Source organism: Felis catus, chromosome E2, assembly GCF_018350175.1.
Source record: "Felis catus isolate Fca126 chromosome E2, F.catus_Fca126_mat1.0, whole genome shotgun sequence".
NCBI classification, from domain to species: domain Eukaryota; kingdom Metazoa; phylum Chordata; class Mammalia; order Carnivora; family Felidae; genus Felis; species Felis catus.
The window spans coordinates 50,432,654-51,586,086 of NC_058382.1; the positions used below are offsets into that span (position 1 = coordinate 50,432,654).

The 1,153,433-nt window shown below is 41.8% G+C and overlaps 4 protein-coding genes, 5 long non-coding RNA genes and 1 pseudogene across 47 annotated transcripts; 7 read left to right on the top strand and 3 right to left on the bottom strand.

Moving 5' to 3' along the window:
- Nucleotides 1–3,316: 3,316 nt before the first annotated feature.
- CNTNAP4 (contactin associated protein family member 4) lies at nt 3,317–256,135 on the top strand. Of its 4 annotated transcripts, XM_023245046.2 has the most exons (25): nt 3,388–3,661; nt 40,838–40,948; nt 79,544–79,737; nt 134,161–134,308; nt 149,912–150,115; nt 150,880–151,064; nt 151,873–152,016; nt 155,042–155,303; nt 163,140–163,289; nt 168,942–169,113; nt 175,607–175,713; nt 179,069–179,188; nt 189,737–189,934; nt 194,429–194,585; nt 198,962–199,089; nt 217,126–217,296; nt 217,998–218,216; nt 234,490–234,729; nt 237,106–237,330; nt 238,719–238,852; nt 239,592–239,679; nt 249,520–249,738; nt 250,057–250,128; nt 254,877–254,976; nt 255,181–256,135. In XM_023245046.2, the coding sequence occupies exons 1-25, from the start codon at nt 3,577–3,579 to the stop codon at nt 255,275–255,277; spliced, it is 3,930 nt and encodes a 1,309-aa protein (XP_023100814.2). In that variant the 5' UTR covers nt 3,388–3,576; the 3' UTR covers nt 255,278–256,135. The 4 variants fall into 4 exon arrangements, 3 of the variants coding, with proteins under 3 accessions (XP_023100815.2, XP_023100814.2, XP_044902754.1); XM_023245047.2 differs by lacking the exon at nt 234,490–234,729 and having other exon boundaries at nt 3,317–3,661; XM_045046819.1 differs by lacking the exons at nt 3,388–3,661; nt 40,838–40,948 and adding an exon at nt 49,185–49,319.
- On the top strand, nt 163,297–168,586 carry LOC123382382 (annotated as a pseudogene).
- Nucleotides 256,136–276,782: 20,647 nt separating the features above from the next.
- On the top strand, nt 276,783–376,510 carry LOC123382342. 3 transcript variants are annotated; one of them, XR_006590597.1, is made up of 4 exons: nt 276,783–277,044; nt 356,850–356,899; nt 358,065–358,147; nt 376,141–376,510. It is a non-coding gene; the product is annotated as an uncharacterized LOC123382342 (long non-coding RNA). The 3 variants fall into 3 exon arrangements; XR_006590595.1 differs by lacking the exon at nt 276,783–277,044 and adding an exon at nt 318,347–318,582; XR_006590596.1 differs by lacking the exon at nt 276,783–277,044 and adding an exon at nt 351,845–352,065.
- Nucleotides 336,022–751,324, bottom strand: LOC109494948. 10 transcript variants are annotated; one of them, XR_006590573.1, is made up of 24 exons: nt 751,228–751,322; nt 746,134–746,962; nt 455,144–455,348; nt 433,837–433,961; nt 433,167–433,339; nt 419,101–419,184; nt 407,871–407,961; nt 407,091–407,181; nt 405,426–405,540; nt 401,683–401,731; nt 397,960–398,100; nt 396,115–396,254; nt 393,708–393,831; nt 379,667–379,830; nt 377,892–377,997; nt 374,035–374,059; nt 363,001–363,155; nt 361,033–361,119; nt 360,599–360,860; nt 359,265–359,377; nt 358,042–358,081; nt 357,040–357,278; nt 347,357–347,537; nt 336,022–338,183 (listed from the first exon to the last, which is right to left on the bottom strand). It is a non-coding gene; the product is annotated as an uncharacterized LOC109494948 (long non-coding RNA). The 10 variants fall into 10 exon arrangements; XR_006590572.1 differs by lacking the exons at nt 336,022–338,183; nt 347,357–347,537 and adding an exon at nt 519,110–519,412 and having other exon boundaries at nt 356,996–357,278; nt 751,228–751,324; XR_002738562.2 differs by lacking the exons at nt 336,022–338,183; nt 347,357–347,537 and adding an exon at nt 358,323–358,378 and having other exon boundaries at nt 356,996–357,278; nt 751,228–751,323.
- On the top strand, nt 598,399–605,166 carry LOC123382341. The gene is made up of 3 exons (XR_006590594.1): nt 598,399–598,543; nt 602,747–602,823; nt 604,270–605,166. It is a non-coding gene; the product is annotated as an uncharacterized LOC123382341 (long non-coding RNA).
- LOC109494688 lies at nt 746,784–802,286 on the top strand. 12 transcript variants are annotated; one of them, XR_006590579.1, is made up of 11 exons: nt 746,784–746,920; nt 753,469–753,589; nt 754,164–754,287; nt 763,629–763,705; nt 764,515–764,590; nt 765,922–766,065; nt 784,054–784,177; nt 784,361–784,434; nt 784,582–784,696; nt 784,956–785,077; nt 785,352–786,325. It is a non-coding gene; the product is annotated as an uncharacterized LOC109494688 (long non-coding RNA). The 12 variants fall into 12 exon arrangements; XR_006590587.1 differs by lacking the exon at nt 746,784–746,920 and adding an exon at nt 747,033–747,084; XR_006590588.1 differs by lacking the exon at nt 746,784–746,920 and adding an exon at nt 751,445–751,552.
- LOC109494953 lies at nt 786,375–818,154 on the bottom strand. 5 transcript variants are annotated; one of them, XR_006590590.1, is made up of 7 exons: nt 817,697–818,154; nt 817,198–817,285; nt 810,022–810,089; nt 805,028–805,128; nt 804,798–804,903; nt 790,950–791,033; nt 786,375–787,298 (listed from the first exon to the last, which is right to left on the bottom strand). It is a non-coding gene; the product is annotated as an uncharacterized LOC109494953 (long non-coding RNA). The 5 variants fall into 5 exon arrangements; XR_006590592.1 differs by having other exon boundaries at nt 805,012–805,128; XR_006590591.1 differs by having other exon boundaries at nt 810,012–810,089.
- A 182-nt stretch (nt 818,155–818,336) lies between these two features.
- MON1B (MON1 homolog B, secretory trafficking associated) lies at nt 818,337–825,941 on the top strand. The gene is made up of 6 exons (XM_003998261.6): nt 818,337–818,662; nt 818,878–819,035; nt 821,010–821,339; nt 821,862–822,681; nt 823,028–823,175; nt 825,313–825,941. Exons 2-6 carry the CDS (start codon nt 818,888–818,890, stop codon nt 825,520–825,522), a joined length of 1,656 nt encoding a protein of 551 aa, XP_003998310.2. The 5' UTR covers nt 818,337–818,662; nt 818,878–818,887; the 3' UTR covers nt 825,523–825,941.
- A 143-nt stretch (nt 825,942–826,084) lies between these two features.
- SYCE1L (synaptonemal complex central element protein 1 like) lies at nt 826,085–839,665 on the top strand. Of its 10 annotated transcripts, none has more exons than XM_019820091.2 (12): nt 826,085–826,697; nt 832,978–833,040; nt 834,735–834,794; nt 834,983–835,057; nt 835,625–835,672; nt 835,946–836,000; nt 837,169–837,252; nt 837,509–837,572; nt 838,447–838,516; nt 838,606–838,693; nt 838,961–839,041; nt 839,241–839,665. In XM_019820091.2, exons 1-12 carry the CDS (start codon nt 826,628–826,630, stop codon nt 839,428–839,430), a joined length of 948 nt encoding a protein of 315 aa, XP_019675650.2. In that variant the 5' UTR covers nt 826,085–826,627; the 3' UTR covers nt 839,431–839,665. The 10 variants fall into 10 exon arrangements, with proteins under 10 accessions (XP_019675650.2, XP_019675654.2, XP_019675653.2 ...); XM_019820095.2 differs by having other exon boundaries at nt 838,957–839,041; nt 839,241–839,375; XM_045046599.1 differs by having other exon boundaries at nt 826,621–826,697; nt 834,988–835,057.
- Nucleotides 839,666–894,239: 54,574 nt separating this feature from the next.
- On the bottom strand, nt 894,240–1,036,408 carry ADAMTS18 (ADAM metallopeptidase with thrombospondin type 1 motif 18). Its single transcript, XM_023245122.2, has 23 exons — nt 1,036,319–1,036,408; nt 1,036,119–1,036,206; nt 1,032,855–1,033,171; nt 972,546–972,828; nt 969,978–970,171; nt 969,635–969,718; nt 967,565–967,724; nt 966,089–966,194; nt 963,295–963,432; nt 960,817–960,970; nt 952,464–952,559; nt 947,927–948,075; nt 940,898–941,070; nt 936,248–936,378; nt 935,307–935,430; nt 934,354–934,598; nt 915,418–915,559; nt 913,075–913,201; nt 909,536–909,740; nt 906,727–906,912; nt 904,560–904,772; nt 901,657–901,804; nt 894,240–896,250 (listed from the first exon to the last, which is right to left on the bottom strand). The coding sequence occupies exons 1-23, from the start codon at nt 1,036,406–1,036,408 to the stop codon at nt 896,135–896,137; spliced, it is 3,669 nt and encodes a 1,222-aa protein (XP_023100890.2). The 3' UTR covers nt 894,240–896,134.
- Nucleotides 1,036,409–1,153,433: the final 117,025 nt, after the last annotated feature.

A 1,153,433-nucleotide genomic window follows, 5' to 3' on the forward strand; every position in this document is an offset into this window, starting at 1 on the left:
ATTAAAGAATAAGAAGCCCACCTTGAAATTCCAGAAACCAGTTAGGAGATTCAGGCCCCAGGTAAAACAGTTGTTACTTGAATAAAGTAAACAAAGGAGAGCATCTTGATCTCTTTCTAGTCTTTTGATGTGACTTTGTTCCACTATGGCCTGAAGGTCTTTTTCCAATCTAATTGACAGTCTAGGAGCCTCCTGGTACACTGTGGTGGGACGTACAGTTCTCTGGCAAGTTGTACCAACAGGAAACTGAAAGCTTTATTTTACAAATTCTAACACTTTGATTTGATTTATAATGCTTTCTCAGGCAGGGCCTGGCCCATAATATGCATATGGCAAACCCTAAGCACCAGCAGTTGTGTTTATCTTAATCGGTGAAAAATAGAACCACAAATGCATCCACGGGGAGAAGTGATTCGTGGCATCTGAATCAGCAGTACAGTAATGTGCAAAATTAGGGCTCTCTGCTTTCCTGATTTTCCCCATTCAGACTCTTTTTTTCTTTTTTTCCCCTGACACTAAGCACCATCTGGTGGGGATGTAGAAAAGAAACACAGGTGAGTGGGTCTTGGTGACCAACCCTTGCCTGCTACTAATGGGTCATGTCCCTTTGGTAAGTGGAATTCCTGTGCTCATTGAATTTCTCATCTGTGCCAAGTGAGGACAAGAACAATGATGGTTGTGTAACTCCTAGGGGCTTTCACTTTATGGCATTGTCTTGGCCATGAGGTTGATACTTTACTTATCCTTGGTGCGCAGATGAGGAAACAGAAGCAGAGGTGATACATAGCTTGCCCAAGAGCATGTGCTGGTCGGTGGTATAGCTGGGGCCGACATTGAACCTGGGCTGCCAGACTCCAGCATTGCCTGCTCAAACCACTCCTCTGTATGGTCAGAATGCAGATATGTAAGGCCAGTATGTAAATGATGACTCAGTCAGTGCTAGGTACTTAGTAGGAGGTTGTCACAAATTCTATCACAATGGCTGTTTAGTCATTATTCCCTTGTATTGTTAAAAAAAAAAATCAAAGACCAAAGTAATGGAGTTACTTAATTAGAACCATAATGAAAGCTGAATTCATGTCTAGGCCCCTCTCTTTGCAAAGTCAACCTTCTCTCCCTTGCTTCACATTATCCAGGCCATGTCTCCCCTGTGTGGTCATCATACGGGGACAGATGTTGCGGAGGCTTGAAATGCTCTGAGCTTCTCTCCAGTGCCAGCCTCCACCTCATTCTATAGCCATAGCCCCTGATATGGAAAAATCCATCATAATGGCTGCTATGATAATTTATACTTTGAAAGAAATTATTGGCATAAAGGGCTCAAGTATTTTTCATTTATGTGTACTGATCCTTTTAAAATGTATTCTCTAATTTGTTTTTTGGGAACAACTAAATATAAAGTTTTAATAGGAAGACACCGTCTCTCTTCTGGAGAGCCCAAGAACCTGTTCCTCAGTGTGGGGTCACTGAAAGTAATGATTTTAGAGCTTTGCAGAGCAGAATGCCACCCCCAGCCTTCTCTCCTATGCACTGTGACAACTGTGGACACACTGCTTGCAATTTCCCTGAGGTTTAGTCTCTTTGTTATCTAGACATAATGATATTTCCCTCAATGATTGCTATAATTATTTAATTAGGTAACAAATGGCATATAGTATGTGTTCAATAAAATTTAATCCCCTTCAGTAATTACCTAACAGAAATTGTCAATTTATATCTGCTTTTGCTTAATATATTATATTGGAAAATAACAAAATCAGGGATGTAGGCCTAGGAATACAAGTAAACACTCAAGCAATGACCTTTCTTTTCCCTGCTGTTTTTTTCCTAAGGCTTCGGGTTTTAGCTACCACTGACTGGTCAAGGAGGAGGTGTGCTGTGATGTGAGAAGCAATAAGTCCCAGGCTGAGAGCATTAAAATTGGAGTCAGAAAAACAAAGTGCAGTGTTCAGTGCTTCACTTAACTAACTCTACGACCTGTTCAAATTATTTAAATTCTCTGTTCTTGTTTTTTCATCTGTAAAATAGGAAAAGTAAAAATATCTGTTCTGCTTTGTTTGTAGGCAAGAGCTAAACTTGTTTGTTTAGCTCTTGCAGCTAGACAGGAGGATGCTTCGGTCATTTTTCTCCTTCTTTCACTCATTCCATAGCAAGGGTGCTGCTGCCATAGGCTTATTTTTTCTAATGTGTAATCACCCAGAGATGCTTGGCAACTCTTGGATTCCTATTCTTATAAAATCGAGCACATTATCAGAAATATCTTCACATTTCTTTTAAAGAGATTATTTATCCTCTCTGACACCGTGTGATGTACTTATCATTGTGTGATATTAGCTCCAGTATTTAAATATTTTAATATTCTACTCAAGAAATGGCAGTATTCATGGATCAGCCATTAGAAGAGTAATTTTTCTGTGGCTGATGGTCTTCTGAATTCAAGTTTATTCCTCCCTCCTTTAGAGCATTTGAATTACATCTTTACATTGTTTAGGCTTGGTGTGTGTGTGTGTGTGTGTGTGTGTGTGTGTGTGTGTGTGTGTGCATGTGCGTGTGTGTGTGCATGTGTGTAGGGGGGGTTCCCTTCTTTAGTATCCCAGCATTTTTCACTTCAGGCCTTTGGGGAATTGTTATTAAAGAATTTGTAGGATGCAGCTGTCTATTCACAGCACGATGCGTTCATCAAAATAAATCCATCCAAAGCGCTCAGTTTGTGGATTTGTCCTCCTGATGCACTAAAATAAGAAATGTTAATTTCTCGCAGACTATTACCAGATGATTCTAAATATCTGCCAAACAGGAATGTCTGTTTCCTTGTGAGGAATTTCCATAATAAAATCCTGGCACCATAGCTGAGGAGGATAGTTTTATATAAACAGAGAAAAACAGCAGCAAGTATTTTCCCCGAGCACAGTTTTAGCTACAATTTACCAATACTGCTTAGTTATTTCTGTCTTCTTTTATGCTTTTGTTTTGAAACATAATGCAGTTTTACCTGGATGCCTTCCCGGATATTTACGAATGTTCTCGGTGTGTTGACTGGCTCCGCTAAAGGCAAGACCTCCAGAAAATCGGGAGGCTTCGCCATCTCGCCCCTTCCCCCACCCACACTTCCAGAGGGGAGAAAGGGTTAAGGACTGTTGGAGAAGAGCGGGGCGGGGAGGGAGCCCCGAGGAGGCCTCGGAGCAGCAGGCCTCGTCTGCAGGTGCAGCTTCCATCAGCGGCTCGGCGCGCGGTGGGTTCTGAGCGCCGCTGTGAATTTGGAGGAGGGACCGCGGCCACGGTCGGGGACCGCCGCTGCGAGGAGTGGGCGTGGCCTGGTCGGTGTGGATGCTTGTTCGGAAAGATGCTGGGTGCTTTTCAGTGAGGAACCAGGGCTGTGTGGGGGGGAGCGTGTATGTGCCTGTGTGGGGAGCGTGTGTGTCTGTGTGTGTGTGTGTGTGTATGAGACAGAGAGAGAGAGAAAGAGAGTGAGAGAGAGAAAGGAGGGAGAGCCACTGAGAGACCCAGAGGTGCTGAAGACCCAGACGGCACGGAGAGCCACTCACGATCTTTTGGGGGAGCCCAGTAAATGTGAACATGGGGTCTGTCGCTGGAGCTGTCCTCAAGACGCTACTTCTGTTATCTACTCAAAATTGGAACAGGGTTATAGCTGGGAATTCCTGTAAGTATACAGCAAATGATTTAAAACTTGCAGTGGTGGTGGTGGTGGGGGCTGTCTGCGAAACTTTAATTCTGTTGTTTTTATGATTATTTTTTGCAACTGGAATTGCTGCAAAGCATATTGCTATAAATGAAGCCTCACTTAAAAATCCTGCGAATGTGACTTGCTTTACACATGTCTTTCTTCCTGGTCTGGTCAAAATATGCAAAGTGTCATTTCTTTTTTTTTTGTCCAGGAGCAGACTCTTATCCTCTCATCTTTGAATATTCATTGAATAAAGCTCAAGTTCTAGTAAAACATTAAATTAGCATCTTAACCAGGGAATCGCCTGTGAATGTCTTCATTTCTTCCTTTTTAAGGATTACTGAATTTTATTGGAATTATGTCTAACAGGAAAACAACTGGCATACTTCACATTATGCTGCATTAGCTTAGGTTTCTGAAGTTTGCATTGGCAGACTGCATCTTTAAAATGATGCCAGGCTGATAACTGAAATGCACTGCAGAATTCAGGAGCAAAATTGGTGGAGGTGAACCTCAGTATTAAGAATTGTGCCCTCATTCCATATAGAATGAGATTTGAGTACTCTTGAAAGAGGGGGCTTGATTCCTACAGTTTGCTTAAAGGAAAAACATTCAGGTGCTTTGTCAGAAGTATTAATTCTTAAAAGTATTATTTTTAACTTTATACATTTGTGGTTGAATATTCTAAGTTATTTGATTCAGGGAAGATTTATTAAGACTTTATTTCTTGTTTAAGTATCATCTGAAATAATTTGGCCGAAGTCCCTTCATCCACTTTTTATTGGAGATGGAAAAAGTTTTAAAAGTTATATTTGGCCTAAATCTCTAAATGGGAGAATTTCTATATCCTCCATGAATGATAAGTAAGCTCTGCAAATTCAACTTTTTACCTCTTTCTCTGATTTAAAAAGAAAAGCTCAATTGCTTTTCCAGAAAGGGCTATGAGGCCTGTTCAGGAATTTATGCTGCTGCTGTATAACCAGGGTTACGTTTAGGGGATACGAACAAGCCAGTAATCAGGCATTTGCTGTGGCACATCCCTTGAGGACACTGAAGCACTTTGATGTGGGGAAAACATAATAAATGGCCCACCTGGCACAGGCCAAATGTCCCTTTTACACTGTGTGGCTACTGTGATGTCAGGTTTCCATGCAGTATTAGCTCATTTAATGGTATGGTGTATCTATCACTCTGCAAGAGGAGAACATCCCTCAGATGGCTGTCCTGTGTTTCAGATTCAGTTTTAATTTGGTTGTATAAGAATTCCAGGAGACCAGAAAATTTGCATGTTTTCACCTAGTCACAGTCTTCGAATGCTGTCATGGTAGCATTTGACAAGCGTTGTAGTAGACAAACGGTAACACGACAGACACGCAGACCCCTGCACACAAAGTTTTGCAGAGAAGGCAGAAGTAATTCATCGTCCAACTACAGAAGTTCAACAAAAAAGGAAGGCACTAGAGGTCACTCTTACAATGTGAAGCACATCACTTGAAGCATCCTTCCCTTCAGAAAAGCAGAGCTGGAAGTCTGGCCTAGACACAGTCCTGTCTTTCCAAGACACTGCCTGCGTTTGGGTTTATAATGTGTGAGTGCGATTGATACTTGTTTTATTGATGGTTGTTTATGTTTGTTTTCTTGAAATCCAGTAAAAGGCACATCGACATGAAATAGCTTTCTTTTTGTAACGCATCTTTTAGTGTGTTTACTGAATACATCTCAGAGGAGCTGCTGAGACTTGAGGAGAGCAGGAAATTCAGGGGTGCTTAGCTTTGGCTGAGCCTCCGGCTGACACTTAAAATTCCAACTCCGGTTCTGTATTTTCTCAGCTTTCGTTTGTTCACGAAGTGGTTTAATGCTCTTCTAAGTATTTGAAAAACTTAAAGAACCTATAGAATTTTAAATTATTAGGAATTCTTTAAATATTAAAGTTGGAGTTCTTGCTTACCATATATATTGAGTTGACAGTCCTTAAAGTGTCAAAAATGCAGTAAGTGCCCTCATATAATTAACATTGCATGTAGTAATTTCTTGTTAATGTTACCTAGGTGGTATGATTTGCAGCAATATATATAAGAGAAAAATTCATTGCCTAATTTTTATTTTATTCTTTAATAGTTAGGTTTTTTTGTGTGTTTGTTTTTGGGTTTTTTGGGGTTTTGTTTTTGTTTTTGGGTTGTTTTTTTTTTTTTTTTTTTTTGTAAGGAAGCAAGGTCTACTTACTACATAGGAGCTTCGTATCTTTTGTCTTGTTTAGAAGAACAAGTGTATATGTTTCCCAGCAAGGTTGGGTTCAGTGTATGGACAAGTGACCATCAACCAGCTTAAACATTTTGAAAGTGTTAAAATAACTCCAGTAATTCTTCTGGACAAGACTTTGTGTTAAAACATGAATCAATCTCGGATACCAATATTAAAGTCAGGGAGAACTGAATATAAATAAAGAAAATTAAAGGTCGGTCTGCCAGGTGAATACAAAGACCTTCTCCCTTTATTTACAGCTGATTCACCAGGAGCAAATCAGTTATTCACTGAGTCAGCCCAAAACTATCCCGGGCTGCCAATGTGTAAGTTTTCATGGGACAGCACTCTGTAAACCAGGCACAGCTCAGGGATTAGATGCCCTTTAATTTGAATGTTAGATGGTCTAGTTAATCAACAGGGTGACTTTACATCAGAAGGGTTCTGTGCAGACACACACAAATATACATGTATGTATGTCTATGTGTATGCGCATGTGTATATATGTGTATAAATCTGTAAAAAACCACCGGCCCCATGTGTTCACACATATTTGGTGGCTCCGCTTACTCCTCTTACCTGTCTAAAGATGAAGTAGGTTGAATGGACCACATTCTTTGCCTACTAGCGCCCTACTTGGCACTTCAAAACCAGTGAATCAGCCCCAGGTCTTTCCTCTATGTTCTGGTCAAGACAGATTTGTGACTGTATTGAGGTGTTCCTTTCTTGAAAGTTTAGAGACGGATCCTGGTGGAAGGGCTTGCTGTTTCATACGTTGCACAGGCTGTTGGTTTCTTCACTTGCTACTAAGAGACATGCACTGAGAAGGAAGACCTCTATTTTTATAATTGTTCTTATGGACTCATAGTTTCTTCCTGAACCCTAAGATGTTTTGGGGGGAGAGGCTGACTCACCACAAAAGAAGGAATGGGTGTATATACTAAGGCAAGTAAGAGTCCTGTTGTTATTTTTACTCTTGCAGATCATGTGATGAAGGCTTTCTGACCTCCTCCCCAGCCTTACTTTGAAAATATTTAATGCTCACCAAGTAGCTTATGAATGACTTAATTAGAAGTTAAGTTCTTTCTTTTATCTAATTGAAAAAAAAGGCTTATCTGATACCTACCCTAAGGGAAGCCTGCGAAGAATATGTTGAAATCAGCAATAGGTGAAGGTAATTCCTTGAGCAGATGATCACTTTTGTGGGCTTTGGGATGCTGTGTGAATGCAACTGGACAGATTCCCAAATTGTTCAAACTCCACCTTGTGATTCTTTCTCAAAGCTTCCTTCTTTTTCCTTCTTCTCCCAAGAATTTCTTTCCGTGGCAAAACAATAACTAGACCGTAACAGTGAAGTACTAATAAAATATAATTACATGACACAATGCATAAATTGCTGAGCTTTGGACATAGAAGTGAGCATGCGCTTTGGCTTCCTTTTCTAGCAATGATACTAGTTTGTTTTCACCAGTTTGGTACATTCTCCCTACTTCTGATTGTAGGCATCCCCAGTAATTTCTAATAAGGGCAGCCTCCACCTCCGGGGATAACGCAGCTCACAGCTAACATGGGATCAAAAGTAGGACTTCCACATGAAACATAGTGCTTACTCTAAGTGATAAACATCATTGTCTCCTGAACTTAATTGCAGAATTTGTATCAGATACAAACAGTTCCTTTAGGGGACCCAATCTCGGTATCAAGATGGAATTAATTTACCTCTTCAGTGAAAACAAGTTAATAGAATTGCATAATATCAATTGTCAGATAACGTAATAATATTTAGCTCAGAGGTTGGCGAGATATGGCCCAGTGGCCAAATACAGCCCGGCCCGCTGCCTTGTTTCGTAGAGCCTGTGAGCTAAGGGTGGTTTTTATATTTTTAAATGTTTGGAAAAAATTAAAAGCAGAGTTCTTTGTGGTCCAAAAAAGTTACATGAAATTTCAATTTCAGTCATCCATTCCTCTCATTACTAGACCCGTATGGCAAAAATTTGTACTCAATTATTGTTACATTTTGCATTTTATCAATAAAATGTTCTTAAAATTGATGTCCCTCTCTTTCTATAAAGACCTACATGATATTCTTTACTATCTGGCCTTTTATAGATAAAGTTCATTGACACTTAATTTAAGTAACATACAAAATAATGGTGAGACATGGGTCGTATATACATTATAGTTCTATGATAAAATTCAGTCTTAATTATTTAGCACAGAAATATGTACTTGTGGAATCATGGTACTGAAAGTAATGCTAGTATTACCAGGAACTATTAAAGAGGAGACCTGCAGATTAGTATCTTCCTCGTGTGTTTCTTCTTCAAGACTTTCTCATTCAGAAATCTGTTATTTCTGAATAACATACAGGTACCAATTACTTGCAACTCTTTGTAAAGCTTCAGCATCTTAGATATTTTAAATGAACATTCTGTTGTTATTTTATACTTTCATGAGTGTAAATTATCCCATTCCATACTAATCAGAAACTTGCACTTGGAATCACTGATTGTATGAGGGAGATGATGTTACTGGAAGAGTGTTCTGGTCCCTATGACTTTTACAGTAGCAGCTTCCTACAAATTTTGAAATTGGCAAACTTGCTAGAATAAATTAAAAAATAGATTTTCATTTAAGCACTCCCCACTGAGAATTCATAATAATTAAGCAGGTGCCTTTCACCTACTCATGCCAACATAATTAATTTTTATGTAAATGTCTTGTCCATTTGGAGTTGTATTTACTTTTAGTTTCCAAGAACTGCTCATTGGCCTCATTTTATTTACATTACCCTGTTTAATGTTTTTTTTTCAGTTAAAAATTTGATGGAGCCTAACATTTTACAAATTCTTTTCACTCTAATTCCATTGTGACATTTTTTTCCAAAGTAAGTAGCCATATGTTAAAATACTTTATTTTTCGTAATTTTGTTTTTAATGGCTCAGCTTTAATGAAGAGTCCTGTCTTACCACCCAAAGACCAGTTTCCAAATCAAAGACAACCAAGGATAGTCTCACAGAGCTCCCTCCAATGTGACTTACTCTGGGTGTCAGCAAGAACTTCGGTGGAGCGCATGACTGCTGTGAACTGATGATGAGGGACAGTGACACTATCATTACATGGCTGTGAATTTTTTCATAGTAGAGTATCAGTCTTGCTCCATAATTATCCATTTTTCTCCATTTGATCCCGTATGTAGAATTTGAGTTACTTTTACCTCAGATAAATCAATATTAGGGCCTTAATATTATCAACTAATGAATTCCACGACCTTTGGGTTGCCAGCTAGTCAGTTTACCTAAGTCCTCCATTCTCCTTTTAAAATCTCCACCTTTCCTCCTTGGTCATTAAAAGTTCACAGACCGACCCAGCCCCTGAAAACAGTAGGAGGAGTTATGAAAGCTTATCCAACATTGTTATATACATCCCAGATATGTATAATTAGGTTGGTAGTGAATATCTCTGGTGAAATATTAAATAATGCAGGCTTTGATCTAATTTTTTTCAGTGGGCTGGTATTTCAATTCTTGCCTAGCTTATTTTTTAAAAATTTTTATTGATTCAGAAATTTTGGCCTCCATTACTTATTTAGTGTTTATCTAGAATTAGTGCTGTTTTTCAAGACAACGAGTATGGTAGAGAAGAGGAGACCTCTGGCAGAATATTTGCATAGAATAGGAGATGTTTCAAGAATTCGCTGCATTCACGAGGTGAAGTGAGCTGTGTTGGTGGTGGTGGTGATGGTGGAGTGAATTCTCAGAGAATATGTGGATAATTGTTTGAAGGGCGCTTTCAATTACGGACTTTTAGAAATACTCTTTAACAAACCAAGCTTTAAAAACAGGTCTTGAATTGTAGGATAAAATGCTAAGGTCACTTAAAAGAAAAGATCTAAGAAAGAGAAATAAATGCCCTGAACTAAGTGAGGACAAAAATTAGGGAGCTTTAGGAGACCCTATGATTATCACTGAAAGTGCTTCTAAAAGAATGAACTCATTGAAAAGCCTCACTTAACTAGATATACTTAAATGAAATAATTTAGTCTGGAGATGTATGTTGTAATTTGAAGGCTTTGAGGGTTTTTTCTTAAAAACAGACTTAAAAATTTCTTGAGAAATAATAGTTTAACCATAACTCTAAATGACAGTAAATTGCATTTCTAAATAACAGAAGTATCATTGACCATTGGATTATCTTCTTGACTGCTTTTTTAGGGAGAAACTGATGTCTGAGGTTGCAACATTTACATTTTTTCCATGGGCTCTAAGGCTAGCTATCCACCTGTGTGCCTCAATTAGGTACACATGTATGTGTGTATGCATATATGTATTTTTTTATTTGACTTCTCCAACCAGCTTTCCTTGTTTTTTAAACTGTGAATTTCAACCTTCCCCAATGCTGACTGCTCCAGAGTCCATTTGGTACAGACCAAATCTGATATGTTCCTGCACAAGTAAAGATACTTTTGTTTCCTAATTGATTTCTGGAGGGTAAAGTTTTTGTCCAAATGTCTTTTGCTGAAGTATTCACGTACATGGTACCTGAAACTACAGTGTTATGGAAACGTAAAGAATGTACATGTAAAGTGCATTTCAACTTCTCATTATTCCTTCAGTTCTCTTGAGGAAAATTGGTATATGAAGAGGAAGTGTATGTGTTTGCTTTGGTTTTGTTTTTTTCCCCCCTCCCCATGGATTTTTGTCATGGTTCATGGAAAAGTGGTACGCTGGTAATAAAATCAGAGACATAGCATAACAGGAGGTAAAATTGGGTCTGTTTATATTACAGTTAATGAGTCATTCCATTGTAATAATTGGGAAAGTGAGTGAAGCTTGAAAACATTTGACATTTTAAGTAGTTTAAAATTAGTAACTATAAAAGTTTTTAATGCCATAAGTATTTAATAGAGCAGTGATGAAATTTACCTCTAAGGTTTTTAAATCACAAAGGAAAAAAATGGTATGATACGTATCAGTTGGCTATAGCTCTAATTACTTTTTTTATTAAGTACTTCTCATTACTTGGCAGTGCTCTAGAATAAGATATTATGTGCTTCTAAATCATAAAAGGCATATTTGTTTCTGTGACCATTTTTTCCCCACTGGCAATTATGGTACTTACAACTGAGGTCATAGGTGGGTATTGGTTTAGAAACAGCATGCAAATATATAAATTCACCTGCCTTCCTAAATTGCATTTATTGTATAGTTTCAAAGCAAACTGTAACTTTTAATTTTATTACTTGATTTCCTCTGCAGTTATAACCTATATATGGAGATTTTTTAAAATGCCCTTTAAATAAGGGCACTGATAAACTCTTTTTGGAATTGGTTGCAAACCTTAGAGTTGGTAGATACCTGGATGATATTGAATAGATGTCTCAACTGAAGGACCCACACCTGAGAGCACCATGGTTTCCTGTCAACATGACCTTTGCTCTGTCAGACTCAAGAGAGAGATTTTTGGGAAAATTTGAGAAAGTGAAATTTCTCTCTGGGCTAATAATTGTGCCCTAAGGTGTGTGTGTGTGTGTGTGTGTGTGTGTGTGTGTGTGTGTGTGTGTGTACTTAGATCTTCAGGACATCTTTAGTTTTCAAAGATATTGTTATGTGTTTGTCTTTTAAATTATATTGATCAGCCGATAGCCAAACAGAAAGAAGGAGCTAAATTGAAAATGGCCTGTAAGGGAAATAAGTTGCTGAGATGAAATTGTCAGTGCATGTGTGCGTGTGTGTGTGTGTGTGTGTGTGCGCGCACGCGCATGCATGTGAGTGTGCACGCATGTGTGCTCACGTGCTTATCTTGGAAGATACTCTTGGTGGGAATTGGGGAATGGTTCATATTGGTGGAGAAATGGAAAACATTGCCCCTGAGTGGCACATTTTTAACTAAGTAATGTTGGAGTATAGAATAGGATTCTTTATTTGTTGGTACGATACCAGAATAACTGTATGTGGGATTAAAAATTAGCAAGAGGTCTTTCTGGATTTAACTTCACCTCATCCCAAACAGAGGGGCAATGTTGCTCTTTGGTGATCCCACAGTGCTTTATTTTCTAGGATATGACATGGAGAACTCACAGACTCGAACACTTAACTTCTAGCTGGTCCCACGTTGCTAGTCTTTCTGAACATGACAACGAAGGCAGAAAATGGCTGGAGAGATTTTGGCTTAAATGCCAGTAGATAAATTGAAGCAGAATGTAACTCTCGAAGACAGTGCAGTAAAGTGACACTGGTGCCAAGAGAAGGGCCTTATAAACAAAGTTTAACATTGTTCACATCATTCACTTTTATCTCTCGATTTTGGCTGATTTTAAACAAAAAGAATCCATCTCTAAGGCGGGAAGCTCCGTGAAAGCTTAGCGATCCTCTTAATTAAGGATTTATAATACATATTTACATTTGCCATATTTTGGATGTTTAGGACTTAATTAAAAGAACACTGCTGAAATAAAAACAATTCTATCTTAAGTGGTGGCGAGGGAATATCGTGCGAGGTTATAAAGCTGCTCAGATAGGCTCTTTTGTTCCACTGTGTATATGATTTCTGTGCTTATTTGAAGTGTTGTGCTTTAACATGGAGTCTGTATTATAATCCTGTTAAGAAAACGTCAGGCACCTGTGAAATGTCATAACACAATCTTTTAAGGATCATAAGATGTGTAGCCTTTCCTTAAACAAACAAAAGAGAGGATGATTTGGGAAAGGAAGTAGGCTACATTTAAGAAAGCAAAGAGCAAACAATGAAGGTAACATTTGGTTTCTTAAACTCATAGCATCCTATAGGACCTAATCACAAAACAGAACGTGGTGAAATAAAGTATCTCATAGTCAAATATCTATTAGAGAAATGGAAAAAGTGGGCTAATAAAATATGAGGTAGAATTTTAGGTACTAAGAATAAAATGATGATCATCATAATTTGCTATGCTTGACATATAAAACTGAGCCATTTAGTGGTGTGGCCTTGTAAATGACCACATTCATTTCTTGAAAGCCTTGCTGTGTGCTTGCCTATGGAATGGTTTCTCTACGCGCACGTGCGTGCGTGCCTGCGTGTGTGTGTGTGTGTGTGTGTGTGTAGTTGCAACATGAAACAGATTAGCATGAAAAGAATGTATGTAGTATTAGTAATCAGTGAAACATTCTCCAGAGAAGATGCTGGCAGTTCTCTGATTTTCTGAATTAGCAAAATTGAGCCTTGATCATTTTCCTTTTTCCTTCTCCTGGATTTGAGGATGATCTGGCTGTGGCATCTGTCATCTTACAGATTGCCAGGGTTGATTTGGCTGGTAGGACCAGTGCAGCAGCTGTCTCCTTCTTCCCTCATGACTTCCTGGGACTTCAGTTCCTTCCGTTCCACATCATGCGTGATTTTTAAATACTACACATATTATTGTATTTTTAAGGAAGCCTGCTGTAATACATTGATATCTTTAATCAACTTTAAGGTTTTATCGAAAAAGAAAGTAACTCCTGCCTTGTAGCACTATCTCATTGCTAGGTGTTTCCAACAGTAAGTTCAGCCTTATTAGCACAGCAAATATCTTTGTCCTCTGTATTCATCGATTGTTCCGTGTTCCTCTGTCTCAGCTGCTGTGTCTCTACCACAGGGCTGCCCCTCCCCATGTCCTCTGGCCTTTTTGACCTGGCCTTTACATCTGCTGTTCCCTTTGCCTGATGGCCATCAATCACTTCTCTCTAAATCCTCCTGAAAAACGTCTACCTAAAGCAAACCCGACTTCCTTCCTCAGTGGAGTCTTCCCTGATCAAACCATCTCAACTGTCACCATCTTGGCAGATGCCCCGTAGCACCTTGCGTGCTCACCTATTCCTGCCCTGATCACAGACTCTCGAAGTGTGTTTTTAGAGAATATGTCTCCTTTACAAAATGGTGGAATCTTTGAAAGGCGAAGGTATTATTTTAATCATTTCTGTGTCTGCAACACCTGGCACGGTGCCTGGAGAAAAGAGGATATTCGGTAAATGTGAAAAGAATACACCAAAAGGTGACTTATCTGGATTTGTTTCACTTGAAACGCCAAAAAGAGAGGAGATGAACAGAATCAGGGTAAGCTGGAGCAATGTGTGTTTTTTAAAGATAAGATGTATTTTGGGGCCTCTGGTGTCTCAGTCGGTTAGGCATCTGACTTCGGCTCAGGTCATGATCTCACGATTAGTAGGTTTGAGCCCCATTTCAGGCTCAAAGCAGAGCCTGGAGCCTGCTTTGGATTCTGTGTCTCCCTCTCTCTCTACCCCTCCCCTGCTCGTGCTCTGACCCTCTCGCTCAAAAATAAATAAACATTAAAAAAATTTCTTTAAAAAGATTACTTAACATTTTTATTTAGGAGACCATGTATTTTTCCTTTTAAAAAAAACCTTTTTTTGCCTTTGTATTTATCTCTGGTGTATTTCATTTAGATAGGCTGAGTACTTGATTCTCGTGTGTCGTAATCCACTAGAATGAATATCATCACAGCCAACCACTTCTTACTGGCTCTCGCTATCTCTATCTTCCCCTCCCCACCCCCTTTCATATTATAATTTGATAGGCCACTGTCTCACATCATGTTTGGACTAAGGACTCAGTGGACAGGCAAACACAAAACATCATGAGTGTAAAGTTCGAAGCGCGCCTGTCGCTGTCCGGGTCATCCTTGTGCCGCCCCATCTCTGCAGCACCTGCCAGTGATCTCCTCCAGTTTGGAAGTTGTACTACAAAGTTGTTTTTGCATTCCAGAAAGAAATCTTCAACTTCTTCATCTATCTTGGACTTCAGTTTCTTTATGTTGGCTTGTATTTTACATTTTCTCATTTGAAGACTTTTTTCCTTTACGGAGGGTAGAAGAAAAGTAAAATTAGTTCTCTTTTTTTAATATGAAATTTATTGTCAATGTTTATAGCAGCACTTTTAACAATAGCCAAATTGTGGAAAGAGCCTAAATGTCCATCACCTGATGAATGGATAAATAAATTGTGGTTTATATACACAATGGAATACTATGTGGCAATGAGAAAGAATGAAATATGGCCTTTTGTAGCAACATGGATGGAACTGGAGAGTGTTATGCTAAGTGAAATAAATCATGCAGAGAAAGACAGATACTGTATGTTTTCACTCTTATGTGGATCCTGAGAAACTTAACAGAAGACTATGGGGGAGGGGAAGGAAAAAAAAGGGTTAGAGATGGAGGAAGCCAAAACATAAGAGACTCTTAAAAACTGAGAACAAACTGAGGGTTGATGGGGGGGTGGGAGGAAAGGGAGGGTGGGTGATGGGCATTGAGGAAGGCACCTGTTGGGATGAGCACTGGGTGTTGTATGGAAACCAATTTGACAATAAATTTCATATTTAAAAAAAAAAGAAATTGTGGTTTATATACACAGTGGAGTACTACGTGGCAATGAGAAAGAATGAAATATGGCCTTTTGTAGTTCTCTATTTTTTTAACATTATATCATTAACTTTATAAAGAGTGTAACTGCTGCTTCCTTTGTCTTCTCTTCCCTACATAAACAAAACTTCATAGCCTTTACCTATTCTTACCAGTGCTCATGAATTCTGAGCTTTTATTTTCCTCTTTGAATTGTATGCATATTCTTTTTGTTAATTTCCTGTAAATTTTCATCACTCTTTTTAGAATCCCTTCATGTTTCTTACTCCTCACTGTGTACCTTTAGGATTGTCATTGCCGGAACTCTAGAGTTCATAGCTTCTTGCATATGTTGACCTATGTTATTATTAATATTGACAAATATTCCTTTTGTGTGGCACTCTGTGGACTCTAAGGTGGTGGAGGCAGACATTATTATCATTATTTACAAACTAGGAAATGGAAATTTAGGACGTACTTCCAAAGCCATGAGTAAGGGCGAGGAGAGCTAAGGCTTGGACTTGATTTCCATGATGTCAAATCTATTGCTCTTCGAAATGGAATACACTCGTATTCTCTCTGAGCCTTTGGAATCACCTCCCCTGAATAAGAGGACCCCACATGTGCTTGGTCTCAAGCTTCCCTCTCTGACATGATAAATTATAAGGCATCATGCTTACTTTCTTCGCAAGGATTCTGTTACTTGTATTTTATCAACAAGTTCTTCTTTACTCTTCAGAGTGACGTGTCAAGCATCACTTGGTGTATACACCTGTAAAATCCTCTGAATGTCCATTGACTCCCCTTGCTCCTTGGTACCAAAGACCTACCCACTCCGTTAAGTTCCTTCTTTGAGTCAGCAATCCCAAGAACAGGTTATAAGGGACTAAAAATGCTCCAATCGCCAAGAAAAAACAACTCCTTTCTGCAAGATGGTGACACTGTGTGACCCAGGCATTCTGCCAGTATTGTTTCCTTCTCACTTAACCCCTCTCCTTCCCCATTCCTTTCTCTATTCCCTTTGGGTATTGTATCAGTCTGCGAAGCCCACCATAACAAATAGCACAGACTGGGAGGCTTAGACAACAGAAAGTTATTTTCTCGTAGTTCTAGAGGTTGGGACTCAAAGTGCCAGCAGGGTTTCTGGTGAGGACTTTCTTCCTGGCTTGCAGATGGCCACCTTCATACTATGTCCTCACATGGCCTTTCCGCTGGGTGTGTGATCAGTCAGAGAGACGTCTGGTGTCTCTTCCTCTTCTTGTAAGGACACCAGTCACATCCCACTAGGGGGGCCTGGCCCTTGAAAGGCCCTACTTTTATGATTTCAGTTAACCTTAATTATCTCCTTAAAGGCTTTGTCTCCAAATAGAGACATATTGAGGGTTAAGGCTCCAATATATGAATTTTGAGGCAGGGGGGCGCAATTCAGTCCATAATGAATGTTCTCCCTGCCTCAACTGCCTGAATAAAATGAATCTTCTCTTGATATTTAGGAGAATTTTTGCAAGTTCAGCAGCAGATATGTTGCTTTTACTGATTGAAACTTAGGTGAGTGAAGTCGTCTTCCAGTTGAATCCCTCCTCAGTGGCATTGCTAGGATGACACCCAAGGTACTCATCCATTACTCCTCCTGCCTGGTTGCCATGGGTGCTAGCTCCCACTGCCCTGTCTCTTCAACGTTTCTTTCCTTTTATCGACACCTGGTGCTCTTCACCTGTCTACCTGAGAGTTTCTCATATCCTCTAGAGGAACTCACCTTCATGACACCAACAATGCCTTCCTATAATATCACAGTGGTTTTTTAGCTTTGAAGCAAGTCATTTTCTTTGTGTGCACTATTCTGTTATAAATTTTCCTTCCACCAAGTCTTAGAGATAATACAGGATGATAATTTACTTCCCTTCATCAAAATCACGTCTTTATCTGTCACCCACCCTGCTGTGTCTTACATCACAAATATTTTTTTAAGTTTTGTTTTTTAAAAATGTTTGTTTATTTTGAGAGAGAGAGAGAGAGAGTGAGCACTAGTGGGAGAGGGACAGAGAGAGAGAGGGAGAGAGAGAACCCCAAGCAGGCTCTGCACTGTCAGCACAGAGCCCGACATAGGACTTGAACCCACGAACCTGTGAGATCATGGCCTTGACCGAAACCAAGAGTTAGTTGCTTAGCCAACTGAACCACCTAGGTGCCCTGTCACAAATAGTATTTTATCCGTCTCCAAATTACTTTCTCCTCTGTGTTACCAAGCTCCAGTTGTGTTGTGATTCGCTCTATGCATTTCTCATGTCCCCTTATCAAAAGTTGATTTTGCAGGTTGTTATCTTTGGCACTTTTCTGCTTTTTATTTGCAAATCTCAGAGCACACAGATTCTTCCTTTTCTTCCTGTGATCCTTGTATGTCGAGCCACAAACAAATAAGACATAAATAAAATGAAAAAACAACCATGATTCTAATAACTTCCTTAAATTCAATTTAAAATTTGTCTAATTTTAAATTTGTAGAATGCCCTCTAGTATTGGGAACTGGAACAGATGTTTGCCATACATTATTTCGCTCAATCTTAACACAGCATCTGTTCGCACCCAGTCTTTCCTCTTATGGGTGTTTTTCCATCCTCTCCAGTGCATTTCTCTTGTGGCTAAATAGTCTTTGTATTTATCTTTTCTAATGGTTCATAATAATCTATCAAGTGGATGTGCTCTTATTTAAACATTCCTCTATTTTGAACCAATTGATTGTTCATTTATTTGTAAATTCTCCTAGTCTCCCAGTATCTGCTTGTCCTGGTATATGGTGATCTTCAGATTCCTCATAGTATCTTAAGCCATTTGCAAGCGTCAAGGTCATGAAGGGTTCCACGTCTTTGTCCCCTTCGTCTGGCAAGAAAATCTGAATTTCTTTTGGAAGGAGAAATTTAAAGCAGTAGCTGTCTTACACCCTTCCCTTTCCTGCTCAAGGATTTATAACACTTGAAGATGGTTCAGTGTCTCTTCTAGCAGTATCATTTGTTCAAGCGTGGATCAGAGGAGGTGGGTAGAGATTGCCATGTCTGACACATCTCAGAAGCACATCTGTCACCCTGCAGGAAACCCGCTCACTCATCAATTGGTCCCGTCAGCTCTACACAGCGCTGTCTCTTCTCTGCAGCCCTCAGCAGCATTGCCGATCCCCCCTACATGTGTCCCTCTCAGGAGCTCCATGCCCTGGCCTCTGATGGGCTGCTGCAAACACTGCTTTTTGGTTGTCCCCACGAGCCTCATGTTTTCTCCAAAAGGCATGAGTCATTATTTACGGCAAGAGCCCCTTAAATGCCGTATCACTCTTCCCTTGGTACTGATTTTGGTAATCCTGCTGTCGTAAGAGTTTTGTCTTCCTTTTTAAAAAGCTTATGATTTCTTTCATCTTTTTGAGAAAAATTTCAACATCTCATGAAAACAGACTAGTATTCCTCAATATTTTTATTCCCTCCAAAGTCAAGGAAAGCAACCCAAATTTAATGAAGATCAAAATGAAAAAGAAAACATTTCAGATTTACAATTTTGAATGAGAGCTGTTTCCATTGCTAAATCAACACCTGTGCTACTTGAGATTGTCTCCCAGAGAGTGGAAAGGATTCTGTGAAATATCAGATATGTCTTTGAGTGGGGTTCCTCATTAATCCCAACCCATTTATAGAAAAGAACAGTATCAGAAGCATTAAGGGCACTTTGTGCTTCCCTCTTTCTCTGACTATTGACTCCTATTCATCTAGCCCAGTTATTTGTATAGTTATGCCCGAGGCTCTTAAAATTTCCTTCTTCCCTTGTATAAGGAATACACTACGCCTTTAAAGATCTGCCCTATCAAGCAAAGCAATGAGACTTCCATTTTAATACTGTTTTCTTTGATGACAATATTGACAAGATGCTTGCTAGTTCCTTCATCTTCTTGATGACACAAGTGAAAAATATTAAGGGAAAATGATTTCATCGGGCTTTAGTTAATTGGTCTAAAATGAATTTCTTATTAATTTGTATAATAAATTTGTTGGGTGGACTTCTGTGACTCTGCAGTTAAGGCAGTCTCTCACAAAGTACACCTTCGTAGTTTTATAGCTTGGAACTAATAGGATATTGTTGAAAATAAATGTATTTAACCACATATTTCATATGCTTGGCAAAATACCAGATGAAATACTACAAGCAAATGTTTCAACTTAGAGTTGAAATTTATTTCTTCTCCTGGAATGAACTGTTTTTGTTTTTAGTTAAAAGACAAAATTGATGCCCAGAACCAATGGAGTGTTTGAAACTGAGAGTTGTGATAAGTTTTGTACTTTACATTCAATGGATGTTTCCTTTTTTCTTTTATTTTGTATTTTGTATTTTATTATTTTTTAATATGAAATTTATTGTCAGATTGGTTTCCATACAACACCCAGTGCTCATCCCAACAGGTGCCTCAATGGATGTTTCTTAAGCTATACATTCTTCTAAATGCAAAAGGTACAAGCAGACCAAGTCCCTGCCTGTCTGCCCAGTTGCCATTTCAAAGGTTCTGTTTCTTTCTTCCTTTCTTCCTTTCTTCCTTTCTTTTCTTTTCTTTTCTTTTCTTTTCTTTTCTTTTCTTTTCTTTTCTTTTCTTTTCTTTTCTTTCTTTCTTTCTTTCTTTCTTTCTTTCTTTCTTTCTTTCTTTCCTTGCTGGGCATTCAGCAGTTTCATTTTATTTTATTTTATTTTATTTTATTTTATTTATTTTATTATCTTTTTAAATATAATTTCATTAAAAATTGGCTAATATACAGTGTGTAAAGTGTGCTCTTGGTTTTTGAGGTAGATACCCATGGTTCCTTGCTTACATACAGCACCCAGTGCTCATCCCAACAGGTGCCCTCCTCAATGCCCATCACCCATTTTCCCCTCTCCCCCATGCTCCCATCAAGCCTCAGATTGTTCTCTGTATTTAAGAGTCTCTTATGGTTTGTCTCCCTCCCTCTCTGTTTGTAACTATTTTGCCCCCTTCCCTTCCTCCATGGTTCTGCTTATTTCTAAACAAGCTTCCGATGAGATGTACAGAAAAACAAATATCAGGGGCGCCTGGGTGGCGCAGTCGGTTAAGCGTCCGACTTCAGCCAGGTCACGATCTCGCAGTCCGTGGGTTCAAGCCCCGCGTCAGGCTCTGGGCTGATGGCTCAGAGCCTGGAGCCTGTTTCCGATTCTGTGTCTCCCTCTCTCTCTGCCCCTCCCCCATTCATGCTCTGTCTCTCTCTGTCCCACAAATAAATAAACGTTGAAAAAAAAATTAAAAAAAAAAAGAAAAACAATATCAGAGTTACCCTAGAGTTTCTGGATTTTGGAGGTTGGGTAAGCAAATTATCCATCCATCCACTGAAACTCTCAAAGAGCTACCTGTGAGTTTCTTGTTGTAGTCAGGGTAGGGGTATAAAATCAGAAATCCCTGCATTCAGAGAACCAAAACCAAATGGGGAAGACAGAAAGACATGCCTTACAGTCACTAATAAAAGGCAGGCTGTGACACACACTCCATTTCAATCTAGATTCCTGGAGTAATGACATTCTGATTTATTTGGTAAACTCTTGTTGACCATGTGCTTCCTCTCATGTCCTTTAAAAATCAATAAATGACCAGTAATACTACTAGAATTGATATAAGATGAGTTTTTGCATTTTTCACCAACTTTGAGTGGATAGTTCAGAAATTTATCCCCACGAATTACACTGGATGAATATGGTCCATGTTAAATGAACTCTGAAATTCTATGCTTTGGGACCCTGGTTATTTTTCAGTTGGCACTGATGATTCAGAGGATTATGCTTAAGGAAGAAATACTAGTTAAATATATTATAAAAATTCTTGGTGAAATAATGTTTACAATCCCTAGATATATTTGGTTTCATACAATTACTCTTCACTGGATTACATGATTCTTCCTTCCATCTGTTAAAGCCTTCCTCACCCTTGTAATTTCTGAGGCCTCTTGGGGTTTCAACACACTCTACTCATTTTATTCATTTATTCACTCAACAAATATTAGCGTGTTACCTATCATTACATGTCTTCAGCATCAGTGGTTTTGAAATGTTAAAATGGTCACAATCAGTAACTTCTTGCTAACAATTTGAGAATGGAAATTTTGGCTTCCAGGTATGTCAGCCTTTGAAATCATATTTTATGCCTAAGGTTTTGCTTTCCTGTACAACAAAACGTACAGTATTGTTCAGGGTGCTGATAGGGTGACCGGTGTCATTACAGACCACATGCTCATTGCTGTTTTGGCTTCAAGCTCAGCTTTGCCACTTTCTGGTCCTATCGAAAAGCACAGCACAGTGTGAGAGGCAAGGCATTTGGGTTGTTCTAGGCAGAGCTCCAGAGAAAGCTGTTTCTTGAAGGATGAATAGGAGAACCAGGAGGCAGAGAAGGGAGAGGCGCATTCCAGTCAGAACGAGCCCCACGAAAGCATGGAGCCTCTGAATGCGCCACACATAGTCCAGAAGGACTGAGGGCGAGGAGTGGTAGCTGATAAAGCTAAAGGCACAGTCGTGAAGCAGGCAGGTCACGGGAGGCCCTACGTATTTGATCTCTATGGGTCACCTTAATATTATAAGTGGTTACGTGCACACACACATATGTGACATTGATTAGATTTGTGTTTTGTAAAGGTAAAACTTCCGGGCTCTGAAGGATAGGAATGCTGAGGGAAAGGCAAGGCAATGGGATCTAACCTGGAAATATAGAAAGCAGATATTTAGCTGATAAATTAACTCATGTAAGAAGCAATAAGAGCTACAGAATAACCCAGATAGTGACAACGGCGATAAGGAGCAGGCAACAGACTTTTTCCATGAGAGCATGTAAGACTGACAAAATGTCATGACTCACTGAAAACAGAGATACATCAGAGCGCAGAGAGGTCAATTCCAGCTCGCTGCTTTCACTTTTGTTTTATTATTAATGTGTTTACATTCCAAGAAGGATAATACGCTATTCCTGTGTAGCTGCTTTCTTCCTGATTAAGGAATGTTAAGTGCCTTCATATTGGTTTCTTTTTTTTTTCTTCCATTCTCTTCTCCAACCTGCCTACAAAGGATCATATTTAAATTTGCTTGAGATTGTGTGTGATTATGTATAATGCAATATTTTACAAAGATTCATGCCATGGTGACATATTGAGTAAAATCTTTCTGAGATAAGGCTCATCCAAAATACTTTCTGGTGTCACACATGGTTGCATTTTAATGAAGTCTTTTACTTCTGGAAGGAACAAGAATATATCCTGAATTGAAGGTTTCATGGAGTATTCTTCTTCCCTGTGACTGATGACTATGATGTTTTCTTGTCTCCCTCTCAAATATCTATCCCTACCCCAGCCACTTGGCTTAAACAGTAGAGACTCAAGACTTGCCTCTAATGACAAAAGGCTGAGTTCCTATAGTTGGTTTGCTTAAATACTTTGGGACAAATACATTCTGGGCTGAAGTATCTACCACTTAATGTGTGTGTAAAAAGAGGATGCAGATAAAATAGAATAGCAAAAGTTGATTAAAATTTTACCATGTTCTCTTCAAGTTACGTTCAGTTTAATTAAACATTTACCCAGTGCTTGCCCTGTTGAAGTGCATGCTAGAGAACAGGCATACAAAGATGGATAGACTCTGTTCTCAGAATAGAAGAGAGGGGAGAGAGAGAAGAAGAAGAAGAAGAAAAGAAATGATGCAGTTCATTAAATGTTAATGGTACCAATTTTGGATATGCCACATCATTTTGAACCCACTTCTTTTGCTATATCTAAGGATTCAGAGGCCAAAGGTGAATTCTGTTGAATTATTGACTGTATTCGATATCCCAAACATTGAGAGTAGCCGAAATAACCGTCCGTCTAGTTCTCCAGTATGTTCTGTGGTGTTATGCAGTCTTGTGAGATTTAAAAATATGACAGGAAGCATTAGAAGCTTTGAGTTTCCCTCCAATGTCAGCTATTACATTTTTAAACTATGTCCCTCTACCTGTCCAGCTATGAAGAAAAACCCAGAAGGTTTTTACTCAGAAAAGTTGTAAAGAAATAACCTTTACTAATGTATAAGTGAACACACAGGATTTACTAAGAATAAGAAGGAAACTTCTCTTTTGAAAAGTGTTTTAATATTTGAACATCCAAATTTCAAGTCCAACAAAACCAGCAACTGGTCTTTGGAAACCTGTTTCAACTGATGATCCTGTTTATCTAACAATTCTTGGTCATTCAGATTTCACCATTTGTAATACACTGTTATTTAAATTTTGCTTGAAAGCAGAAAATATATCTACAAAATTCTAATAGGTAGGAGTGTGCCCTACCAATATAAATGATCTACATTGCAAACAACTTGAGTTATTGAATGGACTATAATAAAAGATGATTATTTATATTTATTCAACCACAATACTATATATGATTTATTATGTTGTAGCTCTAAAAAATAAAAAAGGACCTGTTCTTCCAGATGTGCATATTATGAGTTAGTTAACAATGGAAATTAAATCCTTAGTACCAAAGAATGAGCTAGGAAGCTTATAGGAAGATCCTGATTCCGGTCCATCACTTAAACTTCCCTCAACTTAATTGAAATGTGTATTTTTAGGCTATAAAATAGTTGGTTGTCATCTCTTAAATTTGTCAGCCTTTGCTAAACAAAAGGAAGCCCCCAAATTTAGGATCAATCCATTGATTGATCCATCATTAGATAAGCTTTCACTCAGTTAACGGTTATATGTAAATCCTCCAGCATGCTGTTTTCAGGCCACTTTACCCAAGCACTCCAAACAACTTGCCCTTTATGATTTTGTTTGGCATTTGCAAGACACAAAAATGTCTGCTTTAAATATTTCTTTAAAAGTATTATTTACACTACAAGGCCTGATAAATCAGATACTAACCTAGAAGCCAGAAATCATGTCTGCTGTTCTGTCCCCTCATCTTTGTATCAGATGCCTCATCTTTTTCTGATAATCCACAATCAGAAAACCTACGAGACGCTTTTCTCTGCTACCTTCCCCCCTCTATTTGAGTGGTTACAAATTAGTGGTTCTTCATCTTTCAGTGTCCTTGCATCTACCTTTTTCATTTTACTCCCACAGCCAGAAGCATGGGGCCTTTCCAACTGCACCTTGGGGTTGAACAGTTAGATCGGGACAAGAAACATGTGAACATAGAATTTCAATGTATTAATTACTGTGCAAGAGGCTTACATGAGGTGCCATGAGGACAAGGAGGACATTTGAGCGTGAGGCTCAATGGCTCCTGGAGGAGATTACAAGCTGATGGTCTTGGAGCAGCACAGAGCAGTGACCCTGAAAGGAACTGCTCATTTAATCAAAATATAATGGTCTCGGAGCATTCATATGAAGGGTTGATGGGATGGGGGGAAGTAGAATTGAAGATAAGTTTAGAATGAACGTTCTGGGTTTTGTAGAGGGCAATTAGGTTATTTAGGTTACCCCATTCATGTGTGGGAGGAGGGGCAGTGCTAGAAACAGCAAGAGCCTCGATGCTAGCCTCAACTTTCAATCTCTCACTGACCCATTCAAAGGAGGAACACGGAGATTTGGAGCACAGCGAAGCAAGGCTTTAATCAATGTTCTTGCAAAAGCGGGTGTCTGATGGACAGGCACACTCGGGGGCAGTTACAGCAGACAGTTTATCTCCTAGCATGCACGTCCCTCCCGATTCCTCATTGGCTGAGTTACAGCCTTACCCACACATCGCCTATACCCATGTAAGGCAAAAAGTAGTCTGATTGGAACAAATGTACATTTCCTGAGGTGACACAGAGACCTGCAGTCCCTCGTTTGTATTTTGGCGCTTGCTCATTGCATAGCCCGCAAAAATAAGTCCATGAAATGGAGAGGGGAAGAAGAATCAGGAAGTGAAGTGTCCAAGAGTTTGGGACTCCATTGTGGGGGGTGGGGGGACTCCGTTTTAGGTTGTAAACCTACTGTTAACTAGACAGCACAGCTTTTATTTGGTATTTCTGAAAATGAATCATCTCCCTTACTTCTCAGAATCTCCAAGTGGAGAAATTCATTAGATTGTGAAATTCAGGCAGAAAGCCAGTGAGTGGAGTGACCACATCCTGGAAGCGATGGTGGCTGCAGCCATATAAAGCTCTCCAAGGGCTCAACTGCCCACAGGGATACTGGCCAACTGGGATGCAAGCCATCTCCAGGAGAACCACACTTTTGTAGGTTTTTTGATACGCAGACCCTTGGGATCTCTTTAACCAAGCAAAGTAGTGGAACAAAAACCTGGTAGAGATTTTTAATTTCATTTATTACAGTGTTTTATCTTCAAAAAGTCAAATAAGCCAACTTTTTGCAGGTGATATCTGGAGTATCGCTGATGTACATTTAAAGAAATGTCACGGCACAGGCTGTGTTCCATTGTCTGTTATATAAAGAACCTCACCTATCCCAGGTCGTGTCCACTTAGGACAACGTATTCAGTGTAGTTGCTCAAGGAACTCTTTCACAGTTCAGGCAATGTAGTGGGAGAGCTCTGTTGGTAGCGTGATGTGGTCATTCAAAGTAAAGGCATTGAGGGGTGCCTCAATGGCTCAGTCGGTTAAGCGTCCGACTCTTGATTTTGGCTCAGGTCATGATCTCATGGTTTGCACTGACAAGCAGAGCCTGCTTGGGATTCTCTCTCTCCCTCTCTCTCTGCCCATTCCCTGCTGGCATGCTCTCTCTCTCTCTTTCTCTCAATCTCTGTCTCAAAGTAAAGGTGTTGAATGGAAAGAAATAATAAGCCCAAAGCCTTTAGCAGGAAATTTAGATTCTTTGGCCTTCAAATCACATCTAGAAAATGGAGATAATATTTTCCTCACAGGGTTCTTGTAAGGATTTAATGTGGCCGAGACATAGCATGCAATACATGTAACTATTACTGTTCTTAGCATATTTCTCTAGAAGGCTCCAGTTAAAGTGTCATTGATACACTGGTGTGGATCAGTTCATCCTACTAATGCCTTAGCTGCTTAGTAGATTAGAAGCAGTAGATGAGATGCTATGGCATATGCCAGGGAAGTACCTGAGTGATGGGTCAAGGAGAAGAGGTCTTTTATATTGGAGAGGTGAGGATGTGAACAAGTAAACAAATACTGGGTCAACTCGGCAGCATTTTGTAGGAACTAACATGAAAGCGATAACTTGTATACCTGAAAACAAGGTAAAAACTATACATTATTCTAATTCCAGAGACGTGTGAGTAGAAGTATGTAAGCAATTAGCATTTAAAAAGAAAAATTTTGAATGACACTGTTGAGTTTTGTCTTGTGCTACAAGAATTATCAGTTTTAAGGCATGGTAGTCTTCAAAAAACAAATGACATATCATGGCAATCCCATGATCCCATCAGCATATTCAAAGTTCTGAGGATTATTTTAAGCGAATTATTCTAAGTTCTAAAGTCAAATGGCAACTATTCAAAGATTTTTTTAAAGAATTATGTTTTGAAGCCAAAAGCAGATGATGGCGGGATATGTAAAGGAATGGAAACATGTGTTTTCTATTTTTAAATAATTTCTGGTCTAATTTGAGATGTATGTACATCTAAGATAATGATTACAGCTAACATAATGGTATTTGTAAATAATATGTGAACTCAGATATATTGAAAGACCTGGAAGTAAATGAGTTCCCAGTATTTGGTATAAGGAATGTTATCGGGATGTTGGAAGGGTTACGGTAAGATGAACGACCTAGAAATGCTAAGGGTGCATCCTACAATCTCATCTAAAGCTTGGGCATCCTCTCAAGTTCACATATTTCTTAGCAGAGTTTAGTTCCATGCAGTTGAGGCCCTTGATTTTCTTGCTTACTGTCAGTCTGGGTCCGTTCTTAGTTCTTACGGGCCACCCACCATTGCTTACCATATGGCTCTCTCCGCAATATGGCAGTTTGTTCCTTCAAGGGCGGTGGGAGCAATTTCACTCATGCCTCATGTCTCTCTGACTTCTTTGTGTCTTTGACCTTCAGTACTTTTTCAAGGGCTCCCCTGATCAGGTTGTGTCCACTCAGGATAATCTCCCTTTCGAGTCACTAAAAGTCAGCTAAATTAGGGATCTTAATTAATTAACGACATCTGCAAAATACCCTTTGCCATTTAATGTAACGTGATCACGGGAATGATACTGCATTGGATTCACAGGTTTTGCCTGCACTCAAGGGGAGAAGGTTATACCAGATGTCCATAATAAGGGGCTGCCTTAGAATTTTGCCTTCTGAGGGGTTCACACACTTGGCTATCTTTCCAGCGGGGAGGGGCCTGTGCCAGGGCACTACTAGTATTTAAGGAGATAAGGGACTGGAAATATCTTGGTGTCCTTGAGAGAGTGGTGGTTCTGTGGTGGGGGGTGTGGCCTTGCTGGAAACAGAGAGGTTCCAGAGCTCGGACCAGGTATCATCAGCCTGTTCTCTTGTTGAGCTAGCTCACATCTGCTCAGCCAGCTTTTAATTAAGCTGCCAAAACCAGGGAAGTGTACCCCAAGGCCAGCGGAGCTTATCCGTTGCTTGATTATGAAATCAAACACAATAATCTCAACCAATGAAACAGAAATTTCCTCCATCTAATTTTATGTTATTACTCAGGGAAGCTTATTGTTTCTAGTTGGCTTGGTACCCTCTTTCCCACCCTCAGTCAGAAATAGCTGTTTATCAGAATTGCTTTATGGGCTTGCCTATTAAAAAGCATTTATCTGCAGAAAAACTCCTCATCACTGTGAAGGATTTCAGCCTTCATCTTTAAGTGTGATATTTTGAGGTACAAATAACAACTCTCAAAATAATTTAGTAATAAAATCGCGTATTTGCTCAGAAATGTCGAAATATCATCTAATATGACTAGAATAGGAACTGAATTGAGGCTTACTCAATTTTCCCGCTAGGAATCCAAGTCTAAAACATGGCAATTTCAGGTTGAAAATATCAGTTAATGGAAATAGCACATACTTAGGAGGTCATCATTGCTGTGACTTCATGCACATGCGATACAGCTGGGCACAGCATGAATGCTCTGAACATTCTAACCACATCATCAAAGGTGTCCTAATGAAGAGATGCCTGTGTTCCCTGAATTCTTTTCCATTTTCCTTGGGAATGGTGGCCACTCCATTTCTGCATCATAGGCTGCCTTAAATTCTGTTTTTCTGGAGCAAATGAAACAAATCTAAAGCTCGAGGGACATAAAGAAAAATACGGCCTTTTAGAACATTAAAAATTGTTTCTTAATAGGAAAACAGTGCATCACAAGGACATTCTACTTCCTTTTTGGGGTTAATAATTCTGTACCAATTTTTTTTTAGAGCGAAGATGGCATTGTGGTTAGGCATGTTAAATGCTACCCTCTTTCTTTCTCCTTCTCAAGGGAAAATTCTGATAATAAGATTTTGTAAGAGATATCCAGCTAAATTTTATTCATTACCAACTCCTGAAGTTTTTGAATTCAGAATAATAAACACTTAAGGCAGCAATCACAGACACTTACGTAGTACTTACTATACACAGGTGCCAGTACTCCTCTATCTGCTGACTCATTTAATCCTCAGAAAGCCCTGTTTACCTTAGTATCATCATGATCCCCATTTAGAGATGGGGAAGGCACTTTTAATAAAGTGTGGAAGATCAGTTAGTAATTGGCAGAGGCAGGACTTGAGCCCAGGGAGGATGGCTCCGAAGCTGTATTTGAAATCAGTGCGCTCCACCATAGACTGGCTTCTGCGTGAGGCACCAGGTACCACGTGATGCTGACCCTCCGGACACTTTCGTCCCGGGAAGTGGGGACACAGACCACCTAACAGGTGCCATAATAGGTACCTGTTCAGCTTAAGGAGGTACCTTCCAGAAGGGTGTGAGAGGTGGTGGCTCTCAGGGGGAATATCAGTGGAGAAGGGGGAGTATGGCTGTGACTTGGAGAGGAAGCAGGTGCTCAAAATGTCCCAGTTTTGTGTATTGAGGAGAGGCTTGGGGTAATCTCCTAAATGGTTCTGGGAATGAACCAGTCTTGTCTGTCTCAAATTATAATCCTATGTGTGGATTCCATTAACTTTAACGGCTTACCAAAAACAGGAGGTCTCCTCTTTAAAGCAATATATGTGTGTCCCCACATCAGACTCAGAAGTGCTCTTTAACAATCAGTGGGCAATAATTTGAGCCACAGAATATGCAAAAAAAAATTCCTTTCTTGGTTCTACACCTACAAGTTGGTAACTGTGGTAGGCAGAGTAATGGCCATCCAAGGATGTCCACATCTTAATCCCTGGGATCTTTGACTTGACCTTATAAGGCAAAAAGGACCTTGTAGGTATTATTAGATTAAGGCTCTTGAGATGGGGAGATTATCCTGGATTATCTAGGCGGGCTCAACGTCAGAATTCTCATTAGTGAAAATGGGCAGGAGGGGAGTCAGGGGAGAGGTGTGATCAGAGACCCTGAGTAAGGCAGTGGTCCTTGCAGAGGTTGGAAAAGGGATGCGAACAGATTCTCCCCCAGAGCCTCCAAAAGGAACGTTGCCCTGCTGAAACCTTATTTTAGCCCATGAAGCTAATTTTGGACTTCTGACGTCAGAACTGTAAGATAATTAAGACACCAAGTTTGCAGTCATTTGTTACATCAGCAATAAATAACAAACTACTACAGCAGCCATTTACTTCCTCTGCCTCTATTCCTGGGCTGTGAAAAACAAACAATTATCTGTAATAGTTCACTCAAGAGTTTTTACACGAGCCTATTAAAAAAGAAGAAAAAAGAGATGAAAAATTGTTTATAATATACATTTAAACCTATTCTGTTTTAAAGCCGTGTCTTGATTACCATTTGACTTTAGCTGTTCTATCATAGATATGAAGTCAATTTAATCGATGTCGTTTGCAGCTAATGGAGGGGTCATATAAACTCCTATGTAGGAGCTTAAACTGTAAATGTTCCAGGATCTGTGTCTGGGCAACTGTGGACAGAACCTCATTGGATTCATGTATACGTGATATTTTCTCTGTCTTTCCTCCTTTTTCTTGCTTGACTGTTTTGTGTTTAGATTGTGAAAGGCATAGACCCCATGTTTGCTGAACATCATTTTTATTTGCATTTATTATCATTTTTTTCAACTACCAGTTTTTAACCTTACATGTGAGTTTGCTTTAGACTGGGCATCAGCTTTATTATTTTGAAGCGTGCTTTATATCTTATCCAAGTTACACCCCTGTTAATGTTCTGAACCCCTCCCCGTGCCAACTCCACACAAATCCTAATTTTGTGAAAGGACTCTATCACTGTTTTAAACATGTTACATTCTTCAATCTATTGGAATTATTTTGGGTTTTATACTCATGTAAAGTTTCTCTCTTTAAGTTCTTTTGAAATCAAAAGTCAGTTCTGAAATTTAGATTCGGTCATAAAAGGAACTGGTTAGAGATACGTGAACAAGCCTTCAGTCTATTCATGTGGGTGTCACATGTGCCCATTTTGTCGGAAAGAGTCTGTGATGTGTGCAGATTCTTGGAACCCTCATACTCTCTTTGCTTTTTGTTATTTGTTCTACCCTTTCACCTTTGGTTGGTTTTGTTTTTTGGATTTGTAGGTTTCCTTGTCCTAAAATCTGGACTTTAAATAGTTGCTATTAAGCCTCTAAAATCAATCAGCCTCTGGCTGTGCTGTCATTAAAAGTTAACTGCCTTCCCATTAATCCATTAATTGTGGAGATTAATTGGGAAAGCGATTCAAACCAAGGATCTAACTTGGGGCACTAAGCCAGTGTTTGCCTCCAAGTGAAAGCTTATCCCATTAACATCACGGAGTATTAACAATTATGTATATAATTCACCCATGGCTTATATAGGAGAAAATGCCTAGAAACTGAGAGACTGCTGTAATAATGAATTCTTGACAACTAGAAAATCCCCCATGAGTCTGACTCCATTCTAGAAAAAAATGCCAATACGTGCTTGCTTGTTTTAAATTGCAGCAATATGTTATTTTTAGATTTAAGCCACTGACAAAGTTAGAAGCTCATGTTTGTCTTATTTAATATATCTAAAGCTAGTATCCTCAAGTGAATGGTAATTTTTATGCTGAGGTCAAATTTAATACTCAAAGAGACTAAAAGAATTTAATAGTAGCATATACTCAGTGGTATTTAATTGAGTTGAAATGTTATTTGGATGATGATGAGAGAGAAAAATCAGGATTGGCCTGTATTTTGGTACCTGCTCTTTTGAAAAATTATGTTTTATTTTAGCCCGGTTGTATCACTATCCTTAAAACTTATTCTTTTTCTTTTTTTTTTTTTTCTCTCCAGAATGTGACTGTGGAGTATTTGCCTCCACACACTGTCAGTTGACTTAGCTATGTAGGGAAAATGGGGTGGGGTGTAACACCATAACCATTTTTCAGTCCTTAAACAGCCTCATAAAGCAGTAGGAAAAGCATAAAGTGCCTTTGAAAGGAACAAAATTCTCCATTAGATAGGAATTAATTTGCAAGTCTCTTTTACCGGTCTCCAAACTATCACGGTGTCCCGGCTAAACTACACCCCAGACAAAGTAAGTCCGAATGACCTGGAATGGGGCACAGCCACAGGCAAGTTTTAAATCTCCCCCTTGTGATTCTACTATGCAGCTAGGTTGAATTACTGAAGGTGCATGTTCCACAGAAGAGACAGCCTGGTGCTGATCCATATATTTTTTATCAGGAAGTTGATGATGCTTTTCATACATTCCCGGGTCTTCTGTAAATCCTTAGGATGGACTTCTGTGACTTTTCTTTGATGTGTGAGTGAATGCCTGGGATGGTTACAATAAGGGGGTGAGCTTGCAGAGTTGGGAAGAACTCATTATCATGGAAATAAAGGAGACTTTGAGAACAAGCAAAGGCTAGTTAGCCAGAGTTCCCTATAGCCAGGGAGCCAGCCACCATCATCTTGAGGCAGAGACTCAAGGGGGGGCTGGGTGGGGGGGGGAAGCTTTATAGTGGAAAAGAAAGGGGAGGCTTCAGGTATACCTGCATTGGAGGCTGCTGCTAAGAGGAAGCTGAAAGCAGGCTAAGTAGAAGGAGGGCATCCTATGTGATTGATTAGATGTGTGTATTTGGTTTCTTCTGTATGTGGTAGAGATTTAGAAATCTCTACTAAATACATTTATCCAGTGCTAAGTTGGAAGCAGAGGCAAAAATTAGGGAGGTTGTAAGTTATTAGACAAGTCCTGACTGTTTAGGGCCAGTTGCTACAGGGGTTAGTGTTTGGCTTTTTTGGGCTTATTACTGTAGATAGTAGGTTGGCTTCTTGGGCTGGTTACTGTAGGTTATGGGTCACGGTTCTATTTTTGTATGTAATCTGGCCATTGCCCATTTGTATATCCAATTTCTCACTGGACAAGAGTCAGAGGTGCCTGAAGAACTGGATCCTGTGTCTCTCCAGGGTAGGGAGATGGGACTACTCCTGGAACCTTGAAACTAGGCCTGGACCATTTGTAGAACTCAGACTGGGCTTTTGGTTGACTCAGACAATATTGTCTAATTTTTCAGATAAGATCTTGGCTTGTATACAATATTTTTGATATATGTTAGCATAATTCCACACTTTCTTAAATTAGTTGATTTCTACTTTCAACTGAATGACAATTTCAATAATACAGATTGGAGTAAAACATTCTGTTCCAGGAAATATATTTCTTGAAGGGAAGGTCATTCCTTAATCCTGATTCTGTCAGTGGCATATTTGGAATAGGTCTTTCTGAAAAGACTCAGATTCTAATGTTTCCAAAGCTCCCTGTCACGGGTCCCACCTCTGCCTCTAGTTGTATGGGAATTTTTAAATATTTTAAGTATGTTTTCTATCTATCCTATCCTGTCCTCTCCAATGAATATTCGTCTGGGAAACATGATCCATTAGCAGGCATGCAAGTAATTTTGGCAGGTTTTCCAAATAATAGAGAAGGCAGCTAAGCTGGATGCTACTGAAAATTAGCTCTATTTTTTTTGTCAAGTATATTTTAGATTACCAGTGTTTGTTTCAACAGTGTACTTGCTCGGAATAGGAGTTCTATGTTGTTGGGTAAATTATTTAACCATGGTGTACCTTTCTCTTCAAGTGTCCAATGGAGTTAATACTATCAAATAATATAGGGTATTTGTCAGGATCAAATGAGTTAATACATGTGAAGCACTGAGAACATAAGCAGCTAATAATATATACCTATTATCTTAGTACAGGTAGTATTACACAGAGATTAAGAAAATTGAATTACTTTTATTAAAAACTGAACAGCTTTTACTTACTTATGAGAATTATGCATTAAAGCCCTTTATAAAATAAAATTAAATTACTTTCGATCGAGCTGTATTAAAATACTTTCACTATAGCTTGCATCTTTATTTGTAACAGGCTCTTGAGTTTTTTATATACACAGTTTGCCAGAGATCTAATTTATCATTGTCTTTTTAATGACAATTGTAAGTTTTTCTCTCGTGTGAAGAAGAAATGGTGATTTTTCTGAGATGTTGACCTGAAAGCTGTAGATTTGTGTGTGTGTGTGTGTGTGTGTGTGTGTGTGTGTGTGTGCATGCGCGCGCATGCATATGAGTGTGTGAGAAAATGTCTCAATATAAATTAGGTTACTATGGACATTCTAACGATTCACTAAAACTGTCTTCTACATGTAATCAGTGTATAGAATTTTTTTTTTACAAAAACATTAAAAACTGATTTCACATTTCTAACTGTATCAAGGCTAACGTGGAAATTCTAATATGACTATGAAAAAGGTTGAACAAAAAATAATATAATTTTGGAAAAACAGAGAGAAGTAAGAGAGATGTCCATTTCTTCCTCTAATAGAAAAAGACACTAATTAACCAAACATGCCCTATTCACCGTGCTGAATAGTACAAGCCTTCCCCCATAATGATTGAATTTTTAAATGTCATTAGTGACTGGAGTCTTAATGAGCACCTGTGCCACTTTGACCTAGATGTGCTCCCCTCCCCTAACCGTCATAAAGAGATCAGGCTGTGCCGTGGGTCCTCACCTGGTTCCGGGGGTCAGGGCAGCTCCCCTTGGCTGCCTCTCCATTGCCAAGCTCGATGAGGGGTGAGGTGGGGGGTGGGAGCTGAGTCCCTGCATGCTCTGCGGCAGCCCAAAGCCTGGGTGGAAGCTGAGTTGACCCCTGTCCCTCCCCCTAGCTCTCGGGGGATGGCAGGACACAGGTCAGAGCTGTCTTGCTGGGATGGGAGTTAGACAGCTGAGTCCAACCCATGTGCGCGAGGTGGGGGGTACAAAAAGCAGCACTTGGGCCTGGAAGGCCTCAGTCTCCCAGGGCCTCCTGTCCAAAAAGTTGGGGAGGGCATGGAAGAAGTTCCATCCTGCTCCTGCAATTTAGAAACCTTCCTTCTCAGTGTCAAAAGACAGCCCGAGGGGAGCTGGGAGTTAGGGCTTCCACGCCAATGCAGAGCAAGTGCTGGACAGAAGGGGGGCGAGGGGCACACATGTGCCAGCAATGTGCAGGAAGCAGAGGAGAGTGGGCCGCAGCTCTGGAAGAGAAGTGGGGTGAGGTCAGGGCCCCAGGCCCAGTAGCTCATCTGCTCACAGCAGGAGGAAGGGGGCCTCGTCGTCCTCTCCCTGCTTGGCAGCTTCTGTGGAGGGCAGTCCCCTGGAGACTTGCAGGGGTGGGTGTTCAAAGGCACCACACTTGAACACTATATATTTACATATGTAAATATGTACATGGTATATTTAATACAGGTGTTGTATGTAAATGTATGTATATGTTTATACTATTATATAATGCATAATATGTACATATTATGTAGCATATTTAGACATGTAACTACATGTGTGCTAATGCATATATAGCATGTAAATATATTATTTACACATATAAATGCACATATGTATACACTTATACATACATATATATAAACTATGTAATGTAGATGTATATTTCAAGTATGTATGAAGTATGTATGAATACATATTTGTTAATATGTATATATAATACATATATGCATAATACATATGATTATATATTTTTATTAATAACATTTGTGTATATAATATGTATACATACAAAAATATATGGATACATAGTTATATATGGATACCATACAGTGAGTATATGCCATCACTTAGAACTTGATGGCTATCTTAGCATTTATACAGCTTTTATACACATGTACATGTATACATTTTAATAAATGTATATGTACATACTTATGTATGTACATATATATGTATTATAATCATGTATTAACATATTTATGCATATTACACATACATAAATACACATTTGTACATATCCAACTATACAAATTTATACATACATATATGTGTATACTATAATACATGTATACTATTATGTGTATAATAATATATGTACATATATGTGGGAAATAAGTTCAAGAATTCCTTATACTTACATAAATGGGTTAAAGCTTAGGGCAGAAAGCCGCCACCATAGGGAGAAAGGGCCCAGGGTTAGTGAGAGAGATATTATAATAGGATCACAAGTAACTTGTTATATCACTTGTTACATCCATCTGGTGCCAGTATACTTTGATCACAAACTCCACGTGCCCCCCCAGACCCTTTGCTTCTTACACACACAAGTTAATCATTACTGTCTGATTGTTTTCTCCACTTTCACCATGGGTGTAAGATCTTGAGAGCTCAGTAAATACCGAGAGGAAACCCCTGCTTGGGGCTCTTGTCTCCTCCCAGACATTAACCCCTCTTGCTTTCAATTCTGCATCTGCTCTCTTGATGGACAAGAGAGAACTCCAGATTCATGGTCTCTGACACATATGTATGTCCCTAGTGAAGGAACCAGGATGGTAATGATGTGATATCGTATTTTATTTAAAAATAATACTATTATGTTTTGAACTGAAATAGTATATTATTTCAGATTTGAAATAGTATACTATTTCAGATTATTTCAGTATATAATAAATATATATTATTTCAATATATTATTTCATTTATGACATATATTTATGCACTCTGAACAATGTTCATATGCACTCTGAGAAGCTGTGAATTAGAGCTAATAATCATGAGAATTTGAGGAAACCGGGAGTGCTAGATGAGAGATTCGTCCAGAGAAGACGAGTTCACCCAGTTTCTTTTACTGGAGTCTAGGATAGGGTTTCTCAACCACTGCACTATTGACATTTGGGACTGGATAATTCTTTGTCGTGAGGGCTGCCTGTACACCATAGGATGTTTAAGCAGCATCCCTGGTCTCAACCCACTAGATTCTAGAATATGCCCAAGTTGTGATGCTCAAAGTGTCTCCAGATGTTGCTGAGTTCCCCTGGGGCGTCTAACTCACCTCCTGTTGTGGTTCTCAGCTATGTCCAGGGCCTGCATTTTGCTGCAATTACTGGTACAGTCAGAGAAAACTTGTTTTCTGGAATTAAATTCACAGGAGACTGATACTTAATCTAGAATTCCATTTTATTAGTGTCTTGAGGGAAATATTCCTTTTACTCCAGACTCCTTACTGCTGTCTGAGTCCTTGCTCCTGTGGTTCAGGACTATTAAAGATCAATAGTTTTGTTGTTTGTTTATTACTTTATGGTTTTTTGGTAATAAGTTGCTTGGCACATCTGGAATTGAAGTGTACAACTTCTTGAGAGAGATGTTATTTATGTCGTTATGGTATCTGGTGAAATTCCTATACTCCCAACCTAAAGAAATAATAGTTGTAGTTATAGTGTTCTTACACACTGGATTCTAGACCCCATCTCACTTTTTTAAATACCATGGTTCCGCTACAGTGAGGCAAGCAAATTAACCAAAGTCTGTATTTCAATTACCTCATTTGTAAAATAACAGTAATATTGGTATCTTAAAGAAGAGTAGTAAAGATTAATAACTATGTGTAAGATGGGTAAGTTCTTAGTACAGCGTGCTCACTGAACATGTGTTGGTTATTATTAGTTTTTTTAAATTTTTTAACATTTTTTTACTATTGAGAGACAGAGAGACACAGAGCATGAGCAGGGGAGGGGTAGAGAGAGGGGGAGACATAGAATCTGAAGTAGGCTTCAGGCTCTGTCGGCACAGAGCCCGACGCGGGGCTCCAACTCACAGACTGTGAGATCATGACCTGTGCCAAAGTCGGACAGTCAACCGACTGAGCCACCCAGGCGCCCCTGTTATTATTAGTTTTTTAAAAAAATGTTTATTAATTTATTTTGAGAGAAGGAGAGAAAGCAAGCACATGATCAGGAGAGGACAGAGAGAGAGAGAGAGAGAGAGAGAGAGAGAGAGAGAGAGAGAGAATCCCAAGCAGGCTTTGTGCTGTCAGTGCAGAGCCTGATGTAGGGCTCCATCTGACAAACTGAGAGATCCATGACCTGAGCTGAAATCAAGAGTCGGATGCCTCACCGACCAAGCCACCCAGGTACCCCTTATTATTAGTTGTATATAAGAATAACTTTAGAAGATTTTATTGCCAGATAAACATACCATAGATCATGGGGATATGTGTATGCTCATTGCAAAACATAATAACACCATGTAATCACCACTCAGGCCAACAACTGGAAGTTTACCAAACACCAGAAGCCTCCCTGATCCATTTTCCATACCCCATATTCTTTCCCCCATAAATGAAATAAACGCACCTTCTCTTATTTTAATCCCATTTTAGGCTAAAAATAGAACAGTATTGATTCTCAGTTTATAATGGCAAAAACAAATGAGCAGTAAATATATGCCCTCAAGAGTGATTGCACTGGAGAGGCATTTCACATCTGAAACATCGATTTGAATCTGCATAATTGATTGAAAATTGCAGTTAAACACGCTTTTTTGGGTCACACGTACACCTGAATACTGATAATGCTTCAAAAGTGACTGTCCTTCTGGTAAACACACACCCACACGTGCACCCCCTGTAGAGATAACACACTCATTTGTATGCGCAGATGCACACGTTGTCTTTTGCACAGTGTACGAAAGCCGTTTGGTAGTTACTCCTGGTTGGGCACAATCAGAACTTCCTTCATCACTCTGTGGATTGTGTGTCTCTTTATGTCTACACTCCTTAATACTTGAATTACCACCAGATCGACAGTGTCAGTACTTAAGCCAATCAATAGACATGCAGGAACTGTGGGCCAGTTATCAAGTCTGTCTTAAGAGTCAGCTAAAGAATTTCAGGTGTGCAGGAAGAAAAAGTGTGCTTTAAATGAAAATGAGACAGTCTTAAAAAGTAAAATGCCATCTCAGGCAAATTCTTCTGAAAGGCATGCCAATGTTAAGTTGGCAAATTTTTACTTATCTCTTATATTTGAGACATTTGGCTTTAAAGAAAAAACACATTTCAAATAGGACCGCAGAAAAATATTGTAGTTTGAATGCTTTAGCAATGAAACTACCAACGACTGTTTTTTTTTTAAACTGTTCAGGCAGAATAAGCTTTATAAAATTTCAGATGAATTTAGATAATCCCTAGCTTAATTTAATTTAAATTAAATTATTGGTAAATAATTGGGACAATAACCCTGCCTGATTTTTAATTACCAGTTGTGTTAAATCCTAAATATGAGACAAATATTTTTTCTGATTAAAGTAAAAACTGACAACAACTTGATAATTGTATAAAATAAAAGACAAATATGTAAAGGTTGCATGGAATGAAGAATTACCTGAATAAAATAAAACATATATTACAACATGGTCTCCATGAGATTATTCTTTTTTTTCATATATAATTTATTGTCAGATTGGTTTCCATACAACACCCAGTGCTCATCCCAACAGGTGCCCTCCTCAATGCCCATCACCCACTTTCCCCTCTCCCCCACCCCCCATGAGCCCTCAGTTTCCATGAGATTATTCTTATACTTTCCCTCTCTCTTCATGCCTTAGTTTTAATTTTATATGTGATACACATTAACAAGATAGATGATAGGTATATACTTTGTATATATCCGTATGTGCATGTGTATTGATATATACATGCATGTATGTATACACACATACACATCGCCTTCCTCTGGAAGTAACCATTGTCCTGAGTTTTATGTTTTTCATTTCTTTGTTTTTTTAAAATTATATATATTCTTAAACAACGTATTACTTAGCTTTGCTTAGTTTTAAGATTCTCAAAACTATCAGACCTGTTTTGTTTCTTTTTTTTAATTTTTTTTTCAACGTTTATTTATTTTTGGGACAGAGAGAGACAGAGCATGAACGGGGGAGGGGCAGAGAGAGAGGGAGACACAGAATCGGAAACAGGCTCCAGGCTCTGAGCCATCAGCCCAGAGCCTGACGCGGGGCTCGAACTCACGGACCGCGAGATCGTGACCTGGCTGAAGTCGGACGCTTAACCGACTGCGCCACCCAGGCGCCCCAAGACCTGTTTTGTTTCTAAGATCCAACCATTATCTTCGGTGTGCATTGATGTAGTTCCTTTGTACTGCTATATGTGTTTCCATTGTGAAGAGTACTGTGATTTATTGATCTGTTCTGTGGTCATTGGATGTTTGGGTTGTCAACGATTTTTTCCTATTATGAGCAATGTTGCCGGAAATTGCACATCTCCTGGAGTACGAATGCACGAGTTTCTCTAGGTCAGTGATTCGCAACTTTTCTCTTTTCAATGGACAGAGAAGATGCTGGTATTTGTATTACATCGTTGGGTAGGAAGGCAAACTCCTTGAGACCAGTGTTTCGTCATGGGGACGTTCTCCCCAGGAGGACATCCATGTCAATGGAATTGGAGGAACATCGGGGTACAGAAAAGTTCAAATGCAAGAGCTAGTGACAAATTATGTTTTTAAAATAGGTGCTCAGATTTACACTCCCACCTGTTGGAACTTCTCTTGGCCCACAGTCTCTGGATGATTTGGTAGTGTCAGAATTCTAAAATCTTGCGAATATACTATCTGTAAAATAGCATCTCATCGTAGTCTTGATTTACACTTCTTTTTACTGATGAGTTTGAACATCGGTTTATATACATTCTGTTATGTGAGCTCTCTGGTCTTGCCTTGTGCCATTTTTCCAAGGGTTTTTTCGAACCAATTTAAAGGTAGTTTTTGTCTTTATTTTATTTTGTTTCCCTTAATTTTGAATACTAATCACATGCTGTTTTGCATGTACTTTCCACGTGTGATTTTTTTTTACGCATCTTTTAGCAACCATGATTTCTTGATTTTAATATAGTTTTATTTATAAATCTTTCCTTACATACATTTACTTGTAAATTTGTATACTGATTAGGTATTTTTGTTTCTTGCTTAGGTAAATCTTTTCTATCTCAAGATATTATATTATTTTACAATTTCTACAAAATTTTTCTTCATATTCTCTTGTCTTTAAGTTTTGTTTTTTCTTTTCTTATTGAACTTATTAGGCCTCCAGGAGAAAATTGCATATAAGCAGTGGGCATATTGTTAGAGATCCTAGTATTTTTTGTTTTGTTTGTTTGTTTGTTTGACCTATGGAATCCAAGAAAGTTGTCAGCACTGTACTAACCTGAATGTGGATTTCCCCTTTTGGCAGATGATTGTGATGAGCCTCTGGTGTCTGCCTTGTCTCCGGCATCGTTCAGCAGTTCATCTGAACTTTCTAGCAGTCACGGTCCTGGATTTGCAAGGCTAAATCGAAGAGATGGTAAGTCTGCTTTTTACCTTTTGATTGGTTCGTGTTGAATCTCCCTAATTTTCCATTCTCTTTTAATGAACTCATTATAAGTGACCTATTGTAAAAGGAAGTACATGTCTCCGTAAGCAAATGGCTGAAACTCACAAGTATATGACGTATGGGACTGGTTCTGGGATGGCAAAGGGTCACATCCTATTTTAAAGCCCGTGTCATCATTTCAGCACCCAAAGAACTGAAATCCTTCAGTATGGTGAGCTTTTATATTTATCTTATGACGTAAACGTTTCTAAAACAAGATCTAATCATTATGTATATAGTAGCCATGAAAAATCTAATTGACCCCCTATTTCAAGTTAAACAGGAAGCTTGTGAGAAGAAGTAATTTTCAAAGACGCTAGTTATTTAAAAATAAGGAGCCCTCAGTTTGCGCAATTCTCAGTGTAGATGGCATGATTCTCTCTCCTGTGGAAGAATGGGAACTTAATAAGTTTCATGCTCCTCTAGGAATATGCAGTTCATATTGTTGACAGTCTCATAGGTAGGTTGTGTTTGATCGCTTGAATATGTTTAAGGGAAAGCGCAGATAATTAAAAGGCAACTTGCCGTTGAACTAAGAGAGAATTTCAAAACTCTCTGCACTTAGAGACAGCATCATCATGGCCCCTTTCCATAATACGTGAAGGCAAAAGCCATCTGCACTCACATTCTATAGAAAGAGGCTTGGCAGTTCTAACACAGAAAACGTTTTTAGCAACCATGGAAAAAATAGACACCGACATCATATATTATTGAAACCGTGATTTGCTCATTTATTATCCCCTTCTTGCATGCCATATGTCAGCCACTTCTTTTCATTTTTCTCCTTGATGTTATCCTCGGTGCTGTTGTAGTGTTTCAGCACGATGCACATTGGATGTAACACATAGATCAAATTGTGTGTGTGTGTGTGTGTGTGTGTGTGTGTGTGTGTGTCTGTGTCTGTGTTTTGCCATCTGGTACACATGATAAATATCTAACACCTTAGCATGACTTAATAAATTTAAGTTTATTTTAAAATGTCATCTCATATTATTTGCGACAGTCACCTTTGGGTGTATCTGAGTGTGAAAGCATCAATGGAGAGTAAGAACGGAGATCCTTGATCAAATAGAGAATTTGTGGGGCCTTGGATATATTTGTGTAGATACTGCTTGTCCGTTCCTTTTATTTGCCTTAGAGTGAGGGTTATTGGATTCTCTCTCCTTATTCGCAATTCTGAATCCTTTCCTGACCACAGGCAAGTGAGCTCTCCTAGCCCCTCTGCAGACCAGTCCAACTCTTGAACCTGTGCTTCTCCAAGCAGGAATGCTGACATCACAGCACTGATCTTGCAGTGAGGTCTCTCTCTTATACTCCTTTCCAAAGTAAGGCAGGGTATAACATTTACCACTGCTCTATTTGAGAAATAGGAGCTTTCTTAGGATTTGGCCCATGGAAGGATACAAAATTTAATTTAACTATCTTTATTTCATTTGCTGAGATTCAATAAATCACACAAAATGTATATAAGTTATGAATTGGATCAAATCGTATTTCTCATTAATTTATAGACTCGTCAGAAGTCTCCACCAGTGAGACTCATTTTCATTCTTAATTCGTTTCTCTGGCTCTTGGTGAACCACAGTATCAAACTTCATGAATCTCATTTGCATGTTAATGAAATGGAGAAACAAAACAGGATCATTTTAATTATCTTTTGCTGGTTGTCAACCTACTTGATTACATTTTTTTCTTTTTTATTTAGTTTTTCTTTTTTCTTCCCTCTTAATTACATCAAGTGTTCACAAAGGAATGTCAGCTCTTGAGTGATTTATTAAAGGCTATATATTATTTCTACTATCAACATTCCTTGTAGTATATTTAGATCAGGCTGTGGAAGGGTGTTTAACCAAGTCAGCAGATCACATGTAAATAAACTGAATCAACAAATAAAGGCCTAGGTCTCCCAGAAACACGGATAGAGTGACCTCTTTCCTGTGGAATCTAGAAAATTGAGAGCCAAAGAACAAACAAGCAAGAAACAAAGAATCAAGCTTATCCAGCGGCTGTTCTCCATCCATGAGATAAATGCCATGGGTAACTGTGAAAATAACTAGACCCCGGGGCGGGAGAAGAAGACCAGAAAAAGATACTGTTGAACATAATGAGTCTCTCAGGAGGGACAAAGAAAAATGAACATTTTCGGAGGTATATTAAGTTAATTTTGCCACTTGAGTGCTGTTGTGGGTTGAGTTGTGTCCTCCAAAAGGATACATTCAAATTCTAACCCTGATACCTATGAATATGACTTTATTTGGATCTAGAGTCTCTGCAGTGTGATCAAGTTGAGGTCATATCGGTTTAGGTTATTGTGGATTAGGGTGAGCTCCAGATCAGGCCTTGTAAAGAGAATGAGATTTGGAGACACACAGAGACAGAAGAGACGGAGAGAGAGAGAAGAAGGCCATGTAGAAATGGAACATGTAGAAATGGAAGCAAAAGTTGGAATGATGGGGTTTCAAACTAAGAAATGTCTGTATCGCCAGCAACTTCTAGAAGCTAGGAGGAGGCAGGGAAGGAGTCTTTTCTAAAGCTTACAAGGGGAGGAGCATGGCCCCGCCAACACCTTGATTTTGGATGTCCAGCCTCCCAAACTGTGAGAGAATAAGTTCTGTTGTTTTAAGCTGCCCAGTTAGTGATATTTAGTTAAAGCAGTGCTGGGAAGCTGGTAAGAGTGCCCCTGAGGAAAGGACTTCTCCGTACTTGTTCGTACTGGGAGGATGCCTCCAAGTTTGAATCTGAAAGATCTCATAGCTCAGAGGAATAATCCAGATGTAAGGGTAAACAACACAGATGAACAAAAACCCATCCCTGCTAATACTGGCTACGTACTAGAATGAAATCTCTCTCTGCCATTATATGCCGCCATATTGCTGCAGCTTCCATGTAGTTTGAATGATGATTGGCAGCTAAAGTTAACTAGTGTCCATGTCAAGTTCAGACAGGCTCTAGCGTGCCATTTGATAGTCCAAGTGTGTTCTTACGACGGAATATAATGAGGCCACAGATGCAGAACTGTCCCTCAGGCTGCAGTGTAATCCAAATGAAAGTTTTAGTTTTGATGTACTCGAGAAACCTAGGAAATGGGTTACTGCCAACTGATATACTTATGTACACATGTAAAATCATAAAGCAGTAAATAAAACTATCATACTTACGTGTATTTATAGGTATGAGTGTAGATATACATATGTACCTGTGTTTATTTATATAGCAGATTGCTCCCATAACTGAAAAATTCTGCAAGTTTTCTGTCATCTATTCTGTAAGGTCGGAATATATCCTATTTTCCTAAAAGTTGAATGTTTGTCTCTGTTTTCCCATTGTCTATTTATCTTTCTTTCTTTCTTTCTTTCTTTCTTTCTTTCTTTCTTTCTTTCTTTCTTTCTTTAAAAATTTTAAATGTTTATTTTGTGTGTGTGAGAGAGACAGCACGAGTCGGGGAGAGGCAGAGAGAGAGGGAGACCTAGAATCTGAAGCAGGCTCCAGGCTCGGAGCTGCCGGCACAGAGCACGACATGGGGCTCAAACCCAGGAACTGAGATCATGACCTGAGCTGAAGTCAGATGCTTAACTGACTGAGCCACCCAGGGACCCCTCCATTGTCTGTTTTTCTTCACTGCAGCTAAACCCTTCCACTCTAAATGCCTGCCGAGCAATGTTTTCCCCATGCCCATAGAATTTGCTGTTAACATCAAGCATCTATCTGTAGAGAAATTAGCATATTTGGCTAATTGACAGAGAGAACTCCCATTTTCAGATGTACTCCTAATGAGAATAATTATGACATTCTATGCAGAATTATTTGGTGATTCTTACTGCCCTAAATCATTGTGCTTCTTCACATACAACTATGATGCCTAAATTAAAACCCAAAAGATAAATCCCCAAGGTATGCATGCTACATGTCAGTGCTTAAGAGGACAGATGAGGTGAATGTTTCCTGCTGTTAAACATAGTGCAGAAAATCTTTTATAATTATCACATTTTCAAACGATAGCATTAATATACTTAATAACCAATACTTTCTTCATGAGGAAAAGAATAAGAGATGGGTTTTGCACAGCACCAAAAAAAAAAACCTCAAGCCTAAAGAAAGGGTACCCTCATTGGTACAGTGGGTGTGGGTCAGGAATGTGCATAGAGGTCCCTAGGACCAGAGATGGTGTGGGCAAGCTTCCTGACTGAGAAGAATATGGATTTGGTGCATATGGGATGGCCTTTTATTGTAGTTTGTTCGAGAAGAAAAGATATTACCAGCTTGTTTGCTTCTATATCACCTGCTTTCCCATTATCCCAGAATCTGAGGTGCCCGAGTAAGCCCATGGTCCCTGAACAATTATCTGAATTGCAAGGGGCATGCATGTCCGTGTTGATTCAGGCAGTGAATACATGCCTTCTTACCAGCTCTGCCCAATTCTTCTGTCTCATGCCGTAATTTATCTCCAGGACTAGGAGATGTACAGTTCTTAACACTGAGATGAGAGCACTGAAACCCGACTAGATCCCTGAAGAGTCAGATCCCTGAGAATTACCCCTGTAGTCACAGAACATGAGCTTCCCCAGCACGCTTGAACCTCAGCTAACCTACTCTCCTACTCACTCCAGTGGATCATAAAATTTTAGGTGGAAAGCAGACACTTCTGTATTAGACATCTCTGAGACCAATTCACCATTCTTGGGTTTAAATGACTACTACTTCTTACTTAAGGACGGGAAAAGTATTTAACCACTGTGCTTTAATTTCCTAATTTTCTACTAGAAGAATAGGGATAGTACTGAAATGGTTTTGGCTTTATTGATAGCATTGAAATGGTATTGGCTCTATCGAAAATGATCTTGGCTCTGGTATGGCGATAAGAAAAGCACAGTCCCAAGAGAACGCTAAACTGTTCAGAGTGTGCCCTGCCAGTTAACCACATTTTAGCAGACCTCATGGGACCAAATATATAAATTACAAGGATAATCTCGGGGAATTCAGGCTTCCATATAATCTGGTAGTAAGTGTTGGGTTTTTTTCCTGATTAATTATAAAGCAAAACAAAAGCTATGTTTTATATGTTCAGTATTAGCTTGAAGTATGTTCTATATCGTAGTCCAGGTTTGTGAACTAGGGCGATCTGATGCCTTTATGTAAAATATTTTACTTTTTTAGCAATTGGAAATTGGTTTATGCAGTTACACAGGAACTTCCAAGGAGATTAACATTTTGGAAAAGGTTTGGAAAATGAAGGTCTAGATCAATTTTATGGTCCGTAGTGTGTGATTCATGCTTATAGATTATATTTTTGTGTGCTGGCCTTGAGAAGGTAGAAAAAAAATGAGTAAAGATTTACATCTTATTTCTCCATATACCTATATCCTGTGTTCATTAAAAGAGGAGAGAATTTGCTATCATTTCTGTGATTAATATAGAATCACTTCTACTCTTCTATTGATTCACTTGACTTAACACCAGAGGTGCTTGTCTGCTTGGTCGCTTGGCCCTCTCTTCACTTTGGATATCGCCCTCCTTTCTGGGCTCCTTTCCTTCTCAAGTCTCTTGCCAAAGTCTTGGTCATCCCTCTAACTTACCTTTATTGTCTTTGTCTGCCCTGTAGCGCACTTTTTTCAGCTCTAAATCAACCTGATAATGTAACCTGAGTGAATGTGCCAAGTAGCCAACCCTAAGCAATTTACAGTGATAGAAAATCTGGTTTTAGAAACATGAAAACTAGATCGTCATCCTAAATTGCAAGTTGCCTTAAGGAAATGAAATTACCTCTTCTTTTCTCCTTTCCTATAAAAGTATGGGGTTGAATTTGAGGATCTCTAAATTCTATGACAATTCTATGGCACTCTTTTCATTTCTAATACTATATAGGCAATACCTTTTCTTTCTAACTCACTCTGGTAATGGAGAGAGTGAGTAGTGATATTGATGGCCCTTCAAGAAGAAGGTAAGTAGAGTCCCTGAAGGCAGATTGTTCTTCTAATTCCACTCAAACTAGGAGACACAGAATGTTCCTGGCTTAGGAAATGTCTTAAGTTGCCATAGGATCTAGGAATTCAAGTCATAAATGTGATCCTACTGAAATTGATACCATGGCTCAAATTTGGCCAATTAAAATGCATTCATGAGATTTACAATTATCATTAATATTTAACATATTTCTTTGTGTATATCTAACATTTTTCACAGGGCTGAGTAGGGAAATTTCACATACAGGTACGGAGAAAAACGTGAGCTAAGTAATCAGGTGGTGTGTTAGGTTGGATTCTCTCAGAAGCACACTCTGGGTGATGACTGAGGTGCCAGTGGTTTGTTAGGGGGTAGCTCCCGGGAGAAAACAGTGAGGGAGTGGAGGAAGCAGGGTGAGGAAGGGGAAGAAGCCAGTCAGTTTCAAGTGAAGTTCCACACGCTGCCTGATCCCCCAGGAAACTCTGGATGGTAAAATCGTACCTAAGATTTTGTCCTACTTCATGGTAAAGAAACCGAGCCGAACAAGACGGCTGGGTGTGTGATCAGTTTAGAAAAGTTCGTGTCTGAGCTTGGGCCACGGTAACAAAATACCATAGACTGGAGGTCTTAAACGATAGACATTTCTTTCTTGCAGTTCTAGAGGCTGGGAAGTCTGAGATCAAGACGTTGGCAGATTCAGTTCCTGGAGAGAGCCTACCTTAGCTGTGGACAGCCACCTTCTTGCTGTGTGCTCACAGGGCCTTTCCTTGATGCGTCTGTGTGGAGAGAGCCATCTCTGTCTTCCTCTTCTTGAAAGGGTACTAATCCCATCATGAGGGTCCCACTCTCAAGGCCTAATGTAAACCCGAATACCTCAAAAAGGCACCAAATACCATCACTTGGGGGTTAGGGCTTCAACTATGAATTTTGGGGAGACACATTCAGTCTGTAACAGCTGCATTTTTGAAACTAGTAAACCAACCAGAAAGTATTAACTGCTTGAAGACAGCTGATAAAAACCCAAGATAGCCAGGCCTTCAGGGGCAAAGATCCTGGAGAGAAAGAAAATACCATATAGTGAGCCTGATATTTTCTGCAACACATAACAGGGGTTCAAAATATATAAAGAAAAATGGACAGAAATGATAGAAGAAATAGACAATATAAATTGAAACATAAAACATAGGAAGGGGTTTTTAATCTCTCTCTCTCTGTATTTTATCGAGGAAGTGGGCAAAAAAAAGTAGTGAAAATACAGAAGATTTTAACAGCGAAGTGAACAAATTTGACAAAATACATAAATAAGTAGTAATTATATTTATTTAATGGGCAGGATGCATTAAACTCTGCCCCCAACAACTATAGAATATACATTCTTAGGCAGTGTACCTTTGAATATTTACTTAAACTTATTCTGGGCCATAAAAAATTGTTTGAATAAATCTCAGAGGATTTAAATCAGACAGAATAAATACTGTGGATACAGTTGAATTAAACTAGAAATCAATAATTAGGAAATACTAAAAAACCTAGAAAGGTGTGGACTTTAATTAGTATGCTTTCCAAAAAGAAATCTCAGCAGAAGTTAGGAAACATTTTAATTCAATGATAACAAAAGGCTATCGGGTCAAAATTGAGACGCAGCTAGGTCCAAACTGATAGCTTGACTTGCACAAATTACACAAGACAGAAGTCTAAATATTAATGATCCATTTATTGCCTAGTTCTTCAACTTCTCAAGAAATGCTTAAGAAACAGCAGATTAAACCAAAATAAGGAAAAGGAAAGGAAAAAAAGAAAAGTGCATTAGTTAATGAAATAAAGACGTAGAATACCACCAATAAGACAAAAATACAGCAAGAGGACACTTTAACAAACGTTCTGCTAATGATGGTGAAAATTTAAATGGATTTAAAAAAATGATTTGAAAACACAACCTGAAAAGTCGTACCCAAGAAATAAAACAGAAAATTTAAATATCCCTCTGTCTGTTAAAGATAGTGAATCCATAATTCACACGCTCCAGTGGAGAAAACTCCAGGCTAAAATGCCTTCATACGTGAATTCTCCAAGATACTTTTAAGGAAGATAAAACTCTAATCTTACACGTTCTCTTCCAGAGGACGGAAAAAAAAAAAGTCAAAATACTTCCCAACTCCTTCTGTGAGGCCAGCATAACCTTGATACCAAACCCCGTCAAGGACAAACAAGAAAGGAAAATTAAAAGCCACTCTCTCTCATGAATATAAATGCAAAATACTGCAAACAGAATGTTAGCATATATTTGTGGAGGGGTCTGGGACTCAGCCTCAGAATGAGAATGCACCGTCTTGGCTGGAAGGCACGCGGGCTCTGCTAGCAGGTGGGTTGTATAACCAAACTGGAGCTTTCTAGTCTGCTACCGTGCAGAAGAATCCGGAGCATCTTCTCGACGAGAGGAAGCGTGAAGGTAGCTAGCCGTAGAAAACCATCTTTTTTTTGTATACACTCATTTTAGAGACTATTGTAATTAAAGATGTGCTGTAATCTATTGGCTGCCTCTTGGGTGACACGTCCCCTCAGCCACACCTCTTTCTCTGGCCAGCATGGTAAGGAGCAAGTCCAACTCCCGACAGGTGCAAGAGGGCCTGGTCCGAGATTGTACCGCTTACCTGTAGCTTCCTGCCCATGGCTCCCTGGATGCTCCCAGCGAATCCACCGGGCATTAAAATCCTGGCAGCGGAGTATGGGGAGTACTGTCTGCCTGTGAGGCTAATCTTGACCAACAGAGGACAAAAACTGATGGAGAAAATCTTCCCCGCTTGGTCCTCAGGGTGGAAAGTTCTGAGATGCATCACAATGAGACTAACTTCTCATTTTATTCATGCATTGTGTTCCTGATTTTGTTCAGTTGCCCAGGTTGTCTTGTATCTCACTGAGCTTCTTTCTGATGGTCCTTTGACTTGTTTATTAGGCAATTTGTAGATCTTCGTTTCTTTGGGGTCAGTCGCTGGAAGTTTATTCCTGTCCGCGTCCTTCGGTGGTGTCCTATCTGCCTGATTTTTCGTGATCTGTACAGCCTTGCATTGTTGTCCGTGCCTGAAGGAGTGTCACCAGACAGGGCCCTGGGCTGCAGGATTGGCCCCAGACTGTGTCTGAGAGGGGCTGGAACTGATCGAAATGGCCACGTCAGGGTGCACAGCCCGGTGTGCAGGCCTGCTTTCAAGGACATGGAAGAGCATGTCTCCTGCCAGACCCCTGGGTGGGCAGGGCTGCTCCAGGACTGTGGCTAAGAGCAGCCGGAGCCGAGTCACAGGGCCGCTTCTGGAGGCGTGTGCGGGTGAGGCATGAGTCTCCCTCGGGGTGCCTGAGTGGGCACGACTGCTTCGGGCTGCAGCTGAGAGGGTTTGGAATGGGGCCCAGGACCCCTTCAAGATCCACAGTCAGACTGAGGTTTGAGGGCTGACCTGCTGGAGGACGGGTGCGACTGCTTCCTGATGGAGCAGTGAGGAGGGCCTGGCCCGGTCTCTGCAGGGCAGAACTGCTGTCCGGAGCGGCCGGGAGGGGTGGGAGCCCAGGTACAGAGCTGTTGTCGAATGTCCTTTCCCACAGACGTGGGGACACGGGAGGGCTTGCCTCCAGGGCTGGGGTCAGGTGTGCCTCCCGGTGGGTCCCTGGGAGGGCAGACCTGTTCCTGGACTGCAGCTGGGTCCCAGAGCGCCCACAAAGGCACCTTTGTCAATGGAGGGTTGCCAAGTTATTGTTGTTACAGGGGGGATACAAGCAGGAGATTTCCTATTCTGCCATCTTTTTTTTTTTTTTTTTTAATGTTCCTTTTTCACAGAGAGAGACAGAGCATGAGTGGGGGAGGGGCAGAGAGAGAGACAGACAGACAGACAGACACAGAACCTGAAGCAGGCTCCAGGCTCTGAGCTGTCAGCACAGAGCCAGATGAGGGGCTCAGAGTCATGAAGCACAAGTTCATGACATGAACTGAAGTCAGACGCTTAACCCACTGAGCCACCCAGGCACCCCTCCCGTTCTGTCATCTTGCTGACGTCACTTCATATATCCTCTGTCTGTCTGTCATTATCATCTGCTGTCTAATGATCTGTAATTTCTGTTCCCATAAATTATCTCATTGGAATTGTAACTGTAACCCTTTTGAAGACTGCCCTGCAGATCTAATTCCACGAGAAAAGATGTGGAAAAATTACACAATTTTGTAAGGATTTCTCTATGTTTCTTCTCAAACAGGACTTTATATATCAAAGATTTCCTCCCTCAGTGGGAATTGTCAGGTCCTTAAAGGTCTAATAATTTAAGTAGAAAGCTAGCCCCAAATCCTATTTAAGTGATTTGAGGGTTGTTATTTTTCTCTTATCTTTTGTACCTTTAAAAAAAAGTTGACATGTAATGAATATTAACAGTAGGAAATAAAAGGGACACGTGTAAGATGGACTATATAATTGGCCATATAAAATGTAACTGATTTAATAGGCTATATAAAAATATCTGACTGTATAAAAATGAAAAACAGGATCAGAGACGCTGCCAGAATGAGAATGTTTATGTGGGTTTTTCCAAAACCTCATCCTTGACCTTGGCATTGTGCATGCCCTCCTAGAATGAGCTGATCCACGGCCAGGGCCTCCAGGAGGAGGCCTGTGCAGACAATTCCCCCATTTGTGCTGGAGGAGAAACATGTCTAACAATCTCCTTTCTTGTATTTTCACCTGCCTGCTGGAATTTTCCAGCTGCCCCTTAGATGCCTTGTCTTTACGAAAAAGCTCAACATATCTTAAAGTTAAATATATCACCTCCAAGCCAGCTTCTGCTCGTAATTATTTTTCTTTTTCTGGTTCCTGCTGGTTATCTTAATCGCCATGGCTTAACATTCTTAGAATCACCTTTTATTTCTCTCTTGATCCCTCCTCCTGAAGATGATAAATTCTGTGGATGCATGGTTTGCAATCTCTCTCTTTTATTCCTTTTTTTTTGTTTTGTTTTTTCGTTTTTTTAGATTCCATTGCTACTACACTAATGCAATTTTGGGATTTCTAACCAAGGTTATTTTAACAGAGCCATAACTGGTCATGTAATTCTGAGGCTCTCCTCAATAAAAATAAATTTGCACGTACAGTTGTGACCTTGTTTTTGCCTGTTTAAGATTTTTCAGTGCCACTTTCCTTGCACATGTGGATGTTTCTGAATGTGCTTTCTAAAGTCCAGCTAATGGGGTGCCTGGGTGGCTCAGTCAGTTAAGCGTCTGACTTTGGCTCAGGTCATGATCTCACAGTTCGTGAGTTCAGGCTCCACCTTGGGCTCTGTGCTGACAGTTCGGAGCCTGGAGCCTACTTCGGATTCTGTATCCCCCTCTCTCTCTCTGCTCCTCCCCAGCTCATTCTCTCTTTCTGTCTCTGTCTCTGTCTCTGTCTCTGTCTCTCTCAAAAAGAAATAAACATTAAAAAAGTCCAGCTAATACTCTGCAGTGGTTGAGCAGATTATTTGGTAGTTTTAAGGAAAAAAATAATAAAAAATATTCATAAATATTTCCAAATTGAACTGTAACGTAACCTATGAATTGTCTACCATTTACTAACAGAATATAGTTTCTCTTAACTAACCCATCTTTGCTTAATTTGTGTGCTAATGCTTGGTTCATTCTACAAATCTAATTATTTAATCTAAGTAAACCTAATAAATACTATATGACATTAATTCTATAGTTAGCACAAATACACAAAGAGCTCATTGATGCCTAAAAGTATAAATGGAATAAAAAAGTGAGAAATAGAAATTTGAACAATGTCCTAAATATAAGAAGAGACCATAATTTTAGTACGAAGAATAAATCCACACAAGCTGGGATATGTGAGTATTTGAATGTGGTGACTTCATATGAGCATCTAAATAAGGAAAGCACTGGATAGACAAAGCAAAGACATTGGACCTAGTAGACAAAGACTTTAAATCAACTCTTTTGAATGTGCTCACAGAGCCAAAAGAAATGCGAATAATGTCTCCACAAATAGAGGATATCAATAGAGTTACAAACGGAAAGAAACTAGTGTTTTCTAACGTGAGTGTTAAGAATTTTTCTGTAATGGAAAGGAGCAGAACTACGTATGCATCGAAGTTGCACTTCTTGTGGCAAAATTACGTCTCATTACTGACATTCTGGGAAGCAAAGTAGAATAAGCTGTTTGCAGAATTCTTGTAGCAAAAGACGCTATCAAAACCCGTATTTTTTTAGTGGCTCTGAATGTGGAAGAGTAACTATTATGAGAATATGCTAGTAGCCTCCTGCTTTCTTCAATGTAAGGACTACCTTGATTCCGGAGTTTTAATCCTGCTTCAGCCTACATAAGAGCAAAAGCACTCATCAGTCTGGTTAGCCTTGGTGACCCACTGCGGGAGAAACGCCTTTTCTGGATCATTTGGTGTGCTATTGCAGACCGGACAGTGCGGTGGAGCAGGACCTAGGTGGCCCTGGGTAGACAGGAGAGGCTCCATTCACAGAGGATGGTCGGCAGACGGTAACAGGTGCCAGTGTTACAGCCTTACCAAACTGTGGTCACTGGGAAGTCGGGTGGGGAGTTCTTTTCGCTGTATTGTGCAAACACGTGGGCAGTGTTTCTGCTTTTCTGCATTAAAGCACGCTGGTTGATGGTGGGAAAGGTGAGCACATAAATCCTCTAATGAAGGAAGACAAAAACGTTTTTCATGACAATAATAATTCCTTCAGAGACATGTCTGTCTGGGAGATGATTTGGGGAGCAGAAAGGGGTATGACGTCCCCAGCTGTCTCCTTCTCCTCTTCCAGATCCAAGGCACACATGTCACCCAAGGCTTAAGGAAAGGGGGGTGGTCATGGCACAGCTTGGGAACAAAGCTAAGTGGGTACTTTTTAGGCCTAGAATATAAAGGATTTGAAGGGGAATTGAGGAGCCCGAAGGAATCCCTTTTCCCCGTGTCCTGCTGAGGGGAGGAGAAAGGAGGGTTGGACATGAGCAAGCAAGTATGAAGACAGGTTTCCCTGACATCCTGCCCCAGGTTAAGTCCACGGTGGGAAATGTGTCAGAGCCCTGCACTCAACGTTCAGGCAACTGCATATGAAGGCTGTGAGGAGGGTGGGCAACGGAGAGGGGCCTGCCTGCCCCAAGATAAGTTACCAGCGCCCTGCACCCTCTTGCGCTGTGGAGGGCTGGTAGTGTGGCAGAGAGAGAGTGTGGCAGCCCGAGGTGGCATGTGAAGAGAACCAAGGGCTGCTGTGGGTCCTGGAACGAATGTAGAAGGCAGGGACTGGAGCAGTGGGTGTCGGCAAAGGGTCACCCCCGGGATGGGAGGAAGGAAGACCACCTGAATGCCCTGATAAAGTACGGCCCACCCCTGGCCAGTCACCACGGAGCAGAGGGGAGGGGAGGCTGCTTGACTGTGTGTGGAGAAGACCAGAAGGTGGTCTTCCTGTCCCCAGCTTACAGGGCTGGCAGAAGGGGGAGACAGACCCCTGCAAGCATTTTGAAACCTAAGGTGACAGAAATAAAATCCTGACTTGACCGAGTAATCCATGAACTGGACTGAGTTCCTCTGAAATGATTAGATTGATTTTCTACATTAGAGAGAACAGAAACTCAAGAGAGAAAATTAGATTGAGTTAGGGGAAAAGATGCATTTTTCATACCCGAGGCTGTAACTGAGAAATTCATGACTGCAATATGATTCTAGCTGCATTGCCCAAGTAGCTTATCTGAGCTGTGGTCGATACCCTGCTGGCTTGTGGGAGCCCGCTGTCAGCAGCTTTCCCAACTCAGCATTACCAAGTCGGGAGCTTGAAATCTGCCATCAAGGGAGCATTTACACCACAGGAATTGACAAATGCTATAAAGCAGGACTCCCTCCCCTGGACCCTCCCCAGGGACCAACATATTAAACACTTACCAGCATACCACTTACCTGAATTATAGCCACTTACCTGGCTTACCTCTTATAGCCAACATACAATGATCTTGGGAAAAAACATTAGAATATATTTTACAGATTGGACTGGGATGCAAAATACCTGAACCAAGAGTTTGACGTGCTCTCAGTACTTGTTTGTTGCTTAAAAAATCTATAAATATGGTGTTTTTTTGTTTGTGTTTGTTTTTGTTTTTGTTTTGTATATTCACAATACAGCTAAGTTCTTTACCATAGTTTAAAAAACTTGTTTCTAGAACCACATACAACAAGTAAGTGTGTTAAGAATGTACATCCCGGGGGCACCTGGGTGGCTCAGTCGGTTAAGCATCCAACTTTATCCCAGGTCATGATCTCGCGGTTGAGTGAGTTTGAGCCCCGAGTCGGGCTCTGTGCTGACAGCTCAGAGCCTGGAGCCTGCTTCAGATTCTGTGTCTCCCTGTCTCTCTGCCCTTCCCCTACTCATACTCTGTCTCTCTCTCTCTCTCAAAAATAAACATTAACAAAATTTAAAAAAGAAAAGAATGTACATCCCAGAGCGCCTGGGTGGCTCAGTTGGTTAAACATCTGACTCTTGATTTCCGCTCAGGTCATGATCTCACAGTTTGGGAGCCCGAGCCCCTTGTCAGGCTTTGCACTGAGAACATGTGGCCTGCTTGGGATTCTCTATTTCCCTTTTTCTGCCCCTTCCCCGCTTGCTCTCTATCTCTCTCTCTCTCAAAATAAATAAACATTAAAAAAAAAAAAGAATGTATATCCTAAGCTGTAACATTCAAACTTCCAGCTTTGGGGTTGGGCATGTTGGTTGCCCTACTGTTTGATTTTATGCTAAAAAGAGAACAGTTCTCCATTCAATGTCTATCTTTGATCAAAATATACAGAAATCTCCAACAGATCCACAGAATCTTCTCTTTTTCTCAGTGACCTACTAATATGAGTTGAAATATTTTATAGAGTAAATATCAAGAGTGAGAAGTGAAAGCAACTGGCTACAGAAGTGGCCCAAACAGGTCAAACTATCCAATTACGCTGGTATAGCTTGGTCAAAGATTGCAAATAATATCTTCATGTAGACCAGTGGGAATAAGCATGCATATTATTAGTGACCTTAAATACTGTTTATTCCATACATTTAAAATTTCAGATGGTCTTTTTGATATTAATTTATCTGAAGTTGGTGGTCCACACGTGTGCCCAACACAAAACCCACTAAGTAGTCCTCAGATGCTGAAAGTTGGACTGCTGTTTTCTTAGCGTTGAATGAAAGACTTTCAACGCTCTGACTCCACTTTCTTTTCCTGCCTTAATGACCACCGCCCTCTCCATGCCCTCTCTCTCCCTTCAGTCCAATTACTGCCATTCTGAAAAATGTGTCTTGCATCTGTCTGCCCTCAGATCATTCCTCTGCTTGGAAGGCTTCAACTCTCCGTTTTGACCTTTCAGAACCCGACCCTAGAACCTCAGTGGAATGTTTCTGTTTTCCCTAGTCACTCAGCCAGCAATGCTCTCTAGATCCTAAACATCTTTAGTGTATATCCTGTTTCAAGTCCTCGTATAATATGCATCACCTGCTCACGTGTCTGCATACTGTTTCACAAAAAGCAAACTTCCCGAAGGTGGAAGCCTTATCATCTGTGATGAGGAACAGGCTCTGGAGTCGATTGTGTTTGAGGCTTTGCCTGATTTTAGTGTAGTTCTGTGACCTTTCACAGGAGACTATCTCCCTTTGTCTCAGTGTCTTCTTGTCTAAAGTAGGAAATATAATAGTTTTCATCTCATAGGCTTGTTGTGAGAATCAAATGAGTCAGGATAAGGAAGCACATCGTAGAACATGTGGGCAACTTCTATTTATAGCTGGTGACCCTGAGTCATTCCTGGCATTTATTTTGACTCTGTATGCACCGATAGGTACAGTGATCACACTTGGTCCCCTGATTGTGGGTATTCATGGTGGTGATCAGAGTGATATTGACACTCCTTTGTATATGGTAGTTTCTCTGAAAAACTTGTGTGTGATCCAATACGGAAAACCATAACCAGTCTCTGTGATTAGGGAGATAAATTCTATATTCTTTGTTATGAGGGATGGCAGTTAGAGATTTTTAAAAGAAGGTAATATTTCGTACCCTTCTATTTCCTTATGCTTTCATAGTTCTAATTAAGAATTAGAAATGTCCTAAATTTCATAGCCCCTCCCAGATTCAGTTTTTTGACATTTCATTTCTGCCTTCTTCCTATTTGTAAAAGGTATGAGGAAAATTTAATAGTGTTGATATTGTTCAAAAACATAAAATCTGCCACTTGGTAACTACACGTAAACTACAAGAATTTAATTTTAGGTGAGCAGGAACCCAAGAGCAACATAAAAGATTCCTGGTAAGGGGGTATCTGGGTGGCTCAGTTGGTTAAGTGTCCAACTTCGGCTCAGGTTCTCACAGTTCGTGGTGTTGAGACCCGTGTTGAGCTCTGTGCTGCCAGCTCAGAGCCTGGAACCTGCTTCATATTCTCTCTCTCTCTCTCTCTCTCTCTCTCTCTCTCTCTCTCTGCCCCTCCCCCACTTGCACTCTGTCTCTCTCAAAAATAGACATTAAAAAAATAAAAAAGATACTTTATTAAATCAGTATTCACCAAATATTCATTTGTTCATTGGAATTCAAGACACATTTCAGATATTCAAAAAAAAAAAAGATTGGTGAGAATTAATCAGAACTATTTCTTATACAAGAAATGGCAAAAAAGAGTTTAAGATCCTTTGAAATGTCAACTTTGCTCATTAAAAAAGTCCATCATTTTTCCTTTGTTACTAGAAAGCAAAACTGTTACAGACCTTTGACCTTCTGAAGTCACCTCACCATCTAATTTAGTTCATGTCACTCTGAGTTTGGCCATATTCAAACAGTAACAGCTCAGCTAATGGCAGGCCTCCCTTTTATGTCTGACCAGCTCACAAAAGTTTTTATAAGGTCAGACTTAAGTGTGACAATGGTATTTTAGTATGGAGTCTGACTGTTAGTTATTAATTTAACAAATATATAAGCTCTATTCTTTCATATTACAAAGTTCTTGTAAACAGCCAGCCAGACTGCGGGAGAGGTGCTGTTTGAGCCGCCACAGACAGGTGGAGGAAAGAGACTCCTGGCTGTGTGAGAGGAGTACATAGCATTCAAGCAAAATTGTGACGAATGAGAATAGACTTCATAGAAAACCGCACTGTTTTATGAGGCCCCAATACCTCCAATGCCGAATTGAAGTTGCATTAAATGACGTGCCTAGAAAGATTCCTTTTGTTACCAGAAAAAATTATTCAGCTTGCTTTTACTAAACCAATTCTGGGAACAATGACAAAAATAGATTGGTTCTTTAAGAGGCACATACTAAAGATTTCCAGAAGGGTAGGACATCAGGCAGGAACACAATTTCCTGTCTTCCTCTCCAAAGCCTGTAAATGTAGCCAAATCCCACTGGTCTTGCTTCCTTCGTTGTCATGACCCTGGAAGAGCTGCCCCTCTGTTCTAACATGAATCACTCCACAGTATCCTATATCTTTCGTGCTTCCTCGGGATTCCTGTTCCTTCCATTTTACATCTAACAAATTTCCCTTCCACTGATGACTTCACTGTCAGCATCACCATCTAGAAAGTTTTCCAAGCCATCATCCTGGACTTTATAAGCTTCTCCTCGCCCTCCCAACATCCGATATCTAAAGGGGTACCCGCAGGTGACCAAGCCCTGCCAATGTCACCCCACTAAAATCTCTAAAATGCTTTCATTTCTTTTTATTATCTTATTTACTCAATTCAAGATTATATCCCTAAGCAACTAACAAATAAATATAGAAAGTACGTTTTTAATGGAGTGGTTGAAATAACAAGGGCTCAAACCAAGGCAGGGATCATGAAAAGGCAAAGGCTGTAATGAAAATCGCCTCAGAGGTAACATTGACCAGATTTGGCGATTTCTACACATATAGAAATTTCTATTTCTGTTATTGAAAGGGAATAATTAGAAGTGATTTTAAGATTTCAGTCTGAGTGAAGATTGGAATGATGTGGCCATCTGGTTCTGACAGGAGGTAAGGCATCCATTTTTGGAAGGTTGAGCTGGAGTTATCTATAGGGCATCCATGAATAGATCTATAGGAAACATTCAGGATTTGGGATACAGATTTCAAAGGGAAGTCAGAGCTTAAAAATAAAGATTTAGGCATCATCATCCAAAAAACAAAAAACTAATCATTGCAGCCATAGGCAATGAGAAATGCAGTTTATTGAGAATGAAAGCTAAAGAGGAGAGTTGTATTCGCTTTTAAACAAAAGTAGAGAAAGGGAGCTCTATGAAGGATACTGAAAAAGGCTGGCCAAAAGGCCTGAGGAAGGGAAATGAGCTAAAGAAGGAAGGGTTTGTTCTAAGTGATTTGGTCATGACTTCTGATCTAGATAATTTTGTAAAAATGGTGGACTTAAAAATTGTACAAAGGGTGCATAACATGACCCAATATTCTTCTACTCAGTTATGCATCTGTTACAGGAAAGATCTGTAACAGATGCATAACTGATTTATTTTATTTTATTTTATTTTATTTTATTTTATTTTATTTTATTTTATTTTATTTTTATTTTATATTATATTTATTTTACTAACTCCAGTATAGTTAACATACAGTGTTATGTTAGTTTCAGTAATTCCTTACATCATTGAGTGCTCATCACAACAAATGTACTTCTTAATCCCTGTCACCTCTTTCACCCATTCCCTCTCCCTCCCCCTTTGGTAATTCTGTTCTCAATAGTTAAGAATCTGTTTCTTGATTTGTCTCTCTCTCACTCTCTCTCTCTCTCTCTCTTCATTTACTGATTTGTTTTATTTCCTAAATTCCACACATGAGTGAAAGAATATGGTATTTGTCTTTCTCTGATTTATTCTGCTTGCCATTATACTTTAGCTCCATCCGTGTTGCTGCAAATGGCAAGATTTCATTCTTTTTTAAGACTTAGTAATATTCCACTTTATATATCCTACCCCTTTATCCCTTCATCATTTGATGGATGTGTGGGCTGCTTCCATAAATTGGGTATTGTAAATAATGCCACTATACACATAGGGGTGCATGTATCCCTTTGAATTAGTGTTTTTTTTTAAATTTATGTTTATTTTCGAGAGAGAGAGACAGAGCACGAGTGGGGAAGGGACAGAGAGAGCCAGAGATGCAGAATCCAAAGCAGGCTCCAGGCTTTGAGCTGTGAGCACAGAGCTTGATGCAGGGCTCAAACTCACGAGCTGTAAGATCATGACCTGAGCCGAAGTCATATGTTTAACCGACTGAGCCACCCGGGTGCCCCAATAAATTACCATTTAATCAGAGCTTAAGGATATTAAGAATTAAGAATAGTCTTAGATTAGGAAAGATTAGCAATTTCTGGGTCATAGGGTAGTTCTGTTTTTAACTTTTTGAGGAATCTCCATACTGTTTTTCACAGCAGCTGCACCAGTTTGCATTCCCACCAGCAGTGCAAGAGGGTCCGTTTTTTCCCTCATCCTCACCAACACTTGTTTTTTCTTGTGTGTTTGATTTTAGCTATTCCGACAGGTGTGGGGTGATATCTCATTGTAGATTTTATTTTCTTTTCCCTGATGATGAGTAGTATTGAGCATCTTTTTAAGTGTCTTTTGGCCATCTGGTATCTTTTTTGGAGAAACGTCTATTCATTTCTTCTGCCTATTTTTAATTGGATTATTTATCTTTTGGGTGTTGAGTGTTGTTTTTTTGGAATATAAAAATTTATTTATTTATTTATTTATTTATTTTAATATGAAATTTGTTGTCAAATTTGTTTCCATGCAACACCCAGTGCTCATCCCAACAGATGCCCACCCATGCCCATCACCCACTTTCCCCTCCCTCCTACCTCCCATCAACCCTCAGTTTATTTTCAGTTTTTAAGAGTCTCTTATGGTTTGCCTCCTTCCCTCTCCGTAACTTTTTTTTTCCCCTTCCCCTCTCCCATGGTCTTATGTTAAATTTCTCAGGATCCACATAAGAGTGAAAACATATGGTATCTGTCTTTCTCTGTATGACTTATTTCCCTTAGCATCACACTCTCCATTTCCATCCACGTTACTACAAAAGGCTATATTTCATTCTTTCTCATTGCCAAGTAGTATTCCATCGTGTATATAAGCCACAATTTCTTTATCCATTCATCAGTTGATGGACATTTAGGCTCTTTCCATAATTTGGCTATTGTTGAGAGTGCTGCTACAAACATTGGGGTACAAGTGCCCCTATGCATCAGCACTCCTGTATCCCTTGGGTAAATTCCTAGCCGGTCTATTGCTGGGTCATAGGGTAGATCTATTTTTAATTTTCTGAGGAACCTCCACACTGTTTTCCAGAGTGGCTGCACCAGTTTGCATTCCCACCAACAGTGCAAGAGAGTTCCTGTTTCTCCACGTCCACTCCAGCATCTATAGTCTTCTGATTTGTTCATTTTAGTCACTCTGACCAGTGTGGGGTGATATCTCAGTTTGGTTTTGATTTGTATTTCCCTGATGAGGAGTGACGTTGAGCATCTTTTCATGTGCCTGTTGGCCATCTGGAAGTCTTCTTTAGAGAAGTGCCTATTCATGTCTTTGGCCTGTTTCTTCACTGGATTATTTGTTTTTCAGGTGTGGAGTTTGGTGAGTTCTTTATAGATTTTGGATACTAGCCCTTTATCCGATAGATTTTGGATACTAGCCCTTTATCCGATACGTCATCTGGAAATATCTTTTCCCATTCCGTGGGTTGCCTTTTAGTTTTGTTGATTGTTTCCTTTGCAGTGCAGAAGCTTTTTATCTTGATGAGGTCCCATTCATTTTTGCTTTTAATTTGGGTGTTGAGTTTTATAAGTTCTTTATATATTTTGGATACTAACTCTTTATTGGATATGTTATTTGTAATTATCTTCTCCCATTCCTTAGGTTACCTTTTAGTTATTTTGATTATTTTCTTTGCTGTGTAGAGGCTTTATATTTTGATGTAGCCCCAAAAGATCATTTTTGCTTTTATTTCCCTTGCCTCAGGAGACATATCTAGAAAAATGTTGCTATGGCTGATGTCAGAGTAATTACTGCCTTTGCTCTCTTTAGGACTTTTATGGCTTCAGCTCTCATATTTCGGTCTTTAATGCATTTTGAGTTTATTTTTGTATATGATATAAGAAAGTGGTCCAGTTTCATTCTTTTGCATGTTGCTTTCCAGTTTTCCCAACACCACTTGTTGAAGAGGCTTTTTCCTATTGTGAGAGATTAATAGGCCATATAGTTGTAGGTTCATTTCTTAGTTTTCTATTCTGTGTTCCATCGACCTATGCCAATGTCCTACTCTTTTGACTACTACAGCTTTGTAATATAACTTGAAGTCAGGAATTACCAGACCTCCAACTTTGCTTTCTCAAGATTGCTTTGGCTATTTGAGGTCTTTTGTGCTTCCGTATATATTTTAGAATTTTTGGTTCTAGTTCTGTGAAAAATGCTGTTGGTATTTTGATAGGGATTGCATTAAATGTGTAGATTGCTTTGGGTAGTATAGACATTTTAAAAATACTTGTTCTTTCAGTCCATGAGCATAGAATGCCTTTCCATTTCTTTGTGTCAGCTTCCATTTCTTTTATCAGTGGTTTATAGTTTTTCAGAGTACAGGTTTTTCACCTCTTTGGTTAGGTTTATTCCTAGGTATCTTACTGTTTTTGGTGCAGTTGTAAATGGGGTTGTTTTCTTAATTTCTTTCTGCTTCATTATTAGTGTATAGAAATGCAACAGATTTATGCACAATTGATTTGTGTCCTGCAACTTTACTGAATTCATTTATCAGTTCTAGTAGTGTTTTGGTGGAGTCTTTTGAGTTTTGTCTGTATGGTGTCATGTCATCTGCAAATAGTGAAAGTTTTACTTCTTCCTTGCTAATCTGGATGCTTTTTATTTCTTTTTCTGGTCTAATTGCTAGGGCTAGGGCTTCCAGTACTATGTTGAATAAAAATGGAGAGAGTGGGCATCCTTGTCTTGTTCCTGACCTTAGGATGATGTTTGCTATGGTTTTTTCATATATGGACTTTATTATGTTGAAGTGTTTTCCCCCTAACCCTACTTTGTTGAGGGTTTTTATCATGAATGGATGTTGTACTTTGTCATATGGTTTCTCTGCATCTGTTGCAATGATCATAGGGTTTTTTGGTTTTTATCCTTTCTCTTGTTGATGTGATGTATCACTTTGACTGATTTACAAACATTGACCCACCCTTGCATCCTGGGAATAAATCCCACTTGATCATGGTGAATGATTTTTTTTAACAGTACTGTTGTATGTGGTTTGCTGGTATCTTGTTGAGGATTTTCTATGTTCATCAGAGATTTTGGCCTATACTTCCTTTTTTTGGGGGGGAAGGAGATGTCTTTATATGGTTTTGATATCGGAATGATACTGGCTTCATGTAATGAATTTGGAAGTTTTCCTTTTTCTCTTCTTTGGAATAGTTTGAGTAGAACAGGTATTAATTTTTAGTTAAATGTTTGGTAGAATTTGCCTGTGAAATTGTCTGGCTCTGCACTTTTGTTTGTTGGGAGGTTTTTGATTACTGAAAATCAGTGCCTTTAAATAAAATACAGAGTTGTTGACATTTATGGTTGACTCTTGAGCCAGGCTGACTCTGGAAATATTGCATTCATATTTCCTGAAATTACAAATTGCCAATTTTTATAAGCCATTTTGAGGTATGATATACAAAAACCTGTACATATTCAATGTTTACAACTTGATAAGTTTGGAGATAAGAATACACTTATGATCCATACTACCCAAAACAATCAATTCAATGCAATTAAATTACCTATTCCTATTGAAATACCAACAGCATTTTTCACAGAAGTAGAACAAATAGTACTAAAATGTGTATGGAACCACAAAAGACTCTGAACACCTAAAGCAATCCTGAGAAACAAGAACAAAGCTAGAGGTAGCATAATTTCAGACTTTAAGGTATGCTACAAAGCTGTAGTAATCAAAACAGTATGGCACTGGCACAGAAACAGACACTTAGATGAGTAAAACAGAATAGAGAGCCCAGAAATGAACTCACAATTATATGATCAATTAAATATGACAAAGGAGACAAGAATATACAATGGGGAAAAAGACATTCTTCAATCAGTAGTGCTGGGAAAACTGGACTGCCACATGTAAAAGAATGAAGCTTGAGCACTTTCTAACAGCATGCACAAAAGCAAACTCAACATTAAAGACCTAAATGTGATACCTCAAGCCATAAACATCCTATAAGACAGCATAAGCAGTAATTTCTTTGACATTGGCTATAACAACATTTTTCTAGATATGTCTCCTGAGGCAGGGGAAACAAAAGCTAAAATAAAGTGTTGGGACTGCATTAAAATAAAAAGCTTTTGCACAGCAAAGGAAACCATTAATAAAAGACAAAAAGGTAACATACTGAATGGGAGAAGATATTTGCAAATGATAGATCTGATAAATGGTTAATATCCAAAATCTATAAAGAATGTATACAGCTTAACACTGAAAAAAAAAACAAAAACAAAAAACAAACAAACAAACAAAAAAACCCACCACCAAACAATCCATTTAAAAAATGGGCAGAGGACCTGAATAGACATTTTTCCAAAGAAGACATGCAGATGGCCAACAGACACATTAAAAGAAGCTCAGGGCACCTGGATGGCTCAGTTGGTTAAGCATCTGACTCTTGATTCTGGCTCAGGTCATGATCTCACAGTTTATTTCAGGCCCCCACCTTGGGCTGTACAGTGACAGCGTGAAGCCTGTTTGGGCTTCTCTGTCTACCTCTCTCTGTGCTCCTCCCCTGCATGCTCGTGCTCTCTCTTTCTCAAAATAAATAAATAAACATTAAAAAAAAAGTTGTTCAGTATCACTAGTCATCAGGGAAATGGAAATTGAAACTACAATGAGTTGTCATCTTATACCTGCCAGAATGGCTAAAATAAAAAAAGACAAGAAATAACAAGTGTTGTTGAGGATGTGAAGAAAAAGGAACCTTCTTACACTGTTGGTGGGAATGTAAATTGGTATAGCCACTGTGGAAAACAGTGTGGAGATTCCTCAAAAAATTAAAAATAGAAATGCTGCATGATCTAGAAATTCCACTACTGGGTATTTACTCAAAGGAAATGAAAATACTAATTTAAAAAGATATATAGATATATATACTAATTTAAAAAGACATATGCACCCTATGTTCATTGCAGCGTTATTTACAATAGTTAAGATATAGAAGGAACTTAAGCGTCCATTAGGAGAAGAATGGATAAAGAAGATGTCATATATATATCATATATATATGTATATATATGTGTATATATATATATGTATATGTGTGATATATATATGCAGCCATAAAAAAGGAGGAGATCTTGCCATTTGTGACAACATGAATGGACCGACCTAGCAGGTATAATGCTAAGTGAAATAAGATGGAGAAAGACAAATACCATGTGATTTACTCATATGTAGAATCTAAAAAAAACCCCAAACAAATGAATAAACAAACAAAAAAGAATCAGACCTATAAATACAGAGAACACAATGATGGTTGCCAGAGGGAGGGGGGTGGACAGATGGGCAAAATGGGTGAAGAGAAGTGGGAGGTACGGGCTTATAGTTGTAGACTGAAAAAGTCACAGGAATAAAAGGTATAGCATAAGGAATATAATTCATGGTACTGTCATAGTGTTGTATGAGGACAGAAGGTAGCTACACTTGGGCTGAGCACAGCATAACATATACACATGCTGAATCACTATGTTGTACACCTGAAACTAATGTAACATTGTGTCTACTGTGCTCAAATAAAAAAATTGTAAAAAATGCATCCATGAAACCATCACCATAATCAAGGCCATAAATTTTTTCATCACCTACAAAAATTTCCCTCTACCCCTTTCATTCATTCATTCATTCACTTTTAAAAAAAATATGTTTATTTATTTTTGAGAGAGCAAGAGAGGAAGTGGGAGCAGGGAAGGGGCAGAGAGAGAGAGGCCGACCCAGAATGGGAAGCAGGCTCCAGGCTCTAAGCTGTCAGCACAGAGCCTGATGTAGGGCTTGAACCCACAAACCATGAGATCATGCCCTGAGCTGCAGTTGGATGCTTAACCGACTAGGCCACCCAGGTGCCCCATTCATTCATTCATTCTTTTTTATTAAAAGTTAAAAAAAATTCTTTTGTGGTAAATTATTTTTTAAATGTTTATTGGGGGGGGGAGGGGCAGAGATAGAGGGAGACAGAGAATCCCAAGCAGACTCCGTGCTGTGAGTACAGAGCCTGATGCAGGGCTTGAACTCACAAACTGTGAGATCATGACCTGAGCCAAAACCAAGAGTCAGATGCTTAACCAACTGAGCCATCCAGGTGCCCCTTTTGTGGTAATTTTTAAAATAAAGATGGAAAATTCTGAATTCTGAAGGTACATTCCAAACAACAGCAAATTGATCTTTATTATTATTTTTTTTACTGTCAGAAAAGAATATAGCAAAATAGTAATAATTGCAATATAAGAATGCATGGTGGTAATTGACTTTCCATTGTGCTTATCAAAAGGATTTGCATTTTATAATTATTGTAGCCGTCATCACAAGCATGTGCTGAACTGATTCTGCTAGGATGCTGTTTTCTGGTTGCTACCATTCTCCTTGGTAGTAACAGAGTGTGTGGAAAATGCAGGGGTGTGGATGAGATTCACAGTATCGCCAGAAGCAATTTGAAATTGGCTAGGCAGAAGCATGACCTATTTTTTTTTTTTTTGGTCTGTCTTTTCTGATCTAGAAAATGTTTGCATTAACTCTCATTCCCAGCTGGAAGCATTGCTTTATTATGACTCAGTGGATCAATATACATTGGGAGCCATGAACTGTGATAGGTGGCCTGACAATCGTATGAAAGGCCTCACTGGTTTGAGTGGAAATGAGGTTGCTTTGTGAGAGGCAACTTTCTTTTTATCAAAAAGGACAATTTAGAACTTTCCATTATGCATTACAAATAGAAATAAGATGGCGATAAACAGAGCAAAATGATGTGCTTTTTTCCTCTTCTGCCTGCACTTCCCCACCTTTCGCATCCTGACAGACTGGATCCTGCTCCCTCAGCCTGGGGTGATTTTTATCTTGGTCAAGCCAGGGGAATTGCCTGCTCTTTCTCCTGTGGAACAATTAGTGGCATGTCATTTTAGAAGTTATTTCTTTCTCAGTGACAAAAATCACAAGTTTATAACCATAGGTTAAAATCAGATTAATGAATAGAAGTGCTTGATGGGAAAAATCGCCAGCAATGGCTTGTTACACTTACGTCTGTTTGTTTTCTTCACTGTTTGAGCACAATCCCCAAATTAAATATGTTGAACCTTGATTTGTTCTATATAAAGAGGTAAAGAACTCATTTAAAACACCTGTAATAATTGAGCATAACTCAAAACATCCCAACGTATGTCAATCGCTGGCCAAATTAGTGGTAATGTATCACATTTTTGACATAAAACCCGTAAGAGCATATTTTTTTCTCTGTGTTTTTCATAAAAACAGAACTCTTGTGTGCTCTTCTGTTTGTACATAGGCCAGGAGCCAGATGGAGCTGGCTAGGGTGCTTGGATGTTAGAGGAAGCAATTCATTTGTGTAGCAAAAGGGTCTGCAACTCAAAGCATTTCTAGAATTGAATGTGTGCATGGGGGAATATTGTACTTGCTGGCTTCAGACACTAAATTCTATTTGCATCCCACTGCCCCATGCTATTGTGGAACATTATATCCATTAAAAGCAGTGTGTATGTGTGTGTGTGTGTGTGTGTGTGTGTGTGTGTGTGTGTGTACTATATATATATATATGTATGTGTATATATATATATGTATATATACATATATATTTATATACTATAATGTAATTATTATAATTATATATTATATATGATGTTTTACATATATATAATTTTTTTTGTTTCTGTCTAATTTGTACCAGTTACTACTGTGATGCCTACTGAATTTTGAGAGATTTTGCTCTACAGTGCAGATCTGGAGTCCAGAATCTACTGCACATATGGCAGGATGTTTTTTGAATCAGATAGAAGCATTCATCCTGGTTGACCACCCATCTACACATGCAAATAGCCTTGTTTTTCACAATCCACATACAGTTTTATAAAATCATACTTTGCATAAAATGTATAATCGGCAGCTTTGGGGATATTAGGCACTTAAACATTTACTCATAAAGATACTACAGTACATTAACCATTCAGATCTGAGATATTAGTTGATCTGATTTTCTCAGCCAATTTCAGATCTCTGAGTTTGCAGGTTATGTGAGTTGAGGAATAACATGGAAACACGACATATTTTTTCAGTAATGTCAACACATTAGCACTGGTGAGTATTGTTTTAATTGGGGGGTGATCCTATTTGCTTTTCAGTTTAGAGACTCTTTCCCATATATGCCCACAAATCAGTTCACCTCAAGCCCTCTGGTGACTGCTGGGTAGAGTAGCCTCCTTTGATTGTGTCAATCCCTTCCAGATAAATGTTCAGACTTTTTTTTTTTTAGCTCATTTTATTTATTTTGAGAGAGAGCGAGAGGGAGAGAGAGAGGGACAGAGAGGAAGAGAGAAAGAGAGAGACAGACAGAAGGGTAGATGCAGAGGTGGGGGGGGGAGAGAGAGAGAGAGAGAGAGAGAAAGAGAGAGAGAAAGAGAGAGAGAAAGAGAGAGAGAAAGAGAGAGAGAAAGAGAGAAAGAGAGAAAGAGAGGAAGAGAGGAAGAGAGAAAGAGAGAAAGAAAGAAAGAAAGAAAGAAAGAAAGAAAGAAAGAAAGAAAGAAAGAAAGAAAAGAAAAGAAAAGAAAAGAAAAGAAAAGAAAAGAAAGAAAATCCCAAGCAGGATCTGTACTCACAGTACAGAGTCCAATGTGGGGCCTGATCTCATGAACTGTGAGATCATGACCTGCCCTGAAATCAGACTTTATGATTTCCTCATCTTTCCTTTAGTTCTTTCCAAAATGATGGTTGACATATGAGGAACTCAGATGATACAGGGCACGACTGGGTAGCAGCTCCCCCAGCATATGTTGGTTGTCATGTTGGTATTTACCACAAGATCGTTGGTTGGATCATTTTATACCTGTCAGTGATATCTGCTGAGTGTGGTTGGGTTGGTCCTAACCCTACATGTTTGTTGTAATGCATTGCCAGTTTTAGTGGCCGATCCCTCCCTTGATTGTTTTCTTGGCCAAGGCCATCACCTTTTGCTGAAGGAGTCCCATGACACCTCTTGTTGCTATTCAGAGTCTATGAAGCTGGCTGTGACATTCTTTGGTTAATAGATGGAACAACTGTGCAGTCATCTCTGGGTGATGTCACTACCATGAAGAATCCCTCAAGTGAGCTTCTAGTCAGACCCTCATTCACTTCTGAGCATTGCTCTTTATCTTCTCCTCCTGGGCTTTGATTGTGGAATGGTTTCTAGGGAATATAATTCATTAGACAGAAAGATGAAAAACACATTGTTCCAATTAAAAAACTCCCAGTTATCTCCTGCCAAAGAAAAATCACACTAGTACAGACTTCCAGTTACAAAATAAAAAAAGTCATGGAGATTAAAAGTACAACACAGGGAATCTAGTCAATAACATTGAAATAACATTGTATGGTGACAGATGATGACTACGTTTACTGTGGTAAGCACTGTGTAATGTATAGAATTGTTGAATCACTCTTGTACACCTGAAACTAGTATGATATTGTATGTCAACTATACTTCAATAATAGATAAAAATAAAAAAAAACAAAAGAATAATTGCACGGATTGGGTAAAAAGACCAGACAGACTTTCAGTACCATAGCAATGAAGGTCAAGACTATTGCAATAGAGAAGAGACATTGAACCCAACTCTGCTGAAACAAAAGAAAGTTTGTAAGCTCTGGGTTGAGCCAGTAGAAAAGTACTGGAGAACATTAGGCGGGGAAGTTGGTCATTGTGATCAGGTGTTTGTGTTTGCTAATTGGCGATTACAGAAATTAGACTCATGCCCTCCCATAGAGACTGGGAAATGAGGCACTTTCTTGATGACTGCATTTCAAGGGATGACTCAGGTCCTTGAGAAAGACATTCTTGGGTTATAAACTTGGAAAGAGGCTTGAGGAAGATTTATATCTCAGGGGGCAGAGAAATGGTTTATAGTTGCAAGTTTCCTAAATTAAATGCTCTAAGAAAAGGGAAGTCAGGCACTTCTAGTTGGGAAGGACCCTGTGTAAAGTTTAGTCAAGCTTCTGAGGTAAAAGCTAAGACTGTCATGGTCACAAGCATCGCCAGTAGTTTTTCCTGCTGCTTGTAAAATAAAAGTTTCCACAATGAAGTATCACTTAAAAAGGAATAAGTCATGGAATTAAATAAAGCACGTATATTCAAGACTGAACTCAAAAGTACCTAAGCCTAGAGGTGAACATATCTCCATAATTGGGAATATGATGTTATCTTAATATGTCTTAGCAGTTTTTACAAACTGAGAAAGCATTAAATGATTTAATCAATCAAATGCTTGGGATTGGTTTTGCACTTTTTACCTTTTTGATTTACTGTGTTCCAGTAATGCTGCCTTTTGCAGTCATTATGTGGAAATGATGTCTGTTGGTACAAGAGAGTGACTTCAGTTTTTTGACCCAGAAGGAGTGATATGAGGACATTTGGCTCATGACAGCTTATCATCTCTGTCTGGCTAAGGAAGATAAAAAAAAAAGGAAGGTACGGAAGCAAAAAATGGTTTTTAAACCTCTGGGATATTGTCAGTATGTTCTTTTTGATGCATGATGTCATTTACTGAAATGACCTGTCTCACTGCAATAGATCTAAATCGAAACTTTTAGAAAAGCATCATAATGGGCTTAGAAAGCAAAACATGAGCAAGTCCTGATTATCGTTTGAATTTCTAGACATCATGTGCTAAAAGTCATTTTCCTAAAATGACTAATTTGAGTGAAATAAAACTTGCTGGCACAGAATTTAGTGTTTTTATAACTTTTTCCCAGCTTTCCAGAGTAAATTTGGCTGTCACAAAATTTGCAAATCAAATATACAAATCAAAATGCCCGAACAGAGGAAGGGTGTAAATATTTACTTTTCAATCCACTGAATTATTAAAGATTTCAGAAATGTTTGCTCTGGCAATACATGAAGTAGGACGGAAAGTCAGTCTGCCAATTTGCCGCGAGGGAAAAACGGATCAACAGCAAAGAACTGAAACCTCAGAGAACTGAGTGAGGTATTATTAATTTAGAGCCTTTCTGGGGAAATGAAGTGAAAAGCATCTTTTTCACTGTATCAAAAATCCAAAAACAAAGCCATAAGTACATCTAGGAAATGTAGTTTACAAGTGATTAAACTGTATAACTTTGGGGCAATTGGTAGTCTGTGTGTGTGTGTGTGTGTGTGTGTGTGTGTGTGTGTGTGTGTATGTACTTGAGCTTTCTCTTTGAGAACCTCACTGAAAATACCTCGCTGCAAAGAAACCTCATTTGGCTCCAGTTTCCACTTTGCCACTAATTTGGTATATGAATTTACACAGTCTTATTATACCTGGATGGCCACAGATTTATTTCATTCCTTTATGCAGTACATAGTTACTAAGCATCCACCGTGTGTCGGGCCATATGCTAGACACTTAGGATCTATCTGTGGGTAAAAGAGGCAAAGACTCTTGGTCTCATCAAGCTTATGTTCTAGTAGGTCAAGATAAAAGATAAAGAATACATGTAATAAATAAGAAAATCATATACTATGTGTAAAAGGAAATCATATACTATGTCAATTCCTGTCAAAAAGAATGAGAAAGTTGTTTTGGGTAAGACAAATGGGAACAGTATTGTTGGGTAAGAAAAATTGTGGCAAGGGAGGTCAGGGGATACAGGCCTTTATGGGAAGGATCAGATCCGAGCAAAGACTCGAAGGTGGCAGGGATGTTAGCCCAGTGTATCTCAGAGGGGAGCACTCCAGGCAGAAAGGATCACTTCGCACAGTAGGGACTGGGAGGTAGGAGAATGACTGGTGTTTGTGCAGAGAACCTCAGGGAGGGAGGCCCTTGCTGCTGATGGGGAGTGAACTGGGAAGAAGAGGCTGGGCAGACATGGGTGGGAGTGGTATAAGGGGGCAGATCAGATAGGACCCTGTGGGCCATATAGCGATGACTTGGTCTTTCACTGTGTGTACGATGGAGACTTACTGCAGTGTTTTGAACACAGGGATAGTATTTTAAGCCTGTTACATGGAGAATGGAGCCTCCATGAGCTAGGTAAGAAGTAGAGAGACTTCTTTGGTGGCTTCTGCAAGAATGTAGGGTAAAGTCATGTGCCTTGAGCCAAAGGAGTACCATTGAAGATGGGCAAATAGTCTGATGCTGGAGAGGTGAGCAGCACCAGTAACATTTTCTCTTGGAATGGTTATGTGGTGAGAAAGAGGGGAGTCAAGAATGACTTCTTTGTTGTTACTCTTCTGAGAAACCAGAAGGATGGAATTATCATAAACTGGGCTGGGGAAGGGTATGAACAGAGTAGGCCTGGGGGAGAGAATGATGTTTGGTTTGGAACATGTTACAGATATCAAGTTGAATGAAGCTCAGGAAGGAGATGTGGGGTAGAGATTAACTCAGGGAATTATTGGCATGTGGGTAATGCTTAAATCCACGAGGTCAAGAGAAATCATGAAGGAGTGCACATTGACAGAAAAGAACCAGGGCAAAGGACTGAGTCCTGGAGCATCTCAACCCTCAGAGCTGATAAGAGATAAAAAGAACTAGCAATGGAGACTGAGGAGAAGGACCAGTAAGCTGAAGAGAAAATTAAGAGAAGGAGCTCTTGTGAAAATAAGTGAACAAAGTATACCGAAGCATTGGGAAGGGCCGGAATATTCAAATGTCTCTGCTGGGCCAGGTGGTAGGAAGGCTGAAACCTGAGCCTTCGATTTGGTGACGTGGAGTTCTCTGGTAGTCTTGAGAAGAGCAGCTTCAGTTGAGTGGTACAGAATGAAAGGCTGGTTGGAGTTGGCTGGAGCGAGAATGAAATGAGAAGAATTGCAGAGCTTGAGTGTGGACATCTTACTCAAAGAATGGTAACATAAAAAGGAGAACAAAAAGTACAGAAGAGTCAAGAGAAGCTTTTTTTCTTAAAAAAAAAAAAGAAGGAAAAACAACAGCATGCTTGTACATCCGTGGGAATGACCCATTAAAGAGAAAAAAAGATAACGAGGCAGGAGAGAGGGGAGAATCGCTGAAGCAGTGGACCCGAGCAGGTCCATCACAAGTGAAGGGGCCAGCTCATGCCCTGTGGAAGGAACTGGAAGGCACAGGAATGGGCTCGGGCGCTGACTGTGCCAGCAGAGCTCCGTCTCACTTCACCTCCCACCTCCGCCTCCCTCTGTGTTGGCTTCACTCAGGCAGACTTTCCAAAAAGATCGCTGCTGCAGTTTGATTCCCGAGTCCCATCCTTTCAGCTTTCTGAGCGGAGAAAAGGATCTCTCCTTCAGTAGTCCCGACAGAATCCTGGAATTGCACCACTAGCCTGGCTCAAGTGATGCTTCCATCCCTGTCACCATCCCTGGGGCCAGGGGAGGCAATGCCAAGATTCCAGAGTGTTCTGTGAAAAAAGACCAGTAAATTACAGCGTCAGTAGCATCGTGTTTTCTTCTTGGCAAAACAAGCAAACACACAAAAAAACCGACAAAAAACTAAGCTGGTAACAACACAAAGTTGTTAAGAGTTCTACATGGTGACCCAGGGACACTGCAGTCCATTTAAGGGAGCCAAACAAATATTGGCACAATGTTCTTTTTGTTTCCTTACATTATTGTAATGTAATGTCAAGATCAAAATGATCCGGGCAAATTTAGACTCTTGGGGGAAATCTAGTTGACATGTGAAAAAAAAAGTAATTATCTTAGAAGGAAGCTTTCCTATGACAATTTTAATTAAGCCAATCATTTTTGTAGAAATGTATGTGGCCTAGTGGTGGCTAGGACTGTCATTCAATTGTGTTCACTGTGCTTTGTGTCCTTGAACATTTGTGTCTTTCTACACTTTAAATATTGGGAAAGAAATATGGCTCCTTCTTTCTGAGCAGTTTGTACTTTTACGAAGTTGACAAAACTCTATGCCACATCATCTCCCTGATGTCCACCAGGAATGGCAGTCATGTCATTTTTAATATCAGTAGGGGATAGAGGTGATTCTTTTCTCTATTTTAAGGCTTCAACCAAAAGTATTTTTTTCTTCAATTTTTCTTTTCACTTTCCCGAAATTGTAAGATGTGTCTCTATGAGCAGAACTAATTATTATTGATATCTGGCAAATGGGATATATGGATATTAAATTTATAATTCAGCCAGGCAGTTACTTATAGTTAAATCATATTGAATAAGGGTATCTGCCTGGCTCAGTTGATAGAGCATGTGACTCTTTGATCTCAAGGTCCTGAGTTCAAGCCCCCCACTGGACGTGGAACCTACTTAAGATGAATGTTTAAAAAAATTAAAGAAAAATAAATAATATTGAATTTATAATTTAGATATATTCCTGGGATAAAATTAACCACTATGGGCAATGACAGTTGTATAATTTTTTCAGGGGTAAAGAACTGAGAAGGAAGTGACTTTTAAAATGAGATCCTCACTGAGATTTAAATTATTTTAAAAATAAGTAATTTCTTATCCACATTAAAGTCATTTGTATAACATTTGGAAAAATTTAATTTGCATAATATTAGGAAAATTTACTTAGCCTCTGTAAATATTTTTTTAAGTTTTATTTGAAAAGAAGAAGTGTTAAAACATTTCATTTCACTAGATAATTTTAGTAATTAAGCTTAATATGGTACATAAAATTTCTAGAGTAGAGTATTTGACATACAATAGGCACAATTTATAGTTTGCTTTTCTTTCCCTGTAATTCACAGCCACATATTTTATAGAAGCAAGTTCCCCAGGAAACTGATGTTTAAATTGGTAGGCACCCACTGGGTGCCTCAGTGGGTTAAGCGCCCAACTTCGGTTCAAATCATGATCTCTCGGTTTGTGGGTTGAAGTCCCACATCAGGCTCTCTGCTGGCAGCTTGGAGCCTGGAGCCTGCTTCAGATTCTGCGTCTCTGTCTCTCTCTGCCCCTCCCCCACTCACACTCTGTCTCTCTCTCAAAAATAAATAAACATTTTTTTAAAATTAAAAAAAATAAATAGAACTGGTAGGCAAGAGATGCTGTGTTTGTGGTCATTCAGGAACTAAATATTTTCAGAGCTGAATTTAGTGCTGTGATCATAAATCTGTATTTGGAGTCAATAGTAATAATAATTGTTCTATAATTCAAAAAGTAACAACTGCCATGTACCCACATGCTTGCTGTATGTGAGAGAAATCAATAGGCACTTTAATATGCTTTTTGAAATTAATTCTCAGAGCAGTGCTACAACATTTAATTTAAAAGTCTCACCAGTCGGGAGGATTTTCGTTTTTAAATGTGAGTTTTCAGGCTGTGATACGAAGAGTCAACAAATGTTTTTGTTTGGATAGATTTATGACACTTTACTATGCCAAGTCTCAGTGATGAGGCCAAAGAAGGAGAAAAAGGAGGGTGGAATAGGAAGAAAATGAGCTGAGGGGACAAGACTCTTGTTTTTATCTGGTGGGTTACGTGTCAGTAACCATGGACGAGGTGGGGGTTCTAAAGAGATGGTCTTTGGTCTGTAGGTATTGGCCTACTGTAATGGTGAACACATGGGCATATTAAAAGCATCATTAAGAACGAATAATACTTGACCAGCAGCTAAAAGGTTTGATTAATAAATAAAGTGAGGAATTCTTTTATTTTGGAGTAATTCAGACTTTACCATTAGGTGGAGTTAGCCCTCATTTCTTCCATGAAAAAAGTAAATACGACAATAGCATGGCTCCGGAATGCTGGGTGGTTTGGTAGTGGCCATACGGCTGTTCTAATATAACGTCAGCTTTTATTTCATGTCTGTTGTTCCTACTTGTCACCACAGGCTGCCAGTACCAAAGTATGTCACGTTCTACCTATATCTGTACCTATGTCTATACCTAGAAGTTTGCATTTTCCATATTCCTCTTCGACATTTGTTTTAGAATCAGAACAAGGATATCACTCCATCACACACTTAGACCATGTGCATCTGCAGAGCTAAAACAGCTTCAAACCCTGTGGGGAATCTGTGGATTCCCTGGGGCCGATTTCACTTGGTAAAGCCCAGGAGCATCTGAATTTCCATGACTTTATTGGTGTACCTCTTTAATGATATAGCTTAATTTGCATATCAGTAGTACCTTTTCACCACAGGTGAGAAATTGAAATGTTCAAGGTCAATTAACTGCGAATGTTTCAAGTCGGGTAGTGCAGCTGTAACAGTGAGCGGTGCTGGGAAGAGGGAGCGGTCAGTGAGAGGTGCCTCTTTCTCCTGATGAGAATTGATGATCCAATTTTAACTCACCAGAATCATGCTGATTCTTTTTTCCTTACTGTGCTCCTCTCATGTGCTCACTTTTTAAATACTGGTCTATCAAGGAGTGTCAAAATGCTAGAGAAAGATTATGAAATTCTATATTGAAAAAGTGTATAGACCATTGAAATTAACCAGAAAGATCAAGACACAAAATAATCAGTATTTTCCCAGAGGTATAAGCTACATATAGATAAAATTCCTAATGTCGAAATGTCAGGTTAAAGTGATAGCCAGCTGGGGGCCCTTCATTCACTCTTTTCCAACTTTTCTATGTATAAGACAATGATATGGGGCACCTGGGTGGCTCAGTCGGATAAGCATCCGTCTCTTGATTTTGGCTTAGGTCATGACTTCACTGTTGGTGAGACCAAGCCCTGTGTCAGGCTCTGTGCTGACATTGAGGAGCCTGCTTGGGATTTTCTCTCCCCTCTCTTTCTGCCCTTCCCCCCCCACTCTCTCTCTCAACCAAAGTAAATAAATAAACTTAAAAAAATTTTTTAAAAATGATAAAAAAACAGAGAGATATGCAGTAGTAATAGTATAAGAGGACTGAGGATGCTTGGTTAGCATTAGACCTCAGGAAACTTTCAACTTCCAAACTTGGAGAGGTCCTTAGGAAGAATAGTAAGATTTAGAAAGGACAGTAGAGGGAAAGATTTAGAAAGGACAGTAGAGTTACCCATTCACCCCTCCCGTCATGTCCCCGTACTTCAGAGATACGATCTTTGTTAATTCGAGCGAGGAAAATTGGCTCAACCGCCCCGTAGCTAAATTCTAGGGTTCTCCTACCTCTCTCAGCACCATCTTTTCTACATCCATTGGGAGCTTCCAGTTCCCATTGATCGTAACAACATGAGAGGCACTGCAGGTCCTGGCTAAGAGCACCATGCCTCTTCCTGCTCTGCAGGTGACAGCCAGGTATTCAGACTCTCTGTATGTGACTTATCCTCTATTCAATAGGTTGCTCTGAGAATTAAATAACTATGTCTTCACAGAATGCCTGACACAAAGTACTCACTTGCTCAATAAATACTAAGTGAATTCTACCACAGTAGAATAAGTAGAAAAGGTAGGCTGGAGTTTCATTACATCCTGAGCAGTGAAATATGGAGGAAGAGTTGGCTTGGCTTTAAAAATAATGCCGTGGGAACAACTCCCACTGAGGGTTCAGGAATTTCCTGAGTTATTTGTGGCAGGCTATAATTCAAGATGTCTTCAGATCAGTCTGCCTTCTAGATAACAGGCTGCAAGAGTAAGAGGTGCCCCTTGTGGACAGCAGAGCTGTGCTGGAGAAGTGACACCAAGACACCAGAAATGCAGCCAGAGCATGTGTCTGCCAACAAACCCTCTTGCTCAGAATATGAGAGTATTCTTCTCTAACCTAAACGTAGTAGATGGTATTGGTGGCCGACAGAACTCCACCCATCCAGGTTACTGGCCCAAACCACAGGTTCTTCAAGGGCAAATACAGAGAAAATTAAAAGTAAAAACAAGCCAACCAAAATTACCGTATGTATAATATTTTGGATGAAAAAGAGAGAGGTGTGGAATGGAAGACGTTTTTGAACAAAAAAAAGGAAATTTGAAAAAAAAAGTCTCATTCTAAAGACAATGTAGCAAATAACTTGGTAATCATACCCTAATACCAGTAGGAGTTAGCATTATAGCATCAGGATAGGATGTTGTTGTCACATAATTCCTTTTTAATATACTGTATTGACTCAGTTTTGAGCCTTACGTAGAGGATGGTCTGCTCTCTTTCATGAGCAGCTGATTATATCCATAATCTGCCCACTTCCCTTGCTGGGCTTACAGCCTCAAGGTGGTGACAAAAGAATGTGGGAAAGAAAACATGTGCTAATATTCTTACTTGGGGTGTTATATATTAGATGTTACATTTTAAAAGATACTGAGTATTAGATGATTATGGATTTAAGAATGCGTTAAACCCTGTTTCATGCCTTTTACAATGATTACATATTACTTACATAATTATCAATGTGAATATTACTTAAAATAAGTAAAGTCCCCAAATAAGGCTTTTTTGTATTAACTGGAAGAATGAAACATCTTAACAAGACATCCAGTAGTCACATCTCTAATATTCTGGTGTGCAGTGAGTAAAAGGAAACACAATAAGTTCGGCTCTACCCACACTTCCTTGAATATACAATAGGTTCCTATTTTTCACTCTTGAATGCTCAAGCACACCTTACTCTAGGACCTTTTCCCTGACTGCCCCTCCCTCACCTCTTACCTCCCCCCCCTTACCCCACCTCCCCACCTGGCCAGGATAGAACCAGTGGTGTGTTGGTGAATTGGTTGGGGTGGAAACGGGTGCTGATCTGTAGAGCTTGCCAGTTTCTGTGGTTTAAATACTCCAACCATGGTCCGTTGCAAAAGTGGCTATATTCGGCAGTCAGCTTGCAAAATTCCTGAAAATTTAATGGTCTCTCCTACACTGTTGCCAGCCAGTTCCAACTTTCTAGTGGATAGAACTCTCCTCCATCCGTTGTATTATTGTTTCCTGCACGTGCCTCACCATTAACATTTGTGTTTCAAGCATGCTTTTCAATGTCTGTCCCTCCTATAAACCCGTAAACACAGTGAGGATAGGGACTATCCTTTTTGACCACCTGTATTTTCAGGCTTTATGCTATACTTCTTTCTCCAGGAAGTCTAAACATGATCAGATACCACAGGTAATATTCTAGTTATGCCACAGTGTGAACTATGATTGAAGGTCAAACCATCACCTAATCATGTGTGTGGGCAGTAACCTTCCTAGTTCCAAGTGTAGACACGAATGTCCAGTTGTCAAATTAAGCACTTCGAACATTCAGTAGAATCTCAGTTCTACCCCGTGTTGGGAATTACAACACCTAGAAATGAACATAATTAACACAGGCTTCATCCATTTATACTAAATTCTTGTTTTTCTATATTATTCTACAATTATGAGAAGTTTCATATTTTGGAAATTTGACTTTATTAAATTCCATACAGGAATACAGTCTTACTGGCATTTCTATCCAATAACAGATTTTTAACTAATCTTCTTCCTGTTGTCTTCTGTTTCTATTTTCATAAAAGGAGCTGGTGGCTGGTCTCCACTTGTGTCAAACAAATACCAGTGGTTGCAGATTGACCTTGGAGAGAGAATGGAGATCACCGCTGTGGCCACCCAAGGGGGATATGGGAGCTCCAACTGGGTGACCAGCTACCTCCTGATGTTCAGTGATAGTGGCAGGAACTGGAAACAATATCGACAAGAAGACAGCATCTGGGTATGTTTCTTTAACAGAATGCATAGTCTCTCAGGGAAAAGAAGCAGAGTCATCCCTGTGTGTTGTTTACGAATCTCTTAAACTAAGTTGAGAAACAGAATCTTGGGAATTACTTAGAATGCATTTTTCAAGGAAAAATGAATTAATATTCATTTTCTATTCTGTTTCATGGTATAACTTTTGAAAATACTAAAGGTGAGTGAACTTATCTCAGAGACCCCAGAAACTGAAAAAAAAATCTTACTTGTCCACTACCTAGTGTGGAAGTCTAAGAAATAAATAAAACCTATCATTTGTTTTTAAGTTTTATCCAATAACCTAGTGGTTTTTGCATGGTCTTCATTTGAGGTTGGTTGACAGAATTTTTTCCTTTTATTTCCTCTGATGCCTCTGAGATTTCTGAACATCTCCTTCTCTCTCCAGTATTTGGAGGTTGGTATATATAATATTTGGAATATTATATATGATATAAACATATATATATATGTTTTTGTATATAAAACATATATGTTTTGTATATGTTTTGCATATATAAACATATATATATGATTTGTATATAAACCATTCTCTAGTCTTTTAAAAGTGTGTAAGTGTGTAAAACGCTGCATGTTATTGGCAGGGGCATGGCTCCTTAAGAGAGACTGACAAGGAGGCAGTTTGCAATATGGCGGGTGGTATTTGTAGTTGGCTGATCACATATAAACACCTGGTGGAAGAAGGAAGCTACAGGCAGTTTGCTTGGTGGTGAAGAAAGGACTTCTTTGCTAGGAGAAGGGTATTGGTTTGGATCTTATGTGGACCAGGGACAACGTGCTGCAGTCAAAGAACTTTCTTTTTTTTTCTTTTCCTCTGGCTGAGCTGCTGGAACCAGAGAAAATGAGTAACTTAATGAAGCATCATTCTTAGCACACAGATAATTTAGAAGCCTATTTGGGCACATAATGATAATTTTCTTTGATCAGTCAATTGCCTCTCTTTTGAAAGTTCCTAGAACTCAGTCATACATTATCAACTCATTGAAGAAATGGACTGCGGTTTACTCACCTTTGTGTCTCTGAAGCATTTGGTGGCCATTCAATGCGTGTTTATTGATGTAAATTGAATTGAGAAGAAGTAACCCTGCTCTTTCTCTAGAGAGAACAACAGTTGGGCTGGAAGAAGTTGCCTATAAGCATTTTTAAGAAAAGCTGCCTTAAAATCCTAAGCAAGCTGAAGTGTAGAAGAGCGAGAAAAACTGGATATTACGGTTGAATTAATTTCATGAGAACCATTCAAACTAGGGATAAAATAAACAGTAATTATGAACCAATAACAATGAAAGCTTAATGAGGTATTTATTTTAACTAGGTGTTTGGATTATCCTTTACTCTTTTTCTAAATTAAGCATTGGGTTTTAAACTAGATAAGTAGAGGTTAATTCATGCTAACATATAGATGTGTTAAGTAAGATGTACGTTGTTGACATTTCTTAAGATGATACATCAACCATGAAAATTATTTCTCCGTTATTCAATTTTGGGGCAAGTCAAACTTAGACCACACCACTTGCCTTCCTTTGCTTACTCTTGTTCAGGTGAGGTTCTCAGGGGGTGCCTGGGTGGCTCCGTCGGTTGGGCGTCCAACTTCAGCTCAGGTCATGATCTCACATTCCATGAGTTTGAGCCCCGCATCTGGCTCTGTGCTGACAGCTGAGCTCAGAGCCTGGAGCCTGCTTCCAATTCTGTGTCTCCTTCTCTCTGCTCCTCTCCTGCTCACACTCTGTCTCTGTCTGTCTGTCTGTCTCTCTCTCTCTCTCAAAAATAAGCATTAAAAAATTAAAAAAAAAAAGGTGAGGTTCTCAGGATGAAATAGAGGCATAATGATATCCTTAACCAATCCAAACTAATCAATGTAAATACATTGGCATCTATCATAATTACTTGCCAAGGTAATATTATTTTTTATGCTGTGCTTTGATTTGTTTATTCATTCTCTTCCTCTTTTGAGTGTGAACATCCTGAAAATAGAGGCTGTACCTTCCAACCTGTCATCTCATCATCCAAATCTTTTTTCATTTATTTATTTGTTTGTTTATTCATTTTTAAAATTTTTTAATCTTTATTTATTTTGGGGAGACAGAGAGAGCACGAGCAGGGGAGGGGCAGAGAGAGAGGGAGACACAGAATCCAAAGCCGGCTCCAGGCTCCAAGCTGTCAGCACAGAGCCCGATGTGGGGCTTGAACCCACGGACTGTGAGATCATGACCCGAGCCAAAGTTGAACGCTTAACCGACTGAGCCACCCAGGTGCCCCAAATCTTTTTTTTTAAATGTTGATTTATTTTGAGAGGGGGAGAAGGGGCAGAGAGAGAGAGGGAGAGAGAGAATCCCAAGCAGGCTCCATGCTCAGTGTGGAGCCTGACATGAGGCTCAATCTCTCCATGGTGAGATTATCACCTGAACCAGTATCAAAGGTCTGACATTTAACCAGTTGAGCCACCCAGGCGCCCCTCGGCATCCTAGATCTTAAGAGTTCCTGGCTTGTTGCAGGCAAATGCTAAATGTTTGTTGAATGAATGAATGAATGAATGAATGAATGAATGAATGAATGAGGGAATGAATAAATGAATAAAAAATGCATTTTATTGTAGTGACTGCTTCCTCCTAGAATCAGTTATGTCTTTTAGTGCATTTGTTTTACCAGTTTAATATACCTAGAGTTAGGATGCACATTTCTTTACCCCCTATAAGTTTTGAACTTTTTATGGGAGAGGGTTTATCTTTTTCATCTGCATTTCCAGCATTTAGTACCCATTGTGGTATATCGCTTTTGTTGAGGTTATTACAGAAAAAAAAAAATCAATGAATGACTGGATTTGAAGACATTGATCTCCTATTCTGGGTCTAACTTTGTAAAGAAAAAAAAAATCTGAGAGGTATTAAAAGAGCTCATGTTAATGTCATCAGGAGATAAAATACATCAGAACAAAGCAAAAAATGATTCAGAGAAGCATGCAAACATGGGGTACAGAATTCTAGAGGTTTGGAAATTAGTGGAATATGCAAATCATTGTAGATTGACTTTGTCAAAACAGCTGGGCTCACCTGGGTGTTGAAGAAAAAGCTTCAAAACTTAGATTATGGAAGGATTAAGGAAGCCATCCCATGTAGCTGGAAAAGAGTGGACAACAGCATGGACTTCGCCGATATCCAGAGGTGCAGTTTCCCACAAAATAACCAGGAAATCTACGGGTCAGAATGGGCTGTCAAGGTCAGGAAGGTCTGAATGATACTTTTGGATATGGTAAAGAAAATTGATGGATGACTTTGAGTGTCAAGATCAAAATTAAGACTTGGTGCAACAGGTACCATGACCACACCGAAGTTATGATGTAGGTGAAACAACCCACATCCCATACCACGCACATCCTCCTGATGCCTGCTCATCCCAGGTAGGCTGCTGAGTTCTATCCTGCTCCTAGTTACGCAGGTACCTCTCCGAGGGAGGCTCCGTCTCCGTGAATCTACAACTGCCAAAGCAGGAAGAATGCCACATGGTGAATTATGCCTAGTTCTTGCCATTTCACCTGGAATAACACAGATCACGTCAACCTGGATTGTTTTTTAGCCAAAGTACAATTTTTAATTGATATACATAGTAAGGACTTTAACCCACTGCTGTGTTTTACAAATATAGATTTTCCAGGGTCGTTTTCTTTATTTGGTATTTTTTGGCCCATTTTTAAAAAAGGTATTCTGAGTTATACACAGACTGTACAAAAAATGCCCATTTTATTTAAGAGCTTCACATTCTGCCCCAGATGATAGAAATAAATCTATGAAAGAGGGTTAGGGAACATATAAGCCATTATACAAGTATGTGATGGAAAAAGGAAGAAGAGACAATTGTTGTTAGTTTAGAAACAAATAAAATAAAACCCATCAACATGGATTGAAATGCTGCATTGAGGATCTTCATTCTCCCTTCATTTGATCCCACCTCGAGCGCTGGAGAGAACAATGGCTCTATATACCTGAAAGGTTTAATAAAAGGCCCTGATGCTTCTTACAAATAATCTTTAAAAAGAAAGATGAAGTATTTATTGTCTCTACAGGTCATGCACATATTTGATAGAACTGTAAACTTGACAGATAGATGATATTTTGTAAAATCACATATTAAAACATTTCTTTAGAAAAAAATTTATAGTCCAGGCCCATAAATGTAATTTATAGAAACTACTCTAGTACTTGGCATGTAAATATTTCACAAAATTAGAAAATGCAAGCCACTAAAATGGTTCCTCTCAAAATGAAGGTAAAATAAAATCCCTCAACATCTGTGATCAAAGGACTTTTCAGTCAGTTTTATTGTAAGTGATTGAAAAAGTGAATGTAAGGTGTAATTTCTGCTCATTTAAGGACAATTGCTAAGATATCATGAAAGTAACATCTTAGAAACTATTTTAAATAGATAAACATGTGCAGGAACTTTATAGCTAAATTATCCAAATGGTCCCTGATACATGCCCAAGATTCTTTGACACTCCAGACTATACAGGCAAGGAATGGGAATGGTACCAATTTTATGAATTGTTTAGGTAAATATGATTGTTATACACAGAATAGTTTGCTTTTTGTTTTTTTATGGATGTCATTTGTACCTGGTTTTCCAAACAAACAAAAACCTTTAGCGTATTTCTGAAGTTAGTTTTATTTTGTTTCTTATTTTTCTTATTTTTTTCTTATTAAAAATTTTTTTGATGTTTTATTTATTTTTGAGACAGAGAGAAAGCATGAGCTGGGGAGGGGCAGAGAGAGGGAGACAGGGACCAAAGCAGACTCCGTGTTGACAGCAGAGAGCCTGATGTGGAGCTTAGACTCACGAACAGTGAGATCATGCTCTGAGCGGAGGTCAGATGCTTACCCGACTGAGCCACTCAGGCGCCCCTTGTTTTTTACTTAGAAGTGTTTAATGCCATGATTCTGGGTTTGTTTTGTGAAAAACACAGAGCCCCTGTGACACAGTAATATAGTCAATTAGGTAGAAGTATCACCTGTCCCAGAATATTCACACCATTATCACTGTGAATGATTGAGTCGTCAACTCTCAAAGCCACACAGTGCAGAAACACTACCTGCAAAGATTTTAACATGCATTTGTTTCAAATCAAATAAACATGTGGCCAGGGGAGTTTAATAGAAAACCTCAGGAGGCAGGAATACAAGCGGGAGGGGTGCTATAAGCTTGCTGGACTCCATGCCATGCAAGGCACATCTTTCCTCGTCCTTCCCCTCTGTTGAGCCCTTATTCTAGCAACTTAAACCTGCAAAAATCATTTGTGGGGTTTCAAAGCACAACAGTACTAATGCCGTGTATGTCAACATGTCAAACCATCAAGTTTAATGCGTCGCAAGACTTGCCTCAGTACTTGGACAGAGGCCTAGAGAATGCCTTAAGCTGCATCTGTCTTTCTGGATGGCCTCTACTCCGATGCCAAAAAGACATTTTTAATGGAAGTTGCTATTATTTGTATCGTCAGGAAATCTCTTGATGTATTTCTATTTAATCATGACTTCTTCACCCTTCTGAAAATGATTAACCTAGTAGTGAATGCTTAAAGGTAGCTGCATCTGGGTTTTTAATGTGGCTTCAGTCATGGGTCTGAACAGTTAGTTTGCTAGGCACCTTCTCTATCATGTAGTGTGGTTTCTTTCACCTCTGTGCATCCGTGCTCGTTCTCTAGTGTGCTCTGTGAGTCCCTTCTCATAAACTTCTTTGGACACACATATATATGGGAACTTTGTATCAATATGTGATGCACAAAATACATATATGGGAACTCCCATGTATTTCAAGTACACATAAACAGTCATATAAGACAAATGGTAATGTTGTTTCACATTCTTCAAAATGATCTGCCTCTAAGCAAGAAAAGTAAAAATTATTTGAACAGAGTGATTAGAGTTAACAGGAGATTGGATTTGGTGCCCTCCTCAGAGGGCACACTCACATTCAGGATCGTTCTCAAATCATCAACCAGGGAATAACATGTGTTAAAGACACTTTCCAACTTGCGTCTCACATTCTACCATGTCACAGTTCAGTGATAACAACATGACCCCCTTTTCTCCATTCTTTCTTGCCATCGCTGTGATCTGATGTCATAGATGTCTACTTCCGGCTTTTCTAGTTCCAGCCTCGGGAGACTACATTTGTAGTTCTCTCTTGGAACAAGTCTGTCCTTTTGAAATTCTCTTTTGTTGTTAAGACCTAGGCATCTAGGTCTCTCTGTAAACCAATGCATTAGGCTCTCTTTCCTAATTTTTGTTTTTTTAAGTTCTGAACTTACAAGCATGTTTTGATCAGAGAAAGAGATAGAAAAATATATAAAGCTAGAAAGGAGGTGACAAGATTTGGCATTGATACAATATAATGCTTAAAAATCTAAGAGAATTATTTTACTATTTTTTAAGATGGTAACTCAGTAATGTGCCTAACAACAAAATTAATTTTTAAAATCAGTAATTTATCTTCCCACTTATAAATAACTACATAGACAATACAAAAGGAATACATACTCCACTTAAACTAGAACCAAAAATGAATAAATATCAAGGTAAAACTTAGAAAAATGTACAGGTTATATAAAAATAATATTTAGAATATTACTGAAGGATATAAAAGAAGACTTGATTAAATGGCAAGTCATATCTGTTTTGAAGTGGAAAATAGTATCAAAAGCTACTCATTCTACCTAAAATAACTCATACAAATTAAATCATTCTGAATTTCATGTATAAAAAGTATGAACAAATACATAAATTAGCAAAATAACAGTAGTAAGGAGAACCTACATGTTAGAAAAATTTTATAAATCTATGTTAATTAAAACATGTTGATACTGGCACGTGAAAACATAGTGAAAGAATAAAAGAGAGCATCCGTTACTAAGTCCAAATACCATTTAGGGATTTGCCTAAGATACATGTAGCATTGAAAATATGTGAGGACTGCTAGGAGTTTACCCAAGCATAGGGGCACTTGGACCCCAATGTTTATAGCAGCACTCTCAACAATAGCCAAATTATGGAAAGAGCCTAAATGTCCATCAACTGAAGAATGGATAAAGAAATTGTGGTTTATATATGCAGTGGAGTACTACGTGGCAATGAGAAAGAATGAAATATGGCCCTTTGTAGCAACGTGGATGGAACTGGACAGTGTTACGCTAAGTGAAATAAGTCATGCAGAGAAAGACAGATATCATATGTTTTCACTCTTATGTAGATCCTGAGAAACTTAACAGAAACCCATGGGGGAGGGGAAGGAAAAAAAAAAAGAGGTTAGAGTGGGAGAGAGCCAAAGAATAAGAGACTCTTAAAAACTGAGAACAAACTGAGGGCTAATGGGGGGTGGGAGGGAGGGAAGGGTGGGTGATGGGTACTGAGGAGGGCACTTGTTGGGATGAGCACTGGGTGTTGTATGGAAACCAATTTGACAATAAATTTCATATATTGAAAAAAAAAGAAAATATGTGAGGAAATGTATATAGTCAATAATGGAACTTAGTAAGCTATAGTTTCTAGAAAAATAAGTAACATTTTTATATCAAAATGGATTCCAGATGAATTGAATATTTAAAAATAATACAGGGGCTCTTGGGTGGCTCAGTTGTTTGAGCATCTAACTCTATATTTTGGCTCAGGTCATGATCCTGAGATCGAGCCCCACGTTAGGCCTCCCAATGAGCATGGAGCCTGCTTGGGAATCTCTCTCTTTCCCTGTGTTCCCCTGCTCACACACTCTCTCTAAATAATAATAATACAGACATAGAAAAAAGTAATAGAAGAAAACACAAGATGATGAATAGATAACACACATAATATTGGAAGGCACATGTCTTTCTAAGCAAGAGAACCAAACCCAGGTGCCATCGAGGAAATGATGAAAAATGAGATAATATTTAGAGAGCTGCATGAAAAAATAACATAAACAATATTAAAAGGAAGAGTATAAATTGAAAAATATTTGTAGCCTCTATGATGGCAGTGCCCACTTTGATTCACCAGCCGCGGTGGTCCTGGGTTGAGATTGATATTCAGATTGACAATGACTGAATGGACTTCATTCACCTGCAAGTTTACTTAGATTTAAAAAGCCAAAACATAAGAGACTCTTAAAAACTGAGAACAAACTGAGGGTTGATGGGGGGGTGGGAGGGAGGGGAGGGTGGGTGAGGGGTATTGCAGAGGGCACCTGTTGGGATGAGCACTGGGTGTTGTATGGAAACCAATTTGACAATTTCATATTTAAAAAAAGGGATACAGGGCAGGCAATATCACAGTGTGCACAGCAACAGCATAATGGATGCTTAGTTACACTGAACAGCTTCTAAATATCCCCACAACTTGAATTGGGATAAACGTGGTCACGATGGGCAAGGCTGAGTGGGTGTGACCACCACAGATCAGGAAAGCCATCAGCTTCAGGGCACCTTCAGCTTTCATACCTTGCCAATGACATAACTCCTCAGAGATACCTGCCAACCCCCTTTTTGTTTCGGCGTGCCTGCATCTCATCACTCCCATGTTACTCACTGATTACAGGTGATATCTGTCATTCCCAAATGTTGCAGCTTATTTGAATTCTGATACCCAGGTAGCATCCATGCCAATCAAATAGTATTTGGGATGGAAACCAGGTATTGGGATTTTAAAGAAATAGTACCAGGCGATTCCAATTTACTGCAAAGTGTGGGAACCATTGGATTACTCCATAAACACACTTGACAACCAAGTATAGATTCTTAGTTCAGTACAAAGCATAATCAGCAGGATGCCGATGTATCTTAGATCCAGTAAACTCTTGTGCATTCCTCGAGTATATGTTGCAAGAAGGATTTGGCTAAAGATCAATGCTAGGTAAAAAGAGCTATAAACCAGATGTTAACTCAGTCCTTCTAATGAGAAAGATGGTCTAATATGGTAGCCACTAGCTATCTAGTGCTATTTAAATTTAAAACTCAATTAACTAAAATGAAAGAAAATAAAAATAAAGTTTCTCAGTCACGCTAGCCACATTTTAAGTGCTGAATAGCTAGCTAGATGAAGCCATTGGTTACTGTATTAGTGCAGTTATAGAACATGCCCATTATCTCCGAAGATTCTATTAGCACAGGTACAAAATACTCTTGAAAATTAATAATAAAAAATAAAGCTTTATTTTTTTTTAAAAAGGAAGCAAAATATAAACAGACACTGCCTAGAAAGGAAAGGATGATATGTAAGTAGGTGCAAGCGTCTACCACCTCATTCATTATTGAAGACATGCGCATTAAAACAGGTGTCAGTGTGGTTTATATACATAATGGAGTACTACGTGGCAAGGAGAAAGAATGCAATATGGCCCTTTGTAGCAATGTGGATGGAATTGGAGAGTGTTATGCTAAGTGAAATAAGCCATACAGAGAAAGACAGATATCATATGTGTTCACTCTTACGTGGATCCTAAGAAACTTAACAGGAACCCATGGGGGAGGGGAAGGAAATAAAAAGAGGTTAGAGTGGGAGAGAGCCGAAGCATAAGAGACTCTTAAAAACTGAGAACAAACTGAGGGCTGATGGGGGGTGGGAGGGAGGGGAGGGTGGGTGATGGGTATTGAGGAGGGCACCTTTTGGGATGAGCACTGGGTGTTGTATGGAAACCAATTTGACAATAAATTTCATATATTAAAAAAAATAGGTGTCAGGTAGCATTCCCTAAAAGACTTGAATAAATGAGAATGTTGGAACTACAGTGTTCTTTGGACATAATTTGCCAAGTTGTTTTGTGTAACAAAGTAATGTCTTCTTTAGTTTCAATAGTTACACATTTAATATGATGACTCTTCTTACAAAATTTTAACGATGGTATGAAAACCGTGGTATTATGGGTACTACTGTTTAACACAAGAGGAAGCTAAAAATTGATTTTAAAGAAAAGCATCTAAAAAGCGAGAAGGATGAACACTTATTATGGCCCAGAATCTTCTGTCGATAGGTTTGTAAATAATATAAGTTAAGGTCTATAAATAAAAGAGTGGAGGGATTATTTGCTCAAATAAAAAGAAATACTCCAGGCATTATTCTGTATGCATTATATATTTATTCAGTTATTCTTCACAATCCAGTGAGTTAGGAACTCTGATAATGCCCAGTTTGTGTATACGCAAACAGAGATGCGAAGGTTACTTTCCCAAGGCCACACAGCTAAATGGGGCAAGATTTTGCTCCTCAGGAACCTGGCTTCTATATCCCCTATGTTACAGGTCAAAATATTATGTGTATGAAATCAGCATTTTGAAGGAGAACCCAAATGATTTAAGACACAGAAAACATTGCCATAGGGAGTCCAAAACAGTGTTGCCTAATGCTTTAAATCTATCCAGGTATATAATCTGCACCAAAAAGTAACCCAAACTCTAGGGGTTAATCCTGCAAGCTCACTTGCATTGTACATTTGAAATGTATGCAAGAATATTCACTGCAACGTTGTCTGCAGCAGCAAAATGATATTGATTGAACCCAGCAGCCGTATATCACTCGCTTAAATAAATTATAGCACCTCCACCCAATGGAATAACTTATGGCCATCAAAAACAGATGATGCAAGAATATGCTACCATTTCTGGAGTGGGTTCCAAAACTGATGTGAAATTTTGAAAGTGAGCGGACATTTGATGCTAAAGAGTGAATCTTAGGGACTGAAGAGGAAGAGATGGGGGGGGTGGGTGATGGATGGAATATTTGTTTATTTATGGAAGCACAGGTAAAGATTAGATTTATATGAGGTTTCAAATAGGGCAAAGTAATCTGGATGTGGAAGAAACAAAGGAGAACAAATAGAGGAGAACAGGTAGGAAATAATTCAATTATCAAATTTTTAAGAAAAACAGTGACTATTTCCTACTTGTTGTATAATGCTATAATATTTAATGATACTATAAAGCCTACGTGAGTTATCAGTCTGTAGCATCATATGATATTTGTTAATGCTTATTTTAGTAGTGGTCTAAAAAATATATTTGTCGAATGGGTGGGTGGCAGTCTGACGTGCACGTCATTAGTCTTTGATCATGTTATTACAGATTAAAAAATACTTGAGTTCTGATGCTAAATTGATCTCTGAGTCAGTGCCCCGTCAGAAAAAACAGAATCACTCCAGGCCTCTGAAACTGCACAGTCATCAGAGGAAATTGGTTACAGGTGACAGAAAAGCCGATCGGCCAAACGTGAGGCAGTGAGACGACTCAGAGCTTAGTGACAGCAGGAAGATGCTATAACGCCAAGGGCCGGAGGGAAAAAATGAGAAGGTCATGCCTCCAGAGCTTAGAGGCTGACGTTGTCTATTAGTGCTAGAATCCTGGCAGCGGCTTCCCAGTAGAGGATTGGAGAAGCAAGGGTGTCCTTTGGGAGCAGGAGCCTTGTGAAAAAAAAGACTCAGCCGCTACCAAGAGGCTGCCCAGGCAGAGCAAGAGTGGGGAGAAGTATCCTGGCCCCTCCCTGCCCTTCACCTGCCCACCTCTCCCCAGCTCTGGGCTGGAAGCTTGCTAAACCAGGAGCCTACAATTCTCAGTCAGCATCACTCAGCCCTCGCATGCCTCAGAACAGAGCAGGGAAAGGGTGATACGTGGTTCTAAGTGAAACAAGCAGATGACCAGCACAGCCCTAAGGACAGCTCACCTCAGTGTGCTGCTTTTTGTGTCCTTACAGAACGAGGGTGCAGGTAGAATCCAGGTACTTACTGAGTGCTGTCTCCTTCCCTTCCAGCTGCAAAATTGCATGCTTCCCCATCGACCCATAAAGACAGCAGATCAATAATATTTTGATACCGAAGAAACTGAGATTTGAGATCCTAAGTTCCGACCTAAGTTCATGTGAATAGTTAGAACTTTTATAAAGTTTTACATTGAGCTCTCCTCCTTCCTAATATTGGTAAGTACGCAAAGCTAGCAAAGAGCAGTATTGCGACATACCGAGAGAAGGGAATCCGTGGTGAATATTCAGATCCTTGGTTTAGGGTCATATTTTACACATAATCTACTCTCGGGTGGTAGAATGATGCTAACTTTAATAGACTGTGGATTTAATCCTTTCTTGTTTCTCAACATATGTATTGTAGTTCAAGGTGTAGGTTTGCTTTCAGTGCTGTCACTGTGGGAGAGTTAGCGTTGCTCTGTTCATCAGCAAACGTTGTGTGCAGGTAAAGGCCAAGGCTCGCTGCAGAGGACTAGGTAGAAGGGCATTTATGTGGATTAATACACATTTGTTGTTGCCTCCGGGATGGGGTAACTCCATGCATTTGGTGTACAAAAATCAGCATGCCACTCTATTTTACTGAAATGTTTTGCTTGGCTGACAGGCCTGAGGGCCTGTCCAACCCCAAACCTGGTTCGTTTCATTGACTGCTCCCTTGGGTAGGATGAACCACACCTCCGGACTCCCCTACTCAGTGATTGCTCTTAGGACATTCACCATGGTGCCTTGTGCTCTCACACTTCTCTTGTGGGTATACTCTTCATTTATCTCAGGCACGCTTGCCAAATATGCTTCAGTTAATCCCCTCCAACTTGGGGCCTTCTAACCACTTACTTTCTGGTCCCTCCTGCCCTATCACTTTTCCTGTGTTCACTAACTCATCACCAGGGTCTTGTTTCCAATGACATCTGTGATAGTGTCATTTCCACGGAGTCCTTATGGATTACTTTGCATGGTTTGTATAACCTTAATCGACTGGATTTCAAACGCATTCATGTATTTTTCATTCTCTTTCACTGTACTTACACATTTTCCTTTATTCCAAATTATACACTCACTACAAATAAATACCCAAATGCTACTGGCTAAAATGCATACCATTTCTTAATTAAGGCTGTGAATTTCTAGGAGATAGAAACCATGCTTTTTTTTTTTTTGCTAATGTGGTTTGGAATACATATGAATAATACCATGATAGTAAAAGGAAACACTTTTGTGATTACTTAAGGTCCAAAGTACAAAAGTCTGGCGATGTGTCTGCCGGTTGACAAGGCAGAGGTATGTGTATGTACTGAGATGAGGCATCCATATAATATTCTGTATGAATATGTAGAAGAAAAACTCTTAGTCATAAGAATCAGAACTTGAACCAAATGTCTTTATCCATCCATATTCCCAATTGCCTTTAGGAGTTATACCTCATTGCCTAAGATTGTCTTTGTATATAATTATCCGCATCTAACTACTTTCAGAAGCATTCACAAAGAATAATCCTTTGGCCAATTTAGAAGAGTCATGCTTTAGAAAAGATTCAAATGTTAGCGCATTTGTGCAGAAGTAGCTGTGAGTATGAAAAGGAGAACAGAGGAAGCAAAAATACTAGGAAATATTCTACAGAGCTGTGTCTATAAATCAGAGAGATGCAGCTCAAAAGAAATCATATTTGATTTGTATTCTGCAAATGAAATTTTTATTTGGCTGTGAACGCCTATCTCCCATTCTGTATTTCTTATTGTTATTATTAATCTCTCATACCGAAAGGTTGTCTTCTCTTTGGAATCTTGAACATTTTAAGTACTTAATAATAGGGTTCTTTTTCAATAAGAGAGAGAGAAGACAAAAATTGCTGGAGCAGTGCAAAGAGATCCTCAGGGAGCAATGGCTTTATTACAATATGTCAGAGTCATCATGAGTTGGGGGTGGGCTGGGGAATAGCAGTTTCAGGAAAAACTTGTATTTATTTTAGCAAGTTGGTGGAAAGTTGCAGAAGAGTGTCCCAAGAGCTGCAAAGCTATTATGGTAATAGAGGTTCCATCTTTACACTCTGAAATAAAAAGAGGTAAAAAAAAATTTTTTTTTTCACGATGTCACTTTGGAAATAGATTTTCTACCCTTAGATTAGAATAAATGCATGGGTTAATGAAGTTCACAGTGATGTTTATACTCTTCTTGAAAATCTGCATGTTGGGGTGCCTGGGTGGCTCAGTCGGTTAAGCATCCGGATGCTTTGGTTAAGCTTCGGATTCTGTGACTTCCTCTCTCTCTCCCCCTCCTCTGCTTGCACCCTGTGCCTCTCTCTCTCTCAAAAATAAATTAAACATCTCAATTAAAAAAAATCTGCATGTCAAAGATGACAGATAAATACTGAAGCTTCTCTAAATTAGAAATTGTTCTGTCCGGTCCCCTTTTCCCCATAAAATCAACCCCCCTTGGATACATGTGTAGACAAACACTGAATTTTCAGGGTGCCGACCCAGAAAAGAACCTCCCCATGGCTCTGAGAGCGCAGCCTAGGCTGGAGACCGCAAACGGGCACCTGTGGTACCACGCATGTGCAGGAGCAGAGAGCATAGATTCTTAGTTTGATGCAGGGTTGCAATGTGCAGGCATAACTGTGGCGGAGGACAGCAGGACAAGGACACTGTGGGCTGGCAAAAGCATAGAGGAAGGGCAGTAGAGAGTTAGCACCATAAGAAGGAGGAGGTGAAGTCGAGAGGGCCCTGGCAGAAGACTGTATTAGTCGGGGTTCTCCAGAGAAATGGAACCAACAGGATGTACACAGATTTATTTTAAGGAATTGGCTTATATGATTGTGGAGGTTTGATGAGTCCAAAATCTGCAAGGTAGACTGGAAAGCTAGAGGACCCACAAAAGAGTTGCAGTTTGCGTTCTAAAGGGTCTGCTGCCACAATCCCCTCTTCCGGGGAAATCAGGCATTTTTCTGCTCAGGCCTTCCACTGATTGGATGAGGCCCACCCACATCTGGAGAGTAATCTGCTTTATTCAGAAGTCTACCGATTTAAATGTTAGTCTAATAAAAAAATACTTTCACGGAGACATCTAGAATATCGTTTGACCCAATGTCTAAGCACTGTGACCTAGTCAAGTTGACACAGAAAATCATCACAGAGATGGAAGATGTCAAAGGAACAGTGGAGTTATTGGGGCTAAACAGCAAATAAGAATGGGAGAAAAAGAAATATCTGGCGGCCTACGATCAAAGAGTAGAATATAAGCACTTACCATTTTAAAAGTGGTGCAATCATAAGAAATGATTAAGGACCAAGATATGGGCAGGAAAATGTTTAAAGAGGAGCAGGCGAAGGCGGTCCACGTCCAGGATGTTTTATAGAGCGTCCAAAGGATACAGAAACAGAGAGATTGCCATGGACATGAGGTGACCTCTTGTTTGGGGAGCACCTGAGCCGAGGAGGGCAGGATTTGCTATTCCCTGCTGATATTCATAAAAAAGAGAAGATAGTGTTTCCTCTCTTTTTTTCTTTTTCTTTTGTTGGCTTATTTTCATGAGGAAGAAGGAAAAATTATATGAAATTGCTAGGAGACCTATAAAAATACTTACTGACCCCATGGATGTAGAGATTTTGGGAAAATTATGTAAACTTCACATTAGATCCCAAAGTGCTAATTTGGATGTCATGGGACATGTGAATCTCTTTCGGAAACACCCTCACAGACACACCCAGAAATCATGTTTTACCAGCTATCTGGGCATCCAACCCTTAGCCAAGAAAAGTTGACATATAAAATTAGCCATCACAGATGCCTTTCACTCTGCAATGTACCACAGCTATTATAGGATCTAATTAAATCCAAGCCCTACTTTCTGGTCCTTAAATCACTCCAATTTACAGAAAGACATGGGAAATAGGAGAAAAGAATGTAAGAGGATCATGATTTTTGCAAGTGACTGTGGAAGGTATTCCAGGGAACTTGACATATCCTGAAAGAAGATGAAATCAACAGGAGCACTGACACCTTACTTCACTTCACTACAGTGTAGAGGTGAGACGGTTTTCTTCCACTAGTTGTCATTCTAATTTTCTTTTCCTTTAAAAATTTAATTTGTAAAATCCATTTTATCTTTTCAACTGTCTTTGGAGTTTGGAGTTGCATTGGTTTTACTTTCTGTCTTTTTCCATTTCTGCTTTGAGCTGAGTTAACTCCAAAATATGCTACTCTTCCTCTCACTGATTTTGTCTTATTATTGCCATTATACCTTGTACATTGCAGCCAGAGGTCACACTCTAATTACTCAGATGCTGTTTTATCATTCAGGTGAGATACATCTATTAATCATGCTTTTCCTCCCAATAGAACTGGAGATTAACCAAGCGGTGGCGTCATCTTTTGAGTGACTTCTGATATTCTGCTGCTGATTTAGTAGTTATGTGCACACATATCAGTTTCAATCACTACTGACTGATCTTAGCTGGTTCTGACCAGGACGGTGGTCCTCATCTTTTCTCTAAATTGATTCATGGATGTGTAATATTCTGACCTCCTGTACTGTACTTGGGTTAATGACATGTGAAGGATTTCTCTGTGCATAAGTTCAGATTTAAAAAGATATGCTTAACATCTATATAATGGTGTACATCTTGATGACCTCAGGGTATAAAGTCCTTGACTATGAGTATATTTGTCTGTGTAGTTTAATGATATTCAGTCAAATACTTGATGTAGGGAGTCAGAGTTACGTGGTGAATGTTCTACATATTTTTTTGAGAAAAATACTGTATCAGCTGAAACTCAGGTTTACTGCAGTATCTCAAGACATTCTAGGTCCATTATATTCTGCTGGAAAATGTGTTCAAAATGACCCAATGCATTTAGGACTAGATATACACTATAATTTATTTTAATTTGAATAAGAAATAATATCTAGAGGGCTTGTGGCATGTAGTGTGGAAAACTGGTGGGATTGTGGGTGGTGATATTTATGCTTGCTGAGGGAATCATTCTGTTTCTGGCATAAGCCTACAGGACCAGGATTTGTTTTTGCTGTCAAACTCCGCACCTCTCTGTATCACATAATTGGTCTTGGTCTCATTGATGAAAAAGAACGTTTTAAACTAAGTTCATGTTTACTTCAGGTTGCAAGATTACTTTGAAATCAGTGCTATTATATTTTAAGGGGACATGATGGGCTTATATTTTATTCTCTATTTTTTTCTGCTGTCTGCCTGTTTTTTAAAAGCTCATGATTTTGTGAATAGACTCAAGCAAAGTATAACAATAAGATGACTCAAGAAGCAAGAAATGACTCAAGCCCAAGAAATGAGCTTGAAACTAAATGTGATTAGGAGATGTCTTTTTTTTTTTTAAATATTCATCAATTGCTTATTTGTAACTGGAGATACTACTATATAGTTGAAAAGCTGTTTTCTTACCAGTAGGCATTACTTGGAAAATAACAACATGTACTTGAGCCATGCATAAATATTTAAAGGTTCTGATGATGTAGCAGTTACCAAGGATAGAGCCAATGAGTGCTCAGGAAGTCATATATATAGGATGCTTCTTCCACACCACAAGCATCAATATGTGCCCCTTAGAATGCTAAGGAAAAATTATGATCTGTCATGAACTCAGTTACTTTAAGTTAGATGTCTGCTATTATAACTGTTACTATACTGTTATTAACTACTGACTGCCCTGGACCTTGTCTTCTGTTACTCTCCTCTGCAAATGTGCTCTGCAACTACTCAAGTTTTTCTCCATACCTTAGAACCTCTTTTCTCTATCACCCGTTATCATTTACCCACAGTTCCTTTGTCCTAAAACCGAAGTTATCAGTACTTTCAACACTTTCTTTCCCAAAATGCATTTCATCAGATGGGCTGACTTTTAAAATCTAACAATTTTAATGAAGGAAACTTTTTTTTTAAGTTGACATTCTCCAGATGCCAGCAGTCCCTAGGGACATCAACACAGAGGCCACTGGAATCCCTTTGGAGAGATTCCCCAGAGCTGACACATGACACAAGACTCAATAATCTCCCTGTCTCCCCACCCAAGTCCTTTCCTAGCAGAGACTCTGAGAGCTGTATAGCTGCCTCCATGAGAAGTCATGATAATAATTCTGACATAATTCTAGTGGAAGGAGAAGGCAGGTGGCCAATGATATATGAGGGGCTAGGCTGGGAAAGGCCCCAAACTTTGCTGTAGGGTATCCTGGACTGTTCCCCTTCCTTCATAGGATTATCGCTTTCATCTGGAAAATTCTTCAAGGGTGATGACCATTTAAAAAGATGAACATGTGGCTTACTCCTGCCCCTCACATTTGTTTGATAACCTTGACAAAGACAAGGTGAAGAAAGTGGGCATGGTCTACTGCCATCTATTTAAATAAAGGGAACAGAAATGTATACATATATTTACATATTAGTTTATATTTTTTAAGTAAATGGATAAGCAAGACATTAAAAAAAAGCTACTTCTATGATAAATTCTAAGGGGAGAGATGTAGTAGGAATAGAAGCCACACTTTTCTGAATATACTTGGTTTTTTGGATTTGACTATTAAGTGGTATGCACAATTTAATAATTATACACCAAATTAAGTAAAAATTTTGGAGCTATTTCTAAAAATTAAAATGAAAATGAAAAAAATAAACCTTGATGTTGAGTTAAAGTCATAAATACACAGGAATTATTTGAGTGGCTTCAAAACACAGCAATATGTGTGTCCTACTGTTTTAGATCCCGTTGACAAAAATGTCTTAGAAGTCCTTTTAATAATCACATTTTGTTAGTGATACTTGTTATACTTTATTTACAATGTATTGTGATTCTAAAACTAATCCTGATAAAATAGTTAAGAGATTTTATTAGTATCATTAGAAATCATAATTTCAATATAAAAAGAAATCTAAAATTTGAAGAGGTTAAGTAAATCTCCTATAGTCCTGAACTCCAAATACCCCTTTATCCAAATACCCCCAGACCTCAGGTACCTAGACCCCAAATACCACTTACTCTGAGGGGATCAAGGACTCCCCATGGAGAATGGCTGAATCCAGATCTGGGGTGTGAAATACACAAAATATATGTGGGATAGATATCTTATGCCAGAACACTAGGTTTTAATCAGACAATTGGAGTCATGTGAAAAAGACCCAGAAACCAACTCAGAAAGGATTTCACTGGCCAAAATGAAACAATTAGAACATTTATAAGAATAATAGTAGAAATGGGTTAAAACACCAAGTAAGTTAAACATTTATGAATTAATAATATGAAAATTTCCTTATTCACCATCAGTGGAAGATGCTAGGGAATTAACTCATTATTCTGAACATCAGTTCATAAAAAGAAAAATCAAGTATTTTCTACTTTTTCTGAGTAAACTGCATCAGAGGGTAACCAAATATTCGCTGAGAGGAAGTTTCTTTTCACTGAAGTATTTTATTTAGATTTTTTAGAAAAGGTTTTGAGAAAGGGATGATAGAATCAGAATATCACCATTTTTTAACCGCTAATGAAATAACGTACTGATCGCTAACATTATAAAAACAGAGGCAACCGGGTGTAACACCACTCCTGATAGATGTATACAGTGTGTTCTTTGAGTAATTCTTGCTAAAAAGTCCAACCCAAGTCAAATCAAATCTCAAAATCTACCTCCGGGTCTATAAGCTAGAGTGCAACAAAGGGACGTATTTGACACACCACAGAGAGGCAGTCAGCAAACTGTGGGAAACAATAAGACAAATGGTGAGGGACTTTTCACTACACAAACTGGAAGAAAATGAAAGGGAGGTGACTTATAGGTAAAAAGACACTTAAGAGAAACATCACCAAATTTAACTTGTGGAAATTTTTGGTATTCTGGTTGGAACAGTAGTGCATGAACACAGCCACTTTCCAAAGATAAGCAGTCATCTCAGGACGCTGGTGATATTACAGAACTATTGTCAGTATTTTAGATGTTAACATTAAATTGCAGTTTTGTTTCAAAAGGAATCCTTATCCTTTAAAGATCTATTTTGAGATATTTATGTATGAAATCACAGGATGTCTGAGACTGAATTTAAAGTAATCTCGTAGGAACGGAGGGGACGTGGGTATAGGTGAAATAAAATTGGCCATGAGTTAGCAATTTCTAATTGTTTTAAAATTTTTATGTTTGATTTTGAGAGAGAGAGAGACAGAGCGCAAGCAAGGGAGGGGCAGAGAGAGAGAGAGAGGGAGACACAGAATCTGAAGCAGCCTCTAGGCTCTGAGCTGTCAGCACAGAGCCCAACGCGGGGCTCTAACTCATGGACCGTGAGATGATGACCTGAGCCCAAGTTGGACATTTAACCAACTGAGCCACCCAGGTGCCCCGAGTTAGCAGTTTTTAAAATCAGATATATGTGTTTTTATTGTTCTTTTCTCCCTACTTGGGTATATATTTGAAAATGGCCATAAAATTTTTAATGCCAGCTATAGGTTTTCCCCTCTTTAGATTTTTCATAGTCAAGTTTCTATTCTTGCACAATATAATTTTCCTTGCAGTAAAGCCAGCAATGATGAACACCGTTAGGACCAAGTTAAATCAAGTATCAAGATTAATGCGAATTCGTTTGCCTCAGTTGAAAGGAGGTGGTCGAGGCCCAAGTGAGTCCAGTTCTTGATAAAGGAGCGTTCGTGTCGGTAGTGGGGAAGGAGACCAAAGTTTGCTGCTACCACAAAATAAAGAAAAGGAAGGAAAGGCAGATCTGACAGAGAAGAAAAAGGAGAGAAATGGAGAAAAGAAGGGAAATAAGGGGGTGGATCTTCTCTTCCTTCTCCAGCCCCACATCTCAGGCTAAGTGACACTCGACCCCATGGGCCACGTAGCTCTGGTTTTGACTGACTTGCTTTTCGCTTTCCCAGCCCCCCGTGAGATTGAACTCCCTGGTGTCTTCACAATGAGGTAGATTCCTTCACCTCTTACAGGGACACTCATGGATAGTGATGGAAGTGGTCATGCCAGCCAGGCTTCATCATAACCTCAAAATCATCTACATTTGTCTAGGCCCTGAAAAATAATTTCAAAAATATAAAAGCATACATGGTAGCACAGTTTCAAATAGTTTTCTTTGATTATGAGTAATCAGCATATAAGTCATAGTTAGGCTGTTTTTTCCTCCTAAAATAACTAATAAGGTAAAATTAGAAAATAGGAGCCACAGGGAAAACATATAGTTTAATACATGAGTTACATTCGAAGTGTGCATTTAAAATGCTTAAAAATCAGTGATTTCATTTATAGTCACTATTCAACTAGCTACAGTATTTTTAAAGAAAAATAGTCTAAGGCATAAATACAGTGAACACGCACATGTGGATTATTCTGACACCTGACAGGCACAATTTGTAGCATTTGAAACTTAGGTGTTAGAAGCATAGTTATGAATCTTTTATTAAAGATCATTTTTTATGACATTATAATGCTTTTTGTTGATTTGCCTTGATTCCTACTCTAGATTTTTCTAGTCTACTTAAAACAGTAAGAGCCGTACAATAAATATAGATAATTATCATTATTCGTGACTGTTGTGTTTTGTGAAGTCTTCATGAATGTGGAATTCGCAAATACTGAGCTGCGCTCCTGGGAGTAATACAGGGTTAGGTTTCTGCCAGCCTCTGGCCACATTTTCATCAGTCAGTCAACACATAACTTATTTTTTGTGTGTTTCTGTTTAAAGACACTTTATTTAATATGTACTGTTAACTCATTAGCCCTGAACACACGGCCAACAGTACTGTAAGTCAGGCCTAGGCAAAGCTTTATCTGTCACAGTATTTTCTCCATGAGGCGCATCCCAGCCTCCCTGCACTTTAGAAGATGGTACTTTGACACTAATGCTTAGTTGATATTTTAAACAGCAAAATCGCCGACAAAAGTATAAAAATGCAAAATTGTGAACTAAGTAGACCATGAAAAAGACACTTGGTTTACGGTATGAGAGTTGGAGCAGGAAAGCGGAATGTTGTCTTGTTTGAACTTCATTGGCAACTTGCACCCTGGCCAACCCAAATTTTTGCCTCTGTGCATGTTCACAGATGGCCACAAAAGCACCATGGATATTGATTATGGGATTACAAGTAAATTTTGGTGAGTCGATGAATTTACACATACAGAATCTTTGAATAATGAGGATAGGCTTTAATTTATTGTCTGTCTAAAAACTGTAAAATAGGTCACTAGCTCTGGTTCACTCTTTCTATAACTTTTATTATGTTTACACAACCAGCTTCAGGCAAAATTATGAAGTGAGCATATTTTTGTCTCTTGCAAATTGCCTTTTGCCTTCTCTGTGGTACACTTAAAAAATATTTCAATCTGTGTTTGCTGTCAGTTAGGAATTAATAAGACTAAAAATCAAAATGCAAGGTCCAAAGATAAAGATCGTGTCTGTCTTGTTTACATTAATTTTGCAGAGCCTGACTTGGTGTTGGAAACATAATGGGTGCTCAGGAAATATTTAGAAAACATAAATTAATGTGTACCAGCTAATAAATATATCCTACCATGGTAAGCAGAATGGCCCTCCAAAGATGTCCACATCCTGAATCTTAGGACCTGTGAATGAATATTCCATGAGGAGGAGATTTAGTGTTGCAGATGGAATGAAAGCTGGTAATCAGCTGGTTGTAGAAGGGAAGATTACCTGGCTTTGTATAGGTTAGCCCAGTGTTACCACAAGGGGCCTTAAAAATCAAAGAATGAGGCAGAAAAAGAGATATAACATGAGGTATGGCTAAGGAAGGAGGCCAGGATTATACAGTGTGAAAATGACTCAATCCGCTATTGCTGGCTTTGAAGATAGAGGAAGGGGTCCATGAGTCAAGGAATGTAGAAGGGCTCTAGAAACTGGAAAAGGCAGGGAAATGGAGTGTCTCCTGGTGCCCCCAAAAAGGAACGTGGCCCTGCTTTCACCTTGCTTCTTGCCCAGTGACACCTGTGTCCTATTTCTGCCCTCCAGAACTGTCAGGTAATATATTTGTGTTTTAAGCCATGAAATATTTGACAGTTTGGTACCCAGCCACGCCACAGAAAAGTAATACACTCACCAAATGGCATTTCTAGTCTAACAAGTGACATCACACATTTGAAAAGCCTCTAAGACCCCACAGTGAATATTTAGGTAACAATGTCAAACCTCATGGTGAGGGCTGGAACTGATATTTGCAGAGAAGTTCATTCGCAGCCCTCAAATCTCACTGAATCGTTTGGGAGCTCTTCATGAAATTGATTGATTGATTTTGTAACTCCTTTGGAACCAATACTCTATCTTGCTTCCTGGCCAAAATAATTGATTTTGTTATCTCACTGTTGTGTCATTTTCAAGTGTGAGAGAAATTCTAGTTTTATGTATTTATAAATCATGTGCTAAATAATACCTCTTTATTTCTAAAATTTTGTAATCAGGCTTTGGGTAAAATATGAGAAGATCAACCTCACAATACTCGAAAAAAAAAAAAGAAGGAAAGAAAGAAAGAAATTGCCCTCTGAAACTTGAGAATTAATGTTCAGAATTAATCTAGCAAAGAAGTAATGAAAATTAATGTTGTTTTAAAAACCACTGAACACGGACAAAATTTTGATTACCTATTGTCAGCCAATATGATTTAATAGAGGTTTAGGTAAGGATGATTATGTTGTCAAGAGAATGAAATAGGATGACACAGAGTACGTCTTTTTTTTTTTAAGTTTATTTATTTTGAGAGAGAGAGAGAGAGCATGCAAACACAGGCAGGGGAGGGACAGCAAGAGAGGGAGAGAGAGAGAGAGAATCCCAAGGAGGCTCTGAACTCCACTTTGAGCCTGCTGTGGGGCTCAAACTCATGACCATGAGATCATGACCTGTGCCAAAATCAAGGTGGGTACCTAACTGACCAAGCCAACCAGGCACCCCCAGAGTACTTATTTCTATGACCTAATACATAGGCTGTACTCAGTAAATGTAAAACTATTGTTACTGTTGAGGATGCCATTTATTATTATGTAAACATAGTAGGATATATCCCCCTCTTGCCTTGTGTTCTAGGCTAGTGAAAATATTTCATTTAAAAATGTATTAATTTTACTGAAACTCAAAACTATGCATTAGTCATATAAGTCATTAAGATGTGCTTGGGAGTCTATTTTGTCCCAGAGTGAAAGGGTTTATATTTTATTATCAGTTAGTGACTTGAGAGGTTGCATAAAAATTACCCTCAAATGTAGGTGGGTAGCAATTACTTTACACATTCCCACCGTGTAGATTTAGCTAAGTCAGCACCTTATGGTGTCAGGAACATTCCTGAGACATTTACCCGGAGAGTTCGTTAGAGTATTGCTGTTGATTTCATCCATCCTCAGAAAGGCAGCAGCATTGTGTACTGCCAGGAATTTGCTCTCCTAGGAAGTCAGCAGTTTTTAAACGTTGGTATAATAATTGAAGCGGAAAGACATACTTTCCCCTACACAGCAAACCACCACTCGTTCTTATTTGAGGGCAGTGATGAAGTGGCTCTGAAACATTGAGAAATGTACATGTCGTAGACTATTGATTGAACGGATTTGAAACAAATGAAGGAGACAATCTGGTTCTGGAATCTTCATGTATTTGTTAGTCCACACAAGGTAAAACAAACACCAAGGATAAGGACAAACGAGATACTCAAAGTTCTTTCATGTGTGATACTATGAGTTGTGATAGTATCTCTGGTGTAATAATATCACTTCCTGTGATGTGCAAATATTTATCTATTGATTTATTGCCTGTCCTGTGCCAGATGTTTTAAACATTTAATATGTATCTCTGTGTTTCTCTTTGAAACCTACATTCACAGAAATACCATTTATTGACACTTTACATACACGGCAACTGAAATCAGAGGGATTAAATAACCTTGCCAAGTCATACAAAGTGGGTAGTCAGTATCTGACACCAAACTACACGTCTGTCCCAGCATCCTCTGCTGCTAGAGTAGGATCATTCGTTTTGTGCTTCAGACTGTACTATTTGATAAGTACGCCTGTGTGTATTCTAGAAAAAAGAAGGAAAATGACTTTTTAAATAGTAAATTACATGTATGTAATGACTATTATACACGTGTATCTAAACCAAAATATTACATACTGATATAATGTAAAGAGCGCTGTTTAGTATATAACAGAATATGAGCGTGCACAAAAATGTTTTTACTGGTGGGTAGAAAATGAATCTGGCTAGATACTAGAGAGGCTCAACCGTTAGGAAATGCCTGAACAGAATAAAGCTTTCTGTGTGCGTGCGCGCGCTCAGGTAGTGCAAATGGTGTCATTTAGGCCACCTGGACGTGAGCGTGTGTTCTAACACATGTGTGTGCACACGTACACATGTGTGCCGTCCAGCCATTCAGCCTGTTTTGGGTTTGCGTTTACCTCTGAAACTAAGATCAGCGTCGCGGGAGTTCTTTCCATGGCGGTGCTGACAGCTCCTCTTCCTTCCAGACCCGTGTGTGGGAGCCTCGTTGCCTCAGCATGGTCACCTGTCCTGTGCTCAGTATTCTAATTCTTCTTTCTAGTACGCCTGCCCGAACTAAGGTCTTTTAGCCTGGGTTCCCCCTCCAGGATTGGAGTTCAGCTTATTTATTTGGAAGGTGATCCCAAGAAGCAATATAGGAGAATGGGAAGTAGAGACTGAGAAGGGAAGGCAACTACTAAAAGAGCAGTTTGAACTGGGGCTTCATCCCAGCAGGAATTCTAGGAGCCAGTGCCTGTCATGGCTCGGTGTCCTCCATCCAACGGACAAACTGTCCACTGTCTCTGTTCACTCATTAGTTGAGGACTCACCCTTCCTCCCTGGGAGACATACAAAGCACACAGACGAACGTGCGGTGCTAGAAGCTGGGTTTAGCAAGACGTACGTGGAAGCAAAGGCCCCAGGCATACGGTGGGTTATTCACATTTCTTGCTACACTGGTCCTACCTTATCCGTTAGAGCTAATCGTTTAAAGCCGTCAAGTTCTTTTCCATCATTGCGCTTGAGACCTATTGGGCTGGACCGTGCTCTGAAGGCCAGGGTCTGGACTGTATCCTTCTGTCAGGACTCTTGCTTCCTCCTTAAAAACTCGGTGTGTGGTTACTTCTCTAAGAGAAGCCCAGCGTTCCTTCCTTCATTAGGCCTTCACAGCAGAGGCTGTGTTCATGGACTGGAGCTCAACTCTCTATTGTAAATAATCATGACTAAAAGACTCTACGTGTTCTAAGCAGTCATCGGGGCTTCTCATCAATGCATTACCAAGGGCAGCCCATATCAAAAGCCTAGGGTGTGACTTGAAACCAAGATTATCCCTGTAGGCCTACTCCTGGTACCAAAACCTGTATTAGTGGTTCTCCAGAGAAAAAGAGCCAGTTTTATATAAGCATCTCTCTCTCTGTATAGATGTACTATCATGTATTGGCTTAAGTGATTATGGAGACTGAGAAGTCCCATCATTTGCAAGCTAAAGACCCAAGAAAGGTGGCGGTTTAAGTCAAAGGCCTGGGAGCCAGAGGGCCGATGAAGTGTATTCTAGTCCAAGTGTGAAGGCCTGAGAATCAGGATCACTGAGTCAGGAGAAGATCATGTCCTGGTTCATAGTGAGGCAGAGAGAGCATGAATCTAAACTTCTTCCATTTTTGTTCTATTTAAGCTTTCAACAGATTGGGTGATGGTCACCCAAGTTGGGAAGGGCCATTTGCTCTACTCATTCCACCAATTCAAGGGCTCATTTCTTCCGGAAACATCCTCCCAGATGCACCCAGAAACAGTGCTTACTCAGCTATCGAGACATCCGGTGGCCTAGGCAAGTTGACGCAGTTTACCGCCACCCACTGCTTACCAACTTGTCCACCCTTCCGCCTCGATTTTCTTAGCTAAGTTAAATTCTTTTGATCACTTCCAAGTTGAACCCTAGGAAGTTTGAAAAGTTTAGAGTATGCTATTTCTTTTAGTTCCCATTGAGTGCTTTTGACTGTTGATGTGGACAGGAAGTCGCCCTGACTTTTGGCCAAAATGTAAAGATTACTACTGCCCTCCTGTGTGTAAGAATTAGACGTGGTAAACATTTCCAACATAAGTGACCTGAAACGTTACTTTATTTCTCATCTCTTATTATTTTCAGCTGAAAAAGTCAACCCACCTCCAATTTCCTTTCCCACCAGTGGCAGTGTTTCCAATTTGTATCTGACTTGTAGAAATTGCTTTTTTATGGGTGAATGTTCTGAAGCACACTAATGTTTATTTATCTAAAATTTCTTGTTATGACAAAACTGTATTTGGCCTAGTAAGGGTCAGGCCGGCATTTTATGGCTCAACTGCATTCCCTTATATGACATTCAAAGTCTGCTTTCCTAATTAGCAGTGTCAGCATCACTTAGGAGCTTGTTAGAAATGCACAGTGTGAGACTGCACCCCAGACCTACCCAATCAGAATACCTGGGGAGGGTCCAGGAAGGTTTTAACAACCCCTCCCTGTGATGTTGTGCACACTAAGCTTGAGTGGCACAGCTGTGTAGTCCTCAAAATGTGGTTCTGGGACCAGCAGCCTCAGAAGCGTCCTCAAGGAGCGCTCGCTGGAAATGCTGACTCTCAGGCGCCCCTTCTAGGTCTGCTGTGTCATCATCCGCCTGTTAACGAGAGCCGCAGGAAATGCGTGTGCAATTAAAGTTTGAACAGCACTATTCCACGGGACTCAGCTTTGCATTTTCAGTGTCAGTAAGTGGTAAGATGTGTCAAGCTATTCAATAAAATTGGCATTCAAAAATGCTGTTTTAAAAGAAAGTATTTTAAAAGGAGAGTTACGTTAAGGAAATGTTCCTAAACTCGCCCAAAAGGAGAACCAATATTAACTCGGCAAAGTTCTTATTGGAAAGCTATGAACTAGGATATTAAATATGTGTAATATGGGTCCTATAAAAAGAAAGCTACTAGAGAAAGAAGGGTAGAGGAAGTCATACTGCAGACCTACTTTCTACTTCATTACTTTTTTTTTTTTTTAAACAAGACACTGTAAGTCTTCTCGAAATGATTGGAACACATCCTTGAGGAGATAGGGGGGAAAATGTCTTCTCTCAATGCAGAGTGCAGAGATTTATTTTGCAGCAAGCCCTGGCAGCTCTTGGCACATATTGTCATTCGGGAAATGTATCTCCGTCAAACACAAAGAAAAAATAATTTTTTTTTTTGAGTATTGAGTCCTTAGGGAAGAACGCTTATTGGAAATAACAAGTGGACATGGAATTTGAGTTTGTGAAGTTTGCACATGCACGTGGATACCTGGGCACAGGGTTACTCCTTTGGCATAGACGATCCTGAGTCCCCGTGTGTGGCGATACTGTCGGTGCCACAGCAGGGCAGGTGACTGTCGAGACGGTCGGTACCAGGCGGAAGGACGCCAGAGCCTTAAACCAGTGTCTCTGCTTCATACCTTGCCATGTCATGATCACATCAGCTGCTTGTCACGCCTGAGAAATGGGGTCTTAGCATAATAGGCTTATCAGTTTTATCACAAGACTTTAATATCTGTAAGCCTGTGAAGTGGCTATCACAGCAGTGATGGTCTCTCCTTCCCATATGGCGCTCTTCTTCGGTCTTTGGTTCAGATGTATCACACTCCAAGACTCTCTGCCAAATGCACTCTCTTCACAAACCAGCTTACAACCTTTAATCCATTTAGGGTAAAAAAAAAAAAAATGGCTTACGGATGGATACATTTCTATCGCTGTGGTCCTCTTAACAAATGAGAACAATTTGAATATCCACCGAGAAGCTCCAGAATGTGTTCTAGATACGATATGTGAATTGGTCACATAGATCGTATCCTAAAATGAGAGGGGGTAATCACCAAATCAACCTACTTGATACCATATCCCTTATTTCACACCCTTATTTGTCCCAGTGACAATGCTTGTAAGCTTTGGGCTGTCACTCAGGGATTCAAATGTCCGTTCATGCTCAGCATGCACTGAGCACTAGGCTCCAAAGTGATCCCAGCCTGGGGGCAGTGCTCAGAAGCCCGAAAATACCTGGGAGTAGTGTGATGCCGCAGAGAGAGTATCCTGACTGTGGGACTTCAGGCAAGGCTTAGGCAGCTGGGTAGGGAATGAGAGGAGATCCTGTGAATTTAGGCAGCAGAGAAAAAGCTCACAGGGGAGTGGAGGGCACATGGCGGGGGGTGGGGGAGCCAGGAGGGATGGAGCAAATGGGTCGTTTTCATGTTGAGCTGAGTCCCCAGCCCACCTCCCTGAGAAGAGACTTCAGCCCTCTCTGCTGAGATCCAGCTAAAATCTCGCATTCGTTGATGCCTCTGCAGAGAACTGCTGGGTCCATCAAGTAGCTATAAAATAACTTAAACATTAGCGCTTAAATGAAGTCAGAGAAAAATATAGTCAATACAAATGACTTATTTCATTTTTTTCCTAACAGAAACAAACTCTATTAGACTGTGAGCACGTTAGTGTGTCTAATATTTCCCCTGATTGTTTCTCCTCTGGATATACTTCTTCATGGGGATGAACAGGCATGCCAAAGGAAAAAACTCAAATGGAGCAGGGAGAGAAGTTCTGCCTATTTATTATGGCATGCTCTGGCTTCTACGACATCTGAAAATTCATGAGAAAATATGTACCTTTTAAAATTCATCTTATCGTTTGACATTCATCATGAGAAGCTCTGATCTTAGTGGTAGAATAGAGCTGGTCAGGAATGTTTACTTGTTTTGCAAGTTGACCTTGAGCAAGTTATTTAAATAGTCTCTATTTAAATGGAGTTTATTCTGTAAATGACAGATGCTATGTCCTTTGCTGTCATTGAGATCAGGAAGGTTGGATTTGCAAGTGCCCACACATGTGCACACCTCATCATGTTTGGAATGTGTGGAAAGAGCGACTGTGTTTTCCAATTGCTAATTAACTGTAATAAAAATGAGCAATATTGTATTTACTCGTGCTAAATTACAATTATAAAATGATTTAATAGTAAGACGGTAACTATAAACAAATAACAAGAGGAGAGGACCTAATTTTCTGCTAATTTTGAGAGTGATGAGATGGAGTGGGACTTTTCTTCCTTTCTCCTTCCTTCCCCTCCCCCCCCAAATTCTATCTATAACAAACATATTTAAATTACTTTTATAATGAAAGTTTTCATGTTTTCAACATAAATTATACTTGGAAATAAAACAGTTTTATTAAAATTAAATTTAAACACTCTCAGTGTCTACTTAAATATTTATTTAGTTCAATCGATATGTTACTATCAAAGGAGCCCTAGGCAATGCCAATAAAGAAATGTGTGAAACGTGGGCACGAGTGTATATCATTCACATCCTCCTGCCGTGGAAAGTGCCGAAGGTCGAAATCCCCAGTTCATGTCTTCTCCCCCGACCATTACGAACAGATTGTTGGCCCCATTTACTCACCTTTTCCCAAAGCGATGACTGGATAACACGATGGATAAATTTCTGCCAATTAAGAGAACAAGGAGGCAAATCACTGTGACTAGAGCCCCCAAGAGTTCTTCTGTTTTTAAAGACAGTTGTATGTTGAAGTGGTTTACTTCTGATGACAACACAAGACTCTCCCAGAGGAATGGCCATAATAACAATAAATGAAAGCTGATTGGGAATCGCTGAGGTCCAGCTTTAGGGAGATTGTGACCTATTGAAATTGCTTTAAATCGGATCCTTAGAGGGCATCGGGGGACTTGACATTATTAATTTTTTTTCACCTCACTATTCGTTTTACAGGCCGAAGTTTACTAAAATAGAGTGTGATAAATTATTTCATTTCAGGAGAAATTATGTTTTGAAAGTATCTTCAGTAAAATTAAATGGATAAGGAGAATCTTCTGGCAGCTCTCTCTCGGTCATCCAAACTGGTAACAGGCAGCAGCAACACTGTGGCCTCCAGAAAAGATCTTTGGTTTTTTATTAACCTGAACAGTGGGGAAAATAAAATAATCTTGACCACAAATCAGGAAAGATCTCAACATCAACTAAAAATAAGATATATTTATAAATGTGTTGTGGAATTCACTTACAATTCTGCTTCATTAAACTTTGATTACTAAGTTCTTAAGCATTGACACATCTACAAGAACAAGAGGTGTGATTTCACATCCCTCGCAACCCACACGACAGCTATACGTTTAATTCAACGAATAGTAGCAAACATACTGAGCTCAACAATAGCTGCCGTTGCTGGCCCCCAGCCAGACCCCACCGGAAACAGACTTGTGGTCAGACCAGGTTGGGCTTGCTTCCTGTTACAGCACGAGAGAAGGTGCACCATATTTGTGTATCTGAATGTATATGGAGGAGGCGGAGGGAGGAATGGGACAGAGCTAAGGCTGTATGTAATCGGTAAAGAAGGAGGAATGGATCGCTCACGCTAGCCAAAGCGGTGGACGTTGGCTCACTTATGTGCTTCAGACATTGCTTGAGTTTGGGGATGCGTTCCGACAGGATTACAGAGTGCTCTTATTTTCACCTCACTCCATCACAGTCACAGAGTGACCTTGCGGGATGTTGGTGTCTTGTGAAATTATGTTGAATAGTGAAGCACCGGCCTGGCTCCCAGCTGAGCACGGTCAGGGCTGCTTTTATCTTTCTCACTGTCCTTCACCTCATGCATCCTGTGTATCAGTCAGCACCACCGGACCCGCACACAAATCACTCGTGACTCCTCAGAACTACCCTGTGAGCCTAGGAGGCATCGTTTTCCCCAAGTTACTCATAAAACATCTGAATCCCCTGGAAGTCCAGTGGCTTGCCCACGGACCCACAGTGAAGAACGAAAGCTATTTATTATAAAAACATAATTAGGTCAATAAGTCAACACACTAGAAACAGTGAGAGGTTTCAAAGGAAGCAGAGACACAAATGGTCAAGGGGAAGCTGAAAGTCTTTTGGGGTGTCATTGAAGGAGTGAAGGAAATTCACAAAGAGTTTTCCTGGGTGGGTGGTGTCTGGGAGTCATCCAGGTCCACTGTGAGCAAAGGCAAGAGGAAGAGTGAGAGCACAGGAGCGGCACAGCAGGGGTGACAGCTGGTGTAGACAGAATAGGCAACAGTCCAGAGCGGAGGATAGGGGTGCCAGGCTGGGGTGGGGTTGGAGGAGCGGGCTGGAGAAGGGTGCGCTGAATTCATCACTGCATGTTTTTGACCCAGGACTGAGGGTTATTCCCAGCTTGGCATGATGTCTGCAATAAGAATGAATATCTACTGAGCTTTAAAATTTTTTTTAATGTTTGTTTATTTTTGAGAGAAGACAGAGAACATGAGCGGGGGAGGGGCAGAGAGAGAGGGAGACACAGAATCCGAAGCAGGCTCCAGGCTCCAAGCGGTCAGCGCAGAGCCCGACATGGGGCTCAAACTCACAAACCACGAGATCATGACCTGAGCTGAAGTCAGACGCTCAACCGACTGAGCCACCCAGGCGCCCTTCTATTGAGCTTTTAGTGTCAAGTATTCATTTATCTATTCAGCAGGCACTTATTGAGTATTGTTTCTTAGGCAATGAGGTGCATTCAGGGGAATCAGTCACGGGTATGACGCTTTCCTTTTTTTAGAGGGTATCACCACTGAACATTCGAATAGTACTTTATAATCCAGCTTCTATTCTGGTGAACACATGAACAGAGATCCAAGGGCCTCCAGGAGAAGGAACACCAAACCCTTTATGGGCATGAGAGAAGGATTTATGCAGTAGGTGATGTCGGGGCCCAGAGCCCAAAGCATGAGGAGCAGTTTTCAGGCAGGGAATCCATAGATGATGCTGGAGGGAGGACAGCAGAAGGATCAATAAATAAACCACGAGGACTGAGGAAAGTGGTTACAGACAATGGTCAGAAGGATGCTGGTGATCCCTGAGCTATTAATGTCAGGAGAACTGTGAGGAAGGAGATTAAGGCACAAGGGATTGCATATTTTTTGGAAATGGAACAAGCAGGAGCAGTGACTGCTGGCCCCCTTCCTCAGGAGAGTAGGCATGGGTATGTGATAGAAGGGGAGGAAGCTTTGGAATATGCACACGGCACACGGCGGATATGGAGTGCGCAGGTCTGTTTTCATTGAAACGCCTTTCTAAGAATAGTATATATAGCAGTGCTACATTCCTAAGAGTGTCAGCAAATAGCCAAAAATAATAAGGCCTGAGCCCTAAAATACTAGTGTTAGAGTCAATTCATAAATTCTGACATTTCATGAATAAAATTTCATGGTTGCAATCAGAGCACTATAAATAAGTAAAGGCATAAAGGGATATCTATATGTATATATACACACGTACATTTATATGTGTGTCTATGCATATATATGAGAGAGAGAGAGAGAGGGAAAGAAGAATCTTATGCTACAGGACACCTTAGATTCATGTGTACACAGGTCCTCAGACATTGCTTAGCTTACATCAGAATCATCCGGAGAGCTGGCTAACTGCCACCTAATACTGCAGGCTGGACACCTACCCTGCCTTAATACTCATTCCCCCGGTCACGGACACTCAGATTACTTTCAGCCATCAGCCACCATGAGGCAAAGAGCATGGCCCTTAAGTACCTATGCAATAATTACTTCAGGATCTATAACCAGAGACAGAATCGCTGGGTAATAGGGTATTTGCACACTAGTGCTTCATCAGTGATCCTACTACATAATGCAAGGGTGCTCTCACGAACAGCTGTACTGGTCTGCACTCCCGCCAGCAATACGTGAGGGTCCCTACATCCCCATATTCCTGCAACACGTGGTCTTACCAGCTTCCTGAATTTCGTTAGCCTTTAAAGCACGGAGTAGTATCTCATTTCTCATTGTCTTTTTCGGGAATAGTCTTGAGCATCTGTTCATCTATTTGGTTTTTCTACCTTAACTTGCTGACTGCATGATCTTGGGTGTCACTTCACCTTTCTAAGTTGTCTCTTCTATAAAATGGGGAAAAAGTAAATCTCTCTCTCTCTCACAGGAAGGTCATGAAGTGAGAATAATGCATGCAGAGTGATTTGTACTAGGTCTGGAAAGTAGTAAGCTCTCCAGAAAAGTTAGCTACGTTTGTTGTTATTCTTGGATTTTTTAAAAATACATACGTTTTATCAAAAGGCAAATTTAGAAAGCCTTTAGGCAATTGGGTTATTAGAAAATTGCCAATAATCAGAATTCAGTTAGAGGATATTCTCCTGAGGTCCCTGGAACCCACGGTGAAGGGAGATCAAGAGAAAGTGCATAGATGATAACGTCCAGATAATTGGTAATCTCAAGGTAATTGATAACGCCAGGACAAGGGAGTTTTGGTAGTGGAAGGAGGCTAACGGTAGATGAAGAAAAGAATGATATATCTTGCTCTTCCTTTTTTTGTTTACATTTCTATGGTATTATAATCACATCATTAAAACTTGCCACGTAGAGGAAGTTAAAAAAAAAGAAACCCGTGAGTCTATCACTTAATGAAACCACCATTAAAACTTTGATGGATCTTCTGTATTCTTATTATGCCTAACTCTCAATTAACTTATAAGTATGCTGATCATACAATCATGTATCATATTCAAGTAATGAAGAGAGCATACTAATTTTTCAATAGTCTGCAAAAATCACCATTTTAATTGCTTCATAATATTCCGTCAAGTGCATGTGCCAGGGTAATTATACTTCAAAGCTTGGGACTTGAAAGTAATTCAGTGTCCTCAAAAATGTATAGTATAAATTACAAATTATTTTAATCAAATGTATTTAGACATGCTCACATATCTTAGTGTAAGCCAATGTGCTGAGAAATACCTTATATTTGTACAGCCCCATAGAGAGTAAACACTTTCGGTAATATTATCTTCAAGTGGAGCTGTGATCTGGACAATCTGGGTATTATTACTGTGTTAGAGATGAAAGAACCAGCCGAGGCTCCGTGTTTAAGAACGTGCCTTAGATCTGACCTTTGGAAGACCCCCTACAGGGATTCCATTCCCCGGTGCATTTCCTTAATACAACATCATTCTACTTCTTAATCGAAACAGCTCGAAGTAAAGTTAACCAAGAGACTGAATCAGAATCTCTAGTGCATGTGGGTGTTTGGAAAGCTTGAGTAATCATTCTTAAGTCGCTTGATACATGGTGTCTTTTTGTAAGACTCTGTCAGGATTTTTGTGACCGTCAAATGAATATGTGAAATTGCGAGGCACAGTGAATAGACACATTCGAAATTTAAGATTTAATACAAGACTTGCAGTGTGCGTTACGTAAACACATTCTGACTACTTCAGAACTTATGACGAGGACATTATGGTAAAGAATTTGTGATAAATGTGTGACAAAAGCATGTATTTCAAATAAGGAAATAATTTAACTTCTCCAATTCTGAATAGAAAATGGCACAGAATTAGTAGAATGATCATGTGCAGTTGTGTTTTTTTAAATTTTTTAATGTTTATTTTTGAGACCGAGAGAGAAAGAGGGAGAGGGTCCATGAGTCCGGGAGGGGCAGAGAGAGAGGGAGGCACAGAATCCAAAGGAGGCTCCAGGCTCTGACGCTCAACTGACTGAGCCTCCCAGGGGCTCCCGATCAAATGCAGTTGTTAATGAGCCTCTCATCAACAGAATTGTGTTTTCTCAGTATGTCACTCTCTGTGAGCACTTAGCTTCACTAGCAGAGGTGACATTAGGTTACAGTATTCTAGAAACCATCATAAAACCACACCAGAGTTGCATTACTCCTTCCCTGTGGTCATCGAGGTCTGACCAGTATAATCGTTGAGCAAAATAAAGCAGAGAATCGCAACTTTCAATATCATCAGTTTCTAAATAAATTACTTTGGAAGCATAATGTATAGCATGTAAATGGCCCCCAGATTATACTTTTTTACATAGCTAAAGAATATAATATATGGAAACTGAGAATTTTATCAAGCACAATCAATCTTGATTACTAAATAAAACAGTTTTTGTGGTGCATTGAGAGCTTTTAAGTTGACTAGACAGATTAAAATAAATTTCTTGTCTGTCCATTAGGAAACTTACAATATATACCTATGATAAGTAGAAAGTTAGAAAGGGAAATATTAGCTTGTGAATAGACTAGGCTTCTTATGTACACCACTTCATTTAATTTTTACAGCAATCTCTGCCCACATTTATTCTGTGTACACAAGTAAACAGAATGGCAAAATGAACACTCTTGGACACATTCCCCAGATGTCAACTAATGGCCAGTCCTGCCCCACCCATCTCCCCCATATACTGTCTCCATTAAATTATCTTGAAACAAATAATAAGCATGCTAATCTTTCATCCTTAACTATTTCAGTTTGAATCTCTGAAAGGTAAGAGCCTTTCTTAAAACAGAACCTTGAAAAATTCAACAGTAACTCATTTACATCCTTGAATATCCCATTGGTTTTCGAATTTCCAAGTTAACTGAAAAATGCATTTCCTTTTGCCAGTGTGCACACAGAGACTATAACTTTTCAAAGACAGCAATCTAATAAGAAATAAAGATTTGTTTTAAGGACTGTTGAGATCACAGCCTGTTCTCTGTGCGTATACTTTGTGTAGTGTTGCCTCATTTACACCTGTTACTCAATTGAGAGGTGAGTCCCAGAGAAATTGCTAAAGGTGCATATGTTCAGAGCAGACACTTCTTCCTATTCTTATGGAGCGTGATTTTCATCCCTTAGAGAACAAAGCCAGAGTAGGTCATGGTGTCTGTCATTCCTGTATTCATAAATGTTACATTTGTGACCTAAGAATTTTTGAGTGTTCTGGAAGAAGTCAAAAGAAAATTTGAATGTATTTTAGAACAATAAACTCTACGGTACATATCGCATTAAGATAAATGTTATTTACGTGTTAAATAATAAGCCTCAATATGTGTCATTGGAATTCTAGTAGAGGTTGCCCTCAGAGTCATTCATTTTAGTTTTTTTTAATCTATGGACAGGAAGACATTTTATCAGTTTCTTAAGGGAGTAATTAATGGTTATTCTATTATATATATTATATACTATAAATAATGTAGTTTCAAATAAGGAGAATTTGAAAACCTGTACAATATCATTGAAACCACATGCATTGTATTTAATAAACTGACTTTGAGGATGCATACAAACATCTCTAATAAAAGTTATGTATGTTTAAATTTATTACATACTTTTGAAATGTTTTTACAATGTTCATCAAGTAATCTCAGTTGCATTGAAACAAATAATACGGGCATTTAGGAACCTCTTATTGCTGCATTGGTACTACAATTACACACACCGAAGTATAATTCCCCAAGTTTTTATTCAAACGCTAGTTAGAAAAGGATAACTTTGCATTCATGAAGTTAAAACTATTTTTATTTAAGCGACTTTTCTGGGAAGTATTTTCTTGATATTTTTTTGTCTTGGGGTTAAAAATACTGTCCACGACCCCCAAGTAAGTGTTAGGCTTTATTTCCTAAATGGGAGTGTCACTTTGATGAAGGACATTCAGAGGAGCTGCTGTTTCTCTTTTGACTGTGTAGCTGGGAGACTCAGGTATTAAACCCAAATAATGCCATTCGGTCACTCTCATTAGCTGTGAATGACAGTGTGCCGTGTGCCGGCACGTGATCGCCACACCACAGCAACCACAGACTGCAATTTATTGTTATTATGAGCCAGGCAGATGTTAACCTCTTTATTTTACTTAATTTGTAGTTCAAACTTTGGAAGTAATTACTTCTATCCCCAATTTATAGATGAAGAAACAGAGGCTTAGGAATATATCTCCTTCAAGTTTCTCCAGCTAATAAGATCCCTGACTATTATGAGCCACAGTTGTCGGCAACTGTCTGTCGTTTTCCGGGGCCAACCAAGGTGTCTTGGTAAAAAGTTTGGATGGATATCCTTAATTTCTCTTTACGGAGAGGGGGTGAAGGCATTATTAATGTTTCAGTTGTTGTTGGAAGAATGATCATTGGGGCTTGAAAAAAGTTGTCTATAGAGGGAAAAGCAGTATTTGAACACAAAATAAATGAGTTTATGTCGTCTGGGTTGAGTAGGGAAAAGAACTTCCCAAATTGCAGACATCCTAGCATTAAAAATGGAGCACATGCATTAAGCCATTTAAGTTCTCTGTGTTCTTTGTTCCATTTATCTATATCAAGGTACCCATGGGTATGGGAGCCATTTACTGGTTTGTTTTCTTGTTTTGTTACATCTGGCAGTGTTTCAAAAGGCAATGCAGGTAGGCAGGTGTTATTATTGATTGAAATAAAAACAGTTTTGTGCCAGTCTCTCTAACCCATTGTCTGCTGCATGCATTTATTCAGCTTCTGCTCCCATAGGGCATACGAGTGGGTCTCTTTGGTGAAGAATAGGTTAAGAAAGTGCACATTTCACTCTCTGATTGCATTATTACTAAATAAAGCAGGCTCCTCTTTGTGTAATGAAACTTTAATTGTGTGACCAAATTATACAGACTCTGAAGGTCAAACGACCCAAAATAATACCACATTGTATTTTAGTCCATGTGTTCTAAAAATATTTGGTGAAATTTAAAGTTGGCACCAATGTGAAAAGGAATACTTTAGAGGCCATTTATCTTTGCATCTGCTAAGACTGAGGGTTATAGTTAGACGTGGCCAGTAATATAGCTTCTCTGAGTGACAAGCTTGTATGAAAGTTTAGATGTTGATCTAAGTGAAGATACATTGTTCACCAGTTATATATTGTATATGGTATTTAATGTACATCACAATGTGAATTGCAATATACATTAGTGTGCATACAATATACATTAGTACTATAATGTATTTAATGTATGTTAAATAATGAATGGCTTCAGAGACCAAAATGAGAGCCTAAAGCTGTAAGGAACCCTAAGGGCTGATTGAACTCTATCCAAGCTTTTAAACGGTTCAGTTTTGAAAATTAAGTATAATGAAGTGAGTATTTTGTTTTATTCTGCTGGAAAGATTGGTTGCTTTTTAAGTCTCTTTCTAAAACACGTATTGAAGTTTGTACTTGGAAAAACTGATTAGCAGTCATTTAATAAATAAACGGCATTTTGAAGCACCCTGAAGACTAGTCAATATATTGGAAAGACTGTATAGAAACATTAATAGAAGGTAGAGGTGAGAAATAATTTATTTTAAATTTTATAATATCTCTAATAGAGAACAGTAGTTTTCTTTCATTACTGAACAATAGTTATTTTAATATGGTCATAAGAATGCCATTATTCCTTGTAATATTAATGGTAAAAAGAAAGATGTTAATGGAGCTCTTTATGGTATAATGCATGAAAAATTATATGATATCTAAAATCTGAAGCTGAAAGGTACTTCTCATGGTGTTCTTAATGATCTATAGAAAAGCACAAAAGTGAAAAATACAGTTTTAATGAAGTATTCTTCAGAATCTTATCTTTTTGCTTTTGGATAAATACATGCAAATTTAAATCTTGACTGCCTTCACTGAACTATCTTTTAAAGCATTAAGGACTTACTTCTTTGACAAAGTTGGCATAATTATTTTCATTTAACTTTTCATAGTGAAGTGCAACACACCTCCAAAGAGACAAAAGGTGCGCACACGCACACACACACACACACACACACACACACACATCAGTGAATTATCAAAAAGTGAACATACTTATGTCAATATTACCTCAGCCAAAAATATTACAATATCTCAAGCACCTCCTTTCATCCTTTTCTGATCACTACCACCTCTCTCTTCTCCCCAAGTCATCACCATCGTGACTGTTAATGCTTGTTTTGAATTATATACCCAACAAGTCATGTAACATACACTTCTTTACATCTGGCTACCTGGGGTAACATTATGTTGTATATAATTGATTTGTTTTCATTGCTTCACAAAATCCCGTTATATAAACATATCTGAATGTGTTTATCCGTTCTACAAATGGATGTGTGAGTTGGATTTGGAGACTGTCCTGAATAATTCTTGAAGAACATTCATGTGCATTTGGTGCACAATGCTTGCTTTTCTGGTGGGCACGCTCTTGAGAAGGGAATGGCTGGCGCATAACGTAAGTGTGTGTTTACTTTTAGTGGAACACGTGAAAGACTTTTTATGGAGATTGTGTTAATTTACACTCCCAACAGCAGTGTTAGAAAAATTCCATTTCTTCCACATTCTTGACAGCATTTGGTATTGTCAGTTTTCTTTTAATTCTAGCTTTATGTTGTTTCCCCCAGTTTTAGCTATTCTGGTTGGTGTGCAGAACTTTCTCTATGGTTTTAATTTGCACAGCCCTGTGCCTAATGAGGTTGGACACCATGGCATGGGTTTGTTAGTAATTTTGGTATTTCCTTGTCGCTTTTTCATTATTGTTTTAGAGTTCTCTCCTAAATTCTGTACACTAATATACTGAAAACTGGGTTCTTCCATTCTTTGGCTTCTCTTTTCACTATTTTAACATCTTTCAATGAACACAAGTTCTTAGTTTCATATATTCTGATTTGTCAGCCTTTCATCTTATGTGTCAACCTTTCCTTTTGTGTCATGTTCAAGACACCTTTGCCCTCCTCCGGGTTACGAAGATATCCAGCTATGCTGCCTTCTAACACATCTTTGCTAACTTTATAGTTTTGCCTTTCACATTTAGATTTGTAGTCTTACTGGAATTCCTTTCTGTGCATGATTTAAGGGAGTCATCAACCTTCCTTTTTCCCCCCTCCTTTCTTTTCTTTTTTCTTCTTTTTCCTCAGTGTGGATGTTTGATTGACCCAGCACTATACATTTAAAAGAGGTGGTTTATTGTTTATTTGTTGTTTTTTAACTGCTCTGCATTGCAAACATTGTCAGAATCCTCTCTTCATAGATGTTCAGTCAGTTTCTGGATTCTCTATTCTGTTCCATTGGTCTGTTTGAGGAACCTTCTGCCAATATGACATTCTATTATTTTTGTGCCATTATGAGACTTGATATCCAGTAAAGAAAATCCTCCAGCTTTGTTTTTCTTCAAGAGTATCTTGGTGATTTCTGTCCCTTTATGTTTTCACTAACAATGTATGAGAGTTCTTATTAATTCACATCCTCACCAGTATTTGGTGTTGTCAGTGTTGTGGATTTTGGCCATTCTAAAAGGTGTGTAAATTCAATTCATATTTATATATAGACTTTCATTCAGCAGGTTTGCTAAACACGCTCTATAGAGTAAAAAAATTTCTCTACACATAATCATCCAACGTATGAATGACAGCTGACTTCTTTCTTTCTTTCGAATCCATATTATCTGTTAAATATTTTTCTTACCCTAGTTAGAATATTCACTTCATCGTGAATGAAGGGGTCTGTAGAGAACATACTTTGATTCCCACACTCAAAGCAGATCTCCACATTTCTTTTAGCATGTGACAGCTTGCTGTAAGGTTTTTATAGATATCCTTTGCAGATTTAGAAATTCCCTTTATGGCTAAAAGTTTTAATCATGTTTCGATGTTGAATTTAATCAAATGCTCTTTCTATATCTGTTTAGAAGATCATATTTTCTTCAGTTTGATTAATTACATTGAAGGAGTATTAAATATTAAGCAATCCTTATGTTCCTGGAAGACACTTGATTAAGTGATGAGCTATTAAACTTTTTCTTTATTTCTATATACTCTAGCAACTTCGCAATTAATTTTACAGGATAGTAAGATCTGTGTTTATGAATAAGATTGGCTTTTATTTTCCTTCTTGTAACTTCTTTGTCAGATTTTGATATCAAGGTTAGGCTAGCCTCATGAAACAAGTTGGGAAGCATTCTGTTTTTCTACTTTTTGAAGGTGTTTGTATAAGATCAGTGTTATTTTGTCCTTAAATGTTTAGAAGAATTTACAAGGGAAGACATCAGGGCCTGGAATTTTCCATGTGTGAATGTTTTTTAATTATGGATTTAATTTTGCCAATAGAGATAGGCTACTCAGATTTTCCTGTGTTTCATCTGTTTTGGCAGGTTACTGTTTGTTTGGAATTTGTTCACTTAATGTTCAAAAACCTTTCACAATAACCTCTTATTGTCATTCTAACTTGTAAGGGATCATAGTGGGTTTGCTCTTTCGAATTCCTGGTATTGATCAGTTGTGTCTCTTTTTTCTTTTCCTTGATCAGTCTAGCTAGGGTTTCATTAATTTCAATGTTCTTTCAAAGCCTTATATCACTTACTTTGTGTTTCATTCTTGGTTTTAGTTTACTGTATTTTTTTCCCTAAGGTCTTACCATCCATCCTTTTTTTTTTTTTTTTTGAAATTTATTGTCAAATTGGTTTCCATACAACACCCAGTGCTCAACCATCCGTCCTTATTAGCTCATTAATCTTCTGCCTTTTTTCTTTGGATGCCCATGTACTCAGTACCAGTGACTTCTCATGCACTTGTGATATTGGTAATTTGGGTCTTTCTCTCTTATTTGTTTGGACAACATGAGTAGGGACTTATCAATTTCAGCAGATTTTTCCAAGAAACAGCTTTTGATTTTGTTGATTTTCTCTGTTTTTCTGTTTTTAATTTCATTTATTTGTGCTCTGATTTTTTGTTATTTTCTTTTGCTTATTTTTGATTTATATTACTCTACATTCTCTAGTATCGTAGGTTGGAAACTGACTTATTTAGATCTTTGCCTTTTTAAAAATGTATGCATTTAGTGCTACAAATGCTGGTATATGTCACAAATTTTGATAAATTATATTTTTATTTTCATTTAGATCAATTTTTAAAAAATTTTACTTGGGACATATGCCTAAACCCTTGGGTTATTTCCAAATATTTTGGGGTTTTCTAACTATCATTCTGTTACTGGTTTCTAGTTCAATCCTCTTGTGATTTGAGAGCATACTTTGTACAGTTCCCAATTCTTTTATATTTGTGAGGGTGCGATTTAGGGCCTATAACGTGGTCCATCTTGATGAATATTTCATGTGATCTTAAGAAGACTGTTTCTGCTGCTGTTAGATGGAAAATTCTAAAATGTCAATTCGATCCAGTTGACTAATACCGATATACACGTCTTCTGTATTCTTACTGTTTTTCTGTCTTTTTGATGTATCAACTACTCCACCTATAATAATGGATTTGTCTATTTCTCTCTGTGGTTCTATCAGCATTTGCCTCATGTATTTTGACCCTTTTGTTGTTACGTGCTATACATAGAGGATTGTTATACCATGTTGGAAACTTGGCTGCTGTGTCTGTTTATCTCTGATAATCTTTCTTGTTCTGCAGGCTGCTTTGTTTGAAATTAACATGGCTACTCCAGCTTTCTTTAGATTGGTGTTAGTGTTCGGCTAAAATACAAAATGAAAACCAAACTTGAAAATTCCCTGAGCAGACAAAACCATTTAACCCACATAAGCAAAACTGAATCTAGATTATTCCATGAACGTAAGTGAAACTTAGTCATTTTCCTAAAGATGGTACAAGATAACTACTTTTAACCATCTGGAAACCCCTATTGTAATAACCAAGCACGTAAAGGTTAAACAACTTCCTCATTTTCATTTTATGAGCCATCCTGTAATGCCGTGCTTCTAAGCCTCATAGAGTTTTGGTTTGAAAGCTCCCAGTTCTTTTATTTATTCATTTATTCATTCATTCATTCATTCATTCATTCATTCATTTATTTATTTATTTATTTATTTAATGTTTATTTTCGAGAGGTGGGAAGGGGTAGAAAGAGACAGAGACACAGTATCCGAAACAGGCTCCAGGCTCCAAGCCATCAGCACTGAGTCCAACGCGGGGCTCAAACTCATGAGCCATGAGATCATGACCTGAGCTGGAGTCAGACGCTCCACTGATGGAGCCACCCAGGCGTCCCTGAAACTCCCAGTCCTTGAACTGTTCTGATATGCACAATAAACTCTTACTAATTACTATTTTATTGATCTGGTGGTTTAAATTTTGCTATTTTTAGATTTTTGACATTAGCATGGTAAATCTCTGTCCTTTTACTTTTAACGTATTTTAGTCTTATATTGAAAGTGAATTCCTTGCAGATGAACTATAGTTGGGTTTCATCATTCTTTATATATAGCCTGACAATCTCTGTCTTTTAATGTAGTATTTAGACTGCAGCTATAGTATTTAGACTGTAGCTTTTAAAGTGATTTTTGATATATTTGGATTAATATCTACTATGTTTGTAACTGTTTTCTTTTTGTTGCATTTGCCTTTTGTTTCTTGCTCCCCCTTTTTAATGTGTTATCTGAGTTTGAGAATTTTGTATGATTCAATTTTATCTCTTTCCGTACTGATATACTTAAAAAAATTTTTAGTGACTGCCCTTGCCTGTCAAAGTCCGTCTTCAAATAACATTATACTACTTAATAAATAGTGCAGGTAACTTTGAATACTCCCAATCCCTCCCTCTCTTTACCTGCAATGTTGCTGCCATGCATTTAATTCATCCAAGTGCTATCATCACCCAACAGATCTTGACTAATCTTTCTTTAAACAGTTATCTTGTAACTAACAATAAAAAATTATCTTATCTTAAGTTCTTTTATTCCTTCTCAAGTGCTCTTCCTTTCTCTGCATGTTTCTGACCTATGTCATTTAACTTTTGTATAAAGAACTTCTTTGAAATATTTTTTGCAGAGCAAGTCTGGTAGCAATGAATTCTGTTGAGTTTTGTCTGAGAAAGTTTTTATTTTTTCACTTTTGAGAGAGAATTTCTCCAGGTAGAGAATTCCCAGTTTATTTTTACTTCTTTCAACACTTTAAATATTTCACTTCACTCTCTTCCTGCTTGCGTGTTTTCTGATGAGAAGTCCAATATAATTCTTACCCTTGTTCCTCTGTAGGTATGGTGTTTGCTTTTCTCTGGTTCTTTAAAAACGTTCTCTATATCTTTGGCTTTCTGCAGTTTGATTATATTTTGACTCAGTATAGAGTTTATTTTGATTTCTAATCTGCTTGTTACTCTTTGAAATTCCTGGGCCTACTTTCGGGTCTGTCATTAATTTTGGAAAGTCGTTGGCCATTATTCAAATATTTCTTCCACTCCATTCTCTCTTTCTTTACCTTCTGGTATTCCACTTATGCACATGTTACAATTTTTGCAGTTATCCACAGGTGTTGGATAGTCCCTTCTGCTTTTTTCCTTTTTGCATTAGAGTGCAGGAAGTTTATGTTTTCTTATCTTTGAGCTCACTGATTCTTTCCTTGGTTGTGTTGAATTTATTGATGTGCCCGTCAAAGACATTATCCATTTCTGTCACGGTGTTTTCGATTTATGATTTATGATTATGATTTATTTCCCTTTGATTCTTTCTTAGGGTTCTCATCTCTCTGTTTATCTTACCCATCTTTCTTGCATGCTGTCCACTTGTCTCATTAGAACCCTTAGCATATTAGAGTTGTTTTAAATTCGTAGTCTGATAATTCCAACATCTGAGATGTATGTAATTGATGATTGTTTTGTCTCTGCAGTGTGGTTTTTTTCTGGCCTTTTGGCGTGCCTTGCAATTTCTCTCTGAAATGTGGACATGTTGTATTAAATTTTTGTTTGTTTAATGTTTATTTATTTTTGAGAGAGAGAGAGAGAGACAGAGCGTGAGCAGGGGAGGGGCAGAGAGAGAGAGGGAGACACAGAATCAGGAGTGGCTCCAGGCTCTGAACTGTCAGCACAGAGCACAACGTGGGGCTCGAACTCATGAACAGCAAGATCATGACCTGAGCTGAAGTCAGACCCTTAACCGACTGAACTACCCAGACACCCCTGGACATGTTGTATTCAGTAATGGGAACTGAAGTGAATGGAATTTTTGTGTGAGGATTTATATTAACCTGGTGAGGAATTGGGCTGTATTTAATGTTTGATGTAGGTGTTGTAGGTGCCGGAAGTTTCAAATTCATCTAATACTCTTAGATGAATTTTTGTCTCTCCTCTTGACTTTGGGGTCCTCTTCAGAGGTGGTCCGTGTTTACAGTGCTTTCAGCTGTTATCCAGTATTATTATACTGGAGTTCTGCTGGTTGGATGTTATGATATGAGGGTATGAGAGCATTCTGTGTTATTCCAGCTAAATGTCAGTGTTTATAGTGGGCTTCTGTCTTGAGACTGTGATCTTCACTAGTGTGTCTCTAGGGGCATAGCTCATTCCCTTCCTGCCCTTACTTCTTTTCCTGGCTACTGACTCCTGTTGACCGTTCCCTTGGGTGGGACAGGGAGAGTAGGGAACCCAGAGTGGGAAGAATGTTCTTCCCTAATGGGGATGAGGCTCTGGCAAAGTCTTTCCTCCTAGACAGTAGGCCTTTGTTGTGCAGAACACTTGGGGCGTATTTCACAATAATTACCTTTCCCTTACCCTGCCAGAGCCAGGAGGGAATCTTTTTCTGATCTTCATGGAGAACGTGAAAGTTTCCTAAAAGTCAAGTTCACAGAAATGTAGGGCCCTCTACGACTGTGGTCCCCAGGAGTTTCTCTCTCTCTCTGTCATGCCAGCTCACCCTCAGCCTCCATCAGTTTATCACTATTACCACATAAGCAACCTATCAGTTTCTGGCACCAGTGGCAGATCCTGGTGAACACATCTTGGCTCTGACTCTTTGGATCGTCTTGTTTCTCCAGATTCCAGGGCGATAGTTTGCCATGGTTTTAGTCAGCTCAGGCTGCAGTCACAAAACACTGCAGACTGGTGGGTGGCTTAAACAAAACAGACCTTTAGTTTTCACAGTTGTGGAATTGGGAAAGTCCAAGATCAAGTTGCTGGCTAATTCAAACCATTCCTGGTCAGAACCCACTTCCTGGCTTGCAGACATCAGCCTTCTCAGTGTCTTCCACTGGCTCTGGTCTCTTTTCTCATGATTATGACGCTAATCCCATCATGGGGGCCTGCCCTCATGACTTCATCTAAACCTAATGACACCCCAAAGGCCCCACTTTCAAATACATCACATTGGGGTTAGGGCCTTAATATGAATTTTGGAGGGACACAATCCAATCCATAGCACCAAATAACCTAAGTTTTCTGACAGGTCTAAGAAAGGTCATTGATTTTCAGTCTGTCTGACTTTGTTGTTGCTTAGAGTACAGTCATGATTTCCAAGCTCTTTAAAGACAGAGCTGATGCCTTTCCTGTTTACTAGTTAGTATGTGTGTGTGTGTATCCACGACTCCAAATTTCCCTTTAAGAACAGTTTTCACTGCTGCTTTCTTACTTTCTGTGGTGTGTAGGACATTATGTATGAAAAATGAAAACACAGTTTGCGACCTAGAAAGATATCTTTCTACAGAATGTAACTACATTTGCTTCTGCAGGTAGAAATGAGCACCAGACTTTTCTGACTATCTTAATGTTATTTCACAGATTGAGAAGGTAGAAAGCTGAATTTTAGTCCCTCTAAGGAGTTGTCTGTCTGTGACTTACCCTTTGTCCTAAGCGGTAGACCCTCTGAGTTCCGATACAAAATCTGTGGAAGCTTGCAGGATATCTTCATCCTTGGGGGACCTAGTTCTAAAATTTTGTCTTTAACCCTGTGCAGTTGTAAAAAGAGCTGATGTTCAGGTTCTTTCTGTCTCAGGTTCTATTCAGGAATCCTAGAAAGAGAAAAGGGTCTCAAAGGTAGGGCTCTATTTTATTGTCTTTGAGCGCTTCATTCCCTATTTTTTATTTTGTGCAACTTTTCTAGCGGGAGGATTGTTCAGAATTTCCTAGTCTACCACTACCATAATATGATGATTTTTTAAAGCTAAAAGTTATCTTTCAATAAAATTTTAGTCTTCCAAAGAACTAGACATATCTTACCCTAATATAAATTTAACAGTAATGACCTATCCATGTGTCTTCCATAAAACAATTTATTGCCGTCTCTGAACAATAGTTACAAACTATAGCCAAGGCCATATCGTTCATGTGCTTTTTTGCTCTTGCCGTTCGATTCTTCCATCCTGAGAAGTGAAACATTCTATGCTAAAAGGGATAAAACAGTGTATTTTACAACTTGGTTTCTTCACAGATTCTAATATAATGGGCAAGACACGGGACCTTACTGAAATACTGCCAAGAATTCGGTATCCCTGCAAGTAAATATTTTAAAGACAGTATTTTCAGAGCAGAGGGGGTGGTAGAAACTGATTTTATATCAATAAAATTCTGTATTCTTATTTTGAAATTTGAGACTTATCATAAACACAGAACAACCCTTAACTTTCTAATTTGATTCCTCTACTCTCATTGCTATTTCTTCATTACAATTAATGAATGACATTCACACTCACTTAAGAGAGAATCGGCATTTATACGTAGAGTTACAATGGGCTTATTCAACATATGTTTACAAGTTACTTACTTGGGTTTATGCTAGCAAATTTCCCACTTTCCAGTTGTTATTTTTTCTTTGCTTTCTCATTTTTTTAAATTTTTTGTTTTTAGACGAGACAGTCTCTTGGGAGGCTCACTGGTGCACTTGGTAAATATTTATAACCAACACCATAAAACAAAGGTCTGACTTCCATTAGACAGCATGTTGTTACGATGCATTCAGTGTCCGCCTGTCAGCTGACTGTGTCAAAATGAGTTGTTCTTGGAAACAGGTCATATGTGAGTCACATGAATTCTCATAACAAGAGAGGTCAGAGGATTTTCATGTTTGCCTGCTGGTCATGTTGAATTTATATTCGTATTGCTGTTTATTTTGGTGGGAGCTAAACCAATTTTTATGTAATTACACAGCCTGCTATGTAACTACATGTAAGTGGCCCCATGTTTCTGATTTATTACAGAAGTGTTTTGGATCCCCTTATGAACTGCCATATGGACATTTCCCTTTATGCATCTTGACTTTCGTAGATGAGTTGCTCAATTAATATTTATAAAACAGATGAATGCTGTTATACCTCTTCATAAACTTTAGAATCATTATGGACATACTTAAAATCTTGTGAAGAACTTTAATTCATTAACTCCATAAATTATCTCGGTTAGAATGCATTTTTAAACCATCTATGAATACCTCATTGAGCTTGAAAATCAAGTCTCCAAGAAAAGAAAAATACAATTAAGGCTTTTTGATTTTTGTCACATAAGACACATGACCTTAATTCTACTTGTAGGTGTTTCATACATTTGATGAAATACTGGCATATTCTTTTGCATTTCATATCTGTGAGGAAGTTATCATTTATGTACGAGTCCTATTGATGATTGAACGTTTGTCTTTTCTTTTTATTCTACTCCAGTAATTTTGAGAAAATGTAAAGTTTATGGACCCATGCTTTTGTCTATAATAGTTAACTGGGAGAGCTGTGTTCAGCGATCATCTGAGTCGTATTACTCTCAATATGTCAAAGATTTTAAATGTAAATTATGAGAAAGAGTGGGGGGAGCCTCAGATAAAATATCAAGCTTCCTCTAGGGCGACTGTTTTAGCTTTCATGTTCTTTTGGAAGGAAGCCTATTGATAGTTTAGCTAAATTATGTTCTCTGGAGTCAGCAAAGCCTGGGATTAAATCCTTCCTCTGCCACTTCTTAGCTGTGTGGCTTTAGACACACAACTTCTATAATTTTCATTATCCTCAATTTTAAAGTGGGTGCAAAAATGACTATCTTACAGCATTGATGGAAGTATTACAGCTGCGTAATGCATTTCTCCTGCACCTGACCCTGAGTACAGATTTGCACACTGAAGACCTTTAGACTGATAACACAGAACACGTTTGCTACATATTTCTCCCCTTAGAAGTTAGCCCTGGTGAACCCTTCTCCTGAAATCTCTTCCCTCTCTAAAGTTTTGCAATGATATAGGGAGGGGAAAAGAGCATGGCTTATTCACAAGCCAGAAAATTTTTCATAATCAGCTAAAGACCAAAGCACAAATTGGCTTGGGATGCATTAGAAATGCAGATTCCAGGGCCCCACTTGCAGATTTAGCACATGGGGTTCAGGATCTAGAAATTGCATTTTTAAAATATAATTTATTGTCAAATTGGCTTTCATACAACACCCAGTGCTCCCAACAAGTGCCCTCCTCAATGCCCATCACCCACTTTCCCCTCTCCCCTGCCCCATCCAACCTCAGTTTGTTCTCTGTATTTAAAAGTCTCTTGTGTGGGGCGCCTGGGTGGCGCAGTTGGTTGAGCGTCCGACTTCAGCCAGGTCACGATCTCGCGGTCCGTGAATTCGAGCCCCGCGTCAGGCTCTGGGCTGATGGCTCAGAGCCTGGAGCCTGTTTCCGATTCTGTGTCTCCCTCTCTCTCTGACCCTCCCCCGTTCATGCTCGGTCTCTCTCTGTCCCAAAAAAAAATAAATAAACGTTGAAAAATAAAAAAAAAATAAATAAATAAATAAAAAATAAAAGTCTCTTGTGGTTTGGCTCCCTCCCACTCTGTTTGTAACTTTTTCCCCCTTCCCTTCCCCCATGGTCTTCTGTTAAGTTTCTTAAGATCCACATATGAGTGAAAACATATGATATCATGTGTTTTCACTCATATGTAGAAATTGCATTTTTAAACAGCTCCTCAAGTAATTCTAACAGACACCAAAGTTCAGAATCTATAATAAAAGGAAAGACAGGAGCGCCTGAGTGGCTCAGTTGGTTAAGGTCTGACTTCCAGCTCAGGTCATGATCTCCCAGTTTTGTGGGTTTGAGTGCCTCGTGGGGGCATCAGAGGCTGCACTAACATTACGGAGCCTGATTCTGTGTCTCCCTCGCTCTCTGCCCCTCCCCCACTAGCACTCTTTCTCTCTCAAAAATGAATAAACATGAAAAAAAATTAGGAAAAATGAAGACATAAACATCCACATAATAAAATTATTTTTTTAATGAGCAACTTAAATCCAAGCGTTCTTTATGAACTTGCGATGGTGTAAAAAAAGTATTCATAGCAAGTTGAAGAATATCTCTTAGGCGAGGAAAGTACATTTGAAACGTGATAGTATGCATAGAACTTTTCATTCATAAGGTAATGTAACATCAGCCACATCCCTAATTGACTCCCATTCTGAAAAAGAGGCCCATTAAATACAGAATTCCAAAGCAAAGTCTTTATCTTATATATTGAAAAAATTTCACCATGAGGAGCAAGACAAGACAAACATTATTGCTCAGTTAACGAATTCTTAATTAATAGCAATGATTCCTGTTCTCTGGCTGACATTGATCCTAGGAAGTTATTTAAGGTACTCAGAGCATTCCAAGATAGTGTTCTGCCTGTTCTGTCACTGAACACACTTCCTCTGTCTGCATCTTCTTTCATTATACTGATTATTATAAAATTAAAAATGTTCATTTAGAAAAAAACCCCAGATGTGACTGGAATGTGCTAAAACCCCCATATCCCCCACCTCACAAGTTCCCTCACCCTTTGTAAGAAAAAACTGCTTAAAAGTTTGAATGTGCCAAGACATTTTTATTACGTATATAAGCTAAGCACCTTATATTTCTTCTTTATGTTCTGAAAATTTACATAGCTCATAAATCGATCAGGTAAAATGTGAACGATTGCCACGCGTGGACCTCCCCCTTCCATTTACCTGTCTGTTGCCACGGCCACTATGTATCTTTCCTCTTAATCCTTTAAGATGTTGAGAACATCATACTGGCATCTGTCTAAATCTGTGAATGTGCATTAATGTTGAAAAAACATGAGATCTTTTGGAAGGTTATCTAATTCATCATCCAGCTGTTCACCGAAAGAAATCAAAATTGTATTAGCTTGCCAGAGGCACCCAGGAAAATAGAATCGAAGTGTAAGGGGGTCTGATTAGGATTGAATGTCAGTGGACCAGGGCCTCGACCCGCATTGCCTTTCCCACATTGCCCTGATTTGGGGAGCCTGGAAACACACACGGGGGCGCGCACACACACACACACACACACACACACACACACCACCAATGCCCAGAGTATGAAATTTTGACCAGTGAGAAGGTTGGAGCTTTCTGGAAGGGTCTGATTACAAAGTTAAAATACCTGTGGAATTAAGCAGTGTTCTCCTGTCTGTGTTCTGGGAAATAATAGCTAAGAATGAGGGCCTAATATGTTTAAAACATACCAGAGAACTATCCCTGTCATGGGAGATACAGTGCACTTTAGCACATTCACAGTTGACATGCTCTTAGAGGTTCTGTAAATAAGACACCTGTTGAATTTTGTTTTGTTTTGAAGCCCAGTCTTTCCCAAACATACGCATCCAACAGGTATCTTATTGTGAACCACTTTGAGCCAAGCCATGTTCTAGGTACTATGGATGGAGGGCACGGAAGGTCTTTGCTTTCATGGAGCTCATTTTCTAATGGGGTAAGATAAACAAACAATAATCGAACAGAAGAAGACCCCAAATAATGAGTAATATGAAGAAAATAAAATGGGCAATAAGGTGTGGGGGTGTGCCAGGTACACTGCCTTTGCAACTGTGATTAGCAAGGGCCTGACTTAAGGGGTAATATTTTGACCAAAGCCTCAAAGGGCAAGAAGAGCTGGTTGTGCCAGAGACCTTGCGGAGAGAACTTACAGAGCAGCAGAGACAGCTGGTGCAAAGGCCCTAAGCAGCCCCGAGCTTGGTTGTTCTACGGGCTCCAGGGTGGCATAAACCTAATGGAGGGTGTTGTCAAAGAGCGTATGTTTGATAAGGAGATTGGATTCTGTTCTAAGTGGTAAAGAAAGCAGTTGGGGTTACATGGTTTGATTTACCTTTAAAATTAAAACAATTTTTTACATGTTTATTTATTTTTGAGAGAGAGAGAGAGAGCGTGTGCGCATGCAAGTGGGTGAGGGGCAGAGAGAGAGGGAGACACGGATCTGAAACAGGCTCCAGGCCCCGAGCTGTCAGCACAGTGTCCAACACGGGACTTGAACTCACTAGCCGTGATATGATGACCTGAGCTGAAGTCGGATGGTTAACCGACTGAGCCACCCAGGCACCCACCTTTAAAAATGTTTTTGACTTCTCAGAGAGGAAGAGACTAGGGCTGCATATGGGGTTGGTGCCAGGGAACAGGAGAACAAAAAAGGTGAGGACGAGGTCATTCAGATAATTCTGGTGAGATGATTCTTGGTTGAACTGGGTGGTCATAGCTGAGATGAAGAGAGGTGCCCAGATTTGGGATATAATTTGGAGGTGCCATCACAGAACTGCCTGTGGTGTGTGAGCCTGAGAACTGGTGTATGGAATATTGGTGGAATGGGAGCAAGAAGTAGGGAATCTATTGATAAGGGGAGTCAAATCAAATTAATTAGACTATGAAACACTGAGCCTTTAAAAAAATGTATCAGAAAATATTTTGGCCAAATCATAAGAGGCTCTTAAAAGCTGAGAATAAACTGAGGATTGATGGGGGATGGGAGGGAGGGGAAAGTGGGTGATGGGCATTGAGGAGGGCACCTGTTGGGATGAGCACTGGGTGTTGTATGGAAACCAATTTGACAATAAATTTCATATTAAAAAAATATTTTGGTAAATGCTGCTAAAGGGATATTAGTGAAAAGGAAAGAAAAGTAGGTAAATGAGCAGCTCCCTGTATATAGGTATTCCTAATGTATTTGCCTTTTTCTTATGCAGTCTACATGAGGCCGGCCGTATTTGTTGATCCAGTCAGTCATGGTCAACAGACCTACCAAGAGCGTGAATAGATCCCTTATTTTGTTCCTACATTTGCTGATTGTTACAGTTGAAAAAAAAAATCAAAAGAGGGGAAAAGGAGAAAAAAAAAGGAGGGGGAGGAAGGGAGGATGGGTAGTGGAGGAGGAGAAGAAGAAATAAAAAAATAAATGTAAATTATTGAGAACAACTTCTACTTCCCCTAACTTTTTCATATATGAAAGTGTACCATTCGTCATGGAGGAGAAAAGTAAAGTGCTTAGATGTTAGGTGCTCTGGTGTGTGGCTTTTGCAGGTGAACTACGTGGTAGGCAGATGCATCCTGGTTTTGCGGAAGGAGGGTAGCTCTTGGTCTTACCATACAACAGTTTTCCAAATACCAGAGGGTTATTTTCTACCTTTCTGACCTTTCATTTCCTCACCTGCACTTTGTGCCAGCTTAGCATCATTCTCAAGGTCTTTCTAGCTTTCAGGTTCTAGAGTCTGTAAGTCTAATTATAGGTCTTCCCAATTGTTATTGCTTCTAATTTCCCTTAACAGTTTTTCTTTTTTAATACAGGCACTTTTGTGTGTTATTTTTTTATTAAATCACTTTGACGTACCGGCAGTGCAGTGCGTGAGGTTGAACAGCCTGTTTTCGGAGTGTAGTTCCTTAGTTCTGAATGGGTGACACTTTTGTTTATGTTACTAAGAGGATAAAATAAAACATGGAAACAGGTTCCTAACTTTTATCATTCATCAGTGACTAAGCAACTTCTTTGCTGAATCAGATCCTGCTTTTTTAATGCGGGGAGAAGATTTTCTCAACATTTTTTTGTGCCATTCACAACGTTAATACCTTTTAAGTATAATTTGCACTTTATAGAAACAACGTTTATTGAGGGTATCATGTTGAAAGCTGGCTTAATGGGGAAGGTGGAATTTCATCTACTCTCAATATAAAGAAAAGCTTGAGCAATCGTGACTTCTGTGTGAAAGAGGGACATTACAATGTAACTGGTAATAATGACTTTCTTGGAGAAGGCAGCCATTTTTATAGTAAAAAAACAAATCAGACATTGCTTGTGGACACTCTAGGTCACAGGGTAAAATAGATATTCTCCAAATGCATTGATTTCTTTCTTTCCCTTTTCTTTTAGGGCTTTTCAGGAAATGCAAATGCAGACAGTGTTGTGTACTATAGACTCCAGCCTTCCATCAAAGCCCGATTTCTGCGCTTCATCCCTTTAGAGTGGAACCCCAGGGGCAGAATTGGAATGCGGATTGAGGTGTTCGGATGTGCATACAGTAAGTGTTTGTTTACCCAACACACTGACGTAGAGATCAAAAGATGTTTTAAGAGCCAACCTGCACACCGAAATTGACTTTATAGCTATGTAAAGAGATCGAAAAACAGGAATGATCTTTGTGGAAAGCGTGTGTGTGTGTGTGTGTGTGTGTGTGTGTGTGTGTGTGTGTGTGTGTGTTGTACGTACCAGCCCGTGCATGGCAATATTGACTTCAGTATTTAGTGTTATATTTTAAATCAGAAATGGAAGCATTTTATAGATAGATCAATCCCTACGGAGATAGGTACACACAGCTCCCTGTTAATGGACATATGTGAATCCATTTATCCAAATCTAACATTATTAACTAGATACTAACTTGCAAATATTAGAGTTTCCCCCTCCATGGACTGTATCTGATGATGTTTCACTTAGGCACCCTGAATTTCATAAAAGATACAGTGTTCCATTTAGTATAACCAGTCAAACGTTAGGCACCAAAGACTGTTGGTCTCTTTAGCCTAAAAATAAAATGCCATGTAACTCACTTATAAATATGCTGTGCCCTCAACATAAATTCATAGAAAAAGTAAAGACCTCTGCTAAAATATAAAATGTGTTTGAAATACTTTCACATAAAAAATGGTAGAAACCACAGATTTCACTTAGTCTCCTCTTAATGAAGCATTTTATTATATCTTTTTGTGGGGCAGGGGCCTAAGAGTTATTGATAGCCTACCTCAAGCCACACCATCCTGTTAGATGCTCTTTTATTATGGAACAGTGAGTTAGTTAACGTGATCTACAATTATCAGATGAGCAGTCTGAGGTTTGGAGAGATTCAGTAATTTGCCCAGTGTCCCACGCCTAGTACACGGAAGAATCCGGAAAAGAGCCTGAGATTGTTCAGTTCCTCTATATCACTATTTAGCTAAAAGCTAAAGCTTTTTAGCCACTAAAGCTTTTGGCACACGTAGTTTATCACTTTTTGATGTAAGTCCAGTTAGGTTCCGGTTCACTTCATTTGCATGCAGGCAAGATAGGTCGCGCACAGGACAGGCGACGTGTTGACGTTGTTGAAACTGTGTCAGACGGACAAACTGTGTTGTCCAGACTGCACATCTCCTTAAGTGGTTAGTGATGTTCCCGGCATCCTTCTCTCCCATCAAAGGTAACTGACTGGCCTTTTGTTCCCATCGGAGCCTACGGAATAGCGATCACAGTGTGAATATCAACAGTAATCATAATCATAGCAATAACACTAATTTTAATAGTACTAAGTCTTTGAAAAATTCTAGAAGTAGCAACGTTTTCTGGAGTGCTTATTACAGCATTACATGAACAGTTTATAATTTTTTTAAAAGTCCAGGTAAATATTATTAGGTTACTATTCCCTTCCCACCGCCCCCCCGCCCCCCGCCCATCCCGCCACTTCCCCCACCCCGCCTTCGCAAAAGGGGAGGCTAAAAGCTCAGGCACTAGGACTTGCTGAAGCCATGCTGATGGGAAGTCACAACGCTGGGTTTGCAGCCGGATCTGCCAGACTCCAGAACCCACGTGCAGGCTTAGGCTCCATCCAGCTGTTGATTCGCAGAGACGAGCCAGGGAAGCGTACTTCTTACCATCTACCCACTTACTCTCTTGTCTCCAACAGCTCAGCTTGGCTGTTCCTGTTACGTGGTACCTCCTCCTTCGCAATGATCCGTTGGAATAAAATCACCCTTTAAAAAAAGTATCCCACCCCAAATTGCAATTCTGAAACACAGAACTCAGTCCGTCTTATTTGTGTTTGGGTCGTAGAGTATAGCAAAGCCCACGCTGCACCCTGGATACTTAGCAAAACAGACTTCAGATGCTTTATATTTGTAGTTGCATCTCTACTTACTCAGAGCATCCACCTTGCAAAGTATTTATTTATCACAGTATAAAAATAGCTAGCAGTTCTTGAGCCCTTACTCTATGTCAGATACAGTTTTTATAGACGTTCTCATTTCATCCTAAAAATCACCCATTTAACAGAGTCTTAGAAATATTAAACAGGTTCCCCAGTTGTACACCCTTGGTACACATTCAATCTGGGATGTAAATTCAACATTCGTTGAAAAAGGACTACTGACAGTTTTTCCAAAACTAAAGCACTGCTCATCATGTCCCCATGGAAGGAAGGGGCTGCTGAGGAACAGGGTCCTTTGAGTTCTTTGCTGCCATATATGCTTCATGATGACCCAAATCTCCCTCCACTCTCATTGATGTGCTACCCTGTGGAACATTCTTTTTCCTGTGACTTCATTTGCTGTCTCTTGCAGTGAGCACATTGTCCATGCATTTAATCAGCTTCCTGTTTTCATTGACCCGCAGTTGAAGCAACGGTACTGAGAGCCAACAAGATTTGAAATTCAAACATAAACATGTATGGTAAAATGGTATGACAGGACTGAGTGTAAAATGGCTGTTGCATAATTTTGGATAAGAGAAAAAATAATAAACAATGGAAAAGTATTATCATAGATAACCTAAAAGAACCCCAAAATGGGTTGGGTGTGCGTCCCTTCTTGAGTGAATTTGATCAAATATATTTTAATTCTCCAGTTACAGTTATATTATCCACCTGTTAATAGTATCAGCCTCACAGACTATGAATTTACTGAAGCATGATTCTATGTAATTATCATTTATTAAATAGTTAATAGGTATCAGATATTTTCTTTCTAGGCGTTTTGTGAGTTACTCCTAATAACACAGTGAAATAGGGGCATGAATATTACCACTTTATGCAGGAGTAAGAGGAGAGGAACAGAATTGTCTGCTGCATGAGCCCCGGGCTTACTCTGAGTTCTGGTACAGAAATAAGTGGGGACCACCAGCCCCCCTTGCCCTCAGAAGGAAGAGCGGCAGGTGCTGTCTGCACAAGAACACAGCTCGTAAGATTCTGTGTGCCACTCCCCAGAGTAGCCCAGATCCGAGATCAGTCTGGATTTTCTTCAGATACACAAGGCCATTCTCCGACAATCCCTTTAAAAAAGGACAAGCAGTGTTGGGGAGGGTTCAGGGTCTCTCTCCTAGATCCCAGTCACAGGATTCTTGAACATGCTGGCAATTAAGTGAGCCTCTTGGGAAAGCCCGGAGGCCTGCATGCAACCCACAGCCTTTGTATTCACATCGCTTGCACCAAGTTAATGTGACTTTTTTCTGGGCTTTGCCTGAGCTGCTCACTTAAGAGTGCTATATACCAGGGTGCTTCAAGTCTCCTGACACGGGGGAAAGTGAACTTTAGAGAAATTAAGAACTTTGTCCGCATTACGCAGACTGCCTGTGTGAGATCTAAGATTTAAATTCACATCCATTACTTTCCAAAGCCAGTGCTCTTGACAACTCTATGAATCATACATGTGTTCGCCTTTTAAGTATTTATTGACACTTGCTGAAAGAGAACTCTACTAGGTATTGGGTGTAGGGAGAAATTCTAAAACAATGTAGATTTCTTAATAAATGGGAATTATTATATATAATTGTTTTTTTTTTGTATTCTAATCCTAGGTTTATTCAGTACAGTCCTTTTACTTTATACAACAAAGCGCAAACACAACCTTATCTAAAATACTACATAGTTACAAAATGCAAAGCAAAGTTTATAGTACTGACTGTACAATAAAAGCCAAAAAAGCATGTACACATTGCCAAAGTAATCTACAAGATCACCACCATGAATAACAGCTCCGGCACGGGGATCTGTGATGACCCTTGCGAAGCTGGCTCTCAACTTGCTTGTTAATTTCAGAGAGAGAAAGGGAGAAGTGGGGTGTGGGGGTACGTGCGTGAGTACTTGTAAAAACAGAGCCATTTGTGGCAACTAACATATGGTGCTTGACCCCTAGAGGTCGGAAGAGGCAATGTCATAAAAATTACACAAACTCAGTGTAACATATGGTAGCATGAGTGTAGGTTGGGAGGAATAAAATGACTGAGAAATTGAGTGTAAGTGTAAGAACGCTGATAGCAATAGGTTTGAAACTGAAGTGCAGATATTTTCACTTGAGAGGCTGGGAGGACAGTCCAGATAGGGGAAGGGGCGGACCCTCGTCAAACACGGAGACAAGAATTGCTTGGAGGATCGGTTTTTATTGGAGAACAGTCATTCAGGCTGAAAATAAGGGCACACACATGTCAGGAGGCTTCTGGTCTCATGTGTGCAAGTAACAGTAAGGACCAGAGCACCAACAATCAGGAGAGAGGCTTCTCTTGATTCACATCAGACTCAAATATACCGAGGATGTGGATTCAGAGATCTTAGTGATTGCACATGAGGGTCCCTGAGTTATCAGATTTGAACAAACATCTGGAAAGTGGTGCCATGTGCTGAGAGGGGCAAGGGAGAGTGAATGAGCTCTGAAAGGGCACAGGAGAGAGAATTAATTGCACTGTTGACTTAACTGAATTCAAGCCTGGGGAATTCGGAAGGTTGGAACATGAAACCCTCTGAGCTGAAGATACATAATTGAAAGCTACATAAATATCATTGTTATTAAATCATAACTTTCCACTTGCAGAATTTCTGGTAATAATAACAGTATGAAGTGCTGTGTTCGGACAACTGCTCATGTCTTTGAAAAGGACAAATGCATTTCTATCATCATTAAAGCAGGTCTTTAACGCTGTTTTTCAGGTAGTGTGCATTGTTATGCCACCCCCCTCCTTGTGCCTAATGCATGTGTCCGCTGAAGTTCTAGGTAGCTGCTCTGATGAATATTGTAGAGACAGTGGCTATTGTGAGAGCCACACATGATTTTACTAGCCTCTGTCCGGGTGAGTTAGGGCAGTAACTTGTTATGAAGGTACATCAAGTGAATGGAAAATCCATATCAAAGAGCATGTTCTACTTTTATGTTGGAAAACTTGGAAGTTGTTTCCTGAGTAATGAGAGAAGTAGAAGCTAAATTTTATGGGTTCAAAGAGAAAGTATAAATTTCAGATGCCTTGGCCATAGCAGCCGTGAACATGTTTATAGATCTAGACGAGAGAGGTAGGTAAGGAAATAACTCATGGAAGAAAGAACAAGAAGAGAAAACGTTTCGTGGTAAAGAAACACGGTCTACGGAATGTCCCAAAGGAAAGTAAACAATGGTAAACAAAGGCAGAGAAAGGAGACAAAACTGAGTGAAAGCAGCTCTGAGATGTCCTTGGGGAAGTGGCCGTTAAGCCACAGGAGATAGTGTTCTTTCATGGTGGACGAATTGCTGTGACAGTTGCCCTCAGTATAAATGCAGAGTTCCTTCCCTCTAGTCTTGTGTAAACATCCTCATTTTGCAGTCCGGGATCTTCCTTTCCTCATCCTCAACAGAAGAAGAGCATCCAGCTTCCCGGCCGCACCGAGCACTTTCCATTTCTTCCACACGCCATGATATCATGATTTTTGTAGACTTGGGATCTTTGCACAGTGCCCAGGGCAATCACCACATGTGGAGCCTTCACTTGTCTACCGAGATGAGTCTTTCATTCAGCACCTTTTCTCAGCATAGAAATCACTGTCTCCGGCAGCTTCTCTGACACCTCACTTTTGGGTCAGAGGACATTTCCGCCTGCTCCTGGAACAGCCATTCTGCTCCCCGCCGTACCATGCACACATGGTACTGTATTGTAGTCAGCTATTCCTTCTTTGTCCTGAGTCTTCTGGATAGGTGCACGAACAAAGGGAGGTAGGCTTGGTGAGCCTCAGGAAGGCTTTTCCCGTCAACCTGGAGGCACGTGCAGGCCGTGAAAGATATGACGTAGAACACGGGAGAACTAAGAAGGTTGGAAGACAACAAACACATAGAAGGATAGAAACTACACAGAATATAGAAAGTGTTGCGTTTATTTGCTTAAATCCAGACCAATTAAGAGAAAATTATGGATTCTGTTTAACAAATGGAAGTAGGTCAACAATTACAAAACTCAGGCCAACTTAATAAAAATATTCTTTTTATCGTGTAAAAAATATTGGAAGTTGGAACTGCTTCTATCAGTAGATTTTAATTTGGAAAACACATTAATAGGAAATGCAAGAAAGTAGCCTGAGAAATGCAGCTACTAACACTGAACCGACTCTGAGTTTTCTGTCTATTCGGGACCAATCTCTTACACCACCTGTCTGGTTAGGGGGAGAAATGAAAGGCAGTAAATGTGTTAGATTTACTCTAAAGAATAGTTATAATTGAACTCAATACATATTTATGAAGCAGCTCCCCCATGTTAACAGCTAAAAACTTGATCCAGGTGAATTACATACAATCCCTGCACTCAGATTGTTTATCAGCTGATACCGGAGCTGAGGAATCCGAGCTTATGCCGGAGTTTGAAAAAGAAGATAGATTCTGGTGGGCCTAAAATCAAAGAGGTTAAATTCTAATTCTTTGAAAAATTGATAGTCTTAAGATTTGAATCTGATGATAAATGGGGTTATATTAAAATGAAAATAAGGTGAGCTATTAGGATACCAGAAAAAAAAGAAGCAGCTATGAAACCCTCTGGGATTATGTCACAAGATCTCAGAGCCTGCTGAGGAGGCCCTCACTGACCAAAAATGGAAATATTGTAGCATCAGTAAGGATAGTAACTACAGTTCCACAACATGTTAAGTATGTTTAAGTGAATGGGTTCATGACAATACCAAAAAACAAAAATCCAATCGGTTACCTATGAGAGAGATGAAGGAACCAACTCCTTATTTTGAAAACTAGTATGGGGCGCCTGGGTGGCACAGTCGGTTAAGCGTCCGACTTCAGCCAGATCACGATCTCGCGGTCCGTGAATTTGAGCCCCGAGTCAGGCTCTGGGCTGATGGCTCAGAGCCTGGAGCCTGTTTCCGATTCTGTGTCTCCCTCTCTCTCTGCCCCTCCCCCGTTCACGCTCTGTCTCTCTCTGTCCCAAAAATAAATAAACGTTGAAAAAAACAAAAAAGAAAACTAGTAAATGAAGGGAAACATCAAGAATTTATCTCACTTTTCCTATGTGATCTGTACTTCAAGGTACAGATCAAATAGAAGATAACAGGGCATTTCTCTTTAAAGGTATATTCCAGGTAATAGGTAAAGAGGGAAATAAGCAAATAGAATTAGCATAGTCCCACTTTGCAGCCCTAAATAAATTAATAGACCAAGTCAATGACTATAAAAGTTCACAAACAGATGATTTGCTTTTCAGTACCGGTCACAGAAGAGTCGCTTTTATTGGACTGTCTTGCTACAACTGGAATCACTGGGTAGAAAATATACATTAAAAAACCTCCTTCAGGTTTCTGAAGTTCAACTTAAAACAGGATGATATTTGACAAGATTTGATCTTGAGAGAAGGAAAGCAAATTTTGAGAGATCCACGTTTCACTGAATTTTTCCTAAAAATGCATCCCAGTTGCAGGGCATCATAATGCTCAAGCAGAAAAGTAGCCAGATTTTACTGGGCTGTGGAGGCGGGGTCCAGAGTTCAGGGTTGCCAGAGTGGCTAGAAATTTAGGGTAGAATCCGGAAAAGGAGGGGGTCAGAGAGGGAGGGCCTCAACTCCCACATAAAAACTCCCCTTCGGTCCTCGGCTGATCCATGACCTGCGCATGCCCAAGATGGGGTACCAAGAAGCTCAGGAGAGAGCGGGATGGGAGATCCAGGCGCTGAAGATTTCCACATCTGCCTAATGCTGGAAGGAACACCTTTGGAAAAAAATCAATCCTGCCAATTTACAGGGGCTTGTGGGACATGTGGGGCTCTTAACTGAAAAGCCAGAGGGCGTTGCTTTAGGAGTAAAGACCAATCTGTGGACCAATTGATATGTCCTGGGGCTAAGGACAAAACCAAAGTAGATCCATCCCAAGAAAATCTGGAACCAAGCTTTCACAGGGTCAAGGTGAACCATGGACCTCTTCCATCTCCTTCCTGCCACCACCATCCCTCCCTCCCCAGGTTTCACCCTCCCACCCTTCCTCACCCCTCCCCAAACTTGTACCCTCCCCTTCCCTGCCTCCTCCTTCTTTCCTGATCCTAGACATTCACAGAGGTGGACATCTACTCAGACTAAGTTTCATTTCCTCAAAGATGTTGTCCCCAGTCAAAAACCTCATTCAAATCTCCCTGTTCAAAACTCCCGTGCAACCTGCCCTTTTCCTTCATGCTCCACGTAACAGTTTGTAAATATATCTGTACACATGGGGTGAGTTGCTTGATGTCTTTCTTTTCCTTCAGACTGAGGGATCCATGAGGACAGAATGTGTTCACTGTTGTAACATCAGCTCCTACTGTAGGAGTAGACACAGTAAATGCTCAGTAACTATTTGCTACATAGAGAATTCAGAAAAACATCCAGTTAGCCATGACGAAAATGGAAAAATGAATAAATGTATAGAAACCACAGATTTATTACATTCCTACAGTAGCAGTTGATTACATAAGTGTGGGATAAACATGTCGGCTGTCGAATGTTTGTTATTACTAAAGTCATGATAAGAGCATACAAAATATGTAATAAATTAGGCATTTTGATACTTCCATTTGAAACCCACAGCTTTTTGTGTGGTATGAGAAACTGGAATTTTTCTCCACATATTCCAAATAAGGAAATTGAGAATCCATGTTTATGTGTCTTCTGTGGCATTACAAAATTACAAACAAATATTAGAAACAGAAATACAGCTTATGTCCTCCAATGACACACTGAAGTGTCCTCGATGTAGTAGATGTTACCCATTTCAAATCTATTTAAAATGTTCATTTAGATTGATATTTGGGTGGCAGTGGGCTTGTTTGTTCCTATAACTTCCTGGAGTGTTATCACTGATCTTAATTCAGTCTACTTAAAACCATGATAGTAAAGTCACCTTTTGCCTGTGGTTATATGCAGCACTTGATCCTGTACCTTCTTCCTTTTTATTGTATTAATTTTGGTTGTTTTAAACTTAAGAGTGCCTTAAATCATTCTGTGTTCTTTTATGCTACCATGCAAAAATAGTCCAGCCCATTTCCTGTTGATTTCTCGAGTGCTTGGGCTCTCCTCGCCATCTCTTCAAAACCCAATTCAGTAATGCAGATCTCAAGTGCCCATACATCATGCTGTTGCTTTAATATTTCACTATATAATAGTTTAACGGTGACTCAGCCTGATTTATGTTTCTTAGAAGTCAAAATCGGACCTGTGTTTAGAAATTCATGGGTAGTAACTTTCAAATAAAGAAGCAGTATGATCAGTATTGGAGACTGACTGTCTTGTTTAGCCCAGAAGAGTTTGGTCGATTATTCTTTCTCCACTGAGAGCCCTTTTCTCTGTTTGTATTTTTGGGGTGCTTCCCACAGAATTCATAGAAAGCTGTCATGTCTTTTTCAGGAACTCTCTCATGACCTTTAATAAAGGCAGTTTTCTCTTATTCAAGGATTCGTGTTCCAGTTCATGCATTTTCTATTCCAGTTTTTCTCTTCTACATTTCTTAGCCAACTGACCTCATCAGTGATGCAATGATTCATAGTTAATTCACAGAGCCAGTTTCTCTCCAAAACATCTTTCAAGGACAAGCCGCTCCCATGTCCAGTTTTGTTCAAGTACCACCTACGTGTAGATAAACATACTCATTTTCCATGGTCCAATTCAATATGCAACGAAGTTACTCATTTTCAGACAGAAGCTTTCTTTAACCTTCTTGTTCTTCTTGTCAGATAATCCTGATGCTGTCATCTGCTCAGGGGTCCCTCAGGAACCTGTTTTCCTGGGTGTGGCTCTAGGAGCTCCTACGCTGTGGATATAAAGCAGAACCCAGGATGTTGGATGCTTCTGGAAACCTCACAAGATACTCCTCAGTTGATTCTAACATGGCTAGACCATGGAGCTCAATTTAAGAAAACATGCTCCTGTATGTTTTTTTTCTTAGCAATCCACTTGGAGTGGTAGGGACGGTGTTGCTTTTTCAAATCGCAACCTCTCACATTTTGTGAAGCCTCAAACTTTGGAGCAGGGGTAGGATGTAGGTGTGAGGGAAGGATACCGGGTCAAGTGGAAGATATTATACTGAGGGGTGTATCTGCATGTGTCATATGCCCAGGTAAAAGAACAATTTGCTGCTCGCATAGGTAAATCTGCAATTTAGTTGACATCCTTCTCACAGGCTGAGTGGATCAACTCCTCCTGCACATGTTAGGAATCATTCAGACCCAGCCCTGATGCAGCAGCAAAGCTCTAAGCACTGGCCTGAAAAATCACATCTCAGGGATGTGTGTCTTTCCCATTACAATGGAAGCTCCTTGAACAAAAATGTGCTTTGTATTTATGCATTGCTGTGTCTTCCCTGTTCACAGGGAGCTCTCCATAGATACGTGCTTGCAGAAAGGGGCGCAAGTAGGCATTTCAGCAATACCACTTCTGACACAACTCCCTGAAAGAAATTTGAATATTTTTATTGGAAATCTCTTCGTTCCATGGGAGATTGTATTTCTGAATCATGCAAATAAAGCAGACTGTACTCTTTCCTGGGGTCACGGGGAGAATTGATATGAGAGTAGGGCCTACAGTCTTTGTGAGTCTCTTCTTTCCTTGGCGCCTGCTATAAATGAGAAGATTTGAGATGGAGGTATTCACTAAGGAGGATTCAGGTCACCGACAATTGCCATAGTGAGTCAGCTCAAGCATTAGCTGACAGACAGAGAAAAAGCCACAGAACCCACAGATGGCTCAAAATCATTCTTGCTGCATAACCCGGCAGTGACATTGATAATGGAGCATTCCTCGTGCTCTTCAGAAATTCATTATTTTTTAAAGAGTTCAGTTTTAAATACACCGAATGTATGTGTTGAACTATTTTTGCTGTACCTCTTTCCCTGCCCAGTGTTCTAACAATAAGTAATAGCAGTAGTTAATGTTTATTGACTTTTATTTATGCACCAGCAATTCTTCCAAAAATTATGCAGATAGACATTCGTGCAACAATCCTGTGAAGAATATACTATTGTTATCCCCATGTGACAGATAGGAAAGGGACAAAGGGGTGGAACAACTTGTGCCACAGAGGGAGTAATGCCCTGTTACCTGTTACTATGTTACATTATGGGACATAGGCACTTACAGTTGTGATTAAACTAAGGACGTTGAGGCAGGGAAAGTAGCCTGGATTATCTAGTTGCACCCGATGGAATTACAAGGGTCTTTACAAGAGGGAGGTGAGAGGATCAGTCAGAGAAGGAGATGTAACTGAGAAACAAAGTGGGGGATTTGAAGATGCTATGATGCCAGCCTTGCACATGAAGAGAAGTCGTGAACCGAGGAATGCAGACGGTCTCTCCAAGCTGGAAAAGGGGAAAAAAGGGATCATCTTCCAGAGACTTCCGAAGGAAAGCAGCTCCTGCCAACCCCTTGATTTTAGGACTTTTTGAATTCCCAGACTAGAAGATGATAAGTTTGTGTCGTTTCATGTGACTGAGTTTGTGGTCATTTGTTACATCAATAACAGGAAACTCATACAGTTGCCCAAGGGAGGGTGAAGGTGCAAATCCACTCCGACTAGTTATCTTAACTCCTGGGCTACCCTGTAATAAAAAAAAACTATTAAAAATGTCTCAGAAGGGGGTTAGCCTGAGGAGGATAAATGTGTCAGAACAATTTGCAACTTATTACTAGAAAATTAGAGTTTATGCCCTCCCTCTGGTGAACAGGATATGACAGGGTCACAATATTAATATTGATGGCAATCTAATCATTAAAATATAACCTGAGTGACAAGCCTACTAATGAACAGATTTACAATTAGAAAACTAATTCTTTCAGTCAAGTAACACGTCTCCTCCTACATCGTTGGACTGTGGGTCTTTGGCTGTTATAAATTTTGTTAACTTCTGATTTCTAATTTTTATTACAGCCAATTGTCTAATACCTCTGTTTTTCCTATGTATACATTTCAACCGTGTACAAAAGATTCGTTTTCTGAAAGTGTTTGACAAAAGATGGGCATAAGTGTGATTCTGTTAATTGAAACATGATTATTACTTGGATGCTTAATTTAGTGTTTTTAAACAAATACAGAGTTAGATTACTTTCATGAATGGCATGCATTCATTATATCTTTCATAGGTTAGTTTCAATGTAAATAAATATTGTTATGAATCATCTGAACTTTTCTTTTGTGAGAATGTATTTGCATTGGTAGTGTCCTTTGTGGAATAGCAAAAATAAATTCACCTTGAATGTTACTGGTGACGGCTCAGATGTGAAATGTTGCTTCCCCAGCCAATGATGTGAAGCCCAAGTTGAACTTTAAAGGTTAGTAATGTTGAAAGTAAAAATTTCAAAAACAAACAAATAGACATGACTTTCATTCAAATACAGAATAAATACATATGAAAGATTAATTAAAGAAGGAATCAGAAATATGGTAAAGCTAGTTGAAAGAAGATTCAAGAGACTGACTGTAGATGGGAATCCTGGAAAGTATGTTGGATTACTATCACTAGGTTGGGTACATAAATGGTTAATGTTGAACAGGGCACTAAAACCAAAAGCATTTATTTTCTATCACACAGAAGTCATTTGTATTTCCACTGGGAAAAAAATTTACAAATTAACATGTAACTGAGCACAGTCTGGCTCTAACCCATAATAAATAGTAAAATGAGACCTTTATTAATTCACCTAGAATTAAATAATCTTTAGATGGACCTGTGAGAAAATGGTCCAATATGACATTGAAAGGAAGTGAAATTATTGCTTTGGGTTATATCCAGTTTTTCTTAACAGTGGGTAAGACCATTTTCAGGAGAGACTACAAACCTATCTCTCCCACCAGCATCCTTGGAGAGATAGATTCTCATAATGAATTCAAATTAATTCTCTCTGTGTCTCTCTCTCCCTCTCTCTCTCTCTCTCTCTCTGTCTCTCTTTCTCAAGATTCTTTTTCATATAGTTCCAGATTTTTATATCATTAACTGTTATGTGCCACAACACAGAGTTTTGTGATTATTGCTTAAAAGTCTATGCTGCTTGTATTTCAGATATGTTGTGTAAATTGCTTTTTATAACAGTGACTTATATTAGACCCATATAAGTAAGTTTTCTATCTAAAGTAATACTGTTAGGAGTCATCCTGAGTTTTTTCTTTTATGATAATTCTTGTACACATATTGCACACATGTAAGTTGAAGTTATCGTATACTAACATTGTACTCACATTCTGAATTATATTTAGCTTTTCTTCCCTGAAGATATTGTTCACACACACACTGAAGTCCGTGATGGTGTGGCAGCAAGTTTGTTGATTTCCCTACTTAAACTACTTTCTCACTTACAGACCCATTTTCAGAGAAAGCCCCACTCCTCTTCCTCCTCTGAGAGCTGAGTTACTGACTGTCTCTGTATTTCTTTTCATGACGGTAGAGGAGAGAAAGTATTGGGAGAACGTCTAGGTCTTTGGGAATTAAATGTCCTAAGAGTAATTCTAAGAGCTTATGGGGACACGTGTAGGACTTGAAGACTGTGAGGAGTAGAAAGGTTAGTAGTGAGGTTTCTAGATCAGAGGGGTGAGTTTCTCCAACTACCTTAACTAAAGAGCCAGTCTTCTGTTGACCTTGATCAGTCTGTCATGGTTGTTCACTTGCTGAGCAGTGTCCACCTTCATGGAATGTCAGCTCCATGAGGGCAGGGGGCTGTGCTGGTGTTGATTACTCTCTCGATCTCAGCATCCATCACAGGGTCTCACAAACGATTTGCTGACTAGATACTTATTGTTTCTGAATGTCTCAGATTTCTTAGTTAATATCCATGGAGTAAGAAGATAATAGGTAAGAATGAGAGAAAATGGCAAGTGGCTTCGTTTTAAGAGATGAAGCAGTATACCATTGCTTTAGACATCAATTGTCTGACACATTTTTCACTTTCCTTTGTTGCTGATGGAAATATACAAGGCACAAAAGCTTTAGGTGCCATGAAGGATGATTATGACCATTATAATGTGATAATAATAATAGCGAAGAAGAGAAAGAAAGAAATAGTGGGGTAAAGTAACACAGGCTAAACCTTTATTAGAAAAAAAATTCTCTTGGTAGCTTATTCCAAAAATAGACTTTATCTAAAGTAAAATCATTATTATGATGGTTGCCTTTAAGCAATACATTAACTCAGAGATAACTGCATTGCTCCAAATGCATCAGCATTTAAAGTCTGTCTTATTGGAATTTTTCTTAATTTATTGTAATCTAATAATCATAGAACACATTATTTGTATTTGACACAGAGTTATGTTTTTACCATGCACATTCATTCAGCTATATAACAAGGAATAATTGTTCAGTTAACATTATTCTTTCTACAGAATGCAATGTTTATTCATGTGCATTTGGTGAATGAATTCTTTATAAGCACATTAACAAGATGTGGAAAAATCAAACCTCTGACTTTTCAAAAGATAGCTGCATAAAATAGTTGAAAAAATTTGGGGGGGGTGGTGAATATAAATGGTTCACATTAAATATGATGGATAATCTGAATGAAATGTATATTTGGGCATACAAGTAGCTGTAATAATTTTGTCAAATGAAACAAGATGAGTAAACTTTAATGTCATTTCATTGACTGGGAAAAGTCAGCTAACCGATTGAAAAATAGCTTCATTGGGTTTCCCTAACTTCTTCATTTATTACATAAATGTACTCGCAAGGGTAATTGCCTTAAAAAAAAATCTTTGACTTGCGAAATGTAGAAAACCCTGCTCGGCTTTCTGAGTATTATCAGTTCTATTTTGTGTCTGTTGTTTGGGTGCAACTGATTTTGACAGATATGCTGTTATGTTACTGGTATAACATGACATCTTTTTTCAGATGAACTGAATAAAAGTGATCTTGACAATGAGTAGATAAGACACTGTCAGAAAGCTGAAAAAACATGTCAATGTCACAGTTTTGACACAAATGCAGCAGAAAAGCCCTTATAATATCATTAAGTGAGTATCTTTCCAGTGATGCTCTTTAGAAGACAGAAGATAGCATTGCTCTTAAATACTATTACTTAGCCACAAAAATAATAAAATAAAACAAAGCACAAAGGTCAGGTTAATATATACTTGAGATGGCATTTGATGAGTCTGATGGATGTGTTTATATTTTTATGCAGATCTTTTATCTATAGCATGTGGGAGAGAATTTTTGAGATATCAAAACCATTTTTTCAGGAGCTAAACACCATTTGCCTTCAGCACTTCAGGAACATGATTAAAAATACTGATGGTGAAATATGCAAAGTGGTTGTGTGGATATTGATCATAATCTTTTTCTTGATTTTATTTTTTCATTGAATGAAAAGAAATAGCTTTCAATAATAGAAAATTAGGAATACATTTTGAGACGTATTTCTAGATAATGATTTTGTAAATAGGTTAGCAAAGACTAAAATGGAATCAATCCCAGGCATCAAGAGGGAATTAGACATGAGCTTTTATTTTCCCTCATGATTGGCTTGGAACTGAACTATACGTGCATGTGTGTATGCACAATGCTTTATATATGTATATATGTGTATGTATATATATGTGTGTGTATATATATGTACATTCATATGTACATATATGCACATTTAAAATGCTTTAATAAAAAGTATGTTTATCCTTTAGAATGACTTTTAATGTCTTTGTCTTTAGGATCAGAAGTGGTTGATCTTGATGGAAAAAGTTCCCTTGTCTATAGATTTGATCAAAACTCCCTGAGCCCAATAAAGGATGTTATTTCTTTGAAATTTAAAACTATGCAGAGTGATGGAATTCTGCTCCACCGGGAAGGGCAAAATGGAGATCATATCACGTTGGACTTACGAAGAGGAAAACTCTTTTTACTTATTAATTCAGGTAAATCTATTTGGCGAAGTGTTTGACAGTCTGGCCACTTAGATATCACTTCAGTAACTTTATGCTTTTATAGCTTATCATATAACAATTAAGGTGCCTTATTTCCAGATTCAGGGGCTTATATGTACACCAGTATCATACATATAAAAATGGTTCCTATTTTGCAAATTGTACAAGACCCTCATTTAAATTTTTTTTTAATGTTTTATTTATTTTTGAGACAGAGAGTGAGCAGGGGAGGGACAGAGAGAAGGAGACACAGAATCTGAAGCAGGCTCCAGGCTCTGAGCTGTCAGCACAGAGCCCTATGCAGGGCTTGAGACCAGAAACCATGAGATCATAACCTGAGCCCAAGTCGGACGCTTAACCAACTGAGCTACTCAGGCACCCCTGCAAGACCCTCATTTGATGTTTCTTTTGCTTAGTGCCGAGAGAACTACATAGCTGTTTTCAAACATCATGAAGAAAGGGATGAGTCCCTGAAAAATACTGAGCTAGTAAAAAGAATGAAATTGTAGCAAAGATACATTTTACTTTGCAAATGGCATGTGATGGGAAATACTAATAAAAAGAATTAATGGTGGAAGAAATTCCAGCAAGGTTGAGAGGATATTATATTCAAACTCCAGGTAAATCCATGCCAGTGTTTCGGGTGGAATGCAAGGAAGAAGATTGCAATTATGAGAGATCCTGGTCCCCAAGGGGAAACTTTTTTTTTTTTTTAGACTGGAAATAATGGTACTGTTGTTTTTTTCTCTTCTAAGGTGAAACCAAACTGCCCTCCGCTCACACGCTGATCAATCTCACCCTGGGCAGCCTGCTGGACGATCAGCACTGGCATTCAGTGCTGATCCAACGGTTGGGCAGACAAGTGAACTTTACAGTGGATGAGCACAGGCACCGTTTCCACGCCCAGGGAGAATTCAGTTACCTGGACCTTGATTATGAGGTGTGATAGTTATGTTCCAATTAATGCAGATTTTTACAATGTATATGTGGCGCAGCCATGCAAAAGAAAACATACTGTAGAGACAGCACCCCTTCCCTCTTTCAGAGTAAATCAAAGTCCTGGTGACATGTTTCCCAAGGTGACCTAACTCACAGTAGCAGATTTGAGCATATGCTACTGAGGCTTTGTCTTTCTGATGATATGTTAATCTGTTATCAGAGAGAGAGAGAGTTTTCTTTTTTACCTGAAATGTATAGTCACAGATTATCACATGTAGGAAATCTCCAAGAGATCATATTACCACCGGTAAATATAGAATGTGTTGCATGATTTTTTTTGTGCGCTTTAGGGTACCCTCAAGCAGTGTAGATTTATGGAGAGGTTGTAGTAACTAATAGATTAATTAATTCATTATCAATCGATTCAAATGCACAAACACCAGTGTGTGCCGGAAATATATATAGAACAAAACGCCATTATAACCAGTTAATGTTATTAAACAGAGATTTACCATGGATATAAAGAGGCATTTTTATTCATCAGCCAATAAACATCCAGATGTGATTAGTAACTTGTAAGAATAATCAAGCTCTAGTGTAAATGAAAACTGAATGCATGTAAATTTGTTTTCAAATCTGCATTTTAATTTTTTAAAAATATCCATATGAAATTAGCAACATGGCAGTGTAGGGTGATGAAAAATTGATTTATCTGTGATGATTAAAGCTATAGTTACTAATCATAATTATTTAAGCAAACTATCAGAAAATCACTAAACAATATTATTGATGCCATTTTTCTTTCTAAGATCAGCTTCGGAGGGATTCCAGCACCTGGAAAATCAGTGTCATTCCCCCATAAAAATTTTCATGGGTGTCTAGAAAATCTCTTTTATAATGGAGTAGATATCATTGATTTGGCCAAGCAACAAAAACCAGAGATCATCACTATGGTAAGAGAATCTTCATGTAAATGAATGAATGAAATTGTGTTGCTTTTTCACACAATAAAATTGCTTCCCTTTGGATTCCCACTTGATATGATGTGAGATTACTCTCTCTCTTTTTTTAAGAGATTACTCTTTTAAAAATTTTCTCTGCTTAGCAATATTCATGTAAGGGATTAATTCTACTTAAAGCAATTATAATTCACAGAGCGTGATTATTTTATTTTTATATGAAGTAAAACATTTTTTTTTGCAGTTGATAATTTCATTTTGTTGTGATGCTATTACTCCAGGGGACCAATTTCCTTTGCTCTGTAACTACCTTAATAAGATATGCCCTGACAACCTCCCTTAATCAAGGGAATCAAGTTCCTGGAATCAGATAATATCCATGTGTATTAGAGAGGCATTTGAAAAACTATATTTTGCCATGGTCATTCATAACAAGTAAAAGAAACGAACAGGCCGTTATGACACTGCCTCTGCCAATCTGTCCCAATAGCGATGTTGGTTAGGCTGCGTTATATTCTAATTCTATGGAAATGCAGCAGATTTTAAATATAACCTTATTGGTCTGGGGTCAGTCAGGGAAGTAGCACCACTACGAGTTTTAGGAACAAGGGATCTCTTTTAGGACTTGGATCTTCACATTTGTCAGAGGAGCTGAAAAGTGGAGGCCAGCTGTCAGGAAGAAGAGTTAGAACAGGGTGAAGGAAAGCCAGCTCCTCTGTGATCATCCCTCACTGTGCTTGTATCACAGGAAATAAATACATACATACATACATACATACATACATACATACATACACAAACAAACAAACAAACTCCCATGGAAAAAAATGGCTGGCATTTCACTTTCGCCTCAAATACCACACAAGCTCCGTTTTTGACTAACTTTTAACCAGAACCAGCCAGGAAAGAGGATTCTGGGAGACATGGTTTCCAGCTTAACTAGCTTCATGAAAGAAGCTTCGAGAAAGAAGCTTCATGAAAGAAAAGAAAAACGTAGATCCTTTTCAATACATTTCTTTAATTGTTCAAAAGTCAGGATATATAAATTCAAGCTCGTGTTATATCAGCCAGTCGCAAAGCACGTCACGGGAATATTTATTTTCTTATAAAATGTTTTATTCCTAATTCTCTGTGTGAATTGATGTTATCTATAGGAATATACCATTCAGAAAGATTTTTAGTTATACTTTGATAAGAGGGAAGACGATTTAAAAGGAAAATCAAAAAGCCGTAGGTAGATGTGTGTGTTTCATTGGCAACACGAGCTTCCAGAAACTGCCCATGCAGCTAACACCTACTTTTCACTGGCAAGAGGAGTTGCTGCTTGCGGGGTAGCAGGCCACTGTCCAAATGAAGCATCAGACCAAACTGCTGCTGGTAAAATGTTTCCAGTTTTACGAGGTTTGTTAGTTTATAATTGCCTTTACATTATGGGTCAGCGTCACTTACTCTTCAGCTTTTATTTTCCAATCACTGGGACAAGATATTTGTCCACAGTGAAAGCTAATTCACTTTTAACAGGATCACAACATAGCCAAATATCTTTGTTTAACCAAGACTAACTGGTTTAATTCCAATGTGTATCCTTCTAAGTACAGTTGATTTCATTGCCTTTTCAAATCTGTATTTGGAAAAGATGCTAAAGAATATTTTCAGGAAAAGTAAAAACCTTTATCTTCATTTCTGAAGCCTGTTAAGGAACATGTTTAACTATTTCTAAATAATTCAGAGGGTAAAGATTTTTTAAATCCTTAAATATATACTTTACTAGTTAGATAATTTTTATACATAGTATTTTAATGAAAATTTATGCAAGTCTAAGGTGTCTTGAAACTCTATTTTAAAACTGTTAGATGAGAAATAATACATGTAAATCTGATGACACAGGCATAATAAGAAAGAGCCAAAAATGTTTAAAAAATAAAGGAATGTTGGGACGCCTGGCTGGCTCATTCAGTAGAGCATGAGACTCTTGATCTCCGAGTTGTGGGTTCAAGCCCCACGTTGGGTATACAGGTTACTTAAAAAAATAAAAAATAAAATCTTTAAAAAATTTAAAAGAATGTAAGTAGTACATTGTACATTGTAGTATCCAAGAAAAAAGGAAAGATGGGCTGATGCTATAAAGAGACCATTCTGAGGAAAGCTAGTCCCAAAGAGCCACAAACTCGTGAAAAATGCTTAGATTCGCTATTGGCAAGATAAATGAGAATGATATATCACTTTGGCATTTTGTCATTGAACCTGTGCAAATTTAAAAGATCTATAATACCTATTCCTGCCAAGGATGTGGGGACAAGGATATGCTTGTATATTACCGGTAGAACTGTGGAGTATTTTAACTTCTTTTTGGAAAAGAAACTGGAAATATTTATTAAAACATATAAGTATATATAGTTCTGCATTTAGAACCCTTTTCCGTAGAACTGAAAATATACAGAGGAGCATACCGAGTTATTTATTACAGTCTTTCTGGGAAAGACAAAACCTGGAAACGAGGATATATATATGGATATATATATATATATATATATATATATATATATATATATATATATGAAATATGAAAAAATACAGAAGGAAAAAGAGTAGCTCGTTAATATTGGTTATGTTATGGGATGGATTAGAACCAAAGGCAGCAAAGGACGAAGGAGAAAAGCATTTTCAGCCAGAGCCCAAGGAGTAGAAATCCAAGAGAAGATACAAACAAAGAATTGGCTTAAATAAATTTGTATTGAATTCAGTCACATTGAGTTAGATGCCTTTACAGAAGTTGCGAGCTGGGGAAAAATGGATTTCACCCAGAGCCTAGGGAAAAGTTTGCCTGACCGTGCTGTCACTGGATTTTGAAGAACCTTTAAGATAAATGGCAAGGATTTGAATTTTCATGTTGATAGCCTTTTGTTGTTTTAAATCAAGGGTAATTTGAGATCCATAAACAGCCTTTGTGACACTTCAGTTTCTATTACTAACATGATGGGAGTCATTCTGAACGCTTTTTCTTTTGCTTCATTCTCAGGGAAATGTGTCCTTTTCTTGTTCGCAGTCACAGTCTGTGCCTGTGACTTTTCTCAGCCCCAGGAGTTACTTAGCCCTGCCAGGCTTTTCCGGGGAGGACGAGCTGTCTGCTACTTTTCAATTTCGAACCTGGAATAAGGCAGGACTTCTGCTATTCAGTGAACTTCAGCTGGTTTCAGGGGGTCTCCTCCTCTTTCTTAATGATGGAAAACTTAAGCTGAATCTCTACCAGCCAGGAAAATTACCCAGTGACATCACAGCAGGTAATAAGTGTATTCCTGCAGGCACAGCGTATGGGTTTGAAAGATTTCATTATCTCTCTGTCCCTTTTCCATAAACTTTTATGCATAACCAAAACCAAAAACTAGTGTTTGTTTAATGAATGAATACTTGAGTTAATAAGATTATCAGGACTCTTCCTTCGAGGACCTCGATTCTAATTTCCTTTTAAGTGTGGCTTCAGCCCTAGCAGGTCTTAGTAACCAGAATGATAGTTATGGGGGAATAGAAATTTCCTTTCATGACCCTCTTCCCACTCCAGATAAATCCACATATTCTGAGGAAATGTGTTTTGGGAGAAATGCAAAAGACTTTGAAATGGGCCCAAATGTTTACTGGGTGTCTTCATGGGAAGACTAGGCTTTGTCTAACACAGCTATTAGCCTAATCTGGTCTGTGAGAGAAAAGGAGTGTTTCTTGGATCTGTATTTCTCTGTCTGTGTGTGATGTAAAACCCAAGCACTTGGTCAAAGTAACTTCACTTGCTGATATATTCTGTACAGAGTTGGATATATTGGGGAGGATGAAAAGGTTTGTGCAAACTTCTCCATTTGGGTACCAGAGGGGATTCTCTCTACTTCTAGGCAATACGGTTATCATCTTAATGATTAGAAGTGCTATAATTAAGGAGACTGTGTGAGTATTTGGAAAATTAATACCTAATTTAGGTCAGCGCTTTGGGTGAGGGATATTTTTGCCTCTTCATTAAAATTATGTAGTTCTTGACAAGGGATCTCCAGCACGTTTTCATACACATGGAATAACACCCAAGCCAAGCAACTAGAGGTCACATTGGGGTGAATTGCTACATCAGTTTAATAAATGATCTTTCAAAAAAATTTAAAGATGCCATTGTACTACTCCTCTATGTTAACTATGGCCAAAATTAATCGCATATGAGAGGAAAATTGGCAGAAATACAGTTGGAAGCTAAATATAGGAAGAACAAGTGTATCAACGGACACACAAATACCTAGTCTTTATGTATTGGTGTTCAGTCTGTTGCTGCAGTTTAAATGTGGGAGCTGGAACTTCGATATTAAATATAATTTTTAATAGCTACTATGTTGTGACTTTTGCATGTAATGCTCAAAATGTGGTGGATTTGCAGACCCGACAAAAGGAAACAAAGGAAACAAATTAATCAGTGCCATCTAAATAATTAATAGGCTCCCTAAAATGAGGGCCCCAAAATGTAAGCCTGTCATTTATGTGTCGTTTATTGTGATTTATTTGACATTCTAAGAAGTGGTGGTATGCATAGCCTTGTTTCAACACCTTAAAGAAACTGCTTCAGTACAGTGTACTATAGTGAGCCCCATGAAGCTCATTCATTCTAAACACTTTACAGGCATGAATATGTAATAAATTACTAGGTGTTGAGTCTATATAGAATACTCTGATTTGAAAATCTTTAAATTAATATTTAAATTCCTATACAGTCTAATCCACTGTGGTGTCATAGGACTCAGTGTAATTGTTCTGTAGCGAATAACAAGGAGTGCAGACTATGGATGAACGATGAACGCCAGGCTAGGAGAAATTGTTGAACTTCACAGTACACAGGTGGGCCTTGACTTACCGACCCCCAACTCCCATTTTTCCCCGTTTCTCTTAAGATACTAATTTTTGCCGGTTTCAGTGAGGCAAGCACCTTTTGCACTTGAAAGGGGACTCTGTAAACGGTAGTTGGGTGGGTGGTTCATTTGTACAAGGTTCGAGAACTAAGTCATTTGTCAGAATGTATTATTATGACTCCTTAAAGGGAACCAAATACTTATTGGTGGATTGTTACCATATCATGTTGAAGCTTGCCATTTTATAAGGATGGCTCAATTTTTCTTAGCTACTAAGGTATAACTTCCCAATCTTACATGTTTTAAAGAATCAACATTTTTATCTTTTGCAGTGGCATAAAAATTAAATTATGCTGTGGAAGAACTGAATTGTTCAAATCTTTGAATTAGCAGGATACATTTTTAATGCGCTGTATAGTTTGGCACAATGTCACTTGGAATTCTTTGAAAATATTATGTCAACCTATATCATTTTGAAATATTAAAGATATTATATTAGTCTAAATTATAAAAGATATTAGCTGGATTACAGAATCCCTCATGACACAAAATATTTCCAGTCTTTGTCGCTTTTACAGATGTCAAAGCAAAAATCATCAGATGACATCAAGAACCCAACGAACAGTGTGGTTATATTTTCCTGTTTAAAGCAGACTCTGTATTGTAGGATTTGAGATTCTGCCATGATTTAGCATTTCTGCTGCTGCTTTTGCCTGAGGGTGAAAATCAGGCCTATAAACCAGCTTCTTGCTCTCAGGGGCAGGGCCTGGTGATGCGGGCTTGCAGAGTAAGAAATGTTTCTGGCATTTTTTCACTTACTAGACCTTCGCGATTCTTGTGACCTCTGCAGAGGCCCGGCCCTCTTGATTTGCCTAACCCAGGAGAAGGCCTGTGTCATTTCACCTTCCTCCCTTTCACTGTTGGACTCTTCCTACCTTTCAGAGGGTAAACCTGTCACTCTCTGAAGCTCCCTCTTTCTCCAAAAGTGACCGGCACCAGGGATCTCCATATTTTCATCTTGACAAGAGCTTTCTGGAGGCCTGGAACTTTAGTTCTGGTTGGCGAATATAGCTAATGGATGAATATAGCTAATGGGTGCTCTGTTGCCAGAGCACTCAAAGATATTTAAAAACGGAAAAAACCCTTCACTTGTTCCTTGAACCATAGCCTATGTATAACTCCCTTTTGCACCTTCGCAAAGTACCTACCCTGTCCAGCAGGGTTTTCCTTCTTTATACATCTTATTTCATAGATGCCTATTCTCATCTTAGGAGCCAGTGATGGTGGCTAAGCTGTCACAGAATTTCTGTGGCAATTTAGGGTTGATTCCAGAAGATTGTACATGAGGAGCAGATATAAATCTTTTTCTTCTTTCTGTATTTTGTGAGACAGAGAGAGGGGGAGGGGAGAAGGGAGAGAGGAGGGAGGGAGAAGAGAGGGAGGGAGAGGAAGAGATTTCTGGTGAACAGCCGTGTTCTTCGCTATGACCTGCCATTCCCTCTTACTTCTTATTCTGGTCTTCCATCATTCCATTTAGCGTTGCCCACGCCTTCCACGCAGCCCACACCACACTACCTGTAATCAAACAAGTCGGGCTGAATGCTTATTGCAGCAAGGGGAGCACACACCTGGGGAGCCATGGGCGTGTCTCAATTTTAAGGTGTTAAGGGTGATTTATTGTAAGATTTGGGGCTGTTAGCTCATTTGGGGGGGGGCTTTACGGAAGTGGAAAATTGCTCTGGATTAAATGCTGCTAGGAAGTGAGGGTAATTGTGTGATTAAGTATCTTTGTAAATCTTATCTAGAAGGATGGAGGAATGAAATAAGGTAATTGATGTAAAACAAAAACAAAAAACATCCGTTGTCGTTCATATTATCCCGAGGAGGAAGTTTGGTAATTCTTTGGTTTTCGCAGAAGCCTTGTTATCGTCTATGGTTAGACAAGATAAGAAAGTAGTCTTGGCTTTTTTTGGTCCAAGTTCAGTGTGGTCACAGAGTTACCCTGTCTAATATTGGTATTCTATGAGATTGTGTTCAATGGGAGAGCTCGCTCTGAGTGCTCGCCAACGTCCCATAGCATCACCCGGCTGAGAGTGCGAGGCCATGTCCTGGCTGTTGGGGGCGGCTTTTCTGTTTCTCAAATTTAATTATTTACAAGAGCAAAAAAGTAAAGGAACTCCCTGTCCTGCAGGCAGAGAAGAGTGTGGGTTTTGGAATCAACTTACCAGCGGGACACTACCTTGGGTGATTTGATCTTCCTACTTGAGCCTCATTTTCTCCATCTTTAAAATGAGAATAGCAATAGCAGTGTTGAAGATCAAATGACACAATGCATGTAAGGCACCCAATACCTGTTACAGATACCAGTTCAGTAAAAACTGTTTTTATTATCTTACTGTTATACCAACAACATGTCCCTCCCCAACTCAAAACTTACAAGTGGTGGGAGCAGTGCTAAAATTAGCATTTACTTACCTAATATCATGAACAAGAATGAGTGCAAATTCTATGATTTGTCACCTTCCATCCTTTTAAAGCGACGTGGTCTTTTAAGGGGCTCCCTCTCATCAGATCCAAAAGCAGGAAGGAGTTGTACACTTAAAAAAATAGAATCTTGGGGTGCCTGGGTGGCTCGGTCAACTAAGCTTATGATTCTTGATTTCCACTCAGGTCATGATCTCACAGTTTGTGAGTTCAAGCCCCCGCGTCAGGCTCTGTGCTGACAGGGCAGAGCCTGCTTGAGATACTCTCTCCCCCCCCCCCCTTTCCTGTGTGTGCACACATGCTCGCTCTCTCTCTCTCTCTCTCTCTCTCTCTCTCACTCAAAATAAATAAACTTTAAAAATAGAATCTATTTTTAAACTTTATTTCTAATGTTTTTTAAATTTATTTTTGAGAGAGGGCATGAGTGGGATTGGGGGAGGGACAGAGAGACAGGGGAACAGAAGATCCAAAGCAGGCTCTGAGCGGACAGTAGTAAGCCCCATGCGGGGCTCGTACCCACAAACTGTGAGCTCATGACCTGAGCCCAAGTCAGATGCTCAATCGGCTGAGCCACCCAGGCACCCTGTAAAAAAGAGAATCAAATTTTAAAATTATCCTTTGAGTGTCTCAAGTTAAGAGAAAGAAATCAAACGGATTGTTCATTATTTCATTTACATAATAAATCCTATTGATGGGTAACAAGCCTCCTCATCATAAGTGAGCGGTGTCTGTTATAAGTGAGGCCTGAGAATAGCTTCCCGAAGTTTCCCCCACAACCATAGCACAACTTCACAACGTGCTAGCTGCCTAGGTGGGTGACTGAACTGTGTCAGATGACAGACTGGCTGTCCTGGCCTTCTTTTGTTCCTAATCTAAACTGGCTTCTGTACTAAGGGAAGAAATTCCCGAGCCTTTGACTTTACTCCTAAGCATGCCTCACCCAGCAGATCCCTGGAGCGCTGCTACTCAAAGTGTGGTCCCTGAGTGACACTCATTCGGTGAAATACTTGTTTCCAGATGAAGTATAAAAATTGGGATTAAGCTCTAAAACACTGCTGGAGCAATAAATTCTTGCTGCATCATCCGAGGCCAAGGTCGCTGGACTCGTATTTTATGTCTTCTTTATTTAATTTTTAGTAATTGATTTTCGCTGAGGTTTTGAAAGGATCAGTCCGCAGTAGATCAGAAAAGAAAATGTTCATCACCACAGGTGGCTTGGGAAGCACTGTCCTCGACCGCTAGAAAGTCTAAAATTAAATAAGAGCTGCAAAGTCGTGTCTATAGGCACACCCAGCCTTTGAGAGAGCTGATAGGAGGCACGTGGTAGGGAGGGAGGGTGGGAGGTGTCTGTAGGTGTGACGCAAAGCTCAATACAAAGGCTTTCACTCTAAATGTATCCTCTTAAAGGAAGCTCTAGATGACAAATCTGGGGCATTTGATTTATTTTAGTCCAATCTCACACCGTCAGGGATTACATAACTCCTCAGTTGTCTATTTCGGAACCCACTCTTAGAAAAGGTATCTAAAAGTATCTAACCTACATTTTTCATTTCTCAGTTTTTAGGCCTTTCTCATTATCTTTCACAAACTAAACCAGTTGGGTCTTTGAAAATCTTTTCTCCTTCCTCGATGTAGTATAAAAATGAGCTTTGGTGCCCAGGATGGAATTTGCGTTATACTAAATAAATCCAGAGCAAAGAGCTTAATCGCCTAACAGAGCTTCTACACATTTTCTGTCTGCAAAATAGCTGGTCAAAAATAGCTGAGGAAGTAAAGAAGTTGTACATTGTACATAGTAACAGAAAAGAGACCATGACCTTTGGGTTTAATAGAGTACTCACAGTTTAGTTTACTAATTTGATCCATAAAGTCATACAGCATTGAGTATTCAATGGATATAAAAAACCTTGATGGTTAATCCGCAATAGAGGTGCTTAGATTCCACCCGTCTGCTCATGTTCAACCAGCGACAGACTTAATTCCCTTTAAGAAGGAAAGGGCTAACTCATCTCATGGATTCATGACACAGGAGCTTCAGTGGGAGGGATGGGAGGTTATTTTTTAGAAGTGATGAGAAAACTTTGATTTTTGACTCGTGTGAATTTTGGTCATATATATCATCTTGGGAACTCCAGGGAAAATATAAAAATGAACAAAACCCACAATTTTCCATGATGAAAAAATTACTGTTGATATATTGGGGTAGTTTCAGCCCTTCCCCCTATGTATACAAAAAAATAGGAGTATCCTTAGAATTGTATATATGGAGTTGATTCTCATTCTTTGCAGTAGTTCTATTGTAGAAAGTCACTGTGGACACTGCATTAACAAACACTGAACCATCACTCCTAGAATGAATGGGGTTAGGTTCCTGTGACTTTCTGGTCACAACATTTTTGTCAACCAATCAATCCATAACCTTGTTTTATGTGTGATTCTGTTTAAAGATACCTTATTTCATATATATTGTTGATCCATTAACATTGAACTCATGGTCAACTGCACTGTAAGCAATGGCTGAGTGAAGTTCATCGAGCATGTGTGTTTTCTCTGTGAGACACATCACAGCCTTCTTGCATATAGTAACACCAAACCTGTACTTTGTCACTAGGACTGATATCTTTTTTTTTTTTTTTAGTGTTTTTTTAATTTATTTTGAGAGAGGAGTGTGCATGTACATGAGCGGGGGTGGGGTAGAGAGAGAAGGGGAGAGAGAGAGAATCCCCAGCAGGCTCTGCACTGTCAGGGGCTTGATCTCACCAACCCCTGGGATCATGACCTGAGCTGAAATCATGACCCATGTCACTCAAGTGACTGAGCCATCCAGGTGCCCCCTGAGGTCTTTTAAATTGTAAAATCACCAACCAAAAGCACAAAAAGTTGGAAAACGTGTTTACATACGACAGCTGAAACAAGTGTCATCTCCTTGTTTAACCTCAGCTGGAAACGTGTGTCCATCCACTCCGTTTTTTCACTCTCCTATATACGTTTCTGTGAATGATTCCAAAGATGCCCTGAGTATTGGTTTTGGGGTTACAGATACATTATGGTGACTTAGGTGGATTTGCAAATCCTATGCACTATGAGGATCGACTATGTAAATGTGGTTTTACACACTGCTTTATTTATTTATATATTTTTATGTTTATTTACTTATTTATGAGAGGGACACAGACAGCATGTGAGCAGGGGAAGGGTGGGGAGAGAGGGAAAGAGAGAGAATCCCAAGCAGGCTCCGTGCTGCCAGCCCAGAGCCTGACGTGGGGCTTGAACTCGTAAAACCGTGAGAGCATGACCTGAGCCGAAACCAAGAGTCAGACACTTAACTGACTGAGCTGCCCAGGTGCCCCCATACTGCTTTATTTTTTAACTTTGTATTATATGGGCAAACTTTCAATATTCATTATAGTCTCTCCCAATATTTTTGTAATGATTGACTTGATATACTTTGCTAAATATATAAAATGACTACACACAAATGTAAAAAAAAAAAAAGCAGATAAATCGTTTTATTGGGTTAGACTTTGCCCAGTGTTGGGGATTTTGTTCCCTTTATTGAGACCCTCAGAAAGGAATCATATACCATTTTCCCCAAGAGGGTACCCACTTGTCTCCTCTTCCTGTCTTTTGGTTTCCTTTCGTTAACATATGGGAGTGCTGTGCTTGATTGGGTGATGTGTATATTGCTGTTCCTAACCAATGGCTTATGCTGTTCCCTGTTGAGAGATAACTCTTTTAACTGATTTTTATCTCCCCTAGGTGTTGGATTAAATGATGGGCAGTGGCATTCCATCTCCTTATCTGCCAAAAGGAATCACTTGAGTGTGGTAGTGGATGGCCAGGTGGCCTCTGTTGCTTCTTCCCTGGGGTCTGAGCAGACTTATTCAGGTGGCACCTATTATTTTGGAGGTAAGAGAAGAGGTCAGGCCATATGGGACACTGACCCATATTTGCAGTTACTTGCCCTTTTGTCCTGGAGATGTCATCATTTTAACGAATGTCAATAGTATGGAATAATGTCTCCCTCTCGTTGAGCATGGAAATGTTGAGTGAATCAAGATGGACGACTATGGCCTAAAAGGCCTTTCTTAGGGATGGATTTACTTATATTTACAATTTCTGCATGAGAATGACTGCAAATAAGCCACCCTCTTCAGTTCTTACTTTCGAACTTTGTTATATTTTCCTAGTGTTAAATGGTTCTTATATGACTTTTTCAGATTTTTATGGCCTGGTTTTATTGCAGTATTTTCGTGAACATGGCTCTTAGCTCCTCTGGAGCATCCTTATTGCTTTCCTACTGTCCAATGCAGAAGGGCAATATTATGCCAATGGCAAATAATCTAACTCAATTAGCCATAGAAACCTCTGCTCATCGCTAAGTAATAATGCACTGATACCGTGGATGAAATTAGGGCATCAACCTTCAACACCAGGTCATCTCTCTAAGAGAACAAAGACACATGAAGCGTTTACCTGCCCAGGGGATGTTTGATTGAACTAAAAGTTTGGAAAAGAAAACCTTGGAAATGGAAATGAATCTTTAGCGTGGAAAATTAAAATCAAAGGTGATTTGCCATTAGAAAGGCAAAGGTGTAAAACTGTTAGTAGTAAGACTTATTTCTAATCTTGACTTGGTATGTTTTTTACTGCTGCAATTTTGAATTTTAACAGTCCTTCTGTCTAGAATCACTTTTGAATTTGGTGGCAAGTAGCCCAATCTTTATTATTCATCAGTAAAATACAAATTCCTTTCTAAGAGTTGACAGTAAGCACACAGACCATGCATCATTCGTCTGATTTTAACACTTTCAAACACTTTCCATGCTACCCAAGGAGGGGTGCATATGGCGTTGTTCTGTGTTCCCACCATAACTGAAAGGGAAACTTTCACAAAGTCCAGAGCCCTCGATGTCCTACAATTGAAGGAGGAGGATGCCGTCAAATTTTTGCAGCAGGAACCCACGTGGGTGGCACCAACCTTGACTTGCAAGTGGAACGACAGTACATCTACAAAAGGAAAGATGATGGCGTCTACATCATGAATCTGAAGAGAATTTGGGAGAAGCTTCTGCTGGCAGCTCGTGCACCATTGTTGCTGATGAAAACCTGGCTGATGTTAGTGTCGTATCATACAGGAATCCTGGCCATCAAGCTGGGCTGAAGTGTTCTGCCACTGGAGCCACTCCTGTTGCTGGCCACTTCACCCCCGGAACCTCCACTAACCAGATCCAGGCAGCCTTCCAGGAGCTGAGACTTCTGCTGGTTATTAATCGCAGGGCTGACCACCAGTCTCTCACAGAGGTGTCTTATATTAACCTGCCTACCATCGCTCTCTGTAGCACAAACTCCCCTCTCTGCCCTGTGGACATCGCCATCCGTTGTCACGACAAGGGAGCTCGCTCAGTGGGTCTGATGTATTGGATGCTGGCCCGGGAAGTTCTGTGCACGTGTGGTGCCATTACCCACAACACCCGTAGGAAGTCGTGTCTGGTCTCTACTTCTACAGAGATCCTGAAGAGATTGAAAAGGAGGGGCAGATTGCTGCTGAAGAGACTGTGACCAAGGAGGAATTTCAGGGTGAATGGGCTGCTCCAGCTCCTGAGTTCACTGCCACTCACCCTGAAGTCACAGACTGGTCCTGAAGGTGGGCGGGTGCCCCCTGTGCCTGTTTGGCATTTCCCTACTGACTCGGGCGCTCAGCCTGCTGCTGAAGACTGGTCCACAGCTCCCCCTGCTCAGGCGACTGAATGGGCAGGAACCAGCCCTGAGTGGTCTTAAGCTGCTCTTCCACAAAGGCCAACGAAATGGAAATAAGGTGGATGGAAAGTAAAAAATTTCTTAAAAAAAAAAAAAAAGAGAACAAACAAACAAAACCCCCTACATAATCCATTACTGTGAATGGCAGCATAGTGGCAACAATCCCAAAAGATGCAATTGCCTTCTTTAGTGAGATTTGGGCATTTCTGAACCAACTTGTTTATTAAACCTCATGGAATATATGATTGATTTTCTGGCAATCCATAGGAGCACATTCCTTTAATAAATGGTAAGATCTAGAGAACAAATTAACTGAGAGCTTTCACTTCAACGGAAAAGATTTAGAAGCACTAAAAGAGATTTTAAAAACACGCATGTTGTTAAGTGTGGAAAAAAAAAGACTAGATAAAAATGACTGGATTGGATAAAAGTGTAAATCATGCAAATAGAATCATCATTCTTACAGTATTTTTCATCCTTTATGTTCATATTTAACAATGCCTACCTATTTTTGTGGAAAATTTTTATTGCTATTATTCATTCTGTAATATTTTTTTATGGTGAAACCTACATCACATGTGCACTCTGTAATTTTGCTTGTTTTTATTATGATACACACCATTTTATTTAAATAAACTTTTAATCTTTGAATAGTTTTAGATTTATCAAAAAGCTGCAAAGATACCCAGAGTTCCCATACCCCCTGAACCCAGTGTCCTCGGTTGCTCACATCTTACATCATGTGTGCATTTTAAAGCATATTAATTAGAATGCTGTGCATATCTACATGTGCATTTCCCAGCTTAGAAAGATAATAGTATCAATATCCATTTGTCCCTCCAGGGTCATGTCTCTTCTCCCCAGATAAACACTGTCTCGAATTTGGGGTATTTCTCCCTCTCATGTTCTTTTTAACTGGCATCTATTGAGGTGTTTCTGAGTTCCTAACCAATATACTGTGGAATGTTCCATAATAAAACACAATCAAGTTCTCGGTTGGTGTCCTTTGGTACCAGAACATTTTGAGCATGAGATTCTACTGATCTCATGCTCTGCAAACTGTAGAGCACCCTGACACTTCCAGGATTGGGCACAAGGGTCCAAAAGAAAGCAGGAGGCCTTCTGCTGCCCAGCTCCCCCCCTCCTCTTCCCGGGTTTGTGCTCCAGAGACTAATAGAGAAGGTCCATCCTTCTGGAAGCTCACTTGGGGCTTTGGGCTGGGAATCCTGGATTCCGAAAGTGGACTGGAAGGGGAGTGGGGTGATCATCTCTTCCCAGTTTTCGCACTGGATGCCCTGAGTCCGAAGGCAAACTGTGACAGTTGTTGACCCTACTGGACCTTCGGCTCTTTGTGCATGAGAGCCCCCTGTATGACTAGGATCTGCTTTATCTAGGTGGAAGGCGCTTCCTAGGGTGTTAATTCTTTAGCCAGTTTATCCTCAAGTGAATAAATGTCCCATGTTCTGAGATGGGATCTTATAAGTTTTCTTCCATTTGTGTGTCAGTTCAGCTGCAAATTTCCGGTGATCTTATCAGCCTACAATCAGCCTAACATGGCTGCCGTGCCCTACTGTTCCACCAGCCCACATTGTACATCCATTCTAGGCCCATCTTGAGAGTGACAGTTATACTGGGAGGGGGGCTGCTCAGAAACCACAGCATTCTGCATATGCCATGCCAGATCCCATTATCTGTCCGTCGTTCTCTACTCTTTCTCCCCCCAGCCCCAGCTGAGTGCTTTTCACAAATTTGGACTGCTTTGTGGCGCATTGTGCCCAGCTTTTATCATTTATAAATTATAAATTTTAAGTCTGGGTCGAGGACAGATAAATGTCTAATTTCTGTATGTTGCCCCATGTGATCTTTGTGCTAAAGAATAACACACTGTGCGGTGCAAACTGGAGGCACTAGACCGTGTGCAGAATTCTCACACCCCCGCTTGTGTAAATCAAACATTATCCATCCAGTGAACAGGCTAGACCACCGTGAAGTCAAAGCCGACATCTTACTTCTGGTGCAGTGACATCGAGTGATAATTTATCTGTCATCTTCAGAAGTGCTTAACATGCCGACTGCCTCCAGGAATGGATCCATCCATTAATTCAACATTAAGTATTCCCTAGAAATCTTCATATTTTAAAACTTCCGTCTCAGACGGGTTCAGTGCTGAACCTCTCCTTGCTATTGCAATATATTCACTTGTGGGTGCCTGTTATCATAGACTAATGAGACTAACCTGGCTTGAACCTTTCTTTATTCTTAGAATCTCTTGCTTATTAAACATCGTAACTAGGAATACAAAGTTCCTCATGGTACGACAATGTGCTTTCTGAAAGTTCCATCATCTTTCTTGGTGACTGAGTTTGCTTAGTTTTATTCCCTGCAGGCATATTGCAAAATTTATTTTATTCTGAGATAGTTTGAAATGTGTCAGGAAACACTACCTGGAGAAAAGGAGATTAGCAGAGCTGTTTATATTCCTGGCATATTGTAGTCACCCCCAAATATTGTTGAACTATTATCGTCTCGGTTGTTACTTTAACATTCTTAATTGGTTAATAAGTCATCTAGAAAACATAGCGAGGTTATAATAACCATATCCTATACCACAGAAGAATTTTAAGCACCGAAAATGTGTGTAGTGGCCTGTGCAATAAATTGATACTCAAAGAGCATTCATCACCTTTTCTTGATACATCAAACTTGAAACTTCAGAGTCTCCCTTGGTCAAAATATAATATTTCAATGTACCTGATAATAGTTTTAAATATGAATCCTGGTCTTCACTTGCCATATAAATGGGTTTTGTTAGGAAAACAAGCATTAAAGGGGAAATATCTTCAGTCACAGTATGTAATTATAATGGAAATTCTCAGGTAGAAAAATAGCGTGGATTGTATTGGAATTAGGAAGTTGCTGATTCATTTCTTATTCTTCGAAACTGTAATAGTGCTTGACAACCATAACGGCAAAGAAAGATTAATGAAAAATACATAAGTATAATATATGTGCTCATACTCCATAAAATTATTTATTTCACTTGGATAGAGAAACACTTAGAACATCATTAAAACTCAGAGAGTAATGGTTAATATTATAGTTCTTTATTATTTAAATAATTAGAAACAGGGCTTAGGTAAGTGTTAGAAAAAATCAATATAAATGGAACATTCTTTTGTGAGTCAAAGGATAAATAAAATCACAGTGAAATGTTTTTGACATTAAGTCATTATGATTTATTAAAATGCATGTGTATATGGCTTTTATATGCATATAAAAATAAAGTATTTAATTAAATAGATGGTTGGTAATTTTATCCCAAGTCAATATAACTCCTTTCCCAAATAGTTTCAAATACCAAGGTATTTCATAGTTATTGATTTATCTTTTCTTATGCACAGTGCACGTTTTCAATCTTTATGCCTTTTTTGCATTCCAAAAGACTAAGTTCCTATGTTTAACTGTAATACATAATTTAATATTATGTAATAATAATATAGTATAATAATTGTATGATAATTACTGTAACATTATTTCATAAGAATCCTATGGTAGTAATGAGAAATACTTTGTATAAATTGCAGTTTGTCATTTAGATCAAACTAATGATGACTGCAAGGGGCTCTTCCTCCCTCTTTTAATTTTAAGAAAATAATCAAATGGCTACTTCTTTTCTTTTCTTTCTTTCTTTCTTTTTTTTTTTTCATAATGAAGCAGTCTATGGTACTAAATCCTGATTGATTATGATGTATCCTGACTTGTTTTGTTTTGTTTTGTTTTGTTTTGTTTTGTTTTGATCAGGTTGTCCTGACAACAGCTTTGGATCCAAATGTAAAAATCCACTTGGTGGATTTCAGGGATGTATGAGACTCATTTCTGTCAGTAACAAGGTGGTGGATCTGATTTCAGTTCAGCAGGGATCCCTTGGAAACTTCAGTGACCTTCAGATAGACTCATGTGGAATCACAGACAGGTACGGATCTCATTTTTTCTTTAACTTTGACCTGTCCATTTTCAAATGTTTGGCAGCATATTAAAATTTATATATAAAATGAACATGTTTTAAAACTCCTTTCCCCCCCCCAAAAAAACCCTCCTTTTCCCACCATCACCTATTCCACAGGAAATGGATGATATTCACATTAGAAATAAGAAAAATATGCTTTTAGTTTTATGCTTCGTGTTTCCAGGGATAAAATTTAGGCGGGAGACATGTGACCATGTTATTTATATGTTAACATGCTACCGATTTACAAAAGGTAATGTTGATGCTGCTATAACTTTTATTTATTTTATTTTTATTTTTTAATTTGCATCCAAGTCATTTAGCATAGTGCTGTAATGATTTAAGGAGTAGATTCCAGTGATTCATCCCCTATGTATATAACACCCAGTGCTCATCCCAACAAGTGTCCTCCCTAATGCCCCTTACCCATTTACCCCATCCCCCATCCACAACCCCTCCAGTAAGCCTCGGTTTGTTCTCTGTAACTAAAATTCTCTTATGTTCTGTCCTCCTCCTTGTTTTTACATTATTTTTGCTTCCCTTCCCTTATGTTCATCTGTTTTGTATCTTAAATTCCTCATATAAGTGGAGTCATGATATTTGTCTTTCTCTGTCTAATTTCACTTAGCATAATATCCTCTAGTTCCATCCACGTAGTTGGAAATGGCAGGATTTCATTCTTTTTTATTGCCGACTAATACTCTATTGTATATATGTACACCACATTTCTTTATCCATTCGTCAGTCAGTGGACATTTGGGCTCTTTCCATACTTTGGTTATTATCAATAGTGCTGTTATAAACATTGGGGTGCATATGCCCCTGTGAAACAGCACGACTGTATCCCTTGGATAAATACCTACTAGTGCAATTTCTGGGTCATAAGATAGTTCTATTTTTAATTTTTTGAGGAACCTCCTTACTGTTTTCCAGAGTGGCTGTGCCAGTTTGCATTCCCACCAGCAGTGCAAAAGATCTCCTCTTTCTCTGCATCCTCGCCAACATCTGTAGTTGCCTGAGTTGTTAATGTTAGCCATTCTGACAGGTGTCAGGTCATATCTCATTGGGGTTTTGATTTGTATTTCCCTGATGATGAATGATGTTGAGCATTTTTTCATGTGTTAGCCATCTGGATGTCTTCTTTGGAGAAGTGTCTGTTCATGTCTTTTGCCCATTGCTTCATTGGATTATTTGTTTTTTGGGTTGTTGAGTTTGATAAATTCTTTATAGATTTTGGATACTAACCCTTTATCTGATATGTCACTTGCAAATATCTTCTTCCATTCTTTCAGTTCCCTTTTCGTTTTGCTGATTGTTTCCTTTGCTGTGCAGATGGTTTTTATTTTGATGAGGTCCCAATAGTTCATGTTTGCTTTTGTTTCCCTTGCCTCCAGAGACGTGTTGAGTAAGAAGTTGCCGCGGCAATGCCGCTATAATTTTAGACGAGTATAAATGTATCAAAAAAAATCATTAAACTCAATAAATTAGTACATTCTAACAGTAGTATTGATCAGCACATACCAGTAAGTCAGAGACCTATGTGGCTGGTTATCAAAATGTCTTTTGCTTCTCTGACAGCTGACTAATATTTTCAGTGGCATAGCAGTTTAACGGTTGCTCTGCTCCTAATGTGTACCTTTAACAGCACATTACTGTCTTCTCTGCAGGGCAAATAAAAAGGAACCCCTCCTTTGGAAAAGTTTGGAACTATAGCATTGATCAAGGTATAAACATGATCCAGTAGTTTCATTAGGAGCTCTAGTACAGGACATGGTAGCATAAGATTTGGGAGTTAATTGTAGAGGACAGGTAAATTTTAAAATAACAATTGATAGTTAATAATTAAAAAGTATTTTTAGGCCTGGGCAACTATAGCCAAATAATCTTGCCAGTCATGTTTTAATATGAAGGTTGTTAATTTTAATTATTGAGTTTAATGGAATGTCATGGTCATTGCGGATAAAAAAATTAAACATTGTGACAGACTTAGCTCCTACCCCGTAGAGGTGTTCAATATATATTTTGAATAAATATAAATACTGAGCTTTAAAAATAACTTTTTATTTGCATGAGACATTTTATCAACATAAACGTATATATTATATCTGTTATTATATATGATGTGTGTTATATCTAATAGACTGTTAGTCTGTCAGTGTCTGTGGATCCTGTTTTGAACACTAATAGGTGTTGTGTTGTGTGTAGAAAAAAATAATTGTAATCTCATTTAGCAATGGATTAAAAGGCCATACTTTCCTCTTTATGAATATGCATTTATCTATTTAACCCAATTTGTAGCTAAAATAATTCTTTCTATAATGAAAGATGATACGTAAAGGAAGAATTTAGACAGTAAACCTCAGTTGGCTTGATTTTGGTACTAAATGACAGTGACCTTCTCCATAGTTACGTCCACATCAGCTCTAGAACCTTAATCCCCATTTGGGGAAGGGCATGCCAGCTCTGAAGAGGTAGGGCTCACTTCCAAGTGGCTAACAATCATTAGGATCTGCGGGGAGATTCAGTCATCCACAGTCAGTGATAGTCGTGTTAACCATCTTAGATTGTAGACAATTCCTTTGGTGCCGGTGGATCCACACTTCTCCAAACTGGGTTTCTCCGAAGCTGCCGTTTTACCCGAGGAGGCTGGATTGCCTACTTTCTGGAGATACACACTTGTAAAACAGTTGGAGAATGTATGGTTTTAGTACCACACTTTGAGAAGACTTTTCAGAAAGAGTGAGCAAATTGTGGATAGATTGTGGCTATACATGCTTTCTTTTTTAAAGAAAAACTTATGACTAATAGTAGCCCTAGCAGTATTAAAAATAATAGCAAAAATCAAAGTAACTTTTATGTATGTTTACCTTTTAAATTTCCAAAAGTATTTCTCGACTCATTTTCTTATATTCAGAAGAAAACGTATATTCATTTATTTTGGTCGTCTATGCTATACCTATTGACATAGCTTCCAAGCATTATTAAATAAAGTCTCTTTTTTAAAAAAATCTGTTTACCAGGCTGTATTCTCAGCACTTAACATGAATTAGTATTTAAGTCTGTGAGTTTGAGTGACTATGTGTAAGGATGATGCAAGTGTGTAAGGAGTCTGGGAATGCATGTGTGAATGACCTACAAGTGTGTGCACGTGTGTGGGAATAGCATTGATGTGTGTGAGTGTGTGTATATGTACAAGTTAGCATGTGAGGAGCTGTGTGGCGGTGTATGTAAGGATTTGCATGAGTGTGGGAGGTGCTTTTGGATATGTGAGTAAGCTTGTGAATGTGTACGTATGTGAGAGACTGTGTGTAATGACCGTTCTAAAATGAACTTTGCCTCTTTATTTTTTAATGTTAAAGATCTCATTGGGTATATTAAATGATTTATGAATTGGACAGTGTCCCATTTAGCAGATAGAGGGGCGCTCCCTAAAATGAATGTTAAATTAATTAATGTGTATCTAAAGTAATCCTCACAAAACACCCTTAGAGTCTCTTCCTGGTAGTGTTTGTTTCTTGTAAATCTGAGAGCAGGTGCACAGAGAGGTGAGGTTGGCTAAAAGGACGCAGCTCAGGAGAGAGCCCGCATTCGATCTCAGCTCTCTGGGGCTGGCCAGGTCCCACTGAAATGTCTGCCTGCCAAACTGCACAGCCCCCTGGGCGCACATTCACATCTATTGTGGTTCCTATTCAAGCTACATATAATAAACACATAATTTGATGATTTAATATGTTGCAGTGAAAAATAAACAGGAACATGAAAAATATACTTAAAAATCTGACAGGAACTTAAGCAAATGTAGCTCCTTTTTTACTGTAACTTTAAGTTGGATCAGATCTACATGTAAAGGTGTACATATATTTACACATGCTCACACTCACCTTTGTACGGTCATTCGCACATACTCTTTACACACAGACGAACAGCCTCTCATACGTGTGTACACATTTGTGTGCTCAGTCACACACTTCCAAAGCTTTACCACATCCAGTCTTTACAATACACTCTTTATTTGCACATTCTGGCGCCTCCTTACTTACTAATCCACGCACATGCACATACACATGCGCACACTTACAAGAACATTCCCATACCCCTTACATACTCACATCTTCCTTATCCACATTCACACACGCACACTCACCTAGAAGCCCTGCCCCCGTCCTCTATGGACATACAGGGAAAGTGACCCTAAGTCAGAAATCTGGGTGCCTGAGGACTGAGGGAGGCCAGTCCCTCGGCGAGGTGAGGACAGAACCACAAAGGGGGCTGCTGTCCGTATCCCCTGCCCATTATGAACAGTGAAAATAATGACAAATATCAACAGAAAAGTGTTGGAGGCTACAGAGAATGACTAAGGAAAGAGAAGAGCGTAAATTGTTTAGAACACTGAATGAAAATCATTCCTTCACTCTACAATGTAATTTGCTGTAGGTTACTTACTAGTTGTCAGGAGAGGCTACCACGTGGTGAATTTCAACACCACCCACAATCCAGTCTTCACATTGTACTTAAAAAATGCGAAAAGTCAGGTCTAACAAGAATCAAGGAAAATGAATTCAATATCTTTCAGCAGCAGCAAATCAAATAGAAATGGCACATGTATCACACCGATTATTCATTCTTTAGAATCTTAGGTATAGCCACTTACGTCTGCTCCCTTTTAAAGCATGGCTGAGGTCCGTGAGCCTGCTGTCCTTGTCTTTTCTGATCACCAACTAGGATTTTTCGTGTTTTAAGTTTTTTAATCTCCCTCTTTCTTCTAGATTGTTACTGATCTGAAATGCTTAAAAAATACGTACAGCATGAAACATTCTTGAATGGATTCCTGTGAATCTATAAAAATACTAAAATATATATAAACTTAATTGGCATAGAAAGATGCCCACTATTTATTTGTGCATCCTTAAGAAGGAGGTTGGAAAATAACATAACGATTTTATTTATGAATATAATCACACACACAAATGCATATATGCGTTTATATATGCATGCGCATGCATGTATATATTTGTAATGGTGATTTTTATATATGAGATTATAAACCATATTTCTCCTCTGCTGTGTCCTGGGTTGTTTGATTTTTTGTACACTGGATATCTGTTTTTTATAATCAGGAAAAATCACTGGCATTGTTTTCAGTTAAAATTGGAGAAATCCTATGAGCAGAACACGAAGTTCCCATCCTTAGTTTTAATAAAGGAGGTGGCAGAAACCCCAAGCATGAATATATTCTTGATAGGCTTTGCAGTTTAATTTTTTGTTTGGGAGTAATGGAGAGCATTTCAAACTTTGGTCTCAATAGATCTTTCCATATCAATACTGAAAAGCATCCATAATCTGATCAGGGCTCTTCAGGTCGATACCAGAATCTCCCCAAGTTTTTTGGCCACAGTGCCTTATATAGTTCAGTAATTTTTTCATAGTGTTCCAAGCCAAAAGATATAACTAGCGCCTTCATTTAAGATGTAACTTAGGTCCAAACAACTTTATAGATATGTCCTAAAATTTAGTAAGCCTTTGAAAATGGAATATACATACATAATATATATTGTAATTATATATGTAGATTATATATATATATATATAATTAATATTTTAATTTTGTTTTGAATTCAACACAGCTCTTTCATAATTACATGTGTTTACCTGTTGAGTATTGCACAACTTTTCAAAACTTGGGATCAGGTCGGACACTGCCACCCTCATTTTTGTTCAACACTGATTTCACATGGTTTCACATGGTTTCAGTTTTTTAGCAACTACTGAAAACCCAGGTTCTTAAATATGGGACATCATTGAAAGGAATGTATTATGATCTAATGTTGACATTGAACTACCTCAAGCAGGAAATTGTGCAAGTTTGGGCAGATATTGAGTATGCCTCTATTTCTCTGGAAAAGTTCAAATATCCTGGGAGCCCCTGTGAGCTCCATTCAGTACCCTAGAGCACCCCAACACACTGCTATGAATTTGTGTGCCTGTCCAATGAAACTTCAATATTCCTAGAGGTATTCACTCTACTCAAAAAGTGAATAAAGATGTCCCTCCGTCTTACTTCCTTCTTTTCTTCTCTCTTTTTTATTCTTGTTTCTTTAAATATTCAGTGTAGTAAATCAATAAGATTGAGTGTTGTTATTTTATGTAAGCTATTGGTATTTCTGGCAGCATATTGAATTAGTGTTATGTTTACTTAGGGAAAAGAAAGTGCTCTGATGTAGCAGGACATGTTGAAAATTAAGCAGTCACAACCAACGAGAATTGGTTGAAATCTGATGCAGCTATTGATCTAAGGTTTGGTTCTGTGATTAAAGCACCTTAATGACAAACTGAATAACCATCAGTCATGTTAAATTTACCCTTTCTGGTACTGTGGACATTCTTCTCTCACATGACCATGACCAACAGTTTATGACAGCTCAAAATGAAAAGTAGTGATTGTATCTGCACCTTTTTGTAGGTGTTTGCCCAACTACTGTGAACATGGCGGTGAATGTTCCCAGTCCTGGAATACCTTTCACTGCAACTGTGCAAACACTGGCTACACGGGAGCTACTTGCCACAACTGTAAGCCGAACACACTTGCTTCTTCTTGCCTCTGTTCCGATTTCCTTGTTCCATTTCCCTTTTTGTGGCTGTGCGCATATATGTCCGTGGATTGGAACGTGCAAGCCTGAATTTTAGCGTCCAGTTGATTCCTAGTTTATTTTAAATCCACGCCTCTTTGCGCAAAGTTGTCGAAGTAGCTTATAGAAATAGGTAACATAAAACAGGATAGAAAAGAGTAGGAGAGCTGGCAAAGGAGAAATGTATATCGAAAAAAAAAAGGCAGCTAAGGATAACTATAAATAGTGAATAAACATAGATAATGAATAAATAATAAATAATACAGAATGAGTAATCCTTAAATTCTCATAACCCCATTAGTGAGAATAATGAAATAAGGATGGCAGGTAACGATGTTAATCATAATAGTTCATTTTATTGAATGTTTTCTAAATGCAGGTACTGATATAATATTTTGTATGTCCCAGTTCATTGAATTCTGATGTTCCAAATTCACTGAATTAGTAGGTTACTGTTATCATCCCTAGTTTACTCATGAAATAACAGAGGCTAATCACCTTGCCCAAGCCTCCTTCAATAACTGAGGGACACTGAGTATGTGAACACTTGGAATTGTGCTTCAGAGCCTGGGAGCACAACCAACAAACACTCTGTGTATATTATAAACCATGCAGTTTTTCTGATGAAGTGTTTGCATGCATTGTAAGTAAGACTCATATGCCGTTTTGATGTCCGCTTTTTCCGCACATAGGATGGGGAGATCTAAACGCCCATTTTTCTCTCCCACTTTTTCACATTATTACAGACACTGCTGAGCGGCTTCTCTCCTACTACGATGTCCCATAGCCTTGACTTCAGGCGAGGGTGTTCTATGCCGTCATCAGTCTCTCCATTCGCAGTCTCTTCACCGGGTGCTACTTTGTACTCCTGTCGGAGTGGAGAGTTAGCATCCCGGGCTCCCAGCCCTGCAGGTTCTGGAAGGGACCCTCAGAGGTCCTGATTCGGGGCTGACGAGGGCGTGAGTGGGAGGGGCTCGTGGTGTCACCCTCAAGCCTGCACCACTGCAGCCAGGGTCATTCTTAGGCATCAGCTTATCTTCGCATCATGAAGGATGCCTACTGTTGCTAAGGCCACGCCTCACTGTAACTAGAGACCAAGTTACTTGAGCCAGGTCCAGTAGCAGAAGGCCAGTCTGGTTGACTTTTTCTTATCTGTCATCTTCCTAATTGTAGTAACTCCCAACAAAACACTAATTCAATGTGTTTTAATTCACCCTTTGTTTGTAATTGTTATGAATGACTGAATCTAAATATTTACATTCTGAGGGAAAAAACTGGTTGATAAAGTATTTTTGTTTATGGCCACATTTTGCTCTAAGCATGGAGTTAACTTACTAGGTTCTTGAACAGGTAGTCCAAATGGAGCTGAAGGGTTTTGGCCAATAAACATTCTGAGAAATGGGGCCAGGAGGACAAACTTGGTTGTAGTGAAGTCTTCACTACCGTTAGCATAAATAGAGAATGGGGCAGGGATGGAGTCTTTAAAAGGTTTTATTAGAAAATAATATGTTATAAACATTCATATTATAAAGAGTCAAGCAATACACACGAAGCAAATGTACTCCCAATTACCATCATGGAATCATGTCTCCTTTCTTTTTCAAAGTTTATTTATTTATTTTGAGAGAGAGAGAGAGAGAGAGAGAGAGTACGAATAGGGTAAGGGCAGAGAGAGAGGGGAAGAGAGAGAATCCCAAGCAGGCTCTGCACTATCACTGCAGAGCCTGACATGGGGCTCGAACCCGTAAACTGTGAGATCACTACTTCAGCCAAAATCAACAGTCAGATACTTAACCAACTGAGCCATCCAGGCACCTCAGTCATGTGTCCTTTCTAATACCAACCCTGACTCTCAAGTTATGTATATCTCCTGCCAACCGCCTTCAAAGAATTTATGAACATATGTATATGTGTGCAGAAGTGAATAAAATAACCATTTTTACATGCCTGTTTCACTGCACAAAATATAAATGTGACTAGAAAAAAACCCATGCTTAAATTCTTGTCTATGTAATGTATAATAGGAACAAAATAAAACCATCAGAAGGTGGAGGTATAGGGAAGTAAGTTTGTATGATTATCTGAAATTTCAGTAACATTGAGCAAATTAGTTACATTATTTCATATTGCCTAAAAAGTCATTAACATAATTTTCAAAAATTTAGACTAGATCAAGGAAGGACATTCAGGGTATGACTTATTTCTCATTTCATAAAATCAAAAGCTTTATGAAAATTATCAGTACATATGACCAAGTGTTCAGTGTGATGTGTGTATCATATACAGCTATTAATATCAAACCTTATACATGGCAAATGTATAATTGTATAATCAAAAACGTCCAATTATGGGGACACCTGGGGGCTCAGTCAGTTAAACATCCAACTCTTGATTTCTTCTCAGGTCATGATCTCATGGTTTCTGGGATCAGGCCCCTTGTTGGGTTCTGCACTGACAGTGTGGAGCCTGCTTGGGATCCTCTCTCCCTCTCTCTCTCTGCCTGTCTCCTGCTCATGCTTTCTCTCTCCCAAAGTAAATAAATGAACTTTAAAAAAAAAACCCATCCAATTATGGATCAAAACATATTGAGACCACTTGAAGGAATATTTAATATAGATATTTCTTCTGCTTCCAATTTTAATTATCTTAAATTCTCATTACAGAGAATTAGAGGAAGTTTCTTTAGTAAATTACTTTTAAAATTATTGACGAAGGGCTTTGCCAGTCATTATGTTTTTTAAAGATTTTATCTGTGAGTAATTTTTGTGAGAAAGGAGAATTATTACAACATTATTTAAAACCTTTCTATTTCATAATTATTGGATAATAGAAGATTATTTAAGGAGATTACACTACTGTGTTTCAGATGTTAGGTGACGCTAGAATTAGAAATTCCAAAGTGGGTGTCACAAGATCCATTCGAATGGATGTCCAAAATGGGATGTCCATACTTCTAAGTATGTTAACATTTAAAACACATACCGTCTCTTTTGTTGCTTTACCTAATGTAAAAAAATATTTTTTTATTTTGACTCAGTAATCTCATATTCCTTTAATGACAGAAAGAAATGCCATGAAATTCAACCTCATTCTGCCTTTCTCTATATAGCCTACTTTCATCCATATTCGTTATTTTTTTTAAAAAAAAGAATGAGTTTTAAAGTGTGTTCTCTCTTTTCTCCCGGTCAGTAATGTACATATTACATTTCAGCACTTGGAGTGTTTTGTGTCCAAATTAGAACTTCAGAGATTCATTTTATACTATTCCATTTATGATGGTCCATTTTTTTTTACAGCTATCTATGAGCAGTCATGTGAATCCTATAAGCACAGAGGAAATACTTCAGGGTTTTACTATATAGATTCAGATGGAAGTGGTCCCCTGGAACCCTTTCTTCTATATTGCAATATGACTGGTGAGTTAATCAATTTTCATTTAATAGTTAAATTTGCATGAAGCTTTAAACACACAAAATTAAAATGAAACCAGTAGAAAGTTGGCCTAATTTGCAACTTGATTAAAAAGTATATTGTTCAGCGAAAGAGCTCAACATAAATCTTTAAAAAATAGTTTAATGGTAATGATTTAAAATGTTTTATTATTTTCAATGAATGCAGTATCTGGGTAGAACATCTAATAATAAACGTGTCTTATTAAGTCCCCAAATAAAAAGGACAGACTTTGTTTCTCTGAGAAGATTGATACATGTGAAAGCTTTGGAAAATATTTACTTTTTAAATGTAGGTAAACATAACTTGTATTCTTGAATTTGTTACTTACATACATTTAAATAGGTATTAATAGTCATGGAAAATGTGTTTGATTAAATGCAACATCCACTTATGAAAAGGGAGAAAATTAAAACAATAAATTACCAACGGAAGGAAATTTCCTTACTTTGTTAAAGAGCACTCACAAAAAACTCTCCAGCACATTCACACTTCATGGTGAAATATTGAAATCTTTACCTGTGTTACCAGCATTAACACAAGATGCCTGCTATTATCACTCTGTTCACCATTGTATGGGATAGAGGTCCTTGCCAATGCAATAAAGCAAGAGAAAGAAAGGAAGGATCGAAGTACTGGAAAGGTAGAACTAAGGTTCTCCTTATCTGTCCTCGGCCAGGTGATATATTGAGAATATTCTCCATAATTTACAGATAAACTTTAGGGTGATCACTGGGTATCAAGTTAATATAAAAACTAATTTCAGGGGCGCCTGGGTGGCGCAGTCGGTTAAGCGTCCGACTTCAGCCAGGTCACGATCTCGCGGTCCGTGAGTTCGAGCCCCGCATCAGGCTCTGGGCTGATGGCTCAGAGCCTGGAGCCTGTTTCCGATTCTGTGTCTCCCTCTCTCTCTGCCCCTCCCCCGTTCATGCTCTGTCTCTCTCTGTCCCAAAAATAAATAAACGTTGAAAAAAAAAAACTAATTTCATGTCTGTATACCAGCAATAAGCAAAATGAAGTTTTAGATTTTATTTTCAATAGCGTAAAAACTCAAATACAAGGTAATAAATCTAATGAAAGATATGCATGGTTTCTATATAGGTAAGGATAAAATGCTCATGAGATAAATTGAAATTCTAACTAGATGGGGAAATGTAAAAATTTCATTGATTGGGAAACTCTATAGTATAAATCTCAATTCTTCCCATGTAGGTATTGATTCAGTGAAAACCTTAATTAAAATTCCAGTGGAGTATTTATTTGTTGATATAATTGCTTTGGTGAAAACTGGAACTCAGATTCTAAGATTTATCAGCAGATTTGAAGGGACACAAAGAACCATATGGATAGTTGACTTACTCCAAAGGCATTGATATACAGTGAAGGGAATACGGTCTTTCAACCAGTGGTGCTTGGGAGCCAGCAGGGGGAGGGGAGGGGGTGTATATAAATGTCATAAAAAGGAATCTTGATCTCTGCATCATCAAACCCAAAAAAATGGAGTCTGGATGAACTGTGCTGTCTACTGTAGTAGCCACTTGTAACAAATGCCTATTTTGATTCCATTTTTTTTAACGTTTATTTATTTTTGACAGAGAGGAAGTTAGAGTGTGAGTGGGGAAGGGACAGAGAGAGAGGGAGACACAGAATCCGAAGCAGGCTCCAGGCTCTGAGCTGTCAGCACAGACCCCGATACAGGACTTAAACTCACGACCAGTGAGATCATGCCCTGAGCCGAGGTCGGACACTCAACCGACTGAGCCACCCAAGCAACCCTCGATTCAAATTGAATAAAAACGAATTAATAAAGCTAAATGAATTGAAATACATTTTAAATTTAGATTAATAAAAACAAGATTAAGTTAACCGTCCCGTTTTCCAACCTCACTGGCCATATTTTAACTGCTCAGCAGCTGCCTATTGCATCGTGGCCAAAAGTTTACATTGAATAGCTCTGTGTCAGGAAGTCACAGTTTTCTGGAGCAAAACAAACAGAAAAAGGAAATATTAAATTGAAGTAGGAGGTGTTTCAGAGGAAGATTCACTACTTAAAAATCAGGCAGTGAATATCTGGGGCAAGAACCTTCCAGGCAAAGGAAATAGCAAGTGCTAAGTGCTGAGAGCAGTGATCTTCCCAGGTGCTTTCAGAAAACAGCAACAAATCTAGTGTGGTAGGAGTGTGGCAAGTTATCTGGGAGTAGTGGGAGAGCAAGAGAGTCGAGTAAGGCAGGGGCAGGCGGGGAAGTCACGAGGTCCTTACAACAATGTTGTAAAGTCCCTGATATTTACTTGAGTGAGATGAGAAGACACTGGGGACTTTTAAGCACCGATGGATGCACTCTGACTGCCTTCCGTGGGATCATGATGGCTCCAGTGTTGGGAAATGCCCATCTAGGAGCAGGGGTCCACACACACACACACATGCATATACACACATACACTCCATAGGCATGGCTGTACATAAGATGCAGATCCATGTGTACGTGTGTAATGTATGTGTCTCTGTATGTCTGTAGTAGGAGTGGAAACCCGCTTGGACAACCAGTTCAAGTAGTGCAAGGATCCAGGCAAGAGGATGATGGTAGACAATAGCAGTGTGGATGGTGGAGGCAGTTTTGACTTTCTCACCAAGTATGTGTGAGATGTGAGAAAACAAAAGGAAACCAAAATAACACCACGTTCTGGCTTGGGCAGCTGGAGTAGTCGAGTTGCCGACATTTGAGAGGTGGTCAGAAAAGGCTTGAGGGCAAAGACCAGCAGCTCGGTCAAAATTTTACACATTTTGAGTTTGAGATGTCCGTGACACATTCAAAGGAGATACTGAGAAAGGCTGTTGAATATGGGAGCAAAAGTTCCTTTGGATTAATGTGTAATTCTAAAACCTGGAGGATGGTGCTGAAACCATGGCAACAGATATTTGGGAAAATTACAAAATTAGACTGTATCTTCAAAGGTTTTTCATGTAACACAGCTAGGCGTCTTCCATTTGTTCTCACAGTCATTGAAGGCATTGCCTGTCTTAGTCCGTTTGAGCTGCTGTAGCAAAATAACCACGGACTGGGTAGCCTACAAACAACAGAAATTCATTTCTTACAGTTTTAGAGACTGGGAAGTCCAAGCTCGTGGCACCAGCATAGTCAACTGAGGGTCTCTCCTGGGCCACAGACTTCTGGTATTCTCATGTGATGGAAGAGGGTCTCTGGGGTCTCTTTTACAAGATGACTGATCCCCACCCTCATGACCTAATTACCCGATGATTCAACATATGAATGGAGGGGGGCACAAACATTCGGGCACTGCCCACACGCCAAAGCACCCTAAGACACATGATTCCCGCATGTGTGTCCCTTCAGTGACGGACCCAGCACGGACCCCCAGGCAGCACTTGAGTCAGGTTCTGACAACGTGGTTGCGGTGACAACAGAATCAATATTTTACAAATCTTCCCAGTTGACTCCTCTGTGTACCTAGCTTTGAGAATCACTGCTTTGGACCTGTGCTTCTCCAACTTCACAAAACAGACTGTTCTATTATGTGAGGTTGAAACATAATACACTTGAAAATACTTCACAGAGAGGAAGGGAAGACTTTGCAGTGAAATACAGGAATTTAAGTGTCAAATAACTTTTTGATTTTTCTTGTTCGTACAGCTTGGGTGGTGAGTGACATTCAACAATCTATCCCTGCGTCCTTGTGAATCCTGTGTTCCCACAATGCATCCTGAAGTATCCACAGGCACATGCTTAGAAGGTTTTGATTCTATAAATCAGATACCTCTAGGTTGATAAGTATCTGTAATCTTTAAAACTTTACGAAACATAGACACACACCACACACATACACACACAAGTCTCATTATCCGTGATTGTAACATCGTTATGTTCCACAAGGCAACAACAGACACCGAATTAGCCAACATTCTCATCAACCGATCAACACATGGCCTTGTTTGACTTGTGTTTCAGATTAGAGACACCTTATTTAATACATACTGTTAATTCATTGACACTGAACTCACAACCAACAGCACTGTGACTCATACTTCAACGAGGTTTATTCTAGCACCTGTTTTCTCATGAGGCACGTCACACAGCCTTCTTGAACTTGAAATACTGGACAGCTCTTAAGCACCACACTTCGAGGCCATTGTTAAAAAAAATTTTTTTTGGATACGTGTGGATTGGGCAACTCAAGCTTTTTGCTGCGTGTACATGTCTGTAGATGTACAAGAGTGCCTCGAGTCATGATTTGGGGGTTCAAATAAATTTTAGGCAGTAGGCGATTTCCAGATAATGAGGAACTGCAAATAGTGAGGATTGAATTATATTTACATACATACATATATTATCTTTGTATGGACAATCATTCCAAAATTGATAGGCCATGTGCACTCAAATTATCTAAATGACAAGGAAATTCCGAGTTTCATTTTATGGAATGAATTGTTCCCTTTCTATTAAATCAACGTTTACCTCCTCCTATTACTTTACCAGTCACGAGCCTTATCGCAGTCAATGAAGCGTCGTGCTAATTCGATAACAACTCTGACGGACATGAAGGAAATATGTATATGCACACATACAGAGGTTAATTTTGCCTCAGCAAAATGATCAGAAAGCATTGATGCTGGAGAGGACATTCGCAATATGTGAAGCCGTTTGAAAAGCAAGCCACTGAGAGCAGATACAGATAATCCAGTTAGGAGTCAGCTAAGTGTCATCAGAAACCCCAGAATATTGAAATACATTCACGCTAAAGTGGCAATCCCAGAATGTAACAACCCAGTGAAAAATAATGTTACAGCTTGAAACCTTCCCTATTGATCTGGTTTTTGCAAATGAGGAAAGCAGGGAGGTTGGGGAAAGAGTCATTAGGGAGCAATCAGAGACTAAAACCTTGTCTCCTTTCTCCCAGTCTGAACATTTTTCCACTAGAAAAGGCTGTGTTCTATCAGTGTCACATTGCTTATAGCCAGTAACATATCCTCTAGTTGTATAAATCAAGTATAACAATTATAAAAACAAGGCAAAATGCTGAATCAGTAACTTGCAAATGGGTAACTTAAAAAAAAATCCAGTTATTAGTCTAGAATCATTGTCAAACAAATGATTCCACGTGGATTTAAATACCTTGAAGCACTACAAGCTAAAAACTACAAAGGAAACTTCTTTTGAATGGATAATTTCCCAAACTATGTTAAAGACTGAAAATTCTTTCTAAACAGAGTACTGTAAATATAATTTGAAAATAAGTAGACAGGATAATAGGAATCCCAATAGCTGTCTCTTTAGAAATGTACATGGCTTTTTTCTTCTACACTAAATCCACTTTTTCTTTTCTTTTTTTTTTTTAAGTTTATTTTTTGGGCGCGGGGGTGGCGCAGAGAGAGAGAGCCACAGAATCTGAGCAGGCTTCAGGCTCCCAGCTGTCAGCACAGAGCCCGACGTGGGGCTAGAACCCGTGAACCGTCAGATCATGACCTCACCCAAAGTCAGATGCAGTGAGCCACCCAGGAGCCCTTAAATCCACTGCTCTTTCTAAAATGAAATAGCTCTAGGTTCAAGGCGTTGTTTCTCGTGATCAAACATTGCATTTTAAGGACAATTGTTTCAGTGGGGAGCGATTGATGAGTGCTTGAGCTGGGGCTTTCAAACTTTGATGATAATGCTAATTATGTCGCTTAACCTTATTCTTTCTCTCTGCACCACCACCAAGACTCCTACGTTTAGTTTCACTGACTCAATTTTCAAGCCCAAGGCCTGGGCCTCTGCTCTCTAAACAAGCTCTGAGATAGGGGCTCCTGAGACCATCCCCTGGGAAAGCTGGAGCGTCGTAAGATTTATAACAACAAAATTATTTTTACTCTAGGCATTTCAACAATCAGGCCTTCCTGATAGCTCTGAGAGTTAATAACCAACTATCGTTATTCAGATGCAGCCTTGTTTACGTCCAGTTTTGCCCCAGAACACTAGCTGCTCTTCCCTTTCATCTCCGAGGCTTTCCTGAACACAGCACTTCCTACCTGACCTCACAGCTTTTCATCACATCTGTCACCCTCCGCTGTTAATCCTGAAGGAACACTAGCTCTGCAAGAGTGTTGCTTAAACAGCATGTTTTTTCTTTACACTGTTATCACACTAAAAAATAGCAGTCAGCCTAAGATAAATCAGGTTCTTAATTACTCAGGTGCTTTACATACAATCTATATATTAGAAATCTCTTCGGGGAAAGACACCGGTGGACCCAAACTGCCTTTCCACTTTTTTTTTAGTATATTTATTAAATTTCATAGATTTGCTGCCCGTTTCAGCTGTCTTTCCTTACTCATGTCCCTGTGTCTCCTTACTGCAACAACTTAACTCTCTTTGCCTTTGGTAGAGGGTAATTAAAAAAAAATAATAATACAATCATGACTCTTAGGCAGATAGAAAAATAAAAGCTCAAAAACACATTGTAAAGATTTTAACGCATTGTTCATGAGGAAACTGGTAAGCTGTTACAGCCAGTTCAAAGGAGAATCCAAAGAACAGACCTCGGGGCACATCGGTAATGTTGAAATTAATGTGCAGACAGAGGAAGACCTGGCTTCGTCCATAGTAGAAAAGGGGAGTCCCTTGAACTTCTGCCGGATGGAATTTGCTCGTCTGCGGGCAATCATTACTTGTTGTAAGGAAAACAATGCTTTGCTTGCTGAGCCAATAAGTAAGACTAAACACATTAATTAATTAAATCTAGAAGCCTGTGTTAAAGGATAATTTCATATGCATATGTCTTGGAAGTTAGAGATAGTGAATTTCTCTGGAGAGATTGAGAAGGCTTATCCCCCCCAGATGCATTTGCCTGCACTCCAAAAGTGATTTAAACAACCTGTGGACTGGCACCTCTCCCCAGAGATCTGTGGCGTTCTAGAGCCAGAAGGCCCGTCTCCCTCTGTGGAGGGGAGGAGAAGATGTGCCAGCCATCGCCCGTAATCTCCAAGTCTCATACTTGTGGGGGTTTCCTCTCTTGGGTGCAGACCCCGCATGGGCGGGCGCGTCTGGCGCTCTCTGTATTGGCCCACGGGACATTGGGCCGTAGAGCCTAGAGGCTGCTAAGATTTTCCGTGGGCAGACGGCCCCTGATCCAAAGACTCCTGTGTCTGTGAGCGGCCGTCTTCCTCCACCCGTGTAAATCTAGATCTCGGTAGCTAGATGCAGACAAACGGATAGAATGCAGATAGGAGGCAAGATAACCAGTTAACTTACAAGTAGGATAATGTGTCACGCCCTCCACAGTGTCAGACTTACTCTTTTGCAAAACTATGAGTTGACAGTTTACAAAGTTCTAAAGCAGCTGAGAGGCAAGGCAAGGCTTACGGCCGGCCACCATGGAACCTGAAGGTTGTACTCTCGTCTGGAGAGTACCTTGTCTTTAATTCGTTAATGTGTTTATTCCCTCAGTTCTGTAACTAAAGTCTTTTGGGCGTGTTGTGCCAGCCCCCGTGCTGTGTGCTGCAGATACGGTGGTTAGCAAATCAGAAACCATCACTCTTCTCAGGGAGCCTCCAGGCCAGTGGAAAAGCCCCATGGAATAAATCACAAAATGCTGAGTTACAAATTATGATAAAGTCTGTGTCCTTTACGGTTGTAATTTCTAAACATCAGCTAATGCAATCACGTCGGAAAGAGCAGGAGAGAGGCTCGGGGTTAATAGTTGTGAGAGGTTCCCCTGTTTGCAAAGCACATGGGGCTTTGCATGGCTGCTGGGCACTCATTTTCTCATTGCTCCTCGTGATGATTCCACTGTCTCTGCTTCGCCCTGGAAATCGAGATTGCCTGATAAATGCAGCATCTGTTTAACTTCATGCTTTGTAGCACTTTTTATTGAAAAATGAAATCAGCAACACCTGAGTGGCTCAGTCAGTTAAGCGTCTGATTCTCGATTTCGGCTCTGGTCGTGATCTCACGGTTCGTGAGTTGAAGCCCTGCGCTGGGCTCTGTGTTGACGGTACAGAGCCTGCTTGGGATTCTCTTTCTCCTTCTCTCTGCCCCGGCCCCCCTCAAAATGAATAAATATTTTTAAAAAATGAAATCATTTAAAGAAACTACCGTAACACTGAAATTTTAGAATTTCAAAAGGAAACATTTCTGGGCACGGTCCTTCAAGGGATGTCGTGCACCACAGCCTTGGATTTCTTACCCCTTAAAAGACCTTTAGAATCATGTGTTTACTGTGACCCAGTGGATGCTCAACTCTAGGGAAGCCCCTCTCGGTGTGAACCAAAAGGCAAAGAGGCAAAAGCAGGCATATTGTCCTGTTCCTTTGGCAGCTACCCAGCCAGAGTCGAGCTTCCTCATGCTGTCCATTGATTCATTACAAGGAAATTTTATTGTTTGCTGAACAATTAAAGCAGACTCCAGTGGAGGCTAGGTTAGTGGATTTGCCTGATTAATGATCATGAACTTCTTTTTTTTCTTAAAGATTATGTATTTATGGGGCGCCTGGGTGGCGCAGTCGGTTAAGCGTCCAACTTCAGCCAGGTCACGATCTCGCGGTCCGTGAGTTTGAGCCCCGCGTCGGGCTCTGGGCTGATGGCTCGGAGCCTGGAGCCTGTTTCCGATTCTGTGTCTCCCTCTCTCTCTGCCCCTCCCCCATTCATGCTCTGTCTCTCTCTGTCCCAAAAATAAATAAAAAACGTTGAAAAAAAATTAAAAAAAAAAAGATTATGTATTTATGTATTTCTTTTGAGAGTGCGAGTGAGCACATGCGAGCGAGGGAGGGGCAGGGAGAGAGGGAGAGAGAAAATCCCAAGCAGGCCGAGGCGGGGCTCGATCCCACAAACCTTGAGGTCCTGACTTGTGCTGGACCAAGAGTCAGACGCTTAACCGACTGAGCCACCCAAGCGCCCCAATAATCACAGACCTCTAATAGCGAAGGTTGGGTTGGCTAAAATCATAGAATTTCAGACCTATGATATTGTCCTATATTCTGCCAGTTTATTTTCTAAATTTGGAAATGGAGGCTCATATTTTACCTGACTTTCTTAAGGGCACATCTATTCCAGATCTGCAACTCAAATATCCTGACGGTCTCTATACTATGTCACAGTCTGGCCATCCATAATTAATTTCATTAGCTTTTATATCATGTCCTCTTTAAGGAAATTAATTTACTGATAAAGCTGAATGGTGAGGAGAAATGCAAAGCAGAAAGAAAAGTAACAGCTATTGTTTCCAAGAAAAATAGTGATGCACTCACACATAGAAGGCAATAAGACTGTCAAAGCTGCCTCCCGTCTTATTTAGCAGACAGACCTTTCTATTCAAAATTCTGGTGACCTGGTGAGGCATGGGAGTGAAATCTCTTATCTTGTTTTGATTGTCGATCCATGTGAATGCATTAGCTAAAGAGAGGGGAGGAAATTCTACCTACTGCTTCCTCCAATTTGGAATAGTCCTCTGTAATACAGAAGAGTTATGTGACTTAACGTCACATAGATAGCAGAGTTTTGACAACTTCCAATCTGTTTCTTACCTATTAAATCAGAGGACTTTTGATTAATCTGTTCTTGTGCCTGCATCTATCACCATAAATATAATGCGAAGTCAATTTCTGGGAAGGTTGAAGGCTAGATACAATATGCCTATCTTCCGTTACAAACATTGTAGGATTTTTATTTCATTTCATAATTTTGGTAATCATTATGATGGTAATGTTTACAGACATTCAAGTGTCGATAGGGATTGCTCTAGCAAGGACTCAAAGATATTTTATTTTTTATTTTAGTTGAGTTGCTGATGCTGTATCAGGTGTGTTCAGCTCAAGGAAGTAACGTCCTACTGTATTCCATAACTATGCACATCACACAATACCAAAATGAATATTTAAAATTCGATTTAAAAAGAAAAGGATGGGCACTCATAATTAAATGTTGTCTGAAGAGAGAGATATATATAGCCCATAAAAATCTGACCTTTCTTTGCTGGTAAAGGGAATGGCAAAGGGAATTTTTAAGAGTAGAAAAATCATCGCTTATATCATATAATTTAAAATATTTCAGAAATTCACAGATACACCTTTTTTCACATCGTAGCATCCCTGAATTCAGGGTGTGTCAATAATCAACAATGTTTTATAGTTATAATAGGCAGCTTTTTCTTTTGTTTTTTTAAGTAAAATCATGATGCATCTTTAAAAAATAGAATATTGGATTCAGTGAAATGAAACGTGTCGCAAATTTTAATAATTAGTTTTCTTAATATTTTTCACCATAAACATTTTCTGGTTAAATTATATGGCCACGTAAAATAAAAATCATGGCAAATGCATGACAGTCATATAAACTTCAGGGAAAAGAGTCACTTTACTATAATTTAAATATTTTAAGAACCCATTTGTGTTGAAACCTCTCAGAGAGGTTTGATGACTAGAAAAACTTGACTCAGATAAAAGGTGATTTTGATTTTCTTTATTTATTTTAACTTTTGCAGACTAGTGATGGTCTCCTCTCTTTCTTCCCCATTTCCGCATACAAGAAACTGCGTGGACCGTCATACAGCACAATGGCTCTGACCTAACAAGAGTCAGAAACACTAACCCAGAGAACCCATATGCTGGGTTTTTCGAGTATGTGGCCAGCATGGAGCAGCTCCAGGCCACAATTAACCTTGCGGACCACTGTGAGCAGGAGCTTACCTACTACTGCAAGAAGTCACGGCTTGCCAATAAACAAGGTAAGGAAACTGAGGCACCTGTCCCTCTGTGCACATGGCACCGTTGCTTTACTTAACCAACTCCCGAGGATTTGAATCACGCCGTAGTGGTGGTGGCATTCGGCCACGGAGCGTGTCTGCCCCCTGTATACTTAGCAAACATGTCACAGTCTGGAAGTCACAGCAATGCTTTTGCCCGAAGAAAGAACAAGGTCAATTTACTCTGAGCTTTGTTCAAAACCTCGATTGCCTTCGGAGTCTCTTCCTGGCCTCAGTCAGATAACTCTACAGAAAGGAGCTTCATTCTGATCCTCAATGAATGCTCAGTGTCTATCCTTTAGAAAGGGCAGGTGACACATACGGTTTGTTTTATCAGGAAGAGAGTTCATGAAAATATGACTCACTTTTCTCAAAGTGACTATTCTGTGCGACTCTTTTTTCATGGATTGTTGGCAGCTAGCCTCTGGGTAAAATTGAAAATTAGAATAGGCTGCTGAAAACAGTTTATTCAGCAGTTTAAATCGGAAATCAGAAAACCATCTTTTAACTCTTTCCTTTATTCTACTTTTAATAACCAGTCTGCTCTTCAGTTCTGTGTTTGGTTTTGTTTTCCCGTTAGAACATCTCATTATGTGACGGTATCTTGGGCCCCACCGCCCAGTGCTGGTGCAGTGCTGGAATTTACTGCAGGCGCTTTCCATCTGGCCTCCCGTAGGCATCCCTCATATCTTCTCATCACCCAATGTGTAATCTAGAATTTAATCTTTTTGAAGGGAATTAAGCTTTAAGAAACACGACTTCCGTCATGACGCTTTTCTACTTAACGAAGCTCCAGGCCTGCCTCTTTGCTGTCCGTCCAAAACAGACTCTTGTCTGATTCATACCATTCCCTAAGACACTGTTTTCTAGGAGTAATATTGAGGTATATTCTTCTTTAGAAATTAGAAAGATTCTGAGACGTCTGCACAATAAAGCTACTTGGCGCATGTTTACCCCTGTTTGTTATCTTTTTTTTTTTTAATTTTTTTTTTCAACATTTATTTATTTTTGGGACAGAGAGAGACAGAGCATGAACGGGGGAGGGGCAGAGAGAGAGGGAGACACAGAATCGGAAACAAGCTCCAGGCTCTGAGCCATCAGCCCAGAGCCTGACGCAGGGCTCGAACTCACAGACCGCGAGATCGTGACCTGGCTGAAGTCGGACGCTTAACCGACTGCGCCACCCAGGCGCCCCGGCCCCTGTTTGTTATCTTAAGAGAGGTCTGAATACCATGACAACAATTTTAAAAGACATGCATTTCATATGTGAATGTCATATGTCATATGGGTCAAGCAGAAAGATTTTGAACCCTTTTTTGTTAAGTTCATTTATTTATTTCGAGAGAGACGGAGAGAATGCAAGCTGGGAGCTGCGGAGGGACAGAGAGAGAGAGAGAGAGAGAGAGAGAGAGAGAGAGAGGGAATATCCCAAACAGGCTCTGCAGAGTCAGCACAGAGCCCCAGGTGGGGCTCAAACTCGCAAAACCGTGAGATCGTGACCTGAGTGGAAATCAAGAATCGGATGCTTCACTGACTGAGCCACCCAGGTGCCCCAAGATTTTGAACTCTCGAGATGACATTTGAACTTGTTGCTTCTAGTTAAGCAGCTTTTCTCCTTACTGTCCACCCACGTAATACAACCAGATTATTCTTTCCCTTATGACTGGCTTCACACCCTCTCCTCCTTTTTCTCCTTCCTCTATTTCGGAATGTCCTCGTTTGGCCATTTACCCCCACCAACCCTTCCCATCTTGCTGGTCTCCTCTCACATCTTACCCCCCCTGAAACCTCAATCCCATTTGTGAATGACCATCAGATAGTTACAGTGTAAAGAGCATAAGACTTAAAGGCAGGGAGAGATGTGGGTTCAAATTCCAGGGCTCTTGTTGATTAGGTATAGAGCTTGGATAGATGAATCTTTCTCTTCTATGACATGGGGCCAGTGGTACCAACCTCACAGGGTGTGGCAATAATTGGATGACATAGCACAGCACGTACAAAGTGCCTGAAGTGAGCTTCTCTCTTTTCAGCTCTCTGGTGCATCACGGTTATAGTTCACGTAGCAGTTTAGTATGCAACTGATTGTTCATTGATGCTTAGAATCTAAAAACATAGAGAAGCAAATATGGAAGTGTAATCTAAGAAGAATGAGAACCTTATTTATGGAAGGACAAATGAATGAGATGCAACAAAATGAACTGAGTTACCTAACTAGAAAAGAAAGACAAAAGGGAAGATAAGCCTCAAAGTCACAAATCAGCCAAACTCTGGAAGAAACAGAAAACAAAATCCCCAAGGGGCTGGCGAGCAAGCACCACCCAAAGTAAAGAGCACAGTATAGAGTGTGAAGGAACCCCTCCCTTCATGGCCAATGGTGCCCATGCGTCTGGGTGTTTGAGCCAGTCTTGAGAGCCACTAGTAAAGAAAAGGCTGTAGAACAAAGGGTGGTGATGCTTGTTACATACACAGATTTTCGTCAGGTCCATCACCCAAGAACTCATATGGAATGAACTTAAGTTTGAAAATAGAGAGAACAGGGGCACCTGGGTGGCTCAGTTGGTTGGGCAACTGACAGTCAGCTCAGGTCATGATCTCACCCTTCGTGGGTTGGAGCCCCGCCTCGGGCTCTGCGCTAATCAAAACAGAGCCTGCTTCGGAGTATTTGTCTCATTCCCTCTCTCTCTCTGCCCCTCCCCCACAAATTCTCTCTTTCTCTCAAATAAATAAATATATAAACACACAAAAAAGGAAAATAGAACAATTTGGAGTTTAAGTTCACAATAAGAAATACATGGGGAAGAACAGGAAGGTGCTGTCAGACAAGTTAAGTTTACAGTTTCAGATCTTAAAGGTAGAGCAGTTTCAAATAATAATGGTGCCATAACTGTGGACGAATAAAGTGGGATGTGTATGAAAATAAATTTTTTGCAAGCTGTGGAGCTATGACTCAGCACATTGAAAAGATGATCAATGTGGATACTCAGGTCATTTGGGATTTTAACTATGGGAAGGGGAATGTCCTGCCAGGATCACTGATATTTTATAATTTTAATTTTTAACCTAGAAAATTTCTCATGACTTTCTCCATTCTTTCCTATACTTATTTAAATTCTTCAGGACACTTGAAAAAGTCTTAAAGGGAACCGCATGTCCTTGGTACTTTAAAACATTCAGTGGTTTCAAGGAAGATTGGCGAAAATATTATTCAATATTTAGGAATAATTTATTTTCTTTTTAATCTATGAACACATAATGTTTAAGCAGTATATTGGGATATACCTATTAAATGTTTCAAGATGGTTAAGTTCATCATGCAATTAAAAAAAATGAAAAACCTTGATTTTAATGTCTTTATTCATAACACAAACTTCCAGTTCACTTGGGTTTTTTGGCATGGTATGTGCTGGTATGGAAAGGAACACTGGGAGAGAGGTTGTCAGCATTAGTAGAGGTTTAATCAAATAGTAAGTTGTTATGAGCATTGACATTTGTAAATGAGGGAGAAATTAGTATAAGTCCGTATTTTCAATAGGACCCATGGCAGTAACTTAAAAGTTTTGAAAGTCAACAGAAAAATGATCTAACAACTTTGAGGAGCTGACTGATTTGATGTCACATTCTTCTCATGCCCTGATTCTCAAATGACTATGATTTTTCCTCACTACCTGTTGTTTTTTGCTAAGACAGATTGCCTGCATTCCTCACCTGAATGTTCTGTCTATTCTTTGTGCTAGTTCTTTGGCATCATGTTTAGTCGTAACTCTGAGAAGGAGCTGGAAGCTGAACATTCATCATAGAAAGCAATGCACTTGGCTAAGGGAAACTTTGTTTTTGAGTGTAGCGTTTGCTTCAGGCATAAAGATCTTTCAGTGTTATTTCTGTAGTCTCCAAATAAATAGCCAAGCCATTAAATGGAAGAAAAAAAACCCACATACTTCCAAATAGATCCTAAATCATAAGGAGGGGGTGCCATACAATGCCTAGTGTAAATAAACAGCTCATGTGTTTTTAGTTGAATAAATGTATTGAGATCAATCGCTGACTTTCCATAACATTCTGTAGTGTTTTAATGGGCATTTCATGATCTCAAATCAGTTTTGCTTCTGATATCATAATTACTGTGGTTTATATTTTGATGCCTTCTTGTTTCAGAAATTATTTTTAAAGAACTTACATATGTGAACTCCTCTCAAAACATTTTTAAATGTCATGCCTGAATTAAAAAGGAACTACTGGTTTCTTTTCTACTTAAAGAAAAATATATTGACCATTTAAGCTTAAATAATAAAATATATTTTTTAAAAGCTTTCTTAAGGAAATGCCATCAGTAGCAGTCTTTGGAATATCATTACATCAGACCAGCCTTTCTTTTCCTGCCTTCAGTCTTTTGACTGATTTGGGAAGGAAGGGAATGGACTGGCCTGGAAGGCTATGGGGTCTAGAGCCGATGTCACATTTCTCACATTTATCTTTCAGATGGACGCCCTCTGAGTTGGTGGGTTGGAAGAACCAATGAAACACAGACGTACTGGGGAGGTTCTTTGCCTGATCCTCAGAAGTGTACTTGTGGATTAGAAGGGAACTGCATTGATTCTCAGTATTACTGCAACTGTGACGCTGACCGGAATGAATGGTGATTTCCTTATGCAAAATAAAGTTGTTTTTATTTAATGTTTATTTATTTTTGAGGGAGAGAAAGAGAAAGAGGGAGGAGGAGGGCCAGAGAAAGAGAGACAGGGAGGGAGAGACAAAATCCAAAGCAGGCTCCAGGTTCTGAGCTGTCAGCGCAGAGCCCGAGGCAGGGGTCAAACTCACGAACTGTGAGATCATGACCTGAGCCGAAGTTGGACGCTTAATCGACTGAGCCACCCAGACACCCCGATATAAAGTTTATTGTTAAAAATGAATCACTCAGAACATACAGCAGAGCGAGGCAGATACTGAACAAATTAGTACAGTGAAGAAATTAGATAAAGGTATGTTTTGATGAAATGTGTTACAATCAGTTTGAATCCTAAATGTGAAGACCAGTATCTTTTTATTTGAGTTTTTTGGAAATGGACCACAAATCATTACATTTTATTTTTATAATAGGATGAAATAGAGACATCTGTTTCATGTTTCCTCTTCATTGTAAGTCAGTTATCATTCTTTTTAAAATTGAATGTGGTTAAGAATTCTATTATTTTCAAAATATATTTATAGCCATTAATTACTGAAGCACAGTTCTTCAATAATCTACCTCTGTAAACTTAGAAAGTCTCACAGTTATTTGAACATGTAGCTCTTTAGTTTTTTTTAAGGACAAACCATGCCACAAAGAACTAATAGTCTATTTATCATACCTCAAAAAAGGAAATCTAAAACACTTAGGGATTTGAAAACCGAGGCTGAAATATTGTTTTAAGTAGAAGAGAAGCCTTATGTGTATGTTTGCCTTTGAAACTTTTGAAAAGATATTTAGTATATTTGAGACTAGAGTTGAAATATACATTGGTTTTATTTATTTGTAAAGTGAAAGGTTTTTAAATTTTCCTATTTGCATTTCAGCATTCCATATGTATATCTTACATCACTAAGCACCTGGATCTGTACATAAGAATTATCTAAAAAAATTTTTTTTAACGCTTATTTATTTTTGTCAGAGAGAGTGCGAGTGGGAGAGGGGCGGAGAGGGAGGGAGACACAGAATCCAAAGCAGGCTCCAGGCTCTGAGCTGTCAGCACAGAGCCTGATGTGGGGCTCGAGCCCATGAACCCGTGATACCATGACCTGAACTGAACTCGGAGGCTCAACTAACTGAGCCAACCAGGTACCCCAAGAATTATTCTTAAAAGTACTAATAGTCAATTTGGCTGTAAATGGGATTGATTTGGTTACAGAATCTATGTTAATTTCAGTAATCAGTCCGTTGTTAATTGAGCTTATGTTTTGAATTATGGAATACTCTGTGTATTTATTTGGCAAACATCAAGGCTACATTATATTTAAAAAAGGATTGTTTTAGAATACTCTAAAAGGAGGTTTCTGCATGGAGTCATGATAATATTTTTAGTGTTACATGTTTCATAGAGTATTGTCTTTCTTGCTCAAACTCCAGTTTTTCAGAATATCTACCTCCTGTGGAGGGCACTCTTTTCCTCACTGCCTTCACACACACGCACACACCCACACACACCCACACACACACACACAAAATGTCTACACAATAATAGTGTGTCTTAAAGTGCAAATAAAATGTTAATAGCAGTGCTTACCAGGAAAAATACCTAACCTAATCACCAAATTTCTCCAATGCCTCTGTAACATATTATCCATCAAAAATAATTTTTAGGGGCACCTGGTGTGACTCAGTCTGTCACATGTCCAACTCGATTTCGGTTCAGGTCATGACCTCAGGGTTGTGGGATCAAGCCCCACGTTGGGCTCCGTGCTGGGTGTGGGGGCTACTGAAGATTCTCTCTCTCTCCCTCTCCATCTGCCCCTCCCCACCCTGTGTGCTCTCTTTCTCTCTCGCTCAAAAAAAGCCATTTTTAAAAATAAGATTTTAAAATTTCTCGTATTAAATTCTGCTCCTGGTAAAGTAGCTTGCATGGAGCTAACCTTCCTTAGACACATTTATAATCTCTGGAAATATATTTAGAAAAGCACCTAGTTGAAGAAGGTGGAGAGCAGCCAAATGTAGGCAGAAACTACCAAGGTTGGGGGACGTTGACCCTTGAAAGAAGGAATTCAAGTGGGTGAGATAGATGTTTATATGCTTTTTCGCACGAGGGCACTCACCAAACCATGTGCCATGAGATGGTTAGGACTCCAAGGGAATACTAGATTTTTTTGGCTCCAGGTATCAGAGGACAGAGTTTAGGGCTGCCAAAATGACTAAAAATTGAGGAGGGAGTGGAAATCCCAGAAAGAAGAAAACTACCTGGGCAGAGTTCACTCTGTCGACTCCCCTCAGTGCCCCGACTGCCCTTGAACCGCATATGCACAGGGGAGGTTTCTGGGAATCAAGCAGAGAGCTACCCCTGGAAAACTGAACGAGCTCTAGGGACATTTCAGTGGCATTTCACTTGGACCTTGTGACTTGATTTAAATAAATAGAATATGATCAAAGGGAGGAGAGTCACTTCTGAGATGGAGTCACAAAAGACTATGATTTCTGATTTCCTTGCAACTCTCTCTGCGACTCCTGTTTTGATGAGGCGATCTGCCGTGTCGTGAGCTGTCCTGGGGAGAGGCTCATATGGCAAGGAATTGAAGGTGACCATCAACCGACACCAGCGAAGAGCCAGGGCCCTCAGTCCATCCGCTGGCAAGGAGCAGACTACTGCCAACGACGAACCACATGAGTGAGCTTGGAAGCGGATCCTTCCCCTGTCAAGCACTGAGATGGCGGTAGTCCTTGCCAACTCTCTCGTTGCAGCTGGGCGGGGGACTCGGAGCCAGACTCTCCTGTTGAGCTCTGCCCAGATTCTTGACACACGGAAACATAGATCATAAATGTTGTTTTAAGTCGTGAAGTTTTAGGATAGTTTGTACTGCCATGGTAGATCACTAATACAACATCAATGTACAGATTCCAGAAACTCAGAGGATCTGAAGCAGAATAAAAACAGAGAAGAACACACCTTGGCTTATTGTTCAAATTGCTGCTAAAAAAAATGACAAAGATAAATATTGTAAAAGCAACAGCCAGGTTGGACAGATCTGGTGGAATGCATTCCATGCAGGAAAACAGAGAGATACCAGTGAAGGCTGACTCCTCATCAGAAGCACAGGTCAGAAGACAATGGAATGATCTCTTTAATGTGCTGAGAAAGAAAGCAATGTCAACCTAGAATTCTATACTAAATAAATAGATATTTCAAAACTGAAGGTGAAATGAAGTCCTTTTCAGATTAAGGAAATGCTGAATTTGTTCCCAACACAACTGCACTGTAACAGTATACTAACAGAAATGCTACAGGCTGAAGAGAAATAATACCAGACGAAAACTCATCTTCAGAAAGGAACGAATAAGACTGGAAATCATGATTATGTCAGGAAATATAAAAGCCAGCATTTAAGTTCTTTTTTTTTAATTAAAAAAGTAGATTAAAATTTACTGTTTAATTTTATTATAACATTTATAACACCTAGATTTAAACTATATTACAGCAATAACACAAGGAGCAGGTGTGTGTGTGGTGGGGGGTAGGGGGGGGTTAAGAATATTATCCTGTAGTAAGCTTCTGACATTTTATATTAAGTAATATAACAAAATCTAAGTAAAGTGGATGAATTAAAGACGCATCATGTAAAGATCCGTAAAGCAAACATTAAAAACTATAAACAGACATATAGCTCAAAAGTGAGTAAAAAATAAAATTGAATACAAAGAAATACATAGTTAGCCAAGAGATTTAGGAAAGAGGGTGCAGAAATACAGGAAATCCTATGGGAAAAAATAAGCAACAAATAACAAAATGCTAGAACTAAGAACACAATATCAGTCATTATACTAAATGTAATTATTTATTAATTTATTTGTTTTCTATTCTTTTTTGCTATTGGATTATAATTGGTATACAATATTACATTAATATGTATATCAATTATACAATAGTATATTGTATAATTGGTATACAATATTATATTAATATATACAATATATATTATATTATATTATATTATATTATATTATATTATATTATATTATATTATATTATGCAACGTAGTGATTTGATACTTTTGTACATTATGAAATGATTATCTCGCCATAACCATTCCACTGAAAAGGTAGAAAATGCTCAACTGAATTTCAGAATCACCAGCTATAGTCAGTCTGCAGGAGACGTGAAAACGTGGCCATATTTTCATATGCTTAAGTGAGCAATTGTTTCCTTGCTTTTTTGTGTGTGCAGATCTGGCTCAGAATACCTTGGCTTTGAAATGTAGTGAGGATTATTGCTTATTTTATCATTACAGATTGTAATTTTAAGGATTTTTGTTGTTGTTACTGTTTTTTAGGACCAATGACACTGGATTCCTTTCTTATAAAGAACACCTGCCAGTAAGGAAGATCGTGGTTACAGACACGGGCCGACCGCACTCAGAAGCAGCTTATAAACTGGGGCCTCTACTCTGCCGGGGAGACAGTAAGTGGTGGCATTGTGCTGTAAACGTATCTGGGGAAACCGATGTCACTGAGGACTCATGTTTCTGTCATAGAATAATTAATCAGACTTCTCTTGTGACACCGCATGAGCAGTGTTTGAAGTCTTTCTTTCACTCGGTCAGCAAAGAACGTACCCTCATAAAGTTTAAAGCCCTGCAACAAAGGCTGTGACAGCAAGGCTTGTTCAGATCCCAAGAGAAAGAAACCACTAAGCATCTCAATTTGATTGGTTGGTAAACACATCCCAGCATTCCTAAATTTCTACCTGCCGTTATCTATATAGGAAAGCCTCAGTGCTGCATAAAAGTGTGGAGAATGTATGTGAGTTTTCTCCTGTTGGGCCCGTGGTGAAATTAGAGCATCAGTAGGATCAAATGCCAGTTTGGTCAACATATTTCAACTTTTGATCTCATTTTTGTTTCCAGTTTGTGTGTCCAACTCTAAATCAATGGGACACGCTGTTTTGTGTATTCAATGTATTCGCACTCTAAAGCAGAATTTTAAAATTCAAATATAGTTTCACAGAAAATATTTCTTTTCAGCAGGGATTGAAATGAGTATATGTATCCATACGTGTGGAGACTGATGCATTAATTATTTGTGCCTTTAGTTATTTCCAGGACTTAAAACGGAAATGGGAAAAATATTTATTCACATTAAAAGTATACCCTAAAATACAGTTTTATTCTAGGGGCTCGACAGAGGAAGAGACGATCTAACAACGCAGTGGATTTATGGAGATACACAGCAGAAGTTGCTTAGTTAAAAAGCAAAAATGATACTGGCCTAAAAAATTTATATATAGTTATAAAAAATGTCTGCCATTATACCTACCATCCCCAATCTTAAGCATCTCTACTTCCTGTCCTGCCAGTAGGCTCACACAATCACATGAAGAAGACGTAGGATATTTCATGGAGAGAAAAATTATGTGCAAACAGACGAGGTTGTAAACTCAGGATGCATCCAGGGAAGTACGATGATTTTGTGACTGCAGAGAAATTGTTCTATACCTCACACACAGTTTTCCCTGCTGGCTCTCATCTTAACCCTTCAGGGGCCTGGGCTGGCTTCCTCCCTCTCCCTTATATCATTTGCCACAGTCCCCGGGAAGGTGTCTGCTTTGACTCATGTCACTACCCCTGGCGCTGAGGGCTTCTTTCGCACAGACTTTCTGCCATGAACTTAAAACACACCGCACTTTTCACTTAAAGTAGAGGTTTTCCATGCAAGGCAGTGTTTGCCCCTCGGTGGACATTTGGCAATACCTGAAGACACTTTTGAGTGGTACAGTTGTTGGGGGGTTGAGTGCTACTGGCATCTAGAGGGAGAGGTCAGGAATACTGCTAAATATCCTCTAATGTGCAAGACAGCCATCTGCAACAAGGAATGATCTGGTCCAAAATGTCAATAGTACTGAGGTTGAGAAACCACAGCGTTAAACTTTTGTGACCGTGGGGCTGCAGAGGGAGGAAAAACATTAGGAATAAGAATTTGCAAGCAATTTAAGTATTTAGAGACCTGCTAAATAATTTCTCACTTTTAAATGAAATAGTAATTGAGAGTTTCCTTGGCCTTCTTGCACATCTATTTTAGGCTTGAGGCTCATCCTCACATAACGTCACAGGACTGTTTTCTGCCTGGGGGACCCGTTCTTATTTTCTCAGTCAGAAGAGCAATGGCTACAGAACAATGGATGCCCCCCCCCTTCTCTACATGGGAAATCTGCACCCCCGAAGGTGCAGTGCCTTAGGCACATTTATTTTTCTTTCCAGGTGAGATAGACTGGGTAGATATGGGACTTCTAGATATGGAATCATGCACACTGGGCCTGATAAGCAGAAGAAAGGTGTGCAGACACTATCCTGAAGGCAGTAGGGCCTGAATATTGAATAATTTAAGGCTGAGAAATAGCTTAATCTTCACAATCCAATTGAAAACATGAAGACCAGTTATAAATCTAAAGGCCAGCGAAGTGACCTTTGATGTAAGACAAGGAAAAATGATGAGGACTTGAACCAGGCAGTTGTTGGCATGGGACTTACGGAAGGGGCTCAGAGAAAGAGGTAAATTCGGCATGATCTGGATGGGAGTGGAGGCTGAAAGCGTGAAAGTGGAGGTTGAAAGATCTCTGACTTTCTGATCTAAGTAAAGCTGCTGTGACAGTAAGAATTCTAGTACCCTTCACTGAGACAAAGGGACTTTTAGATTTTCTTTGACAGAAAAACGGAAAAATGAGTATAAAAAAATAGACATTTTGGTTTTATCACACACATGAGAGATGTTGAAAGTTTTCTATCTAGCTATGTTTTTCTAGGAAAGAGGACAGAAGCCTTGAGAAGGCAGGACAAAGAAACAAAAATGACTCTGAGACCTATTGATACCAAATATGAGCTTGCCCCTAATTAATTGAGGTTGTCTTTTTCCAAGTCCTTCTTTGATTATTTTTTTAAATGTACGTGGTTCTGAAATTCCACGTGACTGCTGCCATTGTCGTTTGATACCAGAAGCACAGGTGACATTGTTAGGTGTTTGTCTTAAAGCACAACAGGTATGAACGATAAAGCTGCCTTTAAAGTTGTGCTACAGACACAAAACTTAGTAAATACTATTGTCCTTACGAATTTATATATGAATATGGAAATAAATTTCTTGAAGATTTATGTGAAAAGTAAATGGCAGCATTTGACATCCTATTCATGATAAAAGCAGAGTAGGAACTGAAGAGAACATCCTCAGTGTTTTAAAAGGCATATATGGGGGCACCTGGGTGGTTCAGGCCATTAAGCATCTGACTCTTGATTTAGGCTCACGTCCTGATCTCTTGTGAGATTGAGCCCAGGCTCCACACTGGGCATGGAGCCTGCTTAAGATTCTCTCTCTCTCCCTCTGCCCCTCCCCTGCCTGCGCTGTGTCTCAAAAAAAGAAAAAAAAAATTAAAGGCATCTATGAAGATCTGACAGCTAATATCATATTGAATAGCCAAAGATTTAAAATGCTTTCCCTCTGAGATCAGGATTAAGGCAAAGATGTCTGCTATTACCTGTCCGATTCAATATCATACTGTTGGTCCTAGCATATGCAATATGAAAAGGAATTCAAGGCATATAGATCAGAAAGGAAGATATAAAATGTTCCATTTATAAATGATACGGATTTCTAGGTAGGAAATCTGTAAGAACTTTTTTTTTTTATTTTTTTATTTTTAAAAAAAAATTTTTTTTTTCAACGTTTATTTATTTTGGGGACAGAGAGAGACAGAGCATGAACGGGGGAGGGGCAGAGAGAGAGGGAGACACAGAATCGGAAACAGGCTCCAGGCTCCGAGCCATCAGCCCAGAGCCTGACGCGGGGCTCGAACTCACGGACCGCGAGATCGTGACCTGGCTGAAGTCGGACGCTTAACTGACTGCGCCACCCAGGCGCCCCAGGCATAGATTTCTTAAATACAACGCCAAATGCATGATCCATAAAATTGTTAAAAATGATAAATTAATTTTCATCGAATTTAAAAACTACTTTTAAAATGACATTGTTAAGAAAGTGAAAAGACAAGCCACAAACTGGGAGAAAATATTTACAAAATACATACCCGATAAAGCCTAGTGTCCAGGATATAGAAAGAACATTACTCTCACGGGTCAATAAAAAATATTCAGATTAAGACATGGGCAAAAGATTTGCACATTTATCAGAGAAAATATACAGATTTCAAAAAGCACATAAAAAGATTTTCAAGGGGCACCTGGGTGGCTCAGTGTCCACCTACGTGTCCACCTTCAACTCAGGTCCTGATGATCTTGCGGTTTGTGAGTTCGAGCCTTGCGTCAGGCTCTGTGCTGACAGTTCAGAGCCTGGAGCCTGCTTTGGATTCTGTCTCCTTCTATCTCTGCCCCTGCCCCACTTGTGCTCTTTCTCTATCAAAAATAAGTAAATGTAAAATAATAATAAAAAAAAGATTCTCAATATCCTTCGTCATTAGGAAAATGTAAAATAATACCATAAGGAGATATCAATATATAACTGTTAAAATTGATAAAAATTTTTAAAAAAGAGACAATATCAAATTCTGGTGAAGATTCAGAGTAACAGGAACTCTCACTGCTGGTACAAATGTAAAATGCTACAGACACTTTGGAAGATAGTTTGGCAGATTTTTTTGTTTTTGTTTTTTCATAGGTTAAGCACACATTTACCATATGATACAGCAATTCCATTCTTAGATATACAAGAGACATAAAAAAACCTGTATGTAAAGGTTTATACTGGCTCTATTCATAGTCTCCTAAAACTGGAACCCACCCAAATGTCCATCAACAAGTGAATGAATAAGTTTCCCATTTTACTGTGGTGTAGCCACTCTATACAACGGAATTCTACTGAACATTAAAAAGAAATGGAGTATTGATACATACAGTAACGTGAATGAATCTCAAGCACTTTATGCTAAGTAAAAGAGTCTTACTTAAAATATGTGCTGGATGATTCAGTGTCTAAGGTATTTTGGAAAAGGCAAAACCATGGGAACAAAAACAGGATTTCAGTTGCCAACAGCTTCAAGGTGAGAGGAATTCTGCAAAGGGGAACAGATTAAGGACATGTTCTACATCTTGAGTGTGGTGGTGGTTTCATGGCTTTATGCATCTGTCAAGATTGTTACACAAATAAAGGGTCATTTTTATTCATGTAAATTATCCTTCAATACATCTGACTCCAAAAAAAAAAAAAACCCTCAAAAAAAAAGACTAAATGTTAGTATGAACTAAATGCTCTTTTTTAAAGAGAAGTTTTAGGTTTATAACAAAATTGAAAGGCAAGTATGGAGATTGCTTTATATCCCCTGCCCACACACATAGATAACCTCTCTTATCAACATCACTCACCAGAATAGTACATTTTTTTTAACCAAGGATCATAACTGCTTAATTTAAAAATTGGTTTATCTAAAGAATACCGTAAAACTAGAAGACATTGATGAAAAAAATTGATAACACAAACAAATGAAAATATATACCATGCTCATGGATTGGAAGGATCAATATAATTAAAATCTCCATACTACCAAAGCAATATACAGATTCAGTGCAATCCCTATTATAATACCAATAGTATTTTTCACAGAACTAGAATAATTCTAAAAGTTGTATGAAACCACAAAAGACCCTGAATAGCCAAACCAATCTTGAGAAAGAAGAACAAAGTGGGAGGTGTCACACTCCCAGATTTCAAGTATACTACAAAGGTATATCCACACTTAATCTACAAGAAAGGAGGCAAGAATATACAATGGAGAAAAGACAACCCCTTCCACAAATGGTGCTGGGGAAACTGGACAGCTACATGCAAAAGAATGAAACCTGACCACTTTCTTACACCATATACAAAATAAACTCAAAGTGGATTAAAGGCCTGAATGTGAGAACTGAAACTATAAAACTCCTTAAACAAAACATAGGCAGTAATCTCTTGGACATCAGCTTTAGAAACATTTTTCTAGCTATGTCTCCCCAGGTAAGGGAAACGAAAGCAAAAATAAACTAAAATAAAAAGCTTTTGTACAGCAAAGAAAACCATTAACAAAACGAAAAGGCAAGATACTGAATGGGAGAAGATATTTGCAGATGATATATTTGATAAGGGGTAATATCCAAAGTATATAATAATCTTCCACAACTCAACACATAATCCAATTAAAATGAGCAGAGGACTGGAATAGGCATTTTCCTAAAGAAGACGTAAGGATGGTCAACAGACATATGAAAAGATGCTCAATATCACTAATCATCAGGGAAATGAAAATCAAAACACAATGAGATATCACCTTATACTTGTCAGAATTGCTAGTATCAAAAAGATAAGAAATAACAAGTGTTGGCCAGAAACTCTTGTTCACTGAACGAGTGTTCATTGAACTCTTGTACACCATTGGTGGGAATGTACATTGGTGCAACCTGTGTACAACAGTATTGAGGCTCCTCAAAACATTAAAAATAGAGTTACCATTTGATCCAGGAATTTTGCTGCTGGGCATTTGCCTAAAGAAAATGAAAACAGTAATTTGAAAAGATATATGCATCCCTATGTTTATTGTAGCATTATTTACAATAGGCAAGATATAGAAGCAGCTTACATGTCCATCAGTAGATGAAGGGATAAGGAAGAAGCAGTATATATTAAGTATTATATATCTTATTAATATATCTACTAAGTCTATATCTTATTAATCTATATCTTATTAATTAATTAATCTATATCTTATTAATCTATATCTTATTAATATATCTATTAAGTGTATATATATCAGCCATGAAAAAGATGAGATCTTGCCACTTGCGACAACATGGATGGACCTAGACGGTATTGTGCTAAGTGAAATAAGTCAGCCCGAGATAGACAAATACCATATGATTTCACTCGTATGTGGAATCTAAAAACCAAAACAAAACAAAACAGAAGCAGACCCATAAATACAGGGAACAAAACCGTGGTTGCCAGAGGGGCAGAGGTGGGCGATGGGTGAAATGGGTAAAGGGGATTTGGAGGACCAGAGTTCTAATTATGGAATGAATAAATCCGGGGAATAAAAGGGACGGAATAGGGAATATAGTCAATGGTATTGTAGGAGTGTTGCATGGCGACAGATGGTAGCTACACTTGTGGTGAACACAGCATAACATATACGGTTGTCGAACCTCTATGTCATACTCCTGAAACTAATGTAACACTGTATGTCAACTGTACTTCAATTTAAAAAAAATACCAGAAATAAATTCATAAAACAGCCAAGGTTTTAGTAACACGGTTGTCCTCTAGGACACTCATAGAATCCTGCTGAACATGTTTCTAACTTTTATTAACTGTAGAAGCAAAAGAGTCAAAGGAAAGAATTGTGGGAAAACATCTGGGTTTACTGGTTAATAAGTTGTAATTAGTCAGAGGGCTTACTCGTATACTTTCCTTTCTCCCAGAAGCAGTGGGAACATCCTCATTTTGAGGTTCCATCCAAAGTCTTCTTGACTGGTAATCCCTCAACTTTGGCATGCATAAAGATTAACTGGAGAGCATGCCCACTGTGCTTACACTGTCTTCAGAACTCTCCCCAAATGCTAAAGAGAAAGAGTGGATATCCAGTATTGACACACAGGTCAGGAGGACATCTACAGAGACCATTCCCTACTTCTGCGGGTCCTGTGGCAGAGGGAAAACTCATGGACCTCTGATGGCATCTGGCTTCACTGCCTTTTCATTTCCTTTCCTTCATCTGCAAAATCTCCCCAAGCGAAACATTTACTGAAACTTTCCACACTCAGTGAAGACTTCAGTAGGTCTCTAGAGGACTTGGCCTTATACTTTCAAAGAATATTGAACAAATTACAGAGATATATTTTCATACTGGCTTTTAATTATTTTTGAGCCTCTCAAGAGCAGATCCATTGCTCATTTATTATTGTGTTCCTGGCACCTAGTCCATTACCTGTTACATGAAAGATAATCAATAAATAGCAGTTTGTGAAAGAATGAGAAAGATCCATCATATATGGCTCAAGAAACCTATAACTTTGAATTATTTGAAAGAGACAGGAATCAGGTTTTGATGTATCCGCAATTAAATGATGTGCAAATATACACTTTGAATGGAAAGAGTTTAGCTTTTATTGAAAGATGTATTCCAATTGAAAAATCACATAGTACATGGAGTATCTAGTTCCATCTGAACCATTTTTCATCAATACACTTGGACTTGGGCACTGAAAGTGCTTTCAAATGAATATATGATTTTACTTAATATTAATAATTTTGATTTTTACTCTTCTAATAATCCAGCACCTTTGTAAAACTGAAATACTTTCTACTTGTTGGAGGAAACGATATTTTGTCCATTTTGTTTGTTTTCTGTTCTTTTGAGATGACTTATATTACTCACTGGTAATTAATGCTCAAGCAGCTTCACAAATGTGAGGGAACATTCTCTCTCATGCTTTCAAAAGATTTCCCCTTTTCTGAGACCAGGAATCCTGATAATTCTCAAGACTGTAATAATACCTCTTGTGATAATTTTATATACATGCATACCTTTATTTATAGTTTTAATATTAAATATTACTGACTTAATTGATATAGGCATTATAAAATTTTAAGGTATACAGAAATGTATAAATGTCAAAGAAAAGAGTATACTAATAACCAAGAGTCACACAGCTCAGAAATAATGATTCACATCAGTGAATATTATTCCAGACATTGCTGGATATTCCCAGAGCAGGGTTTCCCAACTTTGGCAATCCCAACATTGGGGCTGTTATGATTGGGGGCTGTCCTGTGTATTGCTGAACACGTAGCAATATCCCTGGTCTCAATCCACTAGTAGCACTTTTCCCCTAGTTGTGACAACCAAATATGTCTCCAGAAATTTTCAGATGTCCCCTGGGGGCAAAACCTTCTCATGTTGAGAGAAGCACTACTCTAGACAGAAAAATAGAAACAGAGATTGAGAAATACGTTTGCAAAACTTTATTAATGGAAATCGACAGAGAAAGAAAACCAAATTGAAGCCAAGGGAATTGCTTTACATTATTTATATATCTCATAAATATATGTTCAACTTGAGTGATCCCACTAAACCTTAAAAAAAGATTATGAAAATTTAAAACATTACAGAGTCACTAGGCTTTATGTTAAACTCATTTTTAAATTTTATACAGTATTGATCTATTGTGAAAAATGGGAAAAGTAACTCATTTGTCCTCTCCTCTTCTTTTTCTCCCCCACCTCTCCTTTTTGCTAATTTTGCTGTTATTTGTATAGTTGTTTATTTCTTAATGCTAACTGCTAGTCTATCATCAGAGCCTCTCTATTCTTGAATGGTTTTTTATTTTGATTTGTTTCTTCTTGGACTGCATTGTCAGGTAGCTGATGTTTTCTGTTTTCCTCCAGAAAGACTCTTGAGTGTTGCATTTCTTGAGTATGCACGTGCTTGGGAATATTTGTTGCCTCAGAACTCTAAAATAAAATTTGCAAGTTTAACTTTATATTATTTTTTGATAACAGCTTTAGTGAGAAATAATTCACATGCCCTACAATTCACCCATTTAAAGTGTATAGTCTGATCATATTTTAGTATATTTGATCATTTCGGTACATTATAGAGTTATGCAGCCATCACCACAACCCAACCAATTTTGGAACATTTTCATCACCCCAAAAAGAAACCTGTACCCACTGATCAGACAGTCCCTGTTTCCCTCCTGCGCTGACTCCAACCCTAGTCAACAACATTTAGATGCAAACACAAGAGTATGTGGTCTTCGTGACTGGCTGTTTTCACTTAGCATGATATTGTCAAGGCTTATCCATGTTGTACTGTGTATCAACACTTCAATAATATTTATGACCAGATAATGTTCCATTGTATGGATAGATGACATTTTGTTTACCCATTAATCGGTTGACAGACGTGTGGCTTGGTTCCACTTTTTGGCTATTATAAATAATGCTATACATGAACATCCATGTATGAGGTTTTTTCTGGATACATGTTTTAATTTATATTGAGTATATTTCTAGGAATAGAACTTCTGGGGTGTAAGGTAACTCTACATTTGAACTTTTTATTTATTTATCTTTCTTAATTTTTCTAATGTTTATTTATTTATTTTGAGAGACACACACACACACACACAATGTGAGTGAGGCAGGGGCAGAGAGAGAGAGGAGAGAGAGAGAGAATCCCAGTCAGGCTCCACACTGTCAGTGCAGAGCCCAATGTGGGACTTGAACTCATGAAACCATGAGATCATGACCTGAGCTGAGATAACGAGTCGGACACTTATCCACCTGAGCCACTCAGTCACCCCTTCAACTTTTTAGAAACTGACGTAACATTTTAGTGGGTTGCACTTTGTGACTCGCCATTTGTACATATTATCCTACTTTTGTCTGCGCTGAGACATGCAGTCATCCTGTCCTTCCACACCTTTTCCAGATAGCTTTTGGCTGATATTTCATTACAAAGTAGGCTTTTATTTTTATTGTTCCTCAAAAGGGTTTGTGCATGCTTTATTCTCAGATTTCTTTCAAATATGAGAATGTCTGCCTATTGCTTTAACACACAAAAAATTAGGCTGGATATGTTTTCTTTCTCTCAGAAATTTGTGGAGAGTGCTTCTTTGTCTTCTGGTATTGAATCTTGCTGTATTCTGAAGCCAAACTTATTTTTTCACCTTCTAGAGGATTGGCTTTTTCTGACCAAATACTTTAATATTCTGTCCTCAAGGTCAGTAACTTAACAAGGATGCATTTCAGTGTTACGCTTTGTCATTAATTCTCCCTCAAGTTGAATGTCATATGGTAAACTATAGAAAGTGTATATTTTTTAAACTGTTTGGTGTTGCAAACATGATCTAAATTTCTGCTCTCAGTTTATTAATCTGAACAAGGTAGTTTTTTAACTCTGGCATTTGAGTGTTTCTAACTATTTGACTCAATGTACTTCTTCTCAGTTAATCCATTGTGTTGAAATTTTATGTCAATCAAGGAACCACCAAAACTTAAGCATAGTTAAAAAAGATTGTTCTAAGTTTCTTGTTCTAAGAAACTCTTGTCATTGAAATTGTTTTTTTTCATTTTCTCTGCATTGACTTGTTCAGCTGTCTGAGAAATCACAGCTGCCCAAAATGCATTAAATAATCAAAGGTGCATGTAGGCAATAAATAACTTTGCAGAAGTTACATTCATAGACTTGAGAAAGATATTGACTAGTGATTTGGTTAATTTCTCTTCCATTCGACAGAGTTTTGTTCCATTTGGCAGACTACGTATAAACCATTAAGGAGAGTGAGGATCAATTCTATTTTAACAGATAATCATATAATTTTGCAAGCTCTACTATGTCTGATAATCCTCTACCAATAAGAAATTCTTTTTAATTTTTATATTTTTATTTTCTTTCCTTAGGTTCTCTTTATTTAATTTTCCTCGTGTTTCTTCTCCCTTTTTTTTTACCCCTTCCTCCTTTTCCTCTTCTTCTTTCACTCTCTCTTCTGTTCCCCTCTTTCCCTCCCTCTTTCTACTTGTCTACCAAAGAATTTGAGTGTATTTACTGAGATAAGTACAGTAAGCTTTCTTATTGCTACTTTGACAGAGGAAATCTTATCGTTTCATTCAACAAATATTTACTGAGCCCATACATTATACTATGCCTTCTCCACATCCTGAAAGAGAGAGAGAGAGAGAGAGAGAGAGAGAGAGAGAGCATGCACACAGTGAACAGAATAGATAAAAGTATCTGCATTTTGGGGGCTTGAGTTCTCTTGGAGGGTGATAGACAATAAAAAAGTAAAATATATGGTATGATAGATGCTAATAAGATGTGTTGTGAAGACAACGTAGTCGAGGCAGGGTGGTGTGGGATTGGAAATTTTAAATAGCATGGTCATAAAATGCCCACTAAGAAGGTGGCATTGGAATAAAAGTCTGAAGGAAATAAGGGAGCACGTCATGTGTATATCTGTGAAAGAGTACTCTGAGACAGAGGACAAAGCCAGAGTAGCCACGTAGAGATGGGAATGTAGCCGATATGCTCATGGAACAGCAAGATGATTAAAACATCTGGAGCAGAGTGAGCGAAGAGAATGGCAGAAGACATTCGAAGATCAGGTGGTCAGATCATGGAGGGTTTTGAAAGGTTTAATTTTTTCAACTTGAATGCAATTGGAAAACATTAGACAATTTTGAGCAGAGGCTTGATGTGATCTAACTTACATTTTAAAGAGATTTAACAGGGGAGGTGAAAGCAAGGAGGCCATTTATAAGACCATATCACCAACCCAGCTGAGGAGTCGTAGTGGTTTGGGCCATGGGCACAATGACAATAGTTGTAGTATGGGACTAATTCAAAAGGGGAAGCAATACAGTTTGCTGATGGATTGATGTAGGTTGCAAAAGCGTCAAGAATGACACCAAGGTGCTCGGTCTAATAGTCAATTAGAGGCACAGAACTGGCATTTCCCAAGATAGAAAATATTGCTGCTGGGGTCAAGGAGTTGCAGAAGAATGTAAAGAACTCAGTTTTTGAACATATTAAAGTTGAGTTGACATGTTCAGATAGAATGTGGGGTTGTTAGTTTGAGAGTTCCAGGCTTCAGATATGTATTTGTAAGCCATCGGCATATTTAAAGCCATGAGATGGGCCAGCAGGAGTTATTGTGGATGGATAAGTGGGCATTCCAATATTAATAGGGATTGGAGGCATTCAAACATTAGTAGGTTGAAGAGGGGAGGAGGAAGAAAGAAAGAAACAGAATTACAACACTAATGAGAAAGGCAAGAGTGTTGGTGTTCTGGAGCCAAGTGAAGAAAATGTTTCAAGGAGGGGAGAATAATCAACTACGTTAATTGTTGTTGATAGATTAAGGTTAAGTAAGATGAGGGCTGAGAATTGACAAAGGACTAGTATCTAGAATATATAAAGAACCCTGGGAAATCAACAGTGGAAATAAAAAGAAACAATGCAATTAAAATAGGGATGTTATGGACTGAATTGTTTCCCCACCCCAAAGCTTATATGTTGAAGCCCTAACCCCATTGTAACTGTGTTAACTGGTAGGGTCTTTAAAGAGGTAATTTAAGGGGCGCCTGGGTGGCTCCATCGATTAAGCGTCCGACTTCAGCTCAGGTCATGATCTCAGGGTCTGTGAGTTTGAGCCCCGCGTCGGGCTCTGTGCTGACAGCTCAGAGCCTGGAGCCTGCTTCGGATTCTGTGTCTCCCTCTCTCTCTGACCCTCCCCTATTCATGCTCTGTCTCTCTCTGTCTCAAAAATAAATAAACATTTTTATGGGGCGCCTGGGTGGCGCAGTCGGTTAAGCGTCCGACTTCAGCCAGGTCACTATCTCGCGGTCCATGAGTTCAAGCCCCGCGTCAGGCTCTGGGCTGATGGCTCGGAGCCTGGAGCCTGTTTCCGATTCTGTGTCTCCCTCTCTCTCTGCCCCTCCCCCGTTCATGCTCTGTCTCTCTCTGTCCCAAAAATAAATAAACGTTGAAAAAAAAATTAAAAAAAAAATAAACATTTTTAAAAAAGAGGTAATTTAAGTTAAATGAGGTCATAAGGCTGGGGCCCTAATTTGATTGGTCTTGTGGTTTTTTGTTGTTTTTTTCTTAACGTTTATTTACTTTTGAGACAGAGAGAGACAGAGCATGAACAGGGAAGGGTCAGAGAGAGTGGGAGACACAGAATCTGAAACAGGCTCCAGGCAATGAACTGTCAGCACAGAGCCTGACGTGGGGCTTGAACTCACGGACCGCCAGATCGTGACCTGAGCCGAAGTCGGACGCTTAACCGACTGAGCCACCCAGGCGCCCCTGGTCTTGTGTTTTTATACAAAGAGGAAGAGACATCAGAGGGTTCTCTCTTCCCACCTGTGCACAGAGGAAAGGCCAAGAGAGAAGGTGGCCCTCAGCAAGCCAGGGATATAATGGGTAAAAGAGATTTCACCAAAGGGCTACAGATGGCAATTAGCACATGAAAGGATACTCAAAATCATTAGCCCCTGGGCAAATGCATATCAAAACCACGATGAGATGTCACTACACACCCTTCAAAATGGCTATAAAAATAATGATACAGAATTCTGACTAGGATGTGGAAAACCAGCTCGCTCACACATTGCTGGCGGGGATGTAAATAATACAGCCACTCTGGAAAGGACTGTGGCAGTTTCATAAAAAGTAAAACACGCAACTCTCCTATGACTCAGGGATAGCATTTATCCCAGAGAACTGAGAATTTATGTTCATACAAAAACTTTTACATGGATATTCACTGCGGCTTTGATTGTAATAGCTGAAAACTAGAAACAATCCAGATGTCTTTCAACAGGAGAATAGTTAAACAAATTTTGGTACATCCGTACATGGAATACTGTTCAGCAATAAAAAGGAATGAACTATTGATTCGCACACCAACTTGGTGTATCTTCAGAGAGAACTCTGAGTGAAAAATGTCAGTCTCAAAGGCTACCTACCTTTCATTTATGGGACATTCTTCAGATGACAATAGAGAATAGGGGTTGTAAGAGGGCTACAGAAGAGTGAGGGCAGGAGGGAAATGAGTGTGTCTATAAAAGAGAAGCATTGGAGGCTACTTGCCATGATGCAGATGTCCTGCATCTTGACTGCTATCAGTGTGAATATCCCGGTTTTGATACACTACAGTTTTGCAAGATGTTAGCGTTGGGGAAAATCTAGCTAATGGATGCACAGAATCTTTCTGTGTTATCTCTTACAACCGCACAAGAAGCTACAATAATCTCCAAATAAAAACTCAAATGCAAGAAATTATACTTCCAGCTTTTGAAATGACTCTTACCTCCAGAAAGATCCGTTTGACTAGTAAATTATCCCTTGCCTTGGCATTTCTGTATTTCACTTCAGTTTATTTACTTTTAAGAAAGGTAGTGTTACCAAACTTATCGAGTTGTGTACATTAAATACGTACAGCTCTTTACATGACAATTATACCTTAATAAAGTGGGGCAAGAAAGAAAGGTAGGGTTAGTGTGTCATATGCCTTTTTCCTTTTATAAGTAAAAGCACAGTGCCTTAAAAAATAATGGCTTTTTCAAATGTTCTTTTTTAAAAACAGCATTATTAAGGTGTAATTTAATGCCGTATAATTCATGCATATAAAGTGAACTATTCAGTGACTTTTAGTATAGTCACAGCATTGTGTAACCATTACTGCAATCAATTTTAGAACATTTTTATTATGCAGAAAGAACTCCCCACCCCTTACCCCTGTTATTCTCTAATTGCCTCCTCTCCCCAGTTCCAGAGAACCACTAATCTAACTTTCTGTCTCTATAAATCTGTTATTTTTTTTTAATTTATTTATTTATTTTGAGAGAGAGAGTGTGAATGGAGGAGGAGCAGAGAAAGGGAAAGAGAGCATCCCAAGCAGGCTGCATGCCGTCAGCGTGATGCAGGGCTCATTCCCACGAACTGTGAAATCATGATCTCAGCCGAAATCAAGAGTTGGACGCTTAACCCACTGAGCCACCCAGGCGCCCCTAAATCTGTTCTTTTTAATGGATAATCTATTAATGATATAAATAAAAGTTTATCAAAAAGAATATTTTTAAATTCTTTTTTTTAAGTTTATTTATTTTGAGAGAGAGAGACATAGAGTGTGAGTTGGTGAGGGGCACACAGAGAGGGAGAGAGACAGAATCCCAAACAGGCAACCCTCTGCCAGTGGAGAGCCCGACAAGGGCTCGAACCCACGAAACTGTGATATTATGACCTGAGCCGAAACCAAAAGTTGGATGCTCAACCAACTGAGTCACCCAGGCGCCCTTTAAATTACTTGTAATCTTAACATTCTACTAAGCTAAGTTTCCTAAATGAGCTCTTTTTTACTTTGTGTATGGAATTCAATCCTTAGTACATCTTCCTCTTCTATGTAAATAACTGTCTGGACCCCAGTATCCATTGCATTTTTTTTTTAATTTGGGAAGAATAAAAGGTGGAATTCCTGAAAGAATATTTCCAAGTTTTGAGTACCCTCTCCTGAATTTAATTGAAAAGATACGAATTATTAATTACTGAAATTTTTTAAATTATTAGTTAATTACATAGAATCACACATCATGACTTGTTTTTGTTGGGATGATAAAAGTGGTCCTATCCTCCCGATTGCAGGTGATTGCATTCCAGTCTGCCCCTGGATGCAGCTTAAGGATTTTTGAACCACCTTAGCCAGGAACTCTGTCTTCAAAAGACTTGCAGCTTCCTGCTGGCGCCCGCCTGCTGGGCTCTGCTTTGCTGGGCTTCCTGCTCTTTCCCCTCCTTTTTCGGAGGCAGTCCACGTTCTCCTGGGTGCTTCTTAGCAAGTCTGGAAAGAGCTGAGATATCATACGCCATAAACATGATTTGATCATGGAAATATTGGCCTTTGCTTTCTTTACCATTGTTTTGAATTAGCAGCAGTTTCCTAATCCAATAAAATGGTGTCTTTTTTTTCTTTTCTTTTTTATTTTTTTAACCTATTGTGAATCTGTACAATAAGGTTTGCTAACTGGGCTAAATAGGCATGATGATGTATGTGAGAATGTTTAAGCTACCTAAGGTAATACATTGTTTTCATTACTATAAAAACATTCATTGTAAAGATAGCAGCAATTCAGAAATTGGTTTTTTTTGTTTGTTTCAGCCAGGTTCCTGAAACCTTCTGCAGGATGCTTTATTGGGTTAGGTGTGATATAGAAATGAAAGAACTGAAATATTATGTCTTATAGTAATATTATCTCATGTAGACCTTTAAGGAATTCTGAGTGTTCTTTTTAATCTGACCGAATGAAGAAGATTCGGTAATGTTCCACAACTTAAAGTTACAGCTTTAATTTTCATATACATCACATTTCAACAGAAAGGCATTTAATTCCTTTTAAAAATAGGTCAGGTAAGAGCTTTTAAGAACACAAATGTATTGTTATCCCTGATTTGATATTTCGCATTTCCTTGCAGTTTTTCCTAGAGATCAAAATGTCTAAGCATAGAAATAGCTGTAAAATGGAAATAAGACTAGGCTTGGCCAACTCAGATAATATACAGTTTCATTTGGCTGTAGAAAAAAAAAAAGCCCTCAAAGTATATTCTCAGCGGAATAAATGCAGCTCTAAAATTGTTCACAGATGAGCTGAGAATTGACTTTTGAATCAGGTCCATAAGAAAAACAGAAAACGTAAACTGGATACAGCCACCGCTTGTTTGGTCCAGGATTTATAGAAAATAAATTAAAATCTAAGGAACGGAGAGAAGCTGAGGCAAGTCTGCGATTTTTAACTCTAGCTATCTGTTCCCTGCTAACATAATGAACCATTGTTTTGAAATTACTGTTTTCTGACTTCAGTGGATCAATACGTCTTCCAGGAAGGTAATTTAGATAGAATTTTAACCAATGTTGTGAGTGCGTATGGAGGCAGGTGTATATTTATATTCCGTGTGTCGAGAACTTGCTGGTGGCAGCAGCAAATACATAGTTCATTTCTCGGGTGGTGCTTCTCATCAGCCACACAGAGACACTTGGATTTCGCTCTTGCCACTTCGATCACTGCATTTATACTTTATTTCCCATGCTGTCTGCTGTATAAGGCCCACAATATTTTCTCAAAAGGAAAGTTGTAGGTATAACTGCTCCCTCCCCCCCCAAAAAAGAATGGGAAAGTAAAGATGAGAAGTGGCATGTGGACAGAAATTATAATTCAATTAATAGTCCACATAATTGTTTTCACATCCCTTAATTTATACCCCCAACCTTTTGCACATTTTCTCCTTATATTGAGCATTTTTAAACTTTTCGAGAGCCCTTTCCTACTGTTGATCACTTCACTGTTACAGGCAAAGTAAAAGATAATTTTGAATGGAAAGAGCATTTTTGTGAGAAGATCAGGAAAGTAAGTAGTGTCTTGATCTTTAATTAGGTGAGAATATTTTGAATGCCAGTCTCAGTTTAGAAAATCACAAGGCCCATTAATGAAAACAGTTAGTTGAAGGCGTAACTCTGTGAAGTGTGTGTGTTAGAAGTGTCAGAACAAAAACCGCTTTGAGCTTCTTTAGAGTTTTGTTATTCAAAGGAATGTAGGTGTTTCAGTTTTCAAGTTATAAAAAAATTAAGTCTATTAGTGAATATTTGGCAGATTTTTATCACATCACTTTGGCAGAGGGTGGTATTTGGGGTGAGGCTATTTTTCTTACATAAAATATAGCATTCAGACCATTTCTGTAGTGATCATTCCTCTCCTATGTTGGAAGGAATCCAGGATCACAATCCTTGTAAAATCTCCATTCTTCTGCCCATGTCCTGTAGAGTAAGTATATAGTTAATAGAAAAAAGAAAAGCAGGTTTGTATAAATTAGCAATATTTTTAGTAGCAGAAATACTAAAAATTGAAAATGTAATTATGCCATTCATTTCATGAATTTTTCTTTTTGATTTTTTCCTTTTTTTTTTTTTTCAAACAGGATCATTTTGGAATTCAGCTTCCTTCAATACTGAGGCTTCATACCTTCATTTTCCTACTTTCCATGGAGAACTTAGTGCAGATGTGTCTTTCTTTTTTAAGACAACAGCTTCATCTGGGGTATTTTTAGAGAACCTGGGGATTACCGATTTTATAAGGATAGAGCTACGCTGTGAGTCTCCTTTTCCTTAGAGGCCTGTGGAATTCTATTTAGTAGTAAATCCTTTAACTAATTGTTAAAGTACTGTGTTTCTACTTTATCAGCTGAATGTCTTCATTGTGTCCTTTTGAAAAAAATCTGATATTGTTAGCCTTTTTGCAAGAAAATAATTTAATATTTAACACGATAATTTGGGAATATAATTGGTATTCTCTAGAACCAATTTAAGAAGGGTTTTAAATTCAGATAATTAAAATTTTTTAAAAACTAAATTCTCAGTCAGTTACAAAGTTAATTAGATCCCCAGCCTTATAATTTTGGTATACGCTTAGATCACCATTAGTCTCTTAATATCACATGTATATTACATGCTTTTAAAATTATAGAAACTTTGAATTATTGTAAAAATTATCTTTACATAAAAGGCCAGAGCCTATTTAGTTTTCTTATTCTGGCCAAATAGCTTTACTCTTTTCTCAATATGAGAAATTAACTCTGAGGATGAATTTTTTAAGATCGGAGTTTTTTTCCCAAATGTGTTTGACTGTCTTATTCCCCCTCTGTCTTTTACTGACGTCGTTGGTTCCTTCCATAAGATTTGAGCCCTTATCTTTATATTTCCTGACTGCTATGCTATGGCGCTGTTCCTGAAGAGGACTCCGCTTTCCCCCGTGTGGACTAACTTGAACAATCTTCGTATCTCATATTTCCAGCACCGGCAGTAGTGACCTTTTCATTTGATGTGGGGAATGGACCTTTTGAAATCTCAGTGCAGTCACCCACTCATTTCAATGACAACCAGTGGCACCACGTCAAGGTTGAAAGGAACATGAAAGAGGCAACTATCCAAGTGGATCAGCTCTTACCGAAGACGCAGCCTGCTCCCACTGACGGCCATGTCCTTTTACAGCTCAACAGTCAACTCTTCGTGGGTAAGTTCTGTTGTCATTTAACTCTATGATGTCAGCGCAGTTGTGGGCCAAAATGAAATAATACCAACTATGAAAATGGTGGTAACAGCCACAACAAACCACTGTTTCCTGAGAACCTACGTCCCAGGCTGTGCCAGGTGTTTTATGCCTTCCTGGTACCCAAACCTGTGAAATGAGTTAACCCCATTTTACAGATGAGGTGACTGAGCTACCAGGGATCTAAATGCCTTGCCTTCAGGAATCTACCTAGTAAGTGAGATTTAAATTTGTATTTGATTAATGCCTAAATCTGGATTCTTACTATTACAGATTATGTAATCTGTTTGCTTTGTTTATTTGTTTTTACATTAGTGCTTTTAGTGTTATGTTGGAGGTGTTTATCTCTGTTCCCAGAGGATTTAAGGAACTCTCCCTGTAATTCCAGCTGATGCCAACCAGGGACCCTCGTCAAAAAACAGGCCAGTAGAAGAAAAAAGGAAAAGCAGGAACAAAGTGTATAAACCACCAGTTCTGCTGGTGTCTCTCATTTTGCCTATTTTTTGGATGCCTTCTGATCACCTACCTCATACTTATATCCAACTGTTCCTTTATTGCCCTAAATACATTCACTTGGTATCTATACACTTGATGGTGGAATCCTTCTGGAAGTGTTTATTTTTAATCTTGCTAATTACTTTACAGAACTCATCGACCATGAGTGCAAGGAGTTATTTCTTACTTGATCACTTTCCAGATATTTTAATGCAAAAAAGGGCACGGCAATGCTATAAAAGCAGGATAGGTTATAAATGATGAGAAACTTTTTTTCAAGCATTTTTAACAGTTGTGTTTTAGAATAAAATTCAACATACCTATTACATCGTTCATTGCTTAATAATCTTGTTTATTACTCTCACTGCAAAAGATAAGCCTATTTGTGACTTACTTGATTAAGACATATTTGGGATTTCTAATGAATTTATATACTCCTTACTTCTATCATTTATTCTTTCACTCAATAAATATTTAATGAACAGATTCTATGAATAGGGCACTGTAATAGACAATCTAATCATGATCTTGTGGCCACTCGACTGATTTAAGGGTATGGAAATAATGAGGAATACTTGAAATACCTAACTTTTAGTAACATGCTGGAAACTCAGGAAATTGACACAGATATTTCCTGAATTACAAAACCTGAGAGATCGCTGCAACCAAAGGTATGGCAATTTAAAATCTGTCAGTATCTTGGAAATAGCCTTACTATTCTTGGAAATTGAGAAGGCTGAAACAGTCCTCGAATTTTACAGTGAGGTCTGCTGCAGTTCGCCTGAACGTGACCTTTTATCCTTTGTGCGAATTTTAACTTCATAGAAATGAAGTCACTATGTATTGTGTCTGATAGGAATCCGGGCCTTAATTTGATTTCAGGTAGCTGTAGTGGCTGGAAGCACTATTATTATATCAGAAGACTGTGTTGGAACAGACTTGAGTCTTCTGCCATCAATCATGTGTTATAATTTTAATAAATATACCTAAGAGATTTCATCTTTATGGAGGCAATTGGTTAGGCTTTTGACATCCCCATATGTGTTCAAATCCAAAGGCTGCCCTATGTGAAAGTTTTATAAACTAAAATCCTCGCTGTGTTGAAGTCAAGTCATAGAAAATTAAAAAGGCAGAAAGATCTCTGAAAAATGTATCTACTCTTAATAAAAATCTGTTTATACAATTCCCTTCTTTTTACTCATAGGTTAACTGAGAAAATTGACATGGTTAATGTGATGATATTGAAAGAAGAACTCGTTTTATTTTATTTTATTTTATTTTATTTTATTTTATTTTATTTTATTTTATTTTACTTTCTTCCAAGATTTTACTTAAATTCATGTTAACTGTTAACATATAGTGTAATATTGGTTTCAGGAGTAGAATTCAGTCATCCATCACTTACATACAACACCCAGTGTTCAACACAACAAGTGCCCTTCTTAATGCCCATCACCCATACAGCCCGTCTCCCACCCATTTCCTTCCATCAGCCCTCAGTTTGCTCTCTATAGTTAAGTCTCTTAACTCCCTCACTGTTTGGTCTGATTTTTTCTTCCCTTCCCCTATGTTCATCTGTTTTGTTTCTTAATTCCACATATGAGTGAAATCATACGGTATTTGTCTTTTCTCTGCCTGACTTATTTCGCTTAGCCTAATACACTTTAGCTCCATCCACGTTTTTGCAAATGGTAAGATTTCATTCTTTTTGGTGGCTGAGTATTATTCCATTGTATATATATATACACCACATCTTCTTTATCCTTTCACCAGTCAATGGACATTTGGGCTCTTTCCATAATTTGGCTATTGCTGATAGTGCTGCTGTGAACATTGGGGTGCGTGTGCCCCCTTTGAATTGGTATTTTTGTATCCTTTGGGTAAAATACCTAGTAGTGCAATTGCTGGGTCTGAGGGTAGTTCTATTTTCAACTTTTTGAGAAGCCACACTGTTTTCCGGAGTGGCTACACCAGTCCCACCAATAGTGTAAGAGGATGTCCCTTTTTCCACATCCTCATCAACATCAGTTGTTTCCTGAGTTGTTCATTTTAGCCATTCTGACAGGTGTGAGGTCATATCTCATTGTGGTTTTGATTGTATTTCCCCAATGATGAGTGATATTGAGCATTTTTTCTTTCATGTGTCTGTTAGCCATCTGGATGTCTTCTTTGGAGAAATGTCTGTTCATACCTTCTTCCCATTTTTCCACTGGATTATTTATTTTTTGGGTGTTGAGTTTCATAAGTTCTTTATAGATTTTGGATACTAGCCATGTTACCCATTATGTCATTTGCAAATACTTTCTCCCATTGCCTAGGTTGTATTTTAGTTGTTTTTTTTTTTTTAATTTTTTTCAACGTTTTTTATTTATTTTTGGGACAGAGAGAGACAGAGCATGAATGGGGGAGGGGCAGAGACAGAGGGAGACACAGAATCGGAAACAGGCTCCAGGCTCTGAGCCATCAGCCCAGAGCCTGACGCGGGGCTTGAACCCACGGACCGCGAGATCATGACCTGGCTGAAGTCAGACGCTTAACCGACTGCGCCACCCAGGCACCCCGGTTGTATTTTAGTTTTGTTGATTGTTTTCTTCACTGTGCAGAAGTTTGTGTTTTTTTTTTTTAATTTTTATTTTCAACGTTTATTTATTTTTGGGACAGAGAGAGACAGAGCATGAACAGGGGAGGGGCAGAGAGAGAGGGAGACACAGAATCGGAAACAGGCTCCAGGCTCCGAGCCATCAGCCCAGAGCCTGACGCGGGGCTCGAACTCACAGACCGCGAGATCGTGACCTGGCTGAAGTCGGACGCTTAACCGACTGCGCCACCCAGGCACCCCAAGTGCAGAAGTTTTTTATCTTGATGAGGTCCCGGTAGTTTATTTTGTTTCCTTTGCCTCTGGAGATGTGTCTAGTAAGCAGTTGCTCCAGCCAGAGTCAAAGAGGTTACTGCCTGTGTTCTCCTCCAGGATTTTGTTGGTTTCCTATCTTACATGTAGGTCTTTCATCCATTTTGAATTTGTTTTTGTGTATGGTGTAAGAAAGCGGTCCAGGTTCATTCTTATGTATGCTGCCGTCCATTTTCCCAGCACCATTTGTTGAAGCAGTTGTCTTTTTTTCCATTGGATATACTTTCCTGCTTTGTCAAAGATGAGTTGAGCATAAAGTTATGGGTCCAATTCTGGATTCTCCATTCTGTTCCACTGATCTATGTGTCTCTTTTTGTGCCAGTACTTTCTGTTTTGATGATCACAGCTTTGTAATACAGCTTGAAGTCTGGCATTGTGATACCTCCTACTTTGCTTTTCTTTTTGAACATTACTTTGGCTATTTGGGGTCTTTTATGGTTCAAATACAAATTTTAGGATATTTGTTCTAGGTCTGTGAAAAATGCTGGTGTTATTTTGATAGGGATTGCGTTGAATGTGTAGATTGCTTTGTGTGGTGTAGACATTTTAACAATATCTACTCTTCGAATCAAAGGCATGGAATTTTTTTCCATTTCTTTGTTTCTTCTTCAGTTTTTTCATAAATGTTCTTTGGTTTTCAGAGCACAAATCTTTTGCCTGTTTGGTTGGGTTTATTCACAGGTATCTTATGGTTTTTGGTGCAATTGTAAATGGGATAGATTCCTTGATTTCTCTTTTCTGCCGCTTCACTGTTGGTGTATCAAAATGCAACCAATTTCTATACATTGATTTCATACCCTGCAACTTTGCTGAATTCGTGTGTCAGCTCTAGCACTTTTTTGGTGGAGTCTTTCAGGTTTTCCATGTAGAGTGAAATCTGTGAAGAGTGAAAGTTTGACTTTATCCTTACCAATTTGGATGCCTTTTATTTCTTTTTGTTGTCTGATGGCTGAGGCTAGGACTTCCAGTGCTATGTGGAATAAAAGTGGTGAGAGTGGACATCCGTGTTGTATTCCTGACTTTAGGGGAAATGCTCTCAGTTTTTCCCGATTAAGTATGATATTAGCTGTGGGTCTTTTATATATGGCCTTTATGATGTTGAGATTTCCTTCTGTCTCTACTTCATTGAGGGTTTTTATCAAGAAAGGATGTTGTATTTTGTCAAATGCCTTTTCTGCATCTATTGAGAAGATCATATGGTTCTTTTCTGTTCTTTTATTAATGTGGTGTATCACATTGATTGATTTGAATATGGAACCACTCCTGCAGGCCAAGAATGACTCCCACTTGAATGTGGTGAATAATTCTCTTAATGTACTGTCGGATTTGATTTGCTAGTATCTTGTTGAGAATTTTTGCATCCATGTTCATCAGGGATGTTGGTTTGTAGTTCTCCTTTTTAGTGGGATCTTTGCCTGGTTTTGGAATCAAGGCAATGCTGACCTCATAGAATGAATTTGGAAGTTTTCCTTCCATTTCTCTTTTTGGAACAGTTCAGAAGAATAGGTTTTAACTCTTTTTAAATGTTTGCTAGAATTCCTCTGGGAAGCCATCTGGCCCTGGACTTTTGAGAGTTGGAAGATTTTTGATTACTGATCCTATTTATTTGCTGGTTATGGGCCTGTTCAAATTTTCTATTTCTTCCTGTTTCAGATTTGGTAGTTTATGTGTTTCTAGGAATTTATCCATTTCTTCCAGATTGCCCAGTTTGTTGGCATATAATTGCTTATGATATTCTCTTATAATTGTATTTCTGTGGTGTTGGTTGTGATCTCTCCTCTTTCATTCATGATTTTATTTATTTGGGTCCTTTCTCTTTTCTTTTTGATAAGTCTGGCTAGGGGGTTTATCAATTTTGTTAATTCTTTCAAAAAACCATCTCCGAGTTTTATTGTTTTTTTTTTTTTAATTTGTATATGCTTTATTTCTGGTGTAATCTTTATTATTTCTCTTCTTCTGCTGGCTTTGGGTTTTATTTGCTGTTCTTTTTCCAGCTCCTTTAGGTGTAAGGTTAGTTTGTATATTTGAGACTTTTCTTGCTTCCTGATTGAGGAAGCTATCTACTTCCCTCTTCTTCCCTACTTCTCGCTATCTACTTCCCTCGTAAGACCACCTTTCCTGTATCCCAAAGGTTTTGGACTATTGTGTTTTCATTTTCATTTGCTTCCATGTATTTTTTCAATTTCTTCTCTAATTTCCTGGTTAACCCATTCATTCATTGACAGGATGTTCTTTATTTTCCATATATTTGTAATCTTTCCCGATTTTTTCTTGTGGTTGACTTCAAGTTTCAGTGTGGTCTGAAAATATGCAAAGAATGATCTCAGTCTTTTTGTACTGGTTGAAGCCTGATTTGTGACCCAGTGTGTGATCTCTTCTGGAAAATGTTCCACGTGCATTCTAAATGTGTCTTCTGCTGCTCTGGGATGAAATCCTCTGAATATATCTGTTAAGTCCATCTGGTCTGGTGTGTCATTCAAAGCCATTGTTTCCCAGTTGATTTTGTGTCCATTGCTGTAAGTAGACTGTTGAAGTCTTCTACTATTACAGTATTGTTACCAATGAATTTCAGTAAGTGTGTTGTTTATTGATTTATATATTTGGCTTCTCCCAAGTTGAATGCAAAAATAGTTACTATTGTTAGACCTTGTTGGATAGACCTTTTTATTTTATTAGGCGATAGTGCCCTTCTTCATCTCTTTTTACAGTCTTTGGTTAAAAATCCAGTTTGTCTGATTTTGGCTCCAGTATGGCTATGCCAGCTTACTTTTGATGTCCCTTAGCATGACAAATGGTTCTCCACCTCCTCACTTTAAAACTGGAGGTGTCTTTGGGTCTAAAATGGGTCTCTTTCAACCAGCATATTTATGGGTCTTGGTTTTTTATCCATTCTGATGCCCTGTGTCTCTTGATTGGGGAGCATTTAAGGACCCATGTTTTAAAAAAGGCTTAGGGAGAGGCAGGTCACTGGCTGTCAGAGAGCACATCAGGGTTTTCTTTTATCTCTATTTCTACCACATGAGTAGACCACGCTCTTAGGAACAGGGCCCAACCTAGTCATTAAAAAATGACACTTACAAGACGGAATATTAACTTATCAATTTATAACATTACTAATAAACACATCAAGATATTTTTTTAATTTCTAGATTAACATACTTCAATGGGAGTTAAATCATAATTTAAAAAGTTACAATGTGGGGCACCTGGTGGCTCAGTCGGTTGAGCGTCCGACTTCAGCTCAGGTCATGGTCTCATGGTTCACGGGTTCGAGCCGCGCATCAGGCTCTGTGCTGACAGCTCAGAGCCTGGAGCCTGCTTTGGATTCTGTGTCTCCCTCTCTCTCTCTGCCCCTCCCCTGCTTGTGCTCAGTCTCTCTCTGTCTCTCAAAAATAAATAATTGTTAAAAAAATTTTTTTTAAGTTACAATGAATTAGTGCAAAGTGGGTGAAAAGCTAGTAAAAAATCAATAAAAATTAGAGCTAACTTAGTGTAGCGTTTACTGAGACCAAAAACTAGCTCTCTGCATTCTTATAGTATATTTCAGTGGAAGAGACAAGAGGCAGCCAATAAAAGAGTAAATAGTAAGATAATATAGTTATTATTTATAACATATGTTGTTAATACACATATACACACATGCATGTATGCACACATATATCTATGTGTGTGTGTATATATGTATATACAGACACAATTTCAGATAATGATCAATTCTATAAAAAGTCAAGCAATAAATTATGTTAAGGGGCTTCTACTTTCACCAGGGTGGTCAGGAGAGTGCTCTCTGAGGACCTTACATTTGAACAGAGGCCAGAGGAAGCAGAAGAGGGAACGTGAACGTCTGGAGGGAGAGAATTCCCAGCAGAGGAACCATGGCTCAAAGCGAAGTGAAGGAGTCAGGGAGCAAGGAGGAAGCCATGGTAGCAGGACGGTAGAGTTGGTCTGAGGGAAAGCCTGTTGCAAATCATGGTCACTTTGACTGGGCCTTGAGACTGGACTGTGGTGAGGAATCTGGGTCTTATTCTGAGGCTCAGAGGAGCGCATGATCTAATGTACCTTTCCACATCTTCCTGACCACTGTGAAGAATGTGGATGGAGGGAACAGGGTAGAAGCAGGCTAGGGCAGTGGTCCCTGTGAGAGAGGATGTTGGTGTGGGCTGAAGCGGACATGGTGAAAAGCAGCGTTGGGCCGTACTTTAAGTGTATATACACACAACTTGTGGTGGATTTGTTGTTGCTGCTAGTGTGTGACTCCTTACTCCTGCTAATCTTCTCGGGGACAAGACACTTCTCTTAGGTCTCTGGGATTCTCACATCATTTCGCACTTTTCAATTTCAACTGAAGTTAGCTTTTCTTGTTTTCTTCCTTTATCCTAACCTGTAGGATGATTCACGCCATTCCCTGACCCTTCAGTCTAGATTATATACTACAAACTCTATAAACCATACTCTTTCAGGCAGCAAAAGACTGGTGGTCCTTCTTCACACCCTGGAGAAAATACCTCCCCTCCTTCCTTTTCTTCAGTGAGATCCCACCCGCCCCATAATCACACTCTCCCCGGAAATCGGCCTTCTTTGTTCATATGTTCTGTGACAGTACATGTCAGATGTAGAAGGCACCTTCTCTTGGACACTGTTTCCCCACATACGAATACCTTCCAATATTCTAGAGCTAAGTGTGTTCCCAGAGTCATGACTCTGTGGGTGAGTAGGAGTCTCTCTTCTAATGCAACAGAATTGATCTTCTGGTTCACAATTTAAAAGGTAATTTCATTCCCCTTACTTATAAGTTCAAGAGTTTAATTTGTAGTTCACCCATCATTCTTAAAATTAATTATGGCTAATCAGTATTCTTAAGTGTGCATAATGACTATCATTTGTTTTGGGGTATCAGTATATATTAATGAGATAAATGTAACTATAAAGAGTAAGTCTATAGTTCAGTATAATTTTTTTTCCTGAAAAATGTTTAAATCCAGACAGTGATGATGATGATGATGATGATGATGATGATGATGATGGTGATTTCAGTTACATAGAAACACGTCTTTTTTAAAAAAACTTTTTTTAATGTTTTATTTATTTTTGAGAGAGTGCAAGTGGGGGAGGGGCAGAGAGAGAGGGAGACAGAGGATCCAAACCAGGCTCTGCACTGACAGCAGTGAGCCTGATGTGGGGTTGAACTCACGGACGGCAAGATCATGACCTGAGCCAAAGTCAGACGCTCAGCCGACTGAGCCCTCCTCAACTGTAAGACTAAGCTAATGGGGGCGCCTGGGTGGCGCAGTCGGTTAAGCGTCCGACTTCAGCCAGGTCACGATCTCGCGGTCTGTGAATTCGAGCCCCGCGTCAGGCTCTGGGCTGATGGCTCAGAGCCTGGAGCCTGTTTCCGATTCTGTGTCTCCCTCTCTCTCTGCCCCTCCCCCGTTCATGCTCTGTCTCTCTCTGTCCCAAAAATAAATAAAAAAACGTTGAAAAAAAAATTTTTTTTTAATTAAAAAAAAAGACTAAGCTAATGTTAGTCATTCTAAGATAGATTATGTTAGCATCCCAGCATTTAGTCGCTTTTGCCAGAAATGTACCTTCTTGCTTGTAAACAAATTTGGCAGAAAACATTAACACTATTGTGGAATATTTCAAATACCAAATAAAGTCCTTTTATAATACAACAAATATGAAACATTAGAAAATTTGATAATGTAGAAATATATTTGTTTGAGATATATCTTTAACACTTTTACCTACAAGTAAAATGTGGATATCTGGATATATGTTAATTTTGATTCCAGTTATATTCTCCATCTCACTGTGCTACCACAGCCTGGTCAATGTTGATATGTCCACAATGTGGACATTACTTTTTTTTTTTTTTTTTGGGTGGTGTCTCAGAAATGACTAGTAGGATGGGATGTCATGGAAAACATCTAAGGTGTTTTCTCCATTACTGGCTTCAAACCTCCCTGATGGTCTAGTGGGTAGGATTCGGCACTCTCTCCATTGCTGGCTTCACTCTCTCCTCTAAAGACCAATCATGAAGTGTGTCCACATCTCAGAGTGTAACTCTGAGGCCAGACTAATGCTTCACCTTCTGAACAAAATCAGTGAAAATAAGTAGAAAGCAAGATAAAAACGTGATTCAGCTGGGCAACAATGATCTATGACATTGAAATGGAAATAAAGGAAATGGTCATTTCAGAGATGGAACTGTTAGTCTACACCAAAGAATGATAGAACGGAAGGTTTTTAACAATACCTGCAGTTCCAAACATTAGAACAAGTATCTTCATCTAAACCAAACTATAGGATTCCATGCAAAGTGAAGGAGTAATAAAATAATGAACACAAAGCCTTGTATGAGACAGTGGAAACATTTAACGTGAATGTAATGTGATTAGAAACAGTGAACACCAATGCAGTGACAATCTCCTCTCCTTCCCCAAATATCCCAACTGTCAGATGGCTTCTCATAATAAAAATGGCACTTCACCCTTTAGTTCGAGCCTTCTAGTTCTTTCTCCATTCTTGTTCTTATTTATGGCACTGAGTCTTTACTGACCTTTTCACATTCTTTCACTTTGTCCTTTGTGTGTGTATGTGATTTATGATGTGTCTGAGTTAAAAAGTCCTATTCAGACATTCTATTTATTACCTTAAAAAATAAGTTTAGTGGCATGATGTTAATTGGTGTATTAAACATATGTCCTTGACCTTGTTACAATGAAGTCTCAATGTCGAGAGTCATTGCTGTTATCATTCACCCGCAAACATTCCCCAACCACGGAAATGATGGAGAGAAAAGAATCAATCATTTTTTTAAGCTGAAATGTGACAGTGGTCATTTTCTATTTTGGTTTGTAAACTCAGCATTTTTCTTAGAAGCTTCTTAAATTAGCCTTGAATTGATTTTCATTCAACTAGCTCTGCAATTTTTGTTTGCAGTCTAAATTCTTTTACTGACAGGTTTTTTTAAATGGGGCAAACTCCATCTCAATACTTTGTGACTAGGACCTGAAGGAGAAGTCAGAACTCCTGACATGGATGCATAAGTCATTTGCATTGTATTTGAATTGCATCAAATCCACAAATATTTATTGGGCTTCTAGAGCAAACAGTTTCTAAATGCCACACGTGAGGGTTAATGTTGAACTCTGAGCCTGTCGAAGGTCTGAAGTTTGGTTATCACCGTTAGTTACACATTAGTATCGCTCAGGGATAGTTTGGGAAACTGACATGACCGGTACAAAGGTAGATTTATTTACTGTGGATGGGCATTTGTGCCCTTGCAAAGTTGGATATCACAAATATATCCTTGTACTGGTCTCTTGGTGAACATATGCTTGTATTTCTGTTGGGTCTCTACCTAACAGTGGAATTACTGGGTCATAAGATGTGCATATGTTAAGCCTTAAAAGACACTGCCAGATAGCTATTGACCATTTGGATATCCTCCTTTGTGACGTGGCTGTTCAAATCTGTTGCCCATTTTCTACAGGGTTGTCTTCTTCTTTTTTTTTTAAAGGTTTATAAGAATTTTGGATTTATTTCAAGTAACGTTATTACAGATTTCTTCTCTCTTTCTGTGGATTGTATTTTCATATACTTTTTTTTTAGTTTTTTTAAAAAAATCTTTTAATGTTTATTTATTTTTTGAGAAAGAGAGCATGAGCAGGGGAGGGGCAGAGAGGGAGACACAGAATCCAAAATCAGGCTCCAGGCTCTGAGCTGGCAGCACAGAGCCCACGAACTGTGAGATCATGACCTGAGCTGAAGTTGAACACTTAACTGACTGAGCCACCCAGGCGCCCTTGTGTTTTCATATACTTAATGGTGTCTTTTGATGAACAGAGTCATTAATCATAATATATTCTAGATTTTTTCTTTTTACTTTTAGTTTACTTTTGATAGGCTAAAATAGTTATGGGAAGAGAATGGCAATAGTTTTATGTTTGAGTAATTTTTCTTTCAGTCTGGTTTTCTTTTGTAGTAAGTATGTTCCCACATTACCAAAGTGCAATGCAATGAAAGTCACATTTCTCTTTAATGTAATCCTATCACTTACTTCAATTGTGTTCTCTCTTCCTTGAGATGTCTTTTTCATGATCAGCTTAAGAGGCACTCAGTTTACTTTTGCCTGTTTAGCAAACAGATCTTGGTGACTGTTGACTGAAATCTGAATTCAGATGGGATCTCTTCAGAGCAGAGAATATGACTAATACCGCTAACAGTTCATTTCTTTAAAATGGGTCAGACCAGAGAGGTGCTGTGGCATTGGCATATAAGAAATCTAAATAGACCCACATTTTTCTGCTGCCACTACCACGAGAGCATGTCCTCACCATTGACTTTGGTTCAGAGAATAGCGCCTGCATTTTCTGCACTATGATACTATTGCTTCACAGCTTCCTATTTCAACCATACTAGTTCTTTGAACCTAGGGAAGAACTAGTTCTTCCTCCTCCTCCCAGTTCTCCTAGGGTTTTCCTCAATGAGGAACATTCCATGGCAAAGTTATTGCTGGGGTCCAGTCTCACGGGTCTGTACATTAATGCCTCATTTCTACGATGCTAAGCCTTCCCCCAGGATGGCTGAATAGACCAGGACTAAAGATCCAATACATAATCTGTAGAAGACCGTGTTTTTCCTTTAATCCCCTCACTTGGTCCTGGGCCCTGCATGCATGTGCAACAACCTTCCTGTTCCAAGCTGATCAGTGGTTAGAGCCTTAGCGGCCTTTCTCTGTCACGGTGCCATGGTCAGGGAGAGCCCCTGTACTCCGCCAGACAAGTTTCTATAACTTTAAATTTTGAAGAGGTTCTTCATTTCTTTTTTTCTAAGGCCCCTGGGCAAATATGCCGTTGTTCCCAATTAATCCTCAATAGTATTCAAGCACAGCACATAAATAATTTGCCATTAAAAAATTAAAGGTCTTCCTGCTCAAAAAAAAAAAAAAAATTGGCATAGGAAAGAGCCGGCTCGTATTTTGTGACAATAGCATCTGTCACTTAGACTCACTTCCTGAGAGTAATGAACATGATAAAAGGGTTGGACTCCATCTCTGTTCATCACCTAGCACACCTATTGGTGCAGATCCCAGTATTGTTATGTAAGTGAACAGATTCGGGTTTTTATTCTTTCACATAGGAAGGTTAGGCATTAGTTTCACAAGATGCCTAGTGTTTGTGAAGTTCCAGAATTCATTATATCTGATATAGCATGGCAGGTAAATTGATAGGAAATTAATTGGAAGACAGTTCCAAACATAATAGCTCAGTGGAAACATCCAGAATCAATTAATCAAACTGCAGCTCATTTTAATTGGACCTACTCTAACCCTGGACAGTTGTTGGAATCTTTAATTAAGCTTTCAAGCCCAATACTATTTACATTGGCCATGTTCTCCAGAATAGTTAATCTTAAAATAAGAAGTTATTAACTTGAAACCTAATGGTAATGTAAAAATCCTCCACACTTGTAAGACACATATGTTTATGTTTAAGTAGACATTTTTTTTTTGATAATTTAAAAATGTAGTTTCAAACTATTTGGTTAGGTAAACATGAACTCTTTGCAAGTTCACAATTCAGATGTCCTGTTTACAGGGCTGGGTGTTGATTTTCTTCTCACTATTATAAATATATGTATCTCATACATGTATTTGAAGGGGGCTGTTTCCTGTTAATATCCCGGGACCATCCTCTGACCTTCTTGTCCACCAGGTACCTATTTCTATCATTAACCTCATGTGGTAATCATGTGCTTCCCTGTCTGAATCTATTACTAGATCATGTGCTCTTTGAGGGCAAGGTCAGTTGCATATAATTCTGAACCTCCAAGGCCAGACTCGATGCCCAGCACAGAGCTACTAAGTAGAGCTTGTAGAACTGAAATGCCGTCCAAACCAAAAATGATCTAAGAAGTAGAAGACAATGAAAATGATCTTTTTTGACCATAGTTTGGTGTTAAAAGAAAGGGACTCCCTTACAATAAAAGGTCAATGGTAGATTCTTGCCATTTTCTGCCTCTAAGTGAATGTGTGTGTTTTAATATTTCCTCAGCTATGCCCCTGGGTTTCCCTGGAATTCTCTATGCCCCTTGGTCCTCATCATCTGGAACAAAACAAAATAGATAAGAATAAATAAGCTGGGGCAGATGGAAAGGAATTGTATTCAGTTGTTGGCCTCCCAAGTTATTTAGTTTTTATGATGTCACTGGCAGAAGGAGATCAACTCCTAAATCAGGGAAATGATGTTACAGAGTGACAAATGCTTAACAGACCATGATTTAATGTGACTGTATACTATATATATATATATATATATATATATATATATATATATATATATATATATATATATCTCATGATTTAAAGTACTCTAATGTAAAGTAAATTAAATATACCAGGAATCCACCTGTAATCCAGACTTCCCAGCACCTGACCCTCCTCCAAAGAGTTCCTGGGCCAAAGATAAAAGTAAGGCTGAAGCCTTCCTTACCCAGGAAAGAAAACTCCAGCAAAGATGCTAAGAGCATTTGGTCCAAGACTTAACTCTGAGCTCTCGACGTTCTGTTGAGATGAGTTAGTGTGAGAATAGGGAGGTCTGAAGCGCAGGCGAACGGCAGCTTTAATGTGGAAGGAAAAGAAGAGGAGTCCTAAGATTAAGGGGAGGAGAGAGGCTTCAAGAATGGAAGGAGACAGTAGATGTAGGAGGAAGGGAACAAGAAGACTGGCCGTTGTTCTGAGACTCTGGGACGAGGTGAACTCCCTTCCCCTGCCATGCCCACGGAAACTGGAATCGGAATATGTCTGGCTGCGTAGCACACTGCATTTTGATTTATAAATAGCAAGTATGACCCACACCCTGAAGACTTGTATTTGCTTCATAGAAGAGGCACAAACAATGTTAAGTGAAACGACTTCGATACACCAATTTAAGTACAGTTGTTTGCATGGAGACCCTTATGTCTATGAATCTGAATTCTAAATACCATCAGTGTCATGAGCCCCAAATTCTTAGGATTCCTTTCAGTTTCCCCTTCATGGTATTTCATTATCCAAAAATATAGAATTAATGTATTCAGAAATATTCCTTGGGTTTTATCCTCATTCTCAGTTTTGGGGACCGAAGCCACCTCATGGGGCCAGTGATGTTCCTCTCTCCAGCCTTTGAAGCACCCAACCCCCACTCCTATGGCCTAATCCAGTTTAACAAGCCATTTCATTGACTGATTATTAATATCTAATTATTAAGGATCAGTTATTATTATTTTCAATTGCTGATCAATTAGGTATGATTATAAATAATTATTGCACAGCTATTTTGCGTCAGGCACCGTCCTGTGTGCTGGGGTGCGGTGTGATTGAAGCGGCCTTCCCCAAAGTGTATCCAATGGTGGGACTCTGATAATATACAAAAGTAAAGTGGTGAAATGTAACACCTGGTACACGGTGACAAAAGGCCGATTCATTTAGGGTCTTTCCAACTTTCGGTTCTGAAAGTTAAAACAACAACAACAACTTTAATTTCTGAAGATAAGGAGATGTTAAGTAATGAAGGCTAGATCAGGAGCTAGCTAAGTGTGGTGGTAGAGGAGGGAGGAAACATGTTCTAGAAAGAGACAGTATGTACGGAGTGGGTCTAACATTCTGGTGGTGAGACAGCCTCATCCATTCACTGACAAAGCTCCTTTGTAGAGGACCCGTGACCATCTAATAATGCCTCTGGGTAGAATCATCCAGACTACTTAGATTAGAGTACTGTTTTCCCACTAAGAGTTCGGAGCATTAATTTTGGGGGTTCCTGGGCACACAGGTGGGTGAAGATCCTCCTAGAGCTTGCATTCTTACTAGGATAGTGCCCAGAAAATGTGGTGGTCAGGTGACCACCTGACTATGATGCACCTGGGAGGCTTGCTGATTGTTTCGATCCACAGCCCTATTTCCAGCCCACAGAATCAGCATTTCTTAGAGCGAGCCTGTATTTTTAAGAAGACTTCCATGTGACATTTACATTCCTTCAAGTTGGAGAGCCTCTGGCGTAGAATGTCAGGGTCTGATTCCACTCAGACATCGTAAACCTCTTCAGGGTGACTTGATAAGTGCATATATGGTCATGTGTTACCCAATAAATGCTACACCACCGTCTCTCCATTGACCCCTTTCCCCAGTTTGTTGAGAATCTTTCCAAGCTTAAAATGACCCACCCTGGACCAGTATTTAGAAAAAAATTCACTGGGACATATGCCAGACAAAAGCAGATAATCTCAGTTACCATGTTTTCGATGGAAGAATAACCAAAAGACCCCATCGGTGCACAGTCAAGTTAGAAGAACTCAAGGTGTCTTTCATAGTTCTCAGTAAATTAAAACCAGACCAGCATCAGGATCAAGTTTCAATATGAAGAACGAGCCGCACTCACCCACAAATATATGCTGATTTAAAATTGCCAAAAACAAAGTTAGCTTCCACATACGAGTATCAATCCATCTCATTGTTACTTTGCATGAAAGATACAGCCTCATTTTGTTCTCTGAAAGAAAGCAACTAAAAAAGAGAACCTCTCCGACTTGTATTTTAATAAATCAGTTTTAGAAAACCAACGTGTAACAAATTCAACTTTGTGAAAAAATGGAATTAATGTTTTATCTTCTTAAATCCTTTCAATATCCTGTCACAAATTTGCTTCCCAAATTATATTGGCTCATCCAACGCTTGCCCTTCCCTGTAAGGCCACAGCTTTTGTCCTTCCCTGCGAAGCCTCAGTTTTGCTGGGTCTTTCAATCCTGAAGCAAACGCCTAGGAACATGTTTCCATTTGCAGTATTTCCCTTCTAGGTGGAACAGCCACCAGACAGAGGGGCTTTCTGGGCTGCATTCGGTCTCTGCAGTTGAACGGGATGTCCCTGGACCTGGAAGAGAGGGCTAAGGTGACCCCTGGCGTGGAGCCGGGCTGTAGAGGCCACTGCAGCAGCTACGGGAAGTTGTGTCTCAATGGAGGGAAATGCAGAGAAAAGCTCAGCGGGTTCTCTTGTGACTGCACCTTCTCTGCATACACGGGGCCTTTCTGCTCGAAGGGTAAGCATGGCGTGGGGCGTCTTCGCAGGAAAACTCATCCGATAGGAAGAAAACATCCTGTAGTCATTTTCTGGGTAGCTATTTGAAACCCAATTATTTCCATTTCTGATTTTTTTTTTTTTTGCCAGTTAACTGTTTCATGCTAATCCTATTTCATTTCTTAGATATTGGCCTCAATTCTTAAAAAAAGAGAAACTATTCATGATAAATCCTCTAAAGTTGCCTCTTGATGTCTTTAAAAAAATTTTTTTAATGTTTATTTTTGAGAGAGAGAGAGAGAAAGAGCAGGGGATGGTCAGAGAGAGAGGGAGACCCAGAATCCAAAGCAGGCTCCAGGCTCTGAGCTGTCAGCACAGAGCCGGATGCAGGGCTCGAACTCACAGACTGTGAGATCATGACCTGAGCCGAAGTCGGGCGCTTAACCAACCGCCTGAGCACCCAGGCGCCCCTCCTCTCATTGTCTTAAAGTGTTAGCTGCTCAATCTGCTTTTATTTATCCCGTGTTGATGTGCTTAAGTAAATATGCTAACAACCTGTTCCACGGGGCAGTTCTCTATTTTAAAATCTTTAAAGGCATTATTGTTATTTTTGATGAAGATAGTCAATAATGCAAGGAAATTTAGGAAGTATTGTTTTTCGGTTTTTTGCTAAACGTATTTTTTTCCAAGAATAAAAATAACTTTGGGGTGCTTAGGTGGCTCAGTCGGTTAGGCGACCGACTCTTGATTTCCACCCAGGTCATGATCTCATGGTTTGTGAGTTTGAGCCCCACATTGGGCTCTGTGCTGGCACGGAGACTGGTTGGGATCCTCTCTCTCCCTCTCTCTCCCCCACTCCTCTCTCTCTCTGTATCTCAAAGATAAATAAACAAACATTGAAAAAGAATAAAAATTACTTTTCCATTAAATATGGATGTGTAACAAAATAAAGATTACTCTGGCATTTTGCTCTATGATGTGGCCAATGTCTGTGAAGTGGAATATTTTTCAGTCTGTCTTGTTCACAGACCTATGTCATGGAAGAAAGAAAGGACTGAGTATAGTATTAAGTGTTCTAGATGGACTTCTCTGAATACACAAACATTTGTTATGCTTTCATAGTTGCTCACAGAAAACTGCCATCCAGCTTAATTCAGTTGCTTTATTTGCGTGTGTCTGGGCTACTGAAGGCTAACAAAAATCGCCTCCAAATTGAAGCAGCCCCTGCTTTGCACAGAAAGCATTTGGGATTATTTCATGAAAAGTGGGTGAAAAGCCCTCCACTTTTGGCCAGAACTAAGTTACTATTTAAAATGCGCCTGTGATAAACAACTCACACCCTGCTGCTCTCATTCTAGAAGGTATTTCACATTTAGAGGTAGAGTGGAGACCACTTCTTCCCAAGAACTTGTCTTCCTTTTCTGAATCAAAATGATTTCTAGTTAAGCTCGCTAAGTGCAGTCAGGAATCCTACTCTGCATATCATATTGACTATAAAAAGGTCCATTATAATAACATAATAAAACAAGCAAACAAAATAGTCCTCCAGTGCCAAGGAACGGAGACGTTGCTATGTTACCCCGTGAGCATCATCTGCTACTCACATCCCACAACTGGTCTTTTATAGTAATGGAGAGAAGCAGGATTCAAGGCTCCAGTGCTGATTATTCCTCCAGATCCTCATTTTCATGCAAACATATATACATATGTACATAAATGTGTGTGTATGTAAGTGTATATATATAGACATGTATATGTGTGTGTGTGTGTGTGTGTGCACATGCATGTGTGTGTGAATTTGGGATATTAATCTCATATAAGTAAAGTACTATGATTTTGTAAAACTGAAAGAGGCTGGATAGGTCCTTATGTTGATCACTGCTACAAAGATGCCCACTGCCCTCTCCTATTAACGCAGGACTTGGCTTCTTCTCGTAGGGCACAATAAATAGGGGAAAGTGTTTAGGCAAAAAGGAACATTTCTGCCTGTTGATCCTGGAAGGTAAGAGGACCCGTCAAACTTCCTTCCTTCCTATTATAGGAAGACTAGTGCATTCTAGTTACAAAATAATAGATGGGACCAAAAATTTAAATAAGAAAATGGACAGTAAGGGAGACGAAAGTCAAGAAGCCTGGTTTATGTCTGATGTCAGAGAGGAGAACGTTATGCTTGTAATTAGAAGGTGAACTAGTAAATTAATTACATATAATTCTAGTGTAAAGCCATTTCAAGGACCATCATAAGAGCTCTGTTAATATTCTGTGTTACTTAATTCTGGTTTGGGGCGATTTGTTGTATCTATATAATTTGATATTTTTAATTAAAAATATATCAATATAGCTGAAATAAGATCCTTGTATTTAATTTTTTTAACATAAAATGTGTGTGTCATTTCAGAGATCTCTGCGTATTTTGGATCTGGCTCATCTGTGATTTACAATTTTCAAGAAAATTATTCCTTAAGTAAAAATTCCAGCTCCCACGCTGCTTCGTTTCATGGCGACATGAAGCTGAGCAGAGAAATGATCAAATTTAGCTTCCGAACAGCGCGAGCACCAAGCTTACTGCTTTATGTGAGCTCCTTTTATAAAGAATACCTTTCAGTTATCATTGCCAAAAATGGTGAGTGCTTTTTAGAGGAGAGAGAGAGAGAGAGAGGGAGAAAATTAAATTAGAACATTAGATTAGTAATACTATGGATCGTTCTGATGTTCTTGCCTCTCAAACTGCAAACAGGAAGAAAAGCGTGCCTCTACTGTCCTATAAATTTAATCTAAAAGGATTATTTATAAAATTATTAAGATAGTTTTGTTATAATTTTGATGATTTCGCATTTTCAATGTTAACTTGTTATTTATATAAAATACTTCCTGTATTTTATTATTGTTAGAAACTCTTTACTATCCCATATAATATCAGTATGAATTTTGTGGTTCATTTTGAAATGAGATGCCTATTTGCATATAATAAATATTTCCATCAATTAAAAGTAGAGACATTTGGGGGGAATGTTAACAACCTAGCATTATGTATAAGAAAATGTCCACAAAGTAATCTGTCGGTTCTAATCATCAGCAACAAAATTGTCATGGGAAATGCTGGTACATTACTGCAGGGCAGTGGCTTCTGGGTTAGGATGTGTGTATGCTACAGAAACTTGGTCGCAGAAAACCACTTATGGATATTTTCCTCCTCCCTGTATCCACATTAAAGATAGGAATCCTGTAGATAAATTGTCTGAGTGAGGAAAATAAATTTATAAACCTGAATATATCATTGTAACTAAAATAAATATGGCCCAAGGGCACTGAACACTAAATATACTTTAATAAGTATATTTACCACCACTGTGTACCTTTTGAACTTGAAGCATATCTCTACATTAAGATATTTTCTTTGTTAAATTGGAGATACCCTGTGAAATAAAGTAATTGGCATCTCTGCAGGCAGCTAAGTGAGTAGCATTAAGTCTTACGGTAAGTTTGGCTCAAAACTGTTCATTTCATCCTAATTTCATTCCAAAATCCATGGCTGTGACCACTTGGAAATATTTCTCATCTTTAGTAAAACTCCATTTGCTTATAAAAATTCCATTAACCAATTGCGTCATTGGAGTGGTAGATGTATTTTTAAAAAGATTATAGAAACAACATTATTGTAATATTCCACAGTAGTTTGGCATTTCATAATGTAATAAGGTGTATTTTTTTTTTAAGGTAGAAGCTAGTTCAGAGATTTGCTTATGTTTGACTGCATATTTGACTTCTAGGGGAAAAATTCAAGATGTGCAGGAAAGGCTGCCTATTAGTAACATGCGTGGTCCTGATCTCAAAAATAGTGCAGTTTGACATAGGAGCTGACTTCTGGGAATTATGAGGACAGGAGGCATCCAAATAAGCCGTGAATTTTCCACCAGAAATTACTAACTAAAAAGAGTACTCCTGAGTTTTTATAAGTAGCTCTTTAACTACAATTTTAACTAAAACTGTAACTTCTCTCCCCTACTTTAGGAAGTTTGCAGATCAGGTACAAGCTAAACAGATACGAAGAACCTGATGTCGTTAACTTTGATTTCAAAAACATGGCGGATGGACAGCTTCACCACGTAGAGATCAACAGAGAAGAAGGAGTGCTCTTTGTAGAGGTAATACAGGAAACTCAACAGAAGCAGTGGTTATAGTTAGGATTCCCCAGCATGAAGGACCGCCGGCAGAATCGTGATCATGAACAGACCGAAGGCATTCTTTCAGTGCTGCTCTCACACAGACCATGGACAGACCCTCAAATGTGGTCTCGTTTTTGAAAGGATCAAGGTTCTGTCCGAGATATTATTGATATTGGATACTGAAAAATGCTACACTTTCCTCATTTGTTTTACATTGCTCAGGAGGGAAACCCGACTAGCCTATCATATGTACCACTAGTGGGGCCATCGTAGCTCTAATGAAACCAGTGGAATTATTCACTGTACCAGCTGTGGAAGCAAAGCATGAAAATTTTGGCCCTCTACACAGAGGAAGACTTCTAAGCTGAATGACTCAGGTTAAAGGGCCAAGCTAAGTAAAAGTATTAAGGTGAAAATAACTCGTCTATATATTTTTTAGCTTTACCAATTTTGGATTTCTCATACAATGGAGAAAATTAAAGGGATATAAGGGGCCAGAAGGTGGGGTGCACTGTTAGGATAGAATGGAAAATTTAGAAAATATCATTCACCTTTGTGAATGGCTCTTTAAAATTTGTTGTTCTCAGTCTTTGGGGCCACACTAAACTGCCTATTTTTTATCTTTTTTTTTTTTTTTTGTCTTCCTTTGCCCTCTGTCCTCTCCTCAACAAAATGGCGTCCGTGCGGATGCTTGCATTCTCACGTAACAATTCTGTAGATTGATGACAACGCAAGGAGACAAGTCCATCTGTCATCGGGTACAGAACTCAGCGCCATCAAGTCTCTTGTACTGGGCCGGATTTCAGGTAAGGAAAGGAACAGCCTTTCCCTAATTGTGACGCATAAAGATCAGAAGAGTCATACTGGAAACACGCGTGCACACGCATAGGCCACACACCAATTTATCATGCCGAAAGAAATCTTGTTTCGTTTTAATTATAAAGTCGGTGATAATGGAGGCAGAAACTCTACCTTCTCAGGTCTACTTTGTGTGACCCTGTGCAGGGACGTCTTGCTGAGCAAGCCCTGCCCTCTGATAGTAATGCCACTGTGCTCTCACGTAATGAAACGTGATACAGTTCTCACACTTCAAAAATAGAAGGAAAGGTAGAAATAACAGCCTTTGTAACAATCAGCTGCCAAATATACAAGCTGTCATCTAATGATCAAACCAGGACTAGGCCTAAAAGAGAAGGTAGGGGAGAGCAATGGCTTTTGTTCTAATTAGTAAATGTGCTTTAGGTTCTGGCTTGGGGCCTGTTTGCTTTGTTGAGATGTGGTGGTGGCCAGCCACTCTTGCCGAAACCCAGTGTCTGTGCCTTGTGATTATTAGTTATATCCAACAGTTACTTCTGACTATTCGCACTGAAGTAGAAACGTACTCTTGCCATCTTAATGTCAAAATATATATACATTTTCTTAAACTTGCCAACGGGGACTACGCGGAAAGAGGGGTGGTAAATTTTGAAAGGGTTTTCTTTCTACTTGCAAGTAAATTATAAAGAGGAGTGATATTTCACCTTATTTGGGAGGGTGAGGGGACTTCTTGTAGCCTGGTTCTTATTTCTTGTTGGATATTTGACAGTAACCTGCAATATTTTGTCCCAGATAGTAAATGGAATCTTTCATTTTTTTGAACTTTGCAGCAGTTTGTACCTTGACTAATCATTCCTTATGCTGCCTGTACATAATTCAGAATCTTGAGAATGTTTGATTAAACCCATGGGTGAATGATCAAAATATTGGCTCTTGAGTGAGTTAAGAGTTAAATTTATAAATATTTATAGGCCCTCTAGGACCGTGATTAGCCCCCAAAATCGTGTGCTCTCATCCTGCAAACAGGGGAAATGTGAATTGCATTGTTCTCCCTCAGTATGCTAGAGTGGACGTAAAAAATACGTGCAAAGTGCTACTTAGATATTTGGTAGCTTAACTGAAAAATTCCAAGTGAGTTTCATCATGTAAATTATGTTAATTCAACTGTAGTAATAAAAAGAATCAAAGAAATATAACAAATCTTGATCTCAGGAGCTCCTTATCTAGCAGGGTCTGAGACGAGGCATTACATAAAAATGTAAAACACAAGATAGAAAATTGTAATAGTTATGCCTAATGTTAATACAATCATAGTTTTAAGGAAATAAAATCTTCAAATTTAATGCCAGCATTGCTGATGAAAATACTTTTTGTGAGTAGAAATATGTTAAATATATTATAAAACAATTGGGAAACTTATCTGCATTCTATTAGGAAGATTGTATTAATGACACAGTAGAATAATAACATTCGTTATATAAATATTTGTTTCCCTTTTTGTAAATGAGTAGGGAGATTAGTAGGGAATTAAAGATGTTAATGTTTTTACTCCAGAATAGCATATCATTAAAACGCATCTCACTCATACTGAAAAATAAGATTAAAGTCCAAATTGAGCAGTGAACTTTATAGTCTGAATCAACTCATTCTCCTAAAAGTATAGGTAAGAATTTATTTGCCATGTGCCTAAGGTGTGGATCTTGACCAAGGACTAATGGTCTGTTTGATCATTAATTCAAAGGAATTAATGTAATTCAAAGGAAAGTAATAATTTGTGGTCAAATTTGGTGTGGTATATGAATTTACAATAAAATATATGTAGTATATTATTATATTTTAATGTAGTATATTAATTTATAGTAAAATAGACACTAAAATGGAACTATTAATTTTCCAGAGAGTTGCTCAATCTTGAAATTCCTTATTATGTTAGTCCGGGTCCTCCAACAAGCAGTTGCCAAGACAAAATTAACCATGTGACGATTTTATTCAGGGAACACTTGTAAAGTAGGAGGTGGGGAGGGAGCTGGCCAAGAGCGGCAGAGCCATCAGATGGCCACGCACGCACCTCTGCCTCCAATGAAGGAGAAAGGGAAGGAAACTCGGAAGTATCCTGGAAGTCTGTGCAATCTAAGAAGGGTTGAGGAGTCTTTGAGGAGCCCTTGGGTCAGCCAGCTATCAGAGGAGTCTCCTGTTTCCCAAGAATGAGCCTGCCTTAGGAATCCCTGCTCTGATCAGCCACCTCTGGGAGCCAGCCACAGGAAGCATGGCCTTGGCCCAAGTATAGAGATGGGTTTCAGAGCCCAGCAGCAGGGGCCTTGGTCAGTTACCCTCCTCTAATTAGAGGTCTGCAAGACACATTCTCACGGCCCCACGCTTATCAGGTATATTTTTCCTTTTTTGGAAGCCCCTTTGGCTCACTGATTCGTTTAGCACATACTCTGTGATCACGTGTTATATTCACGAAGAGTGCCATTCGGCAAGGTGGACATTACACCTGTCCTCACAGAGCTTATGGTTAGCGGACATACACGTAACCGTCACACAAAAGGTTCCTGTGTATCTGATTGAGTATAATGTATCCTATGTTGCTTTAGATAAAATAGTTCCAAATTACCCTCCAAATTAAAATGAGTTAAAATATTTCTATCATCTTATGATTTCTGAATATTTCTTCTAAGGGGGCAGAATATAAACATTGATCAATTATATATATTTTTTGGAGTTGTGATTTGTCTACCTTTTCAAGCCAAGAGTTAAGGAGATGACCATTCACTGCCATATTAGATGGAAACCCAGAAAGAAGGACATCTCTTCCCTCTTTCAACTTTCTCCGTTATGCATTTCTTAAATTTTGGAAGAACTATGGAGATAATTTTGGATTGTCCTGTGAACCAAGGTTACTAGTAGATACTCAAAAAGAAGGTAAATTTTAGAAACAGTACCAAACTGTAGTATGACAGCACAGAAGCCATCTCCAACTCCCTGTTACACTTAAAAGACTAAGGACTCAATAACTTTGACAATAATGCTCAGTAATAGTTGGGGGCTGTGGTGGGGAAGTCAAGGCTTTAGCCAAGCAGTTTAGTTCAGATCCTCCTACTATCAACAGAGTACATTAAATCTGCTTTTCATGTTCATAATTCACTATAAAATTAAGCTCTGACTTCTGTATCTCAGCACTTTTGTATGCTATAATAGTTTTATGATTTATTTTAGTAAAAGCTGGATGATTATTTTCACTTACTCTGAGTAGTAGCTTTTGCATATTAGAGGTCTAGATCAGTAGTGATTGTTCCTCTCTTCTGAGGATACAGAGCCAGGAGGTACCTCAGATTACTGCAGTGGAGATGAGGCCAGATGTAAATAATGTCTGTCATCAGCAAGGAAAGGACAGCCACTCAGTCTCTACCGAAGAGCTGTAAGAACAATTTCCTGTGTGTCAGGAATCCTTTATGTAAAACGTGCTTCGGTGCCTAGAGGTGAGGAAAAATCAGATGACCTGAGTCCTGTTTGTGTAACTATATTGTGAGATGACACTTGAGATAGTGGTTATTTCACAAGCAAGTTTTAAAAGAGAAGTACAGCTCAGAACAGGAGAAATCTTGTTCTAAGTAAGTCAGTAAGAAATCTTAAATTTTTTTTCTTCATCAGGTTGATTTTTGAGTATTTTAACAGTTGGAATGTCATAGACTATCTTCAGTGCATACCGTGGCTTTAACCTTCTGGAGGCTTTGTTTCCAGAGAGTTAGCAGTACCATTTTGAATTGGCCATACCTAGAAACTGGAAAACACCTTTCTCCTCGTCATAGTACGTGAGCATTGATCAAAGTGTCATGTCCCAAACCCAGAGAACACTCCTGTTGCTGAAACATGTTCTCTGATTTTAATTATGGAGCAAATGGGAGGGTAGACATTGGGATTTTGTCAGAGGCTCATGTAGTCACGAGGATGTGCTCCAGGTGGGAAGGATGAATGTGATCCTTTGACAACAAGATCACCCTCGTTGCTCTCATCTGGTAGTCAAACATAACGAAGCAGAGCTCTGCTTACACTTCAAAAAAAAAAAGCAAAACAAAACCAAATGATAAAAGCGAAAGCCACAAATCCCAAATTATATATTTATCAGCTGCCAGATCTAGAAACCTTTGTACAGAGACAAAACCAGAATAATTTCTAAAATAAAAAAGAGAAGGCAGTTGTTTATTCCTTTCATGACTAGCCTGCTTTAAAATGTGACTGCACCAGGAATAAGTAAACAATAAAGCCATTATCAGGGACTTACACTACAGTGTGAATGACCTTATTAAAGAACAAGAATTGAAGGAAGAGAAAGAGAGGAGGAGGTTGGCAGGAGAGTGGCTGCACGAGTTTGGGGCACAAAGCAAACAGAGCAAACAGTTTCCGGCCCAGTGATGAGCTGTGGGAGCACTCAGAGTAAGAGCACTGGTTGTGAATTCCGTTAGTGTCGTCTATTAAGTATAATAGAGGGTTCGAGATGGTTTCCATGTCATCATAGTACAATTTAATGTCATTACCTAAAAAATTACACTCCTTGCTTGATATCTGCTAGTGATGCTTGTTAATGATGATTGGAGTTAAAAATTTGTTCCTGCGGTCCATTTCCTTTGTAAAAATGAGCGCTGGAGGACAGAGAGGAAGCCGTTTTATTTCTTTCTGGTCTTCCTTCTAAAAAGGCAGACAGTCTGATGTCATCTCTCTGTCAAGTATGTTGTTCACAGGTTGTAAGTACGGACGCCGAAGTGAATGGTTCCTCAATCAGCTCCTTTAAGAGAACGATTAACTTGAACATTATCCAAAAAGAGATCTCTCCAAGATGTCATTAATCAAAGGAGATATGCAGGTGTAAAGTTGTTTTGCTAACTCATTGAGATTTCGTTGGGTCACGATTCCACACATGAAAAAAAAAATCCCAATTAAGACCATTACATGATCGTGAAATCGCATAAAACCTCTCACGGAAAAATGTGCTCACATCTTGAATGATATAATTTAACCTAGTGTAAAATGACTGCAGAGTCACTGTTCACAGGCTGAGTGAAGTTTACAGCTACTATCCATTACTTTGTTATGTCAGACATGTTATGGCGCGGGAACCGTGACAGCAGAAATTCGTCGTCCATCGTGGTATGGGAAGAACCAGTCTGCCTCGAGACAGACTTGGTCCACAGCCCTCCGTAATTAATAGGCTGCGTTACGTTTGTTTTTATATCCAAAGCTCATTGCCAAATCAAGTTCGGAGTTCTGTTTATGGATTGTTTTTATGTTAGAAGAGTTTTCTAAAAGCCCGAAGATGTTTTTCACTCATTCTGTGCTGAGCGGTAGCTTTGGTATATTTAGAGGCAATGACCCATCGGGATCATTGATCTCTTCTGACGCTGCAGAGCCAGGAAGTGGCTCAGATTTCTGCAGTGGAGATTTAGGCCAGATGTAAATAAAGTGTGTGGTCAGAGGGAAGAGGGTGTCTAGTCTAGCTCTTAGAAGAGCTAGAGGAACACACGTCAGTCTCGATGCTATTCTATGGAAAACCTGCTTCAAAGCCAAAGGGGTATGTAAGATAGTTTAATCAGATTATTTAAGGATCCTGTGATTTTGTAAATGTCTTATGGCACTTAAGACAAGTTATGTCGAAAGCGAAAGAGAAGTACAGGTCACCCAGAGATCTCTAACTATAAATAGCTTCTGTATTAATCAGATTTTCAAGGTGATATCTCAGAGCGGTAGGTTTGGTTGGCAAATAAATACCTTTTATGAAAAACTGCTTCCGCATCCATGTGGTATATTTGCCGTCTGCTCCGCCATTTTACTTTCCCATGAACTCTTGTCTAGGATCCTGGCCGTAATGGTATATAACGGTAAAAATGCCAGGCTCCTCCTCTGATTTATTGCACCATGTTCGGCAGGCTTTTACTCTGATCTTCATAGATTAAAGATACTGAGATCCTTTTTAAATAAGGCCCCTCTTCATAGGTATGGCCAAACCATTTGGTTTTGTTTTCTGAGGTTTTCTGTTTGTTTGTTAAGGAGAGCCACAAGAAATTCCATGAAGCACTCTTTGCAATTATTCTTCCATTTACGTCACACCTTCTCCAGAAACAGTCCTCTTACTACGTATGGAAAGGCACTTCGTACACATTTTAATTCCTCGGTACCCTCTTTTTCTTGTAGACCTTTCGTTAAAAGGTTTCTTCTCTAACAAAGCAGGAGTCATTCTGTTTGTTGGAAAGTACAGTTGAGGCTGATTTTTTAATAGGCAAGATCACCCAAACATCTGAGTCAATAAGGATTTTTACGACCAGAAACATCCAAAACATGATTGTCTTCTCAGGGTTTGTGTAAAGCAGGAGACAGTGGTGTCGGCATCTCAGGAGTCAGGTAACAGGAAAGATAGAGATTTTTGCTTGTTGGCTTTGTTAGTGCAGTTGTCGATGTCTAGCAAAGATATCTAATGCTGTGTATTTCTAAGGCCAGCTTTGCTTATGAACAACATATTATAACTGTTAATTTTGCCTGGTCTCAGTTCTGGGGGGTAGGGGGTGGCTGCAAAGCCCCTGTGCTCTGCCTTCACTCCTAATTCCCACCCATTGACTCTCCTGCAAATAGGAGTTGCTGGTCCAGCCCAGCAGGCAGGGGGGAGCATTAGAGGTTGTCAGTGAAGAGAGCCTTGGGTGACCCCGTGCGCCCTGGTTGGAAGAGTCTGGACCAGCCTGCGAGAGTCTCTGGGGAACACCCTGAATTGTGTAGATCCCTCCTCTCCACTTGGAAATGCTTGGCTTACAGAGATCTCTGGGACCCCCGTGGGAAAAGGTTAGCATTGAAAACGTCACTGTGCCCAATCCCCCCCCTTTGCCAAAGAGGGAGTGACCTGAAACTTGAGGAGTTCCTGAGTCCTGCTGACGATGACCTGAGGTTTGAGTCCTCTCTGGCTGGAGGTTAGGGGTGCCTGGCCCGTACCCTCCCTGACGTGGGGCAGCTACATTGTCTACCTTCTCTAGATGTCAGCCGCCTAAGGAAACCAGTGACTGACAATCACCCGGCGGAGGAGAAAAACAGCTCTATTCTTAAGACTCACAACAATGAAACGGGAGAAGAAACAAAGCCACCGAATCACTCCCTATCACAATGGGCATATTCAGGGAGACGGACACCATCTGATGAGACTTAGTAAGAGCCCTTGCTTCCAACAAAGCAAAAAAAGACCTTGAGGAACTAAAAAGGTGTGACTGTTCCAGACTCAAAGTCAGTAGGAAAGAGTGATGTTTGTTGAAACGTGAACTCATCACCTAGAAGATCAAGTGATGAAGGCGTCGACTCACACAATATTAGGTCCTAAAGGATAGAAATCAGGCTGGAAAAGTAAAACAGCTTAGAGAAAATGCAGAGAAGATGTGGTGTGAATAATCAGCAGACCAATAGGATAAAGAAGAGGAAGGAGAAGCAGGTTACGACACTTGGCAGGCTAACGAAAAACCTTGTGTCTCCAGATGAGAAGGGCCCACCATATTCTATGCAAAATTCCTAACACACAGGGAATCTTGCAAAATTTAAGAAAGAAGTGATGGAGGCAGAAGACGCTGGAATAATATCTCCAGACCACTAAGGGAACAGGGCTCTGAAGAATCAACCTTAAAATAGACGCGCAAAAATCACCTAATCCATCAAGATAAATTTCTGTTCCAGACGCACTCCATCACATTTTCTAATTGATTTATTCAGAGCATTACCACTCTTCAAAATTTTCATTAGTTCCTGTTTCTATGTTTATTTTCTCTCTCTGCTGCTAGAATGTAACATGCTTGATATGCGCGGAATTTATTTCCTGTATCTCTAGCTCTTAAAACAAAAATTAATTGATTAACTGCCCACTTTACGTTTTAAGAGTTTAAAGTCTTTTATACCGTAACTTGTAATTTGAAAAATGTTTTTACTTAAAGGTGTAGTTTTTAAGATTCATCTCATGTCAGATTTGTACCAGAGAAGTGAATCGCATCTATTTACATTTTTCGGGGAGGGGGGAGTGTTCAAAAGATAAGATTTTTCAAAAGCCTATCGAAATTGTAATCAAGATTTTAACACTGTAGAATAAATGTGAAAAGCACTGTCCTGATTATGTTGTTTTTAATGTATATTTCTTGTTCCTTTCTTATTAAAGTAAAAAACCTCCAAAGCAAGAATGCTGCCTTTCTAAACATAAATATGCTTGAATGTATATCCATTCAAATGAGTGAATTCTGTGTGTTGGAACTAAGTTAGTTCTTGGTTTCCACACATGCACGACATGGCTTCTGTGGAACAACATAGTGCCGGGGGGTTGGGGGTCTCCCGTAGGTTCAAGGAGCCAGTCTGGGTGCAGTGAGGCAGGATGGCCTGGTAGTAAGAACATGACTTTCGGAGGTAGAGCCCCTGAGCCGGAATGCCATACATCCAGAGTAATCAGGTCAGGCTCATTCGGAGCTGACGCGCCAAGAGTCACTTCAAGAATAGTTGCTCTCCAGCCAAACAAACTAATAACAAAATACATCAGCAGCCCTGCAGAAGATATGAACAGAGTGAAGAAAACAATGTGCCAATCAGAAAGTGGTTCATAAATAGAAGAGTCTTGTGATTTGGAGCCCAACAGGCCTGACTCCCGAGCAGAATGCCGATGGCTGTGTGGCCTCAGGCCATCACTGCAGTTCTGAACCCACGCGTCTCGCCTGTGTGACTGACTGGGATGAGATACTGGCGGCTACTGGAAGCTGTCAACACAGACGTGCGAATCCCTTAGAACGGTGCCATTGTAAGCACCCAATAAATACTAAATATCTTTTTTTTTTAAGAGACAAGAGTGTCAAATTGTGTCTGTGTCCTTGTATATGCAGTGCAGGAGACATTAGTCCTCCTTTTTTATGGTCATATTGGGTGGGGAGGTGCTATATGGTCTGGTCACATTTGAACTTTAAAACTATAGTTAGTTCCCCTGGTTTAGATTTCAGGCTCGCCACACACAAAATGTAAATATATTCTTCACTCTAAAATCATAAATTAGTATTCCGGCATTCAAGCCAACCTCTGTTCCATCATAGTCCCAGAGAAACTCAACTCTGGTTAATGTGGGGGAGGGGTTTTCTGTCTAGAGGGGCCACACATGTTTCTGCCTGAGTGACAGCAGCCCTGAAACAGGGAGTGAGGTGTGGACGCTTTCACTGCCGTGCATGAGGAATTAGGGCGACTCTAGACACTTTGGGGTGTAGCCTTCCCACCTGATAACATCTTCCCCCTGCGTGTTTGGATGGGGCCAGAGAATACCAGACGGCTTTCAGCCAGACGGAGCTGTCTGCTTGGGCAGTTAACAGGGGAACTCTAGAAGCTCCATTTTCCCTCTAGCTCCTGTGATGGTCGTGACTTACGTCTCAAAGGCTGAGCTGAATTCATTTCCAAATCGAGAAGCACTTTAATCTCTTGAACATTGACTGCAAGCCCTATCACAAATCACGTTAATCATCTATTTTTAAATGTAACATCTCACGAACCCTCATCAGTTCAAAACCTGGCTCATCCGTCCGGAGGCTTCAATCATTTCCAGATCACCATACCATATTAAATTAGCCATACTTAAAAACTTGCTTTCGTTAACCTCAGGAGGCTCAGCGGTAGTCACGGAGAGACTTAACGGATCTGACTCTTTTAATAAAGACCCAAGAAAGGGGAGTTTAGTCCACTGCATGTCTGTTGTTACTGTATTATCAGACTCAGAACATTCCATCTCTAGCCTTGCCTGTTTGCTCTTGCACGATTATTAATATTTTGGTGTTTCTTTGGATTTCCAGAGTACAATGACGTAGACCAGGAGACAGCCCTGGCCGGTGCACAGGGCTTCCTGGGCTGTCTGTCCGCGGTGCAGCTCAGCCACGTGGCCCCTCTGAAGGCCGCGCTGCAGCCTAGCCACCCGGCCCCTGTCACCGTCTCAGGACATGTGACAGAGTCCAGCTGTGTGTCCCAGGCTGGCACTGATGCCACATCAAGGGAGAGGACACACTCGTTTGCAGGTAGGGGAATGGCTCCTTCTTTGCGGTAACAAACGCACTTGTCCCCTGGGTGTTGAATCTTCTGATGCCGCTGTTGCAATGCGTTCTCAAGGTGGCCTCCCCAGATTGGTTTTAACTTCCAACCCATTTCTCTTCTAGATCCTCAGTGCCTTATCCATGTGAGCCACTGCGGTTGATGCTGCTGAGGTTAAAAAAAAAAATCGCAGAGATCCCACACTGATTAAATGTTTTAAGATTTTTTTTTCCCCAAAATTTCTTCTTTTTACTTGGCTCTATTCCTCCCTCCCACTTTTTTTTTTTTTTATCCTTTTACTGCAGATCATTCTGGAACAAGAGATGACAGAGAACCCCTAGCTAATGCAATCAGAAGTGACTCTGCAGTAATTGGAGGTAACAGAAGGCGTGAATGAACTCTTCTTTGGTACTTCTCATCTCTAGGAGTGGGGAATAGTTAGCACTAGAGAAACGGTGGGGAATCCACACATATCCCCACTGAGGGACACTGGATCCTGAGGTCAATGGCGGGGGTGGTTTATTATTTATCCTGGGTTGTCTTTTAGAGTCTTCTTGAATTCATGAATTCCTTGAAGATTTTCAGTATACATAACTGATCATTTCCCTGAAGTGCCACACTCATACAGTTGCTACTCTGTGTAAAACTGAGCATCATTTAACTTGAAAATGGCCTTCTACAATCCCTAAGGAATTCTGAATATATTTGGGGAGGTACTATTTCTGTTGGCTTCTTGGATTTTGTCGTATTGTTTCCACAAGAGTTTATGTAAAAAGTAGGAAAAACCTGAGATTAACACTGGGAACATACATTTTATGTTGTGTTAATACTCAATGAAATGGGTATTTCCGTGGTTTAGATGCTCACATCAGTGAATATAACACTTTTAGTTGCATTTTTTTTTTATCAAATATTAGGCCAATGGAATGAAAGTGGTTTGTAGTTATTTTAAATTGCAGAATTAACACAAAAAAATGTTAAAGTATACCTTCCTGGCAATGAAACAGCATGTTCTCTGAGACACAATTTATTCAAAGCCAACCCCCAAAATATACCTTTTTCTTCCTGATGAATGATCTTCAGAAAGTAATTAATCAGATAATGGAAATGCTAAGTGACTCACCTTTTCTCCACACTTTGCATATGAGATGAACATAAAAAATAAACAGTTATTACATTGCCAGATAATGTGATTTCACTTTAACTTGGGCAGTTTATGTGGGCTTTATGTCTGGTCCGTTTTTGTTCTATTTTTTTACATCTTTACTCATTCAGACATCAACTTCCTTGAAGTCGTTAGGATTTTACTTAAACAGAGAATAGTACTAGTCATATCTTTGTGAGGATGTTAACATCCGCATTGCCATTTCAGTTGCTTTTCTTTTTATCAGATTAATGGTGTATAAATTAAAGATACATAAGATGGAGTTCCCATTTAGTCATATGATAAGCAAAAAACAAACAGCAGTAAGTCCCTCCGAAAGGAGTAGTTAATAACTGAGTGTCTAAAAGAAAATACATTAATATATTATTAAAAATACATTATGTGGTAAAAACTCATTTGAAGCTATAGCAATTAATGTGCTTAACATTTTAACATTTTTATTTTTTTAATGTTTTTATTTATTTTTGAGAGAGAGACAGAGTACTAGTGAGGGAGGGGCAGAGAGAGAAGGAGACACAGAATCCAAAGCAGGCTCCAGGCTCCGAGCTGTCAGCACAGAGCCCGACGCGGGGCTCAAACTCACAAACCGCGAGATCATGACTTGAGCCGAAGTCGGCTGCTCAACCGAATGAGCCGCCCAGGCGCCCCAACGTGCTTAACATTTTAAATGACGATTCCTTGTCAAAGAAATTGTCTCAGTCTCCCAATGGTGCTTTTTCCATACATTTAACTGGTATAGATATAGGGAGACACAGATTCACAGATATACATAATGACTGGACAGTCAAGCCAGTATTAGAGCACAATGCTGAATCTTTAGAATATTGTTGCTCTGGGCAAAGATCATTGTTAATATTTACAGAATATAGGAGGGGTATATTGATAAGTCATCCTCTGTTACTGTGGAATGGAAACATGTTATAGGTCATCTCTGAAATCTGTCTTGGCTCAAATACGTAGCGCAGAGAAAGACAGTGTGGAAGGTGTGTGCAGCTTGGGAACTGAGGGCCTTGAACACGTGGTGTCTGCTTTTGCTCATTGCTCAGACAAAGCTTCAGAAGCAGAGCAGTTGATCATGGCCGTTGAAGCTCAGAAGGCCTTGTCTTGGGACCACATGCAATTTATCTGCTAAATCACAGAATATCATCCTCCAGGGTGTTTCTCCATCTGGTAGCATCGCGGTATAATTCTTCGCCCGTTGTCTCGTTACTCGTAAATTGCGCCCACTGTGTAACAATAATTAATCCTTTTAAAATTTCTCCAAATTGGCTAATCGCCCTACATTCCACATTTTAGATCATCTTTTTCTTCACTTACAAACACTGAATAATGTAAGATGGGAAAATTGTTCAATAAGACTTTTTTAACCGTGACCCAGATATTACAGAGGGTTTGTGGCCAGGCTACACAGATATGGATGGTGAGAATTAGACAAAGAGAAAGCTACCTAATTTCCTCATGAAAACATTCACACAGAGCTTCAGATGGCAATGTCACAGAGCACAGTGGTTTGCCGTAGTTTATTTAGTGTATCTTTTTTTTTTTTTTTGGTATAGCAGGTTAAATCAAGGTTTTTGTTGGATGTGACAAATCCTGACATGACACCTTCCCCAAATTAAAGGAGATAAATCACATATATGAAACAAACTAGTTCCAGAGTCCCCCCATGATTATGACCATCTGGATGTCCTGTCTGGGCCACTGTAATATTGATATTTATTTTATAATTGCTGTAGCCTGGTCTCTACTATACCTCATCAGTTTTTCATATTGAAATAATTCAGAATATCTCTCTTGAAACAAGAGGCCTAAATTAAGAGGCCAGACAATAGAAATATTTATAGCGACTCAACTGATGAGAGGCAAAATATATAACAACAAATGATATTCTGATTAAAATTATTATTTATTAATATGACTAATAATAAAACAACTGTATCCGTTAGTAAATTCTTCAGATTTCGAGTGCAGAATTTGGTTGCCACATTTATGTTAGACTTATAATATGAGCAAGGAATTACTGTCCTTCTCAGGTAAGCCCGACCCAACCTAACACTGGCTTAGCCATTGGCGATATGATATAATTTGCTGTAGTGAATTTATTTATTTTTTTTTCAACGTTTATTTATTTTTGGGACAGAGAGAGACAGAGCATGAACGGGGGAGGGGCAGAGAGAGAGGGAGACACAGAATCGGAAACAGGCTCCAGGCTCTGAGCCATCAGCCCAGAGCCTGACGCGGGGCTCGAACTCCCGGACCGCGAGATCGTGACCTGGCTGAGTCGGACGCTTAACCGACTGCGCCACCCAGGCGCCCCAGTGAATTTAATTGCCCATTAAATCATGTGCTCAGGAGTCCACTGTGATTGGTGAGAACCTTCAATGTGTTGGCTTGGCCGGTTTCCATTAGAGTTCTATGCCCCTGACTTAAACTGGAATGAAGAATTCCTAGCTTTGCAATATGACAGCTGATCCACATTGCTGTTTTCATTGTGCCTATTTTTGTCTGAAAACAACTTCATCGGTTAACACCTCCACCGTTTTCATCAGAAAAGTCTAAGTGTTAGGAAACTCTCAAACTCATGGTGACAGGCAATAGTTTTCCAAATTCTCTTTTTCATCTGAAAGCTTGACTTTTATCACTGGCGACATATATTGTCAGTTGTTTTTCTTCAAGTGACAGACTCACTTCACACATTTTAGAGAAAATATCTGCCAAATATCCAAGTCAAAACAACCATAGTTTGTCAGTCATTCTTTCAAAGAAAAATGGTGTTCCATGAAGCGAAAAGTGAGTAGTTGAGCTCACAAGTCGGCTGTTCACACAGGCGCTCTTCCTGGAGACAGCCGTCGTACTTGGAGAGCCATCCGAAGTACTTTCTACCCCATTGCCCAAAATGTTAAAAAGGCTTATAGCCAAAAGGTCAGTATTTCATAAAATAAGTAATTTTTAGGGCTTCATTAAGGACACTCTTAAAATGAATCTGGCTCGCTGTTTTTTTTCTTTTTTGTGGGATTGCCTGGCAATCTAACGCCTTCTGCCTTATGGATTCCACGACCGCTTTGACAGTTCGGTAGCCTTGCCTCAGTTCGTGCTAAGGTACCAGGAATTTTACCTAATCCTGTTTTACATTAATAGTGGATATGTCAACACAATGAGAGAGGCATCGTAGAATTATTATGAAAATAGCTTTGACCCTGTGGATCTCCTCCAAGTGTCCTGAGGACCAATAGGGATTCACAGAACACGCTTTGAAGAACTACTAGCCCGATGTAACGCCAAGGTCGATAACCCTGTGTTGGCATAGCTAAGAATTGTGGTATTTAAATATTTTATTTACAACCAGATGTTTCAAAATATCAATATTTCTCCTACAGAAATAATCGAAATAATCTATGTTATCTGTGTCAATATATTTCACTAGTCAGGATTATTCATATACATATATCCTGTTCCTCCTATTCAACAGTATGACAGACTATTGAGAATCAACTGAATTACAGTGTTTAAATGTTGAAGTACAAAAACGCATTTAATTATTTTACAACATTACTACTATCTGTAAATTTAAAATAATAACAATTTGTGTGTTAATATGCAGTGACCAACCACATGGTCTTAGAGACATGTCAGTAACATCTTGCGTTATATGTACATGCACTAAAAATTTGAAAAATAAGTGGAAACGCACTAAATAAATCCAATATCGTATGCATGCAGAATAAATGGAGGTGAACCCACAGGGCTGATAGAGGAACTCAGAGACAGACAGACTCGGGTATATTATGACACCGCCCGATCCAGAAATACCTGAGGTTTTGATATTTTTGATTCATACCTACTAGATGCTTGATGTATGTAGAAAACGATTTTATCATGACTTATTAAGCAACGAAGTCAGCAGGGCTTCCGTTTGGACAAAAGTTCTGACTTTGCGTTGTTTTTCTCTTCCCTCCCCAGGTCTGATAGCGGTTGTGATCTTTATCTTGCTGTGCATTGCTGCCATTGCTGTTCGCATTTATCAGCAGAAAAGGTTATACAAAAGAAATGAGGCAAAAAGGTCAGAGAATGTAGACAGTGCCGAGGCTGTTTTGAAAAGTGAGCTTAATATACAAAGTGCAGTCAATGAAAATCAGAAAGAGTACTTCTTCTGATTGGCAGCTGTGTTTTAACTTACAATCCCGACAGTCTGCTTTAATAGCCGGGGGCTCTCAACGGACAAGAACATGTTCTTCCACTGAATGTACACGCAATTGATTTGCAGCACTGCCGTCTTGCCATATCCAGACTCGAGATGGCTCCAGGAGGCCTCATCCAGTGATGTATTTCCCATAGCAGTCGTTCTACAGAACAAGGGATGAGACACCGCTCTTAATTTCCGACCGTTCTGATAGGATCTAAAACGGAAGTTTAACTCGCTTGATGACTACGGTTTTTAAATGTGAAGACCATATCCCTGGTCTCTCCACCGTGTGGTACGTAAGTTTTGTTAGAGGTAAAAATCAAAATTGGACAATACGGACCTTGCTTTACTGGAGAACATGCTCGTGTTTGCTTTAGTGTCCCCATGGTGTTATTAATAGACCTGGAAATGCTTCTAAGATCCTGTTTGGCTGGTGTTTGCATCTTCAGTGGCCAAAAGTATATAAAACCCCTTTGCCTTTCTCTGTGTTACATTCAATACAGTTTATCAATAGTCTTGAAAGATGTTGTGTTGTCATTGGTTTGTTTTGATTGTTCTTTTTCTATTTGACTTCTCTTAATGATTTGGGATACCTTAGGTTTGGAGTGTCAGACTTCAGCTCTGAATGTAAAATTCATATGCAACCAGACTCAGAAAGTGCTTTGGTTGTCAGCGTGCGATGTCTTGCCTTTTAAAATTTTCATTATCTGCTATCATTGTTCAGTAGTGGCGGGAGGTAAGACCCTGGATAATGCCAATTTCCCAAAGAATGTGAAATGTTTGCAACTCTTCAACTTGTCAACATAAAAACCACAACTCTTAACAATGGACAAATTTTATTTACAACTGTAATATCTCATATGAAACACACCTTTGAGAATATTTTCCCCAAACCTTATGCCAGTTTTCTTTATAGGTTTGTTCTTCTGTTTTTCTAAAGTTTATCACCAAATTTTCTTTGATCTCCCTTGACTGTATTCCGTGGGGAATGTTTCTTATGTACTAGAAAAAAAAAAAAAAAAAAGACAGCTGGAAGTAGAGAGCTCCATTCCCCATCCTAAAACATATACTCCTTCAGGCATACATTTTTCTGTGCCCTGACCTCCGGGACAGACTTTGTAAAATATAAGCTGCAGCCACGCCCCCCTCCCCTACTTTCTCCAAAAGCAGTTGAGTGGCTACAGAGTGCTCACTCTATGGGGTGATGGCGTATTGCATGATTTATGCTTCGTCTGCCATTCTGTCATCTCTCATTTATGGTGATGGGGTAATTTCTCGAAAAGTACCAAAAATCAATATAACCTGCTAACTAGTGCATTCTGATTAGGGTGTATATACATACCAAGAGATCATAGAATTATCAGTGACCTTATGAAACTTGTTGCAATAATTGATTTTGAGGCAAAGCAAACAAGGTGCATGCATGTAGTTCTCTTTTAAATTTCATAAGCCAGTTATATAATAAAGGCACTTTGCTGTTTATGATCACGCTGCCCGGGTGCCTGGCAAGGAGTGTTGGATCCCTTAGTTCGTCCACACCAGAACAATTTGGGAATACATAAATTAATCATCTTATTTTCCTTCTCAACCTCCTCACAAAAGCTGCCTGTCTTTTCCATAGCTCTGTATCCATTTTGCTGTTTCTGTAAATGCCTGACTAAATCTTAGGATACGAATTAACATAGTAGTTTATGAAGGACCGATGTTGATGAGTGGCATACTTTCTTCTTTTTAATTGAAGGACTTGAAGAATCGAACACAGAAGTGCTAGTTTTTATTTGATGCAAAGCTGAATACAAGCATCCTAACGGCCCTGAATCTGTTAGAAGTGTTCATGTGATTTAGTAGCCGCATTAACCTGGTTGGGAGTGTAGACAGGTTTATAGATGGTGAAGCCTCATGGTACTGTGTGGTCCGCACCACTAGAAGCTGCAACGTGATGGCCTCACAACGCATTGATTTGTCATTTGTCATGATTTTCAGTTCCGGGTTTGTAATCTATTCTTTCTTTTTTTCTTAATAAAATGCATTTTTGAAGTTAAAATGCAGGATATATTTTAAGAGACGTTGTATAAAGGTTTAAACTGAGGGAATGATACTGGATTTTCATTTTCTTAAAACAGTAAAAAGATGTGTAGATGTCCACCTCCTTTACTGGCGGTCTGTGTTTTTTAAGCCTTTTGGTACATCCCGTGATTATTATGAATTATTAACGAAAACTGCATTTATCATGTATTTTCCTTTGAAATGGACACAAAAATGGCAGGAGAAAACAGAAAAAGGTTTACTGATTATAACAGGTGAGGGCAGTTGAACGACATTTAAAGTTTTGCCGGAGGCGAGCCTTTGTCAGCAACTGTTTGTTGAAACATTCTGTGTGTTTAAACGGGGCTCTATCCTTTTACTTCTCCGGAGAGCTTGGCCAGTGAGGCTACACTGACAGACCCGATTATGTCGAAGGATACTGTGCACCCTTCTATAATATAAAAGTTTTTAAAAAGTCCCTCATCTGTGATTTCACAGGAACACAATATATAATTAACATTCTCTTTTTAAGAAGACGAACTTTCTAAATCTCATTAAATTCCAATGTGCTAATATGCAAATAGAGTGGAGTTAATGTGGCATTGAATACTCGCCTCTATGAAATAGGGGTCATCTGTGGGAAATGACATCTTAATTTTGTGGAAGCCGTGCCACTTAAATGGCCCTTGACCACTCTAGCAAATAGCTTCCTTTTTAAAAAATTCCGTTCCCAAGGGGGCTCCTGGGTGGCTCAGTTGGTTTAGCGTCCGGCTCCTCATTTTGGCCCAGGTCGTGATCTCATGGTTCCTCTGCTGACAGCACAGAACCTGCTTGGGATTCTCTCTCTCCCTCTCTGTCTCTCTGTCTCTCTCTCTGTGCCCCCCACCCCTTGTGCTTGATTTCTCTCTCTCTCTCAAAATAAATATTAAAAAAAAATTCTTTCTCAAGTGTCACTCTTTGAAACACATTTAATAAATTCTTTAGATGGCAAGGTAAACACCTGACGACCAAACAGAAGCCAGTTATTTAAAATTGTTTATGTTGGGGCGCCTAGGTGGCTCAGTCAGTTAAGCGTCCAACTTTGGCTCAAGTCATGATCTCACGATTCATGGGTTCGATCCCTGTGTTGGGCTCTGTGCTGACAGCTCAGAGCCCGGAGCCTGCTTTGGATTCTCTCTCTGTCTCTCTGCCCCTCCCCAGCTCATGCTGTCTTCTCTCTCTCTCTCTCTCTCTCTCTCTCTCAAAAATAAATAAACATTGAAAAAACTTTTTTAATTAAAAAAAATTGTCAATGTTAAAAAATAAAACTGCCAGTTATTCTACCAGCAAAAGTGGGTTTATTCGGGAACAGCAGAGACGCAATTCGGGATAAGCAAGCTATGGCAAAATGATAGGCAAGTTGCCTGGACAAAGGAGAGGAACGCTGTTTGTAGAGGAAAGGGGCAGGGAGGTTGGAAAGCCTGTTACCAACAAGTCCATTGGAATAAACTGGGAGTTCCAAGTGTAGGGGCTCCTCATTGGCTGAGCTGTGACTGTCTGTCATTGGCTGTGTTGCAGGAGGTGTGTAGGGGGAGGTGGGGTCAAGGAAGAGGAAATCGTTTTTTCCTCCTTCCTCCTATTCCTCCTGCTGGGAATAGTGAAGTAGTTTCCCACGCAAGGTGGTCTTTTCCTCTTGGGTCTGTAATTGAGGAGGGGTAGGGCATGAGCGTGCCCTGCTGGCCTCCTGCCTCCATTCTAAATGAGGTTCCCTTTTATAAATTTTCACAAAATCCACTTTCATGAATTGGTACTATCTTTCATGTATAATGGAATCTGGGAATGGAGTCCATCAGGCAACTGGAGAGCACAGATGTGTTACTGAATGATACGTATTAGTGTGAACAGCTGAGTTTTACAGATGAAATGTCCAGGACTCAGGTATATGAGGTGGTGTCCCCAAAAGGACATGTCAGCAATGTGGAAGTGATGAAACCGTGATGGGAATTTCCTTTTGTTCCCATGTGTTTCTGATCTTAGTACTTCCAAGACCTGGAGTTTTGGCAATTATTTAGTGGCATGGAAAAATTGAAGGATCTTGGTGTCCTCTTTGTCCAGAATGACCTATACTTGCAGATCTCTCCCATATCCTTTAAAAAGAACATAGATCTTTATCTGGTAGGTCATTGCCATTGATAGATTTGGTTTTCTTTGAAAAATATTTAGTAAGCTTATGGCCCTCGACACCAGGAGAGACGATTATAACTGGAGCACTTTGTATAGTCATGAAATACACCATACGATCTCAACCCGATGGATCAAGGTGTCAAACATCTTCGTTATAACAGAAGAAAAGATGAAATAGACCCAACTCACGTCAACAACGTTCAGTCGATTGATTGGCTTTCTGGTCCTTGTGTTGACTATGAGATGGATCTACTAGATATGTTCAGGATGTCCTGGTGGTCCTTTATTTTTCCCAAGTTTGAGTGATGGAGAGTGGTAACGGAAGAAAAAGAACAGAAGGAACGGAAGCCGACTGTCTATGTGTTGGGGACATGTGTGAGTGAGCGTATGCATGTGTACAAGAAGGAATACCAAATGAGGAGAAAGCGAATATGAACTGTGAAACAGTCTGCATATAATTTCGCTAAGAGAGCTGGACTTTTGGTGTGGCAAGAGCTTCCCTGGGGACTGGTTTTGAAGATTTGCAAATGAAAATAAATGGGATGGAAAACAGTCTGACCCAGATTATCATGGCTTCTCCAGTGCAATAGCCTTTTAGTCTTTTCCCTATTTGTAACATTAAATTTTTTGTTAAAAAATACCTGAATATATTGAAAAAAATGAAATAGCATAAGAAATCTTACAAGGAAACGTAGCTCTCTGTTACCATATCGCCTCCCCATCCGTCTCAGCTCTTTTAGATGCCTCTTGTGAGCTGCCCCCATCTCTTCATCACATGATGTAGCAGGCCAGCTTCCTTGGGAAGCAAACTCCAAGACAGTGGTTATCACAAAGGACATTTATTGGGGAGAATTGTTGGGATCGACATCTGCGGGGGAGGGGAGGAGGAAGGATGGGGCCCATCACCTAACCTGTGCTGCTGTCACAAGGGCTCAGCCAATCCTGATGTCCTGAGTGGGAGTGAGGGCATTTACACTCTCCTTTCAGCCAGGCACTGGCTGTTAACTGCCTGGGGAAGTGGGTAATGAACTTGGACAAACAGCTCTCTTCAGCCTCAGCAGTTCCTAAGGAAGGAGAACAAATGCTGCTCAGCATCTGGGGAAAAGAAATCGTTCAGTGCTGCCCCAGGGATCTGGGTGGCACAGCTCATCATCCCTGAGGGTTTGCCCCTGTGCTGCTCAGATCCATCATCATCTGTGTTCTGGGATCAGCTCCTTCAGGACTCTGGTGAGCCTCATTTCCTGGGAAACTTACATGAGGAAGGAGGGCAAAACGAACCACATATCCTGCCCCTGCAAGTGATCTCTTGACTGCCACTGGTACTCATTCTCTCCCTCCACTGCTGCCCGTGCAGGACTCCTGTACTAGCTAACAGCTCTGCAGAGAGTTTGAACCATTGCCTCCTATGACCTCCCCAGCTGTAGCTGCTGTTCTTTTGCACTTACCATTAAAATTGGTCAAAGGAGTATCTAGAGGCCAAACATATTCCTCCTTGTCCCCAAAGTGTAAAAGTAGCTCTCTCTCATCACTTATCAGGGACAATTACTCCTGACATAGCCTCCCACATAACACTGCCTCAGTCAAAGATCCACGTTACAGCAGAGATGCATGGGAATGAGCACATTTCCGTGAGACTGCTGGTCCTTTCATATCATACCTTCAGAAGGTCTCTGTAGATCCTCAACAGGTGGTGTTGGCTGATACCTTACAGGCTATAAAGACAACTCATCTCTGAAATAAGTAATGATTCCAATCAAAAGTAATCTCTGATCCTTTCAGGGTAGAAAAAATCTGATGTAGTCAACTTGCCACAAAATTGGTGTTTTTGTAGAGGGGAACCATTCTGGGGAATGGATACTGGTGTCTGTCGCTGAACACTCAACCATTCGGGAGTGGCAGTAGTTATATCAATCCTGACGAGTGGGAGCTCATGTTGCTTGATGATGCATAGCTTCCATTCGTGCCTCCATGGCTACTCTGTTCATACATCCATTGTACTAGCAGTTCCTTCAGTGGCCAGTGATTGAGGTTGGTTGATACTTAGTCATTCTGTCTGATTTGGTTGTTTAGTGATTATTTCAAGGCAGCATATGCTTTCTGGTGGGCAAACATCTTTACATTTCATGCCCATCCCATAGTTCCATCCATCTGCTTCTCTTTCAGACCTTCTTGTCTCTGATCTTCCCAATCTCCTTCTAGGTCCTTGACAAATTGGCCAAATTAGTGCCCATAAGTCCATATATATTATATCCTTGAGCCATTTCTTTCACACAAAGTGGATAACTATGGTACCATCCAAAAGTTCTGCTCATGTGGAGGTTTCTCCTCACCACCATCTTTCTGTGGTCCTCTGACCGGAATGGTAGTGGTGTTACTTTCCATTTTCAGCCTGCACTCATATTCTAAGCTTACCCATCCATTCACCCAGTTCACACTTTTCACTTCTCTAGCAGTTGGTAATAGGGAACCATTCATGCAACTCTAAGCATATGCTGAGCGAACAATGCTGGGGAAGAGTAGTGGATAACTTAAGGATCTGGGCAGGTGGCTTGTGCAGCTTTTTAGTGCCTACTCATGCTTGATCCCACGTACACTGTTTCCAATTTATGTTGGCTTTCTGCTGAGCCCACATAACTTGTGACTTGGTGAGTCTGAGAGAAGCCAGTGATTTTGCCCACATTTACCATCCCAATGTGAGGAACTTCCTCTCTAGCAGAGCTCAGTAGAACATCAGGAGATTTTTTAGAGAGTTGTGTATTTCTCTGCTGCAGATGACGTGGCATGGCTCTCAAACCTTGCATTTCTTCAATGTGATGTTCCCATTGATGATGGCCAAGGAAACCTGCATAGCGTCTTTTTCCACCAATGATGCCACGTAGGGTCTGCAGGATTGTGTGGTCCAAGGGGCCGGACCTCATGTCTGTTGTTTAGACCCCACTGTAGAACCTGTTCTTATTCTGGGCCCCACTGAAAGCTGGCCAAAGCCTTACATGCTACCCAATATTTGGTCACAGCCCTATTCCCAAGTGTGGAAAATACCTCTTCCAGAACCCAAAGAAGCCTACTAGGCACTGTGCTATCTTTTTCATAGTGGGAAATGAGAGATGAAATACTTTGTTACTGACTGTGGAGAGAGGTCCCAGCATGCCCTTTTTCTGTAAAATGCCAGATAGTAAATGGGTTAAGCTTATGCCACAGATCCCTAACTCTGTCATTGTCATGTGAGAGCATCCATAGACAATGTGAAAAAAAAAGAGTATAGCTGCATCCCAACAAAGCTATGTAAAACGTAAGAAGTAGGCTAGATTTGATGCATAGGCCATAGTTTTCTGACTTCTGCCTTAAAACACTAGATTCTTAATCATTGTGTGATTGGGTGGCCAATATAATAGACTAGTATGTTCCACAGGATGTCCAAATGACACAGGTCTCTTTGGACTATACCATGGCAGGGAGAGGAAGTGTTCATATGGCTTTTGGGGCAAGACTGTTGTCCATTCCAGATGACTACAGAGTGCTTCTAAATCTCCATTCTGATAGGTTGGAAAAGAACACATTTTTCACATCAGCATCCACATACTCTATACCTGAGACGATGTTACTCTAGCAGAAATGCCAACATCTGGTACAACAGCTGCAACTGGGACTCCTGCAATCTACTTCCCCTCTGCCAGGGAAGGTAACATATTCACAGGTTGCAGAGGCTAGAATGTGGACAGCTTTGAGGGGGCCATTAGTGTGCCTGCAACACCCCCATTTTCTGTGGTTTTCTCCATCCAAGTGGCCTGATGTCGTTTATTCCAGATCCTTTTTGTTTGAACTTTTCTAGAAAGATATCTATAGTCAGGTGTCTCTTTATGGCTTTATGTGTGAAAGTCCTATGAAGTAACTACCTGTCCCCATAGTTCATGAGTCGGGTACGTAATGTCTCAGCCATTCCTTTACATAATTTGTTCTTACTTTCCTTGTGTGGAAGAAATGCCAACAGCCAGTGAATCTAGCCAGAGTGGAACTCCTCCCGTGGCCCCAGCTTCCTTGCTTACCCTTCCCTCCTCCTGAGTAAAGTTTAACAGTGCTCATCACATGATTTGCTCCTGGCTTCATATTGCCTTTGACAGTTAGGGGCTCTAACAATTGTTGTTTGAAAAGTCAAGAAACCAATAATATCTGTTTTATCATGCCATAAACTAGAAAGACCAGTCCTTATTATAATTCATTATGTCATGCCACACTAAATTGGGTTTGCTCTTGATAAAATAATGTCTTTATTCCATGTGCTAGGTATGGTTTTAGACCCATTGAACTAACACATCTGCTTCCAAGCTGTTCATGGAAGAAACTTTCTGATAAATTATGTTGTTGTGAAGGAATTCATATTTTCATTGAAAACAAGTTGTTATAAATGATTCATGTTTCTCTGCATTTCAACAGGAACAAATTAATTTTTTAATTGAGCAGTGAAATGACCTGTTCTTCCACAACACATATTAAAAGAAGATGGTTACAAATGGTCATGGTGATTTAGACTCTTTGCAATAAGTTTTTTCATTTGCTTGCAATATTTGACAAACTTTTCTTAGTAGAAATCTATAGCACCAAATAAATTATCATAGAATGGCATCTTCTAGAGTAGGATTGTAGTTATATGAAAGAACATAAGCTAGGGGCGTCTGGGTGGCTCAGTCAGTGGGCGTCTGACTTCGGCTCAGGTCATGATCTCACAGTTCATGAGTTTGAGCCCCACATCGGGCTCTGCGCTGACAGCTCAGAGACTGGAGCCTGTTTCAGATTCATTGTCTGCCTCTCTCTCTGCTCCTCCCCCACTCACACTCTGTCTCTCTCTCAAAAATAAATAAACATTAAGAAAAAAATTTAAAAAGAACATAAGCTAAACATAAGCACCACATTTTATCATACAAACAATATTCAGAAATTAAAACAAATACTGACCAAACTCATTTCAACTTAGGTTGAATCTTTATATTATGAATTATAGTAGTGATAATGTTAATAATAGTTGCTGAGTGGTATCACATTTTCTGAATACACATTTATTTCCTACCTGTAATTTGTATAAGAGATAGAAAATCTCTTCTCTTTCCTGATGACTTTCCTAGTGGAAATTTAGTACACTTCGGCCTTACCATAGTTGAAATTTCACGATGTATGAAATTGATATGATGCTAAAGTGCCTCTAAAAACTTCTTTAAGCAATTTCTACTTTTCTATTGGCTTCTATCATGAAATTGAAGCTTAGCTACAGAATTTAAACTGTAAAACATAATATAAACATAGAGTCAGTCTTATCCTTGAAATCTTTAATTTGAAGGGAAATATTTTCTGAGATATTAATATTGAACAAGCAAAATTGCTACTAAATTGCCAAAACAAATCATACTTACCCATATACAGATGCAACTGCTTTTGTTTTTTTTTTTTTTTTTCCACGCGAATATTTTTCTACTGAAGAAGTAGGTCTGGGGAAAGGTATAGAATCTCCAGCTGACTCCCAGACAGCTCAGGGAAACCAAGGCAGACTTCAACCTAATTCCTTCAGCCTTCAGATACCATCCTTTCCCTTCATATCCAAATAAAAATAGTTTGAGCCCCTATCTTGAGACTGTAGGAAGTTGGATCTTTTAAGTGGATACCTCATCCCCCCCTCCCCAAGATTTTCTGGAGGCCCTGAAAGAATGATGTCATGTTTTACAAACCCATCTTGGTCATTAAAAGTTACTTCAGCCAGATGCCCACATTGGATCATCAGTCTAGTGACCAAAAAATAATTTAAACTCAGTAGATGATTTCTGTTGTTCCTGACCAGCTTCTGTCTGGCTATAGTTTGGGTTTCCTTTAATTCACCAAATACAGGGAAGACCAGACTATAGCATTTCAGAAAAAAAAAATATGGACATAATGGAAATAATATAAAGTGATTGTAATGCAGAACAAGTGAATTCAATTGGATATCAATTATCATGGTTCCTAGAGTCCCCCTATCATGCCATTCCAGTGACTTGTTCTACTTAGTCTTCTGCTCAGCTGTTCTCTCACCCAGGATGGTATGATCTCCTTCCCACTCACCAAACATAACGACTACAGTCAAGTGAAGGGCAGTTCCTTGCCAACACCTGATTTCTTCCTGCCCCAGGGTGAACACAATGTATATTACTTAGTGGAAACTTTTACCCAGACAGCATAGAGCCAGGCTTCCAAGTCGTTTCTGGGACAAAGTGCTTGACAGTTGATTTCCCAAAGTTGGGAACATCCATCCTTGTAGAAGACCAGGTGGAAGATTTTGACATACTCTCTCTGGTATATTCTATGGACTCACCATTGAGTTACCATGAAAATTCACCTCATTGTCCATGCTCTAAGCCTAAACCTCGTCCCGACACAGTGTCCACCTGTAGCTCCCTGCTGCTGGCCTCCTCCGCTGCTTCCTGCCTTGTGGAATTGCATCATCATCCACCTTGTTGTCAGAAGCTGAAATCAAACCAGAAGGCCCCTTTCATCATAATCCCCATCCGATTGATCACCAAGCTATGTCTGCTCATCCCTTAAATGTATCAGAAACCCATCTTCTTCTCTCTTTTTCCACTCCTCCTGTCATTTGGATAGTCCACTGAAGTGACTTCCTAACTCATCTATCACACCAGGACTGTGCCCTCCCAGCCTCCTGGCAATTCTCTGCTCTGTAGACCTCTCTGCTTCTGTCATCTCGTATACTCACTCTTTGCTCTGAGGATAGAGGATATGATGACTGTCCAACCCATACGGGTTATGCTGATTGTCCCAGATTAATTACAAATGTAGCAGAGTTCACTATCGAGTGCATATTCCATTTTTGATGATAAATCACATGGCTAACCTGAACCAAATCGCTCGTGTTTTTTTCCTAATATTCTTTCAGTTCAGTTTTATTTATTTTCCATTCATCCCCTGTCCCCATCACATAAAATTTGAATTTGCTATTCCTTTGTAGTAAATCCCTTTCTCTTTGAACTAATTAGTTGATTCATTTCCATCATTTTGAGCATCATTTTATTTTCCAGCAAAACTTTCCCTGGTCTCCATTTCAAGGTCAAATTCTCGTACTGAAAGCACAGCACTTGTGTGCCTTCTCCATGAGACAGAGCCCCATGAGATCAAGAGATGGGCTCTCTGTGTTTCCAGTTCAGTCCCATTACCAAGTGCAAGGCCAGCTGTTTAACAGCCACCCAATAGAGTTAACTGAATATGCATCCATTAAATACATAATGACTTAGAACTGGTTGTTTTCTGTATACATGTGATTGAAGGGTCAGTTTCTGGTGACCCACCCCCCTGACAAAGGAAGACAGATGCCAGACATGAATAACTATGCTTACCTCCCAAGCTGGATCCCTCATCACATTGAAACGCAAGTTCTGTTATTACAAAATAGATTTACCCATCCCCACGCCACTGTACTTATCAAGAAAGCTTTTTTAATCAGCGTCTCATGTAATACTCCGCCATTACTAAAATCAATCTTCTTTTACTATCTTGCAAGCTAACACAGAGCAAAACAAAAGGCAAATGTGTGGGCATGGAAAACTTTGTTCTCTAGTCACAGTTCTTACATCGTCTAGCTCTGTATCTCTCATTTGCTCTTAATAAAATACATTAGCCTTCACCCCACTTTCCTGTATTTCATAAGCACAGGGCTGCCAAAGACATTTCCTTCGGTCCGTTCTATATTCTCCAGGCCATTATGTAGAATCGAAAGCTCCTCACTCAACAGTTATCTGATGCAACGCTCTCTCTCCTTGCGTCGATGTAAGAGGGATACAATATGTGGTCACAATTGCAAACACTGTCATGAGCATTTGGATTCATTTAAAAGAAAAAGGGTACAGTTTGAGCATAATAGATTAGACCATGTGTTTGAAGTGGAAAAAAAAGTTGGAGGTCTTGTATTGCCATGACCTTCCACAATTTGCAATTATGCAACTTACGTTTTCTAGTATAAAATTTGGGTGTGTTTTGAAATTGGAATATTTTTGTTTGGTTTGGAAATTATTTCACTTGAAATCCACATGGATTTCAACCGGGCCTCCGTGGAGGCAGAGAGAGAGAGAGAAGGAGGGAGGGAGAGAGAAAGCTCTTATTGGGCAGGATGCTTCCTGTTGCTTGGATGTTTGGCTCTGGGGAGAAGCTGGAATCCAACAGCCCTGCTGTGGCTCACCCAGGAGTCAGCAGGGCCCCATTTGTGAGTGACTCTGGCGGGCAGGATGATGGAGGGTGATTGCTTTCATTTACTTGATTAAAATTGGGAGAAAGGCAGACAGTCCTCCTGTCATTTCTTACGCAGCTTGCTGACTATTGTTCTTCTTTTTAAATGGACATTTACTCCCCATTTAGAACAATAAAATACCTCAACGCAAACATTAAGCAACACGTAGCTTATCTATCACACGCCCAACTTCTCTTGATAGTAATAACCCTGAATACAGCGTCCATTACAAGGCAAATTCTACATTTTTACAAGTTGCTTTATAGATTCATTTTGTGATCACTAATAAACCTATTTAGAAAGTATCCAATTAAGAAAAGCTTAATGAAAGCCAATTACTCAATGCCCTAAATTTTGTACATTTTATTTTTGAGGTACTGAAATGTGGTTTAAATGGGTCACATTATATACGTTAGTGCTAAAAATGTAGCCCTCGTTCAATGCCAATTTACCCACAATAACACTTATGGGCAATTAACATGTCATTTTGCGTGCTATATTCATCAGTAATTTTCTTTTACTTATTATAATGTTTGAAGAGTGTAACTACATTTATAATAAACGCATTTTATTAGTAATCAAGCTGGACTTTTCACTCATCCACAGACCTGGCAGTTTACATGGGAGGATGTGTCCATTCATATACCAGCAGAACTTTCAGAAGCATAAACTCAAATGCATTTTCTAGGAGGGAAATTAATGTCCCCATTGTGTGCTAGGTTTAATCTGCAAATGGCACAAGAAAGGACAGCGCCACATGAAAATACTATGTCTCTTTTAAAAAATGTTTTTATTTAAAGGGGCGCATGGGTGGCTCATTGGTTCAGCGTCTGACTTCAGCTCAGGTCATGATCTCATGGTTCTGATATGCCCCAATTCGAGAGATACCCCGAAAACAAACCACCAGAGTCCAGAGTCAAAGCCAAGGGGCAAGGGTCGTTTATTGCAGGTTCGAACCCCGTCCTCCGCGCACTCGTTGCTGGTGACGCTAAGAGGCCCTGAGCGAGGATCTTACAGCTTCTTTTATAGACAGGTACAAACAAGTTAGGGATTTTTTGTGGTTACAGAGCTGTTATTGGTTGACATTTAAATTTGAACACTCAGCAGAACTTGATTGGTTCCTGCCTTTTTTTCAAACCACTCAGCAGAACTTGATTGGTTCCCACCTTTAGGTCAGACCACAACCAGGCACGCCCTGGCTGGTTCCAGGAACAGCGCGGGGGGGGGGGGGGGGGGGGGGGGGCGGGTCTTTTCTTTGCAGTTGTAAGTACACCTGGTAATTTTTCTCTTAGTCTCTTATTCCCCCCTCTCTTTGGTGCCTTAAGAGCCAATCTTGGATCTTATGTGTCTGACTCAAATGTTTCGGTAATGACGGGTTGATATTGGGTCCTAAGGCCCATCAGTTGGATTGTGTTAACTCGGTCTTTGATAAAGGCAACTAGTTTATTAATAATATAAGGCCCAAAGGTGAGGAGGAGAAGGAGGAGTATAAGGGGCCCAGCTAGAACAGAAAGCAGGGTAGCTAGCCACGGGGACTGATTGAACCAAGACTCAAACCAGCCTTGTTGTTGTTCTCGTTCACGCCTCCGTTTGGCCAGGCCTTCTCTAACTTTAGCCATGGACTCTCGGACTACTCCGGTCTGGTCAGCATAAAAACAACATTCTTCTCTTAAGGCTGCACATAAACCTCCCTGTTGGAGGAAGACAGGATCTAGGCCCCTTCGGTTCCTCATCAATGGCTGCCCTTAGGCTATTGAACCCCCGCTGCTGGATGACTAGTGATGAGACCTGTTCCTGCCCCTATGGTACCGAGGCCAAATAAGGTGGCCAAGGTTATGGCCATAAAGGGTTCCCGTTTTGTTCTTATTGACTCTCTTGCTTCCGTCCCTTCTGTCCACAGATCATACACAACATTTTCTTGGTGGTAAATAACCTTTGGAAATACTAATACCATGATACAATATTCGGGTGACGAATTAAAAACATCTCTGCTAACACATGGGGTGAGCCCTGTCTTAGAACAAATCCACCAACTGTCAGGAGCTGGAATTATCCATTTAGATTCATCTATAGAGTAATTAGTCGGGGCACAGAGCTGGATATGGCTAGAGGGGACCTTTCCTATACAAGTCCCATTGCCAGTGACCGCTTGCAGTGTGAGGCCGGGGCCCTTTCGATTCCACTTGCAAGCTGCTGGCGACTCTTCTCCTGATTGTGAAAAAGGGGCAGCTAGACCTATGGCTTCGTGGAAGGGGGGTTTTATATCATAACATAGCCAGCAGGCCCTTGTTGCCTCAGGGTCCGACCGGTTTAAGGCCTCATACGCTGCTGTTAGCAATTTCCATAGGGAGTCTATGCCTTCTGGGTTCTGATTTTCTTGGACAGCTTGTGCTTTTACTCCTGGGGTAAGGAGGTGGGTCCTGCTGGAGGGAGTAGTGGGGATCTGCCTGGGGATAGGCTCGTCTCTTTTTTTATTTTTATTTTTTCCTAATATCTGATTTGGCCCCACCGGTTGTACAAGAGGGGAGACTTTTAATTTTATTTGAATGGCAGTCCCAAAGAGGGGACGTTGATATAAGTAGAGTCCCCAAGTGAGTCCTAAGACCCATCGCCTGTCTTTTTTCCCTTCCTCTGTAAATCTTACACGAATAAGGTTACAGTTTTCATCATACCTGGTGCGGGTACATGGTCGGTCATAGGACATTTCAATAAATTGGGGTTTTACTTCCCACTTCCATTCCCCATCATTGGAGGTGATGCAACTCCAGGCTGCACAATAGAGGGTTTCAAACCCTCCACATGTGCGCCTCATCGCCCCCGTCCTAAATCCCGGACATGCATAAAATCCATTTCTACTTATTGATACCCTCCTTTGCAGTTGCCTCCATTTACCTCCTTCCATTTCTTCTAATGGACTAACTTTTTCTAAATTAAAGTATAAATCTGGCCACCAGGTATTTAATGGGGCAGTTCCTAGGGTTTTGTTGTAGATTTCATGAGTCTCTAAGTTAGTAATTTCCCATGTCAAATTATAGGGGGTGTGGGGGTTTGGATTTACAGACAGCTTTCTTGCTTGAACAGGATGCGGAGGAGCTGCTGGCAGTCGTCCCAGGTGGGCTGGTGGGTGAACATGACACTGTCTAAAAGAGCTATTAGGTCTTTAGGGTTATCAGAGAATCGAGCATTCTGTGTTTTCCAGTTGTAAAGGTCACTGGTGGAAAAGGGCCAATACTGGAGTCGGAGGTTGCCTGTTTCATCGGGGGGTCCTATTTCCCACAGGGGTAGGGCCACAGTGGAGTCGGGGAGGCGAGGGTTTGGCTCACGCTGGGTGCGCCCGTGGGTTCGGCCGGCTGGCCCCTTGCGGTTGGTTTTGTTTTCAATGGGGCCCGGCGCGGCTGCTGCCTCCCGTCCTCCTGGTTCCGGCGCAGCTGCCGCTTCCCCTCCTCCCGGTTCCCCTAGGGGGGCAACTAGCAGGGCGACTGGTGGGGCGGCTGCTGCGGGCAGTGCCTGGGGTACGAGGGGAGGGGGATGATAGGGTGGAGGGTCTAGGGATAATAGGTCCTGACTATCGGGCAATATGGGATACAAGGGTGTGGCTGGCGTCCTTGATGTTGGGGGATCTGCAGGCCGCATGGCAAGGACCTTACATGTTCCCAAGGATAGGAAGGGGGCCAACCAAGGGGGTGGATTTTCCACTAAATTCCACCATACAAGAATGTAGGGAATCGGTAGAAAAATCTTTGATTTCACCTTAGCAATTATAGGGAGGCAGAAAGTTCCTTCGGTTGGCCATCCAGCGCCGAAGGTTGGCCATTCGGAGCAGCAGAGGGTTATTAATTTTCCCCGCCGGATGTCTAAACTCAAATTCTGTCCTCTGGTTCTAACATCCCTGAAGTTAGCAACAAGGAGAGAAAAGAGGAGTGCTTTGAGATTGGCCCATCTGTGTCCTGGTAGTGGAGGAAAGGATTAAAAGGAGAAACAGTAAAGTTATGAGGATTTCTGGCTGGGCCAGGCCAGGTCACCTGTGAAAGGGAAGGAGTTTAACACTTAAAGGTTATAGAATAGAGAACACAACACTTAGATCGCTAGCGCGTTTCAGGTGTCTGCCACCCAAACAGAAAAATTCTGAAGGGCCCAAAAAGGTGCCCCAGACGGGTGCCAGTGGACATTTCCTACAGGACCGGACCGACTGCCCTATAGCGCGTCTGCCAGGGCTGTGTCAGTCACCGATACAGACCCCACGCGGGAGAGCCAGAAACGAACAGACAAACAGAAACAGAGCCGGCTCACTTACCGATCGGTCTCAGGGACGACCCATTGATTTGGGGTCTGGTGGGTTTGGGTGGATCCCGGACGAGCCCCCAAATGATATGCCCCGATTCGAGAGACCCCCCGAAAACAAACCACCAGAGTCCAGAGTCAAAGCCAAGCGGCAAGGGTTGTTTATTGCAGGTTCGAACCCCGTCCTCCATGCACTCGTTGCTGGTGACGCTAAGAAGCCCTGAGCGAGGATCTTACAGCTTCTTTTATAGACAGGCACAAACAAGTTAGGGATTTTTTGTGGTTACAGAGCTGTTATTGGTTGACATTTAAATTTGAACACTCAGCAGAACTTGATTGGTTCCCACCTTTAGGTCAGACCACAACCGGGCACACCCTGACTGGTTGTGGTAATGGCGGGGGGGGGGGGGTCTTTTCTTTGCAGTTGTGAGTACACCTGGTAATTTTTCTCTTAGTCTCTCAGTTCATGAGTTTGTGAGTTGGAGCTCCGTGTCGGGCTGTGCGGACAGCTCAGAGCCTGGAGCCTGTTTCAGATTCTGTGTCTCCCCCTCTCTCTGCCCTTCCCCCACTGGCACTCACTCGCTTTCTCTCTTTCTCTCTCTCAAGAATAAACATTAAAAAATTGTAAAAAAAATTTTTATTTGAAATAATTTTAGGCTTACAGAAAAGTTGCAAAATTGGTACAGGATCCACATTTACCCTTCACTCAGATTCCCTAATGTTAACAACCATTGGGAGAACCAGGAAATTATGGTTGGATACTAACCCACAGATTTTATAGAAATTTCTCCAGTATGCCCCCTAATATACTATTTTTGTTCCAGGACGCGGCCCAGGATCCCTGATTGCATATAGCAACTGAGGTCTTTAATGACCTTCCATCTATGATAGTTCCTTAGTCTACCCTTGTCTTTCAGGACCTTGACTCGTTTGATTTTTTTTTAAATAACTGATCATTCTGTAGACTGTCACTCAATCTTGGCTTGCCACATATTTTCTCATTATTAAATCGAGCTTATGCATTTTTTGGCCAGAATACCACAGAAGAGATGTTATGTCTTCAGTTCATAACAGCCTGGGGTACATGATGTCAATATGTCTTGTTACTTGCAATATGGGCCTCAAATTCTTGGTTAACATGGTGTCTGTCATGACTGGGTTTCTCCTTGATGAGGTTACTTTTAGCCTAGGTTGATGTCCTGTTTCTCCTTAAATTTTCACCCACTGATTTTAGCATCCCTTAGGGGATCCTGCCCACTACCGTTATTACTGAGGTATATTCCTTATGATGATCATACATTTCCCTCATTGCTTCCACATTTATTAATTTGAATTTTTCTTTAAAGAAGAACTATCTTTCAGGGCCACCTGGGTGGCTCAGTCAGTTGAGGGTCGGAACATCGACTCAGGTCATGATCTCCCAGTTCGTGAGTTCAAACCCCACATCGGGATCACTGCTGTCAGCCCAGAGCCTGCATGGAATCCTCTGTCCTCCTCTCTCTGCCCGTCCCCAACTTGTGCGCTCTCTCTCTCTCTCTCTCTCTCTCAAAAATTAACATTTAAAGAAGAACCACCTTTCTCTACCTTTTAACTATTTAATGAATGTGAGTATGGACACATGCGTATTTGTTTCACTGGATGAGTTCTAATCCAGTACCCTATTTACGTTGTTACTCAGATTGTCCCAGAATCAGCCTCCTTGGCGATGGCCCCCAGGCAAAGCTTGTGGTTGGGCACTGAGTTTCATATGCTCAAATCCGCTGGGGTTTTGTTAAAGAAATTATTGATACTGATATTTAATTACAAATACTTAACCTCTGTGCATTTCTGGGAGAAAAACACCTAATGGAGAGAGAATAAATATGGTATTTTTCCATGTGCAACATCTTTCTCTGTATACCTCTGCGGTCCTAATCACACCTCAGTTTAAGTCTGTTTCTCCTTCCCTTCTCTTCTATTTTTTTTTTTTTTTAATTTGAGAGAGAGAGAGAGTGCGTTCATAGGAGGGGCAGCAGGAGAGAGAGAGAGAGAGAGAGAGAGAGAGTCCCAGGAAGACTCCACATTCTGCTTGGAGCCCAACTCAGGGCTCGATCCCATGACCCTGAGATCATGACTTGAGCTGAAATCAAGAGTTGGATACTCAGCAACTGAGCCCCCCAGGTACCCTTCCCCCCACCTCTTCTATTTTAAGGGGAAACCTGGGACTTCTCCTTCAACTTGGCTGTCCATACTGCTATTGTCAAAGACAAAGCCACACCCTAGTTAAAGTGGGAAGGATGGATTTTAATCAGAAATAACTACTGCCGTGGGGGAACGGGTCCAGTGTGAACCGAACCTGATTTGGGTTTGCACCGAGGTGCCAGGGTGTTGAAAGGGAGACGAGGGAGTATGGGGGCGGGGGCTCCATAGCCAGAGACGGGACACATCACAAAGGGCTAGTCCGTGCAAGTGCAGTTGGGGCAGGTGTGTCCGTTTCCTGGCAATGATCGAAGTTAACCTGCTCCCCTGCCATCCTCAGGTGTTGGCTGTAACAAGCAGTACGTCATATGGGCAGCCCTAAGTTTTTCCAGGCATGCACTTTATGGGGTGGGGGCTAGGCCATCTTAGGAATGTTAGAAACCCTGTGAGTTCAGTTCAGCTGTTTATGGGACAAGGTGAGGCCTCATCAAGAAAAGGGAGCGTGGCGAGAATTTGGTCTAGAGGACAATGTTTGTTACCTTATCCTTCTTTGTGTCCTTTTATGGGTGCTAATTGTTTTGCTCTGACACAAGACCATTATGATTTTATTCTGCAGACGCTAGATCTCTGAAGTTTCTGAGTCTGTTTTAAGAACATCTTCTTTTTTTTTTTTTTTTTGTTTGGCACAAGGGTTTTTATCTCATCTGCCCACAGTCGGGCTCTGACCTGTAAGCGTGTGTCCACCGCAAAGCGAGGACTCCAGTCATGCCCTCCGCCTACTTTCCCCGACAGCAGCTGCGGTTAACCAGAGATGATTTACATTTTCACAGCGTTTCAGAGGATATGATATATTTTGTGAACCTGATTTTTAAAAAAATTTTTTAACATTTATTCATTTTTGAGAGTGAGAGAGACAGAGCATGAGCGGGGGAGGGGCAGAGAGAGGGAGACACAGAATCTGAAGCAGGCTCCAGGCTCCGAGCCGTCAGCACAGAGAGGGGCTCGAACTCACGGACTGTGAGACCATGACCCGAGCTGAAGTTAGACACTTAACCGACTGTCACCCAGGCGCCCCTGTGAACCTGAATTTTGAAGGAACCCAAATGGTCCTCTGGATATTTTAAAACATATTTGTATGAGACACCAAATATATGCATCATATAGCATAATATATATATTCAGTGTTATATATACATATATAGATCCCTCTATATATATACATATATATTTATGTCTATGTATATAGTTATTTAAATGTGTATATATATGCTTGTGTAGTTATGTACTAAGCATCTTGTATGATTTCTTTTATAGTCAGCTGTCTGAATTACAAAAGACGTTTCTCAAAGCTACTTTGCTAGAGGTTCATAATGGCAGTTAGATTATTTTCCAAGAGAGATGAGTTAGAGGCTACCCTGGAAAAATCTGGGTACATGTGTAGACTCATTTGGCCTGCGAAGTTTTGAAAGGGGCTTTCTCTCCTGAGGTAGCTTTCTTTAACAGCACATATGCCAAAGCCTTCTCGTTACAGCCTCCTGGAAGAAACATCTTATAAACCCTAACACTGCAACTAACTTTCGCTCTTACCTGTGCGAAGGCACTCATTCAGGCGTGGCCCAGCCACATCAGGGGAGTCCCTGTGTGAGCTTGTAGTAAGTGCTGTGTAACTTTCATACTGATTGACTAGGTAGTCAGCGAGACAGGAGCTGGAGGCAAAGGCGGTGATAAATAGATGACACATTAGAAGCCCGAGGGTATAACATCCTGGCTTTGTGGCTCTTAACGTCCTGGCCTTGCCGCTTCCAACACCCCGAGGCTGGCAGACCAGGAGCCACAGGTGTAGAGAGTAGGTGCTCTCCGCTTCAACCTCTGCCCCGGGGTAACCTGTAGGTTCATCAGATATATTTGCATTGAGGTTTTGACCCCCCAGCCCCATGGGGGAAGACGGCCGTGACAGCTCCCGTAGAAACCCTGTAGGGTCAAAAACTCTTGCTCCCAGACCTGTGGGAGGGGTCCCCCACATAATTGGAAGCAGCCTTATTTAGAGACCACCCTGTCCATGGCCCACAACCCCTTCTTGACTGTCCTTTCTTGAGAGTGTACGATCCTGAATAAACTGCTTTGTGCCGGCTACTTTCCTCCTGGCTGTCTTGACTTGAGCGCGGATCCTCACGTAAATCTTTCACGAGGAATCCGGGAACGGAGACCTTCATTCACACAACGCAGACTCTCCTACTGGGAACAATACCTATTGTGCATTTCATCTCACTCCAAACAACTGACTCATGGGTAATGTATAGGTAATAATAATTTCCCCACATTATTTAATATAAATAGGAGAACATTGGTTGTTTCACTATAATCAAAGCATGAACTCCAAGAATCTTTTCCAAAGCAATTTCTTGGCAAGACAGGACAGGGACGTGGGCAAGTGCTAGAGATGTCTGTGACTTTGATCCATATTATTTATGTGTTCGATGCAGTGGTTCTCAAAACTTAGTGAAAATAAGTCATCTCAGCTGTGCATGCCCAGACCCCAAATCAAGTGATTCTGGTTCACTGTGAGCAACGGGAATTTCCATGTTTTCTGACGGTGGGCAGGGGCAGAGAGAGGGAGAGAGAGAATCCCAAGCAGGATCCATGCCGTCAGCACAGAGCCCCACGGGGGGCGGGGGGGTCCGTCTCATGAACCGCGAGATCAAACCCTGAGCTGAAATCAAGAGTCAGATGCTTAGCAGATGAGCCACCAGGCACCCCAGGAATTTCCATTTTTAATCAACCTCTCCAAGCCGGGAGAAGGCTGAGGCAGAGCTGTGGTTTGGGCGCTATCCCTGGGGTTTGCTCCTGGCCTGGAGGGGCGTGGTGGGGAGGGCTGCCGGAAGGGGATTTGGGCTTATTAGCAGCAACCAGCCCTGGCGAGGGACGGCTTCCAGGACGTGAAACCGCAAAATCAAGCAGGACGCTCCTGCGTTCTCAGTAAGACAGAAACACTCAACCTCTGCATTTGACCTTCTCTGATTCAGGGTTGCATTTATTGGCAGGTAAGTCATCTCAGCATTGATTTCAGGAAAAGGAATAAACTGTAAATGTGCTTTTTCAAAATGAGTCCCCACCCTGCAACAGTCACCCCTCACCTAAGAAAAAGCGAAGACATGAACGTCTAATTTTTTTTTTTAATCAGTGGCAATTTTCAACTTAATTTTCTAGTTCTAAGAGACTTGTTTATTCCTGGCTTGTGATGTGGCCAGAGATCATGGGTTCACATGATTTGTGTATGATCTAAATAACTTTTTTGCAAACCGTTTTTGTTTTTGTTTCACTCTCTGGTTCCTATTTATTTTCAAACTTGCATAAAAGAGTTAATATTGCATTCAGCTTTCCCTATAAGCATAGTGTAACTCCTTTGGTATGTGAGCTAATGCCTGGTGTGCGGACTAGGCTGATGTTCAATCCAGGTGAGTATCATCTGAGCTGTAAAATGTATCAGGATTCCCTCGTCCCTGGGAATTAAATACAAGTAGCAATAATGTGAATATAAACAAAGATTTTCACCAGGGGATATGAACATGCTCTGGAAGTGGTATAGTAGCAAAATATTTTCTTGTCGTAATTAAGAGGTTAAGGTGCAATTCCAGCTATGCTTTCCAAAGTTTTGGGGAAAATTGGTATCTTCCGTAACCTAAATTAAAATTTATAAGGCTTCTGACTTTGAATTCAGTGGTAAGCCTATATATTTGTTAGGCTGCTAATGTAAGATTCCCAACCTCATCACCACCACCCCCCCACCCCCCCACCGCCAGAAAAACCTCCCCCAAATTCAGTATTTAAAACATCATTGCAAAGAACTATATTAAGATGTGTAAATACACATTGAGGCTAGTGATAACTAATTTGACAAAGTTGGGTGCCTATTTGAAAAGGAGGGAAGCAATCGTGAATATACTCTGAGACTATCGAAGTGGTCTGGTCATTAGAATCACGTGCGAATCTCTTGTTAAAATTTTATCACTTGTAATGGTAAAAGCGAAGCCTCTTAAAGGCAGAAGATAGATTTTAGACCAATCGGGTTTTAATTGCTATAGGTCTATCACGAAGAAACTATGCAATAAGCATGTCTTAAATGTTAAACTGGATATTGAGAGTGGTGAGCAGAGACTAAGAAGGCAGATAATTTGCACCAGCATTATGGTGAAGGACACAGGAGAGTGTGAGATAACCAGAATAAAACAGAAATAGAACAGCTGGGAAATCGTTTGTTTGCCTTGCCTATTGTGAATTTTTTCCTCAAATCATGGGTTTTGAAGTAGGATAGAGAAATGAACACAAAAACTTTAAATACATGAGATGCAAACACTAAGTATCCAGAGAGATCTGAAGGGCAAGCTATCTAGAGCTGTGATGGTCTATTTTAACCTGCACAGAAATCACCAGGGATCTCGTTAAAGCTGTTTCTGATTCAGATGGTCTGGAGTTGACCCGGGGAGTCTGCATCTCTAACAAGTTTCCAGGGATGCCCACGTTGCTGATCCACGGACCACATTTTGAATAGTGAGGTGTTAAACTGAGTGCGTACACGCCCATGAGTGGCTGCATTTTGCATGACCAGTCAGGGAGGGAACGCAAATATCAGAATTCTATTAACCCTCCTTGGATACAGAGAGTTGTATTGAAACAAGTCCTTTGTAAGACTCCACATCCTTTGTCCTGTGAGGAGAGCAGAGCCCCAATTAACATCCAGCTCTTGAAATCACGCAGTCCTGAAATCCAGCTGGTGCTGCCCAGTGGAGAAGCAGGTGTGTGACTTAGAGTCGATTGGGTAGAATCTGGGGGGGAAGGAAGATGAGATGTGTTGAAATCTATGAAGGACTAAAAATCCTTGGGATTTTTAGATTTTGGAGATTTCCGGGCGGAATGAGTTTGGGGGTGGGCACATATCATTTCACCTGATGGGATATTTCTGCTGGAGCCTTATTTATTTGCTCATGACATCTATTTTCTCAGCTTTGGAGGCAGAATGCAGTGAGTTTCCTCAGCAAATAGCATGCTATAGTATAAGCAGTGTCAAAGTCTTGACATTTTCAGACACTTGAACACTCATTAAAAAAAAATGTTTAAAAGGATTTTTTTTTTTTCAAAACTAAACCCGGGTCTCGATTATAGAGCTGCACCCCCCCCCCCCCCCGATTGTGGTCACAAGGTCATGTGGATCCTTACTGGACATCTTTACAAATGTTCCTTTTCTTAGGTGAAAGGTTTGAAACCTAAAAATTCCTAGGTAAAAATACAGATTTTAAAGAAGCCTTTTTCTAGAGTGAAACAACCAGCACTGTGTCTTAACTTGAAGTGACTTTTGTCCCTGTGGTCTGCACTGTGGCAGAAATCCCTGCCATTTGTATAATTTTTCTCGTCTGGGTGTGACTGGTGTAAGAGTCCTCAAATGGATTTCGTTTTGTGACCTTCCAGAGGTTGGCTGCATGGAAGACTCTAGTATATTTGGCTTAACATATTTAAAAGAATTATTTAAGACTTTATAAGTGAACAGGTCATTAGCTAAGACTATTGACGTTAGTAATTGATGATGGGTGATAGGTGCATATATTTGCTGATGAGCCTCGGTAATTGGGTTTATACTCGTCAAGTCTGATGAACAGGTGACCCTGTGTTCCTGCCAGTGAGGAAGGAGTTCTGTTCTACCAGCACCTTTCACTGTGGTCCTTTCTTACATCTTTGCTCATTCCTGGGCAAGTCCTGTCCTGGTCCTTAACTCTTGGCCACAGGTCCTCTGTACTTTCTCCAAGCTTGACCATCGCTCTGTGTGGCATTATTCCCTTGTTTTGAAAGTCCTCTGACTCCTGTACAGCTGATTCTTTACCAACTGTATATTCTTGTGCCTCAGTTTTCCACGTAAATTTGATGTCCTGGGGTGCCTGAAGTGTGCTGTGTTTTGTGTTTGTTTTCAGGATCTTTTTTGGCCAACTGCCCCTACTACTGGGTCTTGAATTCTTTTATCGTCTATGGCAGTGATTCTCAAATTTTGAGGGGTTTTAAAAAATTCCAAAGATGAGACTGGATTCCAGACATCAGAATCCTTAGGGTTGGACCTACGCATTTTTTTAACTCCCTATGAGATTCCTGTATACAGCCAAGTGTGAGATCCCGTGTTCTAAGGGGCTCTTCCCCATTATATGCACATGGCACCGGTGTTGTCATCAGCCACATACGCTGTCCCCTGTGGAGGCCTATGGATGACAGACTAGGCTGACCACACTGGCTTTATTGCATGGAGTCAGTCTGAGCACTGAGACTACAAGCCAGTTGGACTCCACAGCGGCCATCACAATTCCTGACAGCTCTTGACCTCTCCTGACTGATCTGCCTCCTGTCATATTCTTCTTCAAAGTCATTAACCTAACCCCAGAGAGAAGCTCCAGGTTTTCAGTTGAAATAATTGTGCTTCAGGGACATTCGGAAAGCTGTTCTCCTAAGACAATAAAAGAAAAGAAAATATATCTGGTCTCTCTAGTCTTCCCCGTTTCCTTCCCAATTTTTTTCTTTTGCCAAAAACAATCTGCCAAGTTTCTAGCTATATTTCGCAACCAAAGGTGGCAGGAACATCCCAGAGAGAAATAAACTAACTCATTCTCTTCCCATCAGAGTAAATTAAAACAGGACCATTTTGTGAGGCTTTTATTTAAATTTACTTTTTTTTATTTGTGTTTGTAAGAGAGGGAAAAATGGCCAATTCATTTTTTCCATATGTAGATCTTAGTTCAAATCACTTCTTTGGAAGTTTTGCTACCCTTTCTTTTATTGCTTGATGGAAATACACCTGCTGCACTGAAAGAGGACTGACTCTGTTGTAATCTCCTGTGTCTGACTTGTCTTCCATCTTCAGTGGTTAGCCTCATCGGAAAATCTCAATAAATGGTCCTCACAAGGATTTCTGCTAATCCTAAATTTGGTTAGAGATTTGCCTCTCCATCCCAATTTATTGCAGTAATTACTTAGTGAATATCATGAGCTGGACACTTGGTGGCTTAGCAAGTCAGACTTCTGCATTCCTGGCTATGTTGCTGGGCACCATCAATTAGGCATCCAGCAATAACGACACAAAAGGTAGGAGCGATACCGCGATGCCACCTGTGGCTGCAATTTCCACTAGATCCTGAAGGGCGGATGGGATTTTGACAGAAAGAATGTGATGGAAAGGAAGAGAGAGCATCACCGGCGAATGTGGAGGGGCCGTGGGCCGGGGTGGGGTGTTGAGTCAATTCCCCTTTCGTTCCGTGCAGATGTAGAGAAATTGGATAAATGAAAAGGGAGATTAAAATTGTACAATCTCAGTCAGTTTCTCAGCAGGCATCTCTGAAGGTTGGTTCTGTAGCTGCTGGCAGGTGGCCAACTTGCTAAGTCCTCTTAAATTGACAGAGAAGCCAGATAAATATCCACTCCTGGCAGCCCTTCCCTGACAGATGGTCTGGCATTGATGGTGTAATCCCAGACAACAATGGCGGGGCTAAAAGCTCTGTAGCCTGGCGTCTCCTAGTTACCACATGTGGTATGTAACTAGGATTTCAATGTGTTCGCGGGCACCATGCTGGAAGCAGGGAAGATGAAGCCATATATAAAAGCCAAGAAATTGCATCCACATCTGAGAGGGTGGGGGTTTTGAAGGAAGGGGCCGCATAAAAAGCTGCCTTTTGGGCTTAAAGTGCAAAAATAGAAGAAAGTGAGCATCATCGTTGCTTTTCTCAAAATGCACACCAGCAACACACTTAGGACCCCCAAAGGAAATGGAAAATAAATGAGCTTCTAAGACCTTTGATTCAGTGGCTTTTCAAGTCTTTTGGTCCGCAAGTTGCATTTTAGTACCAAGAAAAATGTCCAACAACTTGTAAGTGTCCTTGATGGCTGTAATTATTTGTACCGCTATTTCCTGACACTGGTCATGCTGTTCACAAGGATAAAGGATGGTGTGGTCATGGCCGCATGATCCAAGGAAGTAGAAGGCTGCGGAAGACGGAAGATCATCACTTAAACTGGGTCCTTGGGCGGGTCACTACCTCTCTGGTTTAGTTGCTGTTTCTCTTGACAAAATGTCTCCTTTGCCAGTCTAACTTTTATTTTGGAGAAATTACTGTGTTTTACCAAAAGCCACATATTTCTTTTTCCTATAGAATGACTTAGCTACTTGGGACAGAGACCATCTTAGGAGAACGTCAGCTCGAATTACATGGATATGGATAGGATGTAGATAAATGCCTATAACAATGAAGATATTAAGGAAGGTCTCTGAAGCAGTGAGATTGATGCCTAAATTAAGTGGAAAGTATGGGCCTCGATGAGAGATACTGAGGAAAAAGAATGATGGGTGCTTCCAACCTGTTTCGAGTCTTGAAGCCATCTATTAGCACAGTGGCTAATCTTGAAAGTAGAAAAAAATTTGCAGCTGTAGAATAGTGACAGTCTTGAAGCTCTTGTTTGCAAGAAGGCCATGCTCAGTGGTGGGATCCCATGACTTTATTTGACTTGGGGCTGGAAGTTGATTATACCTGATTTCCCCCCCAGATCTAATTAGCTTCTAAAAAAATGGTGCTTTAAATTGATATCTTTGTCTCTATTTCATCTATTAACGAGAGGTTAGGCTAAAGAAAGAAATGTCGGTTCATCCTTTGGTAGATTCATACTTAAGAAGAAAGTCCATCCTTGGTTTTAAGTTAAATAATGTGAAGTCACTTAGGAAGGGGCCTTATCCAAAAGAGACAAAGTGTCCTCCAGGGAGGCCCTCCAGACTCTCTTTGCTCCTGATTGTGTTAGCGGGGGAGGAATACTTCATTCATTGGCTGAACAAAAAGGTATTGATCTCTGAACCCATGCCAGTCCTGTTTGAGGAAGCAGAGATGTGGTAGTGAACACATACAGCAGAAGGTCCTTTCCCTCCAGCTTCTCTGCTTCAAGGTTGCTCATAAGGCTGCTGTCAAGATGCCAACCAGAGGTGAGGTCTCACTTGATGGCTCAACTGGGGAAGGATCTCCTTCCTAGCTCATTTTCCCAACTCTTGACAGAATTCCTCTCTTTAAAGACTGTTGGGCAGAGGGCTTCACTTCCTCAGTGTTGGCTGCAGATCACTGGCCATTACTTGCCCTGTGGCTTTTCTTTCATTGAGCATCAAGGCTTGCAAGAGGCAGAGTTTGCTAGAAAAACCTAAGTCTTTGTACCCAGTCACAGAAGTGGCACACTGTCAAAGTTGAGGTATTCTATTCATTAGAAGCAAGGGGGTCGTGTCAGGGGATTCCAAGAGGTTTTGAGTAGAAGAAGATGGGATTTTTGGGGATCATTTTAGAAGCTCCTATCAGAGTTTGTGTGTGTGTGTGTGTGTGTGTGTGTGTGTGTGTATGTGTGTGTGTGTGTCTGTCTGTCTTAGTGTGTGCATCTAGTATTTCCAGAAGGCCAAAATATAGTTGCTTGAGTGACAGAAGAGAAGTGTATGTCTGTTCATTCAAGTTTCTTTTTTGTTCCCTTTGGATATGCAAAGCCAGGGTTGGAGATGCCAGCTGGACCTCCAGTTTGGAAATATCAATGAGTGAGTTTAAGGATCTCTGAATCTGGAGTTGAGAGAGAATCTGGAGCTACATAGAAGATTTGTTGTCCTGAATTAGGGGATGGTACTTGAAGTCATGATCCTGGATGACCCAGGAATTAGGGTCAATAGGAAAGAGAAGAGGTCTGAGGTTTGAGTCTGGGGTGTTTTCTTCTGTTCATTTTAAGGACACAGCTGCCTGATAAGAGTTTCTTATAAATGTTTAAAAACATAAAATTAAAAATGGAAAAATCATTTTTGACTCTAAAATTGCATTGCATCGAGGGCAATTGTGCTGTGATTGCTTGGAGTTTGGCTTGCCACCTACAGGATCAAATATTATCCAGACTAACAATTTAGGGTGAGAAGTCAAGATTCAAGAGTTCAAAAAAAAAAATAGGGAAGGCAGAGAAATGCAAGGAATTAGAGTCAAAAGAGCTGATATGCTTGATTTAATTCTCAACCTTGAAAACCCCACGGAGCCCTATTTATCCACAGCCCATGGCTATGTCTCCCATGCAGCATGACCCTATCAGAGCTTAGGTTTATTCAGCTCCTGTTTCTTCCACTTGTTCCCAGGGCAGGTTATGTTCCAGTTTTTTCTCTGGGATACAGTTATTTTTATTCCCACGAAGGCACAGTTGTCAGTGGTTCCTGACCAAGACCATGCAGTTAGAACATAAGTATCGACTGTGTCTGGGGAACAAAGTAAAACCTCCCTGAACTTCATCTATTCGACTGCCCATCTGAAGAGCAGAAGTCAATTACCTTCACAGTCACCCTCACCTTGAGGATTCCATGGTTTTAATTTTTTTTTAATGTTTATTTTGAGAGAGAGAGGGAGGGAGAGAGGGAGGGGCAGAGAGAAGGAGACACAGAACTCGAGCAGGCTCCAGGCTCTGAGTATCTGCCCACAACAGACAGCAGAACACACAAACTGGGAGATCATGTCCTGAGCCTACGTGGACGCTTAACCAAGTTGAGCCAACCAGGCGCCTCTAGGATTTCATCGTTTTAAACAGAAGAAGGGCTATTAGTGCTGGTGCTAAAACAAGGGACGTGAATTAAGGGTGAGGGGCCACGTGAGCCCCAGATGAGCCTCTGAAGCTGTTGAAGCTCTTAAGAACTCCCCCTGCGTCCCAGTCTCTCCCCTGACAGCCGCCTCTGCATTTATGCCTGGAATCTGTCTCCACGGGAATTGACTAATCGCTGCTGAGGCTAGGCGAGCCCTGAATCCCAGCACCCACCTGTACCCGCATCCAAACAAAGCATGTCCCTGTTCAGGACTCCCACCTTCCCCCTGTGTCCGTCCATGTTCCCAAATCCTTGTACTCCTCACAGTCTCCCCACACCTTATGTTCCCAGTCTGCATACACATGTCCCTCCTGAGTCCCCAAATCTTCACCCACATTCCTCACAGGTCCCTTTTGGAACACCCTTCCCACATGCCTCCGTGTCCCCTACAAGTGCCTCCCCGTGCTCACAGAAACACATCTACTCACACGTGTATTCATTAGTTGACCAACATCTGCACTCAGTTAAACCCCAGCCTGCACATCTAGACTCCACATGGGCGCTCCCGTGCACACACACACGAGCACACGTCTGAATATGAGCACCGCACACACGTGCACATGATCTTTAAGATTTAACAGGCTGCTTATGAAAGCTTGTTTTACTCAACTGTGTATTTCATGGAATTAAAAGAATTATGAATAATCATGAGCTTCCAGAACATCTAGAACTCTCTCTTTGCTTTTACTTGGTTCTGATGTTAGGCTGAAGGGGATGTGCTGTGTGTCCCACGCGTTCAATAAAACTAAGCTTCTCCGGTATGCATTTAAATCAGATTTTCAGTTTCCCATTAAAAAATCTGTGAAACTACCTTGTCAGCCATGGTTTTATAGGATCCCCTGTCCACGCGGAAGTTAAAGTTAATGCTCCCTGAGTTGACATACGGAGCCAATTTGATGAATGTGTGTTCAAACGAAATACAGCTCAATGATTCAAAGCTGGGTAACACTGATGAACTCGCTTGCACTGCCTGGTTATTTTTTTTGATTAAATTATTTTTATGATATAAGTACTTAGGGAAAACTAGAAAATTGGGACTGTAAAGATAATGTTGATTTTAAAAGACAACTAGCACTGTCCATTCGACTTGCACTAAAACTTACAAGATAATAGGTACACCTATAATTGAGTGGTTACACCTACATTAATATGGAAGGATATATTGATTTTTGTGGTCAAAGCATTGCATTTCTGAAAATGCTCCACGAATGGTATTTATCCCGTCCTCTCGTGCCATGTGGACTACAGTCTGCATAAACAGAAGGCATTTTATCATACGCATTCTTCCTCAGGACTTCGCCACTTGAGATCGGGACTTTTTGAACATGCACACGCGGACATAGGGGAGATGGAAGGTCTTTTATTCTTCAGAAAATGTGGTGGAAAGGCCCTTCGTTTCAGGGGACTGTTGATGGAGCTCTCGCAGTGTATGGATGGATATGATGAAGAAAACTGGATCGGAACTGACTTCATGGACATCACATAGCCTTTCCATTAGTTCGGGTTGTTGACAACTAACTATAGCAGTGTTAATAGTACCTGTGATTCGCGCCAATCGAGATCAGATATTTTCATGTCACATTATGGTGTCATACAGCTCTCAAAATAGTTTTTATTCATGACTAGAAATTACAGTAGTTATTAGACTGCCATAAAACTTGTTATTTAATGCAGTAAACATACATGTAGATCAAATACTGGGATACCTCTCTATCAGTATTCTGAAACGAAGCCCGCAGACTTCCCCAGACTGCCAAAATTTAAACTAAATGTGGTTAAAAACCCACTTTGGATGAATTTGCTGGGAGGCTTTGTCATTCAGTTGTTTTCAATGACAACAAGCTTGATTAAAATATAGAAATACAAGTTTTTAAACCATTGTGGGAGGGTCATCAGGATTGGAAAATCTCATCGCAGAGAACAGAAAATGGAAGGGGCTGAAAATATCCTGCATGTATAAGCCACCAATGAAGATTTATACTAATTAAATATAAGTAAGGCTTAAAAGCATACCTCTGAGAGAAGACCCAGATATTTCCATTAACTAAATTGTCCCAAATTAGTCCTTAAGTCATTATCATACAAGGGTGGCAAAAGTCAGACCAAGAGCTATTTGAAAATCAGTTGAGGCAAAAAAGAGCTTAGATAACAGAGTGGCACCTTAATACCACATGTCGTGGGCATTACTTGTTTTAGCCTCATTGGCATGTAGTTGCCATGTAGAAAACACAAATGTAATCTTTGGGGACATATTTAACTCCCATAGTGTTAGATTGGTATGTGATGTTTCTCTATTGACATTAGTTGGTTTTGTAAAAAGGGAAATTACCTCTTAACTAACCCCGAGAAAGCATGTCCCTTGATGAGTTACCCTTATTAAGCACAGTCAAGATTCCTGATTTACATTTATAGGGGAAAGGGTGTGTGTGTGTGTGTGTGTGTGTGTGTGTGTGTGTAGAGTCATTCTGTAAAACTGAAGCCTACAACATTTAGTATTCAAAATGATTTTAGGGGCACCTGGGTGGCTCAGTCAGTTAAGCATCCAACTCTGGATCTCAGCTCGGGTCATGATCCGGGGGGTCATGAGTTCAAGCCCCACCTCCACATCACAGAGCCTATTCTAAAAAAAAAAAAAAAAGAGAGAGATTTTAAAGTGTTACAGTTGTTTTCATAATATATACATGTCTTTCATTAGCATTTGCTTTTCATCTTGGTCTGGCTGGTTGTCGTTTTCAAATATTGTACATTCAAAACGTTAATCAAGCCCATTTTGTTGAGAAGATTTTAAAGAAGTAGCATGAGAAAGAAACTTTGCCTCATTCGTTATGCAGCTGCTTTTCGAAAGCAATTGTCTTTGTGTGCTTGATCCATTTGGAAAGCAATTTGTCTATTAATAGTATTATGACACTTTAATATAAATTCAAATCGATAAATGGCGTTCCATGCTAATTGCTCCTGGATTAAAAGTGGGAATTAAATATTCCAGTTCCATAACTGGTGAAGATAATGCCTTTCCTGGCATGAGCATTTCCGTCAATTGCCTATCTATTTTTCAAGTTTTTATTCTTAAAAATTCTCTACAAATAACTGCACTCGTTGATACCCATGACCGTCCTTAAGACTGTTAAAACAGTTGGGGCACCTGGGTGGCTCAGTCGGTTAAGCGGCCAATTTTGGCTCAGGTCATGATCTCACCGTTCGTGGGTTCAAGCCCCATGTCGGGCTCTGTGCTGACAGCTCAGAGCCTGGAGCCTGCCTCAGATGCTGTGTCTCCCTCTCTCTCTGCCCCTTCCCCACTCACGCTCTGTGTCTCTTGAAAATAAATAAATGTTTAAACAAAAAAAGACTGTGGAAAGTTCATGGTAGCTAAATTATTGAGATGATCAAAAACAAGTGAGTTAGATCTATCCAGCTATGTCAACCTTCAAGTAACTTGAAGATGCATCAATCACGTGTCTTCTGGATTCTGCTGAGTTAACTAGCTGGCTGTAATTGGTCACATCGATGCAATGTGACAGAGCATTGGGCCATATACATAGTATGAGGGATCGAGGGATCAGACCTACAAGAGACAGAAGCTGTGATTCTAAGTTTGGCTTTAAAAGAAATGTAGACCAAACATATCCAATCTTTCAGAGAATTTTCTTTAACAAAGCAACTCCGACTTCTCTCTACCCCTTTATTCTACACCTACATTCTTATATTCCACCTAAAGCCACAAGCCTTCTTAATTCTGGTATCCCCTTCCTCTTCAACTGAATTGTAAGGTCCTATGGGCATGAATGGTGTCTCTGTGTTGAACCTATTTTTTTTCATGGATGAAGTGGATGCCCCACATTGCTTGCTGGGACTTTTAACGAGGGGGGCTGGTGCCTGATGGACTGAAATGAGTGGAATCTGTGGACCCTTGGCAAACAAAACCTTCATTGACTTTCTCAGACTCCCACAAATGCTTTCTGTTCTCCCTCTTTCTTGGTTGTTATTTCACCTGCCTGACTTCTGAAATTGGGGGCAGGGGGAAGTATCCCTCCTTAGGGTATGAGGTTTGGGTTTCTGTTTGGGTCTGACGGGCATTATCTCTTAAAAAGGGAAAACTTAACAGGAAGTGGGAGACAGAAAGGAACCAAGTAGATAAATTTCCCCTCTATTCTCTTCCCCAATATGAGATTCATCCTTGTAACTCTTCTGGAGAATTCCCAAGGGCTGAATGAGCATCCTATGGCCTGTGTCGTCCGTGGATCCATGTGAAGCAGTCCCCATCCTATTGGAGAATATGTTCTTTGGCCTCACTTTCTTTTTCCTTCCCTTCCTCTTCTCTGGGCTTTTGCCACCCAAGTAACGTTTTAGCAACCCGAGTCCTTTCCTCAGGCTCTGTTTTCCCGGGTTGTGACAATTTATATTAGAAGTATTTTTAAGATACAAATCTTCAAAATGGACTTGAGGATTTGGATTGCCCTCCTGAATGAAAGTAACAGTGATCACATCACTGGTCCTTAAGTGAGGTGGTACCAGTCCCTAGCACGCAGGGTTGGGTTTACTTAGAAGGAGATACTAGCTCATGTATCTACCCTAAGAAATTCTTGCTATACATCAGGATAATGAAGTAGAATGGCTTTTGACAGAATTAAAGAAAGATGTGACAATCTCAGGGCAGTTGACGGCCAATTTAAGACAGAAATTGTTGTGAAATCCAGAGGACCTCCACTGGGGCTTTGAGGCCTTTGAGGCTCTTTAAGGCTTCCCGCAGCCTCAAAGAACCACATACTGGAAATAAGGCTTAGGCTCTGGTTATAAGAGCGCAGACCCGCAAACAAAACTAAAGGTACGGGAAAAAATTAGTTCCTCTGACTCACCGGGGAATACATGGGTGGATAAATACAAGGCCTTTTTATCTTCAAAGTTCCCTGCTTTCCACAGGACATTAGCTTTCCCTGGTCTGGAGGCCAAGTGAAGGCCTTACTGAAAGCAGGTACCTTGTGGGATAAAACTTTCTCCCTCACTGCCTCCAAGTCAATAACCAGAGTCCGTTCTCAATGATGAAGTACAAGCCCTCTGCCCCGGGCGGGGAAAGAAACAGCACAGCAAAGCAGATTCAGGACATTGCGATTATGTCAAGCACAACTGGGAGTATGTGTGGACGGCCGTGAACTCGTAAGTGCTTGAGACTGTGTGTGTGGTACATGCACGTGCAATATGAAACTGAATAGGACCGAATTCATTGACGGGCACGCTTTCTCCCATAATTCATTCTCGTAAAAATGTTGGGAGCTGATCTTAATATTTTTCTTCGATGGAACCGTGGAGCCTTGATCAAATGATAGGCTTCCAAATAAGCGGAGTGCAAACACCTCTCCACAGTGCAGAACAAAGTGGTGGGCATGTTAGAATGACTTAGGATGCAGTGTTGAGTTTTCACAATCTGATATAATTGACCTGCTCACCCTGAGTTCTCTTTCTTTGAATGATGTGAGAAAAGGAAACAAGATATAGAAGGTCAGTTATTTTCTTCCAAAACGGAGACAGTAGTGGGATAGTGGACACATTAAATACTTTGATTGGTTTCTCTTTTTTAAAGATCCATCTTGCTTGCTCAAAGTTGCTGCTCAATTCTGAATTCCACAGTGACATCATCTGAAGGTGTGCTGTGGAAAACAGAAGATTAAGATTAACAAGATTGATTTATAAATCAATTAGCAGTTATTGGCAGGTATATTGAAAGTTGAAAAGATTATAAACTTAAAGTATGTAATTAGTTTTCTTGAGGTGAGTTCATCACTACGAGTCATTATGTCTCAATTCCAGGACTCTTGTCATTAAGAGACCAGGTGAGTTTAGGAGCACCTGGCTGGCTCAGTTGTAAGGGCATGTGGCTCTTGATCTCGGGTTGTGAGTTTGAGCCCCACACGGGGTGTTGAGATGACTGAAAACAATGGAATCTTAAAAATTGGTGATTTGGAGCAAATTGCTTCATTCAACTTCTTTGTAAAATGAGCCAGGTTTAAATTCTTTCAAAACTTTTTGGATAGTTTGATGTAGCATCACATTAATGAACTGATTCATGGGGAGGTTATTTGTGTTGGTTGGAAACATTGCTGACAGTCGCCAGTAAATCAGGTTTTGAGGAGCACGTCACAGAACCCAATGGCTTCTGAGATCCCTGAGGAGAGTGCTAAGATTGTGAAGTTCTCAAAGTAAATTTACAAAATCAACTTTTAAAATGTGTTTTGAAATATCAGATCGATGGGTTGAGCGATTGAGTGCTTTTTCTGAACAAATCTGAGTTATTCCACTGAAACAGAAAAGACCACATGTGTTATTAAGTAACCTTTCAATAAAATAATTGGCATTGAATTTAAACGATTGTCACATAGATTATGCAATACACTGGAGTACTGGTACTTTCTGATAGTTTGAGATAGCCCAGCAGTATTGGCCAAGTACGTAGGCCTACTTTATGCGGCAACAGGTCGGAATAGTTAAGAATATTGCTGTCCTCGGCTAAAATGAAGAATATAGTTAAGATTGTTTCTAAGAATAGGAATACAGATATTATGTATCTCTGCATGAAGTGATCACTTCATTCCTGAAACTTGCATCTATATTTATAAATAAAATCATAATAATTATACCAGTGTTGACAGAATTTGTCAAGAAAAATCTTTTCCAGAGCTTCTTTCATTAATGCAATTTATTTCATTGATTGATATTCCGTACAGTGATGTAAAATTATTGCACTTTTTCCTTTTTGATTATAACTTATTTTTCACTAAGACCTTTTCTGTGTGGTTATACAACAAATTTGTTTCATGATGGAGAATTTGTACATATATCAATTTTACTGGTTACCGTTATCAGCCTTGTGAATTTCTTTATGATGGCTATGTAATCCAACTCAAATTGTGCAGGGCCAAATTTTGCAACATGCTTTGTGTGGACCACTCTACTCCTTACTCGCATGCACCGTTGAGTCAACGATCCATAGCAGGATTTTAACATACTAATTAGAGTAAAACCTTAGATCGCGAGTAACTTGTTCCACAAGACGAGCAAACATTTTTAATAAATTTGAACTTGATAAGCGAGTGATGTCTTGCAACACGAGTAGTATATGATGCTGAATGTCACATGATCACAAGTGAGACAATGAAATTGTCTTGAAATTCACAAGTGCTTTTAGATTACAAGCATTTTGCTGGAACAAATTATGCTCGCCATTCAAGGTTTTACTGATTCTTTGTTTATGTGTTTGATCTGTATAATCAAAAAGATATCACTGCCAGTGATTACCTATATACCTTAATAATTGTGCAGCCTTCCTCCAGAAGTAACCCTGCAGCATTTATGTGAGCCAACAATACTGCCGAAGCGTCTCTTACTGGAGGCCAGACAGCTAAGATGGGGTCAAATAGGGGGGTCAAAAAGAATTGAATGGAATTAGGGAAAGTTCATTTTCTACAGCCACTAATTCATTTATAACATTTGATCTGTTTTTAATCTGATTGAAATTAAAATCTGGTCCTGAGGATCTATCAATAATTTATACCATGATTTGTCAAAAAGTACATTATGGTTATAAATGGCCAGGATAAAATGAACTTAGTTTTGGAACAATGTATGTGTTGTTTAAACTTTCCTTAAAAATTTTGTGATTAGTAAGTGGTATTGAAATTAGAAGTATAGGGGCGCCTGGGTGGCACAGTCGGTTAAGCATCCGACTTCAGCCAGGTCACGATCTCGCGGTCTGTGAGTTCGAGCCCCGCGTCGGGCTCTGGGCTGATGGCTCAGAGCCTGGAGCCTGTTTCCGATTCTGTGTCTCCCTCTCTCTCTGCCCCTCGCCCGTTCATGCTCTGTCTCTCTCTGTCCCAAAAATAAATAGACGTTGAAAAAAAATTAAAAAAAAAAAAAGAAATTAGAAGTATAAAGAGGTCTAGGTGATCACCCACAGTGGGTTTTGCCACAGAATGACAGACAGGACTTTTGTGGCCACCACAATCCTCATTCATTCATCCATTCATTCAAAACTGGTTCACTGGGGCACTGTACTAAGTACCACAGATAAAATGATCTGCAAGACTGATAACACTCTTGGCTTTGTGGGTGTTAAAATTTAAGGGAGACGGGCAACAGTGTGCTGAGTACTAGGACTCCAGAATTTCATGGAATATTTAACTCCGGTTCAACGAGGTGCCCCATGGAGAATGTGATCCCAATGCGAGACAGAGAATGTAGACTGGCTCAGAGCTTTCCCATCCCAGGCAATTCTAACAGCTCTTTGGGTACCTCTCTTCTCTGGGGATCACCAGTAATCACTGAACCACAGATGTCTGTGGTTTATTTCACACAGTTAAATAAAATTCCAAATAAATGATCTAATATGGGGATCCAGATTTCTAAGTAGACCATTGGCTGTTCATTTTTTGGGGCAGCTTTTTCTTGCCACTGAGCTCAAGGCTCAACCTGTTTTTTGTGTGTTTGTTTGTTTGTTTTTGTTTTTGTCTTTTTATTCTCAAGTTAGATAATAGTGTAGTCTTGGCTTCAGAAACAGAATCCAATGATTCATCACTTACATATAACACCCAGGGCTCATCCCAACAAGTGTCCTCCTTAATGCCCACCACCCATCTTACCCACCTTCATCAACCCTTAGTTTCTTCTCTGTCTTTAAGTGTCTCTTATGGTTTGCCTCCCTCTGTTTCTGTCTTATTTTTCCTTCCCTTCCCCTATGATCATTTAAGTTTCTCAAATTCCACCTATGAGTGAAATCATAGGATATCTTTCTCCGACTGACTTATTTCACTTAGCATAATACCCTCCATTTCCATCCATGTTGTTGCAGATGGCAAGATTTCATTCTTTTTCATCGCCAAGTAGTATTCCATTGTATATATATATATATATATACACGACCTCTTCTTAATCCATTCATCAGTTGATGGACATTTGGGCTCTTTTCATAATTTGGCTATTGTTGATAATGGTGTTATAACCACTGGGGTGCATGTGCCCCTTCGAATCAGCACTCTTGTATCCTTTGGATAAATTCCTAGTAGTACAAATGCTTGGTTATATGGTAATTCTATTTTTAATTTTATGGGGAAGCTCCATACTGTGGAAACCCATGTTTTTAAGTTTATTTTGAGGGAGAGCATGACCAGGGGAGGAACAAAGAGCAAGCGAGCAAGCGAGAGAGAGAGAGAGAGAGAGAGAGAGAGAGAGAGAGAGAATGAGAGTCCTGACAAGGTGCTCAATCCCACGAACCATGAGATCATGACCTGAACAGAAACCAAGAGTCAGACACTTAAACACCTGAGCCACTCAGGCATTCCTAAACCCAATTTTTAATCAGACATTTTAATCGTTTTTGGAGCCACGATGAATTCTGAAATCTGAACTCTGATCCAGGACTCTGATTAGAAAGTCCATCTTTTTACATAAATGCCTGCACCTCCGTAATGTTTTTTCTCTTGTCTGATTAATTGAGGATCTATTTTGTCATTCTTCAATATGAACTGCACCTCCTTTTTTCTTTTTACACACCCTTCCTTCTTGCATATTAGAGTGCTCGAAGGTGCCCTTCAACCATACCCAATCCAGGCATTAACACATCTCCCCAATCAGATCACGAGAGATCATGAATGCTGGGGGAAGAAGAAATAAAAACTGAGTTCAAATCTTTGTTCTGCTGCATAGTCATTGTGTGACCTCATCAAAAATATAACCCCTCTTAAATGGGAGACAATTACAACCATACCCGGTGCTTAACAGGATTGATTTTAAAAAGTAAATGAAAAGTTTTAAGATCAGCCCTTGGCACAGTGTAGAGAAAGCAGTGTGTGCTACTTTTTTTTTTTTTTAATGTTTTTAATGTTTGTTTGTTTTAGAGAGAGAGATTGAGACGGAGCACAAGTAAGGGCGGGGCAGAGAAAGAGGGAGACACAGAATCCGAAGCAGGCTCCAGGCTCTGAGCTATCAGCACAGAGCCTGACGAGGAGCTCGAACTCACCATGAGATCATAACCTGATGCTTAGCCAACTGAGCCACCCAGGTGCCCCACGCGGTACTTACTTCTAAGGTTGCTGTTATCCCCAGTCCTCTGCTCTCTCTGCTACCAGCACCGCTAATTTTCTCATTCACGATGTGCTGGAATTTTAAGACTGAGGCTCTCAACGAAAAGCTCGCTTTCTGAAATCTAGGGGAACCGGCATCTGAGGTACATAGTGATCATGGGTGGTTATTGACAAAGCTAAGAAGTGAATATCAGTAAAAGTAAATGGCAGGTTTTGGAGAAGAATGATAAAAGTATAAAACAGGGAGGCAACAGGAAATTTATTAGGGGGGAGTTGGAGAAAATATTACTTGTAGGAGCCATAGTTGGTAGGTAGTAAGATAATGAATAAAGTCAGAAAGAGGAAGCGTTGAGAAGCAGTGGTTTATTCAGGTAATTGTTGCGTTTATCTGGTCAATTTTTATCCCCAAATATCTTTCTGGCAGTAGCTCTGTTTTAACTACATTTCAAATTTGCTTTTTTCAGTAGGAGTGTGTCGGTAGATTTTCAGAGAGAAGAAAACAAAAGAAAAGGGAACCCCCATCCCGATTGATAGCTTTTGCCAATTTCCGGGGTGTAAATACTCCCGGATGGTTCTAGGATTGAAAAGAAATTCACAGACGTGGCTTTCTTGTGAGCTGGTACAAGCTGGTTCCAGCACGCCTCTGCTTTTAAACCTTGTTGAAAAGTGAATGCTTACAGCATTGTATTTTTAACAGTGACCACAAAATGAGCTTTAATCCTCATACTAGAAGTCTAAGTGGACTCTGTACATATTATGTTCCTGTCTCTTTATGGGCTTTAAGGCTGCCTTTTAGGGACTGCTCTTTTCTCCCTGAGCTGCCTGGCTTCAATTACAGTTAATTGTGACCATAAAAACTATTAATCATTTTGCGAAGGCTACTTCTGTGTGTGGGGAAATCAAGAGAATAGATGAACACATTAGGCAGGTAATAATGGCCTTTGCACTATAAAAATTTTATTAGAAAAAGCAAAACATAGCATCTAACTATCATCACTTATTATTTATATTAACATTAAGCACATTTGAAAAGAATGCAAGCACAGAGACTCAACTCAGCTCCTACACAGCATCCATCTGATTAACCTACAAACGTTATGTCTCCTCCATCAAATAGTTATTCCCTTAATATCTTTTAAAGAGATTTCTTTGGTGCTTCAGATGTCAGAAGAAGCAAGGTCTTGACACTTATATGTATTTGCCCGAGTTAGCCACTTACGGCTGTCCCTTGTCATAAAAGTCCTCAGTGCCTGGTCTAAACGCGACTTTGGGAAGGGCCCAAGCGTCTGTAGGAAGGGGGTACCCAGCCCAAGGGAAGAGACGTAAGTTCCTGCAGGAAGATGCTGAGTGTCTACACACACAGCTCTGTCCAGGCAAATAAAAATATCCTTTCGATCTGTCATCAAGGCAGCAGGGAAATGGACAGCCTGATCGGTGCGTCTGGGTGGTACCACGAGGCCCAGAAGAACAGGAACCGGGGACACCGGGTGTTTTAACTTGAGCTGTGTGTCAACCTAAAGAGGCTTTGTGCAGCATCGACCAGATTCGCTAAGCAGCATTTTTTGAAGGGCACCTGGGTGGCTCAGTTGGTCGAGCTCCTGACTTCTGTCCGGGTCATGAGCTCACAATTGGTGAATTTGAGCCCCACCTCCGGCTTGCTGCTGTCGGTGCAGAACCCACTTGGGATCCTCTGTCCCTCCCCCACTTGCGTTTTCTCTCTCGAAAATAAATGTAAAAAAAATTTTTTTTTTTAAAAAAGAAGTCGTTTTTGAAGAAATACTAGCGTAGAGGTGTGCTCTTCCTCCTGGAGATCCTACTTCACTGCTCTTCACTGCTCTCAGAGAGGGGGGATGGACAGGTCCATAGACAGCTACCCATTCTGAAAGCCAAGTACTTCTTGGGTAAACAGGGGACACGGGGTCCTCCAGGAAATTTGTGCCACTAGAGGCAGTGCCGGAGGGGCCAGTTTGAGGTGACTGCAGGAAGCCGGGACCGAGGATGGGGACGACCGCAAGCTGCGTTGGACGGCACGGGCAATCCTCGGGAGGGGCTTTGCTGTGGCTCGGACATCCTGGAAGGTGATCTTGGCTTTGCTGTCTTCCCTGTAGAGGGCAACAGCTCCCATCGTCTTCAGGATCCAAAGGGAATGGGGGACATAGTGACTTTTTCCTTTTCATCATGCTCTTCCTTAAGCTTCGATAAAAACTACTTAAGCTTAGGAATCCTGGGAATGTGTGTGTGTGTGTGTGTGTGTGTACATATATATGTGTATATATATATGTATATATATGTATATGTATGTATATATATATATATTAATGTTTATTTTTGAGAGAGAATGAGCGTGAGCAGGGGAAGAACATAGAGAAAGAGAGGGGGACACAGAGTCTGAAGCAGACTCCAGGCTCTGAGTGGTTAGCACAGAGCTCACTGTGGGGTTTGAACTCACGAACTGTGAGATCATGACCTGAGCCAAAGTCAGATGCTTAACTGACTGAGCCACTCAGGCGCCCCAGAATCCTGGGAGTTTCGTTGCTAAAAACTTCCTGCAGAGGCTCCAATTGAATCTGTCAATCAGACGGGATGACTAAGGTGCTTGGACCCTGGGATGTGGGAATTAGCACTTAAACATTCTAATAAGCTTTCAGCCTTCTCTAGGGGGTAGAGTTGAGACTTAAGGAGCCCTTTGTGGAAGAATGCTTGTATGTAACGTAATTGGAATGAATCCTTCTCACCCAGCACGCTTATTTCCTGGGGTTCTGCTGAGAAATCCATACGCATCATTCTATTCAGTCCCCACAATCACAACGAAACTGGCACCTTTATTATTATCATGTATTATGATGGTGTCCAAGTGGGATGTGGGGAAAACTCAATTTTAGTGGGAATACGTGCTGTGCCCAAGGATTTAGTCAGGAAGTGATTTGAACTCACTTATTTGAGACACCTAAGAGGCTAGGGCTTGTCAACTTCTGGCACCAAATCTCTGTGTCTGTGTTGGACATTGATGGAAACTACCACGCGAATTACTGACAGCATTTAAAATTTGTCTTCTTGGGGCACCTGGGTGGCTGAGTTGGTTAAGTGTGCGTGACCCTTGAGATCATGACCTGAGCCAAAATCGCTTGTTCACGAGATCAAGCGCCACATTGGGCTCTGTGCTGACAGCACGGAGGCTGGGAGGGATTCTATCTCCCTCTCTCTGCCCCTCCCCTGCTCGCACATGCCCACGCTCTCCAAACAAATAAACTTTGAAAAAAATGAAAAATTGTATCATCTCTATTTTACTTTTGTTTTCGTCTCTCTGTGGCTACCAGACAACTCTAGGCTAGGATCCATACGTTGATGATGAAGAGAGAAAGGAAGGCATGATTGCCTGGGTAAATCAGACCCCTGGTGCAGTTTTCCTTTAAATGGTTGAAACCATTTTTTTTAAAAAATTTTTCCTTTTCATTCATTTTCACCTTGGCTGACGCCTTTCTGTTTGGTCGACTGTGTTTGCTCTGTGGTGTGCGGGGTGGGCAGGTGCTTACGAAGTCTACCAGTCCTCGAGGAGAGAAATGGAGAAAAGGCAGAGAAGCATTAGTGAATAGTCTCGAAATGGAAGCTCATCTACAAGCAAGTGGATATTTATGGTTTAATATCGCGGCCAACCAGTTTTGAGGCCCTGATTTAGCATTCCATCATACAGAGAATCGATCCACTTGTCCTTGCCTGGAGTCAGATGTAGTTAGATGAAATGAAGCTGATCTTTGCTGTCTGCAGACGCACACGAGCCAAATGTTAACCAGCTATTAAAAACTAAAATAATGTTATCTCTTTCCTGTTTCTGAAATGACAGCCAGAGCAGAGCCACTCAGCATCACCCCAACATTGTCTGCCTCTGGAGTGTTTAGCTAATTGTCTTGATTCTTGAAAATGTGTTTTCTACCGTAAGCACCTATAAAAAGGATTGCCGTAATGGTTTTTGCCTGTGGCAAAGTATGAAGAGGGCCCAAGCCTATGTGGTCCAGTTGTGTTTTTTTTTTTTAGACAGGCAAACACAGAAGTTCCTTTTACATTTGACTACCCAGCAATTTCCATAATATTTTCACAATTATATATTACATAAACGCTCTCACTACATAATGAATATTTTTATTCCTTGATTCAATTTTATGGTAGGGAGACCATAATGGCATTAAAAATGTGGAAAATTCCTCTTCTTTTTAATGCCATCTGGGTTTCTACAATAGATGCCAAGTGGATATATGAATTCTAAAAATTATATAAAGTTGCTTACATAACTTCAATCTTATGATCTTTAGAAGGATTTGATATGTAGAGCAGACCCATCCAATCTGACCTTTTGTTGGTTTTGGATATTTTCACAAAGATTGGGGGAGGGGACTAAAAAGAATCCAGAAATTTCCATTTAGAGACTATTGCCTGCCATTATTTTTAATGACAAATACCTCCAATTCAAGCAATGACAACAAAAGTATACAAATAAAAACTAAAACATTTCCCTAAGTCTAACCATCCAAAAAAAAATTGTTTACTTTTGGTGAAACTCACTCTGGGTGCTTTTAAGAGCACATACACAAATAGCTGATAGGTTTATGGAAAAAAGTATATTTTAACATTTTTAAAGATTATTCATTTTGAGAGAGAGTGAGAGCAGGGGCAAAGAGAGAGGGAGAGAGAGAGAGAGAATCCCAAGCAGACTTCATGCGGGGCTTGAGCTCACAAACGGTGAGACCATGACTTGAGCCGAAATCAAGAGTCAGATGCCTACCACCCAGGCTCCCTGGAAACCATGTATTTTAAAAATAAATCACATTCTGTATTTTTAATGAAAACCAAGACAAATGATAGAAAATAGGAACTGCCAACAATGGTCTATCATCTGGTTGTCAAAAAAGTTTTTTTTGTCTCCAATGCAGAACTTTTTTTTTTCATACCCAGGAGCAAGGAAGCAAATCCTGCTTTTTATGCTCAGTGTATTTTTTTTTTAATTTTTTTTCAACGTTTTTTTATTTATTTTTGGGACAGAGAGAGACAGAGCATGAATGGGGGAGGGGCAGAGAGAGAGGGAGACACAGAATCGGAAACAGGCTCCAGGCTCCGAGCCATCAGCCCAGAGCCTGACGCGGGGCTCAAACTCACGGGCCGCGAGATCGTGACCTGGCTGAAGTCGGACGCTCAACCGACTGCACCACCCAGGTGCCCCGCTCAGTGTATTTTTAAATTAAATGTTTATACATATGTTTAATACAAATCTCGATATTTATTTTTACTTTAAGTGAAAAATAAGCAGGTGAGACTAAGGAAATTTCACTTAAACACCAATGTTTAAATAAAAGTTTAAAAATAAACTGCCTAGTGTTAAGAAAAAAATAACCTTAGTCCCTTAGAAACCATATGACGTTATAGCTAAAGACCTCAATGTAAAGAACCTTGAGGGTGATGATAGAAAGAATATAATTCAGGTATCCCAACTTGGATGTGTGTTGCTTTTCCTCTCTGGAAATTTACTGAATATTTTTATTCTTGAATACCAGGAACACTCTATCATTTGATACATAAAATGGTTATTCAATTATTTAAAAATACTTAGTGATTAGTACAAATTGAATGCTTACTAAATGGTTCACGTAATGAATCATTTATCATTTACAATATCATTGAGAATAGGAAGAAGGTTGGAAAAAGAGGACTTCACCCTATTTTGATTTTTTTAACATAAAAATTTAAATGTCAAGAGCTTAGCTGGCTTAATTTTTAGTTTTAATTTATATTCTGCTCCTATCTGTGTATACTGCCCTGTGATTTAAAAATACTTAATAACTGGCACGAGTTGAATATTTACCAAATGCCAACTACTATTCTAAGCATTTTAATTTGCTCCTCAAAACAGATACTGAGTCAGATACTGATGAATTGGATTTAGAAAGTGGTTCCAAGTTACCCTTGCTTGGGGGCGGGCGGATGGATGGCAACTCAGTTTGGCGACTGATTCCACATTCGCAAATGCTACGGTGTATTTGCTCTAAGTTTTGGTCTATGTCACAGCAGATACACAAGAGCAGAAAATAGACCCCACGGTTCACGATCTCACAGAGACAGAGAGGTAGAGCAGAAAACTGGATCCAGTGTGATCCATGAAAGTACAGCGCAGAAGCGGTAGGAAGGGAAACAGGAAATAGTTCAAAAAGAGTTTTCAAGATAAACGATGTGTGTGTGCATGTGCCCGCGCGCCCGCACACGTGTGTGTAAGTGGAGGTGCAGGTGGCAGTGTTTCCATGACGCCAGAACATCAGGTAGGATAGGAAGGCACAAGGTACCATGAAATAATTGGGTAAATTCCAGGTTAGTGGTAGACATGTGGTGTAAGATACAAGCAACTTAACAAAAAGAAAGAAACTTGGTGAGAAATACGATAAGAGAGGGCGTTGGGTGCCTTGGGAAGACGTCTCATTCTGTAGGTGACGCTGGGCAATGAAGATTTTAATCAATGAAGGAAACATTTCTGTTGTAGAGGGATGATTGGCCGTTTGCAGATTGGAAGATGAATGGTGGAGACACAAATGAAGCTACAAGGCGGTCATAATTCTCTTAGTGACAGATGATGTGTTACTTTGTCTTATCAGCATCCTTAGTCCTGCTTAGAAAACACACAGTAAAAATAATTCAGGGAAAAATAGTTCACTGTACCATGAAAAAATCTTGACTAATGTGGGGAGAAATGTGGTTCTGTTGGAGGAAGTTTGTACAGGAAGGATGGGTTTTTGTTGTTGTTGCTGCTGTGTGTTTTGTTTTTTAGTTTTCTTTTTCTTTTTTTTTTTTAGCATAAAGAGTAGATAATTGGATATCATGTTTCTGTATCAGGGAAAATTTCAGATGAGATGTGCAACCTTTGCAAGATGGGTTTTCACCAATGAAGTAGATGAAGCATATTGCCAAGGTGACTTCATTGTCCGAACTGTGGAAACAGAATTTATCCACAACAGAAATCATTTGAGGGCTATGGGAACAAGGGAAACTTCAGTGGGGTAAAAACTCTGGTATTCAGTGATATACCAAGATCTCCCAGTTTGTTTAGTGTAACCTAATATTTAACCTAGTATGAGAATCTGTATCTTTCTACCATCATCATTGTTATTGACATCATCTTCATTAAGTAAATCCTAGGCACTTACATTCATTTGACCCTACAACACCTTTAAGAATTGGGTGACATCACGTTGTCCCTCTCTGTTGGTCTGTTTTTTTTTTCTAATTTGTGTTATTTATTTTATTTTTTTTAATGTTTATTTATTTCTGAGAGAGAGAAAGCATGAGCAGGGAAGGGATGGCAGAAAGCGGGGGAGGCACAGAATCCGAAGCAGGCTCCAGGGTCTGAGCTGACAGTCCAGAGCCCGATGCAGGGCTTGAACTCAGGAACCATGAGATCATGACCTGAGCTGAAGTCAGAAGTTCTGAAGTCAGAAGCCACCCAGGTGTCCCTATGTTATTTATTTTAGAAAGAGAGTAGTGGAGGGGCAGAGAGAGAAAGAGAATCTTAAGCAGGCTCCACACGCGGCACAGAGCCTGATGCGGGGCTTGATCCCACAACTCTGGGATCATGACTCAGGCTGTAATCAAGAGTCTGATGCTCAACCAACGGAGCAACCCAGGAGCCCCTCTCTGTGTTCTGTTTTGTTTTGTTTTGTTTCTTAAGCCATGAGGCAATATTGGAGGATTTAGGTTACTAGACCACGTAGATTCCCGATTCCCTACCCATTCTGTCTGAATTTGGAGCCCATGCTGAATTCCCTTATTTGAAGACAATTCAGGGAAAGTCAGGATTCAGCTTTTGCCGTGTGAATCTAAGGGACGGGATCAGGAGAACAAGAAGAAGCGAAGAAGCTCTAAGGAGATGCATTGGGACCCAACAGAAGCACATCTCCTTGACATCTCTGCTGATCACCAAATAACCGGCTCCCTGGAGGTCCCCCCACTAACACTAGATACTCCCTGTGGCGGATGAGGAAAGGTGGGTGGGTAGCGACACTGCCCTAAGTGTCCTAACTCATCTAGTCCTTGTGATGATGCCACGGAGCAGTTCTGTGACTATCACTGCCATCTCACACGCCAGGAAAATGAGGCACGAACGGGTTAGGTATCTGGCCTGATGCCAAAAGCTAGTGAAGGGAGAAGCCAGCATCAAAACCCAAGCAGCCCAGCTCTGGAGTCGGCCACCCTGTGGAGATGCTTCAGGCATCGGAACATATGGCTGAACTAAGTGAGTTTTGCCTTCCCTTCTAACCTTGAAACTTGCTGATCATATGCACTCTGCTGACTGACACATTCCTATAGAAACACACTGCATCTCCTTGATGTTACACTGCCTGTCACATTCGGAAATTCTGGGGGAAAAAGAAACCTCTCTGAAGGTCATGCATGGGCAGGTGCTATAATGTGAAAGGAATTGAAATCCTAATTTGAAGGAATGCTTCATTTGCATCTACATGCTGCTGTATGATTTATGACAGGGAGACTTTGCACTGAGATAGAAAGTTTTACTGTGTGAGTGATTTTTCATTTTCCAATCTCAACAGGGGCTTGGAAATCAAAATAAAAAATTAATCACCTTATTTCGATTTATATTAGAAAGTAATTTAAGAAGACGTCTCCAAAGTTTTCTTCTTTGACACACTAGTTGTCTTTGCTTGTAATCACATTATCACAAGTAGGTGAAGTCTCTAAAAATGACCAGGCAGAAAAAAAATATATTAAAAGCCCGCACAGTTGGGGGCCCGTGGGTGTGTGAAGTGAAGGCCATCGTGAGAATAGCCTTACGTGCTAGTAGACGACTTAGTGACTTAAGCTCCTTGGTACGGAAGGTGGTTATTGAGACATCTCATAAACCTTCATGGCACTGGATCCTTGCTAAATAATTTTCGAAATTCTTTTTCTTGTTCCCCAATTACTGCGTATGGAAATATCCGTAACAAAAAAGAACAGAGCCCATCAAGTGTTATTTCCACCTCCGTAGATTGCGACAAAATACAAATAATTCAAGACTACACTCATTATATGCATTTTGAAATTACTCTTCCTGCAGATTCTTATCTGACTATAATAAATAGGAGATACTTTGTCATTCTCATGGAATAGCACGTTTATCTCCTTTCTCCCACAGTAGGCAGAGAACACAGCGGTAGTTACGGGAAGGAAGGCCGTGAGATATCAGTGTGAAAGATAACGCGCACCTGGTTCAGCTAAATAGGTTAGGAAATTTCATTTCCACCATATAATAACGGCTAGAGAGTCAACTTTCTATGTGAGATGAAAACTCTCCCCGTCCTCAATCATGACGCCACATGTAGATGTAGGTAGAACATGCCTTCAAACGAGCGTTTCCATTCCTTTCCTCTGAAAAAGAAGTTCTGGGCTTTAATTTCCATAGGTCAGCCTGACTTGTCAGAGTTCATTATCATCAGTGCTAATAACGTATCCACTTACATTACGTTCTTCCAAATGATGCAGTTTTACATGAATAAGATAGAAGTTTAACGAACAACGGACTGATACCTGACTTCCACGGTGTCCCTGCAATACAAAGATGATTAAGTAATGAGGTGTGAAGAAGTCGAAACGTGAAATTATGTCATTATACACACAAGAGCTTGTATTTTTTTCATTGGAAATTTCAAAATTGTGATCACTTTCTTTTTTTTTCTGTAAAGACTTCGCCATACTGCGCTTCTTTTATTTTTCGTACCGTTGACCAACAAGGTTAGCGTGCAATGGGACTTTCGGAGCTGGATACCTTTACAGCTCAAGTAGCTTCAGAGCTAAGTGGTCGTTCTAAAGAGGTCCATCAGGTGTGTTAAGACACAAGTTGCTGTGTGAGGGCTGTTGGTCTTCCATATGCTAGTGTCGTTTCTAGGGCGTTTGAAAATCAGTCAGGCTATCTCACAAGATTTACCCCTCTCCAAATCTCGGCTGGCGTGGAATTTGCCATGTTTGCAAATCTTTAGAAAGGGAGCTATGTCCCCTTCTTGGAAACTTCAGGTTAAATGGAGGGACAAGAAATTGCACATTGGCTCAACTCTTAGAGAAAAATCTATGTTAAATACTCGAAATGTGTGAGTAACTAGGGGTAGCCGGGAAATTGCTAAACAGTTCACATTTTTTGGCACACAGACAGGAGTATGACTTAGGGATTCGCCTACCTCAGTCTAACCCCCAATCCCATTTTCAAAAGCATGTCTCCTATTTTTCTAAATAGTGTTAATACTCATAAATAATGTCATGAAAATGACCAGCAATTATTCATTATAATTGCAAACCAGAGAGTACGCATTGTGGGCTTTCAATTTATTTTACAATGTATTTTAGACGCCTAGAACATTCGTATATGCATGTGTGTATGCACGTAGATACGTGTTGGTATGTTATACGCATACATATAACACAACTACACAAAGAAGACTTTACCACTTAAAGAATAGTGTGAGCAAACAAAAACACTTGACTTGCACTGAGAATGGGATCCTAACTTGACTGTAGCCAATTCAGCAAGAAAAGGTGATTAACAGCCATGTATCAATAGCTGTATTAATCCAAAGTCCCTACTGCCAGCAGTTTTATATTTGTCTCTCTGAGCTTCCAGATGGACGGTGGCTGAGAGGACATTGTGTTTCACTGGAGCAATTAGTTTTTTCTTAGGATAATTTTTCAACAGTCAGAAGTATTAGCAAGCTTAGCAAGAGATTCATTTTATTTTTCTGTATGACAGGAATGGCGGTTCTTTGGTGGTTGGCCATTTAGTCCAAAGCACCAGCTGGCAATCAAATCAAGATAATTTTTGTTTCGTTTCTTGGCTTGTTTCCTATATATTGCATGCGGAAGAGATACTTTTTAAATTAAGTTACTGAACAGAAATGTTGGGTCCTAGCCTGGAAATGGATTAACGGTTATTGAGATATCAGATCACAGCACGGTGTGTGGTTCAAGTTCCAAACAACAGGTGTCTGTTTTCTCTTTCTTACGGTGGTGATCATTGTTTTCAAATCTACCTAAAAGTGATGTCTTAGTGCTGCAAAAAGCAGATCTGAAAGTCAGAGGAGTTGTTGTTGTTTTAATGTTTATTTATTTTTGAGAGGGACAGAATGCAAGCAGGGGAGGGGCAGAGAGAGAGGGAGACACAGAATCCGAAGCAGGCTTCAGACTCTGAGCTGCCAGCCCAGAGCCCAACGCAGGGCTTGAACCCCTGAACCGTGAGATCATGACCGGAGCTCAAGTCAGACGCTTAATCGACTAAGCCACCCAGGTGCCCGGTGTTTTAGTTTTTTGTTTTTAATTTCACGATACTATTTACCCAAAGTTGTATAGTATCAGAGTAGAAATTTTAATGCCTTGTTAAAATGTCTTCCAGTGTTTCAGGAACATGGGCGTTTTAAGAATGAGGTTAATTTTAGAGCCCGGGCCACTGAAACAAACACATGCGCAGTGCTTGAAAGAAGACTTTTTGCGTGACTTAAATTGAAACTACTTTTCTGGATGCACGGTGGTGCTGTACAAATGAGCAGTCCCCATCAGCCGCTGTGGAACCAGCCTCTTTGCCCCTCTAAGGCTTGTGCCCTCACCTGTAACCAGCAGATCCTTTGTACCGACCTCTCATGGTAGATAGGAGTTGGATGCTTAGGCACAAGAAGCAGTGGTCCACTTCCTGGCACCTGGTGGTGTGGGCCATTGCACTCGCACGCATGCACAGACCATTTCTTTGAAACTTGAGAATAACCTCTTCAGGGGCATGCACCAGGCATTGTGGTAAACACTTACAAACATCCGTTCATTTAGTCCACATACCCATCCCGTAAATAGGTATTTTTTAAAGTCTGCAAGATGTGAAACAACATGTCCAAGGTCCTACCGCCGTTGGGCAGCGGATCTGAGATTCAAATGTTCCTCGCATTCCAACTCCAACGCTCTCAATCAGTGTTCTTTAGCTAATTGTTATGAATATCATCGATAGGGGCCTATGTACATATATAAATATACATGTATAGAAGAAATATAAAGTAATTGCTTATGTGTGTAAATTCATTTATTTCCGCTTATAATTTTCTTAGTATATCTAGATACGTTACCAAGATAACATATTTTAGATAGGATGTATTTCAAATATATCTCAGATATATATTTAGATAGGAAAGAAATGAAGCCTGGTTCTTTTCACTGCCACAGTAAAGAATATAGGATAGCAAAAGGAAAGGAAAGCAGAGCAAAGTTTTATTAAAGCACTCATTGGAGGAAAGAGAGTCAAGGGAGACAATAGCCAGGGGATAGACCCGGGTGTGGGCTTGCGTCATTTTTTTCTTGTGGGTGGGTCTAGGGTCACAACATTTGAGTGACCGGCCTGGGTTACATAACAATTAGCCTAAGAGGGGTGTCCTTTCCCGTGATACATTTGACATGCCTGCAGGGGGGTAGGGAAACCTCACCATTGTTTCTATTCTGGAGACAAAGGTCACATCAGGACAAGTGGCTGCTTTCTGGGCATAGTGTAATATGCACAACAAATTTAACTCTTCCTCTGCCAGGATGTGGTAACCACAAACCAATTGCTGGGCCGGTGGAGTGGGGTGGCCCCTGGGCTGTCCTCAGGTCCTCATCTGGGGCTCTCATCAGGACGTCTAAGGTCCATCCTCCTGTCACCCAAGCCTAGCCTCCTGCCTAGCAGACAAAAATGTGGATATCCTATATAAAGGCATAATATAGCCATAGCATGTGTGTGTGCCTGTGTGTGTGCGTCCTGTCCCTGTATGTGAATGTAAATTGCTTTATTTCCCCTTGATTGTCTTTATAACAGAGTTTGTGATAATTCAGTGTTGTCCAGACTTTGGCGCTCACTTTCCTGGAGGCCCTACTGGCCTCTTGGAAAGGTCACTGGGCTGGGAGTTAGAGAGGGCTGTTTCAGGTTGGGGCTTTACTTTCTGCATATACGAAATGAGGGTCTTGGGTGGAAGGGCCATTGAATTTCCAAGATGGCCCGATGATAGGGAGGTGCTAAACATTTTCTAGCACTGCGCTTTGGTGGGAGAGGAAAGGAAACGGGTATCAACAGACATTTCAAGAAACATTACCATCTGCCATGACTTTTACAACAATTCAAAAAGAACAATAACAACTGCAAAATTCCTGATCAAAGCCGTGGCTGAATTTATGAATTTGATTTTCATGCAAATTCAGCTCTGAACACGAAGTGAGTCGTGAAATGGAATTTGAAGGGGTCGTGCTCTGTGCTCGTGACTGACTGCAACATCCATCTGCCCCACTCCCCGCCCCCACCCCCATCCTCACAGGGAAGAGATCATTCAGGCTGACGTGTGTCAGATGCTGTAAAATGGAGTTAATCATTTGAGAATGGAAAAATGAAGTTGTTTTCACACCGATAATGAAACTCCTATTTGTTGTAGAGATTCCCGCCCCCGCTGGGAACCTTAAAATACTGCAAAATCTTACCTATTAAAAACTATATAAAAATAGATCTTAGGAATATGTTTGAATGCCTGTAGAAAAGTCTGTAGCGAGAATCGGTAAAAATTTTGACTTTCTGCTAAAAATATCATAAAAGTTTATGAAAAATAATCAAAGGACAGGAGGGAAGCTACGTTAATAGAGAAATTTAACAGCTTTTATTCCAGTAATAAAGATGAGAAAAGTAAGGAAACATCTATAGTAAATATAGCTGTAATGTTATCGCTAACCTTAATATATGGAACTCTCAATGATTTAGGATAATGGTGCTTTCAAGGGTAGCGAATGATTTATAAATTTTAAATGAACTGCTTACTCAGGTTAATAATTCTTATAATTAATTGCCTACTTAATAATTTTTATCCTCTATCCAAATGATTAGTCTTCAATGTTTTCGTATTGTCTAGGTAAATATGACTCTCACACTGAAAGAACTTAATTAATGCTATAATTTACATGACTTGCTAAATTGTTACTTTATATTTTCCCCTATACTTGGTGATTGAGAAGTTTCAAGCCTTATTTGTCCTGAAAGTTTATTACCATTTTGTCTCGTAAATTCAAAATCAATTTATTATTGTGTGTTATTACAGGCTATGTCCTATTTACTGGGGTAGAGTTTTCACCCGGGAATGCCTGCTATTATACTCTCGAACAAACAAACAAACAAACAAACAAACAAACAAACATAAAAAAGAAATATATGCAAGTAACTCCAAAGTTCTAAAACTGAAATCGGTGTTCAAGCTCTTTTTATATCTAGATACCTGAGATAATAAATACCAGCCCTCAGCTCTTGCAAAGTCATCTGACAAGTACAAGGGGGAGCATTCATGTTTTAAATATGGTTTGCAAAGCGTGGCTTCTGTTATTTTTTTCTCCATTCAAACAGTAGAGTGTTTCTGTTTCTGTCAACCTAGCGACCAGAAGAGAGCTTGTAATATATTTCTAGACTTTGTTGATGTTTTTTAATTTCTTTCCTTTACCATAGTTGTATTAACATTATTTAATCATAGGCCTGGATGTTTACTTTTCTAACAACAGGATATTATTCATTCAGAACACACACTTTTCGTATTAGCCAAGGCTTTCTGAAATCACTCTGGTGTGTCAGTTGAAGGTACAATTAGGTGTTTTTCTAAATACCCAATAATTATCCAGCAGGAAATTCTACCATTTTTATTTCTTAGTTTTAACATACCCAGAGTGGTAACTCAAAAAAATAAGAAAGACCCAAACACGTTTTATGTGGATTTTAAAGTAAGCTTTATATTGAAGCATAACGTAGATAAAGGAAAATGCACCGATCCTGACCATGCAGTTCGGTGAATTTTCACAAAGTAAAGATGTGAAGGTGGCTGTCATAGAAGATTTCCCGTGCAATTCCTTACAGTGGTTACTAACCCACGTGCGAACTCGACACTGACTTCTACCACCATCGCGCCCCTTTCATTAGCCTCCCATGAATGAAATCATAAAGGAAAGCCTTTTGTTGTGGGCTGGTTTTCCCCAACATTATGTTTGACGTCTATCCACGTCATTATGTAAGACGTGAACCGATTTTTCTCACTGCTCTATAGTACTGCATCGTGGAAATACATACATGAGAGATAGAGCCATTCCAGCATCGCTGGGGCTTAAGCAGCTGACTGATCCACCTGTTCCACATAGTAAATTTGGATCTATGGATATGTGGGCAACGGACTGAAATGAGGCACAGCACAGCTGGCCAGAGGAGTTGTAAGAGATGGGGACAGCTTGAATTAAGAATGCGGCATTAGGGAGAAGAGAATTGAGTGATTTTTTTTTTTTTTTACATCAATTACAAGGTGTTTCTGATTAGCTGGGTGTAGGAGTTGAGAGTAAGAGAACTGTGAAGGCTTTTTTTCTTTGGTTTTTAAATGACTTATTGAGGAATGACTGACATACAAAAAGCTGTATGTGTTTAATGTATACAGCTCGATGAGTTTGGAGATAGCTATATGTTTGTGAAAACATCACCACAGTTGCTTGAAGCAAAAAAGCAAATCAAAGTCTGCTTATTTTTTATTTTTAAAATTGTTTTAGAGAGAGAACATGAGCAGAAGAGAGGAGCAGAGGGAGAGAGAGAGAGAGAGAGGGAGGGAGAGAATCTGAAGCAGGCTCCACACTCAGAACAGAGCCCAACACGGGGCTTGATCCCATGACCCTGGGATCATGACCTGAGCCGAAATCAAGAGTCGGCCATTCAATGGACTGAGCTACTCAGTACCCCTGGGTTTTTTTTTGTGGTTGTTGTTTATTGTTTTTTGTTTTTGGGGTTTTTTTTGTTTTTTTTTTGTTGTTGTTGTTGTTGTTTTTTAAACAAAATATCTAGGTGAAATTGTTTTTTCTGAGACCAGTTTCCGAACATCAGGAATGTCAAGGTGTCCGTCAGGGGTATGTCACATCTGAGCTGTCTGTGCGATATCCGTATCCAAGTGTTGATCAGGCATTTGGGTAAATGAGCTTGAAGCACATCGGGCTGAAAATGTAAACTGGGAACTGCTGATATACGGATAGTATTTAAAACCATGGGAATGGTCACGATCATCTAGGAATTGAATAGAGAAGGAGGAGAGATGTTACCTGAGTCTTGAAAGAAATTCAGTATCTAAGGGATCATATGAAAAGGGAAGCTCGAAAGAGACCGACATATTTCAGAGTTAGAGGAGGAACCATGGCCAGGGTGATACACAGAAAGCCAAGAGAGGCGGAGACTGGGAGCAACCAGATTCAATATCGGTGAGCTGTCTGGTAGGATCAGGGCTAAATAATGCTTGCGCGTTTTGCAGAGCGGGTGTCTGAATCTGGCAGTTTGATTGGCGGGGGATAGGAACACTAAGGAAATGGAGATTATTGGGTGTAGACTACTCTTTTGAGAAACTGCCGACGAAGGCAAGGAGAGGACAGAGTGGTAACTGGTGGGTGTGGGGTTCAAGGGTTTCTTTTTAAGTTAGAAATGATTAAGTGAACTGGATGCTGACAGGGCTGATTAAGTTGAAAGAGATCCAAGATCCTGAACAGACAGAGAGGTGACCCGGCACCCCGGAGAAATTCCCCTCCAGCCTCTATCGTGGCATGGATGGAGCTCCAGAAGCAACTTCAAGTGGCTGGGCAGAACCACGAGGCCGAATTTCCCCAAGGTATGACTGAAAGGCTCCCCAAGGAACCTCTTGATCACCTGTGCTAAGACAGCAGTCGGCCCACACCCAAAGCATCTGCAATCACAGCACCGGACAGGGACTGATGACCCCCCCACCTTCTACCCCTCTTGCTTCACCTCTCCTGTTAACTCTGGGGAGTAAATGTCCAAAGTGTCCCATCACCCGCATAAACCAGGCCAGTAATGAACTTTTTTTCAGTACTGATTTTTCTGGTTTCCTATTAGAGACCGTTTACTTCAGCAGTTTTTCTTTGACTGCCTAAACTGGGCACTGGGCTCCTCCTCCATGTGGTTAACAGACTGGTTCTTATCTGTATTCTCCTCTGTACTAGAAGAGGGACCAGAGACAAAGTACTATGTTTTGTTCTTCCATTTATCCAATATGGATTTAACAGGTTTTTAATTTTTTGTAATTGTTGATTTATTTTGAGAGAGCACATGAGCATGAGCAGGGGAGGTAAAGAGAGAAAGGGAGAGAGAGAATCCCAAGCAGGCTCCACCCTGACAGTATGGAGCCCAAAGCAGGGCTTGATCTCACAAACCATGAGATCATGACCTGAGCCGAAATCAAGAGTCCAACATAACTGACTGAACTACCCAGGCGCCCCAGTTTAACAAGTGTTTATTAGACATATTTTTAAGTTCTTAGGGCACTTGGTAATGGCTGACCCACCAAGGGCACTACCAGTAAATTTGTTGAATGAATGAATGAATGCATGTACACACGAATGAATGAAGTCTAGTAGAAGAGTAATCAGAGTTGTTTGGTAGTAATTCTTTGTCTAGAGTACATTGTTCTTTTTAATGTTTCTATTTGAGAGAGAGAGAGAGAGAGAGAATGGGGGAGGGGTAGAGAGAGAGAGAATCTCAAGCAGACTCAGTGCTGTCAGCTCAGAGCCTAACGTGGGGCTCGATCCCAATGAATTGTGAAATCATGACCTGAGCAGAAATCAAGAGTCAGAGGCTTACCTGTCTGAGCCACCCAGGTGATCACCTTGAACTTTGATATTGACTTACTGTGAACGTTTTATCGTATATTTGCTTAAAACAGTTCCACCCTTTACAAAACTTTGAATCTATAAAGGGATGACACAGATATTTAAAACACCATATTTATTTCAGAATCTTGCAAACACTTAATTACATTGTTTTATGAAACAAGCTAATGTTCCCCAAGCTCACATAATACGCCAATATAAACAGCATGTAAGAATAATTCTAAGAGATTTTTAATTTTCTAAAATCCATTAAAAAGAAAATTTCAGTGACCAACTACGGTTTCCATCAGTGTGCCAGAATGGAGGAACTGTCATCTGCCCTAACCGAAGGTCCAACTAGAATTGCTCGAGAACTTATTTGCTGTTGGGAATCTAGACACCACTCAAGATGGTCACAAAATACTTCAGCACCTTAGAAAGCACATTTTCATTCTCTGGCATTAAGGTGTCCATTTTCTCTGGCGTGTGGCTAAGAACTCCAAAGGTAGAGGCCTGGGGTCTCACGTTTACTTTGTAAACAACATGCAAATATATTGGAGCGGTACTGTATTTACTGCCATCGTCTTCTGAAAACTAAAACATGAGCCCTTCACCCCTCCCCCCATGTCCAATCTCAGAAGAAGGTCCAAGCAGGTGTGGGGTCGGTTACACTGGGAAACCTTTTCCCTTAACTTCACCTCAAGTCGTGGGCGGTTTGAGAACAGAAGCCGTGTGCAATTCATGCTTTCTACCCAGAGTTTAGAGTAGCATCCGGCTTTTAGGAAAAGCACAATATTTTCATTAACTCAATGAAGACCTATGTGAAGTTCTTCCAGCATCGATCCACGAGCAATAGATTGAATGGCGAAGTAATGACTCAGGGCCCAAAACTGTCACCAAAGCCTGTTGCCCCGTGTGCTTTATCACTGGCATTCAGGGGGAAGAGCTAGCAGCGAACGTAAACATGTTTCCCTGGCTAAGGGGACTTCCGCTTTCCGGGTGAGCGCGTAAGGCGCTTGGAAGTCTCCATTGGGTCCTAACAGCAAGTGTGAAAATCAGCAGCTCTTCGTGGATTCGTAAGAGAGGGGACGACGCAGGCAAACACAGGGAGGCACAGCTTCCCAGAGCAGAAGCTGGGTGGAAACCAGGCAGGAACCAGGGCTGCGGTAGGGGGCCTGGGTTGTAACTGACCAATTGCCAGACAAATCAGAATTACAAACTCTGGGGGTTGGGGGGGGTGCCTTTCATAACGGCTTTCCCACAACACTGTGAGATTTTACCTTCAGGAGCCGAACCAGGTGCCCACAGTAAATACCAGGAAAAAGAAAGTCTCTGCCCTACAGCACAGAGACTGACATGGGGCTGATCTCCCTAGCGGTGAGATGATGGCCTGAGCTGAAACCAAGAGTCAGAGGCTTAAATGGTTGAGCCACCGAGGTACCCTGATGCTTCTTTGAAACATGTATCTCCTATCCATTTTGTGCATTTATTTCATTTCCCAAAATTGATGTCTATTTATTAAAACTTAAACCTTTCTTGCGACATCTAAGAGACACGTGTGTTTATACCTGCTCTGACTCAGGTATGAGTGTGCCTTGTATCTCCTTATGTACATGTGCCAGTGAGGAGAAGAGGGAGTGGAAGCAGAGTACGGATGCAGCCATAGACGGAGGGACTGACGGGATCTGCCCCGGTAGTGCTCCGTACTATAGAGTTTAGACTAAAACTGAGCTCTTCAGTTTTCACAGACAATTCAAAATTTACGTGTTTTATGGGCATATTGGTGGTTCAGTCGGTTGAGAATCAGACTCTTGATTTCAACTCAGGTCATGATCCCAGGGTCATGGGATTGACACCCACATCGAGCCCAGTGTTGGGCTCCCCACTGAGTGTGGAGCCTGCTTAAGATGCTTTCTCTCTCTCTGTCTGTCTCTCTCTCTCTGCCCCTCTCCCTCCCTCTCTCTCTAAAAGGAATTAAAAAAATGTTTAAATGCCCATATTTTACACACATACAACCAAGTAAATGCAAAGCTCCAAGAGCCATTTACACAGCTATCCTCTTTAACAGAAAGCCTTTTGCCAATGCAAGAGAATAGACTGGTTAGCGAAATGCCATTAGGTTTCTCTCCAGTCATCAATCTGTTAATCCCCCTGGTCTGCATGGTCTCTGGAGCTTTGGCCACAGATAATACGTTTACAGACACTGCCCGCAGGCCTGAGCCCAGATGTCCCTTTAGCCATTTCCACAGAGTGAATGATTAAATTCAACCATAGAATTTTTTACCCAAACATTTCCATTCAGACTCTGCCCCATTTCTTCACCACTCTGAACGATACCCAAAGAATAAAAGGAAATGAACAAAAGTGATTGGTTCATACAAGGAACATAAGGATTTCTGGGCAATGTAAAAAAGGGGCTGGAACAGAGGCCAAGTGTTGATGGAGTCATGAACTCATCTCCCCCAGAGCTGCAGGTGTTCATTTAAAGCAACAGGCTCTATACAACGTTTTCTGCGCTGGTGGTTTCGGGAGTCTTGAAAATCCACTGAGGGATTTTTTTCCTTTAGCCAAATATCTGTTTCTTAAGGCATGAAAATTACGAGTATCTGAAAGAAAGTAGGGTTGTCCTTTCCCTTTAGTGGCTCTCTGTCTGCTGTCTCACATGGTGGCCTGTGGCTGCATGTTGCTCTGAAGGATAGGAAATGTGGCTGATCCAAATTAAGATGTGCTATAAATGGAAAATACACACTGAATTTTAAACATTTAAAAACATTGTAGGTTGAAATACCATTTTGGATATCTTGGATTATTTAAAAAAAATTTTTTTAATGTTTATTCATTTTTGAGAGACACAGAGCACAAGTGGGGGAGGAACAGAGAGAGAGGGAGACAGAATCGGAAGCAGGCTCCAGACTCTGAGCTGTCAACACGGAGCCCGACGTGGGGCTTGAATTCATGAGCCACGAAATCATGACCTGAGCCGAAGTCGGACCCCCAACTGACTGAGCCACCCAGGCACCTCTTGGATATCTTGGATTAAATAGGATATGTTATTGAAGTCAATCTTACTTGTTTCTTTCTACTTTAAATGTGATCACTGGAAATGTTTAAATGACCAAAGTAGCTCACTTTACGTTACTACTGGTCAGGGCCACTCTGTAGAGTTCTCTTCTTCAACAGTAAAAAGGGAGAAATGAGCTAAGTCATTCTTGACCTTTATGATTTTCTTGAGCAGAGAACCCGTCTCGTCTGCACTCTCTAAACCCTCGTACACCATGCCTGAGGCCGTGGAGTGGATGGAGAGCCTTCAAATGCTTCCTAGTTCCTTTAAAATTAAGTAGTGGTGTCCTTTTAAACCCAAACGTTAGCCCTTTTCCTCTCAGACCCCCATTACTTACCCTGCAAAATACAAGTTAGAGCAATGTTGTTAAGGCCCATTTCCTGATCATCGCCCTGCACATGCGTTAAGTCCAGTGTGCTTTAGAGTCTCGTCACTGTGTCATTTGACCGCTGAGGCCTGTTGGTTGCATGCAACGGAAAACAACTCTGATAACCGAAGCAGGAAAATAAATGCACTGGAAGGACATCTAATGCCTACAAAAGCGCCCAGAAAGTGGGAGAACAGGCTTACTGAGTTGGTGGGAACTGAAAGAGGGGACACACCATCCCCTCCATTAAATAATAATGTCCATGTTTTCATTGACCCGGTAACTGTCTCTCCTCCTCAAATCCTACATGGGAGCCTGTGATTGGCATGGTGACCCATACCCATGGCCCTAACCACCACAAGAGGCTTAAGCTGACCCACAGGGAGGCAGATCCCCACCCACCATCAGGACTCACACGATGGAGCCTATCCCAAATGTGAGAAAGGCATTCAGACTCTGGGTATTAATTTTTATTAACAAGCATCCCTCCAGATCCCTCCAGAAATAGTGCCTCTGTGGTACAGAAGAGCAGACAGGAAGGTTGGCAGTAGGGCTGACACAGAAATTTGAAATTCATATTTTTAGTGGAAAAGATGCTGGTGTCTTAAACACAGCATGGTTTTAAAAGCATCAGCTTATGAAAATAAACTGTGATTTAGACTGAACAAAAATTTCCCGTGCTTCCCAAAATGAAACCGGCCTTCTCAATGTGTTTCTAATGAGGACTGAATCTGAGTTTCAGAACCTTTCGATTTTTTCAATCTACAGACATTTATTGACCTATTAGTCTTAGTTCAGCCTCTAAGAATGGGAGATCAAGGAACAGCAGATAATTGCATATAGACATTTCCATTAAAGGGGACCATGTAGGGCTTTCTGCGGTTGTTAATGGTCTGTTGACACTCAGTAGGAGAGAAACTCGTTATATTCCTGACTTTATAGAGAGCTATGCCTATAATTAGCTAGACATTGCTTAGGGTACTCATTTAATTGCAATTATCAAATTTTAAAAATCCCCCTTTTCTTTACTTAAAAATATATACCATCAAAGCCATCCATGCACATCCAAAGGAAGAATAGCGCTCAAGGGCTGGCCTATCATGAAAAACCAAACCGGTCCTTGCCCTCATCTACTTTAACCATTTTTTAAATTTTTATTATTGCAGAGGTTACACACACAACTTTAAATTAAGCATTCATACTGCAATTTAAAAAAGTCTATTATCTAGACCCAAGGCACCAAGTGACAACGTTCCCACTTTGTATTTCACAGTCTGTTGATTCCAGATCATCACAAACAACTGTAATTGGTGGGTACAAAGTAAAGATCACAACGGAAGAATTAAAGGGACTGAAACAGAGGTTTTTCCAGTGACCGTTTTCTAGTCTGACTTGGCCTCCCTCTGTCTCTTCCTGCAAGGGGCCAACTTGGGATAAATTGTCAAGGTGACTGCGCATGTCTTGAGTCTTTCTATGAGAACGGAGGGAACCACACCTTTCGTCCTGAGCTGCTGTGTGGCCCAGAGGCTGTTACAACTGTCCTTCTGGAACGGCCAGGGCAAGAGCTACTCTCTCCCCAAACTTGGTCTGGTTTGTCTTCGGTCTGTTGACGGCTCAGCGGCCAGAACGCAGCTGCTGTTTGCAGCTCCGTTCTTTTCCCTTAGCAAACTCAAGCCAAGAGAAAATGTGAAGGAAGCAGAATATTTATTTTTGGCACTTGTTCATCTACTCAGGCTGTAATGTCATAAATAGAATAATCTGAACAGCAGGATGTACCAAGCCCCGTGGTGTGGATGTCAAAAATCAAATCAGGGGACTAGTCCTCTATTATTTGAAGCGAAAGCTAGTATTTCTCTTTTTGTTGCTGTGTGAGTGTGCACGTGTGTTTTATTGTACACACACGCACAAATATTGATAGAGATAATGCTCTAATTAAATAGGCTTTGCAACGATACTTTGGAAAACACGTACGTGAATAGGACTTCAGTTTAAACTATAATTATCCCGGTGATAAAAGCTCAGGTATTGGTAAAAATTCTGCCCTCTTGACACAAAATCTGATTTCTTGCATTAGTTCCCATTTTAATAAATGGCAATTGCCGTCCTTTTGATGGCTCTGGTCAAAACACGTGGAATTATCCTAGTTCTTCTGTGTATTGTCACTAGTTACAACTAATCCATCAATAAAACTGCTCAGCTGTACAATCCAAATATGTTCACAACCCAACCACTTTTCAGCACCTTCCATGATTAGCTTCTCGGCCCAACACCATCTGTTAATGGAGTTTTGCACGAACTATTCTCCCTCTTCATCTGCAGTTGTGTTAGATTCCCAGTCTGATCATAGTAATGTCCCTGCCATGTCTCTGTCTCATGCTGGCTTTCCGTCTTCAAATTGTGGGTTGGTTTTTTTTTTTTTTTTTTTTTTTTTTTTTTGTCTTTTGGTGTGTCTTGTAATTTTTAAATAGCCAGACCTGATGTACCAGGTAAAAGGAACTGTAAAGAGGTAACGTAGCCGGGAGGTGTGGGTGGAGGAGAATGTTCTGTAGCCCGTGCCTCCTGCCTGTGAACTTCACACGCCTTCCGCTGCTTTGTGTCCCCGCAGAGGCGGGACAGGATGGCCAGAGCAGGCTGAACTTGAGGACTTCCCTTCTCCCATGTGGAAGCCAAAGTTGGCTATCTCCCTGCCCAGGATCTGTTAGGCTTGGTCCAGCAGTTTCTCCTGAAGGCAGGTCTCCTTAAGAACAGAGCACTCTGGTGTGTATTTATTTTTATTTAGTTTTTTTATAAGTTCTTATTTCAGTTATAGGTAGTTAGCACACAGCGTAATGTTAGTTTCAGGTGTACGACACAGTGATTCAACAATCCTGCCCCACATCCCGTGTCCATCACAACAAGTGCCCTTCTTCATCCCCACCTCCTACTTCACATGTTCCCTGTCAGTAACTATCGGTTTGTTCACTATAGTTGCAAGTCCGTTTCTTGGTTTGCCTCTTTTTCCCTTTGCTCATTGGTTTTTCTTAAATTCTACACATTACTGAAGTCGTATGGCATTTTTCTTTCTCTGACAGACTTGTTTCACTTGGCATTATACCCTCTAGCTCCACCCATGTCGTTGCAAATGGCAAGACTTCATTCTTCATGGCTGAGTAATATTCCATTGTACATATATACCACATCGTCCTTATCCATTCATCATTCAGTGGACACCTAGACTGTTTTCGTAATTTGACCATCGTAGATAGTGCTGGTTGGTGTGTTTTTAAGCATTCCTCACCCCTCTTCCCGACTTCTGCTTCCAGAAGCAGAAGTTTGGGATTCTCTCTCTCCCTCTCTCTATGCCCCTCCCTTGCTCCCTCTTTCTCTCTCTCTCAAAATAAATAAACTTAAAAAAATAAACACATTTTATTTTTAAAAGAAGTTTTAATCCTTGAAAAAATGTTGTCTTATTGAGGTGTACTTAATATACAAAAACCTGGACATATTTGATATGTACATTTTGACAAGTCTGGACAGATGCATGTACCCATGATACCATCAGCACAATCAAGGTAGTAAACATATCCATCACCTCCAAAAGATTTCTTGTGTCACTTTCCTTTTTTATTTTTTGTGGTAAGAACACTTCACATAAGATCTAACCTCTTTCTAATATATTATCTTTTGCTGCATGCATTCCTTCCACAATTACTAACTGCCAAATTTTTTTTCAGGCTTGAATTAAACATGCAGTATGCTAAAAATAAGATATACACAATCCCTACCTTTCAGAAAGCAAAATATGCTTTATTAGCTAGGCATCTGAAATACATCAAATCTGAGGCATAATATGACTCATATTGAGGAGTTTAGCCTTTGTTTAAAGGCTTTGGGAAGGATTTAAAGAACCTAGTTGGCATAATTACGTGCGTGTATAGGAAATATTAGTCAGGCTACAGGTGAAAATGAGAAAGAAGAACAGAGTGAGTCATGTGACAAGACCAGAAGGAAGTGGATATGTTCACAAAGTGGGACGTGGTGGTGCCTGAACCAGGGCTTGGGAATATGAATGAAAAGAACCAGCAAGGTTTCAGAAATACTTGGCACGTGAACTGGCCTGACTTGGTGATTGGATCTATAGCTGAGGTGAGAAAGAAGAAAGAGACGAAATCTCTCCCCAGCGAATTTAACAACATATGTACTGAAATTGAATATGTAACTACTCAGATACAGTCTCAAAACCTCCTAGAGAGGCAAGCTTCCGCCTGTCAGTCAGGATTCCACATATGTAGCATCAGAATGAGTCAACAGATGTCATTGTGTTATGATTCAGTATTTAATGAAGTGACAGGAGACAAGGAGTTCTAGAAAGAAACTTTTCTCAGCTTGCACAGGTAAAAAGTTGGTTTTGAAACCTGGTATGTTGGCTAGCTATTTCTTAAAACAACCTATATTTATCATCTCACGTTTTGTGCATCACAAGTCCAGGAATGACCTAGTTGGATCCCCCTGTCAGTGGCTAACGAAGGTACCATCAATCTGCCAGCCAAGGTATCAGTTTTTTTTTTAAATTTTTTTTTCAACGTTTATTTATTTTTGAGACAGGGAGAGACAGAGCATGAACGGGGGAGGGTCAGAGAGAGAGGGAGACACAGACTCCGAAACAGGCTCCAGGCTCCGAGCCATCAGCCCAGAGCCCGACGTGGGGCTCGAACTCATGGACCTCGAGATCATGACCTGGCTGAAGTCGGACGCTTAACCGACTGCGCCACCCAGGCACCCCTCAAGGTATCAGTTTTATCTGAGGCTCAGCTGGGGAAGGATCCCATTTTAAGCTCCTGGGGTTGTTGGCAGAATTCAGTCCCTTTGGAAACTATTGGGCTTTACAGAAATTTTTCTTTTCTTTGTTTTCTTTTTTCTTTCTTTCTTTTCTTCCTTCCTTCCTTTTCCTTTTCCTTTTCCTTTTCCTTTTCCTTTTCCTTTCTCTCTCTCTCTCTCTCTATCTCTCTCTCCCCTGCCCTCCCTCCCTTTCTTTCTGCTGTGTTGTGGACAGAGGGTGCCCTCAGGTGTTTATCACATGGTTCCCTTCATAGGCCAGTCCACAACATGGCAGCTGGCTTCTTCAAAGGCAGCAAAGGAGAAAATGTCTCCTAGCAAGACAACTGTTGCAATCTTACATGATGTGATCACATGTAACCTGTCATCATTGCTGTGTTCTACAGGTTAGAAGGAAGTCACAGGTCTGGCCCACACTCAAGGGCAGGAGGTTATAAAGGAGTATGGGGAGATGGGGGGTCACGGGGGTAACACACATGAATACAATTCCCGTAAGCCCCTAGGTTGTTATTCCTATCTAATTCTCAGGCATTTAGGGATAAAGTAATACCTAATGTGAAACAGTGGTATCGTATAAACGTATCTTTCTTGTTCTTTGCCTGTCTTATCTGTTTCTGTTCAGTATATAAAAAGTTTTGTTTATAAACTTCAACTAAGTAATTATCCAAAACTAGTCGACTCAAAGAAAATACAACATTATCTTCTAAAGCGGTGAAAATTATGTCGCTGAAGCTCTGGGGATATCATTGTGAGCAAAGAAAATAGAAGCTTACGGAAAAAAAATGTCTTAGTAACAGGGTTTCCAGTAATTCAATTCAACTTCTTGAAGCCTCTTTCTATTCTCATATCCTTTGGTGTAATCCCTGATGAGTATTCTGTATGTGCAGTAACACAAACAGGCATCCATTTGGCACAATTTGAGTACTGACTGGCAGGAAATGTATAGAGGAGATCACAGAGCTGCTCTTGCCGTTGGCTGTTCATCTTTTCTACCAAGCCTTACTGAGCAGGATGAGAGGGAAATAATAATGCCTAATATCTCTAATACCACACTTGTATCAGCAGTGAAGGTAGATATGTTTGTTCCACACATTTGGTCATTTATGAAGTTCACCTGTAACAACCATGTCAAAACCCAGCGAGCAAATGGCAGGGCACATGTAGTCTTGTGTATGGCATCTGTTCACCATTTCTCAGCCACTATGGGCCACGTCCTTGCCTAAGACTTGGTCACAACAGATAAGTTGACTTCTGTTTTAATGCCGCCTTTTTCCTCAGCTTGGCTTTAGTGAGGTAGGTGTTCTGATAATTATTCAGCTCAGATTCCAAAGAGTTTAAAATCCATGCTGAGGTGAGCAAAGACACGAAGGTGGAACTCTAATGGGAGAAGATGCCTGTATTCATCAAATTTTAGTGATCACCATTTCTTTATACCTCTAGACTGCAGAATACTTTCAACCGAGGGCACAGATCCATGCATGGGTATATAAATACTACTCACTGTATTTTTACTTATGTTTCCCAAAGTCTATTCTATTGCCCTTGCATCCTATGTGCATGCAGTGACCTTCCCATAGATCTGGGAATATCAGGTTTACACACAGCAGACATTGCCTTAACTTCCACCCACCGGTGTCCTGGAACAAACTGGATCCTCCGTTGTTTCTGTGCCACTCGTTGACTTGTGTCCACGGCACTCTTGCTTTTGCCTGCTTGGCTGAACTACATGCTCGCCAAGAATCAGTCACGTTCCTTTCAGAACTGCTTTTGCCACTTCAGTTGTTATTCTCATTACATGTTGTAATTAAAGACCAAAAAAATTTGCTGAAATCAAAGTTGAAGGTAGAAGTCAGTGGTTCAACTGAAACTAAATTAAAGGCTTTAGAAAGCTTCGGTAAAGAAAAGGAGCTTGAAAATAGCTGTCAAATTAGGTGTTGATGAGGTAACTGCAAAAGACGGGGAAAATATTTAGACAGATTCTGCCCTCAGAATGGTCCAAAAAAAGTCTTTCTGACTCAATTTGAAATAACCTAAAACTAGAATTTTAAAAAAATGTTTATTTGCTTTTGAGAGACAGAGTGAGCAAGAGGAGGGGAGGGGCAGAGAGAGAGAGGGAGACAGAGGATCTGAAGTGGGCTTTGTGCTGACAGCAGAGAGCCCTACATGGGGCTCGAACACACAGACTGTGAGATCATGACCTCAGTCAAAGTCAGATGCTTAACTGACTGAGTCACCCAGGCGCCCCTTACACTAGGATTTTTAAAAGCTACATTATGGATGTAGATTATGAGAAAATTACACAGGACAGTCATCGGACAACATTCATGGAAAGGACTCCTTTTCTGGCCAAACATTAGGAAAAATACACACCTATTTAGGAGTTTAATTTAAAAATGTTGTTATCATTGTCATGATTCAGCTTTTAGTTACCTTTATTTTTTATTAACCTCTATAATTCACACATCATAAAAGTCACCTTTATTTTTTTTTTTAGTTTATTTACTTATTTGGGGGAGGAGGGGCAGAGAGAGAGAGAGAGAGAGAGAGAGAGAGAGAGAGAGAGAGAGAGAATCCCAAGCAGGCCTCGCACTGTCACCAGAGAGCTTGATGCAGGGCTCGAACTCACGAACCGTGAGATCATGAAGGGAGCTAAAATCAAGAGACACTTAACTGACTGAGCCACCCAGGTGCCTGTAAAAGTCACCTTTAAAGTATTGAATGCAGTGGTTTCCAGTATATTTATAAATCCATCAACCATTACTACTAATCCTAGAACATTTCCATCATTTGTATATTTTGGGCTTTTCATATAGATGGAATCATACATATGTAGCCTTTTGTGGTTGGCTTCTTTCACTTGGCATAGTATTTTCAAGGTTCATCCATGTTGTCATATGAATCCTTTTTATGAGTGAATGGTGATTCATTTTATGGATATGCCAAATTTTGTTGGTCTAGTTATCAGGAAGTGGGCATTTGAGATTTTCCACTTTTTTGGCTGTTACAAACAATGCTGCTGTGAACTTTTGTGTACCATTTTTTGCATGGCATATATTTTCAATTCTCTTGGGTGTATACCTACAAATAGAATTGCTGAGTCCTATGGTAACTATATTTCACTTTCTAAAGAAATACCAAACTCTTTTCCAAAGAAGAACTACACCACCTTATATTCTCACCAGCAATGTATCAAAATTCTAATTTTTCCACATTTTTGCCAACCTTTGTTTTTTCTTTTTATTATAACAGCCATTTTAAACTAGTACGTTATTGTGGTTTTAATTTGCATTTCACTAATGACTAATGGATTTTAAGGATCTTTCCATGTGTTAATTGGCCATATATATGTCTTCTTTGGTGAAATTTCTATTGAAATCCTTCACCTGTTTTTTTTTTATTCCATTTTTTAGGTTGCCTTTCCTTTTTTGATAGTGTCCTTTAAGTGACAAAAAATATTAATGTTGAATTCCAATTCATTGGTTGTTTGTGCTTTTGCTGTCATATCTAAGGAAATCACTGCTGAATCTGAGGTTACCAGTGTTTACAACTGTGTGTTCTTCTAATTGTTTACAGTTTTTGTACTTAGATTCAGGTTTTTGTGTGTGTGATTTTTGAGTTCTGTGTACGGTGTGAGGTAGAGACCAAAACTCATTTTTTGAACATGATATCCACTTGTGCCAGTAGCCATCTGTTGAAAGACTCTTCTTTCCCAATTTAAGCATCTTGACATTCTTGTTGAAATGTATGAGTTTACCCAGGACTCTCAATTCTACTCCATTGACCATATCTTTCCATATGCCAGGATTGCCAGAGTCTTGATTACTGGAGCTTCACAGTAAGTATTGAAATTGGCAAGTGTGAGCGCTCCAACTTTGTTCTTAGTTTTGAGATTATTTTGGCAATGGTGGGTCCTTTGCATTTCCATTTAAATTTTAGGATTACCTTAGTTCACACAAACGGCAATTGGGTTTTTCGGTAGCGATGGTGCCACATAGATTATATGGGAAATGTTGCCATCATCACACTATTAAGTCTTCAATCCATGGGATGTCTTGACATTTATTTACATATTCTTCAATTTCTTTCAACAGTGTTTTGTACTTTCCAGTGTATACGTCTTGCACTTTTTAGTTATATGCATTTGTAAGTATGTTATTCTTTGCTCTTGAAAATGGAATTGATTTCTTAAATTCATGTTCAGATTATTTATTGCCAGCCTATAGAAATACAAGTGATTTTTTATATATGGACCTTGTAACCTTCAAACATACTGAACTCATTCGTTATCTCTGTTGTTAAAATGGATTTCTTAGAAATTTCTATACATAACATCCTATCATCTGCAAATAGTTTCATTCTTCCTTTCCAGTGTGATGCCCTTTTTTTCTTTTTCTTGTCTAATCATCCTAGCTAATCCTGTAATACAATGTTGAATACAAGTAGTTGAGAGCAGACATTCTTGTCTTTCTCCTAATTGTAGGGGAAAAACTTTCAGCATTCATTATTAAGAATGATTTTAGCTTTGGGGCGCCTGGGTGGCGCAGTCGGTTAAGCGTCCGACTTCAGCCAGGTCACGATCTCGCGGTCCGTGAGTTCGAGCCCCGCGTCGGGCTCTGGGCTGATGGCTCAGAGCCTGGAGCCTGTTTCCGATTCTGTGTCTCCCTCTCTCTCTGCCCCTCCCCCGTTCATGCTTTGTCTCTCTCTGTCCCAAAAAAAATAAATAAACGTTGAAAAAAAAATTAAAAAAAAATGATTTTAGCTTTGAGCTTTTTAATAGATGTCCTTTATCAGGTCCCTTTCTGTTGCAAGCTTGTGATTTTTTTTTTCTTAATCATGAAAAGGTTGGAGTTTGTACCTTAAACCATTTCCTTACTCTTTATTTCTTCATTTGGATTCAAATTACTCTCTAGCCTTGTTTTCACTTCAGCCTGAAGGAACCCTTTTTGTATTTCTGGTTAAGAAGATCGGCTCATGACTTATATAGTTATCCCTGCCTATTTAAAATAAATTCATCTGTTGAAGAACTCAGGACAACTGTAAGAATTTCTATAGAATGGACCTTATTTTTTAATCTACTCCTGGTTCCACATGTTCTGTCATTTGTAGTTCTTTGAATACTTAGTGCAGGATCAGGCTTCATCAGACCCAAGTTCCATTCCTCTAGAAAGACTCTCGAGGTGGTGTTGTGTTCTTTATCCAGGAGATACATGACATTTATGCATTTCAATCTTGGTTATTTTAGCCGTCGTTGATGCTCAATGATTAAATTCTTTAATTAGGCAGTGCATCTGGGTGGCTCAGTTGGTTAAGCATCTGGCTCTTGATTTCAACTAAGGTCATGATCTCATGACTCACTGGTTCAAGCCCTGTGTCTGGCTCTGTGCTGGTGGCCCAGAGCCTGCTTCAGATTCTCTCCCTCCCTCTCTGTGTCTCTCCCTCCCCTGCTCCCTCACTAGCATGCACTCTCTCTCTCTCTCGAAAATAAACAAAAGCATTTAAAAAATAATAAGCTAATTTTGCAAATGGTGGCGTTTTAATTGTTGCTTCTTTTAAAAATTAATTTGTTGGGATATTGTTATAAAGAGACACTTCCCGTGATTTACTCTTTGATTACCAGCAGTACAGTTCATACAGATAAAGTAGAATAAATGCTTGCTTCTTTCCCTTTACTTAGCACTTTTCAAGAAAATAACTTGTTTTCTTACCATCCTCCAAAGATAACCAGTTAGTTTTTGTTTGGTGTTTTATTTTTGTTTATTTGATGATTTGTCGCTGTTATTTTTTTATTCCACACTCTTTCAGGGACTAGAGATGTAAAGTTGAACACAAAGTATCTGCTTTAAAAACCCTCCCAGTTTACTTCCAGATTAATCCACATTAAAAAGCTACTTAGATAAAGCATATACAAACAATGCAGTATTTTCTTTGTATGAAAATTTCTATCTTACTCCTCTCTGGGACCTAAAAGCACTGAACAATTCCAATAATCAACAGCATTTCTATGTACTAGAAATGAATGGGGTTTAGAACTAGAGGAAGAACAGAGAGTAAGCACACAAAAAAAATCTTATCTGTAAAGACATAAGATGCAAATGTTTTAAAGGTTTTGAAAGAGTAGGGGCGCCTGGGTGGCTCAGTCGGTTGAGCGTCCAACTTTGCCTCAGGTCATGATTTCGCAGTTCGTGAGTTCGAGCCCCGCATTGGGCTCTGTGCTGACAGTTCAGAGCCTGGAGCCTGTTTCAGATTCTGTGTCTCCCTCTCTCTCTGACCCTCCCCTGTTCATGCTCTGTCTATCTCTGTCTCAAAAATAAATAAACTTTAAAAAAATAAAAAAAAAAGAAAGAGTAGAATGTGGCATAATGCTTAAACTTCATAAAGAATACCTCATCGAAACAGAATTGTGATTTGGAAGAAGCAATTTTTAAATTGGGGCTGGAAGAATGAGTAGAAGCCAGGCGAGCCGAGATGAGGGAACAAAATCCAGGCCCAGAAAGCAACATAAGTGGGAAGAACCGAGGCATGAAATAACTTGGCATAACTGGGGAAAAGACAGGAGGCTTTACCTCAGAATGCCAATTAATTTAACCTGGGAAACACCAGGTACAAGTTGAAATGCAATAGTAACATTCTTTCCTTCCAGTTTACAAAGCACGTTTTTCTGTATACAAACATACGATGGATAATAAGAGAAAAGAAAATATGACATTAACAAATTCTTTTTTTTTAAGTTTATGTATTTAGAGAGAACAAAAGCTTGCACCAGTGAGTGGGCATGAGTCAGGGAGGGGCAGAGAGAGAGAATCCCAAGCACTGGTAGCCCAGAGCTCATGTGGGGAACCTTGAGATCATGAACTGAGCTGAAGTCAGATGCTTCACTGACTGAGCCACCCAGGTGCCCCAACAAATTCTCAATATAATACTTTTTGGTGAAACTGCTTCATCTGACGTTAGATTAATAGCAAATTTCCAATCCTCTAAGCACAAAGATACACTTGCTAGCCAATTAGAAAGTTGAAGCTTTCTCTCAGATTTTTCTCAAATATTACCAACAACTGATAGTTATGAACTAGTTCATGCATTAAAGACAGGGCATCTTCTTGGTCTTCCCAGGATGGAAAGAAGTGTTATTTTTTGTATCCAATCTCTCTGATATATCATCTATTCTTTCCAACCATGTATTTTTTTTTTATAGTCAATGAGTTTTGACAAATATATACACCCATATAATAATCAGGGTAAAAATACAGGGCATTTTTATAAAAATACAGAACATTTTTATCACCCCAAAATGTTCTTTTATATTCTTTAAAAGTCATCCCCCTCAACTCCTAGCCCCATAAAGCACTGACCTTCCTGTTGTTACTGTAAGTTAACTTACATTATTCTGCATTTTTATCAACAGAATCGTAAAATGTGAACTGTGTGTGCACCTTTTACCCAACATAATACTTTTGAGATTGATCTATGTTATTCTGTGGATCAGTAGCCCATTCCTTTTTATTACTAAATAGTATTCTGCTGCATAGATATACCATAATTTGTTCATCCACATACCAGAGGAAGGGCTTTGGGAGTATTTCCAGTTTTGGTCTAACATGAACAATTATGTAGGAGACTTTGTATGGACATATGTCTTCATTTTTATTGGGTAACTCCCTAGATGTAAAACTGCTTAGGTACATAGTTAAGTGTATGTAGAAGGAACTGTCAAACTGTTTTCCAGATAAGTTATCTGATTTTATACCCCAAGAAAAAATATACAAGATTTCTAGTTTCCCCACACACTTGCAAGCACTATTGACATCTTTCTAAATGTCAGGTTTCTTAGAGACCTTATATTAATGTGAATTTTCTTGACGACTAATGATATACTTTTTCATGTGTTCATCACTCATTTCTAACTCTTTTGTGAATGATTTGTTCAAATATTTTGTACATTTTAAATTGTTTGCTTTGTTATAGAGTTATTAGGGTTATTTATATATTTTTGATGCAAGCCTAATTATACAATATTTTTTTTTGTCTTATTGAAGACTTAAAATTTTGGTGAAATCTAAGTATTAGGATTCATTTGTCTGTTCGTCTTTCAAATATATTTTTAATGATGTGTACTTGCTGTTGTTCTCTATAAAAATTCATTGAGCTCATGAATGCTGTGAAGGTATATTCTATTTTCTTCTAGAAGTTTCATAATTTTACCTTGTAAATATTGAACTATATCATATCCATTTTAACTTCGTGTCAAGGAACAAAGTTCTTTTTTTATGTGGATATCCAATTGTTCTAATGCTTGTTGAAAAAATTTTCTCCCCCCTTGACTTCTCTTGGCAACTTTGTGGGAAATCAATTCTTATTATACACATAAGTCTGTTTCTAGACACTCTATTTTCTTCCATTCATCTACTTTTCTATCTTTGTATCAGCACCATACCATCTTAATTAGTGTAGTCTTATGGTAAGTCTTGAAATTAGAGTTCTCCCTCTTTGTTCTTATTTTTTTAGAAGTGATTTTGCCTTTTGAGTTTTTTTGAATATCCATATAAATTTTAGCATTTGCTCAATTTCTACTAAAAAGCCTATTGGGTGTTTGCATGGGTCTGCATTAAATGTGACTATCAGTTTACAGAGAACTGAGTTCTTAACAGTAGTGAGCCTCTGACTCACAAGAACATTGTATTTCTCCATTTACTGTAATTTCTCTATGCAGAATTCCTTTTCTAGTTTTCAAAGTACAGATCTTTTATCAATTTTAATTTTTTTATAATAATTTTGTGTTTTCGGATGCTATAATAAACTGTATTCTTCTAATTTAAATCTCAAATTCTTAGTTGCTTGTATATAGAAACACATGAGTCTACCTTGCCTGCTATCTCATTAAATTCACCTAATAGTTCTAGTGCATTTTAAATGGCTTCCTTAGGATTTTCTCTACACACAATCATGTCTTTATTTCTATCTTGATTTCCAGTTATAAAAACCATAGCCTCTTTTGCCATGAAATTTGTATTAGAATTTAAAAGTTTCTTGAGAAGCAGCAATTTGAATGTAGACAATAATCTGAGTTCCTTCTTTTTTTTTGCTCTGTGTTCTCTTTTTTCTTGCCTTATTGCATTGGCTAAGATCACTGGTACAATAGTAAAGAGAAGTTGTAAAAGACAAATGTTTGCTTTATTCCTGACCCTAAGGAAAATGCATTTAGTCTTTCACTGCTGAGTATGATGTTATATGCAGATTTTATTGCAGCCCTTTAGCAGCTAGAGGAAATTGTCTTTTATTACTAGTTGGCTGAGATTTTTATCATTGGTATTAACAGAATATATGTTCCTAAGGAGGGGGGGAACTCTGTTGTTAAGACGTATTACAATTTTATATACTTCTAGATTCTTTTTTCTAAAAATCTGTTGAGGAATTTCATTTCTATGTACACGAGGGATGTTGGTCTTCAGCCTGATAGTGTTGTAAGTTTTTCTTGGCTGTTTTGCTATGATATGGCATCATATAATGTGTTTATAGGTAGAGGAAAATACTAAACAAGAATGGTTGTGAGTAGACCAATTAGTGTTTAGTGTGTAGGATACATTGAATATGGAAAGTCACTGGGTGTGAGGAAGATAAAGCACAAAACTTATTTTAATAGTACACAAAAACAGGTTTCTTTGCTTGGAGAAACACTAAATAATGGTAGAAATAAAACGCACAGATAAATATTGATTATAGATATTTAGGGAGATGTCTGTTTACTTGAACCAAGAATTGCAAATAATGCTGCAAATATCAATTGTAATTGTGGAATGAGTTCATCTGAAAGGCTTCTAAACAAGAGAATTTTGAGGATGAGCTCTGGAATACATAAGCTTTGCTATAGTCCTCTAATTATAATCCCAACTCCATCCTCTCCATGTGAAAGATGAACATGACTTACCTGTGTTCAGGTTTTTTCCGGTCAGATTTATCATGCCTTACTTTCTAGTGACGAGACCCCAGACTCTTGCCGTGCAGATTTCATAAACTAAAAGTTAAGACCCGACTCCCTGAAAAATCCAGTTTCCCATCTGTTCAATAATACTTTGAGTTTTGTTGTTATTAAGTTATCTGGAAAAATGTTTCTGGATATTTCAGAAGTATCTTATGCTCAAATGAAGGACATTATCATAATTATATTAATTCAAAATATGACCAAGTTTTACCTCTACACCCATTATTCTCAAATTTTACTTCACATAGAGACTTTTCCAGTAGTCAGTCCTTCAAGAGTAACTCTGTATGTGTGTGTATGCACATGTGTGTATGTATGTGTGTGTGTGTGTGCGCACGTGTGTATCAGACAGGAACTGTGGTCTCATCTGTAGACTGTCCTAATGCTATTTTAAAAGTTGGGGGCACCTGGGTGGCTCACTTAAGCGTCCAATTTCAGCTCAGACTATGATCTTGTGTCTTGTGGTTTGTGAGTTCCAGCCCCACATCAAGTTCTCTGCTATAAGCAGATCCCTGCTTTGGATCCCCTCTCTCTCTCTCTCTCTCTCTCTCTCTCTCTCTGTCTCCACCCTTCATTCACTCTCAAAAATAAATTAAAAAACATTAAAAAAATAAAAGTTGATATTTAACAGATTTTTCCTTAAAATAACATCTTACTTGATAACATTGTGTCTTGGGTTTTTCCTTTTATTTATTGAATTTCTTCCTTTAACTGGGAATCTCTATTAATATTCTCACTACAAATGGGTTCCTTGATTTGATTCAGAAGCCCTAAATTCCCACCTGTAATTACAGCAGGTGCCCTTTTAAGACAGGTGGATGTGTACCTTTCTGCTTCTTTAAGTCTCTTAAAGTAACTCTGTATTTATTACATTCTTCTATAACTGATGTGATTATTATGAAAAAAAAATGTAAACATTGAAAATCTTCTTTTACATTCGCCATAATTCCACTGGTCAGAGGTAACAAACACGTGAGTTAAAATCAGTCATACATCAATTCATAATTTAGTTTAGCTCTCCATTATAATTTAACCTTGACATTACATTCATTTATAACTTTACCATGTCTTCCCCTCTGATGTTTCTGTCAATATTATTCCATAGTCTTCTGTTTTAATGAAGAAAATGAAGCTCTTCTGATTTACATTCAGTGAACTTAACCTGGTTTTCATGATTGGACACTTGTAAAATTTCCTTTTGTTTTTTTCCCCCTTGTGCCTTGAATAATTTTCAAATCTTGGCATTTCATCACCTTATTTTTTTTTATTAAAAATTTTTTTAGTGTTTATTTTTGAGAGAGCTAGAATATGAGTTGTGGAGGGGCAGACAGAGAGGGAAACACAGAATCCACAGGGGGCTCCAGGCTCTGAGTTGTCAGCACAGAGCCTGTTGCCAGGCTCGAACTCATGAACCATGAGATCATGACCTGAGCCAAAGTCAGACGCTTAACCGACTAAGCCACCCAGGTGCCCTGAATCCCTCTATTTTTTAAAACTCATTTTGCAAACTTTCTGAATTGTCAATCTCAGTGTAAGTGTGTGTGTGTGTGTGTGTGTGTGTGTGTAATTCAATAAATATTATTAAATTCTAGCTTCATTATGTCTATTTTTCTACCTTAAAGAATGCCTATTCTCAGCTGATTGCACAGGCACAGCCTTGATTACTGTTCATGGTCAAAGCATGCCGCCTGTTGTCTTGGTCATTGCTTACTCTGGATATAAAATCGAAGCTAGTTTCCTTCTAACTAGTTGCTAAATAGTTGGAATATCACCCTGGCTGGAATGTTTTTTCTCTCTCTCTCTCCCTCTTTTTCCCCTCTCTCTCTCTGTCTCTCTTTCCTCTCCTCCCTTCTCCTTTTTGAGAATATTTTGTAGAATGCTTAGGTGTAGTCTAAACAGTTCAACCTGTGGTCCAGTTTTGCGGTTTATAGTAAATATCACATGAAGATCTGGTAATGTTAGCTCGAACAGAGACCCCTTCTTTCCTTTGTTTTCTTTGCTTTCTGGACCAGTTTCCCCTGACATTTTCCTTTAGATGTAGACTTGATCGAGGTGTGAAATCAAGAAATTCCAGTGCTACAAAACAACTTTTACAGTCCCTGTGAAGTCCGATAATCTTGAGCACATTTATCCTACTGAGAAAAATAATCCCAATTGGAGATGTCCCATTAAACTAGTGTCACCAAAATCTTGTCTGGATCTACTATTGCCCTGGCTGATACCTTTTACGGGTCTCATTTGCTGTGTTTCCTCTCAAAATCTCAATTTGCCAATTCTTGTGTATATCAAGGAAAAAGTGTTACCCCTAACTCCAATTACAAATAATACATTGCTCTACAGTTCCCTGATAATATTAGAGCATGGATCTCTCTCACACATCTGTCTGAAGTTTCTATAAACACTTGTTAAAGCCTTCCCATATTTTGAAATTCTCTCATTAGAGTTAAGAGACCTCTTTCAGGGGGTGCCTGGGTGGCTCACTCAGTTAAGCATCTGACTCTTGATTGCAGCTCAGGTCATGGTCTCACAGTTTGTTAGATCAAGCCCCTCATTGGGTTCCATGCTGACAGTGCAGAGCCTGTTTGGGATTCTCTCTCCCTCTCTCTCTGCCCCTCCCTCACTTGCTCATACTCTCTCTCTCTTCCTCAAAATAAAGTAAATAAATAAACATCAAAATAAAAAAGACCTCCTTCCAGTAGCTTCCTGGGGTTCTGGCCCTTAATGCAGAAGGTGTTGATCTGCTATTTATAACAGCCTCTCCTTCTGTTAGATTTCAGTTGTATACATGAGAACTTTTTTTTTGTTTTAGAAACTGTGGGACACCTCTCATGAAAGTGAGATTGAAGCCTGTGGTTTTCTAAGCAGGTCAATCCTTCCCTCCTTGCCTTCCTGAGAAAACCTACCTAGAAATCCTTTAGTTTTTAAATAATTTCATCAACTTTCTATTCCACCTAAGAAAATTTCCTATTATTTTAATACATTTTAATGAATGATCTCATGTCTTTTATTTGTTTAATAAAAAATTATCCATCTTTTATATCGGAAACAGTTCCCTTCTGGGGAGAATTAGGTTTCTAAATCCAAGAGCTGCAGTCAGAGCATATGGGAGGCAACCTTGGGTCATGTCCCAGGAGGTGACTGCAGATAAACCACATGAATTCAAGGTTGGTTTTTTCACAGACCTATTTCATGGTTCTGATCACAGTTCAAATACTGCACATCAGGAATGGATTTCAGGTGGCCTAATGAAGCTGTCTTCTAAGACCAAGTATTAGCAATGTCTAACTGACCTAGCTGGAGAAAACAACAACAACAACAACAACAACAACAAAAAAACATGGGAAGACCCACAAAAGTTTCAACCCTTGTGCAAAAACCAAACTCATGTTGTCAACTGGATTCACTGGCAAACTGTCCTATATAGTGTAAAGGTTTACCATAATTAACAAAAGACATGAGGCAGACATGATGCATATTCCACATCACCACGTAGGAAACCCTAGACTTGAGAGATATCCTCACTCCCTTTTTCCAAGTTAGGAAATATTGTGGTTTTATAGTGGTGAGAGCTGGCCATGTGTGGAACAAGTTAGCACAGGGAGTAGCCAAGTCTGGGGGTCTGCCCAGACTTGATCTTCTTGTAGCCTTATTCTCGCTATGTATGTACCTTCAATCTCCAGCCCAGCTGAGGCCCCTAGCTTATAGGGTTACTTAGAATCAGTCTAGACAAGTATTGTTCAGAAAAATAAAATACATGCCATACATGTAACTTTAAATTTTTTGGAGGCACACTTTAGAAAGTTACAAGAAAAATGAAACGAACTAGTGTATTTATCCAAATATATCCAAAATAATTCAGCATGTAATTCAAATGAATTAGCTATTTTACATTCTTTATCTGTGTTGTCTTTGAAATCCCATATGTATTTTACACGTATGACACATCTTACTTGGATTAGCCACATTTCGAGTGCTTGATAGCCATACGTAACTTGCAGCTTATCTTATCGAACTGCACAGTCTTTGTGACATTTTTCCACTAGCACCACTGTCTGTTAAATACATATGATTTCATTACTATTAAGATGCCCCCTGAGTAAGGGTAGATGCTCTTCTCCAGAGTTGCTGGCAAGACTGATGTTTGATGAGTCTAATAATACAGACTGTATTCTCAGATTGCTTTACCAAGTCTCTAGATGGATGGCCAGCCCTGTCCAGTCTCCTGAAGGATAGCTCCCTCTAGTGTCTCTACTTGGATTAGCGAATTGTTTTCAGCGTAACATAAAGCTTCTCATGATGCCACGTCAGCATTTTTCCTTCTTCCACCAAGGATATCCCATACGTAGAACACGTAAGAATGGATTTCCAAACAGCCTCATGACTTTCGGTTTGGGAAATCCAATCAGTAGACTTAGGGGAGGATTTGGGGGTTCAAGCAATCCAGCAGCCACCGCAGAGAGGACTTTGAAGGGTTTTCACCAAAGGCTTCAAATGCAGTGAAGAAATTTGTTCATAAATGCAGTGAACCGCTCTCGAACCCTGGCTAACGTGTATTTCTGAAGATACCATTTCCCTCTGTCAGTGAGCGCCATCGAGATGCTTCCTCAATTTGAATGTTTATCTGCCATCAGTCACCCAAGTCATGATGGGTGTTTCTGGTTTTGAGATTGTCTGAAGCTTTCCTGTAGTAGAAGCAATTCCTACCAATGCCCAACAGCAAGCTTACAATTATGTTTCTAAATGGCTGCATTGAGCAGCTGCATCAGACCATTTTCAAGTCTAAAATCCTCGCCTTCTCCACTGAGTAGCTATATCGATTTCTGCCAAAGGCTCTGGTCTGTGTGTGTTCTAGTTGCTTACACTTCTGCAGTCATTTGTGCAATGGGGTCGTAAGGCTCAAGAGGCAATGCCTGATTGGCAGTCCTTTATAAATCTTTTATTTGTTTGTTTCTGTCAGGGCACAATTCAATCTCCGATTTCTTTCTGGTGACTTTGTGAATAGGACTAACAATGTCCCCAAATGGGAGCTATGATTTTGCCATAACTCAAATAGTTTCTCCGGTCTTGGGACTGTTTAGTGGCAGGGTCAAGATCAGATCATAAATTATTTCTCACACGATGAAGAAAGTTCTTTGTGGTTCTAGCTCTAGTTATTTTTCAAATGTTCAGAGACTAGGGTGAGTCTTGAATTTTAATGGAGTCTGTCTGCTATGCTCTCAATCTCTAAATTCCCCTGTGCTCCTTCCTCTGAGGAGGCAATTATATTTCACTAATGTTACCAACTTACTCTTTTTAAAAATTTTTTAATGTTTATTATTTATTTTTGAGAGAGAGAGAGATGGAGCATGAGTGGGGAAAGGGCCATGAGTGGGAGACACAGAACCCGAATCAGGCTCCAGGTTCTGAGCTGTCAGCACAGACCCTGATGCAGGGCTCGAACTCAAAAATTGTGAGACTGTGACCTGAGCTGAAATCAGACGCTTAACCAACTGAGACACCCAGATGCCCGCCACCTTAGTCTTAATGGTTATTAAGACCATGTGAAGCTACACTAGATGGTGACTGGTGAACACATGAACACAAATTGTACTTGACTAGCTTCTGAAATAAAAATAGAAGAGCAAACATGAACTAAATCGATATTACATACTAGTCTCCTTTGGCCCATTGCCTTTTGGTGCAAAGTTTTTTGTTTTTGTTTTTTTGAAATCATATCTACAATGCATCTGAAGCAACTGGTAGACCTACCTAGATGAATTCCCAATCGTCTACTATCAGTATCTGCAAATCATCTGCTTTGCCTTTTGGCTTGAAAGGGCTGTTAAAAAGAGAATTAATGGAGATCAATACGCCTGCTCCAACCATTAATGCTAACTAAAGCATTAATCTCCTCTTGCACTCCTGGAATTTTATATTGTTTAATATTTTCTACAGAGGAGGGCTTGGGAATTGCAAAGATTCTCATTTAGTATTTCAGTTGAGACCAGGCTGAAGGCAGACATGGAAGACAATTTAATAATGGGAGAGACATCGTCCTCCATGTACACATGGCACCCATCCCAATTATGCATTTTAATAAAGGTGATGCAACCAGCGAAAACCTTCTCTCATCAAGTTTTCCAAATTAGAGTTTAACCTTTATCTGGTATTATCTATCATGGCATGTTGATAGTTTCACCTTAAAGTCCTCTTGGGTGTCCCATCCACCCCCCATGGGGATTATGATACACTGGGTCCCAAGGGCAATCATTCTAAATATTTTAGTTATTTCCCAGAGGCCACTCCACCCACATAATTTCTAGTTCCTTCAATTGCTCTCCTGAGAGTTGGGTGAGCAAATCCCAAACCCTCAGTTTCCTTTAAAAATGTTACCGTTTTAACTAGGGAATAAATTCTGTCCTTCTTTATGTATTTTCCATTCCAAATCATGGATTTATATAATTGGATTTATGCTTATCCATATTAGGTGATATGCAGTGAATGTGAAGGTGCTGTGAAGGTTTGTGGGTGTCACAGGCAGAGCTAAAGTTGGTTTTGCATCTTTCAGGCCACAAGATTTTGCCACCAACACCCTACTGAGGATCTTTGCCATTGCTTCCTTTATCATCCTGCCTTTTTTAAAAAATTTTTTAAAAATCTTTATTTATTTTTGAGAGAGAGAGAGAGTGTGAGCAGGGGAGGAATGGAGAAGGAGACACAGAATCCGAAATAGGCTCCAGGCTCCAAGCTGTCAGCAGAGAGCCCGACATGGGGCTCGAACTCACGAACCATGAGATCATGACCTGAGGTGAAGTCGGACGCCCAACCGACTGAGCCACCCAGGCGCCCCATATCATCCTGCCTTTTCAACAGAAATAAGCAACTCCATCCAGCATACTACACCCATTATTACTTTTTTCTTCTTTCTTTATAATTTTCCCCTTAGTCTAAACTTTCTTTTGAGGCACGTGGGCATCTTGACCACCATTGGGTCCCTTGTACAGTACCTGAGCTTTGCTGTCTTTGAGTCTTTTCTTGACCTGTAGATTGCAATATTACATGAGGGGCCCAAATGTGGGGAGCGCCTCACACCACAGTATCTATCATGGTTTGGGTCAGCAGTATGAAACAAGATGTATCCATTTTCTTGCTTGTGGTGATGGTTTCCCAAGTGTATATGTGGGCCAAAAGTCTGAATGTGCGTGGTTTGCTGTGTGCCAATTATATCTCAAAGCTGTTACGGAGATGAGTTGCTCCAATGGTCATTTAACTCCTCTAAAGTTGCATTTACCTTTATCATTCCTACTGCTTCTGAAAGATGGTTTCATTTTGCCCAGCGCCAGCCTGATGCATAGTTATCGATGGGTATGAGACCAGAGCTATAACATGTATAGTCTCTGGGAGGCTCCAAACCTGCAGATACAGTTTCCCGAGTGTCTCTTCCCACGCCAGGCATATCTTGGCTTTGGAACTTGTCAAGAATATATGACAAGCTAGCCAGGGAAGCTGATGAGTTCCAGAGTCTCACTAGGCACCTGGCCTTGTTCTGGCTCTGTGTGTAGCCTCCATGCTTCAGCAGGGCTTCAGCCTGTGATTTGCAAGATAATTCAACACAAACAATTTAGATGGACCAGGATGTAATGTTAAAATCATTTCTAAATTAGTAATCAGCACATAGCAAACCCTTTCAGGACCCTCATTTATCTTTTAGCTAGCATATTCGATCCGTCGATATTTGCAAAGAATTCTGGTCAGGGTCAAACTTCTTCAGGGATCCCCGAGGAGGGAGGAATAAATTACAGGCCCATGGTTACCCTTTCACATAATAGCTAAAAGGCCATTATGTGGAAAGATTCTCCCTGAAATCTAATTCTTGCCTCAGCCAGGTCAATTTAGGAAGACTGGCCTGCCAGCAGCTAGCTCTCAAATGCTGCCCAAACAGAAAAAAGCTTGTGGTTTTGAGTAAGGTCCAGACTGTGCTTGCTGCCTCTATAGAAACAGATGTTATTCTGTGTGAGAACCACAATTTGCCCATGGACATAACCTAATGGTAGACAGGGAAATCTTCAACATTTATCTTTCTATGTTGATGCTGGAATAGGTAGCTTCGAAGGTGACCCCTGATGGTCCCTGCTTCTGAGTACAAGTCTTTGTAGTCCCCTCCCTCTGTGTGTGGGCTGGCCTAGAAATTTGTTTCTAGCCAAAAGAATATAGCAAAGGTGAGGGGGTTATCCCTTCTGTGATTAAGTTACATAATAATGTTAACTTTCATCTTATTAGTAATGCTTGCTTACTCTGGAAGTAAGTTGCCATGTTGGGGAGGCCCACAGGCCAAGGGCAACTTCTAGCTCGCAGCCATCTAGGAACTGAGACCTTCAACCCAACAGCCCAAGGGAAACAATCCCGCCAATGACCAAAAAAAATGAGCTCAGAGGCCAATTCTTTCGCAGTCAAGACTTCAGATGAGACCACAACCCTGGCTGACAATGGGGTTGCCAAGTTTGGGAGAAAGCCTTAAAGCAGAGGACCCAGTTGAGCTGTGCTCAAATTCCTGAGTTATAAGAGAATAAATGTGTGTTTGTTTGGCCATTAAAACCACAGCAGGTGGTTATGGAGCAATAAATAATGAACAGAGGCACAGTCTTAAAAGTATAAAGGTATAGTGCATGCTTTCTGACTTTTTCCTTCTGCTCATTGTATGGTTACTTTCCATTCAGCTTTGAAGATGAGCTCATTCACTGAGCAGATCATGACTTGAGGTAAATAGTATGAAAAATAAAACTGCTTCATAGGTCAAGAAGAAAAGGGAACTGCCTCACAGGTCAAGAAGGAAATAGTTAAGAGAGATTGTGCAAGAACACAAAGAGTGAAAGGGCACCTAGGTGGCTCAGTCAGTTAAGCGTCCGACTCTTGGTTTCAGCTCAGGTCATGATCTCTCAGTTCTTGAGACTGAGCCCTGCATTGGGCTCCATGCTGGCAGTGTGAAGCCTGCTTGGGATTCTTTCTCTTTCCCCATCACTCCCATCCCCAAAATAAACAAACTTAAAAAAAAAAAAGAACACAAAGGGTAGAGACTATTACTGAAGTTGGTCCCAAATAATTAAGCCATCAAATATGATCTGGCTTTGCCATTAATCCTTCCAAATCTTTGGTAGGGTCCAAAGTGTAGCAGGATCTTCCCAGGAATGGCTTTAGGCTGGGAGTCTGGAGAGAGGACCTACTATAACAAAAACAAGGAATGGCATTTCACAGTGGTGTAACGTATGTGAAAAAACCAAGAGGGAAGGAAGGAACAGTCTTGGGTATAAGTACAGTTTAAACCGAATCCTAATGGGAACTTGTGCCCATTGAAATAACGTAAGGTTTGTAATTAAAAGCACAGATTCCATTGGCTTGGCAACTGAAAAATACCAGATGTTGCATTGTGAGCAGTAGGTGATCAATTTAGGCCAGAAAAATGTCCGTTTGTTTCCGGAAGTGAGCAAAACAATATCCGTAAAGTGAATTTAAAAAATGTATGTCCAAGAGACAAAGATATCTGGGAAAAACATAACTATATTTTGGCATACTGTATACTTCTACATTTAATTTTTTATCAGTTTTATAAGGGCTAACACAATGGTAGTCTCTTAGAAAATGCATAAATCAACAGAAGCAAAAACATCAATTTTTCAACTTACCATCCTCATTATTAAGTATATAGAGAAAGAGACCATTAAATTCACCTCTCAACAATGGATGTGTCTATATCCAAACTTTCATGAAGTTCCTTGAACTTTTAAAATTTAAAGATATTAAAATTGGCCCTGACTATAACTTTAAATATGAATATTTTTCTTGGTATTCCTTTGTAAAATTTTGGGGAGAATGTCAAGTTAGCATGGGAATCCTATCTCCCCTCTTATCTTCCTGCATCCTGATGAGTATTAGCAAAATAAGTTCAGAATATGGTAAGAATATAGGTAAACTGACATCAAAGCTAAATAGGAAGTACAATAACAATTTTGAGGGTTTTCTGCTAGATGTAATAGAGCTAGGGTCATTTTAAAGAATATAAGGGTAACCTAGCAACTCTCTCTTTTCTGACGAAGCCATGTCATGTCATTTCTGTTGGATGTAAGTAGAGTGTTCTCTAAGATGTTTTAACGAGCAAAAAAAATTCATAGCCTAGGGGTTAGGGAAGACTGAGCCAAATAATAAATATGCCATTTGCTAATCGATCATTGAATATAAAAGTCTTTGGAACCCCTGAAAAAGTCCCAGGAAAATAGTAGATCCTCAAGAAATATGTCGGATCACTGATGGCACATCTGTCTAATTGGGATCAAATAGCCATGGCAGAAACAGCAGGACGCCTCCCTGCCATTGTGCTGTTCACTGGTGAGGCTGCGGGAGGTGGCCAAGTAGACAAATCATTGTTAAGAACTGTCATTGCACTAGGAACTTCTCATTCACAGAACTTGATGGAAGTCAAATTTCACCATCGTTTGTGGGATTACCTGTGCATTGTTTATCAGACTGTGCTTTGTGTTTAACATGGGATCTGTTTCATGGCTAGAGCTTGAAACTGACTAACTGAACCCCATCCAGCAAAGGCACTCATTCAGTTTCCTAGACAGAACTTGCTTAATGCTTGCGTTAGTCTATGACTAAGTGAACTTAATCTTAGAAAAGAAAAAAAAAAAAAAGAAAATTTAACAAATCAAAATTCTTTCTTAAGGCTGACATCCTCTGATAGTAAGTTGACCTTTTGGACTCATTAAAATAACCTTCATATTTTTAAATGACAGTGGGAGGCAGAGTAAGAGGGGTGTGTGTGTGCACGCACCCATGTTGGCATGCTTAGCTTCTCTGGCTTTGATTTGCAATAAAAGGTAGTGGGAGTATGTGGATATTATGCTTATATGCACATGAGCATGCATGTAATGTGTGTGTGTGTGTGTGTGTGTGTGTGTGTGCGCACTTTGTAAGGAATTTTTAAAATCCAGAAGTCCAAGAGCTACAGGCCTAGGATAGGATATACTTTTCATACGTTAATCTTGGTTATACTAGGATATTTATTTTCAGACTTTGTTATTGTTTGGGTCCTTATTCAGAGATTCATGGTCTTTGTATATCTGCTCTAATCTTTTCCCAGGCTATATTTATGACAGAGTTCTGAGGTTTGAGTCTACGGCAGGGGGTGCGGGTGGGGCGCACGCACACATGTGTGTTGAACACCACGAGGCTCTGCCCACCAGTCCTCCATGGGTAGAGAGGAGGCTAATTTATACATGGCCCGTGGCTTTATCAACATCTTCTCCTGACAAAGAATGAAATTCCACTGTGGCTAGCTGGTATACTTAGAAAGGGTAAAATAGAACACCTGCACCCCAGTCATTATCCATGAATACAACTTGGGTCCTTGAAATTTACAAAGATTGTAGTTGAGACCTGAACTGTTTAAATCTGTCCATTTCTCTGGGTGCTCTAAACTCTATCCTTATAATGATCCAGAGAAGGATTGAACCAAGAACCCAGCCTACTGACACCATCATGGGGCACTTTTCCTCAACGATAGTTTTCCATCACTGTCATTATAATTTTGAGGGATGTTTTAACATATAAGGTGAAACCTATGTGATTTAGTATAACATGTTGAAAACAATCTGCACTTTACACAGGGTCTCTGATGCTAATGGGGAAAGGCTTTCTTAGCAGAAGTGAGGATAATTGTGTTTTCTTCGAGCACTGACTTTAATAGCATTTTTAGGACGTAGCCAAGCAGTTGGGTAAATGTGCTCCCCTCACTAGACTGATTGATGGAGAAAAGGAAGTCAATTCAACTGTCCCTTCTAGCAACTTTATGCGAACCAGATTTCATCTTGTATTCTGTATCTTTGTTTTACCTTTACGTGAGTTTCCCCATTTAAGTGTTTTATTATTTTGATTTCATTATAGTCTCTATATTTTGAAAGTTGCCATAAACCTATTTTTTGAAATTTTTATAGTTTTATTTATTTTTGAGAGTGAGAAAGGCAGAGAGAGAGACAGAGAGAGAGCGAGAATGAGAGCGAGCAGGGGAGGGGAAGAGAGAGAGGGAGACAGAGAATCCGAAGCAGGCTCTAGGCTCTGAGCTGTCAGCACAGACTCCGACAGAGGGCTTGAACCCACGAACCATGAGATCATGACCTGAGCCCAAGTCCAACACTTAACTGACTGAACCACCCAGGCACCCTGCCATAAACCTATTTTTTGAAGAAACTAGGATAACTAAGTTTTAAAACATCAGAAAAAAGTATATGAGAAAATAAATTGTGTCCAATGCTTTTTAAAAGATGTACATTTAGAACAGAACTATGGATTTAGTTTTAGAAACATATATTATATGTTAAATATAAATAAATACGCACATTTAAAATATATCCCTATATTTAAGATCTGTATTTTCCAGCATTGGGCACAACTGTTAAAATAGTTATGAGGTGGTCATAGAGACAAAATTATAAAGAGTTAGGAATATGAAGAGGTTGCTATTTTAAATAAAGTCAAACAAAGCATCATTTCATTAGAAGAACAGGTAAACTTTGAGACAGAGAAAAACAAATACGGTATTTACACGTCTCCCTTCTCCTGTGCTTTTCTGTTAACTCTGAATACACCAAGGATAAATATTATTGAAGATAATTACTTGCCTTGGGAAATATCATGGGTGTTTTTCCCCCTCAAACACAAACAATAGCCTGTTCTATTCCATCACACAATTTCTAAAATCAATCCTGTGAGGAGACAGCACAGTCTTCAGCAATGTTTAGGATGTAGGACACTGACTTAAATTAAGCCTCATGACGCCTGAAACAATGACTCCTGGGAGTGAAAAACTTAGAAGGTCAATAATCCTCTACATACTCACAAAATAGAGAACTTGCTCCTAAAAAGAGGACTCATCTCCTCAACAACCAGGAAAAACTAGAGCAGATTTTTAAAATAAATATTTTCTTGTACTTAGGGTTGTTTCTGTGACAACTCCCATTACGCTTCAGAGGGAGACAGTCCTGAAATGCAAAATGTTTTAAGTAGAACCGCTACATTGTCTTTTGGAAAAAAAACCCGACACAAACCAAACCCTTGGAAGTACGATAATGCAAAGGTAAATTATTTTTTTCCCCATGATGCTGCGTAATTACCTTTTCACTTTTGAAGAGAGGTCATATATATACATGGATTGACCTATGGTTTGCCTTTTCTCAAGTGGGGGACATCGGCAGTCAAGTGGCTGGAGTTATTGGCATGATCTGTAGTTTGAGACTTTGTATAGCGTTAGGGATAACGAATATAGTAATATGCTCTACGTATACATACATACGTATATATGCATTTCTTCAGAGTGTACGAAATTGTACTTTTTATTTATTTTATTTTTTTGTACTTTTAATTTTTTATGTTTATTTTTTAGAGAGATTGACAGAGTGCGAGCATGGGAGGGGGAAAGATAGATGGAGACAGAGAATCTGAAGCAGGCTCCAGGCTCTGAGCTGTCAGCATGCATTCACTAACCTGTGAGATCATGACCTGAGCCCGAGTCCGATGCTTAACCGACTGAGCCACCCAGGCGCCCCCAGAGTGTATGAAATTGTAAAAACACTTGGAAAATCAACACTGCAAAATTCTTGATACTTTAGATATTTGTTTCTTCCTACCCTAAAATACAGATTTCTTCCAGTAATTAAAGAGTGCAAATCATTAGTAAGTTCAATTACATTTGAGTCAAGAATTTCTCTTTATCACAGGTAATACTAGAATTGTATTTTCAAAAACTGGGCAAAATCTAGTGTTTGTATGGGTGGGAGACAACAGAAGCTCTTGTCCACTGCTTAGGGGAGTGTTTTATTCACACAACCATTTTGGAAAAGAGTTTGAGACTGAGATGAGAGACAGTCGTTCAGATTATATTTGGCGAAATATAGCTGAAAGATCAAGAAATACGATTTTTCAGTTCATTAATTAGTTTTTGCAAAATAGCTTTAATTGTACAAACACATAGACTGATGAGATCATCTGGGTTGTCCTTCCTTCATGCCAGGATTCACGGCAAAGTGTCCTATAGCTTCGACATTTGGGATAGTATGCTCGTCTTTGGGATACAAAGCTTTAGATAAAAGAGGGAAGGATTAGAGAAATAGAGCTAAATATCAACCATTCTCAGTAAAGAACAGTCTTTTATAATGTAGAAAAGAGATCCTTGACTGACAGCAAAAAGAAGTTAAGCAAAAAAGAAACGTATTTTGAGCTCAGAATTTCCCAATATCAGAAGTCCAAGCTGCAAGACTGAGATGTTTAAAAGCTAAATTGTGTGGCTAACCTTTTAATGTAATCCCTGAATTTCATGAGAAAAAGAAAGCTTGTGAGAGCAAAAAGACGTGAAATTGAAATTATGATTTAAAATAAAACAAGAATGACTTCTTTCCCGACGTTTCTTTGACAAATGGTGCTAGGAAAACTGGATATCCATATGGAAAATAATGAAATATTTGAGCCTTCTTTTATACCATATAGGAAAATCAGCTTAAAACAGATTAAAGATTCAAACAAAGACCTGAAACTATGAGACTCCTACAAGAAAACAGGGGAAAAGCTACATGCCCTTGGTGTTGGCAATGGTTTCTTGGACAGGACACCAAAAACACAAGCAACTAAAGGACCAATAAACTAGTGGGACTACATCAAACCAGAAAGCTTCTGCACAGCAATCATCCATGAAAAAACAATCCACGGAACAGGAGAAAATACTGGCCAATACTATATCCGACAGGGGGTAAGCTCTAAAACATACAAAGCACTTGTACTAGTCAATAGCAAAATAAATAAATAATCCTAAATAACCCAATTAAAAAATGGACCAAAGATTTGAATAGATGTCTCTCCAAAGCACAGATACAGATGGCCAACAGACACCTGGAAAAGATGCTCAACCTTGCTCGTCGTCAGGAAAATCCAAATCAAAACCACAATGTGATAACGCCTCACTCCAGTTGGATGGCTATTAACAAAAAAGAAAATAAATGTTGGTGAGGATGTGGAGAAAAGGGAACCCTTGTGCATTACTGATAGGAATGAAAAATGGTCCTGCCATTGTGGAATGCAGACAGTATGGAAGTTCCTCAAAAATTAAAAATAGATCTCAAAACAATTAAAATTAGATCTTGGGGCACCTTGGTAACTCAGTCAGTTGAGTGTCCGACTCTTGGTTTCGGCTCAGGCCATGATCTCATGGTTCTTGAGTTCTAGCCCCTCACTGGACTCCATGCTGATGGTGTGGATCCTGACTGGGATTTTCTCTCTCTCTCTCTCTCTCTGCCCCTTCCCACATTCTCTCTCTCTCTCTCTCTCTCTCTCAAAATAAATAAACATTAAAAAAATTAGGTCTTGAAGAAATACTTCCACACCCATGTTAAGTATAGCATTATTCACAGTATCCAAGATATACACCCTAAGTACCCATCAGCCGATGAATGGATAAAGAAAATGTGGTGAATACATACAATGGAATAATATTCAGCCTTAAAAAGGAGGAAGTCCTGCCATAAGCAACAATATGAATGAACCCGGAAAACATGATGCTAAGTGAAATAGGCCAGACACAGAAGGACAAATACTGTAATATTATAGGAGGCATCTGAAATAGTCAAGTGCATAAAAACCCTAGAATGGTGGTTGCCAGGAGCCGGGGGTGGGGGTGGGGGGAAGAAATGGGGAAGTTGCTCTTCAAAAGGCATAAAATTTCAGTCCTAGGAGTAAGTCCTAGAGATCTGCTGTACAACATCATGCCTATAGTTAACAATACTGAACTGTGCACTTAATAAAGAAAACATTTCTAGTGACGAATTATAAAATAGTTTCTATACAAACGAAAATTCTGACATAGATTTTGAGGAAGAACTTGTTGTGTTTGGAATAAATGAGAAATTATGCCATATCTCCAAAAGTGAGTTAAAAATGAATTATTGATAATGAGAGTTCATACCACATGCTATTAGCTGGACATATGATAGCTACTCACTTGGAAAACAATGTGAAAAAGAAAAGGAATATCAGAAGGAAATATCACTCTGACCTATTAATTGCTTTTCAGTGAAATAAACTGATGTTTTATCTCATTTTCAAGAAAGTAAAGGACAGGGCAGCGGCGGGGTGGGGGCTGGGGGTGCCTGGGTGGCTCAGTTGGTTAAGCGTCTGACTTTGGCCCAGGTCATAATCTCATGGTCTGTGAGTTTGAGCCCTGTGTTGGCCTCTGTGCTGACAGCTCAGAGCCTGGATCCTGCTTCGGATCCTCTGTCTCCCACTCTCAGCCCCTCCCCCACTCACACTCTGTCTCACTCTCAAAAATGAATAAATGTTTAAAAAATTAAAGCTAAGGATACATGGGTGAAATCACATCAAGGAAGAAATTTCTTCAGACATGAACTATTTTTAGAAGATCATTTAATCAATGTGATTTCTTAGACTTAATTAAAAAAAATTTTTAATAGTTATTTTGAGAGAGAGAGTGTGTGAGTGGGGGAGGGGACAGAGAGAGAGGGAGAAAGAGGATCCTAAGGAGGCTCCATGCTGTCAGCACAGAGCCCAATGTGGAGCTCAAACTCACAAACCATGAGATCATGACCCGAGCCCAGATCAAGTGTTGGAAGCTTAACCAACTGAGCCACCCAGGCGCCCCCTGAGACTTGATTTAATTGGCATTCAGTGATACAGACAATCCCCTGAATAAGCCAGGTGACTAACCTGCCGGAGGAAGAGTTATTTTAGGAAGGGAGGGTATAACATCCCTTTCTCATGGTGGCACTCATGACTCCGACTTCTGTTGGTGCTGGCTTGTGCCCGTGCATCCCTGGGGATAAGAGCTTGAAGAACTCCTCCATTCACATACAAGTGCTAGCACATGGAATGATTTGAGTAATCAGCTCTGAGGAGTGAAGAGATAGGGAAGTTATCTCGGGTGGTGGTTAGTCTCCAAAGATAGCTTACCTGCCATTACTTTCCTCCTGTTTCCACATACCGCTTGCTTTGTATAATAGATGGCATACAGTTCGCCCCGTGTCCAGCCCTCTCGCATCTGGGCTGTCCTAAATGACTGGCTTGACCACTCGAATGCAACGGAATTGATGTTCTGGGATTTGGGAAGCTGGTGACAAGAAGCTGGAAGATTCCTTCTTATTCTGGCTCTGGGGAAAACCAGGCCGTGTAAGGATTCTTGGCCACTCCCCAGATGTTCCCCTCGTCCTCAGCTGAGATACCGGACACGTGAGCTTCCGGTCCCAACGACCATTTGATGGCAACTGTCTGTGAGGCCCCAAGGGTGAACTGTCTCCTTGAGCCCGATCAATGCACATGACTATGACAAGTGATAAAGTACTGGGTTAAACCCCCCTATGTGGGGGTGGTAGGTTACGTAGCAGTGTATAACCAAACATCTTGACTTCAAATGAGAATATTTAGCATTTTATTCCATCCGCTCAGCATTTAAAAAAATCTCCCAAAGTATCTTCTTGGCATGTTTCTTGTTGTTGTTCATCTAATTAGCACCCTGTTAAATGATATGCCAAGAGCGTCTTTACTTCAGGCTACATTTCTTGTGTAGGTGTATGTTTTCGGCACGGCTGTCAACTCAATGATGCTGCAAAAGCCTCTAAATTCCTTCAAGACTGCACCACACATTATTTCCTGGCATGCTTTGATTATATCCCCTCTGCTGTCTGTCCCTGAACTATTTATAGTAAAAATTGATGTACTGAAGGAAGCCAAAAAAAAAAAAAAAAAAAAAAAGAGCCTACAAATAATATCAAAGCAAAATATGAATTTCTCTCTCCTCGTCATATTAGCCATTAATAACACAATCTGTTGATTCTCTCCTAAGATCAATTTCCTCAAAATATACTACAGTTTCTCCTGTAAAAGACTGAAATATTGGCTTCAATTTGCATTTTTCCCGATTACCAGTGAGGTTGAACATTTTCTGGCTACGTGTTTATTGCTTTTCAGGTGAATTGCTCATACATATTTTGTGCATTACTGATTTTTAGGATTTCTTTATACTGGCTGCTTGCATAAGCTATAAAGACACTCCTTGTCTGTGTCTTACATTTTGAATCTGTTTATACTTATTTTATTGTCGCGGGATTTCCTTTATGATTGTGCTGCTTTAAGAAAATCTTCTTTACTTTAATATCCTAAGGATAATTATCTATATATTTTCTAGACATTTTAGATGAGCTTTACTCATTGAGGTGGTTAGAATATTTGGGCTGGACTCTGGCATGTAGTATGAACAAGGAATATGTATTTTTCCCTATGGATGTTAACTTTTCCCATTAGCATTTAATAAGAGAACCATCATTTCTAGTGACTGGTAATAATGTCTCTTTTACAAACCAGGTCTCCACACACACCTGGGTATGACTCTGAGGTCAGCGTTCTCTTACTTTTGTCTCTTATCTATTAATACCATGGTCCTTTAAAAGGTTATATTTTAAGACTGTTTATAGTCACCTCACAGCATGTTTTGCTATTACGAATGGAAGTCTTTGGTGTTTTATATTTTGATTTTGATTAATGAATAATTATTAATTTTCACATTCATCCATCAAAGGAAATAGTGCATCTCGCCAAAGGTGGTGATGCCAATGCTGGGCTGATTTTGAACCCCGGCATTACCACTTGGTAGTTGAGTCACTTACAATTCTGCTAATTTTTGCTTTATGCAGTCTGGGGCTAAGTTAATAAAAGCACTAATATTTACGGCTATACTACTAAATGACTTGGAAATCCCTAATGGGGGGGGGGGGGCGCCGGGGTGGTTCAGTCGGTTAAGCACCCAGCTCTTGGATTCAGCTCAGGTCATGATCTCACAGAGCCTGCTTGGGATTCTCTCTCTTCCTCTCTGCCTGCCTCTTACCTACTCTCTCTTTCCAAATAAATATACATAAACTTAAAAAAAAGTAAAATCCCTTTTAAGTATGTTATTTGCTAATTTTCTGTGTGGCAGGCATTGCAAACTTGAGCGAGCAAGTATTTCCATTAAAAGAAAGTGCTATGATTAATCCTGATAGGTGAGAGGGAATTTTGCTAAATGGCATAGGTATTATTATATTGTGATTGCTACAGCAGAGGGATCAGGAAAAATAGTATATTTAGACTGAAAGTGAAATATATTTTTCCACTGTACTGTGTCACTTAAGTTTCCCTCCACTTCCAGCATGTTAATATAACATTTTCTTGTGCCGTGTACCTCTGCACACACTTTTGCCTGATGCTCTGTTTTTGTACAAAAAGAATGGTTTCCCAATTTAACCATTACTTCTGAAATCCTGAGGACTTTTTACAGGGATAAATAAACCCCCCACAAAGGTATAAATCCCCCATTCACACTGGTTCTCACGTGTAAGGATCGCATTTCCAAAAACCCATGAGATTGACTGGCATCACGTGACTTGTGAGACCAGGGAAGCAGAAGTGACCTGTGCTTCTGGTACAGAGAATTTCATGTTAGTTTGAAACCCTCCACAGGCTTTTTTCCCTTTGCTAATAGTTAAAAATATGGCGGCCCCAAGTGGCCTTGTGTCCCTGATGATCAATGTGCAGAGTCACCTGCTGCTTGGATTGGGGAAAAATATAACTAAGCCGCTGTGATTTGGGGTTCTTTCTTTGCACACCTGGCCTATTCTGAGTAGGAGGAGCTACCTTCATGGAAACTAACATGTGACATCAACAGCAATGATAGTTAAGAGGCAAACTGATATCTAAGAAGACTATACTAATGGCCATTTGTCAATTCTTTGATGAAATTTTTGATGAAATTGAGTGTGGTCTGAAATAATTTGGGAAGTAAAAGAGCATAGAGCCCAGTACGGACATGTAGAGCTGAAAGAGGAAAGTGCTTTTTATCATCAAGAGGTAAAAGATAAAATTCACAAGGTTTTTGTTCAAGAAAGGATGATAGAGCTTATATGGCAAGGATCAAATCAAGGGTATAGTTTCTCTCCATTGTTAGAACTTCTAAGTGCATTAAAAAGACACCTGGTAGATTTTTTTTTAGATTGAGAGACAGAATGTGTGTACGATCCAATGTATCTTTTGACAAGTTCCTTTGATAAGGTCATGCTTTTTAGTTATTTCCTGTAGGTCGCAAAGTAGTGTGGTCATATCTACAGCATATTCTTTTAACAAAGTTTCTCTGATTGAGTAGATTCTAAAGAAACCTCCAATGATTTTTTGCATGCTTAATTTATTGGGTCTTCTTACTCCTAAACAACTTGTCGTTCTTTGTGTAAATATTTGTCAATTTTTCCCTTCCAAACTGGTGTGATTCCTTCTGGCAACAAATTGATTTCATCTAGTAATTACCCAGACTTTCTTATAATAGGAGATGCTGCCTTTTCAGAGATATTTGCATCATCTTAATAACAAAATCCATACTTAAGCAAATATTTTGCTATATCTTAGGCCTAGGGGTTTCTCATGTTGGATATTGCAATCTTCTAAAGTACCCTGGGTGCATGTAGTTTTGTTTTTTAATAATTTCATTTTGGCTTGTTCATTGCTGGTATATAGAAGTTAAAATTGATTTTTAAAATATTCTAGTGTCCCATTACCTTGTTGAATTAGTTTGTTTAAAAGTGTTTTTAGTGATTCCTTAGAACTTTATACATAAAAGATCATGCCATCTTTGAATAGAGCTATCTTTCTTTCTTACAATCTGTATGAATTTTGTAACTTTCTGTTGTCTAATTTTCCTGAATAGGTCCTCTAGCTCAAAATTGAGATGTCTTCTAGAGCAGTTTTAGGTTCACAACAAAATGAGAGTAAGGTACAGCCATTTCCCATATACCTGCTCCTATACACACACAGCCTCCCCATTATCAGTGTCTCCCACCAGAGCCGTAAGTTTATGACAACTGATGAACCTACAGTGACACACTACAACCACCTGAAGTCCATAGTTGAAGTTAGAGTCCCCTCTTGGTGTTGTACACTCTCTGGATTTGGAAAAATGTACAGTGACATGTATCCATTGTTATAATGTCATTTAGAATATTTTCACTGACCCAAAACTCCTCTATGCTCGGTATGTTCATCCCTGCTTCCCCCAAATCCTGGAAACCACTGATCTGTTTAATGCCTCCAGAGGTGTGTCTTGTCTAGAATGTCATATAGTTGAAATTGTCCAGTACACAGCCTTTGTGGATTGACCTCTTTCACTTAGTAGTATGCTCTTAGGTTCTTCCCTATCTTTCAATGACTTGATAGCGCATTTCTTTTTAGCATTGAACAATATTCCATTGTCTGGCTGGACTCCAGTTTACCCACACCCACTGAAGGACATCTTGGTGGTTATGGAGAGTGTTGCTTTCAACATCCGTGTGCAGCTTCTTGTGTGGACAGAGTCTTCAACTCCTTTGAGGAAACAGCGAGGAGTAGGATTGCTGGAACATACTGTAAGAATATGTTTAGTCTTGTAAGAAGTTGCCCAACTCTCTCCCAAACTGTCTACACCATTTTTCATGCTCGTCAGCAGTGAACGAGAGTTCCTGTTGCTCCACATCCTCATCAGCATTTGGTGTTGTCGGTGTTGTGTCTTTGGTGCACTCTGATAGGTTTTTGGCCTTTCCCTAAAGGTATGTGGGAACATGTGATGAGGAACATCTTTTCATATGTTGACTTGACATCTGCATATCTTTGGTGAAATGTCTGCTGCTGTCTTTGTCCTAATTTTTAATCAGGTTGTTTTCTTATTGTTGAGTTGTAAAAGTTCTTTGTATATTTCAGATAACAGTCCTTTATCAGATGTGTCTTTTGCAAACATTTTCTCCCTGCATCGGGCTTCTCATTTTCTTGAAATTATCTTTCCTCTAGTGAGTTGTGTTTTTTTTTTAATTTTTAAAAAAATGTTTGTTTTTGATAGAGAATGGGCAGAGGAGGGGCAGAGAGAGAGAGGGGGGGAGACCCAGAATCCAAAGCAGGCTTCAGGCTCTGAACTGTCAGCACAGAGCCCAATGCAGGGCTCAAACTCACAAACTGTGAGTTCATGATCTGAGCCGAAGTTGGACACTTAACTAAGTGCCCCTCCTCTAGTGAGACTTTGTAAGTTTGTTTATTCTGAAAGAGAGCGAGTGGGGTAGGGGCAGAGAGGGAGAGAGATTATCCCAAGCAGGCTCTGTGCTGTCGGCTGTCCGAGCTTAATGCAGGGCTCAATCCCATGAACCACAAGATCATGACCTGAGATGAAATCAAGAGTCAGACATTTAACCCACTGAGCCACCCCAGAGCCCCTCCTTTAGTGAATTGTTGTGTTATACTTTTCAACCCCAGACTTTCCATTTATTTCTCTTTAATAAGTTCTGTCTTCTTGAGACATTGTCATATCTTCCTTTAATTCTTTAAACATGACTTTTGTCCTTTTAACATCTTTGATGTCTAATGTATCTATAATGTCTAATAGCTGTGCTCAGACTTTTAAATTATATTTTAGCTTGAAAAGTACTGGATTTTGTCAAATTCTGCCTGCACATTACCCCTGGGTCAGCAGAAGCCACATTTTGTTCAACATCTGTGCTTAAGCCCTCTTGGCCAACCAGATTTTAGCCTTTACCATTTTCTGTGCATCTGGCTTAGAGGCTCCTACTACAGTTCAAGTTTAGATCTTTGCCCCATGTTCAGTCAGGGATTAGGAGTTTGGAAATCCCTTCCCAATCACTTCTGGAAGGGCACAGTCCTGGGCATGCATGCACTATTCCAGAGCACCAGGGATGGTTGTGATTGTATTTTTGAGCCCAGTTTTCTAAGGAGCCCAGTTTCTGAGTTGCTTATGGATCACCCAATGTTTGGTTAGAGCTTGTGCTTGATCCTCTAGTGACAGTGAGGCTTCTGCCCTTTGTTGACGGATGTGTGACTTGGGGACCATTTTTACATCTGTGTCACACACAGTTCTAGTTTCTCCTGAATGGGTTCAGCCTAGCACTTGTGCAGAGACTTCTCAACCCTCAAAGTTGGATGTGAAACCAGAATGGCTCTTAATGGCTATGTCTTTCCTTGATTGTGCTCAACTTCTAATTGGCCTACCATTGTGCTGTTGGCTACCATTATCATGGAGCTATGGGCTCCCTCTTAAACACTCCACTAAGATCTCTGTTGTTTTGTCAATGTCTTTGAGTATGGACACCTCCATATTCTTTCCCAAAGTCCCCTCGTAGAACAGAAGAGTCCCTCTTCTACAGAGCCTGCCCTTCTGGGGCATCCTACAGGAGCTTCTGTAAGAACTTCTAGGACATTGTACAGGAGCTGGGGATAAGGACAGTGGCCCCCTTCTTCTGTGGTGGTGACATCTTGCTCTAAAAGCACGTGCTGGGTGACTCGTGGTACCTAGTTGGCTTGGCTTTTCCCTCCAGCATGAAACTTACACCTTAAGAACAAAGCTGAGGCAAAGATAATTTGGGCCATTCTTGGCTTGCTACAACCCGGAGTGGAGCTCCCATCCTATGTGGGGAAAAGGGAGCCTGGTGCTTTCGGCTATGCCTTCTGGGGAAATTGCTTCTGCCATCAGGATCTAAAGGAAATTAGAAATGCTAGTGATTTACTCCTTTGGCAAAGAACTAGAGTCCTAGCCTGTGAGCTACAGGAAGAGGGAAGCCTATATTTCTAGTTGCCCCACACAGAGGAGTGTTTTTGCCACAATGAGCTAGGGGCATGTGGGAGGGAGTGGGTCAGATGCCACAAATTTTCACTATTCTGTCCAAGCATGCAGACCTTGAATTTTTTTTGTTGTTGTTGAGAGAGTATGTGAGCAGGATTTAGGGGTGGGATAGAGAGAGAGAGAGAATCCCAGGTAAGCTCCACACTGTCAGTGCAGAGCCCAATGTAGGGCTTGAACTCATCAACCGTGAAATCATGACCTGAGCCGCAATCAAGAGTCAGACACTTAATTGACTGAGCCACCCAGGCGCCCCAGACCTTCATTTCTATATGTCAGTACCCACTACAGGAATCGAGGATTCTTGGAGAAGTAGAGAAACTTCAAGATAAGCCTAGAACATCTTGTGCCAAAAAGTAAATCAGTGTTTAATATGGGGACATGTCCCGAGACAGTCTGGAGGGGTTCCCTGCAGGCACAATCTGGAACAATCTGAGCATAAAAACTGAATTAAAGAAGCAAATATGAGTCTAGACTGATGTAAATAAATGAATGTTGGGAAAGAGAAAACGGTCATGTAGAGCAGAAAACTAATAAATATAGAAACAATTTTTATGATTTTATTATAAAATCACTTTTTGCCACCATCAGTCATGACTGATACAGGCAAGTATTAAGAGATGGGTAAAATGGATAAAATTTTAATGAACAGAATATTTACATAATCTCAAAGTATCTCTCTCCAGTTACTTATTAATCACAAAAGAAACAATAGTAATTTTATAGGGAAGAAAACTGGTTGACACCATCTAGTGATATGATCAACTTAGTAACACCAGAAAATGGATAAGCTGACAGCCTCTGTCTTCTCAAATAATGCTCTGGGAGGACACAACACCGAGTCTGTGGTGTTCCTACTAAGAATGTGTGATCTGGATCGAGCCACAAGGAAACATCAGGCAAATGCAAGTTGAAGGCCATTCTGCAAAATAACTGGCCCGTGTCCTTCAAGAATCTTAAGGTCACGAAAGGCCAAAGAAAGGCTGAAAACGGTTTCATACGAAAGGCGAATCAAGGTACTCAACAACTGAATGTGATTCTGGACTTGACTTGGTCCAGGAAAATATTATTATTAGGACGGTTGGTAACATCTTAACATGACCTGTGGTATATATGAGAGTAGTGTATCGGTGTTAGGCATCCTGATTTTCATACATATATTGTGACTGCATAAGAAAACAGGCATATTGGGGCGCCTGGGTGGCACAGTCGGTTAAGGGTCCGACTTCAGCCGGGTCACGATCTCGCGGTCCGGGAGTTCGAGCCCCGCGTCAGGCTCTGGGCTGATGGCTCAGAGCCTGGAGCCTGTTTCCGATTCTGTGTCTCCCTCTCTCTCTCTGCCCCTACCCCGTTCATGCTCTGTCTCTCTCTGTCCCAAAAAAATAATAATAAACGTTGAGAAAACAGGCATATTTAGGAAATAACCACTGACTTTATTTATGGAAAAAGAGATGTGATGTTTATAAATGATCCTCACATCATTGAGAAAAATATCTGTATTTGAAAATTCATAAGGAGTCATCAGAAAAGTACATAGCGTTTGACCACTATATGAAATTTGTTCTAAAATAAATGGCAATGGAGAAAAATCCATTTGCATTGCTATTAAACAACAGGTTAATTTTAGTCATTTGTTTCAGTAAAAACAGCTTCACTTTGCACGACCAGGAATAACAGAATGTTTAAGGAAACTGCTTAATCGACCTGATGTAACATTATGTACCCACTAAATATCATTACCAAATACATGGTTAACATAACCATATAAAAGCATTGATGATGGCTGTATAAAATTAGCATGTGAGCTCGGAGTGGAAAGAAATTTGAAAATAATTTAATTTGTGATGCAATTCTGAGCGTCTTCCTCTACTTTCTGTATCCTTGGGTTAATGTCCTTTAATAGCAAGTGCATTAAAAAGCTGAAGTGATCAGTCTTAGAGCCCAGCACAAACACACTGCAAATGTTCTGAGCCTACGGCCACTGAATTCAAGTGAATTCATTCTTACGGGCATTAAATGAGATGGAAACACTGATGGGTGTAGTGTTCACCCAATTCAGGTTGGGGACAGATTACCCATTTGTTAGGACAATGTAACTTCAGTCCTTGCCTTCCCATGTTGTATCACGGCCCCCACGACAGCCACGTGGTGTCCATGAAAAGACCACTCCAATTTATTGCCTTTCTTGGGGAAGCAGGCGCAGAGAGCAGCACTTCCTAAGTTCTGTTTGTTTTGTTTGATATAATTGAGCTCAGTTGGATACATTCATGATATGTACTCTCTGCAGCAGAGGATAAAACAAAGGTTTTGGCAAGGAATTTTTTTAAAAGCTCCAACTATAACAACAAACAAACACAAACCTCATCTGCAAGCCACTGGTGTGCTAGCCATGAGCACGGAAAATCAAAGGAGGGAAAAGAAGGGTAAAAAATTCAGTTTCTGACTTTGTTCTGCTAAAATGATCTGAGCTAGGACAATTGTTCTAAGAAATGATGAAAAAAAGCCATTGATGACATTTTTTTTAATTGACAGAGTTAATGCTAGATCAAACCTTGACTACAGAGAACTTCAGCTTCGTTCTTGTAAGTATATTTTCAGACCTATTTAGCCTAAATTCAATTAATAGCCTGATTCTAGGTTTCAAAAGTACTGCAAAATCAACCCGAGGCAGGACGAAATTTTTAAAGCTGGTTGTATTTATTTGCCACTTTTAAGAACATACCTGTGAAGAATCCCACTGAGGTGTTAGATGGGGGGAAGTCAGGCAGGGGATTTCATGGCAGATGAGCCCATTAAGGCTCGAGAACTATCCCTCTGGACAGGCAGGAGGTCTCCATTGGTCTGTTCAGGATTAGTTAACGCAAATCCTCATGCTCCTTGGTCAGGAAAGAGTCTTCAGTCAGGTCCAATGCCAGCCTCGCATATGTGGGGTCACTCAAAGTTTACGACTCTTTAACAAGGCTGGAGGGTTAGAATAATTTTCAACCAACAGTTTTCATCTTGATATTTCCTAGGCAAGTGCTCCTATCCAGGGAGATTTTTCCTTTTACACAATTATAAAGAAGGGTTTCTAGTAAATGTGATCTTGGAGAAGTAATATTATGAAATTAAGTCGGAGAAAGTCTATTTCAAAAGCAATCCAATCCATGAGTTACATAAACAATGATGAAAAATGACTAAAGAAAAGTAATCTCAAGGGAGAGGACTGGCCTATGCTCCATCCAAACCAGAAATCAGCCAATACAAATGGATGTCTTTACCAAGTATACATATGAAATACATTTGTAGGTATGTATGCATATATACGTAAATTTACAATCCAATGAATACTTTATGTATATATAAATATAGTTAACATATTTGCAAAGTTTAAGAGTAAGAATACAAGAGAAACCTACACACATCCTACTCAGTTCAAGAAATCACACACTACTGGTTCCTTTGAAGTCCATTTTCTCTGCAGATCATTAACTTGCTTTACTTCAGTTTTATCATCCTTCCTTTCAGTGTTACGACCCTCAAATCAGGCTTGATCCCACACTGTTATTAAATTTATGAAGTATCATGCCACTGATAAGGTTTGTAGAATCTAGGAAATAAGGTCAACTGGGCATTTTTATGAACTCCAAGAAGGAAATAATTTGCATTCTAAGTGAGTAGGGGAAGAAGAAGATTGTAATACCCAAGGAAGGTATTTCTCCTCCCCTGAAATACTGAAACTTACCAATTTTTCCTCTGTGGTCCTAGGTTGTCTGGCTGGGGCTCTGCAAAAGACAAGGGACCAACAGAAGGTTGTCAACACGTGTCTCCCCTCCACCTGCCCATACTCGGTAATCAGGGACTCAAAGGGGTAGCTAGAGCTTGGGTTGATATAGCATCAGAATGAAAGAACCGTAGCTTTTTAGTCAAGCGACAAGACAAAGGAAAAGGACTTTGGGTTTCTAGGGCAGGGAAAGGGAGGAAGCTAAGGGCTAGCTAGTAATGTTTATGAGGTCCCCCTGGTACCGTCTCTGAGCTGACTGGGGTCTAGAGTTGTCTCCAGTGATTCACATCTGTCCTTCCTGGTAGAGAAGGGAGAGGAGACACCTTTACATATGTTTCTTGTCTCTGCTTCTCAGTTGCCTTCAGCTCAAAATAATCCTTAACCAAAGTGGCACAGTCTGCTACTCTTCAGTGTCAAAAAAAAAAGAAAGAAAGAAGGTGGAATAGGAGAAAGGAACCTAGAATATGGGCTCTGGAAACGAGCACAATTCAATGTCATTATGCAGACTGCTGATCTTTTGAGATGTGATTAAATAGCTAACAAATACGTCTCCATAAATCTGTGTCTTAGAGTGGTTTAATTTCCTTCGTGCTAGAAGTTTTCATTAGCAGATTCTTGAGAGCTGAACAGGATAGGATGATAAAAACTCCAAGAGAAGGAGAAACCCCATGGGAACAGATTAGGGTACCTTCATCTTTCTACAGATTTTTGGAAGTTGAAACACAAGGCCATGGGTAGAAAATGATCTTCAGGCCCGTGTATGAGAGAAAAAATCGCCAATATCTAGAAAAGAGCAATTTGCATTTTAAGGTGTATCCAGTGATCTGAGAGATAGCACCACATCGGGTGAATAATAACTTCACCTGCTGCAAGCTTTTCTTAACATCTCTATTTAGTGCTTGAATGCACCCTTCTATTTTGTTCTATCTGCTACTCTCCCAAAGTACCGAGCCCTACACAATATCCAAAGCCCTCATTTTTAAGGCTACCTACATCTAATTCTTAGCACGGGTTGTAGGTGTGCAGACTAACTACGAAAAGCTGTATTCCCACATCTTTTTTTTTTTCCATATCACAGTGAAAATGTAAATTGCAAATCTCTTTACTTCTCAGATTGTGTGCTGGGTCCCCTGCAGTTACAGAAATACTATTCTCTTATCATCAGAAGGTCAGAATCTCCTTACCTGTGTGGCCATGGAAGCACTGTTCCTCCTTCCCAAATTGGATCCTTTTCTTAAAAAGCTGCATCTTCTTTGCCTGAGGGCACTTTTCTGATCTTCATGTATTTCAAAGCAAGCTTCGTTATCCAGAAAAGAAAAATTATGATGGTCTCTGCTTCTCTGAAACTATAAAAACTCACAAGAAGGGAGTCCCTGTCAAGTCACCTGAATTTCCCCCCATTAAATAGCTGATTTATTCAATAATAGTGGCATAGGAATATTCCTCAGACACCTACTCTACAGATAAACACATTCTCAAAATTCCATCTAGCCCTTTGGAGGCTTTTTCTATATACTGGGCTTACAGCCTGTGAGGATTGTTATGTGTCAACTTGGTGATGTCATGGTACCCAGATAGATGGTTAGACATCAGTTTAGATGCAGCTGGGAAGGTATGTTTTACATGAGATTAAGATTTAATTCAGAATAATTTGAGTAAAGCAGATTATTCTCCATGATGTCGGTGGGCCTCATCCAATCAGTTGAAGGCCTCAAGAGAAAAAGACTGAGGTCTCCCAAGGAAGAGGGGATTCTGTAAAAAGTAGACAGCTTTTCATACTCAAACTGCAGCATCAACTCATCCCTGGGTCACCAGCCTGCCTGCAAATTTCAGACTTGCCAGCCCCCAAGATAACATGAGCCCATCCCTTTAAATCCAACTCTTTATATCTAGTGGAAGGTACATCCATCTCATTGGTTCTATTTTCCTATACAACTCTGGCAGGTAGACTGCTTCAGCAATTTTGTTGGTGTTGTGAAGCAGGCTTCACACTGAGCTAAGAGCCCAATGCAAGGCTCGAACTCACAACCCTGAGATCAAGACCTGAGCTGAGATCAGGAGTCAGATGCTTAACTGACTGAGCCACCCGGGGCCCCAACTGCTTCAGTACTTTTAAACACATTTAAATACATCGACCAAGATGGCCTTCACATTACCCTCAGCTCCATCAAACTTTTTACAAAGGCACATGATGTTCCTTTCTAGAACATTCATGTGAGGAAGCTTATCAATATTTTTTCCTGCCTCTTTGAGATGATAAATCTTTTAAAAAGCATCTTGCCGGTTTTGCATCCCATCTTTTTGAATGTAAACATCGAGGGAGATAGACCCCCCCCCCAAGCCCCCCAGCACGCCAAGTCTCTGTGAAAAGATAGGAGCCTAATGTTGATGTGTCCCTTGCTCCTGGTTGTAAAACTACTTCCTGTCCCAACGGTACTACAGAATTTATTTTTCCTTTGGGTAAATCCAGTTAGCAAACACAGAGGAGTTGGGTTCTGCCTCTCATGCCAGCACTTACGAACTCTTTTCTGCCCTCATTCAACTTCAGTGAAGTTGAGCTCAGTGACATTGAGTTGAGTGTTGTCCTGTCCCCTGTTGTAAATAGCCTAGAACAGAGTCTGTCTTCCATTAATGTTGCTGCAGCTTTTGCTTTGGCCAGAGCAAGAGACCATTCTTTTCTGAATTAGATACCGAAGTTACTCGCGATTGGCCAGAAGTCAACAATGAGGTTTCCATGGTACAGTCAGATCTCTTTAGTCATTCACAAATTGTGTACCTGCCTGAAAATGAAATTTCTGATTAAAAAAATTTTTTAAAGCATACTCTGCATGGGAGACATAAATAGTAAATGTAAGCCTAGGAGTTAAAAAAAAAGTTTCCAGTAAAACTTTGAACCTAGAGAAAGTCTGGTAGCTACATGCAGTGAAGGTCAAGGTTCTCTCTTTGCTCTACCTTTCTCAATTCACCGGGAGAGCGTTAGATCCTTTCTCCTGTGGCATCCATTTCTTCTCGCTCCATTGATCAAAACTTAACTCTGCACTGTGAACAAAGATTAAATCAAAATGTCGAAGCTGGATATCCAAAGTCCAACATAACACTTTTTATCCAAAATTAAACAATCCTAGGAAATGAAGGCTAAGGTGTCATTCTGATATTGGAGGACATGGTGTGTTTGTGAATGTTTACTGGTGAACGCCTAATGTCAGCTTTAGACTTTTTTTTTTTTTGCCTCTTGTGCTAATCTAATTCCCTAGAGATGAATATTTAAATATTTTGTCTGTGGAATTTAGCCTCACAAATTAAGCATTTATGAATTATAGACTAGAATCCTATTCATATTGTGAGATAATGAGACACAATGGCCTCCTCTTAATCATATTAGAGAGGCCAGGGCCCACTGTCTGGACATAAGTTGGATGGTCAATTTGTCTTGACCTGCTTTGAATTGAAAATTATTGTGCTAACGGGTGTCATTTGCTGGGATGATTTATAGCCTTCCTACACAGTGTTCCCACTGCTTAGTCATAACCTAGAATCTGTCTGCACAGACAGAACATCAAGCCATCCCTAGACTGGCCGGTGCTCAGAGAATTTACACTTCCGGAACGATTTACGCAAGAGCTGGATGTAAGACGCAGGTAGAATCAGTGTATTTACTCATTCAACAAAGAAGCGGCATACACTTAGTACACGCGGCAACTCTAGATTCCAGCCAGGTATTCACAAAGCAGAAAGCTTCACTGAGTTCTGTGTGTGGAATTTTTAGTGGGGCTTCATTAGGTAGTCATGATTTATTAAATCACTGGACATGAGATTGAACTCAATCTCCAAGGCCCCCCCCCCACCCCTCCTCCCAGAAGTCAAGGTAGCCCAAAGTTACAATGCTCTAAGCAGGGGTTGGTCTCTTTGGGGACCAGCCTCCATCCTGAAGCTAACTAGGGCTTGGCCATGAGTGCCCTCATTAGCATAATAGATACACACCTGTCACTCTAATTCCAAGGGTTTTACAAAGTCTTTGCCTGGAACCAGAGGCAAAAAACAGAACAATTCTGTATTAGACCACAGATGACGGCTCTAAAAATTTAGGATACGTGAGAGCTACAAAGGTGACTAGTTCAAGGTTCACCCTTTGTGGATACGAACGGAGGTTCAGAACTTCCTCTTTTTCAAGGGCATGTAAAGAATTCTACCTCGTTGATGAGTGTGGAAGTTGACATAATCACTTGAGAACAAGTATGTGGCACTAGCCACTAACCCTAAGCATACGAATACCCCTGATTTAGCAAATCCACTTCTGGGTAAACACCTGATAAAAGTGTCCACTGTCAGGAAAAAATGACACATTTGAAATGCACACACACCCACACCAAAGATTACTGGGTTTCGGTCCAGGTCACCCTCTCCATCTTCTAATTCATTGTTTTTGAGCTATTTTCTAATCTACCGGTGCTAAGAAACTAAAGTTCTGTAAGTTATCGTTTTTCCAGAATAATTTAATGGATTTAATTTTGTGTAATGCAATAGATTATTGTCCTGTAAATGATGACAAGTTTAGCATTTACACATAAATTCATTTCCACATTCCCGATTGCCTGTATATGGGTAAATTGTTTGAATTCTCCTTTGAACCAATGGAACATCTTGCTGGCCTCCTAACTGAGTTATATAAAATCTATGGCATGTGGGTTTTTTTTACATTTGCATGAAACTTATGATTTTGCCCTTTAAAAAAATTGTATCAATTGCCACCACCAAAACCAAATGGTGGAAAACTTATAGAAATATTACATATATGTGGGTGAGAAAGGGTTAACATTGAGTCTGCAACTCTCTTTCATCCTCCTTTAAACACACTGATGGAATTTACTACCTTGAAGATAAATGGCAGTCTTCTGGGGCTGCTGTATACTGATTTCTTACCTTATTTTTTAGCATGCTACACCTGGTCTGTCTGGGTTGTATATTGTACATAAGGCTCCAGCAGGGATGTGCAGGGGCTGGGAGTCTTCACTTCATCCCTCTGAACCCAAAAAGCAATCTTGGTGTAGAAGACAAGTTGACCTATGGAGCCGCATCTAGAAAGAGGCAAAGTAGTGCTTACTTCTGACATTAGAGCATTTTATTAAAATCCTGCTGGATTCTGATCTGATACTCCTGGAGGTGTAACTTTGTGGTCACAGTGTATTTGACTCACAATCCACAACTGATAAATGTGCAGGTAGTTTAGAGCTCAATAAAGTTAGAGGTTAACCAGAAAATATTGATAATATAATTTATTGGCCTTTAGACAGCCAATCTTATACATAATTTAGCAATCTTAGACATATTTAGACATTTTCTTCTTGACTAACCAATCTCCTTCTTTCTCAGTTGTTAAGCGAGCTCTTAAAGTCTTGATGGTTCCCTCATTGATGAGTTGAATAAAATTTTGAGAATTGTGCTTTATATCCTATTATCATTAAAGGCTAAGTTAAAAAAAAAAGGCATCCTAATAAACTCGTAAAAATGGAGGTCATATATTTCATTACATACCATTAAATATTATTTAAATTTTAAATACTGTTTAAATTTCACTATTTTTATGACTACATGTAACAGTTCTTCAACTGAAAAGTTTAGTCAAGAAATGTTCTTATAGGAAGACGAGTTCAATATTTATCTCAACAACTTGGATTCATAGTTACGTTTTTAGGATATTTATGGTTGGGGCCACTGTGGACTTCTGTCTTTCTTATTTATGGTCCTAGTGGCAAATAACAGTTTTTTTAAGAAGCTACCTGTATCCATTTCTTCACACCAATAGCAATATTCACCTTAACAGAACTGTGTGCCTTTGTGGGGGGGTTAACATCTTAACTAAAGTTTTGTTTACAACAAGCAAAACAAAATAAAACAAAACCAAAAACCCTACATGTTGGTTTGGATGGGATATTTGAAGAAAATGTAGAAAGTGTTATCCAGAGTTAAAGAAGTTTGTTTTTGTTTTCCTTTCATGTCTTGCAATAAGTTCCATATTCTAGTCTTACATGTAAGGAGTGTGAATGTCATTACTTTCTATTAACAATAAGGAAAATAACTGAAAAAATCAAATCATCTCAGATCTGCCAGAGATAAGGTCGCTGGGCAAACCGATGCACCAAATTTGGAGACATAGATGGAAACAGAGAATCACAACTTATCAGAGTGAAACCCACGAGCAGAAACTTTTGCTGGAACCAGAGCTAGGTTCCTTTTACCTCGTACATCATGTGCCAATGCCAAGAAAAAATCTGAGAGTACTAAAAGGTCAAAATCTCAGTTTGAAGAAATAGAACAAGCATTAGAACCAGACTCATATGTCAGGGATGTTAAAATTAGCAGAGCAGGAATTCAAAACAACTCTGTTAATGAAAAGAGATTATACAAGAACAGATGTGTAATGTAAGTAGTGATGGAAATAGTGATGGAAATTCTCAGAATCAATTAAAAATATGAGAGATCAATAACACTGTCACAGAAAGGACACAACTGAGGAAAGACTCTCTGAACTTGAGGACATTTCGATAGAATCTTCCAAAACTAAAAAGCAAAGAAAACAAACAAACAAAACCCCAAAAAACCCATGCCACAGAATATGCAAGAACCCTAGGGCAACTACAAAAGATGTGATACTTGCATATGGGGAATACCAGAAAAAAGTAACAGAAGAAATATATGAACCAATAATGCATGAGAATTTCCAAATATTAATGTTGGACCTCAAACTACCAATCTAGGCAGCTTGGTGAAATAAATGTAAAACAGCATAAATATAAAACAAATAAATATAAAACAAAAAGTTAGATTTAGGCATACCCTATCCAAACTTCAGAAAATCAAAGATAAAGAAAAACCTTTAAAAAAGCCCAGAGGATAAAAATACCTTATCTAGAGAGGATCAGAGGATTAGATCTGATTCTCAGAAACGATGCAAGCAAGAGGAGAACGAAGTGAAATATTTAAAGTGTGGAGAGAGGGAAAATGTCACCAATCTAAAATTCTTTACCCTGTGAAATTATCCTTCAGCATTTAAAGAGAAATACTTCCTCACACAAGCAAAAGTTGAGCAAATGTTTTGCCAGTAGATTTGCTTTGCAAGAAGTATTAAATTTTCACAAAGTGAGTATTGAGGGAAGGTATCTCAATATAGTAAAGAACATATCCAAAGTTAACATCATACTCAATGATATAAAGTTGAAAGATTTTCATCTAAGATCAGGAACAAGACAAGGATGCCCACTCTCACCACTTTTATTCAATATAATATTGGAAATCCTAGCCACGGCAATTAAGAAAGAAAAAGAAAGGCATTAAAATTGGAAAAGAAGTAAAACTGTCACTATTTGCAGATGACATGGTACTATATATATTAAATAATTCTTAAGACTCCACCAAAAAACTATTAGAATAAATTAATTCAGTAGAGTCACAGGATATAATAACATACAGAAATTGGTTGCACTTCTCTACACTAAAAATAAGTTATCAGAATGAGAAATTAACAAAACAATCCCATTTACATTTACACCAAACAGAATAAAATACCTAGGAAGAAATTTAATCAAGGAGGTGAAAGACCTGTACTCTCAAAACTCTGAGACACTGATAAAAGAAACTGAACCTGGCCCAACTAGAAAGATACACCGTGTTCGTGAATTGGAAGAATACTATTGAAATGTCCATACTACCCAAAGCAATATACATATTCAGTGCAATCCTTGTCAAAATATCAGTGACATTTTTTACAGAACTATAACAGAGAATGCTGAAGTTTGCATGGAGCCACAAAACACCCTGAAGAGCCAAAGCAAACTTGAGAAAGCAGAACAAAGCTGGAGGTATCATGCGCTCTGATTTCAAACTATGCTACAAAGTTGTACTAATCAAAAAGGTATGGTAATGGCACAGAAACAGACACACAGATCAGAGGATAGAGAGCCCAGAGATAAATCTATGATTATATGGTCAATTAATCTATGACAAAGGAGGCAAGAATATACAGTGGGGAAAAGACCATCTCTTCAATAAATGGTGCTGGGAAAATTGAACCACTATATTATACTGTATACAAAAATGAATTCAAAATGGATTAAAGACTTGTATGTAAGATCTAAAACTATAAAATTCCTAGAAGAAACCATAGACAGTGGACTCTTTGACATTAATCTTAGCAATTTTTTTTTGTTTATTTTTGGATCACCCTTCTCAGGCAAGGGCAACAAAGGCTAAAATAAATGAGATTAGATGAAACCAAAAACTTTTTGCACAGGGAAGGAAACCATGAAGAAAACGAAAAGGCAACCTATGAATGGAAGAAGATATTTTCAAATCATATATCCTAAATACATAAAGAACTTGTAGAGCTTAATATATATTACACACACACACACACACACACACACACACACACACACACATATGTATATATCAACCCAATTAATAAATGGACAAAAGACTTGAAGACATTTTTTCCAAAGAGGACATTAGATGGCCAACAGACACATGACATGATGCTCAACATCACTCATCATCAGGGAAATGCAAATCAAAACTACAGTGAGCTATCATCTCCTATCTTTCAGATTACCTATTATAAAAAAAACAACAACAAAATAACAAGTGCAGCCAGGATGTGGAGAAAAGGGAATCCTTGTACACTGTTGGTGGGAATGTGCATTAGTGTAGTCACTATGGAAAATGGTATGGAGGTTCCTTTAAAAAGTTAAAAAGAGAATTACTATGTGAACCAGAAATTCCACTTCTTGGGTATTTATCTGCAGAAAATGAAAACACCAGTTCAAAGAGATACATGCACCCCTATGTTCACTGCAGCATTTATTTACAACAGTGAAGATACGGAAGCAATGTAAGTGTCCATCCATAGATGAATGGTTAAAGATATGGTATACAAACACACACACACACACACACACACACACACACACACACAAACACACACACACACACGATGGAATGAAATCTTACCATGTGTGACAACATGGATGGAACTAGAGGGTATTATACTGGGTGAAATAAGTCAGACACAGGAAGACAAATAATGTCTGATTTCAATTACATGTGGAAACTGAAAAACAGAACAGATGAATGAACAAAACCGAAACAGACTCACAGATATAGGAAACAAACTATAGTTACCAGAGGGGAGACGCTGGTGGCAGATGAAGGTGAAGGGGATTAAGAGGTACAAACTTCTAGTTATAAAAGAAAAAGTCATGGGGATGTAATGTACAGCATGTTAAAAGTTCTTAAGAGATTAATAAAATGATACAGGTCACAAACTGAGATGCAGGGGTGTCTGGGTGGCTCAGTCAGTTAAGTGTTCGACTTCAGGTCAGGTCATGATCTCATGGTTCATGAGGTCGAGCCCTGTGTCGGGCTCTGTGCTGACAGCTCAGAGCCCAGAGCCCTCTTCAGATTCTGTGTCTCCCTCTCTCTCTGCCCCTCCCCTGCTTTCACTCTGTCTCTCTCTCTCTCTCTCTCTCTCTCTCTCTCTCAAAAATAAACATTAAAAAAAAAAAAACCTCAGATGCACATAAAGAAAGAGCATCAGAGAAGGAATACGTGAAGGCAAAATAAAAACGTTTCCTTCTCTTATTCTGAATTAATCTAACAGATAACTGCTTAAAATCACAGCAACAACCTATGTGATTATGTATGTTTATGTGTTTGTAGTTACTTAGGTACAAATGAAATGAATGGCAGCAATAATGCAAAGGATAGGGAGAAAAAATAGGATTAATTGTCATTAGGAGGGCATCCCTAACACAGCATCAAACTACAGGAAGCTAAAACTGATAGAAACGCAAGGAGAAAGAGATAGATCCGTTGTCAAAGTTGGACGAATTCCTCTATGAGTTTAACATTCCTCTATGAGAAGTGGCAAGATTCTGCAGGCAAAAAGGTAGTAAGGACATACTGAATTCAACACATCAGACACTGGATGTAATATTGTCTGCAGACCGCTTCATCCAACAGCAGCAGTTACGGAAGCTCCCAGGGAACATTCACCCAGGGAGACCACATTCTGGGCCGTAACACATCCTAACAAATTTGAAAGAAGAGAAACCATACAATGTCGGCTCTCTGACCACGATGGAATTTAACTAGAAATCAGTACCAGAAGGAGAGCTGAAAAATCCCCTTAATTGGGAGACTGAAAAAGACACTTGTACCACGCAGGTCAAAGAAGAGATCCCAAGAGAAAGTTAAACATATTCTGAACTAAATGAACATGAAAACACAACTTGCCCAAATCTGTGGGATGTAGTCAAAGCAGTGCTTTCGCCCATCCGAATCATCCTCTTCGTGGAACAGCACAGAGACCCGCTGTCGCTCCTCCTCCCCCTGGGTCCTCGTGGTGTCTTGGGCTTTCAGGCCAGCTGCCCGCTGAGCTCCATCACGCAACAACACCGGCTTCCCCTGCACGACACTTACGTGGTCGGAGCTGAGGACGCTGCAAGCATACACAGGTTCCTGTCCACCCTCAGGTTTCAGCACATGTTCGTGGGTCCCACCTTGTCCACGATGAGCCCACTCTTCACTTTTCTTCCTTAACTGCCTGACATGTTGGGGCGCCTGGGTGGCTCAGTTGGTTAAGCGTCCGACTTCGGCTCAGGTCACGATCTCGCGGTATGTGAGTTCGAGCCCCGCCTCGGGCTCTGTGCTGACGGCTCAGAGCCTGGAGCCTGTTTCAGGTTCTGTGTCTCCCTCTCTCTCTGACCCTCCCCGTTCATGCTCTGTCTCTCTCTGTCTCAAAAATAAATAAACGTTAAAAAAAAATTAAAAAAAAAAAGACTGGATATTTCCCTCAACCTTCAGGAAAAATACAAAACGTTTACTCTCTTTTTTTTTTTTAAGAGAGTGTGAGCAAGCAAGCAAGTGGGGGGGGGGGAGGGGCCGAGGAGGAAAGAGAGAGACTCTTAAGCAGGCTCCTTGCCCAGTGCCTACCCCAATGAAGGGCTCGATCCCACACCCCTGGGATCAGACCCGAGCTGAAATCTAGAGGCAGACACTCAACCGACTGAGCTACCCAGGTGCCCCAAAATGTTCACTCTTACAATTCCTTTCACTGTTGTGCTGGAGCTGCTAGCCAAAGAAATATGGTTAAAGAAATAAAAGGCACACTGCTGGAAATGAAGATCCGGAACCGTCTTTACAAACAGCCTGGTCACTGGGGCGCCCGGGTGGCTCCGTCGGTGGGGCGTCCGACTTCAGTTCAGGTCATGATCTCGCAGTCCCCGAGTTCAAGCCCCGCGTCGGGCTCTGTGCTGACAGCTCAGGGCCTAGAGCCTGCTTCGGAGTCTGTGTCTCCCTCTCTCTGACCCTCCCCTGTTCATGCTCGCTCTCTGTCTCAAAAATAAATAAATGTTAAAAACAACAACAACAACAAAAAACCAGCCTGGTCATCTATGTAGAAACTCCTAAAGAATCTACATGAAAAAAGTACTAAAAAAAAGTGAGTTTAGCAAGCATACAGAATTTAAAACAAACAGGAAAAAGTACACTAAATATATGTGTAGGACTTGAACTCCAGAAAAGAGAAGTGTAATCTATCCTGACAGAGAGTAGGTTACTGGTTGCCTGAGGCTGGCCCTTGGTATAGGTTTGACTGGGCAGGGTCCCAAAAGAACCTCTTGAGGTGAAATTCTCTATCTGGAGGTGTTGGTGCTTATATTAATTAGTATGCACATTTTTTAAATTCATGTAAATCTGCACTTAACATGGAGGTATTATGGAAATTATATTCCAATGCATTTTAGAAAGTTTTGTTTTTATTTAAAAAAGATTTTTTTAGTAATATCTACACCCGATGTGGGACTTAAACTCATAACTCCAAGATCAAGAGTCACATGCTCTACTGACTGAGCCAGCCAGGAGCCCCTCAGAAACATTTTAAAAATCACGTATCTAAATCCAATTTTAAGACTACTGATAATCACTTTATAACAACATTCAAGAATATGTATGCTCACACTGTTACAAACACAGCCAGACTCCATTTAAATTTAGTAAGTTAAGTAATATGAACTTGAACAAGTCCCTGATGTCTTTGGACATAGAATTTTACCTTCATATACTTTGGGATCTCATCTAGGAACAAAGGATCTATGGGGCTGTTGAAAGAACTTTCTGTGATGATATAAATGTTCTGTATCTACTCTGTCCAGTATAATAGTCCAAAGCTACATGTGGTTATTGCATATTGAAAGATAACTACCTGGGGTTCTGCGTGGCTCAGCTGACTGAGTGTCCAACTCTTGATTTTGGCTCGGGTAATGATCTCACGGGACGTGGGATCAAGCCCCGCGTCGAGCTCTGCACTGACTGCGTGGAGCCCGCTTGGGATTCTCTCTCTCCCTCTCTCTTCACCTCTTCCCCACTTGCACTTCTCTCTTTCCTGATTAATTTAAAAAAAAATTACAAAGAATAAAGAAAGATTACTACCAAGCTAGGAAGCTATTTAGCAGCATTTGATTTTATTTAATTTAAACTTAAATAGCCATATGTGACTGGGGGCTACTATAACTGACACCCCGAAATAGTCTTTTTTATCTGAATCTAGTGAGTCTACAGCTATAACAGTATTTTAAAAAATCATCTCTTAAGTAACCTCAACGTTTTATTATAATTAGCTCGCACGAATAGTCTGTGATACAGTGTGAATTACAGAAGATACAATGCCACTACAGGGATGGATGGCAAATATATTGACCATAAATAAGCTGTTTAATTGGGAGGTGTGCAATTTCTGACTCCTGTTTGTGTCATCACACACACAACCTGCTGGTTGGATCAATTTCACCAAGTGTAGCCTGGGAAAGAAGAAAAACTACTCAGCTACATTTTAAATGGTGATCACTGTAGGTAAACAAGAACAATGGTGTTAAATTATTTTCAGAGGAGCGAAATATAGAAAGACTTGCATTTGGAGAACACCACCCAGTGAGCTTAGCGGCACGTTTTTGACAGTTTGCCTGACTTTGCTCATCCCTGGAAGTTGGCTCATTAAAATACTTTCTCCGCAGATCTGCTCCTCTTCTACCGTGTTTTACGACGTGCACAGCAGCCTTAAAGGTGAACGCTCATTTTCAAACAGACCTTCCTATAAGAAACAATGCTGAAAAATAATATTCTGGTTTTTTTGAGATGTGTGAATCAAGACCTCAAAGTACACGTCATCAACTGACTTGCCTTTAATACACCTACAAATCTTCACCTTGTAGGAAACAGAGTGATAAAAAAGGAGTCCCTGACATAACCTGCAATGTTTTACTGTCATTTACGGTCTGATTCATCCTTACGAAATGTCTACCCTATACACAGGGCAAGTTGAAATTAAACTTTTATTGTTCAGGTGAGTCTGGACTCAAAGGATTTGTTCCCATAGAGGAAAATTAAGGTTCCGTCTAGAAACTGTACTTAACTATATACACATATACATTCCATTATATATATTTATACTTCTACATGTGTATGAAATATGTCCACTAAAGCCTTATGGAATTAAATGCACAGATCGCACATAACATGTAATAAATGACATGTGTGGACAACATAATGTAAAACAGTTTACACACATCTTCCAAGCAACACAGCTCTTGTGAGAGCCTCATTTACATAACAGTCCCATGGTCAAATGGAACAGAGAATTGCTGTCTACCTTCCCTCTGGGACATGCACTGGGCACTTGTGTACCCTGAAGCACCTGAACTCTTACACAACAGTGGAAAGTGGATAATGTTGTCCAACCAAAGAGTTTATAAACGTATTTGGCCAAAGTACCCCTTTCTACTAAAACACTTACTGTGAACCAGCTCTAACACTCATGGTCCAAAGAACACACTTTGGGGAAAATCATCACGGAAAGCTCCATTCATTTTTCACTATAGGTTACAATACTCATTTCAGTACTGATTCAAATGCAATGGCCATAACTTACGATGTTTATTCTATTTTCCTAAGTTTGTGGCAGCCTTACCTAACATGTGTCTTCCTATATTTAGCCAAAACGGATTCCAATATAATAATATTTGCATGCATTTTTCATTGAAAATTACATCTTTGCACGCACGTGAGCTTATGCATATATTGTAATACATTCTGTATGAAAGCATACTTTTATATGTTATTTGTGACCTTATAGATGAAAAGATTCTATGTATAGTGAATGAACTGCAGTTTCCTGTTGACTGAAATGTACAAATAAACAGGAGACAAACTGCAAAAAAGATGCCCTGGCCTTTGGGGCTTCTCCTAATTTCTTATTGTCTAACTATGTGCCTGGCTGAGTGAGTTCATCTTTCTAATTTTTATATGCAAAAGAAGGATAGAAGACATTAAAGTAATTTATCTATGTATTATCCTGTTATAAAATGAATCTCAAGGGATTTCCAGACATACCTTTTCTTACGTATAAAAAGATTTAGGGGTGCTTAGGTGCATCAGTTAAGTGTCCGACTTCAGCTTAGGCCATGATCTTGTGGTGTGTGAGTTCAAGTCCCACGTCGGGATCTGGGCTGACAGCTCAGAGCCTGGAGCCTGCCTGGGTTTCTGTGCCTCCCTCTCTCTGCCCCTCCCCCACTCATGTTCTGTCTTTCTGTCAAAAATAAATAAACATTAAAAAAAATTTTTTAAAAGATATTATGAGAATATACATCTCACGTAGAAGATAAACATACAAATGGTTAAAGGGAAAATATTAGCACGAAGATAAAAAACTGAAGCAAGGCTGAGGAAGACAATCAGTTCGTCCCTAAAAATGCTTTTCATTCTAATATTCTAGGATGCTATATTTGAAAATGAGTATATGATTTATTTTACTTGAGTTTTACTGGCTGTTTTCACGCTTTCCTAGTATAGCATCTAGCGACTAGATAAATGTGCTGTAAAAATGCATCTTTAAAGGAAATTATACTCTGAATTTATTTAAATCAGAGTATATTTTACAAGAATTGTTTTCAGGACTTGAGGAAAATTAAATAAAACTGCAATATTTAGGAATTTACTTTGTATCTCTGAATATTAAATAAGTTCATTCCACACTGCTTATAAATTTATATGCACATTCAAATTCTGTATTTGATTAATATGTATTTTACTGAGTCTTCATTGCTTCATAATTATTCTCTGTTTTGGCGAAAATTATTCTTTGAAGTCACAGATTGAAAAAACAAGCTCAATATCTCATTTATTTTTTGGTTTTCTTCCTTCATCATACTATTTATTTTAGGAATATTCTCCTACAGATGTTTCCATTGTATGAACATCTTTTAGTTTACTACTTGTTACTTTTATGCTTTATTACTTTTATTTAGAGGAAATAAACTCATTGATCCTCCTTATGTATATTTGAGCCCCTCTTCATAACATTACATGACAACGGGGTTATAAATAGGACTCATCCCTTATGCATTTCTGGGTGATATTATTCTCAGCACACACTCTGGACAGACACCATCATAAGATAATTCAGTGTATCTAAAAAGATGGATTCTATCAATGTAGCAAGGTCTGCTCTGGGTGCCAGACAAGTGTTTTGGCTCCTATTCCTCTGTATTTCTTCTCTCTGCTTCAGTATTCCAAACCTACTGTATTATCTGCTTTCATGGTCTTCTTCAGATGGATGTTATTTTGTTTGGATTACATATTCTATGATTTAACAATGAGATTGTACACGTTCACAAATTTTTTTTAAAAATTCAATGAAAATATAGGAAGTAGAAATACCTAAACAGTTCTAACTTATTCTCTTTCAATAGCGATAATAAACCTTGTACATATATTTTTACTTTGGCACTGGATGGCATTTGCTTGGACAGACGGAGAAGGTATATAATTCAGAGATATCACCCAATTTCAATTTACTATGTGCTAGGCACTGTGATGAGGGATTAACACGTAAGCTGTAACACTTACCTCTCATAGAAGCATTTTAGAGATTCTGGAAAAAAAAAGGAGATGCATGGGGATTAATTAACTTCCCAAACCACAGCCTCAGCAAGGCAACGAACGCACACACACACGCGCACACACATACACACACACACACACGCACACACACACACACATGCATAGCCAAAAGATACAGCTACTTGTATGCTTGGTAATTAACCTATGATTTTTCCTCTACCATCTCTAGTCTAGTACAACTAAAGGTAATTGCAAAATAAATATATAAATTTAGCTGTGGGAGTTTTGAGCCAGTAGATTTCCATGACCGGGAGAAATTAATCATGTTTGGGAAAGTAGAGTGGGTTGGCAAAGAGTTGATAGAAAAAAAGAACCCTGAGTTCCTTCAAGAGATAAAAATTTTACGGTGATGAAAATGTGCTCAGTTATAAAATGCTTTCAAATGTATTGGCTTTTTGATAATGCAAATAGCAGATGAAAAGCAGTTGGGCCTACTGAAATGCAGAGCCTCACATACATTCTTCCATGTTTTTGTAATGGAAGTAAATAATAAATTAGGATTTGGCTTAATTTAATTTTAGGCAAATTGCACAGATATTTCATATTTAGTCCACAAAACAGGATTCTACAGTATCTTCCCAGAGATGTTGATGTAGAGATTAATCTAGTGTGTTTTAGTACTCAGTATTTTTGTTTATGTATTTATTGAGAGAAAGAGAGAGAGAGAGAGAGAGAGAGACAGACAGAGACAGAGAGAGACAGAGACAGAGTGAGTGGGGGAGGGTAAGAGAGAGCAAGACAGAGACACAGAATCCAAACCAGGCTCCAGGCTCTGAGCTGTCAGCACAGAGCCCGACACAGGGCTCAAATTCACGAGCCATGAGATCAGGACCTGAGCGAAAGTCAGATGCTCAACCAACTGAACCACCCAGGTGCCCCATATTCAGTATTTTCTTTGAGGATCAAATCCTTTATTATGCTCAAGACAACATATTAATTTTGTCTATTAAATCTGAACAAACTAAAGTAGGCAAGCTTCCTCTTATCCCTTCCCCACCCCAACCTTCATTCTAGGGCTGCCCCTACTTTTATTTCATGCAGGGCTCAAAACAGAGTTTGAAAACCTCCTCTCCCTTCTATGGGCCCCTTTTATGGATATGGAAATAGTGGCCCAAAGAGGTTAATTATCTACAGGAGGTTGGAAAACTAGGCTGTGGCCGCTGTGTCAGGCCCAGAATTCATACGGGGTCCTCCCCACTGGGGATAGCTCTGTGGTACATGGGTACAGATGCAGAAATTCCACAGATTACTAAAGATAAAACATCAACAGACTTTCCTGAAAACCTGTTCTGTCATAGGAATAACAGCCTAAGAATGTCACCGGCAGGACTGCAAAAAACATGGAGAATATAAGAGACCGGTTAAGACCATTGGAGTGGAGAGCCCATCAAGGAAACAATGTATGCAAGGATGTTGTGTTTCCAAAAGGAAGGAATGTGGTTAGTTCATGCCTACTCCATGCCTGTAGTTCAATAATTCACTTTAAGAAGAGACCGTCGATAAAAACAAAAGGAGGGAGAAGAAGAAAAATACAATGCCCTAAGAATAGGTCTCAGGGCAAGGTCTGGTTCTCGAATAGAAAGCTTTAAAGCTCTACTCAATAACAGGGGTACCCAAAAGAGATTCTCAAATAGCCCAAAGACATCTCTTCCTGGAAAGATACGTTAAATATCATAAGATGTAAATGTCTTCCAATCAAACACTTGTCACCTCAGACCCAATAGGGTAGATACATACACCCGGCTGTAGAAAATCATATATTTTCATCGTGTGAAATGTGACCATGAGCATGCATGAGAAGTGTCTGGAAAAGATGCACACCAAATATTAATGACAATTTAAGAACCGGGACTAGAATCAGGAATTGTGGCAGATCTATGAAGTAGGATCTCACCTGCTTCATGTCCTGCCTGATTTGTTTTAAAACCAGGATTATACACTGTTTTTACCTTACCATTTTATGTTCGAGCAAAACCAGAAGTACGGTCAGCTCAACTATAACCAAAAATGCCTTTTCCCCCCTTATTATTTTCTCTTTTTTATCCTGCTTAGATTGGCTTCATTGATGACCGGGAAGCTGAGGGCTTTTTTTCTGATAAAAATGATGGACAGCACAAGGACAAAGGCGTGCGGGTTAATGCTAATAAAATGTGAATAAAATCTCTGCCAAGATGAAATCATCCCTCGATTTCCATTCATTCTGCAAACAATCTGGTGATCAGCTGCTTTTATTGTACCCTGTGTGCATTTCTCTCACAAAAAGAAACAAGGCAGCGTTTTGAGAATACTAACTTTTGAGAGAAAATTTAAGCCACTGATCTTGGAAGACCTTGCTTTGTAGAGTTCCTCTGTGTGTGTTTGAGAGTGTGTGCTACGTTTCCTTTCTGTACCCTTGAATATTAAAGAACATTTTCAATCTCCACTGATGTATTTCTTTCTTCCTCTTCCATTTCATTCCTCAGTGTGATAGTCAGCCTTCAGTGGCAAGCAGAATGAAGAATCCCCAACAATGGCCGTGTCCTACGGTCCTGTGGATCTATTACCTTTCATGTCAAAGGGGAGTTTAAGTTGCAGACAGCATTAGGGTTGCTGACAAGCCGACTTTATAATGAGGTTATTCTGGATTACACAGGTGGACACAATGTAGTAACAGGGTCCTTAAAGTGGAAGGTGGAGGCTGAGAGTAGGTAAGGGTGATGTGGTGTGATATGAGAAGGGGCCCTACCTACTCTTGCTGGCTTTGAAGATGAAGCAAACAGTCATGAGCCCAAGAATCGGGGTGGTCCGTAACCGGGAAAAGGAAACAGATTCCTCCCTAGAGCCTCCAAAGGGAACACAGTTCCGGTCACATGATGATTTTGTGTTCAATGAGACCCATTTCAGATTTCTGACCTCCACGGTCCTAAGACAATACATTTGTATCACTTTAAGTCTGTGGTAATTTGAGAGCGCAACTGAATACGCCAACCCAGAAAGCAGAGGCTACCGGGTGCTTCCCCGCAACCCCTGGGTCAACAGGCTGGACCGGGTGCCTCCTCTGAGCTCTCGGACCCCCCACCCCACCCTGTGTTGGCACCTCTTGGTGTAGTGGTTAGAAAGGAGCTTGAGGACAAACCCTTACTTGTCTGAGGCCCCAACCTTTAACCTCTGGGATCTCCGATGACTGCACGTCTAGTTCAGAGGGGCTATAAAAATACAGTAGTAGGACTGTTGGTTGCTTTGCCCAAATAAAGTTATTTTTACATGGAGTATTGTAGCAGCTAATGTTCTGTTTGCCAGGTTCCTGAATACCTTACATAATGTCAGGGAATGTTTGAAACAACCCGAGAAGTAGGTTATACTGTTATTACCATTATCACTGTCCTCATCGTTCCTGATCTATTTACTAGGAAACTAAACCAAAGCACCATGGTGGTACGCTTTACCACCTTATTTTTTTTTTCAACGTTTATTTATTTTTGGGACAGAGAGAGACAGAGCATGAACGGGGGAGGGGCAGAGAGAGAGGGAGACACAGAATCGGAAACAGGCTCCAGGCTCCGAGCCATCAGCCCAGAGCCCGACGCGGGGCTCGAACTCACGGACCGCGAGATCGTGACCTGGCTGAAGTCGGACGCTTAACCGACTGCGCCACCCAGGCGCCCCAAACCACCTTATTTTTAACCTTGGCAATTTGCCTCTGGGGTCTAAGTACTTAATCAACACAATCGGAGAGTTCTTCAATATGTCTGTATAAAAAAAGTCTACCCCCCTAAATCCCCTGTGAAGAAGAGGCTTTAGCTAAAATGTTAAGGTTATCATACCCGGAATGACGGGCCCGGCCAGAGGAGCGGATGACTCAAGGCCTGTCACAGCAAGGTAGACCCCCTTCTGGACGGCGTCCAGCCCAGAGTTCACGGGAGCTTCCTCCTGCGAGAGATGCACAGAACTGAAGACAATCCTACTGTGTACTTCTGTTTTCATTTAGCAGGAATCCGGAGTTCACAGGGTATGGTCTTAGGAGGACATGTGAATGTCCCTGAAGCCTGTTGATTTGTTCCTGCTACGAGGGCTGCAGTCACAGAAATGGAGGCTCTGAGGGAGGTGCAGTGGGTACGGGGGTACTCCAGCAGGCACACTTCCGGGCCCACGTGATGGGAATATCAGTTGCCCACAGCTCACAACACACACTTGATAGAGTCTATCTCCCCAGGCTTCAGCCCAGATCCCATTTCACTTTTTACATCTTTACCTAAACCAGAAATATTTTGCTCCAGTAAAACCCTGTTAATTGGCTACTAACTCCTCTTTTGCTGATTTTATACTTAGCAGACGTATGTCATTATTATCAAGCACAAAAAAGAGGTAGGAAAAGATTTCTCCACGCACAACAAAAGTTATTACTGTCACTGGCCCTGGACTTAAGAATACTTTCTACCATGGGGCGCCTGGGTGGCGCAGTCGGTTAAGCGTCCGACTTCAGCCAGGTCACGATCTCGCGGTCTGTGAGTTCGAGCCCCGCGTCGGGCTCTGGGCTGATGGCTCAGAGCCTGGAGCCTGTTTCCGATTCTGTGTCTCCCTCTCTCTCTGCCCCTCCCCCGTTCATGCTCTGTCTCTCTCTGTCCCAAAAGTAAATAAAAAAAAAAAACGTTGAAAAAAAAAATTAAAAAAAAAAAAAAAAGAATACTTTCTACCATTTGAATATTCCCGGATTTACAGTTCCTAAATTCAGATGTTTAACAAAATAACACTATTTATTCAGTGACTGTGAAAGACTTCTAGTATGTTCTAGAAAAAATCTTTAAAGCATTCAGAACGCAAATTGCTATATAACCCAAGTGGTGATGATATTCTGAATGGGCTGTTAATTGAGGAAGATAATTATTATGTGCGTTATCTACCAAAACAAAACCGTCCTGGTGAGAAAAATGACAGCACCATCTACTCTGCTTGTGACATCTCCTTAACCTCTCTTTGAAAAGTAAACCCACGGAAATTTTTTCCTGGTATATACTGAAAAATAAAAACAAAGCCCAGAGTACCCACAAAGGTTATGAGATTTCCATAGTTTTTCTTCAGAGATAGTCAACCACTGAATATGCATTCTCATAAGACAAATGCATGGAAAGAGACTCCAAATACTAGAAGGAAGGTTGTCTCAGTTCACTGAATGTGAACAGAACTGTTACAATATTCATAAGCCAAACTCACGTTGAAAAGGAGATTTTTTTTTCCCAAACAAGCAGGGCATAGCATTTTATAACGCATCAAGTTACAGAATGTATTCATATTCAATAAACCTAGTTGTATTTTATGATTAAAGATAATATACGGCTTTGTATGAATGACATTCTTGATGTATTGGAAAAAAAAATAAATGTCCAATGGCATGAAAGCATACAATTTAAGGACATGTTTAAGTAGGCCCCATGCTCAAGTGGGGCTCAAACTCATGACCCTGAGATCAAGAGTCACGTGTTCTGCCGACTGAGCCAGCCAGGCACCGCAAGGACACATTTTGAAAATGCAGCTCTTTCTTAAAGAATTCAAACGTAATGTTACAAAAAACACTATTTATGTAAGAAGTGCCAACTTTTACCTTTAATTTAGCAATTTGGTATCAGTTGTCTGTTTGCTTTAATCTCCCCACGTCTTTCAAGAAGTAAAAGAAAACAGTGTATCTGTAATCACATGGTAATCATTAAAACATCCTGAAGGGAACAGAGGAGACGAGTCCTTCTCAAGTCTTGACATTTTCAGCCCCTGCAGAGGAATCAGAGGAACAACTATCACAAAGAGGGTGGCTTTCAAAGCTACCCTAACAGCAATAAAAACCTCAACAGTTTCGACTTTTAAAAAAATGACTCAAATTAAGTATACTTAATTCTGAAGGTATACACGAATGCCTATCCATATCTACAGCTATGACTATGTCTGTGTCTATCCATATCTATCTAAGAAATTAGTTTTTGTGATACAAAAGGAAACTAATTCCTGCCTCTTAATGGAAATAGAATACAGAAAAGTGGGTATTGAAATAGTTAAAATATTAAGAGGTGTAGAAAACTCCTTTAAATTTACTTACATTGATATTGTCTCCGAATATGCAGAACTTATTAATAATTTATGTAAAAAGAAAACACTGAAAAGTCTCAACAGCAGGGACCTGAGTAAATACGTAGGATGCAGACAGACTCTATGTTAACTCAGATTTCAAAGGTTTTCTGCTATTTCAGAATAGCATAAAATACGATTTCTTACTCTCCTTGGTAATAAAAATTTAGCTAGGCTAATGGACAATTCCCGAAACTCACAAAGCCGCTGACTGACCTACCGTCTCATAAACTTGTACATACATGAACCTATGACACCCAATGATCTTAGCTAACTTCTACCTTATTCTCCCCTTATTGTTCTTTGACTTGAAAGACAGAGTTCAGTCTGATGGTTTAAGGAAAATTGTGGGTAAGCAAATACTGTGCATAGAAAAAAATATAGAAAAGTCAGTCCCTGGATAACAAAAATCCAGCTTGATACTTTTCACATTTATTGTAGAACATGTCATCAGGAAGAGACCACCAACTGAAAGCTCTTCTTGGGGTGCCTGGGTAGCTCAGTCAGTTAAGTGTCTGACTGCGGCTCAGGTCATGATCTCACAGTCCGTGAGTTCGAGCCCCGTGTCAGGCTCTGTGCTGACAGCCCAGGGCCTGGAGCCTGCTTTGGATTCTGTGTCTCCTTCTCTCTCTCTGCTCCTCCCCTGCTCATGCTCTGTCTCTGTCTCAAAAATAAATAAAAAAACATTAAAAAAAAAAAAAGGAAAAAAAAGAAAGCCCTTGTTAGTTACAAGTTGATTAATAACATTTAGAATTTGAAGCAACATGTAAGCAGTGATTTGTTAACTGTTGCCCATAGATGAAGACACTAGGAATCACCATTTGGGAAGCCGTTCACGTGATCCATGAAGATGCTCACTGGAGAAATTCACAAAGCCAACACATTTCATTTCAGCCACCAGTGACAGTGGGTCCTAAATGTATGTTGCAGTTTCTACTATCTTTGGGTCTAGGTGAAGGTACTCCCAGGCCACTTCACTTCCCAGAGCGAATGCTTAAACACCATCCATGTCTCAAATGGAAGAGTTTAAACAAGGCACATAATACATGTTCAAGCACACGGGTATTTATGCAATGTTACTGAGGCACATTATGGATCTTAGTAAGTAATATATAGGAAGGTAACTATGTTCAAAGAAGTTTACAAATAGTTCCTCTGTCAGAGATAGTCCAATGTTGTGCTTGTCAAATGGAAGGCAATAATACTGATTCAATTCATTTTGCTTATTGTGCAACACTAGCTAGCAAAGGTTTATTATTTTTTCCTTGGGTGATATTTCTAGATGAAATGAAGTGCCTGATAATTTCTTTTAACATATTTGCAAAGCTGAATTCAGCCCCATGATTCATTGTAACTGCTTCAGAACACGATGTGAGAATTAAAAAATGAATAAAAACGCAGTAGAAAGGAAAATTCAAAGCACGCCATTTGTTAGAATCAATTTTTTTTTCTTTTTGCAAGCATAGCACTTCAATCTCAATAGTGTTCCAAAGCTTCCAAAGCTTATAATGGTGGGGATACACATATTTTTCTCTCTGAAAAACAGGCCAGGAGATAATGAAACTATAATTTCAGAATACTGCAACCGATATAAAATGGCCACATGTGTGGTGCTCAAGCACTCTATATGAGTACTTTCTGTAAAATAATCATATATTAAACTCAAGGAATAAGGAAAATGAATTTCAACAAAGCGAAGGAAAAGCAAGGGGATATTAAATATTGCAGGAGAACACTCTAGTCAAATCAGTATTTCATTAATCCACCTTGAATCAATTTAATTCCCTCCCACATCTTAATCAAGACAGCTTTGAAGTGATAGAACCTTAGAGACAGAGTTTAGAAGTCAGTGAATTCAGCAAAACCAATCGGTTTGTTTCTTTATATAATTACAATAGTATCAAAGGCCTTTCCCGACTATCACACGTGTGCCATTGAAGACATTTTTAATAGTCATTAGGTGTTTATGGAAAACCTGTATCAATTTACACATGCATACACATAAATACATTTCACAGCGTATTTATCTGTAGTTGGCTTATACCAGGTAGAAAGAGGAGATCTGATACTTTGAAGTTTATTTTTATTTTTCAGCTGTCAAAGAGTTAACCTGAGGTTCTGGCGAAAGACATGGCTGAAAACTATATAGATATATGCACACATATATATTTATTAGGGTTTTTTTTCAGAGATAGAGGGAGGGAGGGGCAGAGAGAGACTCCTAAGCAGGCTCTGTGCTGTCAGCACAGAGCCCGACGTGAGGATCGAACTCACGACCCTGAGATCATGACCTGTGCTTAAATCAAGAGTCGGACCCTTAAACGACTGAGCCACCCAGGCACCCCAAAGTATATTTTTTGCTTCAGTGTTTTTTCCATGCTCCAGAGAGTCTTTCACACATTGCCTGGAAACCAGCAAAACAGTCCTACTGTCTTATCAGGGGGTAAACGAAACACCAGGGCACGTACGTGGTTCTCTTACTACCCGACGGTTAGATGTGCTTCTGATGTCATGTCCCCTTTGCCACTGAAGAAAACATGTCTTAACTTCTATTCCTGTTAGCCTTTCACTACTTGTACTTCCCTTTATTTTTAGGATGTTAATCTTTGTGGTTTAGATTTGTATTAAATTTTTATGCAAGAGACTCTGGGATGGAAAACAAAACATGAACAAATTATAATTTTAAGAATGAATCTCTTCATGGAGCTTGGCGTTTTGTTTCTCCTCCTCTGGAATATCGATCTGGAATCATTTTCAGAGCAGGACATTTCAAACCATAAAAAAATTACTGTTCATAATCAGCGTACACATTTAGGCTTCTTCAAAGTTCTCAAATCCTAGGGAAAGTATTAGAAGTCATACTCAGAAGAAAATCAATAAACTAATGTAAAATGTTTAAAATATCCAAACTCACGTATAGTTTTGTTTTCTATACACATACATATTAAACGTCAAAGGACAAACCACACAAATTTAAGCGATAAATAATTTGCAACCCGTATGAGGAAAGACTTCCTTGGCTTGCAAAGAGCTTAAACAAAGCAATCAGGAAAATAAAATTTATATGTAAATTTAAATTTATTAACATTTCTATATATCATATATTTTTATGAAATCTATTACTTATATGTTACATATTACATATTTATGTGTTAATGTTACATATTTACACACACATTACACATATAGATGTAAAAAATATTAAACATATTACTTATATATAACATAGTTACAAATGTTTATATATAACTTATTTTTATATATTATGCATAGAAAAATAAATTCTAATGGCAATATGATCATGAACAGATGTGATAACACAGAATCTCTAATTTGAGGGGGTCTACGTTATCAATGAAGCAATTTGAATACCATGTGCTATCTAAGTGTTGATAATCTCTCCTATACAGAAGAATGTAAGAATATATGTCAACCGACTAGTAAATCAGGGTTGGGAATGAGCCAGCAGAAAGACAACTATAGGTTTGGAAATACTGGATTTATGATCTACAAAAAGACTTCACATAAAAATGGCTTTACCTAGAGATGTAAAGATGTGCACTGGCCTTTCCTCGAAACTGCTTTAAAATGTGTAGGGTATTTAAAAAAGAAAATGAATTGAGCTGTGTAAAGATCACACGTAGTTGGAGGAATCATTTTAGTTATTCTCCAAGTAGGGTGATTTTACCAGGTAGTGTGTAGGAGGCCCTGTCCCAGAAGGTTACAAGCCCCGCTGTGTCCAAAAGATTTAGGTTCATACAGCTCCAAGTGGGCCAACCCGTATTCCCTAAACTGCTGATTCTGATGTCCTGTTCTCATTATACACATAATATTTATTAAAGTCTAATATCTTAAAATAGCAAATAAACATAGATTATCAGTCTTGCCTTTTAAAAATATATGCTATCATGATGTAAAGTTATCATCAATTCATCCTAAGCACTTACACAAAGATATATGTTATGTACTCAACAGATAAATAAATGAACGTAAATGCTTTTATCTTCTCCTTTTTAGTGGGGTCTTTGTTGGATTCTGGAATCAAGGTAATGCTGGCCTTATAGAATGAGTTTGGATGTTTTCCTTCCGTTTCTATTTTTTGGAACAGTTTCAGAAGAATAGGCATTCTTTTTTTTTTTACCAATTATTTTTATTTTTTTTTAACATTTTTAAATGTTTATTTTTGAGGTGGGGGTGAGGGGCAGAGAGAGAGGGAGACACAGAATCTGAAGCAGGCTCCAGGCTTTGAGCTGTCAGCACAGAGCCCAACACAGGGCTTTGAACTCATGGACTGCATGATCATGACCTGGGCTAAAGTCAGATGCTTAACCTACTGAGCCAACCAGGCGCCCCTATTAATTCTTCTTCAAATGTTTGGTAGAATTCCCCCTGGGAAGCCATCTGGCCCTGGATTCTTGTTTGTTGGGAGATTTTTTTTTTTTTAATTTAAATCCTAGTTAACATATAGTGTAATAATGATTTCAGGAATAGAATTTAGCGATTCAGCACTTACGTATAACACCCCATGCTCATCCCAATAAGTGCCCTCCTTAAAGCCCTCCACCCCTTTAGCCCATCCTGCCACCCAACACCCCACCAGCAACCCTTAGTTTGTTCTCTGTATTTAAGAGTCTCTTATGATTTGTCTCCCTCTCTGTTTTTATATTACTTTTGCTTCCCTTCCTTTATTCATCTGTTTTGTATCTTAAATTCCACAAAGGAGGGGCGCCTGGGTGGCGCAGTCGGTTAAGCGTCCGACTTCAGCCAGGTCACGATCTCGCGGTCCGTGAGTTCGAGCCCCGCGTTGGGCTCTGGGCTGATGGCTCAGAGCCTGGAGCCTCTTTCCGATTCTGTGTCTCCCTCTCTCTCTGCCCCTCCCCCGTTCATGCTCTGTCTCTCTCTGTCCCAAAATAAATAAAAAAAAAAAAAGTTGGAAAAACAATTAAAAAAAAAATTCCACAAAGGAGTGAAATCATATACTTATCTTTCTCTGACTTATTTCACTTAGCATAATACACTCTAGTTCCATCCGTGTTGTTGCAAATGACAAGATTTCATTCTTTTTAATCACAGAGTAATATTCCATTGTATGTATGTATATATGTACATATGTATGCATACACACACACACACACACACACACACACACACACACACCACATCATCTTTATCCATTCATCAGTTGATGGGTATTTGGGCTCTTTCCACACTTTGGCTATTGTCAATAGTGCTTCTATAAACATTGGGGTGCACGTGTCAGTATTTTTCAATCAGTATTTGTGTATACTATGGATAAGATACCTAGTAGTGCAATTGCTGGGTAGTAGGGTAGTTCTATTTTTAATTTTTTGAGGAACCTCCATACTGTTTTCCAGAGTAGCTGCGCCAGTTTGCATTCCCACCAGCAGTGCTAAAGAGATCCTCTTTCTCTGCACCCTTGCCAATATCTGTTGTTGCCTGAGTTGTTCATTTTAGCCATTCTAACAGCTATGAGGTGGTATCTCATTGCGTTTTTGATTTGTATTTTGTTGGGAGATTTTATTACTGATTCTATTTCTTTGCTGGTTATAGATGTGCTCAAATTTTCTATTTCTTCCTGTTTCAGTTTTGGTAGTTTATGTGTTTATAGGAATTTGTCCATTTCTTCCGGATTGCCCAATTTGTTGGCATATATTTGTTCATAATATTCTCTTATAATTGTATTACTGTAGTGTTGGTTGTGATCTCTCCTCTTTCATTTGTGATATTATTTATTTGGGTCCTTTCTCTTTCTTTGTGGTAAGTCTGGCTAGGGGGTTATCAATTCTGTCAATTCTTTTAAAGAATTCTCTTAGTTTCATTGATCTGTTCTACTGGTTTTTTGTTTGTTTCTCTATCATTTACTTCTGCTCTAATCTTTATTATTTCCCTTTTCCTCCTGGTTTTGGACTTTATTTGCTGTTCTTTTTCCAGATCCTTTAGGTGTAAGGTTAGGTTGTGTATTTGAGACTTTTCTTGCTTCCTGATAAAGGCCTGTATTGCTATATACTTCCCTCTTAGGGTCACCTTTGCTGTATCCCAAAGGTTTTGGACTGTTCCATTTTCACTTTCATTTGCTTCCATATATTTTTTTTATTTCTTCTTTAATTTCCTAGTTAACTCATTCATTTTTTAGTAGGATGTTCTTTAACCTCCATGTATTTGTGGTCTTTCCAAATTTTTTCTTGTGGTTGATTTCAAGTTTCATAGCATTATAGTCTGAAAATATGCATGGTATGATCTCAATCTTTTTGTACTGCTTAAGGCCCAATCTGTGACCCATATGATCCATTCTGGCAAATGTTCTGTGTGCACTCGAAAAGAATATGTATTCTGCTGCTTTAGGATGAAATTCTGTAAATAGATCTGTTATATCCATTTGGTCCAGTATGTCATTCAAAGCCATTGTTGCCCAGTTGACCTTCTGCTTAGATGATCTGTCCATTGCTTAAGTGGGGTGTTAAAGTCCCCTACTATTATTACAGACCAATATCCCTGATGAACATGGATGCAAAAATTCTCAACAAGATACTAGCAAATCAAATCCAAAAGTACGTTAAAAGAATTATTCAACATAATCAAGTGAGATTTATTTCTGGGCTGCAGGGGTTGTTTAATAGCCACAAATCAATCAATGTGATACACCACATGAATAAAAGAAAGGGTAAGAACCACGTCATCTTCTCAATAGATGCAGAAAAGGCATTTGACAAAATACAGCATCCTTTCTTAATAAAAACCCTCAACGAAGTAGGGACAGAAGGAAACCTCAACATCATAAAGGCCATAAATGAAAGACCCATAGCTAATATCATACTTAATTGGGAAAAACTGAGAGCATTTTCCCTAAGGTCGGGAATACAACAGGGATGTCCACTCTCACTACTTTTATTCCACACAGCGCTGGAAGTCCTAGCCTCAGCAATCAGACAACAAAAAGAAATAAAAGGCATCCAAACCAGCAAGTAAGAAGTCAAACTTTCACTCTTCACAGACAACATGATATTTTATGCAGAAAACCTAAAAGACTCCACCAAAAAACTGTAGAACTGATACATAAATTCAGCAAATCCACAGGATAAGAAATCAACATACAGAAATCTGTTGCATTTCTATACATCAATAATGGAGCAGCAGAGAAAGAAATCAAGGAATCAATCCCATTTACAATTGCACCAAAACCCATAAGATACCTATGAATAAACCTAACCAAAGCGGTGAAAGATCTGTACTCTGAAAACTATAGAGCATTTATGAAATAAACTGAACCAGACACAAAGAAATGGAAAAACATTCCATGCTCATGGGCTCAAAGAGCAAATATCGCTAAAATGTCTGTAGTACCCAAAGCAGTCTACACATTCAACACAATCCCTATCAAAATAACACAAGCATTTTTCACAGAGCTAGAACAAACAATCCTAAAATATGTATGGAACCAGAAAAGACCCCAAATAGGCAAAGTAATGTTGAAAAAGAAAAGCAGGAGGCATCACAATTCTGGATTTCATGCTGTATTAAAGCTATAATCATCAAGACAGTATAGTACTTACACAAAAAGAGCCATACAGATCAGTGGAACAGACTAGAGAAGCCAGAAATAGACCCACAAATATATGGTCAACTAATCTTCAATGAAGCAGGAAAGATATCCAATGGAAAAAAGACAGTTTCTTGAGCATATGGTGTTGGAAAACCTAGATAGCAATTTGCAGAAGAATGAAAGTGGACCACTTTCTTACACCATACACAAAAATAAATTCAAAATGGATGAAAGATCTAAATGTGAGACAGGAAACCATCAAAATCCCAGAGAAGAATGCAGACAGCAACCTCTTTGACCTCAATTTGCAAATGGCATAGCAGATAAAGGGTTAGTATCCAAAATCTATAGAGATTTTACCAAATTCAACACCCAAAAAGCAAGTAATCCAGTGAAGAAATGCGCAAAAGACATGAACAGACACTTTTTGAAAGAAGATAACCAGATGGCTAACAGACACATGAAAAGATGCTCAACATCACTTATCATCAGGGAAATACAAATCAAAACTACAATGAAATAGCACCACACACCTGTCAGAATGGATAAAATTAACAAGTCAGGAAACAACAGATGTTGTTGAGGGGTGAGGGCGTGGAGAAAGGGGAACCCTCTTACACTGTTGGTGGGAGTGTGGACTGGTACAGCCACTCTGGAAAACAGAGTGGAGGTTCCTCAAAAAGTTAAAAAAAGGAACTACCTTCCAACCTGGCAATTGTACTGCTAGGTATTTATCCAAAGGATACAAAAATACTGATTCAAAGGGGCACATGCATCCCAATGTTTATAACTTACGATCAAAAATGTCCAAATTATGGAAGGAGTCCAAATGTCCACTGAATGATGAATGGATAAAGAAGATGTGCCATCTATCTATCTATCTATCTATCTATCTATCTATCTATCTATCTATCTATATCTATATATCTATATATATATAATGAAATATTACTCAGCCATCAAAAAGAATGAAGTCTTGCCATCTGCAATGGTGTGGGTGGAACTAGAGTGTATTATGCTAAGTGAAATAAGTCAGTCAAAGAAAGATAAATATTATTTCACTCATATGTGGAAATTAGGAGGCAAAATAGATGGGATATAGGAGAAGGGAAGAAAAAATAGGATAAGATAAAAACAGAGAAGGAGACAAACCATAGGAGACTCTTAAATACAGAGAACAAACTGATGATTGCTGGAGGGGTGGTGGGCAGGGGATGAGCTAAACGGGTGATTAATAAGGACACTGTCCATTTAGAAGGACACTTGTTCGGATGAGCTTTGGGATGAATCACTGAATTTGACTCCTGAAACCAATACATTATATGTTAACTAACTTGATTAAATAAAATCTTAAAAGAAAAAAATAACAAATGCCTTTATCGTAACATTTATAGGAAATGACCAACCCTTTTTTATATACTACAGGGGCTTATCCTCTAACAGAAGAGACGGAAAGGCTCACCAAAGTGAAATATGAATAATATTATGAGGTTCTCACAAAGACATGGACATAGTCCCAAGAGAATTCTTATAGCTTTGGATCGACTTTTGGATGAGTGGTGAAATTTGTTCATGTAACATTTCCAGGATGGACATCATTTGTAAAATAATATTATGATTCTTTCAGGCAAGTGTTAAACATTACGGAAAGGTACAAAAATGATAAGCCTCTTCATATATTGGTGAGTGAAAAATGCAAGTGTTCAGAGAAGAAATGGGTCAGTTTATTAAACACTTTGTCAGTGATGACCAGAACACTTTCCCCGAGGTGTTCAAAAACCATGAACGTTTTTGTAATGTTAAGACATAGTTCTTAAGTGAGGTAAATGAAAAAAACACCAATCTGTAAGTATAATTATAATTTTCTTGGCAAGTGTTTCTGAACCAAATTGATATTAATGAGTTAAAATATCATAATTGTACAGGTAATTTCTTAGAGTGGATATTTTGATACTCTAGTTAGAATTCCTCCAGAATCATTCTATTTGCACATTTATTAAATCAGTAAAGTTAAAATCATGAAGGTAGATTAATAAATGCATAGAACTTGTATTTGAGATTTACTTAAATCAGTTACAAATCACCTTATGTTTGTGACCAATCTAATCCATAAAGAGAATAATTTTAGCCGAAAGTAAAATCATTGTGCTACTTTCAATTGTAAATATTTGTTTAACTTAGAAGGAAAAACAGACATCATTTTGAATTGGTTTTGGATATGCTGGCATTTACCTGGGGTGGATGAAAACATCTAGGGATGAGACATTCATTGTGCATGAGAGAAAATTTAATCAATGCATTTCCTATTCATATAGCATTCAGTAACTTTTGTGATAAAATCTTTTTCTTTACAATACTGTAAAAGTAAAGTACTACATCTCTTTCTACACACAAAGTAGGAATAGTCCCATTCATTGGAAGTAATCAGTTCTACTGAGAGAAAAATTCCCGAAGATGAAACTCTTTAACTTTCAACATTAAGAACTGCCCTATTTTTACAAAGGATATCAAACATCAACATGGTGTAACACAAACTGCCTGATGGAAATCTGACTGTTATTTTATGGTTCATTTTGATTCATTTTCCCTTTTGCTTTTGAGGGAATTTAAAAGGCATTTAAAATTAGCCATAAATGGAAGCTAGAAGAACATCTCCAAGTTTAATTCAGTGGTATGATGGTAAATGTTTAACACCTGGCTCCGGTGGCTGGGAGGGGGTGTCTCTGACCTGTAATATTTGCCAATTTCTGTGCTATAAATGTTTCCACTGTGGTCAGTTTAAAAGGAACTGTGTTTAACAACGATCTCACAAAATTGCTCACGACTTAACAATGGAGCCTTGCAAGACGCTAGAGCCAGCTCCGTCCTGCACACCAGGGGCCAGGAGGGGAAAGAGGGAGGGAGCCCTTCTAGTGACTGCTGACATGTACTGTGCAGCTAAGGAGGGAGGTTCCCATCCTGGTTTTGCTACATATTTGTCTTGTGACTGTGGACAAGTCATGTACAGTCAATGAGCTCCAGTTGTGTCGTGGTGCTACTGACATGACCAACACCGTAAAGTTGGTATCATGGTTAAACGAGGCGATGCATGTACAATGGTTAGAACGTCCGACAGAGTAATTTCTTGAATAGTATTTCTTGCCCATACATGTGAGGCTTCATTATCCTCATGAGAATTATAGCTATTACATTTTTTAATGTTTTTACTGGAGGTAGGTCTGTAATTTTATTTCTGCTAAGTATGGACCGCTCTCAAGAATAAATTCTCACTGACTTGAAGGTCAAAGACGTATCGATTCCAGGTTGCCAAAGCTTATACAGCATAATATTCTAATTCTGAATTTTCATTCTGCAATGAAAGCAAACTGTGGCACAACACATTATTTTAAAAAATAGGATTGGTTACGACAGCCTTATGACAGACCTCATTGTTTTTCACTTTTACCTTGTCAATTTCTTTTCCTCTCAATATAATGTTTCTCCCATTACCGCCATTTCACGTTTCCACCCTTTCACATTTGGGTTTATTTTATAGCCTCCCTAATTATATGTAATTATATTACAATGTGTCAAGAAATAAACTTCACTCACAATATCTGTTGTAATCCTCACAATCATTCTTAATTATACACTACTTTGATCTGAGCAATGAAGTTCATGGAAATTAAGTGATTTACTCCAAATCCTACAAGTGACAGCGACAGATCTAGAATCTAAACCTTGGTCACTTGAATACCTGGCTAGTGGTGTAGTCAGGAAGCAGAACCGAGAAGCCTTTGCAGTAACCAATTCACTCAGGAAGCATGGGCAAGGACACGGGAGATATCGAACATCTAGATGTCTCCTGAAAGATCGCCTGAACTCCACCATATCAAGGAAAACTACCACTGTGAGAGTAACCATTGGGTCATAGAGAGTTAAGGGATGGCTGTATTTTTGGATGAGACGAGATGAGCAGATGAGACCACACAGAAAGTCATGGCGCTATTGAAATGACTCTGGAGAAAAGTCTCCTTTTTAGACAGCTTTTCCCCTCTTAGGATAAATGCAGACTAGTTAGTAGTACTGGGGAATCCTGGGGGGGGCTGTGGGGAGCTGCTATCAGAAATACATACGTGCTGGGTTAGGTTAGGAAAGGGTCCGGGGTAATTCAGAAAATTTGACAGGAAAAGTCATTCAATGTTTTCCAATACTGGGCCAGTTCTGACTTTCAAGGTCCAATCAGCTATTCTCCAGTTTAGACAAACTTTATTGCCTTTCTCCCCCCACCACTGGAGAATTTTGCTAAAAACTCCATTAGCCTGTGTGAAATGGTATTTAATTTGAACTTGCAAAACTTCTTTAAAGCCTACGTTGCTATGTAGTTGCCATGTGCTGCTCGGGAGAGTAATTTAGGTAAGCATGCAGAATTTTAATAAAAATAAACGAAAACACATCCTTCTTTAAGTTTCTCCTTACAAATGCATTTTAAAAATTCCAACTGCTAGGTTCAATGGTGCATGGAAAATGATGTTTGCATTTCATTATATTGGTGTACCTTAAAATTCAAGGAACCTTCAAAGACAAGATGTTTCAAATAGGAAAAGTCAGAACCAAACATGACACCATACCATTTTACGGTCAATGTTAGAACGTATTAATGGTTAGGATTTTTAATATTTCACATTAACAAATTTTGGTACAGACTCTTGTTCTGTATTAAGAGACACATCAGGTTAACTTTGTCATTCCACTAATGGCGTTGACACATGGTCATTAGATTTTACTGCCTGCATCAATTCAGCTTTTAAAACAGTCTACCCCTAGATATAAAAGAAGATCAGTGTAATGACACAGTGTTGGAAAGCAAAAATAATGAATTCCACTAGATACATGGGGCAAAAAATCTGATCGTTCTTGGAAACCATCAAAGTTAAGAACTCTACCTTATCGTAAGTATAACAAATAATGGCAGAGAGAGTCTTGCAGAGGGCAGGGATGGTCAGGTGGTGGTGGGTATATAATCTCTAGGATGGGAGTTTACCTCCCAGGTTATTTTCCTTTACAATTGTGACAGTAGTAATATTTATCTGATGGGACTGAGCCAAAGATTAAGTGAGATAATACAGAGAGAGCACCTGCAATAGTACGAGGCACAGATTACATGCTCAATATCTGTACCATCATCAGTGTGAACCTGTCTTAATAAGTACTTGATTTTAGGGGTATTTTCTAAGACGCATTCTACCCATTTATGGGAAATTCAGTACAGATACTGAATTGAGTATGTTAAAGTGTGCACGGTATTTCCTTTTCTCCCTGCTTGTTTATGATACATTTATTATTTATTCACAGGACATGGCTAATGTTTAAAGCCTACGGGGCCTATTATTAATTATTACACGGAATAAACGCAAAGGAGCCCTGAAGTAGATATGGAAGAACTGATCTATAATATTAATCATTATATATGCTATATTAGTCCCTCTCCTACTCTGAGGCCATAAACTATCCCATAGTCTATGTGGACACTGTCTTATAGATATAGATGCTCATGATGAACCCACTACATTCCTTTGATTATGTGATTAAAAAGAACCAGACAGCCTCAGACACGCTGTGGCAGCAATGATTAAAAAATAATGTTCTTGATGGCACAGAAGAAAAATCACGTCTGATCTCTAATGCAATCGGAACGTATAAAATGACAGTGTATGTGAATTTTTGTTATCACACTAATGAGAAAAATATATACGTGTATATATATATATATTTATATATATTTACAATTTTTTTTAAAAAAGACACTAACCTTCTATCTTATTTCCTCCAATGAGAGAGGGAATTTTCAACTTTCAGCCTTCACACATAATTTAGCTCACGGGTGACACGAAATCTGATTATCAGGGATGATACTCCAGCAAGGAGAGTTTAGCTGCCTAGGAAGAGCCTCGGGGTGCCCTTTCTTTCTGGAAGCCCCCTTTACCTGCACAGACCACAGGGCACGCTCCCCAGCTCCATGGAGCAGCTTTATGTGCTGTGGCCAAGGACCGCTCATTTCTCCGTGACAGATGCTCTTCGCTATTGCTTCTATGACTATTCACAACACTCTGTGCAATTAAAGAAAAATAAATACAAGAAAGTGAGCCTGGAAAATATTCCCTGGTTAGGTCACGTTTACAATAAAAACGCTGCCGATGAAAGCACGATGAGCCAGACCCATCCGCAAGGAAGAGACACAAGATGACACAATGGCTTGAGTGCCTCAGGCCGCCCTCGAGGACCCTGTCCGCTTCCTGATCTGGGGGCTACACCTCCACTCCTTTACAAGCCCTAATTCCCAGCACAGGCTCCTCAGCCCCCACGTCCCTGAGGTTGCAAAGGAGTTAGAATTTGGGTCCCCCTTTCCCACCCAAACTTCTAATCTCTCCATTCCGCACCGGTCCTGTTATTCACCTCTTCTGCTCCATCCCAGCCCCCCGCAGACTGTTAGATGAAATCACACATTTGAGCAGATTGGTGTCGTCACGCGTTCCAGGAACACAGTGGCATCTGGGCTCTAACGCTGCTGAGCAATACTGTCATGCCCACTGGTCAACTACCGGTGCAGGGAAAAAAAACACCACACCAACAATTTTAATTCTTTGTTAACCTCTTCTCAAAACCTGCCACCAGCCACTTTTCTCTGCTGATAACTTCTCTTCCTTCCCAGAGAAAATTGAGGCTTTTAACCTATATTCAAAACGTTTGCTTTTCTACGGACTCCCACGCAGCCCTAAATATCCTCTGGTATCTCCCATTAAACGTATAGATAGAGCCCGTTCCTAACCTAATGTCCCTTTTGAGCTACTCCTTTATCTTTTTCCATCCCTTTCATAGCCAAGTGGTTTGGAAATAGGGTTTAAATTCGCTAACACATTTAGCTTCCCATTTAAAATTTTAATCTCCGGCCAAGTGACTTCTCCCCCCATCACCTTCACTGAAAATGTTCTGGCTAAGTTCTTCAATTACCTTCTAAATGCCAAAGCCAAGGAAGCCTCCCCAGCCCTCCTATTACTTAAAGTCTCTACTGTGCTTGTATTTATTCTTAGAAATACAAGTGAGAAGTGTATTTCCACTGCAAAGATGGTACTTTTTCCCCTGTAGAAACCTTCAGCTATACTAAAGAAGAGGGGCGAGGTATGCACGTATCCTGACCACTCGTGTGAAAGCAGTGTTTCGCATTCTCATGTATTTCTTTTTAAGATTTCTTCTATGCACTTAGTGGCATTTTGTACAAGTGGACATCATGCTTTTTGGTGAACATAAGGCCGTAAACATTTCCCCATGTTATTAGTAATCTTCAGAAACAATATTTAAGGCTGTATAATTTTCCATCACATGGAAAAATATACTTCATTCTTGCACAGCATGTCTTGCACAGCGAGACACATTCCTGTATTATTAAGTATTCTTGAAAAACGTGATGGGGATGCATGATGGCGGAGGATTTTGGTGCTGTGGTTGTACAATAACTAACCTTCTGCTAGACTTTTAGGCTATCAATTTCTTTGCCATCATAACTAGCGCTACAGTGAATACTAAGGTACCCATGATCATCCTGAATCTTCTATGTTGGTATTTGTTATCGCTTCCCAAATGAGGATATAAACTTTCCCATTTAAGGTATTTGTTCTTTTCACAATTACCACACAGAATTTCTCCTTACATCTCAAAAAGAACATATTATTAGATCTTGTACCTAGATGGCAATAAGGCAGGGAAAACCATTACTGACAATCGACACGGCTACATATTGGGTTCTCTTATTAAGGGAGAAGTGAGCCAGTGTGATTCCTGGAAGTCTTATCTGGGAGATCTCTTCTCATTTGTCTAGACTTTTTTTGAGTTACGAACATATTTTACTGTATCCAACACAGCTTACCCATTTGAACAACTGTACTTACCTTACATGAGTGAGGACCACTGGTGACAGTGCCTTAAGATAAATTAGCTTAGATTGAGGGGAAAATAGGAAAATGACAAATAGATAAGAAAGTCTTTCCTGGCTTAAGTTATCGCAGACAAAATGAGCTTCTTAGTTGAATCTTGTAGTGTCACTGAAGTCTGGAAAGTACTATTTCGTTGTGTTATTCGTGACTTACACTAATGAAGTCTGCCTTTTCCACCAAGCACGAAGGTGCTGTGGAGAAAATGATTCTCAAGGGTACACAGAGACTGCAGATCATTTGGTTTCAGTCTTGCTCTGAATCTCACCCCAGTAATTAGCAACCTCCAAGCTGGGGCAGAGTACCAGAAGAGGGTCTGTTGGTGAGTGTGGAAAATAAGATAGGAATGAAAAAGATGCCAAGAAGACAACGTTCCTTATTTGAACATAGGTAAAAAATTGATACCTGATTTAGCTCCTGAAACTAGTCTCCATGGATCTGCACATCATCCTTGCTGAGGGGCCACGCTAATCTTTCTGTACTGTTCCAACTTTAGTACACGTGCAGCCAAAGCGAGCCTGCTCTTGAAATTATTCTGATTTCAACTGTGAAAAAGATACAGAAAAGAACCAGTTTTAATTTGCTACTTGTGTTTAGAAGGAGTTGGTGTAGGAAGATAGTCTCTGGTGAGTTGATTGATCGGTTGAATGGCCCCAACTCATAAATACATTTTCAAATTCAATGATGGACCCAAGACCAGTTTTGCTCTGCTAGGGCATGCATGTTTGGAAATCTTTCCCAGCCCAAATAAATACAATTAAGTAGATATTCTGACTTTAAGCTGCATTGAAAGTTTTGGCTGAGACACACAGATATAAAAGATACAGCGTAATGAAGTGTTAGGAGTCAGATCACGATGTAGATATCAAAAGGAAATGTTAGCAACTGATATTCACTTGGCTGGAGGGTAGAAAATGGTTAGGAGTTTTATCTTTTTATTCAATTTTTTTTAATGTTTATTTTTGAGAGAGAGAGGGAAGGTGTGTGGAGGAGATGCAGAGAGGAGGACAGAGGATCTGAAGTGGGCTCCACGCTGACAGCAGAGAGCCTGACGCAGGGCTCAAACTCATGAACAGCGAGATCATGACTTGAGCTAGACACTGAACTGACTGAGCCACCCAGGTGCCTCAGGAATTTTAGTTGTAGAGAGAATTTTATGAAGATGATTTCTTCAGAGAAACCGGTGCCATTTGTCCCACACACACCCACCCCCCGCAATACACAGGAGGACAGGGTGTGTGAGTTGGTGTAAGCTTCTGTGTGCATGTAGGGGGAGGAATCTTGAGGGTAGAAGGTGAGCTTCCAATGGAGCCCAAAGGAAAGCTTGCTTCATGCTTCCTGGAAGGGGTGAAAATGGTAAAATGGAATCAGACTCTTGCCATTGAAACGTAGAGGTCTACAGAACATTTTTTTTAAATGTATGTTTATTTTTGAGAGAGACAGAGACAGAGACAGAGTGTGAGTAGGAGAGGGACAGAGAGGGAGGGAGACACAGAATCCGAAGCAGGCTTCAGGCTCTGAGATGTCAGCACAGAGCTCGACCCCGGGTTCAAATTCAAAAACTGCGAGATCATGACCTGAGCCAAAGTTGGACGCTTAACCAGGAGCCCCGAACATTTTTTTAGTAATAAAAAATAAAGTTTTAAATAAAGCAGAACAACAATAAAAGTAGCCACACAGGAATTGCCCTGGACTTTTACTGAGCAGGGACATAGAGCAGGTGATGTTGTACGATCCTTGAGATACTAAAACTCAGCCTGGGCCTCCTGGACCTATTTTGACACCTGAACAAGTAAACCTGGAAAGAAGACAGAACTCTAGCAGAGAGTCTGTGTGGCTTGAAGGTCCTGAATATTAGAGGCGGAGAGAGGAGTGGCAATCATATCACAGAAAACATCACCCAAACTGCCATTGAGTGCAATCAGCAGACTGACAGGTGGGGGAGCTCTGAAGAAGTTATGGAAACACCCATGCAAGTGAGAGAATCTGCTTTAAGTATCTTCCAGGTCTAGAGAGAGGGAAGCTCATGTCCTGCTGTCCAGGTAAGCAGGAGCTCTCCCATCCCCCCATGTCTTTCCTCCCTCAGTTCCATCATGTATTATCTAACAGTGAGAAGACAACACTGGGGTCCACATCCAACTACACCCGAGCTTCTGGATGCTTCAGCTGTATAAGCAGCTCTTAAAACCCTGGAAACGATCTAAGATAATCATGTGCTTCCATAAAATCTATAAAAGACATTCTAATCACCATTACTGAACACTGGTGTCTCCATCCAGTTCAATCACTCCTCTCTTCCTCTCCTCTCAGGGGACTTTGAAGGGGCTATCAGCCTTCTGACGTGTTCTTAACTTTCACACGAATGTTGATATTTTTCAACATTATTAATCACTGAAAATTCAAAAAGGACCACAAGGGTAAACTGTAGAGAAAGATCAGTTTCACTCAACGCTGTTACATAAAAAACAGTTTTTTCCCCCCAAATCACGTTCCTAGTAATATTTATAGACCATGAAAGTGAATACACAGCGGAAAAAAGAGATATTTCTCAGATATTTTGTGAAAAAGGTTCTTGAAAAGTCACAATGTTACGCAATTCTGTATCGCCTATTTTCAAGCAGTTTCAAATGATATTTTCTTTATAAATAAACTCACTTCCATCAGTTGGGTTCCAAGACCACGTGATAAGAACACCCAAAAGTCATGAAAATTCCAGATCACAAAAAGGCTAGGTTTACTTGGCTTGCACATAAATAAATATACATGCACAGACTGGGCCAATATTTTGAAGTAAAGATGAACGGGAACATTCAGAGTTATTTTGAGATGCTAAAAGATTAATTCCAGTCATATGATTCACAGAGAGATCTCCCCTTTAGGGGTCATGGTGACAAGAGGCATTCTTGAGATAACAGAAATGTCACGAAAATCATGGAATTAAGTGAGAATTTGATTCATTTCTACACTAACCCTTGAGGAAAAAATTAAAGTGAGGAAAAGATCAGTTAGAGTTATTTATTAAAAAAAACAACAAAAACAAAAACAAAAAACATTATAGGGGCACCTGGGTGGACCAGTTGGTTAAGTGACTTATTCAGCTCAGGTCATGATCTCACAGTTCATGGGTTTGAGCCCCCCATCAGGCTATGTGCTGACAGCTCAGAGTCTGGAGCCTGCTTCATATTTTGTCTCTCTCTCTCTCTCTCTCTCTCTCTCTCTCTCTGCCCCTCCCCCACTCACACTCTGTGTGTGTCTCTTTCTCTCTTAAAAATAAACATTGAAAAAATTTAAAAAGCATTATGTAAATATTACCAAAAGGAAAATAGAAAACCTCTACAAATTGAGGTATGTCCACCTAAAAATACAGAAGATAAATCCTACTTGATAGTTATAGGTTCTTTGCAAAATGTGACAAACGTTGAACAGCTGGGGATTATTGTATGCTGCTGTTAAAAAGGAAACATTATGAATTTTTTTTTTTGCCTTTTTCACAAGCAAAACCATCTGCCACTTTTCAGCAAAGTGAATACTATGGACAGCTGTAACCTCTGGTTGGACAACACCTAACTGTTAGAAAAACAAAGAAAAGGGCTACAGTCATGCTTTTAATAGCTTCATGACATGACCCTAGGTGACATCGGCAAGAAGAGTGGGGTAAGAACATTCAAAATTCCTCTTCTCCATAAAAGAATGAGATCACTGGCATGAGAAACAAAATCAGGATTTTCAAAATTCTGGAAATCCACCAAAGGGAGTAATACCGGGACTTTTATTCTAGAAGAGTAGTTGAATCTCAGGAAGAACAGTCTGCTTTGTCCTACTTTAACTTTCCCTGTCTCCATCCCAGAGACGGGGGTGGAAAGGCTGATACCACTGAGAGTGGAGAGGCCCCTTCCACCAGCAGGAAAGACTCATTAGAATTGAGAGGCTCCGCGTCCCCAGCTTCATCAGGATCTTCCCACATGTCCCCATTCCAAATAACAGGCTCTCATTCTTTCCCAGTCATTGCTCTCACTTTAATAACAGACGCCCTGAGAGGCTAGGAGTTCAATCTGTGTTGTAACTCAGCCAGTTGCAGGATGGGGGTCCTGTGCTTGATTTGCAGCAATTTCAGCCCTGTGTGTATGGCATCGCCTTCAAGGCACATATAGAAGCTCTTGGGTCATTTATGTGGCGTTTCAGCTGAGAAATCAGATCAAATCTCTGAGCTCATCCATTTCTTTCACCACTTCGTCCAGCCACATTAGGAAAAAGGAACCAATGTCATTTATATTCCCCCGTTTGCCAAAAAGGTTTCCAAGTATTACATACAGAGTCTCTTAACTCCTTGATGAGGAGGATCCAATGCACCTCTTTTGCATATTGCTATCAAGGGCTCACACCATGGACGACCAGAGCTCTCTTTACTGCTGCAAACAGAATCATTAGCATCTTTAAATCTAATTAGATTAGAGAGCCAACTCCAGAAACCCCAGAACCAATTCAGAAAACCCAGCCCTAAATTTTACTTCTTCGGAGTGCCTGGGGGGCTCAGTCGGTTTAGTCACCGACTCTTGATTTCAGCTCAGGTCATGATCTTGAGTGTCCAACTCTTGATTTCAGCTCAGGTCATGATCTCATGGTTCGTGAGTTCAAGCCCCTCATCTGTCAATGCAGAGCCTCCTTGGGATTCTCTCTCTCCCTCTCTCTGCCTCTTCCCCCAACTGCACTCTCTCTCTCTTTCAAAATAAATAAATAAACCTAAAAAAATTTTCCCTTTCTCTAAAACCACTTTTAGGTATTATTCAGGTTCTCCAGACAAACCTAACCAAGAACATACAGATATACAGAATATTTATTATGAGCTATTTACTCATGTGATTACAAAGTTTGAGAAGTCCCATGATCTTCCATGTGCAAGCTAGAAACTCAGGAAAGCCAATGGTGTTTGGTCCAACCCAAAGGCATGAGGACCTGTAGATCCAATGGTCTCAGCCCAAGTCTGCAGGTATGGGAACCAGGGGCACTAATGTCCAAGGGCAGGAGAAGGGGGATATCCCAGCTCAAGTACTGAGAGAGAATCTGCCCTTCTTCTACCTTTTTGGTCTATTGGGTCCTCAATGGACTGGGTGATGCCCATCCATATTGGTGATGGCAATCTTTTTTATTCTGTCTACAGGTCCAAATGCTGATCTCTTCCAGAAACACACTCACAGACACACCCAGAAATAATGTTTTACCAGCTACCTGGGTATCACTTAGCCCAAACTGACACGTAAAATTAACCTTGTTGTCATACTGTTCCTGTGAAGATCATGAATGAAAGATTTCCTTCCTGAGAGGAGGACGGAATGGTCCCGAGGAGGCAGACAGGAGGAAGCCCATTAAGCAGGACCCCGGCTGCCTCCACGTAAGTCCCCAGGTACCACTGGGATGGTGTTTCATGACATCACCATGCAGACAGACTTCTGGGAATCTACAGTGGTCAGGGAACCGCAGAAGGGGGAGGGCCAGGAGGACACCTCATCTCTTGTGTGACGAGGGCCTGCACAAGCAGTGGAGGGTGAGAGCAGGACCTTCCCAAAGCACGTGAGTAGAAAAGTTGTCCCTGACTCTCAGATTCTGCTTTCCGTGGGTTCAAATGAACCTTTGTTGGAATTAAGGATGTGAAGCCCCTACCTTTACCCCAAGAGAAGCAGGACATCAGGCCCATGTGCTTCTCCCCACCTCCTGCTGTGACCTTGCTGTGTGGCCCTAGGCAGGCCATGTAATTTCCAGGACGTGTAAGTAATGAACCTTTTAAACATTTTTTTCAAAGTTCCCTAGTGGTTATTGCTGAGGGCATCTTGAACTCATATGAACCGCAAGGGCCAGTCGGGCGACATCTCTGGTTATCAACAGTCTGAGACTGACATAAAACACTACCTTGCAGCCTAAAGCATCACTCATGAACCAGGCACAGTGCGCAAACGCGCAGCATTTCATCCCTCTTACCTTGACGGTGACGGGTATGGAGCACAGAAAAGCAAATAGTGCTCTGCACCTGGAATAACAATATTTTAAGAGCAATTAGAACCATTTGAAAAAGGCGTGCTTCTAGACTACAGACATCCCTGTCCTATATTGTTTCTCCATTTATTAATTTTTACCTTACATAAATATGAGTTTATACTTGCTTAGGAATAAAAATACATTTCCCAAAGAAGCCTTCTACTCCTGCTTCTCAGTTCCTGTTTGCAAATACAACCCTTTGTATGTGAGAGGATCATCATTTTTCATAGCAATGGAGGTGGGAAATAGTATCTTCCCACACATGAGGACATAGAGGGGAATGACAGAATACGGCAGTGGCAGCTTCCTGGATCAGGCTTCAAACGCCGCTGTTGGGGATCATGAGGAGAGTTATTATGCCACACACGGCTTTCTACATCTTCGTGCTGGCAAAGGCACTACCAACCCTTGACTTCCCGCGTCTCTCACGTAGACCTTTCTTGGGCTTACAAAGTAACGTGCCATCATCACCCACATTGAGCATGAAAAGGCTGGCTTAGGCGGGACTGGCTCAAGGTTGCACAATATACAAATGACATGTTTGGGGATAAAATCCACCCCCACCCCCGGACTCATTCTTGCAGGTGCTGTAGGCGCAGGTCACTGCTAACCACAGAAATTTAGGGAGGGGAATGTAATCACCGCTCATCAACAAAAAGAAATGAATCGCTGATGAACATGAGAATATGGATGAATCTTGAAAACATGCTGGGCAAAAAAAAAAAAAAAAATCCTGACACACAGAAAGTATAATTCAGTTTCTCTGATATTCTAGAAGAGGCAACACTAACCTATAGTGGCAGAAAGCAAATCAGGTTTTGCCTACTCCTGGGGGTTAGAGGGGACGGACTGCAAATGGGCCAAGTGAACTTTGGGGGATGATAAAAAGACTCTGCCTTGGAAGTGGTGATTGTTGCATGTGTGTCTGCATTTGTCAAAACTCATTGAACTATACATTTAAAATGAGTACATTTTATTGGGATGTAAGTTATTCCTCCATAAAATTGATTTTAAAAAATCACACCTTTGAGGTAGGCGCAAGGCGCAGCATTGCTTCTCATCCATATAATTTGCCTGCACGTTAATAATAAAATCTTGAAAAAAAAAAGACAGGAAGCGCATGAGCGGGACCCTGGGACAGCTGCCCTCATCCACATTCTAAGAGAAAATTAATCAGAATCAACTTAACTTGTCAGACAAGGGCACACACAGCCTCTATGTGCAAACAACAAAAAATCATCCCAGAATGTTCAACTTGATAGTAATATTGAAATTATGTTCATTTTCGGTTTTTAGGCTATGAATTAGTATTTTTGTCCCCTGATAGTTTGCACATGCGCATGAGCACCATCAGATTATCACATGGAGAAAACATTACAGGGAAAAAAATGATGCACTTATCTTGGAGAACCGTTACATTGCAGACCATGCAAAAGTATGTGAAAGTTTCTTTTTCTTCTTTTTTATTTTAGAGAGAGAGAACACATGCACAAGTGAGGGCGAAGAGCAGAGAGAGAGGGAGAGAGAGAATCCCAAGCGGGCCCCATGCTGAGCATGGAGCCCCAAAGATGGCTTGATCCCACGACACCGAGACCTGAGCTGAAATCAAGCGTTGGACACTCAACTGACCGAGCTACCCAGGCAGCTTCAAGTTTCTTTTAAGGAGCAAAATTAAGAGTCAATCCACCCATAAGCTGTCATCCTAACACATTTCCAAAAAGGAAAACGTTCTTGACATATCTTTTAAAAGTCAGTGAAGAATCGGTCACCGTCCTTTTCAATCCGCTCTGTGGTTTTAACTCCCCGTTTGTACTATGTGAACAGCAGAGAGGGTCTCATTTTTTCCAGTCACTCCTAAGATAACAAAAACCCCTCATAAGTCAAATTATAAGCAGTCTAATGTTAGCAATTAAAATGTCTGGTCCTAGTGAGAGCAAACCTTGAAACTCTGTCCAAGGTTAGAGCTCCTCCCCCACTCAGGTCCAGCCTCCCACAGACTGAACATCTATGATGGAGAACGGAGACCATTGTTTGTTTCCCCACCATATTCTTGTCCTCCTCTCTCCCCTCTCCATTATCTTGCCGGGCTACCAATGGCTCTTCTGGTTTTAAAGTAGAGTAGGGACAGGATACAGAGACAGAAGAGGTCTCAGTTGACTGACACAGTCAAAGATTTCATCTGTGGCTGATCGGTGCCAGCCCCCTCTTTGGGGGCAGAGGGTCTCTCGGATAGGACCCTCTAGTATTAATCCTTCCTCCTTGGCAGTGGCTATAAAAGATGCCTCTTGGGCACCTGGGTGGTTCAGTCCATTAAGTGTTTGACTCCTGATTTCGATTCAGATTACAATCTCGTGGTTAGTGAGACTGAGTCCCACAGTGGGCTCTGCACTGACAGCAGGGACCCTGCTTGGGATTCTCTCTTTCCCTCTCTCTCTGCCCATTGCCTGCTCGCTTGTTCTCTCTCTTAAAATAAAATAAAATAAAATAAAATAAAATAAAATAAAATAAAATAAAATAAAGTAAAGTAAAGTAAAGTAAAGTAAAGTAAAGTAAAGTAAAGTAAAACAAAACAAAACAAAACAAAACAAAATAAAATAAATGATGCCTCTTAACATTTGTGTCCTTGGACATACTAGTAACAGATGGCAGAATGGAACAAGTCATCCCTAGATAACAGATTTTAAATATTTTCCCAGAAAACTGAAAACGGACAGAAATTTTGGTGCAAGAGTAGAGGATGTCATCCCTAGATAACAGATTTTAAATATTTTCCCAGAAAACTGAAAACGGACAGAAATTTTGGTGCAAGAGTAGAGGATGTCAGAACCACAGGGAGGACCAGAGGAGAAGAGAGAATCAGCCTGCCCTGCAAGCAGAGTCCCAGAAATATCCAGAAGGGGAGCTGGCAGATATGTGGGAGACAGGAACAAGAGACAGACCTCAAACAACAGAGAATAATCAAAGCACTGTTAAAAATGCAATCCTCCGGGTCCCATATACCTCCTCCAACTTCATGCACCGCAAAGGCAGCCAGCCAGGCCAAGCTCTACAAAGTTTTCCTCTAAGTGCTAACACACGCTGTCTGAAGAGAGAACTGGGACACTAGGGTGGCTATTCCCCTCCGCAGTGAGCCCTCCAGCTCTGGAAGAGGGTGCCTCAGCACCGAGACTGCCCTCTACTGGTTCAGCCTAAAATGAAGCTCTGGAAAATACAAGCACACAGAACTTCCCATTGGATTTTCTATGATGAGACACAAAAGGCCAACAAGGAACCACCATATTCTTGAAGAAAACCAACAGCATGGGCCAATAAGAAAAAATGAAGTACACAGCATTAATATTTTAGCAATCAGTGAGTTCCGACTGACAACCAGTCTCAAATTGGCTTATTCAACAAACAAACAAACATACAAACAAATAGGAAGTCTAAGACCAAGGTGCCAGCAGAGTTTCTTCTGAGGCTTGAAGAGCTAGATGACTGTCTTTTCCCTATGTCCCTGTGTCCTAATCTCCTCTTCTTACATGGACACCAGCCACATTGGGTTAGGGTCCACCCTAATGACCTCATTTTAACGTAATTACCTCTTGAAGGACCCTATCCCCAAATACTGTCCCGTTCTAAAGTACTGCGGGTCAGGACTTTAATGTATAAATTTTACAAAGACACAGATCAAGACTATAACGTACATTAGCTCCATTAACTGCAAAAGCCAGGTCAGCCTTAGCATTAGGCATGGTCAGTGTCCTGCATCCAGCGGCATTCATGGGCATCTTCACCTGCCTTCTGTTGCTTGTGTTACACCTTACATTTAGAACAGGCACACAGGTGATTTGAAAAGTAATTCAGCATTCTGTAAACAATCAACTGATATGCATATCAAACAATTCTAAAATTAAAAGTCTATTTTCTTAAGTTTATTTATTTTGAGAGAGAGAGAGAGAGAGAGAGAGAGAGAGAGGGAGCAGGGGAGGGGCAGAGAGAGAGAGGGAGAAAGAAAGAATCCCAAGCAGGCTCTGTGCTGACTCAATCTCACCCACCGTGAGATCCTGACCTGGGCCGAAATCAAGAGCCAGACGCTTAACCAACTGAGCCACCCTGCCACCCCAAATCCTATTTTTAAGAATCCATGTCATTTGGCCGTCACTTCTTGGCCAAATCATTCCATCATTGCTTTCATCTGGACTCATTAGCCCTTGTACTGCGGACACAAGCAGACACAATAGTTCTCATTCATAAATCTGGCTGCCATTACAGCAGGGTGGCCACAGACACAGTCAAATGGCCACTCTGCGCATCCAACCTTTCTGTTGCCTTGAGGATGCGGGGCGTGTGGAGAATGGAGTGCGGAGGGAAAGACAAGGATGGCAGTGCCTATCAGGACCTTCTCAGAGCTCCCAACCTCAGGAGAGTCCTGCATTTATTTACACACCACCACTGACTGGAAATCACACTTGGTGTTTCCTCGGATTGTCGTATACTACCCGATAAAAGAAACCCAGGCTTCCAAATTTGGATTACATTTTTTTAAATCAAACCAGGGGCGCCTGGGTGGCGCAGTCGGTTAAGCGTCCGACTTCAGCCAGGTCACGATCTCACGGTCTGTGAGTTCGAGCCCCGCGTCAGGCTCTGGGCTGATGGCTCAGAGCCTGGAGCCTGTTTCCGATTCTGTGTCTCCCTCTCTCTCTGCCCCTCCCCCGTTCATGCTCTGTCTCTCTCTGTCCCAAAAAATAAATAAACGTTGAAAAAAAAATTTTTTTAAATAAATCAAACCAAAAATGCATGTATCAATTATAACGATTGATACTGACTCAGGAGATGGGTATATTCAAGAAATCATGGCAGTGCTTACAAGCAACATCTGAGGACACATGTTAATGTTTCGACGCTACCTTGTGGTCTAAATTGGGTGTCTCTCTTTAATGGCTTTCATGATGACTGGCTTAAGCCATCTATACTCAAGTGGATTCCAAAGTGTTTCAGGGAACTAGGCAATCAAGTGACCAATTTAAAAGATGTGAAGGAGCACTATTGATTTTTTTAAATGCTATTTTTAAGGGTTTTCTGACAGTTTTAGTGGTAGTTGGAAGAATGTCAAATTTACCCTTTAGTAGAAAAATTGATTATATGCAAGAGGGCGCAGCAATGTTGTTTTCTTAATCCTCAACTTATCCTGAACAGTGTTTTCTTTTCCACTGTTCTTTTATCTGAAAGGAGTTCATTTAAGAAGGAAAAAAAAATGAATGTACATCACGACATCCTTCTGTATATTTAAGTGGCCACAGAGAAAGTAAAACTCATAGTGTTCAAAATCAAGTAGTTTCTGTAATAATTAGTGGATTGGGTTCACTAACCAAGTACAAGGTTTCGATCTCTGGTCTTTGCTACAGAGCGTTCTTGATTCAACACTCCACGTGTTCTACTAGATCAAAGGTATGCCAAATCCTGGAATAAGGACATGAGAAAGAAAAAATAAAAATATATTCTCATTTTCTAAATAAAATACTGTTTTTATAAAATGTAAGAAATTCATGGGCTTACATAATTTCATCACAAAGTCCACTACATAGGACCAGTAAGATCAAAATTACATACTCTGCCTGTCACTTATCAGAACTATTACTTAGATCCTAAAAACACAAAGAAATTAACTGCCATGCTCCTTTTGATACAAATCACACCTTCCTATAGTTCACTATACGCTCTTGTGGCTTCTGTGCATCTACAAGACATAATACATATTTCTAAATATAATTTAATTGGTGTTAATATGTGGTATTATGTCTGCAAGCATCAAGTGGGAGGCTAGGAATTATGTGACCACTACAATCTCTGCATACACTTTATGAGTTATCCCGAAAAGTCACCATATTCTGCAGCTTTTGGGACCATATTTCCAGTTGCGATGTCTTCAGAGTAAGCCACCTACCATGGTAAAAATATCTCTTTTCATATTCCAAGCAATGTGACCGGGGGAGCCACCAATATTCAGTGGGTATCGTACATTCGAAGCCTTTTTTTTTTTTTAATTTTAATTAAATGCAAGAACAGCCTTGCTTGCAAAGTTAAGAATTTCAGGGAAGAAATATGGAATATCCATCTGCTCTAAATAAAAAGAAATTCTGCTTGATTACCTGGTTCATGTAAAGATGATAGAATCTTGAATCTTTTTATGGGTTCCTTAGATTTGAAGGTCAGAAATATTTCAGCTACCTGTGACTTACCCTGTTCGTTACAAGAGATACAAGGAGTCATTCCAGTTAGTCCATACATTTGTTTATCATATGCTGAATACGTCTCCTCAAGAGATGATTTATTTTAAATTTAGAAATGCTACTATTTTTTCAAAATATAAACTCCTTATATTGCAATACTATATAGATACTTTGCTTCCCCCATTAGTATCTTACATAACCATAGTGCGTCTGTCAAAACCAAGAAACGGATGTAGGAACATTACTATTAACTGAAATTATGACTTTATTCAGATTCCATCAGTTTTTCCATTAATGCCCATTTTCCACTGCAAGATTCAACACAGGATACATCACATTAGACTTGATTGTCATGTCTTCCCAGTTTCCTGTGATGTACAACAGCTTCTTGGTCCCCTCCCTCCCTCCCTTCCTTCCTCCCTCCCTTCTCTCTTTCTTTCTTCTTTTGTTTTCTTTTTTCTTTTCTTTTTTCTTCTCTTCTCTTCTCTTCTCTTCTCTTCTCTTCTCTTCTCTTCTCTTCTCCTTTTCTCTCTCTCTTTCTCTCTTTCTCTCTTTCTCTCTTTCTTTCTTTCTTTCTTTCTTTCTTTCTTTCTTTCTTTCTTTCTTTCTGCCTTCATGGTCTTGAGGAGGGTTTCTGGGCATCCTGTAGAGTGTCCTCCAGTCTGGGGCAGTCTGATGTCTTCTCAAGATTAGACTGGGGTCACAGGCTTTAGGGAAGATTACCACAGAGGTGAAGTGTCCTACCTTCCCTTATCACTTCATATCAGGAGGTACATGATGTCGATATGACATCATGAATGATACTGGCCTTCACCACGTGGCTAAGGCAGGGTTTGCCAGGTTTCTCTAGTCTAAAGTTATTATTCTTACCCTCTTCCCTATTCTTTGAAAGCAAATTACTGAGACCAACCCACATTTAGTGGACTTGAAGTGATGAGGACATGTTCCATCCTCAGGAAGGGGGATTATCTACATATATTCCTTGTTATTTCAGTAAAGAAGTTCTTCTTGCATATGTATTTATTCAATTATTTATGTATATTAATACGACATGTGGGTATTTCTTTTATACTTTGGGCTATTATCCAATATAATATCTTTTTTTTGCTAAAATTATTTCAGTTTTGGCCTTTGGGAAATCTTTCAGGTTGACTCCTACATCCAGTTGACATAATTCCATCCTGTTGTTTTTTGAACATGTCCTCAGTTTCTGGTACTAAATGATCCTCCTGGCTCATCTGGTATTTTCTTTGCACCACCACTAGAATGCCTAGTGCATGGTAACTTCCTCCCGAAGAACAGAGTATGGGAAGGGAGTGGGGAGTAGAGGAACTGTAAGCGATGAAATCTGCCAAACACTTTCTTTGCCGGTGATCAACATCAATATCAATAAGTCATATTTATAGTATGTACCCTTGAAATATTGTGATGAAAATGGTATCCTACCTCTGTGGACTTCCTCCCCACATAACCTGCACAACCCTGTCTAATCATAAGAAAAGCATCAGATCATCCCAATTTAGAGACATTCTACAAAATACTTAACTGGTATCCCTAAAAACTGTCAATATTACCAAAAGCAAGGGAAGTCTGAGAAGCTGTCACAGCCACGAGTAGGCTAAGGACAGAGGACTACCAAACGTAACATGGTCACCTGGATGGGACGCTGGAATAGGAAAGGACGTTAGGTAAAAACTAAGGGAGTGTGAATAGGTTAATAAAAAATGCATCGATCTTTGTCCGTTAATGTAACAAATGTACCATACTAACATACGATGTTCCTAAGAGAGGAAACGGAGTATGGGCTATATGGAGATTCTCTGTACTATTTTCACAATTTTTCTCTATTGCTAAAATTGTCCTAAAAATAAATTTAATTAAAAAATAGGCATGCAGCAAATATGATTGACTTGAGAGCAAGAACTGAAGACCCCGCTGACATTTTATCCCCCGAATTGATCGGAGTGATCGAGTCTGCATTCATTAATCAGAACATAAATGAAGCTGAGTATCAGAGGATAATTTGCACATGAATACACCACTAAAGTTTCTCTCCAAGTCTGAGTCTATCTAAAAGTTTGTCCTCGCAAAACTTAGAATTCTCTTATTAAGAGTAGAAATCAATTCCATTCATTTGTTTATTTTTCCAATTTTAGAAAGAATGGTGTTTGAATACATAATATAAGCATAGGCACTACTTGGTCTCGTCTCCAAGAAATGCTTCATAAAGGGGAGGGGACCAAAGTCTCCGGGTATCAGGTGAGTAGCAGATACAAGAGAAAGTCCTGTAGCCCACGGGGAGCCTGGGAGCAAAAATGAGATCTCGCAATTAAGAAAATGCCATAAAGTAAAACTGCATTTCTAGGTGAAAACCCCAATTCCCAGGGAGAATAATTACAATGCCATGATTCTTATTAAATGTTCCAGTTACGGGGGCTTGGAGACTTCATGCCGGACATTAAGTAGGAACAAGATGCTTATTACCATGAAACCAGGTTGGCTAAAGCCCAGGTATTCTGAAGAGGCAGGATTACATTTACGTCAATATGTTTAAGTACTCTGAAAATGGCAAGCAACACAGCGTCTTTCGAAGTGTTCCACATTTTACCTGTCCAAAGATTTGAACAGGGGCTCGCTGCCATTCTGTCGCTGTAATCTGGAACTGAGAGAGCAGGACCGCTGCCCAGGATGAGGGCATTGGTGGAGACAGGGATGGATACAGAAACTCGCCTTCCCCAGCCAGCTCCTTCTGTGCACCTTATCGATGCTGCTGGGGATTTGAAGACCCTCTGAGACATGCTCCAAAGCACTGATGACCCAATTCCTTAGGCCAGGTGACAGGTGATAAACTAGACTTTCAACGCCTGGAGCAAAGGAGAACGTGCTGGAACTGGCACATCTCAGTGTGAGCAGGTCCAACAGAGCGCAATCCCAGGAGGATGGCAGGACAGGCAAGCTTCACCAGTCCCCAGGCCCAGGAGCCTAGGGGCTCGCTAATTCCTGTCTCCCTGACATCTCCCATGGAAGGGAGGCAAAGCAGCAGCCCACTGTACCCCCCAGAGGAGCATGAGCTGCCGCACAACCCAGTCCCATCAAGGATGGTAGAGGCAGGGCTGGGAAGGATGCTAGAAGGGCCTGGCGGGGAGCATGAGGACAGGAGGTGTGTGCAGGTGAATGGGGTGACCCGCAAAGCACTGTGAATGACGGGAGCGGGGGGTGGGGGGGTGGCAACATTAAAGCAGCCCTCCCTCCCGACCCCGTCCTCTCCTGCACCCCTCGTCTCTGCCCCTTTTCCACAGTAGACTCAGCTGAGTCACCAGTGGTTTCACCAGATGACTGAGTGAGTCACTGCTTTTTGGCTGCCATTCCCTAGAACAGGCTTCTATTCAACTCCCTTCTGTGCTGTGATCTGGGCTGCCAGAGCCACAGAGAGGCTCATCTCGATTCTGCTGGCCCCGTTTTATCATGCAAACCACTCTTCTGTTAACCACTTCCTCTGTAAGGGAGATGCCAGCTGGTGCGCTCCCGCCAGAGAAACTGGCTTACAACCTAAAACCCAATTTTTCTGTGTATCCAAAATGCTTCCCCAAATGTGTCCTACTTCCGCAGTGGGAACGACCGCGTTGGTCACCCCTGGCTCACCAATCGTGCCTGATATATTTAGACTATCTCACCGTCCTGGGTACATTAATTTCCATTCCACTCGGCATCAACTTGGAAAAATTTCTCTCTTTCTATGCAGTCACTAAATTACAATGAAGCCTCACACACGACAATTGTGTATTTAGTGGTCTTACTTGAAGAATTAGGGTTTGGGGGAGGGGAACAGAATTGGGGCATATTTAAGAACCACAAACACGACTTCAAATTCAATACCGGGCACCCACATTCTTAAAAGATCCTTTAGTGACTATTACTAGGGATTGTCCTTGAGTGTCCCACCTCCATCCAGTCCTTAGACTTCAGCCATTTGGGTGGCGTCTCTCAACTCATTTCTCTCCCTTTACTTCTTCTCACCTCCCTACTAATTAAAAACAATTTTTTTTTTACTGTTTATTTTTGAGACACAGACAGAGCATGAGCGGGGAAGAGGCAGAGAGAGAGAGGGAGACGCAGAATCAGAAGCAGGCTCCAGGCTCTGAGCTGTCAGCACAGAGCCCGACGCAGGGCTCGATCTAATCAACTGCGGGATCATGACTGGAGCGGAAGTCAGACGCTCAACAGACTGAGCCACCCAGGCGCCCACCCCCCCCCCCCCTACAAATTTTAAATATTTGCAGTTGCTTCAAGGCTGCCATGTTGCCTGCCCCAAACACTGTCGCCAAACGGTGCTACAAATCGGTAGACATGGTGGAGACACGCCTCCAGAGCTCTGAAGGAGAAGGGGCCCTGTGCCTTTGAAAAGAAGGGTGGTCGTAAACAGGAAGTCTCTGCACCCTTTATGTTTGCAATACAGCCTTCAGGAGAAACATCTCTTAGAGACTAAGATACAAAGAAACATGTCAAAGGTCTGGCCTGTCTACCTGGGGAAGGTAATAACCGCCTTCCCCAGTTGTCTAGGGAGAGGCTGTTTTCCTTCCTGCCTCTCCCGTGAGAACTATGTCCTTTTTAGCCTCACTACCCACTTGAACAGGTCTTTGATTAAGAGATACAAAGAGAATGCCAAACACCCTCCATCTTTCTAAAACGTAACCAGGATAGGGGTATACGGCGTTGAGAGTTTCTAAAAAAAGGACGATCCTGTTGTTTGTTACAACTGTTGCACAGCTAAATCATACTATCATTTTTCACCCTTCTTTTAAAAGAATTAGGAAAAATGGGTAGATAGATTAAAGAACAAACCACATAGTCACTCCAAAGTGGTTGCTGGAGCAAGATAAAAATCAAATCAGCAACCGTTGCATGTAAATTAAAATACAAAGAGGAAATTCACTGCCTCTGACAATTATCTTATTTGTGGTTATTTTGTGACTTTTAAGGTAGGTTAAAAACATGAAATAACTGTAATATGTTTCTACTTAGATTTTTAAATGAAGGAGACCAGGTAGCTATATCAGAAGATATTTCAACAAGGCATATGAATTCACTGGGGAAAAAAAAATCACCAATTCTTCTCTTTAAAAATATATTTGGGGGCACCTGGGTGGCTCAGTTGGTGAAACGTCTGACTCCTGATTTCGGCTCAGGTCATGATCTCACAGTTCCTGAGATCCAGCCCTGAGAGGAATTCCTCTCTCTCTGTCCCTCCCCCACTCATGTCCTCTCTCTCTCTCTCTCTCTCAAAATAAATAAATAAACTTAAAAAAAAATAAACACGTATTTGGTATAGTTTTCTAAAGCACAGAAATAAATATCCGCTAAAATAGCAATTTACTCAGGATGGATGATTTTTTAAAACGAATCCTGGCATTCTGTGCTCAGGGTTTTCGAACGCACGCTGCATTTTCACAAAACCAAAGAGCTGCTCCCGATGTTTGTGGTCAGAAACACCTAGAATGGTAACATCAGGTACGTTGACAGTTGTTGGCCAAAATGCATCAGAATGACTCTAATTTCAAACTAAATGATTTCTTTTATGGCACAAAAAAGTTCGCTTACTTCCCTTTTTCTGATTCTAGTTCACATTTTACCTAAGAGACCTACCCTCTATATTGGAAGAAACAGAAAAATCCCTAAGGAAAGTGCTTACCCCATAACTGCTGAGTACAAGCAGCTGACTTAGAAGGGGCACTCTCTAAAGTGCTGGGAAGATACTTGTTTCTTTTCTTACTGTAACATCGGCATTGTACGACAAGGCTACTTTTATGACTGTGAACAAGCCTTTCAGTAACTCAATCAGGTAATTTTAAGGGTTGTTTGTAGGGAGCTCCATTTTTTCTCATTTTAATAAGTATATTTCTGTGCCTCTGTATTTTGACTAATGCCTCGTTTCTTTATTGTTACTCATCCCTTCGTCTTCTATCAATTACCCATTTAGAATCAAGTTGAAAATGAAGCCGAAGGGAAGGAGGACGCTATTTTAAATATATTCGTAAAAACGGCAAGGTCAATAGGTAAACGTTATTTTAAAATATGTAATGCAGAATACTGAACTTTTTTATCTTTGTGTCTAAAAATATATGGTCCATGTAGTTGCTGCTGATTGAGAGTTTTGAAAAACAGGGGGAAAGGCCAAGAGGTGGGACTGGTTGATAAATCACCTGATTTACCAAGGGACTAGAATTTTCTACCGAAGGACAACACAGCCAAACACTCACATCTGCAGCTCAAAGTCCCTAGCACAGCTTCATTCAACAGTGATGGCTAGTAAAAAGTGGTGAATGAATGACATAATTCATTCACAAGGATATTTTCTTTTTATTTCTTTAGCAAAATCTTTTTCTTTAAAGTTTTTTTATTTTGAGAGAGCAACAGCAGGGAAGGGGCAGAGACACAGGGAAAGAGAGAATCTCAAGCAGCCTCTGCACTGTCAGCACAGTGCCCGATGTGGGGCTTGAACTCATGAACGGTGTGATCATGACCTGGGTGGAAATAAAGAGGCGGACGCTTAACCGACTGAGCCACCCAAGCGCCCTGTTTCTTTAGCAAAATCTTAACATTCTCCCTCTCTCTCACCATCTGTTCCAACTATGTGGCCTTACAAGTATGAAAGCAGTGCCATTAACTGGAGTCTTAAAGAGAAAAGGGGCATATATGAGAAGAAGGTGGTTACCATTATAGACATGGGGTAAGTCAAACACCTATCAGTAAAGCTTGCGATACGTTCAAGCAGGAGCTGGTAGTTGGAAATGTAAAATGGGTAAAATATGAAAATGAAGGGCACACACTTCTAACATAACAGACTGTACAGGTAATGATCTAGATGTGAATACCCCAACACCACAGCTTTTAACACTATTCTGCCGATCATTTCCCCAGGCTGAGCCTTACACCTCCACATACAGGACCACGGAGGACATAAGAACCCTCTGACAAAACGCACCCTCCGCCATGACTCATTTCTCTGGGATGGCTCAGCGATCTATTCCCACGGCTGCAGGGATGTGCGTGGGACGTTCACTGGACACAGGCTGCACCCCCAGGCTTGCAAGATTTCACACAGATGCTCTTCTCCAGTGTGAAAATCCCCACAGACTATCCAGAGAACCTCCCTATTTAAAGTCAATAGTATCAGAGTGACTTAGATCTCCAAATGTCATTTGAAGTGACATTTAAATTATGAATGAATGGATGATAAAAAAAAAAAAGGCAGTACTGTATAGATTAGAGGCAATAAGTCTAGGTGGAGGGAGCAGCCTGCGATCAAGCCCTGAGGCATGGAACACTTGGCATGTTCAAAGAACTCAAAGGTCCTGGCGTGGATCAGGAGTGCTGACCACACAGGTGAAAATCCATGTTGGACACAGAATCGTTCTTCCAATCATGCCAGTCTGGAACTTTGTGACTTAAAACCAAGATAAAAATAAATGTTTCAGGGCGCCTGGGTGGCGCAGTCGGTTAAGCGTCCGACTTCAGCCAGGTCACGATCTCGCGGTCCGTGAGTTCGAGCCCCGCGTCGGGCTCTGGGCTGATGGCTCAGAGCCTGGAGCCTGTTTCCGATTCTGTGTCTCCCTCTCTCTCTGCCCTTCCCCTGTTCATGCTCTGTCTCTCTCTGTCCCAAAAATAAAAATAAACACTGAAAAAAAATTAAAAAAAAAATAAATGTTTCATTGGTGTTTTTTTATAATGCAATTTTAAAGGTGGATTTTTAAAAAATAAGGTGAATGAGGTAACCCTAATAAAAATGTAAAAACCCTGGGGCACCTGGGGGGCTCAGTCGGTTAAGCCTCCGACTTTGGCTCAGGTCATGATCTCACAGTTCGTGAGTTCGGGCCCCGAATTGGGCTCTGTGCTGACAGCTCGGAGCCTGGAGCCTGCTTCCGATTCTGTGTCTCCCTCTCTCTCTACCCCTGCCCTGCTCACGCTCTGTCTCTGTCTCTCAAAAAGTGAATAAACGTTAAAAAAAAAAAAGAAAGAAAAGAAAAAAAGTGTAAAAACCCTGAAGTCATGAAAGGGAGTCACTGATTCCCGGTTTTTAAAATGACCAACCCAAGTCACGTGGGGTCTACATTTCTCATCTGGGCTGTTGATGCTAGACTTAACTAGCAAGCATACTTGGACCCTCTCTTCTAGTCATTCCCAACAGGTGTTCAGTAGAATGCTGATTTTTAAAAGTTAACTGGAAATTTTAAAAATAATTCCAAAGCCAAATTTTGCTCAGCATGTGCTGAGTATAAAGAAACAAATTCTCAAAGTGCCTGGGTGGCTCGGTCGGTTGAGCATCTGACTTTGGCTCAGGTCATGACCTCATGGTTTGTGAGTTCAAGCCCCGCGTCTGGCTCTGTGCTGACAGCTCAGAGCCCCGAGCCTGCTTTGGATTCTATGTTTCCCTCTCTCTCTGTCCCTCCCCTGCTCATATTCTGTGTCTCTCTCTCAAAAATAAAGTTAAAAAAAAATTCTCATCTATATACATAGAGACATTATCTTATACATAAATAATTATATAACTTATTCAGCTACTACCTTCTTTTTTTTCCTGAGCTCCCTAACAACATTACAGCTTCAGGGGACATAATTTGGTCATTGCTGCTACAGGAGACTCAATAACGGTAAATCCCTCCTGGTACTTGTTTGCTCATTTTAAAATACTGTTTCTTTTTATATATTTTCCATTAAAATAATTATGAAGACTTAATCTTTAAGAACATAAAATGGGCTATTTAGTCCTTTAGGCATAGGAGATTAATTTGATGACTTTATTTTGGATTTTATTTCCAGTTGAGGTTTATAACTGGATGACAAAAGCCCATAATCTGGCCAAAAGCAAATGAGGGATGTGTAAAGTCAGGGAAATCTTCTCCAACAACTTTTAGAAGGGCTACTGTGTGACCTGAGGTCCTAATTTTGGATTGACCAAACTTGTATTTACTTGAATCATATCAAACGCCATACTAATTTGGCCTTATTTCACGGAACCAATTATTGTCTCAAAATAAATCACTAAAACCTCTGAAGAGAAATGCTCTTGTAATTTCTCTTGTAAATGCTCTTGAAATTTCTTCAGCATTCAAATGCTCTTGTAATTCTGAAAGATAGCGATGAATCTTTAACTATTTTGAAATCGGGTAACACGCACATGTTGCCAATGTAGTTACAGAGAGTTCCTGAGTACCTGTTACCCAGCTTCTGGCCATGATAACGTATACACACAACATACTGTCAAAACCAGAAATATGATGGTGCTACATTATTACTACTCAGGTCCAGACTTTATTTGGATTTGAATAGCTTTTACACACAGTGTGTGTGTGTGTGTGTGTGTGTGTGTGTGTGTGCGTGCGCGCGCATGTTGTGGAGTGGGGGGAGTAGATATCTTGTAAGGAAGGATTCTATCCAGGGAGTTTTGAAAAAAGATAGCTGCTGGAAGCAAGCTAATTAGACATCCACTGCTAACAATCTTGACCTCAATTAGGTGAAGGATTCCTAATTAAATCGTTACAGGCTTTTGTGTTAAATGGTAATTGAATGCCTAAAAGTTCTTCACAATTATATCATATTAACAAGAATGTATTTGCATTTTTAATGCTTTATTGATTTCCAATTCATGACAGGGCTGTTAGTTTTATCTTACCACACCATTGAAAGCTTTACAAATTGTTCTTTAGGGTTGACAAGCTTAGGGAACAGGTTAAAAAAACAACAAAGTTTGTGACCCACTCGGGGTTTTGCAGACTCCTGCATTTCAGCAACTCTTTGCCACAAATACCTCCACCTATTTAAATATAAATCTGTGGGTAAGAAGGCAGAGGACATGGTGAAACTGGAGATATGTGGCTAGGCCACTCCCTATTTCTTACCATTTTTATATCATGAAGCAAGACTTCTTTTATTTAGGCCTGGTTTTCAGGGGCCGCTATGAGTTGGTTTGACTAATTTAACTGTACACATGAAAACCTTAGGTTTCAATATGTCTCCTATTTACTTATTTAACATAAATTTGGGGTCAATAATGATATCTATGTTCATAAATACATATAGCATTAATTCCTCTAAAATATTTACCCAAATCTGTTAACAATACTCTAGTACTTGATTTTATTTATTGACTCATCTTTTGCATTGGCGTTGACCAGCCCACTGACAAAAACTTGTACCAGGTGGTCAAAGCTAGACTTTTTAAAAAATCAGTCTACCTACTTTACAATCAAGCACAGGCCTGAATGGATCTTTTGAACGTGAATTTAATTGGTCATTCAAAATGATGGGATTAATTTGAGAAGGCCTAAATGGATTCATGGATTTAAACAAATTGGAAAGAAGATACAACATATGAGTCTGTCTCAAATTCAGACTATTTTCTCCAGAAGTACAGTGATATATTTTCATTTTTTAATGTCAAAAGCAATTTCAGAACCAAATATTGTTGTGAAAATGTATCTCTTCCCCCAAATAATCCACCATGCCCCACCTTCCACCATCTTCCTTCATGCTGTGTTACACGCTATTTGTAGATTTCAGGGTCTTTTCAACTTGATTTTAGGAAGGGTATTTTCATAGATTATGCATTCCAGAGGCACCGCGTGCATTACTCACCTATATATGAGGGTACATTCCTTACCCGTATATTAGATTCGTCATCTGTTATAAGCCTCTGAAGCAGAGTCTTAGAAATCGGAGAGCTACGCACTTGAATACATTAACAAATGTAAACACAACATTTTTCTTAATCTTTTTTCATTAATGTCTCCTGGGACTCTGTGAGATAATGGAGGTTACACTAAATCAATCAGAAATTTTAAAATTAAAAAGAATTTTTTTAAGCGTTTATTCAATTTTGAGAGAGAGAGAGAGAGAGAGAGAGAGGGAGAGAGACAGAGCATGAGGGAGGGAGGGGTAGACAGAGAGGGAGACACAGGATCTGTTCCAGGCTCTGGGTTGCTGGATGTGGGGCTCGAACCCACGAAATGCAAGATCATGATCTGAACCGAAGTCAGACACCCAACCGACTTAGCCACCCAGGCGCCCCAGAAATTTAAAATTTTTTAAAAAGGAAAAATCTTTGCAAATACGTCCTGGAGAAAAACATTGGCTTGAAATGAGCAATTCTTACCTAATGTGTCAGTTAGGTGAATGCACACCTTCAATCATCAAGCAGACAGGTAATGCTAACTCTTCTGCTGTCAGCCATAAAATACTAACGACAGAAAGGATGAAAGAGTTAAATTAAAAGTTTGCTCTAGGGTATGTATTTCAAGTTCCTAATATCATTTGGGGGAATACAAATATTTTCTTGAAATTATTCTGATATGGTTAACAGTGAACAATTTTATTCAGATATAACTGGAAGTGAACAATAACAAATCAGCAAACATAATTCATGACAAGAGGGTCTCGAAAATACAGTGAACAAAGGGTGATCTTACCTCTTGTCTCCCACAGCAAACAGCCTGGAATGTTAAACTTTCACCTACTTAATTTCCCTCTTTCCTAGTATTTGATGCACTAACAGCCCTATACAAATTCAAGTCCTTGAAAAGTACTTTAAAATATTTAATATTGGTCACAGAGTATTAATCTACCAAAAAAAAATCAATATTCCTATTGATGTGTCCCTGTTAATCTGGTCTGCTCTTTGTGAACACTTACACAGTAAAATTCTGTCATAAGATCCTATGTTATGCACTCATCTATATTAGGAACAGTCCATTTCAATATTTCTACATTCCTGCTCATGGAATCATAGAACAGGAGGATTGAGATACTTCAGACGTAACATAGCTGAGTCCACCATAATGGATTCAGGATACAGATGGTAATTATTTCCCCAAATTTCACCATAACAAGGGCATATATGTATTTTCCAACTATTTTGCACTTCACCACTTTTACCAAATAAATGATTGAGCAGTTACTGCCAGACATTTCACACCATAGTTTTCAAATCAGTGACTATATCCTCGGTCTATCCAAATTGGGGCATCAACAAAGTGTGCCAGGCTCTGTTTATGAGCCTCCCCTGATCTGCTTAGCCAAGCTGGCCTTGTCTTTTTGTCCTGTTTTGCACACAGAAAGACCCCCAAGAACCACCTGTACCATTCTCGTGGCCTTAAGTATCATCGCATCCTAAACAACTGTTGTGTGGTATTCCTCAAAGGGTTAAAGGCTAGAGTCTGCTATAGCCTGTATCCTGTGTGACATCTCTTCCATGTTTTCCAACCCTCTGAATCTCTACACTACACCTGCATAGTTTCTCCAGACTTTTTAGCCCTAACACTACTTCTGTTTTCATGGGTCTAATCTTTTTTTTCAACTCATCCATTTAATTTTTAAAGCCAGTGATATAGTTTTCAATATGTGTTTTCAAAATCCACTACCGGCTATTTATTCAAAGAAAACAAAAACAATAATTCAAAAAGATATATGCTTCCTATGTTCAACGTAGCACTGTTTATGGCAGCCAAGGTACGGAGGTAATCCAAGTGTCCATCCATAGACAAATGGATAAAGAACATGTGAGTCGGTTAAGCCGCCAACTTTGACTCAGGTCATATTCTCACGGTTCATGAGTTTGAGCAAGACGTCGGGCTCTCTGCTGTCAGCACAGAGCCTGCTTCAGATCCTCTGTGCCCCTCCCCTCCCCTGCTTGCTTGCTCTCTCTCACTCTCAAAAATAAATACACACTAAAAAAAAAGATATGATAAACACACACACAATGGAATATTATTCAGCCATAAACAAGAATGAGACCTTGCCATTTGTGACAAGGTGGATGGACCTAAAGTCTATTACACTAAGTGAAATAAGTCAGACAGAAAAAAGACAAATACCATATGGTTTCACTTACACATGGAATCTAAAACACAAGACAAATGAATAAACAAAAAACAAATGAATAAACAAACAAAAAACATATACAGAAAACAAACTAGGGGGGGAGAAGGAAAGGGCACAGTGGGTGAAAAGGAGTGAAAGATACAGGGCTTCCCATTATGGAATGAATGAGTCACGGGAATAAAAAGGTACAGCATAGGGAATATAGTCAATGACACTGTAACAGCGATGTATGGTGACAGAAGGTAGTTACAATTGTGGTGAACAGAGCATAATATAGAGAGTGGTTGAATCACTATTGTACACCTGAAACTAATGTACCACTGTCAACTATACTCAAATTTAAGAATTTTCTTTTGAGTGACTGGTGGCTCAGTCGGTTAAGCATCTGACTTTGGCTCAGGTCATAATCACATGGTTCGTTAATTCAAGTCCTGCATTTGTAAACTTGAGCCCCGCTTTAGGTGAGCCCCGCTTCTCTCTCTCTCTCTCTCTCTCTCTCTCTCTCTCTCTCTCCCTCACTCACTTGAGCCCTCTCTCTCTCTCAAAAAACAATTGTTTTTTAGAAATTTAAAAATTTGGAAATTTCATTTCTAAGAAGTTCATTTTTTTCCAAATGTGCTTTATCTTTTAAAAATCTTTTTAATGGTTGCCCTAGACATCATAATATGCTTTTATAACTAACTTAACTATATTTTCAAATAATACTATACTGTTTCAGACACCTTAAAAAAGATTATGAGCCAGTCCCCCTCCCATCCCCTGTAACATTGCTGGCATTCATGTCATCGTCCATACTGATCTATTAGATCAATTAAGAATATGATGAGATTTTGTTTTACTTCATTATTTTTCCAGTGCTTTCTCTTTCCTTTTGTAGATCTGAGTTTCTTCTTTCTGAAAAATTTCTTTTAGCATTCCTCACAGGACATGATTGCTGGCAATGCACTCCCTGTTTTAGTTTGTCTAAAGGAAGTCTATTTCTCTTTCACTCTTGAAGGGTGATTTTGCTGGATATAGAATTCTAAGTTGGTGTGTTTTGTTTTTCTTTCAACACTTAAAAATTTCACTCTGTTCTCTTCCTGCTTGTATGGTTACTGACACAAAGTCCACTGTAAATTATTATCCTTGTTCCTCTAGAGATAAGGAAATACCTTTGTGCCCTCAGCTTCTGTTAAGATTTTATCTTCGTCTTAGGTTTTGTGCACTTCATTTCTTGTGTTTTGATCCACTCTTAGACATTTGTCAATACTTGGTTTGCATTAATTTCACAATCTTTAGTTCTTGGGTTCTGATTACACATATTTTTTTCCCGACAACTCTTGCTAATATGATTTTTTCCTTTTAATATCTTGTTATTCTGAAGTGTGAGCTCATCCTTGGTGTATCTGTTTGGGAAAAATCAACCTCTTGAGCTGATAAAGGGTCTTTTTTTTTCTTTTTGTAAGTATGTTTTTAACTTCTGCAAGGTAGTGGTTGCAATATCAACTGTGGATAAATTTAAATTTATTTCTCAGCCTGAGTTTTTCCCAATTACAACAGTATTATGAATTTGAACCCCAAATACATATGAGGGCATGCCTATGCTTATAAATACTTAAGCAATTTTTAAAAATTTACATCCTAGACTGAAACAGGCCAAGTCCTTTGCTTGCTCCTACATTAAGAGGGTAACACTTGGAAGTATCAGTTAAGAGGTCTTCAAGTATTTCAAATTCAACCTATTTGGATGTAAACTCTTTATCTCTTCCCTCATAGATTATCAGGACTACGATGGAATTATTGTGATGATTTAGTAAGGTATAGTGTGGTGGTGAATCCCTCAACAAAACATCATCGAGTTACAATACATCAACATAGTCAAGAGTTAGTAAATTAAACATTGTGTTTGGCATAGTCACTTAAAACTAGAGGCTTTAAACCACCTAGAAGAATTCCTATCAGGCCCTGTATTGGCCTTATAAGCTAATTCCAAAAGAAAAAAAAAGACTTAAAAATTAATTACCACTATATAAATATTTTATAATTTCTTCAGAGCATAATGTCAATATTTCAATGCAAAATCCCTTGAGCCTGACTTCTGGTTCATGAGTTGCTAATGCTGTTAGTTATTTGCTATATTGAGATCCTTTCGCCCATAAAGAAAACTGGGTTCTCTTAAAACAAAGACTAATTTTTGATTCCCCCTCCAAACCCACCTACCCCAAACCTATACCCCTCCCCCCGGCCAGCTCTCCTCTCTCAGGAAATGGCAGCTCTCCTCGAGGTGTTCAGACTAAAATCCTGGGGTCATCTTGATTCCCCCCTCTTTTACCAATCCTATCTACTCCTCCAGCAAATCCTGAAAACCTTACCTTTAAAACGTATCCAGAATCCAAACCTCTCTCTCCAGCATGTTTGTTGTAAGCTGGTAATTAATCTATGTGCTTCTATCTTTTCTGTACTCCACAGAACGACCAGAGAGAGCCTCTATTATTTATTCAGGATACGGCACTTTATTTACTGAGTCAGACCACATCACACCCTGCTCATAACTCTCCAATGACTTCTCATCTCACTCAGAATAAAATTCAAAGTTCTAAAGCAACATGCCTCAAAGACTCTATGTGATGCAGCCAGAAAACAGAATGTCTTGCAACTCAGTTAATGTAACTCCCTTCTCCAATGTCTATTCCTCAAGGAGACTGTCCTGGACCAGGGGACATAAAACTATAGCACATCTCTTGGGGCACTTGGGTAGCTCAGTCAGTTAAGCTACCGACTTCAGCTCAGGTCATGATCTCGCGGTTTGTGAGTTCGAGCCCCGCATCAGGCTCTGCACTGACAGCTCAGAGGCTGGAGCCCGTTTCGGATTCTGTGTCTCCCTCTCTCTCTGCCCCTCCCCTGCTCACGCTCTGTCTCTCTTTCCTTCAAAAATAAATAAACCTTAAAAAAAAAAAACTATATCACATTCCCCTGTCACTCTATCCCTTCCTCTGTTGAATTATGCTTTCTTTCTATCCACAGAATCACCTAGTATTCCTACACACTTCTCGACGTTTACTCATTATCTATTGATAATAATCTGTCTCTGTGGAGTTTGCTGTTATTTCTACAGGAGCCAGATCACTGGCTGGGAACAAAGTAGGTGCTTTATCAACATCTGTTCATTCATCGAAAAACATTTGTTTCACTATATTTAGTGTTCAGAATAAAGTGTTGAGCCAAATGTCCATGTGTTCAATACATTATTAAACATAGAACAGTAAAAAAATGTATATTGGTTCTATAAAGGGTGTATAAACAGAGCATCTCATCTGCTTTAGGGAATGACTCACTTCTCTGAAGAACTGACATCTGTACAGATATGGGTGGGTGAAAGGTATTTTGAGTGACAAGGGCATTTCAGGTTGAGGATCAGCGTGTGCAAAGGCCCTGTGGCAGGAAGGAGCAAGGCCTAGTCATGTAACTGAGAGAAGCCCAATGTGCCTGTTGAACACAGGAAAGGGGGAGACTGAGAGTAAGACAAATAGTGGGCAAAGCTCAAAAGTCTGCACAGATCTTGATAAAAGTATTCTCGATCCTTGGGCAACTGAGCAGTTAGTGCAGTTTGAAATATTTAGATCAGGCAATCAGGTTCCCAAGTAAGAAGACAATTGTGCCTCCAGGGAACTAAATGCAGAGACTTTTGCCATAATCTGCAACATGAACTAGGAAATGGATTGCAGCCTATCTGTGGATAGTTTCCTAGAGACATCCGGAGGTTGAATTGGCATTGCCTGATGACTAATTAGACTCTGAGGAAATTGTTAAGTATCACAAACACCTCCTAGATGAATGGTTTGCTCAGATGTAAGGACAATGGCGCTGTTTGCTGCTCTGGGAGGGAAAGGAAGGTGCGAATATGAATTTGGATGCACACGCTTTTCTCTCCCTCAGCAGTGATATTTAGAGACTGCATTATTGTTCCTGAACAAACTCGGCCCTCCAATTTCTGCAAATTATGTTGGTAAGAGAGCTGCTCATTTTAAAACTATCCTCACATGTATGACTGCATCTTAAATGTGGCAGATTTTAGAAGTGTCCCAGCAAATAACTGTAATACATTATAAGGTCCCTTATGACCTTTATTTTCTCTTTGCTATGCTGCTGTGGAGTGATTTACTCATGCTTGTTTGCAGGACAAGGTGGGGGAATTTGAACCTAAAGAATATTTTAAAAAGTAATTCTTGTCTCCAAACAATTTAAAGTTTGAAATATGCAATAAATAATGTCCAAATAATAAAGTAATACATCTTCTAGGAACAGTTCTCTGTATAAGAAGCAGGTCTCATGGATTATCTTCATTGCCAATAATCAAAATCTTAAATCAGAGGCAAAATATTAGCTCCTGAAATATTAGTGTCAGTAGAAAAATACAGAGATGCTTCATCATTTAATTTCAGTAGAGGCTACCTCAGGGTTTTCTTTCTTTTTGTTTTTAATTAAAAAATTTTTTTTGAGACACACACATACACACACACACACACACACACACACACACACACACACACACACACACAGTGTGAGTGGGGGAAGGGAAGAAAGAGAGGAGGAAAGAGAATCCCAAGCAGGCTCTGTGAGATCATGACCTGAGCTGAAATCGAGAGTGGGACACTTAACTAACTGAGCCTCCCAGGCCCCTCAACCTGAGTGTTTTCAAATAAATGACAGAAGTAAACTCAACAGAACATTTTATTAATTTAAAAACTGGTCATAAGTGGGTTTGAAATAATTCTATTTTACTGAAACATTATGAAAATATAGATCTTGAAGTCAACTATTTAGGTTTGAATTATGAAATACTTAATCATTACTTAGATGGTTTAACAATATCAAAATATCTGAATAATTATCTATTTTCACTCTTTATATAAGTGGCTGCTACTCTATGGAAACAACCACAATTGTATATATATATATTATTAAATTTAAATGCAATATATTAACTTTGCATCTTGGTTCAGAGTATAATATTGAAGAAAACCAAAAACAACATTGCATCTAACCCATGAGGGAATAACACACACACACACACACACACACACACACACACAAACACACACACACACACACACACAAACCCACCCACCCACCCACCCACCCATATATCTAGCCATTTTCCATTACTGCAAAGTATATTCTGACTTAGAAAGTGAGCCAAATGTCCCACAGAAAGGAAAAATCACAAGCAGCTCTCTTTGAAGTAGATCTGACTTGAACAACCTAGAGCTCAAAAGCACATTGAAAAAGAATCTTTTCATGATTTGAAGGAAGTCATCTCACTGTTGCTGAGCATGACTGGGTAATCAGAATTGGAGTGGGAATCTATAGGGAAAAATTACTTTAACACAGATTGGTTATCCTTGAGGTGTGATTCAGTCGGTTGGGCATCCAACTCTTGATTCCTGCCCAGGTCATGATCCCAGGGTCGTGGGATCGAACCCTGCATTGGGCTCTGCGTTGAACATGGAGCCTCCTTAAGATTCTCTCTCTCTCCCTCTGCTACTCTCCCCCCCCCACCTCTCAAAAATAAATAAATTAAATTAAATAGACTGGTTATCCTTACATGAATAACTAAGCCTTACATAAAAGATAGGATTACCATATTTGGGTTTATATAACATGTATCTTGATATTCCAGAGACAATATATTTGGCAAAATTACTAGAAAATCATGTAATAATCATTTCATTATTGAACAGAATTTGTATAGAAGAAACTTCTTACTAACTGACAAGGTTGGGCTCTTACGAAGAAAGCTGCTGTAAACACTTGTCTGCATGTCTGTGTGGGATATAGGTTTTCATTCCCCAGAATAAATATCTAGGAGTTGAATTGTTGGGTCAGAAGGAAAATCTATGTTTCACTTTTTAAGAAGCCCTCAAACTGTTCTCTTAAATGATTTTATAATTTTGTATCCGTCCCAGTAATGTAGGACGGTTCCAGATGCAAGAAATACTCACCATCCTTTGGTACTTTCAGGTGCAGTTGTATTTCACTGTGGTATTAATTTGCATATCCCTGATGACTAATGAGGTTGAGCATCTTTTCACCGGCTTCACAGCAAATTGTATATTTTGCAACTCACGTGTTCAACTATTTTGCCACTTATTTTAAATAATTTTTTTATTTCAGAAAGTTTTAGATTTATAGAAAAATTTGTGGACACAGTACAGTGTTCCCTTACACCCTTGTCCCAGTTTCCCCCATTATTAATATTTCATATTAGCATGGTGCGTTTGTTAATTTAAATGAGCTGAGATTAAAACACTACGAAAACCCATACTTTATTCAGCTTTCTTACTTTTTACCTTATGCATTTTTTCTGTTCCTGGATCCCATTTGTGATAATGTGTTATATATATAGTAATCATGTTTCCTTAGGCTACTCGTGAAAATTTCTCAGACTTCTCCTATTTTTGATGACCTTGACAATGCAGAGTAGTGGTCAAGGATTTTGAAAAATGTACCTCTACTGGGATTTTTCTGATATGTTTCTTATGATTAGCTTAGGGTTATGGGTTTCGGGAAGGAAGAACACAGGGGTACAGTGTAATGTTTTATCACATAATATCAAGGGTACATAAATCAATGTGACTTATTTCTCTTGATGTTAACCTTGATCTCCAGGCTGAGGTAGTGTTGGTTGGGTTTCTCAAGTTACTCTATATTTTTCCCCTTTTCCATACGGCGTTCTTGAGAAGGAGGTCACTGGTGCAGCCCACACTGAGGAGAGGGATTTATACTTCAATTCGCCGGGGGCAGACTATCTACGTAAAATATTTGCAATTCTTCTGCAGGGCAGATTTGTCTCTCCTCCTCCACTCATTTATTAATATCTGTATGGACTCACAGATTTTATACTTATTTTATACTTTGTGTTATAATCTAATACCACTTTATCTCTTTTATTGCTCCAATCAACCCTCTTTAGCCATTGGGAACTCGTTCAGTTGGATCTTGTGTTGCTTTGACATTCACTGTAGTTTTTTGTTTGCTTGTTTGTACCATTTCCCTACTTTTCAGCACTGCAAGACACACCAGGCTCACCTTGTGTCTTCTGTCCCAGTTTCGTAACTAGCATTTTCCCAAAGATCCCCCAGTCCTTTGAGTGGAAATGTGGATGTCTAGCAGAGATAGTTTTCCTTATAAAGTTTCATGTGAATAGGGTTTTTTTAAATATATTTTTTTAATGTTTATTTTTGTTTTTTAGAAAGAGAGACAGAGCATGAGCAGGGCAGGGGCAGAGAGAGAGGGAGACACAGAATCTGAAGCAGGCTCCGGGCTCTGAGCTGTCAGCAGAGAACCCGACATGGGGCTAGAACTCGGCAACGGTGAGATCATGACCTGAGCCGAAGTTGAACGCCCGACCAACCGAGCCACTCAGGCGCCCCCAGAGAAAAAGTTCTTAAATAATAATTTGGTAAAGCAGGATAATTCAAATAATGTTTATTTATCAATTAGTACTTTGTATTTGAATCTAGGCTTTGGAATCTATGTAATGGCTCCTACTAAACCTTACAAAAGCCGATCATGCTTTCTAGATGTTTTAATTATTTTAAAAACCAGTCTGCCAAAATAGAATTTTGTGACAGGTGTAAAATTTACTGAAGTGGCCTTTTCCAGCTATTCTTGCCAACCTAACACAATCTTGGGGATAAGAGAAGCAGGCTAAAGTATTTATTATATGCCTGCTCTACCTGTAGTTTTCTTCCAGTGAACCTTCCTGTGCAAGGTGCAAAGGCACCCGACACACTGCGTTGGGGAGACAAGGGTACTACATTCTAATGATGGCAAACTCCTGGAGACACCATTACATTTACAGTCTAGTTTCAATTGTGCTCTACATTAGGTACATAATACAGATATTGTAAAAATCACTTAGGAGCCTTGGGTCACTTTCTGTTAGGTGAGGAGGTTAGATTAGAGGATTTAGCAAGATTCTCTCAAGCGCTAACATGTTCTGCTAACACAATGCAACACAGAATTAAGAGTTGAAGTACTGAGTATAATTACTACAAGAGTTCAGAGAATAGAAACGATGATGTTCACTGAAACCACGGGGGAGGAAATGATGAAATATGTGTGACAGGGGATTTCAGGCGACCGCAAAATATTTAGTGCTTGGATTTATAACCAAAGTCAAACGTTTACGACCTGGTAATCACCCTTATGTTTTATTTCATGTGACAACAGCATCGCTAACCTGAGCCACTTTCAATCAAACTGATCGGTTGTTTTATTAAACAGCTTAATGCTTATTACTGGGCTGAGGTCTAACAGAAATGTAGGACAGGTGGTTCACTGAAGAATAAAACACAAAGGTTATTTTAAGCCGAACTTATTTGTAAGAGTACAATTCCTGTTCTTTTAGTTGTCCCTCACTAATGAACTGCTCCTAGTGCTAACAACAATCACTGCTGGCTGGAAAATAAGATGGCTTTTTAAATGATTCCCAGACGTTAGAGAATTCTGGTTAGAGATTCTACTTGAGTTATTGTTTCTGGCCCCAAGAATTGTGTGAATCCCCACTTGCAATCAGAGAGCAGCATAGAGAAGGATCTACCAAGTGTGGCAAATAATGTTTGCTACCAACTGCTGCTCATCATTTTCTCTGACAGATTCAGCTCACGATTAGAGGCTAAAGTAACATTCCCCACGGTGCTGAGATGTGAATTCATGAAAATAGCTGCCATCGGTAAACATTTTAAGTGTTGAAACAGCCATCCGCTTCCAGTGCCAGGGAAAAAGATATGGTATAATGAAATTAATAAAAGGAATAGATGTGCTTCCTGGATTCAGATCCTGTAGCACAGGGAAATTCGCGTGTTTACGGGAAGAAGGTGAAACAAAATTTTATTTTGTGCTTCTGATTCCCAAAAGCAAAATGCCCCAAATTAAAGATTTGGGAAGATGTTTTGGCTACATTGAGAAGCTTTCACAAAATCACTTGGATGGTAGTTAAAGCTCAGATGCTAAAACTTTATCAACGGGACTCTGCTCTTGCATTATTCCTTATAAAGAAGTTTTCATTACCGTATTACAGTGTGTTTTCTACTCTTCTTGCTAGGTTGGTAATTGCTAACTGAAGAGAACTTATATCTGTTCACGTAGAAAAAAACAAAAGTAAACAATAGGAAGAAAGCAGATGGGAATTAAATCCTGAATAACAACCCAAGTTCTCTTGAGCCGATATAATTGACGAGTAGAAAGAACTCTCTTTTTGCAGCAAATCAGAAAACCAAGAATCTTGCCTTTACCACCAATTCGATGTGGAAACAAACAATTCATGTTATGTGTCAGGGTTTCAGTTCTTACGGAAACAAAATGAGTAAATAGGAAAGGATCATCTGTAAGATTTCTTCCAGGCATAAATAACTGATATTTACGTTAGCGAGAACACTACTGCCAGAGCAGAACCTTCAGATAAAAGAAAGACTCCACGCTGGTAAAGAAAATAAATAGAAAAAGGAAATCAAACACTAAGAAGCTGGCTAGACTTACACAAAAAAACCTGACAAGAATCCCATTTGTAAGGAGGGGTATTAGACCATAAAAAAATAGACTGTTTGCATGTTAAAGTCTGGCCTTCATAACATAGATGAGGAAATTGGCCTCGGATGAGTGCAGGGCCTGGTTTGAAGTCAGGGAGTGTACAGAATGTGAGGCTGGAATCGAGGATCCCCCGACTGCCAGGAAGCTGTCTCCAGGGCACCAGCTGCCCTAGCGTCATTCTGTCATCACCGCCACATTCGTCATGATATTACATGTTCTTCCTCTTCCTTTCAGCCGCTCATAGAGATTAGATTTTCCTCCATAATCATTCATTCAGCAAGTATTTATAGAGCACATATATGTGTCAGGTACCACTCTCTAAGCAAGGGATACACTGCCGTAGATGATGGGGCATTTTTCTGTCATTAGAAGCACGCACAACAAATGTTGTGTGAAAATATTTCTCTCGGGGCGCCTGGGTGGCTCAATTGGTTAAGCATCCAACTTCAACTCAGGTCATGATCTCACAGTTCGTGGGTTCGAGCCCCGCGTAGGGCTCTGTGCTGACAGCATGGAGCCTGGAGACTGCTTCAGATTCTGTGTGTTCCTCTCTGTCTGCCCCTCCCTATGCACACTCTGTCTGTCTCTGTCTCCAAAATTAACATGAAAAAACATTTCTCTCTGGATGACATTTCAGGCTTCTCTAAGCACTTCTATAGTCAAAATGAAGTATCAGCTCAGATTATCTGCTGTATATGAGCAGACAAAAACTGAACATGGACAACGTGCTACCATGATTTAAACATATTCCTTTGAAAAGATACAAGTTTGAAACAAAAATTACCAAGGCAAGTCTTTTCTGTTTCCCAAAAATACTCAAAAAAGCTATGGATCTTAAATAGATACAGTAAGTGTGCACAGGATGAAATTCATCCACTTAAACATGAATCCATCATTCTCAGAAGTGCTGACGGGGAAGAAACAATTGTAGTTTTTTGTACAATTTCAAATTTACTTACCTTATCTATTTAAGTATTTGGATATTTATTATAATTACATGTACTTAATTTTTAAAATTTTGAAAGGCTATTAATTATAGAGATGTAATTACAGAGATTAATTATAGAGATAATGATGCCCCAAAGAAATCAATTCTCTAATACAGAACACCTATGGGTAACAGAGATAAATAAAAATGATAAAAATACTAAAAAGAATGTTTTTAAGGTTTACATTAGTTTTCCCCATCCGTAGCCTACAATGTTATGTTTACTCATCTTTAGAAGATGTTAACATGACCTCTATAAAAAAAAAATTCTGTAAAAATTTTTACTTATAGGGGTGCCTGGGTGACTTAGTTGGTTAAGCATCCAACTTTGGCTCAGGTCATGATCTTGCAGTCTATGAGTTCAAGTCCCAGGTTGGGCTCTGTGCTGACAGCTCAGAGACTGGAGCCTGCTTCAGATTCTGTCTCCCTCTCTGTCTGCACCTTCCCCTGCTCACGCTCTGTCTCCTTCTCTCTCTCTCTTTCTCTCTCTCTCTCTCTCTCTCTCAAAAATAAATAAACATTTAAAAATATTTTTTAAATTTTTACTTACATAAAAATGCTGACCGGACATGAAATACAAATTAGGTCTACATTATCCTTAAAATTCCCCTAGCACTAGACAGGTACTATGGGTAATTCTGGTGGTACTCAGGATAATCTTACATACAAGCAGATGAAGAATCCTTGAGAAGATGTATTTAGATGCCCAAACAATTTAGATCGCTTAATAAATAGGCAAAATCCAAATAAGCAAGCCAACAACAACCCAAACATTGCATGATAAACTTTATAAAACCAACCGGCAAGCCAAACCTCCCTATTACATAAATTGCGAAAAATTGTTAAAGTAAGTTTCAAGACCGAAGCACAGGGAATGACAAATGTGTATGAAATTTTTAAACATCACGTCAGATAAAACTTGGCGGCTTTTATGGATAATCATCAAAAGATCAGAGTCCGAAATGAAATGATTTCTTAAATCTCAGAGTTGGCAGCCGCCCTTGATGAGACGCTGAAATTAAACCACTGCAGTCAATTTGATGGCTCAGATCTCCCTCGCAAAGCAGGCCGGCTGTGCTGACCAATGCGAGAATCTGTGGCTGTGAACTTGCCTCCCTAAAGATGTGTTCCATGTATCTACCAGCTCCTCTCACTACTGCCCTACCTCATCACATTCGGCAAAAGAGAAATCAAGTGACATTTTCATTTCCACTTAAAAACCACCTCACCAAGGCCCCAACTTTGTTAGGTACTGCTCCTGTTTTCTACTCACCACGAGGGGCAGTTCTGTCCGTGGACTACGGTCGCCATTTTTCTAGCAACCAATAACCTTTCTCTTGCCAGTTACTGAGCGTTTGTAACAAAGCTCTTTGCCCTTTTCTTTTTTAAGCTCCGGCTCATGTTTTCCTTCTTGCCAATGCCACCTATCTTAGAATTTTGCTAGGGTAGCATCCCATGCCCAGGTGCTACTTTCTAGGTCATGTTTCTGCTCCTGCACAGCAAGCCACCCCCGAACTTCCTGATTTAAAATAAGAATACTTTTGGGTGCCTGGGCGGCACAGTCAGTTAAGCGTCCCATCTCAGTTCAGGTCATGATCCCTGATTTGTGAGTTCGAGCCCACCTCGGGCTCTGCTCTGCAGCTCAGCGCCTGGAGCCTACTTTAGATTCTGTGTCTCCCTCTCTCTCTGCCCCTCTCCTGCTCATACTCTGTCTGCCTCTCTCTCTCAAAAATAAATAAATATTAAAAAACATAAAACAAGAATACTTTGTTACTGCTTACCTAGTCTACAGGCCAGCTGGGCAGCTCTCTGGTCTCAGCTGGCCTCTCTCTTCTGTGTAGAGCACCTGTGGGTCAGCGAGGCACCTCTCCTCCCACGGGTGGTCTGGCTACGCTTCTCCCTCTCATACCCCAGTGGGCCAGCTCAGGCTCTTTCCCAAGGAGGCCAGAAGGTTCTGAAAGAGAGTACAAGCAAGGTAAGCCTTCTCGAGTCCTAGGCTTGGAACCGGCACAACAACACCTCCTTTGTTGGCCAACACACATCTCGACACCAGCCCAGATTCAAGAAAAGGGAAAACAACTCCTATCTCTTAAGGGAAGAGGCTGGACCACAAAGGTGGTCAACAAAGGGGACAATGAGGTCAGGTTAAAACAACATTTTCCCCCAGATTTCCTACGTTCTGAGTCGATGCCTTAATTAACTAATTAAACGCAGGAACATGTATGCCATAAAGAGCCAGTACTGACCTTCTGTCATTAAAGAGGAAGAAGGTCCCTCTCTCTGAATGATCAAAAGCAATACACATTTCTAGTTGATATCATCCGTTTACTAAGGGTAAATCACACTGAATACGTGTACTTTATATAGTGTGGCTGTAAAAAAACGTATGTAACGATTCCTTTTTTCCCTTTCATTCTCCGTTCCACCAAACAGCATGAGTGAGAGAAATACCATGACTAGAATTCCACTGCCATCTGCACACACGTAAGGCGATCGATCCGCTTTGGTTCTGAGTCACGTTTGTGGCATTTCATAAAACGCACCAGGTACGTGTCTCATTTAGGTTCTCTCTTGTCCTGAAATCATAAAATAAAATGAATTTTCCATGGCAATCTCTGTGTCTGTAGTTTAGTATAATACAGTGAGTGACACAAACCAGCAAAGTTCCTGATGGTTTAAAAGCACAGTAAGCACACCAGCACCCACTTTTCTTCCCCCTGTGTAGGTGCCACGTGGTTCCCCCTCATATGTCTGGGTTCCCTGTTAGATAATTTTCATTCCTGTTTCCCCAGGTTCCTTCTCCAAGCTCTCACCTTCTGCCTTCTCAACAGAAATCACACTGATGATAGGTGTGAGTTTTGCTTTTTTTTCACGACAACAACGGAAGATTTCCCATGAAGAGCCATACTGTCAGATAATTATGAGCCAAAGGCTTATTGTATTTTAAACACTTTAAGAAATTTTTAATGTTTCTTTTTTGAGAGAGAGAGAGAGAGAGACAGAGACAGATCATGAGCAGGGGAAGGGCAGAGAGAGAGGGAGACCCAGAATCTGAAGCAGGCTCTAGGCTCTGGGCTGTCAGCACAGAGCCCAACGCGGGGCTTGAACTCACAAACCGCAAGATCATGACCTGGGCTAAAGTCGGACGCTTAACCGACTGAGCCACCCAGGTGCCCTGAGGCCATTTTTATATTTTAAAATGATCCCTGGGTGATTCCACTGCATAGCCCAACTCAAGGACTGTTCCTAGCTGTTCAACAAATATTCCTTTGACTATGTTGTATTTAATTTTCTAAAAACATGAATACTGTTTCTGAATTTACTGACACCTTTTAAATCAGCATTTTATTCATTGTTCTCACGTGTGCACAGACTACCTTTCCAGATAATGGGTTCTTGTTAGGTTACATGAGTCGAGTAACCACATGACAACGACAGAAAGACAGAATATGCTTTGCATACAAATTGCTTCAGCTAATCATATTTTGAGGACATAATTAGCAGCCTGGGGAAAAATAAACAAAGATAGCTGTAGGTTCTGATGCAACATCTTCAGGCCTTAATCTCTCCGGTATGGGAAATCTGAATAAATGTATGCTCCTTTGAGAGTGGCCAAATCGGATAGTGGCATATATTATTATTCAGCACCTTTGATGAGTTACAATATTAATTAAATGTTACAACTAAAGGACATTCAATGCAAATGAGGATAACTTTATAAAGTGATTTGGAATCTGACCATCTAGGTCATAAACAAGAAGTGACTTTTGTTGGTTTCCATACAAGTCAAGAAAACTACATTTTTCCATAAAGTGGAACACGTGTCCACACAGCCCTGAAACTTGCATGTACACCAATGATAGTTAATTCAGCAAGTTTATATTGTCCCCCTACATTGGTGGGCCCTGTGAGTTCATCATACTACAGTTTCTCTAGCCTATGACTTCGTTGATTGCAAGGTGAACATTTGGATGTGCCACCGAGAGAAAAAGTCGGTGATTAAAACACACTTTCCACTGCTGTCTTAGAATAAGGAAAATACAGTAAAATTTATCGAACATTTAGTATGCACCAGGCATCGCGCCAAACTCTAAACATCACAATAACCATATGAGGCATCATTATAATTCCTGACCCGTGGAGGGTGTGGGGTGGGGAATTAGGTTCAGGGAAGTTACATCACTTCCCCAAGGTCACATGATCAGGTACTCAGCTTCAGAATCCCATCTTTAACAACGTAGTACTCTACTACTCACAGTCTATTTGAGAACAAACAAGATTTTCAAAATAAGATAACATGCAGTTTTGCACAGGGTTTGCAGAGGATTTCATGGTACCTCAAAAGAAGGACACTGAAGTTCAACTCTGGGTTCTTAGAAAGTATCCTGGAGCAGAGAGAGCTACTTTTTAAAATACCTTGAAAAACAGGTTTTGCTAAACACATAAAGCCTGTTTGCTAATTTGTACAGCTAACTCAATTATAAAAAGAATCTGAGAATTTGAGAGAGAGAAGAACATTATAAATCATTTAGAGCTTTTAGAATGAGGAACTTGGAACCCAGGGAGGTCAGTGCACTTGCTGAAGGGCAGAGTAGCAATTCATTGCGCAGGTAGTACAGGGCTAATAGCTCAGGACCTGCTTTCGACGATGTCATTATTTACAGTGCAAATTATAAATTCTGTAGACATGGTAACCCAGTGAAAAGTACTCAGGCAAGGTAGAGACACAACTGGAATTTTTATTCTAAAAGTGTTTCATTATTGGCAACGGGACAGATTTTGGGCGAAGGAAGACAAGCATCGAATTATTATGTAAGTTGGACGGTTCTCCAGGGAGTAAATTGGACACCCAAGACCACATCTGGTAACATCTATAGACATTTTTGATTGTCAGGACTAAAGGGAGGTGCTACTGGAACCTCGTGGATAGAAGCCAGGGATGCCACTAAGTATCCTATGATACACGGAATAGTCCCCTCCCGCTAACACACACACATAACAAATCTGGCCTGGATGGTAACGATGCCGAGGTTGGGTAATCTTTTGGTGGTCCAAGAGGACATCAAAATCTGAACTAGCACAGCTCGGGGGAGTCAAGTTTCATTCATTCATTAAATACTCATTGTGGATCTACTTTTGTGCCAGGGACTGTGATGTACTCCAGACAAAACAATAAAGATATGCACAGGGAACCCCTGTCCTCACATGGCTTATAGCATAGTGGGGGATATCAGTGAGTACTGAGCTACTTAAATATAACATTAAGAGGATCACGGTGGTGGAGGGGCGCCGGGGTGGCTCAGTTGGGTGAGCATCTAACTTTGGCACACTTCATGAGTTCGAGCCCCACCATCGGGCTCGATGCTTTCAGTGCGGAGTCTGCTTCAGATCCTGTGGCCCCCCCCACCCCCGCAACTAAATAAACAATATCACAAAAACACTAATAAAGAGGGTCAGGTTAGTGGAAATGCCGTGCTGGGAGTGCATCAACCTTTTCACAATTAAATTATAATTGATCTGTGCAGCCTACCATATATAGGGTGGTACAAAAATAATGGGACTACACAACACTTCTTGGTTTACATCATACTCCACTGAGGAAGTAACATTTAAGGCCATCTTAAGACGAAGAAAAGGAGGAAAATCCTCCACGCTGCTGGAACACCATCTGCAAAAAACTGAGAATTAGAAGGAAGGGAACGGATGGCAACCAGATCACAGAAAAAGAGGTGTGGGGAAAAAGGAGGATGATGAGGGTCACCGGGGCGAGAGCACACAGGCCAATCGTTGTTTTCAATCCAGCAACGGAAGGAAAGTGCCCTGAAGTGCTGACTCACAATAGAACAATATCCCCTGATTTCCGGGGAAACCCTTGATGATATAAAAATGAAAACAGCAACACCACACGTAGCTGTGCTTTCTGAATGGTACAGGGGTATGATTAGAGTTTAAGAGTTTGTGATTCATTTACCTCCTTTCAGGTACTCGGGAAGGGCATTATTTAGAATGGTTCTACAAACTTTGGGATTGGATTTCAGCTCAGTCACACACACACACACACACACACACACACGCACGCGCGCATATTCTTTACTTAAGCCTCAATACATTTCTAAAGAAACCACTGTAGTATCTATGAATTTACTTATTTAAAGTCTCCAGAATGGAAGAAATAAAGCACCTCTTAATGTGGTATTTCAGTGAAATGTGGCCTTTACTAAAGACATTTTAAAGTGCATAGGAAGCTTTTTTTTTTTAAGAGATTACAACCTAAAACAGGAGAAGAGGTTTTGTTTTGTTTTTTTAATTTGGGGGGGGGGTCAATCTCGTATTTCCTTCTTAACGAAAATTAGTTTTGGAGAGAACGGCATCCCTCTGATTTCATGGTATTTATACGAAAAACCGTGCCTTTCCCAAGGGTAGTAATTAAATAACTGAAAAAATTAAGATGATAGGGAATTAGTGGTGCATAAAGAGCCATCTCTTTTCCTTTAAAAGGTATTTGCGAGGTTTAGTACGGCCTCTGTGTGGCAGAATGGTGAATCTCTGTAGTGTTTAAAATATTTAATACACAGTTTACCTGTGACAGAATTAAACTCAACAGTGAATTAACATGAATTAACAATTTGCATATAAAAGCAAAATGGTAAAGAGGAATGGGCACAAGGTATCAGAATCTAACCAACCCGATTGTGAATCTTGGCTGTAGCCTCTGACCTGTCCGCCCAGTGGCCAGGTAGGTTCACAGGAAAGTTGGATTACTATAGCGTCAAGGATCCGTTACTCAAAAACTGAATACTGTTGGAAAAAATGATGCCTAAGAAATAGAAAGCAAGGCACTATGTGACAACTTGTCAGACAGACTCAACTATTGGAGAGAGAGTGTTTCAGCGATGTTCCTATTGGGGGGGGGGGACCTCTGATACTAAATCAAGGGTAAGGTTCAGATATGCCACCTGTTTTAATATCTTCAATTTTATTTGAGAAGATTTGCCCAAATCCAATGCAAATGAAAAGGCGGGATTAGGATATAGAGAAAGTGGACATGACTTCAAACTGAGAGATTATTTCGTGCCTCTAACATTTTGATCATTTGAAATCATTCAGCTGAGCTGACATACATATTCTTTAAAGTATCACTGATGAGGCTTACATGATTCTTGTCGTTTGAAGATGGCATTTCACTCACAAACTCCTATCATTAATGATAACCGAGCATGATAAAAATAATTAATGACATATCAGCATTTTTCGTTTTAAGAGAGCTGTACCCTGAGATAGGAGTTTAGTGAGTATTTCCAAATTTCCTGGAGGGTCGAGAAAGCTTGTTATATTATTACTTGCAATTATAATGATAGAAAAACAATGACAGGTTATGGCTTTGTTTCCAGGGAATTATACTGAAATATGGAAAATAAATATGAAAAATCACAGTATTTTCTAAGTTATAAATCTGCTTCAAACTGGTTTGTATACTTGGGATACAAAATTTGATAAATTTCCTCTCCCCAGCTGAATGATTATAGCTCCTTGGTGAGCTGACCTCCTATTTAAAATGTAAAACGAAGTGTCAAAGCTGCCAAAAGTTGTCTTTAACAGACTGGACAGGGGAAAGAGTAATTGAAATTCAGAGCAAGCAATTAACTCCATGGTTCATCAAATCACGAAATCTCCCCACTTTTTTTTTTAAAGATTTTTAAAAACAAAACCCATGATAATCAAAAGACTTCCTTCTTATAAATTAAGCATGTAAAACCACATCTGCTTCTTCAGGATAATTAATTCATTGACATTTGAGTCAACTGATAGGAGCACAAGCTAGTGCCATTAGTTAATTAATAACTTAAGAAAACACGTGTGGAGTGCCACTGCATCCCAAGTCGTGTACCAAGTGCTGGGGACACAGTGAAGAAAAGATGGCATCATGGCCCTCACAGAGCATGTGGTCTGTCACGGGATTCTAATTTCAGGCTTATGAGGAAGCGACTGTGGGTCAAGGGTGGGCACAGAGATGCTGTCTGGGGCCAGACTGTTCAGGCAAATAGGCAAGCAAGGTGGGAAGAAGGAGTCTGACGATGGCCAAACACAAATGCCCTTTAAACCAAGTGGGAGCACCAGCTTCTAGTTGGCACCCTCTGCTTTGGAGGGGTGAGGGTAGGGCACTCTAAACGTGGAGGGAAGTGGGAAGTCAAGTGTCATGAGACTACTGCCCACTGCTCACGTCCCACCGAGTCAAAAACTAAACTGGATGGTCGGTGATGGGTCCAGTCCTGGCAATCCAATTCTGAGTCACGCATTAGGGGATAGTCCTGTGATGAGAGAGTCACCTACAGGGAGCAGGGTCTCAAACTGGATTCTAAGAAGATTCTAAGAAGAGGGTTCATCATTGCCTTGGAGGAAGCAAAGGGCACTGGCCATCACTGCCAGACCCCCAGGCATCCCCAGTCTGTCCCTGCTTCAACTGGAGCAGCGCCCCTTCTGGCTTATTATCCAAGGGATTAGTAGAAGTGGCTTTTCTGCTTTAAAAATATGTAAAGAGGGGCGCCTGGGTGGCACAGTCGGTTAAGCGTCCGACTTCAGCCAGGTCACGATCTCGCGGTCCGGGAGTTCGAGCCCCGCGTCGGGCTCTGGGCTGATGGCTCAGAGCCTGGAGCCTGCTTCTGATTCTGTGTCTCCCTCTCTCTCTGCCCCTCGCCCGTTCATGCTCTGTCTCTCTCTGTCCCAGAAATAAATAAACGTTGAAAAAAAAAATTTTTTTTTTAAAATATGTAAAGAAATTGAGAATTAGCTAATTAAGTATTAAATCCTTTAGTATTTAGTAAATTGTAAACATATAAATAAAATAGGAAATATTTAAATAATATATAAGTTATAAATAATTATATAAACCAAATAGGATTATATATATACACAGATATATGAATATGAACATATTATATATAAACATATACATATGAACATATGTGTGTGTGTGTATGTATGTGTGTGTGTGTGTGTGTATATATATATATATGTATATATATACACATAAAGATATGAGGTTTTTGGCTCTTGAGTGGCTCTTTCCTGGGATACTAGCCCTACCACTTACTAGATTACTAGAAGTGTGTCTCCGGTCGAGTTACCTAATTCATCTAAGCCTCAGTTTCCTCTACCAAGTGGGGGTAATAATGGTACCCGTCCCCTAGTGTGGCTGAGACAACGGAGAGTCAATACAGACAGTGCACAGAAGACAGCCTGGCACAGAGCACGCTCCCAAGAGGGGTCACAGATTTTCTTTCTGGGGCCAAAGGCACCTGCTGCATCAAGGAAGACTGGGACTGTTAAAAGGTGGAGGAAAAAAGCAGTGTCGGTGTTCTGCTTTTGACTTTTCGCTAAGATTTTTGAGTCCCTAGTGATAGACTAGCTCTTGACAAGTGAAGAGGCTTTGTTTGGGAGAAAAGGTCATGGTCAAGTCAAAACCTTTCTTCTGCCTTTTGAAAGCTAAGATGGGGTGGCTGAGAGTGTGGGGTTCACTGTGCATGACGAGGTAGGGACAATGTGGAAAGGAAGGTGGTCAGTAAGGGAAAGTGGGGGAGCAGTGTGGCGTCCTGCCCTGGCACTGGGAGTTAGTCAAAGGGGGACGTGAGTGGGCAGAAAATGTACCAGGGTGCCTTCTCCCTACTACCCCTCACAGGGCATCAGAGGTACACAAAGTGCAAAGTGGAAGGTGGTCCCTGAGATCAAAGCCTTCAGACAGTGTCCCACGTCCAAGTTCCCACAGATGGCACTGCCACGCACAATCACCAAGGATTCCCATGTGATTAGATTCTGAGAAGGCCAAGTTCACATTAGCTGGTGACCTGTGGACACCTTGGAGTGAGACAAGGAGACTGCAGATAGTGGGGCCCTTCAAACTGGAGGCATAAGGCTACAAACAGCAGTGGGTACCAGACATCATCAATAGCCCATCAGTCAAGAGCAGGACAGATAAGCCACTGGAAGGCAGGATCCCCAGGAGTTTATAGGACCACTCGCTTCTGAGGGCAGAGGGAATGGAGGGCGACTGCCCAGACATTTAGGATTTGCACACATCCTCCTTCACCCAGCAGCCCTCTCTAAGGGATAAGGAGGGAAAAAGGAAAAATGGGCTATAGACAAACAGCCATACAAAGGGATTTAAATTTTGCTGGTACTTTCTCCTAATGAATCAAAATTAAACAGGAAGAAATTGTTGCCTTGAATTTGTTCGTTTAAAATCATTTTGTGCGTTCCCCATCTTCCTGCTGTGGTTAGCTACTGTTAGCAACTGGGCTCCAGAGCAAGTTCCAGAACATTAAGAAAAACGACTTTTTTTTGAACATTTCAGTTTGAACAGGACCCCTTTACAAAACGTAAATTACCCTTGGGTGTGCATTATTTAGCTGTTACTGATGGGATCACCCTGTATCCCTGCTCTAGAAGGTCCTTTCAGAGCCTAGGGCAGAGGGCTCAGAGCGGTCCTGAAGTATGTGACATTTCTGAAGGTGGTTTTGAATATATGGGCCTAACACCCAATGTCCTTCCCAAAGCCCAATTATCCTCGAATGGGAATGCCGAGTTTTGCTTCATTTTGATTCCTTCCGGGTCACTACTACTCAGTTAGACCTGACGATGAATAGGAACAATTTCTTATATTCCTGTTTGGAGTTACTAGTCATTTATTATGACCATCCAGCTTGCTTTCCATAACTTGTCCTTGGGTGGGTTGGGGAGAGTGTCACAGAACCTTTAGAGAGAGAAAGAACCTGAGAATCTAGTCTAATTTAAACTTTTTACCTTTATTTATTTATTTTGAGAGAGAGAGAGAGAGAGAGAGAGAGAGTGGGAGAGGGACAGAAAGAGGTAAAGAGAGAGAGAATCCCAAGCAGGCTCCACATTGTCAGCACAGAGCCCAATGCGGAGCTAGAACTCACGAACGGTGAGAACATGACCCGAGCTGAAATCAAGAGTCAGTCGCTTAACCAACTGAGCCTCCCAGGTGCCCCAAGTCTTATTTTATACATAAGCTGAGTCACAGGTGATCTAGGTGACTGGCAGGGGGCCACCTAATATGGCACCCCTGAACTTCCAACTCCTTCTGGTGCCCACCCAGAGCCCTAAGATGCACACGTTGGGGCACACCACCAGATGTGGCCTGAAAATACATGAGGGCAAGTCTTTGGATCCACTGAGACCAGCATTCCCTTTACAGACATGCATTATAGAGCAATTTCCCGAAAATATCGAGCACACATTGTCAGCTCCTGCAAAAAGAAAGAAAGAAAGAAAGAAAGAAAGAAAGAAAGAAAGAAAGAAAGAAAGAAAGAAAGAAAGAAAGAAAGAAAGAAAGAAAGAAAAAGAAGAAGAGAAGAGAAGAGAAGAGAAGAGAAGAGAAGAGAAGAAAAGAAAAGAAAAGAAAAGAAAAGAAAAGAAAAGAAAAGAAAAGAAAAGAAAAGAAAAGAAAAAGAAAACAAGGAATTTTGAGTGGGGTTAGCCACATGTGCTGAGTACTTGGTTTCTGGAGGAAACAACCCCTGGTTATCAAGAACTGAGTGAAGAGTTTACCCATTCGGGGGCCTGACAGAAATGAGCGAAAGGAATCAGATTTTGGTTTTGTTCAGCCAAGGGAGAGTCATTTGACTTACAGGTTCACACACACACACACACACACACACACACACACACACACACACACAAAAGCAAACGTGGCTGCAGAAGGTGTGCTTTCCAATTGAGAATTCCTAGGTTTTACTGGAGTTCAGTCAAAGTGGAAGCTGTTGATGGAGGAGGTTAATGTCTATCACAGTCTGGGTATTTTTGCAATGACTTCTTTCACAGCATGTTCATTTTAAGAATAAAGAGGTCTTTATGGTGAGTGAAAGTTTAATGAGGATTACAAGGGCCCCCCAGATGCTTACGACCCATTTGAATAACCCATAACCTCTATGTTTATCATGAGAGGGAACATGCCAATTTAAGGTATTACAGACATTCTTCAGAAGACCTTTACAGTTTCCATAGGCATTTTCAAGAATTTTCTTCTACATTCTGCAATTTATAAATTGCAGAATGTGTGTTACTATGGAAACGACCTCTGGTCTCTGTTACTCAACTACACGAAAGATAAGCTTTGGGGATGTACCCCCACTAGTAAATATCTTTTCTTTGCTGTTTACCCCTTCATACTTCCTTCTGCTGTTATACATGCTCGCTGTGAAACATCAGAGCAGGTATTATAAAGAAGACAAGTATGGAGTTTAATAAAAGCACAAATGTTTTCTGGAACCTGAATCAAGGGAGCTTTAGCAAAATCAGCAAAAGAAGGGATGTCATCGCAGCTAATATTTGTTAACTACTTAGCAACAGTTTCCTCCTGTGAAATTCAAACTTTGGTGTGTGTGTGCAGCAGAATCACACAGTGGGCTTGCTTGAAGCCCGCTGCTGGGCTCCACCATCACAGTCCCCGATGCGAAAGACCCGGGGCAGGGCCCACAATGTGCTTTCAGAACAAGTCCCAGGTGAAGCTGGATACTGGTGACCCAGGCACCGCAGAGAGAACCACCCTGCTGACCATCGTCCGGAGCTTTTTAAAAAAACTGTAAAAGCCCGGGTGGCTCCGTCAGTTAAGCGTCCAACTTCCGCTCAGGTCATGATCTCACGGTTTGTGAGTTCGAGCCCCGCGTCGGGCTCTGGGCTGACAGCTCAGAGCCTGGAGCCTGCTTCGGATTCTGTGTGTGTCTCTCTCTCTGCCCCACCCCCTGCTTGTGCTGTCTGGCTCTGTCTCTCAAAAATAAGTAAACATTAAAAAACTGTGGTCAAATATCCATTACATAAGATGTGCCATTTTAACCATTTTGAGGCGTAGGGCACATATTATATTCACGTTGTGGTGCGACCATCATCACCATCTGCCTCCGAAATGCCTTTGTCATCCCAAAGTGAAACTCTTCCCGCTAATACATATCTTCCATTCCTCCCTCCACCCAGGCTCTGGCGACTGCCATTCTACCGTCTCTATGAATTTGACTATTTCAGGTACCCCATAAAGTGAAATCATACAGCATTTGTCTTCTGACAAACTTCTTTCACGTAGCCTGATGTGACCAAAGTTTATCCACGTTGAGAGCGGATCAGAACTTCCTTCCTCTCTAAGGCTGAATAATATTCCACTGTATACGCATACCACAAGTTGTTGATCCACCCATCCATCTGATGATGGACACTGGTTTGTTTCCACCTCTTGGCTGTGAAGAATGCTGGGAACATGGGTGTACAAATATCTGTTCAAATGCCTGCTTTCAGTTCTTCTGGGCATATGCCAAGAAGTAGAAGTGCTGATTCTAAGCATTTTACATGTACAATTACACTTCAAGTTTAGAAAAAGGCAGGTTATTATTACGGTTGAGGAAAAAGACACCCAAAATTCACCTCATCTGACTCAGGCCACACAGCTCGTAGGCACAGGTAGGCTGACTCCTCCATTCAGGTACCCAGGACACTTAACTGTCTTCTCTGCCCGAAGAAAGCATTTCACTGTCCCTGGAAAACTCCCCACATTGATACAGACATTAATTTTTCACAATAAAGAGTGGAAGTAATTACCTTTCCAAAATGACAGCTAGCATGCGATTCAATAATCTAATGTATGTAAGGATTCAGGTAGAGGATAAAGCAAATTATTCTTCCCAGTTTGTTAATTCACGCATCTCTTCTTTAGATTATTTCTGGAATAAAGTAGGCTAAACTATCTCTAAAATCTGCCACTTAGGGGCCAAACTATTTTCAATCGCGTAAACATTTCCGCTCTGAGCCGTCAAACATGACAATGTGACAGTGGAGGGGGACTGTCCTTCCAATAATCAGAACAGCAGGATTGGGCCCTTGTCGTATTCAGTTCTCTGGATAATTAAGCCAAGCCACCCACGGAGAAATTCCTGCAGTGGGCTTTACATGCAGTTAGGTTAGATTAATATGCCGCATGAATTAGAAGCCACAATCTAAATATTACAGGGGACATCCAGCACAGGATATAGGACACAGGAGAGCAGAACACAACGTGGCTGAGAAACTCGCAGGGGGTGCGCAGTTTCAAACACTTGATTCTGTTTCTGGAATGCACCTTCCTCCTCCGTGGGCTGCTTACTCCCACATCTAAGACTCAAGAAGGCTAGTAAGTGTGACAGTGCACATCAGGTATGAGAGATGATCAAAGTGGTGGATGAAAATGGTCCGAAGACTAGAGGGTGTCATTCATTACGGATATTTTAAATATTTTAAAGGCGCATATTTCTTCTCCTGGATGTGCAATCAGGATGTGGGGGGTTTTAAGGCTGCAAATAAGCATTTCCATTCTTCAAGCCCGGTCTCAGGTCATACACATGTGTTGTCTTCCTTGCCGGCCTCACTGCTTTGAGAATATTGAAAGATTATTAGAGCACTATTGCTTTTATAGATACAAGTCAACCTTCAGCCAAAAGAGACAGGAGAGAGGACCAAAGGCACTTCTCCACCCCTTGGTCTAGTTCTCCAGGCAGTAGGATACCGTAATTCTGGGAATCTAGGGGAGAAGGACTTGTTACATAAACAGCTGAGAAAGGTGGGCACTTTGCCCTGCAGGTGACAAAATCCTGCAAACATGTCCCCATCTCTAGTCTTGGATGCTGTGACCAAAATATTGCCAGCGCTCCCAGCTGCTCCTTAAATTATATACTTTTCCATCTTATTTGTGGAGTTCTAAATGAGCTGCCATTTGTGGGGGATTCTACCCAGCCTCTCCCCTCCATCTTCCAGAAAATAGTCCTTGCCCCCCCCCAAATTACCATAAACATGGCTCTCCTAGCTTTTTTGCTACAACACCTAGGATTGCTATTTAATGAATCTGGAAATTTAAATTTTCACGAAATAGCAAAGGACTTATCACATCTCCTGTGGTTGCATGTGCACTGAAATATTTTTCTTTTTCCATTTCATTGGTGATAATTCATACAAAGGGAGAATAGCAAATTAAAGATACAGAATGTCCTGCATTCTCTTTTTTGAATGTATCATCTGCACCCCAAGTCCAGCCTTTATTTTGCATGTTAATTTTCTTGTACAAAGAAACTTTTAAAATACTTTTCTCGTATTTAGATATAATGTTTAAGCATGAAAAAATTCTGGATGGGTGCCTCCTTGAAATTGTTCCTACAGCTTGAGGTTCCTTCCTTTTATCAACATTTGACTGTATTTTCCTTTCCAGACCTAGAACATTCTTTTCATGTCTGAGCCCAAATTGCTCTCTGATCAGAAACATTGGTTCCACTAAATAACTCTTGCAGTTCTTAAAGTACTTATGCTTCTCCAGACATTTAATGTGAGATCCAAATATTACTTATAAAGCTGCATCCTGTTGCAATGTCTCTGCTGAGGAATCTTAATTATTTCTTGTTGGTATTTCTTTAAATAATTAGTTTAAAGATGGTGCGTGAACATTCAATGTTCTCCTTTCCATCAGTCAGGATTCTTACTTGCATACAAGGCGTGTACACACACACACACACACACTGGATAATTTAAGGGAAAAAGAGCCTCACAGAAAGAAAACTGAGTACCTCACAGGCTCTCTAGGATCCTAAGAGATTTGCAGGGGGGTGCTTTTCAGGAATACCACCCCAAACCTTACAACAGAGCCTCCTGCATACCTGTTAAAATCTGATTGACCCTACTTCTTTCTCTAATCTTCAGGAGTCAGTTCTATGAAGACTTTGCCACTTTCTGCATGTGATATCAGTGCCTTATCTTGAGCCTGCCTCCACAGGTTGCCTGAGAAGGAAATACTCTAAGCCGTAAGGGGGAGTCACCCTAAGAACCCAATAGGGAGAGGAGCCAATGCATATGGAATCACACTGGGGCAGAGGATGGGTTAATGTTGGTCCTTTTCTTCACCCAGGTACACAGTTATGACCTTTATTTCATTAAGTTTCCTCAGACAGTCCTAGTAGGATGTAGCCTTGTGGCTCACCATGGTAGCTCATCTTATTAGCTTTCCTTCCTTCCCCGTTTCAACTCCTGCCCACGAACTCCTGCTCCCTGACATCGCACTCCCCGCCAAAACTACCAGCTCACAAGTCTGTTCCTTCAAGGTTTTCTTTGCAGGAAACCCATGATAAAAAAAAAAAAAAGCTTGATTTACGATGAATCTTATTCCATTCCTCTCTTTATTAGCTCGTAAGTTAGGATATTCCTTTTATTCCTGTGTTATGTTTTTAAAAAGTTACTCTAGAGATTACAACAGGCATTCTTGATAAAGTCGGATTTAAATGAGTACTTGTGCCACCTTCTGGTCAATACATGGGCCTTTCTCTGATTCACGGACTCTTGGGGTTGACTATTTTATTAGGAATTTAATATTCCACAAGACATCATGATGTATCGTTCTGTACAATAGTTTTTAACTTTTTTTCTTTGCAGGGAAGAGTCCTTATTTAGGAAAGAGACCTTTATTAGGGGGGAAGGACTGCTCCCTCAAGAGTTACTGCCATGGCAGAAAACAAGCCTGTAAACCACGAGTTCAGGGAACTCATCACTGATGTGTCCCTTGCCAAAACACTATTTTTTAAGCTGCTGGTGGAGAATGTTTGCTATGTCATTCCTTATACCTTGGTGGCCTATGTGTGTATTTCTTTGCCCATTTTTTTTATTGTGGCAAAATAGACATAAAATTGACCACTTTTAGATGTACATTTCAGTGGTATTAAATACACTGTTTATATCCAGCAAGGCATTGTGTCCTCAATCTCCACAGCTCTTTTCATTTCGTAAAACTGAAACGGTCTATCCAAGAATGACATAGTTTTATTCACACATTTATCTGCTTAGTTTCACCCTTGATCTGCCTTTAATGATCAATTGCTTTCTGTTGAGAACACTTTTAATGAAGATGTGCGGTGACAGACGCTCTCACATTTTGTTTGCTGAAAAATGTTTTGCCCTCCATTTTCCAAAGGATATTTTTACTGGGTATAGAACTCCACACTGACTCTTATTTTCTTAGAGCACTTTTTAGAAATAATGAGAAAGAATTGTATTTTGGCTGCCATTGCTTCAGGTTGAGAAGCCAAGTATTAACCTACCTTATTTTTCTTGCTAGGAGTGTAATACACAGTTTTTCTCTTGGCTGACTTTTAGGATTTTTCCATTTGCCTTCGGTTTTCAGCAGTGTTTAGCCGTGGCTTTCTAATAAGCATCCTGCTTGAAATTTGTAACACTTCTTACGTTTGTGGCTTATTGTCTTCGATTATTTTTGGAAAATCATCTGTCATTATATTTTTAAGTGTGTTTATTTTTGAGAGAGAGAGAGAAAGAGAGGGGGCATGCGTGGGGGAGGGGCAAAGGGAGACCAGAGAGACAGAATCCCAAGCAGGCTCCATGCCCAGGGTGGAGCAGGACACAGGGCTCAAACCCACAGACTGTGAGATCATGACCTGGGCGGAAATCAAGAGTCAGCTGCTCAACCGACTGAGCCACCCAGGTGTCCCACGTCGCATCTGCAATTATATTTTCAAATACTGCTTCTGCCCCATTACCTGTCCTCTCTCCTGCAACTACAGTTCCATGTATGTTGGAATTTTTATCCATGTCACGGATCTCTTCCAAATTCTTTTTAGTATTTGTCGTACTCTTTTCACGCTCTGCTTCATACTTGGCATTTTATTCTCACCTACCAACAAACCATCTCTCAGAACATGTCTAAGGTAGCCGCAGTGTTCATCCACTTCCCAACTGTTTCCATTTTGTGGCGTTCTGTTGCTAGAACTTTTACTTTGTCCTTCATTAGAGTTTCTAATTCTCTGGCAATTCTATCCTGTCGTTTAATACTTGGAAGAGTTTAATTACCATGATTTCAAGGCACATATCTGATATTTTCATTGCTTTTCTTTGGCATCTGCTTTTATGACTTTCCATTGGTTCTTAGTCATGTCTTCTTTTATGTCAAATTGTATTTTATTGACTTGTATATTTACATAAAAATATGGAATAAAGATTTTTTTTTTCTGCTTCAGGGAGACTGCTGGATTGGAGAATATCAGCTAAATGTAACTGAGAATTGGAGCAGACTTTAAATTAGGTATTTTGGGGCGCCTGATGGCTCAGTCAGTTAAGCACTTCGGCTCAGGTTTGTGAGTTCAAGCCCTGCGTGGGACTCTGGGCTGACAGCTTCAGCGCCTGGAGCCTGCTTCAGATTCTCTGCCACCTCCCTCTCTGCTCCTCCCCTGCTCCTGCTCTGTCTGTCTGTCTTTCTCTCTTTCTCTCTTTCTCAAAAATAAATAAGCATTTAAAAATTTTTTTTAATTAGTTATTTCAGTATGAGTGAGTGCTGGCTTCTGGTTCAGCTATAGCCTTGCGTGGAGATCTATGTATCTATTTATTTTTAAGTATTTATTTTTGAGAGAGAAACAGAGACAGAGGGAGCAGGAGAGGGGCAGAGAGAGAGGGAGACGGAGGATCTGAAGTAGGCTCCAGTCCTGAGAGCAGAGAGCCCGACTGGGGCTCGAACTCATCATGAACCATGAGACCGTGACCTGAGCCAAAGCCTGAAGTTTAAAGTGCCACCCCTATTGATTAAAAAGGGTCCCTCCTCTTGGGTTGAATATAAACTCTCTTTTGTTCCTTCTCCCCATCCCCTGGGACTGTTGGAATATTTACTCTTCCCAGTCTCTTAGCAACTGCTTTTCAGGCCCTCGTTGCCTGGGGGCTCCTGGGCAGCTCAGTCCTTTAAGCAGCAGTCCTTTGGTATCGGGTCAGGTCTGGATCCGGCAGTTCCAGGGATGGAACCCTGCACTTTTGCACTGACAGCCCAGAGCTGCTTGGGATTCTCTCTCTGCCCCTCCCCCATCCACGCATGCGCTCTCTCTCTCTCTTTCACTTGGTCAAAACAAATAAAAATTTTTTAAAAAAAGAATTCTCATTGCCTTGAGTGCAGAATGGGGCCAACTGCCAGACCCCTAGTTCTTTGGCTTTTTTCTTTTCCTCAGACCTTAGTCCCCCAAATACCTACGGCCTTCACTATGGCTCTCTGGTGTCTTCAAAGCGTTTTCTTTGTTTTTGTCCAGTTTATTCCGGCAAAAGTCGGTCTGTCACCAACAATGCCGCTATTATCATAAGCTATGACTATAAACGCTAAAATGAGATGTGATAGAGCATTTATACACAGACTATTTTACTAAGAGAAAAGCCCACTGGCTCATCTTGCTGAGGGAGCATAAGACAAGGTGAGGGCAAAGCAAAAGCTAATAACACCGCCTCCCATCCCACCAGATGGGATACCTGTGACATTCCTCAAGCTTTCCAGGCTGCCCAAAAGCTAAGAGAAGGAGAAAACAAAAAGTTACCTGATAGAGATCACAGTCCTGAAGGACCTGAGTCTTCAGCAGTTTACATATGTCTTAGTAAATTATAAGCAAAAGGCAATCTTGTCAGCAGCCTAACCTCCAGAAACCTATAGACTCAGTTTCCTGGAACCCTAACATCACCCTCCCCTCCATAGTGACATGGGAACAAAGGAAAGAAGGAAATGGTAAATGAAATCGAATTTCCTTACAACCTGCAGCCCATTGACAAATACTGGAGGCAAAGAGAGTGTAACATTTCTCCAGGAATCCCCTACTGTCTTAATGTTAATGCCTTACTGGGGGGAAAACACCTTAGCGTGACAACAGCAAGGCCTCAAGTGTCCTAGGAGTCCTCTTTAGCATATGAACGTGCCTCCGGAGGCTTCTCTTTGGCCTTTACCTGCTCCAGCTCTGTAGTATATTATCAGTCACTCCTCACAACCCCAGGGCAGCTCTTCCTACCCCTCCCCCACTCCTGTCCCCATGCTTTAAACAAAAGCACCTTTTGCACCAAAAATGTCTCAAGAATTCTTTCTTGGCTATAGGCTCTGGATCCGCCCTCTCCCCCCACCCCCCAACCCCCCCATCACCACTCCAAAACCCCACAGTTGCCAGGGTCCCTAAAGCTCACTCCCTTTCCCCAGAGGGAACACCAGCCCCCAGAGCTCATTTGATCTCAGTGCCTGTTGGATATCGATTTGCGACCAATGAGGTGATAATAGCTTCCATTTTCACAAGTATTGTTTGCTGACAATTAAGGCATTATTTTCTCACAGTAAAATAATTTTTCTTCCAAATGCTACAGAAAATGTGGACCCTGAGGACGGGAGGAACTTACAATAAGAATCAGCAAAGCTGCAAAGCAAGAGGAGAGACGAAGCATTATGAGATTGTTGGAAGGTATTAACAAGGAGCCAATACGGGAACAGTAATATTTTCATAAAGTATGTTAATATCCTTTTGGGTAGAAATAGTGTTGTATACCGCCAAGGGCATGGTGACCCTAACAAATAAACAGATAACCATAAAGGCAAAGCAAAAGCAAAACCACGCTGGTGTAATACAAATGTTAAGTTCTGGTTTAGGTTGACTTGGGCAGTACATGTTAATATCAGTGTGTTGTTAAAATTATGCTAGTGGGGAGGGTATGGTGTGCCTGCACTCACACGCTCCTCCATCTGGACGTATCTCTTCCAGACTTTTGCAGGCAGACGAGGAAAGGCTGGGAAAGCAGGAGGGCATCATTCAAACAACTGGAAGAACTAATGGCCTAATCCGTCTCACATTGCATCCAGAAGCCCAAGCCATGTGCCAATTATTTCATATAATATTAATAATTACAAAGATTATTCTCATATATGAGAAACAGCAATGCCCAATGTGCTCTGTTCAGAAAGTTAGGATTATAAGCAGTTTTCACTTTGGAGAAGGGGGGAAAGTGATAAATCCTGGATAGAGATATCGGATAAATGGCAAATGTTATTTATATATGGAGACAAGCTCCAAAAGCTGGTGGTTTCGTTTGATTGAGAAGGCAATAATAACTTTATTAAGGGAAGTCGGAGGGAATCTCAGGTACTGACTTCCCTTTGTTAGATATTAAGAAAATGCACATATCACGAGGTGATGCATTTAAAATGAACATACGCGTGCAGCTATTATCTTTGTTAAGAAAGAGAACGTTAGTTGTGCCGCAGACATTCCTGGGTTGTTATTCCAGGTCACACACCTCCAGCCAAAGATAACCATGAGCCATACTTCTAATTCCAGTGATTAGTTTTGCCCGTTTATGAGATCTACATCAACCTAGTAACAAAGCATATTCACTTGTGTGTCTAAATTCTGTTGCTCAACATCACCCTTGTGGGATTTATCCACAACTGTTCCTTGTAGCATAAGTTAATTTATTTCTATTTTTATACATTATTCCATGGTACAGATATGCCATAAATTATTTATCTACTCTACAGTTGGTGAGTATTTGGGTTTGAGCTATTGTAAATAACACTGGCACGGATATAAGCGTACATCTTTAACGTACATATTCTAAGCTTTTCTGTTGACCGGACCTGGTAGCTGAATTGCCGGGTCATGGAAAATCCACACATTCGGATTTAGGATACCGGACCGAAGACCTGTCCAAGGTGCTAGTAACCATTCTACCTACCAGCAGGATGGGAGTTCATATTCTTTCACATCCTCTCCAACATATCACCACCCTTTCAACTGTATCCACTCTGGCAGTCACGTAATTTGCATTTTTGAACGATCAGTGGTGTTGAGTATCTTATATGCTAATGCCTTACTGGTTGTTTTCATTTGTGAAGTGTAATTTGTTAAAGATGTTGGTCTATTCTCTATATGAGTTCTTTGTTATATAATGCAAAATAACCTCCCCCACTCTCCGGCCTGCCGTTCTCATCTCTTCCCTGTGCCTTGTAATGACCCAAGTTTTTAATGCGTACAAAATTCTATTTGTCAAACTCTTCCTGTATGGTTACTGTTTTTATTCTCAAAATGATACTGTATTCATCACTGTATATATTTAAGATATATAACATGATGTTTTGACATATACAGTGAAATGATTATTACATTCAAGCTAATTATCATCTCACTCAGTGACCATTTTTGTGTGTGTGTGATAAGAGCACCTGAAAACAATCTTTTAGAAAATTTCTAGTGTTCAGTATTCTTTTTTGTTGTTGTTTTAGGTTTACTTATTTCTGAGAGAGCGTGCGCGCGCGCGAGAGAGAGAGAGAGCGCACAAGTGGGGAAGGGGCAGAGACAGAAAGGGTGACAGAGAGAATCCCAAGCAGACTCCGCAACCCAGTGCAGAACCCACTGCGGGGCTGAAACTCAGAACCGCGAGATCATGACCTGAGCCGAAGTCTGACACTTAACTGAGCCCTTAGGCACCTCCAGTATTCAGTTTTCTTTTTTTTTTAATTAAAAATTTTTTTTTAACATTTAATCATTTTAAAGAAACAGAGCACAAGCAGGGGAGAGGAAGAGAGAGAGGGAGACACAGAATCCAAGCAGGCTCCAGGCTCTGAGCTGTCAGCACAGAGCCCGACACAGAACGCGAACTCACAAGCTGTGAGATCATGACCTGAGCTGAAGTCGGACATTTAACAGACGGAGCCACCCAGGCGCCTCCAATATTCAGTTATCTTAACTATAGTCTTCATGCTGTACATTAGAGCTCTATACTTTCTCATCCTACATAACAACTGGTTTGTACCCTTTGACCAACATCTTCCCTTCTGTCCATTTACCCCACCCCTCCACCCCTGGTAATAACCCTTCTACTCTCTGCTTTTATCTGTTTGGTATTTACAATAGCCAAGATTTGAAAACCATCAAAGTGTCTGTCAACAGATGAATGGATAAAGAAAGCTTCACACACACACACACACACACACACACACACACGAATATTATTCAGCCTTTAAAAAAAGGAGATCCTGCCATTTGCAACAACATGGATGGACTTAGGAGACATTGCAATTATTGCTTTTAACATCTAGTTTAAGAAAACTTTGTCTACTCTGAAATCATGAAGGGATTTTGTATGGACTCCAGTTCTCTGTGGAAACCTCTAACTTATCTCTCCTCTTGATAAAAATCACTTCTCGTCTACATACTTCAAAATATGGATGATCACTGGCTTGGTTTCTAACACTGTTATTTTCTTGGACCTAGTTCTTGTTTACCTCTTATTTTTTTCATTAAATGCCGTCCATTTTGCATGAAAAAATTTACAGCCTCTAGCTGATGCTCTATTCCTCCAGGGGCCTAGGTTTTAAATTCTTGCACGTAGCTAATCCAGGTATCCCCTTACACAAGCAGGTTCAAGGTTCAAGGAACACAAAGGTTCAAGGGTGGGGTTAGGGTTTGCAAGGTCTGGTCTATGTTCTGGTTACTTTTCTTACAGGTTGGTTATCAGGATCCCTTCCTTAGGGGATCTAAGATTCTAGTTTCTAGATTCTAGATCTAGAATCTAGATTCTAGTTTTTCAATTTCTCATGCTGTGAATCTGCAGAAAGTTCCGAGTATCTTCTCACACATTGGAAGCGGCCAATCTCTACTTCACCTCTTGCACCGTGACCCCTTTTCAGTGACAAACAACTCTGAGATGAAAATGGGAGCAGAGCTAGATCTCCTCTGCTTCTCTTCCCTTCACTGCAGGGATTGGCCCCTCCAGTCTGGGCTGCTGTAAATGATCTGATCCCCAGTCTTTGGCTTTCACACCTGTAAGACTATCACTCACACTGCTTACCTGCTACTTTCTGCTCAGCTTTTCTACATCCTGCTCCATGCTGTTTAACAATCTACAAATGCCTTGACCAAAAAAAAAAAAATGTCATGTAGAGTGTTGGGCTTACCTCCAATGTGTTTTCCTTCTCTCCAGGTTCTTGGCTGTACACGTTCTAACTGCCTTGATAACTCTCTGGTACCTTCAAAAATGTGTTCTCATTGTATTTACCGTTTCTTGTGTTCTTGGCTTTCAGTTTGGTCAGCTGCAAACTAATCCATCATAGCCAGAAGCAGAAATCTTCAATTACCGCACTCGAGTCCAAAAATAAAGCCCTAAAAGTGAAAGAAAATGATTGATAGAACAAAATTACCAACAATCTGGGACATTTAAGTAAATGTATTGACCATATTTCAAATGAGATTATTTACTGATTTGACCATTCAAATGACTCCTGGAGCTACATTCTTTCGGCCCCCACAAGATTCCAGCATGTAAGATGCAATTTGGAAAATATTAGTATATATTTAATCATATTAAATATATAATAAATGTATTTCCCTTAAAATAAAACCTACGAAAGCACATATTCTTGCCGCAGAAAGCACGTCCATGATGAGCTCTGGCAGTAGCTGCTATTTATTGTACACAGACAGCCCTCTAATCCATATTTTCATTAAATACACAAAAGGATTACTGCTATTTATATCTCTGAAATGAAGAAACAGGCAGAAGGAGAAAAGAAATGTGTCCAAAACTCCTCTGTAGTAACCAGAGAAGCCAAGATTCCAACTTAAGTGTATTTGATTCCAAAGCCCAGAGGTATATCCGTTGTGTATACTGTTCAATAAATGTACCCGGGGTCGTATTTGGAGGGCAAAATATGGAGTATGAATACAAATGTAAATCTGGAACGCTCCCATGAAGCTACCTGCTCAAAGAAATTCTAGCATCCCTCATGCTTGTGTGTGCCCACAAAAAGGACAAAGGAAACAAAGGCTTTCACCTCCACTCATCAGAGTCACCTAATTTGCTACAATCCTTTAATACTTTGAGGTCCCCACTGGGAGAGACATTTCTGATTACATGAACTTCACCAGGAGCTGCAGCTGTCCCTGTATCCAGGCTTGTTAGTTCAATAACGCGGAAGTGAATCCGAAGGCTGTGGGAGCCCCCAGTGATGATAGTATTGTTGGACTTTAGGATGTTATTAACAATTTGCAATACAAATGAGTTGTCTGCAGGAGGGGAAATCACACTGTGATCATACCTAATCAATGTAAGAATTAAAAACAAGATAACATGTGGGGAGGCACAGATGTGGATATTAGGAGCTAAGCTTTAGCCTGCCATTAGCCTGACAATCATTGGGCTCAAGGTCAGTACGGATGTGCTCAGGTTTATTTCGTTATTCTTCTCCGTCATTCCCACTGAACATGGACAAAGTTAGAAAATCTTCTTATGTGAAGGTGATCGAGAGTTCTCTTTTGCTTCCATGCTAAAGAGAGACTCATGGGACCACTCCCTAGAGAGTACATAGACTGAGTAGAGATTTAAATCAAATCAGCATCCGTGTAGTACATTAATGACCAGAAAATATTTGGGGGGTATCTTCATCAGGTTGCATTCTACTTAATTTCTTCACTTCAGCTCTCCCAGTGTGTTAACTCCTAAAGCATTTAATGTTCCTTCCCCCATCCCAGCATCTGGTAGCCAACAGAAATTCTATACAAAACGGGAGTTGAGCACCTTTGAACAGATAAGAAGACCGGGGAATATAAGGACTTAAAAACAGGTAAAATTCCATATCCAAGAAATAAAGTCTCTGGCGTAAAAAGAGAAAACTGCATTCAAATTTTTCTTTTTGCCTTGAAGGGATGGTTTCTTGTTTCAATGTTCCAGTGCAACATTTTTGATGGGTCTTAAAATTATATTTTCACTTCATACATACACTAAGATTTCATTTTCTTGACTCTGGCAACAAGTTTTAAAGGTGATTGAGAAATGATTCACGGAAAGAAATTAGAAATAATCTAAAGAATAACCAACAGGTCCACAGGCTAGTTGTGCTATAGTCTCTCCTTCAGGATTTAACCAAATCTTTCCTCATGTTTCAATTTAAATGCTTTTTTTTTCTTTTTGGGCAGAATACCACCTCAGCAATATTTGTCCTCCTTAGTGGATCCTATCAGTAGGCACCTATCACATTAGCCTATTAACAGTGATACTAGTTTTGACCCCTTGGTTAAGGTGTTGTCTGCCAGATTTCTCCTCTAAAAAGGTATTTTGTTCTTTTCTTACTAATATCTACAGTGAGGAAGTTTTGAAACTGCATAAATGTCCTGTTGAAACTTGCACCTAATGGTTTCGATGACCAATGTTGCATCATTCAGTTCCTCATGAGTTTCAGAATTAAGGTTTTTCTAGAATCTTCCTCTATTTACAGCAATGTCCTTCTACAGATAGAAGATTTTTCGGTCTCTCAAAGGGTGTCTGTTTGTGGATGTTGTTTAATATATGAAAAAAAACCATTTCTGTATATTAAACAACACCCACAAACACAAAAAACCGTTTTGTAGAAAGGGGCGAATATTATTCTGACAAACGATGAGTCACAAATGTGCGTCAGATTTGATGCCAGTTCCTTGGGAAATTTGGGGCAAGAATCTGTGCTAAGCACAGTGTGACTGAGTATTATTGACACAAAGCCCTTCCATTTCTTGGTACGAGTTTGGGTGGCACATGGAAGGCGTTTTCAGTAAAACATTTGTGTGGCCTGGACAGAACATGCCAGAAACAAGGAGTGGCGGAGGATTCCTAGTCCCACAGCCACTGAACCAACAGGTCTCTCTTTCCAGTTGTGATGCATTCTTCAAGATGTTAAATATGCCTTTGCAAATATAAATATATATGTTAATTAAATGCATTCAAAAGCTCCTTACATATTTTATAGAGGATGTGACTTACAGTGCTTTGTAAAACTCTCTAGCTTTACATTTTTTTAAAGTTTCTTTATTGATTTTGACAGGGAGAGAGAGAGAGCACAAGTGGGGGAGGAACACGGGGAGAGGGAGGGAGGGAGGGAGGGAGGGAGGGAGAGGGAGAGGGAGTGGGAGAGGGAGAGGGAGAAGGAGAGAGAGAGAGAGAGAGAGAGAGAATCCCAAGCAGGCTTCATGCTATCAGCACAGAGTCCCATGCATGGCTGAACCCATGGACCATCAGATCACGACAGGAGCTGAAATCAAGTCGGATGCTCAACCAGCTGAGCCACCCCCAAAACTTTCTAGCTTTATAAAAGTCTTTCGATGGTGACAATTAAATTGCTACATAAGATATAACAAAAAGCTTACCCACTGTATATATTACATGCATTTATCTGCCCTCAAACCGTAGATTGTATCTAGAGCTCCTGCCATGAAATCTCAACTTTTTGAATGATGTCTTCAATTTTGCTTATAGAAAATATTTTTCATAGATCATGAAGTAGGAGCAGTACTGGGTATGGTGTATCTAGCTAAAGAGTAACATAACCTATAAATACAAAAGTTTATTATTTTAATTTTTTAGTAAACACATGCCGACTGAGTTCTGTTTGGTTTTATCAGCAAAGGTAGATGAGACATTTTATGAGATCAGCAGGAAATATTTGGAGATGGTTATTTGTTTGGTTTGTTTTGGGGTTCTGTTGGGATTTTCTTTTTTTCTAAAGATGATAGCTAAGTGGTCTAGAAATAAACTACATGACTCATCGTTATTTAGCCTTGAAACTTCAATAGGGACATATTAAATGCATCTAGTTAAAAGCGATTCAGCATGGGAGCAAACTGAATGGAAGAACAAGAAATGAACCAAATCCTGTTTAGAGAGCGCTATGGAGATGTTGATGGCTTGTGTTATGAACACAGACACCCTGCTAGGCCTTGATTGGCCACTCTGCGTTGATGAAATGTTTGAAGTGAATCATTATCCACGTCAAAGACGGCCAGGAGAAAATCAAAAGAACAAAATTATGTTGCAGCTTGTTTTGACAATATTTTTCTTTTCAAAGCTACTCACACGTATTAAATTCCTTAGTAACACAGGACATTGGAAAGGAGAGGAAAAGGTCACATTGTAGAGACGTGCAATCAGTGTGTTTTGTCATTTATGAGAATGGAAAGAAATACGGGATGATTATCTGGCATGGTTAAATTTCTTAAGTGATATGAACCACCATTTCATCAAGGCCAGATCATTACAGCAATGACTGAGAAAGTGGACAGACCATTTGTCACGACTCCACAGTCACTAGGAAGAGACTCAGTTATATACTCGACTGTGTGTACATGCAGTCCTGGTCGAGATCCAGGTGGTGATCACCCACCGGCAGCGACATCCTCTACGGAACCTCAAGAAACCAAAAAAAAATTCTGTAATTTACAAATGCTCATTGCCAAATAAAAATAAAGCCAATTAGTTGTGTGAGTCTCCACAGAATGTTCCAAAATATTGATTGCTAGAGGGCATTTGATTGCATGGTAATTCCCTGATGCTACAGGATTCTAGCAAAACAAAAGAAACTATTATTGACCATTCTTCTACAGAGAAGGCTCCGTGCTAAGCTTTCTGCAGACAGAAATAGAGGAGTTTCTCCTACTAACTCTTTGAATTGGTATCTGTTTTGGAGGAAAGGAATTTGAGGTTCAAGAAGGCTAGTTAATATACCCAATGTCATTCAAGAAAAGTCCGTTTTCATTTATGTAACCTTGACGTAACTGATAAAATATGTCAACTTAATTAACATTAGTTTCTTCTTTTTTCTTAAATTTAACCCATATATTTAAAATGTCAACATCTAGGGGAAGCCTGGGTGGCTCAGGTGATTAAGACTCTGACTCTTGATTTCAGCTCAGATCATGATCTCACGGTCGGTGGTTCGTGGGTTCCAACCTCGTGGAGTCTGCCTGGGATTCTCTCTCCCTTACTCTCTGCCTCTCCCCTGCTTGTGCTCTCTCTCTTTCTCTCTCAAAATAAATAGATAAGCTTTAAAAAATGTCAACATCTAGTTACTTTTTAGTTACATACTGTCTGGGAAACAGAAACAAACATTTGTTTACAACTTCAGAGTTCAGTAGCTGACAAAACATCACCCCCATCGGCAAAGACACATCCTCACGTTTGTACAAAGTTCTACTAACCTGTAAAAGTAGCTGTGGCTCGCACATTTAGCCTCTGTGGTTTGTTTGTTTTAATGTTTATTTATTTTTGAGAGAGAGAGAGAAAGAGAGAGAGCAGGGGAGGGGCAGAGAGAGAGACACACACACACAGAAACAAAGGCAGGCTTCAGGCTCTGAGCAGTCAGCACAGAGCCCGAGGCGCGGCTTGAACTCACAAACCACGAGATCATGACCTGAGCTGAAGTCAGATGCTGAGCCTACTGAGCCTGCTCAAGTGCCCCAACCTCCATGGTTTTTTCAACAAATCCTGCTCCACACTATACCATGTTCACTACAAGAGTTTTTTTGTCTTACTGTTTTTTTAGTACATTATTCTTTAAAGTTGATTTGTGTTAAGGACTATGCAGTGCGTATTATTTTAGTAGCTTTCCTTTCATTTTTTAACAAGTGTCCCTGGTGATTTTCCCAAGGTGTATATAGGAATAAATACATGCAAAAAAGAAAAAAAAGAAAAAATATGTATAGCAAACCATACAAATGTAAATGTAAAGTAAATAGATACTTCTCAAGCAAAGGCACAAAACATTTATTTTTTTGCTCCTCTGTTGCACAAATCAAAATGAAGTTTTATAGATACGATGTCTGATTTATTTTCTTCACAAAAGAATAACATTTGGGGTGTAAATATATTTGAGAATTTACCTGTATATGAATAATGTGTTTGTATGTGTAAGCGTTCTTTGCAAGTTCTTGTTTCCAATGTACGGAGCTGATACACTTGTCTTTTCTTAATCAAGAACTTCCTCTGGACTATTTTGCTTCTTTTCATAAGATTTTTCATCAGTTAAGAAAGTAGGACTCTTTCATTTAAATTATGCAGGAAAAATTTTAAAAAAAAACAACAACATGGGCAAACAAAGACAGAAACAGTGGGAGAATGGTAGGGAAGATTACTGGTAAAATTTGATTTCAAGGCCCATCTTATTTTTTTTTTAATTTGGAATTCATTTTATTTCCCTAATAAGGAAATGGAGATGGTAGGATATCTAGGGGAAATTTGCAAGATATCAAAGCTCAGTAAGGTGACAGGATTAATGGCAATCAAAAGTTCTCTGTATTTGAATTTCCTCCTCTTTAAAATGAAGGAAAATAGTTATGTCATCTACTGAGGTCTATTCCAGATCCATCACACAGCTGACAATCACAGACTTGTATTTATATTACAGCAGTGGCTTTATAGAATGACAAATCACTTTTGGATACTTCCATTGTCAGACCTGCCCTTAGCCTTTGGTAGAGATTATCACTTGCCCACAGTCCCTAGAGGAGGCATTTCTGTTCTTCCTGTTACTCCAACTTCTTCTCCCCTATCCTGGTTATATATCATCACGCAAGATGAACACCTGATCAAAGACAGCCAACTCTGTTCCCTTTCTTTATTCTGTGAACTTCCTTGGGGGTAACCATAGCAAACCCATGGACAGAGAAACAGAGAGTGTCACACATGCAGAGAAAATGGAGGAAAGAGACAAGGCTCTGGACGGATGGAGCAGGAAGTAAGAGCTGCCCATGGCTCGACAGAGACCCTGTTCCCAGGAACAGACGACTCAAGGCCAGGAAATGCTCTTTACTCTGTCCTTAGATCCAAACAGTGCTCTTTCCCATAAAGATTTTATTCATTGTATTGAATTTGGGTGGAATTGGGCTCCTCCTTTTACTAGAACAAAAATGAAACTTTCAAAAACATTTCATGGGTGCATTCTGAATTCAGCAAACAAATATCAATGTTTTGATTTCTTGATAAAATAAATGAAATCCCTTAACCACTTACTAATCCATTCATCTGATGCATTTTGATAAAAATCGGAGTGCCAAATATTCTAGGCATTTTCCAAGGGTCTGTGGAAATAGCGATCAACAAAATGGACAGACGTCTTTGTCCTCATGAAGCTTGCACTTCAGTGGGGAAGACAGGTAAAAAGAGAAGTGAGATATCTTAATGATGTCTTCTAAAGGGGAAAATATAGAAGAGAGGACAGGAAAACGTGGAGGGGCGGGAGTTCTAATACTCCATGAAGCGACCAGAGAAGACTTTGACAAATTGACATCTGAAGAAGGGGGGTGAGCACAGAGGACAGTTGATGGCAGACAATCCCAAGCAGAAGGAAAAAGTAAAAAGGATTTCAGGAGGGCACATGACTGCAAAATAGTAAGGGGGAGCTTGGAGTTTCTGGTTCTGTGGATAAGGACCTTGAAAGTCACCACTCCTTCCCAGAAAGTAAAAGCCAAGCAGACTGAAAACTCACAACCGTTCTGGCATCCCTTGGATCCATAAGAAAGGTGAGGACACAGGGCACACATCTGTCTCCAAAGCTGACGAAACAGACAGCCAAGTAAGAGGCAGTTGCAGCTGCCTTCCCGAGCACAGACATAATCATACACCGACGTGTGGACCAGTGATAGAGCAGGGAACCTGAAATATGATTCCTTAATTGCTGGGGGCTCAGTGGGGACAAGTGAGAGTTAAAAACTCCAGGGCGGGGGCAGTCATAAGGGCACCCCCACAATATTGTGAGATTTATGTCCAGGAGTTCAATCAGGATATCAGGAAAAAGATCGCCTCCTATTTGAGGCAGGAGGAGGGGAAAAGGTACTATTATAAAATACACCAGAGCACTCTGTTCTTATCAAGGCTTGCCTTCAGAAGAAACTACTTAACTAGAGCCTAACCTGCTGAGGTATATCATCAAAGCGTCACTGACCAGGGATAGGGAGATAGCCAACTCCAGTTGGCTCCAGTCCACTCTAGCCATCCTGTCCCACCTAAGGGGGAAGAAATAACAGAGGAACACTGGTGAAGTTCACGGGCTGGAGGCAGAGGTGCACTCAGAGACCGAGACCCATCACAGCATGTAGAACACACCCCTCCACCCACACCTCACGAGCACGTTACTGAAGGCCTATTTACAGCAGTTCCTTTTACCCTGTACAGCATGACAGGCGATCAAGAAAAAATATAAGACACACTAAAAGGCAAAAAAAACACAATGTGAAGAAACAGACAAGGCATCAGAAGTGGATGCAGTCAGGATGTGAGAATCATCAGACAAGGAATTTAAAACAACTACGATGGATATGTTAAGAGCTCTAACACATGACAACATGTAAGAACAGATGGGCAACGTAAGTAGAGAGATGGAAATTCTAAGAATGAACCACGAAGAAATCCTGGATATAAAAAATACTGCAACAGAGATGAAGAATGTCCTTTCATTTGGGCTTAATAGTAGACTGCACACGGTTGAGGAAAGAATCTTTCAAAGACTTGAAGACAAAAACGGGAACAAAGAAGAGGGGCAACAAGTAGAAAACAGAAATGAATATGGTAGATATTCGTCCATCTATATCTTTATCAGTAACCAGTCGAATGTCGATGGTCTAAAGACACCAGTATTTTCTGAGTGGATCAAAAAGCAGGCCCCAACTACATGCGTCTACCAGAGGCCCACGTCAAGTATAAAGGCACATACAGGCCTCAAGTAAATAGGTGGAGAAAAACAAGCTGTGCTCAAACGGGGAGGTGATAGGGTGGCTGGAATTATGGGAGTTTGAGGAGGCTGGTAAAATAGAAATCCCAGAGGTAACAAGGAGCCAGATTACATAGCACTTTGTTTTCCAATTCTCTTAATTAAAAAAGAAACCGCTTTATTGCCAACAAGGATATGAGATTGGGCACAGACTGGTGTCATCGCCTGCTGCTGAATCACAAGAGGTTCAGAAAGACACACGTGTTGCTTCTTACTTGCACGCACTGGAGGAAGCACAGCAAAATGGAACCCGTAAATTTAATTCCTGGTTATGCTATTTCCATTATGTGATAATGGGTTCATTACTTAACTCTACAGGTTTCAGTTTCTTCATTAAAATTAGGGAATTTCATGAATTACCTTAACTTTCAACACAAAAGTTCATGACTCTATGGCTTATATCAGCATTCATTAACACGGATCTATGGGCTATTAGTCAGGGCTCATTTGGTTACAGAACAAAACAAAAACTCATTTCGAAACTAGTTCATGATGAAATACAACGGCACTGAAGAGAAGACGTGGGACTCACACCCACTGGGAGTTTCATCTCTGTCAAGGGCGGGAGAGCAAGCAAGGGCAGGACTCAATACCCAGGACTCTGGGACCCCCATGTCCTCTCCCTGCAGGCTGCCTCCTGCTCTCTTCCTGGCTTGTCCCAGGAGATGGGAGGCTCGCTCTCCAGCAGCTCTCAGAACACACCTCCCACTCTTTAGAGAGAGACTCCTCACCTCAGTTCTAATTAGAAAAACCCTGGGGCTGCATCACCTGCTCCCTTCTCTGACCAGTCTCTAAGAAAGTCATTAGGTGAAGACAAAAAGCCCTTCCCTAAAGTGCAGGAGGGAGGCTGTTCCCATCACAGGGGAGGCTTCCTGAGAACAAGGTACAACAGGTACCCAAGCAAATGCTCTACCGGTAGGCGGGTGTGAATCACCGTTGACGTTAAAACGTTATGTGTATATGTTCAATCGTATGGAGATAGTTTCCTTTGGCAAAAGAATTATGAAGAAAGGTCTCTAGGTTATTTTTGAGTTTATTATTATTATTTTTTACTGCATAAGATGGAGATAAAGGGAAAGATACGGGAAGAAGTCTCTCTCAACTCACAGAAATGGAACTTGGAATTCAGTCCTGAGCCTGCACTTTACCAGCAAGTGCCAAGGGCAACCGACTGACTTCCTCTGAGAAAGGAGTAACAATCTGTGACCTCATGTCTCCCCAAGTAACAGAAACTGCAGATGATTTACTGATTAGGAAGCAGTGTGCCATTAGACGGCTTGGTCCTCGTGACAATCCTGTGGGGTTACCACTAGGCAGTGTGCAGGAGAAACTGAAGCCTAAAGTCCTTATATTTTTCAATATGAAAAGAAAAAAAATGGGTAGTAAATACATAAGCATTACATTTTTTGGTCTCATTTATTGTGGTATGTGGTCTATTTACATAAACTAAAATTCACACACTGAAAGCATAAAGTTCTATGAATTCTGACAAATTCATAGAATCATGTAACACCACCACAATCAAGAAATACTATATATGCCATCAGCCTTAAAGGGTTATTCATGATCAGTTCCCCACTCCCCAACCCCTGGCTGACACCCATCTGCTTTCTGTCCCTGTAAGTCTCCCTTTTCCCGAAGGCCATATAAGTGTAAGCACACAGTATGTAACCTGTTAAGTCTGGCTTCTTTCATTCGGCGTAATGCCTCTGAGATTCATCTACGGCAGTTATCGTGTGTATCAAGAGTTCATTCCTGTATGTTGCTGAGTAGTATTCTATGGTGTAGATGTACTATGATTTTTCCATTCATCCCCTGAATGACTTCTGGGTAATTCCCAGCTTTTTAACAATTACAAATAAAGCTGCAAGAAGCATTCACGTGTTTTATGGGGACACAGGTAGCTGTTTCTTCTTGGGCAAATGTCTAAGCATAGCACTGCTGGGTCACACGACGAATTCTTTTACAAAGGGGCTGTCTCATTTTGCTTCCAACCAACAATATATGAGAGTTTCGGTTGTTCAATATCTGCCAGTATTTGGTACTGTCCAGTCTTATTTTTAAGTGGATTTTTATAACATAGCTGATAAAAGAGAAAACTTGAATTCAGATATAACTCTTCTGACTCTAGATGGAATAAATAAACGTGAAAGCAGTTCTATATTTACAGAATTACATAAAGGTTTTTGCATTCGGTGCTCATTTCCTGTATGGGGCCCCATGGTAATGGACCACTGGCTGTTGCCTAATTCTTATAATACAGAAAGTCAGATTGGAAAAGTCACCGCATGGATTGTTTGTCCTGATTTCGTTTCATTTGCTGACCTAATGACAGAACACAACTTGTCGTTAATTGGTGTCAATACCAGCAGAATTTGGGGTACTGAAATTTTAAGAATTCGAAAATTAGAAATTTTACTTTGGGCATAGTTTACCTACATTATCCTTAGAATTAAAAAATGAGCATATGAAGCTTGGTGGACACTCCTCCGACTTTGGTGATTTGTTAAACAGATAAGAATAAAGTACGGGCACCTGGGTGGCTCAGTCAGTTACGCATCCAACTTCAGCTCAGGTCATGATCTCATGGTTCCTGGGTTCAGGTCCCGCATCAGGCTCTGTGTTGACAGCTCAGAGCCTGGAGCCTGTTTTGGATTCTGTGCATCCCCCTTCTCTCTGTCTCTCTCTCAAAAATGAACGTTAACATTTTTTTTGAAAGAAGAAAAGAATAAAGTAGGCGGCACGTGGCGGTCTTCTCCCTTTCATCCACGACCATTAATTGATGGCCCCGTGGTTATAAAGCACCATGAACATGGCGGTGGCATGTAAGAGCAAGGCTCTCCCTCTGGGGGAAGCCCTGTGTCACCCCCACTGTATAATTCCTTCGAATCTTGCCGCACATTAATTTCAGATTATTTTACAGGTGTTTTATGGCATTCCGGGACTAGCTATTTGCATACGTTACGTAAGCTATAAGGAAATTCAGCGTCTTCACAGCTACTGTCATCACCAATAAACCTAACACTCTTTAAAAGAAGCAACTGTGCATATGGTAGATTTTACCAAGGTTCTGAGTCTACGTCATGCCCCAGAGAGACCAAAAAACCCAATTTTAAATAAGTCATTGGTTTCTACTTCATTTTCCACTTTAATCCAGTCGACCCTCAGGTGTTTCTTGGTGCTGACTCAGGCCTTTGATATTTTTTCCCTATAGAGACTCCATTTCCACCCCGACTCTAGCGCGTACGACTTGCCAAGTTATTTAACTGCCGTGTGGCTAGTTGTCCAATTTGGAAAAGTGGGTTAGTACAAGTATAACTAATGCATAGGGTAGCTGAGGATTAGGGGAGTTAACCCACAGAGTGGATGGCTGTTTTCCTAGACATGCTCAGGGCCACACCAGTGTCAGGCACCAGCTTCCGCTGTGTTTCTATGGAGAACAATTTAGTCCCAGTTGCATTTTTAAGAGTTCTGTTGACATCCACTCCCCTGGCTTCTCTTCTTCCATCCCAGAGGGCATGTCTAATATTTTATGAACAAAAAAATGGCTTCTTCCGAACAGAAATTCTGAGGTTACACCGTCAGAGAATACGTTTGTCACGTTATTAAGGATCTACGTCTTCCACAGTGCGAGCCAAAGTAAATGGTTTGGGAACACCACTTTCTTTTCATATAGTTCGTGTACAATTGTATTAGCAATATTTGTGATAACGGTGAAGACAGGTAGCTTACCCTTAATGGTAGCTACTGAATAGGAACCAGATATTGGGATAAATTACATCATTTTACAGAAAAACATGGAGATTAGTGTTTCCTGTCCCATCTATCTCACTGTTATGAGGCTTACGTAAATATTAGAGATTTTAGTAAATCAGAATAATTACAACATCACGGTGGGGATTAGACACACTGGAGCACTAGAGAATCCTGGCAGCAGACAATCCTGGGTTTACAGCCAGGTCCCAGATGGGTGACCTTGAGCAAATAACATAAACTCTGAGTTTTCAGTCTCCTGTAAGAATGACAATACCCACGGAGACATCCTAAGGTTTAAATGAGAAGCGTGCAGTAGGTACTCATTAAACGTCATCCATTTTCCAGTCCCCCGTGAGTCACAGGCAGGAAAACTCATCTCCAGCACCCTGTTAATTGGATAAATAGTTCATTCTCTCACTATGTGACTGATGCCTGTGGAAGCTTACAGGTGTAGGTGATACCAGATTCAGGCCCAAGTCTTGTGCAGTCAGGAAAGACGGTGGAGGTCCTACAGCCTGAGATGGCCACACTTCCCATGGTGGCACAATCTAAGCAGTGCAGCCTTGAAAGCCGCAGAAAGGGACAGAGGACACTCATCCAGAGCAAGAGGCCAGGATGGAGCACGGGCATGTGCAAAATCAGCTGGCTTGGTCATGAAAAATGTCCGTCCACTCTCAGAGGCGGACAGAAATAAGCATTTGTTTTCGTGGATCTTCAAGTCAGCTGGGTTTGATTGAACTGGGTTGAGCAGCTCTGCTTCCTGCTGTAACAGGCAGAGTGACTGTACTCCACATGTCTTGCCCCCTGCTTGGGTGATGAGAACTAGGGCTTGCTCCTCTCGTGGCAAAGGCCAACACACAAAAGGATGGGCAGAATACACAAGGCCTCTTAAGGACTACGCTTCGATTTGCATAATTTTTACTGATAACACGTTATAGGCCCAAGAGCCTACCGTGGTCCAGATGATACCTAACGCTCTGCCATGTCCTTTGCAATCACAAAGTCTCAGCTGCTCCGAAGGAGCTCCTACATACTGTCTAGCGAGACTCACTAAATTGGCCAGCAAACCAAGGTAAAAATTGTCTTTAGTCCTAAAATTATTCAGACCCAAATTCTCATGCCATGACCAAAACTTGCACATCTCAACTGACACCTTATTTTATTCTCTTCATCCATGTTCTGGATGCTTACAATGTCGAGAGAACTGAGCCTTTCTGCTCAATTACTTGGATGTCAGTGATCCTTGTAGTAATGCATTCATCAAGACACCTATGTAAGTTATAAAGACAATTCTCTTAGAGTCATATTTGATAAAAACTTGAGAAAAGTTTTTGATCTGGGTATTAGCCACTTTAAAATGTGACAATATAAGCTTATCTTTGCAGGATTTGAAAAATAAAAAAAATGTATTTGCAATCAGAACACTGAGCTATTTTTTTTTGTTTTTTTGATTTATATGCTGTCTCTGATTTTTATTCTAGCTACTTGCTTTAAAGTGATGTCATATGCAATCCACGTTCTACCAGTGTAAATATAAATGAAACCTCATGAAATTTAGCACGGCTCATTTGAATCACAAGTAAATGGCTTCTCTATTTTTGGTACTACAAGAAATTAGTTGTCAGTCATTTGCCTAAAATAGCTTTTCTATTTTAATTCATGAGTGATTCATTTTTTGTTTTGTTTTTTGGTTTGCTTCTTTTTGCTCATGGTATTCATTACAAGTATAATTGGTGCCCGCCCAGCTCCCCAGTGTACCATCTCCAGCACTCAAGATTTTGGCCACTCGTGTCTCCTGTATATTACCCCCTCTCTGGGAATTGCCTTGAGCCCACGGAAGCTGATTCTCTTAGGGATTGAATTTTTCTGCTTTCCATCACAATGCAGTCTTAAGATGTCTTGCCACATTGAATATTCTGCAGAAAATACTTCGGTCCATTATATTTATGACCTCATATTCATCTATTAAGCAGCAGTGAATACTCTAGATACCCTGATGGCAGGAGAGAAAGTATACAAAGATTCAGGAAATTGCCAGCACATCCCCCGAAAGATAAAGGACAATTATTGCACATTGCATCTTTTACAACAAAGAAAGAACTGCACACAAGAGACTTCTTCATGTTCTATATACTCTATGCTTGAGGATAATGCTCTGACCCACTTATTGGGTTATGCACAAGACTTTTAGTTTTGAGTGTGGTCCTGTGGACAAAAATATTTGCTGCAGTGATGCAGGCTGAGGCACACAGAGCCCTGCCTCTTTAGCCATATGATTCAAGACCTCATGGTAATGAAGTATCTATAATTAAAATTAAAAAAAAGACAACACTGTAGTATATCCAGAAAGGCACAGAAATGAGTAACCATACTTGCAGAGGTAACTGACCCTAATCACAGGAGGACACTACTGACATCAACATGACTTTTCAATGATGATGCTAATCTTCATCAATGCCAGACTTCCTCACTGTGAATTTTCTCCCCTTCTCTTTCCATATTTTATTCTGTGGAAGCTAGTGAGGAAATCCAGCCCACACGCAGCAGGAGGAAAATACTCAGATATTTATTTTTTGAGTTATAGCGAGATTCTGTCATAATTCATTTTGTTGCTCCCAATTTTCCAGCTTTAGCGACCGGGGGCTTTTCCAGGCTGACCCCTGTGTCCTTTTGGCATGCCTCAGGTTTTGATTTTTTGTTTTTTGCTTTAGCAATTCCTTGCTTTCTGGCACTACTAGCTTCCCCAGGCTCGTCTTGTATTTCCTGCCCCAGACCAAGAATCAGACATTTCCCCAAAGAGCTATAAGGCCAATTTCAAATGCGTTGTAGAAAATGGAATATGCCAAACAAGTTTGTATTTCGTAGAGTAATAAGCTTTTGTGGAGCGGGTCTCTGGGAAAATACTTATGATGCAGGAAGAGATCACACTCTGGCATATAATTTGCTTCCTCTGGTCTCTTTTGTTTTTCTTTACTTTCTGACTTCAACACATACATTTTCATAAGTGCTTTTTATGGCTCAGTGGCAACTGAGAACAGTAAGCAGACTTTGTAGATGTCCGTCATTCTTGCTTCATCAGAGTGAGTTAATGGTTATTCCTTGTTCAGTTATTGCTGGCAGCTGAAATGGTTAACACTGAGGAGAATGGAACATCTTCACAATGTAATCTTTGTTGATTCCGTGGGAAACAGGGTAACTTGCTCTTCAGGGACCAAACAGAGGGGTAAGGGATGGACAGAACGTCAGGCAGCTCCATCTTGGTCCATGGCGACCTTCCTTGATTTCAAGGGCACAGGAGACAGACCCAGGCATTGCACACCAGGCACAGAGGACAGGGACTAGAACACAGAGAAAGACCACACCTCTCCTTTCCGAGTACATCTGTTTACTGGCTTTTTGGCCCACGACAACAGTTTGATTACCTGTTTAGACAGTAGCTAAATGAACACATGCATTGGAAAGAGAAAGATTCCAGTCGTTTTCACTTTCAGACAAAGTTTACGCTAAAAAACTTAATGAACATTCAGACTAGAATTTGTTTCAATAAAAGATTTCACAATCCATTTATGACTCTCACCTCCTCCTTGCCCTCTCTACAGGAACCGCTGCATTGTCAGACCCACACATTTTCTTGAATACATTATGTAAATAAGGAACAGATAATTTGTTGAAAAGCTTTAGACTGGTGAGAATTTTTTTAATATAGCCACTTGGAGTTTTTACATGCTTGTATTAATAATTGCTGGCTATGATAATTTATTTCTAAAACAGGGGCTATTTGTCTGAAAATGGACTCCTCTCCAGCAAGTCTCACTATTTAATTAATTTCTTGAAGATGAAACTTCACGGCATCATTATAGATGCAGAGAAAAAAAATGCTTCCGTTAAATTAAAAGAAGTCAAAATGCAAAGCTTAATTAGTAGAATATATTTACCAGTAAGAACTAATTAAATACACATTAATCAGTTAAAATAAATGTAGCGGTATTGTGCTCCTTCTATAGTTATATTCCTTCTGTTCTATACCATTTAGATGCTTTCTCTGGTTTCTTCACTATCCACTCCTTCTTACTCTCCTTTGTGGGCTTATTCTCCGCATATGACCTCTGTTTGTCCCAAGGCTCTGGTTTCATCTTTCCGCTCCATCTATAGACTTTCTATATGAATGAATCAGGTCATAGCTTTAAATATTTTTACATTTCTAGCCCTGACCACTTCTCAAAGCTTGAGACTCTGAAATCCAACTTTGAAGGTGACTTCTCAGCTGCATTGTGTTTGACATCTCCCCACAGAGTCTCTAGGTGTACCTCTAGCCTTCCACCTCCCCCATGTTGCTGAATGGGCTCAACATCTACCTTCTTCCTTCGGCCAAATGTGAGCAGCTTTCCATAATCTTTGCTAGTATCACCTACATCGAATCAAGTGGTCTAGCTCCGAAATATTTCTGGAATTATCCTCATATCTAAATATGTGGTCTGAGTGCATCTGATTCCTTTAACTTGGCATGTTTTTGAGGTTCATTCATATGGCAGTCTATATCTGTTTGTTCCTTTTTTGGTGAATCGTTTTCCATTGTATAAATAGATCACATTTGCTGATCCACTCAGTTGGACATGTGGACTATTTCCAATTTTTGAATATTAAGAATAATGCCGCTATAAACATTTGCAAAAAAGTCTTGGCATGGAAATACTTTGCTTTCCTTTACTTGGGTAGATTCCTAGGAATACAATTCCTGGGTTGTATAATAACCATTTACTTACCTTTCTAAGAAACTACCAAACTGTTCTCCAAAGTGGCTGGACTGTTTCACATTCCTGTTAGCAACGTGTGAGGTTTCCCATTTCCCTAGATCAGGGCCAACCCTTATTATTTTCGCCTATCCCAATCAGTTTTGATTTAAACATGTCTAGTCAGTGAATGCTAATGGAAACCCTTAATTCACATACCAACTACATGTGAATGTCCTGTGACACTGTGTTTCTACTGAGTTGAAAAGAAAATAATGAATGAGTAAAAGGAAATTGTGAGTGGTTAGGCTGTTAGCAAGGACGGCCATTTCCCAGTAGAGCAGGCCAGCTAAATCTCTCATCTGGAGAGGTTTGCTCATTAAATGAAGTTAAAATGAACCTGCTTCCCTGTTGTAATCACATGGACTGCCAGGCTCTCTAGGACTCAAATACTCCCTTACTGTGTGTACATCGTAGGCAGGGGTGAGGTGAACCATTGCACAGAGAGAATGTAAAGTCAGAGACAAGAAGCCAGTAATTCAAATAATACTAAAAATTGACACCAATGACCATTTAAAAAAATAAAGGCAGAACCTAAAGAGCTTTCATTTGCTTCTGGGGAGTTGAACCCTTGTTCAAAACAAACAAAAAAAAAAAACAAGTGAAAGGGAATGATTATCTAGTAAACCATCAACTGTAGTTCAAGGTAAGGATGCAAAACTGATGGATGTTATATTTGAAGTGAATTATCAGCTTGAATTTTAACTGAGGTCAGTTTATATCTGTAAGACTTATTAGGGTCCTAGTTAACTTCTCCTATAATATCTGAATCTAAAATATCTAGAGTCTAAAATATCTGGCTGAAGAATAAACCCACAGGATGCCAAACTCTGCTAGGAGAGTTGGGGGTCATCATTTTCTGAGAATAACAAGGAAAAATGAAGATATCTTTCAGGACCTTCCAACAGCCATATGTGCACAAACTTTATGTTAACAGAGATGTTAAATTTCCCACTGCACGTGAACAGCATAAGAGAAGGTGAGAGGTCATTTATTTTATATTTTGGAATATTATACAAAGTTCAAGGGTATGATATGTGAATACAGGGTAATAAATCATTTTGGGCAGAGGGTAATTAAAGAGATTAATAATATTAATCTTTTGCCTTGATATTGAAAAAAATGAGTTCCACATCTTCTTTATATCTTATTGGTGTATTTCTCTTCCTATCACACTCATTACCTGTCTTATAGACAATAAATATATATTTTAGGATATAAATACAACACTTTCTTTTTCAAGTTTAGCATATTCTCAACAGCAAATATTTATGTGGCTATTATATTCATAGATTTTTTAAATTAAAATCAACTGACAAAACTCATTTATCATGAGCTTCCAAAGCCCTACAGAAATTATTACAATTATAATTATTCATAGTCTTATAATATGCAGAAAGGTCTTAATTCAACTAAATACCAACGTGACATTTCCAGCAGCCCAAATAGCCCCTTAAATAGCTACTGATATTCTTTAATGAGCATTTACTATGTTCCCAAGCACTATACTGAATCCTTTACATTGCCTAATTTAATCCTTCCTACCATTCTATGAGTAAATACATGCACTCGCTGTTTTACAGGTAAGACAACACAGACTTCTTAAGTTTCACTATTTGCCCAAGATCACTTGGCCTCAAAATGCAGGATCTTGGATTTAAATCTTGGCATACCTGATTACTTAGCTTGGTGGCATAACTACTGTGCTCTCGTACCTCCTTCCTCACTCACTGTTGAAGAAGACTGTGCAGACAGACCCCGGAGTCACTTCAGTATTCAAGGTCCTCAAGCACACCATGGTCACATGGACCAGTATCCCTCCAGAGGATGCACCTGCAGGGTGGGATCCCTGCTTGGGACAGCACCCAGAAGGGGGAGGAAGAGGATTTAAGGGAGAAAAGAGAATAGAGGCTGGGGACACACAGTCACAAGTCAACAAGCACCACTGGAGATTTGGCCAGTACACGCTCTGTGAGGTACGTGCGTCTTTTTGTGCACATTTAGCTAAAGTGTCCTCACTCTTATGAATCCAGGAAGCACCACGCCTATCAATCGGGGGGGAGCTAAGAGTAGCTACCTCCACACGACTACCCGAAGCCAAGATCTTGCATGTCTCAGATTCTACTAACGTTTTCCGCTTTTCTACTGGAAAAAAAAAGTGCCAGATACTATGAAATACGAAAGACGTCAAAACTACTGTGGGATCCTCTGGGAGATTACACCAAGAGAGATACATAAGGAATCCATTGACTCCAATCCCCTGATTGAACCTACACTACTCAGGGGATGAGAATTCATATATAAACATTTCATCTAACCCCCCTTCAGAAAGCCCACACCTTGTCTGAGAACGAGTCACGCGGCCACACTTTGAATGTTGTCCACTGCACATATAATACAAAATGAACACACGGTGGCTGGTAAGCCAGTTCCCAGATTCACTTCCAGAAGACAACAGATATGACTGTCAAAGTTGCTATAGCATGCTAAATTTTCTAGAAATCACGGCCATAGGTGTGGGCTGAGGACGACTGTTCTAACCTTCACCCATGAAAACACGCATGTGAGGTGTAACACGAGGGTACACGTGAACGGGCTCATTTCCTCATGTATCTTTCCAGCTCACCAGCATCTTTCCCAAAGTTATGATCATCATATACAGTGGTGGTAAAACCAGGCTCTGTGAATATCATGAATTCTACATTAAAATATGTATTCCTGCATCTACCGGCTGAGATAATTCTATGTGGCATTCCCCTATGGGGTTAATTTGCTTGATTTTGTGGGGTTTCTGTGGGAGGTGGAAAGGCCAGATGGATACGGACAACAGCACAATGGTCCATAGTATCACAGTCACAACTCTGAACTAAAGACCGGCCCGTCACACATTTTCTCCCAGGAAAGCTCCCAGAAAATCTTTAAGACCCTGGGGGTAAGGGAGGGAACCTTGAAATAGTTCTGAAATTCCACTTCTAGACATCCCGAGATAGGATCACAGATTCAGTTTTCAAATGATTAGGGAAGTATTACATCATTTGCTCCACGATATTGTGGAACAAATATCTGTCAATTACCTTGGCAAAGCTTTTCTAATAAGGACAATGTGTTAAGTGCCAAGAAAGGCATTACAATGTGCAGCTTTCAAAGAAAAGCAATGAGACTCAGCAATGGAAGGAGACAGTCAAAGTTCTTTAGTCACTGTTATTATATGCACAAAATCAATTAGGCCAAAAAATACTTGAGCTGCTTACAGAGCATAACACAATTCAAGTCGCTAATTTGCATCTGAATATTATTCACGGAACTCTAATATGTTTTTCAGGGACATATTCCTTGAAGAGAGGACGGATGGATAGACGGAAAAAGGTATACTGGGATGTAAGCATGTAAGTAAATAGAAACATGGAAATAATTTCTGTCAGTTGTGGAACGCAATAAGGAATGGAAGTCATGATTCATTTCTGACTTTAGGTTTGCTATGTGACAGAAGGGGGGTTCATTGTAGGGTATGTATTAAATGCAAACCCTTCACACGGTGATACCAAGAGACAGAAAAGCTTCCATGTAGCCTCTTTAGGTCTGAACAGTTGAAAGATGATGGTCAAAGGGCAGCTTTTGAAAACATCTCCTATGTTTTATCGGCAGATACCGTACATGGTGTCCCTACTCCAACGTGTGGTTGGCAGACTTCCTCTTTTTGGTATATGAGTTCCCCATTCAAAGAGAACTATAACCCTTTTATTCTGACAACTGAGGGAACGCCCAAAATGATGATATGAAAAAGTGTATGACTGGGGAGCCTGGGTGGCTCAGTCAGTTAAGCATCCGACTTCGGCTCAGGTCATGATCGCACTGTACATGGGTTCGAGCCTGGAGCCTGCTTCAGATTCTGTGTCTCCCTCTCTCTCTGCCCCTTCCCCACTCATGCTCTGTCTCTGTCTTAAAAATAAATAAAACATTAAAAAACAAGCGTATGATCACTCGTGTGAAAATAAATATAACAGTTTCAAGAATACAATCATCCCTCTCTCGGAAATATCCCTAGTCTCTTGCCCCTCTGAGCATTATCAGAAGTTCAAGCAGGAAACGTTCTTTCTCCTAGAAAAAACGTGCTCTCTTACACATGCAGGCACACGCGCGCGCACACACACACACACACACACACACACACACACACTTTATTTTACGATCAAATGGAGAAAGAGGGACGCTTGCTAAGAAGTCACATAAGTATTTAAAACCAGTAAGACAAACAGTGGTACTAGCAGTCTGTTTATCAGGAAGTAGGCGTCTAGAGAGCAGGTTGGCTTTCGCTGATAACACTGGATAATTTTCTGGAGGTTGCCTTAGGTCAAATAGGCGATTGAAGGTGGGGGCGTGGTGACCCAGGAAAATCAACACAGAAAGGTGACATCCAACAGGAGATACCAGATTCTGGCCCTTGACTTACTTCCTGGCGAACTGTGTCCTCTTAAAATGGATTAAATTAACACTAATAACTCCTCTCCTAACCCTTTTCCCATTATATAACTTGAACATTCTTTTAAGTTTATTTGAGAGAGAGAAGCGTGAGCACGCATGTGAGGGGAGAGGGGCAGACAGAGAGAGAGAGAGAATCTGAAGCAAAATCCACTCAGCGCAGGTCTCGTGAACTGTGAGATCATGACCTAAGTGGAAATCAAGAGTTGGATGCTTAACTGAATGAGCCACCCAGGAGCCCCAAAAGAAAATTTTTAAGTGAGAGTCCAAGCCTTTCCCCTGCTCCAATTCTTATGCCTTATTATATAAATTGAGTCTTGTTGGTTTTAAATGAAAATCAGGTATCAAGCTTCTGAGCGGTCTGAACATATTTATTCAATTATTTCAACGTTATTCTCTTCCTAAATAATTTATAGTGTCTAGGTTCACAAATCAAATAGTACAGCCATTCACAGGGCACCTGGGTGGCTCAGTCGGTTAAGCATCTGACCCTTGATTTCCGTTCAGGTCATGATCTCACTGTTCATTGGATCGAGCCCCGCTTTGGGCTCTGTGCTGACAGGTTGCAGCGTGCTTGGGACTCTCTTTCCCTCCCTCTGCCCCTCCACTACTTGTGCACCAGCCTTCTCTTCCCCTAAGTAAATAAGTAAACATATATATGCGAATAGCCATTCACACAGGATGGACTTTTAAATTCAGGATGTGAAATGAGATGGGACAGGGGCGCCTGGGTGGCGCAGTCGGTTAAGCGTCCGACTTCAGCCAGGTCACGATCTCGCGGTCCGTGCGTTCGAGCCCCGTGTCAGGCTCAGGGCTGATGGCTCGGAGCCTGGAGCCTCTTTCCGATTCTATGTCTCCCTCTCTCTCTGCCCCTCCCCCGTTCATGCTCTGTCTCTCTCTGTCCCAAAAGTAAATAAAAACGTTGAAAAAAAACATTTAAATTAAAAAAAAAGAAAGAAATGAGATGGGACAAGGGAAAACGATTCCTTTTATTTTGGTCAATAGTTTTTATTTACTTAATCCCACCCCACCCCCACAACACACAAGCACAGACATGCATCCCTGCTCTTCCTTGTTACTCTTTTCCTCCTCTTCCCATTGGGTCTGTGGGAGCAGATGGCAAAAGGTGGAGGGAGGAGAGCTATTAGTAACCAAGATCTGGCTCCCATCTAGCAGCTTTCTTTTCAAAATTGCCAAACACGCACCCACGCGCATGTGCGGACATGCGCGCGTGCTCGCGCGCGCGCGCACACACACACACACACACACACAGTGTGTGTCTTTGTATGTGTGTTCATACATTTCAACAATCTGCTCCTTTCAGAGCTATGTTTAGAATATAGACACAAGCCATTACTATTTACTTTAAAAGTAGTATCTATTTATTGTCCCCTTTATCCATCATATTATGAACCACAAAAATTGAGGTGACTGTTTTTCTGAAAAGCGTATGACAAACATATACTATTAAAAAACACGATTTCCTCTACCCAAACCTGAATAAGTACAAGAGAATGAGTATCAGAAAATAGAGGAAGAATAAAAACTTTGTCTTTGTTTATAAGCTACTCAGGAAAAAAAAAAAGAAGCTAAATGGTAAAGCCTCTTCTTAACTAACAGACCCCAATCTCATAGGTAACATTTTAAATGGTCTTTCTTATTTTAAGAACAAAATAAGCCGTTTCATCTTTTTTTTCCTAATTTCAAAATGCCCAGGGTTTCATTAGTTCTGTTTCTGGTGTTCTATTTCTGGAGCTGTGAGGAGAGCTATTTCACATCTTTAAGACGTGGTAGTGCAGAAATAACAGGATCTCCACACCCCAGATAATTTAAAATGGAAATCCGAGTGGCACTTCTGGGAGTGATAAAGAGAAGCCATATGCACAGATATACTCTCTTGAGCCCCTGCAAACTTTTCTGACGTTTGAAAAGCACTGAAAGTAGAATTTTCTCTGGTAGAGCTATGCCAGTTTGACTCAATCTAATTTTATTCCAGAACAACCTACAGAAAACCACACACACACACACACACGCACACATACACACGCACGTACGGGGGCGAATCTCTTAGATTCTGATAGCTCCTTGTAATTACGATGGGATGTCCATAAATTAACTACTTTATCTAAAAACTCACGTTTAATTTTAGATATACTACCATAGTCAGAGCCTAAGGGGAGATCTCACTGCTAACACTTGGGTTCCAGAATCCTTGTCAGCTACCACTGGCAGTCCCAGTAGGCTCGCCACGAAAGACAGAGGGGACGGATGGCTAGAGAACCTCCTGAAGGTTGCTACTCTGAGGAAGGGGCAGCCTGAGTCACAGTTCAGCATTCCTTTCTATTTAAAAAGATTTTTTTAATGCTTATTTATTTGAGAGAGAGAGAGAAGGAGGAGGAGGAGGAGGGGGAGAGAGAAAGGGAGACAGAATCTGAAGCAGGCTCCAGACTCTGAGCTGTCAGCACAGAGCCCGACATGGGGCTCAAACCCACGAACCACGAGATCATGACCTGAGTGCAAAGCGCTTTTCATCCCTTGCATAAAGCCCACAGCACCACTGGAGGACCCACCTTGGGTACCTATTTCCCTGAGCTCGTCCTCCCAATGTCCTGGGCTCCCAGATCTCTTCATCTCCACACAGGGGCCTGAGCACCCAATGTGGCCCATTCTCCTTGATCAAAACTCCAGCATGACCCCTCAAATGGATGTTCAATTCCCACATCATAAATCGTATGTTACAATTTGAAAAATCCCCATTTTGTATTTTTTCCCTTAAGTGTATTCACAGTTGCCACCTTGCTAATGTTTCTTAAAGGTAGGTTCTTGGGGCACCTGAGAGGCTCAGGCGGTTGAGCATCTGACTCTTGATTTCAGCTCAGGTCACGATCCCAGGGCCATGGGATTGAGCCCCGCATCAGATTGAAATTCTCTCTCTCCCTCTCTGCCCCTCCCCCACTCGTTCTCTTTCTCTCTCTCTCTCCTCTCTCAATTTTTTTTTTTAAAGGTGAGATTTTCATTCATCTATTCAATGTTATCCTCAGGATGTAGTACGGTATGTGACAATCACTACTCAGTAAATATTACATTGAACAAATGAATTAAGTAATTTCTGAGTATTCAAATCAGCGAAAATACTGAGCGACCTGCCCCATGCGGAGGCCAGTACGGTTCTCCAACCATGTAATGATGATGTCCTGAACCAACCTGACGAGATCTGGAATAAAAGGAAAGATTTGAGATATAGCTTTATTACTTCATGACTTCGTATATACAGAGGGAAAGAAAGGGCTGCAAACAGAGACAGTATCACTCTGGGAGTTAAATACTGAGGGAACAGAGCATCTGGGTGACTCCGTCAGTGAAGTATCTGACTCTTGATTTTGGCTCAGGCCATGATCTCACGGTCTGTGAGTTCAAGCCCCATGTGGGGCTCTGCACGGAGAGTTCAGAGCCTGCTTGGGGTTCTCTCTCTCCGCCCCTCCCTCGCTCACGTGCGCACACTCTCTCTCTCAAAAACAGCTAAATAAATTTAACGAAAATTAAAAAAATAAATAAATATTGAGGGAACAAAAGGAGGACAGGAAGAGTGTAGTAACTGAATAAAACCTGACACTAACTGAAACCACGTCACAGAGTTCTACCATTTTTGATGTAAATTACACACTGGTCCACTAAGAATGTACAATTTCTCACCGGATTTGCCCTGTGGGTTCACAAGCTCATGGAGGCTCAACTTTCAAAGATTTCCAGCTCCTTGCAAAGGGCAATGAGGCAGGCAGAAAATCTCTGTGCAGCAAGATGAAGAGGAAACGTCATACGGAGATGTGTGTGGGGAAACCCTATGCCCACAGACACGGCAGGTTTGGAGGAAAACTCTGGCAAATGTGGTGATCCTACGTGACGGTCACTGGGAAACACACAAATGAAAGGATTCTTCTACAGGCTCTGGTGCAATCTCAGGGGCTCCATGTCCCACGACTGTGACACTACTGATCCATTTCACCTTCAGAGAAGTGAACCCATCAAGAGCACAACCCACCTTCCTCTAAGTGATACCGTACGCGTTCGTAAATATAGGTCAAATTGAACCCTTAAAGATAAAAGCATAAAGGGAAGAAAAGCTCCAGATATTTTATAGGCGGTGACTTCAGATCAGCCCCCCAGATAATTCTGTGGAACGTGGGAGTTAAGAGTTCTTTTATCTCCTTCCTTCCTCCGGCTGGTTACATTTCTCAAAGGACACAGTAACATCCATCTCTAGCTTATCTCTCACCTTATTTCCAGAGAAAAGGGAAAGTAGGTTAATGCTGAATTGGCTCAAGTTAGGGCCCCAAATATCATAGTTACTCTTCCTCAGAGTTTACTTTCCAAAGCAGCAGACTGTTGGGCAAGACTGATCTCCTTAAGTGGCTCTTATGTTTGGTCTTCAGTTATTTGCCCATGGAAACCTTAGATTGTGGAGAATCATAATAGAGATCATGTATTTCAAAGAATTTCAAGTTTACCTTGGATGTTGATGACTAAACACCTGCCTATTTTTCGTAGAAGGACACATATTTTAAAACACATCCCTACTCGCACTGCAAAAGCATATAAATAGATCAAAATGTCATAGGTTTACGTGATCTCAAATACAGAAAATGCTAGTTCAATATAATTATTCTGATTGATAATTACAAGTTTTCAGGTAGACTCCAATACTTACTATCTGATTAAGGAAAACATGCCTGTTTTTGTGAAAGAGAAGGATATTTTCTGCTCCTGAATTTTCGGACAAATTCACTGATGGAAGCCCTACAATTACCACATTTATGGTGCGTGCCATCAGGGAATGTGGTAGCACCCTTGATAAAGTGTGCCTGGGAAGGACAGACCCTTTAGTTCTCAAACTTGGGGTTGGTGGGGACTGGTTACATGACAATATTTCTTCATCACCATTCACACCCCATTTTCACCACGTAGGTACAGTACAGAATGTACAAGAGCATATCAAGAAGAAAATTCAGTTCTGCGTAACTAAAAAAAAGTAGATATGGACGCCTCGGTGGCTCAGTCGGTTAAGTGTCCAACTTCAGCTCGGGTCATGATCTCGCGGTTTGTGAGTTCGAGCCCTGCCTTGGGATCCATGCTGACAGCTCAGAGCCTGGAGCCAGTTTCAGATTCTGTGTCTCCCTCTCTCTCTCTCTCTCTGCCCCTCTCCCGCTCATGTTCTCTCTCTCTCAAAAATAAAATAAACATTAAAAAAATATATAAACGAACTAATGTAGCCAGAGGGTTTGTGATTGTATTTTCTCTTCCTAACAAGAATGTCCTTTTTTTTCCCTTTAAGGGATCATGAATGATTAAAACCTTGGTAATACAAAAAAAATTAATTACAAACACAGAAAGGAGATACGTTGGCTAATCATTACTTTAGTATAAGTGGCGTCAAATACAACAAGCGTTTTACTTCACTTTCATCAGTTTCATGTAGTGGGGCATTTCTTTGAGTGGGTCACAGGGTGCGTTCAACATATGCATAAGAACAGGTTCTTTTAGGCTGCTTGCTAACTCCTAATAAAAGTTGTCTAATGGAAAGCGCATCCCAACAGGACATATCGAGGATGTGTTAGTTCAGATGCATTTAGTTTTGCCACCTGCTAATCAGTTTGCATGTTTTCCAATTAAGTCCAATTTGTAAAGAGAACCTAGTTAATTACAACGCGTATTATGCTTAACTTCGCAAAATTTTCTTTTAATATAAACGAAACATGATCGTAGATAACATAGTCCCTCTGCTTCTTAGACACATCTAATGATAATGTTGCCAAGAGTGAAAGGAAGGAAACCTAGCATGACAGTTGTTTAAAATGCATCTTAAATGGGGGCCTGCATTGTTAGGGGAAAAAAGTTGAAAGCAACAAAGCCATCTGAGACAGATCATATTAGAGAGCGAGTGCATTTCAGCAGTCCCTGCTTCTTACCAACATGCTTCCACATATGTGAAGACAAAGCTTATAGCCAGATAAGCAAATCTTTAACAAACTCCAGTTTGATATTCTAGCATTAGACTTAATTATACTTTAAGAGAAGTTCTTGTTCTGTTTTCCCTCCTGAGATAAAATTAGCTAGGAACTTGGCAATGTTTCTGTGGCTTGAGGTCTTCTCCTTGTTTAATTTTTTGTACTTACTGCTGCAGTGGTGGATGCATTCTAGGTTTTTGGTTGTTTTTTTTTTTCCGTGAGGAGGAATAAGAAACAAGCCAACAAAACAAGCTGGTAAATAAGGATACATCAGAGATTCAAGTGGGGATAAGTGAGCACACCAAGCGAACTCTTTATTATGAGAGAATGTTTCTAGCAAAGTGTTAAGCCATAGGCAGCCTCAGATAAAAACCATTGATGTCTTTCTTAGTAGATCCCTGCAAGCAACTAGAAGGTCAACAGAATCAATGGTACGTGCTGAATCTTCAGATATAAAATAAAACGCGTAGATTTTTTTTCTAATAGTTTACACATGAGTATGAAAATATTAACCAGCGTTTATGGAGCACAAAAGCCCCTGGAAGCTTTTTGCAGGGGCTACATTTGGGTGCAGTCAGATGAAATGGGGAACAAAGAAAGCCCGCCACATCAAGAACACAGCAGGTAGTGCTACTTTCTTATTCAGACTTTTCCTGTCCCATTTGGGTGATCAATCTGTAGTGATACACTATTTATTACACTGCACCTCTTTTTGCTGGAATTCTGAAGTCATGGAGACATTTTTTTTATGAGGTCTCAGTGGTGTTTTGAGTATAGAATTGTTACCATTGGGAAGACTTAAGAAAGCCTTAACCCACTCTTTACCTTTGAGTGTAAGCATCAAAAAATTTTTCACGGATCAAACAGAAAAGTTCTACCCAGTTCTCCCCTTCCGGAAGGGCATGGAGCTTTCTTGTGCCTATCTCAGTCACTGATGGCTTTGTATCAGAGGTCTTCAAGCATCCCAAGTAGAGGACCAACACTCCCACATACAATGGAAACTGGTGGGTACAGGTTAGGATTCTCTGTGTGAAAGAGCGTGTGGTACAAATCCATTCTGGATAGATGTGTCAGAAAAAAAAGCATAAGGGCGTTTCTTGAGGTATCTACCCAGATTCCATAATTAAAACATGGAATCAATTCTCTCCCCTTCCATGTAAGTTTTAACATTACAATGGCTACTTGCCAGCTGCAAACCATGAATAAAGTATACGTCTCCATGAGTCCTAGGGCCTTGTCTCCCTAAGTTTGTGTGGGGGAAATAGGTTCTCCTTACATAAATGGGTTTAAAAAAAGCTTAGGGCAGAAAGCTGCCACCGTGGGGTCAAAGTGCCCGAGGTTAGCTAGCGAGATATTGTAATGGGATCACGAGTAACTTGTTATATCACTTGCAGGAAGTTACTTCCCATGTGACACCAATATACTTTGATCACAAACTCCTCTTGCCCCCAGACCCTTTGCTTCTTACACACACACGTTAATGATCTCCTTCCCCATGGACCTCTACTGTAATTCCTCCCCTGAGTCAGACAGGAGACGTTATTGAAGAAGGGAGGGATATGGTATTATCTTTCAGGACAACAAAAGTAAGAAAGACCACCAGTAAGAAGAACAGGACGTGAGCTTAAGGGAGACAACCTTTATGAAACACTAAGCACAGTACCCAGCAATGGCAAATGCTCCATACATGTGAGCCTCAATTATTTGCATGTGGGTTTTTTTTTTTTTTTAACATCATGTTAAGAGTTTACGTAGTGGCAGACAACAGCCAATGTAGATGTTCAACAGCCTCACAGAGCTTGACTTCTAGGCCCCAAGGGATCGACTGGCACTGTGCACAGAGATCCATCTATTTTCAGAGCTCAGCTCAGCAGTTAGTATCTCTGCAACTCCGGACAAGTTATTGGACAGACGTAGGAGTTGGCTTGGACCACCATAACAAAAGACTATAGACTGTGAGCTTACTCAACAGAAACGTACCTTCTCACAGTTCTGGAGGCTCCACGTCCAAGAGGAAGGTGCCAAGATGGTCACGCTGTGGTGAAAGCCCTGCTCTTGGCTCGCAGATGACACCCCCTTCTCACTATGTCCTTGAGGCACGCACAAGAAAGGAATGAGCTCACTCTCTTCTTACAAGGGCACCAATCTCATTAGCGTTTTAACGCTAACTACCTCCCACAGGCCCCATCTCTAACTACCATCAGATTGGGGGTTAGGGCTTCAACATGGGAACTTTTTTGGGGGGGGGGTGGTCACGTACATTTAGTCTATAGCAACTGCTTTTCTAGTTTCAGTTTTCCCAGGCAAAGTGGGGACTTTAGAATGGGGAAATGAAGTCTCTTCCCTGGAATGTTGGGAAACTGTGTAAAGTGGTAGGTACACGAGTGTGGACTGTCCAGCAGCTCACACACGACGGGAGGTGAATAAATGTCAGGCTTCCTGCCCTGGGTCTGGGATACTGCATCACTGGATCCAGTCATTCATCCCATGGGATCAGTAACACTGAGTCAACTAGGCCATTCATTTCCCTTCTCTGGACCTCAGCTTGTCCATCCGTATAATGAGGTCAGATCAGAGGTTTCCTAAAGTCCCTAGAGTTCTAACACCCTCTTCCCATCCTTGTTTCATGTTATTACTGACAGTGACTTCTTAAAATGATTGAGGTTTTACACAGTATGCGTAATTTTAGTTAAGAAGAAAAATATAAAGCCTAAATAAAGCTCTGAAAAAAATACTTAGAAACTGCTCTGATTGTGCTATTATCACAAATTATGAAAGATATATTCTAGTATATCTCACCAATCTTCTGATCATTTTCATTAGAAACTATCTAGAGCTTATCAGAATGGTTCAGTGATTTTATCAAATAGCTAAAAATGATAGTGTGAGCACTCTTGAAAGTAGGACAGTTTAAGCAAATCACTCTAGCAACCTAAAAGAATCGTGCTAGTTTTGCCTAATTCAGAAAATAAAATTATTTAACAAATCGTTGTCAATTACCTAAGAACAGAAGAAAGAAAGGAAACAGACAGTTTCATGCAGCACATGAAAATTCAACAAGGGTCTCTCATAAACCCTGCAATTATTAGGCTAACACGTAAAACTGGCTTCCTGATGGACTGAAGCACTGTCATGAATAGTCATAGGTCAAGAAACCACAATCTTGGTTGTGCACACTGAAGACTAAAATGACAAGGATTCCAGTTTCTCCACATCCTGGCCATTAGCCATCTTCACAGGTGTGAGGTGAGATCTCACGGTGGTGTTGATGTGCATTTCCCTGATGCTTAGTGACACAGAGCATCTTTTCTCGGATCTGTGGGCCACCTGTATGTCATCTTTGAAGAGTGTCTACTCATGTCTTTAGCTGATTTTCAAAATCAAGTTATAGCAGTTTTGTTTTTGTTTTGCTACTGAGTTGTAAGTGTTCCTTATATATTCTGGGAAATAACCCCTTATCTGATATATGGTTGGCAATGATTTTCTCCCATTCCGTAGGTTCTCTTTTCACTCATTTCCTTTGTCATACATAAGCTTTTTAGTTTGACCAAGTCCCCTTTGGATATTTTTGCTGGTGCTGCCTGTGTTTTTGGCGTCCTATCCACGAAATCATTGTCAATACCGATGTCACCACGGAGAACAGTATGGTTATTTATTTAAAAGTTATTAACAGGGCTACTTTATGATCCAGAAATCACACTTCTGAGTATTTATCAGAAACAGGTTGAAGTCAGCAAGTCAAGGAGATATTAGCACTCCAATGTTCAAGGAGGCACTGCAGCCAAGATGTAGAAACAAGCTAAATAGGCATTAACAAATGGATGGGTAGAGACAGTGTGGGACACACATACAATGGAATATTACTTAGCCGTACAAAAGAGCCCTGGTGGTTTGTGACATCATGGATGAACTTGGAGGGCGTGATCCTAAGTGAAACAAGCCAGTCACAGAAAGACAACTACTACAGGACTCCACTCATATGAGGTACCTAAAATAGTCAAACTCACAGAATCACAGATGTAGAATGGCGATTATCAGGGACTAGGGAAAGGGAAAATTGAGAAGGTGCTAATCAATGGGCATAAAGTCTCAAGTCTGCAAGATGAGAGTAAGTTCGAAAGATCCGCTGCACACCACTGTCTCCCTAGTTAACAACACTGCATTTTACACTTAGAAATTTGTTAAGAAGGTAGATCTCATGTTTAAGTGCTCTTGCCACAATAAAATAAAATACGAGACTAAAATTAGCAGCTAGCTGCCTAGGACTTTGAACATGACCTTGAATAAAAAAAAAAATAAAAGCAGTGAAGAAAGGAAAGAATTGGTTGTCTAATTAATAGGTCTGGAAGCTTTCATTTTCTTTAATAATACTCCTTTGATACCCCAGCATTAAGTTGGCATAATCACAGAGGAGGATGGCAAATCCTTCTTTCCAGTTTTGCTCTGAATACTTTTCAACTGCTAAAATCTTTTAAGAGTATCTATCCAAGCATGGCTTGTGGAAAAGAGATAAAAAGCTAAAAAAAGAAAACACATTATGCAGCAGAACTCATTTGAATGATTTATTTAAAAGTGTTCCTGAAGAAAAGAAAGAAAATTCTTCAGTATAGAGAATCTATCTCTGAAATCCTTTGGGGAGACACAAATTTATTTTGCTCACATAATCTGGGCAATAAAATTATGGCATAATCATACAAACATTTTATAAAATAATGCCGGGGAACTGAGTAATGCAAATCAGTAGGCAATTTCCAGATCTCCATATTATTTGCATATTTAGAACAGGCTACTTCTAGAAATCTATTTTGCAGAAGGACTAGGATGTGTGCACAAAGAAAATAATAGTTCTAAGAGTTATTGAGTGATTACTAGGCCTCTGTGTTGATCTCATTTACTCCTGACAAATATTCTTTTCTACACATTCCTCCTCTCCCCACCAGTGTCCTCACAAGATGATTCTCAAAAGAAACCATTATCAAGAGGGAAGAAGGATTGTGCTTTGCCGTCTGTTCTCACCAGGATATCTAGGGAATAGTGGTACCTTTTGTAGAATAAGAGGGAGATTTGGAGAAGTCCTGCTTTAAGAAATAATGTGACAAATTAAGATTTGGAACGATGTGTTTAAAGTCATGCTAAATAGCCTAAAATTTGATTCCTAGACATTTTTTTTAATATCCTCCTTTTAGAGGAAAATATCACAAGGATACAGAGGGTAAGAAGAGGTGAAGGTAAATCTAGGAAAGGTGAGTGTCGTAATTAATTGCAAGGGCAGAGGGATTTCTCAAGTTCAGGGCAGTGTATTAGTTTCTTACTGCTGCTGTAATAAATTCTCACAAATGTAGTCACTTAGCTCAAATTAACCATCTTGCAATTCAAGACAGCAGAAATCTGTAATTTGAGTCTCATTGGACTAAAATCAAGGTGTCTGCAGTGTTGTGTTCCTTTTGGAGGCAGAGAAGCATCTCCTAGGGGAAAATCTGAGCGCTGTGTTTTATTTTGTTTTGTTTTGTTTTGCCTTTTCCCCCTACTAGAGTCTGTCTGTATCACTCGACTCATGGTCCCCTTCATCTCCAAGCTTGCAAATGCATCCCTCTAACCTCTGGTTCTGTAGTCCTATCTTCTCTTTGACTCACCTATCTCCCTCCTTCCCTTTTGAGAACACTTATGATTACACTGGGCCTACCCAGATAATCCAGGATAATTCTCCTATCTCAGGATACCTAATTTAATCATATTTGCAAAGTCCCTTTAGCCATGTAGGGTAACATATTCATATAGGCCGTGGGGATTAGACTGATGAGATATCTGAAGGGCCATTATGCTGCCAACCACAGTTATTAGCGCATACAGATACAGATAGTGAAATTTCAAGATGGGAAGGGGAAGGTGTGGAGAGGAAGCAGAAATAAAGATGGAGATTCTCAAATAATTCATCTGCCTAAGGAAAAAGCAAGTTGAGTGAAAAGCTATCTCGGTTCCCCGTTTTCAATCATGAATTTTTCTTTTGGACTTAAGCGTCAATATACATTTCTAGACATATATTACCAATAGCTTTTCTTTCTTTCTTTCTTTCTTTCTTTCTTTCTTTCTTTCTTTCTTTCTTTCTTTCTTTCTTTCTTCTTTTTTCTTTCTTCTCTCTCTCTTTCCTTATTAAAGATTTTTTTCTAAGTAATCTCTTTACCCAACATGGGGCTTGAACTCACAACTCTGAGATCGAGAGTCTTATGCTCCACTGACTGAGCCGCCCAGGAGCCTGTTTGTTTGTTTCTTCCGTTCTTTCTTCTGTCCTTCCTTCCAAGTAGGCTTCACACCCAGTGTAGAGCCCAACACAGGCTTCAACTCATAGTCCTGACATTAGGACCTGAGATCCAGAGTCAGATGCTTGACCAACTGAGTCACCCAGGCGTCTCACCCCTAGTTTTTTCTAAGGTAAAATCTCCATTAGTGAAGTGCATGGATCTTACAAAACGTAAAATCTGATGAGTTTTGGTAAATGTATGCACATGACTAACCAGCACACTAAACCAAGATACAGAATTTTGCAATTACTCTAAAATAAGATCCTCACAGATTTTATATTTCTGGCAACATTATATACATATCATGTACATATATCAAGTATGTATGTGTGGGTGTGTATGTGTATATGTGTGTGTATACACACATAAATACATACATACTTGGTGTCTCGTAAGATTTATACATATACACATACATACATATACATACACAGATACACACACACACACCTACATACATATATACTTCGTGTCTCAAAAGATTTCTACATATAGCTTTCCACCAGTGTACTCAGAAACTGTCAGAGGATAAGGGTGCTAACCTCCTAATCAGGCTTAGAAGACTGGCTTAGAATATTTTGATAAAACACCTCAGTTGAGTTTTTCCCCCCTACAGTGAGTTATTGATATTTACTTTTTAGGAAAATATATTTTAGTATATAGTTGAGATCTCTGAAGTGGAATCCTTGCTAGCATCGTATTCTACTGTCTTCCTCCTATGATTTTGCATGCCTATGTTTATCTATCTAAAGTGCCAGCAGCATTAATCGCAAGTTCCTGCTTTTAGTAAAATGTTTCTAGGCAATTTTGGTGTCTAAAGGAGACAATGAAAAATTAGCTATAAAGTTATCTAAGACATATAGTAGTTAATAAAAATCTGAAAAATGAGGATTGCACCAAGTTCAATTTGTATATTGAGCCTTAATAAATAAATCTAACTTGGCAAACAACAACAAAACCAAAAAACAAAAAAACCACCAAAGCATTTCACCTAAAATTTTAGCAAAGGGCAGTAAGCATTTTTTGCATGGCTTGCAGGCAGTAATTGTAAAAAGGAAGTTCTATGATCGGGTGGGTATCATGGAATCCTTGCGAATAGCCTGGGTTAGCACAGTCCTCACGACAGATCTTAGCAACAGTGAGAGAAAAGTGTTCCCACATAGACAAAAAGAACGGACAGCACCAGATCATAGAGGGGGTGTCATTACTGAGCTACTCAAGAGAAACGCCTGGGCCAAAGTTCTGTGTAAACTGGCAGAAAAGGCAAAATCGATACAAATGACTTGCAGATCAAAAGTCAGAAACCCCGGCTGAGAGAGAGCGCTACGTATCACTCACAGATGAGGATGCGCTCAGACGCGGGTGCTTTAGTTTCAGGAGCTCACCGTGGGCAGAAGGGACTAACCTGCTACGTCAGTCACATGTTAGCTGTGTGTCCGGCTCCTTGAGGAGAGAAATGATTACATTTAACCATTCAAGGTTTGGTTAGAGTCACGCAACACACTTTGGGACAAAATGGTGAGGGCTGCTTTTCCCAAGTTTTAACGTGCCTAAAAAAAATCACATGAGGCGTGTTGTCCAGGAAGGGCTTTGGTGCCAGACGGTCCTGGCATTGAATTTCAGCCAGCCCCCGTATCAGTTCATATAAACAAGGATATACGACTTATGTTTCCTAGCTTTGGCGTTCATTCTGTGTAAAATGGAGTTGATGTGCACCTCACAGGGGTTTCGTGAAGATTAAACATGATTACAGATTTAGAATGTGCTGCACGCCTCGCACAGTGCTCACTTCTCCTCCAGGGTCCAATATGTTATGGTGTATATCTTCCCTTCCTCCTTACGATCATTCTCAGTCATCCTTTGGTTAAAGGTAACAAACGCAAGATTCAACTCCAAACATTAAAAAAAGCAATGAGGCCCAGCAGTGTTGGAGGGGCCGGGGATGTTCTGTTAGCACAATTCTGGACAGCAGACCTCAGGTTTACTCTGTGAAGAGGAGAACCACGGAACCATCCAGCAAGAGAGGGGACACTTAAGCAGTCCTCCTGGCTACCACGAAACACAAGCGATCCATTACGGGAGCCTGGGGCGATGAGCCGGTGAACACACGGAGTGGGGACGCCCTTCTGGCTGCTTCCACATCTTCTTATCCTGGCAGAAGTTTTGGGGCCAGGAACTCCCCATTTTCCAGGGATGACTGAAGCCGTCATCCCCAGGAGAACCGAAGAGAATATATTTCTATCTAGATATAAATGAGGCATTTCCTATGTGACAGTCTGTCTTCCAGCTGCTTGAATTTATCCTGATGTTCAGTTGACGTGGCTCCTTTATATAGAAATTGTCAAGTGATGTTCCTTTCCTTCCTTTTCAATTTTTTAATCAAGTTCATGCACAAATACATGTACATTACGTACGCAACTGTTTATATGATGGTTACAAGCCCAATTTAAAAACCCGAAGACAGTGGTATCCAACAGTGACTTAGGAAGCCAGAAATTGCTACAAGCACAATGTAAACACTTCAGTTGAATTCTCCAAGAAAACACCACCACTCGTAAGCAAACACTTTTTAAAGAATGAAAACCTCTGCTTACAGATTTTATTGATTCTTCTTATATTTAATGGAATAAAGAAAGTTCTATTGTCATAATCCGGTGGGTATAATTACAGCAGACATTTTATCACGTTGGCATTATGATTTAGCAGAATTTTAATGTTTAATTCTTAAATGTGCTCAAAAACACTGTTGAGAGTCCTCTGGGCAATAACAATATATGCTACGGCTACGTGAGGAAAAAGAGAAAAGCTATTAGTGTTGAGGGTTGACGGCCATTTAAATCCTTCACACATCAGTGGAAGAACAGATTTCTTAGTACTGGAAAGCACACTGCCTACTTGCATATTATAGATTTGCGATTAAATTAAATTTTCAAGTTTCACTGAAAACTTGTACAATTAACCTTTTTTGCAAATGTATCATCTTCATGCAGTAAGTAAAGCTTTATATTTTTTTTTCTGGTGATCTTTCTAATGGCCTTATTCTAGAACATTACATGGTATTGAGTTTTGAAATGGCAGCAAAGGACCAAGTCCCTTAAAAATCAATTCAATTGATTTCCATTCATGCAGATGTCTTAAGTTTTACCCTGGTTGATGTTCTTTCCAAGTAGACGAGAGTCAGACTGCAGACCAACTCTCTACATTCTGCCCAATCCTGCTTCCCACCCACATTTCCAAGACTTTCTCAGAATATTCCTGAACAAACTACAAGGTAACATCTAACCCGTCAAGTGATTTGTTTTCTTCTCTAAAATGTGAGCATTGCTATAATAAGATGAATTACATTAATGATAAACTTCCAACCGTAGGAACATATAATAACCATTTGAGACAAGACTAAATGTGAGACATTTATTGAATATAAAGCAGAGGTACTTAAAGCATTTAAAACTAGGAAGAGATATGCCAGTTTCCAATATACGCAGAAAGGGAAGAGAGAAGCAGGTCAAAGCACATATTTATATTTCGTAAGTGTCTCTGTAAGGGTAACACGGCCTGTCGTATACACAGTTGCAGGCAAGTCATGAGCCCCCACTCTCAGTCTTATGATACTTTGAGATCCTGACAAGTCAATTAATATCTTTTTTTTAACGTCTGTTGATTTATTTTGATAGAGAGAGCATATGGGCACACGGGGGGTGGGGTGGCGGAGAGCGAGCGAGCGAGAGAGAGAAAGAGAGAGAACATCCCAAGCAGGCTCCACATTCTCAGCACAGAGCCCGATGCGGGGCTTGATCTCATGAACTGGTGAGATGATGAGCCGATATCAAGAGTTGGACACTTAACCAACTGAGCCACCCAGGCACCCCATCAATTAGTATCTTTGACGATTTACTACTATATCTTGAAGACTTCAAAGTGTACACACACACACACACACACACACACACACACACACACAGTTGTTTATTGAACTACTTTGTTGTCTCTGATGGGAAGTTCAATAGTCACCTCTAAATCAACATCTCCATTCAACCTGTCATTCTCCCTCAAGTCTGTAGGCTGGCTTTGATTGCTATTTTTTAACGAGCGGCATTATTACTTACCTCTTCTGCGTCTCTCAGCCTCTTGGGAGATCTTAGACATCTCCTCATATTCCACTCCCATCCCTATTCTCCACCATTTATATTTGACTTATGGCCAAGCCCCAAAAATCTAATCCTACATTAATTTTCCAACCCATTTCTTCTTTTCCATTTAAACTGCCACTGCTTGAGATTGGACCTCCAACACCTCTTGTCTGGATTGCTCTGATGAGTTTATAATAGATCTTCCTGCCTCCAATCCTGTTTCCCTCCATTTTTTTCTTCATATTGTTGTCATGTCACCTTGGAAAATGAAATCTATCCCCCACCCCTCTCCATCCCTTGCTTAAAATCCTTACTTGACTGGCTTCCCTTAGAATTCAGAATAGTATTTCAGGATAAAGCAAGGAATGTCCCATTCAACTTTGATTGAAATAAAGAATAAATTAATTGCATTTCCCTCACCTTTGAAATGTTAAGATCTCACTTGATCAACTTTAAGGATTATCTATCTTACAAACTCTCCCACCATCATGAAATTCTTCTGCCCGCGTTCCTAGCACCAGGACATCTTAGACACTTGGCGTACAATGGAGAAGACAAAGACCAAAAGATTTATTGAGCCTTAGGAAAATTTTATGAAACCAAGAATGCTCTGGGAGCCATGGAAGGAGCTGCCCTGTCTCAAAGCACATTCCAGATGGAAACATTCACAAAGATTTTATAAGTGAACTCCAACCACATTGAGTGCATTTCCAGGGTCCTTTCTAGTCAGTCACTTTGTATCATTTTAACAACTCCTCTGTCACAATCAACAATTATCTTTATCAAAGAGGTGATAAAAGGGTTTTGATGTTTGTCCAAAATATTTCTCTTCTTGACATTTCAGATAGCACATATAAGCAAGGGCCGCCAGCCCTCCCAGTGTGTGTCCAGGGGACTCCAATTAGCTTGAACCCCTGTTTGCCTGGCACGAAGCATCTAAGAATCTACAACTGAAGATGATGCATTTAAAGAGAGGACAGGCAGACCTGTACAACTAGACAAATAAATAGATAAGGAATCCTCCCTGGGACAAAAAGATATAGAAAATGATACTGAGTAGGGCAGGAAAACTCAGATTCCTTTTACTCTGTTTTATTCATTCATTTAATGAAGCATTATTCTTGCTGTAAGCCAGGAACTTGCTAAGTTATCTGCAAATATCAAATCATGCAATCTTCCTCATAAGTCAATGGCCCGGTGCTATGAATATTTCTATTTTGCAAATGTGAAAATGGAGGCTCAAAGAGATTCTTACTTGAAACAAATTCACATGGCTAATAACTGACATGAACTACAGTATGTGGCTGGACGATCTGTGGTCCTGACAATTGTACCTTAAAAATATACACTAATGCAGATTGCCTGTCCAAGGCAAACATATCTCTGCTCAACATTTCTGTCTCACTTATGACACCAAATGTGACTTTTCCACACCAATCTGTTCTCCCGTTCTCCAAGGGCACCAGCTGGGCATCCTACAATTTAACTCAATTTTGACTCTAACTACCACAAGTTAACATGGAGCCCAAAGGTTAAGGGCTCAGTTCCTCAAGACTGCCTTCCTCTTCAGATGCGAATCACAAATAGTGGGTTACCAAGTTAACCACCCTTTTGTCTGACTTGGCTACAAACTGGGGATCACCATCACCCCTTCCCTCAAGCTCAATAATTTCCTATGATAGCACAGAACTCAGGGAAACATTTTACTTACTGTTCCCAGTTTAATATAAAGGATGTCATAAAGGATACAAATGAATAAGCATTTGAAGAGGCACACAGAGCAAAGTCCAGAAGCAACCCGAACACAGGAGCTCCTGTCCCCCTGGTGTTGGTTATGCCACCCTCCTGGCACATGGATGCACCCAACAACCCAGAAAGCTCTCCTGGATCCCTTATGTAGGGTTTTCATGAAGGTTCCATTATGTTGGCATGACTGATTAAATCATTGGCCACTGGCGATTAACTCAATCCTCAGCCTCTCTCCTCTCCCTGGAGATTGGAGGGTGGAGCTGAAAATTCCAACCCTCCAATTACATAGTTGGTTCCTCTGGAAACCAGCCCCATCCTGAAGCTGTTGGGAGCATCTAGCCAGTCATCTCAGTAACATCCACACATGTCTGGTTGAAAGGGGCTTATTATGGAAAACAAAAAGATGCCCCTATCACCCCTATAACTCAGGAAGTTACAATTCTGGCGCCAGGAACTGAAGGCAAAGACCAAATATATACAGATCTTCCTCAACTTACAGAGGTTATGTCCTGATAAACCCATCCTGAGTTGAAAATATCTTAGGTCACGGGGCGCCTGGGTGGCGCAGTTGGTTAAGCGTCCGACTGCAGCCAGGTCACGATCTCGCAGTCCGTGAGTTCGAGCCCCGCGTCAGGCTCTGGGCTGATGGCTCAGAGCCTGGAGCCTGTTTCCGATTCTGTGTCTCCCTCTCTCTCTGCCCCTCCCCCATTCATGCTCTGTCTCTCTCTGTCCCAAAAATAAATAAACGTTGAAAAAAAAAAAAAAGAAAATATCTTAGGTCAAAATGCATTTACTAGAACATCTAACCCACTGAACATCGTAGCTTGGTCTAGCCTACCTTGAAACTGCTTAGAACACATACTTCCATTAGCCTCCAGTTGGGCAAAATCATCTAACTTTAAGCTTACTTTATGATAAAGTGTTGAACATCTCACGTAATTTATTGAGTACTGTGCTGAAAGAGGGAAACAGAATCGGTTGCACGGGTGGAGAATGATCCTAAGTGTCTTGGGTGTTTACTCTTGTGATTGTTTGGCTGCCCGGAGACTGGGGATGCAACCACCTAGCATAAAAGAATATAAGATCGCATACCACTAGCCAAAAAGATCCAAATTCAAAGTAGAGTTTCTACTGAATGCCTATCACTTTTGTACCCACTGTAATGTCAAAACTGTTTAACTGCAACCCTCGTAGGTTGGAGATCATCTGTATTTCTTATTATATAATATTATACTTGGACATTATATTCAGCTCCTATATTAAACCCCCTAACTCCAAACATTGGGAAGTCCAGGCGTTTCCCACCTGTCTTAGGTCTGGTTCCCCATGGCAGGAATAAAAGAAACCTCCACAGAAGTGGATCTGGGGTCCGGGCGCAAGGCAGAGCTCAGACTACAAACCTTTCCTATACGCATGGGTCATCACAGCTTGGTTGGACCAGCCCCGCTGATGAGGCACAGGCTGATGGCTAAATACCTGATGACATTTTATTTGTTGGTAAATCATTTATTTGCTTGAAAGGAAGACTGCCATTTCAAACCTACAACCTGTTTTTCAACATATTCGGTTGGCATCCCAGTGGGTAAGTCAAGGATGAGAAGGATGCCCACGTGAGGAGGAGAGTGAATGGTTACACATCAGGTCTTCAGCAGCCAGAGTCGCAACAAAGATGCGTGCTGATCCAGGGGTTGTCAAGAACCCAGGGACCTGCAGGGGAGCTCTGCTGAGCCCGGAAGCTGCTGCTTCAAGACACACGACAGAGACAAGACTTAGCGGGCTCATCAAAGGACAAAGAGAAGAGTGGAGAAGGCAGCTGAGGCCAGAGATACCAACAAAGACTGTCCTAAAGGCGGGAGGACTCCCACGTTACTCACATAATAGAGACCACAAGGCACAGTCTTTATCTGGAAACTGGGAAATCTTGCCAACCTTGTGCCAGGGCCAAGAGCAGCAGCAGCAGCCAAAGGGAGCCCAAGACTGCTCGCGATCCTCGCACAGTTCACGGGAAAGAAAACCACAAAGGAAGCAATGATTCCGTTTCAGTGCAGCTTAATGGACTTGCTGCAACCCCTTGCTGCAAAAGTAATTTTTATGCTGACGTCTGTCCAATCCACATACTCACCTAGACACGCACATTTTTATCTCAATTATTAACAATTCTCTGTTCATTTGACTGACGCTCTCCAAATGGGAAAGAAAATTCATCTAATTACAGCTTAAGTCCCAATGCATTGTTATTCAAGCAAAGAGTGTTACAGATTTTAAAAGTTTGGTTTTAGATTTGAAGGGCTAGGATCAAGAAAGAACAGAGTAAATGTTTAAAAATGTGTTACATATAGTCATTTTAGGTACAGTGATACTAGTTTCTGAAGAAACAGTTTCTGTATCATTCTTCTTTTAAATGTTTATTGAGAGAGAGAGAGAAAGTGTTCACCCGCACACACGTGGGGGGTGGGGGGTGGGGCGAGAGAGAGAGGGAGACAGAGAATCCCAAGCAGGCTCCGTGAGATCGTGACCTGAGTGGAAATCAAGGGTCGGACGCTTAATTATATAATATTATTATAATATAAATTTTATATATATATGTAATTTACTGTCAAATTGCTTTCCATACAACACCCAGGGCTCGTCCCAACAGGTGCCCTCCTCAATGCCCATCACCCACTGTCCCCTCTCCCCAACCCTCCCATCAACTCTCAGTTTGTTCTCAGTATTTAACAGTGTCTTATGGTTTGCCTCCCTCCCTCTCTGTAACTTCTTTCCTCTCTTCCCTGCCCCCATGGTCTTCTGTTAAGTTTCTCAGGATCCACATATGAGTGAAAACATATGGTATGTATCACTTTTCTGAATGAAATTACATACTGGCATTTGACCATGATCGCCTCCACCGGCAAATGTATAGTTATCAAAGGATAGGGGACAGAATAACAGACTGGGCCCTGATGGTTAGCTGGGACCAATGATTGTTAAAGTGGCCGAGGCCTACTGTGTCCTCCTCATTGCCTTATTCATTCATTCATTCATTCATTCATTCAACAAATGGTTGTCCTATTATATGTAAGACACTGTGTGACACGTAGTAGGAGATAGAGAAAAAAACAAAAGATCAAATTTACTTTTTAGAAAGTCTATTCATGAACTTCAGTCCTAAGCCACTGCAAAGATACTACAGAATATAATATGATTTCACGCTATGAATACTATTAACCCACAGGATTATTTGAGAGTTCTTTCAGCTTTGTGCAATTATTACTTGCAGATAACTCAGTTGGAAAAACTTATGACTTTAACCCCAGAACTAAAAATTAGAACCAATGAGATAATTTGCACATAAAAATCAATCTTCATTTTGTTTCTTCTAGCAGCCCTTAAACAGTTAATAGCACATATTATAACAATGAGTACATGACGTTTGACAATCTGGTTTTGTTTTCTTGTACTTCTTATTTAACACATGCTATTAATTCTCTCAAGGGTATGAGAATATGCTCATCACTAATGAATAAGTAATATTCAAATAAAATTAAGTACATTTTTCGGATTCTCCTCAACTATTTCCTATCCTATTTATCCCCAAAGAGAGTAAATAATAACCAAAAAAGGCTCGCGAATGTGTTTTCCAATATCCGTACTCTAGTCATTTGGGATTGCAGTCTTTATTAGGGTAAGATGTTAATTTGTTAACTTCAAAAACAGTAAGGCAAAGCCATGCAGCTCTTAGTGGAAAAGTTAATTCTAACACAGAACAAATTAGCACTCTTAAGCAAAGCAGCTTGGAGAAGGTTCTAAGCGTTTATAGGAAAAGGACCCACTGGTGCAAAGGGAGAAAAAGGCGACAGAAGATAAAACCTAGATTGGCTCAGGGCACCTGGGTGGCTCACTCAATTAAGCGTCTGACTTCGGCTCAGGTCATGATCTCACAGTTCGTGCCCCGTGTCGGGCTCTGTGCAGATGGCTTGGAGCCTGGAGCCTGCTTTGCATTCTCTGTGTGTCTCTCTCTGCCCCTCCCAGACTTGTGTGCATGCACACACCCACTCTCTCTCTCTCTTTCAAAAATAAATAAACATTAAAATAAAAAAAAAAAAACTAGACTGACTCAACATTTTGCTTGGGAGTGGAAGCTCTTGTAAGATGTGCGCAGGCGCAGCCTGGTTTGCCTAAGTTATTTCCGGTAGCATTTAATCTTGTCAAGTTTCCTTTTGAAAGTTGAACATTTGACATCTACAGCAGTAAGAGTGACAGAAATTCAGTCAGCATTTTTGTTTAACTCCTAATGATGTTCTTTTCTTTTCACTGTATTTCATTCGTTTGCTGGAGAGAATTCTATTTTATGTAAAAAAGCAGCATGCTGAGCCTTTTAGGGAAAGTATGTAAGAATATTGTTTGTTGCCAGTCACAGTATGCTTTTTATAGGAGGATATAAACTCGTCCTTCTGTCCATGGAGTGGAACAAGAGAAATAGCTTTACTGCATAATTTATTTCTTTGGCACACGCTCTCAACAGTGACTGTGTCACTGCTATCCAGCAGACACATGAGTAGTTTCCTTAGAGTTTTGTTATCCTTTGGATCATTAAGCAATTCAGTCAGCATTTTCCCTGGGCAACAGAATATCATGTGTGCATCTGAGTTGGGTTTGTGAACATACCAACGACTCATTAAAAAGGGCAATTCAAAAGTCAAACTTAAACACTGCTGAATGTTTATTTATTGAAGTGAACACCAGACGTGTGTCTGCAGCACCGTGGGGCGGGGCAGGATTCATCACAACTACATCAACTGTGTGGTCTTTTGGAAAACAACGTATTTAACCGCAAATCACCTGGAAGTTTGCAGTCTGCGCGTTCCATTCAACTGAACTCTTTCAACTCTGTCCACAATGATCGATTAGAGACTAGTCAACGCCGATACCAGTAAATCACCCACATGTCAAAGCATACATAAGGAACACAAGTTGTAAGTCTTCTGTGCTAAACATTCTGACATATCTCAAATGCTGAGGACTTTGGAAGGATGCTCAGGGAAGAGTTGAAATACACCATCTATTCTAACAGGAACTGGCCTGGATGCTCTGTGTGTGCTAACACTACAATCCCAACAACGTTCCGGAAAAGTACTTTTAGTCCTACGTTAGAGATGAAGACAACAACAACAACAATGACGACAACAACAACAACAGCAAACTGAGTCAGAAGATCAGGAATAACATGTGCACTGAAAACCAAGGAATTAGATTAGAATTCAAGCCATAATTGGGGTGCCTGGGTGGCTCAGTCGGTTAAGTATCCGGCTCTTGATTTCAGCTCAGGTCACGATCTCAACGGTTTGTGGGATTGAGCTCTGTGCTAACAGCATGGCACTTGCTTGGGATTTCTCTCTCCTTCTCTTTCTGCCCCTCCCCGCACACTCTCTCCTTCTCTTTCAAAAGAAATAAGCATTAAAACAAACAAAAAACCCCGCAAGAATCCAAGCCTGAATTTATTTCACTCAAAACCTTCTTATTTCTATGCTGTCTCTCATTTGAGTACAGTAAGTGTCTTTTTTTTTTTTTAATGCCTTTAAAATCCAGAGCCTAGAGCCTAGACAGAAAAGGATTCCTCTTTTCTTACTAAGTACTACAGAGCCCTTGGAATCCAGTTCTCTAACTTAATAGCCTCTTAGCAGATTGTTATAAACCTTCACCTTTATGAATCATTTATACCGTAGGGCGCCATCAGGTTTTAGACGTAGCTCATTTATTCTTTTGGTTCAATAATTATTGGGAATACCTACTATGTGCTAAACACGATGCCAGGCCTTGGGAGATGGATAGGGTCCCTGGCTTCATTAGGCTAATCATTAAGAAAAATACAAAAATTTGAATTTGTGGCTCTCACCTTGCAATCAACCATGGAATGATAAAACAACATTTTTTTTCCTAACAAAAGCAAAACAACCCCCACCTAAACAGCAATCAGGAGTAGACTTCCTAAATAAGGCCCCAAAGCTTGAAACCATGAAAGAGAAGGATTGAGTTTTTTGACTTGGTACGAGCTAAAAATATCTATGTGGGGGAAAAAAAAACCCATAAAAATTACATGACACGTGCAAAACCAGGAAAGATATTTCTAACTTACGTTAGAAAAATGATTTAAAAAATGCTAGAAAATGGGGCAAAGGACAGAAAGAGCTATTTCAAAAAGAAAATTTAAAATGCCAGTAAAAAAAATAAGTAACAAAATAAAATGCCAGCAAACTCATGAGACTGCGTCTTACTTCCACAGCAAGCAAGGACGGGGCAATGAAACCAGTGGCTCTATCAGCGTGGATGGGGTCTGAGACCCCTGCTCTAGACCAGGGCCTTCATTTGGGCATCGGTTGCCATTTTTTTCTTTTGGATCCACACTGGAGAGTCCAACTCACTGACAGGGTATTTTTTTTTTTTTTGTAGCTCCTGAAAACCCAGGTACTGTTTTGTCCCTCCAGGTAAGTTCTGGAGGGAGCAGACACTGAGCGGTGGGCCCCATCTTTCTCTCTGCCGATCAACTTACAACGCTCACCTCTGGGTGTTCCTTTCTGCAACCGCATGTGGGTAGAGACTCGGCAAAGGGAAGCACGTAACGGTGCACATACCGAAGTATCTTCCAAGCTCAGAAGGTGCCTCCCCTCTTTCTCACCCAGGCCTGAATTTCCAGGTCACAGGACTTAAATGTAAACACCCCCATGCAAGTCAACATTCTTTAAGGTTACCGAAGAGAAATTATGTTGAACTTTTAACAACTTTTCAAAGCTGTTGGCGTACGTTTTCTGCAGAGCAGAAATCCATGTTACGCATCACCTTCGTTGGCGTTCCAGTCTCAGGCACTGTCAACTCATCGCGAAAAACAGTTGTACTTATCACAGTCTGGGGTCACACAATCTGAACAACTACTCGCTATATTATGATCGTTGCAGCCGGAGGGGGTAAAGCCTTCTGTCAATTTATCTGCTACCCAAATGTTCAAAGTTGTAATTAATTAGGAGCAAAAGTAGGAAAAATACATCTCAAAGATAAATCTAGTCACTGAGTAGTTCAGCATGCCTTCTAATTTTCACATTTCTATAGCAACTGCCAAATTCATGCCTGTCTACCAATTTGGAAACAGAAGAAATCATAGAAGGGGATTTTAAAAACCGGGCAGCAAGCCGGAAAAGGCTATCTTCCATTTGCATATTTATCATCATGTGCCAAAAAGCTTCTACGACACTGCTGGACTCAAGAGGGTTAGAAAGCCCCAGACTCCTATCTGTGGAGATTCATTTTACTGAGCCACCGGGAGAAGACAGAGGGCAGGCCATCCTGCCTTCACTGGCCCAGAACTCCCCAGAAGTTCAACATCAAAGAATCCTGGTGCTTTATATCAAAAAGGCCAAACTCTGATGTTCCCACCCCTCTGTCCTCCCCATACCATTTCATTAAACCACTCTTTATTTGGGTACTCAGGCACAACCCCCTTAGAAATCTTTTTTTGGGGGTGGGGAGAGAGGGAGGGAGGGAGGGAGGGGGCCCAGAGAGAGAGATGGAGATACAGAATCGGAAACAGACTCCGGGCTCTGAGCTGTCAACACAGAGCCTGACGTGGGGCTTGAACTCAGGAACCGTGAGATCATGACCTGAGCCGAAGTCAGAGGCTCAACCAACTGAGCCACCCAGGCGCCCTAGGAAATCTTTTTTTAAAAAAAATGTGTATTTATTTCGAGACAGGTGGGGGGGAGGGTCAGATAAAGGGGGACAGAGAGAATCCTTAGCAGGCTCAGTGCTGTCAGCACAGAGCCCAACATGGGGCTTGATCCTACAAACTGCGAGATCACGACCTGAGCTGCAATCGAGAGTCAGGTGCTTAACCGCCTGCGTCACCCAGGGACCCCTCCCTTGGAAATCCACCTTAATCTCTTTCCTCCCTCCTTGTATTCAGTCTATCCATAGGTCTCGCCTGTATAATGCCTCCTAAAAAAATCCACATAGAAACATTTCTCACTACCTTCCTTCCAAGCAGCCTATGTGAAGCTGCCACATTATTACCAATTATTACCACAGCCTATGTGAAGCTGCCAATTATTACCACAGCCTGTGTAACGGGACTCATCCCTTCCAGTGTTTCCCCCCTAGACAAGCCATCTCAAAAGAGGTTTTAAAAGCAAAAACTGGGTATCATCCTCCTGTCTGAAACCATGCAGTGGATTCTCATCTCCTGGTGGCCCCTGTGGGTTTTCCCTGGACTCAGTTCTCTTTCCTTTTCTCAGGATGGATCACACACATGGGCTTTCTAACGAGTCTTTAAGCCTAGCTTCTTCGCAGCCTAGCACTTCTGCGTCCTTCCCGCTGCCCAGAATACACTCTTCCCAAATACTCAGGAGATGCGCTTCCTTTCATCACAGAGGTCTCCGTTCACATCTGTGTCCCTTTAAACGAACTTTCTCTCCTTATCCTGGTTAAATCCCCCTCATTCCTCAGTCTCGTTTTCGTTCTAGCACGTGGCCCTACTTCAATTACCTTATTGTTGCCACTTGTCTTTTCGTTACTGGTCTCCCTCATGCTAGAATGAAGCCTCCATGGCAGGAGGGCCTCCTCTGCCTTCTTCCGCGGCTGTATTCCACCTCCCCGACAGGCATGGGATATACTTGGTCCTTGAGAAGTATTGATGAAATCAGCGATGCTCTCGGTTTGACACATGAGACATCACAGCCTCATGGAATGTACAAAAATCGAAGTCTTGCTCCTAACAAATACAGGATGGAAACCCAGATTCCCTGACTCCTGTTCCAGGGCTGTGGCAGTCAACCAGACTGGCTTTTTTATCACTCGACTCATGCGAGCATTCCCATTTTTGGAGTGTTCTCATAGAGGTCTCATGAGATTTCAACAGATCTTAGGGGAGGGTGATTCTCTGCATCCTTCCTGAGATCTGTGAATTGACGAGCCCAGAGCCTCCTTGATCCATCCTGTTAAAAACCCCAACAATGAAGACAAGAGCCTAAGAGCAGAATTCAGTAATACAGAACTCCTGGTCCCAAGGTACCCAAATTCAAATCTATCCACCTTGGACTTCCCAATCGTGTAAATAAAAAAGTATTTTGTTCCCTCCTAATCTGTGTTTTGGAATCCGTTGCTTGCAGTCAAAGAATTTTGGCCATGTATTTAACTTTGTAAATAGGAGGACACTGTACATGAAAAGAATCACATATTTTGGAAGAGTCCGGGGCGCCTGGGTGGCTCAGTCGGTTGAGTGTCCGACTTCGGCTCAGGTCATGATCTCGCAGTTCGTGAGTTCGAGCCCCGCGTCAGGCTTTGTGCTGACAGCTCAGAGCCTGGAGCCTGCTTCATATTCTGTGTCTCCCTCTCCCTCTGCCCCTTCCCCACTCATACTCTGCCTTTCTCTGTCCCTCAAAAATGAATAAATGTTAAAAAAAAATTTAAAAAACATATTTTGGAAGATTAAAATGTTTATCATCTCAGTGAAATTCTATCTGGTATGATTTATAGTGATACGATAGGTCTTCAGTCCTTGGCATGTGTTTCCAGGTGGTTTTATTCTATTCAACTTAGTGACTGACTGTTTGAGATACTTCTTCACTCATTGGAAATTCTCAGGCTGAAATCAACCCTGATAAATTAGTAATATCTGTGTGATCATTATATTTACAAGGAATATACAGTTTATTTTACTGACCACAGGAAAAGATGAAACAACAGAAACATGCTAAATGCATGTGGTCCCTGATCTAAATACTCTCGTCAAGAAGATATTTTCATAGTTATAGGACTCAGGAAAGGTGATCTTCAATTTCATTCTAAGAGACAAGGCTCAATTTCATCAAAAAAAAAATAATAATAATTGTAAATCCTGATAATAAATCTCCCAGAAGAGTTTTCTTATTCAATACTTCAAGGCAACTAGTGTTCTGCCCTCAATTTTATTTTTATTGTTTTTGAATGATTAATATACAGGCATTGACTAATAATTTCTTTTGCAGAATTGAATTGCAATGTTATTGATGGGTTTGGAAATGGGACCTGAAGATATATTATCATAACTATAGAGCTTAAAACATTAAGCCAATGGGGTCAAAAAAAAAACATTTAAGTATATCTAAAGCTGAACTTCAAAATAAAAATTATGTATGACTATTTTGACAACAGATGACAAATCCTTATTGGCAGTGGTGCTCAGACATTTATAAAAGTCTCATCCAACTGGAAAACTAGAAGGGATATAAACTACAACCAGATCTTCTTTTATGTGCTCTCTATTTTCCAAACAAATCGGGTGTGAGGCAAATGATGGGAGTAATGTTGCTTCTCATAAGAGATTGATTTTAAATGGATTTTCTGGTACGATTCCAAAGACGAAGTGCACACCGCCAAGACTTAGGGAGACTCCAAGTGCCTCGGGCTCCGAAAGGATTCTTGAGCTCTCTGGCCTTAAGCCAAATGATATGTCAAAGAATAATCAAGATTACATTAGAGCTTTTCCTAAAGTGAAGGTAACATTCAAAGTTGGGATGACCGATGTCTCTTCGGAGAAGTTCATTAGGATTTTATGTGATGGGTGCGGGGGACACAGTTTTTCATTAAAAAGAACGGGCGGTCAAGAGTCTATTTCCCCTAGGCATCAGACAATACACCATTGAAAGTGAGAACAATGTAATTAATAATGATATTAAGAATGCGTCACAATGGTGTCACCTGTGCCCCTTTATCCCATAGAGAGGCTATTACAGCAGAGAGGCAAGGGCACACAGTATTTTAAACAGGTACTTGAAAGAATACCACCATAAATTCAGCCCCATACTTTTCTTCCCCCAAATCCTCAGCTGTAATCAAGCAGAACATATTCAAAAACCAAGGTCATCTCATGGGTGCAATACCAGTTCAGGAGCCAACAATCTGAATCCCAGTTCCTGATACTCTGCAACTAACTTACTCACATTACTGCTAGGGCTCAACTTTTTTCTCTGTAAAATAAAGAACGCTGAGGAGATGATTTTTACTATCCTTTATGTTCTAAGAGTGGCCTGATTCTATAACATAACTGTAAAAACATTTACTAGAGAGAGATGTTGTTCTAGAATGTAGACAGACAAGCAAATCGAAATAATCTCACAAGATGTAAAGATTTAAAACCAAAAGAACTGAGTTGTTCTCAGATCTGTGAGCTTTAGGCTTTGGCTGGGGAAGGGGGCGTTTCTCAGACCTGCCTCCATACTTCCCTGTCTTACTATTTTTTAGCCCATCTGAGGAACAAAAAAGTAATCAGAGCCTAAAATCCTGACTTGTCTAAATTCTTAAACTGAACTGAAAGATGGCTTTCATTTTGACGTAGCACCACTGTATACTGGCATAAAAGTATTGTGTTTGTTCATTTATATGTAGTGATGTTGAAGGAGGCGCTAGCTTTGGGCAGATTGCTTTTTTCATTAATTATCATCTATGATCTATTTCAGATAAATTAACGCAGAGTAGAGGAAATCTGGGCCAGTCACTAAATATTTATAAATAAACTTGAAAAAATCCTGCCACTGCAGAGGATGGAACTTCAAAGAAGAATAAGATATTTCAATACTCTCAAAATGTGTTTCTTGTTAATCACAGAAAGAAGAACTATAGTAGCTTTCCAGCATAAGTACCCGATGGGCACTACCTTAACCAGATGGTCAAAGTTAACATCTCCAATAATGAAACAAATCGACTTTATTTCCTTCTCATACAGAGAAAAACACATCACTTCTGTGGTGTTCCTGCCCAGAATGCATAATGTGAATCTAATCATGGGGAAACATCAGGCACATTCAAATGACCCGCCCGTACACATCCCAAATTTCAAAGTCATAAAAAACAATGAAAAGCTGAGGCACTGTTGTAGACTGACAGATAATAAATAGACACAACTAAATGGAATGCGTGACCCTGAATTAGATCGTGGAGTGAGAACAAAAAAAAGAACACCTTAAGGACATTCTGGAGGCACATGGTGAAATCAGATAATAGACTAAGGATTAAATAACACTGCATCAGTGGTTAATTTCTTTTTTTGAAAATTTTTATATGTTTATTTATTTTTAGAGAGAGACAGAGTGTGAGCAGTGGAGGGGCAGAGAGAGAGGGAGACACAGAATCCGAAACAGGCTCCAGGCTCTGAGCTGTCAGCACAGAGCCTCACACAGGGCTTGAATTCACGAACTGTGAGATCATGACCTGAGTTGAAGTCGGACACTTAACTGACTGAGCCAACCAGGTGCCCCAAGAGTCAATTTCTTGATATACACACTCACAGTGGTTATTTGACACAATATACTTGTATTTATAAAATACACAGATAAAAGGGCATACTTACAACTTGCTCTCTACTAAGTGGCCAAATGAAATGTGTGTGCTGTGTTAAGAAAGAGAAACACACACGCGCACACACACACACACACACACACACACAGAGTGGGGGTGGGGAATGATGAGGCAAAGGAAACAAAATATTAACAATTAGTGAATTGGGCTACGGTAGTTCCTTGCATCATTCTTACGTCTTTAATTTTCATACCTTTTACACCTTTCTGCACTTAAACATTTACTAGAACAACCATTAAAGCTCTTTTCTAGAGAAAAGTAGCAAAGCAATTTTGGTCACTGCGATGCACTTTAAGGAGCTAAATGCTTTCTCCACCAAAAACAAACCCGCTAAGCTAAAGGAAAGGGCTCAACCTTTCTCAATAATATTCACAATTTAGAAAAAGATGCTACAATATTGAGTACAAAATCAGCTCGAGGCTGTCTCAGAAAGGCAATTTAAGTGGGGAGAAACATTTTAGGCATAAACAAACATTTAGGCTACTTTATCAGAAAATAAAAGTAAGTCTCCATAGTGAATCAAGACAAAGATTTAAATCCTGGGTGGCATCTCTTCTCACCCCCCCTTCTTCTCACTCCCCTTCTCACACCCCTCACGCCCATCTTCTGCCACACTGTCCCAAATCCAGCACAACTCAGTTCTGGGTGTAAAAGTAAGTATTCAATCAACTGGACGTGACCGCAATCACTGGACTCTTAAACGAAAAAGCACGTAACTGAACACGAGCTAGCTATAGGTAGACGTAGTGAGAAAATTAAGTCTTCAAAAAATAAAGACCACACCTACCCACCCCCAACACGTGTAACTACATGTAGCCTTGAAAATAGCTGCCATCCTACTATAGTATCTCTGACAGGCTGAACAACATGTAGAATTTGGGATTTAGGGAACGTCGCCTTTGGCGATGTATCTAAATTTGTGGACGTCAGATTGCTCTTCTGTTAAATTTGGGTAATAATATTTAACTTGGAGAATTACAATAGAGGAGAAAAGCCTACAGCTCCTGGACCACGTGCCAGCATTCCGCTTACCAATACGCACAGATTACCTCATTTAACGCCATGAACATCCCTACCAGACTGGCTCAGTTACGATGTTCCATTTTACAAGTGAGTTGAGTAACCTGTCCAAGGTGACAACTCTGGTAAGAAGCAAAGCGGAGTGTCAAACCCCAACTTAGACGGCTCCAAACAGTCAACAAAGACTGGTGGTTAGGATGCACCACGCGCAGAGCTGTGCTCCCTGGGTCTGGAGGCTCGCTCTAGCACCTGGCAATGCCACAACATTGGCCAAGTCATTTCAGTTCCCTGTGCCTTTCTTTCTTCAAAATTGCAATCATAGTAGCAGCAACATTCTGATGAAGAGTAAAAAATATTCACGGATGATGCATTAATTCAGATATTAAAGAGAGGCTTTATATTGAGAAATGACGTTTATATTGAGAAATATCAGATGGAAATGACGGTAAGCTTCATGGATTTTACTAAAGACAGCAGAATTACATGAAAGTCTGTTAACCATGATAAATACATTGTGTGTGTATGTGTGTGTAAAATAGGCTCTTAGATCCTGCTAGGCTCTGCGCCAAACATGATTATATCTACACATATATATTACTATATATATACTATATATATACTATATATATTAGTTTGGCATTAGAAATACAGTGGTGTTTCGCAAGAGCTGGCATGATCTAAGAACCTCAATGGAGTTATCTATTGTTATATGTAAAATATACAGTAGCTTATCAATAAATGGTTATCACTTGTAATAAATTCAACTGAGAAAAAGTGCCTAATTTTTACTTAAGTTGCGGAAGCCTGAAAAAAAAAAACAACCCTGCAGCTATGAAGATAATATTACGCAGATTTACATTATTCCAGGGCATTAACTTAACATCTACTAAATTAAATGCAGCAGTGCCAACGCACGAGACAGAGTCTGTGATTAAATAAAAGGCACAATAGACAGTAACTGTTTTGAATGTCTTGTGATGCTTTTAAAGCTCTTTAGATGTACCCAGCCACAGGACACTAATTTTAAATGATCAACTCTTATAGAGTAATTGGAGTATAGTCTTAACTCATTTAATATTACTTACAGAGCTGACGGCTTCTGTGTCAGCTAAGCATACAGGTTTTTATGGAGCTATTTTGTACATACTTTGGAGTTTTCTTTTTAATGCCTCTATATAATTATAATTAGTTCAGGAGGCCCAGTAACACTTTGAGATAATTGTGCATAAATTAATTGCTAAAGGGCACAATTAACTTTTTATTAACGTTTGCAATAATAAACATTCAACTCGGTTTCTAATATTTCATAAATTATATTCCATATTTTAATTGCTCCTATAGCAAGTTTTATTACTTAATGTCCTTGAATATTTGCCTTGGGGACCAAAGCAAGCACTCCAACATGCTTAATCCCAAAGAAAACCTGTGTTCAATTAGACAGCAGGAGTCAAGCAAGCACTGAATGAAATCCCCCTCTGCTGCAAGAAAGAGTTACAAAGAGGCATTCCTTCGCAGGAAACTTCTCTATGGGAAGATAAGCCAACGATAAGAGTAATGCTTTCATAAAATAATACAACTGACCTCTTTAAGGAAACTGGGCTTTTTTAACCACAGAAATTAAGCATCACCCTGAGCCACCCAGGCGCCATGTTACAATTCAGGGCATTCAATCACGAATCAGGTTCACCAATGGTGTGGTAGGCTTGTTCCTTCTCAGGACTCACAGTGGAAACCATGCATTCCGACTCTGAGTAAGCCTCCCACCCCATAGAGAAAAAATAATACTTAATTTCCCAAAGAGGCATCCTCCAAGCTCTCTGCTTTGGGGTTACAAATCTGGCTCCAGAATACTGGGAGAGAGTATTGGAATCTCTCTCTCCACGAGGAGAGAGATGGGATCTCCACGTGTACTTAGCGGACATTCACACGATCTAGTGATTTTCAGTAAAATTCCTTCACCTCGCTGACCCTCATTTGCACCTGATGTTTTATGACCAAAAGCTTCTCTTGAATGTCGTTATTAAATATCCCCGAGACCAGGAAGCACTTACATGATTGGCTGATTTAAGGATGGACTCTATTTTTGACATCTGGAACCACTCCCCCAAAGCTTCTGTTTTAAGGTCTCTTGAAAGCTTTGTTACTCCACAGTTGATGAACAGAGGAGCCTTCAAATATAAAAAGGCTGTGGGCTTTCCTCAGAACCAGAACAGAAGGATTCATGGAGAACCTTACTCTCCGCACAGCCTGGGCTTAGAGTAGCCCTCACAGGCAAGAAAGAGAAGCTGGATCCTCTGGAGGTCACAGAGAGGAAGACAAGAGCGGGACGGGGCAGCCTCTGACATGCCCTTGGAGTCAAGCAGTAGAAACATGGAGTAGGCTCCACCACTTACGGTCAAGCTAAGGGATGCTCTGTAGGTACCAAATGGCGGTCTTTGCCGAGTCTCCTCGTTCCATTATATATTTAAGTGGGGGGGGGGGGGCGGGGGAGCAAATATAGAAAAGTGTATTTGTTTAAAGATTTCCATTACATACTCTGTAAATGAAAAGGCAAATTGCAAAACTTGATCATGTATTTTGATTTCATTTTGTGTTAGAAAATAGTTTGATTAGGGGCGCCTGGGTGGCTCAGTTGGTTGAACATCTGACGTGTGATTTTGGCTCAGGTCATGATCCCAGGGTTGTGGGATCGAGCCCCAGGTTGGGCTCTGCACTGGGCATGCAGCCTGCTTGAGATTCATTCATTCATTTTCTCTCTCTCTCTCTCCTACTCTCTCACATGCTCTCTCAGAAAAGAGAGAAAGAGAGAGATAAAAGAAAGAAAACAGTTCAATTATGTGTACGCATATGTGTTTTTAAATGCCAAAGAAATATCTTGACTCTCAGGAGAGGAGCTGGAGTTGCAGGAAGATAAGGCAATGGAAGCTTTTTGGTTATTACTGAATTATTTCACTTTATTTTTACTTATATTATTTTACTTTATCCTTCAAAATCATTTTTGTGTAAGAGAAATATAATGGAAGCCACATATAGGATTTAAAACAAAATTTTTTTAAGTTTATTTATTTTGAGAGAGACAGAGACTGAATGGGGGAGGGGCAGAGAGAGAGGGGGAGAGAGAGAGAGGGGGAGAGAGAGAGAGGGGGGGGGAGAGAGAGAGAGAGAGAGAGAGAGAGAGAGAGAGAGAGAGAGAGAATCCCAAACAGGCTCCATGCTGCCAGCACAGAGCCAGACATGGGGCTTGAACTCATGAAACCACAAGATCATGACCTGAGCTGAAACCAAGAGGTGGGCTCTTAACCACCTGAGCCACACAGATGCCCCTAAATTATAATAGTCACGTTAAAAAAAAAGAAAAATGTATCCTAATATCTATCATTTAACCTAATATATCAAAAGCATTATCATGTCAGTATACAGTCAATACAGAAGTATTGAAATGTTGTACATCCTCTTCGTGCAAAATTTCTGAAACTCATTGTGTATTTTACACTTACAGCAGATCTCAGTGTGAACTAGCAACATTTTCAGCATGCAACAGCATCATATGGTTAGTATCTACCAAACTGAACAATACAGTTTCATACTACTTAAGTTATTACAGTGAGCACTTTTACAAAAAATAGTAATAAAATCATATACTGCAAATGGCTATGTCCAGGTAAAATAGCTAAATTTCCTAACTACCCTATTTCTTTATATTGCTAAGAATATATCTGAAAAGCAGATCACTTTCTCATTATGTCATTAAGTTAATCAAAGCAGATCACCTTCTCTTCAAGGCCTTGTGAAACAGAACAAAGAAAAACTTCATTTAAAACAGAGTTGGGAGGGCGCCTGGGTGGCTCAGTCGGTTGAGAGGTTGACCGTCATGGTTTGAGCTTCCCCCAAAGTCCTCAGGCTCTGTGCTGACTGCTCAGAGCCTGTAGCCTGTTTCAGATTCTGTGTCTCCCTCTCTTTCTGCCCCTTCCCTACTCTCTCAAAAATAAATAAACATTAAAAAAAATTAAACAGAGTTGGGAGGCCAGAGGTGAAAGCTGCCATGACCCAACAACTTGGAGTCAACTGCCAATCCCAACAGGAGGAAGTGAAATTTACCACCATGGCAGGAGGAAGGAAGAATTTTTCCTTGCCTGGCAACAACCCAGCCAATGAGCAACTGTCACCATCCTCAACTCTCACTTTCCTCCAATGGATTTGCAGGCAAAGCAGCCCCTCCCAACTTCCGCCTTTCTCTCTACAAATGTGGTAACACTGCTCTCCTCTGTTTTCTAGATTTGCCTGTGGTTTTGGCACAGTCTGTGTGGCCCAGAACTGCAATTCCTTTGCCATTTCCGAATAAACCCATTTTGGCGGTAAAATAACTGGCTGTCTTATTTTCAAGATCAACAGTCGAAACCCACCTCGATGACACATAACAGTATCGCTTTTGATCTCTTTCATCTCAAGCACTTGCTCCAATAAGCAGGCATAGTACTCATTAATATTCATAAATTGTGAAGGAAATAAATCACAATGCCTGTGCTTTGTAAACAGCGTGGAGCATTAAAAAATGCTACTGCATCCAGAGGCATGAGGCCAACTGAAGTGTTATTAGCAAGACCAATGTGAGGGCACTGGGGAAGAAAATTTGCTGGTAGGAGTGAGATATGAAGTTTAACATGGGTGGAACCTGGGCCGGAACAGGTTGAAACACGGACATGACTGAATTACGAGTAACTAGTTTCTCACTTCTAAAGAAACAGTTAATCTCATTGTGGATCAACAGAAACTCCTGGTGTTCTGTTCAACAAGAGCACATGTTACTTCACTTTCTGTGACTGAGCCACCCATGGGGAAAAAAAAAATAACTAAAACTAGGAGATATTCCCATTGAGACTATTTTCCTCCACGCCCAGAGAGGTCCGGTCTTGCTGTTTTATAATAAATAGCCACCTTCTTCTTCCAAAGAAACACCTTCTTCCCCAACAGCAGGGCAAAGCTAAGGGAAAAAGCAAGGGGGGGACACGTTTCTCAAATCATTTCCAAGAATGTGAGTCTATTCACGTTGTTCCAAACTCCAAGCTCTGTAGTTGTCCTGAAAATCTTATGAGAACAGAGAATCCACAGTTTCCCCTCCACTGTAAAGGGATCAGAGCTGTGGCACCACTTTCCAATTGAAGCCCGTTTGACTCGGAACTGGTGGGTGAACCCTTACACCCACTATACTCACACATAAGTTTCAGCACACACTTACACACACACACCACTCAAAAGTAACACAACGCACACCACAGACACAAACACATTCACATAAATACTACGTACAACACACACACACATATTTGCAAATATAAATACTCAACTTATGCTATATTTGTTTTATTGAGTCACTTACTTGTAAATTTAACATTAGAACTTGTCTGATATATAAAACAAGTCATTTTTTTAAAGGGCTGCATCTAGGCTTTCAAAACATTATTGTTGTTGATTTGTATTTATTTTTCCTTTCTGTGTCATATCTTCCCCAAGTTTTTAGTTCTGCTGTCCTGCTATCCTAGTTTTTCTTGTCATTTTCTTAAGTATAATAGTTGGGAAAACATCGTGGCACAGGGTGGCTGGGTGGCTTAGTCGGTTGAGCATCCTACTCTTGATTTCAGCTCAGGTCAAGATCCCAGGGTCATGGGATTGAACCCCGTGTCGGGCTCCACGTGCTCAGCATGGAACCTGCTTGAGATTCTCACTCTCCCTCTGCCCCTTCCTCACTCACACTCTAAAAATAAAATTTTTTTTAAAAATGCATCTCAGCATAATTTTCTGAGTGTTTAAAGTAACCAGCTCCTCATTGTATATAGGATATATATGATATAAGATAAATATATAAAACATCACATATAGCTGTATATATTGTATAGACAGATCTCAAAAAGAATAAAACAACTCTTCCAGTCAATTTTGAATACTGATAAGCTGGGGGCATTTCTTGCTCTTCTTTTTTCTTTTCCTTTCTTTCTTTCTGTTTTTTTTTTTTTTCCCCTTCGGAGTGAAGGAGAAAACACATCTGTTCCTGACTTGCGCATCAGAACTCTTTCAAGTCACTTTAGCAACATTAGCTCTTGTTGCTAGGCGAGAGATCTTTGATCCTCCTGAAAGGAGCTACCTTATTTGAGGACATGACAAGGCTCACAAAAAAGTACAGCGTAAACAGTGTCATGTGAATGGCATGACGTTTTTACGCACTGGTGTTGAGACGTGACCTGCGTCAACTCTGGAATATGCCGCGCGTTGTTTGTCGCTTCATCAATATTTCTCTTTGGATTCTCAAAAGCATCAGTTGAAGTATGCGCTCTTCTCTTTCTGACACAAGGACGTGAAAACGTGTGTGCCCGCAAGGATGATTTCCTCCTGCACACTCCCATTTTGCCTCCTCTGCACAAACCCCATCAATGGAGACCTTCCTACTTATTTCTCTGGGTTGCTTCTTCTCTATTTCGGCCACACTTTCTGCTGCAGTGCGATACGAATGCATGCATGTGATGAGTGATGGATACAAAGAGACAGACCTTGTCCTAGATAACAGTTTCTCGGACTTTGTTGGACAAAGCGTACCTAGGAAGTTCACTCTTTTTACCAGAAACCTATGCCAAATTGGTATTTTACATCCACATTTATTGTTGATGTTTAGGTGATACAGGAGTCACGTAAAAGCCCCAATCCATATGTGTGGGATGTATTTGTGATAGACTCTCGAAGACTTGACAAGCAATTGTTGTTACTGCGGGTTTATTCAAAGAAAATAACTTTCCTTCTTGTATGTGGAGAATACAAGGCAAAATTCAGTAAGGCTGTCTTGCTGGGAGTTCAAGACTGATAAACCCATTCAGGAGGCAGAAGATAAAGGAGTCAAGTGAAGAAACCTCGGGGGGCTCATTCTCAGAAATAACCTTTGTAATTTGGGTTTTGTCAGCTCTGTCGAGAACAAGGACAGAGCCTTTATACTAGATGACTGTAAAGTGACAGATAAATCCAAGTTAACTCAATCAGATCCAATCTTACTAATTATTAATCAAACGCATTAATATATTCAGAACAGTAGTAATTAAATAGGCATTGTCCCCCTTGCAAACGTTTGTACCTGGAGTTAAAAATCTATCTATAGCTTCACTGATTTCGCTCTTTCATGGCGTAGGAGAAGAAACTAATGCGTGTTCCAAAAACAAAAACTATAATGCTATGATTAGCTACAGATACAGATGGAGATACATGTAATATACACCTGTGTAGGTAAATTATACATGTAGCTACGTGAAATATATATATATATATATATATATATATATATATATATACACACAATGTTCATATCAATTCTGCGATACATTTCATTCATTGTACACATAATGATCGTAACTTAAAAACCACTGTACCCAATTCACTAGTTGATAGAGAGAAAACAATACTCTTCTGAGCACTGACTATGTGCAAAATATATTCCCATATGTGATTTCATTCAAGGCTCAAAAATTCTTATGAATAAAATGGCCGAGTAAGGAGCTGGAAAAAAACTCTCTCCCTAGCAAAACAGCAATTTGTCTGACAAGCATTTTAAATATCATTTTAATTCTCTGGAAATTGTCCTAAGAGCACACAGTAAAGGGAGAAATGTTCTTTCAACACAGGGCAAAGCCTTACCGGCACAATAGGCTGACACACAAATTCTGACCACATATTGACCGAACAGCAAGCAACTCTGACCCAGAGGGAACAGATAGGAATCAGGTTTCAGAATAAAATCATACTCGTCCTCGGAAGTCTGGAAGACTCTGTGCATGCTCCAGCCTGTGTCCTCTGAGAGGGACCTTCCAAGTTCATAGACCCTGGCTCAAGAGAAGGCAAACAATGTAAACCCCTGAACTGCGATAATATTCTCCAAGCCACAGACACGTCCAATGATAAAGGGTAAACATCAAATTGGCAAAGACTATTTAATCATAATATTGGACTGCCCTAGGTAGCCAGGCTCCAGGATTATAAGAAGGGAATGAAACACTTTCAGCGGAACAAGAGACCTTTGGGGGTGTGTGTGGAGGCCGGGGCGGGGGTGGGGGAGGAAACTTCCCAAAATTAGTTCAAGCGGTCCCTAAGCCAATAAACAACAGAGCAGGAAAGAAGCAGCCAATAACAACAGCCTTCGATAGGACCGACACTGCTGAAGCCCCTCTGGGTGAGTGCAGTAAGGAGAGCTCTCAGATGTACCAAAGCAGAGTCCAATGGCAAGTTCTCTATCCCAAAACATCGTATTAGAGAAGGTGAAAACTGCACACAAAAGAACTGCAGCTCTACTAGATACTTAACCAAAGGAGGAGACAGAGGGAAAGTTTCTTTTCTAGGCTCTGTGCTCACTGTCCACAACACCAACTCTGTACAAGATCACCACTGTCTGCTTCACCTTACAATCTAATTCCCCCTTTTTTTCCCCTGCTAGCAGTTGTGTGTGTGTGTGTGAGCTCAACCCAGGTTTGCTTGAGACATGATACTTCCAGTCAACAGAAGAGGATTTGGATTAGGGGCACCTGGGTGACTCAGTTGGTAAAGCATCTGACTCTTGATTTTGGCTTGGGTCACAATCTCATGGTTATGTTTCATGAGTTTGAGCCCCACATCCGGCTCTGCTCTGAAAGCACAGGGCCTGCTTGGGATCCTCTCTCTCCCTCGCTCTGTGCCCCTTTCCTGCTCGTGCTTTCCCTCTCTCTCAAAATAAATAAACAAATTTTTTAAAAAAGGATTTGGATTAAAAACTGCAGTTTAACTAGAAAAAATAAGAAAACACATTATAAGTTAATGCTATCTATTATACATAATACAAGTGTGTGCACATACACACACACACACACACACACAAATGTATATACACACACATATACCTTTAGTAATTAAGTTATTTCCAACCAGCCTCTTGATGAAATGGCTCTCACCCTTTAAAGTATAAGAAAACTATCTAAACCACTTTTCTAAGATTACTAGATTTCTCGGCCACACTGGGCTGAAATCCTAACATTATCTTTTTGCCCAGTGCTTAAGGCCAACTTCTCTGGTCTATTAACTGACTTGTAGAAAGGAAGAGTAAATTGTCCTTGACTGCACAAACACCCTGATTTTTTTTTCCATGAATACAAATGGAAGATTTTTAAAGTTTGGCAGTTTGCAAACATGACTCCCAAGACAAATTAAAGATCATGAATACTTCCTCCCCGCACCCCCCCCCACCCGCCATAGTTTGATTTTTTTTGGAAGTAACCTTGGCTGTGATGAGGATTCTGACACTGTTTGGCAATCTTAGGAAAGCCAAATAATCTCTCCAGACACATTTTTTTAATTAATTAAAAAAGTGTGAATTTGATGTAGGAAGCAGAAACCAGACAACCTCAAATACTTTCCCAGTTTAAACAACTGAGTGTTTCATAATTTAATATGCATAGAATTCATACTCTCCTCCTCCTGGACTTCTAACAGACGTTCCCACCATATGTTCCCCCCATGCTTTCTGCAGTGATCCGCTGTAGCAATTATTTGATTGTATTGAAATTTTGTTTTATATATTTGTCATCCCAGTAGCTTCTTCACTTCTTGAGGCCAAGGCCCAAGTCTGAAATCTTTTTCTTTTTTCCCCATCTCCATACTCTAAGTTCTATAGATCTAGCTTAGCACCAAAGTGATTCTAAACATGGAATCAAGTGAACTGAAGAAATGAATAAATTGATAGTATTAAGTCATTAAAATTTATCTCCTTCTAGTTCCTTACTTCTACTTTAGAAAATAAAGAGTGTATCAGGTGTGACCCTCACAAGAAGCAGCCACCTGGGGAGGGGGGGGGGGACATATTCCAAGTGGACTGGTCCAATGTTTCCTACCTTAATATGCAAGCTCTCAAGCCCATGGACATGTTCCCAACATATCCATGTAGATGTTACATGCTTTGGTCCTCAAGAGTAACTTGGGAAAGTACAAATATCTTGGTAAGACAGAATAGAAGGTACTCATTAGAAAGCGCTAAAAGGGGCTAAGAGCAGGCATGCTGTGGGCCAAGAGGAATCCTGGATGAGGGAAGACACAGAACAGGACCCTTTGCTTCCTTTACTCCTGGTTTGCCTACCATATGCCAGACACACAGTAGACCCTGGTCCACATGCATCTTAAGGGCTGGCGGGGAACAGGGATTATTAAGCAAGAAGTGTTGCCACAGAATGATCAGTCCTGGGTTTAGGTAAAGGCCAGGGGGATGACTTAGAATTGGGGAAGGCTTCCAGGAGGTGGCGGCCTCTCTGTTGACATCTGAAGAGCTACAGAAGTGAATGAGATAAAACACGGGGAAAACACGGGCCATGCGGTGCCAAAAATGCACATAGAGGAGAGAGAGTATTCAGCAGTTAATGTAAGATCCATGTTGCAAGGTTTGGAATGCTCAGGGGAGGAGGGGACAGAGAGAGGAGGCTGCAAACTTATCCAAGAGTTCTTTGTAAACCATGTAAGACCTGAAAGCTGCATTTAAGAATTCCATCTTAGGATCACAGAGTATTCCTAACTTCAGCATCCATCGGTCAATCTTGCCTACAACACAGATTGTTGATTATTGTGACGACGGCATTTGCAACTTCTCTCTGAAGTAAAAAAAGAATATATATATAATATACTGCTTATGGGAAAACCAAGGTTCCCGTCTCTTTAGGACTTCGTTGGCACATTACTAACAAAAATCGATTTCCTTCTGTGGAGGTAAGTTTTAACTTACCAGACAGATGGGCAGGCAGAGGGCAGTCGCGGTGGACATAACAACCGTCGGACATGTTGGAAATGCTAGAAACGCTTTGCTCAGAGCAGGGACGGCAGACGCTGAGACAAGGCAGGTGAAAAACACCGTCTCCAGGGTGTCCCAGAGGGCAGTGCGGCAGCCACAGGTGGAGGCAAAAGTCATTTGACCAAACTCTAGAAGATTCAAGGGAGGCTGTTTCTTTCCTCCTGGCTCACCTGTGCCTTTACGACGAGATGGGGGGCATCTCTGCAGCCAACACGCAGCATGCGAAGGGGGGCTGGGCTGAAAAGCAGAGGACGGAGCAGAGACAGAGAAAGCATCAATGTCTCTGAAGAGGTCAGTGACGGGCTGACCAGTCAAACTGCAGGAAAACCACCCCCAGAGCAACTGTCATGTTGGAGAATCACCTGCTCACCACCGCACTGGGCATTACAGTAAGGATAGGGTCTACCTGAGGCCAAAATCATCCTGACAAAGGAAGCCCAGCACAGCCTCAGTGAATGGAGTTTCAGAGAAGCAGCCCGGGGAACAGGTGTCACTTGAGCCCATCAGAGCTTAATAGAAGGTAATGGAAAACACACGCCGCAAGCCTGATTTATCGCAATCTCCCTAGAGGTGTATTTCACACTACTTCCAGCCTCAGAATATTACGAAACACCCTTTACAATTTCAGATGGAGCCTACGGCTCTATTTGCTTTATAGCCCACAAGATTCCACAGACTTCACGTGATTATTGGCTCTACTTTCCTCATTGTTCGCTTCCTGCAACAACTAAAACTCCACTTCACATCTAATCACCATTTCGGGTTTGAAGCCGCTGCCTGGTGTTGACACTTCGTAGATGTCGTATGGCTCTTCTATGTCTCCATTTACTGATGAGGATCTTACTCCTTTAGTATTAATCAGTACAGTTGACTTCCAATCAACCAGTTTTGGTATAATCCAAAAAGGAATAATAAATATCATTGAGCCCTACTTACTAACATGCTATTATCTACTCTACTCATGTTAATTGCATTCTGATTACCCCAATTAAATATTTATGCAGAAAAAGCAAGTCCCTACGAATGCAGATTTGACCGACTAGGACTGGCCCGTCTACCTTTCTCCATAAAAGTTTACCTAGTCGCCATTGCATTCTTACTATGTGATCTAGAAATAGTACTAGTCCTGCCTCTACCCGGAGCTTCACATATAACCTACCAACTACACTCACCATAGTACTACTATTAATTTCATTGTTGGCCGTAAGCCTAGCCTATGAATCAATCCAAAAAAGTACTAGAATGGACTGAAGATGATAATTAGTTTAAGTCAAAAACCAATGATTTAGACTCATTAGATTATGGTTAATACTATAATTATCAAATGTCTATAGTGTATATTAGTATCTTCCTGGCCTTCATGATATCTCTAATAGGATTGCTAATATATCGATCCCACCTAATATCATCCCTTCTATACTTAGTAGGGATGATATTATCTATATTTATCATAATAACCATAGTAATCTTAACCACGTCACACTAGCCAGAATACCTATTATCCTACTAATATTTGCTGCCTGTGAAACAACACTGGGCCTGTCCCTCTTAGTAATAGTATCTAATACATACAGCCCTTATTACGTACAAAACCTAAATCTCCGACAATGATAAAAATCATTCCAAATGCAGGGCGCGTGGGTGGCTCAGGCGGTTGGGCGGCTGACTGGCTCAGATCATGATCTCGCAGTTCTTGAGTTCAAGACCCGCGTCGGGCTCTGTGCTGACAGCTGAGAGCCTGGAGTCTGCTTCGGATTCTGTGTCTCCTCCCTCTGCCCTGCCCCCATGCACACTCGCTCTCTCCCTCCCTATTTCTCTCAAAAACAAATAAACATTAAAAAACAGTTTTTTTAAATCATTCCAACAATAATAGTACTGCTAACATGCTGTCAAAACTCAACATAATTTGAATTAACTCAACAGCCTACAGCTTACTAATTACCCTCATTAGCCTCACCTACCTCAACCAATTCAAAAGTAACAGCCTTAGCTTCTCACTACTATTTTTCTCAGACTCACTCTCAGCACCCCTCCTGGCATTAACAGCACGGCTCCTCCCACTAACACTTACAGGCAGCCGATCGCACCTATCAAAAGGGACCCTGCCCCCCAAAAAACCTTTCTATCACAATACCCACTCTTCTGCAACTATTTCCAACCATAACCTTTACCACTGGCCGCTATCTGGTCCAGGCAGCTTAGATATCATCGGATCAAAATGTGTCCCACGTGCTTTCAATTACTGCAAGCTGGAGACAGAGTGAGCAAGAGAGGGGAGAAAGCTGCCATGTTTTGAGTGAGAATAAACGTATGATCGCCACAGGTGAACCCCGGCTAATAAAACGGAATTCTTCCTTCTCTAATTTTATAAAACATTTATAACTACGCATGTATGAAACATGTTCCACTTAAGTTTAAAGGCTAGAACTTTCTTGGGTCCTCAGTGATGCAACACGAGGATTTACACGCTAGGAGTGGACGACATCACACAGCAGCTCTCCCGAGTTCCAGGACAGGGAAGAGTCTGCCCCCTCCCGTAATCATCTACCCTGCTGCAAATGCACCCCTTGTCCGAAGGGCACAGAGAGGAAGGGGAAGCTGGACCAAGCCGATCTGTGTGAACTAGTAAGTGAAAGTTTCTCCAGGTTCAGAGAAGTCGGCCAGGGGTCCTATTTATTCCACAGTTCTTTCCTCCTTCTAGATCCTGAATGTTCATATATACACAGAAATGCACACATTGTACGGGGCGCCTGGGTGGCTCAGTAGGTTAAGCGTCTGACTCTTCATTTCTGCCCAGGTCATGATCTCACGGTTTGTGACAGCAACCCCACTTTGGGCTCCATGCTGACAGCAGTATGGCCTGCTTGGGATCCTCTCCCTTGCTCTCTGCCTCTCTCTCTCTGTCTCCTCTCTCTCTCTCTCAAAAATAAATAAGAGTTAACATTAAGAAAAAAGAAATGTACACATATTAACTTAGGGAAATGGAATACTTTTAGATATTACGTAGAGAAAGATTTTATTTTTGATGTTTATTTTTGAGAGAGAGAGAGACAGAGTGCAAATGGGGGAGGGGCAGAGAGCGAGGGAGACACAGAATTTGAAGCAGGATCCAGGCTCTGAGCTGTCAGCACAGAGCCCGATGCAGGGCTAAAACTCACAAACTGTGAAATCATGACCTGAGCTGAAGGATACTGAAGTGACTGAGCCACCCAGGTGCCCCACATGTTAGGAAGGATTAATAAACTTTAAAAGACGGGGTGGCTGGGTGACTCAGGTCATGATCTCACGGTTTTTGAGTTCGAGTCCTGCATCCAGCTCTCTGCTTACAGGGTAGGGCCCCCATCAGATCCTCTCTGCCCCTCTGGCTCACGCCCTCTCAGTAAACATTTTCCTTTTCTTTTTTTTAATTTTTTTTTAATGTTTATTTATTTCTGAGACAGAGAGAGACAGAGCATGAGTGGGGGAAGGGCAGAGAGAGAGGGAGACACAGAATCCAAAGCAGGCTCCAGGCTCCGAGCTCTGAGCAGTCAGCACAGAGCCTGATGCGGGGCTTGAACTCACAAACTGTGAGATCATGACCTGAGCCAAAGTTGGTCGCTCAACCGACTGAGCCACCCAGGTGCCCCTAAACATTGTTCTTTAAAATAAGCTTTAAAAGACCGAGTTTTCCTTTAAGTAGTCAGTATTTCTTTGTTGGATGACGGGAGCAATACAAATAGAGAGGAGGGGGAGGTACGGGTGTTTTACTGAGAATCTGATGAAAATCTGAAAAGAGCTCAGCTCTCGTCCAGCCGCGCCTTCCCTGAAAGCACAGGCAGAGAGGTGCCCCATTATTCTGGAGGCAAAAATGTCAGATGATACAAGTTGAGGAAGAGAATGGATACAACGTGGTTCTGATGTATAAAATTCATGGACACACAATCACCACGGCTAGCAACCTGGAGCACCTGCCCCCCACGCGGGAGATAGTTTGTAACCAAGAGCTTTTCTTCCATAGAGATCTGAGCGATCACATAGTACAATCATCTTGTGAGTCTCACTATATTCTACACTGTATCCTCTAAGTGGTCATTCAGCCTAAACCCAACACAAGGGATCTGGGGCGGGGGTCGGGGGTGAAGAAAACCGGCAGTTTCTAAGCCTGGCTCCTAAAAAAGAACCTCCCCAAGACGGCGGGGACACGCACTTGTTCTCAGACAAGCCTGCTCTCTGCTGTTCCCCACATCCACACCAATGGTATTACTATTCGTTATAGTATGGACGTGATATTCAAATCACAAATGACAATGGATCACGCTCAGGCCGAGCTTACAAGGTAGCTCCCAAAGAGTCTGAGATCAGGGAAAAGGAAAACCTAGCGACTCATCTTTGTGTAGGATTTGAACTTACAAACCGTTTTCTCCAGCATCTCACCCAGCCAAGAAACCCAACGACAACAGCACAGCGTGGTGAGGGGAGGTCAGTTTCTTCACGGCCACACTGGAAGGTGAATGCCATGTTCACAGCCTGAATACCGGCCACTTTCCACTCACTGCAAAATCCTGGTGCTCCAGGCACAGACACCGCATTGCTTAAGGTCACCTCAAACAGACTCTGACCTTGTGTAACTTCCCAGAGACAAAACATCAGATTAAACTACATCAAAGTTCAGAAACAAATTTAGCCAGTTACTGATTGTTCTCTCTGAGTCGTGCTTCCCTTTCAAGCCTGACTTCCAAATGCCTGTGTGGGAGACTGTGGGAATCAAAGGCCCCAGAGGAAAATGGGATTCTTGGGAGCGTTAGGATAACAAATGCTAATACCCAACACCGCCATGGGCTCCTGAGGCAGAGGGTTGAGTGAGGAAAACAACTGCTATATTCATGCCTTGGATTGGTTGCTTTGCTTACATATTTACTGCAGCTAGTATCATCTGCTCAATATGCAGCCAATAAAAATAGGATTCTGTTAACACTGTTAACGCGGAAGTTCTTTATAGACAAAACCATTTTTAAGAATAAATGATGATGGGGGTGCCCGGGTGGCTCAGTCGGCTGAGCGTCCGACTTCCGCTCAGGTCCTGAGCTTGTGAGTTCGAGCCCCGTGGCGGGGTCTGTGCTGACAGCTCAGAACCTGGAGCCTGCTTCAGATTCTGTCTGTCCGTCTGTCTGTCTCTCTCTCTCTCTCTGCCTCTCCCCCACTCATGCCATGTCTCTGTCTCTCAAAAATAAATAAACATTAAAATATTTTTCTTAAAAAAAAAAGAGTAGGGGCGCCTGGGTGGCACAGTCGGTTAAGCGTCCGACTTCAGCCAGGTCACGATCTCGCGGTCCGTGAGTTCAAGCCCCGCATCAGGCTCAGGGCTGATGGCTCAGAGCCTGGAGCCTGTTTCTGATTCTGTGTCTCCCTCTCTCTCTGCCCCTCCCCCGTTCATGCTCTGTCTCTCTCTGTCCCAAAAATAAATAAACGTTGAAAAAAAAATTAAAAAAAAAAAAAAAGAGTAAATGATGATGATGATGCCTGGGCGGCTCAGTTGGTTAAGTATCCAACTTTGGCTCTGGTCATGATCTCACCATTCCTGAGTTCAAGCCCCACATCAGGTTCTGTGCTGACAGCTCAGAGTCTGGAGCCTGCTTCAGATTCTGTCTCCCCCTCTGTCTCTGTTTTTCTCCGGCTCATGCTCTGTCTCTCTCTCTCTCTCTCTCAAAAATAAATAAACATTAAAAAAATAATAAATGATGATGATTTCATAGTTAGGAAGCAGTGACTCCTTATTTACTTTTCACTGTGGGACCCTACATTATATTTGTAAGAAATATTATAACTAGATGAGGGATGCGTGGGTCACAGGAAACCAAAGGTTGTATGCTTCTCATTGGCACAGCTCTATTCAGAGGAAATTCACAGATAATTTCATCTGTTCAGACTGTGTAAGGTATTTTAAAATATTTTAAAATTCATGGGAATAATCAACACTCAGAAGAATTACATCTTTGGCAATGAAAAACACATTGAAAGGTTTTAGAGCCTTTGGAAACTGCCACTCAAGCTTATTATTTATGAACTCTTTGCTCTTTAAAATTGAGAACAAAGCAATTAACTACAATTTCACACCTTCAGAAAGACTAAGAACACAGTCTGCTATCTATTGTAAATTCCAAAGTGTATTCTTTCACTTAAATTTATAGTTCCATTGCGTAGAAAATTTCCTCTTATTCAAAAGAAAGTTCGAAAGTGAATCTTTTTTTTTCACTGAAAATGGGCAATGCATACCAATTTTGTTCTTAAGAAAATAAGCTTAATAGACTCCATTGTAAAAATAATTGAGAAGCCAATATTTAAGAACACAATACACACAGCAGACCATATCAAGTGGGATAATGTGCTCCTTGGTTTGTTCACTGAATGTGGTGATCAAAATTTGGTAAATGCATGCCGTGATAACAGGGTGGGTTCTAGTTACTGAGCATGAGCTCTTACTGGGGGTCAGGTCCTTAATCCCCACAGCGGCCCTGCTGTACTCACACGGCTACTAACCTCACATTCACTTGAATCAGTGAGACTGGGGAGGGGCACACAGGTGGGGAGGCATGGATTTGAACCCAGGTAGTCAGGTGAGAACTTGAGCACCCCTGTATGCACGTATGTGTATCCAGCAGGTGCTATGAAACGCTACACAGGATCAGTGGCGTTATACCAAAATACTACAACTCAACCCCTGTCCCACCAAATAGGAGTTCCTTTTTGAGAATAAAAATAATGAAATCACTCTCCTGATTTTCAGACTTTAGATCCGCTCAAAGAAAGAATTAGAATTGAACTGGCATTCCCGTGGTCTTTAGACCCATCATCTCTGTCTTCTCTGCCTACTGCCTGGGTCAGGCCCCTGCTGCCTCCTTCTGAACTGTTCTAGGAGATTCAACATCATCTTTCCAACCTCAGCCTCCTGCTCCATTACATTGTTCAGAGTGGCTCTGCTCCTGACCAGTCTACTGCTCAAGGAACCTTTCAATGGGTGCTCCTGAGTATGTGATAAAATGCGTACAACCGAGACTTCTTGTGTCTGGGTCCCAACTGGGCTCTCAACACTCCCCTTCCTTCTCCCCTCAGGAAGTAACCGCTGACTCTCTGATTCAACGGTTTCCATGTAATTCCTCTCCCCCACCCCAGCCCCAGGACTATTCTACGCATACTTACCAAGGTCCTGCTGCCTTTAGTGGTCTGTGCCCAGCGGGCACCCTGAGAAATGCAAACAAACTGTACATGGATCCTGCCCTCAGGGCACAGACATTTAGGGCTCATGTGGCCCATGCACACACCCCGCTAAAATAAAGTAATTCACAAGAATGCGTACAACTTCGGAGATTTTATCTAATTCAGCTGGGAACTGTGTTTTTAGCTCAGCTATTTTAGTTGTCTTAACAACTGAAGCAAATGAACATACCTCGTGTGGAAAAGGGGGCTGGATTTCAGACTGGAGGAGATGAGGGTCATGGTGTTGACCTTCAAGCAGAGAAACGCACAGTGATTTTTTTGTCCTCTCTTCTGATTTCACTTCTGTACTTATTTTCAAATTTGCCCCAAATATACTTTCTTACTTTCCCACTACTGGTCCCACAGTTTTCCTGCTTTACAAGAACTGTTTCCTTCCCTCTGCCCATTCAAAATACATAATACCATTACTATTCTCATCTACAAAGCCGCGCATGAAACCCAGCTCAGGGTAAAATGGCCGCTCCCTTCTGGGAGGTCCCCCAGCTCTGAGCCCTGGGGCCACACTTCCTTCACGATGGGGCGCCCAGAAAGCAGTGTGTTTCCTCCATAACCAGGTCAAGATGAATATATCCTCAGTCTTGTCAGAGCCTAGATCAGGGCCCTCAAAACGTGTTGTTCAACAAATATTTTCCCCTCAAAATTCTCCTGGGTCATATTCTTTTTCCTCAATATATTTCCTTTTAAAATTAACTTACCTTTCATTTGCTTTTTCTTTACATTTACAAAATATTTTTCCACCTGCCTTTTCCATGTCAAGTGCTTCAAACATTGAATCTGTTAAGCCTCCGTTCCCTCACGTGTAGATTGGAGATAACAGTGTTATCTAAAATACAAGGTTATTAGGGGAACCGATTGAAACAATGATGGACAAGGTGAGCACCTGTCAGCAGCAACTGAAAACTGGCGCGAAGCAGAACGACAAGCCAGACTCTAGGCCGGGAACACAAAAGGAAATGTACTACTGCCCTCAGGGATACTGCTGTGTCACAGGGCAGGGAACTATATAGACAGAACGTAATAACATGGAAAATATTAGTAGAGAGATCAGTACAGATGAGAAGAGTCTTTCCATTCAAGATGAGATTATGTTGGATGTTTCACAAAAGCAGAGTATGTGGATTCTAGCATCTGAGGTTGTTTCTGGTTTACTTTTGCCTTGACAAGTCCTTGGATGACATATGGGGACTGAAAAAAATGTGAGGTTCCCGTAACAGTGGAAACCACACTGAATGGATTCTGGGAAGGGCAGCCATTCTGCACACGCCTGTACGTGGAGCCTGGAGCTGAGGTAGGAGGAAGACTGATAAACTGGTAGCAGGCAGTCCTTTCTGCACAACGGAAGCCAGCGACTCTACCCTGGAAAGGGATCCCAGTCATTCACCCCAGAGGCGAGTTATCACCATGCGCTGACCACATCTGTTTGCAATAAAATGCATGAGGGACCAACAGTAAATGGTCCTGTCTTCCCATTTCCCTTTCATTTTCCTACATACATAAATAATCCAACAGGTGCCTATGTGTTCTAGAGTGATCCCCATTCAGTGTCAGGAAAGGAAAATTTCATCAATGCATCTCCTTCCTCACAGAGCAGTACTGGAAACATCCAGGGATAGAACAGAATAGAGAACCCAGAAATGGACCCAGAAATGTATGTCCAACTGATCTTTGACAAAGCAGGAAAGAAGAGCCAATGGAATAAAGACAGTCTCTTCAGCAAGTGGTGCTGGGAAAACTGGACAGCGACATGCAGAAGAATGAACCTGGACCACTTCCTTACATCATACACAAAAATAAACTCAAAATGGATAAAAGACCTAAATGTAAGACAGGAGCCATCAAAATCCTAGAAGATAAAACAGGCAACAAACTTTCTGACCTCGGTCGCAGCAACCTCCTACTTGACGTGTCTCTAGAGGCAAGGGAAACAAAAGCAAAAATGAACTATTGGGTCCTCATCAAGATAAAAAGCTTCAACTGGGCTAAGGAAACAACCAACAAAACTAAAAGGCAACCGACGGAATGGGAGAAGATATTTGCAAATGACCTATCAGATAAGGGGTTAGTATCCAAAAATCTATAAAAAAGCTTAAACTCAACACCCAAAACACAAATACCCCAGTGAAGAAATGGGCAAAAGACATGAATAGACACTTTTTTAAAGAAGTCATCCAGACGGCCAACACACACATGAAAAGATGCTCAACAACACTCATCATCAGGGAAATACAAATCAAAACGACAATGAGATACCACCTCACACCTGTCAGAATGGCTAAAATGAACAACTCAAGCAATGACAGATGTCAACAAGGATGCAGAGAAAGAGGAACCCTTTTGCACTGCTGGTGGGGATGCCAACTGGGGCAGCCGCTCTGGGAAATAGTATGGAGATTCCTCAAAAAATTAAAAATAGAACGACCCTCTGATCCAGCAATTACACTACTAGGTATTTATCCAAAGGACACAGGAGTGGTGTTTTGAAGGGCCACATGCACCCCAGTGTTTACAGCAGCACTATCAACAACAGCCAAACTATGGGAAGAGCCCAAACGTTCATTGACTGATGAATAAAGATGTGTGTGTGTGTGTGTGTGTGTGTGTGTGTGTGTGTATAAAATCCATTGTGTGTATGTGTATATATATATATATATATATATACATATACGAATATTTATGTATGTGTATATATATACACACACACACACACACACACACACACATATATATATATACACACACACACATACAATGGATTTTACTTGGTGATCAAAAAGAATGAAATCTTGCCATTTTCAACCACATGGATGGAACTAGAGTATATTATGCTAAGCTAAATAAATCAGAGAAAGACAAATATCATATGATTTCACTCCTATTTGGAATTTAAGAAACAAAACAAATGACACTAAGGGAAGGGAAGCAAAAAAAATGTAAGAACAGAGACGGAGACAAACCATAAAAGACTCTTAAATACAAAGAACAAATTGAGGGTTGCTGGCAGGGTGTTGGGTGGGGGGATGGGCTAAAGGGGTGATGGGCATTAAGGAGGGCACTTGTTGGGATGAGCACTGGGTGTTATATCTAAGTGTTGAATCACTAACTTCTACTTCTGAAATTATTATACTATATGTTAACTAACTTGGATTTAAAAAAAAAGAATCATTCTCAGAAGCCCTTACTACCACTTTATAGCATCTCCCCAATGTCTATCACATTACCACGTATTATGTAAATTATCATTATATCATTACCTGAAAAAAACAAAAAAAACAAAAAAAACAAAGAAACATCCAGGGGGAAATAGGCTCTTAAAAAGAAAAAGATTTGTTTTTATTTGCCAGTGTAATTATTTTTAAGTAACTTTAATCTATTTTGAAATAGTTAATGTATATTTGTTATTATCAAAGACACAAGTGGGTTTAATAAGGTTAGGAACAGGACTGCAAAACTTAGAGCACAGACCGTGAGTTTGCCCTCGCTGTGTGCTCCATGAACACAACCTTAGCTGCTTAAACCAGGACATATTTATTTCCGCCCCCCCCCCACCGTGGACACGGGTCAGGAGTCTGGCCACAGCTGAGCTGGTCTTCTGCCCATGGTCTCACGGAGCTGCAAACGAGGCACCTGCTGGCCTGCGTTCTCACCCGGAGGCCTCCCTGGGAAGAAGCTGCTTGCACACGTTCAGTGGCTCATTCGGGTTGTGCTCAGAGACAACCCCTCGCAGCCATGGGAGTGCCTGGCTCTTCGCGGGCGGTAGGACTGAGGGTCCCGGGGGCTGCCCACAGCTCCTAGAAACCTCCTACAGGTCCTCACCTCAGGGCCTTCTCAGACATGGCCACTTTTTTCCATCCGGTTCACCAGGGGAGACCCTAGCTCCAGTCTGCCTGGACAGAGTCTTCTACAACCTAAGATAATCACAGCAATGACATCCCGTTGTGTTTGCTCTGTTGGTCAGAAGCACAGCACAGGTCCTGCCGATGCTCCAGAGGGGCCGCACAAAGGCACGAACGTCAGGGATTGGGACTCCTTGGGGATCACGGTAGGGTTCGTCGGCTACACTAAGTCACAGGGATAACCTGTAAAAACACGTATGTGTCCATTATCTCAATTACCTAGAATTAAAGGATCGAGAGAATGACTGAGAAGCTAGGCTTCACTAAAATGAGAAACTTCTGCTCTGGGACAGACAATGTCCACATAATGAGAAGACCAGCCAGAGACCAGAAGAACATATTTGCCAAAGACACATAGGATAAAGGACTGTTAGCCAGTATACGCAAAGAACTCTTAAAGCTCAATGTGATGAAAAATGGGCCAAAGACCTTAACAGACACCTCACCAAAGAAGGTATACAGATGGGAAATAAGCATACAAAAAATGCTTCCTATTATAGGTCATCAGGAAAACTCAGAACAGTGAGATACAACCACACACCTGTTAGAATGACAAAAACATGGAACACCGACAACAGCGAATGCTGGCAAGGGTGTGAAGCAACAGAAACTCTCACCCACCGTTGGGTCAGCGGCACAGGATGTGAAACAGTGCAGCCACTTGGGAAGACACATTAGCAGCAGCTTACAAAAGTAAATATACTCTTATAATATGATCCAGCCATTATGCTCCTTGGTATTTCTTCCAGAGGAGTTGAAAACTGTGTCCACACAAAACCCTGCACATGGATGTTACAGGAGCTTTATTCATAAGTGCCTAAATATGTAAGTAGCCACGATGTCCTTCAGGAGGTATGGATAAATTAACTGTGGTACATCCAGACAATGGCATATCACTCAGGGCTAAAAGACATGAAAAGACACAGAGGAACCTTACACGTATGTTTCTAAGTGAAAGAAGCCAATCTGAAAAGGCTACATACTTTAGGACTCTATGGCATTCTAGAAAAGGCAAAACTAAAAGATCAGTGTTTTCCAGGGGTTCATGCAGGGTAGGGATGAAAAGAGGAGCACAGAGGATGTTCAGGGTAGTGGAAATACTCTGTAGGGTATCATAATGATGGATATATGTCATTATACATTTGTCCAAACCCACAGAATGGCCAACACCAAGAGTGAACCCTAATGTCACCTATGTCCTTTGAGTAATTATGATGTGTCAACAAAGCTTCATCAATTATAACAATGTACCATTCTAGGGGGGGTGTCAACAATGGGGCAGCAGTAGGGAATACATGGGAAATCTCTACTCCATCTACTCAATTTTGCTATGAACTTTAACATTCTCTAAGAAAATAATTTATTTTTTTTTAATTTTTTTTCAACGTTTTTTATTTATTTTTGGGACAGAGAGAGACAGAGCATGAACGGGGGAGGGGCAGAGAGAGAGGGAGACACAGAATCGGAAACAGGCTCCAGGCTCTGAGCCATCAGCCCAGCGCCCGACGCGGGGCTTGAACTCACGGACCGCGAGATCGTGACCTGGCTGAAGTCGGACGCTTAACCGACTGCGCCACCCAGGCGCCCCAGAAAATAATTTATTTTTAAAAAATTATAGGGGTGCCTGGGTGGCTCAGTCGGTTGAGTGTCTGACTTCGGCTCAGGTCATGATCTCACGGTTCATGGGTTCGAGCCCCGCGTCGAGCTCTGTGCTGAGAGCTTGGGGCCTGGAGCCTGCTTCAGATTCTGTGTGTGTCTCTCTCTCTGCTCCTCCCCTGCTCACACTCTGTCTCTCTCTCAACAATAAATAAAGATTAAAAACATTTTTTTTTGAAAAAAAAAATTATAGGGGTGCCTAGGTGGCTCAGGTGATTAAGCGCCAACTTCGGCTCAGGTCATGATCTCGCGGTTCGTGAGTTCGAGCCCCACCTCGAGCTCTGTGCTGACAGCTCAGAGGCTGGGGCCTGCTTCAGATTCTGTGTCTCCCTCTCTCTCTGCTCCTTCCCCACTTGTGCTCTTTCTGTGTCTCTCAAAAATAAACACTAAAATTTTTTTTTTAATTATAAAGGATTGATCAAGTCATTTGGAGTAATACCCGGTGTCCCCATTTCACTGTGATCCATATAAATGTTATTTAAGTTCTCAAATCAGATATCCTCATAATAAGAAACTTTTAAATGTAATGAAAAATAAAGAACTTTAAAAACATTAAGTTTCCTGATTATGTTTACATCTTCGTCATGGAATTTTTCACTCAAGAATTAACACTTTAGTGAACCTTATTTTTTTTCTAAATTGCTTCTGGAGACTAAAATAAAATCATAGGTGATAAACAAAAATAGAATCATAGCCTTTTATATGGGATGAAGACAGCTGCTCAAAATTCAATCTTAACTTGCAGCCAGCAGCGATATTTGAATGTCAGGGACTAACCTGGGGAGTAAACAAGTAAATAGTATATTCAATGACTGCAAATAGTATTTTAAAAAAATTCTTGAAACATAATTTGATTTCCAAATAGAAGCTTATATATTCAGATCAAAAAGTTTTTACAAAGTCCCTAGTATAAAAAGCAAACACTCCATTCACTTATTCTTTTAAGCCTTTACTAAAATCATTTATATATATCAGACCTTATTGTAGGCATTGGGAATTGTATTAGTTATCTATTGATGCATAACAAAATAAATTCCAAAACTCTGCAGCTGAAAACAGAAAACGTTGAAGATCAGGAATCTGAGAGCAGTGTAGCTGGGTCGTTCTGACTCAGGGTCTCCCACGGGGTTGCCATCAAAATGGAGTCCAGGATTTTGGACATCCGAAGGTGTAAAACACCTCCCTGGTGTTTTACAATCTTCTTCTAAGGCCACTCATGTGACTACTGGCTGGAGGCCTCAGTTCCTCACTGAGTATGTCCCCTCCATAGAGCTATTCATGACATGGCGGCTGACCTTTTCTTCCCTGAACGCGCAATCCAAGAGACAGCAAGTACACCACCAAGACAGAAGCAGCAGTTATTTACGACTTAATCTCAGAAGTGACATCCCATCCTCTCGTCTGCATTATATTGGTCCCGGAGACCAACCTTGGTGCAAGGTGGGAGTGAACTGCAAAAAGGTGTGAATCACTAGGATCCTGAATCCGACAGTAACACAGACATAAACGTATCAGAATAGGTATCTTTATCTTACTAGGTAGGCTTTATTTCTGATGACCACCAAAGTCATTTGGTGCCAACAGGGCGAATAAAGGGCATGAACAAGCCAGGTAATACTGGCTTCCGTCCAAACCATCAGTTGGAGGCAATCATTCCACCCTCCCCAAGATTAGCGTGTGCACGCCTCACGGCCGCTCACCACGGCCGCTCACGCACCTGGACCTCCTTTCCCGGCCTGTAAAATAATGTCCGTTCTTCAGGTATCCGTTCAAATGCTGCTGCCTCCGTAAAGGTGTTGACCTCCCCTTCCAACCCGATGCTACTCTCTCTTCGCAATTCCACCCTCGGGTGTTTTAAATGTCTCCTGCACCAACCCTAACTTTTTTCCTACATTGTCGTCATTAAGTATTTCTTCCTACTAATCCAGTTTCAGCATTTTGCGAGGAAGGACAGCGTCTCCTTTCCTCTATGTCCAGCACGGTAGGCATTTCAGCAATTATAGAAAACAGTGTGTTACCGCGTGAGAGAGGGTATATTACAGAGCACTTCCTTTGTCTGAAGGACTCAAAAACAGGGTAGGGCCCAGGAAGACATGAAAGGATAATTGGTAAAGGGACAAATACATTGAGGCTGAAAGCAGAAAAACTAAGTATAGAACTAGGCGTTCAAGGATAATTCTATCCACCATATTGACTGTATTGCCTGCACGCCCTTCCCCCAAACTCTCCAGTGAAGCCAATGCTCTATAAATTGGGGACATTATTGGTACAGCACTGAATTTTAACATTCTTGATGCATACATGGTTACAGTATATGCACGTCACAAGATTTTAAGCTTCTACCCATTTCCGTCTTCTTTTGAAAGTACAAGATCGAAACCGGAAAACCATGCCATCTCCATGGCATTGTCAATTCCTGAATCCCGCCTGACACGACACCTTATCCCATGGCTTATGGGGCTGCGTTGCATCAGCATACATCAGCAATTCCAGGATTTATTTTCTAATCCACTGAAGTTCAACAGAATCATGTTAAAGATTAAGCGTGAATTAAGATCTAAATCGGCTTCCACCACTTAACCTCAGTCTGGGTCTTTTCAAAGTCTCTGTCCTTCCCTTCAGCACACTGGCCCCATCACAATGCCTGCTCTTCTCCATCGGGTGGCCTGAGATGGCCTGTCTTCATCACTGAAGTGGGTGTCTATGAGTGTACCCAGAATAAATGCATTTTATTCAATAACTTCAATTGAATAACAGAAGTCATACCAATCAGTAAAGAAGGAATGGCATTACCATAGTGGCCCATCTTTGGTGTCTATTGCAAACACCTTACTATGGTTTACAAAGCCCCAAATAATCCAACTTAATCTTCCCTGACTTCAATTCTGCTTCCCTCTCAGTGTTCTGGCACCCTTTCCGTTTCTTAAATATGTGAAAGCTTTGACCATCTCCAGTCTTCTTCTCATCTTTTCCCTAGAATGACACTGTTCATATTTTACACGGTGGACTGGTCGTCACTGAGTCTTGGTTTAAATACAAATTCCTTGAGGCACTTTCCAAAAGTACATTTTCTGAATAGGAGCCAAGCTAAATTGTTCTCTACCATAACACTCAAATATAATTATAATATAAAATTTAAATTTTTAATTGCTCAGTCCTTTATTGATTGACACTCTCCCAGATTGTTTTGAGTTCCCAGAGCAGTGATATTTTTTGTGTGTGCGCACTCATAACCAAGCCTAATACAGTGCCTAGAACATGGAGGGCATCAGAAATACTCTCGGATAAATGAATGAACATCTCATCAATAAAATACGATCTTTTGTGCCACTAATCCTCTATAAAATTTCACCCTGCATTCTTGCTTTTCCTGAGCAAACATTTTCATTCATTTTTACAGAGGTTTTGTGTTATCATTCACCCAAATGACCAGCCTATCTAAAGTACATTTTAGGAGGGGCGCCTGGGTGGCTCAGTCAGTTAAGTGTCTGACTTCAGCTCAGGTCATGATCTTAGGGTTCATGGGTTTGCATCCTGCGTCGGGCTCTATGCTGACAGCTCAGAGCCTGGAGCCTGCTTTGGATTCTGTGTGTCTCTCTCTCTTTCCCTCCACTGCTCCACTCTGTCTCTCTCCCAAAAATAAATAAATATTAAAACAAATTAAAAATAATAAAGTACAGTTTAGGAAGTGAAGTCAAAGCCACCCCCAGTATGGCATTCATCACATTTACCTTCGGTGGACATGTAGGGTGATAATGTGCCATCATCGAGCCTAGGATAGAAGAGAGCCACCAAACTGAAACAAAGCAATTTCCAGAAACTGAAATGCCAAGAGCACTAAGAATGAGTCTTATAACGAAATGAGAGCGTGAAACTGCCAGCTAAACATCTATCCCAACTGCACTGCAGAATGTGGAGATGTTTCTAATTTTTATTAAACCATATGGAAAAGGCTGTAAACCACAAATAGCATCAAAGTCGCAGAGCTATAGAGCAAGAGTGATTGGACCAGGCTAAGTGGCCTCGTTTCCCTGTCCTCTATTGTCCTTTTGCCTTCCCACTCTCTTCTGTCATGTGCCCAGCATGAAACTCTTCCTGCCCTTGTCTTCTGTGGCCTGTTGGTGATGAGCCTTTGCCTGAATGCGCACACACAGCCATTATCAAGCATTTATTCACCACCATTATTGTGAAGTGTGGAAACCACTGAACTGTGGTTCCTCCCTCCTCTTCTCCCCAATACATTGCACACTTCTCGGGGACGCTGATTCGATACTGTCAAATGACCGAAAAACAGAGTCTAAAACAAAGTTACATTTTCAGTCTATTTCAATATAATATTCTTTTAAATAGAGGAAAGAAACTTGGGCATTTTGGCATCATTGAGGTTCTTTAAGAACAAGTTCTGGTACATACACCCATGCATAAATTCCTGGTCTGACAAACTGTTTGAACCCAAGAATTGTACTTGTTATTTTCTTCAACCAGAGAACAGCAGAAATTGCACTAGTTATAACAACTGATTACATTTATGACCTGTCTCCCAGGCTCAGAGATTTAAGTATCTGCTATTTAGAGCCCATGAATAAGAACAACATAAATATCCAAGGGCATTACATTTTTTATATATAATTTTTTAATGTTTTTTTAAATTTATTTTTGAGAGAGAGAGACGGTGAGAGCAGGGGAAAGGCAGAGAGAGAGGGAGTCACAGAATCCAAAGCAGTCTCCAGGCTCTGAGCTGTCAGCACAGAGCCTGATGCGGGGCTCGAACTCACAAACCCCAAGATTATGACCTGAGCCACCCAGGTGTTCCAAAGGCATTTTTTTTTAATTTTTAAATGTTTTATTTATTTTTGAGAAAGCACAAGCAGGAGAGGGGCAGAGAGAGAGGGAGACAGAGGATCCAAAGTGGACTCTGTGTTGACAGCAGAGAGCCCAATGTGGGGCTCGAACTCAAGAACCGTGAGATCATGACCTGCGCTAAAGTCAGATGCTCAACCCACTGAGCTACCCAGGTGCCCCAAGGGCATTTCATTTTAATCCTGTATCAAATTATAATGCTTAGAGGGGCTCCTGGGTGGCTCAGTCGGTTGGGCATCCGACTTCGGCTCAGGTCATGATCTCTCGGTTCGTGGGTTCAAGCCCCGCATTGGGCTCTGTGCTGACAGCTCAGGGCCTGGAGCCTGCTTTGGATTCTGTGTCTCCCTCTCCCTCTTTCTGCCCCTCTCTCACTTGTGCTCTATCTATGTCTCTCAAAAAATAAATGTAAAAAAATATAATGCTTATAGTTGGACACAGATGCAGTTATAGTCAGGAACACATATCTAAGAACTGCGGGAATTCAAACATTTATTTTGAATTTGAATAAATATCGGTTCCTGTGCATGCCTTAGTAGTATTTAAAAGCGCTGTTGACATGTTGATTTACATCCTTAACAGCATCGAATCTTCCTTTGATGATGTAGGCAACATGAAATCTGATCTGCCCAAATGGAGCACATTAACAGATTAATTGCACAATCCTCAGGATACAAATGCAAGAAGTATGTGTCTTGCATTCAAGTTTACACAACCAGGCCTACAGAGAGGCAAGTATCATGCTGATATGATCAGATATTCTTTAATTCGGGCACACAGAATAAGATGGGTAAACACAATTCCAGACAACCCTACAAGCCACGGACTGAATGTGATTTATGGGATGTGAATTGCTCTCCCAGAGCGGCTAATGTGTAAAGCCAAAGGAATCCCAATTCGGCCCCAGGGTCCCAACTGAGAAGCGAGCTCCCAGATTTATCTCCAATGGTTTACCTGATGCTCATGCCTGATGCTTACCCAAGCGGTCTGCAAGGAACTTTTAGAGCTCTTCTATAGGATGTTTAAAGCCTTTCTTTTCCTAAACAAGAAAAAAACAATCCCAACTTTTTTCCCATTGGTGCTTCCAATTGCGGCGACTCGGTATTATTCTCCAGAGAAAGCAGGCTCACACTCATCTGACCATCACACTGTGGGAAAAGCAAGCAGTCAGCCATCAGGAGACTAGAATTCCTATTTCACCTCTGAAGTGGGAGAGCTGAAATATGCCTCTGCTCCATGCAAAAAAAGTGTATCACTTGAGCGGACTGAGATGACTTAAGGTTTTGCACTCTACACCCTAAGGTAATGAAACAAATAATTGTTTTAGAAACAAGATGGCATGGAATAAAGAAAGGCACGATCCAAATTACAAAAAAAAGAGGAAAACCGCAAATACCAGATGAGACTAATAAAAAGCAAAGAGCAAGATGCTGAATTTAAACCCACACATAAAAATAATCACATTAAATGTAAGTAGTCTAAAAAGCACACTACTGAAGACAAACACAGTCAGACTGAAACGAAAAAGCAAGACCCACATTTCGGGTGCCTATAAGAACCTCACATTAAATATACAGACACGAATATTTCATAATTAGAAGTATGGAAAATGATATCAAAGTAGATTTCAGAGAAGAGAATAGTTCAGGGCCAGAGAGGGTCGTTTCATAATGATAAAGTCATAATGAAAAATGCACCAAGGGTACATAACCCTAAACCTTTATCCAACTAATAACATGGCTTCAAAATATACGGAGATAAAACGAATAGAACTGCAAAGGGCATAGACAAACTCACAGTTATAGTCAAATATTTAAACATTCCTTTCTCAATGAATGATAGAAAAAGTGCACAGAAAGTCAGGAAGGAAATAAAATACTTCAACAGCATTATTAACCAACCTAACCTAATTGCCATTTAGAGAACACTGCAGCAAAACAGTATAATATACATTAAGCCAAATACACATACAGAGAATTCTGTGAAATCCACACACCAAGCAAAACAAAACAAACAAAAAAACCACCCCAAACTCTTAAAACTCTAAGTTAAGCAAAACTTGTAAAAGATCAATATACAAAACTAAATTACATTGCTATGTCCTAGGAACTAAGGGTTTGGCATGAAAATAAAACCAGTATTACTTATAACATAAAAATGTCATACTTAGGAATAAAACCAACACACAGGTCATTAGTCATTAGGGAAGAAGATCACAGAGCAAGTGCAAAGGCTCTGAGGCAGGATCACTATCAGCCTCAGGGAGGGAACCAGGGCTAGTGGACAGAAAAAGGGAGGTTGGAAAAAAAATCAAGAAGGCAGGAAGGGACCCAAGGGTGTAGGGTCCTTGAGGTCACAGTCAAGAGTCTGTATTTCTTTCTTAGGAATTGTTTTTTCCAAGAGACCTAGTGTCCCTCTGCAAAAATTGTAGCATTTTGCTGCTGATCTTTTCCAGATTCTAGGCATTAACATCCACCTGGTCTCTAGGGATCTCCCAGACTTGATCTTCATTAAGGACTTTATTTTGCCTCTTTCACCCCATCTCCACCTCTACTCCCAATCCCAATCCAGTAAGCTCCATGCGTGTGTATGCTTTTGTCAAAAATGGCTCTTGAAACAGCCTGCATTCAGACCACAAGTGTGGCGATTCATAAGCTCCTTCCATCAGATGCATGCTATGTGGGAAGAGTCTGTTCCCTACAAAATCAAAATTTGATTTCAGAATTTGTCATGAATCCTAACTACACTGTTATTAGTTAAAAAGACTTTGAACAAGTTACTTAATTTCTTTACATCTCACTTTCTCCCTGTGCTTACCCAGGGAGTGCAACAGCTGCCTTCCATCGTTGTCCTAGAGATGAAAGGAGGCTTAGGCACGGATTCTGACATGAGGTTCAGAATAACACATACGGGCAAGCATTAAACATTCTTGCCATTAGGCATGTACTCAGAACAAGAAAACTGGTAATATGTTTGCTTACACAGTTTAAAAAAATGTTTTTAAAGATTTTATTTATGTTTATTTATTTTGAGAGACAGAGAGAGAGAGAGAAGGCAGGTGCATCAAGCTGGGGAGGAAAGAGAGGGAGAGAGGATCCCAAGCAGGCTCCATGCTGTCAGCACAGAGCCCTAAGCACAACTTGATTTCACAAAGTAAGAGATCATGACCTGAGCCGAACTCAAGAGTCAGACTGAGCCAACCAGGCACCCCTGCTCATACAGTGTTCACATTTTAATTTGATATCATGTAACTTTCCTCTAGAATCCTAAGAAGAAACAATTCTCTTTGATTTGTACTCAATAGTCATCTTTTCATTTGTTAGGTCCTGCCTTAGTTAAAGCCATTAAAAACGTGTGTATATGTTTAAACTTCACAAATTTTCCATTTTATCTCAATTGGGTGCATTTATATGATAATCCTTTCATATATATGTGTTCCAGCACCTTCCTGCATTTGCAATACCATTTCACAAATGAGATGAACAATTTCCTATCGTCTAACACCTGTCCGTATGGAAATTTTCCAATTGACCCAATGTGACTTTTAAAACAGATTGTGAATTGTTTTAAACTATGAAAGAATCCTTCGAATACTGGGAAGATTAAGTTGTGGATACAGGATTTGGGAACTGTGCTGTTTTCCTTTCTGACACAGTCTTCGTCAATCACGTGATCTCCCAACTGTTTAGAAAAGTAAATGAAAGTTAACTTTACAATGCGTAACTTTGTGATCCTTTGTTAGAAACAAGGGACTCCAACTGGTAGGTCTTAAATTTGCACGTGTATCACACTGGAGATTCTACAACAGTTTGTTGGGCCCCATTCGCTGGTGCTGCCGGTTCCTTGGATAAAGGGGGAACTGGAATGGGCATTTCTAAGTTTCCAGGTAATTCTGATGCTGCCATTTGGGGACCACACTGGTAGAATACTGTACTGCATCATGCTTTTACAACCTTCATACGTATTTTTAGCTATCTTAATTTCTGTATCTGATCACCTAACCTGGTCACAGAGGATACTTCCGTTTCCTATTTAGAACTGATTTTTGAGAACCACCCATGTGTGAAACTTGATACTATGTTAACACTAAGAGCCACAGCTCTGGGTAGCGAGATACTTTCCAACATTTCTCCAAAGCCCTGGGAATACACCAAGCACAAAATTCCACATGAAAGCGGTCATTTGTCTATACATGAGTACAATTCTCTGGAGCGAAGGCCAAACCACACTCTCAGCCAATCAGATGGGCTCAGGATACTTCCGTGTGCACACATATATACCATCTATTGAGATAATTGATCTGAAGGAAACAACATGGACCTTTTGGGATTTCACTGCATCCTGATGTAGTGATAAGAACCATAGTTATTTAGTTGCAAAAGTGAATTTGGAAAAGGTCACAATGAGTTGTATTCACGCTTAGGCCAAGGGCACCTAATGGGCTTGCTCTGAATAGTGCCTTGGGGAGAATTTCTTTGACTTGGGTGATTTTTCCCTCCAAGTAGATGCAAATCAGCCTCTAAAAAAAAAGGTTAAGAGTCTCAGCAATACACTTCGAAGGACTCAGAAGGGAGTCAGGGGAGACGGAGCCCTGTCGCTCTCCGTGAACACTTGTGTGCTTCCTCCAACATACCTGGATGTGTTAGCCGACCTCCACCCTCTGTCCTTATAACTGGACAACGATTTATTCTTGCTGGAGCCAACCAGGCTTCGTGACGCATGCCTGACACTGCCACTACCCCCACAGATGACCCTGTTCCAAGCGGCACACACATCTCAGCCCCAGGGAGCTCCGCACAGGGCAAAGGATGGCACGGTGGTTGCTCCTCTGTTCCGGCATCAAAGTAGCCTTCCCCCCACCCCCCGTGCACCGTCAGTGAGTCAGGAACGGTCAGAAATAGACTTAAGACGAATATAGCATTTTATAAATGTCTTTGATTTGACCGTTAATACATTACTTCAAAACCATTTGCCCATGTACCTATTTGTGGTCATCTCAGAGTGTTTTTGTAAACAAGAAACATCATTAAACTTCATACCCAAAGCACGTAAGACACTGGCTGGGACATGAATACCTCACAGGTAGGTAGTGAGTAGACGAATGGCTTGGCATGTCATAGTTGAGCAGGGCTGCAGAAGTCAAACAGAAACCAGGAAGGTGAGGGGTGCCTGGGTGGCTCAGTCAGTTAAGCATCCGACTCTAAGTTTCCACTCAGGTCACGATCTCCCGGTTTCCTGGGTTCGAGTCCCACGATGGGCTCTTCACTGGCAGCATGGAGCCTGCCTGGGATCCCCTCTCTTTGCCCCTCCCCCACTCGTGCTGCCTCTGCCTCTCTCAGAATAAATAAACTTTACATATATATATATACATATATATATATACACATATATATACACGTATATATATATATATATATACACATATACGTATATATGTGTATATATATACGTATATGTGTATATATATGAACCAAGAAGGTGAGATGAAGGCTGGACCACGGGCTCTTCAGGAAGCAGCATTCAAAAGGTGATGAGTGGAGCCTGAGGACCAGGGAGGCTTGCAAAGACAAACAGCAAACAGAAGGGACAGTAAGGAATGGGGGTCAAGGAAAAAAAATCAGTGATGGGATGAGAGTCACCGAAATGCGGGTGTCAGCTCACTGGATGTGATGGGGAAACACGGAGCCCTGGCTCAAAGAGGGAAGAAAGTGCCAGAGACACTACAGCCACAGCTGTGTACCTCTTTAGACACATTCCCACTCTGAGCTTCAGATGTGGTAGCAAGTAGGGCAAAAGGCTAAGGAAAATGATGTCTCCTTGTGAATTTTAAGGGTTTAATGAGCAAGGAAAATTTCCTGAAGCTTCTCTAGATAGCCGTAAGCCCAAGTGATCAGAGGAAGCTGGGGGGGGGTGTCTTAAGAAAGAATCTAATCACACCTACAAGAATTGGAAAAGATTAGTGGAGGTGTCCAGTTAAATATACAGAGGATATAAAGCCAGGTTGCCCTGGAACATATCATAAACGGAGGGCTAGTAGAAAAACGAGTAACGGAATACCTCACATGTATCATTATTGACGGATGCTTTGAAACCTGGGTTTGGTCCTCAGGGAAGTTCCAAATTTCAAATGGCCCCCTCTGTAAGTTAACTCACTGCAAAACAAACTACCTGAATCTTAGGCAGGTAACTAGCACGCTTTTGTTAATTCCTCTCACACCTAAGTCTCAGAGGCCAGTTCTGCTGATCTGAGCTGAGTTGGCTCGTGCAACTGTTGGTAGCTGGCCTATTGGCTGGAAGTTACCAGACCTAGGATGGCCAAGACTGGGATGAATGTACTCTCCTCTGTGTTTCCTTCCTATCTCCATCTGGAAAATGCTCTCATGGTGATCAGAGGTAAGGCCAGCAGAGCTTGGATATGCACTAATGTTTTTCAAGCATCTAATTTGCTACTGTCCCTCTGGCTAAAGCAAGTTGTTTGAGGCCAGATTCACTATGGGAAGGCATTCTGGAAAGGTCTGGGTACAGGGAGCACTGATGCACTCAATCTACCACACCTGATGTTTGTTTAACCGTAGAAACTTTGGGAATGATGAAAGGTATAAAATTCACCATATTTCACTATCTATAGGAAAAAAAGTCCTATTTCTTCCCCTTATTTTGTGATTATTTACATTCCCACTTACAAAACAAGAATCATTAAGTACATGTGACTTATATCTTTTTTTTTATTTGTATCTTTTTTGGTTATTTTGCAAAGGTTTTCACCAGTTTCTATTGTTCTGAAGCCTCATGATTTTTACAAGCCTGCATAATACTCTGACTTGCTGTTTTTCTATTTCTTTTTATTTTTTTTAATGTTTATTTATTTTTGAGAGACAGAGAGAGACGGGGAGATAGAGTCTGTGTAGGAGAGGGGCAGAGAGACAGAGGGAGACACCGAATCTGCCGGAGGCTCCAGGCTCTGCACTGACAGGCTGACAGCAGTGAGCCTGGTGTAGGGCTTGAACCCACGAACCGTGAGATTGTGACCTGAGCCGAAGTCGGATGCTTACCCGACTGAGCCACCCAGGCGCCCCTGACTTGCTGTTTTTGTATATTAACTTGAACATTTTCAAATCATGGACACTTTATTCTATGCAATCTTGCTTCCTTAGGGGAGCTGATTTAACTGAAAACTAGTGGGCAAATTCTTCTTAAGCCTCTCAATGTCCATTACCAAAATGCTGTCCAAAATGTTTGTTCTTCTCTTCATTATCAATCACGAATGCCGTCTCCAGCCAGGAATGTTACCTTGTTTTATAAACGTCAGTAATAAGAACAGTAGCTGCAACTACCTTTGGGGCCAAGGTCAAGATTCAATCAATCCATATCAAGTCCCAGAACAGCTGTGGGCATTAGATATGCACTGTATATATGTTAATGAGACTGTCACTACTGTTACCAATTTGAGTGCATTTGATTTTCCATAGTTAAGTTTACTTTTCTATTTTTACATATTCCTTGATGTATCTTTTCACTTTCCTCTTTTTTAATCTTGTTATTTTCCTTCACCTGAGTTTTGTTATTTCTGTGCTTCCCCTATAAGTTTCTATCTTCACTTTCTATGTTCCATAAAAAAAGCACTGAATTTAAAGTTCTTTCATAAAATTCTTTAGAGAATTACACTTCGCAGAACTAACTAAATTACTGGTTTCTGTGTTGCCTGGTTTTGCACAGTAACACCCAGTGAAACACGGAGGAAGAAACCCAGGATCTGAAAACAAAGACAAGCCTGGAAACAGTTCTAGTACTTTCTATCGTGTCCATTTTCTTATGCTTCCCCTAAATAACTACACCATCTCTCTCTCTGTCAATCTCTCTCTGTCTCTCTGTCATCTCTCTCTGTCTCTCTCTCGGTCAGGGTTTGCCCAGGTCGATCGGAAGATGTCCTCATCTGGAACGTGTGATCAGTCTTCTTTATTTTGTGTGGCTATGCCGGCCCTCTAAGGGAGGTGGAGGGTTTCTCTCCCACTGAGAAGACCCCAAAATTGTTTGCTCCATCAAGAAATGGCACAAAACATGAGAGTTACTCTATCTGTGGAAGATAAACGTCTTCTCTCCTCACTTTGTTTTATTGCTAACAATTAAGTTGATTTAAAAATAAGTCCGTGCTGCTTCTATGTGCCGTTTCACACTCAAACCTTCATAATTGCTCCCCGAGTGTAATGGCCTAGATGTTAATTTTAGATAGTTGGAAAGGCAAGTCATATATTTTTAAATCATTGAGTCATTTTTAATTAATGTCTATTTGTTTTCATTTTGAAGCTCTGTTGAAATAATCAATAATGGAAGTTGAAAGTAGAGGCCGTAGCAATCAAGTTATATGAACTCATTTTGGCTGTAAATTATTTGTAGAATCTTCATAATTTTTTGATACAGAATACTGTTAAATTGGCCCCTGGTTAAATTGGTCTGTTAAATTAGTCTTCCTGAACATGAGTGAAGTTATAGTTCTATTTCTGTTTTCTGTGGAATTATAGACCAGGGGAGTTTGAAAAAAAAAAAAATCACATAAAAGGGACATGTATCACCCAAGTCTGAACTTGTACTTGAGGTCATTAATTAAAGTGAGGCCAGTCAGGACGGGCCAGCTCTCCTCTTCAGCCAGAAAGAGCTGCCCAGCCACAGACACAGAGCAGGAGGAACACTTTATGCGGCCAAGGAGGGGTAGTGCCCAGTGACCATCACGGAGCTGGAAAAAGGGAAAACAAGCGGAGAGACGATGAGAGCACACTTAGGACAACACACTGCGAAAAATAAACCACATAAGGCCAGAAATGAGGACCAGAGGCCAGTGTCCTTGGTAAATCGACACTGAGCTCCCTGAACAGGAGGTGCCTGAGTGGGGGGATTTTGCATGGAGAGGAGGTACCATTAGAAGGAAGCTGGAAATCTACAGCAAAGAATATGAGAGAGATTTGAGAGACAGCACAAGATCTAGGGTCTTCACTCCGGATAGGATGGTTGAGCTAAGAGGGTAACAAGGCATTTGTGAGATGGGAAGACAAAGTATCGGGTGGAACGTCTACAAAATGGTAAAATGAAGTGCATCGTGTTTAGTTCATGAGGCCAAGTGCTCAAGAGATTAAGGGAGACAAAAAATTATAAATGAATACAGGGTGTTTTACGTCAGGGGGTGAGTATTTTAAAGGGGCTGGCAGGGTAGAGACTGGTATAGTTCCATTAGAGAAAAAAATATGCTTCCACCAACGCCAAAGGAAACTCCTCTTCCAGATATCTGAAGACCCATGGGACATGTGCACCTTGCAAATGTAAACGAATAAAAGAATTGGAGAGGGGCACCTGGGTGGCTCAGTTGCTTAAGCTACCGACTTTGGCTCAGGTCATGATCTCGCAGTTTGTGAGTTCGAGCCCCACGTCGGGCTCTGGGTGACAGCTCAGAGCCCGGAGCCTACTTCAGATTCTATGTCTCCCCCCTCTGTCTACCCCTCCCCTGCTCATATTCTGTGTCTCTCTGTCTCTCAATAATAAATAAACGTTAAAAAAATTTAAAAAAAAAAGAAGTGGAGAAAATCCTTTCTGATATGAAAAAAAAATCTCATTAACTTTTCTCAACCAAAATAGAAAACAAAACTGGAAGCTGAACTTTTAAAAATGATCCCAAGTATTGGTTTGCTGAATACGCTGCCTTGAGAGGTTCAGAAGAAATCACGGGCAGAACGTTTTCTGCAACACAGGCTCTAGGCGCAAGTAACGTGCTGGCCACCCTTGCGGTCAGGCTCATCTCGCTGGGCCCCGCACCCCTGAAGAGTCACAGCTACGCCTACTCGCTCGCTCTGCTGACCTCACACTCACTCTGCTACCACGGCAGACACAAGCTCCCGTCCAGAGAGCAGGTCGCCCCAGACGTGAGGAACACAGACCCGCGTTCCACGTGGGTTCAACCCGACAACGTGCCAGTAGCAAAACAATCTTAGTTATTAGCAAATGCCAGACGTTTCTATTCTATCAGTTTTCATCCTGGAGAGATTGTGCAAATACCGTACGGTCCCATGAGAAAACAGAACCGGACAACTGGAGAAGATGCTTTAACTTTTAAATCCAGTGGCTGCCCAAAGGATGCCATGATCCTTGGCATTACTGCTTAAATCCCCAGGAGCCCCTCTCCCCCTGCCCTCCCCTGCCCTCTCCAGCAGAGAGAAGCAGAATCTCCATGAAGGTGAGATGGTAGGTCTTAGGATTCCATCAGGAAAACTGCTCTAACAACGAGGAAGGAGGGAAAGGAGACCTTGTATAGTTGTGCACATTATCTCGGGCTCTTCTGGCTGCTATAACAAAATACCACCGACTGGATGCTTTTGAACAACACACATGTATCGCTCACAGCTCTAGGGGCTGGAAGTCCAAGCCTGGGGTGCCAGCATGGCTGGGTTCTGGTTAGAGCCCTCTTCCGAGGCTACAGGCTACCTGCTTCTCTGCAGTGCCCGCACACGGTGGAAGGGGCCAGGGAATGTTCTGGGCTCTCCTTTAGAGAAGCACTAATCCCACTCATCAGTCTCCACCCTCAGGACCTAACCACTCCCGGGAGTCCCCATCTCCTAACACCGTCACCTCAGGGATTAGGTTTCAACATCTGGCCTTCAGAGGGACATAAACATTTAGACCACAGCAGACATACAGGCTGGGAATTATGATACATTACATTCAGTAACAGAATCATTAGCACTTAATGTGACTTAAGAGACTATAGATTGGGAAAGAAAAATGTGATTTGAGGGCCATGGCCCATGCCTATAGTTGATTCTTTCTTTAAGGTGTAAGTACGTAGACAATTTTATTGTTGAGTTGTTCTCCCAGCCAGTTAATAGGAATGGCCTGACAAAATGTTCCTGAAGCCACGTCCACCGCTCTCAGACCTGGCTTCTTGAGATTTTACCACAGTTTATGTGTGCTGGGGTGGGTCTCGTATTATACGTTGGTTATGACTCTGCACAGCAATATTTGGCCTTAAGTCTTTCCTCCCATTTTGGTGAAGGACACCCTTAGGTAACAAAGCTTGGAAAGCTGAAAAACCCCAGCCCTAAAACTGAACTGAGTCTGTTTTAGGACTCGAGATCGGCAGAGACTCTAGAACTCTGATATGACAAAAATATGGTGAACCGCTGCCCGAGAATATCACTCTGAAACTAACGACAGCGTTGTCGACTGTTGGTCCCTGGCAATAAAAAAAAGAATAAACAGACTTGAGAAGAGAGCAGACAAGCTGAATCCAAGCATCCAAAAAAAAAAAAAAAAAAAATAGAGCCAATTCTTACCGGCAGGTGCCAATAATCAGCAGAGCGTGCCCTGACGTCTTAAATGTCACTTAACTCCCCAACTCTGATAATGGAGGGAGTGGCTGAGACTTTACAGAGTGTCAGTGTTAACTCCCAACGTCAGCACCAGGTTGCAAAACATCTCCTGGCTCACGGCCAGGGGATCCTAACAAGGAGTTTGTACCCACACATATGTAAGATGAATGATTTGTGTATGTTACATATATTTCCTCAGTATGTGCTTGGTATTTGGAAGTCAGTATACTAGGGATGTACTCAAAGACATGTGGAAAAAAGCACCAACTTGGATTCTTAGAAGTGGCCTGACACTGTAATGGAATAGTCAGAGAAAGGCCTCCTGCTCCACAAATCATGCACATACACCGGATGCTAATATGCTAAAAGGAAGCTGAGATCTCATATTCTACATGCACACGTTGTAACACATTTAGAGCAACTAACTGTTGTTCTTGGAACAGAATAAACACCCACAAAAAAAGCTGAAGGAAAACAAAATTTTCAAAAGTGACTAGATTACTACGGAAAATGTCTCTAACTTTAACAGTACGAAATGATAAAATACTTTTTATACAATGTTTATTACCTAACATGGATGCTTCCCTGAGAAATTTGCCTTTTCTTCTAATTAAATGATTAAATAAATCATGCTTTTATGAGCTACCAATATTAACAGCATCATCGAGAATTATTTATCGGAGTCCACTTCCTTTCTAGAGAATGAGAAATTTTTTTAATTGGCTCATTTATGTCAGGTCATATATATCAAGAGGTAATTGCTTTGCTAAAATCCCACAGATTTAAAGATCAGCTTCCAGTTCTTTCGTTTGCTAAAAATGACCCATGTTAAGAACAGTACAAATGTCACAGGTGTCGCTGAAATGTAAGTAAAGGGGTGATGTGATTAAAAGCAAAGCTTAACAGCAACACCAACAACAAAAAACACCCCCAAACATAAAAACTCCAATGTGTTAGAATGACCCTTGCACAAAGAAAAATATATGTCTGTGGTGTCATCATGTGACAGTTGAAAAGAATCATTACAAAATGCTTAACATGTAGTTAAGATGGGAAACAAAATTTAGTAATATTTTTCTTCATTAAATGCTGTATCAATGGTTTCTCTCTCTCTCTCTCTCTCTCTCTCTCTCTCTCTCTCTCTCTCTGTCTTTCTCTCTCTCTCTCCCTCTCTCTCTCTCTTTTTTAGCAAAACACGACTTTCAAACAAAATCTTCTATGGCAGTCAGCTGAAATGGGTAGAAAGGCCCTGATTGTAGGCAGGGGGAGGGTGAAGGAGCTGGAATTCCAGACACTGGATCTCCCACGTATCTCTCTGAAGGTTGCCCCCCAAACAATTCCAGTTTTAAAACAGTATTTTATAATAAGGAAAATAAGTGGAATCATCAATATCGATAATTCACCCACCAACAACCTTGAGAGAAAATGAAAAGTAGGAAATGTATCTTCAAGATCCTCCCATTGTCCATTTCCATATCCTTCTCTCTCATTCTCCCTGTCCACAATGGTACCCATTTCTATCCACTAGCATATCACTTCATATAAGCGCTAGCTCCACAGGCCAGATCCTGTGAAGTGATACCTTTTGATTCAATGAAAGCTTGCTGGATTGCTACTTACTGCAAGGTAATACTTTCAACACCGTAGAAGGAAAACAGAAGAACCAGCCGTCATATAATCTAATCCATTTGACCAGAGCTAGTTTCACCACTTTTTACTGCCCTCTATCACTTCCAAAGGAAAGAAGGACATTCTCTAATAATGATAAGAACTATTATTTAATAAGACTCTACTAGGAAATATCACACTGTTGGTGGAAATGCATATTTCAATCACTTTGGGAAACTGCTGGACAGTATCTACTAATGCTGAACATATGCCTAAGCTCTGATCCAGAAACTCCACTCTTTATAGGGTGTGTGTGTTTGGGGGTGGGTGGGTAGGTAGGTGGGTGTCTTCAAGAGAAATGCATACAGGATATAGTCACAAGAGACCTGTCCAAGAATGTTGTTATATACACTAATCATAACAGCCAAAAAAAAAAAAAATTAACATGCAAACCAGATGGTCATAAACAGCACAGGTAAATAGATTGTCACATAGTCATACAATGAAATACTATTCAGCAATGAGAATTTAAAAACTACAACTACTCACAATAGCAAGAATTAATCACACACCAAAAAAAAATGTTGAAGGAAGGAAGCCAGATTAACCCTTCCCCCCTCCGAATAAGGCAAACCGACCTATAGTATTAAAAGTCTAGATACTGGTCATTCAGTCTCTAAACTAGAAGGAGTCCCAGACGGTTTTGGGTGTCCTGATAACAACTCGCTTCTTCATGTGAAAGTTGATCACTGGTCTTGACTGTATTCACTGAGCTACACATTATTTGTGCCCTTTTTCTGTATGCATGCTATACTTTAATAACATTTTCCCCAAAAAAGGAGAAAAATAATTCAACTCGTCACATTAGCAAACTAATGGAGGAAATAATAAAAGATTCCCATTAATGCAGACAGAGAAATCTATAAAATTCAGCCTTCATTAATGAAAACTTTCTTAGCAAACTTGGAATCAAAGGGAACTTCATTAATCTGATAGAGAACATCTACAAGAATCTTCCAGCAAAACTTGCATTTCATTGTGAATTATTGAAACCTTTCCCTGGAGATCAGGAGTAAGATAAGGATGCCTGCTATCACCAATTCTCTCTGACATTTTGCTCAAAGTCCTAGGTAATGCAACAAGGCAAGCTTAGAAAATGAATAAAACCACCATTATTCAGAGCTGACTTGGCCTCATAGAACATCCAAATGAATACAGAGACCAGCTATTACAATTAACATGATAGTTCAGCAAAGTCATTGGGTATAAGGTCGGAAAGCAAAGTCAATTTTATTTCCAGATACAATAAAGAGAAAATCTAGAAACACGTAGAATCAAAATCAAAATTTAGGCACTGAGCTCTATGACAGAGCCACTCCAGAGCTCTGAACAAAACATTTCAAACCACTATTTGAAACAATGAAAAGACTTTTAAGAAATAACTCTACTCAAAGACTGTGAGGACTTCCTAAGTAGTAACCTCTTGAGGCCGGATTCTTACTTTAGTAGTGTTGATCAGCGCATTTTGGACTCTTTCTCCCAATTTCATCTAGAAGTAGAAATGATTCATTGCTGTATAGTTCCACTTTGGAGTTAATAAATAAATAGTCTACATTTTTCTTTGTAGTCAACAGATGACTTTTAGCTTCTTACAAAACACTAAGCGTTCCATTTTAGAAAGGAAAACAAGAAGAAAAGAAAAAGATAAGGCCACAATGGGAACTATTCAAAATCATGGACCTCAGATTCAAAAATAAAATTGAAGAATTACAAAAGGGTGGGACACCTGGATGGCTCTGTTGGAAGAGCATGTGACTCTTGATTTTAAGAATCCCAAAAAGGTTTCTGTTCAAGCATCATTATTATAGTAATTGAAGGAATGGGGACTGGCCACCCAACTGGCTGATTAGAAATATCCGTTATGGTTTATCATCACCCTCCATCAATGACAGTCTCTTGAATTTTACTCATCTCTTGATCATGCATTTACTCAACACATATTGTGTGTGCTTACTGTGTGACAGGCACTGTGTTAGAGATTCGAAGATTCTGGAAGTCTGGTCTTCTCCAGAATCTGTCATCTCTGTTCCTCCCTCCTTATCTATTCTTCTCCCCTCCCAAAGACTCATTCCCTCCCCCAAAGACTCATTCCAGAGACTTATTTCAAAAAAATAATAATTATAGAGAAGATATTTCATTTTAATGGATTCTTTGGGGGTCAAATACGTATCATCATGACATACGTGATGACTGGTTACCATAGACCATACTGTTTCTTGGATAAAGAAGTTTCCTAAGCTATAATTTTCTTATTATTACAAGATAATTTGATCAGACCTATAGTTTTTAACTGTAAAATACTGAATTTAAAGGCTTTACGAAGCAAAAAATTAAAAAGTGAAAAATAAGGCTCTATGAAACAATGAACTGGGAATCTACTAAATACTAAATTTCAGGTTATGTTACCAATATTTTAGAAATTTGTCTTCCCAAATGTAATAACATACAGAAGATGGTGACTGACACATGATTCAAGATGTATCACAGCTTCCCTGAAATTTCCTTTTGATGTTTATATATAAACTTCACAAACTAAAAAAAAAAAAAAAAAAAAAAAGGAATAAGCTACAATCCTTGGAAATAACATTTCTTCTGTTTTCCTTACTTTAGATAAAACTTTTCCCCAGTTTTATTTCTATCATGACCATTCTGATGTCTTGCTGGTGTTTTTGTACAGTTGTTATCACCAGAGAGATTATTGATTTTTTTTCCCCTCAAAGTATCTGTCCATGTTTTTTGCTATTCTTTCTTTACTGTTTTTAGTGCATACTAAGATCTCCCATTGATTCTGAAGTAAAAAAAAAAATGCATTATTTGACTTAATTTCTCATTTCTGAGATTTGGGATATAAAAAACTCTGGATAATCTTAAAATAGCATACTATTATAACTTAGAATAATTGAACTTGGAAATCTAGTATATACACGTCTTAGGATCTCTCAGAGGGAGGTACAATAATAGTTCACTGTCCCTAAAAAAAGTTTTGATTATTGACTTACAATCACCAAGGGTTTTAAAGAGTTGAGAGACTTGCTGACATTTTTACACAATATAGTTTTTTTCTTTTTTAAGAGAGAGAGAATGAGCAGGTGAGAGAGGCAGAGGCAGAGAGAAAGACAGAGATAGAGAGAAAGAGATTGAGAATCCCAAGCAGGCTCCACGCTTGAGCGTAGAGCCCAACATGGGGCTCCATCCCAGGACCCCGGGATCATGACCTGAGCCAAAATCAAGAGTCAGAAGCTCAACCAACTGAGCCACTCAGGTGCCCCTCTGCACAGTATTTCTAAAAAAAAAAAAAAAAAAAAAAAAAAAAAAAAATTATCCTTGGCTTCAGCAGTCTCCCACAATGCCTGCACCAGCCCTGCAGATTTGAAGACATGCTTCAATCCAAAAAAACCCAGGGCTCTAAAATTACAAACCAACTGGAAAGGGGAAGGAATGGAGCCAGTGAGGGTCAACAACCGCAAGCAGCAAATGGCGTGTGATGGCGTGTAAATGATTTACACGCATAAGTTGTGACTAAGGAGGGCCAAGAGGGAACACAAGGTACAGGACTGTGTGTGTCAGGGGACTAGACCCCGTCAGAGCACTCAGGCAAGCGACCCTGAGTACCTGCTGCCGAGCTGGGACCTCACAGTGAGGAGGGGAAAGTGTTTTGGTGGAAGGAAGTTTCTGCAAAAGTCTTGATAGAAAGAAACACTAACTGAATAATAAAAATAATACATGCAAAGAACTCCAGTCTGAGGAATAGAGAGCAGAGAGGAAAGGGGATCCAAGAGGAGGATGCCAGCACCCATCATGGCCATGGCAACACCCTCTTCCTCCTGAAATCCCTGAGGGCCACAGAGAGATCCATCAGGTAGCTGATGCGACCAGGGACTACAAGAAATCCTGACTCAAAAAAAACTGTATGAGGGGGTAAAAAATAAAAAAAGAGACAAAATTGGGGAAGTTTAAATAGTTAGTCAATCCTTGAATCGTGGTTAATGCTTCAGTTGTGACAATGAACCTGTAGGTATGCTTTTTTAAAAACTCCTGATCTCGTATAGGTAGATACAAATAGTTAGAGATTAAATGATGTGATGACTAGAAGGTTTTCAAAATAATCCCGGAGGCAGTGTGTGTGGTACAGAGGAAGAAGTACCAACTTGTGGTTAAGAATTATAAAGCCAGACTGGTTTGCAGAGATCACTGGAGGTGAGGGGGATTACCGTCTACATTAGGTTGACAGGGGCAGATGTGGGGGGATGCAGGGACTGGTGGGGGGCGATGGGAGACGTAGGCAACAGGGTGACTCATAGGCTTCCAGGCCACATGCTTGAGTGGCCAGGAAGGTCATCCACTGCAACAGGAGACACACAAAAGAGGCGGGTTTTAGGGTGGGGTTGGGGAAAGGGTGGGGCCCCAAGCATGGTTTGCACCCCAGACAAGTGGTAAATCTGAAAGGTCCTGGAGAGATCAAACAGCCTGAATAAATGCATGGCTAGGTATGTCTGGAACTCACAGAAGTCTCCTGGGCAGGACACAAGAGTCCTCGGTCCACACTCATATATGGTAGCAGAGGTACACCGATAGACGAGCGGACTACGGGGAGAGTCAGAGAAGCACACTTCCATTAATTATCCGTGACTGTGGGGTGGAGGAGGCGGGAATTAGTGAACTGGCAAAAGAACACAGTTATCACTTCATCTTGTAATTCTTTTTGCACGAAGCCCTCCGTTCCTCAGTTTCTGGAATGGACTCCAATTGACTGACCTGGGTTGCATACGTATTCTTTCTCTGACATCATCAACGATGTCTGAAAATCAGCAAAGAGCAAACTAGAAATGGCTACTAATGACAAGTTTTACATATATATGAAAAACTGTCTTCCTAAAATCTTTCTCTAATATGCAGGATGTCCAATGGCTTTTGAAATTGGCCAATAGAGAACAGAGGAGAAAAAAGGAAACAATGATAATAAAATTAAACTCACGGTGCATTTGGATATGGATAGTATTCTAGACTTGTCAACAAACTTTTGTAATTACTACTTCCTTCAAAGCCCATAACCATGCTGTTTGATCGATAAATCACTATTATAAGAAAATTCTTATAAATAATGAAGAAATCTACACAGAATTTTCCAGGATTGGTTTATTAAGGTCGTATTTTCTAATAGTCAATGAAGCAGAATTCTAACTAAAAACCTTGCTGTGCCTTCTTTGGATCTTTGTCTAAGATATATCATTCAGAGAATCCATCTGTAGTTGGTTCAACACTATGCTCCCCAAGTTCATGTCTACTCAGGACACCTGAATGTGACTTTATTTTGACATAGGGTCTTTGCAGAAGTAATTAGTTAAGAATTGGAATGTCCGGCTGGCTCAGTCGATGACAGCATCCTACTCTTGATCTTGGGGTTGTGAGTTCAAGTCCCATATTGGGCATTGACCTTGCTTAAAAAGAAAAGGAGAACTGGAATAAAATCATACTGGTTTAGGATAGGTTCTATATCTAATGCGATTGTTCTTATAAGAGGAATAAATGAATGAACAGAAGTGCAGGGAAGAAGGCAATGTGAAGGTGGAGGGGATTGAGACTGGAGTGAGGTGCCCACAAACCAAAATTCAGCAAGGATTTGCTACAACCACCAGAAGTGAGGAGAGAATCATGGGAAAGTTTCTCCCTCAGAGCCCCCAGAACACCTAACCTTGTCAACACCTTGATTTTGAACTTCTAGCCCCCAGAACTGTGAATGAATACATTACTGTTGCTTTACACGACCCAGTTTGGGCTATTTTGGTACAGTGCCCTAGGAAGCCGGTACACCACCTCTTATAGAGAAGAATTTTTATTTACTAATGAAAATCATTTTCCCCATGAAGCCAAAAAGCCCTTGATTCTAATGTCTCTTGATAAATGTCAATTGTTCTGGAACGTATCTGGAATCTGTGCGGTATCAACATCATTGTAGCCTTTAGAATAACCACTTCCATGTGCAACTGCAAACAAACTAGCTAATGTCATGGCTGGTTTTATTAGCGGTTGAGGGTCTCTTTCTAAATTCTCCTGACCTCAATTTATCTTCTTAATATTCTTATTCAAATACTCTTCCTTTTTCAAAATAACTGAATTGCAAACTCATGGAGGCCAAAATCCTGTTTGTCCACACTGAGCAGATGACCTGAACTGGAACCCCATTCACTGCCTTTTTATCAAACCAAAGCCCCGAAGGGACTTACATGGTTCCAACTATCTCTAACCTTCCGACCCTTATCGAGCAACACCATGCACAGAAACGTTCCCAAGGCTAGGCTAGAGAAGGATAACAGTACCTTACTTGACGTTTTTAAATGCCTTCAAGGCAGAGCAACTATGGGTCAGGTCTTCAAGGTTCCCTTTCTCAGACTGAGCTTGTCCTTTGTCTTGTGAATCATGTAGCCATTCTACTATGACAGGTGGATTATGCTGGCGACCTTCTCATCTTTTTACCTCCCCTCTCCAACCACACCCAACCCTCCTTTTTATTTAAAATCATATCAAGATGACCTTTCCCTGGAACTCATGTTTAGCAAAAATCTAGGACATAATTCTCCAAAGAAATAATAGTGAAGACTAGATTATAACCCTGATTTAGTACTTAGAATCGGTTCGTTTGTACAGCACTTACACACAATAGCATTTGTTTCTTGACTGTGTACTTCACGGTGCTCGGGGCTGAGAGACTGAAGGTACAAGCGGACAAAAGCCAGAACACACGGGGGGATGGGACCCCCCCACAGGCGCTACCGCCTGCAGGAAGCCATCCGACAGTCCTCAGGATCCTCCTGACCCAGGCCAGGAAGCCAGACAGCAACTCCTTTAGCGACTGTCCCCAGAGAGTCAGGACTGGAATAACTGACCCTCTTCCTCATTTCGGCCCTCACTTCCAACTTAGGGCCCACGGACAAAGCCTTCCCCGCGGCCCCAGGAGAACGCAGCCCCACCCAACCACACAGATGCGCCCCCTGGGGTCAGCCCCGGTTACAGCCTCCAGCCAGGGCCACCCGCAGCCTCGAGTTTTGTGCACCAGAAAGCTCTTCTCCTCCCATCTATCTTGGAGTCCCTGACTGACTCCCTTGCTATCGGTCCACTGGGAACAGCGGCTTCAGCCTGTTCCGGTCCGGGTGGCCCGCACTTACTTCCACCGGGAAGCCAGAAGTGATGGGCCCCGGACGACCAGGGGGTTCCCGCGTGGCTGTTCCGCGCCCAGAACCACAGATTCGGCCAGTCCTGTTCTCAGGGGCCGGTTCTTTTCAGTAACTTGGGCCTATGCAATCATTAGTCCTGTTTCTCAACATCTACTCTGTACTCCGAATCCAACTGTGTAAGTACCTGGATGGGGCAGCTGGAGTCCTCTGAGGCGTTAGCTAACACACGTGATTCATTTTATTAGATGATCTCTTGTAACACTTGCTTGTATTTTTATTTCTGCTATTCTATGTGGATTCCAGCCTATCGTAGATGCCAATATGCTAGCAGTTGCGATGTCATTACAGAAGGGTTGAATTCTTATTTTCAGCTGGTGCCATGTTGACCTGGAAAACTCAGGAATTCTTTCCCAACACAAGTAATGCGTTACCCGGGAGCCTGCTGCTTCCCAAAGACAAAGAGCTGGTCACTCGGTACACAGGACATTGGTGGGCTGCATGCAGCAAATCCCGACTTCAGACCAGGGCGTCAGAGGACAAAGACAGAGCGTGTGTTTCCAGCTTCCTATCGTCTCCCTCTTTCACTGGGCAAGACTGGCCCCACCAGTAGTTAACGCCTTCTCCTCTCCAGCTCGTCATCTGAGCATTTCAGCGTTTACTGGTGAAGCCATACGGCACACTCAGTTAAGCCACATGGCAGCACTTCATTCTCGCCCAGAGGTGGGAGGAGGAAACACAGCCTCCGGGGATCTATCAAGTCAGAGCTGCCTGCCAGAGCTCCCGTGTCTCCCATCCAGTGGTGACACAGGAGTCCGTCCGGATGCCACCTTGGGGGAGAGAGGAGCTAGTCCATGCTGCGATTAGATGAGGTCACGGTGGCCATAAGGTTTGCCCACGGTATGGACTCTCTCCATTTAACAAGTGGTCAAAGCCCAAGACACAATGAGGCCAAGAGACATGTGACCCTCACACGTTTAACACGGGAAGACTCTGACAAATGAAGGGTCAGCACCATAAAACATCCTGAAAAAAATAAGTAACTCGGAGACACTGGAAATAGCAAGCTGCAGTACCCCAGAATTTGTGTTCCTGGAATATGGCTCCCTGACCTCCCAACACAGGGAGCAAAATTACGTCATAATATTTAATAACTGGCCTCCAGCTGGTGTTGGTACAGAGAAGAAGCAGTGAAAATTAAGTCCCTCTGCCTGGCTTGCAGTTAGGCTGACCAGGACTAAGACAAAACAGAGAACCTAAGACATTTCTAATGCCCAAAAGTAGTCATCTTGAGAGCAAAGATCACTACTGCCTTTGACCTATAAACATATTTCTACACCCAACAAGGAAAGAGCGCTCGTTCAAGGAAAAGCCATGTTAAATGAGCTACCACGATGTTTAACGGTTTTACTGCATAATACGGATCTCGATATTTTAATTATATCTCTGTGTGTTACAAAAACTTAGAAAATCTCAACTGGAAAATGATCACAAAGTGCGTCTACCTGTCATTTTCTGAGTCAGGAATGAATCAGGTCCTGGGCACATGTGGTCTTGTAAGACTGGAATCATCCAAAGCAGTCCTGACGCATATAGATAGGGGGACATTGAAGCTGGGGGAAATGCACATATTTGGATATCAGGTGACTTTTCTCCTGTATTTCTGTGACCCCTGTGGCATGCAGCACAGCAATGAGCTCCCTGCTTGTGTTCAACGAAGTGTCAGGTACGACAAGGCCCTGTGGCCACCTCTGTCCCCCCCACTCCGCGAATGCTTCACAGGTCACCTTCTCCAACTACATCCCGTGCGGCCCAGGGAAACACTGCCGGAGCCCAGAGCACTAGCCAGGCCACGGCAGTCAGGGGCCTCTTTACACGCCTGAGCTGGCTGTCGCTACCGATGACTGGCGGAGGGATTTGATTTGCAACGGGATGTAACAGGAATCACGGGGGCGTTCAAGGTGTGGTTTAAAATGCTAAGCATGGGACTTTACCTGTGACGCCGGCAAGGCGATTTCCTCTCTGAGGACTGGGTTCCTCACTCAAACAAGGCAATTCCCAAACCGCATTAGAATATAGAGCCAATAGTTGTAACAAAACCCCAAGAGAGGAGCAGCCTGAGCAAGTGAGCAGCTCACTTCCCCTCTGCCTCACAGGAGGTCACAACATGCGACCCCTCTTGGGTCCTGGGCTCGAAGGACCCCTCTGTTCCCACTGTTCCCCTCGCCTGTAACACAGTCACGTCTGCAGGGTGGAGGGGCCCACAGTCAGCTCCCAGGAGGGAATCATGAGGAACACCCCCCCCCCGACCCCATCAGAAGGGCACAAGCAGTGTTGTGTTGGGATGACGGGTCCCAGCCCAAAGCCAGCTCTTAACCCCTCAGCGGGTCCAGGAGTGGTCACACACAGCCTTTATGAAAGTTCAATTACAGAAATGCACAACAATTTATATGAAAAACAAGGGCAACAGATACTCAAAACTCAACCCTTCCTGATTACGTTGACTGTATTTTACTACTATCTATGCTCTTACAGGTGGTTATTTACCAGTGTTGATGCATGCAAACATTACATGACCATAGGCTACCGCCGATCTTTTCCTGACTTCAAGAAACTTGACGTTGGTAGCTTGAAATCCATCACGGCCGGTCTATTTACACTACAGAAATTGGCAAAGCCTGCAATTCAGGCCTTAATTTATTGTTTTGTTGATTATCCAGACCAGCAGCTGGCAAACCAGCCCACACCTGTTTGGGTTCAGTCCTTAAACGAAGCATTTTTCTACGTTTTAAAATCTAAAAGGAAGGCAGAGAGAAAATACGTGACAGCAACACGTACTGTGTGCGGCTGCAAAACCTGAAATATGTACCAGCAGGCCCTTTACAAAAAATGTTCCCGAACCCGATGGAAAAATATTAATAATGCAAATGAATTGAAAAGTGTCCTTGCTGGCTGGCAGCTGGATGGCCTCCTGGGCTTACAGAAGCGGCCTCATTCCTTGTCACGCGGCCCCCTCTAGCTTCAAAGCCAGCAAGGGCGAAGATCCCCTGTGTCCAATCCCTCCCATGGTTTAAATCTCTTTCACCAGGAAGCAGCCAGTCTCTCTCTGGGTTTCTTCCTTGTTTGTTTGGTTTTGGTTTTTTAGTGTATTTATTTGGAGAGAGAGAGAGGAAAAGAGAAATGAGAGAGAGAGAAAGGGGGACAGAGGATCTGATACAGGCTCTGTGCTGACAGCAGAGAGCCCAATGAAGGTCAGGCTCATGAATGTGATCATGACCTGAGCCACCATCTGAAGTCAGACGCTTCACTGACTGAGCCACCCAGCTGCCCCGCACCCAGTCCCTTTTAAGGGCTCCCCTGAACAGGTCAGCCCCGCTGAGGACTGTCGCCCTTTCTTGAAGTCAGCTGTGTCATAAGGCATACTCATGACAAAGTGACAGCCTGTCACCTATGTAGGATTCCCCCCAACCAAGAGGGTGAATTACACATGGTCGTGGATCATGGAGGGCGATCCCAGAGTTCTTCCTTCCACAAGGGGAACCTCACAACTTCAGCCACATCTACTTATTTTATTTACATCATTATTTTGAGAATATAATGAGATCTTACATATAAAAAGCACCTTATTACTATATAGTCTATCGTGGTCAAAAATGCTCTCAAGTCCAGTGTTACCGACCTCTACTGAGTCCCAATTCACATACCTGAATCTTTGCTAACAGAGTTCCTTTCCAATTCCTAGTTCACAACCCGGGATGGAGGTCCATCTCTGACCCTGCTTTGGTTTTGCCCTTCTTCCGAGGCGTCCTGAAGAGGGCATCCGGCCCAGCCATAGGATGGGGCTCCGGAACAGGGGTAACCCACGAACCCCTTCGTCGTCTAGCAAGTTCCACTTCACTTTCCCAAATGCAAGATTTTCCATTCTTCCTTCTCTCCTCTCCTTCCATTTCCCTCCCTGGCCTGCCCCCCCGCCTTTTCCTCTCCCTCCTCTTCGCTGTCTCCCTCCTTCTTCCTTTCCTTCCATCCCTTTCTTTCCCTGACGCACTCAGAAGCCTGTACACAAAAGCAAAACCATCTCGAGTTTAGCAACAGGACAGGAGTGGAACCTTTGTCAGTTCCTCCACACTCTTTTTTGGCCAGAGGCTAAAAGATAACAATGACAAGTTTGTCACGTCTTTACCACGTGCGTCCGGTGCCCACAGTGTCCACTCAAAAGGTACTCAGATTTCCTAAGGAACTGAGTCAAAGAGAAGGAACACGAGCTCTAGCGGACCCAAGCGGGTTTGTGCGCCCAGGGACGCTCCAGTTTCTGAGGCTTCTTTCAAGAGGGAAGAGCTCCATTTGATGGGAGCTCCTTCCTCAATGAAAGCAGTATTTTAAGCACTGATGGGTAACAAGAACTTATTTCTGGTGCAGAAGGAAAGCGGTAACCAGCAAGTGGGATTTCTCACAAGGTCCGCAGAAGCACTTGGAACCCACACGCGTGTGACAGTTTATAAAGAAAACTGCATCTGGCCCTTCAAATGCCAGCACGTCGCCTGCACCCCGTCTTTTTAACAAGGATAATGCCCCCACCCTTTGTTACAAACAAGACACTAGGCCCCAAATGGAATCACTATGCCAAGCCCCGGGTCACGAAACTGACACTTCACTTAGTTACACTTTGGGATCTCTCAGAAGTAGACTTAAACCGGTCCATCAATCACCGGATCAGCCCGCCACGCCTGACCTACCGGCTGGACGCCCCGCCCACCCGCTATTCCCTAAAGGAAAAGAACTCTGCAGTAACCAGCCCGCTCTTCTGCCTAGAAAACTTCTTTGCTCGCGCTCCAGGCTGCCCGTAGGCTCCTTCACTGTTCCGCTCCTCGGAGCGCCTTTCTATCCACTGAACTGAATGCTGCCGGATTCGAATCCACTTTTGTGCAGATAAACTCTTAAACTCTTTAATGGGCCTCAGTTTACCTTTCAACCGTTCTGGTGTCAGAGAAGGAGCCAAAGGAGACCCTGCCATCCCCCAGGGGCCAGAGTGACCGGGCGAGATCCTACCTGCGGGCTCCCTGGAGCTCCCTGCTCCTGGGCGTCTGGAGGTGGGGGGTCGTTCCTCTCACATCCCGGGTCCTGGCTCCACGGACTTGGTGTTCGGAGCTTTCAGACTATGGGAGCACCTCTTTTTCCAGACCGCGGCTGGAACGGGAACGGTCCAGAGGGCCATCTGGGTCTGACTTAAAAAGCTCACAGGGTCTGGGGCACCTGGGTGGCTCAATTGGTTAAGCGTCTGACTTGGGTTCAGGTCTGATCTCATGGTTGGTGGGTTCCAGCCCCACAGCGGGCTCTGTACTGACAGATCAAAGCCTGGAGCCCGCTTTGGATTCTGTGTCTCCCTCTCTGCTCCTCCCCCAACGGCACTCTTTCTCTCAAAAAATAAATAGTGAAAAAAAAAAAAAAACAAAGAAAAAGAAAAGCGAACAGGGTCTGACATAAGCAGGGATGGAGCCAGTGTGAGGTCTCAGGTAAATAAAATTTTGCTTTAAGGCTGATCAAGCAGGTTAAACATACCAAAGATAAACCTGAATTATGGTGGCCTCAGTGCAGAACTTTTAACGTAGGAATTTTATCTATTTACAGGATGCCCTAGAGCAAAAGGGGTCTCCTGCAAGCATTAACCATAAAGAAAAGAGGGAAAATTATTTTTCCTCCACTACAATTTCTGGGAACCAGAATAAGACCCCTGGGTCACCCCATTCATTCCAGAGCCTGCAGAGGGGATCCTGGGAAAACTGACAGAAGCCTGGGTCAAAGTTCATAAAAAACAGAAAACCAATGGGGGCGCTTGGGTAAGAGTAAGAGTTAAGGGTCTGACTCTTGACTTCGGCTCAGGTCATGATCTCACAGTTCGTGGGTTCGAGCCCCATGTTGGGCTCTGCACAGATAGTGCAGAGCCTACTTGGGATGCTCTCTTCCTCTCTCTCTGCCCCCACCCCCTCTCAAAACTAAATAAACTTAACAAGCAGCAAACAGGAAACCAACAAATCACTGAAGAAGTAATCGGTAAATGCTTATTGTGCCCCCTCCAAAAAGATAGTTTGTAAACCAAAAACACTCAAAGCAAAACATGGGATGAGGCTCACAGGTAGCTTGTTATAAAGAAGCTTATACGACTGGTAATTGGTTAAAATATTATAATTTTCTTAAAAGAAAAGGAACTAGTCACTGGTTAGCTCATAACAGTTGTGGAGAACTATTTAAATTCTGCTTATGATTTTTAGACGCATGAAACAAGAAGTGACCCAGGTCAACTTAGCCTCCCTTGTCTTCAAACTAAGCTAAATTAATCTTTGTTCATATGAGTAAGCTGGTTTTGTCTGCTCAGGGAATTTTCAAGTCTGGCTTCCATTTGTGTTTGACTTTAACAACTGCAAAGGGTGAGGATTCTTCCCAAAGTTAGCTTTCCCAGATCTCTGCCTGTGGTGCCTGGTTGTAAGAAAAAGGTAAAAATTCACATTGTCCTTTTCTTTGCAAATTCAGACTCTGGTGGATTTGATTTTGGCAGACGCCTTGGTTGTTCAGGCTTTTTCTGGGACAGCTATTGCTTTCTGGTCTTGTTTTGTGTCCTGGGAACATAGCTTGGTAGCAGTCAGGTTGGGGGCCCCAGCGAGCGGCCAGGCAGGAATGTGGATTATTTTCCCTTTGAGCTGGGGTTCTGCTGTTCTGCTGACGGTTGGCAGCTCTCAGGGGAAACTAAGTCTGTCTGTCTTGGTTTTCCTTGGTTCTGGATCTTGGGAGGGTAGTAAGTATCTTTTGTACCCTCTTTGGGCATGTCTCTTGCATTCAAGGAATTATTCAATACTGCCAGGAGTATTTGCTGTTTGTCCCAGCTGAAATCTGACAAGATACTTGAAACGATTCTTTTTTAAAATAGCTCTTAGGTCAGAAGCTGGCCCAGTTGGAAGCTGATATTCAGAGCCTGATAGGAACTTTTTTTTCTTGAGGCCTTCACTCCTCAGCTAAAATGAAACTATGTTCCCAGAGGGTAAGAAAAACATTCTGAAGCCTCTATGGAAGGGTTTACTAAAACTTTCCAAAGATATATAGGTCTGAATCTAGAACACAGGAATCTTTGGAAATTTCCATCTTCGTTGAAGATCTCCTCCCTGATAGAAAGGAGCAAGCTGAAGATAATAGTTGGATGACTCAGCGTCCGTATCACTCAGGTTACAACCCAATTCTTCAAGAAATTACAAACCGTACTTGTCTTTAAAAGCTAGTCTTTGTAAGATTAGAAATGTGGCTCTAGAAAGAATTCAAAGCCAGCCTATCCTTTTTACCAATCCCCAAACATCCTTTATTCATCTCAAAAGGCCTACAGATATTGCAAAAGATCTGGATTTAGGAAACAGAAACCCTTTATGGTGGAACTTGCATTCTTTCTACAGAGAAAAGATTTAAGTATTCCACGTGGTCTTCTTCAGGAACCAAAGGGATTCTTATTAGAAGGAAAGAAAGTTGGGGCACCCGGGTGGCTCAGTCGGTTAAGCGTCCGACTTCAACTCAGGTCATGATCTCGTGGTCTGTGAGTTCAAGCCCCGCGTTGGGCTCTGTGCTGACAGCTTGGAGCCTAGAGCCTGCTTCGGATTCTGTGTCTCCCTCTCTCTCTGCACCTCCCCCGCTCACATTCTGCCTCTCTCTCTCTCTCAAAAATAAACAAACATTAAAAATATATATATATTTAGAAGGAAAGAAAGACTATTTTAAAAACTAGACTTGTGAAAAATATTAAAAGTCTCTTCCAGTAATATTAGTAAAAAGTTTTAGCCATCTGAGCCGCTAACCTTAACTTACTATCTGCCCTAAATACAACATGGAGTGAGTTTTGCATTATTGTACCCGTCCTGTGGCTAAAATTTTCAAGCGAAAGCTAGAAGATCTCTGTTTGCATCTGTCTATATGCATGTGTATGTCGATTATAAATGTGTGATTTTTTCTACCTCCAGATGGCATTGACAAAATTAATTTGTAAAGAGCTCTATTTAATTAGCTTAAAGACAATCAGTGTTTGCATAACTCAAGGATACTCTCAGAAATACAGAAACTACTCAAATGTTTTACAAGTTCACATGATCTAGGCTAATCTTAGGCAAATAAAAGCTAGTTTAAGTTTGTTGGTTTAATTAAAACAAGCATGTCTTTAGAGTTATCAGCATTAAACATAGGTTTATTAGAAGTCAAATAAGCTCATGTTATTTCTGTTACACAATCTGTCAGTGAGAATAACTTAATAGTTAGCTGAAAAAAAATTCTGTTTAATGTCTCATGAAAGCTTCATAACTGACATAAACATAATTATTAGGAACAAGTTAATTAAACAGATGGAAGTAAGGTAAAAGTTTACAGAGGAACATCTCAATAATAATTACGCTTTATAGCATGTCTACTTAAAAATACTTTCAAAACTTTTTGATAACTTGAAACCTAAGTTATACTGAGATAGGTGAAATAATGGATATCCTCTGAATACACAGATCATTTCCAAGTAAGATAAAATACTAAAGCATGAATCAGTGAACATAGGTTTATCCTATTTTGGCTTTACAAAGAAACTAAAGACATTTGGGTCTATTAGTTTGGTCCACATGTTCGTGCCACATTGAAAAATTTACACTGAGAAAGAATATACTTCTAGAAATTATGAAATGTACTTGAAAATTTGCCAATCCACAGATGTGATAGCTTCACAAGTGCTTCCTTCTTAATTTTCACTAGGAATTAAGTATTCTAAGGGTTAAGAATTCCAATTAATATATGTGATTAAAGCTACATTGAAATAAAAATGAAAGGAAATAGCTTGTGGAAAGTAGCTAAGTAAAGTAAAATGACCAACTGTTCAAGAATGAGAAAGAAAAAAAAAACTTAGACAAAATATGAATGATTTAAAAAGTCATGGAAGATTTGTGGAAAAAGAATCCTGGAAAAGGCATTTTATGTATGATAAAGCTAATCAAGCTAGCTAAGTTTGTAATGTATTTATTTAAGGTTTTAGAAGAATGCGATTTAATACAAAAGTATACTGTTGCATTTTAGAATTTGGTTTACTCTCTATTTTCTTGGACTATCAGTCTGCTCTTGATTAGAGATTATGAAAGTTTCTTTTTGTTTGTTTGTTTTGTTTTTGGTGGTTGTTGTTTTATCTTTTGGGTAGTGAACCCAGAAAGCAAAGATTCTGTGGCTTACCAAATAATTTACTGCGCTTCCTGTTGTCTTTATTGGGTCTTTAATTACTTAAGAAAACCCAGTCTTCTCAATATTAAGAGAGCTAATTTTTGTTCACAACCATGTAACCTTCTCTACTTGCCTTTTTTCTTTAATTTTTTTAATGTTTTTTAATTTATTTTTGAGACAGAGAAAGAGCATGAGCAGGGGAGGGGCAGAGAGAGAGAGGGAGACACAGAATCCAAAGCAGGCTCCAGGCTCCAAGCTGTCAGCACAGAGCCCGACACAGGGCTCAAGCCCACAGACTGTGAGATCATGACCTGAGCTGAAGGCAGACACTTAACCGACTGAGCCACCCAGGTGCCCCTTGTGTATTTGCCTTTAAAATCTTCCTGTCACTTTGGTCACATAATTTAATCAAATGTCCAAACTTTTTGGTCTTTTCCCAAAACAAATCCTAAATGGAGTCACTTTAACCTCTAACTTTGAAATTTCTCAGAAGGTCCCCAGACAGTTTAAAAGGATTTGTCTCTCACCTTGTAAAACAGAGATGTTAACCAACTGGGTAAATATCCTAAAACCTTAAGCCATTCAGTAAATGCCATCTCCTCTGTGTAAAAAGTATTGTTCTGGAAACCAGTGTTTATTTGACTGTATTTTTTGCTCTTTCCAGGGTCACCTGAGAGCTGTGTTTCTCACATTCCTTTGATTCCAAAGTTGTGACTTCAGTCTATGTTGTGACAGTGAGATTCTCTCCCATGAGACTTTGAAAATGCAAGGATGACAGACACCATACTGTTCTTCCTTTAGATCTGGTAAGCAAAGGCTTGCTGTGGCAGATACGAGGTTTTGCACCCCTCACGATCTTATACTGATACATTCACTTCAGTGACCATTAGCAGTGGTTTCCAATAGTTTCCTTATCAGGGGAACACCGGTATCTTCCTAACTCTCTGGACCAGAACTGTAGTGATAAGTCTGAAAACAAACTTTAGGCTATGATGCCTTCTGCAGCCTTTCCAACATTTCTTAACACAAAATTCCCTATATAAGTCACTTTGTGCTGCAAATATCTAAAGCAGTGTATACATTACTGAATGATATACTCCTGAACTCATGACTCAGTGAATAGGCAAAAGGACCTCCATGTTTTAGCCCCCAAACTGCATTTCTATTTGCAAAAGTGAAACTCTCCAAATAAGTTATTTGAGTCAAGATCTTGCCAGATTTTGATACCATCTGAAAGGGAAGACAACTACAGAAGCCTATTTTATTGAAGATCAGAATTTTCATATTACACTGGAACATACTGACTACTGTAGCATATTGACTAATAGCAAATACTATCATGAATATTATTTACAAGACTTTAACATGTAAAATTCAATCATGTCTCATAAAATGGTGTTAATTATTTCTGTGTGGTGAATTTGTTTAAATTCTGCAGGTGATCATCAGACCTTGGGGAATCAGGAAAGACTACGAGCTCTGACATATAATTTTATGATACACACACGATCACAAGAAAGCAACATTAATCACCTTGTGCTGATCATTAATTGTGGACTGTAAAAATAACTTATTTGGGGATATTATCAAATTTAGTCTCATTCAACCAGCTAAAACCATTCAGTCAAGTAGGAAATGGGTCCCAATTTCTAATGATCCATTTAGAAATACACAAATGCACAAATCCTGGTTTCTGGCACAGCAGGGCTGGGGAACAGATATTGAATCAGGCTCTGGTTCTGAGAACAGGAAAAGAACAACACGGTAAAGTGACTGAGGCCAGATCATATGCCAGGACGGCTATGAATCACATTCTGTTTGTGGACAAGATACTCTGAATTTGATGAAGCTCTCTACCACGTTCTCCCCCTCAACCAAATAGTCTAATCAGTGTGGGCACCAAGAAGCAGCCAAATCATAGTGCAAGAGGAATCACCACCATTGCCATCCTAAGTTAGGCCAAGGAGACAGCGGGGATTACCACCATGAGAAGTAGGGTGGGAAGCTAGGGAGCTGGTGCTACTAGCTAATGTTTAAAAAAATTTTTTTAAATAATGAAAGGGCCTCTCACAACAGACTTACTGAATCAGAATCTGTCTTTTTACAAGATCCCAGGTGATTCCTCTGCAAATTAAATTTTGAGTAGCATGGATCTATGATTCATGGGCAATTACTAGGTGTACTCTCAGAAGAACAAGGCAAAGAGAATCCTACTCTTGGCTTTGTAACGGAGAAATGTATTTCTAGTCACAAAAGAGAATACTCTGAAAAACACAAATATATGCCAAAGGTGTAGGAAGCAATCCAAAATTTTTGAATAAAATCAACCCTGGATTGAGGATCCTGATCTGTGGAAAAGTCATGTCAAGATGATCAGTCCCCCATCTTATGGTTAAATGGCCTTGAAATGTCTCCTGTGAGGGAGGAACAGCATTATTATGCTCTGAGCCAATTCAGATACAGTTTAATTAAATAATACGCAAGGTCATGGAGCATGACTGGCAGAGTGATTTAGAACAGAATTAACTACTCCTTTTACTGTGGCCATCCCTGGTTGTCATCTAACACTCTGGCATATACATTCTAAGGAAGGTTCTGGCATTGCAGATTTATCCCTGCAGCCAGGGGAATTGAATTCTCTCCCTCTGAAGCCATAGAAACCCGTCCCATCTTTCTATTTTTAATCCTTTGCTGATTCTAGAGGCTTCCTACCAAGTAATTCGATGCCAAACAGTTGTTCTCCTTGCAGCTGCCAAACAGACCAGCATTTCCAGCCTCAGGTTGTGTCCCATGTTGGCGCTCTCCCAAATGTCATTCCCTACAAGACTCTTCTTTCAACGGATGCATTAGGGTCTTTCAATGACAACATGAAATTAAATGGAAAATGACATTCATGAGAAAAGATGCTCCTTTCCAATAACTGAGACTCTCCACCCATCTGTCATTGCTTCCTTCTCTCCCTGACTCATGGTTTTGCACAAATCCCAAGCAGCTTGATACAAATGTGATCATTAGAGGATTTTCATACATTAATGCAAATTATTATGCACTGGCAACACTTAGGACATTCTGTCAGACGAGCTGATGTCCTCCCAAAGAAGAGTGTATATGTCAAGAGTGCAAAACCCAGACACCTTCCTTTGAACCATCTCACCACTAAAATGATCACAAAACGTTTCTAATAAAACTCTCAAAAAGCACGGTCCTGTAATTAATTTTGATGCCTTGACAAATATAAAATCAATTTAAAACTTTATTACGTATAGAAAAAAAATGTTATCACTCCCCAAGAAGGAAGAGAGAGAGAAAGAGAAAGAGACAGAGAGATAAGGATAGGTGATGAATAGATGACATAGAAAGAGACAGAGAGATAGATAGATTTGGATAAAGAGATGTAATGAATGTTGAGCTCCTAACAGAGGGCCATGAAGCGTCAATGGCGCTAGTTACAATTCAAGTTCCAGAAAGAGAAGTAGTTCTTTTGAGGAAATTAAAATTTGTTTCGAGAATAAATATTTGAGCCCCACAAAAAATAAGTTTATATACAATGCTAAAATATGCAGAAGTTGAGAGATAAGGATCAGCGGAGACATAAACTGAGAAGACACAGTTAAGAGATTAACGAGGCATGTTTGCTTTGCAGTGAGGAGAAGAGAGCTGAATATTTAAAGCAAGCCACACAAAAGAAACCAAGGTGCTGGAGCGGAAAATAACACCAGTGGTTTTAGTCATTCTTTAATTTAGTCAGTAATCAATCACTGATCCCTTCTCCTGGAAAAAAAGGACCAAAGACAGATCCAGGTCACTCCATCCCTACTCTGTAACCACTTCCGTTGTTTCTGCTGGGAGAAATAAACTCATGCACTGATGAATGAAGAGAACATACAATTCCACCGGCTACACTTTCAGGCTATTTTAAGGAGGAAGCCATAGATAAAATGTTGGCAAGTTGGTTTAAAGCTACACCCAACAAACACTTTAAAAGTTAGGGTGATTATTCATTTTGTCATTAATTTTTTTCTTTTACCAAGTTATTATATACCCTAAATTTACATTAAATTTCTTAGTTGCCACAGCGGACTCAAAAATACATCGTTAAAAATAGGGTCTGTGAAACTAAATATTTAAAAATATATATTTTAACTTAAATGAACAGAAGCAAATACTATAACAGAGTAATATAACAGGGGATGATACGGCAAAAGTAGTGTGGCAGGCTGAATAATGGCCTATCCTTAAAATGCCTATGCCCCAATCCCTAGAAACTGTGAGTATGTTACCTTACATGATAAAGGGATTTTGCAGATGTGATTAAATTAAGGCCCTTAATGCAGGGAGATTATCCAAGATATTCTAGATATTATCTAATTGGGTTTAGTGTGATCACAGGGCACCTTAAAAGATGGAAGAAGAAGGGTCAGAATCAAAGAAGGTAATGAGATGATAGAATCAGAGGTCAGAGAGAGAGAGAGAGATAGAGACACCAAAAGACACCATGTGGCTGGCTTTGCATATGGGAGCGAACAGGAGCCATGAATGCAGGCAGCTTCCATAAGTCAAAAAGGCAAGGAGACAAATTGTCTCCTAGAGCCTCCAAAGGGAATGCAGCCCTGTCGACACTTTGATTTTAGGACATCTGACCTCCAGAATGGTAAGAGAGAAAATTTGTGTGGTTTCAGACAGTACAAAAAAACTAATAAAAAATAACTAATGCAAGTACAGTAAAACCTTGGATCACAACATAATTTGTTCCAGAAACATGCTTGTAATCCAAAGCATTTGTATATCAAAACAAATTTCCCCATGAGAAATAATGGAAACTGAGATGATTCGTTCTGCAACCCCAAAATATTCCATATAAAAGTGATTACAATACTGTAATATAATACAAAATAAAGCAAGTACAAAATACAAATAAAATAAACAAATTAACCTGCACTTACCTTTGAAAACCTTCATGGTTGGCATGAGGGAGACGACAGAGAGGAGGGTTATTGTGTAGGACGACTTTCACTGTCACTAACAGAAGTTGACTACAGTACAGTATTAATAAACTCTTGTCACATACTCTATTTAATATAACTGGCAATAAGGCAACAGGAAAAGGTCTGTATCTGCAGATAGCTTGACCTAGAATGAAGCAAAGCATTCCTAAGCTCAGTCTTCTATGAAAAGCAAAGGACTGTCCCTAGGTGCTTTGAAGTGACAAAAAATAAGTTAGCACCAGTCATGGGCACTTTCCAACATTCTGAAAAATCACTGAATCTGCCAAATGCCAAGGCCCGAGACTGAGCATCCAAGCATGGGAGACTATCACCCACAATCCCGCAGTGAGAGAGAGAGAGAGAGAGAAAGAGAGAGAGAAGAATCATTGGCCCAGTTGTGATTGTATGACGTTTGGCATCACATACTACTCATATTTCAAGACATTGCCCTTTGGCCAAGTTAATATTTATTAGAAATGTTGGCTCATCTTGCGGAACACTCACATAACAGGTTACTCACAGTCCAAGGTTTCACTGTATCTAAAAAGTTATTCAACATCATTCATTGACATTAAAATAAAAATCAAATCACAACAAGAAAACAGTATGCACACGCTGGACTCGCTTGAAAATGGCATAACCACTAAAACCAGAAACTATAAAGTATTGGGGAGGCTATGGAGTAACAGGAACACCCGTATTGCTGGTGGGAATACAAGTTGGTGTGACCACTGTGGTACACTGTTGCCCTAACGGCTCCCATTCACTCTCAGCATGGTCATGTGACTTGCTTGGTCAATGGAACATCAGCAAATGTAAAATAAGCAGAGGCTTAATAAATGCTGGGATGTTGGGCACCTTGGGAATGAGGCTGTCTATCTTGTGAGGAAGACCAGTTTAGTATCTTGAAGGAAGGGGGACAACATGGAGACAGAGAGGCAGACTCCCACTCAGTTAGTATAGCTAAGCCCCTCCCTATCAACCTTCCAGGTATACGGGCAAAATAGGCACAAGAAGAACACACCACTTGCCCAGATAATTGTGAGAAATGATACACTGTTATTGTTTTAACCGGCCCAGCCTGAAAGTCTAGCTTGCGCTTCAGATCCCATAAAGCTGAGGCAAAAGAAACATCAATAACACCTGGAAGCTGAAATGTAGGGAAGCATTCGAAACACAAGATCAGATATAGACACCGGATTTCCTCCATAACCCTGTGAATCTGGCAGACTCCTTGCCTCCTTTGCACTCTGGAGAGGCACTAGGGCTCCAGGGTATAAGTATTGTACTAAAAATACAGGGATTAGATGAAAGTTTCCGTGGAACAGTAAGATTCCGTGGATTAATCAAATTTAGGTAATCAGCCTTAGAATTTCCAGCTACACTGCGAGATACACCAAGCCAAGGTGCACACACATGGAGATTCTTTGTGAAATAGTCCTATCAGATCACCATATAATGAGAGCCACTGGGGGGCAATGTCCACAGTATCCCTACTCTTGAGCTTCTGAAAGTTGTTCAGTGACTGTCTCCTAAATATGAGTAGACAAGCAAGACCAGCAGGCATTGAGATAAAGCTTCTACCATAACAGACATAAAACCAAAACAAGGGATTGAAGGGAAATTAGTGCTCTGAGCAGATTTTTTTAATGCTATCATTGGTGTCCTTAATACCTTGAAAAGATATTTTACTGATGAAACAAGAACAGGAGACTATAAGAAAAGAACATACAGAGGATTCTAAAGAGTCCCTGGAAGTTGCAACATAGCAACAGTAACAAAAATTCAACGGAAAAGTCTGAAAGACAAACTTAAGGGACTTTCCATGAATACAGGAAAACAAAAGCAATAACACCACCAAAGTTAAGGGAAATTGTATAAAAAAGATAAGAAAACTAATTTATCCAAGAAGTCCAAATCCAAACAATAGGATTTCCAGAAGGGTAAAATGAAAATAATTAAGTGAAATAAATTTTTTTAATTCAACAAATTTCCCCAGAACTGACATGAACTTCCATATTGACATGACTCACCTAAACCCAGCACAATAAACCACAAAAGGCAAGTTTTCAAATGTTTTCAAAATTTTTCAAAAAAAAATAATAAAAGAAAATTTCAACAGTGTCCATAGGGCCAGGGCTTCAATCTTCAAATAGATTAAAAATCAATATGTCATCAGACTTTCAAAAGAAGCACCAAAAATTATGATGGAAAAAATGGCTTGGAGTTCTAGGAGAAGATCATTTCCAGTATGCGATTCCATACTGAATATGATAGTTTTTTTTTAAACGTTTATTTATTTTTGAGACAGAGCAAGACAGAGCATGAACGGGGGAGGGTCAGAGAGAGGGAGACACAGAATCTGAAACAGGCTCCAGGCTCTGAGCTGTCAGCACAGAGCCCGACGCGGGGCTCGAACTCACGGACCGCGAGATCATGACCTGAGCTGAAGTCGGCTGCTCAACCGACTAAGCCACCCAGGCGCCCCCATGATACTGTTTTTAATACATGCAAGCAAAAATACTGATTTTATCTTTTGCTGGACTATCACTTGAGAGCATCAGAAACAACTACTACCTACTCTGTGTTGCCAGTAAACAGCTACATAAACCCTGTGCCATGTCCGAGAAACGAACAAACAAAAAAGCATATTCGTGTATGTCCCCTGAGATGTGCAATCATGTCCTAATTAACATATTTAACTATATTTGTAACTCAAGCTTCCATAATATAATAGTAACACAGATCTGCATCAAAAAGAGCAATAAGGGGCGCCTGGGTGGCGCAGTCGGTTAAGCGTCCGACTTCAGCCAGGTCACGATCTCGTGGTCCGTGAGTTCGAGCCCCGCGTCGGGCTCTGGGCTGATGGCTCGGAGCCTGGAGCCTGTTTCCGATTCTGTGTCTCCCTCTCTCTCTGCCCCTCCCCCGTTCATGCTCTGTCTCTCTCTGTCCCAAAAATAAATAAACGTTGAAAAAAAATTTAAAAAAAAAAAGAGCAATGATCTACCACAGAAGATCTAGACAGTCTATAGTCTATATGGTATAATAAAATTTTTATTGTGTATTCTAAAATATTCATTGAGGCTGTTAAACAGATCTGAATTCATACCAATCAGAGGAAATGTTCAAATGAATGTCCTTCCTTTACACCCGAGACATGGCAGGAATTCATTGAACAATATTTAGCAATCTACACATACCAACTCAAAGCTCAGTCCATTTCTCCTCAGTAAGGAATTACAAAAATGTGGTAAATGTTTATCACACAATATGATACTGTAGCTTTTCTTTTATCGAATTCATTAGGTTAGAATATATATTATCTTTTCAGTTTTTCAGTGAAAGACATGTGATTTGCGTAGTCTATACAGATTTAAATAAGCTACTACATTTAAACATTCTTAAGGCAACACTTTCTTTTTCTCTGTATTACTTAGAGTACCCAATGTAGTTTAGAGTGAGGAGCAAGTTTTCAACAAATACATAATGAATATCAGAATAAAATAAAGGAAAATTTCAATATAATATATTTGGAAACTGGGCAAGAAGTTTAAATAGGATGAATTTTATTTAGCTTTCTACTTAGTAGACTTTGGTTGGAGAATATTTCCACTCTGGTGGAATTCTATTACCATCAAGGTTTGGTATCATAGAAATACCTATATGATGCTTATAATTCATAAGGTCCTAAAAGATTGAGAGAAAAGCTTAGACACGAAACAAAATTTACCCATCTACCAATATTTGCCAACTCTATGAACTAAATAACTAAATGACAACATATACAGCAAACTCTCTCTCTGTCTCTTTCTCTCTGTGTCTTTCTTCCCACCGCCCCCTACCCCCCCATCTCACCTCAGCATCTAGAATGTTGTCTCAAAAAAAACCCAAAAAACAAAAAGAACCACGCAATTAAAGTGTGTCACTATAGTCCTTTGTAATCTAACATCAAAATCTTATGTTCCCCATTCACTCCGTACCAAGTTTAAATGTAACTGCTAGCAAGGGAATATAACCACATGTCTGCATGAAAAACGGCTATGTCTCCTTTATAATGCATTCCAAAGCTCTCCCACCCAAGCGTTGTTTCCTTATTATTAATTCTGAGTCTTGGGTTGCCAATGACGCAGTGGGACTGAGAACTAATAAGCTAGTGTGTGCTCTTACCCTGAATGTCTTCTTATATAAGATGCAGATATATTCCTTCTTTCTCCTTTTTTCCTTCCAATCCACTCTGGAGGACAGTGCACTGAGAGAAAGTGTGTATTGCTTATATTATGCCAAATCTCGTTTTCAGAAACAGACTCCCTTCCTGGCTCCCAACGGTTTTTGAGGCAGCTCAGAAAACATGAAAAGAAGCGGAGGAAAAGATGCACTACAATTCACATCCCACCATATGGCAGGTGCTAAGCTAGTCAGCTTCTAATGTGTTTACTTTAGTTCATATTCTCTAATAAAGAGGATTATTATTGTATTGCCATTTTATAGATGAGTCGCTCGTGACTTGGAATTTAAATAATTTCTCCAATTTACGTAGCTAGCAATTGGCAAAGCCAGGATTCACAAAGCGGACCACGGGCCCCCACGTGCTAGTCTTGGCCATGCTACCGTCACCAGGTCTCGTTCCTACGTTGTCTGCCTCTTCTCTGTATCAACCAGTTAAATCCATGAAAGACTGAAATTCCTTTTTCCAGAGGGTGCCTTTGAGAATTACTGGTACCGAATGTGCATTTGACACAGCACGTTTGGAACAATGATTTCTGAATTCATCCAGAACCTTGAACATATCTACAGTGATCAAAAAGAAAACTTCATAAAAATCTTAGGAAAATCAAAACGGAATTATTTTTGTTTTGCCGATTTCATTTCCCTGTAGGGCTTTTGGGGAAAACAATGATCGAAATAATTATAAAGTCATAACTATGTGGTATTTAACTCGTTTCACAAATGCAGTGCTCTCAGAATCATATAGCGGAGTTCTATTATTCACCCCTAGTCATCTTCTACTAGCAACAAAGAAGAGACGAGATGCTCTGGTTAGATTCCATTTTTCCTTTCCTTCCTCTCCTGCTCTAATCTATGTTCTTCTGGGCTGAAATCTACAGGCTACAATTCCCAGGCTTTCTTACACTCTGGCTACCAATTAGATGTAGGCAGCGAGAGACACAGAAACATCTACTGTGGGAGGAGGACCAAGGGAAGATATTTTTATTCCTGCCCTCTCCCTGCCAGACTACCGTGTTGGCAGGGGCTGCCTCATTTGATCTGTGGCCATTGCTCCTGTCACGTGGCTGTTCTCCTTCTGTTTCGGCTTCTCTCTCCTCCCCAGAACATCTTCCTCTCCACAGTCCTTCAGGCCCCACGGAGCTAACAGCTTTCGGCACTTACCAGTCCCTTGGTGATTCAATAGCCCATCATTAAACTCTCTTCAGGTGATTCTTTGGTCGTGACTACTGTCTCCTGCAGGGAACCCCCACCCCACCGCCGACCGTTGAAGACTGCTGGAGATATTCCCAAAGCACACCTTCAATACAGGAGAACAGCACAGGATTGCTCGTGTATTTCATCAACACATACACCTCCTCCCTGAAGACGAAGATGGGCCTGGAAACCCTGTGGCCCACAGTGGCGTCACTATTGCTCAAACCTACAGCTGCTGATAGTGTGGGATGCAGGTCAGGCGGAGGGAAGATCGGCACATAGGTACCAAAGTCACAATGGTGTTTAACCAAGACTGTGAGAAGGAACAACTATTCCTGGCTGCCTGGGAACGTACCTCAGGGGAAAGACAGATTTAAAGCATTGGCTTAATTCAAAATGCTGGAGATACAAGCCTCACAGCCTGATATTCAACCATGTCTGCCCTACACTCGCAGATCTCCGATGCGAAGATTCTTCCCTGGTCGGGAAGAAATGGGATTCTGACACGTGGGATGCGGCATTCGGGAAGCAGACTTGAGCCTGAGAACTCAGAACCTACACATCCCAGTTTCCATCAGAAGCCAGTGGATGACGAAGTCCCATATTAAATCTGGGCTACATTTATTTACATGCAGGCACTCTCTCGGGGCTTGGGTTTTAATAAATTGATTTGAACACCTGAAATGGCATTAACAGCCTGAACGACTGATTCTTTCATCAATGGGCATCCATCGTCCACAAGGTTAAAGTAAGAAATTCCCAAGGAAATTCTTGTGACTGAACGAGGCCAGTGGCTTAAGAAGTGGGTCTAATAGATGTGAACCGCTCAATCACCCCTACGTATACCCCTGGAAGAGAGAGGATTTGCCGGTGGCCTGAATCTTGGAACTCCACGGACATCAATGGAAAGCTGTAAGAAAGCAACAAAGACTTGAATTCCTTATGAATTAAGTCGTAAGGAGACTGTGAAGTTGGTAGTGAAAGAAAGGCACCACGAGTGTTCATGTAAATAGCATGACGGAAGCAGGAGCAAGAACAGATGTGTTTGCTGTCAGTGAGTTATTTCCTTCTTCCACGGTTTCCTGCCACCTGATATAAAGAACACCGGTAGTGATTAAAGTTTACGACTTACCTTCCAGGTTAGAATACCAGCACGTTAACTTCCCTTGAAATAATATGGCAGTTAAGGGGGATTTTGCGTTGCCCTTACACTGGAGATGTAAGTGTGAGGTTTTTGTTTTTGTTTTTTAAGGAAAGCACAACAAGCAAAGGGCAATAATGGATTCTGAGTGGGAAAAAATGGCAGAATTGAGCTAGGAACTCTGCTTTCCCAGATGCATATTTAAATTTACATATATATGTATGTATTATCTGTCTCCGTAGAAGCCAAAGGGAACCCAAGGTTTATACTATGTATATCTATAATCTACATTATATCTCTAATCTAAACCTATCTATATAGTATACGGTATATAGTATATATACACTATAGATAGATAGATAGATAGATAGGTAGATGGATAGATACATAGAGAATAGACCTTCCCCTCTGACTTCCAGCTTGGTTCTGATAATTTAAAGGTAAGAAGAGAGGGAGGCTGGGGTCTTCTCCTGGCTGCCTCCTGCCAGGCTGTAGTTTGGCTGTGGCTCTGTGTCTGCAGTTTACCCGTCAAGGAGCCCTCTTGCTGCTGCTAAAGCTCTAATCGAAACCCAGACCAGCTGCTTCTTTGTGCCCCTCTGGTCTGGCATGGTAACAGCTTTTCGCTGTGACTCACTGTTACCATCACTTGCTTTTTCACTTGTCCCTACACCTGGGCTCTCCATTAAAATGCCTTTAATTCACTCAGGGTGTGTTGTTTGCTTCCTACCAGGAGCTTGACTCATACACAGTTGTTATATCTGTGAATTTCAGATCAGCTGTATACGGTGACTCAAGACTTTGGGAACAATATACCCTCACTGGGGTATTATTTCATCATGTTTCTTTTATGAGCCAAAAAGAAAAAAAAATAGGTCTTTGTATAAGGGAAGGTTTCATTTCTTCTAAGTAAAGAGATTAATGTTTGATGATACTGTGAATTATATAATTCCTTTTTTTGTACTATTAGTAAAAATACTTCCTACTCATCTCCATTGTGCTTCGTACTAAGGATACAACAGTGAACAAAGTCCCTACTCTTAGAGAGTTCGGGGACGTTAGAAAAAAAAAAAACGCATCCTACTGATAAAGTAAGTACAGGGGCACCTGGGTGGCTCAGTTGGTTAAGTGTCTGACTCTTGGTTTTGGCTCAGGGCATGATCTCATAGTTTGTAAGATCTGGTCCTACGCAGGTCTCTGTGCTGCCTGTGTGGACCCTGATTGGGATCCTCTCTCTCTCTCAAAATACATAATAAACTTAAAAAAACAAAGTCCAGATTATGCTTGGTGCTAGGAGAGGATTAAGTCAGGAGATGCGAGGGAGGAAGCTACCTACCCTAGACCTGAGGCCCAGGACAAGCATGGGAGGGATGTTGGTGGCCTTCTCCATTTTCATTGCCCGCTTTACTTCAGGTGTTTACTGCACTCCAGGAAAATGGCTCATCCCCAGCCCCAGGAGGTAAATGCTGATGACTGTAAGCCAACCATGTAATTCTACCCCCTTGACATGGAATCATTCAGGCCTGATCCAATGAGACATACAGGGACACCTGAAGGGCACCTTCCTGGATGTGTTTTTAATCCCTAACCAAAGAAGTGACATGAAGCCACAGCTGCTCCTTCTTCTTTGTGGGAACGTCACCATAAACACCTGTGATGCATGAAACTCCAGCGGACAGTTTCCAGTCATAAGGTGACAGGACTGTGTCTAGCCATGTGCTGAGGACAGGAGAGCAGAAAGATGAACAGATTTGGGTCCTGGATGACACTGCTGAGTGGATAAACCCCAGACTCCCTTTTCCTTTCATTCCTTAGCCACTTTTAGCAGAAAAGTAAGAACGCAACAAAGCCATCACACTTAAGCTGAGACCAAGAAGCCAGCAGTTGAAAAAGTAGGGGACAACATACCAGGGGGAGGAGAAAACAAGGATAAAACCATGATGAATTGGGAAGGGCCAAGCCACTAAGATCTCCTCTCATCTTTATGCATGTGTATTTTCATAAGCTGTCTTAAACTGTATTTGGAGAATCTGAAAAAGGACAAAAAGAAATCCCCCAACACTCCATGACTGTACAAGTCAAAATACTTTGTCTTGTTCTTTCCACTATATTTTACAGAACTGGATTCCCGATTTTTGTTAAGAAAATATAATCACTAAAGTCATTATTATCTTAGATGTCAATCCCAATATCTGAGTTCAGTCTAACTTGCTCGAAGATAGTCTAACAGATACAAGTCATAGTTTATTCTGATAATTTAGTTTATACCAGTGTAAAAGAGAAACAAATCGAGAGACATCAGCTATGCTTCCTGTTTTGACCATCCTGAGTGTGCTATTATATAATTTTCCCTATTATTTATTTTTACAGTGCCTTTGGGGTTGGCTGAATCTGCAGAGAAAGCCTTTCAGGCAGTCATTAAATGTGCTTTATTATAATCCCTTTATTAACTGCCAACATAATCTCTCTAAGAACTACTAAGCTTCAAAACTGATGACTTATTAATTGTGGTTTATGACATTAAACACGTAGGGTCTTTAACAGTCAAACAAGCAACAGGCAGAAAGTTCTCTGAATTCTAACCTTGCAAGAATGAAATAGTTCCCTGATGTGGTCCATGACTACTATAAGCAAAAATATCAGAGGGGTACCTGGGTGGCTCAGTTGGTTGAGCGTCCAACTCTTGATTTCGGCTCAGGTCATGATCCTAGGGTCACGGGATTGTGCCCTGTGCTGAGTGTGGAGCCTGTTTAAGATTGATTCATTTTCTCTCTCTCTCTCTCTGTCTCTCTCTCCCCCCCTCCCTCCCCCTCTGCCCCTCTCCCTGGCTCGTGTGCTCTCTCTCTAAAATAATAATAATAATAATAATAATAATAATAATAATAATAATAATAAATTTTAAACTGTGCAAAAATATCAGGAAAAACAACAACAAAAGGCATGTGCAACAGCAAGTTTCACCATAGTGGATTCTAAAGCAAGAGCCATGGTCTTACGACCGTAACTTCATTTATTCTGCAGTTCTCTCTGTTCCCCCCTCCTTTCCTCTTTATTTTGTACTTGAATAATGCCAGGAATGGTGTTTTGCCATTAGTCTGCTGTGACTCAAGCCTTCTCAAGTTTATTATAAATCCAATACAATTCTGCCGTTGCATTGTGGGTATCTGATTTATGGGTTCCAGCTAAAGAAGTACACAAAATAAGTATTTCCACCCTGTATATACAGTAAAACCTTGATAAGGCACTGTTTAAATCAGGCTTAATAGAAAAGGGGCTATAAACATATTAGGACAGTTTTAAACAAACTATTCCAAAATGTGCAAAAGCCCTGTAAGTGCTAAGTTATAGCACTGCTCACCATATTATGCAGTTAAGAGCCTCTGAGTCTCGCCATTAAAAATCCTATTTTCGGTGCTGTTTAGCACCTGTATAAAAATTCCATCTGAACCAAGATTAAGGATATAAGTCCTCAGTGAAAGAACAAGGTATTTTGGTTTCTTTAAAGGTTTGGGATTTGTTGTTGTTGTTGTTGTTGTTCAGTTAATATAAACCAAAAACCTATAGATTATATTCAGTTTCATTTTGTCCCTTTATTTGTAAAAAATATAAATACATGTTTTGCTAATGCAAATTGACAAGATTTTTATTTTTTTTTAATTTTAATTTAGAGAGCACATGTGAGCAGGGGAAAGGGGCAAATCCTAAGCAGGCTCCATGCCTAGTGTGGGACTGAACGTGGGGCTCAAAGTCACGATCCTGAGATCATCACCTGAGCCGAAATCAAGAGTTGGATGCTTAACTGACTGAGCCACCCAAGTGCCCCAAACAAGATTTTAAATGATAATAAAAAATGCCTTATTCCTATGGTAGTAGTTCTGAGTCTAAATCACTAGTTATGAATTGGTTTGATTAAAAATAGACATCATTTTTCACATATTGCCCCAAAAGTTTGGGATATTTGTCACATATCCACTTCAGAAAATAGATAATGGGTAACACACACAACAGATGGATTTTTCTACTTTTCCCTGGTCAAATAATAAAAATCTCTGATCGCCCATGTTCAATTGATGCCAAATGGCAAAGCTCTTAAAAAGCCTGCTGGGTGAGACCACACCCATGCTTAGATTTTTACTTTGTCTATGTAATCCATAACATTATTCCTTCACCTACAAAGTGGTAAAAATAGTGAATGGAAAGGCATCGGCCAAGTAAGGCCCCATGCTTGAGAGCTTACATTAGCCGGTCTCTTTTTCTCTGTGGTTCAGTGTGAATAGCCACTTCAGACGGCACAGGATTCCAGTAACTGATGTCCTGTAACAACTGTACCCTTTGGATTGTTGATCATGGCATTGCTTCTCTCTCATTGATTTTAATCAGTCATTACTCTTAGCATTGTTATCATTTATTATGTATTCAAATCCTGTGTAGTATCTAAATATTGTAAAATTTTAGAGGAGCAGGAAGGAAGTCACTAGGAGCCACACCCAGGGAGGAGAGGTTGGATTCAGGCTTTCGGATGACTCAAGCACCTTCTAGAGTATCTCTTCTGGCCAGCGGAGGGAAGAAGAGCAGTGCAAGCACTGCCGTCAGTGTGGGGGGCCCCGTGGACACTGAAGGACGGCACCAGACAGACGGTGTTCAGGCCAGGGAAAAGTGTTCTGGTCATTCAGGAAAACCCAGGTGACCCCACAGATCCTCAGGGTGTGCGTGGGAAAGGCCAACTATCTTCCCATATCTGACCAGGGTCTCACTTCCTACACCAAGTTCGGCCCAAGACGGGGCCGAGCAAGACGGTCTTCGCCGCTATCACACCAAACGTCGGGGCTTCGACACAGACCTCCCTGCCCTCACCCACACCCGCCCGTGCGTGATTTTAATTTCTTCCACACAGTGGCCAGCGCCTCTGCAGCGGACTGAAAAAAGAAGACCTGCCGATAACGTGTGGCCGGTCCACCGTCCATTCTCGAGAAAGGCCCACCTTTAAGAGGCAGGTTGCATTCTGCCTGAGCTCACACAACTGCCTGAGCAGCCGGCTCTCTGGCCAAAGCCTAGATGCTGGCCACAAACTTCGTGAACAGCTAGGACGGAGACAGTGTGGACACGGACCGGCCCGAGGAGGCAGGATTATTCCTGACGCGTCATCCCGTGCGTCTGTGAGCGGCGACTGTGGGAGGCTCAGAGAGACCGTGGAAGCAACACGGGTTCTGCCCCTGCCCTCAAAGACAGAAAACAAAACAGAAACTTCAACACAGTACAAAGCCCACACAAGGGCATTAAAAAGACTGCGATGGGGGTCAACACAAGGGCCTCTCACCCCTTCTCATGAAGGCAGGCAGATGGAAGGGAAAGGAATGCATAGTCAGGGAAGTCGCTCTGGAGGAAGACAGATTTAGGTGGAGACTGGAAGGACCCCCCCCTCACGGGAGAGCCACCCAACCAAAAGTAATTAGAAATAGATTTTCCCTTCCAGCCTAATCCCATCTCTTGGCTTATTTTCCTGGTTACTATGAAAAGTCAACTGCCGTTAATTAGTGCCCTAAATCCTTCTCAACTTGTTTTCTGGGTAAAAACACTGTCTCCATGATGGATTGCTATCTCTCTGAGGACAGTCACTGTCTTGCTCAACTTTTGCCCTCCCTGGTGTTTACCAATGCTGGAAAGAGGGAACGGAATTAAGAAACTCTTGGTATAGGCATGGTTGATTCACATATTTTAAAAATAACGCTCACTAATATTTCGTACATGTTGACCACTGTATTCTGTCATCCTGAGACAAGGAAATCTCTTAAAATGGGCGTACCTCCAATGCTGCTGTTTAAGGCCCATGTGTCGTTGTTATCTTTTCTTTAAGAGCATTTGAATTATTGATATAATCTAAAGGCACACGACTCTAGATTGTCACCAAGTCTACTGTAAACATTCTTTTTCATAATGGACATTTTTAGAGACCTAGAGTTCGCAAATGGCTGTTGTTAAACAGTTGCTGTGTTCATTAGAATCATCGTGACTAACAATAAAATAATAAAATAAGCTAATATTAAAATAAAATAACCCCCAAACTTGCATTGCCAACATACCTGAAAGGACTCTCTTCTTAGTTCTAGAACAAACTGCCACTGAACACTATTCTCTTCCAACTCCCTCTTATTTCCTACCTAGCAAATATTTTTCACCAGAAGATGTTAATCAACAGCATAGACTAAAGAGAGTCCTAAAAATGGCCAAATCAATATAAACAAAATTTATTCAGTAACAGAAAATTGCTTCTGTGCAGTTTCTCGTGTACTATGTTTTAACATAAAGGGGATAATTTACAATTATAAGCATCTGGTGACAGATTCATAGCTGTTAGTGACAGTAGAAGCTTCTAAATGAGTGTCCCGTTTTTTGAGTTTACTAATTTTTTCTTAAATAAAGTAATTATGATTGTTTAAACCCATGGTCCTAACAGACCCATATGAGGAAAGCATACTGTCTAAAAGAATTCAAAATAAAATGTAAAATAAAAGTATTTAGAATTATTTCATGAACAGAATTTTTGATTTGTTATTTCTTCTGGGAAAATTATCTTTGTGGGGAGCCTGGGTGGCTTAGTCAGTTAAGCGTTTGGCTTCGGCTCAGGTCATGATCTCGTGGTTTGTGAGTCTGAGCCCTGCGTCGGGCTCTCTGATGTCATTGCGGAGCCCGCTTCGGATCCTCTGTCTCCTTCTCTCTCTGTCCCTTCCCCGCTCATGCACACACTCTCTCTCTCAAATATAAACATGAAAAAAATTATTTTTCCAACTCAATCTGAGCAAGAGGTAAGATCTTATGAAAATTTTCCTGAGGGGAAAAAAAAAACATTTGCTTTTGAGCTTTGCAAAGATGCCTGAAAACTTTCCTAAAGTTTATATGTACATCTATAATATGTATAATATTTATGATATAAGAAATGTAATAGTTACAATATCTTTTTCCATTAACTGCCAGACCATGTCATAGGGCTTACTGGAAAGCGATGCTAATTTGGGCTCTTATCCTTCTTCTAACAAAACCATGTGAGGGGCGCCTGGGTGGCTCAGTCTGTTGAGCGTCCAGCTCCGGCTCAGGTCACGATCTCGCGGTTCGTAAGTTCGAGCCCCACGTTAGGCTCTGTGCTGACAGCTCAGGGCCGGGAGCCTGCTTTGAATTCTGTGTCTCCCTCTCTCTTTGCTCCTCCCCTGCTCACACTCTGTCTCTCTCTCAAAAGTAAATAGAGATTTAAAAAAAAATTTTTTTTAAACCGTGTGAAATACTGTGGACACAGACAAGTTGTTTAACTTTCCCCTGCCTTAGTATCTTATCTGTAAAAAGAAAACAACCTTGAGTCCAGTTGGGCTGGGACTCTGCAAAGCACTTGTCCCCTCGGCCAGCTCTTCTCCAGTGGCTTTGCCAGTAGCAGGCACCAGAGGGAGACTGTGGGGCCAGAGGAGGAGGGATGGACCCACTCCTTCCTGGTCGCCTCCTGTCACTTTCTCTGGCACCACTGTCTCCCTCTTGTACCCATCAGCGTGGCCCAGGCCTTGCTTCTTCACCCTGGAAGCAATGGTACATTCCTATGGCAGCATCTGAATTTAGCCTGGAATTCTCCCAACGCCTGTAGGACCAGCTTCCCCAGAGCCCCCTTCTCAGAGACACCTACACCGAGAAGGAACAGCTGGCCTCGAAGCCCAGAATCCCAGCCTCTTGGGGCTCCCCCTAGGCTATCAGAGACATCAGCACCAGCTGAGAATGACTCTTCCTCAGAGGCCCGCATGTCAGTCCCATGAGGGTGTCGTCCAAGCGCTGGTTTTAATCATTCCAAACTCAGCCGGAGTGGTGACAGCTGCTTTCTGAAACTGCGACCTGTGACAGCTCAGTTTTCTCTGCCTCGTAAACAGTTGCCTCGTAAACAATCCGTTATATCAAGTTCAGAATTCTTTAAATCAGATTTTTTTTTCTCTATTAAAATAACTGATGTGACTTCAGTCTCCTTACTGGACCTCGAGAGACGTAACAATAATCTTGATATCTCATCCCTGTGGTAAAGATCGCATTCTTTTATTTTTCGTCACTGAGTCTGTGTCTTTACAGCAGGGATGTGGCAGGTACCATGCTAGACAGGGGATGCAGAATGTTGACCAAGACATACAAAATGACGCTGTAGAATGAAATCATTTAACAGTGCTGGACACCAGACAGAGCCTAGAAATTCAGAGAACCTTCTGGTTCTGACTCCAGTTGGAACACTTAACGGCCAAGCCTACTGAAAATAAGGCATATTACACAGGGCGGGGTGGCCAGGAAATGAAAAAACCCAGCCTCCGAGGCTTTGAAGACAGAGAGATACAAGTGAGGGAGTTTTCTAACAAGCAAATGCCACCAAGAAGTGCCGCTCGCTTCCAGGCAGCAGTGAAGGTTCTTGTCTTTATTCGCCGAGGTTGCCCCCGGCTTTTCGTTTGGCTCAGTGAAATGACACAGAGAAGGAGGCAGATTGGAAGGAGTTCCAAGAAGTTCACAAAAAATGACTCAGAGCAGGAGAGGGGCAGAGTAATGAGGCAAGATTGCAATAACTCCATGTATTTTTATCTAGTATTCAACTAAGTGCAATTGTGACATCTAAAAATAAGTGAGGCAGAAAAAGAAAAAAAATAATTATAGGGAAGATAATATATAATAATTAACTACTGTGAAAGACTACGCTTTAAATAATGGGATACAAGGAAAGCAGGAAAAACTTGAGCTGATGATACAGACTCAATTTCCCACATCGAGGTGAGAGCAGCGTTATCATTTGAAATTCACAGCCCTTAAAAAAAATAACAGACAAAACATGTAATTATTATCTGCCAACAGTGTAGCCTGAAATGATGCAGTAGTGTTTCTCTGTTTCTAATTTACAAAGTTCTGCGTGTTCTTCAAGTTATCCACCCCATTCATTTCTCTTTAATTAAAGGACTCCGAAAATTCTTATAAATCTTGGGTGTGATGGTCTCTTCCTTACAGGCGCCGGCAAATGACACAAAAAAATAATGCGGTTACAAAAAATTTAAAAGTAGAGATCTCTAAAGAAGATCTGCTTTGGCGGTTTCTTTATCATTCAACAAACAAGCCTCCAGGGGAAACAATGTATTTTATGTGTGAAGTATCATTTCTGATTTTAAAAACTAAACTTTACCACGTGAGGAGAGTGGACACAGATCGGCTCATGTTCAAGTGGCAAAAGCCAAAAGATTGTTGTTTTGTGGTAAATGGGCCAGGAAGGATCAACATTAGAAGGGACCACAGAAGGTATTTCACTCAGATATTCTCAACCTTACAAATAAATCTACTCCCAAATATTTTCCTATGTTCCTCCTGAGTCAACCCTTCCATCATATTTAAGGGTCTTTATTTAAGCTGATAATAATCCTTGTTGGTCCTCACCACAGGCACTGATAGTCCTTACGTGAAATAACCTTTTAGAAATACGTCTTTAGGGCTCCCGGACATGTTCAGCATACAAGGACCTCTTTGTTACCACGAGAAAGGAGTCTACTACCGGTTTGAGTTAAATATCAGGTCACTGTATTTGATTGACAACACAATTTCTCCGAAGTTTTGGAGCATGTTTGATTGTTTTTTTGTTCTTTACACCTCTGTCGTATTTTCTCCATTCTTCGAAAGGTCCTGGATCTAAGGTTGCATATCTTCCTTGATTCCTGAAAACTGGAAAAGAAACCTTTTCCCAAAACCACAGTAAAACACAAATGCGAAGTCGCCTTTTGATGTTTTAAGCTTTCTACTTGCATTTACAAATAAAAGTATCTCTGCACAACTTATCAATTTGTTGAGAAAAAGCGTCTTTAAAACAGAATTGTTAGGTAGAGCAAAAATTAACCAAAGGTGACTCTACATTTATAATGTCATCAGAACGACACATCTCAGAGCCTCTTGGCAATTTCTGGAGTAACTTATTTTTGTCTGGTCAGAGGCGTTCCAGGGTCATGGATGGCCGTCTGGCCTTGCTTCAGTTGAGCATGGATGGTGAAGCCTTCATCTCCTAAGGTATGAAAGGCTGTTTTCTAAGGGGTGACTCTGGCTCTGAGGGTAACTTGAATACTGGGGTTGAGTCAATCGCTCTTCTGGCCCGAAGCCAATGTCACTGCTCTCACAGAGGTCCCTAGGAGCCCCGATGAAGCCCCGTACGGCCCTGAGCACCGTCCACGGACTCACGTAATCCTAAACTTCTATAGAAGTATACAGGAAGTTGGTAAACTATCTCTTCCACTTCAGGGAAGAAAATGAGGCTCAGAATCCTGAAATTAATGACTAAAGTCCTACAGCACGGTATGAATGATGTGTAATGTGTATTGCGCGCTTGATACACGTCAGTCACTAAATCAAGGGCTACCTGTGCCTGACGAGATTTAATCCTCACATCAGGCATATGAGGAAGACATTATTATTATTTTCTTATTTTACACAAAAGAACATTGAGGGAAAGACGAATGGTGTAATTCATTTCGGGTCACACACTTAGGATGTGGAAAGATGAGAACTCAGACGTCTGGACCTCTGAGAATATACTCTTAACCGCTGTTACATACTTGTCTGCAGCTGGTTCAACAGATAATTAAGAAATGTGGAAAGCACAAAGCAAAATGTCAAAGACTCAAACGTGAATAAATCTCTTGTCTTCGCTCTCCTGAAGGTCACAGTCTAGTACAGGGGTTGGCAAACATTTCCTGTCAAAGCCTAGATAATAAATATTTTAGGCTTAGCAGACCGTTTAATCTCCGTCACAACTATTCAGCGTTGCCACTGGGGCATGAATTCAGCCAGAGACAATATGTAAATGAATGGCTTTCGCTGTACACCAATAAAACTTTATTTACAAAAACAGGCACAGGGCCAATTTCATTTGTCTGTCTCTGATCAAGTGGAATAATCAACTACGTAAATGCATTACAATGTGACATATGTCCCATGAGTGTGATACATAAACCACTGCAGAGTCGCAGAAGAAGTGATTCATCCCGCCTGAGGTTATTTAGGGAAAGAAGCGTTTCAGCGACATATTTAAGCGTTAGCAAATTAATTTGGCAAGAAGGTGGGAATACTCCAGGCAGAGAGGACATCGCAAGCAAAATATCAGAGGCAGGACATTTTAGAAACAGTAGGTATTTTAGCAAGACTGAAGTACGGGTGTATGCGAGTAATGACGGAAGAGAGAAACAGACGAGTAAATGGAGCAGAGGGGACAGTTCATGACACGCATACGCTGTAGTGCTAAGGAGTTTGAATTTTATAGGATAGAAGATGAAGAGATATTGAAAACTCTTTAAAACAGAAGCAACATCATTAGACTTATATTTTAAAAAACTGAGTAATTCTGCAGGAGGATTTTCTTCCAAGGAAAAAATGTGATAAAACATACTCAAAAGGCAACATCTTTGTACGGGCCAGATCCAAGTTTTAGAATTATAATTTAACTTCCAGAAATACACTAATCCGTTGTAGACAGAAACAATAAAAAACAAATAAATAGAAGCACAACGTTGGCTTCTGTAACTTGTGGTGCTATTATACCTTTTTTTTAGAAAAATGCCCTGAAGCTACACTTTTTATTTAATTAATCTTTGTGTCTTAAATCCATATATTGTTTTTATGTTGTTCATGAATAGGACATTTGTTTAGTAAGTTTTCTCTGTTTCAGTCCAAGTGAAAATGTTTACTAGAAGTTTGTATTTACAAAAAGTCTCTCTTGTACCACCATTTAGAAATATATTTTACAATATTAATTTTGGCACATTATGCTTGTATTTTGTTCTAAGTCCACCTTAAATGTAATTCAAAATAGATCAAATGAAGGGTATGGACAAAATAGCAGTGACATAGAAGTTAGGACATGTGAGAGCTCTTTAGACCCTGCCATCCCTCAGCTATCTCACCTTGACTTTACTAATTCTCGAACCAAAAAGCAGATTACATGCTATAACAACGCATCAGAGTGTTTCCAAAAGCAAAGATAGTTTCTGTGAATATGTGGGAATTGGCAAATTCAACCCTATTTTTCTGGCTTCAAATTATTAATTTTCCCGTTTTCTTTTCGCTAACAAGCAAATCCTTTCCAACTAGACAGACCCGCGCGCCCGCATGTGTGTGCACACACACACACACACACACACACACACACACACACACATTTTCCAAATGAAACATTAGAAATTAAAATGAGAACCCTCTATGAGTTGCTCTAATGGGTGGAAAAATTAATTGTCATTTGCAACAAACTTGTGGAAAGGTCAGTAGAACCTGTCACAGTTTTCTTAGATTCCCTATGACTCCCCAAACCATGGAAGAATACAAGAGTATTTTCAACAGAACTAATATAAAATCACAAGGGTTTTTAAAAAACCTACTAATTAAAACAACTGTCCCCTCTTATCATAAGCTATGACTTAAGTTAATCTCAATTTAAGCCCAACACTGTTTTGGAGCCCAGGTCTTGGCACTGACAAAAGGTGTCACTGCTTAAAAGTCAACAGTACAAATACTAATTAGATGTAGCATTTTTCGCAACAGGATTCCTAACCTAAAGCATAAACAGGCTAATAACTGTTTTGAAAAAAATCTCTCCTCTCTCCCAGGGCAGGTATGGTGACTTGAGGAAAAATTCTCCATGAGCCTGTTAAAATGGTACAAAACCTTGATTGATTTTGTTAATGTTAAATCAAAACTGCATTCCAGAGATAAACTCTACTTTTTCATCATACATTATCTTGTTGATAGAGTCCTGAACTCAAATTGCTAATATTTCATCAAGGATGTGTGCAGCTATGTTTATAAGAGATAGGAGTCTGTAATTTTCTTTTCTTGTAATGTCTTTGATGTCAGAGGATTGCTGGCCTCATGAATCAAATTGGGAAGTGTTCCCTCCTCCTCTAACTCCTGAAGGAGAAGGGCACCTGGGTGACTCAATCAGTTAAGTGTCTGACTTTGGCTCAGGTCATGATGGCTATGTTTGTGACTTCAAGCTCCGCATCAGGCTCTCTGTTGTCAGCACGGAACCTGCTTTGGATCCTCTGTCCCCTCCTTTCTCTGCCCCTCCCCTGCTCACGCACATCTTTAAAAAATAAAAAAAATAATTCCTGTAGAATTTGTACTATTGGGTGTTCTTTCCTGCTTCAATGTTTGATAGAATCCAACAAGTGAGACTCCTTCTGTTTTGAGTGTGCACATCTGTGTGTATCCGAAGGTTTTTTAGAACATATGTGTATCCGAAGGTTTTTTAGAACTCAAATCACTTAATGTGTGTGTGCACGCACGTGTGTGTGTGTGTGTGTGTGTGTGTGTCTGTCTGTCTGTCTGTCTGATTTCATTTTGTGTCAGTTGGGTAAGTTCTGGCTTTTATGTTTTTATATATTTTGGGTTTTCAGATTTATTGGCATTAAAATGTTTGTAATGTTCACTTATCTTTTTTTTTCACTTATCTTTTTAATATCTGTAGGATCAACAGCAATAGCTCTTCTCTTATCCATGACATTGAAAGTTTATGGTCTTTCTTTTGTGTGAAACCCTTCTCAAATGAGTTTCCATGAGAATGTTAAGGCCCAAAATACCCAATGAATGTAATGTATTAACTGATCTATATACTAGAATGACAGCAACTATGGACCATCTTTGGGACAATTAAAACAGTCCCTACATTGTCCCTACTGTTTAATTCTCTCATGGAAATTTGCTTGATAAAGTCTCCTCTAGGATATATTTCCCTTAACTTATCACAGTCTGTTCTTCACATAAAATACAAAGACACCAAAACAGTGGAGTCCCATTTGGCACCATCATTTGTGGACTGTCACATTTTTATTCCACTATGATCCTGATAAGATCATATTATCTTGTTTAAACACTTCTACTTCTTTGAAAAAATTAACGGAATAAAAATATTTTATATTTTCCCACATATTTACAATTTCTTTTCATTCCTACCTAGAGTTGTTAGCTTCCCGTCTTCGGTCACTTGCTTTTTATCCAGAAGAATCTACCATTTCTTGGGGTCCTGATCTAAGTGTTTTCATTTATCTGAAAAATGTCTTCATTTCACCTTGGTTTTTGAAGGAGGTCGTTGGTCTACGTAAAATTCCAACTGAACGTTATTTTCTTTAAGCATTTTTTAAACGTCACATTGCCTTCTGATTTCTTTTGGTGAGGAAATCAGTCGTCATTTTATATTTTTGTTCCCCTTACGTAACGTGTCATTTTTCTTTTGCTGCTTTTAACAGTTCCTCGACATCTTCGGTTGTTAACATTTTGACTGTCACGTGTTCGGCTGAGCTTTTCTTTGCATTCATCCTGTTTGGTGTTTGCTAAGCATGATGGACCGATACGTCTGTGGTTTTCACCAAACTTTGGAAACTTAGCCATTGCATTTCCCTCAAATACTTCTTGTCCCATTCTTTCCTCCTCTCCTGGGGCTCAAATTGCACATATGTTATATCACTTGATATGTCCCATGAATCACTGAGGGGCTGTTCAAATCTTTCATCTTGTTTCTCTCTGTTCTTCAGAATAGATATTTTCTTTGTTAGATCTACAAATTCACTGACCCATTCTTCTCCTACTATCAGGATATTCTTACAGCCATCCAGTCAATGTTCCATGTCACATGCTTGACTTTTAAGCTCTAGAATCATTTGATTCTACTTCAGAGTTTGTAATTCTCTGCTTAAGATGTTCTCATCTCTCATTATGGCTGTAATTCCCTTTAAGTTCTTGAAAATACATTTATAGTATGTATTTTAAAGTTTTTACCTCTCAATTACAGTATTTGAGTTATCTTGTCATGAGTCATTACATACTCTATCTTTTCTGGATTTTGTGTCATATTTTCCTATTTCTACACATGTCTAATTTTTTTGTATTATATTGAAGATACTGTTCACGATATGTTAGGGACTCTGGAATCTGGTTCTCTTCCTTGAAGTGCTGATTTCTGTCTTAGCAAACAGTTAACTTGGCCTAACTTAAACTTCCACCACTGTCTCCCTGAGTTAAAATCTCTGCTTAGTTCTTTCAGGCTTTCTGCTGTTGCTGGCAACTTTGGTGGCATCTCCCCTATACATGCAAAGTTCAAGGGTAAGGACAAGGATTTGGGGGCTTCCCTTCCATAGGTTCCTTCTTTCTGGGATTTCTCACCTCCTGTCCTCGCAAGTAAGAATCCTCTAACTCCCATTTCACTGACTGTAAACCAGCAAGACTGTGGCTTTCTTCGCAAGGTCTTGGTCCGATATAAAACATAATTAGCAGAACCCATCATATTCAGAGAATTTCTTTTTTCTTTTTTTTTTTTTTTTTAATTTTTTTTCGACATTTATTTATTTTTGGGACAGAGAGAGACAGAGCATGAACGGGGGAGGGGCAGAGAGAGAGGGAGACACAGAATCGGAAACAGGCTCCAGGCTCTGAGCCATCAGCCCAGAGCCCGACGCGGGGCTCGAACTCACGGACCGCGAGATCATGACCTGGCTGAAGTCGGACGCTTAACCGACTGCGCCACCCAGGCGCCCCCAGAGAATTTCTTTTTTCAAAGACCATTTACTTATCTGTTTCTGACCACATTTGGTCATTCTCTAGTCCACTCAAATATTACTTTCTCATATTGGTTTAGAGTTATAATTGCTATCTGCTGAAGTATTAGTCTAAGACAAGCTACTTAGTCATTACTAGGAGTCATTCATATACCTTTTTTTAAAAAAAATGTTTTTGAGAGAGACAGACAGAGAGAGCGCATGCATACACATGAATGGGGGCGGGGTAGAGAGAGAGAGGGACAGGCGATCTGAAGCGGGCTCTGCACTGACCGCAGCAAGCCTGATGCGGGGCTCAAGCTCACGAACTGTGAGATCGTGACCTGAGCCAAAATCAGATGCTCAACCGACTGGGCCACCCAGGTGCCCCAACATAGACCCCATTTTTATAGCCTTACACACAGAAGTAATTCAGAGGATATTTTGTTGAGTGGATTTAGGTCTTCCTAGGACAGTCTTGTTTTTTTTTTTTTTTTTCCAATTTTCTGATTTAAAAAATAGGAGATTTCTATACCTTAAACCCTTGTGTTGCTCTTTATACTCTGATCTGTCCCATTTCTCTTGCCTGTATTCTTTTACTAACATTCACCTGCCATCCTTCCTCTCAACTCTTAGCTCGCCAACGTATCTTTCATAATGGCTAATTTACATGTCTAAAAAACGCAACCATGATGATTCCCAACCTCACCTCAAATTAAAAAACCTTTGTTAACGATCATAGCCAGAACAAAAAAGACACCTGATTTTTAAAGTTAGTAAGTCATGTATTGCCTCCCCAATTCAGATTCCAAATGAACTTCTCTCTCTTTTATGCCTCACACACCCTGAATTCAAGCCACCCCGTCCTACCTCATTCAATATATCCTGTATCCTCCCCACTCCGCACCCTCCCTCATCATTTCCTACTCGCCAAGTATGCTAATCTTCTCCAGTTAAAAATAACATTTCCCCTGTAAAGCCTTGGAATTAATCATACTAGGGACTGAATAAGCACTTTTGAGCCCTTATTAGGCTCCTTTATCATATTCATCTTCTGTCTTGTAGTTCAGCACAATTCTCCTCCCACCTTTATAAGCATCTTGTAGGAAGAAATTACATTTTATTAATCTGTGTTTCCAGGATAGAGCTACGTGGATGGTCCTGCCGATTCTCTGATGCCACTTCAAAGTGGCCCCCTTCACACAATCGGACCCCAGGGAGCGCCACCACAGAGCAGAAGACGAATACCCGCTCCCACTCCAAGCGGGAGAACTCATTTGGTCCTTCACCGTGCGTGTTCAGCAAATGCCCGCTGAACACAATTACAATGACTCACGCCACGTTTTAATAAAGTTAAAGGGACGTGATGACCCCTCTCCATGTCCCGCATCTATCATATTCTCAGGCCCCACATATCTAATAGATATCCTAGAAATTATTACTGCGCTCTTTACCATCTCCTGGTTTATCGAGTTGCCAACTTGAAATATGGACATTCAGACAGCAAAGTTTCACTGCCGGTTTGTCTCCCTTCCATCCCAAGCATCGGTATGGCTAAAAAAAAAAAAAAAAAAAAAAAAAAAAACAAAAAAACAACAACAAACAAAAACCGAAGAGCTCGGTTTCCTGTCTGGATCTGGTCTTACCCAGACACACAGTTCCGAGTATGTTCCCAGCTGAAAGTAACCTCGTGTTCAGGGAAACTTTAAAAGCAGAAAAGGTGAGACGATGAAAGAAGTTAATGCTTCACTGAAAAAAATAAAAAGGCATCACCAAACCTGTTCAACTTTTTGCCACAAACAACAGACACCAGGAAAAACTAAAGCACGATTAGCAAAAGCAATCTAAATGCATTTCCCCAGCCTCCTCTGCGTGAGAAGCGGCCACAAGCCCAGTTCTTCCCCACAGGGTAGACACCAATGACCCATCTTCCTGTTAAGAGGGAGAGCTGAGGCTGGTGTCCCTGTCCCTTTTCCTTTCATCGGTGAAGGCAGACAGAGGATCTGCAGCGCGGGAGCATCTACTCTACAAACAACACAACACCAAACAAATCCGACGAGTGTCAGCTTTTACGCGATTCAACAGTTGAACTAACTCCAACAGCCACTTCCCCCTGGAGCTTTCCGTTGCAGGAGAAAAGTAAACCTCGATTTGCTGAGTCGATCGTATTCAGGTCTTCTGTCACTTGCAGCGATATCCATTTCTAAATGAACAAAAATGTGACCTAACAGGACCTGAGTTGTCTTGTGCCCCAAACACTGTCCTCAGCGCTTCTGTTCATTTTCTTTAATCCTTCTGTTAATACATCATATCTCCGTCTTTCGGTTGGATAAATTGAGACTCAGGAAATGCAGCGACCAAGCGAGTAGTGAAGAGTATGGACTTGGATATCAAACACACCAACACTCAACCCCTGGAACTTGCCACTTCTTATCTAAGTGACAGTGAGCATGGCATCCCTTTAAACTTTAGCTTCTTAATCTGGAAAGCAAGTCCCTTTTTATAAGGTGGTTTTGGGGACGAAGGGAGATAATGTACATAAGGTGCCAAAGAAGGACATGACACCTAATTAGTGACGAAGAAATATTATCCATTTTCATTATTTTTCCTACTCCTATTTCAAGTATTAGCTACCACGCGGCAGAGATAGGAAGTGATGGAGAGCTACTAATAATAAAAATGACAGTACCTATCAATAAATAATCAACGGCACAGGATTCAAACTCAAGCTTCTTTAACCCCTTTACATGGCTCTAACTTCTCCAAGATGCCACAGGGATCCAGCTTGCTCTCTGCCGTGGCATTTTATATTTCTATAGCCAAGATGTTTGGGAGCTCAGAATGTGGCAGAATGGCACCTTCGATATTTAAGTATGTGCATCTTTTGGTGTTTTCTGATGTCTTTCTCTTCAAAGAAATGTTTTAAAAATCAGAGCCAGCCTTAAACCCTGAAAATTACTTTGTATGCCTAGATGCATTCATGATACACGCATCTGCATGCACAGGCAGGCCTATGCATAAGTATCCACCTTAACCCAGGGCAGCCACAGGGAGGATGGTGAGAACTGCTAGGGAGGTCCAGGTAACGAATACCCTATGTCCAATGAGAATATGATCAATCTGCTACCTGAGTCTACAATGATGGCAGGCGGCAGGAGGGATGACGGTGATGGCACATCTTACTTTTTATTCTTCTTCATAAGGTAAAATGTGAGACACGTGAGGCTGGCTACACGTTTGCTCTTAAACCTATGAGGAGCACATGTTCCAGTGTTTCACTCAGCGTGGAAACCATAACCAAGCTAAAGTCAACGAGAATTTCAAATAGGATTGGAAATCTGGTCCGTAACACCACAGCCAAGGTGCTCTAACAAGTGTTTTTAGTGAATTAGAATATCTGGGCATCTCTTTCCCCTTAGATTTCTAAAAAGATGATTTATAGAGGAATAAATTAAATCGTATCAATAAATAGTGATGCTTCTCTGACCAATTAAAGTTGCCATCTGCTTAGGTTCTTTAGAGAATTCCCCCAAAGAAGTCACCTTACGGTTGATTTATGCTATCACGGGAGCTTTGCACCAAAGAGAAACCACAAATTCCTTTTCTTCCGACTTAAGAAGTATCTTTCAGTGTGAAAGGCAAACTTCCTAAAGGCAGAACTGATGAAGTGGCACTTTTTTGAAACTCTGATTTGTAAGATCGCTAAGATCCAGTCCCTAGAAACGAGGCTTCACTTGGTCTCACATCTGTTGAAAATAAATGCAATGGAAATCTAACTACAGGTCACGAGACAGACCTCACTCACATGAATAAACATTGCTTGACAGAAGCCCCTAAGGAAGGCTAAGAGGAGGAATGGCACCCGACTCTGAAACCGAGCGGGGGGCTGGGTCTTGGCTTTGGAGCAGGTCAAGGGCGGGTTTCCGTTCTCAAGGCCACTGCTAGGCCATATGATCGGGCAAGTCCCTCGGCTTACAGGAAGCTCCGTGTTAAGTACACATGGCCGCCTACTCCCTGAGATCACAGAAATGGCTGAATGAGACCCCTCAGCACAGGGCTGGGCCCACAGCATGGGCTCCAAAATTACTCTCTGTGTGAGTAGAAGTAAACAAAAAAGCCTTGAGAACTATTACCTCATGCGTACAAAGCCTTTCGTAAATGTGGACTGCCAAAATATATGATGGTGAACATACAGTAAAACTCCCAGTAAAGACTGCCCGGCCTATTTGTATAAATGGATACACACAATTAAGCCTATGAGCATAAACGAGTCCGTTTCCTTCTCGGGAGTGCCTCACATGACGGGATGGACCGGCCTTTACTCTTGTCTATTATTCACAGTCTTAGTAAATTTACGCTCCCCCTCTATGAACATAAACAAATATTAAAAAAAAAAAAAAAAACAATTTAACAAGAGAAGCCTTAGTCTTTTTCTCATTTTACAATCACTGGGTCACAGAATGGAACTTAATTCTCAAAACAGCCTGAAAAATAATTATGAGAGTAGCTAATATGTACGTACTGGTCACTGAGCAAATATTCTACCAGTTAGTAATCCCAAGTCCTACGAGTGCTTATTATAAATGAGCCCTTTCCAGGTGGGGAACCTGAGAAACAGAGGAATTGAATGGTTTCCCAAAGTCTTATGACTATTTATCGGAGAAGCCAGCATTCCACTGGCTCTATGACAGCGCCCCGAAAAGCGTTCGGCTGAAACCAGTGACAGCAGAGGCCTCTCCTCCCTTTTCCTCGCGCTCTCCTGTCAAATCAGGCAAAGTTCTGAGGCGGAACCTGGCGTGTGGAACCCGTCCAGTCGGCGGAGAGGACCGTCCTCGGTTCATCAGGGCCACGTCTAATGCTGTCCCGCCGCCCGTGGCAAGTTGGATCACTTCACCCAATTATGAAGGAACTGCGAAGAAGCCCCCTGGGTGAGAGCTGGGACAGTTGGATCTAGGAAGTTTGTATCAGTAGTAAAAGCACCTATTTTGGTCTCCGGCTGTCTGACTTCCGTTTCTATCTTTCGACCAGCTCCAGACTCAGGAGGGGAAGAAATGAGGTGCCATTTACCCCTTCAGAACGCCAGCATGCTTCGGAAAGCAGTTAGCTGGGAGATTTCTTCAGTTGATAGATGAGATTCTGGAACATCTATCTGCCTATCCTCTCCGAAGTCAAAGCCCTCTGCCCTCAGAAATACGTAGCCTACCAGGTACTTACTATCCCCTCCATCCCACAAGGATTATCAACCAAGAAAATAGTATCAGAGGCTATATAATTCTGGGAGGAGATCTGAGAAGGTACTAGCTAACAACAGCAGGGGTGTCTTCTCAGCTGGATAGGAGGCAATAAAGCTCAAAGAGGAGAAAAAAAGTGATGAAATCTGCTCCAGGTGCCTGTTTTATTTTATCTTAAGTTTATTTATTTTGAGAGAGAGAGAAAGCACGGAGGAGGGACAAAGAAGAGAAAATCCCTAGCAGGCTCCACACTGCCAGCGCGGAGCCGATGTGGGGCGCAATCCCAGGAACCCTGAGATCGTGACCGGAGCTGAAATCAGGAGTCAGACGCTTAACCGACTGAGCCGCCCAGGTGTCCGCTAGGTGCCTGTTTTATTTTTTTTTTATTTTTTTTTTTTTCCATTTTTTTTTTTATTTTTAATGAAATTTATTGACAAATTAGTTTCCATACAACACCCAGTGCTCATCCCAAAAGGTGCCCTCCTCAATACCCATCACCCACCCTCTCCTCCCTCCCACCCCCCATCAACCCTCAGTTTGTTCTCAGTTTTTAAGAGTCTCTTACGCTTTGGCTCTCTCCCACTCTAACCTGTTTTTTTTTTTTTCCTTCCCCTCCCCCATGGGTTCCTGATAATTTCTCAGGGTCCACATAAGAGTGAAACCATATGGTATCTGTCTTTCTCTGTATGCCTTATTTCACTTAGCATCACACTCTCCAGTTCCATCCACGTTGCTACAAAAGGCCATATTTCATTTTTTCTCATTGCCACGTAATATTCCATTGTGTATATAAACCACAATTTCTTTATCCATTCATCAGTTGATGGACATTTAGGCTCTTTCCATAATTTGGCTATTATTGAGAGTGCTGCTATGAACATTGGGGTACAAGTGGCCCTATGCATCAGTACTCCTGTATCCCTTGGATAAATTCCTAGCAGTGCTATTGCTGGGTCATAGGGTAGGTCTATTTTTAATTTTCTGAGGAACCTCCACACTGCTTTCCAGAGCGGCTGCACCAATTTGCATTCCCACCAACAGTGCAAGAGGGTTCCCGTTTCTCCACATCCTCTCCAGCATCTAGAGTCTCCTGATTTGTTCATTTTGGCCACTCTGACTGGCGTGAGGTGATACCTGAGTGTGGTTTTGATTTGTATTTCCCTGATAAGGAGCGACGCTGAACATCTTTTCATGTGCCTGTTGGCCATCCGGATGTCTTCTTTAGAGAAGTGTCTATTCATGTTTTCTGCCCATTTCTTCACTGGGTTATTTGTTTTTCGGGTGTGGAGTTTGGTGAGCTCTTTATAGATTTTGGATACTAGCCCTTTGTCCGATAGGTCATTTGCGAATATCTTTTCCCATTCCGTTGGTTGCCTTTTAGTTTTGTTGGTTGTTTCCTTTGCTGTGCAGAAGCTTTTTATCTTCATAAGGTCCCAGTAATTCACTTTTGCTTTTAATTCCCTTGCCTTTGGGGATGTGTCGAGTAAGAGATTGCTACGGCTGAGGTCAGAGAGGTCTTTTCCTGCTTTCTCCTCTAAGGTTTTGATGGTTTCCTGTCTCACATTTAGGTCCTTTATCCATTTGGAGTTTATTTTTGTGAATGGTGTGAGAAAGTGGTCTAGTTTCAACCTTCTGCATGTAGCTGTCCAGTTCTCCCAGCACCATTTGTTAAAGAGGCTGTCTTTTTTCCATTGGATGTTCTTTCCTGCTTTGTCAAAGATGAGTTGGCCATACGTTTGTGGGTCTAGTTCTGGGGTTTCTATTCTATTCCATTGGTCTATGTGTCTGTTTCTGTGCCAATACCATGCTGTCTTGATGATGACAGCTTTGTAGTAGAGGCTAAAGTCTGGGATTGTGATGCCTCCTGCTTTGGTCTTCTTCTTCAAAATTCCTTTGGCTATTCGGGGCCTTTTGTGGTTCCATATGAATTTTAGGATTGCTTGTTCTAGTTTCGAGAAGAATGCTGGTGCAATTTTGATTGGGATTGCATTGAATGTGTAGATAGCTTTGGGTAGTATTGACATTTTGACAATATTTATTTTTCCAATCCATGAGCAGGGAATGTCTTTCCATTTCTTTAAATCTTCTTCAATTTCCTTCATAAGCTTTCTATAGTTTTCAGCATACAGATCCTTTACATCTTTGGTTAGATTTATTCCTAGGTATTTTATGCTTCTTGGTGCAATTGTGAATGGGATCAGTTTCTTTATTTGTCTTTCTGTTGCTTCATTGTTAGTGTATAAGAATGCAACTGATTTCTGTACATTGATTTTGTATCCTGCAACTTTGCTGAATTCATAGGTGCCTGTTTTAAAATGAGCAAACTCTGCTCAATCAATCGTAGCTTCATTACTTAATTTGCTGATTCACACTGGACACCTTAAAGTCTTGGGTGCTTAGTTTCCTCGCCTCAAAATTAACAGTGACACCGTCTATCTCTTAAAGTTGTTTCAAATATTATTATTTGAAAATATTATTTTTCATACATGGTGAAGCCAACAGAGCAGAGTGACCACCCCAGAAAAAAGACTGTGTTGCTCACAGATGCCAAGAGGAGGGGGCACGCCATACCAGGGTGTGGGGGCTGGGGGGGGATGGAGGTGGGCTGGGGAGTGGAGGGGGGGCACATGGAGAATACCAGAGTCCCCCAGGGAGTAGAGGCAATGAAGGAAAAATGCGGCGAGAGGCTTTAATGTGCTTTCTGCAGGGAGGAACAGGAAAGCAGGTTTAGGATCGGCTACTCAGAATAATTTCAGCGGCTTCTGAGGCACAGAGGACTGGTACCTGGCCCTGGGCTACCTAAGGCAGGTGCACATTGGTCCAGGGTGTGAGAGCTCTGGCAGTTGGCTCTGGACTGGTTGTCTGAAGGGAACACTCCTAGAGGGGTCCTACTCTCTCTAGGAATTGACTAGTCCTGTGAGGGGCAATCTCTCTAGGGTCAGCAAGGCCCCAGATGTGAAAGAATCAGAAACATCTCGCTAACACATTCTGTTCTTCAATCACTCTTGCCTTATCCATTTTAAATAAAAATACATCCCAGGGAAAGGAAACGCAATACGTAGATACTGTCAATAACAATTCAAAACTTCAAGGGAAAACAAATCATACTGTTGTTTGAAATTTATCACTATCACTCTTATAAATACTGGCTTCTTCAATATTATGCTCCTTCTATACTTTCCTTCCCGAGAAGAGAATATGGTAAGTTGATGCTATTTCAGCACCATGACTTCCTTTCATCTAGTCCCAGGTCATGTTTTTTTGTTTTTTCTCCTATAATTCTCACAATTAATTTCAAACGAAAGAGGGGAGGGGATAAAATGTGCTTCGGCAGGATGATACGCTGGGTATGGGCAATATGGTTCCATGTGGACTCCTCCCCCTCATGGAGCCTACATCATGTAGACAGCAGGTGGTTTGGTTTTGCTGGATTCCAGCATCTGGACCAAACTTAAAATACTATACATTAGATGCTTTGCCCATTTGACTCCAGAACACCGGATATACCTGACACGGGACATCTTTAGAGAAAAAGTCCAGAATAATTACACACACTGTTCTTTTTTAACTAAATATGAAGACGGATAAGCGGGTGTTTAATTTTCCATCCAGAAAATCACTTGAGAACATGAAAGCATAAAGACTTGAGAATACAGCAGTGCAAGACATTTAAAGATCCTCACGCTGTTGATTCTTCCAGCGTAGAATAACATGAAGCCTTAATGAAGGAAAAGAAAATAAAGTTCACTTATTCTGACATTATTGCCAACCTTATTTTGATAAATAAGTATTTTTAAAAGCCCACAAAATCTAAAGCCACTAATTCTGCTCTGTAAATGTAAGAGATGCCAGTAGAATTTGATTTTACTTTACCTTTTGGATTTGTTTCTCCAGTACGGGTAAAGATAATTTTATATATTGATTCATTCTGCCACTGATTTTCATTATGATTTAGAAGTATGATCTCTAATACATAAGTCCAACCTGAATTATGAATACAATTCACACTTCAAAACTCTGACATTCCTTTATTATAGTACAAACAGTGAATCTATTCATTTTCCCACATAAGAGGCAAAAATGTAGCTAAAAGTCAAATGCACACAATAATTACATGCTCACTATGAAGCAAATCATTGAATTAAGGCTCACGTTGCTCATGTTTGTTATTGATCTAGATGGTTTCCAGACAATGTCAAATGACAAGAGGCTCAATCAAACTTGGAAGTGATAATGTGCCAATCATCTATCTTTCGTAAGTATCAGCTGACTGACCAAATATTTAAAAACATTTCAGTTATTCAGAACTCGCTACTGAATTAGATAACCATTTATGTGGATAATTTACTTGGAAAAATTTAGTTTCTTCTTGCCATTTAAGGTAGGTAGCCAATTCGTGTAGGGAGATAGTAGAGGGGAGGTTTTTCAGGCTTAAGGGGATTAAGAAAAACTTCTCCATTTTTCTTCCTCTTTATATTTTATGGACTAACTGATCCTAGACTGGCTTTATTTAGCACATCTGAAGTGCCAGTTTTGGAAACCTGAATTCCTCAAAGTGTGGCCACTCACTTGGAACTCCAGAGTTGACATAAGGATTATTTTGAGCTCAAGACACTGGAGGAAATTCAACATATGGAGAAAGAAGTCTTTCCGGAGCGTCCCTTATCTGACTAAAAACAGACACTTCCAACAAATGAGGACGGTCTTAAATTCCCTCTTTGGGAATTCTACTCCAAAGAGAGAAACCTAGAGTCAAACGGCTATAAGTCCCCTCTCTGGGGGGAGTTTTATGACCCAGAAGAAAACGGAAAGACTACTCATATCTCTACAGTCAGACATTACCAAGAGCTTTCTTTTCTCCCATTTGTTCTCCAAAAAACCCATTTTTCCTAAAGACACCTCTTTGTTCTTCCCTTAGAAGCCATTCCTACCCAAGTTTGGTATATAAACCTTTGTATATAAGGTTATAAACCTTAAGTTTGGTATATAAACCTTTAACTTTAACCATTTAGCCACCGGCTGTATCTTCTGTTGGCTCTTGCGTGCACACAATTAAACCTTTTATTGAAGCAGGCTCTGCACTGACAGCAGAGAGCCCAAAGCGGGGCTCGAACTCATAAACTATGAGATCATGACCTGAGCCGACTGAACCACCCAGGCACCCCTCGTTCATCAGTTTAATTCACAGGTTGCAGGTATAGAACCTAAGAGCCGATGTTCCTGTTCAACAAAAGAATCCTATTAAGGTAAAACATTGTGTAATTCCCGGACTATGCTGTTTTAGAGAGGGGAACAGACTACAAAATTAGAAGGACATCAGAGAGGGTACTACTGTAATAGATCTCAACTCATTCATAATATTGTTGGGGGGTCTCATTCTCCGAAACAAGCTTGGGATGGGCCCTGGACCCTATTCTCATTGTACTGTGGCCGATCACACTTCATTTTTAATTCCTTTTGTTTTTCCTTGGTAGATGGTATTGATCCAAACATTTGACACTAAAAATGTTCAAGACTTGAACTATGAAAGTGTTTTCCCCTCAGGTACTTATTCCCCAGATGTGTATTCTGCAGAGTGAATACCCCTATGTTCAACTTTAAAATAAAAGTAATTTCACCCTCTTCCCTTCTCCTTCCCACACAGAGATTTTCTGGTATTTAAAGTGCAGCTAACAACTTTTCACTCTCTTGGAATTTTCAGTGGCATCTGCATGAAAATTAAGAAATACTTTGGGAAAGTCATTTAATTCTGCAAATGCAAAGCTAATCTCCGCTCATCATCGAAGCAGTAAAACATAAGAGATTTCTATAAGGAAAATCGCAATTAAAAAAAAAACCTTACAGAAGTGAATTATAATGAAGCAAACAATCTTGGAAGCAATACGTCAGTGGTGGAGCGACCCAATTATTTATTTTTCCAGCCAGGAATTTACAGCCACATCAGCCACAGATGCCACCGTCCAGCTGACCAGCCTGTTTGCAGCGACTACTGCGACTTCGTAGCTTTTTTCTCCTTCCAAGACTTCTGGAACTTGGCAGAAGACAAAAAGCTTCTGGTTGAGAAAATCAAATTGGAAAAAGGGAGAGCATTTAGCTTTTGAAGAAATATGTGTGGCCTTTATTCACTTTCATCCTGCAGAAGACGGTGATATTCCCAGCCTTTTAAAACGAACCCCACACCATCTGGCTTTCACAAACAGTGCCTCGTACATCTTCACTTTCTTCAGTGGGGAAAGATTCCTGCTCTCCCAGGACTGAGCAAACAAACTGACTTCAGCATGGTGGTGATACAGCTGACACGGACTGCCTGTATTATTTGGCACTTTTTCATCATGAAATTAATTTTGCAAATGCATCTTCGCCTATTTGGACTGTAAGTACATAGAAAGGGCTTTTCTTATCTTGTCTCTACTAGTACTAAACATCTCAACAGTACCCAAGTGTGAACAAAGTCAAGATCGAGTCATCAAACAAGGAAAATAATTCGCATTTGTGGCACTTATCCTGTATCTATAAGAAGCACTTCACTGATAACGCTTGCTATCGCAATGGCTTTCTAACTATTTCTTTTTCTTCAATACATAAACGATGCAAGAGAGTTTTTTGGTTTTTTTTTTTTTTTTTTTAAAGAGTTGATTTGGAGCCTAGAGGTGGAAAGTGTATTCTGATATGACTGGGAATTAATTTTCATCCATGGTCATTTTAAAATAGTACTTCAGAAGAAGCCTAGTTTCCTCTTCCGTGTCTGTGATGATTCAGAACCACGTTCAACATTCTAAAACCTCCCCCAGATGCTTTTCCTAACCTTAGTCTGAAATGTTAGGATTTCTTTCGCTCTCCCTTCTTTTCAGCATACTTTTTAAAAAACTAGCTAAATGGTTGATATTTATATAAAATAGAGAAATTGAATTAATTTCAATTAACTATTTGAATTTCTGGACCATGTTCCTTGGATTGGGATTCTGCTTGGATAGTGACCCACATAGGGACTGTGTTAAACAAAAATACTTTATTCTGTCTTCTATCTTCCTTTATTCTTTCTTTCTGACTGTGACCATCACATCCCGTTTCTCCGTGACTCCAAACTCTTTACTTTTTTCGAGAACTTATTCTTCAAGTTCTAGATGACTAAATGCGAAAGTTAATCATGTTTCCTCTTTCCTGATACCCCCAAATTAACTCCCCCTCCAAATGATTATACATTTTAGTTATATGACTTTATATTATTTCGAAATTGTTTTCAGCATTAATGTTGTGCTCTAAGCCCAGAATGTTACTCTAGGCTAGTCTGTTACATCTTTTATAAACTCAAAGACACATGATATACATTCTAATAGATATATCACTCATTGTGCTGCCATTTTCTCCTGCCGTTTTATGACCATAAGTTTTTGTTTTTGTTTTTAATTTTTTTTCAACGTTTATTTATTTTTGGGACAGAGAGAGACAGAGCATGAACGGGGGAGGGGCAGAGAGAGAGGGAGACACAGAATTGGAAACAGGCTCCAGGCTCCGAGCCATCAGCCCAGAGCCCGACGCAGGGCTCGAACTCACTGACCGCGAGATCGTGACCTGGCTGAAGTCGGACGCTTAACCGACTGCGCCACCCAGGCGCCCCTTATGACCATAAGTTTAAGCTCTCTTCCTATCTCGTATTAGACAAGAGATCTCATTTTAAGTGCTATGTACGTCACAGCAATTTTATATCCTTGAAATAAAGCAAAAATTGAAAGCATACAGGAAAAAGCAAAGCTACAATTTTATGAGACAGAATATAGTCCTTTCAGAAACTTTTGAAATATGCACACAAAATATAAGCAACAATGAAATTTGGATAACATGATAAAAAACTGGAATTTCTTAATCCAATGAAGAAATGGGCAGAAGACATGAATAGACACTTCTCTAAAGAAGACATCTGAATGGCCAACAGGCACATGAAAAGATGCTCAACGTCACTCCTCATCAGGGAGATACAAATCAAAACCACACTCAGATACCAACTCACAACGGTCAGAGTGGCTAAAATGAACAAATCAGGAGACTAGAGATGCTGGAGAGGACATGAAGAAACGGGAACCCTCTTGCACTGTTGGTGGGAATGCAAACTGGTGCAGCCACTCTGGAAAACAGTGTGGAGGTTACTCAAAGAATAAAAAATAGATCTACCCTATGACCCAGCAATAGCACTGCTAGGAATTTACCCAAGGGATACAGGAGTGCTGATGCATAGAGGCACATGTACCCCAGTGTTTACAGCAGCACTTTCAACAATAGCCAAATATGCAAAGAGCCTAAATGTCCATCAACTGAAGAATGGATAAAGAAGATGTAGTTTATATATACAATGGAATACTGCTTGGCAATGAGAAAGAATGAAATCTGGCCTTTTGTAGCAACGTGGATGGAACTGGAGAGTGCTATGCTAAGTGAAATAAGTCCTACAGAGAAAGACAGATACCATATGTTTTCACTCTTATGTAGATCCTGAGAAACTTAACAGAGGACCAAGGGGGGAGAGGTAGGGGGGAAAAAGTTACAGAGAGGGAAGGAGGCAAACCATAGGAGACTCTTAAAAACTGAGAATAAACTGAGGGTTGATGGGGGGTGGAAGGGAGGAGAAAGTACATGATGGGCAGTGAGGAGATGTTGTATGGAAACCAATTTGACGATAAATTTCATATTTATTTTTTTTTTAATTTTTTTTTCAACGTTTATTTATTTTTGGGACAGAGAGAGACAGAGCATGAACAGGGGAGGGGCAGAGAGAGAGGCAGACACAGAATCGGAAACAGGCTCCAGGCTCTGAGCCATCAGCCCAGAGCCCGACGCGGGGCTCGAACTCACGGACCGTGAGATCGTGACCTGGTTGAAGTCGGACGCTTAACCGACTGCGCCACCCAGGCGCCCCAATAAATTTCATATTTAAAAAAAAAAGTGAAGTTGTGAAGAGGGTAAGAAATCAGGGGGTAAGAGCGGCCCAAAGTCTCTGTGAGATGGAGACAAGGAGCAAAATTCATGCTTCAGCTTGGAAGACAAATTTTTCATCACTTAGTCCTCACCTGTGAGCTATCTGGTGTTCCTAAAATCTAAGACAGGACAAGTGGTGTAACAGGGGAGAGGAACACAAGTCAGATGGCCCAGTTCAGCCCCTCATTAGTTGGTGATTTGGGGCAAGGCACTTACCTCTGAGTCTCCTTTCCATCTTAGCATGGTTATAACTGTGGTGCCTATAACACAGTTATTATGAGGATTACATGAGATAACTATGTAAAGAGCTGATCGCAGTACATGGCTCAATAGATTCTAACCATTGTTAGTAGCACTAAGGAGAAAAGTTCAGAGAGCATCAACTAGAATGCTACATACATTCACTGACAAACTATCCCAGAATAGGCCTCCAAGCTCCATTTCACTGCTCTGACCTAAAGTGAGGCACCTAAAATTGTGTTACCAGAAATGTTCATCCCCTGGCAGGAGAAGCCCCCCAACACACCAAAAAAAACAACAACCCTGGAATTTCATATCTCAGTAACAGAAAATGCACATTTATCAAACACATGTTTTTTTAAAATGACCAGGTACAGATCACGAAAGAATTCCCAACGATTTTAAAGAAGTGCCATTACGAAGACTATATTATCGATGATAGTATAATAAAATTTGAAATCAATGATAAAACATAGCTTAAAAGTCCCATGTATTCTGGGCAATAAAACTTTTTCATCTGTCAGTAAATTTGAAATTTTAGATTAAATGGATAATATTCATGATTAAAGAATGAATACTCGCAATTTACCTGAGAAATAGAAAACTGGACCAGATCACAAAAAATCAAAACAGTGGCAAACGTTCTTTCCCAAAAGTCACCTCGCTTAAGGAATCTCACAGATGAATGTTAACAAGCTTCCAGAATCCATATAATGCCATAAAAATCTCTCCTGATCATTTTTTAATGGGAACGTCTCCTCCAAGAGTCAGCAATTTACCAATTTACTTTGGGGCCTAGAGTTAGAAAAGAGTCTCAAATTTTGAGACTACGCTTCTTCAGAAAGAAAACAGCCAGTTCATTTGCCTTTAGGAGAGATGCCCACCAATTTGAATACAGTTATCCAAGATGGCCAACCAACAGGCAAGTCTTTTCAAAAGTCAAGATTATAGGTCGCTGAAGACAACATCATACTATGGACGTTTGGTGTCTTTTCCTACTAGAAAACCAAGACATTAGAACCAACAGAAGAATTCCACTGGACACCACCAGCAAAAATAAACAAGAGGACGTAATTTAAAAAAAAAAAAAAAAAAAAAAAACGGGAGCAAAATTAATTTTAAAATATTGCGAAAACAAGCAGCATTGTGTAAAATATTTATGAAGTAGATTCTGAAACTTTATTAAAGGACATAAAAGATACCTTAATAAATGCAAAAATATTCCATGTTTATGTGGGAAAGATTCTACACTATAAAGATAATATGTGGGTTAATTTCGAAAATCCAGTTAATCTAAAACTGAATGCAATTCCAAACAAAATCCAATCATGTCTCTGGGAACTTGACATATTGGGAGCACACTTTACTCTGAAGAATGACTGTATCAGTAAAGGTCTGAAAATAGCTTAAAAGTATGGAAATCAAATAAAGGGAACTCACAATGTCACAGTAATTAAAACAGCATACATTTGGCACCAGAAGAAAAAACAATAGATCAATGGCACTGAATCGCTTAGTGCATGACACCTTACTACATGACAAATGGTGCAGAGAAGTGAGTTCATCATTTGGGGAATAATTAAATCCCTCCTCACACAATACATAAGAATACATGTTATGTAGATTAAATCTATTAGTGAAAAGGGAAACACAGGAGAAAAAAATGTATGATGGATGTATGATGTTAGGGTTAGAACAGATTTCTTAAACAAGTCTAAAGGGGAAAAAACCCATGAAGTGTAAAAGGAAAAGCTCATAGATTTGGCTGTGTTAAAATTAGCAACATTTAACAACGAACAATGATGCAGACACAATCAATTTAAAATAGCAGGCCTTGAGAAGCCATTTGTAAGATGTATAACCAATAAGGAATAGACTACATAAAAATGTCCTAAAAAAAACCCATAACAAAAACCACAATATAGGAAAATGACCATACACTTCACAGGAGAAAAAAAAAAGTACACATGGCAGACAGGCATAGAAAGAAATGTTTAAAACCTCAGTAGAAATCATTTAGGAAATGCTATTTTCTGGAAGCTATATTGATAAGATACTCTGTGAAGCACTGTAGCAGGATTTTACAAAATTAAAAATGTGTGTATGTACACACTATGTGCGTTCCACCCTTCGTTCTAACAGCTAGAAGCCAGAGACAAACTAAATGTCCATCAGAGTGAAAGTGGAAATGAAATTTGCCAAATTCATGAAACAATACACCATCTACCAGGAAAAGCAATAAAATAAATCTACATTTGTTAATAATGACAGATTTCCAACACATAACCTTGAGTAAAGCAAGCAACACTCAGAACGAGATCTAAACTAAAATACAATTTACGTATATTTTTTAAGGAACACAACACAACCTAATATGTAGACATTAGAGAGATATTAGACCATGAATTAGGGGAATAAGGCAGGGAGAGAAGAATGGAACTGGAAATGTGAGTAAAGGTCAACAAGAAGAGGAGGAGGAGGAGGAGGAGGAGGAGGAGGAGGAGGAGAAAAACAAGGAGAAAGAGGAGAAGACGACGATGATGACGACGACGAAGACAAAGATGATGATGACCAACACCAGTAATGATCTTCTTCATCTAACTGAAGAGCACACTGAACTGTGTGTACTGACATCCTCCACAGATAAAATAATTTTAAAAACAAACCAAAAGTAAAGTTTGAGTAGAAAAATGTTAAGTATGAGAGAATGGGGAAGAGAACTCCATTGTACAGAGAGGAAGACATCAAGGCATAATGAAGTCAAGTCCCTAAATTCAGAAGAAACTAAAACTAGTGATATGACTCTACCAGACAGCTGGGTGGGAAGGAGACAGGTGTATAACTGAGCTCAGGCATCACCTACCTCGGTTAATTTTCCATGGTTGCTGTCACAAATTACCTAAAATTTAGTGAATTAAGACAACACAAATTTATTGTATTACAGCTCTGTCGATCAGAAGCTCAAAATGGGTTTCACTGGGCTGAAATCAAGGTGCGGGCAGGGCTATGTTCCTTTTTGAAGGTTCTAGGGGAGGATCCATTTCTTTGCCTTTTCTAGCTTTTAGAGGCTGCCCACATGCCTTGGCCCATGACTCCCCTTCCTTCCATCTTCAAAGTTGATGTTGCATCTTCCTATTGGAGTTAGAAGCTCAGCATTTCTCACTGAGGTATCCACTAACCTAAGTGTTAAGGATAACGAAGGAGTAAGCGATGCAACAAGGCTAGCCTGGCCTCCCTATCTGTTTTATATAGTCTGTGTTACCTTTGAAATCATTGTCCACTAGGCCCAGGGGGCAGTTATTAAACAACAAAAACAGCTGGGAAATAGAGACCTAGCATTTGGCAGAGAATCAGCTTTGAGCCTTGGTTGCCTAGACCAGCATACTAGGAATGGGGGCACAATGTCAGCTAATAAATTTATCCCCTAAAGTGAATGCAGTTAAAGATGTTTGGTTAGTGGTTTTCCTTTTAATGTACTATTTAATATTTGCAGACTTTTTAATCTTGCCTACAGTTTATTAAATTCTTCCCATTAAATTCTATCCACATAGCTTACTACTTAAACGTATCATGCTCTGGAGTGCCACCTTCTCTCCTTTCCTAGAACATGCGTTTTCCTGGCATTTAACAAACTGTGCAGGAACAGATTAAAAAAAATTTTTTTTAATGCTATTAAATTGGAGCAATGACCAGAAACAAGCCTGATGAAGTGGCATGGTGCTACACATTAAAAAAGAAATATGGCAGCCTGGGACACACTACCTTGACTAAGTGATCAAAGTTAACATCCCAGTGAGAATTCCTGCCGACATCATGCACTTCCTGATAACTTCACCTGGGTGATATTTTCCAAAAAAACCCTAACCCCAGACTAATCATGAGAAAAACATAAAATCCAAATTGAGCAATATTCTACAAAAGGCTGAACCAATACTCTTCAAAACTGTCAAGGTCTTGAAAAGCAAGGGAGCAGTGAGAAACTAAGGAGACAGCACAACTCAATGCAATGTGACATCCTGATTGGGACTGTGGGACAGAACGGGGGCATTAGTAGAAAAACAGACGAAATTCAAATAAAGTCTAGAATTTAGTTAACAATACTGTGCCAGTGTCAGTTCCTTAGTTTTGATGAATATATTTGGGTGATATAAGAGGCCAACACTAAGGGAAATTGGGTGAGGGGTATATGGAAACTTTCTCTACTCTATTTTCAACTTTTCTGTCAATCTACAGTTATTCCCAAATAAAATATTTTTTTAAAAAAGGAAATGTAAGGGGCGCCTGGGTGGCTCCGTCGATTAGGCATCCAACTTCAGCTCAGGTCATGATCTCACAGTTTGTGGGTTCAAGTCCCGCATTGGCCTCTATGCTGACAGCTCAGAGCCTGGAGCCTGCTTCAGATTCTGTGTCTCCCTCTCTCTCTGTTCCTCCCCTGTTCACACTCTGTCCCTCTCAAAAATAAATAAACATTTTTTAAAAAGGAAATCTAAAAAAAATTTTAATATTTTTAAAATTTTTAAAAAGGACATCTGACTTATGACATATGGATATGACCAACTATTGCAAGAAAGGATCTTAAGAGGGACGGACAGACGGATGGACAGAAGGAAGGAAGGAAGGAGAAAGGGAGGGAGGAAGACAATAAGTCAATATCAATCAACAATAGCCACAACCCCCACAATTTTGAGGGATTATTGCACTAAGTGCTTTATATACGGTATTTCCTTGTCACTTCAGCTTCAACTGACAGATATTACTAGAATCCACATTTTAGAGAGGAAGCAGTGAAGGCTAAGAGGTTACCTACTCTGCCCAAGATAATCCTGCTTGGAGGAACTGAAATTCAGATTCAGAAGGTTTGTCCACAAAACTCATCCTCTTTGGCACTAAGCTTGAACATTCTATGACCTCTTCCAACGCTTTCTGTCATTTTACACAAAAGCACATTCCAGTGAATTGAGTAAGGACTCAACCATGTCAGCCTACACATGGTCTTTGCTGAACAATTTAACAGAAAGCCACAATGAGGACTGTCCTCTATTTCCATGAGACACAAAGAAACAGGTAAGGTGCACATGGAGAGAAGTTCCTCTAGACATAAAAATACTCATCTGGGGGCGCCTGGGTGGCGCAGTCGGTTAAGCGTCCGACTTCAGCCAGGTCACGATCTCGCGGTCCGTGAGTTCGAGCCCCGCGTCAGGCTCTGGGCTGATGGCTCGGAGCCTGGAGCCTGTTTCCGATTCTGTGTCTCCCTCTCTCTCTGCCCCTCCCCCGTTCATGCTCTGTCTCTCTCTGTCCCAAAAATAAATAAACGTTGAAAAAATAAATTTTTTTTTAAATAAAAAAAAAATACTCATCTGGCAAGAAGAAAGCCACTAAATTCACTTTGAAACAATCACTCACTGACTTTCTCATGATGCTCTGACCATGAACTGGTCTGCTTAAATACCTGTACAGTGTAATTGTTAGGCTTAACCCTCCCTTTGTCTCCATCCCCCAGAATGTAATGCCTAGGAGGTTCATGCTTTTTGTCTCTTCTGTTCACTGGCATTTTCCAAAGGCCTAACAGAGTATCTGGGACTTAGCAGATATTCAAACAAATACCCCAAGAAGGGAAGGAAAGTGTGAGAGGGATGGAGAGGGTGGGGAGGGAAGGAAAGACAATTTATCGAAGCAGAGACAATTCTGACTTCAGCCATTTTTATGCACCATCGACGGAAAGGAAGTTGGGAAGAAGTTTGGAGCATTTGCTTAATTCCCCAAACTTTAGGTCTGTATTCGGTAAAGGAATGGATTTTAAGGAAAGCTGAAAAAAAGCCCCCTTCTCCTGGGCTGAATTATCAATTTTAGAATATGAATTAGGTGGGCTTCACTCTCAGGGCAGGAAGCAAATTACCAAACTTTTTTCCAGATTCAAGACATCATTTGATTCATATTTTTTAATCCATACAAACACTGACACTAATTTTAAACCGCTATTTAAAAACGGAAGATAAAACCATGAAGAGCAGGAGTTTCAGCTGAAAAGCTCTGATGTGTTCTTCTCTTCCTGAACTTGTAAAGTACCTCACGGCCCAAATCAACTGGTATTCTTCCAGAAGAAGAAATATTTCTGAACTATTTTCTTTTGAGCCCGTTGGGTGACAAATGAGACTGTTTTTGCCAAATTTCTACTTGCTTTTGAGTTCCTCTCTGGTGTGTAAAAAGTTGATTTATCAACTCAAGCAAAATCTTTTGAGGGTTTTTATCTTTTATATGGTCATGAAAACACTGTAATCAGTTCTGAATTTCTGATTAGAGTTAAGGGCCTTTCACGGACTCCATTTATTGTAAATGGGGACAATATCAAAAGAAGCCAATTTTAATAAAAGCCTCCCTCCAAAAAGATATGAGAAGCTTCCTCCTTCTGCTGTGATAAATACTTCCAGGTGGTATTTGATGGACAATAAGAACCCGGTGCATCTGGCATTCATAGCAGAGTTTAGAATTAGAATTTTAGATCATGCTGGCAAGCCTGAGTAATTCTTTAATTCTTCAAATGGAACACAATTTGCTCAATCTTACACAGCATTCTCACTTTAATTAAAATATACTGTACAATATAGAAATATTACATCAACTTGCAAAACCCTTCTTGATGGAAGTTGGAGGGGGCATCAAACACTGCTATTTAATTATTTGTATTATACTTTGTCAAAAGAATCAAACATTGCCAGAGGGACCGTAACAGTTTCTCCCAGAGTTTATGGGAGCTAAGCATTACAAAAGGATGCTATAGTGCCACTGAGCAGATGTGAACAGTTTTCATTTCTATAGAAAAGCTTTAAAAATAAATACAGAGATCTGCTTCTTGAGCGACTGGGTTTCCCCCAAACTTTCTCCTGTTCAAACGTTCTAAATGATATTTTCAGGAACAGCAACGCAGAAAGGGCAACGCCTAATTTAAGGCCAGATGGGTACTCATTGCTTTACACTGATCATCAACTTCAAAATTCAGTATCAAAAAAGGCATGTGGTGGTGTAAGCAGTTAATCACAAGCCTTTGAAATGTCGCCTATGTATCAGCCAGTGCTTCATCTAATCAAAGAGAAAAGTCCTGGGCGACAACGGGAGCTCTATCCAGACCCTCCCGCATCCCTGAAGAGCAAAATCAGACTGAGAATTGGTCTTCGGTGCCTGGACTACAAAAACCTGCAAACTTCTGCAAAGAGAATATAGTGCTTAGTCCTGCTAAATAAATTTCAGAAGTGGATTTTTATTTTTTTTTTAATTTTTTTTTCAACGTTTATTTATTTTTTGGGGGACAGAGAGAGACAGGGCATGAACGGGGGAGGGGCAGAGAGAGAGGGAGACACAGAATCGGAAACAGGCTCCAGGCTCCGAGCCATCAGCCCAGAGCCTGACGCGGGGCTCGAACTCACAGACCGCGAGATCGTGACCTGGCTGAAGTCGGACGCTCAACCGACTGCGCCACCCAGGCGCCCCCAGAAGTGGATTTTTAAATGCTGCAAAGCAATTTCTATTCAGGCTTAGAATAGAGAATGGCCTTGTGGACTTCTTGCTCAGAAAAGGTGCATATTTTGAGCTCTCAGACAAGCATAAGAAATTTTTCTCGGTTGGGTCTATAAAAATGCATTAAAGACACTCACATCTCTATTAGGAGAATTTTACCAAGTGACAGGAACATCCTCAAACTGGAGCTTTCATAGGCTTTTCACTTTTCTGAATTCATGAATGAATTACAGTCTGTATAACTAGCCGATTGTATAAATCTTCAAGACAATTGCCTCTGGAATTGGGCCCAGTACCATGACAACAAACTTCTTGGTTTTATCATTGAATTGTGCAAAATGTTCAGATTTTGCTCCTAAGCTGTTGCAACTCCATCCACTCTTTATTATATATACCCTAGAACTCAAGCTACAGGGAAGCAAAATATGAGAACTGCAAAAGAATTACTGTTTTCAATTAGTTACTAGCCTACATCGTAGACCATCACCATGTGACTTACAATAATGCCTTTTAGTGGGAGGAATAGATTTCTTTGCCTCCTAAATGGCAGACTTGGTCATGTGACCTGGATTAGCCAATGGGAGGTAATGGACATCCAATCAGAAGACCTAAAAGTCATTGCTCCTTTGTCCATTGATACTTTTTCCTATGCCATGTCCCAAATAGTGGCAGCTCCTTTAACCTGGATCCTGAAAGGATAAAGACATACAGAGCAAAGACACAGCTAAGCAGCCGACACTGCAGCTATAATGCAACGTGAACAAGACACACAAATCAAAGGTGTTAACTGGCTTCTCACTATGTTGATATTTACACTGATAGTGACAAATCAGTGATGGTAAAACTGTGGGAGTTTCAGCACCAATCAAGGTAGTGGCACCAAACAACAAAAGCAGTCATTATATTTTTCACTGCCACCCACTTGGAAGTAAAATAAAGGAAATCCAGCTTCACTTAACAATGTCACCCATGAAGCAAAAAATCGTATTTAGTAAAATTAGATTGTATTACATTTTAATACTTGAGTATTCAACTCTTTAATAATTCTGTGACAAAATAGAAATTATACATAAAATTTTGCTGCATGCCCGATATGGCAATTGTCTCAAGAATCACACCTGTGATCGCACTGATACTTTGCAAGGGTTTTAATGAAACAAGCTACAAAAAGTTAATTGTGGTGGCAGATTCCACGTTGCCATGGAATCTTCAACCCTCAAGAAACTACCGTTTGTCAAGCTTTGGTACAGGATTAAAGAAGAATGTCCACAATTATCTGAAAAAGCTATTAAAATACTCTACCCCTTTCAATTACATATCTGTCCAAAGTTGGATTTTCTTCACACACTTCAGCCAGATTGAATTCAGAAGCAGACATGGAAATCATGCTATTTTCTACTGTTGTTGTCATTAAAAAAAAAAAAAAAAAAACCTGCACAAATGTAAAACAATGCCTGCGTTCTCATTATTTTTTAATTTTTGAAAACTGTTTATAAAATATACAATTTATGTTACCAAGTGAATGGGTTCATTTTGTTATTTTTAATCAACTACTGAATATATATTTTTAAAAATTATTAGCTTAAATTTCTAGTACAATAATCGGCACTGTATGTAACCCACATTAACAAAGACTCTTTGGGGGTCCTTGATAATTTTTAAAACCATAATGCTGTCCTGAGAACAAAAGTTTGAGATTTGCTGCTTTAGCATATTATCAATAATCTCATTTATCTTAATGAAATACACATTATAGCAGTTGCTTATTTTATTGTCATTTTTGAAAAGGAAAGAAGAAAAATCTATATTTTCTGAATCATAATCAATAGCATTCAAAAAGTTTTAATCTTTCAAAGGCGCTTATAGTAAACAGGAGGGTGTAGTGTATAACTAACAAGATATTGACATATATTCAGAAATCCTTTTTTTTTCAGTAGCTGCTATTCAAAGATGAGGGAATTACCCCAGTTTTACTCCTTATTACGTTGTTTATTATATGGGTTCCTTCTACTGAGACAGCAAGTCAGCAGAGATTTTTTAATTTTAACAATTAGAAATTATACATAATATACATATATATACACATATATATGCATCTGTGTATGTGTACATGTCTATATACACAGACATAAACCTGGACACAGGTATCACCTTGGACTCTAACAATAATTAATTGTGATTTTGCAGTTCGGTTCCCCGCACCTGAGGGACACAGACTCCATTAGTTTCCTATTGATACGATAACAAATTAAAGCCACATAAATGTACTGCCTTCAAGTTCTGTAGGTCACAAGGCCAACACAGGTCTCATTGATTAAAATCAACATATTGGCAGGGCTGCATTTCCTTTCTAGAGGTTGTAGAGAAGAACTATTTCCTTGCTTTTTCCAGCTTCTAGAAACCTCCTTCAAAGCCAGCAATGTTACATATCTTGGTGTCTTTTTCTTGTGGCCACATATCCCTTTGATCACAGCTGGGAAAGTTTCAAAGGACCCTTGTGATTACTTTGGGGAATCCAGGATAATCTCCTCATCTCAAGATCCTTAACTTAATTCGCATCTTCCGAATCTCTTTTGCCTTGAAAGATAACATATTCACAGGTTCCAGGAGTAAGTATGTGGTCTTCCTTAGCAGGGAGGGCATTATTTTCCCTACACACAGTCAAATAAAGCAAATGAGCTGTTTCTTTGTAAATCCTATCTGTGCATTAACATATACATATATCACAACAGTCCTGCTGAATGGCAAATAGTGGTTTGTAGTAAATGACCACTCACTGTATTGCAGTAATCTAAGACTTTCATCATAAAAAAAACCACTGTGACTCTGAAAACCAACCGTACATTAGGGGAAAGCCAAATCATCTGATGATTAAAATCACTAGTTGCCTATATATGGAAAACTATTACATGACATCACATTCCTACTGGCCCCTCCCACTGCACTTCTGGAGCTTAGTAACCACTGAAAGAATTAGACTCCTGTTAACATGGAGACATCCTTTATTCTTAGGCCATGCTTTCCAAAAAAGTAAAATGCTACAAAATGATTAAAAAGTAAACACATGCATCCAACACACACATATACCACCCTCACCCCAGCATCTCCCCCCTGAAACACACATTCGTTTGTCTGCAGCTCACTGGAATCTTTTCTGTTTTTGTGAGTAAAATTTGACTCTATAGGAATGTAAGTGTTTTTCACTGCAGCTGAAGATACATTCAACATTTGTTGTATGTTTGTAACCAAGGTGGTTGATTATGGCAAATCATATTCCAAGACACTAACGGCTAGCGCAGGTCTGTCCTGGGCTGGGCCATGACTTGAAGTGCTGTGCAATGAGAGAGTCACCCATTTTCATATAATCATTTCCTGGCCTGAAGACTTCCAGCTTCTCTCAACTGAGTACAGACCAGCAATATTTGAGCAACAGGAAAATAATACCAGTTATAGTGAAGGTGAAACCAGGAACGATCTGTGACAGAAAAGACAAGTTTGGTACCAACCTCATGCAAGGTTAGTCTCTCCCTGCACACTGCTCTCTCCACAGCATCATTTGAGGTCAACAGTAAGACTTACACTGTGTACCTTCCCTCCCTTGCGGTGTGAGGGTGGAGGAGGAGCCTCTGGGGTGGATGTCAGGGTCCTGGCTGAGTATAATCGATCAGAGCCAAAAGTCCTTACCATCAAAACTATGCAATTTGCATCACCTAATGTGGAAGGACAAACAGAAGTTATTGCTATTGTGCTTTCTCTTCCTTCTGTGTGTCAAGTCTGAGACTCCAAAGGCTTCAAAGTCTCTCTAAGAATGTTGTGGGCACTTACGTTCTTCTGACTGTGAGACTCTTACAGAATAGAACGGGCTTTCTCAGCGGGTGAGTTTTGTGTCACTGGAGATATTCAAAATGAAGCTGAAAGACCACTTTTCTGGATGTTCTTAGGGAGTTCCACATAAGACTTTTCTATACCATCCTGTTTTAATGAAAACTATTGTCTACAAGATAGTTTTAACAACAACAAATGCTATACAACTTAGGTTTAATTCAAGTGTGAAAGAAAAGTCTATTTTAAGAGAGTACCAAATCACGCTGACAAAAATTAACTCAGAATGAATCACAGACCTAAATGTTGGGAAAACTAATAAAGGAAAATCTCACTAAAATGCAGTTGGGGAGTTTGGCAGGGGGAGCTCTCGTGTCCTACTACCCATCACAAATTGCAAATTCAACAGGAAGAGACAGAACTTGCCCACAGATACTCTTTTACTAACCCAGCTGGAAGAAGAAAGGCTTTCCTGCTCCCCTGGCAACAGCCCAGCCAATGACGGACAGTCAAAACTCAGCCAATGAAAAGCTACCATACATCAAACTCCCAGTTTACTCCAATGGCCTTTTTGTTTACAAGAGCCTTCCCAACTGCCCCCTTTCAAGGCGTGGTACCCTCCTTTTGTGCTGCGGATTAGAGTATGGATTTGCCAGTTTGCTTGGCCTGGATTGCAATTTTCTTTCATCCCTAAATAAACCCATCTTTTGCTGATAAAACAGCAGTTTTGTTTTTAACGTTAACCTTACAAAAGCAAATACTGTAACATTTAAAGAGGAAAACATAGGAGAAAATCTTTGTGACCTTAAAGTAGGCAAAGATTTCTTAAGGCAGAGCAAAAGTAAATACATAAAAGAACCAAAAAAGAAAAAGAAATGACCAACTGGATTTTAACAAAATTAAAGACCTTTACTCTTCCTAAGTCACTGTACAGAAGATAAAAAGACAAGACATAAAATGAGCAGAAATATTTACAATACATCTATCTAGCAAAATTACCACATCCAGATCATATAAAGAACTCACAAGTGAATAAAAAGACAAAAATACAAAATTGTCGCTACAAAACAGAATACCTTAGCAAAGTATTTAGTCCATAAAAAGATGGACAAGTTCATTAGTCATTAATGAGGGAAATATATAAATACATAAAATATGTAAATATATAAAACCACAATGAGATATTAGTAACGGCTTTTAAAAAATGGCTGAAATTGAAAAGCTGACAATCCGCGCGTTGGTAAGAATGTGGGAAAAAAGTACAATGAAGCCAAGAGTGTGGTTAGACCAGCGATTCATTCCATAAGAAGAGATTTTTAAAATGTAACATATGGGGAAAAGCCACGTTTCAGAAAATATATTCTAATATTAAAAATCCAGGAATAAACAGGGCTCCTGGATGGCTCAGTCGGTTAAGGCTCTGACATCAGCTGGGGTCATAATCTCATGGTTCATGAGTTTGAGCCCTGAGTCGGGCTTCTCACTGACTGTGCAGAGCCTGCTTGGGATTCTCTCTCTCTCTCTGTCCCTCCCCCACTCATGTTTGCTTGCTCGCTTGCTCTCTCTCGCTCTCTCTCAAAATAAATAAACTGAAAAAAAAAATCCAGGAATAAAAATTAGAGAACTTAAAACAGCATTCTTATCCTATTTTGGGTCCTAATCCCTCACTCCATTGTTTAGAATCCAATAAAAGTTACATACTCTTTTCTCTAAAAAGTACACAAATGCACAAAATATCCTTCTACCCTTCTTTCCTTTGGTTCAAATTGTATTACTTATTTAAATTCTAAATTTTTACAAAATGTTGGTAGTCTGAATAAGAAGGATTTTTTTTAATGTTAATGTTTACTTATTTTTGAGAGAGAAAGAGAGACAGACCATGAGTGGGGAGGGGTAGAGAGAGAGGGAAACACAGAATCTGAAGCAGGCTGCAGGCTCTGTGCGGTCAGCACAGAGACCTATGCAGGGCTCGAACTCACGAACGGCAAGATCATGACCTGAGCTGAAGACCTGAGCCAAAGTCTGATGCTTAACCAACTGAGCCACTCTAGCACCCCTTGAAGAATGTTTTTTTAGGGGCACCTGGGTGGCTTATTTGGTTGAGCCACTTAGGTCATGATCTCACAGTCCTGAGATCAAGCCCCACATCAGCCCTGAGCATGGAGCCTACTGGAGATTCTCACTCTCCCTCTGCCCTCTCTCCCGCTTGTGTTCTCCTCTCTAAAATAAAAAATAAATACATAAAAATTGTTTCAAAAAGAATGTTTTTGGAATGAAGTTCCAACTAAATATATAAATATATATTTTAATATACTGGCAGGTACCTGTCATCAATAATTTTCAGATATATTTGAATTTAACTAGGTAGGAAAATAGGTTTTTAAAGTTTGCCAAAGAAATTCCACTCCTAGGTATTCATTCAAGAGAAAGGAACACAAATGTCCATTAAAATGCACATATAATAATGTTCACATCATCTTTATATATAAAAGGGAAACAACACAAATATCTATCACCAGGTGAATTGATACGCAAACCTGGTGCATCCATAGATGAGAGTATCGCTCAGCACTAAAACGGAACTCAGGATATGTGCCACAAAATGGACCAATCCCCAAAACATCACGCTGAGTGGAAGAAATCAGGTGCAAAACACTACCTACCATAAGAGTCCACTTAAATGAAGTTCTAGAACAAGCAAAATTCACCTACAGTAACACAAAACGGATCAGTGATTGCCTAGGCCTGGAAGTAAGGAGACAAAAAGAAGTTTGGGGAGGTGATGGAACACTCTATACCTTGATTATGGTGGTGGTTGTCTAGGTGTATCATTTGTCAAAACTCAACGAATTGTACACTTCTGGTATTTTATTATATAAGTAAAGTACGCCCTAAGGAACTTGATTAGAAAAAATTTATAAGGGAATTTACCTCACAAGCATGATTTCAAGGGCAACAACTCTAACTTATTTAACACACATCATTATCTCACGTATCTTCTTAAACACACAGCAAATACACTGGGGCTTATTTTGTAATATAATGAAATCTGGTGCGTTAATTATGTTCACTTCCTTACGTATGTGAGCAATCATAATATTTACCACATAGATACACAGGTACGCTTTGCTCCTTTGGGCATCTACCAGACACATCTATATGTTGTTTTGGAACTGTGCTGTCTACAGAAAATAACACCATTTTGTATTTAGAAAAAAATGTCATCCTTAATCTTCTTGACACAACTCAAAGCAGAAAAAAAATAGCAGGTAATTTTTAATCTCTAGCTTGCATCTGGAGAAACTGAATATAACATATTAATCTAGTGGGTGCCCTTAGGTCACTAATGAGTCAGAAACACAGTCAGAAACTTAATTTCCATTCTGCTGATTTTCAAACCATTATGTCTATTTCCCAAAGACTTAATAAGATATCAACAAAGTCACTTGTAGGTATTAACATTTCCTCAATACTTCTATGCTGTTTCCTCTAGGGATAAACAGGTATGTCTATATCTATTTAATAATAACGACTCTTAACTGCACAAAAGAAATGGCCCTGATATCACTATTTCCAAGCTCAAAAAACATGCTGACATTTATTTCACATTCCACATGTGTGGGAAGGTCGATCCTATCAATCAATACAGGCATTAGTCCCAAACCAGGATTTAAATTGATACGCCATCTTATATTCTTATTAAGAGCTAGACAGCCTTGAAGTTTCAGTGCCCTCATTAGAGGCACGTATTTTTATTTTTATTGTTAAATTTAAGCAATGTGACAAGAAATAACCCCATAAAACAGTAAACCTCTGAATTATGGTAATTATCCCTATATCAGTTTGCTAGGGCTCCCATAACAAAGTACCACTACCTGGGCAGCTTAAACAATAGAAATGTATGGTCTCCATTCTAGAGGCTGGAAGTCCAAGATCAAGGTGTTGTCAGATTGGTTCCTTTTGAGGGCTGTGAGGAAGAAGCTGTTCCCTAGATTTGGAGGATTTGCCAGCAATCTTTGGCATGTCTTGGCTTGTGGAGGCATTACCCCTATGTCACATGGCATTGTCTCCTTGTGTGTTGTGCCCGTGTCCAAACTTCCCCTTTTTATGAAGGCACCAATCATGTTGGAGTGGGTGCCCCCCTTACTCCAGTATCACATCTGAAGTCGTTATATCTACAATGATGCTATTTCCAAACAAGATCACATTGTAAAGTACTGGAGGCTAGGACTTCAACATTTAGATTTAGGGGAAGAAGACACAATTCAGTCCAAAACAGCCCCAATTATCTTTCCAGTTCTCCCTGAGTACATCCTCATTTACACATATTTTAGACATCTTTCCACATGCCCCTTTTGAAAACAGGACAGATGGCTCCAAGCTCCTGAAACACTGCTTATCTACCTGCTCCCCATCCTGGGCCCCACAAAGGGTCCTAACTTTGAGTGGAACTGAGATTGGGATCCCTGCAGTGCTACAAACCTGGAGACTTCTGTTCAAGGCCACAGAGGGCATTACAAGGTGGCTGGACTCAGCTGCTGCCACCTTACTAGTCCCAGCTTCCCACCTTCACCTGAACCCCTCCAGGGCAGCAAGGGGCTCCCCCTCTCCCCACAGGAAAGAGCAAGAATGAGGCCAGAGACGTGCAGAGAGGCCCAGGATCCAGGAGCCAGACGCAGACATGGGGCTAAGGCCCCTGCCCCACACACCTCCCACCCCCTTGCCGAGGGACAAACACCCAGGTCTTAGGAGATCTGCCTGCGTTGCCCTTTCTGCTCTCATCTCTCACTTCTTCCCAACCTCAGACTCAGCATGGTGTTCTTCCTCCCTAGGCCCTCACACAGACATCCCCTTTCTACACGCCATCACTGCCACTGCGACCCTAACTTGGGTGACACCCACCCTTACTCGTAGCTCAGACGTCCCTCCCTAACTCCGACTACACCCCAGACTTAACCAGTTCATAACATGCCTGCCATGTAGCCACCCGATCACCTGTCTGACACTCACCTGTGCAGAAGCTCCGCGCAGCCTCCACTCCCCCAGCTCCAGCACCTGCCACTGGTCCGGGCCCGCTGACTGCCTAGTAACTATCTGTCGGTGCACAGACGAATGCACAGTATTTGCAGACGGCCTTGACTGTGTGGTTTAAGAGCACTCAGGAGATTCCTGTCTTGTTTTGTTTTACTCAACGTCCTATCTTCCCAGCATTCTGTTTAAACACCCTGTTTGGTGAAGCCTTTCCTCACGGGTAAATAACAGCCCCTATCTGGTCCCAGAATGTCAGAATCGGGAGCCGCCATGGAGACCACGTGATGTCGACCCCTCTTATTTTTAACCTGCCCAAGTCCTGCCAGCTCTTCAGTGACAGAGTGATGCTCCAAGCTGTCTCACCTCTCAGGTCTATTCAGCTGACCTCTAACTCCGGTTCCGGACTCCGGGACTATGCACACACTTCCTGAGCCCACACTGTGCTCCGTGAGGTCCAGGCCAGAGCCCCACTGGTGGCCCCTGCTGATTTTATTGTGTATCCCACCAACTAGACTTCTTTAAAATAAACTACTCAAAAGGGCAGCCCAGACACACACTCTAATAACATTCAAATAACGCAATTCAGGCTGTTTCCCCAGCCCTCAGTCCTCTTGCTTCCAGTGCCTTAGGCTCCCTTTAAAAGCATCTATTTTGCTGTGATTCCTACAGGAACTTTTCCATCTCTGGACTGCAGAAATAGCCCCATGTGCATGTTTATATCAATGTGCAATCAATCATAGCCTGTTCTTTCCAAAATAGTTTTCTTTTTAAAGACCCAAAGCCATTTTGTGTATTTTTTCCCAGACTTAAGTTTTGAATTGCTGTTTCAAACCAAAGGGTCACTTGGGAAGAAAATTAACAATCTTTCTGATTGCAGATCAAGATCTTCTTTTTTTCCATTATAATTGCTATTGTTTTATCCTGAATACAAGAGTCTGCTAGGGCTCTAGAATTATAAAACAAAAACAGTTTGGCAATGATTTTTGTAAGAATTGCTGATACACAGGATACAGAAGCAACATCTGAGAAAACGGCTCTTCAAAAAGCAAAATCTGAATGAGACCCCACCATAAAATCTGGTTGTGACCAGAAATACATTATGCTTGTGTAATACGGTGATCAAAACAATTCTGCATCTCCGTGCAATAGAAATGAAGGCCTAACATTTAAAAGCAATATAAATCATGGCGCCTGAGTGGCTCGGTCAGTTAAGCGTCCGACTTCGGCTCAGGTCACGATCTCGCGGTCCGTGAGTTCGAGCCCCGCGTCGGGCTCCGTGCTGACAGCTCAGAGCCTAGAGCCTGTTTCAGATTCTGTGTCTCCCTCTCTCTCTGCCCCTCCCCTGTTCATGCTCTGTCTCCCTCTGTCTCAAAAATAAATAAAACGTTAAAAAATAAAATAAAATAAAATAAAATAAAATAAAATAAAAGCAATATAAATCAATAAAAATATTACTGATGGTCCTTGGTAGGGGTACCTGTGAAAATGTAGCATCTATAACTTGAAATTCTGGGCTTTGCAGTGTTTACAGTTGTACTTCTGTGGCTTGATTTCAACTTAAAAAAAGGGGGGGGATCAGTAGGTATATGAGCCATTCCAGCATGAAGAATGATCTGTTACCTACTAAATCAGAGTAGAGAATCCATGAGTACAGGGCAAGGTTGGCAAAAGAGAAGCATGGTCAGCTAACACTGCTTCTCACCTGAGACTGAACAGAAAGTCAATCTGTGGGTGAATGTGCTGGAATCACCGAATTACTGTTACATTTAAGTGTTCATGTTCGTCTTAAGGGATTTCATGCATATTGGCCTCTTCTTTGAGTTTACAAATTCTAATCTTATTTTTTACCTTTATTTTCTTCCTAGTAAACTCAAAATATCCTTGAAATGTACTCAAATACCTACACTACAATATAATCCCCACTCACTTTTGTACGTTGTCCTTAATACATAATCTTTCCAATTCTCACATATTCTTGATTATCATTGAAAGACAACAATTTTAACCCACCAAAAGAGCATAAATAATTAAGGCTAGTTGTTTCACTCCATCTCATGAAGCCAACTGTAAATCCAGCAAATTTTTGGTTCCTTTATATTTTGTACAACAAAGAGATATTCTTTAAGACATTTCTAAGACAAATCACCTGCATCCACAGTAAATGAAAATTCAAAGTTCCTCATCTGAAGTTTATGAAGCTTAGAGGCCAAGTTAGGGCATGGAAGCTGCTAACTCACAGTTGATCGATCCAGGGCCACAGAAAATATTCTGAGAAATAAAATTTGGTGACGTAAACTGTAAGTTATCTTGTCACATTAGCAGTGCTGAAACTTGTTACCTTCTGATGATTCCATACTCTGCAACACAAACCCAAATCACTCTTTAGAGGCTCCAAACCCTATTTTCAACTCCCTCGGATACAGGCACCCAGTACATCTGATACCACTCTGGAGCTTACAAGTCTTCTCTACCCTTCCTGTATTTTCCCTTGGTGTTTACACCCCCACCCACTGGAACGACCAAGTCCAAAGCCCAGGAGTCCTGTTATCTGTCTCTGTCCCACCACAGACAATCCATCACTGCATCCTCACCACTCTGCAGTGGAGTCCTGGCAAAACGGCTCACCGTGCAGAACATAAACCACAGCCTGAAGCACTAGAAAACATTTTGACAAACCTAAATTTGGGGAATCGACAAACCTAATGGGCGGGCAGTCAGGAGAAAGTAAAGAAACTAAAATACAGAATCTGAGAGATTCAGGATACCTTGCTTTGTGCCTAGATGTTCATCTTGGGTCACCACTTAAATAAATTCCAGGGAAAATGAAGGCAAATCTGTCAGGAAGTGTTTCTTTTATATCCAAGTTCACCCTCTGTTCACATGAAACAAAATGCCTTCACTTAAATTAGCTTTATAAAAATGTAAATATGTCAGTTGACATGGTTTCCCCTACGACGTCACCACAAGTTTCAAAAACTGTCATGATTTTTGTCTTTGGGATTTCTTATAACTTCCCCTTGTAACTTCTTAGACTCAACAACAGAAAGGTTATCATCACCTCAACCCCCACCTGTATACCCTTCTAGTCACTACTTTACCACAGGAACTCACGATATTGAAATCTCACCTAACAGATTGGATGTGCCTGATTTTAGACTTCTATAAATAGAATTGCAAGGTTATGTGTTCCTTTTTTGTCCAACTTCTCTCACTCATCACAATGTATATGAAATCCGGCCATGCTGTACCATGAAGTAGTCAGTTCTTTCTTACTTTTGTGTAGTATCCCGTTGAATAAATATACCACAACTGATCCATTATACTAGGATAGACATTCAGGTTGTTTTCAGTTTGGGGGTATCACAAATAATATTTCTTTTTTTTAAATATCTATTTATTTTTGAGAGAGAGAGACAGACAGACAGACAGACAGTGTGAGCAGAGGAGGGGCAGGGAAAGAGGGAAACACAGAATCCGAAGCAGGCTCCAGGCTCTGAGCTGTCAGCACAGAGCCTGGACGTGGGGCTTGAGCCCACGAACCGCGAAACCATGACTTCGGCCAAAGTTGGATACTCCACCGACTGAGCCACCCAGGTTCCCCTATCACAAATAATATTTCTACACACATTCTTCTCCATGTCTTTTGGTGAAGATGTGTACATACTTCTGGAGTGCGGATGCTAGGCCATTATGCAAGTATTTCTCATTAATACATAATGTCAGTTTTCCAGAGAGATTGTACCACTCTCCGCCTGACAGGTGTATGAGAATTCCAGTCCAGCCATTTCCTCCCCAGCATCTGAAGATTCTCAATCTTTTTCATTCTAGCCATTCAAGTGAGCATACAATGCTATCATGTTATTTTTTTTCTCCTGGTAATTTTTTTTTAATTCCAGTATAATTATCATATAGTGTTCTATTAGTTTCAAGTGTACAATATAGTGATTCAACAATTCTATACATTACTCAGTGCTCGTCATGATAAGTGTACTGTTAATCCCTTTTACCTAGTTCATCCATCCCCTCACCCCCTCCCCTCTGGTAACCACCAGTGTGTTCTCTATAGTTAAGAGTCTGCTTTTTGGTTTGTCTGTTATTTTCTTTGTTCATTTGTTCTGTTTCTCAAATTCCACATATGGATGAAATCCTACTTGGCTTTTTCTGATTGACTTTTTTCACTTAACATTACACCCTCTAGCTCCATGTCGGTGCAAATGACAAGATTTCATTCTTTTGTGGGTAATATTTCATTACATATATATATATATATACACACACACACACACACCGTAAATACACACACACACACACACACACACACACACACACACACACATACACCATATATACCACATCTTTATCCATTCATCTATCGATGGTCACTTGGGTTGCTTCCATAATTTGGCTATTGAAAATAATGCTACAATAAACAGAGGGTGCGTGTATCTTTTCAAATTAATGTTTTCATCTTCTTTGGGAAAATACCCAGTAGTGGAATTACTGGATCATATGGTAACTCTATTTTTAACTTTTTGAAGACCCGCCCCCCCCCCCCCGCGCCCCCGGAATACGATTTTCCACAGTGGCTGCACGAGTTTGCATTCCCACCAAGAGTGCACAAGGGTTCCCTTTACTCCACATCCTCACCAACACGTATTGTTTCCTGTGTTTTTGATACTAGGCTACCATGTTATCTATCTATCTATCCATTTATTGTCTTCTCAGAAAACAGTGAACACATTTTCACACCTTTATTGGCCATTTGAATAGCCTACTTATAAAGCGCTCACTTAAGGTTTCTTGCACCTATTTAAAGGATTCTCCTTTTTAATACTGCTTTATAGGAATTCTTCACAGAGTTTGAAAATAATATCGCAGATGTCTCCTCCTACTTCGTAGCTTGACTTTTCACGTTCTCAGGGAAATCTTCTGATGAATGGAAGTTCTTAATGTAGTTCAACTGGTCCACTTTTTCCCTTAAAGTTAGTGCTTTTCATGTCCTATCATATTAGATTTTTGCCTATCCCAAGGTCACAAAAATATTTTCCTGGGCTTTCTTTTATAAGTTTCATTGTTGTGTCTTTCAAAAGGGCCACATTTTATGTGTAGGTTTAGTTGTGAAGCAGACATTTTCATAATAATAAGCCCTAATAAATGCTACAACTTTAGTCATTGTATGAAAAGTCATGAAGCAGAGACAAAAGCAGTATATATTCTTTCTCTTGCTTTTCTTTATCCTGGGTAAAAGAAAGAGAAGCTTCACTTGAACATAGTCAAATGGTGTGATTCCAAAGTCCTTACTGATGTTTCTTTCCCACAGAGACTTTCTGGATATCTCCATGCCCTGGTTCCCAGAGGCTCAGAGGCTTGGCTTTCCCGGGAAGCTTCTGATCTATGAGGTGCCAAAGGTGAGAAAAGATAAGACCAAGAATGACTGGGGCATCCAGGTCCTTGCTGAAAAAAAATACAGAGCACTCTGGCAAACTGAGTGATGCGATTTCCTACAAACTGCTGAGACATTCTCTTTACTTCTTTAAAGAAAGGGTATAAAGTCTCTTAAAGGTGAACCAGTTACATTATAACCAGAACACCCTGCTGTCCCTGCCTATTTTTTGCAACACGGACACTTTAAACAAATACAGGTAAAATGTGTGTGTGTGCCCTCGTAGGTTACTTGGACTGCTGAAAAAACAGTCCCTGAAATAAACTATGGAGAAGATTTTTAAATGAAAGCAGGAAAAACAGTGAGAAGGTAGTCCTTGGCACGTCTTAGAATTCTTACAAACTTTGTTCATAGCATACTGAATTTTTTCCCTACAAGTGTGACTTGCCATGATTTTGCAGTTGGTTCCTTTCAGATAAGGGTGCTCCTTAGAATTTTCTTTTTTGCAAACGCATTTCAAAAAATGTTTATTTCTATGCTCTGAAAGTTGGTAACATGGCTAAACTAGTCATCTATTTGTGTTTGTAAGAAATGGTGTGAGATTCTTATATAAAAGTGTGGAAGGGTAATTATTTGTCAGCAACAACATGAATACACTTAGTCATTTTGGATCAATGGCAGTGTCCTGCCTAGCCAGAGAGAGTCACAGGGAAATGCACGTGGCTGGACCCTCCCATGTACTGTGGCACGCCCAGTCACATAATGCCCGCTAATCACAGGGTTTTGGGGAAGTAACTGTTGACAGGCAGTCATACTAAAATCACTGAACCAAACATATTTTGGTATCTTGGTGATGATGATGAAAGGGGAAAAGTCCCCTGAAAATGAGGAAAAGTGATGAGTTCTACAATAAAGGTGAAACCATGCCTGATAATCCCCCTGATGTTCTATCTCTGAAGCATTAAAGCAGCATTAACAGGAGGGAAAACCAGGCTAAGTCAATCATCAAAAAACAGACCTGTAATTTATGGCCCTTTGTTCTGCATGTTTCCAACTCCTCTGTTAAGCATTTTGCTCAGTTGAAAAAAGAATTCAGTAGTAACACTTGGCGTGGTCTTGACTCCTGTCCAGAAGTGTTCTCTCGAGAACATTCGGCACCAACCACAAAGGCAGCCTGGCCAGCTCTGTGGGCAGTCCTCAGATGCCAGGATCACGGGACAATCCCACCTGCTCTTTTGGTCCACCACTGTGCCTTTTTACTTTATTATCATTTTTTATTATTTATTTATTTTTGAGGAGGCGGGAGCTGGGAAGGGGCAGAGAGGGGAGGTGGCACAGAGGATCCAAAGCAGCCTCTGAGCTGACAGCAGAGAGGCCCCTGCAGGGCTTGAACTCACGAACCATGAGATCATGACCTGAGCTGAGGTCGGATGCTCAACTGATGAAGCCACCCAGGCGCCCTGTGCCTTTTTACTTTAAAACTCACACAATAGGAAATGGTGGCACCTGCTGTGATGGTTGCTGCCTGAGCACAAGACAGGCTGTCAAGTAAACACTGGGTTCTGAGTATCTTTAATAAAAATGTTTACGTACCCGCTCATTTGTAATACTGACATGAAACAAGGAGGAAAAAACCCAGAAGCAAAGGTAAGACTGTCTCTATGGTTTTAAACCATCCCTCATGCCAATTTTAACCATATTCTTTACAGGTCCTCTAAATGAAGCATGCCTCTATAAAGAAATAATGCTGGGGGCGCCTGGGTGGCGCAGTCGGTTAAGCGTCCGACTTCAGCCAGGTCACGATCTCGCGGTCTGTGACTTCGAGCCCCGCATCGGGCTCTGGGCTGATGGCTCAGAGCCTGGAGCCTGTTTCCGATGCTGTGTCTCCCTCTCTCTCTGCCCCTCCCCCGTTCATGCTCTGTCTCTCTCTGTCCCAAAAATAAATAAACGTTGAAAAAAAAAAAAAAAAAAAAAAGAAAAAGAAATAATGCTGGTTTCCAAAGACAGGTTTAAAACAGCATTTACTTTCCTAATCTTCAGAATTCCAAACGTGGATTGTGATTATAAAATGGTTAGCTATAATTCTATAGGCATTCATTAAATTATTTGGTTATTATGGTTCTCCCTATCCCCATACACTGTAAACTCTCCAGTGGCAAGGACTGTATGTAATTTTCCTCAGCATTATGTCCCCAGATCTAGTACGATATTATCAAGATGAGGGTTATTATTCCCATTTGACGGGTTAAAAACCACTGAGGCTCAAATTCGTTAACTTTAGTAGCCAGCCACGGCAAAACGTGCACAGGAACACAGTCATTTTGATTCCAAATGGAAGCTCACTCTCATGTTTTACTGCTTTCCCATTTCATTTCAAAACCCCATGCCTCTCTTATCTCCCGTCCCACTCATTAATCATGCCTATGGATCATCGTTATCCATTAATTAGAAGTGCACATTAAACCCTGACATTCATATAAATCCATCAACTCATTTTTTTCCCAAATATCAAGGACCAAGTATATGCTAATTGAAGTTCCTGTTCCAGTTAAGGTGTTTTCTAATACTATTTCTCATGTGTAGGAGAAATTGCTGAGCACAATTACTGATATTTAGGGGGTTTTGTTTGTTTTATCGAATTGGCTTTTCTCTTTAGCTTCAATCCCAAATACAGTTAAAAGGCAACGATTTAAAACTCTAAAGAAACACTACTTCTTTCCTCTGCCACCAGACTGATCACAAGGGAGCAGATACTACCTTTGAAAAGAAAGTAGGGAGGCTCATAAAATCACCGAGGCCCAGAAGGAAGCCTCTTGCTTCCCTGGGACAGCTCACACGGTGCCAGATGGAGCCGGCCTGTTTGTCCCCACAGGCTCTCACGGAGAGAGACTAGAGAAGAATTATCGTGTTTTTTATCGTTGTTGCCCATCTAGGACTGTGTCTGTGGGTTTCATAGAACGAAGGCAACACAGCATCCTCATTCGTAAGATGAGGGCCATTGGTCAATATGGGGAACATGCTTCTTGACCTGGGCCCTCATTCCTGGCGGGCCCTGGGGTCAGTTCACCATCTGGGCCAGCCACCATCACGAGCCCTATTTCAACACGTCTCTCACTACCTTCGAAAGTAGGTCCCAGTTTTCAACCCTGTGCCTTTCCCCAGCACAAATCACCTTTGGCTTTTGCCACTTTCCTACACCGTGGGAGGTTCCCTGTTCTTCCCAACTTTTCTACCAAGAAGAGGTAAAATAATAATAATAAAATAAATAAAATAAAATAAAATAAAATAAAATAAAATAAAATAAAATAAAAATCCACGTATTTTTGAGTCCCTCAGCCAGAGCAGTATTTAATACCTATTGGAAATAATTTCTCGAATAGGTGCAACATGTTAAGGCTTCAGACACTCAACAAGATTCACTAAAATTTTTGTGAAGCTCCAAACATCCTCATTCCTACTGGGCCAGATGGCCTCATGTTGTCAACCAGGGCGTGATTCATGCAACTGAGGGGAAATCAGGACCACAGGGCAGTTCTAGCCTGAAACTTTCAGGCTCTGTCCTACCTCTCATCGAATTGGTGACTCATCGGGGAAATGAACACAGCCACAACTTAAAGCGTGCTCTAACAATGACTTTAAAACACGAGGAATCTCTTCTTGTCTAGGTATTCAAAGCTGACCAAGTGCTATACATATAGACTATCTCCTTGGCCACAGGCCAGGCAAGTGTGGGATTGCCAAGGTCCAACCCCACACATTTCACAGGGAAGAATGGAAATAAACAAATCCAGGGATTGGCAAGTTCAGGGTGGGTGGGTTACCATGGAGTAGGCATAGACCAATCTCTGAACCTCAATGCTGTTCCTGATTTTTAGGGACTATATTGACCTGTCAAATTTGTTAGATTGCATCCAGATGGTATAACTGAGTCCAGACGACCTCTTTTTTTTTTTTTTTTTTCCTGCTATTTCGGGTCAGAACTTTCCAAAGCAGCTGCAGCTCTCCTTCCTCCTGCTGGTGCCTGACCACTCAGAGTCTTTTGAACCTTCCATGCTCAGTGTCACCCCAGGGTCAAGTGTGTGTGCACAGGCTCAAGGCCTAGCAACAACAGTCCTTTATTATACCGTATTTGCTTTCTGAATTAACAACAGGGACACTACATGTGCCCTGCGGTAGTTTCACAGTAGGGTTAACGACACAAGCTCTTGCACCAGAACTGGAGGGAATTCTTGGTTGTACCTCTTGACTTTTAGGTGACTTTAGGCAAGTAAATGAATCTTCCTAAACCTCAGTTTCCTTATCTGGAAAGTGAAAGTCACACCTTGCTCATGAGATGATTCCCAGGACGCATTCATTTAAAAAAGTGCATGGGGCACCTGGGTGGCTCAATTGAGCGTCCGACTCTTGAGTTCAGCTCACGTCATGATCCCAGGGTAGTGGCCTCTGCACTGGGCATGGGGCCTGCTTGGGATTCTTTCTCTTTCCCTCTCTCCCTCCCTGGCTCGTGCTCGCTCTCGCGCTCACTCTCTCTCTCTCTCTCTCTCTCTCTCTCTCTCTCTCTCTCTCTCTCTCTCCCCCAAATAAAAAGAAATGCAAGTTCCTGAGCATACTCCAGACTACCTGAACCAAAATCACTGGGTGTTAAAAGAAGGGTACCTACATGTTCACAACACCCATCAGTCAATTCTTACACACAGACACATCTGAAATACACTGCAAACCCTGTGCAGTGATTTTTAGAAGTCGCAGGGTATAGCTGGAAACAGAATATCTCTGGAAGTCTTCCCTGGACCCTGCTTCAAAACGCAAATGATCACTCCCATTTCTTAGACCACTGGATACCCCTTGCTCTGTCCTGCTTTCTGTTTGAAACCCAAGAGTCTGGATTCCTTCCCTTGGGGTAAAAACAAAGTAGCCACTAACTAGTGGGTATTAAGGACATAGTACCATTTTGATGCTATTTCTGTATGCCGTGGAGTTTTAGGATGTATACAACTTGTATACAACCATGTGCTTCATGACCTCTGTAATTACCCGTCTCCCCACCAGCTCTGGGATCTGGGAAACTGCTCATGAGCAAGGCAGAGGCTGGTCCTCCTCAGGATGTGCTCAAAGCCCCGTGGAGTGGAGAGGCCTGGCCCGGTGATGGTGGTCCTGTGCTCACATCTAGGTCCCAGCCTGTCTGACTAATATCAAGGAACTAAGGCCACTTGAGGATGAAAAGCAATGCTTCTGGAATGGGCACAGGGGTGAGGGGTGGAGAGATGAGCATCTCAGGCAGCAGGAGGGATGCCCTGGCTTTCTCCCCTTCACGGATACTAAAGCTGAGCCCTAATTATGAAAAAGGATGGAATGGGACAGTAAGAAGAAAATCTTGACCCTGCTCTCGCCAGAGGAGACCGCAGAGCGAGCACCGAGCGCCTCTCCTTTACAAATGCAGCAGCAGCACCTTGAGAAGCAGATGGCCAAGGCTTTGGGGCAAAGAAGAAAAAAGCATGAGGGATGGGTAGAGAAGGGAGGCAGAGGAGCTGAGAAATTTCCACAGGGATTGTGAGTTCCTTTGCACGTTAAAGCCAAAATTAAACACCTCGTAAAGGAGTTAAAAAACAAAACAAAACAATAATTATTATTTCGCAGTTTTGTTTTAAAGAAAAGAAGTTCTATAAACATGGTGAAATGTGTTTATATCAAGTCAGCTTAAATGACTTTTTAAACATGATCTAATCTCTCCACTCCTATAAGAATATTTATTTATGGTTTTATCTTACCTTAATAAAAATTCAATGCAAGGTCGTTTTATACATACACGCACATACGTATATTATTTTTGGAAATAGTCTTGATATTCAAACAGTCGTGGTTTTCAAAGATAAGATAAAATTGCAATCACAAAAAAGCATTATTAGTTTAGCTTTTCCAAATCAGATGGAAGCATCATGTCTTATTAACCTAAAAACGAGCATCCTTCACACGACAGCAATACTGATACTTCTCTACTGGGAAGGTTCCCGTTTATTTTATCACTGCATCGCTCAGAGTGGAGCAGACGTCAGTTCTTTCCCGAATGCTTTTCTTTCCCTTCCTTGTCCTTTCCTTTTAACTTCGATAATCATCTTCTTTGACACAACGAAGTATCAAAAGGCAGTCAAATCTATTGAGATGTTTCTTTTTGGCTTTCACCTTTAGTAACAGGCTCAGAAATGTCTTTCCCGCCCCACCAAATCCAGCCAACAGGATCTCATTTCAGAATGAGATCTTCTCCTTCAGTGTTTTTCCCTTCATTTCACACTGCCTTCCACAAAAGGCTCCCTTTGAGACAGTGTTTCATTGCCGTGTGAATCTGTAAAACCGGCTGCTTTGGAAAACACTTCTAACTCCACTTCCCCTCCAGTTTTAGCAGACCTTCGAAAGGTTAGCATGTTATGGCAAATAGTCAGCCAGCCAACAGGTGTCTATTGAGCAGCTACCCACCAGAAAACACCAGGCAGGGGAGAGGGGGACAGGGAAAGGACAGCTGACCCAATCTCTATAGGGTGAATGTCAACTTTAAATGGGTAAACAAAGCAAATGCTCATGAAGTTCTTTGAAAATATATTTATTGTGGGTTGAATTGTGTTCCCTTGAAAGTTATTTTCAATTCCTAACCCCTGCTATCTGTAGATGTGACCTTATTTGGAAACAGGGTCTTAGTAGATATAATCAAATTAAGATAAAATCATACTGGATTAGGACGGGTCCTAGATCCAACGGCTGATGTGTGTGTCAGAGAAAGGAAAGGGAGATTTGGACTGAGGGATACAGAGGAGACACACAGAGGGAAGAAAGAGAGATGGGAGGGATGCCGTCTCAAACCCAGGAATGCCTGGAGCCCCAGAAGTTGGAAGAGGCGAGCAAGGATTCTCCCCCAGGGCCTCAGAGGGAGCGTGGCTAATGCTGACACCTTGATTTCAGACTTCAGGCCTCCCGAACTGTGAGATGATAAATTTCTCTTGTTTTAAGACGCCTACTTTGTGTTACTTTGTTATGGTAGCCCTAGGAAACTAATACAACATTCATTGCTCCTATTTGACAATTTGCCAAGGATTTTAAGTTTTTCTAAGGATGCATCTGAGTGCTCCAGGCTCAGCTACTACCGGAATTTAGAGGACTCCCATGTCAAGATGACAAAGCAGATTCATACTTCATGAGCCTAGCTCCAGACTCTTAAGAAAGATCAAATATAAAAATAGAAAATCACACAAGACATGCACGATCCAAAATATAAAATGAATAGCTCTCTGAATGAGAAACAAACCAAATATCCAAAACTGCTAGGGTTTTTGAAGATCTTAGCTTGCTGGTCTCCTGGAGTGAAAGCGGCTGGAGGGGTCAGTGGGGCCAGCCCTGTTCCTTATGAGATGGGTCACAGGATCCAGGCACACAGCCAGAGACCAGAGCTGGTAAAGGTCATCCTTTTACCCCAGTGCGGTTGGCAGAATAATGGCCTCCCAAAGATGTCCACACCCTAATTCCTAGAACCTATGGATATGTTACATTAGGTGGCTAAGGGGAAATAAAGATGCAGACAGAATTAAGGCTGCTAATCAAATGACATTAAAATGTGGAGACTGGTCTAAACTATTTCAGTGGGCCCAATGTAATCAGAAGGGTCCTTAAATATGGACTGGAGAGGCACAAGAGTCAGTGTCAGAGGTTCGAGACGTGACATGGACCTGCTTGGCCATGGTTGACTTTGATTGTGGGAGGGGTCACAAACAAGGAATGGGGAAAGCCCATAGACGCTGGAAAAGCAAGAAAAGGGGTTCTCCCCTAGGTCCTCCAGAAAGAAATGCAGCCTTGTGGACACCTTGATTTTAGCCCAGTGAGACCCATGTGGGCCTTCTAACTTCCAGAACTAGAAAACAATAAATTTGTGTTGTCTAGGCCACTATGTCTGTGTGAATTTCTTACAGCAATGATATGATACGACAAACCCAGCACTTGTGAAAGGGGACCAGAGCTCCTGGTGAGGGGCAAGGCCAAGGAGGAGGGTCGCTGGTGAAATGGGGGCAAAGTCACTGCCCAGCTCTGAGGATGAACGGTCATGACTCCAATGGTTTCTGAAGCAGTAACTCCACACAGCCATCAAAATAACTGGATTTGGAAATGGGCCTGAAAGTTGTCTGGTGGAGTGGAATGCAAAACGCACAGACAGACAGGCAAGTGGCAAAAAGACAGGGCTTAAAAGAGAGAGAAAAGAGCCAAACCAAATGGAGAAATCTCTACACAAAACATGCTTCCAAACCCAGATTCTAAAACCACATGAAGAAATGTAACTCGAAGAGAGACAGCCAACACAACCAGAGCTCTTAAGAGGAATTTACTATTGACGATACTCATTTTACAGAATGTCAGACAATAACTTTTAAGTGAGTATTGATGAAAAAAATAAATAAATAAAAATAAAGTTGAGTATTGATGTTTACAGTAGTGCTTTCAACAATAGCCAAGTCATGGAAAGAGCCCAAATGTCCATCAACAGATGAATGGATAAAGAAGATGTGGTTTATATATACAATGGAATACTACTTGGCAGTGAGAAAGAATGAAATCCTGCCATTTGCAACAACGTGAATGGACCTGGAGGAGATTACGCTAAGTGAGATAAGTCAGTCCGAGAATGACATATACCGTATGTTTTCACTCACATGTGGAACTTGAAAATTTAACAAAAGACCATGGGGGAAGGGAGGGGAAAAAACAGTTTCAAACAGAGAAGGAAGCAAACCCATAAGAGACTTAAATACAGAAACAAACTGAGGGTTGATAGGGTGGGGGAGAGAGGAGAAAATAGGTTATGGGCATAAAGAAGGGTACTTGTTGGGATGACCCCTGGGTGTTTTATGTAAGCAATGAATCATGGGAATCCACTCCCAAAGCCAAGAGTACACCGTATACAATGTATGTTAGCTAATTTGACAATAAATTGTATTTTTTAAATAATAGTAAAAAAATAAAATAAGTATTGAAATAGTTCAAAGTATTAAAAATAGCTCCAAGTACTTTTTTTTTTAAAGATACTTGCTATGGACTGAATGCTTGTCCTCCCCTACCCCCATCCAAAACTCATATATTGCAACTCTAATCTCCAATGTGATAGCATTTGAAGATGAGGCCTTTGGGAGGTAATTAAGGTCATTCCAGCTCTCATAATGCAACTAGTTAAGAAGAGACAGGAGAAAGCTTGCTTCCTCTCTCTCTGCACACCATCATGTTAGGATACAAGAAGGTCAACCAGGAAGTGGGCCTTCACAAGACACCAGACCTGCCAGCACCTTGATATTGGACTTCCAAGCCTCAAGAACCGTGAGAAATAAATGTTTGTTGCTTACCCACCTAACCTACGGTAATTTGTTACAGCAGCCCCAAAATGACTACAACCACACTAGGAGCACAAGCAACCAAGAATAAAATAACAGTCATTAACATGAAACATGCAATATAGAAGATAAACTCAACTATGGTCAGTTGAAAACCAACTCTCAAAATGGAATCCATTACAAAACAGAGAAGGGAGCACAGAGAGATGAAACCTTGTAATGTAAAGCAATCCCTAGAATGAATACGTCTGTATATATATACATACATATATCCTGATACAAGAATATATTGTTTGCTCAAAGGAGACATGAGATTTGGGAGGTTGCAATCATGATGGATCCAAAATTAGAAATTCCCTAACTGTGACATATGGCAAAGGAGAGTGGGGAATTTGCAAAGTAAAAAGACAGGGATAGTCTCCTATTCCCCCTACCTTCTGCAATTCATCCCTTCCCTCAGACAGTGAGCCAGTAGCTGCCTAACTCCTGACCATAGGGCAAGGGTGGGGGTGAGAAATTAATATCAAAAAGACCAAAAGCACTAGGAAACCCAAAGGTAGAAAAATAAACAGTATTCCAAAAATAGCAGCCAGCCACACTAGCAATAGCAAAAACAGATTCATTTAAAAAGATCACTCTTTTTGGAGACAGCTGATTATGTCACAGCTTCTCTCAAGAACCCAATAAACACATGATCTTGAAGAGAATTTTGCTGGCTGGGTTCTGCAGCCTAATACACCAGTGCATCCAGAGTTCTCACACGCCTCTCAAGAGAACACCCTGGCCACACTCAGATAAATGGACTGTCTAATTCTGGCTCTGCCACCAGCTAATGTGGTTTCTCTGGATTAACAATGCCACATCTAAAAATGTTAGGATCAGATTATATGTTCCTTCGCATCTCTTTCAGTTGTGTAATTTTTATTATTCGGCTTCACACTGATATTAAAATATTCTCAATCCCCAGTCTTCTCATGTATGATTTATAAGACTGCGGACTGAAAAAGAAGGATACTGCGATATTCCCAAAAAATCAAAATAACCCACAATTAAAATAAAGGATTATTAATGTTCTCACCATATCACACACTGCATTCTCACATTACACAGCAGAAGTGTTAAGTTATTAATGACTGAGTCCCACACACCTGCAAGAGATTTTCCAAAACTGCGAAAATGTATCCCGAGCTGTATCTTATGAATTACATAAAGGAATAAGAAAAGGAATAAGTAAAGTTTGGGTTAAGTTTTAAATATTGTTCCATTGTTTCTCCTTAATCAATATTAATTGAAAACAGATTCATCTAATTCACTTCAAGCACCTCGTAATGGATTTGGAAAGCCAATTCCAAGTCTCTCAGGCATTGAGCAAAAAATAAAGCATGAATGGTCTTCATCAATGAGATGAAGCATAAAATAAAACTGTGGCTCCCTATAAAAACTGAACCCATGCCCAGTTCTAAGGACATGTAGACTTCAGACACCACATGTGGTCAAGACACAAGAGAGTGCAGGAGAAAATTCAGGAAATGTCTTCTACTGTTTCAAGAAAATGAGGAGTAAAATGATATAAGATAACTAAGAACAAAATCAGTTAGTACTGGCAAGGCAAGTGTTGTCTTAAATACAGACTAAATGATGGGCATGTGGATTTTCTTACATCTAGTACTAAAATCACATACTTTTTGTAGACATTAAAATTTAAATTCATAGCCCAAAATAGATTTTCCAGTTATTATTACCTAACAAGTCACCCCAAAGAATGGATTAAAATAACAATTGATGTTGCTCATGAATCTGGTATTGACTGGAATCATCTAGAAAGTTGCTGCTCGGGTTCCTTTCAGGGCCATATGCAAATGACTAGGGTTCTACAGTAGGCTTCTTCTGTCTGGTGCCTGGGCTAGGAAAATTTAAAGAGCTGAAGGCAGGACTGTCTGCAGCTTGGTGGGCATCTCTATCTGTCTTTATGTAGTCGCTCCCCATGGTCTTTCCACATGGCAGGCTCAGGGTTGCCAGACTTCTAAGATGATGGCCAAAAGCTTCCTGGGAGGAGTGTCACAACAAAAAAAACTAACAGAAGCATCATGGCCATCCCTAACCCAGTCTTGAAGGTCATGCATAATCACTCCTGCCAAATTATATTCATGGAGGCAGTCACAAAGTCCCATCAAGGTTCAAGGCCATAGGGATTTTCCCTTCTTGCAGAAGTACAGCAAAGTTCTGGAAGATCATGTGGTTTGGGAAAATACCATTTTGCAGCCATTTTGGGAAAACACAATCTACCAAAAGCTGGTTGGAATAAGAGGACTTCAGTGATTTTAAGAAATAATTTGCAATGTATTGAGAGAAAATAGAGACTTTGGGGCACTGGATTAGTTTTCTTTTCCTGTGGGCCTCAAAGAACTGCCACAAGTATAGTGACTTAAAACAACACAGGTTTGTTACACTGCGGTTCTGTCGTTCAGAAATCTGGTATGAGTCTCAGGGCTGAAATCAAGGTGTCATCAGACCTGTGTTCCCTTCTGGAAGCTCTAAGAGAGGATCAGTCTTCTTGTTCATGCAGATTGTTGTCAGAATTCGATCCTTTACAATTATAGGACTGAGGGCCCCGTTTACTGGCTGGCTGCTAGCAGAGGTCTATTCTCAGGTCTCAAGGCCACCTGCCCTTTTTGCCTCATGGCCTATCCTCCATCCTCAAAGCCAGAAAAAGTTTCTCATGTCCACTCTCTCATCTCACTCTTCCTCCCGATCTTCCATCATATCTCTCTGACCAACCCTCAGGGGAGAAACTCTGCTTTCCAGGGCTCACATGATTCAACTGAGCTCACTTGAATATGCTGGGTAATCTCCTGACCTCAAGAGGTTTCATCTGAGTCCCATGTGTAGAGCTCTTTGCCATGTAAGGTAACATATTTGGGGAACTAGGACTTGGGTATCTCTGGAAGCCTTAATCCTGCCCACTGTAGACATGATGTGTTTGATTAAATAGAGACCATGGCAGCATAATTAAAGAAAATTCATGTGAAAATGCAATAATTCTGGGGCCTCCGCGATGTGATTCCACATACACTAAGCAAACTTACTTAGCCAAGTGATTTCCCTTCTCACACATGGTCAGTGGTGTAAAATTACAACGTGCATGCCCTTAGGTTTTCTCAGTGGGGAGAAAGGCTTTCTCACTTAATTTAATTAACTCTATTTTTATATGCAATTATAATAAAGGTCACTTGCTTTCTAAGTCCAAACAAATCCAGCAGTAACAAATTAGAAGGGGCAAATTCCAATCAACAAGTGACATCTGGCAAGAAAGAAGAACTCATCAAAAACTGTAATAAGTAAATACAATCTCTCTCACACACACGCCCATACACACACGGCCATCTATCTAAAGTCATGTGTTATCAGGACAGACATTGCCACTCAGTGAAGATCACCGGGTCGTTGAGAATTGACTAAGTTATATTCAATGTATTACTTTTACGAGTTTATCTTACAGAAATATTTGCCATCCTAAGAAAAGGCTAAGATGGTCTCACAACAAGACTGGGTAGACACGCAGTGCGGTGGACGTGCTTGGAGTCTGGCGGCCCCCTGCACGCCTGCTGAGAAGGAAATGGACCGTGAGAGCACGCTCCCCGGATGTGTGTATTTGCGCCGTGGGTGTGTGGCCCTGGCTGGGCAAGTCGGCATCTCTGCCCGCGGGGCAGGCCTTCGGGCACAGAGAGAAGGAGGCAAGCCCTTGGGACAAGCACACGAGGAGCCCATTTCCGGGTTCCAACCCCCACCCACTCCAGAGACCCAGGAGCATTTTCTGCCTGGGAGTCCCCCACTGTCTTTCCAGTTGGTTCACTTAATTACTTATTTTGGCCTAACCCGGTCCCAATGAATTTCTCTTCGTGTGACCAACAATTCATCACTAAGACAAATGGGCAAAATCTCAGTCATCTGAAAAACAATCCAGCTGTCAAAAGGATCGATTCCCCAAATGCTCCAGATGGCTGTCAAGTTTTGTATTTTGTGTGGTTTACCAAAGTGCTTTTTGTTCAATAGGAGTGTGTGTGTTTCAATAAACTATCCAAGCTTTGATGAGAAGAATACGGTTTCCCACCTCAATAGTTAGCTTTTAATAAAACAGATGTCTGCAATTTTCTTTCAGATATGACCCAATAATGGAATTTAACCAAAATGAGTTGAAATATAGTGTTTTTCAAATAATGCCCTTATAATCGGTTTTAATACATCTCAACACATGCCTTTCTGAAGTTAAGAAATTAAATCAACGTAGAAATTATAGGTTTCAAAGAAAGCCCCTGTCATTTTTTTTCTACTAAGAAATCTTTATTTTTAGAAAAATAAATCACATTAGCATTATAGACAACAGGACTTATTCTTAGAAAAAAGTCATTAGCAAGATTAGAATTTGAGGATTTTGAGGTTCAATGATTTATATCAATCAGGGGCAAGGGAACATGGAGCCCACCCCGGGTAATTCAATAGAGGGAATTTGTTATGAGGCACCAGAACAACAGTATTGTTAGATCTGAAGAGGCAAATGGGGAACAGAGGCCAGCCGGGGATTTGAGAAGTAGCAGCTGGGGTACTACACGTGACAAATCTAGGTAGGAAAACCACGGCCAGAATCTCCAGGCAGGAGGTGGAATTGTAAAGGACATGCAAACTACAGCTGAAGACTCTACAGAAGTACAAAGTATTGTGTCCAGTGACTGGCCTTAACTGGTGGCCAGTGGGGAAGGGAGCCCAGGCTTTAACTGGTGGCCAGTGGGGAAGGGAGCCCAGGCTTTAACTGGTGGCCAGTGGGGAAGGGAGCCCAGGCTTTAACTGGTGGCCAGTGGGGAAGACAGCCCAGGCAAGGTAAATCACAGGAGTGGAATCCCTGCAAACAGAGCAGATCAGAGCTGGAAAAGATTCCCAGTACAGACAGGTAAGTAACCATCACAACAACTGTGCAGATTTCTACACCTTAACACACACACACACACACACACACACACACACACACACACACACACACACACACTGTAGGGGTGTCTGGGTGGCTCAGTTGGTTAGGCATCCGATTCTTGGCTTGAGCTCAGGTCATGAGCTCACGGTTAATGGGATCCAGCCCAGTATCAGGCTCTGCACTGATGGCACAGAGGCTGCTTAGGATTCTCTGTCTCCCTCTCTCTCTCTGCCCCTCCTCTGCACTCCTTCTTTCTCCCTCTCTTTCTCAAAATGAAATAAACATGAAAAAAACCACATTATAGTATGTGGAGTGAAAGAGGTAACTGCCTCCAGCAAAGAACACTATTCCAGCTAAAATCCACATAACTATCCCCAATGATCGTGCTATGATGTAAATACAGAAACCTAAAATACACAAAATAATCCAGAAGTCAAATAGACAACTCGGCAAAGACTGTGCCTTACTGCCCTATGACCTACAGGAATGTGCAGGGCATACGGTAAAGGTGTATGCATGTATTAGCATATAAACATACTAATAATCTGTGCCGTAAGCAAATAATACTGTCATTACTATTACTGTCCATAATTATCAAATATTAACAATCATAGCTGATTTTATGAAATATGGTACAAAACATTACGGTTGCCTTCCAAAAGCCACTCCACCTCTCTTTCACTCCTTCACAGCTTTATGATTTGAATGGGTATGTCCGAAGCCCTATCTGCAGAAGAGTCATGATGTTTAAACCATTCAGGGAAATTCCATAAATCTGACAGTGGTTCAGAGATGGCCACCAACCCAGCAGAAGCTAATCAGCATATGATACCCCCTTGGCTACAGAACTTGCACAGGGATTGTTCATCCAAAAAATTTTTTTTAAATGAATACATGTTAAAGATTTTATTTAATCCATTATTTTTTTTTTGACCAAAACATAATTTTATTTTTTTTTATTTTTTTATTTTTTTAATATATGAAATTTATTGACAAATTGGTTTCCATACAACACCCAGTGCTCATCCCAAAAGGTGCCCTCCTCAATACCCATCACCCACCCTCTCCTCCCTCCCACCCCCCATCAACCCTCAGTTTGTTCTCAGTTTTTAACAGTCTCTTATGCTTTGGCTCTCTCTCACTCTAACCTCTTTTTTTTTTTTCCTTCCCCTCCCCCATGGGTTCCTGTTAAGTTTCTCAGGATCCACCTAAGAGTGAAACCATATGGTATCTGTCTCTGTATGGCTTATTTCACTTAGCATCACACTCTCCAGTTCCATCCACGTTGCTACAAAGGGCCATATTTCATTTTTTCTCATTGCCATGTAGAATTCCATTGTGTATATAAACCACAATTTCTTTATCCATTCATCAGTTGATGGACATTTAGGCTCTTTCCATAATTTGGCTATTGTTGAGAGTGCTGCTATGAACATTGGGGTACAAGTGGCCCTATGCATCAGTACTCCTGTATCCCTTGGGTAAATTCCTAGCAGTGCTACTGCTGGGTCATAGGGTAGGTCTATTTTTAATTTTCTGAGGAACCTCCACACTGCTTTCCAGAGCGGCTGCACCAATTTGCATTCCCACCAACAGTGCAAGAGGGTTCCCGTTTCTCCACATCCTCTCCAGCATATATAGTCTCCTGATTTGTTCATTTTGGCCACTCTGACTGGCGTGAGGTGATACCTGAGTGTGGTTTTGATTTGTATTTCCCTGATAAGGAGCGATGCTGAACATCTTTTCAAGTGCCTGTTGGCCATCCGGATGTCTTCTTTAGAGAAGTGTCTATTCATGTTTTCTGCCCATTTGTTCACTGGGTTATTTGTTTTTCGGGTGTGGAGTTTGGTGAGCTCTTTATAGATTTTGGATACTAGCCCTTTGTCCGATATGTCATTTGCAAATATCTTTTCCCATTCCGTTGGTTGCCTTTTAGTTTTGTTGGTTGTTTCCTTTGCTGTGCAGAAGCTTTTTATCTTCATAAGGTCCCAGTAATTCACTTTTGCTTTTAATTCCCTTGCCTTTGGGGATGTGTCGAGTAAGAGATTGCTACGGCTGAGGTCAGAGAGGTCTTTTCCTGCTTTCTCCTCTAAGGTTTTGATGGTTTCCTGTCTCACGTTTAGGTCTTTTATCCATTTTGAGTTTATTTTTGTGAATGGTGTGAGAAAGTGGTCTAGTTTCAACCTTCTGCATGTTGCTGTCCAGTTCTCCCAGCACCATTTGTTAAAGAGGCTGTCTTTTTTCCATTGGATGTTCTTTCCTGCTTTGTCAAAGATGAGTTGGCCATACGTTTGTGGGTCTAGTTCTGGGGTTTCTATTCTATTCCATTGGTCTATGTGTCTGTTTTTGTGCCAATACCATGCTGTCTTGATGATGACAGCTTTGTAGTAGAGGCTAAAGTCTGTGATTGTGATGCCTCCTGCTTTGGTCTTCTTCTTCTTCAAAATTCCTTTGGCTATTCGGGGCCTTTTGTGGTTCCATATGAATTTTAGGATTGCTTGTTCTAGTTTCGAGAAGAATGCTGGTGCAATTTTGATTAGGATTGCATTGAATGTGTAGATAGCTTTGGGTAGTATTGACATTTTGACAATATTTATTCTTCCAATCCATGAGCAGGGAATGTCTTTCCATTTCTTTATAAGCTTTATATACCTTTATAAGCTTCAATTACCTTTATAAGCTTTCTATAGTTTTCAGCATACAGATCCTTTACATCTTTGGTTAGATTTATTCCTAGGTATTTTATGCTTCTTGGTGCAATTGTGAATGGGATCAGTTTCTTTATTTGTCTTTCTGTTGCTTCATTGTTAGTGTATAAGAATGCAACTGATTTCTGTACATTGATTTTGTATCCTGCAACTTTGCTGAATTCCTGTATCAGTTCTAGCAGACTTTTGGTGGAGTCTATCGGATTTTCCACGTATAATATCATGTCATCTGCAAAAAGCGCAAGCTTGACTTCATCTTTGCCAATTTTGATGCCTTTGATTTCCTTTTGTTGTCTGATTGCTGATGCTAGAACTTCCAGCACTATGTTAAACAACAGCGGTGAGAGTGGGCATCCCTGTCGTGTTCCTGATCTCAGGGAAAAAGCTCTCAGTTTTTCCCCGTTGAGGATGATGTTAGCTGTGGGCTTTTCATAAATGGCTTTTATGATCTTTAAGTATGTTCCTTCTATCCCGACTTTTTATTAAGAAAGGGTGCTGGATTTTGTCAAAGGCCTTTTCTGCATCGATTGACAGGATCATATGGTTCTTCTCTTTTTTTTTTTGTTAATGTGATATATCACGTTGATTGATTTGTGAATGTTGAACCAGCCCTGCATCCCAGGAATGAATCCCACTTGATCATGGTGAATAATTCTTTTTATATGCCGTTGAATTCGATTTGCTAGTATCTTATTGAGAATTTTTGCAACCATATCCATCAGAGATATTGGCCTGTAGTTCTCTTTTTTTACTGGGTCTCTGGTTTAGGAATCAAAGTAATACTGGCTTCATAGAATGAGTCTGGAAGTTTTCCTTCCCTTTCTATTTCTTGGAATAGCTTGAGAAGGATAGGTATTATCTCTGCTTTAAACGTCTGGTACAACTCCCCTGGGAAGCCATCTGGTCCTGGACTCTTATTTGTTGGGAGATTTTTGATAACCGATTCAATTTCTTCGCTGGTTATGGGCCTGTTCAAGCTTTCTATTTCCTCCTGATTGAGTTTTGGAAGAGTGTGGGTGTTCAGGAATTTGTCCATTTCTTCCAGGTTGTCCAATTTGTTGGCATATAATTTTTCATAGTATTCCCTGATAATTGTTTGTATCTCTGAGGGATTGGTTGTAATAATTCCATTTTCATTCATGATTTTATCTATTTGGGTCATCTCCCTTTTCTTTTTGAGAAGCCTGGCTAGAGGTTTGTCAATTTTGTTTATTTTTTCAAAAAACCAACTCTTGGTTTCATTGATCTGCTCTACAGTTTTTTTAGATTCTATATTGTTTATTTCTGCTCTGATCTTTATTATTTCTCTTCTTCTGCTGGGTTTAGGCTGCCTTTGCTGTTCTGCTTCTAGTTCCTTTAGGTGTGCTGTTAGATTTTGTATTTGGGATTTTTCTTGTTTCTTGAGATAGGCCTGGATTGCAATGTATTTTCCTCTCAGGACTGCCTTCGCTGCGTCCCAAAGCGTTTGGATTGTTGTATTTTCATTTTCGTTTGTTTCCATATATTTTTTAATTTCTTCTCTAATTGCCTGGTTGACCCACTCATTTGTTAGTAGGGTGTTCTTTAACCTCCATGCTTTTGGAGGTTTTCCAGACTTTTTTCTGTGGTTGATTTCAAGCTTCATAGCATTGTGGTCTGAAAGTATGCATGGTATAATTTCAATTCTTGTAAACTTATGAAGGGCTGTTTTGTGACCCAGTATATGATCTATCTTGGAGAATGTTCCATGTGCACTCGAGAAGAAAGTATATTCTGTTGCTTTGGGATGTAGAGTTCTAAATATATCTGTCAAGTCCATCTGATCCAATGTCTCATTCAGGGCCCTTGTTTCTTTATTGACCGTGTGTCTAGATGATCTATCCATTTCTGTAAGTGGGGTGTTAAAGTCCCCTGCAATTACCACATTCTTATCAATAAGGTTGCTTATGTTTATGAGTAATTGTTTTGTATATTTGGGGGCTCCGGTATTCGGCGCATAGACATTTATAATTGTTAGCTCTTCCTGATGGATAGACCCTGTAACTATTATATAATGTCTTCTTCATCTCTTGTTACAGCCTTTAATTTAAAGTCTAGTTTGTCTGATATAAGTATGGCTACTCCAGCTTTCTTTTGGCTTCCAGTAGCATGGTAGTTCTCCATCCCCTCACTCTCAATCTAAAGGTGTCCTCAGATCTAAAATGAGTCTCTTGTAGACAGCAAATAGATGGGTCTTGTTTTTTTATCCATTCTGATACCTATGTCTTTTGGTTGGCGCATTTAATCCATTTACATTCAGTGTTATTATAGAAAGATACGGGTTGAGAGTCATTGTGATGTCGGTATGTTTTATGCTTGTAGTGATGTCTCTGGGACTTTGTCTCACAGGGTCCCCCTTAGGATCTCTTGTAGGGCTGGTTTAGTGGTGACAAATTCCTTCAGTTTTTGTTTGTTTGGGAAGACCTTTATCTCTCCTTCTATTCTAAATGACAGACTTGCTGGATAAAGGATTCTTGGCTGCATATTTTTTCTGTCTAGCACCCTGAAAATCTCATGCCAATTCTTTCTGGCCTGCCAAGTTTCAAAAGAGAGATCAGTCACGAGTCTTATAGGTTTCCCTTTATATGTGAGGGCACGTTTACCCCTTGCTGCTTTCAGAATTTTCTCTTTATCCTTGTATTTTGCCAGTTTCACTATGATATGTCGTGCAGAAGATCGATTCAAGTTACGTCTGAAGGGAGTTCTCTGTGCCTCTTGGATTTCAATGCCTTTTTCCTTCCCCAGTTCAGGGAAATTCTCAGCTATTATTTCTTCAAGTACCCCTTCAGCACCTTTCCCTCTCTCTTCCTCCTCTGGGATACCAATTATGCGTATATTATTTCTTTTTAGTGTATCACTTAGTTCTCTAATTTTCCCCTCATACTCCTGGATTTTTTTATCTCTCTTTTTCTCAGCTTCCTCTTTTTCCATAACTTTATCTTCTAGTTCACCTATTCTCTCCTCTGCCTCTTCAAGCCGAGCTGTGGTGGTTTCCATTTTGTTATGCATTTCGTTTAAAGCGTTTTTCAGCTCCTCGTGACTGTTCCTTAGTCCCTTGATCTCTGTAGCAAGAGATTCTCTGCTGTCCTCTATACTGTTTTCAAGCCCAGCGATTAATTTTATGACTATTATTCTAAATTCACTTTCTGTTATATTATTTAAATCCTTTTTGATCAGCTCATTAGCTGTTGTTATTTCCTGGAGATTCTTCTGAGGGGAATTCTTCCGCTTGGTCATTTTGGATAGTCCCTGGCGTGGTGAGGACCTGCAGGGCACTTCCCCTGTGCTGTGGTGTATAACTGGAGTTGGTGGGCGGGGCCGCAGTCAGACCTGATGTCTGCCCCCAGCCCACCGCTGGGGCCACAGTCAGACTGGTGTGTGCCTTCTCTTCCCCTCTCCTAGGGGCGGGATTCACTGTGGGGTGGTGTGGCCCATCTGGGCTACTTGCACACTGCCAGGCTTGTGATGCTGGGGATCTGGCGTATTAGCTGGGGTGGGTAGGCAAGGTGCACAGGGGCAGGAGGGGCAGGCTTAGATCGCTTCTCCTTAGGTGATCCACTTCAGGAGGGGCCCTGTGGCAGCGGGAGGGAGTCAGATCCGCTGCAGGAGGTTTGGCTCCGCAGAAGCACAGAGTTGGGTGTTTGCGCGGAGCGAGCAAGTTCCCTGGCAGGAACTGGTTCTCTTTGGGATTTTGGCTGGGGGATGGGCGGGGGAGATGGCGCCGGTGAGCGCCTTTGTTCCCCATCAAACTGAGCTCTGTTGTGAGGGGGCTCAGCAGCTCTCCCTCCCTTTGTCCCCCAGCCTTCCCGCTTTCCGAGCAGAGCTGTTAACTTATGACCTCCCAGACGCTAAGTCGCGCTTGTTGTGGGAACACAGTCCGTCAGGCCCCTCCGCTTTTGCCAGCCAGACTCGGGGGCTCTGCTTGGCCGGCGAGCCGCCCCTCCGCCCCGGCTCCCTCCCTCCAGTCCGTGGAACGCGCACCGCCTCGCCGCCCTTCCTACCCTCTCCGTGGGCCTCTCATCTGTGTTTGGCTCCGGCGACTCCATTCTGCTAATCCTCTGGCGGTTTTCTGGGTTATTTAGGCAGGTGTAGGTGGAATCTAAGTGATCAGCAGGACGTGCGGTGAGCCCAGCGTCCTCCTAAGCCGCCATCTTCTCTTCCCGGTCAGTTCATCCAAAATTTTATTCAAGCATTGTGGAAGTGAAGCTGTGCCTCCTTTCTCTTAGAGGTGAATGAGCAAGTAAGAGATCTCAATTCCTTATTATAACTATCCTGTGTCCATGAAAGAACTCGGCATGGAGACAAAGCCTGACCTCTTTGGTACACAGAAGATGTCAAAAACAAGTAGACCACAGAAGAATGAAGTCATCCCTGGTCAAACCATACCTGAATCCCATTTGCTTCTGAATACTTCAGATATGTGAGTCAATAAATACCTAGACTCTTTAAACCAGTTAAAGCTTATTTTGTCGTTGTTAGCAACCAAAGCCAAATCCTAGAGACACTGCCACATACATACATGAGCTATTTCCCTTAATTCTGCCCAAACCCAGGAGAGGTTTTATTATTGCCCCCATTTTACATTTGAGGAAAATGAGAAAGGGAAATTTCCCAAATTACTGTAGTTTGTAAAGAGTGAAGAAACTTTGGATCTGATCCGTCTTACAAGCCCATGCTCTCAGCCATGGCACCACACATTCCCACACCCAACTTTCTGCTCCAAAACATGTCTCTAATGGTAGTTCTGTAGGCCTTCAACTATAGGATGATTTTTTTATATTTTATTTTAATTTTTATTTATTTATGTTTTTAATTCCAGTACAGTTAACATCCTGTGTTATATTAGCCCCAGGTGTACAATATAATGATTCAACACTTCTATCCATTATTCAGTGCTCATGAAGATAAATATATTCTTCTTTTCATAGGTATGATTCTGCTTTTTGTTTGTTTATTCATTTGTTTTGTTTTTCATTTATTTATTATTATTTTATTTTTCATTCCAGTATAATCAACGTATGGTATTATATTAGTTCCAGGCTTACACACGAAAAAAAATTGAATAAATGACTTTATAAAATCCAAAACAGAAAACATGAGGAGTTTAGATAATGTTAAAATATATACAAACAAACCAAGTTAAACTAAAAATACAATCAAATTTAGCATTTTTTTTTTGTCAAAACCAATCATTCAGGGACATTAGGTATCCATGGACCATGTTGATCACATGGATTAAAATGTCAAATCTTAAGAAATACTTTTAAAGAAAGCTAAATAAAAATGGATCTCACAAGGGCATCCTATTTTGTTTTTCAAACTGGGGACAAGTGTTGGCTGTAATTCAACACTGTGAACATCATAAAATTTAGGGTTCTCTTAAGACTGTGATTCCCTGGCTTGCACTGATGGCTTTCTAAATAGATTTCAGCATATGTATTTGAAAGTCATTCCTACGTAACATAAAAGATTTTAAACAAAAGTGCCTTGTGTATTATTTATACATATACATATGCAAAATTCTATATGTACATGCATAAGATCACATATGTAAGTATATATACATATAACTCATATATGTATGAATTTGTATCTATCTACAACTTTATCCTTATCCAATAGGTGTATATAAGTTACACTATTCTTGTAGTGTTCTTTCTCACAATCAAGTAAATATAATACCTGCTCACTCAGGTTTTACACTGTCCCCCTACAGAAGCATGTGCTGCCATCCATGGTATTATAAAAGTGAGTAAGAGATGGGCTAGATTTCTTCACACTCCAAAAAAGCCCTCTCCCCGCAACAGTTAAATTCCACAGGGACCCTAAGGATTCAGAACATGCTGTAACAGCGATTCGCTTCATCATCCGCTACAGAACTGAATTACCCCACACTAATTCTTCTTGATGCTGGGAACCGGCAAATACACTGGAGAAAACCAGGTCTTTGGTATGTTTCCAATTAACAAATGTGTATCTCCCCCCTGGAAAAGGTCCCTGCCTGAGAAACCAATTAGTAGCTATTCTTGGCAGAATTTAATATTTTTCTTTTGGCCTATTGTGGACATTTTGACTCCAGTGCACGCCCATTTTCCCTAAACAGAAATGACAAGGTCTACACTGAATCTTTCAAAAAGAGCAAAAGGTAGATGCTCTTGGAAACCGGGCTCTTAAAACAGAGGAAGCTAAGACAGTATGTTGTACATTGATATTTCTCTTGTTTAAAGAAGCAGTAGCATTTAAACGCACTAAATCCACTCGATACTACATAAGCAAGTGTTCCGCCCAAGGGGATTTGGACCTGTTCAAATCCGGGAACTTGCCCGTTCCAGGAGAATGATGACATCCTAAGAGCCAGGCCTTCCTTACACTAAGCGGCCCAAAAGCCCTTCCCATAGGTATTCATGCACTTCTGGAGGAGATTTTCTGTTTAGCAAACTTATCCCTCAGACAGAAGTGAATCTTCAAAGAAATCTGATACCAAATAGACAAGTTTTGAGAAAATTTCCAGGGAGAGGGTCAGGAAAAGCCTGGAGTGTATAATTACCAAAACAAGAAAATGGCTCAGGCTGCAAATAGAGGCTGGGATTCTAAACAGAAGGATCCTGGACCCAAGTCAGGCAGACCTGGTTTGATACCTGGGTTTGCCACCTGCCCACTGCGTGACATTCACCAAGTCTTTCCAAAGGTCTCTCTATGCTTTGGTTTTCTCAGTTTTGTCTTTTAAGTCAGAATAATACCTACTTCAAGGGATGATTGTGATAAAGCTCCTGGCTCTTCTAAATTCTCAGTCAACTGTTCTGGCCATCACTGAACCGTCAACCACACACTTCTAAACACACCCTCACAGCAGATCCCCATCAACCTGCCAACAGAGAGCTGTGTTCTCAAGACCCCAGGCACAAAGCCTCGTTTTCTTCGACCCTTCCTGAGGCCAGCGGAACTCTAAGAATGGCCCCTACAATTCCACACCCTGAACCCCGGATCCTGTGGATCTGATGAGATACCCTTCCCAATTTCATTCTCATCTCACGTGGCACAGTGACTGTGTTGTGCCAGATGACACAGTTGACCTTAAATCAGGGAGATGACCTGGACGGCCATCACACGGGTCTCTGAAAGCAAACAGCTGTCACAGCAGGTAGGAGAAGGGCATGTTGGAGGGATCTACAAGGTGAGAAGGGCTGGACATACTGTCGCTAGTTTGAGGACTGAGAGACCACGCAAGAAGGAATGTGATGGTCTTAAGGAGCTGGGAGAGAGGCCTGCAGCCTCTAGCCAGTGGGTGACAAATGGGACCTCGGTCCTACAAGTACAAGAAATGAAGTTCTACCAAAGCCTGAATGACTTGGAAGTGGATTCTTCCTCAGAGACCCCAAGAAGGAAGGAGGCCCGGCTGACACAGGTATTTCGCTCTGCGGACTCAAGAAGAGGACCAGCCACGCCATAACAGTCTTCGGATCTGCACAGCCGTGGACACAAGAACTTCATGTGGCTTTAAGTCACTGTAGTTTTGGTGATTTGTTACACAGCAGTAGACAACGACTGTTTCACTTCCACAGAGACAGAGAGAGTAAAGAAACAGCAACCAAGAGACAGACAGACACTGCAAATGGAGCAAAATCAACCGTCAGCAATCCGTGAACCGAGGTAAAGGGTGTAAGAGTTTTGTATGTTGTTGTGCACAACTTCTCAGCAAATTTGAAAATACAGCCAGAACAAGTTACACATAATTCAAGCACAGGGTGAAATAAAAGCCTCTGACACCTGCGTAACTGCCAGTAGATAATGCAAATCCATAAACCCTCGTGTAAGTTTATAGGAGCCTTGGGTTGTCTGGCACTGGTGGTCCTCAGTGAGGAGACAAAAGCATCCAGCGCCAGTGATAAAACAATCTCAGGTCTATTTCAGACAGTATGAGGTCAAAAGAGGTTTCCCTTTTTAATTTTGGCATTATCACCTTTAAAAAAATGATCTCCGCCAGAATCTATTTACAGGAGGTTCACGGATGCGATGGGGCCATAAATCTGAGGATACGGTTCTGTCCCAAAGCTGAGTATCGGCATATCACAACATGCATGATCATTCCTTTGGCAGTTTCTCAAAACACACTCATGTGACAAAGAGATTTTTCACAAAGGAACCCTTCTGACACCAGCTTGTTGTGTTTACAAGGCAGTCTTAAAAATTAGTAGAGGCGTGATCATGTCAATACCTGTTCCATCAGTGGCTTTCAGGGGTCCTTCTACACAAAGTAAAACAAACATGGATAAACAGAGTCTGTTATTGATTTCTCTGCTTCACACTTACTAACAAACATATTTCAGAGTCTAGAAATAAGTCAAACATTGCTCAACTTATGCTTTAAAATATCCTCCAGGTCCACTTTCTGTACTTCCTCTGTCAATCCTCTCAGTTGTGCATTTTTCATTAAGCTTCTTGGATTAACTTTCATCCCTATCCCTCCTGTCAATAGTACCCTAAGATATTTTGACATTGATTATCAACATCAATTTCAGTTTGATGCCATCTGTTATGCACTGTGGGACTTCAGCATGCCTTTTCTTTCTTTCCCTTTTTTTCCCCTAAGCTAATTTGAATTCCTGTATCTCCTGACACGTAGGAACAGTCTGATCCTACAAAGCATTTTGAGAAAGAAGAAAATCAGACGTTTTGCCCCTCTTCTGTCCACAGGAAACCATCTCTCTGGCTCTGAGTAACTTGGCAGTGGTCAAAGGGCTAAAGTCAGGACTCACTGAATCACCCTCCCACCCCACTCCTCCCAAGGAAGCCCTTTCGTTTCTGGACAATGAGAGTAATTTCTTCCATGATGCTTCCCTGCATGGGTGCAAATTTGCATCTGTGGAATTTTGGCCCATTGTTCTTTGTTTGGCCCTTTATCTCCGTATGGGTTAAAACGATGCTGTCTTCCAGATAACTGCTTTCCTAACCTGTGAAGACATCCCACTCCTTCCCAGTGCCCAGCCCCTCCCTCTTCCAAGAGGGGAGCACCTCACACCCTGGCACCCTTCCCTGGACCAGCTCCCTCTGATGAGCATCGTGATGAGAGGGCAGCCTGCGCAACCCCTCTGTCATCTCGAACTGACGTGTTATACTAGAAATGACTGCGGTTCTAAAAGAGCTGTGCTATTTTATTACAACTAATAGGTCTTGACGTCTTCTACGCTTTCAAATCCCCAGACAGCCCAAGACCCTGACAATGTGCTGCGATCCTACTACCCGAAGCAAAATAAATCAGGGTATAAAGCTTTACAAAGAACGAGCGCTAATACCACCCCAAATTAACCCAATTGAGTGAAAACATAAAGCTGCAGTTCCTCACGTTAAACCCCAGTCTTGTGATTCTAGACTTCTCTATCTTTTGAACACATTAAAATGTTTTATGTAGAGGAACAGAGGTATCTTAATGTTTAATCCTCTCCTACATGAAATTTGAGGGAGCAAAAAATATATATATTTCACATTGGTCCAGGAACCTTTTTATATTTTAGTCACCTAAAGGCAAAGAGCCACACTTCCAGTTGCTTACACAGAAAACATGACAGCAGCACTCATGGAGCGGAACTGGAATTTTTTTGACTTGCTCTGAACTGCTTTTGCATTTGGGAGAAGCGAAGAATTTTGATTTAGACGCCATGGTCCTTCCTCACATGCTGAATAAGGATGTTCATATATTTTGCAAAATAAGATCGACGGTCGCCCTCGAACCTGTATTTAAAACTGTGATATGGTAGAGAAATATAAAAATAAAAGTACCTACCAAATACAAATGTTCTTTTACTATCAAATTAAAACTGCTTAAAACCTGCTTATAAACTCTGTTCGTTTCCAGAGATTGCTGCTTTCTGCCTAATGTCTCTCTGGAGTTGTGACCAGCTGTTCTTGTTACTTAAACGTTTGATAGGAAAACACCTGGAAACAAATGGTTTCCACAGGGAAATGTGTTGTGCGTTTGCCAAAAAAGAAAGGGAGACCCGAAAATGGCTACAAGTAAATAATTTTGCTACCCCATTAAAAAAATAATAATAAACCATAAGGTACAGATTTCATATATGTAGGAAGCCCAACTTTTATGTAAGTCTGACTCTTTAACAAGAATACAATAGTCAGGTTTACTGTTTTTATTAAATCCAATATGAATGGTATAGTTGACTTCAGCTGTTTGTTTTTTAATCCAACCCTCAAATCTAAAAGTATATATAGGGTTAATGAATTAAATCTGCAATAGTTAGTATGCACCTCTAAAAACTATGTTTTGGAGAATTTATAAAAAATTTTCTGCTTTGAACTTACCCCGAATCTCTGATAACAAGATTCTAACCCATTCCCTTTACATTCCTTCTTGAGTCACCAAGTCCGAACACAGAACATAAAGGGCTAAATTATGAGGCAAAATAAGTCGATGAACCCTAGGATTTCATGACTTGTTCCAAGCATGGCAAGGAGCATCTTAAATAGGTGTCCATATAAACCAGCATCCAATGATTTTACTTTTGTTACACACACACACACACACACACACACACACACACACACACAGATTGTATGACCTATAGAAAACGTCAGGAAGTAGACATAGCAGATTGCTAACAGTAGTTTCTTCTAGCGCTGGAACTGGAAGTTGAGAGGGACAGAATTCACAATTTTGCTCCTTTGGAATATGTACCACATTTAAAACAAACAAAACACTAAACCAAAGGAAGACAACTGATTTTGCTAGTGGTAGCCATGCAATGAAATGCCTATAGGTAACAATCATGCCCCTGTGCTTGGGCCTCACATCCCGTGTATCCACACCAACTGTTTTCTCATGTGTCATCACTTGAGCGCCCTATGACAGCTCTCTAGTGCTGGTAGGACAGATACTCTCATTTTCATTTTACCAATTAGTACAATGGGGATCAGACAAAGTAGTCTTGAACGATTTCATACAGGGACGTAATAGCTAGGAATTGGACCCAGACCTTCAAGCAAAGCCAAATGCACAGTTGTTTCTTCTAAATCCTGCCTCTAAAACACAACTGCCAGCCTTGCTGGAAACATTTCATTGAGAAAATGCTCAGTGAGTGCTGAAAGTGTACCAGGAAGCAAAATGAAGTCAACAGGTGTTTCAAAAATCTTCTCTGGGGAAGCGCCACTGATGAAAAGAGATAAATCTTAATAATCATTTGTAGAGTTGGATTAACGGTGACTAAGCAAGTTTTACAACCTCAGTGTATTTTGAGCAGGCAGTCACTGCTGCCAACTATAGTCCTTCCATAATCTTCAGTGATGTATTATTATTATTATTATTATTATTATTAATTTATTTGCATCTTACCTTCTTGTTTTAGGTTAGGAATGTTTTAAATGAGTTTACTTGTTTTTCCAATTTATGCCTTTTTTCCTCAGCATCGCTTGCCCTTTGGTGTTCCATCAGGCTTTCAATCACACAAAGATTCATTACGACTTCAAAGCATACTTATTCACTGTGCAATTTGTGTGGTCTGTGACTATTCTGAAATATTCATGATACATTAATTGTTTTACCTGGATAACAGATCTCAGCAATAGCATATTCTGATTAGGGTGTCACTCAATTTTATAATACACCAACTAGATCTTGAGCACCAACTAGAGCTGACCATGGTGACATGGGTATAAGATGCCATCAAGTGTCCGCCTTCAGTGAAACAAGGCAAACAATAACACAGAAATCAAATAATTATTTATTTAAAAGTCTCAATGGCGTAGGTGCCAAATGACTCACCATAATAATGAAACGACTACATATCAGTGACACACTGTTTTGATACTTTACCACAGGCCAAAACAAAACAAAACAAAAAACACAACATCAACAAAGCAAGGGAAAAATCAAGTTGTGTGTCTCCTCTGTCCAGGTACTGTGAATGGAGCATGAGAAATAAAGGCATACAATCTGTGTGTTCAAGGAACGAAAAGCCAAATCCAGGCCAAATGCACAAAAAGAGAGCTCTTCAAGAGAGCAAAGTGATTGATCTGATGGGAATGAATAAGAATGGTTTGGGTGTGGAGTTAAGTAGTTTTCAGAAAGTTTCCTGGAGGAAATGGCATTTGATCCGAAATTATAAGGGGGGGGGGGGTGAGGTTAGACAAATAGCAATGGTAAATAGAATCATACACAAATAAGCAAATGTTCCTCTAGAAATGTTCTAGACATTTTTGCTCCCAAAATCAAGTCAAGAATGTGTATTTCCTTAGACTTCAACACACACACACACACACGCATGCACGCACACACACACACGCACACATGCACCAAAACTGGGTACTTTTTAAAAATACAAGTTGACATGTGAAAATGTTATCTTGTTTTGGGTTTTAATAAGCACATACAGAACTCCTAACTTTAGTGATTACATTACCTGAGGAAGGTCAGAAGACAACTAAAGCCATAATCACAAGGTAAGCAGATTATACCCCTGTGGAGGCTGGCAGCCAAGGAGCAATGGATTTGAGAATGTTCTTTCTACATCCGATATCTTATACAAGTCTATGGCTTAAAGTTATCTAGCAAAGTTTAGCAAAATGGATCCAATAATGAGCTATCCCTAAAAAATAAAAGAGTTTTAGTGGCAAGCTTAATTCAAAAAAGCACATTTTATATTTTAGAACCTTTAAAAATTTTATTTCAGGCTGAAGATATTCTTTTCTTGTTTATATATAAAATTCTAATTTATCTGTACCACTTGAAGAATTAGATTTCCATAAAGCCATATTTAATAAGACCACATTTTTTCATAGTCATGGGAGTGATAAACATCATTTCACAACAGAGGATTTGAAAATTATTTATTCACCTTATTATCACTTTAATCTTCCCGAAGTTCGTTAGTCATATTACATGAACTAAGAAATTAGACTTTATCAATATAACCATTTCTTGGTTTAACTCAATTATCACCAGAATAATATTTATTGTTTACTAGAATGGTTTCAATGCTGCTTTTTAAGTTTTTAGTTCTACTTTGATGTTGCAAAATTATAAAAAAGGATATTGTAAAAGTTGATAACCAATAGGGAAATTCAGGATATGGTAAAGCCTTCATGTCAAAGCAGTGGAGAAAATACAAATTACTTTTTTAAAATGGTATTTAGATCATTGCTTAGTGGTACAGGAAAAGGTAAAATGAAATTTTAGAAGAATGAATAAATTTGTATAAACTAGTATTAGGGAAAGCTTTCCTTAAATATGACTCAAAATCTAGAAACAATATATGATCAATAAATTTGACCATGTAAAAAAATATGTAGTGAAAATTCCAGAGCAAATAAACATACAAATGATAAACTAGGACAATATTTACAATTTATATCTTTACTATAAAAAAATCACCTAAAGGGGCGCCTGGGTGGCTTGGTCGGTTGGGCGTCCAACTTCGGCTCAGGTCATGATCTCACGGTCCGTGAGTTCGAGCCCCACGTCGGGCTCTGTGCTGACAGCTCAGAGCCTGGGGCCTGTTTCGGATTCTGTGTGTCCCTCTCTCTCTGACCCTCCCCCGTTCATGTTTTGTCTCTCTCTGTCTCAAAAATAAATAAACATTAAAAAAAAAATCACCTAAAAATGGAGAACATGAAAAGACAAAAATGGGCAAGAACCATGTACAGGGAGTTAAAGAAAAATAAATGCAAACTGCTCTTCACTTAAAAAATATTCAACCTTCCTCACAACAAGATAAACAAAGACCAAAAATACTCAGGGGCAGGGGGCACCTGGGTGGCTCAGTCAGTTGAGCATCCTACTTTGACTCAGGTCATGATCTCATGGTTCATGGGTTTGGACCCCGCATGAGGCTCTGTGTTGACAGATCAGAGTCTGGAGCCTGCTTTGGATTCTGTGTCTCCCTCTCTCTCTGCCCCTCCCTGACTCATTCTCTGTCTCTCTCTGCCTCTCAAAAACAAAGAAACGTAATTCAAAAAATTTAAAAAAATACTCAGAGGGGCATCTGGGTGGCTCAGCCGGTTAGGTATCAAACTCTTGATTTCAGCTCATGATCTCACACCCGTGTCAGGCTCTACCGTGACAGCACAGAGCCTGCCTTGGATTCTCTCTCCCCCCCCCCCATCTCTTTGCCCCTCCCCTGTTCACATGTGCATGTGTACACACTCTCTCAAAAAAAAATCAACACAAAAATACTCAGAGGTATCATTTTGTTTGAGGAAATAATCTAGAGGACATGGCTGCCAGTTGACCCAAGAGCTGGACCTAGGCAATCAGAGCTTCATTGACCCCCTCCACTGTCCTTGGAATGTACATTCCATCCACTAATCCTACAGTGGAAACTTGTTCAAGGAGACAGCCTTTAGAAAATAAGGTGTTGTTGACAACATATGGACAGTATACATTATGGAACCCAGTTAAGGTCTCTATATAAGCTTTTAAGATTCCCACAGGCAGATGTGGAGATCTGCTCTTCTTGTAGCTGCCCAAGAAAAGCCTTGTAAGTAGACTGATTTCCTTGCTTATTAAAACCTGTCACCTGACAATCTGGAGTGGTCTCTTTCTTCAGGCTCTCCTTGCCCTCCATGTACCACAGCCAGTTTGCAAACAATATATTTATCACCTATTTTATTCTAAAGAGGCTGACCATTTACTTGGTTTACAAGACTTGAATAAATAGACACTTTCCATACGTTGTTTCTAGGAAGGATAAATGGCACAATACCCTTACAGAGGAGAATCTAGCAATATAAAATTCATTTGCAAAATGTTTAATTTGGGGGTCTGACTTCAATAGTGGGACAAAATTAGCTCTATACTAAATGCTGCCATGGTTCCACAGAATAAAACTTAACAGCAAAACTGAACAGGATCAAACTGTTTGCAAGTAAATTAATCCATAAGAGTCAAAAGCAATGTGAAATAGATAAACCTAACTACTACTGTGATTGCTTAACAACTCAGGAAGTATTTACTTCAAGTGAATTTAAAACATAGCAATTTGACTAGTGGGTAATATCCTCAAAACAGAAGCAAAGTTGAGAACTCTTAAACTGTGTCAGGTAATATTGCTTGCAATGATATAGATAATGCCAGTCTGAAACTATAATATACACACACAAACAAGTGTGTGCGTGTGCGTGTGCGCGCACGCACACACACACACACACACACACACACACACACAGTAGAATAAAGGAAATAAGGGATTATTTTAATAAAGATTTCATTGTAAAAGATATAAAAGTATTAAATCCAAGAATTAAAACTCAAGAATTGTACATTTAAATCAGAAATATAAGTATGAGCACATAATAATAGATTTTCTCTGGAAAAAGAAAAAAATACATTCCTAGTTACGTCCATTGAAAAGCCCTGGAAATAATTATCCAGGTAAGAAGTGGGGAGTCCTCAGAATGCAGACTTTTAATCTAAATATCATTTCCCACTAAAATGAGTAACGATGCTTAGAATAAATAGCTGAAAATTCACTAGAGATTGAAGATGGGTAAGCTTTGAGAATGATTCTATGTAACACCAACATCTGATTGTACACAGAAGGGGAAGAAGAACAAGAAAAATAAATTGACTCCAAGTGGCAAATCTAAGAAGATGATCATATCATTAACATACAGGTAATTTAGCAGAAAGAACTAAATTTGAGTTATGTAAGACTCAAAAATTGTGTAGTATCTTCTTCCCATAGATGCTGCTGACTTCCTGCGTACATATATGCACCATACATAACCTCTCTGTCCCTCCCACGTTATGCTCCCCTTCTTCTGCATTAGTTGGTGCTGTTTCCCTTACGTGAAAGGCCATTTTCTCATCTTTATTCTGATCCACCATTTCATAAGAGTGTCTTGCATGGTTGATTCCAACCACTGTTGTTCCCCTCTTCCCTAACTCCCAAAGAGTTGCTTTCTTTGGACATGGTATCATATTGTTCTGCCATAAATATGTACTCTTTCATGCAATGATATTAACGGCATGTGTATTTCTTCAGATCCTTACTTTTAAGACTTTTTTCTTCCCTACTTTTATCAAGTCCAACCAATACCCTATAGTTATGCTTGACTGTTTGCCTGGACCAGCAGCCAATTCACTGCGAACAGAGGTTTGACTACAATCATGCGAGACCAAGACCAAGGTAAAGAAAGGAAGGATGTGCGCATCAAGACACTTATACTCAGGAACCGTTCAAGAGCTAACTCTGCACTGAAAATAGTTTAATACTACTGAAAACGTAGGGATAAAGATGTGGAATGGTGAGAAGCAAGACTGGAGAAGTAGGCAGGCTCCATTATGGAAAAGCTCTGCGTGTCCTGGAATGGAATCGGATTCTATCCTCAAAGTAAAATGGAGCCAAAATGCAGTGTAGGCCAGGGGAGGAACATGATCGCAGATGGGCATGTTAGAATGACCTCATATCAGCCTGGAGAATGGGCTAGAAAGTGCATGGCAACAGGACAGGCCAAGACAGACTAATGTTTAGGTTGTTTCATCCGTGGCAGCAGCAGTAAGAATACAAGGGAGGATTACCCAAGAGATCAAAGGTGAGAGATAAAGGGGATGAGGAAGGAATTAAGGGTGGTAATCAAGAGGGCCACCATGTCTCTTGTTGGTTTCATGGGATAATGGAAATGCCATCCACCAAGATGCATCTTTTTCAAGGTTTTTGAGAATGAGTAGGGTCATGAAGAATGAGTATCCATCTCTTAAAAAATGAGCATGGGCTTTGCATGTGGAAATGAGGAGGATGGCATAGAGCTGAAGATAACAGTCCCTAGACAGGTTCAAAATAATGGAAGAATAGCTCTTTGCTGAGGACTTTGATATGTATAGGTCACATTTGGGAACATCACAAACCTTGTACTTCATCTACTCTGGACAACACATTTAAAATCCCTAACACCCAGAATACTCCACTGAGAATACAAGAGTTGACAAGATGCTCCCAGCCTTCCTCCCCACCCCCCACCATTCACCCTGTAGGCTGCTGCCTGCCTCTTCCTAAGTCCTTACTCACTTAGAAAGTCAGAACTGGCACCTTATCTACAAGACAGCTACAAGAATGAGCCCCATCAAACTCCACTGACTACTAGGCAACTGGTATGGGGGCTGAGAAATACAAAGAGAGAAACAGCAGCACTTGGACAAACAAAAATATATGGCCCCTAGAAACTACAGAAATAGAAGAACTTTTGAAGATTAACACAATCCCCTGCAAAGAAATGTTCTTATGATTAGTCATGTTAAATTGCCAAGGTACATTATCAGCAGGAGCCCACAGCTGCCCCATCTCGGCGCTGGGGAATGTTATTTTTACTCTTACAGTTACAGCAAGACTCTAATTACCAAAACTGCCGATGTCACCTTAATTACAGTTTTATTTAATGATCACATTGGGCACTGCTATATAATGTGGAGTTTTTTTAAAGTAAAATATGGCAGAGAAATGAAGCTCTTATCTCCCAACCTGTTACCATTCAGCTCATCGGGGGACATAAACTTAAGAGAAGTCGGCAAAGGGCTCCAATTCAGAGGTAATGTTGAAATTTCAACTTGGCATTTGGTGTTACACAGGTTAAAAAAGGGGGGAAAAAAGCACATTTAAAAAATGCAAGTTCATACTTTCCCAGTCAGGCATTATTGAAAAAAAAATCATGGATACTTATATTTCTCAGCACATAGAACTGTATTAGAGACACAACCAAATTATGTGGGAAAGTTCTTACGTGTGCTAACGACTTACACAGTTCCTGCCCACCGTATGACCGTACTAGCTTGTAATTTATTAGTGGCGGTAACTGACAAAGACATACATTAACTGCACGTAAACAGCTGGGTGCTAAACAATCTCTGAAATGGTGTGACTTGTGATTAATACCTAATCAAAAAAAGTTAATCAAAAAAGATTTCCTACTGTATCGCAAATTGTAAAAGGTTCACTAGGGAATCCACCTTAGAAAATACCTCTTTGATGTTCATTCATGGCAATAAGAGCGAGGCTCACGAGGTCAGGGCTTTCCCAAGCTGCGCAATAAATTAGTGACATTATAATCCAGGGGGTCTGAGACTCAGTGCTGCCAAGGGTCAAATCTTGAGTAGCTTTTGGAAAAAGAAAATGGAAAAGCATGTGTGTGTGTGTGTGTGTGTGTGTGTGTGTGTGTGTGTATACGCTTGTGTGTGACAGAGGTAGCAAATACAGGGATATCGATTTGCAAATACTATCTCTAAGATGCCCAAAGACAGAGGCACAAGTACGTGTCTTGATTTATGTGACTAGGGGAGAATGGCAGAGAGGATGGGAGAAAACTTAGATAATCATGACAAGGAGGGAAGAGAACCACATTCAAGGACCTGAAATTCAAGACACAATTGGAAGTCATTTCACAATTATTGCCCCCACAAAAGTGCTTTATACAATCAAAACTTAATTTGTTGACAAATCTTGCTTCTAGGGGCACCTGGGTGGCTCAGCTGGTTAAGCATCTGACTTTCACTTAGGTCATGACCTCATGGTTCTTGGGTTCAAGCCCCCCCACTGCTTGGGACTCTCTCTCCCTCTCTCTGCCCCACCCCCCATGTGCTTTCTTTCTTTCTCTCAAAATAAATAAACTGAAAAAAGATTTTTAAAAAATCTTGCTTCTACAAGCAGGACAGATTAAAGGTGGGAGAAGCTAGGGCAGCAAGAAAGCCAGAAATAGGGCTGGTACTGTTAATTGGGAAGCAACTAGATGTATGACTGGAAAACAGAAGGAAAACAGGAATCATACAGGATGTTAGAATAAATCAGTAAGACATAGAGATTTTACTCTACTCTAGGACAAAGAAGTATTTTTATTTTTTATTTTTTTACACTTTTATTTATTTCTGAGAGAGGGAGAGACACAGCGTGAGTGGGGGAGGGGCAGAGAGAGAGGGAGAGAGAAGCAGACTCCAGGCTCTGAACTCTCAGCACAGAGTCTGACGCAAGGCTCGAACTCACAAACCGCGAGATGGTGACCTGAGCCGAAGTCGGATGCTTAACTGAGTCACCCAGGTGCCCTGAAATATTTTTAAAATCTAATAATGTAAGTTTGCGAGTAGAATAAAACATTGGTAGTGGAAATTTGAATTTTGGATGAAGAAATAAACCTATCTCTAATGTACTTTATTATAGATGGCAATCGATCTCTCAGGTGGGGAGTATCATGTAAAGAAGGAGACACAAGGGGGGCCTAGGTGGCTCAGTTGGTTAAGTGGATGACTTCAGTCAGGTCACGATCTCGTGGTTTGTGGGTTCGAGCCCCACGTCAGGCTCTGTGCTGACAGCTCAGAGCCTGGAGCCTGCTTCGGATTCTGTGTCTCCCTCTCTCTCTGCCCTTCCCCTGCTCACACTCTCTCTCAAAAATAAACAAACATTAAAGAAGGAGACACAATAACATTAATGGTCATAGTCGGATACAGAAATGTAAGAGACAGCCATATACCGAATAAAAAATTTTCTCTTCAAAAGCCTAAATTCCTATACCCAGTAAAAATATAGATTGTCAAAGCTTAACTTGGTCAAACAGAGAAAATGTATTTTGGTCAAAATAGAATTCATTTTACACAGGCAGCTTTTAAAATTGGAAAATAATACAAGCCTTTCCTACACTAATCTGATACTAAGGAATCATCCTCAAGATTATCAAAAATCGCCGGTAGCTCCATGAGGCTAATGTTACTCTTTATGGGGCATAAAGCTGCCTTAGCATCAGGCTTATTGCACAAGGCAGCTTGAAGAGACATATTTGCCCTGCTTAAGCCTTTAAAACTTGTAAAAATAGCAAGCGCATCTCATCTGGCTCTACTGAAATAACATCCCTGAAAAAGAAAAGCATTTCAACGAGCCTGAAAAACAAATGCCTCCCCAGAGATCTGGCCTCTCTTTGCGGAGAAGACTTTTTGTCAAAGCTCTTGGGGAGTTTTATGTAGAACCAGATGGGGCAAATTTTTCCTTTTATTGTCTTCACCTCTAATTGATGGGTATCCAGAGAGAGCCTGACTCATAAAGTGCATGAAACCATGTTCATCCACACTCCCTTAAATTCTTTCAAGAGGTTTATTTTCCGGAAGTCTGCCCCATTGACAAGAGTGGAATCAATGCAATTAAAATGAACAAATCACTTCGCAAATCACTACCTCTAATTTCTACAATGAGCGTCCTCTGGAAATCCACGAAGGCTTTTGCTGCTGTCTACTTTTCTCCATGGAATTCAAATCGTTGCAATTTCGTGGAAGTTTAGATGGGCTGGAGAGAAACCCAGCCTTGAGGATCAATGAGTGAAATTATTCTTTAAATCCAACCTTCGTCCCCAAATCCTACCCTTGGGACAAACTATGCCTACTTCAGAGTACTCTATTACTGGACAGAGTTGCGTGGCTTGCAGTGCCCCACAATTTCATTGTTTAACTCAACTTGTAAAGGATGTGTAAATAGTTCTCAAGGAACCTTCCAACACAGAAACAGGCACAGACAGTAAATTCAGCCTGTGCCCAGCTTGTCTCCCCATGGCACTTGATAACTGCAGTACATGCTGAAGGCGTCCCAGTGCTCTTTGGCCCCACGTGGAAGACTCAACAAAAGTCCTAGAAAAGCAAGGGAGGAACGAAGTTGGTGGATAAATATTCCATCTTCACTGTCCCTTGGGGAGATAACTCTGAGGCCTGACATGGATTCTCGGTGTTTACCAACATCATTCAGCCTCCACAGCCTGGTGGCAAACTGCTCCATAAACACAACCTCTATTGGATTCTTTTCTTTCCCTGTCTCACTTCTCACACCCCTATCAAAGGTTCCTGGAATCACCTCCCAAGTAAACACTCGCACTTGAAGTCTGCTCTGTTGTGAACTAAAATAGGTTATTATGACAGAAGTCCATGGCGGGTTAAGTGAGGAACAGATAAGGAAATGCAGAGCGTGGCTTACCCGTGTCACTCCCCAGGTCATGGAATCCTAAATAGGTAAGAAGCATTACAGAATATAATAGCAGGTGACTACGTCCGCCTGCCAATTAACTTTCCCCCTTATCGCCAAAGAGAATTCTGATGGGCATAGCTATGAATTTCCCCTATCCAGTCCTTCCTTTTGTCCAGGTGTCATAGGTAACCAAAAGCAGGCCATGGGGGTGTTCTCATACAAATCAAAGCCAAGCCAAGTGTTGTGCTCAAGAGTATCTTATAAGAGATCATTTCTTTGGGATACGGTGTAAACTTCATGTCTGACCCTCAAATCATCGTATCTTCTGGAATCTCCTTATTTACCAAGGCTGATAGAAACTCATTTGTAAATAAGAGAACTTGAAATTTGAAAACTTAACATTAACATTAGTTTCATATTTGCAAAAATCAAGAGAACTTATGAAAAATTTTCTTGGGTATTAGGTAAGTGTAAAGGGTATTTTATTAGACTACACTTTATAAGTATCAAAGTAAACGCGTTCAAGTCTATAAACTTCATCAGAACGTAACATGAAGTTAGAAACACATCCAAACCAAAGTCTTCCTTAGACACGTGAGTTTTTCGAGCATTGCTTTCCGTCACCACCAGGAGATTCACTGTTTATCAAGAAAATTAGAGTGCCTTTTAGCTGCTCATTGATGAAATTCATACAGTGGGTAATTTGAGTCCTAATGCCTGATTATGTGCTCATCTCTGGACAGCAGACTTGGATGCTCCTAGCTATGGCTTCTTCCCCCAATTCTTTCCCCTCTGGCTGAACTTCCCAATCAAAGTGAAATTTATCTGCTTAATTTAAAACCTGCTTTGCTAAATTCATTTATCGTTGTCTGGCTGATTTCTTTCCAAGTGGCAGATATTCGGGTGTAAATATTTTCTATTCCACGTGTAATATGTAGCCCAGGGTAACTTTCATCAGGGATGGCATGAAGCTAGGTGGGATGATGGACTGTTTTCCTTCATATTACCTTCCTCCAGGTAAACTACTGTGTAGATTAGTAACCGGGTTTCCTTGATTTATCTTTGAAGGTTACTCCATATTCTTTTACAGTACTTTTCTATGAATTATGCATGCTGTTAAGGTCCAACACCCAGCAAAGGCTGTGGACTATAATTTCTCTTCTTGTAATTTACATTACACCACCATAAATGACTTAAGCTTCTAAATTTTTCATTCAAGTGATACAGCTTGATACTCAAATGGGAGATTTTGAAGCCACCTGATCATACTGCGATTTAGTACTGTTAATTTTGTTTCAAAATTTATATTTCCACATGTTTTAATTATAACTCTTTAATACAAACGGAAACACATAAAACCGACAGTGACCCCAAAATGTAAAATATCTAAAATATGTGCATTACCCATTTGTTTTCTATTTGAAGCACTAGGTGAGACTCAAAAATAGAAGAGATGTGACTGCAAAAATAAAAAGGGATAAGAAGCCCCTAGATGTTAGAGATGTTAGTTTTAATTCGTTAAGTCGCCCCATTTCATTTATCCGGCACATCTAACTACCATTTTAACTTTTATCTCCTTTATTGCTTCACTGAATTTTGCTGTAGTCTCTGTTCTTTTCCATGTCCTGCTTCTGTCCATGTACTTTTCTCTTTTAGTTATTACAATCCATCCTAACCTACAAGAACAGGAAGGCCTTGGAGACCCCAATCCAGTGGTTCTCAAAGTGCAATCTTCTGACCAGAAAGCGTTATTAGCGCCACCTGTCCCCATCCGAGACCTACTGAATCAGAAACTCTCAGGGTAAGACCCAACCATCTGTTGGAGTCTGTCCTTCAGGGGATTCTCATTTTGTCAAGTGTGAGGCATCCCCAGATAACCTCCTTGCCACTCCCTAATGCCCTCTCTGCTCATCTTTTACACCAGCCACCACCTGCTGGACAGCTGCTTTTTACACGTGTCATCTGGCAACACCTTCACACAGTAGCCTGATTCATTTTTCACCTTCCCCCCGGACTCCAGCCATCTCAGATTCCTACAACCTAGTATGTGGTTGTAGAGATGGTTAACATCCCACTGGGAAGCTGCTGACCAGTGGGGATGGGAACTGACAGATGAGTGTTTCCACACCTACCCTGAGGCGCCTTATAACTGGCTCTCCAGAAAGCAGGCAGCTCAAGGAGACCTTTTACTAGACCACCCTCTCCTTGCTTTACAGTCTCCTGTCCATCATCCTTCTTCCCCGAGATCACTTCAGAAAAGAAACTGCCTGCATACAAGTAGGGTGGAGGAAATCTAAGAAATAAATTCTTTTTATTTAATGTTATTTTTTTTGAGAGAGAGAGAGAGACAGACAGACAGACAGACAGACACAGGGAGAGCACAAGCTGGGTAGGGGAAGACAGAGGGAGAGCCTAGCATGGATCCTGATACAGGACTCGATCTCATCCCCATGAGATCATGACCTGAGCCGAAATCAAGTCAGACACTTAACCCACTGAGCCACCCATGCATCCCAGAAATAAATTCTTTTGTTTTAAAGATGAAACAACTGAATACCATTCGTATTCCTATTTAGATGAGCCTACCAAGAAGAACTAGAAAAGTCCTCTGGAGAGAAGAAAGGGAATCTATGGTTTCCATTATAAATTGCAGGGATTTGGATCAGTTACATTTTTGCTGTTTTGTTGTTGTTGTTGTTGTGTTTCCTTATCTCAAAAACGAGCAAGATTTAAAGTAAGTGCTGTGTCCTTCAATAAAGTAGATAGAGAAGGAGATACAGTTCCAAGTATACCTAGTCTGTAGCAATTACTGGAATATTTTTGTTTTTATATACATAAAAAAAGTGAATTTTTCCACATTTCAACTGAGAGTAAGGAGTTTTAGTAATGCTTTGGGGAACTCCAGTAAAAACTGAACTTGACTAGGAGCAGAAAAAGCTTATGCAAACCTTGCGATTAACTTCAAGCGTCACAAAATGACCTCATCTAACTGTGTTTTATGGCTTATTTTCTAACATCTGTAGTGTGATTATAAAAATAAGCTTCTTAGAGAAGGAAATATTTTCTTTTTCTGAAAATTATTTTGCCCTCAGTTATGAATATCACTTCAAAATTCATACTTACATTCTGTTCTATGAAGTTATTTTTTTAATATTGTTCTTCAACACACACATAATGCAAATGTTTTAAAATCGTCACAATGAGACACACTACACCCAAATCCGTAAGATAGTTCCGCTATGGGTAGTATCGGTTATCCTGCTTTATGTTTTTCCTTTTTCATACTTACATGCATTTTAAAACTATCTCTCAAAGAGTCATATTTACATGACATGTTTGGCCCAGCAGTATATTTGAGTGAAACGCTTACATAAGATGCATTATTTTAGTCATTCGCTTGTATGCAAAGACAGGGTTTGGAACAAAGAGTAATTTTATTTAAATAAATTATACATAAGTTATGCATTTCCAATAAGGCCAAATTTTCAATGTTTTTCATGGAAAATATTCTACCATTTACAGTATATTCCTTAAGTTAGAATTAAAGGATCTGAATTGCAATTTTAAAGTTGCAGAAAAAGACAATCATGTGAGGGCTTAATTTCTTCTCTAATTATTTTCTTCTCTTAGAGGACTTCACAATTAATTTTTAATTCAGTGATATTCTTGGGGGGGGCATCACCCAAAAATTACAGAATGTCCTTTCTTTGTTATATAGCCATTAAGTAAATATTTGGATCTTTGAGCCTCTACCATAAAAAAAGTTGGGAATCACTACTGACACTTAAGAAATAAATAAGGCTGGTTATAGAAGGCTTTATGCAGATAGGATTAAAGAATGACTTTCTCATTTTCCAGGCTAGAGAAACTCTCTTCAAGTCCAGGTGGAGGTGGAGGTATCGCTCATGTTTACTTTATAGAAGTCAATTTGATACAGAAGCCAAACTGACATCGAAGTCACACACGTGCGCACACACACACACACACACACCTGTAAATGTGTGTCCTTTATTACTTACAAAAAGCTATTTATGAAAGGTTACTCCCATTACAAGACAAGTTGAATTCCTGTGTTGCCACAGACAATATTATAAAGTAAATTCCGTCATCTTGACAAACACTGTACTTTAACACTTTAATGAAAGTGTAGGCTTGGTACATCTATACATTGGATACAACTAGAGCTGCCAAAAGGGTCTCTTGGTTCATGCAACAAAACAGTTGAATTTTAAATGTATTTTGCTAAGTGAAAGAAATCAAACCCAAAGGGCTACATACCGTATGCCACCATTCATCTGACATTCTAGAAAACCCGAACTCTAGGGCAGATAAACAGATTCAGATCTGTGCCCGCCAAGGGCTGGTTGTTAAGAGGAGGGGGTTGTCTACAACGTACTGACACAAGGGGACTTCAGGGTAACAAAACTGTTCTGTATGCTACTTGGATGGTAAGATACACAACCCTATGCATTTCCACATCACCAGAAATGAACCTAACCACATACAAACAAGCTATTTTTAAACAGCTTTGTTGACATATAATTGATATACAAAAGAAATGCGTGTACTGAATGTGTACAGTGTGGTAAATCTGGACACATGCAAACACCCATGGCACCATTACCACAATCAAGGAAACAGACATATCAAACACCTACCCAACTTTAAAAACCCAACCTGCATATCAGGAGATCCCACAAGGGGAGGCAGATGATGACAAATGAATCTAACTACAGGCGGTAAGCAGATTTCTAAAGGGGTCCCTGTGTTTCCTCTACCACCCCTGGGACTGTGAAGACGAGAAGATCGCGCACCCGTGACCATGTGATGTTACATTTCAAACGGAACTTTTCAGATACAATTAAAATTACCAATCAATTGGCTTTCAGTTAATCAAAAGAGATTTTCCAGATGGATCTAATAGCATCAGCAGTTTAAAAGAGTTTTCTCCAGCTGGTAACAGAAGTGGGATCGTAGGCAGGATTCACTGCCGACTTTGAAGCAACGGGGTCACTGCTGGCTTTGAAGTTTGAGGGGGCTACATGCAAGGACTGGAGAGTAACTTCTGGAAGCTGAGGATGACTGACAGCCAGCAAGGAAATGAAGACCTCGCTCTTACCGCCTCAAGCAACCTGCATCTGCCAACCACCTAAATGAGCCTGCGAGCAGGTCCTCCCACAGGGCTTCCACACAAAAGCCCAGCACAACTGACGTCTTGATGTCTGCCTTGTGTGACCTTAAGCAAAGAGCCTGGAAGAGCCACCCAGGCTTCGGGCCTATCCAACTGTGAGCTAATAAAGAGATATTCTTTTCAGCTGCTAGGCTGTGGTAAATTAACACAGCACTGGAAAACTAATACACTGCATTACAAACGTATGGCGTATCCTCACTGGAGGTGGTGGGCAGAAAATGAGCTGACCTACATAACTTTGGAAAACAGTGTTCTGACTGGATATTGAAGATTAAAGACAAAAGATCTGCACATAAACACTGTACTCTAATGGGTAGTTTTGTTTCTCACAGGAGTAGAGGCTAGCAATTCTGAAGCTACTTTATATGCATACTAGGATTAAACAAGTAAATAATTTGTACATCGTGGGAGCCAGGTTTCTCATTATCCCAGAAAGAAGTTACAAAAAAGCAAGGAAAAGCAAGGGGAGAAGGCTAGAATGTGGATTAGGGTGTATATGTAAATATAAACTCACATTTATAGGCAGATACAGAAATAAAAAACTCACGTTTATAGGCAGATGTATACATCAGTTACTATACAAACATTTCCTAGCTCTGGGGGCCTACGATCGGTGATGCCCCAGTAGCAGCATTGAACACACCTAGTACCCAAATCTTAATTTCTAAATACCATTCCAATAAAAGAAACCAGAAACCAGGGATCCTTGGAGAAATGGCTGATTTTGAACTGGGGCGGGAAATATCCACAGTGAGCCTGGAACATCTCACTGTCCTTAAACAATACAAGACCCAAGAAAATACAGAAAAGATGTTCACAAGGAACAGGAGTCAATGGAAAGAGCCCACAATGGCCAGAGCTGGAAGAACTTTGGCAGTAAAATAAATTATCGATGTTACTGGACTATAACCCAAATAATGAAATAAATATCCATGGGTCTGTGCTGAGAGTAATAAATGACTGAATAAGTAAGTTGCGGGGGGAGAGAACATTTTTCCTCACAGAAGAATTTCAGATCATAAATGAAGAAGGAATTCAAACTGTGTTCATAAGGTTAATGAGGCTGAAACCAGCAAAAAGTTTAAAGCTTATTTTTCAGAGAACTGTTTCCCCCTAATCAGCTACTGTGCCTTTCCAGACCCTGCTATCAAACTCACCAGCTGTCTCTGGAGGAGAGACCTCAAGGCCAACCCATAGGGGTCCAGCTTTTGAAGGAGCAAAGCCCTGCATTCCCTGCCCAACACAAGGAGACCAAGACCCCATCCAGTTTATACCAGCTTCGGAGCATACCCATGGCCCCTTCTCCTTGTCCTAAGATAACCTGATGTCAGGGGCTGAATTCTGCCTCGTCCCAATGTTAAGTCTCCACCCAGAGGGAACACAGGCTGTATGACACACACGTTTGCTCAATGCACATGTTCCATCTTTCCTCATGGACCGTCATAAATTCTCCTGCCCTTTCCATCAATAGGCATGTCATCTCAACCCCTAGGATTCCAACCAACTTGTTCTCTCCCACTTCGGGGAGGTGGACTGGGGGCATGTCTTCCTGCCTACCTTGTTTGGCCACCTTTCGAATAAACTTTCATTGCTGCAAACCTATGTCTCAGTTTTTGGCTCTGCTGCACAATGGGCAGATGGCCTGGGTTCAGTTACAGAATGAAGGAAATGGAAAATCAGCTTCAGGACACCACAACAGTAACTGCCGCAGGCAAAAATCCAGGGAAGAACGCTAAAATTAGTGGGCAGAACTCGTGGGATAGGCAAGACTGCAAGCACGGTCTCCAAGCACCTCCAACAAAAATTTGTTAATTACTGGAGTCGTTTTAACCTGAATCGACAACATTTTTGATACTCCTCCCGGAGGAGGTCTACCTCAGTCATGTTCCCTTTGACTGTGGGCTGGACTTCGTGAACGGCTCCTAACACACCGATGATGGGAAGGGGAAAAAATCCTAACTTTAGAGGGGAGAACACTGACAGCGCCACCTTAGCCAGGTGACCAAAGTAATTTTATTTGTTTCTCTTACATGGATCTCAAAAGACTCTAGCTTCAATTTTTACAGTGGCCTATCCTTTAATGAAAACAAAATAACAAACAACATTCTGGCTATTCTACTTTTGGACATACTGACTGTGATCCTTAATGTGCCAACTTGCCTAGGCTGAGATGCCCAGAGAGCCGGTAAAACGCTGTTTTTCTCATTTGTGAGTCTGTTTCTGGAAGAGATTAGCATCTGATTCCCGAGACTGAGTGAAGAGATCCGTGCTCATCAACATGGGTGGCCATCAGGAAATCCACGGACAGCAGCAATGGAACAAAGAGGCGAGGGGAGGGCAAATTCTCTCCCTTCTTAAGCTGGGACGGCCATGTGCTCCCACCCTCGGACATCAGAGCTCCTGTTCTCAGGCCTTTGAACTTCAGGACTTACGGCAGCACCTCCCCTGGCTCTCAGGCCTTCAGACTCAGACTGAACCAGCTCTCCTGGTTCTCCAGTTTGCCGGCGGCAGACTGTGGGACTTCTCCAACTCCTGTAGTAAGTCTCCTCTTACATATGTCTCTAGAGAATTGGTTCTGCTTCCCTTGGAGAACCCGAATACATTTATTTGCACATTCCACCTTCCATACACATGATCTTCTTTTTCATACAACCATATAAATTTAGATCCTCAAGAAACAGATCCACAGCCTGACTCTGGAGTCAGGGACATCTTGCAATTATTGTGGAAGCATATGTGGACAGGCATGTTTTTACCGATGAGAATTTTCATTCCATCCAGATCCAGTCATCCGACCCCTCAAAATGTTTAAAAAACAAACAACAACAGTAGTCCTGAGGACAGCCATTTTTAGCTTCACTTATCTCTACAGAGCAACCTACTGCTTTCACAAAGAAAAGACTTGATGCTTACGTGAAATAATTGATAAACAAAGGAAAGGTATAAAATATTTTAATTACTTGGCCCTTTACTGAAGAAAAAAAAAACATTGTATCTGGATTCGAGAAATCTGAGCTTCAAGTTAAGCCAAAGTAAGAGCCACTGTCATTTACAGACGATGAATTTACAGTTCAACGAAGAATCTTCTTACACACTGTTTCATCTTCATAAATAGAGTGGCCATGTGTCCCGGTTTATCCCCGCTGTCCCAGCATATTCTTTCCTCCTGGCATGCTTGGCATTCGTCCTGGATTTTTCATATTTTAATAAGGTATTATTGTAGTACTTACACTCACATAAGCTAAGCTGGATTTGACAGAGCTGCACGGTGTCCTTTCAGCTTCTGCCAGAGCCTACGAATGAAATGTCTGAGTCATAGGTGCAGGGAAACAGCTTATGGAAACATGTGGTTAAATCTGCACGTTAACTGGCTATAACCTCTCTCTTTTCCAAGCACTTTACGGACACAAGGTAATTAACACCTCCCTCTCAAGGACAACATGCAGGGCGCTTGCTGATAAAATTAAGTGCTCTATGACAGGACCAGCTAGGGACAGTGACCCCGTCGGGTCTCGGGCAGTGATAGGCGTAAAGGAGGATACGAGGCTCCTGCCGGTCACCTAGTGCGCCAGAGTGCTGTGTGGTGGTTTGCTGTGCGGCTTGTGGGGAGCTCAACGCTGCTCGGCAGACGGGGGCAGAGGGGAGTGTGGGAAATTATGGGCTAGACCATTACAAGTTAGGTCCGTGAAATAAGTGTGCAAAGACACAACAGTCCAAAATGCTTGCTACAGAGGTTTTGTCACATATTGTGTGTGTCAATCTTTTTCGTGTAATTTATGCATTTTAGTGCTTTTTTGCTTTCTTTTGAAACCTTAAGACTGGAAAGAGCTCAAAAAGGCATATTAATTTTTTTTTAAATCATAAACTTTGAGGTCGAATGTATACAGTGTTTACATCTCACCAGCCCCAGGAACACCAGAAGACATCAGCATCTATTTGCTAAAGAAGCATCAGCACCCATTTCAAAGTGGGTTGCTGTGCTAAGAAGATAAACCCAAAGTCTAGATCCTCTTCCACCTCCAGAAAGGGCTCAACTGATCTTCATTTAGATCAAGTGACTGTCCTCCTAAATTAATCTTGCGTATGTGTGATCCCAAATATTTTATGTACACGTAAAAAGTAAAATGGTGGCCGTTAATACGTTAGCTCCATTTGCAAAATAACAATGAAAACAACTCCTCAAAAATGAAATGATACCATTTTGTATCAAGACTATCACATACTTTAAACACAAAATTATCTGTTAATATATTTCAATAAGCATTCTGTTTTTCCATCCAGTTACTGGAGTTAAATTTATGTTCTGAGAAGTTTAGCTGGTAAAAGGTAAAACATCTGTTGTTATTGCAGATGCTGTTATAAATTCAGTAAAGTCCTATTTTGAGGAAAGTATTATTTGATTTTGTAGCGATAACTCTAATAGAAATTGTGGTGGAACACAGCATCTTGGTAAAAGCCATGTTCTTAATAAATTAAGAAATCTATAGATTAGAAATGTATTTAAATGTGCCATTTATCACACATCCTATCAACCATTTCATCGCCGCACTTAAATTAGACAGGTAGAGCCTATCAAATGAGCAACCTAATGAACTACAGCTTTGGAAGCTTAGGAGACGTTTAGGAACTTGCAATTATTGACGTAAAGTTTGCAAAGAGAATGATAATGATATTTACTCTTGTAAAATAATGAGAAATACCCAAACTTACAGATGAGAGCTAACCTGGCATACAAAATTTAGTTTTGTACTTCTGTAACAATATTTTAGAGTATCCCAAAGTTCCCATGTATACTTGGAAAAATATATCTTGGAACCACACTGAGAAAACCTACAATTTGGTGAAACATCAAAATTTGATGAAACGTTCAAAATAATCATTAACAGAAACAATTTGTTGAACTTTTGCTTATATACATATTTAACAAAGAAAATACTCTATTTGCGGGCAAGAAGCCAGTCCTTACGAAAATATCGGGGCTAGAACATTTATATGTCTCAGTGTGAAACAAACAGACCTGAGGGTCTTCTCCATTCAGACTTCGCCCTGACTTTACCTGACAACTATGTACTTTACCTGACAACTGTTTTTTCTCAGATTCAACAATATTATGATTTATGGAAAAGAGTCCCTTAACATGCAAATACTTTCATATTTATTAACCATCAAATGCAATTTTGAAGAACAAAGCACTTTTACTTCTAAAAATTAAGATAATTTTTAGAAATAAGAAAACAGAAAATACCGGATACACATTATTAAAGACAGAGCTAAAAGGCAAACTAAAATACATAATTATGAACAAGAAACACTCTCTCATATCCCCTTAATAAATAGCAAGGTTTTTTGTTGAATGTACATAAATATATTATTATTAGCTTTATAGAAATCGTTTTATTTAAATAGTTTTGGAATAACACTGTACTATTGATCCACCAATATATAAGGACCCAAATATATATATTTAACTATTAAATTATTAAATTTAGATACAAATCAGACCCAAACAGTACAAAATTTAGATAGTTAAAACTATCAGCAAGAGAAATTAAGAAAAAAATTAGATAAATTTAACTATTTTAAATTTTTATTTCACTCTCAAAAGTACTATCCAAAATGTCTGGAGGATCAATTATAAGAAGAATAGTAACTCTACAGGATACAAATAATACAGACTACGTTTGTGTGACTAATTTACTCTTACCAAATAAACAGAAGACCCAAACTTACTGACAGGTGAGAGCTAAAATGGCACACAAGATGGAATTTTTTCTTCTGTAACTGTTTCAGAGCATCCCAAGCCTCACAGCTCAAAGGCACAGAGCTAGATACTAGAAGGTCAGGGACTTGAGCCAAGGCCACAGGGAAACATCTAGTGAGAAGTTACGATCTAAAGAACAGCAAACCATATGCGAGAAGCAGTGATAATATTCTCAATATGCTTCATCAATTCAGAACACAGAAAGGAAAAAAAAAAACAATTAAATAACACAGAAGTCTTTAAGAGGTCCAAAGTATCACTTTTAAATCAAAGAATCCAAAACAAGGACACACAAAATAACATACTGCTGATTAGACAAGCCTTGAGAAAGGTAACTGTCTGGGAGAACTCTGAACCATTCCTTCTTGCAAAGGAAGAGGCAGAACTCCATTCCAGACATCTGGGCTGGGGGGCCGCAGTTTGGTGAGTAACTGAGAGTGAGGCAAAAAGCAAGCCTGGCACAGTATCTGTAGAAATGTGAACATTCCTGACGACCAGAAGACCAGAAGTTACGATCACCAAGCAGAACGCTAGATTTTAAAGGCTGTATTAGAAAAGCTAGATAAAATGCAAGTAGTAGAGCTTCTTGAACAGAAAAAAAAAAAAGAAAAAAGGATGTAATGAAGAATGAAGTTAGCCTAGAGTTAAGAGCATCAACTTGACAGTCACTTATTCGTTCACACATTCCACAAACATTCACTGAATGTGAACAATATACCAGAAACAGCTCTATGCAGTGAGGAGAGAACAATAAACGAAACAGGCTCTGACTGAGGTGCTGATGGCCGTGATGGTCTTCGTGTTGGGTCCCCCTGGCTAGGGTGTAGTCTCCAGTTATTCAATCAAATACAAATCTAGGTGAAGGTATTTTTGTAGATGTCATTAAAGCCCATAATCTGTTGCTTTTAAGTAAAGGAGATAATTCTAGATAATCTGAGTGGGCCACATTTAATCAGGTGAAGGGCCTTAAGAGTAAAACATGAGTCTTTCCTGAAGAAGAAAAAAGCAGTCCCAAATGGTAGAATATTTCAATAAGATTTGGTCCATTCATACAAAGGAAACTTATCAAGACGTTAGAAAATGTTTGACAGGAAAATTAAACAATTATATAAAATATTATATATATATATATATATACACATATTATATAAAGGCTGTATATATATATGATATATATATATAAGATAGATATGATATATATATATAAGATAGATATATGTATATAAGATATATATATATGAGATAGATATATATATAAGATATATATATATGATATAAAGACTATATATATATTACATAAAGGCTGAAATATTTACTATTAAGTCCAATTCAGAATACTTGGGACAATAATTCAGTGCTCCAACTTCTGTGTAAATAGAGCTGGATTTAAATCCTGGGTCAATCACATGTCACCAGTACAACTTTGGTCCATTTATTTAAACTTCCTAATCCTCCAATCCCACCTCTCCAGGTTAGTATTGTGAGTAAAAAGGTGGCAAGTGCTAAACAGTCAGCAACAATATGGAATAAATCTAGTTATCTTTTGTAAATGTACATTTGATGTGTATGTTCATACATATATATGAAAAATACACACTATATATAATATAGCAATATATACATATATAATACATATATACACACAGAGAACAAGGTGTATATGTATTATTTAACTAAAACACATAGAAGTATTTTCACTTTACACTGAATACCAAATGTCAATCTCTGGTTGGGTTTGTGAGTTCATTTCATTCGGTCCAGAAGTATTTATCACAGTGCCTTTACGGTCCAGGCACAAAATGCCAAGTGCAGGGGAGACAGCAGTAAATGTAACAGCTTTTCTTGTTTCATTTATTTTCCAAGTTTTTGCTTATGAGTTTTACTTTTCAAATATACATACAATTATTTTTAAGACTAAAACAACTTCCTAGTTATTACAGAAGACTACGGTAGTGCACGGAAAAGAAACACCAAAATGTAACTACAAAGGCACCCAGCTCTACCCAGGATGAGACAAAGCCACCCTGAGCCTGCTCTCAAAACAACTGGTACGATTTTCTCTGCTCTCACCAGTTAAGCCTCAAACTGCTCTCTCTTCGACATCTCTTAGGTGAGTCCTGCTATTATTTCAGCGAGGTCTCAGGATTGCACCTCCTTTTATAATAGCCTCCAGAGTTTTGTGGACAGATTTCCTCTGGCCACGAGGCTTCCTGGAAATGTTTTCCAGCAGGATTTGCCTTTACACAAGCTTATCTCATCTGTGCTAAAGAGGGAATGTGTGTATTTGGCTCAATTACCCATTCTACTACCTTCTGTTTCCTGGCTGAAAGAGAATTACAAGATAGATGATCTGTCTGGCTCTCTGGTCACAGGCACCCTCTGTGTCCTCAATTTCTGTCTCTGTGAAAGGAGCACAATAATGGCCACCCTGCTCATCCCCCCTCCCCCAATGAAATACATTAGCAGTTAATAAGTGGGCTCAGAAACGCAAACATACCATCCTGATATAAAATGGTGTTATGAATTGTGCTAAGTGACTACGAGCACAGCTCCTGAAAGGCCTTTTCCTTTGGGGCCATTGTTTCCGTATGTTACAAAAAGAAGGATAATACCTGGACCAGTTTCACACAGCTATTACAAATGTTATATATTTGTATAAGTAGCATCTAAAAAGTTATGTATTTGTATATACGGCACCTAAAATGTTATTTTAAGCTACAAGGTAATTATCCTCCAAAAAAAATGTCAGGTTAGCACTTATCAATAGTAATTTGAAATGAGCGGGATGTCAGGGTGAACCATGTACTTCCATCCTTACAGATAAAATATACTACCTGAGCTCAAAAGCATTTATTCAAATGCCTCTCCTGAGAGGTTAACAGGGCTGCTGCTGCCAGAACATTCGGTGCACTAGATGCAGGCCCAAGGAGTTTGTGGCTCTGTTGGAAGATTAAGGACTCTCGGCTCCCCATGTTACTGCCAGCTCCCAGCGTCCTCATCAATCTCTCCAGCTGGCTGTGGGGGTACTGCTTTCTCACTGCAGTTTTATAAACAGGAGTAGTGAGCTATTGTTGCCACATACACTCATGCCTGACTACAAAAAAAATAAATACTTTAACTCAAACTTCTGAGAATAGAAAATTGGCTAAATGCCAAGAAATAAAGAAATTAGGTCACTGGGAACCCAGAGAAATGAGTTCTCTCTCTCTCTCTCTCTCTCTCTCTCTCTCTCTCTCTCTCTCACACACACACACACACACACACACACACACACACACACACACACGCACCATTTCCCCAAGCTCCAGATGCTGACTCTCCATAGTGACATCATGTGGACACTGAAGGGATGTGGCAGAGATGAACACAAAGATAATTCATCAATATGCATTATTTATGGTTTAAGGTTAGTTGTTGATTCCATTTATGCTTTATTTCTCTTGTTTTCCTTTTGTGTATACAGTTCATGCCAGAATTAATCATTCCTTTCCCCCACGGTCTCGCAGCAGGGTGTTTGTTCCTCACTCGGTCTTATGCTGTCACCAGTTTCTATCAGCTATTCTCCATCTGTTCCCCTCCCCAGCTGCACCCCACACCTCCTGCACAATATCCCACAAAAGACACACCCCAAGGGAAGACCCCCATAATGCACTGTACCTACTTCAAAAGCACGGTGTTATCTGGATAACCTTGAATCCACCCTGACTTTTTTTTTTTTTCCAAAAATAAGTCTTAAGAAACAACAAGTATTGGTGAGGATGTAGAGAAAAAGGAACCCTGGTGCACTGCTGGTGGGAACGCAAATTGGTAGAGCCACTGTGGAACCCTATGTATGGAGGTTCCTCAAAAAATTAAAAATAGAACGACCCTCTGACCCAGGAATTGCACTACTGGGTATTCACCCCCCCCCCCCCGCCAAAAAAATGCAAAAACGCTATGTTTACTGCAACATTGTTTACAATAACCAAGATACAGAAGCAGCCGAGCGACCACCGATAGATGAATGGATAAAGAGGATGTGGTATGTATATACAATGGAATATTCAGCCATCAAGGAGAATAAAATCTTGGCCAACATGGCGGAGAAGCAGGGGGAATCCATGCATCCGGCGTCTCTCAAACAAAGAAGTGTGGAAGCCAAATGACTTTGAACACCAGAGCCTGGCAGGAAGAGAGACCGCATCTACTAGGAAGAAAATGGGAAAGCTGAAAAAGAGATAGGTGGGTAATGACAAACTAGGGGAGATAAAAAAAAAGACTGCGTGGGCACAGAGGGGAGGGACCCCCTTCTGCGGAGAGACGAAGGGAAGAGAAAGAGCGGCTAGGAAAGGGCAGGACCGTAGCTGGACAGGAGAAACACCTCGGACTGAGACTGAGAGGGATCCCATCTCTAACTGCGGGGCTTTGTTCGGACAGCGGCCGGCTCCGTGTTCCTGCACCTGGGAGAAGGGGAGCCAGCCCTGGGTGCGGTGGTAGGTCAGGGGCTCAGTCCGCAGCTGGAGAAAGTGGATCCCTCCCTGGAGGGCTGTGCGATAGCTCAGAACCTGCCTGTGTCCGCCACCCCCGGGCACGGTGGCTGGGCCCAGGGCGCAGTCCCCAGGAGGCAAGGCGGCCGTTTCCCTGGAGTGCTGTGGGAAAAGACAAAGCCTGCCTGCATCCGCCACCCTGGGGGGATCTTGGCAAGGGCAGTGGCTCTCAGTCCGCAAAGGAGAAGTCGGCTGTCCCCTGAAGTGCGGCGGCACAGACAAAGCCAAAGCCAGCCAGGACCACATATCACCGCACTGAGAGGCGTTTCCCCAGCACCAGAGTGCAAGAAGCGGGACTTTGAATCCTAGCCAAATGCAGGGTAAGGGGAGTTGGTGGAGCAAGAAAGACCGCCTGCGGCACAGTGAAGACGACTCAAATGGAGTCCACCGGGTCCGGCTCTATGGAGAACAGACTGGGAGATTACCATCGCCCCCACCCCCACCCCCACCCCCACCCCCACCAAGGCGGGGCCTCAGGGATCACTCCCCAGGCCCTTAGTGGAGGTGGGTTCAGAATACGCCAAACCACGACCCCTCGCACTGGGTAACTGCGTATCCACCTGATTCACACAGACCCTGCGGGCAGCTCCTCCCGACAAGCTCTGCAGCATTACCTGGATTAACTCTAGGTCAATTCTGGATACATAGATATATTCTCCCCGCCCCCCATTTCCCCTGCTTATCCCTCTTTCCTCCGGTAGGCTGGTTACTTGGCTACTGGTCTAAACAGACGTGCTTAATCCGTCGTCTTGATACATGTTCTACACCTCCTTCTTTACACTCCTTTCTCTCTCTCTGGAATAATCAAGCCATATAGTTTCTCTGGGTAATTTTATCTTCATTTCGTCTTCCCCGCCTCGTTCCTTATTTTCGTTTCTCTGTCTCTGGATTAAGCCTTTCAATCTCTCTGCCTAATCAATGTTTACTTTTTCTCCCTGCTCCTGCCCCCCACTCCTGTCATTTCTCTCTTTGTATGTGCTCTTCCATCAGCACCGTCTCCACCCTCTTCTTTACTTGTACTCGGTGTTTTTGCATTTTTTGTTTTTAGTTTTTTGTTTTTGTTTGTTACTTGTTTTTGTGCTTGCATGTTTTCATCTCCTGTTGGCCTGTTTTCCTCTCCAGAGCTACTCCAAGGAACAAATCAAAGCAAAGGGTAGGGTAACAAAATTACCAAAGTCACAACACAGAGAGCAAGTAACAATCCCCCAAAAAAACACTTCCAGAAGGGCCAGGCCCTGCACAGCGTATGACCCTGCTTTAATATAGCAGAGCTCGCAGGTGCAAAGCACACAAGCTTTTAAAACGCATAAGGGACAGAAAACTAGCCAAAATGACGAAACGGAAGAATTCTCCTCAAAAGACATTCCAGGAAGTAGTGACAGCTAATGAACTGATCAAAATCCATTTAAGCGATATAACAGAACAAGAATTTAAAATAATAGTCATAAAATTAATCACTGGGCTTGATAAAAGCATAGAGGAAGCAGAGAATCTATTTCTACAGAGATCAAGGGACTAAAAACTAGTCATGATGAATTAAAAAATGCTATAAATGAGGTGCAAAATAAAATGGAGGCGGCCACAGTGTGAACCGAAGAGGCAGAGGAGAGAATAGGTGAACTAGAAGATAAAATTATGGAAAAACAGGAAGCTGAGAAAAAGAGAGATAAAAAAAATCCTCGAGTATGAGGGGAGAAATAGAGAACTAAGTGATGCAATCAAACGGAACAATATCCGTATAATAGGTTTTCCAGAAGAGGAAGAAAGAGAGAAAGGGGCTGAAGGTGTACTTGAACAAATCATAGCTGAGAACTTCCTTGATCTGGGGAAGGAAACAGGCATTGAAATCCAAGAGGCACAGAGAACTCCCTTCAGACATAACTTGAATCGATCTTCTGCACGACATATCATAGTGAAACTGGCAAAATACAAGGATAAAGAGAAAATTCTGAAAGCAGCTAGGGATAAACACGCTCTAACTTATAAAGGGAGACCCATATGGCAGGCCAGAAAGGAATGGCAGGAAATCTTCAATGTGATGCACAGAAAAAATATGCAGCCGAGAATCCTTTATCCAGCAAATCTGTCATTCAGAATAGAAAAAGAGATAAAGATCTTCCCAAAAAAAACAAAAACTGAAGGAAATCATCACCACTAAACCAGCCCTACAAGAGATCCTAAGGGGGATTCTGTGAGTGAAATGTTACAAGGACCACAAAGTACCAGAGACATCACTACAAGCATGAAACCTACAGACATCACAATGACTCTAAACCTGTATCTTTCAATACTAACACTGAATGTAAATGGACTACATGCTCTCACCAAAATACATAGGGAATCAGAATGGATAAAAAAAAAAAGACCCATCTATTTGCTGTCTACAAGAGACTCCTTTCAGACCTGAAGAGACCTTCATATTGAAAGTGAGGGGATGGAGAACTATCTATCATGCTATTGGAAGTCAAAATAAAGCTGGAGTAGCCATACTTATATCAGACAAACTAGACTTTAAACTAAAGGCTGTAACAAGAGATGAAGAAGGGCATTATATAATAATCACAGGGTCTATCCATCAGGAAGAGCTAACAATTATAAATGTCTATGCGCCGAACACAGGAGCCCCCAAATACATAAAACAATCACAAACATAAACAACCTTATTGACAAGAATGTGGTAATTGAAGGGGACTTTAGTACTCCACTTACAACAATGGATAGATCATCTAGACACACGGTCAATAAAGAAACAAGGGCCCTGAATGATACATTGGATCAGATGGACTTGACAGATATATTTAGAACTCTGCATCCCAAAGCAACAGAATATACGTTCTTCTCGAGTGCACATGGAACATTCTCCAAGATAGATCACATACTGGGTCACAAAACAGCCCTCTGTAAGTATAAAAGAACTGAGATCATACCATGCACACTTTCAGACCACAATTCTATGAAACTTGAAATCAATCACAGGAAAAAGTCTGGAAAACCTCCAAAAGCATGGAGGTTAAAGAACACCCTACTTAAGAATGAATGGGTCAACCAGGCAATTAGAGAAGAAATTTAAAAATATATGGAAACAAATGAAAATGAAAATACAACAACCCAAATGCTTTGGGACGCAGCGAAGGCAGTCCTGAGAGGAAAATACACTGCAATCCAGGCCTATCTCAAGAAACAAGAAAAATCCCAAATACAAAATCTAACAGCACACCTAAAGGAAACAGAAGCACAACAGCAAAGACACTCCAAACCCAGCAGAAGAAGAAAAATAATAAAGATCAGAGCAGAAATAAACAATATAGAATCTAAAAAAACCATAGAGCAGATCAATGAAACCAAGAGTTGGTTTTGTGAAAAAATAAACAAAATAAGGGGCGCCTGGGTGGCTCAGTCGGTTAAGTGTCAGACTTCGGCTCAGGTCATGAACTCACGGTTTGTGGGTTCAAGCCCCGTGTCGGGCTCTGTGCTGACAGCTTGGAGCCTGCTTCGGGTTATGCATCTCCCTCTCTCTCTATGCCCCTCCCCTGCTCACGCTCTGTCTCCCTCTGTCTCTCAAAAATACATAAATATTTTTTTAAAAATTTTAAATAATAAATAAATAAATAAATAACAAAATTGATAAACCTCTAGCCAGGCTTCTCAAAAAGAAAAGGGAGATGACCCAAATAAATAAAATCATGAATGAAAATGGAATTATTGCAACCAATCCCTCAGAAATACAAGTAATTATCAGGGAATACTATGAAAAATGATATGTCAACAAATTAGACAACCTGGAAGAAATGGACAAATTCCTAAGCACCCACACACTTCCAAAACTCAAACAGGAAGAAATCAAAAACTTGAACAGACCCATAACCAGTGAAGAAATTGAATCAGTTATCAAAAATCTCCCAACAAAGAAGAGTCCAGGACCAGATGGCTTCCCTGGGGAATTCTACCAGACATTTAAAGCAGAGATAATACCTATCCTTCTCAAGCTGTTCCAAAAAATAGAAAGGGAAGGAAAACTTCCAGACTCATTCCAAGAAGCCAGCATTACGTTGACTCCTAAACCAGAGACCCAGCAAAAAAAGAGAACTACAGGCCAATATCCCTGATGAATATGGATGCAAAAATTCTCAACAAGATACTAGCAAATTGAATTCAACGTTATATAAAAAGAAGTATTCACCATGATCAGTTGGGATTCATTCCTGGGCTGCAGGGCTGGTTCAATATTCACAAATCAATCAATGTGATACATCATATTAATAAAAGAAAAGATAAGAACCATCCTGTCATTGATGCAGAAAAAGCATTTGACAAAATTCAGCATCCTCTCTTAATAAAAACCCTCGAGAAAGTCGGGATAGAAGGAACATACCTAAACATCATAAAAGCCATTTATGAAAAGCCCACAGCTAATATCATTCTCAATGGGGAAAATCTGAGAGCTTTCCCCCGGAGATCAGGAACACAACAGGGATGTCCACTCTCACTGATGTTGTTTAACATAGTGTTGGAAGTTCTAGCATCAGCAGACGACAAAAGGAAATCAAAAGCATCAAAATCGGCAAAGATGAAGTCAAGCTTTCACTTTTTGCAGATGACATGATATTATACACGGAAAGCTGACAGGCTCCACCAAAAGTCTGCTAGAACTGATACATGAATTCAGCAAAGTTGCAGGATACAAAATTAATGTACAGAAATCAGTTGCATTGTTATATATGAACAATGAAGCAACAGAAAGACAAAGAAACTGATCCCATTCACAACTGCACCAAGAATCATAAAATACCTAGGAATAAACCTAATCAAAGATGTAAAAGATCTATATGCTGAAAACTATAGAAAGCTTATGAAGGAAATTGAAGAAGATACAAAGAAATGGAAAAACATTCCATGCTCATGGAATGGAAGAATAAATATTGTTAAAATGTCAATACTACTCAAAACAATCTACACGTTCAATGAAATCCAAATCAAAATTGTACCAGTATTCTTCTCAAACCCAGAACAAGCAATCCTAAAATTTGTATGGAACCACAAAAGGCCCTGAATAGCCAAAGTACTTTTGAAGGAGAAGACCAAAGCGGGAGGCATCACAATCCAGACTTTAGCCTCTACTACAAAGCTGTAATCATCAAGACAGCATGGTATTGGCACAAAAACAGACACATAGACCAATGGAATAGAATAGAGACTGAAGAATTAGACCCACAAAAGTATGGCCAACTAATCTTTGATAAAGACTGGAAAAAAGACAGTCTCTTTAACAAATGGTGCTGGGAGAACTGGACAGCAACCGGCAGGAGAATGAAACTAGACCACTTTCTTACACCATTCACAAAAATAAACTCCAAATGGATGAATGTGAGACAGGAAACCATCAAAACCCTAGAGGAGAAAGCAGGAAAAAAAACCTCTCTACCTCAGCCGCAGCAATTTCCTACTTGACACATCTCCAAAGGCAAGGGAATTAAAAGCAAAAATGACCTACTGGGACCTCATGAAGATAAAAAGATTCTGCACTGCAAAGGAAACAATCAACAAAACTAAAAGGCAACCACCGGAATGGGAAAAGGTATTTGCAAATGACATATCGGATAAAGGGCTAGATCCAAAATCTATAAAGAACTCACCAAACTCCACACCCGAAAAACAATCCAGTGATGAAATGGGCAGAAGACATGAATGGACACTTCTCTAAAGAAGATATCCAGATGGCTAACAGGCACATGAAAAGATGCTCAACGTCGCTCCTCATCAGGGAAATACAAATCAATACCACACTCAGACACCACCTCACGCCAGTCAGAGTGGCTAAAATGAACAAATCAGGAGACTAGAGATGCTGGAGAGGACATGAAGAAACGGGAACCCTCTTGCACTGTTGGTAGGAATGCAAACTGGTACAGCCACTCTGGAAAACAGTGTGGAGGTTCCTCAGAAAATTAAAAATAGATCTACCCTATGACCCAGAAATAGCACTGCTAGGAATTTACCCAAGGGATACAGGAGTGCTGATGCATAGGGGCACTTGTACCCCAATGTTAATAGCAGCACTTTCAACAATAGCCAAATTATGGAAAGAGCCTAAATGTCCATCAACTGACGAATGGATAAAGAAGATATGGTTTATATATACAATGGAATACTGCTTGGCAATGAGAAAGAATGAAATCTGGCCTTTTGTAGCAACGTGGATGGAACCGGAGAGTGTTATGCTAAATGAAATAAGTCAGGCAGAGAAAGACAGATACCATACGTTTTCATTCATATGTGGATCCTGAGAAACTTAACAGAAGACCAGGGGGGAGGTGAAGGGAGAAAAACAAAAGTTACAAAGAGGAAAGGAGGCAAACCATAAGACTCTTAAAAACCGAGAATAAACTGAGGGTTGAGGGGGATGGGAGGGAGGGGAAAGTGGGTGATGGCACCTGTTGGGATGAGCACTGGGTGGTGTATGGAAACCAGTTTGACAATAAATTTCATATTTAAAAAAATTAAATAAAAAATAAACCATTCCCTTACAAAGAGAAAAAAAAAGCATAAAATTTTGCCATTTGCAGTAATGCCGATGAAGCTAGAGACTATAATGCTAAACAAAGTAAGTCAGAGAAAAGACAAATATATTATTTCACTCACATGTGGAATTTAAGAAAGAAAACAAATGAGCACAGGAAAAAAGAGAGAGAGACGAAGGCAAACCAGAAACAGACCCTTAATTACAGAGAACAAACTGATGGTGACCAGGGGGAAGGGAGGGATGGAGGAAATGGGGGACAGGGATAAAAGAGTGCACTTAAGATGAAAAAATAAAATAAAATGATTTTTAAAAGTTAAGAATTCAAAAAGAATTTCAAAGCTAAAAAAAATAATAAAAATAGCCTAAAATCATAAAAATAATCAATGGCGGGGAGGCTTTTCTAGATCTCTGTTTCAAAGGAAGGAATCCAACTCATACTTGCTTATGAACAGAACAACAAAAAAGTAATGTAATGGCTCCAGGTCCCTGAAAAGTCCAGAGGTGGACCCGTCTTTGGCACAGTGCGCACAGTGCCATCAGGACCGGTCTATGCTCTCCCGTGTCAGCTTCCTTCTCCAGCATGATCTCCTCAGGCAGCACTCCTGGCGGACCCTATAGACACATACCCAGTTAGCAACCGCAGAACTGAAACCCAGTGACTTGAGTAAAATCCCGGGATCAGCTCTATTGGCTGGGTTTGGGTCATACGTCCTTCCCGGACCTATCGCTGCAGCCAGGACGTTTTGGTGCTTGAGGGCCAGGCCTGAATCACATGACTCACTCCCCCTGGAGACAGGAGACAGAGTCATCTCCGTCCAAGCCGCTTTTACTGAGGGACCTGGGCACTGCCCCAAATAAATCTAGACGCAATTATCAGAAGAAGGGGTGGGTCCTGGGCTTGACAACCAAATCTGCAGTCCTGTTTACCAGGCGGAAGGTTACAGCTGCCAGGTTTGATCACAGGGCCACACTTGGAGGGCATGAACGGTAAGGCCCATTGACGCACACGTCCCCAAAGCAGTAGGCACTGGGTAGACACTTGCATTCACGGGTGGTCTTGGTGGGGGGCAGATGCAAGAATAAATAAAAATAGCATAGTGGATAAGCAGATGGGCTCTGAAGTTAGAGACCTAGATTTGAATCTACCTGGGTTTACTGTTTACTATTTTTTTCTGACTCTCAGTTTCTTTTGAAAACTAGGTTAATACAGGAGTAGTGTCTACCTCCCAAAATTCTTGTGAGAATTAAATGGAATAACCTGCATAAAGGATTTAGCTGTGTTCTCAGAACACAGTAAGTGTTCAATGAATGTCTGCTATTATTATAGTGGTCTGGGGGCTTTGTTTCATGCACAAAACATTCACTAAGACAGAATGTATCCTGGGTCATAAAAGACACGGAGACAAACCCAAAAGAACTGAAATCATACAAAGTATTTTCTCTGACCATAAATGAATTAATCTAGGAATTGAGAGAAATATAAACAGAAGAGTATACAAATTTGGAAATTAAAGAACATATATACAGTTAATCCATATGTGAAAGGGCAAATCTCCAGAATCTTAGAAAACATTTCAAACTGAATGAAAATGAAAATACAGGATACCTAAATTTGTGGGATGCAGCTAAAGCAGTCCTTGGAGGGTAATTTTGTGCATTAAGTGTTCTCATTAAAAAAAGGTACCAAATCAATAATCCAAGATATTAAAAAAGGAGAACAAAACAGAACTGAAGCAAATAAAAAACATGGAAATTTTAAAGAGAGCAGAAACAAAATTAAGAACAGATAAATAAAATTAAAAGCTTGTTCTTTAAATAGATCAATAAAATTGAGAGAGCTCCTGCAATAAGACTGATGGAGAGAGAGAGGGTGAAGATGAATTATCAATATCAGGAAAAAAATTAACAATTTTTGAGATATTAAAATAATCAATTAAAAACTGAAAATTATCAATGTCGGGAAGGACAAAGTCTTTTCTGCTTTAGTTTTTTAATGTCTATTTTGAAAGAGAGAGAGATAAAGAGCAAGCAGGAGAGGGACAGAGAGAGAGAGAGAGACAGAGACAGAGAGAGACAGAGAAACACAAGCAGGCTTCATACTGTCAGCACAGAGCCCAACTGGGGGCTCAATCCCACAAACCGTGAGATCATGACCTGAGCTGAGATCAAAAGTCGGACACTTAACCAACAAACCAATTAAAGTTTCTTTTAATTGAATTCACATTTAAATCAAGAAAACTGGGGCGCCTGGCTGGCTCAGTCAGCAGAGCATGCAACTCTCTATCTCAGGGTCATGAGTTCAAGCCCCACATGAGCGTGGTGCCTAGTTAAAAAAAATTTTTTTTAAAGAATACTTAATCAATCAATCAATCAATCAATCATGAAAACTCCAGGCCCAGGTGGTTTCACTGGCAAATTTTACCAAATATCAAAGAAGAAACAGGATGAATTCTACACAACTTTTTCTACGAAAATAAGAGACGAGGTACTTCCAAAGCCATTTCATCATGTGGACATTACAAGTATTAGCTTCATACAGAACCAGTACAAAAAAAAGAAAACTAGAGACCAATACTGCTCATGAGCACAGGTGCAAGAATCCTCAAAAACAGTTATCAAATAAAAGCCATATATACATGTCAGGACAAAGACAAAGATGACCGGTACAGACAGGGTAATAATGAATTACATCCCTGATACATAACTTATTTTATTTCACTCTTGCAATAAGCAGGTGAGGTAGCCTTTCTTACAGCCATTTAAAAGACAAGAAAACTCGAATACTTGTCACTTAAGTGATGTGTGTCACACAGTGTGGCCTAGGACTGGGTTGGGGATCCCAGGACCCACAGATTCTTGTCTGCATCACATCACAGTTTTGCTATAACCACACAGCTTTCGGTCATCTGGCAGTGATCCACAGGGCACTGGAGGAGGAACGGAGGAGGGTTTCCTACACGACAGGCTCCTGAGCGACCGCTTCGTGGCCTCAGACCAGAAGAGCCACACAGATGTGTTAGAGGAATCGCAGCTTACTCTTTTGGGACAATTTGGCATTGGTGCACACACAATGGTCCCGGGGGGGCCTGAAAGAGTTAATGCACACACACCCCACCCTCCATGAGTTTGAAAAAAGAGCAAACACGCATTAATTGTCTTTTGCCTCTGAAATTCATTATTTAAATCTGAAGTAGATTCATTATAAAAATTGTTTTATTAAAGTATAACATTAGGGCTACCAGCTCTAATTTTCCTTGATAGGTCTTGATGTGAATTTTGGAATCACAAGATGTAAGTAATAAAGAAAACATCATATGGTCTTCCAGAAAAAAAAAGGTGAGGCAATGTTGGGGCTAATTTTGTGATATCCATCTTTAACAGTGTTGGAGCTACTCACTCTGTAAAGAACTCCATGGGACTTTTTTTTTTTTTCCCTTTTGATGTGGACCGTTTCATTCTGTGCTCCTTTTTCCAACTCAGTGTATTTTATAATGATATCCATCATGTCTGTTTGTCAGTTTATGGCAGCTTAAAAAATTGCCTCAAGGCCAGTAATGAGAAGAAATCTTTCCAACTTCCTCTAGATTGTTTTATGTGCTTCACAGTTTTCTGCACCAAATAATAAAAAAAAATAACGTGGCTTTTGAAACTGTCCTGTACTTGCCTCGGTTTCTTCTCCTTTTAATCTTTTATGGTTTATTTCCATTTGTTTCACTATGTTTATTCTACTATGCTTTTGTTCATAATTAACAAGATATAAAAGATCTGAATATATTCTCAAAATGGAAAGTTTTCTAAAGACCTTATTTCAGCGGGCCTTTAATCCAACGTTAAGACAATTATCTGGATTTTTATAAACACATACATCTATATATATATTATATATATATACATATATATATCATAGAGATATACATTTATTAACATATAAAATAAGTACATATACATACATATAAATATTATAAATATCTCCTTAACAAGACAGTCCACATTTTAAGAGCTGATGAAATAGAGAAATTTCTATTTCTCTAGAGAAGGGAAGCTAGAGAAGAGTAGCTGAGTTCTCAAGATACGGCTGGATGGGGCGCCTGGGTGGCTCAGTCAGTTGAGCGTCCAGCTTCGGCTCAGGTCATGATCTCAGGGTTTGTGAGTTTGAGCCCCGCATCAGGCTCTGTGCTGACAGCTAGGAGCCTGGAGCCTGTTTCAAATTCTGTGTCTCCCTGTCTCTCTGCTCCTCCCCCGCTTGTGTGCACGCTCTCTCTCTCTCTCTCCTCTCTCTCTCCTCTCTCTCTCTCTCTCTCTCTCTCTCAAAAATAAATAAACATCAAGATACTGCTGGCTAACTCCAATATGGAAAGAAACTTACAGGTTCCTTAGCTGGATTATACTAGCACCTGGGAGTGGCAATGAGTCTTGGAAGGATCAGTCGTTTCTGGCATCATTAGAAACATGCTGGTGATGATCAGGAGAACTTGAAGGATTTTCCAGGATGGCATGTCTTTTACCCTTTTTTTCTTTTTTTCATCTTAAATCCCTGCCTATCTAACATATCAAGTTGTGCAATAATTCCATGCTTGGAATACCATTTAGCTGTGCCTGGCATTTCCCAAAACATTATTTCCACGGCCATTCTGTCACAAAAAGCACTAAGCTACCGTATGGAATCAGGAGGCAGGTATGTAATAAATTATTCTGAGACAAATATCTTCTAAAGAATATGCCCAGGTACTTTGGGAAAGAAGATGGCGCAGCAGCATGGAGCCCCTCAGCTTGTCTTGTCCCTGAAACGCAATTAGGTCAGCACCAAACCATTTTGCACACTTAGGAAACTGATCCAAGGATTAACACAACAGTCTGAATAACTTGAGCCACAGAACTTGGCAGGTACATGGTGCAGAGAGGTGAACTGGGGGAGAGAAAACCCGCGGAGGGTAGGGAGCTGTTTTTGTGAAGAGAAGACAGAGAAAGGGGAGAGTGTGGTGCATCAGGAGTGCAGGAAAAACACTCCAAAAGTAGCTGGAGAGAACAAGAGAGAAAGAGTGAAAACACTCGCAGGAGATTGAACAAGAAATCTGTTCCCCAAAACCCTGATGGGAAGAAAGCAAAGGGTTTCAATATTACCAGGATTCTATAAACACTGGAGAACAGAGTCTGAAGTTCCAGAGCTCAGCGCCTGGTGGTGCTCTGGGGAGAAAGCAATCAATGCCCAGGAGCAGGCAGTGGGGTCTGAGGGGTCCATGTGCCCACAGGAAAAGCAGTTCCCTTGCTAAAAGTGCATTTGGAAGAGGCCATATGGCCTCCCCACAGGCCAAGGTCGCAGCGGACCACAGAGAACAGCCACATGTGCTGATGTTGGGACAAAGACGCCAGAGTGCGGTATAACCTGGTGCAGTTTGTGTGTTGTGTTTTGCCACAATCTCCGAACCTCTGATGCTGTGCGATCACACGACACTTTCTGGGGCAAGCCGGTGGCTGGCCACAATCACTGAACCTCTACCACAGCATGATCACACAAACTTTTTCTGGGGCAAGCCAGCACCCAACTCTTGCTCAGAGAGACCCACCCCCAGAGTGTCGGCCTAGGTCCAAAGCTGCAGAGGTCTCTGAAGTGTGCAGTTTTGAAACAAAACCCCATCTGAGCTAAAACTCTGGAGGGAGGTGCCACCTGGCAGGCAGACAGCTTGGACATATACAGGGTAGAGGCAGGGAGTGGACAGAGGCCTGAGACAAAGGAGGGGTGCTTGATCATGAGTCAGTGAGAGCACAAAGTGCCCGTGCCAGAGACTAGGGAGCTGGGTGAAGCCATTTCCCCCTCTCCTGTGCACACACGTGCACGCCACACTGATCAACCCCAGGAAGCTAAGCAGCGCCGCCTGGGGGAGAATGGAGCCATTACACCAAGACCCGCCCAACTGTTCCCTCCAAGCACATTCCCTAGAAAACCAGCACAAGTTCCTCCACCTGCTTAGGAAAAGAACTATAGAGTGCTTCGAAGTTTGACTTCTAGGGGAAACTGGATATAAATTCATTCAGGTTTCATTGTGTTTTCTGGTTCATTTATAAGTTCATTTTTTTTGCTTCTGTTTTTGTTTAAATTGTTTTTGTTGTTTTTCTTTTCCTTTCTTTTCTTTTCCTTGGATACAGTGAAAATTTTATTTTTATTTTTATTATTTTTAAAATTTTGTTATTTTTACTTTGTGTTTTAAATTCTTTTCTTCTATTTCATTTTATTCTATTACATAACTTTTTTAAAAATTTTCCTTACCTTTCGTTTTTCTTTTCTTTCCCCTTTTTCTCTATTTTATCAAGCTTCTTCCAACAAGCAGACCAAAACACACCTAGGATCTAGCTTCGTTTTATTTTTTGCTTTTTTTTTTAATTTTAATTTTTTAGTTCTATTTTTTTCTTCCTCCAGAATGACCAAACAAAGGAACTCACCCCCAAAAGAAAGAACAGGAAGAAATGACAGCCGGGAGCCATCAACACAGATATAAGCAAGATGTATGAACTAGAATTTAGAACCATGACAGTGACAATACTAGCTTGGGTTGAAAAAAGCACAGAATCCCTTTCTGCAGAGATAAAATAAGTAAAATCTAGTCAGGATGAAATTAAAATGTTATAACCAAGAAGTCACAATGGCAAGGATGGACAAAGCAGAGCAGCAAATATAGAAGACAAAATTACGGAGAATAATGAAGCAGAAAAAACGAGGGAAACAAAGACAAATGAGCATGATACAAGAATTAGATAACTCAGTGACCTATTAAAAAGGAATAATATGTGAATCCTAGGAGTTCCAGAAGATGAAGAGAGAGAAAAAGGGACAGGTTTATGTGAGCAAATTGTAACAGAAAGCTTTCCTAATCTGGGGAAGGATGGAGATATCAAAATCTCTAAGTACATACAACTCCCATTAGATTCAACAAAAACTAACCATCACCAACGCATATCATAGTCAAATTCACAAAATACTCAGCCAAGGAGAGAATCATGAAAGCAGCAAGGGAAAAAAAGTCCTTAACCTACAAGGGAAGACAGATCAGGTTTGCGGCAGACCTATCCACAGAAACCTGGCAGGCCAGAAAGGGTGCAGGATACAGTCAACATGCTGAATTGAAAAAATATGCAGCCAAGAATTCTTTATACAGCAAGGCTGTCATTCAAAATAGAGGAGAGATAAAGAGTTTCCCAGAAGAACAAAAACTAAAGGAGTTCATGACCACGAAACCAGCCCTGCAAGAAATTTTAAGGGGGACTCTTTGAGGTGGACAAAGATGAAACAAAACAAAAAAGACAAAAAGCAACAAACACTAGAGAATATCACAAGAAACACCAACTCTACAGGCAACACAATGGCACTAAATTCATATCTTTCAGTATGCACTCTAAAATTTTTTAATGTTTATTTATTTTTGAGAGAGAGAGAGAGAGAAAACATAGTGTAAGTGGGGAAGGGGCAGAGAGAGGAGAAACAGAATCTGAGGCAGGATCCAGGCTGTGAGCTGTCAGCATGGAGCCCGTCGTGGGGGTTGAACCCACAAACTACAAGATCATGACCTGAGCCAAAGTTGGACACTTAACTGACTGAACCACCCAGGCACTCCAGTACTCACTCTAATGTCAATGGACTAAATGCTCCACTCAAAAGACACAGGGTATTGGAATGGATAAGAAAACAAGACCCATCTGTATATTGCTTACAAGAGACCCATTTTAGACTTCAAAGTAAGGGGATGGAGTAAGGGGATGGAGAACCATCTATCATGCTAATGGTCATCAAAAGAAAGTTGGAGTAGCCATATTTATATCAGAAAAACTAGATTTTAAAATAAAGACTATAACAAGAGATTAAGGGCATTATATCTTAATTTAGGGGTTTATCCACCAAAATCTAACAATTGTAAATATTTATGCTCCCAATGTGAAACACCCAAATGTATAAATCAATTAATGACAAACATAAAGAAACTCATTGATAATAATACCATAACAGTAGGGGACTTCAATACCTCACTTACAGCAATGGACAGATCATCTGAGCAGAAAATCAATGAAGAAACACTTTTGAATGACACACTGGACCAGATGGACTTAACAGATAAATTCAAGACATTTTGCATTCTTCTCAAGTGCATAAGGAACATTCCTCAGAATAGATCACATCCTGGGACACAAATCAACCTTCAACAAGTACAAAAAGATCGAGATCATACCTTGCATATTTTCAGACCACAACACTATGAAACTCGAAATCAATCACAAGAAAATATTTGAAGATACCATGAATACTTGGAGATTAAAGAACATCCTACTAAAGAAAGAACAGGTTAACCAAGAAATTAAAGAAGAAATTAAAAAGTACATGGAAGCCAATGAAAATGAAAACAGAACCCAAAACCTCTGGGATGCAGCAAAGGTGGTCATAAGAGGGAAGTATATAGCCTTCCTAAATCAGAAAGAAAGGTCTCAGATACCTTTCTTACACCTAACTGTAAAAGAGCTGGAAAAAGAACAGCAAATAAAGCCCAAAAACAGCCGAAGAAAGGAAATAATAAAGATTAGAGCAGAGATCAATGATACCAAAATCAAAAAAACAGTAAAACAGATAAATGAAACCAGAAGCTAGTTCTTTGAAAGAATTAAAAAGAGTGATAAACCCCTAGCCAGAGTGATCCAAGAAAAAAAAGGAAAGGAAAGGAAAGGACCCAAATAAATAAAATCATGAATGAGGAGAGATCACAACCAACAATGCAGAAATACAAACAATAATAAGATTATATTATGAGCAAATATATGCCAACAAATTAGGCACTCTGGAAGAAATGGAAAAGTTCCTAGAAACATATAAACTACCAAAACTGAAACAGGAAGAAATAGAAAATTTGAACAGTATAGAAATTGAATAACCAGTAAAGAAATTGAATCAGTAATCAAAAATCTCCCGACAAACAAGAGTCTAGGGATGGATGGCTTTCCAAGGGAATTCTAACAAACATTTAAAGAAGAGTTAATGCCTATTCTTTTGAAGCTGTTCCAAAAAATAGAAATGGAAGGAAAACTTCCAAACTCATTCTATAAGGCCACCATTACCTTGATTACAAAACCAGACAGAGCCCCACTAAAAAGGAAACTATAGACTAATTTCCCTGATAAAAAAAGATGCAAAAATTCTCAACAACATAGTAGCAAACTGGATACAACAATACATGAAAAGAATTGTTTACCACGATCAAGTAAAACTTATTCCTGAGATGCAGGGCTGGTTCATCATCTGCAAATCAAACAATGTGACACATCACATTAATAAAAGAAAGGATAAGAACCACATGATCCTCTCAGTAACGCAGAGAAAGCATTTAACAAAGTACAGCATCCTTTCTTGACGAAAACCCTCAAGAAAGCAGGGACAGGAGGATCATACCTCAAGATCACAAAATCCATGTATCAAAGACCCACCGCTAATAGCATCCTCAATGGAGAAAACTGGAAGCTTTCCCCCTAAGGTCAGGAACACGACAAGGATATCCACTCTCACCACTGTTAGTCAACAGAGTGCTAGAGGTCCTGGCCTCAGCACTCAGACAACACAAAAAAATAAAAAGCAAATAAAAATAAAATCCAAATTGGCAAGGAAGAAGTCAAACTTTCACTCTTCATAGAAGACATGATATTCTATGTGGGAAACCCAAAAGACACCACCAAAAAACTGCTAGAACTGATCCATGAATTGGGAAAAGTCACAGAATATAAAATCAATGTATAGAAATCAGTTGCATTTCTATACACCAAGAATGAAGCAACAGAAAGAGAAATCAAGGAATTGATCCCATTTACAATTGCACCAAAATCCATAAGATATCTAGGAGTAAACCTAACCAAAGAGGTGAAAAATCTATACAGTGGAAGTTATAGAAAGCTTATGAAAGAAACTGAGGAAGACCAAAACAATGGAAAAACATTCCATGCTCACGGATCGGAAGAACAAATACTGTTAAAATGTTGATACTACCCAAAGCGATCTACATACTCAATGCAATCCTTATCAAAATAACACCAGCACTTTTCACAGAGCTAGAACAAACAATCCTTAAACTTGTATGGAACCAGAAAAGACCATGAATACCCAAAGCAATCCTGAAAAAGAAAAGCAAAGCTGGAGGCATCACAACTCTGGACTTCAGGCTGAATGACAAAGCTGTAATCATTAAGACAGTATGGTACTGGCACAAAAACAGAAACTTAGATCAATGGAACAGAATAGAGAATCCAGAAATAGACCCACAAACATATGGCCAAGTAATCTTTGACAAAGCAGGAAAGAATATCCAATGGAATAAAGACAGTCTCCTCAGCAAATAGTGTTGGGAAAATTGGACAGCAACACGCAGGGGAATGAACCTAGACCAATTTCTCACACCATACACAAAAATAAACTCAAAGTAGATGAAAGACCAAAACATAAGACAGGAATCCATAAAAATCCTAGAGGAGAAAATAGGCAACAACCTCTCTGACCTTGGCTGCAGCAACTTCTTATGTGACATGTCTCCAGAGGCAGGGGAAACAAAAGCAAAAACGAACTATTGGGACCTCAAGATAAAAAGCTTCTCCACAGCGAAGGAAACAAGCAGCAAAACTAAAAGGCAACCAACAGAATGGGAGAAGATATCTGCAGATGACATATCAGATAAAAGGTTAGTTCCCAAAATCTATAAAGAACTTATCAAACTCAACACCCAAAAAACAAATATTCCAGTGAAGAAATGGGCAAAAGACATGAATAGACACTTTTCCAAAGAAAACATCCAGACGGCTAACAGACACATGAGAAAAGGTTCAACATCACTCATCATCAGGGAAATACAAATCAAAACCACACTGAGATATCACCTCACACATGTCAGGATGGCTAACGTGAACAACTCAGGCAACAAGAGATGTTGACAAGGATGCAGAGAAAGAGGAACCCTTTTGCACTGCTGGTGAGAACGCAAACTGGTACAGCCACTCTGGAAACCAGTGTGGAAGTTCCTCAAAAAATTAAAAATAGAACTACCCAATGACCCAGCAGTTACACTACCAGCTATTTATGCAAAGAATACCAGAGTGCTATTTTGAAGGGGCACATGCACTCCAATGTTTATAGCAGCACTATCGACAATAGCCAAAGTATGGAAAGAGCCCAAATGTCCACTGACTGATGAATGGATAAAGAAGTTTTGGTACGTGTGTGTGTGTGTGTGTGTGTGTGTGTGTGTGTGTGTGTGTGTGCATACATACAATGGAATATACATACAATGGAATACTGCTCAGTGATCAAAAAGAATGAGACTTTGCCATTTGCAACAATGTGGATAGAATTAGAGGGTATTATGCTAAGTGAAATAAGTCATTCAGAGAAAGACAAATATTATATGATTTCCTTCATATGTGGAATTTAAGATACAAAACAGATGAACATAAGGGAAGGGAAGCAAAAATAATACAAAAACAGAGAGGGAGACGAACCATAAGAGACTCTTAAATATAGAGAACAAACTGAGGGTTGCTGGAGGGGAGGTAGGTTGGGGGGTGAGCTAAATGGGTGATGGGCATTAATGAGGGCACGTGTTGGAATGAGCACCAGGTATTATATGGAAGAGATGAATCATTACATTCTATTCCTGAAATCATTATTATACTATATGTTAACTAACTTGGATTTAAATAATAAAAAAAGAATATTCCCAGATCTTCCCTTCTCTGAGAATTATCTGTAGTTAGCATGTTTCACCAGCTATTGATTCTCAGTTACCTAGTACTTAACGGAGGATATCTGGAAATTCAGTGTTTCATAACTGAAAATGGTATATAAACAAAATTTATTTTTATTTGCTTTGACTTCAATCCATATTTACTTGAAGGAATGAATGGAATGGTGGACGGACGGATGGATGAATAAACACAGGGACACATGGATGGATGAAACAGGTTTGACTGCTGTTCCTGTAAATATGTGTATTATATATTCTGTCTTAGTTCAGGTTACTACAACAAATGTTCATAGACAGGGTGTCTTAAACAACAAACATTTCTCATACTTCTGAAGAGAGGGAAGTCCAAGATCAAGGTGCCAGTGTATCCAGTGTCGGTGAGGGTCCCAATCCTGCTTTGTAGATGGCCATCTTCCCACTGTATCCTCACATGGGAGAAAGAGAACTGGCCATCTCTCTGGCCTCTTATTATATGGCACTAATACAGCGTTCATGAGGGCTCCACCTTCATGACCTAATGACCTCCCAAAGGTCCTATCACCTAATAGGTGATATTGGAATATTGGATATTGGAATTAGGGTTTCAACACATGAATTCTGAGGGGACAAAATAGAGACCATTACTATATATAATGTAACATAATAACATACATACATAAGGCCTTTTACTCTGCTCTCAAACATTTTGGGAAAACTGAGGCTATTTAGCAATTCAGGCATCCACTCATCATATTTCATTATAGATGACCCCTGAAGACACGGAGGTTAGCTTCCGGACTCCCCTGTACAACTGAAAATCCACATAGAAATTTTGACTCCCCAAAACCTTTACTTACTGCTGACCAACAGCCTTACCCATAACATAGATAGCTGATTAACATGTATTTTGTATACGTATTATATACTATATTCTTATAACAAAATAATCTGAAAAAAAGATGTTATTAAGAAAGTCATAGGAACAAAAATATTTACAATACTGCATTGTAAAAAATCCATGTATGAATCCAAGTTCAAACTCACTGCTGTTCAAGGGCCAGCCATACTCCTTGGCCTCTCTCCTATTCCTCCATTTTCCTTCATCTCGATTATCCACACAAATGCAAAAATGACAATTTGTGTATTTCATCTTAGTAAAAAGGAAATATGCTTTTCCTTTTCCTTTGCAAATGAAAGTTCTCTGTGTGAGGCTTGATAGGTATTAATTGAGGAAATGTCTCATAGAGGGGAGGTCAGGACCACTGGATTCGTAAAGGTGAAGCAGATTATTTTTCTTTAAGTGCTTAGGCTTTATGCCCTGAGGCTCCAAAAGTGAAACTTGTGAGCTCTTCTCACAGTGAAGTAAAGAATTCTTCATCTATGTGTTAACTCACGTGCAATAAAACTCTAGTGAAATTTTAGGTTAAGGTGTCACCTCCTAAAAGTATTTACATTTTAGACTGTCTCTAGATAAAAGCAGCAACATTCCTTTGGGATAATAATAATAACACAATAATAATTACAGCTATCATTGAGAATCAGTTATATATATCATTGTCTGCTAGGAACTGAATGTTCGTGTCCCTTCCAAATTCACATACTGTTACCCTAACCCGCAATGTGATATCTGGAGGTGGGGCCATTGGAGATAATTATAGTTAGATTAGGTCATGAGGGTAAACCCTCATGATGGGATTAATGCCCTTCCCTCTCCCTCCCTTCCCTCTGCCCCTCCTTTAATCCCCCCAGTCTACAGTAATTTGTTACAGCAAAACCCAAACTAAGACACTATCCTAACCAGCTTAATTCTCCAAAGAAATAGGTAAGGAAACCAAGCCACAGACAACATAACTCAGTTGTGCAAAGTCAAAGAGCTATTAAGTAGAAGATACCAGATTCAGAGGCAGGCATATGTTTACCACCATGATAAACGGTGGGAAGAGGAGCATGTGGGCCCTTGGGTTGTGTTTTGTGGACACTGACGTGGAGAGGTGCATGTAGAAGGTTCTTTGGAGAATGCTCTTGGAACAACATGTGTCAGGGAGCATGGAAAGAAGGACTGAGAACAGGGAGACACTGAACAGCTAGGCAGTCAGACCAGAGCCTTAGCCTATGCAGTGGGTAGCACCAGAGTCAGGATGACCCTTTGAGGATGTCCTGAACTGAGGGAATGACTCCAGGATTACTACCTTCCATCCTCCACTGACCCATCACGGGGTGTGGGCTGTCTCCAGCAATGGGGTACGCTCCCAAGTGGGGCAGCACCTTTCGGCTGAAGCAGCGCTTAACAAGAGACACAGCCAAGAGCCATCAGCAGCCAACACTCCCGGCGGGTGGGAGTAGTAAGTCCTCAGGTGGCGAAAGAGTAATTTTAGGGGTACACCACAACATCACCCCTACCTGGGGTCATCAAGTGGAAAATTAATCAAATCAAAGAGACGAAGGAAGGAGTTCCTCCAGAAGTACCCATAGATCTTATATCTAAAGGAAGAGAGAGATTTAACTAGGCAAGAAGAGTGATGAGGCTTACTAAGGAGAGGAAACATCATGTGCAAATAATTTGTGAACTGATCAAGAGGCTTTAAATTGAGGAATTTAAAAAGCCAGTGTGAGTGACACAGAAAGCAAAGTGGTGTGTGATAGAATGGGACCAGATTATGCAGAGCCTTCAGGCAAAGATAAGGACGTCACCTTTATTCAAAGAACAATGGGAAACTTTTGAACCATTTTAAGTACGGGCTGACAAAAAGACTGTTTCAAAAGATTACTCTGACTCCAGGAGGGAGACCAAATGAGAGGTGGGTAGGGATGATCTGGGGAAAGAGGCCTAAGACTGCTGCTGCCATCAGGCCAGAGAAGATGTCTGCTTCTGCACGGGTGGGGTGACAGGAGAGATGACACACATACATTTGGGAGATAATCCGAAAGTACGGTTTGGAGCACTAAGTGACTGGATATGAGGGTACAGGAGAAAGAGGTGTTGATGATGACGCCCAGGAGCCTAATCTGTGCAACTGGCTGGAAGGACAGGCCTCTTACCGAGAGAGAGCACTGGAAAGAGTGCACTTCACTTAATCGGTGAAGACTGAGAGTTCTAGTGTGGGCAGGGAGATTTACATTCCCTGGAAGAGGAGTGGGCAATTGGATATGTAGCTCAGAATTGCACAGAAGGCCTTGGTTCCAGGTAAAGACTTAAGTACTCTGTGTTCAGTTTATCAAAGTCACAGGCACAATGGAGACCAAAGAGGAAGTGTGCAGAGTGAGAAGAAAAGAGGCCCAAGTAGGAGTCATGAGGACTATTTGAAGACCCATACCCAAGGTAAGGCAGTGCTTTAGGGAGAGAGTGTGTCAAAACTGTTGAGAAGTCAAGTGAGATGGAACTCAGAATGGCCACTGCACTCTGCTACACTGGTATCACTGGGAATCTCAGGTAGCAGCGCTTTGATGCCATGATAAGCATAGAAGATATGTTGGACTAGGTCGAGCACTCAGTGCTTCCAGAGGAAGTGGAAGCCCTGAATTCAAACTACTCTTTCGAGATGAGTGGATCAAAACATGGCAAAACTCTAGAAAAGAGTAGAATTGAAGAGGGATGCTCCATTTTTGTTTTAAAATCTGGGCATGTTTAGACACCAGTGGGAAGGGTCCAACTGAGTGGCAGGAGTTGGATATATGAACAAGAACAGGAATAGTAGGTTACCTCATAGCACAAGGGGAGGGATTGGTGTCAGATGTGTAAACGGGTGGTCAAGTCCCTTAGCCTAACAAGAGAGAGAACAAAAGAAGCACAATTGAAAGTAAGTTTGAATATTTGGGGTCCATGGGTATGTGAGCTCCCATCCCACTTGATTTTCTTTGGGAAGGAAAGTGGAGGTGAGGTTGACACCATGAATGTTTATTTAACTTAAAAGGATTGGACTGGAATGGATTGAGAAAGGGACTCAAATAACATCAAAAGAATAAATGACAACACTAAAAATGTGGGGAAGCACCCAGAAAAGAACCAAGTGAACTGCACCCAACAGAATGATCAACTGTGAATTGTCTTTTCTACACCTGTTCAGAGCTTCTTGGCATTACATTTAACGAACCAGAGGCCCACTGTCCGAGTGCATACCTATAGTAAGACCAAAATCTTACATCATCTTCCCCAACTGTCGCAACTTCTACTAAAAAACTAAATCAGCATTTCTTAGAGCAGCTAGTTTTGAAAGACATAGGACGAATTGTTCTCTAGAGCCTGTTTAAGAATTTGGAAAAAATATAAGGCAATTTAAAAAGCAATAAGCTATTTTACGCAGCAGTCTGGCCATCTAAAAATGCATCCTGCTCTAGCTTTCAACTCTGTCTCCTGCCTCTTGGATTTTCATCACTACGAAATAACATTGCGAGGATTCTCTCCAAATGAATATGTTACTAGCAGTGTCCACAGTGGGAAAGAACAAATCGGAAAATACATATCAGCCTCTCTGTATACTTCCCGATGGCTAATCAGTTTAATTAGCACAATTAAAACCACCTACCCTTATCCAAGAACTTAACACAAAAAAGCATGCAATGAGTGTAAGCTCTTAAGAAGAAATAAAATTTACAAAATGTACCAATACTTGCAATCCAACTGTTAGCGTTATAAATTTCATCTGGTATTTAATCTGGCATTAATTTCATTTTATGATAACTACAATCATATTGTTTCTCAGTAATAACATTTCCAATTAAATACTGATTCATAATTTTAGACGGTTATAAATTTAAATTCTGAAAAGTCAAAAATAATGATTGCTATTTTCAGGTTTCTATGGAAATTTTGAAAAATTAAAAAAAAAACCTTGGAATTAACTTTTTTTCATCCAGAGTGAGCCTAAATACTGTTTAAATAAAATATCTAAGATGCATTCACTAAACACTGTGTTGTAAATATTTTGGTTCCCAGGGGGAAAAAATGTAGATTATAACGTTAAACTGCATAAAAATAATGGGTTGAGCACACAGAAAAACTTGGATGCCTTCCCAAATTCCATAAAAATGAGAGTAAAGACATTTTTAGATGTTGAAACATAAGAACAAAGGAAAAAGAACAACCATATTTTGGAAGCTGAGAAACAGAACAAGTGTTCACTGACTTGGCAGACTTGAAAAAGCCGAATCGTAAATCGGGAAATGGATGGGAAGAGGATTTATACCCAGAATATGAAGAGGATTTATACCCAGAATCCCCCAACTGCCAGGCCATGAACATGAAAGTATGGGGCTGAGGGTAGGAATATGGTCTGAAACTCTGTTAAAGAAGGAGACAGATGCCCAGATCCTCACCACACATTTACAGAGAGAGAATGGCACTTTACACTCTCTGAGAAGAACGAGAGGCTACACAGGAAGAGGAAGACTTAAAATTAAAACTATCATTCTCCTGAGAGAGCTCAGAGAAAACAACAGAGCCAGGATGGTATGAGAAAGGAAACATTCGTATGTGGAAGCCTCCCTGCCAAAAAAAAAAAAAAAAAAAAAAAGCTTATGTGATTTAAAAATGTGATGGAAAAATTGAGTTTTCTACTGAGAAATGAAAAACTCAATAGAAAACTTGGAAATTTAGTGGAGGTTGTCTTCCAGAAATGAGAGCAATAGGGAAATATTGAGAAAAATAATTAGAAAAGCAGAGGAAGAGTCCAGGAGGCTTAACATGCAAACAGGAGCGCCAGAAAAAGAGGGAGACCAGAGATAAGGTAACTTGTTCACGTCTAAACACAAGAAAAACTCCTAGAACTGAGAGGCTTGTGTTGCCAAATTAAAAGCGCGTGACATGGGGCACCGGGTGGCTCAGCTGGTTAAGCGTCCAACTCCTGATTTCAGCTCAGGTCACTATTTCACAGTTTGTGGTTTCAAAACCTCATACAGGGCTCTGTGCTACAGCGCGGAGCCTGCTTGGGATTCTCATTCTCCCTCTGTCCCTCCTTCTCTCTCTCTCTCTCTCTCTCTCTCTCTCTCTCTCTCTCTCTCTCATTCTCTCTCTCAAAAATAAACTTAAAAAAAAAAAAAACTATATAAGTTCCATAACATGAGAATACAGACCCAGACCAAGGCATGTTACTGCAAAATTTCAGAACACTGAGACAGAAAAAAAGGGAAGAATCTACATGTTTTCAGAAAGGAAAAACAAACAAAAACAAAGACATACTGGTTTTCCAAAATAACACTAGGCACGTATAAAGTTTCAAGAATGCAAACAAATTCCAACCTGTTATAACACTTGGAAGATAAAAGCACCAAAATAATGCCTTCAAAATTATCAGATAAATTCCCTCTTATTTTTATGCCCAACTTGCTATGAGTTAATTTTAAAAGCAGAATACAGAAGGGGCTACCTGCGTAGCCCAGTTGGTTGAGTGTCTGACTTTGGTTCAGGTCATGATCTCCCAGTTCAGGAGTTCAAGCCCCGTATCAGCTCGCTGCTGTCAGCCTGTCAGCGCAGGACCGGCTCCAGATCCTCTGACCCCCTCTCTATGCCCCTCTCTTGCTTGCACTCTCCCAAAACATAAATAAAATGTTTTTTAAGTAGAATACAGGCATTTTTCAGTCTACATGGTCTCAAAACTTTTACTTTCCTTATCTTTTTCACAAGCCTGTTAAAGGCTACTCTAAAGTCTTAGGATAACCTACTTGCCCTGGTTTGCCCACAATTTTCCCAAGGTTAGCACTTACAGTGACACATCTCTGAAAATCCCCCATTCCCAGACAACTCAGGGCAGTTGGTAATCCTACTCCAGATTCATGATGAAAGAGATTAAAAGCAATTCTCAAAAAAGATCACATTTATCCTTTAGCTTTCCTGCCCATCCCCAACAAAACCCAAGTTTTTAAAGAAAAAAAAAAAAGCAATAAAAAAGGTAAAACCTCACAATGTCCTACAGCCAATAAAAAAATACTGGACAGGAAAAGAGAAGGGAAATGTGATCCATACCAAAATGTGATCCAGAGTAACAGATCAGAAATGACCAAAATGACAGAGAATGTTAAAACACCTTATATAAGTATCTTAAATAGGATTGAGGATTTAAAGAGAAACATAAAAATAATGAAAAGGGAAATATGTGAATTAAACACGCAACTAAGGAGGAATTTTTAGAGATGAATAATGCTCCACCCAATGTATTTCATAGCAGATTAGACACCTGAGGGAAAAAAGTTCAGTGAACTTGAAGCTATAGCAACAGAAGCTATCCAAAGCCTTAAAAAGTTCTTGCAGCTTTCCCTGGTGCTCTCGGGAACCCAAGCCATCATATAAGAAGTCAAGATGTTCTGCTGGGACATCCAATGAAGAAACCACATACAGATGCTCCATGGAGAGGAAAAGCCAACACACTATATGAAGGCGGTAAGAAGCCTAGTAATCCTAGCATCTCAGTCAACCCTCCAGCGAATCCAGTCTCAGCTGCCATGTGACCACAACAACAAGGGAAATCTCAAGGCTGAACCCAATCAACCCATACAACTGGGAGAGATAATAACACAGTTACCGTTTTAAGCCACTTAGAAAAATGGGAGAAATGTACAGATCAACAAGAATTTCCCAACTTTTTTAGAGACATTCAGATAGTAAAATACAGGCAGCCACAGTTTACAACTATTTGTCATTGAGACATGTGACCATTATGTGCAGCCCTACTTTTTAAAAGTTTGCACTCAGTCCAACCAATCCTGTCTTACCATTAAGCTAACCTCAACCTTCTCTATCACCCCCAACCTTCTCTCTGAAACACACTTCCCAACCCTTTTAGAATCAAAATAACTTCTTCCAGGGTTTCCACCAGTGATCACTGAATCGCTACCTCTAGAAACAAAGAATGTGTGTTTGACAGGCTGGGGCAGGGGGTGGAGGGGGATTCCATTGGCAGCACCCAGATGCTGGAGAGACACAGGGGAAGGCAGACACCCTCTCACGGCCTAGGTGTAGGAGGGAGGAAAGTATACTGTTTCAGGTTGGGAAGTAAGAAGGGTAAACATCAGGCTGGATACTAATGACGCACAGATGAGCGCCTAGAAAAGATCGCAGCTAGGTGACCTGGAATACGGAACGCTTTGTCCTTGAATATAGAATGGAAAACCTACAATACGACATCTCTATATTTCAGTTACATTTTGAGTTAAATTGGCTTTTGGAGGCCCAACCACCATTTTTAGCATCTGTTTTAGGAAAATGTGTTTCACATTAAAGCAATCAATTAATGATCCGATTCTTTGAAAGCTCACATTTATAACATCACAGAGCTCAGTCATTCATCAGCCAGATTGCAAAAGTTCACTCCCACACATAACCAGTTTTTCATAAATCAGGGCTAAATCATACTGGTAAAGATGGCTCATAACTCTTCGTCTCTCTCCCTGCTTAGTACCTTCTTGTTGCCACTGTTCTAATATATGGCTATTGCTTTTCTCACTCATGGCTTATCTCCTTGTATAGGTTATAAGTACAGCGACAGCCAAGCATCATGACTCATACTCCTCCAGATGCTTTTAGGATGGGCCTGGCACTTCACAGGCTATCCCTACACTCAGAGCTGAATTTCTGTTTGGATTTATTTCGCCAATTCATATCATACAGTGGTGCAAAACCAGAACTCCTCGTGGTTTCTCCTCAAAATGCTCAGGCATGTACACCACACACGTAAGACAGCTCACTTCTGAGTGCGCCAGCATGCACCGTAGCCTCAGAAAGGCAAGGAAACCTGGGACGCCCCAAGTCCAGAACTTGTCCCGGCCATAAACCAGGATACCTGGGACCACACTAGAACAACACTGCTGCGACTCTATCAGAGCCCTTTCATGAGCCGGAAAGACTTTAAAGCCAAATAAATCACAGCAGAGGGTGATGGTAGGTCTGGAAATTTCAATTATCGGGTACGACAACCTAGGAGGTATCTAAAGAAAGAGGTAGATAAGAATTACTGCCATCTTTTAGGGCAGGCTCTGAGATGTCTCCTGTTTCAAGAACCCAGAAGCTGGCAGCAGAAAGTACGAAGGATGCAAACAGAGCCTGAGAGTCAATTGTCACAACTGGGACAGGAAGAACCCTGGAGAACCTGGACACGTAGGAACTTCCAGGCACGGTGGGTGAGACGTCCTCTGGGCAGAGCTCCTTTTTTCAGAAGTTCTAATGGAACACCAGGAGAGAAGAGAGACAGCTCCACCAATCCTCGCTTCATCTGTCCTCGTATCTTTGATTTTTAGTGCTCAGCAAGTCACGGTCATCTGTGCTTCGCTCACCGCTTCCCTGCTCTCAATCCTGTTTTTGTTTTATTTTACCCACTGGATACTCACCACTAGTTTTTGCTTCCCACTAATCGCCATTTCCAGCTATTGACTGAGTATGATACTGCAGATAAGGGAAAGGAGGATGCTCCAGCAGGGACATTACAGCGTGCAGCTGCCAAGAGCAGCAGAGGACGAGGAGCCCGGCAATCGTACCTCTTGAGAAATTCATCACATAAGATGAAGAGATCTACAGATTTACAGCTTCATGGTTATCTTTAAAGGATATACCACATATTTAAAACTCAAAATGCATGCTTCATTGCATGAACCTTGTCCTGAATCAAAAGTTAAGACACTATAAACATACAAAATCAAGGCTAGGATAGATTTGCATGCCAAAAATTAAGAGTAAGAGGATGAAAATCTTTGTAAATGGTCCTTGGTATTTGGAGGGGTGGTAGAATGATCCAGTATCTACTCACTGGGTGTGGGAATGGCGGGTTATGGCACAGGGTGTTCTCTGAATAGAGTTTATAAAAATGCATTAGATAGGAACAATTAGAAGCATCAACATGATTGATTATGTCTGAGCTGGGAACATTTGGGAAGATTTAGGGATATTCCATATATATCCAGAAGAGTTGCCAAGAATATAACTGAAAGCTCAAGTCTTGAGTACTGTGAAGAGTATTACGTGAAACTGAATTCCAACTAGAAGCTACTGCATCTAGAACATGTATTTTTTCACTCAGGACCAATTCTGTAACAGAGACACTGACTCCCAGAGAGTGTTTACCAAAAAAAAGATGATGGTCCCTTTCCAGACTTTCTTCATCAACCATTCTTTGCTCATCCTTCGCCACATCCCTCATTCTCTCACTCTGCCCATGTATGAATTTACTGAGATAGGGATGCCCAATTGATTAGAAATGTCTCCAGGTCACTTGGAAACAAAGGGGCTCAGAGCACTGCTGGAAGGGGAGCTAAGAAACTCATAAATCACCTGGGTAGCACAGGATCAGTGCTACAACTCAAGTGCATAATCTACCGGAACACAGAAGGAAGAGGTAACTTCCTGCTGGTGGAGCAGGGAGGGCTCTGGGCACTTCCTCTGAACCTTGACCACCCAGAAGGATATCAACAGGTAGAGCTAAGCATCAAAAATCATTAAGGACAGTGGTGCCTGATGCTCAGTTAAGCGTCCAACTCTTGATTTCGGCTCAGGTCACGATCTCACAGTTCGTGGGTTTGAGACTCGTGTTGGGCTTTGTGCTGACAGTGCAGAGCCTGCTTGGGATTCTCTTTCTCTCCTCTCTCTGCCCCTCCCATGCCCTCTCTCTCTCTCTCAAAATAAGTAAACTTTAAAAATATTAACCACTGAATTAATTTTTGGATGGTTGAAGAATGAAGTCTATCAGGAGAAGATAAAATTAATGGAAAACCTAAGAACTCCTTTCAATATCTGAAGGATTGCCAGGTTGAGAAGGATAAATATTATATTGAGGTCTTCCAGAGAGAAAAACCAGGAGGTACCAAGGGAAGAATTCAAGGAAACACACTTGAGCTCCACAAAATAAATGCACGTCTAACAATTTAGGAATGAAGGACATTTGGTTAAAAAGTCCATCTTCTCCTTCAAAAATCAACATGGTGCAGGGGCACCTGGGTGGCACAGTCGGTTAAGCGTCCGACTTCAGCCAGGTCACGATCTCGCGGTCCGTGAGTTCGAGCCCCGCGTCAGGCTCTGGGCTGATGGCTCAGAGCCTGGAGCCAGTTTCCGATTCTGTGTCTCCCTCTCTCTCTGCCCCTCCCCCGTTCATGCTCTGTCTCTCTCTGTCCCAAAAATAAATAAACGTTGGAAAAAAAAAAATCAACATGGTGCAGAGAGACCAACATAAAAAGCGTATTTTCCCTTCAACAGCCACCTTGCCTAGAAAATTCCTGGAAAACAAAACGCTAAATCTGTTTTTGTAAACATGTTCATTATAAATGGTAAAAAACAAATATGCCACTAAAATACAGAAGGATAGTCTATGGTAGTGGTCCCCCCCACCCCAATAAGCAAGTGAGTCTTGTAGAAGAGAAACTCAGCTAAAAGTTATCTGGAGAAGCACTGAGCAATTATGAAATCCCACAGCATAGCAGTGACAGGAAAACTGAATTCAGATGAGTAACAAATATGTCATCAACCACTTTGATGACAAATTCAATGTAAATACATTAAGCAGCATCAAAGAGCCCAAAGGAAGAAGTTGACACATCTTGATGTCCTTGCTGGCACATGCATTCTTCGCAACTCCCTAAAGACCTGTTTCTCCATAACCAGGTTAAGTATCATCGACAGGTATATTTCATAAGTATGGGAAAGGCACTGAGATTTACAAAAACACAGTGGATCTTATTCCTTGTGTCACAGTGGAGCTGTGATATATTCCAAGGGCAGACACTCACTCTAATCATTTGAAACAAAGGGACAGACTCATTCATCCAACTAATCAATATGAATTCCCTGGTCCAGAAAAGAAGTATAAATCAGCAGCTGCTCCATGGTCAGTTTTCTCATCTACCCCTCCTCCTTGCCAAAGGAAGGGGAAAAGTGGAACATGTGTCAGCGGGAAAATGACTCGGGCTTTTATATCGACAGACATAGCCATTGGGCTGCAAATTCTCCATGGCAGCTGTGCTCAGATCAATGATGTTGAAGGTAAGGAAGGGGAGTTTGTGGGACTTGGGTATTTATTACTTTTTGCCTAATCACAGTCTGTGTATTGCAGAAGACGCTGTTGTTTGTTAGGGAACATGGAAGAAAAGAAAAATCATGCCAAATTTGCCTCTGCCCATCTAGCAAGAATGCACATTCGCTTAAAAGAAGTACTTATCTTGTTCCGTTTCAAGTTGACCGGTGACTGTATTTTTGATGAACACCAAATAGATATCAGACCCAGTACTGAGTTTCTGGTCTCTTCCTCACTATAACTGCTCTTGAACGGTCAGAGTCAGCAGCTTTGGCTGCGGAAGAGGAGACCATGGCTTGACATTCTGCCTCCCTCCGGCTTCCTTCCGGTGTGTGCACACTCATACACCATGCATCCTTAGCGGCCTGTCTACTCCTCAGTCCTAGCACTGCCCCATGGAATAGATTTGAAGACACAAATATTTCCTTTTCTAGCTCACCAGCCCATGGGCCTTGTAAATGCAGGAACAGCCTTCTTACATCATTGTGATGGCCCCTGAGATGTGCTGGCCAGATCACTGCAAGGGAAGGCTGGCTCACCGCCCCAGCCGCTGGGGGTGCTGGGGGCCTCAGCTGCAGAGCTGCCTTACCCAAGGTCCTGCCCCTTGCTGGGTGGCCTATAAAGAGGCAGGAGTTTAAAGCTCTGGCCCTCTAGGCCCAACTTGGGGCAATTCTGAATGGTCATTTGAGCCCCACAGCCCCACACGGGCTCAGGCAAGAGTGATGTTGGGCCTGCAGCTCAAATTCTCCAACTCCTCATTTCCCATCCTTCAACAAGCGTTGGCCCCAAGGTTTCTCCTTATTAAGCATTCTGCTTACTAATCTCGGTCAGAGTCTGCTTCCCAAAGAACTCAACCTGAGACGACTCCTGTATTTTCTCATCCTTTAACTGCCACTGGTCTATGTTTCCTAAACTGAGGGAACATTTTTATAGAAATATTTCATGGCAAAATGACAGAACAACATAAACTCATCTAGGGCCTGACCGCACACAGCATTTTTTCAATACAAACTGAAACACTCGGGTGAGGGATCAGTTCACTAGGGAAGAATTAAGTGATCCTTACCCTTAAATGTATCCTCTGGGATCTCACGGGGAGAGCATTATTACATGTGAGGGCAGCTCTAATTACAAGAAATAATTGCAGGTGGATACAAGGCAGTTCCCCACTTCAGATGATAAATTATACTGAGAGACAAGGACACCCTGTGCGAACCACTAATGCTTTCATCTCCATGACACTGCAAGGAAATGTCAAGTCCAAAAAATTAAACCCAAGGAAAAGCACATCTGACAAATACCCACTCAGAGGAGCTAGTTACTCCATCTGCAACGAGTTGCAATTTAATGCCCACAGATCCACTTATTTGTGAATAGTAAGCAAAAATCTCTAAGATCAGAGAGTAAGTTGTAGGAGGGATAAAACAGAGAATGCGCCTTTCCTAAACGCTATATAACTTGAGGGCATATTCCAGATCTAAGCCTTACTTGGTAAAGTCCGCTTTCTTGAAGTCCTTGTGACTGATGAATACTCACTGTTAGGTATTTTTAATTCTGTTGGTCTTCAAGACACTTTGGAATCACCTGGAGAGCTTTAGCAATACCGATGCCAGCATCCCCTCTCGAAGACTGTGATTTAACTGGGCGGGACAGGGGCCTGAGAATCAGGATTTGTCAAAGCTGTCCCGGCCATCCTAACGTACAACCAAGGCTCGAGAACCATCTCTCTGTGGGCACTGAAGACGCTACTGCTCACCCTTTCCCCTAAATCTCACTGATTCAGGTAACACATGCTGTCGTGCTCCTCCTCACTCGGGCATTCCTTTGCAATTATTTCTAAAACGCTGTTACAAGTGGCTTACACCTCCTCCCAGCTACCAAGCAGCGTCTGACCTTTTGCCTTCTCTGGTTCCAGGGATGTCCCCCTACGCCAGTGTCCTATAGTCCTGGAGAGGGCTCCTGCTGCATGGGTTCCCTCCCAGGAAAGTCATATTCTGCCAAGCACCACTGTCCCCAAGGCCCCCACTGCGGTGCAAAACCTCGCATGAATTGTCAGCGTAGTCTCCAAGTCCTGGTACATAATATCCCACACAGATCTTGTCTGAAAACAGTCTTGTGAGTCCATGAGACAAAGTGGTATTCAAATATTCAGAACAAATCCCATGACATTCCCAAATCCCTCCTCATTATCCTGCAAACCTATCTGAAAGGAGAGCCTGTATTTCACTATAAATTTCCTCTCCGTGTTGACGAATCCCCAGTTAACTCCCGTCTTCTCAACTTCTCGTTTCTTTTTATGCTTCCCACCTATTTTATGGGCACACATACCCCTTATTTTCTAATCTCAAGAGCAATTCTGCCTTTATAAGTTTATCCTACAGAAATGCACATGCTTTTGCATAATGTCATATATTCAACGATGCCCACATACGTTACTGGCACTAGCAGATAATTAGCAAATACCTAAGTGTCTTTCGATAAAGTAGTGGGCAAGAACTCCATGGTGTCCCCATCCTATGCAATATTAATGATACTAAAAAGAAGGAGGTGTATCCTTCCAAGTTAAAATTTTTTTTAACTTGGTGAGATCTTCAATGGTGGGGGTGGTGGTGGGGGTCAGAAGACAATGGGTGATGAGGAGATCGCCTCCAAACCTTGTTGCTGCATTTTAATTATTTTTATTATAATATATAATGTTACTATAATAAATCTTTTTTTTTAATGTTTGTTTATTTCTGAGACAGAGACAGAGCATGAGTGAGGGAGGGGCAGAGAGAGAGGGAGACACAGAATCCGAAGCAGGGTCCAGGCTCTGAGCTGTCAGCACAAAGTCTGACGCGGGACTCAAACTCACAAACCGCGAGATCATGACCTGTGCCGAAGTCGGTCGCTCAACCGACTGAGCCACCCAGGCACCCCTATTACTGTAATAAATCTACTGTCACATGACCAAAGGTAGATCCAGGTTTTAAGAAACATGAAGCTTATATAACACGGGGCTCTCTCTTTAAGAACAGAAAATTACTGATATAAAATTATGTCAGATAGAAAATCACAAATATCAAAAAATGATAAAATATTCACAAAACTATAATATTTTATTATTTGTCTGACACACCTTCAATAGTAATTTTCCAGACAATAGCATCTGGCTCTCGATATTTGATGCCTTTCTCCCACCATTTAGAGTGCCCAGAGCCACAGGATGTGGTTACATGACCAGAGACTTTCTGGTCCCTTGCTTTCAGGTCAGCAAGGTGGGTGATAAGAATATTCCTGGAAGACATTCCTATACCGGTTTGACTAGCAATAATTTATCTCTACATGGAAGTGACTGCAAATGCACAAAATATAATATTAACCCTTAATCAAATATATCTCTGAATCAATTTCTCTTTAGTTGGATTCCCCAAATCCCTGTGACCTTTCCAACACTCTCTGGCAAGAAAAGAAGTGTGACAGTGAGTGAGATCAGCCTTTGGGCGTCTGTGATCAAGAATAATTCTGAGAAGATTATCACGACGGGGGAGACTGTCAGGAATATATGTGAAAGACTGAAATGAAGAAATATGGTAAGAGGACATTTTGCCCAGTATACCCTTCCAAGCTGAGTGTGAAAATAAACCATATATACTGGTTGCATCACAAATCCCTTCTAGTAGTTTAGCGGCTGGGATATTTCAAGATACCACAAATCCAACCATCTCCCCTCTATTAAGATCTGATGGCATTACCCTCTCCCTAAAAACTGTGAAAGGTATTAACTGCTCTAGAATCAAGTCCTGATTCCAAAACTTGACACTCAAGGCTTTTGTAATTGGTCGTGCTCCAAATTTCCTATCTCACATTTACCCCCAGGGTATCCCCACACCATCCATACCCACCTACCTGAGAGATTATTCTCCAGACAAGATACCCTTCCGTATCCCACTGACTTTCTAGAATATTTGTCCTTTCCTATTCCTTCCTTTGGTAAAAACCTTACTTATCCTCTAAGACTCAGATAAAATTCTGCCTCCCAGGTAAAGCACAGCACATTCTATCTCCTTGGAATTCACTGCTTCCTCTTTAGTCTCCCAAGGCATTTTGCATAGGATTCTATTATTACACATAGCATAACACATAACATAGTCAGGCTTGGAGTTATAATTGTACCCATGTGGACTTTATGGGACCCAAGTGGATCTTACTGATCTCTGATCTGCATGCATGGAGCAAGCGATCAATAAATCTTCATAGACTTGAATTAGGCTGGATAATTGCAAAATTATGTCACTGAAAGTCAGTCTTGTTAGAAAGCCTGTGAATTACCAAGGGTGGCCTTTACTGAAGGTTGTAGAAGAGGATTACTAAGCAGCTATTGTACCCTAGTGTTAAAAGATATTTCTTTGGGGGAAAAAAAAAGTTAAAATCATGACTGTCGTACAAATATTAAGTGAACGCTTGAGATTTTAACTCATTAATTAATGAGGAAACCAGTAAAAAGTTAAAATTTGCTCAAAGAATTCTGCGAAGACATACCTGTACAGGCAATCAGGAATACTGAAGTGAATTTACAAGTAGATATAACACCAGTGAATAGCCACAAGGCAACAGTCAACTGTATGGCACCAGACACAATTTATTTACATTTTTATAGACAATAATCGTTTGCATTACTATCAGCTTTCTACAATTTACAGAGTTGTAAAATAGCTCAAAGCCAGAGAAAGACACAGATAACCTGGAATAGTGTACCAGAAAGGACATCCATTTGTCATTTTTGCTCATTTCAAAACCTGTCACATTTCCTAACAACCTCCCTCCCATGATCATAATAATTTAAAAGATTATTCTTGATCACAGAAAAGGCAGGTCTCATTAGGATTGGCCTAGCAGCTCCCTACATTTTAATTGCCTCTTTACTTGTCCATCACCTCCATTAAAATGTCAACTTCCCAAGGAAAAAGACCAAACCAGTCTTTGTTTTCTATGTTAATTCTGACTCCAATAAATTAATATTTTCTTTGTTTTATGATAATATTTTCGTCAAGTAAAGCCATCATAATGTGTTTTTCCTCTCAGATAGAATATTTGTGAACTGTGGAAGCTAACAATATTTCTTTCCCAAGTATGTCTTTATCTTGAAAAATGAGGTCTTCAATAGTAGCAAGTAATGACCTAGTTTGCTGTATTGTTTAATATCAATGCGCTCAAACACTAAAGAGCATATAACAGTTCTGATATGCTTGTTGAAAGAAATATCACACAAGTAAATCCAGCTTTACTATTTGGTCTAAAAGAATTCCAACCATAGTAATAATACTGTTTCCTATTCCTATTTAGAAAAAAAACCAACATAGAGACCCAATTAAAAGATGCTCACTGTTTCTATAAAAGATTCAACTTACACATGGATTCTTTACTTGAAAAAAACATTGTTATGTGTAATTACAACAGAAAACATTGAAAATCTTTTAAATTCCCAACCAAAGGGATATAGTTTTGGAAAAAGGTGATTCATTAATAACATGTATTGTCATGCACTTATTTTTAAATGATCATTTTGAAAACTATGCTTCCAAAAGAAAAAATATATGATCCATTAAAATGAAATAGAACATAAAAGATTTATACCTGCTGAAAAATATATAATCACTGGAACAAGGCTTGAACAGTAATGATGCATATTGAAAAGAATTGAATTATAGGACACATTTTCTATTTTTGACACTTCCTTTGTGTTGTTACATCAATGTGTTAGACATTTTTAAAAAAGAAAGGAAGAAAGAAATGGTGTTTTATAAAATCTCTTCAGTAGCCTGTGATTTGGATCCTTGTAATAGAGTAAAGTAAAGGGTTTCATTATGCTTTGTTTTGCTAACAGACATCTGATGTCCTTCTCCTGGTGTGATTTTCATTATAGCTATTTTCAAAGTGCTTGAATTGGGATTAGTTACTTAGTAAGAGGCTTCTTGTTCTTTTAGTCGCTAACACAATTTTTGTATGGCCTGAAATGCAGAATTCCTCACTTTTGTTGAGTCCTTTAAGGGCTAGGACACTGTGACCTTGAAAAGTCCACAGGAGGAAGACAAACTATAATGATATCACCATTCAAACAAGAGGCTTTGGATCATCAGCCCTCTGAGAGGGCACAAGACCCAAAACAGACTGGCGTGATGAGCCACGCTGGCTTTTAGGAGTGACACACTAGGCTGGAGTCGGGCTCACTGGATTTACTCATGGAAGTTGGCAGGTGCAGGAAACAAGCTCTGAGGCAGTGTTGTGTCCTTATTAAAATCAGCTTATGGAAAACATACAACTAGTCAAAAGATTTTTTGTGACAAAAAGAATACCCCAAAACAGATTTATATTCTGTGAAATGTATAAACACCCATTTCAAGCATCCATAACACACTCTGGGAGAAGCAAGTAGCTATGATGTAATAAATAACAGTTCATATTTATAAATTCTCCTAGTGGTTTATAAATGCAAATGTTCATTCTCTCACCTGCTCTCATGTTCCAGATAAAAAACTAAACCAGGGGCGTCTGGATATCTCAGTCGGTTAAGCATCCAACTCTTGATTTGGGCTCAGGTCGTGATTTCACGGATCTTGGGATCAAGCCCCAACTCAGGCTCCATGCTGAGTGTGGACCTGCTTGAGATTCTCACTCTCCCTCTCTCTCTGCCCCTCTCCCTGCCCTGCTTGCGCATGTACTCACACAACCGTGCATGTGTGCGTGCTCTCTCTCTCTCTCAAAAAAAACAAATAGGCATTAAAAAAAAAAGCTGAAACAAACTTTGTCTTAAGGGAGGAGCTTACATACTGGGATGCTTTTGAATATGCCATTTTTACTTCTACAAATGCAATAAATACTATATGAATATTATGTGCATAAAATATCATATTAAATGGGTCTGGAGACCCATGATTGGGGAGGAAGCCTGTATTCACTCCTTAGCAGCATATGGATGTTCTCAACCAAACTTTGGTTCAGATACCAAGACTGAAGATGCCACATACTCCCCAACATGGGATGGACAGAGTTACTGCTCACAAAATGAAGCTCTCTGTAGAGAGCTGGGTCAGCTCCCAAACATGGCTAAGAGTGCCTTGAGAACACAGAGAATAAAGAATGGCTTGGGGTTGGTTATGGGACGGTGTGAGGGTTCCTCCTACCTGTGGGACAGGGCTTACATTGTTTGAACTTCATGCTGAGGAGGAAGAACCGGGGCTTTCCTACCACCCTTCCCAGATGTGGGGCAAAGGAAGAAGAAGATGGGGATTAAAAGCTGACAGTAGTCAAATATCAAAAATGGAGTCAGACTGTTTATTATAGGAAGATAAAGAAGTAGGAATTTAAAATAAGTATATATTCCCTTATCATTCCTGTTAAAAACTCTTGCCCCCCCAAACTGTTCCCTCCAAAGACACACTCTAATTGTAAATTTGAATTTATAATCTACTATGAAAACAATAAGCAAGCCAAAAATTAAAATTATAGAGAGAGAGCAAGAGTCAATATATGCATAGTTGTGGAATGAGAGCGGATAAGAGGAAAGCAGGAGTAGGACTGGAGAAGGCAAGGCTAGAAGCATTTTGTAAGGGAGAAGTGGAAGGTGCTAAGAAAGAGAAGGCATTTCTGACGAAGGAAATAGGAGGTGCGAGGGCATGAAGAAAGAGACCGTGACCCACGAAGACGACTTTTAAGAGATCGGGCATGGCTATCGTGTAAAAGAGTACTATGACAAGAGGCTGGAAGTTTCCATCAGAGTAGGTCAGGAATAACCTTGAGAATAATAATCTAGAAAGAAAAGTGTGTCATTAAAGGGTTTTATATTTAAAAAGCAACGAGATCACAAATGCATTTTAAATTTTTTTTTTCAACGTTTATTTATTTTTGGGACAGAGAGAGACAGAGCATGAACGGGGGAGGGGCAGACAGAGAGGGAGACACAGAATCAGAAACAGGCTCCAGGCTCTGAGCCATCAGCCCAGAGCCCGACGCGGGGCTCGAACTCACGGACTGCGAGATCGTGACCTGGCTGAAGTCGGACGCTTAACCGACTGCGCCACCCAGGCGCCCCCACAAATGCATTTTAGAGAAACCACCTGGCAGCCTACTGAGGGATGAGTGAGACGGAGGCCAGACCGGAAGCAAGGATATTTATGTGAAGATTTTGCACTCATGCAAATAAGCTGAGAAAATGAGCGAGAGTAGTCCATGGTGGGGAAGTGAGAGAGGGGCATGAGAGATTTCAAAGACTCAGCTGCCTCAGGGCTTGGTGGGTGACTGCATGGAGGGCTATGAAGGGTTGTGGGGGGGGGTGCTACAGAGCGAAGTGCAGAGACAATCAGGAGCGACTCTCAGCCTTATGACTTGGACGTGTTGGCAGAAAAAAATGTTTTTAAGAAGCTGAGTATGAGTTGTCTGTGTCACTTCCAGGCGATATCCAAACAGCACGAAAGGTAATGAGAGTGGAAATGGTGACACCACGTCTGGGAGAAGAAAAGATGAGGCCCCTTCCCCTTCTAAAAGTACAAAAAGGTATACCTAACATCTCATGACACCTCACAAGGTAGAAACGTCGTTCCTCAGGACAGTGCTACACTCCAGAAGAGCCTTTGCATGAGGGGAAAAAAGGTGGGAGCCAAGCACATCCAATTATATTTCATAAAAGTTTATTTTAGGAACCAGCTTATCTTCCTGACTTTCCTGAAAAAAAATTTTCACATACTTTTAGTGAGGTCATCACTGGTAGCATATAGAAAATCATGCCAGGAAAAGTCAGAAAATAAAAGTCTGAGCCAGGCACAATTATTACTTGTTGCTAAGTTGAAAAAGCAGCACAGATGCAAAGTTGTAAGTGTGAACAGTATCAAAGGGCACATGAGGAAAGATAGGTCACCCCCCAATCCAGAAGCCCAAGTCTCCTCTCAAGAGGCAACAACGATTGCCAGCTTCTTACGCATTTTCCCAGGTATCTGAACCATTTCACTGTGAACATAGCAACCGACTTTCTACCTAATCTTTCAAAAGGATTTACTATCAAGAAGTCTATTTTCCAGTTTCAAGACCCACAGAGCCAGAACTGCCCCATAAGTAAATTAAGCAGCTGAGGAATAATAGATCAAAGTAACCAATGACTCTTAGACCCAGTTGAGTCAGTTTGGATAGGTTGAACGATTTATTATCTGCTTTTTTCTCCTGCAAGGTTTCAGTGTCTTTCACCAGGACTGTGGCTCCAACTGACCACGAGTCTCCCCACGGAGCTCTGGAAATGGTCTCCCCTTGGAACCAACCATCAATAGCACTACGTAACTGGGAATAATCTGGCAAGAGGGATGCTTAAGCAGATCGTCTCCTCCTTAAATTGGGGTTAAGAAGAGTTGGAGGAGAGGAAATGCTTTGGGAGACGCTTTTAGTTTCTTCTATTTCAGAAACAAGAGTCAAGGGAGTAAATCACGGCCACAAAATACTTCAATCCTGAAATGTCTTATTAAGTTGTTATCCTACGATCCTTTTAGATAGGAGATGCCTGGATAAAGCAAAAAAACAAACAAAAAAAAACAAAAACCTTTAAATAACTTTTTTTCTGATTATAAGAGGTATTGATACATATGACAGGAAATGTGAAAACTCCAGGAAAACTGAACATTAAAAGAATCATCATGTCCCCATCCAAAGATAACAATTGGTATGATCTGTCTAGCTACATTCCATCTGTACACACTTCAGTTGTGCTTACAATCTTTTTGGAGTTTTCCCCCTAATATACTAACTTTCCTTCCAACTCAAATCCAAAGAGGTAACTCACTTAAATGGGCTCTTTGTGTCTCTGTCCCCAAGCAGGGCGCCAGCTGTGCGGCAGGTGTGGGAATGAGCGAGTTCCACTGCAGCAGGTGTCTACACAGCCCTTCCTGGTGCCCGCTATCTCCTCCAGCGCTGCCCTGAGCAACAGAAACTATTCTAACAACCCGCTCCGAGGAAGGCAGAGATGAAGCCAAAATGATCTGCACCTGTGAGAAAGGTCTGCCGTTTCTTTTAGGAATCTCTTTAAATAATGGTTAAAAGAGATCTGCTCGGGACTATTGTTGGTTCAGCTTTAGCGCTGGGAGAAAGCTCGAAGGTAGCTAGGGAAGATTATCTGTGCCTATTTGTTTAATGCCAGGCTGGCTCCAACTTCCCTGGCATCCAGATTGTTCTCCCATAGTTAGGAAAACAAAAACAAAAACAAAAAAAGGCTATAGGGAGAGGGGAAGAGCACACGGAGGCTGATGTGGTCAGAAATCTTCCAGGCACAATATTTTATTCTACATATTCACACAGAATAAATATCTACATACTCTATATTTATATTCTATAACTTAAAGCTTCTTTTATTTTTTTTTAATTTTTTAATGTTTCTTTATTGTTGACAGAGACAGAATGTGAGCGGGGGAGGGGCAGAGAGAGAGGGAGACACAGAATCTGAAGCAGGCTCCAGCCTCCGAACTGTCAGCACAGAGCCCGATGCGGGCTCGAACCCACAAACTGCGAGATCATGACCTGAGTTGAAGTCGGATGCTCAACCAACTGAGCCACCCAGGCGCCCCTTAAAGCTACTTTTAAAATACCGTTCCTGGGGCACTTTCAGTCAGTTGAGCGTCCAACTTCAGCTCGGGTCATGATCTCACATTCATGGGTTTGAGCCCTGCAACAGGCTCTGTACTGACAGCTCAGAGCCCGGAGCCTGCTTCGGATTCTGTATCTCCCTCTCTCTCTGCCCCTCCCCTGCTCACACTCTGTGTCTCTCTCAAAAAAAAAAAAGTTAGGAAAAAAAAAAGTTTCTAATGGAAGTAGGTATTTACCGCTGCTTTAAAAGATAGCAAATACTATTCCAATATACTCTGATGCAATTAATGACTCAGAGTATGGATTAACATAGGAAATCAAGTTACATGTTTAGCCTAGAACATGCCATCAAATGTTCTAACCACGTTATATCCTTATATATAAATACATTAAGTAGCTTTAACGGTTTTTACACCAGCAAACACTGTTGTATTGCTACCTTTTTCCAAAGTGAAACTGATAATACTGAACGCCAGGCAAAAACAAGTGTATATGCTAATAAGAACAGCAAGTATGAAGGGGGAGATCTGCTAAGCACAGTTGCAGTATAGCAAAATGAGTAACAACGTATTTTCCACCTAAAAATAAATAAGCACTGCATATAGTCTCAAGATGGAAAACATCTTTGGAACTATATACTTTCATCTATTACACTATTGTAAACATCCTAAGATGTCAAGAAAGTTGACTTTACCACCACCTTTCATAATTCAGGCTAATACTGAGAAATCTTTATTGACAATAAACTTCCCTACAAATAAAAAAATAATTCATCATTTTGGATACGTTTGTTTTTATTTTTGTTTCTGGCTCAAGTCTAAGCATCTAGCATGGTAACTTCTGGTTTTAGAGGAAAATTAGAAGCCTAATAGAGTAACAATGTAGAGTCCATCTATGAAATGGAAGAGCCATTTAAAACCTTAAAAAAAAAAAACTACTATAAGCATAACACCTGGACCATTACACCTAGTCCCTTAACCAGGTAATTAGAATAGGGTGCCAGGTCTTTCTGATCAGACACAACTCTCCACACATAAATCCTTTGAGCAATGGGCACTTTAACCTCGGTTCTTCATGGAACCCTAGGTATCTCCTAGAACATATATTCTGCATTCCAAGAGACCATCATGACCCAATAAGGAAGGCAAACAACTGAAATCCAATGGATTCACTTTGTTGTCAACTAACTGCAACAGACAGCTGATTCAAATTTGAACTTCCGATTAACATATCCCTAGGGGTTTTCCAATTTGGCTCCTGTTAATCCACGTCTTCCTTACTTGCATCCCCCTTGCTCCTTCTGATGAATAAGTACATTAAAAAAAAACTAACACAGAGACATTTGAAAAAAATTACATAGGGGGCGCCTGGGTGGCTCAGTCGGTTGAGCGTCCGACTTCGCTCAGGTCACGATCTCATGGTCCGTGAGTTCGAGCCCCGCATCAGGCTCTGTGCCGACAGCTCAGAGCCTGGAGCCTGCTTCAGATTCTGTGTCTCCCTCTCTCTCTGGCCCTCCCCCCATTCATGCTCTGTCTCTCTCTGTCTCAAAAATAAATAAATGTTAAAAAAAAAAATTTAAAAAAAAAATTACATAGGTGGGGTACCTGGGTGGCTCATTCGGGTAAGCGTCCAAGTCTTGATTTCAGCGCAGGTCATGATCTTGAGTCCCGTGCTAGGCTCCATGCTGGGAGTGGAATCTGTTTAAGCTTCTCTCTCTCCCTTTACCCTCTGTCCCTCTCCTGCTCATGCATGTGTGCTCTCTCTCTCTCTCTCTCTCTCTCTCTCTCAAAAATTAAATAGTTAAAAAGAAAAAGTCAAGCAACAGAAAAATGTATGTAGTACAAGGTAAGTATCACTTGCTGTCCAGATCCCCAGTCCCTCAGGCCTGCTTTATAGCAACCACTGCCACCGTATTTGAATCTCCTTCTGGAAACGGTCCCAGATACACATGCACACAGGTGTGTTTATACAAACATGTAGCTCTTTTTTTTTTTTTTTTTTTTTCACAAAATGGGAGCCTACTATACATAACATGTTTTTTCTCTGTCCACATAGTAGTTAGTACAAAGATCTAAGAGAAGGATACCATCATAGGTGCCTCTATTATACTCTCACACGCAACCTATGGATTATTCAAGCTTGTCAAGACCATTTTCACTTTTAAAAAATCATAAAAATGCCACTTATATCCTCATCCACATGTTGAAGAACAGACCAAGGAGAGACAGACACCCGATAGTACTCCACTGTTGATTCACCCCTCCCTGGCACAAATTAATTCTCAAGGGCCTATGAACCCACTTAAGAGAATTGCTATCCTGCCCACATTTTTTCATCTCAGCACTGAGGTGTAAGTCAGAAGCACCTGAAATTTGAACATATGCAGAGCCATTTCATCAGTTATCTGGAGTTGTTATTTTTGTTGATTTTCCCTCTATCCCTTCAGGCTTAGAGGAAAAAAAGACCTTATTAACTTACGCTTTCTTGTACACAAAATGCTATGGGCAGCAAGTCTTTACTTAATGGGAACACTGAGAATAGCAACAAAATAAAAATAGTGATAAAAGCTAAAAACAACAAGCCAGGGCAGCCAGATGATCATGGACCACAGATTCTGATTTCTCTCCAGTGGACTTCCAAAATGCTTCAAGTTCAAAGACCCATCATGGCATGACATATCTGTGTGGGACAGAAAAGGCCATTCCTGTGAGTTAGAACAGCACAGTGATCAGATGCATCTCTGCAGGGATTTCCGTCCATCTACCCATCTAGACCACTTCAACCTCTCCTACATCTAGAGATCTAGCTTTCCTGTGTGAGAACTCTTGGATACAAAGCATAATGAACACATTCGATGGGCCACAGCACTTTTCGCTGCTCCACAAATTATCTGGGGAGTATGCACCATATGTTTTCCCTTTCTCTAAGCTTCTACTTTTGGTTCCTCCTGAAGGCATATCTCATTTACTGTTGTTGGCATATGTGTCTGTGCTTTTCAGTAAGTGAATAACCCATTGAAAACAACTGCATGAACCATCATCCCATGCTTTATGCTGAGTTGTATATACTATAACCACTGGAAAGCAGCAATATTTAGTCTAGGGACAACTTCACATGATACATACTTCCTTTGAAAGAAAGTATACTCAGACCATTTGGGGGAAGATATGAATACAAAACTCAGCCACATGTGGTATCAAAACTAAAAACAGAGTTTATCACAGATGAGACACATATTCAGTCATTGACGAAACCGTAAGGTTTCATTTATAAAATGCAGAAATAAGAAAAATATGTCATAATGTAATTCCAGATGTATCTACAGTTGTAGGTACATTTCCATTTTTGTTAAATGTTTATATTTAAACTTTTGCGAGGATATCATGTCTGAAATGAGTATTGTTGCCTTATATTGACATTACACTCCCTCTTTCATCCTTGTAACAGTTCATGCCTTCCAGATACATCTGCTGAGATGCTGCCTAAAGGAAGTAAATACTGCCAGTGTTTTCACATGTGCACATAAAAATGCATTTAATTCATATTTTAGATAAGAAAAACATATCAAATACAATTCAATATCACACTTACATCTGTAATGTCTAATTATTCTAAAAACTAAGTTGAGACTTCTCATAATGTGGATCTATGATTGCAAACCAATATATATATTTTATGTGTGTTCACTTTTGCTAACTAGATAATTAACATCTCTTCCTTTGATCAACTTTTCATGCCCTCCAAAAGGTAAGATCTATGTAACTTCAAACATTTGGTAACTTGTTTTATAAAACTTCTCATCCACTTATGCCTATGTTCATCAATAATGTTATGATACTCATAATCCATCTACTGAGTGCCTACCATGTCCCATTTAGTCCTTATAACAATCTTGCAAGGTAGATATTATTACCAAGGGAGGAAACGGACACCCAGGGATCTGATATGTCAAGTATTTATATGGCACGTGAGATTCAAACCTATTGTAGACGAGCTGTTTTTATGGGGCAAAGACTGAAGACATGACCACAGGCTTTCACCACTGCCACAAGCAACAGCAGAAGAATTGGGGAGGATGCTCCATCTTGGATCTGTCATGATAGTCCCAGAGAAAGAATACGGTAGACCCCCTGGAAGCATGTGCTCACTGCAGGCCCATTCATTTTGGCCCTATGCATATACTATTACTGTTGGCCACACTAAAACCATCTACTCACTTTGCAGTCAATGGACAGAAAACCGAGCGAAAGCCCCCACCAGAATTCTATGGGATGGGTGGTAGAGGTGAAGAAGTTCCCCACAGAAAGATAAGTGATCTTACCAGAGGAAGAAGGGCAGTGCCACATTAAGTACACACACACAGCACAACACAACTTCAAATTCCTTTAACATACCTACCGTTGAGAAGTAGGTCTAAACCCCCTGAACCTGAACGTGGTTCATGCCAGCTTGACTAATCGAGTATGGTGGAAATGATACTGTCCAGCTTCCAGGCCAAAGAAGTAAGAAACCGACAGCTACTGTATCTCTTGAAATGCTCACCCTTGGAAAACGGCCACAAGGCTACAGCTAAGTTTGTGGGGAAGGCCATGCAGAAAAGAAGCGAGGTCAAAGGCCCCTATCCCCAGCAGAGCTCGCAGCCAATAGCCAAGACCAAACTGCCAATCAGGTATGGGAGCCATCATCTAAGTGTATCCTCAATCCCTCAGCCAAGCCTGCCCAGTGATGCTGCATGAAGCAGAGATAAGAGCCCTGCTGAAATTGCATATCTGTGATCTAACTACTAGGGGCACTGCCATTAAGCACTGCGGGTACCAGTTATATAAAAGTGAAACAACCAGTCACCAAATTGTCACTGTTTCCTTTGCATTAAACACACAAACTTTGCTCACAGTCTCCTGAGTACCCACCACTATACCAAGCATATTGTAGCTGTGCCGTAACTATTCATGAAATAATTGAATTACACATTCCCAACGTATTATCATCTCTTTGTAATGGGATAAATGGTACCAAGAACTTAAGTGAACTGCACAAGTGGTTCTCAGGCGGAACTGGAAGATTTTCATATTTAAGTCAAACGCATTATCTATTATGACCCTCAGAACAGTCTCTCTGTGTTAAGTAAAATCCATCTCTTCTTCTCATGGAACAATATGACAGGTGGTGTCGAATGTTTTCTAAGCTTTAAAAATAAGCACGCTAAAATATCTGGAAACATAGGCTATAAACCAGTAGCACTAGCTAATCTTGGAGAGCAAGTCTTGGGGTTTGAGGAAGCAACTGATATCTACTTTCTGTACCACTTTCACTTCCTACAAATGAACATTTATTAATTTTACACTTTTAAATGACAGTAAATTAGATCTAGTAAGGCAATCTACCAAAATGTTAGCAGTATTGTGATTATGGGATTATAAGGGTTTCACACTGACATTTAATATCTAACTCATTACTGATAATGAACATATATTCCCCTGTAGTTCTCAAAGAATTTCAAATTTTTATCCATGAAGATCCCAAATTTTATGTAACAGAAAAAAAATCGCTGTACATTATCTGGATATGTCATGCAAAATCAACTGTAACACATACCAAGCTCAGATTCACATATGAGAACAACCCATGTCCACATGCACCAAGAACCATTATGGGGAAGCTTTGCTCTAGGACATAGCACCAATAAGAATATAGCAAATAACTCCCTTGATTAAACCTTTTTATTCTTGAAGCTTTTATCTTGCTACGGCAGCATTTTCAGGAAAGGAGCCTGAAACATGCCCTTTCTTAGTGTTCATGGTTAAGTGGAAAGATGGTGAAGAGCCCATCTGTGTGTGTCTCTGAGGCCCAAGCATGACTAAGGGACACTAAATCTCTGATATTTCCAAAGCTTTCACACTTGTGTAACAGCTAGAATCTCTGGTTAATACTATACCTCAGATTCTCTTCAGTTATAACTGAAAATTTTCTCTGGACACAAAATTTCAAGGTACTCACACTACGGTTCCAGATTTTCTATTTCTATCAGTGGACTGAGTTAATTTTCAGTCCACACTATGAGTTATCAAAGACCAAGCATTTTATTCATTCATTTATATATTCAATCTATGGCTGAAGAGCAGGTTTAAGTCGAAGATACATAACAGGTAGTTCTGTTATCAAATGTCCAAAAGGATGATGGCCAACAGGCACATGAAAAGATGCTCAACGTCGCTCCTCATCAGGAAAATACAAATCAAAACCACACTCAGATACCACCTCACGCCAGTCAGAGTGGCCAAAATGAACAAAACAGGAGACTATAGATGCTGGAGAGGATGTGGAGAAACGGGAACCCTCTTGCACTGTTGGTGGGAATGCAAACGGGTGCAGCCGCTCTGGAAAACAGTGTGGAGGTTCCTCAAAAAATTAAAAATAGACCTACCCTATGACCCAGCAATAGCACTGCTAGGAATTTACCCAAGGGATACAGGAGTGCTGATGCATAGGGGCACTTGGACCCCAATGTTTATAGCAGCACTCTCAACAATAGCCAAATTATGGAAAGAGCCTAAACGTCCATCAACTGATAAGTGGATACAGAAATTGTGGTTTATATACACAATGGAGTACTACGTGGCAATGAGAAAGAATGAAATACTTTGTAGCAATGTGGATGGAACTGGAGAGTGTTATGCTAAGTGAAATAAGCCATACAGGGGTGCCTGGGTGGCTCAGTCGGTTAAGCGGCCGACTTCGGTTCAGGTCATGATCTCGTGGTCCGTGAGTTCGAGCCCTGCGTCGGGCCCTGTGCTGACAGCTCAGAGCCTGGAGCCTGTTTCAGATTCTGTGTCTCCCTCTCTCTGACCCTCCCCTGTTCATGCTCTGTCTCTCCCTGTCTCAAAAATAAATAAAACGTTAAAAAAAATTAAAAAATTAAAAAAATTAAAAAAAAAAAAGAAAGAAGCCATACAGAGAAAGACAGATACCATATGTGTTCACTCATGTGGATCCTGAGAAACTTAACAGGAACCCATGGGGGAGGGGAAGGAAAAAAAAAAGAGGTTAGAGTGGGAGAGAGCCAAAGCCTAAGAGACTGTTAAAAACTGAGAACAAACTGAGGGCTGATGGGGTGCGGGAGGGAGGGAAAGTGGGTGATGGGCACTGAGGAGGGCACCTGTTGGGATGAGCACTGGGTGCTGTATGGAAACCAATTTGACAATAAATTTCATATATTAAAAAAAAATGTCCAAAAGGACGACCTCTTGTCCGCTATCAGCTATGTTAGCTGCCTATCCAACTATGATCCCTGCTCTCCATAAAATGAACTCATAGAAACAAAGAGCAGAATGGTGGTTGCCAGGGTCTGGGGAAGTAGGGAAAGTGGAAGAATGGTGGTTAAAGGATACAAACTTTCAATTATAAGATGAATAAGTTCTGAAAGATATAACGTAAAGCATGGTGACTACAGTTAACAAAGACATATGGGATACCTGTAATTTGCTAAAAGTATAGATCTAAAGTGTTCTCAACACATACACACACACACACACACACACACACACACACAACTATATGAAGTGATGGGTTTATTAGCTTGATTGTGATGATCATTTCACAATGTATACATATATCAAACTCATACCGCATATCTTAAATATATACAATTTTTACCTGTCAATCATACCTCAATAAAGCTGGGGGGGGTGGGGAATGGGCAGAAGTCTTAATGGACACCTCACCAGAGAAGAAATCCACATGGCAAATAAGCATGTGAAAAGATGCTTCACACATCATTTGTCATCAGCAAAATGGGAATGAAAACAAGATACCACTGCAGATCTATCAGGATGGCTAAAATCCAGAACACAAAACCAACTGTTTGCGAGGGTGTGGAGCAACCGGAACTCTCATCCACTGCTAGCAGGAGTGTAAAACAGTACAGACACTTTAGAAGACAATTGATAGCTTCCTAGAAAACTAAACATACCTCTACCATACAATCCAGAAATCATACTCCTTAGTATTTACCCAAAGCAGTTAAAAACTTTTGTCCACACAAAAGTCTACACACATACATTTGCGGCGGTTTCATTCACAAATGCCAAAACCTGGAAGCAACCAAGATGTCTTTCAGTAGGTCAATGAGCAAATAAATTGTGATACATCCAGACAATGGAATATTATTCAATGCTAAAAAAAATGATCTAAGAAGCCATAAAAAGACATGGAAGAAACAAATGCATATTACTATAGGAAAGAAGAAAATGTGAAAAGGATACATACAGTATGATTCCAAATATATGACTAAATCGGGAATTAAGGGGAAGGGAGGGATGAGTAAGTGGAGCACAGATCTTCCTGGCAGTGAAACTATTCTATATGATACTATAGTAGTAGATACACGTCATTAAGCGTTATACATTATACGTATACCCACAACGTGTAACATCAAGACTGGAAGCCTAATGTAAACTATCGACTTTAGATGATGATATATCAATGCAGCCTCATAGACAATGCATGGACTCATGGACCACTCGGGTAAATGATGTTGATAGCTGGGGTCGTTGTAGGGTGGGGGGACAGGGATACATGTATGGCAACTCTCTACTTTCTGCTAAATTTTTCCTTGAACCTAAAATTGCTCTTAAAAATAAGGCTTATTAATTAAAAAAACAAAGTCAAGGAAAAATGTTAAGAATTATCATCTTTGGGCTATGAAAACATGGTTTTCTTTTCCATACTTTTCTATATTGTCCAATTAACCACTATTAGAATTTTATTGAATGATTTTATTTTCAGGTCAGAAAAAAATGTGTATTTACTGATTATAGCTGAAGATTTTCCTCCTTCTCTTGATTCCCACGACTGCTACTCTGATTTTGCATAAACTCACACCTGCACTACCGGCAAGAGTACCCAAGTTCCCCATCATCCCATTTATGCTCAGGTTCATCATATATGTATATGTATACATACATATATATATACACATATGTACGTATACATATACACACATACATACACATACATGTATATACATATATATACATATACATACAAATATATACGTATATATACACACACACATATATACACGTACACATACAGATACACATACACATTACTCTTCCTTAGGTACCATTTCACCATGCCATTAGCTTTTCCTGATTCTCAGGTGTATCCACTGTCCTCTTCTTAACTCCCTCCAATCTATCCAGGGCTGCTGCACCCTCCCTGCCCACATACACACTTCTCCATTCATTTCTTCCAATGTTCCAAGCCATGGTGATTGTTTTTATTCTATTACTTTCCATAAAAAGCATAGGCCAGGGCTTTAGGAAATTGACTATAAACCAAGATGCACCATATACTGGCTTCAAGGTCTGCGGTACAAAGTAGAATCTCCTAAATCAGATTTTAAACTCTGTCATCTAAGGAATCAATGCATTACCTTTGCCTTTCATGTTATCAACTCCACTTATAATGGATCCAATGACAGGATATATGGAACCCACTTTAAAATACTTCAGTAAAAATACATGAGGGGATTTCAAAAAAAAAAAGGAGGCAAGGTTGATCCTTGCTGAATATGGATGTTGATTGTATGGGGATTTTTGAAAATACTATTTCCCTAGTTGGTGTGAGTTCCAAAAAAGGAACTGTGAAGAGTTTAAGATTACTAAATGCTATTTCTGAAACTTAAAATTATCACTCTGTAAATCATGTCTTGAACTCCGCCAAACTATTTATACAACCAAATACACCTCTTTTATACATATATGCTTTCATTTTTAATATACCATTTAACTTATACAAAAGTTCCTATTGACTCTCCATCATAAAAGTGTGTCCATGTATATAAATTATGCAAAGATTAAACAATCTAAAAATTAATTTAGAAAATAAAGTGCCTGGTTTGTGACATAATTTTTCACTGTCCAAAGAAACGTGAGGACCAGCACCCCCCTTCTCTTCATTTTGCATCATTTACATACAATGACCTCAATCTGGGTCACAAAATGGTAATATTATTGCAGTTAGTACGATTAATTCACTTATTTGTTTATTTAGATTGTAAATCATTTTAATCAAATAGAAATGTCAAGGAAGTTGAGCCTTTGCATTTAAAGTTTTTAAAAAATTAAATAAGGTAGAAAGATCATTTTAATCACGACAAAAACATGCTAGTCTCAGAAAGCACTTTTTCATATTAAAATCACAAACCATTAAAAAACCCTGAACCCTTCCCCCAACAAGCCCTCTTTAGTTGCGAAAAATGGAAGCTTGTGAAAGTGCCACATCCCTATTTAGCAATTAGAAAAATTTAGGCTTCCCAAGTCTCAGGAGCGGCCTCCACATCTCCTCATTCATCAACCAACAGCACAAGTACAAGCGGAAAATAGCACGCAGCCACTCGCCGAGTAATGTGGCCACACGTGTCTTCAACAGGCAGGAATGCCTACCGCCCTCCTGACTTGTCATAATCTCTGCTCTTGTCCTGCTTCCCAAACACCTTATAATGGGGTCTCTAGCCTGGAGACGGTGCACAGGGGCTTATCTTTCCAAACCTCATTTTCTTCACTTATTATGTTGAGATAATAACAGCATGTACCCCATAGAGCTGTGGTTATTAGGTGAGATAATGCATGTGGAGTGGTCACAGTGCCAGGCATAAAAAAAAAAAAAGTCTCAAAATGTGAAAATAATAATAAAACTTCAAAGAACAGTTATGGAATTATTTTTTCTTTTGTTTATTTTCATCACCTGAGGTTTTGGGGATAGTTCTAGAAAAACAGAATTCTGTGGGTAGAATTCTCCTTGCCTTGGATGGCCCAAACCACCTGCTTTAGTCTGGGCTCTGACTCCATCAACTTGCTTGAATGAGAATCTGGTAAGAGGCAATCCCAGGAGCAAATTACGGCGCCCAATTTAAGAAAAAGAATATAAGATGACAAATACGGAACTGTGGACAAATGCGTGTGCTTATTTAGAATGAGAAATTACAGAGAAATTATCTATAAAAATCTGAAAAACACCACTGTTATTACAAAATGCAGACGCATGACACTTGTATTAATTGGGTGCCTAAAACGCATCCAGAAAATATTTTTTGGCTTGTTTCTCTTTTTGTAACCTGTATACTCTGATTGCTTTCTTACATGGCAACAATTTTGTAATTTCACTTTCTCTAGAGAGAATAGAATGTTAATTTAGTCTTTCCTCTAGCACGGCTGACTGAATTTTTTTTTTTTTTAGTTTTGATAGTTTGTATTCATAAGACATGCGACTTCACTTATAGATGTACCTTCTGTTTGCAGCACTACTACAGAAGAGTGCCTTACAAACACAGAAATTCTGATAAATTCTGGTTCACACTGTTTCCATAAAAAATGTAGAGTACATTTATAATTTTATACGCCGCATTATATTCCTGAGAAAAATGAGAGATTAGAGAAACATGCCTGAGGTTACACAGCTGGCAGATTGCTGAGCTGGGGCTCCATTTCTGACAGCTGGCATTCATTATTACTCACATTTTTACCCAGCACTCCACATTACGCCTTCCAAACTAACACCCACACCCCTGACATCTTGATCAACCGTGAAGAGGGGAAGGGAGAGGACGGGAGACAAACTAGCATTTACTCAATAGTTGCTGTGTGTCAGGCTCGTAGGTTCGGCAATTTCCTGATCTCATTTACTCCTCAAAGAAACCCTGAAAGGTCAGTGTCATTTCCACCAATTTACAAATGAAGAAACTGATACTGAGAAGTTCAAGGTTACCACATTAATAGAGAGGCAACTATACGGCTCTTAAATCCATGTTCTTTCCACCATACAAATCTGATTCCTTTAAAAGGGAAGGGAAGGGGTGCCTGGGTGGCTTGGTCTGTTAAGCGTCCAACTCTGACTCTTGATTTCAGCTCAGGTCACGATCTCACAGTGCATGAGTTCAAGCCAGCATTGGGCTCCGTGTTGACAGAATCCCTATTTGGGACTCTCTTTATACCCCTCTCCTACTCTCTCTCTCTCTTCATGCCTGCCTCTCTCTTTCTCTCTCTCTCAAAAATAAATAAACTTTAAAACAGAAGAGAAACATGTGAAGTGTCTGGGATAAAACTGTAAAATTCAACTCCAAGATAACATATTTTATGTAACAAATACTCTTGTTAGTTCCCTGTCCTTTCTTGGGTTGTAAATGGAATGGATCGACAAAAGCACTCCCTACTTGTCGCTCTAAACACTCCTTGATGATGGCTAACCTTATGCAGACCCACAGTGGCTAATGGACACTTGAAAACTCACGTGGGTGAGGAAGGGAAAGAAAGCACTGGAAACATATAGCTGCATATTTTAGTGTTTACAGCATACATGTATTTTTGCCTCATCCCTACAATGCTTATTGCCCCCAAAACATTTCCAGATTCCTCAAAATTATTTGGTTACTTTTTTATCACCTGGCAACTTTTTATCCCTAAAAACACTAGTACACTATTCGGCCACACTTGTCCACAATACTAACAAAACCAAGTTTCTCCTTGTGATTACTTTGTTGTTTTTGTGGGGCGGGTTGGTTTTGCGTGCAATTTATTATGGTGGGAGAAAGGACTGCCTTCTTTCTTTTTACTTTTTAGGGTTTTTTTTTATTGTGGTAAAATATACATAAAATTTATCATTTTATTTTTAAGCGTAAACTATAGTCTATGCTTGAGGTACCTGTACATGTTGTGCAAACATCATCACCTTCTATCTCCAGAACTTTTTCACCTTCCCAAACTGAAACTGTGTAACCATGAAACAATAACTCCCCATTCCTTCCTTCCTTCCTCCAGCCTCTACCAACCACCACCACTCTTATTTTCTGTTTCTAGGAGTCTCAGTAAGTGGAAGCACACAATATTTGTCCTTTTGCGTCTAGCTTATTTCATTTAGCATAATGTTCTCAAGGTTCATCTACATTATAGCATGTGTCAAAACTTCATGCCCTTTAAAGGATGGATACACATGCACACGCGCACACACACACACACCACATTCTGTTTTATCAATTCACCTGTCAACAAACATTTCAGTAATGTTTTCACCTTTTGGCTAGACCGAATAATGCTGCTGTGAACACTGGTGTACAAATATCTGTTCTATCACGTAAGATGAGGAAGTTAGCACTATAAAAAGTGTTAATTTGAAATCTGCTCTGGTGATCCTGAGGTCTCCCCCCCCCCAACCCCCACCACAGTTGGGTCTGAGGCAGAGCGGGAGGGAACCTCTCTGTGGTTCTGCCACAGCCACTGTTTGTCAGAGGTAAAGCCTCATGTGAAAACTGTGCCATGCACTACTCAGGGTCCTTGTGTGGACATACATCTTCTCTAGGGTAGATTCCTACAGATGAAATGACTGGACCATCTTGTAATTTCCATGTGAAGATTCTAAGAGCCTGTCAAGTGTTTACTAAGTAGGTGTAATTTTTTTTTTCAGCAAAGGTGGGAAGATATCAGCCATTATTTATTCAAATACATGTTTGACTCATTTCTCTCTCTGCTTTTTCTCTTTCTGGAATTCCCCGGATGCATACACTGGTTGCCTGATGATGCCATGCCTCACAGGTCTCGTGCATTTTTTTCTTTCCTTTATTCAGATTGGATGGATTCTATTTTTTTAAGGAGCTCTTTTTTATTTTTTATTTTTATTTTCTTCCGGAAGAAATCACATTTATTTATTATACTATGGGATCAGCGGATTTTTTTTCCTCTATTTTTTTAATATGAAATTTATTGTCAAATTGGTTTCCATACAACACCCAGTGCTCATCCCAAAAGGTGCCCTCCTCAATCCCCATCATCCACCCTCCCCTCCCTCCCACCTCCCATCAGCCCTCAGTTTGTTCTCAGTTTTTAAGAGTCTCTTATGCTTTGGCTCCCTCCCTCTCTAACCTCTTTTTCTTTTCTTCTCCTCCCCCATGGACTTCTGTTAAGTTTCTCAGAATCTACATATGAGTGAAAACATATGGTATCTGTCTTTCTCCGTATGACTTATTTCACTTAGCATAACACTCTCCAGTTCCATCCATGGTGCTACAAATGGCCATATTTCATTCTTTCTCATTGGCACGTAGTATTCCATTGTGTATATTAACCACAATTTCTTTATCCATTCATCAGTTGATGGACATTTAGGCTCTTTCCATAATTTGGCTATTGTTGAGAGTGCTGCTATAAACATTGGGGTCCAAGTGCCCCTATGCATCAGCACTCCTGTATCCCTTGGGTAAATTCCTAGCAGTGCTACTGCTGGGTCATAGGGTAGATCTATTTTTAATTTTTTGAGGAACCTCCACACTGTTTTCCAGAGCGGCTGCACCAGTTTGTATTCCCACCAACAGTGCAAGAGGGTTCCCATTTCTCCACATCCTCTCCAGCATCTATAGTCTCCTGTTTTGTTCATTTTGGCCACTCTGACTGGCGTGAGGTGACATCTGAGTGTGGTTTTGATTTGTATTTCCCTGATAAGGAGCAACGTTGAGCATCTTTTCATGTGTCTGTTGGCCATTCGGATGTCTTCTTTAGAGAAGTGTCTATTCATGTTTTCTGCCCATTTCTTCACCGGATTATTTGTTTTTTGGGTGTAGAGTTTGGTGAGCTCTTTATAGATTTTGGATACTAGCCCTTTGTCCAATATGTCATTTGCAAATATCTTTTCCCATAAGGAGCTCTTTTTTAAAGTTTATTTATTTATCTTGAGAGAGCACACAAGCAGGAGAGGGGCAGAGAGAGAAAGAGAGGATCGCAAGCAGACTCCGTGCTGTCAGCGCAAAGCCCAATGTGGGGCTTGAGCCCACGAACCATGACATCATGACCTGAGCTGAAATCTAGAGTCAGACACTCAACTGACTGAGCCACCAGGCACCCTTTGGATGAATTCTATTGCTGTATCTTCACGTTTTCTTATTCTTTCTTCTGCTGACTTAGGTCTGCTGTTGAGCACCTTCTGTGAATTTTTCATTTAGTTACTGTATTTTTCAATTTCAGAATATCCATTTGGCTCCTTTTAAAATAACTTCTGTCTTCTCATTAGGATCATTTATCAGATGAATCAGTGTCCTCATACTTTACTTTATGTACTAAAACATGCTTTCATTAGTTCTATGAGCTTATTTATAATAGCTACTTTGAAGTCTGGCTTCTAAGTCCATTGTCAGGATCCCTCAAAAACAGACTCTACTGACTAACTGTCTTCCCTGTGTATAGGTCACACTTTCCTATTTATTTGTACGTGTCACAAATTTTGTTGAGAACTGTAACTTTTAGATAATATTGTGTAACAAATCTGGATTATGATGTCCTGATATGGATTTTTTTGTTCTTGTTTGTTGTTTGTCTTTGTTTAGGATTAACCCCATAGAGTCTGTCTGACCTGCAGTGTGTGGACAATGTTCTCTGCTCACTTTTTTTTTTAATATTGGTTTTAGTTTTTATTTTTAATGGCTTTCCAGAGGTGTCTGGGTCAGCAGTGCTTAGGAGTCAGCCAATGATTCATTACAGGTTGTGCTCAAACACATGGAGCCAGTAAAAGCTTCTACTCTGCCAATGCATCTGTACCTGGGTTGAGAAATATAGTAATAATTCAAGTAATTTATAAGTACTGAGCCTTACTATATCACCTTTGCACACGCGCAAGGCATTGGGTTCAGCCAGAAACAAGTAAAATGCTAGGACCCTCCCTGGTGAGCCCTAAGCATACACAGCCTTATGCATGTACACAACTGTATAAACTTCGAGGAACATGTGGAGCTTATCGTTGTCCACAGGGCCCTTTCACTTCCACATTTCCCTCTTAAATTTCTGGCTCATCCACTTCCCACTGCCTTCCCCATCCAGGATTACAACATCGGACTACCTGTTGCATTGGTCTTCCTTGTTCATTTCTGTTTCCAACAATGCCCGAGGACATTCCCTTTCTCCAAGGTGCACTCCAATTTAAGCCAACCCTCTCTGATAGCAAATCTTCTTCATCTGCCCACAGAGTATCATCCCCGTCCAGAGAGGATCACCCTTCCTTCAAGGCAGCTGAAGTCCTCTCGATTCTGGATTGGCTAAAGAAAAACATTATCCATTCCTCATGTCTGCTCATCTTTATAAACTGGAGAAATGCATAACAGAGCAGGCATCTGTTGCCATAGTTCATTAAGTGCTCTCTCTGTGAGCAGCCACTTACAGGAAGGAAGAGGAAAAGGAAATATTCAATCAAGTATTTTTTCACTCCCCTGCATTTTATTCCCTCATTAGATTTTACCTCAGAACCAAAACAAAAACAAAATAAGCGAGCAAAGAAAAAAGCTTCCTGCCACATTACTGTTTTCTCCAGTTTGGATGCAAACACAGGATTACCCTTTTCTTGGTTGATGGTCCTCAAAAGCAGCACTCTGAACCTAGTTCTCATTTCATCTATCTGCTCAAACACCTTATTAGGAGAGGAAAATAATAGGTGGCGTTTCTTCCAATAATAACTACCCGATACCCTACTAGTCTCCCAGGCTAGCCATCTGTACTCAAGTGGACGTTCAAAGATTGTTTTCTACAGTGATAGCTACATTCCCAGTAACCTTCTAATTGAAAACTGCAGGGATGCTCAATGATGCTGCTCTTTGAAATTGTGCTGCCTCGACTGGGTTTTTATCAATCTCAAGGGTAGATGTTCTCAGTGGGAGGGGAGTCTCACTAGCCTTCACTTTATAAACATGAATATAAGTCCAGAACCAAGAAAATACGTAAGCTACTTTCCTGGAAATCATACATCAGCTCAGTCAATGCTCTGTTCTTCCCTGAAGCCTAATTTTCCCTTAGAATCCAGAGCAAGCCAAGGACAGCTTTCTTGTATCCATCATTCCTTCATACATATCCATGTTCGGCTTCTAACTGAAGGAGGGTGACAATGGAGAATGGGCCATCAGACAGAGGTGCAGAGGAGAGAAAGGGGAAAAAAACAAACTTTAAAGAGGAAAGAGGATTGCCTGAGGGGAAAAAACCCAGGAAATACCTAAATAGTTGGGTAAAACTGTTGGTTTCTCTCCAACAAAGGTTTTCTTGAAGGAGAGGCAAGAATCGAAATTCTAGCTTGGTCAATTACCAGATGTATTTCTTGGTTAATTTCTTTAAATTTTTTGAATTTCAGTTTATAATTCTGTAAAGTATGGATATGGATCGTGCCATTCCTCTTCCTCTACCCAGCACTTGGCATGAAATTGGAAAATATCTTCCATTATATTTATGAAGACAAGGAGGAAGGGAGGAACCAAGCATTCTGTGTCTGCTTAAAAAACTCGGATGTATTTTGGTATACATTCTTTAAGTCTCTTCCAGACATTTCCAACCAGAGATTTTCTACAAACTCTATGCTAAAGATCTTCAACTAAACCGAGTGGAGTGTTTGTAGGTTTTGGTTTTAAAAAGCAGATCTGGGGGGAGTAACATCCGCAAGATGGTGGAATAGGAAGCCCTACACTCTCCTTTATCCAGAAACACGGATTTAACAGCAACCAACCAACAAAATACCTCAGTGTGAAATGCAGAAACTAATTAAAAGGCTCCTGCACCATAGGTGAGCATGAAGCCGACCACATCAAAACCCAGCAGGTAGGTAATTCACAACACTCTCCTTCCACTCTCTCGTCAGGGTCCTGTAGGGATAAACATACAGACAAATAGAGAAGCCTGTGGTGTTGTAGGGTAGATGAGTAAATCCTTCATCAATATGTACAGAGTATTTTTTAAAAGCATAAGAAGTCATTATAAATCTGTGTTAATATATATGCAATATAGAAAGAAGTAATTTGTGTCACCAATAACATAACACACAAAAATTTATTCAAAATGGATTAAAAACCTAAATGTAAGGCCTGAAACTATTAAATTCCTAAAAGAAAAACACAGGAAAAGAGCTTCGGGACATTGAATTGGGTAATGACTTCTTGGATATGATACCAAAAGCACAAGCAAGAAAAGAAAAACTAGACAAATGGGACTACACCAAATTCAGAAACTTCTTCATATCAAAATAAGCAATTAACAGAGTGTTATGAGAGAAAATAATTGCTAGTCATATATTTGATAGAGGTTAATATACTGAATATGTAAGGAGCTTCTACAACTCAACAACAAAAGTTAATAACCTAATTAAAAATGGGCAAAGAACTTGAACAGATATTTCTCCAAAGACAAGCAAATGATCAATAAGCACATGACAAGATGCTCAATGTAACTAATATTAGGGAATGTGAATCAAAACCACAATGACATCCATCAAGAGTGCCAGTCTCTAAAAAGCAGAAAACAAGTATTTGCCAGGATGCAGAGAAGTTAAGAACCCTTGTACACTGTCGGTGGGAATGCAGAATGGTGTGCCATTATGGAAAATATGAAGGTGCCTCAGAAAATTAAAACTGGAATTACCATCTGACCCAGCAATCCTACCTCTTAGTATATACCCAAATGAACTCAAATCAGAATCTTGAAGAGATATCTATACAGCCGTATTCATCACAGTATTATGCACAATAGCCAAGAGGTGGCAGCAACCCAAATATCCACAGACAGGTAAACAGACAAAGAACATGTGGTTTTTACATACAAGCGAGTACTATACAGCCTTAGAAAGGAAGGAAATCTGGTCAGACTTGAACATGGATTAACCTTGAGAACATTTAGGCTAAATGAAGTAAGTCAAGGGCACAAGGACAAATACTATATAATTCTATGCATGTGAACACCTGAAATAGTCAAAACCACAGAAAAAGAAAATTGAAAGGTGGTTACCAAGGGCTGAGGAGAGAGGGAATGGGAGGTAGCGTTCAGTGGACATTACGTTTCAATGTGGAAAAACGAAAAAGTTCTAAAGATTTTTTGTGACTATGATGTGAATATACATACACTTAACACGACTGAACTACACACTTAAAAATGGTTCAGATAGGGGCGCCTGGGTGGCGCAGTCGGTTAAGCGTCCGACTTCAGCCAGGTCACGATCTCGCGGTCCGTGAGTTCGAGCCCCGCGTCGGGCTCTGGGCTGATGGCTCGGAGCCTGGAGCCTGTTTCCAATTCTGTGTCTCCCTCTCTCTCTGCCCCTCCCCCGTTCATGCTATGTCTCTCTCTGTCCCAAAAATAAATAAACGTTGAAAAAAAAAAAAAAAATTTAAAAAAAAAAAAAAAAAAAATGGTTCAGATGGTAAATTTAATGTTATGTTTTTACAATAACTAAAAATTAAAAATTTTTTGAAGTTTTAAATTTTCATTTGAACTAATTTGTTGTTTTTCACTGGGTAATGTTTTTGAAAAAAAATTTTAGTTCAATAAAAAAAAAAGTATTTAGATTCCATTTGCAGTTCAGCAAAACAGGCCATTCAAGTCAGACTCTAGAGTCAGTCTGACTTGGATGGAAGACAGTCAATCTAACTTAAGCCAGCCTATGGCTATTCTGTAGGTTCCTTCTGCTGACTTCAAGCACAATGGGGCTAAAAAACACTATTGATCACGGCCCTGATTTCCTAAAAATGTCAGGGACATTTTACACTTTTTCTCTAAGGCATTAAATATCAGGCCTGCCATTAAACAGATTGTGATAACAGACACAATAAAGCCAACTGCAAAGTTAACATTAAAGAATATTTCTCCAAAGGTCATGCTGCAGCTGTAGAATATCATAATGACCCTCTTCTTTGAGGGCTACTAAGTTTTTGGGTTTTTTTTTTTTCTTTTACAAAAGATGTCCTCAGCCCAGCTTTGCAGCTTCTATGATAGCAAACAATTCACAGATGATTCCTGCTTGGTCTAACTCTTCCTGAAAATCATTTCACAAAAGCACAAGCCTCATAAAAAATAAATAAATAAATAAATAAATAAATAAAACGCTCTCCCTGCTCCTTCTTACTAAGACACACTTCAGGACTCACCTAGCACACCCTCCCTCATTGCATGAAGTCAATAAACCTACTTTTCTGGACAAAAAGTTTGCCCCCTGTGGTCACTGGCCGTTGGAATGTTTCATCTTGCTTTCAGGAAAAGGACGTTTCCGACATATCCAAAACCAGCAGGCTTATGTAGGGGGCTTTGTTCTTCACCCAAACTAAAGATAAATCTGAGATTTGCAAAGACCATTCCCGTCTCCTGTCCTGGCTCACCATCAGTTAGTGCACCGTCATCAGGAGAACGGCTGGAAGCTGAGAAAGCCAGTTTTTCTAATCTTCCCCTGACAACAGTTAAGTGTCTCTGAGGTCCTTTAAACCGAACATCTCCTTCTCTGCACCCACGCACAGCTGGCCAGAAGGGTACCTCGGAGTTTGGATCTGACACTCATCCTCCAACGCTGGCTCAAGACAGAATTAATCATTCAAGGTCTTGCAAAAATGTATCTTCAGACACACCTTCTTTGATTACCTTGAAACTATGCAACCTCTTCACAGACAAGCTCTAACACACCTCTTACTCATTTTTCTTCTTAGCACTTAATACTTCCTATATTTTGTTCATTACTTTATCAAATTCTTTTCTTAAGTTTCATGGTTTTTTTTTTAAATTTTATAATCATGACTCTTTTCTCCAATGTTTATCATAAATATTTCTTGTTCGTATTGCATTAGATGCTGCTCAAAAAAAAAAAAAAGATCAAAATAAGTAACTGATAGACTCTACTTTTGCTTTTTGGTTTTGGGGACTTTCTTGGCAGGTACAAATGTAGTTATAAAATCTGTAAGGAACTTTAGTGATCACAAAATGTTTCTCCTTACTTTGCAGAGACAAAACTGGGTGTGAAGGCAATTTGGAAATGCCCTGATTTACTGGTGACTGAATGCCAGGTGATACTTGATTGGAAAAGGGAAGAGAGTAATGAAGTATGTTTTGAGCACTATACACATTTAGCATTTTGCCTTTTTATATTAATGAATATTTTTATTTTTAAATTTTTTAATGTTTATTTTTGATAAAGAGAGAGACAGATTGCCAGCAGGAGAGGGGCAGAGAGAGATGGAGACACAGAATCTGAAGCAGGCTCCAGGCTCTGAGCTGTCAGTACAGAGCCCGATGCAGGACTCGAACTCTCAAGCCGTGAGATCATCACCCGAGCTGAAGTTGGACGCTTAGCCGACTTAGCCAACAAGGAACCTTTATGTTAATATTTTTTAAATTAAAAAAAATATACTTTATACTTGTTTAAACACGTTTCAATTGAAGAACCATGAATAGTCCACTCATGTCAACAAACGGCAATACTATTTAAGCTTTCACTGTGACACTTCCTGATGCCATCTTCCTCTTATCTTGTGAAAGAAAGGGTGCGGGACTATTCTGAATTTTGTTTTCACCATTCCTCTGTTTATATTTGTAGTTCTGTCACTTATGTGTTCTTGAATTCACATCAGTGATTTCTTACTGTATGGATTCATTAACAACTTGCTTTTTTCAGCTTTTGAGATTCATCATTTTCATGTTAACTCATAATGCTACATTAATTTTCACTCCTGTATAATACTCAAGTGTGTAACAATGTCATACTTTATCCATTTGCCTACCCTGTGGATATGTTAAACTTAGCTATTTGGGCTGAGAGCGAAGGTGACCTGAGTCAACAAAATGTAACTATTTGCTCCAGGAGAGGCCCACGCAAAAGGACTGCAGCCTAACAGTAACATATTAATTATATTAATAATAACAATATTTCACTATTATCTTTAGGAAATTCTTGCAATTCATTCTATCCAGGCAAACAGTTTGCATATCTAGAAAAACAATTATTTTATAAGGACAAGGCTTTGCTCATCTGGATACATGGTGAGCTTATCAGAACACAGGGATTAAAAAAAAAAAAAAAAAAAAAAACAACTGTAGCAGCCCAAAGGCAGGCAGAAAAGGGGGAGAGAAAGGATCCAAGGACAGATGGAACTAACAGAAAACTTGTAGCAAGATGGGAAATTTAAATCCCCCCATACTAATAGTAACATTAACTGTTAATTGTCTAAGCACTGCAAGCAAAAGACAGAGATGGTCAAACAGGAGAAAAAGCAAGAACTATTTGTCATCCACAAAATACCACCTTTCAGTATAAAGAACAGATAGGTTAAAAGTAAAAAGATGGAACAGATGCAGTATGAAAACGCCAATCCAAAGAAAGCTAGCTAAATTAATAGGAGACAAAATTCTCTGGTGCCTTTCCGTTGTAGGGGAACAGGTGAAGAAGCCGGGAAAAAAAAAAAAAAAAAAAAAAAAAAAAAAAAACAAGGAATCGTGAGAATGGCCCCACACAGCAAAAACGGCCTTGCAGGCCCCGTCTATACTTACCTTGAGAGGGACACAGCGGCCTCAGGCCTCGGGACCCAGACCTTCTAACAGAGCCGGACTGAAGTCTACAATTTCGACGGCGGCTGCAACTCTGCGACCTTGCCACGACCCTGTTGTCGAGCCAAATGCTGCCTGCACGAGCGCGAGGCTATCCTGGAGCACATTCTGCACCAGCCCGGAGGAGATCGCTGGCAGCTGCAGGCCCACGAGAGCAGCGGGGAGCCCGTTGTGAGCAACAGAAAGGGCTGCTGCGCGGCCTGTGACACAGGAGCAGGTGCCGGCTTCCCTGATGGGAGGTAGCCTTCGTCCAGCCCCTTCCTGCAGAAGCCCGCCTGCAGGAGCTGCCCAGATGATGCTCAACCCCCAAGCAAGGACAAGAACAATGCCTTTCCCAGCTTCAGAGTCCCGTCACTGCTCCGCCAAAGACCTCAGCCCTCGAGCCTGAGAAGCCGCCGCAGAGTGCGGAGGGGTAAAAGAGGAAAACCACTGCGCATGTCAGACCTGACGCGCATGCTTCGCACGCCGCTCGATGGCTCCATGCACCACGCAGGGCTCACTGAGCTGTGAGAGCTGCGCATGCGCCGGTGGCCCGTCAGCGCTTGAGAGCCGTAGACGGCGTGCTCCGACGTCATGCAGAATGCAGTGGCCCTAGGGTTCACCCTGGAGCGCGGGCGGAAGCTGATTCGGAAGGACACGTGGACGCCGGGAATGAGGGGAAGCCTGCAGGCCCGCCGCCACGTAGTGGTGCAATGGGTGGCACAGTGACTCCTCGGGCTCCGGAATGAAGGTGCTGGCGCAGAAGCCGTGGCCGGCGGCCGGGGAGGCGGGCCTGAGTGGGCAGGAAAAGGAATAAACCATCTTGAATGCGGGGGGGGGGGGGGGGGGGGGGGGGGGGGGCTGTGGAACCAGATTGCGTGAGTACAGATCCTGCCTCGCTGCTAGCTGGCTTGAGTAAGTTACCTTAACCACTTTACGCCTCGCTTTGTCTGTCTTTAAACTGGGGACATTAATGGTCCTCCTCAGAGGGCCAATGGGAAGATTCAATGAGTGAATACGAGAAGTGATCAGTACTAATTCCAGTTTTTAATGGTAAATGGTCTTAATATTATACCCTTCAAAATATTGTTTGCTCTTTTCAGTAAATAGCATTTGTTTAAGTGGTTTGCTTCTACTCTCCCTGTAGTTATTCACAGTAGCTCTATAATTTATTAAATAGCTTTCAACATCTATTGTTACCCTTTAGTTTGTTGTAATGAAATACGTTGATAAAGTTCCTATTTCTGAAGTTCTTACATTACTGAAATTAATCCCATTTGTTTCTATCATAATTTTATAAATGAATAGCTGGATTCAGATTTCTAATAATTTATTTGAAATAGTTGCTTCTATGTTTGTAATTGGAATTCATATTATTTTCTCTTGTGTGCTATCTTTACAATACTTGATAACTATGAATTAGGGATCTTTAATCTTTCTCTGTGGACTACAATTGTTTAGAATAACGTAGGAATTACATCATGTGTGAATTTAGATTAAAGTCGGCAGTAAAACCACCTAAATTTGCCACCAGATTGGCTAGGATTATTGGACTATTCAAATTATCTTTTTTTTATTTTTGAGAAAGAGAGGGAGTGAGAGGTGAGAGGAGGTGAGAGAGAGAGAGAGAGAGAGAGAGAGAGAGAGAGAGAGAGAGAATCTCAAGCAGGCTCCACACTGGGAGTGGATTGACGTGGCGTGCAATCCCACAATCTTTGGATCATGACTTTAACCAAACCTGAAGTTAGGAGTCCAGTGCTCAACTGACTGAGCAACCCAGGCACCCCTGGACTGTCCAAATTTTCTGTCTCCTTTTGGGTCAAATGAGGTATTTTATGTTTTGGTAACAAGTTACCTGTTTCTCTTTGGTTGTCCTTATTTATTATGGTAAGTTTGTACCAATGCTTTAATATACATCTTTAAGCTTTAGTGTATTTGAAGACTGTGTCTCATTATTAACCTTGTATATTCATTTTCTATGTCTGTCTGTTAGGATTGCCAGGGATTTCCCTTTTTATTGTATTCTTAAAGAACAAAATGTGTATTTTGTATCATGCAACATAGAACGTGTAGCATATTACAACAAGTTAAGGAACCGTATCTTAAAAGTTCACTCTCTTTTCATGGAAAAGAGATCCATTGTGTCAGCACCTTGGTATCATCAAGGACCCAGACTTGTCTTCATGCTCGCATTCCCAACACCTGGCTTCCATCCTCATGATCCTTATTATTCACGATAACTGCTGGAGCTCTAATGATCAGAGTCACGTTTCTGGACATTAGCAAGTAGAAGACAGGCAGATAAGAGGGTCACTTTGCCAATGATTCAGCCCCCTTTCCTCGCCTTCCCAGAAGTTGCTGACCATACTTTTGTGTATATATCTGCCAGAACTTCTTCATAGAGCCACAGCATGATGCAAGGAGTGCTAGGAATGCAGCCTTTGTAGATTTTCATAAAAAAAAAAAAAAAAAAAAAAAAAAACAAAGTTCTATCCCTGCATGAAAGGACAGGAATGAATATTGAGTAGAACTGGAAGTGTGTTACAGTGTCACATATACTACCAAACATTTCTGCTTTCACTTCTACTAAAACTTTTCATATCTTTGATCTGAGTTCATTTATCTTCCTCGTTTTTATTGGTTGATTTTGATACTCACCTTTTAAAACCCGAGGTCAAATGGTTTTTAGGGTTTTTGTCTTTTTAAAACAATATATGAGGAAACATTTGGGAATATAAATTTGAAATCCTGTGTCCTGCTGCTTCATTTGCTAGGTCTTAACCCTTACCTGTGGGTTAAATGTTCATGGAAGCGTCCACAGACAGCTGGAACTAAGAGCATTAGATTTTAGGGCTTATGTTCTTAGAACAAATATTCCCTGAGCTGGGTGGTTATGGGACATATTAAATCTCTCAAGCACACAGTCTTTCATATCATAATTTATTTAACAGATTGCCTATTGCCAGACATTTAGGGGTCTCCAATTCAAGATGCAAGCATCACTGTATTTGCCATCCTTATGACAGATCTTGTTGTGTAATTATTTCTGTAAGATTAATTTCTAGAAGGGGAATTGGGTGTAGAAAATAAAAATCTGATACCTATCAGAAAACAACTTCTCTGTTCGATTGTCATCTGTTCTCCAAAGTTTTCCATAAAATGTAAAATTGCTTTCTCTCCCACGCTTCTGGTGAGAGCATAACCTGCTAACACTGGTTTAGATAGCAGTGTGGTAGCATCAGCCAAAATTTAAATAGGCATAGCCACTGGTGCAGCAAATCCTCTTCCCAGAGTCTTACTGAATTGCTTTTTTATGTACATAAATATACAATGTATGTGGTGAATCAGAAATATAGCCTAATAAGTAAACAATCACTATGAAGATACATGCGTGTGCTTTGATTCCATTTTGTGAAATGAAACTGTATGTGTATGTCTAAGCCTTTTGTTAGGGCTCAAATGCAAGGTAAAGGAATGAGAAGGATATTGAACAAAGGCCATGGTTACTTCTGAGGAGCTGGACGGCCCCCGAGAGGGAGAATGTGGTACAGAGAAAGGTCCATGTTTAAGTTGATACCCTTTTGTATTACATTTATTTTTTCACTAAGGAGGTATTTTCATTTTATTATTAGAGAAAATAAGGTACTTATTAAAATTAGAGTGCTGGTATATACTTCTTTTTTTTTTTTTTTTAATTTTTTTTTTCAACGTTTATTTATTTTTTGGGACAGAGAGAGACAGAGCATGAATGGGGGAGGGGCAGAGAGAGAGGGAGACACAGAATCGGAAACAGGCTCCAGGTTCTGAGCTATCAGCCCAGAGCCTGACGTGGGGCTCGAACTCATGGACCGCGAGATCGTGACCTGGCTGAAGTCGGACGCCCAACCGACTGCGCCACCCAGGCGCCCCTATACTTCTCAAGTTATCAATACTGTCATTCCACGATTTATGTATATTGCTTAGATTTTTATATGACTGCTTAATTTGTATTTCAGTGTCTCACCGTCATTGTCAAGGAGTTATGTTCTTTCTCTCTTTCTACTCTACTAGGACATAAGTTGGATGCTGTCACCCCAGGTGTCATAAAAAAAAATCCAATGAAAGAAGAAGGTATACTTTCACAGTGTCTCCACAAAAACAAACAAACAACAACAACAAAATTAGCAAACCACCCAGCACTCTTCTCATCCATACCCATAAACACACATCACCTGGTCATAATTTTTCCCATGTCCCTTCCTAAACCAGCCCTTGACCAAGGGAATTAGTATCATGACAGGCTTAAGGAAGAACCTCACCATAAAAGGAAAAAAAGCTATGGGGGGTAATGGCTATTAAATAAGACACCAGCAAGTCTGGTATCATGGTAAAAGGGATCCCTCCTCCCCCATAATAAGTGCCTTCCCCTTTTCGATCTTTTTAAATTAATGATTCTAAAGTTTGGACCTCAAATCTTACAAGTGCACTTCCACCAGAAAGTCCAGTTGTCATGCGTCAGCCAGTGTGAGTTGTAGTTGTGAGCAGTTCATGCTGAAAGCACATGTGTCTGTCAAGGGTCTAGGAAGATTCCTTCTGCCCTGTATGTATCCACAGATTATGAAGTTCCAAAGGGAATTAATAGATTATCACACTTCATCTCAAAGACTATAAGATTTGATAAATCACAAAATAAATACATAGTTTTAGAAATGTATCAACAGCTTGGACCCACAGCCCTTTGCTCCCAGAAAAGGAACCATCCAAATGCAGTAGTTACCATGCATTGGACTGGATGCAGAAAGTGAATTTAGACCAATAGAACTAATTCCATGGACAAGGTTGACCAAATATTCCTTCCCCCGTCGTAGGTTGGGCTTCCCACAGTCAAAGAAAACTTGACACAAACATAACTATGCCTCGAATAAGGAGACCATCCTAATTTCTTCACCAAGCCACACAACTGGGTCATATTTCAGCAAAAAAAAATGTTAATGAGTTGCTAAAGACCAAGCATGGGCAAGTGTGAGAGTATAGAACTCCTGAGGTTCTCAGACACAAAGAGATTTTGTACCAACTCACAGGTTATTCTTCGTGGACATCACTGGGTGCTTACAAGAAAGATGGAGGATGGGGTGGTACAAAAGGCATAAATCCCTACCCATTTCCTCTTCCCCTATGGGACAAACGTAACCATAGCAACAAAAAAATGTACACCTAGCTCTGCTATTAAAGGTTACCATGGCAACAACAAAATGCACACATAGCTCAACTACCGTTAAGGTTTTCTCTTTATCTTTGGTGTTTGGCAGTTTAAATGTAATGTGCCTGAGTGTGGTGTTCTCTGTAGCTCTTTGGCTTAGTGTTAATTGAAGTTCTTGGTCAATGGTGTAGTGTCTGTCATCAGGTTTGGAAGTCTTGGCTCTCTTATTCATTGAAATATAATTTCTGTACATCTTCTCTCTTTCTGGTTTTCCAATGACACATATTTTAGACTTGTTGACAGTGTCCTACATTTTGTTTATTTCTGTGTTTTTTTGTTGTTTTTCTTCATTCTTCATGCTTCATGTACATTTTCCTCTGCTTTGATATTTCTTCAGATTTATTGATCCTGTCTTCTCTTGTGTTCATTTTACTGTTAAATCCATTCAAAGAGTTCCTTACTTCAAATACTGTATTTTATCATTTCTAGGACATTGATTATTTTTATAGATCACAATTTTTGATTGAAATATTCAATGTTACATTCATTTTATTTTTTATACATTACCCACTTTTTTAAAGCCCTTTCCTGCCAACTTGGGATCACCTCTAGGTCTGTTTCTATTGACTATTCTATTTATAATTGGACACTTCTTACCATGTGTGGTTACTTTTTTATTGCATGCTAGACACTGTGAATGAGACTGCATATTATGTTATCTTCTCCTAAAGAGTGTTGGCTTTTGTCCTAAGCGCAGTTGAAATACCAACAGATTGGGGCACCAGGGTGGCGCAGTCGGTTAAGCGTCCGACTTCAGCCAGGTCACGATCTCGCGGTCCGTGAGTTCGAGCCCCGCGTCGGGCTCTGGGCTGATGGCTCAGAGCCTGGAGCCTGTTTCTGACTCTGTGTCTCCCTCTCTCTCTGCCCCTCCCCCGTTCATGCTCTGTCTCTCTCTGTCCCAAAAATAAATAAACGTTGAAAAAAAAATTTTTTTTAAAAAAAAGAAATACCAACAGATCACTTTGTTTCTGGTGAGGCCCACTTTTAGGTTTCGTTAGGTTGGATGTACAACAGTTTTGTCCTAACGCATAATGTCTTTGCCCACATGGCATTGACTTTATGGGATCTCAACTGAATGTCCTGGTTGATCATGTACTTTAAAAATAGTAATCATAATATTCTTTATCTGGCCCCTATAAACTATAAACAGTTAAATTTTGTATTCATTATGTAAATGAACTTGAAGCATACACGACTGTTGGTAGGGGAACAATGCTGTTTAACTTGACCACTGCCGTTTAATTGATAATAACCATTGCATAAGGATAAAATAAATAACTCTTGACTTTGATGAGCACCTCATGTGAGACTAAAACTCGGTCCGAGGGACACCTGGGTGGGTCTGTCAGTTAAGTGTCTTGTCTCTTGATTTCAGCTCAGGTTCTCATCTCACAGTTTGTGGGATCGATCTCCGTGTCGGGTCGTGCACTGACAGCACAGAGTATGCTTGAGATTCTCTCTCTCCCTGTCTTTATGCCCCTCCCCGACTCATGCAGGCACTCTCTCTCTCAAAATAAATACGTAAATTTAAAAATTTTTAAAAACTCTGAGTTCTTAAGTTAAGGCTTTAAAATTAAAACTAAACACATATTGGTTAGGAGAGTTTAGGTACGTGAAGATATAGATGTCAACAAGTCCGAGCATTTCTTAGTTCCATGACTGAAAACATGTCCCTGACCTTCACTGCCAGACAGGTCCTGCATTATCCCCATTATCCCCACTCAAGTCTGACACCAGTGAAAGAACATGAGAATGCAAAGTGGGCCCTCGCTAGGAAGGCAATGTACGTATACGAAGAATAATCAACTAAGAGCATGGGATTTAGAGCTCCAGGTCTTCCAGAAATACCTTGGGAAAAATTAAATATCTTGATTTCCTCTTTCCTGCTTTATTTTGATACTTCTGGAAACTGTATCTCTATAGCTTACTATCAGTTTTGTTTCCCTGAGGAATCAGAGCTGCTCAAGTAAACATGATAAATGATATTTTTTAAAATGTAGGACAAGAAAAAGGAAAATACTGGTGGTCTGTCTAGAACTAAAATTCATTTTACCTTACAGGTCTTCTAATTCCTGGCAATCATCCTTGAAGTTCAAGTTAGCCAGCAATTACTGAGTTTGGGAAACATGGAGAAGAATGATACCAATTTTTAACTTACTAGCAACTGTCTCTTTCAGTTGGGTAAGCACATATTTCACATCTTAATCATGTTGGACATCACTTGATGAATGGGATGTATGAGACTTACTCCTAATATATGCTAAATGACAGAAGGTTGAAATCCATCAGAAGATTTACCAAGTGCTTCTTTGTATGGGATAAGAATCTGATTTGGCCCTTGGCATTCAAAAGTTCTAAGCTGTGGCAGGCAACCTGCTTAGAATATTAAATAAGTGTTGATCATATACAGGGCTGAGTAAAGCAGAAGTTAAGCATTTAATTTAATAACATAGAATAAAGAAAATGTTTGTTTTTTTGGTAGTGTTACTCTCAGTTATTAATTGACTGCCAACCACATTCCAGACAGCAGATGATGAGGATCATGAAAACAAGGACCAGGAAACACTGTGTAGCTCACAGCACATAAAATGTTGCTTGATTAATGAATGTTTGTTGAATCAGTAACAACCTGCTTGCCTTTTCCTATACATTATATCATTTTATCTCCAGAATTTCCCTGAAATGGATGTTTTATGCCCATTTCTTAAATGTTGAAATTGAGGCTTAAAGTAGGTAATGGACTTCCTTGGCCCAGGTACCAAAGCCGTGGGTGATCATGCGGAGCTCTCCCTACCTGTGCTGTGCTCGCTCACTCTTCTGGATCAGCAGGATGTAGTCATTCAGGCTGAGGAGTGAGGAAGGGGTACAAGTTGGAACTGGTAAGTAAAGTAAATGTACCCTCTGAGAGGTGAGGTGAGGGTTTGTGAAACTTGTTGGATTCCAGTAGTAGGAACGACAGAAAGACAAGTAACCATGGCAACTATGTGCAGAGGATGTCACTTGAGGAAGATGTGGAGGCAGAAAGGGGGCTCATTGAAGAAAACCTGGGTAGGAGATGGAGAGTGTGATATTGTGATGGACAGTAAGAAATCTATTTGGTTAGCAGCCTTTTCCTGGCTCACAGCTGTTAAAACCCTTGGAATTTCTTGTGCAGAGGGTGACAGAGGTGTCTTTCATTTTGTTACCAAGGTGACTTTTGAAATGTCCTTAGGTAACCTGAGGATGGGGAGCTGGTTGCCAGGAGAACCAACCACATGATTTGAGGGTTGAAACTTTCAGGACCTGGCGCCCCCGACCTCCAAGGCGAAGAGAGGGGCCAGGGTTTGAATCAATCGCCATTGGCCAGCGATTTTAATCTGTCATGCCTATGGAATGAAGCCTCCATAAAAACCCAGCACAACAGGGTTCACATTGCTTCCAGGGGGGTGAATACGTGGAGGTGCTGGAGGGTGGCGCCCCTGGAAAGGGCATTGCAGCTCCCTACCCGGTTCCCACCCCTCACCCTCTGCATGTCTTCTGTCTGGCTATTCCTTATTAGCTCTATATTTTTGTAATAAACCAGTAATCCAGGAAGTAAAATGTTTCTCCTGAGTTCTTGGAGCCACTCTAACAAATTAATCAACTGTAGAGGCTCTTGGGAACTTCCAGTGTATAGCCAATCAGTGAGAAGTGCAAATAGTAGCTTGCAACTGGCATGTAAATGGGGCATGTAAATGGGGCTGGGGTGGGGGCTGGGGTGGGGGCTGGGGACAGTCTTGTAGGACTGAGCCTCTAACCTGTGGAATCTGATGCCGTCTCCAGGTAGATGGTGTCGGAATTGAGTTGAATTGTAGGACAATCTGCTGGTATCCTGAGAATTTCTTGTTGGTGTGGGAAGCGCCCCCCCGCCCCCACCACATACACACATTGGAATTGGTACTAGAACCTATTTAGAGAGAAAGCTTAATCATCCGAGGTGTCTGGGCAGAGGGCCTTGAGGCAAAAAGTGGCATCCTGAGAACTTGCTGTGAGTCTGTGTTAAAAAAGTTACTAAGCCAGTTATGAATGGAAAATGCAGCTCTTTAAGACAGGTGTGTGATTACCTAAATTTCACGGCTGCTCCCTGGTGGGCCCAACCCCAGATCTGGCCAAGTCATCTTTCCTTTGCCTTAAAAAAAAATGAAATGTGATGCCATGAGGTAGGGTCTGTATTCTTGAGACTGCCTACTATTCCCTCTTGACTCCTTAAACTGCCTCTCTATCCCTTTAACCACCCAGTCTCAGGAATGCACACGGGCCTGCTCCTTCCCTATGGGGGCCCCAAACCTCAGTTCCCAAAGGAACAAAAATTAGGCCAGCATGGAATAATTTTGTATTGGCTTGTTGGTGGATTTCTTTGGGTTCATCCTTGTTTTTTAGTAACTTCTTTCAACATGGCTTATAATTATGCAACTACAGTACCTGCTAGAATCAATCAGCCTTCCAAACCCAAACACGTTCATCTTTATCCAAATGTAATTTATCTGAAATGCCATGTTGGTGTGAGAGTTATGCATTACTACATAGGCTTCTATTTTCTTCTTAAATAATGAAATACCCTAATGGAAAATACTCCCTCTAAATAAATTTTAATGAGCACTTATTTGCCCAAATTGTTCTTTCTCTGAATGGCAAAAATTTAATATGAACTGGAATTATCAGGGGCTTTTTGTTATAATGGGCTTTGGGAATAAGTCATGCAAAGATGACTTATTTTCCTATATCTTCCAAACTGTAAGTGCTGCCTTAACAACTTCCTGTCAAATGCAAAGTGAGTGTCAGTGTCTTACCTTGCGTCTATACAGGAAAATGTCACATCAGAAATCATGCCAAGGTGTAAGATAATACAGGAGATTGAAGTGAACAAGAAACCTAATTGCTGTTGAAGGGCATATATCCCAGACTTTGCTGCTAAGAAAAAAAAAATGCTTGTGTCTGCCACATTTTTTAATTCTCTGCATTGAATAGTTTTTCTGAGGAGAGAAAGCAAATGGGAAATATTACCCTGTACCCTGGCAGGCTACAGAGCACGGGCCTCATTGTGCTCACCAAGAATTAGAGCAGGGACAGATGTAGAACTTGGAGAAGTGCCTTCCAGAAAAGAACTCAAGCCTCAGCAAGAATTATGAGTCAGTGGAGTGGGGAGCCAGATCTGAGGGTGCCCCCATAGACTGGAGAATGCACACCATTAATTGCTTCTCTAGACTTTTCGCTCCATCTGAAATACTGCCAAAGGGAGCCAGTGCCATTTCTGAGTCATTTTTTATAATAGAAATGACATTGAAAGGGGTCATTTGGTTCAGTTTAAATTTTTGTATTGCATACCTTCTAGAAGCTCCATAGTATCAAAAACCAAACACAAAAGGGAGTTTCCATTTTCCAGGAGCTCAGCACTGGGATGGGGAGCTCCCAGCTAAGTCAAAAACACTTTCAGTGGATGTCCATCCACTTCCTTTTTTTAAACCAGAAAAGCGCCGGCTCAGTAAGCACCTCCAAGGGGGCAAAAAGGCTACAAAGTTAATGTTCCTGGGATGCTTGTTGGCTTGATGGGAGAGCACAGGCTTCAGATGCTGATGACTGCACCACCCACCTGCTGAGTGGCCTTGACAAGTTCAATGAAAACCCTAAAAACTGCTTCCTTCTCAGAAAACTGGAAAAAGAACACCCATCTTGTAAAGCAGTTGTGAGATGCTCACATATGGTAGACATTCAAGGCATGTTCTCTTGAGCGATCTCCTATCCCCTTTGGCCCTCATTGCCTATGACCCCCACAGCTAGCAATTTTGTCCAGGAAGGGCTCTATCCACATCTGCACAAAGGATTAGAATATGTTATCTCAAAGAAGGCTTGGGAAGTGGAATTACTTCGTCTGTAGAGAAGGTAGGAAAAATATTAAATGTGATTAAGATTATTTTATAATCAGTAATGGTAATATGCTTCCTCATAATTTAGGTATCCTCATAATCATTCCTATTAAAAAGCAGAAAAATAACATAAGACATTTAAAAGTTACAAAGTACTTTATAATTCGACTCTCAGAAAATCTGCTATTATCAGCATGGGAAGAAATTTTACTACCAATTTTAATGATGAGGACCTGAGACTGAGGATTTCAGAGGCCCCCAGTCTTATGTTTGCAAAGCATTCTGTACTTCTTGTACCTGCACATGGATCTCCTGCAAATACTAATTCAGGATATTTTGCCTGATGTCTGTTGTCCTGATCAGAGAGTATGACACTCCTCACATAGCCTGTCCCGGTCACCGCTGAATTGCCAAGCTTCTAGCACAGAACATAGCCCAAGAAGGAATTCAGGGATTCAGAGGAAAGGTTCACAGAGCAATGTTGTGGCAGGGGGGAGAGCCATATATTAGTAATGAAAATAAATAGGCTCTTTTCAGAAGCAGGGCAGCTGACTGGTAGCATATGTTGGGAAGGTGGAGAAGGACTGTCTCCCAGGCCTAGCTCACCGCCCCTCTAGGTGCGCACCGGGGTAGATGCTGCTTGCAGGGGTGACGCAGCCTCTCCAGTAAGCTTCCGAGTCTGTATCGAGGGACTGAGGGGTCGGTTGCCTCTGCGTGGCCAAGGGTGCTCTGAACGGGAGCCTTCCCCCATGCCAAAGGGGACCTGGGACAGTGCTTGGTTTCCACCCACTCAGGAGTGCAGAGATGAGAGAAACGGGCAGTGTCTCCTTCTGGGGAAAGAGTATTTTTGAGTGCCTAACATTTACTCCTAGTTTATTCCCACGTGGTAAGATACGCACACACACAAACACACACACGCCAGCTTTTTGGGGATGTATCAGGCAGCAAGATCCCTGTAAGGAAGAACCCTGGTAAGTGCTGGCGATGATCCCTTCTGAAGTTTCACTCTTCTGGCCTCACATTCTGGCTCTTTCCTTTATAATGAAAAGAATCCCTAAATCAATCGTTTTGCTCATCTGCAAAGTGAGTTTGTAATACTTCATCATATTGTTTCAATGTCCCAAGGATTAAACAAGAACATACCGGTTAGATACCCAGTACACTCACATGCTCAGTAAATGGCAGGGATTGGCATTGTCCTTCGGTTCTGAGGGAGAGGAGGACAATAACACTGTTGCTTTTATCAGCCGTGCATTTTCTCAGCATTCAGTCACGCCTCCTTGTGTACACACCACACCCCAGTGAGGGAGACAGACTCATCCCTGTCTCGCAGGTGAGGAGTCTGGCTCCTGAAGCTGGTGTGACTTGCCCAGAGCTACATAGTGTGTAAATGGCAGAATGTTTGATCATTCTAGAGCCAGAGTGGCCTCGCTGAAGGTGGGCTTGGCTGTTCTTTTACTCAGGGAAAGAACAATCAATACCTCTGCAGGAACACTGCTGGAGAGAATCCTGACATGAGCACAAAGTTTCTGGGAAAAAGAAATTGGCAAACCTCCCTGTCAACAATCAGAAGGTGATCAGCAGAGAAAAGTACTCTGAGAGAGCACTGTTCTTTAATCTTCTTTGAAACAAAGCTGATTTCCCTAGACAAATGGATCGCTAAATTCATATAATTATCTGTGCATATACTCCTGTCATCTTCAGTATTTGTAGACAGTACGTTTTATTTTTTTAAGTAAAGGAAAAACAAATGCCATTATTCATATGTTCACAGGTGGAAAAATCTCTCTCTCCTTGCTTTTCTCATGCAGTTATCAGCACATGTTATGATGAATTCAGGGAGTTGGTCAACAAATGTATCCATGAAAAAAACAGGAAAAGAAATTTTGACTGCTTCTTGCTGCTTGTTACTGTGAAAGATAATCGACTGCTTCCTGATTCTTAGGAAAAGGAAACAAAAGTTCACTCCCTCAACGGAAGAGGAACCCATCGTTCTAGCCAAATGTACCTGATGAACGGGAACATGAAGTCATGGGGCAGACACGCATCAGCATCGCTGGTCCCCTGCCTTCACACGTACCACCTAGACAACCGTGTCCTCTTCTCAGGACCCATCTAGGTCCTACATCCCCAAAGAGGGGAAAGCTAAGCCTTTCCTTGGGACTGCTCAGGTGTGTGTTGGGGTGGAGGGAACCAAGCAGGAGCTGGCCACGTGGCAGCGTCCTAGGTTTCATGTAACCACGCCTGCCCATCACAGACCGGGCTGAGAATTCACATTTATTCCCCTGTGTTCTACTTATTGTATTGTATCCCTTTCCACACACCCTTCCAAGCCCCAAGCTGGTAAACACCCTTCTTCCAAACCCACGGAAGTCTTCGACACGCTTCCGGCTATATTTGGAGCTGTCCAGCAGGCCAAAGCAAGTTTTTGTATATTTTGAGAAATTAACCTACTGGAATCCTCAGTCCTGGGAATCCAGCAGGAGTCAGAGTAGCTGATCGAAGCTTTCCATCCATAGAGACCTGGGGAACTGGGTCCAGCCTCAGCTAGGTCATAAGGCCAGTGAGAAAGGACTTGTATAAAGCAATTCTGGCGGCCCAGGAAAATGACTAGAAACCGCAATCTACCCACAGGCCTCAATGAAGCAAAGGGCAAAACTAGGTTAAAAAACAAATCGTACGGTGCAATCTCGCTAAGACTGCAATCTGTATACATGTCATATTCATATTTTTGAAAAATATCAGAAGGAAACATCAGAATTCAACATTTTGAGCCTTTCTTTCCCCGCCTTCTAGGAATACAGGTGATTTTTATTTACTTGTGTTTTGATGCAGACCTATTTTTCCCCACATTTTCTCCATTAATCATGTACTATTGTCGTAATCAGAAAAAAGCTACAATTTAAAAAAACTACAAGTGACCCACACCAGCCTATGACTTGGAAGAGTGCTACTAATGGAGCCAAGTGAGTCCAGTGAGAACAGTCATTCTCCAAGCCCTCCTATGCCCTTCAAATGGCCTCCCTGTACCCAAAAGAATGAAGCTTTAAAAGTGTGCATCATCAAACACGGAACCATTAGACCACTGAGTCTGCCTTTGTAGAGCGTAGAATAAGTGTTCTGAACAGGAAGGACTCAGCGGCTTTCTCTTCCCCGTAGTCCATTCCTCACCCTCACAGAGCAGGGCACTTATCCTTCTGACCACCTCCATCCTCACCTGGAAAACCAGGGAGCAGTAAGCCACACACCAAAGGCGATAGCACGGGAATGAGGACTTGGAGAAGTCGCTGGGCCAGACACCAGGGGGTCTGATGCAGGACAAAGGTCAGGGACACACCGCGGAGGAAGCAGCTCTGCACCCACGGATGGGAGCACCGTGCATGGGGGCTCCGATCCCAGCTCTGCAACCACGCAGCCTGCAATCTTTGGGCAAGTTATTTGGTCTCCCTTGGCCTCATGTTCCTCATCTGTATGGGAGTCTTCTCTTTTGTCTCCCAAGAAACCGTTGTTGAAGTTTCACAGAACATTGGCTTCCTCCCAGAACAGGATTAGGAAAAAAAATGGCAACTGTGAATCTGGACAGAAACAATGTCCTAGCTTGGGAAACATGGAATGGAAATAAAGTGTGTTTCCCTTTACTCTTGCTTAAAATGAAAGAAAACCAAAACACCCCACCCTCACACATACCCCAAATACAATTGTATAATCATACAATAATTGTTCAGTTACTTCGATGTTGCAAAGCAAAGCCAGAATGCCAGAATTTTCTAAGCATCCATTGTCCAATATGGTAGCCACTGACCACATGTGGCTGTTGGAGGGTGGCCAGTCCCAGCTGAGATGTGCTGTCAGCGTAAACTACACCCTGGATTTCAAAGATTTAGTGTGAAAAGAAGGTCACATATCTCATTCATTTTTTTCATTGATTATATGTTGGCCTGATAATATTTTGGATATAATGAATCAAAATATATTATTAAAAGTAATTTCACCTGTTAATTTTTACCTGTAGTGTGCCTTACTAAAAAGTTTAAAATTACTTACGTGGTTGGCATTATATTTCTCGTAGGCAGTGCTGATCTAGGAGAAAGATTTTCTTTCTGGGAATAGGCTCTACCTGCCCTTTCTTCAGGTGCCTTGTGACATGATGACAGAACTATGTGAAGCATGTTGCGCACAGGGAAGATGGAAGGGCTGAAGATATTTATTCCACCACCACCCCCAAGCCCTCATTGGGTTATCATGGCTTTGATGTGAGCCACTGGGTCTTTCTCCTTCTTCCCTTTCCCCCCCTTCCTCTTCTTTCTTTCTCTTCCCTCTTACTTATTGTAAAATCATCTATGCCAAAGTGCCTGCTATTCCTGAGCTCTAATAGGAGTGAGGTGTCGGTCAGATAATTAGCTCCTGTTGTACTTCACTCATCATTAGCACCTGATTTACTGGGAAAGCTTTACTCCAGGTAAAATCATTACCTGCCAGAATGATGTGTCTTGGAGAGACAGGCTTTGCCTGCCCAGAATACTTCCAGAGTTCTTTAAGTAATATTATTTTGGTTTTTCTTTGCAAAACTGATCAACGTCTTTGGTTGTATCAATCACAGTGCCCTGTACTCTTCCCCTCCCCACTGGACATTCAGGATAATTCAACCCCCTTTCCCAGGACTTGAGTCTCAAGAAGAATGACCTACCATGGGAGTGGAGGTAGATCTAAGCCATTTGTATATCAGTCTCCACAGAGACTGACTGATCACTCCTGCTACCGGGTTCTTAGACCTACCTTGATACTGTGCTGATTGATTTTCAATTCTTCTTTCAATCTGATGAGCTACCCAGTAAGACTTGAAATAACTTCCTTTTGCATTTAAGCTGCGCAGAATCATTTTCCATTCCTTGCAGCCACAGCCCTCTGTGTTGTTATTCTAATTCAGCAAAACAGTGAAATGCTGCAAAAAGTATTTAAGAACCTTTGTCCCTGGCTGCAAATATTAATAGGATGGAATAAAGAGGTAAATTGGTTGAAACACAGCCATCCGCTTTGTCTTCGTACAAAACCACCATTGTGCTGTTCCTTGGCTGGCTCCGTTGATCATGAAGCTGATTCCCACCAGTTGTTGCAGACCTCACCTTCATGCTGGGGGCTGCTGAGCTCTGGGAAATGGGAGTTGAAAGGAATGAGAAGGCCTGGATCTCCCCGATCCTTTCACTTTTTAAACACTAGTATCGTCAGTTCTCACTCAAGCTGTCCCCTGTGAAACCATTTTGAAGTTGGGCCGAAAGCTACACATCTCCAAATGTTCTTTAAATACCTGCTAGATTTTAACCGCTGGGGAGCAACTATTTCCTCATGACCTGCATGTGCGACTTCAACTATGTTTGTCATTCAGGTAGAGTACTGGTGGCTTCATCTACTTAACCAAGGTAAAGGACTGCTTCCTTTCTTCCCAAAGTGTACCCAATTGTCCTCTTATTTGGGGGTTGTAAAGACTTGGTCATGGTCTTTCCTTAATTCTAATAGTCACCCAGTGCAAATCTCTGGAGCATTTTATGATGGGAAGAGGAGAAACTTCATGTAAGTTTTGCAGCTGTGAGCCGTGGATTTGCCATTGCTAAAATACCTTGCATTTGCAAAATAAGTTATCAAGAAATTGTTTCTTCATGAACCCTATACCTGTATTTTCCATGTTTGTTAGAAAGGTTGGTGCCAGCTAGGGAAGAAGGGTTTAGGGGTAAATATAACTCCTTTGATGTGTGTAACGAAGAGACTGACGTAATGTTCTTTTACCAGAATTGGTTATCAGTTGCATACTAAGTTTCAAGCACTAAACTAGGGTTTTGCATTTATTATTTGACTTGCTTTTCGCAGCAACCCTAAAAGTTAGATACCATTATCCCAGTGTTAAAAAACAAGAATGCTGAAAACTAAGTAGGTGCTCTAACTACAGTCACCCAGCTAAGAAGTGGCAGATCAAGATTTCGAAGACCAGCAACGTCTGACTTCAAACCATAGTTAATTCCATCAGACCTTCCTGTTTCTTTTTTTTTTGCTTTTGTTTTATGTTTATTCTGAGAGGGACAGTGTGCGCATGTGAGTGGGGGAGGGACAGAGAAAGAGAGAGTCTCAAGCAGGCTCCCCGCTGTCGGCACAGAGCCTGACATGGGCTCAAACTCACGAACTGTGAGATCATGACCTGAGCCAAAACCAAGAGTCAGATGTTTAACCACCAGAGCCACCCAGGCTCCCCACATTTTCCCGTTTCTTTGCTGTTGTTTTTGCCATTTAATAAAACGCAATTTAGTTAAAAAATAAAGCTGTTTAACCAAACATAACTTTGTTTTTAGGTTAACCCTTAAATAGCATGAAACGAGTTAAAGAGACAGACCCTTCCTCAAGGAGACGTGCATTAAATCAACAAGTGGTATGTTAGGTACTACTTTTTATTTTTTTTTTAATTTTTTTTTCAACGTTTTTTATTTATTTTTGGGACAGAGAAAGAGCATGAACGGGGGAGGGGCAGGGAGAGAGGGAGACACAGAATCGGAAACAGGCTCCAGGCTCCGAGCCATCAGCCCAGAGCCTGACGCGGGGCTCGAACTCATGGACCGCGAGATTGTGACCTGGCTGAAGTCGGACGCTTAACCGACTGTGCCACCCAGGCGCCCCAAGGTACTACTTTTTAAAATTTAACTCCAGTTCTCAACTCATCAGAATAAAGGGTCTGGTGTTAGGAAGCCATTGTCCTCTATGGCACAGACACCACAGACTTGGCATATGCTGCCTGGTCCTGCTCTGTGGAGTTTCTCCATCCAGGGACACTGTCCCCTTCAGGCATTCTGTCAGTCATCAGCTGCCTTCCTTCCAAGTACGATCTGAACATAACTTTGCTGCTAGGTCTGTCCTGCCGTGTTTCTCCCTGAGCTAAGCTAAAGTTGAAAGAACCTTCCTCCTTCTATAGGTTACCGCCATCCCCGAACCTTCAATCCAAGTTTCTAAACTTCTCATGACCAGATGCTATCCTTCTAAGTAAATTATTTTGGCAACTACGTAACCTTATTATTCTCTGACTCTCCAACCAGGATAAACCCGCTTCTCAGAGGAGTGGCACAAACTCATGATTTTTTTACCAAATACCTAAAGTAATTTGAAATACAAGATAAGGTTATATGGTTATTTCCTAAAAATGTCATGGATGGGTTTATCCAACTATCACATATGATTATTTCCTAGGAAAGTCACGGACGGCTTTATCACCTCGAAGGATGGGCATTTCTGGTTCCACCTACTGTTCCAGCATCATGCTGAGGTTAGTTTGTGATACCATATGTGAGACTTTTCCACAGACATGGCAGTCACTGCCCAATTCCTGATGACAGGAGGGCGAGAAGGGACAAACTCATTTCCTTCTCACAACTTTCACACGGCCCCCTCCATCTTCAGGCCAAGTTTACCATCTGTTTCTTGAGTCTCCAGTGCTTACCGGGTAGGGAGTGTGGGGAGGTTGGAGGAGAGCTGAGTGGAAAACAGATTTCACAGGAAAAGCTTATAATCTTGGAGAAAAATAGGGGAAGGCCAGAAATACAAAGGTTTCAATCAAAGAGTGAGATAAATGATCTTCATCAGTGATAGTGTCTCTGCTTCTGAACTTTTATTTAAAAACAAACTTTGGGACAGTAAAGAAAACTTTCCTGGGGCGCCTGGGTGGCGCAGTCGGTTAAGCGTCCGACTTCAGCCAGGTCACGATCTCGCGGTCCGGGAGTTCGAGCCCCTCGTCGGGCTCTGGGCTGATGGCTCAGAGCCTGGAGCCTGTTTCCGATTCTGTGTCTCCCTCTCTCTCTGCCCCTCCCCCGTTCATGCTCTGTCTCTCTCTGTCCCAAAAATAAATAAACGTTGAAAAAAAAAATATATATATATATAAAACTTTCCTGAAACAACAACAAAAAAAATTCTGTGCCCCACAGTACCTTTCCATATATTTTTTCCCATTCTATGAATCTGATAAAATTGAAATTTTAAATCTCTTTAAGTTTTTAAAGGAAGCATGGATCACTGCCCTGAAATATCAAGCATAGAACATCCATGGTCCTATATAACTGAACTTGCCATTTAAAATCATTAGGGACAAATTTCCAAAATCCAAGTGAATCTAGCCCCAAAGATCTTTCAGTATAATTGGAAAATAACCCCTTGACTGGCTTTTGAAAAGGAAGAACATGGAATCCCTTTGGTTCCATGGAAAGAAAACGAAGAGTATCCCATAGTGGAGGCCAAAGGTGAATAGCATATGCTCCGAAAAGTTTCTAAGCCAGATAACCCCTACCCTTTTCATTTCATGGGTAGTAAATATAGATGACTGTCTTGATCCAGTCCTGGCTCCTACCCAGGTTTCTAGCTTTGTGACCTGGGGGGAGGATGTTTGACTTCTGTATCAGTTCTATTAACTATAAAAATGGGCATAATTATATTTGCCTCATAGGGCTGTTGTAAGGATTGAGCAAAATAAGCATATAAATGAGCTAGTTTAGTCCTTGACATGATAGGTGTTTAATGAATATTAGATTTATTTTCTCTCAATTTGCAATATCTAACACTTCTGTATGAAAAGGAGTCCTGATTTAACTAGAAATGTCATTGCAGCCAACTTGTGGGCTGAGATGAGCGCTCGGATGAGAACTCCAAGCAGACTTCTCGACACATGCCTGTCAAGTTTGCAACCAGTCAGATATGGAATTGTGTTTTCCCAGACAGAAGTGGAAAGTTACTCCTACCTCATAGAATTGTGTGAGTAGAACATAAACTTTATAAAACAACTGGCACTAAATAGCATTGCTACAGTACATGTGAGTGTGTCCGGTGGAAGAAATTGTTGCCGGCCACAGGGTCGTGGGGATGTTGTAAATCATAGATGGGAATCATCATTGTTTTCTCTCTCATATTTAGATGTGTAATCTACCTGAAACTGACTTTTGCCTGTGGCATGAGAAAGAATTCATGATAACTATTGGTTTTAAGGTCAAGACCCTTAGTAGACTCTTCTTGACCCCTGGGTCACTCTCATGACCTTGACCCTCCAAGATAACTGGGTTCCACTGCACTCTGTCTTCTTTCCTTCCTGCTCCCTGTTGACACAGGCCGTCTTCCTGTATGTGCAGACATATCGAGCTGGGGAAAAAGAATGCTTATCTGTCTTCCCAAGGCCTGTGTCCTTCATAAAGGATGGTCTTGGAGAATCTCTAAAAGGCTAGAACATAGGTGGAAAATCATGGTGGGAAGAGCCACAGTACAGCCCACCCTCCTTTTCCAAATCTTCTGTTTGTATAAGCTTGGCAGGAAAGGGTGAGGGATGACCCTGAGGCAGCAGAGACAGCTTAGAGACTTCTCTTGGGATCTGGGATCTGCCCCTAGTTGTTTGAGCTCTGATGCCTCTTCCTTCAGCTTTGGATCCCATTTAGCAATTCCTAGGCAACCAGACAAGTTCCACATACCCACATCTCATCACACCAGGGTGGTCTTGCCGGGGAAAGGGGGCAACACAGGAGAGAACTGGGGTGCAAACATAGTGACGCCTGTTGACACTTGCCAGTCTTACCTAAGGCTTTCCCTGTGTGTGCACACTTAGAGACAGGATGAGTGCTGGCGCCCTCTGCAGTGCCGAGTTCCTGGTACCCAGGAGAATATCAGTGATGCAGACGGTGACATTCGGTGTGTGCATCTTACAAGGAGTTCTCTGTCACCTCCCAAAGTTAAAAGCAACAACAACAACAACACTGAAACAAAAGTTGCCGCGGCTGAACGGCTGGTGATAACGTTCGTTAAAAACAACTACCGCAGTCTGTATGTTGTGGAGGAGCCACGTGGCACCTGGAAAAATTGCATTCTGATATTTTAGGGGAAAAAACAAAAGTTAAAAGGAGAAAGAAAAGAACTCTCCTATCTCAAAAGACACAGATTTTCCCAATTCTGAGAATCTGAATCACAGCCAACTTACAAAGTCCTTTGAAATTAACAGGTTATATTAGCAGAGCTGATACAGCCTTATCTGAAAGTGAGCAAGAACAGCCCCCATCATGATGGAAAAGCAAAGCAAAAAGCTTCTAAAGCCTGTTACGGCCTGAGCCAGAAGAATTAAGGTCTTGGCACAATGTTGTCCCAGAATGTCTCAGAATCATATATTTTTGTGAGAAACTTGGAAGTCAGATTTTCTTGTGTGGCAGAACACATACCATGGGGATTTCAGAGCCGTGGATGGCCAGGATTTTTACTAAGCAGCAGGAAAAGTTCAGGGCGAAGAACCAAGAATAATGAAGATGTACAGAGAAGTATAGGTGGGGACAGGAGGTGAAGGGAGAAGATCTCAGGATCTTTCCAGTTTCTAATCTCAACCTGAAGTCTAGCCGCTTTCCATTCTATGTACTATGAGGTATATTTAAATTTATTTCATAGCCACCTTTTTAATGAGCTGTCTGGAGCCGGGTTCTCTTACTTTGTACCAAGAATCCTAACAACCGCAGTGGGTGTCAGGACATGGCCAAGTGAGCCGAGAGGTGGTTTTCTAGGCACAGGACGCCACACCCCCGACAAAGCTTACTCTGCCCCACAGGTGCTGACGTGTTCCACAAAATTCCTGAACATCAAGTTACACACCAGAGAAGTACGTCAGGCTGGATGTGCTTTGCCTGTGGAGGAAATGGAAGACAGATTGAGCTGGCTGCTCCAAGAAGCCAAGATGTGTGACTTGACTACTCCGCTGTGCAGAAGGCCATGCGACCTGGAGCCAGCAGACTGGTCCTAGTCTAAAACACTCTGCTAACGGCAGCCTAGGTATATTGCAATGCTCCCTTAAGAACTTCTGCTCATCCTTACTCAGAGTAACACAGCCAAAACTGTATTCCAGATCCACTTTTTCCAGTGTTCCAGTAATGAGATGTTCTTCGTACATGAGTCCCAGGCCCAAAGGGACAATTACTTTTCATCTGGATTCATAAGGCCCTAACGATGCTGACATCAAGCACCATATTGTTAGTTCTGTGCAGTCTATATACATTTTTTAAGTCACATTTTCCTGATTATATGACCTTGAGCAAATTAATTAAACTCTGGACCTCTGTATACTTTTCTGTAAAACAGATTTAATGTGCATTACTTCACGATTGTTGTGAATATTAAGTAAATTTACCAATATAAAGTGCTTTGCACAGTTCCTGGCACATGGTAGGTGTTGAACAAAGATGAGCCTTTCATTATTATTGCTAGAAATATGTGGCTGCCTCCGTTGACTTGACTCCAGAGGCTGATGACCTCCCTCCCCTTTGTCTAAAAATATTTCAGATGCCACTTTAGCAGTTAGAGATTCATCTCTCCGGGTTGTCAAATAATCTCTTCTGTAATGTAGAAAATTCTAGTTCAGAAATATGAAATACTACCTAATGGTCATTTAAACCTTTTCGAAAATAGTTTTCCAACTAGATCATTTCCTTCTAATATATTTTATTGCAAAGAAGGATGCAATTAACCAATGGACTCGAGAGAGATGCAGACTTGCAGAACTGACATGGTGGTAGGCTGATGATGCCTAATTCTCCAGACTCACCAGGCAGATGAGCTTGTCTCCTCAGAGATACTCAGAGCTCCAAAATCTGAGGAACAGGTGCCTCCCTATCAGGTACATGGATTTTTTCTGCCATCTAGCGGTCAACTTTTGAGGACAACTGCCTTTAAGTGAGCTAAGGAGGCATTGTCCCACCCTGGACAGTGCACAAGAACCTGACTGGCTTCTAGGAGTTTGACTGTTTTACGTACCTTATATAAGCGGAATCATGATTTCACAGGTGTGCATATATGCCCAAACTCATTTAATCTTACACATTAAATATGTGCAGGTTTTGTGTATCAGTTATATACTTTAATAAAGTTACGTAAGTAACAACTCCTGGGCATCGTCTTCGGCTTGCACTTTCCAGGGACTGAGATCCTGTATGAGATGGAAAGAAACACAAAGGCCTAGATCTTCAGGGAGGTTAGAGCTCCACACTGGCTGTCTCCAGAGCAATACCTTAGCCACCTGTTCTTTGGGTGGCCTCAGGCTTGCCACTTCCCTCTCCCAACCCACCTTCTCATCTATCAGGTGGGTCACACTATGGATTCCTGCTAGCTCTGATATTTTGGTGTTCCAGTGTCTCTCAGATTGCAAATATTTGTTTAAAGAAGCTTATCTATACTTCATTAATAAAACTAAACTGAGGAGAAAGTATAACATTAAACAGTTAACTAATTTAGCATTACTTAGGACAACTCAGTAATAAGGTGGGTAGGTATAAAGTTTCCGGCATCATCTTCCTCTTGGAGAAGCTCCTTCTTAATTTCTGTGTAAAGCCTCTTAACTATTGATTCATTTACTCTATAGTCTGTAGAATGCAAAGAGCACTGAGTAGGTGGCTTGTTTTTAATATTCAGATATTTTTTGATGAATGCTAGAAAGGCTGATCACACCAATAATACACGTTTATTCATTTGTTGGATTTATTTAACCTAGAATTTTCCATTTGCCAAGACATAGCACTGGCTTAATCCCTTCCAAAAATGACTACCATACGTTTTGTAACATTCTACCAACTTCCAAAGGGTCTCCTTTTCCCTTCATCATTATTCTATTCAATAATTAAGAGACCGGATGGGGTCCTTGGGTGGCTCAGTCAGTTTAGCATCAGACTTCAGCTCAGGTTGTGATCTCACAGTTTGTTAAGTTCGAGAGACTTAGGGCTCGCTGCTGTCAGCATGGAGCCTACTTGGGATTCTCTGTCTCCGTCTCTCTGCCCCTTTCTCTCTCTCTCTCTCTCTCTCTCTCTCTCTCTCTCTCTCTCTCTCTCCCTCCCTCCCTCTCTCTTTCTCAAATATAAACATTAAGAAAAAAAACAAGAAAGAGGAATCTGAAAATAACCAATTACATGAAGATCCCACTGGCTTCCCATTGCTGCCATTATCGCATCCAAACCTGCATTTTGCCATCAAAGCATTCTTTGGGCCCTAGAAAGGACGTTTGTGTATCACTTCCTCAGTACTCCCATCTCCTGCCAGCTTCAGCACCCTGAATTTTCTTTGGAAAAGTACTCCCTGCTATGACGTGAGTAGTCTTGACTTCACTTCCAAGGCCAGAGTGGATCTTTTTTGGCTTAGGCCACTCTCAATGATCCTTCTCCTGGCCATAGTGGTTGGTTCAGAGGTGGACATAGGAACCAACCCAAGTCAATGAGATTTCTGGAGGAACTTATGAGAAATGGACTCTCTCTGATCCCTTCTGGACATAAGCAGGACATATATACCCAAAGAAACTGCTGAAGCCGTCTTGGAATCAGAGGAAAGAGACTGCTAGAAACTTGTGAGCCCCAACAAAGAAGAGCAAGAAATGGAGAAGGAACTGGAATCCTGACCAGATCATTGGAGCCCTGGACCAAGTCTGACCCGAAGCTAGTCTCTCCTTTCTCTTCAGTTAGCCAACAAAGCTCATTTATTATTTAAGCCAGGTTGAATTGGGTTTTTTCCCTTTTGAAGTAATAATGACACAACAATAATAATTTATAACTCCTATCAACCCCATGCAAAGTGTCCATACATTTTGCATTAGTCCTCATAGACTCTTTCCTTCCAACTTTACCAGACTAAAGGAAAATATTCAGGCAGAAGGGACAGCGAAGGACCCCAAGTGCCCATGAGGTTCCGGGGGGTGCTTACTTGGCTGTTAAAAATTGGACCTGAGCATGGGGGAGAAGGCAGAGGCAAGTGTGACCTCAAGGGAACGACCTAAGTCACTTTGGGCCCGACTGCTATTGCCGTAACTAGGAGAAGAAGTGAGTTTGGAGGAAGGGGATGAAGTTCAGTTTAGAACAATTTGAATTTGAGGATAACTATCCAACTGAGCCTCAAAGGTGTTGACTTGTCTACCATCACCAGGAAACTGGCAGGCCCTTGAGGGCATGGACTGTGCCATCTAACCCCTAGAAGGCCCCAAGGAATATGTGCTCAATTAATGAAGAAATAAATTAAAGCTAAATTATCCAAAAATAATTACAGAACAATTAGGTCCCAATGTCTTCTGTGAGCCTGATGATCATTACGTTTATTAGGAATTCCAAAAAGTTCTGTGATGCCTGCTAGTGGGAATGATGGTGCGTCCGTGGAAGAGGTAATGCTAAAGCTGTACTTGGAAGATGTAGTGGAAGAAAGGGAGTAGGACATTCTAGACTGGGAGAGGAGCTAGAAGAAGGTGCTCATGCCTCCCTGCCTAATTTGATAACGCCACTGTGTTGTGCAGAATTCTATCACTGTTTCAAGTAATGAGAGCACTGGAGTGAAGCAAGTACTAAGGGACCCCATTTCACCTGAAAACTGGAGACCCATCACAGTGACCAGAGAAGTAGAGGGTACCAGAAAGGCATTTTTCTTGGAGAAAAAGGTCACAGGAAGTTAAACAAAAAAAAAAGGGGGGGGGTGTCCCTGGGTCACCTGGGTGGCTCAGTCAGTTAAACATCCGACTTGTGATTCCAGCTCAGGTCATGAGCTCACAGTTTGAGTTCAAGCCCCACATGGGTCTCCGTGCTGACAGCGCAGACCTGCTTGAGATTGTCTCTTTCCTTTTCTCTCTGCCCCTCCCCAGTCATGTTCTATCTCTCCCTTCCTCCTCTCTCCCTCTCTCCCTCCCCCTCAAAAATAAAAAAAATAAATAAATAAAGGGTCCCTAACTGCATCTTTCTATCTCCTTCAGCTAAGTCAGGAGACCATTTGGTCTGTCTCTATTGAAATCCAAGGAATAGGAAATAAGGCAGCTGGTGGTGATGTTTTGTGCCTCGTTTTCTGATTACATACAAGACGGAGGGAAAAAAAGGGGGGAATTTTGAGCCATTCTGATAAACAAATCCAGAAGCTAACTGCATGGTTTTGTTGCCTTTACCTCCAAAGGAGTTTTTTGGAGAAAAAGTTACAATGAAAATTTCTATTTAAAAAAGAGGAAGAGTCTAACTCCCATAATTGTTTCCAATTTAAGAAAAAAATATCTTCAAAAGGAAAGTGTTACTTCTAAGCTAGTTGTTCCATATGCATTTTAAAAAGAAAATATGGCACAACCTAAAGCAGCTTTCTGTCAGCTTTTGGGGATTTGCAGGAGAATGATCAAAGGGGCCCTTTCTCTCTGTCTGAGATATATAAACTCTTATCAGTCTCCTCTTAAAAGGCTCTCTGGGTGTAGGCAGTTACTCCTCTATCATAACTGTTTACTCTTACAGGGAATAGAACTCTCATGGCTGGTTTTATGAATGTCTTAGTCATCTGCAAGGAAGTACTTTGAAACATTAGAAAATCCATTCAAATCTTATTTAACTGGCAGCAGGTGACTTGGAAATGATTTTGTGCTCCTTCTTGTTTTCTAATTCTTTGAAGAATGATGATGCTCACCGGCTTCATTACTTCCACAGGGAATCAGATCTGGGATCCAGGGACCTGTGCAAACAGAGGCACCCACCCATCACCATTATGCAGTGGACACCTTCTGAGTCTTGGTGACCAGATTGTGGCCTTGTATTCTGGGCAGGCAGTTCTGAAGGTTGCTCCTGCTCTTGCATATTAATATGGGCACTAGAATAGAGCAGAGGTGGCGTGGAATAGTGGATGAGGCTTCATGAAGTCTGGAGGTGCACATTCCAGTTCGACTTGACTGAATGCTTCAGCCTTTCTAAGCTTCTTTGTAACTTATCTCTAAAATAGGATAGTGATAGCCATTCCAAAGGAGTGCTGAGGATTAAATGAGATAGTATATATCAGATGTCTCCTATACATGATACACAGTATTGGTTCAGTGAATTATGATTGTTGCCAGTGCCGGGGGGCGGGGAGGGTACTCCTGGCAGTGGTATTGTTATAGGATTTTCAGTATTCAACCAATGGAAGAAAAAATTTAAGTGGAATACTCCTTTCCAAATTACCCATGTTGATTTCAAAGCGTTACAGTAGGAATGATTAATACAAATAATACGAAATTTCCATTTTTCAGTATGGGATATTTTTGTTGTTTTAATTTATGTTTTATTAAAGCTAATAGATGCTTATTTTCAAATATTTAAATGATACAGTTGTACCAAGTGGGAAATGAAAGCACCTTATCATCTCATACCTTTCTGCTCTGAGATGTGGTAATTATCATTTCAAATCTGTTTGTGTATACATATACAAAGAGTGCTAGGACAAAATCATGAACTTTTCACTCAGCAATAAGATTTTATTTTGATGTGACGGTGGGCCATTTATTTATTAAAAAAAATTTTTTTTAATGTTTATTTTTGAGAGAGAGAGAGACAGTGCGAGTAGGGGAGGTGCAGAGAGAGAGGGAGACACAGAATCCAAAGCAGGCTCCAGGCTCTGAGCTGTCAGCACAGAGCCCAATGCAGGGCTCAAACTCACAAACTGCGAGATCATGACCTGAGCTGAAGTAGGACGCTTAACTGATTGAGCCACACAGGCACCCCAATGGTGGGCCATATAATTTCTAGGTCCTCATCTTTGGGGTGGAGCCCACTGGGAATATTAGATTTTTGATCCAGTCTTAAGCCAAGAGCAAAGTAGGCTTTCAGATTGCTCTAACAGAGGGGTTGTGAGTTGTCTATTATTAAATCACGTCTAATAATCTCAGCATTTCCTGTTGGACTTTACTTATAGAGTAATGCCTTTTGTTGAGGGATAATTTCAAAAAGTTAAAAACACAACTTACATAAACATATGATAAGGATATGCCAACAGTTTAATTAAGTTTGTTAAGAAATGAAGCAATCAATCAGATGATATACCTGTTTCAAAGCAGAATTCAAGGAACAGAAATGTAAAGAGTCATTCAGATGAATGGTGAAATGAATTTGTTAATAGATATAAAACTGGCTAATGCTCTTTAGGACCATAAACTGAAACCTTTGGAGTGTAGATTTCTGGTGAGATAGAAATCTAAAAGTGAACATATTAAATGATATTATCAATGCTCCCATCAAGTAGTAAAGAACAAAATCAAACACAGATGGGTCCTCTTAAATAATTGAATAATCCTTGGATGAGACCTTTTAATGATGACCTATGACTTTAAAAAGGACACATTGTCATCTTTTCATTTAAGTTTTGGACATTATTTTTTTTTTTTTTTTGAGAGTGAGAGAGCATGGAGACAGTATGAGCAGGGGAGAGGGGCAAAGGGAGCAAGGGAGAGAGAGAGAGAAAGAGAGAGAGAGAGAGAGAGAGAGAGAGAATCTCAGGCAGATTCCACACTCAGCCCAGAGCCTCATGTGGGGCTCAACCCCATGACTTTGAGATCATGACCTGAGCAGAAATCAAGATTCAGTTGCTCAGCTGAATGAGCCACCCAGGTGCCCTTGGACGTTAATTATTCTTAAGAATTATTTAAACTTGTTCTTGGTTGTTATGGTCACTGTGTCCCTGTTATCTTGACCCACAAAATCTTCACTTCCTATGTCTTTGATGTCCTTTTCGTGTCTTTCATAATTTAAGAAAAAGGTTTTATTAAAAAAACAAGACCTTAAATTTTTTTCATTTACTCTTTTTATCTTCTCAATACATAAAGCAGCAATGGGGAGACTAGTCCCTTGTCACCAGCAAGGTAATTTTATCTTCCGTTGTAGAGCTGATTTCACAAGTATTTGTAGTGATTAACTATTAAAACTCCTGTTCTCTTACTATTTTTGCATGTTTCCCTATTTCAAGCTTATAATAAATTCCTCCCATGCTCTATCCTACCCCCAAGACCATATAAGGTGTCTCTTATGTGTCCTAATGCACTTGTCACCCTATTATGATACGTTTCCCAGCCACCTACTTCCACCAACACACCTTTTTAATAACTTGGAAAATCAGACTGTTCTTGTCTCCTGTTTCCTTAGGGATTGACTTATATTAGGTGCTCCATAAGTAATCCTGAATCAAAGAATGATGTATGGACACTATTCTTATAGTCAATGAAGCAAATGTAAAACTAAAAACAAAAAAAAAATTAATTCAAAACATCCTTCTTTATCTCTCCCTCATAGTTTTCTTTTAATCATTCTACCGAACTTTCTTTGTCACTCATTTTAAACATCATAAAGCTCTCCACCTTTTAATGTATTAATTAGTATTTTTGCCTTGACCCAAGACCAGTTGTTCTTCTTTAGGTGAAATATTGAAAAATGGTTAAATTCTGAGTGTCCCAACTCAAAGTTGAACTTAGCTGTTCAAAACCAGTTTTACTGACTATAATTAATTTCGCTCTATAATAGCTATAAAACAGACTTCTCCCCTGTAAGAGCCAAAAAACATTTAGCACATCATTCTTAATTTTTTTAGAAAAGAACTGAATCAAAAGAGTTCCTTATCATATAGCAATTTCATGGTGAGACTAAGACTGTTTTTTTGGTACTCAAACTAGTGGGTGAAATATTAGACTCCACAGTGACAAGTTGGTGTGTATTACCTAGCCAATGTCCCTGTTCATTTTTGATCCCAGATACATGGTAAATGGAAACAAGCAATGATATTCTCTGGTTGGGCAATACTTGTTCTGCCTGTGAGGTAATCAAAGACCAAGGCTTATTAGGTGAGTCAACAGTAATACTTGCAATACTGGACAATCTCACACTGCCATAATGAGAAATGAATGATGCTACAAAGTTGAAGAAGCAGAAAGATAGCCTTCCCTTATTAATATTAATCATTGGCAGGTAACATAGTGAGTGCTCAGTAAATGCCTGTTAATGCTACTGTTACTATGAAAGCCCTTCTCCCCATCCCCATCTGCCAGGTCTTATATATACACTGACCAGGCAAGAAGGAGTACTGCTTCTAGGATATGGAAAATCAGAAATAGGGTCTCTTCTTACCTTCTTTCAGAAAACGAATGGGAACCAATAGGAAAATAGAGAATAGTGATTAAACCAAAAAAGGTTGTCTTTTGAAAAGGGCAATCAAATTGACGACTCAAGGGGTGTATTAATCAAGGAAAAATGGGAAAATGTGCAGATTACCATTATCTGGAATGATAAAAGAACATCACGATGGATATATCACACATAATAATAAAATTAGGGAATATTATAAAGAACTTTATGCTAATAAATTTGAAAGTGTAGGTGAATTGGACAAATTCCATGACAGATAAAGATTTCCAAAATACACACAAGAATAATTAGAAATGTAATTACCGCTGCATCAGTCAAGGAAATTGACTTTGTTCACTGAAATTTTCTTACCATCCAAATGAACTTTGCTTCACCACTTAATCTAACAAACTTTTAAGGCAGAAATAATACATTCATTCACAAACTCTAAGAAAAAAGAAGAGAAATGTCTTTTCTTAGGTTATTTTATCAGTGAAAAATTATGATGACACTGAACACAAGAAAATACATACATACATGCACACACACACACACACACACACACCCTCTAACATTGATATTCTTCAGGAACATACACATAAATTCCACAAGAAAATATTAGCAAATTAAATACAGCAATGTGACTGAAAGTTGATTTATCTTTCCAAAAACCAAATAATGCAGTTTACTACATTAACCAAATAAATGGTTAAAGAGAATCCATTTAATTATATATGTAGATGCAGAAAAAAAAATCTAGCAAAATTCAATTTTTTGAGAGAGAGAGAGAGAGAGACAGAGTGGAAGTAGGGGAGGGGCAGATAGGGAGGGAGTCAGAGAATCCCAAGCAGGCCCCAAGCCACCAGCATAGTGCGTGATGCAGGGCTCGAACTCATGAACCATGAGATCATGACCTGAGCCGAAAACCAAGAGTCAGATGCTTAACCAACTGAGCCACCCAGGCACCCCCCAACAGTTATTTTTGATAATATCTCTCAGAAACATAGCAATAGGAGAGAATATTTGTTAACATATCAAAGAACGTATAATAACACTTTACAACCAACATCATACTTAATAGTGAAAGACTGAATGATTTCTCCTTAAGATAGGCAGCACGGTAAAGATTTCTGCTCTTATACCCGCCATTATTCAACCCTACTATTCTTTATTGTAACAAAAGTTCTAGTCAGTATATAAGGCAATTCAAAGGAATAAAAGTCATAATGATTGGAAAATAATAAGGAAAACAGTTGTTATTCGTGGATGGCAAAATCTTGTCTGTAAAATTTCTTAAGAAATCTAAAGAAAAGCTACTATAACCGATACGTGAATTTGACTAAGTCACAGGGACAAGAACAATGTAGAAAATTCACTCGTACTCATTTGTATACGACAGGAACAATTACAAATTGAAATTAAGAATTGGGGCGCCTGGGTGGCTCAGTCGGTTGAGCTTGAGCGTCTGACTTCAGCTCCAGTCATGATCTCGCAGTTGATGAGATGGAGCCCCGCGTCGGGCTCTGTGCTGACAGCTCGGAGCCTGGAGCCTACTTCAGATTCTGTGTGTGTGTGTGTGTGTGTGTGTGTGTGTGTGTGTGTGTCTCTCTCTCTCTCTCTCTGCCCCTCCCCCACTCACACTCTGTCTCTCCTTCAAAAATAAACATTAAAAAAAATTTTGTAATAAAAATCAATACCTACTCAACAGCATAAAAATAAGAAATAGTTAAGAACAAATTTAACAAAATATGTGCCAGACTCATAACACTAAATACAAAACTGCAGAGAGAAATTTTAAAGGGTATAATAAATAAAGATAAAATGCTCATGGTTTGAAAGGCTCAATATTGGTATCAGTTTTCCTTAAAATAATCTCTAGATTCAAATCAATTCCAGTCAAAAGCCTAGCAGGCATTTTTGACAAGCAGTATCTAAATTGTATATGCTGCAGGCTCTGTATGCAATGGAAATAGCCAAGATGGGTTAAAAAAAAAAAAAAGAATACATCTAAAAGAATAACACTACAAAATTTCAAGTATATCATAAAGCTACAGTAACAAAATGTGGTATTAGCATGAGAATACTTATATAGGTAGTAGAGGAAAATATCCAGAAACAAACTCACACATGTAGGGTGAGTTGATTTTCAACAAAGAGGCTAGGGTAATATAATGGAGAAAATTGGTCTTCTCAAGAAATTATGCCAGAACAATTGATGTTATATGGAAAATAATTAACTTTTATTCTGTCTCCAGACCACACACAAATATTGACTTGAAATGGATCTTAAACGTAAGGGCAAAAGTTTATGCCTACAACTTCTAGAGGAAAACAAAACATTTTTACAACCTTGGCATAGGCAAAGAATTCCTATATTACAACAATTACAAAAACATGAAAGGTTTAGAAAACAACTTTTGCTTAATTAAAGGAAAATATGTGTATTATTCAGAAGACACTGTTAAGGAAAAAAAGCCAGACTAAAAGAAAACAGCGAATATTTTATGCAATAAAATAAAACCATTTATTTAAAATTTATTGAAAAATAAAACAGTTAACTTGAAATGCATCAATGTAGCTCTGTTTGCCTCGAGATAATTCCAATGAAGAGCTTCACAAAATGTAAAAAGCATGGTGTGTCTGGTGGAGCTCCATATCCCTGGATAGGAAAAATGTGTGTGTGTGTGTGTGTGTGTGTGTGTAAGAGAGAGAGAGACAGAGAGAGACTGAGAGACCCCTATGGTAGTCAAAATAATGCCCCTCCAAAGATAGCCAGACACTGATCCTTGGAACCTATAAATGTCATATTAAATAACATTATGTATATTAATGTTACAAATGGAATCAAGTTTGTAATCAGGTCACTGAAAAATAGATTATCATGGGGGCACCTGGGTGGCTCATTTGGTTAAAGTGGCTGACTTCGGCTCAGGCCATGATCTCACTGTTTGTGGGTTCGAGCCCCGCGTCGGAGTCTGTGCTGACAGCTCGGAGCCTGGAGCCTGCTTCAGATTCTTTGTCTCCCTCTCTGCCCCTCCCCTGCTCATTTTCTCTCTCTCTTTCTCTCTTTCTCATTCTCTCTTTCTCTTAAAGAATAAATAAACATTTAAAAGGTTTTAAAAAATAGATTATCGTGGCTTATCAGAGTGGAGCCAATGCAATCACAAAGATCCTTTAAATGTGAGAAAAGACGGCAGAAGAGTCAATGTCGTACACTGTGATGTGAGAAACACTCGACCAGCCATCGCTGGCTTGGAAGATGGAAAGGCGCCATGAGACCAAAACTGGGGGCAACCAGCAGTTGGAAAAAGCCAAAAATGAAAAAGAGAAATTCCTCTCTAGAAAAATATTAAAATATCTAGGACATATTCAATTATGTTTTAAAATCTAATGTGATACTGATGAAGGAATGCACAAATAGACAAATTAAATAGATAATCATTATGTAGTCTCAAATACATCTGCAAATTTAGTATATGCTAAAGGTGATATCTCAGTTAAGTATGGAAAAAGAGAGCTTTGTAATAGAGGTATTGGGTTAATTGGATATCCATATGGCAAAAATAAAATTGTGCTCATGAATCATACTGATACTAAAAGAAATCCCAAATTGGTTAGAGATCTAAATATAAAAAGTGAAATTATGGAAAGAATCATGGTAAAATCCTCTAATACTTGTTAGTAGTGGAAGCATTTGCTAACTATGATTCAAATTCCAGGTGCAGTTAATCAAAATATTGTTAAACTGATTATATATTTTTTAACTCAAGATTAGTAAAATGTTATATGAGAAAAATAATTACAATTATACCATGGAGAGTTAATGTTTTTAAAATTTTTTTTCAACGTTTATTTATTTTTGGGACAGAGAGAGACAGAGCATGAACGGGGGAGGGGCAGAGAGAGAGGGAGACACAGAATCGGAATCAGGCTCCAGGCTCTGAGCCATCAGCCCAGAGCCTGACGCGGGGCTCGAACTCACGGACCACGAGATCGTGACCTGGCTGAAGTCGGACGCTTAACCGACTGCGCCACCCAGGCGCCCCATAGTTAATGTTTTTAATATGTAGTTTCTAAAAATAGAGAAACAGTCAATAACCCTGTAGAAAAAATAGGACAAGATATGGACAAGTCACAGGAAAACAATGCCAATGGCTCTTACTCCAACCTTATTTCTAGAAGTCACTTGTAAAGACATATATCTATGTCTATACTACCCAAAGCAATCTACACATTTAATGCAATCCCTATCAAATAACCAACAGCATTTTTCACAAAACTGGAACAAACAATCCTAAAATTTGTATGGAACGGCAAAAGACCCCAAATAGACAAAGCTATCTTGAAAAGGAAGAGCAAAGCTGGAGGCATCACAATTCCAGACTTCAGGTTATACTACAGAGCTGTAGTAATCAAAACAGATGATACTGGCACAAAAATAGAACATAAGTCAACAGAATAGAAAAATCCAGAAATAAACCCACAATTATATGGTCAATTAATCTTCGACAAAGCAAGAAAGAATATCAAATGGGGAAAAGATAGTCTCTTCAACAAATAGTGTTGGGAAAACTGGACAGCAAAACACAAAAGAATGAAACTAGACTACTTTATTACACCATACACAAAAATCAATTCAAAATGGATGAAAACCCTAAATGTGAGACCAGATACCATAAAAATCTTAGAGAGAGCACAGCAGTTAATTTCTCTGGCATTGGCCACAGGACCTTCTTTCTAGATATGCCTTTTGAAGCAAGGGAAACAAAAGAAAAAATAAACTATTGGGACTACATCAAATCAGCAAAGCTAAAAGGCAACCTATGGAATGGAATAAGATGTTTGTAAATGGCATATCTGATAAAGGGTTAGTATCCAAAATATATAAAGAACTTCTAAAACTCAACACCCAAAAATCAAATAACCCAATTAAATATAGGCAGAAGACATGAACAAACTTTTCTCCAAAGAAGACCTACATATGGCCAACAGACACATGAAAAAGTGCTCATCATCACTTATCATCAGGGAAACGTAAATCAAAACTCCAGTGAGGTATCACCTCACACCTGTCAGGATGCTAAAATCAACAACACAGGAAACAGGTGTTGTTGAGGATGTGGAGAAGGGGGAAGCTCCTTGCACTGTCGGTGGGAGCGCAAACTGGTGCAACCACCGTGGAAGATAATATGAAAGTTCATCAAAAATTTAAAAATAGAACTACCCTACAAATGAGCCGTCACACTACTGGGTACCCAAAGAATACAAAAGCACTGATTCAAAGGGATACCTGCACCCCTACGTTTATAGCAGCATTATTCATAATAGCCAAGATATGGAAGCAGCCCAAGTGTTCACTGATAGATTAATGGATAAAGAAGAGGTAGCATGTATATTATTCAGCCATAAAAAAAGAATGAAATCTTGTCATTCGCAACAACATGGATGGAGGTAGAGACTATAATACTAAGTGAAATAAGTCAGAGAAAGTCAAATACCATATGATTTCACTCATATGTGGAATTTAAGAAACTAAACAGAAGAGCAAAGGGAAAAAAAGAGACAGAAACAACCAAGAACCAGACTCTGAACAGTAGGGAACAAACTGATGGTTACCAGAGGTGGGGTGGAGGGATTCCAGGTGAAATAGGAGATGGGGAATAAGTAGAGCCCTTGTCATGGTGAGCACTGAGTGGTTAAAATAAAAAATGTAAAAATATGCTTAAAAAATAAAGACACCTTGTTAAATACAAGAAAAGATGCATGTATTTTTTTAAATTTTTTTTCCGATCCTTAATTTTTTTTTTCAACGTTTATTTTATTTTTGGGACAGAGAGAGACAGAGCATGAACGGGGGAGGGGCAGAGAGAGAGGGAGACACAGAATCGGAAACGGGCTCCAGGCTCCGAGCCATCAGCCCAGAGCCTGACGCCGGGCTCGAACTCATGGACCGCGAGATCGTGACCTGGCTGAAGTCGGATGCTTAACCGACTGCGCCACCCAGGCGCCCTACGATCTTTATTTTAGAGAGAGAGTGCAACTCAGGGAGAGAGGCAGAGGGGGAGAATCCCAAGCAGGCTCCACACTCAGCGTGGAGCCCAACGTGGGACTTGATCCCACGACCCTGGGTTCATGACCCAAGCTGAAATCATGAGTCAAACACTCAACCCACTGAGCCACCCAGGTGTTCCAACAAGATGTATTCCCACAGAAAACTGTTGAAAGAACCAATTATTAGGAAATGGTTGGATAATCCAGGGCCTATCAACACAGAGTACTATACAACTGTATAAAGAATGAGGAGTATCATGAGGTATGCCCTAAAATAAAAATGGCAAGATGACCAAAGCTATATTTAGTGCACCACAATGGATGTGCTTATGTCTGTGCTTTTTCTTTTAAACTTTTATTTTAAGTAGGCTCCACACCCAATGTGGGGCTTGAACTCACAATCCAGAGACCAAGCCTCACGTGCTCTACTGACTGAGCCCACCAGGCACCCCTTGTGTCTATACCTATAGGTATTTCCATTAAAGGAGCAACAGGAGGATAAACCACAACATAGTAAATTGAATCACGGTGGGGGGTGTAGGGCAAGTAGCAGAGAAGAGAGCTGCGGGAAAGGAGTCGAAATTGAATGAGTGAATAAGTTTTGGTTTGGTAGATTTGGTATTGCAGGTGACTTTGTTTTCTTAAAATCCTAATGCAAATTTAAATTGTATAAAGGTCCTAAATACATTTCTTTTTTTTTTTTACACATTTATTCATTTTTGAGAGAGAGAGAGAGAGAGAGACAGAGTGTGAGCAGGGGAGGGGCAGAGAGAGAGGCAGACACAGAATCCGAAGCAGGCTCCCGGCTCTGAGCTGTCAGCACAGAGCCCAACGCAGGGCTTGAACCCCCAAACCATGAGATCATGACCTGAGCCAAAGTCGAATGCTTAACCAACCAAGCCACCCAAGCACCCCATGGTCCTAAATATATTTAAAAATAAAACAAAGGTGTCTGTTGGTTTTCTAGGGCTGCCATAAGAAAGCACCATAGACTGAGTGGCTTAAACAACAGAAACTTATTTCCTCACAGTTCTGGAGCCTAGAAGTCCAAGATCAAGGTTTCAGCAAGGTTGTCTTATTCTGAGAGTATGTCCTTAATTTATAGATTGCCACCTTCTTTTTTTATGTTCACATGGCATTCCTTCTATGTGTGTCTGTGTCCTAACGTCCTCTCATAAAAGTATGATCTGATATGATAAAAGTCATATCAGATTAGGGTCCACCCTAATGACCTCATTTTACCTTAACTCCCTCTTTAAAGACCCTATCTGTAAATACAGTCACATTCTGAGGGACTGGGAGTTATGACTTCAACATGGGAATTTTAGAGGGACACAGCTCAGCCCAAAATACTGACCAGGAATGGATCAACTTGGTGGCTCTTTGAATAACCATACAGAGAGATTCCAAGTGACAGTGCGTGCAATAATCACACAGTACCTGCCGGTTGATATGCCTGAAGGATGAAAGGAAATGCAGATGAGATAAAAATGATTCCAGCTAATACACCCACTTATCAAATTGTACCTCCCCAGTGGATATGCTCTAGGGCGAAAAGGAAATGCAGAGGGCTATTTATCCTTCCTGGTGCTAGGTGTTCTGCAGAAGCCGCGGGACACCTTGGCTCAGACTGACAGAGGTAAGGCATTTTAGACGTAGAACATAGACTTCATGCATCCAGGAGCTAGATCCAATCTTTCTCAGGCCCTTAAACATTAAGGGAGATAAACAGTCATCCGAAGTTATCCCAGTTTCTGTCTAGAGGTGGATGGAGGAGCTGGGCTAGAAGTTCATGCTGTAATTTATGCCCTGTGTTCCCTAGGGCCCAATCATGGATCCTTCATTCCTGGTAATCTTTCCTTTGCTCCTGGCCCTGTCAACACCTTGCAATGCTTGTGATTGTAAAATTCAGCACCCTCAGACATATTACTGCACATCAGATGTCGGTGAGTCTAAGGGGACACCTTAGAGAAGTCTCCACCAAGGAGCTCTCACCATAGGGTGTAGAAATGCAGAGGTGGGGGAGCTCAGAGGTGGGTGATCTGATCAATGCCTTCATGAGACTTTGGATGTGGGAATCCTAGAGCAATGAAGCTATGGGCCCCTGACCCATTTCTTCCTCCTCCCAGTCATATTAGCTGATATACAAGGACCAGGAAACAACACCGTGACAAAACAAGGTTTCAGAGTCAATGTCATTAAGGTAAACTCAGTACCTCCTTTCTTCTTACCTCCTTTCCTCAAAATAAGCAAGACTATCTGCTCTTGCTGAGAGATTTGGATGGTTTCTGGAGCCTAGCAACTTCTATGTAAACCTAAGGTCCTAGTCACTCTTTCCCTCCCATTGCAGGTACTCAAGGCTCCCAGAGGCATCCCAACAATCCACGAGATCTACTCACCGATCAGTTGGAAAGACTGTAGTTATAGGCTGAGGACCACTCAACAATCACTATTACTTATCGCAGGTGAGCATCCCTGTCCACATACAGCCCCTCAACCTTGCTACCTCCTCCTAAAAGGACCACCTGACTTCTGCAACTAACCCCACCAAGGACCAAGGGCCCCATTATCATGATCTGACAGACTCTTCCTGGGGCAATGCTGGACCCTCATTCATGGCTGACTCTGTACCAGCCTCAGGGGTTCTAGACCCTCTGGTCTGACTTCCCAGGGGATATGCATGCATGGTATACTAACTCAGGCCATGCTCCCCCATCACTGCAGGCTATCTGAGGGGGGGCACATTGCGCTTCACAAGATGCCATCTGGTCTATTTCTGGTACCGGCTCTCCAGAGAGCAGAGGCTAGGTTTTGAGGCAGCATACAGAACAGGATGCAAATGTCAAGTGAGTATGGTGATTTTTCTCTGCAGCCCAGGCACTGCTCTTGTCCCATGTCCTTGTTCCCAGATCTTCCTCCCTGCTGTCTCCCTCTGGATGACCCTTGCTCTTTCACCTTCCTTCCATTCCCTGACCTCTTCCCACTGTTTCCTTTCTGTCCTTTCCCTCCTCACTGCTCCCTTTAGCCTCTCCTTGTTGACAGACCCTTGTTGCCCTTGTCGGTCCAGGATGGAGTGTATGAACAGGAAGTGGGCAGTTCTGTATCTCCCTCCACCCCTAGGTTCAGCCCTGCCTCCACTGCTGGCATTCCTGCCCTCAACCTGACTTTGGAGAGTGTGTGTGGAAACAAAAAGACTGTAACTACAAGGTATGGGAGGGAAACCATTCCTTGTTCTCCATGTGTGTGCCCTCCATGAATGGGTACTGTGAATGGACCCGCATCCAGATGAACTATCCGTACCAAACCTCGGCTCCAGTGACCTCTGTTCACTAGGCCTGGAATCATATAATAGAGTTTAATATTCTGTCTCCTGGTCTGGCTGCTGTTAACAGAACTGAGTTAGTTTTGTACACCTCCACTGAAGTGTACACTTAAGTTTTGTTTACTTTCTGTAAGTAGTGTATGCATCAATAAAACTTACAAAAACAAATCCCAAGTTGATAAACCACCCTGATGACAAATTCCCTTTATCTTCTCTGTTCATCAATTATCTTTTATTTCTTCTTCATCCAGCAACCTCATGCCAGACTCTAATCCTTCTTATTCCACAATTCCTGACATTTCCTCATCCTCTCAAAGCAAGAGCCCTGGGTCCAAACAGAGGGACAGATCCAGATCCAATCTGACCAAGGTCACACTCCACCTGACACACCCTTAACCTTCCCCAGATGATTTGCAGAACCATAAATCACAGGAGAAAGGATATTCCTTGTTCCCACAGAATTAAGACTCACTTGCAAATATAAACATTGTTCCTTGTCATATTAAAATTCTGAAAATAAAAGACTTTTAAACTTTTATAAGAACACAAAAGGCAATATTTTTAGGACTTCAAATCACAAAAGTTCCAAAATATATGAAGGAAAATGTTGATAAATTCCACTACTCTAAAATAAAATATCTTTCCCCAAATAAACCAAAGTACCATAAACACTATAAAAATATAAGATACAGACATAGATTGGAATTGGAAAAGATTTACAGCTTTATGATAAAAATTAGGTCTGAAGAATGTTTTGGGGAATTGGTTGAAGTTTCCCTTTGAACATAATTTATGAACTTAAAAATTTCCCAGAGTCCTTCCAAAAAGAGTGTCTTCTCTGTGTTATTAAGTATTTAATTTAATTATGTATTTTATTAATCTAATTTTATTTTGTTAATTATTTTAAATTTTGGGATCATTTTGGATTTACAGAGGAAGGTACCAAGATAGTACAAAGAATTCATACATATTCTTTACCTAGTTTGCTCTAATGGTAACATCTTATGCAACACTGGTATTTGTTAAAGCTAAGACATTAACATGAGTACAATACTATTAACTAAATGACACTTTATTCAGATTTCTACCACTTTTCCCTCTTTTTTGTGCCAGAATCTAATCCAGGATACTGAAGAAATTAGTCTGGTCTGTGACAACTTTTTTTTTTTTAATTTCTTGAAGTTTATTTATTTGTTTTTGAGAGAGAGAGAGACAGAATCCCAAGCAGTCTCTGCGCTGACAGATGGGGGCTCAAACTCATGAACCATGAGATCACGTCCCGAGCCGAAATAAGAGTCGGACGCTTAAATGACTGAGCCACCCAGGCACCCCTGGTCTGTGACAACTTCTTAATGGAACTTCACTTTCAGTGACCTGGCAGTTTTACAGTGTACTGGTGTTCTGGAGACTCCCTCAATTTGGATGTGTCTGATGTATTTTCATGATCAGACTGGGGCTGTCGATTTTCAAGAATAGCACAAAGAGGAAATACTTACTCTCATTGCACTGTATCACAAGCACCTAGCCTTGATACTACATCACTGAGAGTGTTAACAATGATCACTTGGTTAGGCTGGGGTCCGCCACGTTTCTCCACTGGAAAGGCACCGTTTTTCCTTTTTATACTCTTCGCCATGTCCCATTGGTTTTTAGGTGAACAATGGAATTTAGAAAATTGTATCTGGACACGGGTTCGTCATTGCCACTGGGGTGTCACTGCTTCCAGGCCTTCTCAGTAGACAGAACTAGGAAACATATGTATGCATATGAATTTAAGTATATCCACATGGTTATAACTATGACCCTTTCTCTCAATATATATTAAAATAAACCTGAGTTTCATACTAATGCCAACTACAGAATAATATAGGGCTCATTATAGCTCTCACCTATTGATTATTTGTACCTTTTTTTCTGACAATAGGAAACTTGACTTTTATTTTATTATTTGTTCGAACCTAGTATAAATGTAAAGTAGTTTCAGCATGTACCCCTGTAAAGTAAATTTACCAATATAGTACCAGGTTTATGTAGTTTTTAACACAAATCCACTCATTCAAACTCACATGCACAGTTTCTACCCTAAGGCCCCAAAGGGTCCCAAACACACCTGGGTCCATTCTGGGAAAGGAGGCCCTGGGGGACATGGTGCAGACTCAGAAATCTGGGTGAACTTACATGCATTGCCAGGAATAAAGACACCGCCTGATATTTCTACATCTACAATCCCAACCTAATTGATCCCGACCCCCAATTTCAACCTTCCAGTGAGCAGGTCTTCCCATTTAAAACTCTCAGAGAAACATAGATCTCCTGGCAGAAGGTCAAGAATGTAAGTAGACATGGTTATGGTTAATAGGCACAGAAGAGGCTGCCAAATCCATGCACCAATTGTCTGCGATCTCACTCTCCCTGGAGTTCAACCAGTGACCTTGGAATCAGAAGAGAATTCTAGAAAAAGAAGACTGTGGAAAAAATGGCACAGACTTAGGGAACCAAATGGGAACAGGAAGGTTTTCTGTGCCTATCAGGCCACACACACATGTGCACACATACACACACACACAGTCACAAAAATGTGTATAAATATTTGTGTATATGTAGGTGACATATATTTCCTAGGAAGCTTTATCTGCTGAGAGACTAAATGAAATGAAATTTATCAGTTGCATAGGGAATAGTTTCTTACATAGGGCACAAAAACCAGAAAGAAAGTATAAAAGACAAACTGATAAATTGTGCCTCATTAAAATTTAAAACTTTCATTCTTCAAAAGCTGCAATTCCAAAAATAAGAGAATGAGCCCCAGAGAGGGGAGTTAAATGCAAAACACATATATCTGACAAACATGCTATATCCAGAATATATTAAAAGAAAAAGAACCTCTTGCTACTCAAAAGGAAAAATAACAATAAAAATGAGCAAAATGTCTGAATAGACACTTCATAAAACATGATACATGGGATGCTCAGTGAGTTAAGTGGCCAACTCTTGATTTTGGCTCAGGTCATGATCTCACAGTTAGTGGGTTTGAGCCCTGCATCAGGCTCTGTGCTCACTGCACAGAGCCTGCTTTGGATTCTCTGTCTCCCTCTTTTTGACACTCTCCTGCCCGTAAGTATGCTCTCTCTCTCTTTCTTTCTCAAAAACTAATAAACATTAAAAAAATATTAAAAACAACATGATACAGGAATGGCCAATAGTCCCTAAAAATATTATTGGAAAAAGACAAATAAAGCCTCTATAAGATACAACTTCATATTCACTACAATGGCTAAAATTTTAAAGAATGACAATACCAAGTGTTAACAGGGATTTGAAGTAACTGGAATTCTTCCAGTTTGTTCTTGGGATTATAAAATATTGCAACCAACTTGGAAAACATTCAACATTTTCTTATGAAGTTAATGATACAATTATCATAGGATCAACAGATTACAAACGTATTATTTATACAAACAATGAAAACAGAGAACTTCTTTAAAAATAAGGAGACTTGTAATGAATGTATATAATAGCTTTATTCATAATGGCAAAAAATCCTGGGAAATAAACATTTGTCATCAGTAATTGAATGAATAAACAAATTTTGGTTTATTCATTCAATGTAATAGTAACCACCAAGAAAAGGAACGAACTACCAGTATAGATGACAACGTGGATGCATTTTATAAGCATTGTCCTGAGAGGAAGAAACCATTTGTAAAAGAGATTGCACTGAACTAGTCTATTTATGTTAAATTCTAGAACATCCAAAATTACATTTATAGAAAATAGGTCAATGTTTGGCCTAAGGGAATGATTAGCTCCAAACATGTATGAGAGACTTGGAGTATTTATGCTGTTTTTCTGTCTCTTGATTAAGATATTGTTACCTAGTGTATTTATTCACAAAAATTCTTTAGACTGTGTGATTGAAATGTGCAAGTTGCATTGTGTGTCCATTTCCATTACAAATTTGATCACATCGGTAGCCATCATTTTATTACTTCTTGTGATTCCATGGGTTGGCTAGGTGGAGCCTCCCCTCCATGTGACACCATCTGCAATTAGCTGCTGATGGAAATGGACTGGAACATTCATTTGCCACTGCCCATGTGTCCATTTATTATTATAGGCTGAATTGTGCTCCCAAAATTTATATGTTGATGTCCTAACCCCCAGTACCTCAGAACGTTACTGTAGTTAGAGAGAGGGTCATTAAAGGCATAATTAAATAAAAGGAGGTCACTAGGGGTCATTGGGTCACTAATCCAATATGACTGGCATCCTTATAAAAAGAGATTGGGACACAGACACACACAGAGGAAGGGCCATGTGAAGACACAGGAAAAGACAGCCATGTACAAGCCAGGGAGACAAGCCCCAAAAGAAACCAACACTACTCACAGCTTGGTCTTGAGCTTCTAGCCTCCATAGTTGTGAGAAAATAAATTTATGTTGTTTAAACCACCCAGTCTGTGGTACTTCACTATGGTAGTCCTAGAAAACTAATGCAGGTATTTTTTAACTTCAGGTCACTTCTCTTTCCACAGAAACAATATGACTAGGAGCACTTCCTTGTCCTCTCTGAATTGGGAGAATTTTTCCCTCATCTCTTTGTTTGAAAGTCACCCTTGAGTTAGCATATCATATGGTAGCCATCCATTTTCACCTTGTTTCAACACACCAAGCCAGCCCATCTATTAACAACTCTGGGTCTGTCTTTGTCCATCAGGGGGTCAAATTTTGTAAGTAAAGAAAAAGGCTTGGTGCAGGTAGTGATGATAGGGAAAAGAGAAGACAAACAGGTACACCAAATATAAAGAATGGGCAAAACCAGAAAGAAAACAAGGAATAAGTAAAGGCAATGAAGATAGAAGGAGAACAAAAAGAAGAAGAAGAAGAAGAAGAAGAGGAGGAGGAGGAGGAGGAGGAGGGAGACGGAGCAAGGTACAGCAGGAGAGAGAAAGCAATAGCTCCTGGGCTGAAAGAACATTTGGGGGATCACTCATGGTAGAATTAGCTTCTGCCTTGTAGACACCAAGATGCTTTCTTTCTGCTCCTAGTTGTACATTCCCATATTGCATGCTACATCTATTCAATTTTAATTTATTATTACTCAAAGCCGCTCATGAAGAAAGAAGTCAAACTTGGAGTGTCAGCACACTGTGTTCCCTCTGTAGTTTGAGTGAATCCAGCCCTGGGGCTTCAGGATACCCTGGGCAAGGAAGCAGATCAGCCCTGGATGGGCAGTCCTGGGAGCACAATGTCCTAAATTATTAAGGAGAGACAATGACTGTGTTTCTGGTCTGTTGGCCAAAATTGAGGGTTCATGTTGGCGGTCAGAGAAAACAAAGTGCTGGGGTATATGAGCTCATTCTAAATGGAGTATTTTTTTGCTAGAAAATACTCACTCATGAATGTATTTTTTCACCATGGTACTTTTTCTCATCAGATGTGTAGGTATATTGAAATTTCTCCTCAGGAGACTTGATCATCTGTGGAGGAAAGAGGAAAAATGATGCAGACTCAGGAATATGTGTGGGATGGGAGGCTGCAGTGTTGGTATTTGACCAGGACCTGTCTGACCCCCACATACTGCACATGCTCTCACAGCAGGATGGAGAATCCTCTGTTCTCATAGGGAGATGTGTATGGAGAGGAGCTGGTAGGGTGAACCTGGTAATGTGATTTCATAGAGTTGCATTTTCCTATTGAAATGGTGAGGCCCTAGAATAAAGCCATCTTGATTGAGAGGTTGGAAAAGAGTATACATGGGCCCTCTCGTGGTTATGTATTCATGTGTCTCCAGCCAAGTCTCAGAAAGACGAAATGTGTAGCCCCATGGCACCCACATGCCCTATCCCCCACTCAACCACCACAGCAGGGAGAATTCTTACCCCTTACAACCAAATGGTGAAATACCATAGGCAGGGACTCTGCATTCTTTACAGACTCACCAACTTCTAAGTAAACAATCCAGCGGTATAATAGCGTACAAAAGTAGACTTGCCCAGGCATGGTCATGATAGCCAGAAGGATACAGAGACCACCAGGAAGTTGGGAGCCAGGTAGGAGCCTGGATACCAATGAAGGATTTAGGAAAAGACTTTCATACAGTTCTTCTGTCTTTACTGATATAACATGATAATATTACAGAATGTGGATAAATAATATTAGTGGTTTGTGGTAAGTATTCCTTTAACCATCATGAGAGACAAATTTTAACTTAATAGTACCTGGACTCAAGGTACTTGGGTTAAAATCCAAATTGCATTAATTTCTGGCTGTAGGACCTCAGGACAGCTCGTTCAACAACTCACTCCTTAGAATCCTCAACTGTTAAATGTAAATAATTACAGAACTTTTCATACAGGACCACTGCCAACATTAAATGTTAAAAACATGAAATGTACTTGAAGTATTACCTGATACCAAGTAAGCACTCAATCAATTGGACTTGTACACTTCATGGTTAGTAGTTATTATTACTCACACTAGCAATAATGAACACTACTTTAATAAATAATTATCTACCCCTCTTTTTAATGTTTATTTATTTTCGAGAGAGAGTGTGATTGGGGGAAGAGCAGAGAGAGAGAGGGAGACAGGGAATCTGAAGCAGGCTCCACACTGTCAGCGCAAAGCCCAGTGTGGGACTCAAACCCACCAACCATGAGATCATGACCTGAGCCAAAATTGGACACTCAACTAACTGAGCCACCCAGGCACCCCAAGGATCTACCTCTTTCAAGCCTCACCATACTCATAAAAATATGAATTTATTCTCCTAGTTTTGAACTATCTCTTCATTCCTAATTGCAGTATTAATTTCAGTCATATTGTTAATGTAAAAGCAAAAAATGATATCAATGGCACATCACAACTATCCTAGTTTCATATAGATTAAAAAGGAACAACAAGATTCACCAGGGTAGTATTAATCATGGTTTTAATGTTATGATAATGCAAATTAACAATGTACTGAAATCATCCTCATTTCCTAAAAGGAAACCAATATTTTCTTGTGACTACTTCTTTGGCCCTGGAAAGGTCCAGCAATATGAAAGAACTCTGTAAGATGTCACAAAATTGCTCAGAGATTAGTCCCTATAGTCACTTTCCCCCAATGTCCTTCAAAGTTGGCCATGAATTTTCTTGTACATAGCCATGTCCCTACATCCTCAACTTACAATGACCACTCTCTTTCCGTTCTCTGCAAATTCCCAAGTTCAGGCAGACAGTTGGCTGGACCTTACTTGCCAATCAGGGGCCTATTGCCATGCCTCTAATATATAACATTTCAATCTTTTTCAGGCCGTGAGCCCTGATATTTATTTATTTATTTATTTATTTATTTATTTATTTATTTATTTTAATGTTTACTTTTGAGAGAGACAGACACAGCGTGAGTGGGGGAGGGGCAGAGAGAGAGGAGGAGACACAAAATCTGAAACAGGCTCCAGGCTCTAAACTGTCCGCACAGAGCCCAACACAGGGCTTGAACTCGGGAACAGTGAGATCATGACCTAGGCTGAAGTTGGACACTTAACCCACTGAGCCACTTGGGCACCCCACCCTGATTTTAGCCACATGCCCAGGCTTTTGCATCAGGAGAAGGTGCCAAATGGGTCAAGGATCAATTGCTTGTTCCTATGCCCTATCAGGGCCTCTCAGTACCACCCATGAACTCATCCAATACCCCTGCATAAGCAAGGGGGAGAAAGACCACATTGTATCTGTGGTCAGAGATATATGAGTGCAGTATGAATTCATGTTTATTTTAATATATATTCAGATGCACAGATGCACAAATAGATATGCTTATATACAAAGATTAGCATTTGTAGGTATATATAAATAAATATGCATATATAAATGTGTTTGTATTATTTATTAAATTAGTTTGTTTGTTTGTTTACTGGCTCTGTCTCCTAAGCAGACCTAGAGGCATTGACACCCTGATAACAATGAGCACACCTAGTGCCCAGATCTTGGTTTCTAAACACCATTATCTAATAAAAGAAATCAGAACTCTTTTGGAAAAGGGCTGTATACAGGGCAAGGGCAGTTAACACACAAGATGATCCCATGTATATTAAAAAGACACATGAATCAATATGAAAAAACTCCCAATAGCCATGGCTGGAACAATTTTCCAAGCAAAATGTGTAACAACTGAAACAATTAAAATACGGGACAATTTTCCTAACAAATACATAATATTAAATTATAACTCAAAGAATAAAATAAATATCCATCATTCTGTGCCAATAAAAACAAAATATTAAATAAATGAGGAGAAGGGACAAATCTTCCTTACAGAAGAATTGCAAGGGAGCCTGGTGGCTCAGTCAGTTAAGCATGCAACTTCAGCTCAGGTCATGATCTCACAGTTCATGGGTTCGAGCCCCATGTCGGTCTCTGTGCTGACAGCTCAGAGCCTGGAGCCTGCTTCAGATTCTGTGTGTGTCTCTCTCTCTGCCCCTCCCCTTCTCATGCTCTGTCTCTCTGTGTCTCCCAAAAATAAATAAAAGTTAAAAACAATTCAAATAGCATGTGTAGATATGTGCCTTCTAGGAGGTGGGAAATTCATTTCCTTTCTCTTAAGTATGGAGAGGACTTACCATGTCCCAGAGAATAGAATACGGAAAGGAGAAAATAGTGATTTTCTAGTAGAAAAACACTGAAGAAACCATCTTAACCAAGTGATCAAGGCTAATATCAGCAGATATCATTTATAGCAATATCATATACAATGAAAAACATACTCCACCTCTGAGTACATTAAAAAAAACACCTTTTCTCTTTTCAAAGTGCAATTTACTTAAATATGTCACATAATGCATTGTATTTAAATTACAATTCCTTTGTAAACGTCTGTTATACTAAATTTGTATGACTGAATCTATAACCACTAACTTTATTTTTTAATTTATTTTTTAATATAATTTGTTGTCAAGTTGGCTAACATACTGTGTATACAGTGTGCTCTTGGTTTTGTATAACCACTAACTTTAAAATAAAGCAACAAAATGAAATGCTGACCATTCAGTTTTGTCCTCTTTTTCTGTTGGACTTTCTCATCTATCTAGGACCCACTAACACAATGCAGACAATCTCAAAATGTGACTACTGGCATATAAGCTCTTACCTTCCAGTCTTTCGAGATGTTTCCTGAAAATGTGATTCAAATTGAATACTTCCCTTGGAGATAACCAATTCATATTGTTAATGACAGAAGATGGAGGTATCCTGGCCTTCATGATGCTTAGCACATATATGTTGAAAAATAGCATACTTAGTAATTTCCAGATCTTGTCATAAGCATGTTTACAACATCTCTCTTTCACATACTCTGAATTCAGTTTTTGGTTTTGCAAGCTGAGGGGAGTTTAGGAGTCTCTACAGTATTTGGTTGAGACCATCATTGCTTGTCAGGGAAGTGAGCTGGCAAACAGATGATGAGGATAGGCCATTTGTGCTAATTTAAGTGATCTGTGTGTGATTTAACTCGTGCTCTTGATGCCAAATTTTTGTGCAAACGTAATTATCCCTTGGTTCCATATTTAGGTTTTAGGAATGCCTAATATTAAAGTTGAAAAGTTTTAGTGGATTTCCTCCCCAAGTTCAGCAATTTGCCTTTACAAAAATTACTTAATGATTTTGACCTTAAATTTTTCACCCAAGAGAAAACAGACAATAACAAGATAATATCCCTAAAGCTATGAATTCATTTATAATGCAACACCAAATGATGCTAAAGCCAGCACCAGATATTGAGGCTAGTTTGAAGGATGATGAATGGTGACATTCTAGGGCTCTGTTGCTGATTAGTGAGATGCTCTCCTTTAAAGATCTTTACAGGTGGCTCAGTTGCTTAAGCCTCCAACTCTTGGGTTTGGCTCAGGTCACGATCTCACAGTTCACTGACAGCACGGAGGCTGCTTAGGATTCTCTCTCTCTCTCTCTCTCTCTCTCTCTCTCTCTCTTCCCTTCCCCTACTTGCACCCTCTCTCTCTCAAAATAAATAAACTTTAAAAAATAAAGATCTTACAAATAAAATAATCATCCATTAAGGAAATGATTAAATAGGGCCTGAAGGAACCCACAGAGCCTGTTGTGGATTGAGGCATACAAACCAGTATGTTAGGTTATAAGTGACAGAAAACTAGCTCAAAGTCCCTTCAGCATAAGAGGGAGATCTATGAGCTCTCCTAATTAGGAAATAAAGAACTGCCCCTGGCTTCAGGCCTAGCTTGATGCTAGGGCTCAATGCCCGTAGGACTTTTAGTCCGTCTCTCCCCCTCGTGAATCTGCGAGACTCTTCTGGCATCCTTCCTCAGACAGGTTCTCATCTGCCAACTCAGAAACCCCACAGAAAATAACCAGCTTTTTCTCTTCTCGGGCATAAAAATCCAAGGAGAACTCTCACTGGGCCATGTACCCTTCATTCCCCAATAAGTGTGGTCTGAGCTGGGGTACTCTGATTGGACTGGGTTGACCCAAGCCTTCTACTCTGTGTCCAGGGAAAGATGGTCATGACCAAAAGAGCCATGTGGGTGAGGGAGAAGTTCCTGATAGAGAAAGATGAGCAACCCTTTCTTAACTCCCTTTTATTTATTTATTTTTTAATTTTTTTTAACGTTTATTTATTTTTGAGACAGAGAGAGACAGAGCATGAATGGGGGGAGGGTCAGAGAGAGAGGGAGACACAGAACCTGAAACAGGCTCCAGGCTCTGAGCTGTCAGCACAGAGCCCAACGCGGGGCTCGAACTCACGGAGCACAAGATCATGACCTGAACTGAAGTCGGACACTTAACCGACTGAGCCACCCAGGTGCCTCTCTTAACTCCCTTTTAAATGAGTGCCTTAGAGTTGGTTTCTCTTACTTTCAACCCAGAATCCCAACTACTGTGGCGAGTTGTAGGAGATGGGACAATGAGTAGGGAAACTGCTTTCTAGGCACAGGACTGTGACACTGCACACCACATGTCTCACAACAGCCCTGGGGTGCTGATGCAGAGCTGCTGCTCAAAGCTCTTGAGCATCGAGCTATACCACCAGAGAAACACAGCAAGTTGAAGAATGGAGTGATGTTTTGCCTGAAGGAAAAGAAGACAGACTTGAACTGATCCCTGCCAAGAGTTGGGATGTGTAATTTAAACATGCCACTGCCCTAAAGGGAGTCGTGTAACCTGGAACCAGTGGGACAGTCCTGGTTTAAAATATTCTGCTCACATCAGCCTAGATATTGTCACAATGCCCCCTGAAGAGCTAATTAATGGTCATACTTACCCAGGGTAACACAACTAAAACTGGTTCCCAGATCCCGTAATGAGAAGATTCCAACACATGGGTTGCAGGGGCAAGAGAACAAGAACTTCTTTTGAATCCATAAAGCCCCAACAATGCTACCGCCATAGTATTCATTGCATATGGTGTGAACAGGTGCAAAGATGCGGTCCTGAGCATTTTTCTAACTGTAGGGCCTTGAAACACATTACTTGAATTCTCTGGGCATCTGTATACTTTGTAAAAACTGTTTAATAGTCATCGCTTTGTGGGGTTAATATGAAGATTCAATCTGCCTACTATGTAAAGTGGTTGGTACAGTGCCTAGCACATAGTAAGTGCTGAACAAACATCGGCTCTTATTATTATTACAAAAAGTATAGGGCAGCCTCCACCAACCTAATTTAAGAGGCAGATGAACTCTTAGTTTCATCCAAATATGTTATATACACCACTCTGGCCATTACAGATTCATCACTTTGGATTAACAAATAATCTCTATGGCAATGCCGAAAAACTCTAGTAGGAAACATGAAATACTACATTCAAGACTTTCATAAATAGGTCTCAATGTAGTTATTGCCTCCTAATGGGTTTTAATGAAGAGAAGGGTGACATGAACCACAAGAATCTTCAGATAGGTACAGATTGGGATCGGTGACACTGGAGTGTTATCAGTGACCCTGGTGGACTGCAATGGGCTGAGAAGAAAATGTGTTGATGGAGAATTTTCTGATATCACAATGATCTTTAATTCTCATTATTCACCAGGCAGATTAGCTGGTCTCAAACACAAACACAAAAACAAAAACAAAAACAGAAAACAAACACACAAAAAAACCCTATCTCAAAGCTCCGTAATGTTTGGAGCAGGAGTCTACGTATCCAAAACATGGATTTTTCTGCCATCTGCTGGTCATTTTTGAGAAGGACAACAATCTTTATGTGAGCAAAGATGGGGTCTTTGGTGCCTCTCTTCTTTCTTGCCCCACCTGGGGACTTGCCCACAAATCTCACTGGAACAGTGGGTTGTAGAATTTAGTTTGTGAAATGGGTGATGGGACTTTGGAGATTCATTATGGTGGTATATGGAGACACTGATGGACTTGTATGGGGTCAGTGATTAGTGTCTGTGGGTTCAGTAGCAAATGTCCGTGGGGTAAGTGAATATGGCTGAGACCTGAGTGATTGAAATGGTACCAGAAACGGATTTTTTTTTCCGGACTTAGCAATGGAGTCTCTAGAAATAATGTCTAGAATAGGATATTGAAATATCTGAGATGTGGAATCTATTTTGTCTATGGTACACAGTCTGTAGGATAAATGATGTTTATTCAGAGGTGTCTATGATGTGGGTTCTAGAGGCCCAAGAATGTGGAGCCTTATGTTAGTTGAATGATTAAAAAATGTTTCAAAATTTAATATATATTAGGTAAATTTATCTAGCCCATGTGAGTTTCTTGGCTGTGTAAAATATCCTAGTTCTTAGGAGACGCATGTATTCAGGGGTGAAACATACTGATTTCTGTGATTTACCTTCAGTGTGGTTTAGCAATAAAATGTGCATGTCATTTTCAAAACGGTTAAGAACTATCAACAAATTAGAAGTTCTAAAGTATATATGAACTGTAAACATTCTCAAAAGACACAAAATTAACTTGAATAAAAGGAAAGATCCATTGTGTCTGGGGTTCTCTAACATCAGACGCCTCACTCCATCCAAAGTAAAACAAAGCGTACAAAAAAGAAATAGATCCAGAGAAGCCTGGGGTCAAAGTCCAGCTGACATATCCTGAAACTTCCCTACGTAATTTGCTCAACCAAGAATCGTTAGGTGAGGAAAGGGAGAATATTCTAGTTTCCGTAACACAAAAGTTTTAAACTTTTATGATAACACAAAGGAGACTATCTTTAGGACTCCAAGATACAGAAGGCACAAAATGTGGAGGCCATTATTAATCAATCTGACTACTTTAAAATAAAACATGTTTCCCAAAATAAAACCAAATACCATAAACACTGTAAGATGAAAACACTGGAAGATGCAGACCCAGGGTAGATTTGTAGAGAATTTACAGAATAAGTGAGGTCTGAAAAATTAGTGTTTTGGAGAATTGATTGAATTTCTCCTTTTAGCATAATTTGTCATCTCCAAACTTGTTCAGCGTCCTTCCACAAAAGTGTATCCTCTATTTTTTGTTCTATTCGATTTTTTATCATAGAATAAATTTACATTTGCATAAAAGGTTCTAAAATGGTACGTAGAATTTTTTTTCATACCCTTCACCTAGTTCTTGCCCTAATGAGAACATCTTACATCACCAGGGGACGCCGGTCAGAACTAAAAAATCAACATGGACACAATGCTATTAACTCAATGGCAGACTCTATTCAGATTCCATCAGTTTCTCCACAAATGTGGTTTTTCCATACAAGAATCTAATCCAGAATATCACAGCCCTCAGTCACTGTATCTCCTCAGTCTCCGATCTGTGACAGTTTCTTGATCCTTCTTTGTTTTCCGTTAACTTAGAAAACTTAAAAGAGTGTTGCTCACCTATTTTGTACAATGTCCCCCAATTTTTATTGGTCTCCTGTATTCTTATTATTAGACTGAAATTATGGTTTTTGTGGAGAAAATTACCACAAAGAAGAATCGCCCTTCTCATCTAATCGTATCAGGGGTACATTATATACACATGATACTGGCGATGTTAACCTTTATCACTTGGTTAAAGTGGCGACTTGCCAGGTCTCTCCACTGTAAAGCCACTTTTTATGTTCCCCTTCCATACCTTTTCATTTGGGAGTGAGTCACTAAGTCCAGCCCACATTCCAGGGCAGGGAGAGTAATTGGAATTAATTCAAATTGCTCTGTAAGGGAGATCTGCTCCCCTTCCCCACCCCCATCTATTTATTTAGTTAGTTAGTTGACATTATTATGGACTCATGGAGATTTATTTTGTTTTGGGGGTTATAATCCAGTCCTCATATTATTTATGTATTTGCTCAAATTGTTCTAGCTTTGCCTATGGGGAGCGATTTCAGGTTGACTTCTGTACCCGTTTGCAAAGCCCATATTTTTAAAATCAGAGTATGGTATTTAAAAACCAATATCTAGAGGAGTAATGTCATCAGAATGGCAGAGTAGGCAGCTGCAAGCTCTCATCTCCCCCCGAGACACATCAAAAAACAAGCAGAAAATGTCAGAACCAACTTTATCAGAACTCTGCGAAACAATCAACAACTGACAGCCGCCAAGCAAATGCTGAATCAAGAAAACAATATGACTTCAACACAGTAGAAAAGTTCTGTGGTGATTTTATTTGCCTTTATTCCCCCCATTCCCAGCTATAAGGTGGTTTTAAAGCAACAGCAACCTGCATTTCCAGAGAGGCACCCTGCTCCCTGAGTCAGGAAGGAACAGAATAGACCTTAGTGGCAAATGTGTGTGTGTGTGTGTGTGTGTGTGTGTGTGTGTGTGTGTGTGCGCGCTCAAACCTGTCTGGTGGTTTATCTGAAGGACTGATGGAGGTTGTTCATCTCTGTTTCATCTAACTTGGAAGTCAGCACAAGGGAGTAGGTCCAAAAGTAGTAACAGTGGCTCAAAACACTACCAGGCCTGCTAACACCCCTCAGGTGCCAGAAAACTACCTGGTCTTACAGTTTTTCCCCTTGAATGTGCCTACTTCTGCTGTCTGCCATAGCAATTCTGGCTGTTCTCCACCAAGGGCTTTCATCATTCCCCACTTCTAGAAATCATCCTAGAAACATGTTCCCACCATCTAATTCAGTTCCTGCCATTTGGGCAAATTGCCCCAGGTTTAGCCATTGTGATGTCCTTCAGATTGACTCCCGTGTCCTTTTGGTATATCTGTAACTTTTATGTACTTATTTAAAAACTGTACATCCTTCTAGGGCATGGTTACCAGTGGGGGTGAGGGGTGGAAAAGAAAGGAGGTTGGGTGAAGGGTACAAACTTGAAATGAGATGAGTAAGTTCACAGGATCCAGTGTACAACATGGTGATGTTAAGTCCTGTCTCCAAATTTAATCTTCAATACCATTTGGCCACCAATCACAGATTCTTGTCCCATGTCCACCTCCAGGCTCTTGCGAGTACATGACAGCTAGATTCCACTATTCTATTGAAATATTGCCCCTGTTTTGCTAGCAGGCTCAATATGTCCCTGGCTAGGATGTATTATGACTTTCTCTCAGTTATTGACTTCATGGGAAGCACTCGCAAGGCTTTGTGTTAGGAAAGAATTTGGTAGGATGTGATAAGAGTGCAGGACCTTAGAGAAACAGTTGATCCCAGAGCTGAAGAAATGAAAATGCACAGTGGCCCTGGGGCATCATCTCATGCCATAAATCAAAGATTTTTTTTCTAGCTTCATTAAGGTACAATTGATTTTAACACTATGTATATTTAAGGTATATAATGTAACAATTTGATATATGGTATACATTGTGAAATGATGACCAGAGTCAAGCTAAATTAACAAATCTGTCACTTAGTGACTTTGTGTGCATGTGTGTGTGAGTGTGTGTGTGGTGAGAACACCTAATATCTACTCTCTCAGCAAATTTCAAGTATACAATACAGTATTATTAACCAAAGTTCATCATGTTGTACACTGGATCTGAAGGACATCACAATGGCTAAAGCTGGGGCAATTTGCCCAAAATATATGTTGGTCGTATAGGCTGACACCCCAAAAGAATAAAGTAAGTATCTTTTACCAGATGGTGGTAAATAAAATATTGAATAAAGAAATCAGTGAAGAGAAGGGGCAAATTGTGGAAACCCCTGCAAAACTTCACTTCCCTCCTCTTTGGGTGCAGGCTGGATTCAGTGACTCACTCACTTCCAAATAACATATGAAAAGGTAAAAGTAGTGACTTTAGAGTGGAGAAACCTGGAAGACACCTTCTTAACCAGGGGATCAAGGTGAATATAACCAGGGATAACTCGTAATGGTATCACTTGATATGATGCAAGGAGAGGGCAATCCATTTCTGTGATATATTCATCTAAAAAACCTATAATCCAAATCTAACCAAGAGAAAACATCATACAAACCAACAGTGAGAGACATTTTACAAAATACCTGACTTGTATTCTTCAAAATTATCAAGATCATGAAAAACTAGGAAAGAGTGAAAACTGTCACATATTGTAAAAAGCTAAAGAAGGCAAATAGAGACTCCTGGATCTGATCAGGGAAGTGAAAAAGGCTATGGGTAGCAAGACTGTGTACATGGGAATAAAGTTAGGTTAGCTCATAGTATTGTACCAATGTTAATTTCATTGTTTTGACAGGTGCACCAAGGTTGTGTAAGATGTTAACCCTGAAGAAACTAAATGAAAGGTATACAGGAACCCTCCATACTTAACTTCCAGCTTTTCTGTAAGTCTAAAATTATTCCAAGTTAAAAGTTCATTTATTTATTTATTTTTTCAAAAGATTTTATTTTTAAGTAATCTCCACACCCAACGCAGAGCTCAAACTTACAACCCCAAGATCAAGAGGCATATTCTCCACCAACTGAACCATCCAGGTACCCCTAAAAGTTTATTTAAAAAGTCATACTTTAAAAAACAAAATTGTAGGGGCGCCTGGGTGGTTCACTCGGTTGAGCATCTGACTCTTGATTTCCGCTCAGGTCATGATCCCAGGGTCTTGGGATCCAGCCCCACATCGGGCTCCATGCTAAGCATGAAACCTTCTTCAGATTCTCTCCCTCTCCTCTCTATCTCTCTAAAATTAAAAAAAAAAAAATACATAAACAAATAGAATCAAAAGTCTCTAAAAGAATAAACAAAATAAAACAAAGGAGCCCACGGGCAGGTGGAGTTGGCGACCAATGTAAAGGAAACAAAGAAGAATTATTCCAGTTGCCCCGTGAACCCATCATTAGCCTGTATTTTACTCATGGTTATGCCCCAAAAGATGAAAATGAACTACAGTTGACTGTACATCCTCCCAGGAGCTTGAAGGCCCTGCCAAAACTTTGTGGTGCGTCTCAGCTGAGACTGCCAAAGGGGAGACGCTGTAGAACAGTGACCTAGACTAGGTGCATCTAGTCCACAGATTCCAGGGGCAGATAAGTTTGTGTCTAAGCTGTTATGGATTTGTTGACCTTCTTAAGTGCACACATGAATACGTTTCCTCAAATTTGAGGAGCTTTCAGCCATTAAATTTTTCTGCCTCTTTCTTTGTTCTCTTTCTAGAACTAAGGCTATGTGTTTAATGCAATATATTTAATGGCTCCCCAAGGGTATCTTAAGATTTGTTCATTGTACTTCATTCTTTTATTTTTCTGTCCATCAACTGGATACTCTTAATTAATCTGTCTTCAGTTTTATAGATTCCTCCTACTTCTAGCTGAAACCTGTCATGGAAACTCTCTTATCCGTATGAGTTATACTTTTAAAACTCCTGATATTCTCATTGGTTTGTATTCATAACCTCAACTCGTGTATTCATATTATCTATTTTATGAGTCATGTAATTATCTTTACCTATGCTTTCTTTTCATTTTAATCACATATTTATAATACCTGCTTTGAAGTCCTTTTCTGCTCAGTCCAACATCTCAGCACCCTCAGTATGCCTGCTGACAGATTTTTTTTTCCTGTGTAAAAGGCATACTTTCCTATTTCACTGCATGTATTACTGAAAAATTGGCAATTTAGATAGTACATTGTACCAACTTTGGATTCTGTTCCCACCTTGTGAGTGGTTGTGGTGGCTGGATTTTTATTTGTTTGCTTAGTGACTTGCCTGGACAAAAAGTCTGTTTCCCCCTCAGTGTGTGTGTGACTGTTGTCATCTTGTTTCCTAGAGCCTGGCGTTCCATCCCTACACCCTTGTTACTTCCCCTCAATAACAAGATGGCACTATACCCTATTCCAGCTAGAGCGTATAAGCATTGTTTATGGAAACGATGGAGCCAGAGAAAGGGATTCACTAAATTTGTATACGATGTCCTGGCAAACTCCTAAGAGATGCATGTATGAAAATGACCAGAGCCAACACAGCAAAATGTTTGAGAAATCGACTACTGTATAGAATACCAAACAGGTTTCACAATTGGCCTCTGGGCAGCACACAAGTGAGAGAAGTCAGAATCACATCGCAAAGGCTTTGAAAGCTAAGTTCATAGCTGAACTACAGCCCACGGCAGTAGGCCAGAGTGTGTGTTCCCAAACCAAATGGGTGGGCCACTTACTAAAAGGGAAGATTTTAAAAGGAACCATGTCAAATAATAGTCAAAATATTCCCAATATAGTCTAAAATAGCATAGTTGCGGGGCATCCGGTGGCTCAGTCGGTTAAGCATCCAACTCCTGATTTCAGCTCAGGTCATGATCTCACGGTTTGTGAGTTCGAGCCCTCGGTGCTGATAGCATGGAGCTTGCTTGGGATTCTGTCTCCTTCTCTCTCTCTGCCCCTCCCCCGCTTGCTCTCCATCTCTCTCTCTCAAAATAAGTAAAAATAAACTTTAATAAATAAATAAATAAATAAATAAATAAATAAATAAATAAATAACATAGCTGCCTCCTCTTTTGTAGATCTGTGGTTTGCCTTGTTACCGCTTCCAACTAAAAATCTTCTCCCTAGTAATTCCTGTGGCTTGCCTTCAGTTTTAATTTCTTATGATTCAGAAGCACTCATGGGAAAAGAAGTCAGAGCCTGAGGGTGACCTAAGTGCATGCAGGTATCCACAGAAAAGAACACACTGTGGTCCACAAATAGTCTATTCCAGAGGCTCAGGGGACCCTGGGGCAGGTATAGAATGGGGCATGGTTGACCAGTCCTGGGAGTGCAGTGTCCTGGGTGCCTCATGAAGAATAATGTGCAGAGAGGGTGACCTCTTAGCCTGGGAAGATGAATGGTCCACTTTGGAGGAACGCATGCCAAGGGTTAGGGGTAGGAGTCTGGAGAGTGATCAACTCACCCTAGATGAAGAATTTCTTCCGAGATGTCCACTTCTGAATGTAAACACTGTTGTCCTTAGAAGTCAGATAAATGAACTCAAATACCCCTTCAGTAGCCTTGATCTCCTATAAAAAGATAGGAATGTGGCATGGGATTGAGGACTATGGGAGTGTTTGGGTCAATTCAAGCTGCTATAATAAAATATCATAGACTGGGGCACTTAAACAACAGACCCAGTTTATTTCTCACAGTTCTGCAGGCTGGGAAGTCCAAAATCAAAGTGGCCACAGCCTTGGTATCTGGTGAGAATCCACTTCCTGGTGTGCAGACCACTGCCTTCTTGCCATATCCTCAGGTGGTAGAAAGAAAAAGAAAGTAACTTCTCAGGTCTCTTCTCATAAGGCCATTAATCCCATCATGAGGACCCCCTCTCACAACCTTCTAATGGCCCAATGGCCCTATATCCAAATAGCATCACATTAGGGGTTAGGGCTTCAACATATGAATTATGGAGGGCATGATTCAATTCATAGAAGGTAGGCAGAATAATGGCTCCCCCAAAGATGTACTTGTGAAGAACTTGTGAATGTGGTACCTTACATAGCAAAAGGGATTTTGCTGATTTGGTTAAATGTAAGGACACTGAGTTGGGCAGAGTGTTCTGGATTATCTGGGTGTGCCCAACTTAGTTGTATGAATCTTAAAAAGTAAAGAACCTTTCCTGGTTCTCAGAAAAGTAAATACAACCATAGAAGAATCATTATAGAGACGCAGCATAACTCCCAGGTCCTAGACTGAGCCAATCGTATGCAACATTAATGGCCTCACCCCCATCCTAAGAATGTTCAAGACCTGTCAGGCCCTCACTGGAAGGTCACACACAAGTCAGTGGTCAACGCTTATGGCTCTCATCCCAAACTACAAGATTGGCCATGCCCAAGACATTACCAAAGCCAGTCCATGCCTCCTCAGGGAATGGCTTCCTCTTACCCATGGCTTCAAGACCTCAACCAGTTCATCTGGTCTGCACTACAGTTTGTTACCCTCTAAAAAGTCTTATGTGTCCTTGAGCATCGGAGATCCTGTATGCAAGAGTCACAGGAGAGCACACGTCAAGCAAGGAAATGTCCCTATCGAGTCAAAGAGTTAATGAGTGGGCAATTACAGGTCAGAAAGCAATCAGCATACCTTCATAAATGCTGGATACACATTAATCTGTAGCCAAATCTTCAGCTTTTCCTCAGTCCTGGGAAGACCCAGAGATGAACAGGCATTTGGCCAGAGGACATAGGAAGGCCAGGCACCAATGCCCCTGTTGCCCTCCAGGGTCCTTCACTTGGATTGTGACCCTAGGCTGTAACCATTCCCCATGACCTCCACTGCACACAGCAGGAGATCATGCATATCAGAAACAGATCTATTTGATTAGGTGCACCCTTTGTCCTCTCAAAGTCCCCAGGGGATTTTGGAGGAGGTAAGTTTGATTGTCTGGGCCTGGACCAGTTCATCTAGTCTGCCATAACTCCTGAGCACCCACAATAGGTGCTTCCTGCCTCAAGCAGTGTAGTTCCCCAAAAGCCGCCTGAAAACAGGAGACCAGGAAGAGGGATACTGGGCCATTAATCTTCAGGGGAAAATCAAATTCTAGACAGGGGGATGTCACGGACAACACAGGAACCTTTCCCTGTGCATCATGCCCTTTCCACAAGCCTGTCCACTACCCCGTGAACCATAGCCCTGTTCCTGCCTTGGACCGGGAGCCAGGCTTACAAGCTCATCAGAGAAAAAGGGTCAAGCTGCCAGTGGCATCCATGAAGCATGGACCTACTCCTTAAACTAAACTCACATCTCCAGTCCATCTCCTGTGTTTGACCAAGACCTTGCGGGGATCAGGGGCCAGACCTACCACTCAACCCTCCAGACAGGCTGTGTTCTCCCTGTCTCTCTACCCCAGATGACTCATGCCTTCCACAGACTTTAAGGGAGATTCACAAGATATAAGAACTTTTCTTAACCTAGAGCACTCTGGACCTGGCACTTGTCTACCTCCAGGTTTTATACTTTCGGTGGCGTAAAGACACAGGCTGTACTCGACATGGAGAAAAACCAGGGTCAGGAGTGCGACTTGCAGATGAAAGAGAACACAAAGTGGTGAAATCAAATGGAATGAAGAAACACAGAGGAGGTTTGTCAACTTTTTACTTATTATATTATGGTAATGCATAAACTTAACGACAAAATGCATGAACACTGTGTGCGTACAGCTTTGTGAGTCGTAACAAAATCTACACACCTGTTTCACTAAGACTCAAGTGAAGAAGCAGAAAAAATCAAGTGCCCAAGCACTGATCCAAAATCATGCACTTGGTGAGTTTTGAGGGTTTGGAGGGAACTGACGGGAAGAAAGAATGGAGTGTTTGGCATGACTGGTGTGCCTGGGAATCTTACAGCGTCGGGGAGCCTGGATGGCCTGGGAAGTTTGTTGAGCCTACGGAGTAAGACAGCTCATCAGTTGGGTGAGGTGAGTGAAATGCAGGAGGTTCTTGTTTATGTGATTCTAGTCACAGTGACCAAGTAGGAAGGGCAGGCCGGAGCTGGTCAAGGTCAAGTGAATGAACTCAATGTTTTCAGGCAAATATGCCCCATGGGACAGGACAGGAATTCAGGAAAGCAGCAACTCACATTAGTTTTACACTCTGTCTACAGAGTTCAATGTCTAGCAGTGTCAGGTCCCCTCTGCTCTCCGTTACTGGAGTCCACCCCGATTAGACAAGAGAAGTGAATGGGGGCATGTGAGAAAAAGAAATGGGGCTGTGGTGAAGCCACAGAGGAGAGAAATGGGGTAGTGAGGTAGAACGGAACAAGGAGAGAAGGAGTGGAGGACAGAGGTACAGAGAATAGTGATAGGATCAGAAAGCAGAGTGAGAGGCCAGGAAACAAGGTGAAGGAGCTCGCAACAGTGACATTCGCTGCAGGTGCAGCCCTGGGGACTGCTCATGAGATAGTTTAATCCTACCTTTAGGAAGCTTTGGTTTTGCTCAGAAAAGGACCTCCCCCCCCAGAACCCCATATGACAAATATTAAAGTTCAGTTCTCTGTTACGCAGGCAACTTTGAGGGAAAGCATGATACAACATTAGAGTCTACACAGTGTGTCCAGATACCTCCATGAAAGGACATTCCATGGTTCACAGGGATCCATCCCAGAGGCTCAGAATACCCAAGGGTAATGAATCCACAAGCCCAGTGTTCTGGGGGCAGCTCAGAAGGCAGGACGCCTGACGTGAGGGATTCCGTGTTACCAGACACATGGATGGGAAGCAACCACAGGGATTCGTGAAGGACAAAGCAATTGGCATGAGTCAACTATCCCACACGAGGATGGCTCTGCTGGGGAATCCAGCCTCATTGGTGCCCCCACACAGACTCACTGACCTGTGTGTGTTCGTGGAAGTACGTATCGTCAGCTGACCTTGCCAACACCACCACTGCCATGACATCAGTACAGTAAGGATGAAACTCAGACAGTAGAGGCTTGTAACAAGTTTCTATGAGGAACGTTGTCAAAGAGAAAGGAGCTAGACCTCAGACTACCCTAGGGGCGAATCCAGGAAATGTTCGTCCTGATTGTGAATCCACAGGGCAGAACATTTATCACTTCCGTCCCTCGCAGCTTTCTATTTAAAATAGGAATAATTTTGACTTCCAAGATGGTTATGGGCAATTACATAATTATTAAATTATTAAAACATATAGAGGGCATGGAGCAGTGCCCAGCACATAATGCATGTGGCTCTAGTGTTATTTTTGTTCATGTGCTTATGCTAATTACTATGATTCTTATATGTGAGGAACAAAATGGCAGCAGTTGTTGACATTACATTATAAAAAAGGTTACATTTCATTCACATCTCTCAAAAACATGTAGAGTATGGCTTATCTAAACCTGTTTATAGGAGCATCTTCATGTTTGCAGAAGAACTAATAGCAATAAAAAAAAGAACTAATAGCAATTATATAGGTAAGGTAATTACAATGTCAATGAAAGCATCACATTTATGCTTATTTCAACTGGTGATGGTAGAGCACAAGATTATCGTGGTACCAACTATTGCTGTAAAGATAGCATGACGCAAATAAACAGTGAAGGATGGCATCACCACTTTGGTGAGGAAACAAGGTGCTGTCCTAACAATGACATCTCTGTCACACAGGTGTCACACAGGCCCATGCCCTGGCAGGTGATCTGTGGAGGTCACACGCAGGGCAAAGCCAATGTCCCAACCCAGCCCTCCTGTCAGGGCTGGGCAGATGCTCAGTGGATGGTCTGCCCCAGCCTGTCCCCTACCCAGCGCACATCCAGGAATAGTCATGAGATCGCACTGGGGTCAGTGATTGTGTCTCTTCATCCCACCTCTCCCCAACCCCAGGATGGCACATGGTAGCCTCACCCTTGATCAGACCATGCCCTCTTGTGGGTGAGGAATCTAGATTTAGCCTTAAAATGTTCTATTCGAGGGGACTCTGCCTTCTTCTGAGCCATCTACCCTGCACCAGCAGCCTCCACGTCTTATCACTACACAGGAGATCAGTCTCCTCACTTCTCTCCTGCGAAAGGAAGTCACAGGCATGTCAGGGAAAAACTACCATATACCTGACACACATTTGGCCTGGCCCCACCCCTCAGTCCGTGTCCACTTAGGCACACTTAGTGTCTGTTAAGTGACAGACTCTTATTATCAGCTCAGGTCATGATCTCACGATTTCGTGAGATTTCGTGAATTTGAACCCCATGTTGACCTCTGCACTGGCAGCATGGAGCCTGCTTGGGATTCTGTCTCTCCCTCTCTCTCTCTCTCTCTCTTTCTGCCCTTCTCCCACTCACAATGTCTCTGTCTCTCCCAAAATAAATAAATAAACTTAAAAAAAAAGAGCAGAGATCATGTTTTTCCTAAAATTTTTCCTGTTTACTTTTATTTATATTCTTAGCCTGATTTATAGGAAAATTAGATGCAAAATGAAGATAACTGAATCCTCTATGAGCATTTGATGTGCATGACGGCCATTTTCAGTTCTTGTGTCCTCATCTGCTTTACGTGTCCCTGCTGACATCACCACTACCCAAGTATCAGTATAATATTGACATGACAGAACATGGAAGTATATTCAAGATCCCTCAAAAATTTTCCTTTAATCACTCTGTGGAAAACAATGTTGAAATGAATAAAACTAACCTCAAACTACCTTAATCAAATCCAAGACATATTTCTTCCAGGTTATGACGTCTTGGAACAGGACACTTATCTCTGATCCTGAAAATACAGAGTTAAAATTAAAACATGGAAAGCACATGGAGAAGAAGTATGTGGCACACATTAATGACTCAATATACGTTGCTGGTTTTGTTTTTGTAAATCTTCAAAATAATTATGTATTAGCTCCTCTTACCGCTGTGACAAGGCACCACAGCCTTTGCTGTGACAAGGCACCACAGCCTTAGCACAACACAAATCGGGGTGCCTGGGTGGCTTAGTAGGTTGAGTGTCCGACTCTTGATTTTGGCTCAGGTCATGATCCCAGGGTTGTGGGATTGAGCCCTGTGTCAAGCTCTGCGCTGAGCGCGGAACCTACTTACGATTCTCTCTCTCTCCCTCTGCCCCTCTCCCCTGCTCTCTCTACCTAAAATAAAAAATAAAATAAAACAACATGAATGTATTATCTTATAGTTTTGTAGGTCAGAAGTCCAAAACAGGTCTAACCAGGCTAACACCAAGGTATTAACGGTGTTGCTTTCCCTCTGGAGATCCTAGGGAAGAATCTGTTTCCTTGTTTTTTGAGGATTCTATAGGACACTGTCATTTCTTGGCTTTTGGACCTCTTCATCTTCAAAGCAAGGAACATAGCATCTCTCTGATGTCCTTCTTTCATTGTTAAATCTCATTTTGAGTACAGCCAGGATAGGTTCTATTTTTAGGACTTGTATTTTAAGATTGGCCCAATCTGTGTAGTCCAGAAAACCTCTTCCTTCTATAGATCCTCAAACTTAATCACATGTGCAAAGTCCCTTCTGCCACGTAAGATGACACTGACTGGATTCAGGAGAAAAAGTAGAAGTTGTTAGGGGTTATTGTTCTTCTTACTTTCATCACGCTGTATTAGGAATAAAATTGCAGGAGTAATTAACATTGCTTTACAAATGAAATTCTGACTCATTAAAAAAGAAAACCCTCCAAAGTATGAATTGTCTAACCCTGCTTTGCTAGAAAATCTTTATTTTAAAGCACTATGAATTTAAATTATATAAATAAAAAAGAATGAGGTGGGAAGAGCAATTGAGTGAAGGTATAGATAGAATCTGTCAACATGACGAGATTTTTTTTTTCAACATTTATTTATTTTGGGGACAGAGAGAGACACAGCATGAATGGGGGAGGGGCAGAGAGAGAGGGAGACACAGATACGGAAACAGGCTCCAGGCTCTGAGCCATCAGCCCAGAGCCCGACGCGGGGCTCGAACTCACGGACCGCGAGATCGTGACCTGGCTGAAGTCGGACGCTTAACCGACTGTGCCACCCAGGCGCCCCTTGACATTCCTTGTAATTTATTGATATTTGAACTTCCTTGAGTTTATTGATGCATCCTCCAGAGAAAGAATTGTGTACACATCTACTTATTGCAACAAACCACCTCTCATTCACTGCAGCACCCAGACCAAGAGAAAGTCATGAAGGTACTTGAAATGCTTCAGTGACTCATGGGCTGCAGGAAGGACTAAGCACTCCTTGGGAATGTCATGGTCTTAGACCTTCGGATGTGCATGAGATGGCATGATGTGGGAGAACTGGAAGATGCGTTCAGCCTTGACACCAGGAGGTGCAAGTGCTGGTCTCTTCCAGGTGTAGGGGGCACAGCAAGCCATCAGGAAGGATGGGGTGCACAGCGACATTACATTATGATGTGAACCGAAGTCATATAAGAGCCATAACAATATGGGGAGTGAAGGAACCTCAGCAAAGTTAACCCCCAACCCTCTTTCCCTGAGTCCGACTCCTTTCTGAATAGAGAAATGGGGTGAGTCAAGCGCACAGTGGCTGGGCCAACAGCCAACAGAGAAGGAGCATTGTTCAGGTTAAGGGAGTAAGAAACATGGAGAGGAAACAGACAATAAGGAAGTAAAAACCAGCACTGGGGACTGGCGACAGAAACTGTGGAGAGGTTACTCAAACTAGGGTTACATCCTTCGCCACCTTGTTGCACAACCTTCTGTCTGGTCTTTGTTGACCTCTCTGCGAGAAATCATATCATACCAGGTCGGGTGTAATTTATTACCACCCAAATCACCATGCAGGAACAGATGCTACAGCATACAGCAAAAGGGGTCAGTGCAGTGTGTCCAGATGTCCACTGACAGGCACACACTGCTTGGAGGTCGTAGGTGGTCAGTCCCAGAGGCTCAGACGTCCTGATGCAGGTACCAAAGGAGCCCAGGGCTGCCAGAGCTGTGAATACAGCTACCAGGGGGTGATTCAGTGGGTGAAATGCCTGCAGCGACGGGCACTGTGGTGACTCGATGCCTGCATGGGACCCAGGATGCAGGAGTCTGTTCTGTGAGATAATATGACAAGAAACCTGGCAGGGGTCAGCACACCCCCAGAGAGGAAATCTCTGTAGGAAAGCCAAACTCATTGATCTTATAATACAGAATCACTGACTTAGCTAATTTGAAGAGATCGTTTGTCCCTCGGCCCTTCTGATCATCTATGAGGAGAAAGCGTGTGGGGGAACAGAAAAGAAACTAAAGAACTTTAGTGGAGCAGGCAAAAGAGCCCTGATACTTCACCAGGACTGGTTGGGTGCCGGAGCCCCTCCTGTGTCCCTCAGCCACAGCGGTCGAGGGGGTGTGGGGGACTTAAGGATGGGAAAGTGTCCTTGGGTTCTATTCCTCTTGTCAAACACCTGCAGCTGCGTTTTTCACCCATTCTCTGACATCAGTATTTATCTGTATAGTGACACCAGCAGAGTATCACTGTAACATGGCCAAACATGGAATAGAGAGACTTGCAACAACTTTCTGTTTAATCACCCAGGGTAGAACAATGTAGACATGAATGGAGCCAGGCGTGAAACTACCCTACGACGAAACCTAGGCTATGTTCCTTCCTAGGTGTCTTTCCTCAGGACAGGACATTCATCCCCTCTGTCCCTCAGATTCTTTAATGCGATAGGAGAATAACTTTGTCATCCAACATCACCGGGAATACAGTGTTAAGTAACTTAAAGCACACAGAACACACAGGGCTGTGCTGGGTACATGTTAATCCCTCAGTGCCTGTTGCTATTATGATTGTTGTTACGAATTGCTTCATATTATTATATGCTAGTTTACTCTTGCTACGTATACACCATAATACCACAACCTTAGCTACACAAATAACACGGATTTAATATCGTACATTTCTGTATGTCAGAGCCTCAACCAGGCTCAAATCAACATATGAGCAATTCTGCCTTCTCTTCTGGAGGCTCTTCTGGAGTATCTGTGCTTTGTGACATTTCAGAGGCTGACAGCATTCCTTAGCTCTTGGCCTCCTGTGTTCATTTTCAAAGCCAACCGTGTAGAATCTCTTTGATTCATTCCATTTCCATAACTGTTTAGGATTCAATTTGGGAAATGTTCTCCACATTTAAGGACTCATATCATTACACTGAGCCACTGGATAACCCAGGGTAAATCTCAATTCAAATACCTTCACCTAATCATGACTGCAAAGCCCCATTTACCATGTTAGGCCATATATTCACAGGTTCAAGGGATTGAGATGTGGGCACTTTTAGAGAGCCATTATTTTGAATGCTCAATGTTACTAATACTAATATTTATTAGGAATAAAATTGCAGTGATAAATAATAAGCCTTTACAAATGAGGTTCTACCCCCATTTAAGCTGAAAGAAGGAAAGAAAGAAAGAAAGAAAGAAAGAAAGAAAGAAAGAAAGAAAGAAGAAAAAAGGAAGGAAGGAAGGAAAAAGAAAAAGAAGAAAGGAGGAAAGGAAGAAAGGAAGGAAGAAGGAAAGGAAAGAAGGAAGGAGGGAAGAAGAAAGGCAGGAAGAACTGGGGCGCTTTCTGGAGGAGGAGAGCCTATGAACCCAACCAGGCCTTCCCCTCAAGGCTGGGCAGACACTCAGTGGATGGTCTTCCCCAGGCTCTCAGTGCACCTCCACAAATAGTCATGAGATCGCACACAAGTCAGTAATTGTGTCTGTTCACCCCACCTCACCCCAGTGCCGGGATGGCCACACAGCAGGCTCACCCTGGGTCAGGCCATGCTCTATTGTGGAAAAGAAGTCTGGATTTAGTCTTTAAAGGGGGACCTCTTCTGCTTCCTTCTGAGCCATCTGCCCTACACTAGCAGTCTTGTATTCCTTGTTTCAAAACAGGAGATCAACCTCCCCAACCCACGACTAGGGCCAGACATATAGGGGAATGTCACAGGCATGTTGGAAAAAATCATCACAGTTCTGGTACCAACACTTGTCCTGCCCATGCCCTTCGGGCATGTGTATCCTCTGTGGAGACAGAGTCCTCGACCTTGGACTGGGCCCACCACAAGTCCAGAGTCCTCTTCTTGGAGCCACAGGGATTTTGACATTTGTAACCAAAACTACTATAACATTGTATGCTAACTATACTTCAGTCAAGAAAAAAGAGAGAGAGAGAAAAAAAAAAAAAACATTAAGCAGTGTTCATGCCTTTCCTGTTGTGGTCTTAGCTCGGAGTTGTCTGTATCTCACACTCTCTTTAGGTACACAGTCTTATTGCCCCTAGTGGGGAGAGATGGTGTGATTTCAAGCAAAAAGGAACAGACACAGGGATATGGTTCTTAGATGAAGGAGAGACTGAAGGAGGTTACAAAAAGGAATTGAGTGAAGTTACAGAGGGTGTTTCTGGACAGGTGAGGGCTTTTTTTTTTTTTTAATCCAGGATCTTGGTAAAGTTTAATGATATACAAACTATATTAAGAAATGTGTTTGTGCGACAGGGGTACATCTGTGTGAGTTTTTTTGTTAAGTTTATATTCACTCCTATGGGACATGGTACCATCAACGGGTAGCATCTTGCTACCAGAGCAAGAGAAAGTCCATGGAGAACACCTCAAAAACAACAGTACTTGATGGTGCTAGTAAGGTGGCATGGTTTGGAAAGGATGTTGACATCCGTAGTCTGGTAGAATTGTGGGAACTAGCATGTTTGCTGGGGAGGGTTGCTTGTTTGGAGAGAATGGTGGCTCTGAGTAATTTGTCAGTTCATATTTTGGGAAAGTTTGGATATGTTGATTTAAGGAAGGCAGGAAATTGAAAGTGACTGTGGGTTTGAGGATTTTGATGGACTTGGAGATTTGGCACTGGGGACATGTGGAATTAGGGGGACGGGCTTTTGAATAAATTCGCCATTTGGGGCTTGCAAAATTTGGTGGATTGGTTCAGGGCTTGATAAACTTGAAGTTATGAGATTGGTGGTTTGGGGGAGATAAGTAGACATGGGGATTTGAGCTTCATGGAAAATTTGGGACTTGAGGAGCTTGAAAAATTTGGAAATATTGAGGCCTTGAGGGAGGACAAAGGTTTGGAGAGTTTGAGGGGTTTGAGCACGTGGGTATATTCCGGCAGTATGGTGTGTTTAGGAAGTTTGCAGGGTTGGGGAGGCTGAGTGGCATAAGGATATTGGTGGGTTTGGGGCAGTTGATGGGCATGGGGCACTGTTGAGCTTGAGGAGGTTGATGAGCATGAAACATCGGTGAATTTGGGGAATCTGAGGTTTTGGTGTGTTTGGTTTTAGAGGCTAGAGTTTTTGGAAGATTGCTGATTTGTGGAAGGTGGCAGCTTCAGGGGTGTGGGTAGATTCATGGATGCTGGGTTGTATGGCATGATTAGGTGCTTTGGACATTTTCTTGGCTTGGAAGAGTGAGAGTTCTGGGAACACTGGTGGGTGTGGTGAAGGTGGGGTTTGGGAGAGGTTATCAGATTTGGGGAGGAATAGTGTTTGGGGAAGTTTTTGAAATTGGCAACATTGAATGTTTTATGGAGGTTGATGACTTAAGGTGTGCTTAACGGCTTGGTTAAACGAGATTTGAGTATTTCAGAAAAGTGAAGAAATTGGTTGCCTTGTGCAGGATGGTAGGCTTGGGAATGGGGTTAGACCTCTGTTGGGTGAAAGAGAGTGGAGTGCAGAAGGCTATGAACTTGTGATTCCATTTACATCGATTAGTTCCATAGGGTAGGCTAATCTTGTTCAAGTTTTGCACTTGATGGATGCAGGACAGGGGGTGTTCAATTCAAAACTACGTATCTAGGAAAGCATCCAACCCTTTCCCCATGGAAGAGTGTGGTAAATGTAGCTAAGATCATCATACCTCTGTTCCTTATTTCTATTCCCAACCCAGTTTGGAGAAGATAATAAGATCAGGGGAATCAAAGACAAGAAGAGTGGCAAGATAGAGAAAGAAGAGGCAAAGAACTGGGGGCAGGGAGAAAGGGCTGAAGAGACAGAGCAGAGAACAAACAGCAAGACATGGCAGGGAACAAAAAGTAGGAGCAGGGAGCAGTGGTACAAATCAGAGAAGAGAGCATGGAACAAGGTGAGCGCGCATAGACAAGAGAGAAGAAGCTGGGAACAGAAGAGGGATAGGAAATAGGGAAATGAAAACCATAAATGTTCCTGCACTGCAGGTACAGCTGAGGGAGCCAATCACAGCACAGATACACTACAAGTTGCCTTGTTTTTGCACATAGTTGTGTTCTTCTTCCACTCCAATTTCCACTGTATATATTCAAATTCAATTTCCCAGCACTCAGGAAGTCTAGAATCGTGGGAGAGTTATCACAATGTATCCAGAGAGTTACAGGTAGGTTCCTAGTGTGGTATATGCATTGTCGGTTCCAGAGGCTCAAGACAACCTGGGACAAGTTTAGAAGTAGGAATGGTTGTACAGCCCTGGGAACAATGTGCTAGTGACCTCATGGAAAAAAATAAAAAAATCCTTAGAAAGGCACTCTTTCCAGGACTTGTGGGTAGAGCCCAGTAAGGAAATGTTTGTGCAGAAGATGAGAGGGCACCTTGAGATTGAGTTTAAGATTGATCAACTCACCCGAAATGCAGAATTTCTCACTGGGGATGCACACTTTGGATGTAAGCACAATTATTCATTCTCCTTAGCAGCCATATAAATAAACTCAAATACCCTTCGGTTGCCTTAATCCTCTGCAATGAATTGAAAAGTTTTTGTATGAGCCCAGGATACTTACTATGGTCTCCAAGATTCACTGGACTCCAGAACTTACCCCATCTATTCTTGCCGGAGCTGTTTTTTAATGCCTTGTATTTTGGAGGGAATCTGGGTGTGGGAAGAGTTGATTTGTTTACCTGGGGATGTTGATTCAGCCAACATGACAAGGAGCTTGGAATTAAGCACACCACGCAGAGAGAAAGGAAGTCGCAATTCAGGGAACCCCTGTCGGGAAGGCAGGGAAGAGTTTACTCTTCAATCTCCTGAAGACAAAGTGATCAGAGATCAAGTCTATTTCTCCTATGATTCCCCAGTGTAGATGGAGATCAGGAACTCACTCCGCGGTTCCTCAAGGGCTTTGCCCCACCGCTCCAGCCCAGGTTAAGAACAAATCCAGTCCAGGCAATCTTTCTAAACCAGGTGTACACCCTCTAGGGGGCGGGTCCCCAGGGGCGAAGGCGTTTCGCCTCCCCTAGCCCAGCCAATGGTGGCACGCAGAGGCCGGAGGGGCATTTTCCTCAACCAACCAGTGCTCCGCGGCCGTTCAAAGCCACGCCCCCATGCCCCTGCCTTAGGCGGATACTCCTAAACCTGCAGCTCAGCCTACCGTTGTTTCGGAAATGAGGTCTGCCTGACCTTTTGTGAGTCTGGGCAAGCTCTGGGCCGCCTGCACGTGGCCTTTGTAAGCTCACTCCCCCCTCGTCATGAGCACGTCCACGGTTCGCGCTTCCCTATTTCCAGAGTCCGCCGAGCCCTTTGCCCGGCTGACTGCAGACGGACCCACGAATACTTCCTACTTCTGAGAAGCCCGCCTCTCGCCTTAGCAGCCAAGTCCCATAGGTTGGCCAGGCTGCGCACAGCGCTCCGATTGGAAGGCGGGGGGGGGCTGTCCGTCAATCATTTCCTCAATGCACAGACTACTCCACTCCACCTTCATCCCCTCGCTTTCTCGGGTGGATAAGGGAGCGTGAAGTTGCCTCTGTTCTGGCGGAGCACCACTATTGGTCGGGCACCAGTATCCATCATGACAGACTGCCAAAGTCCTCGAATGAAGAGGGACATCGGCTTGAGCCTACGATTGGGCCCGGGGATATGTCAGTCAAGATGGGCGGGTGTAATCTCAAGCCAGTGCACAGTACTGGTAGAGATGGGCGGCCAGAATACCGGCGGAAGCGCTGAAGGAGAGCCGGTTTCTCTTGATTGGGCCATGAGGGAGGCAGTGCCGCCCTCCGACTCCGGATTGGCTGAACGTGAGCCGCGCCCCCCTCACGCCGGCAGCCTTCTGTAGGAGAAGCGGGCCCGGCTCGCCTGTGTCAGCCGGGCCAGCCACTGCGGTTATAGGCGGCTCTCCGGGTCCCTAACCGGAGCGACGTAAATCTGGGAGGGGCGCGCGTCATCTCAACGGTGCGGGGACACCAGTAGGCGGCGGGAGAGAGGGCTGCGGCGCAGCGGAGAGCGAATAAGGCGCCTCAACCGGAATCGTCTTGGGAGCGACGTCGCACCCGGAAGTGTGGCAAGACGGACGCCGCACCCGGAAGTGTGATGCTACGGCGGCTTGAGAAGTGATGGTACCCGGCCAATTGAGATACGGGGTTAAAACAGGTGTGTATGTATCTTTATTTTCTAAGGCCCAGTGGGACCTCCCTTTTCGGAAAATGTTGGAGGGTGCGCGTATTTGGCATGTTTTTGACTGTTTCATCCTGTTGAAATCCGACGGGAAATGAGCACTAGGAATGTGTCCGAGGGGGCCAGGCTCAGTAGAGGCTTTTAAGAACTTTCTTTTGCCGCCTGTCACCTTCAATTCTTCTACCCCACAGGGATGTGCAGATGGAGGCTGGAGGTGACACTACTGGCCCACCCCCTGGGGACGTGGAGGACTTGGAGGACACTCGGTTTCCCAGTGAGGTGGCAGGAGACGGTGGAGGGCTTCGCGAAGACCCACCGGATCCTGGAGATGGGGACCAGGAGGAAACAGGTATGCCTTCCCCTCATTCGGGTCTTGGAAGGAATCCCTACGGAGTGTCTTTGTTGAGGGAGGTCAATGGAGGACCAGCGAAGAGTCTTTTGGGACTCAGGAAAGTAGCTTAAACCATAGCAGGATCAGTAGGAGGTCATTGTGGACACACGGTGTAATTTAAATCATGGAGGAATGACAAGGAAATCCGTGGGTATCAGGGGTTGTTCCCTGGGGCCTTGGTGTGAGTTCAGGTCTTTGATGAATCAAGAAGAGATTGGGGTCACAGAGGGGCATGGGGATTTAGGATGTTTAGGTCAATGAATGACCAAAAGAAAGTTAATACAGTCGCAGGGGAACTATTTAGAAGTCAGTGTCTTTGGTGGCTAAGGTGTTATGTAAGTCCTTGCGGTGGGAAAGGGGATCAGTGGTGACCAGTGGGCACTCAGTGTTTTCATCATTGAGGAATCAATGGTGAGTTGTTGGGGGCAGTCTTTAAGGAAACAGAAATTAGTGGATGTTAATGGTGATCATCGGTAGGGAGGCCATGGACATCAATGAGTTTATTTGGAGACTGAGATGACCTATAGGAGAGGCTTTGAAGACCCAGCTGGATGTGTAAAGGTATTTGGTGGAGACACAATGGGAGTCTTTGGGGAATCGATGTTCACTGACCACTTTGGAATGAGTGGATGTTAGTGGCATCATCAGGAAGGATGAGTGGACATCACTGAGAATAAATGGTGGTGGTAGGGGGTAGTGTCTTTGAGAACTTGGGAATTACTATCAATTAATGGCAGGTACTGGGAGGAGGTAATTGGTAACTGAGTACATGGGGGATCAGTGAATGTCAACCAGAGAATGAGGGAATATGTGGTCACTGGGATTTTATGGGAAAATTGTTGAGACATACTTACCAATGGATAATAATGGTTGTCATTGAGGGATGAATGGATATTGACTGGAATAAAAGGGAGGAGTGTCAAGGGAGTCAGTAGGGGGCAGTGAAGTCCTGGGTTTTATTGGTGATTATTAATGATGGTCATGAAGAAAGTCATTATTATTGTCCTGTGTGTTAGTGTATATTATAGTGGGTATTGTGAGGAAGAGAGTAGCTATCCGTGAAAATAAAGGGAGGTCAGGGAAATCAGAGGAGGTCACTGAAGTCCCGGGTGTTAGTGGAGATTAATAGTAGTCACTGGAGTGAAGGGAGAATGGAATAACAGGGTCAGAAGAGTCAGTGGAGGTCATATGAAGTCTCAGATGTTAGTAGAGGTCGATGGTGGTCATGGTGGGGATGAAGTGCCCATGGAGTAAAATATTTTAGATTGTGTGACAGGGCAGTCATTGGAGGAATTAGTGATATTGTGGGGTCACTGGGATGTTAGTGAACAGCAGTGGGAGTAAATAGTGGATTAAGGAAGGCTTAAAGATCTGGGTGTTAGTGGATATTCATGGCCGTCATTGGGAGAGTTAGTGGTTATCATCAAAAATATACATAGGTGACCAGAAGAGTCAGTGAGGTTATTAGGGATCAGTGAACATTGATGAGAATAAATAAGAGGTTAGGGAGGAGTGGGGCAGGGCGAAGGATTTAAATGAGAGAATATAGAGATATTAGTAGATGGCCAATGAGGGGTGAGTAGGTACTAGGAGAATAAATGAGGGGTCAGAGGTTTTAGTGGGGAATCACTGAAGATGGAAATATTAATAACGGTCATTCAGAGGCACTGGGGTGCTTTGAAGACTTGGAAATGGCAGTTACTGAAAGAATAAAGAGTCTCTAGGGACATAGTTCAATAATGACAATGAGAGATTGGATTGTTGGGGTTTTAGAAGGATCTCTTAGGTGTCATTGAGAGGCAGAGGAGACACCTGGAGGTCTGTGTCAGCAGCAAGGGTCACTGGGGAGCCGGTGGAGATTTGGTAAATCCTTGGGTACCTGGAGTTAGTGGGAGTCCACAGCCAGATGACCCACCAGGAGTTCTTTTTCAGAATCCGAGACAAAGGACCAGCCACCCAGCCTGCTGTCACCACTGCCCCAGTCAGGGGCCCCATCATGCACCTGTGGGCTCTGGGATCCCGCAGTCTCTGAGAATAGTCCCACAGGTGGCCCTGAGAGTGGCTCTGGGGGCCAGGGCGGGGACCCCAGTGACGAGGACTGGCGCAGCAAGCGGAAGCACGTGTTTGTGCTGAGCGAGGCAGGCAAGCCCATCTACTCGAGGTACGGCAGTGTGGAGGCACTGTCCACGACCATGGGCGTGATGACAGCCCTCGTGTCCTTCGTGCAGAGTGCAGGAGATGCCATCCGTGCCATCTACGCCGGTGAGCAAAGGAGGAGGTAGACCGGGGGATGGTGACTGGGAATCTGGCTGGCTGGCCCACCGGCCGCCTGGGGGACTAGCCCACCAGCCAGGGGTGAGTCCGTGTGTGTGGATGGCTGGCCAGGCGTCTGTCTGTTGTCCGTCTGTTTGGCCAGTTGGGTTCTGAGTGATTAACTCGCCCGGGTCTAAGTCACTGGCTGGGTAAACTTCCTTATTTATCTGAAAGCGTGACCTTGGGGGCTCTGTGGCTGAGTTGGGTGTCTTGCTGGGCTCTGTGTCAGTCCTTGCTCTGTGTCATCCATGCTGTGTGTCTCACCTGATTCCTTGACCCATCGTGTCTCTGCGAATACCCACACTCCCCCCAGTTGTCCTTATCCCAGCCCAAGTGTACCATGGGGTGACCGCGTGAGCTTGGGCCAGCAGTGTGTGTGTTCAGGCAAAGAGCAGAAGAGCCCCGCCCGATCCCCTCCGGTCGCGCTGACCCATCTCTCCCCCCCCTCCGCCCCCCCCCTCCCTCCCCTAGAGGACCACAAGCTGGTGTTCCTACAGCAGGGCCCACTGCTGCTGGTGGCCGTGTCAAGGACTCCGCAGTCGGCAGCCCAGCTGCGGGGGGAGCTGCTGGCTGTGCACGCACAGATAGTGAGCACGCTGACACGCGCAAGCGTCGCCCGCATCTTCGCGCGCAAGCAGAACTACGACCTCCGCCGCCTGCTGGCCGGTTCAGAGCGCACGCTGGACCGGCTTCTGGACAGTGTGGAACGCGACCCCGGTGCCCTGCTCCTGGGCGCCGTGCGCTGCGTGCCCCTGGCGCGCCCACTGCGGGAAGCACTGGGCGCGCTGCTGCGCCGCTGCACGGCACCCGGCCTGGCGCTGTCCGTGCTGGCGATCGGAGGGCGACTGGTGACGGCAGCTCAGGAGCGGACCGTGCTGGCCGAGTGCCGCCTGGACCCGGCCGACCTCCAGTTGCTGCTCGACTGGGTGGGGGCGCCGGCCTTTGCGGCAGGAGAGGCATGGGCGCCAGTGTGCCTGCCCCGCTTCAACCCCGATGGCTTCTTCTACGCCTACGTGGCTCGCCTGGATGCCATGCCTGTCTGCCTGCTGTTGCTGGGCACCGACCCTGAGGCCTTCCATGACATGGCCACCTGCCGGCGCCTGGTGGAAGAGGGCATGCACACCCTCGGGGCCACGCGTGCCCTCCGGGAGGCTGCCAGCTTCTCTAGTGCCCCAGCAAGCAGTGCCCCTGCCTACAGTGTGCAGGCTGTGGGGGCACCCGGCCTCCGCCACTTCCTCTATAAGCCGCTGGATATCCCCGACCATCACCGCCAGCTGCCTCAGTTTACCAGGTAGGCCTGACCCTATGGGCGGTTGGCTGGGCAGGCAGGCTTATTTGACTAAAAGATTCTTCGGCTGGACATGAGGCGGGAGAGAGCCGGGCATCCTCTGGAAAGGTGGGATCGAATGGGTGTCCGTATAATGAGGGAGGCTCAAGGAATCCCTTACTCTAATCCAGTGCTCAAGGAATCAATCCCTCGTTTGCTGGGGAAGCTGGGTCTCCAGCCCCTGAGAAACCCCAAGTCCGATGGGGAAGGCTCGGCTGCCTCATTTCATTGAACCCCTAGACTGAGGGGAGACGGGCGAGCCAAGGAGGCCTCTGACTGACCTTGGCCTTACCTCCCGCGGTCCCCGCAGCCCTGAGCTGGAGGCCCCGTACGGCAGGGAAGAGGAACGGCAGCGCCTGTCGGACCTGTACCACCGCCTGCACGCGCGCCTTCACAGCTCCTCCAGACCCCTGCGCCTCATTTACCACGTGGCCGAGAGGGAGACGCTGCTGGCCTGGGTGAGTCGGCTAGGGGTCAGAAAGGGTTCGTTCCCGACCTCACGCCTCCTTTTTCCCCACCGGATCCCCTCCGACCGTAACAGCCTCCATCGAGCACGCTGTGCCCTGGCCTGCTGCATCACTGTTCCTGACGCTACATGTGTGTCTTTGAAACCCAGGAGGATCGCGGGGTCTCCAGCCCTCCAGTAGCCCCATCTGTTCTCTGTTCCCCCTTAAACAACCTGTACAGTGTCTTCCACTCTGAAGAGGTCACATTAACAGCCATCAGTGTGCCTCCTGCTTCCCGGTTAGCCCTGCCTGTGTGTGCACAGTGCACCTGTCACTCTGAGTCCCCAGCGCTCTTGAACATGACAGAGTTGGTCCCAGGCTGTGCCTTCTGCCCGGGGTGTTCTCCCCTGGGGTCTCCGGGGCTCCTCGCCTCCCCTTCCGTGGGTTTATTAAGGGTCAGCTATTCAGGGAGTTTGGTCAAGGTGACCCTGTTGTAAATAGCACCTTCCCCCAGGCTCTGCCATTTAGTACGCATATATTAAATAACTTCTTGTATGTCTGTTGTGTATCAGGCATTGTTCTCACCTGAGAATTTTATTTTACTTTTACATTTTTTTCACTTTGATTTTTAAGCAATTTCAGACTTAGAAGCCGCAAAACAGTACAAATAATTACCATAAATAGGTCTTTCACCTAGTTTCCCCAGATGTTTACCACAGGCGCTTATTAAAATCAGGAAATTAGCATCACTACAACATCATTTCATCCACAGACCTCATTTAGATGTCACCAGTTGTCCCACTAACGCCCTTTTACGGCTCCAGAATCCAGCGTAGGATCATAGGCTGGGTTTACTTTTTGTCTCGTTTAAACCCTCTGTAGTCTTTTTTGTTTTGCATGTCGTTGGCACGTCTCAAGGGTACCAGCTAGTTAGTTTGTAGAGTGTCCCTCAACTTGGGTTTTTCTGATATTTTATCCTGCGTTTTGGGCAAAAATATCCCCCGAGTGATGTGTCCTTCTCTGCATCCTGTCAGGAGGTCCACAATATCAGTTTGTCCCACTGTTGATGCTAACTTAGATCACTTGGTTAAGGTGACATCTCCCAGATTTCTCCACTATAGTGTTTTGCCTCCTTCATAACCGGCAAATATCTTGTGGTGATTATGTCAGACTTGTTTTTTTATCATACTTTCGTCCACCAATTTTAATATCCATTGATGATTCTTGCCTGCAAGAGTTACTACTTTGGTGTTTACCAGGTGGTGAGTTTTGAACTCCATCATCCCTTCTACATTTATTGGTTGAGATTCTACTACTATATGGAAGAACTTCTCCTCCCCCTGTTTATTTGTTGAATTTTTAATTTTCTATCAATATGGTCTCAGGGATTTTTCTTTAATTCATTGTGGGCTCAAAGACTTTTCTGTCACTTATTTTGGTGCCCAGACGGTCTCTGATTTAGCCAGGCTGGCCCCTGTGTCTGATACGTCTCCATCACTGTTGAAGCAGTCTCATTTTCTGGCACAAGATATTCCAGGCTCATCATGTACTTTCTCTGTGCCCGTCCTGGAATGAGCCATTTGTCTAACGAGCCCTTGTGCCTTTTCGTAGAGAATGGCATTTCAGAACCAAGATACGGTAGGCCCAGGATTTTAAATTGGCTTGTCAGGAGATGACTCACTTACGAAACGGCATCTAAGGGGGAGGTGGCAGGCCATGTGGGTTTCTAGAGGGAGAATGTGGGGCTTGTCTACAACAGCTGCTCCGTAAGTGTTAAGCTTGTTAAGTTGTTAAGTGTTAAGCATTGTTGTTATACTCGGTGCACAGATGAGCAAACTGATATCCCGGAAGTACACACACACACACACACACACACACACACACACACACACATAAACACACACACACAGCCAGCATTACCCAATTGAAGCCACTAGATCCAGCTGATTCCTTGGCCCAACTGAAAACCCCTGGCCCGCTGTGATATTAGCTTACCTGTTTTAGCCCAGTGGCCAGGTAGCACCAGGTGGGAGCCCTCGCCAAGTGTGTTTTCCAAACAGGAGACAGGCATGGGGCTAGGGTGGGGCAGACGGGACAGGGCATGACCAGCTCTGGCTCGACTGACTCTTGTCCCCTCTCAAACCTGCAGGTGACTTCCAAATTTGAACTCTATACCTGCCTCAGCCCCCTGGTGACAAAGGCTGGTGCCATCTTGGTAGTGACCAAACTCCTGCGCTGGGTGAAGAAAGAGGAGGACCGGCTCTTCATTCGTTACCCACCCAAGTACTCCACACCCCCAGCAGCCCCAGCTGCCTCTACAGACCAACCTTCCCATAATGGCTTGTTCACTGGACCTTGAGAGGCTGCTAGATTGAGCAGCGCTGGGAACCACCACCTTTAGCTTTTACCTTCTGTCTCCACCCTGGAAATGGGGCGCAGGAGGGGCAGGGGAGAGGCTGCTTCCCCCTGCACCTCCACCTCTGGGGCAAATCCTTGGCCTCCCTCTGCCTCCCTCTCCCTCTGCCTCACCTCCTCCACCTGGATGATGTGCCAGCCTCTGTTAGGGGCTGTCTCCTCCCCCACACCCCCTGTCCTGCATCAAGAGTCGGCCTCCTTGATGGGCTCTCAGCCCTGAGTGTCCAGGGCTGGCCAGGGTCCCCATGGGGGGGCCCCCAGGGGCTCTGGAATTGGGAATGCGGTGCCAGCCTGTGGCTGGAACCAGCGTGAAGATATTTTAAAGAAAAAAAAAAACCTGTACATAAAAGGCCTAAAACCGGTTCCCACGAGGACATTCCTTTGCCCTTCACCTACTTCGTCTTTACCCTGTCAAAAGTGGCCCCCATCAATGTAGCTGCTGCTGCTAGTAGTGAGAAGGTGGCCTCCAGGGCCCACCTGTCTCTGTAACCCAGGCAGAGCACCTGACTTCGCACATGGCTGAGATGCAGACTTTTTACGCAGGAGGTGCCCTCGGCTTCCAAGGCTCGTTGTACTCCTCTATGAAAAGGAGGAAACGTCGCGTAGGCTGTCACGTGAGGATTTGTAAACGAAAGGGGACTCGACCTCTTGTGTACCACCGCACAGCACACGTGTATGTGTCCCAGACTTTCACAACCTGCACAGCAACCTAGAGAGGGAAAGCCCTCCCTAGAGTTTGTATGTGTGTGCACAGCACTCATTCCTCAACCGAACCAAGACCCAGTTGTGCTCCTGTTTTGCCTCCCCCGGAGTTGGCGGGCCTCAGGGTAGACGCATGCGCGCTGTCAATCAGGGGCACCGGGCCGCGCTTGGCTACAGCTGAAGCCTCATGGCTTCTCCGCCTGCGGCAACTGGCGAGCCGACACGCACTACACGCATGCGCGACGCAGAGCCTGTAGCCCCAGCATAGGTGGGTTTTTTTTTGTTTTTGTGTTTTAACCAATCGTCATCCGAGGCGCACGCAAGCGCAACATCCCGCGCGTAGGAAAATGGCGGGGAAGTTAGAGCCTTTGGCAATGGAGCCGCCGGAAGTTGTGGAGGAGACCGAGGAGGCTGAAGGTAGGGAGGGCGAGCAGGCGTCTCCGCAGTCGGGTCAGAAGGGAGGGAGGCTCTGTCCCGTAACAATAACGAGATATTAGTAGCGGTACTAAAAACGTGAAAATTTAAGCTTTTTATAAAAAACCCTTCATCAAAGGGGAGACAACTATTGTCAATCTAGATTAACTCCTGTCAACTTCGTTGGGTATGTTGACTTAAATGTTTGGAAGAAACAACAGCCTGTATATTTCAGTATGCATCCCTTCACACAAAACACGGAAGTGGATGTTGTCACAAAAATCACCCTGCTGCCACCACACCGAAGAAAATCCCCAGTAATTCCCCAGTGTCCTTTCACACCCAGCCCACGTCACATTTCGCGTGGACTCTTGGGTCTTAATGGAGAATGGCCTCTCCCATGGGCAGCTTTTTTCCACAGCATTTTGTCAGTTAGGACACCCCACACCCTAGTGAGAGGGGAAAAATTGCCCTAGAGATCATTAGAAATCACAATGTAGCCAGAAGAAGAAAATCTCCCAAGACGGTGAGCCGCCGCTCTCCCCCTAACATTTTTTCGTTACAGACATTTTCGGAATGTACACAACTACAGCAAATAACATGGTGAAGGCCCGTGTACCCATCATTCTGGTTTCAAATGTCGACTCTCTGCCCTCTTCTGATCTATCCCTGTCCCCCTTCCTGCACACTCTTTAAACCATTATATTAATAACATGTTGGATTGCATCTTTCCAGATCCATCTATGCAGGCATCGTCAATAGTTACGATTGTTATTTCTCCAGCACCTAAAACAAGGCCTGCTTGGTATATAGTAGGTACTCAGTAATTTTTTTTTTTTTTTTTGTATTGTATGGATAACTAATTACCAGGAAGAGCTCTCTTAAATAAGGGCTACATGTGGAGGGCCAGCTTTAAGCAAAGAACAGACAGAAATGAGAAAGCTGCAAATAGATCTCATGTATTGAGCAGTTACTGTAGCACTTATGATAGTAACAACTGTGCTGAAAACTATTTTAGTTTCAAGCTTTCAAATTAGTCACAATTGAAGTTATGATTAACTTCACCAGCAGCAGAGAAAATCGAAAAGCATATCAAGTTATCATTTTCTAGCCCATTGAAAATGGCTTTAAAAAGAGAGGCTTTAAATCTAGTATTGATTACTCTGTGGGGAAACAGCCTGTCTCTTGCCTCACTCAGAGAACTGACCACTAAAGACTTTGCTAGAAGCAGTTTGGAAGAATATGTTTAGCGTCTAAAATGCTATTCCGTATCTTTAGTCACCGTGCTCAGTAATCAGAGAGTATGCAGATGTGTGGACCACAAAGGATCACTGGAGTGTTGCGGATGGAAGTAAAACAAGGAGCAATCAGGGAAATGGCTGGATTTAGATCTGTCCATGCATATCGTGGAATGCTTGTGTGGCGGACATTATTTTAAGCAGTAGGGGGAAAAATCCAATCTCATTTAAGATACTTAACAATGGGTTTTAAAAGCGTAAGATCATGGTTTGTTGACACAGAAGGAGCTCCAAAGGTGATCATAGTCTTATGAGAGGAAAGCAAATTGGGATTTAAAAAAACCAGAGGGCGGGGCGCCTGGGTGGCGCAGTCGGTTAAGCGTCCGACTTCAGCCAGGTCACGATCTCGCGCTCCGTGAGTTCGAGCCCCGCGTCGGGCTCTGGGCTGATGGCTCGGAGCCTGGAGCCTGTTTCCGATTCTGTGTCTCCCTCTCTCTCTGCCCCTCCCCCGTTCATGCTCTGTCTCTCTCTGTCCCAAAGATAAATAAAAACGTTGAAAAAAAATTAAAAAAAAAAAAAAAAAAAAAAAACCAGAGGGCCTTGTCAACTAGAGCCCTATGTACGTCGCACAGAACAGCGTCTGAAGCTAAAGGCCTAACGACCCTTAACAAGGGACCTAGGTCTTTAGGAGTGCACAAAGGTGGAGGTATTTTGTGATGTTTTTTTTCTCTTTTATTTTGCTTTCAGGAAAACGTATTCTATAATTTTAAAATATAAGAGAAATAGGGGAATTTTTGAACGGCATCGGAGGATCATATACTGACCTTGAGCACTGTTAACATCCCAGTTTTGATGGTTATACTGTGGTTACCTGGTAGAGTCCCCTTGGGTATAGGAAATATACACTGGAATAGTAAGGAATAATGGGCCATGGTGCCTGCAATTTGTGTTACAGAAATGCTCACAACGGGGAAATCTGATACCAAGGCAGATAAGAGCATTGGGGCCTTTTTCTACCACTTTTATGTACATCTGAAATTATTTCAAAATAAAATGTTAAAAGGGACTCCTGCTGTACAGGCTGTTTTATAATATACACTCCTAAAAATTTTTATCAGGACGTTAGTCTGACTATTTAAAAGATTTGCTGATAACTCACGATGACTAGGACTAGAAATAAGGTGGGGAGGAAAAATACAGACAGAGCTTTGGCAGAAATGGTTACAAAAGCCGGCTGTAAAAGGCACGGAGACAATCAAGAAATCACGTTATCTGGGCACTGGATGGTATTACATGATGACTGTTACTCTTGTTGGTGTGGTTAAAGGTTTGGAGTCATCTAGTGAAAATCCCTTAAGTAGCTGAGACTCTTCATGAAATATCCAGGGATGAAATGTCAGGAAGCATAGGGCCTTCTTGAAAATACCTCAGCACAGGAAAAACGTAGCTGAAGCAAATACGTATGAATATTAATAGCTGTCAGATCTCAGCAACGCAAAAATCAAAAAGTTCATCATGGTGTCCTCTCTACTTTTGTGTGCGTTTGGAAATCTTCGTGTGGAACACTAAAAAGAAAGCAAATAATTAGAAATACTTCCCCCTTGTTAATAAAGTAGCCTTAATTTTTGTTTCACTTCCAAATATTGAATATTATAAAAATTTAAGAATCTCAAGCAGAGACATACCAACCTAGTATTAGTGATTATATCAGAGAAAGGCAGTAAGATTTAGGGCTAAGGCGAGAAGGAAAAGTGTCATTTTAACTTCACCAATTTCTGTAGTGTCTGAATGTTTTGGGGGGTAAGAAAGTAAAAATTAAAGCAATACATGAAATACATTTTACTAAAAGGTCTGAGTGTGTTCAAAGGCAGTAGTTACCTCTGGGAAGGGGAGTAACTTGATGAAGGGGCTGTTCATGAGAGGAAACTTTTACTTTTGGTCCAGGTTTTTCTACATTAGCTTATTAAGTGCTGAAAACTTCAAAAGCAAAATTAAATTAATGCATGCTAATTTGTAAAGGATTTCAGACAAGACAGAAAGATGTACAGAAGGTGAACATATCACCCCAAACATTTTTTAAATTTTTATTTACTTTTTTTAAATGTTTGTTTATTTTTGGCAGAGAGAGACAGAGCATGAGCAGGGGAGGGGCAGAGAGAGAGGGAGACACAGAATGCGAGGCAGGCTCCAGGCTCTGAGCTGCAGCACAGAGCCTGACGCGGGGCTCAAACTCACAGACCGTGAGATCATGTCCTGAGCTGAAGTCGGATGCTCAACCGACTGAGTCACCCAGGTACCCCAACCACCAAATATTTTAACAAAATTTAATAAGCCTAGGTTAAGAAAGAAGCCCTGATTTAAAACATGATTTCTGATGGCTACAAAGGATTTCATCCTACGAATATGCTGTAGTTAACTAAGATATCTTTAGGTTGCTTCAGTTTTTTAAGATTAGAAACAATGAACAATTTGCCCACCAGCGTTTATTTTCTTAAGATAGATTCCTAGATAATGGAATTTCTGATCTGGAGGATTTGACTAATTTTTTAATATTTACTGCTAAAAAGCTTGAAATGTAAGACTGGTTTTGCCTATCATTTTGGCAAAAATTGAAAAGTTTGAAAACGTATTTGGCTGCTAAGATTACGGGGAAGGAGTCTTTTGTGGACCTGCTTGACACAAGTGGAGAGCAATTTCATAATACACATCAAATTTAGTAACACACATGCCCTTTAATCCAGCTGGTAGCCTAGTAGGAATTTATCCAGTAAATATATTCCCATACCTGCCCAAAAAAGAATGTATGGGGATGGTTTTCTGGTTGAATTGTGCCCCTCCCCCAAATTTATGTCTACCAGAACCTAAAAATGTGACCTTATTTGGAAATAGGGTCTTTGTAGGTATAACTAGTTAAGATAAAGTCATACTAGATAGTAGAAGAGGGAAATTTGCACATACAGAAATACACGAATGCCAGGTGAAGACAGACACACACAAAGAAGGAAGACCCCAAGGGACGACCCATTTTGTGGTGCTTTGTTACGGCAGCCCAAGAAAACCAATACAGAGGGTCACTGTGGAATTGTTTATAACAACAAAAAGGGAAACATCCTGAATACCCATCAGTAAGGGGGCTTCTCTTAAATCATGGTATATCCATTCAGTGAATCACTATGAAGCCACTAAGAAGAATAAAAAAGATCACCAGTATACCTTGTCAAATGAAAAATACAAGGCGTGGACCATTCATGAGGCAACACTACTTGTATAGAAAGAGTGGGCTTGTGCTTGTATATGAATTGAATTATCTCCACCTACACAACAAAGAGCTTGTAACACTAGTGGTCTCTCTTAAGGGGAAGTGAGAAGCTTAGGGTCTTAGGAGAAGGGACTTTTCCCTGTATGTTACTGTGAGTAAGTATCTCTTCCTTTATCGTGTGGCTATCATATGTGTTTTTGCGAGCGGCCTTTCATTTTCTCTGCCCAGTGTTCCTCAGAGAGGAGGGGGTCACTGGGATTTGACCTTTTATCATTGATTTCAAGAGTTGAAGATGTTGACATTTTTCCTGTGGCTTTTTTGTTGTTGTTGTTATAACTTTATTTTATTTTTTTTTAAGTTTACTTATTTATTTTGAAAGAAAGCACGAACAGGGAACGAGCAGAGAGAGAGAAGGAGAGAGAGACTCTTTACCAGGCCCCACGCTGTCAGCGCACAGCCAATGCAGGGGCAGGGCTCAGTCTCACAAACCGTGAGGTCATGACCTGAGCCGAAATCCAGAGTTGGACGCTTAATTGACGAAGCCACCCAGGTGCCCCTGTTATAATTTTAAAAGTGACACAGTCTGGTGTTAAATACATATAGAAGTATAAATGGTGAAAATTGTTTTTGAGTCAAGATCCAAATACATTGGATACAATTGGATACAATTAAAATTCCAATGAATGGTACTTGTGTCAAGTCTCTTAAGATCAATAGAGTTTCCCCTCTCCCTCTTTTTTTTTTTTTTTTCTTCTTTGCTGTGTATTTGTTGAAGAAACCAAATTGTCCTCTGGAGTTTTCCAGCATCTGGATGACACCGATTGCGCCCCCATGGTATCATTTAACATGTTTCCCTGCCCCTTTTATTTCTTCCGAATTAGTATTTAGGTATGGAAACCTGTTAAGATTCCTGTTGTTTTGTTTTGTTTTGCTTTGTTTTGTTTTGTTTTGTTTTGTTTTGTTTTGGCAAGTATCCTTCATAAGCGGTGTTGTGATCTTCCATGAGGAGGCTCATAATACCTGGTTGTCTTCTTTTGATGCTAGTCATTGATGACCATATCCTGGACCTACTGATTCTTTAAAAATTTGTTTCATTACTTAAAAATTTTTTCATATTATAATACAGGTAGTCAGATGTTAGAGGAGTATATTTATTGTTGAGAGAGAGAGAGAGAGAGAGAGAGAGAGATCAGGGGTGGTGCAGAGAAAGAGAGAGAGAGAGACAGAGGATCTGAAGCAGGCTCTGAGCTGTCAGTACAGAGCCCGACTCAGGGCTTGAACTCATGAACCATGAGATCATGACCTGAGCTGAAGTCGGGCACTTAACTGACTGAGGCACCCCAGACCCATTGATTCTTTAAGAATTTGCAGCTTGTGGCCTATAATGATTTTTAAGAAAAAAATTATCTGAAATCTTTCTGTCCTACTGCATCAGTTTGAACTTCATACTGATTCTAAACAGCAGCAGCAACAAAAATGCATCCCCTCCTTCTCTCACCCCCGCCTTTCATTTCGTTAAGGAGATGCCTGTGGTGTCCTTTGACCTCTTGGGAGTAGCTGAACATGAGGGAGTAGCTGAACATGAGGGAGTAGCTGAACATGATTCATCCAGCACACATCGTAAACCTCAGGGACAAGGGACGGGCTCTTGCAGGAGCCTGCTCTGTCTGGAAGCCCCTCAGCCTGTCCTCGGTTCCAGGTCAAGGGTGTCTCTGCCTTCCTTCGTCCCTTCCCAGAAGGCCTGGACCTTCCCTCCCTCCTGAAATTGTGGTTTTCATCTCCACAGGCCAGACCAAGCCTTTGAAGGTGCCTGAAGACTTGCTGGCAATGGTGAAAAAGCTGCACAAAGGTCATGCATGTCTTTGTGTCTGAGGCTCAGCCTGGGGTTTTGAGGCAGGCAGATGCGGTTCAAACCCAGACCCCTCACTCAACTCACAACCTTGGGAAATTATCCCACTGCACATTCTCCCTCTTGCACAACTTAATTCTTTGAACTAAAAAATATAGCTTCAAAATTCAAGAAGTATAAGAGGATGGAAAAGCCTCCTCTCTTACACACATGAACGCACACACAAACACCAGCCACCCGTGTCCCTGACCCAAGGGCTCGCAGCAACTATTTTTAAATTCTTAGGTATCTTTCCAGAGAGTAAACAAAATACATTCATGGGTGTGTATTCTTTGTCCTCCCTTTTAATACACGATGGCAAATGGCAATGCAAATGACTGTACCTTGCTTCCATTGTTGAGGGGGCCCAGGAGCCAGCCTACATCTGGGCTGGGGCAGGGTACTGGCCACATTTGAGGTTTGACCCCCACCCCAGCCCATCTGCAACTTAAATACTGTGATCCATTGGTGTGTTTGGTCTGTTCCAAATAAAAGAGAATCACTTCTTCCTCCTGCCCTCACACTGTCCCCCCAACCCCCATGGCCACCTGCAGAAGTGCATCGGGGCTGCTGCCTAGGCTAAAATTAGGTAGAGAACTTACGGGACTGGAAATGCAGGGTGTTGGTGACCCTCTCCAGTAAAGTGAAGACCCTCAGGAATTTGTTATTGTAATCAGCACCTTGGAGAGCATCCAGGCTCCTGGAAGTCTCAGGGGATGGGGTTGGTGGCCTGGGAAAATCAAGGGCTTGAGTTTATTAACTCCAGAATTCCAGATTCTCAGGGGTTGGTAGTGAGACCCAGCAAGCGGTGGGAAGCTTTTGCCCCAATTCTGTGCAGCTGACTGAAGTCAGAGAGGGCTGAGGAGGAAGTCTTTTCCATACAGAGCCCTGAAATTGGGACTGAGAAGTTAGAGATGGTTCCCTAAAGAGAGAATGATCTCCCTGTCACGGGAGAACCTTAAAGTTGCTATCCACAGAGGAAAGCATTTTTCTCATTTCTCAAATGTGGCCAAGACCACAGTCAGATGGACAGAAGTGACTGCCAGGCTTTCAACAGGGTGGAGCAGGTGGGAGATCTCCACACTCCCACCACACTCAAAATTACATCCAGAAGCCTCCAGCATGCCCCAGGAGGCCCTGAGTGATCTGCCATCCCACTTGCCCCACCTTGCCTCCTGGTGCTTTTGACTTTCTCGCTAGACTCACACCAGCCACACCAGGCCCTTAGCCATTACTTGGGCATCTGCCTCACTCGCTCCCACCGCTGGGGCTTTGCCCTTGTCCCTCCGCCTGGCATGGTTCCCTCTTCCATGCTCCCCACGCCATGGAGTGGGCAGGGCTCCCTTCCCTCACCTCTATATCAAGAAGCACCCTCTACCCTTTCCCTCTTCAACCCCTTGCTTCACTTTGTTCCATCCACCGCAGTTACTGTCGCCCACATTGATAGCCTGTATCTCCGTTCAATGTCCATTTTTCCCATGCAGGATCCACACCCTGCAAGGGCCTCTCACAGAACCCAACGTGTAGTAGGCGCTCAATAAATGCGTTTTGATTGCTAGTAGCAGAGACACTGTGCCAACAACCCACCCACCTCCATCTGCCTTAGACAGCCAGGCGTCTATCTTCTCTGGCTCAATCTTCCTTTCGTTCTGCAGAGGGAAGTCTGGAGCCACAGATTGAAGACCTGATTAACCGGATTAATGAGCTTCAGCAAGGTAAACGCCAGGACCTAGGCTTCCTAGCTGGCCAGGAAGAACCTCGACTTGGAGTGCCTCCACCTCCTCAGCTCTAAAATCCAGGCACCTCTGGCTTCCTTAAAGATGAGTGTACTGAGTCTCAGTGTGCAAGAGAATAGCAGAGGTAGAGGCTGCACTCACACAGTGTCTTCTCTTTTTTGGCCTAGCAAAGAAGAAATCCAGGGAGGAAATGGTAGAGGCCCAAGCTCTCTGGGAGAGCCTGCACAGGGAACTGGACTCCTGTAAGTGGCACTAAGAGAGGGACCCAGAGATCTTAGGAGCACTGCTGATGTTCTCTGCATGCCTCAAGGTCTTTGCATGGATGTTCCCTCCACCTGCATTGCTCTTACCCCTATAATCCAGATTGCCTTTTGTTGTCTCATCACCTTTCTGCTGTCAGCCCAAACTTCATTCTAACAGGTTGACCTCAGTGCCCCATCGGAATATGGAATGGCACCTTCTGTCTGTCACCATCACTTTCCTGCTTGACTTGTTTCTTCACAGCCTTTATTTCCACTTGACATAACAGATTTATTTCTAGTCATCTATTCCATTGGCCTAAACCATGTGCATTCTGCAGTCTTCGCTCCTTTGGCATTTGCAGAGAATGTGGACACTGAGGGGGAGAAACTGGATCAGGATGCCCCCCCCCCAGTAGGAGATGGGTGCGGGTGGCAAGAAGATACCGCCCCCCCCTGCCCTGGCACTGTTCCTTACCTTCGGCAACCTTGGTATGCCTTGTGCTCGAAGTGGCAGTGGGGGCACGGGGTGTGGCCCCTGGAGGCTCAAAGTGTCACTGTGTTTTCCAGTGAATGGAGAGAAAGTTCACCTAGAGGAGGTCTTGAGCAAAAAGCAAGGTATTTATCAGCTCTCTGTCTTCATTGTTCTACCCCATTCTACCCACAAAAGCCCACCGTTCCCAGAATAGCTAGAGGAATCCCACTGACACCCGAGTCAGGGTGCTTCCCTCTCTGCTCACATCTGTCCCTTGGCGGCCACCTGACTCGAAGTAAACACTAAGGGCCTCTGAGTGCCCTCCGATGTGTGATATGATGTGGGGCCCATGACGTCCTCCCATCCCTGATTCCCCAAGAGCTCACACAGGGCTCCCTTGGTTCCTCTCCCCACAGAGGCACTGGGGATCCTCCAGCTGCACTGCCAGAGGAAGGAAGGTGGAGCTCAGAGGTAAGAGGTCCTGCCCAACTCTTCCCTACTTTGTTCCCAACCTGAAGGAGGATGGGACAAGAGCTACGGAATATTTACCTTGGACACACACTTCTCATTTTTCCTTTCTGCAGAGTAGCTAGACTTGAGACTCTCTCTCATCTTTGATATCAGATAATAGTGTTGAGATTAACTCACTCATTTAAACGTTCATGGCTAGTTTCTTTATTAAATAAATTTCACCCACTGGTGTTATTCTGAATCTTCCCTTGGTTACCAGCTCTCCCACCATCCATTCAATTGTTTATCTATCTGCCCCTTTAGGCCCCCCAGTCATCCATTCACCCACCCACCCATCCATTCATCTACGCATCTATGCAATCCTTTTCAAGCCAGCCAGCCAACCATTATGTCTTCCATCCAATCACCCATTCACCCTCACTCCATCTTTCCAATCACCCATTCATCTAGCTGTTTATTTCTTCCCCCAACCATCCAGCCAGCCATCTATCCATCCTTCTAGCAATTCCTCCTTTATTTCTCTGTCCAGCCACCATCCCTCCACACTTCATTTGTCCAGCCAGCTATCCTCTCTTCCGCCAGTCACCCGCCCATCCAGTTATTGTCCATCCGACCATCTCTCTATCCACCTCCATCCTTTGAACGTTTCCTTTCTTGTGACCAGATGTCTCACACCCTGGCGGACCATGATTTTAACAGTGTAGGAAAACCCGGTGATAAAGTGGATGTATGCTTAACCACACCACACGTATCAGTTTATGTTCGTTTTTCTACCGAATCCCCACAATGACAAGGGCAGGAGTTAAGGGCTACTGTCACCTTCCCACCACTACCACCATTTTACATACGAGGAAACTGAGACCCGGACTGGTCGAGTAGCTTGTCCAGGGTCCCAGTAGAATAGCAGATCCAGAATTCAGGTCAGGACTTTACAATCTATTAAGCCAAACTACTGTACCCCTCACGGAAGTTTCTTGGGAAGGCATGGTTTGATGAGGGACAGGATGAACAGGGTGATCATCTCAGAGGCCCATAATGCTGCCCACTGTGTCACAGAAGAAAGGAGAATGATGAAGGTTATGAACAGACCACCCCACCCCCCAACCTTGCTGAAGGAAATGGAGGCTTATTTAGAGACTATGACTAAGAGCTGTCTTTCTCCTTCCAGGAAGAACGTGTTGCAGGAGTGCACAGAGCAAATTTCTGTCCATAACTGTCAGGTTACAGAGAGTTACAGGCAGAGGAAGCTGGGGTAACCCCACATCTACAGCCTGATGTGGCAATGGCTGGGCATGGGAGTGGGGCTTGCATCAGGGAGAGTTTGTTGGAAGAGGAGCTGTTGGAAACAAGGCTTGGAGAAGAAAGCCCATAAAGGGGCTCCTAGTAGAGGGAGCACCAGGCAGAGATCCAAGGGTCCCCCAGAGGAATCCCCAGACTGGGCCAGGCTGGGTGTCAGTCTCAGTGTCAGTCTAGCATGTGCTCTCTCATCCCTGGGTCTTGGCCCCTAGGGTTCAGGTTGAAGAACAGCTGGAGAATTTGATGAGCCAGCACAAGGACCTCTGGGAATTGCACGTGAGCTATCCTCCTTGCCTCCAACCAAAGCCCTTCGTCTCCTGGCTTCTGTGTCCCCACAGACTGGCTCGGTGTCCACCCACTGCTCAGCCCCAACTCCATGGGACAGTCCTTGTCTCCATTCTTCCTCTTACCCACCTAGTCAGCCCTTCAGCTTTTACCTTAAATCTAGTCACCTCTTACCATCCCCCATTGCCACGTCTAGCATCTATGGCCCGGCCTGTTGCAGTAGCCTTCGCCGAGCATTCTGCTTACTTCCTGCTCACCTAGAGTTCGCTCCCCTTGCAGTGGCAAATGGGAACCATGAAAAGGCCATGGTTTGATCATCCCTTCATTCAATTAATGTTGCTGGATGCATCCAGCAACATTCCAAGCAGGAGGAGACAGTGAGGAGCCAAAGGGGTCAAGGATTTGTTGTCCCCAGGATGGTTGGGGGGTGGAGGGGGGCATACTCAGACTCCAAACAAAAAATAAGTAGATAGATCATGTAATGTCAGTGGGGAAGGCGTCTCTAAGCAGGTGACATCTGAATGCAGACATAAAGTAAGGGAGGAAAACATTCAGGTGTCGTGGTGCAAATGCTCCTGGAAGAAGGAAAGGCAATGCAAAGGCCCTGAGGCTGACGTGCATCTTGGGTATTTGAAGAAGAGCAAAGGGTGGGGTGGGGTGGGGTGGGGGGTGGGGAGAGTGAGAAGAGATTTGAGAGGTGCACGGGTATATAGGGAGCTTTTGGAGAAGAAATGTGTCTCACCACCACCAACCACAGCAGGAACTGCACATGGAGTTAAATCGAATGAATGAATGAATGAATGACCTAATTCCGGTAAGGACTTGATGAGAGGACAGACAGACGGACAGGTCCCTTCTCTCGCAGATGTTGAAGCAGCGATTGACCTGGGAGATACGTGCCCTGCAGAGCAGCCAGGAGCAGCTGCTCACTGAAGGTTGTACTCCGAGCAGGGGGCGGGGCGAGGGGCGGGGCCGAGTCCGCCGGAGCTCCCGGCCCCGCCCGTGACACCCCGCCCACCCACAGAGAAACTGGCCCGGGACAAGTTGCGGGAGGTGGAGCGGAGGCTGCGCTCGCCGCCCGAGGTCGGGGGCGCCCGGATGGTGAACGACGGGTGAGAGGGCAGAGGCCCTGGGGTGAAGGGGAAGGAACCAGGAGGAGAGGAATGGGCTAACTTTCCCCCCTCGCTCCGGCACAGCCTCCAGCCAACCCCGGGGCGGGCTGGCGGGACTTCTGGGGCGCCGCGATCCTTGCACCCCCGCCGCTCCGCCTCGGCTGCTCTGCGTCTGCGGTCTCTGTCGGGATCTCGGTGGCTTCCTCCCCTTGCCGCCCCACTCTCGTTCTCTTCTTCCTCTCTCCGCCCCCCCTGCTCTCCAGGCAGCCGGCGGAGGTGGAGATACTCGAGGGGCAGGAGACTGCCCCAAACCGTTGCCCCCCAAAGGACGCGGCCTGCAAAGGAGAGGTAGGGAGCCCGGCGATGGCGGCGAGGGGGCGGAGACGGCGGGGCTGCCCTCGGAGTCCCTGGGAGTCAGCGTCCGTGGGGAGCAGGGCGTCCCGGCGGAGGACGTGAGGGACAGGGTAAAGGCAGCCGCCCGCCCGCGTGCCCGGAGGCCAGCGCCCTCGGGAGCCGGGGCCCGCAGCCTGACTCGTGGCTCCCGCAGGCCGGCCCCGAGCGCCCCAGCGCCCGCAGCGAGGACCTGGAGCCGCCCCCAGACCCATAGGACCCGCCCCGCCCCCTCCCCCCACGCCCCTCCTTCGAAGGCGACCGGAAATAAAGGCGCGGATTTCGGACCGTCCTCCACCTCCAGCTTCAGTCTGTTCTCCAATTCCTGTTTTACCAACAGGGGCTAAAGGGAACGTGTTAAACACCCATATAAGGTCCTGTATGTCTCCTAGTAAATCCCAGCCTCCCAACAGCCCCTGCATCCCCCACAGACGCCACTGACCTCGGGCCCCTTCCCTGCCCCCCTCACCCGGGCAGTTCCAGCCAGCTGCTGCTGCACCCTCTCCAAGTACTTTTTCATCTCAGGACCTTTGCCCTGCTGTGTCCTTACGTGGGGGGGGGGGGGGGGGGGCTTTCCCCAGGTCTCTACAACAGCAAGTCGGTTAAGTATGTCAGCTCCCTTGGAGGCTGGCGTGGGGGACCCTGTTCCAAAAGGTGTCTTGTTGGGGCGCCTGGGTGGCTCAGTGGGTTGGGCATCTGACTCTTGGATTTTGGTTGGGTCATGATCCCAGGGTGGTGGGATCGAGGCCCTGGTGCGACTCTGTTCTGAGTGTGGATCCTGCTTAAGATTCTCTCTCTTCCTCTGCCCTCAGCCCCTTCCCCCTTTCAAAAAAAAAATAAAATGAATTTAAAAAAATTGAAATTCAAAAGGTGTCTTGCGCCAGGTTCCTGTCATTTACCAAACATGTATTCATAAAATGCACGTGCTGGTTGCTGTGTGCCAGGCACTATTGGAGGCCCTGGTTTTAAATCAGAACAGGGGCTTGTAATCTATTAAGTGCTTACTAAACGGTTCACATCAACTTACTGTTATTCCCAGGCTGCAGATGAGGAACACCAAGGTGTGTATATCTCTTAGAACAGGGATTTTTATGCAATAAATACTCAATACATTGTACCTACTGTTTATTATTCTCGTTACTATTCTTATCATTACCAATCTAGAGATGAAGAAAATTGAGTCAGTGAGTGTAAACAGTAAGCCCATAATAAATATTCAGTCTCGCCATTGTTATTATAGCACAGATGAGGCCACAGAAAGCTTTAATCCCTGTTCCATGGCTTCTACCAGGCCCAGCTGACGACTGGCCTGCCCCTGATCACCTGCCCCACTGCCCACCGTGTAGATTACAAAATGCCCAGGCTTCAGGAACGCACTTTACACAATTGTCATGCCATCAGAACTGTTGAATGGCTGTTGAGGAGCAGGACAATCACATGTTCTTAAGCTTTTACCCTACGCCTTATTTATTAACTCTGAAGGGGGGGGGTGTACCTTTACAGTGGGGAGATCAGAGGGCGAGACCACCTGAACCAGAGGCTGAGTGTCGCATGACCAGCTGGGGGGCCACTTGACCATATTTTCCTGGTGCGACGTGTGTCAGGTACCCATCAGCACGCATGTGAGGATCTTGATGAAAATGCTTAACTTAAATTGAATCAGTTGGAAACTACGGTGAGGGTTCTGTAGCACAGCTCCCATGCACATCAGGAACAGGTCCGTGTCGTGAAGAATTGGAGAAGCTCTTATGTATCAGTTTCCTGTCACTGCGGTAATAAATTGCCACAAACCCGGTGGCTAAACCAAGCGTATTACAAATGTGTTACCTCAGAGTTCTGGAGGCCAGAAGTCCCAGTTCTGGAGGAACTGGGTGTCGTCAGCGTTCTGCTCCTTCTGGATGCTCTTAGAATCTATTCCTTACCTTTTCCAGCTTCTCCAGCTGCCTTAAATATTTGCCTCCTTCCTTCCAATCCCTGCTTCAATCTGCACATCTCCTTCTCTGACTTTGACCCTCCTGCCTCCCTCTCCAGGACCCCTTCTGATGACATTAGGTAATCGGGGAAAATCCCCCAACCCAAGGCGCCTAACTAAACCACACCTGCAAAGTCCCTCCAGCCACAATTAGGTCACATACCCCCAGGTTGTGTGGATTAGGATATGGACATCTTTGGGGGCCATTATTCTGTGCTACCACCCTGGAGGACTGTTCTCGAGTGGGAGAGACCAAAGAGACCAAAGGCAATTCATGAAACTTGACTGGGCCCTGCATCAAGGCTGGGAGAAAACAGCTGCAAAAGACACGGTGGGGTCCTTGGGGGGAATTTAAGAACAGAGTGAAATTTGGATGGCAGGGCGGAATTAGTGTGGATTTCTAGCAGTGGCACTGGCAGGGGGTTGGTTGCAGAGTGTCCTTATCTTGGCGGGAGGCGGTCGGAAGTAGGTTTTAAGTTTCCTAAGGTCTGCCACCAGTGCTCCAATGGTTTGGCAGAGCGGAAGTGGGTCCGTGTGTGGATTCAGAGACGGGGAGGATAGAGTGGGTGCAGAAAGAGACTAGTAATCGGCGGGCGGGGGGGGGGGGAGGGTTGTATGATTCTTTTTCAAGACTTGAAACCCCTTATCATAAACCTAATAATAAGCGGAAACTTGGGGTTCCGTTTCCATAGCCCCTTCCTGTCTCCTAAATGTCCCAGTGGGAAGCCCCTGAGATGGCGGACTTTACATTTGGGATGAGCACGGGTAACACCAGACTCGAGAACGTGTCCTCGACCCGCCCACCTCTTCATTCGAACTCTTGACTTTCTCCAGAGGTGACCGTGCTGGTTCGTGATGTTCTCGTTAGGTCCCAGCTCGACTCTGCCTTCTCGATGAAATTTCTTTATTGGTATTCAGTTCCTCAGAAATGAGAAGTGCATCTCAGGCTCTCAGGCTCTCCCAATTGCCATGGCTCGTCAGGAGATGTTCTGACTCTCTCCTCGGCCAGGGATTTCTGGAATTACAAGGGAGAATGAAGCCTGGCCCGGCCTACAGCAGCCTCCAGAAGGAAATGAGGCTCTACCCTGGTGGCCTTTCCTGGTCTATAACAAATCTGTGTCCTTTGGCTTTTGATCTGCTAGTTGTTCTCCAGGCTAAACTGACCTCCCTCTCCCCGCCCAGCTCCTCTGTCCGCAGGGCTGGTATTCAGTTCCCTGAATTTATTCCCAGAACTTTGCTTTTTGGTCTTTCAGGCTCACATGTGAACGGATCCCAGGGTGGGGAGCTCAGCTTTGCCAAAGGCTGAAGAGCAAGCCCCTGGGGAACTGAGCTAGAGAGGAGCCAACCTTGAAAAGCAGGGGGAGGAGCCAGAGGGACTCCTGGGGTTCACACACGGGGAAAGGGAGGGGCAGGCGACCTCAGCAGCATCTTGGGGGGACATTCAGCCATCTGTCCAGGTGACGGACCAGCTCCCGGGACCCTTAGCAACCCAGCCCCGCCTCACTCTTGCTGTGTGACTTCACCAAGTCACTTAGCTTCACTTCACCTCAGTGTCCTCATCTGGAAAGCACAGGCTTGTGAGGGTTAAAGAAATATCTAGAATGCCCCCAAGACAAGACCTGGCCCAGGACAGCACTGGGTTGGACATAGATAGCTGCCATCATTACCACAAAGAATTTTCGTATTCGCATTTGGTCACTACGTCAGCGATCACAGCGGATCCCCATCAATACCACTGGTTGGTCGCTTAACTACAACCAGGATAGAGCTGGGATTCAAGCCCAGGTCTTCCTACCTCGAGTCAAGAATTCTCCCTGTTCCACATGCCACACACACACTCCATTCTTCCCCCTTCCATCCAGGTTTGTCTGGCTTTTCTTTCTTTCTTTCTTTCTTTCTTTCTTTCTTTCTTTCTTTCTTTCTTTCTTTCTTTCTTTCTGCTTCATCTTTAAAAAAAAAAAATTCAACTGAATAAAATTTGAAGATCTTATTGGCTTTATTCAATGATTCCTGAATGGGGCGGCATCCAATCTAGCAGATAGCAAGTTGCCCTGAGATGCTGTACACAGTCAAAGGCTTCTAGGCAGAAGGGAGCAGGACCGAGGAAGTTCTAGGACAAAAATGCTGGTGGGTTATTGCAGACGCACCTTCCTTCAGGAGATGGCAGGGGTCTATCCGGAGGGTGATCTCATTAGTGCTGATTTGTGGCTGTCTTTCTGGTGAGTGCACAATAAGCTCGTACTGATGACTGCGTCAGATATTTCTTTTTTCTTTATTTAAAACAAATTTTTTTAATATTTATTTATTTTTGAGAGAGACAGCAACAGAATGTGACTGGGTTAGGGGCAGAGAGAGAGGGAGAAACAGAATCCAAAGCAGGCTCCAGGCCCTGAGCTATCGGCACAGAGCCCGCAGCGGGGCTTGAACCCATGAGCTGTGAGATCATGACCTGAGCTGAACTCTGATGCTGAACCCACTAAGCCACCCAGGCACCCCTCGATTTCTTGATTTTACTTCTCTCTCTCTTTTTAATGGACTTTTTTTTTTTTTTTAATTTTTTTTTCAACGTTTATTTATTTTTGGGACAGAGAGAGACAGAGCATGAACGGGGGAGGGGCAGAGAGAGAGAGGGAGACACAGAATCGGAAACAGGCTCCAGGCTCTGAGCCACCAGCCCAGAGCCTGACGCGGGGCTCGAACTCCCGGACCGCGAGATCGTGACCTAGCTGAAGTCGGACGCTCAACCGACTGCGCCACCCAGGCGCCCCTCTTTTTAATGGACTTTTGACACCAGCTTCTGCCAGTTTTCCCAGGATCCCATCTGCAGGCGCTGGAATGAGTGGGGGTGTCCCCGGGGCTCTCATCCTTGTTATCAAAAACTGTAAAGGAGGAAAAATAATTCTCCCTCTTCCCTTTTGGTGAGTGGCCGAGACCCTTCTTTTTCTACGGTGCCTCGTAAATGGATACGCTCATCTAGGCTAAAAGTTCTCCACTATGGCCACTCTAGCCCAAGGTGATCCCTGATACATTTAACCTGCTTGTTTTCAGCCTTAAAACAAAATTATATTCACCTGCAGACTCACACCGGCTCAGAGTCGGAAGCTGTTAGCTTTTTAAGTCGGACCTGGCTCAATCCGTGGCCCGTTCCGGTTCCGGCCGCGGTCTGGAAAAAGAGGTGCTCCCATAGTCTGAAAGCTCCGAACACCAAGTCCGTGGAGCCAGGACCCGGGATGTGAGAGGAACGACCCCCCACCTCCAGACGCCCAGGAGCAGGGAGCTCCAGGGAGCCCGCAGGTAGGATCTCGCCCGGTCACTCTGGCCCCTGGGGGATGGCAGGGTCTCCTTTGGCTCCTTCTCTGACACCAGAACGGTTGAAAGGTAAACTGAGGCCCATTAAAGAGTTTAAGAGTTTATCTGCACAAAAGTGGATTCGAATCCGGCAGCATTCAGTTCAGTGGATAGAAAGGCGCTCCGAGGAGCGGGAACAGTGAAGGAGCCTACGGGCAGCCTGGAGCGCGAGCAAAGAAGTTTTCTAGGCAGAAAAGGGCTGGTTACTGCAGAGTTCTTTTCCTTTAGGGAGGAGCGGGTGGGCGGGGCGTCCAGCCGGTAGGTCACGCGTGGCGGGCTGATCCGGTGATTGATGGACCGGTTTAAGTCTACTTCTGAGAGATCCCAAAGTGTAACTAAGTGAAGTGTCAGTTTCGTGACCCGGGGCTTGGCATAGTGATTCCATTTGGGGCCTAGTGTCTTGTTTGTAACAAAGGGTGGGGGCATTATCCTTGTTAAAAAGACGGGGTGCAGGCGACGTGCTGGCATTTGAAGGGCCAGATGCAGTTTTCTTTATACATTGTCACACGCGTGTGGGTTCCAAGTGCTTCTGCGGACCTTGTGAGAAATCCCACTTGCTGGTTACTGCTTTCCTTCTGCACCAGAAATAAGTTCTTGTTACCCATCAGTGCTTAAAATACTGCTTTCATTGAGGAAGGAGCTCCCATCAAATGGAGCTCTTCCCTCTTGAAAGAAGCCTCAGAAACTGGAGCGTCCCTGGGCGCACAAACCCGCTTGGGTCCGCTAGAGCTCGTGTTCCTTCTCTTTGACTCAGTTCCTTAGGAAATCTGAGTACCTTTTGAGTGGACACTGTGGGCCCCGGACGCACGTGGTAAAGACTTGACAAACTTGTCATTGTTATCTTTTAGCCTCTGGCCAAAAAAGAGTGTGGAGGAACTGACAAAAGGTTCCACTCCTGTCCTGTTGGTAAACTCGAGATGGTTTGCTTTTGTGTACAGGCTTCTGAGTGCGTCAGAGAAAGAAAGGGATGGAAGGAAAGGAAGAAGGAGGGAGACAGCGAAGAGGAGGGAGAGGAAAAGGGAGGGGGGCAGGCCAGGGAGGGAAATGGAAGGAGAGGAGAGAAGGAAGAATGGAAAATCTTGCATTTGGGAAAGTGAAGTGGAACTTGCTAGACGACGAAGGGGTTCGTGGGTTACCCCTGTTCCGGAGCCCCATCCTATGGCTGGGCCGGATGCCCTCTTCAGGACGCCTCGGAAGAAGTGCAAAACCAAAGCAGGGTCAGAGATGGACCTCCATCCCGGGTTGTGAACTAGGAATGGGAAAGGAACTCTGTTAGCAAAGATTCAGGTATGTCAGTTGGGACTCAGTAGAGGTCGGTAACACTGGACTTGAGAGCATTTTTGACCACGATAGACTATATAGTAATAAGGTGCTTTTTATGTGTAAGATCTCATTATAGTCTCAAAATAATGATGTAAATAAAATAAGTAGATGTGGCCGAAGCTGTGAGGTTCCCCTTGTGGAAGGAAGAACTCTGGGATCGCCCTCCATGATCCACGACCATGAGTAATTCACCCTCTTGGTTGGGGGGAATCCTACATGGGTGACAGGCTGCCACTTTGTCATGAGTATGCCTTATGACACAGCTGACTTCAAGAAAGGGCGACAGTCCTCAGCGGGGCTGACCTGTTCAGGGGAGCCCTTAAAAGGGACTGGGTGCGGGGCAGCTGGGTGGCTCAGTCGGTGAAGCGTCTGACTTCAGATGGTGGCTCAGGTCATGATCACATTCATGAGCCTGACCTTCATTGGGCTCTCTGCTGTCAGCACAGAGCCTGTATCAGATCCTCTGTCCCCCTTTCTCTCTCTCCCCCTCCCCACTTGTTTTCTCGTTTCCTCTCTCTCTCCAAATAAATACACTAAAAAACCAAAACCAAACAAACAAAGAAGAAACCCAGAGAGAGACTGGCTGCTTCCTGGTGAAAGAGATTCAAACCATGGGAGGGATTGGACACAGGGGATCTTCGCCCTTGCTGGCTTTGAAGCTAGAGGGGGCCGCGTGACAAGGAATGAGGCCGCTTCTGTAAGCCCCGGAGGCCATCCAGCTGCCAGCCAGCAAGGACACTTTTCAATTCATTTGCATTATTAATATTTTTCCATCGGGTTCGGGAACATTTTTTGTAAAGGGCCTGCTGGTACATATTTCAGGTTTTGCAGCCACACACAGTACGTGTTGCTGTCACGTATTTTCTCTCTGCCTTCCTTTTAGATTTTAAAACGTAAAAAAATGCTTCGTTTAAGGACTGAACCCAAACAGGTGTGGGCTGGTTTGCCAGCTGCTGGTCCGGATAATCAACAAAACAATAAATTAAGGCTTGAATTGCGGCTTTGCCAATTCCTGTAGTGTAAATAGACCGGCCGTGATGGATTTCAAGCTACCAACGTCAAGTTTCTTGAAGTCAGGAAAAGATCGGCGGTAGCCTATGGTCATGTAATATTTGCATGCATCAACACTGGTAAATAACCACCTGTAAGAGCATAGATAGTAGTAAAATACAGTCAACGTAATCAGGAAGGGTTGAGATTTGAGTATCTGTTGCCCTTGTTTTTCATATAAATTGTTGTGCATTTCTGTAATTGAACTTTCATAAAGGCTGTGTGTGACCACTCCTGGACCCGCTGAGGGGTTAAGAGCTGGCTCTGGGCTGGGACCCGTCATCCCAACACAACACTGCTTGTGCCCTTCTGATGGGGTCGGGGGGGGGGGGTGTTCCTCATGATTCCCTCCTGGGAGCTGACTGTGGGCCCCTCCACCCTGCAGACGTGACTGTGTTACAGGCGAGGGGAACAGTGGGAACAGAGGGGTCCTTCGAGCCCAGGACCCAAGAGGGGTCGCCTGTTGTGACCTCCTGTGAGGCAGAGGGGAAGTGAGCTGCTCACTTGCTCAGGCTGCTCCTCTCTTGGGGTTTTGTTACAACTATTGGCTCTATATTCTAATGCGGTTTGGGAATTGCCTTGTTTGAGTGAGGAACCCAGTCCTCAGAGAGGAAATCGCCTTGCCGGCGTCACAGGAAAAGTCCCATGCTTAGCATTTTAAACCACACCTTGAACGCCCCCGTGATTCCTGTTACATCCCGTTGCAAATCAAATCCCTCCGCCAGTCATCGGTAGCGACAGCCAGCTCAGGCGTGTAAAGAGGCCCCTGACTGCCGTGGCCTGGCTAGTGCTCTGGGCTCCGGCAGTGTTTCCCTGGGCCGCACAGGATGTAGTTGGAGAAGGTGACCTGTGAAGCGGGGGAGCTGGGCCTCCCTGGGCAGTCGCGGAGTGGGGGGGACAGAGGTGGCCACAGGGCCTTGTCGTACCTGACACTTTGTTGAACACAAGCAGGGAGCTCATTGCTGTGCTGCATGCCACAGGGGTCACAGAAATACAGGAGAAAAGTCACCTGATATCCAAATATGTGCATTTCCCCCAGCTTCAATGTCCCCCTATCCATATGCGTCAGGACCGCTTTGGATGATTCCAGTCTTACAAGACCACATGTGCCCAGGACCTGATTCATTCCTGACTCAGAAAATGACAGGTAGACGCACTTTGTGATCATTTTCCAGTTGAGATTTTCTAAGTTCTTGTAACACACAGAGATATAATTAAAATATCGAGATCCGTATTATGCAGTAAAACCGTTAAACATCGTGGTAGCTCATTTAACATGGCTTTTCCTTGAACGAGCTCTCTTTCCTTGTTGGGTGTAGAAATATGTTTATAGGTCAAAGGCAGTAGTGATCTTTGCTCTCAAAATGACTACTTTTGGGCATTAGAAATGTCTTAGGTTCTCTGTTTTGTCTTAGTCCTGGTCAGCCTAACTGCAAGCCAGGCAGAGGGACTTAATTTTCACTGCGTCTTCTCTGTACCAACACCAGCTGGAGGCCAGTTATTAAATATTATGACGTAATTTTGCTCCCTGTGTTGGGAGGTCAGGGAGCCATATTCCAGGAACACAAATTCTGGGGAACTGCAGCTTGCTATTTCCAGTGTCTCCGAGTTACTTACTTTTTTCAGGATGTTTTATGGTGCTGACCCTTCATTTGTCAGAGTCTTCCCGTGTTAAACGTGTGAGGGTCACATGTCTCTTGGCCTCATTGTGTCTTGGGCTTTGACCACTTGCTAATTGGCCATACCATGGGCAAACCATGGCCACCGTGACCTCATCTAATCGCAGCATGGACTAGCTCCTCTCTCCCCCAAGGTGGCATCCGGACGGACTCCTGTGTCACCACTGGATGGGAGACACGGGAGCTCCGGTAGGCAGCTCTGACTTGATAGATCCCCGGAGGCTGTGTTTCCTCCTCCCACCTCTGGGCGAGAATGAAGTGCTGCCATGTGGCTTAACTGAGTGTGCCGTATGGCTTCACCAGTAAACGCTGAAATGCTCAGATGACGAGCTGGAGAGGAGAAGGCCTTAACTACTGGTGGGGCCAATCTTGACCAGTGAAAGAGGGAGACGATAGGAAGCTGGAAACACACGCTCTGTCTTTGTCCTCTGACGCTCTGGTCTGAAGTCGGGATTTGCTGCGTGCAGCCCACCAATGTCCTGTGTACCGAGTGACCAGCTCTTTGTCTTTGGGAAGCAGCAGGCTCCCGGGTAACGCATTACTTGTGTCGGGAAAGAATTCCTGAGTTTTCCAGGTCAACATGGCACCAGCTGAAAATAAGAATTCAACCCTTCTGTAATGACATCGCAACTGCTAGCATATTGGCATCTACGATAGGCTGGAATCCACATAGAATAGCAGAAATAAAAACACAAGCAAGTATTACAAGAGATCATCTAATAAAATGAATCACGTGTGTTAGCTAACGCCTCAGAGGACTCCAGCTGCCCCATCCAGGTACTTACACAGTTGGATTCGGAGTACAGAGTAGATGTTGAGAAACAGGACTAATGATTGCATAGGCCCAAGTTACTGAAAAGAACCGGCCCCTGAGAACAGGACTGGCCGAATCTGTGGTTCTGGGCGCGGAACAGCCACGCGGGAACCCCCTGGTCGTCCGGGGCCCATCGCTTCTGGCTTCCCGGTGGAAGTAAGTGCGGGCCACCCGGACCGGAACAGGCCGAAGCCGCTGTTCCCAGTGGACCGATAGCAAGGGAGTCAGTCACCGTCATTCGCCTTGGGCAGGGACTCCAAGGTAGATGGGAGGAGAAGAGCTTTCTGGTGCACAAAACCCGAGGCTGCGGGTGGCCCTGGCTGGTGGCTGTAACCGGGGCTGACCCCAGGGGGCGCATCTGTGTGGTTGGGTGGGGCTGCGTTCTCCTGGGGCCTCAGGGAAGGCTTTGTCCGTGGGCCCTAAGTTGGAAGTGAGGGCTGAAATGAGGAAGAGGGTCAGTTATTCCAGTCCCGACTCTCTGGGGACAGTCGCTAAAGGAGTTGTCTGGCTTCCTGGCCTGGGTCAGGAGGATCCTGAGGACTGTCGGATGGCTTCCTGCAGGCGGTAGCGCCTGTGGGGGGTCCCGTCCCCCCGTGTGTTCTGGCTCTTGTCCGCTTGTACCTTCAGTCTCTCAGCCCCGAGCACCGTGAAGTACACAGTCAAGAAACAAATGCTATTGTGTGTAAGTGCTATACAAATGAACCGATTCTAAGTACTAAATCAGGGTTATAATCTAGTCTTCACTATTATTTCTTTGGAGAATTATGTCCTAGATTTTTGCTAAACATGAGTTCCAGGGAAAGGTCATCTTGATACGATTTTAAATAAAAAGGAGGGTTGGGTGTGGTTGGAGAGGGGAGGTAAAAAGATGAGAAGGTCGCCAGCATAATCTACCTGTCATAGTAGAATGGCTACATGATTCACAAGACAAAGGACAAGCTCAGTCTGAGAAAGGGAACATTGAAGACCTGACCCATAGTTGCTCTGCCTTGGAGGCATTTAAAAACGTCAAGTAAGGTACTGTTATCCTTCTCTAGCCTAGCCTTGGGAACGTTTCTGTGCGTGGTGTTGCTCGATAAGGGTCGGAAGGTTAGAGAGAGTTGGAACCATGTAAGTCCCTTCGGGGCTTTGGTTTGATAAAAAGGCAGTGAATGGGGTTCCAGTTCAGGTCATCTGCTCAGTGTGGACAAACAGGATTTTGGCCTCCATGAGTTTGCAATTCAGTTGTTTTGAAAAAGGAAGAGTATTTGAATAAGAATATTAAGAAGATAAATTGAGGTCAGGAGAATTTAGAAAGAGACCCTCAACCGCTAATAAAACCAGCCATGACATTAGCTAGTTTGTTTGCACTTGCACATGGAAGTGGTTATTCTAAAGGCTAAAATGATGTTGATACCTCACAGATTCCAGATACGTTCCAGAACAATTGACATTTATCAAGAGACATTAGAATCAAGGGCTTTTTGGCTTCATGGGGAAAATGATTTTCATTAGTAAATAAAAATTCTTCTCCATAAGAGGTGGTATACCGGCTTCCTAGGGCACTGTACCAAAATAGCCCAAACTGGGTCGTGTAAAGCAACAGTAATGTATTCATTCACAGTTCTGGGGGCTAGAAGTTCAAAATCAAGGTGTTGACAAGGTTAGGTGTTCTGGGGGCTCTAAGGGAGAAACCTTCTCGTACTTTTCTTCTTTCCTTCGGTGGTTATAGCAAATCTTTGGTATATCTTGGTTTGTGGACATCTCACTCCAGTCTCTGTCACCACCTTCACATTGCCTTCTTTACTGTGCTTCCGTGTATCCTTTTCTGCCTCTTGTGAAGATATTCTTACTGCCTAGAACCCATCCTAATCCAGTATGTTCTTATTTTGATTCCTAACTAATGAATTCTCCAAAGGCCCTCTGTCTAAAAAAAGTTACGTTCAGATACTCTGAGTAGACATGAATTTGTGAAACAGAGTATGGAACGCACTACAGATGGGTCCTCTGAATTATCTTAGAAAAAGAGCCGAACTAGCACAGCAAGTTTTGTAGTGTGAAATCTGGCCCCTGGCCTCACTGGAAATAGGACCTGAATAAATCAAACTTGCAAACTGTTACGTCCAGATTTATTCATCTGTAAAATACGAATAAAACTTAGCAAAAAATGCGATCATGAGCTTTAAGTGAAATACTCACCATAAAAGTTGGTTGCTTGGTTTTGTTGTTTGTTCTCACTGGCTCGATATCTTCCACTTTCGAATTAGTTTGTAGTTTTAGAGCACGAGATTTTTAAAAATTTAAGCCTATGTTCAGATCTATAGGGCTTGTGTAAGCATTGTTGGGGATCATTGAGGCAGATGATCATTTATTTTTATTAGAAATACTGTAAAGAAATAGGAATCAACCCGTTTCCCAATTCTGCAAAAACCTTGGTGATTTTAAGTCCATATTCAAAAGCTTGTTTAGGGACATTGAAGTATTCTCATCCATTCTCCTCGGAGATACAAAAACATGTACATTCTAGAGTTCCAAGTTCAAAAAAAGTTTTTAATTTATTTATTTTGAGAGAGACAGGCAGCATGAGTGGGGGAGGGCAGAGAGAGTGGGAGAGAGAGAATCCCAAGCAAGCTCTGTGCGGCCACCACAGAGTCTGATGGGGAGCTTGAACTCACAAACCGTGAGATCTTTACCTGAATTGCAACAAAGAGTCGGACACTTAACTGACTGAGCCACCCAGGTGCCCTCAACAATTTTTTAAAAGTCTCTTTGCTTATTTTGGGAGAGAGCGAGTGATCTGGGGCAGGGTGGAGAGAAGGGGAGAGAGAAGCCCAAGCAGCCCCTGCACTGTCAGCGCAGAGCCTGATGTGTGGATCGATCCCACAACTGTGGGGTCATGACCTGAGCCCATATCCCATAAAAATACTGGCAAAACATCGGCTTGGCCATGACAGAAACAAACCTGGGAAAAAGGCTTCTGTAAAGTAAGGCAAACAGAAAGAATGTTCATTCCCAAGATGGCAGCTTCCCCTTTTTCTGAGATTGTAAAGTTGATGTGTACCGATGTATTGGCACCCGATAAATGATGTGATTACACGATCATGGCTGTATGTGCACATGCAGGCGAAGGTTCATCACAAACAGGTCTCAGAAAACCAGGGCAAGCGGAGTTTCCTGCTGGGCACGTAATAAAGGAGAGTGGGAAGGCAAAAGAACAATGAGAGGACAGAAAAATGCACCACTTAGCCTGGTCCAATCACTCTTGCTCTGTAGGTCTGTGACTTTGACGCTATTTGCAGTTATTTACAGCCTTTTCCATGGGGTTTAATGAAACCCAGAAACGTCTCCACCTTCTGTGGTGCGGTTGTCTATTGGGATCGATGTTCAGCTGGCAGCTTCATGCTCTTACTTTGTTAAAAGAGACATTTTAATGCTCATTCCATTTCAATTTCTGGAAATTGCTCTATTTCAGTGTGGTGGCTCTCTTCTATCCTAGACTCGATGATGGCACGTTATTGCCCTGCGTGTCCACTGAAGGTAAATGTGATGGGTCCCATCCTGAGGACGGCTTTGACTTCGTTTCCTAAAATGTCCTTTAGATAGGCTGATTGTTTGGGTGAACGATAACGCAAAAACTCTGTAAAAATGAGTTAAAATGTTAGCTCGGGAAAAGGAAAATTTTTTAAGAGATTAGTAGCAAAACTTTGGGTTCAATTGATGAAATGTTCATTCACTCATTGGTTCAGGAGTATTTTTTCTTTTAGAGCAAGTGAGAGAGAGCAAGCACGGTAGAGGGGCAGAGGGAGAGAGAATCTTAAGTGTGGAGCCTGACATGGGGCGTGATCTCACAACCCTGGGATCATGACCTGAGCCAAACTCAAGAGTCAAATGCTCAGAGGACTAAGCCACCCAGGTGCCCCTATTCAGTAGTGTTTCTGAATGTCCTCTCTGTACCAACACTGTATAATGCTTGGTTATAACTTGATTAAAAAAACAAAGAAAAGCCACTGTCCTAGGAGCTGAGTTCAATGTAGGATTCAATCAATAAACAAGCGAACAAGTAAAAATTCAAATTTTATACTAAATTACAGTATTTGAATGCTATTATAGAGTATAATTTACTTGGGCTCCTAGTCAAAAAGTGTACTTACGGAAAGTCCCTCAAGGAGTTTGTATTTAAACCAAAACTCGGTGACAACCGGTCTGCCATGTGAAAAATGAACAGTGTCATTCTAGGGAAAGGAAGTGCCGTAAGGAAAGGACTGGAGATGGTCAAAGCTTTCACATATTTGAGAAATGAAAAGGGAGACAGGGTACTGAGAGGGAGGCAGAATTGAAATCAGGGAAGGTGTAGTTTGTACTATTGAGGTGTTTTAAATCACAGGAAGGTGTTTGCAATAGACACCAAAGATGGGCCACTATGGTAATGCCATTCCTTCTTTACTGATTGGTATGACTTCTGTTATTCAATTGAAGTTATTGAATAAAATACATTTATTCTGGGTACACTCATAGACACCCACTTCAGTGATGAAGACAGGCCATCTCAGGCCACCCGATGGAGAAGAACAGGCATTGTGATGGGGCCAGTGTGCTGAAGGGAAGGACAGAGACTTTGAAAAGACCCAGACTGAGGTTAAGTGGTGGAAGCCGATTTAGATCTTAATTCACTTTTAATCTTTAACATGATTCTGTTGAACTTCAGTGGATTAGAAAATAAATCCTGGAATTGCTGATGTATGCTGATGCAACGCAGCCCAATAAGCCATGGGATAAGGTGTCGTGTCAAGCGGGATTCAGGAATTGACAATGCCATGGAGATGGCATGGTTTTCCGGTTTCGATCTTGTACTTTCAAAAGAAGACGGAAATGGGTAGAAGCTTAAAATCTTGTGACGTGCATATACTGTAACCATGTATGCATCAAGAATGTTAAAATTCAGTGCTGTACCAATAATGTCCCCAATTTATAGAGCATTGGCTTCACTGGAGAGTTTGGGGGAAGGGTGTGCAGGCAATACGGTCAATATAGTGGATAGAATTATCCTTGAACGCCTAGTTCTATACTTAGTTTTTCTGCTTTCAGCCTCAATGTATTTGTCCCTTTACCAATTATCCTTTCATGTCTTCCTGGGCCCTACCCTGTTTTTGAGTCCTTCAGACAAAGGAAGTGCTCTGTAATATACCCTCTCTCACGCGGTAACGCACTATTTTCTATAATTGCTGAAATGCCTACCGTGCTGGACATACAGGAAAGGAGACGCTGTCCTTCCTCGCAAAATGCTGAAACTGGATTAGTAGGAAGAAATACTTAGATTAATGACTACAATGTAGGGAAAAAGTTAGGGTTGGTGCAGGAGACATTTAAAACACCCGAGGGTGGAATTGCGAAGAGAGAGTAACATCGGGTTGGAAGGGGAGGTCGAACACCTTTACGGAGGCAGCAGCATTTGAACGGATACCTGAGGAACGGACATTATTTTACAGGCCAGGAAAGGAGGTCGAGGTGCGGAACGTGGTGAGGGGCCATGAGGCGTGCACGTGCTAATCTTGGGGAGGGTGGAATGATTGCCTCCAACTGATGGTTTGGACGGAAGCCAGTATTACCCGGCTTGTTCATGCCCTTTATTCGCCCTGTTGGCACCAAATGACTTTGGTGGTCATCAGAAATAAAGCCTACCTAGTAAGATAAAGATACCTATTCTGATACGTTTATGTCTGTGTTACTGTCGGATTCAGGATCCTAGTGATTCACACCTTTTTGCAGTTCACTCCCACCTTGCACCAAGGTTGGTCTCCGGGACCAATATAATGCAGACGAGAGGATGGGATGTCACTTCTGAGATTAAGTCATAAACAGTATGTCCTGGTTTAAGCAGCTAAGGTTGTGTTCATGGAGCACAAGCAAGGGCAAACTCAGGGTCTGTGCTCTAAGTTTTGCAGTCCTGTTCCTAACCTTATTAAACCCACTTGTGTCTTCGATAACAACAAATATACATTAACTATTTCAAAATAGATTAAGGTTACTTAAAAATAATGACAATGGCAAATCAAAACAAATCTTTTTCTTTTTAAGGGCCTATTTCCCCCTGGATGTTTCTTTGTTTTTTGTTTTTTGTTTTTTGTTTTTTCAGGTAATGATATAATGATAATTTACATAATATGTGGTAATGTGATAGAAATTGGGGAGATGCTATAAAGTGGTAGTAAGGGCTTCTGAGAATGATTTTTTAAAAATCCAAGTTAGTTAACATATAGTGTAACAATGATTTCAGGAGTAGAAGTTAGTGATTCAACACTTAGATATAACACCCAGTGCTCATCCCAACAAGTGCCCTCCTTAATGCCCATCACCCCTTTAGTCCATCCCCCCACCCAACACCCTGCCAGCAACCCTCAATTTGTTCTTTGTATTTAAGAGTCTTTTATGGTTTGTCTCCGTCTCTGTTCTTACATTATTTTTGCTTCCCTTCCCTTAGTGTCATTTGTTTTGTTTCTTAAATTCCAAATAGGAGTGAAATCATATGATACTTGTCTTTCTCTGATTTATTTAGCTTAGCATAATATACTCTAGTTCCATCCATGTGGTTGAAAATGGCAAAATTTCATTCTTTTTGATCACCAAGTAAAATCCATTGTGTGTATGTGTGTGTATATATGTGTGTGTGTGTATGTGTATATATATATATATACACATAAATATGTATTTGTGTGTGTATGTATATACATATATATGTGTATATATATACATACACATATATATGTGTATGTATATATATACATATACACACACAATGGATTTTATACACACACACACACATACCCCACATCTTCTTTATTCATCAATGAACATTTGGGCTCTTCCCATAGTTTGGCTGTTGTTGATAGCGCTGCTGTAAACATTGGGGTGCATGCGGCCCTTCAAAACACCATTCCTGTATCCTTTGGATAAATACCTAATAGTGCAATTGCTGGGTCAGAGGGTCATTCTATTTTTAATTTTTTGAGGAACCTCCATACTATTTCCCAGAGCGGCTGCACCAGTTGGCATTCCCACCAGCAGTGCAAAAGGGTTCCTCTTTCTCTGCATCCTTGTTGACATCTGTCGTTGCTTGAGTTGTTCATTTTAGCCATTCTGACAGGTGTGAGGTGGTATCTCATTGTCGTTTTGATTTGTATTTCCCTGATGATGAGTGTTGTTGAGCATCTTTTCATGTGTGTGTTGGCCGTCTGGATGACTTCTTTAAAAAAGTGTCTATTCACGTCTTTTGCCCATTTCTTCACTGGGGTATTTGTGTTTTGGGTGTTGAGTTTAAGCTTTTTATAGATTTTTGGATACTAACCCTTTATCTGATAGGTCATTTGCAAATATCTTCTCCCATTCCGTCGGTTGCCTTTTAGTTTTGTTGGTTGTTTCCTTAGCCCTGTTGAAGCTTTTTATCTTGATGAGGACCCAATAGTTCATTTTTACTTTTGTTTCCCTTGCCTCTGGAGACACGTCAAGTAGGAGGTTGCTGCGACCGAGGTCAGAAAGTTTGTTGCCTGTTTTATCTTCTAGGATTTTGATGGCTCCTGTCTTACATTTAGGTCTTTTATCCATTTTGAGTTTATTTTTGTGTATGATGTAAGGAAGTGGTCCAGGTTCATTCTTCTGCATGTCGCTGTCCAGTTTTCCCAGCACCACTTGCTGAAGAGACTGTCTTTATTCCATTGGCTATTCTTTCCTGCTTTGTCAAAGATCAGTTGGACGTACATTTCTGGGCCCATTTCTGGGTTCTCTATTCTGTTCTATCCCTGGATGTTTCCAGTACTGCTCTGTGAGGAAGGAGATGCATTGATGAAATTTTCCTTTCCTGACACTGAATGGGGATCACTCTAGAACACATAGGCACCTGTTGGATTATTTATATATGTAGGAAAATGAAAGGGAAATGGGAAGACAGGACCACTTACTGTTGGTCCCTCATGCATTTTATTGCAAACAGATGTGGTCAGTGCATGGCGATAACTCGCCTCTGGGGTGAATGACTGGGATCCCTTTCCAGGGTAGAGTCGCTGGCTTCCGTTGTGCAGAAAGGACTTCCTGCTACCAGTTTATCAGTCTTCCTCCTACCTCAGCTCCAGGCTCCACGTACAGGCGTGTGCAGAATGGCTGCCCTTCCCAGAATCCATTCAGTGTGGTTTCCACTGTTACGGGAACCTCACATTTTTTTCAGTCCCCATATGTCATCCAAGGACTTGTCAAGGCAAAAGTAAACCAGAAACAACCTCAGATGCTAGAATCCACATACTCTGCTTTTGTGAAACATCCAACATAATCTCATCTTGAATGGAAAGACTCTTCTCATCTGTACTGATCTCTCTAGTAATATTTTCCATGTTATTACGTTCTGTCTATATAGTTCCCTGCCCTGTGACACAGCAGTATCCCTGAGGGCAGTAGTACATTTCCTTTTGTGTTCCCGGCCTAGAGTCTGGCTTGTCGTTCTGCTTCGCGCCAGTTTTCAGTTGCTGCTGACAGGTGCTCACCTTGTCCATCATTGTTTCAGTCGGTTCCCCTAATAACCTTGTATTTTAGATAACACTGTTATCTCCAATCTACACGTGAGGGAACGGAGGCTTAACAGATTCAATGTTTGAAGCACTTGACATGGAAAAGGCAGGTGGAAAAATATTTTGTAAATGTAAAGAAAAAGCAAATGAAAGGTAAGTTAATTTTAAAAGGAAATATATTGAGGAAAAAGAATATGACCCAGGAGAATTTTGAGGGGAAAATATTTGTTGAACAACACGTTTTGAGGGCCCTGATCTAGGCTCTGACAAGACTGAGGATATATTCATCTTGACCTGATTATGGAGGAAACACACTGCTTTCTGGGTGCCCCATCGTGAAGGAAGTGTGGCCCCAGGGCTCAGAGCTGGGGGACCTCCCAGAAGGGAGCGGCCATTTTACCCTGAGCTGGGTTTCATGCGCGGCTTTGTAGATGAGAATAGTAATGGTATTATGTATTTTGAATGGGCAGAGGGAAGGAAACAGTTCTTGTAAAGCAGGAAAACTGTGGGACCAGTAGTGGGAAAGTAAGAAAGTATATTTGGGGCAAATTTGAAAATAAGTACAGAAGTGAAATCAGAAGAGAGGACAAAAAAATCACTGTGCGTTTCTCTGCTTGAAGGTCAACACCATGACCCTCATCTCCCCCAGTCTGAAATCCAGCCCCCTTTTCCACACGAGGTATGTTCATTTGCTTCAGTTGTTAAGACAACTAAAATAGCTGAGCTAAAAACACAGTTCCCAGCTGAATTAGATAAAATCTCCGAAGTTGTACGCATTCTTGTGAATTAGTTTATTTTAGCGGGGTGTGTGCATGGGCCACATGAGCCCTAAATGTCTGTGCCCTGAGGGCAGGATCCATGTACAGTTTGTTTGCATTTCTCAGGGTGCCCGCTGGGCACAGACCACTAAAGGCAGCAGGACCTTGGTAAGTATGCGTAGAATAGTCCTGGGGCTGGGGTGGGGGAGAGGAATTACATGGAAACCGTTGAATCAGAGAGTCAGCGGTTACTTCCTGAGGGGAGAAGGAAGGGGAGTGTTGAGAGCCCAGTTGGGACCCAGACACAAGAAGTCTCGGTTGTACGCATTTTATCACATACTCAGGAGCACCCATTGAAAGGTTCCTTGAGCAGTAGACTGGTCAGGATCAGAGCCACTCTGAACAATGTAATGGAGCAGGAGGCTGAGGTTGGAAAGATGATGTTGAATCTCCTAGAACAGTTCAGAAGGAGGCAGCAGGGGCCTGACCCAGGCAGTAGGCAGAGAAGACAGAGATGATGGGTCTAAAGACCACGGGAATGCCAGTTCAATTCTAATTCTTTCTTTGAGCGGATCTAAAGTCTGAAAATCAGGAGAGTGATTTCATTATTTTTATTCTCAAAAAGGAACTCCTGTTTGGTGGGACAGGGGTTGAGTTGTAGTATTTTGGTATAACGCCACTGATCCTGTGTAGCGTTTCATAGCACCTGCTGGATACACATACGTGCATACAGGGGTGCTCAAGTTCTCACCTGACTACCTGGGTTCAAATCCATGCCTCCCCACCTGTGTGCCCCTCCCCAGTCTCAGTGATTCAAGTGAATGTGAGGTTAGTAGCCGTGTGAGTACAGCAGGGCCGCTGTGGGGATTAAGGACCTGACCCCCAGTAAGAGCTCATGCTCACTAACTAGAACCCATCCTGTTATAACGACATGTATTTACAAAATTCTGATCACATTCAGTGAACAAACCAAGGAGCACATGGCCTCACTTGATATGTTCTGTCTATATGTATTGTGTTCTTAAATATTGGCCTTGTAATTATCTTTACAATGGGGTCTATTAAACTCGTTTTCTTAGGAACAAATTGGTATGCATTGCCTACTTTTTTCAGTGAACAAACTAAAAGATTCACTTTCTAACTTTATTTGGAAGAAGAGGAAAATTTCCACACAATGGGACTATAAATTTAAGTGAAAGAATACCCTTAGGTATTTACAATAGATAGCAGACTGTGTTCTTAGTCTTTCTGAAGGTGTGAAATGGTAGTTAATTGCTTTGTTCTCAATTTTAAAGAGCAAAGAGTTCATAAATAATAAGCCTGAGTGGCAGTTTGCAAAGGCTCTAAAACCTCTCAATGTGTTTCTTCATTGCCCAAGACGTAATTCTTCTGAGTGTTGATTATTCCCATGAATTTTAAAATATTTTTTAAATGCTCTGCAAAGAATAAACAGATGAAAATTATCTCTGAATTCCTTTTAAATAGAACTGTAAGAATCATGAGAAACATACAACCTTTGGTTTCCTGTGATCCACACATCCCTTATCTAGCTATAATATTTCTTACAAATAAAACCTAGGGTCCTACAGTGAAATGTAAATAAGGAGTCACTGCTTCCTAACTGCATAATGATGAGAGATTTTTTTTTTATTTGGGTCACCTGTTCTATGTATATGCATGGAGAGAGAGAGTCTATTTTCATCATGTCTAGCAGCTATTTGCTCTTGGAAAATATCCATCATTAAGTGACTGTATTATCTACTCAAATGCTTCTGGATTACAAATTTCACCAAACATTTAAAAATACTTCCATGTATGTTTAGAACTCTACTATCCTTGAGATGCAATACGTTTGCCTCATATTTGGCCTGTTGTCACCAAAACCCACCACAAAGAGTGTCGTGAAAACCAAACCCATCATCGGGGGGTAGAGGGACGCCTGAGTGGCTCAGTCAGTGGAGCATCTGATTTCCTCTCAGGGAATGATCTCACAGCTGGTGAGTTCGAGTCCCGCGTTGGGCTCTGGGTGACAGCTCAGAGCCTGGAGCCTGCTTCAGATTCTGTGTCCTCCTCTCTCTCTGCCCCTTCCCCGCTCACGTTCCTTCTCTCTATCAAAAATAAATAAACATAAAAAAATAAAAATAAAAAACCCACACCTATCGGAGGTAAATACAAGTCTTTGGGACACCCTAGCATCATGAGATTGAGATTTTCTTTTTTTTTTCCTTTTGTAAATTTTTTTTTCAACGTTTATTTATTTTTGGGACAGAGAAAGACAGAGCATGAACGGGGGAGGGGCAGAGAGAGAGGGAGACACAGAATCGGAAACAGGCTCCAGGCTCTGAGCCATCAGCCCAGAGCCTGATGCGGGGCTCGAACTCACAGACCGCGAGATCGTGACCTGGCTAAAGTCGGACGCTTAACCGACTGCGCCACCCAGGCGCCCCGAGATTGAGGTTTTCAGGCACTCCCTTTACCTAGACATGTTATATCACTTTTTAGTCATTAAAAAAAAATTTTTTTAATGTTTTTATTTATTTTTGAGACAGAGACAGAGTATGAGCAAAGGAGGGGAAGAGATGGAGGGAGACACAGAATCTGAAGCAGGCTCCAGGCCCCGAGCTGTCAGTGCAGAGCCCGACGCGGGGCTCGATCTCACGGACTGTGACATCATGACCTCAGCTGAGGTCGGACGCTTAACCGACTGAGCCACCCAGGTGCCCCTTTAGTTGTTATTGAATAAGCGTTAAAGTAGAGTGGGATGCATATGCCAGGCAGTCCATGGAAGAACAAAGAAAGCCACCCTTTTGTAAGGCCAAACACATAGAGCCCATTGATAAGCAGTAACTGTCTCCCGACTGGCAGAATTCATAGCACCCTTTGTCTCGCATAAGCCATCCTAAACTCATTTGGCAATTGGAGTGACTAGCTGTGGTAGCTAACGGGCTTTATCCAAAGGACGATGAGATGGCAGGAGGGAGTTTCGGAGGTAGGCACCTGTGCAAGGTAGACTCCTCCCTTCCCACAGACCCTGGGAGATGGCGGTGCTGTCTTCCAGGATGGGTACATTCCAAAGACATGGCTGGCTCAGTGGGTAGAGCAAGCCTCTTGGTCTCGGGCTTGTGAGTTCAAGCCCCAGGTTGGGTGTAGAGATAACTTAAGAAAACAGAGCTGGTTCCCAGGTTCTGCAGAAAGAGTCTCATGGGTCACAGAGGTGGTAAGAGGCTTATGTAGCTTTTTTTGAAAGACTTATATAAATTTCAAAGACAGAAAGAGCTGACAAGTTTTCTAAAGTAAATGTTCTAAGAAAAGGCAGGCAGGTGAAATCTCTTCCCTTATTTTCAACAGGGAGCATTAAGCCTCTTATTTTAATTCCTGTTTTCCCCAAACAGCCTTGGATGTCCATTCAGCTTTCTCGGCCTCCTTTTCCTCCATGTAGAAAGAGGGGGGTGGGGGTCCCTATCTGTGTTTACAAATGACTTTCTTACCAGACTTGAGAACCACTGAACTGCCAGAAAGAGAAGCTTCCAAATTCTTCCACATTTTCACGTCCATTCTCATGGTACAATAAACACACACACACACACACACACACACACACACACACACACACACACACACCCCTAGCCTTAGAAGGCAGAACATTTCAGGTTCAAGCTTGAAATCTTCACAAACTAAACGTGACCTAGGGCTTCTTATTTTCCTCTTTAATCTCCAACTACCTCGCCTGTAAATGCAAATAGATATGATGGTGTCAATGGAGTTATTTTAAAGACAAAATAAGGGGTCGATTTCCCTCCCTTATTAAGGGGGTCACTATTATATAATATGTAGTCTGTGCATTCGTGGGAATGATAAGCATATCTCCCTATTCACCCTGAATCCCAGCTTTGAAAGCTAAATAAATCTGTCAACTAGTTTTTGTTTCACATGTTTATTTTTTTAAATCTTTTTATGTTTATTTATCTTTGAGAGACAGAGAAGGAGCAGGGGAAGGGCAGAGAGAGAGGCAGACACAGAATCTGAAGGAGGCTCCAAGCTCTGGGCTGTCAGCAGAGAGCCCAATGCGGGGCTGGAACTCACAAATTGTGAGATCGTGACCTGAGCCGAAGTCAGTTCCTTAACTGACTGAGCCACCCAGGTGCCTATCAAATGTTTGTTTATTTTTGAGAAAGAGAGCGAGCGAGCAAGGGAGGGGCAGAGAAAGGGGGCAGACATCTGAAGCAGGCTCCATATTGACAGCCCAGAACCTGATGTGGGGCTCGAACCAACGAACTGTGATAGCATGACCTGAGCCGAAGTCGGATGTTCAACTGACTGAGGCACCTAGGTGCCCCAAAATGCAATACTCTTTATCAATGGCTGGCTTAGGGCAGTGTTTCACCAAAGTGTGGGACTCATATTACTCATGTCTATGATCCCGATGGCCCATTGAATCACATTGAAACACACAGTGGTGATGTTATTCTCCTTTCAAAAATGGTTAAATATGTTTAAAAAAGAAACACTTTTGGGACGCCTGGGTGGCTCAGTTGGTTAAGCGGCCTACTTCGGCCCAGGTCATGATCTCACGGTCCGTGAGTTCGAGCCCCGCGTCGGGCTCTGTGCTAACAGCTCAGAGCCTGGAGCCTGTTTCAGATTCTGTGTCTCCCTCTCTCTGACCCTCCCCGTTCATGCTTTGTCTCTGTCTGTCTCAAAAATAAATAAATTCTAAAAAAAAATAAAAAAAATAAAAAGAAACACTTTTACTTTGATTTAAAATGCCTCAAATACATCCCTAAAACTTCTAATGCCACCCTCCCCCCCCTTTCAGTAACACCTTAGGTCAGCAACTACATTTTTCCTTTTTATTGAAAGATTTTTTTTTCATGTTTACTTATTTTGAGAGAGGGAGAGACAGAGGGAGAGAGAATCCTAAGTAGGCTCCACACTGTCAGCACAGAGCCTGACATGGGGCTCACTCCCACAAACTATGAAATCATGACCAGAGCCTAAATCAAGAGTTGGGCACTCAACTGATTGAGCCACTCAGGCGCCCCCGGCAACTATATTTTTCTAGAACTTCACATACTTGTTTAACTTTCCCTCTATTTATTTTTGTGTTTGCCTCCTAAAGAAGTCAGGGCTAGATTTTCATACGATAATAAGAAAGTTTTTTTTTTAAAGTAAAAAATGAATGGGTTTATTTAAAGAAACCTGTAAAATGAAATGAATGGGTTCCACACAGTTCTGACCAATCAGGGCACGTGCATCGAAAGCAGTAAATCCTTCTCATGCTTCCAGAATGGTAAGTGGAAGCCACAGCCTTAAACTTTCCCAGCCGGGCGGTGGGGGGGGTTAGGGGGCGGAGAGAAGGAGAGGGGCACATGGCAACCTTGCAAACCCTGCCTTGGCGTAATTGTGAATGATTTCTGTGTTGCTGAAGGACCAGGGTCAGAATAGAAAATTCAGCGGAGGTTCCTGTGAAAGAAATCCAGATGACATTGTGCGAGAATCTTTATTATCCATTGACACCCTGCTTTTGTGTCTTTAAACACACTGATACGACTCTAGTGTTCAGGGCAGGGAGATCATGGTTCTGTTGTTTTCGCCTGGCTCATGCCATTTCTTAAAAGTCGAGTAAACTCCATTTGAGGTGGAATTAACAAAATGAAGCCCATCCAGTGAGGAAAGTACGATCAAGATTTTGAGATCTATGTCTTAAGAGCTGAGGCTGAAGAAGCTAAGAATAATTTTTCTGATGACACAGAGTTGGCTACTGACATCCCCTTTGTGTGTGTGAACGTCTTTCGTGGGATAAAGAAACCAGCAAGATTTGCTGGTAAATACTGTGGTCCAAAGGTAAAGTCAGCCACTTGGGGTAGTGAGAGCTCTGTCAGCAGAGGTAATCAAACAGGTCAGGCAGCAGTGGACAAGTGTGCAGTCACAGCTGTGTGCAATGGTTGGGGCATTAAGGTAAGAGGCCTGGTTGGGGTGTGGCGTGTGAGGGTGTAAGTTAGAAAGGAGTTAAAATGTGAAAAATAACCTGCTCATCTACAGCCTGTTTACCAGGACTGAGGATCCTCTGTTTCGGAGTATGAACAACTTTTAAAACTTTCTGGTAAAGTTGCTTAATTCTAATTGTCACTTCCAACGACAGAATCGTCACATGACATGACGTCAGTGCAGCAGAAGCATGAGTCTTAAAGAGAACCTCCAAAGACCAGAAAGAAAACTAGGGGTAACTGGTGAGTTTGCACAGTGCAAAGGCAGCTCTGTGGAGGGGACGATGGGCCCAGAGTATGTTTGGAGGTAATCCTGGGCTATGCTGACGGCCAGCTGGCTTTTCTGTTGTGTTTTCTTGTCTTCCAAAAGCTGAGTCTTGGGGTTCAGGTGGGAAAGGCCCAGCTTCTGGCCTGGAACAGTCAAGTCTGACTTGCTATGTGTGTGTCTAACCAGAAGATGGCAGCATCTGCCCAGAGATGCGCCAACCCTCCACTGCTACCAGCTGGCAAGGTGGGATGTATTTAAGGGACACAAGAGGGCTCCAGCTCTCACCACTGGTGGCGGAGCCGGCTGGTTTGGAGGGTCTCCATGTCTCCATGTTTCCCCCTACAAGTTCTTCTTCCCTACAACTCCTTCCACCCAACCACACACACCCCTATACCTATTCATAAACAGGATCCTGTGGCTGCCTACGTGCCTGTCACACACACACACACACACACACACACACACACACACACACACACACATGATTCCCAAGCTGAGACAGGGCCAATGAGCTACTAAATCCCAAGGTGCCATTTCTTCTTTGCCAAAATCTAAGTAGGTAATCACAAGAAGTGTTGTACATTAAATGCATGTTTCAGTGGTGGGATTTTTTAGACTCCAAGGTCACCCAGGGTACCAGATGGACAGAGGTTGTATCCAGTAGGTAACAACAGCAAATAAAGAATCAAGACTGTGTACTTCTATGTGCCCGGTGCAATGATCATGGATGTTATCTATCATAAGAAATTCTAAAAAATGTATATACTTCTTTAATAATGAATATATAAATTATATATATAGCATAATACATTTCTAGCTTCATGGTGCGAGAGAAGTAACTTCATCCCCCATTCCTTGGTTCTCCCGGTCACTTCTGTCACTTCTTCATTGTCCTAAACCACCTAGTGGTAGATAAGAGATTTAATCCTGAATTTACCTGATTCCAAACACTCTCTCCTTTGTCCTCTGTGTCTCCTACCACATGGGGACAACAAGAAATACTCATTCCTCTGAAAGGAATTTACTGCCAATTGCAATTATTTTTCCTCTTCCAAATAGAATACAGGTGAATTAAACAAAAACTCTTGCCAAGTGCTACATAGAAACTTTTCTACCAAAAGCAAGTTCCAAGTTCAATGGAATGGAACGTGGAATTCTGGCTTGATGTGGCTCTACAGGGGCATTGCATAAAACACAATTTTCTGTAATCACAGTAGCACTGGAAGAGCCCAATAACCATTTGACTTTGAAAACACGGCTAAATGAAAATTGCTGTGCTTGTTTTGTAGAACGTTAATGAATAAGATCAAGTGTATACTCTCAGGTCCAGGTGAGACGGAATGAATGTGACACAGATGCCTGTTGTATACAGGGGCCGTGCATCCATCTGGTAAAGCCACATTAGAGTAAAGTGGCATCAGCCTTGGAGTCACGTTCTAAGTAGTGAATGTGATCATTTCCCTCTATTCCACCTTGGCCAGACTGCTCCTGCTGACGCCAACATTTTGGCCAAAGGAAAATGGTCAGGAGAAGAGAGACTGGATGGTCAGGCACTAACTGCTCCAGGCCAGACGTCCCCTGGGCCCTCAGCTCTTTCTAACCCTGTAGGCTGGAGAAGAAGTGATTTAAGGAGAGCAGAGAGCCTGTATTGAAATATGCAGGGGATGTTTGGGGAGCCCTTGGAGATCAGATACAGACAGGCCCGAGAACAGAAAGTAGACACAGAGGGTGTCTCCTTTAAGGAAAAACATGGCGGCACGTATCACCGTCCCACAGTGGCCTGGGTGGCCTGGCAAGGGCCAGTAAACTCTTGGTGTAGTGATGAGATACACAAGCGGAAGGAAGAAGATCCTTTCTGTGTCTGGAAGTATAAACCACAGCTCTCCCAGAGCCTTCAGTCTGATGTGGAAAACGGCATTAACCGCCATGGGGGTGACCTGTATTATAATAGGGAAAGAACGAGGTGCTAAGGAGCCCATCAGAGAAGCCCCTAATCCCTTCTCAGGGGAGTCAGAGAACAATTCTTAGAGAAAGGCAGTCTAATTCGAGACTTGAATATGGGAGTCCCTTGGATTAAGAATGTGGGAAAAAGAAAATTTTACCCTGGAAATAATCCACTTTTCCAACACAAAGTTGCCCATGGCTTCCTATACATACATGGAAACGTTTCTGCTTCCCAAACACTAAGACAAGGGTCTCGTTGTATCCATTATCTATTGCTGCCTAACAAACCATCTCAAAATATTGGGTCTTAAAACCATGACCATTTATTTGCTCCCGATTCTGCAGTTTGGGCTGGGCTCAGTCAGGTGGTATTGTTCTGGTTTGTCTAGAATCAGTCACAGACCTGCTGTCACCCGTTAGCTCAACTGGGGAGATAGTCCAGATGGCCTGGTTTCTGGCAGGCTACAGTGGGAAGGACAGCCTTCTTTACATGGTCAGCATTTCACAGGCCAGCATTTCAGGAGATTAAAGGAAGACCTTTCAAGGCACCCTGGAGGACTAGATTGTAGAAATCACCTAGCATCACTTTTCCCGCATCCTAGTAGTCAAAGCAAATTTGAAACTAAAGAATGAGGAAATGGGGTGTCTGGCTGTCTCACTTGGCTAAGTGTCTGACTCTTGGTTTCAACTGAGGTCATGATGCGGTTCATGAGTTTGAGCCCCGCATCGGGTTTTGCACACATGTGTGGAGCCTACGTGGGATTCTCTCTCTTCCTTTCTCTACTCCTCCCCTGCTCATGCTCGCGTGCTCTCTCTCTCTCTCTCAAAATAAATAAACTTTAAAAAATTATAAAAAAGATTGAGGAAAAAATACCTAGTTTTGACAGGAGGAACCACAAAAGATGGTGGCTGTGAGCTTCAGTCTATGGCAATCATGCTGAGAAATCCCGAAGTACAGTCAATGAAAGGGGACTCCAGAGAGTTGAAGCTTGAGCTTAAGGATGAATAAAATTTGGGAAGGAGAGCAGAGGAGGACAAAGCACAGCAGGGAGAGAGGTTGGTGAGCACAGATGGACTGTTCAGAGGAGTTTACAGGGTTTCGTATCAAAGGAGCAGGGAAGCAATTGTGGGGAAAGACCCAGCAAGAGAAGAACGTTCTCACGACAGGTGCAATGCCCCACAATGCACTGGTTTGCCTGCATAAGATTATGAAGGGCCTTGTATGATCAATGCAGGAGTCCAGCAGGAGAACATTTCCATCAAGAGATTTAGACGAGTTCTGTTTGTATACAGCTTAAATGTCATTTCACAGACGCTGCATGAAGTAGCCTCGGAATTATTTTGTTCCCGTGGATTTGGTCAGAGCCCCGCTTGTACTTGGTGTATCCCCTTGTGTGGTCACCTTGGTGAGTCCTGCTTCCTGGTTTGGGTCCTGTTACCTCACCAGGACAAGAGGAGATATGCTGTTTTCTTAGCTGGCTGAAAAAAAAAAAAACCCACCTGGCTACAGTGTGGACCCCGATGCCAGTGACTCTGAGGACCATTATGAAGGCATGTGAACTTGAGCACCTGAGGGCAGAGGCCATCTGAGCCAACACACGTCTGTTGCCAGTTGGATTGCCACAGGATGTTTTTCTTTCCTGTGGATTTATCTTCAGTTGGTAAGGAAAAGACATTTTATCGCTCAATGGCCGGTGGGAGGAAGAAATGAACAGCAATCAGCTTTTGGCAAAGGCAAGAAAGAGGTGATTTAGATCACCAAAGGTCGTATGACGCCCGAGTGACCTAAGCCACTGGAGAAGGATAGCAAACCGTGTTGTTTCCTGGCACTTTGGGCTATTCTGTGGGCAGGACCAAAGCGTGATGTAAAATTAGAATGCCAACTCTCTTTTGAGCAAATCCTTCTGTCATTTTGAGGCAGTCTGGCAACCTCCTAGCCTTTATGTTCTTAGAAAGCGTTTTGAAAATCAAGTGGAGGCACATTTTCAAAGCAATCACAAGTATCAGGAGCGTCTTCCGCCTCTGTAAGCACACCTCTTTGTTGCTGGAAGCCCAGAGGAGCATCTGTAGAAATGCAGAGGAAGCCTCCAGTAATTCTTGATAGTTCTCAATTCGAATTTACGTTGTTGGGCCAACCTTAATGCTGGCAAAAAGTACTCCTTTGTTTTGCTCTGGGGAGAAGCAGAGTCTCTTAGAGGTGGCAGGAATAAAGACCTGTTGATTCAGCGCATTTTGTGTTTGATGAGCTAGATTCTGTAAAATGACACGCCCCCGAACCTCAGGTTGTCTGTGTTTTGCTAAGATAGGAAGGACTCCCTCGGGGACAGACAGGCCTGGGGCTAATGATGCTGTTGGGTAAATTCATCACTAAGTCTTTTTCACTAACAAAGACATATTACCTCATATGGTTTACAGGGCCCTAAAAAATTAGGTGAGTGAATCTAACGTCCAGCCAACACATGAACACAGAGTCGGCATGTGGCAGCCTGCCAGAGAGACGACTTCTAGTTGGTTTGCATAGACCAAGACGAGGATAAGTGACCATCACTGAGCATCTAGTTGATGAAGTCTCTCACATACTGTGATCTTTGCTGGAGTCCTTGAGAAGGGGGCATCGTCTATACTTAATTTGCAAACGAGAAAATTGTGGTCCAGATAACATAAGCATCATGGAATCAGAAAAGGTTGGGTTCTAGAGAAATGCAGCTCTTAGCTCCTCTTATGACCTGTGTGACATTTAGCAGATTTTCAATCTCTTTGAGACTCGTAGCTCATCTTTATAAATGGAGGGGGGGGGGGATAATACCTCTCTCATAGGCTTGTGACAATACAGGAGAATTCATTCGCTCTTCCACAATATACGCACCTCCAAGTTGCTTATCAAGTGGTTACTCAGCATTGGACCCTGGAGTCAGACCACTTGAGTTCAAACTCTAGCTCTGTTACCTGCCAAAGGTCATCAACTGAAGAACTAGGTTAACTTTTCTGTGCCACATTTCCTTATTTATAAAATGTGGACAGTAACGATAGTTGCCCCGGTGGTTTGTTGGGAAGCTTAAAGATGCCAGTGGTAGGTAAAGCCAGTGACACTGACAAAAGTCGTGATTCTCCGAGGTGATTTGCCCAGCGTCAAACGGCATGCAGGGTCCAGAGCTAGAGTCTAATCCCAGGTCCAGCCTAAAGTTTTAAGGTTTTCATTGTGAGCCAGGAAGACGGAAGTGAGGGCAGGGATGGGAAACCGTCTGAAATCCCAAGAGATGGGATTTTTACGATGGTACGAAAGACTTGAGCAACTTTGAACAGACAGTGGAAGTGGGGGAGGGCTTGGGTAATGCTTTCCTTGTGGCCAGGATGGGATCTCTCAGGCTGTGATCAGAGAGGCTCAGAGCCCTGCTGCGTTGCTGGACCTCCAGAATGTCCCTAGTCTGTGCATAAACTGTTGGTCAGGAGACTGAGTTCCCCACCTGTTGTATCTGGGTGTGATCTTCAGCTCCAGTTGAAGAGCTGAATCTCTGCCATGGTCATGGGGCACCACCATATTCCTTCATTATTCTATGGCTGCTGCTTTTTGGGAAAGTATCTGGGAGTAGTTGTTTATATCCAGAGTGGCTTATCCTGTATCATTCATGCAATCATTCATTTGTTTTCCGTGTGCTACTAAGTCCAAGGCCAAATAGCTGGTACATTAAGTTTCTATTTCCTTATCTGTACAACTGGTAATGAGACTATCTATCCCAGGTCTGAGTGTCTTAGTTGGTGAAGTGTCTGACTCTTGGTTTCAGCTCAGGTCATGATCTCCCGGTCGTGGCACTGAGCCCCGTGTTGGGCTCTGTGATGCACACCGAGCCTGCTTGGGATTCTCTCTCTCTCCCTCTCTCTCTGCCCCTCCCTGCTCAAGCACTCTGTCTCAAAAATACACACTTTAAAAAAGGAGAGTAGGAGAGTACCTATCCCTTAGGGTTTTGATCAAGATCATACAACATAATGCAGGCAGGATACTTGGCTATTTTGGTTAGTCATCACCTTAATACTTACAACTCTATTGGAAACACACTGGGGTAGAGCAACAAGAAAGGAATTTGTGGGGTTTTTTTTGGCTATTGTCTGAAGGTCTAGTTTTGAGTCCTGGTTCTGCCACCGTGACTAGTGTGACCTCAGGACAGTCACTTTTTCTCTGAGACTCTCTTGTACTCATGTAAAACGAGGCTGTTGGAAATGGTCAACACTTAAAGGTTTTTTTTTTTCAAGAAACATGAGTTTGGTGAAATTGTCCTTAGAATGAAAAGGAATGTTCAGTGGACATAGAAGTCTGGGGAAGTTTCTATCTTGCATTCCTCTCCTGGAACACCTCCGTGCACGTGACCATAGTAAGGACCCTGCAGTAAAGGAATCCTGTGGTAAAGAACCCTGTTGGTTGTGGGCTCAAGTTGCCGAAGCCGTTTGACCACAGTACTTTGTCCCTGTATCACAACAAGTCCCCTTCCCGTGGATTATTCTTTTGGTCGTGCTGAACTAGGTGATCTCCTAAGAGCCTTCTCAATTTTGGCAATCTTTTCTCCCTACCAACATCATCTACGTTCCGTGTTTCTATAGTTGCAACATCAGGTACAAGTGGAAATGCTTTCCTGTTGATGGGGACCACCTCTGTCAATCACAAACCACTTGGTACAGGCAACTGACAGGTCTATGTTTACACAGAGCCATGTGGGTAAAATACACACCCGTCAGTGCATGCACAAAGAAAACCACAAGATACACCATCTAAAAATGCATTTCACAACATTCTTACTGCTGCCCAAACTGGCTTTTAGGTTTTTTCCACTGTTTCCTGGGTAGCCTGTTCTTTCGGAATTGGGTCCCATTTTTCTCACCCAAATGGAAAGGAAATCTTGAGACCAGAAGCCTTTCATGGCCTTCTGAGTAGCTGAGCCAAATCAGAGCAATGATCTGGAAACCAGAAAGTTTGGATTCTAATTCTGCCTGTGCCATGAACTTGACCCTTGGTTTGGAGCAAGTCACTTGTCTAATCGAATCCTGCATTTCCCCAGCTAGAAGGTGGGGGGCATTGAGCTAGGCTGGTCTCTGTGTTCTCTCCCAGTATACGATGTGGTTTCTTTTAGATAGATGGCATCCAAAGGCTGCTTTCGATCCAGCCGCTCCCTAGGTTGTGTCTGTAGCTTCTGTAGTAGCCGCCTGATTCCGCATGGTTTCCATTAGTCTCTCTGCACCGAAAAGCAATGGTGGGGATGGGAACAGCTCAAGAACATCTGGCTCTTTCAAAAGAGGCTGCATTTCACACCCCATGTGCTGATACCCACACCATCGTCCCTCTTAGTCTTTGGGAAGATGTTCTTTCTGTCTCTTGGGACAGTGTGTATCCACTGGGCCAGTGGCCTGGATTGTAGGGATTTGGGTGATTTTCTTTCTTTCCTTTTTTTATATTCTAACAAAAGAAGTATCATCAACACAAACCCTAATTTCAGTTATGTGAAGGATTTTACTTAAATCCGCAAAAGCAATGAGAACCAGACCCGGGCTTGCAAGGAGGGCCAGACACAATGGCTTAGATGGAGGCAAGGGGATCAGCTTCAGTGTTGAGGTTAAAGACTGTTCTTTCTTTTGTGGCTCTGTCAGGCCTTTAACATCACTTAAGCATAATTGATTCGGGGGAATTGAATGCTGTGAATGTGTACATTGGCTTCTATTTCCCCAAAGTCATGCTTTAAAGGAGCTCAGATTCCCCGAACTATTGAGGGCAGAGATCCTGTCCACGGACAAAGCCGCAAGTGTTGGTTCTGAGGTTGTTAACTGCACCCCTGTCCTTGCTCTGTAGGCAGTCTGCTGAGTAAGACCTTCTCGGGGCTTGTGCAGATCACCTCAGTAACTCCGTGGGAGGGGAGCCTTCCTATACTTTTAGGTAGAGGAGCACCAGACACCTGAGCTCTGTCTACTGGGGGAGCTAGGTGACTTCACAACTCTGTGACCTCGGGCCAGGCATTTAAGCCTTATGGGCCACACTTGGCTTCCTTTTCTGTCCAGCAGAGCAGAGAATCTCTGCCCTGAGCCCTCCATGGAGTGGCTCTGTTGGAGCTCCTCTGCCCCCTTCCCCAGTTTGCTGTATAATATCTGTGGACCATCTTGACTTTATCTCCCTCTACCGTGTTCTCTGGTGTCTCTCAGACTCTACAAGGGCTTCTGCCTCTTCCGGCAACAACCTGCATCTTTTGCTTGGTGAACGTGTGTTCGTTTCTTCCAGACTCAAATCACATGTTTCCTTCCCAAGTGCTTGACATTCCAGGCTAGACATCCCCGCTCTGTGCTCCTCTCTGGCACGTGTCATGGTACTTAGGAAACCCAAAGTCCCCACCATCAAAGAGGCTCACAGACTTGTGACAGATGTGTCACACTTTTCGACAATTGTATGTTTCTAGCATCCCATCCCCACTCATGGTGGTTAATGCTATTCTATACATACCACGGTTGGTGACTGAAAGTGAGGAGTGTGTCTTATTTTTACACACCAGTGGTCCTATTGACGTCAGCTGAGTGAAGGGAAATAAAATCTTGCCAATGGTCTATTTACAAGCCATGATTCTGTATGTGTTCCACCTTATTGAACTTCTTCAAATTCTCATGATGTGTACAGTAGCAATAGAATTCGAAAGAGGCAGAAATTGACTCTCAGAGTTCAATAACTTACTCTGTCAGTTATAGCCTTTGGGGATCAGACACTCAGATGGATTTAGTAGTCCAAGCGGGTCATTCTGTGGGAGGGAATGGGCTGGGAGGTTGAAAGCTCAAAGAGGGAGAAGGCAGAATTCAGCAGGGAAATCCTTTAGACTACAGGGTGGATCTGACGTCTGTCAAAGAAATGGAGGTGGGCTGGGGGGTGGGGACACAGGATGTGGCACGGAGAGCTGCAGACCATGAGGCGGATTTGATCAAGTATCGGTCAATTCAACCGGGTGCTCCAGAGCAGAGATTGCCCGTTAGAGATGTCCCCCAGCTGAGCAGAAATGGTCATCCTCCAGTGTCCCCACCTCATGCAGAGTTGAGGTGAGTGATGAAGGTGCTGAAGCTGGACAGTCTCAGCTAACTGGACACCTTGCTGCATCGAATCTAGATGTCCCGACACCGTCATGATTTGAAAGCGGGTCAGCCGGACTTTCGAGTCCAGGTTTTCTACACTATGCTTGTGAAACTTATGGGGCCTCCTGTTATCCTGAAATAGAGTTTCAGAGATCAATGGATGACCTACATCAGCACAATACTAACATGGGTATGACATGCGAGTTTCAGCTCCGGTGTAACACAGGATACAAGGTGGCCTTCTTGTTCACATTGCTGCTTCCATTACTCTGTTTTCTCTGTCTTGAAATTGTGCTTTGGCAGGACGTGCAGAGATCACATAATACACTAAATGATGAAGTTCTTAAAACCCCAGATGATTGAACCTACTGATTAAGCAACTGTGTGTACATCCAAATCACTTAACAGGGCTCTGATGGTCGCCAAGTGTTGTAACCCTGGGCCAGGGAGGCAAGGGATTTATACAAGCTGGGCTGCTTCTCATGCTTCCTCTACCAGAGCTTATTCTGAGCCAAATCTTGATGAACTATTACCTCATCTTCATCATAGACATCCTGGGACTGCAGACTTCAGACCACCTCCATCCATGGCTTGAGAGCCATCAGAGTGGGATGGCATGGGATCTATTGTAGCCCCAACTCTCTGGAGTATTCAGAAAACTACACATCAATACAAAGCCTCTTCTTTCAGTCCATTGCTTTGAAAAAGCTGCAAATTGAGATGTCAGGTAGAGAGATTGCGATGTATTCCGTTTTCCTTCAAATGATTCTATTGCTTAATTTGGTAAGGTCAGGTCTAGAAATGGCGGTAAGGGTAAAGCCTCTGTTGCTCTACTTCTCAGACCCCAACCTAGAGTTACTAAGTATTTCTGAGGTTATTACTTTATTACTGCTCTATGAGAGAGCATTTTACTGCTCTTTGTCTCAAGAGAATGAGCAAACTAGTGGCAGACAGTAGAATCTTGAATCCTATCCAGTCTGCACTGATCTTAAAAGTTCTAGTCCCAAGGTCACTAGTTCTTCAGTGGGAGATACAAGCCTAAAACCCAGTCCAGGAGTCTGTTAGAATTATAGGGAGTCATACAGCTTTTCAAATAAACGTATTGGTGACTGGCCGAACTGGTGGTGAGCTCCCTATTCCTGGAGATATTTGGGTGGAGGCAGCAAGGTCATCTGTCAAGTAGGCTGTGGGTGAGTCTTGAAGGGGGAAGTAGGTGGGAATTCATAAATTGTCTTGACTCTGAAAATCATTCTCTAATTAAGGTAGACACAGATAAGCCAATGCAAAAAATTCCCCATCATTCACACTTCATATCATATGTGCCAACACCTTCCTTCAGCTCGTGCTCTCATGTCTAGGTGAGTATTTTCTAACTCACACATTCAATCGAAGCACTACATTGCTAAAATCAACAACAATCTGCTCTAATAGTTCGCTGTGGTCCACTCTGACTATGAAACTTTTCCAACTGGATCTTCCCCTTTCCGTTTGGACCCCATCCTTTATCATTCTCGTTCTTATCTCTGAGCATGACATAAACTTGGATGCCACCTCTATCAGCAATCTATTGCAGTGTAACAAACTATCCCCAAACATGGTGGCTTACAGCAATAAAAATTTATTGTCTCAGAGGAATTCAGAAGTGGTTAGCTGTCTGGTTGTGGCTTGGGGTGTCTCATGAGGTTGCAGGCAAGATGTCAGGCAGGTCTCTGTCATCTGAACACTTGGCTAGAGGATCTGCTTGTAGGATGGCTCTCACATGGCTCTGATTGCCATCAGGAACCCTCAGTTCCTCTTCCAGGGGCTTCTTTATGGGCTGTTTGAGCATCGTTACAACACAGAGACTGACTACTCCACAGTGTAAAATCCAAGATGGCACGATGGAGAACCCACAGCGTCTTTTACGGCCTTGCCTTGGAAATCACACAGTTGTTCTGGCCATATTTTATGGGTTACACAAGTTGGCTTTTTTTTTCATGATGAGAGGGAACTATACAAGGGCATGAGTCCCAGGAGGCAGAGGTGATTGGGGACTTTCTTGGAGGCTTGCTGTTGCACTCGTAACTCTGAACATGCTGTCCCTTTTGCCTCAGCTGCCCTCACCTCTTTTCTACCTGGTCCTCTCCTGTCCATCCATCTAGGACCTCCTCAAATGGCATTGCCTTTGTGGAGCATTCTCTGAATCCATTAAACAGAACTAATACTTTTCTGCTTTTCCACAGCAATCTGAACATACTTCTATGTTATCTCTTCTAAAGAAGATGCGTTTTACTGTAAAGTCCAATTTGATCTCTCTACAAAGAGACCTCCAAGAGAAAGGGCCATATCTTATCTGGCGTTTCTAATATTGAGTTAAATTTTGGCAAATAACAGCTACTTAAGGGATCGGTCAATGAGTTAATATCATTTCCCTCATCAACCCAAATGTAATTTTAGGGGCCACAATCAGTGCTAATGGAGTAAAGTACAAAATAGAATACAAGATAAAGTAAAAGGCCACGTGTTATATTTTATTTAAATACCAAAGCTAAGTGAACTTTTCATAGGCAACAACTTTCTGTAGGAGAAGACTGAGATAAAATGGAAATTACAGCTATCTGAGCAGGAAAAAGCCTTAAAAGTTATGTTGCCCAAATTTCTCCTTTTGGAAATGGGAAAGATTGAGGTTCAATTTTAACACCTACTTTTTCATGGAAGAAACTAGAAGAGAATTAGATCATTTGAAGAGATTTGGTTTTTATCCTTCTATATCTTTCATAATCCAAAATGTCTAATGTCATTCCCCATAAATTTCTCTGGAAGAAAAGCCATATAGGTTTAATTAATTGAATGATTCAAAAGGGACAGGGAAAGCAGATATAATTCCACAACATTAAGAGAAGGCTCAGGCATCTGGTGCCAGATATAGGTAGAGGAGAGCTCTTTAATAAAAGAAAGGAAAAAATTTGGAGGAGACCCCACTTACCTCTGCTCTGGGCTCCAGTATTCTCTACTCTTAATACAGAATGCTAACTTTTAAAAAAAAATTTTTTTTTACATTTATTTATTTTTGAGAGACAGAGAGCTTGAGCAGGGGAGGGGCAGAGAGGGAGGGAGACACAGAATCCGAAGCAGGCTCCAGGCTCTGAGCTGTCAGCACAGAGTGTGATGCGGGGCTCAAACCCACCGACTGTGAGATCGTGACCTGAGCTGAAGTCGGACACTCAACTGACTGAGCCACCCAGGTGCCCCAAGAACCCTAACTTTTAGAGTGGGGTGGTTTTTCTGGGAGAAGGGAAAATAGATGGAGGGGTGCAGGCCTTGCTAAGTAAATATTGAAAGTAAGTTCATATTCAACAGTAAAACTGACTTCCTTTTAGGAGTAGGAAATCAAGGGAATTGAGAAGAGGGAACACTGATTTTTTTCAAATTTGGTTTTCAATTTAAGCTTTATTCCCCCCCCCCACCCCACCCCACCCCACCCCCCCGCTTGGTAGATCAGGGCTCATTTATGCTCTTGTCCCATTTCCTTTGTGACATTCACCATCCAAAAGGTACAAGTAGTTCTCATTCAAGAGTTAAGCCAATATCCGTGTGAGTTTTCAGATGTTCTTGGGTGAGGAGGAGGGAAAGAAGGTCTTTGTGGAACCAGAGAAGTCAAGTGTCCCCTAGCACCAAGCCCACCAATATAGCAACGTAGCAGCAGTGACCTATATATAAAAAGGTTTTGATTTGAGTTTTCCATCAACAAGTTCCCTGAGGACCATCTCCCCTGTCTTCATTGTGTCCCATGTCACTGCAGCAACTAACACTCGGCCCAGATGTTTTTCATCTTTGCTTGTTGAACCCACCCAGTGCAGATAGATAAATTGCTTTAGAAACTGTAGTTTCAGGCAGCTTACACAATAGGCTGAAGTCATTCTTAGATTTTCAGTGAGAATGGAAACCGTCGTAAAATTGTGGAAGATTCAAGGGCTTGGAAGAACCCTGAAATGACTCATCTACATTGCTGTTGGAATTAAATCATCAGTTCCCAGCCCTGCTGAATATAAGAATAACATGGGGGGAACTTACAGCTCTATCCCAAATCAATGGAATCAGAAACTCTGGAGATGAGGCATTAGCATAAAATTTTTTACATTCTCTCTGGGTCATTATAATGTACATTTAGGGTTGAGAATCACAAGATCTAATGATGGCCTGGGCTCAAGGAGGGAATCAGAACACATCAAGTTCGTCCAGAAGATTAATGTAGAGCTTTAATGTAGAGCAAAGTCTAAAGCCCAGGTTTTCTGGTTTGCAATGTGGTCTTCTTTCCAATGTACTTAGTAAGTAATGCACTTAGTAATGTCTACTTCATCAATTCTGGGCGTAGAGACAGTAAATCTTAAGATCCCTTTCATTAAGGATTGAACCTCAGGCATCCAAGAGGGAACCAGAATATTGGGTTCCATTAGTCGTTGTTGAGAATGGGGCTGAATTTACTATTTTTGAGGGGCAGTGGAGCTTGTAGAAAGCAAGTCAGGTAAAACCGGGTTCTAGTGTAAGCTTTGCCATAGACTAGCCATGTGACTTAGGTTGAGCGCATTCAGTCTACGGCTGTGGTTCTCTATCTTGGCTGTGTGCCAGAATCATCTCTGTGAGCTTAAAAGAGACTAAAACTCTGACTCCACTCCCAAGTATTTCGTTACCTGAAACAGACCTGCGTTCTAAACCCTGTACTGTCAGGTTTTACCGTGTGACCTTAAGTGAATTATTTCCCTTTATGGAACCTCACTTCCCTTAGGCTTCAAGGGAGGAAATGATAACAAGGGGTTTGATGCAAGAACTTAGGAGAGAGTGCATACAAAGCACCTTAGCATGCCATGGGGCCTCAGTAAATAGCCTGTTTTTGTCTGTAGAGCAGTAGATGCTTTGGAAAGTAATTGAACTAGCTGCTGATTATTTGGCTAGTGCATTTGAAGGCAGTAAAACCAACATCTGAATGATCTGGGGTGATAAGATTATCTAGATCACTGCTAAATCTCCTTGCCACTTCGTACCGGGGATACTGAGACACCTAACTCCCAAACATAATCTTCCAAAACGCAGTCCTTTATAGGGCAACTCTGAAAGACTCTTTGTCCTTGCACACAATACCCAGAGTGTGCCTTCCAGACAGACAATATGGTAAAGCAGCATGTTAATCTTCCCCCAAATCCTATCTCACGTCTTCCGGACCTTGCAGGAGGGAGATGGGTGGAAACAATCAATCCATTGAGAATCGCAGGCTGACCTCCAATTCAGACCCCTACCTGGGTGACGAAATTTGGATGCGGAACAAGTGATTTGGCCCCAGCCAAAGGTTGTTTCCTGCTCCCTGACTGAGGCTGGCTGCAGTTCAGTTATGAACTCTGCTAGCAAGAGTGCCCCTGGAAAAGACGTTAAAAGTGCCCACCCAGTCAGGATGTAATTAATCGTCACACAGGAACCAACTTCCTCCCACTTGGGGAAAAGGCGTTTGGCTGCTGGCCATTCTCAGGCTGCCAGCTCTCAGTCCTTGCAGGACAGCAGCTGTGCACCTGTGCCAGACGGCTGGCAGCTGAGGGTCAGGTGGTGTAGGGCCTCAAGAAATCTCAGCCCTCAAGGAATTTGGTTCCCAAGTCACTTCCTGAAATTTCACAATCCTAGAACTCATCTCATACCCTTTAAGTCTCCTTTGCCCTCACAAGGACATCTGTTGTCTTCACCATTCCGTGTTCTTTTCTTGATGGTCATTTTTACAGTTCCTATTTCTTGGGTATCACTGTGTGCCAGATACTCCTATGTAGGGCACAACACCTTACTGACCATCCAGACGATTCTAGTTCCTGTAATTCCTCCTGACACGGTTGATCGCTAGTGAACGAGTGACACACTGGTTCAGAGTCTGCATGGGGTTGAGTGAAGGAATAAATTTCCAGGCACTTGTGGTTTTCTGTGCTTGCAGGAAAAGTGGGTGCTGGCAGTGAGCGCATGACCTTGGCAGAAGATACGCAGGTGCTGGCTTTGGGAGTAGAATCACCCCACAGATAGGTGTGCAAGAAAATGACTACGGGTTCCCTGTGCGAATGGATCGGACACGATACGGCTTCTGCTACGATCATGCACCGTTTCTGCTTAACCCTTATCATGGTTGTAACTTTCTTTGTGAGGTGACTCAATTAATTCAGATGAATACAGGGGAAATACCTTGCACATCGCAGATATGCATTAATGTCAGCCATCATGACGTCCTGATGGTCTCTTCTCCATTCTTCCGGTTCCTATTGCTAGTTTCTGGGAACTGTAGTATCTTACTACGTCGTTGTTACTGGTTTTCCAAGTAAGCCCTAGGAAAATTTTATGGAAATGAACAAAACATTTAAACTTCATCAGATGATTCTTAAAACAGATTAAAAAAAAATCTCTTTCGTAGAATCCACGAGATATGAAAGAAAACTGTGTCCAAAATACCTTCCTCTAGGTCTGCCTCTTTTTTTAACGTGTGGGGTACAAAGAAGGAAGTAGTATCAAATTAGTTTTTCTTTTCCTCCACCCTCTCCAGTCCCAACCTTAAGGTGGATACATTTTCCCCTTGGGATGGAGTTGCTACGAATGCAGATGAAGCTGCCCCCGCCATACTCCTAAAGAGTAGTTGGAATGAGTAAGGGACAGTGCCAGTTAGTGGGACCTGATTCTCCCGTTTTCTGCAGCTAGAATCCAGAACTTGAGAAGGGTTTCCAGCAGAAACAGTTGTGCTCCTGACAGGGTCCTTATCCTTCAGTGACGTCACAATGAAAACGAAGGGTTTGCTTCCAATCTGGTTTATTTCCTCATAGGATCCAGTCAGGGGCAGGAGGATTTAATTAGCATTGTTTCAACTGTTCCACTGTCCGTCCGTCCGTCCTTCCTTCTTTCCTTCCTTCCCTTTCTTTTTCTTTTCTTTTTCTTTTCTTTCTTTCTTTCTTTCTTTCTTTCTTTCTTTCTTTCTTTCTTTCTTTCTTTCTTTCTTTCTTTCTTTCTTTCTTTCTTTCCTTTCTTTCCTTTCTTTCCTTTCTTTCTATATAATTTAGTGTCAAATTGGTTTCCATACAACACCCAGGGCTCATCCCAACAGGTGCCCTCCTTCATGCCCATCACCTACTTTCCCCTCTCCCCTACCCCCCATCAGCCCTCATTTTGTTCTCACTATTTAAGAGTCTCTTATGATTTGCCTCTCTCTCTCTCTCTCTCTCTCTCTCTCTCTCTCTCTTTTTCCCCCTTCCCCTCCCCCATGGTCTTCTGTTAAGTTTCTCAAGTTCCACATATGAGTGAAAACATATGGTATCTGTCTTTCTCTGCCTGACTTATTTCACTTAGCATAATACCCTCCAGTTCCATCCACGTTGCTGCAAATGGCCAGATTTCATTCTTTCTCATTGCCAAGTAGTATTCCATTGTAGGTATAAACCACATCATCTTTATCCATTCGTCAGTTGATGGACACTTAGGCTCTTTGAATAATTTGACTATTGTTGAAAGTGCTGCTATAGACATTGGGGTACATGTGCCCCCTATGCATCAGTACTCCTATATCCCTTGGGTAAATTCCTAGCAGTGCTATTGCTGGCCTCTGCTACAAAGCTGTAATCATCAAGACAGTATGTTGCTTTTTTTTAAATGTTTTATTTATTTTTGAGAGAGCACGAGCAGGGGAGAGGCAGAGAGAAGGGGGACAGAGGGTCTGATGTGGGCTTGCGCTTGCTGTGAGGGGCATGTGGGGCTCAAACCCACAAACTGTGAGATCATGACCTGAGCTGAAGTCAGACGCTCAACCAACTGAGCCACCCAGGTGCCCTTCCTAACTGAACAAACAGAGTAAATCACACTGCTCTTTTAACTAGGCATATATGGCCCTTTAAAACATATTGACTGATGCTATCATTTGGGTCAAAAAACGTACACTCTAAACACTGATACTGTGAATGTTTCTCTATTTCAAAAGAGTAGAGGGAGCCAATTTAGAAAACTTGTAAAACAAATGCTAGCATTAAGACGGTCTTTTTCATCTCAGTCATCAAATACAAAAAAGAACTGGAGAAACAATCTCCTGTAGTGTTCTTTTTCAGGCTCCACAGAATTCTCTTTCGTAGAGGTTTTCAATTGTTTTGAAAATGCTACTTAATTTTCTGAATTTCTTAGTAGACTATAGTTTGAAGAGGCAGAGTGTGTCTGTCATGTTTCTCTGTGCATCATCCATTCAAGAAATTCTAAGTAATAGTGATACCATACGAAACAAGACCAAAAAAAGAAACTCCCCTGCCTTTAGGGACTTTACATGCTGACTACATCGTCAGTACCAAGGACAATGGTTGAAAATGACCATTCTCTGGTTATTTGTTGAGTGAAATAGTAAATGGATGAATAAAGTTGCCCCTACTGTAATAAAAAGTTCTTTGGGGCTCTGTGTTGCACCAAGTAAATATCCTCAATGAGGTGTGAACAGTACAAGAAGGACTGATGCCCTGCAGAAAAGCTCCTGTGTGACCATTAGTGTGAGCGTAGACAATCATCATTTTAAGCATATTCTTTTTTTATTGTTATTGAAGTGTAGCTGACATATTAGTTTCAGGTGTACAATATCGTGATTCAACATGTATATACATTAGGAAGTGATGACCACTATAAATCTAGTTTCCGTCTATCACCATACAAAATTGTTAAAGTATTATTACCTACATTTCCTGTATATCACATCCCTGTGGCTTAGTTATTTTATAATGAAAATTTGTAACTTTCCCCTATTTTACTCATCCCACAACCTCCTTCCCCTCTGGCAGCCACCGGAGGGTTCTGTGTATCTATGAGTCTGTTTCTGTTTTATTTTGTTGAGTTGTTTTGGTTTTTAGATTCCATATTTAAGTGAAATCATATGATATTTCCTCTGTCTGATCTATTTGACTTAGCATAATACCCTTTAGGGCCACCCATGTTGTTCCAAATGTTGTCCATCATTCTTTTTTATAGCTGAGTAATATTCCATTGTGTGTGTGTGTGTGTGTGTGTGTGTATACACACACACACACACACACACAATATGTAATATATACATAATTTATAATGTACATATTTTATAATATGCACAATATATATGTATTATGTATATATGTACACACACACACACACACACATGTACCATACTTCTTTGTCCATGCATCTTTCAGCTGACACTTAGATAGCTGCCATATCTTGGCTGTTGTAAATAATGCTGCAATGAACATGGGGTGCATGTATCTTTTTTTTTTTAATCTTTATTCACTTTTGAGAGAGAGAGACAGAGCATGAGTGGGGGAGGGGCACAGAGAGAGGGGAGACACAGAATCCGAAGCAGGCTCCAAGCTCTGAGCTGTCAGCACAAAGCCCAATGCAGGGCTCGAACCCAAGGACCATGAGGTGGTGACCTGAGCTGAAGTTGGACATTCAACCAACTGGGCCACCCAGGCGCCCCACAGTGCATATGTCTTTTTGCATTCATGTGTTCACTTACTTTGGATAAATACCTGGAAGGGGAATTGCTGGATCATATTATAGTTCTATATTAAATCTTTTGAGGAACCTCCATACTGTTTTCCATAGAGGCTGCACCAATTTACATTACTACCAATGGTGAATGAGGGTTCCCTTTTCCATGTCTTGCCAACACTTGCTATGTCTTACCTTTTTAATATTAGCCATTCTGCCAGGTGTGAGATGATTTCTCACGATGGTTTTAATTTGTGTTTTCCTTATGTTTAGTGATACTGAGCATCTTTTCATGTGTCTGTTGGCCATCTGCGTGTCTTCTTTGGAGAAATGTCTATTCAACTCTTCTGCCCGTTTTGTAATCAGATTATTTGTATTTTTGATACTGACTTGTATGAGTTATTTCTGTACTTTGGAAATTAACTCCTGAGCAGTTATATCATTTACAAATATCTTCTCCCATTCAGTGGGTTGCCTTTTTGTTTTGTTGATGGTTTCCTTCACTGTGCAAAAACTTTTGTTTTTAGGAAGCTTGAGATTTAGTGATTTTTAATGAAACTGAGAAACTTGAAACAAACATTAAAATCCTAACACACAGTGCAAAAACTTTGTAATTTGACAGAGTTCTGTGTGTTTACTTTTGCTTCTGCTGCCCTTGCCTGAGGAGACAGATCCAAAAAAATACTGCTAAGACCAATGTCAAAGAGCTTACTGCCTGTGCTCTCTTCTAGAAGTTTTATGGTTTCTGGTCTGACATTTAAGTCTTTAACCCATTTTGAGTTTATTTTTGTGCATGATGTAAGAAAGTGGTCCATTTTCATTCTTTTGCATGTAGCTGTTGAGTTTTCTCAACATCATTTATTGATGAGACTGTCTTTTCCCCATTGTGTGTTCCTGCCTGCTTGGTTGAGGAATAATTGAGTACATAAGCATGGGTTTATTCTGGGGTATTTTCTTAGCTTTTGATGCAAATGTAAATGGGATTGTTTTCTTAATTTTTCTTCCTGATAGCTCACTAGAGTATATAGAAATGCAACAGATTTATGCATATTAATTTTGTATTCTGCAGTTTTCTGAATTCATTTATTCTAATAGTTTTTTTTGCGGAGTCTTTCAGGTTTTCTCTAGATAGCATCATGTCAGTCGCAAATAGTGACAGTTTTACTTCTTTTCCAATTTGGATGACTTTTATTTCCTTTTCTTGTCTAATTGCTGGGGCTAGGGTGAGAGTGGGCGTCCTTGTCTTCTTCCTGACCTTAGAGGAAAGCTTTCGGCTTTTTACCATTGAGTGTGATGTTAGCTGTGGCTTTTGTTGTGTTGAGGTATGTACCTCTGTACCCATTTTACTGAGAGATTTAATCATAAGTAGATGTTGAATTTTATTAAATTTTTTTTTCTGTATTTATTGAGATGATCAAATGATTTTTGCTCCTTTTGTTGTTGTTGTAAATGTGGTATATCATGTTGACCTGCGGATGTTGAGCGATCCTTGTATCCTTGGAATAAATCCCACTTGATCATGGTACAGGATTCTCTTTCTTACCGAATTTGGTTTGCTTATATTTTGTCGAGGATTTCGCATCTATGTTCATCAAGAATAGTGGTTTTCAATTTTCTTTTTTAGTGGTGTCTTTGTCTGGTTTTTGGCCTTACAGAATGTTTGAAAACATTCTGTCCTCTCCAATTCCTTGGAATTGTTTGAGAAGGATAGGCGCCAGTTTATCTTTAAGTGTTTGATAGAATTCACCTGTGAAGCTATCTGATCTTGGACTCATGTGTGTTGGGAGCTTTTAAATTATTGATTTGGTTTCGTTACTAATAATTGGTCGTTCATATTTTGTTACTTCTTGATTCAGATGTGGAAAATTGTGTTTTTAGGAATTTATCCATTTCTTCTAGGTTGTCCTATATGTTGGCATGTAATTGTTCTTTGTAGTGTCTTAGGATCCTCATACTTCTATGGTATGTGTTGCAACTTCTCTTTCATTTCTGATTTTATTTATTTGGGCCCTCCTTTTTCCCAATGAGTCTGGTTAAAGGTGTATCAGTTTTGTTAATCTTTTCAAAGAAACAGTGCTTATTTTCATGGATTTTTTTTTGCCTTTATTTCATTTATTTCCTCCCTTCTACTAACGTTGGGCTTTGTTTATTCTTCTTTTTCTAGTTCCTTTAGGTATAAGGCTAGGTTATGTGAGATTTTTCTTGTTTCCTGAGGTGGACCTGTATCACTATAAACTTCGCTCTTAGAACTGTTTTTGCTGTGCCTTTTAGATTATGGACTGTCGTATTTCCATTTTTATTTGTCTCAAGGTATATTTTGATTTCCTATTTGACTTTTTATCGACCCATTGGTTGTTTAGTAGTATGTTGTCTAGCCTCCATGTGATCGTGTTTTTTCTAGTTTTTTTTTCTTCTAATTGATTTCTAGTTTTGTATAATTTCTAGTGGTTGGAAAAGATGCTTCTTATGATTTCAATCTTCTTAAATTTTTTGAGACTTCTTAAATTTTTGTGGCCCAAGAGGTGACCTATCCTAGAGAATGTTTCATGAATACTTGAAAAGAGTCTGTATTCTGCTGTTTTTGACAGAATGTTATGCATATATCTATTAACTCCATCTGGTCTAATGTGCCATTTTAGGCCAAGGCTTTATTGATTTTCATATCCATTGATAAGTGGGCTGGTAAAGCCCCCTACTATTATTGTAATGCTGTCAATTTCTCCCTTTATTTATGTTAACATTTGCTTTATGTATTTAGGTGCTCCATGTTGGATGTATAGATATCTACAAGACTTCTATCCTCTTCTTGGATCAATTCCTTTATCAGCATGTAATTGTGTTCCTTGTTTCTTACTATAGTTTTCGTTTTAAAGTCTGTTTTGTCGAATACAAGTATTGCTACCCTAGTTACCTTTCCATTTCCATTTGCATGGAATGTCTGTTTGCATTTCTTCACTTTCAGTCTGTTGGTGTCTTTGCATCTGAAGTCAGTTTCTTCTAGGCGGACTATAATATTACCCATTCAACCATGTCTTTTGGTTGGAGCATGCAGTCCATTTACACTGAAAGTAATTATTAACAGATGGGTACCTACTGCCATTTCACTGATTTCTGTTTGTTTTGGTAGTGCTTCTCTGCATTCTTCTTCGCTTGCTCTCTGTGATTTGGTCACTAAATGTTCTTAATCCTTTCTCTTTATTTTTTGTATGCTTATTACAGGTATTTGGTTTGTGGTTACCGTAAGGTTGGTGCAGAACCTTCTATGTATATAACAGTCTCTATTAAGTTGATGGTCGCTGAAGTTCAAATGCATTCTAAAAGCGCTACATTTTTGGGTACTCCCCTAGGTTTTGTTTTTGTTGTCATATTTTACATCTTATTATTTTGGGGATCCTTTGACTAATTACTGTAGGTCTAGATGATTTTACTACTCTTGTCCTTTTAACCTTCATACCAGCTATAAAGGTGATTGGTCCACTACTATATGCTTGCTTTTACCCGTGAGATTTTTGTGTTTTTTCGTAATTCTTGCTAGTGATGGCTGTTTCTTTTCAGTTTAAAGAAGGGCCTTTAACATTTCTTGTCAGGCCAGTTTGGTGATGATGAACTCCTTGAGCATTTGCTTGCCTGGGAAATTCCTTATCTCTTCTTTGATTCTGAGTGATAACCTTGCTGGTAGAGTATTCTTGGTTGTAAGTTTCTTTACTTTTGAATATATTGTGGTCCTCCCTCCTGGCTTGTAAATTTCCTGCTGAACAGTCAGCTGATAGCCTTATGGGGGTTCCCTTGCATGTATCTAGTGTTTGTCTTGTGCTGCTTTTAAGATTCTCTATCTTCAACTGTTGACACTTGGGTCATAATATGTCTTGTGAGTCTCTTTGTGTCGTTTTACTTGGGACACTCTGTGGTTCCTGGACTTGGGTGTCTGTTTCCTTTGCCAGGTTAAGGATGTTTTCAGACATTACTTTTACAAATAAGTTTTCTGTCCCTTTCTGCTCATTCTGGAACCCCTCTAATATCAACATTAGCTTGCCTGATGTTGTCCCAGAGCTCCTCAAACTATACTCTTTAATTGTTTTTTCTATCCTGATTGGGTGTTATCTCCTATCTTATTCTCAAGATTGCTGATCCATTCTTCAGCATCATCCAATTGGCTGTTATTCCCTTTATGTATTTTTCATGTCAGTTATAATATTCTTCAGCTCTTAATGGCTTTTTTTTTATTTTACATTTTGCATCTCTGTTGAAGTTCTCACTGTTTTCACCCATTCTCCTCCCAAGTTCAGTGAGCATCTTGATGGCCTTTACTTGCAACTCTTGATTTGGTAGATTGCCTATCTCCCTTTCATGCAATTCTTTTTCTGAGGTTCTCTCTTGTTCTTACATTTGGAACATAGTCCTCTGTCTCCCCACTTTGCCTGCCTCTCTCTTTTTTCTATGTACTTAGTAGATGAGTTACGTCTCCTGATCTTGAAGAAGGTGTCCCATGGTTCCCAGTAGCACAATTCCCCCCTTGTCACTTGAGCCAGCTGTGCCCCCTGTGTGTGTTCATGTACCTCCCTGTTGTGGTTGGCTCATGATTGGTGCAGACTCACTGCTATGTGGGATTGTCCCCCAGGGTGGATGTCTGTGAGGCCTGGACTTGACTGCTCTGAGCATGCTGGTAAGCAAGCCTGGTCAACTGGGGTGGGGGGACATCAGTGCTGGCTGAGGCTACCCACTTGGTGGGAGCCACCCAAGGTAGGCCAGTTGGGTAGGGCACAGGGTGCTAGCACAATAGATGGAAAGAGACAGAAATGGGCCCAGCTGGGTAGAAGGGGAATGAACAAAAGTGGTACCCACCAGCACTTCTGTCCCTGGTGAACATTCCAACGGATCCTTCTGGTACGTGCCCTAAAATTAGTGATGTTTCTTCATGCATAACCCAGGTGCCTTTCAAACTGCTGCCTCTGCCCTAGGACTGGGTGAGATTGTAGAGATGCCCTTTAAGGGCGGTGTCCCTTCTGGCTCTCCCTGACATTAGCCCTGCTGGTTCTCAAAGTAGATGTGATGGGGGCTCATCTTCCCTGTGCGGGTTCGCGGGGCTTGGGAGACCGACGCGGGGCTCAGACCCCTCAGTTCCTCACGGAGGGCCTCTGCGGTTGTGACAGCCCTCCTATTTGTGGGTTGCTGTGCCAAGGGGTGTGTGTCCTGATTAGACCAGGTCTCTGCCCTCCCTGCCTATCTTTCTGTCTATGATCCTACTCCACGATCTTCACACCACCTTGCTTATTTTTTAATTTAAAGTGCTTTACGGAGATAGAATTCACATGCCATAAAATATACCCATTTGAAGTGTCCAATCCGGGGGCACCTGGGTGGATCGGTTGGCCAAGCATCTTACTCTTGATTTCAGCTCAGGTCGTGATCTCATGACTCTTGGGATCAAGCCCCGTGTTGAGCTCTGTGCTGAGAGTGTGGAGCCTGCTTGGGATTCTCTGTCTCCTCTCTCTCTGCCCCTCTCCACAGCCCCCCCCCCCCTTTAAGAAATAAATAAACATAAACAATTAAAAAAATAAAGTGTCCAATCTGGTGGTTTTTAGTATATTTACAGAGTTTGTGACCTTCAACATCATTCTTTTTTTAATTTTTTTTCTTTGAGACAGAGACAGAGCATCAACAGGGGAGGGGCAGAGAGAGAGGGAGACACAGAATCCAAAGCAGGCTCCAGGCCCTGAGCTGTCAGCACAGAGCCTGACGTTGGGCTCGAACTCACAGACAGTGGGATCATGACCTGAGCTGAAGTCGGACGCTTAACCAACTGAGCCACCCAGGAGCCCCCAACATCATTCTTAATTCATAGTTCAAGGCAAAGTAATGGCTCAGACTATTGGAGAGGGAAGAGGTCAGATATTTGTAACAACTCTTACTTTTAGGAGGTCACCTTTGTCCTACATAGAGGAAATATGACAATATTTGTTACGCTTCTCTTGGTTCTGAAGTACGTATTTCTTTTGGAGGAGGGGAATGTAAGTTTATAGCACATGAAGTCAGCAATGTTTCTTATCAGGTTTCTATTTGAAATTTACTACTCATTGAAATTGTCCTTAAATGCAATAAAAGCATTTGCCTATCAAAAAAAAAAAAAAATCAGTATTTTACAACACAGTGAAAAGGGTACTTGCATGAAGATTACTATAACTGACTTTACACCTAGACTTACCATTAACTCACTGCGTAATTTTAGGAAAGGCCCTCAAATATTTAGTTCTCCATGTCTACATCTGTGAGAGAGACAGAGAGAGAGAGAGACAGAGAGAGACAGAGAGAGAGAGAGAGAGAGAAATACTGAAATCTTCTTCTAGTTCTTAATTTCTTTTTTTTCAATGTTTATTTGGAGGGAGCAAGAATGAGAGTGAGTGAGCAAGCAGGGGAGGGGGCAGAGAGAAAGGGGGAGATACAATCCCCAGCAGGCTCCACACTGTCCATGCCGAGCCCGATGCGAGGCTCGATCTCATGAACTGTGAGATCATGACCTGAGCCAAAACCAAGAGTCGGACACTCAACTGACGGAGCCTCCCAGGCGCCCTCCTTAATGCCTATACAATAATTTGCAAGTGGGCCACTCTCTACTTAATGCTCTAATTTGGGGACTTTATTATTTTTGAAGGGGGAAAAAAAGTCTGCAGTCTGCATGATCCTGATTTACGCATGTGATAGGATCATAGCCTTTGTGGCACGAACACAGCCTGAAAACACACATTATCAAATAGTGACTGGGGTTGAGGGTAAAAGCGAGGAGTTAAGAAAAAAAAAAACAATCTTAGGACTGTATGACCTTGGGCCGTTGCCTAATTGTATGGATGAGCCTCCCGTGTTTTCAAACACCAGTCCGTCCCCAGGGGTCAGGAACGAATCTATTTCGTGTGTTCGGATCTCATGGCAGAGTTGGTGCTCAATCATTGCTTCCTGAAAGAGGGAATATATTTTGGATAGCAAAACCGTGCAAAAGAAAATGTTAGTGCCAGACTCCACCAGGGTGCCAGAGAGGCCTTTGGCAGGAAAAGAGATACTCCCCTTTAAGAAAACGTGAAGCGTTTGCCCCCTCAGCAGACCTATCTGCGAGTAATAAAAACCCTAGACAATGTGGGCATCCTAACAAAGGAAGAAGCTTGCTGGGTACAGTGACAATTATGCCTCTATTGGTTTAGGACTCTGCAGACATATAAAGAGACATTTCATTTTAAGAACCTGGAGCCAGTATGGAAAAAAGAAAGCAACAAGCCTGCACCTTCACGAGTCACTAAGAAAAATCAGAGGCCCATGTGCAACAGCACAGTTTGAGGGACCATGGGATTACCTTGTTTATGCTTCCGTGTGGCTGAAGGCATTGCTGTAGCATCCCTTCCTGACATTGCCAAGGGCTTTGTCTTTTTGTCCTGTTGGACCCAAGCCGAAGTCACCATTTCCGTTGGCTCGAGTCAGCCACAGCATCTCTGGCAATTTGTAAGCAAGTGACAGCCGGCCCTGATTCATCCAAGCGATGAATCCACCTCTTGGCACACAGTGACCCGGCAGGAAATAGGACGGAAGTCTTCATTCTGCCTTGACTCTGGATCTCACGATCACTATTTTTCGCGCACTGAGGGTTTCTCCGTGCACGTGCACACGAGGCCCTGGGAGTCATTTGCCACAAAGCACCTTCAAATGGGGATTTCGTTGGCTTCTCTGTCGTCTGCCCTTTGTTGGTTAAAAAACACAGTAACTAGTTCTCGCATGTGAGTGCTTGCCCGAGAGAAATGGACGATTCCCCTCAACACCGCGGTTCCGGCCACTCTGGGCTATGAAACCCTGCTCTGGGCTACCCTCATTGGTTGGGAATAAGAAACCTAGACAGGGGGTCCTGAGTGGCTCAGTCAGCTGAGCGTCCGACTTCGGCTCAGGTCACCATCTCAGGGCTCCTGAGTTGAGCCCTGCGTCGGGCTCTGTGCTGACAGCTCAGGGCCTGGAGCCTGCTTTGGATTCTGTAGCTCTCTCTCTTTCTCAAAGAAACATTAAAAAATACTACTACTAAAAAGAAACTGAGACAAAGATGACCAGAGAACTGGTCCTTGCCTGTGAGTCCCCTTCTGGACCCACAATTTCCAGGCCCAAGAGTTTCCCAGGTGAAATACACAGAAGGTGAGAGCAGGCAAAACCCCCTTTCTTATTGGCCGAGATCAGTTCAGGCCAAGGCGGAGCTGCGCTAGAGGGCATTGTGGTGAGGGAACTCTTGTGCCCAAGGAAGACAGACCCAAGGAACTTTCTTTATTTGCCCTCGACCACTGGTTCCAAAATTAGCTTTTCCTTGGAGAAACCCGACTGCCTTGTAAAATATAAATTCCCAGGCCCTGCTCCTCCAATTAATTACATTTCTGGAATGGGGTCTGGGAATGTATCAGATATCCTTAAGTGATTGTCATGTGGTTAATTATTTAGAAACTATTGTCCTCAGACTTAATCTATATCCAACCTGGCTTTTAAAAGGGATGGGGCTGGGGAGAGAAAACGCTCTTTCCAAGAAAGGGGAGACACTCAGCCTCGTGGTATATGGAACAGAGGACTGTGCTAAAATACAGTGGGGCCGGCTTGGCCTTCTGACAAGACGGGGCTGCTCGGTCCTTCCTGTGCTCCAGCCACATAAAAAGAAGAGAGAGGAGGGAGTCAGTCAGAGGGAGAGACATGTCTGGGCCTCGTCTCCAGCAGGAACAGCCTCTGGCCCTGGTTCACCTTCAAAGACCGTTTCTCAAGGGCTCGGTTAACTTTTATTTATCACCGTGAAAGTAGCACTCTGTACCACACAGTTTAGAAAGTCTGTTCGCCATAGGATGGAGGGCCACGGAGTGCCAAGTGTTCATCCTGAGTGGTCCGGCACGCGGTATCGGCATCATGGCGCCACCCTAGGTCATGTCGGGTGGTGTCCTAACCTGAATGGGATAGAGGCAGCCACAACGGGGAGGCCAAGGCAATGCAGGGAAGGAGGAAAGAGGGGTGGCAAGCAACAGGAGGACTGGGGAGACGTGGCCTAGAGGGTTTGCTTTTCCTAGACACTAGAGCCTCTTTTTCAGCCCAGTTAGGATGCGAGGAACCATCTTTGAACCTCCAAGTCCCTTAAAACAACCAGCAGTTATGTAAACACTTCTCGTTATTAAATGACCTGATTATGAACTCAACTGCGTCCCGCACTAAAGACAGTTTAGGAAAACGATTTAGCTTGCAGGTACGGCTTTGTAGCATTCGGACGGGATGGTGGTTATGTGCAGAGGGGAGGCAGTTTGCCATTCCTTGGCCTAAATAACTGAACACAGAAAGGTGCATTCTGGATATTGCATCTGGCAACGGCTTCTCTACACACACAAATCTGAACAAAAGTCACTTACATCGTGATTCTCCGTGTCTATCAGGAAAAGGAACGATTAAATAGGTACAGTTTTCCTTTGCTATGCACAAATGTCAATGAGGAATAAAGATAAAAATCCTCTTAGTGACAGAAAATTCCAGCTTTATCTTCAGCTTGGTGATGCTAACCTGAATGTTGCCAAGGAACTCTGAACAGTTCCCCTGTTCTCGCTGAGGATTTTTTTTTTTTCCAGATAGGAAATTTTTTTCCAGATCTAAACCAATTACAGTGACTATCTTTAACTGAAATGAGCAATTTAAATGTTTGTTTTTTATGGAACTTACTCTTCTGGCTACCTTGGATGAAATATGTGATCTCTGAATCCCAGAGTCCTTGTCTGCAAAGGGAAAAAAATAGTTATCTTCCTAGAGTGTTGTGAGGATGAAAAGAGATAACACACATGTATAAAGTCCCTGGAGTCCTCTAAAAACTAAATATATGGTTGCTTTCATTAATCTTTTATTACCAAAAGGTACAAGAATACCTTATTTTTGAGAGAGAGCCAGAGAGCCAGAGAGCGATCAGGGGAAGGGCAGAGAGAGAGGGAGACACAGAATCGGAAGCAGGCTCCCGGCTCTGAGCTGCCAGCACAGAGCCCGAAGGGGGGGCTGGAACTCACAAACTATGAGATCATGATCTCAACCGAGCCACCCACGCGCCCCTCTCTTTTGCTGTTTTCACATGCCTTCTATTCTCTTTTTCATTCTTAACCATTGGCAGATAGCAATAATTCATGTTAAAATCCTCTTAAAGATCTGCATGCCTAAGTGATTCACATACATACATATATTCACATACAAATATATGTGTATATGTATAGATACAGAAAATCACATATGTAGGGAAAATATTATATATTCAGGTCAACTGGATGGACTGTGCCCAGATTGTTTTTGTTCTCCGCTGGTCTGATGATTCCAAACATGGGAAATCTGAAATAATTGCGTTTTAATTTTTTTTTCCTTCCTTCCCCCCCCCCCTTTTTTTTTTTTTGCAAAAAGAAAGGCTTCACCAGAATGCTATTCAAATGCAAAAAACAAAGGAGAGAGAAAACCAACTATACTTATGGTAGGTTTACCTAGCTAACTTGGATGGTTTCCACAAACATTGAAACAGCATTAGAGCAGGAAAAAAATAACTGAGTATCTCCATAAAATGGTAAATCTTGGGGCGCCTGGGTGGCTCAGTCGGTTAAGCGACCGACTTCGGCTCAGGTCATGATCTCCTGCTCTGTGAGTTCCAGCCCGGCGTCGGGCTCTGTGCTGACAGCTCAGAGCCTGGAGCTTGCTTCAGATCCTGTGTCTCCCTCTCTCTCTCAAAAATAAATAAACGTTAAAAAAAATTTTTAAAAAAATGGTAAATCTTCCTCTCTTTCCCTCTGGCATTTGGTGGTTTCTAATTTTCTCATACACAAGCAAGAAGAACCAATTAATGAGTGTCTTACCTTTCATTGCAAAGCCACTCTCTGAAATTCCTAATCAACACTTACACAGTTAAATCATCTTGGAAGTAACTTGACTTCAAATTTATTCAAGAACTTAACAAATCTCAAAGATAAACAGAACACTTTATTATAAAACTTATAAAATAATTAAATATTACACATATATTTTGACTTTTCTCTATAACCCATTGTTTTATTCATCATTTTTCCTCAGAATTAATATCACTTAGAGAAGCAAGTGAGAACACATAAGAATAGGCTATTAATAAATTAATTTTTCCATAAAATAATAAAATGATCATTATATAAAGAAATGAATAATTTGCAATTTTTCAGAGGGCAAGGGGGTGGGGATGTGGAACTATATTTTTTTGATGATAAAATGGCTGCTACTCTAGGCCAAGCCAAGTGGTTTGAGAGACTATTCAATCATTATTTCTCTGAGATTCAAGAAGGCATGATTTTAATTAGAATGGGAACGAAGGATGTTCTAAATTTAACAAACCACTGTCTAGTTGGTGGTGCTGAGCTGGCAAACCCTGTTTGAATTGAGACTTGAGAAAGCAGTAAAATTGGGTTCCATTCATCAAAGAAACTGAGGAATAGCGTGGAATTATATAAATATGCCCTTTTTAACCACATCTCAAAAAATTACAGAAGGACTCCATCTTGTAAGTCACTTTGGTTTTGGCAAAATAGTGTGGTATTTTCCAACTGAGAACAATTTTAAGCTCATTAATGCCTATCAACAGCTGGCTTCCGATGACTGAAAATATCATCTGTAAGATTATAAAATATTCATATTTATTGAAGGGTCTTGGCTTATGATTTATTAATATTAACATAGCAAGAAGACAGATGGGTTTTCTATTGCCACTCTTTTCTCGTTGTTAACTAAATCTTAGGGAAATTTTAAACATGACAGTTGGTAGGAGAACAACCACAAGTGGTCTTTAATTTTCCAAGCAGCCCTGATGATATGTAGGGAACATTATAAATGATGGTCTAACACTGTGATTTTGCTACTTAGCTCCTCCTTGCTTTTTACCAGAAATGAACACCTCACCAATTCTGATTCCCAAAGAGCAGACTTGAGGCTCCGTGTCCTTGTTCAGCTAGCACCAAGAGTTACGAGGTTCATAGAATGTGTGGGACGTCAACGTTGGCCTTTGATGTAAGTTTTGTGGTTTTTTTTTTTTTTCAGATTGTAATTTCAATTCAACGGAGATCTTCTTAAATAGTCCAAGTTGCCCTGTTTTCAGAATATTCCTCAGAACACTTTTCAAGTTGTAAATTTTAGTCTTGGAGACTCTCTATAAGCAGGATATACTTTGAACAAAATAATAAAAACAACACACTCACACTGAATAAACATAACGTGAAGCTTGTTGGTCCAGCAGCAAGCACAGTTATGAGCACCATTTGGCTTCCTGTGTAACCGAGTTCGGGCTGGCCACAGCGTCCATCCAACTGTGAGCTCCGAATAACGGTTAAGCAAGGTGTTCCATCCGTATTTGATTGCTCCAAGGCTCAGTCTTGGATCTAAGTCTTCAAGAACCGTTTCGAAACAGATGTCCTTGCCATGGAACACTCTAAAGTTCAAGGGCGGTGGGGGGGGGGGTGTCTCTCCCAGAGTTGACCAGATTCTTCGTCAAAATTAAAAGGTGACGTATCTCAATGTGACTCATCACCTCTTTCCTGTAACAGTGCAAATCAAAAACGTTCTTTTGTCATTTCTCTTGGAAGTCAGATGGGTCCTTGCTTCCCATCTTCAAGTGCTTCGGAGTACCGTGTGCTTTGGGACTTGGAGAAGGAGCCTGTCTGTTCTTGAGAGCCAGCTCCCCAGGGGCTGCTGTAGCCATGCAGGAGTGGTCTGCAGGGTTCAGCTTTCGAGCTCCGGAGGTGAGAGGTGAGACCCTGGCCCTGCGGTGTTAGGGAGGGCGTCAAGGTCAGCTCTTCCTCGTGCAAGATTTGCAGCACTGATGACCGTGAAATTTGTGGTTGCAGATGCCGTGTTGAGGAACGAGGTGACACCAGCTGAAGAAATCTACACAGGATGGATCTTCTGCAGTGAGGAAAAAAAAAAAATTAACACCATCAAAGAGAGCTTAGCCTTTTTTCTAAGTGAGAGCCCGCATGCCTTTTGTCTCTGAATGGTTCTGCTCGTTATATACTGGGATTTGGCTGGGAGGGTGGGAGAAGGGAGATTAAGACATCAAAAGGGGCTGTGACCATTACCTAAATGTTAAGGGGGGGGGGGGGGGATGGGTGTTTAAAAAAACGCCACGCCCTTTCCAGCCAGAGATTCATGGGTGATCCTTCCCAGTAGCCTGGGAGCTACACGTTGCCTCCCTAGAACAGTGTGTTAGGGGTTGGGCTGCGATTTGGTCTAATACACTGGGAGTCAGCACACCTGGATTTGAGGCCCAGCTGCAACACTCTGTTGATTTAAACAAATCCCACAGTCAAGTTGCAGTTAAGTGAACTGAAGTCAACACCAGTCCTTTCTGACGTCTTTTGTTAACCCGTTTGATTATGGGCTGGATGGAGCACATTGGGCATCGGGGATTCCCAACCAGAAGGGCCGTGTCCATTTTAGGGTCAGGGCCTCGCTGTTGTACTGGATTCTCAAGGAGTTTTGACTTGAAAAAAGTATTTATGGTCTACCCTAAATACTTTTCCTTCATGGTTCGAAGTGTTTTCCCCTTCCTCCATGCCAGGCTCGAGAGACACCTGGCCCCAAGCCCCACACTGCCCCTAGGTACCCACCCACGTCCCTTCCACATTCCTCCTTCAACGGCTCTGCTCTGGGCCCTGGGACATGGCACGCAATGCTCTCCATTCTCCTGTTTCTTTTTCCCATTGCTCCCTATTTGTATCCTGTCTCCCTGTGATTCAGCACTGCCTACACTTCCTTCCCCATGCCTTCATTCCTCTGCCTAAAATGCACCCACTGGACCCCCATCCCTTAGTAGCCCCGCTGATCCTTTGAAAATGTATGTCGGTTCATGCCGGGTCTCAGCCCTAAACTCTCCTTTTGGCCCCTCTGTCCACCCGGAATGAAAAGTTTAGTCCTCAAAATGGCCGACCACTGGTCTCTCCACTAACACTTGACCTCCTCTTCGTCCTCTCTTCCCTCCCTGACACGGGCCACCTGGCTCATGGCCCATCATGCCAGGAAAAATGTGGTTTCTCCCAGGATCCCAAGTCTCTGCTCAAAGGTCACTGACAGTAGGGCCTTCCCAGAGTCCCTCTTACAAGCAGCAAGCTCTGTGGCCTCCCAGAGAGCCCTCCCTACTCCTTACCTTGCTTTATTTTTCTACAGTGATCTATGAGCACTCATCATATCCTGTGCCTCCCTATTGTCTGGCTCCTCTCTAGAATGTAAAATCCTTGAGAGCAGAGCTTTTGCCCACTGTTTTCATTACTTTATTCCCAAGGCTTAGTGCCTGTCACAGAGTAGCTGCTCAAGAAGGATTTGTTGAACAAATTGGTTTTTACAGCTGAAACAACCAGTTCAAAGTCTCAACTTGGGTATAAAGGAGAAGTAGCAGTGACTTTTTTTTTTTCCTTTTCAATAACTCCTGGATAGATCTCGAAGGTAGAGTCTAGAGAATTTTCTGGCAGGCTGGTAAAGGTACGAGAGAAGAAAGAAGAATCAAGGATGGTGATAAGCTTTTTGCCCTGAGCGTCTAGAAGAATGGTCATAGGTACTGACATGGGGCCACCAGGGGTGGGGGAGGGGTGCTGCTGGTAGGAGAAGGGTGTGGCGTCTATTACCTGAGGGATCCAAGCCAGACGTGAGATGAAGACCCATCCAAACTCTGTTTGCCTATATGTACACATATAGATGTAGCTACATCCATTATTTTAAATATATACTTGTACAGTATCTTATACCCCAATCAATTAGCATGGAGCCCATTCAATCAATGCACATCTGAGTCAGCTTCTGTTTGAGTTGCAGAGACACCGCATCAGGACCAAAACTGGCCCCTAAAACCACGGTCCTAACTGCACGGTTTATGGACCCCTCTTGGGAGAAGAATGGGATTTCAGCAGGCTTGCGCAGCTCGTGCTATCAGCTCAAGGTATGTCCGGAAGCAGAAGTGGGGCGTATCACTGTGCCGTCGATATGAGCCCTGTGTTTCATCACGGTTGGGATATTGATCACTAATCGCTGGTTATCTGAGCTGTCAGTCAGGTATTTTATTTATGCTGAGGATGACCTTGGCGCCCTCTTTCTTTGCCTCCCATCCTTCATGCCAACAACTGACAAATATTATAAGCTCAATCTTCAGAATGTTCCTGGCACCCCACCACTCCCACGAGTGCCACTGCTCCAGTGGGAACTTCTCCCGAACCAGAGTAGACAAGTCCTCCTCCGGCCCTGGGCCCTGTGCTCTTTCTTCTCTGGGTAACTGCGGGCGATCCTCCCACAAGTCAGATCCCACTGCTCCTGGGCTGGAAGTTCAGTGTCGGCTTCCACCTCAGTTGGAGTTAAATCTCAAGTCCTTCCAATGACGGACAAGGCTTCCAGGACAAGCTTCAGCTAATCACCTAACTCCTGTCTGCTTTCTACGTCCTACTCCAGGTGTCTTGCTGTCCCTGATCAGAGTCACACATTGCTGCCTCAGGGCCTTTGCATGTGCTCTCCCCGCTGACAGGAACACTATCCTTCTAGATACACACCTAGCTCACCTGCCTTTAGGTCCATGTTCCAATATCGCATCATCCAGGTGGCCTTGCGTGACAAGCCCATCTGAATGGGTTTTCCCTCCTCCTCCTCACCCCCAGTCATTCTTGTGCTCCATACTCTGCTTAAGTTTTATTTTCTACTTTACCATCTGACATTGTATACTTACTGGTTTGTTGTCTGTTTCCAGAGAGGAGAGTGGAAGCTTTGCCCATTCTGTTCATCATTCTATCTACAATCAGACACCAGAACAGTTCCTGGTTCACAGTAAATGTGAAAAACTCTCCATAATATCTTAAGGTAGCAGCATTTCTCCATTTTATAAATAGCTCAGAAAGTTTAAAACCTTGCCCATGGGTGTGCATGGCCCATCATGGGAGTCTCAGAGGAGGTTCAAAGTATTGCCATTTCTTTCCTTGGTCACCATGGATTTACTTACTGCCCACTAATTTTTTTTTCCTTTTTAAAAATTTTAATTTTAGTTAGTAAACATACAGTACAATATTGGTTTTAGGAGTAGAAGTCAGTGATTCATCACTTAGCTACAAGGCCCAGTGCCCTCCTTAAAGCCCATCCCCTCCCACCTCCCTCCCTCAACCCATAGCCTGTTCCCTATCGTGAAACATCTCTCGTGGTTCGTTTCCCTCTCTTCTCTTCCCACCCTCTTCGCATATGTTCATCTGTTGTGTTTCTTAAATTCCACATGTGAGTGAAATCATATGGTATTTCTTTCTCTCATTGACTTACTTCGTTGGAAATTGACTACCAGAAGACACACTCAAATTCCACCCATGGTCACCCTGCCAGTGACTTAAGAAGGAAGATGAACCGGGCAGTACTTGGGCATGGCACTCTCTCTGGGGGAGGCGGGACGTGGCCTCCAACTTTGTAAAACCATAGACCACAACCGTGGCCAAGAAGAAACACCTAGACTTGTGTCTTTCATACCTGCCTTCTTACTTGACTCCTCTTGCCTAGAGAGACCTGATTTAGTCCAGAGGCAAGGAGAGAGGTCCTTCTAATAAACCTTTTTCATACCGTCATCTGTCACGGCCCCCATCCCTGCAACCCATGAAGAACCAACCTCCATCATAACACTGGTAAACACTCCACTTAGATTTCGTGTTGCAGCTTCCTCCTCCTCTGAGACACTGACTCCTTGTAGCTTAAGAACAGGATGTTGCCTTGTTCTTTTGTCCCTAGAAGAATGCTAGGGATATAGAGCAGATGCCTAGTGACCCAGCTTTGAGTGAAGTAGAGAACCTCACCGTGCTTGATGCACAATCTTTTTTTTTAACACACATTGAGCACCAATGGTGGGCCGGGCACGGTGCCGGACGAGTAAGATAATGACACCAAGGGCCTCCCCACTAATCTTGGACCTAACATATGTCTTGGCTCTCCTCCCCTTGAACTCCTGCCCAGGAGAGAACTGCTGAGCAATGTGCATGATCGACCATTGTCCTTTATTCTGTCTCTGAGTACGTAAGGGGCCTGCACTTCTGATTCTGTCCACGTGTGGGTTTGTCTGGGGCCATCTGACTAACGGGGGAGAAAGGAGCAATCACCGATGGGGAAGAAAGGAGGAGACAGTCTGCAAGAACAGGACTACTTGCTCAAAAGGTGTGTTTCTTTCCCCCGTTAACCTGTCTGCTTGGAAAGCCTGCGGGTTTGCAGAATTCCAGCAATGCCCTGGAGGTGACAGGGCTCTGAGCAGCTACTATCTTGCTAGTTTTCTCTCTGGTTGCAAGCCTCAGATAAGGAGAGCGTGCAGAGGAGGGAAAATTGATGCCCAGAGCCTGGAGCGAAGGGTCTTAGAGATAAAATGCGAAGGGATAGGGACAGGGGAGGATCTGAGTGACAGTTCTGAATCTGATTCACCACAAATTGGGAAGCACGGAGTAAGAAGTGAAGCAGTCTTGGGAAAGCTGCGATCGGATGAAAAGCAAACTCAGCAGGCCCGTGGTGGAAAATAATTCTTTAGCACAAAGAAATCTGATTAGGGGGGAGGAACTATTCCCTGGTGTTAGATTTCTTCAAAATGAGTTGGGCTACTGAAAAAGAAGCACAGTTCACCCAGATCGTTCAATTTCCCGTTTTTCCACCAGCACACCTGCACTTCATTTAAACGGACGGTAACAAAGGAAACATCTAAGGTGGGTCCCAGGAGGAAGAATGTTCACGGAACGTCACCCGTGTCCCCAGTTCCTGTTCACGCTTGCATTCCCACTGGTTGGTACAGTCGCTGGTGCGTGGTGGTTACTTTTTCGTTTGCTTGTTCAACTAAAACAGTTTTTAAAATCGGACTTGTGGGGGCCTGGGTGGCTCCGTGGGTTAAACGTCCTACTTCAGCTCAGGTCATGACCGCACGGTTTGTGCGTGTGAGCCGCGCATCTGGCTCTGCACTGACAGCTCGGAGCCTGCCTGAGATTCTCTCTCCCCTCCCTGACTTGTGCGCACACTCTCTCGAAAATAACTTTAAAAGAAAATGGACTTGCAAGATGACTGTTTCCCCCTTTCAAAGTAAGAATTAATAGCTAAGTGCCTTAGCACAGAATGAGATTTTCCCTGCACAAGCATGCAAATAAGCATTTGGGGCAGGAACTGCCCCAGATCTGTGCCTCGTATGCCTCTGAGCAGCACTGTTCACAGATGGTGATGTGAATGGCGCCCCCCAGAGTTGTTCTAGGAATAAGGGGCACAAGCACGTACGATGGAGTTTTGGAAAACTCTCTGACGATTTGGTAAAAGTGAGTGGAGTACAGGGCTTGTTACCTCTCTTTGCAGGAGCTGGACAGAAGTTTGTGTTACAGGCTCGTAGCACGGGAGGTTTCTGACGGAGCAGACAACTGGAGGAAGGCCGGCCCTGCTGGACGCAGTGGACCGAGCGGGTCTGGACGCCCCCTCCACAGGTCACCGTGCACTGCACAAGAAGGAAAGAGGAAGGAGTCAGCAACACTTGGCTGGAGGGTGTCCTTTCTGAGGTCAGTGATGTCAAATAGAAGGGATCTCCATGCTTCATGCCATGTCCAGGGGGCCTGCTGGCAAAATGGGAGTTGGCCAGAGACCCGTATGTGTGCTCAAGTTCACGGTTGTTGTAACACACAGGAGCTAGGTGATCTGATTGGAATGCTGCCTATCTCGCCCCAGAGAATGTGTCTTCAGTTAAGTGACTCATAAAGAAGAGAGCTCCCAGAAATACGGAAGCTGCCGTAAGAATGCAGAAACCTAGGCAACTCATCACGGTATTTAAATAATTCCAGATATTCTCTGCAGATGCAGTATTGGGGGAGAGATAGTTCAGAATTAGGACAGCAAGGAAATAATACTTCATCCAAGGAAGCTTTGGAACCATGCCCTCGGTGGCCAGCCAAATTCTGAGTTGGCACAGTGGGTGGGTGTTTCCCAGAAGTCAGTGATTTTGCTTTTCAATTAAAAAAAAAAAGAAAATAGATGGCTAACAAGGACTATCAACTTTTTTTAGTTCTTCCAGACACATAGGGAAAGATATTTTATAATATCAGGGAAAAACAAGACAGCCCTTTTACCCTGATTATTTTTTGTTTTGCTTTTAAAAATTCACTACAGGGGCGCCTGGGTGGCGCAGTCGGTGAAGCGTCCGACTTCAGCCAGGTCACGATCTCGTGGTCCGTGAGTTCGAGCCCCGCGTCAGGCTCTGGGCTGACGGCTCAGAGCCTGGAGCCTGTTTCCGATTCTGTGTCTCCCTCTCTCTCTCTCTCTGCTCCTCCCCCGTTCATGCTCTGTCTCTCTCTGTCCCAAAAATAAATAAATGTTGAAAAAAAATTTTTTTTTTAAATTCACTACATTCTTTTTCTTATTTTGCAGATAGGTGAAGTCTTCATTCTGGACAAGCATCATTATATGAACTGGTATTTGGAAGGAAAAACACGTGGGAGTGGAAAGACTGAGTTTTGGATTTTAGCACCAAATTCAAATATAGCTATATGATCATCACATCATCTAAACCAGAAGTTGGTAAACTTTTTCTGTAGAGGTCAAGATAGTCCAGATGTTCACCTTTGTGGGCCACGTGGTCTTTGGTGCAACTACTCTGCCTTTGTGGCATGAGAGCAGCCATGAGCAATATGTAAACACAAACGAGCATGACTGTTCTGATAAAACTTTATAAGAGTTGGTAATTGTTTGCTGATCTTTTGTCTAAATAATCTTAAGAGAATCAACTTCCAAATCTCTTGAGTAAATGGTGATAAAAACTTGAAAAAGAAGTCCATAGCAATATATAAAGTGCTTAGCATGATGTCTAGCCTATTAGAGATACACGATCATGCTACTTTCTTTTTCTCCATGGTTTAGTTCTCAGATCCTTTCCCATACACATAGGTAGACACACACATTATATATACGTATGTGTGTGTGTATGTGTACTTACAAAGACATGTGGATGCATATGTATATACAGACACACACATACATCATTATACCTAAGTGTGTATGTATACTTAGAGACACAGATCTGTAGATGTACATTTCCCCCCACCCAACCCCCATATTTAATGATGGGGTGGGTGGTACCTCTCAAGCTGGCAAGTTGTTTGAAGGGCTATGTACATGACATCTGTTGGTTGGAAGGTGTAAGGACCCCAACACAGCTTATCTCTAAGCCTTCGCTTCCCACACCAATCCCAGCCAATCAGAACCAAACCACTGTAACCAAAGTTTCATCTAAGTCTTCTGAGATAAAGGTGCCTCTAACATCTAATGGGCTTAAGAGCTGGGTGTCCTTGCCTGAATTGCCTAACTCTGAGCTTTCCCTGCCTCTTCTACAACATAGGGACAGAAATCCCCATGAACCAGGCTGTTTGACAAATGGTAGCCATTATCACATTATTAGAAACATGACCTAAGGGGCGCCTGGGTGGCGCAGTCGGTTAAGCGTCGGACTTCAGCCAGGTCATGATCTCGCGGTCCGGGAGTTCGAGCCCCGCTCGGGCTCTGGGCTGATGGCTCGGAGCCTGAAGCCTGTTTCCGATTCTGTGTCTCCCTCTCTGTCTGCCCCTCCCCCCGTTCATGCTCTGTCTCTCTCTGTCCCAAAAATAAATAAACATTGAAAAAAAAAAACGTTGAAAAAAAAAAGAAACATGACCTAAAAACCAAAGAAGTCAAGATGCTGAGCACTGTTTCTAAAATACAGAAGATTTGGGACACCTGGGTGGCTCATTAGGTTATGCGTCCAACTCTTGATTTTGGCCCAGGTCATGATCTCATGGTTCATGAGTTTGATCCCTGCATCAGGCTCTGCGCTGACAGCACAGAGACTTCTTGGGATTCCCTCCCTCTTTCTCTCTCAAAATAAAATACAGAAGACTTTAGTGAGGCAGCAGCAATAGTGAACATTTAGCACCATGGAACAAGCCCAGTATAAATATTTTATATTAGGTACTCACGAAAAACATTAGCTCTGCAAGATATTGTCATCTTGATTTTCTAGATGTGAAAGCCAGAGCTCACAGATTATGGAAGTGGCCCAGGACCACACAGGTGGTGGAGCTGGCCAAAGATCACAAACCATTTTGCCTCCAGAACTTGAGTTTCTGTTCTTTCCCTTGGGACAGGTCCCTAATAGCAACGGTCGGTGGGCTCCCTCCTTTCTGGGAATCTCACTTAAATATACATCTCCTTAACCTGGGTGCGCTTACCTGCTGCCAAGGCGATGAATACCATCCAGCTGCCACACTGAACTCAGGACGGGCTGGACAAGCCCCCCGCTGGCAGGTTTCTTCCAGGTCGAGAATTGGTTTCTTAATATGGCGGCACCTTCGCTCCGGGAAAGTGATCAGCTTTCCCTGGAAGGCCTTCTCACTGCATTTCATCTCCCTCTTCCTCACGCCCAAACCACAGGTCATCGAACACTAGAAGCCAGGACAAAAAGGCATTAAGTATGTGGAGCTCCACGGTCAAGTCTGCCGAGCAGACGAGCCACCTATGTGACATTCTGGGATGGGATTATGGCAGGTCAACCACACACACTCAAGGATCCTAAAGATAAAGCCACCCCATCCCTCATACTAAAGAATGTGGGCTAACTGTCCCAAAGTCTCAAAGCTCATCACCATGGGACCCATATGGATGTCGGATTGACTCCTAGAGAAAGACCAGATGGGCAGAGGATGGGCACAGGGGCTCTCTGTAGTGTTCATGTGGATGTCCACATGTGGGGTGTGTCATCTATGGGTCCAGGTCTACCTCAGGCCTCTCTGAAGATGTGGAGTCGGTGACAAGGAGGCGGGGCACAGAGATGAGGGTTCGAGAAGGCTGAGTGGGAAGAACCACCAGGTACCAAATCACTCGTCCTGTACTTGACCCTGCCTCTCACCTGACTGCGCTCCAGCCTGAAGCGGTGTTACAGGAAAAAGAGAAGGATGAGGGCTGATGAATCATGAGAAGCCTTGTTTCAAGTATGTGAAATGGAATTGTGGGATAACACAGGGAGCCTTGATGAAAGGAAGCGGTAAGGATCGGTGTCCTTACAACTTGGTGTAACTATCCTAAGCAACGAAGGACACTGAACTTCACACAACAGCTCCATGAGGGAGGGGCGACAGTTGGCCCCACTGTGTGGACGCTGAAGCCAGGCTCTGCCATGTTGAGTGGCTGGCCCGGGGTCACCCCCGGAGCAAATACTGAGGGCTGCGTGCAAATGGGGGACATCTGATTTACCCCTGCATTGAGCTCTTAGGCGATACTGTCTCTTAACGAAAATGGATGGGAAGACGAGTGGAGGCACTGCTATGTGTGTGACTATTTACATGGAACAAAAGGGCACCAATGGGCTGGACCCCCTGCCTCTACTGTACCCCACCATCCCCACTATTGACCTTATCTCATCCTCGGCCTCTGTTTTCCTCACCATACTGCAATCTTCTCCACAGCAGAGACCTTGGCCCCATCAGGTACTGACAGAGACTTCAGGCTTGGCGTCTTTCCTCATGTTGCCTATGTCTGCGCGTGCACCCGAGTTTCCCCAGCCAAAACCCAGGAGACTTCTATCTTCACGGGTCTACCTCCCCTCCACCCACAGATGCCTGAAGGTGGCAATGGCCTCCATAGGAACGTTCAAAGATTCTGCTTCTCTCCACCCCTGGAATGCTCTCATCCTGTGTCCCGATTACAGCAACCTCCCCACGAATGCCTTGCCTGCCCCTTGGGCGGCCTGCCTTGCATCACGTTGTTCTACTTCATTCAAAGTTCTAAGTGGCCCCGACACTGGGGTCCTGATGAAGCTTTCAGCTTCCACCCCACCTTCATCCTGTCATACCGGCTGTGTTATCTTCTCTCCCCTCTCCCTCCTTTGGGGCGTGCCCTCCATTGGGAACAACCTTCCCCCAACCCCACCCTTGCCCAATTCTTGCTCATCCTTCAGACTCATGCTCCCTGGAAAGTCTCTTCTGACAAGGACTCCTCTTGGCGGAAGGGCCGGGGGGCCCCCAAGCTCTCCCAGTGGAATTACAGACCCCCCCCCCCACTACAGCACTCTGCATACCCTATCTGTGGTGCCATAAACGCCCGGGCACAGGCCTGTTCCATGCGGTGTGTGCTTTGTCAGGATTTGCCGAAGAGTCGGAGGGAAGAATGGATAATGAGTAGGCTATGTGTGTGGAACAGGAAGAAGGTTTGATCATCTGGGTGCTGGTGGGTGAGCTGAATATATATAAAAAAAACAAACAAACCCAGAAAATAAAGAGACACCTGGGTGGCTCAGTTGGTTGAGCGTGTGATTCTTCACTTTGGCTCAGGTCATGACCTCAGGGTCATGGGACTGAGCCTCACATCGGGCTCCAAACTGAGTACTATCTCAACTCCTACCTCACTCCAGGAAGAGACAACCCACTGCAGCCGGTTGTTTTTGGGGCATCGTCCTAAGACACAGCCCTCCTGTGACTCTGGCCTCGGGGCGCTGGAGCACAGGTTCTCTGGGAGATCCTCTGCCGTCGGGGGGCTTTTGCACAGGATTTCGCGTTTCCTCACCCCTCGCCCGCAGGTCTTGGAACACTAGAGGTGGAAAAACAAAGCTTATTTGCATGCTGGTTGCAAATGATTTTCTTCCAGGTGAATGCGGAGAACCTACTAGTGAAGTATTTGCAAACCTATTTTGAAGCTTTAGAACCAAACGCCCAGTGAAGGCCCTTGCAGCCAGCAGGAGGGATCTTTCCTCCGTGCAGAGGCCTTACATGCAGGTTGGCAATCGTTGTCAACATTCTCAATGCCCAGTAGCTGCTGGTCGCCCGGGTCCGGAGACGAGGTGTTCTCTTCACAGCACACGTGGCCACTTGGAGAATGGTATGTGGCCTGTTCCTTGGTAGAACCGTGGTCCTGTCTGGCACAAGGCAGAATTGGTCTGGGCACCTGGCTACGGAGGATTATTGTGCTTCTGCTGAGAAGCATCATAGATATATGCGTACACATCTAATAGCAACCGACTGTGACATTGACAAAAATGGATTGGGGATGTCCAGCTCTTCGTGTTCGTACTCATCGGCTGCCTCTAGGCAGGGCTCGGTGCTAACTATTGGGGAATAAACAAATAGGCACTCGGCAAATGTCTGCGAATGAATCTGCCTTTCTTGACCTTCCTAAGAACCCTGTGACATAGAAAAGGTGGGGAATAGTCTCCTCGCTTTCAGATGAGTACTTAAAAAACTTCCAAGGTCACTTAGAAGGTGTTGGCTCCAGGTCGGGTCTGCCCTCAAGGGACATGTCCCCTCCCCAGCCTTCTTTTCTGCTCAGAAGAGCCATATGAGATGCGCCTCTCTTGCCTTGGCTCTTTGTCAATGTGTAAACATCTGGGCACAATTCCAAGCCTGCTCAGAGGATCAACATGACTTCTGGCTCTTCACATTCTTCAGGGAGACGGATGGTGATGGTACTCTCATCATCTGCAAACTACAGCAGCAGGACACATCCATTCCATGCCTCCCACGTGATGGTGCATCTTCCTCTTTGTCGCACGACCTTCTACCAACCCTCTGCGATCACCGCTGTGGTCCCGTTCTCCAGGAGGGTGGTCTGAGACTCAGAAAGCCTTCGAGAACCTGACTAAGATAATCAAACAGCTGCCAGGAAGCAGAGAGGGGGCAGGCAGACAAACGTGTCTGGTGTCAGACAGGGCTTTGCACCACTAAACAAGTCCTCCTTCATTCATGTTTAACATTTCTAAATGGTTGGTCCTTATCCAACAGAATTCTTACGTCTTCAGTTGTTTTTTTTTGTTTTTGTTTTTGTTTTTTAGAATGGGTTTCCAGAGACCCGTTCTCTAAGAGGAGGACAGGGTGCAGTAATAAATTCAGAAGAACTCCTTCCAAATTAGTCATGATGTTCTCAACACATGTGCTCTTAGCAAACAACCAACCAAGCAAACAAACCTAAGGAAATAAAATACTCTCTCAAAATATTTCTATGTCAAATGTGGGGCAAATTCTGAACTAAAGCTCCTTTTGGGGATGTCCCATTTGGAACTGTTGGTTCCCCATTTCTTGTCCCCGTGCCCACCATACACATTTGGCTAAAACAGCCCTTGAATTTTCCTCTTGTAAACTGTACCTCCTTATCTGCAAAGAATGAGACCAGACATAATACCGTATCCTATTTAGACTTGCCTTCTGCTATCAGTCAATACATTCCTTCATTTTAATGCATATCTACACATGCTCAAAGATATTCTTTCCCACCACTAGCTCCTTACTCCCTTAACAGATAGAGTTGTAACATTTTTAAAAATCCCATGTTCTATAATTACAAAAAGTCTCAGTCTGAACTCTGTGGGGGATTTGTGAGTACACTGCTATACTTTATCAGAAATCAATACTCCAGGATAATGCACTGAAGGAAAGCATGGTAGAAATGTGGTCCTAGACTTCTACCTGGCTTCATTGTTCAGGCAACGAAAGCACTGCATCTTCTTGATTATTCCATAAAATTGGCTTGACATCCGTGGTTTAGCAGAGACTGAGCTGCTGGCCCCTACAGTGTGGGATGTTTATCTCTATCAAGTAGATGCCGGTAGCATCATTCTCCCAAGTTGGGACAGTCAAAGATGCTTCCAGACGCTGTGCCTGAGGGGACCTTTGGCAAACTGAGCCCCCACTGAGCACTTCTGACTTGTGAATGGCCGGTGGCTCTATGCCTCTGCTGATTTCATGATTTTCTACCTTTCACTGAGAGTTTGTGACAATAGGAAATTTTATGCCTGACTCCCCTCTGTATCCCTCTAACCCTGCGACTCTTCCCCACCAAGCAAGAGTTGAATATCCTTCCTACGCCACCTTCTTTGTATCTGCATTTTCCATGTGCTTTGGAGAAATCAGTAGCCATTTCGTCTGCCAATCCACGGACACTCCAATCCTTTCCAGCTGTGCTCTACAGCCTAGCCTGAGTGCCCGCCGTACTCTACTCTCTAGACTTCTAAGTAAGACCTTAAGATGTTGTGCATGGGTTCCTAATCTACAGGATGCAATCACAAAAAACACACATGAGAATGCCTCATCACGCTAACTCAGTGTGATGCCCAGGAAAGCATAAAAGCTGAGTGCCTCCTGGGGGAGCCAACACCCCTGTTTTTGCCACTTTCTTTGTCCACAGGAAACAAGACTCATGACTCCAATTCGTGCCCACTTACCTGAGACCAGGGTCCAAGGCTCCATTCTGGAGGGCAGGCATGACTGTTGCAGACTCGCACCTGAGTGGGCGTGCTCACTGGGCAGAGAGAATGTAACACTGCTTCCTCCTTCTGGAACGGCTTCTTCTGGACACACTGGATCTTCCTGCTCTGCTGGCCCCCCGCACATGACCTGCTGCACACGCTCCATTCGCCTGGCTTCCAGCTTGCAGTGAAAAATGACATGACTTCCAATGAAGCTAAGATTTTGGACCATCCTTTTCAAAGCAATTACCGCCTAAGATTTAACCACCTGATAAAAGTCTTCCATCAATTTTAGAACCCATAAGGGCAGTTCAGAATAATTCTTCTTCCACAGGTTTTGAAGCCTATGCTAGTGTGGCCCAGGGATAGGGAGTCACATGAAATCACAACACACTTTTGGGCAAAACCACATTCCTGCCCTCGGCAAGGGGAGAGACGTGTACCCTTTGGAGACCCGAGCAATTCATTCATTCAGCCAAGTCTACTGGGGTCTTCCCTTTGTGCCAAGGACTCTCCTAAGCATCAGGCTTGGAAAAATGAACGAGGCAATGTTGTTTCCATTAAGGAGCCTACAACACAGTGATGAGGTGGACATGTGAACAAAGACGGTACTATGTGACACTCGCCACAAGAGAAATTAATACAAAGTACAGCAGTTAAACTAAGGGAAGAGCGATTAACGAGAGGGGGAAGGGGTGGGACGGGAGAGGGAAGGAGGGTTGCAGGAGGGGAGGGGGGAGGTGTGCACAAGCATCACACATGCGTGCAGGAGACAGGGGCACATTCAGAGGTGGCCATTTCTAAGTACGCACTTCCCCCAACTAACTTTTCTGGCTACTCTTAAACTTTATGAATGCTTGAGAGACATAACCTTGTGTTCTTTATTGAAAGATTGCCGTGGGGGCGCCTGGGTGGGTCAGTTGGTTAAGCATCTGACTCTTGATCTCAGCTCAGGTCATGATCTCACAGTTGGTCAGTTCGAGCCCCGGGTCGGGCTCTGTGGTGACAGCTGGGAGCTCGCTTGGGATTCTCTCTCTTTTTTGCTCTCTATGCCCCTCTCCCGTGTGCTCTCTCTCTCTCAAAATAAATAAAAATAGACTTAAAAAAAAAAAAAAGAAAGATTGCCAGATCACTTTTATCACAGCTGAGACTTGGCGTGAATTTGAAGGGTGATGCACTGAAACTAGTAACCTTTCCGATCACTGCATTCGACTAATTGAGATTCTAGGATTTGAAGGCCTGGCATAAAAAAGATCCGCGAGATAAGATCTTACACATTTCAGTCACAGGAGCGCTGTCTAAAACTGAGGTGGGCTTACCAGTGTTCTAAATTTCATTTCCAGAAACAAACCATCACTGAGGTCAAATAACGTTTCTGTTTTGCCTTTGCCTTTCTGCCACATTTACTAGTCATACAATGTTCTCCTCTGGTTTCTCCCACCAGCCTGATGCGTGAAATTAAAAACCTTCCCTTCAGTCCAGAGAATTTAGCACGTGAGTTCTAGATGACACGTGTTCTAAAACACTGCATAATCCCTATTAACTTAAAGAAAGAGAATCCAAAATGAAATAATTCCTTATTTGTAGAGTTATTCGCATCTTGTAGGACGTAAAGAAAACACACCTATTAGGAAATTATTAGTTTCAGCATTCTCCTATAAAGATGGGATTTTCGTCTACCCGATTCAAGTTTTTCCCTCATGCGGCAAATATGGTGAGTCTGTAAAAGTATGGAAAGAGCACAACACAGGTGGACTTTCCTCATGACCTTCATGGTTGTGCACACGTGGGCCCTAGGCTCCCTCTCCATCTGTCCTCAGTCCCTCTGAACCCTACCTCAAAGCCCAGCTTCTAACGCTGTCCATTTTCCCCTGGCTGCGTTTTCTATTCATAAGACCTCACAGCCCGTATCTCACTGCATCTCAATTACTGCCTTACACTCCCAGTTCTTGCGTTACATTATGAGTTCCCTGATGGGAGGAGCTACAATTTCTCCAGATCCAGCCTGGCCTCCAGTCAGTGCCTATGACATGGTGGTTATGTGGGAAAACAACACAGTTAGACTGGATGAACTCCTCTGTCCTTGTAACTCGAACAGTCTCAGACCTCACTGCCAGTGTATCTCTGGGGAAAAACAGTCACCGAGGGTCCCATTATTCCAACAGAAAACATAAAGCTATAAATGATATGGTGGAGAAGAAAGGAACAGAGCAGAAGATCCCGCCCATTACATCACTCTAATCCTGCAGAGCCAATGAGAGGGCTGTTCTGCTTTTAAATAGCTAGTAAACTGGTCACTGCAGAGTGGAATTTCTACACGTGGCCATCACGGAAGTTCTAGAAGTCAGGCATGAGCAAGGCTCTCTCCCTTTTCACAGATGTACATATGAATGGGGTCCTTTTTTTGCTTGGCAGAAATAAGCAACAATGGGAAGTAGGCTTAAAATCAGAAAACATCAGCACGCCATTCAAGCAAACTCACACGTCCCACGCACACAAATACACGCGCACCATCTAAAGACGACACCTTACTCCACAAGGGTCAATAACACTGTCTGGTAACCATGTCTTATTAGCAAAATGGGAAAAAAAAATCCATGGAAGCCCACCAAATTTCTTTCTACTCTTGGTGTTCAGGATACAGCTGGTTCCAGATTCTGTGAGAAAAACTAGGTTGACACATGGGCATACGGGATTGGTGAATAGCTGAAGCGCAAAACAATTATGACAAACGTGCTCTTACAAGGGAAAAATGTATGTACGTGTATGAAAAGATTGTGCAATATAATTGCATCACCGCAGAGCAAACACTACTTATTAAGATGATCTGAAACATTAGTGAACACAACGCTGCTTTAGAAGAAACTCTGTCAATTCTCTATAAATACATTTGGCAGAAGATAAGTCACACAAAAGACTCCATTCGGCTGGGAAGATTACTTAAAATTAGCGTCCAAACAATAGTGTGGCTAAAATCCATCCAAAAAACAAACCCACCGAGATCCCCATAGAGTTCCATCATCAGAAGTGGATTACCACTTGGACTCTACCCTTTCTTTTTATTTTGTGACTTGCTACTGTGTAATTTGCATTTGGGGTTTCATGGTCTGCATAGTATTATGATTGTTAAATTCTTGGATGACTATATGAAAGTTAAACACACAACCACATGTAAATTCAACCAATATAGGATTTAGTGTTATTTAAGTATCTGTTTTAGTTCAGAGGGGTCTCTATGTAAAGATTTAAAGAGAAAAATGAAAGACACCTTTAAATCCCAGGGTTAGGTTCGTACAGCCAGAGTTAAAACGCATGTCTAAGGCAAACTTGTGTCTTTCGAGTTACACATTTTCACCTCAAATGTCCTGTTTTCCTCTGTCACTTTTTTGGGCACTCTGTCTCTCCCTGAGTCACTTTTGATCAGAAGGACCGGCAGTGGGTTTCAATATTCTCATATCAACAATAAGAAAATACAAGTACAAACATAGCCAGAAAGACATTTCCAGATGACTTACTAAGCAGGGCAGGAGAAAGCATTGCATATTTTGGGTTCCGTTGCTGGCTTGGTTCTTGCGTTGCAGAAGGAGGAACTGACTTGAGTGTTTTGATCTCGTAAGCAAATGGCCTTTACGCTTATGTAACCTAATAAGACATCAGAAGTTACAACGTGAAAATCACAGATAACCAGTTCGATTTCATTTCCATGTTTAGCTTCTGACTTACCAGGATTCTGATGTTGAACTCAAGGTATGGAATCCAAATACTGCATGACAACACCTCCTTTTGATAAAATCTGCAACTCATTTGAATCCCATTCTCCCCACCCCCCACCCCCCAAGATAATAGCTTTCATGTTTTAATGATTTTAATGTGTAGCTTCTTGGGTTTTAAGACTGGTGCGGATTCCCGAACCATGAAGTGATAAATACCACATTTTGGGGTTTTTGTTTGTTTGTTTTGCTTTGTTTTGTTTTGTTTTGCTTTAGTGGGACCCGTTGTCTGGCTTGCAGTATCCATCTCAGGACTTCTCATCAGAGGCACATATTTTTTGTGTGAATAATTTTATCTGTCAGCTCTCCAAATACGAAGGCTGCCTCCTCTGTGAATTCGGTTTGTTTCTATTTACATGGTACGTTTCCTTACGATGGCATCCGAGAAACGATGAAAAGTCACTCTTGTGATCATGATTAGGTTAAGGTCGGTCACCAAAACCATATTGGGATTCCCTAAACTTAATTGTTTACTTCCAGAGCATGCATTCATTTGGACTCTCCTTCTCATATGCCTCAGACACATCGCGGTCTGTAAGTTTCGTGAAGGGACTGCTAAATCCAGCCAAGGGGAGAATCCCACAGTGCACTTCTCCAGCATCCTCCCTTTGGATGGACTTGTTCTCCATGAATGGAAAATGGATTGACTCTCTCTCCCTCCCAAGGAACTGTGCTTTCCCGGGAATAGCAGGAAGTTATTGCAAATGATCTCAAAGAGCATTCGGTATGTGAAAAACTGCTCATAATTTAAGTGAAAAAAAGCATAGGGTCAACAGGTATCTATGGCATGGTTTCTGTGCAGTAAAAAAAGTAGACAAAATGATCTTTGTGGCATGTGTCTGAGAACATTGAATGCACGTGTTTTTATGTTTGCATAAGAGAATAATAGAATGACACAGAGCAACGTATTAACGTTGGCATTTGCAGATTAAAGGATTAGGGAAAATTATTTTTCTTCTGCACAGCATAGAGCCTTCAAAGTGTTTATTAATAAAAATTTATTACTTCTTTGGGTATTTCTCCATTTTTTTTTCTTTTCTCCTCAAGTATAACTAACGTACAGCAGTGTATTAGCTTCAGGTGCACCACATGAGGATTCGACAATCCTATACATTACCTGGTGCTCATCAGGATAGGTGTACTCTTAATCCCCTTTATTTCTCTAAAAATGTATTCCCTTTTACTCATTTAATCTATTAAAAATAAGTATTTCCTCATGTTTTGTTACTTAGCACGAGTACCTGAAGAGGCCTTACAGACATAAGAATTTCTTCATTTTCTGTATTTCGGCTCTGTGTCTGGTTCCAAGATGCCCCACGGTGCTTAGGGCAATAGGACACAGTAGGGAGACCCACTGTATCAGATGCTCTGAGAATGAGAAAAATGAATGACCAGCACTGATGCTTTGGCTTCACGGATCTCTTTATGGACTTCCATTCTTCTTCTCGAAGGGGCACGTGTGACAAAGACTGACTGACGCACAGATACGTGGTATCTTTGGATCTAGATAAAATGCTTGCCTTCGGCTCCCTGAGAGGATGGCTGTGGTTTTCCCTCCCTTAGGAGGCCGATTTCTCGGATTTAACAAACTTCGCTCCCGAGAGAGACTTTGCTGGCCTCCCCCTGGAGGGAATGGAATGACACAATGCCTGTGTTTCAGACGGATGCCTTGCAGTTGCCTTGTGTATGTTCTTGCTGGTTTTGAGCCTGCCTTCCGCAAGCCTCAGTGGGAGGTTCTTAGCAACAGAGAAGTCAGGGTAGGGAGAAGCTAAATGAAATACAAATAAATAGATATAAAATAAAAATACAAATACAAATAAATATATACTTTGTAAATTTCCGCCCACCCCCCATAGATTTCGGATATATAACTGTTGAGTCCTGGTTATGAAGACCTTGAGTTGTGTGAGCCTTGGTTCCCTTCTACCTAGGAAAATCCTCAAACAGTACAATAACGTTTTTTACCGGGATGGTTCCCATAGAAGGCGATTTTTCTGTTGCTTATTTACATCGTACATGTAAGATGTGTGAGATCAAAGAACCCGCTTTGAGAAAAGACTTGGAAGGTAGAATCAGGAAATCGGCTACCTCCACCGCAGGTCGCAGAGCACTGAGACTGCACCGTACTCCAGGCGTGACTGTGCCTTTTTGAGGCCGGATGAGTTCCATTCATGACCTTGGGAAGTGCATACTTCCAAGCTATCCCCGGATTTTTGCCTTGCATCAGGACCTGGACAGTGTAAGATACAAACCAGAGATCAAGAGACAGGTCAGAGCCCGAAATTCCAGAAATCTCACCGAACACTTTAAAGGTATTCGTATGACATTTTGACCTTAAAGTTGGCTCACATCATTGCTCCCAAGTATGTTTTATGTCGATTTTAAAGTCTTCCCTTGATATTTTAAAATGAGTGTGTCCATATCATCAAAGCTGGGATTTAGAGAGATGCTAAATGGAGAAACGTGACTTGACCTTTGCTCTAAGCCCACAACCCTCAACTCTAGGTATATCCATTAACAAAGCAAAAGAAAAATATTCTAATGTATCGAAGGAAATAAGGTTCTATTATGAGGTCTCAACTTTCCCATTAAACTTGAAACCTAGGTAGAAACACATGTTGGTGCCTCACAGGTAATGGTTAAAACTGAATCTCTGTATATATGTTTTTATGATTCCTCCTGGGCCCAAACTTCTCCTTTGTTCCAGGAGAAGCTGGACACAAGGGTGACACTCTAAAAACCATAGAATACCCCGCTTAGAGTTGCCGATCATCAACTTAGAATCCAAGCAAGATTGCAATAGGATTTCCAAAGAAAATTTATTCAAAGAGAATGTGGCTCTTGGCTGCATTGACTGTGTACCAGAATAAATAGATAATACAAAAACAAAACAAAACAAAACCAGGAGAAGTAAGGGTTGCTAATATGTATACTGGAATGGATTTAATCTCAAAAGGACAAGGACCTAGGATACATGAAAAGATGTTCAACATCACCGATCATTAGGGAAATGCAAACCTAAATGACAATGAGTTATCACCTCACATCTGTGGATGGCTAAAGTCAACAACCCAAGAAACAACAGGTGTTGGCGAGGATATGGAGAGAGGGGAACCTTCTTGTACTATTGGTGGGAATGCAAACTGGTGTGGCTACTGTGGAAAACAGTATGGCAGTTCCTCAAAAAATTAACAACGGAACTACCTGATGATCCAGCAATCGCACTATTAGATATTTAGTCAAAGAATACAAAAATACTACTCCAAAGGCATACGTGCACCCTAACATTTATAGTGCTTACAGTAGCCAAATTATGGAAATAGTCCAAGTGTCTACCGATTGACGAATGAACACAGAAGAAGTGGTATTTACACATAGAATGGACTATTACTCAGCCATAGAAAAGAATGAAATTTTGCCATTTGCAATGACATGGATGGAGCCAGAGAGTCTTACGCTAAGTGACAGAAGTCAAAGAAAGACAAATACATTATGATTTCACTCATATGTGGAATTTAAGAAACAAAACAGATGAGCAAAGGGGGAAAAAAAGAGAGGGGAAACCAAGAATCAGACTCTTAACTACAGAGAACAAAGTGATGGTTACCAGAAGGGAAGAGGTGGGGGAATGGGGAAAATAGGTGGTGGGGATTAAGGAGGGCATTTGTTGTAATGGGCACCAGGTAACGTACCAAGTGTTGAGTCACTATATTGTACGCCTGAAACGAATAGTACACTGTATGTTATCTAACTGCAATTTGAATAAAAACTTATCTAACTGCAATTTGAATAAAAACTTTAAAAAAAAAAAAAAAAGGACAAGGACTTAGGATAAATCTGACCCTAAAAGGTCTGACTACTTTGAGAGCAATCATTTACTGGCACTTTCTACACGTCAGGCCTTCGGCTGGGCATTTTCTATGCATCATCTCAAAACATGCCTATGATAACTCTCTAACGTAGCTGCTTATTTTTTCATAGGAAAAAACAAGAAAGAATGTGTGCTAGATCACACAGGTGACTAGGGAACGAGCTTAAAATACATGTAGGACCACCAATGTGCCTAAATATTGCAATCTATCACCTCGTTGTTAGTGTAGGCAAACAATATTTGCCCCCCTTCCTGATGTTCTCTCTTCTTAATACTGCTTTTTCCCCCTTCTTTTAATCTCAAACATGAGTATAAATAGCTGCTTCTCCCCCCCCCCCCCACCCCCATGAGTCTTGTGGAAAATTCTTTACTGCTAGGACCGGGCATTCATGCCCAAAAGGCAAAGCAGATTTCCAGTTAAAAATAGGAAGCCCTGGCTCTCTCTCTGTCTGGTGGGATCCCACTTGAATTAGAGTTGGGTGGATGGCAGCTGTTCAGGGACCTCCATTACACCAGACCACGGCTCGGGATGCTACGCCATGGTTTCCACTTTGCTATTAGTTTAAATGTCTCCAGGAGTATCACGGCTTACTCTGAAGATTGCACGGTGTGAACATCATTTGTTGTACAGCAAAATGAATCGTGTTGCCTCCCAGAAACAACCAAAACGCTAACAAACGGGTCTTTGTTCCCCTAGCTCCATCCCAAACAAAACAAAACAAAACAAAACACAACAGGTAATACCATTAAAATGGACAGATATTCTCATTAGTTTTTCATGAGTCACCAAGGAAAACCTCAAAATCAAGGTCCTAGAAGCCTTACTTCTGAAGAACCCTCTAGTCTTTTTCTTCTTTTCAGAGCTGTGTCATACAGCCGTTCTTGGAATCATGTGTTTAATTATAACACTTAAGACATTTTGTATGAATAGTACATAGTATGCTTTCCTCATTTGAGATTTCGCTGTGTTTCTGTTCTGTTCACGTGATATTACATAAACAGACAATTTAGAGTTTGGTTCCCGATCAAACTAGAATTTTGGGAGAAGTGTTACATTTAGAAAATAAGATTGATTGATGCTCACTGATACTTAACTCAATTTCTCCTTCAATTAAAGTGGTATCTTACATGTAATACTTTGGGTTTCTATTTTCTTGGTGCCATATCTCTTTATGTGAAATCTCTTTGTCCAGAGATTTCATAGGGAGAAAGTAATACAGTGCACCTGTACATGTGTGGCAGTAAAATATAGGCAAGCTATGTAAGAACTATAGTGAGCTATGGCGCCCACGAGGCAGGATGATTTTACAATACGTGGGGCTGTATCACACACAGGTGTAAGGGGGACATACTCAGGTCTTATGCATGACAGAGAAGGAAATCCACTCACTTCCACTTCCTAACACCACCCCATTCTCCCCATTCAAACTAGATCCTGACTTCTGTTACCATAGGGCGAAGACGACCGCAGTGGAAATGCAAAGAAAGTTCAAAATACATACGTATTAGTTCTTGCCTTTTGAGTTTCAAAGACTTCTGGTGACTTAAGAATGGTTTAACACACTTTCAATGGGCATTGAAAATATATTCTACTTTCACTTTTTAGACAGACTCTAGATCCTAAGCCATACATGGCTTGTGGTTTCACGTAAAACATTTTTAAATGTTGCTGTGAACGGCAGGATGTGTTTAAGAAAATGAAAAAAAATTAACCACATCCAAGTGTCATTACTATTAAACAAGGAAAACCAACCAAGATGTCAAGTTTCCCTCAGCCTCCAGTAACGCTACCCATAGAGACTTATCAACATTGCCAACAAGAAGAAAATCAATGCTACCAAGAAGAGAATTTACACAATCTCCCTGTCAAGCCTGTTTCTGCATCTGTACTCACACCTTCCATCTCTCCTCTTCTTACTCTACTCTACCCTACCCTACCTCTTATCTTGGTCCCAATTCTCCACTATGCTCTGGGTTCCATCCGCCCTCATCTACTAAAAGTGCCCCCTTCTCTTGAGCCTTACTGAAATTTCCCTACTAGATCATTCCCATCAGCATCCAAGCATGCTATTTTCTCTCTCCTAAAAATGATCTCATCTCCACATCTCTCTCCAGCTCAGGTCCCATTTCACTGATTCCCTTTATAGCAAAAATCCCTCAGTGAGTCCTTTCTCATTCCCCCATGATCTTTCTGGACCAGGCGGCCCTCCTCAGCACATCACTGAAACCGCTCTTTCAAGGGCACCCTGCCACATCCAATAGTCGATGGGCCTCCTCTTACTCAATCACCAGCACGAGACACAGTGGATCACTTCCTCCTTGCGTCGCCACCAGAAACCCATTCTCTCAGTTCTTTTCCTGCCTCGCAGACCTTCACTCCTAGTCTCCTTGGCTGAATCCTCCTCATCTCCTAACTCTTCATTATCAAAGTGACCTCCGACCTCTTGACCTCTTGTTTATCAAGGCTCACTCCATGGGTGATTTCATCCTGTGCTCTGATTTTAAGGACAATCGACATGCTGACCACTCCCAGATTCGTAACTCCTCACCATACTTTCCAACGCAACATTCTGCAACAATGCTAGTGTAGTATGATCCTGTCATATGGTGGTCACAAGCCACCTGTGGCTATTGAGTACTGGCATACTCCTGTGACTAAATAAACCTTTACATGTGGCTTAAATCCAAACCTAGATAACCATGTGTGGATAGTGGCTGCCCTACTGGACAGCAGAGCTGGATATGAAAGCCATCCTCTGATGTCCATATTCACACATTCAGCTGCCTCCGGAGCATCTCTACTCGAATGTTTACAAGGCATATCAACGTACAACATTGAACTCATGATTTGCCTCCCTGTACTCCACTCTTCACAACCCTACGAAATGGCGACCAGTCCTTCCAATTGTTCAGGCCAAAATAAGAAGTTAAAAGCACCCCAACCTCCTCTCTTTTTCTCACACCTGCATCTAATCAACCAGGAAGTGGCGTTATTCTTATGTTCAGTGGACCTCCTACCTGACCATGTCTCACTTTGTCTATCACTACTGTTGCTTCCCAGGTCCGAGCTACCATCATCATCTCTTCTGATTTCCATGGCCATGGCACTCTAGGGATACAGAGAAGCCATATTCTCCAGGACAGGAGATAAGGCTGCTGTTTTATTATTATAAAAATAATTTTCTGACAGTGATTTAAGGGATTAAAAACAAAGTGTCTTAGGCCCTGCAAAGGAAAATTAAATGCTGCTGTGAAAATTGGGATGGGGAGCAGATCACATGACTACCTAAAGAAGCTTTGCAGCTGTCATTTAATTAATAGAGTATCTTGGGGATGATTTCACCAAAGAAGCCACAAAACAACAAAGAGAACTTATGTTTTCTTTGAAGATTTCTATTCCCCCCAAAGAGGCCCACTTTTATATTGAGTTTCCCACATGCCTTCCCTCAACTTAAAATTATGTAAGGATCCTATGAAGAGTAAGATTCTTCTTAAAAACTTTTTGAAGTTTTCGTTTAAGTTCCAGTTAGCTAACATACAGTATAATATTTGTCTCAAATGTACAATATAGTGACTCAATACTTCCATACATCACCCAGTGCTCATCACAGCAAGTGCACTCCTTAATCCCCATCACCTTGTTCAAGCCACTCCCCTACCCACCTCCACTCTGGTAACCATCCGTTTGTTCTCTGTAGTTAAGAGTTTGTTTCTTGGTTTGTCTCTTTTTCCCCCTTTGCTCATTTGTTTTGTTTCTTAAATTCCACATGAGTGCAATCGTAATGTATTTGTTTCTCTGAGTTCTTTCACTAAGCTTAATACTTTCTAGCTCCATCCATGTCATTGAGAATGGCAAGATTTCACTCTTTTGATGGCTGAGTAATATTCCATTGTATATATTTACCACCTCTTCTTGATCCACTCATCAGCCAATGGACACTCGGGCTGTTCCATTATTTGGCTATTGTAGATAATGCTGCTATAAACATCAGGGTGCATGGAACACTCTGAATTAGGGTTTTTGTATTCTCTGGGTAAACAGTAGTACAACTGCTGGATCATCAGGTAGTTCTATTATTAACTCTTTGAGGGACCTCCATACTGTTTTCCACAGTGGCTGCATCGATTTGCATTCGGCACCAACTGTGCAAGAGGGTTAGCTTTTCTCTGCATCCTCACCAACCCCTGTTGTTTCTTGGGTGGTTGATTTTAGCCCTTTGGACAGACGTGAGGTGGTATCTCATTGTAGTTTTGATTTGTATTTTCCTAATGATGAGTGCGTTGAGCATCTTTCCACACGTCGGTTGACCATCTGGATGGTCATTTTCTTCGGAAAATGTTCACGTCTTCTGTCCATTTTTCAAATTGGATTATTTGGTTTTGAAGGGTTGAGTTTTATAAGGTCCTTGTATAATTTAGATACTAACCCTTTATTGGATATGCATACCTTAATTTTGCTGATTATTTCCTTTGCTGTGCAGATGCTTTTCATCTTGAGGTAGTCCTACTAGTTTATTTTTGCTTTTGCTTTCCTTGCTTCAGGAGACGTATCTAGAAAGAAATTGCTACGGCTGATGTCAAAGAAGTTACTGCCTGTGTTCTCCTCTAGAATTTGTATGTTTTCAGGTCTCACATTTTGGTCTTTCATCAATTTTGAATTTATTTTTGTGTATGGTATAAGAAGTGGTCCAGTTTCATTCTTCTGCATGTCGCTGTCTGGTTTTCCCAGCACCATTTATTGAAGAGATTTTTCCCATGAGATATTCTTCATGCTTTGTCAAAAATTACTTGACAATGTAACTGTGAGTTCATTTCTGGCCTTTCTATTCTGTTCCAGTGAGCTATGTGTCTATTTTTTTTTAAATGTTTATTTATTTATTTATTTTTGAGAGAGAGCAAATGAGCAGGGGAGGGGCAGAGAGAGAGAGAGAGAGAGAGACAGAGAGAGAGAGAGAGAGACAACAGAGAGACAGAGAATCTGCAGCAGGGTCCAAGCTGTCAGCGCAGAACCCAACATGGGGTTTGAACTCACAAACCGTGATATCATGACCCGAACCGAAGTTGGATGCTTAACTGACTGAGCCACCCAGGTGTCCGTCTATATGTCTATTTTTGTGCCAGTACCATACTGTTTGATTGCTACAGCTTTGTAATATAGCTTGAAGTCCAGAATTGTGATGCTTCCAGCTTTTGGTTTCTTTTTCAGGATTGCTGTGGTTATTCAGGGTCTTTTGTGGTTCCATACAAATTTTAGGATTGTCTGTTCTGGCTCTGTGAAAAAATGCTGTTGGTATTTTGAAAGGGATTACACTAAGTGTGTAGCTTGCTTTGGGTAGTATTGACATTTTAAGAAAATTTGTTCTTCCTATCCACGAGCACGGAATGTTTTTCCATTCCTTTGTGTCATCTTGTATTTCTTTCCTCGGTGTTTTATACTTTTCAGAGTACAGGCCTTTTACCTCTTTGGTTTATTCCTTATTATTTTTGGTCCAATTATAAATGGAACCGATTCCTTAATTTCTCTTCTCTGCCGCTTCCTTATTGGTGTATAGAAAAGCAACAGATTTTTGTACACTGATTCTGTATCAGTTCTAGCAGTTTTGGCTGGAATCTTTAGGGTTTGCCGACTATGGTATCATGTCATCTGCAAGTAGTGAAAATGTCACTTCTTTCTTGCTGATCTGGATGCCTTTTTTTTTAATGTTCGTTTTTGAGAGCGGGAGAGAGAGCGTGTGCATGTGAACACACATTGGGGAGGGACAGAGAGAGTGAGAGAGAGAGAATCCAAGCAGGCTCCATGCTTACATCAATGTGGGGCTCGATCCCATGAACCATGAGATCATGACCTGAGCCAAAATCAAGAGTCGGACTTAACTGACTGAGCCCCCCCAGGCGCCCCGATCTGGATGCCTTTTATTTCTTTTTGTTGTGTGATTGCTGCAGCTAGGACTCCCAGGACTCTGTTGAGAAAAAGTGATCAAAGTGGACATTCCTGTCTTGTTCCTGACACTAGCAGGAAAGTTCTCAGTTCTTTTCCCTCTTGAGGATGATGTTAGCTAGGGGTTTTCCCCATCTGGCCTTTAGTATTTTGAGGTATGTTTCCTCTAAACCTACTTTGTTGAGGGCTGTTATATGAATGGATGTGGTACTTTGTCACATGCTTTTTCTGTGTCTATTGACATGATCATATGGTTCTTCCTTTTTTTCTTACTGCTATGTGTCACATTGATTGATTTGCAAATATTGAACCACCCTGGCATCCCGGGAATAAATCCCACTTGATCGTGGTGAATGATATTTTAAACGTACTGATGGATTCGGTCAGCCATTATTTCACTGAGGATTTTTGCATATACCTATCAGAGATTTGGCCTGTAGTTGTCTTTTTTGTGTGTGGAGTCTTTATGTGGTTTTGGTACCAAGGTAATGCCGACTTCACAGAACCAATTTGGAAAGTTTCCTTCCCTTTCTACTTTTTTGGAATAGATTGAGAAGAGTAAGAATTAACTTGAAGAGTAAAATTCTTGAGCTAAAAGTAAAAACAGCAGCAGCAAACAGATTTGACCCCAAGAAGGCAACTAATCCATTTCCTGTTATCAAAGTAATACAAAGTTGCCTTATCCAGCCAAAACAAGAAGAGAAATAACTTACACAACTTACTTTAAGTATTCACAAGATTATAGGAATATATCCGTATAATATATGGCATGTAGGAGGTATCACTTACATTTTGTTTGTTCAACGTACTAATGCATTCAGCGAATGCATAAATAAATAAAAGATTCTCAACTTGAAAAAATAAAAGGACTTAAGGCTTGACTGTAATGTCGATGTAGCTGGAAATTCACACACAGAGTCATATGTGCAACGACGTAGGCTAAAAGACAATATTTGTAGAAACCAGCCGAAAGCTGACCTAAGAGTTTAACATCAGCTCATAAAGGCCTCTGAAAGACAGTGACTATTTAAACAGAAAGACAGCAAGGCCAAGTATATGAAAGACGAGTATTTGCCAATTGGAACATATTATTTGCTTCTCAATAAAGTGTTCTCTGCCCTTTTCTTTACCCTGTATTGAGGAGAAAAGTAACCAAGAGCAGGATGTGCAGGAATCTTCTTCTCACTGTTTGATGTCAGCAAAGAGTCCCGTGGAAAGAGGCTGTCTGCCTACCTAACAGAATCTCTTTGGCCCTGCTCGTACCCCGTTCTCAAAAAGACAGGACTTGGTTAAAAAAAAAAAAATCAACCCTCCCCTAAAGAATGGCTACATAAATTGTGGGGCCCAGCGCAAAATGAAAATGCAAGGCCCCTCGCTTAGAAAAATTATTAAGAATTTCAAGGTGGTGATGGGAGAGCACTGAACCGAACACAGAGCCCTTCCGAGCACGAGGCAGCGGGGACTTGGCAGGTCCCACATCCACGAGGACAGCTTTGCCCGTGACCTTAAGGCTGTCACCTGCATCAGTTTTAAGACACAATTTTAGCTCTTCCAAATTCTAAACGACCCTGTGGTCTAACAATGACGTCACCTGCCCCTCCTACGTAGACACTATGGCCTCTGTTCAGGTGTGCCAGCACGGAAGCACTCAGTGTGACCCTGGCCATGCCCTTGACCACAGGCCGCCCGCCTGTCCCCCCTGACCCCCATGCCCAGAACCTGGAGAGCAGGAACGTGATGTGATAACCACACAGCTGAGGCTCTAACTGCCCCCGTGAAGGCTCAGGAACGCGTCTGGGACGAGGCGCGATTTGAAAATGGTCATTCCCGCCACGCACGTCTATGTTAAGCCATCCTCAGTGGCCTTGTCAAAAGCGGTCGCTGACTGTTCGCGGCACCGGTGGAGAACGCAAAAGCCCTCCCGGTCACGGGGATGCCCCTGTCCCCTGCCCGCGGCACAAGATCACGATACTGCTGGTTCCAGCTGCCCCGCACCGCCTGTCAGGCTGGACGGTAAGCTGTTAAATGCACAAATTTAGAAAGACCGCCAGTGATTCAGTCTACTTAACTGGACTTCGTCCAGAGAATTTTCCAGCCAACTGGCACTGGGTCTCTAATTTACAGCTGGCAAGCAACCTCCCTAACTGCTTCCAGGTCCTCAGAACTGTTTAATGTCTACCTTTAACACACGAACCACCTGACTTCAGACACAACATTCAGCAGCTTTGACCGCAGGGTGCGGAGTTATAAAATTTACAGCTTCTTAAGTTGGAAAACCACAGACAGGCTGGACTCTACCAACTGCCCTCTGCAGGAGGGGGGTTCGGTTTCTGCCTCAGGCACACAAAGTTAAAACAAAGGACACATTGAGTAATCTTGGGTAAGCAGTTTTCTTTTTTTTTTTTTTTTCTGTTTTTGCTCCCACTTTTTTTAATGTTAAAATGATAAATGCCTTTAACCCGTTTTGCATTTTTTGTAATTGAAGGCTTTTTTTTTTTTTTTTACATTAAAGCTAACAAAAAAGTTGTCTGATTTCTCCCATGTAAATCAGAGTTATGGATAGGCTTTAAAGACTGGCTTTGTAATTAACGCAAGCTAGAAAGCTAGTTTCTTGTCCTCCAAACGTGTCTGATTGCTTTAAAAACAAGAACAGGGATGCTTATAATAGTTATTGTTGCCAAAGTATTGCACGTGTATCATCTACAGTTGATCACAATATCACCAGGAAGCTGAGGGCTAGTCTTACCCTGGCACCATGAATAAATAAACCAATTACAGGGTCTCTAGCTAGTTAAGTAGCAACCCTGGACTCAAGTCTCTGATACCGTCTGACTCCAAAACTTGACATCTTATCTCTTACAACACTGTCTCTCAAACTCTGGAACACAATGTCTAGGACCTTACCATAAATTCTAAAAACTGGGGCGTCTGGGTGGCTCAGTGAGTTAAGTGTTCGACTGCAGCTCAGGTCATCAACTCACAGTTCTTGAGTTCGAGCCCCACGTCGGGCTCTGTGCTGACAGCTCGGAGGCTGAAGCCTGCTTCAGATTCTGTGTCTTCCTCTCTCTCTGTCCCTCCCTTGCTCACTCACTGTCTCTCTCAATAATAAACAGACATTAAAAAATAATCATAAAATTCTAAAAACTGTAGGAGCCGTGGGTAATACTTATCACGGGTATTCAACAGGATGCCACAGCATTTACGTTGCGCTTGGGGTTCGAACCCGGAACTTGGATTTCTTGAGTGCGCCAATGTCTGGTTTAAGCATACGTGATTCTTAATCTCTTCAATCCACTTTCCCCTGTGTTTATTTAGATGTCTCACTGAACCCGCTGTTTTAGCAACTGAAATACAACATGCTGTGTAGACTGGCCCTTCCTGAGAAGCCACGACTCGCACCACACGTTATACGTGGAGTGACCGCTCAGAGAAGGGACAGCTTGTGTGGTGTGGATTGATGGGTTCGCGAGGTCCTGTGATTGCTGGAAGAACTTGGGACGTCCCAACTCAGCCCGTTGGCTGTCTTTGTCTTCCCGTTTGCTTCGAAGCTGGAAGAACACAACCAGGTATGGTCACTGCTATTATGTGACTTGCCTCCGACAAGAGGCAGGAAGGCACAGACCCTGATGGGGACTGAGAAAAGCCTCTATGAGGCAGCTTCAAAGGTGTGGGCGGACCCTCGGAGCCTCGACTACACTTCTAATTCAACCTGCCAGCATTCCTCGGAGTTTAATGAAGAGAAAGAAATAGTGTTCTCCAACCTGTCACACAAGTATTTGCCATGAATTAACGGGAGGTCCACACTTCAAATGGCAAACGGCAAACATCTAGACAAATGATGTGGCATCACAAAAGGACCTCTGAATCGTCCTCTGGAGTCTGAGGTTGGTATCATCTGTTCCGAATTAATTCTCCATTCCGCCTTTGCCTCGTTTGTGTTTTGTGTCTTCACTCAGTCCGTGCTACTTGGCTAATCTCCTCTGCCCGACCCTGGTTTTATCTCGCGGCACATCTTTACTCAGGCTGGCCCCGTTCCCGTGGGGAGAATTCAGATGGCGGGGTCACAAGAAAGGAGCTGGATGTGAAGGGAAGAGTCTGCCGGTGGGGCTCACAGGCCACCGTGTCACTGATCAATGTGCTCGCCCACCTGGTCCCCGCCACCCTGTCATCTCCTCTTGCCAAAGCGTGGAGGAAGTTGTTGATTATAGTAATTTTCTTTGGATGTCTTTTTCTGCCTTGAAACTGGCCTGGGGTTAACCTGTTTCTCACTTCCTGTCATTCCAAAGGCTGCTGCTGTGGTCAGCGGCCAGACTCTCCCCCGGTTACGCTATTAAATGCAACGGGCTTCCCAAGGGTTAAACGCCCCCTCGTGCCACTTCACACGGAAGAAGTCCTCAACATAAAAGAGAGCTTTTAAGGCCTTTTACAAAAGGAATGAATGCTGTAAAAACAAAGGTGATCATCTTTCAGTCTTCGAGTAGCAACCCGTGTGACCACGTCATCCCGAGTCGCTGTTTATCAGACCGAGAGGAAGTTACTTTATAATGAAACACTCCTGATGAATTTCCGCACCTTCCCTCTGACCACATGGCACCTTGATAGAGAATAGGACTTGGTGGTTGTTGGGGGGAGGGGGGAGGGGGGAGGGGAGAGAGACAGAGACACAGGGAGCTGGAGAAAGAGACAAGGAGGGAGACAGGAAGTAGAAAAGCAAGAAGGAAGTAGAGGAGGAAGGGGGAGGGGGAAGGACAGGAGGAGGGAGCAAAAAAAATCTCACCTTCAGTCATTTCTAAAGAATGTGTCGTCTGTAAGGGGACATCTCATGAAAATATAACTTTCTGTGTTTAACGTTTTTTTTTTTTTTTAAGTAGACTTCACACCCAGTGCAAAGCCCACTGTGGGGCTTGAACTCACGACCCTGAGATCACGACCTGCACTGAGATCAAGAGTCGGAGGCTTAACCGCCTGAGGCACCCAGGCACCCTTGTTTTTAATTCTCATTTGCCAAGGCCTCTTAAAACTGGATGCTGAACTGGCCTTTTGCACAGTTGCTTAAACAAAGAACAAAGTCAGCGTGGGGCACCTGGGTGGTTCAGTCGGCCAAGCGTCCGACTTGGGCACAGGTCATGATCCCACGGTCTGTGAGTTCGAGCCCCATGTCAGGTTCTGTGCTGACAGCTCGGAGCCTGGAGCCTGCTTCGGATTCTGTGTCTCCCTCTCTCTCTGCCCCTCCCCCACTTGTTCTCTCTCTCTCTCTCTCTCTCTCTCTCTCTCAAAAGTAAATAAACATTAAAAAAAAAAAGAACAAAGTCAGTGACCTTAAATTACCTATATCTCAATCTCAACATGGAAAAACATGAAGTTTTCAGCTTTACTCAAGAAGCTTGACATGGGTCTGTGTACTTCAGATTAAATGACTATTTTTCAATAAAGGCTGTGTAAATTTCAACTCTGATGTTCAGCTTTCACATTTCTGCCACTTCAAAATGTAATTCCTTATACCACACACACACACACACACACACACACACACACACACACACAATCTAGCTGTGTGGGGTACAGAAGTAACACATATTTAGCTTTCCTCGTGTTCTCAAAGCCAATCAAATCAACATAATGCAGTGAGGTCCATACATAGTATCCTCAAGACTTAAAAAATAAACTGACTTTTCAATCCTTCAAATGACTAACGAGCACACTAGTTCAATGAGAAATTCTTTGGACTTTATGCCAGACTTATGTTGTGGGGAAAAAGCTGACTAACAGAAATATGTGGAAATTATCTAGTTTATAATAACCGTCTCTGTAGTGATCTCAGAAAGCATCTGATTGCCAAATCAATATTGATTTCTTTCTGTGCTGGGGTGTGTGCGTGTGTGTATGAGTAGTTTTTCCCTGGGCTGTGCAGAAACATAATACAGGCTCATGAAAGTTAGCTCCTTTTCTTCAAGTCATTTACATGGATATGTATGCATGCGCTTCAAAATAAAAACTTGATTGATGGGCTTAAATAATGCCTTAAAAATTTAAGACCGAAGACAATCCTATAAATCCTTGATTACCCTTTGGAATTTCCCCTGGCCACCGAGGAAATCAATGGGGCCGGCACTGGTTAAATTGACATCCACCTGTTGCCAATGTCGAAACATGTAGACTCAAGGTTCCAAGGAGAGCGAAGGCTAGTAACAGAGACCGCGTTTTAAAATCGGGTGACTCAGTGATAGAAGTGAAGGTCTGTTTTCCATTTAGTTTAAACTGAGCTTCCCTATGAAGACATTCTAGAAGGTTTTGACATGGAAAAATAACCAGACGCAGAAGACACTTTTATTTGGTGTCAGGCCGTGCGCTTAGTTCTTGAGGTTAACTGACAGCAGTCAATTATTTCCAGGACTGCCTTACCCTTGCCTTGCGCTAGGCAAGGCCCAGAAATGGGTGGAAAGATCTGGCAAATCCACCCCCCTGGAAGGGCAGGCAAGTCGCTCCCCTCCCAAGTGAAGCTCAGTCTGCTGGGAACCGGGCAGCAACGTCTTAGGTGCGATCATTCCTCCGGGAGAGGCAAGCATCTACAAAAGCATATTGATCCCTCCAATGCAACTTAGGAGATCCAATTTCAATACTTTAAATGCTATTCGCTGTACTTAACTTTCAGCCGTACGGTTTTAAGGCTGGTCCGAAGAGATGATGAGACCTAGTGGTTTTTAAAATGTGTACTGCAGAAGTTTAGGCCTCTTCAGAGAACTCTGGATCACAGACCGTGGTTTGGGGCAGAAGGGCTGAAATGGGGGAGGAGAAGTCTGGCCTCACAGCCTGTCACTCCGGACTTTGCTCAGAGAAGCTCTCCTCTCACTTGTATCGCTGTTATTACTAGGATGACGACGATTTGCGTCTATAGCTGACCCAGGCTGTTCCATCAATTTCAGGTGTACAACATAGTGACCCAACGCGTTTCTCATTTGTTTCATTTGTCACCTCCGTGCAGGACTTCTCAGCTTCGAAAGCAGGTTCTTGTTTGTACACGAATGAATACATTTTATCACCGGATGTCATTTATTCAAGAGACAGTTTTTTGAGCAGCGACCATGTCCCAGGTATTGTGCCGGTGTGGGAGGCTACAAAAAGTAGGCAAGTCATGTTTCTGCTACCCTGAGGTCTGAGCTGCTGTAAGAGCCCTTCGGGGAAAGTGCCGCAGGATACAGGGGAAAAGATAGCCTGGGGAAATCATTAGGACCCACAACAGTTGAAGTGACTCACGCCAAGTGACACAGGGAAGGCGGAGCCAACTATTTAGATGTTCCCTGTTCTAGACCATGCTGCTTCGAACAAGAATGGCGACCACATACGAAACTCACTCTTGACAGACTGTGCCTTTTACACACACGCTGTACAGACTATATGTTTTAGCCACATAATTTATGTCTTTGCCATTTATGTATCTCCAGTGCCTCACACAGGACTAAGCACAGAAGGGGCAACCAATGAATGTTTGCCTAATTTTCTCCTTATCAGACATGGAAAAGAACAGACATGGAAATGAACAGAGGAAAAGTGCTTTGAAAGTAGTTATCCAGATCAATACCAACACTGTGGTCGAAGACAGGAACGGGCTAAGATATTGGGAGGAGCGGATGAATACACATGAAGGAGAGAAACATTATCCCCCCAGTGCCATCGCCGTGTGTTTTGACAAAGATGCTCTTCTCCTGAATTTTACCCTACAACAAGAACTTAGTGAACGTTTAGGAATTTTAAAAGGCCGGGAGAGAAAGTGCTTTCTTTCACAGACTTAGACTTGTAAGATGGATGGAAAGGCATTTCTCATTTTGGAAGTTCCCACCCTTTGATTCCAGCATCCCATAGGATTGCTAAAACACATTCAACATTTTTATATTGGAATGAACACATTTTTGGCTCCCAAAGTATTCCTTTTGGTTCAATCCATACTTGTATGGAAAGGCACGTGAACTTTACTTAACTTCCTTTAAAGACTATAGCCGTGGATTACTTGGATACTGATACGTGGTGTCATTTTGGAAAATGTATGTTATTGCTTATTGTGATTTAAATTTCAAAAAAATCACTGTGTTCTCCTGATCTTGGAAAGGTAGGAGCATGGGATAAAAACTGCGCAGAAATTTGATGATGCCCTCCCGAGGACATATTAAAATTATATATTTAAATATAATTAAATTTATAATTTAAAGGAAACTTTAAATATTAAAATCATTAACCCCAATTCTTTGAAAAGATAAAACAGACATAATACTAGGTGACTAGACTTTTTTTTTTTTTTTTTTTTTAGCTCCTAACATAGTTGTAACTCTTGAATGAAACCCTAACTCCTCTAAAATACAAGCAAGGCACATCCAATTAATCATACGAATTTCCCGCTCCATGGTCTCCAGACAGGTCGCATTCCTAAGATGTTAATTTAAGCTTTCATTCAACCTCTAAGTAGAATGAGTCCATAAAGCAAGACTCTACAACAACAGCTAAGCAAATGCGATCTTAACGCATTGTGGCAAAATCGCACCCTTGTCTTAACAGAGATATTATCACAGCTCTTGCTCTACTTATATTGTAGTAGGGAATTATTTAAAAAATACTCTACATGTCCAGTTGAACCTGGGGAAGACTTTATGTGTTTCTAATTTTGTTTAGATCTCGCCAATAGTTCTCCTTACATTTTTACCTATTTTCTTTAAAAAAAAAATTTTTTTTAACGTTTATTTATTTTTGAGACAGAGAGACAGAGCATGAACAGGGGAGGGGCAGAGAGAGAGGGAGACACAGAATCTGAAACAGGCTCCAGGCTCTGAGCTGTCACCACAGAGCCTGACATGGGGCTCGAACTCACGGACCGCGAGATAGTGACCTGAGCTGAAGTCGGACGCTTAACCAACCGAGCCACCCAGGCGCCCCTCATTTTTACCTATTTTCAAGGAGGTGTCTGTGTGTGCAAAGAGACTGACAAGGGACCAAATTTGCAGAACGCCATCACCAATTAAGGCCCTTCTTCCATTTCTCAAAACTAACTCCTACCCATCAGGGGACATTTAGGACCTGCTGGATACCCACCGAAGATTTAGTTTTAGGCAGGGCTACAAAATATGGATGGAGGAGAGAAGGAATCAGGTTTAACTGAAGACAAAGCGTAAAGGCAAATAGCAGCTCCAGGCTGGTCTCATGTTCAGTGACAATGCGTCAATTATCTGGTTAATTCGATCAACGCAGACAGCGCCAGGGGGGTATTTCAGGTTCCAGAGATGAAAGAAAGGAGGATCTCTGTCATTCTGCTTTGCTCTTTGCATCATTTCTGGCCTTATTCTTTGTTGTGGTCTTTCTGCAAATAATCTCTGTGTAATGGCAAACCTTGAGTCCCAGGCGGGATCGTGCCAACCTACTAGAAAAGCTTTGCGTTCACGAACAAAACCGGAGAGAGAAACGACGACAACAAATGGGTGCCTGTCACGAGTCAGTAAAAAACCTAGTTCTCACCCGGAATGATGTGCACTTTGTTCCGATCGCCTGCGGCAGGAGCCGTGAGAAGCATCCCGCCCGCTTCCGGACTCGGGTTGTTTTGTGGCCACAGAACTTGGTTTGCGTACATTTGCTCAGAGATGGATCAAAGGCCTCGTGGCAACACTAATGAAGCATCGTTGCTCTAAAACTCTTACCTTGCAAGCTAAATATACGTGTCTAAAGAAAAGAGAACTTTCCTAAAGAGACGGAAAAGAGGTTTCCCGCTCAGATGCTTGATGGAAAAGAAACAGAACACAGAACATCGAACCCAAACGAACAAACAAAAGGTTTGCAACAATACCCAAAAATCTTGAATCAGAATTCCATTCTTATGCGGTAGGGTTAATGAAAGGGTCATTTCGGGGACTGGATCCACTGCTGAGCTCCCAACCACCCCAACTTCAGTCCAACGTGATGTAGACTTCGTGCTCTCGTGTCTGAAATCCAAGAGCTGAGAGGGTTGGAAGACGCTTTCCTAACTACAGCTTTTCTCTGAGCAGGTGATGCGAGATCTCTGAGGGACCTCCCACCACACAGACAGAGGTGACAGGACCTAGTATTTCAAGTGACAAGATAATAGGAATTTTAGTGAATTAACAATCATGGTCACCATCTAGAACCACGGTGCAAACTCAAGCATCTACTGGGGCCGTAAGTTCCCTGCTCTTGAGAGATGTCCAAATCTCTATTTTTAATGTTTATTTCTTTCTTTGAGAGAGGGAGAGAGAGAGAGAGAGAGAGAGAGAGAGAGAGAGAGAGAGAGAGAGATGGAAAGAGGCAGAGAGAGAGAGACAGAGAATCCCAAGCAGGTTCTGTGCTGTTAGTGCAGAGCGGGACACAGGCCTTGAACCCACAGAACCATGAGATCATGATCTGAGCTGAAATCAAGAGTCAGAAGCTTAAGTGACTGAGCCACCCAGGCGCCCCCAAATCTCTCGAAGAGATTTCTTATAATCTTTAAGAAATGATTTTTATCCATCCACTGTTTTTCTCTTACCTCTAAGGAAATGACAGCCTACCAAAGTAAGGTGGTTTGCTTGGATTAAAACCTTCTTGGCAGGGGCGCCTGGGTGGCTCAGTCGGTGAAGTGTCTGACTTCTGCTTAGGTCATGATCTTACGGTTTGTGAGTTCCAGCCCCGCGTCAGGCTCTGTGCTGACAGCTGGGAGCTTGAAGTCTGCTTTGGATTCAGCGTCTCCCTCTCTCTCTCTGCCCCTCCCCTCAACTCTCTCTCTCTCTCTCTCTCAAAAATAAACACACCGCAAAACTAGCTATAAAAAAACTTTCTTGGCATTCAGGCAAGTGTTCTTTCCACTAGATCATTCCACCTCCTAGGCCAGTGGACCTATGCGGTGAATAGGGGCAAGAGGCTTATCCAAACGGCAGATACAGACAACATGGGATTATCTCAAGGGCATTCCTCCTCTACTCCCTAACGTTCATGGCGGTCAAGTGCAGGGCTGAGAAGCTGGCACCTCAATGTGAAAACCGGCGCCCTGTCTTGGAGACCCATCAGATTCCCACCCTCTTTGCCAAAATACGAGCTGCTGTCTGTTCCTCTTGGCACTCTGCGAGTTGGCTCACGAGGAAACAGATCTGCACGAGGAGGGGCGTTCCTCGAGCTAGCTCAGAGCGGGCCATCACTACCAACACAGCGAGAGGCACCGAGAAGTGAGCAAACAGAAGGGGCTTACTTCAAAGACCAGCGTCTCGTTGGTAGGTCCTGGCGCATACAGACGTTCCGGGTGGTTGAAGGCCCGCTGGTACTCAAACACGGTCCCAGCGAAGGTGAACTCCCCAGGCCAGTCGATGCTCCAGCCCCCCGTGAGGTAATACTTCTGACCGAGGCTTCTGACTGCCAGGTAACCAGCGGAGGGCTGTAGCTCCTGGACCTCGATGCTTCGGGCCCCCGCTGGCACGGTGACTACAGGATAATATTCTAAACGGGAAGAACAGAACAATGCTGTTTTCCACGTTGCACACTGCAGCAACGGGGCCAAGATGCTCAGAGATGTGGTGATGTCCACTATTCTAGAGCGGGGCGGGGGCACCACGAGCGCACATTCGTTCGCGCTCTACAAAGTGCAAACCATCAGTGATGTCACTTTCCCAGGGGAAGGAACACCAGAGAGAAAGTGTATGTGCCTTCCCCAAGCACCTGTGTGTGGACAGCAGGGACGCTCTTCTCCTTTCCACAACAACCAAGGCCACCAAATCCAAGAACGCTTTCTATTTTCCATCTACCTGGGAAAAGGCAGTGATGTTCGGGACAGAGCACTCTGCGTTTCATTTTACTCAAGATTCGTTTGGAGAAGTGCTTCGGGTATTCATGTAACGTTGTGAGTGCGGCTCAGGGGTCACATCCTGAATCAGAAGCTTCAAAAGCAGTCCTTTGTGTAACAAAGGCGGGGAGAACGTGGGACGGACTGCCAGGTAGAAAGGCATCTGTGTGACACGCCTCTGAGTCGGACGTGTTGGCCGAACCCCTCGCCCCGAGAAACCACCCATCCTCTGCTGTCCTTGCAACGTGTCTGAGACATCGTCCTCGGTATGTCAGGCGAGCTGGTGCATGGCTCGACCATACCCATCTGGACTCAAACGTGCTTAGCAGCAAAGCCACGGCCACGAAACAGCAGGCGTCTCTTACCATTTGCCTTGTGCTGGTTGAGGTACAGGCCTTTATAAAACTTGCAAGTTGAATTATCCCCTTTGCAAACACCACACGCGTCCAAAACTGCGTTAGAGCCCAGTTCATGGTCGCATCCCACTGGCTGTGACAAAAATAAATAAACAGATAAAAGTGCGAAAATCAAGGATCAGAAAAGCCCGTGGGTAAGAATAACCAAGACGTATGTACATGGGTCCCTGTTTTTCTCTCTTAAGAAAATCAGAAAGCGAGTACAGTTTTAGGGTTAAAAGCAGAGTCTCAAGTTTGACCGGGGCTTCTGATCCTTCCTCTGCCTTGACCAGAGGTAGGACTAGGGAAGTTCTAGAACTCATCTAAAGCTTGCTGAGTCTCTTCATTTGGAAAACTGGAATAAAAAGTCACTGGCAAGTGAGCTCTGCTGCTGAAACATAACAATGCTGGGCCACCTGCATGACCCCCACCCCTCCCCACTCAATCCCCCCAAAGAACACAGACACATAGACACACACACACACAGGCTCGCGATGGAATTAAAAGGCAGACTAACTGGCCATAAATATGAGTACTGTTTCATAACACATCTGTGGGGCTCTAACCACATAACAAACATACTTAGCAAACATGCTGGGCAAATTTACTATTATCTATATTCTTATTTAATTGTTGCGACTACTGGGTGTAGCAAGGTATGTCATCATCTCCACTGCATACATGTGGGGACGGAGTGAAGAGGAAGGAACTAAGAATGTCCGGCGGGGTCTCGCAGAGAGTAAGTGGGGACATTGGAGACAGTCCTCAGTTCGGATTTGCCAACAGAGCCCTTGTCCCTACGCCGCCTTTTCTCCAGACACAGAATCTCTTGTATCACTTCTCACGGTACACGTTTGGTATGAGGAAACACAAGCGTGACCACACGTCCCAAAGTAGAAATGTTCGCTTACTTCACAGATCCCATCAATACAAACGTCGTGTTTGTTTGGGGAGCAAGGAGTTCCGTCTTTCACCTTGCCAGACATTGCGAAAAAAAATTCAAAGTTCTCAGCCTTGCAGTACAGTTTACATCGATCTGCCTCTAGAAGCAAAGACAGCAGGACAGGACGTGATCAGGAGGAAATCACCGGAAAATGACATGATGACCAAAAAGGGTACATTACATTTATTTAGAAAGCGACCGTGACTGAAATGGTCAATGTTACGATTTTGTATGTGGGTATGGGTGTGCACGCACGAATGCACGTATACGTGGCTTTTAAAAACTTGAATCCCATTTACAATTCATGTAAAACTGCTTTCACACACAACCATTTTATTTTTCTAATCCTTGGTAAGAGCCACAGTACACGTGATGGGTGGTTTGTACAGCTACCCTCATCGGTTAGCAAATATCTCAGGCTTTCCAGGACTTAGGGTCCACTACGGACGATATAAAAATGGAGGAGTGTTTCTGTGTTCCAATAAAACTTTATTTAAAAAAAAGAAAACAGGTCAGATTTGTCCCTCAGGCCATTGTTTGCTGACCTTGACTTAAGACATGGATTACTTTAGATATTTACTGAGAAAAAAGTTTAGGCACTTTGGGGAACAACAACAACAAAAAAGACATATGGTTCATGTTTATAAAACATACAGAGAATAACCATGTCATAAAAATGAGGAGGAAACAAACTGAACCTAAAGGCCAAAAAATGTAACTTTTATTGACTCTAAAGTGCCTGGGAAGTTTCTGGTATCACAGGCAAGAAGAAAAAAAAATTTACTGTGTTTCTACAGAGCTCTTGCTATCGGAAAGGAATTATGCCAATTTCCCAAATACAAATCGTTCTTCTTGGCCAGCACGGCCAGATGACATTTCTCACAGGAGACTGCGTGGGCGACAGCACACGCAAGCCCTGACGACAGCTGCACAACAAACGTGTAAACAGTTTTCAAATAGCTGTGCATCACAGAACCTCTCAGGAACAAAGTCCAAACTTCGATGCGAAAGAAGTTAGATTAATGTGATCCAAGTATGCAGATGTGTGGGTGGGCTAAAAGTCTCTCCTTTACCTAGAAGTTTCTTTTTTAATTTTAAGGGTTTTTTTTTAATGTATTTTGAGAGAGAGACAGACAGACAGAGGGAGAGCATGAGAGCACACGCAAGGGGGGGAGGGGCAGAGCCAGAGGGGGAGAGAGAATCCCAAGCAGGCTCCATTCTGTCAGCGCAGAGCCCAATGAGGGGTTCGATCTCAGGGAGCGTGAGATCATGACGAGAGGCAAAACCAAGAGTTGGATGCTTAAGTGAGCCACCCAGATGTCCCTAGAAATTTCTTTTAATAGCCTTATTGAATACCTCCTAATTTTTGCACATGAGATTATGGAAGACATATCTATACCCTTTCTTTTCTCCATCATGCCTAGGAATTGACAAGCTCTAGAAAGTTCTGGTTTTCCCCGCACAAGCTCCTGGGCAAGTCTGTGAACTAGTCTACTGGAAACAAAGCAGGAAAAAAGTCTCACTACCAGAAGACAAAGACTGCCTGCATTTATTTAGAATCTTCCCTTGTTCTTCCCAAACTGCTGAATTGTCACAAGACCTTTAAATCAGGGTCGGTCTTTCCTGATTCTAAGTACACGTTAGAAGGAGAAGAAGCAGAGAGCCCAGGCTGGGTCCCTGCTTAAGTCAACGTTGTCCCCCTGCATCTAGCAGAATGGCTCCTGTGCCATAAATGCTCAGTAAACATCTGTGAGTGAGTGAATAAAATGGCAGGCTCCTTACTTAGTAAGGCTGTGATTAAATGAGTGAAAAGCTTTGAAACCAAAAAATATTTTACAGGTGGGGTGTCTGGGTGGCTCAGTCGGTTAAGTGTCCAACTTCGGCTCAGGGCATGATCTCACGGTCTCTGAGTTAGAGCCCCACATCAGGCTCTGTGCTGACAGCTCAGAGCCTGTATTTGGGAAATTGGCGTAATTCCTTTCTGATAGCAAGCTCTGTAGAAACACAGTAAATTTTTTTCTTCTTGCCTGTGATACCAGAAACTTCCCAGGCACTTTAGAGTCAATAAAAGTTACGTTGTGTGTTAAAGCAGTTTTACATGAACTGTAAATGGGATTCAGGTTTTTAATAGCCACATATACGTGCATTCATGCATGTACACCCATGTGTTCGGATTCTGTGTTTCCCTCTCTCTCTGCCCCTCCCCTGTTCGCACTCTCTCTCTCAAAAATAAAATAAAAACATAAAAGAAATTTAAAAATTATTTTACAGGTTATATTTATTTGCTTGGGGCACCTGGGTGGCTCAGTCAGTTAAGCTCCCGACTCCTGATTTCAACTCAGGTCATGATCTCACAGTTCGTGAGTTCAAGCCCCACATCAGGCTCCATGCTTTCAGTGTGGAGCCTGCTTGGGATTCTCTCTCTCTCAAAATAAATAAATGTAAAAAAATAATTAGCTGGTTAACTTTCTCCTCATGTACTCGACACAGAACCTACTTAAAGGGTGATAACAAAACACGTTCCATAAACACTGAATTTGAACGAAAGGCGCACTGTGGGAACGACCAAGGAATACCCAAGAAGACAAAGCAAAGAAAAGAAGGGCAAGTGAAAGGAAGGACAAGAGAGTCTGGGGGAAAGAGCCATACGTGAGAAACAGGGAACCACGGGAGTATACAACCAAGAGAAAATAAATCTTCAAAGGCTGGACTGGAGAGCACCTTAATGTATTCTACCTAACTGTCCCCGGGAACCTGTGTGCAGAGCCCCTCCTAGATAATAACTCAGTCCCTGGTAGGATGCCTCCAGTGAAGGAGAGCCTACTACTCATGAAGGGAAGATACATCCATTACAGACAGTTGGGATTTATGTCTTCGCTCATTCGTTCTGGAAGTTACAAGCATGTGGCAAGGGCTATTCTCAGATGCTGGAGATACAAGCATGCTCAAAATGGACCAAGGCTTCATCCCACGGAATGTAAATTCTTGTGGGGAGAAAGATAATGAAAAAGTGATTATATAATATAAGCTCATGCACAAATAAGAGCTATGAAGAATCCAGCAGGTTAAGGATTCAGAGGATGACAAGAAGGAAGGATATTCTGGGCAGGCTGGCCAGAGAGGCCTCCCGGGGGAGGTACTACGTCTAGGAAGTTCTTAGCTCTTGAATTAAGTCTATCCTCTGAAGCGATTTCAAATAAATCTAAATCCCCTTCTAGTTATTATCTCTGAATTTTTGTAGGTAACTAGTTACTTTTTTCTTGCCCTTGGCAAGCTTCCAAATTATTCCACTGGAGAATTCTTTGTCAAATGAATGTATTCCCAGCTTTATCACTGAAAGCCAAGAGAAAATGAAATGGCCCTTAGACAAGCTAACTTTGCAGGCACACATTTCTTCCAGAAAACACGAAAGAGGCGTACCATTGAGTGTAACTTTCAAAAACTGTTTAAAACTCATTAATAAAGGTTGTACATATCTCTTAGTGCAGTTTAAAACCCTGGACACCGCCATAAATGCTGAGTTTCTATTTTTAAAAAAAAACGTGTACAGATTGCTCGTTGCTTCCTCCCAAGGCACAGATTTCAGAATCTTCACGTCCATCTCCACCTGGGCTTTTGGACAAACAGTCATGACCCAGGACCATGTCAGCACTCCTGCAATGGTTGAACCGGTGCTGAGCAAAGTGCCACTACCCTCTCCTTTGATTTGCTACGTGTTGTGTGTTGTCTCTGACTCTGCTCCCTTCTCTACTCTAACCGGTAACACGGGTTCATCTCGAGCTTTTGCTCAGCTACATCCCTCCAGTTTATTTCCCACCAACTGTCACTAAATTCAGTGTGTCCCCATTCTGCACGTGTGCACTGGGGGGTTCACAGTTATCCTTTCTCAAGGGAGGACGGCTGGGTTTTGATAAAGCAAGTGAATGGAAGTAAGAGAAAGCAAATAACCAGAAGGGTGACAGCTTCGTCTGCGGAGGCAAGACGTTAAATTTGTATGTAAGGCATTAAATTTGTGGGACTAAAATAAATGTTTTGATACTGAGGTAAAATAAAAACAATTTAATATAAAAAAGTAAAATATAAGCCATAACTTTAAGTAATAAGTACTGAGAACCCAGAAGAGAGACAATTTTAAATTCATGGCTGTGTGTGTGTGTGTGTGTGTGTGTGTGTGTGTGCATGTGTGTTTATACCCTGCAAATAGGCCTTCCCAAGCGTGCAATCATCTGACATGTCAGTTGCTGAATATGGTGTCTCTATGGGGCATATATGATTTCATGAGTTTTTGGTCTGGACAATTCAGACCAATTTCAATTAACATCCCTGGGAGACTTCATTGCTGACATGCCAAAGGTAAGTTTAGAAACATAAGTACATTCCAAATACACGAACCCTTTGGCTGCAGATGTGGGGGGACCAGGGGTGTCTTGTGAAGAAAAAAGTAGGGAAAAATAAACAAAACTCATGGACGTGAATGGAAAGCTGGGCCAGGACGGGTCTGGGGGATGATGTCAACACTGACACTCTTTTGTACCGGCACCAATTTCTCCTGTGTGTTCATTCACATTACTGTCCACAGAGAGACAGCTTGGTTGGAGGTTCGTAGAGACCGAATTACCTTCCACTTTTGTGTAGGGTTTCCACTGGTAGAACCATCCACGGAAAGGTTTGCTGTTATATTCTGCACATTGCTGGGCTCGGAAATCCAAGCTATTTTCACTGCAAGGGTTAATATTGCACAGCTGATATACACGGCTAGAACCTGGACAGAACTTGCCACCATATTGAGGCCTAAAAATAAAATTAAAGAGCTTTAGTACTAGAGCTCACTATTAGGCATAAGCAGTAATAAAGGAGGGACAAGCAAGACGAACACCGTCACAAGCTATGCAGTGCACACAGTCCATTACGAGAACGGAAATAACGTTGTACACAACACACCGTGTCCCTTCTTGTATCCATGGTGGGCATGACCCATCAGTCAAAGATTTCCCTTTCGTTACTTTCTTTCCTAAGTATAGGCCTTGGGTGGGCATCCACTGCTCAGCAACGAGCTTCAGATTAGATAAAACTTATGTGGCATCTCTGATCCAAGTTTTACATTCTGGCAATTTCCTTAAAGAGTTGATGAAGGCATCTTCTCGACACTGATCGTATCGCCGGCGTTAGGGACACTCGTAAATGCACCCAACACGTTCTTATGAATGTGGATATGTGTCCGTGTGCCACACTCACGGACACACGCACCCCACATGGGTATCAAGACTCTTCCGAAGTGGACCCGACCTGCTCTCCAGCTCGCCTCCCATTCCTGAACACACTCAGCTTTCTAGAGTGTGCTCTCCACCTGCTGCCACGTAGGAGGTGGGGACATGGAAGAGAAAGAAGAGAAAGCCCCATTCGCCACGATCTCCAATCCAGCTTTGTCAGTCATTGAGCTCGTATTCTGATTATTTATTGTCCGACTCGTCTATGTTTTATTCCAGTTGATCCTAAACTGTGAACAAAAATTCCCTTGTTTTCATCTGCATAATCACTTTTCAACTTCGTAGGTGGCCTCCTCCTCTCCTGCCAAGCACAATGGGAAATGGATTTCCAGAGAAGGGAATCCCATTAGAACATAAATAATTACGATCTAATGGCAGGCTCTCTAAGATCTCGGTAGGCAGACTGCAAAAACCAGAAGGCAATCTAAAGAAAAAAGGAGCATAAACCAAACCGAAAATTCCCAATAACGTCTTAACCAGCTCCTTCCAGGCACAAAACAATCGCTCCTTCTCCTTCCTATCTCCAAAGGCGAAAACCCAGCTCTGGATCGTCTCACACAAAAGCTCAACGCAAACATGTACTATGAAAGAAGGCTCCGGGTGAATAAACTTAGGTGACTAAAATTCCTTGTCTCTTTAGGAAGCACAAGAATGCTGTAAAACACCCCTGGATCTGCTTCAGCATATTTTATCCAATCTTCGTGTAAGTGCACGCTAAGATGGATTCAACAGGAACGGGAAGTGTCACACCGCCAGAGTGAGATTGTTTCGCTATTTCGGAACATTCTGGGGCGACTACTTCAACGTTTCAGCAGTCACCGGGCTGGATCAAGTCCCCGAAGACTTCTTAAATCATTATCTAGGGGCGCCTGGGTGGCGCAGTTGGTTAAGCGTCCGACTTCAGCCAGGTCACGATCTCGCGGTCCGTGAGTTCGAGCCCTGCGCCGGGCTCTGGGCTGATGGCTCAGAGCCTGGAGCCTGTTTCCGATTCTGTGTCTCCCTCTCTCTCTGCCCCTCCCCCGTTCATGCTCTGTCTCTCTCTGTCCCAAAAATAAATAAACGTTGAAAAAAAAATTTAAAAAAAATCATTATCTAAAAAGCACTTTAAAAAAAGCCCTTAAAGTGTCATATGATAGCCTTTCTATTCATGGTCACCTTCATAAGGCATATTTAAAACTTTCTTAGTTTAAGACTTTCTGAGATTTCTGGGGCGCCTAGGGTGGCTCGGTCGGTTGAGCGTCTGACTTCGGCTCAGGGCATGATCTCGTGATCCGTGAGTTCGAGCCCCGCGTCGGGCTCTGTGCCCACGGCTCGGAGCCTGGAGCCCGCTTCGGATTCTCGGTCTCCCTCCCTCTCTGCCCCTCCCCCACAGGCACTCTGTCTCTCAAAAAAAGAAAAAACATTAAAATAACTTTTTTTTTTCAATTAGAAACGAAAAGACATTGAGATTTTTACAAACAACCTTCATTTAGACTACTCAGTTTCAAGGCCGTGAAAGAGGACCACAGGTGTTACTACTGCAACTGAGAAACCGTAACACAGAAAAGATCTTGAAACTTCTACAGCACCCCCTCTTTTTGTAGATGAAGCGAAAAATGGCTGAGGAGGTTCATAAAACTTGCCGAATGAAGATCACACAGGCAGCAAGAGAGGGAGCGCAGCTGAGCCCCCTACCTTCCACTCCACCTGCATTTAACTGAGCGAGGCAATAACAGAGGCCAGAATGGAAGAGGAAGACGGTCGTGCACGATGCTTAGGAGGCTGGCCTTTTATAATGAGGCAGATCTGGATTTAAATATCCTCTGCCTCTTCCTCGCTCATCTTTAGGCAATTCTGTTTCACCTTGTAACCTGTCACGGGGGTGGGGGGCAGTTGTGATGATTAACGGAGATGATGTTTGTAAAGAATTTAGGGCTGACAAACTATGGAAGCAGCCCAAGTAGGCATCGGTAGATGAATGGATAAAAAAGAGGTGGTATATATATATACAATAGAGTATTACTCAGCCATAAAGAAGAATGGAATCTTGCCACATGCAATGACATGGATGGAGCTAGAGAATACTATGCTAAGCGAAATGAGTCAGGGAAAGACAAATACCCTATGATCTCACTTTGTATGTGGAATTTAAGAAACAAAACAATCATGGGGGGCAAAGAGAGAGAAAGCAAACCAAGAATCCGACTCAACTCTAGAGAACAAACTGATAGTTACCGAGGGGGAGGGAGGTGGGAGGATGTGTGAAATGGGGGATAGGGATTAAAAAGTATATTTATCGGGGCGCCTGGGTGGCACAGTCGGTTAAGCGTCCGACTTCAGCCAGGTCACAATCTCGCGGTCCGTGAGTTTGAGCCCCGCGTCAGGCTCTGGGCTGATGGCTCAGAGCCTGGAGCCTGTTTCCGTTTCTGTGTCTCCCTTTCTCTCTGCCCCTCCCCCATTCATGCTGTGTCTCTCTCTGTCCCCAAAATAAATAAACGTTGAAAAAAATTTTAAAAAAATAAAAAGTATATTTATCATGAATAAAATAAAATAAAGCGATAAAGAACACAAAGCTCACAAAATAATGAGATACCATCTTCAAACAACAACAACAAAAGAATACAGGACTGAGTCTAGGGCGGAGTTAGCACAAAAGAATCCTAACTATTTTCAAATGCTTTCTGCTTTTAACGACTGGTAAGGATCTGCACTTTTCCAGCACAACCTCAAATAGAGGTACATTTTTCTGCAGCTGTAAACAGGAGCGTTGGGATAAATTAACAGAAAATTCCACCATGACATCCCTTGGTGTACTGAGATTAAAAACAAAAACATAAACGGTCAGGAAGCAAACGTCTGGGAACATGATTTTGTCCTGACGTTAGACCATTATAAAATATACTCATATTTACTTCTGCATAATATATCATGTCCTGACTACAAATGTTTGTAATATTGGCTGGGTGATCAGTGGGATCAGGAGGGGAGCTCTGTTAATAAAGAGAGCCAGACAGACTGACTCACTCCTGGGTCCCTCTAGACTTACTCAGTAAGAATATAGGATGGGGCAGGGGGCACCTGGGTGGCTCAGTTGGTTGAGTTTCTGACTTCAGCTCAGGTTGTGATCTCACAGTTCCTGAGTCTGAGCTCCCCATCAGGCTCACTACTGTCGTCACAGAGCCTGTGTCAGATCTTCTGTCCTCCTCTCTCTCTGCCCCTCCCCCACTCCCACGTGTGTACTCTCTCTCAAAAATAAATAAAAACATCAAAAAAAAAAAAAAGAATATACGATAGGGAAAATCCAGAAATCAGTATTTTTTTAAAGCACAGTTGGTGATTCTAATAATCACCTGAGCCTGGAAATCACCGGTTGGAAAATGGGCCAGAGGTTTGATTCAATTATTATTCTAGAACCATGACTCTCTGGTGGCCTATTATTTGTCGTCAAATAGACTTGCAATTTAGGAAAGTTCTATAATACCTCGGCATGTTTAGTTTTCACTACTCTAATTTTTGCTATTTGCTTGAACAGACTTCATAGAAATTCCACTAGGCTCTTGCAGAGCATAATAATTGAAGAGTCAGAGAACCAGAAACAATGTCAGAGGGTTAAAACCGGGGGCTCTTGGTCTGACTCTATCACTATCGGCTTGGTGACCCGGGGAAAGATGGCAGCACTTGTGCCCCCCATCTCCCCTGGTTCCTCATTTGTCAAGTGACTGGATTAGACAGCAGGTCGCAACTCATGTCTCTGTTCTAGTTGGATGGGGAGCAAAGGCCTGGAGAAATGTTTGGAGAAGGTTCCTGAGGCATTGTAGGACCTGGGAGGCAACAGAACTTCTACCAGTTAAAAATGTCCCCCCCGCCATGCCTGGCATAGGAAAAAGAAGAAGAAGAAGGGCCATATGTGTGTGGTACCAGTCATCCCAGTACCAGATAACCTCTAAACACTTTGGAAGCTGACAAGTTGGATAAAGCTGTGAACTGGCCAGGAATAATTCATTTTTATGAAACAAAGTATGTTCTGGGAAAACGATCATTAAGTGAAATAAAAGCTCCCCGTGCTCCTCACAGGAGAAAATGAAATTGCGTAGGCTGAGTGATGGGAACAGACCAAACGCATAATCAACTAAAGCAAAGGAGAAATCAGTAATCCGAAATGGAGGGGAACCCCCACCCCACCCCAGCTTTACTACAACGAAGTGAAATAAGAACAGAGAACAACTAATTCAATTGCCTTGGGACAGCTGCTCAGGTACTTGTCTTATTTGTGACGCATAATCAAAGTAAACAGTATCCTGAGGAGCCTTCATCTGGTTTAAAATGATAAAACACCACCAAATGGAACTACATGAGGGATTCTTTTATTAGGCATTTCCAAAATTACACTATGATATTTCCATGAACAATGCGCTATTATAATGAGAGTTCTCAATCCCACAGATATGAGAGAGGTTTTAATTTAAACCTCAGGGGTGTTATTCATGCACTTTACCAGCAGAGCTATTAAATTAGGTAATCTATTTCTTTCTTGGGAAAATACCGAGATTGTAAAGTGTTGTGATGTATGAAAACCAGATCCATGAAATAGGCTGAAAAATGAAAAGCAATAGAATGATTTTAGGAATTCTATCCAAGATATGGGCTACATTCAAAGTACGAGGAGGGTGGTTTTAATAATCTGGTGTAAGTTGTAAATGCATCACAAGCCTGTCTACCGTCACACCTGGTTACCGGGTCTCGGATAAGCCAGCGAGTTTCAAATGGCGATGGCTTTGCCCCTACAGGACATTGGCCCCCTCTAGTGCCTGGAGACACAGGGTTGTTGGGGAGCGGCAGTCATCCTACTGACATCTGGTGGGTAGAGGCCGGGCCGCTGCCCAACATCCTGCCGTGTGGACAAACCCCATAACAAAGATTTTCCAGCCTCAAGCGTCAAGAGTGCCGAAGTTGAAAAATCCTGCATCTGCCTGCTATCCCAAATTGCTACCCAGCAAACCATGGTCAAGGTGTCTTCCGACCCTTTCTTTTATCTTGGAACCAACTGGCCTCTTGATCCAGCGCAGATTGCTAACACGGATGAGATACCAGGTCTCTTGAAAACTTCCCTTTTGCTCCCTCTCGCTTTCCCATTTTTTACCAAGGAGGAATCCGGAGCAGGGACAGTATGCTGTCTATGGCCACACAGCTGGAAAGACGCAGGGCCAGGAGGCGAACCTAGGGTCCTGGGATTAGGAGCCTGGGTTCTTGACCTTCAAGCTACACCACCACTCAAACAGTGCTGGGAAACGAAATCTGTTTTCCCAGGACCCATCACATTCTTCTCTCTCTACCACATTCTCCAAAATCCAATTTCGCCGGTAACGCCTCTCTCCACCCCCTCCCCCTTGCTTTTGAGGACTCACCCTCTGCTACCCTGTGCTCCTGATGAGTTCAGGATGAAGGTGGTAAAAGCCACACAGAGCCCGGATCCTTGTGCTGGACGCCCACTGCATGCTCCCCAGTATGTCAGGCATTCTACAGACCCAGTTCTAATCCCCACACCCCCAAAACTTCAGAGGTAGGTAGTATTATCTCCAATTTATACGTAAGCCCAGGTTCAGAGTTCAAGTGAACTCCCCAAAGTCACACAGTTAATAAACGGCAGACCCAGGATTTGCAGTCTGAGCTCTCGCTCTCAAACCCAGGCTCTCTCTACATCACCGTGCCAATCAGGAAATGTACATCTCACACGCATTTCACGTGGGAATTAGAGCAGATAAAACGAACATAAAACCGCCTTCGTTTGCAAAGAATACAGACGGCGGTTCAGAATCCCAGCGAGGGTGCCTGCAGGTGGCCAGGGACCAATCTCAGGCTGTAGCCCTTGTGATTAGTCCTCCTGGTGCTCTGTTTTAAGAAAATTGAATTTGTTGTCAATATCTTAACAATCGGGAAATTTCGCACACATTTTTTTTTTTTTTTTGGACTTCTGGTTTCTCTTGAAAAGTCAGGCAGATCTGTCAACACGTGTTGATGTACATTCCTGCAAGGCAAAAATCAGCATATTTTCCCCAGTTCATCAGTTTGAGACACACACACACACACATTCCGCTGGCCAAGCTTCTCTGGTCTACATCACAGGCATTTGATCGTGCGACCGTGTGGCTCTCATTTAGATTCAGAAAGTAGCTCAGACTATTGAGCTGGGTCTCTGATCGGCGTCATATTCACGCACAGAGTAACTCCTTGCTTGCTGTTAACTTCCTGACCGCTTCACCCCTTTCGATGCAAACAGTAAAATCCTAGTTGATTGCTATTAACCAGAGGGAAGAAAACACTTCCCAACAGTATGTAAGCAGAACAAAACAAAAACAGTACATTCTTGCCTCACAAATACTGATTTTCTGTTGCAGCCTTACTTGGGGTTATTGCAGTGTCTCTCTTGATACTTGACTCCGCCACCACAAGTTCGGGAACACTCGGACCACTTCGACCAGGCGGACCACTGGCCGTGGACGGGCCGGGGCCCGTGATCCCCAAACTTTACGCACTGGCCTTGCCGACACCACTGTGAAAAGAACGCGTGACATGTTTCTTGTCAGAGTCCGCCTGGGAAAGGGCAAGGAGGTGTAGACACCTGTTCGTGAACAGGAAAAACAAGTATGGGGGCCAAAGGGAGAACGCAGGACACCTCGAGAGCGTTTCTTTGCCGGCCACGCTTCACGAACACCCAGTCACTCTGCATTTATTGCATGCGTTTTGAAAGGCTGACATCTAGCGAAGACGGGTCTGTCACCAGCCGGCCGAGGAGTACATGCTTTGTGAGCTGTCGAGGTGACGTGTTCAGATAAGATTCCACCCAAGGGCCAAGGGAGAGCGCGCAGGCACAGCGACAAGGGTGCCTCCCCCCCGACCTTTAGACACAAGGCTGCTTAAAGAACAACGTGGATCATTCACTCAAGGAGAACCAGTTTTTTAGGTCCTAACACGGAATTTATCATTCTGATTACTCATCATAAAAACAGACATTTTTGTTTATTCCCAGCCATCCCTACAGAGCACGTCTTATGAAACAGACTAGCTCTCTGTCCACACGCATTGTGCTTTTAGGTAACACCCTTTGACCTTACGGCTGTGTGAAAGGCTCCTACTCCAGACCCTGAACCGATGACTTTGAACTCTCTGAGTGTCTTTTATGAATTAGCTCTGGGTCTTTCATTTGCCAACGCTCTGGTCAAGCCAGGGCGAGAGAGCTGTTTTCTGTGCTAACCTTTCCTTCTATTTTCCTCTGTGATACATTCCAGGCTTTGCCGGTCATCTCTGTCCTTGGGGACTGCTTGAGCCTCTCGTAGTGGTTTTATGCCTGTGGTGCTTTTATTATGAGCAAGTTCTGCATGACTTAGGGTAACTGCACACTTTCCTGAAAGCCTCTGCAACGAGATCCAGCGGGTTGAGGTTTGGACCGTGCCAGCTTCTGCCGAAGAGTGAGAGCTGAGTCGCAGAATTATGGGAGAGCTGTTTGACTTTCCAAGTCCTCGCTTTTCCCCTGGGATACATGTGGCTTCTCGGCTGTTTATTGAGTTGCTAGTGCACTGTGCCTGGGTGAAGACACTGCTTCCTTCCTTCGATTCTTGCCGGGTGCGGATTAATTCTTGTGTTTTTAATTTGTCTTTGCCCCGGATTAATTTCACAGTCTGCATGAAATCACAGAATGCTGTTGAGAACTTTCAGGGGGAAAGCAGTTGGTTAGTAGAGGATTTTGTCTACTGTAAGCAGAAATCAGAATCTACCCTCCCAGGAATCCCCCAGGGCCGGACTCTCCCCGGCTGAGCCCAGTGGCTGAGACAAAAAAACAACAGCCAACAAGAGAAACAGTTCCAGTTTACGAAGTTGCTTCTAGGTGCCGGAAATGGTACAGGAACGGGGAGAGAAGGACTTCCCATGCAGGGTCTAACGTAATCCTCCCAAGGTGCTATGGAGTTAATAACTATTTCTGGATGAGAGAAACATAGCAAGGAAATACTAACGCAGCACCACGGAGACGGAGACTTCACTTAAACTCAGTAACCAAAGCTCCTCAACAGGATACGGATCCTTCGCGCCTCAGAGGCAAACGGTCCACCGATGTATCTTAACCCTGGTTTCTTTTTTTAAGACATGTGTTTTAAGATCCATTCCAAACCTTCAATTAATTTAGCTTTACTTCACTATTTTTCTGAGTATTGTCTTAGGTTGCTAACGGATTGTTTCCTTCGGCTTGTCCATTCGGTATAGAAATCAGGAATAAATATATGAATGCAACGCACACCGACACACCCTCTTTGGATCTAACTGCAGAGGCTTTTAGGAAAGTGTGCAGTTATGCTAAGTCATGCAGAGGTTGCTCATAATATACACATATATATATGGACACACACATGCATAATCCACATATACGTATAAAATTCTACACACGTAATTTAGCTATCCATCTATATACATATACCGATATGCACTTCTTCTAATTTCAAATTGAACGGCCAGATCTGGGCAGACACCTTTCCTGACAGATACCAAGCACGAGCCTTTCTTTCCTTCTCCACATGAGTAGATAAAAGTATGTGGCTTTTCATATCCTCACACGTTTACAGAAGATTCATGGTACAAAAGTCACCGAATGACCAGGGACGAGATAGGGAGGGAGAAGGATTGGGTCACGTTCCAGTTATAAAGGAACACGTGAACACAACATGGAATAGTTGCGAATCCGTAGGACACTCGAGATAAAGCGTAAGACCTGCTTGTGCTTATAAGAGCCCTGGCCTCACGGAGTTCACAGTCTCGCGAAGAGTCAGTTTCATCCCCCGGTGTTGGAAGAGTACCACGTACGTAGATGCAATGGTAACCATACCGGTGTGATGATGGATGGAGCCCATCTAAATGCTTTCTGCACTGGGGTCCCTCAGAGTCGAGGGCGTTCCCCCACTATTGAGAACTGCAGTCTGGTCTTCTAAAATAATGATGGGGGTGGGGAGTGGCACTAGGACATCTGTTTTCGAACTTCTGGCTTGAACTGTCTCAGGTTACAGTAACTAAAATCTAACCCGGGGCATTTTCAGCCCCCTGGAACTAGATCCCTGGTGTATTTATGTAATAAAAACCTTAGGAGCGCTTGGGTGGCTCAGTCGGTTGAGCGTCCGACTTCAGCTCAGGTCATGATCTTACAGTATGTGAGTTCAAGCCCCGGGTCACGCTCTGGGCTAACAGCTCAGAGCTTGCAGCCTGCTTCGGATCCTGGCTCCCTCTCTCTCTCTCTCTCTCTCTGCCCCTCCCCCGCTCATGCTCTGTCTCTCTCACTCTCAAAATAAACATTAAAAAAAATTTTTTTTTAATGTGAAACCCATGCCATTTGACACTTACTTTCCTCATTTCTTATATCCATTTTTTTTCTTGCACATCCCTCTTATGTTTAATGCTGTTGCCTTCATAATCAAAATATACCCACTAATCCTTGAGGTGCAAGTCCTAATTTTTGATGCTTTAAAAAATAAGAATGACTTCAACACTACTTACATGTTCAATTAATGAATTCACTGCTTTGCCTTACCACACCTAAAACAACTCCATGCATATTTTCAGGGAGAACCCTTATTGGAATTTTCTAAGATGGGTACCTTGGGTGAAAAGTGGCATGTAATGCCTCCATGTTTTAAAGATTCATTTCCTTTAAACTCAAAGAGTTAAAAAAAAATGCAAATCTTCTAAAAGATGCTGAGTGACTTAATATCAGAAAGCATTCTCTGAACATTCATTAATTTTCAGGTCCTGTATCTCTACCTTCATGGTCAATCTCTCACTGAATGTCTCTCCCATCCAACTGAGGAACTTCCATTCAAATCCCAGCATCCGTCGTGGTGTACCCCTTCACTGTACTTCTTTCTAAGTGCACACCTAATTCTGAGCATCGACAGTAAGTAGGTGCTTAAAGAAGGTATGTTTCAAAAGACGGTCAGAGTTATTGGTTTCTGCACAGGTAGGTCCCCCCACTAGACTGAGTTCTTGAAGAGATAAAACTGAATTGTGTTCATCTTTGTAACCCCAGAGCCTCCTGTCTCTGATATCTAGTAGTCAATAAATTATTGCGCGAATGAGTTCACTTTAAATGACCGAGTCTTCTATACAGGCTCGCGCTGCCTTGACAGACCCAAAAGCAGAGATCAAAGAACCTGGAATATCTCCATGCTCCCCTCTTCCATAGCTTCTTGGTTGCGATCTTTCAAAGGAATGCCCCAAATCTGGACCATTTCCTGCTACGTCAAGTGCACCTGTCCTCCAGACATTAGCGGGGAAGGAGGAAAAAACCCAGGAACTAATAGATGAATGTTCTTCATTCAAAACACAGAAATCTCCCATAATCTCCCATACTGGAGACGATTCTTTAGATTGACGGTATTTGCTGGCTCAAGGATTTCTGGTACACCCTAGACGGAGATGCAGCTTATCCTTTGCTAGGAATCCCTCTAAGTGATGGGACTCCAGTGAGCATGTCAGAAGCCCAACGATAGGTCCTGGGAGGTGAGCAGTAGGGGCCTTGTATCAGGGTAGAGTCCTTCCTTTGCTACTAAACAGGACATCTGCTCCTTGAAGCTCTTCTATACTGAATCAAGTTTAACACGAACAGTATACAATAAAATCCAGCAGCTTGCTGAAATAGAAATATTTCATCTAAAAATGGAAACCAAAGGCAAAAAGAAAAAAAAAATCACCCTAAACACTTGAGCCAACTGGGTTATATTAGCACTGAGTTTTTATAATAACTGCTTAAATAATGCTGATTAATTTAAAGAGTAGTCAGAAAATGTATGCAGCAGCCAAGGTATTCCATTCTGAAGTCACAGTACAGATAATTTGTACAATGGTTTGTTTCTACATGTTATCATGTTTCCAGAACTAGAAACTAACAAGTATGCAGTTTACCATACTCAAGCCACAAACGGTCCCTTCTGCCGCGGGCATGAACTTGGTCTCACACCTGTGACCCACTCGGTGGCACCAAAGGGACTTGCAAATGTCCTGAAAGAAAAGAAGAAGCTGGTAAGGGTGTCAATACAATCAAAAGGCAAATATCCAAAGTCTTTTGTATACGATATCATATTTTGAGGCAGCTGGAATGGGACATTGTCCAGGAAGCGGAGGCAAGTGACGTCGGGAGCGGCCAGGTAACCGGTAAATACGCTGTAGCAAATGTACAAGCAGGAAGTTACCGCACTGCCGACATGGGTGTTTGGTAATGACGGGGAGGTAACGACAGTTCATTTAGGGACCATTTGGCTTGAAACCAAGAGACCTGGTTTGTAATGACAACTACCACCACCATGAGTGACACAAAAGAAGCCCAAACTGGAATCAAGCACATCGGATTCAGATCTTCGCCCCCGAATTCGAGGTTCCCGGCCCTAGGGACATGTTACGGAAGGGTCTGAAGTGTGGTTTTCTCAACTGTGGAGATGGTGATCGAAGCACCTCTTTCCTCTGGAGGGTTGTTCTCAAGGGTAAATGATGTAAATGATCATCACCACCGTCCTTATCTTTATAGGAATTTTCAAGCATTTCAGCAATTTTCACACGAGAGCATCAAATAGCTTCACTCTCATGCTAGACTGTGGCAGGCAGAACACCATCCCCCAAAAATGACCACATCCCTACCACTGGTGCTTGTGACTTTGTGCATTTACGTAGCAAAGGAGAATTAAAGGTGCAGATGCAATCAGGGTTGCAGTTGACCTTGAGGTGGGGAGACTATCTTCGATTTTCCAGATGGGCCCAAGACAACCACAGGGACCCTTGAAGAGGGCAGGGGAAGATAGAAGAGAGTCAGAGGGAGGACAGCGTGAGGAGGGCCAAGGTGGATGTTGCTGCCTGGAAGGCGGAGGATGGGGCCGCTGAGCCAAGGAATGAAGGAGGCCTGCAGAAGCTGGAGAAGGCAAGAAAATGGCTTCTCTTCTAGAGCTTGCAGGAGGGCCACAAGCCTGCCGACACTTGATGTTAGCCCAGCGGCACTTACTTCATGTGTCCACCTCCAGAAATGTAAGAAAATAAACGTGTGTTGCTTTAAGTCATTAAGTTCATGGAAAGTTATTAGAGCGGTCATAGGAAACTAATACTAACACCATTTAGTGGTGCTCACTAAACGAATTCCGCACATAAGCTAATTTAGATGAGGGAACTGAACGAGCTATTGACATTTCAAAGCCGCCAAGTCACACAGCTGGTAAGTGGCAAAGGCCAGACTCCAACTGGCCTGATTCCAGCCAGCGTCCTTGACCACTACTCTGGGCTTGGATTTGCCATTAATGGAGGTTGGAAAGCTCTCAGCTTCTCTGGGCCTCAGTTACCTACCTATGAAATAAGGCAACGGAACCAGATTCCTTCCAGCTCAAACAGCTAAAGCTGCTCTTCAGAATTATGTCATTAATAGAATGTCAAAATCATGAAATGTCAAAATGATTCCATTTCGTTTGCCACATTCTATTTACTGGGATAGAAGTGTGAATGCATACAATTTGGGGGAAAACATGAACCACCAGGGAGGAAACAAAATGATTTTTGTGGTCACTCGGTGCAACCCTGAAGAGTCAATTAACCGGGCACCCAATTCCCCAAGCATTCTAGCTCGTATCGATTTCATGGTTGGAAAATATGGCAAGGACACGCTTAGGCGTTATTTCACACACAAAAAGTTTTCCACAGAACAAGGAATGAAAATGGAGGGAAACCAGAGATCTGTGCAGGGAGCCTGATCTTGTGGACCAAAAAAATCCTTCCCCCCCCCCCCCCCCCCCCCCGCAAAAGAGAAGGGAAGGGTGTTTGGGACTCCGCTCGGGAACACCACCAGCAGGAGCCCCACGCAGGTGCCACACATACCACTTTCAAATCTCAAAACAGCTCATAAGACACGATATGTCAATGTTTCCCACAGAAGGGGACCTGGCCACTGACATTAGTAGAAAGCATAAGGCAGTCTGCCAACGAGTGAATCAACTTCATCATCTCCGCGAGCCCTTACATGTGTCACCCCGGGCCTGAGGGAACAACTTAATGTGGAAAAAGAGTCCATATCAAAATGGAGAAATAGGAGGTCACCATTGAAACAAAGCCACAGTCCGAGAGGCTTTCAGAATTAAACTGTTTTCCCCCTTACAGCCAGCAGGAAGCCATAACCCACACCCCTAGCCTATGTGGCCACCGCCAAAACGACCTTGGGACTGACCGAAGCAAAGGCGACCCAGATTCCACAGCCCGATGCCAAGCCACAGGGCTAAGAAAAAGGGGCAGCTGGAGAAGACCAGGAAAATAAGGCAAAACACAAAAACACAGGATTCCAGAGGGAAATCAGACGGGCTGTATGAACATGTTATTTCTTTTGTGGTGAAGTACATAAGTCAAGCGTAATTATAGCCAACTACATGCTTTGACGACCTTGAGAACCCTCTGAGAAAGCTCCCCTTCAAAGTAAACAGAAATGGGACTTTGCACTTTTTTCTTGCTCTTCCTTCTTTATTTTCCCCAGCATATTCAACTAACTTTTCCTTATCTGTAATTCCCCAGACTTAAGTCATAATTTAAGGGAGAAAGAATTAACCACAGAGACTCCAAGATCTCATGCTGCCTGGATGTGATTTTTAAGGAGACTCTCAATACTATACTCTGTCCTGTCATCGTTGACCGCGTTGTCCCGTTGTATTCTAAAGATTCCGAAAGATGCCCCTTCAAGCGAAACCTGAGGTGCTAAAAATGTTAGTGGTCTTTGCGAATCAAAGTTCATAACGCCCTTAACACATCTGAAACAGAATTCCCCATCTTTCCCCCCAAACCTGAGTCATGTTCAGCCTCTTCCAGCTCATGACATGACCCCTCCAGACTTCTGACTGCTCAAGCCAAAAGCCCTAGAGTCCTCCTTGACTCCTCTTTTTCTCCCAGGTAAGTCAGCCACTCCTGCTTTCTTGAGGAGGGATGAGAAGGCGAGAGAGGCATAATCGTCCACTTTATGGAAATGGGAGTGCTAAAGAAATGTTAGCTTTGATTGCCCTTCTAATTTCAGTAAATGACTCCTGGGTATCTGCCAACATGGTGGGCACACGCTAGGCCCTACAGATACCGTCCATCCACTGAGGCAAGAGATATACCTCATCAGCTATAACATAGTATCACAAGTTTATGATGGTGACATAAAGGGTACAGATGGAGGCCGGGGCAAAGGAATGTTTCAGTCTCCTTGTGGAAAATAGGAGGTAACACTTGTGCTGGAATCTTTGACAACAGAAGATGATTAGGTATTTGCCACATGGGTGGCCGTGCAGCGTGCTAGGCGGGGAGGCATATACACAAAGACCCATAGACACGAAAGCAGAAACGGCTTGAAAAAAATACAAGGACATGAAGATAGCTGAACCCCAAGTCCGGGGGGGAAGTTAGTAAAATGTGAAACCTGAGGTAGGAAATTTATTAGATTACAAAGCAGGTACAATTTACTGATTACACTTAGATTTAGATCCTTAGGTAGTTTCTCTTTCTTTTCCATTCTTTCATCCTAATGTCGAATTCTTTTTTTACACGATAATTTTTAAAATAAAATTGGAAAATTTAAAAAATTTTCTACATTACATTAGAAGTGTAATGGATGTGTAACACTAAACATACTAGTTTTAGGTGTACAACATAATGATTCGATATTCGTATGTATTACAAAAGATCGCTAATAAGTCCATCTGTCCCCATATATTTTTACAATTTTATTTTCTTGTGATGAGGAAAATTTTCTTTTCTTTTTGTGTGATGAGCAGACAAGATCTGCTCTCGGGCCAACTTTCATATATGCGCTATAATATTCACTATACTCACCATGAAGTACACGGAATCTCCAGGACTTACTCTCTAGAACTTTGTACCTTTTGACGACCTTTGAGCATTATGAGGTCCGATTCTTGAAACCAGAAATGCATGCCCATCCTACTATATTTGACATGTCTCTTCTTTCAGAGGAAATGTTCTCTGAGGTGATGAGCCTAAAAATATTCACTAGAATTCATACCTTCCCTATCATTTCTATTCTGCTTCAAACCTGCTCAGTACATCTGTAAATGAACATGAATGGACCTCGTGCTATGTGACAGTGACCGATGGCTGCTGAGATACAGGGTGCAGGTTGCTCATTTCTAACTTAGTAAAATAAGCCACATTGGAAGCACTGACCAGAGTCTCTTCCGGCGCCTGGAGCATTCTGGCAGACGGCACCTACTCCCTCGCTGTCAGTCAGCGGCTAATATGTGTTTAATAACCAGAGGCGTGTTCCCTCCAGTTGCTGTGGAGGTGACCCTCCCTTATGTCTGTCCAAATAATGTGGACCCACCAGCCCAATCTAACCAACTCATTTTCCTGAACACTTTGAAAGGGAACAGAGATCAAGCTTGACGTGAAGACACCGACGGCTGGCAGAAGATGAGACAGGTAAGAAAGACAGCCAGCTCCAGGCTCAGACAAGGAAGCCGAGAAAACCCTGATTAGCTGTACCAACAGATGCACCCACACAACTACCAGGGAAGAACTATCCCTATCCTCACCTTACAGACGTGGACAGAAAGGCTGAGAGAGGTTAAGCCATTTGACCCGGGTTCTAGGACACGGTCGAATAAGGTTTTAAACTTTCAGGTCCACCTAACTCCAAAAGCCAGATGGTGTGTGTGTGTGTGTGTGTGTGTGTGTGCGCGCGTGTGTGAAACTGACGACTGCCTAAGTCAGCAGTTCTCAACCCTGAGCAAGCATCAGAATCACATAGAGCCCCTGTTCAGGCATAGGTTGCCAGGTCCTACCCCCACACTTTCTTATGCTTCAGGACTGGAATGAGACCTGAGCATTTGCACTTCTAACAAGTTCCAGGGGATGCTGATAATTGCATGCGGTTCCAAAGACACTTGAGAAATTTTTTGAGTGTGCGTGCTTCTAACTCATGCAAAACTGCCTTTCCGGCAGGGCGGGGGGTGCATAAAGATTTTTTAAAGAGGCAGTGAGAAGAATAGGTCTGAAAGGGAAAGCAATGACAGGACCTTGAAGACACCGAAAACAAAATGCCATTGCTTCTCCTGAGCTGCCAGATGTGGGTCTGAACTGTTCAGACCAGCAGGACAAACGGGACATCTGCTTGTTTTGGAAGCCCCGCCCACTTAGGGGAGGCAGGAAAGATCTGTGATTCTCAGAGGTAATGCCACGGTTCAAGTTACAAGCAGGTATTTGCCCCCTAGGCTGTGGGGGGGAAACATTCAGCATTCTCGAACAGTCTTACCTCCTGCTCTTCCCAAATTCCTCCCGTAAGCAAATCTCTACCCCCTGGGCATTCCCATCTCTGTGACTTCCTCATTTTTTTTAAAAAAAAATATTTTTAAATGTTTATTATTTTAAGAAAGAGAGAAACAGAGAGAGAGCAGGGGAGGAGCAGAGAAAGAGGGTGACAGAATTCCAAGCAGGTTCTGCACTGTCAGTGCAGAGCCCGACACAGGGCTCGAACCCACTAACGGTGAGATCATGACCTGAGTCAAAATCCAGAGTCAGACACTTAACTCACTGAGCCCCTCCGCCTTCCTCATTCAATTCAGACTTTTAGTTTGCAGTTTCCATTTCCCTTTGCCCCGGTTCCCGAGGAAGACCATCCCACTGAGGTGCTGTCTCTCTGAAAACTATGGTACGGTTCCAGAAAAATATCTGTAAATGCAGAATGGCTATTTAAGCGCTGCACACTCTCTGACACAGAACAGGCACCCCACAAATGTTTGCTGAATGTAGGATCTTGAAGGAATGGTAGTCATTTTTAAAACTTCCTTTATGTTTGCAAAGAAAATCAAACTCGTTACCAATTGCGCGTTCGCTGCATAGTAAGCGTTTAATAAACGTGTGATTAATGAATGGGGGTAAGCTCGCGAAACCTTTAAGAATGAAGTGAAAGGAGAGTCAGACAAACTTTGTCAACAGGATGAACATCTATCAACTCCTGCCAAACACGTCAACTTAACAGGCAATTAGAGACCGTTATAAATTTGTCTATTTATTTTTTAATGTTTATTTATATTTGAAAGAGAAAGAGAGAGCGGGAGAGAGAGAGACAGTGCATAAACAGGGGAGGGCCAGAGAGAGACGGAGACAGAATCCAAAGCAGGCTCCAGGCTCTGAGCCGTCAGCACAGAGCCCGATGTGAGGCTCGAACTCAGAACAGTGAGATCATGACCTGAGCCAACGTCATGACCTCAGACGTTCAACTGACGGAGCCACCTAGGTGCCCCTGCAGTCGTAAATTTATTAATGTGCACAGGATACATCGGCATTTGCCAAAGTAAGCCCCATGGACCGTGGAGGACACACCAAAAATATTGTGGACGGTGGGTGGATAAACTTTTCTAACAAGTACGCATTTAAAGAGCATTAGAAAAATAAGTAATCTCCTATCAAACCTGTGATTCAGTGGTTCCTTTTTTACGACTGGACTTAGAGATTTGGGGGTGAGATGATTTATTAGAAAAGCAACACATGCGTAATAATACAGAGCCACACCACCACGAATAAAGGTGATTATTAATCACTGAATGTCGCTGTCAATGACTGAAGTTGAGGAAACACTGATATTAACTCGGGAGGAGGAAGCGTAACATTAGTGTGAATGCTGTGCCTTGTTTAAAAGTTTTGAGGGTTGGGGCACATGGAATACACATTCCCTGAGCTCCATGTTAAAAAAAAAAAAAAAAGATAAGTCTCATTTCAAAAGGTCTTTGTGAAGACTGAGGAAAAATAAAAGAAGTCTCAAAGTAGAATGCCATATGTGGAGCAGAGGCTCCGGAGGCAATTGCTGGAAGGGATGGTGGCCACAGAAGAGGGAGAAGAAAAGAGGAGGGATGGAAAGGACGGGGGATAGGAAGACGGCATGGAAAAGGCGCTATAAATCTTTGTCGTTTCCCTATTTCCAGATACCTAGGATTTCCATGCTTCTGTTTGTTCTTTCTTTTTTTTTTAAGAATTTTTTAAGTTTATTTATTCGTTTTGCGAGAGAGCAAGTATGGGGAAATAGATTCTACTTACATAAATAAGTTAGAAAAAAGCTTAGGGCAGAAAGCCACCACCACAGGGCAAAAATGCCCGAGATTACCTAGCGAGATATTGTAATGGGATCACGAGTAACTTGTCATATCACCTGCAGGAAATTACTTTCCATCTGGTGCCAATGTACCTTGATCACAAACTCACTGGTCTCCCAGACCCTTTGCTTCTTACACAAGCTAATGATTACCGTCTGATTGTTTTCTCAACATTTCACGTGTGTAAGATCTTGTTTTCTTCACATTCATGAGGAAGGTAATATCTTGTGAGCTCAATAACTATGGACATGAAACCCCTGCTTGGGGCTCTTGTCTCCTCCCAGACATTAGCCTCTCTCGTATTCAATTCTGCACCTGCTCTCTTGCTGGACAAGAGAGAACTCCAGACTCATAGTCTGTGACAAGTAAGTGTGAGCAGGGGAGGGGCAGAGAGAGAGGGAGAGAGAGAATCAGAAGCAGGCTCCGTGAGCTGTCAGCATGGAGACCTATGTGGAGCTCGATGGCACAAATCATGAGATCATGACCTGAGCTGAAATCAAGAGGCTGCAGCTTAACCGACTGAGCCACTCAGGTGCCCCTCCATGCTTCTCTTTGGATACTAGGGGAAAAACCTTAAAACTGATTCTACTTTGTATTGATGTTGAGACTGTCAGTGCTAGAGTTCCTGAGCAAGTGTTCCAATGTGTCTCCCATTTCTACATCCTGGACTTTGGGTTTTCCCATCTATGTTTCTCGTCATGTGGAAGGGAAGACCTAACACGCGAAAAAGTTGGCTGCTAACAGTTTTTACATTCCATAGAGGCGTATGTATCTATTTTGAGGTGGTGATGATTTTAAATGTATCCCATTTAAGGGAAATGAACACAGCAATAAGAAACAGAATGATAAGAGGTAGGTAAATGCTACTGTACCCAGATTTACTACTTGTGATAAAACCCTCATCTGCACAGGAGTAATTTTCTTCCCAGGATGCAGTCAGAAGGTATTTAAACCAGGCATGGTCTACAGGGGATAAGCCTGGACAATTCATCGACAGTAAAAGTGCCACTTAATTATCATGCCAAGAAGCTGACATTTTAGAGATAACCCAGACTCTAACCCTTGGCCTCGCAAACCAAATGTTTATACTTCTGGTAGGGGCACAGACACATTGCAGAATCTTAACGTGAGGTTGAAATCACAAGCAAACATACCTTCACAAAACCAAGGCTACATAACTTGGCTTTTGCTCCAAATTGCCACTTGCACTGTGTGTCGGCATCATAAATCTGTCCTGGTAGTTTGTCTGGATATTTATACTGTCCTGTTTGCTTGGGCTCGTCCACCAGGCACCCAGCCTGAGGTGTGCTGCAGGAAAAAAAAAAAAATCCTTGTTAACTCTTGTGTTTACCTGTGATCTTTCCACAAAAAACAGTACACCTCTCAATGTATTCATGCAAAGAAACATAGAACATGGCTAAACATATAGGTCATACTTAAAGTTAAAATGTTTATTTTTTCCAGGGTGTGAGTCCTGTCCTAAGATGGAATTTACACAGCTATGGAAGGTTTCACCTGGTAAAGGAATTATAGCTGTCCAAGTGATTTGATTTGGCCTGCTAGATGGCAAAGATGCATATATTTGAAAACTTTCCCCAACAATCTCATTCAACAACATTCAACAAGTTTTTATTGGGTGCCTACTGTGTGGTGAACATTAGGTTAAACGCTAAAGGTACAGAATAAACTAGACAGAGACAGTATCTATTTTCACGGAGTTGAACGTCACGCTGTGTTGTTTTATATATATATAATTATATAATTATATATATATATATATATATATATATATATATATATATATATATATATATATATATATATATAATGGGGCAGTGGTCAAGACGTACTTTACCTCAAATAATCTTTACAAGGTTTTTGTAAGCATCGAGAGAAAGAATTGGGGCACTAAGCAGAACAATTCCCCCAAGTGTGCTCAAGTGGGATGTGTTAAAAAAAATTAAGCCAGGTCCGACTTCAGCCAGGTCACGATCTCGCGGTCCGTGAGTTCGAGCCCCGCGTCGGGCTCTGGGCTGATGGCTCAGAGCCTGGAGCCTGTTTCCGATTCTGTGTCTCCCTCTCTCTCTGCCCCTCCCCCGTTCATGCTCTGTCTCTCTCTGTCCCAGAAATAAATAAATGTTGAAAAAAAAAAAAAAGAAATCTTTTAAAATAAAAAAAAAAATCAATCTTGATGGCACGGATATTGTTAAAAAAAACACCTTCCCCCCACTCAACTTAAGTGGTTAAACTATGATATCAGTTAAACTATGATGTCAAACAGCATGGTGGTTCAGTATGACTTTGGAGGCGGACAGATGGGAATCCAAGTCAACCATGAGACCGAAGAGCAGCTGTGACATACGCCATTACTGACGACAATGTGCTTAACCCGGCAGAGTAAGCATTTCGAGTCAGCTGTTATCATCATCATCACCAACATTTAACGATATCATATGAATGACAGAAATTCAATCTGTATTAAGTCGGCCTTGATTAATATTCATTGATTCCACTCTCCCATGAGAGAAAAGATAATGTGAAGCCCCAAATTATAAACTTAAAACTAATAAGAAAATCTTCCATTTGATAAAACTTATCATTGGCAAAAGGCTTGTCAAATTTTTCCTGTTCTTTAGGACGTCGTTTGGCTAGACATCTTTACATTTAATCAGCTTTGCCTGTTGTGTATCACCAATTCCATAAACACTTGCAAATACTGTGTAATAGTATAGGTTTAAAAAAAGAGTATCAGTATTATCAATTCCCAAAGAAACCTTGTTCGTTTCCCTAACACTTGGTCAAAGGGAAATAGGATTAGAACCTGAGTGTTCTTGTGAGTCAACATAGCATGATGAGATATGTAACAACTAGAAGGCTATCCTAATTATAAAGGTCAAATATATATCAAATAATATATATATTATTGCTGAACAAAATTAAAGGAAACTTCAAAGAGTTCCACCTTTGGGTCATGTAATATGAATCACATAGTGAAACCTTCCTAACTCCCATTTTACTAATGCCATGTAGGAGTTTTGAACTATCAAAGAGATTTTATATGACTATTGCCTCCTTTGGATGGCTTTTGGACATATAGCTAGCTCATGGCCATTTCAAGCAAAATAGCTAAGCAAGCCAATATTCCACTCATTGTAAAACATGCACACCGCTTTAACACGTGTAATACTATTATGATCAAACTGATCACATTAAAATAATTAGTCACAGTAAAATGTGTATCTAGCAACCTCTGGAGGTCATAAAGGGGAGATAGTTATAAGCATAGATCTTGGAATCAGAGCAGACCTCGGTGTGGGTTTTACGTCCACACCTCACCAGCTATAGGATGCTAAACAACACAATTAGCCTCTCTAGGACTCCATTTCCTTAACTGGAGAATGAGGATCCTAACAGGATTGCTATGAGGACTGAATAAGGCAACATGTGCAGAGCACTTAGCACAGAATTAGACCTTCAATGTATTTTTTCAACAGCAATAATGATGACCATATCACCACCACCACGACCACCATCATCATCATCCCCAGAGTATTTATTTTAAACATCTGTTGAGCGCCGTTTTCTGTCACCACTCCAACCTGGGGAAGACCCCTGGCTTTACTTTGTCTTACCTAAGGAATTTCTTGAGATACTGCCGGCTGCACGAAGACCAGGAAAACACCCCATTGTTTCCTGTCAGTGTGGGAGACATGATATTGCCTTCAGCCTTCCTACAGGGATTGCCTTCCCCATCGTGAATCATGCCGAAGCTGAAACAAATGGAGGAAACAAAAACAAAAAGCTTTCTGTGACCCATTTTCCAAATTATAATCAAAAGAAGACGCATTGACATCCAATGAACCCAAGTGAGAGAAAGAATTATCTTTCTTCTGCAAGAAAAAACCAAAATGAGTTACTATGTATCATTGACCTTTGAACAACAGAGGGGTTAAGGGCACTGACCCTCCCCACCTCAACTGAAAATTCCAGTGTAACTTCCACCTGCCCCCAAACTTACCTACTAAGAGCGTACCGCTGACTGGAAGCCTTATCAATAACTTAAGGCCAATTAACGCATGTTTTGTATAGTAGAAGTATTATATACTGTAGTCTTACAATCAAGAGAAAAGAAAATGTTACTAAAAAAAGTCATAACGAAAATATATTTACAGTACTGTACTGTATTTATTGACAAGAGTCCACATCTAAGGAGACCTGTACGCGGTTCAAACCAATGTTAACTGCAGTGCTGTAAAGTTCATGTAGCAAAGTCTAAAGAATGCTAAGGGCTTTGTTCTATTGTGCCTTGGCCACAAAACCAAAGAACGGTATGTCTGCTTTCGTGTAAGGACGAGAAACTTTTGGTCAAGATGTCGAAGCTAAACTAAAATGATGGGAGAATCCAATTCTTTTATTTCCAACACCAAATTGTTTTCTTGCCACCAATTGTGAAACTGTGGTAAGGAAGTTCAGGGTCAGGAGGAGATAGGAGCAGAAACAAATTCAGACCTATGTTTGACATTCCTATTTATTTCCTGCTCTGTACAAAGGGGCCTTGCGCCTACCAGGCATTTTTGCACCTCTGTTCACAGTAAAATGGATTCATGCATATCTTGCGAAGAACGTGGTTGCATACATACATAACATGTTGGGAAGCCATTCGGTAATGGTAACAGTCAGGATTCAAATTTTCAAGATAATATGCTCATAGGAGACACTAGCACCAAAATATTTGAATATAAAGTATAGCCGTGAAGTAGGTAATTTTTGCTTTAATTAAAAAAGATTTTGGGGGGGGCACCTGGGTGGCTCAGTCGGTTGAGCATCAGCTTCGGCTCAGGTCCTGATCTCACAGTCCGTAAGTTCGAGCCCCGCATCGGGCTCTGTGCTGACAGTTCGGAGCCTGGACCCTGCTTCAGATTCTGTATCTCCCTCTCTCTGACCCTCCCTCGTTCATGCTCTCTGTCTCAAAAATAAATAAACATTAAAAAAAATTTTTTTTAATATTTATTAATTAATTAATTAATTTATTTATTTATTTTTAATTTTTTTTTTCAACGTTTATTTATTTTTGGGACAGAGAGAGACAGAGCATGAACGGGGGAGGGTCAGAGAGAGGGAGACACAGAATCGTAAACAGGCTCCAGGCTCTGAGCCATCAGCCCAGAGCCTGACACGGGGCTCGAACTCACGGACCGCGAGATCGTGACCTGGCTGAAATCGGACGCTTAACCGACTGCGCCACCCAGGCGCCCCAATATTTATTATTTTGAGAGAGAGACTGAGCACAAGTGGAGAAGGGGAAGAGAGAGAAGGAGAACCAGAATTCCAAGCAGGCTCCAGGCTCTGGGCTATCAGTACAGAGCCTGACACAGGGCTGTAACTCACAGACCGAGAGATCATGACCTGAGCCAAAATCAGACGCTTAACCAACTGAGCTACCTAGGTGCCCCTGCTTTTATTTTTAACTCAGAAATTAATCAATGCTCTGAAAATGAGCATTCAATATAAATGTTGAATATGAGACACACACGCCAACACTCCTAAACTCAAACTCCAAAGAGCATGCCCTTTGAAATAGCCATCTTGTAAAGCAGTGTGCTTATTCCAATGTGGATGCTACTGTTCAAGCAACGTTTGAAAATTCTCTGTAGAACTGCACTGGCACCAGATTACATGCCTTGTAAATTCAGCTCACGACTCTTAGGTTTCTCATTGTTCATTTCGAACTCTAGTCTCACAAAAGAAAGATTTACTAACACCAATGAAAAGAATATTAAGTACATGCAGTGACACCGACTACAAGAATATCCGGTGTGTGCATCACAAGTCTTTGAACAATTAACATGCTGTTACAGTCTGGAAATGTATGTATCTCCATGATTATTTCCTTGGCGTAATGAACTAAAGGTATCTTCACTGCAGCAAAACATGGAAGAAATTCCTAAAAGACCAGAGGAGCCGTTAGAGGACTAGTCCATTTATGCACACAATGTAATTCTGTGCAGCCACGAAATGTTGTTTAAAAGAGCCACGTCAACAATGACTGGCCTTTATTAAGTTCTCCTTATGGCCCAGTACAATTCTTTTTGTATTCTTGTATTTTTTTAATGTTTATTTTTGAGAGAGAGAGAGACAGAGCTCAAGCAGGGGAGGGACAAAGAGAAAGACACAAAATCTGAAGCAGGCTCCAGGCTCTGAGCTGTCAGCACAGAGCCTGATGTGGGGCTCAAAGCCATGAACCGCAAGATCATGACCTGAGCTGAAATCAGACCTTTAACTGACTGATCCACCCGGGCGCCCGTGGTCCAGTACTAGCCTAAGCTGTACCCTAGATTTATCCTACCTATTCTACCATTCTAGCAGAATGCCAATGAATTGCCCAACCAATCCTCATATAAAGTGGTGAATCAAGGGGTCACTTACTTGTGCCCTGACTCATGAGCAATGGTGAAGGCCAGGCCAAGCCCTGTGTCCTCATTGATGGTACAACTTCGGTACTTACTGCACATTCCACTGATGGGGGCAAACCCTAAAGAGAGAACATTTTCAAATGTTAGTCCAAAGGGACCATATACAGACACCCAATCATGTCTTATGGCTTCGAAGTGTTCTACACAGTTTTAGTTTAATTGATTAATGTAATTAATTTTAGTTTAAGTGATTAATGTACTTAAATTTTTTTGCAGGAAACTAACTAGAGGCATATGGCTCTCTGTCCTGCCCAGATAGATAAATTCAGTATTCAATATTTTCCTTCCTTTTAAAAGATATTGTCATCAACGGATCCTCCTCATAACCCTGTGAGGTATGAATATTATCATTTCTATTTCATATATAGAATAGTAAGCTACTGAACATTTACATGCCTTATCTAAGTTTGTTATTTGGGTCAGAGCAACCACTAAAATCATAGCTAACCCAATACAAAACATCCACTTAACAGTGGCATTAGCATCAAAGCTCAAGGTATATTTTCTAGGACAACATACGTCCTGGTCTTTTTCTGAAGCAGGTAGCACAAAAAGGCCTGAACAATGTCAACGGATTAAGTGCATTATTCTCCTGTTCTCTATAATGTGAAAAATGCTTCTGTTTTCAAAAATGACTTCTGCCAACAACAGCTAAAAAATCATTCCAGCCAGTGCTTGATTCTATCTGGAACCACACTGTGGTATTAAATGTCTTTCTTCCCAGTTCTGGGTCCTCATAAGCAGTAGAACAGGCTCATGGCTATGTACCCAGTATAGGCTATGTACCCAGTTAGTGTTACGCGCACACTTGTGGGTCAACTGCACCCACCTTGCTGCTATGAGGTCCATGAGATGATGCGAGAAACCCAGCCTATCATCACCATCACCACCATCACAATGATCTAGATGATCATCGATCCATTAAAAATAACTGGGGAGTTCCTACTGTATGCAATGGAATATACTAGAAAATACAGTATAGATGTAGAAGATATAGTCCTTACTCAGTGTCTAGTGCAAATATAGAAAAGATGTGTCCCTTTCTAAAGGATGTGTAACTTTCTAAAGGATGGACTGCTAACTAGGGGCAGAGCTATGTACCATGAAGAACAGTCAAATTCTCTTCAGCTACCCAGTTCTGCAGTCACGATGCTTAGAGAATAAACCACAACTAGGCTAGTTAAACAATTTATCTCAATGGTCATCAATAGAGTTAATAAAGAAAAATACAAAACAAATAAAGGAAACGAGCTCACCATTCTACCCTGACTTCGGTCGAATAGAACAACATTCACCAGATGGTACAGTGAACATAGTCCGCCATTTAAATACTAAGTCTCCTTATTAAGGGTCCTAAGGGCTACCCAGCCAGTAGAAAGTTTCCTTACTGTTTTCGCAGGTGTGAGTGAAGCATCCATTCATACCATACCTAGAGTGTCACATGGTTCATTCTTCCAGGAACAAATGTCAAATCCCGTGAGGAGGATGGCATGGTCATGCCTCTTGCCATTCTTTCCAGTGAGGGCGGACTGCCATTGACAGAAACTATTCAGAGACTGGTCTGCATGATGGTTGATCAATAATCCTCCCTATGGGAAACCCACACAAATCAGAGCATGAATGTGTCTCAGAGGCAAGAACGTTGAATCATTCCATTTGTACAGGCAAACACAGAAACATCATGCTTCTGGGGAGAAAGGTCAGTAGAGGAAAACACTTGAGCCAAGGTTGGAGACAGAAGTTAAAAAAAAAAACAACCCTAAAGCTATTTAGGTAAATTCTCACAACATTTCAAGCCACTACAGAGTTTTAGTAGTATACTTTATGACCAATTCTCTATCTACAAAAAAATCAAATAACCTGACATCAGTTAGGAATCTCTATGTTCATTTCATGCTAATATCACCTTTACACAACTGTTATAGCTTTTTGTAACAGTTAGATTATATATATATATTATATATATATATAGTTAGATTATTATATATATTTTATGTAAGTTAGATTATAACTTGTAGCCTAATTGTAAGTTAATGGTGATAAAGTTCAACGCTCTCTTCAATAGAGCATGAGGAAGGTAGTGACCACAGCTTATTCACGCCTACGTCACAATTTCCAGCAAAGGGCTTGACACATCATAGATTAAAATCAATCCATCCATCAGTCAATAAAATGAAAGCTCACTGAACGGATGTAGAAACAAATAGTTATAAGATTCTGAGGGGGTAAGACGGAACCTAGCCTTAACATAATTATTTACCAAAATCTGTCCTTACAACTACTGACTTGGGTCAAGTGGAGGGTTTTTAGACTAGGTCTTTAATTATCTGTGAATTAGGATGCCTCTGGCTTCAATGTCCTTGGGCGAAGTATAAGTGGTAGGTTAAAGACACGAGTGTCTCTCAAGAACACACACCCTCCTTTCTACCTTTCTAAAATTCCAAGAGCAACGTGACAGGTTGTTAACCTCTGCAGCTCTACACACCTGGACCATTAGATTAATTTTCGTCTTGTCTCCGACTCCTTGCTTTGTACATTAATTACTGGGGTTACACATGAAGAGGAGAAGCCACAGGGGACTTAAAAAATGGTTTGAGTGGTAATCCCCATCTCAGAAAAATACAGTTTCAGCATCGAAACACTACAAAGCAGTGGGAGCCATGCAATTAACACGTTATTATATGGTCTGGTTTTATAATTTACCCCATACCTGTGTCCTGCACCTCAAGGTAATCAATTCAAGGGCAGCTAAATATTCCTTATTTATTCTCTGTGGTACCTGAGATGGTGCTGGGGAGACGGTAGGTTTACTGTAAGAATTTTCTGGTGACTTATGCTCAGTGTATTTTCTTTCTTTTTTTTTTTTTTAATTTTTTTTAACGTTTTATTTATTTTTGAGACAGAGACAGAGCATGAACGGGGGAGGGGCAGAGAGAGAGGGAGACACAGAATCAGAAGCAGGCTCCAGGCTCTGAGCCATCCGCCCAGAGCCCGACACGGGGCTCGAACTCACGGACCACGAGATCGTGACCTGAGCTGAAGTCGGACGTTTAACCGACTGAGCCACCCAGGCGCCCCTCTCAGTGTATTTTCAAAATATGCTTTGACCTCAACCTGCAATTACCTAGCATGTCCAAGATCCAAAATCCAACTAACCCTTAAAGCTATTATCAAATGCACCTTCCCTGTGAAGCCTACATAATATTTGTATTTTTATACATAATTTAATATTGATATTACACAAGCATATTCAATCATACGTATGTGTCACTGTATGCATACATATATACCATATATATTTGCAGATAAGTAATTATTTGGTGATGTTCTAGTTAAGTACACAACCCTGTTTGATTGTACTTTCTTTGAGGGCAGGGTCAGCATATTTTCCAGCTTGAATTTCTAGTGACTAGTTCGTGGACCAGCACATAGTAGGTATTCAATAAGTATATCCTGAATGGCAGAATGAATTAAGAAATAAGTGAAGTTTGGCACGTACAGGTTCTTGTTCCAGAAGAATGAGGCTCACCACAACAATGTTTATATCACTTCCAATGGTCCCATCTTTAAATAGGCTAGAAACCTGTTGGAACAATTGAAATCAAACAAAAATAAACAAAATCTGAAAATTTCCCCAACTCTGTATCAATCAGACATGTTCGTAAGTATATAGGCTTCAGTTTTACCAAATATATATACACATGAAGCCAATTTCCTCAAAACTAATTTTTTTTCAACATAATAATGTAGCTATATCTGCTATTCAATCACACAAGGACATTCTATGATTTTTAGCCTGATTTGGGAACCAGAATGGCTGGAGTCCTCACAAACTCCCTTACCATGTTCATGACTGTGAGAATGTACGTGGTGACATTTGCCTTGCCATGTTTTTCCACCATTTTCTTGTCTGCTACTACAAGGGTTTCCACATTTAGGCCCTTTTGTGACTTTCCAGCTGATCTTCTGGGTCGCCCTGTACTCCCGTATTCATCAAACCTGAGATAGGTGTCCTCCGTGGGAGGCTTAGGGGCATCTACAATGAACAGAAGAGCATTTGGAAGGGATTATCAGTAGAGAACATCTGCATGAGGTAGACAGAAATCTCAACAAGGGGAGGAAAGAGTCTAGGTAACCAACACTTGACTGATCTGATAAATAATGTCTTTGGTGCTTGTCCCGGGGCTTTGCCCTTAGTTTGTGAAGAAAAGTTCATTCAGTAGAAGTTGGTGGATGGATGGACTCAATAAGTCAAAAATACTCAATGAGTTAAAAAAAAAAATACACAACCAAACAATCTACAAATCTAGTTGGTACAGCAGATCAAGAAAAATCAATTTTATCAAAAGAGTCTTTAAAAACAGATAATGCTCATTTTATTTTACTAACGAAACACTGCAGAAGTAGACATTATCCTTTGCATCTGAATTCCTAACACCTCATATACCTTCTAAATAAAATTTAGAAATATATGTCCAACAGGACATTATCCGCGTCTAATACCCCTGTCTCATCAATACAAACTTTAAGGGGTCAATAAGGACTCCATGACCTAATATTGAGTTACTTATTGGGGAAATAGCATAGTCAGAGGTGAAATTTAAAATCATATCAACTAGTTTGTAACAGGTAAAGTGCAGGTACCACCTTTATGGTGGCCATGGCCTTTGAGAGGAGACCTGGAAGTCTCAGGATGTGGGGCAGACATGATCCCTTTAGTTAATGGAGAGTGACAAGTCCAAGGGTTGCTGGGAGGGAACAGGACATTTAAAAATGTAACACTAATACGGAGTTACTTTCATACTTTCACAAGTGGTACCGTCATTATAATGGTCATAACAGCTCTCCACGGAATGAGAAGATCAAATTATTTAGAATTAGATATAAAACCTCAGGTCAGGCACTTTGATAAGTGACCCTGAGTCTCAGTTTCCTCATCAATGAAAAGAACATAATATCCATAATACCAGTCCTAAGCCTGCTCTAAAAATTAGCTTTGATATCTATCAAACACGTATCAGTGTCACTACGAATATCACCACTATTAGGAATACCACTATTATTTCAAATCCATGCCAAATAGGTGTTCCCTAAAGAGGATATTTCTGTTAATACCCTAAACCCCAAAGACCAACTAAAATGGTAGAGACACGATATTTCACTGTTGCTCCCCATCAATAGCTCAGGGTTACTAGTTCCTCTTCTCCTTGGGTGGAACCATCCAACTTCTATCCAACTTCTCTATCTAACTCAGTACTCCTCTGCGACTCGTGGCTACTGAGCCTTGGAAATGTGTCTGACGCCACTGGTGAAACTGAATTTTTAATTTGAATTTGAATAAATTTCAATTTAAATTAAGAAAGCAACACTTGATTCAGTTCTGGAGAAACAAGTATGTTTGGAACAACTTGAATATATAACTCTACTTTTCCAACCTTAAATGTTATGAAATCCAAATACAGATTAAGTATGTCTGAGGAAAACTTATTGTCTAGATTGAAATTGTGCTCTAAGGGTTAAATACTAGATTTCCAAAACATCATGTAAATTACCAGATAATAACTTAATATTGATTACATGTTGAGATATTTTGTAATATATCGGGTTAAATAAGATACATTATTAAAATTCATCCACCAATCTTCAATTTTTTTTTAAACATGGCATTAGGACATTTAAAACTACTTTTGGGGCTGACATTGTATTTCTATTAGACACCGCTTGTCTACAAAATGCAAAAGGTTGTGCCCAGGTCACAAACCATGCCCAAGGGTCGCTGTATCTCACTGTCACATCTCCTGAGGGGCCAATGTTCTCATATCTCGTGAAGCTATGTTTCAAGAGCTCAAAGAGAACAAACACCCAACCGCATCATCACTGGAAGACTGGCTACTTTTCTCATGAGCATAGAAACTAAGATGATATGGGAACCCATAACTAAAAAGTAGGAGATGCTAAACAAAAACAAACAAAAACTTATCAAAATCTTTCCTAGTGGGGCACCTGGGTGGCTCAGTCAGTTGAACGTCCAACTCTTGATTTCGGCTCAGGTCATGATCTCACGGCTCATGGGTTCAAGCCCTGCATCAGGCTCCTCACTGGCAGTACAGAACCTGCTTGGGATCCTCTCTCTCTGTTCTCCGTCTGTCCCTCCCTCACTTATACTCTCTCTCTCTCAAACTCAACTTAAAAAAACAAAAATCTTTCCTAGTTTAATCTAGAAGAATTAAGAACTGATCACCCAGCTTTTGCCTGACACAGATGAATATTGGTCCATCTCTAAGACTAATTTCAGGGGATGCTTAGGGTAGCCCCATTTTAACCTGCAAAATCAACATACCCAATGGCACTCAAGAAAGACTATGGAGGGCCCACATAAGAACAGAGTAAGAAAAAGTTTCCTTACATACATTTCTTGCGTCGTCCACAAAAATGCTGCTTTTGCAACCTTGGGTGGTGATGCTCTCTTTCTTGACTCCGAGATGTGTGGGGCATGTGAGTTGGGGGGTGACCAGGATGATGCCCGCTGGAGCCTAGGTAGCCATGGCAACGCTGGATCTTCTCCTCAGCCGTCCTTTTGTACAGTACGTGAGGATGATGCCCTGCAGGTGCACTGTAGTTATGTTCCTGGGCCAGCAGCTGAGGTAACGGGGAGATGAGGAATTCATTTTTTCGGGTCCTTATTAGACCTGACTAAAAACCAAACACACAGAAAACATTAATGATTCCATGCATCTCTTTTTTCACATGGTGATTTTCAGTAACTTTATTGGCTACTTCCTGTGTGTGGGCACTGTACTAAGCAACTGACATGACTTATCTATTTTATATGTACCATTAGCAGTTACAATGTTATTACCCCCATTTTAGAGAGGACAAAGCCGAGGCTAAGGCACTTAAGTAGGAAAGCCAGCACTGGCCTTATAGGGACAGAAAAATAATTTTCCTGTGACTTTTCTAGGTTTGTGGGTCAGACCCCATTGATGAGAGAGCATAAGGCAATCTGAGGGCAAAGCAAACGCTAACAATCCCCTCTTCCCCGACCCTACGTGGGATATGTGTGATATTCCTCGGACACTCCCAGCTGTCCAAGAATAAAGGAAAGGAGAGAAAACAAATGGTTAAATGATACAGATCACAGTCATGAAGGACATGAGTCTCCATGTGTTTACAAATATCTTAGTAAATTACGAGAGAAAGGCAACCTTATCAGTAGCCTAATCTCCAGAAACCTATAGACTCAGTTTCCTGGAGCCCTAACATCACCCTCCCCTCCATAGTGATGTGGGGAACAAAGGCAAGGAAACGGCAGGTAAATACTCAACATGTCTCCGGAGGCAAGGGAAACAAAAGCAAAAATGAACTATTGGGACCTTATCAAAATAAAAAGCTTCTGCACAGCGAAGGAAACAGTCAGCTAAACTAAAAGGCAACCTTCGGAACGGGAGAAGATATTTGCAAACGACATATCAGATAAAGGGTTAGTATCCAAAATCTAGAAAGAACTTATCAAACTCAACCCCCACAAAACAAAGAGTCCAGTGAAGAAATGGGCCAAAGACATGAATAGACACTTCTCCAAAGAAGACATCCCGATGGCCAACCGACACATGAAAAAATGCTCAACGTCATGCGTCATCAGGGAAATACAAATCAAAACCACCACGAGATACCACCTCACCCCTGTCAGAATGGCTAACGTGAACAACTCGGGCAACCACAGATGTTGGCGAGGATGCGGAGAGAGAGGATCTCTTTTGCATTATTGGTGGCAATGCAAGCTGGTGCAGCCACTCTGGAAAACAGTATGGAGGTTCCTCAAAAAACTAAAAATAGAACCACCCTATGACCCAGCAATTGCACTAGTAGGGATACTAGCAATTACACTAGTAAGGGATACAGGTGTGCTGTTTCGAAGGGACACTTGCAACCCCATGTTTATAGCAGCACTATCAACAGTAGCCAAAGTATTGAAAGAGCCCAAATGGCAATCGACGGATGAATGGATAAAGAAGATGTGGTATATATGTGCAATGGACTATTACTCGGCAATCAAAAAGAATGAGATCTTGCCATTTGCAACTATGTGGATGGAACTGGAGGGTATTATGCTAAGTGAAGTTAGTCAGAGAAAGACAACTATCATAGGACTTCACTCATACGAGGACTTTAAGAGACAAAACAGATGAACATAAGGGAAGGGAAACAAAAATAATATAAAAACAGGGAGGGGACAAAACAGAAGAGACTCATAAATATGGAGAACAAACAGAGGGTTACGGGAGGGGTTATGGGAGGGGGGATGGGCTAAATGGGGGAAGGGGCACTAAGGAATCTCCTCCTGAAATCATTGTTGCACTATAGGCTAACTAATTTGGATGTAAATTTAAAACAACAAAAAAATAAAATAAAATAAAAAGAATGGCAGGTAAAAAATAATTTCTTTATAACCTGCAGCCCATTGGCAAATACTTGAGGCAAATACCCAGTAAAAGGTTTCTCCAGGAACCCCCTACTGTCATAATATTAATGCCTTACTAGAGGAAAAACAACCTTAGCTTGACAATAGCTAGGCCTCCAGTATCTTATTAATCTTCTCAATTTAACATATGAAAATCCCTTTAGGAACTTCCTCTGGACTTGATCTCCTCCAACTGCGGAGTATATAATCAGTCACTCCTCACAACCCCAGGGCAGCTCTTTCTGCCCACGGGTCCTGTCCCTGCACTTTAATAAAATGACCTTTTTGCACCAAACTCTCAAGAATTCTTTCTTGGCCACAGGCTCCGGACCCCAGCACCTTTCCAAAACCCCATCACCGTTGTAATAAAAGATTAACAGGAGAAAAACAGACATTTAATAACATGTATACCTTCCATATATCTGGGAGTTACCCAGGAAAAGTGACTAACTCCCCAAAAGGGCCCAAGACACCACTTTGTAAATAGTGTCTCTAGCTAAAGGTACAAGATGTTGAGGGGGTGATGGGGGCGGGAGAAGGGCAGTCATGCGAGGTTACGAGAAGCTCAGAAATAAAAAAAGATAGGTCGTGATGCAGATTGAAGTCTTGGCCCTCTCCATGACAAGTTGCTAGAGGTCTGGTCACCCAGACCAGTGTTCCTGGTGCGGAGAGGGAGACACCCCCACAAATGGAGATTTCCCTTGCGGATGTAAATGTCGCTTACAAAATGGCAACTTATGCTCAGTTTACAGAGTGTTTCTTATGTCTGTAGTTTCTTCAAACAATCAGCCTAAAATAATCCTTATGCCCAAGAGGCATAGTTTGGGGCACCGGGAGGTCTCTACTCTCAGAGGCAATGCCCTCAGCCACTATTCCAGACTCTTCACTACTAATCTTGACATTTGTGACTCAGGGCCCCGCCCCGTGACATCCTAGAGCCTCTGCCTCTACGAGGTGGGGGACGCGGCGGCAAACACTGGGCAGAGGGGGGCAGTTTGACAGCAGCCCCGATCTCAAGGGGCCCACATCAAGCGCCGGAAAAACCGAGACCTTCCATCATGGCTCCGCAGGCGCTAAGTAACAGGCTGGCGTGGGTGACGGAGGAGCGAGGGTGCTCATGGTCATCCCCATGGAGGGGCCTGGGGCTGCGTGATCCAGAGACAAATCTGCTAAAATGGAGAGGAAAGAGTCAACGAGGATTTCAGCCACCTCCGCTTTGACCTCAGTCTGTCCTTTCTCATCGATGAAACTCTTTCCAGCCTATCTCTTTGCTCAGGCAACAGACCCAGCGGGCAAAGGATCCTGTGGGGACTGAAACGCCCTCCTCAAGCAACAGGGACTGCCCTGACCCCGCGTGACTGACTCCAAGACCAGGATCGATTTGACCTTCACTGCCCACCTGCAGGTACCCACTGACCTTTGGCCCACATTTTCCTTATATAGGCTGGAAGTATTTTCAGCACTTTGGAGACAGCCTTTGAGACATGAGTCTCCTGTCTTCCTGGTGTTAGGCTCATTGAAATAAACCCCTTTCTTATTTCCCCACAATTCATCTCTCTGCCTCGGGATTTTGCCAGTGGTGAGTGACCAGACCCGGTCGGTTTGGGAGCCCTGGAGCCAACCACCGTTTTGCTTTCCAAGTTCACGGCACAAAGCGTGTCTCTTGGCACCAGGTATTTTAGCCGGAACGCACCCGGGCCTTCCCTCCCGCACCACCACCCTCTCTCTTCCTGCATTTGGTTCAGAAGTTCCCGGACACCCAGAGCCAGGTAGAGCAAGAGTGGTCTCCAGTTTCAGCCTGCCCAGGAGCTTGTTGGAGATGCCAACTCAGGAGGCTCCCCCCCCCTCCCCCCCAGTGGCTCAGCTGGTTAAGCATCTGAGTCTTGATCTGGGCTCAGGTCATGATCTCACAGTTTGTGAGATCAAGCCCCGCAGCAGGCTCTGTGCTGACAGTGCTGTACCTGCTTGGGATTCTCTCCGTGTCCCTCTCTCTCTCTCTCTCTCTCTCTCTGCCCCTACCCTGCGTGCTCACTCTCTCCAAATAAATAAGCTTAAAAAACAAAAGGAGAGACGTGACCCCAGATCTGCTGCATCAGAGTCCGCATTTTATTTAGATCCCCTGGTGATCTGTCGGTCTGTGAACCGGCCAGCAATTCTTGAACTCTGCTCAACGTCGGAAACACCTAGGGATCCGAAAGGTACGTGCAGACTCCCTCACTCCCAGGCAGGATCTCGTATCATCAAAAACCAACTCTCTGCCCTTGTGACCCATGCATCAGAACTTTTGTCTTTAACCTCTCTGATGACTATCCCAATGCACCAAAGACTTTGTGAACCAGTCCTCCTAGACCTTAGCTTCTTCATGAGCAGAATGGGGAGACTCCTGCCCAGCCCGATACCTTACAAGGCGACCTAGAATGGCCATTGCAGAAATCCATCATACGTGCTCGACTGCAGCCGTCTTGATGACTGAGGATGACGGATGATGCATGACTGAATCAACACACACTAAGTGCCAGGCAAGTGCCAGCCACACGACTGTGCAAGAGATACACAAACACAGCATGTGGTTTGCTGGGGAAACAGACGCCTAAAAATTCAAGGATGGTACCAAATGCGAAGGGGGAGTTGGGGTGAGAGCAGATTACTATGGGAGCACAGAGGCGTGTGTGGAGGGGTGGCACCAGATGGGCTGTGCCCGGGGCCTAATGTCAGCCCGATGTTAGGGTTCAGCTTCCCATTCCTAAAAGAAGTCCCAGAACCTGTGGCTTGGTCCTGATTTTCCTCCCCCTGCAGAAGGGTGTTGCCTTCTGAAAGACTGTCTTACTGACTTATTATCTGGAACTGGGACACGGACAGATGCCTTCCTTGGCTCAGTCAACTCACACTGAGCACCGAATTAGCAGTCATGTTCTAGGCACTGGCATAAAGAACAGAGGCACACAGAAAGGCAATAGAATAGTTCACATTCATATTCTGGTGGAGATCCAGGGAGAAGAGAAATCGACTGGCAAGATAAAAATTCAGATAAGTGAAATCCCACAATCCAGGAATCCTGTCCGTCATTAAGTTCAGGCTGGATCTCAGAGTGACCTGCCCTTCCCCACCCAGCCCAGGGTCATGCTGGTAGGTTCTTCCGTCGCTCATTTGGATACTTTCTGTTGAGTCTCCCCAAGCCACCTGCCTCCTCTCCAATATGGTCCCCTGGCATCAGCAAGAGCCCTTGTCCAATGTAATCAACTCCTTCCATACACTCAGGTACTGATCTCAAATCCGAATCTCGTTTCTGGGTCCACAGGCCCTGCATAGCCTGCCCCGCATGGAGCAGGGCAGCTCTCCCTCCCTTCTCACCTTTCCCAACAGGGCATTTATTTCACTTTTTGAGGCTACAGTGTTCTTTTACTTGAAGGGGAACAGAATTAGCCCCAAACATGCCTCTTGGGCACAAGGATTATCTTGAGCTGGTTATTTTTACCCATCGGCCCACCTAGGAGAAGCTCTGAAAGCCAAGAAGTTACCCTTCGGTCAGAGACGTTTGCATTTATAAAGGAAATCAGGACTGGAAACTCTTCTCCATGGAGAAGGTGGGGACTTCAATCTGCATAACAACTGAGCCTTTGCTGACTGCCCGAGGCCTGCAGAGGCCCCATAACTGCCCCCCTCAACACCTTTTGTCTTTAGCTGGCCTTGATATTTAAGGTGGTGTCTTGGGCCCTCCCCACACACACCTGCACAGACTTTTTCTTTGACCTCTCATCTCCTGCTCCCAAAGACCTGCTTGGCTGGTGCTTATGTCCCCTTCCCCTCAAAGAAATCACACCCATGGCCCTGTTCCTCTCCCACTTCCAAATTCTCAGAGGCCACAGTTCCTTTGCTCGTGCCTACCTACAAGGATGGAAACAAACATAATGCCCCCCTCTCCCCGCCACCGTGCACTAAAAGTTGCAGGTAAGCTCTGGGACAGCAGGAGCCACACCCACCAGCATCCCTGCTGCGAGTCACACGCTATCAGCCAATCAACACTTGTTTATTAGACGAGGAATGTCTGTGGCCTAAGCGAAGGCAAGGAACTCAGACCCGGGGCCACGCTGAGGATTCGCCGGCACCCCTTCCCCCTGCAGCCGAGGACACCGGACGTGGGAAGTGACCCGGGAGCAAGTCAGTCACTGCAAGGCTTTATTGAAACCCTGTGAGGAAATCTCAGCTGGAAGCAAAGGCAGAATTGGGTCCCTCCGAGGTAGACCTTGGCCTCCCAGGGCCCCCACGCCTTCCGTGCACAGGAAGACAAAAGCCACCATTTACAGTGCCCCGTAGACAGAGTGAACAGTTAAAGGTGGGGGGAGGGGTGACTTACCCACAAAAGCCCACCTGCCTTACTAACTTCCTAACCTGGTTAAACTAATATCAAAGCGACTTAAGCCACTTAAGTGCCGTAACTGGGCTAACCGGTTTGGAGGCCTTTTCTCTCTTCTCCCCATTTCCTGAGCACCTTAGGCAAACCCAACGCACAGCGAAAACTCCTGCACTGGGAAAGCATTTAAAAAAAGAAAAAGAAAACCGAAGCAGTGTCAACCATTATCTGGACCAACACACTGGGGCCACACAGTCCTCTTATTTCTCAGTTCAGAGTGACAAGGACAAAAATCTAGAATAATTCTTCAACACACAACAAGAATTTCACAGCGCTGGATATGAAGGAAGAAACGTATTGTTTTTGGCGTTTAATCTGATGGAAAACATTGGAGTCTGACCAAATAAGTACATTTTATGGTTGAAAAATACACACCCAGCACCTCCAAAAGGAGCCCTCCGTTGAGGTGTGGAATGTGGGAAGCAATCTTGACTTACTGCAACGTTCTGGTTCCAACAGTGATGAGGGAGATGCCCTCAGGTGGCTTCCGGTTAAATGGAGGAGGGAGGGATCAAACAAGAACACAAACAGGTATGAAATATTCCTTTGTGCCAAGCACGAGGGGGGAAAAAGGGGGTTCTGTGAGAGAAAATAAGGTCAAGGGCAAAGGGTGAGGAGCGGGGGGGGGGGGGGGTGTCATAGGAGGCCTTGCTGAGGACAGGCATTTTCATGAGACTAGATCCCTTTCCTGGCAGGGGAAGTCTGAGGAGGAAGAAACCGGGAAGGGACAGGAGGGAGCAGGGACCCAGCGAGCTACCAGAAGGATGGAGCCCGAGGACGTGCTTAGGCGTCCCCTAAGCTCACCTTCAGAAGGACAGGAAAGGCCTCACATCCGTGGGGAGGCGGCTGTGCTAACACTGACAGCTGCCCCCAGCTACCCACCCAAGGGGACTCCTCTCCCTCAGAGGGCAGAGGAAGCCAGAGACAAAGAACCCGCTGCGCCCCCTTCTGGACTGGATACTGTTCCCACATTAAGCGTCAACCTTTTCCAGTTTCAAAGACCTAGAAACCCTGTCACATAACTTAGCTGCTCAATTTAACAATTCAGTGCCTGCGGACCAAGAGCCAATATCCTACGCAGGTCACAGTTTCCCACTTTACACTTTGAAAAAGGAGATACTGTAAGATAATGTTAGCAGTTGTTTCCTGTCTCATTTTTTAGGTTAATTTTTTTATTTAGAGGGAAAGAGGAGAGAGGGAGGGGCAGAGAGAGGGAGGGGCAGAGAGAGAGGGAGAGAGGGAATCCCAAGCAGGCTTCGTGCTGTCAGCACAGAGCCTGATGCAGGTCTCGAACTCACGAGCCTTGAGATCATGACCTGAGCTGAGATCAAGAAACAGATGCTTAACCACTTAACCAACCGAGCCACCCAGGCATCCCTATTTCCTATTTTGGATTTCAGTGGCCAAATAATACATAAAGGACACATGCAGGGTATAAATCATACGTCAAGAAATTGCCTTTTACAACACCCCTCCCTCTAGGTCCTGTTTTTAAATTCTATCAAAGGCTTTAAACTTAACAGAAAAAGGGAGACTGCAGATTCCAGAAAGGACAAGGTCCTTGTCCTAAGTGACTCGTACCCCCGCACTTATACCTAAGAGTCAAAAACTGATTCAATGGATTAGTGATGTGACACAATATAGCTTAAAGAAAGGCCTTAAAGTGGTAATAAAAAGACAACCCCCATGGGCAGTACCAAAAGTCTCCTTCTCTTTTTAGGAAAGACCAATAGAATAACAAAGGACCCCCCAGGAGACTGGCTGGACAAACTACTGGCAAAGATAAATATATTTGTGGTTATCAAAAATTAATTTAATTTTTACTTTTTAATTTTTAACCCATTGCTCACCTTGGCAACAACAAAAGAATATTGTAACCTCAGTCAAGACATCACATTCTTGTTTTTAAGAAATTATTTTGTCCAAACGAGAGCACCAAAGAATAAATAACCGATTGGTTGCCCAACATGTATGAGGATCCCCCAAAGAGGAAACCTCGCAGCTCAGAGTAAGCGAAAAGCTTGAGGAAGCATAGCAAATATGAAACAGGAGTCCATCGTCCAGGGGTTGGAGGAGGAGAGAAAGCAAGCATCAGAGAAGCGAGGGACTAGGCAATAAGGAAACGCTGAGAAAGTCTTTAATGGGAGAAAACCACTGGCATGAGAATATCTTGGAATTTTGTGAAGAAGGGACAAAAATTAAGATAAGATGGAATGGCACAGAGACCATGTAGGAGGGAAATGCTCAACATAAAAATGAAATAGACCAGAGGTAAACTTGAAGTTCTATTGCTTGCTAACTGGGCATAAGCACTCTGAACTTCTGGTTGCTTTCCCCCCACAACCCCCCCCCATCTGTAAAATAGGAATAAACGTACCTCTAACTTGGGATTTTTCGCACTGATCAAATAAGTGAATATTTACCAGGCACTGCGCTAAATTGTCAACCGCTCCATAAACAGTAACATAAAACATAGAGCCGTCGTGACTTTCAAAAAAGAAATCAGAGGCTTGAGATGACAGAAAAATTGTTTACCCGGGTTCTCAAGAATAAGTGGGACTATCTGGACCAACGATCAGGCTGAGGAGACAAAATCTGACATTCTTACGGCAAAAGCATACTGACACTGATAACATCCTCTGTGCTCTACAAAGCACACAATTCCAGGAAAACAAAGCAGAACTTTTTGCCATCTGCATCGACACAGGCAGAGATGGTTTAACAGACAGGCCCCCACATGTGGACGCACCTTTTGAAAAAAGAATGTATATTCAGGATTCCCTATTATGGTCGGAGGGAGCGGGAAATCTCTTACATTTGGGGAGAAAAAACCCAAAAATATACATGCCAACAAGAATCTGGCATTTCCCATCCTTTTTTTTGACAGCAATATTACCATCAACTAGATTCACAACACAAATATGACTTAGAAGGGGATTTTTAGGTTTTCCCGATTCACGCACCCAGTAATCGCCCTCCAAAAAACTGTACAGCCAGCTCACAATGCACGTTTAATCAGACACTATCAATATCCCCCAACTGCTCACAGCCTGGGGAGAGAGGAGACCATGAAGCTAGGAGTCCCAGTTTTTTCGATTCTGTGGCAGTTAAGCGAGAGACTGGTTTATCCTTTCTTACTCCTGAAGAAGTTGACAGACCTCTCAGATACGGACACAAATCAGATCTAGTCCCTGATTTGTAAAGTGGGAATAATAATATCACTTCCCTGAGAGGATTTTTAGAGGATTAGAGGAACTAATACTTCTGAAGTGCTAAGAACAACTTTGGCACAGAGAGACACGTAGTACATGTTTATTATTATCATTATTCCATGTGGTTATTTGAGGGAACAAAGTCATGTCGTTTTCGAACAGAGTATAGTTATCCTAATTTTGCCCTTCAATTGGGCCTGAAATTCTGAGGTGGCGTAAGTATTCTATTTATCGAGACAATAATGGGAGGACTACACAAGGCTTTAAGACTGGCAAAGAGACATATTAATGGCGTTTTTGCAAATGTAACTGGAGATATTTAAAGACAGGAGAAATCATGGATTTTTTTCACCTCGGAGAGTTGCTTAACTCAAAGGTTCTACGTTTTAGTTTTGACTCGTTTGTTGGTTTCTTTCGATGGGGACAGCAAAGACAGAGGGCAGGTGGAGAGAAAATCATCACCGGGCTGCTCCTCGTCAATGACCCCTTTGGCCCCACTAGAACTTTTTGCCACCTGCATCTACACAGGCAGAGGTGGTTTAAGGTTGCTTCTCATCTACACGTTTACAGGTTAAAATGTTGAAACCCAGCGTCGGTCCACTGTGAACACCCCATCTCTTTTTTTTTTTTTTAATTTTTTTTTTCAACGTTTATTTATTTTTGGGACAGAGAGAGACAGAGCATGAACGGGGGAGGGGCAGAGAGAGAGGGAGACACAGAATCGGAAACAGGCTCCAGGCTCTGAGCCATCAGCCCAGAGCCCGACGCGGGGCTTGAACCCACGGACCGCGAGATCGTGACCTGGCTGAAGTCGGACGCTCAACCGACTGCGCCACCCAGGCGCCCCTGAACACCCCATCTCTTATCCAGCGGCCCTCCATTAAAAAAAGGCAGCGACATGGGGAAAAGGATGCTTTGATTAGCCCCAAGAATAAATGGAATGTCCCTACTGGGAGGAAACAAAAAAAAAAAAAAAGCAAAGTTGCCTTTCTGGAGAATACGGCAGAATGCACCAGGACCACAGATTACTGTTCCCAAGTTACATGCTGGCCACATTCGGCGAACACCTGAGCGGATCACTCCAGATGTGCCCTGAGCCCCCTGCCTCTGGTACACACGGATGCATCACTGAGCAAAGACCAGTTCTCCCGGTGACGCCTGACCTCCGCCAGGCAGGGGAAGTCTCCATGTCCTGTCCGTCTCTATGGCTTTCTGAGTCGTGATGCTAAGGATGAATGAGCAAGAAGAGCTAAAAAAAAAAAAATCTTTCTGCAGAAGTTCTTCAGGTTGCCTGGCGTCCCCCCCCCCTTTCTTGGCTTGGGGTGTCTCGACTACTTCTTCAAACACTCCAGGAAGTAGAGCCCAGTAGACTTTTCTTTTGGGAGGAGACCTCCTCACTGCTAGCAATTCAGGGAAGGAGGCCTTCAATACAGAACGGGCACCCGTGCCTCAGAGAGAGCCCTTGCTCATCAGCCAGCGGGCCTTATGTACAAAAACTACGGTCCCGGGGGGTGTCAGTTTCTTCAACTTGGGTTCAGAGCACTAAATATCACTTAAAACTTCACTGCCCCCATCAGGGGGACCTCTGACATCCCTAAACTGACGTATTTAAGAGCACAACTGGAAAGGCGAAGCTATCACACCTCACAAAGTGGATAGAAGCCTATTTCAATTGCTTCTTTTGGAAGCAGCCTCCAAGAGAACCGACTCAGTCATAGCCAGAGGGGGAAAAAAACCTCAAAAATCAAAGATTACAACAATTAGAATGACTCAACATCAGGTCCACACTTTACCCAGTCCACATCTTCCACTTCCAATTCCATCCCCCCACCACCACATGCCTTCTGTTTCCTCCCCTATGTGTAGATCTTTCTGAACTTCCTTTTCCTCCTCTGAGATTTCTCCCTCCCTCCCCCCACCCCGGCCAGCATCCACACTCCCAAAACTAACATCATAGCAAAAAAAAAAAAAGAGAACTAGCCTTTGCTTTCCCTTACACTAGACAAATTTGGCTCCAAAACAATATTAACTAACATGGCTTTGACCATGTGCAATGGTTTAAGCTACTGACACAAAGATGAATCGACTCTTTCCTCCGAGTACTTCAACTATAACCGTCTGTACTGGTATAGAGGATGCCATTCTCGCGGCTCTTCAGAGAGGTTAATAACATACTGATGAAATCTATTCATGTGGCTAATTAAAAATATGCCTGTTGAAATAAACACGTAATGACTTCAACAGCCCAAATCTCACGAGACCAGAGTGTAGGGATTCACAGTGCAACACTGGGTTGGGATGTATAAGCCCATTCGGTTTCCATTTATGCCTGTGTCCATTCTCATAAGGGTAGAGACCTCCAAAAAGCTTGTCTTTTTTTTTTAATGTATTAATGCCAGAATGGTTGACACGTTTACCCTATTGTATGTATGTTAGTATTAATTTCAAAAAAATACACAAATGCTCATAAACGCACATAATTTTTATAAGCAGCCTTAGAAAAAATCTATGTTTCAACATTTAGTAATTAATCCAAGTGGTTAATAATGATCAGCAGAGGTTGGGGAATGTCTCCTTCTCCTCCTCCCCCCTTTCCTTTATTGTCCCACCTAGAGGAATAGTTCGTTGCTTCCTATGTACCAGACAGTCGACAAGGCATCCTATCTGCAAAATCCCACCTGTCGCACAACTCAGTTTGATGGGTACTTCCATTAACTTCTCTGTATCTCGGGGCTGGCTGACCACACAGCCTCTGCTCGCTCTTAACCACACATCCAGTTAGGATTCAGGAAAAGTTCCAGAAACGCTGTACTGTTCAACTGAAATTTACTAAGAGTACAACTCAAATGTTTTCACAAAAATAAACGAACGCATAAATGAATGAACATACATATGTGAGGTGACGCGTTAACTAACCCGAAGAGGGGGACGGACGGTGTATGTGTATCAAATCACATCATATGCTTTAAATATTTTACAACTGAATTTGTCTAGTATATCTCCATAAAGCGGAAAAAAAACCCACAAAAAAACACGGGTTCCGGAGAGGTTATGACTTTTGTGGGGAGTACGATAGCAGCCCATGCTACTTACTCCGAAGGTGGGACTCTTGACAACTAAATACTTCTGAGATGGCTTAAGGTAGGTCCTAACCTCCCGTCAAGATGGATCCAAAGGACATGGAGAAATACCCATAAATTCAGCTCTCCAGAAATGAAGGCTGGGGTCAAATGGCACTAACATCAGAGTCATCCTTCTGACTTCCCCTCCCCATTTTCACACCGAAGCGGGGGGTGTTCGACAGTGTCACTGAGAAAGCTTCTCCGTGGATCTAGAGGGAACTGGCTCAATTGTCCTCTGGAATGTAGCCTTACTGGACATCACTGATCTCGTTCAAGATTTCCTTCTGCAAAACTCTGGTTTCTTCCCTTCTAGTTCACTGCAAGAGCTTTGACGGCAGGCCTGGGACACTCTGCTTTGCAACCACTACGGCAGGTCCTGCCTGTCATCTTTGGGAAGGACATACACAGAATAATAAGAAAGGGAAACCACGTCTTCCCAGCTCCTCAGAAAGCTATAACACGCCCTGACAATAAGAACAGACATCAAAGCTGCATGACCCTTACAAGCAGTTTGGTCATGAAGACCTTCTCATCTAGGGAAGACTAAGGAGGGAGCCATTCGACAGTGTTATGTCACATAATCCTCTGTGCTCCAGCCTTTTCTTGAGAATCAGACAGTTTCAAAGGAAGCTTAAGAAAGGATGTCATTTGGAAAACACATGACTACCATAATGGCTGTTGGTTAATTGTGAGGGACCAAGCGGAGATAGCTAGCAGGTCTGGATTTAATAAAAACCAGACTCTCCACCAACTTCGCATGGGACCATGCCCCCAGCCTCTCCCCCTAGATCATTCCAGGCTTTGGTGCTATGTCGGCTAATAAACAGTCTTCCTTCTTCACATGTCATGTCAGCATCCTGTGGAGGGAGGGGCACGCTACATGTCTGAGAAGAAATAGTCATAACTCATATTCATCGAAGTCATGTCTTTTAATGTCAGTTTCAGAGGTTAAACTTGGGCTTCCAACCTCCAATTCTCATTTTCTCTAACGATGTCTTACCAAATGAGGCATTATGTGGTTAACAATGTTGACAAATGTCAACACACGCTTGATCTCTTGAGCTCCCAACGCTGTCCTGCCCTGTCTTCTCATTCCAGTTTGGTCATGTAGTGCCACAGGTCCAGAATAAAGCGGGGGCCTCCTGTCTTGTCTCTCTGTTGGCAAGCCCTACCCTCTCTCACTCCAAAGTCATTTTTCTAAAGCATCACTTAAAACAGGTCACATTTGGGGTGCCTGGGTGGCTCAGTCGGTTAAGCGGCCGACTTCGGCTCAGGTCATGATCTCGTGGTCTGTGAGTTCGAGCCCCGCGTCGGGCTCTGAGCTGACAGCTCAGAGCCTGGAGCCTGTTTCAGATTCTGTGTCTCCCTCTCTCTGACCCTCCCCTGTTCATGCTCTGTCTCTCCCTGTCTCAAAAATAAATAAAACGTTAAAAAAATAAAAATAAAAAAAAACAGGTCACATTTGTGCTCTAAGATGAGAGCCAAACAAAGAAATATGGATCTCAAACTGCTTTGCAGTCCAGTCCAGTCCAAATCCAGCCCCAGTCGCCTCTCAAACCATCTTCACTCCTTTGTTATTAAACTCTAGGTACACTGGCTCCATCGATGTTCCATCAACAGGACAGCCCAGCTCCCACCCGGACCATTGTGATTACTGTGTCCTGCATCTAGAACGCTCTATTCCCAGACACCTCCCTTAGTTTTGCCGAAAAGCTGCCTCTTCAAACCACCCTATAAAACAAAGCAAATATCGCCTTTCTCTATCTCAGTCAGCTTTATTTTTCCATAGAGCCCTTATCCTTTCTTGATGGTCTATCTCCTAGCTATTTGCTTTTGTGTTTCTTGGTTGTTGCTCCCATTAGTTACATAAAGCCTGGGGCTTGTGTTTCTCTTGCTCGTCTCCAGCACGTGGTAGGTGCTCTGTAAACATTGGCAGAGTTAATGAACTAGAAATAAAGCAACATGGGGCGCCTGGGTGGCTCAGTCGGTTTAGCGTCCGACTTTAGCCAAGGTCATGATCTCACCGTTCATGAGTTCAAGCCCCGCACCGGGCTCTGTGCTGACAGCTCAGAGCCTGGAGCCTGCTTCGGATTCTGTGTCTCCCTCTCTCTCTGCCCCTCCCCTGCTCATGCTCTCTTTCTCTCAAAAATAAATAAACGTGAAAAAAAATGAAAAATTAAAAAAAAAAAGAAGGCAACATGCTTAGTACTAAAAGAGACATAAAAACAGGGAAGATATTAATGCTTACATTTAAGGATGTTTCTCCTTTGGGAGACAAACATATAACCAATTAATCAGATAGATTATGTCCCTCTCCTGATTCGTCATTATGATTTATTTACATGCTTCTCTCATAAACTTCTTTACCATCTTGCACGTTACTACAGCACTTATGAAAGAGAGGTATATGCTCTTGGAACTTAGCTGGCATTGGCATGACACTCAACTCATGCTGAAGGAACGAGGAATATACAAAATTCCACGGGAATGCAAAGTCAGACCACCTCTGAGAATGATATCAAACTCTTGTACATTGAGAAGTGGCTGAGGGTTTTGAAGGGAAAGCCAGAAGAACCCATCTATGTTAAAGAAAACTGGCAAGGGGCACCTGGGTGGCTCAGTCAATTAAGCGTCCAACTTCGGCTCAGGTCATGATCTCACAGTCTGAGTTCAAAACCCAGGTTGAGCTCTGTGCTGACAGCTCAGAGCCTGCTTCAGATTCTGTGTCTCTCTCCCCCTCTGCTCCTCCCCCGCTTGTAATCTGTCTCTCTCTCTCAAAAATAAACATTAAAAAATACTGAAAAAAAGAAAAAGAAAACTGGCTAGACCCAAGTTGTAGGGATTCTGCCTTCCCTAACAGTGGAGGGATATGCTCATTTGACACTCTGTATAGGCTGCCTGCCATTTTTGTGAAACAGGCCAAAAATTTAGACAATAGAAAATTATAAAATTACACGTTAAGTAACATCCAGTTTATCAACTCATGATACCATCATTGCTTCAGATTGCTTTCTCAAAGAGCCTAAGCATTCCAGATACAGGCATTGCGGTACTGAAATCTAAACTGTCAATACCAAATCAGTTCAGATTGGTATTTTCACAGGAGTATCGCTGTCAAAACTCTAACTCCTTGCTAGCTGAAAAGCAATCATCAGGAGATTATCGGCACTCCCTGCTATTTATATTCTCACCATGCACACTTCCTGGGCTTCTGAGTTTGGAGAGTAGGGAATCTAGGTAGCGGATGTCTAATACACATTTGCCAAAAGGAGTGATGGTCCTAGAAGAAACAACTGGCACGTGTCCTGTGACTCAGCCAGAGTGGCACAGAGTCTGCCTCGATTTGCGAGATGGCGCAACTCGTTTGGGGGGGGGATTACGTGACGCTCCTCCATTCCCAAGGCTGCTGCCCACGGACGCACGGCATCAGGAAGACAGATGTTTTTCCTTGTTTCTGTAGTGGTGATGGGTTATGTCAAAGTCTCCACCCCACTTTGCCCCGCCTTCTTTGGAAATGACAGCACTCATTTGTTTCAAAGGTAGCTGGAGCTGGAAGCCAAGCCAGTAACCAGCTGTCAGAGATGTGATGAGGTACGCCACGTGGGGCCCACTCATTGGGTAGCTGCAGAGAGGGGCTGGGCGGCTGACTGGGCTTCCCAAGCTCTCGCGGGGGTGGTGGGGAAGAGCCAGAGATGAACACTGTGTTGGAAACGGCTGGTCCCAATTTTCTTCAGTATTTACCTTCTCCCGCCCCTCCTTCACCCCCTGCCTTAAGGTAAAACCAAGGAAAATAATCATAGGATTCTGGGATGATAGCATTTGTGTACTTCATCCCCTCTGATTTTACAGAGAAAGAAAATGGGCTCCACGGAGAACAAAGGAATTGCCCAAAGCCAACCTTCTAGAATACAGACTACAAACTGGGGTCCACAGACCCAGGCTGGCCCTCTGTAGATTTCCCCCCCCCCCGCTTTATTGAGATGTAATTGACAAATGAAAACTATATACACTTAAGCTGTACAGTGTGATGTTTTGATAGACGCACACAGTGCGAAATGGTTACCAGAATCAAGCTAATTAACATATCCATCGCCTCGCAAGGTTACCATATATTATGTACCTGTGCTGAACACTGTAAGATCTTCTCTTAGCAAATTTCAAGTATTCAATACAGTACTGTGAACTACAGTCACCATGCTATACATTAGATCTTCAGAATTTATTCGTCTTGCCTAACTGATATTTTGAACCCTCTGACCAACATCTCTCCATTGCCCCCACCCGAGGTCCATGGCAATCCCCATTCTACTCTCTGATTCTAAGGGTCGACTTCTTTAGGTTCCACGTACAGGCAGTATTTGTCTCTCTCTGCTTGGCTTATCCCACTTAGCACAAGGTTCACCCAGTTCATCCATGTTGTTACAAATGACAGGATTCCTTCCTTCTTTATGGCTGAATACTACTCCATTGTATGTGTGTACCACATTTTCTTTATCTGCTCATCCCGATAGGCACTTAGGTTGGTCTCCTCCCTTGGCTATTGTGAATGAGGCTGTAGTGAACGTGAGGAGGCAGAACCCTCGCTGAGACCCTAATTTCATTTCCTTTAGATATATATCCAGAACTGGAATTGCTGGATCATATGGTGGTTCGATTTTTGTTTGAGAAACCCCCATACTGTTTTCCGTAACGACCACATATTCCCACCAACAGCGTACGAGGGTTCCCTTTTCCCCACGTCTTTGCAACACCTGTTATCTTGTCTTTGTTGATCATGGCCATTCTAACAGGTGTGAGGTGATATCTCATTGTAGTTTTGATTCACATTTTCTTGCTAATTAGCAATGTTTAATATGTTTTCACATGCCTGTTGGCCATCTGCACGTCCACTCAGGTCCTTTACCCGTTTTTAAGATCAGGATATTTGTTTTCTGGCTGAGTTGCCCGAATCCCTGATATATTTAGGATATTAACCACTTATCAGATAATACAGTTTGCAAACTGTTTTCCATTCCGTAAGTTGTCTCTTCACTTTGTTTATTGTCTCCTTTGTTGTGCAGAAGCTTTCTAGTTTGATGCAATCCTATTGGTCTATTTTTGCTTTTGTTGTGTGTACTTTTTGGGTCACATCCGAAGACTCATTGCCCAGAGCAATGTCAAGATGCATTTTCCCTATATTCTCTTCTAGTAGTTGTTAAAAAAGAGGCAAGAGTCCCCAAAGAGAGTCACTTACGCTACATGCCCCTGTCACCATACTTAACTTAATTACGGTTTTGGCCTCTTTCAGGAATGCAATCTTAAACCAGTCAATCAGAAACTACCCGGTCAGCACTACGACATAATTTGCCTGAAAGACCCCTGTTTTTTCCCCTAAAGGACGGTGGCCTCACCACAACCAATCTACTTTTGTTTTTTTTGCCAATATAATTTTCTTGTCCCACTCCCTTCTGCCTATAAAAATCTTCCCTGTTGTACAGCTATTCCTGGTGTTCTTTTCTATCCGTTACATGGGTTGCTGCTTACTTCACAAATCGTGGCACAAAGCCAACCCGATCTTTAAAATTTACTCAGTTGAATTTTTGTTTTCTGACATAGTTTTACATTTTCCAGTCTTCGGCTTAAGCCTTTAATTCATTTAGCTGCACCGTTGTAAAGGTATTTTCACGCATGGATAGTTGTTCAAACTGATGTGTCTACGAGGGGTCGAGCGCTGGCAACTTCTCCACCTTCCTGCGGACGGAACTCTCCGCTCAGTAGGTTTGTTTTTCAACCCTGTGTTAATTTCATTCCATCCCATTTTTTGAGAGACGTCAGAAATGCTATTTTGTACAGAACAGCTTTTGGACGGCAGCTAAGAAGTGGCCGCCCCCACCCCTCCCCACTGTCCCAAGTTGCTCATTCCCTGACTAGTCTGGTGCCTGTGGACATTTGGCTTTGAGGCCTCTGCCTTAATTCAGCCCTATATTTGATGTACTGCTTATGTAAGACTCATGTCTCATTATCCAAGGCATTTCTTTTTCCTTTTTTTTCTATCTGCCAGATTACCCAGCACAATGCCAACTCCACATATGTGCCACACACAAATGTAGCTATTAAGGAAAAGGAATCTAGTTATGAATGGAGAGACTACAGTGAGCAAAGGGAAAAAGAAGTGGGATTCTGCGTCCGGACTCAGATTCAAGTTCTGAGTCCACACGTTAAAATCTCCGCAACTTTTCATTTATCTGCATTCCCCCCCCCCCCCCTTAGCCTCAATTTCCTGCATTGTAAAACGAGAATAAGAGAATTCTTTTTTTTTTTTTTTTTTTTAATAGCATCGCTTGGGGTTTATCAGGAAATGCCTGAAAAGCACACTGCTTGGTGACAGAGCTTCACTAAGAGATCAATGAGTGGTCACTGCATGAGGCAGGGAGATGAACACAGCTTTCTTGGAAGGCTGGAGAAGAAGCCTAGTTTATTTACCTCGTCAAGTCTGTGAGTTTGCAAACACTTGGTGTCTTCATGCAGAAACAAGCTACGGAAGCCTGCCATGGGTAAACATTTCTGTTCTGTGAACCAAACTGCCCTTCTGTAGCATCCAGATGACTACTCCAAACAGATGTCACAGATGGAGAAGGGGAGCCTGGGGGCAAAAATAGCAAATGACCTTTTGCGTTAAATTAAACTAATACTCTCCATCCAGATTCGGCTTCAGAAAGACACAAATAAGACAGGATGTTAGACAAACACATATGCTGTTAACTCGTTAACATATAACTGAGGGATTAATTGAGCGTGTGCAGCGATTTCCAAGTTTTGCTTGATGCTCTCATAGATTTCCTTGGCTCATCCGACAGTCATGCGAATTCTCTTCCTGTTACAAGCTAGTGTGGCAGGAAGATGAGAAGGAGCTTTCTTGCCAAGTGTTGGGTCACTTCCATCTGATATCAACAGTTACGTATTAGTCTGTCGTGGGTCGTGGATCAGTTTACAGACTTGTTCAAATGTCAGATGGCTCGGGCCACCCTTGTCCTGGGATAAGTTGTATTTTCAATAAGCCTTGTACGTGTAGGCTTCCAGATCACTGTTAAAAACGGACAGGTAGTTCTCGGGAGCAATTTCCAAGGCAATATTCAAGAGCAGGCACCGGAAGGCAGCTCTGTCACAAGCCAGCCACTCATGCCACATACCCATTCTTTCGTTTTATCATAAAGCGTTGTACGTGCAGTGAATTGTGCCTGCCCTCATGTCTCTCCTTTGATCAGAGATTACAGACTGCATATCTGGTTTCCCAGGATCATATCGAGAAAATCAGCAAGATGCTGAGTTCTTTAACTTCTGCCCAAAACAAAGGGTTCCATTTGATTCTCCAAGCATAGCTAAGATAACATGTGAACTGAGATGACAGTCACTATCTTACCTTTATCCAGCAATGACCAAGACTATACGTAAAATGGTACGTCTTCTGTCTAGTTGTTGACGTATTTGACGACCTCGACCCTCATCTGGGTGCTGTGGCTTCAGCTACCCAGCGTGAGTGAGAAAGATGGTACGTGCTCCTGAGTCCCTCTGGCTTTATCTCTATTACTCCCTCTCCCCACCCCCACTCTTTAATTCTTCATAAGCAGGCTGGCTTTCCTGTTGTTATTTAAACTTGTCAAACCTGTTTCTGACTTTCTCCAGGAGGAATACTGTAAACCCCACGCTCTCTATAAGGCTGGATTTACTTTCTCAGAAAACTCTTCCCTGACCATTTAATCAAAAACACCTCTCCACAGGTCATGATGGTGGGCAACACCGTGGTCATGCCATCGACTGGAACCAAATGTTTGCATTCAAATTCTGGCTCCACTACTTGTAAGACTTGTGACCTTGGCTGAGTTATTTGACCCTTTGGGCCTCAGTTTTCCTGAAAAGAAATGAAGGTTTCGGCTTGCTTGGAGCATTAGCGACATTAATATACGTAAACCACCTAGAAGAGCGTCTGACACATAGTGAGTGCCTGGCTGGCCTATTTCATTTGCGGTTTCATTGCCTCCAGGTATCAGATGTTTCAACTGACTGGTTATCTTTCTCACTAGTATGTGGGGTAGTAGAGAGAAGGGACCCTGTATGTTCTTGTCCCAATTTTTATCCCTAGCTTCCTGGCACTGAGAGTGGTGTCTGAGGCATGATGGATTCTGACCAAGTATCTGTTGACTGAATGAACGATGTCCAAGCGACGCTTTGGTGACAAGACTGCAGCCATTAATGATGCTGGCAGCAGTCAACTAAGAAGTCATTACTTAGAGAACCGGGGACGCCATTTAATAATGAGTAAAAGCAAGAGGGCCCCAAACCTTGCATTATCTAATGCCATAAAATGCATATAAGATTACAGCCTATGAGAGGAGTTTGGGTTTATTTTGGTTGTTTCTGTTTTGGAGGAGGGGGAAGGGTGAGGGCAGGTTCGGAAAACTCCCCACATCACAGCACATGACTGTCAGATTAATTCATCCAACAAATATTTAATACTTATAAGGGGCTAGGCATGGACCTAGGAACGAAACCGCCCTGGCCCCTGCCTCAGGGTGTTCAGCTTCTGACCAAGGGGACCAAGTGTTAAACAGACGTCACAAGACAGCCTCTTTCTGCCCCGTTCCATATGCCTACCCGCCCCCCGACCCCCCAGGAGCTGGGGAGATCACTGAAGGGGCACCTAAGATTTCTTCAAAGAAGGGGTATGGAAGCTGGGTCTTTAATAAGGCTAGTGTCAGCCAGGTGAACCGGGCAGGGGAGGGAGAATAACCAGCTGAGGAGCTAGCAAGGCAGGTGGGGTGGGGTGGGGAGGGAAGGGATATCCAGGTGAGGGAGCAAAGTTGAAGGGCGCAGCAGCCTGCAGCTATTTGATTGGTCAAGCATAGAATGGTTATGTGCACCAGCATGTATATGCTTTGGGGGGTGGAAAGAGGCAGATTTTTTTTTTAAGCCCTAAGTGGAAAAAAGATAATGTGAAACCCGTATGCAATGATGAACAAAAACGACATTATTAGTAAAAACTTAACCAGCTGACATTGAAACAGCCAGAATTTCACAACGTGAGATAAAACCCCAAAAGCCATTCTGTTCATTAAAGCTGGCGACTTTGGACTTTATCCTGAGAAAATTGGAGAGTCATTCAGGGATCTTAATCCCGACGAGAGCTAGTGTAGGTGAAATGCGTAAGACGGATCAAAAGGAAGACTAGACCCCATCAGAGGCTTTGCTTGGGTTTCTGGAAGAGAAAATGGCAACAGAAACCAAGCAATGAAGGCAAAGAGGGAGTAAACACATGTTTAAAAATTAAGGTTGTAGACTTATAAGGGTTTAATTACTGAGAGTGGGTAGGTGAAGAAGGTACTCAGACCCCTTTTGGGGGCAACTGGGTAGACGAAAGGCGAAGAATCACTCAACCCTGCTGACTTCCTGTAGACAGCCCCTTGAACCCGTCAAATGTATAGTGTCCAATACAATAGCCACCAGCTATGTGTGGCTACTTACATTTACATTTAACTCATTTAAATGAAATAAAACCAAAAGCACAGCTTCTGAGTCACACTAGCCACATTTCAAGCGCTCGTCAACCACCTGTGGCTAGCAGCTACCGTAGTGGACAGTGTAGAAAGTTCTATTGGACACACTGTGTCACTATCCTACCATCAGTTTCATCCAATAAATTGTCGCTGATCTTATACATTTAGATTTTGTTTTCCTTTTAAGTCTAAAAGGTGTCAGGCTACTTGTACATACAGAAACCTCCATCTACCTACAGGTATAAATTAAATGCCACTGTACACGTGCATTTGGAAGAGAAATGTGGTAAGATGAGAAACCAACCTTACACAATTTCTCAGTCCTAGAGAAGGTAAAAGAGGCTTGCGGCAAACAAGTTGGAACCTGGCAAGGTCAAGCAACAATTATTTGGGTGTTCCTGATAAAGCATTAACAGCCATGGGGAGAGGAGGGGTCAACAATAAGGATCTATCGATCTCCCTTTTAATCCCTGTAAAGGGCTTTATGAACAATTACAATCTGCTAGAGTTAGAAATAATGGGAATTATAATACCCAAAAACAATAGCAAAAACGACAATGACAATTTGGTTCCAAAATTGAACAGAAGGATGGGGCGCCTCCGTGGCTCAGTCAGTTAAGCATCCAACTCTTGGTTTCAGCTGAGGTCATGATCTCGCAGTTTCCTGAGTCTGAACCCCGCCATGGGGACTGCTGTGGCAGTGTGGAGCCTGCCGGGGATTCTCTCTCCCCCTCTCTCTGCCCGCCCCCCGACTCGTGCTATCTCTGTCTCTCTCAAAATGAATGAATAAACTTAAATTCAAACTGAACATAAGGGAAAGCTAGTGTTTTCTTCATGCACAGTGAAGGCAAGGGGGACTCAGGGGTTCCTTTCCAATCAACAAATACTCCACTTTCGGACTTTTGAAAGGGCCTCACAAAGGGGTAAGGTGGCCTGGTGGATTTGACAGAGGCACCCCAACTTTGAGAAATGTAATTCACACTGCTATTAATAAAATATGTTCCACTAACCGCCTATGTTCATAGACACTTTAATACCAGAAAGCCCCTCTCACGTACGTGACAGTCACACAGAAGTTGAACAAAGGTGATGCGAAGCATTTAATCGAATTGTTGACCGCATACAATGTGCCAGTCACAACCAGTAATGTTGGTAACCGCCTATGGCTGGTGAGGATATGGATAACCTTCCCTCATCGGTAGGGCTTCATGAGAATCCTCTGGTCTAAGTAGATCTGAGGAAGGACCCAGGGAGCCATAGCACCAGAGGAGACAGAAGGAAGGCTCATGAAACTTACCTTTGTGCAAACCAGAAACCATACTATGTCTTCTTCCCGACTCAATCAACAGTTAGTAAATGGGGTTTGAGATGGGATTGGAAGGTGAGTAGGAAGGGGGGGGGGGGAGCCGAAGTCCTCTGAAATCCCTCTAAAGCCCACAGGGCCTGGCCCTTGCCTACCTCCAAGCCCTCACCAAGGAGCCTCTCCTCCAGCCGCCCACCCAGTGCGGCTCCACCGCGTGGCCTCGCTGGTTTCTCAGGCCAGACATGCTTCCTCCTCCTACAGAACATGTGCACAAGCCATTCCCTTCTCCTAGTTAAGAGGAGAAGCCCCTTAACTCTCTTGCCCCTACCTCTCTGTTTGATCACTGTTTTCTTTAGGGCTATCTCCCCTCAATCCCCCTCCACCAAGCATGCCTTCACTGTACCACACGTCTTTCATGTGAAGCATTTACTGATGTATGTGTGTGTGTGCACACGCGGTCTCTCTCTCTCTCTCTCTCTCTCTCTCTCTCTCTCTCTCTCTCTTAGAGAGTGAATGAGGGGCAGACAGAGAGAAAGAGAATCTTAACCAGGCTCTATGCTCAGTGCAGAACCAGACCGGGGGCTCAATCCCATGACCCTGGGATCATGACCTGAGCTGAAGTCAACAGTCAGACACTCAAATGACTGAGCCACCCAGGAGCCCCAGGAATATCCCTTTTAAAAAGCCCATCATTCCATCTCTAGCACCTACCAAAGGCTCTGACATTGAGTAGGAGTTAAATAAATAATAATAAAAGGATGGGATGGACAAGGACAAACAAGAGTATGGAGAAAAAGGGAAAGGTTTTTGGGGGTATCTGGGTGGCTCAGTCGTCTGACTTTAGCTCAGGTCATGATTTCACGGCTCGTGAGTTCAAGCACCACGTTGGGCTCCGCACTGACAGCTCAGAGTCCAGAGCCTGCTTCTGAATTCTGTGTCTCCCCCACTCTCTCTCAAATAAACACTAAAAAAAAAAATTTTTTTTTTTGTTTTGAGAAAGGAAAAGCCTTTGGGCATATTTGGACTTATTCTAGAAAAACGTGATAGACAGGATTACTGCTCATGTCCCTACCACTGCTACTACAAGGAGTGTTACTGTTACTACAAGCTCCAGGGTTAGTAGTGGTTCTCTTTGACATTCAGGAAACACTTACTGCTATGAACCAGGCAGGGCGCCAGGCTGTCTCACTGACCTGATAGCACTCCGGGGTAAGAAAAATTCCATTAATATTTTGTAGATGAGGAAACCAAGCCTCAGAAAAAGTTAAGCCACTTGCCCACGGCCACCCAGCTGGTCTGGGAGAGCCAGAATTTCTAGCGGTCACCTGAGAACCAAACTCAAGCCCTAGACCACACTGGTCTATAACTCTCTACCATATTCCACCCAAGTCTCCTAGAGCATCAAAGAATTTTTAATCTCTAGACATTCCCATTGAGTAAATAAAGCTATTGCCGCTTCACAGTGATGGAAGCCAAGAGGTTAATCGACTTACTGGGTTTGCTACAAAGGGAAATCTGAAATATCAGCAGAAAAAAAAAAATCAATATGGCTTCAAACTGCTGCAAATTAAAAACAGATCGCAGCCTTTTTACCAAAATATGACTACATTTCAGCATAAAGTCATTTAAAAATAACTGTTTCCAGACACCATATGGGGTATGTACCAGTTTCACATGATTAGTATAATTTTTGAAGGAAGTTGTTATCAGAACCACAAAGTTGAAAAACTATTTTCAACCAAACCGCAGGAAATAGTCGAAGGTAAAAACCTTAATGAGAAAACAAACGTTGAGGGGAAGACAACAGATCAGGAGCAAACCTGCAAAGAGCAAGCTCTAAATTCTGGCACATGGGAGGGATCTCGATTCCCAGAGAGCGCGTGAGAAAAGAGGATAGGTTTATTTCGTGAGCCAAAGTCACAGGGCAGGTGAACTCCCAAAACAGTATGGCTTTCACAGAGTTGCCCACTGAAGGCTATCCCAGCTTTGTCCACTAAGCACGTGACAATCTGCATGGCATTTTAAGACACTCTTATTATCCTAGATCTAATACTATTGATTCCACAGGAAGAGAAAATAGTCTCAGAACCTGTTTCGCAGAGTGGAAAGAAGACAAATCAACCATGGGGAAGGGAGGAAACTTGGTGCATTTAGTTATCTCTGTGTAGTGAAAGAGAAATGGGCAGGATCCTCATTTTCCCAGTTACCTTAAAAGTAGAAAAGTCCCTTGGGGCGCCTGGGTGGCGCAGTCGGCTAAGCGTCCGACTTCAGCCAGGTCACGATCTCATGGTCCGTGAGTTCGAGCCCCGCGTCGGGCTCTGGGCTGATGGCTCAGAGCCTGGAGCCCGTTACAGATTCTGTGTCTCCCTCTCTCTCTGCCCCTCCCCCGTTCATGCTCTGTCTCTCTCTGTCCCAAAAATAAATAAAAAACGTTGAAAAAAAAAAAAAAACCTCTAAAAAAAAAAAAAAAGTAGAAAAGTCCCCAGGAAATTCTGGTACTTGAGGGAGAGGTGGCCACACACTGGTAACACAGAGATGTACTTTGTTTTGTCTACAGAGGGCTTTTTATTTTTTTAAAGTTTATTTATTTTGAGAGACAGTGTGTGTGTGTGAAAGCGTGCAAGCAGGGGAGGGGCAGTGAGAGAGGGAGAGACAGAATCCCAAGCAGGCTCTAGGCTGTCAGTACAGAGCCCGATGCGGGGCTCAATCCCATGAACGGTGAGATCATGACCTGAGCCGAAATCAGGAGTCAGATGCTTAACCGACTGAGCCACCCAGGCCCCCCCAACAGAGAGCTTCTTACAAAAGCAATAAATAAGTCGCCTACGTTAAACATGGGTCTCGGCCCCACCCTGGTCTCAGCCCCCTACGTGCCTGCGGCATCCCCCTCCTCCCCAAGATGGGATGACCAAAAATGTCCCCAGACGTTGCCAAACGTCCCCGGGGGGGCAAAATCGTCCAGTAGCTCTTAGACCTGCTGTTCTAGGTCGAAAACTGATGGGGATGGGTCCACAAGTAGACATTCAAAAACTGAAGAGAGGGAGCATTGAGAATCTGTATCTAGAAGTTTGGGTTTGGTGAGGGGTAAAGTCCTAGAGTGCCTGCTGCAGGAAGATGCTATAAATAAGCCCATCTGTTTATGTATATATGGAAACAGAGGCGACATAAACCCGGAGAGGGGCCACCCGCACTCTGACCTGCCAGCAGCTCTTCAGGGCCAGAAACTACCGCTCTAGGTGGGAAAGTGCCTTCTATTCTACACCCACCTTCATTCCATGTGGGTCTGCGGTCACCTGCCGGGAGCTCAGGGGGCCGCCCCTCTGCTTGGGTTTAGTGATAAGCCCATCTCTGTCCCGCCCAGGAAAATCAGCCCCACACACTCGGCTGGATCTCATGCTAAAGGTCTGTCTTTAGTCTGAGATTATTAAACTGGGGGAAGAGTGGCACCTGCTCGTGGCCATCCTTGCCGCCACTTATGGAGGCGGGAGGGGAAGAATCCAACACCCAAGAGATGGAGAGAGGCCAGGTCCTGAAGACCTCCTCGTTTAGCACCTGAACCCAGCAGAGGCCAGGCCAGATTTTCCTGTTCCACTGAAATCAGATGAGTCAGCTTTTCACTCTTGAAACACAAGCTTCGGGAAGCCAGAGGGGGTCTTAGGTCTTTATAGGTTTCCTTTCCCAAAAGAAGATGAAACTAAGGGATGTCTGTTGTTTTCTCTAATTCTCGGGAGGAGCCTCCTTGCTGGTGTTGGGACGCTGGGAAGTTGCTTAATCTCTCTGAGCTTCAGTTGTTTCAATTATGAAATGGGGGAGATGTTGCCACATACATCATGGAGTTGTCTTGGGCTGTGTTAATGTTGTCCACCCAAAGTATAGTGCCTGGGTTATACCAAGTGCTACGTACATGATACGTAACCATAATTACTATTCAGTAAGTCACTGTGACTTAATCACCACCGCCACCACCACGACCCCCCCCCCCCCGAATTACAACTGGAATCAGCCTGAATAATACTGTCACTTACACAAACTAATTAAAGATAACCGTGCTATCTACGATCTAGAATCCTATGTGCATCGATCTCTAAGAAGAGAGCGGCTTATGTGAACACGTGGCCAGCCTATCAGTCTTTAAAATGAGCAAAAAGACTTTCTATTACCAAGAAGTATCTGGTGGACCTGATCAGAGAGAGGGAATCGATGCCCACAGAGCTCTCAAATAAGCTGATAAAATCTAAAATGGGGACCTCTGATCCTGCACAGTGGAAAACCCACCATCTGATTCGGGTCCTCATGGAAAATCTCTATGATGCTTCGCACCACCCCCTACAGCCCCAACTGCAGTGAGCCGTTCAAGGCGGGCTCAGACTTACATCCATCTGGCCACATCCCACCTCAAGCCAGCACCGTGTCTCTGCCCACCTGCCCTTTGGCCGCTTTCTACCATTTGGCCTCCAGCATTGAGAATGGAGTGAATCAAGACCCCCAGGGCAACCCTCAACTAATAGAGGATGGGACTCCATGAAAGTCACCCTTCCAGGAGGCATTACTATACTTCTCAAAAGATCTCCATAGAACTATGCTCCCAGAAGAATCTTCTAGAAAGTACCCAATAACCATGGTTTTTCCTTCCTTATCACGTTCTCCTGTATCTCTCACTTCCGCTTCCTGCGATTACCTCCTACCTGCACCTAAATCCTTGTGTCAGTTTCTGCTTTGAGAAAAACCAAATTAAGACAGAGCCAAGGCCCAATAATCCACGATAACAGCAAACATGTTTACTGCATGCCAGATGCCATTTCCAGAGCTTTACTTAAATCAATTCCTTCATCTTTGGAAGTGGGTGGTATTACTGACCCCACTTCCACCTGCACTTTAGAGGTGTGGAAATCGAGACACAGAACATTTGAGAAAATTGCCACCAAATGGTGGTTCCGGTCTGGCTCCAGAGCCTTAATCACTGTCTTCAGCAGACACTAGAACTCAAAATCCCTGCCTTCTTCTAGAACAGTTGAAAACACACAGGTGTAGAAGAACTTCACATATATGGTGTGGTATTCAATTTCCTAAATCTCCTGTTACGCCACAAAATATGACCCACCATTTGATTCCCACCCAAAGAAAGGCCTACTCCCCTGGGAGATGCCCGGTCCCCCACCCCTGATCACTCTTGTCCACTTCCTGGAGACAGCACCAGGCACCGGAAGTATTCATTATCCTAAGAGATTGGGGGCACCTTCCTAAACACAGACTCTGACACGGAGGGGGTTCTTCCAGGTTCCTGCAGATCCCTGTGTGGGTCCTGGAGCATTCGAGCATGGGGAGCGAGAACTAAACCCACGTTTGAGTGCTGGCTGAATTATTACTGGGCCTTTAAACTCTGAGAGCACACTTGAAGTCCCAGATTGAAGCAGGATATAAACAACTTAAAAAAAATCACCTTGAGGGGCGCCTGGGTGGCTCAGCCGGTTGCACATCTGACTTTGGCTCAGGTCATGATCTCACAGTTCGTGAGTTTGAGCCGCGCATCGTCAGGCTCTGTGCTGACAGCTCAGAGCCTGGAGCCCACTTCAGACTCTGTGTCTCCCTCTCTCTCTGCCCCTCCCCCACTCGCATTCTGTCTCTGTCTCTCTCAAAAATAAATAAACGTTAAAAAAAATCAACTCTAAGTAAGAGAAGAGTTTATGTACTTTCTTATCTTCTTTGATAAATGAACCTGCATTTGATCAACATGGATCATCAATCTAAAGACTAGCAATAGAAAATATGTTTTTAGAAAACACAGAAAGTCGGGCTGGATTAACACGGCTGTCCCCCCTCAAAATGAAGGTTTGACCTTCTGGCTCTTATTCTTAAAAAATTATCCGAACTCTCTGCAGTGTTAAGAGATGCCTGGCTCAACACCAACAACTCCAGCCATGGTTGAATGCCGTGAATTCTTTTACTTCTTCATATGGCTTGTTCATGGAAAACATGCCTACGATACCACAAAAACACAATGTTCGTCAAGTACACAAGAAGCAACTGCTGGGCTAGAATCACATGGCAATACATTATTAATAATTATTGTTTTTAGCATCACCACCACTATACATTATAACAGACGTTATAATTTTTATGTTAACTGCTTCCAATGTGCCAAGCACGGTTTAAACCTCTATGGGCATCACCCCAATTTCATTTTCAAAAGAACTATGAGATGGGTAATGTCAACTTTATAGTTAAGATAAGTGATCCACAAGGAGGCTCAGTAACTTGCCCAATATCACGTAGATGGTAAGAGGAAAGCATGGTAATTTGTCATTACGAAGGTGCTGGTGCCATTAAGAGGTACAGTAACACATGTAAGTCCCTGGGTAAGATGTGACATTATGGTCAATAATGATGGTGGGGATTCATTGAGCATGCTTTCTCTGAGTCTCTTCATTTTTCCATGTGATGATACTTGCATGTAGGGAGTATGTTATCCCTATTTAGAAACTAAGGTTTTCTTTTTTTGATGTTTACTTATGTATTTTGAGAGAGGGAGAAGGAGGGAGAGAAAGGGGGAGAAGGAGGGAGGGAGGGGGCAGGGAGAGGGGGAGGGGAGGGGAAGAGAGAGAGAGGAGAGAGGGAGAGGGAGGGAGACAGCGAGGGAGAGAAGGAGGGAGAGAGGGAGGGAGGAGGAAGAGGAGGAGGGGAGAGAGAGAGAGGAGGGGGAGGGGGAGGGAGAGAGAGTAGGGGAGAGAGGGAGAGAGAGAGAGAGGGAGAGAGGGAGAGAGGGGGGGAGAGAGAGAGAGAGAGAGAGAGAGAGAGAGAGAGAGAGAGAGAGAGAATGCACACATGCAAGCCAGGGAGGGTAAGAGAGAGGGAGAGATAGAATCCAAAGCAATCTCCACACTGTAGTGCAGAGCCTGACTCGGGGCTTGATGTCGTGAACTATGATCATGACCCAAGCCAAAATCAAAAGTTGGATGCTTAACCAACTGAGCCACCCAGGTGCCCCTAGATATTAAGGTTTAAGCCAATTTCCCAGTGTCATGATGCTATTACATGGCAGACGCAGGAGTTGAACTTAAGATTGTCTATGCTCAGAGCCTGTGCTTTCAACCCACTACCTCGCATGACTGTAGGACTTACGAGGCTGGGAAACGGAGGGTGGGAGGTCCCAGGGACCTATATGGTTGGAAGTCAGTAACAGCTCCCTTGTTTCTGGATATACAGGTTCCCCTGATGCAATACAGCCTGTTGCTATCTGAGTCAGTCTCTGAACAATGCCTAAACGCTCTTCATGCCTGCAACCACTATATAGACCGTGTTTTCTCCTGTATATTCATACCTATGATAAAGTTTAATTGATAAATGAGGCATACTGAGAGATGAGCGATAATAATGAAAGAACAATTATGAAAATATACTGTAAGGACAGCGGTGTGAATGCGGTCTCTCTAAAAAATCTTCTTGCACTGGACCAGCCCTTCTCATGATGATGGGGGATGATAAAAAGCCTACGTGACGAGACGATACACTGTAGGCAGTGACGTGGTGCTAGGCTACTGCCGACCTTCTGACATTATGTCAGAAAGAGAACCACCCGCCTCTGGACCAAGGTTTACTGGGTAACTGCAACTCCCAACAAGTGGGGAAAAGTGTATTGTGCCTCCTTGCAGGGGGAGGAGGAGGAGGAGGAGGAGAAGTAAAGGAGGAAAGAGCTGTGAATGACCGACTGGATTTCGCATCACTGCCACGATGATCATAAAACTCCATGAGACAACGCACGTATGTCTGCGGCCAAAGAGAAGGAGGCACTTCTCAGACAAGAAAATAGATTTGGGGGATAACTTCTTAGGGCCACCAAAAAACCAGGTTTCAGAGGAAATGGATTTTGAGTGTCAGCCTCAGCTCCTTCCCAACTATATTAATCCTATGAACTCGGGGCTTCTCTGTAAGTTAATAACCTAACCAACGGCAGTAAACTATCACAAGAAAAAATAAAATCATAGAGAAGTCACTGTCAACCCCATGGCTAAATCTTGTTTAAAAAATCCACGTGGAAAATGAGAGTAAACCTGTTTTGACTCTCAGATATTTGGTAGGTGGGTTAATAACGCTAGAGTTTTTTGTTTGTTCTGTTTGTGTCACGAAGGGCTAGACATTCTCAAAGCCCAGTCGAGGTCATCCTGCTGATGTGCTTTTCTAAAGTATTTCTTAGCTGGTCCACTCTGTGATCCTTTGCATCTAGTGTGACTGATTCCCTGCCAGCTTCTGAAACTGCAAACATTATGATCTGGTCTCTTTCTTCAAGGAGTCACCGATCTCGTGGGGGTGATGGTCAAGAACACAGATAAGTGCAACACTGCACGAAGACAAAGATAAGCCCAGGGAGCACAGAGCAGGAGCCCTTCCACTCAGTGTGGGACCGTCAGAGGAGATTTCTCAATGAAAAGGATATTTGAACAAAGTCTTAATGAAAGAACAAGGCCCGAGCCTCAGAAAAATGTTTGTAGCACTGCTGTTAATTACCTCAGCCATTGGTGAGGAAAAAATCCCAAGTGATTTTGGGCACGGTCAGCTCTGACCAAAAGTGACACCGAAATCCAGACAAGAGGAATGCAAGAGACTTCATTTGAGGCTTCGTCGTGAAGCAACATTTGGCCACCCCTGTGCTGGGACTGGGGGAGAAAAATCTAGACACGTCAGTGTGTAAGAGCTATGTTCAGATAAGCAGTCTTTGGTCAAATGATTCCCAAATTGTTGAACCGTGAATGAAAAATCCAACTAAAAAAAAATAAATAAATAGAATTCTTTTAAATATCTCCAGCACCTGTCCCACCCACCGGGGAGAACATCTTGTGTTCAATTTAGAGTCCGGTGCAGCCCAGATTTCACTCGTCAATAGAGCAGATTTAATGGTTAGCGAGCAGATTGACTATAGTCAGGCTTCAACTCCATCTAATGTTGAAGAATTCTGCTTAGGGACTGAGCTCTTTCAGCGTGATTTTAAGTAGTACTTTCCATCAACACAAAACCAGTATTCTACAAAGATTCTTCCTCTGCCCCCATAGATGAGAGATTATGAGTGGTGTACCCCCTGTATTTGTCCACCAGGGTTGTGACACAGACTCGGCGGGGTGGGGGGGGGCGGCGCTTAAACAACAGAAATTTATTTTCTCACAGCTCTGGAGGCTGGAGGGAGGTCTGAGATCATGGGCTCAATGAATTCCGTTCCCATTGGGAGTGCTCTTCCTGGCTTGCATGGTGCCCGCCACAAAACAGGTGTGCAATAGAAGTTTGTGTTAGCTGTTCCCATCATTCCCAAATTTTACTTTTTTCTCTTTTTTAGGGTCCTCGATAACTCAATTGTATAATAATAAAGACGTCAATCAAGACTATCTTGCAATAGACCATTCTTTCCACGGAGCACAACTAGATAAACTTTGCAAGATTTCTACGTACCAGCCCCTCCCCCCCGAAAAATCTGACATCCAGGACCAAAAGGGTTGAGATCCAAGAGTGAAGGGAAACACAATTAGGTGACCTGAGCATTTGACATCATTGTTCCCTCCGGGCGTTCAGTGAAGAGGCTAAACAGCCTAATTTAAAGCAATTGCAAAAAGACAGAAACCTCAGGGTGATGATGATGATGATGATGATGATTCAAGAAACTAGGAAAGAAGGAAACTTGTGTTTGGGGCTACCAAATTATCTAAAACTAAGAGGGCCAACATCTCACAGTAATGGAAGCACAAGGAAGTGAAGCCAACAGTCTGAAATGCTGATCTCTTTGAGGAATCTGTGACTTCATCAATGGTGCTGATCCAGAAAAGCCACGCAGAAAGAGACACCCCCAAATCTGGAGGAGCCAAACCGAGGTCTTGGCAGTTTCAAGGAGGGATAAAAAGAAAACTGACCAAGGAAGAAGAAAAACTGGTGAATGCCTCCGATCTGCTCTTGACACACCTGGAGCAGAAGATCCTAGAAGTAAAGGAAAAGCAGAAGTAGACCAGACTTTCCAAAGACTGATGTTTAGCCTTAAAGCAGCTGATGGGATTCAACTGGTCTACCTGGTAGATTCTACTCTCACCTAACAGCCTCAAGAAGCTGAAGGCTCATGTAGAATCTAATTTTTCATACATAATGTTCATCATGGGGGATAATGCACATGTCGGTGGTGTTGGCCACAGAGTTTAACTGTGGGTAACATGTTCAGGAAAATAAGTAACAAGTGCGAAAATTCATTAGAAATTGAGGAAGAGAGAAGGTGCACTAGAAAACCCAAATTTATTTTAAAATTCAAATTTTTGAATGGAAGTTATAATAACTGAAGTTAGGAATTCAGAGGGATTTAACAAAAGTTCAGATACAGCTAAAGGGAGAATTGATAACTTGGATAAACAAGGAAGTAGAAAAATGTATATAATATACATGTAATTGGTGATTTGAAAATGTGTGTGTAATACCTATGCAATTGGGAGTCTCACAAGACGAGGTGAGACAGTGTAAGACATGAAATCTGAAAAGATAATGGCCAAGAGCTATTGGCTTGAATATCCGCATATCCAAGAAGAATTCCAAGCTCCAAGAAGTTTAAACAAAAAAGAAAAACATATCTAGACACATCATAGTATTAGTGTTAAAAACCAAAAAGGCGTTAAAAATTTCTTTAAAGATACAGAAGGAATTTTTTAAAAGATGTTTATTTACTAATTTTTTAACGGGGGGGGTGGAGAGAGAGAGAGAGAGAGAGAGAGAGAGAGAGAGAGAGAGAGAAAATACGAATGAATATATCCTAAGCAGGCTCCACACTCTCAGGGCTGAGCCCCACGCAGAGCTCAGTCCCAGGAACCATGAGATCAGGACCTGAGCTGAAATCAGGAGTCAGTCACCCAACCAACGGAGCCACCCTGGCGCCCCGCAGAGGAAGTTTTTTTAAAAGATAATTACCTTAAAAGGAACAACAACAAGAATGACAATGGACCGCTTGACAAAAACAATGGAAGCCAGGAGACAAGAATTATCATCTTTAAGGAGAAAAGGCCAACCTGGAATTCTAGACCCAGGGAATAAGAAGAAAAATTAAAGATAATGTCCAGGCAAATGAACACTGAGACAAGTATTTGTCACTATCAGATATCTATGGAAATAAACATTAATGAGATTTCTGCAGGCAGAATATGGATGAAAGGATGCACACTCCCCCTCCCACGTACATATTCACTCCCAGATGAAAGAATGTAAAGAGAAGGAAAAACAAAAAAAGGGAAAACGGGTAAATCTAAATAATTATTAATTCTACAAACAACAGTGACATCTTGGGTTTAAAAATTAAAATACATGGCAATAATCAAACAAGGTGAGAGTAGATGAATGTCAAATGTTTCACATTTGCTGCATTGTAACAGAAGTGGTAACGGTACTCATTTATGCTACACTCCAACAAATCGAAGATGCACGTTGAAATCTTTAGGATAACCGCTAAAAGAATTTTTAAAATAATTCACAGCTAACCTGCCAAAAGAGGGAAAATAGAACAGTCGTGATAATGATGATTCACTCAAAAGAATGCAAGAGAGGAGAAAAAAACGCAACAGAGAATGTAGGACCATTTGGAAACAAATAGGTAGTAAATTTAACACCAAAATGTACAAGTAATCATATTAAGACTATATGAATAAAATACAGTAAAACCTTGCATTGTGAACAACTTGTTCTGCGATTATCCTGCAAGACGAGCAAATATTTCTGATATATTTTAACTTGATAAACGAGTGATGTCTTGCCATATGAGTGACACGTGATACCGAACGTCACATGATCACAACTGAGCAAATGGTCCCCCACCCCCCTGACCACCCCCCCCCCCGGCAGGATTGTGGGTGATCATCTCCCATGCTCAGATGCTCAGTCTCAGGCCGTGGTGTCTGGCAGAAATCAGTGATGTTTCAGATGTTGGAAGGTGCCCACCACTGGCAGTAGTGGGTTTTTCGTCACTTCAAAGCATTTATGGACAGTTCTTTGCTTTTCCATACAAGAGTAAGCTTAGGAATGCTTTGCTTCATTCTAGGTCAGGCTGCCTGCAGATATAGACCCTTTCCTCTGCTGTCTTATTGCCAGTTACATTAAATATGGTGTGAATACAGTATTGTAGCCAACATCCATGTGAGAGTATACCATGGCCCCCACGCAGAAAAAGGTTCCATTGAGCCAATAGATAGCAGCCATTCCATTAGTGATAGTGAAAGTCGTCCTACACAATAACCACCCTCTCTCTCGTCTCCCTCACACCAGCCACAAAGATTTTCAAAGGTAAGTGCAGGTTAATTTGTTTATTTTTATGTGTTGTATTTTCTTTATTATTTTATATTACAGTATTGTGATCATTTTTATATGAATATTTTTGGGTTGTGGAATGAAGCATCTGAGGTTCCATTATTTCTTATGGGGAAATGCGCTTTGATATACAAATGCTTTGGATTACAAGCATGTTTCCAGAACAAATTATGCTCGCAAACCAAGGTTTTACTGTACTGTTTAAAATGAAAAGAATCTTAGAATGAATTTTCAAAACTCCACTATGTGTTATTTATAAATGACTCCTCTTTTTTTAATTTATATATATATTTATATATATTTATATAGATATATTATTTCTTTTTTTAGAGAGAGAGCACGCATGCACGCACACATGTGCGCACGCAGGGGAGAGGGGCAGCAGGAAGACAATCTTAAGCAGGGTCCACACTCAGCGTGGAGCCCAACATAGGGCTTGAACCCACAACCCTGGGATGGAGCATGACCTAAGCCAAAATCAAGAGTCAGGACAATCAACTAACTGAGCTACCCAGACACCCCATAAATGACTCCTCTTAAAAGGACAAAAAAGTTAGGGGCGCCTGGGTGGCGCAGTCGGTTGAGCGTCCGACTTCAGCCAGGTCACGATCTCGTGGTCTGTGAGTTCGAGCCCCGCGTCGGGCTCTGGGCTGATGGCTCAGAGCCTGGAGCCTGTTTCTGATTCTGTGTCTCCCTCTCTCTCTGCCCTTCCCCCATTCATGCTCTGTCTCTCTCTCTGTTTCAAAAAATAAATAAACGTTGAAAAAAAAAATTAAAAAAAAAAAAAAAAAAAGGACAAAAAAGTTCAAAGTGCAAAGATAGAACAAAGTTACACCAGGAAAACATCAACCAAGATGAAATGGTTACTGTCAAAGCAGACTTAAAGGCAAAAAGCATTACAAGAGATAAAGCAAGATACTGCATATTTTAAGTGGGGGTAAATGACCAGGAAGAGATCCTGAAACTGACAAAAAACATAGACAACTTTACAATGATCATAAGAGACTTTAACATATATGTCTCAAAAGCTGATGGACCAAGCAGACAGAAAAATCATTAAGGACAAAAATGGTCTGAACGGCTCAATGAATATACTTGACAAAACTGACGTGTAAAACACCATACACACAAGGACTTGATGCTCATTTGTCTCGAGGACATATGGAGTATTTATCTTTACCCTAAAAATGACCACATCCTACGCCGTGAACCAAGATTGAACAAATTTCAAAGGATTGAAAAGCGGATGGATGTTCTCTCACTACCATGAAATTAAGCAGAAAACCCAAAATCAACAAGATAACCCCAAATGACTGCAAGTTAATCAAATCACTCTAGATAATCCTTGAGTTAAAAAAGATATCCAAAGGGAAATTATGAAATTTTCTTCATAAATGGCAATAAAAATCTCACACAGTAAAACTTGTGATATGCGGCTAAAGTAATGCTTCTAGGGAAATGTTTAGACTTAAAAGCATATATATTAAAAAAGACAAAAGATTGGAAAGCAATGAGCTAAGACTCTATCAAAAATAAAGGAACAGTAAGTTAAACCCCAGGGAAGTGGTAAGAAAAAAAACATTTTTCAATTTGTTTTATGAAGCCAGCCTAAGTTCAATACCCCGACTTGATAAGGCTGTAACAAGAGAATAAAGTTACAGACCAATTTTTCCTCACAAACACATGTAAGTAAACCTAAACAATTATTTGCAAATCAACCTCCGCAATAACTAACACTGACAGCACATCATGGTCGGATAAGGTTTATCCTAGAAAGGCAAGGTTGGCTTAACACTAGAAAAAAATCAACCAACATATTTAATGAGAAAAAAAGTAGAAAAATCATATGCCCTCCATAGATGCTGAATATTTTTAAAATTTTTCTTAATATTTACTTACTTAGAGAAAGAGAGAGATAGAGACAGAGACAGAGTGTGAGCGGGGAAGGGTCAGCGAGAGGGAGACACAAAATCCGAAGCAGGCTCCAGGCTCTGAACTGTCAGCACAGAGCCTGACGCGGGGCCTAACCCACAAACCTGAGCCGAAGTTGGATGCCCAACCAACTGAGCCACCCAGGCACTCCAGATGCTGAATATTTTTAAATAAAATTTATTAGCAAACTACAAATAAAAGGGAATGTTATCAATCTGATGAAGGGTATCTACAAAGAAACCTACAGTTAACATAGTTCTTAATGGTAAGAGAATAAAATACTGCCACTCCCCCCAAGGGCTGTTTCAGGACAGAAACAAAGAGGTTTAATAATATCATCTGTATTCATTACCATACTTAAGGTCCTTGATTTGGCAAGAATCCCCCCACCCCCAAATTTATGAAGATTTGGTCGGGGCAGGGAATTATCACTTCACAGAAGACGTGATCATATGTAGAGGCATCCAAAGAATTTATAAGTAAAATTGTAAAATTGGTAAGTGAAGAATTTCTAGATAAAAGTCTATATATAAAAAATAAGTTTCATTTCTCCATATTGGTAGCAAAAATTTAGAAAATAAGGACATTACATTTTAAGCAGCATCAAAAACATCAGTCAAGAAAAATCCTCTAACAAAGGATGAACAAGATCTCTATAATGAAAACTACAAATCATTGAAAGAATTTAAAGGCTTACACATAAGATATTCCAAATTCATGCATCAAAAAATACTATCGTAGGGGTGCCTGGGTGGCTCAGTGGGTTGAGCATCCGACTCTTGATTTCAGCTAAGGTCATGATCTCCTGGTTCATGGGATCAAGCCCCACGTGAGGCTCTGTGCTCACGGCGTGAAGCCTGCTTGGGATTCTCTCTTTCTGCCCCTCACCCACTCACTCTCCCTTCACTCTCTCCAAATAAATTTTAAAAAATACTACTGTAAAAATTAGCCTGTAAATTCAATGAATTCCAAGTAAACATCCCAGCAGCATTTTTGTAGGAATTGGCAAACAGACCCCAAAATGCATTTGGAAACATAAACCCAATACAGCCAAGATTATCTTGACAAAGACAAAAGGTTTTTACCACTTGCTGTCAAGACCTATGGCAAAGCTACAGTAATTAATAAAGTGTGATATTAGAAAAAAAAGACAATGTCAAAAATGGAATAAAATAGAAAAATCAGGAACAGACCAACACATATACTGTCACTTGATTCATGATAAAGATAACATTGCAATGCAGTGTGCTTAAAAGAATCATCTTTGAAATAAATGGGGCTGTATCTGCTGGATACATTCCATTCTCCTCACACCATCCACAAAACTACATTCCAGGTAGACTGCAGGCCACAAATGAAGGTACCTAAGTCAATCAAGTTCCTAGAATTTTATACTGGAAAACACCTTTATGATCTTGGATATAGGAAAGGGTGGTGATACGGGATGCCAAAGACTGATGATGAGTTGGGAGTGCCCATTAAACATGTGGCAAATCGCTCAATCTCTTTAGTCATCAGAGGAACGCAAAAATCTCAATAAGGTAGTCCGGACACTTCGTTCAAATGAAGGTAAAAAGACCAAGTATTGGCAAAAATGAGGAACAAGTAAAATCAGTCGTGAGAAAGTAAATTGGGAGAGCCACTTGGACAGCAAATTGGTAGAACTGCACGTGCTTCACGACCCGGAAATTCCATTTCTAGAAACCCTACCGAAATGAGTACATCTTTGAGCCATAAGACCTGCAAAAGAATCTTCACTGCAGCATTATTTGGGACTGCCCAAAGCGGGGAACAGCCCAATTAGCCAAAGGCCCATCAACAGGAGAAATGGATAAATCAAGTGTAGCCCTTTACGCAGGGGGAGCGTTAGAGCCATAAAAACAAATAAACTACAGCAATGTTCAAACATGCTGTTGAACAGAAGAAGCCAGTCAACGAAGAGCCTTCTGTGGATGGCACTGATGCAAAGTTCAGAAACAGGCAGAAGTGATCTGGAGTGATGGAAACCATATAATGGTTATGTTCGGGGAGTGAGGCATTGAGAGCAGGCCTTTTGGGGCGCAGGTGATATTCTGTAGGCAGTTACATGAATGTGGCCACGTTGTACAAATTAACTGAGCTCTCTACTCATTATTTCTGCATCTTTCTACACTTACACTATTTTTGATTTAAAAAAAAAAAAAAGCAGAACTTGCAACATTCTTTAAGGGAGAGAGGTGGTAGGCAAGATTTCAGAAGCACCCGTGTGAACGGAGTGGCCACACTGTCGTGGAAAACTCTAGACCAAAGCTACATTGTCCGCAGCCCCGTCCTGCTGAAGCGGACACGGAGGAAAGCAGAGATAAGAAACTACATTAGAGTCAAAAGTAGCATTTGATGGGGGACTGGCTTATTCCGCAGAGGGTAACAAAAAACTGTGCACCTAAGCTGATACGACACAGGATAAATAGTCCCGCAGACATTCCGCTCCCAGTAGCTGACTCAACAGCCCAGGCTGACAGATTTACAATGGAGAACTGAATCCTCAGATCAAAACCCGTGTGCTCTGTGTGGAGCTTGATGACCTACAGTAATACACTGAAACCCTTAAATCAACAGGTTTATGGCATTTATGGCGAAGCACTCTGACAGGTCTGCTTCGTCAAACAAGCCTTGTCTTGAATCCGGGCTCGGCTAAAAGCTGGGCTATCAAAGCCAAGCATTTGCTAACATGAGAGGGAAAATGCTCCATTTCTGTTCAAATATTTAATGGAAATCTTTCTTGGGCTTTTGGGGGAAAGAAAAAAAAATGGCACACATGCATAGAGATGTACATAATCTTTAAGACCTATCAAGGCTAGAAAAGATTTATTTATTCAAGGACTCCACAGCTCCTGCCGACGTCACCCCATTACAATTCGCCACGTCTGTCTGGGTCGTATGGTCACACAATACAATTTTCTGGAGGGACAAGAAAGTCTGTCTATCACATATTAAATCTGGCTGCCCTACGATAGGGTCTCCTCTAAACCTTCCGACTAAAAGCCATGTCCCAAAAATTCGCACACACGCTTTATGACCCGGTTTAGTAAACACACACAGACGCACCCACACTGCAAAGTTTCCCAAGATGCTCTTTCTAGAAAACAACCTGGTATTGTCTAGAGGACTGTATTTTATGCTCCTCTGTATTTTCCTTCCTACTGACGTTCATCATAACGGACGACATGGATTCATGACCCATGAATCAGTTGAACCCAAAGTTTGAAAAAGACATAGAAGGAAGCAGAATTTTTTTTTTCAAATGTGGGAGTCGGGCTTTTATTTTATTTTATTTTTTTATTTCACAGATTCTCAAAACCTGATGAATGTGAGAATTATTCAAAGTCCAGATCCCCCTGAGAGTCTTTGTGAGGCTCACGAACCTGACCTTCTCTATCAGGCATTCCAAACAATGCCTCTGCAGGTAGACTGACAACAGCAGTTTGACAAATGCTTCTCTAAACCCATCCCTTTGTTTTCAGACGAGGAAACTGAGGCCCAGATATGTACAAGGTCACAGAGTAGCTAATAAGAGCCTTGGGACTAGAACCAAGGCTCCAGGGTCCCAGAGCATCTCGGCAGGTAGCCAAGGACCATTCCCCTTATTTTAACCTCTGTGGAGAAAAGTAAGTAATAAAACTGAGCATGAGCAGGGAAAAAGACTAAAAGCGTCAGAGGTCCCGTTGCAGAAATGAGCTAGAACCCAACCCAGGACTGAGCGCAGGTAGCTGACGATACCTTCCTTCCGATCAATAGGGCGACACAACATGTTTGGCGGAGCGAATCTTTCCAAAACCTGCCTTTTTATCCTCAAAACTCAGAGGGTGGCCAGAAACAGAATACTCTGGCCCTTGGCACGCTCCCTGTTTAGCCGGTGGTTTTAGAAGACCCTTGCATCATTTCGAACTGGTTCACTGATTCCAGCTGAAACCCTCATTTCCCCGCAAAGTGCCGACGAAGCACAAATACATACTGCCTCCGTGTATCAGGGGAGGAGCTGAAGAGAGTGTACGGGCGGCAATGATTGTGACAGTAGGTGCCCCTTGAGTATTTGGGGCTCCTAGAGCATGCTGGCTGTTCCCACCCACCCCAGGGCGTTCCCATTCACTGCCTTTCCTCCCGGTGTACTCTTCCCCAGCAAAGCCACACCGCTGCTCCTTTCCATCCTCGGGCCTTTGCCCGACTGTCAGTTCATCAGGGAGACCTTTCCTGACCACTCAACAGGGAACAGCAAACGCCCCCGCCCCAGTCTTCCTTCCCCAGCCAGCACTCCTTAGCCCCCCTCACCCCCAGTAGAACTGTAGAGCACTGTGGCCTTCTGACATAGGTGTTCATTCATTTGTGTGTGCGTTGACTGCCTCTCCAAGGCATTGTGACACCGGTTTTGCACGAAGGGTGTAAGACTCACCAACACCCTAAGAGGCAGGTGACTTTATCCATAGGTTACGGATGAGGAAAATGAGAAACGCACAGAGTTTAAGGTCGCTCACGGTTTCTCCGCTCCCCAGCACGAGTGCTGTGGTTCGTGGTGGAATCTGTGTGATGTAAACGCCCTTCTCCAGAGCTGCATCCCAAACAGTGCCTCTGCAGGTACTGCTAGATGCTTCCTGGATCCTTCCTGGTTGGCACTCCGTACATAAGTGAGGGAATTAACTTGAAGAAGTAATATTACTTCATTATGTGAATGTATACTGGGGCGATGCCTCTTTGTATGTATATAGGTTTCTCTCTATCGATTTCAAGAGAGCGTCAACGAGTGAGTGCCAGGTGCCGTGACAGATATGCTCAAAATACAGTGATGAGGGGAAAAAAAAGACTTAAGACAGGGTTCATGCCCTCATGACACTTGTCACCCAGCACGGGAGATAGGCATTGTTGAAATGAACACATTACTAAGTGTGAAAGTACAACCGGAACACGTTATGAAGAAGAAGGGGGACAAAACTGTGCCAGAGGAGGGCAAAAGAAAGACTCTGTGACGCCCCATTTTGGGTGCCAGCTCGACCGGGCTCAAATATTTGCTTAAACATTATTCTGGGTATGTCTTTATGAGTGTTTCTGGTTGAGATCGACATTGAATCGGTAGACTGGATAAAGCAGGTTTCCCTCCCCAGCGTGGGTGGGCATCACCCAATCACTGCAGGCCTTGAGCAGAACAAAAAGGCGGAGGGTGGGGCGCCTGGGTGGCTCAGTCGCTTAAGCTTCCAACTTCGGCTCGGGTCACGATCTCACGGTTTGTGAGCTCAAGCCCCGTGTCAGGCTCCGTGCTGACAGCTCAGAGCCTGGAGCCTGCTCCGGATTCTGTGTCTCCCTCTCTGCCCCTCCTCTGCTCACACGCTGTCCCTCTCAAAAATAAACATTCAAACAAAATTTTCTTTGAAAAGGCAGAGGGAATGAGAACCGCTCCCTGCCTTATGGTCTTTGAACTGGGACGCTGGTCTTTTCCTGCCCTCAGATTCACACTGGCACTACACCTTTAGCTCTCTTGGCTCTCCAGCTTCTCAACTCCACATCTTGGCACTTCTCAGCTTCTCATAATATGTGAGTCAATCCCATATGTATATATATGTATATATATATATACACACACACACACACACACATTAATATATACATTAATATATACACACATATATATGTATATTTATATATACGTATATATGTATATGTATACTTATATATTAATATATATTATATATTATATATGTACATATAAATATATATATTTATATATATAAATTTATTTATTTATGTGTGGGAATAAATGGAATACATACACACATACGTATATATGTTATCGTATACATAATATATACTATATTAGAACATTACATCATTATAAACTATATATCAATATCTAACATGATATAGGCAGATCTTAATATTACATGCGTAGAGTATCTATAATACACACACACTTGTTTCCGTTTCTCCAGAGAGCCCTAACACAGCCCCACGCACGTTCAGCCTACCACCAAGACACGAAAGCGGAAGTGGACGTACCCGTAAAGCACCTGCGACCATTTCCCTGGTCTGAGAAGGTCTCCTTCCTTTCCGTTAGAATACAAGCCCATCTGCTCCTCATTTCAAGGGTTCCTGAGAAAACTGTCCTCTACTTTTCTGGCTTGAGGAAGGCAGGGCTCAGCAAGAGACCCGATCATGGGAACCATGGTCAGGCAGCTCCACGTGGCCGACAGGGAAGAAGCCCCCAGGGCAGGGTACGGAGACGCACATCCATCGGTTGATTTCTCCTGCCGCTGTGCACAGCCACCAGCAAGGAAAACTTGCTCAGATATCACCAATTGAGTAAAAATATAAAGAGATAACTAAATTTTCTGACACATTAAATGTGATCCTAAGTCAGATACAATGTATTTTTTTAAGTTTTTGTATTGTGAGAGAGAGAGAGAGAGACACACATGTGGGAGGGCAGAGAGAGAGGAAGAAAGGGAAAGAGAGTCAGAGAGACAGAAAGAGAGAGACAGAGAGACAGAGAGAGACCCAAGCAGGCTCCACACTGTCAACACAGAGTCCGATGGGGGGCTTGAACTCACAAACCGTGAGATCATGACCTGAGCCGACACCAAGAGTTGCACAACTGAGCCACCCAGGCACCCCAGATACAATGTATTTTTGACTGTTCACTGATCTGGGTTATTTTCTGCCACCGAACCCCTTCATCAGAGAGGGAAATTTGTAATCACGTGACATTACCTCTTAACGTCCCAACCGTGGAATTTTTTAAAACTGTATTTCGCTCTGGTTTCTCCACATATTAATTAGCATAACTACAAAGGTTATTATGAAAACCAGAAAAATGAGACCTAATAAAGAGGCTTCCACTTAAAAAAAAAACAACAAAAAAAGTTACTAAACTAGCAAGTTTTGATCAAATACAATTAGAAGAAAATCCAGGTGTAAATTTTGCAATCTTTCAAACCATAATATCCTTCAGTTATCTTCGAAAGAAACATCTCACCCAATTTTAAGTCGGATTTCCACTATCACAACTGCACAACTGTGTGTGGAACCGTATGACGGTAAAGTGGCTCCAAACCCACAAGTCAACCTGTCCACACCAGAGAATATTCGAAACAAACCTGAAGATCCTCCGCAAGTACTGCTTGGAAGATAAGCAATTTTAGCAAGTGAAATAAAGAGGGAGTCTTTCTTTCCTACCCACTCACTTTCCCCGTGAAAGTCCTGGAACTGGAACTTCCAGATAGGAGAGGGCTAGACCTAGCCCTCCAAGACGGGCTCTGCTCCCAAACGCTCGCAACGCGGCCAGTCTGAACCAAACGTGCGCAAATTGGAAAAGGCACACGGGATGCTGAAGACGTGTGTGTGAAATGAGATCGAACTGTCTCCATTTTTTTCATCGGTGATCTTTTGAAGAGACATTTGCAAGAGGTTAGATTAAACAAAATATACCGACGCAAGTTTCACCGGGTTCTTTTCGCTCTCTTTAAACAGGACTACCAGAACGTTTTCAATGCCGTCTGCCAGTTTGTGTTACGTTCTACTGGACGGCACTGTGCTGGGGCAAAGAGGAGATGGAATTCTGTGCATCATGAAAAAGAAACAGGATTTCATGGGGGAAAAAATAACACTTCTGTTGTCATAATTTAAAAATAAAAACCACTGCACACTAAAATTAGACTCATTGAAATAAAGCTCTTCAAAGACGCAAATGAACTGCACATGAATGTTGAGCAATGTCATCCATCCGTAAGCATTCCTGCTTTACAACTTCGCCCCATGTGTCATCATCCAAAGAAATCAATTCAAAGTGGTTATGGCATGTGAGGTCATCCCCGAAGCCAACCATGGAGAGTAGTCTCTCCCCAACTGCTCACTGACAGGCATATAACGTGCTCATTCGTATTTGCTGCTTTAAAGCCATCTGCGGTTATTGTTGGCAGACATGGAGAGGTGTGTAATAACAAGACAACTGACAGACAGAGGAGTGAATCAGCAAGACAGTTAATGCATCCAAGATGCGCCAGTGGGAAAAAATACCGACAAGGGTAGATGTAGTCATACGCCGCTCTACACCCATTAAAAGTCGATTCACACAGTGTGGGCGAGGAGTCACACCATCGGTCCCCCCGCCGGTGCGTGCTGGAGGCCCTTGTTACATTCTGCCTGCCTGCTTCCTCTGGGAGGCTGGGGGTTCTTTGTAGAAAGGGTCCTATCACAGTTAGGACTTTATTTCGAAGTGACAGAAACTAACGTTAAGCTAGAGCAACAAGAAAGGGGGATACGTTTCACACCAATGAAAAGCCCCAAGTATTTCAATGTCAGGCATCAAGACCGCAATGACCCTATTCTCAGGGGACACAAAGGTTGCCAGCAACTCCAGACTTACAGCCCATCCTCTCTGCTACCCCTAGGTGTCCCAGACTTTTATTTCATTGGTTCTGATCCTGTTACATATGAATCCCTACCCATCACTGTAGTCAAGGATATGTGATATGCTGACTGGTCACCCTGAAACATGTCACCTCCGGCCAAATTCCAAGGACTTGAGGCAGAGGTGGCAAAGCTAGGTCCCCAAAGAAAACTGCAATGTCTTTGCCAAAAGACTGGGGAAGCAGATGCTGGGCAGACAAAAAATTATCGGTGGCCACTGCTATCTCGGAATCCCCATATCTGACCTGCACATAAAAGATACCCACTGATGAGTTTTTCTGGTGAATGAAGGCATGCATGAACGCTTCAGAAAAATCCAATTCAGGATGCATCCCAAACACAGAAATGATGTCTGTATTTCGAAATTACCAGGATGTTAATGACATACATTCATGTAACTAATGTTGATTGAGCGCCTACTATTTACCAGGGTCTGCTCTTGCCAGTGGAGACACAGATGTCAACAGCAGAGATGAAGTCTGGCCCTCACGAAGCAGCTATTCAAGCAGGGAAGGCAGCACGTGCAAGATAATAAAGCGATTATTAGACGAATGATAAGTAGTATGAAGAATGATAAAGCAAGATAAGAGGATGAGGGAGTGACAGGTGCAGGGAAGAACTTTCTGCAATGATGATATTTACACAAAGAAATGAAATACACAGGAGGTGAAGGAAGGGGGTAGGTGAATATTTGAGGGAAGAGCATTCAAACAGCAAAGTCAATGGAACAGGGCATCCGGGGATATGCTGAAAGGCAATGGAGGCCAGAAGAGCTGGGGTGACAGATACGATGGTAGAAAAGATCGGACATAGGGCGAAAGGAGCCCAACCACATAGCACCTTGCAGGCCATGGCAAGAAATTTGGGTGACACACTATGAGTAATGGAAAGCCTTTAGCTGCTAGAAAAAAAGAAGGTGAATTAATCTGGCAACTGTGAGAAGCATAGATTACAGGGACACAAGAGACGTAAGAGAACCACCAGACTGGAAGCTGCTACAAGAATCCAGATGACAGAGCACAGCGGCTCGGATCACAATGGTGGCAGGAGAGGGGATAACGAGTGGTCAGCATCGGTTATATTTTCGAAATACCCAATTCAATTGACCTGGGAGCCGTGAAATTTACACGGACAAGTGTATAAGAGTACGTGCTATTTACAATAGCCTCATTTACACTGCTCACACTGAAAATTAGTCGCTCAACACTTATTTGTGTTCTCGTGGTGCTTTAAATGATACCTTAACTATAATATTAATTCTGTTGCACCGTCCTTAAGTGTTTATCTACCTGTCTCCATTACTCCCCACCTTCACAGCGGAGTATCTAATAATTTAGGGACCATATTATCATTTTTGTACTTTCACAGTCTGTCATAGCACTGAAGCACAGAGGAAGCTGGAAGTTAAGGCTTTGAGTTAGAAGGATGGGTGGGTGGAGGGGTGGATGGGTGTCGAGAGGGGGTGGGTGGTAGGTAGGAGGAAGGAACAGAGAGAAAAGAAAGGAGAAACGTCAGGCAATTAGCCAAGAATACAAGCCCCCAAATGACCTTGAATTTGTCTACCTGGTACATTTAGAAAGAAGTTGGGGGTTTCGAGGATGTTGCTATTATGGAGGTACGAGCTACTGGGGTACCGTGCACTTTCATATGACGGAAGGAAGCGATGGCAGAGATGGGTTACATAACCAGGTCAGCTGATGAGTCCATGCATATGGAAAAATTAGCTGCCTTATCTTGTGTTCCAGTGAAAACAGAGCTCCTTGCCTCATCAAGTATGGTGAAGAATTTACACGTTTACTTGTAAACGCATAAATTGCCCAACTACATTCAGTAGATAGAAAAACCCAATACACCTTGACAAGATTCTCAGGCTTGAGCACACATTAATAAAACACAGAGAACATTCCTCATCTCATTCCCAGAGCTGCCCATTGCCCCCACTGCTGCAGATCAACAGGATACAGGGGACATTCAACTTTTATGGAAGGTTGGCAGCACACCCAGAAATGGAATCCACATTTCTCATCTATAGGCTCCCTCCCTTGTAAGATAGGCTCCCTCCCTCCTAAGAACGCAAGGGTAAATTTTATTAGAAATATATGTTTCTGCAAAGATCCACTTAATTTCAGCAGTCTGGATTGGCATGCTGTGAAATTCAAAAGCAAATACACATCTTTAAAAAGATTTCCAGATGATTTTTTGCTGCCTTCCAATCTACCCCCAGTCCCCACGCGCCATTCATACACAGTCTCCCCAAATACGTTCCTCAAAAGGAAAAATCATTATTGAATCATCACTGTTACTGAAATCATTATTCCTAAAGACTCTGAAATCAACAGTGAGTATCCTCTGGAAAAAAAAAAAAACACCTTACATAAATGTGTTCTATTAAAGCCGCCAGCTTGTGATTGTGTGCTATCAGGGATTCTCGACTGGGGACAATTATACCCCTGGGGACACTTGGCCATATCTGGAAACATTTTGATACAGCTGTGGGGTGCCAATGGCATCTACCAGCTAATGGCCTGAGATGCTAAGCATCCTAGAACACACAGGCCAGTGCCCACAAGCATCCGTCCATATCCGTAGTGCCCCATTGAGAAACAGTATAAAATTCCCTAAGCAATTTTACAATTTTTTAACGTTTATTTTTGAGACAGACAGACAGACAGACAGACAGACAGACAGACAGACAGACACAGGTCACAAGCAGGGGAGGGACAGAGAGAGACACTGAATCTGAAACAGGCTCCAGTCTCTGAGCTGTCCTCACAGAGCCCGACACGGGGCTCGACCTCACGAACCGTGAGATCCTGACCTGAGCAGAAGTTGGATGCTTAACCGACCGAGCCACCCAGGCGCCCCACATTTCCTCAGCAATTTTAAATAGGGACTATCTATGGAAACTCACTGCTTCTCCTTGAACCCATGGTCTGACGTGCCCTATGAGGTAGCATGAGCAGTTGATGGATGATATGAGAGGGCCGTGATTCTGGAAACAGAGGGGACTTACTCCGGACCCACCTGCCGCAGAGTGAGCACTGTAGAAATTTTCTGTTAGGTTTTTATGGCTGCATAACCAAACTGCCACATATTTAGCAGCTTAAAAGTAACACCTATTAGCTCACAGCTCTACAAGTCAGAAGTCTGGGCACAGAGCGACTAGGTTCTGTGCTCTGGGTTTCCCAAGGCCAAAATCAGGGTGTCAGCCAGGGCTGCATTCCTCGCTGGAGGCTCTGGGAAAGAATCCACTTCTAAGCTCATTGAGGTTGTTGGCAGAATTCGGTTCCCTCCTGTTGTAGGATGGAGGCCCCCGATCCTTGCTGGCAGCCGGCTAGAGGCCATTCTCAGCTCCTTGGGGCCACCTGCACTCTTTACCACATGGACCTCTCCATCTCCAAAGCCAGCAACGGAGACTCTCTCCCGTGTCAAATCCCCTTTGACTTTTCCTGATTCCACGTGATCATACAATTATCAGGTCAAACCTACCTGCAAAATCTCCCTATCTTAAGGTCAACTGATTTGAAAGGACCTCTGCAAAATCTCTTCCCAGCAGTACTGAAATTAGCAGCTGAATGAATAATTGGGAGACGTGTGTGCGCGCGCGCGCAGCAGGGGTTGCGGAGCTCGGGGCCACAGTTTGTACATGGCATCATCTTGTCACTTCCTTCTCAAAGCAGCCCTTTCACAGGGTTTTTTCCATCTCTACTTTACAGATAAGGAAACCAGATTCTCGGGGAGTTGAGCATTTCCCAAAGCTGAGGGAAGGATACATGGGAAATCTCTGTACTATTTTTGCAACTTGTGAGTCTAAATGTATTTCAAAATAAAAGGTCTTCAAAAAGAATAATTTTGCCAAGATCACATAACTAGTAAGTAAAAACGATGGGCTTCTGAGATCTCATGCACTGGAACATGCCAGCCTTCTTAAACTATTGCACGAGGCATTTCTAAGGTCATAGAGCCTCCGAAGCCCCTGGTATTTGTTTATCTGGCCCAGGGGTTCTCAGTAGTGACGGTGCATTAGAACCAACGGGGGAGCCATTAAAAAATGCTCATGCCTGGGCCCCACCCCTAGATATTCAGCTTCAACTGGTCTGGGGTAGGATCTGGGCATCTGTGTTTTTTTTAAGGCTCTCTAGGCTAAGAATCACTGACCTAGATGTGATTTAATCATAAATGACATTGTTACATATGCCGGATTAAACAGAAACTAGTATTTGCTTTACACACAAAAAGAATCCTTTTGAAAGCATGAAATTCATCTGGCTTCAATGCAGCCTACTGGAAAACAATGACTGCAAAATACTGAGATAAGACTAAGACACAGGAAAATACAAGATATGCATGCATGCGTGTGTGTGTGTGTGTGCGTATTACGTAAAGTACATATAGAGAGCAAGAGTGCATTTAAGTAGTATTTTCTACCTAGTTTCTGTCACTTTGAAATAAAGTCCCAACTTTATCTGGACTCTCTGTGCTGCACAAAACAGACCTACACTCAACAACCGAGGTTGGAGAATAACTGTGTTCACTGTTCATCCACAGAGAAATTAATCTGGGGTAACTCTTCCTCTGCCCCCCGGAGGGGGCAAAGAACAATATGAAAGGGACGCGAAGGATGGTCAAGTCACAGAAGGAGCCGACACTGAAAAAGCAGGCTGCTGTAGGAGAGCTCAGGAAATCACTGGAGAGATAATCTCTTCTTACTGGCTTATGGCAGTCCCTTTCAAGTGCCGTCTCTCAACTAAGGGTAGCCGACTTCCAGTAGATTAGCGGTGTGCGTTATATAATTTATATTAGAAAGCACGCCCCCTTGACTTGTAGCGGTAATAAGGGCAGATAAAATATTCCAGAGCTCAGCGGCATGAATAAGCAATCAAAAGAATTCAGCCACGAATGAAATCCTTAGATCCATCAAAGGCATCCCTTCAGGAGAGGTGAGCATGCCGTCCAGATAGCACGCTCTCACCAGACTTGTATTAGGGTATTTGAGGGTACTCTGCCCTGTAATTGGATAGAGAAACCGTGGGAACAGGCTTCCACAGAAACGACTTGATGTAACTCAAAGGGCACTCCTGGGTTTGTGGACAGAGATGGGTAGGAAGCCCGGGCAAATAGTATGGGTCATGAAAGCTTTAATGGGCAGTGCTCACTGGGCCGGTTTATATTTGGACTTCACGATTTCATCGGTACCACCTTCTCTTAAACGGTCTATCGTTGATGGTGGGAAACCGTGCAATTTTACCAGCACATACGCTCCACTGGAGAGAACCATTCACCTGAGTGACTTTCTTGGGCTCAACGAAGACAAAGGTGAAACGAGTTCTCAGTAACTATGCGTGATTTACAACCAATCAGAGCCAGTAATAGCCAGTGACGTTGGGTGGCTAGGATCAATCTCAGCAAGGAAATTTCCAGCCATAGCTAATGTCTAGTGTGTGTGTGGTGCCTCAGCTTTTCACAAAGGCACTCTCTCGGTGTCTCTCTCTCGGGAAATATAGAATTGCACGCAACTAAGAAGACTCATCCATATGCATGCCCTTTTCAGCAACAGCAAAAGACTGGAAACAAACCTATTGACCAGAAGGGAATAATATGCAGCAGTTGAAAGAATAAGATAGATGTACGCGTACTAATACAGAAGGAACTCCCAGATATATGTTATTCCCAAGCATTCCCCCTTCCCATCACAAAAAATGCTTCAGGAAAAATGTTGGCTAATACAATTTATGGACATTTTAAATGTGCACATGAGCGCACGCGTGCGCGCACACACACCCCACCCCACCAGAGGTAATAAACTCTAATTTCAAAAGGAGATTCAAACCCATACCTGCAATCCTTGGCTTGCTGTGCATCACCCCTCACTTCCTTTTAGGCATTAACTCATATATCATGATGTGAGTGAAGACAAAATTTGGTCTTGTTTGGAAACACAGAGGAATGGAGCACGGCCCCGAGGCTACCGGAGAGATGAGAGAGGGAATCAAGTCCAGAGCCCCACACACGTGCTCTCACACAGCATATAGGTTCCAACTGTGGTGTCACCGCTGAGTAAGGCACCTGAGACACCAGGCACCCAAGGAAACGTTGGACCCCTCTCCAGAACTCAGGAGGCACAAAAAGAGCAGAGTCAGAAGAAAGACAACAGTGATGACGTCACTGGGTACCTCGGGTCCCGCCTTGCTCAAGGCTAGCCATCCTAGGACAAGGACGAGGGCGGGAAGGATGAATGTGAGTGATCTCTGAGCCAAAAAAAATGTATTTTTTAGGCTTAACCTAGCTCGAGGTGGAGCTATTCTACCCGCCAGTGAAGCTTCCCAGGACACACAAACCAGAATGTTCTACGTTTGGAGCCACACTAGCCACCCTGCCTGCCCTCTTAGCATACACATCGGCTGGTGCCAGTTAGAGCATGGACAGTCGCACTTACATGCCGCGATGCATCCATAAAGCAAAAACAATTGTCGCAAAGATGTTCCAGCCGTCCCGTCTCCCCTGAGAAGATTCTTCGCGGACACACTCAGGACGCTAATTCAGTCAGCAGTGCCCGTTGGGTGGGACCATCTGTGAAGGTTTTTCTTGCCTTTACTCAAATGGACGCCTCGGCTCTACCCAGGATCCACAGAAATCTCAGAGGTGGGGCCTAAAAATATGATGCTGGGGTTTTTTGTTTGTTTGTTTGTTTGTTTGTTTGTTTGCTTTTAGGTGCCTCGGTCGTTTTGTAGTGCGTGGGGGCCCGGCGGGGGGGGGGGGGGGTATGCTACTTTAGACCTTGAACACCTCTACGCTCTCTGGCGGTTAAATCTTATGAAGGCCTCAGTCTGTGTCTTAGCTGAATCCTCCTCTCTCCACGGCCCCAGTTTTAATAACGAAAGGAAGTGCTCAATAAATACAAACTATTATTACCGTGGCTACAAGTTTCCTGCCTGCGGGTGGTAAAGAGGACTGGCATTAGCCAACGTTGGAAACACCTTTACGGAAGGAGGTCCGCAATCATGGCAATTATTACCCTCTCATTACCACTACCAACATCATTACTAGGCGCTAGGCGCTGTTTTAAGCATTGCACCATTCCGTATTTTCCTTCCAAGTCAGCATCCATAAGCCCCATTCTCCTCATCTCACCGATGAGGAAATGAAGCGTGGAGAGGTCCGTGATTTGACCCGAGTTACGTGGTTACTGAAGGCCAGAGCTGGGACTTCCAAGTCTGACCTCAAAGCCGGTACACCAAGCTCTCTACCATGCATGCCTCCATCCAGATCTTCACGTGTGGGCTGATCTTTCCCCGTTATTCTTTACCTTTCTCTTGCTTCCCTCCTTCATGGTGGATCACGTAGCGGTTACTTGCTCCGATAAAATCTCCAAATATCCTCTGCAGGGTGTTGCCACCACCCAGGGCCCTATTCCCCTTTTGACAGGCTTGAGGAGGCCCCAGGACCAGCGTGCCATTGTCATTTCCTTCCCAGACCCCCTCCTAGTCCAAAGCCAAGGGTAATGAAGGACGGGGCGCCCAGCATGTGCCAGGCTAAGTGCTCATCATGTGTCGCCACAGTCCCCCGGAAAGCGACAGAGTTACATCCACGTTACAGATGAGAAAAAACAGGTGCAGAGGCACGCAGAAAGCCCAGCACTCACAATCCTGGAGGCTGGGGGTTACATTCCTCTGGCGGCCACCCTCTCACAGCCAGAGAGCCCGGGGGGAAGAGTCAGCCCTCCACCCTCCCATGTGAGCACCCCTCAAGGCAGCCTCGGGACCCTGCTCTTTGGCAAGAACCTTGGCCCTGTTTTCAGAAAAAAAGAAATTAGCTGGCATTTTGCTACAAGTATTGCTTGGAGCAAATCATGGCTGAAGAGTGGCCAAAAAAAAAAAAAAAAAAAGAAAAAGAAAGAAAGAAAGAAAAACATCTTTTTACCCTTGATGAATCAATAACCTAAGAAAACATCTCTGATTTGGATCAGCCTGTATCCAAACACTTGTGAATACAGCCCAGTCTAATCCTTAATTTCACGTGATCCTCTCAAGTGATTGAGAAGTTCCAAGGGGGTGTATGTAATTCAGCAAACCCCTGCTTAGCTAACAAGTCGCCACAAAGCAAGACAGCGGAGTTTCTTTCTGCACGTCTGGACTAAAGTCATTTAACTTCAGCCCTTTTATGAACGGAAACCAGGTTTCTAAAGACTGTAGGGAAGGCAGTGGCCAGCAAGAGCCAACTCAATGGCTGAGCCTTCTGAGTCATAAAATGACTCTGAAAAGGGGAGATCAAAGCTGTCCTACCGCCTACGGAAACACAACCGCTTCCAAAGCTCCTCGCAGGGACCCGGGCTCTCTGGAGAGCAGTCTAGATAGAGGCCACCGCTAACAAAGGCATGAGGACACCGGGGCAGCCAGCCACGGAGGAGAAACACCACTTACGGTTTAATTGTTGGGGACAAGGAGAGAAGAAACGAAAGAAAGCGGAGGGACAAGAACTAGGCGGTGGGTCAGGACTTGAGGCCGGAGGGATCTCCTGCGCACTTTCCGCTGAGCCCCTGATGCAGTGCTGAGCCTGGGTCCTGACTCGAGACAAGGGAAGACGGCGGCCGAGCAGTCCTCCGCTCTTCGCCAGCTGGGAGCTCGCTCACTGTTATTCATCAAAGGTAGAGCACCAAGTACACTTAGTACAGATCTGGGGAGGGAAGCAATACGGCAGAAGTTCCCACAAGCCTTGTCACTTGATCCTCACATGGTGAACGGAGCTTGGTGCTCGAGCGTGTCAAGCAAGGGGTGTATTTCCCCAACGGGAACACATGGAAATTAGGTTTATCAGGCACCCGCAAAGGGCAAGTAATCTTAGAGCTAGAAATCGCTCTTTTAGGGTGAACCACAGAAATCTGGACAAGTTATTGATGAAAGTACGCCTTCAAGAGAGGGGAGCAGCCCAATTAGTATTAGAATTCCACCTCTGGGAGCTTCGCAAGCCGCAATCCACATTAGCATATTAAAAGGTGTGGGCCCTATTACAGAAAAGACTTCTAATTGCATTTAAACCTAAGGTTTCCTAACTCTATGGGAATATATGGCCACTTATATGGTCATGAAATCCTTTTATTCCGGGAACATCTCCCCCCCCCCCACCCCGGTTAGAAATCAATACGTAATAGATCTTTTTTGGGAATCATCGCTTCGATTTTCTTGTTAGTACCAGACTGTCAGTTAGGAAAATTCTAGGCTTAAACAAATGTCCTTAAAGTAGGGCATTTCTAAGTTGCTAATATGCTAATGTGCACAGTAGATCTCCCAGAGGTGGCTTTTAGTACTATTTGACTATGCTTCCCCCATTTTTAAAACCCTACGCCGTGAACTTCTTCTATAAACTAGAACATAGCATCCAACGTGCTTGTGACTTTATCCGCTGTACCCTGACAGGTGCCTGATAGAAGCTAATCAAAACTTGTTGAATAAAAGGATAATCTTTCAATGTGTCTTTTCAGTCTGTTCTTAAAACACGACATTTCCACTAACTTTTAGAAATGGGATCAGTCTGTCAAACCAAAAGCAATTATTTTTTTTCCCCAACAGCAGTTATTAAAACAATTTGCCTATTTGTTCAACGTCTTGATCCAATGGTTCTCTACTGTTAATATGCATTAGGAGTCACTTGGAGAATTAGAAAAACACACATTCCTGAGCTTAGCCTCTCTGACCTTCTGTTGTGGGTAAAGAAATTCAAATTTTCAACACCTCAGGCAAAGTTAATGCAGCTGATCACACTCTGAAAACCACTGTCCTGATTAAAAAAAAAAAAAAAAAGGAGCTCTAAGGCAAAACATTTTTGAGCAGAAAGGACTTTTGGATCTCCCAGCATGGAGGCAGAAAGGTACAAGTTTGTTCTACCAACCCAGAAGACAAAATTAAGAAATACAGGTGAAAGTCATAAAAAGGTAGGTGGTAGTTCAACACCAAGAAGCGAATGCTAACAACAGCATGGGCTTCCTGGACGTAATGACCTTCCCATGGCTGTGTTAGTGGAAGAGAGGCTAGATACGGTAGGAGGAATGTACATGGCAAATGGTGATTGGGTTAATCTGCACCCCCAAGATTCTGGGACAAAGGCTGCAAACCCAAGACACCCTCAGAGAGTGCGAGGCAGTCAGATGTAGGGGGCAGTGAGGAGTTGGAGTAGGCAAGTTCCTGTCTAAATGCACTCAAAACCCCAAAAAATAATAATCATGCCGGGACACCGCGGGAGGCAGGATTCACCCAGGGAAGTTTGCAACTTCTGTTCTGTCCCTTGTTCTAAGTAAATAATGGCCTGCTCAACTCCTGAGTAAAGCGAGCCCTGTCAGTCGTGGGGAGGGGAGTGCATTTTAAGCAAATACTCGAAGGACAGTTTAATTCAGAATTATTGAGGGAAATTCCCTGCCAGAGACATCCTCACTGGAATACGCACGTACACATGTATATACATAGGCATCTATTTCATGATTATAACCTTCCTACCCTTTCTCATTCTCTCCTGGGGCTTCCCTGGCGACCAAGATAACAGGTTAGTTCTTCCATGGGTACTTCGTTATGGAAAGGTGACCTACTGTCCTGAGACACACTGCATGCACTCCAGGAAGTTGCTGTAACCTCTAAAGGCATTCTGAGGCCAGTCATCCAGCTCCATGGGGGTAGAAACCCTGATGCAGAGCCTTCCATTGGAAGAGACTCTACCTATCAGCCTCATTCGGCTCCTGTCAGCTTCTACATCAAGGCAAGAAGAGTTGCTCGTCTCCTTTAGCATGTTAACCCTGCCGAGTCTCTCCAAAAAAGCATGCAGAGGTTTGCCCCTCTCATGAACTCTTCCATTATTCACTGCTCGGAAGCCATCAGAGTAGCTGCTAATGAACTTTAGCAAGGGTATAACCCTTTGTTTGGCCAAAGAAGGAGGGCAAGGTCTATGTGTTCTAAGGGGCTGGAAGGATGAAGAAAGTCCTCCTCCTGCCACGATTATTCCTCCCCATCACCCTCTCTCCCTGTTTCTAGTGAAGTGTCCCCTCACCGTGGTACCTCAGATGATCTCACCGTCTTCACTACTGCCATTTGATAGTGCTTCATAAGCAGGTCAATGCCTTGTTAGAGAATCGTAGCCATCGTAACAGAGAGGTCACACCAGCAGAGCAGTGTTTTTGCTCAGAATTCTGGTCTCTATTGACAGAGAAAAGGGAAAAACACCACAGCATAGGCTGGAAGCATCAATACCATCTGTCTGCAGGATAGAGACGGATCACAAAAGAGGACATACAGATGGCCGGTGAGCAGAAGAAACGGTACTCGACTGCAATCACCACCAGGACACCACAAACTAAACCCGTCATGGGGAACCACGTCACGCCCATCACTTCGGTAGCTAAAATGGAAACCAGAGACAACAGTAAGTGTCGGCGAGCATGTGGAGTGACTGGAGCTCCCAGACCCGCTGATGGCAGGTGCCAAGTGGCACAGCCACACCCAACAACGCATTGTTAGGTATACTTCCATGGGTCCACAGGCTCACCACGAGGCACAGACAAGAATGCTCAGCGGTACTCCAGAATAGCCCAAACCGGAACGCTTAGACGCCCACCAACCTCTAAATGGAAACCTGCTGAAATATTCACGCGGACGAATACTGTATAATTTGCCTTATGTAAAATATTAAAAAGGGCAAAAGTAAGCTAAGTTAGAAGTTAGGACAGTGGTTACCTCTGGGGGTGGGGGTGGGGTAGGGACCGGGGAGCGGACACAGGGGGATCGTCTGGGACACTGGGAATGTCTTGCTTCATCTTGGTGGCGGGTACATGGGTGCGAACTGTGTGAAAGTTCATTAGGCTGTGCTCTATGATTTTTGCCTTTTTCCGCATGTTCGTTTTGCACGTTTCCGTACACACATTATACTTCAACACGGGGCTTCAAAAATTAACTCAGAGTGGCGTCCAGTTTCTCAGTTGTGGTTTTTTTCCCCTTTCATGTTTCTTTCTTGTTGTTTTTTTCTCATCAAGTTTGGGGGGTATGTGTTTGTGTTTCGTAGTCGTTTGGCAGGGTCACGGAGAGGTGGGGATCGGCTTGATTCTCACCCTACCCCATACCAAGTGGGCCCCGCCAGGGTCAACAAATCGGCTAATCAGAGTCAGATGCCTAGAGATGGCAGTGGTCTGAGAAGTTATTTTACATGATGCAGGAGAGGAAACTGAGACCTAGAAAAGTTATTTAACTGATTACATGCAGCTGGCTTCTGGAGTAGGGGAGACAGAATCCAAATGTCATGATTCCAACCCACATTGGCCTTAGACACAGGCGCATGTGGCCGTCAATTCTCTCACATCCATCACAACGATGGAAATTTTTCACTTGCCTCATTCCCGTTTGTTAAGCGATCATTTGCTCCCGGTGACTCTCCTCCCCAGGAGAAATCAACTGACATCTATTGATAGGAGGCAACCGATCAGATTTCCTGTCATTCACAGAGGGGGGAATCCCAAGAGAGGTACGTGAGGTGGCTAAGCGTTGCCGGAACTAGAATCGCCAGGGAGCGATTATTCCCTGCCAGGAACCGCTTCGCATCGTCCATGTAAGAAGTCGCCTAATCCCCACAGCTCTGTGCTGTAAACCCTCTTGTTATTTCCACTCTAGAGCTGAAGACACGAAGGCATATGGAGGTTCATAACTTGCACCTCCACGGTGTTATGTGGAATGGGATAGTTTAAGCCACTACAGTGAGGTGCCTCCACTCCCGAAGGCATTAGGATACAGGAGCAGACAGGAGACGGGGGAAATACGGGACAATGCCCGGAAAAGAGACCCATCACCATCAAGCCCAACACCACCACCACCACCACCAGCACCAAAACGCCAAATCTATTTGTGGGTGTGCGTAGCCACGTCATTAATGAGTCATGGCGGTCATTTACATGGATCAAGCTTAGCTGGGAACTGTCAAATCTTTGCCTCGCCCGATACTGCAAAATTATACCAAAGAACACCAAAACTCTAGCTGTGATGAAAGGTGATAGCTGCATTTCAGGCCACGCTATGAAAACGAAGTTGAGTAATAAAGTTTCGACTGGCGCAGAACGTGGGAGTTTTCATTCACCGGCACCTACACCTCCCGCCCCGCTCCTTGCTCGGTGTCCTGATTTACCGTGCACGTTACGAACGACATCGCCACTTGGGCTTTCCCACACTTCTTCCGGCCATGCCAGGGCATGGCCAATGATGTGTTCGAACACACACACACACACACACACACACACACACTCTTATGTCCGTGCAAGACGCTTCTCACCGGCAGTGCGAACCTAGAACCGCATTTACTGCCTCGTAGATTTGACCGAATGCTGAGGCAAGTATCGTTTTACACCAACAGCCTTGGCCTGGAGCTCAGCTGTCGAGGATCACACAGAGAGGAAATGACGCTCGTCCCCAGTACTTTTTAAGTGCTCTGCCTCCCTGGATGCCACACTCAGTCCTGCCAGTCCTCAAACACACCACACCACACCACAGTCTAAAAGGATGTCTTGTGCGAGCAGGACATGAACAGCTTAGTTCAAAGAAAACAAAGGGCCTCCCTTCTACAGTGAAGGTTGGGCTTAACGGGGCTGCTGAACACAATTTTGCATTGAAATACAGTTTTCCCGTCTCAAAGCAGTGTAGAAGCATGCAGCTTGTTAGATTTATATAATGCCTGGGTCTCTTAAGACTTTACAAAGCGAATGGCATCCATCAAATTAATTTCCTCAGGGATCGTCTCAAACACAGAGAATAAAGAGGCCCAGACCATTAAACATCAAAAGAATGTTCTAAATGGTAATTAAAGTTCTATTCTATTTTCTTTTTCTGGGAGCAGATTAGATTAATTGAGAATATTAGAAGTATCAAAGCTGACAGTGTGAATGTGTCGAGCTGGCTGGAAGAACACTTAATATTGCAGACATCTGTTCATTCGAGTTCCACAAAACACAAGAAAGGGGGAGTCGACCCAGCGTGCGGGGTGCTTACCAAGCCGGCACACGTAGACACAGCGACGGAGGAGAAGCTGTCATTTCTGATAAATCCCTGATAGAAGCATCGCTGCACTGCGGGTTCCGGAGTCTCCAAAGCACCATCATTTCCAAGTACCTGGACAATAAAGTGACTGCTCAAAATCGCCGAGGGCTTCAGTTCTAAATGTAGTTCCTGTCCAAATGCTGAAAATCGGTAATGCGGGGAGCTGCCGGCACTCCCCGCCGATCGCTTTTTCCTGCCGTTGTGCAAAATGTCGTGTGAAATATACGACCCGCCTGAGTCCACTTCCACCGGCGTGACAAAGACGTAATCTGCAACGGGAAAGTTTTAGCTGTCAGCACCCAGTACCCACAGTGCCAAAGGCTCGCTTTCCAACAGGCTGGCGGGGAGCAAAGGACAGCTCAAAGGTATCTTTGTTTCCACTGCCCTGCACCTCGCTTAACGGGAACTCAGAGCCGCTCCCGAAGAGGAGAACTCTGTGGCTTTTGCAAGGAGCTCTGTGACAGGGATGCCTACCAAACCGAGAAGTCAAGCACGATCTTCACGAATGCCAAGAATGTTTGCGAGAAAATGCCACAACCCTCTCTCATGGTCTGGAGACAGAGAGAGAGGAACTGGAGTCTGGGAGCTGCAGAACCATCCGTACATAAAAAGTGATCTTTTGGACACAAAATAAATACAGAACCGCAGAAGTAAAGAAATGCATCAATTTTTTTTTTTCCGAGGAGATTAATATCTTCGGGCTTAAACTGAACTGGGAGCATAGGGGGAGGCAGAGTTTAAATTTCAAATGATAACTCCCAGTGCTGAGTAACTTGAGATGCTATCTCAGATAACGAGCGAATACTGGCAGTTTCAGATTTCCGAGAGCAACTACATGTGATAATAAAACCCCAGCGCTTGTATTGCTCTGAACATTTTACTCTGAGCTTGTCCAGGGACAATCCCATTTCACTGTAAGCATAAAATACAGTGGATGCATTCAAAAATGTCTCAAAATTGTCAGAACTTTCCTATTGAGTCTGATGTTTAAAATTGCTCAGACATGTTGGTGAGGGAGGGAGTATCAGTCAGGGGAACACCTGGAAGGCACGTTTAAAAATACTTTCCCCACTGCTCTCTAGAGCAGCACTAATTGCTGCTTGCAAAAAAAACAAAACAAAAAACAAAAACAAAAAACAAAAAAACCCAAAAACCAACCAACTACTTGCTGCCGGAAAACCGAAGCCAGCACACCGTTTTCTATCACAAAATGCTGAGACCAAGAACTACCATCACAAAAGGATTTGGGACAGACCTTCTGCGTGTTCGAAGACATCCTGCGTTTCCACTTTCTAGGCACAGAATGGGAAACTAATTTGGAAAGTGTTTAGAACGATTCCGAATAACTGAGAGGCATGTTTGAGTCACTTGGGTCCCTGGTTACTGGGGGAGGAAAAGAGAGAGGAATTTCCCTTTTCCCAAGAGAGTCAACAACCAAATAAGAAAAGTTCAGGAATGAACAGAAGGCTGGTAGGTAAGAGGGATCCATGAGCGATATGCTAATTGAGCCTCCGTTTGGAAAAATAAAATCCCAACATGACGATAATTTTCAACTGTGTTCTTCTGTGTAGGAACCACCTGTGACTCTGATTGCTTGAGCCACTACCCTTCTCTCAGTCTTCTTTACATCCTGCCTCTCCCATTTTCTCGACTCCTGACTAGAAATACTATCTCTGACATGCTTATTAAAAAATAACTGGGAAATAAGTTTTCCTCCTCTCTTACCCTTAAAAAACTGAGTTTTGTTTTTACACTACTTCTGTCTTAAAACTCTGTTACATTGCTTTACAGGAATGTGACTCTTGATTAAATGCAACTTTTTCTTATTAAAAAACCACCTCCTGGGGCGCCTGGGCGGCGCAGTCGGTTAAGCGTCCGACTTCAGCCAGGTCACGATCTCGCGGTCCGTGAGTTCGAGCCCCGCGTCAGGCTCTGGGCTGATGGCTCAGAGCCTGGAGCCTGTTTCCGATTCTGTGTCTCCCTCTCTCTCTGCCCCTCCCCCGTTCATGCTCTGTCTCTCTCTGTCCCCCCCCCCCCAAAAAAAACCCACCTCCTTTCTCCACCGTGCTAAAACCCAAGTGTGGAAACCGGGCCAGCGCATGCGCTAGTCTCTGCAGGAAGATGTTTCTGACCGCCTTCCCCAAACCCACCTGAAACTCTGCCTGCTCTTAGCTAGGAGGCCATGGGTAGCCTTATCCAGCCAGCCCTCTAGGCCATCAGCCCACAAATCCCCCTGCCCCAGAGGGAGCCTCCAGCTTTCTAACCTCTAATCGAACAATGAGGGGTTGTTTTAGAAACTCCAGTCAGCCTCTCTGGTTGGACAAACGGTGAATTTCTCAGGAGTTAATTCCTGGCTCTGTCCCCTCCCCTCATCTCACCCACATTTTCCCCAGCCTTCACGCGAGGACTCTGCCATTTCCCCTCTCCCCAATACGCCTGGCTCTCCCACAGCAGGAGAGGACCCTGCAAGGCTAAAACTCCTAGAATCCGGGCTGGACATCAGGTTGTGCCAGACACGTGGATGAGCTGTTCTCCTGTAGCTGGTGGAAACAATGCCAACCATCAGGAAGTTAATAAATGACAGAAGGGAAGGGTGTTCTCTGGAGGTTTTTGGCCGGGAACCTCAGAAGAGATAAAGCCCCCAGAGACCTCCAGCTTACCTGCTCTCCTCCTTCTAAAAGCAGTCTTGTGGCATCCGTGACCCGAGGGCAGGAAAAAGGAGAGAAGGAAAGGAAGGGAAGGAACACAAGTGGAGAGGAAAACGAGGAGGAGAGACGGGGAAGGGGAGGTCTCGCATTTTTTCACTCTCCCCCCCCCCCCCGCAAGCATTAGTTCCCACAGGCTTTCCCAGAAAAGGAAGGAAATCAGGAAGGTGCCTTCTGCTATCAACCAGAATGTCCCCTTCCTAATTTCTCACCGCAGTACGTTTTTTAAACAAGCCGTCTGTGACCCAGGGAAAGTATTGTTTTCTCAATGATGCGACTTTCAGCTCAAGACACTGATTCTTTTGATAAGTTCAGAGTCCTTGCCACATCACCCCCCGCCCCGCCAAACAGGAACCCTTTCCAGGACGGGCACACACCTGCCAGGTCGGGGCGGGGAGGGGAGGGGGGACGTGGAACGCGCCTTCCCACTTTCCCCTCTTTCGGGGAGGGGGGGAAAGAAGGGACAAGTGCCCGGGAAGGCCCTTTCTCGGGGTGGGGAGCAAATACGAACCGACGTTTAATCCGCCGCCGCCGCCGCCGCCGTCACTGGCTAGGGCTGCGGCGACCGACGCACAGCAGAGGCAGCACAGCTGGAGCGCCTGCAAGAGAAAAGGTGACACCGCGCGTGAGGGGCGCGGCGGGGCTGGCGCCGGGCGCCCCCCGCCACCACCACCCCCCCCGCTCTCGGCGCGCCCCTCGGCGGGCACCTGCCTTGGCCACGCGCCCCAGCCCCGCCGGAGCCCGCGGCGGGCCCGAGCGGGCGGCGGGCAGGGCGCACGCGAGCAGGAGGGCGCACTCCATGGTCAGGTGCGGGCGCGGCGGCTGCGGGCGGCCGGACGCGGCGGGCGGAGCGCACTGGCGGCGCGCATTCTCCCCGCCGGCCCGGAGCGCGGCGCTCCAGGTGCGGCGCCAGGTGGGAGCCGCCGCCGCTCACCTCGCGGGCCGCGCGCGCCGGGGCCTCCCCTCCTCCGGCCGCCCGCGCGCCCTCCCTTCTGCCGGCGCCGGCCCGCGGAGCTGCCGCCCGCCGCTCCCGGGAGAGGTGGGGGGGGGGCGCACGGGGCGGGGGTGGGGGCTCCCCGGGGCGGGCGCGCGCCTCGGAGCGCAGACGGCCGGGGGACGCTGTCCGTGCCTGCCCGCCCGCTCGCCCGCCAGTCTGCGCGTCCGTCTGTCTGTGCGAGCGTCTGAGGCTCCCGGGGAAAGCAGCGCCAGCTGGCTCCCCCGGCGCGCCGAGCCGAGCGCCCGCCTCTCCACCGCACGGTGATTGGCGACCAGCGGCTCCCGGGCCCGTCCGAGCCCCCGGGCTGGTGCAAGGGCGTGGGATCCCCGGCTCCCGCTCGGAGGGAGGAGGCGGAGGGGGAGGGCCCTGGGGGAGTGGCGGGGGGAGGGAGGGGGGAGCGCCCTGGGTCCGGCTCGGAAAACGTAATTTCGGCGCACGGAGGGCCGAGCTGGGAGGGGGCAGGCCCAGGTAAGCGGCGCGACTCCCCTCGCTGCCTGTGCAGACTTCTCTTGGACAAGTCTTCCGGCGACACAGCCGAGGTATTTCGCGCTCTGAACGCCTCCCGAGTGCCAGGTGCTTTGTCTCCATTTACCTCAAGGCCCTGCTTGGCAAGGGGGGAATCATTAACCCCTTGATAAAGAAGAGGAAACTGGGCTCGGCTGGGCTCCCGGGAGCCCACCCGAGGGACCGGGGAGCTGGCAAACGTGGAGGAGCCCGGGGGCCGGGACCCTGAGCCTCGTCGCTGCCTACGCGGCGCACGGCAGGCTGGCTGTGGGCCACCGCTTCTCATCCTTCTCATCTTTCTCCCTTCTCCCAGCGACCATGCCTCCAGCTCCTCCAGACGGAATCCCGGCCCCCAGTACCACGACCCGCAGAACTCGGCCGGAACAAGCGGTGCCTGCCGTCGCGGTGAACGTGCGTCTCGTTTGCCGCGCGCCCGTTCTTGACTCAATACATTCGTTTGATCTGGGGATCCCTCCTGCTGGCGGTGATGAACGAAATATGTTCTCACAGGCCAGTGGGAAAGACGGCGGTTGGGTTCCTCGACGGCGCTAGAACCCAAATGGTCGCAAATACTGTGATGGAGCGGAATAGGTGCCTACATGAGAAAGAATGCCAGCAGAATCTAATTTAGCTGGAGTGGGGTTAAGAGTGTGTGTCTGCGCGTCACGTGTCTCTTTGGAGTTGGCCTTCCAAGGAAGACCAAAGGGAGTGGGTTGCTTTTCCCAGGGAAGAGAGGAATAAGGTCTTGTGTGCCAGGGGAGGGAGCACAAGTTAAGTGGAGGTCTTCCAGGGTGAAAAGGGCCAAAGAGTTACAGGCCAGAGGGAGAGGCGGAAAGCTAATGGCCACATCAGTAGGACCTGGCGGGGTGGGGAGAGGAAGCGTGAAGGAACCCGTTAGATTTCAGATGTGAGAGACAGAGAGTGGAGAGGATAACATCATCTCCTAAAAAGTCTCAGGGGCCCCTGGGTGTCCCAGTTGGGTAAGCTTCGAACTTCGGCTCGGGTCACGATCGCACAGTTCCGGAGTTCGAGCCCCACGTTGGGCTCCTCACTGATGCCGCAGAGCCTGCTTGGGATCCTCTCCCTTTTCCTCTCTCTCCCTCTCTCTGCCCCTCCTCTGCTCGTTCGTGCTCTCTCTCTGTCTCAAAATAAATAAACTTAAAAAAAAAAGTCTCAGATTTTGTGTGGATATGGATTGGAGGGGCTGAGGCAGGGCCGGGGGGCAGGCAAACTTGCTAGAATTAAGGTAAATAACTCGGGCCTCTTGGACCAGGATGGTAGCAGGAGAGGCGGATGTGGACCCTGCTCCTCCCTAAGAGTGCCGAGGTAGCTAAGATGAGGTCCACATCACAGCTTACAAGGAGTGAGAGCTCAACACGCCTGGTCGGTTTCACCGGTCGCAGCAGAGAGGAGGTGGGTGGGGGCTGCAGATCTAGAGCACTTCTGCTAGGGAAGGCCCTGAAGAAAGGCCACATGGGGGAGGAAATCCAGATGGAACAAACTGGCTGGGTTTCCCCACGTGATCTGTTTAAGCTCTGTGGCCTCGACCTTATAATCAGTGGAATAGGAATACACACAATGCATCAGAAGGGTATCTCCAGGATTGACTGTTTTTCTAAGCACTTTATACATGGACTCTAAAAGGGAGAACAGAGGATACACTGTACTTCTGTTCCTTCATACATCCGATGTCAAATTTGAATGTGCATGACAGTCACCTGTGATGCTGTCTTCCTATGCAGATTCCCAGGCCATGTACCATGGAAATTCTGAGCCAGGAGATTTGACGTAGGGCTCACATATGCATCTGTGGCAAGCACCTGTGGGTGACTCTAACACACGTGACTTAAGCACTTTAGTAAGAAACGAACTGCACGCCAAGGGTGTGGAGGTCTCCTCTTGAACCTGATATAAATGGCTCATCCCTCTTCTCCCATACCCTAGTAAACCTTTGCCCTGGGTAAATCCCAGCCCTCCACGGTTTGATACAGAAACCAAGACCCATTTCTCACATACTCATAGCTCGGGAGATCATAATGTCCAGTCCCATCCATTTGCAGATGACTGGATCCAATTTCTTCTGCAGGGCCAATATATAAACACTGCAAAGCCAGCCATATATACCTTCTGAGAGGATTTTATGCACTCAATATTCCCAGAACTAGCCCTGCAATATGTACAAATTGCCTCTAGATGGTGACAGAGAGTCAGGACCACAAGGTCCAGCCCTTGGGCTGTGAATTGCAAAGTAGCACCCATCTCTGTTATTTGGAAACACCAATCTTGGCTGATTTTAAAAGTACGAATCTAAGACACAATAATGAATATCTGAAGTTCAAGGGTGCCTGGGTGGCTCAGTCAGGTGAGCGCCGGACTCTGGATGTCCGCTCAGGTGAGGATCTCACAGTCTTTTGAGTTCAAGCCCTGCATCAGTCTCAGCGCCGACAGTGCAGAGCCTGCTTGGGCTTCTCCCTCTCTCCCTGTCTCTCTGTTGCTCCCCCACTTGTGCTCTCTTCCTGTTTCTCAATAAATACATACACTTAAAAAATAATAAACTTCACTGGAATCTGTCTCAGTCTGTTCGGGCTGCTCTAAGAGAATACCACAGCAGCGGTGACATATCAACAACAAGCATTTCTCTCTCGCAGTTCTGGAGGCCGGGAAGCCCGCGAGACCCAGGTGCCCACAGATCTGGTGTCTGGCAAGAGCCTGCTTCCTGGCTCATAGAGCGCCTTCTTTCGGCTGTGTCCTCATATGTTGGAAACCACCGGGGAGCCCTCTTCCATCCCTTTTTATAAGGGCACTGACCCAGTCATCATGGGCTAATCGTCTCTCAAAGACCCCATCTTGGGTGTTAGATTTCATCCCATGAATGAGCGGGGACACAAACATTCAGTTCATCACGTAAACCAAAGGGGGAAAAGGGAAAAAACCTGTTGTGTCGTAGTTTGTCAGACTTAGCCCAGAGCCTGGCACATGGTGAGCATTCAATAAATATTTGTAAGAAGAAAGAGAGGAAGGGAGGGAGGAAGGACATGGTGGGAAAGCTTGAGATGGGAAGATTACATGGTTTCACTCTTTTTTTTTTTAATGTTTACTTATTTATTTTGAGAGAGAGAGAGAGAACGTGAGCAGGGGGGAGACAGAGAGAGAGAGAGAGAGAATCCCAAGCAGCCTCATTGTGCTATCAGCACAGAGCCCAACACAGGGCCCGAACTCAAGAAATGTGAGATCACGACCCAAGCCAAAACCAAGAGTTGGCACTTGACCGACTGAGCCACTCAGACGCCCCCACATGGTTTCACGCCTACCTATTTAAATACTTGCCCTCTTTTTTCCTTCTATAATATCAATGATACGATTCTAGGCACTGGTTTTTCTTCTTTCTACATTGCCATAAATGTAGCATTTCTTCAAAAGGATATGCCATCAGTCATGTGCCTCCTCCTGGCCAGCGTGAGAAAAAAAGGCAATCCCTGCATTTTACCCACTTTTCCCTTGGTCTCTGCCTTATGAAGCTGCAAGCGTCTCTTTCATGGAAAGTGAGAACATTTCAGCTCTTCTCCCACCACTGTTGATTGTTTGTGCCGTAACTGACCCCTTATTTTCTCCCCCTCTTTCCGTGCCGAGAGCGTAAGGACACTGCCCCTCCTCTGGCATTTGAAAGCTGCATTGAGTATTTCATCAGGTTTTACTGAACAGATTCCTGACAGCTTCCCGGAGAGAGTATTTTCGTGTCCGAAGAGAAAGACATCTAAAACCCTGCCTCCAAAGCCAGGACAGGGTAAAACAGAAACAGAAAACAAGGTTTAACTTATTTCAACACGGTAGCCCGAAGGAAAGGCAAAGAGATGGAAATCTATTTACCTCCTCAAAACCCCAAGGGAAGGGCTTCCTTCCGGCCAAAGTTCTGGACACAGTACTCAGAAATCGTGGGGGAGGAGGGAGGAGGTGGAAGATGACAGAATGGCAGGTCCAAACTTTGTCCACGTTCTTTAGAGATAACCACCCAGAAAGGCAAGGTGAGCACCACACACAGAGTCAAATTCCAACCGGTGCCATGTAGCCAGATTCGTTTGCTATTTGTCAGTGACCATGCAGGAAGCAGAACCTCTTAGCTTAGCAGCTAGCTTTGGAAATAGATTGTCATCCAACACCATTGAGGAATTGTCAACGTTCTCCCCTCTTGCGTTTTATTGCAGTCTCTCATGGCACTTCTTAGGACACGGACCTCGATTTCTTTGCTTCACAACCTGCGTGTGTGTCGTAACTTATCTGTGTGGTGAGACTCCTCCCTCCTCCTCTCCACTTGCCTCTGTGGGTTCTGCTCTGGAGGATGCTGCTTCCCTGTTCTATTTTTAGTACTTTCCCAAGACCTACTATTAAAAGTGGTTTGTTTGCCCGAAGCCCAGGAGGCTGTGTTGGAGCTAGACCTACTTATTTCCACAACCCGACTCAAGGCCAAGTTCTGAGCTCTGTGCCCAGTGGAAGGGTGGAAGAGGGAGACTTTGCAAAAGCTCTGGAAAATATCAGGCTGCCTAAGAAAGGGAAATAACTCTTGTCTAGGTGACATATTCTCTCCTCATTCCCCCGCCACCAGGATCTCAGCACACGCAGGCTCAGACATCTGCCCCTGGTGATTCCCTAGCTCACGTCTATAAGGCCAGCCAGGCCTCACTGAGCCTGGGCGGGCCAGGATTGGCAAGTACTACTACTAACCAAAATCACCTGGGGGAATTGTAGAACCACACTCGTGGGCATCCCCATGAATATTCCAGTAAAGTGGGTCTGGGAGGAGGCCCAGACATTTGTCTCTTAACCAACGCCTGGTTGTTTCTTTTTTTTTTTCAACGTTTATTTATTTTTGGGACAGAGAGAGACAGAGCATGAACGGGCGAGGGGCAGAGAGAGAGGGAGACACAGAAACGGAAACAGGCTCCAGGCTCTGAGCCATCAGCCCAGAGCCCGACGCGGGGCTCGAACTCATGGACCGCGAGATCGTGACCTGGCTGAAGTCGGACGCTTAACCGACTGCGCCACCCAGGCGCCCCTGGTTGTTTCTGACGTAACTAAAGATATCACAAACTGGTAGCTATGTTCCACCATCCCTACACCCTCACTTAAATGCCAGCACTGCTTCTGAGTCCCCAAGATTTAAAGCTTCGGGGATGCCTTCAAGTCATTCCTTACTCATGGAGGAATCAAAGTATAATAGAAATAATAAAGGGCCCGCGTGAGATTGAATCCTTGCTGTCGCGATGAGTGGTAAGTATTTGTTGCTTGTTTGATTAGATTTGTGGGTGGGAGAGGATAATTTGCCTTCGACACATTTCCATCTCCCTCTTTCTGGTTTAATCCGTGATTTAGACCTGCCCAAACTTGTAAGAGCACTTTTTGGGGGGCCAAAAATTACGGGTGGGATCTGGACTGAAGCGTGACCTATCAGAATCATCCACTGGTGTTTATCTACACGATTTGGGAGAATGAACCCGTCTTTCAGCTGAGGTTGTCACAATGTATGACTAAAACCTGGATTTGTCGGCAGTCAGCCCCCTGAGCTCAAAAATGAAACTTACCAAGGAGGAGAGAGGGAAATAAACAGGCTCCAGCTGGTGCCCATGTAGGCTCTCCATGAATCTTGGGAATCACTACCATTTAAGCTGAGAGACCTCCTTCCGACTTTATTTCCCCCTTTAACTTGGTCTTCTAACACTTGCAACAAGAGCAATCCTGGTACTTTTGCTATGTGACCTTGAACACAAAGTCCTAATGTGCTCACTGTTGTTCACACAGAGAAAATCATCGTTCACCTATTTTTATTTTCATAAGGGTCAAAAGGAGCAACACGTATAAAATGTCTGGAGCCACCTGGGTGGCTCAGTCACTTGAGCATCCGACTCTTGGTTTCAGGTCAGAGCATGATCTCCCGGTTTGTGAGTTCGAGCCTTGCGTTGGGCTCTGTGCTGACAGTGTGGAGCCTGCTTGGGATTCTCTCTCTCTCCCTCTGTCTCTGCCCCTCCCCTGCTCATTCTCTATCTCTCTCAAATTAAATAAACTTTAAAAGATAATAAAATAAAAACAGTCTGATGCAGAATCCAGAACCACCAGGGCTCAATAAATGGCAGCTCTTCTCCCCTTTCTTGAACTTCCTTTGGACCCTCTTCCTGCGGCCATGCGACTGGGCCTGTGAACTCTTGCTTACAGATGGTGTCGTTTACACGTTCCCTCATCCAAATTCCAGACGGAACCCCCAATATTTCTCATCTGATTCCACGGCCGTAGCTCCTAGAGGCAGTGCCTGGGTGTGCATTACAAGAGGATGCTCCCTTGTACAGCCATGGTGGAAAACAGCATGAAGTTTCCCTCACAAAAATGAAAACTAGAGCTACCATATGATCCAGCAATTCCACTGCTGGGTTACACCACTGAAGAAGACAAAAACAGTAAGTCAAAAAGATATATACACCCCCATTTCCACTGCAGCATTATTTACAATGGCCATGATATGGGAACAGCCTAAGTATCCATTGACAGATGAATAAAGAAGTGTATATATACACAACGGAACACCGCTCAGCCATAGAAAAGAATGAGATCTTGCCATTTGTGACCAGGATGGACCTACAGGGTATTATACAGGGTATAACGTCTGGTTATGAAATAAAGCGGACAGAAAGGCAAATACCACAAAATTTCACTTATGCATGGAATCTAAAAATCTAACAAAACAAGGCCCAGAGCCATAGAAACGGGGAACGGATTGGTGGTTGCCACAGGGCCGGGGAGCAAAATGGGTGATAAGGGCGAAGAGATGCGAACGTCCAGTGATGAGGATATAATGTACAGCATGGGGCCTATACCAAAAATATTGTATTCACCTTGTGAGATGGCAGAGGGAAACTAGACTTACTGTGCTGATCCTTTTGCAATGCATACAAATGTTGGATCACTAGGTCATACACCTGAAGCTAATGTAATATTGTATGTCAGCTATACCTCAATAAATAAAAAAAGGAAAAGAAAAGAAGAGAAAAAATAGTGCTCTCTTCCCCACAGGGGGAAGGCTCGGAGAAGGGGCCAAAAGTTGGAAGATAAGCAAATTAGGACAAGAACACCCCTCTGGGCTACAGACACCTTTTGGGGACAGGATTTAGAAGCCTAGGACCTACTGGATCTCACTTCGAGTCAGCCTCAGGCAGGATGCAACCATTCATAGAGCCCAGCTGGGGGTGCTTCTCAGGTTTTTTCTTATCGGGATTGGAGAATTGACTGGAAGCAAAGATTCATCCCAGCTACCACTATGTACTGCTTCTACTTCTAAATCACCAGTTTTATCATTTCTTCCATTTACCCAGCATCCTTCCCACGTGTCGCGCTTTCTCAGGGAGCTCTTCAAAAGGCTGAGCTCTTCGGGGGCGCCTGGGTGGCTCAGTCAGTTGAGCGTCCCACTTCCGCGCAGGTCATGATCTTGCGGTCAGTGAGTTCGAGCCCCGCCTCGGGCTCTGTGCTGACAGCTCAGAGCCTGGAGCCTGCTTCGGATTCTGTGTCTCCCTCTCATTCCGCCCCTCCCCCACTCAAGCTCTGTCTGTCTCTCTCTCTCTCCTTCGAAAATAAATAAACATTAAAAAAAATTTTTTTAAAGGCCACACTCTGCAGTTTTATACCATTAGTCACTTACCCCTCACTTCTGCCCCAAGTCCCCTGAAATGGTCCCCACTACGGCCAGACTCCAAAGGATAATTTCAAAGTTGTAAAATGAGACTAAAGCGATTTAAAAATAAGTGGAAGGGGCGCCTGGGTGGCTCAGTCGGTTAAGCATCTGACTTCGGCTCAGGCCCTGATCTCACAGTTCCTGAGTTCGTGCCCCAAATCAGGCTCCGTGCTTTCAATGCTAAGCCTGTTTCAGACCCTCTGTCCCTCCCCTCTCTCTGCCTCTCCCCTGCTTACACTCTCTGTCTCTCAAAAATAAATAAACATTAAAAAAATAAATAAAAATAAGTAGAAATATAAAGACCCCCACACACCTTGTTCCTTTAACTCAGAACTATTAAAAAATATTCCAGAGAGGCTTTGGCTTTAACTTCTTTAAATAGTTATAGCGTTTGAAACTAATGATCAGTGCTTCTTTCTCAGAAAGCACTCACCTCCTAAGTTCCAGGTCATTACTGTGGCCTGTTGTGGGTTTTCCCCCTTAATTTTTACTAATCAATGATTTCCCTTCCCTTTTTGTTCCTTAAATATTGGTGCCCCCCAGAATATGCATCCTTGTCACTTATCTTTTCCAATAAGATCATCTCCTCCCCTCATGCGCTCAGATCCTATCTGAATCGTGGGGGACTCCCTGAGCTGTAATTCCAACCTGAGTCGCAATCCAAAGCTCCAGAGTCATGTTTCTAACCACTTACAGGGCATTTTTAATCGGATGCGTCAGAGTCACCTTAAACTCAACAAGGCACTGAGCAAAAGCCATCAGCTATCCTCCAGCTGCGGCCATCTGCCCTGAAGCCCAAACTGGGAGGTTTGGGAGCCTCCAGGATGTGGGAAGGAAGGGGGCTCAGCTGTTACCAAAACTGCTTTAGAAATGCCACAGGCTCAGTCCTCATTGCAAATGCCTTAATTTAGGCCCTTGGCATTCGGCACCCTTTCAGACTAGAAAATGGGGCGTCTCATCCAGGGCAGACTTCCCCTGGCTGGGGGCAGAGGGGCTCCTTAGCTCCATGAGACACGTACAACAGAGGCCGTGACCCCCACCCCAGCCACTGCTGCCTCCCCGGGGGCCTGGAGCGGAGTGCACCCGGCCATCTCTGTTTCTAGTACGGAGAACTGGCTGGGACAGACACTCTTGGAAAGACGTTGAATGGAGCCCTCGGTTGCCCAGAAGGAAACTGATCCAGACGGCTGAGGCAGGCACTTTCTATCACGTCCTCAGCCAGCCCTGCCCCGGGGAAACTCACTTCCACGGTCTCCTGTGAGGCCCGGGCTCCATAACCCAAAGGGTCGCACACCCGCCTGTGAACGAGCTCCAGCTGTTTTCTCCCCCTCCCTCATTCCCAGCGTGGCCCGTTTTTATTTCCTCCCTCCCCTAGAATGCACAGTGGTCTTTTCCTCCTTCCCTTTCTGTGTTCTTCTGCTCACATAAGTCTAAGTGTCTGGATGCTCACCCTGATCGTTAAAGCCATGCAGTTCCCCACCTCGGCTGTTGTGCTCAGCCTGGGTGCCCGGGGGCCAAGCCCCCGCCCCCCAATCCCGAGATTCTGAGTCAATGGGTCTGAAAGGGACTGGGAGCACGGTCAGGGCTTCTGACTCCAGGTGAATCTGACTCCAGGGCCAGTCTCCTAGGGATGGAGGGAGGGGTGAGAGGGATCATCCTAATCATCGGGTTAAGTGCTAGATAGATCAAGCCCTTGATAAGCAGTAGCCTCATTAACATTCTCTCTCCCTCTCTCTCTCTCTCTCTCTCTCTCTCTCTCTCTCTCTCTCTCTCTCTCTCTCTCTCTCTCTCTCTCTTTATCCCACTACCCTGGGGAGGGGCCGAGCAAGAATAATCTTTATTCCCAGGATGCTGGCTGCGTTATCCTGGGAAGCACAGCCAGGAAGAAGCCTGCAGATGCCATAGTCACATCCAAATTAAACATTTCCAATTTTAAGCGTGCAAAGAGGTCACAGCTCCCTTGACTTACCCGCATCATCCAAAACACCACCATGATCTGGCCTTCTAGACACCCTGCCTACCCCAGTTACACAATCCCCATCCCGCCGGGAGTGCTGTATGGAGCCTGCACCCCATTACACAGGCAATTTGTTTCCAGAAGCTGCATAGCGACTTGGCCCCACCATGCTTGAGGCTGGCGTTTCCACTAGACTGCAAGGCACAATTTCAAGAGGCAGATCATTTAAAACCAATTATTGGAACTCAACCGGCTTTTGCAATGAATTAATTTAAGGAATCCAAGGTGCCAGGGGGATTATAGGAGAAGGGATGAGAGGGGGGTATTTCTTATTTTTCAAGCAGTCTGGGATCTATTTAGAGAGGTTCCAAACATCAGGGGTTGTGTTCAGACTGCAACCTAATACTTTATGTTGCTCTCTTTCTGTAGAGTTCTTGTATCCCCCATGATTGGACCGAGTCTCCCTGAAAAGCTAACATTAAACTGGGGCATAATAACAGCCTCGGGACATCAGAGCCCCCTCGCTCCTGCCCTGCAATACTGGACGTTTTTATGTGCATTACATTAAGAGCTTCCAACTCTCCGGACAAAGGGGGGAAGCGCCTCCGTGGTGGGTGGCCCCAATTAAACCCTGTGCCCAGTGAATTTCCGCCGAGGCTCACTGGAAGGCGTCCAGGGCTGATTAGAAAGCAAGTGCCTCAAATGGCCCAGTGCTGCCGTAATGAAAAGCCCTGGAAAACTGCTAAATGACACGGAGGAAAATCATTACAATTGAAACTCCCCCCCACGCCGTGCTCCCCCCGCCCCGTGCTCCCTCATGCCTAAAAAAAAAAAAAGAAAGAAAGAAAGAAAAAAAAAACATTTCTTCAGAATTGCCTAAATATTGCTTTGTTCAATGAGCTCACTGTACAGTAAATGAAAGATCTCTCACAAACACACACAGCTTTGAACACACTGCTTTAATTATAAAACACTTTCTTGGTTTGAAAGCACATAAAGAGAGTACAGACAAAAACAAAACAAAAACAGCCCCCCCCCGCCCCCCGCCTGAAAAAAAAAAGCAGATAAATTGCCACAGACACTATGGAACTGGCGAAGTAGGTCTACTTCGGAGGGATTGAAGAAATTACTTAATTTAAAAATAGTAATAAGGACCAGCACAAGCTCTTTTTGAAAGTCTTGAAAAACAAAGAAAAATGTAACGAAAGGTTTGGAATAATTCATTATACGCCCCTCAAAGATGACCACAGATAACATAGGATCTTCCTGCCGTGAGCACCATTTTACATAGTTGGGATCGTGTTGGATATCCTTGCGTGCACTGCTTTGTTAGACTAGTATTATATACGGAATATGCTGCAGATATGAAGATTCCCTGCATTGTGAATGCCTGGGACATAGTCCATCAAAGGAGTATAACATAACGCCCTTGGCAAAAATTTAGAATCCCTTTTGTTGTGAGACAGCTGAGCCATAACAAATCATGGCAGCAATAAGGACATCTGCACCATTGCCCCTATAATGGGCAAGGGAGGTAGAGACTAATAACTCTTGAAGCTACTCTGGACCAAATGCTATGCCAGGGAACGTGCTGTAGGGCAGCTTATTCCATCCTCCAGTAGCATGTGAGGGGGTTATTACTAATTTCCCCTAACAAATGAGAAAACTGAGTTCATTGATAGGTGAGGGCACCAGCCAAGGTCACAGAGCCAGAGGAACAGAGCCAGGATGAAGACCCAGGCCTGTTGGATTCTCCTTTTTTACTCTTCATCCACATGCAGACACAAAGAAGTGTGGTTGAAAGAACAGGAGTTTGGAGCCCGAGTGTTATTTGTCTCAAACCGTGCAAAAGAGAAGTGCCCAGTGAATACATGTTACATCAATACCTTTTATTTATGGATACCATCACTCAGAAACCTAGGGATTGCAGCCACGAACATGAGATTCACAAGGTGGTATCTTTCCCTAAGAGCTGCATTTTATAATTCCATTTTGCATATGAAAGATATCATAGGATTAATTAATAATGTAGAATTAGGAAAAGAGAGGCGCCAGGCATCCACATATCTCAGAAAGTTCCACTGTAGCAGAGAGAGACCCCAGTTCGGTTGAGAAATGAATAATTGTGACAACAACAATGATGAAAGTTACCCTGCTAATTGACTGCTTACTTGGTAGTCAGCCAAGCACCATGAACACTGAAAGAAAATAAGCATCAAAGTACTCTGCAAAATAGTTTCCTAAACTGGAAAATGAAAGTAAGACTGTCCAATGCACAAAGAAGTTAGGTAATTGCCAGCCGACATGATTTGGGTAAGCGGCAATGGTAGAAACACATGTGAGGCCCATGTCACCGTCCTTTACTAGGGAGCATGATGCGTTAGGTGGGGGTAGGGTACAACCCACCCCCAACCATGCCAGCAGTAGCTTCAGGTTTCTAGGGAGTCTTGTGTGGGAAAAGAAAGCCGTACTCCTGGAGTCCACCAGAAGATGTCTGTGTAGCCATCCCTGAAGGCTTGCCTAGATCAGCCCTCAGCTGGGAATGGGCAGTGTTTGGAATTCAGACTTAACGCCAAAAAGGACCCTCGCAATTCACATGGGCTACCCTGTGTGTCAGAATAGTCACCCAGGAAAGTCACAGGCCCGACCCAACATGGCCTTCATATCTTTAAATTATAGGGGAAAGGAGTTGAGGGAAGCAAAAATCAAGGCATGCTGGACGGAGGAGGAAATGGAGAAGAATAAAAACTTCGAGAACAACAACCGAAGACAATGACTATCGTACAGATGTAATATGAAAACAAACAATCCATTTAACAGATGCGAAGGGAGGGAATAGTGTGTGGAAAGGTAGCATGGGACATCAACAATTGGTATGTATTAAATTTGTATAGCTATTTAACTCCTTTGACCCTTACAGAGATCGGTGATATAAATAGCAATTGATAAGCTCCAAGCTAGAGCATAGACTACAGTCTTTTTGAACTTAAAAAAAAAAAAAAAAGTCTATTTATTTATTTTGAGGGTGGGGGGGAGAGAGAAAGAGAGAAAGAGAGAGATTGGGGGATGGGCAGAGAGAGAATCCCAAGCAGGCTCTGTGCTGTCAGCACAGAGCCCAATGCGGGGCTCGATCTCATGAACTGCGAGATCACGACCTGAGCCGAGACCAGGAGTTGGATGCTTAACCAACTGAGCCACCCAGAGGCTCCTCTTTTTGAGCCTATCAAACTCTGATCTTTATTTAAGCCAAATGATGACTGAATTCATCCTGTCCCTTAAAATGTGAACACAATGGGCATGGTCCCCAGCTCCCTTGTACTATTGGACCACTAGCAGTCTTGCCAGAATTTGAGGGATGTCCTAGACAGGTGCTTTCTCAACGTGTCTCCTGGCTCTCACCTGACTCTCAGTGTCACCAACTCTCACCTCGTCCACTCTCCTCTTTCTCCCGCATCACACAAAGAGCACCGTGCCTTGTTTCACCCAAACCCCTCAAGAGAGGCAAACTAAAAGTTTGGGGACTCAAATACTTTCATTTTTTGTTGTGGGGCAATACTGTCTTAGTCCGGAGAAACAGAGCCAATAGGATCTTTGTAGAATAGAAACATAGCTCTTAGGAGGGATTGGTTCATCCAATTATGGAGGCTGAGAAGTCCATGATGTGCCATCTGCAAGCCGGAGGCCAATGCCGTGGTTGCAGTCCAAGCCTGAAGACACAAGAACCAGGGGAGCCCATTGGTATCGTTCTGGTCTGAATCCAAAGGTCCGAGAACCAGAGCGCTGAAGTCCAAGTGCAAGAGAAGGTGGACGTCCCAGCCCAAGCACAGAGAACGAATTCACCTTTCCTCTGACTTCTGGGGCTTTTGATTCTATTCAGGCCCTCAAAGGATGAGATGATACCCACAGGCATTGACGGGGACCTTCGGTACTCAGACTGCCCGTTCAAATGCTAATCTCTTCCAGAAACACCTTCACAGACACACCCAGAAATAATATTTTACGCGTCACCTGGGGATCCCTTAGCCTGGTCAAGCTGACACATACAATTACCCGTCACCAGTATACATAACATAAAATCTACCATTTCAACCATTTCAAAGTGTACAATTTGGTGGCATTAAGTGCATTCCCAACATCGTGCAACCATCACCACCATCAAATGGGTTTACGGCAGAGACGAAACTGATTTCAGGCGGTATCAGATATCCCCTTCTTACAAGTCATTTGGCCACCCACCATGTGGCTGGAGATCCGCATAAGCCCAAAGGCTCTCCCTTCCTCTCTTTTCCCCTTGCTTTTTATGCAGAAGAATCTAGCCTCCAACCCCTGTCCAGGTCCAGGCCCGTCTTAGCGTATCAAATAAGTCACTGACGTGCTCTGCAGAAATAACAGGTTGTTCTTCCCTTTGTCCCCTGGCAGTAGAGCAGAGCAACTAACAGAAGCACTGGTGTTCGAGACCCCTTTGCGCCCACCCCATCTCCCTCCACAAGAGAAAAGAAGCTAAAAGAGTGATTTCCTCAGGCTATGGAGAGCATCATGTCCCTCAGAAGGCAGATATATTAATCTTCAGTTTAGGTGTATTACAAAAAAGTGTTGTTGCTGTTGTTGTTATTAGAAATAAAACTGCCGGTTATTTTACCAGCAAAAATGGGTTTACTTGGGAATTGCATAGAAAGGCATCCCCAGACGACTAGGCCAAGCTATAGGAAAGTCCACAGCACAAAGGGGAGCACCGCTCTTTTATAGAGGAAAGAGGGGGCGGGGGAACGGCTGTTGTAAAAGAAAAGGCCATTGGAGTAAATTGGGAGTTTGAACTATGGTGGCTTTTCATTGGCTGCCTTGTACCTGTCTCTCATTGGCTGGGCTGTTGCCAGGGGAGGAGCAAAGCCTTTCTTCCTCGGCTGGATGGTAGCCACCTGCAAGGACCCCTCCTCTCCTCCTGTTGGGTCTGCAATTGGGTGCTGGGCCGGGGAGCTCCCCCTGCCGGCCTCCTAGCCCCATTCTAAATGAGGTTTCCTTCTATTAATTTCCACATTGTCAATGTCTAAAATATAAAAGCTGGGATATATACTCTCAACCATGGAGATAAAAACCAAGCCAGAAATCCTCATGAGTTCAGACTGACCTAATGGGTCCATTTATAAAGGTCAATCCAATAAACCATAATTGGTAGGAACCTGCGCTCGGATTTCTCTACGGGGAGCGAACTATCCCCAAATCCTCCAAAATGGGTCAATGACGGCTCTGTGGTCTTCAAACAGTGTGTTATTCTGTCCGAGGACGTATAAAATTAAACCCCAAACTAAAATAAAGTGGAACAGACTCCCTACTGGACTTTAAGCCTCTGAGATTTAGGGGCTGTGCTAATTCTGTCTTATCTGGTGGTTCTTGACTGGGGGCAATCCCTATACCAAAGGGACATTTGGCAGCGCCTGGGGACATTTTGGGGGACAAAAGCGGGATAGGGGCTGCTACTAGCATTCAGTGTGCAGAAGCCAAGGGCATGGCCAGACACCATACGCTGCACAGAACAGAACCCCCGCCCCCCCCCCCCACAACAAAGAGTTATCCTGTCCCAATTGGCAACAGTGCTGAGGTTGCGAAGCCTTATCTTAAAGGATATTAATATCTTAAAGGATATTCATTTAGCAAATATCCACTAAGCGCTGTCTATGTATCACACCTTGTGTTAAGGGTTGGCACAGCCACGTGCTTTGTGCGAAGGGCTGGAACTACTTTTGTAATAATAATGATCAATAACCCATGAGCATTAAAGGGTGCGGGGTCCTATGCTAACTCCTCACGCATACAATATTGTCTTCTATAATCTGCACAATATCTCTGTAACATCACCATCTCAAATGACAGAGTGGAAGCCCAGAAAGGCCGAGTAAGATTCTTTTTTTTTTTTTTAATGTTTATTTTTGAGAGTGCGTGAGCAGGAGAGGGGCGGAGAGAGAGGTGGAGAGAGAGGGAGACACAGAATCCAAAGCAGGCTCCAGGCTCTGAGCTGTCAGCGCAGAGCCTGACATGGGGCCCGAACCCACAAACCGTGAGACCGTGACCCCGGGCGAAGTCAGACGTTTAACCAACTGAGCCACCCAGGCGCCCCATGGCTGAGTAAGATTCTTAAGGCAACACAGCATCTGCGTTATGTTTCCTGATTCATAACAATTGCTCACAATTGCCTACCAGATAAAAAGCAATTGGGAATCATAGTATATACATTATAGGGCTGTTAGGCTATTTACGTTATTTCGTTGTTGTTGTTGTTGTTGTTGTTGTTTTGTATTTAATGACTCCACAAATAGAGTAGGCTTTTAGTTCTAAGGCTAGAACCTTAAGAATGAACTTTGCTGTGGTAGGTGGTTTTTAAAGATCCTAGATTGTCACGTGAGGTGGGAGAGGAGAAGTCTTAAAGGGGTCACGAATGTAGGGGATCTCGAATGCCAAATTATTCTTCAGGGATGATGAACCTTTGTTGAAGATCCTCTACAGGAGAATGAGTGTGTGTGTGTGTGTGTGTGTGTGTGTGTGTGTGTGTGTGTGTGCGTGTTGGGAGAGGGGAACCTAACAGATGGCAGAAAACAGAGAGAATTCTGGTAGATGATGTGGATAACGAGGGCGTGGACCAAGGGACAAAGGAAACCTCTCCATTGCTCAGAACCTCAATCTACCCCTTTCAGTAAAAGTTCCTGTTTCCTCACCCAGGTGAAGAATACCCTTGCCTTCGCATTTTACCAGGATCCTCTAAAAGGAGAAGATGTGAAAGAATCTCAGGGGTAATGTTTGGGGGGGGGGGAATGGCAGGAGCCAGAAAGTCGGAGAAACCCATCAGTCTGTGACGTGGACTTCACGTCACTGCAAGTGAAGGAGAGAGGGAATGATGCGTTGGATGGAAGCATCTTAGACTTCCGTGCCATATTAGGAAGGTTCTAGAAGCCCACTGCAGTGGCCTCAAGCCAGAGCACACCAGCAGAGGAGTTCCCCCGTGTTTCCCAGCAGGAGGCCTGCCTTCGTATGGCTGCTGCACCCATTCATTGGCTGGACGCAGTCCACCGGAAGTGTGGCCGTGGGGCACGTGCAGCCGTGGCAGCCGGGGCTCGGCAGCTGGGCCCTGGGTCACTAACCTGGCGTAGCTGAACGCTGGTGAGGCGTGCTCATGACCGTCCCACTCGGTACTTGCAAAGGTTTAACAGAACAAACACAAATCCTCTGCCTTCAACTCAACCGGACACGCATGTACTCAAAAGAGTTGCCCTTGGGCCAACAGGGTGTCACTAGCCGGCCCTCCGAATTGCACTTGAGCATCACTGTGTGGAGCCAGTGAGCTCACCTGCTTGCAGGACAGGTGATAAATGCCCTTCCCTATGTACAGTTGATCTTCTGCCACTCCGCCCCACCTCCCCCCCAGAAAGTCCTATTATTTCGTTCTGTTTCTTATTAAAACCTGTATCTTAGCTTTGACGGGCCGGCCCTCCCGTTTCTTTCTGCAGCCAGTAGGCCCAGGATAATAAGCTATAATAAAGACAGTAATCATGTGTAAACAATACCTCTCTGAGGTGAGCTCCGAGAGACGAAGGTGGCCCAGTTGTCATCCCCCTCCTGACGGTCCGGCCCATCCTCCCCACGGTGGCACCGAGGATGTGATGGGCGAGCCTGAGGGGCTGGACCCGGGCCAGCCAGCTGGGAGTCCTTTGGTGGGACCTGAAATACTAATCAAGCAGGGCAGATGGAGGTGAGGGGCTTTCAGGATCTTACCTGAGTGCTCCGTAGGTGGCCGCAGGGCACTTGACTCCGATCCAAGAGAGGCACCTGGCTTCAAGCTGGCGTGGAGCCAGTTTCAGAGGGTAAGCTTGCTGTGAACGACGGTGTCTGGGCTCAATTCATGCTTTATTGTTGTGTGTCTCTTTATAGCTAATTCCTCAGTGAAAGATGTTTGAAACCTAAGCCTCCCTCCCCTCCCTCCACGCTTTTGTTTCAGTTGCAGGCACTTGTCCCTGTTGAGAATCACGAGAGTCCTGCTAGTGAGTAAAATCCCTGCTGGAAACTGAGTCCCCAAGCCATGCCAGGCACAGTTGTAGAAATATGGGAGCTTCTCCCAAGGCTGGAAACAACTTGGGAGGAGCAAAGCTGACCCTTTCCTGTAGCATCCAAGGCTATGCCTCGTGCAGTAAATGAAGAAGGAACGATTTCTCAAAAATGGAAGAAGTGTCTTCAAAAATGTATATGGTCTCGTACTGTGGTTCTGGAAGTCTGGTCTCACCAGGAAGCTCATTAGAAATGCAGAGTTTTGACACACCCACGCCTACTGAATCAGAAATGCTGGGGGCGGGAGCCAGCACGCTTTATAAGTTCTCCAGGTGATCGTGATCCTCACCAATGTTTGAGAATCCCTGCATTAGAGACGGAGATTGTTTCTTGCCCAATAACTAGAACACAAGACAGTTTGTTTAATCATGTCGTAATCCTGTCGTGCCTCCTCACGATGTACTTATTCAAATATGTACCGAACCACTACAATATTCTAGCTCTACGCTAGGCATAGGCGGGCATAAGGGTAAATACAGAGACGTGGTCCTTGTTCTCCTGAGCTTAACTTCTAGTAAAAAGAATGGATATTCATCAAACACACACACACATGCACACAGGTAACTGTACGGGCACCAATTATTTAAAGTGCTTTCAACAAAATTTACAGACCTAATCCAGTACGGGAAATTGAGAAATGCTTTGGCGAGGAAGAGAAATAAAGCTGAGAAATAAAGGCAGCATAGACAGTATGGTGGTAAACTTTGGAAAAGAGATGACTTTTCAGGCCATCAGCCATACGTCAAGGTCTTGCATGAGGCTGAAGGTAGCTGGTTGAAGGACCTGATGGAGAATCAGGGTGGCCCAGGCGCAGAGATCAAAGGGCAAACAGTCACCAGACAGGTTGCGCAAAATAGCATTGGAACCGTGTTAGACTGTTGGTCTCTTACCAGATCCATGCCATCCACTGAAATATGTGAAGACAGGGATGGAGCGAAATCTGCTCTTTTTGGGGGGAAGAGCATTTGGAGCAATCCCACTCTGGCTGATGTGCAGGGAACGGATGGGAGAATGGATTAGGAAGTACAAGTGGGAGGGCAATGCAGTTGTCCAGGCCAGAGATGAGGTAGGGGGACCAGGGTGGTGGAAGTGGAGATCTAGAAACATGGAATGGGGAGGTGTCGGCAAGATCCATCACCAAGTCCTGAGGTGAGGGAGACAAAGGTGTCCAGAATGAGCGTGGTTTCTGGCTTGCATGGCGAGAGGAAATGAGGATCCCTTTCAAGGAAGCAGCATCTCTGAAAAGCATCAGATTTGGGACAGGGTTGGGGTGGGGGTGGGGGGTGAGACAAAAGAATTAAGTTTTTAAAATGTTGAGTCTTAACTGTCCTTGAGACTTACAGTTGTCAGCCTGGAGTCGGATCTGAGGGAAAAGATTTGGGTTGGAAATCTCAAAATGTGAAGTGACACCCACATTGAGGTCTCAGGGTTGAAGCACACCAGTGAAAGAGTCTAGAGTGAGAAATAGGTCTCAGGATCCCTCCTAGAGTGACCCCACTATGTGGGACTCAACACCTGGGGCTCAGTAAAAACTTGTATAAAGTTTTTATACAATAAAATAAAGCTCTGGCTCTTCCATCAAAACAAGTTACTCGTTCCTTCCAAGCTGGTTAAATGTGAAGAGAAGTGTGTTCCTCCATCTGTGAATGGGAGGAAAGCGGTCCATGCCTCACACATATATTTTGAGGATTCTAACGACGTAACATCTTGCCCATCAAATGCTCAACAAACCTTAGTGATTGTTGCCCTGTGCAAGGCACAGGAAAGACTCTTAATATTATTTATGGAATTATTGCATGAATAAATCCTTGACTAGATAATGTTCTCAATCTTTCTCATAGGATTATTTTTTTTTTTTGAGCTCCAATTTGAGGAAAGCTGGAAGGGGGGGTCCAAGGAAGGGAGTGTGTTTGAGTTTTGCCTTCCATCCAGTAAACTTGGGCATTCACTTTAAGCCTCTATCTTTATTGGAAAAACTGGAAAAGACTGAGGCATGATTTCATCCTAGCAAAAAAAAAAAATTTTTTTTAAAGACAGATTAGACTATCTTTGTTATGTTGCTTTCTCTAAGGACATGTTACCTTATATTACACGTATCGGGATCGATTAGGCCAATTACTTCATCCGACCTTTCTCACCATACATACTTATCATATTTTTTTATGTTTATTTTTGAAAGAGACAGACAGACAGACAGAGCATGAGTGGGGTAGGGGCAGAGAGAAAAGAAAGAGAATTGGAAACAGGCTCCAGGCCCTGAGCTGTCAGCACCAAGCCCAATGCAGAGCTCGAACCCACAAACCGTGAGATCATGACCTGAGCTGCAGTTGGACGCCTAACCAACTTAGCCACCCAGGAACCACTACACTTATCACTTTTAAAAATGTATATTACTAAAACACGTGTATTACTTTGGAAGATCTCATTTCTTTCAGAGCTATAATCTGTAACGCACTTTTACGATGAAATTAAAAGGCAATCTTCAGGAGTTGTAAGAGACTCCAAAATGGCGGGACAAACGGGTGTGTTTCTAGAGGTGATCTGAGACAGGTTTTTTAAAAACCAAACAAAACAAAAATCCAGGGTTGAGACAGGAAGGCAAATGTATTAAATGATTAATGACATTATGACCTCTTTGGATAGAAATGAGTATATTCCTGGGGTCAACTGAAGGAATTTCACTTTCTCTTGGCTTAGCCTTCTGAGAACAGGGGAATAGTATGCCATGATGCCATGTCCTGAGATGTGACATGAAGATTATTAACTCCAAACATGTCCCCAGCCAACAACCGCAAGTTGGCTCTACCTTGGAGGAAGTCTTGGAACCAGGAATATCTCCAGAAATCTCATCAATTTCAAGGGGACAATCCTGATGAACGATATAACCTGGCAAGGACTCGAAAAGCTTCACTCCTGTGATTTCAGGCACCACCATCCCTCTGAAACACACTCCTCTTCACCTTTGAACTAAGCTGTCGTGGAATTCACAGCATCTTGGAAACTCGATGATAATGAGAAGAATCCCCAATAACTAGAATTTAGGGGGTACTTCCTGTGTGCTGAGAACCATCCTAAGCATTTACGTGCGTCGGCCATTGACTCCTCTCAATCCCACAGGGAAGGTACTGTTGTTCTCCCCACATTACAGAACAAGAAACGGAGGCACAAAGAGATCAAATAATTTACCCAAGGCCCCTTGACTAGTGAATGAAGGAGCTGGGATTAAGATAAAGGCTTATCGGGCTCTAGACTAAACTCCCAAGTTCAGAGGAACCAGGAAGCAGTATTGTATATGTCTCCCTCTCCCTCCCTCCAGCCAATAAATAATAACTTCCCCCTTGCTGAAAAAATTCAAGGAAGATTATATAGTCATATAGATAGATACAAAAATTGGGTAAATTTGAAGGAAAATAAAGCAGGAGGTATCATGATCACCATTGTTAAGGAATACGGAAATGACATCAGCAGAAAAACTAAAAATGGAAGGAATTTTGGAAACTGAGTCCAGTAGCTTCTTTGCTGCCTCCTATTTGTTTTACCTTTTTTTTTTTTTTTTTTTTTTTTCTTTTTGGCCAAATCTGTGTGCCACCCGAACTATTCACTACCGTTTATGGAACATGATTCCCTTCACAAACTTTACAACGGTTTTATCAAATGTGACTATATTAATTGTTTAAAACATCAAGCTGTATGAAAAAAAATTGAATTCTCTACGCGCCCGCGCCCCCGCCCCCGAAGCTTCTGGAGTGCCCGCAAAGGAATGCACTCCCCATGTAGGAGACTCCTGTTAGAATCCAAGGGAAGGCAGGAGAGCAGACAAAAGAAAGCAAAACAATGGCCTGGAGACGTGGTGGCTCCAGACCTCTCATCTCCAACCTCTTTTTTCAACTTCCCGGAGGAATCCCCATAGGGCACGTCTCGGTTGCCTGGGAAACTCTGGTCTGCAGAACCTGACCACGTGTTATCCTGTGACATATGGAAGGGCCTGCTAGCCACACCAAGGACCTGTCATAGACACATTACCCGAAGCCTGGACATTTTGTGTACAATGAGCTCCGAATTTAAACTGCAAAAAGTTACCCGGCAGGAAGAGAAGGTATCACGGAACAAAATGCCAAATGTTCTAAATGCGACCGTGGATTTAAGAATCTATAACACTGAAGTCTCATGTATACGGGCAAAAAAAAAAAAAAAAAAGCAGCAAAGCCCAAATATTTAGTTACAACAAAAGGAAACATCTCGTCAGTTCTGCTCCAGGGTCTTCTCTGTGGTCCAATTAATCAAATAAGAATGGATCCAAAACTGGTAGCCACTTGCCAAGCCTACAAAAAGAAAAAAAAAAAAAAGTCTGATTCTGATTATTATATAAACAACTCCCAAAAAAGGAAGCGTTAGGAGGAAAGACAAACATTTTCTTCCCCTGAATTGCAGCGTCTTGAATTCCTCCCATGAGTTGGTGGCAGGAAAAGACTGAACTAGCTAGAAATTGAGGTTGTATCAAATCGTATTTTATTCCAAATAAGAGATATCAAAATGTCTAAGTGGCCTCTTAAACATGTAAGGGTTATTGCTCCGCCTTACGCTTTAAAGACCAGAATTACGACACATTCTTGGGTGATACGGGTTGGGTTATATATTTCTTTACAGGATCCTATAAATTAGTTTTCTCCTCAATGTGAAAGCTTCAAAGCAAACACTAATGAATTCAATTTTTATTTCACCATCTTTTTCAGGATTCTTTGTTCCATAAGCCAGAAGTCTGGGTTAAGCAACCACAAGGCCTCCTTCGTGGTGATAAGAATCTACAGACCTAGAGCACAGTTCTAACCCTAATGGCCGCTTACTGTCAGGAGGAGAATTTTCCATTTTTCCTCTCTGATCCCTACAGTCATCACAGGTAGAGGGGTGACACTCCCATGACTGCTGAGCATATAAAGGAAATCGTGAGGTGGGACCTCTTTGTGGTTGGAGACAAAAAGAAAATCCAGAAGGGTCACCCATCAAGTTCCCAAACAAGCTCTCCTCTGGGGAATGCGGAGGTGTGGGGATGTGTGTTGGGATGAGGCTTGATACATGGTATGGTAGAGGATTCCCAGTTTGAATTGTACATACTTCCAAGCCACGCGAATATGTTAAAAATGGACACGCCTCAGGTATAAATGTCAATGATTAAACAAACATTGAAGAATTAAACTGGCAAGAAGACCAACGGTGCCCATGGAAGGGGTTCTTGGTTCTTGATTTGTATCCTGAATCAAGTGATACCAACTGGAATCCAACAGGTACGTCCTTCCCCACGACGGCTGACTGGATCCTGAGGTAAGAGGGCAGGTGGGTGGGGGAGGGGGCCTGGGAAAGACAGCACCTCAGATATTGTGGCCCGCCCCCGCCTCAAGTTGCCACACGGAGCAGCTTGATATCCTTGCTTGAAGAATTGAAGAACAGAAAAGAGAAAGAAAATGTTAAGTCTCTCTGTTTATCGTAACTATAATCAGTTGTATTACTATCAGTCATTAACATTTATTAAGAGTTTGCTGTGACCTAGGAATGGTGCTTAGGGTTTTTTAATTTTAGTTATTTATTTTGAGAGAGAGAATGAGCATGAGTTGGGGGGAGGAGCAGAGAGAGAGAGGAAGACGGACAGAACCCCAAGCAGGCTCCAAACCATCAGCGTGGAGCCTGACACGGGGCTCGAACTCACAGACCTCAGGATCATGACCTGAGCCAAAATCAAGAGTCGGACGCTTAACTGACTGAGCCACCCAGGTGCCCCAAGGATTTCTTTTAAATGAATGTCTCATTCGTTGTTCACACGAGTGTTTGAAGAAGGCATTTTTATTACCTCCGTTTGCAGGTGGGAAAAGTGATAGTGGAAAGGTGAGGCCAGTGGTCACTGGGCCAGTAAATTGCAGAGCTGGAAACTAAATTCCAGCAATCTGGAAAGGTGCATGGGATTCAGGAACTCAAAAGTACCGAAGCAGAGAGGTTGGCAAATTGGTCCTTTCTCAGGACCAAGGGTGGAAGTTCTCGCGGGCTTGACTTATAGACTCATAGAATTTTTAGCGTTGGAAGGGATGGTCCAGGTCTTTGAGCTCAACCACTTTATCAGAAAGAGATAAGGAATCCTTTCCACATGTCCATAGATGACCTTCTATTCTTTGCTTAAATAGCTCCAGTAAAAGGAAATTTAAGATTCATATGGACAGATCTTTGCACTGTTGGATAAAACTACTCACTAAACTCATTAAAACTCCTCATTAACTTAAGCAGAAGCTGCTTGCTCTAAGAAATTACACCAAACGCTTTAGTTCTTGTATCTGGAAACCCATATAATTAAGTCTCGTTCCTATTCTACATGCAAATGTTTGAAATATATGAGGACAATGCATGTGTTCTCAATAAAATTGGATGGCTTCCCTGGAGAAGAAAGTAGTATAGGTTTAGGCAACTTAAAGTTCTGGACTCAAATCTCACTTTGGCCCTTTGCTGGTTATTAATCTTTGGGCAACTTCATCAAATTCTGAGTCTTAATCTCCTCATCAATTGATGAACACAGTGTCCAGGCCATAGGGCTCTTGAGGAGTAAAACAGAAAAGTTCCCAGCATAGCACAGTACCAGGCACAGAATAAGAATCTAGCACCCGCTGGCTTTCTTCCCCCTTTCATTCTTTTGTTGACCTTCCTCTGATTTCTCTAAATCTTTTTTAAAAAATTTTTAAATGTTTTTTTTTGTTTTGAAGGAGAGAGAGAGCATAAACAGGGGAGGAGAAGTGAGAGAGGGAGACACAGGATCCAAAGTGGGCTCCAGGCTCTGAGCTGTCAGCACAGAGCCCGATGTGGGGCTCAAACCCGCGAGCTGTGAGATCATGACCTGAGCCGAAGTTGGACGCTCAACTGACTGAGCCACCCAGGCGCCCCTAAATCTTTTTTTAACAAACCTCCTGAAATGTGAGGCTCCCAGCTACACACAATACTGTAGATGTCCCTGATACAAAGAAGGTGGGCCTGTCAGACCCCAAGCCATAAACACTGACTTTTTATTTTAATGTCCTTATCATTCCAAAGATCCTTATTTGCCTTAGAAATGGATGAAACAACAACAACAAAAAAAATCACACCTCTTTTCCCTGATCTCTAACCAAGTCTCACGTCTCTCATGGTAAGCGTACTGATTTTACCATTAGTCGGAAAAGTAAGACTTCCTTTTCTCCCTGTTGATTTCATTGTGTCCTTGGGTCTGTCGTCTACACAATTAGCAATCCCTTCCCACGTTGTGGGAGCTGAAGATATGGTAAGCATACTTTCAACCCAAGTGGCTGATAAACAGTGACAAACAGGACAGACCCGGAGAGTGATCCGCATGTCACTCTGCGGCAGACCTCCCACCAAGTTGACAAGAAGTCATTAATCAAGCTCCTCAGTCATGTATGATTGTGTTCTGAAGCCCTATAATCTAGTTCCCATGTCATAACCCCGCATACACGACTATCAGGGAAACTTTATCAAATGCTTCTCTAAAAGCAGGATGCAATTGTCCCCCTGCTCCTCCAGCCTCAAGGTAAAGCCATCAACATCGTATGTGGAGTCATTCTGGTAGAGAAATACAAACTGCATTCGTTTCAACACGCATTTGTAAACGCTCATCAATTTAATAATCGGCACCAGCCTCTTTAGACACGATTGCTTCTCTTTAAAAAGGTTGAGTCACTTCTTTGGTTTTCAGAAGTGACTTAACTTGTCCCCGTTTGAGAACATTCGGGTATTTCTAATCTAACGGCACCCTCCCAATTCTCTAGTAAAATTCAATATTTAGAGGAAATGATGCTCATGAATCTTCAGACCGCACAATTGTTTTTGCAAGCCCCAAAGGAAGATATCTGCTGCTATGCGTGTGAGCACTATCTCCTTTCCTAGCTAGGAAAGTTTCCGCTTTTCGAAAATTTATTTGATCTTCTCTTTGTTATTAGAAGACAGAGTGATGGAGTTTCATTTCGGACCAGCAAGAGAGGAATGGACGTCACATGAACAATACCTTATGTCTTTGTTTATTTTATCAAACAAATCTGAGCGCGCCTTCCTTCTGTCGATTCTAGTTTATTTACCTTCTGAAATGAGAAAATTGGTGTACAAAGCTTTAGGAGAAATCTTTACCTAGCCACAAGTTTCTTGCACTTCAGCTCAATAACTAAAAAAAACCAGTTTTTGTCATGTTTTCCCTATTTGCAATCACTGATATGCTTTTACATTCCCACTTTAAAACTAGTATCAAAATACACCCTCGTTTGTGCTGTACCAGTGGTAACGTTTAAGCAAAGAGTGATGTATCAGCTGCACAGACGATCCTGTAGATCTCAAAACATTGAGAGTCCAACAACTACGTAACTTTCGCATTTCATTTTTGTAAATGGGAAAAAAAAATCTTGTCTAGACAGATGGTCCCTGACTTTACAACGAGTCAGCTTATGATTTTTTTTTTTTTTTTTTGAATTTTGAATTTGGATCACGTTCCCAGGCCAGGAACCTGTGGTCTGATGCTGCTCACGACGCTGGACGGCAGCCTCAGCCCCCCATCGACCAGGCAACCGTGAGTGTGAACAACCGAAACACTGACAACCATCTGTACCCATAAAGCCATTCTGGTTTTCGCTGCACTGTAGTATTCGGTAAATTACATGAGATATTCAACACTTTGGTATAAAACAGGTTTTGGGCGAGATGATTTTGCCCAACTGTAGGCTAACGCAAGTGTTCTGAGCCCATTCAAGATAGGCTAGGCTAACCCATGAGGTTCAGTGGGTTAAATGTATTAAGTGCACCTTCAACTTACGATATTTCCAGTGCGGGCTTTATCAGGATATAACCTCATTGTAAGTGGAGAAAGATTTGTACTAGTAAAGAATTGCCTTTTAGCTACTGGAATTATTTCTTTGATATTAACTCCCATGAGACAGAAAATTGAGTCATAATGATTATTTTTGTTCCTCTTCATGGATATTACCATTTGGGCTTCTAATAATTTACAGGGCTACCACTCGTGCACAAATATGTTGTTTAAAACTGCAACTTCATTATATGTACTGTTGATTTTTCAAGAATTCTGTTCTAGTAGAGAGTCTTCTCTTTGGTATTGTCCCATCCAGCCTTCCATTTGGGGCTGTGGGTATTTGGACAGTCTACAAATCGTGATATCGATAGGATTTCCCCAGTGGTAAACTAAAAAGAAATGTGCTTGACTCAGTTTTATCCCTCTCCTTTGGAAAGAGTGCAATTAGATTTTTCTTACGTGACAGCGTTGCGTCATCTTTTTTTCTAGAATATCCACCAGCGCTGGCCCCTCTAATGTTAACGTTATTACAGTTATGCAGAAACCAACAATGGCAGCTCTCAACCTGGCAAAAGTACGTGCAAACCGTTTTCAAAATTCACTGAATTGGTCTTCCCTAACAAAATTATTGAGAATACATTTCTTGCAGGCACGCTAGGTGCCATGATACAGGCAAAGGGGAGTCAAACATGACGCTTATATTCAGAAACATGCAATTGAGGAAGGATAAGAAAGAAAGAAAAGAAAGCACAGATATTGGGGGCAGAATATGCAAAATGCCCTGCGTGTACGAGATGCTATGAGCAAAGGTTGGAGAAACGAATTTGGGATTTAAAATTTCCTGCTTGGGGCAGGAAGGGGAGCTGGAGCTCCTGGTGATGAACACTTATCAGAACCCAAAGGAAACGTTTTCTCTGCTGCTTAAGTTAGAAAACAGGGCCAAACAAGGTTGATTCCTAAGGAATCAGACCAAAACTCTTCTCCCTAGAGAAGGGTCTTCTCCGATAGTGTGTTTTCTAAAGCAGAGATTGTGCTGAGCGACGCAACTCTTTGGGGTCTGTGCTGTGGGAGAATGCAGTGTTTGGGGCGTGTTTGCTTTTGGGTGGTGCTTTCCCAAGAAGGAGAGTTTGGTCTGGGGTCCAAAAGGACTCTGAGAATGGGGCTGGTTCACAAGCCTGTACAAGTGGGACGTGACTTGTACACCGAGCCACCACTGTGTTTTGTGAGCCGACACTAGGGTCCATGAAAGACAACTTGTTTTTTTCGATGTTTCTCAGGCGAGTCTGCCCAAGACCAAGCATCTGAATCTTCTTGTTGGCCCTGGAAGCCCAGAAATCCCACCGTGGCCAGCCCCAGGTCTGGAGAATGGAATGTAAGCACCGTATCCCTCCCCAGGACAGCTGATCTGCGTGTCTGCCACTGTACCCAGCAAGAGAGGTTGTTTATTGATCTCGCATAATTCTGGGAACCTGCATTCTAGGGAGCTTGTCAATATACTGATCAAATTAATATGTCCTTTGATTACCCCCTCATGGCTGTCAAAGAATCCACAAATTTGATAGATAGATAGATAGATAGATAGATAGATAAATCACATCCACCCCAACCCTTTACCTTTTCTCCCACTAGAGATAAGATACTGAGTCATTCAATTTGGCTGGTTAACCTTGACGTGCATAATCCAATTTGCATCCAAAGGACGTTGACAGACCTGGGTGCCAATCTTGTCTCTGCCAAGTGCCCTGGCTTTAAGTGGGTCGTTTCCCACTTGAATTTTCTCCCAGATCTTTAAATAACTGGTCCTTTCTAATCAGTCAGGTGCCAGCTGAAATATCAAGTCCTCAGGGAGGGCTTCCCTGATCACTGGATTGATCTCTCCCCTACTCACTATTCCATCTATTCTATTCTGGCATTTCATTTTCTACATTTTAAGTTTATTCCATTTTTCACCATAGAACTTGTTCCTATCAAATATTACCTCATTTATTTGTTTATTTCCTGTCTCCTTTAACAAGAAATTAGGCTTCATGTGGGCAGGAGCATTTTCTGTCCTACTTATCTAGTGCCTGGCACATTGTTGGCCATAGGGTAAGCAGTCAGTGAATATTTATGGAAGACAGAATTAAATGAATGGGAGCTGGCAATGGTTATTGGATACGACACTGTTATGGGATGAACTGTGCCTCCCTGAAATCATATGTTAATGCCCTAACCCTACGAGCTCAAAATGTGACTATATTTGGAGATAACACCTTTAAAAAGATAATTAGGGGCACCAGAGTGGCTCAGTCAGTTGGACATCTGGCTTCGGCTTAGGTCATGATATCACTGTTTGTGGGTTCAAGCCCTGTGTCGGGCTCTGTGTCGACAGCTCAGAGCCTAGAGCTTGCTTCGGATTCTGTCTGTCTGTCTGTCTCTCTCTCTCTGCCCCTCCCCTACTCATGCTCTGTCTCTCTCTGTCTCTCAAAAATAAATAAACATTAAAAAAAATTTAAAAAGATAATTAAAGCTCCATGAGGTCATACAGGTGAGCCCCAATTCAGTATGGCCGGTGTCCCTATAAGAAGAAGAAATTTGGACACATGAAGGTACACCAGGAATGAGAAGACACCATGGGAAGGGGCAGCAAGATTGAGGTCATCTGTAAGCCAAAGACAGAGGTCTCAGAGGAAACCAAAGTAATTCTGATATGGTGAAAGGAAAAAAAAAAAAAACCAGAGTATTTTGTGACGGCAGTCCTCAGACACTGGATTCGGCAAAGCCAAAAAGTTGGTGCAACCAAAGACATCATCAGGACAGTAAAAAAGATAACCCTACAAAATGGGGAGAAACATTTGCATATCATGCAATAAAGGTTTAATATCCAGAACATAATTTTAAAAACTCCTACAACTTGACACCAAAAAAGACTAACAACTTGATTTTTAAAATGGGCAAAATCCTTGGACAGACATTTCTCTAACCAAGACACACGGATGGCCAACGAGCGCATAGGTAGACAGCCCACATAGTCGTCAGGAAAATACAATTCAAAACCACAGTGAGATATCGCTTCATATCCATTACGAGGGCTAGAGTCAAAAACCTGGAAAAATAACAAGTGTTGGGGAGGGTGTAGAGAAGTGGGAACGCGCATACCTTGCAGACAGGAAGGGAAATGGTGTAGCCACCACGGGAAGCAGTATGTACGTTCCTCAAAAAGCTAAAGAGAACCAAGGTCCAGCAATTCCACTACTCTGTATATGCTGAAAAGACTTGGAAACAGATTCAGATGCTTATATGCACAATGTTCCCTGCAGCATTACTCACAATAGCCAAAGGTGAGAACAATACAAGATCCATGAACAGACTCGTGGGTCAATGGAAGTCGTCTATCCACACAAGGGAATATCGTGCGGCCATAGGAAGGAAAGGAGTATTGACGCATGCTACAATGTGGATAAATCTGGAAACATCACACCAAGTGAAATAAGGCAGACACAAAAGGGCACATATTGTATGATCCGCTTGTATGGAATATCTAGGATAGGCAACTTCAAAGAGATGGAAAGCAGACCTGGAGATCATCAGGGGTTAGGGAAGGGAGAATGGGGAGTTACTGCTGAAGGGTCTCAGGGTCCCTGTTTGGGCTGACAAAAAAGTTTTAGAAATAGATTGTGGCCATGGTAGCTCAGCACTGTGAATTGTAGTTAATGCCACTGAATTGTACCCTTGAAAATGGTTAAAATGGCAAATGTTACATTTACCACAGAGAGGAATATACTGAATAAATGATTTATGACACCACTGTTGATCTTCTTCTAGATTAGATTTCTACTGTCAATAGTTGATATAACTGATGCTGTATCTAAGAAGCTTTTTTATGGGGGCGGGGGTGCACCTGGCTGGATCAGTCAGTTAAACATCCAACTTCAGCGCATCATCTCACGGTTCATGAGTTCGAGCCCCTCGTCGGGCTCTGTGCTGACAGCTGAGAGCCTGGAGCCGGCTTCAGATTCTGTGTCTCCCTCTCTCTCTCTCTCTGCCTTCCCCCCACTTGTACTCTGTCTCTCTCTGTCTCAAAAATGAACATTAAAAATTTTTTTTTAAAGAAGCTAAAAAAAAAAAGCTTTTGTTTTCACTTGGATTTTATTTCTAATATGAGTTTGGAGGTATATCATTATGATTTTGTAAGTTGGGGGCTTCTGACCCTGCATATATTTTCCCTTGAAAGCAAGCTTCAAAACTGTCTTTGGGGAGCCCTGTCTAAAGCCACAGACGACCTTCAGCTCCCAGTGCAAGGCTCCATTACAACCTGCTTTTTCTCCATAATGCCCATTATCACCCGTATCCCTGTTACAGGGTGTGGCACAGAGTAGGCACTCAATAAAATCCTATTAACAGGTGAAAGCAGTAAATGTAGCCAGAGCACCCTAACTCTTCCAGGGCAATTTAACTTCATACATAACCTCAAACTCCCTTGTCAAAGCGGCAATTTAAAGTATGCTTTTTTTTTCGATCTTTGGTAGGCATTTTCCAACAAACATATATTTTAACCTCCAAATCTTCAAAGTAGCACGCATTTCTTCTTTGAGTTGCTATGGGTAAGAAAAAGCCCGGGGTAACGTATTCAAAGTTCCTTTAAGGAACCTTAGGGAACTCTTTTGCTGCAATTATATCTAGTCTTAGTATTGTGTGTGTGTGTGTGTGTGTGTGTGTGTGTGTGTGTATTTAAGTCTCTACCTTTACATTTTACTGCTGTGCTAGTATTTTGACTCACGTGGAACTTTGTGTGGACAGGAACAGCCTGACTTCAGGAGCCACGTCCAAATATAAACTTCACCAGTTCTCAAGAAGCTTGACTTTTCAACGGGGTTGGAGGGGTGGGGGCTGGACAACGCCTGGTGCTTTCTGCTGAGGCTTCTATTCTGTCACTCTCCAGTCAGTACTGGACAGGGCCAGCGTGGTTTAAAAATAGTTTATTTTTATGGAAGGCCCGTATAAAGCTTGCACCAAAGCAATCAGTGATTAAAGCACAGGGTCCTGCCCTATTTCAAGGAAAACTCTTTAAGAGCCAGGACTGATTTCAGCCTACCAAGGATTCGACTGTTTCCTCGGGCTTCTGGTTAGGCATGAGAGAATCCACCTTCCCGATCGCCGGGAGCAGAAAAGGCGAAGCAGGCATTTTCAGAAGTGCGTGAACAAAAACAACGATGAAATCTCCGGGGCTGAACATTATTGAAAAGGGACGCACTTTCTCACTTGCTGATTACATCAGGAGGAAGTGTTCTGGCTCAGAAGGAGGAGGTCTTTACTACTCCTCTATTAAAAAGAGAGATTAGCAAGCATTAAAGAGAGAAAGAGCCTGGGGGCTAGGATCTTTGGCTGGGCAACAGTATCTAATTAGAAGGTAATGGGGGGGGGGGAATACAATGAAAAGAATGCAATGTTTTAAAATTCTTATAATGGCAAGTGATGGAAGGATTCCTTTTTAAGGATTTCTATTTGAAAAAAAAAACACAAAAAACGTGAGTTGGCTTAAAGACAAATATTAAGGAAGTGTGAGGGCACAGGGTGCCCCGAATAGGTGCTGAGGGATTCTGATGTTTCTCTACAATCTACTTTTTGCCCCTTCGCTTGCAACCTGACGGTAGAGAATAAGCATGAGGAATTTTTAACCTCCTGAAAATTCCACATGCTATACAACAATGGTCTCTTGGATATTCCCTTCATTTTTAGAGTCATAGCTCGTTTTAATTAGATAACCTCTAAGGTTTCTTCAGGCTCTAACTGCTTACTCTTTAGATCGGACTCTTGGGGTGCAGAGAGGTAATGGAATTTGCCCAGATTCACAGGGCTGGGAAGTGACAGGGCCAACACGAGGACTCATGGCTCCCCGTTTGCCATCTGCCGAGCGAAGCTGCTCAAGTGGGCTTGGGGACAATAGTACCGTCTTCTCGGTTCCAAATGTACTTGCTTCCTGCAAACTCTAGCCTGTAGGTACTGGCCAAATGGGACAAGAGGAGCCTCAGCTTGCCAACTCCAAGGCAGAGACCATCTGGTGTGTGAGAAAGAAAGACGTGTGATGATGACCTCAGGGATGGGAAGACACCAGCCCCAAAGCCACTGGAGACCCTGTAGTTCCGTTCTTCCAAAGAGCTTAATGATGGTCTCTTCCTTCCTATGACATGGGAGTCGAGCCTGTGTTTATTGTTCCCACAGCCCAGACCCAGGGTGGGCCTTTCTGTGATTTGCTTCCCAGCCCCACCCTGTCTAAATATGCCGCCCCTACCGAGTTCTCTTCTGTCAGCCCAGGGAAACGTCTCCCAACCCTACTGCTGATAAAAGCCAAAAGCCATTGTAGAAAATGCCAGAGGTCTCCGTGTCATCTTGAGTATTCGATTTGGTCCCACCGATAGTTGAAAGCCCACTTACTTTTTAACAACAACAAAAAGAGTTTCAAAGGAAAATCGCTTCCCGGCCTCACTTGTCCGCACTGAGTGACATACATCCCCTTGACTTCGCAGATGGTGTATTCATTCAAAGACTGAAAAATCGCGAAGTTTGTGCTGGCCCCGGTGGTCTTCCCTGGGACTTTTCTTTCTCTCACTTGTTTTGCCATCAGGGCAACTGGGAATTCTACGACATCACACGCTTTGGCGCCGTTGAGGGACAAGCACGCCGATTTCTTGGTTGAGCAGCAACCGCGTCTGAATTATGCTCGGACAACACCTAAGACGGGATAGCGCATCTTTCCGGGAACTTACGTTGAGGATATTCCCTCGTGCGCCAGAGTTCACTGTCAGCTCCCTTGACCAGCACTCGCGGAAATGGAGCAAACAGCAAATGAGGAGTCACTCCGGTCAAGAAGTGTGAGAACACAGCTTTGCAAGATGGGAGCGATCCTGTCCCTCTGAAACACAGCTTCCACCAGCTCCTTCATCCTGCAGGGAGGAACCCGGACGAAAATGCCTGATACAGAAGGAAAATTCGTCGTGTGCTGTCAGAGGCCGGTCAAAGGTCATCTCCCGGCATCACTGGGTAGTCAGGCAGAGGCTGCTGATGCACAGACACAAGGGCAAGACAGCACAGCCATCGAGATCATGGCTGGTAGGTCAGGCTGCCTCCCTTTGAGAATCCCGCCTCCAACATTAACCAGGTCCAAACTTGAAGGACTCACACTCTTCAAGCCTCCGTTCCCTCATCTTCCAAAGGGAGACGATAGCAAGATCTTCCTCATCGGTTGTGCAAGAATGACACGAAACCCGGAATGTTCCCAGCACTAAATTTTATTGCTTCAACATGCATACACCAATGATAATAAAAAATTGTTAGTAGCGGTTGTGCAGGGGGCAACCTTTGCTCACCCCAAGGTAAAGAAACAGGTCCCAGTCTCACTCTCCTGCCTGGTATATTTGAAATAGAAAGAGTAGAAGTTTCATCCCTGCCTCCCTACAATCCAGGATCGTGTATTAGGTACATTGCTTCCCCCCCCCCCCACCCTGTATTTACGAGGACTCATTTAGTGGTAACTAACAGAAACCCAACCCAAACAAACGTAAGTATAACATAAGATATATCAGAGCAAGCAACTGGGAGATCCACACGCTGGCTTCGAACCCAATGGGATGTGAAGACTATGGATGACTAAACCCCGATGACCTCCTTTTTTCTGACATATTACCCTCTCCCCACCCCTCCACCTAGCCCCACTGTGTTCCATTCTTGCCTGTTTCTCTTATGTGTTGTCTTATTCTCCCCTACTGCACACAAGTTCTTTGCATGGTTTGGTAGATGGCTCCCAGATAGCTCTGACTCATGCCTTCCGATTCTGTAGGCCACAAGACAAAACTCCTTTTCTTTCAGTCCTGGATGGACAAAGTCCTGGGGGAGAACTTGGAGTGACCCAGCCCGGGGCATGGAACTAAAGGCTGGGCCAGTTGCCACGGCTGGAGACACTGGGGTTCTGACGATTGGCTGAGTCTGCGTTACATGCCCAACCACGTCTCTGCCGACCCACACTGAATGCAGAGCAGCAGATCCACAGAAGAAAGGGGGTGTTGAAAGAAAATCGTAACTGCACACTTTCACTCAGAGTATGAAATTCTCTGTGTTGAAGAATTTATTCTCCCCAATTCTCATTGGGGGCACATGCCAGAATCTCAGGAAAAGAAACGAAGCATCTTAATTTTTCATCTTTATTTTCTCAATTTGATTGTTGTTAATAACCCAAGATGTGTATCCTCCCCAACCAAGGGTTCATTTGTTTGCTTGTTTTCAGCGTGGAAACCTGCTGAGCTAGAAGATCCTTTGCTATGAGAAAGAGAAAGGTGGCTGATAACCCGTGTGGTCCCTGTATGTGTACCACATGTTCCCGTTTCACCTCGAATGAATTCACACCCAAAAGAAACAGGAAACTGGTCTGCAGTTCTCCGAGTATTTTGTGGTCCTTTTTTCAAGCCCTCTCTTCCCACTCTCCCTCCCACCCAAGAGCATTTCAAGTGAAGGGAACACACAGCACAGGAAAGAATATAAGCCACTATTTTTAAGAGACAAACTTGGGGGCCCCTGGGTGGCTCAGCCACCAAGCATCTGACTTCAGCTCAGGTCGCGATCTCACGGTTGGGGAGTTTGAGTCCTGCATCGGGTGAGCTCGAGCCCTGCTTTGGGTGAGCCCTGCTTCTCTCTCTTTCTCTCTCTCTCTGCCCCTCGCTCACTCCCTCTCCCTCTCTCTCTCTCAAAAGAGAGAGAGAGAGAGAGACTTGGGATGAAATCTGGGCTTTTCCACTTACACACTTACGAGTGTGAGCTTGGACAAGTTATGGTACCTGCCTGAACCCCACCTTCCTCCCCTGCAAAATGAGGATAGGTTAGCTATTTCAAAGCCTCATTGATGAGATTCAGTAGGGTATCGGGAAGACTATCTTCTGCTTCCAGACAAGATAAGTTAACAAACCAACCCCCTAAAACAAACCAACAGACAAAAAGAGACAAAACACAGGGAAAACAATGGTTTCCAATGCAGCATGCAGCAAAAGACGGTGATCCCCGAGAGAGAGAGGAAAACGAAGCTGGTGCTAGGACTGCCCCGGTGGCTCCCATGAAAAGGCTTGCAGCCTGTGGCATGCCCGGTAGACTCTGTGAGTTGAATCGTTGAGCTAAGTCTCCAGGGAGACCGAGGCAGGCCAAGGCATCTATGACCCGGGTATGCAGGGCAGACTTTTGGAGAGGGAAGAGCTGCACATGGAGAGAACCCCAAGGATCAGCAAGAGGGTCCTCCCGGGATATGCAGCAAAGTAGTGATCGGCACATGCGTTTGAGGAAACTACCCAAAATGAGGGAAAGAATCATCCGAAAGGATTAAAAGGAACGTTGTCTGGTACTCTTACAGGACCAGGGATAATGCCGTGTACCCCAGCGGGGGCTCTTGTTTCGTGGGCACTGGGGAGGGTATTCAGGAAGGTCTTGCTTCAGTCATAGGGAATAATTACCTCTCAGATGAGCGCTGCCCCCAGACCTGTCTCGCAAATCATACACGCGAAGACCCAAAACTTTGATCAAGCTGTTTGCCGAGAAACTTCACTGCAGATCAGAAAAATCTCAAAACACATTTCTGGACTTGCAAAAATATCCATCACCCAGCAAAGTGAAATTCACAACGGCTAGCGTCCAAACATCACCAGGCATGCAGTGAAACCAGAAAATACGACCCAAATTGAGAAAAGTGAGTAAGCTGAAATCCACCCCAGAACTGACACAGATGTTAAAATTAACAGACAGGACATTAGAACAATTATAACTGTATTCCAGATGTCTGAAAGTCGAGCTTTAACTGAAGATGGCTTTGACTTAAAAAGACATAAAATATATTAAAAAAAAAAAAAAGAGAGAGAGATCCACATTGAATTTCTAGAGATGACATATATAGTGTGTAAGATGGAAAATACCCTCGAAGAGACTGATTGCAGGTGAGACAATGCAGAAGAAAAGATTAGTGAACTTGCAGCTATAGCAATAGAAACTATTCAAAATAAAACTCAGAGAGAAAAACAAAGAAAAAAAGAAGAGTATCAGTGAACCAAAGGACAATTTCAAGCAGGCTAATATATGTGTAAGTGAATTCTGTGAAGAAGAGAATGGGTGTGGAATAGGTGTGGGCAGAGAGAACATTTGAAGGAATAGCGGCCAATCCCCCCTCAAATTTAATAAAAGCTATACACCTATGGATCCAAGAGACTCAATGTCTTTCTAACACGAGAGACACGAAGAAGTATATCACAACCAAAACGTGCTCAAAATGGTCAAAAATCGTAATTGAAACAGGTTTAAAACCAGCGATGAATAGCCAATCTTAAAGGAGCCAGAGAAAAAGGCAAGTTAGGTACAAAAAAGCTAACATAAAGATGAGAGCAGCTTTCTTACTGGAAACAGTGGAGACGCAGTCTAGAGCAACACGTAGTCTGTGCTTGCTGCCTTCCTGGGCACCATCTGCAAAGGACTGACCCCGTTCACAAGGGGGCTGCTGGTTCCCCAGTCCGTGGTGATAGTATAAAAGGAAACAGAGTTTGTTCTAAAGGAAAAAACTACCGACTTGGAAAATGCACACACTACCTCTGATCACAACCCCCTAGCCAAGGACTTAATCCCAGAGCCAAACCTGGCAGCAGGGATGTCTGCAGGCACAGCCTCCGCCCTCAGGCAGGAGAAAAACAGAACATGTATCCATAGTTCGAGGTGATCACCAGGATCGGCTGCGCTGCCTGATTCCCATTTATTCTTTATCCAGCGGCCTCTTCATTTGGCCAATTAGCAAATGTGTGGCTATCTCACAAGACTTCAGGCTCTGTGAGGCTAGAAACCAAGTCAGTTTGGTATATTCCTGCCCGAGACCTGGTATCGTTTATGTTGTTGTTGTTGTTTTTTTTATTGCTCTTTTTTCTTTTTTTAATACTCTTTCTCTACCTTTTTTTTTATTTTTTTTAACGTTTATTTATTTTTGAGACAGAGAGAGACAGAGCATGAACAGGGGAGGGGCAGAGAGACAGGGAGACACAGAATCGGAAACAGGCTCCAGGATCTGAGCTGTCAGCACAGAGCCCGACGCGGGGCTCAAACTCATGGACCGCGAGATCATGACCTGAGCCGAAGTCGGACGCTTAACCGACCGAGCCACCCAGGCGCCCCCCTCTCTACCTCTTTTTAATAGGTTTATTGAGATATAATTCACACACCATACAATTCGCCCATTTAACATGTACAAGTCAATGCATTTAAGTATCTTTGCAGGACTTTGCAACGATCACCATTGCCTAATTTTAGAATTTCTGGCCACCCAGATGAAACCTCACACCCATCAGCACTCATTTTTCTTCGCACTGTTTTAACCCTAAACAACAAGTAATCTACTTTCTGTGGATTCAGTGCCTGAAATAGCAACAAACCTCCATTCCTAGCGCCTTCCATGTGGTGGGCTCTCCATAAACACACACTGGACAGAGTTAACCTCTTTTTGTTGTCAGCATACACACTCAAGTGAAAGACCCCCTCCAAGGATATTTCAAAATGCATATTGCTACTTGGTGACCTTTATGACACTCTCCTGGTGCCCAGAATAAAGGAATCATATCACACCATCCGGCCGCTGGTAATGAACTCATTTTGCCTCCAACACAGACATCTGGGAAGGGAACCCCGGTCCCATTTTACAGATGGGAACACCCAAGTCTGGCTCCCCTGGCGCCAGCCGGCTGATTTTGAGACTTGTTAACCCATTTGCTCAACATGGACCCGAGTCCTCAGCTTTAGCCAAACAAACAAACAAACAAACAAACAAAAAAGCAACGTCCCCCAGCCCGAGAAAACGTTGTTTTAGCAGGACTCACTGGGGTGTGCGACCTATTATATAAACAATATTTGTTTTCAAACTGAACCATTCAAACGGAACCCGCTGTCTGATCTGCCTGCCAGCCACCTTCCTATCAGGCAGGCGGACGCCTGTGCCATCATTTTCCCCAAAGTGACATAAATATCCACACCAACACTCAGGAAAACTGGACATCTCCGCAGACAAGAATTTTTCTGCTCCTTAAACTGTTTCCCAGCTTGCTCGCGAGCTGGCAAGATGCCTCTGTTCAATCACTTGAGATTCTGACTCTTCTTAGAGTAAACTCCGCAACCAACCGGCAGCCCAGGCGCCCTCTCTCACTGTGTGGGTTCTGGGCACACGGAAGCGTGAGGACCTACAGGGCCCTGGTTTCTCACAAAAGGTCCTCACACTTTGGGTCCCTTTGCCTTATTTTCATATAGCCACTTAAGGTACCAAAACGGAAACAAAAATTGTTGGCAGTATCTATTTCAGAGCTCCTGGTCCTGGCCCCCAGCCACCAAGTTGCCAAACATTGCCGTCTGCACCGTCTCTCCTCTCCTCTCCTCTCCTCTCCTCTCCTCTCCTCTCCTCTCCTCTCCTCTCCAACTGGTCCTTCTGAAAGGAAACAGTGGTCTTTCTTTCCAGGCGCCTTGTGGAAAGGATGGATGACACAAAGCGAGGCTGGTGAGGGCGGGAGCGGCCTCCAGATTGGGCTCCGGCTGAGTGGCAGGACGGGGACAGTGTCTGGGAGGAGGGCCCTGCCCACCCGCTCCTGTAGACTTTGATGTTTCGAAGGCCTGTGGAAGGCAGCCAGGGAAATTGAGATACACTCACCCAGTAATTGATTATTCAGCTGTATCTCGGAAAGACACAGCCTGGCGGGGGCTGACGGCTATTGTTTCCTTTTTGCCGCTCTGGGGGGGGGGGGTCGGGAGCCAAGGAAACGTGGGGCAAAGATGTAGCCTTCGGGGATGGAGGTAGGAAGTCATCCAGCCTTGGAGGCCCATCGTTCAGGTATTTGCAAGCCTCCCTTCCTCTAATCCGGTCTGAGAGGGGCAGTGGTGTGAGGGCCAACCTGATAAGAAGGGAAAGACTGAGCCATTGGTGCATGGGTGGAGAAGAAGGAAGAATGAGTGCAGACATTATGGACAAATGGAATTTTTGTGGGCTTAATGATTTTTCAATTGTATGTGGGGTGGATCCGATGAATGTACCGGAGTTCAGGGTGTGCCCAAGTTTTGTAAGATATTAACCCTGATCCACCATGTTTTCATTCCGTGACAGGTCGACTTTCACTTATTTTAAAATATACTACTGAGGGGCGCCTGGGTGGCACAGTCGGTTAAGCGTCCGACTTCAGCCAGGTCACGATCTCACGGTCAGTGAGTTCGAGCCCCGCGTCAGGCTCTGGGCTGATGGCTCAGAGCCTGGAGCCTGTTTCCGATGCTGTGTCTCCCTCTCTCTCTGCCCCTCCCCCGTTCATGCTCTGTCTCTCTCTGTCCCAAAAATAAATAAACGTTGAAAAAAAAATTTAAAAAAAATATACTACTGAAAGAACTTATGAAATATTATACCACTGTTCCCCTCGATGCAATTTTCTTGCTATCTTTTGACAGATGTACAAACGTCCATGATAACTTTTGAGCGATAACTCCATTGGTCGTGTTTCACGAGCATAATGGGCGAACATTTCTAGGCTGGAAGAGAAAAGTTAGAGGCTGTCTAGGATGGTGATTTTAACGTGGTGTGTAATGAGTCTTGTGGGGAGGGGGAAAACGGAGAAGGGAGACATCAGACTTTTCCCAGGTGAAAATTCATGCACACCCTTAAAAATATTTTAAAATCACCTCAGTGCTTAGATTTAACGTTGTTCAGACAATTTTCATCGGTTTTGGAATTCCAAGGGCTTGAGCTGCTGACGCTCATTAAAAGGGGAGCAATGTTGACCTAGTAACAACCTCTCGCTTACGGACAGGTAAACTGATCCCAGATTGACTTCCAGAAGGCAACACGGGTAGTTGACGTGGCAAGATCAAGACTTGGAACCCGCTACTATGCTGCCAAACTCAACCCCCTTCTGGCGATACTCCTGGATTTGGCGGCTAGAAACACCCATCTTGGTGTCTGTCCCCATGACCTCTCTGCTAAAAAGAGGAAAACGAGGATCCTCTGAGTGGCAGTTGGGCTACAAGATAGTGTTCAATATGTGTTAACAGTCTGAGCTAATCATAATGCTAAGCATTTTATATTTATCATCTCCCTTATTTTTAAAAAATGTTAATGTTTACTATTTATTTTGAGAGAGAGAGAGAGGGAGAGAGACAGAGCATTAGCAGGGGAGGGACAGAGAAAGAGAGGGAGACAGAGAATCTGAAGCAGGCTCCAGGCTCTGAGCTGTCAGCACAGAACCTGCCAAGGGGCTCGAACTCATGAACCGTGAGATCGTGACCTGAGCTGAAGTCTGATGCTCAGCCAGCGGAGCCACCCAGGTGCCCCTTTATCATCTCCTTTAAACCTCATAACAATACTACAAGTTGGGTACTGCAATTACCCCCATTTTGCAGGTGAGAAAACTGGGGGAGAAAGAAGCAGTATTTTGCACAAGGTCACACAGCATGTGGCTGACTGTGTATTAGTACTCATGACAACTGAATGCAGAACCTATACTCGTAATGGCTGGAAGACGTGAATGTCTAATATCTTGGTAGTTTGGGCTCTCAAATAATGCAGGCTCCAGCTTTAGTAGAGTTTGAGTAGAATTTGACCATTATTCCGTCTCGGTGTCTGAGGATAGCATGGATTGCCTCCGTATATAAAGAGCTGCACATCACAGAGGGGAACCAAACAGGTAGAGAATATCCACAGAGAGAAGATGCTTCTGATCTAGGGTGAAGCCATTGACCTTAGGTCTTTTCCAATACTGAGCGTCTAGATGCTCGTGACTTGCCTCGGAGCTTTTCACCCACCAGTCTTGGCTTTCCCTCTTGTATCTCTCAGATTGTGGTGTGTGTCCGGCATCGTTGCCACAAGCATTTTTGTTGCGTTAACTAATTGGCCAGAAGACAGTTTTGTCGTAAAAGACGGAGTCGTGAAAAGAAAAAGAGGGACGTTCATTAAAAAGGACATAATGCAACATGAGAAATGAAGACCACCATGAAGGACTATTGCAAAATGCAAACTATTTGAATACATTCAAAATGTGTAGTGCATATTCACGGCAGTCCTGTGCAAATGACTGCTTTTATTTTGTGGACTCTACCTAAGCATTTATCTTCAAAGTCTTTCATTCACGCTATGCTTTTTTTTTTCTTGTGGATTCATCTTCTCATTGGCGTTCCACTTTTTCTGTCTCACTAAAATTTCTTCCTTCACCAAGAGAGGTATCAGTTTACAAATACAAAGCTGCACATTGGTAACTGAGCTTTGCGCTGTGTGGTGGAAACCTCTACGCTATTGTTGGTTCTTGGCACAGTGTCGCCGGTCTGTTGATAGATGTTCCAAAGTTCCGCAAGAAATGTGGATTCAACACTGCACCACTGTGTGGACCATTATGAGGGCTGAGATGCATATAACATAAAAATGAAAGTACTGTGTTAATGCAGAAATTAAACCAAACTGGGGCACCTGGCGGCTCAGCCGGTGAAGCGTCTTGACTCTTGCTTTCAGCTCAGGTCATGATCTCGTGGCTGTGAGTTCGAGCCCCGCCTTGGGCTCTGTGCTGTTAGCACGGAGCCTGCTTGGGATTCTCTCTCTTCCTCTCTCTCTCTCTCTCTCTGCCCCTCCCCTGAATGCTCTCTTTCCCTTTCAAAATAAAAATAAATACACTTAAATATTTTTTAAAAAAATCTTAAAAAAAGAGAAATTAAACCAAACTGTCAACTGGTTATCTTTTTAAAAATCTTTTACAGCAAAATTCCCTTCAGCCAGTTGGTGATGAGGCAGAGATACTTACGGCAAAACTGCCTAGAGCCACTGTGGCGTCTATTGGTGTCACCGAGGTGTATATGGTCCTGACTGTACTGCTAAGTTGCCTTCCCAGGACATGTGAATTCTGGAGGGAAGGACTTCTGAGAGTGCAAGGATGCCTTTTCTCAGCCCCGTGAATCAGGCAAAAAACAGCATTGGAAGAGCAAGACGTTCGCTTGAGTCCTAGCTGATATAACAACACGACCCAGGATTGCTGGAGGAGGATGACACCATATAAAAGCAAAGAATCGTTGCTTGGAAGCTGCTCGCCACACAGCAAACTAGCAGCATGGGGGAGGCCCAGATTATTGGAACAGGAAAGGACTTGGTTATCAAATAAAAGGCACCTTCATTTTGACATATGAGAAAAACAGAGAGAGCAAGCAAATTGCTCTATGTCGCACAGCAGGTTGGGGGTACTAGAACTTTGGGACACCTCTGAGATCTTCTTGAAGTTTCCTTCCATCCATCCATCCATCCATCCATCCAACAAACTTCTATTCAAGGTCTTCTTTGCTGTTGTCTATACAAGATGACGGAGGTTGAAAGAGGAAGACGCCCCATTCCCCAATTTGGGAGCTTATGATGTAGCAGGGAGAGAAACATGTACCCAATAGGTACGGTAATTTGGTAAGAACTGTAACAAAGATAAATAGATCTTATAGAAACAGAAGAAGGTGGTTGACTTTCCAGGAAAGACATCCTGGAAGGAGTTATATTTGAACGCAACTTTGTGGCATGCGTAACAGTGTGTCAGGCGAGAGAGTGGATAATCTAAAAAAAAAAATGGCACAGATATGTGAGCAGCTATGGGGAGATGAGGCAGAGAGCCTTCACCTCATACGGATGCTAAAAACAGAGGTGGAAAAAGCTTTAAAAAGTAGAAACAATGGCCACCTCAGAAAAATATTTGGGATGTAAGGATGGATTCCTACCAGAGGAATCCATGGCAATGTGGCCAGTCTGGAACAACGGTCTTAAAACAACCTAAACGATCTGAGGACCTGTCTATCTAACTTGCCCTATCTTGTTTCACATCAGTGTGATCTTCTAAGATGGCTGTTGGCATCAGGAAGATGGAGGAAGACCAGGGAAACACAGCATTTTCTCAACCATATTCTTCTGCGGAGGCAGCTTATGGTTATGGTCAAAGCCATCTATAATTTAGTGACACCGTAATCTGAGAGAGACAAGTGGGGAAGCCAAGACTAATGTCTCAAAAAGCCAAGAGGCAAGCTATAGAAAGCAAGTCTCATGAGCCATAGTTGCTGGTTCCATAGGTGTGCAATATCAGTTACTCCACCTGACCATCCAAGAGTCCTTTTGGCTAGGCCCACCCTTCTATGTATAAAAGGCTCATTTCAAGGGGGTCCAAGGATCGCCATGAGTGAAAGCTATGTTCCATGTGGTTTGGGTGGTAACAGAATGGATGTCTCACCGCCCACTCTGAGAAGGCCCATAATCCTCAAGGAACTGACAAAGCCAAACGGTCTCTCCATCAAAGCTGTGGAATGGTGTCAATAAAGCCAAAATGAGGAGTTTACAGTTCCAGAAGGGGGTCACATGTCTTTTTGAGGAGAGAGTGACTGGCTTTTCTTTCTCTTCAGCATGTCTCTGCCTAGACATGCTTCATTTTTTTTTTTTTCCCAAAGATTTGCTTCAGGTCAGCCGGAGAGAGGAGTTTTGCTTAACTCAAGATTTGGCACAGACAGCTGGAGTGGAATAAAATTGGAAAGATCCAAAATGTGGGGTCTGGAATGACCAGTCGAAGTTATTCAACTTTTTTTTCCACATAAAGTCAGTGACTACTCAAAATGTATTAGGAAGTCTGCACCGCCTAAATTATTTGACACGTATAAGGAGCTACGCTGCTCCCATTTTAAATACGTATACACTGTGTTGGTTAACTTGATGTGTCGACTTGGCTGGGCCATGGTGCCTAGATATTTGGTCCAGCATTATTCTGGATGTTTCTGTGAAGGTGTTTATGGGATGAGATTGACCATTTATACCGGTGGACTTTGAATAAAGCAGATTACTCCCACAATGTGGGTGGGCTTCATCCAATCAGTTGAAAGCCTTAACAGAACAAAGACTAACCTCTCCCAGGAAGAAGAAATTTTGCCTGCTGGCTGCTTTTGAACTAGAGATATGACTCTTTCTGGGTCTTCAGCCTGCTGGTCTACCCTAGATTTGGGATGTACCAAGCCACAACTGCAATGAGCCAATTCCTTAAAATAAATCTCTCTTCAATCAGTTGAGCAATAGATAGATAGTTAGACACACACACACACAGACACACACAGACACACACACACACACACACACACACACACACACACATCCGGGTGGTTCTGTTTCTCTGGAGAACCCTGACTAATACACACACACACACACACACACACACACACACACACACACACAGTTATACTAAGGACCTAGTATCTTTCAGGCAATATGCGAGGTTATTTATATCCATTTAATCCTCATAAGTAATTTACACTTAGCTACTATTATCTCCATTTTGCAGATGAGAGAACTGAGGCTCAGAAAGATTAGGTAACTTGATTAAAGTCCCACAGCTTTTAAGAGACAGGGCTGGAACTTGAACTCAAGTCCATGTGACCACGAGATTGGACTCCATTCCTGAAGTGATGACAAGTAACGAGGCAAAATGAAACAAATTAAGTGGCAGAACATGTGAAGGGGAGAAGACCCACAAGTGTGGAATCACCTCCCAATAACCATCACCAGCGAGATCATCTGCAATTGGAAGAGACAGGACTGCCCTTGGCAAAGGTGAGCTCAATCCAGATCGCTCTCGCTCTGTGTCTCTGCCCATTCCCCATACTGCTGTGATGGGTTTGTGCTGTTTCTGGACGTGCCCTGGAAATTCGTGGCAGCCCAAAAGGACGACAATTAGGTTTCTCATTAGCCTCCCTCGCGACGTCATCACTGACTATTTTTCTCTGCTGAAATATTTTAGAAAATTATCCCAGACAGATTTCTGGAAGGCACAGGACTTGGACATTTTTTAAATGAAGGACATTCCACTGAGAGCAAGCCTAAATATTGACTCATCTGAGGAAGTATGTTCTTGGGGTAAGACTGATGGGGACTGGAAGCTGAATCCCAGCTCTGTGATTTTAATCTGGGTGGACATGATATGGGGCAGTTGCCCAAGTTTCTCCTCAAGTCCCCAATGTCTGGTTTAGTTAAGGATGGAAGAGGACTATTAGCCTCCACTTCCTGTCCCTGGCCATACTCTTAACTTTCCCTCAGGGTACTGTGCTACCAGCATGACTGGGAAGACTTCACCCAGCTTTGACTGGGAGCTAATCTTGACTGTTCCTCTGCTTTGAAATAATCAACTCAGAGGCCCCAGGAGGAAGCCATGAGGGCACCTTTGTACCTAGAGACAAAATTCAATTCTTTCAGCATTTGCATGACCCTCCCCCCATTCTCCACTAGCACAGGTAATCAATCCAGTGTTGACCAAACGATGGTCCCTCTTGCTCTCCATAGTGTGAACATTTATTTCCAGCATCCCCCATATTTCCCACTGATGCGTTTGATCCCATACGTGTCTCAGTGTTCTCCAGCTTTGATTCTGTTTTGTTTTTATTTCTCCCTTCCTATAGTCTTTAACTAGTCCCTGATGGCACACGTATGTGATTTCATATCACGAGAATGGTGTGGCCATAGCAATGAGGCATTAGGGTGTTTCATAAATCAACCACAGTTTGGAGAAACGATGACAAGTGTGATTTATAGGCTATTTCAGCTCTGATTTCCATATAGCTTTTCTCTGATTCACAATTATTCCTTGGAGGAGCAGAAAGTAAAAGAAAGTACAGTGTGGGTGGTAGGTTCCCTCCCCAGAAACTCACGATAGTCATCATATCCATATAGGAAAGCAGATATTTATGCTTTCCAATGGATGAATATTCTCCATGGCAACTGGGAAACTGTCGGAACTGGAAGAAGTGAGTCAACTAAAGTTTGTTTTCTCTTGACCTGGATAAAGCGAGACTAATTTTACATATTGGTCAAGAGAATGAGAAAATTGCCAATAATTCATGGCATAGTAAACCCCTAGCACGTAACTTAACTACATCAACATATAAATTGCATATGTAAATGCTGATGATCAAATTTGTATACATTAAGTGGAAGCAGAAAATGTCATTGATTTTACCAAAAGGCACTTTTTAATTTTTTTTACACACATATGGCTTTTGGCCTATTGGCCTAAGCTAGAGTGGACTATGTAGCTTATCTACCAAATGAGGACCTTTTTAAAAGTGAAGAGGGGTGTTTCTAATTATTCCTGTCAACAGAGGCAGTCTCTGGCAAACTGGAGCCCACTCTGAGCCTCATCACAGGTCATGTGATCACTGTGTCCACTTCCACATCACTAGATCCTTAAAGAGCAGGGATCAAGATGCCATGGTTGTCTCTATTAAGAGCATGTTTTATTACCTGCTACGGACGAAGACTATGTTTGCATTGAATGAATGATGCACTGATGTTGGAAATAAATTCACCCAGATACCTGGCCTAGGTAAGAACTCAACAGATTATACTAATAATCATATTTTAAATATAAATATGAATATAATCTACCATGGTTTAGATAACCAGCATTTTTTGCAGATGCTCAAAATCCATGGGTTTGGGGGACACTTTAAGATTTTTTTATTATTTTGGGGGTACCTGGGTGGCTCAGTCGGTTAAGCATCTGACTCTTGGTTTTGGCTCAGGTCACGATCTCACAGTTCTTGAGTTGGAGCCCTGTGTGAGGCAGTGTGGAGCCGGCTTAGGATTCTCTCTCCCTCTCTCTCTGGACCTCCTCTGCTCATGCTCTCTCTCTCCCAAAATAAATAAATAAGCTTAAAATTTTTTTAAGATTGTTTTTATTTTTTTTCTCACTGTATCCCTTTTCATGTTTTTTCAATTTTTTTTTTCAACGTTTATTTATTTTTGGGACAGAGAGAGACAGAGCATGAACGGGCGAGGGGCAGAGAGAGAGGGAGACACAGAATCGGAAACAGGCTCCAGGCTCTGAGCCATCAGCCCAGAGCCCAACGCGGGGCTCGAACTCACGGACCGCGAGATCGTGACCTGGCTGAAGTCGGACGCTTAACCGACTGCGCCACCCAGGCGCCCCCTTTTCATGTTTTTTCAAATGCAATCTTTTAAAAAAAATTCTTTTAATGTTTATTTACTTTTGAGAGACAGAGACAGAATGTGAGCAGGAGAGGGGCAGAGAGGGAGGGAGACACAGAATCCACAGCAGGCTCCAGGCTCTGAGCTGTCAGCACAGAGCCCGATGCAGGGTTTGAACTCACAGACCGCAAGATCATGACCTGAGCCGAAGTCAGACACTTAACTGACTGATTACCCAGGTGCCCCTCAAATGCAATCTTATAGAGAACCCCAGTATATAAAACAGATAGAAGCAGGTATGTATGGTTTGGAGAATTGCCTCTCAGCATTTACAGTACTCCTAAAGCTTAGCTTCAGATCCAAATACTTCACTTGAGCAAAACTCAAGCTCTACAAGTCCAGATAAACCCTGATTAAAATGTGAACATATCAATTAAACACAACTTGGAGGAAGAATCCCAATATTTTAGGCAAGTTCAGAAGGGCATTAAAGGAGGATCAAGAAGAAATATTTGGCATTCACTGGGTTTTTCAGTTTTCTTTAAAGTTCAATGCATACGACACCGCAAGTTGAGTCCTGAGCGATTCCTTCAGCTGAACTTTAGTAAAAGAACAGAACAAAAAACAAAAAAAAGACCACAGCCGTGTGCAGCATTTATCTTCCGATTCTTTTAGACCCAAGAAAACATTTAGTGGGCAACAGCTTTTCTGAATGAGCGCTATGATTTTTCTTAGACTTGTCCTTCTGTCTGGCCAAGTCCTTGCTTTGTGAAAGTTGGAGCTAAGATGCGGACTCACAGACTCATTCTAGGAGAGACCTCTTGCCCAAGTCTCACAAAGCCAGACTAGTCTGCAGTGGGGCAATGCTAACATCACAGCAGGGCTGCACCCAGGAACTTGCCAGGCCCACTGCTCCAGGAAGCAGTTGGCCAATGGCTTCTTCTTCTTCTTTTTTTAAGTTGTATTTATTTATTTTGAGAGAGACAGAGACAGCATGAGTGGGGGAGGGGTAGAGAGAGAGGGAGAGAAAGAATCCCAAGCAGGCTCCACACCATCAGCACAGAGCCTGATGTGACTCAAACTCACGAAACCATGAGATCGTGACCGGAGCTGAGACTGAAAGTCAGATGCTGAACCAACTGATCCACCCTGGCGTCCCAGCCAATGGCTTCTTATCCATCCCACATACTCCTTTCTGTTTCAGTGGATCTTGGAACATCACTATTGCTACATAACAAATTACCAAAAGTTTAGAGGCTTAAAGCAACATGCGTTTACTATCTCACAGTTTCTATGAATCAGGAATCCAGGCACAGCTTAGCTGGACCCCCTACTTCAAGGTCTCTCACAAGACTGCAATCAAGGTGCCAACCAGGGCTGAGTGCTCATCTAAAAAGTTTAGCTGGAGAAGGACTGGCTTTCAAGCTCATATGGTTGTTGGCAGAATTTAGTTTTGAAAAATTGTTGGACTGATGACTTTAGTTTCCATCTGGCTGTTGGCAAGAGATCATCCTCAGGATCTTGCCCTACGGCCTCACGATTAGGGCAACTTGCAACATGGCAGCTTGTTTCATCAGAGCAGGAAAGCAAGTCCCAGAAAGAAAATGCAAGACGGAAATCACAATCTTTTATAACAGAACCTGAACTTGGGAGTGAATATTACCACCTTTGCTGTATCATATTGGTTCGAAGCAAGTCACAGATCCGCCCACATTCAATAGGCGAGTATTACACAGGAATAAAAATGTGAACACCAGGAGGTAGGGATCGCTGGGGACCACCTATACGTCCACATGCCACAATCAGAGTTTGCTGTCAGGAAGGTACTGGAAGCAGAGGAAAAACCAGACATCAACGTCAATGAATTCCCCAACAAGGCATTCAACCCTGTATCTCTAAACTACTCTCCGGCCTCCTCACGTGCTGTTCCTCTCACATAAGCCTTTTCTGTCTTCTGCAAAGACACCAAGTCTACCAAGCCTTAGGCCCTTGGTGCCTACCCTTCTCACTACCTAGAAAGCTCTTCTCAGCTGTACTCAGGCCCCTTGTTGAAATGTCACCTCTTCTCAAAGGCCTAATCTCAATACCTTGGAATACTTAGTTATTAAGCTCCTACCATGTGTTAGGCATATTATGGGATTCCTCCCACCAGAGAGAGAGAGAGAGAGAGAGAGAAAGAAAGAAAGAAAGAAAGAAAGAAAGAAAGAAAGAAAGAAAGAAAGAGAAAACCAGAATCTTTGACCTCAAGGAATTCTCTATTTAGTGAAAGGGACAAATAAAAATAACTAGCACTCAGCACAAAGAAAAATAACTGTTGCAATTTGCTGTGGAGAAGTAAGGACAGAACTAGTAAACTAGGAGCTATGACTTGGTTGGGAGAAACCCACCAATTGGCTCATAATTGGAAGCCAAACTCAGCATGGCACTAGAACTTTTCACAACTGGTACCTTTTCATCCCTCTTTCTTCTCACCATATAACGCAGTCACAAAAAGAAAAAAAAGACAGATGTGGTGTCCACTCTGTGCTTGTCCACACTCCCTTCATGTGTTACTCCCTCTGCTGAAATCGGTCCTTCTTGCCATTGAACTTGTATGCATCGTTACAAGAGTCAAATCAAATGCCACCCACGTCCTAGTCTGCTTGGACTATGAAAGCAAAATATCAGAGACTGGGTGGCCTACCCAACAAACATTTACTTCTCACAGTTCTAGACGTTGGAAGTCCAAGGTCAAGGTGGCAGCAGATTTGGTTCTTGGTGAAGGTCCTCCTCCTGGCTCGTAGATGGCCACCTTCTCATTGTGTCCTCATATGGTGGTGAGAGAAAGCCCTGGTGTCTCTTCCTCTTCTTAGAAGGGCACTAATATTATCCTGAGGGCCTCAGCCTCATGACTTCATGTACACCTAATTACCTCCAAAGGCCCCATCTCCTCATACCATCACATTGGGGTTGGGCTTCAACATTCGAATTTTGGGGAGACGCAGACAGTCTATAACAATGTCTTTTAAGAAGCCTTCCCCAAATGCCTAGAAACTTAAGCAGATACATGCACTATGTTTCTGTAACTTTTTTACTTAACTTGGAGAGTGTGCACGGAATGTATTATCAGCGTGAATGGGACTCTCTTTTTAAGTCACGAGCACCTTGGTGGCGGACTGTGGGTCATCAATGCTGTCTCCTCAGTGGGTACGGGGCAAGGTGGTCACCCAGCTGTGGTCAGTAAACACTTGGGAAGAGCATAGAAGGGAGCAGGGAGGTTCTTGTCTAATACTCGGGCTACTTCTCACTCACCTCACTCTTTGCTTTCAGCTCACGTGAACGCCAACTCAACTTTGGGCTGCCTGAATCTCAGCAGGAATGTTTGCAGTACCCGGACATCCCATGGTTGGCGAGAAGTTCCAACGTGTCCACCCAGAAATTAGAAACCCAAACACCCCTGACTCTTCACAGTGTTTAGTATGTTATGGTTTTTGAACCACAGTCTGAATTGAACACATCTGTCTTCAAAAGAACTTAAATTCCAACATGAAAGTCAGGAAGGAAAATAGTGTCCTCACATTTAGAAGGCGGGTTCCCGAAGTGTGAATTTTTCTGTCTAGTTAGGATTGCTTCCTTAAGGTTGGGACACCCAGGCTGATGCTTTTGTACTCTATCATCGTGTTCTTAAAGGAACTGCCTCACTGCCAAGGTTTTCTGTGATCTTTAAAGTGAAAGTTACATCACGATCATTTTTATATGCAATGTCCAATATATTTCCGTGTAAGGAAGATATGCCTTCCCTAAAGCTTTAAAGGAAAATTTAGTATGTTTTAAAAAAGACTCTCTATATGATTATTTCTGTGCTTTTAATCTAGCCTCTAGTATTGACAGTGATAACAAAAATAGGGGTAACGATAATTACCATGTTGAGCATTGACCATGTGCCAGGAACTCTGGTACGTGCTTTGTGTACAGAGGTTTGTGGGATCTTTTTGCAATTTTACTTGTTAAAACCATCCGAGGTGGATATAACATACTTCACAAATGAGAAAATTTAGGCTCAAAGAAGTGCCTGGGGGCATATAGAGAAGATGTAAATTTTAGGGAGATCCAGGAAGAGGTCCCCATAGCTAACTGGTGGTTGGAAACCACCCTCTGTTTTTCTACCCCATTGGGTCTCCTGACATCTAATCCTTGGGGATAAAGTCTTTTGCTTCCAACGAGAAATGAAATAAGCACACCTGAGGTTGTAGAACCAGTGCCTTAAAATCACGCTAAGATACAGATGACCAATAATGAAGTCTTTTTTGAGGACAGACTGCAGTAGAAAGAGGTGGGAGGAAGGACAGACTATGGGAGGGACACTGAATGAGGACCCTGGATGATTGAAGAGGAAGGTAGAAATCATCTCTTCCCCCATGAGCAAATGACCCGGATAATTAAGGTTTGTGGCACTGAAGGTAAGGGCGGACTGGCAACTGTGACATTGTCCTAGACTCTGGTCCCATTATTTGTTCCTTCACTCCTTCAACAAGTATTGTTGCATCCGTCCACCGTATAGGATTAGATAAGATGCCTTTGACAAATACCCCTCAGCACCTCATAGGGAAGTTTTTAAGAAATGCTTCAATAAGTCACCAACAACCCATTCTACTGCTACACGTGGGTTTAAAAATCTGTTCAATAGGGGTGCCCGGGTGGCTCAGTTGGTTGAGCGTCCAACTTCAGCGCAGGTCATGATCTCACAGCTCATGAGTTCAAGCCCCTTGTCCCGCTCTGTGCTGACAGCTCGGAGCCTGGAGCCTGCTTCAGATTCTGTGTCTCCCTCTCTCTCTCTGCCCCTCCCCTGCTCACACTCTGTCTCCATGTCTCAAAAATAAGTAAGCAATAAAAAACATCTGTTGGGGCACCTGGGTGGCTCAGCCGGTTGGGTGTCCAGCTTCGGCTCAGGTCATGATTTCACAGTTCATGAGTTCAAGCCCCAAGTCGGGCTCAAAGCCTGGGGCCTGCTTCAGAGTCTGTGTCTCCCTCTCTCTCTGCCCCTCCCCCATTCACGTTCTGTCTCTATCGCTCAAAAAATAAATAAATGTTAAAAAAATTTTTTTAAAAATCTGTTCAATAAAGAAGGAACTTACAAATAGTTGTTTCAAATTTTTCAGGGCCTTGGGGTAAACCCCTGCAGGCATCTCCAACCCTCACACCCCCTCTTTTTATGTAGCTGAGGCCACACGAGCCCACCCCTGGCTCTGGGACCACCCTAAAACCACTGATAAAAGAATTTAAGGAGGCTTCAGTTCAATACATGGTGATCTGACTCTACTGGAAGACCCAGCGCAGAAAGCGGGGTTTCCATGCTGCCCTATCCCAGCACCCACTGCCCCACACTGTTCTGATAAGGGCATGAGCCCCCACCCAGAGGACTGTTGACAGGCACTTAGTTTCCATTCCCCGTTTTTGCACTGGTTCCACCTGCTTGTCATGCTTGCCAGAAGGCCCAGTGCCTGCTGGCATTTCTGGGTATTGCTCCTTCTTGTGAGAACACATGGTGATGTGGGATCTATCATCACATCCCCTGCTTTCTTTTAAAAACAAATTATATATGTATTATATATACATAAGTTATATAAACTTATATATAACTTATATATCTAACTTTATATATATATTATATGTATAACTTATATATCTAACTTTATATATATATTATAAATATATATATTATATATGTATATATAATATATATTATTATAAATATATATATTATATATGCATATATAATATATATATTTAGGCCTCTAACTCTTGATCTCAACTCAGATCTTGACCTTCAGGTCATGAGTTGAAGCCCCACATTGGGCTTTGCACTGGGCATGAAGCCTACTTTAAAAAAAGAAGAAAGCTTAATTTTCGTTCAAAGGGAAAAATGCAAAGCAGTTCTGAGCCCAGAGTACTTAACTATATATATATATATATAGTTATTATATGTATATATATTTAAGTTAGTATAGTGTAAGTCAAGTTAGTATACTATATATATATGTATAAATATATTTATACATATATATGTATATATATGTAAATATATATATATTTATACATATATATGTATATATACATATATACATACATACATATATATGTATATATGTACATATATATGTATAAATATATTTATACATATATATGTATATATACATATATGTATATATATTTATACATATATATGTATAAATATATATATTTACATATAAATAAAAGTCTCTGAATGAGACTTCTAACACTAAAATATTAATGGCCAATGAATATTTGTTAGTACTGACCTGAAACCCACATAACAAATATTCCACATGTGGCAGGAAAGTGAATGCCACGAGTACTGGGTTTTTGCTAGAAGATGGGAACTAATTAAGGCACACAAAACTTTGGACCGTAGAGATTCTCTCACCAGGAAACAAACAAACAAACAAACAAACAAACCCAGAATATACAGATATTCATTCTCAATGCCACAGTTTCAATCAGTAACATTTAGGTCATCTGAAAGGGAATGTCCAATATAGACATAGAAAGATACATAAATAGATAGATGGGTAGCTAGATAGAGGGATGATGGATGGATGGATGGATGGATGGATGGATGAACTATGAATGGGTGGGTGGATGGATGGGTTAATGGACAGATGAATGGATGGTACATGGATGGGTTGATGGATGGATAGATAGTTAAGTAATGATTAGTTTTGTTTGAACCGTTGGTTTCCTTCTCCATCACCACCAGTACTCTGAAGTCATCTTAAAAGGGGATCTGACACGACATACCAGCTAAATGTCGGAAGAGAGATTTCAGTGGGAGGAGCTATGTCATTCTCTCCAGGTGGTCACCAACCCGTAGGGTAATATGGAAACTGGAAGAAAGATGCTGTTCCCATGGGACAGATGCACTCCTCACTCGGATGCGGGTGGAATCAGGACCCTGGCCGTAGTAGCCCTCTCACTCCTCTTGACTCTGGACCCTTCAAGGAGTCTAGGGTATAGTTTGCTTTCTCTGCCTAAGAAATCAAAAGCAAGTGAAACTCCTAGAGCAGAAGTAGGGCTACTAGGAGGAGTTCAGCCACCTATGCCCTGAGGGCTGAGCATGAGGAGTATGTCTGACTGCCTCCCCCCTACCCCACCTACCCCTCCAGAGGCTAGCCAAGGCCCATTTGGAGTGAAGAGGGACAGTCACTGGGAAGGGAGGAGGAGGGCCACGACGGTGAGTTATAGCTTGCCTACACACTCAGAGAGGCAGCTAAGGGAAAAAATCAGAGAGGCAGGCCTTGGGGAGGTGAAAATGATACAGAAAGTAGGCCAGGGAGGGCAGGGTGGGAATGTGGAGGGTGTCTTACATTAGATTAATAGCGGTGAAATGGAAAACATACAGGGATACACACAAGTCATGGGATAGGAGCTCCAGATAAAAGTAAAAAAAAAAACAAAAAAACTGCCTTACTTCAGGTTGAGAAGTTGGCCTGCTCACGAGCCTCCCACCAAGATGATACATGAGCTTTCTTTGGAAGGAACCCAGAGGAAAGCTTGGGGCAGGAAAGCTCCTGTTTGTGCAACTTTGCTCAAAATACGTCACTGATGCTCAGGCCAGCCTCCACCCTGGTACCCTTTTTGCAGACCCATTAGCACAATCACATGCCGATTCTAATTATATATAAAGGCAGGATTCTTGTGCCAAACTTTTTCACCCTGTAAGGTAGGCCCTCTTATCCCCATTTCACAGGTGGGAAGATTAAGGCTCCAGGATAAGTCACTTACTCGCTCAAGGTTTCCTAATGAATCAGAAGCACATCAAGATTTTAATACCAGCAAGCCCAGCCGTACCAAGTTCCGGAGACTCTGTTCTTTCCATCATAGAGTCTCCCTAAACTAAAAGCAGGAGGGGGCTAAGAACAAGGGAGGAGAGCAGAGTGGCAAGGGGTAGTCTCCAAACGACTACTAGTGCTTCATAATTTTAACACAAAATGGCAACAGGTAGAACTATTAGACGACAATTTTGCACCAGTCAGTCCTACACATTCGGGAGCAGAGACATTGACTGCTTTTGTTACATACCATCTTTTTTAAACGTTTATTTGTTTTGGGCGGGGGGGGGGGGTGGGGGAGAGAGCGCATGAGCAGGGGAAGGGCAGAGAGAGAGGGGAACAAAGAATCTGAAGCAGGCTCGGTGCTGACAGCATGGAGCCCAATGCAGGGCTAGAACTCATGAACCATGAGATCATGACCTGAGCTGAAGTCGAACTCTCAACTGACAGGGCCACCCAGGTGCCCCTAGGTACCACGTTTCCAAGGCTGTGTAGCAAACAGCCTTGGAAAACAGAGGTAGTGTCTTCCTCTGGAGCAGTGGGCAGACCTGCTTACCGTCCCGCATAAAGATTCGGGTTCCCTAAGTTCACAGTTCCTCTTCTGTGATACACCCTACAACTTGCAAGGTGGTGCCTGGCCCTCTTTGCACCACCCTGTGGGAGCCAGGGGAAGGAAGCTGGCACAAACCTGAAGCTTCCTGCTGCTTTCTGGGCCAGGAGTAATAAAGTTCTTTAGTGGTGACCCATGAGTCTCAAGTCTCCAGCCAACATCCACGAATTCTTGGCAGGCTAACTTGTTAGCCTGCAGGTAGGGTAGCATCTCAGATGCCACAACGCTGGACGCTTCCCGGGGAAGTGGGGAATGGACAGAGAAATCCAAAGGCATAGCCACCCGTCTACTATCACCAAAACAAGGTGGGGAGGCCCTCGTGTGGCACATCAGAAAGGGTTCAGGTACTTTGTGCATCCTCAGGCAATGCAACCTAGAAGCATCTGGGCTATCAACAAGCCACCGTCCCGGGTTCCAGTCCCTGAACCAACACCAACTGCCTCCAATACAATGGGGGCGCCCGAGGAAGTGCTTAAGACTGACCCACACTCCTAAGAGCTTGAGGCACACGATTTCATTGAATCTTGGCAGGTACTGTACGAACTAGGAATTACAGCTCTCGGGAAGGTAACCACCTCCCCCAGATCACCAGCTGGCGCCCAAATCTACCGGCGCCCATGCCTGCCACTAGCATCCTAGAAGCCTCTTTCTCCCACCAGCGAATTCATCCCTATCTCTGAAATATATACTGTTTTTCAATTCCTTAAAACATGCTTGAGACCAAGAACTATGTGCTAGTAATAAGAGGCAATTGCCATGCAGGGTGGAGAAAAAAAAAAAAAACACCTCTGTTTAGTTAATGAGGAACACTTGTTCAAGCAAAGAAGCTCTCTGGGGCAAATGAAAGTATTTTTTTCCCCTTAATTATCTGAAGTCCATGTTAGGGTAATCGAACCCCCCCCCCCCACAGAGAGGATGCCGTCTGCATAACCCCATTCCGTGTTTCCCCCTTTTCCCAACTGCAGGACATACGAGGACCTGGGAGTGACCCTTTAGGAGCAGAAGAAGACTGACACCACTACGCGTGGACAGTGAGAGTGTCTTTTGCTGGGCCAGGAGATAGAACCGACCCCCCAGTTCATGCTACAGTCAGCAGTGAGGCCAAGGTGCAAATATGGGCCCACACACTGCTTCCGCGACTTCCAGGACAGGGCTCCAACCATCCTCAAGGGTCCTGCCTTCTGACAAAGCCCACGGTGGAGAAGCAGCGCCGTGTAGCCCTTCTGGAAGAAGTGGAAAGCATGCAGTCCCTGTGGCCGAAAAGGTGGGCCCCCTGGTGTGCCTGTCACCAGCGGAGGGAGGCAGGAGAAGCCCCTCACCACCGCAGAGACGCTCATTTCGTGAGCAGGGGCTCACAGCTTCGACGGACTGTCATCGTGGGGAGAATCGTGGCAAATAACAGGTTACGGTATCGGTTTCCTACGGCTGCCCTGACAAATTATAGTGAAGTGTGAGGCTTAAAACAGCAGACATTTGCTCTTTCACAGTTCTAGAGGCTGGAAGTCCAAAATTAAGTCACTGGCTGAACTATACGCTCTCTCCCTGCTTTAGGTGATGGCTGGCAATCCTGGGCATTCCGTGACCTGTGGCAGCTCATGACCCCTACATCACACGGTTGTCCTCTGTGTCGGTGTGTGTCTTCCCTTGGCCTGCTCCTCCCCGTGTGTCTGTCCCTGTGTCCTTCCTCCTCTTCTTATGTTTATTTATTTATTTATTTATTTATTTTTTGAGAGAGAGAGAGAGAGTATAAGCAGGGGAGAAGCAGAGAGAGAGAGAGGGAGACACAGATTCTGAAGCAGGCTCCAGGCTCCGAGCTGTCAGCACAGAACCCAACGCGGGGCTCGAACCCACAATGGTGAGATCATGACCTGAGCCGGAGTCAGACGCTCAACCGACTGAGCCACCCAGGCGCCCCTATCCTCTTCTTAATTTACATCTTAATTGTACCTGCAAAGACCCTGTTTCCAAATAAGGTTACGTTGGCAGCTACCAAGGGTTAGGGCTTGCATGGGTATCTTGTGGGGACACAGTTCAAAGCACAACAGTTATTAACTGGGGATGACCCCTCCTGCCAGCGGCCCTGGTTGGTGCGTGCTGTCTCTTGCACATTGTGCCTCAGTAGTTGGTCCTGGTTAAGAAAGTGGGTCTGAGAATCAGACCACTGGGGTCCTCGTGCTGGTCCTTCCCCGCAGCCCCTGGGTGACCCCTCAGCACGTTACGGAACCCCCTTGAGACTCTGTATAATACGCTGAAGTCTGGCTTCAACGGACTGTTGTATAAATTATCCCTCTAACAAACACTTATCGAGGATCTTGTCGGGAGCCGAGGTAAAATCGGAGAAGGCTCACAAAGTGCTTAGCAAAGCGCTTGGCACGTTGGAGGTATTGGGCGAGTGGTATTTTGCTTAACTCAACACCTTACGTGCAAAGACAGAGCCAATGAGCTCCGCCAGGTACAGTATAAAGGTGAGCAGAGAGACCAAACGTCCTCAGCATCCTTTGTTGAAGACTGGAGGTGTCCCACTCTGCTGCTGTGTCACCAGAGAAGTCTCCACTCAGCAGCTGGAGGAGGTTGACAGTGGTAAGGGGGGAAAGAACGGGAGGGAATGTTACCCCAGGAAAGCTTTATGCATCATCATTCTATTGGAAGACAGTGGGGTAAGAGTGTTGGCACCATTAATTCCAGAGGTACCAATCACACCAGGCAAAGGTCAGTGTCGGGAAGGCGACAAGGACACGTGGAACAGCAGAGACTTCAGAAACAACACTGGGTACAAACCTAGTTGCTCCCACTTAAACTGCAGAGGATGGGGGCGCCTGGGTGGCTCAGTCGGTGAAGTGTCCGACTTCGGCTGAGCTCATGATCTCACGGTCATTGAGTTCGAGCCCCGGGTCGGGCTCTGTGCTCGGATCCTGGAGCCCACTTCGGATTCTGTGTCTCCCTCTCGCTCTGCCCCTCCCCTGCTCACACTCTGTCTCTCTCTCTCTCAAAAATAAATAAACGTTAATTTTATTTAAGTGCAGGCTCACGTGGGGGCGGGGGGTGCTGACATGGAACACCCACTATGTGCCGTACCTACCGAACACCCACTGTGTGCCGTATCTACTTCACCGAACACTCTATCACACTATGTTACAGAATCCTCACGTCAACTCTTTGTGAGTCAGCCATCAACATCCCCATTTTGCAGATGTAGAAAATGAACCCCGGGAGAGGAGTTCAATTTCCCAAGGACAACCAGCTGCTAAGTAGAGCATTCCTCGGCCCGCATTCCTTCCGCTCCTGACATCCCATACCCCTCCCGTATCCAAGATTCCTGGGTGTGGAATTTTTGAACCTTAAACAGGCCAAAGTTCTAATCGGGCTTTCAGTGTGCGCATATCTACTTGGCCATTTCTGTTTCATCACTTTTTGTAGGGCAGAGTCATTTGAGTTTATTGGCACAGAGGGCTTTCTGAAATGACACTGCCCTCTGAGAGGACTCCATGCCGTCAAAACTGCGTTAACGAAATACCGTTTTATTAAGGAAAGGGGGGAAACCTTGACACAGTGAAACCAGACCAGGGTTTCTCAAGCTCAGCACTATTGACAGTCGGGGCTGGATAATTCTTTCTGGTGGAAGCTGTCCTGTGAATCGCAGTATATTTAGCCGCATCCCCCGGCCTCTGCCCACATACCAGCAGCATCTCCTCCCCCAGTTTCTGACAATGAAAAATGCTTGCAGATATTTGCCACAGGTCCCCTGGGAGGGGGCTGGTAAAAATCACCCGATTGTGAAACAGCAAACGAGACAAACATGGGTTCAAATGCTTAGTCTACAACTTTTGTGGATTTGGGAAAGTTACACATTCTCCTCAAGACTCTGCCTTCTCACGTACAGAACAGAGACATCAATTCCTCTCTTGCAGGGTCATTGTCAGGGTCGACGAGATAACGCACGAAAAGTACTCTGCACGTGGGCCCTCAGAAGACGCTCAGGAAGGACTTATAAAAATAAGTACTTATTTTTGCAAGACTTGTGATTAGCTTTCATAATGCCCCCATTTGAGAATCTTGTTTCCTTTATCCCGGGCGAGATATACTCTTTCAATGTGTTGCTGCCCATCCCATGCAACTCGCTTTAATATTTATAAATAATATCCATCGAGTACGTTGGGCTCATGGCCTTGTCACCGTTCTTAAAACCATGATATCGAGGTATGATTGACCTACGAAAGCTGTACATATTTAGTGCAGACAACTTGATGAGTTTGGAGATCAGCACATACTTGTGAAACCATCACCCCAATCTATGCCATAAAAATATCCATCACCTCCTAAAGTTTCCTTTTGATCTTTATGGGAGTCCTACAAGGAAGGTCGAGCCACCACCATTTTAAAAGCAAGGAATCAGACTTAGAGACATTAAGGAGCTCACCCAGGATCACACACACAACCCAGCTAGAAAGTAGGGTTCAGACTCTCACTCTACATCCCAAGACACTTCCTAGTGTCTTATCTTCCTTCTGCATACATCCAACAGACACTTCCTGAGTTCTGTGCTGAGGACAGAGTCTCCTTCGCGAAGAGTCCGCAAGGAAAAGTAAGCAAGTGCCTTAGGAGAGCTGAATAAATTCTACACAGGGGGAAGAACAAAGGGTTACGAGAGCACAGAGAAGGCATATTTATGTCATCTGGAAAGTTCTAGAAAGCTTGCTAACAGAAAAGATACGAAGAGAATTATGAAGGACAAGTTGGAGTTAGCCAAATTGGAAGAGAGAAACGGTCCAGAGAAAGCGAACATGGGTGCAATCTCCTAGTGTCGACAAGAACAGGACGGACGTAGTTCCAAATGGACGAAGTTGGGAGGGCAAGGGAGGAGAAGGAAAGGTAGAGGAGAGGACAGGAGACGGGGGCCGGACGACTGAGGCGTGTGCCCGGCTGTGCGTTCAGAACTCTTCCTTTGGGTCAGGAGGCTTCTTGGGTGTTTCAAGTCTCTCCTACATCCGAGTTCTCACATCGATCCCCTAAAATCTCTCTTCAGTGGTTCAGCAGGATATGAAAGATTCCATTTGCTTGTAAAGGCTTCATCTGTGAGGTGGACATCCCACACCCGGGCAATGGAAATGTTGTGGTTAAGTGTATCCTTGTGTTACCCTGTCTTTCAGCCAAAACACCTAAAGAAGAAAAACAAACAAGACTGCTGCATTTTATTTTTATTGTATTTATTTTATTTTATTTTATTTTATTTTATTTTATTTTATTTTATTTTATTTTATTTTATTTTATTTTATATTAATCAATTGATTAATTTAGAGAGTGAAGGTAGGGAGGGACAGAGAGAGAAAGGGAGAGAGAGAGAATCTTAAGAGGTCCCGACGCGGGGCTCGATCTCACCATCTTGAGGGCATGACCTGAGCCGAAATCAAGAGTCAGACACTCAACCCACTGGGCCACCCGGGTGCCCCTAGACTGCTATACTTTATGTGGGACTTGGGACAAGCCAGACACCAGGCTTTTCCCAGAAGCCCACCTGGAAACAGACATCAGCTCGGCGAACAACGCACAGGCAGGGCTCCCGACAGGCTGACGAGGAGGAATAAGGACATGCCCGTTTGAGAGCCTGGGCCACCCCACTAGAGTGACTTTCTGAACCTTCAGAAGTGCTGATCTTGGGGGCCATCGCTTCCTGAGGAGGAAGTTTCCTCAAGGGCACCTCCAGCCCTTAAGAGTTTTTCATCATGACCAGCAGCTCTTTTTAAACTTTCAAATAGATACATCAACAACTTTTCAGACTTGAGAAACCTAAACTTTCCAACCTGGCTGGCATACAATGCGCATCTATATAAAACGGTCACTGCGCTGAAGGCATGCCTAGTGGAGTTTACCTCCTGCCCCAGACCTTGAACGTTGTGGGCGCCTGGTGAGTGGTGGGGGACAGGAAAAGGAAGTGTGATTCCTACGGTGGCATAAAAATGTCTAGTCCGCCCTTATTTTTCGCAGCACCCGCCACCACTGATGAAAACATACGGTACCTAAAATATCCAGGGATTAGGTATCCCCACAGTGTATTATGTTGTGTTTGTTCTCACTAGGAAAAGAGCAGGGCACGTTGGGAAGAGATTGCACGAGGGAAGGAGACAGTGATAGATCTGGAAGCTGGAGAGAGCTCCACAAGATAAACCCAAGTGCACGCACGTGCGCACACACACACTGAAGTCACGCATTATTCAAGTGTAAGATCGTAAAGTCATGACCTAAATAACAAGCCACGCGTAATATAAAACTACCCTTGAAAAACTCCCTAAAAAGGGAAGGAAGGGGTAAGTTGTGAGAGAAGTAGTGTTTTGATACCAGGGAAGCCGAGGGCGTGGGGCTGATATGTTGCTGACTATTAGGGACAAGGATGTTGGGGTGAAAGTGATGGGGAGGCAGGGGAAGAGCAGAAGCTGTTCTAGATTCCTCTAGGCTGCCCAACCAAGCTTTGGGAGAGGAGATGGGTTATTGGAGTTTCCATGGCATGTCTCCCAGTCTCCACTGATGAACACTTACAATAAAGTGGGCATAAGCCTATGTAATAATAACAATTTTTTTAAAAAGCCTAGAGCTTTCTCCAATTAAAAACCAAAGATAGTTAAGAAATTATTCTTTTGTTATTATGTAGAATAGGTTTTGAAAGGAGGCTGTGTTTGGCTGACTCTGGGGGCTCTAAAATACACCTGATCCCCTCCCTGATCCTCAGGAAACACACAGGAAGTTTTATATTTAATTTTAGGGGTCCACGGTTCCCTCTAAGACCACCCACGGACCTTCCTCTAGAGAGAAAAGGTTTGCTAAGTAAATTAATTATGCATGGAAAATGCTCTTTGAAATAAGTAAAACTCCTGCCTCTAAACTTCTTCTGAATGGTTTTGTTTCTTACGGATAAGTTCCCATGTTGATAAAGTCACCAAGAAGGTTTATTGACTGAGGCCAAGGAGTCACCTCTGGGATTGCCACTTCATCAGTGTGTCATAATATGAGTGGGTCTATGGGAGAAGTTTCAGGGGAGCTGAGAGGGTCCGCTGATTTCTCTCTGGGTGAATCTTCCATCTCGAGTCGCAGTGTCTTCATCTGTCAAGGGAAGGGTTGTGCCATATCATCTCTAAAGTTCCTTCCAGCACATGAGAGTGAACACTTCCATCCCAGCCCCTCCAGAAGTTCTGATAGGCCTTCCTTGGAGAGAAATCAATAGTTCAATGTTGATGTGTTTGTGAACAGAACAGCAAGATCTTTCTGCAGACAAATGAACAGAGGCTATGTTTCGACCAAGCACGGAAAACAAACCGGTTGTCTCATTATCTCTTCAGCCTCTGCTTTGGGAATTAAAAGCTATTCTCGAAGTTTAAAAAATTCCTCGAAAGTATCGACGGTGGCAGAAAATGAACCGTACTAAACTGCAAAGATCTCTCACAAAGTGCCCAAAGAGAAGGTAGGAGCGCATCTCTGTTCTCGTCGTGGTTCCTCCGTTGACTTCACCACCTACTCTATTGACTATTACGTTCCTTGTAATAGTCTTGAAAACTGGCCAAAACTGTGCAGGAAGGGAAGAGGACAGGGCGAATCATCATTTGTTGGTAATTATTACGGGCTGGGAACTGTGCTTGTGTCATTCCATTTCTCATAGGAATTTATTTGAATGATGAGGACACAGAGACTCAGTGGCGGTCAGAAATGAGCATAAAATGATCCAAATAGCGAACATCCGAACAGAGACGTCAGCCCGGTTCTCTCTCTTCCCAAACCCCATGTGCCTTTCAATAAACCATGCTGCCTTCAGGAGAGTCTGGAGTGTGACTTCCACAAAGGTCCTTCTGAATCAGAAGCAAAGATGACCTAACGTCTAACCCATGACTCAGTTCCATAAATGTCCAACACCACCCAAAGGGCCACCGGTGATGACTACAAGCACCGCAACAAAGGATGACACTACAGGCTGCGTTTCAGGAGGCACATCCCTTAATAACAAAGCACCATAGTGAAGACGAGGACTCTGGACCAGCCTTTTCCACTAACCAGCTATGAATCCTGAACAGCCACTGAACAGATCTAGACTCCTGTTCCTTTGTTTTGAAAACACAGGTGGGGGGTGGAGGGATGGACCTGGGTGGCTCAGTCAGTTAAGCATCCAACTTCGGCTCAGGTCACGATCTCAGGGCTGGTGAATTTGAGCCCCACATTGGGCTCCGTGCTCACAGCTTGGAACCTGGAACCTGCTTCATATTCTGAGTCTCCCTCTCTCTCTCTGCCCCTCTCCCATTTACTCTCTCTCTCTCTCTCTCTCAAAAATAAATAAACATTAAAATATGTAAATAAAACTAAACACAGATGGATGGTATCTTGAGACCCCTTCCCCACTGGGCCTTTCTGATCACCAAACAGAACAATATACGCAAAGACACCTTTGCAAGAACAAAGCAGTAGCTTTATGAATGCAATGTTTGGGAATTGTTCACATATATTCTGTATCTTTAGTTTCAGCCCCCAGTTCAGGTAACTGGAGCCCAAAGCAACTAACCAGGTAGTTACCTATCTGTAATTTTCTCTTGGTTGTCTGCAGGACCGTACCCACTAAGGAATAGAAGAATAAATGTGGATACAGATACTGGTGCATCAGAATAGCCATATGGCCCCTGAGTAGCTAAAGCCCTAGGCACGAGTTTACAGTTTCACCCAGGAGTCCGAACCTTCTCTGTCTGTTTCGGTGTGAACCTCTATGAGCCGGACCCACTTCTCTCCTTAATGCCTGGTTTCCAAACATCAAATTGTAGTAAGAATTCAAAGTTGGCAGTTCCCCGTCACAGCGCTAACAAGGGGTGCCATCATTCAAACTGGGGTCTGCGTGACTTAAAAGGTGATGCTCTCTCCATAAAAGCTACTCTGCCTCCTATAGCAACAAAGAATACACATGAGAAATAAAACTTGAAATTCCACTTGTCTGATTAATACAGGGTGCCTATCTGGAGATTTATGTTTGTTTTTCTACTAAATAAATGGTTACATGTCCCCAGCCAAGACTACATTGAGCTAATTAATAACAGCTTTCTTTCAAAGTCTGCTACATTGAAAAAATTCTATCCCCAGGGACCAATCGCTCAAAAGGCCATGGACAGACTATCTCAAGAGTTCCTCATTAAGAGACCCCTGAGAGCAACCACGCATGGACATGCTATTGGCCATTCACACCTTAGCAAAGATTAGCACCGGTGAATTGTCAAGCAGAAAATAATGTGGAATGAATGGGGGGAAGAAAGGAAGGGAGGAGGAGAGGGAGGAAGGCTGGCGGGAATAAAGAAAGAAAGAAATGTTGAGAGTCTGGTATTTTCCGGGGTCTTATTACAGGGCTTCATTTAACAAGGTACAGTATTAAGTTCTTGTGTCCATTATTTGCTACGTATTCAAATATTTTAGGTCAACCTTATGAGCTATAATTTACATACAATAAAACACAGCGTTTGATGAGCTTATCCACCAAATGCTGCGTTTTATTCACCTAGGTAGGCATCGCTATAATCACGTTAGGACATTTCCACCGCCCTAACACCCTCCCTCTTTTCTCTTTGCGGTCAACTCGTGACCCCGGATTCTGGCAATTGCTTATTTGATTCCTCTCTATAAATGTGCCTTTTCTGGACACGTCACCTAAATGAAACTATGCAATATGTAGCCATTTGCATTAAGCTTCTTTTTTTTTTTTTATTTTTTTGAATGTTTATTTTTTTGAGAGAGTGAGAGACAGAGTGTGACTGGGGGAGGGGAAGAGACAGAGAGGCCAAGTCTGAATCTGAAGCAGGCTCCAGGCTCCAAGCTGTCAGCACAGAGCCCGACGCAGGGCTTGAACTCACGAACCGTAAGATGGTGACCTGAGTCGAAGTCGGACGCTCAACCGAATGAGCCATCCAGGCGCCCCAACATGAAGCTTCTTTCACTCAGCTTGCTGGTTTTCAGCTTCCCTCCTGTTGTAGCATGTGTCTCAGTATTTCCCTCCTTCCCTTTTCCTCGGAGCAGGATTCCATTACGGCGGGCGGAGTCCTCCTGTTACCCATTTGTCTCTTGATGAACTGTTTGCAGTTTTCAACTATTATTCACAAAGTTGCTACAAACAGTTGTGCACGAGTCTTTGTGTGAATCTAGGCTTCTATCTCTCTTGGGCAAATGAGAACAGAATGCTGGACAGTACGGTTAAGTGCATGTTTAACTTTTCAAAAAACTGTCAAAGGTGTTCACAGAAGGGACCGTACTCTCTCACCCTCCCAGGAGCAGTGTAAGGAGATTCCGCTAACTTCACATCTTTGTCAACACTTGTTGTTGTCAGTCTTTTGGATCCCAGACATTCAGTGGGAATGATGATGTCTTTTCATCATTTCTTTAATCAGTGGGTAGGTAGCTGTGTCTCATTTTGGCTTTTAATCTGCATATTTGTGAGGACTAGTGATGTTGAGTCTCGACCCATTATTATTTACTGTTACTAACTGTTCACATGTCTTCTTTTATGAAGTGTCAGTTCAAATACTTGGCCCATTTTTTTTTTTATCTGTTTAGCCATCTTCTTATTATTGAGTTAAGAGTTTGTAAGTATTCTAAATATTTAGGGCACTGGATTTTCGTCAGGTATTTGTATTACATTTTCTTCAAGCCTGCATGCAGCTTACTGTTTTCTTCTTATTTGAATGATGCCTTTCAAAGAACAAATATTTTTAATTTTATTAAAGGTTGGTTGAGTTGTTTTTTTTTTTTAACGTTTATTTATTTTTTTTGGGACAGAGAGAGACAGAGCATGAACGGGGGAGGGGCAGAGAGAGAGGGAGACACAGAATCGGAAACAGGCTCCAGGCTCCGCCGAGCCATCAGCCCAGAGCCTGACGCGGGGCTCGAACTCACGGACCGCGAGATCGTGACCTGGCTGAAGTCAGACGCTTAACCGACTGCGCCACCCAGGCGCCCCCCCAATTTTTTTTTTTTTAATAAATAAAAAGTTATCTTTTTTCCCATTGAATTACCCTCGTACCTTTGATTGCGTGGATCTATTTCCGGAGTTAGCACTATGTTTGATTGATCTACGTTTATCCTTATGCTAATATGACATTATCTTGATCACTGTAGCCTTTTAGTAGTTCCCAAAACAGTGTAGGCTATTCAACTTTGTTCTTTTTTTTTTCCCCCAAAATTGCTTTGGCTATTCTGGATACTCTATAAATATTTCCATGCCACAAAGTGATAAAGTTGGCTTGTCCACTTCTCAAAAACAAAAACAAAAAAAAGCCTGATGGGATTTTAATTTGCATCGCACCGAACCTATAGATCGGTTTGGGAGATATAAATTGGAGACAACCTAAAACATGGAAATATCCAATTGTGAACCTATTTTATCTTTCCTTTTGCGAATGTAGATTATATTCAACTTAGATTTAGGTCTTAAAGGTATCTAAGTGATCAGTGAACCCAAAGTCATTTTGTATGTAAATAAACCACAGATTTCATTTTTCGAGTAGACCTCACACCCAGCACAGAGCCCAACACGGGGTTTGAACTCACGGCCCTGAGATCAAGACCTGAGCTGAGATCAGAAGTCGAACACTTAACTGACTGAGCCACCCAGGTGCCCCATGAATTTTTTTTTCATATGATGCCCAGTCTTCCTTTATCACCCAAAGAAAGTGTTCTGATTATCAGCCCAGTTGCCTCTCCTCTTCTTTCTTGCTCATCAGAGGCTAATTTGAATCAAATGATAAAAGGAAATAGAAAAAGAATGCTGAGGATACTCGGGGTAGGAGAGAACTCCTTCCATACAGTGCATGCATTCAAGCGTGTACACACCCATGCACAACACATACACAGACCCCAAGCAGGGGAGTTAAGAGAAAGATGTCAACACATACAAGGAAAATGACTACAGAGGATCAGTAAGCATAACTGTGTGTATTTGGGGGTCGCCTTCGATGTCCTTCAACCAAGGCCAGTAATGCCTGTGCAGGGTGAAGTATGGTTCACGCAGGTGGTGCTGCCCCAAGACTGGACCGCATGGGCTTCTGGATTTGCCAGGGCTCCGCACGGATGGGGGGACTAGAGCCAGCAGAGGTCTGACTTGACTTGACAGGAAAGTCAGACACAGCAGAGTCAGAGCCGAATCCCAAGCTGGTCTCATTACGAGCAGAAGTTGGTCCCGGATGAATGGAACTCAGCCCCTGCCCTTCCTGACTCATGCCCCCAGCCCCCAACCCTTGCGTGGAGCTATGCTTACACAGCCGCAACACGGCACGGGTCGCACGATGCTGAGAGCACCCGGGTAGCAGCACTCTCAGGACTGGTTTCTCTGTGGACATGGCCGATAGCCAGAAGGCGTGGGTATGCCCGCGTTGAAGTGTTTCTATATGTGACAGAAACCAAGTGGCTAGATAAACAGCCATTTCCTCCAAGGCTTTTCGCCACCCTGTAGAGCCGCCAGCTGCCCCAGTGGTCCCAAACATGTCCACATGGTCCAGCAACCAATGGGTTAAAGCGTGGCACAGATGGCCCCCCGGGTCCCAACCTCAGGGACGTGACCTTCCTCCATTCTGACTGGTGCCCACAATCACAACATTCAATAGTTTAAATATCACCACTTTCTACAGAAATGTTTTAGAAGACATTTAACGTCACCGTGCCCGTTCCCTCAATATTTCTGGCCTACATATTCCTGTCTATTCTCACAGACACTAAAATACAAGTGAGTTCCTCAATGGCTATAAAAACCATAAAAACCACTATCATTTATTAAGTACCTACTATATTCTGACTCTTTATGGAGATGATCTCATTTTCTCCCCAAATTAACGCCCCAGAGTAGGCATTTTTGTCCTCATTTTATAAGCGCCTGAGGCTCAGGGTAGTTAAATAACTTCCTCAAAGCCAACATCTGGGCCCCGTCCAACTTGAGTCTTTCCTGACTGGAGTCATGAAAGCTATTGAAAAATAAGTTCTCAATTAAAAATAGGAGGTCCATTCTCAACTGTCCCAATGCACCTAAAAATGCTAACCCCATCTCGTCTTGAGATGTCATCTTGAACGTGTTTACCAACTCGGGATGAACCCACGGAAGTATCCCGTGGCCTGACCACTTGTCACCGCGGTGGCAACTGGCGCACACGTGCCACGAATGCCAAGTGACCTCCTTCGGGCACCGAACTCAGAACGCCATCTGCATCTGCACTCTAGCTCCTACATTTGTGCTTTTTGTCTGTATCCTCAGCCGTCACTTTTCCACGCTTTTGCACTCTCTTGCTATAAAATAATACGTAGGGTTAATAGAGACGGGCTTTGTCACAGCGAGAGGGCTGGATTTAGCGGTTTCTAGGGGGGGAATTATTTGGGATGACCGACTGAAACCAAAGTGTATTGCCACTCCTTGCCTGCAACAATACACTCTCGGTCTTCAAAGGCTGACCAAGTTTCCAGTGGTCCCCAACAATAGCAGTTGTCATTTTCAAATGATGGTCCTTTGGAAACGCCAAGTGGAGTGAAGAAAAAGTGTGTGCTATTGCTGATTAGACAGGAATATGACTTGCAGAGCCTGTGTCACTCTCTTGTCTGCAAATTTTCTGCCCTGATTAATTACAAAGAGTGCCAGAGTGTGTTGACGTTAGTTAAAAGCATTTGCTCTTTCCAGCCTGTCCTTACACCCGAATTAAGGATTTCTGTGTCGAGGTGAGGTCAGGAGGGTTCAGATCTGTTTTCCACTGATAAATCTTTCTGTCCCATAAGGATTAAAGGAACGAATACATGATCGCCTGTGTGTATATGTCCCCATGATCAAAGAGCTCTTGGCCAAATGGGAATGGCTCAAAGAGATAATAGGTAATTTGTTCACTACAAACATTACAATTATCTACCCCTCTACAAAGTACTGAGAATAAATTCTCTAATCAGAGTTAATTAGCATCCTTGTTGCTTTGGGTTTAGCTGGCTCGTTCTCTTAAAGGCACAGGAACGTGGACAAGAACATGGCTTTCTTGAGCCAACTTCTTAAACTCTTTCAGAGTTAGTCGGAGTATCTGCCCACCAATTAGCTTCAACCCATTTACTTCAACCGCTGCAATCGACTGAACAAAATTAACCGAGCGCCTCCTCTATATTCATTTACTGTTCCCAACTTCTATTTGTAGACTCCCTACTCAGGGCCAACTGCCTCTTTAAAGGCTTAACAACCTCAAATTCACGAAGCAGCACGGGATGCCATAACAGAGGAACTAGTGTAGATGCTCTAGGAGCTAAAAACAGAAGAGAGGGGAGGGAAACAAATGGCCTTTCTCAGGAGGTCACATCCAAGGTTGGTTTGGAAGAATGAGCAGGACTTTGGTAAGCTGATATGAAAAAGAAGGGCATTTCGAGAAACATGAACAACAAAGCCATGTGAAATGAGAATCATAATCCTAATAACAGCAACACATAGTTACGAAGAGCGCCGGGCGTTGCATCTTTGAATTCACTCAATCTTCACTCAGAACACAATGAAGCAGATCCTGTCACCTTTCCTTTGCACAGATGTGGAAATAGAAGGGGGAGAACATGAAGTCGCTAAACAAGACACAGAGCTGGTACGAGGTTCTGCAAGGAAAATACAACAAACCACTGAGAAGATGAAGAGATCTGTTCCAGAGGAAAGGTGGGGGGGGGGCTCTTTATGGCAACAGCTCAGCTCTGAAGAACGTCATCTCACCACACGATGCCTCACCGTGTTCCACAAACAAGAGACAACATAAGGATGAAATGCTTCACGCAGTGCCCGGCACACGGAAGGTGTGTGACTTATGCGTCTCTCCTCACCCGTCCATTCCAGCCTCCTCCATCAGATCTTCCAAAGCCCTCCCATTGGAGATGATCCTTCTTTGGTGCTACATGTGACGTGAGGGAAAGATGGGGGAGGTCCTAATTCCTCTCATAAAATTGCACTAATAACAATGAACTAACAGAGTTAGACTGTGTGGTCTCTCGGCTCCATTCCTTCACTCAGAGGAAGAAACTCGAGGATTAAAAAAAGTTTACTCAGATTTGTCCTTACAGTAGTGTCTAGTTTGGAATATGGTTCTCACAGCACTGGTCCAGTATCTGACGAGTAGCTGTTATTGTATTAGTCATCTGTTTTTATGGTATTCTCTCCCTTCATCCTCCCAACAACCCTCCAAAATAGGCTTCCTCACCTCCACTTAGCGGATGAGGCAATCGATGCCTATAGAGTTTATGTGACTTGTTCGTACTCATATATCCTCCTAGCACTGAAAGAAAGAGCTCAGATTTGAACCCAGACTTTTTTTTTTTCCATCTGTAGATTCAATGTTACCATTCCCTGTCAGTAAGTTCTCCATCAATTTTAAATGAATTGAGGAATGGCAAAACCCAGGCCATTTCCCCTTTATTTTAGGAGAATAGGAGCAGAGGCTACATCTGGACTAAGAAGTCTTGCTATCAAGCCCCACCTGTGCACATCGAATTCAAGTTGCAAGACATTTGGCTTCTCCAAGCATCGGTTTCCCTGTCTAGAAAATGGAAATAATATCGTGCTCACAAATGGAGATGAAAATTAAGGGGGGTGGTGCATATAAATGTGCTTTTAAAATCACCCAAGTGGTTTCATTGCCCTTGTAGAGGAAAGAAAAAAGGGACAGACAACAAGAATTCTGGAGCCCGCTTGGGAGGAAGGAGCCATATTGGTTGCTTGGGTTCCTCACATGCAAGGTTAGTAGTTTGGGCTAAGTGGTTTCCAAACTTCTCACCCTGTAGGGGAAGTCCTTCTGAAAGTAAAAGTCCCGACATGTGGCAGAGATCAATCCAGGTATCTATGCTTGACCATGATGCCGCTCTGATACCCATGAGTCTAAGGACCAGGCTTGGAAAACCTTTGAGCGCAACAATCAGTGACATTCTAGGCTCCGGGGATCCCGTGTTTTAGCCCATCCATATCATTGTGTATATACTACAGTTGATCCAGAAGGGATACCATGCTCTTGACATCTGAACTCTCACATGGCTTTACGAAAGCTTGTCACTGGGATGAACAACAACCCAGGCCAAGACATCCATCGATCACGGTGTGTTCTACAAGTAATTCACAGGTCCCACTCTTTCTGACCTTAGAAGCCCAGTGACATTTTCAAATTGTGGATCTGCCAGCCTTCCTGCACGGACATCCTTGACTCTTGCATTTCTCTTGCCCTCTAGTTTAATTGTCATAAATCTTACGGCTTTAAATCTCCAGCATATGTCTAGAATGCTTCTACATCTTTCCATCTCCACTGCCATTTTCCAAAGCCAAGGCAGCTTTGTCCAGGCAATAGAGGAGAATAAGTGGCTTTCTTCCATCTACTCTCCATATAGCATTAAACAAAGAAGCTCTTGATATGCAAACAGCTCTTAGATAAAAACTGAAATTCCTAACTATAGCCTCCAAGGTCCACCTGAGAGGACATCATGCCGTCTTCACCTCTGGGTCCAGACTTTGCATTGATCCTTCCCTCTATTTGGAGAATTTTCCCCTCACTACTTTTTTGCTGGTCCACTCATCTCCTTCAGCCCCAGGTCAAATAAATGTTCTTCCTCAATAGGAATCTTGCCTACACATCAGCTCGGGTTCTCCCTATCTACTGAGCGGCCTGCATATTCCCCCATAAGCCCGATCACACTCTGTATTGACTGATTTGCTTGTCTGGTCTTAACCCACTGGAATATAAGCCCCAGGAAAGGAGAAGGACCTTATGTTTTTCATTCCCCATTATAATCTCAGTGCTTAGGGCAGTACCCAGGACACAGGAGATGCTTACTAATTAATTCCATGCTAAAAGAATAAACAAATGAGTGCTCATTAGCATTTGAACTGATGAGATTCTAAATATGCCCCTAAAGAATCTCTGTCTTCAGATATCTCCCTCAGCCTATCCTTTTCTCATGGCTTTCAGCACTAGTCTCAGCACATCTCTTGATCTGACAGGGGTGCACAAGGCACTTACCCAGGACTCCTGCATCCCGTTTCCGGTGAACTTTCCAATCCCGAGAGCTCATTCTGGTGTAGACCCTCCCAGTGTTGCTAGGAATGGTGAAATTCAGGCTTTACCAATTTTTCCCCCCATTTTCTAAACAGTCATCCAAGTTATATATCCATCAGGTTATATACACTCACACGCACATGTTTGTTTCTGAGTTACAGCAAATAGTATATAATTCGGGCATGCGAATAGTGTCTACACAGCTTGGCCAGAATAGATGAGACAGTGTTCAGCCTAAAGAATGTATTGTGGCTATCTCTTTTGCTTTAGCAACTTAGAGATTTGCTGAACCCATTGACTGCTGCAACCCTTTAGAGTTTGCAAAGGTCTTTTATATGTGTTTCTTTTATTTCATATTCACAGCGGACGGTGCGCCAGGCATATCAATGCAGTGACTATTATCCCCAGGTTACAGAAAAGGAAACTCAGTCTCTGAAGGGTCAGGAAAACCACTAGAGACTTTGCAGTTAAATGATGGTGGTGCCCACTCTAAAGACAGTATTGTTTCCACTGTATCACCTTGCCTTCTCCAATCAACCATCGCCCAAAAGAAATCATTGAAAACAAATTCTAACCATGCCATTCCAGCTCATCAGCAATCCCAGGAGCTCTTAACGCTGCCCCTATTAATTCAAAATGGTAGAGGATACAAGAGCTTAGGCCATTGGTTCTCAACCAAAGATGGTTTTGCACCCCAGGGAACATTTGGGGACATTTTTTGTTGTCACAACTAATGGGTAGAGGCCAGGGATGCTGCTAAATATCCTACAGTACACAGGACAGCCCCCCACCACAAAGAATTATCTGGTCCAAAATGTTAACAGTGTAGAGGCTGAAAAACTCTGGCTTAGAATAAGTGCTATTACAATGACAAAAAGGAAGGCATATGACTTATTCTTCCTACCGGCACAAGATATTTTAGCATTATGTGGGGTGAGCTTTTTCCAACTTCATGAGATGCTCTGCCTATAAGGATGGGGCAGTGGGTGGCAGAGAAGCGTCTCCTCATGTTTTGCTAGGAGATACTCCCTGTTTCATGCATAGAATAAAACAGAAAAATAAACTTCAACATAACAGAAATTCACCTTGTAGCTAACTTTTTTTTTTCCGGATTGCACCTCCTCTTAGTATTTTTTTCAATGTCAAATGATAAAAGTATCCACTAAGTGTAGGCACCATGGTATACTTGTGAACATATGAACTGTTCTCCTGACGTCATGGAGAATACTGCAAAATAAACATAAATCAACCAATGACAGGAAACATCAAAGAGGAAAAATCATCTAAGATGTGGTCCACACTAGATTTTTAAGCTTTAAGATCAAAGTACATTCTCAGGATTTTTTTTTTAATTACCATGTCCTATGAAAAGAGAATTTCCAGTAGACTCTCCATGTGTGAATGGTCTCTTTTTAACATAATAAAAGAGTTATCAAAATATTGAAAATATACGGGCTGTCTGGGTGGCTCAGTCGGTTGAGCCTCTGACTTTGGCTCGGGTCACGATCTCATGGCTCATGAGTTCGAGCCCCGCGTCGGGCTCTGTGCTGACAGCTCCGAGCCTGGAGCCTGCGGCGGACTCTGTGTCTCCCTCTCTCCCTGCCCCTCCCCCGCTCGCATTCTGTCTCTGTCCCTCTCAAAAAAATAAACGTGAAAAAAAATAGTGAAAATATTAACAGGTCGTTAATACCATAGTATAATTACAATATAAACAATTTGTGATTCCTGAAACTCAAAGTTGGCCTAAATATCAGCTTCAAATAATTTTAAAGACATGTCTTTTTTCCCCAAGAGTGGCCGCCAAACAAATGGTAGCTGAGATGAGGGACTCCGTTTCACCACAAAACCGTAAATCCATCATCTGTGAGAAGACTGTAAATTATTCATCCAGGGGAAATTCCTCTTGCTTAGCCTACTGGGGGGATCCAAGAAAAGCAGTACAAGAATGACTTACTGCCTCTGAACGCTGACCTGAAACCCACACAGATACTTCAAGGCTAGAGAGAGAAGTTGGCAGGACGGAAGGGATTCAGCGGCAGAATCCAGAATGAAGTTCTAGGGTGATGACGAAGAGTCAGAGGTAAACAGATTCCACTGCTTCATTTCGTGCCCCCCACCAAGAACGCTTCTAGAACCCTAATTTGCCCTCTTCCCAATACAACCATTTGGCACATCAGAACCTCAACACACTACAGCCTCGAAAGGAAGCAATCAACCATTGCCTAGGCCTTCCACATACAGTTCTTGGCAAAGGCTTATGCATGTACACTAAGTGCCAAGAGAATAATTTATAAAGTGCACGAAAAAAATTAATCAACCCTGAGATGATTGGCCAATGGCTACGTCGTCCAGACAATAAATAAAACTCTTAACAAATGAGGATCTGAGAATGGATGTTTTGTAACGTGCCAAGGCTATTCCTTCCCTTAGACGAACTAAAGCTTGGGTCCAAAGGGCTGTTGGTCATCTCTGAACAGAGCTGAGATCACACAACATATTGGAAGTTATTTTCCTACCACATAAAAGTCTTAACACCCATCTCATAGGATCAGCGTATCGTTAAACTAGACACTGTATGCAAAGGGGCTGTTCTATACGTGTTCTAGATACGTTTTCAGAATGAATACAAGTAGGAAAGGAGGTAGATGTGCTTACTCCGGGGAGCCCGAGAGTAGAGACACAGACGTGATGCAACAGTATGATAAGGGGGGGAGGGTTGGCTTGGCTTGGAAGAATGAGTAGGAATCTGTGAAGCCTGTGCCACAGTTTAGAGACGACGCTCAGAAACCTAACCTTGTATGACCATGGGTAAATAACTCGACATCTGAGAGCTTCAGCGTCCCTGTCCGTAACCTGCAAATAACATTAGTACTTCGCTCAGGGTATAAATACCTTAATAAAAGCAACATGCTTGGGAGAGGCACAACGCATAAAAAGGGACACAATACATGTTATTATGGTATTATCGCTATAATTAATACTAGCAAGGAGTAGCCAACATTATACTCATTCAGGGTGTTTGGGGGAGACAGCGAGCTCTCATCAGTGTGCGTACTTAACCAGAGCCCGGAAAATCACCATTTAAGAAAGCCATGCTTTGGCTAAAAGATTGCTAAGACCCCAAGCATCTCGATTCTAGTTATGACCGGAAGCCAAATTCTCACCTGCTGAAATACGCGGGACTTTCAGAAAGGCCTCCCACTTTAAATTCTCAGCTGAGCTGAGTCATAAAATTGCACTTATTTTTCTGGGCCAGCTCTTGAGAGCAGACCTTTTAGCATCCTGCCACCTGTCCCCAAGCCTCAGCGACACGAGAGCGTTTCCCATCGTGGTACCCCTAATCAAGCACAGGACAAATTGGTAGCCAGGGGAGAGAAGTGCCTTGTGTTACATTTTGTGTTCCTTTAACCGATCCGTCTGTGATTTACAGCTCAACAGAGGGGTAGGGTTATAATTAAGGTGAGGAAGCCGGGAAGAGTAACGCTTCGAGAATGAAACCGGAAGTATCCCAGAGCGGCTAGATACACCGGAGACACTGTGCTCTTTTGTCGGCCAGAAGCAGAAGCTAAGGAAACAAAGGGGGAGCCCTAGAGGAGAGAATCTGAATATGTGACGGAACATGTAGAATAATGGGCTGAGAAAAAAATGGCAGAAGTGTGCAATCAGTTTCGCGTGTCAGCCCCAAAATCATGCTGGAGACTGTCTGGACCCCCAGCAAAACCGAGTTTGTTGTCTGTAGAACCCATTTCGATGAAAAAAGAGGCAAACCCTTGACAGGTGTTTCTGCAGGTCGTACACACTTATGTATCTTATACGCCCTCAGATATCAAGTCTGTATACACTTCTTTTCAAAGCTGGAATCTCCTAGATCTCAAAATGTGGGAATAAGGTAGCAATTGTAATGCTTTCAAGAAACATTTTATTTAAGGGTTTCATTCATTCATTATTATTCCAAGGGTGCTCATGTGTCTTCTTAGCTCTCTAGAAAAAAAAAATGTAACTCTTTTGACCAGAAGACCTAAGGACATACTTGTATGTTAGCTGAGAGGTGATATATTTTGAGATTAAGCCATAAATGGTTTATCCAAATAGATGGAAGTAAAAACATGCTTTTCTTAATATTATCTGATTTTTCCTAATTATACTGAGACATGTTACATCTCTGGTTAAAACAGTTAGCGGTCCAACGATATAATGTATCATTTTAGTTTTATTGTTTTATATCTGCTTTGTTGAACACACAGGCAACAAAACTTAATGGTGAAATATCTGAGCCTGTGTTCCTACAACAAAGGAGAAGCATATGAGAGGGATCCGGACCTAGGTATAATAGACATTTTGGTCCACCATGTCATTGTCAATTGTCAGTTGTCATTGTCATTGTTAATCAGGTCATTGTCAGTTCACTCTGGGATGTACGGGTCCAGCCTCCGAACTCTACAAAATGCACTTTGATGGCGGCTGAACTCCACCCAGTGATGAGTTACTTTCTTTGGATAAAATCAGGAAACTGACTTGAAATCTCTAAATACGCTCCATGAACGTGCACCATCCACATATGTCTACCAGGAATTAGACCTGTCCTGGAAAGAATGATGTGTTCGATCCTGCTAAGAAAGTTTAAATCACCTCTTCGTTTTGTTCAGTCATGACTTGAATTCAACAAAACGGGAAACCACTCAACTATTACTGAAATAACAGGCTGATGAAGAAAGACCTTCCCAGGGGATGGATACACAGGACAGAAAGCCTCCTTCTCTTTATGGAAATGGCTGAAGGTCCTGAGGCTCCACTATTCAGATTTTATTTAACTGTTGTTTCTTTATCAAGCAAATAACTTTCTAATGCTTACTATGTACTCATCACTAAACTTCTTCAAGCTTCAATATGCACCTTTCATTAGACGAAATCTAGGTTCCAGGAGTAGTGGAGGAGAAGGGAATGCGGATAAATGATTCTTTTAGCCCAAAAGAAGAGGCATGTCCAATGGAGGTCAGTCTAAGCAATTTGATTGGATTCTGTGTTTGATGAGGAAGATCCATAGGCCTCACTTTCTACCCCAACCAAGCTCTATCCAAACTGGAACAGAATCATGGGCAATCCACCTAGAAGTGGGACTCTGGGAAGAGGTAAAAAATAAAGGGGGGGGGCAGCGCTAAAGGATCTAAGTGGCCATGGAGGGAAAGGGGGAAGGGAAATTGGAACTTTCCAGAAAAAAAAAAAGGGCTCCTCTATTGACCATGGGAAAAGAGTGCCCAGGTGAGGAGCCCTGAGAATCCATGTCATATAACTCATGCCCATTAAAGTGTGCAGATGGGCTGGGACAAGTTGAAGCCATTCTTTCCTGTATAGATTGGAAGTTGGGATCGGAACTTGAAATAAATGATTATATTATATATTCTTCAGATGTCACATATGTATTTAATCAGCTAATGTAGGATGTTTAATAAGGGGAGAGTAATTAAATCCTTTCTTAAAGGACAAACCCAAGAGTCATTCATTCATTCATTCATTCATTCATTCATTCAACAAATAAGGATTAATTTGTGAAAAGTGCCAGAAACACTAGGAGCTCTGACTCTTACCCCTCCCTCATCTTTCTTAAGCTCTAAAATTCTTCAACACTGGAGGTCTGGGATGGGAAAGAGTCAGAAGCCCTACCCTAAGCCTTCTTCCCCACCACGGGGCAGGAAGAAGCCAGCGGGCAGTGTTGGATGAAATCAGGCAACCTTATCCCTCAGGCATTGCTGTGGGTGAGATGAGGAATAGGAGAAGCCAAGAATTAGAAAGGGAGGTGGAGCAATTTTTCTACCCCAGTTAGCCATCCCACGCTGCACATGACCACCAGCAACATCAAATGACAGTTTCACTCCATATTTTTCATGTGACGATTGCCCTTTGTACAATAAGCAAAGTAGAAAAATAAAGCAATTTGTTTTAAACTACTGCTTAATTGCCTTTATTTACGAGCTTTGCCGAACATTTTTTGTCTAATCATCACGCGGCCTCAAAATTTATTAGAGTAATTGCTTATGGTCGAATATGTTTATAATTTACAAAAGGCTTTCATGAAGAGATCATCCTTTTGGTCCTCAGAGCTACTGCCAGAGTGAGGTGTTGTTGTTCATTCAGCACGAAAGATCTGGCAATCTGAGGTTCAGAGAGGCTAAGAGATTTGTTCAAGAGAATGCTGAGTATCGTACGTCCACCATACTTTTAAGGTGTATGATTTTCCCATCCCTGTGTTCCTTCATTTTTTGAGAGGGAGGGAGGGAGAGGGGGTCAGAGGGAGAGACTCTTAAGCAGGCTCCGTGCTCAGTGCGGAGCCCAATGTGGGGCTCGATCCCACAACCTTTGGATCATGACCTGAGCCAAAATTAAGAGTCCGACACTCAACCGACTGAGCCACCCACACGCCCCCCCATGTTCCTTTATTAAATGGCTGTCAAATTGCATAGAATTATACCACCAACATCTATCATGGCAAACCCAGTAGTCCTGTCTTGCACTCATGCAGCCGGATCTTTTGCAGAGTGGGAAACCCAAGACCAATGACTGGAGGGCGTGTTCAAAGACCAGGAGCAAAGCGCGGGTGTTGGGCAGATCTAAAATCACCTTCTGATGATGCTGGCACTGATCCCCTCATGCTGGCGAGCAAGTGAGTCACCTTCTGTCTGTCTTCAAACCTTCATCTGTAAAATGGAACCAAAACAGTGCCTGCTTCACGATGCCATTATGAAGGCTGACATTTCGAGCGTGGAAACGACCTGCGACTATTATGTAGTGTCTATCTCTCTGCCAGGCACCGTGCTGACCACGTGGAAGGAAAGCAGCAACACGAAGTGGTTGAGAGGCAGCAGCACCAGGAGTACTCACGACAGCAGCAGTGGTAGCAAGAGTAGTAATGATCACTCTGACGACAATCACAGTCACACTGGTGCTGGTGCTGGCAATGGTCACAGAAAGTGTCCGTGGTGGGAGCGCCTGGGTGGCTCCGTCAGTTGAGTGTCTACCTCTTGATTTTGGCTCAAATCATAATCCCAGGGTCGTGGGATCAAGCCCCGAGTTGGGCTCCACATGGAGCCTGGGCATGGAGCCTACTTAAGATATTCATTCATTCATTCTCTCTCTCTCTCTCTCTCTCTCTCTCTCTCTCTCTCCCTCCCTCCCAGTCGGTTCCTTTTCCCCACTCACATGCTCTCCCTCTCTCTCCCTCTCTCTCAAAAAATTAGGAAATAAAAAAAGAGAAAGTGTCTGGGGCTAAGACATGATGATCACTCAACCAAGTCCCAGGGGAATAAAAAGGGGGTGACTGTCCATCAACAGCCATGTGCCAAAACCAAGAGAGGTCAGAGTTTTTCTAGGTTTGATGTGTCTGAAATGACTGAAGCCACCTGATCAGAACAGATTTCAGTGGCTGAACAAATATCTCTTATTTCAATAATCAGAAACCGCGAATGAGCGTGGAAAGTCCTACGCAATTATTGGATTCTACCCGTGGCAGTTGGGAGCAGTGACCTAAAAAAACAACAGTCAGAGCACATCACCTCCCGTGATTCAGATGTCTTCTCTGTATCATCTGAGAGAGCAATGCTACCAAACAATTACAACCAATGAAGGTGAAAACCATGGTTTCAAACTCCTTTTCCTCTTTGAGTTTCGTCTTGACTCATTTCTGAAAGCAGGTGAGGCCAAATAAACTTCCCCTACTGAGAAGAAAAGGAAACAGAAAATCCAGTTCCCTGAATGCCTACCAAGGACCTTCCTCCATTGCTGGGTGTGGGAGGTACCTGCACTTGACAATGGCTGTCACCTAAGAAGGTACAAAGGAACCAGACCCCAAAGAAGGCAAGCAGTGTAGCCTCCACGAGAGAGCTGCAGACAAGCCTGTGTGAGTTCGGATCCTAGGTCTTGCCTACCAGTCTCGTGAAGCTCGCTCACTTTGAAAACGTGCCTGAAAAAGCTATGTGCCTGTAAAAATGAGACATCTCTGCAAAGCCACATCTAACTCCAATTTCAATTGTGTTCTGCACTGTAGCAATGAGTACCCCACCCTATGCCCACCCTCTTACCACTTAACTACTCGCTGGCTTCTGCCTGTGTGCCTTCCCTGACTGCACCTGCCCACCTGTAAGTGCTGGGAAGTGAGTTTGCTCAAGAACATCCCTCAACCAATGACTGGAGGGCAAATGAATGCCCCAGCCGCCTGGGTCTCAAGGGAGCCACGCGGAGGTCTATGTTCTCCGCTGGCTCCTGGTAAGATTAAGAGTCAGTGGTCAGAGGAGTTATTGGCTTGATCACATGCGCTTATTAGCAGTCTTCAGTTTCCCACAGCTGTCCCTTCCCCTACTGGTGTTTCTTTCCTCTTCCACACAGACTGCCTGACACTCAAATTCTTGCCCAGGGTCTGCTTCCAGGGTAGCCGAAAAGCATCAGAGCAAATTCAGTGTATGTGTGAACTCTGTTCATAAATTCCATCACACAATGGTAGGATCACACCCACTTTGCGAAACTCTCCTGAATTTCTTTACTTACCTAAAATTATGCCCAAGAAGTTCATGCTTAAAGTTACATATCACACATTATGGTCACGGGTACCTTATTTTGAGAGAACACTTCGGATCGTGTTTGGGGTTTAGAAGTGTCGACCAATTTTTCCATTGTTGCAAGTACAGCAGGATTAATTATTACCAGCTTTCTAAAGAAAAGGGGGGGGGGCAGAAAGATCCAAAACATTTCATATGTAATACAAATCTGAGTTAGGAGAAAAAAACAAGATCCTAGCTTTCCAACTATGTGTCAGAGTGAAAACTAGCCACATGAGCAAGGCTGAGAGGAAGATGAGGAAAAGTGGTGGAGGGGGTGGGCAGGAGGGCATATTTGAGTTTTTGTTTTGTTTTGTTTTGCTTTTGAGAGGGATGTGGTCAGAGCCATTCAGGCGCAAGGAGATCCTTTAAGGAGCTCAAAAGAATGTTCTTACCAAAACTGGAAAAACAAAGGAAGGGAAGAGAACTTCATTGTGTCTGAGTCTATTCCAGATCAACTGTCTTCCAGGAACTTATTCTATTAGATCAATTACTTCTTTGCACAAAATTCCTCGGAGAATCATCATCACCTTGCACACGTGATAGAACAGACTAAGAGAGCACAAGATACTTAAGCAAACCTATTAGCAAGCGGCAAAACTGGAGTTTGTACCCTGTTAATATCAATAGCACACAGGGGCCCCAGCAAACCTGCAGGGAAATTACAGAACATCATAGTTTACAAGGAAGTTTCATGAAGCCTGAGAAATGGAAAGGCACCGCCTGACAGCTGGTGACGAGGCTGGCACTATCAGGCACGCCTTGGTGTTGAGAAGGACCTCCTGGTCCTCGAAGGCAGATTGTCGTGTATCCCTGTTGAGCACATTGAGTTTCCCAGAACACCCATATTGGGGAAAATACCACGATGGAGCAAGACAAAGCCAAGTCCACTCCACTCCATAATCGGGGCTAAGCAAATACCAAAAAAAAAAAAAAAAAGTACATCATTCTAACAAAAAAATGATAATATTCATTCATTAGTTAAAAAGACCAACATCATCCTTCCCTGGCAATTGTAAGCAACTGCTCCTTCTTTACCAATTACAGTGTGAGCTTTGCTTTATTCCGCCTGCCTTCTAGATAGAAATTATTATGATATCTCACCAGAGAATTACATTCACATCCTGAGAGCATCCAATCTAGAGCAAAGCCCCACTTCCTAGAGCCCTCCCCACAATCTACTCAACACAAGCCTATGAGTCCTTCCAAGCACACTCTTTTTGAGAAAACCCACAATGTCCGATGGTATGCATTCTCCCTCCTTATAGCAAGTTATTAAATCCTTTTCTTCAACAGCAGGTGAATCTCCGGTACTCTTTGGCTAAAGGGAATTGTGAGTGTGTTCATTCATTCAACAGATTTTTTGAGTCAGGCACAGTAATGATATAACTTTGTTTTCTCTGTAGAAACTGGCATAAATTCTACTCTCAAAAGCTGTACAGCAACGCATACTCTAAACCCAAGAGTAACTATAAAATGCAGAAAGAAAGGCCAATAGATTTAACGAAATACTCAAAACTCCTTACTGAGTTCACATCAGAATGATAGTTAACATCGCCTCTAAATGTAATCCCACAATTCTAAAAAGAAAGGGAGGGGGCTCTCAAAAAAAAAGAAACATAGAAAAGCAACAAAAAAAGAAGACATAAGGGTAATTATTGAGGAGTCTTGGGTTCTCCTGAAAGTCAAGCTGAAACAAGGACTTGATATAGATTGAAGTCCAGGGAGCAGTAGTGAGGGACCAAAGAGAGGGAGAGAAAGAGGACAAGTCAATAGAAGTGTTGTGTTATTGAGGTTACCCAGGCCACCACTATGGGCAAGTGAAACTCATCCTCACCCAGATCTCTGAGGATGGTACAGAATGGGCTGTCCACCCAAGGACTAATGAGAGAAGGACCGATCCATCCGCTTCCATGACTCCACTGGCCGACACTGTCTATGGAGACATTAACTCCTGTAAACTCATAGGCTTCTCACACTTGCTTCGTGAAGGGCACCTTTTGACGTCGGCCAGGAACGGAAAACTCTGAGGCAAATGTGAAGGCAAAATGTGAAATTCGCATTGCATAGGCTTGAGGCAAGTCACTGTCAGTGGGAAATGGGTCCAAAGCCACGTGAACTATCCGCTGCAGGCAGAGGGGACACCAGTGGTGAGGCTGAAAGACTGGGGGTCCAGGCTCCAGGGACATTTGCGATGCAGAGTGAGAAAGGCTGCAGCCCAGATGTGTGAATGAGGCTTCTGCGGGGGAGTGGGCTTGTTAGCCAAACAGAGCCCTATAGACTCTGAGGACTTGTAAATGTGGGTACCGCTGAGAAGTGGGAGGCGGTAGGAAGAGAAGTTTATTTAAATTCTGTGGGCAGATGTCACCTGCCCCACCTTATCTTTGGTCACTTCACAGCGTGTTGTACTCCCCAATGTGATGGCCACTCGCTGTCTTCTGGTTCCCCAAATGCAAAGACCGCCTTTCCACAAACCCCATCCTGACACACAGAACTTTAGTTCGATACTAAACATCAATCACTACACAGCTGAGTAAAATGTCCGACATAAAAACTAGAGAAGACATGATCAAGAGAAAAAGAAATGACCCTGAAGGAAATAAAGATAATGCAGGGTACAGGAGATCATTTTTTAAGAGTTTTTTTTTAATGTTTATTTATTTTTGAGAGACAGAGAGAGACAGTGCATGAGCAGAGGAGGGGCAGAGAGAGGGGGGCGGGGGGAGACACAGAATCCAAAGCAGGCTCCAGGCTCTGAGCTGTCAGCACACGCGGGGCTCAAATCCACGAGCCACGAGATCATGACCTTAGCCAAAGTCAAACACTTAACTAAGTCATCCAAACACCCCACCATTTTAAAGGCAAAACTTTATGAATGACATTTGAAATTTAAAAACTTATAACATCTATAAAACGGGGCGGGGGAAAAGGAGCACCTTAGAAAAGTCTACAGAAAGGCTAAGAAAATCTTCAGGAAAACCAACTACAAAGACAAAGAGACACTCTGAGATATATTAATTTCCTGAGACATGTGAGAGTATCATCACAGAAGTTATAAAATCCAACTTAAATAACAGTATTTTTTGGGGCGCCTGGGTGGCGCAGTCGGTTAAGCGTCCGACTTCAGCCAGGTCACGATCTCGCGGTCCGTGAGTTCGAGCCCCGCGTCGGGCTCTGGGCTGATGGCTCAGAGCCTGGAGCCTGTTTCCGATTCTGTGTCTCCCTCTCTCTCTCTGCTCCTCCCCCGTTCATGCTCTGTCTCTCTCTGTCCCAAAAATAAATAAATGTTGAAAAAAAAAATAACAGTATTTTCAAAAAGGCAACAAGGAAATGATCTCTTCCTAAATTTCACCACGATGTGCCTAGGCATAAGTAGTATTAGGTCCTAATAGCGAATTCCTGATAGACCTTCCTATCAGGAAACGTGTGTTAAAAATAAATAAATAAAATTTAAAAGTAAGTAAATGGCATATATTCATACACATTTATAAGAAAAGCCTCAGAAATCCCAACTGGAAAAAAAAAATCCCGATGGAAAAATGTGATAAAAAATGTGGACCTTTCACATGAGACCTACAAGTGTCCAGTAACAACAACAACAAAACTTCAAATAACACCTAAAAATAAAAATAAAAAGTGACTAATGATATGAAAAAAATGTCTAGGCTCACCAGGAATATTTAGAAAATGAAAATTGAAATGAGATTTTTCTGTTTTCCTTATCAAATAAACTAAGCTTTGAAAGGTCAAACATTTTTGGCAAAGGAGAAATGGAACAGATACTCTCATTCTCTTCTCATGGGAGTGCAAATTGGTACAAATTATCTGGAAAATAATTTTATAATATGCATAAAACCCTTCAAAAAAAATACCAAAGACACATTCCCTTGCTTTCCCCAGTGATTTTTCCCAAATCTAGACTAAGAAAATGAAACTTACATCTCTCTCTGTACTTTGTAACAAAAATATTCACACAGACAAAGAAAGGGGAAAGAACTCAGACAGAGACATATATAGAAAAATGTTTATTATTTTGGCATAAACATTGGAAATAAGCTAGACATTGAACACGTAGAGCAATAGTTGAAAGACTATGGCTCATCCATTCAGGTAGCCATCAAAAAGGGTGCTTTAAGAGACTATTTAATGAAACAGGAAAGTGTTATTGATTAAAAGTTGGATGCAAAATAAGGATTCAAACCAAGTTATACAATGGGATACCAATTAAACTGTATAAATACAAGATACACATGTATGGGGACAAGGAGAGGGAGGAAGGGAAGCGGGGAGTAAAGAAGAGGGAGAGAGAGAGATCAATCCTGGGGAGAAAAAGACTCCCAAATGTTAACAGAGAATATTTCTGATTGGTTGGATCATAGTTGATTTTTATTTTCTTCTTTGGACTCATTTATTTTTCTTCCAAGCACTTAAAATGAAAATATACCTTAAAGTTAAAAAAAAGTTTAAAAAAATGATAATTTCATTTTAAATATATAACTGCTTAATTATTATAGAATTTATCTGGGAGTTATTTTGAGATTTTGTTAAATGACCCACTGATGAAATCAACAGACAAAACTCGTGGATCAGTTTTACCAGGAGAGTGCGGGTAGATTGAGGAGAAAGAATACAGGAATCAAGGAGGTGAGTGGGGACTGTGTCTTAATGTGTATGTTTTAGGGAGGTGTGGGGATTGGACCAGGAGTCCTTGGCTTCCATTCCAAGCCCGGTAAAAGGAAACAACTAAATGAGTCCATCAGTAGGGACTGCCTTAGTTTCCTGCCCCAAACACATGGAGCTAAAGGGACCTCCAATGGTGGTTTTGCAAATTCTCCTTGCTCCTCTTGTAGAAGTTCTCAGAGCTGGCTCAGACTTTTAAGAAATCGAGTAATACAGTCAGGTCTCAATTTCATGCAGTTTTATCCTTTTCAATAAGCAGTGAAATCACATTTCACATCTGGTGAGGAATTAATGGATTTTATACTGATATAAGAGCTATCATAGAGCTATATTCATAAGGACTGAATACGCACCATGGTGAAGATCATGAACTTAGGTGTCATTTCCTGGCTGTGTGACTTCAGACAAGTTACTTGACTTCTCCTGCCTGTTTCCTCATCTACATAATGGAGATGATAAAAGAACCCACCTCCTTGCCTTTCTTATGAGAACTGTATGAATTAAAATGGGTCAGGCGCTGAGGACAGTGCCCGGAGAAACAATATGCCCTATGCAAGAGTTTTCTATATTAAATAAAAGTAAGTTGGAAGCATTTCTTGGTCATATCATACCTACAATATGTTTGTATCAGAGACATAATTTCTTCTCTGTTCCCTGCAGTTACCATCATAAAACACACAAAAAGGAAGGTTTGTTTATTCAAATACATATACAAGTAAAAGAAAAAAGAAACAAGCAATGGTCAGCATTTTTTTGGCCTACCTCAAGTCCTAAGAAGGAAAAAAAACCAACATGGTAGCTGTTGGAGCCCACCAAACAGAGCAGATGAGGTTGTTCCAGGAAAGAAGCAAAGGGGAGGAGAAAGCATAGCGAAGCAGTGGCTGAGTGGCTGACCTGAGGTGAGCGGGGGTCCCCCAGACTTGGAAAGGGACAAAGCTTGGGAGGTCCAGTGAGTTGTGGGAAAAGAGCCCTGCTTCCTGGAAGCATCCCCACGAATTGACAGGACCTCAGATAGTGCTAATGCAGGGAGGAAGGGAGGCATCATCTCTGCCCTTCAGGGCCGAGGTCCAAACACAGGTGTGAACAAGGAGGTATACTGAGGCCTGATAACAAGAACAAGGTAGAGAACAAGGAGACAGGAACCATTTATGGACCATTTCATGTGCCCTAGATACTCTCCCAGCCTGTGAATTGGGATCATCATTCCCCTTTCAAAGATTAGAAGACCCAGAGGTAACCTGTCCGGGGTCATACAGACTTGGATGTGAATCCCAAGGATCATCCAATCACCCTTGACTTGCTATTCGCCCTTGCACTTTCCCTGGCTATGCATTTATCAGTACTAATACCAATTTATTACCAGTGAATCTGGGAGGTGATGTATATACAATCAGTCAAGATGAGACAAGTCTTGACCTGCTTGTTTGGTCATTGGCAGGCCTCCTGTGATTTAGCCAAACTCCCTGCCTGGCCTTCCTGGCCAGCGTCTAGAGAGGAATCTATTCACGGATTTAAGGGTGTCTATGGTATTGATATTCAAGGAAAGGAATGATATGAGCAGGCTGGATAAATTCCTAACACACCATCCCCATCCCCGTGGTGGTCTTGTAGCTTGCTGCAGAGGATACGGGCTGTGTCAGCAGAGAGCCTGGGCTTGAATCCCAGCTGGGATTACAGACTGTGAGATACAAGATCAGGAAGTCTCTATCTGAGCCTCATTCACTTCCTTCTACAGTGCAATTACTATCATTCCCATTTCACGTAATGCCTTTGTGAGGGTTGAGTAAGACAACGGAGTGAGACACTTAGATGCTTGAATCCTCCCCAAATGTATATCCACCAAGAGGAACATCCGGGAAGCCGAACCCTGAAGGGCACACCCCGCTCCCCCAGGGCCTAGACCGTACTCAGTACCCACACAGACACGGCTTAAACCAGGTGACCTCTCTGAGACCCCCCCCAACCCCTCACTGATTATTGTAAATGACAGAAAGAGAAGAGTGGCGGGACGTGAGGACAAAGAATGTTAGTTTTTCTAACAGCTGGAAAAGAAAACAAAACGAAGAAAAATATTCCCCATGAAATTCTTACAGTAAAAAATATAAACCATGCTGTCTTTAACTGGGGTCACAGAGTAAGTTCAAACCGTACCCGGGACATGTGTACCTTGCGATTGTTCGACGGCTTCAGCACAGACAGACAGACAGTGTTAATCATTTTCTGATGGTTGCTCTGAGCTGTGGCTTTGGCGAGTGAGAAAAGACAAATTGCCAGAGCTGAGAGCTGAAAAAGAAACACGGCACAATCATGGGAATTCAGGGCGAAAAGACAGTCTCGGGCCGAGTTATTATTGTATTCCTGGGGAAGTCGTGTGAGGACTTCTCAGCTGTAAGTTGCCACCACGGTCTGTGCCAAGAGCCCCACAGGGGAGGCCTCCTGCTGCAGTGGCAGAAACACAGGCAGCGGTTGGACCAAGGTGGGGTCTGTCCCCCCCCCCCCCAAGGACATTCAAGCAATGTCTGGAGATGTTTTTGATTGTCGCGAATTGGGAGGGAGGCTCCGTTGGCGTCTAATAGGGTAGAGGCCAGTGACGCTGCTAAATGTCCTACAAGGCATGGGACCGTCCCCACCCCTACATCCGCTTCCCATAAAGGAATTCATCCAGCCCCAAACAGCAACAGTGCTGAGGTCGAGAGACCCTGAGCAAAACCTGTGGAGAAGTGCAAGTTCATCGCTGCGGGCAACAGCCAAGACTTGATGCCCAGACCCAGCACGTGACCCTGACTCCTCTATTTCTTACAATGACGCTTCCCTCCTCAGGGCCACATGTGCCCTCGGCCCCCACCTGTGTGTCTTTCCTCTCTCTGCCTTGACATCGAAGACACATCACTTATCAAGTCCTAAACACACCGGACACTTCCACAGCACAGTCTGGTGACTCTAGTTTAAACGTCATGCTAACTCTGTGTGGGATGTCTGGTTATGATCCCTACTTTACACACCAGGAAACTGAGGCTCTGTGTGGTTGTGTAAATCACCCAGCTATAACGTGGCAGAGCCAGGATTCAAACTGAGGCCTGTCTAATTTTGGAGCATTGGCTCCCGGCTGCTCACATCTACTTGCAAAACTTAACCATAATGCCTGGGCATACCCAGTAGGTCACTGACCATCCCTGAGCTCTGTCTTCCTAGGAGATGGAGAGAATCACAGCTTTATAAGGTTGCCTGAGTTGAGGATAATAAAAGGCAAGAAAGACTTCCTTGGGAGCTCAAGCACATAATCCCTGGGGCAATGATGCCCAAGAATTTCCCATAGTTGAGTAGAAGAAACTAGAGTTCCCACACTTTCTTCTGGTTCTAAGATTCTAGATTCTGGACAAACCTGAGCAATTCTTCAGGGCTTGACTCCAACCCCCTCTCCTCCCTTGGTTCCCTTGTATCTTCGTCACCGTCTAAACCACAGGGGAACTCTCTCTATGAAACCCTACAGGGTTCTTTTGTGGACCAAGCCACGTAAACTTTCTTTCTCATCCGACTATAGAATTCAACCCGCGTGCACTTCACCCTCAGTTTCCTGAAATAGGAGTTCCAGTGTCAGATGTTAGGGTCACTCAGAACACAGTATACAACAGTTGTAAATGTTTAATGAACACACATTGGATGAGCTTACTCGATATAAGCGACAGAGGTAATAAAGTTGGATTATGTGCTAAGGGATTCCATACGCTGATCTCATTTGATCCTCATGGAAACCCATGAGGTGTCAGGACGTTACCTGACCCTCCTGTGTCTCTCCTCCCACCCCTTTGCATTATTTTGAGGCTGCTTCAGTGGCTTTGTCTTCCCTTCTTCCACTGTGTGAATGGGGATTAATCTTTCTGGGATTCATTTTCTGCCTCTGACAAATGTGGAGGTTAAACTCAATGATTGAACTCCCTCATCGTGGAAGGGTGGCAGGGTCCCAAGAGGCCAAATCTGGGGCCTGATTTTGATCCATCATGGAGGTTTCCATTATTGCCATTGCTGCTTTGACGAGGTCATCCACGCCACCATTGGGTACCACACAGCGGTCCCTGACAGCAGAGACATTCTCAGCAGACCCCTCCATCGACTGCATGTATGACTATTGGAAACTCTCACTTCTATCAAGGTTCCAAACTTACTGTTCAACATCCATCAGTATCACTTAGTCACCGGGTACCATCCAAGGTTTATCCTCCTCTAGAAAGCAGCCTTGAAGGGAGACACGAGTCAACCTCACTTATTTTCCTGATCTTCCCCCTGCTTCATTCTTCCATTCTCTTTCTTCATTGCCATCCCTGTCACCTTCTTGAGGAGCCCTCACATTCTTTCTTGTATGTAGCCTTCCCCTGTTCCTCAACCCTTGGATAACCTCACTCTCTTGGAAAACCCAACGCTGCAACATTTAGAAGCACAGACTTTGAAAAGAAAAGTCCTGTTAAGACTCCCCATCAACTTTTCCAGATATGGTGGAAAGGTTCATGAGTATGAGCGGAAACATTCTTCCTTTCTCACCTTCTCTGAGTGTAGGAAGAAAAAAAACCCCACTCATCTCTTCATTCCATCACTGTTTCAGTGATTAACCAGAAAAGGTCTGATTTTCTCGAAACACCCATTTATCTTACTTTTTTCCATCAGTCTCCCCCACGCTGCATTTCCAAGCTATCCAGCAGAAAACAAGGAAAAAAACACATAGCATACACAAAGACAACTGCACCCCATCCATTCTCCCCAAAGTGCATGATCAGGTCACGTGTAGGGAGATTAATGTGATTCTGTGCTTGGAAATGTGCTCCTTTATGATTATTAACGAGGGTGGCTCGGAAGGAAAGGACTTTGCAAACACAGCAGTTTAAAAAATGTATTTTCTTCCTTGTTTATGAGACACAAACAGATATAATTCAGTTCAAGGGTTGAGATTTTCTGTTATGATGTGCCAGGAATTATTTATCACAATTGCAAATAATTTCCCAGTACAAATTATCCCCATCTTATCATCCAGATGGACTTCCCTTCCACATCGTTCATGTCATGTTGCAATCTAAGGCCATAAAGCAGAGACCATGAACTAAGTCTGCCTTTGGATGGCAGCATATGGTGCGTGTTGCTTGGGGTTTTTGTTTTAAAGCACAATCGAATTCACCACTGTCAAAGGCTGCCCTCCCAACTTTTTTCTCAGCTGGTGACTCTGGTGTCTGAAGCTGATAGGAAATTATGCGCTCGATAAAATATGATCGCAAACGAGACAAAGCCAAAGTAAGCAGCAGTCTACCAGAGGAGAGCCCACTTTCAACAGCCAGCGCTTTGTGTCTACCACACTGATTGAAGCCATCCAGAGGTAAAAACATAACCTTTAAGATATGTGGGACTTAAGGGTGACAGCTAAGGCGTCCTACTCAAAATATAAGATGAATGTCCATAAACGTGCGCTGGACCGCTCTAACTCTGTTGAAAGCCTGGCAGGTTGGAATATTTGTGTGAAAGGGATATGAACTCTGATCAGCGAACTTCTGCGAGAGGCCTAAGCACATTTTTCTTAATTACATAGGGAACTTTTTATGAATATCCATGAAGAGGCAAAAGATATATAAGAAGAGAAAATCAAAATACGGAGTTTTGTGCTTTTCCTGGGAAAATAAAACCAGATTTCAGGAAACCTCAGTTTTCAAAAAAAATATTGCTCTTCAGCAAAGCCAACACGAAAATGGGTCCAAGTTGAGTCCCATGACACGATGCAACTTTAGAAAATGGTAAGAAAATCAAGCAATACAAAAGCAAATAAAAACCATCTCAAGTCCTTAAAAAAGAGAGTCAGAAGAATGCCCTGCATTTATCTTTAATAAAGATTCTGTTTAGATGTGATCTGTCAAATATTTCGAGGTATGTGTCCGTTGTTTTTGCAAAAGAAAGTGTGGAATGTTCATTTTTCCTTCAATGGAACATATTTTTATGATCCCTCAAGCTTGTTTTTTGTTCCTCATCCACAAACAGGCTTTGGTTGCTAGGACGCATTGTCGAACTCCACCGGGGGCATAACCACAAGCTCTAATATCAAGTACCACGTTCCTGCTCAGAGAGGTGGAATGGCTTGCTTAAGGTCACACAGCAGACAATTAAAACAGAAGGCACTGGTCTAGAAGTTAAGAGCCTTGGGTTCTGGCCCTGGAGCTGACAGGCTCAGGCTCCACACCGTAAAACAAAATCTCAAGAGATTCACACATTTTCTGTCTTTAGAAGCAAACTTCTCAAATCTCTCCCTGTCCCTTCATACATCCTCTCCCCCCATGGAATCCTGTAGTGGGTTTTCCCATAACTTGGACCAATCCTGTGGTGTCCTTACATCTGGAACCCTTTTCCTCCCATCAACCACCAAGCCTTTGGTGTCTCCAAAGACCCCTGCAAAATCTCTTCTCCTCCATTAAGCCCTCCATGATGAGGTGTGAGCCAGAATTCTGTCTTCCCATTGCGAGAATTAACACATGGGGTGCTGAACAGAGGAACACAGAGACTCAGTTCATCTGGGACCTGATTGGATGTGCTAGAGAGAGTTCCAGCTGCTTTCCATCTGCTCAGCCATGTCATATTCTGCATTGGTCCTCAATGCCATTGCCTCAGTCTTTGGAACTCATTTGGATCTCCCTCTATAGCCATCAGTGGCTGACATGGGAAAGGATGCAACAAGGGGAGCCCTCCATTACAACCATCTCTATACTGTCGTTTAACTGGAAGTGGGGAACAGCCAAGCAGGTGGCCACCAACATGGAGGTCTTGGGGGTGTATCAGAAAGCTTCCATAATCCAAGATAAGAGCCACAGCAATTAGCTAACACTTCTACCGCCCATGCCACTCCTTACGGGCCGCTGGGAGGTGTGCACATTTAAACAGTATTTTGTTAACCTGCTGAGGATAAGGGAGTGGAATGAGGGGGTTCTAGAATAAGAACAGTCTAGAATAAGAACATTCAATCTCCACCATAACACACGGAGCAGGCGCTAGTTTCATGAAGGCACCTACTCTCCCGGCGCCATTTTCCTCTTCTCCAAAATGGAATTAAAAACACTTGCCCCGTCAGGCTCACTGAGTGAAGGCAGAAATGGGATTAAATCATGCAGGGCATGGCAATTCAAACACCTTTGATCAAGGTAAAACACACACATAGAAGAGTGTGCCTTACAGAAGCGTGCACTTGTACATTTCTGCACACTGAGTACAGCTCTGTGGCCAGCACCCGGCTCAAGAGACAGAGCACGGCCCAGAAGCTCCCCTTGCCCCCTTCCAATATCCTGATTCTAACACCAAAATTAATTGTCCCTTTATCTGAATGGGATCATAAAATATGTACCCTTTTGTGTCTCTCTTTCACTCAACATTATGTTTCTTACATTCAACCACGTGTGTGAGTAGCTTTAATGACTTGTTCTCTTTATCGTATGATATTTTGTTTGGTGAACACTGTGTTTTCAAATCCACTACTATTAAATTTTTTTAATGTTTATTTTTGGCGGGGGTAGGGGGCGGAGGGAAGGGCAGAGAGAGAAGGAGACATCAGCACAGAGCCCGACACCGGGCTCGAACTCACAGACCACGAGATTATGACCTGAGCCGAAGTCGGACATTTAACCGACGGAGCCACCCAGGCACCCCCAAATCCATTACTATTGAAAGGAAAGTATGAACGGTGCCATTAAGCAATTGTTAAACTTATAAGGAATATGCAAATGTAAGACATTATCATCGTTCCTGTTAAGGCCGTTCCTAGCAGACATGGAGGCCTTGGGAGAAAATATCAAGTGGCGAAATTAAAGTGGGAAAAGGGAAGGGACGATCCAGGATGAGCTATTTCCTGGGTGGAAAGAAAATATAAAAGGGAAGGTACATCATAAATGTGAGATGCTGTCAGATGTTTTCAAACGCACCCATTTATTTCAGCAAATGTTTGAGCTCCTATGCCATGCCCAAGGCTTTGCAGAATTTCATATGATTCTAACAAAAACTCTATAAGGTAGGAAGTAGACGTATTCTTATTCAGAAGATTATGGAACAAAACTGAAGCCCAGAGAGATGTGCATCCACCCACTGAGGACAGTGGGTAGAGGAAATTCATTCACTCATACATTGGTTCCTTCAACAGAGGTTTACTGAGCTTTCTGGATCTGCTAAACATTATATTCCACTTAGAGATAAAATATGCAAAAAAAAAAAGCTCTCACGTCAATTACACGTCAATTACAGATGTGATGGTCACTGATCAGTGATCACCCAGGTGAATGGAAAACTGGAACTACGGGCTTTAAAAGGAGAGACGCACGGTGTTCCTAGAGCATTGTGTGGGGATGCAACTGGGAGGGAGAGGCCCCCATTTGGAACTGATTGCTGCGAGAAGGTCTAAAGAATGTATCGGAGATGACCAGATGAGGAGGAAAGAAGGGCATCCTAGGTGGGAGAAGCCGCATGGGCAGAAAGGACCAGGGCAGGTGTGAGAGGTTCAAAGATACTCTAAAGGGACCCAGAAGCTGTAGTAAGGAGTTTTGTCTCCATCCTGGGAGTAGCAGAAAGTTGTTCTCCAGGGATGCCTGGGTGGCTCAGTCGGTTAAGCATCTGACTTTGGCTCAGGTCATGATCTCGCGGTTTGTGAGTTCGAGCCCCGCGTCGGGCTCTGGGCTGACAGCTCAGAGCCAGGAGCTTGCTTGGGATTCTGTGTCTCCCTCTCTTTCTGCCCCTCTCCTGTTCATGCTCACTCGCTCTCTCTCAAAAATAAACAGTAAAAAATAAAAAAAAAAAAAGTCGTTTTCCAGATAGCCCAGGACTTTATGTTATGAAATTCAACAAGGAAACGCGGCACAACACACACCTGCTGTGTACCAGCTATAGGAAGGATACTGAAGTCTGCATGACTGGATTTTTAAAAGAAAATATATTTTATATGTGCTTAATGGACCCCACTTAGGATAAACAAGAGGAACCATGCTCACTTGGCAAAACCACTAGTCACTCTGCAAAGAGAATGGGCAGGTGGGTTCTCTGGAGGGTTTCCCCAAAGGTCTTCCCATGAGGGGGTACTGGTTTGGCTGTGTGTTGGCTGGGGCCGCAGATGAGGAGGCAGGGGGCACCAGACAGGGAAGGGGAAGAAGAGGTTCCTTACCCAAAGGCCTCCCCTGGTCGGTGTGACCGCTCTTCCGAGGCCATCTGCAGGACCACAGCATCACCTTGGGGACTGCAATGTGAGGTTTGGGGTTTTTCAGCAAGACTTGAGGTTTCTCTGGCCGCCAAAGGCTACTAAACTTGAGAGGCACAGCCTTGCGTAGAGCTCCCCAGAGAAAAGGGCAATGCCTGTCTTACCCCTAGCTCATTGCCACGGAGTGAAGCGTCTACTCATTTGATAACAATGATATTTTTTTAAGTTATTGCTAAGTATTGGGAGGGTCTTTCTCCAAGAGTGCGAAACAACCCTTATGTTTCCTATCAAAAGAGGAATGAAAATAAGGCTCTACAATTTCTCACATTAGAGCTGGTGTCATATACGTCTCTTTTGGAGTGTTTGGCAACCTTGGTGTATTTGCCTTTTTATTAGTTCCATTCTTAAGCCCAGCAAAGGTTTGGCTTTTCAATGTGTTTTGAATTAGATTCATGAAAGCTATAAAAAATAAATAAATAACTGGCCAGAATTAAGCTAATAAAGTCCTAAAAGACCAAGTTGAGAGAGTCAGGTTCTTTTTTTTTTTTTTTTTTTTTTTTTTCCTGTGAATTCTGGTACCTGAATTAAATATGTGTTTTTATAGGATCATAGACCCTTAGGAATGGAGGGAAGATTAGAAGACCACCTGGTCCGATATACCATTTGATGTTTAGTTCTCTTCTACAATACTCCCAACTGGGTGCTTTTCCTCTCTGCTGACCACATACCTCCAGTTACCTGTGGCCCGTCAACCTCATTTTGGATATCAACACTGGCGCTCAATGTCTAATAACTGAGCCATATTTTTGTGATTTCCTCAATGACTATCGCACGCCTTGCTGAAAACCAGACACCTTATACAGCCTTAGAGCTTCTCTCCAATAACCGTATTCTGAAACAAGGCAGAGTTCATTTAACACAACTGATTCTGTTGACTCTTGGTTATCATCGCTTTGTTTTCCCAATATCTTTGAAACAAGTTATTTACAAATCTCGACACGTTAAGACAATCAGTTGGATTTAAACCGCTCCATAAATGAAGGGTCAAAAATCTTCAGGTTCAAGCTTTTTAACCTCCATCATTCAGTCTACAAATATTTGCTGAGCCTTGCCGCAGGTGGGGAACCATGGTGGATCCTAGGAATGCAGAAATACAGGAACCTTGTAGCCCCTCGAGAACTCACGGCCCAATAGGTCACAAACAACTACTGATAAAGACAGAGGGGCATGGGTTAGCGGAAGGGTAGAGGTAAGTTCAGAGGGTACTGAGAACTTTGAGGACAAAAGTGAGTGCACAGAACTCAGCCTGGGGGGTTGGTATGTACGGGGAAAGTGAGGGAAGTCTTCAGAAGAATCTCAGGTAAGAAGAAGGAGTTGGTCAGGGAAGGTGAGAGAATGAGAGAGGGGAATGCCCTCTTAGGGAACAAATGTTACAAGGCATAGCCTCACAAAAAAAACACCGTCCGCTCAGGAAATCGCAGGTTGACCCACGGTCTTTAGAGGTCTTTTTTTTTAAAGCTTTTAAAAAATAGACTTATTTTTAAGAGCAGTTTTAGGGTCACAGAAGTATTGAGCAGGAAGTACATAGTTCCCACATTACCGTCAGCACATGCACAGCCTCCCCCAATCCCACACCCCCCACCGGACTGGCCCAGAGTGGTGATCGATGACCCTATACCGACACATCATGACCACCCGAAGTGTGTCATTTCCCCTGGGGTCCACCCTTGGTGTTGCATATTCTTTGGGGGTGGGCAAATATACCGTGACGTGTATCCACGACTATGGTATCACACAGAGTAATTTCACTGTTCTAAAAGTCCTCTGGGACTTTGCAGGCCTGTGCAACCCTCCCTCCCCCCAATCCCGGGAAACCACTGACCTTTCACTGTCTTCACAATTTTGCCCTTTTCCAGAATGTCATATAGTTGGAATCATACAGTATGTGGCCTTTTCAGACTGGCTTCTCTCACTGTGTAATATTCATTTAAGTCTTATCACGACCTGATAGTTTCTTTCTTTTTAGCCCTGAAAAATATTCCGTTGTCTGGCTGTGCCGTATTTTCCTTATCGTCTCACCTTCTGAAGGACAACTTGGTTGATTCTAAATTTCTGCAATTATGAATACAGCTGCTATAAACATCCCTGTTCAAGTTTTATGTGAACGGAAGATTCCAATATATTGGGGTAAATACCAGGAAGCATGATGGCAGGATCCAATGGTAAGGTTAAGTTTTACCTTGGTAGCCAACTGCCAAACCATCCTGCAAAGCGGCTGTACCATTTTACATTCCCACCAGGGCCAAAATTTTATTCACTTATTTATTCATTTATGCCAACACTGTCACTGAGCATCTACAACAGGACCGGCACGGGGAATACTGGGGCGAACAAAACAGAAGCGGCCCTGCCCTCCGGGGGTTTGCACTCACGCAGAGAACTTGCGAGAGGTTACCTAGGAGGTCATCCTGAGAGAGGAGCTGCTTCCCGGCACCATCGCAGAAAATGGCTGCAGGCAAGAGGAAACAGCTCTGTCCACGATCCTCTCAGGGAGGGCATCCTGGAAGAGAGAAAGGTTCTCCCCACACCCCCAAAGGGTTGGCTGATTGGAGAAGAGAGGATCCCAAGGCGTGGCTGACTTGACGACGGAGAAGACTGTGACAAAGGGGTTGACCGTTGAAGAGCTCTGTGTTAGTCCCCATGTAGACCTCAAGAGTTCAAGTTCTTTGTCCCTAGAGTTGTCCTCTGATACCAAGGAGTGAGTCACAACGGTTTCAAGTTGAAAAGAACCTCAGGGTCCAGCTGTCCCACGACTTACACACATTTCGACCAATGAGATCCCTCCTCAGATAAAACCCTAGGTGACATCCCCATGTGTAAATCAAGTACAGGTAGGTGTATTTGGTTCCTATTGCTTCTGCAACAAAGTGTGCAAACGGAGAGGCTGGAAACAACACAGATTGGCCATCTAGCGATCAGAAGTCTTAAAGCCAAGGAGTCAGCGGGGTGCATTCCTCCCTGAAGGCTCTAGGACAGAATCTATTCCTTTGCTCTTTTCGACCTTCTGGTGGCCACCTGACTCCTTCTCATGGCCCCTTCCGGCATCGTCCAAGCCAACAGCATACCATCTTCCCCCCCGCCCGCCTCTCTCACCTGACTCCCCAGCCTCCTCACAGGGGGCCTTGTGATTACACTGAATACACCGGCATAATCCGGGATAATCCTCCCATCTTGAGACCCTTCGCTTTATCAAAGTCCCTTTTGCCGCATAACGAAATACATTCGCAGGCCCCAGGGGTTGGAAGTGGACAACAGGTGGAAGGTGTAATATCTAGAAAACTCCCAAGGGGGCACAGACCACTATTTTAAAGCTACCCACCTGAAGCCGTCTTTAGATCATGACAAGGGTCTCAAGGCAGGAAGGGACTTCTTTTGGAACCCATAACAGTTTTACGGAAGATCAAGGCCTAGGATCAACTCCTGGGCCCAGGCCCTTTCCCTTAACCTCATTACTTCAAAAGGTCTTCCTGTGAACAACACCAACAACAATAAAAAGGAGCAGAGTTTTGGTAGGTAGTATAAGCCATGGTCAAGACTGCCATGTAGCTTTGCAAAATGCAGACACAGATGAGGTCTCCTTGGGCCACGGAAAGCTGACATCGTGGTAGGAACTGGAAGGCCTTTCACTCTGGAAACATCTTAGTCAAGCAAATCCCTGTTGCTCAGCGGCTAACTGCTCATCATAAAGCAGAAGTCCAGCCCATCCTAATTGGAACTTAAGACTTCTGGCAAGGTCCACAGAGACCAGAAGGCCTGTACATGGCCTAGCTGCATGGGGAGATCGGCCCTAAACCACTTGTCCTCACATTCTTGGCCTGGTGAGTAAGCCATCGGCTCCCACAACCCCCCTCCCTCATGTCATTTACCACTTTTTTCCTGAATCTCAAATATGAGCCACAAGTTTCAGACTTTGCAAAAGACTAGACTCTGACATTTAGGGGATCTGGTGTTTATTAAATTGGGAGATTTAAACTGACTGTGATTTGTTCTCAATTTAGGTCAGTGACAGACAAATGCCTGAAGTGTGGCGTGTGTGTGTGTGTGTGTGTGTGTGTGTGTGTGTGTGTGTTGCATTTGTATAGTATCCAGGATCCAGGCACATTTGGGGGAATAAACAGTTTAAAAACCCAGGCAGCCACAAGGCGGAGAGAAAAGAAAAGAAATGCACATTTGAAATCAATTATGCCATAAATTAAGGGGGACAGTGAGCCAGGGCACAGGGGCCCCCCTGTGCGATGTTACCACATCTGGCACCACCAACTGTATTAAAATGGCTTTTAAAGATCAGGGAGCAGGTCCTCTCCATCTGCTAACCTCTGAAAACGGGACAGGCCACACCCTCAGCCCTGGATGCTGGCTCTCTCCTGACCATGCTGGTAATAATCACCCGGCCTCCTCCAAGCAGCTTCAAATCATATTTACCAAACACCTACTGGATGTGAGGCACTGCTAAGATCTTTAGAAAAAAATCTCTTTTGACCTTCGCAATGTGTGAGCTAAGGGCTATCCTAGAGTCAAACTTTTCTCACCAACCGAAGCACCAGGAGCAACAAGAGCTCAGAAATGTTAATTGCGGAAGACCCTCGCAGGGAGGAAAGGTGGGATTTCTACCATAGATAGGTTTGTCTGTCTCCTAAATCGGTGATCTTCCGGCCACACTGTATTTTAGCCCCCAGGCTACCGCTAGGGGTGATATAGGATTATAGACATAAACTCTGTCCCCCAGGAGATCTCCTTTAATTTGCTCATTCATCTTTCGCTTCAGCTCATATCCTAGGAGAACATGAGAGGATCCAAACAGGCACTAGATCAGAAAGTTCCCGAACTTCATAGAGCCTACATCGATTGGGGGCCGAGACCCAGACGGTCAACGAATGAACAGATAAACGTATTACTAGCTGTAGATGTTGACAAGTGTAGGAAGGACATGACCAGACTGCTGTCGTGGAGAACAGCAGCTGACTATGTCCCCCCACAAGGGAACACATCATTTGATCAGGGAATGAGCTTCATGTCTCTAGAAGTATTCAGTCAAAGGGTGGGTGATCCACAGATGTTCCTGCCCCTATGGGAAGCCAGTAGAGTTGAGGGAAGTAGATATCCATCCACTAGATTCCTCGCGACGTTCATTCCACCCGTAACAGGATGTGACTTTCCCTGAAGCTACAGGAGGGGGCCCAGAAGAAAGGCCTTGGGTTATTGGTTAGTATTCATGAAAACTGGGCCCAGGCCAGACACTTGTCAAGCTATATATTGTAGTTATTGCAAAGGGAGAAAAAACAGAAGAGAAGATATTCAAATGACTGGAGGTGGGCTAGGAGGGGGCACACCAAAGTCATGGGCAGCGATGATGGGAAAGGAGGAAACCTCCGGGTTCAGGCTGAGTTCAGGCTCTGCTAAGATTATTTGGGGGAGCCTAATCACTCAGCTCTGCAGAGCCGGGCCCACAGGAGAACCAAGTCTGATTCGCTGCTCACACACTGGGTTCCAGCACCCCTTCAGAGCAGACAGGGGAGGAGAAGTGTCCGGTCTGGGCTGGAAACTGTATAGGCACTTAAGGAGCACTTCATCTTAAAAGGGGAACTGTTTTGCTTTTGTCAAACTGGTTAATTTGTCCCAAATGTTAAAAACCTCTTGTCCTCTTGAAAGATCAGCCGTCTACAGATTCAGTGTGCAAACAGCCAGACCAGGGGAGAGTTAAACCACACACCTCCCCAGGCTCAACTCTGCCTGTGCATCCGACCAGCAGGTTCACACTGAGAAGAGAGAAATGATTTTCCCTGGCAGCCTGAGGACAAGTTTTCGGGGGGGGGGGGGCTAGCTCCAAAATGGCAATATTCTGTAGAACGTGGGTTGTCAGTTGCAACAGTGATCTGATTCTGGGGGTCAAATAATGTCTCTGATGCAACTTGGACAATTTCAGTGTTCCTGGGCCAATAACGTCCTCGGTCCATGATTCTGAAATGGATTCAGAATTCTCGCATTTTTGAAAACCCCTTTCTGCACAAAGGTGGAAAAGGAGAAGTGTGTATTTCAAATTTTTAAGGTCTGGCAAAAGTCAAAGATTTATTAAAACACACACACACACACACACACACACAGCCAAGGGTTTTACTACAGTCTTTATTTTTAAGATTTTATTTTGACTCCCGTTAGTTAACATACAGTGCTACAATCTTGATATACGTTTTCTGATGAAATTCTTACACAATCCAGGGGAGCAGAGACTTAAGAGTATTATTCCCTCCCTCTGCATTTTATCGCTAGGAAAACTGGGGCTCCGGGAGATTCAACGCGCTGCCTGAAATCACACAGATGGTAAGAGATAGAGCCAGGATTTGAACCAGTTCCATTTCCCTCCAGAGAAGCCGTGCTCAGGCAGAGCCCGTTCTGCCCCCCAGGGGACACTTGGCAATGTCTGCAGACATTTTTGGTTGTCACAACCAGGGGCTGGATGCTGCTGGCATCTAGTGGGTAGAAGCCAAGGATGCTTCTAAAGCTTCTGACATGCTCACACAGCTCCCTGACAAAGAATATCCAGCCCCAAATATCAATAGTTCGGAGGCTGAGAAATCCCGGTCAGGAGGCTGTGCTATAAATGATCACCCTTCTACCTGGCTTTTCGGGTTTCGCAGCAATGCTCTCCTGCAGCAGAGCCCCCCTAGGGTTTATTTCAATCCCACTGTATGACCCATTACGTGGGTATATAAAGCGCCTCAGAGTGTTCCTGCCATCAGATCAGAAATATGAGATCACAGCATCGTGTTCTCTCCTGGACTCCTCTCTCCCACACGTGTAACTGAGTGCTTGCTTTCTCAGGGACAGGCTCACATTCACATTTTCTTCTTTTCTTTTCTTTCTTTTATTTATTATTTTTGAGAGACAGCACGAGAGAGAGGCAGAGAGAGAGAGAGAATCCCTAGTTCTGCACTGTCAGCACAGGGCCCAACGTGGGGCTCGAACCCACAAACCGTGAGATCGTGACCTGAGCCGAAACCAAGAATCGGACACTTAACCGACTGTTAACCGACGCTTAACCGGACGTTTCATTACAAAATGAAAAACGGCCCGTTTTACAGCAGAGGCTGTCATTTGCTCAAGGTTAACCGGATACAAAGCGGGGGGGGGGGCGCCTGGGTGGCTCAGGCGGTTAAGTGTCCAACTGTTGGTTTAGGCTCAGATCATGATCTGATGGTTCGTGAGTTTGAGCCCCGTGTCAGGCTCCGGGCTGACAGTGCAGTGCTTGCTTGGGATTCCCTCTCTCTCCCTCTCTCTCTGCCCCTCCCCTGCTCATGTTCTCTCTCTCACACACACACAAAAAATAAAAAAATAAAAAAACTTTAAAAACAAACAAACAAAAAAGTCACAGAACTAAAGCTACATACGTAAGCCCCGGTTCCCAGCCCTGCACACCTCTCTCTGGTGGAACTTTGCAAACTTCAGTAAGAATTTGCATCAACTGTGGGGCTTGTTTTGAGCAGGCCAGCCCCTCCCCAGCGCTCTGATTCCTGAGATCTGGATCGGGGTCCAGGAACGGGCCTTTCTGAGATGCCCCCATGTGGTTTTGATGCAGCTGTCTCACGGAACCAAATTTTGAGGGACGCTCTACTGTATATAACGCTGGATGTGAAGTGTATTCCACTGCAAAAATAATAGCAAAGATATCGATTTTGTTTACTTCATAGTAAAAGTAACGAGACGCAAGGCAGGGGTGCATATAGGCCTGGAAAAGAAGGCAGGCGGCTTTGGCGGTCTCCGAATCAAAAAGCAGGGACAGAGGGGTGGCTGGCGTGCCACAGCGATTTGAGTGCCACTGTCGGCTTCACCACACGTAGGGCTTCCTGGCCTTGAGCATTTTCCTTGGCTTCTCAAGGCTCTATTCTGTCACCATTTGCTACTCCGAGCGAAAATTACCTGCTTTGTAGAACGCTATCAGCATGAGGCGTTCCCGTCCGGGACATACTTAACGGAGCACGAAGACCCACTCAGCTCTACTTGACCGGTGCTTCTGTTGTTGTTTTCAGGGTTTGCACTGAGTCTGGTCAGCTCAACGCTGTGACACAGCAGCCCAAGCGTGGTGGCGGCCCGTAATCCAACAGCAGCTGGGCGAGATGAAACACCGGCCCCGTCGCGCATTCCCCCTGCCCACTGAACTAGAATAAACAGTGGCGCAAAAGCATCTGAAGCATTTTGAAATTTATAAACATGCCCAGAGCAAGGGCCTGTCCTCCTGGCTCTGATGAGAGAGCGCCAGAGTCCCTTTTTCTTCCCCACTGTTGATCCGTTTGGGCTGCAAGCGACGCCCTGGTGAATAAACTCAGAGATGTCAAAGCAGGGTCGGGTGATCGCCGCTAGAGGTTTCCTTGGCAATTACGTGTTTCTTTCTCCCTGAAAACCCGACCGAGTCAAAGGCCTTCAGCTCTGTTGGGTGGGGGGAGCTTCTCCGAGGCTTGTCACAAGATGGACAGCGCTCAGATCGCAGGGACAGACAGGTATGTGATGCAGGAGACGCAGGGCAGCGACACAGGCTGCCGTGTTCGTGACATCAGCCGGGATCACGGAGCTCTTGCCCTGCGCCAGGCACACAGGCTGGACGTGCAACGCCTAACGGGGACGGTGCCGACACGCGCCCTGCGTGCAAGACGCTCAGAGTCTTCTGCGGTGTCCAAATCACTGGGAGAGACAGGGGACACTGGACAAGGTATCCAGCCAGGGCAACTCAACACTGCCAAGGTCGTGAACAACAAGGGAGGACAGCGCAACTGCCACAGGCCACAGGAGACTAGGGAGACGTGGCAACTACATGCAATATGGTACCCTGGACTGGATCCCAGGATAGAAAGAAGGCCTAAGTGGAAAAACCACTGAAGTCCAAGTCTGGAATCGAGTTAACAGTAACGTACCAACATTGGTTTCTTAGTTTTGATAAATGAACCACAGCGGATGTCGTAACTTGCAGGAACTAATAGAGAAATAAAATGTTAACAACGAGGGAGACGGCGTGGGGTATAAGGGAAGCCTCCCTGTCTTTACAACTTTCCTGTACATCAAAACTACTCCCCAGAGATAATTAAAAAAAAAAAAAACAAAAAAAAAAAACCACACCTGGAAGCCCTGACAAAAAATGCATTTCTTTTGGTTCTCACGCGGAATATGCTGGTTAGGAGTTCTACCTTTCGCTGCTTCAGTTGGAATCCATAAAACCAGACCCTGGTTTCTGTCCTTTCTGAGGTCCAGAGATATGCAGCTCTTCTTCTGTCAGATGAGATACCAGAGGTCCCCATGACATCAGGTATCCCAGATTCCTCCAATACTTTCCTTTTTTTTTTTTTTTTCAACGTTTATTTATTTTTAGGACAGAGAGAGACAGAGCATGAACGGGGGAGGGGCAGAGAGAGAGGGAGACACAGAATCGGAAACAGGCTCCAGGCTCTGGGCCATCAGCCCAGAGCCCAACGCGGGGCTCGAACTCCCGGACTGCGAGATCGTGACCTGGCTGAAGTCGGACGCTTAACCGACTGCGCCACCCAGGCGCCCCAATACTTTCCTTTTTAAGTTGAACTTCACTGCCAGGAAAGCAGTGAATGTTCTAGACTGCGGAAACTGATGAACAAATCTTCAGAGGACGGTTTTCTGTTCTCCTGCTGCCCCAAATTCAGAATTCCAGGGAAAAGGGGAACATGTCACTTGCGTGTCCCCTACTCAGGGCAAAGCACCTTCCATAATTAGCCCATCAAGGCTGAATATGAACTGTGGGGTGCAGGGAAAAATTCCCCACAGGGGAGTTAGGATGCTGCTTCTGGAAAGAACAGGAATAAATGCTGGGTAGCACAAGGGACACATGTCCACCCCTGGAATGGGCCTGAGGAATACGCATTTATCAGGAGCCCTCCCTCACAGGTTTTCTTTGTCACGGGATGGAAGGATCCCACGCGAGAATCGCCAGTCTAGTGTGGCAGGCAGGCAACAGTCACGATACAACGTAGATGCTCTTTGCCTTCTAAGGAAAGCGGAACATGTCATTGGAGCCCAAGAAGAGAGAGACTGGCTTTGACCACAGAGATGAGGGAAGGCACGGCGGGAAAAATGGCAGTGAGCTGGGTCCTGAAAAATGGGTCAGATTTCAGAGGGTGAGGGATGGCAGTGTGAGGAACTCCTTACTCATATTTTCCCTTTGAAATTAAAAAAAAATCAGACCAAAGGACAAGAGGAACCACGGTGGTCTAGTGTGGCTAGACTGGGGGGTGCAGGGAGATAGGAGTGAGGGGCAGTTCTAGCAGGAGAAGGCCCTCCGAATGTCCTACAAGGTGCTGCCCTGCACCCAGGGACTTTCTGCACCGAGAGCAATTCACATGAGGGAACTTCTGCACCCAAAGCAATTCACAGGAGGCTCCCGCCTCAAGAAAACTCCGGTCCCCTTGTGCCTGGGCAGATGACAAACTCCCTGAGAACCTGAAAGGGTGAGCCTGGGTACAAGAAGGTGAGGAAGGAGGCTGGTGGAACGGATGTGATGACAGGTGATGGAGACCTGAAGCATAGCTGCCCTGGAAATGGAAAGATGGTGAGATTGGATAGAATAAAGACGGCAGAACTCGGGACTTGAGCGGCCATGAGGGGGACATTTCTGACTTCTACTTGGGGGACCAGGTGAATGGGGGGGGTACTTGTGACATGCACCTAGGCATGGCTTCCGGGGTCCTAAAAGCCTGTTGAGCGAGGAGGGGCACTTGTCCTCACGTTCTGGGTGATATCACCAGTGTGGGAGGCCAGAATGGCTGCTTGGATGAACGGAGAGAGCCAAGGTCCCTGCTGGGACAGCGGTGCTGAGTTTTCAGCCTGAAGAGTTACAGAATTCAAAGACTCATCAGCGAGGGCTAGTGCCAGGACCATCGCATTGGGCCATAAGGAAAAGGTTAAGCAAAGAAGACAAGAAATGGAACTGTGGGTAGGGTGTCCTGTGAGCTCCATTTTATGCAACTGATGATCCCCTTGGGTTGCCACAGGCCTGGGCATTTGGCTTAAAGACCAGACAGAAACTCAGAGAAATACCTAGGAGATTTAAGTTTGACTGACTGGGAGTATGGAGGAGAAATGACCTGAAGCAGGGAAGTAGGAGGGAGAGCTGGACTGGGGACACAGGGAGGAGTTAAATTCGTTCCCTGGCCTCCTTATGCCAGCTTCATTCCCTACTTCAAGAAATATTTATCAAGTGCCTATTAGAAACTGTGGACCCAAAACCTCTGCTCTTGTAGGACACAGATTCAAGGAGGGAATCAGACACTATTGAAATAAATGAATACATACTATGATGCCAGCGGCTTCTAGAAAGAAAGGGATTAAATGCCGAGCCCAGCAAAGGAAGGAAACTAGCAGGCAGGCGGAGAGATTTGCTGACACACCGAGTTTCTTCCTTCTGATTCAGGACATCACACTTGGCAAGATGTAAGAGAAGGATAAATCAGATTATTTAGAATACAAATTGTGGATGAACCAAAGACAGATTGAACCTGAAGGGGTCATTTTCTGATGAGCGAGGACCATGGAGAGCAGCCTAGGATTGTCAACTGGCATCAGAAAGCCCTGGGTTTCAGTCTCAGCAACTGTACCGTGCGGCCCTGTGCAAGTTACTTAACCTCTCTGAACCTCGGAGACTTTGGAGAAAATATACACGGCTATGTCTCTGACAGTCTGTGCTAAGGATTAGGAAGGATTTACATAAAGTGTTAGTACAGATCCTCTTGTACTTGGTCACGCAAGTTGTCAAAAGAGGTAGAGCTTTTGTCTCCTCTCCTAGGCAATCACTCTGAAATCCCAGCCAGCACCGTCTACTTTCCGTCTTGACAACTTGAACTGAATGCACGGAGATTGTTCCCGTTAATAATGTTACCTCAAAGAAGCTGTTGATTACTTCCTACTACCTCATCCCATAAAAAGCCCCAGCTCCTGTGCTGGCAGAATGCTGATTGCCCGATTCTCCCTTCCATTCTACAAGCTAGCCCACAGTGTTTTGCTGATTACCCAGAGAAGTTTCAGTGACTTGTTTCTAAAATGCCTTACTGAGAAGAAATGGGCAAAAGACATGAATAGACACTTCTCCAAAGAAGACATCCGGATGGCCAACCGACACATGAAAAAATGCTCAACATGACTCATCATCAGGGAAATACAAATCGAAACCACAATGAGATATCACCTCACCCTTGTCAGAATGGCTGACATTAACAACTCAGGCAACAACAGATGTTGGCGAGGAGGCGGAGAAACGGGAACCCTCTTGCCCTGTTGGTGGGAATGTAAACTGGTACACCCACTCTGGAAAACAGTAGGGAGGTTCCTCAAAAAAATTAAAAACAGAACTACCTTACAACCCAGAAATTGCACTACTAGGTATTTATCCAAGGGATACAGGTGTGCTGTTTTGAAGGGACACATGCACCCCCATGTTTATAGCAGCACTATCGACAATAGCCAAAGTATGGAAAGAGCCCAAACGTCCCTTGATGGATGAATGGATAAAGAAAATGTGGTATATATACACAATGGAGTATTACTCAGCAATCAAAAAGAATGAAATCTTACCATTTGCGACGACGTGGATGGAAATGGAGGGGATTATGCTAAGCGAAATTAGTCAGTCAGAGAAAGACAAATATCATACGACTTCACTCATAGGAGGACTTTAAGACGCAGAACAGATGAACACAATGGAAGGGAAGCAAAAATAATATAAAAAACAGGGAGGGGGACAAAACCTAGGAGACTCTTAAATATGGAGAACAAACAGAGGGTTCCTGGAGGGGCTGTGGGAGGGGGGATGGGCTATTTAGGGGTGGGTTACCCCATGGGTAAGGGGCATTAGGGAATCTACTCCTGAAATCACTGTTGCACTATATGCTAACTAACTTGGATGTAAATTTAAAAAATAAATAAAAACAAATTAATTAATTAAATGCCAATTTAATTGAGTCAATTAATGTTAATAGTTATATTTGCATTCCTAACATAGAATACTATAATTATTACATATTATTAGCATTAGTGTTAACATCTTTATTTTTTTTTATATTTATGTATTTTTTTGAATGAGAGAGCGAGCGAGCGAGCGAGCATGAGTGGGAGAGGGGCAGAGAGAGAGGGAGACACAGAATCCAAAGCAGGCTCCAGGCTCTGAGCTGCCAGCCCAGAGCCCATTGCAGGGCTGGAACTCGCGGGCCGTGAAATCATGATCTGAACTTAATCGACCGAGCCACCCAGGCACCCCATCTTTCTTACAAGTAAAAATCTTACCTGGGCCCTAGGTTTGAGGATGATGGAAAGAGGGTTGGGACTGCACATGGTAACAGATACTAGATTTCCCAACCCCGGACCACTAGATCCTTGATAGTTGGGGAAACACCAAACGCTTTGTCTAAAATGCACAGGATGTTTTACCAACACCCTGGCCTAGAGAAACAGTTTTCCTGCTTGCCAGAGACGCTGCTAAAAAATCTTGGCTTTGGGGCGCCTGGGTGGCTCAGTCGGTTAAGCGTCCGACTTCGGCTCAGGTCACGATCTCACGGTATGTGAGTTCAAGCCCCGCGTGGGGCTCTGTGCTGACTGCTCGGAGCCTGGAGCCTGTTTCAGATTCTGTGTCTCCCTCTCTCTCTGACCCTCCCCCTTTCATGCTCTGTCTCTCTCTGTCTCAAAAGTAAATAAAAACGTTAAAAAAAAAATTAAAAAAAAAAATCTTGGCTTTGGATGCCCGTCTCAGCAGTGCAGGGCTCAGAGGGGTGTAAGTAGGAATTCAAACCCCAGAGGAGTAAGGGTGCTAAGACTGGGAGGGCCCTTGTAGATCGATGTAATATCCTGCGTTTCTCAAACGCGAGTAGACACATGTGTCTTTCCCATGCCAGAATTTGATTTTATTGCATCCAACGCCGTGCAAAATTTCACTTGGAGGTTGTTACGTTAGATTAGAATAAACACAAACACACATGGATTTTTGTGGTCTCGCGTTCATCCTTTAGAAATTTTGCTAAGTTCAGTTGGCTCGAGCTCCATATCTGGCTGTTCAGAGTTGACTCCAACACATTTTACAGATGGGCAAACTGAGGAAACCCTGGACCGGGGTCACACAGTGAGCAAATGGCGGGGCCAATCCTGGACCTGGGTCTCATGTTTTTCCAACCCAATTAAGAAGGGAAGAGATTAACTAGAAGAAACTGTGGTGGTGGCTTTTGTTTCTTTTTGTTTTAAGTAAGTGCATGGGGCAACTGGGTGGCTCAGCTGGTTAAGCCACCAACTCTGGCTCAGGTCATGATCTCACGGTTTGTGGGTTCAAGCCCCACCTCAGGCTCTGTGCTGACAGCTCGGAGCCTGGAGCCTGCTTCGGATTCTGCATCTCCCTGCCTCTCTCTGCCCCTCCCCTGCTTGTGCTCTGTCTCCCTCTCAAAAATAAATAAACATTAAAAAATTTTTTAATAATAATAATTCTAAATAACATCTGTATCTACTGGGAGACCCAAGAGCTTGAATTTCCTTTCACACAGCTTCCTCCCTGCCCCTGAATCACCATCCAATTAAAATCCCCATCACCCCCCCGTGTCATTATTAAATATTGAGGCTAACCTTTGGATGCATGTTGTTGTATTTCTTTTATGCTTTATTATGTGCATCTTTGCATAATAATTTTGATTATATGGATATATAAGCATTTTTTCCTAAATTGCCCACAGAGTATTTCCTAGAACTTTGCTACGTTATTAGAAAGTCTTTATAGGTATCATGTAAGAAGCCTACACAGTCACTTAACTTATCCCCCGGTTGTGGGTAATTTAGATCATGTTCCATTTTGCTCCTATTTAATAATGTAATTAATATGGGCATTTTTTTTTTTCTTTTTGCCCTAACCCTTCAGATGGATTACTGAAACGGAATAGGTGACAGAGCAAAATGGTCCGAGAGACACCAGTTTATCTTCTCCTTGCCAGTCTCCGGGGAATTTCATTGAAGAAAATAAAGACTCTTTGCCAATTGATACACAAAATGTAACCAGTTATGTATATCACCTTCTGTTTGCTCCTGTAGTTGAATTTCCATCCATGTTCTCCAACTAGTTACAGTCTCTTCCTTGGTGAATTACCTTTGCACTTCTGGTATCTTTCTGTTGTGCAAGGCCCTTCCTAAATCCTCCTGCTCTCATTAGGGGACTTCAGGTCCCTTCAGCATAACATAATCCCACTCCCTTTCTGCAGGACTAGATTCCAGGAGGCCCACAACCAAATCGCAATAATTACATGTGGCCATAAGAGAAGCCCTTGAGTATATGTGTCATCTCTCCACCTAGAGACGGGGCACCAAGCTTTGCTCCCCAGACACAGTACATATTCAATCAATGTCGAAGGGAGGGAAGGAATAGGAGGGAAGGAGGGCAAGATCAGCTCCTTAGGTCATGTCACGATCAGGTGGGTGGGGACCACAGCAGCAGACAGTGATCAGGAGACCCTGGTCTATAATCTGAGTAAGTACCTCCACTTAACCCAACCGCACAGGCCATCACGGCATCGACGCTGCCCGTCTATAAACCTAAATAGGACATAGCTAGCCTCCGTGTAATACACCGAAAGATTTGCAGAGGCAGGGCTGAGTCGTTGATAAAAATCTAGAAGGTACTCTTTAAGTTAGCCAATGTTTAAATAAGGCCAGATTTCCAACACAAAGGCTAAAACCATGGGAATCCACAATTAAGAAAATGCCCCACTTGGAAGTTTATAAACAGACTCATCTAACTGATCATTATTTCCAAAGACCCTTGTCCTCGGGGATGTAAGAAATCCATGACCCTCAAGTTCTCCTCCACCTTCTTTATGGTGCCTCATCTGTAAGGAGAAGGTGATTGTGCTTCCAAATTATGTGAATGAGCACAAACCAAAGATTGATGTGCTAGCCTGCTCCCAGAACTAGATGTGGGAAGAGAAATTACTCCAGCCTGTTGTTTTTAATTAATCTCTTGTGCTCTGGGCTTATCTAGTCTCAGAAAATGAAAACCATATATTCCACAACACATGTGCCAAATTGTATGTGTAATTTAGTGGAAAACCCCTAGCAATAAAGGAAGAAGTGCTAAAATTATCAGCAGTTCCCCGGGTCCCAGGAAAGCTTGGACAGCATTTTGCGAACGTCAGAACGCCTTACACCTCTTGAATCTCAAACCTCAGAGTGTATTTTATTGCTGTCTGAAATCATCCAGTGTTGTTGATTATCAACGGATCGGGGACAGAGGCCATGATGATTCTCCATGTGCTCTCAGAACAGTTATGTATATTAAGGAATCTGAATCATTACTCCAAACACCAATGGATCAAGAAGTCCGATCAAATATGTGTAGGTGTAGGCAAGGCACATGTGTCTTTGTGCAGTGCAGGCGGGGGAAACTGAGGTCAGGGCTTTGACTCAGTTGGTCAAACACAGCAGTGGAGACCATCATGACTCCACCTATCGTAATATTAAAGACATAATTTACCCCTATTCGCCGAGTCCTACGCCATTTTTTGTTTTGTTTTTTGAAGATGCAGATAGGTGTTTTGACCTTACGCGCGGAAAGTAATTTGGAGCGTGTATTTGTGCGTGTGTGTGCGCGCGGGCAGGGAGGTTACCGTTAACACCACCCTGCCTCCTAAAAATCACATGCTATAAACATTTCGTCATTAGAACCTTCTACATTAGGTGCGACCCTCATCTGTGAAATGGAAAGAACGCTACCGGCATCTGAGAGTTAAGCCACTTTCCCAAGTAGCGGGAATGCGAGGATGTGAACTCAGCTTTTTCCAGCACAGCAAAATGCATGAGGCCGCACCTTCCATCCCAAAGCCCTAATTATCCCCTCATGGGTAGGCGGCTGTAAGGGGCTGTGAGATGCTCTCCCACACGTTATTTCCTATAGTCTTCTCAGCAAAATTGTGAACTTATGACCCCATTTTAGAGAGGTAGAGATGAAGATTCAGAGATGTGGCGTTTTATTTAGGGAGATTCCTATGGGTAACGCAGAAGCGAATGTCGCAAAACGGCACAGGAATCTGAGCAAGTGATTCTGCTCAACACCGAAGGTCTTTAGGATAACAGCTAAGCCTCACCCTATCCCCCTTCATGTCCTCAGCCTCAAGACTCTCTATTTCAGCACAACGAACCCTCTTTGGCACCTCTATACTGCCATGATACCTCTAAGCACCGGGCCTCCCTCTGTGGTCCGTTCCTCTCTCTAGCACAATCCGGTTCCTGCCACACCTCTTCCATTTCCATCTGGATAATGTCCTCAGTTTGTATGGCGCTTCCTCAGAATGCCTTCCCTGAAATCCACAGGTGTGTGGACAAGATGCCCCACCTTGGTGCTTCCCCAGACCTTGTCTTCCCCATTAGAGCACTTTTTGTGCTGTATTGTGGTGGGCTCTTGGCTTAGCCATATTCCAGCCATGAACCCATCATCTTCAGGGAGGCAGGAGACCCAGTGTCCCTGTGCCCAATATGGCTGGCCCACAGTGAACACGCCCGGACAATATGACCACCCTTAGAGCTTCTGTTCCTTTCTCACGTAGGGAGAGGTCAGAAGGTCGGAGAAAGTTAGGGGAGCCTTTCTGGGGCGTCAAGACTAGACTCTGACTTTAAACGTGGGGTTAATTTGCAGAGGGGAGGGGCAGAAGAGGACATCCTCAATTTGGAAAATGAGGTCCTATTGAGGGTGACATGTCCATGGACCCCGGAAGAACCTGGACAGGTTCAAGAGAGGGCTGCACATCGGTGAGGCAGGATAACACTAACAAACCTGACATTTACTGAGTGCTTACTGAGTACCGGTGCTCTGTACCGTGTACCTTAGACCTGTACGTTCATTAACACTATGATCCCACAGCGACCCGATGGGAAGTACATTTCCCAAGGTCACCTAGCCGGAAGGTGGTAGAACTTGGATTCAAACAGTCCTTCCTTGTGTCAGAGCCCACGCTCTCTCCATATGGGGTCCCGCATCATACGGGCACTGGGTCCATCCAGCGGAAAGAGGGGAGCATGAGATGTAAAACCCTACTTCTGAGACGCCAAGGGCACACCATCGTCAGAGCACAGATGCTACAGGCCTCCTGTGAGCAGGAACCTCTCAGCCAATGAAATCAGTGCTTTTGAAATGCTTCTGACACCACGGTGAAGGCAAGAAACAGAAAGGAAGGCAGTGGCAATCTGGAAAAAAAATAAGCCATTGCAGAGGCTGGGGAGAGAGAATGAAAGGGAAGAGATAGTTAAAGAAGCACTTAGAAAGTGTTGGGGGTGGGGCACCTGGGTGGTTTAGTCGGTTGAGCGTTCGACTTCGGCTCGGGTCATGGTTTGTGAGTTCGAGCCCCACGTCGGGCTCTGTGCTGACAGCTCGGAGCCTGGACCCTGCTTCGGCTTCTGTTTCTCCCTCTCTCTCTCTCTCTCTCTCTGCCTCTCCTCACTCACGCTCTGTCTCTTTTTGCTCAAAAATTAACATTAAAAAAATTTAAAAAAAAAAAAGAAAGGGTTGGGGTTGGGGTAGCAAAGCAGACGAGTAACTCGGATTATTATATGAACACACAGCCCTGGGAAGAGATGCACTGGTAAATTTTTAATTTTTTAATTAATTTTTTTGAGAGAGAGAGAGAGAGAGTGTGTGTGTGTCTGAGAGAGAGAGAGAGAGAGAGAGAGAGCGCGCGCATGCAAGCAGGGGAGGGGCAGAGAGAGAGGGAGACACAGAATCTGAAGCAACGTCCACAGCGGACAGCGCAGAGCCGGAGGCGGGGCTCGAACTCATGAACCAAGTGGGACGCTCAACTGACTGAGCCACCCAGGTGCCCCATGCTGGTAAATCTCTAGTCAGCTGGCTGTACAGGGCGGAGCTCTGCCTTGCGGGGCCCCGGTGTACATCCTGGCAACATGGCTGATTTCAAACTATCAGCACAACAACTCTGACCCAGACTTGGGATGCGTCGAGTACAATCAGCTCTTGAAAGCCAGTGGGAGCCAGGGCCAGTGCAGCACTGGCCCGGGGCACAGGGGGCCCCGTTGAGAGCAAAGTAAAAATGCCCCCAAGGGCCTGAGAGAGCCCTGCTCTACCCTGATGCACAGCAGCTGTTATCAGGGCCACAGGAAGTGGCCGAGGAAGCTGGTGCCGGGGATGGAGACTAAATCCAGGAGCTCGCACTCACCCAGCGCTGTCCATAACGGGCCCCTGCTGAGCAGTGCTCACATGGGCAGAATCCCATTCAATCCTCCAAAGCACGCCGAGAAGTAGGCCTTGGTTTTTCACAGGTGAGAGAGTAGAAGCTTGGAGAGGTTCATCTACTTGCTCAAGATCACACAGCAAGTATGTAAAAGGATTTAAGCATAACTGCGCCTAACACCAAAGCCCTGCGTTCTACTTTGCAGCGACGCTCCCTGTCGGATCAGAAAGAGGGGGCTGGAAGAGGCAGACCTTGAGGGGAGCCAGGGGAGGAGATTAAGGACGGATGTCCACAGGATCACCCAGACCCCCACACACTGCATGTGCTGAAAATCCGTAATTCACACAATCTGCGATGCTGGAGACGCTGTCTCCACCGCTACAGATTTCTAATAGGATTTTCTTACAACCTTTTCCCTACATTCCTGAAAGGGAAGAAAATGATAAGGCGATAGGACAATGAGTTATATCTATTTCACAATAAATTAACAGCATTCCTCTGTATCTGTGCGTTGGATGTGTATCTAAAACAGAAATATAGCTCCTGGCCCAAGCTTTCCACTCCTAAGTCCTGCGTGACCTATCTCCCAGCCACTTAATATCGCCTAAATTGAATGTTCCTGAACGAAGCAGCCTGAGGGGGGGAATAAGGTTTCACAGTCGATGCGGGCGGCACTGTCATTTGCAATCGGCAGGTAAGCCCACCATCAAACATCGTTTAGGGTAACGATGTCCTTGCACAGCCATGAAACACAATGTCTTGTTCATGCTGTTGTTTCTTTTACTAAGATGGAGACACCGGTTCAGCTTGCTGGTTAAGACCAACCGTTTCAAGAGTCCCCCAGAAGAGGATTTCAGATGACCATTTTGTAGGGAGGTGGCGGCGGGGGGGGGGGGGGTGGGAGTAAAAAGCTTACTGTTGGAAAATACATAGGAAGCCAGAAGGAGGGACACACAGTTCAAGACAACGGGATTCATTATCACAATTCAGAGCCAGCCTCCAAGATGGCTTCCCAAGAGCCTCTCTGGGTGGTTGGTGTTCACACCTTTATGTCACTGCCTCCGACCACGAATAGGGCAGACTTGGATAATGAACAGGGTAGTACGGAAACGGCTGTGTATGTCTTCCGAGGTGAGGTCATAACAAACGTGGTAGCTTCTCCCTTAGATCTCTCAGATCACTCCTTCTGGAGGAAGCCAACCACCATCTTGTGGAGACCCACAGGCAGCCCATGGAGAAGTCTATGCAGGGCAAGGAGCTGAAACCTAGAGTCAACAGCCAGCACGGACGAGCCAGTCCTGAGTGAACAATCTTGGAAACGGCCTTCCAGCCCCCCCAACCACGTTCAGATCCCTCTGGCCCAGGCCGAGGTCGCAAATGCAACCTCAGGAGAGATTCTAAGTCGCTCCCAAATTCCTGACTCACGAAAACGGTGTGTAAGATAGGAAATGTCTAGTGTTGTTTTCTCCTGCTAAGTTTTGCGGTAATTTGTTACACAGCCATGCAGCTAATACAGATGACGACTTAGGTTGGGTCCCTGAGAAGCAGATCCGGAGACTGAGAC

Excerpts from the sequence above, each read along its gene's own strand:
- ADAMTS18 (XM_023245122.2), bottom strand. The coding sequence starts at position 1,036,408 with ATGGAGTGCGCCCTCCTGCTCGCGTGCGCCCTGCCCGCCGCCCGCTCG. Across the intron at positions 963,433-966,088 it reads GCTCATGAGTCAGGGCACAA|CTTCGGCATGATTCACGATG; the intron begins GTAAGTGACCCC and ends CATTTGTTTCAG. Across the intron at positions 948,076-952,463 it reads CCGTTTGTGGCTTGAGTATG|TGGTGTCGGCAAGGCCAGTG; the intron begins GTAAACTGCATA and ends TTCTTTTCACAG.
- MON1B (XM_003998261.6), top strand. The coding sequence starts at position 818,888 with ATGGAGGCTGGAGGTGACACTACTGGCCCACCCCCTGGGGACGTGGAG. Across the intron at positions 821,340-821,861 it reads CATCCGTGCCATCTACGCCG|AGGACCACAAGCTGGTGTTC; the intron begins GTGAGCAAAGGA and ends TCCCTCCCCTAG. Across the intron at positions 823,176-825,312 it reads GGGAGACGCTGCTGGCCTGG|GTGACTTCCAAATTTGAACT; the intron begins GTGAGTCGGCTA and ends TCAAACCTGCAG.
- CNTNAP4 (XM_023245046.2), top strand. The coding sequence starts at position 3,577 with ATGGGGTCTGTCGCTGGAGCTGTCCTCAAGACGCTACTTCTGTTATCT. Across the intron at positions 237,331-238,718 it reads AGTTATCATTGCCAAAAATG|GAAGTTTGCAGATCAGGTAC; the intron begins GTGAGTGCTTTT and ends CCCCTACTTTAG. Across the intron at positions 238,853-239,591 it reads AAGGAGTGCTCTTTGTAGAG|ATTGATGACAACGCAAGGAG; the intron begins GTAATACAGGAA and ends ACAATTCTGTAG.
- SYCE1L (XM_019820091.2), top strand. The coding sequence starts at position 826,628 with ATGGCGGGGAAGTTAGAGCCTTTGGCAATGGAGCCGCCGGAAGTTGTG. Across the intron at positions 835,058-835,624 it reads GCACAGGGAACTGGACTCCT|TGAATGGAGAGAAAGTTCAC; the intron begins GTAAGTGGCACT and ends TGTGTTTTCCAG. Across the intron at positions 836,001-837,168 it reads AAGGAAGGTGGAGCTCAGAG|GAAGAACGTGTTGCAGGAGT; the intron begins GTAAGAGGTCCT and ends TTCTCCTTCCAG.